We start from the raw sequence: 1,138,640 nt of genomic DNA on the forward strand, positions 1-1,138,640 counted from the left end.
TCAGGCACTTGTGAATGCCTCAATTACGATGTCAAATTCTTCCCCTTGGCCAGTGTCTCTCAACCCTGCACACCCACAAGTCATTACAGTTTTGCAGTTAAAGTACTGCACTCACCACAGACATTGTGGTTTCTACATCCCTCTGTTCCCTGGTGCAGGCTTCTTTCCATGCTGTTACTTCTTTGCAGGCTTTCCCCCATTTCCTCCCCAGTCAGACCTGTGGTTTTGCAGGCATCCCCACCCGTTATGTCAGAAGCTGCACAATCCCAGGTCTCTCTGACTTGGTTCACTGACGCCCAAAACCTTCACTGAAAACCGTTTTGCTCAGTGTGTCTGCAGATCTAACCCATCCTGCTGCCTGTCCCAGCACACGCTTTGTCTGCCTCAAGGCTCAGTCTTGCAAGGCAAACAGCAGCCTGGCTGCAGTGCAAAGGAAGAGCATCCACCCTCACCCGCTTCTCCCGATGCATCTTCCATCCCCAGTGCACACAGCAGCCTGGCACATCCTTCCCTGCAAGTATGCATGAAGAATTAGGTTGTTTTCTTTGAGCACTTGTTTATTCCACTTTCCAGACTTTCAGGAAGAACTTTGCACATATTGTTCTCCGTGCCTATCAAACTACAGTGCAGTGAAGTGTGTCACCTCAGATCTATCCCTCACCCACCAGAGCAGAAGCAGTATAGAAGCACTAACAGGAGATACCTTACATAGGAGGCAAACAGTTCCACTCCCATCAGCAAAAATCTGTTAGCAAAACCAAAGCATGTCAATAACCAATCCAGAGTCCATCTAATACACACACGGAGTCATAAGCTGTGTAAAAAGAGCTGGTTTAAAACGACATGGTTTAAGCTGCAAACTCTCGTGTAGGAAAAGCTGTGTCTGTAGCTGAGAGCCCGTAGGCGGTGCTGATGCCTCTCACACCTACAGCACGCGTGGAGAACACTGCCTTGGTGGGTGGGCAGCAGATCCTACCTGTGCATATTGCACAAGGCAGTGCCTGACAGAATGAGCTGAGTTAAGATGACACACACATGGCTGTGAATTACAAAACTCTCTGTAAGGATACTGGGCACCAAGATTACTCTGGTCTATTCCTGGCTCCGGCAACAGAGTCTTAATGGGTACAGCCATGATTAGAAACAGGATAAGCAGGAGCTTACAGATGAAAGGGCTCCCTCTGAAGACCTTCCTGGTTGCCTCTGGGGAGCAGCCATGGGTGATTTGAGGCTGTTCTGTAAGCCATACCTGCCATCCTAAAACTGTCCCGCTGAAGAGAGAGAGAGGAAGGATATTTACACATCTTACAGGAATGGAGATGCAGCCAGGAAAGTCAGAATACCTCAGCTCAGTCTTGCCTTTCCCTATCTGTAGGTGGCTCCACAGGGAACCAAATGAGGAACTGGGTAGAAACACTGATTTAGAAACAGATACTAGTAGCATCATGTCTGCTCTGAAAGTTTGTCACTGGTTATTGTGACAAACTGCTACTGTGTACCAATGAAAAAAGCAACATCCTCTAAATCAGGCTCTGTTTTTTGGTATATTTTTTTTATATTTTACAGACAGGTACCCCAGAGTTTAAGATTCAGGATCCCATTCGCTGATACCCGGGCTTCCCCCTGGAACCTCATGGGGTTGCTCAGCTGCAGTCGCCCAGGCAGGAGCTGCGAGCTCCCTGACTACCTCCTGTTTCCTCAGCCTGGGATCTGCAGGGGCAGCAGAGCAGCAAGTTGTAAACACACAGTTACTAAAAAAAGCCTTTAGCTGTGACTGCTTTTGCCCGCAGAAAGCAAGCCTGATTGGCCGCATGGGTGCATTTGTTTTGCCGCGTGAGCCAGCGGTGCTGCAGCGCGCTCCGGGTGGCCCCTGGGGTTTGTCACTGCTCACCGCCTGGTCACGCTGAAAAATGAGAAGGCCGTCATCAGTTTATCCCAGTAAGTGATACTTGGCGTAAAAGAGACAAATGCCAATCGATCCTTTCTTAGAAATCCACTCTATAACAAGGCAGCTGCGAAGCTAAAAGGTGTCAGGTACCGTCGCTGCTCCTGGCAAGGGGCAGAGCCACCGCAGGCAGGAGGCGGTGGGTGCTCTCCAGGCGCCCCGGGAGGCCTTCACGGGGACGAAGCAGTTTTGTTAAGCACAGAGAGAAGGGCAGAGGGAGGTTTTGGGGTAGGAGCAGCTTTGGAAGCTCTTCCCAGCCCGACACCAGGTGGAGCTATGGAAAGCAGCGAAGTCCCGCGCATCGGCCGGCACCGGGAACACGAAGGGGCTCCCTGTCCCCCGACAAACACAGTCCACAGCCTTGCCTTGCGACCCTGGCTCTTCCTTGTCGCATCCACGCCTGCTGCAGGTGGCGATTCGGGATCTTCCGCCTCGCTGCCGGGCATGGCACAGCAGCACGGACGCAGTGATATTTCAGTAATGGAACGGCTGCACAAAACCTTTCCTTAGCTCCTAAAGCGGTCTGGTGTCTTTACATCACCAGGAAAAGCCCTCACACTCCTCCCGTTATAAACCTAGAGCACATCCTTCACGCTGCCTTTTCTCCATTTTATTGGGGGAATAACCGCGCGAGGAATCCTGTGGATATTCCCTTCCCCATCAGCAGCTCAGTTCTCTCTCATTCTCCACTGTGCCAGCGCTGCAAGCTGGTACCTGTCATCCATCTGCAAGGGTGTGGGCAGGGGAGACAGAGCAACTCTCCTGAGCCCCCTGCCAACCCAAGACGTGCAGTGTTCCTCTCCCAGCCGAAGTGGGAAGGCTTCCAGGCTGACATTTTACCTGCATTTTTCCTCCCTGGGGCTATGGTACAAGAAAATTTCAACTGGAGAAACTTGTGCCAAGCTCAGACTGAAGGCACCACAAGACACACAGAGCTACTGCACTCAGACAAAGCCCACAGCAGTAACGTGCCATGAGCAGTTCTGTCAAACCCTTGTTTCCAGCAGCCAGCGAGAGGACTTTGTGCTTTGAAAGGTAACAACTCAAATTAAGATTGCTCCCATGTTTCTCAATGGTGTGGCCTATGCAACACTGTTGCAAAATCACAGATGATATTAGAACCTTTCAGCTATTCCTTGATGTCTGCCCACCCCAATCTGAAATAAAAATTGTTTAAAACCCAGGGGATTCCACAGGATTCTGTTCATTATGACAAAATGACACACGAAGCACGTCAGGGTTCCTCCAGCTTGACATTGCCCTTCTGCTTCTGAACTATTGCTTCCAAAATCCTCCCCACAGCAGCAATTCCCCATTCCACCATTCTCTAACTCTTGCTCAGAGTCTGAAATTAAATATTAAATAAACCAACCCTCAACAAAATTTCCAGAAGCAAAAGAGGCCTTCAGGTTCATCTGCCTGGAGATATATTTCAAGAGGCTTCTAGGAATTTTCTAGTATTTTTTCATTCCCCTTATACTTCTCCAGTCTCACTCACGACCTGTATGAATTGGAAGCCAGAAATTTTTAAATTAAAGAAAGAATCCCCAAGGAAGTGAGATAGATATTTTTTATATTTTATGTAATGAATATTTATAAATTATATATTATTTATGTATAGATTTGAAAGGTCAAAAGTGTTTATATATACATATATATGCATGAATATATGCACAGATATACATAAAAGGTCAAAAGTATGATTAAAGAAAGTATCAAAATTTAAAGCTTTTTTTTCTATTCCTTTTTTCTATTTTTAGATTTTTTTCATTACTCTCTTCTGCAAGTTTTATAGGCTTACCTGCAGAAATCCTCCAGCTTTGGAGAAAATCCCCACAGAGTCTTTTTCCACCATGCTTGGTAAATTCAACAACATTCTTCATCATGGAATGTTTTCCATCTGATTGTGGGGGGATGAGCGGGGTGGGACAGGGACAACACACACTTGACACAACTGCAGATTATAGTATGATCTTCTCCAAACTACCCTAATTGAAATGAACTAAAGGGCGTGTGTGAAACCAATCAGGGAAAGAAAAAAACGTAAGTGGATAACAGATGGCCCCACAAGATAGGGGAAGCTATGAAATGAGCTCAACTGGACTAAGTCATTAGAGGCTTCCAAACAAACAGGCAAAAATAGCTGCTGCTAAACACTGGAATCATTATCAAATATACAAATCTATCTGTAAATTACACAATGTTTCTGCTAAAAGCGAGGCTAAAAAGTGTGACTTCCTTATACTGCAAATTTACCATGAGTGCCTTTATGAAAAGCATTCATTTCTGTTCAAGCACCAGTAGTGAACTTTTGTTAACATACTACTGTGACCTGTCAGCACAGGTGTGAAAACAAGAAATACTTGGTTTGTCCTTCTCACTAGAAGGTAGGAAAATCTGGTTGCAGTTCATCTTGTATTCTTTTGTGCACACCTCATCTAAAGATCAAGGTCCTGATCTAGCAAAGCAGAAATGCACACTCAGCTTCCATCAGACCTGAATCTATAGTTCAAGCCAGTGGGAAGAGACACACTCTAACAGCAGATGCTGGAGCACATCTGGGTGCAGCCCACCAAGTTCTCATGTTCCAAGATCCTCGGGAGAGCTTTCAGCTGCACACGCAACCAAGAACAAAAGCCAGACTCAGCTCTGACTGATTGTGGTGGAGGACACAAGTTTTGGAAGAATTTTGTAGACACTACTTTTCCCTTCTACTATCAATGTAGAACTGTCAGTGCAACATTCCAAGTCTTGAAATCTCTTCTTGTTGAAATTTTAGCTGAAGTTTCCAGTGGATGTGAGGTTAATGTTACTCTGTTCAGTATATCACTGGTTTTACCTCCTTCCCACAGATATACCAGAGGCCAAATTTGAAGTTGAGATACTGGAGAAACAGACAGCAAAAAAAAAAAAAAAAAGATGAAATTTTGTCAAGACAAGTAAAAAACACTGCCCTTGGGCAGGAGTAATCAATTTAGGAGTACAAATCAGGATCAAATAGTTAGGAAGTGTTGGAGAACAGTTTTAGGGGTTTACAGTGGACCATGAACTGTACACAAGCCTGTGGCAGACTGCTGTGCAATACAGGACCATGTAAATTGGAGATGAGTGAACAAGACCAACGAGTAATCCTGCAAGTACTTCTTGCATTCTGTTGAGCATTTTTAAGGCCTCTGCAGGAGATATATGCCTAGACTGAACACTGTCTTTCAAAACCAAAATGGATCCAGAATAAATTGAAGTCAGAGAGACTGTGGAAACTCCAGTGCTAGAAATTTGTAAGTACAATTTAGCTCAATACTAAACTTTTATCAGTAATGATAATTTACTGTACTCAGGCAGATGGTATCCTGGAGTTCATGATACCTCATGACCAACCAACAGGGTGACGACATTCAATGCTATGCATGGATGTTCTTGCTTTTAGCTGGTAGTCAGAGTGCAGTGTCTTTGTAGCTCTGTGTTTCAGCTTCAGCACAGTGTTATCCAGGTAACTAGCACTACTGTGCTTATGTTAAGGGGGTCAGAGAATCCTTAACTGTAAAAGAAAATAAAAAATCCCAAGTGAGGTTAAAGAGGAAAGTGGCAAAAAAAAAAAGTCTTGTAGAAATCTGAGAGCAGCATCAGGGTATAAAATTTGGTGGAAGAGGAGGGGGTGGTAAGCAATGCTTTCAATCACATGGGTAGGATTTTTTAGAGGGCACAAAGCATTTGCTGTCAACCACTATCTGTTCTCCTTTCTCTATTTCACATGTGATTTGTAGACAATAAAAGAGCTAGCTGTGCTGCTTCTCTGTACAGGTATTGTTAACAAGGTTTCTTGATCCTCTGGAAAATACTGCAAGTGAAATGCAAAGAAGCAGCAACATGGATTAGTCCCTTGGAGAAGGGTTGTGGGAGATCAGGGACATGCCTACCTGACCATGCATTGCTAGAGAAGACTGCCACAAAACCATCAAAATGGTTTCTTAACAGCATGCCAGCCAAGTCACTCACTGACAGGCTTAGCTTTACTCTTCTAATCTTCATAGAAGAAGGAAAATATGACTGTAATTAATATACTTGACAAATGGAGAGGAAATCCCGAGAGACAGCAAGGGTGTGCTGACGGCAGTGATACAGATGGGCAGCAGAGCTGGGATCAGAATTCAGTATGACCTGAGTGGAACTCTCCTGGGGGGCACTGCCTCAAGTGCAGGTGGGTTACACCTCCCTTTGCAGCTCCGAGTAAAACCACCATGAGAACCTGTAAAAACCACACACTTTTTCAGTTCTTGGTCAACATTAACCACCAACGTAGACAATAAATATCCTTATCACTTTTGCAAATGAGTCAGATTCTTCATTACATGCAGAGTTAAAGTGCTGTCAAAGTCTGCTCCTCCCATGCTGCTCCACACAGAGTGGTAGCCTGGCTATCTCACACTGAAAAGGAGATATTTTGGTAGCAAATGAGACTGGGTGAACTGACTTGGGGGCAAGGAGAAAAGCAGTCAGAGAAGAAAGCACAACATTGCACAGTACAAGTAGTACTCAGATCTTGTCTCCTACGTATATAGCAGTACAAATAACTTCCAAGTTATGAAAGAGAAGAAGAAGCCAATGTAAGAAAGAATATTTTTATCCCTTGTTCACAGAAAGAATGAGATACATGTCACCATGTAGTACAAAGTAAATTGCAGTAGATTTTTCAGAGGAAACAGATTGGTATTATGTCTACAATTGTACGAAAAGACCACGGATGAACCAACTGTTTAACCATTCATAATTTTAACTCTTTATTTTCTTTTGAATGCACAGAGTTTAAGCTACTATGTATGTTGCTTTGTGTACTTTTCACTGGTCATGTTGGAAGGTAAACTTGCCCTGGAATTATCATCTCACCTGTAAATAGCACAAAGAATACAAAAAATTTTTGCACTTTTGAAGTTGCAATGACCAACGTGATGGCTTTTTCTAAATTGCTGCTTTAATGGCTTACCTATTTCAAAATATATTTGACTATTTTGCTGTCTAAGTTTTGAAGTTCCTTACTTGCCAGCTGAAAATAAAGCAGCTCAGCTGTGGGCTGAGAGCTGAGGCAGGTGGCAGATGGACAGAGAGGAAGAACTGCCATCCCTCAACAGGCTACACCCACACTTGCTGGGGAATTGGTTTCCTCAAAGCACTGTCCTAATTTAGGTTAGCTGGCAGCAATTCAGTTTTGAAGATCTTATGATACCCAATGTTAAAAGAGTCAATAAGATGTGTTGCTGTATCTCACACACCTCTAAAACAGCAAAAAACTTTACTACACATGATAGATTAACAAAAAACTCTGTGAGAAATAAAGACACTATTTTTATCTCCTCACACATCTTATTCTTATGTTTATAGCTATGTACATTCAGAGCTAGTGTAAAATCCCAAAAGTAATTTTTAATTTTGCGTGATAGCTGCATGAGATATTTAGCATGGTGGAAATACCATTTACTCAAGTCAAGTTTTCCTGGGGGGAGGAAAGAAGAATGTCCAAGTAATCTCTTTTAAAAGAATAAGAAAAAATGTAAACAGGGTGGAGTTTCTAGTGATGAAAGATAGGGATTCCCAAGGGGTGTTGTAATTGGTGCTCTCTACAACAGCAGCAATAAATAGTTTATTCTTCCACGTCATAAACTATTTGACTAGAAAGCTGGGAAAGAAAGTTTCTTGTGCATTTGTGCCCTGTATCCCAAAATACACAAGGAAATGCTCATGCTTTATGTGGGACTTGGCTGCACAGTTTTCACACAGGTAGGAAAACAAGGGAGTGAACTGAAGGACAACAAGGCTGGGCCATAAACACCACTAGTGAACAGGAACTACTTTTGGTTCTGACTGCCACTGAAAGCCCTAGAAGACACCATCCTCACTGGCTCACTCTTTGTCCTTTCCAAGGGAGGCTTTGTTCAGCTGGTGTCAAGCTGGGGTGACAGTCTATCAAAGTGCAATTGCAAATTTAAAAACTGACAAATAAAACATCAGGCCACACAAGACAAAATTCTACTGCCACTGGCCTGTTAGCATAAAAGAATGCAGAGAGCTGGGCCTTCAACAGCATTAGCCACTATGAACAAACAAAATGCATGACTTCTCTTAGACATTTTTCCTGCAGTAAAATTGGTACAACCAAATGATGATAATTAGTTCCTAATGACAGTTTTTGGACTACTAGTAAGATCAATATATTAGGGGCTTCTGCCTGTCCAGTCAGAGAAGCTACAGGCACTTTTGGTGAGTTGCTCATTTCTCTGTACTCAGTGTGGTTGCTGGCTGTAAATAACCATTTCCGTATTAAGGGAAAGGCCAGTATATCCCAGAAACCTTCTGGGATTTACAGACTCATCACAACAGTATTCACTTGGCAATCACATTGAGTTATGGGAGCTGCCCTACACTGCCCTGCACTTGCTGAAGTGAAAGCTGCCTCAACTTTACAAGGAAATAAGACATATTAGCTAAATTTAAAAAAAAAAAAAAAATGAACACTGGGTCTTCCCAGGCAATTTTCAGTTCTGCTCTAGGAAAACCATTGCCTGTGACTGACTGCTCCCATGCAACTAACTGTATTGGCAGTGCATACAGATTAAAAAATTCACTCATATACTGCAAATTACAGGACTAGAACCTTAGACTTTAAATTCTCCAGGACAGAATACCCTTTTTAGCAGGAGCTATATGCAATATATAATAAAAATTTGAGGCATATTATAAAATAGCCTACTATGCCTACTCATTATGATTACGATCATGATCACATTACAGTATTATTAACAATTTACTTTATACCAGAATTTCCCCAGAAAGCCTCTAGGTTGTTTAAGTTCCTAAAAAGTTTTATTTTGCCATCCTAATTTGTGGCACAAACATGGCACACTAAAAGCCTGTTAAAAACCAAATCCAAACAAACAGAAAACACCCAAACACTAGCATTCTTAACCATCTTACTAAAACGTACTTTCTTGGGGGAGCTTAATTATTTAACAAGCAGTTTAATTCACCTCATCAACCCACTCTGCTTGGTCTTTCTTCTGCAGCTGGCTGCTCTTGGCTGCTGTCCCTGCTCCACACAGCCTTAGTATCCACAGCATCTGGAGCTGTGGTTTTCCCTACTCAGTGCGAGCCACCAGCCCTGCAAAGCTCCTGCACGGTCCCCAGCACTTCGCTCATCCAAAGCGCAGCCAGGCACTGGACAGGTACAAGCGGGGGGCTGCTCCTGTCGTTCTGGATGCAGCCACGTGGTTCTGGGTGGCGGGAGAGAAGAACTGTATGCCTGCTCGCTGCCGTGCCAGTTCAGCTCAGAAAACAGCGCTTGAACTGTTTTAGTGGCTTCACAGATGTTGCTTGTGGGTCTCAATGCACAGCAGCACTCTCTCCTTTCACCTCATCGCATCTGAGCGCACAAACCCTGACTGGAGCCCTCAGCTTCCCAGATGCCCAGATCTGGGACAACTTCCCAAAGATCCAGACCAAAGGTTTACATTTAGGCAAGCATTTTGAGCCCCCCACTCTCCCAAGCACAGAATGAAAGGATAGATTAGGCGAAGGACTGCCTTTTTAAGAGATCCTGGTGGTTTGAAACAGAGCAAGTATTGAGACTCCCAATTAATACCCAAGCCAGACATTAATGCATTTTCTAATCCACTGCACTGTATTCTATTCCTAAACACATTGTAAAAATTATGGAAAGGAAAAAATGCTTGAAACAGCCATTATAGGCTGTTAAGCATAGTTTAACAAGACAGTATTATGCCTAAAAAACAACCAGAGCCCTATGAAAGAATCAAGGGAGACATTAACAGCACCAGAAAGAAAATTTGCTGCTGTGGAAATTGGTGATTAACAATATGGCACTACTGCAGCAGTTCAGCCAAACAACCCAATTTGACTGTCAGTCTGCTGGTTGTGACCATTTTCAGGATGTGGCTGGTTGTACTAACTGGGATTTTTAAACATTACAGGTTAAATCCTAATCACTCTTAATATCAGTAAAGAAATATCATACCTTGAATAGTAAAAATAAATTGTTACAATGTTTAAGATGAATTAGTTATATTTTCAATAGTATCCTAAGTTAAGTTAAGGGTTAAGGGCAGCTGATCATGATAATTTTATCTTGTTTTTAAATAAAAGCATGTTAACTGACTGTGATCAGGACATGTGTTCAAGGGTAGTAAAAAAACAAGTGGGCTTGATTAAAGTGAAGATTTCAACAAGTACTTATTAATCAGAAACTTCATGTCAATTGTTTTAATATATCAAAGATCAGGAGAAATGGAGATTCACTGATTAGCTTATTAGCAGCATTCAAACCTTGCCTGTGTTGGTGTTACAAGTTTTGCCTTGGTAGATTAAAAAAATGCTTGACTCCTAATCCAGACTTTATTTTTCCAAGGAATTTTCAGGAAAGGGGGCTTGTAGCTAGTGGGTAGGTTTTATCTGTATTTCTAAAAAGAAGATGAATATATTGTATGACCTGAGGAATGCATTGTGCTGTAAGTTGCTTCACTTTCCTCAAGGAAACTGAATAAATCTTTTATTCATTGTGGGGGTTATTTCATCAATACGTGTAAACAAAAGAAATTTTCAATAAAAGATTCAAATACTATTTCTTTCCTCTTTAGAAAGACTTTGGGGAGTAATGATATGAAGCTATTTTTAAGACAGATCAAAATGTATAATTTTGCTTCTAGATCAAGTATATTTTTCTGACATGGCTCCATTTGCTGTTATTGGCCCCAGGTGTCAGCCCAAAATTAAAGTAAACTCACTGTACCACCGACAATATGGCCACCTCTATTTTTAGGCTGTGTGTGCACAGCCAGCACTTTTAAGTTATCTTTACAATGTAGCCTCCTTTCCAGCTGCTGAAGTAATTAAAATTACGTGTGTACCACCATAAGATAGAGTTCATCCCTCTTATAACCACAGCCAGACCACTGGGGCTGCTGAGTGGCTGCCCATTTGATGTGGTGTGACCATCTATGGCATGTTACATGGAGGGCTACACCTCTAGGTTTGTCTCTCAGCTTGTGCCGTAATCAGGCAAAGGTTTTTAAAATACTCTGAGGACTGTTTGTCAGACACGCTCTTCTCTACGATTAATGGATTCAGACAGCTCCATCTGTAATAAGCATTTTCTCATTAGAGTGTTGTCTCAAAGTAGCACTCTGCAAATTTACTTTTCTGATGCAGTGAAAAACTTGAAGTGAAATCAAAAAGTGGAATATCACAGTAATGGTTAGCACTATCGTAGTCTTGCCATCAGAAAGCCCTGTGGCTATAACAGGAAGAGTCACAGAAGGGCTGAGATTGAAAGGCACCTCTGAAGATAATCTCATCCAACTTTTCCCCACCTCTATCAAGACAGAATCAGCTAGAGCCAGCTGTCCAGGACCAGTTCCATGCAGCTTTTGAATATCTCCAGGAACTACACCACCTCTCTGGGCAACCTATGCCAGCACTCAGTCACCCACACAGTTAAAGTATGTTTTCTGATCTTCAGAGGAAACATGCTGTATTTCAGTTTTTATGCTTTGCTCTGACTCCCTCACCAGGCATGACTGTAATGTGTCTCATCTTAACACCTTTCCTGCAAGTATTTACAAACACATATTGATAAGTTCAACCATGAAGCTTCTCCTCTCCAGACTGAAGAGTCCCAGCTCACTCAGCCTTTCCCTAAGAGATGCTCTAGCCCATCATCCTTGTACCTGGACCTGATATGGTCTTTCTGTGATGCGCCATTGTCTCATCTGTCCTACACTGAGGAGCTCAGACCAGCAGTGTGCCAGTGCTGAGCAGAGGGGAAGAATCACTTCCCTTGGTCTGCAGAGGATAATGGCCATAGGGTTGGAGGAGTTTCAGCACTCCCTCCATGGCATCTCCAGCCATGGCACAGGCAGCAGACCACTCTAGGTGATGGTCAGATCAGTAGATGGGTGCCTCTGCCCCCTGCAGCAGGGAGGCACCTGTTTGCATGGGCTCACCATTTCATCCCCAGAGTCTTGCACGGTTTAGGGTCAGATGGAGCAGATTCTTTGCCTGAAGGCATACCTGACTCCTCATCAGCTTTGAGTGCAGGGAATGCATCTCCCAGTTTTAAGCCCTTAGATAGGGTCAGGAACATTTTCTTAGTGACAGAAGTCCTGAACTTCCATTCTTCCCATTCTCCAGCAGTTACACTTACCTTAATACCTCAATATTAGTGGTGGATACTGCCTGCTTCTCTGCTGCAGTCATGGTCTAGGATTCCTCACACTACTGAGAAGAACCTTTCCAATTTTTTTCCCCCTTTTTCATAAAAATACTAATCTATCTCCCTTTTTCAGCTCTCTGATGCTGCATAGCTTGCTTACTCCCTTTTGTAACTCCTCCATTTGGTTTGCATATCTTCCAAGACAGCACACATCTGGCAGGACAGCAGGCCATCTCTCAGGGATCAGGGAGATGCTTCTGGTACTCCTCGCAGCCCAGGGCTTGGAGGCCTTCATCTGCCATCCAGACTCGGCTTCAGGCCACTGCCCAGGCAGAAACAGCTGCTCCAGCATCTGCCAGGCACACTGCCCTGTGACACATCACCACCATAACTGAGACTGTCACAACACTAAAAATCTCACTGAAGCCCCCTCCTTTGTGGTCTGCTGCACAAACTGCTGCCTTGGAGCTGTGCTCCAAGCCAGGACTCTTAGATAGTCCTCACCTGAGCACTGGCTAAATGTGCTTCACCCTTCTAAGGATGGGCAGCTGCCACAAAGGCTGCAGGCATGCTGGGTTAAGGGCAGCTGATCATGATCATTAGAAGCTGCCAGAGCTTCCTTGACCCCACCCCTGGTAGTTCCCCTTCCCTTATTCTTGCCGGACAGCAGCAGGCACTCTCTAGTTTCTCAGCATTTCCTAGGTGTATCCAATGATCCTGGACCTTGTCCCTGGAAGATCCCGAAGCTCCCAAAGCAGAATGCAGAGACTGACACCCAAACAACTCCATCTGTTGCCTGCACCCAAGTATGCATTTAATGTGTGAATAACCTTCAATTTTATTGTGTCTATATATGTATAAATTTCAGGTCCCCTTTTTATTTGAAATGTTAGCAGCCTAAATCACTGATTGGTCTCCCTGATGTGTTTGACTGCTTATTGTTAGAGCTGTGCATAAACAATTCTGGAGAGCTTCAAGATGGCTAAGTATGCAGAAGGTGAAATTCTAGGAAGTTCAGGCATAAAAGCATCAGAATAGCTGCATGGCGTCAGAGCAGTGGTCCACCTGAAAGTGTCCCATACTGGATACCTAGGTTCTTCTCCAGAGGTCTGTGTAGCTGAGAGGGACTCCTTAACTCCCTTTATAACCCCTCTGCTAAACCACAGATTCAGTCTGAGGTGAGTTAGGATTTATTCATATATTCAGCTTCTTTAAACACGTGAATTCCTCAGGGTTTACTGGCAGCCATTAAACCCAAGTGAGTTAAATAGCTCTAAGTTAAATAGCTAGAAGGGCTATCCTTAGGGTATTTCATTAAAAATAGGTTCCTGACCAAAGGAATTTCATCAGATTATCTTTCATGAAAACATTACTGTGAAAGGATATAATTCCTTGGGAAAGACATCACATAGCATGTTCTTATATTATGAAAACTATTTCCCTTCTCATTCCAGGTATTCTGCCAAGAAACAAAGGACCGTAGCTGTGTATATGTTCTTTGCTCTCTGTGTAGTGTTTTAAGATTATTTGACAAGAATATGCAAAAAATCCTTTTTTTTTTTTTTTTACTTCTTTATTAAAGCAAAAATAAAGATCCTGCCTCTCATGGGAGGCTGTTTTGACCTGGTTAGCAATGAATCATCAGTCAGTTTCTTGAAAACAGGGTTAAAAAAAAGCAACTCTTAACTAGTTTTGTATGTCAGAGTTTGTTTGATTCTTATTAAGGTTTCTTAACTAAAACACTAAAGAGCATCATAGAGATGGACCCAAGCCTGGAGCAGGGGAAGAATGTGAGGAATCTTTTCCCTCATGAGGAAGAAGTATCTGAGACAACATGGGACAAACTGACAGCAGCTTTTTCTTTTTTGGTGCACCTTTTCTGTTCAACCTGTAGGTTTCAAATCTTGAAGGGGTATAAGTAATTGGAAGGTTCTTAGATTACTGCTCATCTGTAAATTCCCTGGTGTCAGTCTAGCACCATGCCCAGCCCTTCCTCATAAGAGGATCTCCAGCTGAGACAAGATCCTGAGAGGGCATGGAGAACATGCAGATGCTGAGACTGACCTCCTCCTCTGCTATTCAAGGTAGAGATACTCATCCTGTAGCAAAGAAACACAATTGCCAGGGGATTCAGGAAAAGAAGCAATGAGCAGGACCATGAGCCGCTTATTTAATCTCTTTTGGGCTGGAACTAGGGGACTAGAGCACAAGTCTTGTAAGGAGTAGCTGAGGGAGCTGGGGGGGTTTAGCCTGGAGGATAGAAGGCTCAGGAGGGACCTTATTGCTGTCTACAACTGCCTGAAAAGAGGTTGTGGCCAGGTGGGGGTTGGTCTCTTCTCAAAAGTAACAAGTGACAGAATGAGATGGAAGTTCCTTGAGATGCTCCAGGGGAGATTTAGAGTGGATATTAGGAAAAACATTATTTATGGAAAGGGTGGTCAGGCATTGGAACAGGTTGCCCAGGGATGTGGTGAAATCATCATTCATGGAAGTGTTCCGAAAATGTGTAAATGCGGTGCCTGGGGACATGGTTTAGTGGTGGGCATTGCAGTCATGAGTTAATGGCTGAACTTGATGATCTTTTGTAGGAGGAACCGTGGGCGGCAGGGAGAAGGAACTCTGCTGACCTGAGATATTCTAGAATACGTGGTTTTATTGCAAGGGTCGTGGGTAAAAAGAGCCTTGCCTTCAGCCACCAGCCTCGGCTGAAGGGAAGTCCCAGAGAGAGCGGGAGAAAGAACAAGAGGGTAAGAGTTAAGAGAGAAGGGAGCGAGGGAGCAAGGTGGCAGGGGTCAGAGAGCAGGGGGAAGAGGTAAGAGAGAGAGTAGGGGGCAGAGAGGCAAAGAGGCAAGAGGGAAGAGGTAAGAGAGCGAGGTCCTTCTTACAATGCATTATATCTTCTTTTGTGACGAATATTCTAATTTACGGTGACCAACCAATACAAGACACAAAATCCTATAGAATCTACATATAGCCTATAAGAACTACTACATTACCATACTATGTTATATTTTAAAATCTAAAAACTACTCTTTAGACTTTTCTGTTTTGCTGCATTGACCTTTGGATTCTTAGTCAGCAGAAAGATATTGTTTAATTAAAAGGAATTTTCTTTTAGTTGGATAGGCCATTGTTTTTAGGTTATATAGTAACTAAGACTCGGTATCCTACAACTCAAAGTAAGCTTCCATTTCTATTTCGATTCTAGATTTCATATTTTCAGAATCTTTTGCTAAGCAATCATATTTATAAGGTTTCCCTAATTCATCTTCCCCAACAATCTTTGAGCTCTCTTCCTACCTGAACAATTCTGTGATTCTATGGAACAACTGCTGTACATCCCTGGACCATTAATTAACATACAGTTAATTAATACCTCTGAAGCATGTTTAAAGTCTTTGTGGTCTAGAATTGTTTAGTTTCCTCTTAATGTTACACCAGCATTCCAGGGACTTCGTTTCTTTTATTTGGTGCACAACTCTAGGCAAATTGTCCTCTCTTCGTACCAAGTGCCATCAACCAGGTTGAGCCTCCTGATACCACTGCAGATGAACAGTTCAAGTGATGGGATGACTTGTGTTTCCTCCAGACTTTGTCAACTGCCATACACTTGTTTAACAGTTCAAAGGAAAATCAGGCAACTCGCTTTAGACAAGAAGGGACAAGCATTTCAAAGGAGAAGCAATGAGCATTGTACTGACCTCTACACTGGTGCAACATGCTTGTGTCAGCATCTAATTGTCCCCTTTCTTTGCACTGGTGTTAGCCTCATAAAAGTAATGGTTTTCTTACTTATTCTTCTATAACTTTATTTTTGATCAAACAAACAAACAAACAAACAAAAACCAAAGCCTCCCCTGTTATTCATTTGCCCGAAAATAGTAACAAAGCTGTATCTTCTATAAATCAAACAACTCTTACACGGAGTACTGGCTCAGCGTCTGGATTTGAAAAGGAATGTCAGGATTGCTTTTCCATTTTTTCTGACACCCCTCCTCAGTTTTTACTGTCTCTTCTACCTTCGCTGCCTGTGGCAGCTGAGTCATGGGTCATGGACCCTGAACTAATGAGCAGTTCCATCCACTCTACCACTACCCTATTCTCCAGTGTAACTTGATGCCATTTTTCATAATGGTAAAGGAAATCAGTAACCCAGTTGAAGAGGGGAGCTTTTTAACCTCCTGGGGAACACATCATTTGAGACAATATTTTTACCAGACAAATAATTAACCTCTATGGAGCATGGAAAGCACAGGTCGTATGCACTGAAGCCTTGCTCAGATGTCAGATGCTTTTTTTTTTTTTTTGCATCCCTTGGCTCTTAGCACATTTTATTATGTTGAGCCCTCTGATGATGCTGTTCTGAGACCAGTGGGATATCAGGGCTAACACAGCCTTGCCCTAACACAGCCTGTGCAGTGAAGAAATGAGATGTCAAGACCTTAGAAGTACAGCATGGCAAAAGGCACCATTGTGTAGCAGCACACCCCTCCAGTTAGGCCGAGACCAACCTGATCAGAAGGAAGAGGGCAAAATACATTCATTGGAAAAAAGTAATTGAGGTGGAATATTTAACACTATGACACTGTCCTAAAATGCTGCACACATTCAGAGTTGTGGCTGAGCTGCCCTGCTGGTAGGAGGCCAGATCCCCTGAGTGCAGGATCGCAACACTCCTGAAGTGGTCTACTATTGCCCACAAGGCATAATGCAAATCTGGTTCATAAGTGATTTAGGTATTTTTGTTAAAACTTCTCTGACTCTGGGAAAGTGCTTTTTACTCTCTTCCTATTCCCAAATCACTGAATACTGATACCAAAAGCAATCAACTTGGCTGGATGCTGTGATTAAGGCACACAACTCTTTCAGTAAGCACACTCTTCTTGTTCTCCAGAGAGCAGTACAGTGGGTAGCCTTGTCATCAGACCTCCCTCCTGCTTGTATCGGTGGCTGTGAGTTCAGCTACCTTACATTAACCTTGGCTTAGTCCATCACCATCACTTGAGTAACAACACAGTTGTTATCATATACTCAGTGTGATTGTCTTTCTCCTGGAAAGAGATTTTTACTTTCTTAACTGGCCCCTTGGTGGATATAATTCTGTAAGGGCCTGGAATAATATGTTCTTTGCTAAATTTGCCATATAATAACCTCAGCAACATTGCATCAGATCAATGTCAGTTTGCCTCAGTTATCCCCCCCAAAACAGTGCCTTTGGGCAAACTCTGTCTTTCGTCATTCAGCATTTGACAATGGTAACTTCATTCACCCCACTGAGAAGGAAATATTTTGCTTACTCCATATATAACAGACATCCCAGAGAATTATTCCTACATTAAGCATTAGAAAAGATGGTAATGAAAGATCTTGTTTCACTGGGCAGCTACACTTGCTGGGGATGACAGCTTAAAGAGTAATGTAAACAAACCCAGTGATGCAGTAATTCCCCTCAGGACATGCCTTGTGTTATTCTGTAGTAAATAAAGTCAGCTGAGACCCTCTTGGCCAAAATGTCATTAGTGACATTAAGAAAATGCCAGTGCTTGCTGATTTATGCAAAGTCTGGGGACTCTTCAGAACTAGAGAAAATGTTCCCTGTAAATATTAAGTCCAACGAAACTGCAGTTTTGTATAGTTTTTGCAAGTAATTTTGTCATTCACACATTAGCTTAAGACAAACAAACAAACAAACAAAAAAATAAATCATGATTTCACACCTGATTCAGTGCCTGAACTCAGAATATAACTATCTAGACTGGATCAACAGACGTCATGCTACAAGGTTGCTAGAAGATTTAAAAATTACCTTTTAAAAGGAAATTAAATTCCACGTGCCTCTACAGGGAATATCTAGTTTCACCAATCTCTTATTCATCACAGCTCACATGCATAATCTTTAGCACCTTTTCTCTCTACCCTTTAATGAATTCTGACCAGCTCAGACCAACAGCTGTGTTCAAGTAAGACAGTGTACAAGAAATATGTAACTATCCCTCTTTTGTGTCAATATCTGCAGCCTTGGTAGATCTTTAATGTTCAGGCTAACTGGTAACAAGCTGGGAAGAGCTTTTATTCCTGAATTTTGGGTGGCCTCAATGCAGTACCTCTGTCTGATCCAGGTCTAGCATCCATATAATGCTGTAAGTGGACAGTAGTCACACCCAGCCTCCACTGACTCCCCTTTCAAGACTCCACTGACAGTAGCTGGAGCCCACATAACTGTCTCAGATGTAAGAATCTTGGTGTTTTTTGATGTGGACTGAGAGCACCCCACCTCCCTCCCTACATCAGAAGGGTACAGGAATGCAGTGAGCTTTGTATCTATGAGTCATCCTAAGCTTCAAGCAACATGGATTTAGGGAGCTCATCAACATTTAGAGTTGCCCCTATGACAGTATGCAATTTTTAATGCTGACTATAGCCTATGCTGTTTGCTTCCCTAAGTTAAATAAAGCATATCCCACCTGCCTCTGCTCTATTATGGATGCTATGTAGCCACAAGCAGTCTAGAAGAATTTGCCACACCTGTCATTGGAGCTGATTTGTGTGCTCTGTGTGGCAGTAGCAGAAATGTCACAGATGCCCTGCCCTCAGTAAAACATACATATTTGCAAGCAGAGAGCCTCAAAGCAATTTTCCAAGTATTTAAATTCCTTCTCTAGACTTGTATCCCAGTCCCAATTTAACAGGTTTCACTAGGTCATGCCACCATCCAAGCAAGGCTCCAGGCTTCTCTTTGCAGGTTCTGCCACCTGAGGGGTAGGAAGTCTTTTAGGGGTATCAAACTGATCAAAGCTTTGTGTCTCTTTTTGAAATACCTGTGGATCCTGATCCAATAAGGTTTTTTATTCAACGTTCATTGTATTTCTTTGTGACTTCATGCCATAGCTTACTTGTTTCTGCTCTGCATCCACAGGACTCAGTTCTTTCCAGATTTTTTTACTTGCCTCTAGACTGACCACTGGATACCTGGCCATATTGCTCCCACAGTTGACCTCACCAGGGACTTGCTAGACATCACTAAACATCCATGTAAAATCTATGGATATTTCACTGGTTGTTACATATTTTCCTTATTAAAAAAAAAAATTCCCTTTTCTGTTCAGCTTCTACAACTCTAAGCAGGGAATCTGCTCTTCTTTTCTTTTTCAATTTTCTTTGAATGTCATTTACCCATGATTCTGTTAGGAATAAAGCATAGTTAAATGAATTTCTTTTGTCTCTGGTTAATATAAGCAGAATTAATATAATAGAGATGGGAGTATCAAATCCAACCTGCCTTTCAATTTATTTCAATTAAATTTCATTAAAATTACCCTGTGTCATTGGGAACAGTTATGTCAGGTTTATGTGCTAAGGAGAGAAGCCAACTTCAAATGACAATTTCCTACCACATGAAAACAATAACTTATCTTTATTACTGCATCTTTATTACCATTCATGCACTTTTCTTATACATGCAAATTTCTTTATATAATTTCTGAATAAATAATTGCATCATTCTTGAACAAACCCCTTGGATGCACTCCTTTCTTTGTGCACAATTTGGTTATAACATTTTAATTTATAATCAATAACCCTCTACATCTTGGTGTTCAAATGAGAGACTATTTTTGGTAGGAATTGCACATCACTTAATTCTGCTCTAATAATATTTGAATCATTTAGGGGAGTAATCATCTTGACAAAAACTATGCAAATTTTTCCAGTCGTGGTGAGGAATTCCTTTCTAGAGATGTCAAAGTCATCAGAAGATGTGTAATTAGCAGAATTGATCATTTTTGTTCTTCATGTTGCTTACACTTTATTAAAATCTTTGCAAGAGCTCTCTTAACCTGTTAACAAAAGTTATAGGCAATAATATTGCATGGATGCAAAATGAGTGTTCATTCTATTGTTTTCTCTGGTTTTATCCCCTGAATCCTATTTCCTCTGAATTTTGTGATTTTCTGATTTTGTTTACTGCTGTGGCAAATTTTCTCTTTTAATTACTTTCTCTCTACACAGCACAAAGATATCACTGAAAAGCTCAATGTGGAGAAGCTTTGCAAGCTATTCTAAGACAAAAACTCTGAAGATGATCCAAAATCCAGTGAAGTCTGTGAAAAACCTCCCTCCCCCTGTCCTTTGGAGTCTGTCCCAAATGAGGTGCTGCACTTTTGTGCCAGGCTCCCCACTGTCCCCAGGGGAAGCAGCAGTGACTACCTGGCTCCAGCTTTTGTTCCTCGAACAAAACACTGGAGAAGAGATGGCAGCACCTCAACTTCTCACTGAAACAGTCTAAACAAAGAGCCCAACGTGTTTATGCAGGAATGTACGTGAGTTTTTATATGCCAGCCCTGTTCTTAGAGACTCTCACTGTAGGAAAATGAGAAAATAAAGTACTTAACTGTGCAAGTAATTTCAGCTGGAGCCCATTATCCATCTGCTAATACAGTGCAGCCTGGAAGCTTTGCCAATGACAGATTAAGGTCAAACAAATGATCATTCCCACAATATACACTCGTCTTCCTAAATGTATTTTTCTTTTATTATGTTGTAAAATTCTGATCAAAAAGCCTGTAATAATATTATATTAGTATAATTTTTTTTTGCAGTGAAGCTACAGCAAGTTTCTTGAATAACATTTGGGTCCAGAATAGCGAGACAGTATATTTAAAACAGGAACTCCGGTCTCAAGAGTTTGCAGGCCAAAAAGGCAAAACACAGGAATAACTGCATAAAGAAGGTGCTGTTGTTTCATTTTACAGGGGCAGAACCAAAGCAGAGGGCTTATGGGAATGGTGTATGCAAGGATTCCAGGCACAGAAATAATAGTGGCAACTTTAAAGCCTGCATCCAGTGTCAGGGTGAGACTGAAAATCCCCCATGATGTGCCCAAAAATATTTCCCCCCAACTTCAATTTGTGGTGTTGTTTTGTTTTTTTTTAAACAGAAGAACTTCTTTAAAAGATTTTTCAAGATCAGCTGTCTTTACAGATAAAGCTGTTCAGACAGCTCTGAAAATCCTAACCTGCACAGCTGTGCACACACACAGACTACGTGCAACTAAAGACAAGGTCTTAGTGTGAAGTATTAAGCAAATCAATCTATAGGGACTGCTTGTTCTGCAGCCCAAAATAAAACACATCAGAGACAGGAAGGTAATTAGCAGTATTTAATTTTATGACTGCGAAGTTACACAAGGATAATTTAGGTATGTTTTGGATTCAACCACGGGTCTTAAGCAGTAAATAGATAAGCCTTGTTAACTAAGACACATTACTCAAGTGTTTTAAATCTTTGCACAAGCTGTCTTGCCTTTTATCATTGCTCTCACCAGGAGAAAAATGCCCTTTCTTCAGACTCAGAAAATGTAAATTGAGGATGATAGCACTGACCTATTTTTTTTGTGGGGTTTTTTTCCCTTTTTTTCTTTTTTAAAGAGCATTTTATTATCTACTGATGAGAAATACTGCCTGGACGCTGGGTACCATTATGTAAACTACAGATGTCTCACGAATTCTAGGGTAATGGAGTGAGAGGGGCGGTGCCTGCATGCCTCCTCGCCAAGAAGCTGCTTTGCACAGAGCGTAAAACCTTTTTCATCCCGTCCCACAGCAGCTGAGCCCCGGCGGTGCCCCATCTCTGCTGCACACAGAACAGGTAGGAAAAGCTATGGAGTGTCACTGCCTCACTAGGGACTGCAGCAGAATGCCAAGCATATGAGGAATCATAATAAAAAAATGTTTTGAGCAACACTTTTGAAGGGGAGGGGGCCTGTTAAAAACTGGAGTCTGCTAAAGGAAAAGGCAGTCAGGACAAAATTTTGATTTTTTTAAAATAGTCCAGAAACTACTTTATGGCTCTTCTCTACTTAACTTTCACATTTCCCGGTTAAAAAAAAAAAAAAAAAAAAAAAAAAAAAAAAAAAAAAAAAGTAGAAGTAGTGAAATCTGACTTTTAAAAGAGAGTGCTACACTTTGAAATAATTTTTTTTCACACACTGAAAAAGGTTTCTCAGAGGAGATGAAGCACAGGGTTGTGAGTGTCTACTAATTTAGAGCACACTACAGGAGGTGCTAAGGACATGGATTTTGCCAGTTCATAGCAGGTAAACAATTTTAATGTATTTAGATACCTAATACATGTGCCTATTTACCTTCATCTTTCTCTTAAAAATTTCACAGGTGTTCTCTCTGTGCAGCATGTTTCTGTCCAGTTATGTTTCAGCTGCAGTAGTGAATGATCAGCATCTTTGAAAAAAGGATCAAGGACTTTGAAAAGAAGAAATCAAGGTGCTCTGAAAACCAGAAACACACAGCTGGTGGTCACTAGCTTGGTTCAAAGGGCTGAAATATAACATTGCTGGAAAAAAAAGAATTAATCATAATATTTACAGAATAACCACGTTCAGAGACAACACCAGGGTTTTTTTAATGCGCCAAAACAGCACAATAGTTCTGGTTTTTTCCCTCCTTGAATGTAGCAAAATGAGTTAGTAAAAAAAAACCAAAACAAAACAAAAAAAACCAACAACAACAACAAAAAAAAAAAAACCAAAAAAAAAAAAACCCAAAAAAAACAAAAAACCAAAAAAAAAACCAACCCTGAAGTCATAGAAGCACACTTCCTAAAATCTAAGGAATTTTTCCTAAGTGTCATGAACTTTTAAGTAACAGAACGGGGTTCCGTTTAATGGTAAAACATTAAGCTGACTTAATTACATCAGGCCCCAAGTGGCTGAACCTCTGTCATGGAAAGATTGATATTGATCACAAACTGCAGAAACTTATCTCTTAAAGTCCAGCACAGACCTGCAGCTAGTGAAGCTGACTCTCCACTAATGAGAGGCTTCTTATATGAAATCAGTTTATTATGTCCTTGAGCCACATATGAAAAGTTTCCAATGCAGGAACAAAATTGAAAAGCACATGCAGAAATGTAGCCAAGAACTTGCTGGATTATGGACTGGATTGTCTATTATTTTTGACATATTATTTTGACCATGAATCAGAATAATAGAGCAATAAAATGTGGGACTGCCTCTTGTACTACTAACATATTCCTCCCATATCAGTGGAGTTCCGAAACACTGATCCCTAACTACAAAATTTCAAATTAGGCAGAGTTTTTAGTAATTATTTGCTAACTTGCAAAGTCACTGAGATATTATTGCACTGTAACCATCAGCAAGCCTTGGGAAACTGGGATCTGCATCCTTGATTACAGAAGAATTAGCTCAGACCAGTGATGAACCTGGGGATTGCTCCCAATTTGTGCAGCATTTGGTAGAAAATGCATGACAGTGGATTCACAGATTTCAAGGACTGCCACATTCAAACTTTCCAAGATCCTGTACTCAGCAACATAAATCACTAGATTATCTTCAAAATCATGAGGTAAACAAAGTAACAGACTCACCATTACTTTTACTCATGTTTCTAGTTTAGAAGTGGCATTTAGAGCTAAGCAGATGATTTCAGGAGCGCTGACTTTCAGCAAAAATAGGAACATCATGAGACAACCAAGACAGTTGGTTACTCAGGATCATGGCCTAGTCTTGTTATTCATACAGTGTTTTTCCACCAGGATGTATCTTGTTCTCAAAAGTTCTCCTAATGGATCTCAAAGTACTTCCAAGCTCATTAATGTGTCTTTCAGCATCAGCCTTTACTAAAACTTTCACTGTAACCCTCCAGTTGTGTCAGCAGCTGCCCTGGCTGTGTAGACCAAGGAGGTATTCCCTATTCCTTGGTGTCTGGCTTAGGCACATTGTTGGCACTGATGTGCAGAAGGCAATCCTCCTCACACTCTCTGGAGGAATGAGGGACTTTGCTCACACTGTGCCTCACTTCCCAGCCAGACCAGAGGAGCACCACCAGAGAAATATGCCCCTGCTCCACATTTGTAGTCAGCTCAAATGCTGATGTAATATCTAAATGTAATTTAGACAGCATGTAGCTATTGACTTAGTGAAAAATTCCAATTCCTTTTCTCTCATACCCTGCTGAGAGTCACTGCCTGGTGTAGTTTTGAGCTGCAGTGCTGGGCAAGGGAGGTCTCCCTACTCAGCCCACCCCACCTGCTCTTCCTTCATCCCTGAAGGAAGAAAACCCACCTGTTGCACGAAACCTGGTGATTCACTGCTGGGAATTTGCACCATCTGTGCTGAGCCGACACCACCCCTCAGGAAGAAACACTGCCTCTTGCAGCACTGGTGCTGGAGCTCTTGGCATACACATCCAAAAATGACTCACTGTAAAACCTTCAAATGGGCAAATTATGTGTGTTGAACTTGGCTGTCACAGCTCTCAGCTCTGTGTTTCTTGCAGTGCTGAAGTGGTTTAAAGTGTTATTAACACATTTGTCTTACCTGACTAGGGATTTACTAGGCAGAGGTAAATAAAATGGGGTGAAGAGCACGGAGGATGTCACCAGAAGGAACCCTGAATCCCAGGAAATGCCCGCTGCTGTCACCCCAGGAGAGGAGAAGGTTAGGCACAGAGCAGCCAGGTGATGTGGCTCTTCCCTCTGGTTCAAGTGCTCTGCTCCTCTCAGTGTCCCTCACCCAGGCCAGCCCCCAGCCTTCCTCCCCATCCCCAGAGGGAAGGTGCTGGCCTCACTCCTCAGCCTCCCAGCTGTGAAATCACTTGGAAAGCTGATTCACAACTCCTTCACTCTGCTCACTTTATGTACCATGTCAGGACCCTGCTATTCAAATACTTACGACTGCCTTGTGTGGTATTAAACCAGTGGCACCTGCTGAAAACAGGCATTTGATCCAAACTATACTTGTCAAACAAGACTCTGCTCATTTTATCCCTTTGCCTCTTGCTACAGAAGTCATCCCAATGGCATCAGCAAAGAATTGTCTCCCCAGACAAATGCTGGTACTTCCACACATTTGAATCTCACCAAAATTGCTAGCAGCAAGGCCCATTTAAATGACAATGTTTCTTAGCTCTTTAAAGGGCATTTCATTAACTTTCACAACTATAATTGTGAACCCTGATTTTCTTTACAGAAACACAGGAGCTGTTTTTGGCTCTGACACAAAGAGGGGTTTATAGGTTCCAGATATAGTAGGTTTGATATGTGTAAGCAAAAAGTTAATTTGTAAAACCAAATGTTCGATCTCAATTTTTTTTTTCAGTATTGGAAAAGGTAATTTTAATTAAGCTAAGAACAGCAGAAGGGAAATTAAGTTGAAAGCCATGTCACAATTTTTGATTGGCAAAAACTTATCTATTGCAGTTAGCACACTGTACAGCATAGGACACAACCAGAGCTTATAGCTGTGCTAACAGTTTTTTTGTAACTAGAATGATTTTCCCTCTCTCAGTAACCTTACTTGAAGGTACTTACCTTTACAACAAAAATTAGCAGCAATTTATCTTTTATAAACATGATGAATCCTCTTATTCCCAAACCAATATTTTCAGCAGTTTCCAATCAAACACAGCTCAATATAGAGGTCCCTGCAGGAAAGCTGGGTGATAAGTGAGACGCCATTTTTATAAACCAATCAACAAAAAAAAAAATTAAATCAGCTTGCTAGCAAGTCCTCAATTTTATCAATATTTTATAAATAAAATCCCTCCTGGAAATTTCTAGGAAACATCAAGGTTTATTCTTCTTGTTTGTATTCTGAAATGTCATTTTTTTTCCAGCTCAAGTAGTTCACACTGAACCCTTGTACCAATTATGCTTCATTATGTTGCTTGTAATGCTAATATGCTAACTAGTATAATGAAACTTTCAGGAGCAATATAACTAACTGTGTTCATAATTCAGGCAAAGCATGTACTTTTCCCTGGCTGCCAAAATACCATCTCCAGGCTTCTGATGTGAGAGTTATCATCTGCCTCAGCAGCAGCCCCCAGCTTGTGCTTCCCCTCATCGACTGGCCTCATGCAGGGCAGTACATGGCCAGGATGATCCGTGCCTCCAGGCAGGACATGCCACCTCCAGGCACCAATAAGAAAGGAGATACCTGGCTTGACTCCTCCACTCCTCTGCCAGGAGAAGAAATATGCAGCATGAGAGGGAGTCAGTTCACATGCTCAGTTAAAGGAAACACCTCTCTTCTTCCACTGCTGATTACTAAATTAGGCAGCATATCTGTATTTTCTATGCCTTGTGTGTTGAAAATGGAAAACCTCTGCTTTGGCCATGTGCCTTAATGTGAGGGAGAGAACCAAAAGGGCCAATCAATGCAAAACGTTCAAGTTTTGCAGTTAACCTCCCCATCCTCAACTTTTAAAAATCCAAATTGGTGAGTACAAAATCGATGCATTGATGCACTTGGGGGGGCATCTGGTCAGCACTTCATTAACAAATAACCCATACGTGGTGAAAGCACACTGTACAGCTTGTGGTTTGCATCAGCACTTTCCAGCATACCTGGAATCCCCTTCAAACAGGACTGCATGGATGTGGAGAGGAATTGAGTGCAAACCCTCATCTAGAGAGCTGCCTCCTCTGGCCCTGTCTCTTCCCCACTACTGTCTTCTGGGAAAGCAAGATGCTCTTTCTTTCTTCTTTTCAGGAGGAAAGTGCCTATTTTCATCTCTTCCACAACAACCCACAGAATAGATGATAATTTTTCCTTCACTTAGTGTGCAAGTTCCTTTATGAATGTGAGACAGACTGTAGTGAAGCAAACCAGAGAAATCTAAGTACAACTTAACTTTAAGAGCAACCACGCTATTTAAGGAAAATTTCCTCATAAGATTTTGATACAGTGTAAGTGCAAATAAACAGAAGGGGAAAATGCAAATGCAGTTATCTACAGCTGTACATAATTCAAAACTCTAAAACCTAAAATGATTGAAGATATCTTTGACCATGACTTAACATTGCTATAATAATTGAAAGCAAGAACATTTAACTTGGTTACGATACTTGTGGCATATAAATAAGTGTTAACATTTCCATGATTCCTGAAAATGTGCAGTCCTTTTGATTTTGTAGGCTTCAAAAGTTCGCAATTCATGTGGTTAATTTAGCTGTCGAAGTCCAACCATAAATTTTAAATTGGAAGACGTTGACCTTGACCTCCTTATTTCAATTTCACCAGCTGAAAAGCTGAGATAACAATATTTACCTATCTCAGTGTCTTCTGATTTTTAATTGCTGCTTCTGAAGCGGCGTGACTATGGAAATGTCATCCCTTGATGCCATCCTTCTTACAGGGGAAGTTAGAAAAAGTACTTGTTGCTGGACATGCAAGAAGCAATCAAAAGGAAATCACACTGGACCCATAGGATGTTTCCAAAGAAAATGTAACCACACAGAAACATCTGTGTCCTTTACTGAATCAGTAACAGACTTTACATAGAGTTGTAAAGAAAATGCAGGCAATGAGAACAGCACAGGAAGGAGATATTGCTCTCTCTATTTGGCACTACTTGTTAACTAGCACCGTAAAGGGGGTCAGAAGGGGTCTTCTATATCTGCCCTCTATGGCAACACATGCTCTGAGCAGAGACAGCTCTTGAGTTTCATATTCTGTATGCACACAGGGGCGTATGGGCAGTAACAGAACTGAAATGGAACTGCAGAGGATTTACCACAACCATGCAGTCAGAGTTAGCTACTGACTTACCCCACTAATTCCTTCTCTGGAAAATGAATGGAAATATATTTCCTTAAGTGGAAGAATTCTGATAAAAAGGGATGAAACAGAGTGAGTAGGATATTTAAAATTGCTTAAATGATGATCACATGGGAGGTATGATTTCTAAAGGAGAATGTTTTACAGACAATCTGCTTTCACTTGAACATCTCCTGGGAGGAGTCCCTTGATGTTTGTGATTTGTGAAAATCACATTATGAAAACACCAAGAAACAATGGAACCATTGGGCTAGATAAGCATCTGTTTATTTTAACCTGGCAGTATGGCAATTTTAATGATTTCAGGATAATATTAAATAATCTCATTGAAGAACATTGCATTTCTGCAAAGATGAAAATGAGTATGAACCTATTAGAGACACAGAATCCTAATAGATAATGCACACAATGGGGAAACAATAATAGCCCCACAGTTATTCTGTGAGTTTCTAAAGTGTTTTCAAACCACACACATCTTATCAGGACACTGATTCTTTAAATCACTTAAATATGAACAAAGCTTTTTCCAGAACATGTAAGCATATTTGTCTTTCAGTAAAAGCCTCTGGTTATTCACATGTTTGCATAGTCTGGTGAAGCACCACTTAACACCAGAGAGACCAATTATCTCAGGAAGAGGTGGGAGAGGAAAAATAAGAAATCCTCTTAGCATGACTCATTGCACATACAAGGAATCACATTTCCAAATATAAGATGTTATTATTTTGATACTGTATGAAGAAACAAATACAATCTCTGAAATTCTGTACTAAGGCAATAAACTGGATTTGTATCCACATGGCCTTGCTGGAGACCACTTTGTATCTTGGTTATCCTGGTTTATATTTAAGAGTGTAGAAGATATAGGTGGAGAAAAATCCAATGCACTGATTATAATAGCTCTTTGTCCTAAAGTGCTATTCTAATTTTCTGGCCAGTGTTCATTTTTTTCTAAAAAGAGAAACAGTTCCAAGAAGACCATTTGTAGCCCCTGATGGAGCTACACCACATGTACTCAGGTGGATTTCTCTAATGGTCCCAGCTGGTAACCATACCCTATACCCCATTTCCTAATTATGTAGGTATATGAATAAGCCATTTGAACCATGAGTCATTTAAAGCATTTGAGTAATGCCAAAATAAGACATCTGTATGTTTGATATTATATTATACAATGCTCTGCTGCATTTGAGTAGTTTGCAATTCAATTTCGGCATCTATAAAATGATTATGACATTCACCTTTTCAGCATGAGGTGAGATATTTTGCTGAAACCTGTCATTCAATGCAAGCTAAAGTCTAAAGCACTCCAAATTCTCACAGGAGAGTGGATAATAAAATGAGATGGTATATATTAGTAAATTATGGCAGCAAATTCTAGATTTCCCCTTTATTTTCCTTATTTTTTGAAAATTATTCTGTTTCTGCTTTTATGCCAATGTTTTTGTACTACTGGACTGCATTAGATAGCAGTGTCCAACCCCCAGTTTGAATTAGACAAAACTGAAATAGAAAGAGGATTAAACCCATAATATTTCAGAAACAGAAACTGGGTCACATATTAAGGCTTTCTCTAGGGTTTGTCAGAAAGATTAAAATTAGGATGAATTTATCACTGACTTCTTTACATTTTCCTGATGCAGGGCAACTGTAAGGATAGACAGACAACATATCTGGGCTACTTCTAAGAGTTGAATTCAAACACCATCAGAAACTGTCAAACAGCAATGTCCTCAGGTCCCAAACTTCCCAGGAGTAGAGAAAAGCACCATTGTTGTTATCCAGGCACAAAACCTCAGGGATGCAGAGGCTTAAAGCTCTCACAGTCATGCAAGAAATCTGTAGAAGAGGAGTGAACTGATCAGAAGAGCAGGCATAGACATGCTACACACTTTCTCCATATGGAATGGTATCAGCAGGCTTACTCATACCGGCATCAAACCAGCCTATTTTTGGGTGCATAATTTCACAATAAAGGAAGAGGAATAATTTTAAGAAAATGTGAAACAGATACATAGTTTATCCCCTGTATGTAGAAAGAATTCCTTTAGGGAGGAACAAAAGATTTTGGTATAAAAATAACATTACTTATTTATTCTAGATACCCAACTGAGAGACACATTTTCACATGTATATGTTGGGAGTCTTCTGCTTCAGTAGAATGAAAAAATAAGAACAGTTCACAAATAAATTCTCATGTACACTAATCCAGTCAACCATCACCCCCAGCCTTGATGACCTGATAATTAACAGGATTGTTCTCCATAATAATTTTTGTACATGTATTAATATCTAGTATTGTGTTATTTTGGTAAAAGATATCAAAATACAGAAAAATAAAGTTAAATTTATGGTTTCCAAAACGTTTTTCTCTCCCTCCCTCAATCTTTGTTAGCCTTCCTCCAAGACAAAGAAATCCACAGACATTTCAAGCTATGGCTGTTTCTCTGTTATTATGTGGGTTTGTGGCATTTTAAGAAATAATATGCAAAGTAAAAAGGAAAAAGAACTCTTTTGAAGAGGTGATTTTTAAAATCTACTCTTCAGAAATGGAAGACCTCCAGACAAAAATTTTATGCACATCTCATCAATAAAGCAACATCTGGACAACAACAACTTATCAATGGTTTTCTCCCAAGAAATTCCCTAAGACAGAAATTGAGAGAAATACAGAAACAGAAGTTCCATGCTGTAGAATTATTGAGAAGCCTCAAGGGTCTTCAGCATCATTCAGATCACAGTCTACAACAGCGTATATTTGAAAAGAGCAGCTCTGTGGGAACTAGAACACTCTCTATCTCTCCCTTCTTCACTTGCACAGACTCCTCCACTTCTGCCTACCACATTCAAAAATATCAAACTGCACAAAAAAGCAGACTGTTAGCATATTTGGTGTGCCTTACTAATGCTACATTGCTTATTCTTTACAGTCTTGAGGAAATAATCCAAAAAGATTTAAGTAGCTTCCATACTTCTCCAGTGAAGCTGAACCTCACCAGCCAGTGGTTAGGTGGTAGGTGCCCACTTTCCAGGTGCCCTGGCTATCAGGGAACTGCCCTACCTGCCCAGAACTAGCACAGTTTACCCTGAGAGACCTACCTGCTGCTAGCCACTGCTGTCCTCAGGGAGCTCATCACTGCCAGGGCTTGTAACCTTTGACTACAAGCTAAACCGAGATTAGCTAGACCCAAGACTGTGCCTTGAGGAAGCATTCCTTTTCTGGAAAGGGCTGTGCTTTAGATTTCAGTGCAAACAAAATACAGGTTCTTACTGAAAGCAGAACATTGATTATTTTCAGTCATAGCTAGTAAATGAAATTTAATGAACTAGTATTGCATTTATACACTTATGTCTCTTTATTAACTGCACAGAGATATCAATAAGCTGGTACTACTTAAGCTTTAAACCGTATTTAATGTGACTGAGCAAGCGCTGGAAAATACTAGCAACTGAGAAAACACTAACGTTTAACAAGATTGTTGCTAGTATTTCTTATTCTCTGGCTCTGCTCTCATCATTCAGCTCAAGCCTTTGGTTTCTAGGAAACATATTGCAACTTCCACTCATAGCTCCTTAGCAGCTGTTACTATTCAGATCAACCAGGATTTCACATCAAGTCTTGGCCAGAGCTTAGGAAAGCTGAGATTCTAACCTTTCTCCTTCCAAAGGACTTTTAAGCAGAGCAGTCTTAGCAAGTGCTGCTGAATCTGTTAATTTATAAACAGTTTATAAACATTTATTACCCATCAGGTAAATATGAAAACAACTCTGTCTCTCTTTGGCTCTTTGTAATTGAGAGGGAACATTTTCTTAATCATTTCTTCAACTTAATTCTTTACCTTGAACGCCTTCTTCACACATACCTTGCCAACAGTACACCACCTGATGTTTTTTGACTAGGTTAATTGCACTTTGATGCCTCACAGCAGCTAGCCTGCTTACAGTCCTGCTACAACTCTAGCAAATCACCCCAATCAAAAATACATTATTATTAGGCATAATAAACAAGAGGTTGGATTTATTAGCCTGCTCACTCTGCCAAGAACTCAGCAACCCCAGAAACCAGTTTGTTTACCTCTGTGCCTATAAACTCTCTCAAGATTAACTTCAAGCAGACAGTTTCTGAAGATGCAGGCACTCTGTTTTGAGCACCAATGCGAGGCTTGAAGGCAGTAATTCTGAAAGTCTCTCCCTAAAAATCCAAAAGATGCTGTCAGTAAAAAGCAGTATCTTATCTCTTTTAGCACCTTGTTTCCTTTGGTGCCCACATTTCCTTCACGGACCACCTGTTGTGGCCATTGGCATGGACCAGGTCAGCACTGGGATGATGCTGACTTAGGCCAGGCCACCAAACCCACTCCCCACGCTGGCCTTTTGTGGGTTTCAGCTCCTCTCCCATATGTGAAGACAGGAGGCTGCTCAAGAGAGGTTTCCTTGTGCTCTGAGTGCTTCCTTTAGTGGTGCTGGTGGAAATGCTGTGAAAGAGGGATGCAGTGTCCACAGAAACCCCTTCTGTGCATCTCAGAGTTTTTACAAGCTGCTAAACAGAGAGAGAAAGTGAGCTGGATCTCATGTTTAACACTGTGGTATCGCTACAACTGCAGTTCCTGCCAGGTAATGAAGTGCTGCTCCATCCCTCCACCTGCTCCCAGCACAAACCTACAAAGGAATCGGTGAGGAGCCAGATGGATACAGAAAAAACTGCCTGGTTTGCCACCAAGGGTTTGTAAAACCCTTGGGTCACTGAAGTGGCTGAATTTGCCAGTTGATGGGTATACTCCAGCAAGGTGCCTAAACAGCCTAAATGTTTTACCAACAAATGCTCACTCAGACTCAGATTACCTAGGAGTTTTTTACATACAGATCAACTAAGGAAGAGAGAAATACACCCTGAATTTCAAAAGTAAATGCTTAGATGTCAGATAGGTAAAAAACCCCAAACAACCAGGCTTCTTGTTATTCAGAAATGTTAGACACCTGAGTAATGGAAACAACCAAAATTAAACATTTTATTTTGTTTTGTTTTGTTTTGTAAACCAATGCTTTTGTAGTGACGATATTTCATCTTTCAAGAATATTGGCAATAGCTTTGAGTGTGTTATAAATTTTTTCTTTAGGTTAATTTGTTGAATGTAAGAAGAACATATAAAACTCACTGGGTCTTACTATTTATCTTACTCTTGTCTTTACTATTGCACATAAATCTCATTAAATTTCAATATCAGAATATTTTATAAATGGAATGGCTTACAAACCTTAATGAAGCAAACTGGAGGCATCCCAAGCTAAAAGTCATTCCAAAAATTGGTTTGCTTCAAGGGAAGCTTTGTCTGCATAGTGCCAGGTGGTATCTGCTCTGAGTGTTTTAATTTCCTGCCTTGGTAATTCCCAGCAATGGATTTGGATGAGATATGGATGATGATAATGACTAATAATTCTGGGTTCTTTGCTTTGAAATGATAATGTTTATTTCTTTGCTTTTGATACAAAGTGAATAAATACTAGCATTTAACTTCAATTATATTAAGTGGCTTCTTTGCCAGATGAAAGGTTGAGGCTGTCCTCTTACAAATGCCGTGAAGACAAGGGGGTTTTTGCATCATTTGAAAGAATCTGCAGACTTACTCTACGGCCTTTCCTTACATTCTTTTAATTTGAATTGCACACAGAAGTACAAGTGACAAGAAGCCTTGTTTGTCACGTGTAAGCTGTGTCACTGAAAGAGCCAAGAGACCAGACATCATCTGCTTTACCTCTATGACTGTGCCCAAGCAGAGCAGCCTTGGTGGGCACCACTGTGTGACAAGATAAATGGCTGCAGCAGCATCTTAAGGAGTCAAGTTAACAGTTTATGCCCAATTAGCTGCACCAGCTTATTGCCGAGCTGCATGCAGGTGAAATAATTTGAAATGCAGTCTCAATACCTGTTGTTAAAGCGAAAAATTCAAGGGGAAACATCATGTCTGCCCTGTTCCAGCCTGACACCTTGCTTTGAAAGCTCAAGCAGTATAGCACTGTTCTTTGAGAGAAGAGATGAAAGTGACAGGCTGAGGTGAGAGAAAACAGTTTTCATCTCCAAGGTCCCTACAGAACTACTACAGCTGTGGGAGAAAACAGATTCATTTCTCCTGTATTAATAAGCTGATAAGGTAAACTGAACACAGAAAGAAAAAAGGATGACTTTTCAGAGTCGAACTTCTTTCCTGTATAACTGTGCTTTCCCTCTAGTTATCATTAAGGTTTTTCAAGGTTGGGGTTTTTTTTCGTTGACTTTGTTGGGGTTTTTTTTTTCATATTTAAATTTACTGGTCCTTGCAGCTTCGCTAACAAATTCCACATAACTTTTTGAAAAACAGTCTGGTAATACGGTAAATCTTTATTCTTCTGGATTGATTTTATAAGACAGAAACAAAGCAAGTATATTTGGTTAATAAATTCTTACAGTAGAGTTGAATCTTCATTAAAACACCCTTTGTTCCCCTGTAGTTAGAATTATTCTTTCTGCTTTTTTCTGCTGTTTGAAGTTACTAGAGCTGAGTCTTTCTGGGCTTTTCTGATGAGTTCAGGCTGAGAAAACTCAAATGCTCCCCAGCAGCTGCAGGATCTCAGGGAAAAATCAAGTTTTTTTAAAATACAAGTGCTGTTCTAAGAGGTAGCTATCTGTTGAGCAGCTCATTAGCCACACTTACTGAGAAGAAAACAAGAAGTGAAATGAATGGAACCCTTAAACTCTGTGAATGCGAATACATAACAAATGGATAGGCAATAAGTGCAAAAAGTGAGCCCTGCAGCGCTGTCATGCTGCAGGCAAAGACAGCTCAGAAGCGTTTAGTGTGGGAGCAATCACACACCGCAGCAGTGGAGAAAGGGCCTGTCTGTACCCAAGCAAATAACGGGAGACAGGCAGCATGAGTGAGCATGGCTGGTAATCTACACCAGCCATGATCTCAGAGGTGTCTGGAGGTGAGGGGATAGTTTAATCTCCTTCTTTCCCAGTTTAGCTCCTTTGCAGAAGCAGCCAATCAGGGAGCTATTTAATACTAATTCTGCTTACAGATATCCTCCTGCTGGGCACTGGGATAACCCTGCTAGTTAGGATCCAGCAAGAAGCTGCTGGGCTTTGTACACCCACCATGTCTGGTTTACACAGTGTTTTCTTGTAAGGCTGTAAACACCTACTATTTGGGGCCCTTTATTCACAGTTACATTTTACTTTTCCTTCCTACCTTCTTTTAGTCTAAAAAGTGTGGCTCATACTCTGCCTCCCCTTGCACAGAAATACCACCTCCTTTCTCTCCCGTGGGACAGACAGGGACTTGGACCTTGGACGTTCACTTGCTGAAAGATGTCAAATATATGAGATTCACTTCAAAAAGCTGTTGAAGAAAGCAAATATCCTATTTTGTTGGCCAAAGGGCTTCTCCCCACTGTTTCCCTGCCAGAGAACGGTGCTAATCCGTGGCATTTGAAAGGGAAAAGAGATTTTAGAGGAACTGTGACAAAGCAGGAACTCAATTTATACATGCATTATTCCTCTCAATCTAATCTCCAAATGCCTTCCATACACAGTGCGTGCCTGGTATCTCTACAGCTGGTAAAGCGTCAGGGCTGATTTAATGAATTACTTGCTTTTAAAGCTCTGAATCGAAGCACGGAAATTCTGTGCAGTCTTCCCCTTTAGTTTCAGTGTTCATTTCAAAAGACGAATTCCTCACAGGCTGGTTGTATTCCTGAAAAGTTTTGCGTGCATCGCTGCGACCGCGGCTCTTTTGGGGGGCCACGCAGTCGGTGCTGAAGGAGCAGTGGGCTCCCGCCGGCCCCGCTCCCTCCTCCGCCACCGCGGCTGGGCTGGCCTCGGGCCCCTGCGAGCCCAGGAGCGCTGTCCCCGCCGAGCAGCGCTCCGGAGGAGCCCGGGGGTGCTCGGGGCGCCGCGGTCCCGCACCTGCAGCTCGGCGCCCGCAGGGAGCAGCCGCGGCAGCCGCCCCGCTCCCCCCGCACGCCGCCCCGGCACCGCGCCCCGCCGCTCAACCCGAGCCCCAATCTCCTCACAGCGATGCTGAGCGGATTACGGGCCGGGAGTTCGACGACTGCCTGCGCTCCCCAGAGCCGCCCTGCCCGCCCGCAACCTCTCCCCGCTCCCCGCGGCGGCGGCAGCTCCCCCGGGCCGGGCCGGCGGCGCTGACCGGCCCCCGCGGACCCTCCCTCGCAGGCGGCGGAATGCCCCGGCCCGGGGGACGACCCGCGGGAGGCGGCTGACACTTGCGTGAGGGGACAGCGGCGGCCGAGCCCGGTCAGGAGGAGGCGCGGCTGCCGGGCGACCTGAGCGCCCCGCGGGGCCCAGCGCAGCCCCCCCGGCCCGTGGCCGGCATGGTGCTGCTGTCGGGGCACGGCGAGCAGCTGCCCGGGGAGCGCGTCTGCCCCGCGCCCGCCGCCGCTAAGGAGATGCCCGGCGCCGAGGCTGAGAGCGGCCCCGAGCAGGGGGCGGCGGAGGCTGCCGCCGAGGAGCCGGACGAAGAGAGGGAAGAGGAGGAGGATTGCGAGGAGTACGAGGACTTCTCCGAGCTGCCCGACACCTGCAGCATCGCCTCGGACGACTCCTTCTACCCTCCTGGGGGGCTGGACGACGACGACGAGGACCTCTGGTCCCTGGAGGGGGACGAGCGCGACAGCCCCGAGGCGCTCAGCCTCTTCCGAGCCTGCTGCACCAACAACAGCATCGTGCTGAAGGCGCTCATCCGCCAAGGCCCCCAGGAGGAGGAGGTGCGGGAGGCCGACCGCAACCGCAGGGTGAGCATCCCGCGCCGCGCCCCCGCCGCCCCGGCAGCCCGGACAGCCCGCCCGGGGGAGGGCGGCTCGGCCGCCGCCTCCGCCCGCACCGCGGAGCGGGGCCGGGGACAACAGCCGTGCCGCGTTGGGAGACAACCCTCCCGCTTCCTGGGGTGCCTCTCTGCAGCCCCGTGGAGGACGGGACCCCGGGCAGAGAGGAGCAGGGAAGGGCGTAACGCTACGCCTTGCCAGCCCTGACTTTCCACCTTTGGCTGAGGGTTCGGTTTACGGGACGAGAGAGAGGTTGAGATTCCGGTTTTCCCGCGATCAGTTTTGAATTGGGTCTTGTTTTCCCTCTGTTTATTGGGGACGGAGAGAGGCATCGCTGGTAATGGTTGTGTTCAGCACAAAAAAACCTTCCTCTTTTCTGGGCTGTTCATCCCCTGCAATACCTTATGACGTTCACCTTGAAATTTTGAACTGCTGGTAAAAGTTTATGTGTGGGGGGTTTAGGGGGGGTTGTTTGGTTGGTTTTGGTTTTTTTTCTTTTCTTTTCCCTTTTGCTCCTCCAAAAACGTAAGCTTGTTCCTGGTTCCTAGACTGCCAAACAGGGCACAAGGTATTCCTGTGCTAAAATCAGCATTTTTCAGAGTTCTCCTTGTATTTATTTTGTTGCTGATGATCTATTTTTGGGGTTTGTATCAGTAAAAGTTTTGAGGTTCAGTTTTTACATGGTACTCAGTTAATTGCAGAGACACAAGTGTACTTCTCTAAATCAGAAGGTGAAAACTTGGGAAAGATTTTCTGATTAATGCATTACTGGGACGTTTAACCAGCAGTATTGAAGATTACCAGTATTACTAGTTTGTTTTAAACCTAAGAAGTTATTTTGCATTAAAAATCTGCAAAAAACAGTTCTGTGACCTTTCTCTGACAGCAATATTTTGAAAGGAAACCTGTGTTATTTTAACTGGGCAAGTAACTTGCTCATTCTGGCAACATAAGTGGTCTTTGCATCGAAAAGAATGCCGTAATTTGTGTTTGGTTCTGTCTGGAGAGGGACTTTTCTTGTGTCTTAGATATATGCACTTCTAGGATTTTTTCCTAGAAATATCTTTACTTCTTCTCCGAAGGACTGACTTTAGTGCAGATTTTTAGTGATCTGACTTGTTGTAAGTATCTTAAAAAGACAAAAACTTGTATCAACACATCTGAGGGAGAAGCAACCTCTGGTGTGAGGGTGGGAATGAGCAGCACAGGACAGAAAAAATTGACATCAACTCTTCTGCCCAGGCCAGGATATGGTGTGGTTATGCTTTTTCTGGTAACATGTGAGATCCAATTGTACATTACAGGATATTTTGAAGATCCTGCAGATACACCTATCCCATACATTAGTGCTGTGCCTGGGCTGGAGCCCAACCCCATCCCTGACACTGTGTGGGGTTTGGGCTCCAGCCTCTGCTGAGGTCCATTGATTCAGCGTGTCTCAAGTGTGTGGTGATGTGGGAGGTTTGGCCCCCTCCATACATGGTGGTATACGTGGTGTAAAGAGCCAAGTGCCTCAGACCTGCCCCTTCTGAAAAGGCAGCTTTCCAACCTAATGGAGGGCAAGAAGCTGCAGGAACCTTCCCTCTCAGGGCTGGTGTCCTGCAGACCTCCGTCAACAGGTATGACAAAGTTCAGCACAAACATCAGCCCTCGTTCTGCATCTGCTCTTTTGGCAAAGGTGATCAGATCAGAGTTATGAAAGAAGCAAATTCACCTGTTTGGACAGCCCTCCCTTCACCATCTCCCTTCCCAAAGAGCAAATTGCCCTTTATCTCTTCAGCTGCAGAGAAAAGAGACAAAATTTTAGTTTGAATCTGAAAGTTTATTTTCTTTGTTCGTACTGTAAAAACCCAAAAAACAACAAAACAAAAAAAAAGCACATCTACTTAGGCAAATATTCCATTTGACCTGAAATTAAAAATTGGCATAAAATTCTGTTTTCTTCATTTTTTATGGAAACAAAACAAAAAAAGTTCTGGAATTCAGCAACTTGTGAAGCTACAGGAATGATGTGGTAGACATGAGTTTTTCTCTCTGCCTTCCTTACAGAAGTGCCCCAATCACAGCAGTACAGAGCAGGACAGCTGGTCTTTTCCAAACAGATGTGAATGGGGTGGGAGAAATCTTTTGACTAGGAAGTGGAGACTTCAGGTGTGACTCCTGCTCAGGGATATTGAGGCAAATTCTCATTATTTTGCAAAGGAAAACCACCTTTTTAGAGAACTTTACCAAATGAAATGGAAGTTTTACTCAGGCCTTTTATTGCCGTTTCTGTGGATATTTTTCTTTTTGCTCCTGAACTTAACTTTAAAGTCATTGGACGTTATCCATGAATAAGACAATTTTGCTGCCACAAGGTAACAGAACAAGTTACATGTACCTGTTGTGCTCATGAAGTTTTTTAGTTGCTGAAACTAAAGCTACTCTTGGTTTTGGCATCTTCTTTTGCCAGGATCATGTTTGTCTACAATATTATCTTGTATGCTTTTGTTGGAAAGCTCTATTTTTTGTCTTATTTTTTTAACCTTTCTTTATTTTACCTTTTTTCTTTTCTTTTTGTTTTCCCAAGCTGTGAACAAATAAACTGCACTTTTGTTTCCTCTAAGTTTTAATTTCTTTTCCATGAGACAGGGCAGAGAATGAAGAATAACTTGCTTTTTGAAAAGTGGGGTGGTGAAGGGAGGGCTGTCCAACTGAGGATATTAACTATTTTCACCATCCTGATCTGATAACCTCAGGTATGTAGGTACAGTACACTTACTTTTTCACAATTTCAAAAGCAAGTTTCCTTCAAAATAGACAAAACAAATAATAAGTTATTGTAGTAAGACAACACTATGTTTTGATTCTGAAAGTAAATAAACTCAGCTCATAAAACGTAACATGAAGAAACTTCCAAATGCCCTAAACTGGGCACAATGGGCCTTTTTTTTTGTTTTAAATTAGTTTTACCTTGTCCCTAAAGTATAAATGTACAGATTTAAGATGTAGAAGCAATTCTCTGGAAAATGCTAGGATCCAGAGGTACTCTTACTTACTTTCCTCCACCCTTTGTGCCAAAATACATCAATTGTCTCTTTTGAGTCAATTTGCCAAGCCTGGATAGTGGCTTTTTGTGTCATTTCTTCAGAAGTGGATTTTCCCCATGGTCTGTTCGTGAACTGCAGGACCCCCTGCCAGGCACAAGTGTTCATTAAATTCACCTTCCTGCAGTAAACCAGACCCTACAACATCTGATTTATTAGTCATCACATGTAGCCTGAAGGTCTGTATCTTCTCTGTCTTGTTTTCATTACTGTCAAGACAACAACAGTTTATATACCATTGACTGCAGAGGATCCCCAAATGGCTGATCCCTTCATCTTCTCTTGCACTGCTGTCTGTCCATGGAATCCTGAAGGACTCGTCTGGTACTGCCCATTTTCTCTCCTTGCCCAAACTAACACTGAAATATTTGGAAAATAACTATGACAGCATATAATTGTACATCGTGCAGGGTGACCTCTCGTTCTTCAGTGTTTGTGTATTTACCCTAACAGTAAGGAGGAATTTGAAAATAGACACAGGAAAATAAAATCATGCCTCTGGTGAAATTTCCTGACCTGACTGAGACCATAGGCCAATGGTGCTGCTTTTCACCTTGTTGCCTGGGGATTGGTTCTCCTTCCTCACTAGCCAAATTTCTAGAATTACAGATATTTTTATCTCATCATTTTAACATCACTTAATATCAAATTTTGCCTGGTGACCAGGATTATATATATACTCAGAAAGACAGAGTTTCGAAATCTGGTGTTACCTAACTGCAAAATGCAAGCAAATATAGAAATTTGCCATGACAATAGAGAAAGCATTAAGAGATGGGGGAGAGAGAAAAGAAGGCAAAGAGCATTCCCTTGCCAGGTTGAAAACAATCACTGCAGCTGATCCACAGAAAGGTTTTGTGCTGATCTTACACGTGGAATAGCACATACTAGCAAGAATATTCTGTTGTATTCTTTTTCTGCTTTTCTTTTTTTTGTTCTTGTTGTCATTGCTCAGTGAGTCTTTTGTTCAGTTCCATAGACAGCTATGGACATAACTGTGGCAATGTTACTCTGAATGCAGCCTAGGCTTGTTTTTGAGCTGCACACCATGAGTGAATGTTTTGAGATGGCATCACTGGCCTGGTTTCCTCACTGGGTCCATGAGGGTATCCGAGGCATTGGACCTGTCATGCCATTCTCCAGCCAGCTCCTTGCAGGCTGCTCCTCAGGCTCTGCACTGCCACAAGGAACCTGCTTCAGTCAGCTCACCCAATTTAGGGAGCATTACCCTTCAGAATTTTTCACAGAGCAATGGACAGTGACTTCTTCATGGAGCTGACACCTGAATTTGTCTTTGCCAAAGAGCTGGGCTTCTGAAATTGCAAGTGGTTGTGAAAGACAGGGAGCCAGTGGTTTGATTCCCACTTTCTGGGTGAGGGAACTTTGGGTTGGATGATGCTTCTCTGAAAAGTCACGTTTCACAAAAGATGCCAGAGCTTGTGTAACACTCCGTTAACTTTTTTTTTTTTTTTTTTTTTTTTTTTTTTTTTTTTTTTTTTTTTTTTAATCTTCACTGTGTTAGCTTGGAAAAATAAAAAATCAGGAGTCCAACATTTTCTGCTAAGGGATGAAGTTCTCCCTGTCACATATTGCTTCTCAGTTTTCACGGCACATAGCTTAAGTTAACCCATGTCAGAAAACAGATTTGAAGAACATCATCTGCTACAGTGCTCAGAATATTTTTAAATTATTATTTTCATTGGCAGCTTCAGTTCCTTCTTATTATCTTATACAAAGCATTCTCATGGAAACAATTGTATTGAAACTTAACATCATGTCACTAAGCCATGAAAGGGAATTTTTTGGGGTGAAAGTATTTTTAAAAGGACAACAAAACAATGAAAATAATATAATTTAAATCCTTTAAAAAGTACAGAAATATTCAAATGCAGTAAAAAAAGTCCCTGTAAATACATGTTTGTGCTTAAAAGGGAAGTAAGGTAAAGAATTGTAGATTTCAAAAAAGGGAGAATTCTTCAAATACAGTAATTACAGCTCAAGGTTTGCCATCAGAAAGAAATAGATAGAGCATGGAAAATATGAAGTGAGCTGGCTAAGAGGGAATTTGGTGAGGTAACCAGAGCATGAACCAGACTGATACAGGTAGGCACTCAGAGATTACCAGAAGAGCGTGGGCACGCAGGTTAGCTGTCTGCCTGCTCGTCTGTACTCATCTGCAGTGTTAGGTGACTAATGCCTTTGTAAGCCTGGCATAAAGAGATATCCTTTAAAATTACTTTACTGTAGAAAAAGTATGTGCACAGAACATAATTTCTATGGATTAAAGAGAACAATTAATGAAGACCATTAGGGTGTGTAGACATAAAGGATGGGAATGTAGATCTTTAGCACTTCTGGAAATGCCTGGCCAGAGCAGACTGTGTCCTCCATGGAGCTGACAGATAGTATGTGTATTGTACTTAGTGTCCAAAGCAGCATTAGCTAACAGATGTAGGTCCAACTGGAATGGACAAATACAGATTTGAAGCCCACACGAGGAAGTTGTACAAGTTTAACCTAGTTTCAGGTGGATAGTTTCAACTTCCAGAGAAACCAGATGAAGAGTAGTTTCCTTGAAAAATTTTGACAAATTGCTTAATGCAAAGTATATGGAACGGGAGGGGTGTTTTTAGTCTGACAGTAGCACAGGAGTAAAGGTCACCTCAATCTTCAGTTCTGCTTTAAGCAATATTTCACGTTGGTGTCTAAATCACGTGTGTGGCTTGCAGGGCTCCTCAGAGATGCACTGATGATCCTGGTTACCCATCATCTGAGCACAGGCTGACTCCAGATGTTAAAAAATATAGCTACATTTAAAATCTACTGATAGCCTAACAAGACTGGTTGTCTGGGACAGCTGTCTTCAGTAAGTATGACAGATATATAATGTGTTTTTAATATATATTTAAGTGCTATATAGCCTGCTAAGAATTTTCCTGCATGTTCTTTCTGTATCATCTGTCATTACACAGTGAATTAGGTTTATCTTTTGAGACTGAGGTAGAATTGCACAAAAAACTAATGGTAGAGTTGCTAAACACTGCTGGTAGATTTTTTTAAAATAGAAAAGAAAATCTTTGGAGAATGTGAAAGCAATGAAGAATTCCCACAGGCCTTATCTGAGACTGGAGTTCACCTTTAATATTTTCATAAATGAAGTTTCTCTCAGAAGAAACTTCTAAATTATTTAAAATATTATGCCACATAGGTTTGAATTTACCTGTTTCTGAGTGTTCTTTAATTATATACAAAAGTGGGAACCCTCCAACCTGGGCTAGATATAATCCTGTAACATACTCAGTGAGTCACAATGAGAAATAACCAAGTACTGTAGGAAGAGGATAGTTGTCACAGAGTCTGTGGTTGCACATCTGGCAGTGAATTAGCAATTCAAATTGCATCCACTGTGGGAAAAACCCACTATGTGGAAATAGTTCCCATTTTTCAATTCTATTATTTTCTATTATGTCTGTTAAATTCCACGGGGAGCAATTTGAAAGCAAGATGATGCAAAATGGGAATGACTCACGGTTGGGCTTTTGTTGGTTCACACGTTTCGGATGTACAACATTCTGAGCCTGATCCTGTAATATCCTCTCACATATGAGGGATGGGGATTTTTTTTTGTCTTATTTTTTTTTGTCTTTTTTTTTTTTTTTTTTTTTTTTTTTTTTTGTCTTTTGCCTCTTAGTACACGAGGCCTCATCTTTGTGACAGCTTGTGTGTGGACAGACGAACTGCTGGCAACAAAAGATGCTGCCAGCAGCCACTAGAGCTCAGAACTGGGCTTGTGGAGAAGTTTTGAAGTTTTGTTTCTATTGCTATAGGGGGGAGGTTTATGCAGAATCCATTGTTATTAGTTTCCTGAAGTTCAAAAGTGGCAGATAATGGAACATATTCGATCTGTTCATAAAAGGAGTCTTTCAGGCAGTATTTGGCTTTTTTTTTTCCTTTTTTCTTTTTTTTTCTTTACTAAACCTGGATGCCTTGCTATTTGGAGCTAATAGTAAGAAGGTTCAGCTCACCTGTTTAGCAATCGATTGAGAAATAAAGGAAGGGTATCCATGTATTCATAAAAGTGTCTTTAAGTGTGGATGAAAGGGAAAGGAAGACTTTGAAAGGTGGTGTGGTACTTCTATGTATCTGCAAGCATCATATGAATTTGATAAAGGATCCAAGAGAAAGCAGAGTCAGAGCACAGCTCTACAAAGGAGTTAATTTAAAATACTTTTCTTCCTACAGAGTTTTCTACAGATTTTCCATAAAAAGAATGAAGTAGCAATAGCTTGTTAGACAAAGAGTGTAGAATAGTACGTATTGGCCAGCTCTGCAAAATGAAATACCACAAATACTAATGAAATGTAAGTGTTGAGACTTACAGAGCCCTTCTGAGCTAGTAAAAAATAGAAATATAGTGGAGTTTTGTGGTTACACTGAGACAAGCGGTACTACACAGTAAATGCCTGGAAGTGTGGAACAATGTCAGCCAGAGGAAACCTGTCTGGGAAGAAAAATGTTATTTTCCCTGCTGTCCTGCAGGCACCTTTCAGGCTCACCACCGTGCTAGGTGAGTCCTGTCTGCAGGGAAAACTGGGCAGTACGACCATATCAGAGACACTGCTGTGTTACATTGCTTCAGCAGAGCTCCCCAAGCAGAGCTGCCAGCCTGGAATAAAACATGCAGTGTTCCTGGAGGAGCAGCCTGGCCAGTGGTTTGAGGGGAGAGTGAACCATTCAAGGCTGACAGGGAAGGAAAACTCTTTATTTCAAGGCCCCTGGGAACAGACTGAAAGCCTTTTTCTTGTACCCCAGGAACAGGCGCAATCTCCCAGGCAGACTGTCCTACAACCTGCAAGCAGTGGCTGTGTGAAAGGGCTCAGGTGGTTCTGGGATCCCCCATTAACTTCCTGCCATCACCAGTCAATGGGACAGAGGTCAAGCTGTGCTGAGTCCTGCTGTCATTTATGTGGGCTGGGACTGAACTTTTCTTGCCAGCTATTTGTGGCTGTGCTTGCTTTTGCTTTACTGCACTGATGCTATATGGTCTGCAAGAATTTTACAGTCCAGAAAATTCTTCCGCTTGCAAGAATGCAACAAGGATGCCCCATGTGTGAAGACACTCATGAGCAGAACTGCCTGTGGGATAGGAACTGGAACTGAGTACTAGATACATGCTAATCTTTTTAGTTCCTTACTTGAATTAAAATAGTGTGTTTATTGAAGCCAGATGTCTCAGTGCATTTACAAAACTTATCTCCATAAAAGTTCCCATGAAGTGTGTAAGATCCTTTACGTATTTGTGGATACATGAAGCAAATATTGAAATATTTAATACTCAAGTTAAACATTTCAAAAGCAGTAAGTTTCTAAAGCACCTGAAAGGAGATTGGTATGATGGGGGTCCTCCTCTTTCTCCCAAATAACAAGTGATAGGACAAGGGGAAATTGCCTCAGGTTGTGCCAGGGGAGGTTCGGGTTGGATACTAAAAAAAATTTCTCCACTGAAACAGTGGTTAAAAGGGGAATCTGTGTGAGGAGCTGCAGAAGTCACTTAGTTTTTTCAGCCTGGAAAAGGGGAGGCTGAGGGGAGACCCCACTGCAGTTACAACTTCTTTGTGAAAGGAAGAGGAGGGGCAGGCACTGATCTCTGCTCTGTGGTGATCAGTGACGGGACCCAAGGGAATGGCCTGTAGCTGAGTCAGGGGAGGTTTAGGTTGGATGTTAGAAAAGGGTTTTTCACCTAGAGGATGGTTGGGCACTGGCACAGGCTCCCCAGAGAACTGGTCACAGCACCAGCCTGACAGAGTTCAAGAAGCGTTTGAACAATTGTCTCAAACACAAGATGGGATTTTTGGGGTGCCCTGCATAGGGCCAGGAGTTGGACTTGATGATCCTGATGGGTCCCTTCCAGCTCAGCTTATTCTCTGTGATTCTGTGCAATTCTGTGATTAAGTGTTGGAACAGGTTTTTCAGGGAAGTGGTGCAGTCACCATGCCTGGAAATGCTGAATAGTGAGTAGATGTGGCACTTCACAATGTGACTTCATGTACATGGTGGCATTCCATTGAAGGCTGGAATTGATATCTTTGAGGTCTTTTACAGCCTTATTGATTCTATGATTCTAATATCAGCAGCCCAGAACAACAACAACAACAACAACAACAACAACAACAAAAAAAAAAAAAAAAAAAAAAAAAAAAAAGAAAAAGAAAAAGAAAAAGAAAAAGAAATTGTAAATAAATGTCAACTTTTCTCTTGAAATTAATCACCCAAATTATTTTCTTTTAAGGCAAGAGATTATGAAATGTCTTTTACTTGCTATTGCCATTTTTTATTTCTGTGGGCATTTTTAGCTTGACCCAGTTTATTCTCATTAGAGTCAGCACAGCTGATTTATGAGCAGAGTCTCCATTCACAAATGGGTGCAGGCAGACCTGAGGTATTCAGGTATCCATCTATGGCAATGTTCACAGATCACAAATGCACTTACCATCCTCTTCGTATCTGAAGTCAAATGAGGGAAAAAAACCATAACCTGAAAATTTCAAGTAAGATGATGCTGTTTCCCAGTGCTTCTCTTATCTCAGGCCCAGCACTCTCTTTTCTGCTGTTGCAAAAATTATGAAACCCCCCAGGTATCAGGTGTCAGCAAAAAGTGCTGTGATCTCTCTTTGGAGTTTCAGTACCTGATGCTAGTTCAGTAGGAGCTAGCCTCCTGCAGTAGGTAACTGCAGTAAGATAGTAACCATGGGGCAAAATAGGCCAACACTGCCAACTAAGTGCCATAAATACATGTGATATGGATGAAGATATCACAGAGAGGAAGGGTTCTCAAAAATTGCAGGGGTTCCTTTAGTGCCAGGGAGAAAAAGAGTGGTTCCAGGGCAGGCCATGGCAGTGCAGGAGCAAGGTGCCCGAGGCACAGGGACACTCTTGCCCTGCTGCTTCCAGCTCAGGTCGCAGCTGCTGTGTCTGCTGGAGCAGGGGTTCATACCCTGCCTTACCTGCTCACAAGGCCACATTCACAGATACCAACCAGTCATGGGCAAAGTCCACGTTGTTTACCTGTTGTGCATGTGTTGCTGAAGTAAATCTCCCCAGCAGAGTGAGCTGAGGGCTGGTGGCTTCAGCCTGGACTGCTTAGAGGGAAACACAGACGCTTTGAACACTTCAAAAGCTGTGTGTGCAGAGGAGCACAGTTCACAATCTTGTAATGAATATCCTTGGCAAACTAGTCTATTGTCAATTATCTGCCAGCCTGCGGAGTTTGAAAATTTAGGTCAAATATATCCAAATTTGTGTTTTGAGAATTTATAAAACTAAATTAATTGTTTTGAGAATTAAAAAAAAAAAAATCAGTAGTGTTTTTTTCTGTAAAGTAAAATAGTAACTGCAATTGCAGTTGTGAGTTTAATGTGTGTATTGGCCCCTTTTTTCTGTTTACTCTCTGCCATCCACAAAACACATTCCTCTGGGGAGGAGGTTTTTAAAATAGTGCTTAGTTACCCTGTTTAGATTTTGAGTACTTGCCTAAAAATACTGTGTATTTCCTCTTTCTCATGTAATTTCTATTTCTAGTACTGTGGCTGCATCAGATGTGATTTATTACTAAATTGTTAGTGTGTATCATAAAGGAACTAAGAACTAGAGCAAAGCCTGTACGGTTTGGCAGCTTATCAGTCACAGAGCAAAGGGCAAGTGAGCATTGCTCATGTCATGTAAACCCTAACAAAAACATTCAAATACTGTCAGCATTGCTGTCACAAACTTGCTTCTCTTCCCAGAGCTGTGTCCTGCTTTTTCCTTTAAGATTTTAAGGTCCTTGGGGAGTGCATCTGGAATGATTCTACCTCATTAATGGTGGTACTGCAACCAGTAATACTCCAAAATACAGGATTTTGGAGTCTACCTGTAGTGGCTGAGCTTTTAGGATTATTGCTACATAGCAATATCAATTAGTATAACCATGATATTTACAGAAATTCTAAAGTAAATTCAAAAACCCAGTGTGAGATTTACAAATATTAACGGGAAGAAGTTGATTTTTGGCTGTAGGGTTTTGGTACCAATGTTGATTAGAATCAGTTAATTGCAACAGGCCTTCATTTTGGATATGTGCTACTGTTTGTTTCTTTCCAGAGATAGATTGAAGGAGTCAGACTGGAAAGGTAGCAGGAAACAACCTGCTCATAATTTTCAGGTAGAAATGAAAAGACCAGATCTGCTCTTTAAAAGATTTCTATATTACTAGGTATAATTCTCCCATTTTGCATCAGAGAAATAAAAAAATCACTCCAAACACTGAGAAAAACATTCAAAATTATTCTGCTACTGCTTCTAGGTGCCTGAATACTGAGGGAGAAAAGTTTTACCATTCTTCCACTGCTACCCTGTGGTCTTTTTAGCTAATAGAACTATAAAGTTTTCAGAAAATCTGGGATGAAAAATTCCAGCAGTTGATTAGCAATTATAAACCCTCTAAGTGTGTCAAGCTTCCACTCCTCAAAGAAGAGAAAAGAAAACAAAACCCAAACAGTATCTTCCGAAATCATGAGAAAGATGGACTGTTATTTGGAAGGAAACCACATTTATTCTTATTTTTTCGATTCAATTTCTTTTCTTTTTCATAAAAATTTCCCTTTCTCATTGATGGGAGTAAAGGAAGATCTTAACAAACCTTCCTGTTGCTTTTACTACATTGCAGCTTTTCTACACAAACCTAAGTGACCTTAATTCCTATTGAACTAACAGTAAAAGCCAGTGGAAACTGACGGCTTCACAGCCAACCTCCAGATCAAGGCATTTTGAATGAGGGATGAAAATTTTAGCAGTAGTGAAAGGGGAAACCAGGAATTAGTTAGAAAATTGACTATATAGTCTCTGAAAAGATCTTAAGTCTAAGTTAAGATGAGGTATTTCTCCTCAAGCAAATATTTAGGCCAGAGATATATGATGCAGACAGGCACATATTGATGAGGTTATTCATGCCATAAAAATGTAATATGAATGAAGATATACAGAAAGTAAAATGCTATAAAATCAACAATTTTCAAATCTGGGTGTACAAGTTTTCCTTGCACATGAATTTAAAAAGAGAAGGAAATTATAAGTTGTTAATCTTCCAGTGGAGGCAAGACCTTGATATTTCCTCCCTATGCTTTCTAACATCCAGCTGTGTAGGATAGGTTACAACACACCTTTTTATAAGGGTGGATGGCAGACATGACACTCCTGAATCAAAAATAGAAAGGATCATAACTTGTAAGAGTTTTGAAGTCATTAAGGTACACATGCCCTTCAGTTTAGTGCTCCTGTATGAGTCATTGCCTTTGTGCAGCTGATGCAATTTCATATGACCTCTGTCTTTAAACAGAGGCATGGAAGGGGTTTTTGTCTCTCATTTGGTAGAGCTGGGCAGAGTCTGTTAGGCTTCTGTAGCAAGTGGAATGTTCTCTGTGGAATAAAGGGCTGAGAGGCTTTGAAGTCTACGCAGTTAGAATATCATCTCTTACCTTTTCAGAATTGAAAGCATTATTTGTACATTTTTTTGGCCAAAGAACAAAGGTGGGAGTCAGACCTAGGAAATGAGACATGTAGCACTGGATGATAAAATGCATATTAGAGGAATTTAAAAAATGAAGAACAGAATGTGCATCTCTCAGTGCCTCTGCTTCTAGAGGTTAGGCCTGAAGAAACTGCACCTTTGTAGAGTTGGTGGTAATGAAGGAGTGTGTTTGTTGCTGCCAAGCCCTGTGTCCATGCCCAGGGCAAGAGAAGAACAAGATTTGGCAGTAGAGTGTGCTGCTGGTTTGCCTCACAAGCTCTTGTGGCTGAGCTGCTCTGGTAGAGGGCTTTGTCTAAGCAAACAGGCTGGCAAGGTGAGGCTTCATGGGGAGCCCTGTATGGAGCTGGGATGTTTAATGCTGCTGAGATTTACTGTCCTCAGACCATACAGAGACAGATTTAAGGATGCTCCTTAAAGGTGCACTGCTGAAGGAGAGCAGCTAGTGCTCCACGCACTCAGTTGTGATGAAATGGAAAGAAGTGCCAAAAAAATCTTTTAAATGGCAAAATATTTACCATTTAGCATCATAATTGTGGTTGAATATATTTAATCATCAGTCCAATTGAGAAAAGCTGTCATTGTAGGACACAAAAGAAAGATGAGAGACTCCAAATATTTCAGAAGGCAAAGAGCATAGAAAAAAGGCTTTATTGTCTAATTCTTACTACCTTTTATAAGGTGTTCCAATACAGACTTAACATGATTGGTGTATAGGAAAAACACCTCTCTAATCCCATTGGTTAACTAGAGAAACAGCAAAACACCACTTGGAGAAAGACTGTTTTGAGAAAGGATAGTTATTTGCCAAGATTGTTTTGAGAAGAAACTTTCTTGAGAAATTTTTCCTTGGGAAAAAGTTAGCAGCTGCTAACAGGCTAAAAATCTCTCAGACCCAGAAATATCAGGCTCACAAAAAGCCAGTCTTCTGTTTTTGCTTCCATCTCCTCTAAAATTGCTTGATTTGTTCTTGAGCATGGCTTGTGAGTGACTGCTAAATGGACAATGACTAATATAAGAAAAAATAGTGTTATTCTTTATGGAGTAGATACATAGTGGGATTTGTTCAGTGTAATGTATGCAATTATGTTGCACAGTTGAAAATATATGTTGTCTTACATTGCTAATAAGAGAATACTGAATTAATAATAGAATAGTTGATTATACCAGCATTTGCTACCTTCATTTTAAATACAGAAATACCTCCTTATCCCAGCTTCTTATTCTCATTATTCCTATTTACTGCTAACCGCTCTGTGCTTATCTAATGGTGGGAGGGTTTCCTTCTCTATCATGCTCTTCATCATTATGAAAAGTAAAAGTTGCACAAATAATAATGGAATCTTCTTTGCAGTATTTCTTCAAAGCAAGTGTGCTCCTTCTCATCTCTTCGAAAATTCCATTGCTTTGAAGTTGGGCACTGCAAAAATGATAGAAATTGTGTTTACAAGCCACCTCTTTACTATTTCAATGAACAAGTCTCTCTAACCAACCAATCACTGCAGTTACAGCTTCCTCATGAGGGGAAGAGGAGGGGCAGGCACTAATCTCTTCTCTGTGCTGACCAGTGACAAGACCTGAGGGAATGGCCTGAAGTTGTGTCAGGGGAGGTTTAGATTGGATATTAGAAAAATGTTCTTTACCCAGAGGGTGGTTGGGCACTGGAACAGGCTCCCCAGGGCAGTGGTCACAGCACCAAGCCTGACAGACTTCAAGAAGCATTTGGACAATGCTCTCAGACACAAGGTCTGAGTCTTGGGGATGGTGCTGTGTAGAGCCAGGAGCTGGACTTGATGATCCTGATGAGTCCCTTCCAACCCCACATATTTTATCTAATTCTGACTTTTAGTTTCCACCTGTGTACTGAGCATTTCCTATAAGCCAGCTATCTTTTTTTTTTTTTTTTTTTTTTTTTTTTTTTTTTTTTTTTTTTTCCTCCAGGGGCCTGCAGCATCACTGGAAGGCCCCACAGTGTGTTCAGGTACTGCTCTCATTAGTGAGCTGCTATCAAAAAAATGCCACCCTGCAGCTGGGCAAAATCTTGACATACCCAAAGACTCTTGTAATTCAATTGCTGTGGCACACTGAAATGTGTCAAGCTCACTGCAAACAGCTCTGAGAAACCTCCATGAAATGTGTTTGATACGTGCTGTTTTTTTTGTAGAGTGCTTCTTTTCAGGAAAAGCTGTTCTTTTGTTGAGAAAGCTGTGCTCTAAATGTCTACTGTTTCTCTCATAATTATAGGTCCCTAAATTAAAAAAAACTGCTTATATGAATTCCTGGACTCCTGTCTTAATAATATCTGTTCTACAGTTTATCTAAATATTCTCCAATTTTATGAAGTAGGAGAACTGTTTCTGGATTGTTCGATGGAAACTCTTTTATAAAGTATATATATTGTATCAATGATTTAGCTATTTTAACAACGGTTAGAATTTCTAGATTTCTAGAAATTCCAGCTATTTGAATACAAATGTGAAATTGCTTCTCCCTCTTTTTCCCCCAGATATTTAATTCTGTCTTCTTCAGATTCAGTAGTACACAAATGTTCAGTTGCTCCCTATGTTTCCTTATTACCAAGGTGAATGGGGTGCATTCATTAGAGGAGTAGGTTTTTAGATCCAAGCACAGAGGCAGAAGATGCTTTCCTGCCTTTTATTGCATGGAGCTAGACTCCTGGCTGAGATAAACAGGGTGGTCACAGGCTCTACAGAAGAGGAAAGACTCACTCTGCTCTTGCCACCAGGCAAGGGCAGGCAGTACCAGGGTGTGCTGGATTTGCTTATTAAACTCAAGTTGTAACACTGTAGTTAACCTGAGACAGGTAAGATGGTGATGCTACTGTGTACCACCTGGGTATTCCAAATACTATTTTTACCTTTCTTGAACTGTCTGCTCACACCCTGATAGCTGTTACAGCTACAGTGAACCCTTATCTAGCCAACTGAAATAATAAAAGGGAAATTTAAAATGGGAATCCACACTTAAGGAAAAAAAAAAAAAAAACAAAAACAAAAAACAACAACAACAAACCCCCAGGTTGCTTTTTAACCACATTATTCATGCTTTTTAAAAAGTTGAGTATAAAAAATCCAGTGAGTTACTAGAGGAAAAAATGTCCCTCTGGACAGATTGATTCTATGTCACAATGTGTGTTTTTGTCAAACAAAAAACGCAAGGCTGAGCTTCTTTCAGACTAATAAGGTGGATGAGCCTACTCCTTAAATACAGCACTAAATTAATGTGAGGGTTTTCACTAGGACTTGCAAGCCAGTAGCAGCAGTGTTCTTGGTTTAGCCAAGTGCTAGTCTCAGATCTTTCAAGACTGTAATTCTGCCTTTTCTTAAAATAGAAGTATTTTTCACGGGGTGATGCTAAACCTTCAGGAAGAAACCATTCCTTAATGAGAAGCCTGAGGCATGCTGGATTTCCTCTCCAGTGACTGTGTGCAGCCTATCAGTAACTTTATTACTTAAATAGACAGAATTGTAGGTTGATGGGTTTTATAGTAGCAGTCCTTGCTCTCTAATCAGCCATGAATATTACAGAGCCGACGTTGTAGGTGTAAGTCACAAGAGCACAACCCCGTTTGCCCTTGACCAAAGCACATTTACATAAAAAATAGAGGTCTTACTGAAACACAGGTCATGTGCTCTGCTGTAATTTAAAATGTGATCACAGTCACCAGTGGTTCTAACAGCTATTAAAGATGAAAACGATGACAATAAAATTGATGGTGCTCATGAACAGTGCATCACTGAAAAATTGCATATTTTGTTTGAAGGTAGTGCTTTCACCCAGAACTGAAAATCTCCAGGATTCAGAAACTGTGAAATTTTCAAGGTTGTGTTAAAAAACATACTATCACGGCCTCTTTTCTCTCTCTCTCCCCCCTTTTTTTTTTTTTTTTTTTTTTCTTCTTTTTATGGAGACTCACTTTTTAGTGCAATTTTTGGAACACTAGTAATAAGCCCTGCATAGGTGAGAAAGAGCAAAAAACTTCCTATGAAGTCAGAAACTGTGGTATTTTCCTTCAAGTTTCATCCTAGGACTAATACCTATAAAATACTTTTTTTTTTTTGCCTCCAGCATGGTCATCTGTAATATTCCACAGCAGCTGCATTCCATAGAGCTGTAGATTACAGGATTGCAACCTTTTAGGATCACAAGAGTTGACACTAATCCACACATACAAAAATCCACTTTAAATCTCTGAGTGAAAAACAGCCTCGTCCATTCACCACAGATGCATCTATTTCTCAAAAACACTTGTTTTCTAATAAAAAGCAGGAGACTTTTTTTTTTTTATATTTATGCACCAAAAAAAAATTCTTCTGCTTTATTAGAGTTAGGGAAAGAACAAGAAGGGGCATAAATGAGTGGAAAACTAGTCTAAGTAAAACCAGAAGCATAACCTACATAAATGAAGCTCTTTCATTGTGGAAAGCATAATGACAAGGGCTTTCAAGAACTTGGACACTTTGACATCCAAAGAACTGTTGTCACTTGCAGTAGCTGATGATAAACTGAAGAGGCAAGATGATGAGATCACATCAGTGGGATCTTTGCTTGATAGAAGTAAAATAGTAATGCCTGGTCCAGGTGGAGAATGCCTTTCATATCTACCAGTAATATTTCAACCTACATTTCTTTCTGAACATTGGTATTTACCTTGCATTCCCATGAACAACAAAGTTGTTGTTTACCATGTTTTCCTCTTGTTTGAAAAGAGGATTTTGACTCTTGCTATGTGGTAGCACATCTAGACTGAGGTATGTAAGGTAAATGTTATAGGGGAAATACTAATACTCTCATCTGAGACACATGTCCCCTTCTGCAGTGCAAGGGGAGCTGGTCCTTTTCCCTGTCTTTTTCTCACTGGGGAATAAAATTTACCACATTTTCCCGGGCCATTTTTGTCAATTTCAGGATCAATAAGCTTATTATTAGACGATCCAAGATCAAGAGGCAGGGTTATTATTAGAAGTGCTAGAGAAAAGGAAGCAATGAGGTTCAAGAGGTGGAGCACGGGATTGGTTGGGAAGAAGACACAATGAGGGAGTTAAGTATCCACTAATGCCATTATGAAACACATTGTGAAATGGCACTCTGAGACTGGGCCTCTAGCGCTCTTATAGCTTCTTTAGAACAAAGGGTGAGGAAATAGGCTGGTGACAAAATTGTGTGTGGTATTATAGAATCTTAGAGTCATACAATGGGTTGGGCTGGAAGGGAGTTTAAAGCTCATGTAGTTCCACCTCATTATGCAGCACTGTGTGTAGTGTGTGGTCAGTTCCCCTTCTTGGAGTCACAAGAAGGGTGTACAGTTGCTCTTCTTGGTGAGAATAGGGCCTCTGAAAGGAAGAAATTTCACCCTGAGGGGTATTTTACTTCATCAAGATGATTTCCTTCTGAGAAAGAAGAGCTTTTGGGTTTAATGATTTTGTTTGTTTGTCTTTTGGGTTTTTTAGTTGGTTGAGTTTTTGGGTTTTTTCTCCCCACTGACAGACAGACCTGTTCCTGGGCTCTTTCATTACAAGTTTTGGGTCTGGTGCCATTTCACAACCAAAAGGCTCAGAAGAACAGTAGCAAAATGAATGGAGGAAAACTTGTGAAATTTCTTAGGAAGGCCTTTCCTAGACAAAACTACAGTACTTTACTGCCACAAGAGGGTGCTTGCAAGCTCATCACTGGTCATTTCAGAGACTTTCACAGTGAAAATGTTCTGGTGGCTTTAAAATGTTCTTTACGGAAGAGACAGATTAGATACAGTGATAGATTCTGAGGGCGGAAAAGGTTGTACATTCGTCTTTTGCTCAGTGTCAAACTGAAATTTATCTTTACTAAGATTTTGTGAGTCACTATTTTTGGAGAGGTCTCCTAAAAAAACAAACCAAATTATGCATTCAAACACTCTATTAAGCTTCTTGCAACAGATCTCAGCTACAGCTTGCATGCATCTGACAGAATATAACAAAAAGGAAAATGATCTATTAAACACAGAGAGGACTTGAATCATATGCTTTAAAGCCAAAGGGAGCTGTCTTTGGCAGTTATGTCAGTGCACAAAATGCATTTCACATGGCTTATGAATGCCCTACAAAATGCTTTTTAAATTATGCAAGCACCTTTTCATCCTAGGTGTGTATGAAGGTATGTGTATATTTAAAAACAAGGAGAGAAGTTAACCGTACAGTTTGTCAGCCACGGGACATGGAGTTCACATCTAAACCTGTTTCTGGATATTCCCAGAGGTCTTATATGCTGAGAAAGTGCACTGCATACAGGTCACACCTGGTTTGGTTATGCTGTTAGGTGATCCAGCTTTGACTATCACTTTGTTTACCTTTTAGGGGGTTTGTCTTTCTGAAAATAGAATAAACAAAATGCTTTCGTGATAGAATTCACAGGAAGACTACAATTTTGACATCGAATTTTGAAGTAACCTGGCAATTGAGAGACTCCCTAAGATGTTTTACATATAATTATATCCACAAAAGGTATAGTTTGAGCTTTATTACAAACACTCTTTCGTCCAGGGATGCCCAAACGCACTGCAGTTTTGTGCAGCAAATAGCCAAAGCAGCACGTGATCCCAGCCTCAGGTGTCCTCAGGAGGAAGCAGTCAGCACTTTTCTGCTTTGAATGTATCGATAGCTGGAAACAGCTGTTCCAAGCAAAGCACAAAAACATACCATTCGTTTAAGCACCCAGAAACACATTATCCTTGTTCACAAAATGGTTTCCGGCCACTGGAAGCCTTTGCAAACATTGCATATCAAGCCAGTGAAAGAAAGAGAAATGAAATTAAAATCCACTCACCGCTTGCTGTAGCAGGACCCTGATACTGCTGGGAATCTGTCACATTGCCTCCCCAGGCCTCTTGGAGTTAATGGTTTGGGCAGCTAATGTTCAAAGCACCTTGAAGTAAAGACATGGGATTTGTGGTAGAAATGCCTTCAGGGTTTATATCAGGATCCCCTCATTAAAGTTCAGTACATAGAATCACAGAGTAGTTTGGGTTCAAAGAGGCGTTAGAAATCATCTTGTTCCAACCCCTCTGCTGTGGGCAGGGGCACCTTCCACTAGACCAGGTTGCTCAGGGACCATCCAACCCGGCCTTGAACACTGCCAGGGATGGGGCACCCAGAGCTTCTCTGGGCAGCCTATGCCAGTGCCCCACCATCCCCACCATACATAATTTACATTCTTTTCTGAAGCCAGACATCTTGCTTTCTTAAAAAGCAGAATGTCCTGTGTTTAGCTCAGGCATAAAAAAGAGGACTTTATATAAATTTGGCTGCTATGGATCATGTGTTACTATCACCAACACTATGAAGTCTTAGTAGTAACATTTGACAGTCCTAACACTGATTACTTAAGTGCAGTACAAACAGGTAAGCTAGGATCAGTAAATTATTTATCAGGGATTGTCACTATTTATTAGTTGTACCCAATGTGACAGTCTAAATAAAATGAAAATATGAAATTTAATCTGATAAAATTTGTGTTCCCCTACCATTTTCCCACACTACTTTTTGTTCCGTCCAGCTGGGCACCTCATAAACAGAACACAGAACCCTTTCTCAAAAATGGAATTCTGGGCTGTTTTGCCATGTTATTGAATCCTGATACAGCTTCCTTTTATCTTATGTATAATGCTGGTAAGCTCCACTAGATGATCTGTCAGTTCATTTGAAGGATATGTTGTTTGTTTTAAGCAGCATTTCCCTAAAGTTTCCTTACTTAGTCCTTCTCTAAAATTATGCCTTGTTTAGTTCTGCTGTGACCAGAGATCTTGCATGCATTCCAAAGCTTTATTTTGGAGTGATTGCATACATCAAATATCACTAAGTGGGAAAATGATCCCAGTCTCCTCTCTTTCCTTATAAACTTCTTTATATTGCTTTGTTACACGTCAGTCAGCTGTGACAAGCAAAGGAACTTCTTCTTCCTGCTGAAACTTCAGATTGATGAGTAGATTCCTAATCCTTTACCAGCTGTCACTGAAAAATAATATAGTATTTTAACAAAATTGATATTGAGCATGAATGTGTATATCTGCTAACAACTTGAGCAGTTTTTTTGTTTGTTTTTTTTTTTTTTAAATATGTGTCAATGGAATCACATTAAATTTCCTAACACAAGCATCTGAAGATTAAGATATTCCCAAGATAGTTGTGGCTGCTGCTGGCTCTTGTTCACAAATTCAGATCCAGCTGAGGTTCAGAAAGGAAAGAGCAGTAAAAGATTTTTCATGTGATAACATAGATCCAGTTGCTGCTGTTTCAAGAAGTCTCATCAAGTGTCAGCATAAGTCAGAGGAAAACAGCTGGCAATGCAGCCCAGGCCTCTTGCCACTCAGTCAGCACAGCATCCCTTGGCTCATATTTTTTCTGCAGGGGTGTTCCCACTGTTACATGTAATCCTGAGTGCCTCTGCTTCTGGCCTACTTCTGCCATGGAAATGATTGTCAAGAGGATGGAATACAGCCAGAAACAAAGCAGCCTTTGCTCTGCTGACAGGGAGAGGAGGTGCTGGCCACACCAGCTGCTGGTCAGGTTGTACAGTTCAAAAATGTCTTTTGTGCTTTATCAGCCCTCCAGACCTTTGGACACAGTGTGATTGGGGGTGAGAGGTGGCAGGTGTAGGATGAGAGGTGGTGGCAGATGGAACAGGTAAAGAAGTATGAGAGAGAATCACTCTCCACAGCTCCTGGAGCATCCCTGGGGTGCAGGATGAGGTACAGGGCTCCTGAGCACTCAGGTGTTGTCTTACCTGGACTCTGCCTCATGGGAAAATGAGAACTCCCTGCAGAAGTGAGAAGCAAAAAAGGACCACTATTTTTGGTGTGATGCTCCAGTTCTGCTCCCATCAGGCTTCCCATGGGCTGAAGATCATTTCTTCAGCTATCCTCTCCCCCAGACTTTGGTCAAGAAAGCTGTTCCAAAAGACTGCTAGATGGCTGGCACTTGGGACATGTGGGGCAGTGCAGGAACTGGGCATATGTTCCAGCCTCCTGTAGAACAGTACACAACCCTCAAGTCCCCATCAGCTCATGGGGTTTAGATTTCCTACTGAATTGTTTGCTTTTATTATGTATCTTGATATTATTAAAAAAAAATAGAGAAGGGTTAATATCTCATAAGCATCTTTCAGAATTGCCACGTATTTCTTATGTATCCCTCCTACTGGAATATCTCTGACTACACAGCATGTATTTATTTCCCTTTTAAGTCTCTTATGGTTCTTAGCAATTACTTCCAAGGTTTCTGCTAGCTGCTTATATCACCAGTGATGCTGAAACCAATTCAGATGACATACATGTTAGTAAATAAGGAAAGCCTCACTATTTTTATTACCTTTTCCTGTTGTCTGCTTTATTACACAAGTGGCAGAGGTTCTCTTCGTTGTGTAATGCAAGCTTTTGCAGGCATAGTAAAATGAACTTTCCTGGGACTATTTTTAGAGGTGATCATGGGGATTTGGATTAGAATAGATTAAGTAAGGATTTCTGCAGAGATGATACATATACCTTTTCTTAAAGACATGTGACCTGACTGACTGAAGAGGTGTTTATGAAATAAGTGAAGCTGAACATATCCCAAAAATTGGAGTGGAAAAATGATGGGTCATCATCTGTGTGTCCACAGATTAGACTGTGTTTTTATGTAGTGGAGTGCTGTCCATACTGGGAAATGGTTCTGTAAATGCTCATAATGTTGCAAAGCAAAGGTGGCAATTTTGTGCCTTCAGTATTGAGGCACTGGCAGGGGCAGTGCCATTTGAGCTTGATTTTGGATACAGGATTGGACTTTTGGCTACTCTGTTCCTCTGCAGAGCAGGCAGGGAGTATTGCACACTGATGCTCCATCCTGCTTGGATGCCCTTTTGTACTTCTCTGATCACTTTCCCTGGCAAAATTAGCCTCTCCTCCCTTGCCCCCTCCAGGGATGTGGGGTTTTGATCAAGCAACAGTTGGACAAAATTTATTTAAATTTCCAGTTGTTTTTCTTTGTCACTTTCCCAATACAAATGTGCATGTGACTAAGCTGTTGCAGCCCTTTCTTTAAAAGGTCAGCCCAAATTATTTTCTGCAGATAATATTAGGGCTTATGTGCTTGATGGATTTCTGTAGCACATAAACACCACTTCTCCTGGGACTCATGACCTGAATAATTACCTCGTCTCTGTTGCTGTTGAAATAATCAACCTAAACCAAATATAAGGCAAGCTCAAGCCACTTCTGAAAGTTTCTCAGACTGCCATTCTTATGCTGGAAGGTTTTGTGCATGATACAAAAATTAGTATATAGCAGATCATGGTGCTCAGTGCTACATTTTGCTCTTTTTTTAATGCAACATGAATTAAAAATCTCTGTTGGGGTGAAGTTTCACACAATTGAAGAGCTTTTAGTGGAGATCAGAATTATCATAATTACCCTCAAATGATTTTGGGAGATTTACTTTGGAATACTTGACCTGATTTTAATTTTTTTTTTTTGCTTTGTACAAGAATTATGGTTATATATATAATTCTGTTATAGTGTGATTTTTGTATGAGACAAAAAAATTAAACATATGAATTATTATTTTAATGAATCAACAAGAAAATGTTTCAACACAACTTTTTATTCCTTTATTTTTTTATTCTTTCATTTCCACTACTTTTGATATTTTTTCATAACATGTTTTTAAATTAGATTTAATTTTCATTGTTGTCCTTGCATGTGATTATGGATTACAATGAACCATTATCTCATTTAATTCAATTACATGTGGTTTTAATCACTGCTAGTAAACTAACCTTGCAGAATTGTCATTAGTACTTACAGATGCACGCAAAGCAAACTGGACAGTTGTTTATCACAATGCTTGTGGAGAGCAATGGGTAATACCAATTTAGCCTTTTGCCAGACTCATTTTTGTCTAGGGTGATTGGCAAAAAACTATAATAAGCTGTTTTCATTCTCAGTATCTTGGTGGAAAACAAGTTGCCTGAAGAGAACATATAAAAAGCTAATTAATTGCATGCTGTATGTGATTTGCTTGTTATTCAGCTTGAGTTCAATATTGATCCTTGAGTATTTCTTGTGATCTCTATTATCTGTAATGATCTAGTGTACAAATAGCCTTACATAAGTAATTTTGTCATAATATCTGATTTATAAAATTGTCTCCTGAGATATCGATGACCTCACTTAATCAGTCATGTTATTATGTCCTTAGTCAACACAGCTGAGCAAAACAGAGTTTATTTTCATAGTGGAAGCACTATTCCAGTGTTGCTTGAAATCAAAGGCCCATGAAGAATTATCATATTAAACAGAATCAGAAGATTCACTGCTTGAGGAAAGTATTGCAACCTCTGATTAACTTCAGGTAGTCCCATGCCTGTTATGTTAATTTGTGTACTGTGAGAAGAAAATAAGTAGTTAAACTTTATTTAGAATATGTGGAAAACAAGTAGTTTATCTGAGACTGTTTTGTCATATATTCTAAGCATTATTAATTTTGCTGTCATTTCAAAACAAAGGGGGATCTTTCAAAACTGTGCTGGTTACACAAAAAATCAGATATATCATATACTACAGAAAAACTGTGGGAAAGCTCTGTGAAATGCCAAATATTCCACAGAGGAAAGATAGAGGCCTCAACACCTGGAAGTATTGTGGCTTCTATTTGGAGAAAAAACCCATTACTGAGCTGACTTCCAACCTCCCCTTCTGTGGAAAAAATGACAGTAAATGTTAATGTAGTTGGTGTGATGGATGACTCACACTCCCTTGTTTGTCACACAGAGTCGGTGTGTGGTATTTGAAAAATGAAATAGGATCTGTTGCAAACCTTGTTTCATATTTTACATCTCTTTTGCGCAGAGGATCTGTTTCATTGGTCTGGGAGAATGATGGGCAGCAATTCTGGCCAGTGATCGGGTGAGAGCAAGTCAGATAAAGAGTATCCTTGAAAAGCAGGGATACTGTGCTTGCATGCTGTGACAGATGTACAGTTACACTGTTTAATAAATGATGTTTATTCCTATATATTAATGGGAATAGTTTGAGTTTTATTACTATTTAAAATAAGTGGTGTTTGAGGACATACTGAAGGGAAGAGAAGGGATGCTGTTGAAGGAGAGAAGTCCTTTTAGGCAGAGGACATACTTTTAAGAATTATCAATCTTCCTTTCTCCTAAAGCCTTCATGAGTAGTGAATACTTCTGAGAATTGATCTTACTGATAAAAAATAATGGTAAGATTAAATTTAAAAAATACATTTTTTTCCATGTACGCTGACCATTTCATAATTGCACTTTGACTTTTTATATAAGGAGCAGAATAATGGATGCCTTTGGTGGAATATTAATGTCACCTCTCTTCTCAGGGCAATCAGATTGTTCAGGTTCAGTATTTTCTAACTAAAACCAATTTATTTTTAGATTTTGAAACTACATTAAGTGAACAGTTGTATTTTCCTGCAGACTGCTGTGATACAGGCTACTGCTTTATTGATTGCTTCAAAAGGCAATTTACAGGAGGCGATTTTGTATCACTTATTAATTGAGACTGTTAAAGGAGTTTTTAATATATGAGTGTATTTATTGGTATATGAACTTAAAGATTCCAGACTAATAACTCACTTTGATGCTGACTGATTGCACATGCTGGCTGATCTGTTTGTACTAGCTTTCAGCAGGCAGGATGTATACAGGGTCAGAAATGGATGCAAAGGGAAAAAAAACAAAACAAAACAAAACAAACAAACAAACAAAAAAAACACAACCAAAAAAACCCCCAAAACTAGAAACAAAAAAACCAACATGATAACACAACTAGTCACTGAATCATTGCATGAGGATTTGGGAAATAAGCATCAAATCCAGAAATTTCTTTCAACTTTCATAGTAAAGCTGCAGCCTCCTGCACCCCATTTCAGTATCTGAAAGGTTTGGAAGGGTTATGCGACGGAAAGCAGTCCCTCAGCAAGCAGTCTGTCTCACCCACCTCCCCACAGACCTGCAAGGGGTGGAAAAAACCACATCACCTTTACAGAAAGGACTTCTTTTTATGTCCTCATGCCATTGCTTTTTTTGCTTCTCAACCGGGGACTGCTGGGCATACACCCCACCGAATATTGGGCTCTCACACTCTTATCTGGCCCAGTTCAGATTCGTAAAACTGTTCTTCAAGGATGATTTTCCATGCTACTGCATCATGTAATCCCTCAGAAAGCTCCTGCTCTCTGTTGCCTTTCTTTATCCTTAAGCAAGCAGTCTTTGATAGCATCTTTGGAAAATCAACTTCAGAAAATGTTGACAGCTAAGTAATCCTTCTGGTTTTTAAATTTAGAATGGTGAGTGAGTTTGATTGATTTGAAGATAATTTGAGTCTCGTATCTGCTGAAATCAGAAAGCCAGTGTTAGATGCATTAGTTCCTATCTGATGGAGGTACCCACTAAAAGTAGGACAAAATCCCTCAATACTGCAATGCCAAAACCTCTTGCAAAAAAACCCAAACCAAACAAACAAACAAAACCAAACCAAACCCCCAAAACAAAAACAACAAAAAACCTACAAAAAAGTAACCCCAAACTATTGTTTGTTATTAATTTTTTTAGAATATTTTACTATATTTCTACAATATTTTAACTTTGCTCTTTTACAAAGAGAACAAATAAAAGAGCTTATTTAAGCATCTGGTAACTATTTTTAGAACACAAAAATGTCCTGTGAAAATATCCTCCAGACATTGGTAAAGCAGGGTTGTTTTTTTTTTTTTTTTTTTCATTAGGGATGATAGCTATTTTTAGTTATTCTTACAGCCTTTTTGAAACTAACTTCAAAAATGCCATTTTTTTTTCAGTGAACAATAGAATCTCTCTTCGTATTGTCAAAAGCTTTGGTCTCCAAACAATTGTAAACTTAATTTTCTGCTATCATAAGTAATGGATATTTTACTGAATGACTGTGTGGTGTTTTAAATCTGAACAGCTTTTGGAGTTGTAAAGACCTATATCCTGATCATCGGGTGAAAAATTAAATTATGGAAGAATCAAAGTAATGCTCAAGTCTTCACAATGGGCATTGACACATTTTTCTTAAAAGCAAAAAGGTTTTACAGTAAAACTTGGATTAATATGCACGTCCCACCAGGAAAGTATAACTGTTTAGTAAAAAAAAAAAAAAAAAAAAAAAAAAAGGAAATATATTACTTATGGCAGAATCCTCTGTACAATTTCAATAGAAGGCTTTGAAGTATTACAGGTTCTTCACAAAGAAATGAAGATGCTCTTTATAAAGCAGTGGTAGGCGTTGCTTCATGCTGAGGGCAAGAGTGAATTGAGAACAAAAGAAAGCAGAGTAATTATTTTATTGAAAGATGTAATTGAGAAATAACCGATCTAGCCTGTGGACAGCCTAAAGGGGAGATATCACTCCTGTATCTCAATGAAGGTTTTTGCCACCTCAGCCAACAAAACTATCCAGAATGACAGTGAAACAGGACACTGAATAAATAACTAGCCAGTTAAGATGACAATAAATCAGAAGCCACAGTAGTCATCTGGTGAGCATCTCTGTCTTAGTGATGTTCATGGGGAAAAGAAATAAGGAGAATGTGTAGGCAAGAGAAAAAAAAAAATGACGGAGCAGTCAGGGTGGGCCATTCTGTTTACGTAACCAGGTTGTCCTTGCAAGTCTTTAGTGTGAGTGCATTTCGGGCAGTCAGGGTTACCAGGCAGTCTAAAATTTGTGACTCTGCCATCCCCATCCTTTCAGCAGCCAGGGGCTCACGCCGAGCTCAGGACTCTGAGAAACGCCCTGGCGGCAGAGAGGGAGCGCGGGCAGCGCTGATTTATCTGCGCCCGCCCTCCTCCACACCCACCAGCCCCAGGCAGAGGAAAGAGAGCTGCCCAAGTAATCCTGAAGACTGGAGATAATGGCTTTAATCCCAGTGGTCAAGGGAGCAGCCAGGATTAACCACTGTGCTTCCATTTAATTAATGACAAGCAGTATTTCGCTGTATTTTAGGGAAGCTGTCAGTTTGCTGCTGTGGAGTGAAACGCTATCTGGGTACCAAGCGTAGTTACAAGGTTTACCTCCTGGCTTGGCTTCCTCCTGGAAATTTTATGGCCTCCTGCTGTCATAAAGCACATTAAACAGGACCTCTAAAAGCAATTTAATTTTATTTATGATTATAAAAAAAGGAGGCATGGTTCTAATGAATTTGAATTATTTAAAGATAGCAACAGGCAGTATGAGCACAACTCCTGCCTACCACTTCCCCTTCATGAAACAAGTAGTCGTTTTTCAGGGAATTAATATTCAGAGCAGGTCCAGTTCATCTTACCTGCTGGGTTCATTTTATTATATAATAAAATCAGATTTATTCTCATTTGGGTATTGAGTATATAGCCATATAAGCATAAGCCATTTATAAACAGTTACTTTGCATGTAGCATAATGTAATACCTACTCTCTTAGGTATTTCTGAGGAGCATCAAACATTACTTGCCAAAGGGCAGAGATAAAAAGAAGTGTTTTGGATCTGAACATTGTGCCTGGAGCTGATCACTAGTTGGGCTGGTACCTTTTCAGTTCTTCAGTCTGGAAAAAAAAAAGTTTAAAAAGCTGTCTAGTAAGCTTCTGCAGGGAACTTTTCTCAGTCTGGCAAATCTAACTCTCATTTTATACTTTACTTACAGAATGGTCTTATCGTTGCCTGTTACCAAGGTTATGTGGATATTGTAATAGCCTTAGCACAATGCCCTCACCTTGACGTGAACTGGCAGGACAATGAAGGGAACACGGCTCTAATTACAGCTGCACAGGCAGGTAAGGCTCTCTGTATGACCCCTTACATGCAGGGTATTGGGAGGAGTGTGTGTTTAGGCTACTTTTTTTTTAGGATTTTTTTTCAAATCCCTGAAAGAAATTATTCTGTGTAAGGTTTGTCATGATTTTCTTTGATCTAATTAATCTACAGTAGTATTTATCCAGTAGATCAAGGCTGCAAAAGCTATACATTCTTAGTAGATACCATTAATTATTTTAACTTAAAAATAAAGAAAATCTCATCCCAAGTGTGCAGTATTATAGTGCTTTGTTCCTGTCAGCTGATTTTCCAAACTTTGCTCTGGCAAGCAACAATTGAACACTGTGGATGTCTAATGTGCTGCATTAGTGCTTTTCTCCCATACTTGCTGCACCTACTCCAGGGGGTCTCCAGTAATTGATAACCGTAGGAAACATATCATCATTAAGAAGTACCTTAGCTGCTAAAGCAGTCTTCATCCACTCCATAGTTAAAAAGCAAACAAAACCTCAGCAGGATTTAGTATTTGCCAATGATCCTTTTGTAAGAGCTGATATCCACATCAACCATGTTAAAATCCTGATGCAGGCTGGAGTGAGAGCAGGATTTAGCACAAGGTTTTCTTTTATCCCACCCAGCATGGTAATATTCAGTGAACAAGCGTAACAGATCGTGTAGATGTAAGGGAAACTCCCAGGAGGGTTCCTTGTTTCCAGTGTTCAGATAGAAAACAATCCTTTGATTATTTCTGTTAAAACTGAAGGGCTGTGCTTTAATCTTTAAGGGAAGCTTTAGTTTTCTCTAACAAGTGTTAACAAAGTGCTAAAGCATGCAAATCAGGAAAATTTTCTCAAAGGAAGGATGCCATCACTTTGTAGTATAAAGCTGTTCCAGAGGCTGCCTAGCTCTGCATCTTTGGTTTCCTCTGCATCCTTCAAGTGCACTCTGCAAAGGCTGCATAGCTGGTCTTTATCATGTCTGCTGATTGGTGAAGAGTCTGGGATGTTTGTGGGAGTTTGTGGGACATAGTCCTCACTCCCAGACACTGGCTGCCTGAAGGGAACAAATTTCCATCAGGGGATATCAATGGACAGTACAAGCCACTTCTAAAGATTGGAGCAGTTCGATTTTCATGTCAATTTAGTAATAGCTCCACTGGACATTTCCAGGTAGTACCTAACCTTGCTTTGAGTTGTATCAAAAAGTGAACTCTGCTAAAGTTCCTGCAAGATGGGTCTGCAATATATATAGCCAAGTCATGAGTACAGTAGCTTTCCAAAGAAGGTGGAAAAGTCTCCAAAACACTAGTCCACTTTTATTTATCTGCCCTAATATAAATTTGGACTAAAAAAGGTTTAACACTGCCTCCTTCTTGACCTTTATAACTCATGATAATGAGCTCAGAATTAATTCAGCGGGCTGACATTGATTTGACACTCTCTGTCAGTACTTGCTATTGATCCCAAAAGCAACTGGAAAAAACTGTAGTCAACAGAAGCTTATACAAACCTCCAACAACTTGGATGTTTTCCCCTGCCTGTGCTAATTCTGAGCGACAGTGTTTACACCAGTTATTTAATTAATTACAACAAGATACTTCTGCAGTGTTAATAGAGATTACTGTGAGGCTAACGTTGCAACCAGAGGAGTTACAGTGCAATAGATACTGCTTAATTATTGCTGGATGTTAAGTAGTAACACTGAGCAGTGGATTATAAAGATCTGAAAGCAAAGCTCATGCAAGCTTGCCTTTAGTGGAGAATTTATTTGTTGGGGGAGGGGTTAATTTTAGGCTGTGAAAGTAATCACATTTTTCCAAAATAAATTTTTCTGAGATCACTGTTAGTTATACCAAAACTATGAGTTTTCCTGTGGAAAGCCTAATAGCAAATCCACATTATTTCAGGTATTTGTAAGGTGGTATTTGGAGGTTTCAGAAAGTGCTGCCATTTTTGTTATGATCCACTGCCATGTGAGCCATCATGGATGGCCAGACCCCAAAGAGGAGCCGGATGGGAAAAAAGGTGTGGTCCTGAGGAATTGTTCCTTGAGTTTCAGAGCCTGCATCTGTGTTATGAGATGTAGATACCAAAAGTGATGACAGAGAGGTCTCTTAACTTGTGCTGAGGAGTTTAAAATCCACACTTGCCTGTGCCATTCCATGACTGCCCAGACATGATGACCAAATACGAGCATCAGCTTGAATTGAATAGGATTAAATTAAAGAGCACGTAGAGGCTCAGAAGATGAATGAATTCAGTTCCTCATATTGCTTTTGATAATTTGAGATTCTCATCCTCCAATAAAAGTATCCAGGGCTGAAGTTTTCTGCATAGACTGGCCAGAGAAAGACAGGTTGGAAGGATCAGTGAAAAGCAGTACCATCTAATTAGTATAGACATATAGTAGTATATAAACTTATATTAGTATATAAGCTTATTAGTATAGAAAAGTAACCACGAAATCTTCTGCTTTGTGTGTAAATTTCACATTTGAAAACTGGTATGTTCACCTGCTTTCTCAATATTTCCTATTTCTTATGTCCCTTTTGGAAGAGAGCTTGCCTTCCAGAACTCTAAGTACATTGGGTCTGCAGCAGGTGGTGCCCAGAAATGGGTGGTGATGCTATTGAAGCAGAAGCAAAATCATTTAACATCATTACAAGGACAATGCAAAAAAAAGGGGAGATTGATACAAGCAAGCAGTTGAAATAACAAGAGGAAAGAAAGGGAGGAAGGAAAGTGATTTAGTTTTTTAGAAAAAAGGAAAATAAGGAAAATTACTTTTTTTTTTCTCAGTTCTGCTGCTAGATCATAGCTAGATCAGTATATAGTAAATGGCATGCACTGGTGTTCAGAGGGAGTTGTATTTGCTTAAAAAGTATAGATGTTTTATGTTACAGCCACCAGTTTGGGGCAAGGCTATAGAACTGGAAACACAAAATTGAAAGTTATCCCAGTTTCTGTTTATTAAGAAAGACATGAGAACACAAACACCTAAAACACCCAGAGGATAAAGTCTTCTGGGTGTCCTTGGTTCCATCCATCTGGGAGAAAGCATTCCCTACCCATAGGCCAAACACAAGCGTTTTGCAGGTACAATTCAGCAGTGAAATATTATTTGACAAATGGTCTTCCTTACTATGCAGCTTATCCTTCTGCCTGTGTTACTCAGACTATTAGGTAATATTGTCATTATAGGCCTCTCCTTTGTGGCAGCAATTAAGTGAATTAAGCTATTACAGACATCTGTGCTGATCTCTAAATATGGCTCGCAGGGAGAAGAAGTGAACCCTTAGCATGCCAGTTCTGGTAGGAAGTAGATCTGGCTTACAAACAGCAAGAGCCTGCTTTGAATTCAGTATCACCAAACAGGCTGAGACCAGGGTCATTTATTTTAGAGCTGCATACTATTCACAGCAGACTTTACATCACAGGAGGTTCACACAGTTTACAATTTAGGTACAGATTGCTTGTTCACACAGACACAGGAGAACCAAATCAAACTTCACAGCATTAAATCAAAAGTGTATGACAGGGTTTGGACTAAAACTTGGCAGCTCTGAGTTTTGCTTTGAATTTGGTGTCTATTGGAGCCAGAAATCTGAAGCAAACCTCAGAGCACAGAAGATACTCCAGATTAAAAGTGAAGTGGTTTTCAGGAATCCCTGAGACACAAAATTTCTGGGAATCACAAACTTCTTAATTTTCTTTCTCATTTTACTGTTGGTATTTTTTTCTGTCTCGTTTGAGGCCATTTCTACTCCCCTGAACAGTTTTGGTTAAGCAAGGTCTTTCAGGATTAATTCTTAGGATCACCCCAGATTTGTAAAACTTCTCTTATTGTAATTACACTTTTGGCAAAGGGAAGAACATCTTTCGTGATGTAATAACTGCTGAAAAATCTTCCAACTTACTATTTCTACTTGTTTCGGTCTGTTTCTTGTTCCTGTGGTCAAAAAGCAGGATTTCAACTGTTCCAAAACCTTCATGAAGACACATGTCCTACATCACTGAATCAGAGCACGTCCTGAAAAATAATTTGGGTACAAAGATTCTCCCAGTAGCAACTGATTACTTGCTAGGATTTGATTTCATGCCATAGAATCAGTAAAGCTGAAACCTCTGTATTGAGTAAGCAGGACCAGGTCACTTGATCCTGCCTTGAACCCAGTTCACTTTCACTCTGTTCAGCTTGTTGTGGTTTGCTGAATCTTTATATATCATTCTCATCAGACTGCACACGGTACAGGGAGCTTTTTATTTGGTTTTCTCTGGCTCTGGAGTTGCTCATCTGATCTTCATTATCTCTACATCTGCTTAGGTTTCATGAGAGTCTCCAGTTATGCAGAAAGGTAACAAAGTCAAAAAATTATAGGAAAGAGTAACACCTGCAACACAAATTAATTGGTAAAGACTTTCTTAACTTGCTTTTCAAAGCGAATGGAGGTCTGTGTTGATACAAAGTGGCTGCTGATGAAATCCACACCAGATGTGACGCCACAGACTTTTAAAATTGTCCTGTATGAATTATAATCTGCTTCAGTAACATTTCTAGATGAATTTGAATGGCATGCATTACAGAATAGTCATCTGGTCTGCAAAGCGAGATGAGGGAATATTTTTACAGCTCCTACTAATTAAATTGTGATTGTTGCAGCTGCCTGACAGACGGCATTATTTTATAGAGCATCAAAGCATCATAAAATGATTGACAAGTGAAGGGAAAACTGTTTTGAATGAGTCGTAATGGCACTAGCTATTCATCTGATAGTCCAATTATAAAGATTTGATGTCTTAATTGGTCTTCCAACCATTTAGCCAGAGATGTGTTCAGCTCCTCAGTATAGCCTTGTAGACACCAGTTATCCTGGCATACAAGCCACACGAATGGCAACAACAGTTGCTTTTAGAAACAGAACTCAAATAATTTATTTTACTACCAAAACTGAACATCAATCCCATTTTCCAACTGCGGGAGAGTAGGCAAGTGGCTTTACACTGTCAGATGGAAAAAAACAAAATGTGGGATCCTACACAAAATATTCCTTTCTCTTTTACCAGGCCTGGCATGATTTGATGGCATTATTGTCTGGAACAAGTATGTGCAGTCATCAATTTTAATGAAGAACCATGATTTTAAGGCTCAAATTTACCAGGGGAGGGAGAAAGCTGAACCTTTGCAATCAGTTGCTCCTGGTGAGGGGCCTTCCTTCCATAAGCTGTAGGGATTCTCCCTGAAATGCTACTCACTGGGTCAAGAAACCGGGGCCCCTTGCAACCTCAGAGTCACCATTTCTGGTCTTCAATTATTTTCTTACCTTAAACTGACTTTTCAGAAAGGTGAGCAATTCAAGAGAAGGTGGGAACCCAGATTTTCCACCTCCTATCCCAATATTCTGGTCACAAGTCAAGGCCACTTAAACTTAAGGCAATGAGTGGAAGAGGACACAAGAAAAAGAGATCTTATTAATTATCTGCATTTTCCGGTTATCAGACCTGCAGGAGTAAATTTCTGGCTTATCCTTGAGACAGCACTGGCATTGTGTGTGACATTTTCTCTGCTTTTTTGTTTCTTTAAAGGGCACATAACCATTACAAACTATCTGTTGAACTATTTTCCTGGGCTTGATATTGAGAAGAGGAATGCGTTTGGCTTCACGGCGCTGATGAAATCTGCGATGCAGGGCCGAACGGAATGTGTGAAAGCCTTGATGATGGCAGGTATGCAAAGGGCTTTTCTTCTTCTTTGTCACCATCTAACAATTGCCAAGAAAAAAGATTGGCTCTTGGGGATGTTTTCTCTGAGTACTGTGGTACAGCAATCCCTGGAAATGGGTGCAGCTTTGAAATAAGCCATAGTCAAGGCAGTGAGGGCACGTGTTGCAGGAGCACTCAGTTTGCTTGTATGAACTCACCCAGGAGGTCTCCTAGAGCTCTGAGGATGAGATTGATTGTCTCCGGAAGAATCTAGGGAGTAGGATCATCAAAATTTGTAGAACAGGGGTTAAAAAAAATCCATGACACAGGTGGGAAAGACGTGCAGGTTGCTTGCAGCCAATCTCTGTGTGTGACAGACACTGCAAGGGTGGGACCACAGCCAAACCTTCCTTTCTGCCTTGAACTGTGGTGGGGACTGGAAAGCTTTGGGGGCTCCAGCTTCTGTCATCAGTATTGGGTGTAGGGGCCACATCCCTCCAGGGAACACTGGTGAGAAATTTGGTGACTTACTTTTTTTTTTAATGCCTCTACAACTCCGAGTTTGGTTTCCAGGTTTTGGGGCAACAGGGCACCACCAGGTCTGTGACTGCTGCACGGGGGGAGCTGTGGCACAGGTAGTGAGCAGGTCTCTCTCTGCCCACCTGTCTCTCTTCACATCTGAGAACAGGAATGAGGTTTCTTGCTCTTGGCTCTTGTCTGCCGTTGAATCTCCAGGTGTATTGCATTGCAAGGTGAATGGGTCCTGGAGAGGAAAATCAGAAGGCCCCTTGATGGGCAACAGCCTCTACAAGAGCAGCATAACATACTAACATACAGCATCTTTCAGCCACAATATTGTATGGGCGTTTTTTTTATGAAGTAAATGGTATATGAACTGTTAAATAATATTTAAATAACTAGTTTATATTAGTATATATTATTGTTTTTCAATTGCAAATATATGACACAAATTAAATATTGTGGAAATAATAACAAATGGTGTGGCTATTGTTACTGTCTAGATCAAGAGTCCTACAGGGCTATTTCATTGAGAGAGATCTTGAATAAGGGTTTCATTTCAGGGATTTTACTGTCACAAGAGTCTAACCCCTCATAATCAGTGTATTTTAAGTTGCATGATTTTATCAAGCATAGTGATATTACTATCCTTCATTTCTTAACATCCAGTTTCTAGACATTGACATGACACAGAAAACGTGATGTGGTAACTGGTGTGCTATTTTCTGCTAGGTTCTGTAGCCTCTTACTCTGGAATAAAGGCTTAGGAATTGGATCATTCATTTTAAATTTTTATGACAAAAAATTATGAAACTACTGTCAGAGCTCGAACACTGCCAGAAACAGATTCACTTTCTGGACTCACACATACTTCATGCAGATGCTAGTTCAGAATTTTCCAGTGAGTGTTATAAATCATCATTTAAAATGAAACTTCAATCCTATGATCTTCTGACTTGTCAAATTGGCCTTATGGTGTCATGACTATTATTCATGACTAGATCTGGGGGAAGCTCGTTATTTTTGTTTGGGTCGCTAGAAGCTGTTTCACAACCTTTCAGCTATGTAAATAACTCAGTACTTGTTATTCTGATTCTTATCCTAAAAGTATCATTATCAAAATTCACTGCAGTGGTTGCTGCCTCTGGCCTCTGAATAGCCACTTCTTGTTTCCGTGTTTCATAATGAAAAGAGAATATTGGGGAGAGCAAACCTTTAGGCAGCCAGAAAATGGCTTTTTTAGCCTCCATCTTGAGTTTGCCTACAGAAGGTTTTATCAGCCTGTTCTGCATCAGAGATAGTGAGAATACCAAAGATCACCCACCAGCTAAAGATCTGGCGAATTAATATAATTTTGATGTTCTAAATTGCAGTTTCAGTGAGTACTTTGCAGTTCCTCACATTTTCAGCTCAAAGTAGGGGCCACAAAGGAAGTGTGGTAAATTGCCTGCACCCATTTTAATATCTAAGTATTTTTTAGCATTGCACAGTCTGGTGAAATGGAGGGAGGGAAGGAGGGGAATTCTCATTCAGAATGGATTTAGAAGTAGTTTGGGACTCAAGGGACACCAAGTGGGTGCTGACAATGAAGTACTAGTGAGCTGAAGAAGGTAAAAGATGTTATTTAAAGATTTGGTAAAAAAATCAGTTTCACAAAACAGCAAAATTTGCTACTAAGATGTAAAAATGCATGGCAACATAGAGGGGAAACACCCATAATCAGCTGCGGGTCTACTTGCACAGCTACAAAGCAGTTACGTGTGGTTAGAAAAGAGTTACAGCCAGGATGTTTTTAAGCCCAGTGTCTGTTCAATGGCTTGGGTAAGACCTCTGCTGATGTCCAGCTACTTACGGCAATGCAGCAGGCCAGCAAAGCAAAATAACTCACCTTCCTAGCTGCTTTAGCATGGATTCAGCACAGTCAGATGGGGAAAGAGGTAACAGCAATGTGTAACAGATGGTCGGAGCTGGATTGCCAAAGTGACTGCTCTTTCTGAAATTTGAGTTCATGGAGGGGGGCCAAGGTCAATCACTACAAGATTAGGGCACTCTGAGACACTTGGCCATAATGTTGCTGTTTCAGAGGGGCTCTTTGGAACATGTGAATGTACTGTTTGTGAGAGCACAGCGGGCGCAGGGGGGCCTGGTCTCCCATCGGCAATTTGTCACAGGCTGCCACGCTGCCAGCGCTGCGCTGCTGCCAGCGCTCATCAGGAGAGCCGGCCAGAAATCCTGGTTGGTATTCACGTGTCGAGCCCTGCTGTGATCTCCAGTGCTGCTCTAGTAACGCTGTCGGAGTGGCCCTGGATCTGGAGACTGAGCTTTAAACATCAGCCATGAAACGGGCTGGTAACAGACGCCTGAGCCTCCTCAGCCCCTGTCTTTAAATCCAAGATGCCAGTTCTGCATCTCTAAAGGATGTGAAGTCTTAATAAAATAGGGTATTTATATCCTAAAGGAGCGTGTGTATTCAAATTATTGTGCTGAAAATGATCTTGAAGGAAACTTCAAGGAAAAGCAAGGCAAGTGGCAAGTGCAGCGTTCCTGAAAGAAAACTTGTACGTTGTAATTACACTCAAATGACAATTAGTTCAATAAGACTGCTATCACATTTACAAAGGGACATGACCACTCATGTGTATTCCAGATAAGGCATTCTGCTGAATGACAAGTTTGTTCAGGAATGTCTCCTGATTTGTGCAGAAAATCAATAAAACTATGGTAAATCATGACTTAGAAGAGATTTTGTGATACAAGGTACAAAGTCACCATCGATTTCTGTTGAAAGGTTGGGATTTCAATACTCTGTAGTATTGTTTTCTGAGATAGAATTTCCAAAACACCTGGGGACCCATCTGTCAGAAAGAATGGGCTTCTCCTCAAAGGGAGGTGAGCCAAGTGTGACAGCAAGGCCTCAGCACCAGCCTCATCAACAAAGGAGCTCCTTTAAGGAATGTGGCAGGGCTGGTGACAATAACCTGGATCAGGCAGCTCTGCAGCCATTGCCAGGCAAATCCATCATGACAAGGGCAAGTTCATTAAGACAAGGTAGGTCTGAGGTCAAACAAGAAATTAAGTCTGTGGGTCAGGGTCCGGACCAGCAGGGCACAGGACTGGAGCTGAGTGCAGCCCTCAAGCAAAGGTGGGGAGCCCCCAGTGAGCACTTTCTCACTCTCTTCTTTTTGAACTACTCTGCTCCAAATTCTCACAGCTGTACCATATCAGAACTGGGATGACTTTTTCTTGAAGATAATGGTAAGCAGCTGTCTATACCTCTTGTTTGTTTACAAGCTGAGAATTAAATTTTGTATTTGAAAACAATTCCTTTAGCTGCTGTTCTTCCTGTATTAATTCCTTGCCTGTTACGGGTACACCAAGAAAACAATTTTCACATAATTTGCCACAGTCACAGTCGGCTCTTTTGGGAAGGAGTTTAGATTCAGGCAAGTGTTAAGAAGGGACCAGGGAAAGAAGCTAGCCTAAGATGAAAGAGATTCGAAGATAGGAAGTTTGGGTAGGGAGGTTCAAGAACAGGTTAATGAAGCAGGAGGGCATGTGTTGGTATGTCTTTTTCCCTCCCCTCACTGATTTATATGTAATTTCTGCAGTCATGAACTTCATCAAACCCTTCTGCCTCTGAGATCTTGCAATCCTTGCTTTAAATCCATAGGTTGTGAACTCTTTGATTTGATTGACTCTTCCTCTTCTTTGGCTCTTTTCTGCCTTCCTGTCCAGGGCCCATGCTCGACTCTCTGCAGTGCCCTGGTGCTCTCTGAGTCCTTTCTGCCAACTTCACTTAAATTACACTTCAGCTGTGTTCAGCAATTTTTCTTAGGGTGTCTCTTTCCACATCCATTCTTGTTCTGTGTCTCCAGCATCCTCTCTTTAGGGATTTTCTCAGAGACTTAGAAATTAACTTAATAGACCTAAAGTTGAGGTTTATCACTGTCTTTGTGCTCTCTTTTTGCCTTTATTTTCCTGTAATGATAAAACACGTTTTGTTGGAAAGGTTATACTGAGCCCATCACAAACTGGTTTGTGGCTGCTTTTCCTTTTATCAAGTTCTCCTTATTCTAGTTTGAAGTGCTGTCTCCAAGGTAATCCATCCAGAAAAAAATTACCATGGTGTTCTCTGGTCTTTTCCTCAGATCTCTGGGCATCTCCTTCTTGCAAAGCATCTCTTCTTGCAAAGACTGTCACTTTTGTGACAGGATCTGTGTAGGTCAGTTTTGTGTTGGCTGTTTGAAAATGGCCCTTCATCTGGTAAAGAAGCTCTTCAATAAATCAAATGTTCTTTGTATGCCAGCTTTAAACACTTTGAAGAAACCCAGAAATTATCTGCAGGGCCAGAGATATGAGTAAACCATGACTGAATGTTGCAGAGCTCAGTATGTTGACAGCAGCTGGGCAAAGTTCCAGTGCCTGTCCCAGGGAACGTGGTGCAGATCTGCTGAACAGTCTGCAGACTGGAGCGTGCAAAGCTCCCTCTGAGATCAGTCAAAGTTCAAAGGCAGAATATAAACCAAAGGATTTTCAGCTTAAGAACCTGTCTGCCTGACCCCAGAGAGTATTCCCTCATCCTACTATTGATTTCATTCATTCACCTTCATACCCACACACCGTAAAACATCAAGATGTGTGTGCCCAGAATCACTTGGATGCAAAGCACAGGATATGGTGCCAATTGTCAAGTCCTTGACACATCTCTGAGATTCTTTTTAATTGGTGCCATCAAGCCAGTTTTTGGACAGGTCTTTTGTATCCTTTAGCATTCACCAGCTGTAATCTGCTGGGTATTTGCAACAGTGTCCTGCTAACTTCAGCTTGCAAAACCACTTGCTGCTGCTCATTGTTCTGCAGCAGTTCTTCCACAGGTGCACTTTGAATTGAGCTTCCAGTGTCCTTTACAGAGCTCTTCTCTGTAAGCAGGACTGGGCACATGCCACCCTCATTAACAAATGTCTACACTCCCACTCTAATATTATGGGAAGACTTCCCTGCAATTTTCTGGTTGCCAAGGAATGTGGATACAGTACTAAAGAAGTTTTAAAGGATACCATAGGGCAGACTAGTATGCCTGCCTCTCCTGTCACTCTTGTATTCTCTCTTCAAGCATCCAAGTCCCCTGGAGGAGAATAGTGAAAACAAAAAGTGAAGAACACGTATAGAAAAAAAAGAGTGAAGAACAAGGGCAAAAGCCTAAGTGTGGGGTCTTATAGGAAGAATGAGAGATCAAAAGGAATGCAAAGATGGAAAAGGATGCAGAAATTTATGAAAAGAAAAAAAAAGAATGGTGATGGGAACAGATGTCAGAATTGGAGAGATAAAGATCATACACTGGGAATAAGAAGAGGATAGGCCACTAGAAATAATTTCCTACCAGGACACAACACTTCAGATGTCTAACCCACTGCTTTGTAGCCTGTATCCCAGCTGCCTCTTATGGCTGGTCCACTTGGCAATAACAGTGTTTTGGCTAACAATTACTTCATTTCCCTAGGGTTGGTAATCTCAGGTAAATGAGAACAGCTGCTCTGGGCTCAAACTGAAGGTCCATCTCACCCATTATCCACTCTTTGACATTTATGGAAGCTTTCCTTATATTTGATCACCCTTGTTATCAACTTCTCATCATTTCCTAATTCTACTGAGTCCTTTCGGACATAAGAGAGCATGAATTGGACATTTGCTTTTTTTCTCTATTTCTGCTTTTATACTTCCTACTTTTTCCATTGTTAATGCTTTTAAAGAAATTAATTACATTTTATTTGCTGTTTTTACCCCTAGAGAGCAGTGAGTGGATATTTTCATGGAATTTATCATCATTAGCCAAAGACCTTTCTTCCAAATGGAAATAACCAGTACAAAGTCCACTATTCTTTATGGGGAAGGATTTCTGTGTGGAGAATTGTTTCTTTCCATATCTGTGACTCTTTTCTTGTGAGCTCAAGTTATGGATATTAAAATGGCAATCAAGATTAAATGCAGGTGAAATTCATTATTTCATTATTTGTAATTTTAAGAGAATTTCATATATGTAGTCTTAATGTCTTTTACCTTGTTTTAAATAAATAAGGACTTCACGAAGTCAAGAACCAGATCTGTCCTTATTGCATTTTCATTTTGACACAAATATTATTGTGTATTTTATGTGACATTTTCTTGCAGGGATCTGCCTGACTCACCTCTGATCACAGCAATAGGAATGTGGGCGGTTTAATTAATTAACTAACACTAACTGTTTTTCTTTTTCTTTTGAGGGGCAAATGTTCATGCAACTGACCCAAGCCGTGGACTGACTTCATGGGAATGGGCTTGTTTCACAGGAAGATCAGAGTCTGCCTTTGTCATGCAGAAGCTGATGGACAGGCCATGCCCAGAACAGTTTTCTGATCAATATAAACCAGAATGGCCAAAAATGAAGGAACTTCTTGCCAAGGCCGCAGAGCCAAAAAGCTGTTTGCAGAAGATTTCTGAATGCGTGAGGGCTGCTGTCTCGTTCCGGTCTTTCTATGGCCCGGAAGAGGACGGGGTCCTTGACCACATGGTGAAGGTGACAACAAGCTTGGGAAGTCCCTTCATCGCTCTGGCGTGCCGGACTGTGTGCCCAGGAAGCCCACCTTGTGTGGGAAAACGCAGACTGGCTGTGCAGGAAATCCTTAGGAAGCAGAGAGCAGAGGAGATCCGATCTCAAGACAAAGATCACGTTAGCAACTATGAGAAGCTCTTTCAGAACTCCAAAGTCACAGTGATCCCCAAGAAGAAGGAGCGTCGAGCCAGCCTGCAGCCCATCAGCATGGCCATGTCCCAAGTGAGCACAGTAGCCACGAGGAAAGCAAGCCTCCTGCCGCTCCACCTGCTTCGGCGGAGCAGCGTCCGGCCGGGATTTGTCATCCCCAAAGTCCGTGTCAGCAAGGCTCCCCCACCCACCTTCCAGCCAGAAAAGGCAAGAAGGAGGAGCAGTGCAAAGGACGACCCCTATCTGCAGATTCCCAAATGGAGATACAAGGAGCTGAAAGAGGAGCGGAGGAAGGCAGAGGAACAGGAGAAGAACAGAGCAGCAGAGGCTCAAAAGCCGAGGCAGGTGTCTCCTGCCCAGAGCAGGACCTGATTTAAGGGCAGTTGCTGAGGAGGTTCTTGAGCTGCCAGTCTTGTTATCCCAAGAAGATAACAGACTGAATGCCTTCATGCATGCCCACTGCTCATGGAGCTGGAATGCTGAGTCTTGGCCTTCAAGGAGCAGAAATACAGCAAGGGCTGTGCCACAGCTTGTCTGGTGGTGGAGCAGGAAGGTGTTTTGAGCTGGAAGACTTTCTAGGTTGACTGGTCTAAGTGGTGCAGTCCTCTGGTGGATGCCTGTTTTTCCAGCTCCTGGTGAATGACTGTGAAACAGCTTGAAAAACGTTTGAAAGGATCGTATTTTGTGTGTGTTCATTTTGTAATGAATGAAATTAAGGAGTTGTGTTTTTTGACACTAGACATTCCTCCCTTTCCTTCCTTAGGTAGACATATTGCAAAGGTTTATAGTTATAATTAAAAGTTTAAAATTTACCACAGTGTTGGTTGGCAGTGAAAATCCAGGTCCACAATTGTTTTGGATATACTAAGCACTTTATTTCTATTCCAGTTAACAGATTTTAAGTACAGGTATTAAAGCCTATGGGTCTATACAGTCTGTATGGATGCAGTTCTGAATGCTACTGTTTGGTCTGTTGAATCTAAAAAGGGCTTAATATGAAATACCTCTACAGTTGGGGTATTCACATCTTCTGCAAGTATAAATCAGGTGCAGGGACTGATTTCTTTGAAGAAACACAGAAGATGAGACAATTTTTGATTGCCACCATCACCTAAGACTTGCCTCCCCCACTAGATTTCCCTTTACCCATTATCTGTTGTCTCCTCTTTAGTCTCAGGGAATTTTTTGTCATTGCTTTTAACTGTGAAATAAGGGAGATGGTGAAGCACAGTGGATATTTTTTTTAGGTTGATATTTAAGTTCCTTTTTTAAAAAAACTCACCAGGTTTATTGTGAGCCTTTCCAGAATATAGCCAGGACAAGAATATTATGCAGCTTTCAGAGGTCCAAGCAACATTCCCAGGTGTCAAGTGCAGCCGCACGCTGTGAATACCCAGTCAGAGGTGCAGTACCAGGCAGCTCAGCCACTGCTGTGGCCAGATGTCACTGTAAGCTTTGGTACGACACCTCTGGGTGCCCAAAGATGGCAGAACCTCACCCCTCTCTCTCTACACTGGGAGAAAACCTTCCCTAGTATGGAAGTGCATCTCCAAGTGGCAGTTCCCACGGGTTTTTTGCTGCAGGTTTTTGTGCTCCACATTAAGGGATCCTCTGGTTGTACCAGCAGTCAGCCTGAACAGCAAGCCAAGCCCTGGCAAATTCTGGTAAGGAAGGGCTGTAAACCTGCTGCTTGCTGAAGAAAGACCACACTCATAGAAGTAGAGGTCCAATGCAAACAGCATAGAGCACATGCTCAGGGTAAGGTTTTACTCAGGCTTTGCACACATTTGAACTGAAATGTGCTGCAGTGTATCCTCCTGAAGGCGTTGCTGTACTGGAGCCCAGGCAGACCCCAGCTGCTGCTGCTGTCACCAGTTTGTCCCCTCAATTAAAAAGAGGGAAAACTTTTCCATCCTTTAGTGCCACAGCAAAAAGGATGGCCACAGTCTCACTGAATTTGTAATGAAACTGTGCATGTCATGGGAGAAATAAATTCGGTTGATTGAAAACTAGTGCCCAGATCAGCACTGCCATTTTCTTTCTTTGGGGTCTGACAGAGGTTAGGACAGATGTGGGAAATAAGGATTTTTCCATGCAGCCTGTTCTTTGTACTTCTGTGCTGGCCAGACTGCATTGCCATATAGCCTCCTAGGTCAGAGCTGGAAGAATTTGCACCTGCCAATACACCTGCCCAGTCCTGGGAATGTGAAGAGCATTTTAACCCACAAGTGCATCAGTGCTGTGCAATTCATAGGCACCAGTTTTGTAATGGCTTTGGGGTGACTAGAATGCAAGCTGAACTAATTTCTTTGGGAAGCAGGAAGACAATATTTTGGCTGTCTGTGGCAAAGGTTTCAGGATAGATTTCAAATTGGTACATTGGATAGAATGGTTTAACTGTTAATTTTTGTTTACTGCCAACCCAGGGTTTTGAAGATTTAGCACTCAGATTTGGTTCTGAAAAGCAACCTGTGCTGCAGCTGAGCACTTGAATTTGCACTTTCAGTACCACCTGCAAGAGACCGACAATTGACAGGTGCTCTCAGGGATTAACGTACAGTATGTTAGAATTAGGGGCTGGAAATTAGGCCTATTTTCTAATCCTTTGTACTTTACTGTGTTTATGTGCATAAATGTGATATTTCCATTAAAAGAGGCACAAGCTGTTAAACTTATTTGGCACCCTCATTCTTCATAGGGGTTTGGGGATGCTGCCTTTCACTTTCCAGTGGATCTAAAAGCCCATTCACTTTCACCAAAGGACTCATCAGCATCACCTGAAAGCAGTTTGGTTTCCCTGGAAGCAGTGATTGTGGGTTAACTTCCACTCCTCGTGAATTATTCCCTAGGAGTTAAGGAGAGCTATTACTTTTGTTTCCCATCAGGCTTTTGCTGGTCATCTTGCTGGAGAGAGAAGTCATTGCTTTGCTGGCATGTGTCCATGTTGCTCTGCTGCGGGCGGGTGGTCTCCCAGTATCCTTGGAGAGACTGTGACTCCATTTGGGGCATCTCTGTAAAGCTTTGCACTTGCTAGTTTTGGCAGTGCAGGCCACAGGTCTCCGTGTCCTCATTGCCTTCCTCCTCTGCTGCCTCACAATTCCCAGCTATCTTCCCCTCTTCATCATTGTCCTCACCCTAAAGGCTGCACCCCTCACTTGCGGTTTATCTTACCTGTCTGAAGGTTGCAGAGGGCAAAGCTCCCACAAAACACTTCCTGAAACCTGTGGCAAATGGACAACTGTGGAGGAGGAGGAGGCATGCCTGGCTTGCTTTCAGCCATCTGCCCCCTTGAGTTGTTGCTGCTGAGGAGGATTTGATTTCTGTTGGATTTCAGCACAGAGTGGTTTGATCTGATTTTTGTTGTGGATATTTTTTTCCCCAAGAGATCCATAACTATGAAATAACAGGCAATACTGGCAGCACTTCAGGTTGCTCCTGGTCACTCATGCAGCACAGTTTACCTCCTAAAAAAGAGCAGGCAAACCCTTGGCAGCACCTCCTGGCAGCTGGAGCTGGAGGGCAAAGGTGCTGCTGCAGAAAGACACTCCTCAGAGGGAAAAGGGACATTATTTAATTCCTAGGGCAGAGGGAGGTTTTCTACCTGCCTTCAGTGCCAGGCTGTAGTGTGGCATATTAGAAAAAGAGTGCCCTGGAGTGTTGTAACTGGAGCAGGGACTGTGTCTGCAGTCACAGCCATGTCTTGTCTCAGTACCCTGGGAACATCTCACCACGATGCTCCCAGGAATCTCCCAGCCCCATGGGCCAACTTAATTCTGTAGCAACTGTACTAACAGGGATTTAACAACAGTGACAGAGGAAGGTGAAAGTCCAACTGCTTCCCAACATTCTCTAAAATTATAGTGTGCTCTCATCTCTGGTGAGGAAGAGCTTCAGCATGGAGGTCCCCAGTAGCCTTCTTCCCGGAACGCACCATCTTCCCCATTACCCAATTCCAGCCACTGTGCTGGGCATCATCCAAGTAAGGGAAAAGCCCAAAAAGTATTCATAGATACCTCCAAAGGTACTACAGGCTGTCCCAGTATTAGAAAAGAAGCTTGGAAAATGAGAAGGGCCAACTCATCTTATACTGGAGAACAGGAATTTTCTTCTGTTTGGCAAATTCCTATGTACAGCTAAATATAGCATTTGTGGAAAAGCTTTGTGAACTCCGGACCCTTTTTGCTTTGGCTGTGGAGCTGCTCACCACTGGGTAGTATAAATGATATCAGCCAAATCCTTGCCGAGACTGAGAAGTGCTTTATAATGCTAAATATGCTAAATAGGGATATCCCAGACTCAGAAAACTGGATGCTCCAAATCAGTTCTCCACCTATGTCATTAAGTTATTTTTAATTATACATGGTAGTACACTTAACCATACCTATAAAACTACCTACAGGTAATACAGACACACATAAACATCATTCATATAAAATAATGAGAGACATATATAAAACATATATAGATATATACATAGATAATTTAATGTTTTAATATATATTATTAACATATATACATATGAAAAGCCTCTTACCTCATAGTGGAGGATAATGTGGAGCACTTATCTATGTTAATGATGACTGTCTATTAAAAAGCCAGTATTAAATAATTGTTCTATAAGAGGAACAAATCATTCAGGGTATATTACAGAGGCTACAAAGGGAAAACAGACCAGCTGCCTTTACACTGAACGCTATGGAGCACTTGCATGGGAAGAGGCAGGTGATATATGAAAACTGTACTTCATTGGATAATTAAAGTTATTATGCACATTAATTTTGCCTAGTCAGGTTTAAATTTGCCACTTCTCTTGGCACATTTGAATTACAATGGTTGCAGCATGCTTTTACATCTATAAAACTGTACACAGGTTTGTGGATAATTAGTGGGCCAAATGCTGCTGTTTCAGTTGTCTCTCAGGGAAACAGAAGAGGTTTGGAAAATGGGTTCAGGTGGCTCATTTTCCCTTTCCCATTGTAGCAGCTTCCCACATGAATGACAGTTTGCCTCTTTGCCCAACCCCTTCCTCCCAAACAGATAGAAAATTAACAGAAACCCGCCAGAGGCAGATGTGCAAAATCTGTGCTCGCAGGTGCCATCCTGGATGCATTCAGTGGTTTCTCACAAGGCACTGATGGAGCAGTGAGCTCCCGTAAATGTGGATCAGGAAAGGGACACAGGAACTGCTGGAACATCTCTGCTCCGTGTGTGTGCACGTGGATGTGCGTGCCAATGGGATTTTTTGCTCCTGGTGCCATAGTAACTGAAGTCAGCTCAGAGCGGTGTTAACCACGAAAGGTGCTTCCTGAGTCTCTGTGCACAGCTTTCTGCTGACAAAGGTGATAAAATATTTACTTTCACACCACATGCAGCACCAGGGAGTTAAGGTTTCCTTGTGTTTGCTGCCACTATACTGAAGCCAGCTTTTTGCAGAAGCCAGTAGTGGGGGGGTGTTCTGCATTTTTGTGTGAGAGTGTTAATGGGACACAAATCAATAAGAAAATGGGGAATTTAAGTAATGGCCCCACTAAAAGTTCTGTTCCAAATCAAGGTGAAGTGGTGTTTCAAAAGAATATACAAACATAGTTGTACTGAAAGCAGACCTGCTGTACTATCAGCTTGGCTGCTCTCCCAGGGAAGTGTAGTGCAATAGTCGTCATGCAGCATTTGCCCAGCTTCTGTGCAAGGGAAATGTGGTCTTTGACCGTCTGGTATCCTTCTCAAAAAGCTGCAGTTGCAGCCTCCTGAAGTGTATTCATATGAGTGAAATAAAACATTTGTTTGGTGAGCAATAGAACTGAACAGACCAGCCATATTAAACTCATTTTTCTTTGTTTTGGTCTCAAAAAATTTTTCAGCGAACAGAAATTCCACTAACATGTTCATAAAAATGTACTTTGTGGGTGTTTCACATGATCAGTTTCTCACCTGTGGCTTTTGAAAAATGTGGAGTTTATTCTTCGCATGATTGACTGCATTGTCCTTTTTTTTCATGTTCACAGGCACAACGAGCAGGGTTTGCCTGTCATTTCTCAGCTCTTCTGCAAGAATCTTTTTAGGCTTCTGAAGGGTTTGCAGTCCTTATGAGAATCTGCACCTGCCCTTAGCTAGGAGAAACTCTCAGGTACCACAGGCTGAGCCACCAGAACCAGGTGTTGCTGTGTGATGTCTAGGTCATGGTGACTGATGGGCAATAGTTCTGGTTGTACAGCCAAACTGCATCCCCCACATTCTAGGGTAAGCCCTTGCCCAGAAATTTTCCCACTTATGAGCCTCAAATACTTTCAATTGTTTCAGGATTTGCATGACTGACTAGGATACTGTGCTCAGAGAAAGCCAAGGAAAAAGTGCTGTGTGTCAGCTGTCCAAAGAAGAGATAGCCAGGTACTATGACAAGGTCTGGTCTGCATTTAAAAACGACACCTAAACACCACAATTGAGCTGCTTTAACTGAAAAGTGAAGCTGAACTAATTCCACAGACTCTCTTGGGCTGGTTTTAATCAGGCTGATTGATATTCACTTGACTTAACCAATCAGAACCAATTTGTGGTTAAAGAGATATAAATCATTCATCCTGAAATCAGTTCGCATGCAGTGAGCTGTGGCACCTCAGGTGTGTTGTTTCCAGTGAAGGGGGCTGCCCTGTCACATCCTTGACCTGGGGGAAGGCTCTGACCTGGGCTCTCTGCAGACCCATGCTGCTTTCCTTGCAGCTTCCATTTGTCCAAGCAGGTACTTGTTGCCCTTTCGCTCATCGCAGACGAGCTCTCTCACACACAGCAGTCAATGGCATCTCCGGGAGCCGCTCAGGGCCTCTTGCTCACCTTCGGCTAATTACCAGTGTCACTTTCATTAACACGACTCACAGCTGCCAAGGATCCTTCCCTTCACACCGGATCCTTCCCTTCACACCATGCCCAGCAGCATGCTGCAGCTTTGCTCTGTCATTTGGATTTGGGAAAATCTAAACCCCCATATGGAGCGCTGGGTAAGAGCCGCATTGTCACCATCCTCCACAGAGAACTGCTCTTTCCATCAAGTAAAACACTGGCTTAATCTTTAATTCAACACTGTCTTTTGAGGATCACAGGCCCTGTGCAGGAACAAAGTGAGCCTGACAACAGTCAGAGGCAGAAGATGAAATATTAATCCATGCTTTCGTGACATCCAGGCTGGATTAGAGTAATTCCCTGTCTGCAGGTCTCCCAAGGCTGCCTCCTACAAAACACAGTTTGTACAGAAGCCAGCTGTGGGATTTAACCACTGCAGACTAACAGCCCACCTCCCAGACTCTAAACCTGGGGCTTGTCTGGAGACCTCCGTTCCTTCTTTATCTCCAGGTGTGCTCTTCAATTGCCAGGTGCAGATCACATTCATTATTGTAGCTATTTTTAGTCACTAGAAAAAATCCCAGCTTCAGGACGTGTCAAAATAAACAAAAAGCATAAAAGCTATAAACATGGTAGGAAGATGCTGCAAATACGATAGACTATGGTTCTGGCTCTTTTTCTCCTAAGTCCATCATGCCAGAACACAGGACATATGTTATAGGATCACTCCTTTTAGGGCATTGAAAGACATTTCCTCAGGGCAAGAATCAGTTAAATTGGAAAAGCAATAAAATGAGGCCATTGTGAAGAGCTGAGTGTTGTACACCAGTCAGCTCAGATCTGAACAAAGGAAAAGCATGTGAGGTGGAATGAGAGAAAGAAATCCACCATCACAGAATGATATAGCTGAAGAAAACACTGAGGGAAGAAAACAAGTTAAAGCCAAGCTCACCATCTGGGTATTTCCAGAAGCATCAAAGATACAGCTGTTATGTGTTGACACATGTTGGATCAAGTGCAGGGCCTGTTCCAGTCAACCTTGCTTATCTCCTGTGTGCCTCAGTTTAGCTCTCAGTTGAAGAGAAATATTTTCCTCAATCCCAAATTAATTCATAAGGTCAGCTCTTGGTTATCAGGTAATGAGAGAAAAAGATGAATGGGAAGATCCATAGAAACAAGATCAAATAATGAAAACTATGTCAGTCAAACAAACAGAGAACATGTCATCTCTTGGCTTTGGAAAATCACACAAAGTTCTTGAGAGATGGCAGAGGCAGCCTCTGGGACAGCTGGGGCCAGAGTGGAGCCTGTGGCAATCCCACTGGCAGTCTTCAGATGTCAGGTGATGGTGAGGCTGGATACATCCAGGACACAGATCATCTGCTGCTCACAGCTGGAGAGTGGCTGAGCCTGCACAGCTTCTGAAGACAAAGAAAGGCAAGAGTGCTCATGCATTCCCTACAGTACAGATATATAGCATTAAAGGTGTCCTCCCTCAAAACACATTAAAAAGTATACTTCCCTCTGAGTAACAAGAAGCTTACAGTGTCCTTGGCCTGTTTTTCTCACCAAGTTATTTCCTTACATAAATGAGTATTTGCTGTATAGAAAAGAGTGTGTAGAAAGTTTAGCCTGAAATGCAAGCCTAAGAAAGTTTTGCATCATAAACCAACATCATGCCCTACTTTTCTGAAGAGTTCCAGCTTTTGAAGATTCCAGTGGGCTATTTAAGAGATTTACAAAGTTATGAAAGCAAAAGTCAGGCCCATGCAGTTTAAGTGCCATTAAATCCCTGTGTTGCCATTTCCCATTAGTTGGGTTCTTCTGAAAGCCTTGTGCCAGCTGAGAAGACGTATCTGAGAATGACACTTGGAAGGAGTTTAAATGAATCCAGGGCAGGAAAATAGAGGAGGGAGAGGTGGCAGCAGCAATGCAACAGCAGCACTAGGTCAAACAAATCCATGACCTAACTTAACAGTGATCATCTCCTACCCAGTTATTTAAAAAACACATTAACCTATGCACATGAATATTCCTATAGAATTGTGGGTTTACACTCACCCAAAACAACCTTTGGACTCCTAGACCCATGGAAGAGTGAAGAAAGGCTTGTGGCCTGAAGGTCTCTCCCTCAAGCCAGAGAAGGCTACAGTGCTCACATTTTGAGTAGTGTCAAGAAAGCCATAGTGGTGGGAAGAAGTGGGAATTCTTGGAGTACCATGCTACATCCAGACCTCTGCTGCAAGGTCTGCACCTGCAGAAAGGTGAAATACTTTGGGAGCCACTCATACCTTTCATAGGATTCCTTGCAAAGTGTTTCTGCTAATTTCAATTTTATCCACATCCTCCCTTTGAGAAAATATCTACTGAGTCAGGCAGTGAATGCTGGGATGCTGGCAGGGCATGTAGCTATTTAAGGGGTTTCTCACATCTGTTTTCACAGGCAAACCCTATTAAATTGTAACAATGAACCGCATGGATTTTACTGGTAAGCAATCAATTGCCATGAAAGATAACAAAAGCTTTCACTGAAATGGCCTAGAAATCCAAATCTCTTAAAATCTGCATCTGTATTATAAACACCCTGCTCTAGGCACTGCAGTAACCACTGCTTATTAGGTGTTCAGGGTGCGCTCTTCTTAGGCTAAGCATCACAAGCAGATGCAGTCACATGTGGTGTGGTAACCCCACGCACTTTATGCCTGCTGCAAACTTCAAACATATTCAGTGGTCCAAAACAGAACACTCCTTTTGCCCTCTCTTCCATCAGGTGCTCACCAGCAGACCCCCCTGGTGGCTGGATGCCTTTGGTCACCAGAAATGCCTCGTGTGCTGGGGCTCTCTGGGGTGCCTGGCCCATGAAGATGGTGCAAGGCCGTGTCCTGACAAGTGACCCTGGCAGAGGCCCTCCAAACTCCTACATCAGTAATGTAGAGTACATCAATACCTCTATACTTGGGTATAAACCGCAAAGACCCTCACCAAGGAAGGGCACAGAGACCACAGTCTGGTCCTCCATGCCGGCCTCTGGCATCATCCAGAGAACTGACTGGGACAGAGCAACACCAGGAGACTCACCTCTAATAAAAAAGTACCTTGGGAACACTGAAAAACACTTTCCAATACTTTGTAACACCTTTTAGGCATTGTTGATGCTCCAAAGCATTAACATTTCCAAGGTGCATTTCTAAAAAGGCTGGAGCATTTTCCTCTCAAAATATCAAGGTTAGAACAGCCCAGTTGCTGTAGCCTCACACCACTGTTTTTCATTAATATCTTCCCCAAATTCTGTTCATCAGCTAAACTATCCCTCAGCAAATCTACAGAAAAGGCCTACCTGATGCTCGGCATCCATCGGCAGTTTTAGGGAGTGAAAAGATACAAGTTCACCTTGAGCTCTCTCCCCTGGATGCTCTCCCCACCACTGCTTTTAGTCACCACCCCACACCTGAATAAGTTCCCGCCTCTGAGCAGTCTAGCCCTCCACAAAACAGCACCGGTGGCTACATCCAAGTTAATCTACTGCTTTGCAAGGCACAGGCAAGAGCTGGGCCATGCCAGCCTGTCCTTGAGAGTGACAGCACCAGGGAGTGAGATGCCAGCAGATGACACAGGCCTGTGTGTTAGACACTGCTGCCTCCAGGCACACAGGGATTGAAGATTTCACTTAAAGAAGCGTTTCTGTTAAGTTTGCAGCGTAAAAACAAGTTCACCTCTCCTTTTACGCTAGAAGAGCTTCTGCTGTACAGCTGATGAAAGGCAAAAAGTCTTCAGCTCTATAGTTATAAATGGCAGCAAACACGGCTGAAAAAATATACAGGGCTCATATTCATTCCTTGTAGCTTGTATTACCCATTAGAACTATAATGGTATTGAAGTGATGTTCTCCATTTACATTGGCCCCAGCATTTTACCTCGAGTACAAATGCTAAGCTATCAAAATGCAGCGCTCAAAATGAATATGAAGGTGCCATCTTTACTCAGCCACCTTTCAGAGTACTAGTACTGGGTCACTAATGCTATTTAGAAATGTTTCTCAGGGTAATTGGTACAGCTCTTCTTACTCAAGTGCTGTGCTTTAATCTTTTCACTCCATAATCTCAGCCACAGAAATATTTGTATTTTCAGAACACAAAGCACAATAAATCAAGAGTGAAGTTTCTGTTTGATTCTGACTATTGAAAGCATTTCAACAGCACCTGCAGGCTGAGCTGACATCTTGCCAATTGTTTTGCAATCTTGCTTGATTATAGGCAAAGCAACAGATCAGTAAAAGAGAAACTGCAGAGCAGTAACCCTGGGACTGCTTCTGTAAATAAACAAAGGATATAATTTTTAAAATATACATTTATATCTTTTCTCAAAAAGGGGTTGTGGTTGGGCTTATGCTTGTTTCTGCTGAAACAGACTGTACACTTGTTTACTAGCAAATGAAAAATTCGGATCTTTTCCCCTTAGTTATTAAAATCAGGTATACTGAATTATATATGTGTATGTTTAGATATACATGTACACTTGTGTGTTACAACAGTGATTCCCCCCCTTTTCTATCTCATAAGCTAATTTACTCTGAAGTCTTTTGTTCAACCATTTTCAAAATAACTCACATTCTCACTCTTACCTTTTCTTCTGAACTTGCTGTTCCAGCAAGGAGCACTGCACAGACAGGCGCTCCTTCTTCCAAGAAGCTCTGCTGAAATCCAGTCCCCTATTTTTGAAATCATGGGACCTACAAAATGACAGTCTAGGGTCATATTTTGCATGATAAATTACATTTTATGCCCTGAGGCCAGAGCTTTATAACACATTTTTGAGTCAGGAAAAAGCCCACAAATCAATGTTTAAAAAAGGGGCTTAGCAGTGACCAAACTGCAGAACTAAAGATGGGACACATCCCTGTAACACCAGTATACCTCTGCAGAGCTCCACAAAAACTCACATAAAGGAAAGGATCTGCCCACAAGTATTCTCCACCGCTTTTCAGGTTGATAGACCTTACAAGTTTGAAAACAGAGGTGTTTGGAGGTCTCTACCTCATGTAAACTACCGGCTTTGACTCTCCAGTCCTGCAAAATAAATCTGAATTTACCTTAATTCCTTGGAGCGTATCACTGAAGTTAATAGGACTATAAACACAAAATAGAAATCCTCTAAAAGACTGCTGGCCTGCATCGGATGGGAAAATAACCTGCCTTGAAGGAACCTACACTTGTAGGAAATCTGAATCTCCCAGCAGAAATCTGCTTAGATGACATTGGTAACATTGTCCATACCTTTTAATGTATAGATTCTGCCTTTTAAGATTCTGTCTTTTATCCTGCACCCACTAACGAAGTCACTCCTATTGTGAAGGACCAGCCACCAGAGAATGACAAACACACAGCACACCATGACAGCCAGGAACAAAACCAGGTGCACAAGCAAACTAAACATATCAATCTAGGGGACAGGAATATTATGGGTCATGATAAATAGTCAGATCAAGCTTTATACTTTCTGTAAGTATTTACCTTAGCCACTATTGGCAGGTGGTGAGCCAGCCATCAGCATGCAAAGCACAGATCTAACACTGTGAAGTTTTCAGTGTGGATGTTCTAGGACCTCTTTGGGGCCACGAAAAGCAGTCTGAGTGTTTAACCAAGATGCTCATAACAAGCTCAATTGACAGGCTTATTTAAGGCTTCAGCCTTTCATTCCAAACCCCTCCAGCTGTCACAACTGTCACATCAGCAGCAGGCTAATGTTTATTATGTTCTGGGTAATAAATCAGGCCCTAAAAGGAGAATTCTTGCATTTGCTAGCCATTATCTCTTGTCCAGAGGGAAGGAATTAGGTACAGGATTAGCTTCTGATGTGGGTCTCTTTTATTAGCAACTCAGATGTAACACTAGCCACCTGCAAAAAGAATGTTAAAGGTGTTCACCTAAACTATGCGTTCCAAAGAATCTGATCTCCCATTGCTTAACACCTCTGGGATGAACAAAATCTTACAGCCTAGTTTTTAAAGCTGACTGTTTTCTCATTGTAGGGACCTATACACACACACACAAATATTAATTAGGTTTCAGTCCAACTAGAGTATGTCTTAGTTCTACATCCTATATCCACATATGGGCTGTCTTTTCAGTGAAGAAATATATATATTTCTTTATGCTTAACGTTGTAGGTTAGAAAAACCAGAATTTATTAAAATGTATTTGCATTTGCAGACTTCCCTCATCCAAAGGCCTCTTCCACGCAAAAAGATTCAAGGACACTTAGATTTATGAATCAAAGGGTTGTCCTCTCAGTATGCAATTAGGCAAGGGAAACTGAGGTCACTGAGCAGCATAAGAAATGGCCAGTACACAGTTCTGAAACAATATGAAAGCTCTGCTTTTTTTCTCTTATCATCTTCTAACAACAGCTTTACAGAGCACAACTGAATCCACATCTGTACTGATTCATTTACTGTTCTACTTTTAATATTTAAGGCTTTACTTCTCTAATCACAGCTCCTGTTCACTGCTGATTTAAATACACCAGAAAGTAAAATGAGGTGTGCAACATTCCACTGGCATGGGCCCTAGTTTGCAGGTCTTCAAGGGACAAAGCCAGAAGATCTTTATCTTCCCTAGAGATACCACTTGAAAAATTAATTATAGCTTAAGATGAGGTGCACATCTCGTCTTAGAAAGAAGGCTTAGAAATAAGGCTTTTTTGTTGTTGTTGTTAAATACCAAGCAAAGTTTCCAGTTAAATACATTAGGTTCAAAAACAAGCATAAAACAAAGAAAAAGGTGATGCCTCTCTTCCTTGAGACCCAAACATACACACTTGGTGCAATTTTACTTGGAAAGGTATTGAAGGTGTGGTTTCAGTCACATCTGAAACATGACAAGGTATTTGTCATTTCAGCTGCTTATCAGCATACAGAAATTAGTGAGTGCCTAACTTTTGCTTTTCATTTTAACTAAATCCACTGTTCCATATTTCAAATGCAGCTTCTAGCTTAAGAGAGAAGCCAAGTGGTTTCCACTGTAACCCTGAGATTAACTCAGTTGGCCAGAGAATGGTGCTAATCACACCAGGGTTATAGGTCCAATCCCTCTATGGGCCATTCACTTAAAGAGTTGTACTCATTGGATCCTTGAGACTCCCTTCCAACTCCGAGTGTTCTGTGATTTGGAAGCTGATCTCATTGCTGTGCTCTCCAGTTCACTCACTCCGCTATGTGTAACAAAGTGATGTCACTATCCATCTTAACATGGTATCAGATATCCATTGACACCTGAGCAGCTACCACACATGGCTTGTAAGAACTCATTTTGCACACCTTCATCAGATGCCACTTGCTTCTCTGCCAGAAAGGAGGATAAAAACTATTCTGCTGAACCAGCTTTAGTCAGGACAATATGAGACTATACTGAAGGTAACATGACATTACCTTACTGATGCGAGCTGCAGTGTCATTAGCAGCTAACCAATTTTATTAATCCTTAAAATCACCGTGGATTACTAACGCTTTTCTTTTTCTAAAGTTACAAGTGAACTATAGAATGCCAGACACTCATGTTTTCTAAAAACACCTCCAATGTAAGCTGGACAGCAGAGATTATGTTACAGGGCTTTTTTCAAGGTCACTTGCAAGATCTATGCTTGCAAGATCCATGGCTTTAGTATCCTGCATTTCAGTCTTGTTATTGACAGCATTCTGTGTTTTGCAAAAAATTATCAGCAACCATGCTTGCCTGTCAGCTCCAAATAGTAATAAATTACATTCCCAGAAAGAGGTCTCATATTCTTTTTCTCACCTCTGATCAGCATTCTGAAGGGAAGGAAAACAGTCATTGCAATAGAAATTACTTCTTTGTTCACAGAGTGCTTTGTCAAATACAAAGCACTCCACCTCTCCTCTCAGGCCTCACATCTGAATGCTAGTGCTTCCATTTTATGATTCAAGAAATAGTATACAGTAGCCGCAGCCTTTTCTCTGATGGGGGATGGAGAAAATCAATAAATGCACATTCTTGAAGGTCACCCAAAAACACAGGGACAAGCAAAATACAAACCTCCACCTTCCTAAGAAATTACCTTTACTAATTTTATATAATACAATCATACACAGCACTTTACCAAAGGTTACAGCTACAATGCTGATTTACTTTACCCATCTGCTGAAGAAATTCCATGATTTACTGCTGCAGACTTGCCTCAGTTTCTTCTTGAGCCAGCCAGTCACTATGACCTGCATCTCTATACAGCAGATAACATTAGCTGCAACCAGTTATATTAAAATGTCTTTATCTTGTGAGAGGTTTGTGCGCAAAGAATTTAAATTAAAACAGAGATTTGTCTTCTTAATTCTTTACATCATTGCAGCCTCTGAGCAGCAACATATCCCACTGTTGTAAAAGTAACTGTACCCATGCTGACATCCCCACATTTTCTAAAATGCAATTATTAATTGCATGTATTAATTGGTGTATTAATTCAGGATCTTAAGGCATTAGCCTAGACTTAAATCTCATTTAAACTTAATATACCCAAATCTGAAGGGAACACAAGAAGTGGCATACAAAGCCCACACCTCCCTCCCCCATGAAGATGGTGAGTATTCAGAATAAAGTTATTCCAAAGGGATAAAAACCTACGTCCATACATTCCTTTCACCTTTGTATGGAAAACTGCTGTGAGTATTTTCCTTAAACAGCTGGGAGCATACAATGATCACACTACTGTGGAAAAAAGTACAAGACTTGTTTCAAGGCATTTGGTGACAAAAAGGTAGATCATACTTTTGACATAGAAGTAACTAATTTCTAATTAATAACATTTGCAATACTGCTGATAACAAGACCATGAAATTTGGAGTAACAATGGAAAATGCAATCAACAGCCCGCTCAACATCCTGCATGTGTATTTTCCCAAAATTTTAATGAAAGAAGGTATCTTTTGAATAACGTAGCATGAAAAAGAGGCTGAGAGGAGACCCTATTACTCATTACAACCTGTAAGGAGGTTGTAGCATGGTGAGCTTGGTCTCTTCTCCAAGGTAACAAGTGACAATATAAGAGGAAACGGCCTCAAGTTGTGCCAGGGAAGGTTTACATCGGGTAGGAGGAAAACTTTACCAAAATGGTTGTCAAGCTTTAGAACAGGCTGCCCAGAGAAGGGTTAAATCACCACCCCTGGAGGTATTTAAAAGATGTATGGATGCAGCTCTTACAGCCATGGTTTAGTGGTGGACTTGGCAGTGCTGGGTTAATGCTTGGACTTGATGACTTTAAGCGTCTTTTCCAACCAAAACAATTCTATGATTATGTGAGTGCAGAGTCTAAGGATGTAACGCTGCAATAGTCCCAGGACAGTAGCTTATGTTCTGTTTCACAAATGTTTGCTGTATTATTTACACACTACACATATACTAAACATGGCCCAAAGCATCAGAAAGGCCCCAGAAACACTGCGGCAATTCCTCCACATTCTTTAGCAAATCACTTATGTTACATCATGCCTTATATAATGTTAACTGCAGCTTTATGAAAAGCTTGCCACCTCTTCTGATCACAATACTTTTCTTTCTGAAAGACTAGAACTTGCAAAGCAATGGAAAATGTTACATTTAACTTCCTTTATCATTCTGGTTTATTAGGTTGGATTTATTTGGGTTAAATGCTCTAGCTTCACAGGGGTTGAGCGAGCATCTTCAATTTCATAGTGCAAAACAGCAACTCCCATTCTAGCTGATAGCATCTACTTTTTATTTTACATGAGACTGGACTATTCAAAACAGCCCATCCACTGTGTCATAAAACTTCATAATAAATTTCACTATCTATAAAATGTTGATTAGTCATGCAGCAGTCCGTAATAAAATCCCATAAATCCCACAAAGCTGCACCCTGCTGATTTACATTGCACTTACAGAGACAAAAGAGCCCAATATACAACTTCATGCTTTATTGTTGCATTATTGCCACATTGACAATTACAGAAAATTTCTTTTGTAGTTATTTCAAGGTAACATCTGAACATCTCCTGTGCTTATATGCTATTGCAACATATTTTAAAAGTATCAATAACCATCAGTAAAAAATCCAGTTCACCAGTTATGATTGTTTTGGACAAGGTAATGCCTTGGGGTAAGGACATCAATGTTATAAACATGGATACCTCCCACCCATATATAATATGCTTTCATACAGAGACATTTTGTCATAATGTACGAATTTCTGCACTCTAAAAGCCACTAAAGGTATCTTAAGAGCCATACTTCATTGTACAAAGTTACATATCTATCTAAGTAATCAAAGACAAAAATCAGGTATTGTCTATATATGCTGTATATATTGCATTAACAACCAGGAGCAGTAGTTTGCAATTCGAAAGCATCCATGCTCCTAACTTTTACTGTCAGAATGGAGATGTGGTGTGTCTGTCAAAACCATTTCTACCTATTACAAGACACGGAGCAGAGGCACCCAGCCCCACCTCACCATGTGCCTCCACGCTGAGGTTTAGTTTTCCACTGCAGCCAGACGAGCCAAGAGCGATCCAGCTCATCCTGAGAGACCCTTCCCTTTGGTCAATGATGCTGCACCTGAACTCTGCTGACTGTCCTGACTGTACCACCACTGACTACAGCGGGCTCTAGACACTGCTTCAGATGCAGGCGCAGCAGGAGGCAGAGCTGGATCCCACCCAGCTCCCCCTCAGGCCAGCAGGTGCCAGAAGTGACTGCGATGACCTGCTCCATTGCTGACACAGCACACGGACGGCTACTGCTGCACCATCACCCGCCTCCTGCCCTGAGTCTGCAAACATTCCTGCCAGCAAATCACCTCCTGCAGAGATTCCAAGTGGCTCCAACAATGCTACCCTTTTGAATGAGCTGCCCAGGTGTGAATCACTAGCACACTCATAAGCAGCTACAAACAAGGCCTCTGCTGCTCCAACATCAGAAACAGAAAGCAGATTTGAAAAGCTATGCATATTCTAATATGGAATAATTCTTACCAACAACACTTGTTCCTTAAGGCAAGTATGGTTTCTAATCAAATTGAAAATAAGGACTGCATATATAGATTGTATATCCTTCCTTGGGTTTAGGATAAATATGTCCAAGCATGTAATTTGCAAAACATCATTTCCATTTCAAGCCGATGAAGAGATGGAAATGTCAGGTCCCTCGCACCCACACGAAGTGAGTTATACTTGTGAAATGGGCCGTATTTCCCATTATTCTGTTGCTGTTGTTTTAAATCACCTACTCAGGAAATAATTATTAAATCTGCAGAATTCTTTAAAAATAATAAATCTTAAACTTTCCTCACTGTTTTTTAACAATAAATGAAATGGTAAAGCCCCAAGTGACCCTAAAATTTCACTGATTTGCCAGGTGAATGGCTGCAGCATTAGCTCCCACTTTTTGACATCATTAGAAACTTTATAAACCTGGAGGGTACCAAAAGCCGTATTGTATTTGCAGTCAGTTAAAAACAGAAGGACACTTTAAAATAGGTAGAATGTAAAATTTTTTTTTCCTGGTTTTTACAGAGATGAGTTGTGGAAGGAAAATGGCAGAGCTAAGTGATTTTGAACTGAGAAATCAAATGATTTAATTATGTGGTAAAAATAAAACAACTGCTCTATTTGGAAATAACTTTCTTTTCACTCCCTCATATCATTACCATCCTTCAGAATAAGAAGACTAGGAAAAATAAGATGTGCAAAAGAGGTTGGATCATAAACATATTTACTAATCATATCCCTTAATTTCAAAAGATGATCTCAAATTCTAAATTAAATAAACAGATTTTTCACCAACTTATTTTAAGTTCAATATGGAGGGTCATGAACTACTTCAGCCTGTTACTGGAATGTGAAATCATCACCTCAAAAATACAGCCCTCAGTGAGACCCATGAGATTACAAATGAGTTGTCTACAGCAGCAGTGTTCTTGTAATTCTGATTTCTCTCTCCTCTCCATACCCACAGACCACCAAAGGGAAAAATCTCAGCAAGACTGTGCAAGTGCAAAGGGGTGGAAAGAAGATTCAGTGGATCTCTGCCCACTTGAGAATATATGGGGGCCCTTCCATCATCTCCTTGGTTGAATCCAGAGGACACTAAGGCGTAACTCTGCAGGATACTGAAGGTTGCAAGGGCTCTACATAATAAAGACAACTGCTGACTTCTGTTTCAACACACCCAACAAACTCCCTCCAGACAGTAAAGGTACCAGTACAAAAGGGCTGTTCTTTCTTACTGGCTTAACATAAAAACTACATTAATTATCTGCTATTGTGAGTACACAACTAAAAGTAACAATTTTTAAGCTCATTAATCATATTATTCATACTAAAGTTTTTATCTTGACAATAAGAAAATCTTATAAAAAAGCACCCCTGATCAGCAAATACTCGATACAGAATTTTCCATCTGGGATAACAACTGAACAGTATCTTCATTCTTATTAACCCTTGAGAATTAAAGTGAAAGAAACAGCGTATTATTTTAGATGTCAATTTTACAGATTTGACAGTGTGAATCCTAAAGGGTTTTTGTCTTCTCTTGAAAACTCATTCACTGAGAGCAGTTTGGCAGAGATCCTGACGGGGAGCTCATTTGCGAGGCTGGTGGATGTGCTGTTTGACATGCTGGGGGTGAGGAAGCTTTTCCACAGAAGGATGTGGTTTCTGATGAGCCACCTGAGCCGCAGCTGGAGGGAAGTCCTTATCACCCTGTTGGAAGAACACAGCAGGGAAAGTTTAAGAAACCTTAAAAGTTTCCAGTTTAAATTGATGTAAGGTCTAAAAAATGTAAAAATCAGATGGAAAACAGTGTTGCATGTTACTTTGTATTCCCCCTGTACACATTCTGTGTTTTTATTCTTTTTGCCAACTTCAAAATTTTTCTTATGCAAGCTTCACTTCTTCTAGTTACACACACTATCCAATAATAAAGTATCTTAATGTGACACTAGGGGGAAAAAACCCAAATATACCTATCTTCAAATGTGTTTGGTTTTCAAAAAGCCACTAGAAAGAACAAACTATTTTAGAAGTAATAAGTTAAGGCAGTATGAAAAATACCTGCACGAAAAGCCTGCTGTAGGAATCAGAATTGTAGAATGTCCTAGGTCGGAAGGAACCTTAAAGATCATCCAGTTCCAACTCAATGCCATGGGCAGAGATGTCTTCCACTAGACCAGGTCACTCAGGACTCCATCCAATCTGGGCAACCTGTTCCAGTGCCTCACCAGCTCCACAGTAAAGAATCTTTCTTAACATCTGATCTAAACCTACTCTTTCAGTCTGAATCCACTCCCCCTAGTCCTGGCATTCCATGCTTTTGTAATGAGACTCTCTCTGTCTTTACTGTAGGTTCCCTTCAGGCAATGGAGGGCCGCAGTTAAGTCACCCCAAAGCCTTCTCTTTTCCAGGCTAAACAATGCCAGTTCTTTAGAAGAAAGCAGGATCTAAAATTACTTATGACTCAGATATTAGGGATGGCTGGCTTTTAAGTTTAACCTGCTCTTTTAACCAGGACTGCTAGTGTTAGCTCTCAGTCTCATTTCACGTGTAACCCATATGTCACCTATTTACCATTGCCATTTCTAGGGTCAGTCACAGGACGCTTTCAAAAAGCAACAGCAAACAAATCCTACCCATGCTCAGTGACAGGGGGACAATAGCACCACAACTTCCCTCTTCAGAAAGTGGAACAAACCTATAACATGCCAGAAACTCTGAGCATTCCACCAGTTCACAGGGTAACAATCTTACACTGTTTGGGTTTTGTCTTAATTGCTACGTTAACTTTTATATTTTTATTTTTTTCTCTACTCCAACTTGCTTCCAATTTTCAAAGATCTGTTCTCCTCAGACTCAACATTTTCTACCTTCTCTCCCCTGATGCTGCCAATTTCCCATTCCTTATGGGCTAAGAAAAATGGCATCAGCTCACTCTTTCCACCTATGGGATCTGGCACAACTACAGATCTTACAGCAAACCACACTATAAACCCCAGTGATGTAAACTAACCGCACATAAAGCCATGATAAAAACCCTGCCACAATGTACAAATTACTGATCGCATGATTAACGGGTAGTTAATACTAAGGATTTACAGGTCCTGCCTGCTCTTAAAGTCTAGGGAATAACACCCTGAATCCCAAGTACCTCAAGGCACACATGGCAGCTGAAACACACTATCTTCAGGCATGTATCCTTATAGGCAGGAGGATTGCTCATCATCACAGACCAAGTTACAGCAGCAGCTTAATATGCAGCCGCTTCCAAAAGAAATGAATACGGTAATATCTAGCTTAGATATAAAAAGATGATTCAATAAACTTAAAGTGCTAAAATTCAAAGAAAAATGGTGGAAATAATTTCAATGAATAATTTCAATTTCACACAAACCCAGAAAGAAAGCTCAAAGGGCCTTACACGAATATAGAAAACACAAAGACTATTCTCACAAAAGAGAAAGGGGTATGAAAAAGATTAATTTTGCCCTGATTGGCAATAATTCTGAAAAGCTTACAGTACTTTTGCTATGATTGAGAGAAATTTACTGATAATCTTACCCTAGCAATGACACCGGAGATGAACACCGCTGGCTTAGGTGGGCTGAAAAAAATAAGAGGGATTATTTGCACCAGTTATTTAGAAGGTAAAAATGAAAAGGAAATCACACATACAATGTGAAAAAAAAAAAAAGGCAGCATTTTTGGAAACTCATTAATGTTTCAAATAAACAAGACAAATTTCCTCTTCAAATGATTATTGCCTTAGTAGTACTGCAGCCAAAACCAGACCTGTAGGTTTTAGTTGCTATTACTTCACACTGATTGTGACAGCAGTAAGAGGCTAGTTCAACAATACTGCTTCTTAAAACTGAGTCTTTGTTTGCATTGGTTTCTTAATCCTCAAATTTTATACATAAACTGCCAGCAGTACTTTAGGCTTAGTGTATTTGTATTGCACAATGAAAACTGTAGCTGGACTAAAGTCACTGCTGTGTTAGAGAATGAAATAAATTTCAAGTTTATATTTGTCAATCGAATTAATGAGGATTCTGAATCTCAGGAAGAGCAACACTCTGTACTTTAAATGATAGATTTTCAAGCAGGTAGTCTACTCTATTACAAGAAAAAGAAACATGTCTGTAATCAAACAAATACTAAAAAACACAAAGCAAACTTTTTCCTGGTTTCTCATTTGCAGACCCTCCATCCACACCAACAGAACAGACTCTCCACAGCCAGAGCTCTCTGAAGCTTGGTCAGCTTGAGCCATCATGGATGGGTCACTGATCTCCTGAAGTGACCACCTCTACCTGGAGGTCACAGCACAGCCACATCCAGCTGCCTGCCCTGCTGGCACTGCCAGTGTCTGGATTACAGACAGTCAGCAATCTCAGTGCCCCTGTGGCAAGCAAAACCACACATCTGCATGGAGTCTGCAGAAGGATGAGACCTGGAGCTCCAGCAAATCTCCACAACAGAGGTAATTCTCCTGTAAGAAAACCATGTAACCTGAGGCACTGCAAAGGGAAGCGGAGTGCGGAGGTGAAGGTGTCCCTTCCCCTGAGAACATCTGTAACTGAGGACTCAGAGCAGGTGGTTCATTAACCTGGACCACAAGAAGGGTTCTACCCTGAGATGTTACAGCTCACGAGGTTGGAACAACACAAAGCACACACAAATCAAATTACTTATTAGAGGAATGATAGTGATTACTATGATGCACTTTACAACTACACAGCTTGTAAAATTTATTAACATGATGATGTGTGAAGTTAAGATAACAAGCAGCATAGTATTAGACTTGATATAATGAACTCATCAATATTTCCTGAGCCCTGTTTAAGTCCCAGTATTGCTACTGAGTCTCTGAATACCCTGGTTATTTAAAAAGGCTCAGCATCCCTCCTAGAAATTTTTCAAAAGTCAGAATGAGAAACACAAGGTTAGAAAAAAAGGAGAAAGGAAGAGAGTTCTGCTCTAAAATACTTCCATGGAAGAGCAACAGTGGTATTTCCCGCAATGAGAAATATCATTTTGATAGCTATATTAGACATTTCCAATCCAATTTTCTGTCAGTAAAAACTAATAACAAGCAAAGATCAATAGCAAAACACTTCCATTTCATTCTAATTGTACTGAGCCAATTAGTATGTTACAGTCTGCGTGAGACTTACTGGATGCTGAGTAACAAACTCAAAGACATAACTCTGACTGAGAAAATACAGATGTACTGCAGTGGCTCAAGGTAGGATTCACACACACCACGACATTATAAAGGAAATGAACAGTAAATGGGGAAAAAAAAAAAAGTATTGCCATTTATTCTTCAACTATACATGGAATCTGGCTTTAGTCACACTCAGAGAAACTCTTTTTTGTTTGACATTGTATTATTAACAATACTGGATAGTGAAAAAGTCAAATCAGATGGATTTTTTAAAATATTCCTAACATGACCTTTCAATGTTCATTATGCTTGGATGATGCATGAAATTCAAATCAACATTTCCCCAGCAGAGCCTGTATTTGCTGAATGTGCCATGAGCTGTTCACCAGCTACCACACTGTATTACCTGCTGTGTGGTTCATAATTCTTGTTTTAAAAACAAGTGCAATGCTTCATGGCTTTGGCCAAAAGTTAAAACCAGAAGGAATCTCTTGCATAATGGTCATTTCAAACACATTTTTTACCACTGCAAATTACAAAATCTTCTCAGGAACCCCAGTCTCCCGTTGAAATGTCATGCTATCAATATTTGGAGGACCCAAACTTGCAAGTGTTAAGTCTCCCAAATACATGATAGAGCTGGACAGAGTTAGAATTTTTGGCAGATTTCTGTACTTATTTTAATTTAATTGTATGTTCTTTTGTCTCAGGAATTAGGCTGAAGATCCTGTAAAGATCATTTTCACTTTCAGGTAAGCTAAAATCCAGTCTGAGGTTTATGCTTCAGGTAGTACTTCAGAAGCAGCTAGCACATCTTTATAAAGAAGACAAAAGTCAGCAGTACTATTTTCCTAGTAAAAACTCTGTTTTTCAGACACAAAGCATTTATCTTGAACACTATCATGACATAACATATTCAGCCTCGTTTCTATGCAATAGGTTCTATGACTGTCTTTAGTTACACTGCCTTGGAAACAGGACAGATTCGGGCTCTCCCACAGGTGTGTGGTAGGCACCAAAACACCTCCCTCAGGGTTCACGTGGCACATTCTAGGACAGTGCTGACACACAGGGAACAACCTAACAGGAAATTAGAGCTGCAAAAGGTATCTACTCCCAGATGCAGCTGCAACAGTTTTCTCCTTGATTTTCCCCCTTGTTTGCTATCCCCACAGATTTTTGACTGGACTCTTCCTGCTTTATACTAGATTTTCAGCTTTGTAAACGAAAGAACTAATAGGAATGCTGAGCCAGCTTCCAGTGCAAGTGCCTCTACCCTCCATCCACAAATATCTTGCAGAAACCCTGGCATTTGTTTCTGGCTGCCCCAAGTTTCCATGATCAGCTGCAGGTGCACACAGTAATGAGGCTTCACCTCTCTATTAAACTGTTAAACAGGCAAAATGCTTTGCTCCTACAGAAGACACAGCCTAATAGGAAGCTCATTTCCATATATTAATTATCCTGTAGCAGGGAAAAAGACAGAAAGCTGGCCAAAAATCAGAATGATTGAGTGTGTCGGTATTTATGTCCTATGTCAACCTACTGGCTTTCCTTACATTTTTATCAGATTACACTGTTCCAGAAAAAAATCTTAAAAAAATTAATATTAGTCATTATCTTTGATGATCTATAGAACCAGAACCAGGCCAGAGCATATATAATTACGCATCTGTACTAATGAAGAATTCAACAGATCAAAGAAAGGCCTGGATAATCAGTCACTGATTCATGCTTTAATTTCATTGCTAATGAGAGAAATCTTTCCACAGATGAACTTTGTCATAATAAATTCAATCTCTACTGCCAGACTCCCAAACCATGGGCTTTTGTGGACCCAGATTAGCTGCCAGGACCATAACTCTGTAATTGCACTCTCAGACATCTACTGGGATTGCAGTGTTGAAACACCACTCGTTATCTTTCCCAAGAACCTCCTGAAAATAGAAACAAAAATGGAGAACAGGCACAGGCTATCATTGCTACATCTGTAAAACACTTTTAAGTGCTTTAAATTTTATTGGTGTTTTATGCAAAGCACAACCAACACTTCCAGTATTTTGTAAGCTGTGATGGTTGTTCTGAGGATATACTTAATCTGATGAAAATTGGTTTAACAGATGTTGTTTTGAAGATGCAGCATCCCTTTGTCTAGGCATCAGTAAACAAGAAAGGAAAAAAAAATTATTTTCTGTCAAAAACTATTTAGTGTATATATGTATATATATATATATGTGTGTGTGTGTGTGTGTGTGTGTGTGTGTGTGTGTGCTTTACAGATATATAATGCATACATTTATTTAAAGTTAATTAATAGCCACAGCTGATACTGTGTAAGGAACACAGTTTTGTATTTGCCAAGACTGGTTAGTGTTTGTGTCAATACTTGCAGAGCAAATCCTTATTTTGTTATAACATATGGAGAAAAAGAACACATCTGTTAAGATCTAAGCACTCAGAGAACTTATCCTGATTTTACATGTGCAATGCTGCACCTGTTTAACATCAGATTCTCTACTGGATTCATTTATCCTGATTGTCTATTATTTCATAACACTTAGCTTGAATAAGATCTTTATCTGACATGGAAGGTAAATCACAAAGAAGATGAAATAACTCAAAGAGATCATTAACTAGATGAAACAAAGGATTAATAATACTAAAATCTTATGCCTTCACCTTAGAGGGACTGGCTGAACTGAAGTATGACAGACATCCTGTAAAGACAAACACGGTGACACAGGAGTTACTGTGAAATCTACTAGAGGCCACAGAACACACATAGGGCAGATGAGTATTTATCTAACTCCATTAAAAGAGAGAAACTGACTAAACCAGTTTTCTATTTTAACAGGGAAATTCACAGTTAACCGTATCTCTATCTATAAAGGCAGCGAACGTGTGCACATACATGCAGAACCTGCGCACACAGAGATTACACAAATTCACAGCTGTCACATTTATACACACAGAGATTATACAAATTCACAGGTCTTGCATGTACACACACAGAAATTACACAAATTCACTGTTCTCACATGTATATAGGCAGAGATTACACAAGTTCCCAGCTCTTTCAGAGTGGTTCCAAATGCGGAACAAAGCAGAGCACATGGCCGTGGTGGGGACGAACACTTGCAGCCACTCTGGTGTTCGGAGCACCCAAATTGCCCACGGTATCCTTTACCTGACGGGATGGATTGGATCTAATGCTGGCTTCCAGCAGCAGTTTGAACAACAGATCCAATCTGCAGGAAGGACTGTGAGCACTGCTTACAGTGCAGTCCAAACCAAAGGGCTCCATTCAGAGTTCACAAAACCAGGAAACACCCCCATGCATAAGCATCATTACTATCCACACAAACATAAAAGCTCCTAAAATGGGAAATGGGTCTCACTGCAGCCAGACAGTGCAGAAGGTGAGTGCCTCATCTACACTGGTGATCAGAAAAATCAAAGTAACATACCAAGACAAAGAAAGAACCAGAAAAAGCAATAGTAAAAATAGTACCTCACAGTATACCTCAATCAAAATATGGTACTCAGGCCAGGAACACCGTAAGTGAAGAACTAGAGCAAAAAGTATAGAAGGAAAAAATAGCTGAGAGAGCACAAAGAATCCACATAAGGAGAGAGCTAAGAACTATTAGCATATAAGTATACAGAGGAGTAAGTAATAGTGCTCTTATTTACCTTCTTTACGGTATAAATTGAAAGTGACAATTACAGAAGACTACATTTAAAATTATTCTTAGCAGATACCTTTAAAATAGAATTAAATGTAGAACCTCCTGAAAATAAGGTATCAATCTCAAAATTTGCACTATGCCAACATTTGAAACAGGTTAGCCTACTTTAAAGAGGACAAAACTACATGGATGCAAAGTTTTTGATAGACTGGACAATTTTTTTTTTGTCAGAATATGTTAGATGAAAGTTAAATCGTTAAAACTGTGTTAAACTAATCCTCTAGTTGGAATGATTCATATTTATGATTAAAGAATGGGAATGATTCATATTTACCTTTTAATAATTCATGGGAATTAATGGTATGTCTTATCACTGGTGATCACCTTTTGCTCTTTTAAGTAACCCTGGCAAACAGACACATGGAATCTATAAAGACAAGCTTTTTTAAGACCTTGGAACCACGAAGTACTTCAACAGTTTTACCTTTCCAAGAATAACGCTGGAGTTTGTAACTTGGTGTTTCCCTGTTTCAATCAAATCATCCAGTGGCACATTATACAACTCATAGTTGGCTTACAGCTCTGGAAAGCAAAGGAAGAATTTCCGTGACAGGCATGGAGGAAGAAGAAATTTCTGCAAACCAGAGAGATTACAACACAGAACCTGGAGCTGCACCCAACTTCCTGACTCTTCAGGCAAAGGCAGCACGCAGACAGCATACCCCTGCCCCTCCAGCACTCCATAAGAACAGGGACTTGAAAAGTGAGCAGAACCTTCCACTGATCAGCTTACCCTTTATTTCCCTGCTCATTTCCAAATGAACACCATTCACTTTCCTCACAATTAGCTTAGGCAGGCCAAATGAAAACCATATATGAAATAACTATGATCTGCAGTTACTCATTGATCCCCCCAACTGCTCCCTAATGAGACCAAGTTTTGTAGCTTTTTATTTTTTCCTGGCATGACATTCACTCCATGAACAGAAGGTTCCCCAAGTATTCTGAGCAAAATTTCCTTTCCAGTCAACAAAACTTCATACCTTAATCCTGCCCTTTTTATCTCTGCAATTGAAAGTATTGTTCCCAGTTGTTCAAATCATCGAGCTTAATCTTCAAGGTTGTTTGGGAATTTGTATTTTCTGGTTATGAAACATGAATGTTAACCAGTCTTAGTTTCCACCTAATGCTTCTCTAAAGATGTCCAGATATGTCATTACAGGGGGGCTTATTTGAATTTACAGAGTTGCCTTTGATTTTGGCATTGTCTGCAAAAATAAACTCCAAGATGATTAAAATCACACTTCTTAGCAACAGAATAAAACTAACAAGCACCCTGCTCATCAGCTTGCTTGAAATAATTTCCCGTTGGTTATAATACATTTAGATTATTAATTTTCTGGACAGAAAAGTAATAATTAGTCTGACTGACTACCAGAGGGAAATGTTTTAACTGATTGCATGGGGACATACAGTATCTGATATTCTATAAAAATTTACTGTGTTGAGATCATTTATATGACAGAGCTTGCAGAACTTTAAGATCATCCACAGGATGGCACTGTTGAACCTCAGTCTCCTGCAGACGAAGTAGGGAACAACCTCAAAAACATCCAGGTGCTGCAGCAAATACTAAAACAAGTAAAAAGTAGTACTTCCCCTTGATGACAAATCTTGACAAAACACAGTACATACACAAATACACACAAAATTCTTACACATACCTACAGACACTACTTTGGGATACAATTTTCTTGTCCACGTGCCCCGATACACCCCCAAGAGAATGCAATGCCCTATCAGAAAATTTTAATTACTATTTGTTTTGCTATTCACATACAAGCAAATTGGGTGTCCTGATCTTTTAATGAGGTGGTAAATGACTGGCCATTACATTTAATAGAAACTGATTGGCATTCATTATTCTTACATTCACTATTAAGGCATTGCAGCATATGGCCTGATTAATCTCACCAGCCTCTCATTCATCTTCGGTTTTAGTTCATGTATAACCCATAAAATGAAATTATTTAAGAAAGAGATCCACCATCTCTTATCTACATTGTTGTACATGATATTGCTATCAGAGAATAAATTTCCCTTTCATGCTGCCTTCTGATCACAAAATGAAGATTTAAGTATTTCACCTTTTCCATAGACTCAGAGGATTTAGAAAGAGTGCAATTTTCCAGCTGCTAGTTGATTTATAAAGGTTCCACCCTGTTATTGCAGTATCTCCATTAGCTCTTAGTGAACACCAATGACCAACTTTTCACATACAGCGACTGCAGCATCAGCCCACTTAGTAATCTGTAACTACTTAACTGTGGAAAAAAGAGAGGTATGAAAACTGACACAAAGTAGTGCTTAAATGGTGATGCAACTCAAAGGAAACTCTAAAGTAAGGAATGAAACAGGGCAGACTTTAAGCATTTGCAAAATTACCAGAGACTGCAGTTCAAAAGGGAGAGAAGACCAAATCTTCCATGTGTCAGGTGCTGAAGTGCATCCCCGTGCATGTTCCCATGACAGCAATGCACTTCCATGCCGAAAATATCATGGCCATGGGCCTGCACTGCAGTGTCTTGGCTACAGGGACATAGGAGCCAGTTGTGGCACTGTTGTACTCCTCTACCTCTCAGCGGATGAAAGATGGGAGTGCAACTGGAAGAACAGCTTGATGCTGTACTAGGAATACAGGATGTCAGTGCAGTGAGAAAACACAAGAAGGTAGAAGCTGAGAAGGTGAAAGTCTTATAATTTCTGCCCAGGCGAAGCTGTGTTTGTCTCAGAGCCACACAGCAGTGGCCTAAGATTTCCCAACCTTTCCTGTAAAGAGTTCATGACCTGAATCTTGCTTTCCAATGTTTGATGGTATTAATCATTCAGTAGATGTCCACCTTTCACTCTCCTACTGCTTTGAGCAATTGCAGTATCATTTGGTATTATCCCCAAAACCACTGCAGACATGAAGTCAAACATGCAGGGGTCTGCACACACATAAATACTACATCACCTTCCACAACCATGCAGCTGCTGTGAGGAACCTTCTCAACCCAATTTTACACTGTGCATTCTGAATGGTTTCCATTCTACAGTCACACCCTACTGTTACGTGAAGCTCTCCAAAGCAAACATCTCTGCCCATAGCACAAGAGGAAGTTCTTGACCATTTATACAGGCCACTCCTGGGGAAGCTCTGAACATGATAAAGGATGCTGTTGGAAGGTCATGAAGATATTCCGGTAGTATCAGATCCCAGCTGAAGATTTTATAAGCTGACCGTTCTTGGCCAAAAATTTGCTTCAGTTTAAACCCTGCCAGTTATCGACAGATTTTTCCCTATTCTCCAGCGGCAAGTGGAGCCATAAATCATGTCATCCAGACATAGAAAACATTCTTTAAGTATGCAATTTTATATTCAGAGCTCACACAGGAGCAACAGAAGATGGAATTAAGAAATGTTTTTAACTTAACAGCTTACTTTTAATAGCAAGAAACCCCCTAGTCCCTAATACACTTAGCACAGATAGGCTTTTACTGCGACACAAGGAACAAGGTCTTCTCAAAGGGATTCAGACACGGGTGCATCTTTGTTTAAATGAACTTCGTGAAGTGTAATTTCTCCACAGAGAAGCTGACCTCCATTGACCTGAGAGGAAGCAACCACTCGATTCATCTACTATCATTACTATGCCTGCGCTGAGAGGTGGCAGTCAGAAAGGAAGCATCATTTTCCATCTAGAAACATCCAGAACACTATCAGAACAGGCTGTTTCTTCCTTCCATACTAATCTTAAGGGTTTAATCTGGAAGGTCAATATCAGATATTACTACAATCATCTGTGAAACTTCCACTGTCAGTGGGACTGGGACTTGGTGCCATGAAAATACACAGAAAATGACCCTGAGGAAATCACTAGCAATGGGATTCAAAGCATTGTGACCTGAAGGATATCAAGAGGAGTTCTTAGACACTGACCTTTCACTCTGTGTGAAACAAATGTCTAGCTTTGAAAAGTGGTAACAGAAGCCATGACAATTCAAATGGGTAACAGAGCAATGTGCTGTTACATCTGAATATAGTACCAAAGTAGTACCCATTCATTTCAATGGGATGCAGAAATCTTAAAGCAACTACAAACTCCTGAATGTCAATACCACCGGTGATTTTTCTGTTAATCAACCAAGAATGACCACTACTTTTCTAGTTCAATCTCTTAGATCTGCCGCTTCCTGGTGTTCTATTTGTCTGTTTGAATGGCTTTTAATTGCTTCAATAACAGCAAAAGCAATTCATTTCCTTAAAGAAGCACCATAGCATCTGCAGGATGGCAGCTGACCACCTGGCAGCACTACTTTCTACCACACAGAGTAGAGTTAGACTGCATTTTTTCTGTTCATGATGCACACGTAGCTTTGCTTCTTCACTTTGCTTCTACGGGACAAACAGATCAGCCTCTCTGAGGAATGAAAATAAAACATACATGCACAGTCTCAGCCGAGTTTACATTTTTTAAGCAGCAGCAGCAGTACTAGTGGTACTTTATGCTGCCAGTTTGTACTAGTATTTTATACTGGTCATTTCCATGCACAGCACAACAGAAAAGAACAAAGACACACAAAAAATTACTCATTTTGCTTTATCCACTACCTGCTGGGAGAGTTCTGGCTAGAGAACTGTCTAAAGCTACATTTCTGTACTTCTAGCTGAAGGGTGTCCTCAGAAAGAACACAGTTCTTCCAAAATAGCTGCCTGGTGGCAGTACCTCTGGACACTTGTCTGGATGTTATAACAAGTGACAATATAATAATGGGAGCTGACTTAAGAAATCATTACCCTACTCACCTTTGAAAAGTGTACCTATCCAAGTATCAGCTTAGGTTGGATTAGCAAAAATAACACCACCATTCCTCTGCCTGCTTCAAAAACCTGTTTCTGACATCCTATGTATATTTGGACATAGAAACATTTTAATTAACGTCTTTTTATTTACAAATGAAGTGGGACATGCTTTGTAAAAGCCTATTAACATGCAAATACAGAGATCTCTCATGATTCAGTCATTTTTACTTTTGTGTAGTTCAGTGGAGTCCCAGTACATCAGTGTGAAGATTCATGAAAACATACACCACCGCAGTCATATTTTCAACAATCAGAAAGTGAAAATAGCAATTGTCACAATTACTGCAAATCTATCATACACAAAACCAATTTGTACACACTAGTTTTCATAACTTTTCATAATGTGGTGTGACTCACAGCTTATTCTTTTCAAATTTTCCCATTTGGAAGAAACATTTTGTAAATAGGAGCTATTTCTACTACAAAAATATTTTTTCTATTATTTATCTCTTGGTTCCATTATATTTTCTTATTTTCCCTCCCACCTTTAAGGCTCCTCAATATGCTGGGACACAGAGCTAAACGTGTGGATGCTGATTATTTTAAGAGTTCAGTATAAAACACATCCCTGTTGAGTTTTCATTACAAAAGCAAGTGGTTAGAGGGAGCTCAAGATCTGCAGGAGCAAGAACCAGAGGAAATTTCTCAATGGTACTTTTTTGGCAGAGGGTACAGGGGAGGTAATGACCCTGTCCTTCTCTAACAGCCTTGTAGCCCCCAAGGACTTGATCCCAAACCAGTAGTTTCTGTGGTTGTTTTTAATAGCAACACATTAACTGTGCAACAGTGGCAAGTTAATCACCAAATATCACTGTTTATTTTCTATGATGTGATGACTTTGGATAACGTATTTCCAAAGTCAGTGCTTTCCTGAGAAAGCATCTCTGTAACTTGCAGCATAATCACTTCATATGTAAATACATCAGAAATTTGGAACTTGTAGCCACCAAATTTTGCTGCAGGCTGGAGTGTAAGATGCCGCACTGCCTGATTTAGCTGAACTCTTCTGAATTCACATGATCTTAGACACAGCTCAAAACCTTTGCCACGAGAAGTCTTAAAAATACTTTAGAGGAACAACAGCACCAATTTGGATCTTACTGTTCTTCTTTTTTTTAAATCAAAGAGTCAGGGAGAAGATATACTGCCCTGGGATTGCTAAGTCAACACAAGAAGGGATACAGATGGCTATCCCACTTTCATCAGAAAAACATCATGAAAGAGTGTGAGACAGAGAGGAGAAATCATAGTGACAGAAATGCATGTATCTGAGAAAGGTCTCAGGTTCCATTAAGGCTCTACATTCTGGTTTGATATCTTACAATACAAATAATCTTAAAAACTGAGTCCCTCAAAAAATCCAAGTTTTCATTTAACTGAAAAGTAAAGGCATTATTTGAATATTTTATTCAGAAGAGAGCTGCAACACATAGAATAGCAAAGGTCAGCGGAACGTAAGAATGCTAGAAATAGCAATCATGTATTTTGGGTGTCTATCTGTTGTCACTTTGCAGGCTGCCAGTGACACTCAGAGCACCCACCCATGGCCGGTGCAAGTAAGTCATGAGACCAAACTGCATTCCAGGCTGCTCAAACACAAAAAGCTATTATCTGTAGTAATCTGCATTACTACAGATTTTTGGTAAGAACCTGATAGCTGTAACCCCAAAAAGCTCAAAATAATAACACAAGAAACCTAATTTATGTCTGAAATATTTACTGCTTCTACCCGTATTCACTTATAATCTTCCTTTAACAATATATTCTGAGATCACATTTTATAAACTGATACATGCAAATTTTTGACAAACAAACACTGTTGTGCACTCCTTTCACATCAAATGCCTACCCATTCATTCTATGACCACAAAAAAAGCAAAAAGAGCAGGTGTAAAGTGAATCTCCCTAATTTATCAAAAGACCAAATAATTTTCTAATTTTTGTCCTCCATATTTATGGAAAAATTTTATATTAACCAACATGGCATTCCTATTATTAACCTGCACTATCAAGAGAGGAGACAGATTCTCTTGTGTATTCTTGCTCTGAGTACTTGCTGCTATGACATTAAAATTGACAGAAGGGTATTGGGCTCCTGTCGTATTTATTTAAAATCTTCATACAGAAGAAGCCCATAGAGACATACCCTAGGCACCCAGATGACAGCAATGCTATTGCTGCTACATAATGGCCAGCTGCAAACTGAAGTTTAATTTCATTTTTGCCGATCAGAAGGATCTCTTCTGGATACTTCCTTGTAGCTGTAAAGAAATGCCCATGGATTTTACTGCACCAATCCTCATTCATAACTGTAGCACATCAAAATAAGTAGAAAGTAAAGTGTGCAGGAGCTTTAAGGTAGAACAGCAAGTTTTGTTGTGAAGCCCTGCTACAGAGAACAGCAATATTTCCTGCTGCAACGCAGAGAGGACAGTAGCACAACAACGTGCCATCATGCTACATGATCCGTGAATAGAAGCACGAAGAGAAGGGCCCATTCCTCCTAGGTTCAAGAGTTTTGTGAGTACTGAGCAGTAGTACAGTAGGAAAGAAAACTGCAAGGAAAGGAAAGGGAAAGGGGGATGGGAAGGAAAAAAAGGAAGGAAAAAAGAACATCCTCTGCTTTGGCAGTATTGCTGAATATGCATCAGGGAAAATTTCCTAAAACACAGTGGAAGGGTAAGGTCCTAGGACAGTCCCAGATAAACAGGCAGGAGAGATATCCATGAATACGCTCCATGTCAAGCACAAGTTATCTTGTTTTGAAGACAACAGTAAGGCTAGAGAAAGCCCATGAAAAGACAATGCAAGGATGCTGCTGATCTGCCTATGAACGTGCCCCAGGGTATCAGTGACATGTTGCCATGCACTTCCCACAGCATGCAGACAAAGAGCTCAGCCATGACCTTGTTAAGCGTATGAAGGGACACAACACTGGTGCACAAATATTTTTTCTTCTCCCCACTTCGCGTGGGTGGGCTAAGTATAATCACAAGTATGCCATTCCCCCCCACCCCCATTTTATAGTTGTGACGTGGAGAAATTATCCAAGTGTTTTGTAGCCTATGCAGAGATGAGGAGCACTGCCATTCTTCTGAAAGACCATCAAAAGACAGATTTGCAACTCATATGAAAAGCACCAAGAAGCTATCAGCAGTAATGAACCACCAGACATTTATGGGTTAATTTTGGTACCTCTGCTATTTCCTGAAGTCTAGTTTCCATACAGGCCACTGGAGATCCTCAATTGTTTACAAATCAAAATGTTATGACTTCAGCATTTGAAAGAGGAAGGCCACAACTCTGCACAGCAGAAGAAAAATGCATGGAGAATTTCGCACTCTCTCTCTGCCTGTGCTGGCATGACAGAAACGACACTGTGTGACAGAAAGCAGCTACCTAGCATCATGTCAAAGGGAGAGCTATGATCACCCTTAGAAGTGGCAGAAGTCATGTTGATTTTAACCTGCATTCGCTTTGCAGAGCTTCAAGCAACAGTGGGCTGTTAACACAGAATGGAAACACTCCACAAAACATGAGCTAAGCCAATTCACTATTACAAAAGTCCAGCCTGAAGTAATTCCTGTTTTTCTCTGGGTCTCACAGACTGGCAAGCAGGCTCACATAACTTTCTCATAAATCCCTCAATGCTCAGAAAGTTTCATTTTTTATTTCACCAAATGTTCTCTCACTGTCACTCTCAGCACATGAAGCAATTTTATCAGCTGTTATCATTCCTTTTAGGTATGGTAATCTGGAGGAACAAATTAATTAAAAACTTAAATCAGACTGACAGGTGTGACTTCAGTAGCAGTTTTTTAATGGAAATGCGTATTTAGAACTTCAGGAAGGCTTGTAATTATTTCAGGTAGGTCAGGTTTTTGATCAAAGCAGAATATTAACATAGCAATGGGAAGGTGTAATTTGGTGATGTTTATGTCCTTGGAAAATCTAAGGAAGCCTACTCAGCACCTCAGCTACTGTGCACATAACACAACAGTTTCAAATGCAGTTTGTAAACTTGAACTCTGGCTATGTTCATTAATATACCCTGCTGCATTTTCCAAAGGGCTTAGGCCTTCACAAATGTGACTGATTTAAACAGGAACAATCGTACCTCTGAAAATTGAGTGAAGAGCATTAAGTAGGGTACTTGCAGTTGAGAAACCACTTCTGAATTTTCAGTAGAACGTGTGACTGAGCCTGCTGAACCACTATCACAGAAGCATGACAGAAGGGAAATATCTGATATAATTCTAAGGGAAAATATGGAAAGAATTTCAACACAAATTAACACATAAACAGGACAGTGCAAAAGAGCTGGTTGTTCACCATTTCACGAGTGTTTGTTTACTATTAATAATTTGGTTGTAATGACAAAGAAATATAGTATTGTGCAAAATGTGGACTTGACAGCCCAGAAGATCATAATCCTTTTAAGCACAGACCAGACAATACAAGCAGAGGCCAGCTCAAACATTGTTGCTAATGTGACCTTTTCCCTGGACCTGCACTTCAGTAGCTTCCCTAGCGGTTTGTCTGGCTGCAGCTTAGGCTCAGTTAGCAGTGCCCATAAACAGATGCCAAGCCACAGATAACAGTCCCATCACTGCAGCCATGTGCTGGGTCAGTGCTCAGGGCACGCGGTCTCTCTGGAGGTTCAAATGCCCATGGCAGCTGTTTCACTATGAAGATCACCGGCTTTCTCTTTCTTCATGGAGCATTTCATTGTGAATGTATAATTTTTTGCACTCATCTGACACTGGCAGCCTACTGATCAGAACTCTGGTCACTTTGGACCAACACAGCTGTAAAGACAACTGAGAGCTGGTTCCACATTGTCCCATCAGATAATTTGTAAGATGTGCGGATGACTGTACAAGGCCACACTCACAAAATGCTAAATGGCTCTCCTGGATCATCCAATCTCCAGTACCTGCTGCTTGGGTGGCTCCTTCTGGACAGCAGCACAAAGAACAAGTGCTTCCTCTAAGATCTCTCTTACTAGAGGTCTGCGACTACACTTCAGATAGAAATTAAAAATCAATCTTAGATTATATCACTACTTCAACCTAAGAGAGTCTTGGAAACACTCATTCTTAACCTATTCTCTGGAACTACTATTTACAGAGTTCATAAACCAAAACTGCCTTCAAGGATCTGAGAACTAAGAGAGCCTAGTCTAGGCAGTCTAAAAGACAAATGACATTGAAAAAGCTAATAAAACAATTTACAGAACTGTAATTACAGAGCCCTCCACAGCACAACCACAGAAGGGTTGAAGTTGGCACCAGCCACTGGAGATCATCTGGTCCAAGCCCCTGCTCAAGTTCAGCGATCTGGAACAGGCCACCCACAACAATGTTGCGGCAGCTTTCTATCATCTCTAAGGATCAAGACTCAAAAATCTCTTTGGGAAATCTGTGCCAGTGCTCAGTCACTCTCACAGGAAACACCATTTTTTTTTGACTGATGTCCGCAGAGAACCTCCTGTATTTCAGTTCATGTCCATTGCCTCTGGTCCTGTCACAAGACATCACTGAAAACCGCTGTCTCCCTTTTCTTTGTGCCCTCCCTGCTGGTATTTATACATACTGAAAAGCTCTCCCTGGCTCTTTCGACCTCTCTTCACAGCAAAGGTGCTCTAATTTCTTCATCATTTTTGTGGTTGAACCTCTTTAGTAGCTCCAGCTTTCTCTTACACCAAGGAGCCCAGAACTGGACACAACCCTCTGGCATATCAGCCCTTCCTTCCAGTTTTGTGTCATATGCAAACTTGCTGCGGGCACGGTCTGCCCCACCACCTGGATCATTAATGAGGTTGTTGGATTGGGCAAAATCCAGTACAGACCCCAGGGGTACAGTGCTAATTACTGGCCTCTAACTAGATTTCCTTCAACTGATCAATGTTCTTTGTGCCCGACTATTCAAGTACTTTTCAACCTCACTCTGCTCATCCAGCCCATACTTCATCATATTCTCTCCACAGAGATCTTTCAGCAGACAGTTTCGAAAGCCTTTCTGAAGCCTAGGTAGAAAACATTCAAGGCTCTCCCCTTGTCCATCAAGCTGGCATTTTCATAGTAGAAATTTATGAAGTTAATCAAGTCTGACTTCCCTTTGATGAATCCATGTTGACTTTTCCATCATGTTCATGTCCTTCTAGTACCTGAATGTAGTTTCCATGATTACCTGCTCTATCAGGAAGTGAGGTAAGGCTGACCAGCCTGTAGTTCCCTGGCTCTTTGTGACTGCCTTTTCTGAAGTGCTAATAAACACTGGAAATTTTCTTATTATTATTCCAAGGATTTCTGTTAGGTGCTTCAAAAACCAAAAAAGCTACTGTAAAGGTGGGACTGAAAAATTGAAATTATGAATAAGATATTTTATTCTTCAAAAGATTTTAACTTAGCTGAATCTTTTAACTGTCAAATACAGTTCCTTATAAAGCATTCAAAACTTTTTAAGTTGAGACATAGACATCAGATTATGCAGTGATTATTCTGAAATAAATACCAAAGATAAGCACAGAATTTATGAACTCATGAAGTGATCAAGATACATTTTATGGTTTAGATTTAACTATGTACATTCCTCTAGAAAATACAGCAGATTAGTGAATTTCAGCAGTACTACATTTGGCCATAGATACAGTCTTAAAAGTTATCATCTACCAAAGTAGTTTTTATGTAATTTGATTTCCTCCCTTCCTGCATTTATGAAGTCAACTTCTGCATAAAACAAATCAACCATTCTAATATAATCATCTAACAGCTGAGAGACTTCTGGGGTATGGACACTTCGGGAATTATTATATGGAGACATATTTGAATTAAGCAGCACATGTAACACTAAAATGTGCTGTACCACTTTTATGAAGTCTAGACAAATCTCGAGCTCCTAAATATGGAAGATTCATGTAAAATTTCTAGAACATAGACAAACTGGAAAGCAATGGGCCTCTGCAGTCAACACTGTTCAACTTCACAGAAAATGTGTGGATTAAGAGACATTAAAAACTTAACAGAAGACTGGTGAACTTGTGACTCGGCAGCAGCTTAGTCAAATCCCACGAAAATTAACTTCTAAACTGGTTTGGTTTTTTTCCTCCATTAGCCTTTTTACCCTAAAATAAAGCTGTCTAAAGGTTGGCTGGTTGCCGTTTAATCCCATTTTGTGGGAGACCAGAATCATGATAAAGGAAGCAAAGTCTCTGTCAGAGTTCCCACCATAAAATATAAGTAAAGTGACTTTAAAAATCCAGTTCTGAGTGCAGAGAATCGGGAACTACTGGTAAAAGCAACACTCCAAAAATAATTCTGCAACTGCAATACATAAACAAAGGCAAACAAATGAAATTAGATCCTAGGAACTGCTTTTTATTTTAGTGAGCCTGAGATGCTTCATCCTGTCCAAGCTTGGACACAGGAACCTGCAACATCCCCTTTAAAAGTAATACCTAATAACCTTCACACCAAAGTTTGCTTTGGCTAAGATGAAGTCCATAGCCAGGAAGAAAAGCACATTTCATAAATAAGGCTGATATCAAAACTTCAAGCAAAAAAATTCTCTTACTCTAAAACACGGGGCCAGTCCTTCTTCCTATTGAAGACACAAAACTTGTAGCAATTTTTTTTTTCCATTTTTACAATGATATAGATACCTAAACCTTAGGCTTTCTACTTGTCTATGTGCCCAAGTCTATTAATCTAATAAAAAAAAAATCCAATGCATATCTAGATGGCTATTCCTGTGGTGTAATTTGACAGCATTACTTCATTCATTGCAGACAATTTTAACTATGAGAGCATCATCCAAGATAACATCTGTCTCAGTAAGAATGAACCCCTTATCCATGGCAAGAAGTGCTCTCCAAGATACTGAGCTGTTTGGTTGCAGCAGACTGATGATCAACTCACATGTTCTATGCTATTATCCTTTGAATAAAAACAACAACAACAACAAACCAAAAAAACCCACAAAAACACCAAAAAAACCAAACCAAACCAAAACCCTCTGCTTCTCCCATGATACCTTAAGATCAGCAAACTGATTACATAAGGGTTGTTTTCTGGGATCAACTGGTTCTTGAAATTCAGCTAAGGGAATATAAATGCAAATATGGATCTCAAAGAGATGTACAGCAGAAGTCAGGCAGTGGGACTCACACGACATTACTTACTTGAACACCTAGATGTAAGTCGGAACATATTACCTCTTAGCTTATTTAAAATTCATCCTGATACTTCTTGAAATATTCCTGTGTGATTGACAGCTGAACTGAAACAGTTCCAACCAGGACTTGACTTCCTCCATAGTAACAAGGCTGTCTACCCTCTGCAGGTAGAAGTATCTACTCCATAAAGTGTGGATCCTCTGGAAATCAGGGATGCAGCTCAAGTCTTTGAATAACTATCTTCAAGAGAAGACCCGCTGCTCTGCCATACTGAGAATGAAAGCAACTTTAAGAAGCTGTGACAATGCCACAGCTTATCAGGGACTCTCAATTGCCACTTGTTTGTCAAGAACATTCTCTGTGGCATTTGTGCATGTGGCAAAAAATGAGGTGTTGAGGTGACAGTCCCAATAATGAGAACACATTGTTCCAATGATGGGACACAAGTAAAGCAAGATGTGCAGGAATTTTTGGCACGAAACGGAAGTCTGAGTATTTCAAATATATAAAGGTTCATGAGACCAAGAGGTCATCTAAATTTTCAGCTTTGTTAGGAGGTCTAATGAGATACACCATCTGTGCTTGCAGATAAGGCACTTCAGCTTGCAGGTATCTGCTCTGCATGGCTAAGGCAAAGCAAATATGGCTTAACCTGCACAAGATTTCTCAAAGCTTCATGAGCCAAATGACTGCCCTGTAATTTTGGCAGACAGCAATATCCCCAAAAACAACACATAAAACACCAGCTATTCTTTATCACCACTGCTTCTATTTGCTGTCCCTACTATACACTGCTACAAAGGAAAATCCCAGGAGATCCAAGGGCAGAGAATATGAGCTTCACAGACCAGACAGGAACAGACACAGACAAAAAAGACAAAAGACTGGGATTTGTGAAAAAAGAGGTAAAGACATCTAAAGCTAAATTGGAGAGAAACCTGATGTAGAGTGGTAAGTTATGAAATATAGGCTATAGATAATGAGGCTGATGAAAAGATCAGACTAAATTTTACAACTACTATAACTAATTTCTCTCCTGTTTTCCTGGTGAACAGCAAGCTGAACATGAGCCAGCAGCATTTTCTAGTAGCCTATAAATCTGGCTTTATTTTGTGCTGGAGATTAACCCGCTTTGCTGAGTACTCTCTAGACCACATTTGGAATAATGCGATCAGCTCCGGGCCCCCAGAACATCAATAAAATAGTGTGAGCTCCGGGAGGGCCATCAGGATGCTCAGGGTGTTGGATCATTTGTCCTCTGAGGAAAGTCTCAGGGAACTGGGTTTGTTCAACCTGCAGGAACAAAGGCTTTGGGAAAACCTAACAGCAGCTTGCCTGCTGGATGCAATGCCTGCAAGGATGTAACCAAGAAGACAGAGCCAGGTTTTAAACAGTGGTGCATTGCTGCAGGATGAGACAGCAGGGGGAAGCTGAAAAAAAGGAGTTTCTGTGTGAAAAAACTTGCCATGAGGACAGTGGAGCAGAAGAACAGGTTGCTTGTAGGGATTGCGCAGCCTCCATCTCGAGATTTACAAGACCTGGCTGAATAAAGCCATGAGTATTCATTCTGGTCTGAGCTCTGGTTATCCCTGCTTTGAGCCTATAGTAGAGATCTCTCAAGGCCCTCTCCAACCTGATGGATCTCATGATAGAGAGCCTGGACTGTGTCCTCAGATGCTATGGTTTGTAAGAAGCTTAGAAATTTAAACCAGGCAATCTGCATCTATCAATTGGTTTCTAACAGTGATCTATTGCAAAAGTTTAGCAAAAGTGCTAGTGACTAAATTAAGTTCAAAGTGATCACTTCCCTGCTATTCATATCATCAACACCTCTTTGTTTTAATCTGCTCCCATCCATTTAGGCAATTGGATGAGAGATTTCCAAAGTCTCACCCTGGCCTTTGGTGCCAGCACACATTTGAAATCATCTTCAATTAACATGCACTCCCATCTAGCTTGTAAGCAATAGAAAACAAAATTCTGCTAATGGTATGTAAATTGCTTAAAATGAAGGAGGCTAAGAAACGGAAAGAAAAGTAGCATGAAGGTGTGTCTGAACCAGATGTTACTTACTAGAATTTAGATGACTCTACTCTGTCTAACAAACAGAACTCAAAAATTGCACTGAATGCTCAACTCATTTCTCTTATGTTGCCCTCACATAAACCCTGTCTTTCTTCTGCAAAAAGAACAGACCTCTGGTGATCAATGAAGATTATACAAGCTGCTTGTTGTAGCTGCTGGAAAGGGTTTAGCAAAAAAGCTGGGGAATACTCAAGAAAGAAGACACCCAGAACTAAAGGAGTCTAGTCATTCCCCAGAAAATATCCCAAAGCTATACCTAGTAAATCACATAATCTAACTTTTCACGGATTAAACTTTCTTCACTTTGTTTTATAGTATCCACCTTGAGACGTTCAATTCAAGGAGGAAAGGCCAATGCAAATAAAGGCAATAGGAGCTACAGCTGGAAAATACCAAGTGCTACATGCAAACTAAGTATTCTAATATGACTGCACCTTAGGGTCAAGCTGGCCAGCCTGTTAATTATACTCTCTGCACTTTAACTTCAAACTTGGCTTCTTCATACCTGAAGATCATTTTAAAAATAATCTGATTCTGAAAGCACCACTTAGAAGCACCATCAAAAAGTCCGTAAGGAAATTATTCAGAGACTGTTGTGAAAAAAAGATTTTTAAAGTGTAATAAATAGGAACTAGAGCTACAGGAAATTCAATGGGTATTATAAAAAGTTGGGCAAGCACTTCTTAATGGCATAAATTCTGTGGAATAAAGCAAGTTCTGAAGAAAACCTGGAGAGCTGATCACGCATATAAAGCCTGTCAGTGAATATACAGATGGAACAGATTTGATCCCAATCCTCAAGTTTGAGGGGATTTGTTTGCTTCTATGAAGTCATACTATTATTTTAAGACAACTTTTGCACATATGGAGCTTTTGATTGGTATCATTTCGGTGTGATAGTCTAATAATTAACAGAAGTTAAATCTGAAACAGTTGTTACTGAATTCTCAAGTCTGAAAGAACTGACAGGTTTTCTGCAGCCCCCCACTGCTTGTAAAAGAAAACACCAAAACAAAGGTCAGTGAAGGTTAAGTTGATTTCTTTTTTGAAGCTTAGTTTAGCCTACCCTAGTAATATTATTTAGGCAGAAATCTTTCTTGCAGAAGGGTAAGGAAAAGGGAGAAAGCTTTTTTTTTTTTTGTTCTTCTGAAGATCTCTTTCACACGGGGTGCAGGGCTGCACGCAGCTCATTAGATGGTAAGCCTGCATGGAACTAAATCTCCAAGTTTGCCTTTAACAAGTGAAGTTGGAAAACAGATTTCATCATACTAATCATCACACTGACGAATGTTAGCTACTTAAGCCAGAAGGGTAAGTGATAATTAGTAATGAGCCCTCTGCGCTGCCTAGCACTGCATCAGGTAAGGACACTGTTAATATCTTGTGTCCAGTTCCTGGCCACAAAGGAGAAGAAGCAGAAGTATTAGAAGCAAATACATTTTTCTGTACTCCCTTCTGTTTCTCAAGTTTAATCCCTTCTGCCATTTTAGTAAATCTTGATTTTGATCTCTTCCTTCCTCTCCCTCTTTCTATCCAGCTCTTTATTAATTTCAGTAGGCCTATCATTCAGTTTTCTGCCCTAATCTACCGTTCAGGTGTCTCTCTCACACTCAACACAATCAACTTCCCATTATCTTTTCAGACAATTGCACTCTTTTCTTCCAAGAGTCTCCTATTCCTCGACCCTCCCTTCTTTGTCCTAGAAAGATATTCATCCCCTCAGGATATTTAATTCCTTTCCCTTATTATCTAGCTCTGATAAATTACTGCTTGGAGACATTAGTCCCTGGATATTTCTACAGCAAGGATCCTCTGGTGATTTACATCTTGTTGCAGGATCAAAAAGGAACTTCAGAAAACCGAACATTTCCCTGCTGCCACTAACCAGTATCCCTCCAGAGATGACAGCAGATTGAAAAAAGAGAGAAAAAAACCCAATTCCTTAAGAAACAAACAAATGCTTACACATATTTAAGAGTCAACTCAACTTGAAAGCTTTGCTAAAATCTTTCTGGTACTGTGCAGTTTTGGCCGATGTCACAAGGCAAGAGCCAATAAATGTTAAGTGACTTCTTCAGAAAATCAAAACCACTGCTGGAACAAAGCAAAGAGAAGAAACTGATGGCAGCAGTAAAGACAGCTGCCTACAAAGACAGTACTTAGCCCAGATTCGTGCCTTAAGTCCTACCTTCCTGACAAACCACTGCCTTTTCTATTTCAAAGCCAGCCTCACAGCAGTATACACCAAGCTGCTTTTGATTTTTGAGAGAGAGACTACATTCTGTCTGCCCAAAAGGTAATGCCTAATTACACCAGTCTGAAGCCATAATAATAAAACTTTGATGATTCATACAATTGGTTCCCAGTTTATCTATGCGATTTGCAGGCAGTTATTTTCAGTCCTCACTTTGATCAGAGAAAGTGACCTTGCTGTCCTTTTTATACCAGCTGTAAAATAAGCTTGCAATTAGTTCTTTAAAGTTCAAGTGATTCTAATGAAATCTCTTATGACCAAAAATGCAAATTAATTCTTTAGTTCTACATCTCTGTAGTTTAGGGAATTCGGATTGCTCTCTGTCCCGGACATGCTTGAGTCAGGAAGAAAAACAGGATAAACATACTAATGTTGCCAGAGCTAGCAATATTTTTATGCCTATGTTAATTAGCAAAGATTATGAAACAAGAGTACAACAGTTTTTAAAAGCATTTGATGAAAAGACCACAAAATACTGCATTATTTCTACATAAGCAAAACTTATAGGCAGCTGTTCATAAAAACATGCATGTTTCAGCTCTTCCTTTCTCATTAAGTCAAACAACAGTTTGATAATAGAGCTGAAAACGATTTTTTGTACCAATGTGTTTATCGTGTTTCCCAGCACATCAAGCTGTCAGACAAACAATTAGTTTCATTTCAAATTAAACCTGACAGGCAATCCCTTGGTGACAGAACACACACTAATTTAACTAAAACACATACCTCTTCTCTTTCAAAGTACTGCTTCCATCAAGCACACAGCTTTCTTGATACTCTTCCTGCTAGGTGGGACTGCTCTTCCTGTCATTCCACAAATTATTACAGCGAATACAGCAAACCTCTTAGTTACCCTCAGGTGGTAAACAAAACAAAGGGTTTTTCTACTCCCTAAAGTAGCACACGTGAAATCCAGACTTAGGTGTTGCCATCATTCACTAATGACCCTGCTAATAATGTACAGGAAACAAGACAACATCTCCTGTATTACCCTGTGAAATAAGGATGGCAACCCCTCTGAGGAACTGACATTCAATAAGCAAAATACGCTCTACACTTCATTACTTTGCCTCAGACAGATTCTTCATCTATCTGTGTCCTTACCCTTTTGCAGCTGAGGTCTACAAAGTGCCTCCAGGACTGAGGAACAATAGCCAAAGTCATGCAATGGGAACACTTGATTTTTAGCTACCAGAAATCAAAGGACACTGAAGGACAGCTGTCTTCCCATATCAAATGAAAAGAAATACTCAAAGAAATGCCAGGAAAATCAGCCTTGAAGACTTGGTATTTTTAATTCAGTATCAGTCAGTGTTCCCTTTCCTTCACAGCCTCATCTTGCCTCAGGAAGAGGTGTCAGACATACAACAGCAAGCAAACTGTACCAGAATCTGCTTATAAGGAAATTTTTTTCTACTGTATCATATGGAGGCTGGTGTTTTTTAACGAAAATGATTTATACATAAATGAGACTATAAACATTGCTACTCTAAGTCTTTTTTTTTTTTTGAACCTTCCACAGTTCTTGTTTGCAAGAACATCAGATCTCTACATCAAATGTGCTCCAGTTAAACATTTTTTGCTTGGACTTTTAAAATAACAGTAATAAGCTATTTAATGGTCTGAAATTCCCTTCTCCCAAACTATAAAACAACGTAGGCACTACCTGTAGACAGAGAACCACCAAATGGTTTGGGTTGTAAGAGTTGTTTAAACGTGATCTAGTAGGACTTTCTCTACCATGGGCACAGACATCTTTAAGGTTGCTTTGAGCAGTCTGCTCAAAGTCCCATCCAACCTGATTTTGAGTACTTCCAACAATGGAGCATCCACACCTTCCTTGGGCCTCTTCCAGTGCCTTCTCTTCCAGTGCCTCTCAACCCTCACAGTAAAGAATTTCTTCCTAATACCTGACTTAAACCTACCCTCTTTGAGCTTAAACCATTGCCCCATGACATAATTGGTCCTATTAAAAGGTCTGTTCCCATTTCTCTTGTAAGATCCCTTTACAAGATGAAATGCCACAAAAAGGTATCCTGGGAACCTGCTCTTCTCCAGGCTTAATAACCACAACTCTATCAGACTTTCCTCATAGGAGAGGCGCTCCAACCCTCTCACCATTTTTGTGGCCTTCCTCCAGACTGACTCCAAGGGGTCCACATCCTTTTTATCTTGGGAGTCCCCAGAGCTGGACACAATACTCCAAGTGGGTGCAGACCAAGGTACAACTTTGTCTTCTGGGCTGCACATGAATACATTCACCCTCTCATCCATCAGAACCCTCACAAGTCCTTCTCTGCCGGGCTGCTCTCAATCCATTCATCACACAGCCTGCGTGATGGCAATTGTCCCAACCTAGGTGCAGGACTTTGCACTGGCCATGTTGCACTTCACGATGTTCACACTGGCTCCCCTCTCCAGCCTGTCAAGTCTGCCAATCAATCTCAACTCAGTCCTGCTCACTCAAGCAGGAAGTGCCAAATTATCTGGCAAAGCTGATTTTTTTTTTTAAGAGATTTGGAGTATGTCAGACAGATTTTCATAACCTCATCACAACACTGCTGCAGCATGTTTCGTTGAGGAAACTCAAGCTCAGCAGCTGTGTTTATTGTATTGTAACAAAGAACAAAACTATGCAGGACTTGCATTTAAAACCCAAAACTTCACAACTGATTAATGAACTTCAATGAGAACCAGCAGAGATCTCAACAGAGCAATGGCATAGATGCAGATTACTTCATAAATATTTTAAGGAACTATGCACTGGATACTGCTTCTCAGTGGGCCCTGATGGGAGCACACACAACCACCTGCACTAGGAGTCAAAGATCCTATGTTTAAGGGCAGGTAAAAAACGAAGAAAGTTTTAAAAGCTGGTGCCTCCACACCACTGCTTTCCCTAGGACTGTAACAGCAACATGACTACCTTGCAGGGCTCCTCAATAATATCATGTCTCATCTCAGCTGGCCTGAGTACAACCCAGCTTGCAGTTTTTAAAATGTGTCTTAGTCCCTGAAGAATTTTTCCATATATTACCCAGAGCAGGAAACAGATACCCACAGATAACAGCTCAAGTGGCCTCCAGGGCAAATACCCAATTGCCTGCAATTTCTCTTGGATGATCACCGACAGGTGGGAACACAATCCAACAATTTTCACAATCAATTTTTTTTTTTCACAGAGATTGCTTACAGAAATGAACGCTTATGCTGCTTCATTTTTTTACTATGACATGATCATAAATTTATGGTTTTGTAGTTTCTAACCCACAACTGGGCTCATATGAAGCAAATCATTCAGCTCTACAGAAACGTGAGAGAAGTAGTTAACTTTGTCACCTCCCAAGTTTCTTTTCTCTTCAAGAATGTATTTCAAATTGGAGTTAGAGGGTTAGCAGTATAATCTGCAAACCCAAACCACTACAAGCTGGTTCCCGGCTAAGCTGAAAAGTAAGCACAGAGCTCAAATGCTCTGTAGATAACCTCAGGCAACAGATTATTCCTCCTAGCTGGTGGAAGTAGGGGAAGTAGGTTATTTCTCACTCTGGCTGGAGCCTAGACTTCAGTCATTTTATCTGTTAACCAGTACAAAACCATTAGGCCGTGGCCAGGGCTTGCAATAGCAGCAGAGCTCTCAGCACAGAGAAGGTGTTTAACTGTTCCAGTGTCTGACCTCGCTGACAGCATGCTGTCCCCACCCTCACCCTTCTGTCTCTCCCTACCACCATGCCAGAGACAGGAATCTAGTCAAGATGCAAAGGTGCCACATGAATATTTCAGACAGTAACAAGACTGCCAGCTGTCTGGAAGTGTTTCAATCTGCAAGGCAAAGCAGGGATGACAGTGCAACTGAAGGGATTTTCATCTGTTTCTCATGCTGTGGTATTGGATCACAAAACCCCCTCCCTATCCGTAACCCCTGGATTAAGACTGGGGGAGATTAGCAAAACCAAAATAATGCAGGTGTTTGCTTACTGTGAACCTTATAGTAAAGAGCCCCAAACCAGGGCGGTCCAAGGATGGAAGTGAACAGGAAGGACAGGTCCTTCCTGAGGTCAGATCAACCTTCCAGCTTCAAGTTGGGTTTACACCGGGTGCTTGTGGTCTTGTTCCCAAAATGCAGCACCACCCACAGCCCAGGCACTGATGCCACTCACCAGCCTAGCTGACAGCCCCTAGGTTAAATGCCCTATCAGTGGTGAGGAATTCCAGAATGGCATCAAGTTCTGCAAAAAAAAGGTCTGGATTACAAAGGCCACTGAAAAATTAATAGAAAATGGTTTGTTGAGGGCTGCTATATATAGGGAGATACAAGAGGCTTCAGGCTTTCAGAAGATTCCTCATGCCTCAGGAAAAGCTGCTGCTGCTCTAGTTTAAAGAGATTTACTTTTGAACACTGCTAAAGAAGTGTCTCTGGTCCCAGCTACTGCGTGGGCACGTGACAGATGTCAGTTCTGATCATCTCCGGCTTGCCTGCAATTACCAGTCAATATTTATGCTGCCAATACCACTCCCACCAAATGTGAACTCTTTCAGGACATTGTATCTAAAAGAATGTGTCCTGCAAATGAAACATTTCAAGATGCCTAGCAGCAGATGGACCACAGACTTGCATCCTAAAGGAAAAGGATCACACCAGGGCTGCAGGGGCAGGTGGGTGAAGAAAAGTTCATTACTGAATATGAAAAGTCATGAAAACCAAGTACTACACGCTGAATTAAAGCAACTCAACTCTACATAAGGATTTTCCAGGCTTCTTCCCATAAGGCAATACTTCATATCTTCCAATGGTTTACTTTGGGGAAGTGAAAGTAAGAGATGTATGCACAGAATCAAATTAAACTTTTACATCAAAATCATCCATATCTTGATATTCATCCAAAGATCAACTGATCTCATTAGAATTTATTTGCAGAGACTGTGCTAGTTAGACTAACATGTGGACTTAAAATTTTCATCTATACTTACCAGGCTGTTTTCTCAATTTTCATCTGGAAAAACACAGACATTTCTCCACAAAAATCTCTGCCAAGTTTGTGGTAAAATTCTTTTTTTCTGAGAACACTTACATTTCCTTCCTTTTCTATATTTCAAAAGCTGAAACATGACTTTTAGGTGGATTTTTTCCCCTCCTCTTTTAGTCAAGCTTATTTTGGCAGATCATGAATCACCAGCTAACACTGCAACTCTTACCTTCCTTCATCTTACGAAAGAAAAAAATCAAACTGAAACATATATAAATTGAGGCTCTTCTTCTCTCTTTGCTCTTCATTCTTTTCTTGTATCTGCTAGAAAAGCACAGTGTATATTTACATCCATGACTATAGTCTGAAGAAACCAGAGAAGAATTACTCATATTGAATTTATGCTGCATATTAAAGATAACAGATACAAATCTAAGAAAAGCCTAGGAGAATCAAGGTGCTAATTTGGCACTGTTATGCCAAAACTGAACTGCTGGAAGCACTTCTTGGCAAAGAAAACTTAAAAACCAAAAGAAAACAAATAAACATATGTCTGCCTTGAATGCACCCTCCCCCAAACTCATTCTCAGAATCGAGCCAGGAGACATTTCCTGAGGTACTGTAAACAGTACCAGTGTTATGTCTGAGCAATTAGATTTACATTTTTTTCTAGCCCTTTTCGCCTAAGCAATCTTGTGAGATTAAAGGTATTAATAATAACATGCCCAGCAGTGGTGAATCCACAGAGCAACACTGATTTTGAGTTGTTCCATGAATTTGCTATAGAGCCCACAGACACAGCGCACACAACATAGGATACAGAGACCCAGCCCTCATGTAAGGCTATGGAGGCAGGCCTGTCACCACTTGAGACTCTAGCCTACTTACCCTACTTCCTAAGGAAAGCAGCAGGCTATTTGAGTAATTTAGAATCAGTTTTAAAATGCCTTCCTAGAAGGTGCTTTGAATTTTTCAAGTCCCTAAAAATCCAACCCAAACGTTTGCAGCCTAATGCAGCAGTACCGAGTTGCCTCTGTAACCAACTAATACCATCACAGCTACTGAAAAGAAATTCCTCCCAAACACTACTCTTACTCAGTTTCACTACATAAAACTTTCATGAGATCACCATTTCTTCCCAATACATCTCTCTATTGAAACGGCAACTGGTTTTAACATTAACTCAGCCTACAAGCAGTTGGACAGTTTTGGACACATACTCCCCTTGCTGCCTCTCAAGGGGCAGCAGTGAACACTCGGGGCAGGAGATGAAGATGGAGTATTTAGAAGTTTGCTCCTGACAGCACTCTCCAGAAAACTGCTGCTCAGGAGCTTTCCATGCCAGAGGCTGTGTCCTTGTATTGTCCTATAGTACCAACTACATTCCATGAATTTTGTAATCCAAAACTTCTTTTTGCAGACTTAACTGATGCAGTTCTGGAGCTCCTCACCACTTGTGCGGCATTTAACTCAGCAAAACAGCTATTTACCATCAGCAGACTTGAAGATTTATTTCCAAGGTCACTGACTACAATCAACTCTTCTACTGTTGCATAGATGGAGTAGCGTGCCCACCATTCCCATAAATACAGCTTTTGTTTATTCATTCAAATCCTAATGCGTGACTGTTTGCCCAGAAGCTTGGCTTAGCACTGCCTTCTCTATGGAAAGGTGAGACACGCTATGCAATCTCATGGCTGTATACTCCCTGAAATTACGGCAGACCAAACATCAACTGCTAGGATTCAATAACTCCAGTGTCAGCAAACATCACTAAAGAGGCTGTGAAAACCCAAGGGGGATGTCTGATGGAAATTTTGCTGCTAGGTTCTTTGCACAGACACTTTGTCCCATTTGATGATAATATTTTTCACCACATTTTGTAGTAACATAATTAAGTTCAAATAAATGAATGCCACTTATCTCACAGAAGCTAATTATCTGCCAAGAATGTGCACAAAAATAGCTTAGAAAATAGTAAAAACCAACAAATAAAGACTTCTTTTTTTAGCAATATGAATACTAGTTTAGATGCAGCAGATGAACCTATTACTTAATTCTTTTGTTTGCATATTTTTGCATGCTACCTAGAGAATGTAACAGTACTAGGAAACCTTAGCTGAGGATTTTCTAGAGAGAAAATGAGTGTTTTTTGAAGGTAAAGTTACAGTAAATTACTCCAAAATAGAGGTTATATCTGTTGGCTAAATATTTAATAGGACTGGTATTAAAATCTGAATGAATGGTCAAGTGAAGAAAAACCCTTCAGTCTATTTGGTATGCACAGAATTCCAAAAAACACAGACAAGGCTCCTCAGTAAATATACTGAGTTACCATGGGATATGGCAGAAGACACTCTCGAGAATAACAAACTGAAAATAGAGCAGAGGAATAAATCGAATATCATAATGATGGAGGTTAACAGCGGGATTCCGCAAGAAACTTGAAAAGAGGTCTAAATAGATGACAATATATGCTAATGCCAGTGAATTATTCAGGATAAAAAAAGCCTGAATGTAAACAGTTATGAGAGACCTCAGAGGACTGACAAAACAATAAAGGGAAAGAAAAAAGATGGCACCATGATAAATGCAGAAAACACACACTGGGAAAGACAATCCTAACTGTATCCACATGATGATAGCCTCTACCATAGTAATTACACTCAATAACAAATGTTGGAATCACTGGGAAAAAGATTTTTGAAATCAGCAGCTTAGTACCTAAAAGGCAGTTAAAAAGACAACTAGAACACAAGAACAATTAAGAGAAGGAAAAAAAGCAGAAAAATAGAACAATGTCAGTGCATAAGTCTGGGGCAGGCTTTTACCCTCCACGCTGCAATTCTAGTTATGCCTCCAAAAAAACAAAAAGATAAAAGGGAACTCAAGAAAAATACACAATAAAGAGGAGAATGTAAAACAAATACAGTTATTCCCTATTTCTTAGTACATATGACTTGAGGGACACAGGAAAAAGTTACCAGGCATGCAAAAAGAAAAACATTTTGCAGCACACACTACTTTGACTGTGATGCTCCTTTTCAGGAAGGGGATCACCAAGGAGAGAAATGTACATATGGTTGAAAGAAGGATACAGAAATATGAATTAGGTCAAATTGCAGTAATTTGATTAGCAAGTTTCTAAGCAGTAATTTTGATTGCTAGATGCTGGGGGAGTTCATCGAGCTCATTGTACACAAATTCTTCTTGGCCCCAAAGGACCATCTGCTGCGGAGTGCTGCACAGGCAGAGTTTTGTGCTGGCCCTGCAGAGACATCTATACTCTTTAAAACAGAAGAGAAAGAAAGATTATAATAAGGTTGTAACTCCCTCTTTCCTTCATTGTCTTACTACTTATTTATTGTTTTAGTGGACATGGCAACAGGCAAGGAGAAGTATGAAACATCCAGTGTATTAAAAAGCCATTATGTAAATAAACCTACAGAAATTTCTAAAAAGGTGGAAAGGAAGACAAAATCTGGTACATTAACTGTGAGCAGTTATCTTCCCTTTCCTCCTCCTTTGGCACAGGACAACAATGTGCATTAACCTGGCGATTTTCTATTCCCAGTAAAAGCTATTAAAACCTGACAGAATTATCAAAGCAAAAAACCCCCCCAAAACTTCTAGCCTACTTGGTGTGCAGAGATTTCCAAAAATGCCTGTAAGACCTCTCATTAAACTTATTAAAATTATTAGATTGAGTTAGCTTGGGATAAAGATGAGAGAAATTGGAATAGCTAAATACAGAAATGACATGTAAATGGCTTTAAAACATATGATTACTATCTATCTATTCCTGTTAGAACTACACAGCTCCTAAACAGAAGATTTATTTATTTCTCAGTCAGACACAGAAAATTTTCATAAAAGAGCCAAGTCCTCATCATCAGACCAGCTAATCTGTTACCTCTGTATAGGAGGATGAGAGGTAGACAGGTCTCTCAACAATAAAACTCTTCTCAGGAGAGAAAGAGAGAGAGAGAGGAAAAAAAAGAAGTGATTTTAGTAAAATACAACAGGATGAGAATAACCGGTGATCACTAACACAGAAACAATTTCAAGGGTAGGACACAACACAAAACAGTAACTTGAACTAGGAAACACGGTGTCCTAAAGAGAGATCTTCTGAAAAACAGCAGAAGGAATAAATAATACATTATCAGCAGGAATTCAAATTTTCTCTAATTGTGATTGTTTATAAGATATGAAGAAAAAATGTAACATTAGACTTCAAAGCCATATACAGGTAGTCCAAACCATCCCAATACAGGGAAGGATCCAAGCCAACCAGTGTTATCAGCCAGAAAGCCTATGCTTGGAGAAAACAGCAGAACACAAAGCTGCACTCCCTCAGAAGCTGTTTTTTGTCCTCGCCTCCCCCCCACCCCGTTATAAACTGGAACAAGAATAAAATCTTTCAAACACACCAGCAGAAACAAAATCGTGTAATCTCTGAAAACAGGAAATTAATTCTACAGCAGTTTTCAAAGCAATAAATAAGAATGCTAAATTTCATTTAGTCAAAAGCCTTCTAAATAGACTTATGTAGAAGAATTTGTGGTAATACTATTAGTGTCACCGTTGATATAAAACAGCACACACATGGCTAAATACACTTTTCCTCTATAATCACTGGGTAGCATGATACCAGAAACAAATGAAGAATCACAGAAGTGAAAAATATTCAGTTCAATTTACTAAAATTTCACTCCATCACCTCCCATACAAAAGCAACATTTTAACAAACAAGCCAAGTGGGGTTGTCCATTAACTGGTTGATTAATTCCTTAGCTCTCCACAAAGTCAAAACATTAATACATTACATGCAAAAGAAATTGCTTATTAGCAACAAAAACATGTTGCACATGAGCACATATGTTAATAAGCTGCATGGAAAAAGAAAAGATTTCAACAAAAATAAAAATCTAGCAATAGTTTTTGTAAGTAGCATAATGCAAAGTACTCTTGACCATCCTAACAATCACTAAACAGTAAACACAGTCTACCACTGCATGTTCTAAACACTCATATGAAGTTGCAGTCTCAGAAGAGTGACCATCAGCACTGGAATGCAGTCAAGCTTATTACCAACATTCAAGGTGTACAAGGATGCACACAGTGAGTAGTGAAATTTTGCTTACTGAATAATATTGCACATTTTTGGTAGTTCCAAACACTCTCAAAAGAGACACTTCAACTTAAGCTGTTCCAGCAAAAAATCCAGCCGAGCTCTTTCACTGTAACACCCAGAGCTCTGAATTGATTTATTTATTTGAAGTAAAAAAGAAGGCTTTAGAATAGGGTTTGGAAAGCTCTTCCACTGTAACACCCAGAGCTCTCAATTGATTTATTTATTTAAAGTAAAAAAGAAGGCTTTAGAATAGGGTTTGGAAAGCAATGGGCAAACAGCAAAGTACCTGTATCTCAAGGACTGTTAGATTCAGTACTGCAGTGTGAGGTGCTAGATGAAGCCAGCCATACCTGAGAGCCAGCCTAATATTTAATCACTTCCTAACAAGTTCAGAAAAAAAAAGAAGAAAAAAGTTAAATTTCAAGATCATTGAGAAAAAGAACTAACCACCTTGGTTTTACCCAGCAGCAATAAAGCCAGCTGCCAGGTACCAGCCCCAGGCATTACGTATATTCTAAGGAATGAGTCCCAGAAAAACTGAAATTCATCAGAACGAAGGTTTGTGTGAACTGCTGCTAAAGTATTTTTTACTAATTGCCATCTATTTAACAAGATGTCTCTGACCAAGATGTGGCCATTAACATGTTACACTAATATCAGAAGGCAGCAAGCCTAGGGCAGCGAACACTCCCCCATGCAATGTACTGCAGGGAACAGGTCTGTGAGCTGCCACAGCAGACTAAATAAAGCTCTAATGATGACAATGTAACAAATGCTTTCAGTGTTGTTCTTATCTATCTCCCATGTATCTCTTGCTTCTAGTACCAGTGTCCTGGGAGCAGCTGGGAGTGAAATAAATCGCCTCCTGTTTGGCACAGTGACAGTTAAGAAATGATAATTCAAAGTTTATTTTAATATTAAGCTACTTCAAAGTTTGGTGCCTGATGCAGCTGAGGCAGAAGAAATTTAAAGGAGAGGAAGGTGCTACTGGAAAAAGATCCCCCTCCTTGGCACACAGTCTCAATCGCACGCACCTCCTACCCATTTTCAGCTCCTGGTGACTTCACTTCAAACACAGGGTTTTGATGCTAAATGAATGAGTAGCATCTGGTCCTCTGCAAGCTTTTTCTAGGAGAAATTCATACCTTAAGCTTTAGAAATACACTCAGTGTTGAACAGTGAGATAGTAGAGATTTGGGCTTAGTTAGCACAGTGAAATGGATTTGACTGTACTTCTGGGTTTAAAAATTTTTGTGCTTTACAACGCCTGTGCCTTCAGACTGGCATAGTCACCTTCATCCCATGCATTCCAATACTTCATATCAAGAGAAAAGAACTAGGAAAAATACCACACAAGCTATTAGTTCAAGATCATTTACTTTTCTGTACTGACATGGAATGCTGTGCCAACTAAGCCGTGCTACTGTAAAGACACTACTTCCCATCCATTTTCCTCTCATATATGACTAAGCTGTTCTTACCTTCCTCATCACACAGAATACAAATTAAAGACTTTCATTCTTTTAAAATCTTTTTTCTTACACCAGCTTGGCAGACAATTCAACTCAGCTTTCCAGCTACTTTCATAAGACAGCATATGTTTTTTCAGGAGTGAACCTGGCTCTCGCTGAGCTGGATGGCGTTATCTTCTATTCACTTTGAGGGGGAGAAATATCAGATCTTTTTTAGTTCTTTCACACATGCACACAGTACTTCAGGAATATGAGAAGAGCTATCCATATAATGTCATAACTGGCACTTACACTGATGGAGTTATCAACTTACTGCTTCAATCACCAAGAAATACTGGAAGCATAAAACAGTCTTTCGGAAGGCTCTCATCTTCCTGTAAGAGAACGCTTCATTCATAATCTTGCCTAGCTTTTTCTCCATTCCCTACATTCACAGATATTTTCAGTTCTTAAATGGAGATATTCACAGCCTATTTTCTTGCTTTACAGTAGCTCTGCATTTAAAAATCAGTATTACACATTCTATTCTCTGCACATACACTTAAGTCAGTTACTGCATAGGCGTCTGATAGAGTTCAGCAGAGGTCACAGCAATTACTTTGCTACTTCTCAAAATAACTGGTCATCTGCAGAAGGTATTGTCCTGAAAAATAACATGAACACAGCTAATATTGTTTTCAGGTTTTATAAGTAATCAAATTATGTATGTATAAACTTTAGCAGTCTTGAGCATCTGCTAATCATAAAAACCCTAGGCAAAAGATTGAGACACAAAGATGAATAATGAAGTAGGAAACTGCATTGAAGGCAATGCTACTTATGTAAAGGAGAAGAGTGTAGCACTATTTAGAGGCTATTCCCTTAACTGTGAAGTAAATTTATGTCCAAAATAACAAAGATAAGAAGGGTAAAGGGATTAAAAAAAGACCCAAGTACTAAGCACAGAATCTTTTTTGGAAATAAAGATCTTTGGAGAAGGTAGGAAGCTATTTCCTTAAGTGTGCTATGTTCAGTATTATGCTTAATAATATTACAAAATTATGGTTGCAATTCTTTGACAGTCTTTTTCTGGCAGAACTTTCTTTTAACCTTTGGAGTATTTAGCCAAGCCAAGAAAAACAGTCAGACAAAACTACTATGACCATGTGTCTTGGTTTGGGAAGACAGGTATCTGCCAGGTAAAATTACGATCAGAGGCTCTTTGGCAAAGATTTGGGAAATAGGAATAGCAGTTCTTTACTAGTATGTAATACAAAGCAAACAAACACAAAAAAAACTTCCCCACCCCCCCCACCCCCCCCAACAACTACAGCATTAATAACAAACGAAAACAGTACCAAGAACTTTGAGGGCTTTGTTTCACAAAACCCAGGGCAGTTTGGTTTCGGTGTCTGCAGGATCTTCAGAGCGCTAAGCTGAAACAGTGGAAAAGTCCCGGGCTGGTAGCTGGGATGGCAGGGTGTCCCGGCAGCGCAGGGGGTGCAGAGTCACACTGTAGCAAGAGGAGCAGCGCCGAAGAAGCCGAAGGCGAGGCAGGGCCTGGACCAGCTCCCTGCGGGTGGCAGGGAAAACTCCGGATTCAGGCCGAACCGGTGATAGTAGATTTCCCAGGACTGGATCCCTTTGGCCACAGTCAAACTTCTCTAGCCAGCAACAGCCATTCTCCGCTCCGCGTGCTTTGCGGTGGCTGAGATCCTCGAGGAGCGGCAGACACGCGTCTCCCCGAACGCCGGAAAAAGAAAAGCACGCAGCTGCCTCAAGCTTTGTCTTTTACCTGCGTTATCTCCACCTTCCACCTTTGTCCACCTCTTTGTTTCGGTTAAGTACTCTCAAGTATCCAACACTTGGTCTCCTTGGTAACTTGTGGGAAAAAATTCTTTAGAGGAAGAAGGAACAAACCTAACCCCCAACACCATGGGGTAATACCCAATGTTCAGTGCAATTTGCAGAATTGCAGAATTTCTTTCCCAGAAACCACAAGCACAGTATTCACAGCCAGGTTGCTTTTCCATTGCATTTACCCCAGACATTTCATTTTTAAGACTAGTTGGCTCCAAAGCTCCATATCTGAGTAACAAGATGTAGTAGTTTGAAGGCAAAACAAATGAGAGGCTCCAAGTCAGAGATACAATTTAATAGAAAAAAAAAGAAAGTAAACTAGAATAGATGCAATAATACAAAAGACCACTGACAGAGTCAGAATACAACCTGAGCAGAGTGATGGAAGCAGTCCAGATGAGGTGGTCTTCCTGAAGCAGTGATCCTGTAGAAAGGTCTGGTAGCTCGGGTCCTCTGGGAATCCAGTGGGTAAGCGCACCTCTGGTGTTCAGAGTCTCAGCTTATATCCAGGCTGGAATGCTTGGTTTCTCCCTCTGGGCGGAGCATCTCACAACGGGATGGTGAGTCATGTGATAAGGCCTGATGGGCCCATTAACAGGAGATAGTCCAGGAGGGGGTTATCTGTGAGTTGTGTAGCAAAGGTGCTGATGGGACCATTAACAGAAGATAAGCCAGAGTGGAGGAGGCAGGGAGCACTGCCTCTCCTGGTTTCAACAGTTCATGAAGATGGTGATAGAATATACTTCAACCCAGGACACAAGACTTCAAAGGCCAAACACAGGAATAAAAACCTCTGAGTCATATCCATTATATCCATACATTTATTCATATTTCATTTTTTACATGGTCAAGTGTTAAATGACAGTACAATCTATGAAAATAACCACTTCTGTGCAACCATATCAGCTCACAGATGTAACAGAATCAGGCCACAAAAAGAAGGGAAAAAAAGAGGTCTTTAGAAATATGGTGGAAGAAATTTGAATTCTGTCCAAGAAGAGGATGACAGATGCCTTTACAGAGTATCAGTTCACTCCTTCAGGGCTGCCTCCACTGACACAATAGCCCAATGGCCCTTTGAAGCTAAATGGGACTCAGTCAGTCCTCTACCCACCAAGGTTGCACATTTCCTCTCCAGAAACTTAAGCAATCTATCTGTCTTGACCTGTCTTCTTCTTTTAACCTAAAGTATTCATCACATGGAGTCAATGCCTGCTTACATTTCCAGTACTTTGGTTTTACAGACGCATGAACATAGTTAATGAGGTCTTTTTCAGCTTTATGTGGGTGAACTACATGGGAGGAACATTAATGGGCTATTCACTTGAGTATTTATGGAAGCTCAATGCTACCTGTTCACATTTACATGGGTTTTCATGTTTAACAAGCTGCAAAGTTTTGGGGTTTTTTTTTGTTTGTTTGTTTGCTTGTTTACACATAAAACTCTCAAGGTTTCCCTCTGTGAAACACCAACTGACTCTACAACAAACACCACCAGAACCACCTGGACTGGAACATCTTCATACATGATGCAAACTACCTCCTAAAGGACGTGCATGCAAGTGAGCTGAACATCATTCCCCAGGTCTTGGCTGTCCTGAAGAGCAGTTATTCCCAAGCTAAAGGGTCAGAACTTTGACTCTGTACTTTCTACCCCAGCTAAAACAACCAGAACAATAAAATACAAAGAATGGAAATGGTTTCAAAAAGGATGTAAACAGACATACAAACCTTGTCTAATTATATTATATTATTATATGTAATGGCTTAATCATATAACCAATTTGTATTTTTTTAATTCTGTCAGAAGTTTGGTCAACATGGGTCAAGACAAGGCAAAAACTAAGAATATTTTAATGACAGGAGAATCTTCAGTGGCAAACAAAAAAAAAAAAAGGAAATAATATCTGTGACTTATTTCTTGTCAGTTGCAGCAGAGCAAAGTGCGGGAAAGGAAAAATAAATTTACTCTTGAATGGAAGTATATACCCACAGCCAAGTTTTTGAGATTTTCACTGTACTTCCAAAAGAAAAAAAATAGGTTTAGCTAAACTTGCATATTCAGACTTAGCAAGTAACACTGAAGGATAACAGAGGCCTTTGACAACTCCTCTCTCACCATGTAACTAAGTATTGAGAGTACTCTTTGACATACAAACACCCATATGCTTCATTAGCATAATTTTGCTTTTGAGTCAACATTTTAAATTAGTCTCTTGGGTTTTTTTTCCTTTCACCCGACGGATATTAAGACAAATATCCACATCGTAAAAATCAGGCACAATGTTGGGTTCACAATCTCCAGGTAGGCTTAAGATACAAAACACATACAATTTACATATCTAGAGAGAAACGACACTAGTGCATTTATCTTGAGTAATTAAATCATGGTAATTACCCACTTCATTTCAGAAACATAACAAAAGAGAAGGTAAGAGTCTTTAGACATAAAAGCCTTTGCCATTTACCCCGTTTGTTAAAAACAAGTCAGATATTTCCTTTAAATATTTTTTTAAATCCAGATCCTGGTAGATAATTATAGTTTCTTTTTCTTGAGATCCCAGCGTGACAATTAATGAATCTCTTGTGCAAAACTGAACAAGCAGCTCTCAATTCATATTATCTGTCTTTCAGGAGTATTTATTATGCCTAGAGTCAGCTGCTGGCACAGTAATGCACATGATACTGCAAATCTCAGTTAAACAGGCATTAATAGGCTTTTAATAAAGCCCAGGATTGTGAGTAGCCTATTTATTCCAAATAATTTCTATGATAACATGTAGTCCTGAAATATGGTAGCTTTGATTCATAACCATACTTCTATTTATGTGTTTCACCCTCCTCTAGCATCACAAAAAAAGCCTTCCGGCAGCAATCAGTATGACTGTCAATCAATAAAAACTGCAACCGTATCCAAAAAACCAAACCAACACAAGTGTTAAGAAATTACAAAAACCCAAGAAAAGTCAGTAACTCATCAGTACAGAAGTCCAGCCAGCCTAGCTCTAATCAGGTTGATCAAAATCACTCATCTTGAAGAGAATGTGGGCCGAGGATCCAACCTCACAGTACAGTTAACACTGACACCCTGACCACGGGGGTGCCACTTGGCTTTGGATGCCACACATATCTTCAGTTCACCTAAACCAAACTGTGCAACTCCTCCCTTCTTTTATTGAGCCTTCTCCATCATATAATCATATCCAGACATTCCTTTTTAAAATAAAACTGTATTTATACCAGACACATAAAATTATTCCTGCTAGAACTCAAGGCTGAGACCTGCCCTACAGGAAAAGTATAAATTTGTGTAAAATGGTGTTATTGCATATTGTTTTAAGGGATGGCGAATCACCACTCTGACAAGTCTCCCTACAATTTCATGAAATTGGAGGTTGTCATAACAATTTTATGTTAGGAAACAGAATTGAGTAAAATACTTTGCAGAGTTAGATACAGTAACTGGATTGCAAGTTGCCAAACACCTAAGAAAAAAAAAAGCCATCAAAGAAGACCTACCTGGTGAATGTTAAAGTCACCTTTATCACAGCACCGTTAGCTACATCAGGTGCTTACCTGTGTCAGCTTCATTTACATTAAGACTAGAAACACTGATCCAAGTCTTTTCCTGCAAGCTGCAAAAACAATGCCAGCTGTCTCCAAAGCCACAAATAGTTCTATGAACTGAAGTTGAAAGCTTTCTTGCTGAGCAACTACTCAGATTTGTGCCATCATGGGGAGGCCATGTGCTCTGAGTTCCCAGAGAACTCTGGGAAAGATTGAATTCTTCTGCTTCCATTTACTGCCAGTTCCACTAATCTGTCTTCAACTAAGTTTACAATGAGATTAAAATAATGACTCATCCTAGCCTCCCTCTTCACACACAAATTACTCTTCTCTCTTTTATTATTTTCTCACACCATTGTCAGCTGCCCATATCAGCTGACAGAGATTTCTTGAAGGACTGTTGGCTTCAAATGCAATGGGGAATAGAGATTGCATCATATCAACAATACCACCTTAAAATGGCAAAGACTAAAGCCATGACAAGGAGGGACATGAAATACCAGCTAACTAAGCCCCAAATGTACATATATATATATGTGCTTGAGAAAGCAGCAGTGCTCACTTCACCCCTCCTGACAAATATATCTCCTGATAAACCACCCCTCACACACATCAGAAATCCAAGGGTTTTCAAACAGCACCATGAATCATCTGGAGCAAACAGAAACTCTGGGGGTCTGAACCTTGCAGCACAAAAGCAGCTGATGTGCTGGCAAACTCAATTTAATTTTGACTAGCTTATCCTGTCTATGGCTAAATACCTTCTTACTCACACCTACAGCTTGCACTGCCACCAGAGCTCTGCAAGTATTTCCAAAGGAGTCTACAACAGACACATTAAACCCTTTCCATTACATACACAAAAGGCTCTCAGTTCTACCAGGAAAACAACTTCTCTTGACTTGTACACAATCTTATATTATAAATCATATTAGTTCCCACCTAACTATGCTCCTTATGCCCTACATGAAAACCAAAGCAATGCGCACACTCAAAGTGCATATTTTGACAATCAAATGATCAGGTGGATGAAGGAATAGATTTTGAGATGCAACAATCCATTGTTAATGGATTGTTAATAGTTAATAAGATAGCAAGTCAATAAGATAGTTCTAGAAGTCTTTAAATTTTCTCCTCTGTCTTAAAAACATAAACTTTGCTCACAGTTTTAAAATACAGTTTGTTTCTGTTAGCATCTACAGATCAAGAGTGCACCTCTCTCCCAACTATTCCAGCCTAGCCGCCTAGGCTTTGTTTCACACTGGGAATTGGTCTCAGGGCACCTCACCTAGACTCCCTGCAAGTGATGTAAAACTGATACACACAGTTCAAGGAGACACCTAACACATGCCAGCTACGATTGGTCCTTCAGTCCAGATGACCAAACTAATTAATCTCCAAAACACACACAGTGTGAACATGAAGTCCTCAGCACCCGCTGTTTACCCCTAGAGATGTGCTTTTACTGTGTCACAGCACCCACCTGCTACAGAAGACACAGCCACTAAAATCAAGGTTAAATTTTAACTTTTCCCTGCACTATTTGAGCGAAACAGGGAAAACAATCCTGTTTGAAGAAGGGAATAAAGCAGATGCTGTGTTGTAACAGAGGCTTAGATCTGTGAACAGGCACAAGAGGTCTTGTCATTTGGATCCTAATGAAGCTCCTTGCCAAGAGGCTGGCATGCCAAGGAAATTGGTAAGCAGGTATATAATGCTGTCCTGGGTCTGGCTGAGGCAGTAGATTCTTCTCACAGCAGCCCTCACAGTGCTGTGCTTTCCATTGGTAGCTGGAAACACTACGTAACTTAACACACCAGTTTTGGCTACTGCTGCAGTACTGCAGCACTTCCACAGAACCTAAGCTGCTTCTCCAACATTACCCTCTCACTGCAGGCAGCGGGTAGGCAAGATCTTGGGAGTGGACATAGCCAGGACAGCTGGCTGACCAAGGGAATATTCCATATCATCTGCTCAGCAATAAAAGGAGAAAGGAGGAGGAAGCAGGGAGAATTCATTACTATGTTTGTCTTCCAGAGCAATCACTAACATATTGAAGCCCTACTTCCCAGGAAGTGATGGACATCATCTGCTGATGGGACATAATGGATACATATTTTATTTTCCTTTGCTTCCCTGCATGGACTTTGCTTTTGCTTTATTAAATTCTCCTTGATACATGTGGTTTTTTCATCTTACTTTCTCCCTCCTCACCCTTCTGAGTAGGGAAGTAACAGAGCAGCTTGGTAGACAGCAGTTGTCCAGCCAAGGTCAACACATCCCAAATAAAAGGATGTACCCCTAAACTAAGTTTAAATTGACCCCAAGAAAAAATTTCTTCCTTTAGACAAAACTTGGCTGCAATACAAGACTCTTCCAACTTACGTGCCCCAGTACAGAATTACAAGATGACCAACTTGGTTGACAAAGAAAGGACATAAATTTTAATTCTCCTGCCTGGTATTTGAATTTATTAGTTAAAATTACTTTTCCCTTCTCAGAAAGGTGTTTCCTGTTCAAGTAAATAAACACATTTGGGTTTATTTCCAGACATTTTCATAATGCTTATTTATTACCATTATTTTACGTGTAAAATAAATATAATCTAAGTCAGCCTACTTACCAAAACACAAGAATGGTTCTCTGGTGTGTTTTTTTTTTTTTTTTTTTTAACTTGAGCAAATAGCAAGGAGAAACCTATGCCCTAAGTTAGTAGATAAACATTTCAGGTAAATATAGTCTTGGCTGGAAAGATAAACAGCTAGCTGAGGAAAGCAGCACAAAACCAGGTGGCTTTCGTAAGAACAGAAAAACAGCAACAGTCCATCAAACCTCCCTGCTTTCATTTCTAAACAGCAGTAACTGGATAAATCTAGTTAAAACTGCTAAGTAACTGCAGTCTTAGTATCCTCCACCACCAAAACTGATAGATTCCCGTCTAAAAATAAAAGCAGATAATATCAGTACCATATATTTTTACTTGTCTTTTCAAAAGCACCATATTGTCAAATACCTCACAGACACAGGATTAAGGGCCAAAGGGTAAAAGGAAAGACCCAGCACACAGAAAGACCACCTCATTTATGGACTACTAGTCTAATCCTTCTGTCTAAATATGCCTAGCCTCTATGCTTCTGCATAGTCTGAATTGAGACATTTTAGGAAAGCTGAGGTTTTACTTCTACTATAGTTTTCTTCTCCAGTCTTCTCTTACGTGGCAGGACCATTTAAAGAAGGCTCAGCAATATGAAAATTCCCAAATTCCCCAATTCTCTTGAAGGAGCATCCAACTTGCTTCTAGTTTATGGTACAAGAACAACTGCACCTTTGGTCAGCTAATCACAAGGAAAACAAACTGGTGATAAGATTCAAGGTCATTGAAATTCACTGCAGCTTATGCACCAAATCAAAGTGCTCACCTGCTGGTTTCCCAGTCTTGGTCATCTTTATCCTTTTCTTCTTTGGCATCTGAATTGTGTGGGTGCTTCTGCACAATCCGCATCCCACCAGCTTTCACTGGAATGAAAATTAAATAGATAGCAACAAATCTCAGTCAAATTGGCATTAAGTGAAGAATGTTTTAAAGATGACCCACCTTGCTTCCCTCCCGATACTTTACACAGTAATTTAATAGTAACCACAGTTTGAAAAAGAGGCCCAAAGCGTTAAAAAAGTGGAAAGCCTAAAGAACAGCTACTTCAGGACCACTTCTGCCTTTCTCTTTCACATGATACCATCATTGCTTATGCTGAGAAGCTGCAGCTCATTTTACCACCTGCTTCCAATGACATTTTAGAATACTCAATTCTGTTTTAATTACCCCTCCACCCCATACTAGCTTGCAGCAGTCAGAAGAAACTGAGGCAATGACTTGCATAACACTACACAAAAGGCCACAGACCAAAGAAATGAACTTGTCATTTCATGTTAAAAACTACATCTGTAATAATAGTATTTATACAAAGAAGTACTTCACAAATAGTGTAATAAAAAGAAAAATTTAGGAGGACTGTTAACTTGCATTTAGAACAGAGCTTTTTGTTTTTCAAAACATATCAGCATTTACAACATTTTAAATCCTTGCATCATTTAAGTTTTAGAAATGATGCAAACATGAAAGCAGCCCTTTGAAAAACAAAACAAGAAGTGAAAGCAAATCCACTTATGTGCATCACTTATCCACTCCAATGTGCAATCTAAAACAGGAACCAAGCCAGGCTTAGCACTGCAGCTACTAAGCAGAGCAACAGACAGGTTGCTCTTGATCTGCTTTCTGGTTCAATAGTGTACTTTTCTTTTCCTTCAAGAACTGCTACACATGCTTACAGGACAGCACAAGATAAGACGATGCATCTCGTTAGCTTAATTGGATGGGTTACACTGCCATCGGCAACCACATCAGAAAACCACTATAGTGGTCAGAAGTCAATAAAACCACTTACAGACACGTTGGTTTGTGTTTCACAGTGCCCTGACACAGCGTCTGTAGTGAGCCTCGGCAGAGGCGTCAGCCGCAGCAAGCAGGATGCCAGAGCGGCACTCGGGAGACGCTGAAGCCGGCAGAGACAGCGAGGCTGTACTGCTGGCAGCCCTCCTGTGTCCTGCCACAGACGGAGCAGGGCACCTCACAGCTGTTCAGTGCTGACCCCAGAAACCTAGACACAGGTCTAATTCCCAACTCTTACCAGGAGAGCAATGGAAAGGCCACAGCGTAAATCATACAGCCTGGGTGAAGGAAAGCAGGAAGGAGAAAGTGACCTGCTCCAGGAGAAAGTGAAAGCTCTTTGGCCCTGTCTTTTAAAAACAGATTTTAAGTTCTGAGCGATATTTGAATGATAAACGCCTAATTCAATAAAGGTCATTAACTAAAGACAGGCAATAAACAGACAAACTCAAAGAAATATCTTTTAAAACCTATCAAAACTATGTCCTCTTATCATGCACTAAAAAACCCCAGACCCAAATCACTAGCCATTTTGTATTATCTCTCCAGCATAAAACTTTAATTGGTGAGAAATGTTTCACATGGGACAAGAAAGACAGTTTAAAAAACTACATGGTTTTTGTTGCCTAATGTGAAGCAAAAATTAAAATTCCAGTTATTTTTTCTTGATTCAAGCTCCTTAGAAATTTAAGTTTGTTTGCAAAAGCAAACATTGAGTTCTGTCAAGTGGAGTCTTGTTTTAACAGCTCAGTTAATCAAAGTACTGCTATGCTTTATTTACATTTATTTATAAATTATTAATTTATTTTAATTAATTTCTAAATTTAATATCATTGCAAAATCAGGACCTTTTACTTATTTATTTCAAATGACTTCTTGTGGAAGATGTTGTCTCCACAGCAACATCTGCCAGGGTTACAAACAGCAGATCTGAACAATACACACACTTCCATGTCCTTCAATATCTAACAGAAAACTAGAGAAAACAATACCGGAAAATTTAGTGCTAATTTAGACATAAAATGTCTCTGCTCTCACACTGGGTATCATGAGGCCATCTCTTAATCTGTCACTGGAAAAAATACACAGCTAACACAATCAGATTTGCCTGTATGCAGAATTAAAAGACAGGGATTAAAAAGCAAATAACCAGACAACTAAAAAGGCATAATAGTGAGTAATGCAGCAACTTAGAATTTTAAATCTGATTTTTTGAACTAGTATCAGTGGGCACAGTATAGACAGCTTAAAGTCCTTTGGTGCACAATTGAATTATATTTAGCAATCCAAGGTTACCGTGCAGAAGGAACCAGCAAACAACTGCAATAATCATGTGTATTTGTGAGACCAGAAGCGAAATAATTAGATACCATTCTGTACATATCTGCCACACATGACACAGCATGCTCATACCCAATCCAGTTCCAGGAGATTTAGCTTAAGATGATAAATACCCTTGCAGCATAATTCACCTTCCTTTTCAAAAGGTATCAGCTAAGCTACATTACCTCAGGGTGTGACAAGAGAAGAAATGATTACATCCATGAAGCTAATGAAAAACCCACTCAACATTTGTGAGATTTTTCTTGGGAGTTATAAGGAATCATTTATTTCCTACTTGCCTAGCATTTACTACCTAATTCGACAGATGCTCACCATGGTGATTTTGTCACTTCAAAGTCATCCTTAAAAGTGCTCAGATTTCCTTATCCTGCAAACAAAGGATTTAAATAACTGATAAACCACCTTCCAGAACACTGTCAGAAAGCAGCGTCCAGAAGTGGATGGTGTCAACGACCCTTTGTTGGGATTAGGAAGAAAGCAGCTCCTGTGCTGAAGAGCAAGTGCAGAGCTCAGGTGCCAAGACAGGAGAGGACTGGGAAAGGCTCCCTGGAGTGGCGACAGCCCTAAGCCTTTACTAAAGCATGAAATAAAGAAAGGATCATTTGCCAGCACACTCAGAAGAGCAAAGAGTCTATCTGCTTCACTACTGAACACAAGCTTTGGATTTTAATTATCATATGTCATGTTTTCCCCTCTCGAGAGGCAGACAGGACTACCTTGTCAGTCCTGTGAATGCCAGTCTGTCCTCCTCATAAGAGTATGATACTCCATCGGGAAATGTATTAAACAACTGTGTTAATCAATTACCACTCAAGCCGATCTGGAGTCAGGAAGCATTCCGCTTTTTCCTCCCTGCCCCCACTGCTGGACTCCTCTCTGTTTCTGAGACGGAATTCTGAAATAAACCCCAGTGAGTTGGAGCGAGTACCAAGTGCCTAGAGAAGCAGCACAGGTCAGGGCCACCCTGGCCCCAGCCTGCTCAGGGTGCAGACCTGAGGCAGTCCTTCCCAGGGAAACCTTCCAGCTCAACCCAAACCACCCGCTGCTCACAGCAACCAGACAGGAACTTTTACAAATCCAGAGTACAACCAAGAGTCTTAGCAGCTTTTCTTCTCCTTGAGTATGTATTCAATATTAAGACAAAAATTTATTTCTTATGTACTGTGTAATAACAGATTCCATTACAACGATAAGATGTATGAAAAGGGAAACAAAATATGCCATTGTAAAAGATTAAGGGAGCATACCTTAGTGTTCAACAGAGTAAGAAGAGGAGTTATTATATGCCTTAATTTCACAGAAATCTCAGCTCAGAGCTGGTTTTTTTCATGTACAAAGAAGCACATAACTATGTTCACAAATCTATCATAAAACTTCCTAAATACACTATGAACACAATCACCTTCCTTTATCCCACCACAGTATGTACTGGATGAACAGCTAAAGCATAATTACAGATCTCTTCAGAGGAACTGTACAAACCTACTCAGCAATGTATTATGGGCACACTTGATCTCACTGACAGGCGGATATTTAATAAAGATTAAGTTAGGGCCTTCTTATATTTCAGAGAGGAGGTCAAACTCACTTCCTGTGCTGAGGTCTTGAGGTTTCTTTCCATTTCATTACCCTTTGTCTTTCCAAGTGCCTTTTCTTTTCCCCCTGTGTGAAATATCGATGCAGAGAGGAATGCAGTGCAGACGGTAAGCAAGGGCCAACAGTGCACTTGAAAAACAACAGATTTGTCAATTTCGCTTTTAATTTGATGACCCAAATCCTTCCTAACTTATACAACCAACCTACTCAGTAGACTAAGACACATCTGTAATTACAGGTAGTGCTCTTCATAGAACTGTATGCAGCAAACCCTGGGCTTTTAAGCCATTTATCAAAAGAAATTCCCTATTCACACTTTTTCTTTGACATAAATTTGCCTTGTTATTTATTAATAAAATTCCACTTGTATTAATTTTTTAAAATAACTTACTTTCATTTTATTAAAACTTGTCTGCAGACTGATCTATTGCACTATTCTAATATTCAGGGATCTAAACAAGCTTGAGATAGAGGATTAAAACCTATCTTCAGCCACTAGTGTAAATACATACTCTTGCTAGTCATAACACTTCTTGTGTTTTTTCCAGGTGTTAAAAGACCTAAGGGCCAAATGGCTTAGAAAAATCTTCTTCCCAAAGCGACCTGAATATGTGGTAAAGCATTAGGTTTTTTCTGGCCTCAAAGACAGGCTCAGTGATCACCCACCTTCCAAAGATAAATTCTGTGCGCATGTTCAGAAAAAATAGAAAAAAAAGCCAAAAAATGCCAATGACCTTAAACGGCACAGAGTTGAAGGTGTTCTTCAGTTTGTATGTGGGTCCATGTTCTACAACAAAAAAACTCAAACAGAAATACCATGATGGCAAAGGAAACCTGTAGTGTACTCCTGCTGAGCTTTCACACTGTACATTGCTAATTTCTCATGTGGCCTAGAGAGGCTCACTTCAGGTCTTTTAAAAATTTTCACCAGTTTCAAAACACCAGTTTTTAGCCAAAACTCTCAAACACGGAACATCAGAAAATACATTTATACAAAGCACATTTGTTTCATCAGTGGTGTAGCTGGAAGACAGAACTAAACCAATATAAGATCTTAATGATCCCTCCACTCTGAAGCTGACATGCACCTCAAGACAAGCCAGCTCGAGGAGCTAGGGCAACAAAAGCTGTCAGCATTGGAAAATGATGCTTTGGTTTGTACCCCCAAGAAGCCAGGTAAGAGCTAATGCCACGACAAGGGAGGCTGCAGGACTGGAATGACTGCTCAGCCAAGAGACTGACTTACTTGCACTGCTGAACCGTATCTGCCATGCCAAGCAAAGCCATTGCTTCTCACTTCTATTTAGAGGAATTTCAGGTCCTCATTATAAAAAGCACAGAATTTGATTATGGTTCAACAGCTGTTCACAAATTTAACTTTACATCTCATCGATTGATCTGAATATAAAACTAGCCACCTTGGGATTTTTTACTGGAACTTAAAAAAAAGAAAAGCTCACCAACTACTCTACTCCACAGGGAAACATTAGATGCCATATATAAAGCTCCTGACGCAGGGACCAAAGTTCCCCTTTTTAAGAAAGCTGTAAGAAGCAAAACTAACAGTACGTGAAGGAACACAATTCGATACTGCGAGGAACTGAACTCCACCAGTGTACAGAGAGGAGCTAGTACCTGTGGAGCCTGGCAGATGAACGTCCCACTGGAGGTGACACACAGCTCCCACCCTGACCGCCCACCCGCACAGAGCAGCAGGACGGAAGGCGATGGAGCTCCTCTGCTGGGCACTTCTCAAGCACCTCTACCTGCTTCCTACCCTGCCAGGCCCCAGAATCGCAGCCAGGAGCGCGCACGCTGCTCTGGCCCTCGCACCGTGACGCCCACGGGCAAAATGGATGCACAGAGCACTCCTGGTTTGCAGTGTGCGTTCACACTCGGCATAAACTCTGCTGGAACAGCCCCGCAGGCTGCGTGGGGCCGAGACCGCTCCGCTCCCCTTCCCACCACCCCCAGCCCTAGGCGGGGTTCCGGAGGCCCCCGCCGCCTTTCGAGGGCGGGATGCCGGGGAAGATAACGCTGTCTGCTTGCCGGGTCGGAGCCTGGAGATGCCAAGCTGTACACACCCGATGAGGGTTTGGCCGCAACCAGAGTTCTCCTCGAGGAGCGGCAGGGCAGGGAGCGTCTCCCCGTCACCGGGAGAGGCTGCCGGAGGGCAGGGAGCGCCGCGGGCGCCCAGGGCTCAGGCGGGGATCCCAGCGCACCTCCCGCGGCCAGAGCGCCGCATCGCGCCCGAGCAGCGGAGAGCGAGGAAACCCATCGGGGTTCGCATCCCCGGGGACTCGAACCCACCGGGGCTCAAACCCCGGGGATCGCATCCCCGGCAGCGGCGGGACCCGTCCTCGGCCGCCCTCGCCCTCCTCAGCCCCGGCGCGCCCAGGAGGGGACTTGGCGGGGAAGCGGCGCCCGGCCCCGCCGGCCCGCGGCCGCCCCGGCCCCCCCCGTCCCGTCCCCCGGCGTGGCAAGAGAAAGAGCGGAGAGACGGGAACCGGCGGCCGTACCAGCTGGAGGGTGTCCGGCCCGCGTCTCTGCTTTCTCTTTGGGAGGCGAAGACATTTTTAGTGTGGCAGCGGCCCCGCTCCCGCACCGGGCACCCGCACCCCAAGACGGCCCGGCGAACGCGGCCCACGCCCGCCCTGTCAACGTGGCCGCCGGGGGGGCGGTGCCGCGCCGGGCGCCGGGCCCTGCCCCGGCCGGGCGGGGACGTGGCGCCCGCGCCAGGCGGTGGCTGTGTGCCGTGAGGGCAGCCTGGGCGGCTCTGGCAGCCTCAGCCGACCTGGTTGTTTTGTTTGCCACGGGGAAACCGCGCGGGCCCTTCACAGCGTGGTCTTGAATCGTCTGCGTGTGCACTTCAGATAATTCTTGTAATTAGTGACTAATTGGCAGTCCTCGCCTTGCGCTTTGTTGTGTTCCGCCAAACCGCGTATGTGTGAAAGCGGCATAAAGAGCTGTGCAATTTTTGGCTGGGGGAGAGTTAATTTTCTTCGCAATGGCTGGTATGGGCCGTGTTTTGGAATTGTGCTGGAGACCCTGTTGATAACTCCGGAGAATAAGTGCCCACCTTGCCCTTTCTTCAGACCTCATTTCCTTGCTGTTTGAAATTACAGAGCTGATTCACATCGTTTTAAGAAAATTTTCAAACACTTGAGTTAGCTTTTCCAAGTAATGTGGAAAGGCACAGAACACAATATCTGGATGAATTATATTAGCAGCAAAGTCTAAACCATGGAGACCATTCTGGTTTTCTTTTATAGTTTGAAATAACAAAGCAAGTACCCCAAAAGATGAGCGTAGGATGTTTGAGAGTTGACTTCCTCTGCCTCTAAAGTGGTATAGAAATATTTCATCACACGTTTGTTATAGGGAAATTAATGTAATCATATTTCATTTACTTCCCATCACTCTATGTAACAACTATATTACCGTTGCAAAAATATGTGTGATGTGTAAATCTACGTTTGGTGGTTTTTTGTTTGTTTTTGTTTTTGTTTTTGTTTTTGTTTTTGTTTTTTTGAGACAGTCCAAAATATAATCCCGTCACGGTATCCTAAACAGCTCGAATGAACAAATGTTGTAAAAATACTGTAACTAAGTTCTTACATTTTGCTGCTGGGTTGTTTCAATTTCTTACACATGCAGCACGTTAGAGTCTCAGATTGTATTTTCAGCTCTGTCGCCTTCCGTGTAGCCTAACACAAATTACTCCTATTCTCTTTCTAGTCTCTGTCAAAGTCAATCCAGATTATAATTTTTTTCTAGAGTAGTATTATGAGGTTTTAATGCTTTTTTGTCCACTGTCCTCTGAATTTGAATTAAAATATTACATTCTCGCTTTTTCTTGGTTTTCCCAGGTTTGTTTGCTTTGGATTTCCTTGTACTGGTTACAAAGTTGATAGAAATTTTTGCCGTTGCAGGTTTAATCTAAACCAGCTGTTATAGAAAAGAAATTAAAGAAAATGTGCTATATGACATTAAAACACTTGCAAGTTAATGATTTTTCTCTAAGAAACAGTTTAATAATTTCCTATTTAAGCACAAAGTTTTAGTATATGAAGATGCACTGGACGAAGTATTACATCAAAGATGTGTTTTGGCTGTTCTTGCTAGAGCCAGCAACATTTCTTTATGTTATGAGAATTCACGTGTCGCCATTAGCACAAGAATTTGTATGAAGACTTGCTGCGGCTTCACGGCTAAAATACAACATCCACCCTGAGTATTTCTCAGAGACACGGGGCTGAAATTTCCTGAAAGCGCAGCTGTGCATTAGGTTTGGAAGCTGGGATCTCAAGGCAAACCGTAATAGTGCAGAAGGAGCAAGAACTAGAAGAGGGGAAGACAGATTGAAACAGAAAAAAATGAGGAACAGGAGCACTTGGTCTTAGTGGACCAGGAAACACGGTCAAAAAGTTGAGTAGATGGTGGAGAGGTAACATGAGAATTGTGAAGCAGGGCGAATACCACGGCAATTAGAAGGAAAGAAATGTTTTTCCTCAAACAATGAAGTAGGAGCCAGAACTGGTTGAGTGAGATGAGGTTGAGGACCCCAGGGAGAAGGGAGAGAGGACTGAAGGTAGGTCAGTCAGGAGCAAGTATGCAGAGTGCCAGGTAAGTGGGAGGGAGAGAGAAGGATCTTTGCTGCTTTCCATGGTCTGAAGCTCTCAGACTGATCTCTCTCTAGTTGTCAGTGCACATAATTACTGCTTTCCTCAAGGGCCTGTGCCAAGGCTAAGCTTCTATGCTTGCAGAGGAATTATATAGGTGTCAGTATGATACCATAGGATAGAATTTAATTTTCAGATATTGTTTTTAAATTGTCGGAAGAAAAGCAGAAGGAAGACAAAAATCCAGAATTTAAATAAATAAATAAATAGAGATTTGTAGAATTGAGAACCTAAATAAGGAGATGCCATGAAGTTTGTAAGTGGTACTTCAGTTTTGTGAAACAGTGTAATAGTTTCTTTGGCAAATGTAAGGCAACATGCATTTTTCCAGCTAGTGGCAGTGCCATAATATTAGTAACAACCACAGCATTACAGAAGAATTAAGGATGGAAAAGACCCTGAAGATCATCACGCCCAACTTAGCACTGCCCATGGAAGTGTTCAAAAATGTGTGGATATGGCAATTGAGGACATGGTTTAATCTGGGCAATCTGTGCCAATCCTTTACATCCCCTTTCATGAAGACATTTTTCCTGATACCCAGTGTAAACACCCCCGGCAGAACTTGAGGCCATTTCCTCTCATCCTGTTACTTGTTACCTGGGAGAAGAGACCCCCCCTGGCTACAGCCTTCTTTCACAGGTACTTTTAGAGAGTGAAAAAGTTTGCCCTGAGCCTTTTTTTCCTCAGGCTAAACAATGTCCTGCTCAATTATGCCAATGTGCAAGAAATAGAGAGGCATTCTTAGTGACAGGCAGTAAAATGCCAGGATTTTTCAGTCACTTAGTCATTTCCAGCAGGCCGGTTGTTTGTACCAGCATGCACAAATGGCAGCCACAGTGGGAAACTTCATCGGAAAACAGGCAGAGTTTTTATAAAAAGTTGGCTGTGGAGTCACTTCCTTTGCCAATTCAGCCACGCCTGGTGCTGACACACTTTCCCCAGAGATTGTAGCAAAGGCAAGTTCCTACTGGAAAACGAGTGAATGACAGCATCGTAGGGCACTGAAATGTAGCAGTGCACTGAGGGGAGAGTAAATAAAACATGTTGTTTAGGATATTTCATGTTTTAACATGTTTTGAAGACTGCTGGATGTTTTAGAATATGAGTATTTTTGTGGAGGATTCCACCACATACCTCTTCAGTTCATGGGTAGGAGCTGGTAATAGACACCTTAAGTCTCTGTGACATTATCCGGCACAACCAAGAAAGAGAACTCTCCAGCTACTACTAATTTTAACTAAAATAGCAAGCAGAAAGAAGCTATGTCTTTTGTGGTGATGGTGCAGGCAAAAAAAAAGCCAACCAAAATAGGAAAAAGCCCTTTACAACTCCCAAAGTTAAAAGTTAAAAAAACAACCTGAAGAGAATAGTTAGAAAGTATGCAAAAGCGTGCCTACAACAGCTATTTTTGGTGTCAGTTGGGCATTCACAGCACTTTTGACAGTAATACCAGGTTCTTATTTTTTGTACTTTATAGCCCAAAGTATGTTCAGTAAGCAGTCTTTTTTAAAAATAAACAGTCTGTTGAACTGTGATTAGGACACCATTTTTGTCAGTTTTGAAAATGCTCACCAGTACTAAACAGATGGCTGTAATTTTGGTGCTTTCACTTGGGGCCTGCAGCAAAATTTTGTGTTCTTTCTGAAAATACTGACACGCATAGAAAAGCAATTTTTGGGTTCAAGTCAATGGGAAATTATAATAGTGCAACCTAGGGTCACCCAGAATTTAAAAGGCAGCTAATTGCTTTGCCATATGACTTCTGCTGTCATTTCCAGCACATATATGCACATGCATGCTGTAAATCCTGGGAAATACGATAATTTGCTCTGTTTAACCACAAGGTAGGCAAACCTATTTCAGTCAACAGGGTTTTGCCCAATTTATAGACAAGCATCAAGTCAATGAAAACTACCAGCTGATTTTGATAATGCATCCAAGATAGCTTTGCCTGAAAGCAGGTAGTTGTTTTGAAATTTTGATTACTTTATTTCAACAATATTTTTAAACATTAAAAAACATGGGGAAATGAAATTATTTTCTCTTTTCATCTTCTTATTTTTCTTTTTCCCCCCCTGCCAGTTAATAACAATATCAATTATCCACATAGTTCTAATTCTTTGTGACATTTTTAGTGTGCCATAGTTTCTGAGAAATGATAAAACAAACCAAATGGTTTACTTAGGAATTTGATCCTTCACTTTGACTTTTTGAGTTTGCAGATCTTTATTTGTATATGTTGCCATCTGCTATTTAAAAGAATGGGCTTAGTCTGGTACAGCCAGTTGGGAAAATTCCTTGCTTTTTTACTTATATGGAAATATGTAAAGCTTTTAGCAAAAGTCAAATAATATCATTTTAGTTCTGTCTCACTTCTATGCCAGACTGAGAAAAGGGTGCTGGGTTTAGGACTATGATTTGTTCGGAAATTTTCAGAGGTTGTGTGAGCTCCCACCCAAAAAGGTGATTTTATTATAATGTGCAGACCTGGGAAAATAGTTGGTAGAACAAGCAAATAAATTTGGGGCAAGGAGTAATTTGCTTTAGTAATGATCTTCCCTTACGGATTGTCATTGCATTGATTCATTAAAGTCACTTGGGTTGCAATGTTCACTGGTTTCTTTGTATCTTGATGATCTGATTAATTTCGTGTTGTTACTCTAACTGTACTGGTATTCTGACGAGGAACTCAAATTTATTTGCTTGCTTGATTTACTAATTCAGTTTTCCAGGAAAACCTATATAATTCTTTTTTATTCTTCTTTTCTTTAGAATTAGAATAAGTTTCCATTGGGTCAAACATAAATTTTTTGAGTGTTAAAAAGTTTCTGAATTGAATCACAATGTAATTTTAAGACTCAAATGCTCTTTTTTCTTAGTGTTTTATTATATTTCCTTGGAAATATTTCTGATGAAAAGTGTACTACAGGTCTATCTCATGAGAAAGGTAGAATGATAATGTTTTCAGAAAGAAATATTGCAATGTTACATTGCCACTCTTATATTGTCATGAAGTCAGACTTCTGAGCTGTTATCAAATATTAAATCAGCATGAAAAGCGATTTCTCAGTATGATGGATTACTACTGAGATAAGAATCAAATTCAGGAGGCTTGTAGCAAATTAAGAAATTGTTCTGTATGCCTTTTTCACAAAAGCAGTCTGTTACTGTGTTAATAGCTACAATGACTGCTTTTTACATTTGCTCCTCCCCACTCTACAGTATTATTTTAGCTGTTAAGTTTTAAACATGGTGCACGCTAGAGTCACATTGTTTGTTGTAGGTTTCTTTTCTTTCAAGAACAGGTTGCTGTTTGCCATACAGCTGAAGTAAAAATTTATATTGAGCTTACATGAGAATTCTGCCTTTAAGGAAAACCCAAATGGAAACTGCTTTCACAATACATCCTTGCATTAAGCTAAAATTTATTGCTTTTCATTAAATGAAAATAAAATTATATATTAATGGCTTTACCACTATATACTAAAAGGAAAATAAAGGGAATAAATGTCTGTGAGTTTCCAGAAGCCTTGCCTTGCAAAATATTAATTCTTCCTCCAATGCAATGCACTGTAGTTTTGCTTCAAAACACTACTCATGGTGATACTACCACAGAACTATTCTGGTATGGAAGATTAACAAAGCAATTTATAGATTCAGTGGAAGAAAGGTAGAAGGGGGAGGGGGGGGGGACACAGAGGGAAGAAGAAAGGGAGAGGGGAAGAGAAGAAAAGAAGGAATGTATGGAGGGATATGTCTGCTTCAACACAGAAAGTAAATTTCATCTTTTGGAGGTTTTTTATCCAAAGAGATCAATATTCTCCGTAAAGGCCATAATTTTCATTATCCACTGCTTTAGAATGGGTAAGCAGAAGTACAGAAAATTAAGTTGCCAAAGCTGAACTAGTGGCATAGATGAAAACAGAAGCCAGGCCCCTTGGGGCATAGTTCTTTCTCTATTGTCTCATTAGTCTGGGATTACTACAGGAACACTGTAGTTTATCATGATAGAAAATGGGAACATTAGTACTTACCAGTTAGAGAGGATCTTGTTCTTCTAGCTCTGTAGACGACAAGGCTTCCCTCCGCTTGAGATTAATGTGCAGAGCCTCTTGCAGTTTCGGACTTTCATCGCAGCCCCAGGATCCCTGTGAATGGAGGCTGTGATTGCTCCTGGGAGTTACTGGTGTTCATACCAAATGAGGCTCAGAAGCATTAGATGTTTCAGTCTGCAAGTGAGTCTTACCCACTCCTCTCTACCTTTCTTTCCTGTCCCATTATGTCTTACTGATTTGGACCTGTGCAAGCTGTGCTTTTTCAAGAAAGGAAAGAATTAATATGGGTTCAAAAGTGAAAATGAATAAAGTCAAGCTGATTTAACTTCTTAGTGTTTACAAACACATTGGATTTGGTGGGGGTTTTCTGCATTTTATTTCTGAAAACAGTTAACTTCAGAGTGTGAGGGTTTTGTGGTTGTGATGGAAACTGAGAACCTGGCTAACTGCAAGCTATGCAGTGAGCACTCAGTACAAAATTGATGGTTGCTTACTGTCCATATTTCATATATAAAGTCAGACACCATGGTAAATAACATCAAACTTCATTGATTTCGGTATCTTCAGGTTCTTCCTAATCTTTCACAGAGACTTTCTTGGCTTCAGATATAGTTTTGTATGTACACAAGTAAGTAGCCACTAACTTCTAGGAAATAACTTCTTAAGACTGTAGTTTTGACTGCTACAGGTGCTAAAAAGCTGCCATTGGCACAACCTCATCATAGGTCAGCACCTTTCAGTACCTGACAGTGTGATGTCTTTTAGCTTAGATGTAAACAGCCACTCCTGAGGCAGGAGTGAAGTTGGTACTCAGCTTCCCACAGCACCAATACCTGACATAGGCTTTGCCTGGCTCTGCTTTGTCTTCTGATAGAGCCAGACCTACTCTAAAAGACACTTTTTCTCCTGGAAGAGCCTTAGTGCCTTGGTTTCAGACTTAAGATTTCTGTTAATTTTGCAGCAAACATATCAATTGCAAAATTCTGGTCTTTATGCTCTGCATTATTTATTTATGTTCCTTCCAGAGAACATTAAGTAATATACAACAAGAAATTATATATTGTGGTGTATATTTAGTCCAAATGTGTCTTTTTCTAGAGCAATGTAGTCATTTTTTAATCTTTGAAATGATCTGAACACATACCTCAATTGTAAATCTACCCAATAATTTTTCTTTAGAAACACTATGTTTCAGAGAGAACTAATTGCTCAACAGCAAAATCCCTTTTCAGTTGAATTCTAGATGCCAGATTTTCAACCATAATTCTTCACTCTTATTAGAAGGAGTCTCAGTGTGTCAACATTCTTATTGATGTTTTCTGCTGAATGCTTTGTTATAAACTGAACATAATTAAATGTAAGTAGACTAGTATTTCATCACAGCTCAAGGGTATAAGGCTAACACATTTTTTCTCCAGTTATCTCTCCAGTCTTTCTTCTTACATGAAAAGAATGCAAACTATCAGCATTCTTTAAGGTTGGGAAGTTTTATGACCTCTCCTTGGGAAGCTGCAGCATCTGAACAATGGTGGAAGGGCTGTTTTGCTTTTCAGTTGTGTCCCAGAATTATGTCAATTTTAATGAGTATATTTTCAAAGTACTTGCTAGCTGAGAGCTAAAGGTTATAAGATGTTTTTAAAGTATGTATCTATATTTTTTTTCCTTGCACAAAGATTCCGTTTGTTTAGCAGTTCTCATTTTTTCCTGCTGTCCAGATTACATAATTTAAATTCTTCTTTATTTTTCTTTATTTTTTGTTGTTGCTAGTATTACAATTTTTTATACTTTCCACAGAAATCTAGTTTTATGTCCACCAATTACCCTGTGTTAAGAATTTATCAAAATATCATTAGACTGTTTTTCATGCTTGTGCTGTGTCAGTCTGGGATGGGAGTAATTCTCATCATAATTGCCCTTCTGGTCCTGTGTTTTGGATTTGTGTGCAAAGCAGTATTAACAGTGTTTGGGCAGTTGCTGAGCAGTGCCTGCACAGCATCAAGGCTTTCTCTATTTCCCACTCTGTGCCCTTCAGTAAGTGGGAGAGAGGAAGGTGAGCAGGTGTGTGGGTGCTTGGCTGTTTTCCCAGGTCATCCCACCGAGTGCAAGCTGTGGGAAGCTGAGTCCCAGCTTCCCTGTGACTCAGGAGTGGCTGTTTGTGTCAAAGATTATCACCCTGTCAGGTACTGACCTATGATGAGCCTGTGTTAATGGCAGCTCCTTAGCACCTGTAACTGTCAACCCTAAAGTCCTACATGACTTCCAGGAAAATTTGTTCCCCAACTTCTCCATACAGGGCTGGGTGGCCTGTTTTCTCCAGATCTTCCTTCTTGCCCCTCTTAACGAGGGATGTGAAATTTACTTTCTTCTGTCTTCAGAAACCTACTTGTGATTGCCACACCCTTTTAAGAGTGATAAAGAACTTGCAATGACAGCAGACAGCGGTCCCAGCATCCTGAATGCACCCCATCAAGTCTCCTATTCTGGCTTAAGTGATCCTTAGCTCTGCTATTTACCCTTTACCACGAGTAATGCCTCAGTTGCACTCGCTGTTATTAAGTTCCTGGCATACCTGAGAGAAGAACATGTCAGTAAAAACTGAGGCAAAAAGAGCATTAAGTACCTCACCTTCTGCATGTCCTTTATCAGTCCCTGCCACCACATTTTTGTGTAGTACTGTTGTTTCTTCCCTCCCTTTCCAGCTAAAACCTGAGGACAGTAAGATACCAGAGGCTTTCCACTTCCCATTTAACTGCCTGTACTGTACTGTGATGAATTACCAGAGGCAGTACCAGCCACCAGGCAACACACTGACATTGCTTTCTTGAAGAAATACTGTCCCCGGGTCTTGAATCCCAGCAAAATTGGAATCATGATGTTGGTCTGGTAATAACTGAGCTACCAATTTGGCGATACAATTTGCAAGCCATGTTACATGGCCATGGGGAAGAATGTCTGATACTGCCAGGTCAAGGAAAATGTGTATCAACAAGCACATTGAGGGTCACCACCATCATTTATGGACACTGTGCAAGAGTAAGAGGTGGGCTGAATGGATCCTTCTGAATTCATTACATGCTTTTGTCAATATCTGTCCTAGAGGACTAAGGGAACCCATAGTCCTCTTTTCAGAAACCTCATTTGTTATTTTTTATAGGCCATTTCTTTCCAATTCTACTGATGTAAAATTCTCACCTGTTACAGTATTCCTGGTTCCCCCTGAAGGACAAGTCTGCTAGAAATGCTGTCTCTTAGGGTCATCCTGAAACAGCCTCAAGTTTACACAGGTTACCTGGGGAAGTTCTGCCTCCCTGAACTGCCTCATGCTTCTGTCCAGAGGTTAGTGCTTCTTCCTTGCCCTTATCATCTACTTATCATCCTGCTTGCCCTCTTCCATGGCAGAAACTTATCTTGGTTTCCAAGCCTGTTTCTAATGCAACAGATTGAGAGTTTATAACCCTAAAAGACAGTGCTCTGCACTGAAACTGAACCGCACTTCTGCTGTCATTAGCAGCAGCCATAAGTCATGTTCGTGCTACTGTCTCGTCCATCAGTTAATTCCTGTTTAAATTCAATCGCAGGTTAAAAGTGCGTCCCTCAGAACAGCCTATTATTAGGCATGCCTCTGCTTCTGTAATGCTTGTTGTTGCCTCTGGCCTTTACCTTCTGTGCCCTATTGCTGTCTGTTTCCAATGCAACAATGAAAATAGCTCCATGTGGTCCTCTTTCAAATGTCTTTACAGAAGATTAGTGAATTCTCCCTGTTGCTACAAGTTCCAAACACCTGATGAAAATCCCTTCACCAACAGGTTGTTCGGAAGAAATGCCCTGTTTCTTTGCTCTTCCCAGCCCTATATGTCAGTTAAATGCATGTTGGTTTTTTGCCTGCTTCTGTTCACATAACTCTTGGATTTTGGAGACAATCCTGGAGTAAAGCTCTGCTGCATCAAACTCACCCTCAGCAAATGGAATATATATGATAACAATATAGCTGCTTTTTAGTCTCGTAGGGAATTTATCGTATCTCATGAGTCCCAAGTCTGTAAGGAAGAAACAACAACCCAATATTAAAAATAGCAAACAAAAATATCACACACAATCCCTAAATGCTTGCACTATGTCTCTTGGTGTGGTTTATATGGCTTGTTGCTCATACTCCTTGTCCCATGGGTATTTCTGCTGTCCCTTCAGCTCTGCAAATGCCAAAAATCCAGCAAAGGTAACCTATGCTGGGGAGGCTTCATCTGTTCCTGCAGTGGCTTTGGGGTGCTGTGGCAATGTCTCAGAAGTGCTGTGTGAGAGCCTGCATGCTGCACTGGCCATAATTAGCTGCATCATGGACCTGAAGTGAATCAAAGCCTGTGCTACAAATAGAAGTGTCAGCTGGGGAAACTCTCCAGACATTCCATGCCTGACTTAGCCTGTGGGGTAGAGCTCTGTTGCATCAGGGATTGTATCTGATAGGCAGATGTGGCACAGTCCATTGTTATGTTTGTATAAAACACGGGAGAAGCCTTAGAGGAAATAAAACTTTCTGATTAAAGTGATAACTGATTCCAGAAGTATTTTCAGTTTTGATCAGGTAGGAAGAGAAGTGTATCAGCTGGTGATAGGTTCATTAACCACTTGCTAATACTCAAGCCAATGAGATGACTATGTCTGGTTTGCCAGAAAGAAAGCAGCATTTTTAAAGGGGCATGGGGAATTAATACTCAAGAGAAAGATCCAAAGTAAAGATGGCTTTTCATTTAAGAAGTGAAAGTTAAAAAATTTGTGGGAAGATGTGAGAAAACCACTGAGGGTAGAAAGGTAATGGTATGGAAGTTCTAGGGAACTGTGCCGTTGCTACTCCCCATATGGAATGCAGTCAGCATGTCTGACCTCCCCCACACAATACAATCCAAGGGGGGATTAAGCTGATGATGAAGCAGAGTGGAGCCAACATAGCCAGGCTCTGCCAAAACCCTTGCAGAGGACAGAACTCAGTGGTACTTTCCAGCTGATAAACCACGCAACAGCTGAAAACCAAGGGAGATAAAGGAAATTGTTATCCCAAGGTTGTCTCAGGTACTATCCTGAGATATCGACCCCAAGACACGACCACCACTCACTAGTGAGATGTATCACTAAAGTCACCCAAACTCTACCTAAATGTAAAAAAATAGTGTAGAGAGGGAAGTGGGGGAAAACTCCAGCTGAGATCAGCTGAGGGCCTGAGCCTCTCTTCTCCCCCATAGAGATGCCTTTCTGGTAAAGAGCTGTGTTCTCTGCATGCTGAATGATCATCTTGAGCCAGCTTTTACTGGGGATTAGAGCTTCTTTCTATGCTGCTTTGAATTACTATATAACTCTGAGTATAAATTTAGAGTCAGATACTATCAGGAGCAATTTTAGAACCTTAAATTCTCACAATTTCATTTATTAAGAGTATTATTCTATGAACTGTTAACGTGAGTATTTCAAGGGCAGCCACTGGCAGTGGGTAAAGGTGAGGAGACCCGTGAGGGGTTTCTCTGTTTGGTGCGTGACCCTGAACAAGTCAGTCTCTCATCCTGGTGAACTGCTCGCTGAAGGGTACCCCTAACAGGATGCTGACGGGCTGGTTGGGCAGAAGGCTTTGAGCATTCCTGGGTCTCAGCTTTCCTTGACTAATCAAGCACAAAGGGTTTGAGTAAATCTGTTTTTCATCTGATAGAAAAGAAATTTGTTTTTAAATACATCCTTAAAATCTGTTTAAATGAACATATTATGAGAAGTAACATTCTCTCCTCAGCCAAGATCCCTTTCCATGACCTCAGCCTGAGGATGTTTTCAGGTTTTTCAAGACTGAATCCTCTGTCAAGAGGATATGAATTTCTACAGTCTTATCTGCCTCATAATGAGAGAGAAGAAACTTTAGAGCCAACATAAATAATGACTAAAGATCTGCATACATTTTCTGTTTACTTTTCACACTTTGACTTCAGAAAATTCTGTAAGCACCTATTTTAAATTTTGTAAGCAAACATTTTTTTGCCTTTTAGTTTAGGCTTAAATTAAGGGTCATTTCAATGTAAATAGCTAATGACTTAATCCCATAGGTGCAGCTAACCTTAGAACCAGTTTAGTGCAATATTCTTGCAGTACCCAGAACCCTGTACTTTTTTTCCCCTCCATTTTAGAGTTTGTCAGACAGGGTTTTAAGTGGAAGAAACATTGTCTGGTGACTTGAGCTAGTCAGGAAAGCATCAGAATAGTGAAGAATATTTAACCTAAGAATTTTGCCAGTTTTGGTGTCAAAGCATTTCCTAATACTGAATGAAAAGATTTTTTTAAATATCCAGTTTCATAAAATGAAAGACATGCAACACTGTGAAAAGCAGTAGGAAAATGGTCTGTTATAAATATTTGAGGTCTTGCTGAGGTATCTTTTCTCCTTTGTCCTCCCTGGTATAGCTAAAACTAACATCTCTATTGAGCTTAAAGAACCAGGTCATTCAACTATTGAACACAGAGTGTTTGTTGCCTAGGGAAATGAATAATTAATGTAGCCTCACTAATCTGATATCAAAGGGAAGGAAATGTAATAGCAAATAGGCCTATGTGTAAAGGGGAAAAAAAAAAAAGGAAATAGCAACATCCTATCAGCTATGCTTAAGTGATTCACTCACATGAACCTGAGCTGAGGGTGCAAACTGAAATGCTTAGTGAAAATAGGATGACTGAAAAACCAGAATAATTTCTTTTGCTGGGAAGAAAAGTGAGATGAAGGAAGAAAAGGTTTCTGAGCCTGTTCAAAAGAAAGCAAAGAAAGTATTTTCAGCTGAAGATTTTGGACTTAGAGATGAAATCACTGCTGCTAAGCTTGGCTATTCTCTGAGGTAATGAAAGACTCAGCCTGCTTGTATTTCTGTATCTTCTTCAGTATATCCTGCCTCCGAATGTAACTTAACTAAATCTAGAGGTAGAAGTGCATTTCATTTTCCATTCACTGTCAGAATATTTCTTTTTAATGGTTCTTTCTCTATTAAAAGGTAAGAATGTGTTGGGGGGATGGTGGGAGGGATATATTCTGAAGATATTCCTAGAAGCCTGGTTAAATTTTTGAAAGGCGATGCTGTAGTCCAAATGTTCAAAATTGTTTTAGAGCCAGTACAATTCACAGAGAAAGTGTGGGAAAAGAAGGGTAAAAAAGGAAACAGGAGCTGGTGAACAGGAAGTGTAACCACAAGAACATTTCTTGAGATCGTTGAGGTCCCCAGAAGCTGCAGTGAAATTTATGCAAGTTTCTGTTTTATGAAACAACTGAAAAACTGAGTTTGCAATCAGAAGTGTGGAAAGGATGGGGAACTCAGAGTATAGTGGGAAGAATACTCTAGGGGACTGTATACACTTTTTTCTTACCTTGCTATGTATATATTAAAGCCTTTTTTCCATGAAAAAGTTGCACCAGTCTCTTTAGGTGCACAGTTTTAAATAAATACGATAGATATTCCTAATTAAGCTGAAACCGATTTCTCTTTAATTCGGGACAATGAAAAACTTGCATAAACTATATCAAGTAAGAAGGTCTACACAAGAACCTACATTTGCTAAACAAGATTGGTTTAAAACTTGGTTTAAATTGAATAATGTAAATTATTCTTTCTGCTGTAAAGAAGGCTTCCCGCATATGTATTGTCCACATCAGAGGCAAACCTGATACAAGTATTTCACAGCTGTTGAGAGACAACTAAAGATTCACCATTTTTCAGAGAAGTACTTTGAAAAAGAAGCTGGAAATAATAAAAATTTGTCTGTCTCATAAAAACAACAACAGCAAATACCAGCACCTTAAACAAACAGGAAATTCCATATACAGCACAAAATCAGAAATAAAATACACTGAAAGACAGAAGAGCCTGTTCACCAAGCAGCTTTAAGGAAAGCAGGATCATTCACAGAGTCAGAGGAGCATCACATTTAGTTTGATGAAGAAACCAGCTGACAAATTCAGAGAATTCAAGGCATGTCATGTTTAACACCCTGAAAAGTGAAAAAAGAGTTAGTGACACGTCTTTGTTTTTAACAGATTGAAGCTAAGTCAGAAAGGCTGCTGTGTTTGCACGTCATAGGCAAAGAGCACATGCAAAGTCATGTTCATCCCTGCTCTGTTCAGCACATAAGGGAACTGCAATCTGGACTTTAAAAAGATCAGTGTTGCATTCTGCTGTGAGGTGGGTAGAGCATTAGAAATCTGTTGTGGGAGAAGGAAACTGAACTCCTTTCTCAATAGGTTGATACGGAGATTTTCTCTTCTCCAGTGGTTCATATATCTTCTTGAAAGCACAGCAAGCAGTAGAAGAGAGTCTGGTTAGAAGACAGACTGCTCTGATCTAGGAAATAAAGCAAAATACAGAATTTGAGGAGAAATAAATGGCAAATTTTGCAATATTTTAAATGAAAAATTTCCTTCCTTTACAACCATCTGTATGTTGCAATGAGATGACCATGAGAGGAAATATGAAAAGATAAAGTATATGAGATTCTTTCAATAACACAGAATGGCAGTGAAGGGAGAAAAGCAATTCTGATAATAAATGTGAGCTAGGGAAAGAAAGAAGGCATAACTGAGAAATAAGAGAATCCATGGACTAAAAATACCTAGTGGTAGTAGTAGGAGACCATTACATGGCTGACTGCAGACTAATTGCATTTGTTCAGTCATTGTGAAAATGGATACAGATGGGATGAACAAGTTTGGAAATATCTTACTGCTAAAGAGAAAATAAAGCAAATGTTACGTGGTAAACCATTACCTAAGATGATGTTGGAGAGAACTCAGAAGATCATATGACTAATGTATTCTTTTCTGCTTTAGCAGCTCTTTTAATTAAATTTACTAGTTCTTCTTTTCCTGACAAAAAGAAATGGAGGATGGTGATTGGATGAGAAAAAGGAGGCCAATCTTAACTGGTGAGATAGGTTTTTTCCGTCTGCTCCTGAGTAAAGCTTCCTTGCTTGAAACTGAACTTAGTTTTGTTAAAGTGTTAGAATTAGTTGTAGAGATTCCAGTGCCTCAATGAGTGTTTTGCATTTTCTTCACTGCTGTGGTATTGGAAGTTCTTAGTGGGATGCCTTTGGAGGCACAGTCCAGATTTTACAAGATTTTCTAAGTAGAAACAGCTGGGGAAACAGCTGATATCAAACTAAACAATTCCTCAGAGGTCTGGATACCTTCCAGATTAAAAAGAAAAAGAAAAGCCCAGACCTATCTTTTGTATCTGATTTTCATATACTCATAGTACAGCTAGTGGCAACTGAAACTCACAGCTGTTACTCTCGACTGCTCTGATTTTATTAAATGGTTCCTGGAAAGTTATTTTGAGTTCCAGAAAATCTTGTATTGGTCAGAGGGAAAGCATAAAGTATAAAAACTGTCTTCCAGCTGCATAAACAACACAGTGGAGTCCTACTTAGTTCTCAAAATAGTAGGGGATGGCTGATGTATGCCAGGGAGGAAATCTGCCTTGCCAGTTAGTGTCCATCATTTACCACAGTTCAGACAGATTTGCCACTCAGAGACACCAGGCAGCCTTTGGGCCAGATGGCTGGCATGTCACTCTCTGCAGCTGAGGAAGGACACGTGGTCCCCTCCACTGGAGGAATCCTGAGAGGCACAGGGCACTGTGTTTCTCTGAGCAGGGTGACTGCGACATTTAGTGCGAGTCTCTCAGAGAGCTACCTCACTCTTCATCGCTGCACCACAGGTAAATCAGCTTAACTGCATGCACTTTTCTCTTTGTCTCTTAAAACACCCTGACACAAAACTAGTACATTTTTTTGTTTTGCAAAATGCTTCGAGGCTGCTGGATAAAAGCAGAAAGAAAACGCAAAAGACATTTTGTGAATAGATTTAAGTCTGAGGATTAAAATACTTCTGCGTGGTGAGCAACTCTGAGGTACTTACGGTACTTCTTTAGGCACTCTCAATTACCCAAATAAAGAGTAAGTGCAGGCCCTCGAGCTCTGATAATTTAGCACAGATTTTCATTCATTTTGACTAAATTGCTACAAACTTACACAAGCCACATTAAGCCTGAAGAACAGGAAACAGCAGCAGGAAGGACCTGTCAGAGAAGACCTTATGGCCTTTGAAAAAAATCCTAGAAAACTGTAGAAAAGATTAAAATTACACCACAGAAACTCGGAAAATTGAACTGCCAGGGGGAAAAAGAGCTTGTGAAGAAAGGAACAATAGGGAGGGGAGGCTGAGCCAGTGATAGTAGTTTCAATGTTATTTAGAAGAAAGAGGAGGTCAGGCAGAGCAGTATACACCAAAGAATTGTGTCTGGAACTTCACAAATCAGAAGGAAGAGCTCATACACTTGCTAGCAATAATCCACATTTCTCACATTTAGCTGAAAGCAACAGGGAAGACTGGAAAAGCACTCCTGTGGGTACATAACTAAGAAAGTTTAGAAAGCATTGCTTTTCACTCTGAGAAAGATGGATATTAAATATTTAAATGAATGTAAATGCAACTGTTCTGTTCTAAGTCAGAGAAAATCCAGAAGTGCATCAAAGATGTGTGTGGGTTTTGGTAGCAGGCTTTCCAAGGAAAGGACCTGAAAAGCAATTACCTGAGATGTAATACCTAAACACCTGTCTGAAAACCAGATGCTTAAGCTGGTATGACAAAGCCATTTTCCAAATATGTGGGTTGTGACTGCAAAGGAGAGGCTCTGATTAGTATTCACAGATGTGTGTCCTTTGGACTCCCAGCCTCGGCAGCCTTCGTGCGTTCTTCCATGAGAGCCCACAAAAGACTAAGCAGAGATGCCTCTAACAGGTACATTTCCAACAGTGACTCTAGAACCATGGCTGGTTAGGTCAAACAAGAGCCAGACTTCCTGGTTAGAAGCAGGAGCAGCTGTGTGGATGGCATATGTGCCTACAAGTCTGATTCTCTGTACTTTGATATCAGAGGTGGTCCTAAGCAAGTCACTTAAAAATAGTAATTTGGAGGGAATCAGTTGTATTGTTGTAATGCCTAATGCCACAGCTCTGAAGTCTGGCTTACATAGTTTGACGTATTTACCTGAGTGGAAGCTTTTGCTAGGTAACAGAAATCAAAGATCCCATTTCCCTTGAAAAAACAAGTGGAAGATTCAAATCCACTTCAGTGGTTTTCTAGGAGAACATTCTCAACAATGAACAGATCATTATTCCAGTAGAAGGGAGTAGGAGAGACTGCCCCTGCTGGGACATGCCTCTTGACTGTACTGGCTGGAGCACACTTAACCTAAGGGTCCATATTACGTTTAGAGACAATTGTTCACCTGCAACTATGTCTCAGGGATAAAGAGTCTTCTACCTTTTACTTTGTAGTATCTGAGGCAAGGAGCGTGCTGAAAGCCAGCTGGCTATTGCTGAAACAGAAGCTGTGTGTTGCATGCATTATGATGTGGCAAGACAGTGTATAAAAATGGTTTGGATTGCACAGTCCCTTGCAAGTGCACTGAAGGACAGTGCAGGTCAAAAAAGTGTGGTACAGTCTTGTTCATGCTGCCTGGTGTTCTTGGTCTTTGGTTCAGCTGTCACAGAGGCTGTGGGTAGGTGTGGGCAAACGTGTTAGGGACCATGTTAAGCAATGCGGCACAGAGTCAGGTGGGCACAGAGTGTTCTTCGACAAGCCTCCAAACCTTGTTCTTCTAAGGTGCACAAGTGCAGTCAGAAAAGGGTCAGCCCATGTACAAGAGCAAAACTTCAAGCATCTAAGTAGCTTGACTGCTGGAAACAAAAATGATCAATGGAATAAAAAGGAGCTTTTAAGAATCAGTGCTTAAATTGTTTTCTGGTCTTAGTGTTCCTCAGCATATCAGCAGTGAGGGTAATCACATGCCCCTCTGCTCAGTGTTGTGAGGATGAATAACATAATGATTTTACAGGATTCAAATAAAAAAAAATGAGAGCCGAACAAGGACTTTGAGCAGTCTGGCCATGAAATGCAGTTTGACTGCAGTAATATCCTTCAGTGTTGGAGATTCTCTCAGCTCTGTCAACTGCAATTAACTGCACAATTGTAAATGGGCTGTAGTATTGCGTTGAAATTTTCATATTTCAGTTACCTCTGTTGCAGTGCTTAAGCCAGATTCCTCTGATCCGCACTGCTGATGAGGATATCAAAAATTGATATATGTAATTATTCTTGCACTCCCTCTTTTCATGTGAATCTCCTACATCACTCACCAAAGTCCTCAAAGTATAACATGTCAGCCTCCAGGGTGCACTGAAATCCCAGGTGGGTTGGGCTGTCTCTGTTTCATGCTATATGCTGCATGACAGCACTATGATATAGAACCCCATTCAGCCTCCAGAAACTGGAGATTCATTGCAAAGCAGTGTGTCCTTGCCAGGCTAGGCTTAGTTCATGCTATTGTATGCTGCAAATCAATCTCTCTAATGCCAGAATTTGAGTTCTCTCAGAAATCCTGGTAAGTTGTTTTTCCCTCTGTAGATCAGAGAAAATATTTTAGATGTCCTTTAGTGTGTTGCTTTTGCAGTGCCTTGAAATCTTCTCAGTTTTATGGATCCCTTCTCCATAAGGCTTTGGTGCAGTTCCTGTAATCTGTTACTGCTTCCAACCACTATTCCCTGTGAAGGACACGCTGTAGGAGAACTTGTTCTTTTACCCAAGCACATAGCACCGAAACCTCTTTCCTATGAGGACAGGCTGAGAGATCTGGGTCTGCTCAGCCTGGAGAAGAGAAAGGTCCAGAGATGCCTTAGAGCATCTTCCAGTACCTAAAGAGCCTGTAAAAAAGATGGGGGAAAAAACTTTTTAGTAAGGCCTGTTGTGATTGGACAAGAGGTAATGATTTTAAACAATAAGAGGGTTAGCCTAAACTCAATATAAGGAAAACATTTCTCACAATGAGGGTAATAAAAGAGTGGAGCAGGTTGACAGGAGAAGTGATAGATGCCCTAGCCTTGGAAATATTCAAGACCAGGTTGGACAGGGCTCTGAGCAACCTGATGTACTTAAACAAGTCCCTCCTCATTGCCAGGGGGTTGTACTAGATGACCTTTACTGGTCCCTTCCAACCCAGATTATTAAGGGGTAAAAACTTCAGTGTTTGAACTAGAGTTAGTGCACTGGGTTACAGGGAAATGGGAGCTCTGGTTTTGAGAGCTACAGGCTCATTTCTAAGGTGTTGTATAGTTTACTTCATTTGTAAGAGTACTCTATCCTGTTCCCTGGGCTCCCTGGGCCTGTTAGGAAGAACATTGCCAGCAGGTTTCCTTCTGCTCAGCACTAGTGAGGCTGTGTCTGGAGTGCTGGGTTTCCCAGTACGAGACATTGGCACACTGGCGCAAGAGAGAAGAGCCACAAAGATGATGTGAAGGGACTGGAATATGTGCCACATGGTGAAAGGGTGAGAGAACTGGTACTGTTGAACCTGAAGAAGACAAGGGTCAAAGAGGATGTAGATGAAATGGAGCCAATTTTTTCTCAGTAGTGCCCAGTGGCAGGACAAGAGGCAGTGGACAGAAACTGACACGTAGGAAATTCTACTTCAACCTAAGAAAAACACTTCTTTTACTGGGAATCTGAGTGAGCACTGGAACAACTACTCCGGAAGGATTGTGGAGTGCCCATCCACTGGGGTATCTGGACATGACCCTGAGTAACTTGCTCGAAGTGACTCTGTTTTGAGCAGAGGGTTTGGACTGGAGAGTCTTCAGAGGTCCTTCCAGTTTCAGTGATTGTCTGATTCTGTTTTATCTGTTTCCAAGGTATAATAGGGACACTACAAGGGATGTCGAAGGCTGTGAAGTGCTTAAATACTTCAGTAATAGTGTGAAAAAATTACCTATAAAGCCAAGTCTTGAAAATATAGTTTTCCCTGGAGAATACTGAAGAAAGAAAAGGCTGGTCATGTCTTCATGCCTAAATACATTGCTCTCTAAAGCCTGTGCAGTTTCAGGTGTTTTGAGTGCAGTCATTTGCTATTTGCTCAATTACAGAGATACAGTTCAGGTTGCCCAGGCACATTCAAGAGCTGTATCAGGAACTTAAAATGAGTCAGTGCTGTAACTAAGAGTTTTCCATCTTTGATTTTGTCTTGTTTTAGCAATCACATTGCAGGCTGCACTGCCTAGATTCAATTCTGGTACAAATGGAATTTATTTGTTCCTTTATTAATTGTAAGAGGAAATTGACTTTGGTATGTATGCTAAATAGCACAATAGAAATATTCCACAGTCGGAAAAGCCTAATATTAAGTTACATTGTTCCATTGTTTTCCTGTCATGGCATATTTAATCGTTGCCGAGCATTCTGGTTCACTTCTGTAATGCCATGGCGGATTCTTAGTGGAATGGAGATTTTATCTATCATGTTAATGAATGGTTTAATAATACAGTAAGAAAGACTACTCACATAAAATACTTTAATGATGGATGTCAGAACAGTTTCTAGAATGGATTTGTTTTAACAAAGGCAAATGTGATTCCTCAGGCATCTGTGGGATTGCTACTAATAAAAAGAAGAAATATCATTAAACTGGTAACGTTACGTGCCTATGCTTTTACTTTTATAACATTTTACTAGATGTTTTTGGAATGTAAGTTCTAAAATATTTTTTTGTCACATTTATCAGTGGAATTGAAGAACCAGTCTTCATTGCAATGTTCCCCACAGGATGTTCCTCTTGTAGCATGTCTTCACACTCAGAAGTTAGAAGACTGCCACTCTGTCTCTTAGATTTGTGTTCCTTGGGAATAATCAATAGCAAATGAGGATGCTATAAAAAATGCAATTAGTGTTCTGTATTTGAAAGAGTATTATAAGCATTTTTTTCTTTGTTTGACTAGCAAGTCGTGGCTGCATTTTGAACCTAACAGGAATAAAGTCTATAGCAGGCAATTCAGATTATTACCCTAAAGTACTAAGTGCCAAACCTTTACTCCTAGTGTTTCTGTAAAGATATAATTAGAAAAGATATGGTATTTTTTTTTCTGATACCAGAAACAGAAACAAGACAGGTATGGAAAGGAGAAATCCTGAGTAAAAGTAGAAAAAAGGTGAACAGATTTAAGGACACAACAGGTTTCTTTACTGATACTCCTTATATTATAAAATAGCAACTCTTCTTGAATGCCTTCTCCTGTAATGTCATACTAATCTCTAATATCATGTAGGAAACTGTTTCATTTAGCGGTCAACACCAGCGAAATTTCTTTTGCTTTCTGAATTAGGAAAAAAAGGTTGCAAATTCTCTGACTTCAAAAAGTTGTAAATTATATGTCTCTTTTATAAAAATATATCCATGCTTTGCATGTCTTGTGTTTATCGTAGGTAATACACTAGGGAGACAGTCTTTCCTCCTTGCATTAAACTCTCCATGAAGTTTCCTCCATGAAACTCTCATTTAGGAGCATAGTAAACCTCAGATTAAATTATTTATTCAGTCTCTCTGTGTTTTTGTTGCATTGGAACCATAGAGTTGCAAGCTTATATTAAATATATTTCAATTCAAGTTGGAAACTCTGCCAGTGGCCAGCACTTTGTGCATCAGATGAGAGAAGTAAACAAACAAACCAAAATCTGATTGTGTACTACTAAATATCTAGGGGAGAAACTTCATCTTCACTTTTGCTAAGGTCATTATTAGGCATGAAGCAAATTACATGAGTGCTTTTGTTCCTAACATTTATGTCCTATTTTTGTCCAGAAGGAATTTTTGGAAACCTATTGCAGGTAAAAAAATTATCTAATGTAGTGTACACATATAATACATGTACATGCGTACGCATATCTGTTCCATTCGTATATGTGTATGTATATAGGTATATCAAGTAATACACAAACAGAATATGATATAATTTTAGTCAGGCATAAGAGATTATTCTGAGAAATTTTCCAAATTTTTAGTTTCATCTGTGAAAATAGCATTTAAAGGTCAATTGCAAATTGTTTGTAAAGAATTCTTTTTCTGTGTTTTTTGCCCTGACAGCTGTACTCTAAAGCTTTGACAAGTTTCCAGGGGAACTAATGTCTGCAAATGTGACTGATAATTGAGTAACACAATTTTATTTCCTAATGGTACTACTAAATCTATTTGGCACAATGCACTTTCCTGAAATCTTTGTGTCCTTAAAAAGTGACCCTTCTTTTTTACAATTCTATTAAAAAATATATAATTAGTGCCCATTATTGCACAAGTTTTGATTTGTCCTTTTTCCTACTACTCTAGAAAGCTGGAAAAAGATGTTTACATACAGGCTTACATAACTGTTTGGAAAGGAGTTAGATGTCTAAGACCAACATGGCAACCAACATTACAAAGTTACTTTTTTTTTTTTCTTTTTAATATGTATTACTCATGTATTTGTGCCTATGAACAAACTTAGAAGAGTCGGAGTCATTTCAGGGCAAAGCCTCTCCAAACCTATTCATGCATAGTCTGGAGTAGCAGCCATTAGACAGGTACTTGGCTACCTACTTTGCCATAGGGACCCTGTCACAGGCACTGCCTAAGTGCCTTAAATAGCTGATTATCTGCTCTGAGGTCAGTGCTGGCTGCCATTCTCCTCCACTTCCACTTGCCTCTCCTCTTCTGCTCTGTGGTTAATGCATTGGGCTCAGCAATCTGAATTTATGTCCCTGTTTTTCCTTTCCAGATGCTGGTTTTAAGAATGCAGCTTTGGCGAGACATACATTGTATGATTTTCACCTTTTCTGTATTGAAAGCTTCTCCAAGGTGCTCTGTAATTGATTGAATAAATTAAGCATTTCATCTTGCAACATGGAAAACTTTTAACAGGTTTTATGATTTCATGTATTTGTTATCTCATGTATCCACAGGCCCCGAGGCTTCTTTCATCCAAACAGGTTCCCTGAGAGCAGGAATTATTCCCACTTTACTATGCTAATCTACAAATGCTGTTTTTCTTGGGAAGGTCATTTTCCATGACATCCCAAGCCTTGAGCTCCCAGCTAAAAATAGCACCAGGGAGCCCAGAAGTGCCTGTCATTTTTGCAAGGCAGCTTCTTAATAATAGACCAGCTGCAGGAGGCACAGGTATCTGCAGAGCAAACCTGTCTGTATCCTCTAGGGAAGGTTGGAAAGGGGAGAGAAGAGGCTGTGTCAGACATGAGGAAGCAGCCAGGTCCTAAATGAAGTCCATGTGGTGTAATTGTGGTACTAACCAAAAGCCTCTGGAGGTACAGGAAATGTCAGCTGGTAGCAAACAAAGAAGGATGGTGGTTGCTCTTTGGCAACTTAGGAGGCATCAGAAAAATAAGCTGATTGCAAGCTCGTACAAACACATGGAGGCAATTTTCCATGCATCCTGTAGCTCACCTTCTAAATGCCTCTTCCCTAGATGGTGTGAATGCTGGAAGTTTCCATGAGTTAAGAGTCAGATGGACAGATCTGTAGGGAAGAAAATGAACTCAAAGGTGTCAAGTACCAAGTCACCTCATCTGGCCCAGGTGGTCACCAAGTCACAAGCTCTGGAATGCTGGGAGAGAATTTGTTGAAACAGAGAATATTTTTGCAACCAGCATCTTGATATAGGCATATATGTAGAATCAAGAATTTATTGTTAGCCTAGCTAATGTTTTAACAGTCTACTGCAAAAATGATATAGTTTATCCTCATCAATAATGCCCTTAAAATTGTTATGCAAGAAAATTATTGATAGCTATGCATTTTCTCTGGTGTTGTGATCATCTTTCTAGTGTACCTCTGGGTGTCAAAATTAGGATTTGAGTCTTCCTCAAGATAAATGGTGAGCCAGAACAAATTGTCAGCATCCTCAGCTCTCAGTTGGGCACAGTAATGGGGGTGTCCCTCTTTCAGTCCTGGAGTTTTCCTATCACAACCTGCCTCCTTCTCTCTGTTTCCCAGCCACACAATGTGCCCTCCCCCTATCCCCATTGCCCCAGGGTTCATATTTGTCCCACACTGACTAGGTAGGGATGCCAGCCCCCTGTCCTGGGTGCTCTCAGGGTGAAATCAGAGCAGGGAGGGCCACAGGCATGTGGCCATCGAATGATTGCTGCCACCATTAAAAACAGCTCATGCCAAGGCAGGACATGCACATCCTGGGACCCTGCACTGCCAGCTCTAAAGTACAAGCCTCTGGCCATTTGTTTGATAGCAAACCCAAAATTAAGTAAGTTGCAAAATGCTCATCCTGTTTTGGTCAGTTTTTCCCAGTTTTGGTCATTGTCACAAATACGACACAGATTGTTGGACTTTTGGATCAACCTAGTACTGCTGTTTTTACTTGCCAATGCAAGACTCCTTCAGCTTAGGGCTGAATATCTAAAGGAAGGATTCATGAAGGAGCAATCAGATCTAGAAAACTCACAACAGATCCTTTTGTTTCTCCATCCCTAGTCAATAGATATTTTACAGATCACTTCCAGTCACTCTTGAATCTCTGCTAGTCTCCCCCAGAAAAGATAATTTTTCCATTAAAAAATGATTTTATTTCCTCAGAATGACAGCAAAATAAGTTTTCACTTCCTCTTTGGACAAAAAAACTTCAAGTATGTCTATACTTGTAAGTTCAAGGCCCCATAATCCAAGGGGAAATGATCAGTGATCTGCTGCACCACTTAGAAATATACAAGTCTATAGGGCCCGATGGGATCCTCCTAAGGGTACTGAGGGAGCCTGTGAAAGGGCTCACCAAGACACTTTCCATCATTTACCAGCAGTCCTGGCTGAGAGGGAAGGTTCAAGGTTAGAAAATGTGACACCCGTCTACAAGAAGTGTCAGAAGGAGGATCAGGCCTGTCAGCCTGACCTTGGTGCAGGGAAATGTCATGGAGCAGATCATCTTGAGTGCCACCACATGGCGTCAAGGACAGGACACCCACAGGGTCAGGCCCAGCCAGCGTGGGTTTAGGAAAGGCAGGTCCTGCTTGACCAGTGTGGTCCCTTCGGTGGCAAGGTGATGTCCTTAATGGATGAGGGAAAAGTTGTGATTGTTTTCTGCCTGAACATTGGTACTCTGACACCACTTCCCACAACATTTTCCTGGAGAAGCTGGCTGCTCATGTCTTGGATGTGCTCTCTTAACTGTGTAAAAAATTGGCTGGATGGCCACTAGAGAGTGGTGATGAATGGAGTTAAATCAGGTTGTCAGTCAGTCACTAGTGGTGTTCCCCAGGGCTGTGTTAGGGCCAGGCCTATTTAATATTTTCACAAATGATCTGGATGAGGGCATTGAGTGCACCCTCCATCAGTTCTCAGATGACACCAAGGTGGGCTGGACTGTTGAGGGTGTCCAGAGAAGAGCAACACGGCTGGTGAAGGGTCTGGAGCACAATCTGATGAAGGGTGGCTGAGGGAGCTGGGGTTGTTTAGCCTGGAGGAGGCTCAGAGGTGACCTTGTTGCTCTTTACCACTCCGTGAAAGGAGGGTGTTGGGGTTGGCCTCTTCTCACAAGTACCAAGTGACAAGATGAGAGGAAACTACCTCAGGTTGCAGCAGGGAAGGTTTAGATTGCATGTTAGGGAAAATTTATTCACTAAAAACATATCCAGGTAATGGAAAAGGCTGCCCAGGGAAGTGCTGGAGTCACCATCCCTGGAGGTATTTAAAAGACATGTTTATGTGGCTTTTAGGGACATGGGTTTCTGGTGGACTTAGCAGTGCTGGGTTAACAACTGGATTCAATGATCTATAAGGTCTTTTTCCAACGTAAACTATCCCATGATTTTATGACTAATTCTGCAAAGCCTCAAGCCACCTCTGCTTCAGGTTAGAAAGGTGGGATGCACATTATACCTTTACTCAACAGTTGTCATTTATTCTATTCAAGCATTTCCCCTCAGAAATCAATGGATTGAAAGCTTTGTAATTTGCAATAGTTGCAATAAATATTTTGGTTTCTAAATAAGCCTCCAGGCCATCCACAGTGCTTTCAAAAAAGGCATGTCTCTTCTAAACTTGCAGGAATATTTTCTGTGGTACAGCAAGACTACTGCCTGCCAAACTATTTCATGAGTAAAACTTTCAGGACATAAAATTTTAGTAGTGTAAGAAATTAGAGAAGGTAGGAAGGGGGCATCTGCATCCTCCAATGTGCAGGACAAGTCACCAGATCACAGTGAAAGATACTTCTGCCAGACCTCATTCAAAATTGTCAGTGCTCCAACTTTGCTCCTGTTTAGTGTCTTTTGTCATTTTGTCTTTATTCAATCATCACAGGATGTCAAATACTGTAGGTGCAGAGAGATCTATAGCCACATGTCCACTACTGTTCCTGCAGGCCTCCCAGGATTCTAAGCCATAAGCAACATGATGCTGCTTTGATACTATGCTTTAACTTCAGTAGTTTGCTACATTTTTCTCCAACCTTTGCTATCCTTGTTTAAAATAAAATTTAAATGAAAAGCCAGGGAAAAGAATAACTCAACTTTTTGGTTATTCCACGACTGTTGTCTAGAGTTATGCTGTCATACTCAGAACAATAATCACATCTGGCAACTTCAAGTGAAGGTTTACTCTTGACTAAGGGGAAATAAAATTACAATTGATGTAGAAGAGGTTTATTTGTAGAATGACCATTTTTCTCTATTGCCCTATACAGAGGTGTCACAGAGATAGACAAAGATAGATACTCTGAAGAGTACTAACAGGTCCACAAACTGACAAAGTGCTTATTTATAGAGAGTTGAAATATTTCCCAGGGGTCTATCTTAACTGCAGGACCCTTTTTATCCCAGTGTTAATGGACTCTGATTTTAAAGGCAGAAGCCACTAATATGCATTTAAGTGGTCTTCATGACTTCTCACAGCAGAAAGTTTCTCTTTTTCCTTTTTCTTTTTATTTTGTTTTTAGCAGCCAACGAATACCTTTCATTTTCAGCACACAGGGTGGGCAGAAAAAAGGCTCAGGAGCACAGGTGCACCAGGAGAAAGGACAGAATTTTGCTTTAGCGATTAAACTTGTATCCAATATTTAGCAGAACTGAGAAAAGCTCAGCAGTGAAATTCCAGAAGAAAAAAACTCTTTATTCTGTCTAGACAATTACTACAAGGGGCCTAGAAAAATTAAAGTAGAATTTGAAGTGGTCTTTAGACTTTTCCTTACAGTTAAATATGTAAATTTCGCACAATGATATTCCAACAAGTCCTCCATTTTGCTAACTACAAGACATGGGAATACTACAATTACTATCACTCCCACAATTCAAGCATTTAAACAGTTGACAAATGGAAATAGTAATCCATACTGCCCATGGGGACAGTTTTGCAATGATGAGTAGTGGTTAGGTTAAAGAAATGGTTAATGCATCTCTGGAATCAACATCTTCCTAATGTTTTGAAACAGCAAACACAGATGCATTTCTTTTAACTGATCTTTATGTTTGTTGAAAGCCATATACATTTTTATTTTTGTTAAAAGCATTTTCAAGTTTTCCAGTAGTTATTTGCCGTTTGTATAAACAATAATGTTTAAAATCTCTTCCTCATTTCCAATGCATCTATGTAAAACTCTTTTTAGAGGAAGTCCAGTTTGTGAAATTTCCTGCCTTTCCCATTCAACTTGGTGAGAACCAGCTACTTCTATCAGGCACTCTGCTTGGTAACTGAGAAGAGCAGTTCCTATATCAGGAAGCAGGCAAGAATTCTTTCTTCTTTTGAGGTTATTTAAAAAACAATTTATTTTTCAATCACATGCAGGCACTCAGAGTGAGGCTCCACTTTGTGGGAAGGCTTGTGAAGCAGAAATAGATCCTACGTCCTAAAAATATTTCTAGTCTAATGCTTTAGCCACATTCAGATTTGTGTTTCTACTTCAGGAGGGCCCTAATGTCAAGCAGATGGAGGAGTTCTTGCAGGATTGAGCAAAGCTAGGACAAGAGCCAAAAAAAAAGCATAATGATCAACAGAGAGGTGAGGAAGACAGGCAGAACAAAAGTGTAAGCATGTGGTAAAAGAAAACATCTGTGAGAAGTAAAATGGCTGGGGTTTATTTTCATTTTAATTGAAAAATACCAGATATAACCTATAGAAAATGCTACAACAAGGAATAATAAAACATTATTAATGAAAGACATCTTTCTGCTATGAGTTTTATCAAAAGTTGTTACAAATACCTGTCCTTCCTCTAACATAATTCATATTTTTGTTTTTATTTCCTAGAATCCAGGCAGGTATAAAAAGCAAATCACAACCATACTGAAACTTTATCCATTCAGGAAATGTTTTGCAAAACATACAACATTGGAAATGTCCCAGCTAAAAGGCATCCAGTTCAATGACTGCAGCACATTCCAGTATTTGAGGCAGTCCAACTGGAAATAAACAAGGTGCTGATTCTCCATCTAACGAATAGATTCATAGCAGGAGAAAATGCTTGTGTTGATAATGTCTCACCTTTGCTTACCTGTGGTAGAGAAAATCGAATTCAACCTGGAACTGATGCTAAAAAGGAGCTCTATTAGAATTATGAGGAGAGGCTAACACACAGATGATTATTCAAAGAGCCTTCTTAGGAAAAGGAGTTGTCTAAAGTCTTCAGGTTTCAGCATACATTATCAGGAGGGAAGAAGAACTACTTGAAATATTGGACATGTAGGAGATGTGTTCCCTGGAGCACCTGACCAGGATTCAAATGATTTAGCTTCAGCTGCATCCCAGCACAATCTGAATAGTTACCTGCATGTTTTTCTGCCCAAGCAGGTAGTCAAATCAGTCGGTTAGAGTCATGTTTATTCTCTCTCTAGTAGTTTCAGGTGAAGTAGAGCTACTGTGACAGAAGAAACAGAATCTGCGTCACAGTATTTTAAACCTGAATGCTGCAGCCTAGTGTCTTCCAAATTGTGGTACACCCCAAAAAATATGAATGCTCCATCTTCTTCCAAAGAAAAAGGTGCAAAAAGGTTGCTGTAGCAAAGTATATTCTTTTACACAGCCCTCATCTCCAATGCAGCACACTTTGTTTCGGTAAGGCTTGTACTTCTTTTGGGATTTCTGGAGCCAGATTGTCAAAACATTTTCCTTCATAAGAGGTATGTTAAGAGAAAGTTGAACCAGAAGATCCCACTTTTGGTTTTTTCCCCTTCCTTTTGTTAGGTAAGCTACCTGCCTGGCAGAGCCAGCCTGCTGTCTAGTGTGGATTCTTTAGGCATGTATCTCTCTGTCTCCATGGTTTATACAGAGAGACCAAGCCTGAAAAACATTTCTGTATTCTACCTCGTTGATGGCTTCATGACACAAGTGTGCAAGATTTAAGAGTATGAGAAAAAAAAAGTTGTGAGAGACAGATGTTAGTGAAATTGCTTCAGGCAATTTCTGGAACGTCCTCCAGTAACAAAAATGTAGCCTAGTTAAAAAATTTCTAAATACTCATGGTAGAAATGATATAAGGCTTTTCCTTTCCTTGCTTACATAAATCTACCTGGAAATCTTGCAGTCCAGTTGAGTTTATTTAATGCAGAATAAATCTTTATTCTATTTTGCCATCTATCTTATATTTTTAGTATCCATATCTTGTAAATTCAGTACATGATTTTTAGTGCATCCGTGTTCAGATGACTAAAGGCCAAGATGGTCTGATCTCAGTATAAACTTTTCATTATTTTGTCACAAAAACCTAAATTAATTTATCTAAAATAAATTAATCTAAAAATACAGTACCACTGAATACAGTACCACTAGCTTTGCCTTGATGCTTTTTTCCCCTCATGTTCCATTTTTCCAAAACACACAGCAAAGTTATAAAAAATTGAAAAGTAGGACTAATAATGAGTCTCAGCCAACATGATGTTTTTTATTTTCCTTTCTGTTTATCAAAGAACCACACTTTTTTTTTCTTTTTTCAGCATGGCACAGTTCCTTAAGGCATCTAATCATAAAAATGTTGGCTCCAATCAAGGAAAGGGAATGAAATGTTTGGCCCAACCTGAGTGAAAACCTATTGAAAAATCCCTGCTAAGAACACAGTCTAAAGCTGCATTCTTTGACCATGCTTTCTTTCTGAGCAGTCAGCCTGTAGAGTTATAATTTCCAGCCAGATCTCACAACTCCCAGAAGATGGCTGCAGGAACTGGTGAGAAGCTAAAATGAGCATCAAAGATAAAATTACTAACACTATAGTTGAAATGATGTGTGAAAAACTGGAATAAAAAAAAAAGGTAATTAACTTTGAGACTACTGCCAGAGCAAAGGCTTCATAATGAGCTGTGCAGATTATTCAGAATTGGGGGATTTAGTTTTGTTTCTAAAATAGAATGCAGATTACCTTTTAAGTGTCTTCTTTTTACAGTCTTGTTTGTGAGTAATCCCATGAACAGCTGTTTAGCCCAACACTTTGAGCAAAGAGCCCAAATGACTGACCTGATGTAACCTCTCTCCAGCTACTGCTCCTCATCTAGACTGTGATCAGAGACTCATGCCACGATGCAACGACTGTGGTTAATTAATAGATTATTTTCTCTCCCCAATTGTAGGGCTTCACTGAAAAAAATATAGCAAATAGCCAGGCTGCTGCCAAAAGTAATAAAGACGTTGTTTCATAAAAGGACAAACAGGAATTGATTCATTATGCCTGAGATGTGCAGGACAATATTGCAAATTAAACACAAAGGATTTTACTATGTGATATTTCACATGCATTTGACTCTTACTTTTATACACATACTTAAAACCTTTGGATGTTCCAATTGTGTCCTTACAGTTAAGTCAGTCTTCTGAATGTTGGATTGTTTAAGGACATAGGCAGCAGCTGCACATGTGTATTTCAGAATTAATTCTGCTTTTACTGTCCAAGACAAGCTGGAGGTTGCGAGCTGTTCCAGTTTGTATTATTACCAGACCCCATGATTAGATTCATTGATATCAGGATGTGACAACGAATTCAGACTTCTAAAAAGAAGCCAGTTTTAGTCTATTTATGATACAGGTAAAGGCTTTTGAAGTGTACCAGTTTCTGTCACTAAGGTAAATAGGGTATGAATATTTAGACAAAGACAGACATTCCCTGGATTGCAGACATTTTTAGATGGATCTGCCCAGCTGTTGATCATCTTAACAGTGGAAAGTGTATATAGTTGCTTGAGAGACATGAACGATTCTCCCTCAGAATCCTCTTCACCTTCTGCATGTGTTTGTGCTGTGCTCTCAGTCATTGCTGCATGATCTGTTTTTTTTTGTATTTGGAAAGTTGGTACAGTAGTCTGACTGGAGAATCATGTAATTTCCCCTGACATGCAAAGGCCAAAATGAGAATGATGTGACACTTGTATTAATAAGGACTGGGAAATAATTATTCTGGTTTTGCACTTATTCAGCCTTCTGCCCTACTCTTCTCTGTGACTATGAATGAGTGAGTGAGAGTGATTTTAAGGAGCTTACAAACAGCTCCATTTATGCTGAGGACCTGATCCATGAAACAGGTTTCTGAATTAGCCCAGGCTAAGAAAGAACAGATGAAAGATGAGTGTATGGAACAGAAGAGTTGTGAAGTTCTCTTTTTCCTCTATTGACTTAATAATGGGTAATGACTTTCCAGTCTGTTCCTGAACGATTTAGTAGAGTATGTTGGCATATTTTTAGTTAATCAGTAATTATTATCTTAATATTAATTGCAGTTTGTGAAATGTAGTGAAAAACTTTAATGTGTCGATGTGTTGAAGAAATGAGGCTAAACCACTCTATGACTTTGCAGCTTCAATTATTTCCATATTTATTTGGCATAGTATTTTCAGGCTAGGCATATAAAACAAAAATAATAGCTTGAATTGATCACTCAGGATAGCAAGGCCCACAGTATAACCAAATTCTGACACTAAATACATAATATCCTAGTAACAGCTGCAATTAGTAAAAAAAAAAAAAAAAAGAAAAGTGTCTTGCCAGAGAAGGAAGGAACACAGAGTAATTACTAACTTGTTCTACCTCCAGCATCTAAATGGGGTTTTTTTTTCAGCCTTGATCAGTTATTAAGATAAATCAAGTATACATTTGATATTTCATTAATATTGAAATTAAACAATTTTGTAACGTATCATTAGTTTATCATATTTAATATGTTGTACATACACAAAGTTGAAGATAGACACATATATGCTAGAACAAATCAGATATTAACACTTTTTAGAATCACTCCCATGCACCAAAATCATAAAGAGGCAAAGTTGAAGTACTCTGTAAGCTAAAATAATGTATTTCATAGCTAAAGTAATACTTGAAAGATAAAAGTATTATACTGTAGTGGCAAATTCTTCTTTTCTGATAAGAATTCTTTTTCAGGAATAGTTTGTCATAGGAGATGGTAGCCAGTTCAACAGCACTGTGCTGACTGCTTCCTTATTTCAGATGAAATAAGTCACAGAGGTCTGACCAAGCCTGCCTGCACTCTCAGGACTTGAAAGGATGAAATATGCTGTTTAGCTGGAGTAGCCCCTGGCATTTACAGTTTTTGCAATCAACAAAGGCTGCTTCTGCCAAAAAGATTACTTTCTGTGGCCTAGCGAATGCCTGGGAGCCTGTGTAGAACAATCTACATCCTATAGTACCCACACAAGTCATGACTGCAATAACCCAGAGAAACCCTCTAGCGCTCATGACTTAGTGAAATCTTGTTTCAAGCTAATCTGCAACCAGAATGAGATCATCATTTTCACTCTCAGATGCCCTGTTCCTGATAGAGGGTGCTAGGCACCAGACGTGCACAGCTGAGGCAGCTTCGGGCCAATGTGCAAAATTCTCTTCTGCAGAGAATCCCTGTAATGAGAATTTAGAGACTTGCTGGACTTTCTGCTTGGAGGAATATTTCCTCTTGAAAGAATTAATTCCTCCCTTTTGAAACACTAAAGCCTCTATAATGAAGTAATCATCAGAGCTGTAAGTCAAAGTGACAGATGGTCTCAGATGCTATGACCCTAAAAATAATATATTCAAGGATATCAATGAGCGGATCTTACTAAATGTAAAATGTGGAAAGTGAAAATTTCCCAGTTGGCTTATTTGCTGTAGTGTTCAGAGGTTTCAAAATGTAAATTCTACTCTGCTCTTGTCAGACCCCACCTGGAGTGCTACATCCAACCCTGGTTCCCCAATATAAGAAGGACATGGACCTGCTGGAGCAAGTCCAAAGGAAGGCCCCGAAGATGATCAGAAGGCTGGAGCACATCTCCTATGAAGATAGGATCAGAGAGTTGAGGTTGTTCTGCCTGGAGAAGTCTCCAGAGAGAACTTTGAGCACCTTCCAGTACCCAAAAGTGCCTACAAGAAAGCTGGAGAGGGACATCTCACAAGGGCAATTGTTATGATCCTATTATTAAGAGATGCCTCTGCCCAAATTAAGGTGCAAACAAGACCTTATGTCAAAGTCAGTAATATGGATTCTATTCAACAGTGAATGTGAAGAAGAGAGATAGAAAGAAATAGGAAAGAGGGACTGGGAGAGAAAAAAGAGTCAGAGACATAGAATTACTAGAAAGCTATCACCACCCCGTGGATGCAGGCAATATCCTGTTGTCTTTCTTCTTCTGCCCTTCTCGGTGGTGTGGAAGGGGTATCATCTTTTTACAGTCCAAGTTCAGTATCCACAGGCCATAGATGCCACGTCCATAACTTGGAATGGCATGTTTATAAGCAGTTGCTTCCTTTCCCACATTCTGTCAGAGTGAGAATTTTTTCTGGATGCATTAACTAGGAGGTGCTAAGCAAAGCTCACCTCTGCTAGGCCTGGAATTAGTGCCCTCCTATTGCACATTCCTCTCCTCTGTGCTTCCCTGAAGTTCCTGTTGTGGTTGTTTATCCTATAGCAAATTCCTTCTGCTGCCTTCATAGTGTTTAAAGGCAGTTGTGATCTTTAAGACTCTTATAGCATGTAGTGACAGGACAAGTGGCAGTGGCTTTAAACAGAAAGAGTGTAGGATTAGATTAGATTAGATTAGATTAGATTAGATTAGATTGGATTAGATATTGGAAAGAAATTTTTAACTGTGAGAGTGGTGAGGCACTGAAAGAAGTGGCCAGAGGAGTTGTGGATGTCCCATCCCTGGAGGTATTTAAAGGCAGGTTGGTTGGGACTCAGAGTAACCTGGTCTAGTGGTAGATTCCCTGCCCATGGCATTAGAGTGTGAACTAGATGATCTTTTATGGTCCCTTCCAACCCAAATCATTCTATGATTATGTTTGAAAATGCCTTCTTACACACTTCTATCTCATCATAACCGAGGAATTGTCTTGTGATTCCGGAAGCTACAGTATCTGAGGAAGTTCATCTACGGCACAGGGTCTTTCAGGAACATCAGTTTGTAGGATTGAGGTTTTCCTGATCTGTCACTGATCAGAAAGATTTGAACAGCAGTGCAAATGATACCAGAAAAATCCCATGTTCTTTGCTAAGGTATTGAGGTTTTCTTTTGTGCTCGTTGCTTAGAGGCCACATTTTTAGCACTCTTTGATTTGACTGGATTTTGTCTTGCTACACAAATCTTTGCTTACAGACTCTGGGGAATCCTCTTGGAGAAAAGACCTACCTAGCAAAAAGCCATCAGACCCTTGTTGCAGTTTAACAGTAAATTTATGTCCTTGTGCTGACAGTTTTATTTAGTAGGTGTTCAAATATGAAGGTCTCAAATTAACTTAAGAGTAAAAAGAATAAACCTAAGAGAATGTGAGTACCAAATCAGACAAACCCAGTGAAAGAAAAGGAAATCTTTTTATCCCTTTAGCTAGAAAACTCCCCCTCCCCTTTCTCTTTTTTGGTGTGTGTCAATCTTTCTTTTGTAGTTTAGGAATGGTATTCCCCAATTTAGTGTTCCCACCAAAACACTCCAAACCATGCACTGCTTGCTCATTTCCCTGTGCCCCACCCTGTTCCCCTTCCCACTGCAGCAGGATGGAAAGAATTGGAGGCACAAAAGGTAAAGATCACGGGTTGAGGTAAGAACAATTTATTGGAAACAGCAATGAGATAAGAAAGCAAATGGTATCAGCTACAACATCCATAACAAAGTGTACAGGATAGGCAAACGATTCACACACAATTGTTTGGAAACAGTGGTATCCAACCACACACTTTGCCACCCTTACTCAACTGGAAGCGACCCCTTCCCCCTGCCCCCAGCAATGATGTGAGGTGGTCCAGAATAACCTCCAGGCCCTGGCCATGCCCCTCCTGGCTACTGCAAAAATTAACCCTGCCCTGGTGGGAACCAGCATGTTGTCAAACACAGAAGAGCTCTGTACATGGAGCTTACTGTCTTCCTAACACTTCTCACTTTTCAAATTCAACAGGGCAGAGGATGTGCAAGTTTATGTCACTCATGTTCCTAACATATCCTTGGGGTATGACAGGTGCCATGAAGATGCTGCAGGCTTCTTGCTCCCTGACTGCCTGCTCCTGGTCTCCCTCTCGCACAAGAAATGGCATTCATTAATAGATTCATAGAATCTTTTAGGTTGGAAAAGACCTTTAGAATTGTTAAGTCCAAGCAATAAATTGGCACAGCCAAGTCCACCATTAAACCAGACCACCAAGTGTCACACCAAAATATCTTTTAAATGCCTCCAGGGATGGTGCCCACCACTTCCTTGGGCAGTGTGGTCCAGTACTAATAAATATTAACAGTGTCTGTTAGAAATACTGATTCTATAAACAAAGGACACTTATGCTAACACATCTGCAAAAGAGACTTCGCTCACAGAAAAATAGGGGAGCAAATAATCAAGCAAACTGTACACAAACATCTAGAAGATAATGAAGTGGCACATCCAAATGGACTTCTTAATCCATCCAGAATTATAAGTCCTGTCAATGTGGAGGAAGTATCAGAGTTCATATATCTTATGTTTCAATATGCAATGCTTTCCATTATTCTATAATTAGTTAAAGAAACATGAAGTACTACATGAATTCATTTTATGCAGGGGAAAAACTGTCTAGAAAATAAGACACTGTCAGAGTGGGAGATATGCAAAGCAGCATTCCAGTAAGGGTTGATCTGCATACAGTGTTTCATAAAATTTTCATGATTAACCTGAGTCAGGAAGTTTGGGGACAGAAAGTGGGACAGTGGAAGCAACAATAGGGAAAGTATGACTACTGAATCTGCAGATGGTGTCAGACTAGGAAGGACCTTAGAAAGCAAGCTTAGGATTCTGGATAATTTTGTTGAATTGGATGAACATTCTTCAAAGAAGACTGCTTACCATTAGGAATAAGAAGCAATACACTCAGTCAGGAACAGTCCTTTATGTTAACATAGCAAGAGTAAGAATTGGCAAGAAATCCTTCTGTAGGGAAAAAAAAAATTATAGTGAAGAATATAAGTCAGCAATGTCATGTTATTGCTAAAAAAAAAGGCAGCACTAAACCCTCTACACTGGAAGATAATTTCTATTTTTATATCTCTATATATGGGTAGAGAAAGAAGGGATTATATCTTAAAACACCAAATTCCACTGCAGTCAGCATTGCCAGGGTTTCAGCAGGGCATCAATGGCCACTTTTGATGACATGCTTCAAAAAGGCTGAGCAAAAAGGAATTGCAGGGAGAACAATGAGAACACTAAAAAACATCACCTACAGGGAAAAGTTAAGTCAGCTGAGGGTATTTAATCTAGAGAGGAAAATGTCAAGGAGAGACGTAATAAGAGTCTTTGGATGTTAAAGGTGTTGCTGCTAAAAGCAAGTGAATAAGCTCTACGTCTGTAATAGGTAGGGGGATAAAGTAATAGGTTTAAACTCAGGAGGAAGGATTTAGGTTTGACATCTGGATATCAGGCATACTACCTGTTCCCACTGAAAGAAGAAAATTTAAGACAATTGAGCTTGATTTATCTCAGCAAGGTGACTGCACATAATAGGGACTTAGGGAATGATCAAAACTTTCCCAACAATTACTGAATTTGATGCTACTCCAAGCTGTGATGTGGTGAGAGGAAAGGCATGGAGTACAGTGTAAATAACATTGCAGAAGAAAGATTAAAGAGGAGAATTAGGAGGCAGTAGGTTAAAGGAAAGAAAGGTAAATAAATTAAGGTGGTGAGGTGAAAGTAAGGATGCACCCAGAAGATAAAAAGGTAAGTACAGGAGTAAGAAAGATAGAATCTTGCACAGAAGGTCCAGTCCTGGCTGGATCCATTTAGATGTCTGGGGTAGAGACACAGAAAAGTAGTCCAAAATATTTATTGCCTCCCAGACTTTTCTAGACAACAGTGCTTTCCAAACACTTAAAACCACCTGGCAGTTTCATCACTTTCTCCTTCCTTGTTTTCTCACAGCAGTTCATTGCACAGGCCCAAGATTTCTCAGTCACTGCTCTCAGAGACTGATACTTCAGCAAACCCAGCCCTTTCTGTGCTTGACTGTGGGTACCAGGAAGTAATTACTTTGGAAAGTTTAGTAACGAGCATCATGTAGGAATTCTCCAGCAGGAGACTAGGGGATAAAGTACATTTCTCCATAGCACCATTCCGACACCTCATACCTTCTTTTTATTCCTGCAGGTTCCTTCTTTACTCACCCCATACTTCCCAAACGCTGCAACATGGGAATCAAGGGAGCTGTAGGAAACAATGTAATTTGATGCTTGACTACCTCTTCCATCTGCAGCCTTCAGGCACCGCACAGCAACCAAAGCCCAGGAGTTAGGTATCCAAACAATACTACTGAGGGTCTGGCACTAACATGCTGGTATCTTTTACTGTTTCTGTAGTATAAATATAAAATAATCATCATAAACCTTCGGAGTATAGCTGACGCTACTTGAAGGATACATAAACAGCACAGAGATGGTTGTCCCTTTTGGGCAGGTAGTTATATGCTCCCACTTTTTCTGTGGCAATGGAACGGAATCACTAGCCGTGATGATTTATCTGTGAGTGCTAGTGTCAGCAACAAAATAACAGGGAAGAGAACCATCAAACAGCACTCAAGAGGGAAAAATGTCTGAGCAATTTGCTTCCCATGGCACAAAGTGTAGTGTTGCATCTTTGAACAGCCAAATATTTAGGATCACACAGAGGAGGCATTTAGAATTGGGAAAAACCCCAAGTTCATTTAAAAAATGTGTTTTCCCATTAATGTTTTCAGCCACGTGTCTGTAAATCATTTATCAGCTAATTCTCTGCAGGTGCATTGTCTTGGAAGTACAACTTTTTCCCCTCTCAGCAACACTGCTTAATTTGATGAAAAATGTTGTCATGATGAGCTTCAATAATTTTCCCCTGGCCAATAATTCATTGAATTACAGCCAGACTAGTGAAACTTTATGAAATTAGAAAGAGCCCCCAACAAATTCTTCTGCGAGTAAAGGAACTGAACCACTCTGGTGTTTAATTGCCTGGGAAAGGGGTAGGATGGCTGTGACACCAATTTAAAGAAGTCACAAAGCTGCTGCAGTTATTGGGAGGTGCAGGAATGTTGCTATAAGCCAGTGTTTTTTTACCATCTTAGAAAAAAAGTTACACATGAATTATGCAGAAGGCTCTAGTTTTTATCAAGCCTTCTGCATCATGCCTTTTTTTAGGGAATGTTTTTTAGCTGGGTTATAATTGGGATTAGTATACTTTTTCAATGTAGGTTGTTTGGATTGGTAGCAACATTCATAGGAAAAAAATCTTGATGATATTAAGATCTGTCAAGCTGAAGAGAAAGTCATGAACAAAAACCAAACAAGGTAAAAGGGTCAAACTAATAGCAAACAAGTAGTCTCTCAATCTTTAGGCAATAAAGATTTCTCCAAATCTTGTGTGCAATAAAGCTCTTGAAGACTGAACACAAAGCTCCACTTCTGTCATTTCTGCCCTTTTTGGCCAGCTGTATCCTCACTTTTAAGATTGTTTCTTAATCACAAGGGAAGAGAAAATTAAACTGGACAGTGCTTAGGTCCCAGGATCTGTTCCCACTCAGACATAAAAGATAGCTTTCCTGAAGGGGAGTTGCTCTTAAAAGGTGCCATTGAAGTAAAGCAGCAGCAGCAGACAGCAGGTGGCCATTATTTCTGGATTCCACTGAGATAAGAGGAATTTTTTTTTGTTTTGAACAACAGACAAAATTCAGAATTTGAAAACAAATTTCAAAAGTTTTACAATATAAATCTATGCTTCTGCTTTCACTTCATTCAGCAGGTTCCCTCTCCTTTCCTTTCTCTCTTAAAGAACAAACACCGTTTTGATAAGGTTTCCTCACACAGGGATTCTGAAATCTCAGCTCACAGTCCTCCTTCACTTTTTCAGAAGGAATTTTCAAAACAGATGAAAGCTCTAGAAATTGTTTGTTGGATGTCCCAGGCTATTTCCTTCATATCAGAAAGTGGGCAGTCTCCCACAGTAGGAAAAGCATGTATCTTGGTTTCAACAAAATCGTTAATGGATACATTATCCAATGCTAACTTTTCTCTTTTTTTCTTATGTCTGAATGATGATTTGTGTTTACTTTATGCAGATTCAACAATCCTTAAAAAACAAGCTTTTCTACGCTTCCCACCAATAAAGAATGTTTCATGACTGGACAAAACCAATCTACTCAAAGCTCATTGCACATAGATGGAAAGAGCAGCTTTTGAAATCCCACTGCTTTTCATGTAATCAGACTGATTTTTGTAGAGAAGATTGTTCTTGAGGAAATAAATGTGAAATAACAGTACAGCACCCACAAAATTCTTGGAAGGATGCCTAAGGGGGGCTATCCTGCATAACTACTTAAAGGATGGGAAGCTGAGCAGCTATGCAAGACTGGATAGTGGTACTGGACAAGACAGTGCAGTCCTTCTGCATGGCAATGGGAAGAGAAAGGTAGGGGACGGATGCAGTGACATCGAGTGCTGTGCCCTCTTGTTTGCCTTGGTACTGCAGAGGTTTCCTTGGGTAAACAACATTCAAGAGCTCCACTCCGTTTCTCCTGGGTGTTCTGAAAGCTGGTGACAAGGATGTGCCCTCAGTCTGGCTTCACTATCCCTGAAGAGCACACTGGGGCCTGTAGTTCCTGTGACTGGATCGGGGTGTTTGGAATGATATACTTGCAGCTAGTGCTAAAGAGCTTGCTGAAGTGTGGAGATATGGATTGCTTATGTACTGCCTAGGAGCTAGCTTACACTCTATGTGCTCTTCTTTAGGGAAGAAAAAAAGGTGTATCAGGATGGCTCCAGATCACTAAGCCGGTGTTGGAATTGAGTCGGTCATTTCTGTGCATATTCGAATCTGTTATCCCACAGTTCTTTTAGAGTTTATCACTTTTTAACCTATATTATGTGGTTGGTTGCTTGCATGCAAATATGTCTTCTGTTACGTATCATATAGATGCTGAATCATGTATATATTACATAGTTGTACTGCTGTGGTAGACACTTAATAGGACAAAAGAAATTGATGCACTATTTCAATACTACTAAGAACCACTAAAATGCAAACTGCAGTTTCAGTTATTACAGAAGACAGTACTGTGAGGGTTCTTGTTTGTGCAGAGATGGCTAAAAGTTCAGTATAACATGATTTTCATGTGAAAGCAAGAAATTCCTCTGATTTTGTGTGAGAGATTATTCTATAAAATATTTAAAAACTTTGCTTTCTGGTTGGGTGGAGATTTCTGTTTGGTTTTGTTGTTGTTGTTTTTCTCCCCTAGGTTTCACTAGAAGATAATTTCATTCATTTAGGAGAACCAAACAAAGCAGTGGTGCTGACAGCTTTTCACTGTCTGAGGTAATAAGGAGTCTGCAAGTAAGAAGGAGTTGAGCTTTTGTAGTCTGCAGGAGAAGAAAATAAGGAGCCATGTAATAGCTGCCAACAGTACTTCAGGGAAAGTCACAAAGATTAGGAGACAAATTCTGCAAAGCAGTCACTGATGATACAGCAGGGTGCAAAGGGCATCAGTTGTGTCCTGGGAACTTCAGATGGAATTTCAGGAAAAGCTTTTCCACTAATAGGTCACTGCAGCACAGGAACTGCTTACCTGGGAACATGGGAAACCTTGAAGAATTTCAAGAACTGGCCTAGCAAAGCCAAAGCTGACCTGAAAATGAATTGCTGATACTTGTGCTTTGAATGACACAGGGGACTAAATAGCTTTTAGAGGTCCCTTCCTGGCAACATGACCACGATTCTTTGATTGCTTACTAACCTGTAGTGCAAATGAGAATTTTTGTATTATTAGCAGTTGTAAAGCCATTCTAGATCACCTATCCACTGGAGGTATAAGCACAATATTAATTTCCCAGAAGAACTATATTACATTTTTCCTGTTAAGAAACAGTTCCAACAGTTCATTTTTCAATTTTACCTTCCACTTTAGACACAGGCATAAGATGTCCAAAAAAGGGTGTTTTCCTGAGATAAGGACATACATAATAACATTTCTGCCTTCCCAAAACCGAAAAGTTAATGTTGGCCTTCTGTTGATGTTATATTGAACAGTATTAACTAAGCACTGTTGTTTTTTGCATAATGATATCAGCTAGCAGTGCCAAAACATCTTTCACCACTGTGTCTGTTGCTACCCATAGTAAGAGTGAATCATTGCCATAATGAATGGCCAGCCTAGGGCAGGTAAATAATGGAAGAAAGGGAGTATATATAGTGGAAAACAGAGGAAAGGACATAAGCCATGATTCACCAAACATTGCACAGGATGGAGAAAGATGAGCTATTAGATAAATTATGTTCCTCTAAGGTCTAAGTCAGTGCTACCAGAACGCAAATATCTTCCAAAAATTGTTAAAGCTGGTGTTGGTTTTGTTTTTTCCACTAATGAACAGAGTGGAGTTTTCAGAAAATCATGTTCTTTAGCCTCCCAGGGAAAATAGACACTTCTGTAATGCTTTTGATGAAGTGTCCTGGGCCTCTGCCCCTGCTGCTTGCTGCACAGGCAGTGAAGTTCCCAGTTCTTCTTTCAGAAGGAACTGCAGACAAGTTTTTGTGGCAGTTTTATTTCATTCACTGCCTTTGAGAGTATATACATATTGCTCAGGGCAGAGGCATAACTCAGTGGCAAATTTCCGAAGTAACAATTCATGTTTGGATTTTCTAACAACAGAGTCATGCCTGACTCATTTATAAGTGGAGGGAGAAATAATATCAAGAGCAAACACACTTGTGGATGTAAAGCTCTCTTGCAGTGTTCAAACACAGGAAAGAGTCCCCAGTGAGTCCTGAACTGGTTTGTTTCTTGGGTTTAGCTGATCTAACAGATTAATTTTTTTTTGTGTGTGCTGTTCTGTAATTCCTGTGAGCCAAGGGTGAACACCAAGGCCAGATGTCTCAAATATTTTTTCCTCCTTTAGGAATTCCAGATTGTGTTCAAAGCTGACCCCTTTACTTCTACATGTTGCGGCAAAGTGCTGCCTACAAGACACTGAAGTAAGAGCACTTCAGCTTCCAGTAGTAGGCGCAAAACAAAACCATCCCACACAGCTGAAGAACAGCACAAACAAAGTGTTTTGGACATTAGGAAGATGCTGGTATGGGTGCTGTAATAATGTGAACAGTCATATGTTCTCAAACATCTCCACAATTATGGAGAAGTTTCTGCAAAGCTTGATGAGAATATTGGAATTCTGCTTGTCTATAATATGAAGCAGAGCACAATACATTTTACCAAGTACATGTGCCCCAAAGCCCTCGTTCAGCTCTCTGGTTCCTGTGAGATAACATGTAATGTATGTCCAATTTTGCAAGACAAGTGATCTGCATTGGTATAAAAAATGACTGGAAAAAGTCATGTTAGGAACAAGCCATTCATGGTTACAAACTCCAGAGACACCTGTTCTGGTTCAGGAAGTCCCTAGAGGGGTGGCAATTTAGTTGAATGTGCTTACACTCAGAATCTATTTACATTCCAAGTCTTGTTATTGGCATAAAGGAATAGTTTAACATCAGCCCTAGTAGTATTTTAACAGACTAAGAGTCCAAATTACTAGTCCATTTACAATAACTTGCCCTCTAAGTTTGAATTTAATATAGAGAAACCTCATGAATAATGCACTTAAAATTGTTTACAAGAAGATTTATTGATATTCTTGTCTTTTCTCTGATGCTCTGAAGAACCTTCTAAGGGCTCTCTCAGGTCCAAGGTCAAGGAGCTGAGTTTCCCTCATAAAAGGTGCAGGGGGATTGTGACAAGTAATCAGTGTCCTGATGTATTTGCTGTGTGCAGTGTGAGGATGACCAGGGATCCTTTTCCTCAGCCTTGTTTCTCTTTGGAGGTATTTAAAATAAAGTTTTATCACAGCCTACATCCTTCTCCCTGTTTCCCAGACAAAGTTTGGAGAAGCTGTTTGTCCCACAGTGACTACACAGGGGTGCCAACATCTGCCTTGGGCACTCCCAGAGGAAAGAAAATGCAGGGATGCAACAGGCATGTGTCCATCAGTCAATTTGATGCCACAGGTAAAACCTGCATCCTTTTTTCTTAGTGTTAAAAATCTTATTTGTAGGGTAACAACTATGAGAAAATTTTAAGAAAATATTGTAATTGTTGTATGTTATCTTACTTTATAGCCTCTTCCATGTATGTTTGCTGTTGTCTGCTGCTGAACTGAGGGCCCCAGACTAGACAGATCCTTGGCTTGCCCCTTGCAGCCCTCTTTATGTCTCTGTAAACAGAGGTGGAGCCAAGAGCCAGCATTCTGTCAGCTGTACATAATGCAGATGCCTCTTAGCCTTCTGAATTTTTAAAAACACCACCTAAAGAGCACATCTTTAGCAGGGATGCATCATAGTTTGTGCTGCCTTGAGTATGAGGGTCTGGCAGAACACAGGGCACTGGTAGATCTGAAGGAAGAACAAAAGAATCAGTGAGATGTGGGATAGTTTGCAGAGCTGTGGGCATTTTTTGGCAGGGTAAGGAGCATGATATGATGCTGAATATGTGAAGAGAGGCCAGGGAAGGTGAGGTTAGCACAAGAGTGCTGGTAGGGGATATGGGAGAGCTGAGAGGGTGATGATTCCTCATGCAAGCATCATCTGATAGCAAGAAGAGATCCATTACATATTTTAGTAAATTCTTCATTGTATTGAGAGTGATTGACCCATCATAGAGTTCCTGTTTGTGTACCCAACAAGAGTTTTCATCTCTCAGGTGAAGATAGATAAATGCAATCTTAATTTATGTAACAAAAACTGTCAACTGAAAAAAAGACTGCATTGTGTCCCAACAAAGTTCTTTCTTGGTGCCTGCTGAAACATGAAGGTTTTTGCATAGGAGCAATGAATAATTTCAATGGCTTTTCTTAATTATTTGCACCTTTGCTGTAGTAGTTGTAATACACTTTTTAATGCATACATTTTAGAATCTTCTCAACATCTCTCTCCTTTATTTTCCTGTGACAACATTACCAGAGTGGCCAGGCATTTTTGTCCTGCTCCATAAACAGGAGTAAACTTCTTAATGGAGTAAGTGCTGGCAAGTTATTACTCATTGCTTTCCTAAGCTAGTTATTTCTCCACAGAAAATGATTTTCATGTTGCATTTTTTCCTCTTCTGCAATGCATTGTCAGGGGATGCATCCATCAGAGGAATGAGCTGGAGTAGCTCCTGTGAGATCAATGATTCAGATTTTGTGAATTATTATTAATCTGACCCATACTGACTTTCTGATATATTGTATATTAAAATTGTGTATTGAATGCAAACATTTATTTTCACTAAACAGAATGATAAGAAACTTCTGTCTGAATGCTTTATATGAAACCTGTTATTAGGAACTTGTTGAGGTTATTGATCCAAAAAAAGCAGGGTGATAGGTCTGCATTTTTATACACTGCATATTGGATTCATAAGCCAGTTCATCTAAACAATCTGCTTCAACACTGAAGCAGTGTTAACTGTTACTTTCCCTCTCTTATTAAATTACTTTCTAAATGAGGTATGTCTGATTAAATCATTTTAAAGACCAAACAAACAGTTCCAAATTTGATTAATTTGCTATTCATGAGCCACACTGAAGTCAGAAGAGGCTTTGTTTAGCAGTAAATTGATATTAAACAATGCAGGTTCATGTTCCTTCAGTATCACTGAAAACCCAATAGAGAATATGCCTTACTTAAGCAGTTTATGACTGACAAAGAATTAATCACATTTATTAGCCTCTTCTTGCCTGTACTGTAAAAAGTTAGGAATATTTACACTGAAATAATTGTTATTGCTGAGATGGAAAATTTGTAATCAATAGAAGAAGAGGGCCCATACTTGTGACAGTGTCAACCATCCCCTGGGGTTTTTGGAAGAAAGATGAAGATGACTGCAGTGGAATTACACTGATGTATATTATCATGAGAGAAGGCCCAGTCCTTGGCATTTCTGAGATTAACTGGAGGCAGCAAATAAGGATGTCATATGTCATGTTGTTGTGGCTTTCTCTTGCTTTTTCTTCCCTTGGAAGTCTTATATTAAAAGCCTCACTCAGTTTCCAGAATCACGAGACTGCACTGTGCTTTTACCTTCCTTTTAAAGATGATTTTTAAAGCCTTGGAGACTACTGGACAACAAGGCTTGCCCGTTGCATCACTTCCATTTGCATTTAACACTACAAACAATGCTCCACACGAACACAACCTGTTGACCCTTGCTGATGGAGGAAAGGAGAATCAGCTCATGTGGCTGCACCCACTCAGTGGTGCTTTCCATGCTCACTTGAATGTGTCTGTGTTTGCCATAATTTTGTCCTTTTCTCCCTATGTGAATTTAGCAGCATTTGTTTTTTAGGTGTCTGAATCTAGTACAAGTATCACCCTTCGTTTTATTAACCCTGAAGGGTAAGATATAAGATCATGCCCAGTGACTACACTGGCCCTGGCTATCACTGAACACAATCATGGAATTCACACTTTAACATTCTAAAATACAGATCCTAGGTTTAAGGACAGGTAAGATCCCTTCATAGTTAACTGGAAAGAAAATAGGCACCTCCAGAAGTCAATTCATTTGATACCAAGAAGGATCCCTCTTTGTTACAGGGGAAACCTAAATAACTACCTTGAACTAGATTCCCCATAGTGGCTGCAGCTTGATGGGATATATCTCATCCCTTTGTCTAAAGAAGGAATAGAGCTACAACCTCTACAGTCTGAAGTTCAATATGATGCATATTATTCTTAATGGTGAATACTTGAAAATGTCTCACTGATAGCTCACCCAGAACTGCAACAACAGGTCACTGAAGTTGCTATTTATAGCAAAGCTTATTATCATTTATCCTCCTCGGGTTGAGTGACCTTGGAATTTTTGCACATCAGACCCTTGAAATTTCATTTATTGCCTGGTGTCTGGCAAGGGAAGGAGACCATCTACATGCTCTGGTTGTTAATGTGAGCAGTAGAAGCAGTAATTGCTACAGTGCTCTACCTCTTCGTTTGGCTTTTTACTCTCACCCTGTGGCGACAGTGAAGTGTTATGGCAGTCCCACTTTGTAAAGAAGGGAGGAGTTACTGAGTTTCAACCTAGCACAGGTGCTGCTGTCTGGAGTGTCTTCTGTCCTTATCCCCCTCTTTTTAGCTCTTCTTGTCTCTTTCCATCACAGGCAAAATTTTCAAGGCAATGTGTCACAACCCAGAATATGGATATGAAGATATAAGTATGGAAACCATGGACAGTCCTGTGAGCTCCCTTCATTCTGATCAAATACTGATAAGCTCCCCTTCTGTTCCACAGAGATTAACTTTTATTGTTGTTGTCTATCCAGAAGGGTTTTCCTTTCTATAAAATCATGCAATTTCCCACATAGTGGAAAATCAGGTTCCCAGGCATTTGCACACATAGACCAACACCCTGGCACAGTGGTACAAACTAAGATAACAGAGCATTCTGGCTGTGGTTGACTTAGAGTGACTGCCATGACCTTGCAGCTGCAGTAACACCTTTCTTGTGAAGGCATTTTGTGTACAACTGCCTATAGCTCTTAAAATACCAACATAAACATAAGAAAACTGGACTAAATAGTCCTGCCAGTGAACCACCAGTAGCATCAGGGGGTTAGACCTATTTTATCCAGAAGTTTCCCTATGTTGAGGCAATTTTTTAAATTGAATTTTTAATTTCTGGGGATTCTGCAGTCATTGATGGCTGTAGTCTCAACACACCAGTGCACAAGATGAAGTCATTCAAGCCAAATTCATATTTATATCTGATCTCCAAGTGATATATCACTTTTATCCAGAACTGGAGCATGCAACTGCAAAATGTCCAATTAATTATTTTCAGGCTTATGTAGTGCTTATGATTAAAAGCTAGGTCTGAAAGCCAGGCTTTACATACAAAGAGGAAGCCTTGGTTCCCAGAAGTGATTCTAATTCTCACAATCTAAAAGATGAGGGCACTAAAAGCAGTTTGTTCCCTGAGTTCCACTGTCTGATTTAAATGCCCTAAGGAGAGCAGTCACTTCTAAAACAAAGGGCAAGCTATTCTGTAGGGCAACCTAAGGCTGTATCTAGCTATTTTTCATAAAGCTTTTTCCAGGACACTTAGCAGAAGACCCTTAAGAAAAAAAAAAAAAGGAAGACACTCACAATATACTTCCTAGCTTGCTCTTGGGTATGTGAACCTGAATCCTTGCAAATACTCCAGGCAAATTGTCTGAAAACTTGCTTGTTGTGAAAGACCACTCTGTCCTATTGTTCAGTCCTACAGCTGTGATGTCATGATGTCTGAAAGGACAACTTTGCACAGTCTCCCTCCAGCCAGATCGTGCACATCGTGCACTGCATTGGCCCCCTCAGAGAACGGGAATCTGTCCATCATCTTGTGTGTCCTGTTTTCGTTCCACACCACTAGTATTCCTAGGAAGTGGTGTTAATATCTGAACTTGCTCTCTATTCTTCACACAGATACGCAGGTTAGCACACTAGAGGCTTACAGGTAATACTAAAAGTTTAGATTTAGAAGTGGTTTTAGTCTTTTTCATTTCACGCATCACTCAGTTATTTAATACCTCAAAATTATCACTTTGCTTCTTCCCTCTTCTTCAGTTTGGAATAGGTAGTGTAAAAGAAAATAAACTCCTGTTATTTCCAGATCAGCTCTCTACATTTTCCTTTGTTGATTTAAATGGAATCCATTCCTTTGTCTTATGCACTGTGTAATACACAGTCTCTGTGGACTCCACAAATTATTTTCTGTAATCTCTACTGAAAGGTAAACTACTCAAAGAGCAGCGTAATCTTTCCAAGACTGACTTTTTCATTTTTGAAAAGCATACAAATAGATAACCAAATGGTAGGTCACTTGGGGCCTATTCATGATATAATCAGGCAGTTTCAATTTTGAAACACACTATTCCAATAGCAGGTTCCATCATTAATAAAAAAGATGTTTCTGTTGCTGCTGGATATTATGCCATCCACATTCTCTCTGCTTTGTGCATCCATGGAGAATTCCTGACTCCAGGTGCTTCTTTCCTGTCCTGTGTAGTTTAAGCAGATCTCTGTCAGTAGCTTGTAGTCTGAATACAGAGAACCAAATCTTTAGATGTAGTTACTGTATGTTCTGAGGGAAATCCTCTTGCTTTCTGCCTCTCAGGAGATCCATCCAGGACCTGGACATCCTGCTTCATACATATGAGTTGAACTAGAGAGATAAAGAAGGTTTCCATATCTCTGGGTGCTCTTAGTTAAATCTAATTCCTCTGATAATTTTAAAGACTTCTTTTATTTTCAAACACCCTGCAGTTATGCTCCTCTGCATCTTCAAATATGTTTCATAACAACTTCAAATACAGAGTCATGTTGGGAAAGAACTGTGACCCTACATGGTTTTCTGTTTTCCAGTGTACCATATTCAATGACAGCTTTGAATTTTTCAGTGAGAGCCCAGATCCTTGATCTTTAAAAAGTCAGGAAACATGATGTGAGATGAAAGGAAATCAGTACTATAGGTTGGCTTTATAAACATAGCAGACCGTTTGTATTCTGTCAACTATAGTACATATGAAAAGTGTGTCATTGTCCATCTTGCATGACAGCAAATATGCACCAAATTGCATAAATGCATAAATACATAAAAAGCATTTCTTCACTTTTTTCCTCACTCCTTTTAATGTACACTTTACATGTCCTATTTTTACCCAGCTCCCAGTAACTCACTCTAATCAGAAAAGGTCCGTGCATTGTTCAGTGTGCACCAGCCCAGCATGCTATTAAGAGTCATAAGTGCATATAAATATGTGCAGCTTTGTGTCTGCTGCTGCTGCATATGAAAGCGAGCTCACAGCAGCCGTGAGAAGCAGGGACAGATGCTCTTTTGCAAATGCACGTGACTCTGCTACCATAAGAGACATGGTCTTTAAATTTACAGCAGCACGTAACTTGTCGTGGCTCCATGGCACAGATGCACATGCACATGAGACAGTTCATTGCAGCACCTTTTAGACCATGTCTAATTTACCTTTCTCATTAGCCACGTTGCATGCTTGGTCATTGTACTCTAGAATGGTACATGTTTATCGTTTTGAATTTCAATTTCCAAACAAGGTGATAATGCCACAAGTAGATATGGAAGACAATAGCCCAGATTGAAAAAAAAAAAAAGTTTATAAAAGGAATCCTGAGAGATTCACTATTTATATATTAATCAAAACCTGTGTTCTGTTCATTTCAGCTTTGCATTATTGGCAAAGACAGATATTTTCTTATTAGACATTAAACTCTTAAACTTATTTAGAAAGAGTTTGATGTTGCTCATTTGCTTTAAATGTACATTTGATACTATTAAGAGCTGGATGGTTACTGCTCGATAGATGGTCCTAAAATTTCCTCTGAAGAACAGTGTAGGCATGGTTCCCACATTAAGAGGTAAGAAGGGATATGTTTGAGAGACTTATTATCTTGGTGTCCTGGAATCTACATCAGGAGATCTTGTTCTGGGCTTTGGTCTCCTTCATAGCATTATGGGTATAAATATTGTTTGTGCTACTGAAAGCCTTTTTTTTTACTTTTAGTTCATTTGTTTTTCTCAAGAAAGGTGATATCTTTCTCAAGAAAGGTGACAAGTAGGCCTACAACCACAGAGCACTTTAAAGAGAAAATATGCTACTTATCACCTAGGCAGAATGCTTAGCAGTGTTGCCAGTAGGTTACTAGCAGCCTGCAAAAACATTCCTATATAGCAATCTGTCCAAAGACCACAAAACACTGACATTTCACTTGAAAGTAGACCTTTTTACTGTAAGTATGTTAACCATGATTCTGGAAGATTGATTGAACCTAATGTGAGTAAATTTACAGACTGACTTAACCAGTTTCCCTGTCCACCAATCTGTTTCTCCGTATGTCCAAATCAACAGCAGAGAAGTTCTCAGGAGACAGCAACACCGTTTGTACTCTGAGGCATCCATCACAGGTGGGTCTGAGCTCAGCCTCCTGAAATATTTGCACCAGTGCCCACAACTGCCTTCCTCATCAGTGGCATCCAAATGAGCCTATCTACCTTCCAGAGTTATTCTACTGATCCATCTGATGGGAAAAAGTGGAGTGGTTGTCAGAGGTCTTAAAATTTGTAAGTTTTCCTTCGAAGGCAGTTGCCAGAGAGATGATGGAAGGCACACGGCCCAGGAGCCACCCTAGATATGTTATTAGAAAGCATTTAACGGTGCAGGAGCTGCTGCAATCTCAACAAACATCATATGTCATGCTTTGGTCTGTTCTCTAAGAATGAAGACGTGATAAATGAACAGAAGATCACTGAGACACAGCAGTGCCATTTACCTTACTTTTTCAAGGCACTGAATGAAAGTTTAGACAAGTAGCTTCCTTGGAAGTGGATAGATTGTGGTTCCAAACACTCACAGACCTGCCAAGAACGTTGATTTGTGTGTCGGTTTGGTCCATGGTTAAGAGGCCTATACTTGAGAGAAATACACGTCATTCTTTGGTTCTTCCCCAGGAAACTGATTAAAAAACACCAAACCTTCCTAAAATCATCCAAAATATCAATAAAAATACTTTTGTCCCTGTAATAGGACAGGTCATTCTTTAAGAGATTGTAGGGCTTAAGGCAAATCCCCAGTGTGCTCCATGATGTGACTTCTTTAATGCAACAGATGTTTAAAGATGCCACAGGCAAGCTAGGGAAGGAAAGCCAACTGCTTATCAATGAGCAGTCCCAAAACCAAAAAAATGTCCAGCTGGCTACTAATTTTAGAGTTCTTCTTTTTCTGGCCATTGCTATTTAGTTAGAAGAAGGCTATTAGTATTGCCTCCACTCAGAGACTCCTTCAAACAAAAGAGCAGCAGATGAGTGGAAATGGTTTTTGGAGGAAAAACACTGTGATGTGATGTGATTTGTTTTGCTCCTGATGCAGAAAGAAAGTCTCTCTTGTTTAGTACCTCTTGCAAAACTGCTGTCTAAAAAATGGCTTGGCATGTATTTTTTAGTTCTTATGAAACTTGCATTTTGAATATATAATTCAAAAAAATGGATGCTGAATTATGTTCATGCTAATAAACAATGTATACTACACAAATATGTGATATACCAGATATACATGGTAAGAAATTACAAACCTTGACAGAAGGAAAAAAAAACCAACCCAAAAAACCCCCCCAAAAAGCAACCAAAAAACCAAACAAACCAACCAAAAAAAAGCCAAACCAACCAACTGACCAAAAAAACTCCAGCAAAACTCCAAACACCTTTGACATACTTTTCTGCTTTTCAGGTTAAGCACTTATCAGTGATCGTATCAGTGATTTTATTGCTTTCAACCTTCCTTGGAAAAAAATAGTTAAAGTTCACTACAGACTGCGTTTCCTAAAGCTCAGATAAATTCTCTCATTCTCTTGATATTATTCTGTGTAGTTTTGTCACCCCTTTTTAATTCCATCTTCCAAAAATGTCTGTGGGTCCCTAGCCCTTAAAAATATTTCTTACTTTCTTGGATAAAAAGTTGCTGCTAGGCACACTTTCCCTTTTTAAAATCACTTTTACATATTCCTACTCTGTCTTGATATACATGTTGTAGCTGCGTTTTGCAACCTACTCATAAATTTCATGTACTTGTTCCAGCACACTAGTATTTAAAGAGATACATGGTGTGATAAGTGGTATAATGTTTGCAAGAAGCCCTACCATCTACAAAAACTTCTATAGGTAAAGAACAAGATAGAAATACATGGACATGTGTGCAGCTCATCCTGATAGACCTGCTTGAGGTCTTGGTTGGCTTGAAAGAGGAATGTGAATGAGTAAAAGAGCACAGCATGTTGCTCCGTATTTTAGAAATACTTGTGAAGAACTTCAAACTCTATAAAAAAGTTATCATTTGGTAACACATAAATAAGACAATACTCCATAGTTTCTGGATATGCTGAAATTTCTTAAAAATGGGAATTGTTTTGAGCAATAAAATGAAGAAGCTGCTTAGGCTATACTTTTTATTTCAAAAAACATAGTTTCAATACCAAATAAAATTTCAGATTGGGAGCTTGGAGTATACAAAGGAAAATGAAGAGCGCAGTAGGAAAAAATATTTCGAAAATTCCACAGTGCAACACAGAAAGTATTTCAGAAATGCCACATCTTGATCTTCTTGCCTTAGACAGCCCAACCAGACTTTATTACTTTGTTTCAAAAGGAACACAACAGAAACCGAAGCAGTTGGCTTGAGAAGGGTAGTAGATCATCAGAGAGTTGGAGCTGCTACCTATGTGAAGGGAGTTGCAAATGATCATGGCTATTACTGGAAAGAGTATGAAGAGAAGATGTGAAAAGGGAACCTAAAATACTGTTGCAACTCAGGACAGACAGCTACAACCCAGGAAAGATATTTTGGAGCCATTGCTGGCTGTCTTCCAAACTCACTGACCTGCCTTGCAACAGCAGCCAGAAAAGTCAGTGAGGCTGCGGGCATCATCAGGAAAAGTGTTGTGATTGCCACATTTCAAGAACGGTATGGTGGTCTTAGGGAAGGTACAGAGAAGAAAAATTGCAATGAAGTGGGATGTAGGGGTTTCTTTGTAAGGAGTGAGTAAAGAGGCGGTGGTTGTTTTGTGATTACTGGAGGAGATGGATAGGACATAAGACTGAGGTTTACAAATCGCAGAGGCAGAAGAACTAAATATGTAACTGGGCTGTTAACTGGATCCCATAAAGTACTGGCACTGGGTATGCTCAAGGAAACTGGAAGGAGACTGAATTGAAATGGAGAAATGAAAGCACCTCTCTGGGCTGTGGGTGGTGAGCACCTGGTGCCCTTTGCTGTGGGATATCATGGAGACAGACATGGTCAGCAGGTCCAGTGGGGGAGGGCAGCAGTCAAATTCAGGATCTGCAGGTCCACACACACGTCAAACACAACAAGCACGGCTGCACACTCTCTGGCATCTCTCACAGAGTTCTTATTGATGGAGGGGCATGAGGAGGGAGGGCTGTAGATAGTGGCAGTCATATGCCACCTCTGTGGGATTGTTAATCAGCACCCATCGGGCATTTTGTATATTCTTAATAAATTATGTAGTAAAGTTAATGACAAGATCTCATTACCACCAGTCTATAAAATGTAGGCAAGGAGACACTTCATTTATTGCATAATCAACAAACTGTAAACAAAAAAATAGAAATTTTCTTGAATACTCCAAATTCGTGGAAGTCATTGTGAGTGACGCAGAATAAGTAGGTCATCCAGCTCAGATATGAGCCTATCCACCAATTAGGGTAAAATCAAGAGGAATACTTGTCAGCTAACCCCTGAAGACAGGAAGAGATTCATTCTGTATATAATTTGTTAATCACAGTATGACTTCAGTTGGTTTGCTTGTTTTCTGTCAGAGTGTTTCTCTTGACCATGTAGAAGAAGGGAATTAATTCACTGTGTATTTCTGTCACTTTCTACAAGGGCAAAAACTTTAAAAGGGGGGGGGGGGGGGGGGGGGGGGGGAATGGGAAGTAATTTCCACAAATGCAAATGTTTTTATTTCTGCTTCCATTACCGTGGCAATATTGAACTCAGGAAAGGCTGGTGTGTTCAGCTCCTGCAATATACAGATTCTGTCTCACAAAAGAAAGGAGGTATATTCATGAATTTCCTGCACATAAATGGTTTCTTAAGTCTGTCTCTCCACTGGTCATGTCTGCGAACTCTTTCTTTTTCTTGTTATTGCCTGGCACTGTAGGGAGTAATTCTTCTTTTGTTTTTATATTAGACTAGCTTGATGTCCCAGAGCTGAGCTCCACACTGCTGGGAGACAGTGAACCATGACCAGTAAAATCTCCAGTAGCACACACGAAGTCCTCAATCTAATGATTGGAAAATACTTCATAATTACAAAACAGGAGTGAAACCTCAGGGTGTGACAGTATATATGGCTTTGTATGCATACACTAATTTTTTCAACTTTTTACCATGGTAGAAAACCCAGGCTTTTGAAAGTCAAATTGTTAGAAGTTGTAGGGATTTATTTTCTATGTGATTCTAGATGACACCTACTGTCACATTTAACAAGGTAAGGTATGTTATAAGATGACACTTCTAGCTACTGCATCCAAGAGAGGTATGTGGGGTGGCTTTGACCTTCCCTTCCCTTCCCTTCCCTTCCCTTCCCTTCCCTTCCCTTCCCTTCCCTTCCCTTCCCTTCCCTTCCCTTCCCTTCCCTTCCCTTCCCTTCCCTTCCCTTCCCTTCCCTTCCCTTCCCTTCCCTTCCCTTCCCTTCCCTTCCCTTCCCTTCCCTTCCCTTCCCTTCCCTTCCCTTCCCTTCCCTTCCCTTCCCTTCCCTTCCCTTCCCTTCCCTTCCCTTCCCTTCCCTTCCCTTCCCTTCCCTTCCCTTCCCTTCCCTTCCCTCCCCTCCCCTCCCCTCCCCTCCCCTCCCCTCCCCTCCCCTCCCCTCCCCTCCCCTCCCCTCCCCTCCCCTCCCCTCTCTCCTCTCTCTCTCTCCTCTCTCCTCTCTCCTCTCTCTCCTCTCTCCTCGCCTCCTCTCGTTTCTAATTTAATAAAGCCTTGAAGATTTAGACATGTTTTGCTGTTCTGGTTTTCCTCCTCTCTGTGTCCCTCTTATTTAACATGGATACTATACTGTGAGAGGTTCTCGATGTGGGCTTTAAAAGTTACTGCACAGTAATGTTGCCAGGAGCTATTTCTAGTGATGAAACTCCAAATGAAAAGGGAGTGACTGAAAATTCACCTAATATATTACTTCCACATGAATTCACAAGTATAAGAAATGTTTTGATTGACCTTTGTGCTATAAATCTAGTTTCCTCAGTCAGCATCCAAAATTCTTGGGAATCTGACATGCTTTTGTGTCAGGTCATGCCGAAATCATGCAACAAGACAGTTCAGACATCCTTGCAGCCCTTTGTAGATGCAGGTGCCTTGGATTACAGGATTAGCTGCATCTACAAGATCCTTGTTTTATGGTGTGTGTGTTCAACTGACTGGCAGCAGTGAGGGTCAGCAGTAAGTTCAAATTTCAGCCTTAGTAATAAAACACTGCCTTTCATTCCTATCCAGAAACTGGGGAAAATTAAATTAAACTTTCAGTTCCTCAATGACCTAATCTTCCTCACTTGTGAATGAATGGCTTTATGAAAGAACAGAACGTAAAGGAATAATATGAAGAATATCCCCACAGATACATTTATGCAAGGCATGCTCCATGGATCTGTTTTATTAATCTCTTTATTCCATCAGATCTCAAGAGGAGAGGCTGTTCTACCTTTCCAGACATCACCAACTTCAAACTTCTGTGCACAGAATCTGTCTGCATTGACAAGAAAGGGGACTATAGCTGCAAATGCAAGGAAAAGGAGTAGTAGCACCTTCTTTAAATGGAAATAAATGAAATTTTATCAGTGTCATACTGCTAACATTTCCTGCTGGAAAAAAGAGAGACAGGAAAATTTCCTGCAAATCTTTTGGGTATTTTCAGCAGAAAATAAAAGTGTTCATCACAATTGTGGTCCCATCAGTGGGGGAGCAAGTGGTAAACATGCCTGACCTGGTAATGGTGGATGGTTTCTCTGTGTAATGGTCAGGTACAATTGAAACATTTCAGGCAGCTCACCTCTGTCAGATCTCTCCAGTGATCACTGAACCTAGTGTGCAACTAGGGGGGAAAAACCCCAAAAAAAAAAAAAAAAAAAAAAAAAAAAAAAAAAAAAAAAAAAAAAAAACCCAAAAAAAAAAAAAAAAAGAAAAAAAAAAAAAAAAAAAAAAAGCGCCCACCTGGAAAGCATGAATAAGCTCTTAAAATCTGAGGAAAATTGAGTCCCTCCAGAAGCCAGGAGGACAGCTGGGAGACTGAAAGGCAGCCCCTTGCTCAGGGTCTGCAAGCAGCACCTGCCAACACAAAAGACAGAGGGTGCCTTCAGTTTTTAATTCTGATGGTTTTACTAGTTTTCAATCAACTAGGATTCTGTTAAACTGACATGGGACTGGTATTGTCTGTGTTTACAGGGAGTACCAAAGGAGATGAAAACAAGTAATTTGCAACTGGCTTAAGGCTAAGGGACATATTCTGCAATGTTGGCAAAAATACCAGATAGAAAAAGTTTACCTTGGCATCCTAGTTACTGTCATCACCCAAGGAAAGCAACAGAGCATGAGTAGCACAAACACTTCAAGGGTTCAGCCCACATGCAGGTGAGAGAATCACGCCAGAAAAATCCATTTCACAATGTCACAAACAATGTCACCTCCACATTCCTGAAAGAGGGGGGAGTAAATGTGGCTGGTTTTGCCTGATGGGATTTTAGCAACAGCTGTAGTTTTGAAATTAGAAATCCAAAACCTACTGATGTCAAAGCTGAGACCATGAAGTTCACAATAGGCTACTGCACAGATTAGCCATTAGACTCTAGGTAATGCAAATATTACAATTTTACAGTGTGACAGATTTTTTAATCTCAAATGATACTGTTGGATTTGTTTCAGAGAGAAAATGAGAAGGTCTTGTCATGACTCAGCTGGAATAGGTCACTGTGTTGTGGGGCTGCTCATGATCTGGGTGCAAAGCTGTGAAAGAGAGTGCACTCCCTAGTTATCCTTCAGTGAGAGTGCAAGGTCGGGGAGAGACAGTGGGATGAATGTGCCTGAGAGAAAGGCTGGAGACCTCCAGACTTATTTCTTGGAAGCAAGGCTGCCCAGAGACACTTACAGAGCAAGGACATGTAAATTGAAGTCTAAAGGGACAAAGGCCCTTCAGCATTTACCACCTTATGCTCAAAAATGCATGTGACAGGACTCCAGATGGTGTACAAATGAAGAGGATTTGCCTGGACCTTTTCCTGAAGTGAATTCCCCAAGCAGCTTTTAAACTCAGAAAAGCCCAGGTTCATTACAATACTCCACTGCTCACATTTGTGAATGGAGACAGCACAAAGCTACAGATAGGACTGCAGTCCCAGGCAAGGCAGAGCCAAGAAGATAGAGAAGGGTAAAGTTTTGGCAGGATTAGTGAGTATTGTATCCAATTTGTGCTGTTTTTTCAAATACCTTTAAGATTTGTACTGTCAAAATTGAGTTGGAAATATTCTCCCAGCTACTTCTCAATGTATCAGTAGTGGGGTTGATTTTTTATAGACAAAATTTTCTTGCTTTAATCGGGCTTGAAATGTTGGCTTCATGACTGGTTTTCAACTTCTGCCTTCATTCCATGCTGCCTTTCTAAAAGCTCTTCCTCTAGGCAGCCTTCAGCCCCACATTGTAAGGCTGTGGTAATTAGTTGCAGCTTTGCTGAGTTTATGGAAATCTTGTAAGTGAAGTCATTATAACAGAGTTCAGTGTTTCAGACTCTTGCTTTTATTTGCAAAATTATTGGCTTGATAAAAGAAACAGTTTTTGACTGTGTGATGGCTTTGGATACCTGAAAATTTGTCTCCAAAATAGTCTCTTAAGCGTAGAGTACAATCCCTTATTTAAGGGCCACAGTGACGTTGTGGGTAGGATGTCCAGGGAAATGGTGACAAGTAAATACCATTCAGCTTACATAATAAAGTACACACTGTCATTAGTTATCAGGCCCCAACAGTGGCTAAACGCATATATTTGCATATCGTTACCACTTTTTGTGGGTTCAAAATTGCCTTTAGTCCAAAAACACACACAAAAAAGATTATTTGCCCTCTCTAATTTATTCAGTAGTGATTCAGTCAGTGTAAGGCAAGTGGTGTATTTGAAAACTAAGGAAATTCAGTGGTATTAATAAAAGCACAAACTTATAGGCCTCTAGAAAATAACTACATCTTTAGCTCCCTCCTACAAAAAGTTCTGTCTCAGGAAGAAAAATCCCTCCAAGGCAAACTGCGCATCTGACAATGCAGCTGTCTTCCTAGACTGTTTAAAGTGAAATGGTTTGATAGAGTAGATAATAAGCTGGTGCTGGAAGGGGCACAATGAAACCAAAGAAATAGTGGATATGTTTGCAATAACAGCCAGCTGATGGAAAAGCCAAGCAAGTGCTGAGTGAGTTAGAGTCTGGCTGAGAGGCATAGCAGGTGTTAATGGGCTCCAGTGACCGAAGGGATTTTTGAACCAAAAGGTATGAAAAAGTCATGCCAGGATAAGGATGGCTGCCTGCTAAACTTCCACCTTAACGATCAGCTGATGTGGAAAGAAAATGAAAGTTCAGCTTAGGTTCCATATTGGAACAGGAATTGAAAATTAATATCTTGTAATTCCCAGTAATGTTATCCAAGGATATGTAATGATGTTTAAATAAGAAAATCTGTAGAGCCAGCTTGTTCATCTGTCTTGCTAAGAGGGTTAATGTTGGGAACCAAAGGCAATTAATCAGTGCATCTTCTAAAACCTGTTTATTTCCCATGGGAATTGATTTCAGACTTGAAAGTCTTAAAGTCCTTATGGCTAAAAAAAAATAACTCAGTGCAACATTTGAAGTATGCAAATGTTTTTATGACAATTGTAGTTCGTTTTCTTTCAGCAAAGCATTTGCCAACAGGCTATGAATTTGAATTTGTTCCCAAACCAATTTCAACATAATTTTAGCATAATTTTTGTCAGCTTGCCATGATGAGTATTCATTGTTTATTTGCACCATATGAATATTCATTCAAGTTTGCAATGATGTTTCTCTCTACTGATTTGGCAACAATCACATAAGCAAATAATTCATTGAATACATGTAATTTTTAAACACATCTTTGGTCTGAAGTCTACCAAGACCACTGCAGCACTGAGAAAGTTTTTCATCCAGACACTCTCAGAAGTACTTGTGTTAGTGCATTTGATGTTTGGCTTTTGATAAAACTTTATGAACCCGTCATCCTCAACTTGCCACCTCAGTGCTACAGCACAGACTGCAGTCACGGATTTGCATAACTGCTGAAGTTTGAGCTACTGATTTAATAGTTTATTCATGGAGTGAATAACCTACAATATACATAATTTAAGATTTTGTAAACCATCTTGTGGTGCCTATAGGCATGGCTGTGTCAAGTGTTATGCTTATGTAACATGCAAGTTTTCATCTAAGACTCTTAAAGGCAAGGTTAGCAAAAGGGATTTCAAGATAATATGGCATAATGAGGATTATTTGTTGGTTATGTTTAATGCTGATTATTTTAACTATCCAATTTGCTGACAGAAAAAAAAAAGGATTTTCAAATGGAAATGAGAACTTTTCAGTTTTCCATTCACTTCTATATCCTTCTATACTTCCATATTTCATTTCATATTTTAAAACAAGAGAAAAACTAACTAAAAGTGTATTTGGATGGAATATTTTTTCTGCTGCCATCACATTTTTTATGTCTCCCAAGCCCACAAAGAAATCATAAGATAATTGTGGCATTTTTCTTCTGACTATAAATTAATAATGACATGCAGAGGCTCAGTCTTATGGTAATCTTTTTTTAAAAAGTTTATCTGAAAAATGTGTTGATAAAAATATAGTAAAAACAATCCATAGGTGCTGTAAAGGCCTAGTGAAGTTTCTTTGATAAAGTTCTCAGGCAGCATATTGTGAACTTCTCTGCAGTGATTCATTCCAGAGTTATTTTCCAGTTTACAGTTTCTCTGATTGTTTGAGTAGAATAAAACCTGGGAACAGAATAAAAATAAAGGGACAGTAAAACTTTTCCACCTTGGATTATATTTAGTGTTTGGAAAATTGAGAAATTTATCATGCAGCTAGAATGTCGTGTTTCAATTTTCATAATTGCTCTGTATGAGATATTTCTAAAATAGAACATTTTGGGTGCAAACCAACTGCATTACTGTTACGATGTTATTTTTTATCTTTTGCCCACTTCATTGGCTGTTTGGTAAAAGGAAAAATCACTAAGCCTTGTGTCCATGTTCATTGCCATACTCTGAAGATAAAAAAGGGGAAATAAGCACGGTTTTAGTAATTGCTTATCTTGATTTGCCTTTTACTTGGGTTTACAGAGCACATTGCTTAAATCCCTGTTCAGTATCCCACTTTATTTTTTAAGCAGGTGGCAACTGGTACTCAAAGTATGCAGTAGGTCTGGAAATAGCAATCAGACATCTGCTGTGTGTGGAGATGAAGGGGGGATGTGTGTCTGTATATACACAAATACCTAAATGTACACATACACGTATAAAAATGTGCATTCATATATGCATGGATCTGTGTACACATGCGTGCATAAGCAAATATGCACTCATAATCTAGATTTTCAGAATAAACCCCAAAATTAATCAGCTTAGGAGTTTTTCTCTGATTTCACTGCTAGTATTTCCATACGGGGTTTTATGTTTTGAAAATAAACAAGTATTTTCCTGTCTGAACCTCCTCCACTGACATTATCTTCCCAGACAACACAATTTCTCTTCTTTATTTTCCATTTCATGTTCTTTCTCAAAGAACCCCATCTGACTCCTTCTCCAAAATCACAGGGCTCTGACATCTGTCTTCTCTTAACTGATTTTTTTTTCTTTTTGAAATACAGCATTCCTGGCAGCCCAACACCCTGTACTGTAGCTGCATTGTAGTTTTAAATTCTTCTCCACCCTCCACACTCATTAGTCACATTCTCTTCCCCATGGTGGATGTCTCTTTGTTTATCTTGCTCACTGTGATGAATTTACCCAGTGCTGGTTAACGATGTACTCACAGAGTCAATTCATAAAACTAAGTTAGGTATTTATTAAGAGCAGTGATGGAGAGGTGCAATTGCACCTGCCTTTTAGCAATGTGTACACAGACTTCAAATCATGCCTTCCTCAGGCTTGGGCTCACCAATTCCCATGCAGCCTAGTAGTTGATTTGAAAAATAGCTTGTAATGGCTTGGGTTTCTCAGTTATTCCACTATCAGTTTATCACTGTCATATCTGTATGGCACTACTATAAAGCCGCCTGTGAAGTGATGTCTATTCCATGTTTCGTACTGGGGCAGCTGGCCTGGAGACAGCATCTCAAAAGCATTATATTGACCTGTGCAACTGTAATGGTGTTTGCAAGATAATCTAGTTAATTAGCTCTTCTAGAAATCCCATGCTCCTCCTTCCAATAAAGTAAAATGTCTTGGAGGCAACTCTTTCATCTGCTTTCCAACAGAACCAGTGAACATTTGGGCAATATTTTATGTTTTGTTGTATGTGTATGAAATGTGTCCTGGAGGAATTGATTGTAAAATATGAGGGAAAACTTGCCTGAAACAGTGGCCTCCCACTTACTTCATGACAGGTACAAGTTAACAAGCAAAAATACAACTGCTCTCCTGAACTTAATTTAGTCAGCAGTATTTGAGTTCATGCATGGAGCAATTAGCAATATCTAAACTCTTCCCTTCACCAAAGAGAAAAGGAAAAAACCCATCTATTTGAAGTAGTCTGAGACAATTCACTAAGGGTAGGAAGTGAGTGACTCCTCCCAACTGTCCCACATGATTGTACCAAAAGAGAGAGCAAACTGGCAGCTTTCTCAGATGGATCTTTCAGTTAAAAATCATGTAAGCTTTTTTTCTGAAAAAGAAATTATCTTTTACACAGTAGTTAATTCTTCAAAGTGTATGTTCAGAGCGGTTACTAAAATCTATTTCTGTGCAAATGATGTGAGACTTTTGCAAAATGATGAAAAAATATTTAATTACAAAAGAAATCTGAGAACTCTGTCTTTTCACAATTATATCAGAGCCTCCAGAACTTCATTTACTTAATTACTGTCAAGAAATGTTTGAACGGTTTTGAATGTAGGGTAGAAACTAGAGATGATAGTTTCCCTGTTTTGCATGTGATACCTTGCAATAACCAGGAATTTTAATTACGGAGAATAAATGAACAAGAGAAACTGAGGCTGTCTTTTGTCAAGCAAGGTCATTTTCAGGTGTGCCCTGCCTCCTACCTCTTCTTATTGCTCCCATCAGAGGTTGTTCAGAAACTGATGGTGGGTTTCCTCTGCCTTTATGTGGTTCTTGTTTGGAAGGGACACCAGGATGTCGAAGCATCTTCCTGCTGTGAAACAAGAATGTGACCCAGGCCAGCAGGACTGGGGCATAGCCGAGGGTTTGTAGGTTGTATTAAGTGCTGTGTCCATTATTTTCTTGTTCTAGAATTGATCTTTCAAATCTTTATGGTCCAAATTTCAATCTGTGATATTATCATGAATATGTAGATAACATGCTTTAAGATCAGATTGTATTGGTTCATTACCAATATCAGAATTGTGCTAAGCCAGATGCTGAAATACGTACTCATGCACCAAATATGCCTACACACACATACACACAAACCATGAATATATATAATATATATGAATGGCAATGCTTTAATAGCATTCTTACAACATTTTGTTAATTTTATTTTCACTTTATCTCTAAATGCCAGCTTTAACTTTTGATTTCAATATTTTGGTTTTTCTTATTTCAAAAAAACCTGCAAATTTGTTGTAATGTTAACAGAGTTGGGTTTGGGTGTTAGATTTCTTTCTGCCTTTTTTTTTTTTTCCTTTAGAAAATAACTTTTGCCTTGAAAGTGAGGTTATTATTTATAGATTCCAAGCCAGGTGCTATAAATAGATATCAAGATGATGATATAAAATGGAAATAAAAATTGAGAGACCAGAAACTGTTCTCAGAGACCTAGAACTAAATCTTTTAAATATTTCAAGATATATTTTTTGAGTCATAGTAAAGAAGGTTATATGCTTCTATGTTGGTTTTATGGTCAAGTTCAGGACTGACTTTATGAGGAACCTGACTAATTTTTTTGAAATGTAATCCCCTAATAATGAAAAGTCAGTATTTATGATGTTTGTGGGTTTTTTTATACAAAAAAAAATTAGGTTTTAAACATCATTATTTCTTAAGAAGCTCTGAAACGATTGTTGCCCAGTCAGGAGTGAAGGTGGCAATGAACCCTCCAGCTGCACAACAGACCAGACCACAACAACCCCTCTGCTGAGGCAGAGGTCCTTTAATGGAATTTATTGAGTGGTGCTAATTACACAATACTTACCCAGATCTTACCAGGAAACAACCATCTTTGAGTGACTGGGGAGAATCAGTTTCCTACCCTGCAAGTTCCTTTTGGCTTTGATTCAGGTGGCTGACAGCAGCTTCTGGTGGAAAAGTCTGCAGACCCATACCTAGAGCTGAGCAAAGTCATTTCTATAATACATAGAAAACAACTGACCCTAACTAAATGAGTCTCACAAATTGTGAATAATTTGGAGCAAAATATTTTCTTGAGCTCAGTATAATACCAAATCCCATCGTGTGGTCAAATATGTGAGAAGTTAAAAATTTCAGACAAGTAGTACTTGTGCCAAGAGGATGTTATCTGTTGTCAATATAATATACATCAGATGTCAGAGAAGGGTCTGCTTGGTGAGCCTGGAAACTATAAAAGTCTCAACAGAGAAATTACAAGCTGCTTTATGGAACCATGTCCAATATTACAACTAAGGTAACATAGGAGCAACAGAGGAAACCCCCACTACATCAATATGCACTCAGCTGAGCCGTGGTGCCCTGAATTGTTCCAGGTTGGATTTTCATTGTTGTCTCATCTCCTGCTCATTCTCATGCTCGTGCTCGTGCTTGCTGTTAGTCAGAACAACATTACAAAACAGGATTGTCATACAGAAGTTTTTCAGGTCTTAAATATAATGTCTGACATTTGGGCTCCAGGGAGTGTACAAATTCAGATCAACTTAAGGGACATTAAAATAGTTTTAAGCAGAAATTCCACTGATTTACCTGGAAGTGACAGAGGAAATTGAGGGCCCTGCTCACCCTCAGGGCACGGAGGCACATTTTGCACTTCAAAACCCAAATGGGAAGTTAGGACCCTGATCTTGGAAATAGTGCACAGTCCTGTGCAGCTTAACACCTACAAATGGTCTTGTAGAACCTTGGGTCTTTTCATGAAGGCAGTGGTACTCATGTGCAGAAATATCTGCTGCATCAAGCCGGAATGATAAGTGGCAGTCCCAGATGTGGGAATTACCAGTAGGTAATTCCCATTTCTCAGGCCTAGTTCTAACCTCCAGAAGACTTCAAATGAGAAGGCCTGCTGTCCTAATTGCACAGTGAACTGTGATCTTAAATATTGCAAAATTGTTTAAATAATAATAAAAATTAAAATAAAAATAAATTTACACAGCTCCCCCCCTGCCCCTGAAATCCATTTTATTTTTTTCCTCACTGACACTGAAAAATGTTGAATTTTTACGTTTTATCACACTCCCTCTCTTTCAGAGAATAATATGTGTTTTAAAATTAGGAAGACTTGGACAGCACTTTTTTTGCTGACTAAAACTGGAAAAGGTCAGTTTTGGCTTGGGTTCTTGAAAATTTAAGCTCTTGTCCATTTCTATTGTTGTTATTGTTAAAATACTTTAAGTATACATACAAAATCTCCTAAAGGTGAAACAAACATCTGGTACAGGAACCTCCATGCCAACATTTAGCCTCATGGCAATGCAAATTTTAGGCCAAATTTCAACTCAAAATGAAAAGGCAGAGGGACAGCAGGGATTCAGGACCTGTCAGGTTATGCTTACCTGTCAGTTTTCTTTCTATCATCTGCCAACTAATTAAAGTAATCTTGTCCAAAAATTAAATTAACACTCAAGTGACATGACAGAGCTTTAGATGTTCTGGTTAGAGGTTATCCCATTTCTCTCTTCTTGGCTGCAAAGAGCTGTTGCACACAGCTTTCTGCTGCCCCACTGATATTATTTTCCATTGCACCACTGAGATATTGCAGAGATGATTAATCTTTCTTCTTCAGAAAGCCAGCTTCTTTTTCTCTCTGCTTCCTTGTTGAATTTTATGCACAGCAGCCAGACAGAACAAGGGTTGCACAGTGGAAGGATTTTGGGCTGTAGAAACCACAACATTAAGAGTGAGGATACAGTGCCCATTTTTTACGGCATTACTACAAACACTCTGCAGCCCATCAGCTGCTTGGTAGAGTACGTGTTTTATGAAAGAGGGTCAGGGAGAAATTTTTCAAAAGGAACTCATGCTTTCTAATGAGATCTTCTGGAAAAAAATCTGTTAATGAAAATTATGTCTGAAGCTTTAAAGTGCTGAGCATTTTATAATTTTTTTAAAATTCTTGTTAAGTTTACCTGAATGCTTTGCATTACCTTGATTCTTCATCCATGTAATAGTGCTTTGCCTCTTACAGACATTGGGGCAAAGGAATTCATTTTTGTCTAGAACACCATCACAACCTGAGGAAAATCACTGAAACAAACCCATTGGGTGGGAAAGAAGGCATCCTACTGCATACACCTAATCCCCATTTTCCAGCTCTGACATCTGTGATCTGCTAAATTCAATCAACATAAGTGGGGCAGAGTTGGAACTAGAGGTAGGTTTTCTTCAGAAAGCCCCCAGTGCCGATATCAGAGCTGAGTTGGATAATAAAGTAGATTGTTTATGAAAACTCAAGTAGAAGAGCCTGTTGAGTTGAAAAGATTGAAACAATCACTTGAATTTAGTGAAAATATGACAAGGAAAAAAGGAAGATGAAGTAGCAGTGCCAGCTAAAAGTAGAGTTATCAGGGAATTTGATACCTCTCCAGGGAGGGGAAAGACTCAAGACATAGGAAAAAAATTGCAATCTCATTGAGTCAGGAGAACAAATTATAAAGGATACAAACATGCTTATGTAAGAGGTAAATAAGGTATATTGGAAATGAATGCTGAATTAATTAGCAATGCTTGGAGGGATTATTTTGCAAGAGTATCACATGAAGAGAATGCAAGAGAGGAATTAAATCATACAAATCCAGCTGGGATGAGATAGGCTGTATTCAGAAAGAGCAAGTCATAAAAACAGGTAAGAATATCAAAGTGAAGCAAGTATCTTGATGAAGTGCCAGTACATTTGCTGAGGTGACTTGTTATGGAAGAGACATTTGATTGCTTTCCTAGGTCTAAGAAAGTACTAAACCAATGCTGTAAAAGCGTTGCAGAATATCCATTTAAATGTGGAGAAGTGGTAAGCTCAGCACAAATTATTCAAGTGATTTGGTGCTGCAGAATATGAAGCCTTGGCATAGATTACTGGAAGCATCTGTAGAGAGACTGAAATTTAGATGTGTTAGACAGTTTCATGACAGGAGAGAGTGGAAAACTTGCTGTATTTATTTTCTTGAAAATGCAGAGAAAAAAAAGACAGCTACTGTAATGGTTCTTGTAGAAATGGAAAAAGTACATGTTGTGGAATGAGAACAAGCAAGCTTGTTTGGAGAACATTGTATGTGCCACCTTCTCAAGAAAGGGTGCTCAAAAGAGAGAAAATATGAAGAGGACTACCACAGAATATGCTATATCACATAATGAGATGCAAAAGCTTGTGATGGCATATCAGCTAAATGTTAACTATGGGAACACTTTCTTACTTAGGCACGAGTTAGGGTGGCTGTTGGCAAGACTGAAGCCTTGACAGGAAGTGAAAGGCATTCTCCACAAATGACAGCAAAGCACAAGGCCTTAGAGGATGCAGTTCTAATACCTCTTTCTGATCACTTTTTCAGTGCACCTTAGCTCTGTGGTGTAAGTGTCACTCAGACTGGCTCTATTCTTTAAAGATTGTGTAGAAAATCAGTGTGCTTTAATTTCTGGAAATTATGCCATATAGTTGATTAAATGCTTGACTGCTCCGTGAAAGGGAAAAAAAAAGACATAAAAAATTTTAGTTCAGGTCCAGACAAGAAGGGAGATTAAAAAGAAAGAGGCAGAACTTTGTCTGGGTTGTACATATGCATCTCAGGACTGTATTAGTAGGACAGTCCTGAAATAACAGGCAAAGAGACAATTGAGAGAGTGGCCAGAGATTTCACATTTAGGCAGGATTTAGAAGCAAGGAAATGTTTAAGATATAGTTGGTTACAGACATGGTAAAGGATAATGCAAATGCTGCTAACTTTAACCAAGGAGAATTGTACCACAGAAGAACAGTTGGGATTTCTGCCTCTTTTCTAAAAATCTGTCATAATCCAAAAATGCTGTACCCTTTGGGAATACAAAACACAGGGGAAATGTATTTGTCATCTAGAACACAGGCAAATAACCTTTATTATAGACATCCTCAGTTTTCTCTTCTTGTCACAGGAAAAATGCAGTCTCCACATATGCAAAGAATATGTCCAGACTGATAGTAGGGTGTTGGTGTCTGGCTCTCCCACCAGCCTTTGGAAGCCTTTGGAAGCCATCAGAAAGTTTTGTTCCAAAAACCTTTGGTGCCCAAGCTTATGATCACACAGATCTAATTATGGCCATCAGTCAGGCTGCATGTTAAATTTTTCCTAAGACAAACATCATACTGGCTATTTTAGCACTTTTATGGCTGGGCAAAAGGGGCTGCAAGCTGGGTTTAAAAGCTGGGCTTTTCAAATCGAGAGTCCACAGTTTTTACCAAATCCCTGATTTGTTCTGCATGCTGCCACCAAATATTGGCTTTGGGATTCTTGTTTGTTTTGGGATGTGGTTTAGTGTGTGGGTAATCCATGCCCTCCCAGCTCTGCTCTACAGATACAGCGTGGTATTCTCATGATGATTTTCTTTTACAGACATCTGTTGGCAGATAAAAGCCTTTGAAGCAGAGCTCTCTCTTCCAGCTGTTAACCCTGTGACTAGCTACCGTCTTGATAGCTCTCTAGTATGTTATATATTATTTTGGATTCTGTAATTATTTTCTTTAACATTAATCTAGCTTACAGTTAGCATCAAAAGCCATGGATTTTGCTCACACTGGTTTTCTGCAAGAAGAAACAATTCTTTAATATGCAAATCAGAGCAGCAAAATTAGATTAATGTAGTCAGCTTGCCCTTGAAGGAAAGAAAGGCTTTCATGGAAGACTCAAGGTTGCAGTTATGTTCCTAAGAGTGATGAAAAAGCTACTTAACCCTTTAGAACAGATAAGGGGAAAATTATTTTCTCATGAAAAAGAAATTATTCTTGTGTAAGATATAAACAAAAAATGGGAGCTAATTAGTGGGAGGGATGAAATGCAGAAACTGAACTGTCATTTTGACAAATGCTGCAGGCTCATCTTTCCTGTTTTATTGGATATAATGGACATTCAATATCTAGTCAACATTTAAAACAACCTGCCCTCACACACACTTCAGGAATCCATCTGGAAAATATCTTAACAAAAGAAGTCTTCTTATGCTAACAGGTGTTAGATTAGGCAAATACAATTTAATTTGGTTACATCACTATAAAAATATTGTGAGCTGTAAGATTTGATGCCTGACATGCAATATGACCATACAGATTCTTCATAGTTTGGTTTGCAAACCCCGGCAAGGAAGATTTTTCTAATGAGTGCAGTTTTCCTTCAGGACTGAAAAGTAATATTGACTTACTGAAATTCATGAAACCCTCTTCAACATGTCCCTGTGCATGTGTTTTTCAGAAAGCACGTATCTTGATAAAAAGCTCAGTTAAAATGTATGTTTGCCTTTATTCAGAACTTCTCTTTCCTCCAGTCTACATCATGTCTGTGAAGTCCAAAACAAGAGATGCTCTCTGCAACATAAAATGTTTATTGACTTTGATTGGATGAGTAAGTGAATTCTGGACCTAAACTTGACTCAGGACAAAAAGCTCTAACCACTCTCTGATGTAAATCCAGTGTTAGGATCTCATTTATGCTTTTATGAAGACCCTTCAGACAGTTTTATAAAGGACAAAACTCCAATGCCTATTGATCTTTATGAATTGATCACACTTCATTCTTGATGCTCCTGAAAGCAATAGAAAGCCAGTTATACATTATTTGATTATCACTGTAAAGCTTTAATGTCTTCAGTGAATTAATAGAAATTGCAGATAAACAGTCTGTTTCCAGAAAAATCAATATAATCCATATTGTTCTACTTAGCTCTATCAACATTAAGGAAATTCAATAATCATGCAAATCAATTATCAAGCACATAAAAAGAACATTCATCATCCTTTCAGGGGACAATAATAACATCATAAAGAACACAGATGAAAACAACAGTATTCGATTTCTTCTATCTACACTGAATTCGGTCTATATTTTAAAGCATCTGTCCTAATCAGAGTCAGCCTCATCAGGCCATAGGAAAAGGATATTTCATTCTGCTTTTAGAAAACTGAGCTCAAGAAGAAAGGTTGGATATAGCAAAATCTCCACCTGATCAAGTACAACATTTTCATTGTCTCGTGGAGATCTCCTTGGCTGTAATTAGCCTTCAACAGACTTCAACAGGACTTCTGTTCCACACGCTACTGAGTCTTTTCCCATCATATTCCAGCAGAAAGGAATGCCACGTGGCATTTTCCTCTCCTGAAAGCTTTTGATGTTTTGATTTGTCCAAAGGAATTTTTCTTTTCCAGCAAAATGAAACAAAACCAGAATCGAGCAGTCCTATGACTTTGACAGCTGAGAACTGACTGAAGCAGTACCTTATTAAAATAATTTTTAAGGTCCTTACCCATAAATTCACAGTCATAAATGTGCTAGGAAAAAGTAACTCCCCTTCTGGTGTTCATGCTGGGACGGACATGGAAAACTACACTGATTTACAGGTCTTGGATACTTGGTGCTACACACCAACAACTTGGCAACACTTCCTGATTTTTGATGTAGTTTTAGCAGAATCTCATCCCTGTTCACACCTAATAAACACATATTCAGACCTAAGCTCATTTTCCTTGCCTATGCTTTCCAGGCTTAAGAAATGTCAGACCAGAACTCCTTCTGCCCAGAGCATCCTCTTTTGATACCCCTGCACCGAGGGGAAAATGCAGCATCTCCTTTACACATCTGCTGCTAACCAGTTAACCTCCAGTTCCTGTTACAGGTTGCTTGGTTTATGGGCACACCCATGCTCTGTAAGTGGTATTAGCTTGGCCTTAAGTGCTGCTCATGTTCTCCTTTCCTCATGCATCACACACTGTTCATGCCTTAATCTGCAACTGTTTAATTGGTAATACTTTATCCCTCCAGTCTTTGGATGAGTATTTTTGCCCATGCTGACTGCTGGCACCACAGAACTGTACAAGGCTAAGCAAAACCTCATCTAAGACATATAAATACTGAGATGGCCAAAGAAAGATGGATAGCTGCTGCTACAAAAGTTTCTAGGATAATGTTTCCATGTACTGCTAAAATGGGTTAAAACCCAGACAAATCCAGAAAAGGTCTGAGGCTTAAAACATTCTGTTATTGTTATAAAGATCAGAATTTACTGTAACTGTACAAATGCATGATTGCCATTAATATAATTTTTGACAGCCTTGCTGACCTTGGCCTGTCTGTGTCCCATTGTCTGAGTTCAGTGAAGTTTTGGTTCCCCCATGGCTCCCCTTAACTCTTGTACCTCTGCCACTGTCCCCATGCGTGGGACAAGCTCTACTGCTGTCCTGCTGTGGCCACTCAAACTGTGCCAGAGGATAAGCTGCTGCAAAACCCTTGGCAATCCCATCTCCTCTGGGGAAGAAAGAGTGGCTGGTGCCTCCTGTCCTGAGCAAAGGCCCTGAACTGCATGTCCAGCAAACCCCGTGTCCAGCAAACTGCGTGTCCAGCTTAACAGGCAGCTGTGCAAGGACCTGGCAGACCCATTGCACCGCTGTCTCTTCTGCAGGCATGTGGCCTTTCATCCCTTTCTGTGACCAGGGGACCTCTTTTTTCAGGGGACACTTTTAACCATCTCAGGATCTTTGCCTTGCAAGTCTCCTCCATTACATTCAACTGCTTTGACTTTGTTGAGCCTCAGTTCACTTCCCAGTGGCACTATTTCATATCCTGTTTATTGAACCAGGTACAGGAACCAGGCAAGTCTGCAAGGATGTGAGTGGCAGTAAGGGGAGCAAGGGGTACATTAAAGGAGGTTGTTAGTAAAACACTAGCTTCAGCACCCTTAGAGGTGCTGAGGGGAAGAAAATTAGGCTGAAAGCTTTTCTGCATGCAGTAAGCCGAATTTCTCCCTTTGCCATGGTGCACCCTTTGCCATTGGAGTACCCACATCAAAAAAAAAAGAAAGACCAATGGGGCCATTAGACAGCTTTAGATGCTCCTAGTCCCATGGAGCGATTTATTTCAAATAGGCTGGGGCAGTGACATCCCCTTTCTGCCCCTCTAGCCCTGTGTGGGGTGGACAAAGGTCTTGGAGCAAGAATCAGGAGTTCAGTTGTGACAAAATGAGAAGCTGCTGATTTGCTTCCCAAGAACCTACTGCTTTGCTGAGATTTCAGGAAAATATTGTTGGCCTTTTGGGGGAGTTCCAACAGTGCCTTGACAGATGGTCTTATGAGAGACAGTAAGTGCCACAGCAAGACACAGAGTAAATCCCTGGAAGTAAAAGAGTCCCAGTTTTTCTGGGATAATTCATGATCTCTGGACATGGTATTGGGAATGCAATAAAAAACTACAGAGTTTATTTCCCACTTTTTACATCCCTCAGTCTCCAGCAGGTCAGGCTTAGTTGTGACTGAAGTTGTTCTGGTTTGTAAAACTAGTTTTATTTTAAATATCTAAGTTAATACAGCAGCATTAATATATTAACATAATACTTAAACTCTGGCATGTCAGAGACAAGATGAATGACAGCCATCATGTGTCACTTTATGAAGCAGCTCCACAATCTTCCTGTCTTTTAACATCTCTTTAACCTTAGCTTTGCTGATTTGAACAGTCATTAATTAACTATGTATACTATACACAGCTGATAGACCTGGAATTTCACAGTCTATTAGCGTACATAATTTCCATTTACATCACAGTGTTGTTAAACCAAACCATTATCTTAAACTACACATATACATCAAATTTTAGGAAATCAAACCAACTTGTCTCCAGCTGTATATTTTCCAATTACATTTTTTACCATCACTTTTCTTCTTTTGCTTGTTCAAAACATATTCCATTGATGGTTTTATCAAAAATGTTATTGCCCTAAACTGTATTAATGAAGAAAAAAAAAAAGAGAGGAAAAAACCACAAAAAAAGAACAAAAAAGAACAAAAAAAAAAAAAAGAAAAAAAAAAAAAAGAAAAAAAAAAAAAGAAAAAAAAAAAAAAAAGAAGCCCAAACCCCTAAACTAAAGACCTTAGCTGTGGGAAGGATAGCTCCCACTTTACTATGTAAATAACTGTAGTGTCAAATCTCCTTGTGTCTGGTTTCTAACTGTACATTCCCCTCTTGATAACTTGGAAGCCTCTACAGATGTCCATATGCCGGCAGAGAGTTTTCTCCTGGGTGGGGACTGTGGAGTAACCCGTGATCCGTGCGTCCCCACTCGGGCAGTCTGCATCTGCCTGCCCAAACATCCTCCTGCTGTGTGCCCGGCCAGAGCCTCACTCAGGGCTGGGAGCTGTGCCCATGGTTTAAAACCACACATATTTAAACATCCTTTTATTTTGCTCAGAACATATTATCTAGTAACTGAGATTTTTTTTTTCTTTTTTTTTTTTTCCCCCCACTATGTTACAGATAAACTGTGACTGCAAGAGCAGAACAAGCTGTTGACACGCAAGCATTCGCTCTGCACCTGCATTTTGGTAATCACAACAGATGGTAACAACTGCTGCGTTATTACAAAGAAACCGAAGAGAAAAAAACAAACCCAAAAGGTAAGCTCTTACAAACCATTCTAAGTAAAGGCAGATAGTGATGGGACAAGTGGAGTGGGTATTAAACTAAAAGATGGGAGATTTAGATTAGGTGTTAGGAAAAAATTCTTCACTGTCAGGGTGGTGAGACACTGGAACAGGTTGCCGAGAGAAGTTGTGGATGTTGCATCCCTGGAAGTTCTTAAGGCCAGGCTGGAAGGGGCTCTGAGAAACCTGGTCTAGTGGAAGGTGTCCCTGCCCACGAGGGGGAATTCGGACTAAATCATCTTTAAGGTCCTTCTACCATTCCGTGATTCCATGAAGAGTTGCATTGCTACAAAAATGACCAGAAGAAAAAAAAACCAAAAACAAACAGGCCACCTCTTAAACCATTCTAACTGAAAGTAACTCAAAAATCTGGATAGGAAGGTCCCTGGCTGAGCTGCAGGAGCAGAGTAAGGCAGCGGTGGCTGGTCAGCTCTGAGTCTCTTGAAGCTGCAGCACCCTCAGCACACTCTGGCCAGCACCAGCTCCCTGGCCCCAGCACTTGTGCCCTGCCGAGGTCTAAGATGCTTCTGCCCAGTTTTGCCCACTGTGCCCGCCCTTGACCCCCACATCCTCCTGCCCGTGGTGCTCCCACAGGCTGTGGGCTGCCCCACACAGTGCCACAGCTTGTGCCACTCAGCCCTGTGGCAGAGGGCAGCCCACAGGCAGCCTCTCTTTTCCGAGCAGCTTTTGCACAGCTCACTCTTTTCACTCGTGACTGAGTGCTGGTGTGTCTGTAACAGGAGGCTGACACTCTCTTTTTGCCATGATGACAAGCCTGCAGTGGTAGCCAGGGTATTGCAAGTGGTGGCTGTCACATTTGGCAATGCAGCTGCTATTTGGCATATTTTGATTTGCTTAATGCTGCCAGAGCACTACAGTGGGTGGTGCTCTTGCCCATATCCACAGACCTTAGGCAGAAACAAAAGCATCACAATGTATTGTTCAAATATTGCATATAGTGCAAATTCTCCTCCCTTCTTGCCACCCCAATAAAGAAGTCAAACCCAGGGCAACTTAAGGAAAAGGTTGAGAGGTTTTGGGGTGGTGTTTTTTTTTGTTTTTGGTGTTGTTTTTCTGAGGGAAAGAGTAGAACTTTTCAAAACGGACTTGTATTTGCTATAGAAGATGTTAGGCTTCAAATGGTGGTAGAGACTTTTTTCTCCCTCTCTCCCTTGTTGACAGAGGTAATAATTGATTGTGTCCGCACACAGTAACCTGAATTCTTTGCCACAGATTTTCTCGTCAGACTCAATGTTATTAAACAAGTTACTGTCTTGATGTTTAGTTATCAACATTTTCTGCCTATATAACATCAATGTAAAATAAATAAACTATGTAAAAATCACCCCTCATAGCCAGAGTTACTATTTTAATTGAATTGGAATTTTATTCGAAAAATAATGAATCAGCAAACCACTGCTATTTTGCTTTCCTAGGTTTAGTGGCAAGTTTCAGATTTTGCCTGCTTGGAAAAGAAAGGTACTTCAGCATCTGAAACTCCTCATCCAACTATTGAAATTAACTGCAACTATCAGTCACTGTGAGTACTTTTTATCTATGTCAGTCTGTGAAAGCAGCGAAAGTAAAGGTGTAGAGAGGGAAAAGGCTCTAGAATAAATTCTGACAGACAGGTACTAGCAAATAACTTTTTCCTCCTGTTAACTATTAGAAGGTTGCAGCCTTTGATATTCTGGCAAGAGTGACCTTGCTGTGCACATCCTTTGGGAAGGTTGTATCATTCCTTCACCTGTTGTCACTTGGGCCTGGTGAAGCTGATGGAAATCTTTCCAGGGACTTCCACAGGCTTTGAAATTGGGTACAAGCTAAACACCTCCAGGCTGCAAGAGTTTAGCATGTGCTTTCTTCTGGCAAAGCAATACCAATGCTCACAGAGGAAGGAAAATGCTTTAAAATTTGCATTAAAAACACTAAAGCAAGTTTGATTAATATTTAGGTTCAATAACGACGAATAGGCATGGTGTCCTGCTAGAGCACTGCACCTGACTAGCACCAGTACCCATGCAGGTGCTTTGCTGGACTTGCAGAGGACTGTGGTGTGCTGCTCTTTTGACTGATGTGTGCCAGCTGAGATGGTGCAAAACCCAGGGGGAGCATAGGGAAGGAAGAAGTAGAAATGTTTGTGTTATGTGGAGCTATTTGGTTTGACCCTCAGAAGAGTAGAGCATGAGTTATAAGCAACTGCTCCTAACACAGGTTGTCAAAAGGTGTGCGACAGCCAGTACAGCTCTTCTCACTTGCCTTTTAGAACAGCCTGGAAGGTGAGGATGCTCCTCTCCTAAAAGATATCGACCACAGGCTTCAGCCCCCTTGCCTAGGGATGAAACTGAAACCTTTTCCTTTCAGCCTAAATGTCTGAAACTGGCTTTAGGCCACTATTTAGAAACTGTCTAGTCCCTGGGAAAGAGCCAGGACTGCACAGTTCTTCGGCAGATGTTGGCGCCCATCTGTCCTCCAGGGAAAAGGCTGGACTTCAAATTAGAGAGTGGCTGCAGCTGCTCAACAAGCTCAGCCCTGGCCCTGGCAGCTGTCAGACACACACCTGTTCCACGTATTTTCCAGATGAGAGAAAAGGGCCTTTGTAAGCTGGGCCCTTGATAGGATTGCCCCCATGTGCACCATGTCCATGTGTCTGCTAGGGGGAACGTCACTCTGCCAATGAGGATGGTGGGGCAAGGGGCAGGTTTTCAAAAAGTGGCCTCTGTTTTAGCTGATGTTGTTCTGACTGAGTCTGAAAGGCTTGGACCTAATGTTTTTTCTCAAGAATCATTCCTCTCCCCTCTCTTTCACAGCAGTAAGCAGTCTCTGCCCAGAGGCCCAGCATCTGCTGGCTGAAGCTGGAAGTGCCCAGTGGTGACCTGCGACTTCTCTCTGTTGCTCCCTCCCACTTTTCTAGCATGAAGAATTGCGTGCATCACACTGCTAGTATTAAATGTTCATTACATTGACTTCATGGAAATATTTGAAGATCTTGCTGTATAAAATCTCTTGATGGTAGTAATTATGGGTGAAGATCTGCCTTCATGCACAAGCTCTGAGTATTTTTTTAGGCCCTTCTGTTTCCTCCCCCTGGTTCAGGATTGCTGTCTCCATTTCTCCCACTCATGATACAAGCAATAACTCTAAACTCAGGGCTCTTTCTGTCTGCTGGCAGGAGAGGATGAGTAACAGTGAGAGAGATGAGAAAGCCTCCCTTGCCATCCACTGGTGTGCACAGCCTGTGCTGTGCCAAGGTACAAAAAAAAAAGGTCAGCATTTCTGATGTGAGTTGCAAGTCTCCTGGCGAGACGCTTCTGCAAGCTCATGGAACCCAGGAAGCAATTATTCCTGAGCCTTTACATGCACTGTGTGCTGGGTCTTCCAGCAATGCACAAGTAAATTAATGTTTTGCTCATTGTTTCTTGGCTGTGGTTGATGTAACCTGTGGCCAAGATCATACATTTTACAGCATGTTCCTATCCAGTGGCACCAGCCTTGAGGTTTTCAGGTTTTTTTCTAGGGTTGCAGATAAACTCTCTCTCCTAGTGGTGGTAACTGAGGCCTTGCAGACATAATTAGGGGTGAACTGGGTGTTCTCAAAAATATCTTTCCCCTTGGCTGGTTGATGTAGAGCGGGTTGTGCTCATCAACCTTGTGGAGACGGAGGGGGCGGTGACTGACTAGAGAGCTGAAAGTTAGGCATCTGCTTAATATTTAAATCACAAGGATCTGTTTGCTGCGTGAAGCTGGGCAGCTTCTATGGAGTCAACTTCTGAGTTTAAACATACTGCACTATGACCAGCGATTCTCCACAATACAGTAGGATTTATTAATAGAAAATACGTCAATATGAGTTTGTCTTTGTACATGTTAGCAACATGTACAGTGAAACACTTTTTTTTTTTCTTCTCAATCTATATTGTTATAGTTCTTTTGTGTTATCTGACATAACCATTTATATTTTGGGCTTAAATATGTTGTCAAAATGTACTTTCAGTGTTAATATACCTTTAAAATCATACTTTATCTTTTAAATATTGAATTCATATCATTTTTTTTCAAATCAATATTGCTCATGTTAGTGCAAATTTGTTAAATCTTGAAATAGGTTAACCATTCCTTCCAGACCATAAACAGCATTTAATAAAACAGTGAGATTTATATAGCTCTACACAGCTGAACAAGATTCTAATACGAAGCTTGTTAAAAAAAAAAAATCCGACATTTTACAGTACATCAATTGCATTTTATACATTTTTTTTGAACAGTTTTGTTTCTTCTCTATTTCTGTGTGTGATCTAGTACAAGTATGAAGGGAACAGCAATAGGTAATGATACTTTCCTCAGTATTAAAAAGAATGCATCATATATATCTTGCTCAGTATGGCAGCAGTGTTGTATTTCCAAACCTGGAAAAGAAGCCAGGTAATTCAACACCTTCTCAAAACCCAGTACAGCAAGAGTGAATCAGTCGGAGCACTTGCCACTACAGAAAAATGGAAACAAACCAACACAAAGTATAGATGAAAGGTATTTTATGCCACGTCATCAATCCAGAATCTCTCACTTGAGCAATGGTCAACACTTGACTCCAAGTAATTGCTAAGAGGAGCTGAAAGAGGGCAATGTGGGCATTTCAGTAGTTTGAAGAATGGAAATATATCCAACTTACAATAATCTCCTATCCTAAGAACTTCAAACAGAATGATGCATCCCCTCGGCCTGTTGGCAAACCTGCACCTGGAGAGCTGCCCCAGCCTGCTGTTTGTCAGGCAGTCAAGAAGAACTTCCAGTTGCGAGTGACATTCTTTATTAAAAAAAAGTTTTTGTACTGAAAATGTGCTTTGTTCAAAAGAGCACTGCAAATGTCACTTATTAAAATCAATGTAATAAATAAAATATAAACAACCTGTGTCCAAAACTATGAATAGTATTTTTATCTACCTCACTATACATCTGGCCCACTGAGCCCCTCCCACCCACCCTTTCTGAAATTTTTTAAAAATTTTTTTGCATGCTATTTTTTTCCCTGTTTACTACAAAGAGCAAAGGTTACATATCGTACACTGGGAAAAGCTGCCAAAAAGATTAAACTATAGTCCTAGATTACCAATAAACCAATTCTACAGCACAATACCCGCCTGCATGAACTACTTGGGCTGCGTCCTATAGAGCAGGTGATGACTTGTGAGAGACTTCTCTCCCTGCACACAGCCAGAAGTGTGCCAGGTGATGTTAAAACTATTACAGTGACTAACCACAGAAATGTTTGCAACCTAAAACAAATTCCTTATTGGCAATTTAAGCAATTTACAACTACTCCATTAGTGGTGGGTCTTATGCTCTGAAAACTGTATGCTGAAAACTGTTTGTTGCCTGAATCACAGAAATGAAGAAATACTTGGGTTTTTTTTTACTTCCAGCATTACAAGAGCTAAGATAATTATGCCAGGTCTTCTGGCCTCCTAGCCTATGTAGCTGTTCTTTTCTTTTAAAATTGAAGAAAAAAAATTCTTTGTCCCTTACATTTTCGAGAATTTCACTTTAAATGCACAGAAATGGTCTTTCTTTTGATATTTGAGGAATGTGTTCTGGGTGTTGGGTTTCATTTTTGGTATGGGTTAAAATAAATGATTGTCCTAATGGTTCAAGAATTGGACCCTTCTGTAGTCTAAAGAGGTTGGAGAGTCCAGATTGAAGTCTGATGGGTCGTAGTTTTTCATTCCCTCAGGGAGATGGCAAACTCTGCCTTCCTTGAGCACTTACTGGTTGGTGGCTGGAAAGCAATGAATTTCCTCAAGAGAAGATCAAAAGATGCTATTTTAAGGGGAATGGCACCTAAGGGTGATGGAGTTGGTGATAAAAAGTCAGCTACCCCTTCTTTTGTGAGCATGTGGCCTACCAATGTTGAATTGCTATCGATGGTTACGGAAGTGAGTAAGAGAAAGCACATACTGGAGTTTCCACTGTTGAAAAAACTGAAAATCAAACAAAAATTGAAGCTGAACAAGGAGAACATTGGATGAAGAGAAGTCTTACGCCACACAAACACACACACTCAAACACACGCACACGGAATACTATGCATACGTGGACACACACAAGTAAGAATGTGTATTTGTATGGTAGGTTCTTGGAAATAGACATTCTTAGCAAATATGGATGACAGATCAATTGTAATTTATTTTCTTTTAACACTGTATCATCATAAAGAAAACTGGTATAAATGAAAAAAATCTATTTCAAATATCTACATCTAAAATTTTAGGCAGTGAAAAAGCACTTCGTTGACAAGGAGTGTGGAATGATGAATGTTAATTGTCAGAAACTGCTGAATGCCTTTTTTTTGAGTTGCCACAAACAAATTCACATATCAGAACAAACAATACTGCTAAATATTCCTTTTTGTTTTTTTGATTTTTTTTTTGATTTTTTTTTGTTAAAACGCACCGGGGAAAAGAAAACAAAAAACTGGAAATTCATACATCTTTCAAAATTTGAAATTGAAGCAATATTTAGAACCATAGATGAAGAAACACTGTGGCATTGGTGTAATATACACAATGCACCTTCTTTTTTTATCTGTAATGTACATCAAATACTTTACAACAATGCATTAACAAAAGGCAAGAAACATCTTGCTGTACAGAGGAAACCCCAAATGCAACTTGAAGCCTAGATTCACAATGAATGAGGATATTAAACAAAGTGTGAGAAGCTGTTCCCCATAAAGTATGTACGCTGCTCAGTAACTTGTGCTTAACTCTTGACCCAGATCCACTGCCATGTTCTTCCTCCTTCCTTCAGCCACGTTCAATATACAGCACTGAACTTCAGACTCTACAGGCCAACAGTAAAGTTGCCCCACACTGTAAAATATATATATGTATATATATATATTTCTTTCTAATTACTCCCAGGTTTAGCTTTCGTATCTTTTAGCCTTCTAAAAAATCTCTTAATTTTTTCCATACTGGTTATCTGTGCCTTCCTATGGAACAGGCTTTAACAAACTAAATTTGCAGGAAAAAAAATGTCTTGTGGTATGCATGCACATGCACAGTTCCTGGAGCTTTTGTATCTGCCCAAGACTCAAACCCAGGAGTCGGGAGAGGCTGGATAGTGGCTTGTTTCATAGTTAAGTTCACTATAGGGACGAGCAGCTGAGTAGAAGTCGACGTAGTTGCCAGTTGACTTTAGTCCCAGGTGCATGTTGTATTCGCTTGCAGGTGGACGATGATGCACTTGGTCCTCAAAGAAGGACTCGTCATAGTTTCTTGTTGAATTCTGAAATGGCTGATATGGTTCATAATCTTTTCTGCTGGGCTCCTGTGGAACTGGCTGTGTTGAAACCTGAAAGACAGCAATATCCACAGCTTGTTAGATACAACTTACTGTAGGCAACAGGACAGAAGGAGTAAATCCCACCTATGTTTCTTGTGCTAAAAATACAAAATTGTGCATTATTTTAACTTGTGCTCAAAGCACTGCTTTAATAGTGAATTAATTCCACAGCTCTGCCTTGTCATTTTATATCTTTACATTTATTTAACAGCATTATTATCAAATATATTTATTATTTAATATTATAGCTGCAAAAGATGCTGGTTTATGTCAAAAGTACCTCATGCAGCATAGTTTATATTTCCCTTTCATAACTACAATCTGTGTGTAACTTGCAGCTGTATAATGCAAATATTGGCGACCAAAACTCAGCCTTGAAGAGTTTGAATGTAATCAATTTACACTCCAAAGATGCTAAACATTTTGCAGCTGCCTTTGACAGAACTGAGATTTAGGGGAAGAAGTGACACCATATCCTTAAAAACCATTTACAGTCTTCAGGGCACTGACGTGAGAACAGTGCCCTGAAATGGGTTCTTCTGCTACTGTTAAGCAGAAGCATCTTCTTAACACCTGCTCAACACAGAATGACGATGTTGCGTTGTCTTGAAGCTGTGAAATGTTTATGATAAGCAGAAAAAAAACCCCTCAAGATGGTCCTCTACCCTAATGTTCCCACAAATCTTTTTTAGATATCCCTAGTGAATCTCTGATTTTATAGTTGGGACTTTATAGAAATCTGAAATGTATAAACACATGCTGACTATCTTAGAAGACTATCTTCTGCTTCTTGCCACCTCTGTAAGTTTGGACAGACTTCGTGACTGCAAAATGATGTAGCCTGTCATTTCACACATGGTTATCACCAGGAGTACTGATGCTCAGACAATGATGTGAGAACACTTTGTGGATCCTGCTCCTCTGCACATGTTAGTAATGTTCCCTCAAGATGGCAGGAACAGTTGCACTGCTGTGGCCCAAAATCTGTGATATTTGTTCAAAACAAATATCTGTATTGGACTCTATGCTGGGTTTGAAAAAGGCTGCCTGAGTTCATTACCTCTAGCAGTCCCATAAGGGATCTTACAAGTTTGGGTCTGATATTACTACTGCACAAAGGCGTGTAACTACTCTAGTTTCTATTTCTAGAACTTCTATCAAGGTGTAACTGACCTTCAGGACTTCATTTCATTTCCCATATTCAAACACAGGTGTCTAATTTGGATATAGGAGTAAAATTCTACATGAAGCAATCTGTTTATTTGTGATATTTTAAAATTTCTGGTATTTTTCTTCCATTTCCATATACGATGTTGTCCCAGTCTTTTGCCATCTGTACTTACCTGGTTATGTTTGATATCTTCAGCAGGGGCACCATACGAATTCCTGTACAAAGTTGAGATTCCAGTGTTCTGAGCTGCAGAGAGAGAAAAGGAAGGAAAAAGCGGGTTTACCACACTTCTTTGGCCTCACAGTGAATTCTTCATTAAATACATCATACAAAACCTGTTTCCCACACTCCAAAGTCTTTTAAAAGTACCTGCAGGCTTTTCCTCCCACTGAACTACCATCATCTTTGCTTTGGTGTACATACATCTCTTTGGTATTCATTTATTAATGGCAACAGGCTCCATGTCATGTTCATAACAATTTTGTGCACTTCTTATATGCATCAACGAAATAATTTCACATAAAGCTAGCATTCAATAATAAATTTCAGGTTATAGGCGGGCTTATGTAACACATGCAACAAACAACATTTGTAAATATTGAGATTAAAAAACATTTCAGTTCTTTCACTTCAGTTGGACAATGTGGATTATTAATCCTAGTCATTTTGCTTTATCTTGAAATTATTCAAGCATAAAGTGATTAAATATAAGTGTGAAGTTATGCAAAAAGTAATATGTACTCATACTGAAGAAGTCTGGCCAAGATAGTCTCAAATCCACAACTGCTGTCACTGCTGTCACTTTCTTCTCAGATATCCTACTACTCAAATGCACAGACAAAACTGAGCTACAAGTTTGAAACTGGAAGCATTTCTAAAGAGGAGAAGGAGGATAATACACAGTATTGCAAAAATTTATTTCCGACCCCATCCCAAAAAATCCCAAATGAAAAGCAAAAGATTTTCCTTGCAAAGCTGACTCCACTGATCCCTCTGATTTGCAATGTAGCTGAAGCTTAGTTTGGCGGTAGGACTTGACTGTAGTTACTGCTCATATTTGAAAGACTATGAAGGCAGCATTTTGAGTGGCTGCTGCATACTTTTCATGCATTATTAATTTTGCAGATGTTATAACCAATGATCAGATGCTGTTAATGAGGACTCTTACTATAAAAGAACAGGCCTGAAAGTAAAAATTGTGTAGTTGTGAATCAGAGTCATCAGTGGAACTGAAACATGTGGCTCGTGACTTCTCTGTGCAGTGGTATAAAACCTGGAGGCACCAAGAGTGGCTTTTAATACTTTTACAGCTCAAAACTTGTGACAGCAAGTGCTGAGCATCAGAGCTGAAAGCTGGATATGAGATCCATGCTAGTCCCATCACTAGGAAGAACCACGTTTCTGAAGATGCAAGCTCTTTCTTCATTTGGCAACGTGCAAGCATGGACCTCTGCTGTAAAACTTCCTCTGCCTTTCCCCCCACCACTGCACACTTTCTGGAGAAAGGAATGGCATGGCCTTCAGGCAAAGTTGGCTGGAATACATCAATTCTGATCTCCACAACTGCCACAGGTTCCACGCTGAGGGTGTAATTTTTGTCAGTTTGATGCACTGCTCCATGTTGCTGCTTTACAGATCTCACATAGTTTTTCTTAAAGATCTGCACCATGTTTGTGAAAACAGGATAAAGAGAGTTTATATGGTGGCTTGATGAGCTCTAACAGCTGGAAAAAGAGACTTTTCACTTCCAACTTTCACAACCATTAACTGATAGGGATGAAACCCCTCCTGTTCCTTGAAGACCTGGACGCAATCACTAAGAAAGTGCAGAGTCCTCTGTAGGAAACAGAGAAGAGCCCTGGATGTCTCCAAGCGCAGCATGACCCTTTTTTTAAAGGTGGCAAGAATACGAACTCTAGTGACAGATGCTGGTTGGGCGCTTCCAGTGGTAGGTACTCTTAATTCTACCTGCATGCCAATAGGCCATAGCAGATAAAAACAGGTGAAATGATGGAAAGTAGTGCTTGAGTAGTTTTCTTTGGTTGTCAGCATTAATGTCAGAGTTGATCTGCAGAGGTTCTCACTGTTCAGGTTACATTTTGTCACTAAAGGGATTTTTGAGACATGTCTGTTATTTCAGTGGGTTTCTTTATATTCCAGCTGCAGCCTCTGCTGTAGTGTTTGAAAATACCCCTCCTGATGAGTCCTTAGTATTAGAGAAGTTTGCATCAACATTGCTTTTTATGGTGCATCTCATGACAACAGGACTCTCAGCAGTACAGCATCTAGATTTTTCTTTGATATCATCGTTTTAATGCTGTTTTTCTGATTTTCTTGCTTGTCTCACAAAATGCCAGAATAAGTTTTGTTATACAAATTCCTCTTCTCAAGATCTAAAGACACTCAAGTGTTCCAGATACCCATTTTGTGAAGTCCCTGTTCTTGAAAAAAACATTAAAGTGACATTCAATGTATTGGACTGTCATAGATGGAGGAAGAACTTCTTGTAACCATTTTGTTTTTATGAATATATGTGTCAAGATAAGAGGGTTTGAAGTTTCATGCATGTGAGTTTCTAGTCAGACATGAGTGAACATACTGAGTTCAGACAGGTCAATGCTGTTCATGGCTGTTTGATGTCAAAAGTAAAAGACTGGTACAAGGTGCAACATCTGAGGGTATTATGAAGAATCTGATGAAAAATAGCAAACCAGACTCATGCTAATTTATATGTTGTTCCTTCAGGCAACCAGACATTAGGAGGGAGGTCATGACCTTTCTGTACTGATATATAAAAAGACGTGGTACATATGTTCTGCTATTAGCCATGAGTATTATAAACCTAGAAATAGTTCAGAGTCGGTGTGTAGCTGTCCAGTGCAGTACTGTGACATTTGCACTGATGTCCTCACAAATGTCACATATCAGATTGAAGTTTTACGGTCTTTTGGATCACATATTACACAATGGAAAATGGATAGTTTCAGCTCATGAAAATAGTTGCAAGCTCTGTGTTGCTGATTTCACTGCAGTCATGAGGATACAAATTCAGAAGTTTAAAATGAAAAAAAAAATCCCTCAAACCCTTAGTAATCCTTTCTTAAAGCAATAAAAAGAATGAGACATGGGATGCTTGAAAATAAATGCCAGGAGTTCAAGAATAAGAAATCTTGGCTTAGGCTAGCTTGGAGGTTGAGGTAATTCTGATTCTGGAGGAAATATAAGTCAGGCAATGTAGCTGCTAGCAATGAATGCAGCCTTGCTTCAGTACCTGCTTCTGAACATGCAGGAGGCATCCCTGGGAACTCCATTCCCACTCTGCCATGCTTCAGTGAGGAGCTGACTCCTGCTGTCCAAAAGCAGAGGACAAATACGAAAGAAAGAGAATGAGCTAGATGAATGGACAGATTGTGTGGTTAATATCCAATTTTTCCTGATAATATTGTATATGCACCATCATAATAAAATTGTAAAACAAATAGAAAGAGAAGTCAATGAAGTATTTTTTTTTAAATAAAAACAGCAAGAGAAGGGAAAGGAGTGAAAGGAGTAAGAAACAGAGATTTCTGCAGCCCCATTTCTTCACAGAAATGTGAGAACTAGCTGAAAATTAAATTAATAGAGGAGTGATCAGTGTGTGTGTTTATGTGTGTATTTTATGCAGTCTCTAAAGATCAGTACATAAATACTGAAAAGGCATTTTCTGGTAGGCAATTTGTGAGCATTCTAAAATGAATACTATGATCAACCCGCAGTACTTTGCGGTTCAGTTGCATAAAGGACATTGTAGAAAGACACCTTTCTTTTTGCCTTCTGTTCAGTCTTCAAGGTGATACTGGTTAAAAAAAGGCACATGGTTCCCATAGCAGTTTTCTTCTGAGATGACAAACACTGAAAATTATGTTACTCAGTGGTTTATGTGACAACTATGTCATTGATCACATTCATCCCCATATATCCCAGTCACTTGATTCATGGTTTAACATTTGGCTTTCAGATCCTGGAAGTACTTATTCTGAACATATTTACAGACACTTTGGAATAACAAGATGCCAGCCTTTTGCCCTCAGGAACAGAAACTGAAAATAAGAAAGGACAGCTCAGCTGGACAGGTAGTCATCCTCATCTGGTATTGTGCAACATGCTTTTTCTGCTATAAGCAGCCTTTAAAAAAATTCAGTTTAAGACAGTAAAGGAAAATGCTTCCATACCTCACAAATTTTAGGTAACAGAGATCATTATCAGTCACTACCACTGCCACCTTTTTGCACAGTGAAAAATGAGGTAAGGTCGTGAGAAAAAATTACAGCCCATTATAGTTTCTGAAATAATAATAATAATAATAACAACAACAACAACAATAATAATAAGCCTCAGCACCTGTAACATCGGATGGTGGTTTTTTGTGTTCTGAATATGCATGGACTTGCCAGTAAGTTTAAATAACAAAAGTATTCATGATCGATTCTTTATAACCAAAGGAAAAATAAATTAATCAGAAGGTTTTTTTTCTGCTGCTGGAAGAGAAGGCACAGTGTGTAGGCTATGATGTACGTATTAGTTCAGTGAGGGAACTAAAAAAGTAAAAGAAACCTCAAAGAAGGAGTCTCATGATGGTACACAGGAACCTTATCTTCCCTGTTCTGCAGGAAAACACCTTGGTATAAATAACATTATCACGTGCACTTACAGTTCCCATTTTCCTAAACTGAATGTAATAGTTTTTGTCTTAAAAATATACTTTAGGTGACAAAATTTTATTATTCGTTATTATTTTCTATAGAGGGGAGAAAATGGACAGCAAATTTAAAAGGCATCATAAACCTGTGAAGAGGGCAATGAGAACTTTGATACTCTGCCTCTATTTTTTTAGCTATCCTGATGAAATCAATGTAAGTTATCATCTTCAGACAAACTGTTTACTTCATATATTCTCCATTTTCCCCAGAGGTTTCCTGACAAATCCTCAGGATGGCAGGAAGCCAACATTCCTACTTCAAAAATCCATCAAAAACCTTCATTTCAGTCCCAGCCCAAAGGTGATAAAATTTTTCAACTATAAACTGAGAAGAGGTTTGGAGAAGACCATGGAGACAGTCATGGACAAATTGGACTAGAGCTGTGGCTCTACACAGTGTAAAATCTGTAAGTCAAAGAAAGCTTTGTGTAATACATCAACTTGGCACAAAAGTAGAAGAGAAGATCAAAATGCATGTATGCTGGGTGGAACCTGAGGAAACATTGATCTCAGTCCCGTCCACGTGGATGTACCGGCTGCAATGCACTCTCTGATGCACTAAACGAAACGCAGGCATCACAAGAAACTTGCTACATGAACTTGTATTAGGCGACTCAAGTAAAGCCAAAATGTCCCACAAAACCACAGATACTGATTTAATATGTTTTTAAAATCAAGTATTTATTATTTAATGAGCTACAATTATGTTACACAAATTCCATGTTGAATGTTGATGGGCAAAACTCCTTCTGTCATTTTCTTTTGTTCTTATAAAGGTGCTTAATTTGAGCTTAGACCAAACGTGCAGGGATTTGGTGATCTGAAAGAGAGAAAGTTACTTGTTAATTCCATATTCATTTTTACATTGGTAATGGAAGATTGTGAAATATTACACTTTTTGATTGGAATTTGTTGGACTTTTTTCCCACACTGAGCTCAGGAACTGGAAAGACAGTTGATAGCTGAGCATGATGCTAAGAGTTTTAAATTTCCTTACTAAAACCCCACCCAAATAATCATTAGAAATAGATAAAATACAAGACAATATTAGAGGAAAACACAATGCAAAAATTAAAGTGACTAAAGGTTGCTGAGGCAGTACAAACCTCAAAATCTGAAAATTATATTGCGAGAGAAAGGAAGTAAGGGAAGTCGGAATGGGAGAAGGAAAACACCACAGTAAAAAAGAAAATGAAAAGGGGTGTGGAAAAAGAAAAGCCCATTTTTTAAACATGCTGAGAGAGACAAGATTATCTGCAAGGAAACACAAATTTTCAGCAGGGAGACACTGTATTGTGGTGAACTTTCTGATATAATTTGCTAGTCTGAATTTACAGATACAGCTAGAACGAAAGTACTACCGTTTCTGCCTTTTCCCTTTCAGACTGATGCCCTTATTCCTGAGATTCACCCTTTATGGGTCTTTGACAAATGGCTGAAAAAGCTTCAGTCCTGTCCTTCACAATCAGCCAAGTAAGGGCCACTGAATTATTATAGAAAACCAGCTCATGCAGTGACTATCAAACACTCAAAACATTACAGACACATACAATGCAGTACCTGGACTGAATCTTCTGCACTTTCCTGTAGTAGCCCACAGAAGTCATTCAGAACACTCCTAATTTCTGTAGTTTCCAAATCGTCTTGACTGTCATTCTTCTCTTTAGATTTTCACCTTCAGGCTAATTAACATTCCATATTGTGTTTTCACACATGTTCCAGGGCTGGTCTTTAGGTTTTGATTACATAATCACATATAGTAGATACAGTGTGAGTATCTTCATGTCCGGAGTACAGTCTTGAAAGATGGATCTTGTGGATCTTACAGATGGATTGATGCTGAGTCACCACGTTCCTGGTGAGCAACCCCTTCTGCCTCTGAGCAAGACCTCAACAGAGGGCATGGGAGAAGGTAACAGGCATTCAGACTTCTCATTGTGATGTTTTGGCTGCCCTGAGGCAGCATTTGGAGGAGACCGTGATGCTTGGTACTATGTAAACGTGACAAAAAGTTCAATAATGGTTATTTAAGCCTGTACATTGGTGATGGAGACCAACATGTATTTTGCAAGAGAACTCATGAAGAGATACAGCACTGGGAAAAGCACTCCAAATTTCCTAATTACTGAAATGCTAAGAGATTAATGAGCTCACTGGGGAAGAGAGGCCTTCAAAGAAACCTGCAACAGATGCCACAACATACAGAGAAAATTACTGCATTTAGATCAGCCCAGCTGAGAAAGTAACATGGATAGACTTTACAAAGAGCCACAAATTTCCTATGAATGCTGACATAAAAAATGAGTTAACTGATCCTGGAGAGCATTCCCTGCAAAAGACAGGTGTTAGGTGTCACTGCACACGCTCAAATATACCAGTTAATTCAAAGTGATCAACCAACTTCCTTCTGAAATGAAAACAAATGTAAAATTGAAAAAGACATGCAAAGTTGGATTCAGAGCCTTTCTTCTGTGAGAACCATGGTGTTCACAAATAATTTTCACACAGTGTTGTATTCATTCGAATATATCTTCAGTTGTATTTCTCAAGGTGGCTAAAACTTGGGAATTAACCAAAGCAAGCTGACTCTTTTTTACAGTGCCGCAAGCCCAGCCAATCCTATAAAATCAGCGCTCTTATTTTTATATATGCTATGCAAGGAAAATCTCACCTGTCATGGTGTCTTTCCTAGAAGTGTGTTCTCCCTTATTTCCATGGTAAGTGGCGTTAGTTCCAGTTGATTCATAGTCTGTTTTTCTTTCTTTTAGGCTGATCATTTCCCGAGGTGAGGCTGGGGCACTTGCTAGATAACAAAAATGGATTTTTTAAAATCATATATGACTAAATGTAGGGTTTAATTCTTGAGTAAGTGTTTCAGTAAAGTTTGTATCTGTTAGTTTTCTAACATGAAGCTGATTGAAGAAACACTACCACATTATGGAGGGAAAGAAGAGACTTTATCTCAAGGGCAAGGTAAATGTATTACCTGGCCAATCAATGGCAAACTTAATTTTATTTCTGAATGCTATATCTCTTTTTACTTACATCCAACATCTGAGATGATCACTATTAAAAAAAAAAAAAAAAGTAAAGCAATTTTTTTTTTCTCCTTTCACTTTTCAGTTTCTTTAACTTGTCAAAACCTTCTGGTAGTGGCACTCCTTTTTTTTTCCTCAAAATGGGTACTTTATTTCCATTGAAAAGACTGTTAACTTTCAACTGTGTGGAAAAAGCCCCTACAAAACTGTTTTCTTCCCTTTTCTCTTGAAAATAAACAAACTAATTAAATTATTCTAATGGAAAAGGGAAGAAAAGAAAGCCTTTTTCCCCCTAGAAAACATACACCAAAGAATGCCTAGCAATTAAAGGTAACTCAAATAATTTCTCCGTCTTTAAATACCTATATGTGCCATTAAAGCAACAACTGCTCCTTTAAGTTATTATTATTTAAACTAAATCCTTCATCACCTATACTCATGGTACAGCTAAAGGAGGAAAGTACAGGTAACAAAAAAAGAAGTGGGCTTTAAAATTGAGTCTCACACACTGGAGAATGTGGAGGTGATCACTGGCACTGATCATGAAGCCTTAGAGCTTGCAATGCTTAGGAAAAAGAGGAAAGTAAAAGGAAAAAAACCAGCTTTCAAGTCAAGTGACTTCAATATATTTAGGTGTTGGTAGACAAGGAGCACTTTCCCTGTGGTGGAGGGCAGCAGAAGGAACACAGGGTGAGTGGCAGAGTCCCCCAGAGCCTTGTAAGGGGCACAATGGTACAAAATTTACTAAAGTGCTGGTGCTTACCCCCACACACTCCCCTGCCTACACCCAGGTATTTGATATGTAAAAAGAAGCTCAATAACCAGTAACAATGCCTTTGTTCAAAAACAAGGAAAAGAAAAAAAAATCAAAAATGTAATGTTAAAAATGTTAAATTCTTTGTGAAGCTTGACCTTGAGGCATATCTTCCATCACCTCTAAACTATGTTACTTTTTTAGTTAAGCAACAGTGATGTACTTGCACTCAACCATGGAGTAGGGAAGCACAAGTGATGTTGAATTCTGCTTCGATTGGTTTTGCGGGCCCTGACCTTTAAATTTACAGAGCAAATGTGGGACAGATGTTCTTTCTTATGAAGCCATTAGAATTGAGGATTGCTTTTAAACTGTTTGTCAATAGTGATGTAAATCTAAAGCTGATAATCTGGCAGAGAGCAAGAAACATGACGTTAAACTACCAAAACAGCTAATGGCAGCTTGAGTCTTATGGAGAGCAGCCCAGAACACAAACCTTGAAAAAGCTGCTAGCAGAGAGACACATTTTGTTTTATATACCCTGGTAAGAGTTATAAATACTCTGGTGTTTTGAACAAAACTGACTGATACAGGTAAAATCATCTCTCTCTGTTCCCTGTGGTAATTCCCTTGCCCTTCCCATGAGAACAAAACTACTTTCTGGCAAGAGTTAAAAAGCAGAAGCACCCTCTTCCAGAGTTTTTACTGGAAGCAAAGATGAAAACTTTGGTTGATATAAGACTGAAAACTGATACAGTGTTTTTCTGCTCTACTTCTTAAAGGACACAGAAAAGAATACAGAGATCTCTACAGTAGTTTGAGCCTGTTATTACCCAGTCCTAGGGATGATCAGGATGGTGCGAGTTCATTTACTTCAACTCTATACCCCAAGGTAGGATCCAGTATACCAACATAATTCTTGACAGATTTTAATCTGGAACTAAAGATCTCTGATGACAGAGATCATATAACTGCTCCAAGCAGTCTGTTCCAGTGTTTTCTTTCCCCACTGCTAGAAAATGTTCCCTGATGTCTAGCCTGACTCATTGCTGCTAATTATTTCCATTTGTCTGCTATGAAAGCAGAAAAAGTTCACACTATTCCTCTTCACAGCTGGCTGTTAGGCGCTTGAAGACTTGGTGTGTACCTCTTCTCACTGTCTCCATCTCATGTCTCTTTGACTTGAGTTAAACAATTACAGTCCATTCAATATATTCTCATATCCTGATTTTTCAACCTTCCAATTCATGTGTGCAACTGACAAAAATCCCAGATAATTTCTAAAGAACTTTCATCTAGTCCTAAATTCTCATTGTAATTTATTTTTAAAGAATTGGTTATTTTTTTCCCCTTTGAACATTATCTCCAATTTCTCAGGATCACTTTGAATTTCAATAATGCCCTTCAAAGAACATGAGTTTCTCCCAGGTCGATGTCACCCACAAAGGTAACTTTTGCCAATTACCTGGGTCATTACTAAAATCACTGAAGAGTACTGGACCCAGGCTAGGCTCCAAGCACAGTGTTCTGCCATTTTGGCAATGAACTATTCCCTTTCCTTCTGAATGGTTTTCAGTAAGTTTTTTATTTACCACACAGTATGTTTTCTGAACTCTTGGCTAACTTGCCTTAGGCTTGTCCATAAAAATGTTGTGTAAAAGAGTCTTACTGATCATAGGATATTGTACTTACAGACTATTCTATCTGCAAAGTGCTTTGATTATGTTGTAGCAGAAATTCAGATGGATTTAATAAGAGCAATTGGTTTGCATTTGATATGGATCCTACCAGGCACACAGCAACTTGTATTGTTATGTAGAAATAGATACTCCAAGAGCTAAGTAGTATCTTATGTTCCTACTATCTTTGAGCTGCTCGGGTTCTGATTATTTGTTCCAGCAATTTTCTAGACTGACTGGTGTGTTTTGACATGCACTCTTCTTCCTTCAGAAACAGCCATTATTATCTCTGCTTTTCCAGTCTTATGATACTGATGATGGCAGTAAAATTTCATCCAAAATTTAGAGTAACAGAAATGAGAAGATGGACCTGGCAACAGAGAGAACTAAGATCTCAGGGCCAGACATTTCAAGTACCTGGCATTTACAGTCAAGATGAGATTTTAAAGAAGAAAAAAAGGAACAAGAGCCCTTTATGGACTTGTGTAATGGCAGATTTTAAAAACAGAATAGCAGCTCTCACTGTACTTCTGGTTACATTTTCACAGCTCCTCACCAGTTGTGGTTCTGCAGGACTAAAATGCAGCTTCTAGATAATTTACAAAACAATTTTCTTAAAAAAACCCCAAAACAATGGCATAATGGTAATCATAAGTTTGGCAATTTTAATTCTAAACTCTTGATGTGCCTATGGAATGACAGCATTTGATTGAACAAGCAGCAGAAAGGCCAGTGAAAGACTGACAGTGCACTCACTGTTCATCTGGAAAAATTTTCAGTAGTGGCTTTATCTAATGAAGGTATGTTCTACCTTAGAATAAAGTGAGGGGAAGATTACCCAATTTCTAGACAGAAAAATTAATTTGCATTATGGCATTAGTTGAGATACTTACATTAGTTCATTGTGCAGATCATACAGAATTGATAATATCTGGTGTAAATATGCTATCAGTGTTACAGGCTGATGTGTAGAGAAATCTCTGAAACTTACATATGCATATGCATATGCACGTACCCAGAATAAAAACTGACAAAAGTCTTCAAACTTCTGTGAAGTGTGCAAAATGGTCATAAACCACATAGTGGCTTTCACGACTAGAAAGTGAGCAACAGAATTTCCTGATGCTACCAATGGATACCCTTGCCCTGAGATCTAGTCAGGTAAACCCCATCAAGAAAACACTCTGGGAGATTTTATGACAAACAAATTTACACAATAATCTTTCTTATGTAAAATTTTACCAGGCACTAAGGAAAAAAAATTTAAATCCTGTTTTAAACAGGTAATTTGGTGACAGCAGAGAACACACTTTGTGCCCTTCCACCAGAGTTAACAACAAATGCAGATGCCAGGGAAAAGGACGGTGATGGGTTGATTACTTCTGCCTTTGCCCCGGCCGGGCCTTACCTGAGCGGTTGTTCGGAGACATGCGCACGGGAGAGATGGAGGGCGTGCGGGATGAGGAGTACGGTCTTTGCCGATCCCTTTCTATCGTTGAAGATGAGGCTACAAAGTGATACTGTGACCATCCATCCTGCAACACCAAGAATCATCACAATGGTCAGTGAAAATGCCACGCAGCTCCCCACTTTAAGCACAGTACTTCTCTCTGGTGTTTTCACTATGGATACACCAGTAGGCTGCTGTCTTCTTCCTGCCTTACTGGGTGATAAATATAGTTAGTGGTGCAGGACAGGATATGCTGACTGTACTGACAGAGCAAGATTAAAAATAAATGTAGAAAGTTCTACGAAATGACACATCTCAGAAAGACTCAAATTATTAGCACTGTTTTATGCTATTTGTTCAACAGTTCTGCCTTTTTCCCACACATCTGTTTTCACATTACAAACAGCATTCTGGCTTGAAGTATCTCCCATTTTATAGGGAGGTTTTGGAATAAGTAGATTGGGAAGTTCCAGGATTTGTAGTAATACAAAACAATGTACTTCACACTTTTAAAAACATATTACATATAGTCTGGAACTATCATGAGAGCATAAACTGACTTCTGATATTGTTCTTATTAAATGACAGTATTTCAAATGCCTCCAGTATTGATAGATTGCAACTGTCTTTATCAGTGCTTAATGTTAAATCTAAATCAGTAACACTGAGATTTCCCAGTCTCACACAGTTCTAAAAATGCCCACTTCCTGTTGGGCTCAGTGGAAATTGAGTCAAAACCAGGCATGGTGATAAAAGTTTTGCAATGAAATGCTGAGTAAAAATAAGCACAATAAAACATAACCAAAAAACAGTTGGATTTTTCCTCTTGCTTACATAAGAGTAATTCATGGTTGGGGTAGTAAAGAATATTCCCACCCCCTAACTCAGCTACTCCACACATCCAGCAATGAATCCCACCCCTTCCCATGCTCTGCCTTTGCTCAAGGTATCTGTCTGACTTTGTTCCATCCACAGAAACCATTGGCACCTTGCTCTAGGAAGAGGAGATGGCTTGAAAACTCCCTTTCCATGAGACTCTTAGAAAAGAGAACTCAGCACGACTGTGACACAGCAGAAGGAAAGAAGACACTCATACTTCTTGTAGAGGGAAATGCTCTCAACAAATTAGGACAAACAGAGGTGACACCTAACTACAGGTGCTGAATGTCTGTACTCCTCATGTAATGCATTTGTACAAACAGGGATGTATCTCAGTTGCAAATTCAAAGACAAACATGAGGAAGAGTGAAATCTGGGCTATGGCTTTCACAGTACCATCAGGACTTTCCCTGGAGTCAGTAGTGACCTCTACCACTCACGTTTAGGACACTTCACTGAACTGCACCTCGTATTTAATCACAGTCATATAAAAAAACATAAGGGAGAAATCAATTAACAAAAAACAGTAAGAGTGACTTGAAAAAAGAAATACTTGTTCTTTAATACCACTTCCTTAAACCAAAATTTTCTACATACAACCCTTCCAAAACTATATCCGATCTCCAGAAAGAAGTTTCTACACAAACCACATCCTCCAAGCTAGAGGGAGGGTTCATGATAATGGAAAAAAAATCCCAAAAAAACAAAACAAAACAAAAAAAACCCCATCTGTGAAGCCCTAAATTCTTAAATCAAATTGGAAATTGCTAACTATGATATGTACATTTGTAAAAAATATATGTATTTTAAAGAAGATATAATAGTTTATAGTTAGAGATGTAATGAATAGCTTAAGACAAATAATCTTATACAAACATTGAGACTACAAGTAGCACATATATAGCCTTAATTTTTTGTCTCTTGTTAACAATAACTTGTGCATTGATTTATCTATTATAAAACTGAAGGAGCACACATGTGAGAAGCCCATGCCCCTTATCCCGATGAAGAAAAATGCTTTCCTTTTTTCTCCTTCTCTGAGGTCAGAATTATTGTTGTAGTTTTCTACAGAATTTATTTCTGTTAAAAATAAATTTTCTTTTAAACAGACTGAAGAAGGGGAAGCTATGAAGAGGACAGACTTTAGATCTGACAAAAGGAAAAGCAGTGCACTATTTATTGCTGTCTGCCTGCAAAACAAGAGACATCAACCATGCTTACATAGAGCAAGGTAGAAATGCTTCCAGTTTTGTGGATCTGGATACATTCATGGTCAAGTATACTCTCCTTTTGCACTCTTGCTTCCCTCAAGTAAAACCCTGGCATATCGTTCAGTAATAAGTGATGAGAGTCTTTCCCCTAAGTCTTTCTTCCTGTTGCACAGTCCATCAGTACTGCACACATTAATATTTGCAGCCTGGTTCTCACGGGAAGTGGATGAAATAAATCCCTGCCACCTGCACCGTCCCATGGACTCTGCAGGAACAGCACATGGCACCAGTTTTGCTGTGCAGGATATCAGCAGCTACTTTGTCAACGTTGCTCCCTCAGACACAGCACTGCAAGGTGCCTGAGCAGCAAGGAGAGCTGTTCAGGATGCTGGCTCTAGCAGTCTTTCTGTAGCCAATGTTTTCCCTTCTCTTCCCTACAAATTTTCATTTTTCTCTCTGGTGACAGTAGTGCTTATTAGAATGAGGTATTCAAATAAATTCTGCTACAAACTCTCAACCTGGCAAGCCAAATCAGCTCAATAAGACAAGTGAGGCAAACAATTAACTCTAAGACAAGTTTTGTACTGGCCTGGCATTGCTTTTGACTAAACGAGGCAAACTCCTATCACTTTACGACAACTTTCATGGTGTTTTTCAACAAGCTGTGGGCAGCTCCCAGACCTCACAGTATTTCAAAACCCCAATACTTCTAAATTGTTAAGTTGTTGTCTTTAGCTCTCTTCTGCTGCAAGGAACAAGCTTCTTTCCTTGTAAAGGTACACAGTTTGTTTATTTATTAAATTAAATTTATTAAAACTATCCCCATCAACAATTCCAAAAGCTATTAGTATTAAATATTGAAACTAATTTTTAAGAGCCTAAAGGGGGTATTTTCAATTTAATGGCTAGATAAATACCACCTGACATGATGGCTGCTTTCATTAGTTTGTTTCAGGTCTACTGCCTGTAATGAAATTTAATTAAATTGATTTGGGTACTTAAAGGTACAGTATACAGCAGTGTCCTGCAGAGAAGAAAGCTAACTCAAGATCAGAGTATGTGCGACTGAATTCAAGAAACCAATTTACTAGCCACAAATGTGATCTAGGAGATGAAGACTAAGACAAAAGGAGTTGACAAACTGGAAAGCAATTCAATGCAATTCTGTTACAGAACGGGTGTATTTGCTAAATGGCAGTAATCAATTAACACGTGGCAATTGCACACTACAGGAGGACAGAGAACAACCAGAGTACATAAATACCATTACACATCCTTCCATCTTCTACTGGGCATCGGTCTATATTTTGACTATAGTGAATATATCCATTATATTATTATATCAATTGTGCTTCGTAAAGTCCAAATGTTAAAGTTTGATTGGCAGTGACATGTTTCTGACAACATCCTCTTGGAAAAGCCGCAGGATTAAAATTGGGATCACTGAGTGATCGCTGTAGAAAAGGAAAGTGATATTATAGTCTATCTGATCACTTTTCACTGGGTTTAAGGGGTGAACGGGTTCTTAATCTTTCTTCTCAACTTTCAGTCATTTTGAAAATACATCATTTTTGTCAGGCCCATGGGAAAATAATTATTTTGTCAGGGTGGCTAAACTAATTGTGCCAAACACCTATTGCATGTGTCTCATGAAAATACAATTTTTTTTTTTCTTTCTTTTCTTGACATTCTCCTTGTGTTTAAAAGGTAAGGACAAAATTGAAAGCACATTTCTACTGTGTTTGCAAGAATTTCCAATTTTCAGAAGTCACTGGTAGTGGAGCCTTTGATTGGAGGACATGAGAGCTCTGCCTGAAGAATTCACAGACAATAGGGGAGTGAGGTGGCCAAGGAATGTCCAGGAGTCAGGCAGAGTATGACGCCTAACCTGGATACCTCATGGCATCCACTCAGAAAGAAATGCCACGATAGTCCATGTACAAATAGCTGTGCAGCAAAAGTGAAAACAAGCCCTGTTTATGCTGATCAGCTGCTATAAGAAGACACTGACTTGAAAAGCACTGAGTGATTTAGAAAAACTGTATGATGTATGATGGCTGTAGGATAGCTCAGTATCTTTCAATGTTAAAGAGCAGAGTCTGCTTGACTCCTGGCCACAGATGTTTGAACATTGTCAGGAACAGAGATGAGCAACTTCCTGTAAACAGAAAATTCCTACTAGTGAGAAAAAAATTAAAATGATACAACAAATCCAACAAAAACAGCTAAAGCCTGAAAAACTATAAATAATGTTGTGTCCTGTCTTCCTGAAATTTACCACCTCTCCAGCAAGCTACTTCTTGCTTCAGGTCTGATCCTCTTGTAACCTGATTTAACATACATTTTACAGACAACTTGAAGCACGTACCACCAAACTTGCTTCGTCATCCTCCTTTCTTACCCATAAGCCAGCTTTTTGCTGGTTCCAGGATATTAATTGCAATAATAACTGTTCCTGTGATGACTATAAGCTGTAGAAATGTGAAGTTTTGATAGACAAGCTCTTGCAGGGATCAGTAACTAGATCCACAGTGGTGTTAGAAGTAGATGACACAGCAACAAGGCAAAGTGCCTGTAAGTATGTAATGTAGGATCTACTCGCTCTGAAACTCAGCCAGACACTGCTGTGAGCTGCTGGTGTTGCTTCCTTCTCAAGCTAAAGCACCACTGTCAGGTTAAATGAAACACCCTGACTGGTGTGCACCAGTGTGATGCTGTCTACAGCAAAAGATAAATCTGATGTGAATTAAGTCAAGGCTCATCAGACTTACACAGGTCTCGGCAATTCTTCAGTGGGAATTTGCTGTCACAACTGTAATAGGACACAGCAGAGATTAGAACTGGATCAAATAATCTACATACATTGCCATATGAAAATTATGTGTATGACTTGGCTGTGGTGAGAAATCCGAAAAGGTCACAAGGTTGGGGTGATCCACAAAAATATCTCATGGAGCTCTCACATGGGATTTCCAAAATAATGTGTTTTTTTACAATCAGCAACAACCACCATTACTTATCGTTAGGGTTTACAGTCTGGGATCATATTATTTTGTTTTAATAAAAGAGAAAGAATAAGTACATTTCCCAGTGTTTCTCAACAAAGATACCAAACCAGCCTCACAGCAGCAAGAGAAGAAGCTGACTAGTCCCCACCTACAGGACCTGTGCACTGCTGGAGGGGGTGACAAGGAAATGTGAGCTGCTGAGGAAGAGATGGCAAGACAACTGTCCTCTAAAAAAGCCCCTACCTTTGTACTTGAAGAGTATTTACTTTGGAAGAGGGATTTCAACTGAATTCTTACAGCTGCAACTCTAGGAACACTCCTGAAAAATGAACCAACTAGTTTTAGATGAACTATCTAATTTAAACCAGAAGAAGCTTTTTAGTATTTCCTTTGAATTTACAAATTCAAATTGAATTTACACTGTCAAAGTCTATTAACAGCCAATGATTCCTGGAAGTATGGTTCTTTCTGGATTTTCTTGTGTTTTTTCCAGAAAACCAGAGAAGAATTCCTGGTCATTGATCTGCTTTACGGTGTATGACAAATAAATATTATTTTACTGCCATCGATTCTACTACAATTCTAATGAGTCTTAACACTTTTATTCCTTGGATTTTATCTTTTGCTTCTAAAGAGGCAAATCAAGATATGTTGTTCAAGAGAAGAGTAGGGCTTGAACCTCGAAGATCCTGGTGTTCTCCCAGTTTACATGTCCGTTTGGTTTAAATCCTCAATTCTGGAGTAATTTCAGTGGCTTCAAAAGGGCTGCTGACTCCCAGTGTTGTGTTTCCCCTCCTCTCCCAAAGAGTTACGAGCCAAGCACCCAAAATCAACAGACCCAAAGTGAAGACATGCATCACTGAAGCTCATCCTAATTTGAAGATTTTAGTATTTGTACTTATAGTCTCATTTCCACAACTCATGGAAGCCAGAAGATTATTTTTAAAAGAGTAGGATTTGGTGACAGGATGAGAAGTTAGCCGGAGCGCTTAAAAGAAAGCCCAGCTTGCTTCCCATGCTTTTTCATGATGATGATGAAGCCAGTTGTTTGCTGGTTAGAGGTCATGCTGAGAGTACCCCTCCTGTGTGAGCCTATGAGGAAGGCCTCTCCCTCCTCCCCTGCACAGACCCAACTGTGGGGAGAGGATGGAGACCCTGCTGAGAGCCCCATGGGAGCAGTGCCATCACTTGAGCCAAGGCAAATAGCAGCAGCACCAGGACCAGGCAGGGAAGGACCAGGCCAGGCAGGGGGCAGAGCTCCACTGGAGCAACCAGCTCTCCCAGGGACCCTCAATCCCCTGTCCCAGTGCCCAATGCTGGGGCTGCCATGTTGCTCCACAGCTGGTGAAGCTGTGTGACACACGCAGTGCTTCCATCTCCTATCTGGTGCAGTGGGCTCGACCTCAGCGCTTCTCGACTTCTTACTCTGAATTTCAATGTTCAAATGGCTTTCACTTATAAGTGACCGCTTCTGCAACCCAAACACAGCAGAAGTTCAATTGCCTAAGAAGCCGAAGTACAAATACATATTGAAATACATATTTAGGGCAGTATGAGGCTTAAAGAAGGGCTCCCTGTCAGACAGTCATTAACTGCAGCAAAACTGTCTGGCACTGGCTGAGGATTATTGAGTTTTCTGTAGGCTCTTTGAAGTGACATTTTCAGAATCGGTGGTTAAACTCGTTTTTTTTGAAATGAGACATGTACCTCCCAGTCTCCATCTCAGCTTCTCTGAAAGCAACACTATTATTCTCCTACTGTCAGCATTCCACCTCAAAATAATCTACAATATTTTCTCTCCCTGTTTTTCTCTTCCACTGCAGAGCAAGGGATATTATATTCTTCTGAGAGTATCATCCATTTTTCTTCTTTCAAAATACCATAGAAGGCTTTGGTGACTTTTCTCTTTTTTAAATGCACTTTTTGATGTGGTTTGTTATCATCTTCTAATCACAGATCTTGTACCTTAATTTTTGCACCTCATCCCTTGATTTTAGCTATGAAGAGATGCACAATGAGGGAAAGATCGCGCTAATTACTTGCCAAATCTATTCAAGTGAGAAACAGCTAGGAAATTATCCCTGGTGGTTTTATAAAGTGCAAGTCTTGGATGTTTTAGGCAATCAGTGAGGCATTGCTTTACCTATCCATAATTAATTATTGATTTCCTGTTGTGTGAATTGCAAAGATGACAAGACCTAATCTGATGAATAAAATAGCTGCAAGAAAAGAGAATTGTATGTGAGGCAAAGCATGAAGGACAAGACTTCAGACACGGCACAGTTCATTATTCATTTTGCTAGGGTTAAATGCAGCCAAAAAATAAAACTTTCAAAACATTGCAATAAAATGAAATGCATTCATTTCTCAAAGCATCATTTTGCCTCTTATACAGAAATAAAATTGTTTTAATATATTTTAGAGGAAATGAAGGCAGTACTTGGCCCTTCAGCTAGAATTTCAGTTCTTCTATTTTCTCCTGCATAAGGTATATAAGCTATAATTTATTAGAATCACAAAAGAACTATTCTTGCTTGTATCTTGTATGTACAAAAAGCCCTTGCCTGCAAGAAAATGTGTACACTGATTTTTGATTTGTACTGTAATTTTCATTCCAGTAATGCAATTCCACCTATCTTAACATGTATATGATCTAGAATTGCACACTCTGGCTGTTGGTCACAAAATTTCAGGAGAGAGACAAGTACTACTTCATGTTCAGGGTCAGTTCCTTAAATCTACTGTCCTTCCAAAGGCTAGAAACCAACCAACACCACTTACTCTTACTTTTCATGCATTTAACCATAACATCAACCAGATACAATTCTTCTGTTATACCTGTGAGTGTAAAACATGAAAGTATCATTATCAGAGTAAAATTTTCACCATTCTCCCTGATGATAAAGAACATGGTACTATTGATGATACTGACTGTGATCAAGAGCCATTAGTAGTCTGTGCTCCCCAAAGAGCAGCAGTGCAATTGAAAACAGAGGATCATTTTATTCAAATGTGGAGCTGTCTGACATAATCGGAATTAGTGCCCCTTCAGAAAACTCACTGGAGGAATTCATGCTGTCCTTGGTTTTAGGTCAAAAGTTTGTGCATAATACACTTAAATCAGAGAGTTAGAGATCCGAGTGATTACTGCTAAGCTCTGTGAGTTTAAGGATATTCTGCTTTGAACGTGTAGTTCACCAGTACACATGGACATTAATAATGAGAAATGTACATTTTTTTTTACTGATACACCTCTGACAGTTTCTGAAGTAAGTATTGTTAACTCAAAGAGAAATATGCTGTTGGACCAAAGACTACAACTCTCAATTTAGAGGATCCTCAATTTTCTCTAAAAGCACTCTGTACAATTAAAAGTAACAAAACCCATACAGAAACTTCCAGTGAAACTTCTCATTCCTACTTTTTGCAGGAAGAAGTAGCTACAGCTCTTTCATCAAGACAAACTCTATCAGCAAGTAAAGGAAGTAAAACACTCAGAACAAAGCACATATACTACAAAAGAGACTCCTTTCAAAATGTAAGGTTTCTTTCTTGTCTGAAATGGCAGACATATTTAGGGCATTTTTGAATTCCGCTAGCAGTTTAAGGAAGAGAAGAAGGAAGAAATGAAAGGACTTCCCAGTATTTTTTCCCCCACTCATTATTAGATCATGTAGAACATTAAAGAACTGAAAGTAGGATATTGATGCAGCAGCTTAATATTTTATTGACCTTTGATTGAGTTAACGTGTACTGGCCATACTGAACAAACACTTTTGACCTCCTTATAAAACCCAGAAGAACAAGGATGATGATAGTGCAAGTACAGCAACACAGCTCAGCATCAGCAACAGACGCCCATTGTTACTCATTGACTATCCCAGCTCGACTATTTACCTCTGAGAGAGAAATATGCTGTGATTGACACAGGAATTAATTGCTTTCTCTACCCTCTGTGCTCCATGAGTGTGCTATTACTGCAAGTAAAAGTTCTACTGATCTGATTCATTTGCAAAACTCTAAGCAGCCACCCAACACCATCCGACAAACCCATTCAAATCTGCTGAGAGGAACTGAGTTTCTCACCCATACTCTTTACTGCACTTCTACTTTGATCTTGTGCCTGAACCTAGATATGTAAATATTAAGCATACAAGTTAATTAAATATGACATTTTGTTCAGAATGGTAGAAACCATATCCCTTGAATGAATTTCGGAGAAAAGTATTGACATAAATTTAAAAAAGTTTCTCTTTGCATGTATCTTTAAAACACTTTTGAAAGTCTTTAGGAAGATTTCTGGGTATTTTTCAGTATTGTACATATGAATCCAGCTAAATGTTGTTTGCCATTAAGTAATGTTTATATTAGTTTTAAAATATTTAATACATTATTTAATAATTGGACTAAAAATGTTCCCAGTACCAAAAGATACGTAGTTAATTTTCTTAGGTCTCTATTTTCTATTCAAATATTAATATCCAGTTTTATTCTGAGGTACCATACTTTTGAAAAAACATCTCTAGATGTGACCTATGCATAACCTTCTGGATTCTGGATGCCTCCTCATAACTCTACCCTAAGGATATTTCAGAAACTTCAGTTATACAATTCCCTTCAAAAAGAAGGCTTTAAGTTAAAGATACTGACTCCTGGGTTGCAGTTTAAATTTTCTTTTCTTCAGAGCAGTTCAAAGGGTGGAGTACTTTGGAGACAGACTTTACAAAAGTATGAGATTAAATTTCTCCCATCTAAATCTGTACTTAGCAATCTTAGAGTGGACTGGAGTTTTTGAGCGAACAATACCTCATGATTCCCTTACAAATCAGCTAGAGGTTACCATGAGACCCAGCATCAATGCTGAGGATGCTTTAGTGTCACATATATATGGCTCATCCTAGAGAATTGTTTGGATAAACTTTGATTCTTTTCTCATTTGTTTAGCACCTCTTGAGTCTAGTAGATTTTGGATGAGAGTGGTGCCAGCTTCCATGCACTCCTTAGTGATTATCTGGAAGAATTACTGCTAAATTTGTTGAATTATTGCTTGCTACAATGCTCAATGCTAGAGGGAAGTACTATCATGCCTTTAATACCCTCAGGGGAAAAGGATCAACTATAGCTGTAGATCCTTTCTAAGCTCACAACTAAAACCATTAAGTTTTATTTCTTTACACATTCCCAAGGTCTCTTTGTTTGGACACAGAATTAGAGAATCACAGAATCTCCTGAGTTGGAAGGGACCCATCAGAATCATCAAGTCCAACCCTTGCTCCTGCACAGGATCACCCCATGAGTCATCCCATGTGCCTGAGAGCATTGTCCAAACTCTTCTTGTACTCTTGTCAGGCTTGCTCCCACTTCCCTTAGGAGCCTGTTCAAGTGCCCAACCACCCTCTGGGTGAAGAAACTTTACATAATATCCAACCTGTGGGTATTGTGGGCATCATACTGATTTTAAAAAAAACTATCATACCTGATTTTTAAAAAAATCTCATTCATTATTGAAACAGTATATGTAAGGGCAGGTCTGTTTTCATGAAAAATGATCATCAGTATTGAATTTCAATTCAGTCCAGACTATCTTAGACTATAATAATATTTTCAGTATCATCATAGACATGGAAAATGTTTCAGAGAGCAACATGTAAATACTGAAACAAAACTAAAGGAATGGTAGGTGATACTGCATAGTAAATAAATCTTTGTTGAGGGCATCACAAAGAATTTGACCATGTAAAATGCAAAATTATTAAAATTAATGATGATTATTAATATATAGTAAATTATGGAATCCAGAGGGATAGTTGAGAACGTCTCCTAACAACTGATGTCAAAACACATGATTTGATACTCCTCTGCGTGTCATCATTGCGACATAGGTAAGAACAAGAATATTTTGGATTGCAAAATATTTTCTACCCTCTTTAGGTCATGCAAAATATATTTTTATAATAGCAATCACTTTCCATCTTTCTAGTACTGTTTGAGACTGTTAATAAACTGAAAGTTAGAAGGAACTACAAAAAAATTACTTGAGATGATGAAAAAGCTGAGGAAATCAGAACATATTCATTTGACGCCACAAATGAAATGATAATTATGGGTATTAAAATGAAATCAAAACAACATTCAGTTTGACTTAGCACTTTGTAATATTTTGGTCTTTTTAAAAATCGTTCTTCTTAAAAAAGTGGTCAGAAGATTTCAAATGGTAGCTCAGCTAGGTGAAAACAATATGTGCTTTTCTAAATGAAGAGATTTTTCTTGATTTTTAAAAATTCAGGAGTGGTTTTTACATCACTTTTCCCCTGTGTGAATACTCCTGACTACTTCTGCATAAGCCACAGAGTTTGCCTCTATACATCAGTTCAATTTATTTTCACAATTTCCCCTTTAGGATTCATGATCTTTCTCATGATACGTAAATTCCTATTGTATAGACAAACAGGGTGTTATTCAAGCAGGCAACTGGCAATCAAAAAGCCAAAAATGTTAAAATTTTCTTGCCAAAGGTTTGAATGAGTCTTAAAAAAAAGATCCCTGGGAAGGTTTATGCAATCAAAAGAGGAAGTAAGTTAAATGGTGAGTTTACACATACGGCGATGCTGCCTAGTGCAAATTATGTTGAAAAAGTAGCATTAAGGTAAAAACAAAGTTCCAGACTATCATATCATTGCTCACTGAAGTGGTTTTTGTGTCTCTAAAAAATAATGTGAAATAAAAGATTATCATATTATTCTTTGCTCTGCAGCAACTACCTGTTATTTCCTGCAGAATACAAAATATGCCTTTGCTTTAATGATGAAACTCTTCATATTTGTGCGTGCATTGGGATAGGCACACCTATCCCACATGAACACTAGAAAGTAATATTCAGCATAAAATACAGAATTAAGAATGCACACACACACAAATCAGTAATGCCAACTTTTTCTCTAGTGCTGAATCCAATGACAATTTCACAATTCAGTATTTCACAAGATTGGAAATTGATAAAAAACCACATTTAAAATGCTAAACTAAAGGGGAATCACATGTTTCTTAAGAAAGAAAAAAAAGAAAGTATACAATTGAAGACTATAACTCTTTTGCTATATTGGTTATAGAATATCTTTCTACTAAAATTATTCATATGATGCTTTAAAAAGGTCTGAGAGTATTTTACTTCAGCAGAAAATTTCTACATTTCCTTTATTTAAAGTCAATTTAGGACTTTGCCTAGTTCCTAATTAACAAAAGAAAGTAATGTAGTATATCAGATGATGAAATGCTGGGTGATTTAACTGCATTCCTGTCAGCTAAAGATGAAAAGGATTTACCCTAACCTTGAAAGATATTTATTTCTGGAGTATTTAAATGAGATCTTCTCTGATATCTTCTCTTTTTCTGGCAAACTTAGTGCAAAAACTGAAGAAATGAAAGAAATAGCATAGCTATTATGTTCTGTGGGGTCAGGAAAAATATGTAAATTCCTATTTCCTCAAAATGTTTTATCAGAGATAATACACAGACATATATGTATGACTGTGTATTTATATCTGTATATGTACAGTAACATAAATATATACACACACACACACACACACAGACACACACACACACATAATACACAGACATAAACACAGCCCCTCCATGGACTTACTAGAACATGGTGCAGATGCAGAAGGTATTTTGGTTTTTCCATAATGCCACAAAGTAATATTTTATTAAGAAAAAAAATTAAAAGGAAAAAGAAAGAATATACTTGGTTAAGGAAATGGAATTTTAGTACCTCAAATTAAGACTGCCCATAACAAAAAAACCCAAAAAAACAAAAAACCCCTAAAAAACCAAAACAAACAAACAAACAAAAAGACAGTCCTGCTAATTCTTATTACCTATAATTCTTTCTGAAGGAAATGTACAACATCAGTCTTAATACAGATTTTGAAAATTAACATTTTAAGAATTTAATTGACTCTTGGACATACTGATTTTTCTACAGATGTGCCAGTTTACCTGGGGTCCCCTTATTGAAATGTCCAGCTATTGCTTTTTTCTTAAGAGACGTCTTGTGCCAGAAAACAAAGCGATGTGCTTGATAAATTTAATCTGCTGTTGCAACATAGTGCTTATCAGCAGCTTCCCTTCTCTTTAAAAGGTTCAGACAATCAGGAAAAAGATCAGAGAAATGCTTAGAAGGATTGTCAGGGAGCTGAATGTAACATACTTGTCACTCTATGTGTATGTGCTGTTCCCAGAGAGAGCAGAACTCTGTACACCTTCCCTGCACATGCTCTCCTAAGTGACGTGAGACACTTTCCATACAGAACCTACAAGGGCTTGGTGAACTAAACTGTGCAACTTAAAAAACATATTCTTCAGTTAGGCTTTGTTACTTTTGATTCAATGGTCTCCTGTAGAACTGCTTTGGGTACAAATCTCGTATGCATGAAACACAACAATTCAAGACTGGTCAGCTGACAGCCAGAATACCTGGGTTGGGGAATAGATTCTGGTTTCTTGGCTCTGGGAGAGAGTATGCTGAGCGTGCCATGACCCAGAGTCGTGGGTTGGTGAAAATCCTCTGTCATCAGTCACACTGAAGCTTGGGGACGCCCACTGCCATAAATCAATCAATCAGTCAATCATTTATTAATCAGGTACTTGCATTTTCATAGTTAATATAAAAATGGGCTCTAGACAATGCCTTCTCTATAATGATGCTTTAGCTTCATATTACAGAAGAGGGTTTATCATAATTAATTAATCCTTTTTCTAAGAGGGTGACATATTAATCTGAAAAAGCTTTTGCCAATTGTACAGAAATAAATTAAGCCCCGCTGAAAGATCAGCGCTGCAAAGTACATATGCTCATGAACGATCTGAACACATGAATAGTTCCTTCAAGTCAAACCACTATTTTTGAGGAATTATTATGCTCTGGATTTGGATCTTTAATGTAGGGTTTAAGTTCTGCACAGACCTTTTCTCTAGATAAATTTAACCTAAACCAGCTTCCTTTTGGGGGATGTCTGACTGGTAATAATAACCTTACCAGAAGAAAACCCAAATGATGTGTCCAAGTCTACATGATAGGATGTTGTAATTAACATTTTTAAAAGGTGAGTAGGTATATTTTATTTAAGAAAAGACTTTAGATTCTAAAACTCCTTGAGACTACGGTTTTGAAGTTTAATGCTGTCAATTTTCATGGAACATTTAGTCATAAAGGACTTTCTCATAAAGTCATCCTTCTATTATTCTGAAAGTCACATGAAAAGCTGGTCTTTCTCTATATCCACACTGTCTTAACTGCTTCAAAGACTTTAGGCAATTCTATTTATTTTTTCCAAGCAATGGCAGACGAGGCCATCTTTAGAGTGACTCCATTAAATGCCTATCACAAAAGTATTCCTGCTGTAAATGGCACAATACATGCTGAAGGACAACTGGCCTCAACAGCCTCCCTGACCTCCAGCGTTGGGTGTTATTTTTATTCAGGGCAGGTGAATGGGACAAACATTTCTAATATTCCGTGCAGAACAGAAACCTACCACAATAAATGGGAAAGAAAAATATTTCCTACAAATTCACCAAGACCTCTACTTACACACTGGAAGACAGAGTAAGTGTAAACACAATGATAGAATGTAAACATATTTTGTTGGAGCCTAAGTGGTTAGGCAAAGCAGACCAATTAATAGAAAACATATTCTTCCTGACAGCTCCTCCAGCTCTTTAATACAACACACATTTAATGCTAATTCAAGCTTGTTTTTAGCTAATAAATTTTCTTTCATGTTAAGGTCATTTAGCATAACCCTTTTGCTCAAATTTCCTCATGTAATGTAACAAGCTATCTGTATTTAAGAGTAGTTGGTAATTTTCTTGAATACTGACATAGAGTTTACCAGTTAATGCTAAATTGCTCTCTTATAGACACATCTGTATTTTCTCAGGTGTCCCCAAACCTTCAACCAGTGAATACCCTAGAGAATGGGGTGGGGGTCAATGATACTGAGTCAAAAATAGGTGCCTTTAAAGAAGCCACGCAGTAGCTCCTTGCACTTTGCTTAAGAGGCTAAGCATAAAAGGGGCAGGATCTCTTTCTGGACACTGTAAGCAGCACTTACTTCTGCTTACTCTATAATACAGGTTGCCAAGACCCTTGAAGAGGAGGGGTGTACCAGGAGTTTGAAGCATAGGAACAAGTTGTTTTCCCAAAGTGCTGAGTCACTGACCCACCCATAGGGCTTTGGGCCATGGGACCATTAAGGATGTTTGAAAATCAGATTTTAAGTAATTTGGAACAGACTCATGAAAACAGAGACAGAAAAATGATCATTTATGAATATATGTCTTGCTTGCAGAGAACAAAGACGTTTGAAACTGATGATAGTTTGGGAGACTATATTTCTTCTACTGATGAAAAATGTGATCACCTTCTTTCTAGAAATTACACTATAAAATCTAATCACTGTCTATATGTGACTGAATCTGAACATTGTTTTCCTCTCAGTGGAGTTTTTCATACTAGATTTCTGTACCAGCTATTGCTTGTAAATTAAGCAGTATTTCTTATGAGCCCTTGAACGATGAAGGACCTGCAAATTTTGGGGTAGCTGGCAACCCCTTCATTTCAAGACTGAATTAATTGCTTCCTCTTTATCTGTCAAGTCTTCTTTTTTTTTCTTCAGTTTTAGGACCAGAAATATTGATGCATTTTACAACTTTTCCTTGTTGGACTGTTAGGATAGTGCCAACTTAACCACTCCAGAGAGCAAAATTCATTTTTTTCCCTCAAAGCACAAGCCTGCAGAGGACTATCTAACACCATTTCCCCACTCACACATCTGAACGCTGTTTACTTTCTATGTCTTTTCCATGTCAGCCCAGCCTAATGAGTCTGTGTGTCCCACTGAAGTCAGAACACAGCTATGACCTGGAAATCCCCAGACACTGGATAGAACATGCCAGGGAAGGGTACAGGTTGTGGCATGGCTCTGCAAACACAGTGCATAAGATATTGTGGACTTAAAGAGCATCCACACCAATCCCCAACTCTGGATTTCTGTCAGTGCAGGTAATCTTCTGCCAGCTGTAGGAAGTTCCTTGCAATGTTGAGCAAAATTAGAAAAATGAAAGAGGTTTCAGTGTTTTTGCTGATCCAGTCATACTTGGACTAAATACACTGACTGCTACTGTATCAGCAGTAAACATGTATTGCCTTTTTTGCACATTAATACAAAGAATAATACTTCTATTCTATTTACAACTTCTTACTTTATTGTGAACGTGCAGCTCTAAAATATGCCACAATTCAAACTATTGGGTTCCATTGTTTCTCAAACAGAAGATAAGTGCTGCTGCTTTCACTTAACTATAATGGGACGCTTGCAATTTCCTTGTATTACAATACAAAATTGTGTCACTGTTGGACAATTCTTTGAAAGCAATTGTATAGATAGTTTGGTACATGGGAGCAAATTGTTGATGGTTATGCAATGGGATTTACCTGCACTTCAGAAAAAGGCTGTGCAAGTGCAAGATACTGCAAAGTGCTATCGCGTTACACTGTATGTTCACTCATTTTTACTGGTACATATATTAACGGGACAAAACAAAGATTGCACTGATCCAGAATCTTTATATTACATAGGCAGCTGACTATTAGTATAATGCAAACTTCTCTAATTTTCCTATCATAAAAGCATTGCCATTGCCTTCCAAACAGGGGTTAAACTCAGACAGCCAGCATAAGAGTCAGTCTATTGCAGGCAAGTTTAATAAATATTGTAATTTCATAAAGATTATTGTATGTATTTCAACAAACAGGAGTATTTAAAATTAACTATCTGAACATTATGATCAAAAGAAACCATATTTATACAAGGCTTAACAGCACATATAATGGCATGTAGTTAGTATGCAAATAAGAAGCAGAGACTGATTTTCATTTTAAGATTTTGTGTAAGAACTAAGTAAGAGAGACATTAATACAAGTCTCTTCCTGATAATATAGACGATCTGTCCGCCATGAGTGTCCTGGAAGATATCTCTAAAGCTAGCCTGTCCTATTTTCCATATCACAAGTATTTGTGACCACGGAAAATGCTCTTGTAAGCACGCAAGGTACTTAGTACCTGAATATCTAAGTCCATCACCAGCAGTCACACCAGCAGCCAATAGTGACCCTTAGGTAGTAGTATACTCAGCAGCCACACAGCACAAACATTATTATCTCCTGCGTGGAGCAACCCCAGAAACTGCCTTACCATTACAGCATTTATATACAGACAGAAGGTTGGACATGAGCCAGATATTGTAAGAACCTCTAAGAGATTATGGCGCAGAATAGCTCAGCCTCTACAGTGCAGCCACCCACATACACAGAAGTCAGGCTACACACACTCCCAGTGTGTTACTGCCTTGGATCAAGAAAAGCCTACTCTAGCTCATGTTTGTTCCCACCTCTTAATGGGACAGTCGAGTACCAGCTTGTTACTTGGAACGTCTTCACATATGGTATCCCTAAGGCTGCCAAGGAGGACTGAAAATACTGGAAGTGAACAATGGGAGAGACTCAGTAATCATCTTCCACTCTCCTCAGACTTGACACAAGCAGGGCTGAGGCATGCAAAAGAACAGCATTTCACACAGAAGGTCAGCTTCTGCCAGCTTGAGATTTGGTGCACACATTTCATGTAACCAAGCTATTTTCTTGTGCAGGATACATACAACACAGACCACACCACTGTGAACCTTCCCTACTTCACCATCCTTAAGCTTAGCCTTAACTAGGACTTGAACTGAAGATGCCTCATGAAGTCTTAGCTCTCTCTGATGAGATTCCAAAACCAAATATCACTTCCATAAGATGTGACATTCCAAGCAAGAAGACACTGAAGAACTAAATCTGCAGGCTGATGCTCACATGGAACGTAATTCAGTTTGGAAATATTCAGCAAGAATTACTGTAAATGTTTTCATTTACTAAGTAGACACTTATGTTTAAAAAGCTATATAGAACGTTGTTTCATAGCGTCATATTACTCTACTGCAATTCATTTTCAAGAGGTTAGCAGCCCTGTGGGAATGGCATGGTACTATGGACTCAACAGACTGTCTGAAAACCAAGTATATGATGCCACTGTCTGCTGGCTGATTAGAAACAAAGCTACCGGGTTTCAGCCCAGCTCCACATGTAGCTGGTCCCTAAGCACCACTTCTTCAGATACTCTTGTTTTCAATCTCATGAGGAAATTTGGGAGCTGAAGGGCTGGAAATCTGGTAATCTCCTCAGAAAAAGGTGAGGAGGTGTGAGAACTGTTCCAGTAGGACAGCTTACATACGTTTGTTCTATGAACAGAGGATTTCACTCCCAAGGGCTGTCAGATCCAGCATCTTTCGTATGAATTTATTTTAAAATCAAATTCACACCCCCTTTTCAACACCACAGATATTTTCAAAGGGCATTTTTATGTTAAAAGTAGAAATTAGGGAAAAAGTAAGTATCTGAAACTTGAAACTCCAAGGGAATTTCCAGTCGCATAAACAAGTATTTTGGTCTGAAGTCTCTCAGCCCCCAAATTTGGATAACAGTATGAAAGATGATAAATTCAAAAATACCCAAGCCTTACCTTCTTGTAGAGACTTCTCAGGTCTCTGTACTGCCACATACTATTGAGGACCTGAGATGCTGCTTTCACCACTTTAGGCGAATGCCTGTTACATACATACATTAAAAAGGGAGAGAGAGAGAAAAAAAGAGTGAGAAAGAGACTGTTAGGTTAAAGACACCATTCATTCCAATTTTCAAATGCATCACTACGGATTTAAACCCACATATAAAGTGTGTTTCAAGTATCCCATAAGATCTTTGCTTGGCGTCTTGGAGACCAATGTGTTTTCGAGCAAGGTCAATAGATCTTATTTCTATAGTACTAATCAATCTGTGAGGGGCAAAACTTGTGCATCTCAGTACATACAGGGATTTCTGCTGAGAGCATACTAAGAGGAACAGGAGGTAGCAATTGGAAAAATTGTTGAGGACTCACCTGACATTATGTGAATCTAAGATATGCTACAACTTTTGGCATAAAGGACAAGGAGTCAGAGCAGAATTTCTTTCCCTGCAAGCTGCTGAACTCCAGCTCAGGACAGTGTACTCAACTCATTAAGCTCCTCTCGGCAGTGGCCAAAATAAACTCTAGATGGCTGATGAGCACTGGTTTTGAAATGCAGAGCCAAGATGCAGAAATACAACTGATTACAAAAAGTTATGATAAATTTCATCAGGAGTCCAAATGTAGACCAGGATTTTGCTCACACCATTATCCTTTAATGACAGCAACACAGTGTCGTGTTGAAAACCATGTAACTTCACATGGTCTTTCTCTTCAGACAAGTTTGGAAAGATCTAAACTATCATTACAATCAGTTGGTGTCACATATTCCTGCTGGAATGGGTAATTAAAAAAATCTAAATCAGAGAGTATTCATCTCAGTGAGGAAGGGACAAATAGAAAAGGACCAGGAAGATAACCCAGCCCATTAAGGATGCACACACTGTGCAGGATCAAAAATACATATAAAGCAGTAGAATGCTAGAAAACCTTGCAAAGGCCAAAGTCCAGATGAGGACTGAAGGAGCTTGGGGCAGTCATTAAGGTGATTTACGTTTTACTCAGAAGAGGAATATAGTTTGAAACATCAAAGAGAAACCAGAAAACCAGCAGCAACCATATGTTACTGCTTTGGGCAGGGGCCAGGCTTTAGTTCATTCTGTGACTTCTGAGAAGGATCACTGGTAGGCTGACATGCAAGCTGGTAAAGTGTTGTTATGACACAACTGATTCATTAATATATCAAATCCCTAGTAATTTATCTTGTGATTTTTTCCCACTTCTATTCCATTTCTCACCCAGAGTACAGCAGTAGGTGGGTAATTGGTAAGTAAATAGGATTTTGATAAGCCCTTTCAAGTATAATTGTTCTTATTATACTTCCAGCTGTACTGGCTAGTGGGGTGCTGGTAAGCATGGAGTAACCAGGAAAATAACTGTGCCAACCACTCCATGAGTACTGAGGAGAGGCAGGAGCTATGTGAAGCTGATATGGGCTTGGCCAGTATAAATAACCTTATGAACACCAGTTCCCTCATGCAGTCATACAGGGAGACTGCTCAAGCCCTGGGCATATTCCAAAGGCTGTCAGGGCCAGCCCCACACTACTGGCACTGATACACACCAGGATGCATGGCCAGTTCAGTATCCTGCACATTCAGAAGCAGTTGCTTCATACTGGACAAAATGACTTCATACAGAAGTGGTTTACTGTATTAAAGTGAGCATGTCAGAATTTTCTATCAGTCCAACAACCAGCAATTTCGGTTTTCAAGCAATGAATTACCTGTAAGAAACCAAACCAAACCAATAGCACACAGTACTGACACTTCTGAAAGCTGAAAAATGGAACTTTTACTTAAGATGGGCATTTGCAGCACTGTGTGTTGACAGGTTTCCTTGTTCTAGAAGTGCGTAACCTGTAAAAATAGTAACATGGGACTGCAGGTCAAAGTACTTGAGAGGAAGGACACATATCATGACTTGTAATGGCATTTTGGAATTACTTTGCTCTACATTAATTAGAAATAGATGTCTTTCACAGTTATGAGGGATATTCAGACAGGGAATTATGCCCTTGGATTCTCCTAAAACTGCCCACGATACTTCCAAAATTCCAGACTCAACAGGTATCAGTACTCTTTATCAGATGATGAACAGGTAGACAAATGCATTATTCTGAGGAAATACACATTCAGCTTAAGAGAAATGGATATGAACCTGCTTGCAATGTCAGAACATTTGATCAAGAAAATAGAAACAAAGAATTTAGGCAGATTTAATAATAACAAAATGCAAATATAAATAAATTGGCAGAGCATGAGGAGCTCTCACAACTGGAATCACATACTTGGTCACACTACTTTTTACCCCTTACAATTTGAATGCAAGAATGTTTCAATAATGAATTTGGTATGAAAGGAAAGGGGTGACAATAGAGGAAAAGAAATGTGAATAAATTATATTGGCAATGCTCCGATCACATAGGCGAGCATAAGTTCTCATACCAAATGTAGGGTGCATAAATCTTTCCGTCAGGTTGTGGCCTGGCTTTGTGGGGCTCTTTAAGAGCTCTGATGCTGCAGTAGGCTGTGTGATGACAGCTCCGAGTAGGTGGACTGATGGGTTTTGTACACTACAGTGAAGGCTTTTTGTTTTCAAACTGCCATAGTCCCATTGCACTATACTTCATCAGGTTGACAAATATGAGAACCAGGCTATCTGTTTTAGGCAAAAGAAGGATAAAGAGTGAACTCTTCATGTAGAGTGTGTACATAGCCAAACAGACAAGATGAAACCATAGCTGTTCTGAAAATGTTACAGTTGTGTGCAAGACATTTTTTGCCTCACAAAGCAGCCTAATGGCTCTCTCAGAAGCAACCAGTCAGAAAATCCACGGATCTACTACCAAGCTGATGGCAGGGAAAAGGGTGCTGTGAAGAGGGACAGTGACTTTACATTCTTCACTCCTAGATCAAGAGGAGCAGTAGCAGAACTGTGGTGAGGTCCTTCCTTTCAAAGGACCGCTCCACCTGCATGTCACGCCTTGTGCAGGGCGCAATTCAAATACTCTGATCCCTAATGTTTATCAGGATCTTCTGCAATTGCTTAGAGGTAGGGGTTACTGTAGACAGTTACTCTTCCTTAAAATGCACATGGAGTGCACTCCCTGCACTGCTGATGGCACATCAAAAATAAACCAAAGCAGAGGGAGACTTTCGGTATTGGCATTGTCTGTTTCTTGTCACCCTTCACACTGGGCACGTGATTTCTGATGAAACTAAAGGATTCAACTCGCGATTGCACACAGAAGGCAAACACATTCAGGACTAGTAATAACTACTGGAGAGGTTAAAAAGGTGCAAGGTGATTTGCAAAACATACTTGTCTCCTTTACTCTTAGATATGCCAACCAGTTTCTCAATGCCGCCTGCGTCTCGTAAGGCCTTGGCATTCTCCATGTTTTTAGTGATGACTTCATGCAGAGTGCAGCAAATGGCAGTAACGGTGTCATCAGACATGGCCTTGCTTGCTGAGCTGTTGCTGTTGTTAGCGCCTGGCAGTCGGTGGACCAGATCCCTCATGGCATACTTGCCTTTGTTGAAAGAAAACGAAGGGAGAATTCAGAAGATACAGCAATAAAGGGTGATGGAGAAGTACAGGGAAAACACGCAAGACTAATAGCACCATTTGCATCATTGCATGTCATCTAATTGGATACTGATATTATTTTGGAGCAAGCCATATTTATATGATTGCACGTTCAAGCATTTCACACATTATGGACTCTGTTAATACTTCCATACTGCATCAGTCAGAGACTTCCAATATGGCTACATCACACCCCTAAGAGAATGGAACTGTGATGGTAAAAGCCAAGTATATGCATAAAGATAACCTGAATACCACAATTCACAGAACTTGGCAAGTCTTCATCTCCCACCAAACAACTCACAGCTTGTTATCATAAATTGCATGTGCATTAATTGTCAAAACCACAACAGTGAATGCAACCCAATGATGTTATTTGGGAAAAGATCTTCTCTGAAGATTTCTTCACTGTAGAAGGTTAATTCTAGTTTACATGCAGCAATTTAACTGGGTTTGTTAGTGTTTCTTAGACTGTGTTGCTCAAGAGGATACCATCTTTTTCACACATCCTTAGTTGTATGCACCGTACTGACCAGAAAAGGAGCCTTTGTGACATCTGTTCCAGTCTGGTATTTTGCAAGGTTTTACTGAATAAAACACTAACCTCCAGAACTTAAAATCTCCTAAAATGAAAGGAATTTTTTAAATGGTCACATCAAACATTTAAAGAAAATGATGTTAAAGAAATGTTAAAGAAATTCTGTCAATTATGTTAGGACTTGAAGATCCTTTTCAACCTAAATGATTCTAAGATTATTATAATTCTTTTCATGCTTAAATAAAGAGATTTATTTTTCAAAATTGCACCTAGAAGTCATGTAGTGCTTGTGAAAATGATAAGAAAGCAGCTTCTGAGAATATATATATATATGGCAGGATTAGCACCAGCACAGATAAACAAGACGCCTCACATCAGTTCTAGAGGATTGCTATTATGGTGAATGGCTGCTCAATCCTTCAGTGTCATGAAGAGAAGATCAGAGAAGGCAGAGGCCTGATGAAGTTATTACTGAGGTCAGTGAAACAACTCTGAATCACCTTCAGTGCAGCTGTGCTAGGAATTTGCATAGAGCAATCACCATGAGTGTATCATGCAGGATGAAAAGGACAGGAAAATTGGGAAATATAAACATAATTAGCAATCTAATCTACATCACATTTTGTGAATGATCAGGTATGATTATTGTATATAATATGGTAATTTAATCAGATTTTTTGGATAACTTAATGTTCTGATAAATTAATGTTTATGTGTACTTATTAAAAATCTTATTTCTGAATTCATAAATTCAGTTGTTTGTATCCATATTTGAAAGCAGAGGCAAAAGGAAAATCACATCTTTTAACTATCAGACATTGAATCATTTTCATTTCTCACAATTTTGCCTGATATGGTAAAACTACCATCAGCCATTTGAACAGAATATTCATTAATACAGATAAAAACTGAAATCTCTGTACTGAACTGTTAAAGATTATCAAATAGATTTTGTGGTAAGTGAGGTGTTAGAAAATAATCGCTCTATATTAGTCAAAAACATTCCTGATTATAAAAAGCATTAGACTGTCTACAAAATGTATATAGTAAGATTTGAATCTTACCAGTGTGCTGCAATACAAATACAAATCCTGTCCTCAAACATTTTTATTTCTTTGAACTTAATATTTAATTTACTTGCACTGTTACAATTTTTTGCAATATTATTAATATCAGATGTAGAACAGTTGTTAGCACCTCTTTCAGAAATTATTTGTTTGAACAAACTGAGAATCTTCTTTCCCCCTACGCATTTATGAAACACTGCTGCAGAAAAGTCTAAAATGCTATTTTCACCTGCATCTGTCTGTTCTGTGCAACATGAACACATTAATAGTTGTCTATCACTTACAGCGATTACTTCAGTTTGCAATACATATCAAATTAAGGCGGTGTTTCAAAAAATAAACTATGATTTGATGTAGCTTTTACTCTTCTAGTGCAGTCTGCCACTGGTCAGGAGTAAGTACAAGTAGATAAATCAAATCAGTGAGACTTTCTGCTTTGCTCTGTGCACACATCCAGAATAAACCAATATTCCTTTTTCTTTTTGGACCTCACTTAAATTGCAACAGAGCATCTCAGCACCTTAGTCTTCTGGTGGAATCAGTTCATGACGATCATTTCATTAGCAGCCAAAGACTGCATCCCAGAGCACTGGGTGGAAGGAAATCTGGATGGATGCCCCAAGCAGATCTTTTCCTGGAACTGGTCTGGTATTCCAGGCAGTAATATTCACACCAGCACACATGCCCAGACACACAAGATGTTTCTTACAATAAATAAAGGCTTTGGAGCTATCAGGGAAAGTTCAGTTGGAAAACTAAACCAGACACAATCAACACAGTATAAGCATTTCGGACATGCCAATGCTCAGCAGTTCTAACATTTCTGCTGCGCACACCCTTCAGTTAGGTATGAGAAGATCAAGTCAGTATTAAATACTTCAAAACAATAAAACACGCTTTTAATAGATAATGTGTAACAGTGGGATAGTACAGCATTCCTTATTCTGAAAAGTTGTAGTAATTCCAGCCCAGTACTACCATTCAATTCTTAATCAGATGCATATTTAAAGTAAAATATATTCTGAGTGGGTTTGGCAGGATTTTTGAATTGCCTTCCCCTTCTTTTTCCCCGAAGAATTACATCAAATTTAGCCTTTGGACAGCAAATTCCAGAAGACTCACATATCGTAGATCTAAAATTTAGTCACTGTATTTCATCTGTGGCAGCCGCGCAAGCTGCTGTCCAGTTTAGAGACCCCCCTAGCAGAACCTGTAATGTCAATGCCAGGCCTCCCTGTCAGGAGCTGTCTGTTGGGGACACAGGCTTCCCTCTCCCTGCCTTGTCCCCACGAGGCAGTGAAAGACAGAGCTGCCACTTCCAATGAAGCTGCTCACCGATGACAGTAAAGCAAATGACCACAATCCAACAGGCATCACGGTCAAGGACATCAAAATGTCCTTCCAGAGGTTCACCAAACACAGGTGGCACACCAGCTGGAAGAAGGGAGTGGCTCGGCTACAGCTGATCCAAGCCACTGTTTACATGGTTCTTAAAACCTTTTAACATGTGGAACTGTTAGCACGTTTTCTGTGGTTTGAGTACTTGGAACACTGTTAGCTATGTGGAAATATATTGAAAAAGCAGGAAATTTTCAGGAAACAGGAATTAAGCCACTGAAGTTGAAAGTCATGGACTATTCTTTATACTACAAGTTTTTCTAAAACTATATATAAAGTTAATAAATCACTGTAGTACATTCACAGAAAAATACCCCAGCAGTTATTGGCTAAGTTCTCTTAGCAATGTTCCTACTGCTTTACTACAGAAATGAAGAAGAGTCCTGTTTTCTAGCATGAGCTACAGAAGAAACCTTGCTCTACAGTGGTGTGAACGTGAAGTCCTACCACAGTAACTGTTGCATCAGACCAACACAACTGTGATCCTTAACTTCTGCACTGGTGTATGTTACATTCCTCAGAGCAATTGCACTTAGAATTTTGTTTTTCCATGTTAAAAGCCTCTTCTGAAAGCAGACTGAACTGTGCAATGGAAACCAGTGTTGTAATGTTAGCATATTGTTATCTAGCATTACTATTATCTAGCACCACTAGAAGGAGAGCTGGGAAATTCAGCTTGCAACACAAGAAGCCTCCCTGAATGAAGAAATGAAAACTGATAAGGATGCTGAGAAGAGAGGTTGTATGTGAGGATTATATTAAAAATAAATAGCCTTGTTAATTTTCATTAGGGTCCATGCAGAACTACTTTAATCTACAAAATATTAATTTTTATTTCTATTTTTTTGTATTTGAACAACATTACACATTGTAAGACCCAAAACTGATTTGAAGCTTTTAAAGAGGATTTACATAAGATGATTAAACATAGCCAACAGCTTGACAAGGAAAAAAGAAAACTTATTTATTTGTTCAATTTCACTCTTAAAGGAAGGAAGAGAGACATAAAAGAGACATAACAGGAAAAGGGTTATCTTGTGGGTGCTTGGAAGAGCATTTTTCTGATGCTATACATTTAAAAGTTATTTTTCCAAGATAAGACTTCCATCATTTTCATATTAAGAAGGTGATTCATCTAACACCATGCACTAAGTCATTGACTGTAAGATGATATTATTGTATCTGCTTATTATTTCAACAATGAAGATTTAATGTCTTTTCCCCTGCATGATAAAAGTCTCAGCACCTTAATACCTGCTTCCATTATTCAATTCAGGAAACTTTTCATGTCAGAGGATTGAATAACTATCCTAAGAAAGATTCTGCCTTCAAAACCCAACAGCAGACCAAACTATTCTTCTGGTAGATTAAACCAGAGCAAAATCATCACAGATAAGGTTCTACTTCTGGAAATATTTCCCCGCTACTGCCTTGAGACAAATTCACTGCTGTTGTAACATCGTTGAATCCACTTCCATTTTCACTCATCTCTGAACAATGCCTTTGACACACTGGCAAATTTATTAAACGGTTGTGACATGGTTTCTAGTTTGAGAGTACAAGATTAGGAAAACTGACCTATTAAAGAAACAAGAAACCCCAAACAGGTATTAATTCAGACTAAGACCCCTGTCCTAGGGATAGATCCTTTTTTTCTATAAAATTATATTTAATTTAATTTTATTTATATATAATTTTTTTCTATAAAACTATACTATAGTTCCCTATTCCCCCTCTCCAAAGATATCCATTAACTCACATCATGTAGCTAGTTAATATAAAAATGGCAAAATGCCACCATACTTTGTTGTAAAGGCGCAGATATCCTATTCCAGAACTACTGGTGCCTGTATGCCAGAATATACGTGAATTTTCTTCTCTTTGTGCTAACACACGTCCTCCACTTTGACGTATGTGGTTTTGGGCACTCTCACCACCCCTGTGTTTTTAATACTACTCAACTTCAGCATTTCACAGAATTATGGAAAGAATATGACTGAGAGAGCTTCTATTATTACTTTCAATCATTAATAAATGTGCCAAAACTGTTCATTCCTGCACCATGCTTTCCCAGTTAGATACCTCTGTTCTAGGCTGTAATATATTGCCACTACTGGCACTTGTGTAGCATCCGGAACTGCCCTCAGGGTCCAGGTGACCATGTTCCAGAGGAGCCCTGGGCGTACTCTGAACACTGGAAATTTTCTAGTACATACTGAGGTGCAAGAGGGGGTGTAAGAGCCCATAAAAAAAGAATGATTATACTCATTGCAGTATGTAGCAGACTCTGGACTGGGACTGCCTAGACAACACAAGTTGGAGTGTAGGCATCAGAGCAGCGGTCAACCTCATGTCATTTCAGAGGGTAAAGGTACGTTAGTTTGCATAAGGAGATTTTCTTTCACCAGTGAAAGACTCAAGGGGGAAAACCACTCTGTATTTCAAGGGGAAATTGGCTAAGAGATAAGAAATGATGTCATTCTGGGTCTTAGAGCCAGACACGCGTTTTTTTGTGGGGCAAAGTAGGAAGCAAGCCCAAGAAGATGAAGCAGCGTTAATGCTAGAGCTGCCGGGCCAGACGTAAAGGCAGCACATGGAAGGAGACACAAACCTATATCTTTGAAAGCAAAAAAGGCTGCAGTACTGAGGTTGAGAGACACTTGACCCACTGAGTAAATGATTACTCCTCAGACTATGGGGAGCAGCGGGAAAGGTGAGTGAAGAAAAAAATTCACCCCATGAGGCAATGCTGGTTTATAAAAGAGGACCTCTTCTAAAAGTAGGTTTATAAAAGAAGACAGAGCAGCACAACCTGAAACAAGGGTCATCAGACAGCACAAAGTTTAATGCCCTCTCGCTCACTACTAAGCGACACAACTGCCTCCATACAGGCTTTCCACTGCACCACCGAGCCAGCGACTTTGCTCTCCACCTGACACTGCAAGATACAGTCTGCAGCAGTGCTGACTGCAGGGCACATTGCATGTGAAGGACTGCAAGTCCCACAGTTTGCATACAGCAATTCTCTATTCCCTCTCTCTGGGGCCCCTCATTTGACATGACTTCAGCTGTGGGACAGTGCAGGTTTACAATACTCCAAGGTAGTGCCTACTGGCAAACCCCCATGACCTGGCCTGTGCTGGCTCATGGCCTGTGATGCTGCTCATCACAACACATCTGTTTCTTATTCCTAAGACCACTGTGCAAGAATTGTTACTGGAAGAAGAAAGTGGAAAAAAACCTGGAGCTGTAGGACTGAAAAGCATGCCCTAAATAGCATGAGCCCCACCACTTCTACAAAATGTCAGAGAACAGATGATTCTGGATCATTTTGGGATGGAAGTATAAGAAAAAAAAAAGATGAAACCATTTTCAGGTAGATGGGGGAAATGTATTTGTCCAAACAGGTGGGGGAAATGTGGTTTCAAATTCCCTTGGATACTTGGGATACCTGCACAATTAGTAGACTTATGGAGGACACATGCTTCTGGAAAAGCAGATGTAAACAAAATTGAATACTCTTTGGTCCTTAATGTTTAATGCTTATGTCTAGAGACTTAGATATCATTCTCAATGTTTGGCCAAAAATGTTGATTAGATACTAAAGTCCTTTTACTTCTTATGTTAGTGACATGTACAAACATTTGTAATCTCTGGCACGTCAGAATAAGTATGTACTGCACTACATAGTGGTAATTGACTCCAGTACCGCAATTATCCCTATCCAAAAAACCAATCACCTCAGCTCAATCATTTATAAAGGAAAGAGTGATGAGTTAACTTAAACTGGTTTTAGTAAGCAGCTCAAACCTCATGGGCTCGAAGCCACTGTTTTAGCTGCTTCACATTAAGCATAACTTACCAATTAAGTTGGGACAATGAGTACTTTGAGCTAGAGAACAATACCAATCCTTGCAGGTTTTTTTTGAATTTAAATTTTAAGACTATGTAGGGATAAATTATTTTTTGAGAGTAAAGAAAGGATAAAAACCATTACACACACATGCCCTCCTGTGCCCTCAAGGATCCAGGTGCACTTTGCTCATGGCTGCTGAGACTGAACAAAGAATCAGGTGGAGGTCTCAGATTACCTCTTCACTTCAGATAAATGATACACACTTTCAGTTTTCCACCATCTCTTCATGACAGGCAGCAAGATTTCAAGACACAAGATGGTATTAGGTATGGACCCTGACAAAGAGGAACAGTATCTTCCCTGATGCATTATATGTGATGTGTCAGTCACTGGTTTTCTTCTTTAAAAATCTTTTTTATCAAGAATAAATTCAGCCATCAGCAGTGTAGCACACAAAGCCCTACAGGGAGCAGGAATAGTCATTTACAGTTTTAGGGAAGAAACCCTCAAACTACCATAGAGTGATGAAAGCATGCAGAACACCAATAACTGTGTGGCAATGTCAGTTGAGATTTGCTTGTAAAAGAACCAAATATCTAAAAGGGTAACCAATATAGAAGCTTTTATCTTTTGAAAAAGATTAAAGGTGATGGTTCTGTATTTTGCAAAAGAAAGGTATGAGGAGAACAAGGAATGACAAAGGGCACATCCATAACAAGGATGAAAGAGCAGCATGTATAGAAACTATTAGCATTGGACAAAGACAAAAGAGAATCATTTTGGTATTTTGAACCGGAACGTGCCATGGGAAATCACAACTGGGTGCAATGCAATCACTGCTTTTCAGCAATACACTGTCTCAGATCCTTCACAGATTTTCTTTCCTGTACTATTTTAACCCAGTTACCCTCTTCCTTCAGCCTCTCTGCTTCCAGAAACATAACTTTTCCATTTCATACGTTTCCTGCTTCCCTCTGGCTGATCACTTTTCTTGTGTTCATCTTCTCATGGCTACTTCCTCTCCCCTCTACAACATGACTAAGATTTTTATCCTTGAGCTGCATCCCCTCAATCCTTTGGGTCTTAACTGTAAAGTTTTCCTTGTCCTTTGCCACGTCTTGTAAATCTCTGCATCTGCCTTGTTTGCCAAGCTTTTCCAATCTATCCTCATTTTAGTTTCAATACCTACACTTTGATAGTCAGCTAGATCTGCTTTTGTCACCCCTGCATTCCCAGTATCACCCCTACCTGCCACAGACTCATACTTTTTAATGTTCTGAACTAATGGACATTTTAGCTTGTTTGCAAACATAGATTTTAGACTCAAAGTACCAGTGCGTTTACAAGCTACTGCTCTTGTACTACTCGTGTTGCCTCTCTTGTATATCTCAATTCCACAGGCAGCTATTTAATCTGCTGTTACTTCTAATACTGATTTTACTCCTCTCTCAGTGGAGCTTCTTCATATTCTGCTTGTCTCTCACACTGTGAGATCTGTGAGACTACAGATATTCAGACTTTATACCAGCAGTTATCGTAAAAACTACAGATTGAAGAACTCCCAGGGCTCTTTGGCTGACCATAAGCTGCTAATTCATGTTCTAACGTGCTTTAAAGGCTAGATGCATGGCTGCACTTTGCATGCAGGACTTCAGCTGGCTCTGTCGGAGGTAATGCCGAAGGCAGAGTACTGCATTGAGACCCTGCTGAACATCTCTGCCTCTTCTATCTTTACTGCTCTCCTTTTGGCAATTTTCATGGGATGCATGCTGCCTGACATGTGGATTTCTGGAGAAACCAGATGCCCTTCAGGGGCACGTATGTTTGCAGCAAAATGGTCAGAAGACTAATACTGAAATGGATTTACGTGTACCATGACCAAATGGATTTTCTGTTTTGTAACAACACCTCTCACCCAGCACAGTGAATGGCTTCTGCTTTGAATGTTCATCCATGTATCAGTCAAGCAATCCTCCCTCTCTCATGCTGGAGAAGCAAAGAAACCATCAAATGCAGGCAGCCCAACTCAAGAGTGTGCTCTCTGACAGGCAACATGGTTTATGAGGATGAATTTAGGAAGAGGTGCAAGCGTTAATTTGATGATTGTCTCACCCATGCTGGGACTATAAAAATGAGTCAGTTCAAGTTCAGCTTGACCTGCCTAATTATCTGCTAACCTGGTATGCCAAACAACTGCTGGGTCCACAGAAGGAGAAAAATCTCCACTAAAAAGAGTCTATTTGTCACCCTCAGTAGTGAAGGAAGCAGCATTTTTAAAGGTAAACAATCAGAGGTATTCCTACTCTTCTGCTCTTTCTGCTCTCTTGGCCAGAAAAAAGGATTTGGGTGGTGGCTTTGGCTGTCTCCCTTCCAGTCAGTTCTGGGGGGTTGTCTGAGAACAAAAATGACAACTTCAGGCTTAATTGTTGTTGGATCCAAGGAATTTATTCTTGCATGTTTGGGTTTTATATCCGGAATGGATGGAGTCCATGTGTGCAATAACTCAAATAATTTCCTTTCTAATTAATTTTGACTGCATCTCCTGCCAGGTATACAAACTAGAAAACACATGGAAAGAAGTTGTTAGCCTACCTATTGATTCAGGTAGTGCAAATATATCCAATTAACCAGCTCCTTTTCACGCCAACAGATTTATTTCTTGTTTAGACTGCAGTGTCATCTTTCCTTTCATCTTTCCACAAGCCCAAGGTAAAAAAGATTCTGCAAGGGAAGTGATTCCTCAGTTTAATTGCTGCAGGCTAAGTTTTCTGATTACTGGAGCTGGTTTTAGTCCCTTGCTATGCTCTTCACTGCTCCCTGCAGAGAACAGAGGTTTTGGAAGGCTGAATTTTTTAAAAAATATAGTCATTTAATTAATGCTATGATGAATCAGAGATGCTAAAATGCTTTGAAGAGGAGAAGTGCTATGTGAGTGTTGAGTGGAATTTTAGTTTTATCTGCATTATTTTGTGAGACAGGATAATATTTTGTTAATAGCCTGATTCAAGGGACTTCAAATTAGGACATAATGAAGAAATAAAAATGTAATCTATTTCTGGAAAAGTAAGTCCAGGCTTCCAGTTCTATAGCCTGATCCAACACCCATTGAAATTAATGAGCCTGTCTACCGATGTTAAAAGGTATGAAATCAGATGCATAAAAAAGTAGCTTTTCTTTTCCATTTTCGTTTTTATTTTGTGTCCAAAATAGAACAAGATTCTGACAGGGGTAGTCAGAGGAAATTGCAACTAGACATTATCCTGTTTTAAGTGTCCATGAAGGAATTACAATTTCTTTGCTACTCTTTTTTGTTTCTTTACTTGTGCTATAGTATTGACTGAAACTTAAGAAGAAATTTGTCCCCATGGTACGGTCTGAAAGACTGATTGTTTCTGCACACTTTTATATAAAATAGCATGGTGAAAACAAGAAGATTCTTTTATTTCATATTAAGAGAAATAAAAGGGATCCTTATGATCTACTCTTTTATTAAAGGTTAAATAAAAAGCATAGATGTAAATATATTAGCTCAATAAATACAAAATCTTGGTAAAGTGGTAGTGTCTTTTGAAAACAACTCTTCCAACAGACATCAAAACCACTTCAAGTCATACTGCAATGTTCATCTATTCTGTAATTACTTCAGCGTTTAAGTATTTCTTAAGTCATCACCATGAAAACTCCGCATGGAAGTTATGATAGTTAATCTGTACATGATGGCAGAACAATGCTGAGAATATGTATCAGCTTTTCACATTGCTTTATTGTGCTCCATAAAATAAAACCATTTGTATTTCAGTTACAAAATATTGGTTAGTTTCTAAGGCTCAGTGAAATCATAACACTAACTTTACAAATTTTGGTGGCTGGGAGAAGGACATAAAGGAAATAAACAAGAACAAACAAAAAAACAGCATCAGAAAAAGTGATGGGTGCTTAAAAATATTTTATAAAACTTTAAAGACAATTAAACCATGAACTGGTAAGACTATAACACAGTATTTGAATTTTTTTCCCCTGCAATTTGCAATTGTTAGCATGTATCTCATGAAAACAGTGTTAATCTGTTGAACTACTAATTATCAGTATAACTAAACCAGACCATCCAAAGCTCTGCTGCGGTAATGAAGCTATAAGTACATTTATTAGAAACAGGGCCTCTCCATTAGTCATGCAGAAAGTGGACATGTAGTTGGTTTTACAGGTATTTTTTTAGAGGTCAAGTAATTTTGCAATATTACTAATGTTCTGATCCAGTTAAATTCCTGTTCCCTACAGTGTTTTGTCTTCTTAGCAACACAGCCATTGGAAAAGAGCAAATTATATTGTAGTTCTATATTTAAAATCACCTAAAGCTTCTACAATATAAGACCTGAATACAGTAAGCATGTGAACAAGGGTATGATGCAGAGTGAAAGTAGGTTCAGTGTTCTCATAGGAAGGGCAAAAATGCATGCAATAACTTTCTCTGACAAATGAGTTGTACATTATTGTTTTAAGTACAACACTACTAGTTCTTACTTTTATCATAAAAAAGTTTCTCAGCTCTTCTAAGGCATACAGCTCATTATTAGTTGTGTTTAAAGGAATTGTGTCAAATGAATCCTAGTCCCAGCTGCTCCATCAGAATACAGATCTACTGGAGCACAGCTCTGATTGTGCTTACTCAGGAGGTGGGAGTCAAACGGTTCGTAACGTGACTTGGTTTTGGGCTGTGCTACTGCTGATCCTTTCAAAGTACCAGCTCCAGGTGTCACCTTCAGGCTAGTAGCTGATCAAGTCTTCTCTCAAGTGGCCCTCAAAGAAACCTTGACTCCAGACATTCATTTCAGGTTGCTCAGTGTCACTAAACCGTTGCTTTTTTAACCTGAGTCACAGCTGCTCACCTACAACTCAGTCACACATGGCAGGAGGATTCTCAGGACTGTGCACCTACTCAGTTTCCTTTTCTTACCTCCATGGAGATGCAATTGTCCACCTGGCAAGAGTCAGAGAGCCTGTATGTTAAACTTGTTATGCTGGGCTTCATCTCCTTCTTGGAGCCAGGTTGGACAGAGGAGACCTGCTTAAGGCAAAGCCCATAACCTTTTAGATCCTGTAAGTTCACCGACTTCTGAAACATTGTCTGACCTCAGTTACTTCCAAAGAGAGGGGAGAATTGGGCAAATATTGCAAAAGTCTTCTTCCCCCCTCCAGACTTATGGAACAGACAAATCTAGCAGACAGCAGCTGGGTCCCAGGCTCCAGTGCCTTATTTTAAATGATCAGAGTGCTCTGAAAGACTAGAAGGAGTCAGAGTGAAAATTTTACATGTACGCAGCAGCCTTGCTACTTCCCTGAGATGTGGCAGAATATAAACTACACTCTGCATTGCAGGGGAGGATTGGGAGATGAGGCTTGGAGTGCTGGAAAAGATTTGATGTAACAACAACAGAAAAACAAGGGTGAAAAATAAATGCTCTCAGCTAAACAAAACAGGTAACAGGTAGATACAATGCTGACCTCTAAAAACAGGCGATTCAGAGGACAATATTACCAAGGGTAAAATATTTCTTGATAGACTGCTCCTGTGAAAACTGTGAATCTGCAGAATGGCATGTTCCCTTTGTGAGACCAAGCTTTGTTGTCAGTGTCACCTTGAAAAACTTTATACACAAATATATGACTTTGCATATTCTCATGCTAATAGAAGCATTTTCTTCTAATTAAAATTAGCACTGATGATTTGCTAAAATAATCCTGAGTTATGAAATCCAAATAATGTATAAAACATATCACTTTAAAAGCACCCTGAGTAGCACACAATCTAAGAGATCCTGTAACTTTTCTCCTGAGAGGAGTAAGTAATGAGACAATTTATTTTTCTCAGATTGCACATTAGATCCACCAAACAGCAGGTGAACTCTGAACACCACTATGGCACATTCTTTCTGTACACAGAGCTTATGCTGAAAAATCTGTAAATCTGGACTAGGAGCATTTTTATCTTTCTTAAGGTTGCAGAGAATTTCTCAGAAGGAAAGGTTACAGCCTGTACCTTGAATAAAATGCAAGAACAGCCATAAAACAGCAGGGCCACTCACTGATTATTTAAATGACTAAGCTCCCTGTGTCAGAAAGATTAGCCCATCTCTGTTTTTATGTCCCAAAGGGTTAAGTGTGTAAAACCAATATGCAACCATGAATGAATGAGGCCCCTAGCATAGTCATGCTTGATTGTGGACCTTGATACTTCTAGTAAAAATCAAATAAAAATTTTGCAAAGAATTTCCTTATAAATCACAGAAGAGTTGAGGTTGTCAGGATTCTTTAAAGATAACTTAGTTTAAACCCTCTGCTCAAAGTAGTTCAGCTCAGTGTTCTCTTATACTCAGATGGACTTTCCTGCACTACAATTCGTGCACATGAACTGTTGTCCTGACACTGGGCATCACCAAGAGAAATGTGGCTCTGTCCTCTTTACACCTGCCCATCAGGCATTTAAACAATGTATAAGGTCTCACTGAGCCTCCTCTTTTCTAGACTGAACAGTCCCTGCTCCCTGAGCCTCTCCCCATAGGAGAGATGCTCCAGGCCCATAGTTAGTCTCAGGGCCCTTTACTGAACTTTCTCCAGTATGACTGTGTATCTCCTGTACCGGTGAGCCCCAGAACTGGACTTGCTGCTCCATGTGTGGCCTCACCAGTGCTGCATAGAGGGGCATGATCACCTTCACTGACCTGCTGCGAACACTCCTCATAGCCCAGGAAGCCGTTGGCCCACATTGCTGCTGGAGCATGCTGCTGACTCCAGGACTTTTCTAGATTTGTCTTGACAATGAAAGTGATGGCAATGTAGTGGGTACAGCAAATGCAAGACCACACTGTTTAAGTGCTTACCCAACTCTGGGCACTAACACAAGGCCCATGTAACCTGACCTCTAAACCCAACCCCAGCGCCCTTCACTAAACCCTAACTCCAAGCTCTATTGCAAAGGTCAAAAACCAAACCTGAAACCCTTTATCTTATCCCTACCCCACATCCTCGTCCTGATGGCAGCCCTAATCTACTGTCCCTAACCCTAATCCTACACTCGCTGTGATTCCCACCTCCAATCTACACCCCAACTGCTTACTAAAAATTCTTCTTGAAACTCCAAACCCTGAACCAAGACATTTCTGTCAATTTAAAGGCTAATCCCTTTCCCCAAAAGGCAGGCTCAAGCTCCTAGCCCTAGCCCTACACAGATTCTCAAAGCTTAAGCCCTCCTGCACATTCAGCCCCTCTTCTGATCCCAGCTCTCCAGTGCCTGTGCCTGGGAGGGGAGAGATGGGCACAGGTCCAGGAGGACAGAATAATTCAGCTGGATCCCTGGGGGTCCTCATGCCTCAGCACTTGAATGGCCAGGACTTGGAGGCTGGCACGTGAAGCTTACACAAAGGCTGTGACAGAGCTGGGCCAGCAAGGAAGGGTTGATTTTGCGGCTTTAAGTGGGCTTTGGGTGTCAGACCATGCTTGTTAAGCCTTTACACTAACTCTGACCACTAACCCTAAGCCTGTCTCCTAGCCCATACCTCTCCCCCACCTCCTACTCCAATCCCAAACTCTAATCCTTGACCCCAACAGGACAAACACACCTGCTGAACCTATAACAAAACCCAAGATCAAGTAAGCCAGTAAAACTAGAAAATAAGCTGACAAAAATGTTCATAAACTGTCAAAAAAGAAACCAGTTTTTTGGCATGATCTTGCTCTCATAAAGCTGAGCAGGAGCAATGAAGTATGGCTTCATTTATCACTGTCTCAAGCAAACATTAGTCTTCACTATGTGAGAAAATTAAAGATTTTACTCTGTTAGCCCTGCTTTTCCTGCAGCTCAAGCTGGTTCCCAGCTCGATTTAGCAGAAACACCCAATTAAAATTTTTGCCTATGAATCAAATATGATGCAATGCACTAGCAAGTGGCAGTGGTCTTCCCTTTAACAATTACGCTAAATATTCCATTTAAATGGTACCATTAAACTAAATGGATATTAAATATCATAGTGTTACTCCCAAAAAATCCACTCAGATAGATGAAACTGTTGTGAAAAAACACAAGGGAAGGAGAAAGTTAGCATTGGCATATCAGCTTTTGAGTAAGACACAGTTAACAGCAATATTGTGCAGTGACACATTCATTTAAACATGAGCTCCTTCTCTAATATAAACAGCAATACAAAACACATTTGCAGTCATATTGTATCAAATTTATAGCAGACAAACCATACCAAAAAGATTCTTTCAAGATCATTAATATAAGGCACTCTCTTACCAATTATACTATCGGGTAGCTCTAAGCTTCCAGATTTATTATACACATATTCTTATCTTTGAAAATGTCTGAAATATATCCTTTGTACATATTTATTTCAAACATTAAAAGTAAATATACTGAAGAATATCTTGGAACCTGGTCCACTTTTGAGCTACAAAATCCTCTTCTGAAAGCAAATTAAAGTAGATAAATCTGTCATTTATGTTAAAATTCTTTTTGTCCTGGAATTATTCCTCTTTTCAGAGACTGAGTCTGATAATGCTGTCCTTTTAATTAAAAGAAGTATTTGACTTTATTTAGACACACATGAAAAAATGCTTTTATTAATATCAAGTAAATTAAAAAATTACATGTAGAACCAGAATAACTGAGGTTGGAAAGGAATTAAGAAGTTTGTCTAACATAACCTCTCTGCCCAAAACAAATGCAAAACCAATGCAATGCAAAACCATAATGAGACAACTGCAGATCAATAGAAAACTATTAAAAAAATACATGTAATGTATCTCACATTGTTGACGTAATACACTAAATGGCACATATAGTCCCTCTGCTTCTTTCCTGTCAAAAACATTACTATTCATAATGGAAGAAATATTTAAATATGATGAATATGTGTCTTCATGAGTGCACATTTGTTTAGTCTCTTCTCTCAGTACAAATTTTAACCACAATTTTCACTACATAAAGACCACAATGGACTGCATTACTTTTGATATGAATATATTCTGGGATATGAAGGCAGCAAGAATATGCAAGAGGAAAGATTAACTAATACAGAAGAGAAAATAGTTTCCATTCCTGTTCTGTCAATAAATATGCAAGATGGAACTGATGCAAACAGGATGAAAAAATGCTTGGATGGTGCTACTCAGAACAGGTACTAATGGCTCATCACTGAAATATAAGCATTTATCAAAAGAATTCTGTAGAAAATGTATTAATTAATTTATGTAGACAATCTTCTATCCTGGGTTTATATCCATCCTGTGTCACAGTCAGTTGAATGGATGGTGAGAGAGACAAGGACAAAGGCTGAAAAATGTCTGAGGACTGGTTTAGATTTCAGTTATCTTGATTTTGGAAGATGGAATTCATTACAGTCAAATGGACAATATTATTACAGAAGCAGGAGATGATTATCTGCAGAAATACAGAATGAAGAACAATTTACTGAATAGCAATTCTGGAGGAAAGGATCAGGAAGCCAGAGATAAAAGATAGGTGTGTGTTACAAGATGGGTTGCTGTGACAAAGACAGCCATTCAGGAGTATATTAACAACTATTCCTGGCAGCACATACAGATGATATGTTCCTCTGTGCAGAGCTTATGGAGAAATACCACACCTAGTTTGAATGGCAGACTTCAGGAAAGACCAAACAGAATTAGTCCAAATGAAAGTAACAAGAGCAGCTAGGAAGACAGACTGAACTGACTGCCATCTCAACTTTAATTATATATTCAGCTACTCTAACTATACCCCTTCAACCTGCAAACAAGGAACAATGCTGTGCTCTTTATGGTAATGTACTGCAGTGACACCATTCTTCCTCAATGTCTTCATGCACAACATCCATGGCAGAGGAGGTTGCTTCTGGAGACTGCAGGTCACCAAAAGATGGCAGAAAAAGCAGTCCCTGGACAAATGGCCCCATTGCATGTTTAGGATGAGGTCTTCATATGATCTACTTAAATAACTGGAACAAAGAAAATTGCAAGTGTCCAAAGTGGGAAGAAAGAACTCGTTCATATGGTAGATTTTATTGCTTCTGAATTTATGCTTGCAAATTGCTCTTATTGGCCTTGAAATAGAGTGGTTCACCCTATATGTGAAGTCCATCTCAGTTTCCCAATTTTCTATTCACTGAGCTGACTTCATATTTATAAATGGTCAGTTAGGACTGAGAAACAGTTTCCTTGAATGAGATAGTCTGTATCCCCAGGAAGGGACTTGTTCTGACAGGTTTTGAGGTCACAGTATATCAGGCACAGTTCCACTGATTTCAGGAATGCAGATCCATAAGGCTTGACATTACTGAGGGGCTAAGAAGCATTTTATTTTTCTCTTTGACAAAAGTGGAAGTGTGATTTCTGCAGACTTTGAAACAGATTTCTTGCTCTAGTCCATCTGGAATATACCCTGTGTTATAAAAGTACAAACTCCAGTTCCCATGGAGCTGAATACACCACCATAGCTGTTAAATGCACATCGTGCTCTCGCTGCAACAGCGTGTCTGTGATCTTCCTTCTCGTCCTTGAGTGCTGAAGGGCTTATAGGAATGGCTTTAGGAACAGCATTAATATTATCAGGTTTATACTTAGGATTGTTGAAATTGTTCACTGAAGGGATTGTATCCATTTCACTGTCAAATTTGGGAAGCTGCAATAAGCTGTGTACTTTTAAAACTGGTTGGTGAGAACTGTGAGATTCTGATGGTGACTGTGAATTATGTTGAACTCCATTTGTCAAGAGATTGTGTTTGGGTTTAGGACTTCTAAACTTGTGCTCAAAGGGTGTTGCAGCTCTAGGTAAGGTTTTATTGTAAAGCAGTTGTAAGAAGGAGTGAGTGTTTTCTGAATCTGCTAGTTCCTTTAACAAGGCCTTTGTCAGGGAAGCTTTTCTAAGGATAAAAAGTGAACCGCAGCATGTCCTCTCTAGAGGATCTGAAAACTGCTGGCTTATTCTGAGATGGAGGAGGGTCAGGCACAGAGTAAACTTCAGAAAGTGGAGGCTTGCGACATGCTGGGAGAGACAGGACAGGACTATCAATTGACTGAGGTTGTGTATGCCGTATTTTGAAGGAGTAGGAGGTGGAGCTGTAACTTGATGGATTGGCTCACAGCACTTTTACCGACAGGCCTATCAACTGATTCAACACCAGTTGGTTTCCCTATAGAATAACTGGGGAATTTCAGCTGATTCTGCAAATTAATTGATTTAGTGGGCTCAGAATGATGGCTGGCAGGAATCTGCACACAGAGCTTACTTTCAAAACTCCTACAGTCAAAATACAATAGCTGCTTTTGGTAATACTCTGCATCTTCTTCAGGATCATAATAGCTTGAGACCTTTGTTTGAAGTCTCTGTGGTTTGGGGCCCTGTAAATATACTCCTTAGATGAAGTACCCTTTTAACTTGTGAATGAGTGCAATACTTGTTGGAAGATAATGTGATCTTGCAAAAGGAATGAATCACTGAACTTCCTGGTATTTGGAAGAAAGGGAGAAAAAAGAGATCCAAGGAAAAACCTAGATGAAAAATGGCTGACTCACAGTAGGAGTCCCCAGGTCCAGGTCTCTGAATATTTTCCTTATGTTTTCTAATTGCACAATTCCTTGAGTATATTTGACCACCATCCTTTCCTTGCTCATTGTCGTCTGCTCCCTTTCTTTCAGAATCAGGTGAAGCAGAAAGCTGAGATGTCTTATCTTCCTCCACTCCTCTTCATAATCCAGGGAATATTCTTTCTCTTTGTTCACAGTCTTCAGGTGACTTGGCTCCTGGGTCAGCTGCTGCCATGGCCAGACAGCCAAGTGCCTGCTCTGACTCACCTATCCTGCAAGAGCTATGCACACACTGATGGGCCAATACTCAAAAGAACTGCTCTTTCCAGGAAGATTAGTGTATGAACAGCTCACCTTGGATGCTTTCTCCTGGGTTCTCACTGCAATCTAACCTAGGCTGTGTCTCAGGACTGGTTAAAAAAGCCCATGCCATCCTAACTCTCAAAGTAATACACTGCTTCTGAAAGTACTTCCATCAATTTTGTAATAACAATGTGCTTTTTAGAATTTCTTTTAGTGGGTGATGTCTAGCCATTTTCTGCACACTACTTGTCTCTCACAATGACAAAGCCACATGTGATTATTCATTCACAGTTACAGAAATCAAGGCAAGATAAGGCTATGGACAACTCAAGAAGTCACCCAAGACTTAATGGTTTTTTTCTTTTCAGGAAGGACTGAAGGCAATGAACTCTTCCACCTTCAAGATGAGGTTTTTTAGTATTTGCTTTGTAAATAATTTCCTTCTCTTACTTTGTTTACTTTGGTAGCAACTCTACAACTAATCTCTAGCCACAGGGCTCCAAAATGTAGCTTATTATTAACATGGACAGGCTAATAGTTACTGATCTCTTAAGTTTTAAGTAGATTTTAGAATAAAATGGGGAAGGAAAGAGACAACATTTAATTTTCATGAGAATGTGGGAAGGGTTACAATGAAGTTAATCTCTGACTCTTAATCGATTTTTGTATTGTTTGAAGATTGAACTAGAAGTGTAGTTCTTTTCTCTCTCTTTTAATAACTTTGCCTCAGCTTTGAAGTTTCTGTAAGCTGAGCACAGCTTATCAGAAAAGTCCTAGTGAATGAAAGATGCTTGAACAGGGCTACAACTGAACGAGATGAATTTCAGTCTCCCTAGGAAGAAGCTGAGCTTTTCAGTATAAGGCATATACATATTCAATCCCAAGGCACAAGAATGGATTTAACTACAGTGGATAATGCACAAAAATCCATCCTCAGAACCCCCTGTCTCAAAGGCTTTGCTTGTGATGTACTTGGTATTTCAGATTGTTAGTGGCTCACAAGAGAGAAGGAGACATGGCCTTTTCTTTGGGGCTTGATTTAGACATTGTGGTACAGAATTGTACAGCAGAGGATCACACCTTTAGCTGCTGAAGATTTAATACCAATATAGAGAAATTATACATTGCAGCTTGCCATCCTATCTGACACCATTATATTCCAAAGGACCCTGCTTTTGTCTGTCCAAGGAACATAGCTTATCTGTTTTGCTATTCTAATTTTCCAGTAAGACATGAAGGAATTCCCAATACTGGTTGTTCTGTTTTGCTTTGGAAGGGAGGGAAGGAGGGAAGAAGGAGGAGGGAGGGTTTTTAGTAAAGCAACAGTTTACAGCAGTGCAGTAATACTAAAATAGGATTCATGGTGACTTTCAGGCTGTGGGCAGACTTCTAGTATGCAAGCATGAAAATTTATCATTTTGAGCCTCATAAGCACTACTGGGGCAAGTCAGAGTCTTTCACCTCTCAGCTGCTCACCTGACTCATTTAAGTTTGTTGTGTTTAACGAAATGTGTCTGTAAAAGGAAACAGTAATCTTTTTGCCCCCCCCAGCTCATTTAGACAGATTATTCAGGGAGCGCTGATTCAATGTAGATGTGACGCGCTAATGAGCGGCTGGATAGAGCCCAGAAGCAGGAGGATATTGTGTCACTGACTGCCTCTTGGTGAATTACGATGTGTTAGGTTAGGGAACTGTAGTTTCCTAAATATGCTAACTCAATCAGCTGAGAACCTATAATTTTCAGAGTGAAAATAGAAATTCCACTATTAAAAAATGAACTGTATTATATAATATATTTAATATGAATTTATTTCTATTACATATGCTTAATGGGGTAAGTACTACATTTTCAAAGGATCAAAGTGAAATAATTGGCATCCAACTCTGGTTTTCATAATAAACTATTAGTCATTTAAAACAGTCCATTTAATGCCTATGTCATGACTGAAAACAGAAATTCAGTTCTTAATTTACCATCAGGCACCTAAGAATTTTACCCACATGTTATTAACATGGTAAGAATCACTTGTACTTTCACTTTACTCTCCTATTTAATTAATTGATTTAAAGTAGACCTTAGCATTGTTTGACATTGTGTGGTGATTACTACTTATGCAGCCTACTCACTCTATCTTAATAATGCTGCTTTGTTACTCTGAGCTGAATCCTGCCTCTCAGGAACTTGATGGCAAAATTCTTTCTAGCTCCCATGAGATGATTAAGCTGACAGCAACAAGATTTTTTTCTATTTGTTGCAGCTGTATGCCATAATACAATCTGTGTTTAACATGAAGGGAATAATTTTCTATTTGGACGTGTACTCCTTAGCACAGCTTCTCTTCTTCTTTGGTGCAAGTTAAAGGCTGGAATAAAACTTACCTAAATACATATAAACACACACTACCACACACATATATAGTGTTGTAGTGTGTATATATTAATATAAATTAAGATTAGGGTAAAGACACTCTACATCAATTTAATATGTGGATACTTTTGCAGATGATAGTCAGAGGTGTATCTGAAGTAAGTTATTTTAAAGGACAGAATAAAAATGCCTTTGTACATAAGAGTGTTCTGATTACATTTCTTACAACCATTTTTTCCATGTGTCTGAAATAATTTAAAATTCATATGATTGCTTTACAACTGAATTATGTATCAGATCAGAATCTATTAGTCTGCATGTGATTAGTTCAATAATAGGCATCACTGTTGAACACTAGAGAAATTACATTTATTTCCACTGATTTGAAAGTAATCAACTCTAAAGACAAAGTTAAATGTCAGGAAAAGGCTCTTCAGAAGGTGGCTGGGCACTGGAACCGGCTCCCCAGGAAGTGGTCACCACCCCATCCTGATTGAGTTCAAGAAGCATTTGGACAATGTTCTCAGGCACACGGTGTGACCCATGTGAATCATCCTGCCCAGGGCCAGGAGCTGGACTTGATGATCCTTGCAGGTCTCTTCTAACTCAAGATATTCTATGACATTCCACAGTATTTCCCTTTTAAAATCTGCAAGTACAGTGCCTTACCAAAAATTCAACAAATTGAGCTACTATTACAATTCCCTCCGGTAAATCAAGCAAACCTCTGTGTTTATGTGAATTTAGTTACAATTATCCTATTATGGCCCTGATTCCATAATAAGATGGTTATTCCCTGAAGCTTACACACAATCACACTGAAACTGTGGTTTAAAATTTGATGGACTTTGTCCTGAAGTAACTTAAATATCTGCAAGGATGTCACTGAGGTTAAAGACTTTTAAATTATGTTTATCCACTTCTAATTTAGGAATTAAAGAGTGTTCTCTACACTGCTTGAAATAACAAACATGCCAGTTTACCCTTACTCCATAAAGTGTCCTTACTGAGATTTTAACTAGGTAAGGAGATGTTATGGTGGGCAGAAAACTGGCTGGACAAAAGGGCTTCACTGCCAGTATGAAATCCAACTGGCAGATGGTTACTTAGAGGTGCCCACCACCACAAGTGGTGGTACTGAGGGCAAGACTGTTTCACATCTTCATTAACAGCCTGAAGGACAGGACAGAAAGAAAGACTGGACAGTGTGATATTAGGAGGAGTAGTCAATACACTGGAGGACAGGACTGCTGTTCAGATGGACAGCTGCACAGCAAACTCAAAGTTCAACAAAAAGATTAAAAGATTAAAGCACTCAAGATTAAATAAGCCCCTGTACCAGCACACAGATGGGTGTCAAGTGGTTATAAAGCAAGCTTTTTAAAAAAACTCTGAAACCTAGAAGTGCTGGTAGAGAAGCTGAGCATGAGTCCAGAATGTGCCCTTATTGGGCAGAAGGCCAATGACATCCTGGGCTTTATTACACGGAGTCCAGCCAACCCAAGAAGATACCCTTCTTCCTCTCACTCAAACAATTCTGCATCTACACTACACCTAGAGTGTCACATGCTGCATTTTTCTGTCCAGTACAAAAAGGCATTGCAAAATACTGGAACAATTTCAGTGGAGCACCATAAAGACAGCTGGGGGACTGGAACACATGGCAGACAAGAACTGCATCCTCTGGGCCTTAAAAGAAGGTTATGGAGAGATCTTGCTATTGTTTACAACCACCTAATGGAATGGTGTGGAGAAGATGGGGCCAGGATTATCTTAAGAGTTCCACAATCTAAGAAAAAGAAGCAAAAGACATGCTGGAACACAGGAAATCCCAACTGATAAAATGAAGACTAATTTTGCTGTGGTGGTGGTCTAACAACAGAACAGGTTGCCCAGGGAGGTTGAAGGATCTCCACTGCATCAGCTGGATTAAATCCTAAGCAACCTTATGTTAACTGGATCAGCTCGACCTCTGGAGGCCCCTCCCAAGCCAAATTGATCCAGTAATACCAAATGCTGTCTTTATTGCACTTGCAGACTGAAGCCTTCCCTACAGTCTGAAAAAGTTAATTTATTTTTTAAGTGTATTTTCTAAAGTTACCTGGTTAACTTCATTTTCTAGGCTTACATGGACTAAAAGAAAGTAAACTGGCACAATATAATCTAGTGACCAAAGGAATTTCATAGTGTATGTATCCCAGACTGTTAGCAATTACTTAACAGCTGAGACCACAAAGTCGAGTAATTTTGAATTTCATTGTTGATAACTTCCCTGGCCATTGGTCAAGGTTTATAAACCATCAGCAACAAGATAGGTTTTATTTCCATTTCTTTTTGTAAGGTAGGGCTCGACAATCTAAAGAAAATTCTCAAAAACTATCTCTTTAAAGGTGTTTTTCTAATAATGTTGCTTGAAGTACTCATTCTGGAATACTGGAGTGATTGTATCTAAAATATTTAATTATCTAGTTCCTTTTTAAAAAATAAAGGCCTTCAATTATGAATGCTAACAGCATGCTGTTTTCTTTAGTCTTAACCTGGTCTTTCAAACTGCACTACTCATATTACGTATCTCTTCCAAAAGCATGGATTTAAGCATTAGTGCATCTTAATGCTTTCTTAGGTCAATTCCTGAAGTCCAATCTCTCATTATAAGATATCATACATTATACATATATAAAATTTCTAACTCTAGGGGGTAGTCATTGAATCGTTTTCATGTTCACACAACCTCTTGCATAACACAGCCACAAGAGGAAGCAAAAGGAAAATGAAAAACATAATAACACTGAAGATTGTATCAGTAATACCAGATTTCAAGTAATTTTATAGAGATGCCATGGAGAGATCAATAGGACTTTGAAGCTGACTCTAAGGGTTCTCTAGGCTTTCCTTGGGAAGAAAACTACATTTCTTTACTTTTGTTTAATTGAGCCCATCGAGATACTAAGAAGCAGAATCACAGTCTTACCTTATGGAATTATGATAATAAGGCCCCTCAGCAAATTGATTATTGCCTCACTTATCTCAGATGATGAGAATTTGTTACTCTTTTAATATTTTTTAACTGTGTATTACAAAACTGCTGCTGTTCAATCCCATCAGTTACAAGCATGAAACAGCAGATTTTGATTTTTTAAAATACTGCCTGTTAAGGAGGGGTGGAAGTGGATTTTTTTCTGAGACTTATTTAACCAATAAAAAAAAAATAAGAGCCTATAAATGACCAGAAACCTAAGACACAGTGACAGTGCTTCCAGCCAGTCACAGACAGTGCCTTTTGAGAGGCACATAAAGGTACAATATTCATCAGAAAGCATCAGCATTCTTTTGCAAAGGCTGCAGCAAAAGACCATTATTCTGCTTTCTGCAATTAAGAGGATATTTCAACTTTTACTAGTGTTATCTGAAACAAGGGCCTTTAACACTAAAACCCATAATAAATGATGGAAACAACCAGGGTATGACTTGGTTCTTACAAGCGAAAAAATCCTACACTGAAGTACTTAATGAAGACAAATTATACTGTAAGGAAACAGAAGCCTCTGAAGATGGCATGCAGAAACCAACAAGTATGTCAGTAAAAGACTGACTATCTTTTTTATATTCATCAGAGACTAAACCAACACATGTAGTATTTTGGCACAGAGTGCATATAACCCAACATTGAAATACCATCACCTTCTGCCGATAATGGGCAAGTGATAAGAACCAGGAATACTGTGTAAGCACCTAACGGTCAGGAATAGAAAGAAAAATTAAATTCAATTTAACTGCACTGAGATTTAGTGAAAATGCCGGTTGTGAGAACCCAGACATCCAGAGTCTTTGTTAATCCTGCATTCTTTGAACGCTAACTCTCTGCTATCTTCTACCTTTGCTGTTGTCCTAGTATCAGTCAAGGACAGAGTCAATCTTTCTCAGTAGCTGTGATGGGGCAGAGCCTGAAGCTGTGTGGGTGTGGCCAAGATATGGTGCTATTAGATACTATCACTGTCTGGGGCTTGAGGGAAAAAGCATGGACATGCACAGTCTGTCCACAGTTTTGCTCACTGTCCTGGTTGGAGAGCAATTTCTGCCTGTAAGACATCCTCTTTTTGTATCAATTTTGTATCTTTTTGTTATCAACTTTGTTGCTGTTACTGTCTTCTTATCTCATTGTGGTTTCCAGTAAATTGTTTTTATCTCAGCGTGGTATGTCTGCCATTTGTCTCTCACTGGAGGGGATGGAGACAGGGAAGCAGCTTGTGGTTTTTCACTTTAGTGGGAGCACTAAATTAAGGAATACCAAACCCCGACAGTCACATTTTTAGCCGGTGAAAGTGAGACATTCTATGGTGCATTTTTTAATCTAATAGATGATGACAAACATATGTGCAGCATATTTGCAGGTATTTTACTTCTGTGTTAGCCTACAATTAGTCCTCCTGTGCAAGGACATAGCTTAGGTCCCCACAATTAGAATTTTCTACCAGTGTCACCTTTGTGAATGGTGTTTGGGTTTTATCCTTAACTTTTTCCCTTTTTTGAGCACTCTAAAACATGAAGAAAACAACTTTGGGGACACTAAAATAGAAGTGGAAGTATCTCTTAAAAGCCACACAAGAGGGACATTGTGTACTTCCCACTTCACCTGTCAACATCTAACTCAGGAACTAGGATTAAATGAGATTTTGCAGGAACAACTGCACTAACTCAGAGAGTGCAAGGACGTAGATGCACAGAGAAAATTACTGTTAATATGACTGAAAGCCATCTAGAGGTAGTTTAAATTTACTCAATACAAATTCATCCTTTTTTTTCCTACTGGTTTAAATTTTTTCCATTTCTGAGATACATCTTCCGAAACTACAGCGCCCCTCACCCATTCTCAGGGTCTTCACATGTGAGAAGAAAACGACATTACTTTCCTTTATCAAATGCTAATTCACCTGCCATGTTCTACTCTCTTGCACCGATGTGTCATGAATGGGAATTTGAGTTTCTTCAAAGGAAAGTGCTTTTAGTAAAAAATGCCATATATGTCATTCTAATCATTTAAAAATCACTTAAGGTGATATGTATTTCAGGGGAAAACACTACTTTGAATCTTACAGAGAATAAAACTAGCTTGCTGTTTCATCAATTGAAGTTGATACAGAATAGGCTGGAAACATGTTTTGATACACTTATCTGTTACTGCAAGGCTGTCAAAAAACTTGGATTTTCAAAACTGCTTTTCCATTCTCATGGATTTAAAAGTGTTTTTAAAATTACTTTGGCAGTTTCTGAAATTTGCATTTCTACCTTTGTATATTTTATAGAATATATGACTAAATTATATGCATTTTTTAGATCAGAACTCCGAATTTTCAAAAGGTAAGTGGCACTTCTCAGCACGAACATACTGAGAAACAGAGATGAAAATTAATATTAAATTGTTTGAAATGTCAGTCTTCTGAGTGAGAAAAGCAGATACAGTTACAGTTTAATTTCTTGCTACCTTGTGCAGGAGAACAGAAATAAACAGGAATTGTTTATCTCAAACAAAAGGTAAGGTGCAGGTCAGGGCACTTTCTTATGTGTGAAATGTGTATCAGTGAAGTGAAACGGCACATCCCTCAGCTGCTTTTTGAGGTGGTGGTGTTCTTGGCAGTCACAGTTAATCTAGGCTTTCCTGGGCCAACTCTACCAGATTTTGCAACTTTTATGACTTGCACTCAGAATTCAATCTTAAGTAATACTGAATGTCAATACAAAATGATAAAACCTATAATAAGGACTTCAAGGTTTATAAACCTTAAAGCACTATATGGCATCATTTAACATGACCATCATCATCTAGAGACGGTGTCATGGTGCAATACTGAAGATGCTTCTCTTGATTACAGCAGTTAAAATAGAAATACAGGCATTTTACAGGCATTTCCCCACAGTTTATTCTACTAGAAGGAATAGCTGACCTATGGCTGGGTTGTGATTACAATCTGTGAAGCATCTTGACCTTACTATGACAGAGATGAAACGATTCTTTGATTTGGCATTACAAGGAAAAACAGACCTGTGCAAGTAGTATCCCTCATTATCCTAGACTTGAACCTGCATGCAGTTATTTCTGCTGTTTTGGGTGACAATGAAAAATTGTAGTGCCTTTTCACTAATTGCCCTTGCTGAGCCTACTGACCTTATTAAAGGGGACCAGGATGGTGCTCAGTCTGTATTACCAGAACAACTTCTGATGGGATAATATACTACTTCCTTATCTTCGGTCACACAAAAGTTGGCCACTGAGTCTCTGGCTCCTTCTCTAGGTTTTCACACAGGACCCATTAAGACTGTAAGGACCATCAGGACTGTAAGATCAAACACTTCATGTGATAGAGATAAGTGGGATGAACACCTAGAGGTGCCATTTTCTCTCTATTGTTCAGAAGCCCAGCTGACTACTTGAAATACCATTTATTTCAGGTGGTTCACGGAAAAGAAAAATCCCTCCAAATCCAGACAGGTGTACTTAGGCAACGGGAAAGTTCAGACGCAGAAGAGTTAATCCAATTTTGAAAGTGCTTGATCTTGACTTTGTTACTAAAAATAAGAATTCAGTTTTACCAGTGCTGGTTTTCCTCCTAAATCTCTTCATGTGAGAGTGTTATTTAATAAGAAATGACTGAGGTTGAAAACCTACTCTAACCTCTGTAACAACCAGGTCTGCTTCTCAGAAATATATTTGAGGAAACACATAGCAAAAATCAATATGCAAGTGTCTAAGGCACATGGAAAGTCAACATCTCCTTGACACAAAGCTTTTACACTGCAATGGAAAAAGTACTTAACATTTAAATATTTATCAGGTTAAATTCTCAGCTAACTTACACAACACTAGAAACCAGGGAGTCCAGATGTTGCCATACAGATAATATAAAACATCATAATTTAACTACCCCTTTACTGCCTTAACTAGCATCTTTCTCTTCATTGATACAGAGTAAGGAACACCAGTTATTAATGCATACCAATATGTTTAATTTTGTAAATCAGCTTCCTCAACCTCTTGATGACAGCCTGTTCTCATTCAGGTATCTGTTTATTGTTTGGCACAGTTCAACTATCAAACACAAAAAATGAAGTGCAATAAAAACTGACACAAATTAAACGAATTGCAGGATATATTATGTCTTCACCTTCTTCTGAACAAATGTCTGATTAGTGCTTCTGGCATCTTCTGCATTGTGAATTTATGTCAATTTAACATTCTAGTGACTAAGATACTTTATATGTCAATTAAAAACTCAATAAAAAAATTCAGTGTCTCTCACTGTCAGCAGATGCATGTGTGAGAAATTCAGAAATGTTCACATCTAAAAATAAGAGAAAGCTGCATGTAGGCACTGAAGTGGGATGAAAGCTGCATATTTGATTTAATCATCTCTCAACACATCCCCATATTCCCTATCAAAGTACATTACTAGGACTTAGCTGTTGTTCTTGTAACTACAAAACTGGGAACTCTTTTCACTTGGATTTATTACTAATTCTGAAACAAAATATGACCGTGTTTTAAGGTAGGAGGACCCCATGTAGCTGTTTATACACCAGAAGAGCCATGTTCTGCTCTGAGAATGCAAATACTTGATTCTGATGCATTTTCAGCCTCACAGCTGAAAAGCAATCTTTCCAAACGTTGATATCACACTTTGAAATAACATACCTGACCTTTCTCTGAGTGCAAAGCTGGACAAGGTGACCTTGTGAGATTCCTTCCAACATGAATTATTCTGCAAATCTAACAATTAATTAGAGTTGTGAAGTCCTGATATATTATTCAGTCAAACTTTCTCAAGTTTAGCAATAAAACTTTGAAACTAACACCAGGCACCCAAACTGACTTATATTGCTATGAGATCACAAGACATACACTGACAATTTACACACTTCTTAGATGTTTTTCATCACTGAACAATGGTGATATGGTAATATAGGGTAACTTTCATTTTATCACATTTTAGACAAAAGAAGTCACTTTCTGTGAGTCTCTCAGTCACCTCTAAGGGCCTCCATTACAAGTATCTTATCTTAGACACCTAGCAAGAGTAAGCAGTTTCCAGCACCCATTAAGTAATAATTTAATTCATGTGCTGTTGTTGAATGTTGTATGTATAACTGCATTACCAACAGACGAACAGTGAAAGAGGATAATTCAGTACTGACACATAGTCCTCAACTCAGGAACAATTATTTAAAAATGACCCCTGCTACAGACCCTGTTTCAAGACCTAATTCAAAACCTTGTGAAGGCGGAAGAAATCGTATCATTAACTTTACTTATCTGATAGTCACAACAAGGATGTTTTAATTATTACAGCGCTTCAGCTTATCCCATCAAACTTCATGGAACCTAGAGCCCTGAATAGACACCTGGATTCTCTAAACATTTTAAGGGCACAGATATATGCAAGGACTTGTTTTCTACACAGTACAAGAAGTCAACAAAAACCTTCAGGTGGAACTGTCCCCCTTTTTTCCAAGGGTGAGTGATTAGGATACTACCAATCTCTAAAAAAAGAAAAAATCTTTTATTTAACTGCAAAAATGCAGACCGAGAGGCCAAGACAAAGAATGGTACTTTTCAATTACTAGTAAAATATTCCTCTTAATCAACACTGACTGAGAATGGCATTAGAAACGACTGTCAGGGTAAAATGAAAGTGACAGAAAGACTTGAAGCACAAAACTGTGCATTGAAGTTTTATACATTTTACCTGCAGCTCTGCTTTCTCTCCAAAGCCTGTACCCTGTGGACTTACCACTGAACAGTACTAATACAAATTCCAAATTTTCCTTTAAGAGGGCAAATCCTATATTGTACATATTCTGCAGTACCTAAATAGTGACAAATTCCTCATCTGGGGCAGCTTGAAAAATCAGCTTAACTTGCTTGAAAGACCACATATTGCACTTAAAAATGCCACAGTAATTGCCAATTAAAATAAAAGGTAAATGCTGTGCATACACAAGAACAAGGAAAATGCAAATTTTGGGGGTAGTCATACTTTAAAAATTTCAGACAGGGATAGTCTGTACCTGCTTGTTTAGGTAGAATACCAAGTCACATCATTTTCAATTAACTGTACAATGCAAAATCTCTTTAGTTAAAGAGATCATGGATGGCAGCAGAGAAGAAAAGGCTGTCTGTCTTTCAGATAAAAGAAAGATGAAGCTGGCTGGTTTCCCAGGACTGAAAGGGGAATCCTGATTTGGAATGCCTTTTCACATGCAGAGTGGGTAGAGGGAATAGCAAGAAGGGAGGCTGCTGCAACAGTGCTGGCTGGGAGACTCCTAAGGACACAAGTCTACAGGGCTGGCTCAGGTAATGCACAGAAAATTCCCTAAAAGTCCAGAGGACTGTGTGGAAGGTGTATGAACCAGAAAGTCACTGAAGGTTGCAGGGGCAGACTGCAAGGAAACAATTCATCCTGCAAAGATGCTGTTTACAGGAGACCGGTTTACTCTCAAGCTTTTCTGCTCCATCCAGCTGATCCAAGTTTTGTCTAATTAAAGAAAAAAAAACTACATTAAAGTTAGCAATTTCTGATACCATTCCAACAAAATGTGGCTTCAGAGAATGGAAGTCTGTAGGTGCACTCACTGTAAGGAAGACAGTGGGACAACTTTGGCATGAGGTGCTGGCCTGATTGGCACTGCCAGAAGCAAGAGGTCTGCAGGTAATCCTCAAGTTAAAACCTGCATTCCCAGCAGGAAGAGAATAATGTCATATCCTCAAACTAAGGCACCAGTATAGCCTGAGGAAATAGAAGGGTGGGTTTGTTATTCTACTTTCCCTTCCTCACCTTTTTTTTCTGAGAGAAAGGGACAGGTGAAGAAGAGGGAAAGAACATGGAGATGACATAACTGCACAGAGGTCATCTACATAGCTTTTAGAGGACCTGTGGGATAAAAGTGATTTTCTTCTGCCTAAGTGAACAGTCAAAAGCAAATAAAAGTGATTTTTGTCAACTCAGTGGCATCTACCGGGGCTGGGGGGAGAAGCTAATGGACCCATGGAGAAGTTTAGCAGAGACAGGACCTGCTTCAAGGAAGGAAAAGAAGCATTCTAAAATGCTGAGCACATGAATAGAAGCCAAAAAATGTTGTGGTACCAGAGGGACACAGGTGTGCTGTGCAGCCTAGATCACTGAAACAAGGAAGAACAAAACAGGCAATATCAGTAGTGGATCTTGCCCTCAGCTGGGAGAGAGAAAAGGCTGAGAAACCTTTCCCTTGGGTGCACTCTTGGGAAGCAACAAAGACTGTATTATTTTCTGTGGAAAAGGGTCCTGGCAGTCAAGTGAAAATGAATGTGGTCTAACCTGTGACCAGAAATGCACTTGGGCAGTGTGTTCTAGGAGAGAAAACTGGGTGTTGCAGTTTTCTGTTCCAGTACTAAGTAGACGAGATTAACCATGGGTTTGAATTTTGGGAAGGAGAAGGTTGAATATGACTGCTCTCTTGGCCAAGGGACACATGGCACATTGCAAAAGCAACAAAGAAGGAGAAAAAAAGAAGGTCCTTTTAAAGACATGGAGCATGCCTGAAATGAAACTCAGGAAGAAGACCTCACTACAAATAAAGAAAATGTTGCTATGGGGATGGCTCAGATAAATTTTAACCACCAACCTGCAGCAATATAACAACACAGTTGATAGATTTGTGTGAAAAGCAAAACAGATTGGTCAATTCAATGAAGTCTAGTATGAAACTTCTGGCCATTGTGAAAAAGGGTCTTTTTGTTTTTTCTTTTTGTTTGTGGCTCAGTACAGGTGAGTCTGGATTTTAGCAAGCTTTCCAATGTATTTTCCAGGTGCCTCAATACTGATTTATGGGCTGTTGGCAGCAGCAGAATTAAATATATCATTCGCTGGCACATTTCAGTAAAAAAATGTCAGCCGGGAATGGAACGACAGCACCACTGAAAAGAAAGCTTTATAAAGGCAATAAACACCCCCCAACAAACACAATTCTAGCTATGTAACTTTACTATATATACAGTTGGAAAATTCTCCTTTTAAAAAGGTTATCTTATGGAGAAAATTCAAGCTTGTGAGGCAGTGTGTCACCACAAGAACCTGACGCACTAACAAAAAATCAGAAAGAGAAGAGATAAATAGCATGTCGAATTTGCCTAGGCAGAAGGATGCTTAAGAATCTACCCTGACAAAGCACAAGCTCCTTTTGAGGCTTCCTTTGCATAGCAACAGCCAAGGCATCCTGCAATACATATACAATACACTGAAGTGCAATATCACAAAAATGGATTGACTACGAGTTGAAATCCTTGACCACTGCTGATGTCTAGAATTTTTAAAAATCAGCTCTATGATAGGCCCTGTTTGCTAAAAAATACTGGAGAACAAGAGCAGTAATGACCACTATTACTGTTTCTTTGAAGTTCAATGATGAAAGCCAAAGAAACGAACATACAAAGATCACAGCTGAAATGGTTCAAGAATTATAATCATAACTCCCCTGTCATATTGGCATGTTTGGACTGTTTTTAAGCTGCAGCAAATTACTACTGCAATTATGAAGTACAATTTCTCAGAATAACTCTACAAATAACAAAAATCAGAGCAGCACTGTACAGCTATTATTAGCTGTCTATGTAAATAAATATATTAATGTTATTATATTCAACAGACTGTTCCCACATTTTTAATATTTATCTTTGCTTTTATGATGTGTTACTTAAGAATTTAATAAAATATTAAAATGTTGAGGTTGTGCAAATTTATTGTCCCTAATTTGACCAGTATTTTGAATGGCACATGAGATTAAGACAGCTCAATTTTAAATGTATAGTGTTACATTCCTAAATGAAATTTGCAGATCTGGGAATATTAGTACAATGAGACAATCCTCCTAATATGAGAGGAGTGACTGCCTTGTTTTAACAACTTGCAGAGCACTGCTGTAATGAAGCATTAACCCTAAGATAGCACTGGATGCAAATAATAAACATTATGATCGTAGTATCTATTTATAAAATTCTGTAATTAAAAGTAGGGAAGAAATATGCTGTAATGATAACAAATAAACAAGTTAGGAAAAATTAACAGAAAATATGCTCCTAATGTACAGAAGTAGAAATAGTTGGGTTATGATTGTTGAAATAGTTAAAAATCTACAAAGTGATTAGTTTTCAAAGACAGAACATGAAAATAAAAGCTCAATGACCCACAGTGTTTGGATGAATTTCAGCTAAAAAAACCCCACCAAATGCCTGAACAAAATAAAACATGTCCAAACCCCCAGCTGTGTTCTTACCATACAATCAGAATTCAGGGGCAATAATGATTTACATAAATTATTGTCCTTTTCCTTAACAGTGTATTTGTGAAGCCAGAGTCTCCCAGTTCTCTTCCTGGAGCTACTAATCTGCCCAGTAAATTCCTGTAAATTCTTAAAATTTTTATGACTTGTTACTTCATGACTCCAGAGTTACTTGCAATAGGTAATCTGAGGATCAGGAGGGGGTGTTCTGTTTAAATCCTTGATCTGGAAGGTGCAAGTGTTACTGCCAGCCTAAGAATGAAATGCTAAAGCAGAACAAAGCCACTGCTTTTCTTACAGAGATTACAGCATGAGAGATCAAGAAACATTGCATGATGTTTAATTAATTTAACAATTCCTTGATATATACTAGCAAGCTGTCACATAAAATCTGAATATGACACACTAGAGAAAAAATTAAAGAAATTTTCACTGTGCTCATTCTGCTGCGAACTGGAAAAAAAAAAAAAGCAAACAACCAACCCCAATACCATAGTATAAATAGATTGTTTGGAAAGAACATACCTATTAACTCTTTATTTCTGACATCTAAGGCCATGTTTCGTAAAGCTGTAGCAACTGCACATACCACCCGGTCATTGTCTATCCGGAGCAGTTCCACCAGGATTGGCAATCCTTTCTCTTTGCGGACGGCAGCGCGGATGTACACTGACCACTGCAAAGACACAGGGGACAGAGAGTGGCAACAAAGTCAGGAATCCACCACAGTGAGCCATCTGAGCTTACAGCACAGTAAGGGCTAACAGAAGCATTTGGGTGCAAAACTCAAAGGAGTGGAAATAACTGCATTGATGATGCTAGGCATCCATTTGATTTGGTAACCAGCACTCTTTTTTTTTTTATGGTGACAGAGAAATAAATGATGAATTGACTTTACTCCCAGCATCCCTGGTGACATTTTCACTGCCCAAGTCTGCAGATGACTTACTTTTCACCAGCGTTTTGAATGCAATATCTAATGATGCTTGTTTACTGCAAAACCAACAACGTTTATTTTACAAAGTATGTATTACAAAGCAAGTTCAAGAGGTCTGAGCATTCTTTGTTGTTACCATAAGAATTACTCAGTCTACAAACATGAAAACACTATTATCATTTCTCTTGTGATTGTTAACTTGTGCAGAAGGAAAGCTAAGGATAATAACTACATGCCTGGTTTTGGCAGCTGTAGTGATCCTAACTGGAATACTACCGTACATTGATCTGTTGGCGATTCCCTCCAGAGCTGACCTGAGGGTGGTGTGTGCCTGTGCTGTGCCTGGCTGCAGGATAAACCCAGTGGCTGACTCTATCAGAGAAGCCTAAAGGCATCTCCCCCTGACAGCTGGTCATGACACCACTGGCACGGCCTTGTCTTTTTATCAAAGCGAGCAGTATGTTCTCATGTAAACATCCTTTTTATTTGACAGCAGAAATGATGAATAGAGTTGTTTACTTCTAAGAAACCCTTTAGGAGCTCTAAAGACTATAATGCCAGTGAACAAGGGATCTGTGCAGTGTGCTGTGAGTAGGAGGTCCATCCAGAGCTGCACAGCTTGGGGTTCCCAGCACATGAAGGAGTGAAAGAGCAGCTATACTAGCCTGTCTTCCACTCTGCTGTTATCTCCTGCAGTTGCAAAGCATGTAAACAGGACAGCAGCTGTGACCTTCTAGGGTTAAAATATATGGGCACTGCCAAAGTTAAGATGTTTGGACACCTGCAGACGTACAGGTCTCCTCAGCATAGCCCAAATGAAAACAAGCCATCCAGAGGCAAACATTCCTTTCACTTCACAATCTCTTCTCTGGAATTTTCATGAAGTTCACATTCATGCTTCTTGTACCGACAGTTGAAAGGAAATTATTGAAGCAGAGTGTCTCTTTCCTTTCAGTGCTATGGCATGGATGCTTATCTTGTCATTGTACCTGGAAGGCGAAGACAAGTTCTCAAAGGCCTTTGCTTTTTGAAATATTTCAAATATTTCAGAAACTAGGATGGTAAGTCTTAGGATTTTCTCATCTAGATGGCCCTTCTCTTTTGATAAAGACATCCCACTGTAAAGAATAATTACATTGTAATAGCATTACTCCATAGCCAGGCAGAGTAAAACCAAAAAAAAGGTTAGCACATTCACTGTCAGCAGACCCTGCTTAAGCCCTGCATATGGCCTCTACTTACCACAGTAAGCGCTTGCCTTAAAAGCATCTGTTTATATAAGATACGTGCCCTGAATAGCAAAAATCAGAATATATATTTATGATAAAAACAGTAGATATGGAGACAGACAAGAACTACAGTGTTGGAATGTCTGTAGTGCAAATTCATTCCAGGTGATATAATTCTGGGGAAATTGGGAAAAAGGAAAAGAAACCGGCATTTAAAGAGTATTTTTAAATCAATTCTCCTCTGTAATAACTATGAAAAAAAAAAAAAAAGCCACTTGGCTGGACTTTGTTGTAGATGAAAGTGATAATGGTTATGATAAGTTTTCTAGTCAGTTAAGTTGGACAAGGCGTTCTCAGCATCCCTGTGCACAATAATGTGTCTAAAATAAAAATGTGCTGTCATTTCATGCAGCGAAGCAAACAGCTTAGGGGAGATAAGTGAGAGCAGGACTCTTGATTGATCTTCTTCTATGGTCTCTCCTCCAGTCTCTTCTCTAGAACCAGTGTATAGGATGATCATATAAAAAAACTAAAACAGATCTTAAGGATCAATGAATTAACAGGAAGTATTTTCCAAAACATAGTTTCTTTCCTATACCTGATTTTAATGCGATATTCAATATAAAGGATGCTATGGAAACAAGAAATGGGTATTTCTAACCTTCCTGGTTTAATAAATATGTATTTACCTGCCAGTTAGATGTATTCTCACCTGCAGCTGGGAAATGAGCAATACTTCCTTGCACTTAAAAAATGCTGTATTTTGTACATCTCTCCCAGGAGAAGCATCTCTTGTGTCTGCTGTGATTACAAAGTGACTGCCAGTGTGAGAGTTCAAGGTAGCACTAAGAATATTTTGAGAAAGTAGTGAGCCTATATGGTTGAGGTGAGAGTTCAAGCTAGCTGAGAGTATTCTGAAAGATGCTGTCGTTCGTTGCAGAAGTACCTCACTGATGTAGCAAATCCAAAATGGGCTACATGGGGAACCAGTGGTGGTGTTTGTGTTGAGGGAAAAAAAGCTTATCTGTCTCTTCAATACCAAGGAGAATGAGAAATGATCCTTTAGATAATTCACTATATTTTGATATATTTATATTATATTCACTATAAAACCTCAGCAAACAGTTTTCCTTTGATTTTTTACTCACCTACCAAGAGAAAACATTAGCACTTGTTTCATAAAGCCAGGTTTACAACAGAATTCTTGGGATGCAGTATTTTCATCCATTCCAACCCAAAAGTTTAGGAGGAACAAATTAGGGAATGTTTTAGTTTTAAGCCTATGGAGAGTAGGAGACATTGTAGGAGAAACACTGAAATAACTCAGTATGAAAAAAAAAAAAGAGAAAATATAAATCTCCTTACTAAATAAACAATGCACAAGCCTTCAGGATCTGTAATGAACCAATTAATTTGATTACAACAGTAAAAAATAGAGCTCCAAAGCTTCCACAGGGGAAGGATCCAGATACAATGTTTTACAGATACACATATGCCCACATATATATAAAACAACGGACGGAGGACTACAGAAAAGTTAAGTAGAAAACCTCTCCTCTCCCCTGTGTACTCCTCTCCCTCCCAAGCTGTCTTTTTCCAGAGGATGTCATCCACTTTGGGAAAAGTTCACAGACTCCTCAATGTGTGATTTGCTATCATTTCATCTGCTGTTTCAAGTCATGAACCTTAGGCAGAGAGAAATGCTTTTAATTGTTTCAACGGCCTCTGGAGAACTTTCCATGTGGAAAGTGGTATGAACTGTCTGGTTCTCTTTCCTTAAGCTGCCAATTAGGACAAGTCTCTGCAAGCAATTACGCTGCGCTGTGAGGGTTTCAGGGAAGCTCAAATTGAGATGCCTCAAAAGGCTATTTCATTCTTGCAGAGAATCGAGAAATTGATTCAGTCTTGTGTATACTGATGATCCTTCCGTTTGCCTAAAGCCATCACGGAGTGCCTGCATTTCCACATCGTGGGTCAATTGCTAATATGAGCTCAGTGAAGTATAAAAGCAAAGAGATGAAACATCATAAGAAAGAAAAGAGACAAAGGGTTTGTTGCCTATCAGTAAGGAAATGAGCCACTCTGCTAATACGCTTAATCATCCTGTTTTGCACAAATCAGTGGCAGTGCCAACTATCAAATAGCTGTTCAGTTCGTAAAGCAAAAAGCATTCCTGTGGGAACGGCAAACACTTTAGCGGGAACAAGCAGCTAGAAAATAAAATAGAATCGTTGTTGCATCAGCTTGAGGCTAAATTACCAGAGACAAGCACAGGAGTCACAGTCTGTGCATGAATACACTTTACCAATAATGGAATTTGGGGGGGCATAACTACTACACATCCCTTTGAAGGTATATAGTAGAGCTCCATGTCCACTTTCATTAGTAGTTCCCTGTCTATTTTCATCACAGTAATTAGGTAGAAAAATAGAGTAAACCTGCAAACTACTTTTTCGTTTGTCAGTTACCGTTTGCAGAAGTGAACAGCGTTTGCAGAAGCCTCTAGGGATTTAAGATTATATTAGGATGAAACTCAAGAAAAGAGTAATTACTCTAGATAAAACTCATTTATATTTTTCAGAACACTTGAAAAGCATTTATTCAGTTAACTCCTTTTGATGTATCATATGGTTTTCTTTATTTCCCTATGAAGCAGCAACACAGGAGACCAACCTGAACAACGAAGAACTTTCCATCATAAAACGAAAAAGAAAAAAACTACCAAAATAAATCCCACCCCCCCAAAAATGCAAGGAATAGCAACAATTGTATACACTTGACATTTTGAATGGATTCACTTTCCTGCCATTGACATCAGTGTTCCCGAAGTATCTGCAGAATATTTCATCACATACTTCAGCTTTGACTAGATTTCAGAATTTATTGATACAGTACAACACTGCGACCAAAGACTATTGAGTTTCTGAGTATTAAGTGGAACTACTGAGACATAAACTACAACATAAAAGCTAAACCAGGGCAGCAGACAAAGCAAAACTAAATTACTCAGCAAACTAGAGAACCAGGAAGATTACAGAGACTTCAGGTCTGCTAGGAAAGGCTTAGAAAGACTCCATGCTAACAGTAGTAAAGTAGCAGAAAGAGAACTGTATGTTGAATAATCAAAGATCAATGAGTAATTAAAGATTAATATTCCTCTCTGTCTGATCAGACTCAATGTAATATACCTATCAGGAAAAAAAAAGAAAATATTTTTATATTCAAAAATTACAGATCTACTTTACTCAAATCTCTGTTGGGATCCCTAAGAAGTCACATGACCTGACAGAGAGCAAAGCTCTGCAATCTTTGTTAGCTTTCTGCAGTTTCTGAACAGATCAGAAAGAGACTTCCCTAGGACTTTCTGCCCTGATTGCAGTGTTCTGTTCTCAGAAATGATCGTATCTGGTATACTACCGGCAAGTTCTCTAATCTTTGTGTTGGGACAAGAGAAGAGTATTAACTGGTTACTCTTCTCTTGCTCCCAAGCCTTACCCAAGCTTAAAGAGAAAGGAAAAAAATCCAGTAAAGATAAAGAAAAAAGAAGATAAAAATCCAGTAAAGATACAAAGTTAAATAAGTGAACTAGAGAAAAATAAAACAGTGTTAACAGAAGTTATCTTAAACAGGAAGGTAAAACTGAAAAGGAACTGCCCCAACACCTCATCATTCTTGGTACAAGTAGGTACTGTGTTTCCAAAATGATCTGAGAACTTTTAGGATCAATTTTCCAAACATTGTAACTAATATAATTTAAAAAGAAAATATTTGGGACAAAAGTGACACATCTCATGGGAAGAAAACTCCCTTTTCAAAGGGACTACTTTGAACATGAAGCCACTATGAACTACTGTGCGACCATTCCACATACAGATGTCCATGGTGATTTCCTCATGATGTCTGTGATACAAGTGTTTGCAGCAGCAGGTCTTGCTTTTCAAATATTGTCCTGCCCCTTCAATTTTGTCTTCTGACCCCAAGAGCCAATACATCTCCCTTTAACAATGATGCCTCATTTATGAGGTGTTTCTACCCTGGTAAGAATTCTTGACAGAATAAAGCATTGGAATTCCTGACAGAATAAATTTCCTATTTAAAAAATTGACTTTGTTGATTACATAGAAAGTAAGCCATTTCACTGTAATCCAAAAAAACTTTCTCCTGGAACAGCCTGATGAAACTTCAAAGGGTTAATACATAAATGACTAGAGTCATCAAGAAAGTCTGGCAAGGAACTCACAATATGTCCTTGCCTGATAAAGAGAAGATTGATAACCTAGATGTCTGCTGCTTTGGAAAATAATTACTCATTATCTTCAAGTGTCTGGATGGAAAGGAGCTTGAAACTCTTTCTCATACTACCCTTTGAAGCAGTTGCACTGACCTTGTGTCTAAATTGGTCCCTTTTATGTTTTCAGTTTCCTTATCTAATACTTTACTTAATGGAACTCTCGCTCCTATGAGAGTCAGATTTCCCTAGCATGGAATTAACAAGGTAAATGCAGTTGCTTGTCTAAGGAACAAAGACCAAGATAGCATCTAGCCTATCTCAAGAGATCAGGCCAATGACCTATAAACTCCATTCACATGGGTACTGTACCTGTATATTAGGGATCAAAGGCAGGGACATTCAGTAGTTTAACCAAAGAGCCTCCTCATTCCCTGCTGAATATGATCAAACATGAAACAGAAAGGACAGAAGCTAGAAAGAACCAGCCAAAGAATGCTATAGTTTCATGAGACTGATACTGACCTCAACAGAGAAGCACTTGCTCCTCATGTTACAAAGGAGAAGAAAGGAGGAGGGTCAGCAGAACTGCTACCCTGGACTTGCAGAGGACGAACTTCAGACTGTGTAAGAGACTGGTTCACAGAGTACCTTGGGAGACAGTACTGAAGGGCAAAGAAGTCCAGGGAAGCTAGACATTTTTCAAGCAGGAAATCTTAAAAGGTTGCTCCCGTTGTTGACAGGACCAAGTCATCCCTGTATGTTAGAAGATGAGTCGGTGGGGAAAAGCAGCAGCCTGGCTGAACAAAGAGCTTTGCCGGAGCTCAGGAAAAAAATGAGCAGAGATCTTCCCTCACCTACGGAAGGGAGTTCAGGAGGACTACATGGACCTTTTGAGGTTCCAGGGAGAAAATCAGAAGGGCCAAATTCCACCTAGAACTCGATCTGGCTACTGCTGTAAAAGACAACAAAAATGTTTCTATAAATACAGCAGCAACAATAAGAAGGCTACGGAGAGTATCAATCCTTTGTTGGATGCAGGGGGAAACACAGTGACAGGAGATTAGGAAAAGGTTGAGGTACCTAAAATGCCTCTTACCCTTGGATCACAACAATCCCAGGCAGCGCTACAGGCCGGGGCAGAGTGGCTGGAAAATGGCCCAGTGAAAAAGGACCTGGGGGTGCTGGTGACAGGGGTTGAATGTGATCCAGCGTGTGTCCAGGTGACCAAGAAGGCCAAGGACATCCAGGCCTGTATCAGTAATAGTGTGGAAAAGGGAGTTGCTCTTCCTGTCATTGAAGAAGATGAGGGAGTTCACAAAGCCTGTAAAGTAATTGAGATGGAAGACTGAGTGCACGAAAGGGACTAACCAAGGCCCAGAACAGGCGCGCTATCTGCTCCAATGTAAGCCATTGTGTCGCCAGAAGAAATACAGTAAATCTTGTCTCCTGGTTTTAAAAGATAGGTGTTGCCTATGTACGTCATGATAGTATCTTTCTTTTTTTTTTTTTCAGGATCATTTGAATGAAGAAATTATTTTTAAGGGTTTGACAAAACTAAGGAAATGCCACTTGTGGTGACAACACTGCATTACCAACTGCATGTAATAGAATAGGGAACTTATGACCAGAGGCAATGGGCAGTATGTGAAACACAAGACTTTTGCAGAACAGCAGGAATTGCTTTTTCACTTGTGAGGGGGACTGAGCACTGGCACAGGTTGCCCAGAGAGGTTGTAGAGTCTCCAGCCTTGGAGACATTCAGAAAACCATCTGTCCCAGACAACTGCCTCTAGCTGGCCTTGCTTAAGCAGGGGCTTGGACCAGATAACCTCCAGGGGTCCCTGCCAACCTCAGCTCTTTCATGATTCTATGCGTTCAGGGCAACAGGTTCTGCAATATTGCAGTAATGTCCAGCAGATAAACTGACATCAGCCTAAGTTCAGCTGTCAGTTACATACACAAAGACACAGTAATAATCAGATATCCTAAAATTTCCTTTCTTCCTGAGAGGGTAATTTTATTCAGAAGGGACATAACCTTGGATGCTTGACGTTGTTAACTCGAGGACATTTTGCATATAACTTTTTACAGGCTCAGGAGATTTAATGTGTCAATAGCCAATTGACCAAGGTGAAAACTAAAAAGAACTTGCCATTTTTATTTTCACCATCTGAGGAGAAGTACTAATGCCAGACTACATATAAAAAGATCATCTTTTACAGGATCACTCTTGTAATTTTAAACCGTGTAATTTTTTCAATCCAAGGCATTAAAAAAAAAATTATATGAGGTTGCAGAAAGAACTTCTGGTTTAAAGAGTTATAGTGGGAGAGATTTCTTAATAAGCAGGCAATTGTCTTCAGAATAGAGCTGAGGGAGTCAGAAAGTCTCCTTTTTTCTTATTCCACATTTTTGCACAAATTTGGTTAAACCCAAATTAAGTGGCAAAGAAAAATAACAGAGCTCCCAGTGAAAGTTAATGCCTAATGGGAAATAAAGAGTTTGCACTGCTTCCAAAGGCACATCTCAAACCTTATTTGTTCAGGGAAAACTCCAGCTAAGATTGATGAGGAAAGTATTTCCCTAGTTTTATTATTTCATATTTCTAGGCAGCTTTAATATTCAAGTTCATATTAAGTATAATTACAAAAAGCCAATTCTTTGAAAAAAAATAATCTTAGAGCAGCAATGAGAGGAAGCAAACCCAATAGCCACACTTTCCACGTGTTGCTCCTTCTGTCTGCAGGATGTCCAGGGTACCATGAAATTACCATGGTTATGATCTGATGGGATAAAATGTTTTGGGAAGCAATGACTTCTCTAAACCAGCAACCCTTCCAGTCCCACGTAGCAGCTGGGCTCTGCAGAAGGTGGTAGGTGGGTGCAGATCCAGGGCTGACAAGCTGCCCCATATTGCTGTCAGGTAGCAGCACTGTGCTTGGAGTGTGTATTACTGGCAGCCAGTAATAACCAGCCCTGTCAGGAGGGGGACACCCAGTGACCCCCTGCTGGTATCATAGGCCACTGTACAGGGCAGCACTTCGACCTCAGGCAAGGTGATACCCTGGCAGTGATGTGGAAAATGTTAATTTGTCCAGTCTTTCCAAAAGACTTACGTATTTGGCTGTCTCCATAGATTTTATTCCAGAAGGGCCAATCCTGTCTTTCACAGATGCATCAAGTAAGCACATGGATAAAAAAGAAATCACTGTGAGGATATGCATGCAATTTTCCATGACAGAGATGGTTCTTCTCCTTCAGATTCCAATACCAGTGTCCTCCTTATGTGACATCTTGATGCAGAACAGCAAGATGAACAAATGTCCGTGTTTATCTGAAACAGTCTCTTCCAAAATGAGTTCTGCTTTGCATATAGGCTGTGAATCTCTTTTAAGACCAGAATATACACCAAAGTCAAGATATGCAGTCATAAGGTACGCCAGGTTAAATTTTCACACAGCAAATATTCCTCCTCATACCTCAAAATCAGTACTCTGTTTTACTGAAAAACCTTCATTTGGACCTCTGAATATATCTGTGACCAAGATGCTCCTTTTTTGATTTGTTACAGACTATGCTTGATCTATCTAACAATAATTGCACTGACCAAATATTTCATCAGTCATTCTAAAAAACTCCCAAGTTTTACTTTGCAGTTGGGTAATATATGTCAAGACTTTAGTTTAAAGTGCTTCATTTTGACATAGAAAGGTTGTACGTAAACGTAAGTATGTTACACTTCTTTCTTTTATGTTAGTATTTGGCATTAGAAGGAATCCCTGCAACTGAAGCAGTGCTAAAAATTTCCCACAGATTACGTTTCAGCATGTGCATGTGTCCATTTTATGTGTATGTATCCCTGAGAAACTATATTCCCTGAAATAATGAAAACTTTCAGCCTCTCTGAGCTATTAATCCTTAAAGCTACATACTGCTGCTTTCTTCTTGTGCCTGAAATTCTCCAAAGTAGTCTAGGGGATTTCTACACATGTCATCTGTTAATTCTAGTGGCAGACATTTATCTAAATCCTCTACACAACTTTTTATTTTTAAAAAATTACTCAGGCTTCTTTTTATCTGCTCACTTTCCCTCTGTAATAGCACTGGCTTAGCACTGCCTGTGTTAAAAATATTACCTCTTGGCCACCCAAGAGGATTAGACAGCTTTGTACCAAAGGAACCAAAAGGGCGAAACAGCCAGGAAAGAATTATGCAAGTGCATAATATCAACTGGATTGTAATTTTCTCCAGAAGAGACTGTATCTTCAGTAGCGTGTGAGCACACCCGGTAGGCTGGGTGCCTCTACAGTCTGCGATTCTTCTGGCATTAAAATAATGCTAATTGGAAAAAGCCCACGACCGCTCTTGCTATTAATAGCAACATTGTTTATCTTCATACAGTTTGCTCTTCTCTCTTTCAGTCCATCAAAAAGTTCCTCTTGAAAGAATTCAAGTTTAAAAAAACCCCCCTTTTTTTACACAATTACCATTTGTTGGAGGAACTAAAAAAATTAAAATCTCCCTTAGGAATAACCTCTTTTAAGAGTTTTCTATCTTTTATTTCAGTCATTTTATATCTGGACTGCAGCAGTGGAAAGGAGAGGTCAAAAGGTGGAAACATCAATGCTTATGTAATCCCCAAAGAGGATTACTCCCCTCACAAAAATGGCTAGTATGACATGTGAAATTAAGGATATTCATTCTGTGTCTGCACATCCCTTGTAATAGAATTGGTGAGTCTTTAGAAAAATAGTGCAATATGAGAACAACTCAGCTTTTCTCATGGTATCAGCACAGATAGTATTAAAGTCCAAAAACAGTTTTTCTAAGCCAGCACTTGCCAAAGAGCTCTGCAGAACCTCCTTTCCTCTCCCTGTTCACTTCTGCCAACTAAAGGATGACAGGTATACAGATTTATTAGAAATGGGAGAAGGGACACCACATGGATTTTAGCACTTCTATTAGTGCTGGCAAACACGGATGCATTGTTTTCTCCTTTAGACCAGGGCTACACCCATTCCCAGATGGATAGGACATATTTATTGCATTTTTCTGCCAGGATTACACCATCTGAAGCAGTCTAAAACATGAGAATAATAAAACTATAATGATTTTCAGGCACAGTGCTTACATAGGACAAAAAACACTGAACAGATACTTTGTTAAATCATTGTACATGCCACTGAATTCAACAGTCAAAGATATATTATAAGTCTGGTGGAACACGACTATTAAAAAAACCCAACAAAACATCACATGCCTTGGAAGAACTAGTGAGTGTGCCAACCCAACTTCCAATAAAACTTTATGGGAAAAAGAAAATTTAGTGTCAGTGCTAATATTTCAAAATGAATGTCTAATTAAATTGGTATTTACATATCACGTACAAATGTGCAACTGCTTAAAACCCAACAGGATACCTTCTGAGACATAACTTTGATCAGTGCACTTCCCCGTGAATGACTGTTTCCATTGTAAATGAGAAAAGTTCCTGATGAGAGTTAATTTAAAATCAATGCATTACAGTTACACCATAGGATTAGACAGTTAGTACTTTCACCCAATTAAACCAGTTTACCATCAGGAAAGCTGCCCTAAAAAATAAACAAAGTTCAATGTTACCTAGAATTTTACTGATCTGTTCTAAATTTGCAAGTATTTTCTTAAATTTTTAACTTGATATACTGCAAATAATACGTGAAAGAAAAATGGTGCTTTTGAATTCAATCGAAAAATAGGATTAGCTGGAGTAGAGTGCCTTGATTGCACATTTCCTCATTCATTGTATATAATTAATCACATTATGAATATATTTTAATAATGCCTTTTTTTAAAAAAAAAGTAGATGCTAAGATTACTTGTGCTGGTGTCACATCATTTATATCTTACTCTGCTGTGCCCTGGTTTCACCTAAGGGACAGAATGTCAACCAGTTTCTGCAGTGACAAAACAATATGGTTTCATTTGATTGCCACTGGTGGCATTTTTGGCTCACTTTATGTGGCTCTCTCACCCAGGTCCATAAAGAACTGCTTCTCCTCATTCTCCACATTTGGATATTGGTTTTCACTGGCAATTTTTCATACTTGACTTGACCGATGTGATCTTTGCTGCTGTATGCTGACATTTGCTATGATATGACTACCTAGGACTTGAAATACTATCTCAAATTTGACTTCAGATAGTTCTTTGGGAACAGAAGGTTATTCCACCACCAGAAGCACTTAGATACATTTGTTTCACCAACCTGCTGTCAGCTGTAGGGCGGTTTCAGAACCAAAGAGGAAATTCGTATTGGGTTTATATTCCTACCTTCCAACTCCCAGCAGCCAAGTTCTGCAGTGCCCCTGCTGCCCCCTCCAGCGTGTCTGGATTTGAGCACTCAGAAAGAAGTGTGAGGTAGGGTTTGACTATTGAAGGGTGCCACAGCATCTGGATTCCTTTGGGTGGTTCTGCACAGTCTGGGAGAGGTCCTACGCCATCCCACTGTTGGAAAGCACAAATCAGATTGTCAGCAAGAACAGTGAAATACATTTGAGAATTGCCTCAGTTGAAACTGTAACATCTGGGAAGGCATCTGCCCATAAACAGATGTTCTCAATTTTTGTACATCATGTGATTCTTCATGGAGGAACCAAATTTCCTACTCAACATTCCTTATAGACAAGCTATAAGATTGGCAGAAATCCCAATGTTTTAGCTAGCTGACATAACAAAACCACTTTTCACTGCATGTATTTTTTTGTGTGGGAACAGAAGCCCAATGAATGTTATCTTAAGAGGCAAATCTAGAACTTGCATGGGGAGAAGAGATTTTCTTTTCACATCCTTCTCAGTTCTCCACATTCTCTCTCCTCCCATGAGAGGAAAAACAACACAGAATGCTACTATGGAAAACAAAATCATTCAAGGCCATGAGCCCCCATCCCATGAAAGGCACAAGTGTGACAAGTCTTCCTCAACTGCACAACTTCTGGCTTCTCACAGTGAGGGTGTAGGAGGTATTCAGCCAGCCGTGTGGTCTGAGACACCAATGCAATTGGCAGAACCAGCTCTCACAAAACACAGTGCTCTTCATCACATACAGAGTTTTGCCATGAAAAACATCCCAATTCTGATATCCAAAATGTGCAATATTTAATCCTGAACAAGAGGTAGGTTATTGCACAAAACCCACTCTTACCAGAAATAAATACTTTATCCAGGAGGACAGGGATCCTTCTCTCCAGTGGAGCACACAACATTTACACTTACGTATGAAACACCTCAAAGGAAAATACAGACTTTCTTTTTGACTTTTGAACAAAGGTAAGATGTGGAATACACTTTCAATACAATTTTAAATGGAAATCTACTTATGTATTTCTTGTATATTTTGTTTTGAATGATAAAGAGATTTTAATACTTCATGGCTCTACTGCCACTGTTAGAACAAGCCTTAACTTTTTTATAAAATATCTTCTTTAACACCTCTGACATGTCCACATTGCATAATACAATAAAAAGTAAACCTTTTAGTACCCTGGGTTAGAGATTACTGTGTTTACATAAACAAAAAATCTGGACCGTAACATTAAAAATCTACTAAACATACAAATATAGCATAAGTCAAATTAAATCCTGGTTTAAATCTGCAACAGTTAATTTAACTAGTTATGACGGTACAATAATACTTGCACTGGGAAAGACTTCGAACCTCTTGTTTTCAGGAAGTATCAATCATAATTTTATTTACAGTGACTTTAAAAATCAAATACATATATTTTAAGGGACAATCAATTAGGTCTTCCTTAATTGCAACTAACCCAATTTCAACAAGGTTTTGTGTGCTTAATACCTTTAGGGATGAAACCCACTATTTTTTTTTCTAAATTAAAGCAGAACAAATACCAAAGTGGAAAGCTAGAGGAACCACTTCATATACATGAGCAGTTACCAGAAAGCAGAAAGCAGCTCATATGTCAAACTCACTATGCTGGACAAATATTATCATAGTTTAAAAGAACTGGCATAGCAATGCCCAGTGATGGTTGAGAAAGTAGAGGAAAAATACCTTCTGGAGAAACAATGCCTTCAAATGACACTATTACGGGGATGTGTCTCTGAAATTTTTAATATATTTCTGCCTTTAAACCAATAGATTGTTTTCAGTGCATGTGACTCAGTTCTTCTTTTTCCTCCTTATAAATCACCAGTCTCGCCAGAAATGAGTTCTTTTCAGCTCATAAAAAATACATTAAAGCCTGCTTCTTATTTTAACTCTCAGAATTCAATCATTTGTGCTGTCAGATTTTTTTGAAAACAAACGAGAGACATATCTTACAGGTCAAATCTGACCTCACACCAGGTTTAGGTTTTGTACCTTAGTAAGTCCACTAATGAATGACTTGTGATCTCCAAGGGCACCAATTCAAGTCTTCACTTGTCTCATTCCAACTTGCACAAATTATGCATTATGCAACTGAAGAGTGTTTGCACAGGGTATATAATTACAAGGACAAAGCATATGAAATGCTTCAAATCTATCAGATCTACCCCTGTGAGGGGGTATATGCCTATGTGGGGGTATAATTTTTTTTTTTATGCTCAGCTATTTATACTCTTGTGATCCCAAGAAGTACTGAAAATCAGCTGATACACACAGAGCCCCATATACATGTTCACGCTATGCTGGTACATATGAAGCACTAGAAATTATCTAGCAGATCAATTAATATTTAATATTGTTTTGCCATTCTGTCCAGTAATGAGAAAACATTAAAAAAAAAAAAAGGAGACAAATTACTGCATTTCCCTGCCTTTCTTGCCTCTCACTTTCAGCATGATTGCATTAATTTATCACCAACTGTGAGGGAAGACCTTTTTCCCAAGACGCTCAGAGTCCACGTAATAATGATGAAAATCTTTGGTACCACACATACATGTGCAGTGAAAGCACAGGAGATTCAGTGACCCTGGAAAATATCCTGCTCTGCATGGGGCCATGTTTTGGATTTGTGCTGGAAACAGTGTTGAAAACCCAGGGATGTTATAGCCACTGCTGAGTAACACTGACGCAGCCTTTTCTGCTCCTCATCCCACCCCACAAGTGAGGAGAATGGGGATGCAGAGTTGGGAGTGAATACAGTCAGGACAGCTGACTCCAGCTGAGCAAGGGGACATTCCATACCACATGATGTCATACTCAGAATATAAAGCTATAGGGAAGGAGGAAGGGAAGACATTTGGAGAGATGGGGTTTGTTTACCCAAATCATTGTTATGCATGATGGAGCCCTGCTTTCCTGGGGATGGCTGAAGATGGGAAGAGTTCATGCCTGCCCAAGGGAAGTGGTGAATGAATTCCTCCCCTTGCTTTGCTTGCATGTGGGGCTTTTGCTTCCCCCATTAAACTGCTTTTACCTCAACCCACGGGTTTTCTCACTTTCACTCTTCTTCGCCTCCGCCCCACTGCGACAGCGGCTGTGTGGGTTTGGCTGCTGACTGGGGTTAGACCACCACACCTGCCGTGCCTGTGGCAGCCTCTGCACTGCAGGGCTCAGTGGCTTCTGGTGTCTTCTATGTAGCTTTAGTGCCTGAAGCTGTACAGCCCCACTGCTGCAGGGCATGCAGAACTGACACAGGTAAGCAAAGAAGCTATTGCAAAGGAGATGTGCCTGGTTTTCACTCATTTATTTCATCAACATCAATTGTCAGAGCAAAAAAAAAATACATTGTTCCCCAAGTGGTATTAGAGTTCATATCAAAAATAGTGGTTAAGGCATGGCAGAAGTTGCTTTGCAGTTTGCATTGCTAAATATTAATGAGCTGAGGCAGCATCCTCACCCAGTAAACACCTCTAACCAGTAAATTACTGGAAGAGTTACTATACGGTTGCAGCCCATCAGGAATGATCAGGAAGGTCTATTTGAAATAGACTGAGGCTGCAGTAGAAGCCTCCAAAAAAGAGGACAACACGCAATTACTCTTCCTAGTTTATACTAAGGAGAAAAAAAAAATCATAAACAAATATTCCTTCCAGGCTTCCCTCCTTCAGCTGAAATTACCCACATATATTGTGGTTGAAGCTGACAAACTGCTTGTTACGTGGGTGAGATACAAATATCTCATTTCCTGAGACTGGTGCAAAAAAAGGATGAAAGAAAAAGAAAAAAGCCAAATACCAAGATCTTTTAAGAACAACAGACTTTTGATAGTAAGAGTACTCTAACAAAACTTCTAAATTTTCATAATTGTAAGAAATTTGAGAGGAGGAAAGATCACTCATCGAGATGCTCTCCTGTGCCGTACAACAGATTATCTACCACCACCTTTCTCATTTTAATGAAAGCAAATCCATATTTATAGTGCAATCGTACTAAATACCTGGGAGGACTTCAACTCAGCAAGAGAAGTACACTCTGCTAATTTTGGGGTTTGAACTAGTAACAACCTCAAATTGGTGGGGTTTGCTTTTAAATAGGTATCACATGACAATAGGTTTCCCTGTGATAACAAAACAACAGTGTTTTACTTTTATTACGTATGAATACATCTTTTACCCCAGTCTGTACAAATTACCACTACTAAAAATATATAGAAAGAAGTTAAAACAAACCCCAGCAATGTCTAAAACCATCTAGACCTCTCTCCAATGATCCTAGACATTTGGGATAGTCTGATGACACTGTAGCTATGCTCCTTGACGCAGCAGTGATAACATTCATATCAGCAATTACACAGCACTTACTAAAACCATTTCTGAAATGCTGAAGACTTTTCAATTAACAGGACCCCTAAGAATACACTGGTATCTCATCCTGCATGTCTCTTAGTGGCTGTGACAGTCTCTGCCAGCTCTCCCTAGACATGTCTGTCCAATAACCTCTTTTGGACACCTTTGTCCAAGAGGTGAATTGGCCAAAGCTGTCTAGAGCAGAAATCAGAAATTCAGCAACGAAAATACACCCAAGTCACAGAGCTTGATTTCAGCATCCATGCACAGCTGACACTAAGCAGGCAGGAATGCCACTATTTGCATCAAGTCAAACTTCAGTTTAGATATCCAGGCCTAAAAAAAGGTGGTGAATATAAATGCAGGTGTTAACTGACACAGAGACTACAGGAGCATGGTGGGAGAGAGCAGAACTCATTGCATAAATAATGGCACCCTTCCCAGTTTGATGCAACAACATTTACAAATTAAAGTGTAAAAGTGGCAAAGTGTTTGAAATGCTTTCAAAACATTTCAATGTATCGAATCATTATAATTAATCTCAGATATTAATAAATCTAAATTGTACTTTACATTATACATTACACTCTTAAAATAATTGTCAATGCCTTTATTCAGTTTCTTAATATGCTTAGCTAAGAAAAAAAAAATCAGTTTGTGCATTTTCTCTTTGCTTAAAAACAGACCCCTCCCAAATGAAGTGGGAAGGAGTTAAAGTTGGGAAAACAGTCCTTTGCATGTCACTGCATGCCCTTCTCCTCTCCACAGAAAGCTGAAACTAACTGGCTTTGCAGTATATTCCACAAACTGACAAATACAAAATATATTTAATAACCCTGCAGTTTTGACTTTGAAAAGAAATGGGCTGTACATGACACTGAGAGGCTCACAAAGTATCTGGGAAGATGCTGTGTAGGCAAGCAAGAAAGTAGAAACGCTTTTCAAAAAACTCTGTAAGGAATCGCTCAAGACAGTTGATTTTTGCTGCTCAGTATTTGACTTAACCACCTTGTGCAAGATGAGGAAGCAACAAGTGGAAATAATATCTTTCTGAGCAAGGTCGTTTTGGCAACACAGCCTTTCATCCCTAACCACAGTTCAAGTTATTGGTTAAACCCAGGAGCTGCCACCATTTCTCTGTTTCTGTGCTTATTAGCTTGGTATGGCTTGGTAGAGGATGAAGCATACTTAGCAAAATAGTGGTGGCACCACTAGAAAAGATGTACCTGGCAGATTTATTTTTTATGCTTTTTGAAATACTATTGCCTTAAAACTGCTATTTCACCTAGATAGAAGAATTTATAGGCCATTTAGCAGGCATGCTAAAGAGGTGTGCCAGTCAATTCTTAATGATATATAACTTGAAATGTTACTGTTATACCTTAAGGCTCCCGACAGAAGGTAAAAAAGAAGGTCAGGCTCATTTCAGGAGTGTCACTTCCAATCAAAAAACAGACTTTGGGCTAGATTCTGGTTTGACAAGAATGATCACAGATGGGAACTCGAGACAAGCATGAAGCCAAGAAGTCAACATGTTTTTCTTAGAGAAGAAAGGAAAAGAAATGAAATTGTGCCACATGTATACATAATGGGCTGCATAACAAGAAATAAAATAGGGATTAATGACCCACTCCATGGTGGGTTTTTTTAACTGAAGATGGACCACACACCTGATTTGCCCTAAATGCTTTTTGTCATAATCCTCATTTTTCATACAGCTCACAGAATAAACTTGTTGGCAGCAAGGAGCATGCCAGCAACATGAACAACATTTTCAGCAGTGGACGAATCAGTTTCCATTTGAAGAGTGACATAATACAAGGCAGAGAGGTTGATGGCTACAGGGTTCTGTTTGGAGATGAAGGGGTCTGTGGCTGGAGAGCTTATTGGGGTGAGGGCTCAGTACCAGCTGATTGCAGGTCAGCAGCAGAGAAAAACCAACAGAACAGAGAATTACAGTCCTAGAAGTCTGAGATAGAAGTCAGGTGAACTTCACTCTTTTTTTTTTTTTTTGAAGACCTTAACAGTATTGCTTTCTGTTTTCCCATAAATAGAACCAGTCCTACACCTAGATTTTATCACAAACCTTCAGAAGGTTTGGGCCTCTTCTAACATTCAATTTGTGTGATAAAGCAGATGCCTCAGGAACCTCTCTCAGCTCTGGTGAAATGATTGTGGGCTCCTTTAACACCACCCACCTTTATTCTGAAATGCGGAGAACACTTGCTTCCTGTGATCCTAAGGGAACTCCTTAAGTAATTTGAAAGGTGTCATTATAGACCTATGATTTGAACAGAGACACATCTCTTACTTGATTCCAACATGTACAGAAGTTGCCATTAGAGCCAACTGATAGACAACTGGTGTCATTAATAAAAAATAAATTCCAGTTTGTTCTTGAAAGGCCTTTGAAAGAGGCCACATTTTATACTTCCACTCAATTCTGTTCTCTCCTTCAAGAAACTTACATGTGACTACAACTGAAACATGACTTAGAAAAATTGGGATACTTGCTCCCTAAATCATAAACAAAAGAAATTAACTTGTACTTTCATTATAGAGGAAACTGATGAGAAAGCGACTTTAATATAAAGTTTCTCCTGTTTAATGGTTTAAGGAATAAACGCCCCTGCTCTGTGAGCAATTTTTTTTTCATGGAAAACTGCATCTTCATCCATATCCTTTGTCTAAAATGATACAACTGTTTTTCTTCTGCAACTACAATAGTTTTGCTACTATTGTTTTACTAACACTTTTATCCAAAAATTAAATACTACCTCGTAACTGCAAAAATGGAATTCAAGAAAATACACAAAATAAAGAAGAAACTAAGTTACAGCGATAGTGTAATAGGAAAATTCTGAAATAACATTCACTAAAATCTGAACAATTTTTTCTCCACACTGTTTTGTACATCTTACCTACTGAGAATGACTAAAACAGCAATTTTGTTATTCAAAACCTCCGTGCTCTGCCACAAAAGGGAAAAAAACCTATACCCTGAACACATATCCTCTGGGGATGTAAAATGCAGCCACCATAGACTGGATACTAGTCCCCTGTACTGAGGTGTCACAACTGACAGAGATGTGCCTGTGCCCTGTGCTTTGCCTGAAAAGATAGAACTCTCAAGTATTAAAGGAACCCCAAAGGCAAAGAAGGAGAAAAAACAGATCTTTTTATACAGTTGGCAATCGTGTCCACACTGGACAAGTGCCTTTGAATATACTTCTGTACTCATTTTTGCCAAATAAATGGACAAAAAAGTTACATTTACCCTTTTTGCTATTAATATAAATGTGGTTACATGAAAAACACTGCTTTTCTTTTCCACTTTTGAGGGTAAGTTGGGAGAGCTGTTTCTGGCACAGTGATTTTGCTGGTATTCTTTTTAGTGGAACTCTAGTAAACTAGATAACATATTAATTTGATAATATACTTCAAATCATTTGGAATGTTCAGCAACAGCCAAAGATTATGGGGTGAAAATAACCTGCAGAAGGCTCATAAGGCCCCCTTAAAATTTCTGAACTGAGTAATATCCACATGTGAGAACTTGAATATGGCAAGATGAAGTAGGATGTCCGGATTTAAAGGAAATTAGATTAAAGAAGAAAACACCATTAGAAAAATGTTTCTAATACTTGTAATACAAAGAAGTCCTATGCACAACAGAATCAGTTCTGGAAAGAGTAAATTTATGTCCTTGCCACAGAAAAGCCTACTGATCATAAACCTGAAAATATAGCTTTATTATTCTTTGGATTTAAAAAAATATATATAAGTCTTCCATGAGGCAAACACTAACAGCTCGGAGGAAATCTCTACCATGCAACATGCTGATAATGAGCACTCATAGAAACAGACAAAAAATATCTAAAGAGGAGGCAAAAAGCATATACATTGTAAAGGTAATCGGCCAAAAGAGCACAGTTCTTTGGCCTGGAGGAGCAAGAAAATGTTTTTAAGGGAACCATTACAATACAGAGAGGCCCTATGGGAATACCGAAAGAGTCAACACTACCGAGTTGAAAGCATGAATCTGAGATCCAAAAGTCACAGACTAAATAGAAGAGGAAGACTTAAAAAAGACTTTAGATAGTGAGTGTGTGTGTATGTGTTAGTAAACAGAGCATCAAAGAGCAAGCCAAGTTGCAGTGTGACGCATTCATATCCAGACACACTATTTTTTGCTCCTGCACTCTGAATAACTGTAAGCACAGTGTGTGAGAACTGTTAATTCAGTAACAGGGATGTTGACTGCTTCATGGGGTAAAATTAGTTTGCTTCGACACTTCTAATCTCGCTGTAGCCTAATACAGGAATCCCAACAAAAGGGCATAATAAATTCAAGTTATCTGATGATGGGGTGTTTAACCACAACAGTAGGTGAAACTAAAGTCTTACTAGTGTTGAGTGCTTAATTTTCCAGTATCCAAGTTTTAGCTTAGTAATGTTGCTATAACTTTTCCACATTAAGACAATTTGGCTTTAGTAACTCGGGAGTATTTTCAGTGCTGCTTTACATCATTTATTCAAATATCCTGTGCACTTAATAGCTGACTCAAATAAATATTTTCTTTGAGCAATCTGAAACAGAAAGAAACTACAATGCAAAAAGTGAGTAAGTGCAGGAAGAGGTGGAAAACTTACTGCTGCCAGCACAGACTGTCTGAAAAAGCCCAAAAATCAGTAGCCATTCTTATTGCTATCTGCTGTGTGTACTGATACAACAGTGTCTTTCTCTGCAATATAATCGTCAGTATTCCCCAAATTATAAGTTCTTAATGGGATAAAAATGAGATAAATACACTTTAAAAACCAGCCCACCCAAAATTATAACCTGTCAAACAACCTGTGGAAGCAGTCAAGACTTTGCTTTTCAATTTTTCTTTGGTAACAACATTAAATATATCAAAACACATTTTTTTTTAACATTCACTCCTATTACCTGATTCAGTCCGGTACAGTTTTCTCTCAATGTGTAGAGACATGGTACAAGAGTAACTTTGACGCAAGTGAGTGTATATGTACAAGGCTGATGTTTGTTTGCATCAAAGCCTTTCTACACACACGTGGCTCTGTGGAAGGACAGTGTAAAGTATATGCAGATTACACTTTTCATTAGAAATGGCTTCCTTCCAAAGAGCATTTTACAGTATTTATGGCATTCACAGTTGTACCCATGACTACAGCTTCCAGGTGCACCACATAATGTACAATTTCTCAAGCAAATATATTTCATTACACCAGAGCCATATTCTGCTTTAAGCTCTCAACTAATTAACAAGGGCAACAGTTTTGTATATTATGCATCATGCATTTAATTTCTAATGCAGTGCATTAATTATTTATATTTTAAATGATGGGTACTTCAGCTACTCACAACACAGCTGCAAATATCTTTCATTACCTGATCTTGTGATTTCTTTTTCTTCTTCTTCTTCCCCCAGCACCCTGAACTCTCTGTGTCTTTTCCATTGGCATCACCACAGAGTAATCCATCAAGTTCATCTGTTCCCATCTGCTGTCCCTGAGATGTTTCTGCAGCTAGCCTGTATGAGAGGTTCCTCAAAATGCACACACAGTTTTCAACGGTCTGAAAAGTATAACAAAAAGAAAAATACAGAAAACCAGAAAAAGATTAAAATCCTCCCCTTGCTCACTCTGAATATGAAGCCAAAGGAATTTCATCTATCTCTGCATGTGCATTTTCCCAGCACAATTCTTATGTGCACATTTCTGAGTTCTCCCCAAGGAATCAGAGGTTAAGAGATTCAGGAATTTTTATGGTAACAAATCAGTAGTCTGGACAATACTTTTCTGGGATTTTTTTTTTTATTGTTCTGAATTTCACACTGGAGCCCCATGCGAAACTGACATCGAGGTAAAAAGTGATCAAGATAACCACTGAACACTCCAAATGTCAAAAAACTCCCACCTCAATGAATAGAAAATGCTACAAATAGAAAACACCAATAGAATCTGGGTTTTGTCGTTTTAAAAACCAGAAATAACCTTTTTTTCTGGCAAAAATTCCATGTAAATTGCCATAAAATTGGGATCTGAGTACATTTCACAAGTACTTGTAGGATGAACAGATTCTCCAGTCCCAGAAGTAGGACTAGAAATCTGTCTTGCTGCTTTTACTGCTTCTAGCCAGGCTGCAGACAGATACCTTGTGTGCAGGCTTTCCCTTTCATTCATTTATCCCCCTAATAGGTTGTGTCTTCTGTAGAAGATGCAAGCAGGAATCCATAAATGGATGAGACCCAGTGGAGGAAAATTCACTTGTAATTTAACCTAATTTCTCCAAGTCTAAAAGAGGTTCAGTTTAGATGTGAAACCTACTCATTTAGTTGGTTCAATTTGGTTTGATTATCCCTAATAAGAAGGATATGAGCTTAATTTTCTGCACACAAGGAAAGCATGGTTAAAAAAGCCATTCTCCATCTATTTATATTTATTTCAACTGTTCCTAATGCTCTATGGAGATAAAAAGAGATAGCCACTACATCCCAGCTCTTTTGCTCCATTAACCCAGAACGGAATGACTGTGAGGCTTTCAGCTCTACCATATTCTGCCATATTCACCAGTGAGGCAAACAGATGGGCCTTCGTTTACTTTCATGTACGACATGAGCTCCTGCCAGGTATGCATTCAGCACATGTTTTTTGTGATGACACCAAGGCAAAATCAAATTCAGATTCATCTATGCAGGAATATTTATAATTCTGTTTTTAAACACAGATGAAATATCACAATTTTGCAATACACTTTTACTAACCTGAAATTTCTGCCAAATAAATAAACACATGTAGAAATAGGTGCGCGTGTAGTGTCTGTGTCTAGAAAGTGTTCTTAGTGCACCTGTAATAGCTGAAAGCTTTGCAAACACCACAGTGACCATAACTATTTTTTAGAGTTTTCTGCTTCTTCGATTTTTTTAACACAAATTTTATTAACTTTTGATACAGTATGCCGAAGTTGAAGCTTTGCATCTGTTGGTTAGAATACTAAAATTTAGTTTTCCTTTTCACACATCATAGCTTTTGCATTTAAAATTCTCATTCTGCAGAAAACACAGGCTGAGTCCATCATGAGGACAATGTTACCTTAAACTAGAAACTGATAAGCAAACTTCCAAGGCTCAAATGCAACCAACACCTTCTCTATTAAGGTGAACTCCTACAAGCCAAGAAAGCTGGTTTTAACCACACAGCTGGACTGATTTCACTCCTCCTTGACTTTCAAGGATCCTTCTATTACTTTTTCTGCTTTCAGTTTCATCGTAAGTGGGCTAAGTACAAGTTCACTAGTTTTTCTACTCTAGCTACTTTTAAGCTACTCTGAAGCTAATGAAGTTAAAAACACCCCTGTGTTTGGGGGCAGCTCTGCAGGAAGTGTCTGGGAGGGGTAGTGGGGGCTGGTGATAGCCAAGTTTGCCCCAAACCCTGCTGCTAGATGTTGTGCCTGCCTTGTGAGTGAGTGTCCTGCAAGCACTCCTCTCCTAAACTTTTATTAGTGGAAAATTGATTACAGGCTTGTGGGTTGTGTGGGTTTTTGGGTGTTTTGAGGGTTTTTTGCTTTCTCCTTTTTTGGTTTCTTTAAAAAAAACCCAAAGCCATGCTGTTAGCCTAGCACCTCAAGGTACAAACCACTCTTAATTCTTCTCTCCACCTCCTGAATACACAGGCAAATTTCACTTATTTGATTCAGAGAGTGACCAGAGACTCCTGGAGATTATTCCTCTCAAATCTATAAACCTATGGGGGTCCACAGACAACTCCGTGAAGCGTTATTTGGAAATACAAACCCAGTGGGCTTTAAAACCTTGCTGCATAAAAGGCTGCTCTCCTGCAATTCCTAGGGGCTTGCAAATGGACCAAGGCTGGTCCTGTAATTAATTTAGCACAGTATACTGAAAGCAAAAGAAACTGGCCTTTTTCTTCTTCTCTGGAATACTTTAATGCATTACCAATCTTCATTTTGTAAATGCTTGGACTCTTTTTAATTAGGGAGTGCCTTTCACCTCTGGAGAAGCTTGCTCATATCCTAGCATTTTAGGAGAAGTAAAGTTGACATAATGAGGCATCTTAGCACTGTTGTTATTGAAAGCATTCATTGATCCTCTTCAAAGAAGAAATAATGTTGGTTTTACTGCACAATTGCCTATTAATTGCCCAATTTTTTTTTTGCTTGTTTGCCTTCTAAGCCTACCTCATTCTCATTAGCTCTCATACTGGGTACTGAAAATCAATTTTAAGGTAAAACTGGCAGAGCAATGTAAGGAACTTTACATGGAATGTGATATATTTGCTCTTCTTAAACCAGTATCTTATCTTCCACTTCAATAATTGAATTGAGAGGATGACATGCTTACCTGTGCACATGCACAGGTAGACTCAAATACAATGCTTAGCACACTAAAATAAACAGCTCAGCAAAAAAGAAAAAAAGGAAAAGATGGGCTAAATTATGCTTTCCTAAGACATTCCTCACAGTGCATTATAAAAAGAGTATCATGAAAAAAATTGTGTCTTTATAGTCCCCATGTACCCTGAATACCTGGATTTGCTGCTGAAAAGACAAAGACGACAAACCTTACTATCAATTTCACTGCTCCCCAGAGCAGACTGGATCACGTACAGCAATGCATCTGTCAGGCCATCACACTCCCTCATTCTTCTGCGGGCCTCCTCTCCAGCAGAGCTGACATTCCTGCAAGGCAACAGCAAGGGTCACTATCTCCACAGCTCCCCGTCCATTGCCCCGCCTGAAACCTTCTCACAGTTCACATACAGATAAAACACACGTTTTCTTTCTTCCTCTCATCAGTTCAGAGCTGTGAATAATGGAGACAGCTGCGAATGAGCTCAGGAAATGTAACGCAGAGGGGAACAATTGGAAGACATCAGGTCCTCCACAGAATGGGGCTGAGTGGCCAAGCAGCATGCGCCCACCTGCACAGGGAGACTCATGGCCCACTAAAATTTGGAGAAGGGCTGATAATTTCCTTCCTTCCCTCCTTCCTGAAAGCATTTTTAAAATGTGCATATGTACATATAAATCAAGTTTTAAAAAGTCTAGAGGTTTTGCCAAATATATCTCCTAGGAACTGAAGAGCCCAGTAGTTAGGGCTCTTAACCTGAGAGAAAAATATTATCAGAGCATAATGTAATACACCTGCCTTTGCTTGCTTCCCATTTTACATGAGTGTTTCCTTTTCTCTTTCATTTTGAGAGAACATTAATGCCTCAATCTTCTCTTTACGTAGTTTATTTTACATTGCAAAACTTAAGGCCTCGGATTATTATAATAATATTGTAACGCTTGTGTTCCTTAGATGGGGCCAGAAGGTCTTCTACATTTATATAAATCCAAGCAAAACAAATTCACTGCATAACATATTGTGTCATAAAGTCCGAAATATTGTTCCACAAAGAAACAAATATGTGTGAATGAGCATATACACACAGAATCTATGATTGCTAACATCAAGAGAAAAACTGCATGCAAATTTGCATAGCAGGTTTGATTTGGAAATGGGTGAATTAGCAATCTCAAGAATGGGATAAAACTTTCACAATCTCTTTCAGGAGAGGAAGACAACCATTTGCTGAGATGGCTCATCTTTAGCTCTTCTCTTCCCACTACTAAAGTTTATACAAAGAAAGAACACAAAAAGCACACACACCTGACCTATGTATTTAATGCTAATGTGTGGAAATGGAAGGAAGGACATTGGCCCTTGAATTTGAGAAGAAGGCAAGGTACCTTCTATCTTTTATACCATTTTCAATGACCTTTGCATTAAAGATGGAAAAAAACCACATGAATCCTGGGAAAGAGGGAAAGAATTTCAGATGGAGGAAGATGAGAGGACTTAGGGTGAGATTTCCTTTCAATTCTTCTTCTGCTCTATCAACTTCATCCTGTTCTGTCTCCTTGTTATCGAAAATAAAAGGCATTTCCATTCCCCCAAAATGACAGAGTCTTATAACCGGACAAGTCCCCAGTCTCTCCAATGCAGGTTCCTAATCAACTCTGCCCCCTAAACATGTATGATTTACCATCTATACTTGCATCCCCACATAGTCATAATTAGTGCTGTTCTCCCACACAAACTGGCCCAATTAATTCAATACTGCTCCCTTCAACTCAGCAGACAGCTTGACAGAAAACCTATAGCCCTGGAGCACTGGAAGGAATTGTTATATATCCCTAGCAAACAAATTTACTCTCCTTGAAACCCCTCATTTTTTGGCCTTCATAACAGCTTGCAAGTTTTGTGTTGTCTGGTTCCTCTGGTCCCAGAAGTCCATGCCTCTTCCCCTATCTCTTCTGCTTTAAGATCAACAGGTGAGGGGTTTTCCTCCAGTTCACGGGGCAACTTTCTTCTGTAATCTAAGAAGTAGGGTTTGGAGAACATCAACTAGAAAAACTCTCCCTTTGAAGTGATGGAAACTTCTGAATTGCCTTCCTGTGGCAGAAAAACAAACGTAAAAATACACAACACGGCTTTCCCCAAACAGTACCTGTGCCCTTCATTTGTAGGGCTGGGGACTCCACCTAAAGTAGAGTAGACCAACCTCTCTTAAAGGCAAGCTAAGATATTCTGGTATTCTGAAAGGGCAGAACATCTAGGAAAAGCAGAATCATGGACTGGAGAAGCACATTGTGGGGTATATAGTGAGGACTATATACCCCACAAATGAGAAGAATTATTTGACTTCTATTTGAAATTTCATTCTCTTACTCTCTAGGCAGATAAAGACAGAGGTAGGTAGATAAATACAGATAGAGAGAGGGTGTCGGTGCAGGTTACCCAAAGAAGTTGTGGATGTCCCATTCCCTGCAAGTGTTCAGGGCCAGGTTGCATGGGGCTTTGAGCAATCTGCTCCAGCAAGAGATGTTGCTGTCCACAGTAGGGTGCTAAAATTCAATATTCTAAGATGCCTTCCAATCCAAACCATTTTAAGATCCTAAGACTCTATGATGAAGAAAGAAAGTAGTATCCAGTCCTACAAGAGCAACTGCACAAATTATAATAGCAGGATGCTGAGGAAGAATTCTCATCATAGCTTGGTGCCTTTCTTTGCACCACTATGAAAAAAAAAGCTGAAATATTCCTGAATCCTTTTAAACAGAGATAGATCTTCAAGTCTGTACTAGAATAATGTGTCCAGGATTCCTTATTATCTGCACTTACATATACTGAGTGCAAGCTTTCAAAATAAACTGATTTAGACACCAGTAGAAACAGAGAGATATAGTCTCCCTTATCTTCTCTTTGAGGTGATTTTTCCTTCTATCACAGCCAATTGCATGTCACTTTGACTTTCCAGAGCCTGCAGAGACGGTAAACCTCTCAGTTCCTCTCCAAGTTCACCACAAACTCCTCTTCACCAAGACAGCAATGTAGACAACCTTATAGTCCCAGAGCTGTGGGCTATCTGCCTCATTCATTTACAGCAAACAAAGAATATGAGGCCTTCACACAAAGCAATACAGACACACCAGGGGCACATCTTGCACAGACAATGCATTTCCTTGCTCTGTATGGAGAAGCTGTCAAGATGGGTTCTTCTGTTTGTCATCCTTCCCCATTATGCTCCAGTTGCTCCTGTAATCAAGGGGTGGATATTCTGAATTCCCATGACTGCCTTTCCTTTTCTAACAAAAGTTGCTGTTCACTTTCTGCACTGACTTGTAGCTACTACAGCCCTCCCCAAGATACGGTACACTTATTTACATAGGAAATAGCTAAAAAACCAACACAAATCCAAACCTTGCATCAACATTTTGGCAGAAATAATCAGTTGATTATTTCAAAAGAAATACATCCCAATATCTGGCTAGTCTCATGTCACCTCTACTGGAGTAATCACTGTTAACCGAGATCATTCACAGAGGGTCTCTAATATCACCACGTTCAGGCTATGTAGTTCTGCAAAAGAGAAACAAGTTCCAGACTACATGAGCTGTCAAAAAAACCACGCTGCCATCTTAATTTTCTCACTGTTAACTTGGACATGCTGTAGCTGTCAGTGTGACAGGGAGTAAGACATGATTTGTCATTTGTGAATTTACAAGTCACTGTGCAGATGTTAAATTGGAACATAAGTACTATCTACTGTTGGTAAGTCTGCATATTTTTCCAGTGTCATTTTTCAAACAGGTGAAACCATGTTTTCTGGATGTCTTAAAGGATGTGGAGATACGATGCACAAGTTTTCAGGGGAAAAAATACTTTTCCATTCTAAATGCAGCCCAGCTTGATTTCCCTGCATACTTTGATTCTTTGTGTTAACTCTCCTCATGGTATATGTGAGCCATAGGTTGTCATTTTGAATCTAACAGGGCAAGGAGTCCTTTAGCCTGTCATAAACCAGTAAAATGAATCTCAAATAGAATCCAGTCACGCAGGAATACCAAGAATACAGAGGGCTGAAGAATAGCTCTCAGTTCTGTCAGAAGGTCCCAGTTAGACCTCTAAAACCCAGATAATGTAAACAGCTATTCTCAAGAGAGGAACACTAGGAGCATAGAGCAAGAGCTCAGACAGACCCACGGCTCATCAAACTGCTTTTCTGAACAAATGGCAGATTGACTTTGCTAATTACATAGGAACGAGAAGAGAACTAAAATAATCCAGCTTCAGTTTCATGGGAAAATGTGCCAACTATCATATCATCACCTGAAAACTAACAACAGGCACGATCCTCCATACCTAGGGCATGTCAATCCAAGGCTCTAAGGATATGAAGGGTGTGGTATAAAGGAGTGCTCTGTGCAACACATACCTGACTCCTGCCAACCCTGGCACTTGCATTAGTTATTCAACGCAATTGTCAGGCTTTGAGGTAGGGGAAGTTGGGTGGTGCCAAGCAACTTCCTTCTGCTTTAGGGTCATTTTCCATACACTCATACAAACTGTGAGAGGTTCAGAGCAATGTCCTTATGATTCTAGGATAACTAAAATAATCTGCCTTATACAGGAGAGGGACATTGTTTTCTATGGAAAGATCATCCAGAAGGCAAGCCAGTGTGCTGAGACATGACCTCTGGATATGGGAATATTTAGCAAGCTGTTGACACTACTCCCAGCGGCAGTTTTATTTATCTCAAAGACAGAATTAAAGCATCTGCACCTGCCCTCCCTAAGCATGCTCAGGTCACACCAAGTTGTAGGACCACTCCTGTAGCAGCTACCAGTCTGCAGATTGCAGATCTCATTGCAGTCATGAAAGATAATGGTTGAAACAATCTGCATTTAGCAAAGGTGAAATTAAGAGAGGTATTCCTTAAAGCCCCATGATAAAAAGGGAAAGTATGCTTAATATCTAGTATATGTAATATTTTTGCCATGGACTGATATAAGAGAGGACACACACAGGAAGGATAATATCCTAAATTATGTAGAAAGCACAAGTTATCTTCAGCATGAAACTTCAGGGGCCTTCCAAGTATATAATTATTCCAAGAAATTTTGTGTAAGAGGGACTAAAAGGCTCAATCTTTTTCATCTTTCTATATGTGGTATAATAGCCACTGAAAAGAGATTTTTCACAGCAAGGGGGAAAGGTTTACACAAATCAGGAACTGCACCAACCCCATTGCTGTAATAGCAACTGCGATTATGTTTGCCTGAGGATACTTAGCAAGGGAAAAGCCCTCAGAATGCTGAGAAACTGAGTTACAACTGGCACACTAAATAGTGTTCTTTAAATTAAAAACCCAAACAAACAAACCCCCACCCTGAAACTGGCCTCCTCTAGATGTGCTGTTTTATATGCTGCCTGTTTCTATTTCTGTCTGATTGACTGAGCATTTCTCCTTCAGGGACTGAGCCTTGTCTCGGGGGCAAGCCGGCATCCCCAGCCCCATCAGAGGGTGCCGTGGTGATGATCCTCTGAGCTGGCCTGCAGAGTAACACATGATCCCAAAAGAGCTATTGCTTTTTTTGTGCACTCCCAGCTGTTTCTGTCAGCATTCAGGCTCTTTGCTGGAAGGGTCTCATACAGTGACATAGCAAAATGAAGCAATCAACACCGTGCATGTATCCATCAAGTGTGCTCAGTGTCATCAGCAGACCGTGTGCAACCCCCACACAATCTCAGGGGCTTTTTATAGTGGAGTAGACTTCGAGTCACATTGGCTTATCTCTAAGTGCAGCCTTTGGACATAGAGTAAATAGCTTAGCTGTAGCAGTTCTGGCTACTACTGTAACTTTTAGACAAATTCTGATTTTTTATTATTATTTGTACACTAAGACTTTTAAAAATCATGTCTTGCTGCGAAAACTAAACTACTCTAGCTGTTTCTCAGACAAAATAGAAATTTAAACAAGGCAGTGAGACAAAAATCTAAGAAAACACAAGATGGGTCATTCTTCATTATTAAGAGTTTCTAAGTGTTATGTTTTCAGTGACTATAAAATCAGCTTATACTTTGGAAGTAAAAATAAATTAAAATAGATTTTTCAGTCACTGCCACAGATCTCCCTTTAACTTTTCCTGATTTGAATGACAGTTCAATGCAGTATCACCAAAATCAGCAAGAGTTCTTCTTGATAAGTATTTTTGGCACCACTTATAGCCTTCTTTATCTACAAGCTGGTTGTCAGAATTTAGCAATCCTGCATGTGGATTGGGTATAACGTAAGTTTTAGGGAAAACTGTCTTGTACTAATTAGAATAGCTCAACTGTAGATAAAGAAGACCATTCTGTATCAACAAAGAATTTGGCCTAAAAGAGATCTTTATCTCTTAGGTATCACTTTCACTTTGAAAAAATACTTTGCAGTAAGACAACATCTGACAGTCTAATGTGGATACAGTCTTGGTTATTAACCTTTCTATTAAATGCTATGACAATGTTATTTAGCTTTGATTATCCAGTGGTACCTGTTGTTTTCAAAACATCAGAGCAATTAGCCTACCAAGTCAAGCACTCAACAGGTGCCTTTTACTGCTGTGCTTCTTCATGTCTAATCCTAAGGCTAAATGCATTGGTTTTAATGACTGCCCTGTGTGATTTGTGAAGCAGCTGACCCCTAACATTATTTTCTGCTATTTTGAGAGTTTTGAAAGATACACGATAGGAAAGAACATGAACTGCAATAAACATATTAAAAGAAACTGTCTCTGTAAAAAACCAAAACCACCCCAAATTTTCTGGCATAAACAATTTTGGTAAGAGTTCATGGCATAATCAACCATGGCCTTATCTGAAAGAAAAAAAAAATTCTAACTACTCCTCTCCTCTTTTGCTGTGTTTTCATTTGATGTGCAATTTTATTTAACTACAAAACACAGAATTACACATAGTGTATTGAGGGAATGTTTTAAATTATGGTAAAAAAACTCTACCTGCATCAAATTTCTGGTTTGATATTTAATTTCTCTGACAGGAAGTATTTGGCTTCATAAAAATCACTCCACTCATTAATGCTCATCTGTTTATACAGCTTTTAATACACTACCTGTTCATTCAGTATGAGCTGAAATGTTGTCACTGCCCTTGGGAAGACCTGCTGTGGTACAGACTCTGAAGGTCATAATGGGAACAGTTAAAATATGTCAATGTCAAGACACTTTTCTCCATTTACAATTGTAATGTTGCTAAATGGAGCTCTATATGTGTTAAGGACTGCAAGAATGGAAATACAACAGCATCAGCTTTTGATGATCCAGCATTAAATACCAGCAGTAGTTCAGGCACTTCGGTCCTACAGAACCACTGTCCAGAGGACTCTGCAGCACTTACTCCTTGCATGGACCAAAGAGCAACAGTACAAATTTGTGCAGAAGGATGGCATGGAGGCTGCCAAAGGCAGGTATCACTCCCCCCCACCAGCACTCAGTGAAACACCTATGTGGCCAGTGGGACCATGCCCTGGTCTCATTCCATATTTCTTTCCTGGCTACCTACTCTGGTCACTGTGAAAACTCAAAATTACTGTCAGATGCTTCAGCATTGTAAAGCAGTCCATTTTCATTTTCTGTTCAGTTTGTTATCTTATTCAGAACAAAACTGATCAGACATAAACAGTTTTCAATTAACCTCCTTCTACCTATTGTTTAACAGGTTATTTTCTTCAAATGCTTATACATTGGTCTGTTTTGATGTTCTAAATTGCCTTTCTCTACATGAACCATTCAAGCAATCTCTTACAATTATAATTCAGATTATTTGTACATCATTTCTATGTCTACTTCTCCACTAAAAGACGAAGCCTCTATTTGTCCTGTTTAGGTCTGTGGGAAAATCTTTGATTTGCATGAGCTGCCCTAGCAAAAATACTTTTACAAGAATAAAAATATTACCTCTTTTATTTTTTGTAGGCTATAGTCTCAGGAAAAACTTGGCATTACAGCTGCATTCTTAAGAACAATTAACAAGAAGCAGACAAAATGCATTAGAGTTTGGAGTAAGCATCAAAGAAATATATTATCTGTAAAAGGCAGTAATTTACTGTGTCTAAAATATTATTCTGAGAGTACCAGCATGCCTGACACTGCTGAGATCTCTTTACAAAATTGTTGGAATGTTATTTCTCTAATATAATTTTAGCTGTAAAGAAAAATGACTCTCCTTCAGTCAAAATTGTAACATACACAACAGCCGGGAAAAAGCATTTTCATTCGTACCTGAAACTTGGAAGAGGAATTTAAGCAACTTCTCACAGTGTGTGCAATTTCTTGCCATCCTTTGATGTATTTGACCTTTTTTTTAAATCTTAAGAACAACTAGTACTAACAAACGAAAACAAAAAGTCTTCGTTTAGACAGCTCTTTCCCCTTGACTTAATCCCAGTGTAGCTCCTGTGCTTTTCAAGAATACATGCAAGCCTCTTTTCTATACACTCAGAAATACTTCAACGCCTGAGCTGGTCATGATAAAAGTGCAACTTCAGAATCCAACATGAGGCCAAAATACATTCCTGACCTGCTGACATATAAGCATGATGCATTTTCCAACAGACTAGTTTGCTTGTTTAATGAAACTCCTAAATAACAACAACAACAAAATCTACAAAAAAGTGTCACAAGTATAATTTCTGTAATAAGGAAAAAAGCCCCAAAATCTAAGATCAAAACCTATGAAAACCAGAGTCTGGGTTATACTTCCTTAAAGTTTATTTATCAAATATCTTTCTGTCCTAAATAACTAATTTGTGCATTCTTTCCCCGCTGTCTCAAGTAATGATGAACTCAGTACCTGACATTTGGTACCTCTGGAGCCATCCTCTGTTCCATTCTAATAAGGCACTTAGGACTGGGTCTCCAGCATGCTCAGAAGTCTGTGTAAAGAATGTCATTGCACTACCTCACAGAAGCAAAAGAGGCGATCTGAAGCTCAATATCTGCATTAAAACTTTCTCAGTCATTTGAGTGTCTTGCATTCAAGGGTCCTATTGTCCATAAATTCTCTTAACTGACAATTATGAAAGAAAAAAGTGCTTTAATGCGTAAACTGTAGGTCCCTGTCTTGGTCTGCTTTGTAGCTCATAGACACAACTGGAACAGTGAGAAGTCAGTTGGTTTCCCAGAAAAAAACAGCCCATTTAAATTTTCAGTGAATAGCCTGTAGCATGGAAAACAGTCCATATGCCAAGTAGACCCACTGGCCACACAAATTCAGTTTAAGAGCAACCAAACAAACACATGTCATAAAAAGCCAAGTGCCGCAACAGTCAAACTCCTTCTACAACATGATGCAAGAGGACAGACCTGTGATTCAGGTATAAACCCAGTAATTTTATATTTACAAATAAACCGACACTTTGAAAGGATGGGAAGCTGAAACGAGTTCTAGTTCAGTGATAAAGGGATGTGAATGTGCTTCTAGGAAAACAAGAAAGCTACAACTTGAAAAAAAAACAAAAAAGAAAGAAAGAGAAATAGAGCTTATTTCAGACATAGTAACCCAGGAGAGCATCTGCACGAGGAAAAATATCCTTTAAACCCTGGGATGGGATACCATGACATTGTCATTTTGGTTTCTCACTCTGTTAAAACAAACATTCTGCTTGGGCTAATGACAGTTTAGATGCGAATTTCTAGTTATATAAATATGACATAAATAATGGCATTATTGATTAATTCTGGATTCCATTTTGACATAAGATTCTACTTTTTATGTTCTGATTTTCACTTTTCCATTGGATATGCTGATTTTTAAGTTGACACTGTTGTTACTAAACCAAATCTAAAAGTTTTGGATGAGGTATTACAACATAGTGCATAATCTTTTCATATACTTTGGTAGACACTTAAGCTCAGCAAGTCCGTTTGCCTCTGCCCTTAAGTTTAAAACACTTGAAAGCATTATCAGTAAAGCACTTCTTCTCCAGTTTTATAAATCAAAGTATTGGAAAGTTATACCGCTCTCTTGCTCTGGTTTTAGAACTCAGTGAAAATGCTAATTGCAAAAGTTACAGAAACAGTGTAAATAGGTATATTTAGCAAAGTTAACACTCTAAAAATCCTTTGAATAAAGATTAGGTCCCAGAAAAAACACAAGCAATATGCAATCCTATCAACTTGGAGGAACAAACAAATAGGATCGTGATTGCTCAAGTAAGATGATTCCCTTAACCTACAAAGCAATCTCCCTGTCACATCTGAATTTCAAGTGCCTTCCTGCATCTATTTTGCAGTCTTGAAAAACCATTATTAGTGCAGTGCCTTGAGAAGAAAGGAGGGTAAATCAGCTTTGGTTGTTGACTAATCAGATGAGCACAATTAATTTCAACACCAATCAGTTCATTAGATTATTAGCTTCATCTCTTTTTGATCAGCTACTTAAAAATTTTAATAGAGAGGATAAGAAGTCAAAAAGCAGAACATTTATTAGAGTATCAGAAGTATGAAACACTGCTCTGAAACAAAGTTACAGCACAGTACAGCAAAGTAGAAGACAAATGCTGGTCAGCTGTGTGATTGCCCATGTTCTCAGTGCTGTGGACTGCTACGGACATTGCACTGGCTGGAGTCTCTCTCCAAATTTGTGAGGTGTCTTTCTTCCCTACCAAACTAAAAATCTTTAGAAATGCTGCTTATTTCCCATTTCTTCCTGTTCCTTGTCAAAACTAGTTACCAGTATGTCAGTTCTTTTACTGTCTGCTCTGTTACCAGCTTCTCCTTCCAAATTTTCAGTCAGGCATTTCAAAATTAATTTATTACTTGCTCATATTATTTCTTTCTAGTCACATAATTCATTAAGCGATACTGTTCCTGTGAAATTGCATTTTCTTATTTCTGGAACAATCTCTACCCTCAATTTTCTTTTTTTAAAGCTTTAACTCCATTAAAAACATCAAGGTACCTGTGCTGCTTCCCAGTAATAGCATCTCAAGGTGTTATGATTTTTTGAGCTAAATACTTGTAAAAAAATCTCATTATCATAAACTGCCTAATTGTAAAAAATATATAATGTAATGCATAATAAATGATGATTCTTACACTTTGTCCAAATGTGCCTTCAGCATAAGAAATAGATATACATGTTTGTGTCCTATTTTCATGGCAGTTCACCTGAAATTGCCAGTAAGCATCCTACCTCAGATTATGTCACATCATCCTATCTCCAAATGGCATTATGTGCACACTGAGGCATGGTGAAAGAACTGACCCTCTAGCATGCCCTTCAGCCTATTGAGTCATTGTGCATCACTGCTGCTTGAAATAACCTGTAAAAAACAGAAGGGGATCACTCTACCACAACCCTACTTACCCCCACCTAGTCCATGCCGTAGACAACAACGAACAAACTCTGCTATAAGCATTACTGTTGATGCTCTCTACCCCTTTGGCTGATAGCCCAGGGGTGGCACCTGACAACCTGATCTTCTGCCAGAACAAACTTCTTACAAGACCCTACACTGCCCTGTTTCAATGCCTGGCTCTCTTTTATGTCACAGGAACTGCTCAGGAGACAGATATTACTTATTGTCAGAGATTTAATTCTTCCCTTTTCATTTTCACACACACTCTTTGAATCAATTCATTCATTCCTGTTAAACTAAATGCTAAATTCAAACTTTGCATTAGTGCCTTAAGATGCTCACAAAACTCTTGTATGTGTAGCAGACTCTCTACTTATTTATTTGCTTGGCCATGAAATATACTATTGAACTTCAGATATTTCACCCTCCCATCTGCAAAGATACATCTTTAACACATTACTGTATTTTCCCCATCCTCATTCTTCCTATAAATTGCACCAAAACAGTTGTATGCCATGAAAGAAAAGGAAACCTCACCCTGAACCCTTCCTTTCCTCCAAAAACATAGTTTGCAGGAGCTGTGTGTATCTGATTGAGTAAAGTTTTCTGCAGAATCATTGTCTTTTTTCTCTCATGATGCACCTTTGTGCATCCTGCTTCCATCGAATTTCACCTTACACAGGAGGACACAGGAGCATATTACTTGGGCCAAGAGACAGTGTATTGTGTTTAGAAACCCACAATTCACCAACAATAAAAAAGACTGGGGGAAAAATTATGCAAACTGAATAACCAGAAAAAGTTGACAGCTGGCTTTAAGTACAAAGTTACTGGTGCCGTGGCAAACTTCAGCCTCGGTCTCTAGGTAATTTTTCCTATGCTGAGGAATTCCTGCAGTTTTTTTACTCTTCAGTCGACAGATAAGAATTCCCTGAGCAAGAGATACTCAGCACCATTAGTGCTTGCTGCCATGTGCCCTGCTTTTACAAAAAACCTCACCTCTAACAGTGCTTTGACTGCATTGGTGCTATGCCCAGGAAAAGAATCATCCTCTGTAAGCTTCGTTTGCCAGTCAGACCAAATTAGCAAAAAGATAATTACAGCTTCTGAAGGTGTCTATTCTTTTCTGAATAAACACTCATTCTAATTTTGTAATTATTATTTTACCATTCCCAGTTAATTGTCAGTTACTTGAAAACATAACTTCCTCTGAAACAGTGCAAACACAATTCCCTGAATTACAGTAAAATTTCCTGTATTAGGTATAAAGATTGCAAATTATTTAATAGAATTTTAGGAAGCTTAGTGCTCATTCCCTAGCTCAGAGAAGATTTCCATTGTAAAACCTTGCTGAAATAAATATGTTAGTACCAAATACAAGAGCATTTTTTCTTCCTTTCTTAGCAGGTGGCTCTGGTAAAATGACGCTCCATCAAGATAGAAAGTGTATGAATTGAGTATTGCAATGTTCCAGTTCCTTGTCCTTGAGTTATCTTTCTGCCCAGAGCAGATTTTCTCCATGTCCCTCCTCTGGACCTGCTCCAACAGGTCCATGACCTTCAGATGTTGGGGGTCCCAGACCTGGATGCAACACTCCAGCTGTTGTCTCAGGAGAGTAGAGTAGTGCAGGAGAGTCACCTCCTTCAGTCTCCTGGCCATGCTGCTTTTGATGCAGCCCAGGATACCACTGACCCTCTGGGCTGTAAGCACACATTCCTGGCTCATGTCCAGCTTCTCATCCACCACAACTCCAAAGTGTTGCTTGGCAGGGCTGCTCTCAGTGGCTTCTCCCAGTCTGTACTCACATCTGTGATTGCCCTGACCCAGGCGTGGCACCTTGCAGTTTGGCTTGTTGAACTTAATGAGTTTCTCATGGGCTCACTTCTCAAGTTTGTCTGGGTCCCCCTGAATGAGACCCCCTCCCTTCCGTTGTGTCAACTGCACTGCTCAGCTTCATGTCACCTGCAGATCTACTGAGGGTGCACTTGATTTAAACAGCACTGGCCTCAAGACAAAGCCTTGAGGGGCACCACTCATCACCAGTCTCCCCCTCAAGATAGAGCTATTGACCACAACTCTCTGTTGATGTCCATCCAGCCAATTACTGACCCACCATGTGAAGCAGAGGTACAGCAAGTGCCTCAGCTGGGGCTTACCCTCTCTTCCCCTACTGCACTCAGAATCAGACAATGACTGGGCTTTGCTGGGCACAAGCGCCACTCCCTGTATCCTTGGCCGCTGGAAGCAGGCAAGTGTGTCTCTGATGACAGCTCTGGGAACTTCTTAGCTGTATAAAACCACACCAGGGCTTAGATGAAGGGAAGAACGGCACCCCTGCACTCCAGAAACACCCACTGGCACCAATGGGTGCCACTGAATGCTTCAGGAACATTCAGGCACTGCATGGACTCTTCCACTGGAGAAAGCTGTGGAAAAGTTACCTGTTTTTCATGTGCAGTATTTATCCTGCAGTAACTTCCTCTGGAGACACAGGGCATATCCTGAGAGTATTCACTGGGAGAATTACCGAGAAACAACTATTCTGTAGCTCTTTGTTTTCTGCTATTCCACAGTGTAGACAAGCCCCTAAGACAAAACTCTTGGTTACAATAGACAAGTAGTAATCCATACCCAGCTTCAATTTAATCTACTTACTCTGCCCATTCCTCACTAAACATATCTTCACTCTTGCCTCACCATTTTACCTAAAATGTTGCCTTCAGCATCACCGTATTAGGCCACACAACACCACTGTCATCCACGTCATCTGTTCTCTTGAGAATCTCCATTGAAAGCAGCACCCTGGCAGATGGAAAATACAAACTTAAGTGTTTTCCCACACTCTTGGGAATGTGCTGGGCTTCTCCAAATACTATGTCTGCTGGGCAGTGGTACTGCTGTGATGGCTGCAGCCAAAGCACTCACATGCATGTAGGTGAATACCTGAAATTCAATCCACACCATGAAATCTTTTCTCAAAATATGCCTAATTAAACTGAGCTGTTAAACATCTCTAATTCAGGCAGCAAAGCCTCATACACCTGTCTCTGCTATCTGTTAGAGCCTCATACAGGAATCATGTAATGACTATTAATATGACTCCTCCTGCCCTCTTTCCCCAAATAAAAGTCATACACTTAGGTCTTCAATTTACACATTTATAACCCAAAGTCCACTTGAAAACTGGCACTATAACCTGCCTCAGAAGATTCAGGCAGTCTGCTAGGCTGTAAACTTGATTTACAAATTTGCCCTGTTAACTGAACAAAACATGACAGCCAAAAAAAATTGCAATGCCAGAGAAGTTGATGACTACTGTAACACCAGAAAGAACAGCAGTAACAAGCATAAACTCTCAAAGTACTTTGAAGATTAAGTGCAACCATCTTTATTTATTAAATAAAGTGACTTTATGGTGAAGTCACTTCACTAATGGTGAAGTCACTCTGAACAAACAGCAAAGAGTTCTGGATATATTTCAGAACAGAAGTTCAGAGAACTCCAGAAAAATATGGAAGTATCAATGAGATTGAAAAATAAGACCTAAACATCCCATAGTTGTATCACTTAGGTAAACTGATTAACAAAAAAAAATCTGCTATGTTTCCTCTATGTCCAGTTCTTCAAAAATTGTAGTATTAATATTTTGCATAGAATTTTTAAGTTTGAATGCAATTTCAAGGGGATTTAACTGAATTCAGAGACTTACAAACGGCAAGACACTTTGCATGTAATTGTCAAGACCATTTCTCTGACTGCAATTTCATCTTGATGTAAAGAATATGAAAAGCAGCTTGCAACTGCAATTCTGAAATTGTCTATTTAAATAAACATCTAATTACAAATGTCCAATATTGTAACTACACATATTAATTAAAGCACCATCAAAATACCACTTATTTATTTATTTATTAAGAGAACACAAATTAACACTCATTAGCCTACATGACCACAAATCAAAAAAAAAAAAATTCAAATACAAATCTTTTTCGAGCTGTTTGGCTGACATTTCAAAGTAATCATACTTGAAACTGCTAAACAGCTCATTGTTGTAACATGCTTTACAGAACAGTACACTTAGAAAGTCAAGCACTGAAAACTCACATAATATCTAAATTAAGTTGGCCTCTGCATCTGTAATTTAACCCCCTTTTACAGAATGGTAAATAAATGGAATAGTGATATGTTGTCTACGCTGCCACTTTTCACCCCTGTAGGACTCACTGTGTGTGTAGGAATCCACTACACACAATAATTTGATGTGACTAACAGTTTTGCTTAGAAGGGCTTGTTGGGGTTGTTTTCCATGAGCCTGCTCACCTCTGTCAGCAAGTGCTCCACGACCAATGCAAGGGAAGAGGAATAATGGTCCTGACATGAGAAAAGAGGTAAGGGAATTTTCTTCTGTTTCAGATTTTGTCTCAGAGCTTGTACTTTCTGTTTTTCCAGTTTTCCAGGGGCTTAACTTGAAACTCTGGAGTCACTCACGTAATCTCAGAACTGTTGGTTGGAAGAACCATCAAGAAGTCATCAGAGTCCAGCCTGCTGCCTATGGAAGGATTGTCAAGACCAGACAAGGTCAGTGGTTTTGTTGGAGAGCCTTGAAGTGATCAAAGGACAGACATTCCACCACCTCTCTGTTCCAGTGTTGCACTGCCTACCTCATGAAGTGTAATGTCCAATCTGAATTTCCCAAACCGAAACTCGTAACCTCTTCCTCGCACCCTCTCCAGTTTCTGAGAATTCTTATGGAATGGAGTGGGCCCAAAGCTGGAAACAGCGTCGCACAGGTGTCCAGAGCAGTACCAAAAAAAGGGAGATAATCTTCCGCGCACCTGCTGGTCGCAGATGTATTCCAGTCTGCCATATACAGGATGAGAACACATTTTTGGCTCATATTTGAATTGGTGTCCTCTATAAACTCCAGTTCCTTTACAGAGATGTGCTGCTTAGTCAGGATTTACAGCCTGTACTACTAAAACAATAAAGGAACAGTACATTCCATCAGTGCTCTCCCTTCATCCACATGGACAAACAATCACAGAAGGCAATCATTAAACATTCACTAAACATGATTTGCCGGTGGTCAATCCATGCTGACTGTTCCTTCATCATATGCTTTGAAATGGATTCTAAAAAGCAATAGTCCGTGTTTTTTCCGAGGTTTGAGATAAAGGTGATCCTCAGACTATTTTTGCTCTCCTCAAAGCCAGATTAATTTTAAGCCTTTCTCTAGTTCTCAGTTACCCCCCCAAAACATCAGTGTGATAGATGCCTAACAGCTGCATCAAGCAGCTTCTTTTGCAGTACCCTTGGGTAAATCCCATCCAGTGTCATGGATTCAAATTCATACATAGATATATATCTATATCTGTACCTATCTTTATCTATATCTCTATCTATCTATCTATCTATCTATCTATCTATCTATCTATCTATCTATCTCTCCAAATAGCCCTTATCCTGTTGATGCCCATGGCTGCTTCTCCTTGCTCTTCTTAAAACACACTGAAATGTACAGAAGTCCAGGAGCAGGATTTGCCTGATAAAACTATGGCATAACAGTGTTGAGTTCTTCAGTCTTTTCTGTTTTAGCCATCACTAGTTTGTCTTCCCAATGCATTAATGGACTTACATTCTTCTCAACTTTTTTCTCCTTTTAGCATACATATGTCTGTAAAATTCCCTGCTGTGACCCTTTATATCCCAAGTTACCTCCTGCTGGTCTTTGATCTTCCTCATTTTATCTCCAAATGCAGCTTTTCATATTCCTTTGTTGTTCTGGCTTCTACTCTGGTTTCTTCTTGCGCTCCAGGAGACTTTCTGTTTACCCAAGTGAGCGGTTCTGTCATAATTTCCAGTCTTCCTGTACAGCAGTGTGATTTGCCCTAAAGTTCCCAGCAAGCTGATTGCTTTTTGTTTGGTGGTTTGGTTGGTTTTGGGGATTATTTTTGGTTTGATTTTGGTTTTGTTAGTTTTTTAACTCATGCACACCTTTCTCCTCTGAAATGGATTCACAAAGGATCCAAAATTCACTGAGTATATGACTGCCATGGACACCTTGATGCTGTGGTCAGAAGGATTGATCAAATACCTAGGCAGGAATGGTTAACAACCAAACTTAACTTGAAAGTACGTCACTAGAGTTGAGAATAACAACCTAAATGTACAGTCCAGGCCCAAAGGAGGTTAATATCAAATGAAATAGTCTGTACTGCTGGCTGAATGCACTGACTGCTGCAGGGGCACACATACCCCGTGCTGCAAGTTACCTTCCACTTCCACTGCCAGCATCATTCCTATTTCCTGCCTGCACATCAAGGACTGCAACAGCACTACTGCTTCAAGTGAGACAGTAGCAGGAGTTGTGCTGAGGCCACTAACTTCATTTCACACTAACTATGAAAAAAGCAGAGCAAACTCCCAAACGGCGTATGCTGGAAACCACTCTGTTTCTAACTGCAGATTTTAAACATGACCTAATATTTATTATTGATAAAACAGATTAATAATTTGTTTCTTAGTGAATACATGAACCTGAAAAAATTAACAGTACAAGGACAGACCTCCAGCAGAGAGGAGTAAATATTAAATGATTAAACAGGAAAGGCATGAATAAGCTTAGATGCCTGCCAAGAGTCCCATTTCCAATACTGCTGCATGTCTGCGCCAGTGAAAACTACAGGTATTCAGATGTCACTGTAGACATGATCAATCTCTTTTCTTTCCTTATCTAAAATAAGAATTAAGGAAAGAAAGAATGAAATGTTATTATTAGTACAATTCAAAACCAAGAAGAAAACTGGTGGGTAGTTTCATTGTTATCTTCATAAAACATTCCTGCACTTGATTAAAGAATTTGAGCTATTAGGTTAATTTACATTATAAGGAACAATGGAAATCAATTACTTTTACTGTATGGCAGCTACCTCAGAAGTTTTTGATAGATGAAGTTCAGTACACAACAGTTACCACAGTATTAAATAAACTCCAGTTCCTGCATACTTATTTTTATCTATTACATCTGATACAAGCTGTGGTTTGCATCAGACTCCCCCAAACTGTACTAACTGGAAAATACCTGAAGTACCCTCACACAAAGTAAAATATATACTTTGCTAAAGTATGATCAATTGAAGCTCTCACATATTTGTAGGCAAGGAAATATAAATAGTATCTACGGATTATGCTACTTTGACTTTGTAAATTCTAATCTTTTTACCTTATAGTATAAAGATAATTTACTATAATGGTCTACCCAAACCGTTGAAGAATGGCTGACTACAGAACACATCCACTAGCAATAAAACATAATGATAGGGCTCATGCTATGAAAAACTCATATTTGTTTACATAAATTAGCCCCTATTTAGTAATTACACTGTGTGTCTGCCATAAGGTCAGGCAAAATGCAACCCCTGCAGAAGTGGTACTGCAAGCATTATAATCTAGACAGAGATACGTTGGAGAATTATGGGGGATAATTAATCAGTTAATGCTTTCCATGTGTTTCATGATATGTGGAGCCACGATTCTAGAATGAAATAAAAATTGTGCTAATGCAATCACTTCCCACTGCCTTAAAAGAAATTCTACTAACCCCATTATTCAGACCAAAGAGTACAAAAAAAAGAGAAAAATATATAAATGCAAACAAGCCCCCCTAGAGATGCACACATGTTTTCCTGTTTTATTAGCAAGTAAATATGCATTTTCATTACAGATTATAATAGTAGTCAAGTGCCTAAAGTACCTACATATTCAGGGGAAAAAATGGTAAAACAAACTGATTATTTACAGATCATCTTTGTATACACAAATGTGACATACATACAACATTAGCATGCCTCTAAAAACCAGTACCTCATTCAGGTGTCTAGTTAAATAAGACACCTAAACAAGTCATAAATTGTTTTTATAATCAAAGGAAGACAATTTTTTCCCTGAAATCCTTCAAAATGGAAATGCTGCCTATTTAACTTTAGGTACTCCAGTTTTTTTGATTAAAGCCCACACAAAAAAGGAAAAAAAAACAAACAACAAAAAACCCCCACCAATAATAAAAAAAATCATGGAAATCTTTGAGTAATTCCATGCCCAAGGACTCTTAGCTGACTTTTCTATAACCAAGGTTAAGGCAAAAACAAAACTACCAATTCTCTAAAAGGTAAAGGAAACAAAAAAAGCAAACACATTGTTCTTGTAAAAACGATGAAAACCTCCCATGTTATTTCTGTAAATGGTATACAATTTCAGTTCAGAAAATGGTATACTTTTTGTGAAATTTCCTCTTCCCTATTTCAGTGCTGGTGATTCCAAGGGCAGCCACACTCCTGCTGATTTTGCTGGTGGATCCTATGCCTTTTGTGCAGACCAGGAGTCCTCAGTAACCTCTGCAACCTAGTAACAGGGAAGGGTGGACACGATTCCACCTGAAAGTGGGCTAAGGAGGACTACACTGTTTCCAGAACAGATTCACATCCAGCACAGAAGATACCACCCTAGTTACATCACCCTCCTTGATGTAAATTGATAAAGCTGAACCCTCCTCCTTGAACTGGTCTCAGTTGATTCTTTTATTTGTCCCTGCTGATCCTTCTCTTGTGCACAGAAGATATTCATATGAACTTACAAATGTTTGCTCCTGGTCATGCTATCAGTGAATGCAAACACAGCCATTACTCTCTGCTCTGCTCCTTTTATCACATGGGCTATAAAAGGATGACCTCCCACTGTGTTGGATAACTAAAACTAGGACTGATCTTATTTCTGTGTGTTTATGAAACTTAAACTTGTCTGAGGTGACAAGCTGTGCCCAAGGCCAGGCTGTTGTAGATCTCCCTCCTCATGGCTGCAAGTGCCCACCTGTGTAATCAGACCACAAGCACAGGCAGCTGACTCTCACACCTAAGTAACTACCGAACGTACAAACAATATCTTGCATTTTCTCACGTTTGCGTTTTTTTAGAAGACACTCCTTCTTAACATGAACTCTGGCAACCATACATAGCAGGTATCAAAATCAACCAAAGTCAATCAATTTGACTAGTCAACTAAAAAACTTCTTCAGCACAAATCAATTACATAAACCAAACACAGAGAAGTAAATAATTTTTTTGTGCAAATAAGTATTTTAATTATCCATTCTAGTGGGCGTTTTTATTTCATTAGCAGATTAAAAAAACCCCTCTAAACTCACATTTGTATAGGCACAATACTTACAATGCACCCTCTTGTGACCATCTTTTTTAGAACACTTTCCCAATATTGTTCTTTTGTACACAGTAAATCCAATATAAAGATGGATGAATGACAGCAGGGGGAGAAGAAGAAGTGTTTCACAATACCACTGTCCTTCAAGAGAAAACGCTGAAGCTATCACCAACTAACTGTAATAAATGACTACGTGACAAAAACAAATGAACTGTGAATGTAAAAAAGCTACACTAGGACAAATACTTCAGACGTTCTTTGTCACAAATTGTCTGCATGGAGTGTGCAATCCTAGCTAAAAATACTATTATAGAATCATAAAATGGTCTGTGTCGGAAGGGGCCTTAAAGACCGTCTGGCTGCAGTCTCCCTGCCACAGGCAGGGACACTTTCTGCTAGACCAAGTTTCTCAAAGCCCCATCCAGCCTGGCCTTGAACACATCCAGGGATGAGGCATACACAACTTTTCTGGACAATTAGTTCCAGTGCCTCACCACCCTCATAGTAAGGAATTTCCTTGTAACATCTAATCTAAACCTAGTCTCTTCGGTTTGAAACCATTCTCCCTTGTCACTATATGCTCTTGTAAAAGGACAGCTATCAGACAGATGTTAAATATTTTCATAGTACATGCTTATGCATTTAAAATACTGGATTTTTAATTTTTTTTTACTGAATGTATTCTTTCTTTCCCAGGAAAACTTTCCCACCAGTAATAAAGACCTTGAAAATACTGTATATGAAGCGAATTTAGGGAAGATGGTAGGAAATAAACATCTGAAATACAAACCCCCCAGAATCTCTAACTGATTTTTGAAGAGGGCAGTCTGCCACCCTCTTTTCTCAATTAGACAGAAACTTAGCAGAGACTTTGCTGGCAGAACACACAAAAATCCTCTCCTTTTGTGCTGCTGTTGCCTTTCTGAGGCAGTCGGCAAGGCTGTGTGTGTATCAGTAAGCTGTAGGTGGAAATCAGCACCATCTTGCCCAAGCTTTAAATCATGTCACTTCACTTGTGTTAGTTTGTATTATGACCACAGAAATACTAAAATTGGATAAAATAAATGAAAATGAACTGAATTAGTGAAAAGCATCACTTGCTTTTTACTTCAGTCTTTACAGAAGCTTCAATTTACCCTCAAATTACCTGCCCACTTTACGAAAACTCTCAGAAAGGAGGGAATCCATTTTATTGCAAGTAGTGGTCTTCATCTACATTTCTCAATGTGTTCTTACTAGACTCCCCTCTCTTCATCAAAAGACATCAACAAAAAATCTTCCAAAGTGCTAAAACTCCTCTATGGAGATTTGCACTTATGACAACAAGAATGCAATCTCAACATTCACCAGGCAAAGTTTCACAAGATATGTTATTTGGAAATGATTTCTGCTTTTCGGTGTTCAGCTCAGACATTATGGGTGGACTGCAAACTAAGCAGTCCTGGCAGTCTGCAGTCTGTTTTATCACCCCCCTCCCCTCCCCAGGAGCTGTATTTTTATTTCTTTACTTACTTCATCAGGAGAGTTCTTGGGAAAATATTTCCCAAACAGGTAAAAGTTGCAAAGTTTGTGAATGTGATTAGGAGGGACTGCAGCTCTTGGGGTTTCAGTGCTACACTCACTGCTGGAGAGTGCTTCTCACCAGCTCCCAGTAGCTCACCAACTTGCAGACATGTGGAATGCCATCAAAGTCCTCCCTCAGAAAAAGATTTGAGCACTGGCTCAATTTGAGCTGCTGGCATTAATTACTCCTGTGCCTGAAGTCCAACAGTTCACATGCCTACAACATTCTGAAAGGAGGTGATAAAATATTTGCTCTGTGATGTTGGCTGGCTTATCCAGAAGGCTGAAGCAAGCTCAGCATAATTCAAATACATCTCTTTACTGCAAATCCTCAGTCTGAGCAAAGACCAAACGATCCGCCCATTCCTAGGCAAAGTTTCTTAGATTTGAAGCCATTTATCAAGAGACAGAGAGGGAAAGTTGCAGAAGTACACGCTGCCTTTTCTTCACTATGCAGAGCCATGTGTTTTCACATGTTCCTTTTTCATATTGCCCAGTAATGCAAATAGTTCTAAGAGGAGAAAATCTAGTCAATACAGAAATCACACAATGAGCACCAAAGAACCCAAACTTACTGAGGATTATTTTATTATCTCTGGTGAAACTGAGTGGGCATAGAAACTCTGAATGACTGTGTTTCTCACCGTTCTTGGGTAAATAAAACATCATCCTCTATCATCAATCACCGTGACCATGAGTGGTGCCACAGAATTGTCACAATCAGCTTTTCTCTCATGCTGAGACAAATAATATTTTCTGTGGACCCAGACTATATGAGTTTTTCAAAGTACCCATTCAAAAAGGACTATTCAGGATTTTTGATAGTCAGCAAAGCCAAAACAGAGGTACACCTTGATTCCCACTGACACTCGTGGTTATTCTTCTCAATGGGCCCAGACAGCCAAGAAAGAATTGGCTCCATTTCTTTATCTTCCCACACGGTGACTGCATGGATGTGCTCTAAAATACATGTGGTACCACACAGGCTTAGGGGGCTCTTCCCGAAAAGAAAACACCTGTGGCACTGTGATACTCAGCTCTGCAGCTGGCCGGTGAGAAGGAGACCTGTTATTGTCAGCTGTGCTTACTAGCCAGCTAAAATCAAGCCAGCGGGACACTAAGACTCAGATCATACTTTATTACAGCGTCTGCCAAGCTAACGCTTGTTACTGCATAAATAAAAACTGTTCTGAAATGACAAAAAACCCAAACAACAAAGTTGAAGCCATTCCACAAAACAAACAAATTACTTTCTTCAAAACATTCACATACACAAGGCTTAGACCTCTGGGAAAAGGAAATGTAAATTAACACTACCTAACGATGCATATAAGAGTGGACATTTAATTTTCATATTAGGCACTAGTTAACAGTAGGCATTGAACCTGAAAGGAATTAAAATCAACAAAAGCTGGAAAAATAGTCAGTCGTTCAAAATACACTTGAGATGTTCAACATCCCCCACATTCAAGGCGAGGGTACTTCATAAGCCATTCAGCCTTAGAAGCAACACTTTAAAATTTTGTCACTGTTGCTGAGCCTAAGAATATAATAAGATGCAAAAGGCATATTCACTCCTTTCATTTGTAGGTCTGTAATTTCCAGAAAGAGTAAATTACTTAAATACAGGAAGAACACACCCCTGCTATCACAATAAGTAAATACTTTTAATTGTATGACACCCAGTTAAGTTGTGGACATTTTTCCTGAAAAAATACACATACATTCATGTTAAAGAGAATAAAATACATCCACTGACGAATAGGAACTAAATTTCAGCTAGATCCTCAGTCAACAGGCTCTCAACACATAGGTCCAGTATTTCTATTTGGTATCCAAAAATGAAGCCCCACTGACCCATGAGTGACTTTCATTGCTTGCCCAGGAACCACTTCCATAGTATTTTGTAGGGGTATGTTGACAGATCACTTTTTGGCTAACTCTGTGCAAAATCAATACATTGGGAATGTGTTCTGCATTTGAAGGCAGAACAGGCCAGCATCTTCTATCAGATAAAATGATGCAGGAAGGAGGCATGTTACCAAAGCTTCTATGTTTTTAATTACAGGAAAGTAAAAAGTGGCTGGAATTATGTTGTATTATTTTTCAGACCAAAAAGGAATACAAAGGGCACTCCATAATATCAGTTTAGAATCAAAATTTCTGTTTAAGATTTTCATCAGCTTGAGCCCAGAATAAACTTCCAGAGCTATCAATTTGATAAGTTGAAATGATGCTTTTAACAGGAATGCTGAAGAAGCATTAAAAGCACTACAGAGTGCTATTTGAATGCCACTGCTATAATTAATACAGTATGACCTTGTATAAACCTTATAAATTAGTTCATGAATATGCAAATTCAGAATAACTACACTGTGAAGAAAAAGTGGGGTGCTTAAATATCTGACACAACTACACATTTAATTCTGTTGGTACTTTTCCCTTGAGTATCTTCTGAATAAAAATATTACAGCAGTAATCAGAGGACACTGATGTATTCCTACCAAAATCTCTCTTTCCCCCTGAGTTTTAACATTGGACTTTTATTTCAGCTACATTTCTGAACAATTGCAGCACTCAGGAAGGAACAATCTCTTTAATATCTTGCAGAAATTCACCTTCAAAACTTTAGGCTTAACTGGGATGCAATCGTGGCCTCTCAATTGGTTTGTGACTCTTTTCTAGACTGGAACTTAGATTCTTGAAAAGGTGAAATACACATTTTCCTGCAGACTGACTCTTACTTACTTCCTGTGCTTTTCCCCGTTTTGGCTTGGGTGAACTGCCTGTAGTAACAGTCCCTCCATTCAGCCGGTTGTCTGTGGAAATGCACAATTCATTTGAGTTTTGTCCTAACTTTGCATTCTGACAGGTTCCTTTCTGACAGAAAACGTGGGCTTTCTGAGGGACAAAATTGCACTGTCAGAGCCTGAGAGGAGCTCCTGGGTTCTAGAAAAGCACAGAAAGTACTGAGGTGGGTTGGTAAGTCCAAAATCTCTATATCCACCACCACATCAACAGAGATGGACAAAACAAGACTGCTCTCTTAACAGGAGGAGAATCACAAAATCAGCAGCAAGAGTCCTGGTCCTACTGTAAGAAGCCAGCTCCACTTATGCTCAACAGCAGATATTTAGAGCTTGTACCAGACAGTAAAAGGTATTATGGCTTCCATAATCATCCCTTCTATATCTGTAGATCTATCTGTATATCTATACACAACATAAACATATCTACACATATGCAGGTACATACATGTACCACTTTAGTCTCAAACATGTTTCACGCACATGTGTCTACATATGTGTTTAGAAACTAAACAGATAACAAATAATACAGTCTGTGTCATTTATTTGATGCTGTTCCCATGTCTTATTTTGTCAGTATGCAGCAGAATGTTCTATTGAAAACAAGAGTACAGAAATTCCTAAGAACAGGAGTCAATAGACTTCGGATGTTCAGAAGAGAACTGGAGGAGAAACAAGACAGTGTGACAAATGCATTAGATGTAAATGTCTGTGAAATACATCTCCCACCTGCAAACCAGTTGAAATCATTTGATATTCAGGTTTCACAGCTAACACAAATTGTTTTAACAAGGCAATTTGTTCCTTCCAAAAGTTGATCTATCCAGACAATACTACTGAGTCAGTTATTCAAGTCATGTTTTAAAAGCACTTTTCCCCTTTGCTCTTCTACTTTGAGAGCTTGATAAATACTTATTCAATCGAAAAATAATTAAAGGTATTTTGTTAAAGGTTTTACAAGTAAGCAAGTATGAAGTATGAAAATTGGAAAGACATGGGGGCTTTCTAAACAAATTACTACTTGAATGATACTCCCATACAATTTCAAATCAACTAATGGGGTGAAGATAAACATTTTAACAGGTCTTTGATTTTCACAATTGCCCCTGCACTTTCAGTGTATGATTAAAGATTAAACACATCATGGAAGAAAGAAAAAGCATTTTATAATTTTGTGTCTAAACCCACACTAGAATTTTTAAACAGTAATGTCTTAAAATTCTTTGAAGTCCCCAGATGATATTCTAGTAACTTAAATTAATTTTAAATTAATAGAAAAACAAGGTTCCAGATTGTACATGAGGCAAAAATTCTTGAAAAGTTTTTTGTCTGTGTTTTTTTTTCAAATAGTTCTCTGGAAAGGGATTTAGAGTTTTGTAATAAGTAATATTGAAGAGGTTAGGACAACATTACCCTATGTCTCTCCTGTTGATTTTCAAATTTCAGATTCGGGATTGCAAACCCCATCCCACAAACAACTGGAATTACAATTCAGTTTACACCTGACTATCCCTAATAACTTTAAGTGAATCAGAAACTTTAAGTCAAAAATACAGTATTTCCCTAAGACAAGTAAAAGAGTCACAGCTATAATACAAAAGGAAAAAAGAAGTCTAACTTTACCAGTGCTTAATGAGGTAAGGTACTAGTATCTCAGTGGGGATGCAACTAAATTGGATGATTACTCCAACATGTCACACTGAGGTCTGGCAATTTACGAAAGATGAATATTTAGATTTAAATTTTCAGTGATAGCCATAATGATATATTTAGATCTTTGAATTACGTAAACAATTTCACAGTGTTCCAGTTATGTAAGATTAATTTGTACAATATAATATTAAAACTACTTTTTTTCTTCAAATCAGAAAAGTATGCAAAGTGCAGTTTGTAAATAACATCTTTAAGGAAAAGAGAAAATAACAGGAGAAGAAGGTCTGATATTGCTGCTGCTTTTTATGTGATTTCAGCTGCATTACTGGGTGACTGGAGTTATAGACTCAAGAATGTGGTTAAGAAAGATAATGAGTAAGCAGACATGAGTACTAGAAGTTGTAGAAAATAATCAACTTTTTAATTGACAAATCATAAGAAATTCTCATCAAGAAACTGAGAAAAGCAAGATCAGCAGAAAAAATAGTAATTTATATACTGTTGTGATAAAAACACAAAACAAGGATCTGAATACTCCTATATAATGGCCATTGCAAACTACTTATTAGTGTTGTATATGGGATGGATTATATTACATCACCTCTCAAATATTATTTAAAGTTTTCAGCAGTGAATACACCAGATAACCAAAGTCACAGAAGACTGAAAAAAACCCCTGAACCCAAATCTTCCTGGCATATTTGTTAGCATTAAACCTATGTAATACAGCCCGATGTCTCTAAAATCTGCCAACATGAGATATTCAGAATTTGTCAAGTATCCAACCACTACTCTTCCTCTGATCCTGAGCATTGTCACTGATATTCCCAATGCAAGTGAATTTTAACTGCACACCCTCAAAATGAGCTCTAGCAAAAGCAGAAAAAGAAAAGAGCAGAGGACAACCAAACCAGAGTCCTAGAAGAAATTCTCCCATGGAAGATGACAATGGACTTTCCATTTAGCAGGTAAGCACAGCACAACCCTAGCAGCAGCCACAACACATCTTCTTGATTTACCTCCCTTGTCCAGTGACATCTTGAAATGGAAATACAGGGCTTGTTACTAGATCCAAGTGGAAAGTGTGAAGGCTGTTCAGTTTATTGAGGGTGGTATTGCACCTGAACAGAGCATGCAGGACTCCAATCATCCTCACAGAATTTTCTAATCTTTTAATTCCGACACTTGCCGTTTCCTCCAGCCTACAGTCCTATTGTATTACATTAATTCAACAGAAGAAACCAGTTACCATCTCAGGGGTGAGCTTACACTTTTCTTTTGTGCACAATTTCAAATTTGAAATTTTGCACAGAGAGAGGTATTTTCAGCAGTAACTGGGGAAAAGTAATCCAGAAAAGTTACTGCTGGTATGAAGTAAGTTTCAATCCTCTCCAAATGTTCTTGCTCTGCCCAAAAGCATCCACACAGACTCAGTGGGATGAAACTATCTAAAGAAGATGGATGGAGGCCATAAAAAATCTGATGCCATTAGAGAGGACAGAAAGATGCATTTGGGAAATAGTGAGGGTTTGATATCAGGAAGTTATTAAAAGGCTGTACTGTGATTGAAAGGCCTGGGTTTAGAAGGAAGACCAACCTGCTCAGGACAGCAGTTTGAGCTGCTGCTACAGCTACCTGGGGAGGATTCAGGAGTTATAATTTGCACAGTCTTTTGCAGGCAGATATGAGCTTATTTTGCACGAGCTGACCAGAAGCCATTCTGCTATGACAGCATCCCATCAAGCGCTCAGTAGTAAGCCTTGCTGCAAAGCAGTGTGTACCAGATCAGGCAACGTACCCTTCTCACGTGGCCCCAGTCCTCAGGCTGACCCAGAGTGCAGGCTACAGTAAGCTCACATCAGTTTGCAAATGGGCGTGCACATACACTCACAAGAAAAAAAAAAAAGAAAGAAGATTTCAAGACCAGTGTGCAATGAATCTGACAACTAAGAGGTAGGAAAAACTGAAGTCTGCAGGATCAGGGAGGAGCACTGGTCCCTGAGAAGCAGTCGAGAAAAATTAACAGGAAGATGGAACTTATGGTGAGGAGAGATCAACACCAGACATGCTCATTCAGAGACGGGACCGAAGCCCCAAATTTGTAACAGACATTCCTTTCAGAGGCAGCTCTTTCACTGAGGCACATTAAACACTGGAAATACATTAAATACTGGAAATGTGAGACTCTGAATGTAGTAAAGGTCTTCATGTGACATCAATCACCTCCTTGCAATTATGGCAACTTTTTTTTTGGTAGTGATTTGAATGCAATGCAACACAATTATCCCATAAACTCTTTTTAAAAAAAGTCAAACAACTCAGGTACAAATACCTGGCTTCAGTCACATACCCCAAGATAGCTGGTAATCACATAATCACACCTGCGTTCAAGTCCAATACCGCAATGCTGGATTTAATTCCAAATTTGCAATATGGAAGTTATTAGCTTCAATCTTTCATTCTCTTCTGACTGCATATGAAGTGTCAATAATATTTATTGCTTTTTCCCTTAAACTTTTCAAATATAACTTTGGAATGGGAGACATTTCATTTGATGAAAGAGCACAAAGACAAAAAGGTGCTTGCTACAGATATGTAAAAAATACTGCTCTTTGACTCCTATCCATTTTCTTTTTTATTTAGCTCTTTAATGTATATCTGCTTTGGACGCAGCATACAACATAGATTGCCTTACTGAAACATATTGTTCACTATGTTATTTCTGTGACGTATGTAAAAATATTAACTAATCTATTTTCATTTCTCTGGGACAGATAACAGATTATCTTCTCCAACACACCTGGAGAAAAAAAATCTACACCTAAAAGAACCTACCTATTATCTTAAAACATTACACAAAAATGATGTGCACTGGAATTCAGAAATTGCTATGCCTCAATCCCTTAATAAGATTTTGTCAGAACTGGAGCTTTTCTTATTCATTCTACTTTCATTCTCACATCTACAGTGACTTTTAGGAATGGATAGACCAAATTGCACTTATTTATAAAAATGCACCTTTGCATTGCATATACAAGTTTGGCATGGAAACACAAACAAACAGTTACCATACTTGGTAAGTATCTATTTAAGTCTTTTGGTTGAAAAATGTTATTAAATTGGTTGGTCTCTTATTGAAATTCACATCTTCCCAGTGCATAAAAAAATCTACTTTATATATTTATCACAACTCCAGCAATGGCATCTGTAACCTTTAAGACATGTTACTTTTCATAAAGATCTTCATTATTTTTTGTACTGATTAAATTGGATGTAATAGTGAGAACATATCGACTTTATTTAAGCAGTTGGGGAAACAGGACATCTACAAGGGAGAACATGTATGTAATATACAAGCTCAGATGAAAGCAGCTAAGAAAAAAAAAGCAGAAAATCGCCAACAGCCTTTCTAAAGACTGTTTTTTAATGACCTGAAGCTTGTCTTCTAATTGCCAACTTTAAGTTTACATCACTGAAAGTCATCATCTTTGCTGACACACAAAGCAATTATTTAGTTTACAGATGACTAAGAAAGAGAAATAGCAATTCAAACAAAAGCATGACGAGTAAGGTAAAGCAAAGATTTTGAAGTACTCACCTTAGGCACCCAGTGGCATTGCGCAGCACCTGTGATGAATGGAGTTGTATTTTATGATCATCCTGGAGTGGAGAGTTTTCCCATCCAGAGTGAGGGATGATCACTGCATTGGTCAACACTGCAAGGGCATCCTGGATGATTGGCATTTTCAGTGCATCACAGGAGGATAGATTCCAGAGAACTCCTATAAAAAGGTAAAACAACTAATAATTAACACTTTTCCAAAACAAGTGTGATTTTTTTTTTCTTTTTAAACCCAATCTAATATATTTAAACTCAATCAATATATTTCACACTGTATTGATGTGTTTAACTTAGCTGTTTCTGTCTAAAAACAGACTACATTGTAGATGGGGCTGAATGACATCTGCAAACTTTTGCAGTGGGAATACAGCTTTAAATACGAAACGTAGTAACAGCAGCACTGGAAATTTCTCAGAGCTCTGCCTAAAAACTGTGCAGCTGGTTATGATCTAGGCCTATGCAGGCTGTGAAGCACACATGGAACGAAGGAGTACTACAAGGAATATTTTAGGGCTTGGACTTCAGATATCTTCCTTCTAAGTAAAATTAATAAAAATCAGTAGCTTAAAACAGGTTCTGATTTACACTGAAACTTCCACTGTTGACAGATACACACTGAGAGACCAAAACCTCAGCCCTGTGACCTTCACTGTAGTGGAAGTAACTGTCTAGGCTTGTTGGTACTACAAGCACAAAGACTTCCTCCAAAACCTGATCCAGTAAGACTTTACCAGACTTCAGTAAGTAATATTATATTTTGTAAATATTTAACTATACAGAATTACAGAATACTGTAATTTTTAGATGAAAACAGCAAGCTTAATGGTGCAACTAACAAGGAGCTTTACTGGAGTTTAAAAAAACCAAAATCCCTCCCATTGCAATTTGTATTGGACCAAAGAAAAAGAAATTAAGGGCCAAAGTTTTCTAAGCACATCTGCGATGATCAAGGTCACTGCATTTGTGCCACACAGAAAGCAGGCAAGAAATTGTTAGGAGGAAAAGACACCCTGCCTTCCATTCCCACATTGACATATTTGTCTATTTGCTGGAAAATCACGTGACTTTTGTGCTGTGCCAGGAGCCTGTTGCTGCTGGGCAGCTCATATTGCTGGGAGAAGCTGGAGGACAATTTGCTGTTCCGAAGAACCAGTGGTCTTTATTTTAGCTCAGCACCCTCCCAGGAGTAGCTGGAAGAGGAAGCCTGTCTCATCATGCCCCTCCCCTTGCCAAAACGCATCCCCTGCTGTAGAATCCAATGCTACTCCTCCCTACTCTCCTTCCCAAAGGACAGTAGCCTGGCCCCACATCTGACCTTGAGTGGCAAAACTGAGTTTTGATTTTACATCTATCAAACTTTTCAACCAAAACAGAAAAATTATTACCATCATCATCCTTGTATATAGGTTACAAATACAAACACTACAAAAAATCCAAGTGAGTTTTGTGGGAGGAAAATGCTGAAGGAAGGCCTTAGGAACACAGACTCAGACATTTAAAAACATAAGCAGCAAGAACACTATTTGCTCAAGGCTTTCCTTAGCATTCTATGCTTTGACAAAGCAGAGTAATTAACAGGAATCAACTTACATTTTTGGGTTTCCCTTAAAAATTAATTATCTCTACAGGGAGACTCTTTCTGTTATCCAATTTCATGTTTAAATTATTGTATAAGTAACTGCAGTTAAAAAAGCAGTTACAGTTAAATATAAAATTTTGATCAGTATAGCAGTAAAAAAATAATAACATATTCTGCACGAGGAAGACCAACTTTAGCTACAAAGAAAGAAAGAAAAAAAGATGTTCATTTTAATAATGTTCATTTTTTCATTTAAGAATTGATTTAAAGAGAAAAGAGTCTTTGTTTAAATTCTGTTCTAAATGTCTTTATGAAAAGGAATTCCATATTTAAAGGAATGAAGACCTTCACAAGGACACTTGTACTTGCTTTTCTATGTATTCTTGTTCTCGGCAAGCTTTAATGTCACATCCACTATTCTTGAAATCGCTAGCATTTTGCTGGGTTTTGTCAGTAAAAACAACAATGCGGTTGCCTTTTTTTTTTTTTTTTTACATTTACCTAGACAGGTGTAAATGATGTGCATGGTATAAAAGTAGAGAATCAGAATGCAAATCTTTCTCCTTTTAAGGATCAATTTAGTTCTTATGCAAGACAATGTGCTGTAACTTTGTGAAGAAGCCCTATTTTAAAAATGAAGCAGAAGAGAGTGTTTTGATGGCAACAAAACAATACTTTGGGCTTCAAGAAGTGGTCACGAACTGGAAAAGCAGAAAAGAATACAAAAGAAGCAAATGTAAGAGCCCTGTCTAGCAAAATCCTTAAAAACTTGCATGTCGAAACTATTTTTTATTCACTTCAGGTTCTTGCTAATTTAAAGTAAACTCACATAAACATTGTGGTATTTAGCAATAGTTGAGCCTTGAAATATTCTTTAAGCCCTCTTTCTCTGATTTTTGTAACTGGAAAATTAAACCTTCAGAGTCAGAGGATGATGGGATAACCAGGCTATTACACCTTCCCCTAAAATGATTTTAAGTCAACGCACAAACAAGCAAAATCTAAGTCAAGAAGCACCGCCCAGTAAGCCTGATGCTTCCTTCTGGGTTTTTGCTCCTCACAGTTTAAAGAGCGAGATAATCTTCTTCCACCCCAGAACAATGAGTTTTATCTAATTGTGAGACAAAATACTACCTACCACATGAACCAAAATTTTTTTACTGACAGGTTAAAATGTATTCTCGCAAGCAGTGCAGTCTGCTACATGCTGAGGTTGGCATTCTACATGCCTCCCTGTAACCTTCTTAATTAAGAATTTGCAATTATGAAAAGGCACTGGCAATTCACTTCTCACTGTTTTTGCTGAGGATAATCCGGAGCTAGATTTATTTGGGGTCTGAAAAGATGATCCATTGCCTCGACTTTACAAGGGAGAATGGCAACAAAGTAAATCCTTTACCTGATACACCCTCCATTACAGAGCCACCTTTCCACCACATGATTCCGAACATATTTTCCAAGTGTATTCATGACATGCCCTTGAGGGCTACTGTAAGAATCTGGTTACTGAGGCCATGTGACACCTTACTCTGAAAGCCCTGCCTGAACTGGCTTTCTGAGCACAAGAAGCAAGACTGCAATAGCCTCAGAGGTGCCTTGAGTGGAGAATCTGCATTGTCATCAGCTGCCCACAGGAAGGTAAAGGGCTGGACTCAGCAGTGACCAATGACAAAAAGTGAGATCCACTCAACAACACAACAGTCCAACTCAGCTGTTTACCATCCATAGACAGACTCTTGTGAGAGGTATGAAATAAAGAAACTAATCAGTGTTGACCATCTCCTGATCACCTTCATTCATATTTTATCTCCTCCTTGCTTTTAAAGCTGTGAGGCATTCAGATTAAGCACTTTGTGTCCCCATTTTCAGATCACTTTTGGTTTTATCGGAAGGCTTGTAGAAAGACAAAACCAGCTACACCAGACTGAACAAATCTTTCTGCAGGTTGAGGTTTTTCACCCTTACATACAATAAATGGAAATACAGTGAATAAGTATCTTGCAATCACATTTTAAGTTTAAAACTGAGGAGAAACTGATATTGAAAATATTCAGTTGATTCCAGTTAGAAGGTGAATTTTGGGTCTGAGTATAGTCTAACAGACATCAGATGACAGCTTCTAGAGGAGACTACAGGACTGCTCACTCTGGAGACTTTACTGCATCAAGTTGCATCTTCTGGAGAAGTTTATCAGAGGGCATGCAACTGCTATGGTCAACAGGTTGCTCAATTAAATGGAGCAGTCAGAGTGAAAACCCCATAATCTCTGAATCAGGTTGGAGCCCAAACTCATGCTGATTAAACTCTTCAATGCATTTTTGTGCTGGCATTTCAGTTAGAACTGGTACATGTATATCTATGGTCAGATATAGCTCAAGACATGATAAGCCACATGCTATCCTTATTCCATTCAAAATTAAGAAAATAGATATATTATACATCTATGCAAAAAATTACTATCATAACAAGAGAACATGTGCAAAACTAGGGAAGTCTAATCAACTATTAAGTTAATGACTTAGTGTGACCTCAAATTATGACTAATATATACATATATATAAACAAACTTCTTAGAACAAGTTAGATTACAAATATAAATGGAAACCAAGAAATTGGAAAAGTCATCTTTTCCAAAAAGCATTGCCTCTGCACACTGCCACTATGGGTTTTTTGTGGTGTAAAAGATTTATTTTCCCAAATAAATGATATAGTAAAAAAAGTGTAAGTAAACAAATACTATTTGGAGAAACAAGACTTTGATTCTTCTCAATACAGGATGTTTAAGTCAATTTCCAATTTTATTAAGGTTTCGGTTATTTAATATTCTTTGTAAAAATAAAAATCCAAAAGTATTCCAATGCATCCAGCTTTTCCTTTTCCATCATAATTTAACAGTTTGGTCATGGAGTGAGGCAGAAAACCATTTGATAGTGCTGAGAGACTGCATCCCACAAAGAGAGACCAAAGCATTGGCAGGCAGGCATTTTTGTTTATATGCTGAAGGTACAGAAATACTACCGGGAGTTTCCCTTATGAACATGACAATTAAGATTGAAATCTGAGTGCTAAATACCCTGTACAGAAGCCAAGCACAAGGGATCGTTTGCTGGAGTCCTTAGGGAAAGTACCTTCTACCCCAAGCTCCCCAGTGCTGGAAAAGTCATTTGCTGGCTGCCGCTTGGAGCCCCCGCTGTAATTGCAAGGCTGCTCTGCAGAGCTGGATCTGCTCCCTGGCAGCAGATGTGGCTCCCAATAGATCACAGCAGTTCTGCAGCAGAGATGCTGGATATCAACCACAACATTTCTTAATACAAAGTGCAATAAGACCTCACAACCAGCTCAACAGTCAAGGTGAGAAACTGGCTGGGTACCAGACTTTCTGTAGGAAAGAAATAGTGGCTGATTTGAAAAATTCTGGCACCTGAACAGCACACAGCTCAGAAGGAATCTCCTTAAAAGCATACTGCGAAAGTAAGTTTAAAATTGGCATAAGAGACAAGAAACTTCCACCAATTTTCTTGAAATATTTATCTGGTCTGTGAATGAATACCTATGCATACCTTGCTGTAATTCACTGATTGACACACAGAGAGGTGGTTAGCTGTCTGTGTATAGGCTGACATAGGAAAAGTCCACATTGAAAAACACCGAGTTTCAGTAAAACCCATAAGCAGGCAGGAGCTGAAGGAACGCTAAGCAAAGTTGCTGCAATATATTTTTCCCTTTGCATCCACCCATAGGTTTACAAGGGAAAAGCTTTCACAGAAGAGAAGGATTATTATGGTTTTTTATTTATGGTGGGTTTTTTTGGTTTAATTACAAAAAATATAGCTGATTTTGACTACATTAAAGTACAAGATTACACGTAGTATAAAAAATACAAACATTTCCTCTGAAAAACTAGCCCTTTCATTCTCAGTTGCTGGTCTTTTCATTTCAAAATTACATCCTGGATTTTATTAAAACAAAAAGGAGGGGCCAATTTGAGTATTGATTATGACCGAGTTCTACCCAAACGCTATTACATTAGCAAAAGAGTCTGTGTTCCTCTCACGGGACTGAATTTTCACCTAAGGTTGTTCCTCTTTTTCTGCTGTACACTGCAAATTAACACGTAACTGTGGAAGGGAGAAGTGACAGCCAAGAATGTTAGAGTTATTAGCCTTCATGTTAAACAGTAGAGGAAATACTAGAAGAGTTGACTAAGGTTACTGTGGAAAGATCAGTGGTTCCGGCTTAACTTCCTTTCCTAGCTGATGACATTAAATGAGTCCTGTAAAACACTGAAGCCAAACCAAAACCAATTCATTCTAAGTGACAGAAACACAGAAAAAAATAAATCATCTGCTTTCAAAAAAAGTTTTATCCTAATACATGACTAATGACAATGCCATTCCAAATTAAGTACTTTATTAGAAAACATGGGAAACTAACAAGGATGGATATATATGAATGGCAAGTTCTTTTTCAGTGCTTACACCTGTATTATACTGAATAATTTTTTCTAGCACCCAAAATGAAAACATATGTTTGCTAACAGACCCTAGTACAGAGAATAAAAAATGTTATAATTAAAGCTGGACATCAACTTACAAGTCTAAATACAAAACTCCTTTCTAAAAAGAACCAGTTAGACAGTTAATTCTACCGATAAAATTGCCATCTATGTGCTAAATGAAAGGCTTGGTGTATAGTTGCTGAAAGAGAAAAAAGAAGGAAAGACTTACTAGCCAAATTGTTACCTAAGAAAAAAAGAGCACTGTAAATAACATTATTTGGGAGGGAAGAATGAACGTTGGCCTTAGACCCCAAAAATAATGAATAAGAAAGAATAAAATTACTGAGCATAGTGAAAACAGTAATTTGACCACAGAATGAACATGTTTCACCATAACCACAAACTCTCATTTTGTAAATGAAAAGAGAAATATTCAGATCTTTTTCTAAACAAAAAACTATTTTCAAAATAAAATTTAAGTACTTTGTGTGGCAAATCTCAATCATTTCATAGTACAAAGTGGTTTCAAACTGCAAGCATTTTAATACTCCATCATTCAGGCAGGCCCATCAAAATTGTATGTCCAGCTGAATTTTTCCAAAGGATTACTACTTGCTGAAAAAGTTCAATGCAGCTCTTATGTCAAGCCATATGCTGCAGCAGATGTCCTCTATTTATCACTCCAGATTACCTTGTTTGGTATTTCCTCTTAAATTTAAAATTTGACTGAAGTAAAAAAGAGAAGAAAATTATTTATGTAGTATATTAACAAGAAATTATGAAATCAGTTTCACTGCTCCATGAATTGAAACATGGCCAAAACTTGAATGAATTTTCCACAGAAGATGCATCTCCGTGTACAAGAGAAAAAGTTACTTCCTACTTAGAGAGAAAAGGAAAGCAACAAGGGACCACCTTGGGTTTTGTGCTGGTACTGAGGGTGGTAAAGGCAGGACAAGTGAATTTGCCTGGGAAATAGGGAGAAGGAAGCAGGCTGCGATGGAAGCAGGATGAAATCACCCCTAAGCAGACCCCTAAGAGAGAGGAGAGGGACTCGCCTATAAGTAACATTGCACTGTTCCCAGCAGAGCCCCCGGCATCCAGTGACTTGTTCTCCTCTCCCAGGTTCACCTCCAGGGAAACAGGCACTGCAAACCTGAGGAAGGTATGTATTGCTGTGTAACAGTACATTCCCTTCTGCCTATAAAAATTCTTTGGATGTAACACCTTACACGCTAAATCAGTACCCCAGCCTGTTGCTAAGAAAGCAGGGCATACGACTTGAGAAAGTATCTATTTTAACACATCTCCCTATTTAACTGGGAGCAGCAGGGGGTGAAGAAGTTAATCTAATGATTCAGAAAAAAGTTGAGAATAACTCTTCATGAAGACAACAGATTCTATCAGTGGGTTTTCCCATTTTCAGAGCCAAAATAGTGACAGCATATTGAGAAAGGGGGGAAAGATTGTTTTCTAATTAGACAGTAAAATTGTAATAGGTATGGTATAAAATGATCCAGTTGAACTGTCAACATTGTTTGCCTAAGTGTTATTTGATAAGACAGCATCATTTCTGAAGAAAAATTACACAATTTAATAAATTACTTGGAGATTTCCTGGTACATATGAACTATAAATAGGATATGTTTGGAATGACTTTGGAATTTCTTGAAGATGTCACAGCCTTTAGATTGGAAATAAATTTCCCAACATCATGTGAGGGTAAGCTGTAGAACCTTTTACCTTCCTGTTTTGCAAGGAAAATGACGACAAAGATTTGGTATTTTGGTGAACGGTTCCACACTGGGTTTGTATGAAGACTTTATAAAATGCCAATTAATTTCTGCTCTGAATTTGTTTGAAAATCACTTCCACATTTCCAGAAATGATGGTAGCATTTTCTGCAGGCGATGCTAAAATCTAATATTTAAACTCTGCCACACTGTAGAATCATACTGTAAAGTACAACACACAGCTGTGCCTGGCCACGGCACATCCTCTATGAAATGTCAGTGTACTAGTCTGGAGAAGTACAAGTAGTACATAATACAAATTTTAAGTATTTTATGAAAATTTTGATGATGCAATAGTTATTTTTGGAGACTCTCTGTAAAACCTTAAAGTAACTGATGACTGGGGTGGAAAAACAGAGTTGCCACACAGTCCACTAACCCTGCCACAGGGTTTGTACTACCTTGTGGAGTTGCTTGAAGTTGTATTGGGGCGCTTGGACCTTCAGTGAGATTAACTCAAGCAGCTGCTTCTGCTGACCAGATGCCTTCATTTATTTTGCTTTTGCTTAGCTTTGATAATGGTGCGGATTAAGCCAAATTTTATCGAGGTAGCAGTAACAAGTAGTTTTTGTGAGTTAAACAAACCTTTGGTTTCCTTTTCCCCCCCCATGGAAGATTTTAGATGTAACAGTATAAAATGATAAACTAGCCTGTGCAAAGTTTTGGCTGTGAGACGAAACACATTGTTTCAAAAGCAATCTGAAACTTGCAGGGGATTTGAAACAGTTCACCTTTTTTTTTTTTTAAATTCTCAATGGTTCAGAGTGGAGGTTGAAGTAAGGTGGTCTGCTTAGAAGTATCACAAGCAAAAGGAGGGAGTGAAATTACCAGGTAACCTCTGGGAACTGAAAACGCTCTTGTAGTTGAAGAAATAAATACTGAAGAAACTACAACAGGTAATTCCTTATTCAGCCAGTGGCTTTGATCCAGAGTAAATAGACAGGAATGTTCATTACACAAATAATCTTGTTAATGTTGAAAACAACTTTTATTTAAAACACCTAATTAGAAGTAAATTACTTCATAAGCTTTAATCAACTTTTAGAATTGACTGTAGTAGGATATTGTACTTGCAATTACATCCATTTAACGAAGGAGTAGGAAAGTTTATTAGAGCCAATACCCTTTAAATCCTCATTTTGAATAGAAAGCATTTAAAACATTCAAGTAGACTTCAGTGCCCAGGCAAGTAGATTTGGAATTTGTTAATCTTATCCTAAATCTGTTGGTGGAAAAATAATTAAAGTCTGTAGGTCACCTGCCTCCATGCTTGGCAGAGTTTCTCAAAACACTTGTTTGAAGTTATTAAAGAGAATTCACTTATGTGCAGAGCAGACACTATGCAAGAAATGAATGAACATATTTTCTTGCCAAAATCAAAATCATCACTTCTGAAAGCACTGTTCTGTGCTAGCAGTTATCTAACTCCATGCTTAACCTTTCTAATTTCCTTGACTTGACAGGACACAGTGATCAGACCAGATACTGGAGGCGGAGGAGCTTCATCCTAAGAGGCACTTGTGTACTTTCTGCATTTATCCCACACCTCCATTTTGTTTTACTACATAGTTATGGGCCCCTAAGGATATCTGGCACTCTTATTCTCTTAGCTACGCATATACTGAACCAGAGCTATGTCAGCCTTGTAGCAGCAGTCTTTGCATGGTTATGTCATCAGGACAATTTAAACACACACATATTGCTTTCCGTGTTGTCTGTTTGAAAAGCTTGTGATAGGCAGGATATGTATCTGAACCTAAAACATAGATCTTTATAATCTGATTTTCAGTTTGTGTAATGCTGAAATCGTCTCTAGTTCCACGAGCAAGCCATTTATCTTCTTACCTATCTTTTAACATTACATATCAAAAGCTGCTAATTTGTTAGGCCTTTCACTGGTCAGGCTTCCTTATACTTGCATTGCTCCATTACAAAACTACAGTTTTGTATGGAATGAAATACAGTTAAGAAATGGGATACTTAATATGAGCAATACTGCAGGAACACCTAATATAAACCTGCAAAGAAAAATGGAGGAAAAATAGAGATTTTAGGAATTACATCAAGGTGAAATATTGTAAGAATACAGAACTCATCGAAGAGTTTGGTTTTTCTTTACTTAAGGCTGTCAGAAAGTCATCTCGGAAGGGCATAAAAGAGCCTTTATTTATTTTCAAATCAAATTTCCAGACAGCAATAAGGTTACAAATAGGTGCCACCTCCAAATGAATGTTTGTATCACAATAAAATTTCACATCTGTGTTTACACACTCAGCTAACTAAGGTAATGTCAAGGGCACTTTTGCAGCAAACTATTAAATTATTAAATTAAACTGCTTCAAAATTCTAAGCACTAAACAGTGAGACCTTTGTCATAATATTGTTAAGTAAGACTTACTATACAAAAAAAATCACAAGTGTAATGCCTTACAAAGTCCAATTAGAAAATAACATTCCAAACAGAAAACAATTGCAGGCATGTGATTTTGACTTTGGAAACCCCCAAAAGAAGAACTGCCATTGTACTAGGAAGTTAAAAATTCTAAATAATTGTCCAGAATTACTTAAAAAAAAAATGAAATCCAATTAAATCTTCCACTGAAGTGAGCTAAAATGTTCATTTAAATAGAATACTCCCTTAAACATGCTTAACATACCACTGCAGGCTCACTAACTTGCAACTACACAGATCAGCAAAGGCAGATACAGGGCTCCAAAGTGGCCAGTGACTGGAGTGACTTGACCAATCTGCCAATAATTTATCCACATGCTAAGAAGCAGCATTCAATCAAAAGGAGGTTTCACCTGCAGTGCTTAACTCAGACCAGATAGATCTAAGGTGGACAACATGTAATTGCTTTCAGTGACACTGACAGATTATCCACAAGGTTATAAACCCCTACTTATAAATGTATGGCAACTACTAAAACTGAAACAGGACTATGTAATAATATTGCATAACATGGGGTGACAACAGAGGACCAACCAAGTCAAAACACAAACTGGCCACAGGTGAAATTAAAGACAACACTAATGAATACTGGAATCCAAAGTCTGGGAAGCAAATGAAATTTTGCCCTGTCCAACTGGACTGTGGTTTAAGACACATGAAGAACTAATGCTTCTTCAAAAAAAAAAATTTTGTACACAACATCTTGTAATGTTTTGCAGGAATGGAATATATGCCTTTTGATTCAGTGAATAAAAATGTGAATGAAATACATGAGTCAGTATCTACCTATCTATATTTAGTACATATGTATAGTGTTAGAAAGTTTCTGCTTTTTAATTTTTATGTGCTAATTTTTATAATTTATATATTTTCAGTAGACAGTAGTTAAATCTCTGACACTTCATTGTCAACCAAAATAAGCAGGAGACTGGCTGCTAGCACAGGGGAAAAAAATTTCCCCTGACATTATTTATAGCTGCAGCTCTTTATCATCATAGACTTTCTAAAAGAGGATTATCCACTTTTACCTTTCAATCAGAAATGGTTTTTACGGATTTTAAACAGGTGATGCAGTCATACAAGGGCCCTCTTTAAAAGGAATTTTTTCCAATCCAGCTACCTCATTGTTCATAGACAGAAACTGTGTTTCTAGCAGTGATAGATCTTGTTTGTCAAAACTGGGAACAATAGTAGTTTAAACCATTTTATCTGAGACAGGTACCCAGTTAACCAATCAAGCTGATGGAAGAAGGAGCGAGTTGGAAAGAATCTAGCAACAGCAGCCTGACCTCACCTTATGCACAAGGCATCCCTGGGATTCCTCTGTTATCCTTGCTAAAATGTCAGATTTTTCCATGGTTTTTTTTTTTTTTTTCCCTGACAGTAAAACAAATAGAGAAAATTATAAAATAGAATTTTGTTGAAGGGTTCATAATTAACTTGGTAAAGGCAAGAGAATTAGAAATCAGTTACTCATTGTCATAATTACCAAGTGAAAACACTTCTTTCTACCATCTGCAGGATCTGTGCTAATTTTGTACTGTGTTCTTCTCTATTTATATTTATTAGAAAAGCGTTAACATTTAATTATTTTAAAATAGAAGGCTTTTTTTTTCCCATTAACAGGTGCTACTGTGGAAACTGGCAGCACAGCGCTGGGGTAAAAAGATGGCTAAATTAAGTGTGGTGCATTCAGCTTACACTTCTCTCTTTTCATTTACAGACTTACATGAAGAGATTTACAGACTTACGCTGTGATTTAGGTTCTCCTTGAGTCTCTGGAAATTACCAGAGGCTGTAGGCCATGCCAACATCTCTATTTCTATCAGAGTACTTCAGTTTTGCACAAATGTATATATTCACGGATATACCTAATTTTATCCATGTTCTTCTAGTAAAAACCTGTAACTGTGGAAGTGTTTCTGCAAGAATAATCTTCCCATATCTTAGGAAATATTTCCTGGGCATTAATGCCATTTAATTTCATAACAGCCAGGCAGCACACTTCCCTCAGAGCTTCTTCATGGGCGCCTGCACAGAAACATTTCCCTGACATGGGAGAGCCTTGAAGCTCAGACACTTTGCTGTAAGGCTAAGTTTGTGCAATCCAAAAATTTGAGCATGGTAAGGTTTTCCAGTATTAGCCCAAGACCTCTGCTGCTGAGGAGGAGAAAGACCATCTAAAGGAAAAAGTGAAAAAAACTCTGTTTTGGAGAGATTATTGCAGAAAGAAATCTCTGGAAAAGAGGACAAGCCACAAATGGTGCCGAAGGCAATCCTGACAAGCAAGGAGCTACTGGGCTAGAAAGCTGGTCTGCAGGTTTAAATAACCTTCCAAAACCAGTCTTGAGATTGGCAGAAATTGAAGTTATAATCTACTTAGAGAAGAGCAACAAGAAGGAAGAGAATGTCCATGTTTGAAGAAGAAACTAATATCAGAACTCCTGCTCTGCTGGGCAAGTGCTTCACGGTGCTTGGGGCAGGCAATGAATGCTTCACTACTGCCAGACAAATTGAGCTGCTAAATAACCTCTCCAGGCCATATTTCTTCCCTTGCAGCTGGGTGCCTACTAAGAGTGATTCACACCTTCATCTTGCCAGATTCCTGGACAGGTCATTTACACTTGATAGGCTCAGTTCCCCATCTGTACCACAGAGATATGATACCTCCCCACCTAAGAGAAGTGTTCTGAGGACAAATGTGGATGACTATTTAGGGGCAGCCATGTCAGAGCCTGTATGAATTCCTAAGGCATGAACTTTGTGTCCTCTCTAAGAGTAACAAACCAGAGAAGCTTTTATATAGACAAGATGCACAATGAACATGAGATGGAAAGGCTCAAGCTATTATGTTTACTCCCAAAACAGACATTTGTTATTATTTTCTCTGTATCTCCTCCAGGCTGTGGAGACCCTGCTGAAATAACTACCTTCCTGCCACCTCAGGAAGGCTGATGGAAAGCACTGAGGAACCTTTTATTTTTCCTTGTGCCTGCCACCAAGTCAAATCTTTTCATTACCAAGGGAGCTGCTGCAGGAGCTACCTTTCATCCCTCAGAAAGGACAGAAAGAAGGAACTCAGCTGGGATAGCTGTCACATTACAAGACTTTACCAAAAAAAAAAAAAAAAAAAAAAAAAAAAAAAAAAGGAAAGAAGAACTGATTCAGATGCATGACTTTAGCCTGTTTCCTAAGAGATGCAAGATGAGAGCTGCAGCTATGAGTCTTGCTTTGGAAAGAAGCTTTGCAGAACACCACCAAAAACACATTTGCATTTTGAAAGCAAGGGCCAGTGATCTGCATTCAGAAAGGCACAAAACACGGCCAGGGCAAGCAGTGGCCTTCTCGGATGTACTGGCTATTAAAAACAAACAAAAGAACTCCGATACGAAAACAGGCTCAGGAATAAAATCTTGAAACACCGCTGACTTCGATCCTATTCCTCTGGGTCACCATCTTGGTCTTCTCCCCTTTCACACACATCCAGCAATCCCGATGCTTGCCACCCCTGGGAGCTGCATCTACCTGTGCAAAGGCAGGTTACTGCCTCCCACTGATGGTCAGCATCTACTCCTCTTGGTAATAACACCTTGAGGGCATACTAGAAAACAAACATCCTTTCTTTCTCTGGAAATTGAGGAAAATTTAACAGCATGCTCTGCAATGGAACCATCATAAACTGTAGCCCAGTACATTTTCTTTAAATGACCTAATGACATTTTGTATTCCACCCACAGATGGCATAGGAAGTGCCACGGTGACTGCTGAGGTTTATTAGCAGTTTGCCACTTACCACTCAGAATAAATAGGCAGAATGTTCCCTGGAGGCAGGATACTGACAACATAACCAAGAAACAAACAAGCATGTTGAATCTGAAGCAGTGGTTACACTTTATTAGATCTGTCAGTAATCCTGTCACTCTACAGGAGGCACAATCTGAGCTCACGTAACCTGTATCTCTGCCCCATTAATCCTGAGTAACAAGTAGTAGGTGATAACTGTTGTAACTAAGAAACAAAATTAAATATAAAAAATCTACATTTAATAAACACCATTCAGCTTATTCAAATACCCTCAAGGAAGGAACCTGGACCCAACCAAAGGATGATAATATCAATTTGCACCCTAAATGAGGCCTGTTGTACAAGGATAAGTAATTTCTGCAGAAACATAAATGATAATGTGTACTCTGATGATTCTGTGACAGAAATGAAAAATTTTCTTACATATTATAGTAGGAAAATCTTAATGAAAATACCAGCATTGAAAATAGGATAATGAAAATATTTTGATTTATAATGTTAAATAATCCCCAAATAGAATGAAATCACAAAGTCAAAAATAATAATAACAAAAAAACCCCCTCTACCTTGCTTCCGTTCTACATATTAAATACTCTAGCTTAAGGGCAAGGTGAAAAAAAAAAACCTCCAAACACTTCATATCAGTCCTGTTTGACAGCATTCCTGTATTCCTGAACACTACCACCTCTCCCCTCTTTCTTGAATTTCAGAAAGGAAAAAATCCACACAATCTTAAAAAGACCAGATCCTACTATATCAAGAAAGGAAATAAACTACCACTACCTGCATGTTCTGTGTAAAACACATCACACAGCATGCTATCAAATTTCAGACAAAAGGCTTCAGAAGATTATGTCCACCTCTCCAACACAGTTTTCCACTTTCCTATCAGAATGCCGAGAAAGGTAGAAAACACCCAAACAAATCCTCCCTCTCACATCACTACATAGGATATAAAAGCATTGAGTAACAGTTTCTAAGTAAATTCAGTAAAATACGGCTCCTGCCTGGCCAGCCCTACACCAGATAGGAGGGAGAACAGAGGATTCCCACCACAACATATCCATGTGTGGAGCACATCTCCTGCAAGAGCACTCACAGCTAACCAAGAACAAAGTGAACCAGCAATGACAGTCATAAACCATACAGACATCAGTAAACTGCATGATACTGAAAGCCCTTCATACATTACATAAATCCAAAGGGACTGAAAGCTTTTTGCTATGGCAAATAAGATGGTAATGAAATAGTTACTGATGGAGCAAATGGTATGCAGCACAGAACTGTGCTTGCAAGACTGACAAAGTTTGAACAAAAAAATACTGAAAAATTCAAACCTGTGACCAGTTCTCTGATTTCCAAATCTGTAGTCTTGCGGAGTAACCGTACTAATGCTGGGATACCACCACAGTTTTTCAGAGCTATTTTGTTGTCATCGTTTGCCTTCCCATATACCAAGTTTCTCAAAGCTCCACAGGCACTACGGTGGACTTCTGTCATCCGATGGTCCAATAGGTCCACCAGTAATTGTATTCCACCTTGTCTTCTTATCTGAAACAGGCCAAAGTGATAATCATACAGTTAGGCAATGAACACCAGTATTAACAAATGCTGTCCAATGTAATTAGGCTGTGTTTTATGTGGACTGAAGGCCAGCAAAGGTGTGCTGGTAACAGTAACACCACAGAGCTGCTACATCTCACTGCTTTGATTCCTAGTATTACTCTTTCAGTAGCAACATAACTGTACAATGACAAACCAGAACCTCTGTAAAATCAGCCAAAGCTAGTCAAGAGCGTTGCCTCATCAAGGTTTCTCATGGTTGCTCAAGGTTTGCCTTGGCAAGGGTTTCTCCTGCGCTGGAGAAACATCATCTCCTTCCGAGTGTAACACATCACAAGCTAGGAAAAAAGCCCCCACAAGGCTACAGCAAACAAAAAAAAGCACCTAATGTCATAAGTAACTGCCTTTACATTTAGTTACTGGGAATGGGAACAGCTACTGTAGTCTCAGTAAGGATGTTATATCAACTAAACTGGGGTGAGCAAATTTGAAAGGAAAAGGAGGAAGTCGTCAGAAATATAAAGACAAGGATGAGAAATAAATTGTGCTAAGCTTGTTCTAACAATATTGAGGGAGACCCTTAAACGATGCAGGAACAGAAGTCTTATGTGTACCCAAGGTAGCCTACAAAATAAATTTCTAATGTGATATCTCATACAAAAAAAATTCTAAAAAAGCACAGCCGTATTTGAGACAAATGATCAAGAAGGTCAAGCACAATTTATTATGAAATCCATTTCAAACAAATACATTTTTATTGTTCTGTGGCACTACTTGTTCCTCGAAGAATAATCAGTCTTGGATCTGATTTGAAGAAACCACACAGACTCATAACTAACATCTGAAGAGTACAATGATTGAGCTTTAAGCAAGTTATACAGACATCTCTGAAAAAGTCAAGAAGTTTCCCCACGGGTGCAGCTGGCTAAGGCCCAAAACAATCCAGGCACTTCAGCTGGCCATTTTACATTTAAGACCAAAAAATAATAAAAAAATTGAAATATATCTTTATGTACAACCGATGCATGGCATTTCACGGATCTAACACAAGATTAAACGAGGCAAAGTGCTGGGTCCTGTGTTACTGTCACAACAAGCCCATGCATTGCTACAGGCTTGGGGAAGAGTGGCTGGAAAGCTGCCTATCGGAAAAGGAACTGTCTACAGCAAGCTGAACATGAGCCAGCAGGTGCCCAGGTGGCCAAGGACATCCTGGCCTGTACCAGCAAAAGGGTGGCCAGCAGCATTAGGGCAGTGATCCTACCCCTCTGCTTGGCACTGGGGAGTACTCAAATCCTGTGTTCAGTTCTGGGCTCCTCACTACAAGAAAGACATTGTGGGGCTGGAAAAAAGTCCAGAGAAGGACAATGGAGTTGATAAAGGGTCTGGAGCAGAAGTCCTGTGAGGAGCAGCAGAGGGAGCTGGAATCATTTAGCACGGAGAAGACGAGGCTCAGGGGTGACCTTACCACTCTCTACAACTGCCTGAAAGGAGGGTGTAGACAGGTGGGAGGTGGTCTCTTCTCCCAAGTAACAAGCGGTAGGACAAGAGGAAATAGCCTCATGTTATGTCAGGGGAGGTTTAGGTTGGATATTATGAAAAAATTCTTCACTGAAAAGGTTATCAAGCCCTGGTATGGGATGCCTAGGGAAATGGTGGAGTCACCATCCCTGAAGGTATTTAAAAGGTATGCAGATGTGGCACTTAGTGGTGAAATTTGCAGTGCTGAGATAATGGTTGGACTAGATGATCTTGATTGTTTCCAACCTAAATGATTATGTGAATCTATGATTCACTTCAAATAAAGACTGAAAAGTGATTCAGGCTTTAGGGTTCCAAAATTGAGCTATATGAAATTACTCACTGCTAAACCAGAAGCTCTCCCTTTCTTCTTCAAGTTTATCTAGCATAATCTTATTTTTTTAATACCAGCAAAACTAAAATATAGAACAGCTGTGTTATCAAAAAGCATACACACCATGATGTTACAGTGTTAAATTGTTTTAATATCTATAGTTACCACACAGTTTTGGTCTAAATGCCCAAATGATAGTGTTTAAAGATAAATAAACTAGGATATTTTTCCCTAAAGAGGCATTATATCAGTACTCATGTGCAACTTTCTGAGCAATATGCAGGTAACCTCAAAGACTACAGCAGCTGGCACTACATGATGCATGAAGAGATATGAATGGACATTGGCAAAATACTTCAATTTCAGGCAGAAAAGCTCACCAATCTTTTTGAGTTTATGCTTCTGCTGCTCAGAGAAACCATGACATTTTTCAGTTCGGAAATGAGAAAAGCAGGTCAAAGAGAAAAGGTGTTGCTGCAAAATATCTCACTGGCCAAATCTTTTCCATGTGAACAGGATGACTTGCAATTAAAAGCTCATTTCTGAGCCAGAAAATAATTTACCAAGTTTATCTGAGAGAGGTGGGGGATGAAGCTTGCTTGTTTTGTTTGCCTGGATTTACAATTCATTACCATTTAACCTTCATATAAAAATGCATTTTCTTCCCCTACTAACCAGATTTTCAAAACCAAGCATGCTACATGAAGAGCCACCTACATGACAAAACAGATGACATTTACTAAAGAGACTAGGAACAAAAATTTATGCATCAGTTCTACAAAAGGTGAATCAACCACTGAGCTTCACACTTCAACCTCGGAAAAGAAACAAGATCTGATAGAAGAAAGAATATAGTTAAAAAATATATGAGTTGCCTGGTGTGATGAGTAATATCAGGAACGACAGAATGAAAACATGCCTGCTGATCTTTGTGAATTATATTTTTAAAGCACAATATGTTGAATGAATATTTTAATTGCTGTGCTGCTAAAAAAAAGAGCAAGAATGAGAAAAAGTATTAATTTGTAGAAAAAATCATTCTGTGTGCTACAGTTCAGCTAGACTCGGAGGGCTCCGTCTTCATTCAGAGGGACTCTCTGCCTATGCTGTTTTTCCCACTCTTTCACTTGCACACAGCCAAGTGGCATCACATGTTCCTCAGCAGTTTATCCTGTGGATGCTCTCAAGTGATAGGTTTTGCTATCTTCTGTTCATTTCTAAAGAGACGTGTGGTTCTGCGACATTGAGACAGTATTCCTTAGCTGCACCTTCCCTTTCCAGTCATGGTAGCTGACAGCACACTAGTGTTCAGCCCATGCAGCTCTTCCTCTCCCGGGAGCCTGAAGCCAGCAGCAGACTGAAGTGATTCAAAGATAGTTTCTTAAAAGCAAAAGCATTAAATATTAATCTAAAATGCATTTCTGTCAGAAAAAGAAAAGGGTAATACAAGAGAAATGAAACAGATGTTACATAACACTTTACATAACTTTGACAAAATTTCTTAAATTTTACTGAAGAAAGAACCTATTCTTACCTGGGAAATACATGATTTATTTTTAAAACTCTCTTTGCATTTCCAAGCTCAGATATCTGGCAGAGTAACTATCATGCAGGGAGAGATGGAGCTGATTGTTCATAACTAGGAGCTCAGTTTCTGAGGCTGTTTTTTATATGGACGACTCTCTTGCTTTGTTGGTTTTGTTTGTTTTTTGTGTTTTTTTTACAACAGGCCTTTATTCACCACAAGTCTCATCCAATCTTCTATCAGGTGCGTCTATCAAATACCTATATTGATGTTTAAAACTATAGTCTCCAGCAGGTTTAACTACGCCTGACAAATCGTGAGACTGTGATGGATGTTATCAGGATCTATTTAAATGTATGGAAATAGAGGCAAAGGAAATGAAATTATCTGTTCAAGTCCTTTAGGGAGCTAAGAGCCACAGCCTGGAGGACAAGTCTGACCTAGTCTCCCAGGGCAGATCTCAGATAAGTTAGTCACAGCTCCGGTGAATTGAGTAGTGCTACTGCCAAATGTCTTTGCCGAGAACACTGGGATGGATGGATAAGCAGCAATTTGAACCAATGGGGCATCAAATCCCAAACCCCAGTTTGATAGTTCTGTCTCCTTCCTAACTTAAGATGAAGAAAACAGTTCTGATATTTATTGACATATCAGTGGCTGCTGCCTTGTTACATTTAGGAGGAAAAGAAAATAGATTATATCAGAGTCTGACTACTAGAAACAAACAGTGGAGTACCAACGTGTCAGGAGATTCAGAGAACCAACTCTATTCTCACACAGACCAGCCCCAAAGTAGCCACTTCTGACCTCAAAAGAATGACCTTCAACTCTCCAGCACAACTGAGTATGCTCAGTTGCATCGACCCATGTCTTGAATGCACTGCCCCCTTCTTACACCATCTTTTCTCAAAAATAATAAAAGAGGGTCCGAGGAGAAGGATTAACAATGTTAGCAGTGCTGGGCGAATCTGTGTTGCGTTGTTTCTCATGACTCTCTTAATCCACGGATACCGCTAATTTCTGTAAGTTATTTTCCTTCTTTTTTCTCACTGGAAATATTTTGCGTATGTCTTTGGAAGACACTGTTCGAGAGCTGTTAAATACAGAGCTGTGATTAGTAATCTACGCCAATCAAAGTGAAAACTGAAAGAACAGAGATTACATAAATTTTGGAAAAAAATTACTTCCGTGGAAGAATGCAGGGAGCTGCTTTTGTCTGAGGGATCATGTGTTTTCTTTTACCAGGATATTTTCAAACTTTCCATTACAGTTGGCTCTCTGCCATTAACATTACTGTCTACTTGCTGGCCAGAAGCACTTGACCAGCCCCACTGATGCCCCAACACAGGTAGACCGGACAGGAAAAGGTGCCAGATTCTCTAGTACACAGATTGATAAAAGTGCACAAATGTCAACTTGATGACAGTCTTCTCCTGTGGCATAGTAGGAAGTTTTTTTGCATTACATCTGAGAATATGAAATCGTATCCACACTATGAAAATAAAATTTAGACTCAAGAAGGGGTTCAGGCTGGTGCTGGAGGCAGGGAAGATGTCAGTCATATTCCTAATAAGGACAGCTTCTATGCCTCATGCCAAGAGCCTATGAGAAATTTATTTATCTGTTTCAAGGTTTATCTTTGACTCAGTGGTGTTTACCGCAACAGTGGACTGTTAGACACTTAATCTACCAGTAGTTACACATGACCAGCCTGAAGCATATGTGCTGGTAAAACAAGTCAATAAGACATCGCTAATATGTCTGAAACTTTATCTATATATACTTAGATATACTTTATTACTGTAAGATTTTAGCATATGAATTCTTGATAGCTTGCTTTCCTAATTCAAGACAACAGATTGGCTGAATGTGTGGAAGAAAATGAAATGTAGGATGTGAAGAGTATGTAGATACTTGGAATGTAGAGATATCTGTTTTGTGAGGACATCTGCTCAATGGCTGTCCAGCATATAAACAGAGACAAGACAGGAGAAGTAATAAACCACACTGGCATACACAAACCCTGCAGAGGAAGAGACAATATCAAAGACCAGGTCTGGGAGGTCACTGCTCAATGGGCTGCCGAAGGAACCACTCCAAGGCTTGGAGGGACTCAGCCTGAGCTTTGTTAACTGGTAAAGCAGGCACACAGCGAGGAACAAATGGAAAGGTCCTACGGTAAAGAGCATGCTGATGGGATTGTGGCAGTGCACCAGACTCACTGGATGTTTAGCAGAAGGGCAAAGATAGAAAAAGTGAGACATTCCAAATGCATGGGGGAGGAACAACATGAGGAAAGAGAGAAGGCCATGATGAAAGAGATTGGTCATCTGTAAATAAATTTTGCTTCAGCATGCTTGTCTGGCAACACCCCTCATTTGATCACTGCACCCTGTTTTATCTGCTAATTAATCCTAATTGCTAACAATCACATAACACAAGTGAACCTTTATCTGGAATAGCTGATGAGAAGAACAGATGTGGGAAAGAGCTATCAGAGACACTGTGGATCTCAGGGATAGATACTGATGAGACCAGAGTGAACAAAATATAGGTGAGTGACCTCTCTTCATATCAAGCTATGAGAAATCGGGCCCTGGAACCTGGCTATTGTGTATGGCTTTGCAACAGCAGAAGCAAAGTTAAAGCAAATAGATATTATCTGTTTTGACTCTCACTAAGGTTTTGAACCCTATTTTGAAATATATTCTGTGAAATCTGTGGACTGAAAATTATTCTATTCCTCCCAGCAGCAAAGAAAAGAAGCAAACCACCTTCTTTCAATCACTGCACAATGGAAATTGCCTCTTCCATCCCTTGGAAGGCTACAAAAATTAGAGCTTGAGATACAAAAAGAAAGAAAAGTGAAGCTTCAAGTTTTAAACAGTTTAACCAAAGACCGTTAGATAATGAAGTATTCCAAAACAGCCTAAAAATACTTCTGTGACAGAAACCAAAACACCCTTCCTCTTCTATTTATATTTAGCCAAGTGGGTATCTAAGATATTGTTCAAATTTGGCCAGTAGGTATGACTGAAACATCCTATTCTGCATTTAACTCTGAGTACCCTGTCATACGAAGTAAAATATAATGGAAACAGAAGAGAAGTAGGAATAGGTAAAAAAACCTGTTAGACTGACAGTGATAAAGTGTGCTGCTAAAATAACACAATCTCCTTTTCCCGGTAAGTGTTCAACTATTAACAGCTCCACATTCCTAATTCAAAGATTAATTCATGGTTAGATGCTTACTTTCCACATTTTTCTTACTAATCACTATTGAGCAACTCTTCATCGAAAGGAGGTGAAGGAAATCTAACGACAATCAATCTTCTCTACACATCAGAGATGTTAATTGCCAGTTTGACATAACACATTGCATTGCATCATCTGCCACTTATTCTGTGACATTTCTGCTATTAAGAAAGCATGTTTTAATATATCGAAATACACATATTCAAACACATGGGATTATTTTTAATGCCGCTCTGTTACAGACACAACAGAACTAAAAAAATAACTGGCTGCTAGCACAGGTGATGTTATGGATCCAGTAAAAACCAAATTAAAAGGGCAACTCAGTTTAAGGCTGCTTCTGGAAATAATTAGTAAGAATTGGTTTTAATGTCCTGAGATACCAGTTTTCCAACCAGCAGGGCAAATACTAACTCACATGTGAATGGATTTTGAGCAACTCTGTTCCACCAGTGCTGGCAGGAGAAGCTACAAGTGAGCCAAACCAAATTCCCAAGAATTTTTAAATGGTGGCAGGCCATGTACTGTTTGTGAGACATTTTGACTACAGCCACCCTGTTCTTCTCAGGCTCACTGTGTGAGCACACTGGCGTGCCCACACAGACCAGGGCGCAGCAGCAAAGCCCAAGACAGCTGCACAGCAACTTGACTGCACTGACCATTTACATGCAGTACCCATGAAATTATTATATTTTTTCATGTTTTTACTGCAGTTAATTCTCTCAGTTATACATCTTTGCTTTGTTTACCTTACTTTCATCTCAGAGGGAAAGAACTACACTAATTTTTGGAGAAGGGGTTGGAAGATGAGCAGCCTCACTGCCAGCTAGTTTCAGAGGGCTGTTTCCTAGAACTTGTAATGGATGTGAAGGGGACAAAACAACTAATCAGAACAGAATATGGGAATAATATTTAGTGCAGCACATCTCTTAAGATAAATATACTGGTTCAAACTTTAAGTCCTCTCCATTATTTCTTCTGATGTGCCTATGGAACAGCAGGTAGACAATGCAAAATTTGTACATTGCAAATGCACATGAGATTTATTACAGACAAATTTACATGTAACATCATAGGGAAATTTAGCCTCATTACTTAAGTAATTTGCTACAGGTTTAAAAAAGTGCTGAGCAATTTTAGCTGAAAATAGAGCAGAATGTTATGCAAATTGCTGCATTAACTCCAAAGTCTAATTTGTTTAAGGAATCTAAATCAGGGTTTGGATGTAGGTCCCATTTAAGAATGGCTTTCTCATTAGGGCTTTTTGGATCAGACACAGAGGTAATACAAAGCTGTGAACAAGCATAATGTAAATAAATTCAACTACCAGTATATACACAAAGTTCTGCTTAGAGTTAGATAAGAATTGTTCTCTCTGTGCTAAACTGCACTGCATGGAGAAGGATGGGGATTTTTTTTTTCTGTGTCTGTGGAAACCAGTGGGTGCTTGGTGGAAAGGTTGTGTGATGTGAGGATGCAAAGCATGGGGTCAACACTCATGAGCTTTTTTTATAAGACTGGGTATCTTATTTCATTTCTGTTACTGACTACAGATTTGTTTTTCCCTGTGTCTCTTAAAGTGACCTCTTTAGATGTTGGGATCTGTGTGTGGGGTTGACAGAGGGTCAAAACCATTTTCTAAACAGGAGGAGACTCAAAATCATGTTCTAAAATTGCCCTGAGAAGGTATGAATAAATGTGCTGCTTTCTCAGTCAGTAAGCCGTAATGTATTCTGCTCTGTGACACATTTGTTTTTCATGCTTGGTAGGAAGGCTATACCTATTATAAATCAAAGTTTTCATGTGATTTTAGATTTAAATTTAAAAAAAAAAATCCCAGGGAAGGCATGAATTACCTGTAATCATAAAGCACTTTACCCTAATACTTTCGAAAAACACACAAAAAACATTACATTTGAAGGACAACACAAGTATCCTACTCTAATCATGAAGGACTAGTGGGATCTTTCAAATAACGCTTTTAACTGCAAGCACAGAGCTGACCTTAAGTGCTGGTCTGACTGCGAAGGCATCAGAAAAGAAATTTTCAATCCCACTGTTAAAAGCAGTATCTCCTAAAATTAACAGCTTGGCACTGACCTACATTATAAACTGAGGAACACACATAAATATGATAAAATACACACATGCCAAAGCCCTCAGTAGCTATTGTAACTACTTGATATTGATTTGGGGTCTTTCTTTTTCAAAAAATGCACAATGCTAAAGAAGGTTCAGCAGTGTGCACTTCACAGGCAGTGCAATAGCAACATTAATTTAGGATGCAAAGACATTGGCATTACTCAACCAATCAACTGATTTTAAATCTGTCTGACATTAAATGAAAAATGATGATTAACAAGGGTTTGAATCATTTACTTTCCGGTATTTAAAAATAATTAAGTATCTATTTGAGAATGAAAGCTTACTTTCACTACTGGTGAAAAGATCTGACATATATACTTTAACTAAAAACATTCTGGTATTCCTTTAACCAGATACCTAGTGAAGTTTAAAAATATAAAGAAAACTCAATGGTGTTTTTTTTTAATGTAAAGCAGAAATCAGTTTTTTAGAGAAAGCAGTAGGTCACTTCTTCAAATATCTCAACAGCAATGGAGGACACCACTTCAATGTTACATGAAAATTTCTGAAGCTGTAGTAGACTCTGTTCAGTTAAGGATATCATAAATGGGATTTAGTCAATGTGAACACATATACCATCTAGGAACAAGATGGTCACCACTAAGACCAAAAAAAAAAAAAAATTCAGTCATTTAAGCTCAAACAACAAAACAACTCTATCTGACATTTCAGATCTAATTGGAAATTCAGGAAGTTCCTTTTTTGATGCTTGCTGTAGTTACCCCACTTTGCCTCACAGAATAAACAAAAGGCCTTTTCTCAGATTAAAAAATATATTTACAATTTATTACATTGAGCATCATACCTGATGACCTCTGCTCACAGAACATTCTCTACTGTGATTTAAATATGAGGTGTTCTCTTCCTATAAATGATGTATTACCCTTCAAAGAACCTCTCAGTCATGTGAGAATTTTCTATCCTGAAGGATTTTGGGACCAAGCTACTCCCTCAAGAACTAATGAACACATTCTAACAACTTCCCTCTTTGGTAGGAAGTTTTGCCAATAGAACTCCAGGCATATAAAATCTAAATTTTTGTCTAAGTTCACAAAGGAAGGCTACGACCTGCAGTTTAAGAGTTGTAGTGAAGCAGAAAGCTGCACTGCAGGATCTTTCCTCAATCTCCCCATTTACATGAGTTTTATAAATGAAGTAAAAAGCAGTACAAGTAAACACCAGCCTCATTGCTAATACACTTTGTAATAGTGTATTACAGATCAATATGCAAAATTTGTAGATATATAAAAGTATCTATTATATAATAACTGAGTGTATGTGTGTGTGTGTGCGTATACATTTATATAGATATACGTGTACTGGTTTCAAGATGAGCATTTCTGTTTTAGAGTTTTAGGTGTTCTCTACAAACCTGTGCTGTCTGCTGCCACCATTCTCAGTAGCTTAGTAACAGCCATCTCTTTGTCCTTTTAAACACATTTTGAAGATCAACTGATGGTCTTTACCTTAAAAGTTCCATTTGGCAGGTCCTTTTTATCAGGACTATGATTTTCCTTACTGAAATCATTTTGCTGCCAACCTTTGTAGTCAAGATATGTTGAGAAAGCATCAAGTTACAGCTATTGATATCAATCTAGGTTATTTTATTTCTATATATAGTGTGCAAAGTCTTACCATGGCTTGCTGGATGATGAGAACAATAATAAAAATACATGCTCTACAATAAGAAAGTGATCCTCAGCATTCATACATCAGTCTAATAAATCAGAGAAGCAATTGGCAGGAGAGTTATGAATAGAAAGAAATTCATGGCATATGCAGTAGAGCATTATACTGCTTGAAAAAGCTGCAAATATATTTATTACCCATTCAAAATGTCATACTACCTATGTCAAATGACACTGTCTTTCAGTGTATTACCGTTCTTTCCCTACCACTGAATATTTTCAAATACAAAAGATAAAGCTATTGCAAATGTTTTGATACAGCTACAACATGCTTTCCTTAGACCAGTGGAGAGAGGAACAGCACAGTGCAATGTTCTTTCTGTGTCTGCTGCATACCACAGAAAGTAGCACAAAGGCATTCATCTTGCACACATAATACTCCTTTTTTTTCCCTCTTCTTCTAACTGCATGAAAAGCATTTTCACCAGATACTCACATCTGATTTTTTTTGCTTATCGTATTTATTGCTTGAAATTCTCTTCTAGATGCTTATTCTGACTGCCCAGAGCTGAAAAAGATAGAAATCTTTAGCCAGTATTCTTGTCTCCAGTGAGGCAGACACGGTAGGGGTGAGTGCTAAACCTAGGTAAACAGGGAGTCTAGACAGGTTCTTGTTCAAGACTTCACTCACTCCCTTCAGCCTGCAAGAAGACCAGAACCAGGACCCTAAACAGCAGCAGAACAGAGGTCAAATTCTGCATCCCAAAGATGTTTGTGAACACTGCTAACAGATACCACTGTAGTGAATAAACAGCACAGTCCAAAGAGCAAAGATGCAATTAACCAAATGAAACATAGACATTTGTCAACTACTACTACTACTACTACTACTACTACTACTACTACTACTACTACTACTATTACTACTGCTACTACTAAAATATATATAAAATTTTGGCTCACTTTCACTCTAAATAATTGTTGCTGACTATTACTATCATAGAAAAACTTTGGAGAGAAATTTCTTGGAAGAGTGGGAAAAAAGCTGTCCTTTCGGTTATTCCCTGGAGAGGGAAGAACTGGGCAGTAGGAGGGGAGAAACACCAAAGCAGTGTAGAGCAGTGTTGAGATAAAAATACCAACACATATTCTCAATATTAAGCCCAGGATTTTTTAAATATAAATGTTTTAAGTCACCTGGTAAATTTGTTTGATTCACTCTCTTTTCAAGATGAGAAAGAATGGTATGTTACAAAACAATCGAAAACAGGAAGTTAAGAAAAATGTCTAATTTTTGCTTATCTAGCATTAACTCAAAAAAACCCAACCACAACTAGATGTGCCACTACATTTATGAAATAACGCACTCTTAGTTACTTCTTTTTAAGATCATGCCACTTTACATGACTGAAGGTTTTTTCCAAAGAAATAATTTTGAAATGTGAATGCCATAAACCCAGAACATTCATCAAGACCCTTAGCAGAGCAGAGGACTCCAAGACAAGAACCAGCCCCAGCAATCTGCCACTACACTGTTGTGCAATCTTCAGTTAACATCCCAACTTAACATCCTAAATCTGCCTTTCCCCCCTATAACCAAATGTTACTCCCACGGGGCTTGTCATTAATTCATTTATTGAACAACTAGAACATTTTCCTAATCTTAAATCAAGTGAAATATATGCCAGGTACACAGTGAATCATTATTATAATTCAGGCATAGTATCTTGATGATGAAATCAAGAACAACCATGGTTTAATGACCCCAGAGGGATCGCAGAGTGTAAAATGCCACTTTAGTGCTACAGAAAGCACATATTATGGGGACACAGCACAGCACTCAGTGACACTCTATTAATAGTCAGTCTTAATCAGTGTAAAGGCTGTGCACAAAACAGAGATGCACCCTCTCATCAGAAAAGAGAAACATCATAAAATGGCATTGTGTAAGTAAGATGGCAAAACTAAACACAGAAATGTATTCAGAAAAGCTTTTGAAAGCAAGACTGTCAGTGTAAGATTCAGTTACCAGACAGAAGGTACACTTTAATGCTTTTTTCCTGTGAAAAAGTGAAAAGGTCTACCACTTTATCATTTTTTGTGGAAGTTATTAGCAAAATAAAGACAATATATTAGCAAGAAAAAAACCAGGGTGATATACTTTCATCAATATTGTTTAGTAACTCAGTGTTGATCTCTAGACTGAGAAACATAATTACAATACTTTATGTGAAGAGAATGAAACTGGGTTCTTATTAGCATTGTAATTAAGACCACTCATATTTAGGGGGTCTTAACAGTGTTCACATAGACTGTTGTGTCAAGACAAATGTAGCCATTTCTGCCTCACCTGTTTTAGTTAATATTGAAGAGGAAAATATTCAGCCACAGGCTTGTACTATATGCAAAACTGAAAGAGGAGAGAGGGTACCATGGAGATGGCGTAAAGGACATCCAGAGCAGACACATGAGACGCTTGAAACTGGCACTGTAGTTACTGAAATGCTGTCATACAAACTCTATTGTACACCTATCAACAGAGAAGAGCTTGAAGCACAGATATCACTGCTTTACGCAGGAGAAACAAACCATTTATATCTGCCTGCCTGAGAGAGAAAGAGAATTCAAGCTGCTGACTGCTGGAATCAATAAAATGGAAGGGAGCAGAGTAATCATGAGTGGTTACACAGCGCAGAAGATGGGATCAAAGGAGAAAAAGAAGAAAATCAAAACCAAGCAGCAACAGTAGAAAACAAGGGTTAGTCTACTACTAAATTTTCTAAAAAATTTCTGTGGAAAGAAGGTGGGACAAGCCATAATTAGTGCATACAAGGGACAGGATTTTGATGGGAGGAAAAAAGGGCATAATTTCTATTTCAAACAAAAAGAGAACTCATCTTTCAGCTGTCCCAGGCTTCTAATAAGATAGGGGAAAAGATATCTTCAGTCCCTATACCCCAGTTCAAATTAGTGGGACTGCAAGAATGCCACAAGATGCAAAATGCCAGGCAAACTGCCTGCCCATACAAAGAGGTGGAAGAGGAAATTCTTTGTTTTGCTGTGGCAAATTATTTCCTTGGTTTGCATTCCTTTTATGTGTGGCTTTTGCTCTCTTTATTAAACTATCTTTATCTCATCCCTTGAGTTTTTTCACTTCTAGACTTCTTTTTCCCCTCCATTCCACTGTGGGGAAGTGACCGAGTGGCTGCGTGGGGCTTAGCTGCTGGTTGGGGTCAAACCCTGACAGAGTAACAGCCCTCACAAATGTTTTCAACCTGAAGCCACGTAGGAGTTGATATTGACAGGCTGTTGCCAACTTATCACCCTTAAGAAAAATAGAAAGGAAATAATAATTAAAAAAAAAAAATATTTCCCATCCCCATTTACAGGAGTGCCCATCATCATGCAGGGCTAAAAATGGGCCACTGGTTTGAAACTTAGTCAAGTGCTTTCAGTATAAACCCTTTTTACTTCAAGTACATTCACGTGAACAGCTTTTACTTAACATGCTCATTATTTGTGACACCCTTATATATTTACCCCTTTCTCTTCTCTGTCTGATGATAATGAAATGTAAATATGTGGGGTTTTTTCTGTGTCACAGCATGATAGGAGTTTATTTGAGTCATATGTATGCTAGAGAAAGCTGCAACAATGGATACTCAAATTGATCAAATTAATTGTTCCTGTCACAGTTTGGTTTTGTAGTTAACTGCCCAGCTGATCAAACATCATTTAGTAATTACAGGACAGTTATTTTGCACTCAAAGTTACTTCTCATGTAAGGTATATGCAGAACACCAGAAGTACTGTAACAGTATAGCCCCTCTTGGCTGAAATACACTCTTTAAGCAGTTCAAAATCTCTCTGGAAAACTAACATTAAAATACAAATAAATTTTGAGGTGGAATGAAAAATGGCATTCCTCATGCTAAAAAACAAAACCCTTGAATATAGTGGGACAAGAAGTAATCATGTATCTATCTGTATGCCTTGTCTTCCTTGCCTTACTGTGAAGTCAGACTCCCTGGTGGTGTTGATGGTTCTGAGCGGAAGTTACACCTAACTTTCTCTCAGTGTAAAATCATATCCCTGGATAAAGATGCTAAGACTGGAAAGCCTTCTTGCAAAAACTATTTCAACAATGCAAACTAAGACAATTTAGAAAAGACAAATCAAAGGATCATTTCCAAAAATACTTTGAGAGTAAAGTATAAAAAAAAAGCAGCATTTTGTCTTTGAATATTTGACAGTAAATAATTCCCCAATAAAATCTCCCAATCTTTAATGTGAAACGGTATACCATCTGTTGATTGACTTCTTAGAAAACAGACTAGAGATCAGTAAGAACCTGAAATGCAAGTCTTGTAAAATCATCAATGAGGCTTTAGAAAATTTAAAAAAAAAAAATCTTACATAAAGACTGTTTCTGGGTATGCCACTGGGTGATGCTTTACTTCACTTGAGTAATTTCTACCAGTAAAAATGACACAGAAAGTGTATTGAAAAGGGACTGCTTGACATCTGCCTGCAGAGATGAATACAGCTGCCCATGGGAATGGGGGCATAGACCCAAACTGCACTGCAGCAATCTAAACACAGGTAAGCAAAAGCATGAACATCTTAGTATTTGTTTTAGGAATCAGATACAGGCAAGCACCTTTTAACATAAAAACCCATTATGACAATAGGAAATTCCTTGTGAAGCCATTGAGGGAAGTAATTTCTCAAACTGTGAGATTTCACCCGAAGAGCTATTTTAACATATGAAAATTACGGTTATCGAAGTACTAACAAAATGTTTATAACCAAACAGGGAAGTAAAATTTCTTCAAAGGTATACACATGTTTTCTGCACTAAAATGCACTCTCAGCAAATGCTGTAGTGTCTCTGCAATTACTCCATTACTTTTCAGTATCACCTATGAGATACTTCTTTCATTTAAATTAAATGTACTATGTCTATATCTTCTTGCATGCAGAGACTAAAGGAGTTCTCACAATGCCCTTAATGGAAAAGTGATAGTATCACCAGTGTACAAGCCACAATCCAGCCTTTAATTGAAGTGATTTTAGAAGTAAAGGGAGAAAAGCAAGGCTTTTGGAAAGTGAATCCAGAACTATACTTCTTATTCAAACACAGAGGGAGAAAGAAGAACATAAAGTTATTTGTGTTAAAAAAGACCTTTAAGATCATTGAGTCCAACCATCAACCCAGCACTGCCAAGCTCACCATCAAACTATGTCCCCTGAGTACCACATCTACATGACCAGCCCCTTCACCAGCTCTGTTGCCCTTCTCTGGACATGCTCCAGCACTTTGATGTCCTTCTCGTAGTGAGGTGCCCAGAACTGGACACAGCACTCAAGATGCAGCCTCACCAGTGCCCAGTACAGGGTGACAATCACTGCCCTGGTCCTGGTGGCCAAACTATTATTGGTACAGGCGATGATGCCATCTGCCTTCTTGGCCACCTGGGCACACCTGGCTCATGTTCAGCTGGCTGTCAACCAGCACCAGGTAAATGGGTCCTTTCCTGCTGGGCAGCATTCCAGCTTTTCCACTAATTCTCTTCCCCAAGCCTGCAGCATGGTGAGATACTCTGTTTTCTCTGACTATCCTTACGGAAAGAGAGTGAAATCTTGCATAACACTGTAGAAATCAAAACAAGATACGCACTGAGGATGATGTGAGCACCCCCGATCCTTCAGATATTATGAAGATTTCTGTCAGTCAGCATGTCTAAAAGCAACACTATGGACTACTTCTTCATCACCCCATACTAAGTGCAAGTATTCCCTGGGACAAAAGCATGCAATAAACAGGTATGCATGTATCCTTGACCATGAGGAATCTAGCAGTGCAAGGGACAGCATCGAAGTTACTACAACACTGAACTATGTTTATCATAAAGAAGATAAACAAGAGGCTAATGGAGTTTATGTCCACGGCCTGACATGTGAACAAGCAGGGTACTGTGTTGAAAGGGTGTTGGGCTCAGTCTAAAGAACTCACAGAAGAAGATGAAGAAACACCTTTAATGATAAAATGAATGTGAATGATGGGCTTCAGCGAGCTGGGAAAACAGATGCTTTCAGTGTGCAGTCACTCAGTTTTTGGAACTCCATGTGATAGTGTCTGGACTGATACCTTTCTTCTGAAGGGAGTCTATGGAAATGCTCTCCAAGATAAAGAGGACACTGTCGAATTCAGCAATATTTATTAAGGATGCAAGGGAAGGCTTCAGGCAGGACAGTTAGCAGTTGTGATTCTTTTATTTGGCATTTTTGAATTATTTTCCTAAGATGAGAATCTCAAGTGTTGTGACTATGCTGGCAAAAATTAATTTCCTAGCTGGAGGAAGGGAATCACTGGTGCCAAAACCCCTCAGTGACCTGCTACACCTTTGCAGCTGATGGCAGCCTGCCATTTTCCATGACAGCAAAATGGTGTTGGCATGTGAAACTGCACAATTCAATCCTTTTATATGGTGACCTCATACAAAGGAGGAAAATGTCATTATAGAAAGAAAAAAATGCTGTGGAAGAATGAATCCTGTGTTTAATAGAATGTGCTCTTTTAAAGAAATGTTCTCTGCAGAGTATTTTAAAATACTTCTCCTTTCCTATATCCCCTGTCTGTTCCTTCTTGGCATCCAGGAGCAGCTACTTTGGCTCTGCTCACAATCTCGCCATTGTTGGTGTAAGAGCCTCTCCTGAGGAGAAAAATGCCATCTGAAAGGGTCTTCTTGTGCTCTTCTGCCTGATAAGCTTTTCATTTGCCTTCAAATATCTGATCAAGACTTCTTCCCTCTTTCCCTTTTGCCTTTTAGTTACATTCTTCACTGTCACAAATGAGAGAAGAATTTATGTAAGAACTTACTGAAGTATTCTGACATTCTGAATTTTGGAATTATTATGCCTAACTGTAATGGGCTGCCTGGTAATTTTTATAATATTTAGACTTCTGCGTCCCTATGTTCCCTTCTACATATGTGAGACCTTCAGCAACAATTGGTCGCTATTCAAAAGGAGATGAAAAATCAAACTGTCAAACATTAGCAAAAATAACCCAATTTCTTCAACACCATTCTAATGTCTGCTGCACCAAATAAGCACCCAGCACAGGGAATAAAGACAGAGAATGAGTAGCAGTACTGAGAGCATGTTATAGCACCTGCCTTGCAGTCAGCAAGACTCACGGACACTCAGGAGTAGCATTTGTGAAAAACTTTCAGATTAGAGCAGCAGTTACAATTGTACTTTGAACTAAAGACTTCCACTGAATGGTTTCAAGCAGCATAGAAGTGGCAGCACCTCCAAGAACACCACCATCTGTATCAGTGGCCAGCATTTATTGTATTTACCTATTGCTGTTCTGCTGTGATAAGGGCTGGAAGGAGAAAAATACAAATTCTTCCAGAAATATAAAACCTGATTCACTCCAGAAGAAGGGTTTATTCCGTGAGAAAGGAAATTACTTCAGATAACTTTAGCATCCAGCCTGGGACATCTTACATACAGAGTTACCAACTTTGTTTGAAGTACTTTAAGATAGAAAGGGGGATTTGCAGACAGACCTCATTGCTATGTAAGACTGAGTGGGACATTTATGCGCTGATGCAGCAATAAAAGCACATTTCCAGTGACATCACGAAATTCATAAGTACACTTTGATCAATGTACTCTAGAAATGACACCTACCATAAAGGACATGGTCATGAAGGGAAAAATAGCTCTAGTTTCCCTAGTTGTGCATCCAACATTTTTGACCAAGCATCTTTTTCTGAGTTGTTTTCTGGATAGCATTTCCACTTCCTTTTCTTGAGGGGGGGTTCAGAGGAAGCAAAGGGGTAGTGTTCCACACTTCAGCCACAGAAAATGAAACATTTTAGAAGATACAAATATAATGGTAAAACCATAAGGTACGAGGAATCTCAGAAATGCATATAGTCACGGCTGCTATTTTCGATTTCTGTCTGTATTTTAGGTGACACTCTTCCACAAAGGAATATAAGGTAGGCCTTTGTCCAATCAAGTACATGAGGAGAAATTTTATACATATCCCACTAATTTACGAGAGTAGGACAAGTCTGCCACTATACAAAAACAAAACTGGAAGACTGAAAGAATGGTCAGGTTCAGAGGACAGATCATTAATCATCTTTTTGGGTAGGTGATATAGTATCAATCACACTTAAAAGAATAATACAAAAAGTATTTCAGAACAGTTATTTCCAAAAACTCTGGATGCAATAGCCATTAATTGCACTATGAGAATTTGATGCTCAGCAGTGACAAAAGTAAGAGAACTTTTTTTCCCTCTTAGGTAACTCCAGAGCTGAAACTTTAACAACTGCATTACATTTCAAATTCAATAAAACCAGGTAAATAAACTAAATTGTTGTAGAATATTATTCTTTCTGTGCATGCATGTTCAAGTGTACATTAAAGTGTACATTAAAGACTAACAAAAATTATTAGTAAATTATTTAGTTAATTCTGTTTTTCCTCAGTGCCTGTCAGGCACACAAAATAGCAGCATACTTTTTTACTTACACATATCTATGTTTGTCCTTTCTCTAGGATTTGAAAGACCACCTAGACAGCTTCTTATCTTCAGCCCAAGTCCTTTGCTATATTAAAGCTAGATATTTTGTTAAAGAGCACTTTTCTCTGCTTCAAAGTAATTTTTTTTGCTCTGTAATCTCAGTAAGAGATTGTTAGGAAAATATGCTGTATTCTGGTGCTTTTTTCCTGGTGTCAGAGCTGGCAGGATTCCCTGCAACCAAGTGCAGCAGGACTGGAATGCTGCTATTATGAAGAAGAAATTAGATATTAAACGTGGTCATTCTCAGACAGAGGAGAACTGACCACAACACACAACTACAACACAAATACTTGGCAGAAAAGAGAATTTTGGTATCAGTTTCTATTATTTAGGTGTTAGTTCAACTCATTCTGATACATCCTTAACAGTTATCATGGGATTTGTCCCAGGCAGGTTTAACAGGACTGCTCAAGTTCCTCTGACTAGATATAGACATAGGAATAATCTGAGATATCTGCTGTGATATCTACTTATCAACAGGATTTTTAACTCTCACACAAAAGGTTCCTTGAGAAACTGGGATTCAATGGAAGGTCAAGCAGGCCTCAGGCACACTTACTGAGCCATTTGGGTAGACCCTGATCCCAACCAGCAAACACAAACTGTTGCAAGTGCTCTGCTGAGGCATGACCTAAACACAACAGGAGTAACCACTAAATAACAGAGGTTGGTACATATATAGATACAGACAGAGATAAAATAGTTTGATAATGTTGGGTGCTTTAGGCTGAAAGGCTCCACAAAGCATTAGGGAAGTATACAATACATCCCGTTACTTTGTTGTCTTAGAAAAATCCAAAGTACCAGAAGTTTGAAAGCATACTCTTAAATGAACTGTTTTAAGAAAAGTATTTTGGTTTGTTTCCATAGCAGTTTATGTATTACACAGTGAAGAGCATACAAAAGTCCTGAATAATAACAAATGAAGTGGGGGAATCCTTGTTTTATCTGCTATCCTTACTCACAGAAGAAGCTCAGAATGCTGCCTAGTGCTCTACTGTTTTATTTGCCTACCTTCACCCTTCTAGCTCGTGAGCCTGAGGCTTACAAAGGCTGATGTCCCAGGGCTGCTGGGATGGGTGGGATCAAAAATGATCAGATGCTTTTTCTCCTAAATGGTTAGCAAGAGAAATTAAACCATCTGCCTCCCTCAAATAGGACAGCTACTTGAGGGGTCTCAATCCACGGCTAACAGGAGGCAGCAGAGATTGTGCAAGAGTAAATTGCTCTAATAATTTAACTGCCTTTCTCAGAGATTTATCATTTTTTTTTACTGAAAAATGAATTTCTGAGTAAGGATGAGAGTTCAGTACAGAGAGAGTGCACAGTTAAAATTTTCAGTGATACCTGTACCAGAGTTCTCTTCTCCAGTGCACAAACATTTCGCACTCTAACATTCATGTAATTTTTTTTTATTACTATTTCTAGGATGTTTGAGGTGATGTATGCAACCAGTGCAGTTCTGCCAACATCAGCAGATTTCATGCTTACTCACTAAGGAATTTCCTGAGCATAAAAAAGCCTGGAAGGGAAGGTTCTACAGTGGGATAGATCCACGGAGTGGTTTGTGTTGAGGGTGAGAAAGATGAAGCACTGGCAAGCCAGCATCACTGCATAGTTCTGACAAATAAGCAATAGCAGATCTTGATCTCAGTTTACCTTTACATGCCAGGCTAAAAGGTGCCAGCACAGGCACAGATTTATGTGCACACCACATGTCCCTGATTAGCAGTGTCTCTGAGAGGCCAGGAGAAGCAGCTGGGGCTGGTAACAGCTTCACTCATTCAACTTTAATTGACTGCTGTGTGTTTGTCAGATCCCTCAGAGCTGCCTTCCTTCTGTTTAACTTGTGCCAAAAGCTGTGCTAGTCCCATTAACCACAGGGAACAAACAAGAAAGAAGTACCTGTCAGCTACAGGTACAGAATAAGCTCTATATTGATGTCTGAATTACATTTTAGATACAATCTGCACTGAATTCTAAGATCATAGACCAATAAGCACCATTCAAATTGCAAACCTAGCAAAATTAAACCTATTCACACAATTATGCATTAAAGGATGCTTTGATTTAGAACTTTTTTGCCTATTTTTCATATTCTATATTTGTATTTAGTGTCCAGCTGCCTCTTGGAGAACCCTAAGGAAATGCCCATACGTTTCAGTGAGATCAAGACTACACCAATACCTGATTACTGAACAACTATGATACAGTGTTTAAATGGTATGCAATCAATCAAACTATTCCAAAGAAAACAAAACAATGAGTTCCAACAGCATTTTATGCATTGTATACATTTTGTAACAGTAACAAATGACTTCAGTAAAATGGGTCCAGGCATATATCCATGATGTCTCTTTTATGTTTTTTAAAGTACACATAAAATAATTGTTGATGATAAATAGCAGACAGCAACACTGCTGGAAAAAAGGATTAAGAATCTTACCTCTGCTTTTATTTTATTGTCTCCAAAACAGAGGTGTTGTAAGTAGGCTGCAGCATTTGACTGTACTGAGGGAAATTGATGCTGTAACATCTGTATAACTTCTGGAAGCTCTGGATCCCGCCATCCAAACTCTCTGTGAGAAAGCAAATACAAAAGATTCATCAAAAAAATCTGCTATCAGTGGATAAATGTGCCAACAGTTAGGTCAACAAAGAAGACAGAAATGTCTAAATAAAATCTTTGTTCCCTCCATTATTATCAAAGCAAACATTAAAATCAAATATGAAGCTATTTTTCATTTTAAATTGTACTTCTCTGGAAAAATAATTATACGAAGTATAACTAGAAGAAGTAAGTTTTTGGAATGAGTTCTCTAACTGATAAAGTGTCCTAAATAAAAAGGATATATGAAATCTGAATATAAGAAAAGAAAGAAAATACATGGTCATATCACCACAAATGGTTTGCTATGAAATGCTAATTTGTAAAAAAGTCCTTTCTACTTATTGCTATCTCTATGCAATACCAATCGCTATCTTATATAGAAAGATATTATATATATATGTTTTTGTTTGGGTTTAGGGTTTTTTTTTTCAGATACAGTCAATGTAAAACTCTTACACATTTCTGGCCCTACTTGAGCGCTCAAGTCTTTGCACTTTACTTTAATCCTACAAAATATGAAATGTCATTAGCATCACATGGAAGAATGGAATCCAAGTTATGCTGAACTAGTCCCAGTACATATCATGCACCTTGCAAACCTGAACTTAAAGTTAATCGGTCACTTCAGGTGAATTTTTCCACTCTAGGTTTACAGGTAAAATCATAAATGAAAATGGCTTTGAACTTTGTGTCCCTAAAATCAGAAATACACGCAGCCTCTCTGCATTATATACTTAGCTAACACATGCCCTTTCCCCAAGAGCTTATTTTTTGTGCCATATAAATATTTTGATCATCTTCTACCTTGTAGTACGTGTTTATGCTGAAAGATGGAAATTAGGAAGAAGAGGTAACTTGCAAAAGAATTCTCTGTTGCAGTTAGCATGATCATTTGGGACCTCATTGCCAAAAAAAAACCTGGCAGAACTGTTGCAGAGTCCAGCTATAATATTTGGACAAAATAATACTGACCACCAAGTCTCCTTCCTATATTATAAGGGTTTTTCTGCACTGAGGAGAAGTATACGTCACAAGGGAAATTCACAGCATCTCTCCAATCTAAGTCCTAAGCACACTTTAAATACAACAACTCTCCACAACATTTAAGGGAAGGAAGACTCACTTTACAATAATAATGAATTGCTACAGAACAGAGGGACTGTCCGTTCTCATATGTGATGTTTGCCAGATTGAGAGTTGTCATTACAATTGTATCTTTATGGAAATTCAGAATAAGAACATGAGATGTAAAAAAACACTCAGAATTTCATTGGTTATTTCTCTTCTGACAAAACATTAAGTTAACTCATGAATTTTAGAATTCACATTAAACATTTAAGACAAAGAAACCATAAAGATGTAGTATAAATCACATATGGACTATTCTAATGAATTTTTAGATTATATAGACTGTTGGAAATCACAGCAAGAGACATCTGCATAGGTTCAAAAAGATTTTAACTATTAATTGATATTTTGAAAAGTCAGAGAACATTGTAAAAGGTATCAGGGAAGGCTACAAACTTCAGTAGCCAAAGATTGTGAACACCACATTTCCAGCTTACCACGACTCTGTTAACTGCTAAAGTACACTTTTTTATGTTTAAATTGCTAGAGATCATAGAAACAATGTTATCTGACAGGACAGCTTCCTCTTACATCTGTTTTCTTCCAACTGACAGTGTTAATACTTCCTAACGTTTCCATAGACCTGCATTCTTTAGAAACGGCTCTAAACAAACCAAAGACACCTTCCAGATTTTTTGTTTAAATAAAATAAGAAATGAGAGCCAAATCCAATAACCTTACTGAAGACAAATTCTTTATCCTACCTCCAATTCTAATTTATTCTCATTTTCAATCCTAGATGCCAAGTACAGGTGTGGGTATTTTGGACATCATACAAAACACCAGAAGAAAACAGCCTGAATGACAAGAGAACAAGGGGGAACACTTGAAATGAGTTGTTTTACAGCAAATAACTACACATCAAAGTGTGGGAACTTCTACTGACAAATTCTCTCCAAAAACAAATTTCCTCCTTCTCAATATGTGTATTACTTAATCCAACCAAGAAACAAACCAATCAAAACCCAACTAAACAAAAGGCCCATTATGTGCAGTAGTACATTATGGGCTCTAACCATCAGCTCAGGTTTTTCTTCTTCTTGTCCTGGAATTCAGAACAGAAAGGCAATGAGGGGGCAAAAGGAAAAAGGTCCCTTCATCAAAGGACCTCAAAACAATTAACTGTTTTGAGGAAGCTGCAGTTTTTACATGGTTCTTAAGTATGAAAGCAAGGTCCTCCCGCCTTTTACCCTCTAATCTCCCAAAAAAGTCAGCATATGAGTGAGGTATGAATACTTGTTGCAAACGGATGTGTGCACATTGGATGTAACTAGAAAATCAATTCAGAAAAGAAACCCTCAGCACTGAATACTGAGTTCGTTATGTAACCAGTTTTTGGAGAGCTAATGAACAAAGCAGGAAAAGAAGTTGAAAAATTCAGCCCTAGTATGCACTGTCATTTTAAGCAGATGGTCTCTAAGATGATCGTATTTTTAGTAGTTTCTAAATGAAATACAGTAGCTACATAAAACAAACAAAAACTTCTGTCAACAGTTAGGGCTGCTTGAATAATTGTGATAATTTTAGCAGCCTTCAGGGCAAGAAAGAGTAGTTTCTAGGGGTTTAAATTTTTCATTTGTTTTACATAAGTGTTTTATAGGTGGCAAAAAGTGAGAGTGACAAAGAGGATTTTTTTTTAAGAACAGCAAGTTTGCAGCTCTATTAACATTTATTTTAAAATTTTAAATATGGGTTTATTTTTTAAATTTAGTTTAATTATGAAAAAAGTTAGAAAGGCTGCTTAATAAAGTCATCTGGCAGAGGCCTGGAGAAGGAAGGAGGACTGGTATTCCTTAAAGACAATGGCACAAAATGTATGTGGAACAATTTGCATAGATATGGGGGGGACATTCAGGCCATGCCTCCAAGCATACATACCTAATTGACAAAAAGTATGTATTAAAATAGAGAGCCAACCAAAAAGTAACAACTAGTAGGAGGGAGTTGGAATTAAGTGACCTTTCAATCCCTACCAACAAAAAGTTGGTATTTGACAGAGGTAAGATTAAAGGAAAGTAGAAGGTTAATGAAAATGCAATCTGCCTTGACTTCTGTGAAACATCTGATGTTGTGCCATACGCAAATTGACTAAACTGGCACTTAGTAAAACTATAAAGTAGAACTAAGCAGAATTTGAAATCATAGTGAACATCCTAAACAAACACTATATAAGCCTGTGTCCTTTATTAAAACATCACCATGCTTACAAAACCTGAGCGAGGCAATGCACACAGATGGTGGAACAAGCCGGAAGGCTGGACTAAATCTGAGGAGGTGAGTGGCATTTTGAGAATGCCAACAAAGTATCCAAAACCAAAGAGTAAGGTAGTAGCTGTCCATGCAAATCTGCCACTCACTGCCTATGATTTCCTTGGAATAAGAACATTAATTCATTTAGGTCAGCCAAAGGCTTCTGGTGGCAGTGTGAGTTTTTCCACAAGAGAATCCCAGCTGTGCAAGAACTGCACCGTTTGTCTGGAAAGCAGCAGTTGCTGTGAACTCCAAATATTTTGGCAGGTTGCAAAAGAGCATTTTTTTCTAGAAAGCATCTTCATCTGAGGAGACTGACTGGAACACACCAAGGTGCTCCAACCTTCTTTTTCGATGGAAACTGTGCTTTAGGATTGTAGGATTGATCTAATTTTGAATCCTGCAGAAGGTTTTAGCTTGAGGTGGTGAATAAGGCAGATGTTCCATGGATTATACCAGACTGCTGCTTCAGGAGTGGAAGAGGACCCAAAGGGAAACACTAAGCTCTATGTAAACTGGCAATATATATGCCTAGAGTTACTGCAAAAGGCAACATCTTATTATGAACAACTGAAGAGAATCAACAAGGAGTTCTACATGAGACACAACTCTGACACAGAAGCAGTAGCACCTAGAAATCCAGGCTCATTTGAGTACTGCAAGTAATGCACTGAAAACAGGTCCTGCTCCTGCTATCGTATCACATACACGTGCCAGAAAGCAAAAGAGATGCAAACTTAAAAGAGACTGTAACACAGTTGAGTGCATTGGCTCTGTGGGTTCACTCAGAGGTGCTGCCGAACACAGAGGATGTACTGCACCTGAATATTTGCTTTCATTATGCCAGAATTTTCTTCTTCAGCTACTGAAAATGCCATGGTACACAGAAAAGCAAAACCAAAAATCCTGTTTCATAGATATCTTCACTGATTTTAAAAATGCTACTAAATGAGTTTTTAAAACACAGGTCTCCAGCTGGCAATTAAGGATACTGATTGCTTCTACAAAGCATTAGAAGAGCAGGTGTGATGGTTCTGTCTACTCTCCAGCCATTGGTCACAGTTAATCGCAAGAGAGTTTGGGTTCTTATTCCTGATTAACATTATTAGAGCAGAACATTCACATCTGATCAGGCAGTTGGCACAGGCAAGCACTGACACCCAGAGCTATTCCTGTCTCTGCAGCATTCCCCAAAGGCAGTACTGTGAAGACGCCCCCTATAAAGAACCATATGCTTGACAAAGACTGAACCACCACCAAGCATTTATCAAAGAAAGAGAATGCAAAATTTTTTATTACAAGACTCTTTAAACCAAACTCGTCTGTGTGTTCCTGGCTGTCTTAATATGCATGTGAAACAATTTTAAACTGGTGAAGGAAAGGTTTTCGTATGAAGTGGTGCTCAAAGGCAAAGGCAATTTAATTCGAGCTAAGGATATTCCCTCAATTTTTACCTCATATGTATTGTGGCATTGCTAATGTCTAAAAGATTTTCTGCTGAATTTATGCCAGCAGCCACAGACCCTTCTGTTATCTTCCTCCCTCAATTCAATAAAAAAAGTCTGAGAATTTCTTTTCCCTTATTTCAGAAAGGCGAGCTGTGAAAATGGTTTTCTGGTAGTACTAAAAGAAAACAAACTACATGTAGCTCAGGATCAAACACAAGGAGGACTAATCAAAAGCCGAGAGGAGATCAAAGAACTATCTCCTGTGTTTAAAGGGAGAAATTAACTTCTATTAAAATATTTGGAAGGCAATATACCAATACCAAGAATCTCTCTTAAGGACTTTCCTTGGTACATTTTAAAAAAGCAAAGATAAGATGTTAAACCAAACTAGAAGAAATCAAGAATACTTAAACATAATCCAGAGATAAGGAATGTGGTATAAAGAGGAAGGAGCCATCTAACAGCTCATTTCCTTATTTTCTTTCTGTGGTACTCTGACAGCCAGTGAAACACAAGAGAACATAGAGTTATTGCAGTTAATTTATTGTGAGCTAAATTTGAAGTGCTTCCATTAAGTACTTTCTCTTTTTCAAACACACTTCTCCATATATACCCGTACACACATATTCAGAGATTGCCAGCCCTCTCTGAATGATCTGCTACAGTTTAAGAGGAGGTAGAACTACCACATTTGCTTTGAAAATGGAACATATGAATACTGGGTAACTTCAGCACTCAGTTTTGGGAAATATAATAGGTATGTCAATCACTGTTCCTCTCACCTTAGAAAACCCTCAAAACCCTTCAGCATACTCCCTTCCCCAGCGAAACTTGGTCAAAGGAGTGTACAATAACAAGCAATTGATCATCGTCCTCAGACCCACGGTGACACAAACAACACACAACCTACCGGAGGATGTAGTAACAGCCAGTTTGGGCCTAATGCAAACCCTTTAGGACAGAAATGAACCCTTACCAGCAGACAGCTCCCTGTGCTTCTCTTTTTGTCCTTTCAAATTAGATAAGCCAAACCTCACTGGAAAAGTAAGGAACAAAATAATCTGACATAGTTTAGCCTAAATTTAGAAGTACCAGAAGGACAACAGACAAAAGGCACTGAAGATGTATTTTCTATGCACAAAAATGTTAAGTTCTTATGAAACAAAGAAATATGTTACTGTTCATTGCAACCTGAAAACTGTAGCCTCTGTGGGGTGCTCCCTAAAGCTGATCCCAGGTAATCCACCATCACACAGACTGAATGTGAACATCACACCAAACCTGTGATTCCGGAATCTTGCAAATCTTCACCATTTTTTTCTTCCTCTAAAAGAGTCCTTCACACTTTCTGAAAAGCTTCTCTCGTTAGAGCTTTTCAAATTTAACATGACTATATGTAAAACAGCTGTAAAAGTATCTGGCACTCCTGCCAAAAACTTGGATGTTGCTCTTGGGTTATGACATTTCTTTGGTTTATGCTTTCATGTGGCCTACACTAAAACTGCCATGCAGTAGTGCTTACACAGATTCAGCACAATGTGGTTTTAACAATCTATTTGTGTCTGCTAATGAGGTGCAGGGAAGGATCTGATGTACCAGATGCAATGGATTCTTGTCCAGCTCTGCCAAGCAGCGATGGAGATGCTCAGCATGCCCCAGGTCTTTAACACAACCATAAAAACCCGGGGTCTTAGGGTTAATCCAGTACTTCAAAAAATTACAGCTTGAATACAGCAAAGGGCTAAAAACTGACTTCTACAATAGCAAATATACCTTCCTGCAGTTCTGTCTTTGTATTGTTTACATCTTCTCGGATGAGGCATCACTCTTCTGTTATTCAGATTTTAGAATTAAAAAAAAAACAACAACAAAAAAACACCTTAAGAGGTGAGTGTGTGAAGAGGCAAGATGAGAACTACTTCAATGTAACAAAAATGGCCAGGAGCTGAACTGCCTTTAGATTTTGTGAACATTTCATTTAAGAGAAAAGATTTTAAAGATGATTCAGTTGAGTAAAAATTATCCAATGACACTGGACCATGTGTTACTATTTACAGTTCCAGGTTACTGCCTTCAATACAACATGATTATATTCAGAGTTACTGAAGAGTTACTACTGAAGGCTATCCTCATTACATTTACAAATGTCTTTTTAATGAAAGTGTTTTTATGAACCATTATGAAATATCTTTTCACTCTATATTGGTACTGATCTATATATTGATTTTCTCACACCCTGTGAGGGAGCTTGCATTTCTTACTCTTATGAAGAAAGCTGCCTGTACTGTGAGGTACCATATCCTCAGTCCCTGGTACAATGTTATCTGTCCTCTAGACTGTGTGTTTGGAGCAGGGACTTCGGTGCTTTAGACTATCTCTTACTTCGCCATTTGTATTTCTTGGTTTGTTTAGTTTGCTTGTTTTAGTTTGAAAGTGATATTTGTCTTTTGGGGCTGTTGAGCTGGAAGTCTAGAAAAACTTTATCTGTTCCTCTGCAGGTATTTGCATATACAGGGACTGCCTCTGCAAAGGCAAGTAAGAGGCAAATTAGCTAAACTATCAAGACGTCTTTAAGCTGCCCAATTTATCTTCTTTTTCCCTGTGATGGGTAACATTTTTCTAACCTCCTACTACAAAAGGGTAGCTTACAGTAGGTTAATACATTGCAGCTGTGAAAATATGCCAAATTAACCCTTCCCTGAGAGACCAGCTTACTTGGCCTCCCTCCATCTACACGAGTTCACACATCTCAGGGCAGATTTCAGGAGATTGTGAAATGTGAGTCCCTGGCAGCACTGCTGCTAGAGATGCAGATATGCTTTTCTCATAGATCAGAAAGGTGGAAACTTAGACAGGAGACCAGAACAGTACACAGACCTAGGGGATTCCAGCCTTGACTCTGTCACTGACTTACACTGTCAGACAGAATTATTTACTTTAATCCCTTTCTCTGAGGTTTGAGAGGTTTTCCACCTCCAGAGACCCATAAATCAAAGTTGTCTCCTTTTCTAGAACTACTGTTCCCACCCAGAGTCTCCTAACCTTTCTGTATTCACAGAAAGAAAACCTTCTATATAAGAACAGGAGAAAAAAAAGGCTTTTGAGACTCTGCTCCTATACAGCCATAGAGGAATGTATCCCTTCTAAAGAACAAATGTTATTCCACAACCCCCTGATTTCCCTAGCAAAATGGGAGAAGCATTTTAGAGAGGAAGATACATATTCCCCTGCATGTATGACAACACCTAAACACTGCAACTATAAAAAAAATAAGGTGACTAAAAGCAGCAGGAGCACTTAAACATTAGCCTTAAAGCACCATTGTTAATGATTTAAACCACACTCAGGTAGCTTAAATCAGGTAGGAGGGGAAGCTGGCACACGCAATCTCCCTGAAAGGCTCCAAGCATCCCCATTGTTTTTTGACATAACCAGAACCACGAAAAGGTCCCAAAAGGTTTTGAGGCATGCCACCTCTCTCCAGACAAAGCTTTTCAATGCTGTGTTTTTAAGCAGAATGAGTTTCACAATAAGGGATGTGACAACACATGGGTTGTCTCTCCTTGCTGCTCTCTTTGCCTGATCAAGCTTCTGGCTCCAGATCTCACGTTCTATGGCAGTGACAGGAAAACTGCTTCTACACTTTTCCAGCAGGGATGACAAAGTCAAGCTTTTTAAGGCTTAGGCAAATCAAGACACAATGAAACTGGATGTTTCTCTCATGTTCTCAAATGCTTGGACATATCAGCCTGGATAACCTGGAGACTGCCACAGAAAAGCAGCGACGGCCGACATCAGAAACTGGGTGTTTTGTATGTGTGCAAATAGCAGAAAATAGGAAATTACAACAGAGCATACAGTTTAGCACAAGCTGCAGAAATACTTTTTACAGTTGGGGTGGGGCACCAGGAAAAGGTGTTAATCTAAACTAACAGAAAGTCTAAATCCTAAATATCTTGTGCTATCTCAGTCCTTAATGATTACTCCACTGAGTGCACTATTGCCTTGTTTTCTTGCTGTACAGCAGAAATCCACACCATTTTCATCCCCACACATCCATACCAGGTATCATTCTTATCTATGCAACACTTTCCAGCACTCCCTGTCTTCCTGAGCACAGCAAACGCTTCATAATAGGCATTCATTAGATGCTTAATAACGATTATTAAACAGTAAAACTTAACAGTGACTCAAGATATTCATAGAAACTATACAAATTGATAAGTCCAGAATTTGTCCTGAAACACCAATGCTGGAAAACCAAGAAAAAAACTTACTTGAATTTCTAATACTAAATTTTAAAGAAGAGAAATAACAAACAGCATTCATTTTCTTTTCTTACAACTAGACTCCTGTTCAGTGTTTTGGAAAAACTGAGGAACTATTTCTGTTCACTAAAGTTGCAAGCTGTACAATACCATACACGCACTTGAAATTGATCTTCTTGTCAAAGGGAAATACAGACTAATGGTTTTCCTGGACTGCCTTTATTTCAGTTTTCATTAAGCATGGAAAAACGGATCTCCTGCACCCTATTTTGATGTACTTCAATGTACAACCACTAAAACAATGCAGTAATTAAAGACACTCTTGATACTCATGAGACAGAAAGTTCATGGAGTCAGTAACAGAAGAGTTAAATTGTTAAAAAATTGCTCAAAAAAAAGCTGTTGGATGGAAGAAATAATATCCAACAGCAATGAGTAGTGATACTCAAATACTATTGCTACTTCCCATCACATGCTTTTCATCTTCTTCAAAGCTTTGTAGAAATTCTAGGGAACTATCCTATTGCAGCACACAGATATCATCATCTTCATGCCAGGCATGGGTAAAGAGAGACAGTGCTTACATGACTCTCTGATAGATGGGAAAAAAAATTGGCAAAAGTTAAAAGGGCCGCTATTCAATCCTCGGTCCTGGTTTTCAACCCCCAGAACCCAGAGAGACAGATTCACTGTTAGCTGACTGCAAAAGGTTTTCAAGTATATAAAAAAAAGGAGAGAATCTGGATAGCACTTCAGGGGAGTGCAGGGCAAGAAGAGACCTTCTGGGCTACCAAAGCCAACCTCTGACTGCAACCCTCCTGCTATTTCGCATGGATGTTGCCACATCCATTGCTTAAGCTGAAGATGGCTTCTTGTAGCCATCAACTGGCTTGAATTGAAATCAGTCCTGGATTCTGTTGATATAAACTAATAACAGTTTCGGTTCATAAATAATAACAATAAAAAAGAAAGATCTGTCACACATTCTTTCAGAAGAAGTGCTTTTTTGTTACTGTTTCTAATGGCTGTTTCTAACTGGGTATTTCAGTTTCATCCTATTCTACTCAAAGCATCAACAAATATAATACACATCCCACTTTCCTGAATACTAAGAAAACAAGGTTGCACTTCATCACTTAAAGGGAGAAGTAAATGGAGAAAGGATGATTTCTAGCTGGCTGTCTAGAAAGGGTAATGTCTCTATCTGGGCCACGGTATTACCCAGAGAGTCTTCACAATGACTCAAAAACCAGCAGAAGAATGATGAGTTTGTCAGTGGTTAAAGTACTACCAAGTGCTCATCAACACCAAAGAAATCCATAACCGTGAACTGGTGTATCAGCAGCAACAGCAGACCAAGAACAGCGAATCCCAGCTGAAACTAGGAAGTATCTTACTAAAATTAATGCAAAAGCTGAACCAGGAAAAAAAATTTACATGGATGATATTCAGAGTTTAGTTCAGAAGTAGGCTGTATCTTTTAAATGAACCTAAAATAAACATCTCACATGTATATTTGATAGTTTTACCCATGTAAAATCCAGCTCAGAGAAAAACATCCTTTGAATGGAGAAAACTAACTCCTCCCTTAATTGCCATCCTGTCAGGATACAATGGGGATGTAACTTTTCTATTCTTGAGTAAAAGAATGAGGTTGCAGAATGTGCTGTACAGCATTTCTACAGAAACGTTTCCAGCTGAACTGTGAAACAGTGCATGTATCTAATAAATCCACCAGAGACAATAATCATGGCACTGACTCAGGGCAATTGCCCCAATTAATGAATGACAGATATACTGCCAAGGATCTGTCATTTGGAAATCAGAATCAATATCTTAAAGAGGCCTTTGAAACTTGAATATATTAAAGGAAAATATGTGCCTCAATCTATCAAAAATCTTTCCTCAGCCAGTGGAAGTACAGCTATTGACAGAAAAAGAATGTGTTACTCGTACTTAACTTAGTTGTTACATGTATGGTACTTATTTCCATGCAACATGCTCTGGGTGGATTTTTCACGTGACATACTAAATTCCAGTGCTTATTACTTTCACTGATCCAAGAATTTAGTTGGTGGGCAACACCCTGCAATATATTTTGCCAGCAGCAAGAAGACTGTGAATTGTATCCTTCCCTTTGCACCTCAGAGCTGATTTCTTTCCAGATTTGGTAATCTTTCCCTCCGTATTTCCTTATAGGAACTGAAAGCTCCACTCCCTCAAACTTTGAAACTCTTCTCTCTGTGCTCAACTGATAGCATCAACTGCAGCTATAAAATCTTACAAGGCAGAAAACACCCCGTTTTTTACACATCTTTAATTTTACATTTCTGGTCATGTTGGGAAAAATATGTATGATTTTGAAATTCATATTCCAAATTCTTGTTGCAAATTCCAAAATCAATTTCAAACATGGCAAAGTTCACAGATTTTCAGCTGTGTTGTTTGCACAAGGGAGTCTGGAAGTGGGAAAAGTCTGAGATTTTTTAGGTTTGTGTCAATACCTGCTGTTCATAAGTTTTCTTCTAATAGCAAACACAAATTCACACAGGAGCTAGCGTTCTTGATATAACTTGATAAAAATGAAACTGATATCCAATTTCATTAAAACTCACCGTGGAAAAGCCATGGAACTTCTCTGCAACAGAGGATATTATATCTGGTGTTATTTATTTATTAGGGGAGAAATCACTATATAGGCTACTGAAATTATTTTTCTCTGTTTCATAAAAATATGTCCCTCTTCTGTGTTTTTTCATTTCAGCATAAAGAAAGATGATCATACAGTAAAGCCCTGTAGACAACACTGTACATGAAGTTCAGAGCACACCAGATTTCAGTTTGAGACTGCACTTTTTAATCACTACTTTAATTTATACTGGAGTCTCTTTCACTCTGAAGTCAATGGAAGGCTTATGCTCAGACGTGGCTTAGAAAACTGTCCATATAAAAATTTATATGCACAAATCAAATTATTGCATTAGATTTCCTAGAGGCTGATACTAATGTACATTAAGGAGAAAGTTCTGCAGCCTTCCATTCACACTTGTGAATGCCTGAGACATAGAGCCATTTTTGGAAAATGTCAAATTACATGTTTGTTGACAAACACCTCAAGGCTCTCAGTCTGTTAGATGGGGGTCAAGTAATTCTGTGTTCTTTGGTTTTCAGGACTGTACCATGACTATGCACTGCAGTATTCTAAGAGGTGGATGTATCTGAGCATGAAAGTACTTCGTTCTTTCCTTCCTTAAGCCACGCTAAAGACCAATGTCAGCTGGCTGACAAACACAAAAATGGAAGTTAGATGTACAAAGAAAATAAAGTCTCTATCTTAATTTGCTACAGAATGAGATCCAAAGCAATTTAACTTTTGTGGACAGTACAAAACACTGATGCTGTAACTGCTTTAGTATGAATTACAGATATATAACTGTCCAACTGGCAACCAGGTGTTTTACTTCCATAATATATATTTTAAGTAGAAACAAAGTTTTTTAATAATCTATTGGTGTCCACTGCAAGTCAGAATAGGAAAATTAAGAAAGAATTCCAGTGAAACAATAATTAAAGAGAGATTCGGAGTACGCTCCCCACTGGCTTTGCAGTATATTCATTTCTCAAGCTTTTGTATAACTGATTATATTTTTTTTTTTAATTTTTATGAGTAAATAGCAAAACTAATTAGCTGCACACTATTAAGTTAATGCACATTTATCTACAACAATTTGATTCTGACTGTGAAATAATCTTTCTAGCCCATAATTACACTCCAGCTTAATTAACATAATTTCCACAGCACATTCTTTAATAAAGAAGCTGACATAAGGGTTGTTCTTAAACACCAAGGATATTCTAGACAAGTAGAAAAAGGGAGTCAGGCAGAGCTGCATTAAACACTTATTATGTTACCAAGGCAGTACACATAAAACAAGAGTATGAATTAAACATTATCTGTACCATCACAAGTATCTCAAGATGCTTTCGCTAAAGATAAGCCAAACACTTAAAAGGATTTGAGATGTCTCTTGCCCACTTCACTAGAAGTGGTTCCACATCCTTCACAGCTCCTTCTTCCCCTGTCACTGCATTTCATCCCCCCCACCAAGGGCAGCCTGCAGATCATTCATTCTTCCACTCCACATTTTAGAGAAAAGACATACAGTCTTGCATTTCTTATGCTAATTGAAGGACAGACAGTCAATTTCCACTGAAGAGAGTCACTGTAGGTGAAAACACAAATCAGACTCCAGGCTCATTTAGTCTTTAGTTAGCTAGTGAGGATTTGGCAACTGGGACTCGTATGGACACCTATTTCCCTGGTCCTACCACACCAAACTAGTTTTCTATGGCCAGTGTGGACAATATGTATGTGGACAACGGCCCCTGAGTACTGCTGAGCTTGATATTAACACTGAGTTTGGAGGAGAGGCCCTGCCTCCCTCAGCAACCCTCTGATTCAACTTGTTCTTCTCCTGTCAAAGCCCACAATGTGGTGGGTGTCAGAATGTATCAGATTTATACATCTGGGCTACGAAATGTAATCTCAACCATAAAACAGTCACAAAGTCTCTCCTCACAGTAAAGAACTAAAACTAAAAAAAAACCCCCACAAATTAAGAAACTTTCTTGTGTCTTCACCTAACTGTTTCTAAATAATGGTAATTTAAAATGAACTGTTATCTGAAGTGCTCTTGAGTTCTGTGAAAGATTTTGACTAAATAGATGCTGTTGGTGAGGATGTCCTTGTATATTCCTCCGTAGCTACAAGTGGTGAATTTCACCTGTGAAGGATTACCATTTATTGTGTGAGATGATGAAAGACACTAAGATTGTCAAAATCAGCAAGGTGATTTAAAGTTCTATCTTCATGTAACCTCATAAAGGATTTCAATGTAATCAGGTTTCCAAAATGCCTAAGACTCTCCTGAAAACGTAGACTTCAGCTTTTAAATCACACAGGCACTTTTAATAACTTCACTTGCTCTAATTAACTTTTTATTCTGAGGTTAGCACTATTAGGCAAGACCAGGACCAAAATCATCTCTGCATACTAATCAGTCATGGACTGCTGCTGCTGCAACACAACATAGGAGGAGATGTCCTAGAAATTTGACACAAATTCAGAGCAACTGATAAAACAGGTCTTGGAGAAAAACAAATCGGCAATACCTATTTCAGCTAACTGCTTTCTCAGGAATACGTACAACTAGGCAAGTTCTGCCTGATTTGAATTTAAGATAAGGAAATACATCCTAAATTAGGTTCTGAAAGAATTTTTATTCAGACATATAAATGATGCATCAACTACTGTCTCGAGACTATATAAACACAGTCCATTCAACAGGTTTCAAAAGCGCAAGGAAAACTGAAGATGTCCTGCGAAGCTGCCCCATCTCAAAAGTGATGCAATCCAGTATTTGTGGAAACCCTTGAACCCGTCAGGGAAACCCCCAGGGCTTTGCCCTGGAAGAATCTACCACAGAGTTTCCCCACCTAGGCTGAAAGAAAAGACCTCCCCTATGGTGCTCTACACCACTATGTTAAGCTACCCCAGTTTTGCTTTCCCCATTGGTCTGTGGGCTTTGCCCACCTCTGTTGTTCATGTATGTCCCTATTCCCATGGTTTCTCCTTTCCCAGTTTCCCCATGGCTTCTGGTCTCCCAGCCTGCCCCCGTTTCCCCTATAGGTCACTGCCCTTTGCCCTGCCCTTGTACCCCCCCTTGCCCTCAGATCATTGGTCCCTGACCCCACACTTGACCCTGAGCACTCCTTTGGTCTGGGTGTTTCTGTCCCTGAGCCCTTTGGTGTGTGTCTGCAAAACAAACCTCCCTGGAACTTACACAGGAGACCCTTCCTGCCTCTCCTCCCTGTGCTGGTCATGCTGTGTGTGTGTGTGGACTTGACTGCTTTGCCTGAGTGCCTGCCCAAGAGGCTTTTCCAGAAGAGATGCTTATTGGGAAAAGGTAGCAGCAACCACCATCTATTCCACGTTGCTACAAATACACAGGGAGCCCCTTCTCTGGCAGACACTGGGAGGGAGGGAGGGAGGGAGAGAGACCATGGCTAACTAGTTCTGCACCTGCAAAATCTGCCTGACCTGCAGGCCCAGGGCTGCTTAGGAGGATGCTCCTGGGACAGGCAGCTCGAGTCTCACCCAGCACCAGCCAGGTTTGCTTACAGCTGCAGCTGTGCAGCTCCCATCAGCCTGCAATGCAAAGCCAACAACAGCTGAGACTTCTGTTCTGTTCCCTTTGAACTGGAGCTCCACACAGCAGAAACTAAAAGCTGGCTTGTCAGAGGACAACTATTAACTTTTTTCTGAAGGCAAACTTTTCCTGTTATAATTAGGAATAAAATACAGGAAAAATAAAAATAGTCATATTTTTCAACAGACTGAATTACCTTTGCTAACAAAATTTTACTTTAGCCAGCTGTTTAAAATCAGGTTATCTATGAAGATAGCATGGTAGCCAGGTTTATTAAAAGTTGCTAATGATTTTGGCTGCCAAACTACAAGGGCCTGGCTGTGAGTCTCTGTTTATCAACCGCACATCCAAAATGAATGCACCTAAAATTACTAGCCAATTTTGAAAACCTTGATCTGCTAGGTTTGTCTAGTTCTTTCTGATTTACAGTTATTTACCTCTGCCAAATTTTCCTTGCAGAACATCAGAGCACTGAGAAAAGAAGAAAGCAAATCAGCTTCGCCTTCAGTCCTGCAGCTTTGAGTTAGGAGATAAAGAGTTATGGCTTGAAGACATGAGATAAAAGCAAAGCAATATACTCAGAACCACAAACTCCATGAATTAAACTAAGAAAAAACCCCCAGTAGGTCAGGCAGAGATCATGCAGAGTAAGCACAGCAAGAGACAAGGAAATGGGAGGCATAAATAAATTGTTATTTTTTCCATGTCATTGCATATCTCTATACATCTGGTTTGCAACCTATCAAAAAAAAAGCCCTTCTGAAAGACCCTTCTGAAAGATTTTTGAGATCTTGCCATAAAAATCACTCACTCCAGGGCAAAGTGTTATTATCAATGTTGCCACACAAGTGCAAAGTAGTCACCCAGACCAAAATGATCTTAAAGAGGGTGAAGATCTAAGACAAAAAAAGCCCATCAGGAGGCAGATTATTGACTACCATTTGTTAAACAAGCACTGTGCAAAAAGAAAATGAGAGAAGCTTAGTGAAAGGCAATTTCTTCCACATGCCTAAAGAGGTTCTGTTTCTCATTTACGTCCAGGTGTTTTGCCCTAAAACTCAAATTTCCTTGGAAGAGATTCCTCATATCCCAGTTCTGAGAACTGATGCTGACTGGAGAATACAGGCACAACATGTATTTAAAGAGAGGCTTAAGAAAAATATTCCTCACCTTATTAAAAATAATCCCAGTGTAGGCAGCTGCAAAATGGTCAATTACTACTACTCACTGAAGAGAGCCCTTAAAAAAAGTAACACCTTAGGTCAGCATTTACCTGATCTGTTACCACATTGTTGACAAAATACAAGAATGACTCTCACAGCTGAACAATTGAAACTGGGTGGTTTCATGACTATTTTAGCAAGTTAGACTTGTTCTTGGTTTTTCCTGTGATAATGGAATTACTCAGCAATACCTAGATGTCAAAAGGAAGACTCAACTGGCTGAAAATTTGGATGTTGCTTTACATACACTCAAGGGATATTTGACAAATCTCGAACAGACCAGGGATGTACACACAGTATAGCTGAGTATTGATGTGATACCAATAACCAGACTCACCAATACCTATCAGCCTTTACTGCCATCTGTTCAGCAGTCTCAATTGTTTACCAGCTGGGAAACATCTAACTACTACTCCCACCATGTTCCTTAAAAATACTTTCATCATCCACTACAACCAGATAAGAAGTTTACATTTCTAGAGAATGCTGCTGGCCTTGGAACTGATTTCCTTCCATGTCAGTAACGAATAACATTTTGAAGAGTCAAAATTTTACTTATCAACAAGATTGCTCAGCACTATATTTTCTTTTCAGACACTTTGATTTTTCTGTTTTAGCCACATACTTAGATGGCATCTCTTATTCCATTCTAAGTGACAGCAAAATTAAAGTATCAAATAGTTTGTTACCTGAAATTCACTGCTGTTTATTCTATTAATTGCAATTTATGTGTTAATAGTTTGACACTGCATTTTACCCAATGTTTTCTCATAAATGGTATCTACAACCGTACAAAGCACAGCATCAGACTCTCAGGGGGCTGCTTCACGAAGAAAGTTAAACATGAATGAGAGAGAACCAGGAACACGACAAGAAATTTTCCATTATTCTGGAGAAGACTTCTGAGAACTGGAGATCAAATAAGCTGTGACTATTTCATGAGTAATTAACTGATCCTGGAAGGAGGACAAAAGTTTTCTGTAAGTGCCACAGGGTATCAATCAACAGGTAACACTCACCCAGGAAATAGGTAACTGAACTAATCAAGCCATTTCCAACCTTTTGTGCACAGTTGTGTTGAGTAATCCCTAAGAACACATTTATTACACATTTATCACATTTGACATTAAACCTTCTACGTCTTTCCAAGACTATCTTCAGTGCACAGGAGAACTCATGAGCCAAATGTTTCTCTGATTTTAAGAGTTTATTGACATACTGCAGACCTACTTTCTTCCTGACTTCTACACATTTCAGAAAAAGGACTTTTAAGGAAAAACTGCTCTAAAACGCCTGTTGTGAGGTGAAGTCACGAGCCTTGCTCACATTAAACATACCTACTGGCCGTTTCTTTGGTAGGCAGACACCTGCTCATGATTTCCAGGTAGGACTGGATTAACTGACTGGCAGCTTCTTACACATCCAAGCGTCAAATCAAAGAACTATACCACACTTCCTTGTGATGATTCAGCATAATCGAAAAACTCCAAAGCCGTGTTTAAACTCATGAGCAGGCAACAGTAAGATATTTTACCCTCCATGACAACCACTGTCACAGGAGCCCCAGAGAAGAGGACTGCTCAGCCAGGAGCCTTTCCAAGCTGCTCAGCACTCCTTTGGAAGGAAACCTGTATCTGTCCACCTAGATTGCGACTGGATCAGGGTGTCGAGCCCTTGGAGATGCACTGACTGAAGGAGCTGCTGAAATGACCAGAGCTGTTTCAGCAAATCCCACTTTGTAGAGGCAACAGCTCATGGATTTTTAAAAAGCAATGTATTTTTAATGTTTGTAATGAAATCCTGGAAGTTAAAAGTCTGTGATAATTCAAATACTTCCTAGAGCTGTAATGGAGGTAAAACCCAATAACTATCAATATTTTCATGTGATCCATTTTGAACAAGAATGCATAATGACGATCTAAGGCTCACTATTGCTGAAATTCAGATGGGGCCTCAGAAGTGAGTAAGATCATCCAGCAGACAGTTCAGTGACAAGGACAGTGATACAGTTAAAAAAGCCTTATGGTTCTCTGTGAGATTCATTTGACAGTGCTGGAAGTTAAGGACTGGCCAAAGGAATACACAGAAAAACTAAATAATGACTCGCTTTCTGTAAAGGCTTAGTTTAAGGTATATTCAGAGTAAACTGGCATTCAAATATCGGCTGATATCTCAATTTTCCATTTCAAAGGTGTGCATAGACATGGTAAGTAAACAAAAGAACCCCCAGCTATTCTCTCTTCCCTAAGAGAAGGCAAAACTCTTATATAACAATCTGCTCTAAGAATGTTGTCCTACCACTGGTAGATGAAAGGACATGGAAAAGATAACAATCCATCAGTACAGAGCAGGGAGTTACCAGATTTAAACTCAGCAAGATCCAGTGAGAGAAGCAGCAATTAGATGTGGAACACTGCAATTGGGGGACAGCTTTCTGAGCCACACAGGCAGAGGATGCCAAGGCTGTACCAGCAGCTCCTAAGACACAAGAAAGTGGTGCCATAAAACACCCGTAAGGAGCACTGAAATGTGCAGTCAAGCTTGAAAATGTGTGCTGCTCAAAGGTTTGTTCAGTTAATCACTAGGATTTCTGCATTTCCCTATGACCTTGTACTCCAGCTTTTAGTCTTTAAACAGAATATTAACTTTCCACATAGAAGAGTTGCTACTATTTCAGTAAAAGATGTGAAAGTAGCAGGGATGAGTTTTCTCCTCCTTCAAATAGTGATTGGTCCTAGGTCCAGATACAGAAATCCTTACAAGTTACACTTTTCCCTTTCTAAAATACCTCCATGCACGTTGAAACTGACAATTCATAGTGCTAAATCTTGTGGAATGCACTAGAAAGAAGATAATGAGGTCCAGCAGTCTAGTCAGAAATAGGGGAAAAAATACAAGATCACTAGCTTTACTATCAATTAGTTTCAAAAAAAGCACAAATATGTACACTGAGGGATAAGCAAAAGAAGTACAAAACCAGACAATGTCTTCTGCACCATTCAACTGGACCCTGAAAATCTTAAGTTTTTCTAAAATACATTTAACATGACTTTTCCATTTTAGAGAAAAAAATATCAAAACATTTCATTTAGTTTATATATGATACTGATGTTCAAATACTTTTGCATATTTTTAAGCTGTTTCAATAACAGACAATTCTCTGAAGTGGTTCAGAAACTGGCAGCTATAAACATACAACAATCTTTCCATTTTCAAACACGGCTGTTTAAAAAATATCTTTGCAACAGGAAGGAGGTCAAGCTGACACTACCACTGCACTGAAAAGCCCTGTCCATACAAAGCCTTCTAACATGGGCTGTTGACACTTGGGAACAAGTGAGCTGTGTCCTGCTTCACAATACAAATGAGCTAAGAACAGCCAATTTTCAGAAGGATAGCACAGCCTTGTATTTGCACTATCTATTAGACAGTATTCTGAATTTGGAATTTATCAACCGCCTGTTGTTGATATAACACGCGCTTATGTGAGTTTTCTTTTATCATGGGTAAAACACGATGGACAGTGTACGCAGTTAATATCCCTATATGCAAACTTTTCTCTTAGATTGTACATACATTCATGTGACCATGAATTCAAATCAGGTTTAAGAAACTTGCACAAGGAGCTATTTAACTCTAAAATGTTTCTTAGCCCTGGCTATATATGAAGCAAAAACCAGCAAACACTTGCAGTTCTTGGTAATAAAATGAAAAATCTGTCCATGAAACTTTGGCTTTCCTTCTCACTGTAATAGAAATAATATAGAAAACTAATACAATTAACATTTTAGCTCTTTAGCAAAAAAACCCCACTTTTAAGGTTTTCAAAACATTGTCATTAAGCACAGTACAGAATACACCAACAAATTTATTGGAATCTGTGAGATAGCATCAATTAGCCACAGTGAGGCAGCCACTGAACTTGGCAGATTTTAAGTTTCTGACAGGTTACCAAGTATTTTCCTTCATTTTCTTCAGTTCAGTTGTTTGACCATACAGCTCTCTGACCACTCAATGCCACTAAAAATTTTGGGTGAGTGTATTATATTACACTGAAGCCCCCAGTGGGGTAGCTGCTGGCATTCTGGCTTAATAGCGAAACATGGGTATTTTAACTGCCAGAGCGACTCGACTCTGAGCACACGCCATTCGTGCACAATGACATTCTGTCAGCAAACTGCACCACTGAGCAATCCCAACGTTATTAGATTCTTAAATCCTAATTTGTTTCAGGTTGACATGACATAGTATGTTTCAGCTCCTGCTGTTAGTGATATTGTTGCAATGAAGAAAAAAAACCCCATCTGTATCTTCCCACACAGTCAATGACTGTGAGAATCTGCGTGCTAATGGATTTTTTGCTGTTCTGGAGTGTGAAGACATTAAAATATATCTCTACCACAAACAGCATGAATGAGTGTTTAGATTCTCTAGTAGGTTTGTTGGGGTTTGTTGGGGTTTTTCTGGGTTTTTGTCTGATTTTTTTTTTCTGTTTTTGTTTGGGTTTTTTTGTGTGTGTTTTTCTGTTTGGGGAGGCATGGGGTAGTGTACAAACATACTTTTTTTTTTTTCCTAACTAATAATGTTTTTTCAAAATCTTCAGTTTTCTCCAGTTTTAATTTTTGAACAGTGCTCTGGATCATGCAGCTGAGTCACTGTATTTGTTAATAAACTGTATGTTTTAAATCAGACTGGCACTGTTGGGACAGTATGAAAAATGTCAGCTGGTCATGGAGACCCACTGACGAGATCTAAAAGTCTATTTGGACACACTTCTCAATATCATTTACGACTCCCAAAGCAAAAGATGACAGATGTAGGGCTAGGACTTCCACAGAAGAAAGGACAGCATGTGGTAAATCTGGATAATCACACTTAATTAAAAAAGGTCTAATTTTATGAGTTGGAAGAAAGATACTTCAGTAAAAAAGAAAACAACGTATCTCACTGGTGGGGTAGATTTTAAGAAGACTGTGAAGAATTGCATGAGGACAAAAACCTTTTATTCCACAAGAAATTAAGGTTTATAGCAGTTCTGACAACAACTGTAGCAGAAGAATGGGTTCACTCTAATTCTCGATGCATGATGTGAAACCATAATTTTTCATTTGTATCTAAAAAATAGTATACAATGCATAAATTAATTCTCTGCTTATGCTACTTACAAATGGTAATATCAACCCACACTACGTTTTGAATGATTAAATGGTTGTCATCTGGGGTTTTTGCCTGAAGAACTTTGTTATTTCATCAAAACCAAGATCTCTGACTGCTTATTCTTTTCAAGTTTTCAGGAGGAAGTTCTGATGAAGACAAACAGAACTGAAACAGGCTGATGCTACCAGAAAATTTGGGAAGCAATTCAGGACTGACTATTTCAAATGGTAAGGAACTTGAAAAGCTAAACTAAAGTTGTAAAAAACACCACTCTGAGTTATGTTACAAAGTAGGAAAAGCCATTCTGGGCTGGGCTACCAGGTCATCTCAGGCACTTCTCAGCATCTTGTTACTGACCACTAAACAACCTTTTTAAAGGAATGATCTTGTTATCATCATAAGACCCTCTTCATGCCTCATACTGGCTTACAATGCATCACATGTCTATGTGAAGTCATGACTTTTCCATATACATCACTTCATACTTATATAAAATCAATTTTAACTGATTTCAGTGTGGCATTACACTTTTGTTCTTAAAATCCCCATGTTTTTTCTCTCACACCACATTGTATTAATATGTGAGATAATCAGTTCTGTTCTTGATTGCCTTTTCTATTAGTCTGATGCAAATGTGATACAGATCCGAGCTGCTTAGACCTACTTGGAAGCTCATCTGGAACATAGGCGTCAGATGAGACATTTTGTGGGGGCTAAAAGAGAAACACTATAGCCTTCAGCTTGGCTCTTTTGTTTCCAAGTGTTCTTGCTACTCTTGGATGAACATTATCTAGTCCTAGCAATCTGTCATTCCTAATTTAGTATTTGTTCCCCAATTTTGCCACTGATACATTTTGAGATACTTCCGAAGATAAGTTCTTTTCTCTCAGAAATGCTTCTCAGAAGGAGAGAAAGCAAAAGCTTTTCACTTGCTCTTCAGTGAGCAAGTGCTGGCAGGGAAATTCAGGAAGACATAAATGTTCCTCTAGTGTAACAAACACTGTGATTCACAGGCTGAAATAACTATTGGCAAAGTCTGCACAAGCAATCTGACACAGAGGCCATTTTCACTCAACTGTTTCATTACGTTGTTCTTGATCCCATGCAAGCTCTTGTCATTGCTATGCTTCGCCTACCTTGACTTCAGAATGTCTGACTCCAGAACAGAACATCATTTTACATGATGACAAGGGGTAGTTTCCCAGGTTAAGAGCTGGCCATCGATTGGGAATGGGTGCATCCATCTACACCCTCAAGAACTGCGAGAATTGAATCCGAGGCAGTGCGGGCTGAGGGAGCAAGTAGGTCAACAGGAAGCACTTGTTCATGTGTCTCAAAGCTACATGACCAAACGTCTCATCATCTCTTACGCAGTAGAGGAAATCTGGAAATTTTCTTGGGAAATCACAGTGTATGAGAGAAGGGGAAACCTGGAAGCCTTGCAGACCAAGATTACCCTGTCAGTCTTCATCATGAGAAAAGGAGTAAAACAAGAGATTGGCAGATGCTGTGAGTAGGCTGGGAAACTTTTATACTGCATAAGGGATGGTAGGATGCAAAACCCCACACCTCACTGAATCCAGCAGGTTTAGCACATTATGTTTGAGACAATCCCTGATTTAAAAACAGCAATCTCATTCATGGCACAGTGCATATCAGAGAAAAAAAAGATCAAATTTAATGCAGTGTCTCAAAAATTAAATCTATCAACATTTTAAATGAAAAAAATTCAGAACAAAATTTAAAGTTAATGCTTAGATAGTGAAACCTTAAATCCTAAACACTATGAATCAGAACCTCATACTAAGCCAGAACTCCATATTGACCTTACTTCTTCTGCTTCTTCACATAATATTTATAATAATTACAGGGAGGAGGAAAAAACGTGCAAGTTAGGTTGAGGCACTCTCAGCTTTCCACGTTGTTCTGTCTCCTCAAGGAATTATGTAGACACGTATCAAACTCAGCATGTATGTTTTGGCAAACTTTCCTGTATTAATAAGACGCAGATTCTTTCCTGACAGCAGGTTTAATTTGGATTAACCACAAGATTTAAAAAAAAAAAAACAAAAAACAAAACACACACACAAAAAACAAAACAAAACAAAACAAAACACCAACTAGCCAAAAGAACACAAGTACAGTACAGGACTAAACACTAAGGTAGTTTTTGGAACAATGTATTAAAAGAAAAATAAAAAGTATCTGATTTTCAGTACCAGCATTGAGCTGTGCAAGCATGCAGCACTTCTGGAATGCAATTCCCTTCAAATGTATTGATCATCACTATTCAGCAGTAGTTGACTTTAACACACTGAATTTTGGCTTTGTTTTTCCTGCTTTTGTTGTTTCATTGAAAAGACGTCATAAACTGGATTGTGACAAGGCAAATTACAAAAGTAATGCCAATTATATATTTTAATAATAATTTTAAGTCAATGAGAAACTTCATAAATTTCTTTTTCACAGCAATAAATGTTATGTGATCTGCTTCTTCATTATTTTCAGATTTTAAAATTTGCTTCTTCAATGAAGAGTAAAAAATTTGATTTAGATAAATACAATTATTTACATTTTTTCAGCAAATGCTTCTCAAATGAACTAGAAAACAATTACACTCTGCATACCCAAAGGAATAGCAAAATTCTTGCAAACAGCAACCCATACAGAAAATTTTAATTAGCTTTTGCTTTCCTGTGTGAAATTTAACACAGGTGCCTGTCCATCTTCTGATTAATTCTGAAGAACACCTTTTTGCATGTTATCCTGGCTAGCTTTCAAGTCATAAAATTTTTTGCACTTGACCATAGAAGAATCTTGTAAACTACTGAACCTCAAACATCATACCTCGAAAACACCTGATTTGCCATCCATTGTCACTCTTCATAATTTTTTCTTCACGATCTTTTTCAAACACACTATCATTTTGAATGTAAATTCAAAGATTTTACTTACTGACTTTTCTAGGTCTTTCATGTCTCATTCTTCTGAGGTACTGTAAGGCAGGCTTCTAAAGAAGAACTGCTTATGGCTTTTCCTGTTATGCCTCTTCACTCCCTCTTTGGCTTTTTTAATATAGGTATCTCATTTAAAATTATCAGCCACAGATATTATTACAAAATAATATACATTTTTCCACAACCTAAGCCACAAGCTTTTATATCATGACTAATCTAAAGCCTTTAATAAGCTCTTGGAATAGATGACAACATTTAAACTGAAAATATGTGAATTAATTTGAGATGTATTTCATGTGACACAGTATAAAATGCAAACCTAAATCCTGATAGATTTTATATAAACTCCCCAAAATACTAATTAAAACTGCAATAAGTAACATCAAAATTACAGATGCCTATTCAGTTTTCTGTAGTACAAACAAACAACGGGAAAATCAGAATGAAACAATGGTCACAGATTTATGATCACTAGAAATTTATAATTTGTCTAAAACAGTCTTTAGGAAAACATCCAGGCTACAAAAAAAATAAATATAGCAAGAGAAAACAGGGATAAGTAAATGAATCAATGCTGTAAGTCTTGTATACTGGAAAAGCTCACGTCATTTACACATCTATATGTCAAAGTCTGTTCCCTTGGAACACTGCTGAATCATTCAGTGTTCAGCAGTTACGTATCCTCCCTTACGCAGAACTCATTCTGACACAAAGTATCTCTGAAAACACAAGTCATCTATCCTGCACAAATGAAAACAGAATAATGTATTTTTAAATTGCAACCAAAGACAGATATGTAACCACAGTAATGGGAAACAACAATGACAATGTAAGATCAGGAACATTTTCTGTGGAATACCTGAAGGACCACAATAGCTACTCATAGATGAAGATGGTTCAAGTCAATTGCAGAATTAACTCACAGAACTGCCATTAGTTAAACCAGGAGTTTCTTGGAATAATGGAACGTGAGTTCACTTTGCTTATTTTTGTTGAGGATGATGAACTTCTGATCCAGTGGTCCTAAGTGGTTAAAGCTATTCAGCCCAGTGAGACTCAGCTGACCATTTCTGGGATCAATTCACTGTCCACACACAGAGCTAATACAGGGACATTTTCTTTGGATTTTTGTTGGCATTGGTCCAGTCAACAACATGATGCCCTTACTAACAACTTAGTTAAGAATCCTGGTGCCAGTTCAGATAAAACCATGGCAAATGGCTGGGGATCAAATCTGAAGATAACCCAAAGAAGGTGGACACACCCAAGCCTTGCCAACTCCAAGAAAGCCCTCAAAAAATGGGTTGACCATGTAGCAATACGCACGCTATGGATTAAGGTGGTAAGGTAACTTCAAGCTGTGACCTGACTCTCCCTTGAGTGTGACTGATTCCTGATCAGAGAATGTAGCTAGTTTTGGTCTAATTTCCCTAAACTAGGAAAGTCATGATCTATTTAGAAAATAGATGACCTATGAAAATTTTTCCATATTTTACTATTTTGTGTATTTTATAGTTGATGCTCAAAGACAAGACCCTAATACAATTCCCTCCAGTAAACTGCTTGTCTAAACTGAAATAAAAACTGTCAGAAATTCTGTTTTGACCATGGCATATTGTTTAATGCTCTTCCTATTTTTCAAAGAAAGAATCTACGTTTTTCTCTGGTACTTTAAAATACATTATTAAGAACAAAATCAAGAATAATATCAAGAACAGATACTTACTCAGTAATGCACTGGGTGTGGCAGGAAGAAGGAAGGGAAGAAAGATGCAGCTGAAAATCCGAAATTAGAAATGGGGCCCTTGCTGAAGGTAACATGAGTCCTAGTATAGAGTGAGCAGAGCTCCTGGAAATTATTAATAGAGGAGGTGAGCTGAGAAGACAAATGGATGTTTGGATCCAGGGGAAATTCAGCAACATCTGGAAATCTGTCTGTCAGGTGAAGAATCACTGGGATACAGAAACCATCTTAAAGAACTGCTGTTAACCATCCAGAATGAAAAATCAAGCTAGAGCTCCAGCAAGTAAATGCTGAAGATCTCACACCTGACCCATAGGAAAGCAGCCTTGATGCACCATGATGAAGACAGTATCACTGGGAGCTTTTCTGAGGGGGTTGGACCAAAGGAACTCAAGAGAAACACAATCCATGCATTAGTGGCAGTATTGACAGAGACACTGGTGAGCAATCAGCTCTCCAAACACAGAAACCAAGCCCTCTGAGAAAGAGGATGATCAGCCTGGAGAGAAGATTTTCAGGAAGTTCAGGAAACAAGATCCAAGTGCAGGCTAAAGCCCATGCCATCACATGGCAGAAGGACATGGCAACATGATTGCCATGTGAGGCCCTTCTATCCAAACACCAAGTATCCTTCTGTCCTACAATCAGGGACCTATGATGAAGGGAAAAGTGGGACTGGCACTGAGGAACTAGGAGTTTCCAAGACCAGATACCACCACACAGGCACTTACTTGCTGGAGGCAAAGGTCATATGAAGGGCACAAAGGTTGTGAATCACCAGGGAAGAAGCATTGAGTCTGAGAAGCCTGCATGTCTGCTTTCCATGGCTGCCAGTTACACAGGGTAAACACAAGAGAAAGATTTTAGAGAGGTGATCTAGGACCCTACAGGGGAAGCTGGAATCAAGGTCTTCCATTATGTACTTGTATACCATACAGGACTGCAAATGGACAAATGGACAAATGTGCAAGGATGCCTGGCTAAAAGAAGTTTCCAATTCATTATGGAGTAGAGACTCCTTTGTATGAGACATTTGAAGCTAGACACAAGAAACTCATTTGAATCTTAAGGGAATCAACTTGTTAGCATTTCAAATCCAAAAGGACATGAATGAGCTTTATACTGATTAGTGGGGGCTGGTGGCAGGAAAGATAAAAGATGGAGGGTACGGAATAGCACACGGTCTAGGGTGGGTCTTCTACTGATGAAGACAAACAGTAAAACTCCTGCTTAACCAGTCCATAACAGAAAGTGCAATTCTTGCCTCTGAAGAGGTGCAAGCTCTTGTTTGAGCTCTTGCAACTGAAGACACATTCCACAAGTGACTAGAATGTTCTTTGGTTCAACATCCCAGTGTGAAGCATGAAGGCCACAATATCCTCCTGTCTCACTGAACTTCAGAGAAGGGAGCTACACAGGAAAGATAAGACTATCTTCATAAAAGGGGTAGTGAAGATATTTAATGCAGTATCAATGCTCCCTTACAACACCCTAAGGAAAGGATGATAGTAGCATGAATCACCTGTCAAAAGGAGCCTGACAAAAGGGAAAAATGAGTGAAAAACATGAGGAAAATTCATTTTTAAGATGTGCTTCTGAGATCTTTGAAAACACAAGCCAGTGTAGTTGAAGAATGAAAATGAATCAAGAGCAGGCTTAGCTCTTCAGCTCACTATAGGCATTGTGAAATGATCTTGTTCTATCTACATTGATTGCATCACACCCATGAGATGTGTCAGTAACAGACGAAGCATTTACAGAGAGGTCAAGGATAACAGCAGCATAGTATTTAAACTGTTTTGCAACGTTCAAAGTCAAAAAGAACCTATGAATGGAGAACCTGAACAATTTTTGTGCTGTTCTCATTTCATCCCAAGAGCTGAAAATAAAAATCAATTTACTGAGATGGATAAAATGTCTGGTTTAAGAATGATGTCACAGCTGAACTGGGATTTAACAGTTACCTAACAATTTCCAAATGCTCAGAAAGAGTATATCATTGTTTCAGTGTAATGCTAGAACAAGAGCTAGCTAATTATGTCACTGAAGGACCAAATAAAACTAGACTCTGCCAATGAGGAAAGAGTCAGGCCTTCAGATATTCTCTCCCTTTGCTGGCATGCCTCCACCATCACTCTGGGCTCTGAAGCTGACCCAAAAGGCAAAGCTACTCTCACTTCCCAACATCATTCTAAGGCTGTATCTGAAGGTGTTTCTGGCACACGCCCGCAGAAGTGAATAAATCTGAAGAGATGGAAGCACAAGCTGGGAGAAGGAGGAGGACGCAATACTACAAGTTAAAGTGAGAGACACATTAAGAACTCTTTGTAATAAGAACTAATCATTATCTTTTAATCTTTGTTGCATAAGGTTTTATAGAGAACAACTCTCCAGACAGTCATTAATGAATACCTGCTATTTGCTACCAAAGCAGCAATTGTCGAATCTTTACAAACAAATGATTTACAAAAGCTGACTATTATGAAACCTTTGAAAAAACAAGGGGAAAGGGACAAATATGGGAAGTTGAAAGAATAACAAGAAACTCTAAAGTATTAATTCAGTTAGGGAATTTCGCCTCTGAATCCTTTCCCTTTAGAGATTTTGTATGACTTGCATGATCATTAGACTATTGAACTAAACAGTTCATTAGTCAAAATGTCTCTTGTTACCCAAGAGTCTCATGGCCAAGAACCAGTACCTAAATTCATCTAAATCTGTTAAAAAATAGCTTGAAACACTTGAAAACTTTGAGTTTATTATAACAAGTGATTGTGTTTATTAAAATGAGATCAGTGGCATTTGTGATTTAGTGAATATAACTCAGAGAAAGGCTCAAATGAATGTCTACTCTATGAATGTCTACTACCAGTCATCATCAATGACTGGTAACAATAGTATTTTAGCTATTTTTTCAACCCTTTAGTAACTAATTTTTATTGAAATCATACCCATATACTTTGTTAAACTCAAACATATGCTTCCAGGTAAATTACTGAGCCGCTTTTGTGGATTTCCAGCACTGATGACACCTCTATCAAGTTGATGTTCACCAACATCAACTCAGAGTGAGACCAAAGACATCAAGATCATTACGTGTGATCTTGAAACACAAGTGCCATCTCTTGTACTGCAGCTAACTCAGGCAATACCTGGAACCCTCAACACAGAGCTGGCACACAGTTTCCAGAGACAATAGTCTTATTGATTCAAAAGACTATGACCTTTTTGATATGACACTTGATCTTCTGTATTTTAGTCTACTTTAGTGAAGTATGTGGAAATTACCTACACATATGTAAACAACTAAATCCAAGCTAAATTTTCAGGACTTTCTATTGCACAGAAGCACCACGACTGCATGATGCTTGGTTGTCAGCCTGGGTGAAACCACAGTTTAGTACTTTTTTACTTTTACCCCAAGTAAATAACAATACATAGAAATCAGAGAGACCTAATTCTAACCTGGGTCATTGTTTGGACTGTTATTATTCCTTTCCTGTTGGATCAAGCTGCATGATCTGATGACAGCCATGGAAAATGTGGAGAGGAGACTCTTGGCGACTCCAAAGAAAACACTGAGATACAAAAATTCATCCGTAACAATACTAGAGAGAACACTAGGTCCCTGCTATTCTTTGAACTGCCTGGATAATCACCTCCTGAAGGGTAAAAATCTTACTGATACTTTAACATTTTCATAGTGACTGAACAGTACTGGCTTGAGGCATTTTGAGAGACAACTAAAGAGATTACAGAAGAAGTCAAAATAAGAGACTGAAATCAAACATTGTATCAAGCAAGTTTTTGAATCTGACTGTAGAAAAAGAATTTTTATAAAGCTAACTTCAAAAACTGTAAAACTAACAAAGAGAAATCTCAGGATTATCAGGATAATATTTTTAAAAAATACCATTATCTTCATTAATCAGTGCATATGAACATTGTCTTTTCAATAATTATTTGTCTATTTTAAATGCAGCTGATCCATTTCTTTCACTTATTTACTATAGCACTAGTTATTTCAGGTACGTTTTCCAACTTGTTCATGCATTACTCCCACTTAGATACAAACACAGCAAGGTGTTTTAAGATGCCAATCAACAGCTCCTCAAAGAGCAGCTTCATGATTTCAAGCAATGCAGGACTGTATGTAGTACTGAAAAAGAAATAACATCAGAAATTTATTATTCAATCTGTAATTTGAATGTGTTTTCCTAGACATATACTCCTGAAAATGTAACTGCATATATTGTGAATTAACTTCTTGAGTGAATTGTTATTATTCCAGAGCAATCCCTCTGTGAAGTGTCTCACATAAATGCTATATTACATATACTATACAAACATCTGTCCAGTTTACTACGCAGTCACTGTTTCCTGGAAAAAAAAAAAATCTTCGGATGAAACTGTAACAGGAATACTGTAACAACTGTGGAAATTTTCTGCAGGATTCACTAGAAATAATAGAAACAATTTGGTATAAACAATGGCATTATATCTTCATTTTCTGAATTTGTATTTATTACCAATAATTTAACATTTAGTGAATTCATATTTATAAAATATACAGCTAGCATTATTTGCTAAATCCTACGAAGTACTTTTTCAATATGTATTATAGAAGCAAAGTTTTAAGATGCTGTTGAGACTAAAACCAGCAAGATATACTAGCAAATACCAAGCAAATGTCAAGCATAATCCCATATGCAACACAGGACATTATTTAAATATTCTCTACCTTTTTGAGACTGTTTGAACAGAAATTTTAAAAGAAATACATAAAACACAAGAGAAGAAAGTAAATCTCAGTGTTTCAGTTCTGAAATGATTCTACTTCTTTTTTTTTTTTAATTGTTATTTAAGGATAAAACCCCAACCACTGTTCCACACAGAATGAAAGCAATAAGGAAGAAAGTCATACTGTTAGGCACAAAGATACCTGCTGCTGAAATTCAGCCCTTCCCAGCCAGCAGACATAGGAGAAATGCTGGTTTCTTTTCAATCCCCCAGATTCATTCACCACAGTGTTGGCAGGCAAGTACTGGCTGTCTGAAGGAGTATCAGTGCAAGAAACACACTTGGCATTCTGAGCTGCTGTAAAACAACTCCAGTTATGCTGCTCCTATGCTTGTGCTGATGAACTGCTGCATGACAGACCTTTCTGTTTTCCTGATAACTGTTCACATTTTCGAATGTATTCAGATGGCATTTTCACACTGCAAAATGGCCACATTCAATGGCTGTCTGTAGCCTCTGTTCTCCCTAAGAATCCGTAATACTTTAACCATGCTCCCAAGCTTTCCAGAACATCCTAGTGACAGATTAAGCCATATGCCAATTTTCTTTTTTCCCCTGTGAAGTTTTAACTCAGCCCTCAACCTGTTATCAGTTTAAGTGTAGAACTGACTACTTAATTTACTGATTACAAATGACTAAAAGCAGAAAATCTACACTTCAGCAATACCGTCACAGATTCTAGTAGTTTTCCTTAAATCCCAATTTGATCTGTTTTTCTCCTCTCTGCCAAACAGCAACACATCTTTGCAGGAAAGGGCAGCTCCTTCTCCCTACATTCATGAGTGGAGGCCTTTGGAATACAGCTCTCTGCACTCCCATTCTGCTGCCAGGGAGAAGAAATGCCAAGGGTCTCTTGTAGTACCATTATTTCCTACATGAGTGTCTCTGTCTTTAAATAAATAAATTGGCCTCATTTCTCCTTAATTACATTAGTTTGTCATTTCCAAGTCAAATACTAGTCTGCCATTTTTTTTTTTCCAATAAAAAAATAATTGTGCCAAATCACATTGTGCTCTGTCCTGACTGGTAAAGTACAATATTCTTCAATTCATAAGGTTCCATTTATGCAAAGAAAAATATAAAATAAAACTTAACATATGTTTGCATTCTTTCCAAATTAATAATGAAGATAGAGAGTGGGACTGTTCCCAGCATCATGCTCCTGGCACCATATGCTTTGCTCTCTATCCTTACTTCACTGTCTTATCCTCTAAACAGCATTTAGCTTATTTCACCTTATGAGATCCAGCTTTTACTTCGGCTGCTCTGAATTCATGACAGGCAGTATCAACTGTTACAGAGACACACAAAGGCTACATCTCCTCTATCTAATTTCTTCCAGATAGGCCATATTTTTCTAATTTTCCTCAGGATTAAAGACTACATTGAAAGTCCTCAATTTTACAGTAAATGAGTGTTCCTTGTATGAACTTTACACAAAGCATGGATGAGTTTCAGTTATCACTGGAAACCTAGCTGAAGCTTCTCAGAAAATTCCAGACATACGCTCTAAATACTGATTTGTAAAATTAATTCAAATGAAGAAAATTAAGGCTAATTAACTGATTTATTTTTAGCATTTTATTCTCAGCTTTTGTCACAGGACAAGGGTTGCATCAATCAGAAAAAAATCCTCTAGTTTTAATACTACACAGACCAAGCCAAGATTATTTATATTAGTGTCCCAAGTAAAAAGTTTGAGGAACTCAGTACAGAGCTCCAGCGTAGCAAGGATGAGTACATAGGATGGAAGTGAGGAGAGGATGTGGAAGGAGGAAAGCAGAAATACTGCCTGAACATGCATGGGTGCTGTTAAGAAAGCTAAAAATGAATTTGAATTGAGATGTGCAAGCAATGTCAAAGGCAATGAAAATAGCTTCTATTGCTACATGAACAGCAGAAGATGAACAACAAAACCAGTCGATTGCCAAATCAGTAATCACAGGCATGGACAAGATCAAGGTACCTGATACCTTTTGTATTAGTGTTCCCCAATAAAGTCTCCCAGGGTTTTATGTCTGAAGAGTTCAAGGAGGAGAGGCACTGGCAGCTAATAGTTTACAAATAGTGAAAGACTTGACAAATCTGATGCATATGATGGTGCTGAGAGCCTGCTGGTGACACTGAAAGTCTGCCATTTGGCACAGCATGGAGATCGGCTAAGGTCCTCAATAACAGAGGAAAAAAGCAAACGAACCTATGCTGGTATTTAAAAAATGGCAAGGTCATAGGTGATAGGACAGTAAATCTTTCTTTGGCATCTGGAAAAATCACAGAGGAAGCTGTCTTGAAAGCCACTTCCAGGCACATGGATCAGAAACATAAATCTTTGCACTTAATCAGGAATTCCTCTGTTCCAACTACTGTTTGCCGCCTCTTATCCTATCTGGGGGCAACTTTTAGAGCTGCATGGACAAACTTGAGGTCAGACTGGAGGAACAGACCAGCAGGAACCTTATGACATACAAAATGGACAAATGCAAAGTTCTGCTTTGAGGAATAAACACCTGCAATGTTACAAGGTGGGAAATACTGTCTGGGGAGCAGGACCTAATAGCAACCTTCCTTTATGTAAGAGTAGGTTATACTGAAGGTTGACCTAAGCTCTTTACTGAGATCCGTGGCTGAAGCATAAACGATCATGGTCAAAAATTAAAAAAAAAGGGAGGCTCTGACTTGGTATAAAGAAAGGAATGTTCAAAATCAGGAGAATTAAGCATTATAAAACATTGCCTAGGGAGGCAGCATAATCTCTGTTCTTGGAGATGCTCAAGACATATCTAGACAAAGCCTTCAGCAATCTGGTCTAAATTTGGTGTTGACTTTGTACTGAGAAGACCACTGGATCAGAACTTCCCAAGAGGTTCCAGGGTGAGAGTTTCTACAATTCTAACTAGCTCTTTTCAGGAAAGCTCTAACCTGGCAATTAAAAACAAAGAAAAAACAGCCTGCTCCCCCCACAAACCAAACCAAATCAAACCAATCCAAACCAAAGCAAGCAAAACCACAACAATAAAAAATCACCACCAATGGCATAGCCATCTTTTATTTGGCTTATCTAATGTTTTCCTAGTTAGTTAGAATTAACACTGGATTTACAAACAATCTTAGTGTTCATACACTGCAGATTTTTCAAAACAGTACTAAATTGTTTCCACTTTAATGATTCACGAATTTAATAATGTTTACTCCATGAAATAGAAAACATTTACTTCTTTCTATGATGAAGCATAATTTCTACAGCAACATGCAAGTCGCAAAATCAGCTCTTCATCTTTCTAGATGTAAACACAGTGGGCATAATGCCATTTTTCCTGCTCAATAAGACAGATACAAAACAATGTTTTGGTTTTTTGTGCGAGATAATGAAGATTTTCTTACTGTAGAGGGTCTGTACAACCACATCACAATGTAACCATATGTATACTTCTAGCTTCTTGGCCAGCACTGGTACTGAAATAAAACTCGGCAGATGTGTTTCACTTACCCTTAATTTCAGAGAAATATGTGCACCAATTCCAAAATCATTATTAATGAGCCTTAGCAGAAGCAAATCTCTTGAACTTGATAATGACTAGTTGTGTAAGAAAGGACTATCGACATGAGAAGGGAACACCAAATACTTCCCATCTCAAATATTATACCTTAAAAAGTATGTTTATTGTGTCTTTATATGATAACTGAACAGGAAAAGACTTAATTTGAATTTCTATTTTATAGTTAAGCTATAGGCTAAGCAACACAAACTGTTTCTTCATAGTAAAAATTATTTTAACAATCTAACCAACCTAAACCACGAAGCTACTCAGAAACTGAGAAACTGTAGCTAATCATACCTCTTAAGTGACCAGGGATTAGAGGGGCAAATGAAAACATAAAGTAGTTTAAAAATCTTGGTGCTGTTACAAGTCCTCCATTCTTAAAGATTCTCTGGCTGCCTAAAAAATAATTTCAGCAGTGATTAATACTTGCCTATTCTCATACAAATGGGAAGGAAAACAAGATGTAAAAGATGATTAAGTCTTTAATTAGGAATATTTAAGTTCTGAAGTATTCATAAAACAACCTGTGTTTATGATGTTTGAGGGAAAAAATCACTAATATGAATTTTTTTTTTTCTAATTAGGGCAAAATTCCAATTATGATTTTTTCTTTGATTAGTGCCAGCACAAGACACAATTTACTGGACACAATAAAATTATAAACTAATTATCTTTCCATAATGAATTATTGTAAGCAGTTTATTATAGAAACTCATAATGCACATTAAATATTACTCAAATAAACAATGCAAACTGATTACTATTCATCTTCTTTTTTTTTTTTCATGCAACCAGAAGGTTATTCAGAGGTTTCACATGACATAACTACAGGTTTTCAGCTCCTGAGACTAAAACATGGGTGCTAGAGATAGAGATATACACAATGCTCCAATTTAAAATTTAAATTTAGTAGTGTTTATCCTTAAAATTACTTTTTAAATGATAACCCATTAATTCTTTTTATGATATTTACCATTTAACTACTAAATCCCTTATGAAATACTGAGCAGTTTATGTTAGATGTTTATACAATAACAGAAGTTACCAAAGTGCTTTGAACATGTAAACTGTGACAGAATATTACAATAGTATTCTTCAACTTCACTTTGACTTCTTTTCTCTTGTGCCTCTGTCCCACACTGCTGCAGTAAGAAAGAACCCAATATAGTTTTCTAAACAGTGTACAAATTTTTATGACAAAACTCTGACCAGTTTCATAATTTATGGGTGATGAAGGAATAGGACGTGAATTCTGAAATGCCACCATCTGACAAACAGGTCTGGGCTGCCAGCTAGTTACAGAAAATACTACTTTTTACTATGTGCCTTACATGTTTTCCCTAGTTTGTTCCCTAGAGATAAAAAGATTATCAAGGATTTGCAGTCCTGTAGATTTACAGAATCACAGAATATGCTGAGTTGGAAAAGGCCTACAAGGATCACTGAGGCCAACTCCTGGCACTATGCAGGACACCCCAAGAGTGAGGGCATTGTCCAAATGCTTCCTGAACTCTGTCAGGCTTGGTGCTGTGACGGTTTCCTTGCCAAGTCTGTTCCAGTGCTCAGACACCATCTGGGTGAAGAAACCTCTCCCTGATATCCATCCTAAACCTGCCCTGACTCAGCTACATGTCATTTCCTCAAGTCTGGTCACTGGTCATGAGAGTGAAAAGATCAGTGTCTGCCCCTCCTCTTCCACTCATGACGAAGCTGTAACTGCAATGAGGTCTCCCTTCAGTCTCCTCCCGGCTGAACAGACCAAGGGACCTCAGCTGCTCCTCATTCAGCTTCTCCTCAAGGCCCTTCACCATCCTTGTGACCCACCTTTGGGCACTCTCTGGGAGTTTAATGTGTTTTTTTATATTGTGGCACCCAAACCTGCACACAGGACTCAAGATGAGGCTGCACCAGTGGAGACCAAAGCAGGACAATCTCCTCTCTTGCCCGGCTGTGATGCTGTGCCTGATGCCCCCAAGGACAGGGTTGGCCCTCCTGGCTGCCAGGGCACTGCTGGCTCATGTTCAACTTGCCATCGAATAGCACTGCCAGGGCCCTTTCAGCAGTGCTGAATTAAGTTGCTTGAAGTTTACTTTAATGAAATTTGCCTCACTTCATTCCTTTAATCCCTAAAAATGGTTAGTATTTCAGAATAAACAACTAAAAATGGTAAAGCAAACATCACTGGAAGGATAGAAGCACCCATTCCTTGAGTTCTTTGCCAAACGTGAATACTAACTTCACAGTACCAGTTTCTATAGGAAAGACATGTATCCTACAAATAATTATGTATGTGTATATAAATCCATAAATATATGTATATTAAAATATATGTATTCAACTGTATGCTAATATGCATATTTGCATACACATATATAAATATATACAACTTCTTGCAGTACTTCGTATCAAGAGAAGCAGAGTCATCACACTGTGGTATTAATGCCATCAGTCTACTCTTTAAATATACAAAAACTGGACTGCTTGACTTGATCCCTTTCCTTTCACATGCCATTAGGATTAATACATTAAATTAATTTTGTGGAGTTTTTATAGATACAAGATTTTTAACAGGTGATCATTATCTACCACAGTCCACAAACAGAGGGGGAAAAATCCCAAACCGTCTCTAAGGAAAGAAATGCAGTTTTGAACTGAGTCCAGAGCATATACTAGATTTTGAAAATTGCTGTGATTTGGCCCCACAATCAGATTAACTTTGCATTGAATTAAAAGCCCCATTTCTAAGGAAAACAACATGTTGCAATCCTAGACGGAGGTAATACACCTCTAGCTGAAACAGCAGAAAGGTTTATTGTATCTCTGAAGTGTTGATCACAGCTGCTGAGATTTGTGTTGCAAACACACAAGAGTCATTTAGGTTGGACAACAAAAACTGGGTTATCTTTTACAAGACTTAATGCTATAGCAAATAGTTATTAATGCTGGCAGAAATTATTTGTTTGCTATTTTTTTCAGAGGGGACCACCTAACCTCTGATTCAGCATTATTTGATTCACAGTCATGTTCTTGCTCTTAAAGGAAAACTGTGATCCACATATCCACACACTCCTTCACAGATGTTAAAATTCCTAATACTTTGTTAAACTAGAAGGTGCAATTTCTTTGAAGTGAATACCATGTTGTGAAATAACTATCATAGAAACCTTAGATACATACTTGGGATGGGCTCTCAAATAGATTGGTCATGACTATGTATGAGAGTGACATATTCTGAGAAAAACTGCAGTGGAATGTGGAATAAAAACATCTGTAAATGGTGCATTAAATCTCAGTTGATCTTAACTCTGTGGAGTCCGAATGGAGATTTTGCTTTTTCAACTGATGTTAATGCCAGCACAAAGTAGGACTGACCTTTCATTTTCAAAAACGACAGCTGATTCCCACCTCTTTCGGTCATCCCATAGTCCCTGTGACAAGTGTCTGAGTGGCAAGGCTGCATTTTGACATTCTCACCAAAATGCAGGGGAAAAAGCTGTCTCTGGTCTTCCAAACATGACCTAGAAGAACCAAATCTACGACTCAGTTCAGAAACCAGATCCAGTCACCTCTGGATCCATTTTCCTGTCCATTACCCTGGAAAACACTGCAACATTGTGTCTGGAACTGAACACCTATTCTAGGTTCCTAATATTACTTGACCCCTTGGAAAGCAGCTGTGATTGCTGACACTATGCCGCAGCCTCCATGCCCTCACCAGCAAGGGAGGGTAGAACACAACAGTGCTGTGGTCAATTCCCCATCAGCTCAAATGCTTGTACATCCAACAGGTCCAAGCACTGATGGCAATTCCTGTCATGGGGCACTATGACTCCATATAAGGGAAGTCCTCCCCTATCCCTGCAAACATTAAAGATAAACTTTTAGAAATTTAACACCAAAAACTATATCATTGAAAAGCATGCCATAGCCTGTATGCAAACAACCAGATGGAGAAAGAAGGCAACTTTCATTTGCATAACAACTTTAATTGGAAATGCTTTGCAAACACAGCATTAACAGCATGTAATATATCATTGTTACTACAGTGGCATCCCCAAATAGCACCAATGGGATCTAGGTCTCGTTAGAAGATGTACTCTATAAATGTATATGTAGAGACATAAACCACACTTTTAAAAAACCTTTCATCTATTACAGAATATCATCTACCCCCAACTGACTACAATGCAAGGAAAGGCAACAGATGGTTCAGATGGCAACTGTAAACAAATTTTACAGATAACTAAACTGCTCCTAAATATATCAGTTTTGAGATCTCCTGTCACACCTTCCCAATTTATAGTGTGTACCCCCCTTAACCTCTCTATAAAAGTAACTATTGACTCCCTGCTTCTACTTTGACACTTTCTCTGTCAACTTTAGTTTTTCTTTGCTCCCCTTATTCCTCCAGAAGGAACAGAATAGGTATAGAAAGGTATGGAAAAGGGTTTCCCTTAGCTACTGCCTGAACCAGGAAAAGACTGGACAAAACTGCAGGCCAAGTAAAATTCACAGTAGCGGTAAGGCAACGTTTCTCTGTGGTCCTGCCTTAATACTGCCTCCTTGTGCAATAGTAACTGGTAGAGCCTTGACCAGCCTCTCAAAGGGCCAAGGAGCCTCACGTCACTGAGACAGTTTGTTGCCATGGATAAGGATGGCAAAAAGGCACCTGTCTCTCTGTCTCCTCATCTGGATATCACTGCTCCCCACCCTCCTGATGCCCCATTTTAATGGTCAATTTCTGGTTAGTTATGATAAACTGTTTAAGCTCCCATTATTTGCACTGCCTCTCTTTACAGAAGAATATCTAAAGCTAATTACTACCTTGTAGAGGAATAAAATGGATCTTTTGTTACCTACAAGAGGCATTTCTAGGTGGTCACCAGGAGAAAAGTGCTGAAAACCACCACTCTGTTTTAAGAGCTTGAGTCTTTTCTTAGCTTTTAGAAAACTGAATGTCTAACAACTGCCTCATTAAATTGCTGTTATAATACCAGGATTTATGCTCTTTTCCCCAAGATAAAAGGAACCTGCATGTTAACAGGAAATACACACATGGATGAAGGCTGTAAATATGTTCCTTTCTGTCCTCAAAGTGAGCTACTACCTACACCTCTTCTCTGCAGCATGGACACGGAGCATGAGTTACATGCAAAAAAGAGAAAAAGCACCCTAGGTCCAAATGGTGTCCTGAAACAAAATTATGCAGAGCTCATTCACTGTCATAAGAGGACTGTAGATCAGTTTGGTTAATAATCTTCTGTCTAGTTTAACAACGGAAGGTTTTCTTTTATCTATCATTGTGAAAGTGTACACAATTTAAATCATACTTTTAATTCTGAAATGTGTCATGATGTAAGAGCTTGTTTCATTTAAGTCCAAGTTATAGTTGTAATATCTGTAACTAAATTTTCAGTGCTGCGTTCTAGCATATTTTTAAACATATTCAACTCTGATTCCTTGGGAGAAACACAAGCAGCCCAGCCTAAATGAAACAGACAAATTAGGGAAAAAGTGCTCAACAACCTTAAGGCAAGCAGAACAAAAAGGTGCCATTCATATACTCCAGCACTTGTGTAAGGCTCACGTGATTTCTTAGCAGGCATATTAGGAATTCTATATGCCCAAATTGAGTTTTAAACCTAGTAAATCATAAAAAATCCCATCAAAACCTCAGTAGCTTTGGGCAACATTTTCTTCCAGGGGAAGCATTGTAAAGTGTCAGATCTGACTCCACCTCAGGGACTATTTGTCTTCCTGTGCCAGCCGTCCTAACAAACGAGCTGGGCTCAGATTACAGCAAGGTGCATTCAAAGTCACCTGAAATTTAAACTGGTTTAACCTCCAGCTAATTAAAAAAAAAAAAAAAAAGGATATAAATAGGCAATTCAGATAGTATTTTAGGAGTATTGAAAAATGATGATCCACTGAGGAACAGAGTGCTTTCACAAGAGTACTAACAGAATCTGTAACTGTGTAGGGACCAAACACAGCTACTGATGTTCAAAGTGAGCTCTTGGTGTGTTTGCCCACTGCTTGATACTGTGTAACTCCCAAGCTTTCCATCTTGTACTTTTTTTCTGAGAAAATCTACCCTGCCTTTGAGTACTCCAGGTAAGAGTACAGAATACAGCAAAGACATCTTTGGTCATGGAACAGTAAGTTAGTAACCACTCTTTTGCTACAGATTTCAACACCCACAACAAACTGGTCTATTTTCACATCATCCATACCACTTTCACTTCTAAACTCTAAAAAACCCATTAGTTAATCTCAAATTCTTGATATATGCATGTATATGCATGCATACACATACACACACACACACAGAGACAAACTTGAAGTTTTTTCTGAAGGTCCAGTCAAACAGCTGGCAAAAATGAATGGTCATCCTTGGAAGAGTTTGTAAGCAAACTCAGAAAGTTTAGGTTGGAAGCGACAACTGAAGATTACCTCCTCCCACTTTCTGTTCAGAGCAGGGTAAGCTTCAGACTGGATTGCCCAGGGTTTAAACTTGTCATGTTTCATGTCTTGAAAATCTCAAGGATAGAAACCACAGCAGCTCTGAGAGCAACCTCTTCCCAGCTGGAGTCTCCAAGTGGTACTAAAGGTTTTCTATATTAGGTCCACACCTCTTCTGTTTCAGCCTTTGCCTTCCTCCCATCCTTCTACCACATAACACTGTGAAAACACTTCTCAGTAACATCCTCCAAGGCACCAGAAAAGACACCACCAAAGCCTTTTCCATAAGCTCCATTCTCTCAGGCTCTCCTCATGGGACTTACATTCAGTTCCCTGCTCATCTTCGGGGTTCCCTTCACTGATGCTGCTTTGGTTTGTTGATGTTTCTCCTGTATCAGGCGTGGGGAATGTGCACAGTAATTTACGTGTGACTAAACAAGGACTGGTCAGAGACAGATCATTACTTCCCCTGCTGTCATGGCTGTGCCCCTGTTGACACAGCCCAGAGTGTAGCTGGCTGTCCCTGAAGTCAGGACACAGTGCTGGCTTCAGCCCAGCTTGTGCCTGCCAAGGTCCCAGGTCCCTTGCTGCAGAGCTGCTCCCAACCACTCAGGCACCAGCCTGAGTCACTGCGCAGCCTTATTCCTTGCCAGATGCAGGACTTGGAATCTGTTCACCTGAAAATTCCCAAGGTTCCTCTGCTGACCCATTTCCACAGCCTCTCTAGGTCTCTCTGGATGGTGGCCTTGCCCTCAAGGGTATCAACGGGTCACCCTAACCTGGTGTCACCTACAAATTTGAATACATTGTCCTCTATTATTTCTAGCAGGTTACTGATAAAGAAATTTATCAGGACAGGTCCCAGGATATTTCACCTGCTACTGGCCTTCAGGTATAGGATGTCCTTCAATCAGCCTCAGAGTGTCATCATAAACCCACCTTTTGACACACTGACCTCTTGTCCCATCAAAACCATAATGTTCTAATGTGGAGAAAAGAATACTGTGGGAGTACAGCCTTGCTAAAGTCAATTACATGACCTGCTATTCTCCCACCCTGAAATCTAGTCAGTTTATCAGAGAAGCCAACTGGGCTGGTCAGGCATAATTCACCCTAAGTAAATCTATGACGACTGTTTCCAATCATCTTTCCTTTCACGTGCCCATTAACTTATACAAGAAAGACTCACTACACCGGACGTTCACTTTACAGTTTCATATAATTAACTCCCTGGGTATATTAATTTTAAAAATGCCTCATCTTAAAAAGAAAAAGGAATCAATATTTCTGATATCAATGGATAGTCTGTGTGGTGAGCATTCACTCCAAATAAATCCAGTTACTAATTAGTTTTTAGAGACTGGCAGAGTTAGTGCATGGAAGGGCTCTAATTTTGGTAATCCATGCAAGGAATGTAATGCCTGTCTTGGTCCTCACTTGTGCAAAGCTCTAGTTCCCAACATTGCAGTCAATAAGCTGCCTCCAAGAAATCATAAAGAATATGCAGATAAAACATCTTTGCTGGAGCAAAACTCCTGGGAATGCACTACAGTTGTCTTTGATTTCAAGGAAAGAGACCACATTAGAATGAAGCAGCTTGCTAAAAGGAAGTTAGGAAGAGCAGCTAAATGGTCTCTCTACCACAGGTCAAGATTTAGCACTATTTAGTACACTACACTTCAATTTGAGAAAAATGAATAAACCCTAAAAAGAAGTTACCATGGCTAAAGAACAGCAAAAATAGCATAATGGGAGATTAAGAAAAAAGTTTTCAGAAAACTTGGGATTGTGCTTAAATGAGGAAACTAAAGTATCATGATATAGGAAAATGACTCAGGGCAAATTATAAAAAACTGGGATGTTATATTCGCATTCTAACAGAGGTCATAAAAATACAGACATTATAGGGTGAAATGCAATTTCTACTCCCCGGATGGGATGCAGTCAGCATGCCTGACTTCCTGCAGAGAGTACATGCCACAGGGAACAAAATGAAGGGTGGAGTGGAGCAGAGACACCACAGCCAGGCTCTGTGGAAATCCTTGCAATGGAGGGAACTTGGTGGTACCTTGTAGCTGATAATTCACAAAGCAGCTGTCAAGCATGGGAGAAAAAAGATGTATTGCTGTTGAAACAGCAACCATGGCCTGATCCCAAGTATAATACCTCATCCTAAAGCCATCTGCCTCCAAAGTACCACCATCCCTCACAGAGCATGTGTTCTTCATTTCATTGACTATGCCTTCAAAATTGCACCAACCGGTGATAAAGTTACATATGATTAGAGTCACTCAAGCTCCACCTAAAACATGAAGTAATAGTAGAAAAGTAATTTGAGGATGGGGAGAAGTTAGAGAAGACTCCATCCTAACTTCTGGGCTGAACCTCTCCTCTTTTCCATAGGAACGTCTACAGGATAAGAGCCAGTAGTTTATGTGCACTGACTGATTATCTTGAGATAGTTTTTGTTAAGAATTAGAGCTTATCTGTATATTGCTTTGAATAAGACTTTGCAGCCTGGTATTATCACCATCAATCTTCAAACCTTAAGCTGTCACAATTTTCTGTTATATAGAGTGGTATTCTCTAAACTGTTGGTGTGAATTCTTCAAGGGTGCCCCAGCGGCCAGTAACAGTTAAGATGATTAGAGGACTGGATCACTTCTCCTATGAGGAAAGGCTGAGAGAGCTGGAGTTAAGGATGTCTTATTGTGGTCTTTCAGTACTTAAAGGGAGTGTCTTAGAAAGCTGAGGAAAAATTTTTTAGCAGCATCTGTGGCAACAGAACAAGAGGAATTGTTTTAAACTGAAGGAGGGTAGTCTGAGACAAGATCAAAGGAAGACATTTTTTATGATGAGGACTGTGAAACACTGGAACAGCCTGCTCAGGTAGATGCCCCCATCCCTGGAAACATTCAAAGTCAGGTTGAATGGGACTCTGTGCAACCTGGTACAGTTGAAGAACCCTGCTCATTGCAGGGGAGGTGGACTAGATGGTCTTTAAAGGTCCCTTCCAACTCAAACTATACTATGATGGCGTGTACAATGAAAGAAATGCAAGAATGAAACAAGAGAACCTCAAGGTAGACTGTGCAACCTCCTGTTTAAAATTATATGTGTATTAAGTAATGAGGGGGTGGGGGGAGGGGGCAGATAGAGGAATGCTAATTAAAAAAGAACAATGTTGCAGGGAATATTTGAGGAATCACAGGCCTGTAAAAACCTGGCCAGAATTTTAGAAATTATTTTTAAAAACTGAATTAATGAGCACATGCAACCATACGAGCCACTGGAAGTTTGTGGAGAAGCCAAGGAGTGCACTGTTTTTCCAAAAATGAAATAAACTTGGATTATAATGGTTCTAGGAATGTATCAGCTTTGTACTGTGGAACATCTGTGAAATCAGTATGTGATTAGGAAAACAATGTAATACAAAGGCACCACTATCATTATCTTCACCTGCATATCTATGGTACACACCTGTACCTTGAATGCCTGGTTCTAATCTCCCTCTTGCAAAAATGATTAAGTAAAACTTACTCAAAATAGAGAAGGCCATTAGAGAACACTAATAGTTAAGAAGCAGCTTCCATATTCTATTCTTCTAAATATACAGAGAATGCTTCAACCTATAAAAGAAATGAGTTACAGGATGTGTGGTAGAGATCTACACAATTATGATTGCCATGGAGAAGAGGAATATGGATCTATTTTTTAAAGCTGTGTTCAGCACAAGAACTGATAGACATCTAATTAAAATATCAAGTGGAAGTTTCTCAAGAGATCTTCAAAGAAGGTGCATATAAGTTGAAAAACTCCTTGAAAACAATATGGATGGAAAAACATTTTGCATAATAACACTAGGCTTGCTCTGTCCTCTTCCCTGGGGGCTGGCCTCTGTCAGAGGGGATACAGGACTTAACAGTCCTTTAAGCTAACTTAGAATCAAATTCTGAAGTTTCATTCCAGAATGCTACAAGTGTACAGACCTCATTTAAAATCTTAGATCAAAGTCAACAGAATTTGAGAGGAGAGGAAATATATATATATATATATATATATATATATATATATATATATATATATATATATGTCCCTTGCATGCTTAATAGTGGTATTAATAAATAAAAAAGCATGGTGACTTCAGAGCATAAAATCAGCTGACACACCTCCATTGAGGAGTCTCCTTTGAAGAACAGTTTCCCCTTAAGTTAAGGGGGCATTTAGCCACCTTAAGGTAGCTGATGATGTGCCCTTTTTTTCACACAGACTATCAGCCTGCAAGGACAGGCTCATCTCATGTATTGCTACACAATACCCCTTTCAATCAGTAATATCCTTCCTTCACTCAGTCACAAAACTTCAGGAGCATCTGCTTTTGTATAAAAACTGCGTATCTGGTTCAACCATCTCTGTTTCCCTGAAGGGAAAGAAACAACAGATACTGTGACTCTGGAAAAACAGACACAAGGCAAATGCTTTGAAGCACTAAATTCTATAATTTTTCTTCATTTTAAATAGCATTTAACAAATCTAGGCTTCAACAACTTGCAACATCCAGCATTTTTTTCTTTAGTGGCAGTGGCATTTCTGGCTGCAGCTGAACTCCCTAGGACAAGGAGTATTTTGGATTTTGAACAAAGTAAGTTATGTCATTATTCTACTCTTATATTTTACCTGGCTAAATCTAACTAAAGGACAGTTACAATTTCAGAGATAAAAATACCCTCAAGAATGTTTGGCCTAAAGAATATGTTTTTCATTGCTATTGAATAATGAAATTAAGATAGCCATTCTAGAAATAAATTACATATTAGAAAAACTGAAGTAACTTTAAAAAGGATTTTCTAGCAATATCTTGTAATAAAAAGAGAGGAGGCCACATAGCTAACAAGCTTCATAAGCAATATCAATCTCAAAAACACTTTCCAGGTGTACAGTGTGATAAAAATAACTGATCTTTTAGAAGTTTATAAACTACTTTAACCTATATAAGGTAAAAAATGCACAGAATCGACACAAGCTGTCTCCCTTTTGGATTTTATGGAAGTGAAGTCTGTAAGCAGAGCACACAAAAAATACTGTGGTAGGAGGGTGTAAAAAAACAGATGATGGGGATGCTCCCCCTAGGGAAGTTGATTTTAATACAGATCTTGCACTGTACTCTAGAATATCAGTGTTAAGAAAAATGAGTACATTGTTTTATCATCTAAAAGCCCAGATGGCCACCAAGGAGCTGTTATTCAAGATAAGCTCTAGCATCCCACAGGATTTCCAGTTTAACAATATGAAGCCGATTATGCATCTGAAAAAGTATGGCAACACTTTTTTCATCTCAAGTCTAGTTCATCTTTTATATTGTATGGAGAGATATGGGCAGCAGTAAAAATTAGCACACTACAACTCTCATAGATAATTTTCAATGTGCTATATGACAAATCTGTAAGTGTCGTGATGTCTACTTTTCAAGTGAGATGACATTCCCCTGCTGTATAGAAAATGTTCTCAAGCATGTAAGAGGAAACCAACTAAAACTGTTAGTTTAGGTTGTGGGGTTTTTTAATTTCTTTTTAAATTCAATTTACAGTGTTCAGCCTTTTTATGTTCACTTCCCCCCCCCCCCCCCCCCCCAGTAGTAATACACTACCTTCATGGCTACATTTAACCTGTGGCTAAAATGAGAGGTATATAGTAGTATGAACCCAAGAGGGTTTTTGTGGAAGCTGGGCAACATGCATTACAGGTGCTTTTTCACCAGATGATCCCATAATCACACATGGCTGAACAATGCAACTACAATTTGTAAAATTGCAATTACAAGTTATTTGTAAAAAAGATGGCATTCTTACTCCCAATGGAGACATAAAGCAAGTATTTAGGCAACATAAAGCCAAGCAGACACAGCTGATAATCAAACTCTGTCAAGTAATTTAGAATACTCCAAAAACACAAACAAACACAAAAGAGCCCTAAGAAAAAAACCTTTAAGAAGGCACATTCAGCCAATGAAAATAAACCCTGAACAAAACACTCCAGGTCAACCCCTTATCCTGCTTCTCTAAACACTATCTACACAACTACAGGATGAGTTCACCCTTTACTCTCTAACAAAAGTCCTGTACATGAACCAGAAGTATGAAACAGTATGACTTACTACCTGTTAGAATGAATTAGGATAATAGTACCTCAAGAAATTTTCAAGGATTTTTCCAATTAGCAGATAAGGGGATTAAGGAGAGTAGGTAAGTATCTCTGGGCCTGAAGCAATTTGTGGCAATACAATAAACGTGGATCACAGCTTTGCATACATGACTGTAGAACAAATACCAAGAACATATGAAAGAGATTATGTAAAAACTTCAACTTCTCTCAAAGTAGTAGAAAACAAAACTGTAATCTGTGTCCAAAATTAGTGTTTATCGGAACAGCAGCATTTTGCTTCATGGGTAAGGCTGAAACAGGAAAAGAGCTGAACAAAAACTATTACATACTAAATCATGACTGTTTCCACAAGCCAAACTGGACCAATATATGCTGGAGCTGCACAGCCACTGTGACAGCCATCCTGTGACATGACACAGGCTGAGTTCTGTACTAGACAGTGTAAATGAAAGATAAGGGGTGTCACATATCTTTTTCATTTCCACTTTTCCTCCTCTGTAACTACTATCCATCACACCTTTTATTAGACTTAAAGAGATTAAGCCTATTTCTGTGATACAGATGCACCTACAAATGTATCACCTCCCTTAGGAAAATCTGCCTTCTGCTGAAGATGACAGTGGACAGTAAGGTGGATAAAATTTGCAGAATCAGAACCAACACAAGCTAGAAATAACGTATTCTATAAATGTTGTCATGCATTCAAATACTGTCCTCTGGAAGTCCCAGAGACAAGTATCTTTTTCTCACATCAGCAAAGAGATTTTCTTGACAACCTGTGACAATTTTTGTTGGAGAATTCAGTAATTTCAGTGTATGCACAAGCTAGACAGAGTTTATGCTGACAATTCAAACTAGCTTTCAGTGATAGCTGCCTCACCTACCCGCTGAGATGGCAACTGATAGCCTCATTTTTCAGATTGCTTTGCAGAACAATCTTGGTTCTGCACATTGTTATCAATACCCAGGCTGTCTGGCTCAGGTTCGTAATATTTATGCTGTCTGTGTAAAACTAACAGTACTGAACATACACCTGTAGAGACAAGGCATCACCTTCAACGCTAAGAACTTAAAGAGGGGTTGCAAACAGTATATTTTAGAACATTTATTGTGAATCAGATACTATACCTTCTGTTGGAGATTAGTTAAGACCAAGTGTCCAAGTAAAAAAGGTAGATTTTGTAAATAAAACAAAGAAAGCTGTTTCATGTCGAGTGCAGTGAAAATTCTCCTCCTCTCAGTATTTTATACTCCAGATACTCCTCTGATACTCCCTACACTCAAATTCTATTAAACAAAAACTGAATTCATGTACTTGGAAGCATAACTTTGTATCTTAGAATGCAAAGACTATGCAATGAAATCCAATTTTACATCTCCTTTATTGATAAAAAGCTTGAGAAGGGCACTTTCCTTTCTGAAGGTATCTATGTGGTTCTTCAACCACATAAAAATAAAAATGCAAAATACAGAAAAAATTGAAATTTGTCTGAAATAATTTAGAATATATAAGCTGCTCTGTAAATTCAGAGTGAAGAAACAAAGAAAATTCACATAAAAACACATTTAAGTAACTTTAAACCAGCAAACATTCAGTAATGCCATATTTTAGTACTTCACAGGTTCGTATAATATTCAACTGTAGTAATCTGTTGGAACGAGAACCCTCAGAACCCTCAGCCCTTTCTGTGGGGAAAGGCAGGCTTCATCCCTTGATCTTTTCTTGCTGCAGAGTTACTGAGGCCATTGATACAACCTGCAAGTAACTGTAACATCAGGTCACAGCTTTCAGGTCAGCCTTAATTCTGAAAATATTCATTAGCTACCCATGACAGAAGATTCTTGATCCTTGCTTCCCCCCTCATATGGCATTCCATATGGCACACCATAAATTGCACTGCTCCAGTCTAACTACAACTTGTGGAGGAGACAGGGGCATGGAGGAAGGCAAAAAAGGCACCCTCCTCTAAGTGCCTCCAACTAGCTTGAAAGCCAAGAGGAAAGGTTTTCCAATTATACAATATATGTCCAGTAACTTCCAAAAATGAAATCCAGACCTGGTTTCTAGTGTAGTTTCTCAAAGTCTGATATACAAAAAAGGCTCTTATCATCTACTAATTAATACATAATTTCTCAGCAGCAGCTTTCTACCAACACTCAGAGCTTCTTCTACCAACTCCAACCAACATGGTTGTGGTCATTAGACTTGTTCTTAAAAACCCCAGACAGCACCAGCTAGAAAACTGCCAATAATGAAAATTCAAATACTAAACAATAATAGACCAAAATTGATATAGCCTAGGCATACTGTGTATAGTACAGCAAGAAATAAGCCCTTCAGGAAGTATGTGTCTCTTCCACCACCAAATTTAAGTTGTAATTTGCCCTATGAGCTATTTTGAATGATGAGGCATTACAGCCTTACACTTATTAGCTGAAGTATCACCACACTGCCTCTTCTACCCTTCCTTGCATGTAAAGAAATAAGAGCTCAGCTTCACTCTCCCAGTTACTCACAACACTTTCTGTAATCATAATAAATTTCTGCTCTGAATTCTTCCTCTTTCAGCAGAGAAGTGAGTAGTTATCCCAATAAAAAACTGGCCAGCATCCTGCTCTGTGAGGACAAAAATAAAAAGGAATGTGCATGAAACAAGGGGACAGAATTCCCACTTGCATCAGGGACCACTTTAGAGTCAAAACCCACATGAAATGAGATGGCTGCATACCCTACCACACAGCACATCACTAGAGGCTCTAAAAATGATTTAAAAAAAAAAAAGGAATAAAGGAAGAGACTAATTGCCATTCCAAGGAAGTGTTATTTGACAGGGCAAATGCATGCTACAGTTCCCAAAAACATTAAGAGAGGAAATCCTGAATTATATCTTAGACATCATACTTCAAATTCGAAGGTTAAGAAGCCTAGGAGCCAGATATGCCTCCTATGATGAAAATAAACAGGAAGCAAATTTGCAACCAGGAATATTGCTCTTGGAGTTCACAAGCAAGTCAACTTTATTGTAGGTCTTAAAAGTTTTTCTGCCTTACCCTCTGACAAATTTAGAAGAAACACATCCATGTCAATCTTTCGACCATTTTAATTCATACTAGTTTTATATCTGTCACTCTCCTACATATTTTTAGCTACTTGTTGAAAAATCACTCAGCTCTGTCTAGTTAAAGTGTCAAAGAAGAGAACAGGAAAGGAAGAAAGTATCTATTCTAAGGACTTCAGAGACTCAAGTCTTTGGTTTGGAGGCGAGGTAACACATGAGGGGAATTTTTCACTTGACTATTACTAGGTTTGTATTCTTGCAATGTTTCTGAGATTCCCCAGCGATACAAAAAAACCTCTAAAACAACCAACCAACCAAACAACCAACGAACAAAATCCAAACAAAACCCCAGAAAATATATTACTTTCCCTAATTTCTTGAGCTTCCATGGAGAGCAATCTTAGGTAATAGGCTATAAAACACAAATCTCTATTAAGCACATAGAGAATCTGCTTCCTACCCAAAAGATGGAAGCATCATCTTAAGTAATGTAACTACAATACTTTTAAATTATTTTACAGATCCTCAGCAAATACAATTTTGAGTCTAGAAGTTAAAATTAAAACACCATTCAGGGATAAATGTTCTTATAAAAAATTAATAAAAACAAACAAACAAAACAACAGTATCATATCAGCCAATAATTAATCACATCTCATTTGAAAAGAAACAACCTTGTTGTCCTGTATGGCAAACCTATCTTTTTACAACAAAGAATTTGGTCATGTATATGTGAAATATGCAATAAATACATATACGTGTTTAATATGAAGATTATTATTACTCTATAATAACTAATACCCTTAAAAATATTAACACTCCTTAAAGTTTAGGCTAATCCGGGTCTCAGTCATACATCTTCCAGGAAGAGCAACATCTCCCAGCAAGCAAATTAGCTGGGACTTTACCAAATCCTACTTATTCCTTTACCTCTTTTGAACTGGAAAGCTTCTTTCCATCATAAACTTAGTCATGAAACAAAGACAGAGAACTTCAGTCTCACAGATCGGCTCTACTGGGGGAGAGCTTGCAAATATCACACCCCGAGTAAGAACACCAGCCTTTCCTAGACGTTTCAGCTGATACAAACCAAATCAGAACTCTAGTCACTTCAGGATTATACTACCTTGTCATATATTTTGGTTCTTCATCTAATATGCCTGCAGAGCTAATTTGGTGCAGCATGTGTCAGTCTGATTAATCATGGAATTAGATCTGTGTTACTATCCACGGTAAAGTATTAAGCTTCAGCAACTCTTTAATGTGAAACTCAGGTAACATATTATTCTGTTTTGAATATTCATATTATTTTCATTTTTTTTTTGACAAAGCATCCATATTAACACTGTATTTGAAACCATGGAAATAAAAGAGATTCTCCGGAACTTGCCTGTAACTTAAACATTGAAAATGACCATGACTCCTCCTTGAGCTGTCTGTCAGTGAAAACCATCACAAATACCTGAAATAAAAGGATACTGCAGATTCCAGTTTATAATCAAGGAAATATCAACGGCATAAATAAAACTAGCTGCTGCAATTGAATTTACATATGTAAAATTTGCAACTCCTGAACTTGTAATTTCAGAGAACAGAGAAGGTATTTTGGACAGACCACCACAAAGACCATAAAGGATATGGGCAATGACTCTACCTTAAGTAGAGGACACAACTAACATGTATCTTTTCTGAAGGTGACACAGACAGACCATGTCCTTTGAACATGAGGTTTCTATGTGAAAAGTGCCGGAGAGGCTGGGGTCTACATCAGGCCAAGTGCTTCTCTCAGCATTTCACAGAATCATAGCATCACTGAATGGTTTGAGTTGGAAGGGACTTTAGATCTGCCAGTTCCACTCCCTCATGACCACAGGCTGTGACCTTTCACTAGACCACATTGCTCAAAGCCCCATCCCATCCAGCCTTGAACACTTTCAGGGATGGGGCATCCCCAGCTTCTCCTGGCAATTTGTTCCAGTGCCTCACCACCCTCATAAATGAATAATTTCTTCCTAATATCTAAGCTGAACATACTCTCTTTCAGTTTGATTTACACAGGGAATTTCAGCAGCAGCCAGGGAGGTTCCACTCACGCTGTACTGATCCTACTGTTTCTTATAAACCAAAGTAATTTCACATGTCTTTGAATAAAAATTACACCCTGCTCCTGTGCTCCATATTCCCACCTACACACACATACTGTCAGCATACAGATGCAAGCCAGGCAAACATGGATTATGGTTTCTACATATGCATACATACTACATATATAAATCGTATTTATTCTATATACAGAAAGACCGAAGTTTCCACAGGAAACTCCACTGCCCTGGCATTCCCAAAAATCCTGTGCTCTGCACTTTCTCTTTTCAAGACATTCCATGGCCAGCACGTGCTCAAGCTAAAAGCCCTACTTAATACTACATACACAGATACATACACAAAAATAAATGCATATTTAATATGCTAAGATTAGCAAATGCCACGTGTGGAGTAGTAAAGAAAACAGATGGGTTTTTTTCCGAGTTAGTTAACCAGACTTAATAGTTGTGCACTTAAACTGCTACTCTATTTCAAAGATGTGGGCTTTTCATTCCAGCAATCAAGCTTTCAAAGCAATTTTGATTTTTATAAGATGATATCATGAGACTGTTGAATATAGTTGGGTACATTTTCCACATTGTTCTCATAGATGTCCAAGGTCCTTCGGAGTTCTGCCCTTTGCTGCACTCTTTGAAAAGCTCCTTTAACAACCCTGAGCACATTATTTGCCCACCTTTTCCAAAAAGACTTCTCCAATTTTCACATGGCATCCTTCCTACAGGCTTTCACAGCAGACCTGTCCAGAAAGAAACTACCCATTCTTAATCGTTGGCAAAACTAAACAATTTAACTGCTTCTGTTTTTAATCCTGCCTTTCTTCCTCTTGTTCTTCACTAGTCCGGCTTTTCACATCTCATTTCAAATTGAACATGAGGTTTTTTGGAACTGAACACGTACAGCAAAATGAAACCACTGGACCATTTAAATGCTAGCAAGATGTGCAGAAACAGCAGCATTAGTCCATATTTTTAGTTTTGGTTAGCATATTAAAAGAGGATGCTGGCCAGTAATTCTTCAGGCACTTTTCACAGCCTCCATTCCAACTTGCATCTTCTCAAGGGAGTGGCATCACTATCACTATCTCGGGCACACATTGACAGAGATACATAAATCTTCACACCAGTCTCCTTTTCAAGAGGATCCTAAGAGAATTCAGTATTACAAAGCCTAAACTTTACATGGGTGTGGGGATAATGAAGAAGCAAATGTTCTTTGCCAAAATGTTCTTTCCCTAAGGTAAAAGAAACAAAGGCAGAGATCATATTTTTTACAATATTACAACACTCATGTAAAAGCAGCCATCTCTCTTTGCTCTGAACTTTCTGAACACTCAATCAGTCTTTAAAATGCCAGAAAACATAAAAGCTACATTTACTCAGTTAAGCCTTTATTCTTTTTTCCTGGCTTTTATTTCAAAAGAGTATTATTTTGTTCTGAATTTTCTAAATAAAATGAAATGCCAGAACAGGAAAATTCTACTTGTTCTATTAAAAGTTTATTTGCTTTACTTTTTTACCACTGAGAGTTCAAACTTTGGGTGTTACAAGAAAAATCAAAAACATGTCTCTCCAGAAGTTTAATTCAAGTTTTAAAGCAGAATGCATGACATTCTCAACTGAATCTAGAGAGATGGTGACAAGTAGAAAATACTTCTCATTACACTGACATCTTATCATTTGAGTGATAAGTTATTAGACAGTTATTATCCAAGAAATGTTATTTTCTTGTTTGAATCAAGTAGATTCATTAGTCTGAAATTATGAAAAAAACCCCATCCCTGAACTGCTTCTAGCTGTTGTGAACCTCCTGAAAGACTCAGCTGTTGCATATAAGAGAGGTACAAGGAAACTACAAGACCATTTTAGAGGAAACAGGCTGAAAATGTTTTCTCCACATACTTCTCATTGCACATTTTTTGTGAACTTGAAAACAGTGCCTTTTGAACATTTTCTCTCCCACATACAAGATTCACGAAGTGGAGAAAAATATATTGATAAAACTCCAGACTCTGCTTGTATGAGAACAAATGCTGAACTTCAAACTATCATCACCAAATTCTTGAACCTCACTAGTTTTCACTGTAATCTGATAAAATGTCACATGACAGTTTTATCCTCTCAATTTTTTTATCCAAAACTAAAAATTTGCCTCTTAACCACTGAAGATCAAAACTCATGGTCAATATTCCAATAAAATAAAAGTTTCTTTGAATTATTTCACTTACTCCATTGAAAGTCACGTTACAAGCTATGTGGAATTTCCTCTATGAAAGGACTGCAGGATTTAGCTTATATTGCTTCTATTCGGCACAACTGGGAGTACCGTAAGTTTAGCTCTCCCAGGAAGCCTGCAACAGCAAGGAACTAAATCAACACCACATGAAGAGAATTGCATTTTCCAAAGAAGTTTAAAATGTTAGAGATGTGAGCTCATAAATAATTTTTCTTTTAAATGTTTCTGAAAACTACTTTGTGCATCTAATTATCCTTCAGGCTATGCTGAAACTCTCAATACAAGTGTAACAGGCTACCTTCACTATTCTGCATGTCTCAGATGTCACCTACCAGCTCTATCATTTCTCTGCCATCCATTCTATTCTTAACTGAGAGAGGCAAAATAAATAAATAGTGCTCTGAAACAAACTTTAGAGAGATTGATAGTTTTCCTGATTTTCTTTCCCGAGAAACTCTTTTTTGAAGGAAAACAGCTCCATCAGTTCTTCCCTTCACCTTTTCAAAACACCTTCTTTTTTTGCCTTTCAGCAATGAAGTGGAGACTTCTTCTCATTGCATGTTCTTGGAAAACAGTTGAGAAGCTAATGACTCCTACCCCATTCTTAGTGCTAATTACAAAAAAAAATTGGCAAAAAAATCCACAATACAAACACTGAAACAGAATGGAACTTAGTTATGTTTAATATTAATAAATAATAAAATCTAAACCAAAATCTCATTTTGTTTTAGAACATCAAAAGCAAAGATGCAAATTCAGTATCAGACAGCTTTATGTTAATGAATATGAAACAAAACAGGAATAAGGCTTCTGCATTCACACTGCAAGTTATTCTGAGAAGCTGTCTGCATTATTATTATGAGGCAAATCTGGCTTAGTAATAAACCTACTGTGGATTAGGAACTATTAGGCTCAGTTTCACTGTACCCATGTGTACAACTGATATGATTACAGGCATATAGGGGGTGATAAACAGGCCTCTCAATGAAAGTATTTCCACCTAGCTGACTTGAAAATTGATCAGCTCAAATTCACAACTGGAAAGGAAAAGGTGGAGAGGTGTTCAGTGTGCATTTCTCCTGAATTTCTTCGTGAAAGTCATGCACACACACTTTCGAATGAGAAAATTTCGTTCAGGCCATTTGGCCCTGTGAAAAGGCAGCCCCTTCCTCCCATGAAGCATAACCAAATTGCTCTAAAGTCTCTCTTATCAAACCCAAGAACTGGGCCCTCATGTTTACTGAAATCATCTATATAATCTTATATACTTCAAACGAAGCTATTGTGCAGCACTTCTCTACTGTTTTGTTTCTGTGGATTTTTTTTTTTAAGAGGGGAGATTCTAATGTGTAAATCATGCAGAAGCAGAAAGGTAACAGATGGTTGCTGGAGCCATGCCACAGAAAAAGCAGCGGCTGACAGGATCTGTTATCCCTTCGCAGCTGCAGATAAAACCTTGACAGTTTAGGATAAAATATCATTTAAAAAAAATGTAGCTGCTGACAAATGAAAAAAAACATCCACTGGAGAAGACTATGCAAAGAAGATTTCATCCTGCAGAGATGATTTCATGCATTTAAAAGAATTTCTAAACACATGAGAGATGAAATGCCTTGCTGAAACAGAGGTTCTACAATTTGGCAAACCATGGCAAACTCAGGTAAAGGGACAGGAGAAATCAAATCCTTTTCTCCCATGTTTTCCTGAAAAAGTTAACAGCAAAAACATCTAAAAGATCCCCCTGTGCGCCCATTTGTGTGCAGCCAGAGCTTTACAAGACATTTGACAGCTATTCTCATGCAGAAAAATGTCAAGCCTTCCCCATTAAAAGGTATTGGAAGGAATCACAGAACTATACAGAAACCTAAAAAGGTATAAAAAGGGTAAGTTCTTAAAGGCCAATTTCTTGCAGTAGAAAAACAAATTTCTTTTATTTTAAGGCCATAAATCTAACTATGGTGTTATGTAATACAAACTATGTGCGTAATTACAGGATCATTTCAGCAAACAACAGAGGCTGCTTCTCACTGTGAATCACTGGACATGAATTACAACTTCTAAAACAGTTCAAATATTTTGTGTCTTCAGCTGCAGTAAACTTCACTGGCAGCAAACCCCCTGTTGTGAGTGGGCCCAGGCATCCTGGTTCTCTGCAAGCAGGGAACTCCCTGCACACTCCTGCTTCACATCTGCAGCTCCAAGTTCTGAACTGAAATATAGGCACAGCAGCAGTATTACTCAGCTAGCAGGAAAGTACCAATACCTCTGAAAAACACATGTTGGTTGCTCCAGGCTCACCCTTTGCCTAGACTCCTAGCAGCCATCTCCTGGTCAAGGAAAGGGACCACTTTTCACACTAGCAACAAGAGCTGGAGTCCGTGAGGCTGATGGATCAGCCCAGATTCTGAGAGAGAGTCTCAATGAAACGTTCTGCAGCCCTGACTAACACGAAAGTAATGGAGTTGCCTTTACTTAGAAACCCTGTTACACCTGTGTTGTCCATACTCAGTCCAGTCACCAACACTCACTCACACACCCATGACCACTCTTTTTAAGCTGAAGCTATTAGGCACAAACTTTCAAGTTTTACGCTCAAGATGCTCAAATTCAGATAGGTAGAAAGAAAAACACAGCATCAAGTAGAATAAAACAAAAAGTCAGCCCTCCTCTTCAAAATGAAATCTATGAAATAAATACATAATGTCCTCACATGGAATGAAGAGATTATCAAGCCAACTTCATATGATTTCTAAAGAGTAAAAAACTATATTAAAATACTTTCCTTAAGCCTCTGTAGCTTTTGGTAATTTCCTGACATAAATTATTTGTTTTATCTTGGGACAGAGTTTACACAGCTCTTCCTTTCTCCACATGTGCCTTCCTTCTCCACATTTTTACCTTTGGTATGTTCAAGAAACCTAGACATCTCACACCTAGCCCTCCTTTGGGCTAAGAAAATCTGTCCATTTCAGTCCAGGTCTTCAGCTATCTAGATCCTTCCACTTCATTGAACAGTGAAGACAAACATGACCCCCAAATAATTAATGGTAAATTGCAAGCTAAGCAGCAAGTGGTCCCACTGGTGCTGCAGTGGCTTAAAGAAATGATCCAACCAAAACCAACCAAGCAGAAACCCTAAATATTTCACAGCAAGCCTAGAGACTAGGAGTTTCCCTGGCAACAATGGCTGCAGTTTTCTATGGGATCAGTGGTATCTTTTGCTTCCTAGGAAACCGCTTGCTTAATGCTAAGAACTGAGGTATATCTGTGAACCTCGCTTGCTCATTGAGCTCCTAGAGTGGGGCAGTGAAGTAGGCTGAGAAAGAACAATCTAAGTGAAGGTGGTGGAGATTGCCAGGGAAATGGTGATGCACCAGAGAAAGAAAAGCTGGACTTCACACCAGGCTCTGATCCCAAAAGAGGGCTATGAAGATGGTGAAGGGCCTTGAGGGGAAGCCATGTGATGAGTGGCTGAGGTTACTTGTCTGTTTGCCCTGGAGGAGACTGAGGGGAGACCTCATTGCAGTCTACACTTCCTCATGAGGGGCAGTGGACGGGCAGACACAGATCTCTCCTCGGTGGTGACAGTGACAGATCCTAAGGGAATGGCCTGAGTTGTGTCAGGGAAGGTTTAGATTGGGTATCAGGAAAAGGTTCTTCACCCAGAGGCTGGGCACCGGGACAGGCTCCACAGGGACCTCCACAGGTCACAGCACCAAGCCTGACAGAGTTCCAGAAGCATTTGGACAGTGCTCTCAGGCATATGGTGTGACTCCTGGTGTGTTCTGTGCAGGGACCACTCTATTTCAATGATCTTTATGGGTTCCTTCTGACTCAGAATATTCTGCGATTTTGTGATCTAGAGTGAGCTGGCAGAGATAGGATAACATTTTATATCTACATAGAGCTGAAAGTCTTAAAGTCAAGCTCTTAATTTATAAAAGCTATCAAGTTCTGTTAGAAACTAATAAAAGTTGTTGACCACTCTTTCCTTTGAAGCATTTTAGCTCTGCTCTACACTAGAGACATTTTTTCAGCAAACGCTTGATGTTATTATCTTGCAGAAATGTTCTGCACTCTCAGTGTTAGCTTTTGTTTCCCGGTTATAAAAAATAGCTATGGCATACGACACTGAGGTCCAGCTTCTTAAGTTAACAATCTCTGCAAGGCAATTTGTCTCACGATCGAGGATGACTTTCAGTTGCTTTTTTTAATGAAAAAAATTGAGACTATGCATCCTGATCTTATATCACTTCTTTAAATTTTTCCCTATTCATCTTGTCCATCTATTTCCTCTCTTCTTGCTCCCATCGCATTTCCCATGAAAGTAAAAGCAAGATTATCCTTCGAACTTCAAAGCACCTTAAAATTTTAACTTATTCTCAATGTTCCTGTAAACAGTAAGATCATTATTATCCATTTGGCTAATGAGATGTCCAAGACCTACCACCGAGAAGCTTCTTACGTGGCTTATCTTGCCAGAAGATCGTAACAGCTTACATGAGCCCAGTAAAGACTGGAAGTATGATTCTTCTCCTTGCTTTTAATATCTGGTTAGAAAACATACTTAGAACATCTCCTGGCTCTTACAGTCTGTCATCACAGTAAGGCACCACACAGATTTTGCATCTGTCAAAGTTTGCAAATGAGCCACAGGATGCTGAGCAAAATGTGTGGCAAACAAAGGCAAAAACTGCACTGAAACATGTAATTGCCATTAAAAGCTCTGTAATGCCATGAAATGAACCAGAAATGAGCTATGAACAATATGAAGTACACTGTCCACTTGCTGCTTCTTGGATGAATGAGGCCATTAACATACACAACAGATGAAGAAAGAGAGGGAAGGGCTTTGTTGCTGTTCTTTAAGTGGCAGACCAGCACTGGGGAGGAAGGAAGGTTAGAAATAACAGAACTTCAAAAAGGAAACATCAGTCCCATCTCCCCTGAGCCATTAGAAGTGCACTTATCACACTACGTGGCTCTCCCGCCAGCAGCCTGCCTCAGACACAAGGACCTAAGGAGCCTTTCGCTTCCCTCCCTCCAGCACAATGGAAAGGAATTACTTTATGGTGAAGGAAGAGGATTGGAAGAGCTAAACTTGCAGATCGAAACAAGAGACAAGGTATCATCTCTATTAAAATTATACCTTGCATACTGCTAAATAACCGGAGAAATAAAATAGCTACATATAACCTCTTCGACTCTGTTCATAGGTTAGGACCTGTAAGCTCTCCTGGAGATACTCATTATTCAAACTACATGGACCAGAACCATCCACGTTAGTGTAATATTATAATAGCGTGAAATGATGAAAGGGTGATATTCTGTGATCACAACAGAGCAGATTTTCTAATGACAGGATCAGATTTCTTGAAAGGGTGGCAAGATGGTAACATTACTGAGTGCTCTCTTGCACTGCCAGCAAAACGGTATGTTGGAGGTTAGGTTTGTTCCTTTCTTACTCTAAAAACTTTTCCCCATAAGTTGCTAGGAGACTAAGTACTGGGTGCTTAAGGGTGCTTGACCAAAACAAAGAGGTGGCCAAAAGTCGGGAAGGAGAGATAAGGACAGGGCTGGGGGCAGCCTCGAAGAGGACAGTGGCAGGCTGCTGCTTGCTGCAGAAGGAGTTCGTTGTCCCAGCCGGGTCCGGTCCTGAGAAAATCCACCACCATCTGCTCCCGTGCCCCAGAACGCGGAGCTCGCCTCCCCCTGCCCTGCTGGGCCAGCCCTGTCCTGCCACCGCCGCTCGTTCGGCACCGCCTTGAGGCTTTTCGCTACTCTGTGGCCCTGCACTGCCCTGCCCTGTCGGGACATCCCTGACACTCCAGCTACCATCGGCGGAGCTTCTGATCATCCACCAGCCCGGGATATTTTCCACCATTCCAGCTTGGTTGCTCTGAGAGTCCCAGGAGGCTGGACTGTGAAACAAAGCCCCTCGAGGTTCCTGGTTCTGGTATTATTATTGCTGTAGCTGCTATTGCTTGTTTGCCAGGTTATACATACTAGTAAAGAACTGTTATTCCTACCCCCATACCTCTGCCTGAAAGCCCCTTTGATTTTTAACATTGTAATAATTTGAAGGGAGGCCATGCCCCTCCTTAGCAGATACCTGTCCTTCAAACCAAGACATGCTACCAGTCAAAAAGGCGAGAAAGAGGGTAGTAAGTATTCCATGAACTAAAAGCAGAGCCAATTCATTACTGCAGACTACAGCTCTAAATAGATTATTTTCTTTTTAAATTTCCTGTTTCTTTTGTTTGGTTGTTTTTTGGGTTTTTTTCCACTACCAAGCATTTATCCTAGAGAAAGAAGATTGCTAAACAATATAGGGCAAATTCCAGTGAGAAAAAATAGCAAATACAGGTGGATAATTCTGTACACACTGAATTGCATTTGCCATGCTGTGCGATGGCTCCACCTGTGCCCAACGCCTCCCCAGCCATTTATAAACCACCTCAGTGTAAACAGTGCAAAGACATGAACTGTTGGCATATACTGCAATGTGCTCAAATACACACAGAAATAATTTTACCAGTTCTGGATATAATTCTTTACCGCGCCATAAGTTGACACTTCCAAGGACCAGACAGATGATTGTTTATTTTGGCCTGCTCAAGCTGGAACTAAATACTCTCTGGGAAAATCTTTTCCAGACAAGGTTTCCAGCTAGGTCCCGAAATCCCAAACTAACAGACTGTAGGATAGTCTGTGGATTCCATCCTCACCTATTTTAAGGAAGCAAGATTCATCCTTAATTATCTTCATCAGGAAAGAGAAACAGATTGCTGTTTATTTTATCATAGCCGCTAAGCTTTTTAAAAACTAACTTATGCACTAAGTAAAAATTCCCACCTTCCATGTAGAAGAGATCTGTATGAAGAATTGCAATGTGCTCCAGACTTGCTATTCTTGAATTGGGTGTATTTTTGTTCTGTTTAGACTCTTCAAATTTATTCTTGTGGGGTCAGTTTTTCATACTCAGAGTAGGATGGATTAAATCCTGAGAGACTGTAAGATTTCTGTGTAGGGAAAGTAAAACCGGTGTTTCCTTCCTGTATGAAAGAAATACTTAAACACGGACCTATGAAATGAGTGCTCTCAAACACTATTTGGTAGGTTCTACCAACACAAGGGGCCTGGCCTGAGCAAATCTTAAAGGGGGAAACAAAAACCTTAGGGTGTTCACAGGACCTAGAAAATGGAACCATTTCCTTCTGGAGATAAGCCTACACTGCCAAAAATTACATTCTCTGATTCACTAAAAGTCTGTTTGTCATGGCTGCCCTACTACGACCACCTCTGGAGAAACCTTGCCCTTTACCCTTAATTTCAGATAAGGGTAAGACGGACCTTTGAAAATGACAATCAAGAGAAAAGGAGAGCTGCCTATCATGCCTTGTGTCACATAAAAGCAGGAAGAGTATCTGCAAGCCCTATTCTGTCCCATCCAAACTGGGAATGTGAACTTCAATCTACACCTTGCATTAGAGAGTTAGGTCAGAAACCCACTGATGCCACCACCAATCCCTTGGGATTGTGATAACCCCAGCCCATGTCTCAGGCCTGAAAACAGCACTACTGCATAGTGCTGCCAGCAGCTGTACCACAGTCACTTCTATCTCACCAGAAGTTTCTTTCTGAAGGTGACAACCCTTCCCAAAGAAACTACCAGAAACATTCCCATCAAGACTGCCAACGTCCCATCCGTGCAGTATCATACTGTTATTTTCTTACCGCTTTAGACTCTCAGAGTGCCTGGCTGCTATTCAGACTTACAGCAAACTAACACTGTTAATACTGAGACAATCCTTGTAACAAAGTGAGATTAAATATTTGGAGAAGACTCCTGCAGAAACATTTAACAGGCCACGCTCCAAATTTTGTGTGCTAATCTCATAAGCAGTTTCACGGGAGCACAAAAATTAAACTAGAGTTTATTTTACTTCTATTATTTTTCCTACAGAAAAAGAATGCTCTCTAGCTTGTATTTTGCAAATGAAATATATTTCTGGGGGAAAAAAAAAAAAGAAACAAGAAGAGAAAAAAGATGAGTTTTGAAATTTACAGTTCACACAAAATATTCCGATCCAATTTATATCCTTTCATAAGTGAAAAGAAAGCCAGTTTAAAAGTTTAGAAGATAGATAGCACTGTTGTTTTCTGCTTAGGAGGAAATTAAGGTCAACAGAGGTAATGAAATGAGAAGTTGACTCTGAAAATGCAAAACCGAGCAGAAACGTTTCAGGGTATTACAGTTAAATCATGCAATACCTGGAAAACTTTTGTCTCTGTGCTGATTTACACCCAGATAGTTCTAAAGGTGAGAACTACTACAAGATAACTGGGTTTAATGTCTTTTTCTCTTGTGAAGTTGTAACATGATTCTCTAATGTTTTTTTTTTCTTTTTTTAACAAGAGCCCAATCATTATTGCAGTGTGTTCTATAATGGATAATGGACTTTTACAGTTTCATTCACTAAATTATCCCACTTTTTTGAATAAATAGTTCTAAAGGTTCTGAAACAAATGAAAAGTGAAGCCAGTGAAAGCCAGTGAAAGTTTTAAGTGCAGATCAGTACAATTCAAGGCAGTATGAAAATGGACAGTGAGCTCTGAAAATTACTTTGGTAGCCATGGTGGAGTGTATTTCCACATAATTCTTGCTGTTACCTCAGCTTCTTGCCGGCATCTTTGCAGGAGATGACCTGTGTATACGTGTGTAAACAAAAACAGGTGGGAAGTCACACAACAATGAAGGACACCTGGTGACTGGACACATCAAACCACACAGTTTGAGTTCATAAGCCAGCAAAAACACTGCAACCACAAAACCTCATCAGTATGTATTTAAATGGAGGATATGAAAATGCTCTATTTTTCATCTGTTGTGGAGCAAGAGTAACTTAGCAGCAGTGGTGCATGTACACAGTATCTTACTAGGTTAAAACTTCAAAAATTAGGTAATTTATACACATTTGGCAAATTCAGATTTTGGTATAAAATGTGGAGGACACACATACTGACAACTGGATCCCAGTATTTCTATTTCTAGGATTCCCCCATTCTCCTAAAATTTAGAAACAGACAAAATAAAACTGAAGAATAAAATAGTAATAAAATAATAGCAACAATAATAAGTATACACAAACCACAGATAATTTGTTGGTACCAAGAGACAGATTAATCTTCTTCATGAAAGTAGGCTGGAAAATATCACATTAACAATAATTTCTGATACTTTAAAATACTCAAGGCTTCTCTCATTCAAGGTTTAGAAGAAACCAAATAATTATAAAATAAATATTGTGTTCTTTCCCCCCTTATACCACATCTTCATAGAAAAGATTATGGCATGAAACAGTTGACATCACAGCCCTACTGCTTATTTCTTTGCCATTTTTTATATGAAGTAAACGTAAGAGAATGCTCTGAAAAATCAGTCTGTAATGATAAGAACTTTTCCATTTCCCATATGCAGAATTTAAGTATTATTTCTGACAGTGGTAAGACTTGTTGTTTTCAAACAACAAAGCCTCACTCTCCAACAGTACAGATATGTAAAGTTTTTACTACCTGTTTATGAGCTCCTATGAGCTAACAGTCTAGCTGCATAAATTAAAAATTATCCCCTGCCACAAACTTGATTGTAAACATCTCAATCCCCCCTTTTCATTAAGTTTTTGTCCTAAACTTTAAGTTAATGAACATTGAACTGCATTTTATGACAGCTGGATGATGCAGAACAGATGTTGAGCTAAAATTTCATTTGCCAAATGTCAGTTCAGAACATGTATTTAAAATTAGGAGTATCAGTAAGACAAACTACATGGTGAAAGCAATGGAAAAAATTGTCAATTACATCAGTGCCTGCCAACCTTTTTTCTGGGCCTCCATATAGAAACTCTTCTGATTTGAAGATTCCAGAAAATTATGTTCGATTTTAGGAATGTTAATTGCTTATTAGGGTGAGCACAATCTTTTCTGGATACCTACTTTTTCATCTTGAGCTGAGTGACACATAGGAAATGTTAAACAAAAGGCTGCAAATAGTGTGCTTTTGTCTTGCAGATTTTACTCTGCCACTGAGTATTTTTTTGGATTCCTGATTGGACAGGTGGGTTTGGTGTCTGAAGATGATGCTGACTATTGCCCTCTACAATTTGTGACAGGCACAAGACACTCCAACCAACCAGCCAACAAAAGCAGCAACATGGCTGTAAGGACATGTCACTGAAGGCCTGTATTGCATTTGGGTCATTTTTCTTCTCCTGGTTTTATCTCCCACATTCTACCCCAAGCAATTTCTACCCTTCCATATTAATTTTTGAAGTATCTGGGAAGTCTTCAATTTTATCACTTCCACATTTGTAATATACTGGCATTTTTGTAATCTATTCATATAAATCAACACGTTAAAAGCATTCTGACTGCTTTTGTTACTTTTCTCCAAACTCAAACGTTGACTGTCTTTCCAACAGCTGAATGACCAGTAACTGCTGTAGGCCACGAACAGTTTTCCCAAGTCAGTCTGCCTTGGTGGAATATGGCTTCTGGGGATTAAGGCATAACATAATCAAGTGTTTTTCTCACATTTCTTTATCGGAACTATTCAAACCAACATGCAAGAGCAGAAATACTAATTATATATCACACACAGCCTATGAATCAAATGAATGAAATCAAGAGGAATGCAAACCTATTTACAAAAGTTTTGTGCAAATTTCGAATCCATCCAACAGTAATCAGTAATAATATTTAATGATCCCCTCTAAAGGGTTTATGAAGTTCATTTTATACTTAGATGCCTGCTTGCTCCTATTTTACCTACAGAAATCAATACTCATGAATGTACAAATGGTACCACAAGACAAGGAAGAACCAAAAAAGAAGCAAATGAAAAATACTAGCACATGTCCTATACATTTACTGGCTAACAGTTGCAAAGTGATAGCAAAGGAATGGAACAGAAATAACCTTTTCTTAAAAAGATATTATGTCTAAGACCTGTAGAGATACCGTAAATATGTCTTTCCTGTTTATGGGGAATAGCATTTTCAACACCATCATGCTTCTCCTAAGAACATTTCCTATAGATTACAGTCATTTCTCCTCTGGTCTAATGCACTCCTAATTTAAGTTTCTTTAATTTTCAACGAAACACAATTACAAAGCAAAGCTCTTTTTTCTACGTGGGCTCTTATATTCTGGAATAAAAATGTAATACCACCATTTCAGAAAAAGATTTTTTTCCCTCTCATTACTAAGGCTTGCTTTGGGGCAGGGGGAAGAAGGGGAACAATTAAATTAATACTTTTTTCAAATTTCTGCAGTTAAAGCTAAGGGGGGAAAAAAAAGTTAAAGACAGAAGTGTTCTCAGCAAGTAAAACCCTGCAGGCAGTGATGTTTCTGATGCGCTGTAAAATGTTATCTGCTGTTCTGTTTCCAGGTGGAGAGAGAGAAAGAACTGTTATAATGCTAAACATGTAAAGAATCAGGGTTTTTTTTTTTTTTGGGAAAGCAGTCATTTCAAATTGTTACTTTAAAACTTCCAGCATTTTTGTTGCAAGCATTTTTTTTTTGATTCTCCTATCATTAAATTACACATTACAACAAACAAACAAATACATCACACCATCTGCCAAAGAAAAACCTTGGTATAAACTAACACTTTCAACAAGTTTAAACTCAAGTTACCAAAGAGAATTGCTTTCTTTCCCCTCAGAAAACTGAACAAAATCACAAAGTGCATTGAGGATTGCTTCTAGCATTTCTGTTGCTGTTATCATGGAAGTCAAATAATTTCCTAGAAAATTCTCTCTCTAATCTATATGCCTGCTTAGGCTGTAAAGTTTTCTCCTTCCACCTTCCCTAAATAGATGAGCATGGTCACAAACAACACTAAAAATCGTGCCAAATATTTGAAAAGCATGCACAGCAGTAACCATTTCTGCAAAGCTGTAGTCATCCATTCTTTTACCACATACTGGCACTGGAAGCCTGTACAACACGTGGGATGAAACATAACCCTGACTACATGTTGCTTTCACATTGCTCAGTCTCACTGCACAACACTAAAATATCCTTTTCTGCAGCATTTATAAACATTACATGTAGACAAACCAAGAACCGCAACAACTTCTGCCCAAGAAGCAACTCGAAAATTCAATCCACAATGGCTACAGAGTCAACAGTCACTCCACTCCTCCCATTTCCAGAGAAAATTACTTTTCTTAAGCTTTTGAGGGGTGGCACTACTGAAAGCAGGCTAAACACACACACATTCAAGACCACACCTATCATTTCATTGCACAGAAGAGCTCATGAGAGCTTTCCAAGGTGAAGCATTAGGACAGTGCTGTCATGCAAACAAAGTCTCCCGTGTACCACCCCAGGTGGTTTTTTTTTAATATCCAACAGCAGAAACACGCAAAGCAAACTGCAATTACAAACCTCAGCACAAGTAAGAAATAAAAGACAATGAAGAAGGTTTCACCCACCTGGGATCTTTCTGAATGCTATCAATGGAAGGTGACCTAGCCAAGGTCCCTTCGGGTGGGATGGCTGGCCCAGATTTGCTGTATGGTGATTCAACAGAAGGACAATACTGCAGCTGTCGGTAGGGGTCTGCGTAATTGGAGGCGGGGCCGGCCGCATAGCTGGCCCTCTGGAAGGTCGCGGTTGCGTTCTGTGTGCCGTGTTGACTGCCTGTGCGCTGTAAGGGTACGGAGTCGACACCAGGGGAAGATGGGGCTACGACAGGAAAGTAGGGACAAAGTAAAAAATTGAGGACCTGTTCACAGAAATGGTTAACCAGGTCTAGGCAGAGGAAAAAAAAAACACACACATATAAAACAAGGGTTCAAAAAGAATGAGAAAAAAAACAAACAAAAAGAAACAAGCAACATCGTCATTTTCCAAACCTTAGAAGGAAATAACCATCAAACAAATTTCTAAATGACATGCCAGTTCTGGACTAGAAGACCTTAACACTAATTAAAGAGATTGGAGAGGTATTTTCACCTGAGGTTCTCACTGCACTAACACGAAATGAAGTGCAGGAGCAGCATGGGAATATTCAAGCTAAGGTTCACAACCACCACTGTGGCTTTTGCAGTCCTTACAGAGGTGGAAGTCAGTCAGGATCAAAGTAGGCTCAAGAGTCCAAACTGAGACAGACGGCTCCACAGCAGAAGAAATATCCAGCCATCCCAGATTTGTAGCCCTGGTATCCATAAAGCAGGTAAAACCAGACACCTGCTACTGAGAATCACTGCATATGCTTTGTTAGCCCATCTCCTGCAAACTGACCTTAAGCTAAGACTTAGGAGAGCGTTATTGCTAACTCAGTCTGAAAAAGAGCTAAGCACAAGGTGACCATGTAGAGGTCTTAATGTACGCCAGCAGCGGCTGCGCTTATACACCACAGCTCAAGATTAATGCATTACCAGTTCTGAGCAGCTTAACCAATAGCTTTAAACTGACTTAATGCTTTTGCGACTCAAAAATCTTATTAATCTCTCTTGTAGCCCATTATCTTTCTGTTAGAGCACTGGGTAGTGGAGATCCAGTCCATTGGATTAACATGCAGTATTTTTGAACCAAAGTCCAGTTAATGGCAAATGGATTATCACTAGAAGGGCAAGAGGACCAATACCCACACGATCTTTGGCCTGGAGACAGATAGAAATTAAATGCTGGCTCTGCTCAGAAGAAAATTTGGACTGTTTGAAGTGGCACATGAACTCATAGTGATTGCCATTTCCTCCTTTCCCAAGACAACAAGAATACTTTTGCCAAAAGGAGTGGCCTGAGTCCAGGGCTATTTTTAGCTGGGTCAAATTCATATGCTAAACTGCAGACAAAACCACATATTGAAAAGATAGGTTTTATAACAGATTTCCCAATCATTTTTTATTGGCATGCACATTTAAAAAATAAATAGTTAATGCATTATAGGGATTTTAAGCATTTTATCTCAAAGTGTCAGCAAATTAAATACAGTGAGCTTTAAATACAATTACTATGGTTTTGTATGAGCTTGTACTTGTCAAAATTACAACTGAGAATTTTAAATTTATATTGAATTTTTGATTTTTTTTTTCTTATGGTTCTGAAATATTGAATTTTACAATATCCAGTATCATCACTTTATTACAAACATAAGAAAGTGGGATCACCCACTTATTTATTATCCCATCCCTGGAAGTGTTCAGGTCATGTTGGACAGAGTTTAAGCAACTTGACCTAGTTGAAAGGGTCCCTGCTCACGGCAGGAGGTTGAAACTGGATGACCCTAAAGGTCACTTCAAATCCAACCCAGTCTATGATTCTACAATCACATTTACTCACACATATAGCAACACTTTACATGTATTGTTTTGGTTTAACTTTTAGTGTATACACATATATATATATATATATCTATACACACACACACACCTCCTTAAGAAATGAGTAATCAAGACACACAAACCTTTTCATAAAACTGCATCAGTTCAAACACATTATCAGCATATTTATACATCCCATGCACAAATCATGCTAAATTCAGTGTTAGAAAGAAAGACAAACATCCCATTTTAACAGAAAATACAGAGTTCAAAACCAAAATCTGGTGCCTAGTGAGAAAAAGAGCAATAAAACAAGTTAGAAATTTCCTCAAGTTAGAATAACAAATTAGAAATATTTTGAAGTGAAAAAGAGAAAATGTAATTGTATACTGACACAGCATACACTTAAGCACTGTCATTCCATAGAATACGCTACTAACTTTTGACAAATTATAAGGGGAATCGCAAAAAAAATTTACAACACCAATCCTGCTGAAAACAAGAACTTCATTGTAATGTTGACTGCTTTGCAAAATATTCCGCTGTATTTCCTTCATCTTCTTTGCAAGACAGTTCAATGGAAATCGTGTTTGTTTTTAAATTATTTGAGAAGTTTTATTTCTATTTTCTCCTTTGTCTTGTTATCAAAATAGGTATTTATATGAACCGAAACTGGCTGTCATCCTAACACCTACAAGCTTCTCCAGTCACTGATTCATTTCTCAAATTACCTTCCTGCATGCTGTTACTTCCTTTTGAATTTTAGCACAATGAGCACAGAAATGCCATACTCAGAATATGAGAATGAGACAAATCTATGACTTAAACATTCACAATTGTGTGTATTTGGACAGTGTTACTCAGATTAATTAAAAGAAAAACAAAAAACCCAAAAAACTAACACTTTAGAAAATGTCCTACATCTAACTTGACTACATCCACTGCCATTGACTGTAAAAGGGTTATGCTTTAGCAGACATTTTTGTAAAAATAACGGTATGTAAAACTGAAGCAAAGTCAACTTCTACCTATATATACGCTTCCCCTGCTTAAACAAATCCCTTTGTCAGCCAAACCTACTGACTGAACTATGGCTCTTTTAGGCTATGGCAAACTATTCAGATCTCCCTTCTATTTAGCTATTCAAACAGCAAAGCCAGAGTGATTATGTCTAATTAAACAAATTCAGAAGTCGATTTCCTTACCCAGCATAGTAATTCTTCTCTGAGCACAGGGCACCCAGAAGGCGTATGTCTGGACTGAACCAGAAAGCATTCACATACCAGGCACATTTGCAGATGGTCATGCAACCTTTTAACTTGTTTTTCAACTGAAGACACTTAGCCCTTTCTCTAACTTTTGCACTCGACTATCCTCTCAAATCCAAGCCAGCTACACTTTGACCAGAACCAGGTCAGTTTTGGTGAAATGCCAAGGACAGGGGGTTTGTCCCAGCAATGGGAGAGAGGGACAAGAAGGAATCGCAACAGTACTGTTTCTGGAGCTTGGGATTGTTTTCCCCTCTCCCACCAGGCTGAGATCTGGCCTGGCTGAAGCAGAATCATGCTCACGTCATGTTCTTTCCCTGGGGCTACTGCTGACGCTGTTCTGCCTCTATATAAAGGCAAACCCAAAAAGTCATAACCATACTGTGAAGAGGCAGGTCTAGTTTTGTGAAGCTTGAAGGTAAAGGTCTTCACAAAACCAGACCTTCCTCTGGTCTTCCAAAGTCCCCAAACTCCCAAAAAGGAGATCAAAATTAAAATCAAATAAGCAGAAGGACTCAAAACCTTATTTATCCTGTACTGTGTCTTACCTAAGTGACCACCCATGAAAATACTGCTTTCAGTAGTGACTGCTCCCCTCACTTTCTAAGAATTTACAAGGAAATTCAGTGGATTCTGAATGTCAGGCAAGTTTCTGAAGCTCTGCTTGCTCCTTTTGCACTGGTTGGCCTCTCCACGGCTCCTTCCTGGGACTGCTCAGCACAGTGGCCTTGCAGAGACACAAGGAGAGGGTGACTGGCACCCAACCCCTCCTCCCAAGTGCCCCACTCCAGACACACAAAAGGGGCTTGCATGGTCCATGACCTGCAGCTGAGGCTGGCTCATGCTCGAGGGAGAGCCATAGCACACCCTCTGCTGCAGCCAGCAAAGACCCAGTACAAAAAAAGACATGCTCAGTTGTGGGCCAATAAATCTCTATATGTTATCAGTATTTTAAACTTCAATGTAAGAACTGTCCTTGAAAAGAAGAATTTTAATTTTGGGTTGAAAGAAGGGTTTCACTAAGAATCTTCCAAGTGAGCATTCCACTGTGCAAATCAAGAAGTACAGTCTCAGCGATCTCAGTTTGGCCCCTGAACATTTAAGATCTTGGTTTAATTTGTCATGTCATTCATACCTAAAAGATACTGTATCATCTCAGCCCCTCACTACTCCAGCAAACAGGGTATCTGGGGTACCACACAGACATTTAGTATGTTCTTACAAATGTTTTTCAGAAAGGAAGATAAGCCCCTGTTAAATATAACAAAAACCCTCCGAAAACCTGATATATGCCCTGATTATGGTTCTCTTGACTGCAGTAATAGCATTTAGAAAATCCAGTCTTTATCATTTTCTTTGGCTTTTACACAGTATTAACAAAGACATCACAACTTTTATATTAATGATGATAATTTAGGAGTATCACTAAATATGCTCATGCTCAGAAGCTGACTTTCAGCTTTTGAATGTTCTTTTCACATCGGTAGCAGATATTAGAAATCACTAACAAAACGTAAAAACCAAGATCACCTTGATCTAGGCAGGGATACTATTGCATCATACCTAAGTATCTTAGGGAGATCAAGTCTGCACATGAACTGCTAAGAAGTTCAGACTTTTTAGAAGCCAGAGAACATTTTGCCCAGTTAACATAAGAAAGATCAGACCTTCAGAAATCATAAACTCATTAATGAGAATCATCTTGCTACACCTGCTTGCTGAAAATTACCTCACTGATGTTGCTGTTTGATTTGGAGGTATTACCTTTTAAAATTTTCCCCTCATTATTTGATATTAGACATTCAGTTCCTATGCTAACCTTCTAACCTTCTTACTAACCTCTCCTAGTTTCTTTCATGGAGATTACAAAATTATTTTCTTTGTTTTCTCCCTTTATTTTTTTTCTTCGCTGATTTGCACTTGCAGTTGATTCATACTCTCTCCCATGAAAGTTGAAAATTGGATCCTGGTGAGATATCTTTTCACTGCAAAGTATGTCCACCATGAGTTCATAAATGATATAAATGCAGTGTGTTCTGTTGGTACCAAATTTATAGAAGATTTATAAAGCAGGTAATTTTCCCACCTAATATACCATAAAAAAACCACAGTGCGTTCTCTGTCAATTAGGAAAAAAACTCATCAAGCTTGGGACATTACAAACACTTTAACTCAAAATGCTGAAATAAGTGTTTTAAGGCATTGCCTTTTTGCAATAGAAATTTAAGAAAATAGATGTTAATCAAGCTAGTGGCGAATTGGCAATCCAAAGGAACAAGCACAAACAGTCAATTTCAATACTGTTCAAGATACATGGTATTACACATAACAATAATAAATAAAAAAATAATAATTTGCTTAGATGTTAATTTTAGGAGCACTTTTTCACATGGGAAGTATAAAATTTTAGAGAAAGACATGGTTGAGGGGAACTGAAAATACGTACTGAAAGAGGGGAAAAACCCCGCCCCAAACTGATTTTAACAACTACCTCTAATGCTGTTAAGATTTGATAAAGGCACTATCATATCCTCTGCTCAAATTACACATGCACAAGGAACTTTGTGCTTCAGACATGCAAAGTGAGAACAAAACAAAACAAAACAAAAAAAGCAAACACTACAGGATTTCAAGATACAAGGCTTCATTTTTGACTTAAAATATTTAGGACCTTCTGCAAATACCAACACCACACAAGTTCTGTGGAGGTTGACAACTTTGCTACGTGACTTCTCATACTCAAACCAGAAAAAACACCATCAAAACTACTACAACTTTCTGTTTCTCTTGTTTTCCATTTGATCCTCCCTCACTTTCCTGCACTCTTTATTTTGTCCTGTTTAGTTTTTCTCGAAATCAGAATTCCAGTCTCCCAATTCTCAGCCAGAGACAAATGAGCCAGCCAGCCTCTGTATTCAAACACATCAACCCTTTAGGGCTTCCAGGATTGTTCTGACTAATTCTTTCTATGGGCTTCAGCTTTCTCTAGATGCTCTTCTTTTGTGTAAATCGGGGAAATACAACCTCCTTCCCTCCAGTCAGCTTCCCCATGCTTAGCTCTGTGCTTTGAACAGCTGGTCATGGCAAATAGGTCTCCCTGCTGCACAAGGTGTATCTTTTAAGGGAACATAGCACAATGTACAGAGGAAATGCAAGCAAACTAAAGAAATTGATACAGAACAGGATGGTACATAGCAAAAAAAGGCCTCTTTTCCACCCACGACCACGTTACTCATAATTTCCTCAAGTACTGGTTATACCTGGCTGTCACACCTACTTGTAATTAGCATGTCTACAAGCTGGTGCAAGTAGGTATTCAGTAATATTTTAATCATCAGATGTTTTCATGACATGGTAAGGAGGAAGCCTTTTTATCAAGGCAACATCCCTGTGTCTACTAGATGCCATTACAGGAGATTTATGTTTCTATCACTTTTCCATCCCATCTTCAAAACCACAGGTAGCTGTTTAGCTGCTATGGGAAATACTCAGGGCCTCTCTGAATTATTTAATAGGCTCATTGCCATTGCTGGCAGTTGTAAAATACTAATCCTAATGAAGGTCATAAACATATTCAAAGTGAATGTACACTCCAACTATTCGCTACTTGATTCTTTGAAAACTCTTAAAACCATCTCCTGACCACTGCAATAGCTACATGCCATTCTTTGGCAGAATTCCTTGCTTCAGAGAAACCAAGGAAACATCACTTGTGCTCTGTATATTGTGTTCAATAAATCTTAGGATACAAAACCTGACAATCTTTGAAGACTGAATAGCTGAACATGCTACTGCACTGAGGTATCCTTTCAGTTCCATTTTCTAAGAGTGTTCTTTAGATCTAACACTAATTGTAACAATAAGGATGAACATTCCTTTTCTTCGAAACTGATGTTTTCTCTATAATGCAGAAAGGGTCAGCTAAAAAAAATACTGCTTCCTTAGTTTCTGAGCTATTCCTCTACTTCCTTTACATCTGTTACCTGGTCACTTTAAAGGCTTTTGTGTACCTTATTCCATTTCAGCTTGCCCACTCTCAAATTGTGTCTTGGTTTCCTTTTTTGTTTTTCTGCTGGAGGAGGTTGTATAACTGCCACTGCCTAACCCTCAGCATATGGAATGACTTTCTTCATCACCAATTTAGACTTGGCATTTCTTTACTACTAATTATTTTACTTATGGGTCCATTAGGCAATTAGCTGGTGTCAATCTGTAATCACCTGGTGCCACCAGGGTTGGCAATGGAAGCAAATGACTTTATGACTAAAGTCATCCATAAAGATTTTTGTACCTCTAAGCAAATGTTAATGCAGAAACAGGTAGATGAAATAATTCAGTGAGCAGCAATGGTGTCAGAATTTGTATTTTAGAAACCTGTATTTCAAAACAACAGAAATAGTGGCTGAGATGAGTGAGTTGCTGCCCAGGCTTATTTTGCAACAGCGCTTAATGAGACTTCAGTGAACCTGCAAGTCCAAACTTGAACACAGCCTCTTCCACAGCCAGGTTTGTCACAGGCTTCACTGCCGTGCCCCATCTCACATCCCCACACCCATAACCACCTTCAATTCCAAATCCTTCCCTCCAGTCATTTTCCACCATGAGGTTCCAGAGTTACAGGGTGTCCACCACAGTAACACAGCCTGCATCTCAGAGGCTGTATCTCAAAAGCATATGTAGTTAAAGCATCATTTTAAAATCCACACAGTCCAAGTGGACACCAGGGTTTTATGCAGATATTAGAATTTCAACTATGAATTTTCAGCATTTCAGATTTCCAACTCAAGGCTGGAACGACTTCTTTCCTTGTTTACAACCAAGCAGAGGAGAAGCCTCATTTTTCAAGTTATCAGTATTAAGAAATATAATACTCCTTTCCACCTCCAGGAACCGACTGCATTTTAAATCTGCCAGATTTTAATCTCACTTATATATGCAACTTTCATTCTCAGGCTCAGCTTCTACCATGTTTCAGTGATGCTGCTCTGCATGTAAAAAATGGTGAGTACACACAATGTGATAATCAGATGCCAACTGTGGCTGCTAAAGACGTTATTGCCAAGATCTTTTCTCAGATTGTGTCTTCTCTCTCTGAGCTGCATCCCTCAGTTTAGGGAGAACATGAAGTTTAATTCATTTGTTACATGAGCATTTAAACAGAGAAATCAACAACTGCCCTTTCAGAATGTGACACACTAAAATTCATCATGGAAATTTCCTCACTAGAGATAAAATTCAACCCTGAGCAATGGCACAATATAGGAGACACATACATCACTTTCCTCCTCTTTGCAGTACTACGTGATTTCACATTCTGTGCGTGGGACAAAATGACCCAATCGTAGCAAATCCACACAGACCACACTGCCGAACACAGATGAGCCTTCTGCAACTAAATCTCTGCTTTCACTCCTAAAGCAACCTTCTCTTGAAATTTCTGAAGTTTCCTGTCCATCTGGCCAGCATAAAGCTGAATACACGGAAAGAAGTCACAGTTAATATATAAAAAGATATATAAATAGTATGAGACAATAACAGATTAACAGACTGCACTGCATCATGCTACAGCCATCGAACACACGGACATGGACATCTTCTCCTTCAGATTTTGACTTTTCCTTATTTAGGGCACTATAATCCTAAGCAGTGAAGTGGCTACTAAATGGTATTTCTTAGAACACCTTACTAAACTTCAGCTATTTTAATTAGTAGTTTCCACTCTGGAATAAACAGGTGTTTTGTTATTAAGGCAATAACATTTGTGCTCCAGTGCCACACCACATGATATATTCAGCTTAAACATTAACCTAACTTCTGCAAATGATAGCTCAAAAGTTGTTGAACATATTTAAGTAAAAACGACTATATTTGTATACTTGTACTCATAAAAACTACATGTAAACTGCTGAAATTATGACAAAGGGAAAGTTCTAAAAGTAGCCAGTCATACGTTAAAAAAGAAGAGAAAGAGTACAGCTTGACTAAAAAAACAATAATGGGCTGGTGATTTTAAATATAATACTGCAGAAGGAATGGTCCTCTAACAAAGACTTAGTCATCTTAAAGACACGACTGGGTAGTTACCTCAAGGCACAGCAGTGTTTTTGTTCAGCAACGATTTACAAGAATGATATTTATGAAAGGAGTTTGAATTGAATTTTTATTTCATGAATGACAACCTTGCATTTCTATGCAACACTGAAGTATATAAATGAGAATGGATGTCCTACATCACTAAAATCTAATGTGATGAATCTTTAAACAGAGACTACACCTGTACAGTAAATAGATGACAAATACACCAACAGTTTCTGGCACAAAAACTGCAATTTCTCAGTAGTGGCAGATGAGATTTACAGGGTATGTACTCCCTTGAGCAAGATTTTATAATCACAGCTCTCCCTCAACCGGTGGCAAAAGTCAAGGGGCACCTGAGAAATGCTCAGACATGTTACAAGTCATTCTTCTGTTAAAAAAGGAGCATAGAAGAATTAGAAAATACATGGAACAAAATACAAGCTTCTGGAGGTGTCCTGCCCATGGGAAACAGCAAAGAGGTCATGGATGCTAGCCATTCTAAAAGGTTTCTATTCTGAGTGGTAACATCTTGTCTGTCTTCATATGGGTGCAATCCCTCCATGGAACCAAATCATGGGCTCAGTACTTTGAAACTACAACTATCTTATTTGGAGAAATGCTTCTGCTCTAAGGGGGGATATTGCTTCCAGATTACAAAGGTATTTTAACCTCCGGCTACTTCCCTCTCCATTCCTGTCCACAGGATACTGCTGAAGTTGAAAACAGTGTATTTTCTTATTCCTTTACCAAATTTTTAATAGGAAGGAAATAAAATAGAAAATTCCTTCTCACAGAAGAATAAAAAAAAATTCACCTTAAAACATATATGCAAGCCTGTAACACAGGTAAGACTATACGAGAGAACCTGGATCTGACAAATCAAACGGGATTATGACTTTGTATTACTTTGAGGTGATTTGTTATTCTTTATGCAGATTACGAAGGTATTTTCTGCTCAATTTACTTTGTATTGAAGATTTGTTCCCTGCTTGCTTCCTATAATTCTCTCTCCCAAAACAATGTTATCAAGTGGATGTCAGTTAGGAGTACAGGTCTATTATCACTACATTACCAAACTGAAAGAGATGCAGTCATAGGAATAACTTTTCTTTTTAATTTCTCTGAAAACATTATGTCTTATAGCCAGAACTCCATGCTGTGTGATTTATCAGCATGATCCTCAATTAATCTGCAGCTGTGCCATCACAGCACATCCATGAACAGCATTTCAGCTTGTGACACAACAAAACAACCTGTCCAGCCAGAAACCAGCCATAAAAAAAGCCTCCACCTAAGCAGAAAGAAGCAATATTTGGTATTTATAATCTAACTCTTTTAGATTAGGAAGAATGAAAAATTAAATACATATTTGAGACACAGCATAAAGGACAAAGGGTTTAATTTAAATGGGGCAAGTGAAAGTTGGTATTTCTGTCGCTCCTCCTTTTCCCCTGAACTGATAATTTTGGAGACAAAGAAAGAAAAATATATATTTGAAACCAATGTTTCCTTTTACTTTTAAATCAAATATTTGTAATACAGGAAGGAGCATGTAACAGGTAACTTTTCATTAACAGCTAGATGCCATTCTGAAATTAATTACTATACCAATGTACTCATTGGTGCTCCCTGTAAGAACCTGACAATATCTAACCGCATGTATACAGGAGTTTTTTTCTCCACTAAGCCCCTTGAGATTCCTCTTACTCATTAATCTGAAGTCTATGGAATTACAAGGGATGCATCTGGTTTAACTGAATTCCAGTTCTCGGTTGAAAAGCAATACTTAATACAACCCAAGAAACGATAAGTGTCCATTAACTGGGATATAAAATGCCCTCTGGAAACTGCCACTGGTGACATCCAAGGATCAGACTTCTGACTCCCATAGCCGAAGTCATGTTTGCACACCTTCCAGGTGCAGAAAACTGTGAACTAAGCTCTCTGTATGTGATTCGTCATGACATTAAAATTGCAGTCCCTCAATGTCATTTCACTTGTCTCATTTTATTTCATGCTGTGTTAATTTTCTAAATTTTCTTCAGCATGCTTAAATCATAAGACAGCTTCAGTGATTTGAAACAGCTAATAACAAACAAGTTACCAAGGGACCATCAAAAAGATATATCCCCAAGTAAAGTTTTTAAAAAACCCACTCTTATTTGTTTCAGATATCATCTGAATGTTGAGTATCAAATGCAAGGTGCAGTGGTATCAATACAGGTTGGGGGATGAAGGAATTAAGAGCAGCCCTGTCAAGCAGGACCTGGGCGTGCTGGGGGGTGAGAGGCCGGACATGACCCAGCAATGTGCGCTCACAACCCAGAAACCAAACTTGTCCTGGGCTCCATCCAAAGCAGCGTGGGCAGCAGGGGAGGGAGGGGATTCTGCCCCTCTGCTCTGCTCTGGTGACACCCCACCTGCAGTGTTGCAGCCAGCTCAGCACAAGAAAGACACAAACGTGTCAGAGCAGGTCCAGAGGAGGGCCACAGAGACGGTTAGAGGGCCAGAGCACCTCTCCTGTGATGGAAGGCTGAGAGAGTTGGGGTTGATCAGCCTGGAAAAGAGAAAGCTTCAGGGAGACTTGAAAGGGTGCCTGAAGGGGGCCTGAAATAAACCTGGAGAGGGACCTTTTAGCAGGGTTGCTCCAATAGGACAAGAGCAATTGTTTTAAACACAGAGGCTAGAAAGAAGAAAGGGTTTTTTTTGTTACAATGAAGGTGGTGGGGAGCAACTAAAACAGGCTGCCGAGAGAGGTGGTAGATGCCCCATCCTCAGAGACATTGAAGGTCAGGTTGGACAGGGCTCTGAGCAACCTGGTCTGGTTGAAGATGCCCCTGCTTCCTGCAGAGGGTTTGGACTACAGGAACTTTGGAGGCCCCTTGCAACCCAGTCTATTTTATGACTCCATCATTCTGTTTTAAACTATTTCATACCCATTAAAAAACTCCAACAAATTTCAAACGTCAAAAGATTGATGTTTAAAACCTTAAAAATGGTTCAAGAACAGTTTATCTGTAAAAGCAGACAGAAAAACACAATCAGTTTGTGATAAAACAACTACAATAAAGTGGCTTAATTGTTCTTGAAAGAGTAAATTACTCTAAAGGATTCAGACATCTAAATTTTTCAAATGTCAAATTTTTTGAATATTGGAAAATTGCTTCACAATAGGTAAAATATATGCATTGCAAAAATGACTTCTAAAAATTTCACAGATATCCACTACTTTATTACATACCAAGATAAACATTTACGGTCTTATGAAGATGATGTACTTTGGCTCAATTCATGCATCCTTTGTAGGCTCATTCTCCTTTTGTACAGACAACAAAAGGAGGTAAGAGACACACAAAATGCTGAGAACCAAAGAAAGGCTAAGCTGGACCAACATAAAGAAATGCAGCAAATCAAGCCCTTGGGTATTTCAAAGCAGCACTAAGAAGCCCATGCAACATCCTCCTCCATTCTTGCTGTAAAAAATTGTAAAAAAATTCCCTGGACCTACTCAGCAATTACTGTTCCCACAGACCTCTGACTCCCTTGCTGGCAAGGCAGGGCCATCAGGCAGCAGAGCAGCATTCCCTCCCAGGACAAGGCAAGGTCTCTGCCCCACCATGCCAGCTGCAGAGGGAAGGCAAGGCAGAGGCAGGGGAATGGTGGCCATTCCAAAAGCCACTCCAAAATGCCAGACTTCTACCAGGTCAGTGAGAGGGAAGTTTGAAGAGGTCAGGCCTTTCCTACAGGAAGGGAGCCCCCAGGGAGCAGGGGCAAATGACATACATATGAACCTGGCTCTGAGAACCTGGACTGCCCCACTTCACCCATGCAAAGCAAATGAGAAGAGGAGGAGGTCAGAGCCATTTGAACACCCCAAGAACCAAAACCAGCAACCTTCCCTCTCTGCAAAGAACCAAACTCAAACAAACTAAGAGCACAATTAGTTTTGTATGGGCTGTTCCTGCCCGAGGCAGAAGAAAAATGGGGATTTGGCTTCTCCCTCTCTACTTCTCCTTTAGGTCATGAATAGACACATGATCCTCACCAGAGACACCTGAGCAGACAAAACAAAGAGGCAGCTCAGTCATGTTGTGAGAAAGCCATCAGCCCAGAGACAAAAGAAGGACCAGGTTTTCTTGTACACCTTCTCCTTGGACACTGCTTGAACTCCAGGACAGCAAAAGCCCAGACCGAGTGCAGCAGGCATGAAGCAGCAAATGCTGCCACTGCCACCTGGCTCCTCTTCCCATCTCTCCAGTAGTATCTAGTCCATGAAGAAAACCTGGACTCCAGAAGCAAACACTGCTTCTACCCTACGTAAAGCAAGGCACACTCTTACAAGGCGAAAGGCAACATTACTACAACCAGCAATTGAGATAAGGCATCCCTTGGTGCAGACTCTTCCTTCAGCAAATGAAGTATGATGCAGGAGTGGGATGGAAGGCAGAGAAGAGGACAAGAGCATCTGTCCACATACACAATGGCAATTCTCACCTTTGAGCAGTTTTTCCTGCATCACAGGACAATGAAATACTGCATTTCCCCCTGCCACTGGCAAATGGCCAGGAGCAACAGGTATCTCTTTCCTTTGAAAAGCAACTGCCTTGGCTGTTCACAGCTCTCCAGTCAGCATTCTTCCTCCACACAGAAACCCAGCTTGCAAATAGATGTATTTCTGCTTTGCACCTGTTATCACAAATTCCATGGGCCTCTTCTCTTGGATTGGTACTCTGTGCCATGGTGCCCAGGAAGTGGTACAGTCTGTGGCAGCACAGCTGTTGGTAACAGACCTCTTCAGAGGTGCTGGTGCACTGGTGGAAGCACTCAAGCATCATTTGGAGGAATGTGAGAGAGATGGACCTGGCCTGAAGGAATGGAGGCCATCAGAGAAGCCTGAGGGCAGCCTGGCAACTGCCTGCACACACAGGGACATCGGGCAGCTCTGAAGGTAGCACAAGAAGAGCTGCAGGAGTGCGCCTGCTACAAACTTGTAACAAGATAGGTAACCCATTGCAAGAGCATGCCTGGTAAGTCCTTCAAATCCCACCCTAAGCGACTCTTCAGAGACAATACAAACTTTTACTGCTTATCTTTCTACTATACTTTCAATAAATCCTTGCTTTCAGGGTTCTCTTTAATTTCAATCACAGACACTATTCCTTATTCTCCTAAAGCTCTCAGAATGGTCTTTGCAGTGCCCTTGCATGCCCTGTCTTCATCAAGCAGGGAGCTCAGCTCTGTGAACCCAGCACTCCAAGGAGCACCAAGTGGTTGTGTAACCACACAAAGGTGCTGGACTTTGAAGTCCATTCAAATATGACTGAACTGCATCACACCTTCCCCATGGTGACCTTCAGGGCACTGAGACAGAGACCATTCTCAGGCTGTGCATCCCCAGACCAGCCCTAAGCTTTCATCCTGGCTTTCCAGGATGGAACACTGGACAGGGTTCTCCTGATGCCAGTGAGATGCACATACCCTTCACAGAGCTGAGGACAGGCTCACTCCTCCAGTGCATCCTCGTCACTTTTGTAACATTGGGGTCAAAAGTATTCACCTGCAGCCCCTGAAACCAGTGAGTACTCTTAAAGCATGAGTACTCTGCAGGTTTTAAGATCTAAATGCTCACAGTTCACCAGCAGCACCAGGGCTCTTACACAGCAACACTTATTTTATCTGATGAAGTCCCTCTTTGAAGAAAGTTCAGAACAAGAACAGCTCTCCCATTTCTCATCCCTCCCTCCCAGACAATATCAAGGCTATTACAGACTTTATCTGGAAATTACATCCTTTTTACAGAAAAGGGCTCATCTGTTTCTCTGAAGGACCACAGTAGAAGCATGAGCTTCCAGACAGTGATGCCAGTCTCCGAAGGGTGATGACAACTGTTCACACAGACCCCACAGCTGCCAAAGGTGTGCTCCTGAGCTGCAGCTCAGCACTGACAGCTCACAGTCAGAGCAGTGAGGATGCTTTGTCCTCAAGGCAGCTACAGAAATCCCAGGCTTTCAAAATAGTGTGATTTTTGCCTGTTTTGCCTGGTTTCATGTTTGACGTGGATTAAATGTCAATAACCATAGACTAAACCTCTAGTTTGAAATTCTAATTCTGCAAATAAGCAAAAAAATCATGGATTCTATGTGCCACCTTGGCTGAAAGGCAACCCTTCCTCCCTCTTAATTAACAGCCCTCTTCAAATTCCATCAGTGTTCATGTAAACATCCCATCAAATAAGCTTATCTCTACTATATGAATAATTCAAAACCTTTAGGTTTATAAGGAAAATCAGTAACAAACCTGCCTGAACAAAAACTATTAGTGTTATTTAGTTGGGTTACAAATACAAGCTATATGTTGCTATTCAGTTAAAAAATTAATTTTCTTTTTGTATTGTGTCTGAGTACTCTTCCAAGCACATCCTTTGAGGCTTCCCATTTCAAAAGGAAAATTTCACCCTTACTGCTTTTTGTGCAAAAGTTTGGGTTGGAACTTTTTATATGAGAGAAGGCATTACCCTTTGAAGACCAGAAGGGATTGTTAAGTTAAAGCTTAACAACCAAATGAGCTTTTACAGCTACTGCTATCGAATTTGAAACACTATTTTCAGCTTAGACAGCACAACAGCAACACACCCAGTTATAATTTACACAACAGGTACAGGCTGGCTGGAGAATGGATCAAGACAAGACCTGGGGAGACTTGGGAGTGTTTGTGGATGAAAAGCTCAACATGACCTGGCAATTTGTGTTTGCAGACCAGAAATCCAACCGTGTCCTGGGCTGCATCCAAAGTAGCATGGCCAGGAGGGCCAGGGACAGGATTCTGCCCCTCTGCTCTGCTCTGGGGAGACCCCATCTGCAGGGCTGCATCCAGCTCTGGGATCCTCTGCACAGGAAGGACAGGGACCTGTTGGAGTGAATTGAGAGGCCACCAAGATGATCAGAGGGCTGGAGCACCTCTCCTGTAAGGACAGGCCAAGAAAGTTGGGGTTGTTCAGCCTGGAGAAGGCTCCAGGAAGACATTAGACCCCCCTTCAGTACCTGAAGAGGGCCTGCAAGAGCTGAAGAGTGACTTTTCACAAGAGCACTAAGTGATAGGACAAGAGGAAATGGACTTAAACTAAAGGAGGATAGGTTCAGATAGGATACCAGGAAGAAATTCTTTACTGTGATGGTGGTAAGGCACTGGATCAGGCTGCTCAGAGAAGCTGTGGACTCCCCATCCCTGGAAGTGCTGAAGACCAGGCTGGATGGGACTCTGAACAAGCTGGTCTAGTGCAAGGTTCCCTACCAATGACAGGGAAGATAGAACGTGATGATCTTTAAGGTCCTTTCCTACACAAACCATTCTGTGATTCTATGAAGAATTCATCCTATCTAAAGCTATTAGGGGAGACGTTCAGACACTTTTTGTACCTTCTGCAGTATGTCGTGCAGAACTATCATCATGCATTTCATACTCGAATGAAATACAAAGAAAACACTAAAGTTAAAAACCAAACCATCACCCAAATAACAGTGAGTGTATACAACAAACTTAATTCAGTTCACCCTATAGAGAATTTTTAGCCTATTGAATTCTGCTTACAGAAGATTCATTCACCTAGAAGATGAAAAACTCTTTCAGGGGACTTTATTCTCAGTTGTGTAAACATTCTTGAATGCAGTATGTATTTAAGAGCCCACAAAGGAGAAGGAGCTGATATCTATAGTGGGTAACCATTCTTGGTTACTTTTCCAAAATAGGTGAAATTTTCAAATTCAGGAATGACGTTCTTTAAAATCAAACAAACCAAACAAAAACCCCTTAAAAATCCTCTCAAACCCCACAAAGTACAACAAAACTAAAAAAACCCCCAACCAACCAAAAAAAAAAAATGTAAATGGTTTCCAAGCATAACAAACTCAATTATTTCCAATGGGCGGTGTTAGCTGCAGAGAAGAAAATCTAGGCTTTGGACAACATTTTTCAGACTAAGTCTGCCTTCCCTTTTCTTTCTGTCAGACGTGGAAAAGCACGCATCATCTTCATGATTGTAATGGTTTTAACGTACACCTGTTTCTATTTGCTAAATTTAGTATAGTGGTCTGAGTATTTACTCTTTTTCTTTCTGTGAGATAGGATTAGGAGAAAAGCAAAGCAGGCCTAAACTTACAGGTATTAGTTGTGGTAACTTTCCACAAGAAAGAACAGTCTGCTTGAGGCTTTTAACTTTCAGAAAAGCAGCTGCCTGGGGGAAAAATCTTCAGCTGTGGACCTCCCATATTAGGTAGCCTTTCCTGTGGTTACATATGGGCCGTGGACTCATGCATACTGGGGTGTCATTTTAAAAATGAACAGTTCAAACACAAAGGATTTCTTCATCACATGGGACAGAGATCTCTTTTTACTTCTTTACTGGTGCAGAGGGCTTCTTATGTCTCTCTGTTCAAAAATCTCATGGGATCACAAGATCACAGCTAATAATTCAACATTCACTCAGTCAATTACAGTTACCTTTGCTCAAATCTACAAATCTGAACAATCATTTCCCCGGTTCATATTTACCATGATTTAAAGGGATATTCTAGCATAACTACAGTCTGTTACCAAAGCTCATAGGAGATTTTCATCCTACGACCAAGGCATCTTCTCATCTCTTCCACCTAAGGGGTCACTCTTTCTTCACCGACTCTAATATCTTCATATTGTCCTTTTACATGTCCCCAGTTTGGCCTTTTTCCTCACTTAGAGAAGGGTTAGGGCTTTGGAAGTTTCATCTGTGCAAGGAAGGAGTTAATATCTTGCCCAGGACCTGCAGTGGTCGTGTGACCTCTGCTGGGCAGCAGCCCCTAGGATGTCAAAGCTGCGGGAAGGGATCTCACAGTGGCCTGGCTGGTGGATGCCCTCTGCCACACCCTCAGTGACCCAACCCAGCCCGTGGCTGCTACCAGGGGCCTGGGGACATCTCTCCCGGCTTGGCCGGTGGCGGGGTAGGCTTTAAAGTCAGCTGGATGTTAAGCCGTAGCCTCCCCTTCCCTCGCTGGGAGTCGATGGGGCCTGGGGGCACGGCCAGGCCAGGGCCGGCTGCCCCCAACAGGGGAGGAGCAGCGGGGCCTGGCCGGCCTGGGCCGATCCACAGAGAGGCCCCAGGAGGGCTGCTTGTTACCTGCTCCTCTGCCACAAGGAAAAGGGCTGGCTTGGACACAGTCTCAGCTTTATATGTGTATTCACAAAGTCGCATCCAGCTTCCTCAGTGGTTAAACAACATCAGTATCTAAAAATTGGTCTCTGACAGGTCCCTGCCCTTTCCACAAGAAATTAACAGGTCCTTACAGGGTTACAGGGAACTGTTTCTCCTTTAACTAAAAACCAAGCTGTGCTAACCCACGACAATGATGAAAGCTATTTTTGTGATAGACAAAGGGTGTGAACTATGGTGCACGAAGGAGTGCACTGAAGTCTTAAGGCTCCCCACTCTGCCATGACTCATGCACACAGAATCTACAGGCCATGAAGCCTTGGCACATATCTTCATGGAGCACACAGCGATCTACATCCTTCATATCTTACACCAAATAGCAATCTAGTCCTAAAATAAAATTAAAAAAAAAAAAAAAAAAAGCTGAACAAACACTTAACGAACCCAATAAAGGAAAAAAAAATTATGTGCAAACTTGAACTCCTTTCCCTCCTTCCTGTTTATTTGAGAAAGCTTGTATGGTCTCCATCAGAAAGGATACGTTCCTGTTGGTATTTGTTATAGAGGCAGGAGTCCCAGAGCTGATCCAATCCAGCTCAAAATTCCCCCTGAGCACTGACAGCGCTTCAGCCTGGCTGTGTGAAAGGCTGACAGCTACCAACAGAGTGATCGGCCTGGCATACATCCATCTGCCTTCATTTCCCCTGACCCTCATGATAGGGGTGCAGGGGGAAAGGCAAGGGAGGATCAACCCAACACAAAGCTGGACTGATGGGGTCTTTCTTCGGTGAGCCTGCAGCAACGTTCAAATCCGCATGCCAAGTGGCAAAACAACTCACCTTCACAGGGCATGTTTCTGCTACTCATATGACTGTGGGCTTTTTTTAGTTTTCCCTCTTTCCTTCTGAAAACCCATCTTCATGTGTAACCAACTAACAACCCATGTCCCAGTTTAATTCACTGTAATTGTTATCTATGTTGACTAGGTTTCCTTCCTTACGGAGGTGTTGTGTGCAGTACAGTCACAAGACAGCCTGCTACTTCAGCACAGACAGCCAAGGGATGTTTTGCAAGCAAAACAAGAAACCCTCTTCAAGGCATGTCTGGGAAAGAGAGGATCATATAGGCAATACGAGGCAGCCACATGTGGAACAGGAGGCTTAAAGTTCAATACAAACAGTAGTTTCAGTCACTATCACTGCCTTCATTGCTCACTGATGTAGGCAGAGGTTTTGTCCCCATCATGCAAAGAATAGTCATTTTTCCTCATATACATGTGTGACTCTATACAAAATATAAGACTGTGTTAAAGGGGACACTCCCCTTTAACAGGAGGGAAATGGTGTAATGTTGCTCTTCAAAAAGTATAAAGCTGTTACAGATATTTTGCTAGACAACTGTCTGGCTGAATTTCCTTTTTAAGATTTCCTCTTGTATTCTGAACACCCAAACCTGCATAAGGCAGTAGGACATAAAAAACCTGCCAGCTTTTCCCCTGGAGAGAGTTTTTTAAAGCAGTTTAAAAAATAGTTTTAAAAGAAAGCAAAGGAGCTTGCTCTGAAAAGTGCACTTAACTTTTCCCTGATGAAAATAGGAGTGATCTGAAAACGGACATAATCTTCCCTCCTTGATCAACACAGCAAAGATGAAACACCAGAAATACTTACAATTCCTAAGGCAAGTTTCTTCTACATCTGCTTTAGGCTATTTTGGCTGTAGCATTTATATACTCTAATTATTTTGTGCATTAAATACCATAAATATCCCTGTTGATTTTTGATCTATTTGTGGGTTCTGACAAACAGCTGTATTTCATTGGGTTGAGAGGACATTTTGCAAGTAGGACTTGTACACCAATGCATTTCAGGGACAATCGTTATTATTTATGGATAAACCAGTGACGGCAACAGCTTTTCCCTACGTTATAGTTCAATTTTATGTCTGTGTACCTATACCAAAGCATACCTCTGTGGGACAGAGGAAGAACATTTACTTATGATTTACTTTGAAAGCAAGTGAACAATCACTTAGTTTCATGTGGCAGGAACTTTGCATCGTAAAAAATACCTTTGTAAGCAAAAAAAAATCCTAGCAATTTCTTCAGAGACGAGACCTTTCTCCAAGACAATACACTAGATTAATAGAAGTGTTTTCTCCCTCCTTTTGAGTAAGCGCCCTCCCCAAATTAGCTTAACCTATTGCATATGTAGCACAACATTAAGTATTTCTCCCTTTCGTGCATGTATTTGAGGTTCTATTGAGAGCTACAATCTGCAAAAGTTATTCTATTTGACTGGCATGCACAGAATACATTTGGTTAAGCACATCAGGAAGAGAAGGAGAGTTAGTAGCAGAGAGTAAGTTACACACCCCATAGAAAGACAATCATGCAGGTTACATCCACCTACCTGTACTAGTGCGATATGTGCCTGTGTGTGCTGGTTGCAGAGGGTCCCCCTGACTCTGGCTGAGACTCCTCATAGGGGGCTTCTGATAAACTCTGTCTTCGTAAATAGGATCTATATGGTGTTCTGGAGACTGCAGTGCCCTTAACTCGGAGCCAAGGTGGCTGTGCTGGCTGCTGTAAGATGCCCGAGACCCAGCTGCAAACAGATTCGTAAGAGACGTTTAAGAGGGAGAAAACAAGAGACAAATACAGGATCTGACTATTAAAATTTCACTTGAAAGTAGCACTTAAACACACACACACACACACAAAAAAAAAATCCCCAAACAAAACTAAGCAGTAAGTGTTTTCAACATGCAAATAGAAATAGCAAACAAGGGGAGCTACAGCTCCAGTTAATCACTTCAGCTGCATCATCCAGCTGCCTGCATCTACACCAAAATCCCATTCTTCCAAGGACTACATACTTTGGTGAGATAGATATCATGATTATCATCTCTTCTTAAACAGAGACCAAAGAACCCACCACCTCCTCTTCAAAAAAAGAATAAAAAACCCCAACTCTCCCCCCCACCAAAAACATCCCCAAACCAAACTAAACCCAAACAAATTCCACCCCCCCGCAAAAAAAAAAAGCGAGAGAAAAGCCAAAAGGTGTGCAACCCAGGAATGTCCTCAACGAAACGGGTCCAGGACTGGGGGAGGTAGGAGGGTTGGGGAGGAAAAAAAAGCAGCAGTCAGAACAAGTTTCACATGTTATGCCCATATCTGATGATCTACAAATGGAATAAACTTGAGTTGATGAATGGATGTAGTTTTACATGAAGGCTGATCTTCTGAATGCTTCACAGAAGTGCAATAGAATGGTTGTGCCTTATCAACATTTTGTCTTCAACACTTGGAAAAAAATCAAGTTGCTAAGACTTTCTACAACTTAAATATCCTCTGAGAATGAATAAATTAAACACGCCTCCTGAAAAAACTATTTTAAGGATACAGCTTCTTTTTTTTTTTTTGGTAAATAACAAAATCAAATGTGATTTTATTAAAACATTCTCTTATTCTACTATTAAAAATAGATTATATTATAACATCTAAAAAAGAGACTTGTATATTTCCAGCTGTGATTGAAGCTGTCACTTCAATCCTTTTGCCACTCAGGTACTTCAGCTCTGTGGTCTCTTATCAAGACTGGCAAGGAGAGTCAGGGGGATGCCACACAAACATCACACATTTTGAAGCTAAAAATAAAGTAGGCAGTAAGTATACAAGTAACACTCAGCAAATGTCAGGTGTATACCACAAAGTGGAAACATGCTACTTAAGTGTTAGGAAAGCAATCAAAGATACAACTATTATGGCCCTTGCTGCTAGTTCTGTGAGGCTGAGATCCTGGATGTAGGTGATGTTCCACTGGCTGAGCCTGTACTGCTCAGATCATGGGTGTAAGCCACTCCTGCTGAACGCCTCTGCCACAATCATTGTGTTGGCAGTGGTTTTGTTGCATAAACAGACACTAAGTACTTTTAAAATGCAAAGCACAGATATCAAGTAAGGTGAAATAGCAACACAGGATAGAAATGAGAAATATACACTGACACAACATTACTTAAACTTTAATACAAATTGTCTGGAGGAAAGAATATTTATTTATTTATTTATTCCCTTTTCTTCTTCTAATCAGCTTGTGCCATATATGTGTTTTCTTCTGAATTTTTCAACATTCGTGCATGTTTTTAGTGGAGTGCCCTATTTGCATATTCTTCCCTTCAAACATTTTTCAATCTGATTTGCCATTAGCACACTGCTGAAAGTAATTCTGTTGCTCCCCTTACTAGAAAGTCTGCCAAGAATCCCAAAGACATATTTTATCTCTAACTACAGCAATTATTCAGAAAGTTGATACCACTATTACAGAATTAAATTCTTCATGGTCTATATTTTCAAAGTGCTCTTTAGCCCTGCACCCTTGAGACTGATTTTCAGTACAGCTGAACCACTCCCACCAAGATCTAGTATCCTTCAGAGTGGCCCGAAAAACAGCCTGTTGTGATTATGTCCAAATTTCAATGCATATTTGGTTCAATCTGTATTCAGAGGAAAAAATACAGAAAAATTGAGAACATTTCAGACATTTAACAGTGTATCAACAAAGCAGACTTGCTACAGAATAAAGAATTACAGCCCATTCTAGAAGCACTACAATTCTTTTGCCCACATACAAGTTAACAGTGCTTCTTGAACAATAGATTTTCCAGATAATACAATACAGAACAATAGATAATCCAGCTTCCTATATGCCAAAATATTTTTCCCATTGAACTCAGTAGCAGTATAACTCAGATATCAGCATGTTTCCAAACTGGTACAGTAATCTTCTGGTGAGGTGGGCTTAATTCAACCTCTTTCATACTCTACCAATTGTTCTGCATTTGCAAGTGCTGATACTAATCTAAATAGAAGCTTAAAATTAGTTTATTATGCTAATACTGAACAGAGATTTATTTACAAATTACACACGTAATTAAGACTTCAACACTACTGTACTAAACAGCAAGCATATGTATAACCAAAGAAACTTCTTGACCAAACATTTAACCAACCCGATTTGACTGAAATCAGTAAAGTGGCAATCTAAAAGCAACTTCAAGGCATCTGAGTAACAACATTATGACTGAACACCTCCCCCCAAAAATTCAAGAGTTAAAACCCTGTCAGCGGAGTAACTGCCACTATCCATCTAACATTTCAAGAAAATGAAGATTTCAACAGGTAAACAAAATATTTTCATTTTAGAAACTAAAACACTCTCAAATCTCAGAAACTGAGGCCATTTTAAAAGCATGTCTCTTAAACAACTTTAGGTTCAAGCAAAAATGATACTTTTCCACATGCTATTTTACTACACTATTTCCAAATTATCCGATATCAATATATAAACACAAAATAGTACCACCCTTTAAGGTTCTTAAATCTAGTTAAAAATACAAGAAATCAGAAGATTTATAAAAAGATGTAACGCCTTCATAATTTTAATGTTTCTGTTAAGCTGGTATTTAAAAAACTAGAACAGCAAGTTGATTTAAATTAAAATTTCTTTTCAGTTGCTTCTAGAAGTTTTTCTATGTATTAATTTATTCAACTCTCAACTGAGGAGCAACAGGTTTTCATTGCGTATTTTATTTAAATATTAAGATCAACTAACAGTAGCTGTTATACCAAGAGTTATATCCAGGAAAGGTCACAGAGATAACTTGGGGATTTCAGACAACTGAATCCCACCTCATCTACACACTCAACCCTCCACCATATTCTGCTGCTTTGGAAGGCACTGGAGAGACAGCTGAGATAACTGATCAAAACAAAGACCACGAACTCAAAGAACTGATGTCACTGAGGAGAGGTGAAGCAGGTCTCCTGCCTGCATCCCGGGTTAGCAGCCAACACCTACATCCTAGCCCACTCAAAGGTGCAAGCTCATCTGTATCACTGCATTCAAAAACACTTGCATTAATGCAGTCTGAAGCTCACAGAGGCTGGAAAAGCAACCAGATCAGAATGGAAAAGCAACAACCAATATCCTACTAGGAAGCTACAGAACATAAGATCACCAAGACCCACAAGCAGTCTCGCCTTAAGGAGGCTCAGTGCCCTCAGAAGTGGGTACCCTAAACCTAGAGGCATCATGAATGCACGGCTCACCCCAAACTGCAGCTGCCTTTTCTTAACCAGCTGCCATCCCTTCACCCCACTAACAGCACTGCACCTCTCTGGGTTGCCTGAAATCAAAGCAGTGATGCACACCCAGGCCACACGCTTTTCTCCTACGTATTCTGAAAATGGACTCAGCCCTACCTCCTGGCCAGTCCACCCTGACAGCAATCCTAGTTTTCCTTCAGGGATGTAATCAGGCATCCAGCCTGTTCACAGACAAGTCTATGCTCAAGTTCAAAGAAAACTCATTATTAAACTTTCAGTCCTGCTAGGCATTATTTACACATGATGTATCCAGCACTGAAGCATATCCAGAACTATCATGACCATGGTGGTGAAGAAGTGGGGTACTAGATTAATTAAAAAACCCCAACCAAACCAAACCAATCCAAAACCACTGAGAAAAACTAAACCAGTATATAGGGGTTCAAGAAATCATTAATTAATTAATTATCCCAATAGTCCAATCTTGTTTGACAAAAAACTGAGAAAGAATTTGATTGCAATGCCAGAGATGCATCACAACAGAAGGTATATAGAAGACTATACAGCTCTAAAATAGCTGTGAGAGGCACCAAATTAAGAAAAAAAGAAGTTAAATTTCTTTTTTATAGAACAGAAACTGATTAACTATATGAACAAAAGCATCCAGTAAGGAGAGTAGTCTCTGTCTTCTGAAGCCTGCAAGACTGAAACCTGGAAGCAAGTGGAATGCTCCTTCTTCTGCATCACTGTGGAGCTTTTAGAAGTCATCTGTGGCCAGGGTCCACCAGGATATCACATGAGACCCCAGCCAAGTGGACTGGATTAGGGCAACAATGATAACCTAGACTGTCCAGATGAAAATACATATTCCTACATGTGGTATTTCCTCTCTTCCCACATTCAAGAGGGACAATAGAAAGAACACATGAAAAGTGCAGTCCTGCGAAATTGAACCAAAAAGTCAATCTACACTCTCTACAGTTGAAAAATCCCCACCCTATACCTAAATTTTTCCACATTAGTTAGATACATTCCTCAGTCATATGTTTCCTAGGAAAATGCTCTTTTTTGACAAAGTCTCACTTCCCACAGGAAGATAAATACTGTATTCAGACAAGTGTAACATGAGAGAAATACATGAAATAATCCCTAATTGCTCTTCAGAGCTGGTGCAGGCTGTCAAGAAAATAAATACAACAAACACATTTGAATGACACTGCTGATCTGACAGTTTAGGTCAATAAAGTAAACCACTATATTGGCATTTGTCATTCCAAGACACTGAAGACACTAAAATGACAGAAATTAATGGATCACAGGCATTTGCATATGCTCTAATAAGTCTTGGACAGTTTTTGTTTGTGCCCCTTTTGAAAGCCCATATAACCTGCCATCCTGCCTTGCTGCAGCTGTAAGAAGCCCTACAAAGTCATGACACTCTCTAAACATCTCTAATAGCAACAGCATACGGTACTGTACTCCCGACCAGGATTTAAGAGCTCCTTTCAAACAAAAAATATGCAAGTGATAATCTCAATGTTAAAAAACCCATTCAGATTGAGATTCAGCTCTCATTCAGAAATCCTTGATCATTAAATACATTAAATCATTGATCAAGAGTCCTGTTCAACAATTTCCTCGTGTATATGACGGAGGAACATCATTACTGAGACCTGAGCTGAAGTTCAACAACCGTATTTTATTACCCCCTATCAGTTACACGTCAACAACTTAATTTAACTTATTAATTTAAGTTTGTTGCAACTCCACACCTTTCAACACAGAAGGGACTTCTGGCTACTTGAGGCTCTAGATATCAAAATCAGACTAAACACACTACAGCACTTGGCACTTAGAAGATGCATCTTTCTGACAAAGAACATTAAAGATCCACAGCTGGCCGCATCAATTCTTAATTTTAAATATAATGACAACATTGCTTAGACTACAAGTTTTTTTAAGACAACCAAACAACCAACCCCCGACTATGGTAAAACTGCAATAAGCCCATCATTGAGATAAGGGCCTGCAGGCACAGAATCCAAAAGAGAATCACAGGAATTCTGTGGCTTTGATATGTTGCATGCTTTTCAGAGGACTGAAAGAACTTCTGGATTTAAACAGCACATCATGGCCGAAAACCCTTTCTGACATAAGTTTCTCTTAGATGCTTGTCCTGAAATGCTACTATTAAATAAATAGGAGCGCAATAAGAATGCTAATTATTAAATAAACGTATCTATAAAGTAGATCAGGCCATAGCTTCTATGCAATTCTGAAAAAGCAGCATGCGAGAAAGAGTATATGAATAGTGGGATTTTTACTCTGAACTCATATGTAATGAAATGTGTTTCACAGATACTAATCTGTTTTAATTTACATAGTAAAGAAATTGATGTGAACACAAGTGCAGAATTAGAAGTGAACAGAAAAAGTAGAGTCAAACATTCACAGCTAAAGTTTTGATACTGACTTCCTTGTGTGCCAGAAATTTATGCAGAAACATCTCCAAAATGCCTGCCTGAATGTATGCATCTTCTAGTCACAACATTGGAAAGTAGGACGTCCAAGTAATATGGATACAAATAAAACTAATAAAACTCAGATAAGGGGAATGTAACAGCACTGTGTGATGAAAATTACAGTGCTAAAGAGAAGAAAACACTTCTAACCCAACTACTGAAAGTGAATACAAATTGTAAAGACATGACAGATGGTTAAATTAACCAGTAAGACACGCTCGGCCATATGGCAGTACCAGCTAATGCACACCTTGGTACTTCATCCTGGGCCCCAGCATACCAAAGATCCGCAAGTCACTAGAACCAGGATACACTCTGCAGTGATTTCTTTCTAACTGGGTTTAGGGGGTTTTTTTAAACACAGGATTCTCACCTGTTTAGATTTTACATATTCACAAATATATCAGTTTTTTCTTTCCCAAAATACTAGAATGAAAGATTAACTAGTGAAAGCTCAGAATTAAAACTCATTTCTGTCTTTATACTTTTTCCATTCTCGCTACATCATTCTCTCTATGACTTGGGTCTATTTGTTCAGATACAGAAAAAAATAATGCCCTCAGTGAATTGACTAATTACACATGACATCTTTCAACTGGTATCAAACTCTGGATATCTCAAAAAAACCCCATGGATATGCTACTTTGGCATTCTCAGCCCACACTATAAGAGCTCACCACCAAACAAAAAGTCTGTGCACCAATATTCCAAGCCCCCAGAACTGAAAGAACAGCCTTGCCTCACCTGTCAGTATCTTAGATTGCTTCTCCTCAGGTTTTCTACTTAAAAGACTGAAGTGCAGTACAATGCATGGTCTGGAGTGTTTCTTGCAAACTCTCACTGCACTGTCAAACCTATTAGCAGTGTCACCGTCAGGATACTGCCACGTCCAGCTTACACTGTGTGGAATTTCCCAGACATCATTTGTCCATTAACCAGATTAAGCACTTTAGGAAAGTCTCCTCAAAACAGATTAACTTTGGCTGCTTAAGGGACACTGCCAAACCAGCATCTGAACTAGGGCCAGCAGTTTTCACATCAGTGCTAAAAACAGAGAAAGGAAGGAGGAAAAACAGGGACTACACTTTGGTAAGTGTAATAAACAGGTCTCAAAAAAACCTTTAAAAATTATTCAATGAAGCTTATTATGTCTTATAAGAAGTACCCACATAATTTTTAATCCCATTTAAACTAGTTTTAAACCAAATATTGGCATCCACTCCATTTCTCAGCATGTTTAAGAGAAAAATAAAGGTAAAAATATTTTAAAATGGTCTCTGAATTTAGTCATCCGATCTGACTTTACTGCAAGTATTGCATCAGTTATCATAATTCTAAGAATCTAGGGAAAACAGAAAAACCACACTATAAATTTGTACCTCATCCCAAGCATTTTCTTCTTTCTGCTACTGCCCTCGTTCTGTTGAAAAGCATTCACCTGCTTAAAACATTTTATCAGAAATAAATTGCTAGTGGAAAATAAAAGTTTGACTGGGAACAAAGATATAAGAGGCAAATATAGCCAGGAAGAAGTAGAAGATTAAATGTGACAGACAAGTTCAGGGAGATAATTCCTATTTCATTTCTGATCTAGAGTACTGTCAATGAAGAAAAAACTAAAAACAGAAACTGCCCCAAAGCAACCACTACCATACATCAACAACTTGCCTTCAGCAGGGAAGGAAGAATTTTTTTTTAAACCGTTTAGCAAACGATCATGCTGGGCGTTACTTTGTGTTTGTTTGGGTTTTTTTCCCTCTGATCTCTTAAGCTGTGCCTCTTCCATGCCCCTCAACCCTGCCAATTTTACAAGACGAGGTAAAAAGTCCCATGCACAAATGGGAACAGCTGCTGCTGTCTGATTATACAAATCACTGTTCCTAACTTTCCCGCTCGCTATCCACTCTGAGTGAGGGCCGAGTGCCGCAGCAACAGGATGTTGTTACTAAGCAACACGGCCAAGCAGCTCTGCATTGGCTGTTTGAATAGTTCACCCCAGCTACACGACAATTGAAAACAATATTAGCCCTTCGTAGCAGCAGAAATCTTTGAAGTTTTGCTTATCTTGATCTTAGAAAAGATAAGAATTTATTATTTCCAATTCTGAACGCTAATAGTTTGTGTTGCGCCATGGGCTCTATGCTGATGCAGGGGCTGAGGCATTGCATTCAACTCAGCAAGTAAAGGAATTAAATACTGGGTGTACTTGATCAGACATGCCCCAAAAGCAAATATCCAGAAAAAAAAAACCCTCTATGGGATAGTCTGTGAAACCCCACAGTGAATGCTTCCCTGACAATGATTGCAAACCAAAGGGAAGTAACAGTGCATCCTCAATTCCCCAAGGCTGCGTCTTCCTTCTCTCACAAGGCTGTACCTAGGCAAACTTGGAGACCCAATTTCTGCTGGTTAAGCAGCAGTATAGGCTAAACATCCAAAACCCCAAAGGTCTTTTTAGGGCTAGAGACCACTTCCAGCAGCATGAGTGATTTGCTATAAAGCACTGCTGCCTCCAGCAGAACAAATCAGGCACTATTGCACTAATGCCTGCTGGTGAAAATTTAACTTTCTGATCGTGTTTAACACTGTGGAAAAGCACAGCAGCTAAAAAACCCAGCAATTCCGAAGCCTTCCCCCAACCGAGCATCAGCTCAGTCAACCTTAAACGGAGCAAGTTCTCACAGCAAGCTCTGGTGCAGGGGGAAGGGGAAAACCTTTCCACATCAACTCCTCCCTGCACAAAGATCAGAAACATTACCTAGAGCTTAAATACAACTAGAAGTGAAATTCTCAAGATTTTAACAGAGAATATGCTAAGTAAGGTGCTCTGTGGAACAGTGGTTCCCTAATGAAAAAACAGTCACTGTGCAACACTGTGGGACACCAGAAAATAAAACTCAATTGGGTAATGAAGTGTCAAGTCTGCCCAACTACAGTATACTTCAATTGGCTTTTGCTGGGCAACCTAAATTCTTTATCTAATTGTACTGCTGTTCCTAGAAATTCACAGTTCCAAGAGGTGATTTTCCTGCTAACAGGAAGAAGACAATTAAAGTTCTAATGAATCTAGATCACGTATGCACCTTTTAAAAATATTAACTTATTATGAATATTCTTGTTTTGAAAACCTGTGTTACAGTTTCTGACAGACACAGCTAAAATCTCAGACACTGCATCTGGGGTTTGCTCACAGAAAAGTGTTGGCAACTTATCTTTTGTAATTCCTTCTACAAGAAGATTGCACATTATTAGAGGTGTTAACAATACTAACTTTTGGAAAGTTTATCTGTAACTCTTTGTAGTCAAACTTGCTTTTCATTAAGAGAATAGAGAAAAGCATCAGTAGTATTTGCTCTTTCATGTAAGGTCATCTTTGATAGAATGTTAAACACTTTCTTCTCCCAGAGACTTTCTCCTCTTCAGTGAACTCTTACTTGCCGTCCCTGGTTTATAGTTGTCACCAAGACATGAGGTGTAAGTATGTGACATTCTAGGAGAAAAAAAATTGAGTTCATTATCTTTGTGTTTTTCTCAATGCCAAGTTCAAGAAAGGGAAGATATCTCTGGATATTCTGTGACACAGTCTATTACTCATCAAGTTTTCACTATCCATTTGAGACTCGTTGCATTTAAAATACGGGAGTTAAAACATGGACGTTTTATTAAATGTATACACAATCAATTCGAATACAATCTAACTGAAGAATTTAGTTATGACTGTAAAGAAATTTAGACTAACAATCACCCACTTTTACAATTATGCTTGAAAGATTATTGTACCATTATTCAAGTTGGTTTTAAGTTGTTTCCATTATGTAACTATTGAGACCTCAGCTAGAAAACTTCAAATAATCTCCTGTTACTAAAATCATTATAATCTAAAGCAATTCTAACAGGGATGCTCTAAAAAAAAGAAATTCTGAATGTGGAGACAAAGAAAAGGGATACTGTTAACACCATGACATGAGTAGCTCAAGGACTTAAAATTTATGCTGAAATAATCATTGTATCCCATAAAACAGAGTTCTCTTTAAATTCATTATTCCTACTAATATAGCAATCACTCAATAGCATGCATTTAGTATTCAACTTCCAAAAACTCAGAAAAATACCTTATATAAAACCTTTTGTAATAAGCAACAAGCAAAGGAGGAAATGGATAGCTATAGATTCTTTTTAGCAGGAACTTTTTGTAAGGAAAAAAGAGAGAGAGAGAGAGAGAGCAGAGAAGAAAAGAAACAAACACAGCAAAACAGACTTTGCAATTAACCTCACAAATTCAGATTGCTGCTGAAAAGCATGGCCAGGACCTTAGGCTGAAAGAGTGCTGTCACTCCAGTATAGAGTCCATGCTAAAATGAAATGGCCATGACAAATGCTGCAGGAGGCAAATGGTGAAAGAAGAACACTGGCAAAAGGAAAGCAGATCTAAGATAAGGAACATAAGAAATGTGTTCACAGCAGTTTGCAATAAACTGCTGTAAGTATTCAGCTCCAAGAATGGCTTCTAATTTCAATCAGAAGAACAAGATTTGTGTAGTCCAAAGGTGACAAGCACTTGAGGCATTCTGAAGTGTCACACAATTAGTTCCTGGTTATTCATAAATGTAAATTGACACTATTTGCATGTCAAATGGCTGCCCTGCCTGTGAAGCCAACACTTCCATGGCCACGTGGCTGGCTGAAAACATATGCAACAAGCTTTGCCTGATTTTACAGAAGTAGACCAAAATCTACTGCATACTGAAAAAAGCAGTGACATCCAATCACAACCTTGATCAACTTCAGAGAAAAAGAGTTTTTCAGCTAAGACAGTCAATTCTTGACTTCTGGATTCACAAGAGAGGATCTTAAGCACGGCAGAACACAAACTAGATCACTTTGGAGGAGATGCTCAGTTATGTTCAGCATTAGCTGATTCTTGCCAAAGGCATCTCAAGATGCAACACAGACAAGGATGACATGAGCTACACAGGAACTACAACTTCAGACAGAAAGAAACTCAACATTTCTATGAATAAACCTTGAAAACTTTGAAGTTTGGTCAGAGACCAGACAAAGTGCAATCATGGCTGGGGGCTCACTGTATTGACTAGGGCTATTGGGTTCAAATCTTTTGAGGGAAAAAGGAGGAGCACTAGCTGACAAAGATGCTCCAGTCAAACACATCATGGTTGGTTAGTCAAAGCCCTAAAATCAAAGGCTGATGATGAAAAGCCACTCAGAAGATACCTTCAGCTCTCACTCCCTCCTTGGTCAGATGAATTATAGAAATACAGAAAGATCTGGGTTGGAAGGAACCTTAAAAATCATCCAGTTCCAAACACCCCTCAACATGGGCAGGGATGAACGATCCTAAAAGCTGCCAGGGACTCAACTAATCTTGTCTATTTCCAAGGAAAGTATATCCGTCACCAAATTAATTATTCTTACCAGGATTCAGCATTCTTAACGAATAACCTCTATTTACTATGTGAACCTATGCAATCTAGCAGCCTCTCCTCTGTTAAGAAATGGACGAAACACACTAAGTCAGGCTTGTGTACAACAAGCTTCTTTTCTTCTTGATGATCCACGCAGAACAGTACAGAGGGGATGAAGGCTACAAAGTGTCTCTTGCCTACAGAGGGTCACAGCTGTGTACAGTTCTCCAGATGAAGTCCTAACCCTGTGCAACACTCCCAGTTCTGCTTGTTATGTGAGGCCATCTTAGGCCATGAAATAGTCTATTATGTTCCTAATACAGGTGGCTGAGATATGCTGTACTCAACCAGGTCACACAAGTATTTTCCTACTCCTCTTTTCAGCCAAAGATGCCGAACATGTAGTAGCTAGTAAGTGTACTATTACCTCAGCTCCACTTCTGTTCTTTCCCTCCCATCTGCAAAACCCTTTCTACACAGGGTTTATCTTCCTCTCTTCAGGAAATGCCTCCTAATATTCCACTATCAAGAAGTTTCCTTGGCTTACATCGTGGTTTTGTGCCAAGATAATAAAATGAAAAAGTGTTTTTCAAGTAGCTAAAAGAGTTCTCCTTGGGGAACTTTATTAGGAGTACCCTCCCTTTCCATTACTTCAGTCTTCAAAATGACAAACTAAACATGTTCCTTTACCCAGGTCCCTGACCAACTACACTCTTGCAAGAACATCCATCTTCTCTAGCTTAACTAAACATTTCCCAAGTGGCACTACAGAAAATCCATGCTCAGAGCCCTGACAGGAAATAGAAAGACATCAAATATCATCTAAGAAAAGGTCAATAAGCAGGTCATTCCAGCACAATCTGTTTTAGGAGAACTCATGTTACAAATTATCCTATTAACCATTCACTACCTTCACGTCTTATATTATCCTTTCTATCAGTTTATGTTGTAATGTCCAAAGAGCATTGTGATTAGTGGGTCTGTAAATTTTCTTTCACTCAGTCCTTCCTTTCCCCAAGGTATAACAGTCCCAAATACACAAAGAGCTGTCATCTTGCCCCCCTCCACCTTCTTTTACCCCCACAAATATCTGAAAGAGTCCAGCTCACCCTCTTTTACAGAACGTGCTCCCAGGACTTTGAAGAGCTCATGACACCTTTTGGTGATCAAATGTAAACATGACTGCCTTCCCACTGAACCAGGATGCTCAGGAAAGTTGTGGGGTGAGAAAAAGACCCCATGGAGAGGTGTCATTTCGCTCTCCAGTGACAGGAAATCAGTCCTAGTATCAGAGGGTAGATACTTGATATTCATCACCCTTGCTTTCTTCCCAGGCAACACTCTTTAAACCCAGGGACAGCTTTACGGACAGCCTATGATCAAAAGCTTTCACTGTCTGAGAGCAGCACAGCTGGCTAGCTGATAAAAGGAGTGCTTTGCACCTGGATTGGACAGAGACCATAAGGGGCCATAAGGCAAAACACAGACATACACTATGGAGGAAGTAAATACAGAAAAGCATATGCAAAATTTTCCTCAGTAAAGGGAGGATTGCATGAGATTTCAAACCATTTGCATTCAAACTAATATAGCACTTTTTTATTACAGCATCACAGAATGGAAGGGACCTTAAAGATTAGTTTCAACCCTCTGTCATGCGCAGGGACACTTCACTAACACACTGTAAGTTGCAGCTTGATGTACTTATCAAAAATCTATGTGATCCAACTGGCAGTTTCATGTGCCATGCCTTATAATTGTAAGATTAGTCATCACTTGGTCCTTCTCATTTCAGCATATTAAATAGTGACTTTTGCTTCTAACCACTTATGATAATGTATAGTTCCATGAATTCATTGTCATTAGACAATATCTCTCTGTCCTCTCCAATACCACTTTTATAAAACCAAAAGGTATTCTGTTCTGGGTCCACGTCTATATGATCTTCAAATTTGACCCTATGATTACTGAAAAATTGCCTCATTTATCTCCCATGATTGCGCATAGAGCAAATTTGTCCCAGTGTAGTTTCTGGAAGCTGCTACCACTGACAAGTGATGTGTTTCACCTCTGATCACATGGCACAGGTAGACATGGGCAACCTCCCCACCTGAGCTTCGTCCTTGAATAAAGGAGGCCTTCCTCAACTGCCCATTTTGCCATCTTCTTTCTGCCATCATGAATTACTTTTGATCAGAGGCACCTGCGTTGTTTTAAAGAGAGTGGGTGCACACAACAACCAAAAAGCCATTAGATATGCCAACAAATGAATGTTTATGTTACTGATGAGCTGCATACTGACTTTCTGCATCTCAGCTACTCCATCTACTCTGAACAGCTTCTGTGCCACAGCAACTGGAAAGGAAGATGTTTTCCATCACAGTAAAAATGAAGGGCTTGTTCTCACTTCCCTTAAATACCCAAATACCATGATGAATATAAGATTTCTGTAATTTTTTATCAATACTTTTGCAACAAACATTTCCAGGCTACTGGATAAGCCTTGCAACAGGGTTTGAGACTGAGGAAGCTGCAGCTTTCACATGTGTCTTCTTTGCCCAGTGCACAAGCAAGACAGACACAGTCATCCCACTTCAGACTGTACAGCACAATTAACTATTTTCACTGATGCCACAAAAGCCTGAATGTCAGAAATTTGACAGAAGGGGTCCTTGCCTTTGCTTATACTTCCTATCCCACACAACAGCACTCTCTTCTGCTCTCACGCAGTGAGTCTGAGGCCAAAGACCTATGGCAAAGAATCACACTCCTGGCAACTGAAGAGGACAAGGAGAGGGAGGACATGGGGACACCACTGAAACCTGAAGGCAAAAATGGGTTGTAATAGGCAAGGATGAGACTTAGCCTCACTAGTACACCCTTAAGACCCAAAAGTTTGGCTGTATAATTGTTTATGAGGCCCTATTCTCTTCCTGCAATCTCACACTAAACAGAGCACAGATAAACATAAGCAGGTCAAGCATAGGAACTGTAGTGCCAACACTGGTTAATGTATTTCCATTGCTCTAACCTAAATTCCACGAAGTCAGGTTCCCAAAACACTGCTCTTTGACTTCACACATTCCACTGGATTTCAGTAGCCAAGGAAAAATGGCAAATTCCATCTCCTTGGCTTAAGCATCCTTCTGCTAGGGGCACAGACTCCTCTGTTAGCTTTTTGTTAACTTTACCTCCTTTCTGTGCTCCTGTTCAGCAGGCATATAAGCAGAGACATTTCAAAGTCTGCTCCGATGCTTGAGAAATGTCTTCTAGTGACTTGCACGCTTAGATTTGGATCCTGGCCTTCTTAGGTACACTGCTAAAGTTCAGGACAAGAGGCCAAAAACCACGTGTGGTTACCAAGCCACAGCACAGGCCTCAGGAGTCCCCAAAAGCATGTCTGAAGCTACATTCACCTAGAATCCCAGAAACAGCCACTGCCACCCAGTCTCCAAGTCATTTGGTTAAAATATTTACAGTTTTATACAAGTTGAACCCATTCTCATCAGTGCTGCACACTGATGCTCTTTGCCCAGAAGACTTGTTAGTCTACAGCATTATTTGATTTAACACCCCTCTGAAAGATCATTAGGAGGATCAGTCAAACAATGTCCCTTATCAAGAATAGGAAGCAAAGGGAAAGATGGTGATCAGTGAAAGAAGAGGACCCAAGTTTAGACATGCTTCTTGTGTTTGCTCACACTGGGAGCCAACATCATTAGCTCAAAGATGCACATGGGGCTTCTGCATTTGGCTCTTGTCAATTACTCCTCTTCTACAAGCAAATTATTTTCATGAAATCTAAATCTGAAAGACACAGGAGCAAAAATCACAGCAACAATAACGTATTTCAAAGTCATCCACCTTATTCCTTCTGCTTTCTTGCTGCACACAGTCCACTGCGGATACCTTTTTCAAGATGGAATTGAGCACTACTGTAAAGGTTCCTGTTGCAACAATTAGAAATATAACTATTGCGAAAAAAGTAGGTAGAATAAGTGAAAAAGAAAAGCAAAGTGAACATTGAGTTGTGTATTTGTATCAACTCCAAACCAACACCAGCCTATCTAACCTCCAGGTTGCAATGTGGAAACAAGTAATTTTGTATAAGAAAGACACCAAATTCTATGTTCTGACTAATATCTGAAATATTGCTGGATATTACTCAAAATCTTCCACTTCATCTTCTTATCTAAAAGAAGGAGTCCCAAAACCAACAAGAGTAGAAGGAGAAAAAAAAAATAAACTCTATGACTGCAGTGTCTGTCCCAGAACAAAAGAGCGTGAACAGTATTCTCATGTGTAAAGGCCCTGGCAGCAGAAAAAGGAATTTTCCAGCGAATAGAAACAAAGAAAAAATAAAAAAAAAACTTAGAAAAAAAACCTATGGAAAACTACTTTGGTTAAAATTAATGAAGCAATTTGGTTCTCCCTATAAAAGAGATACTCATGGGATTCTGTAAAAATACAGAATAGTTACGGGAAATAACTGAGTCTCCTTTCTATTATGACCAATCATATAGATGGTCCAAGAGCTTATCTTAAAGCCAAAAAAAATTCCAAATATTCTTCCTCCTTGCCTGTCCAAAAAAGTACAATGGCACATCACACCTACACTATTTTATTAGTGTCTCAGGTGGAGACTTAAAGGCACAGGCAACTTTTAATTCCAGAGTGATTAAGATTCCCTTTGGCTGCAAGTTAACAGTAATGCAGCTCTTCTAGCACAAACACAAGTACAGTGTGATTTACTGGAGATCTCTAACACTTAACAAGATAATTTTTTTTAAGATGGCAATGAACTAGTGATATATAGATGATCCAACATCTTCACGCAATCGAAAGGAAACATCAATCCATGCTAGTGGTAATGTACATCAATTATCCCATACAAAGATGCTTAAGCTGTTTTAAGCCCCTGTGATTGCACACTGACATGCTCCACATGTCAACATTTACTATTAAATAGAAGTCCTGCCATAAAAACCCAACAGGCAACCAGGGTTCAGCACGTCATATGCAGTGAAAAGCTTACAGAAGGAGAAAGGGTAAAGGAAGGTCCTCAGCAAAGAGAGAGATGAGTGAGGCAAAACATATGAAGGAGCAGAAGGAACCAATTAAGACGCTGATAAACTTAGAACTCTTCACTCAAATAAAGAGTGGAGAACATATTTTATGTATTAACCCATGCCACATTTTTATAAACTGGTGTTATTTTAATGTTAGTATTACACTTGCATACAAACAGTCCTACTCAGAAAGGAAAAATTCTTTTCCCTTTTGATTTTATAGGGACTTGAAAGAAGATTGTAAACACCAGGCTGAGCACTGAAGTTTTTTAACACTGGTAGCAGCAGGGTTGTCTAGAGGGATGCTGTAGCTCTTGTATCAGTGGAATGTGTCACCGCTACATGAAAGATAGCTGTGTAATATTCTTTCCATCTAGCATTATAACAAGTGATTCACACCAACACTCATTTCTTAAACTTAACCTTTTAGTATAGCTTATGAAATACGGTGCAGTCTTCCAGCAGGATTATTACCCTTTTAGTTTTTTGTAATAAGACATTGCATAAAACCACTTTCCATTGCTTTATGTGCCCCTAGTCTTCCCTAAACCTGGATGAAGAGGCATAAGTGGCTTTGTAACATTGGTGCTGCTCCCAGCCACGTACCCTGAGGCACAAACCACCTGAACAACACACTCTGACTGCCTCCTTTCCCTTTGCTCCTAAATGAACTCAGAACTCCTCTAGCACTGTCTGTCTGATTCTGCCCAGCAGGAGATGCTTCAGAAGAGCATGAAGAGTGGGCACCTGTGCCATGACCCGCCTCCTGAAAGAGTTTTCCCATGTTTCTGCTGCTTGCTGTCTTGCACACTCCTCCTTCCAGGCAAAATGGGCTGCTTTGGTGAGTTTGGCTCCCAGCAGCACTCTGAAGCTCAGTCCAGGTGTGGAAGCTGCAAGAAGGTATTTACAAACTGTGCTTTCTGGATTTGGATCACTGCTTGAACAGACGGTCGAATATGCTATGGAGCAGTGCAGAGCAGAAAACTACTTCTAAAACTGTAACTGCAGATCATAGCAATGAAGCAGCTAGACTAAGAATAAACACAGCAAATGTACACTCACCAGAGCCACTATATACACATGTACACACACACCCATACACACGCACACTTGGCAGTGGCAGCAGCTCAAATATAACTAGACTAAAAGCCATTTCTGAAGACGTTTCTAAGGTTACTCGGTTAAAACTGAGTCATTGCACACTCTTGCATGTCTCATTTAAAATTCAGGATTAAGTCTAAGAATTGCCATTTTTATAATTTCAAGTTGTTTCATAATCGAATTTGTTAGGAAAATAATATAAATAATGCCATCTCCTCAGTTAAGTCTCGGACAGATTATGTTTTGGGCCAACTATGTAACTTTTTGATTTTTTTTTTAATGGATCTTATCTGAATGTCTTCTCTTTTAAATACCTAAGTCTGGCACTGATACAGTTTGGCTTGTTTAGCACACTGAAACCCAGTATTATTCATGAACTAGATAGCTCCAGGACAAATTTATAGTATCATGCAAAAATAATTAAAACAAATGCATTATTCGTGTTTCTAGTAATTACTACAAATACTTATTTTTTAATTGCCAGATATAAAAGGATTACTTAGTTTAACATCATCCCTGTGATGACACATACATACCAATGCAACTTCACATTAATCACAGCAGGCGAACCATCAAACAGTGCAATGTGACAACTGTTCTCCATTCTTCCTCCTTCTCTCTCTCTCTCTCTCAAAAACCCAAAAAAACTTCAACTCATCTTTGGATGTTTTGAACAAGAAGCAAAACTACAATTTATTGAACATTAGCTCTTCAAAATACAATTGCTTGCTCTCCTTCTCAGTGGGTTTGATTTCTAACACAAGGACTGAAAAACTCCTGCAAAAACATAATATACTTAAGAGTTCAAATTCTAAACCTATTCTGAGCAAAAATACTTACAGAAAAAAGAAGAAATTAAGATGGCCTTAGTAGTATCTGCAACATCTTATCCTGGCTATCGCTAAAGCATATGCTAATTTTAAGCCTCTGAGTAGTCCATTGGCTTCAGGGAATCCAGTGAAAGTCTAGAAGATTAGTCAGGCACTTAACACTGCTAGCAAATGTGTAACTCCAGGATGGCAGCGAGGCCACGAGGAACATGCATAAGAATGGCAGGGGAAAATAACGGGTAGGAGCACACAATAGGAAACCTCTGCAAAAGAATGGATCATGTGATAGAGCTCCTTTCAAGGACTACTTGAAAGCCCTGTCACCACTGTGGGGGAAAAAAAAAAAAGAAAAGGTATTTGCTAACATACTGTTGCTTACACTGAGTCTTTCAAGTAGCAATAGCCTCTCTCTCCAGGTCTGCCACCTAATACTTATTTAAGTTACACGATTTTCCATTTGTTATAAAATAAAACAACGAGGGTTCTTACTTATCTTAAAATCAAATCCCTAAGAGATGAGTGACCCAGTAGAATGTTACGTTTGTTCTGATCAGCCCAACACTTGGATAAGTTGGTGTTGTTTTATCAATTTTTTACAAACTCTACAGCAAACTCAAATGGTAAATCACTACTTCCCTCCCATAGGAAAATCCACACAAAAATACATCAGCCATTTTCTAAATGCACGTATCATCTATAGTCTTTTTCTTTCACCAAAGCCATAAATCAGTAAATCAGGCAACACCCAGCAGTAGGCTTTAAAAAGATGCAGGTTATGCAAGAAGCAGAAGTCTTATCAAATGCTTTTATCTAAAAGCAATCCAAGGAAGTGATTGTCAGTTCCTTAACTTTTATTCAAAACAAAGTAGAAAAGCCTATTAGGAGTGACTGTAGAAACATTGTGGGCCAAGAAGGCTAAAAAAACCTAAATCCACGTTTCAGCTTGAATCTAGCCCAGGAAGAACAGCTTTCTGTATCACTCCAGAGTCATTATGCTGGACCTTAACCCCTACATTAAAAAGTTCTGGACTAAGTTATCATCAAAGATTTGATGCTGCTATGTCGTAAAGATGCCTTCTTAAAAAACTCACAACCAAACCCCCAATACAAATTTTAATGCTAACAGCTCATAAACCGGAAAAAGTACTGTTCCTGTTAGAAACTTCCCAAAGGAAAGACTTCTATCCTAGAACAAAAATAAGAAAAATCAGGCAAATACTAATAGCTCATAGCCACAGGTATGTAAGTTTTAAATCGATTTTTTTTCTCAGTTCCTTTGATGCTGACAGTTCCATCTGTGCTTTTTTAGACTCAAACAACTCTTGCTATAGGATGAAGTTAGAAAACTCTCTAGAATACAAAGTCTGTGGTAAGTCTAAATTTCCACTGTACAAAGGCAGTATTTAATACTTGTGGCCGACAGTGTGCTGGACTACAGCAGGAAGAAGTGGTATTAATATAATTGCTAAATAAACCACCTAGTATTCTGAGACTCAGTATTTGACTACAGGCTTGATATAAGCACCCCAAGATCTTGAATTTTACCTTAATTTAATGATACTGTCACTTTACTCATTCTGAAATCAAAATGTCGTGTTATATATATATATATATACATATGAAGATATAAAGTTTTAAAATCCCTACCCTTTAAATAGGAAAAAAAAATCGAGCAAATAGTTCTTACAAGGAGATAGATCAAAACTGTATTTTATTATTAGTTAATTCCATCAGTGTGTTTAACACACTGGAATTATATAGGAATTATATAGGATGCTGACAACAGCTGGAGTGGGGGAGGGGAGGTGGGTGAGAGGAGAAAATGGGGTGAGGTCTTCACTACAATAAGAAACTTGTGTACTTGACTGATAAACTCAAACTTCTTTATGTATCCTATTTATCTTCAAATCTATTTATGTCACACAAGAGAACATATGAGCATAGCAGCTGTTACTATAGCAATGAAACTGGAAATTTTGAGAACACAAAAAACCCACCCCTGAAGGATGCTCAGTTTAGCAAAGAGATGGTTTAGAGAACAGTGCACCAGTATCTCACTTCCAGGATCTGCTCAAAGTCTGCGTTTACAGAGACATTAAATCAGCTGTACCAGCCCGTTCCCCAAAGAGCACTCGGAGCCAAATCACCGCTACCTCTAACTCGGCACGACTCGGTACACCGAGAGCTCCTGCTAAGTAACCCCAAACTTGTCAAGTACGCCTGAGCCGCCCGTAAATCCGGGGAAGAGCGATTCCCTGCGAAAGGCTCAGAGGTTCTGATCGCGGCAGAGAAGGGATTCGCCATAGTAACAAACCCCCACCCGCACCGCGGGTCACAGCAGGGAGCGCGGCGAGCCCCGCACCCCCGGCAGCACGCACACCTGCCGGCGCCGGGAAGGCGGGACGAGCCGGGAGAACTCAGGTACTTCGCTCAAGCGGCGGCAGGCAGCCTCTCCGGGCACGACCCGGGATGAAACGCACCCGCGATTCCCCCAAGTGCCGTTCTCCTGTCAAACGCGCCCCGCTCCCTCCTCCCGTTCCCGGCCGGCGGCCCTGCCACCCCGCCTCTCGCCGTCCCTCGCCCCCCGCCACCTCCTCCGCGGGCGCGGCGGCACCGCGCAGCCCCGTCCCCCGCCGCGGACCCGAGGCGCTGCCGGCCGCGGTTTTACCTGCCAGGGAGCCGGGTCTCTGCAGGGTGGCGGTGGCGTACAGCTCCTGGGAGTGCTTGCTGTACTGATCGGCAGCGTGAACCAGCCGCTTGGTAGGCGACAGGGTGGCGTAAGTGCCGATGGTGGAGCTTAACTGGTGGATAGGAGAGGAGGAAATGTTAGACTGGACGGTGGGCGGGGAGGTCACTCGGATGGGGGACGGCGACAGTCCCGCCGAGGAAACGACGATGTTGATGGGCGAGCTGGTGCTGTAGGACTTGGCCAGCCGGCTGGGGGACTGCTTCGGGGAGGAGAGGCGCTGCGCGGTGGCGTAGGCGGCGCCCTCGGCGGCGGAGCCGGCCCGCGGCAGCTTGGTGGGGGAGCCGCCGGGCTGGGCGGGCAGCGGGGAGCTCACCCGCTGCGCCGGCAGCGTGGAGCTGGCGTAGTAGAGCGCGGCGGCGTGCTGGGGCTCGGGCAGGTGGAAGGCGCTGCCGTGGCTGGGCGCGAAGGGCTCCCGCGGCTGCGGGGCGGCGGGCGGCGGCGGCGGCTCCGGGCCGCCCGGGTGGGCGCCGCGGCCCCCCGGGCCCTGCTGCGGGAAGGAAAGGCAGAGGCGTCAGCGGCGGCGGGCGCCCGGCTCCCCCGGCCCTGCGCCAGGCGGGGCGGCCCCGCCGGCCGGAGCAGCCCCCCGGCCGCACGCAGCCCCCTCTCTGACCTCGAACCAGGCCGGCGCCCGGCGCCCGCGGGATTACGGGAGGCGGTAATCTGCTAAAGCATTCCCGGCCTCTCAGGGAAAAAAGAGCCGCCAGCTCGGGCCGAGAGGCGTCGAAACTCCTCCCGACGGCTGAAGCCGGCACCTGGCCTGGGGCACAGCGCTCCGGGGCGCCCGTTCCGGAACGCACTCGCCTGCTGACCCCTAAACCGGGCAGGGTTTAACCCCGGCTCAGATACTTACGTACATACATATACACAAATATATACACCCGCGCCCCTTTATTCTGCATACATTGGAGAAGAGCGGCCGAAGCCTCGGAAAAGCCTCTAATGGAGTAACTTTCCTCGGTTTCCAGCAATCTGTGTCCCCATGAGAAGAGCCGCTGCCCCCTGCGGCCCCGAGCTCGGTGCAGGGGCGGAGGGAGGGAAGCCCGGGCCGGTGCACGCCAAGCCCCCCTGGCAGCACAGAAAGCGGCCGCCTCGTACTTGGTTACGCGGCACGAAGGGGGCGGGGGGTACGGGAGGAGCCGCCGGGCCCGGGCGCTTCCCTGGGCCGCATCCAGCGGGGAATCTGCATTGGGAAGAAGGGAGAGAGATCCCTGCAGCGACCCGCTGGCCGCGGGCAAAGCAGCGCTGAGTTCGCTCTAAGACCAGTAATTGAGGCGGGCTGGGAAGAGGGAGCGAGAGAAAACCCTCGGGAGATGCTGCCTAGGAGAAATTTCGGTTCTGTGCCTGAGCTGCTTTTGAAGCCGCAGAGGATGGAGCTCGCACTCACACACAGGCGGCTCCCTCCCCCCCCCCCCCCCTTTTTTTTTTTTTTATCGGGGATCTTAGGCTCAAGAGATCATCTGTGAGTCTGGAAACATTAAAATCCTCTCATAACTGCACCCCGCAGTGAGTGAGAGCTCAGCGCTCTGTTGGAAGATGCACTGTTGGATTCAGATACTATTTTTTTTCCCCGGTTATGCGGGGGATTTACTTCAAACCTCACAAAGTGCTCTGGATCCTCGGAGTTGACAGCATAGTTTGAATCGGTCTGACCGGTGTTTTGCCCAAACACACACACACACACACCTCTCAGCTGCCGATTTCCTTAGCCAGAAGAAGCTTTAAAATGTGAATAATGAATTTTGTGACTCAATTCAAAGAGGTGTTGTGAATGCCAACAGCAGCATTGTTATATATTGAATAGCAATGTGGTTTTCAGTAGCATCCTGCAAAAAAACAAGTGGGCAAAAGCACCATGTTCCTGATATGAAATTTCATTTATTTGCACTAGGCTATTCAATAAAGGATTTGGTCAGGAACTGAGGACAATGTAACTAATCGGAGCAAAAAATAAACAAAATTCAAAATGCCAGAAATCTGTACTCCTTCCTATGTACGCCCACTGGAAATGTTTCTGTCTTTTTTTAACTTCTGGAGCCTGCCCCTCATCTTCAATGCTTTGTATCTGGGGGATGAATATGTATTTTCCTAGACAGAGACAAGAAACAAGGCTTTGGAGAAACTCCTCCTGGAGCTTTGCTCCCAGTTGTTAGTAGCATGGAAGAAGCTACCAGCACTGACATCGTTCAGGCTTCTCAAGAGAGCACCCAAACCTCCCTGGCTTTGAGAGGTTTTTCACTTCACAGAGCAATGGCTTTAGACATAAATGAAATATAAACTGTACCCCTGCAGGTGCTCTGTATGGTGACTGACAGGTGAGCAAGGGGCTCACACAGAGAAGTAGCTGCTCTCTTTTGAGCTGGACTGTTGGGATTGCAGCAGCAATTAACAAACACCACAGCTTCAAGTACAAGCCTTGACATTTTCATAAAGGGTCAACAAGCTCAAGCTGCTCATTTGAAAGGCTCCTAACAAAAACCAGGAAGGAAAACTGCGGGAACATCAGCGAAGTTTTAAAAGCTACTTTCACACTGAGCTACTTACCGTATATGCTTTAAACTGGAAAGGACTAATCTTCAGCTGACTGTCCAATAATGTGTTTGACGGGAGTACAGTTTTCATTTTCCAGGTTTAGACTATACGGTAACAACTTTCATTAAACAAAAACACGCTGGCATGATTTAAGACAACATGGGCAAAGCAAATTTTGCACCTAACAAAATGTCGTTCAAACTAGCTACATTATTAATTGGTATTTGTTAATAAATTTTACTTCTTGGACTGTTAATTGGCATAATAACAATAATAATAATTTTGTAATAAACACTGCTCCAAAATACAGACTTCTGCAATGTTACCAGTATACCAGTTACTTCTTGAACACACTGGTAACTTTAACAGTTTGCAGTTGATCTTAAGGGTTTTAGGCAAGCACTGTCATCATGTATACAAAATTTCTTTTTCTAATCTACTTCTACACTGCTTCATGTGTCAAGGATTTAGAGTAATTAATTTCAAGTAAACCAGTATTATCCCATTTTCCTAATAAATCTCTATAAAGCTGTGGGCATTCTGCAAGCACTAATTCGAAAACACCCCAAAAATCCTATTTCATGAGGATTTGTTATAGGAAACAAGGTGTAGTGGTGGGACACAATAATTAAATGCTTAATTAAAAATGCAGTGTAGAGCACTTCCTAAAAAGCTAAGCATTTGCTCTGTGTGAAGGAGAGAACTTATGGATGAACAGATTGCAATGAAAACATTAGCATGAAGTATTTTCTAGGATGTGACTAATCTCAGACCTGTCTTAAATGTACCGTGAGGTTCTTAGGATTTTTCAAAGGGCCAAGTATGCAGTAACATTCTCCACACACGTTTTCAGAGACAAAATGTGGTTTAGTTTTTCATTGTGTTTCTCCCTGTCTGTGGCTTAAGACAGACATAAAGACGTGTCATTGTTCATCCTGCAATGTGACATACCTCATACAGAAGAATGAAATACAATGGTATTTTTCCCTTAGTTTTTTCCATTTATCCATTATTTTTGTCAACCTGATAACAAAACAGTGTTTAAGCTGATAAACTAAGAGCAAAGTTGCTTCTCAGTTATTATATTCTCTATCATCAACCTATTTCATAAACGTGAATAAAAATCAAGGAGTTTCTTACTACAGCCCTATGATTAGCTGTTCCAAGACACAGGGGTTTAGTTTCCCTGGCATCCCAACAAAAAGTAGCCTTGCTTATTTGGATTCAATATATGGATTCTGGTATATCCTTTTTAGAAGCTGGAATGTGTGAAAAAAACATGAGAACATTAACACAGCTATAAAAATATTTTCTTTCCCATTTAATGTTACTAAGAAGATCATTTTCTACTGATACAAAACAGGATCTTTAGAGCTTCATACAGAAAATTATTGGGGGTATCCAGTTAGGTTATAGGAGACTAGAGAACAGTCTAACTGTTGTTTGCCTGTTCATTCAAGCATTTAATGCCCCCAATTCCAGGAAATCAGTTTTTTGGGGGTTGTTTTTTTCTTTCTTTTTTTTTCTTGTTGTTCTTGTGTGGGGATTTTTTTGTTGTCTGTGGGGTTTTTTTGTGTATTTTTAATTGCTGTTGTTGTTGCTTTGTTTTTGCTTTTTTTACAATCCAATTGATAATTTAAATTGGAACTTTAACCAAGAAAGAGTAAATAAAAGAATGCAATTTAAGATTATGTTCTGCAGAGTAGAATTGAGAGGGGAAAATAACTGTGTTGACTTTTTTATTCTGCAGAAAGTTTTCCATGGATAAGGAATTACAAAATGGCTAGACAACTTTAAGTGAAACTTTGGGGTCAGCTGCTAATTATGAATCAGTATTTTTGATTCTTGGAGATGGCTCCCAGAGGTTTGAGTATGTCTTGCATGCCCGTCGTAGGTCTGGATGAAGTTTAGTTTCGCAGTAAATGCCTGCACCAGTTTTCAGCTCATTTCGTTCTCTGGATCTCTTTGCCCTCAAAATCTCAAACAAGGTCATATCTGATGAATACTAGTCATGTTGTCCATGAGGAGACCCTTTCTCTTAATTTTAGGGAGGATTTTCCAAGTTGTGTGGAAAACCTGCCTCCAGGCCCCTTTGGCTTTTAAATATTGGTGTGTGTTGGTAGCTTTAGGCAGAAATCTTGTTCATCCTCACTAGGGTTTTCTAGGGACATTCCATGGGCGCAGTTCTGTTTCACAGTCTCAGTGATGCTCTGAGCTTTTTCAGAGACTGCTAGACTTGCCAGTCTGTTGAGGGCTACTTTTTTTCCTGTCAGCCCAAAGAACATTCCATAAGGCTTCACTGAAGGCATCACTCTGCTGTGGTCCAATGCCTCTATCAACACTCTTACAAAGGGTAAAAGAGGGCAGGAAAATTGCATAACATTCTCTAGTCTTGGGATGCACCCTTCAGTCCTTGGGCAGGACCTTTAGAAGGGCCTTTCTTCTGCAGGACTGCTTTAATGTCATTTGTAAGTTTCTGACCTGACTAGGAAGATGCTACCTACGTTCAGATGCTCTTCTACAATAACAGATGTCAGACCTCTGGATCCCTCAAATATGGCCTATTCCATCTCTTTCTCCTGATTTTGTTCCATTGTTCCGTTCCAAAATTCCAAAATTCAGGATCAGGTAGGCTGAAAATTTGTCAGCCTACCTGATCCTGCTCTGAAATATAGAGGAAGGTGGGTAATTGTAGTCTTCTACATACATAAACAGAATGGTGTGAGATCTTTTCAGTGTCCAGAGATGGTGCATCTCTGGTTTTAAAACAGCAGTGAAAGCTACAGTCATTACCTATGGTGGAATCAAAGCAGCATTGCAGATTTCTACTGCCATACTCTACCAGTGAATTGTTCTCCAAGTGCCATAATAAGAGTAATTCGTCTTAAGATTTCTTCTTGTTTCCTTTATGACAGAAAAACTCTTATGTTTATATTTGGAATCTGGTTTTAAACACATCATCATCGGCCATACCTACCAGAAGGGAAATCTTTATTTTAGCTTTTGTCTGGGTAGGTTATCAAGCAACTTGCTACCTTGTGGCCAGTATACAGTTTCTGCTTCAAAACTTAATGCATTCAAGCACTCATTTGCAAATGAGGTGTGGTGGTCTAATGAATGACAAACTTATGACTTGTTTATAGGACGAAGGAGACAAGTTAGAACACTAACTCAAAAATGAGTTTTCAATACTTTTTAATCACCTTTAATTTCCATCTACTTTTTTTATTTTTAAGGTTTTCCAATTCTGTGCCAGATTATTCAGTCCAAAAGCATCAGGTGCACAGGAAAATACACAGTACCTGTGTTGCTGCCACAGCCTCTGAAAAGACTGCAGCATTACCAACCGCTGAACAAGTCCTCATCCAGAATGTAAACTTCCTTTCCTATCCCCTTGCAAACACAAGGCAAAGCATGTGGAAAACTACTCTTTTTAGTATTACATGCCATGCTTCATACTCCTTTGATATCTCTGCAACGTAAGTTGATAATTCTCAACGTTGCACTAAACCTGGTTGGACGCTGAGTTTGAAAAGCAGTTTTCAGTGGGGAAGCAGAGTAATTCCCTGCCAGAGAAGCAGTTTTTGCTAAGAAATCCCATCCTAGTAGTATATAGATGGTAAAAGTTTTGTGTTCTAAAGTAGGCAAAGCACTGGAAAACGATGATCTATAATGAACTTCACCAAATTAACAAAAATGTTAGATTGCACTTTGCAACACTATACAGGAAGTCCCAAGACTAATTAGTTTCTCTTTTTTATACAATTGCATTTTCACAAATTGTTCTTGCTGTCACAGCTGGCCTTGGGACTATTTACATTTATTTTGCAAGCATTTGGACTATCATTCATGTTGAGAGATAGCTATATTCCTTGCACACAAATACCAAAGGAAATTATCACAATCGGAGAAGCTTCAGCTCCTGAGGCTTATTTTAATTATAATAGATATGGCAAAACAATTTTTAGGACTGACTTTTTTTTCTCTTTTAATTGTGGGATCAGCAATGGTCATATTCAGAATTTTTTAATTTTGACTTTTGAATTTTTCTCTTCCTGTTTACCTCTTTTAAAACCTCTTTTATATACTTCTAATGGTATTAATTCATAGTTTTTATGGCAGCTTGTTAATATTTTCAAAATATATTTTAATTCATCTGAAGTTGCCAGGCATCCTTGGCAGCAGCATGGTGTGAAAAATTATTAAGTTCTCTGAATTATTTTCCTGCAGGAATATCTACCCTACAATGGGGAGGAGAGTAAAAAGAAAATCTATTTTCTGTCCTCTCGTACCAAGAAAAACAAAGGATAGGAAATGTTGCCTTGCTAACTTACTAAATACCTTTCTGAAGGAAACCAGTTCTCTCTGAAGCTGGTGGTTCATGAGAGCTTCTCAGATCTAAGCAATGTCTGATCAGTATAATTTCAATGAAAAAAACCTAAACATTAATTTTTCCCCATCTATAAATTCATCTTTTTCTATCAATGAGTATAATAAAATTTATATTAAAAATATATCTATTTCTAATCTCTACAAAACTGAACAATTTTCCTTCCTGCCTTTTTATTTTTTAAAAAAGATTATCTCCTTCCTATCTCACTTCTACTTTGTTTTTGTTTCTGTTGCTCTCATAACCTGCTCCATTTCCATCACCTTATTTTTCCAGCCTCCTTAAAGACTGCATCACAGTCTTTCAGGCTAACCCCCAGGGTATGATGCTTTTCAAAAAGCTTAATTCCAGATGACACTATTTTCCACAAGATTCACCTGGAGAAACTGGCAGCCCATGGCATGGCTGGGTGCACTATTCACTAGGTAAAAAACTGGCTGGGTGACTTGGGCCTAGGGAATGGTGGTGAAAGGTCGCATCAAGTTGGTGGCCTGCCAGAAGTGGAATCCCCCAGGGATCTGTGTTGTTTAATATCTTTATCAATGACCTGGACTAGGGGATGGAGTGCACCCTCAATCATTTTGCAGAAAAAAAACCAAGCTAGCTGGGAGTGTTAATCTGCTGGAGGGTAGGCAAGCTCTGCAGAGGGATCTGGGCAGGCTGGATGTATGTGCCAAGGCCAGCTGCATGAGGTTCTACAAGGTGAAGTGCCGGGTCCTGCTCTTTGGCCACAACAGCCTCATGCAGCTCTACAGGCTGGGGGAAGAGTGGCTGGAAAGCTGTCCAGTGAAAAAGGATGTGGGAGTGCTGATACAGGTAACTGAACATGAGCCAGCATTTGCCCAGGTGGCCAAGAAGATGAATGGCATCCTGGTCTGGACCAGCAGTAGTGTGGCCAGCAAGACCAGGGCAGTGATCATCCCCCTGTACTCAGCAATGGTGAGGCCACACCTCTAATCCTGCGTCCAGTTTTGGATCTCTCCATGCAAAGACATTGAGGTGCTGGAGCATGTCCAGAGAAGGGCAGCAGAGGTGGTGAAGAGTCTGGAGGAGCACAAGTCTTAAGAGGAGCAGCTTGGGGAGTTGGAGGTGTTTAGCCTGGAGAAAGAAAGGCTCGGGGGAGACCTTATGGCTCTCTACAACTGCCTGAAAGGAGGCTGTAGCCAGGTGCAGGTCGGGCTCTTCTCCCAGGCAACCAACAACAGGACAAGAGGAAATGGCCTCAAACTGCACCAGGTGAGGTTCAGGTTGGACATCAGGAAGAATTTTTTTTCACTGAAAGGATTGTCAAGTCAGTATCCCTGAGGGTATTTAGAAGACATGCAGATGTGGCAGCTGGGGACATGATTTGCTGATGGCAGTGCTGGCTTAATATTTGGACTCTGTTCTTCGAGGTCTTTTTCAGTGTAAAAGAGTCTATTAAAAAAACGTACCTACCTGATTTGAAATTTAATTTAACTGTGCTTTATTTAATTTTTCAGTCTTAGAGAATAGGGAGCTTTTCTGAGCAAATGGAGGGAATAGAATATTGTAAGTCTCTCAGTATCCCACAAACTGTGCAATGACTCTAATACTTGAAATCTCTTAGCAATTTAAAGCTTTGAAATTCAAAAAACTGCTCTCTTCTACAGAATCCTGAACTGCAAAATGTCCTGGTATCACACTGAGATGATCTGCTTTGCCAGGATGGTTAGCATCTAAACAGAGAAAATAACCTGTGCTGACCGATGCAACCCAGTTAGGCTTTGTTTACGTGCAGAGGCATGAACGCTTCTTGAAATTTTTGCCTAAACTGAAGCTTAACTTTCTGCTGAGAGGCTTTGATGTCACAGTAAAAAGCACAGAAGGTCAAAAGGGTTACCTTTCAGAGCCAGGAGAGATGGTTTAGACAGGTAGAGGGATTTACAAAGTTTTCATGAGTATCTGAGACAATCTTTCAAAATGTTTCAAATGTAGAGGGGGTCTGTCCTACAATATGTGGTGAAAAAAATGTTTCCTACACTTGAGATGAGGCCATAGCACCATGTGATGCATGGTATCCCAGGCAGGTTTCACACCTGGTGTCAGCCTGCCTTTGTTTCTGTTTCCTGGAACTTACTGCTTTCAGTAATGTGCTCAGACCAATGCTGGGATGTCCTCGACCTTAGGATGGACTCCTAATCACCACAGTCACAGAAAATTGCTTTAAAAATTAAATGCTTGAACATGCTACTACCAAAATATATATGCAAGCAAGTCAGTAAATCTGGCATGCAGATCTTCTTGTTAATCAGGATTACTTTATTAGTATGCAAGTCAACCCACAAAGATTTACAAAAATCAAGATGGTAACTCCACCCTGCTGCAGGTGTGTTAAACAAGTCAGAAAGTAAAGGCAGAAATTCAGGTGTGGGGAACATTTAACAGCTCTTTCCTGGGAGCTACTCCATGCAGTATCAGGTGTGACAGACCAGGATTGCTTAGGACACATACCTGGCTGTAGCTCTGGATGGCACCTCTGGGCTGACTGCTGCGGGACGGGAGCTGGGCGGACGCTGTTTCGCCCAGGGCGAGGGTCTGGTTGCTGTGGTAGCTGGCTGAGTACTGGAAGGATCCTTCAGGTTTGGAATTGAGCTGGAGTGCACTCTGGGAGAGGAGGCTGGGCCCTGTGGGGACAAGATTTGAGAGCAGTCAGAAAGCCTCCGTTAAAGAGATACCTGTATTATCTGTCAAGTGGGACTTGAAATTATCCAATGTATCTGGCTTCAAATTTTCAGAATTTGACTTTTTAGTAATAAAAATGCATGCATTACTTTGTTTCCTTACCTCTCAGTCATCACGTTCAAGCAACAGACCATATTGCTTTCTTTGCAAGAAATGTATGGTTTTAATGGTGAAGAAATTCTATGCCTGAACAAATCCAGTTGTACTATTTGATAAAGAACTCCTGCTTTTCAACTCAGAATAGTTGATGAGAGTTTTTTTTCCCCTAAGGATAAGCCTTGTTTATTTCTCTTAATTATATCCAGTCATTCTGCCTGGGAAATGCTAACTTGTCCCTCCCTTAGCCCCCAGCACATTAGATCTATTGATTACTGCCACTGTCCTGTACACAGAGTGATGTAATACTTTGGTGCCTGTAGGGATGGATGGCAGCCTTTAAAATATTAATTGCTTTTCTCATCATGCAGGACACACCCTGTTCTCAGTGAATCTTTGAAGACTATTTTTCAGCTATCTTATCTTCCCCACCACAGCACTGCACAGCAGGAGAGCCAAGTACAGGCAGCGAGCCTAAATTGGGGCTGCCAGACTGAAGGGCATGTCAGGACCATGAACACTTGGCACTTTCCACAGTTATTTGGTAGTTCTGTGAAACTGAAACATGTTCTAATCTTCAGTAAGTTCATGTACAAGTGATTTAGCTTACCACATGAACATAGCAAATTTCCCACTTTTCCCACACAGGAATCAAGTGCACCTGCAGCAAATTTGCAGATGACACCAAGCTGAGTGATTCAGTTGCCACACCTGAAGGATGGGATGCCATCCACAGGGACCTGGACAAGCTTGAGAAGTGTGTGCATAGAAACCTTATGAGTTTTACCAAGACCAAGTGGAAGGTGCTGCTCCTGGGTCAGGAGAAACCCTGGTATCAACCCAGTCTGGGGGATGAACAGATCCAGAGCAGCCCTGCCCAGGACTTGGGGGTGCTGGTGGATGAGAGGCTGGACATGACCCAGCCATGTGCACTCACAGCCCAGAAAGCCAAACATGTCCTGGGCTGCATCCAAAGTAGCGTGGCCAGCAGGGGAGGGAGGGGATTCTGCCCCTCTTCTCTGCTCTACTGAGACCCCACCTGCAGAGCTGCATCCAGCTCTGAGATGCCAGCACAGGAAGAACATCTGTGGGAGCAAGTCCAGAGGAGGGCCACTAATTTAGATGGAGCACCTCTCCTTTGATGAAAGGCTAAGAGAATTGGGACTGTTCAGTCTGGAAAAGTAAAGGCTTTAGGGTGATCTCATTGTGGCCTTCCAGCGCCTGAAGGGAACCTGCAAGAAAGATGGACAGAGACTTTTTATAAGGGCATGTAGTGACAGCACAATGGCTTCACATTGACAGAGTAGCTTTAGATTAGCTGTTAGGAAGAAATTCTTCCCTGTGGAGGTGAGGCAATGGCACAAGTTGTCCAAAGAAGCTGTGGATAACACATCCCTGGAAGTCTTCAAGGCCAGGTGGGATGGAGCCCTGAGCAACCTGGTCTAGTTGAAGATGTCCCGATCCATGGGTAGGGTGCTGGAACTAGATAATCTTAAAGGTTCTTTCTGACCCAAATCATTCTGTCATTCTTAATTCTGTGATATACACAGAGAGCTACATTAAAGAAAACACACTTAATCATCTCTCTGCCTTCACTGATATTAGTCTCTTTCAGCGTCTGGGGCCAGGAAGTGAAATGTGGGAGGAAGAAAAAGGGTTATACCTTTGCCATTGCATAGGTTACCTTCAACCCAACAGCTGCCATCTATAGCACACTCAGTGGCTCCACAGGGGTGACAGGTTCACCTTCTGGTTAGCACTAACAAGCTCACGAGAGCACAGAAGGTGACACAAGCCTTAAGAGGTATGAAATGAGTACTGTGATTTTGGTCCTACGGAACATGCGATAAGTTCAGTTTTAAACAGAATCACAATGGAAAAAATCCAATGAATTTACCAGAAATAACTTCCAGAACATTCCTGATACAAAGGCAGTTTTTATGACCTTTAAGTCTTTGCTATGAGGATGCAAAGCTGTTCCAAAAAGATTTCCACTTAGAAAATGTGCAAACAACCCCACCCCCGAATTACACGGAGAGTATTTTTTCTTCTAGCCTATTTCTCAGAAATGGCAGAACCATTATAAGTGCTATTTTCCAAATCCAACCTGAAGTGCTCGTATTATAAACAAATCGTAGTAGGCTATGGAAAGAGGAAGTGCTGGCATCTAAATGTAGGCTGGGATTTTGACACAATTTTACATACCAACACAATTTATACTGCAAAATCAACTGCATTCATCAGAACAGTCAAGATACAGGACAAATTTAGAATGTAAGTTCTGGTCCCTGTATTTTTCCTTACAAGTACAGAAGAAGGTAGGGCTCTATGTATGCTGTGAGGCCAGTAAAAATGTATCACATCCACAGGAGAGCTGAATTTAATCCTCTATGGGTGCTTATAAATCCAGCCTTTGGTACTTTCCATTCCCTGGCTCTGCAAATAGGGTTTATTTAGCCTTTTCCATTTAACTGGTTTTGTTGCAAAATTTCTTCTCTAATGAAAGAAATACTTTCACAGATTTGCTATTTTAAGAGCATAAAGAAAATACATGCTTAGTTCCAAAAAGATCTGTAGCACTTATTTGAATCTTTCGGATTTTGAATTTTCACTGAGAATTTTTCTGTGATCAAGTGATGAACAAGATCAAGTTCAGAAATTTCACAAAAGCATAACTTTCCCATGAGAAGCAAAAGTTGCAAGAAGAAAGCAATTTTTGTGCATGAAAGTGTTTGTACTCATTCTGAAAGTAATTATGCTGTGACATTTCTAAAGCTTAAATAATGATTAAACTATCACATGCTATGAATGCAATATGTTTAAATTTTCATTGCATCTGGCTTTCAAGTGCTGCTTTCATATTACTGTGGCTCACTAGGGGATTTACATTGCCAGCTAGAAACACATACATGGGTTCCCTGCACCATTTAGTTTAAACACTTCCATGCACTTAAAGAAACTTATCCAACCCCTTGAAAAAAAAAGAATGTAAAAAGTTTGGCACACATAGTTTGAAGTTCACTAAAATATTGGTTTTATTTAGCAGTTTTTATTTTGTACCTTAACAAGCAGTAATGAACAAAATAAAACGTACATACATTTCAATAATTACAAAGTAGTTTGAGAGAGACAGATACTTAAAATAAGCCTAGAATTTTAAATAAGCCCAAGCAACTGTAGAATAGAATAGTGGCTGCTTACCTGTAAATAGCAAAGCCCTAAATCAAGCATACAAACTAGAAGATACATTTGAGATCAATCAATGTGACCATGAAAAAACATGACTTCATTTTTCAGGGTCTACAAGCAGTCCTGCCTTGTCTGATAGGGAAAAGATGGATTGCCTTTCTCATTAACATTCTTGAGATTTCAACATAAAGGTAAAACCAAACCTTCTGAAGAGCCTGCAGCTCGCTCAGAAGTTTGTGTCTTGTACATTGATGGCTCTTGACAATAGCCTACCATTTCTTCCAGGCTAGAATTTAAACTCTGTTATGTTGGTATAAGAAAGCATTCATCCAACTGTTTTTCATTTGCTTTCAAAAGAGTTAAGGCAGCTGGAAATTCTCCATTTTCACCTATGCACTGGAAATCACTAGTTAACTGCTAGCACAATTCAGTCTTAGTGGTTCCCTTAATGAGACATAATTCCTGCAATTTACAACAAACACTTCAGGTTTCATAAGATTTAGTGTAGCAGATATCAATGATCTGTAGTATTGTTTTAAAATGTTGTACTATGTTTGGTTTCTGTTTGAGGGTATGGGGAAGATATAATGTTTTATACATGTTTCACCTTATGTTTTCACCATTGCATAAAAAAAAAAAAAATTCCTTGTGAAAGAATATTGATGTTGGATTATTCAGGGTTGATAGTACCAATTTTTCACTGATTCAGTTTGTGCTGCTCTCCTCTTTTATCAAAATAGTAGACATAAGAGGGAAAATTCAGTAAACTAAGTCAGAGCCATCATACTTCAAGAGACCACTGTGGACTGACTTCAAATGATGGAGCAGGGTAGAGCAATCAACTCTTTACCTTGTCTCCAGTTTGGAGGACAGGTACTGCAGACAATGCCTTCCTCTTCCTCTTAACCTTGAGCAGAGCAGTGTGCAAGCCTCCTTGCATTGCTCACCTTGGCCTCTGTAACCCAGCTCAGAAAGGAGCTGGAAGGAGAGGGAGAGGGTGGTGTCTTGCTTGGGACACGAAGTGCACTTAAGTGGGGAAAAGCTGCTGGAACACAGAGAACACCAGGCAAGAAGAGAACAGATGTAAATGGAGGATATGCTTACATAAGGGAGCCAACCCACAAAGAAACTTCAGAGGTGATGGAGAGCAGAGGACTTTTCTAGGAATCAGAGAAGGGAAACAGGAATTTCTTTTGTGGTTTGGAGGCCAGGTGCTGGAAGGCATGACAGGGTTAGAGGAAACTGATTCTCCCATTCAGGCAGTGAGGAGAGGGAGCTTACTGTGAAGCCCTTTCCCTTAGTTTATATTACCCACCTCTCTGACTGGCAGCTATGCTGGTTATTATATGGTTATTATTTTTTGTATTTCAAAACTTACCAGTTTAAGAGATGGAGGACCTGAAAGTACCTTGCACAGTTACTTCAAGCCGAATGGGGAGGAGGAGCAGAAGCAGTGCTCTCTTACTAAAGAGAGCAGCACTGAAGCCCACACTTGCCACCTTACCACCACACTGCATTGGACAAAACAGTTTGCCATTGCACTGACCAGCATGATTCTTGGCATTGAGAACACTGCATGAGGCCACCAGTGCAACCCGGAGAGCTCCAGGCTCCAGACAAACCACAGCAGAGGAGAGCTTCCACAGCATCTGCCTGCTTCTGCCAAGGGGGAGCTGGGGGGAGTGGGAGGCCAGGGTTGCAGGGTGAGCCCCGTGGCGCAGCTGAGGCTGTGCCCCTTGGCCTGGGAGGGACAGGGATCTGCACTGGCAGGATTCCTCCAGGGCCACTGCTTTTCCTTCTGAAAATACAACACAATGCTGCAATAAGGTGCGGTGTAGCTATTTAAAAACCAAACTAAGGAAGTGAGTGGTCTTAAATGATGAGACTATTATTAATTCAAGGACGTCACACTAAGGGTTGATTACGGGAAGCAAAGTGACGCAAAGAGTCCAGGCTACAATTATCATTCATGGCTGGGTCAAAAGTGAGGAAAAAATAAAATTATGAAAACATTTGTCTTTTTAATTTTCAAGAACAATATTTTCTTTGAAAATAAAATATTTTGCCTGTCATTTCTGCTCTCTTCAGACCATGTCCTCTTGCTTCTTATGTCATTCAGGGTAAAAAAAAAAAAAAAAAAAACCCAGAAAAAAACCAAGGAAACAAAATCACAACCTAAAAATTTAATTTTTAATTTATTTTTTAATAAATTATTCTTGAATGGTAAGTGCAAGCAAAAATATTTTAAATAGCAGAACAGAAAATTGCTAGGATACTTTCCAGTACCTGTTTATACTGTTCTAGCTAAAAAACCAAATGAAACCAAAACCAACAAAGACCCAAGTGCATCAACACAATACTGAATTTTGATTCAATGAACAGCCATTAATACTGACTGAGGCTTCAGTGAGAGATTACAAAAAATAGGCATCAGCACCAACAGTAGTTGAAAAGACAGGAATCTTGTTTAGCAATCAGAGCTGATGCGTCAGCAAATGTTTTCTTCCCTTCCACCTGAGGGTAAGAACTTGTCTAGTGACCACACAAGTAGCAGAGATCATCTGAAGCATAGCCCATGGTGGTGATAAGCAGAAGAGTATCTCATATAAAAAAGCCAGTAGGAACTTGGGCTCCAAGGAGCTTACCAGTGTCAGAACATAAGCAATTTTCAAAGCGCTGAGAGACTGTTTCAGTGCACGGACACTGATTAGAGATGGGGGCAATGAAGCTCATCCTATTAAATTTGCAGTATTTGTAATACTACCAGATCACGAGTGATATTTTAAAAACAAACACATGATGGAATCGTAGAATTGTTAAGGCTGAAAAGACCTCCAGGATGATTGAGTGCAACCTTTGACTGAACACTTCTTTGTCAACTAAACCAGAGAACTAAGTGTTACTTAGTCATTTCTTGAACACTTCCAGAGATGGTGACTCCACCATCTCCCTGGGAAGCTTCTTCCAATGCTTAACCACCCTTTCAATGAAAAAAATTCTTCCTGATGTCCAACCTGAACCTCACCTGGTGCAGTTTGAGGCCATTTCCTCTTGTCCTGTTGTTGGTTGCCTGGGAGAAGAGCCCGACCTGCACCTGGCTACAGCCTCCTTTCAGGCAGTTGTAGAGAGCCATAAGGTCTCCCCCGAGCCTTTCTTTCTCCAGGCTAAACACCTCCAACTCCCCAAGCTGCTCCTCTTAAGACTTGTGCTCCTCCAGACTCTTCACCACCTCTGCTGCCCTTCTCTGGACATGCTCCAGCACCTCAATGTCTTTCTTGCATGGAGAGATCCAAAACTGGACGCAGGATTAGAGGTGTGGCCTCACCATTGCTGAGTACAGGGGGATGATCACTGCCCTGGTCTTGCTGGCCACACTACTGCTGGTCCAGACCAGGATGCCATTGACCACTTGGACACTCTCCTGGATCGTGTTCAGCCAGCTGTCACCCAGCACCCCTATGTCCTCTTCCACTGGGCAGCTTTCCAGCCACTCTTCCCCCAGCCTGTAGAGCTGCATGAGGCTGTTTTGGCTGAAGAGCAGGACTCGGCACTTCACCTTGTAGAACCTCATGCAGCTGGCCTCAGCACATACATCCAGCCTGCCCAGATCCCTCTGCAGAGCTTGCCTACCCTCCAGCAGATTAACACTTGTGCACAACTTATTGTCAGCCATGAACTTGCTGAGGGTACACTCCATCCCCTTGTTCAGATTGTTGATAAAGATATTAAATAGGACTTGCTCCAATCCTGGTGACAATTGACTGGCCACCAACCGAATGCAGCAACATTCACCACCACTCTTTAGGTCTGGGCATTGTTCCAGTTTTGAACCCAGGGAAGAGTGCACCAGTCCAAGCCATAGGCTGCCAGTTTTTCCAGCAGAATGTTGTGGGAGAGAGTATCAAAAGCTTTACTGAAGTCCGGATAGATTAAATCCACAGTCTTTCCCTCATCCTCAAGGCAGGCCACCTGGTCTGGTATGTGCCATGTGATCACACTCAGGATAATCTGTTCCATAATCTTCCCCAGCACCAAGGTTGGGTTGACAGCCCAGTACTTCCTTCTTCCAACACTTCTTGTAGGCAGGCATCACATCTGCCAGCGTGCTGTTGTCTGTGACCTCCTTGGTCAACCACCATGATAACTGATGATAAATGCTGGAGAGTGGCTTGGTGAGCTCTTCTGCCAGCTCCCTCAGCACCCTCTGGTGAATCTCATCCCGTCCCATGTAGACTTGGGAGTGTCTAAGTGGCACAGTAGGTTACTCGTTACTTCTTCCTGCATTGCAGGAGGTCTGTTCCTCTCCCCATGCCTGCCTACCAGCTCAGGATTCTGGTTGTCCTGAGGGTAACTGGCCTTTCTGATAAAGGCTGAGGCAAAGAAGGCATTAAAGACTTCAGCCTTTTTTTCATTCTTGGTGGCAATGTTCCCCCTCCTTCCCAAATCCAATAATGGATGGAGATTTTCCTTGGCCCTCCTTTTGTTGTTAATGGACTTATAGAAACACATTTTATTATCTTTCACAGCAGTTGACAGATTGAGTTCTAGCTGAGCTATTGCCTTTCTCATTTTCTCTCTGCATGACCAAATGACATCTTTGTAGTCTTCCTGAGTTGCCTACCCCTTCTTCCAAAGGTCACAAACTCTCCTTTTCCCTCTGAGTTCCAGCAAAAGCTCCCTCTTCAGCCAGGCAACCCTTCTTCCCTATCAGCTCATCTTTTGCGATATAGGGATGGCCTACTCCTGTGCCATTAAGACTGCCTTCTTAAAGTGTGCCAGCCTTGCTGGACCCCTTTTTTCTTAAGGACAGTTTCCCAAGGGAAAGTCTGATAAGATTTAAATACAATCACTATTTGTGATACATATTTAAGCTACAGGAGAGCAAGTTAAGTTTGCAGGAGTGTGGATTAACTCCATTACATACTCAGAGATCTTTATATTTTTTCTGTCTCACATTGTAGCACCATTGCTGTGTCACAAAACTAAATACTCAGATGAATGTGGGCTTCTTGTAAAGGAGGAACTCCCAAAAAGAAACAACAGAAATTGCTCTCTTGGGGATATCACTGACAATCTATCCCTGGTGTCTGGCTGTCAAACATCTGAAGAGTTGCTCCTCTTTCCTAATCCTTAGACCACAGTATCTTAGGGAATACTTGAAACATTTTAGCATCACAATATCTAACAATTCAAGATAATACTATAGCAATAGTATGCTAAATCTTCAAAACAAGCAAAACAAATAAAAAGGCTGAATTATGAAACAGGATGAATGTATTACACTACTGAGCAGAATTTACTGTGGAACAAGTATTCAATCACACATTATCTGGTAGTTGTTCCATTATAACATAAATATCAGATAATGACAAATTACATACAACGCTATATTATTGCAAGATAAGGGTATGATTAATTCAGTATTCCAAATCCATGCAATAATTACCTCTGAATTGGCTAAAATAATTACAGTACAAAGAACAGAAACATCTACCTAGTTGTCCTCCATGAGGTAATAATTGCATGTTTGTTACCTGCGTTTTTCATATGAAGTTACAAACAAAAATAGAAGGCAAGTGGAAGGAGAAGGGTTTTTTCCCTTCTCCTTGAGATTTAAAGTCAGTTGGCTTTCCATCTGCTTTTCCAAGTAAGTAGTAAAGTGTAGCACTACTATTGTGCTATACATCTCCATTTGGTCGGTCATCTATTACAATGCCAGTTCTAATTGACAAAGGAAATAGACCAAAACGTGCTCGAACGACCATTTAATTAGCTCCCATACCAATTATAAACCACACTTCACTCACCTTCGATCAACTGACAAAAGTAGTAACGATAAATTATAGAGTAAGTGTAAATAAAGTGTTTTTAATTAGTGTAATTAATCACTTCACACATTCTTCAACCTGCTTTGCTCATTTGGACAACAGTTGAAAGAAAAACACTGGCAAAGCTCCTTTAATGTCCTTTAAACATTCATTTACAGAGTTAATAGGTTGAGGTGCCTCACATCCCATCGAGAGGAACTACCTCCTAACTGTTAGTATATGCCTAATTAAGGATCTCAAATACCAAAAAGTCATCACTTGTTTCTTCTGCCTCCCAGGTCATTTAGTTTGAGTGCAAAATATCGATTCCTACCCTACAACCTACTTTTTTTGTTAGTTCATTAAAGTGTCTGTACTCTGAGTAGGCTGTTGCCAACCCCTCCTAAAGCTGAGTTGTATTTGTTGCCCAGTTTTGCAAAGGAATGGATAATTTAAAAAGAGCAGCATAACAAGAGAGAGGTCTTAATGGTAACTTGCCAGTGTACTCCCACAGTATCTGACATAAGGGAAGAGGTGATGATAGTTAATGACAAGGTGGACAGACCTATTCCTGGTGGTACTAAATTCTTTGGCATCTCACTATTACATACTGTATTCCAAGTCTGCTCCCAGAATTAAGCTGCTCCATCTGGAATGAGGAGTAAACTTTCCCTCCAAATCAGAAGAGTAAGGAACACTTATCTGTCTGTTTTAACCCCCTCTGTTGCACTATGTCCTATTTTTGAGGTCATCTGAAACATTCTTTAAAGAAACTCTCTCTTGCCAAAATGATTTAGGATGGTTTTAGAAAGTGGAGGAATTGAGTAAGCAGAAGGGAGGCCCTGCAAGTACCCCAGAGGGTGAAAAGAAGCAGTGACAATGCCACATAGGTACAAACCTCCTCCATTTTCTAGTCTCCAGGGAAGTTGTGAGAAATGCAAGGCGAGACTAGCACCGGGCAATGGGGAAAGTCCTTGGGAACTAGATGATGGAACTTTGTGGCAATCATAAAAAGAAGACATTTTCTTAATTACAGACAGACAAGGGAGAGATTAAACCAAGGCAAAAATTAAGATCTGCAGTTGAAAACACAACTTGTCAGCTGAAATTGGTCAAACAGATTCTATAGGCAAAGAAGGGTTTTCAAGGCACCCGTTAGTCTGACCTCAAACAGAAGAAAACAAGCAGCTCTCCTATAACAACAGCAATAAGCATGGCACCCCATTCTCCCTCCAAATCCTAGACTAGAACTAGAATATGTCTAGGAAAACATTTCAATATCTACCTTCTAGGAGATATTAAATATTAAATATATCAGTAGCTTTGTATTACAAGAAAAAATGCCAAGGTTGCAATCTAGCAAAGAGATTCCATATCCTAGGAATGAAGAAAGTTGAAGGGCAAAAAAAGGCAGGGGGAGGGGAGGAGGGAGGACACCAACTGCATATTCAAAATGAAGAAATAAATGGTAATACTTTAAATGCCTAATCACAAGCAGCTCCCTTGTTATGAACCAAACACATCTCTTTAGATGAGAGGCAGTAATTCTTAAATGAGTACACTGAAAACAAAGTTGTTTTACAAAAAAGGAAAGTAATTTATATGCAATGCCATGCTCTACCAGCATTAAGAGGGCTATGTTCTACCTACAAATACAGAAAAGGGCTTTAGTACTGCTGTAGAATGTATTCTTAGCACTGGAAAATAGGGTTTTGTGGAATGCATTCACAACTGTGGAATAAGTTCATTTTCATCCAAGAATTCTATAAATGATATATATCTGGAGAAATGATGCAAAAACTAGACTGATACAATTATATAAGTGAACAATACAAGGATATCCCTTCTAACTCTCCTTCTGACCTAATTACTACTGGAAAGAAAGATGAACACTTTATTTCAAGAGTAAGTGAACTGGAAATAGAAACTTAGTTTCATTAGATGCTGATTATCTTATGCTTTTTACACAAGGTAATGCTTCTGCCAGTACTGTAAGAAGAAAACTGAGGCATCTTCTAGGATTTGAAATAATAAATCCCTACTCCAAGGGATAGCAAAGCACCATAAATGGCCACAAGAAGTAGTAGAAAAATATAAGACTTGAAGGGCATAGAGAAAAGTTTGCATTTCATCCCAACAGTAAATATTTCTTTTTTGATTCCTGGAAGATTTTTTTTTTTAACCTCATGGAATAAGGTAACACAGCAAAGCCTAAGTAATCCTGCCATAATAGGGTAACTTCAGTGTTAACTACTCAGATAGTGTATATTTTGCTTTTTATACCATATCATGCATAGCATTACTCCAGATGTTTGTATGAAATGTAAAACCAGCCAAATCTTCTTCCATAAGAAATACTGGTTAATGTTTGACAGCAGGACAAATCTGGAATTCCATAACTAATGAGAGAAATTACTGAAAATGCTGGAGACCAGGGCTGAAATACAGGAACTGAGCAAGAATGGATCTATACATATTTAAGCTCAGAATACAGAAGCTGGCCTTGTCTTTGTTTTCTTTCTGTTTGTTTGGGTTTTTTTGTTTTTTTTTTTTTTTTAATAGAAAATCCATCCTCAACTGAGTTTAAAGCCAAGGATAACCCTACTAATGCAAGCTTTTAATTAAAACAATTTTTTTTCCGGTAGAAGATTAATCATTTTATGAAATTACTTGTTAAACCCTGCAGGTATCAAAATCAGATAGTCTCTGAACAAGATAATTTATCTTTGGCCATTAGGACAATAAGCTTTATTGGAGCAATAGATAGACACAACCTCGGAACAAGATGGGCAGGAAGAACAATAACTAAATTACATTTCTGCATTACAGAAGACAGAGGAAAAATAGTATCCTCAAGCTTTTCTGATGCTGCTTCTGTGAAACTTTGCAACACTAGGAGTGGTAGAACATTTCAGTGTAACAGAAGTTTGCCCTCTATTAAAATATCACTGTGGAAGCACAGGAGAACTATACCTAAGTGGGGCTCCTTATTTGGATTAAATACATTTGTGAATGTGAGCAGAAGAGGAAATTTGCTTACTGGAGGAGGCACTGCACCTTGCAACATAGACAGGAAGCTCCGACTCAAAAGGAACTGCCATGTTTCCATTTGAGAAACACTGGGGTTTGGCATTAAAAATTGTGATTTTTAATTTGTGTTTTCATTATGAGTCTCCCATTTTTAAAGGAATAACTACATTTAAAATAGTGTGTGGGCTTTGTTTACAGAAAAAGAAGGGCCAACTAAGTTGAGAACATATTTTGCATTATTAAACCCTAATTTTTAAAGTGTTTTATACCTGTTAAAACCAGCTGTGAACATCAAGTGTTTCTACTCATCCTCTGTGCCTAGCGCAGCCTAAAATTGCTATCAATAGTACTAAACTAATGTGTTCCCTTTTTATTACTAGGAAATAAAATCAGATGTTTATAGACATCACACAAATATGATGCACATGGAAGCTGAATGCATTATCAGGAAAAAAAAAATCAAACAGACAAATCTCTGATAGACCTAAATTAGACTGCTGAAGGAAAAAAAAAGTGCCCAACAGCTTCTGATTATAAAAGCCTATAAAACCCCTCACAGATATATGGATCTAATACAAAAGACATCAGCAGATCTATTATGCTATTATATTGTTCTATGAACTTAACTACTTGCACAGAACAGGTTTCCTCTTCTCGTGCAAAGTAGAACTTCATTTTTTTCCAGACCTTTGATAGGCTTAAATCCTGAATCTTTTCTGTCCACAAAGGAAAATGACTATTTGGTCTCTGAGGTGAGCCAGTTCAGAATGTGTTTAGCTCTGCCTCAGAAGTCAATTAAAAAGTAAGTCAAAAAGGTCAAAATTTTATTACAATCTTTTTCATCTGCCAAAACCTACTCTGCCATAAACCAGAAAGTATATCCTTCTGCTTTCTCTCTCTGTGTCCACACAAATGTGAACCACTCTCTGTTCTCACAACATCCTGAGAAAATGCATTTCTCCATTTATAAGGCCAGAATGGAAAAAATGGAAGCAGTTCCCTAATCTGCATTACCCCAGAAGTCACAAAAATCCTACTTGATTGAGAGCTGTGTAAACTGCATGTAGCACAACAGAAATCAACCCCAAATCCATACCTGCCAAAATTTTCTCTTCCACATACATCATTTTACATAGGCTAACAAGCCAACTACCTCTTTTTCCAAGGCTGCATCTCCACAGTGCTTATGCTCACAAGCTGGCATCGGCAGATCCCAGAATGATGTGGCTCTTGGCACTCCTGACTGTGCCGAGTGTGCAGGCACTGGCACTGCCACTGAGGCAGGAGTAGGGTGAGTGGTTTATCAGTCTGTCGTGGGGATGTGGGTACATTTGTTTCCTGGCCCGTACCGCAGGCACAATATTTACTGATGTTCTTTTGCGCTGCAGGTTTGGATGCCAAAAGCCTTTCTTTGTTCTGCTCCTACAGATGCTGCTATAAGTCACTGTCATCTCCTAACGAGTTTCAATAGCTGCTTCCTGCGGTGGATGAGGGAACACCTGGTTGCCTGTAAAGGATTTGTGTTTGACATAGACTAAGCATTACAAGTTGATCATTACCTCCTATCCATCTTTGATATCGCTACTAATTGTTCCTGCTGTCCTGGTGTTGACTCTCATCTTTCCATTTCCCCCCTCCATGTATGTTTTATCTGCTGCTACTGCTTTTTTTTTTTTTTTTTTTTAAACTATTTTGTACTGCAGTACTAAAGCTAGATTGTGAGGGGTTGTTTTCCTTAGGCATGGATTTTAAATCAGTTTCACAGCATTAAATGACACCAGATACCCAAATCAGATTGATCACAGGACAAGTTCAGAGATACGAAATAATATTGTGATATCAGTAGAAATTTATATATACAAAACATGTTTCATCTCGCAGATATAAGTAAACTCCAAGAAAATCCATGTTACAGATCACAGCACATTGACAGAAAAATTCAGTCTGCAGGCTGCTGTACAGAAATTGAGGGAAATTAGAAATTTCTTATTTGCAATGTTCTCATAGTGTTACCTCTGGACCCCCAACATGACACAACAATGCGCAATCTAGGTTTGCTTCTAGTTAATGGAAAAGCATGTGAAAAGTCAGGGTAGCAAGTTCACTTATATGTAGAAAATGTGTGTGAGTTTTGGGGGTTTTATGGATTTTTTTTGTCTCTGAGGATGAATGATCATCTGTTTTGAGAACAAGCACTGAGGCTTTATTGCATGCTTTGTAATAAATGATAAAAGAAAAGATAAAGGAAGAAGATAAAAGAAAAGATGGGAATTGAAACAAGAAAGGACGCAAAGGACAAGGATGTGGAAAGACTGAAATGGGTGGTTTAGGGAAAGATGGGGCACTAAGAAAAGGCAAGAGAGCACAGGAAGGGACAAGGCTGGATATTAAGATGGTGTGAGTGTCTCCAGCTGAAGAACTTCCTGAGGAGAGGAAATTGCAAGAGGCAGCCTGCAGAAGTTTAGGTCCAACAATAAGGGCATGTACTGGGCCATCAGTTTTGAACAGCACTTCTGCCAGCGGCTTCTAGTGCTTTCCCCCTAGAAGGCTATAAACTCACCCAGGCACCTACCAGTCTACAGAAGGGCTGCAGAAGAACTGAGACAATTGAGGCCTTTTACAGGAGGGTGCCTGCAGCAACTTCTGTGCCACCCCTGAAGAAACCAGAGAAAACATGAACTGCTTCCCTGAACGCTGATGGTTTCCTGCTTGCAAGAGCCACACATGCACTTGAAGACAGGCAGCAATCCAAAGACTAATCAGATCAGCTGGACCTGAGTCCATCCTGAAGTAGATACCAAAGTCTGTCAGGAATCCTGGTAGTGAAAGCCCATGCTGTGACCCTCCTCCTAAGTTTAGTCTCCTGCCTGCTTAAGGGAAGTGGCCAAAAAGGAAAACTTCACTCATGCTCTTAAAGTAAGAACACTTGACATGAATTTACCAGGATGTGATATGTCACATTATACCTGTGATAAGTGCCTGTTATGCCCTCCTGATACCCAGAAGGGCAAAGGTGATAGAGTACTGCATGACAAGTGTTTGAGCTGCATCTCTTCTTGGTGCTATTCTCAACGCCTTTGAGGTCTGCCTGTGACAGAGAATGAAAACAATAGAGTCCAAGCTTAGGATGCTTAGTACTGATGGAGCATTTCCTGAAGCAGCACTGGCTGTAAACATTGATGCTGATACATAAGAGCTGGCTCTCAGCAGCACTAGAGCTGGCCTCATTTCATCAAATCCTAATGTCTTAGTGAGGTGTAGCAATGAATCTACAGAAGCTTTTCATGGTCAGCTATTTTGTAAAGACATTCATCTCCTGCTGAGGATTGCCCCTGAAATGCAGGTCTCTGTTTGTGATCAGCCAGTGGCTATTGCAATGTTAAATGACTTAACAGTTATTTCATGCTCACTCTTAGGGTGACTAGGGCCAGAAAGAGGAGATGGGTAAAGGAAACAACATCTTATCCCCATGTCTAAGAAATTTACATATTTAACAACTACTTCAAAAGACTGAATTTGACTCACAGTTGAGACGATTCCTTTACAACTTTCTCTGTGAGAACATACAATGAACAACTGTGAAACCACCCTTTGAAAAGTAGTGTCCCTCTTTCAGAGATTTACTCCATTACAAATTGGGCAAAGATGACTTTAAAACCCCAAAGTTTTGAAGCAAAAGTTGGCCAAAGGCTTGTTTTAGAAGAGATGAATGGAGTAAAGAGAGGCACCCAGAATCTCCAATCATAAATATTTAGTCTAAATATATTACAATACTGACAGAAGTTTCCGCAATAAATCAACATTTCCTCAGACTTCACACTCTGAGAGATTTATCTGGAGCTATGAACTGTTGACTCAGACACTGCCAGGTTTGCATTAATGCAGCAGACAGAAAGATGGTGTACCCTGTGTTAGGCACTTATGCCACTTGTACTCTGAACACTCTGATCCTGAAATGGCCGAGGGGGATGCACACTTCCTAGGGGTTTTTTAGCTTGGAAACATACTCAGCATGATTTTATTAGTGCGTATGTTTACCAGGAGATCCCACAGGAACACCTCCTTTGTGTGCACAAAGAATAACTAAGCTGGATTGCCCTGGTTCTCAGAGCAGATAATGAAATAGAAATAACTTCATTTATCAAAAAACTGAGAGGGCCACTGTTGCCAAATTTCATCTCATTGAGCATGTCCAGCCATCTGACAGGTGGCAATTTCACAAAGCAAGAGCTGTGGGATGGAAAACACATAAACACACATCCTTTTACACTTTCATTGTGTAAATAGTGCCTTTTTGTTTCTATCTATTTTCAATATATGTGATAAAAGCAGCTGATAAAGGCTGAAAATCATACAGGTTGAACAAGGGGTGTTTTTTTCAAGCTGAGACATCTGCTTTCCCACTGGGTAAGGAAGATCTCTGTCATTACAAAAAATTGCTGAAACAAAAGTGAATTAAGAGAATAAAGTGACAATTTAGCCTACCTCATAATTAGACAGGGGTTTTAAGTGAAATCCACATCTGTCTAATGCAACATCTGTATATAATTTCATGTGATAAAATATTCTTGTAATGTAATTTATTCTTCAGAGGCAAAAAAGCCCAGAATCTAAATAGTACTGCTACCTATTTGTGCTGCATTTGGGGCAAATAGTTTCAAATGACTGAAGGAGTAAATATATTGTGGGATTGAGACCAGAGTGATAAATCATGCTTTTTCTTCCCCAGAAGAACCTGGACATCCTTAATTGCCTGCATTTCTGTCAATATGTAGCATCTGTGAAGTGCATTATGAAATGGCCGTAGCCAAGAAGATGATATTATAAAGTCTGCATCGTATTCATTCCCTTATCACTGTTCTGGATTCTGCAATTAATCCTGAGCACCAGGACAACAGGGTCACAGACATAAATAAAAAATATATATCCAGAAAATGTGGGGGAAAAAAATTCATCTGGAGTACTGGCAGTGTTGTGTGGGGAAAAACTGCAATCCTAATAGAAAACACTTGTTCTGAAAAAAAAAATAAAGTTAAAAACTGAAATTAAAGAAGAGCATTTACAATTATCAAGACAATTGGGAGAACTATCCAGAAAGTTTTCTGATCCATGTCATCAAGAGCTCTGTTCCTACAGTTTGTGCCGTTGATTTAGAGAGCAAACAAGGAAAGTTGCCACATGAAGTGATAAAGCAAGTGAAAAATAATGAAATTATTCTGTTTCAGTTAGAAACATAAACACTAAAAGGTCTGTAAATCTGCCCCATAATCCTTTAAAGACCAGTCTTATGGTCATTTTGTGGAGGCTGAAGCAAAGGAAAAAGTGTGGAAAACTAAAAACAGATACCTTAAATTAAAAGTAGAGACTTCTGTATTAGCAGACATCTGATCCTGTGGTTTAAGTTAGGAAAGTGCCAATGGATTTGCTCAGTAATCTTAGAAGTCTTCGAACCCTCCTTTTGCTAATGCCATGACAGAAGAAAAAACCACTGCCTGTCTCCACTGCTGTAGATTGTAAGGATGCAGCATATTCTGTAAAGACTCCGTGAGCTTCAGCTAATTATCTCAGGAATTGTTTTGACGACAGTGTCATGTCAGTCCTCTATTGTGGCATGCTAATGACCCACAGGAATAGGGGGACAGACAGAGAAACTAATACAACGGAAAGAAATACAGAACCAACTTTTCCTCTTGTTCCACTTTTACCTTACACTACCCATCTGTAAATTTACAAACATCATCAGGAAAAGGTTGTTTGGTCTTAACAACTGCTTAGAGGACTCCAGTTTCTCTGTCACAGAGGATGGACATCTGGGGGCCTCAGGCAGTTCATCAGGACCTTTCCCACTAATCTGCAGGCCAGACTGCAACCTTATCAAACCTTAAAGACAAATGTCCTCAGCAACCAATCTTCTCAAGTCAGACAGCTGTATATCTGTTTTTATTCTCCTTCCTTCCATGCAGCTTTCCACCTTTTCAATTGTTCTTACATATAATGTGAATGGAAAAAAGGGAAAAAAAAAAAAAAGGAGACAAAAACAAAAGAGGAGGTGCATTGACTAGGTAGTAAAATGAATGGATCTGAAGTAGCTGTGTGATTTTGAAACAGTGGTGCAGTGATGGGAAGCGGAGGAAATAATGTCTTGCTTCTTTTATCCTGCATTTTCCCAAGATTTCTAGTCAGAAATATTAATTTTTCATCTCCACAGTGCATACTTAGCCCTCACAAAATTATTTTCATGTGCCTTTCCTCACTAAATTAAACCATTCTGCCATGAAAATACTTTTCCTGAGCTACACTGACTGTTCAGTACTGCTGTGTCTCCTGAAACATCCCTAATGTTATCTCTGTCCTGAACTAAATTTCATTCCCCTGCATGTTTCCTCGCCCAGTGATTTCAGGTCCTGCACTTACTGTGCATTCCCATCCCTCTTCCATGACTCGTTTCCAGCATCTTTTATGTGATTACATTGGCTCTCACACATCTGGTCTTTTCCCTGACCCTATTTAAGGTGACAGTTACTTATCTTCATTTGTGCAAAATCAGTACTTTTGAGTTCCCATTAGAAAAAGGTAATGGCGGAAGGAAGAAATATCTTCAGAGAGGAGCAGCCAGGCAAGCTGTGTGTTACAGCAGTGTGGAGCAGGGAGGAGGAGGGATTAACTACCCTCAGGGTGACCCTGAGGGTCCAGGTTGGCCCCTGGACCCACTGTAGCTAATGGCTACTGACACTAGCAGCAGCCTGTATGTGCCCTCCCTCGGGGACTGCGGGGATGTGTGGACCACTGCTGTTCTGCTGATGATCCCCAGGAATGCTCAGGACAGGCTGAACGCCCCTCTGAGGCCACAAAACCATGACAGGTTTGATGTAAACTGGAGTGACATAGTCTTGACAGATCTAGAGCTACACAGAGATAATGAGAAATCACTGCAGGATAGGGAACTGGACCACGGAGATGCAGGCTCAGGACTCCAGTCAGATGCAGTTTCTTGCATAGTTGTGGAAGTTTCCTGACTTTTTGTCTGTTGGTTGTACTGGGAAGCACATGGTTTGAGGAAGACAACTTACCCTGAGTTGGGACAGAAGAAAGAGATGGGCAACACTACAGGTGTTCTTCTTGGTTGCATGTAACTTTGTCCCAGGGTTAGCTCCACCACAGGAAGCTTGTATGAGAGCTTGAAGAAGTTACGAATCTGCCTGTCTGATAATAATGTCTTTAAAACCAATGATCACTATGCTTTAATTTCACCAAATCAATAAGTTTAATATACTTAAGGTCTTTTACATTTGCTGATTCACACTCAGTAAAGATAATGAGAGAGCATCTCTATTAGCAATACAGAGCCCCTCCTGTGTAAGCCCCTTTCATGTGACTTGTCCCATTAGCCTTTTTTTCATGGCTTTTATTTGCTACTAAAGGAATAGCACATGTGAAGTGATATTTGGGATTTAGAGTATTGTAACAGCTGACTGCTATGTGATGACTTTTTAAAACTAAGTCTGAGAAAATCAGAGGGCGTGAAAACAAATTGTAAAGATTCTGAGTAGAGACACACTAATCCTCTACAAAGGCAGGGCTACTGATAGATTAAGTCATTAGACTAGATGCACACAGTCCAGAAAGGAAGCTGTGGTCACATCACTGGGCAGGCTTTCATATGATGATTTTTAAAAATCTGCTTCAAACACATAGCAGGTGGGAAATGCTCTCCTCAGAGCCAGTCTCGTTACTTAAGATACAGCTTTGCAGTCAAACTGCAGAGAGGTAAACATAACTAAAATTGTCAAATTGGGAGCTCAAAGGGTTTCCTTTCCTGAATCATCACTCTTCCTCTCCTTCCTCGCCTTATGGTCAGTGCACACAATCCAAAATGGTTCAGTGTTTTTTAGTGTTTTTTACTGCATCACATCAGGTCTCCATGGAAAAATGTTCAGTACAAAAAAAAAAAAAAATCACCTTGGTGGATAATTCTACAGCACTCAACATTTACTTCAGATACATCACAAATGGTGATTTTTGGAATACCTGTAAAGTGAGACATTTATATAGATCTCATTTCCTATTTCGAGATTGAAAGGATTAAGGACTGAAGTGTCTAGGAAACACTAATACTGTGTTTGAGACATTTCAGAGTGGGCTTTAAACTTCCTTTTTGTATCATGCCTCAAATATTTGAGACTGTGCTCCCACAGTGTTCTTCCACAACTGTTTTGTTCTCAGCACACCTAACTAGGAACACCTAAAACTATGTATCAGTAGAAAATACTTTGAATGATTTCACAACTATAACATGAAAACTTTAAGACACAAAGGAGGGACACAATAAAATTTTAAGTAAATATGAGACTTTTGTTTTCATTTTGTATGTGTGTTCTAATCATTTCTCAAAGAAGTCAGAAGCACTCTCCCCTCTAATGTGCTCTTGCAATTTGAGCCTCGACTTGGGGTAAATGAGGCATGGACAGAAAATGTACAAAATAGGGCATGATAATAATCATTTCCTAATGCATTCATAAGAAATTCAAATTATACTGTACAGATGATCTTGACTTTTGTACTTTTGACTTTTAAAACACAGTAACATTTTACCTCTGATGTGTTTGTAACATTTTACTCAAAATTCAAAAAAGACCCTCAAACCAGAAAAAAAAAATCCAGTGTATGACATCCTAATTGTATTTATGAGTGATTAGCAGAGCTCCAACTGTTAGCTTTGGCATATAGATCTGGTTCTTAATTAAACCCATAAATGGCAAATAGCAATCTAGTTTTATTACAAGCTGAGCCCAGAGCAGAGGAATAAGGGCACTGTGACAAAAGTCTTTACAAATATTTCCTGACAATGCAGAAGATCAAGCTTGCAACCCTGTGGGGAAGCCTGCTCCTTTGTGAGCACGTGCATCTATCTGCCTGTTCTCTCCAAACCTATGTTTCTAAGGGACAGCTACTGTCCTGTCCCTAATGATATCACTTTTCCTTCTCTTGGCTGTCATTCTTATCACCCCGTTGTTCCCTCTCTTTGCACCTTACTTTTGCTCTCATGAACAAATCATCCAGTCAAGCAAACTCAGCTTTCAACATTCTGTATGGACCTCCTGCTTCAACAAACCTTGGTTTCTCTTCTGATGATCCTCTACAAATTCATCTCTATTGCTCCTCTCCTCCATCACTGTTTTCCATTTGCCCATGTTCTTTATTCTTGTTTCTATCTACCTGCATTTCTATTTGTGTTTTAGCTTATGGTGATACTCACCAGAAATTTCTTTAGTATTAGTTTTCTTCATGTACACAGACCTCATTCCATGTACTCTTCATCTTTCTCCACTATTTTTTTTTCTTAGTTTCCATCTCTTAAGACAGTTTCTGTCAGTTTTCCATACAAGTTGGCCCCACTCTGCCCTCAATCTCCTCAATCTATGCAGTTTCATTTTTCTATCATAGAATCACATTTTGAAGCCAGTCCTTACCATGCTAGTCTGTTTTGTTTCTCCTCACACCTAAATGAAGAAAAAAACCAAGGGCTTACATTGTTTCATCATGTTTTTCCCATTTCGTTCGGATCAAGCAACATTTTAACAGATGTCAATCGTATAGACTGTGTTCAGATTAAGTAAAACCATAACAAAAGTGTTAGTGACACTGTTGGCCCAGAAATCTTGTGCACATGAAAAATGAAAAATTTTCTGTTGTCCCAGGATTGTCAGCTTGAATTTGACAGCAATCCTTGTTTTAAAATAATGAAAAATGTTTTGACAAATTAAACTTCTGCATCCAAAGTGCAATGTCTTCCTTTTGTCACCTGATGACCACATTCTGGTGATGACTTGTCATTGTTAGAGATGCTTTGCAGAAGGTGGTTGTCACAGTTCATTAATCTTTTCAGATGAAGGGGAGATTATCTCCTTTGATATCAAGAAAGCTGAATTTGGGCAGCCACCTCCAAAGATGTGACTCAGTCAGAAGGTACTGGGGACAGGGATCAACTGAGCAAGAGGGAAGGAGATGTAGAGGAATACTAAAAAAAAAAGCCAAGCCAGTGTCAGGAGCTGCAGTGGCAAGGAAGTGAATGTGGGTGTATATTGTGGCAGATGGGTACAGAATATGAGATAGGAGCCTGAGGAAAAAGAAAGAAGACTAGGGAATTAACCTCCTTTCTCATTATCTAGTGCTACATCTGATAACAGACCAGTTAACATGCTGGAAAACAGTCTCACTGTGACTCAGGAGCACAACTGTTGGTAGACATCTGCTCTACAAACACACTGAGTGGCATGTCCCTTGTTCACTTTTGCTGTTGTTTAGCCTTGATTCACTTCCCCAGTGGCTGCTTTTTAGCCAACAATCCATCCACTCACTGCACAGTTCTGCAGACAGAATGGCTGGTAAGTGACCAGTGAGCCAACCTTGGAGAAAAGACTTCACCTTTCTGGCTACAGTTGCCATTCTGTGCATCATCTTTAAGTTCACTTATTTCTGTCTGTGTATCCAGAAGAAGAAAATTCTAGTTGTAAGGAGTTACCAGCTACCTGGCCAAGTGGTTACAATTAGACATCAGAATTCCTCACAGCCACCCAGTATGTTTCATTTCACTTTGGATAATGAAAAATTGCTGTTTGAATGTTGTTTTTATGGTGTGATGCTGAAGTTTTGAAACATGACCTTACAGTATGGTACAGCTACATTGCAATGAGAAAATATTTTCCTTAAAATGTATTTCATACACTTGTTTTTCCTCCAAAAAACTAGTGGCACTTAAAGACATGCCTTCAGTTTTATAGCATGAAATTTTGGGTTTTATAAAACATATTTCTAGCTACTTACTTTCACTGGCTGAATAGTCCTGTGGATCGAGTATCCCTGATTCCTGCAGTGATCTAATACAGGAGTCCACCAGCTCCAGACCAGTGGTGAGTTCATCTTCTATATCCTTCTGACCATCTGTAATGAAATTAACAACATAAAAATGTGAAAGAACGGCAAAAAGGTAAAGCCATATACAAGACAAAAGCTAAAACCAGTTATATGTGACTAAGCATTCAGAGCTGATGGAAGGAATGGAGGCCACACTGAAAATTGTGCCATGGATGTTCCCAGGATGTTCCCAAACAATTTTTGTTCCAAAAAATTGTTCCCAGGATGCTGGCCATACTGAAAATTGTGCCATACTTTGAAAGTGCAGCCTTCGATTAATAAAAGCAAAATGAGAATATTTAGGTCTAGTAGTAAAAAAAGCCAGAGACACATTAAGCAATGCCCCCTCTCAAAACTCTACATTTGTTTTGGTGTACTTTTTGTCAACCCTAACAACTTTTGCCAAATCTTCTCACTTTTTAAGTAGAGTTTTCACACACTGGCAATGAGAAAAACCACACAAAAATCCCAATGATAACCTCCACATACATCAATGTGCTTTTCCCCTCCATCTTTTTTAGGTAAAAATGATCCTTCTGGGAGAGAATATATATAATACATATATGTAGGTAAGTCCATTACCTTGTGTTTGCCAGTGAAACTGCTCTTCTGTTGAACTGGAAAGAGAAAGAAAAAAGTGACCATTTTTAATTAAATTGTTCTGCAGTGTGCCATGAATATTCAGATATAAATCTATTCTGAAGGAACTGATTGAAGAGAAGAACACACTTAAGAATAAAAGCATATTTAGAATGCATAATTTTATATATTTTTTGATTAATGACTTGTACAACATTCATTCAGCTGGAGGGAAGCATCTTTATTTCTTTATCAAGTAATTTGAATCATACATAGACAAATTGGCCTCTTGGTCTTGATATACAAACTACACTATTTCATAGCAAAAACATTAGCATTCTTCAGCTTTTCTGGATCCTTCCATTTGTCTGATTCTCCATGTTTATCGAGAAAATTATAAATTGCTTTCTTGTATGAATAGTTATGTGATTTCTGAAAGAAATTATGAGTATGAATCCTGGTTCTACTAATCATTATGTGCATTTTTATATTATTCAAATGTGCAGCTAAGCTAATTCAATTGGCCTACACAGGAGAGTAAATTTAGATGTGTTTGTGCTTCTATGTGCAAGCACTTAAGGAACAGAAGGTCTTAATTTTAAAATAATGAGCATGCACACCAGAGGATGGGTTAGGTAGGGTATGTCTTTTTTTCTTCAATAAAATGAAAGATACATTCAAATGAATGATAAAATGAATTGTATAATCAATTAGGCAATGACTACACTTTCCTCCAAGGCATGTTCTGTTTATGCTTCAGTATAGGTCTTTCTCACATGATAGGAATACAAAAAAGATTGAAGCTACTCAGTATTAACCATTCTTTTGATAAGGGTGAACTTATTACACTCATGACTGAAAGATTTTTCTGTGCATTTTTATAAGATACTTATAGGGAAGAACAACATTATCTGTTGCATCCATGAGTTAAAAATAAAACAAAGACTGAAATTATTTTAACTTTTCAAACAATTATATTTCTTTCTTTTTTATTTATTTTCTGATGTTGAGATTAAATGCTCTTTTGGATGAGTAAATGGATTTAAATCTCTAACTATTTTCCCTTTTCCCAGGAGATGCTGGATCACTTATAAGTATGTCAGTATATCTCCTAGTATCTTATGTTCTGAACAACAGTAATGTAAATTAAATTAAATGCTTCCTTGTGGAGGTCCATTTTTTCAGTAAAGAACTTGTGTCAATTATTTACCAGATTTGATAGTGTTAAAAAATAATACTTGTCTAATTTACATAAAAATAGTTCTAAAAGGAGTTTTCATTTCTACCTGGCATCATAAATGTTAATCTGGCAAGTTCAAATCTATACATCATCAGGAATTTCCTAATATCTATGGTCTGTGTTTTATATTGACTCACTGTAGTGAGATGTAATAGATTAAGAAGCCAGTTCTTTGATAAGATAATGAACTAAAATTGTTGAATTCAAGTCCACTGAAATTAACGATATTGAAGATAAATGTTGCCAGAGTCCTCAGACAAACAATAATAACTGTGAAGCGCCGAACTGGAAGAAATTACTTTAATTTAAATTACCTTTTGAAATGAAGTCCTAGTGGTGACTAGAGACACTGAGTCTTTTTGAAATAACACTTGTTCCAATTTTATATTCCTTTTGTCTGATTTTCAGATTTACTAAATAATTGCAGCTTCATCTGACACACTGGGACTTGAGAGCAATATTCCTTTCTGTAATTAGCACAATCCATAATAAGTAATGTACTACTTTCCATTCTAGAGTCCCTCTTCCAGTATCCAGATTTCTATGTGATAGATATCACCTCACCAGCCAGAAAAAAATGTAGTATCTCAGGTGGTATTCTTGCTGGCAGAGTGAATTACTAGATGTTGCTGGCAAGAACATGATGATGTAAAAGCCTATGTCACCTCATCCAAGTAAGTTGAAGAAGAAAATAAAGTCATGCATAAAGAGTGAATTACCTCTTCCAGGAATTCCAGTTTAGCCCTTTTTAAGTAGCAAACTTGTACAAAATGTAACAAAGGTCATTATGTTCAATGAATCACTTGTGGTTGATTAGTAGTAATCCTCAATATCACTTGTCTGGCTTCCACAGAAACACTGTACTGTATCCACATTAATCTCAGGATCACAATGAATTGTCACTACATTTTGACTTTTCCAATTTTAGTCACACTTCTCACCACCACCACTGTAATGGTCTTCCAATAAATAATGTGGCTCTTAGAGTCATGATAGCAGATCCACCGTCAGAATTTTTATCCTAATGCTACTTTCTTATTCAACATGTAGAACATGAATCAGGGGCTGCCAAGGGCAGTGGTGAGTCCCCATCCCTGGAGGTATTTGAAACGTGTAGATTGACACCTGGGGACGTGGTTTAATGGTGGACTTGCCAGTGCTGGGTTAATGCTTGGAATTGATGGTCATCAAGGTCTTTTTCAACCTAAAAATTCTACGATTCTCTACTAAAGTTGTGTTTGCCCCTATCAAGATACCAGTATATTCTGGTATGGAAAGAGTGCTGTTTAGTTAAATTCATGCTCTTTAGCTTTTTAAAAATCCAGTATAGTTGGATATTGAAGCTGCCGTTTCTTGGTTACAAACCAATGCCAGAGCCTTGCAAACAAACATTTAAAAGGTTTCTCTAGAAAACTTTATTAGAATTTGCCATAGTTTTTATTTAGATAGTTTTTATTTTTCCTTTTTCCCTTTTTTTAAGTAAGCTTCCCCTGATTTTGGCCTGAAAAAGATTCCTGACAGAAGCAACCTGACCGGTTTGTGCAGGAAGCTTTTAGGCTGTCACACGACTGTGCCAAATCTGCTTGAATGAATAAAAGGGCATGCTTTTTTGTCCTTCTCTTTCAGGTGTTTCCCAGCTTCACAAGAGATCAGTATAATTGACTATATCATTACATCAAATACATGAAAAAACAACAAAAAAAAAAAAAACAGAATTATTGTCCTAATAAATTTTTCAGCATGTTCAGCAAAATGTATTTTTGCTTCATATTTTTTTCTAGAGAAAAATGCATTAGCAACCACTTTTCTGCATATTCCTATGCCTCCTTATATAAGTTTGCAAGCATTAGTATCTTTAACTGAGGCAGATAAGCAATAACATTCTTTACCAAATTGTTCTGAACTATGGTAACCTGAGCCCAGCCTAAGATTTTGAGGAAGGGATTTTAACCAGAACTACATTAGTACAGTGTTAGAAAATTGTAGCATAAGATAATACTGAGCTGAGAACTCAAGCAGGAAGAAATATTACCACCCATAACCCAAACTCAGAAGAATAATTGTGATTTATTTATTTATTCTTCTTTAATTTTTGGTAGTCATAGCATCCTGTATATACTTCAAATGTTCTAGGTACAAATAAGACTACTGTTCTACTTAATTCTACCTGACTTCCAGAAAGAATCCTCCATCACTATTCAACTATGCAAAACTATGCAACTATTCAACTTCCTCTATGCTTATATTGTCTTTGGAAAATTCAGTGTATTGAAGGAAAATTGCAAGGAAGCTGAATAACTTAAGAATGAGAAGATAATGCTGAAACTCAAAAAAATGAACCAAACACTTGACTAAACAAAATAAGAATATTGTTATATGTTTATTTCTTGATGTTAACGTTTAAGCTAATGACTAATTAATTAAGCTAACTTATCTTCTGTAAGGATGCACTACACTGTGCTTAATGCTTTACTTTTAATAACTACCTAGGAAAGGAGCTATTCCAGTAAAAACTGTTTTAGCTCTCTAGGCAAGAATGAGCAAAGTAAATATCCACAGAATGGTCATGTCAACTCCAGCTGAACTCACATGTTCCCATTTCTGCACGCATGTCATGAAAGCACCCAAGGAGTGAGAACCCTCTGTGTGTGACCTTGCACATGGGGAGAACGAAAGGCAAATGAGCACAGCACACTGCAGGGAGCTCGTTTTGAGGAGCATCACCTGGGGAGCTCTACCTGCCTCTGCACAGCAAGGAAAGAGCAGAAGCACAGAGCACTGCCAAAATGCAGATTTTCTACAGCCATCCGAGGATGTCTAACTATTGCCAGGAGCTCTGTACATCGAGTTTATCCCTTTTCAGGCACAAATAGAAAAATCCCAGACTGACCTACAGTTTGTCTATAAACAAGCAACAAACCAGGCCTTAGGGAGCCTTCATTTTTTCCTGTACCTCAAGTCAAGTTAAACAAGAAGTGGGTGCCCCCTCATGATGGACTTGATAGGAATCCACTGTGATAAGATGGACTCTGTGCAGACAGCCAGCACCTGCATAACAAGGTGAGTTACAGAAGACCATTGAACGCCTCTCCCAGCAATTTACTGGAGTCAAAAGCAGTTTTGGTGGTATAGAAGTGAAGGCTCCATATGACACCAAAATAATGCTTTCCTGGACAACATTCACCAGCCATATTTCTATAAAAGCAACCAAAGTCCTCAAGGGAGGTAACCCAGAGGCAAGGAATGCTATTGAGTACGTTGGCAGAAGAAAAGCTGCCTGAGACATCCTGAGACTGTGTTGCTGTTACATGTGGGCCTGTACAAATACCCAAAGATCCACTTCCAAAGCAGATGCTGGAAAGCAGCAAGGGCACCTTGGACTCAGCTGAACTCCTAGAGGGTGGGTGTGTGCCTGTGGCACTGGCAGCAGGTACAACGGTAGGCAAAGGTAAGTTGCACCACAGCCCAGCCCAAGACACACTTAACACACTACCTGGACACAGCAGTACTTGCAGCATCACTTGGGTTTAGTTTTAGACATTACATGGCTTCATGTGAGACCTGGCCTACTTCAGAGGAATGCCTTGATAGCTTCAGAGCCATTCAGTGCAAGAAGGAGCTCCACTGTACACACTTCTCCAGAAACAGTATTTTTAATGCAGCCTGCAGAAGTTCATTGTTTTTATCCCACACACCAAAATACATCAGTGCACAGGCACAGCAGGCCAAAGCAGTTGGTTATTCATTGCCTTGCTGCTCCCCAGAACACCATAGCAAAGAAACTCACTCCTTTCTGGGAAGGGAGGTAGGTTTTCTTTCATTCATTGTTTCTGGCACACTCCTTACTTTATCACTGAGCCTGCATACAGGCTGCCAGGGCAAATTCACACTTTTGTATTCCTCTAATTATCCAAGAGATGTTAGTGTGCCTCTCCTTTGTGTGAAGTCATTCAGTTTACAGTTGTCACTCATTTTTTGAGAAAGTGATATAGCTATCTGCTACACCAAAATATTTTTATTGTTTTCTAAAACAATTCATGCAATTATATGTAACACTACTGTAGAAAAGCTATGAAAGTATTTTACAAGGAGTTGTATCGGCACATGATCTTTTAAATTATTTCTACAACGGAGCTACACAAACACTGCTGTATGTAATTACAGGCAGATACTGTCTCACTGATTTTTGAATTTTTAAAATGATGGCTGCTCTCTTGTACCTTGGAAATTTCAAACTGACTTTTAAAATGATGACAAAATTCTTAGCTGTAGATGCCAGAAAACCATTCAGGTGGTTAATTCCCATCTTTATTAGAACAACCTTGTTTCAAGTTCTTGCAGGGAAAGAAAACTGTCTAATTTTTTTCCCCGAAAAATTATTGTTATTCCCTGGGTTTTATGAAATCAATAGCAGAACTTTGTGGCTGTGCTGTGAAAGTTTTGTACTTCTTTCCAATGATGCAAGGAAATATTTGCAGCCAAATTTCCAAACAGGTCTCAAAAATCAATGCTTTCCTCTGCACTTAATACTTGCAGGAATTGGCAGACATGATTTTCCTTTAAAAACAAGTTTTAAACTCCTCCAGTCCTATTTACATTCAATTTCCTTATGCTGATTGTACTTAAAGAAACTGTTCTGATTCTTCTTATTTAAATGTGATTAAAAGTTCAGGTGCTCTACCAGCAGCCTGGCATTCCACACAGCGCACTGCTTAAGGGCTTGCAAAGCAGGTGCCAGAGGCTGTTGTTTAATAGACAAAGCATAACAAAGCCTGTCTTCCTGTAGTTTTTGACCATCACTCCTGAAATGGTCTACTAGAGCATCAATTATAGCAAAATTTATTTTGTTACTAAAATGATTTCACACTGACCAAACCCCCAAAACCCTTATACTCCAGTTTTGAATGAACTTGGCCACCTAGGGAGAGAACACTTACTACTTCACTTGCAACCAGCTAGTTTCCTTTAGCTTCAGTTCTGCAGATAGTTACAGGCATGACAGTGAACAGAGAGAATTCTTTCGGAATGGAGGCCTTGGAAGCTCTGCTGTTCCAAGGAGAAGAATTTATAGGGCAATCTGTGCTTTGTGTATTTATTTAACTTTAAACTTGGACACAATAACAACATTAGGGAAACAAGTACCGTGTGATTACCCCGTTCTCACTCTTTCCCTGATGTCCCTTTCATGCCCTTATGCATTCCAGACAGGATACTGGGCTAGACAGACCCCAGTTCTGAATCAATACAACCACTCTTCTGTTCTTATTTAGAGCAAGCAAAATCAAAGCAAATTACTTAATTTTGTAATTTCCCATTATTAATTAATTAAGAAAAAGGATGATGGTTCACAAAAAGAAGGAATTAGCTCAAGGCTGGATTTCTGCTAATACTGTTTGTTCTTCTGGTTTGCTTCAAACCTATTTTTATTTGAGAAAAGAGCTCATTTCCCAAATTGAACATAGCTACACGGGAGCACATTTAGAAGAGAACAGAATTAGAATATTTCAACTGCAAGGGACCTACAATGACCACTGAGTCTAAATACCTGACCACTCCAGGGCTGACTGAATGTTATACAGCAGGTTATAAAGGTCATTGTCCAAATGCCTCTTAAACACTGGCAGGTTTGGGGCCTCAACCACCTCTCTAGGAGCCTGCTCCAGTGTTTGACCACCCTCTTGGTAAAGAAATACTTCTTCATGCCCAGTCTGAATGTCCTGACACAGCTTTCAACTGTTCCCAGGTGTGCCCTGCCTCTGGATCCCAGAGAGAGGAGCTCAGCTCTTCCCTCTCTCCCTTCACCTCTTGAGGAAGCTGTAGAGCAATGAGCTCACTGCTCAGCCATTTTAAATTTTGAATTTTGCCACTTCTACACAGCAGAGCAGTTTAGATAGCAGTGTACTGTGATATTCCTTCAGTCCCGGTGGTGGCATTTGGATCTGATCCAAACCAAACAAGCATCTAAAATAGAATCAAAAATAGCAAATTAGAGAAATCAATAATGTAGAGATAGAATGATCTCTGCCTTAAGGCAACAGAGCAGTCTGGTGCCTAAATCACACCACAGCCTATGAGTACCTATAAAACTGTGTTCTTCCAGCATGGCTTATTGACACCATTGCATAAAAAGTAGGATAGTAGTTGCCATGCTTTAAAGAAAACAGTACAATACCCTAAAAGTGAGGTTAGTTTCTTCATTCCCTCCTCCCTCTTATTCCAGAAGTTTAGCTATTAGAACATTTGTGCACAGTGTGATGGAACTAGTTATAATATTTTGTGAGAAATCAAAGCAGTGACTAAGTTCAATGTAACCATTGGGCTATTCCCTGTCTTTCCTACCGAAACCTTGATTTTGTATAGAAAATAATACATTATTTTAGGTAAGAAATGCCATTAAAAAAGACACCACTACAGCTACATTTTCTTCACAGCAAGTTTTGAGAGATGCCTTTAGGGAAAGTGTGCAGACAGTAGCACTGAGGAAAGGTATTGTCCCAGTGGAGCAGAAAAAGGTACTGAAGACTGAGGAGTGAGAGAGAATTTCTTGTAAGGTGTCTTAACAACCTGTGTTTTAACGCTGGGTAAGAAACATTCAGTGACTATTAAATCAATTCTTTTCTGAGGCACATAGTTCCCCTATGCATTGCATGAGCACTGTGGTTTGGGTGTTAAATCATGGATGCATGGAGACAGTCACCTAAAAATAAGAATTACAACATATTTTTTCACTAAATTTTTGGTTCTGGTCTTTGGTATCATAACATTCATTTCCAAATAAATATGGTGTAATATAAATGAAATTCCTTCAAGGAAACCCTCATCTGTAAATGAAGATATTGCAATGCTTTTTTTTTTTTTTTTCCCTAGGGACAGCTAACTGTTAGAGCAGGTAAAAAACCCAGCACCAGTAACATGAAGCTCCTCATCTTCTCAATACCAACAGATTGTACAAGGATATCCCTTCTGCAGAAGAGTTAGTCCTTAACATGAAGATCAAGCCAAGAGCCTCATGCTGACCATTGTTTTAGGTAAATTATGTAAAGTATGATCACACTTTGTTGACTATTCCAAGCTACAATATTTGTACTGTGTTGTCCTTGGTAAATAATAGAAAGGGATTTTTCTCTATGTTTTATGGGGATGATTCATTTTAAATTCAGCACTTCCTTAGGGAAATAATGGAGACAGAAGCCAGACAGCCTTTACCTTGAAGAAAGTGTATTTCCATGCAGGAAATTCCCAATACACACACGCAAAGCCTGTCACTGTGTGAAATCGCACATCACAGCCCTTCCCTGTTCTTCTCTCTTACAGCCCCTTCACATTAGCTTCACACAGCTGCTTCCAAGAAACCTCCCTTCACAGGGCTCCTCACCTCTCACTGTGCCTCCTTCGTTGCAAACAATTCCTTTCCTTTTCTCTGCATTCCTTTTCACCTCTACAGAAAAAAATACAGAACCAGGATATTCTTTTTTATTTAGCTACTTGCCTTCCTGCAGCTTATGCCTGTAGGAGCCAAGAAGCAAACTCCTACTGTGCTTCCACAGTGGTTGGAAGGCCCCTGTAACTAACAAAGAATAGGCTCAATGTCAATATATTGTCTGAATTTGGCACTGAAGAGACTGCATGGTGGTCATCTATACCTTATAGGTTGTCTTTTGTTTCCGTATTCTCCACCAGATGTGTGAACATGAAACACTCCCATGAAACAGAAGCAGCTTCTGCAGGAAGCAGGAAAGATTTTGTTGATCTTTGTTAAGGGAGAATTTGGCAACATTTAGTCCAGACCCCACTTAAAGCTGGGCTACTTTCAAAGTACTGTCCCGGACATAATGTAGCAAGGCAAATGGGAGACCTATCACTATTGTTCTGTTCAGAATTTGTGCAGTTAATTATCTTTTTTTAATAGAGAAAATAAAGACTGATGAAAGGTGAAATTAGAAGTGTTTGGTGAATTTAGATGAAAGAATTGAAGTCTGAGAAGCGAGTACAACTGGCTTTTATAACTTAGCAAGGCTGAAGAACAGGGGAAAAAGAAATAGTCAGAGGAAGCACACATGGGACAAAGACAAACAAGTTCAAGCCAGTCACTGAAATTTTTGCTAGAACTTAAAAAAAGGTATTAAAGCACAATGGAAGCAGCCAGTCCCATGCAATTTGAGTTGAAGTGTCAAAACTATACTCACTCTGCTCTTAGAAGGTTGGTTGATAAGTTTATTAAAAAGAGCTGATATTAGTTCCAGCTTCAAGGAACTGGAGGACAGCCCAGGATGGTGCCTCGAGTTCTGTATTTGAAATGACCTTAATCTGTGATGATGGCAAATTGATGATTGTTACAGAGCAGTACCCACACAACCGCATAAAATAATAACTGATACCACCAGAAACACCAGGCAATAGAGTTTTCTAGAAGGAGCCAGTACCAAGAATAATGCCTGTAAGAACTGATGAGTATTACATTTACATTTCAGTGGATGAACATAAAGGCAACAGAAAACTACTTTCTAACCTAAAATGTTAGATGAATGTAAAGGTAATTGTGTCTGTTAGGCAGGTGATAAGCAGCTGCATCAACCCATGAAAAATTGCTATTGATTTATGATTTTAACTATAGGGGTGAAATTTCATATTTGTAAACTGTCTGTTTGTATACAGAGTTGACAAATTATCCATGTAACTAAAATGGCACATGGTAATAACAGCTATTTAGCTGTATGGATAACCTTTAATCACACATTTATTACTGAAAATGACTAAAATTATATTAATGCAAACTGACAAAAAGTAAATGCAACCTTTAGACAGACTGGGAGCATTGCTGTAAGCAGAGTTTTTTATTTTGGCTTTTTCCACCACTAAGGTGCATAGGGGAAAATAAGAATCAGTTCTTTATGAAAATAGTATTTCTTCCATTATTCATTGCCTACCAGAACAACTACAACACAGGAGACACGAAACAAGTAAGACCACGTTCAGAGGTCAGACATTTAGCCAAGACAGATGTAAGAAATATGCTGTATTTTAAAAAATTATATGCAGGCATTGTAAAGAATATTCCTAAAGAGTAAAAGTATATTTTTTTAGAATTATAAGGAAAATATCTTACAGGTATCATACTAGTGATGCTGAAACAAATAATATTTTCAATAGTCTTTATTCTTAGAAGAATATTGCAATATAAAGTGTTGTGTAAGTTACTAGACAACTAAACCGATCCTTTGAAATTTCATTTTGTTAACAAAAGGATGAAATCACCTTTCTACTTATATATTCTTTACATCCAGAACATGAAGCCTCACAAGATATTTACATATTGAATCTTTTAATTTCATATATAATCTACTCTTTTCAATACTGAATTACTTCTGCTGCAATTACTTTGCAACAGAACTGTATGTCCTGGTCCAGTGCCAAAGGTCTGCCAACCAGGTAAACCACGAAGAGACATACTAGCAGCTGGAGTTAGACTAAAACTCAGATCATATCCAAAAACAAGTGCTCAGTCCACTTTGGAAATTATACATGCACCTTCTTTGTTCTTTTTGGCTTTTCTATAACCCCTCTATTGCTCACTGTCTGCATATTGAGGCAAGTACCAAACTCCCCGTCTGCACCTATTACCATACAGCTGATATTGCCACAGCTGAATTGCAGACTTTTTCCTAATGCTTGTGGCCTGTTTTGGGCGATCTTACCAATACTCATGAAAAACAAAAGCATACCCCTGAATTCCATATTGTTTTTCTGTTAAGCTGCCAAAAAGACCATCTTTCTCTCCACAAAATGGAGAGACCAAATCTGAGGGTAGATTGGACAAGTAGTGAAAGATGCCCGTTCCATATTTATTCCAATGCAAATGTGGAAAATACTACATAAGTGATATCACAAATATTACAGGTTCTCACGTTGCATTGAAGCAAAAAATGCAGGAGGCTTAGCTATATGCTTTTATCACTTGTAAATATTTAAGAGACCGATTAGTCTGTCACTTATAGTGGCCCTGAGTTCATATCTAAGAACATTTGAATAAAAGAATTCAACTGCTGAGACGGTTTGTTTGATTAAAAAAAAAAAATCTACCTACTGCAGTCCTCAAAGCACTTCAATTTTGAAAGTTGTAACACTTTAAAGTATTAAGACAGGACAGTGATCCTCAGCCTGTGCACGGGACTGTCTAGTACTTTCTGTAAAGTCTGCAAAATTATGCAGAAAAATCTTAAACTGTATTTGGTTAAATAAAAGCACTAATTTTCTCTGCTGACTCTGCTGAAACAGCAGACAAGGGAAATGAAACCCAGATCTCAAGTAACTAGCTGAGCTTTACATCGGCAGATACAATTTTTTGAAAGTCCTTTGTTTTGGTGAAAAGGTTACTGAACCATAAGAAAATTGCATTCTTGGCTACCTATGCAAATCCCTCTCTAGGATGCCTCAACATCACTTGTTCAAAACAATTAATTAAAATTCTTTCTTTCCCATGCCTGATAGATCCAGAATCCAGGTAGTTTTCACTAAAGCTCATGCCACTAAGTAATATTTTCGTATTCGTGCCCACCTAAATCACCATGTTCCATGTTCAGAAATATTACATGTACATAAAAGTCACCAGCTTTACATTTGTTTTAGCTTTCTTTTCTCTAATTACAAAAAATGAAATTTCGAGGGGTTCTCAACTGAGTTATGCCATCATACGCTACCTCTCTTCTTTCTCTTTGAATATCTTAATCTAGGCTTAAAAGCTGATTGTAAAAATGAGATTTTACATTACTTCTTCAATGCATCTTGGAAATAGTCCAATCAAAAAGCTAAATCTGTTCTCACTGCCAAACAGAGCTAATATGAAAAGCGAGGAAACCGATTTATTTTTTTTTTCTCCCTGAATATGAATCACATAAAATCTGTTCTAGACTTCACAAAATTAATTTTTCACAGTACAGAAATGCTAAAGCTCAGAGTTGAAAACAATAATTTTGCTTAAGAAAGCAACGAGTTTTGTGGCCATTTTGAAGAAGAAGAGTATTTGCAAGTTAGCTTCAGGGCTGACAGTGTCAAGAGCAGAGACAGATTTTTACTCCCCATCATGAAGCAAAACCTCTGCTCAAAGCCAGATCAATGAGTTCTGGCTGGCAACTGTTTCTAGCCTTCAACTGCTAAAACCTGTATCCAGATCCTAATGTTGTTTTTTTCTGTTTTACAAAAACAATGAGTAGGCAAAAAGTTTATAAAGAAAGCATGAAAAGATCCACTGATAAACAAAATTCTATGAGTCTCAATTTCAACAATTTCTTGTGTTGAGATATATAGTTCAAGACAACCCTGTGCATGACAACCGGATAGTTTTGACTTTGATATAAAACAGCTTTGCTGTTAGGATGGACTAGAATAGAAGTGACCTGTGCAGAGAAAAACATTATAGCTGGCCTGTTTGTAACAAGAATGATGTTCTACTCAGAGAATTTGAATAATACAGTATACTCTATGTCCCATGATGAACTGTATCATGTCCAGTCTATAAGTGAAATAAACAGATGTAATCACGCATTTTGTTACTCCATCAAGCTGGGAGTGGCAATTTCTAAACAGACATTACAACGTATCAAACCTATTTAAGAAAGAAAGGCTGGCTAGTTAAAAATATGCTAATAATTCAAAAGGAAAATAAGTAAATGCATTAGATTTTATTAAGGTTTCACAGAGCACAATTTCTTTCACAGAGTAAAAAGGAAAAGTAGATCTAATACATCTGGAATTCCATTGGGCATTTAACCCATTATCAGATGACATTGCCAAGTTAATAGCTTCAAAAAGAAAGTGGGAAACAGTACAAGATTTGAGCATTGTGCATAAAAAGAGCCAGACAAGAGACAATTGGCAGTGTTAAACTCAAGCTGAGCAAGAGAGACACAACCCAGCATTTCCCAAAAGTCTGTCTTGGGGGAATACAGTTTTCCACAGAAGAATGCAAGACAATTCAGGTAGTGTGAAAATGAGGCAAGATCAGTACCTGAAATGTATTAAAACAGTCCTTTAGGACTGAACTAAGACTGAACTTCTTGACCTCTGTCTAAAACTAAATTCTACTAAAAATTGCACATGAAATGTCGGTGACACACACTAATAGTGGCCAAAATTTTCTGTTCTATCTTTCTAAAGTCACTGTTTTTATCAATGAAGATAAGAAAAATTTGAATACATTTTCTTCTGCCACACTGTGAGCCCATAACACCTTTAAATTTTCCATACTACAGGTAAAGACTGCCTTCTTGACATATCCTATGAAGTCCTCTTTACAGGAGTAGAAGCACTTTCAAGAAGTCATACATAATTTAAAATACCCTGCACAAGAATCCAGGTTGCACTCCCTCACCAAGTGACTCATCTGTGTGCCAGGTCACTTCTGGGCACCTGCAGGGCACAGAGCTGGAGACACTGACAAGACGTGACCTCAGTGTGACAGCCAGCACCCTCACCTGCCTCTTCACAGGGCGAGCTGACCTGGTGCTGGGTGGAATCCAGAAATCCCAGAGTGCATGAGTAAGCATATCATCAGGAGTAGGGAAAAAAGATCAAGGATTCCCTGGTGTACCTACAGGAGGAAAACCTCTCCTACGGCACACGGTGTTTGTACAAATGGTGGGTGGCCTGACTGCCTAGTTAATTCCTTTCCACTCCAACCCAAAACTTCCATATTGCTGCTACCCAGCACCTGTACTCAAAGAGCTGTATTTCTGAAAACCTTTAACATGAGTTACTTGTTGGGGGGGTTAGATTTTTTTTTCTGTTTCCTTTTTTTCAGAGTTATTATCTCCTCCTCCCAATCTCCTGCCTATTACAATAAGCATTGATGGAACCTGTGACAAGACCAAGCACACTGGAATCTCAAATAGTATTTATCCAGTGAATAAACGTATTTATTGCAAACAATAATAGTTCCTTTTATTGCTTCCTAAGCAGATTTTAGGTTGAGATTTCACTCAGAACAGTACAAGTTGAAGAAGGCAGATTACTATGCAAGTGAGGTTGTCCATCAAACATGAGATTAAAAATGTTGGTATATTAAGCAATTTGATTCCAAGTATATGAAGCAGGTACATTTTGTGCATGCCAGTACTTGGATTCAACACATAGATTTAACTCTTGCAAACCCAGAGCCAAGGCTGCTTAGAAAAAGCAGGTGGTTTGTTCTGGCTTGTACATAGTGCTTGGCATTGCTGTCGGTGCCCTCCTAACTAGGACGTCATATGTAAGAAGGTCTGGCTGCATCCAGTCTCAAGTTGCACTGCAGACAGGAAAAAGAGAAGGTGAATGCAATCCCCACGTTTGCTTCGAAACTGTGGAAGTATAACCTGGAATCATTGGGACAGCAGAAACAGCAGGCCATGATAACATCATTTCAGGGCTGAGTAACATTTTCAGAAACCTTTGAAGGGAAAGGAATTCTTTCAACAACTTCTTCAGCCAAGGGCAATATGTGGCATCACCTGAAAACCAACTGAAACTCATGACCAGAAGCCTGCCTTCTTGGCAATTCGCTCTTTAGAGCCCTGACCAAGATACGCATGTGATAGAGAGGGCAGCATTTCTCACAGCTGCAGAACAACCTGCTAAGCAAAAGTGTGGCATCAGCTGAAGTGAAGGGCTATCTGACATAAGATGGGCACCTTTCCCTTTCTCCTTCAAGCCCTTTGTAAGTTTGCATTTGAGCAAAGAATAAACTCTTACTTCTGGGGAAAAAAAAAAAAAAAAAAAAAAAAGTTCCTTGTCAGTGTATAACTAGCTCAGGACATTTGACATAATTACTGTGTGTGGCATATTCAGCTTTATGGGAGCAGCTAACTGCACAATTATTCTGTACTTTTCACTTTCTTCCACAAGGCTCAAGCTTTTCTGTTAATGCAAATAACTTTGTGACATCTGCCCCATTATTCTATGAAAGCCTTGACCTGAATGAGTCCACAAAAAAGTTGGGCCCTAGGGTGATTGGATTACATCCACCCTCAATTCAGCCTTCTTTCTCCATATCCCCCATTGTCCCAGTCCTATTTTACATCTTAAATTATCCCAGCAGGAATCTCCAACAGTCAGATTCCATATTGCTACACTGCAGTGAATGTTACCTGTGTTTAACTTACTGTATCAGAGCCATCAGCAAAGGGTGACCACAGCTCAGATACACCACTACTGCCACTACACTTTTCTGAGCCCATCACATTGACTTCAAGGGCATTTCCATTTCCTTCCTGCTCAGTGACAAACTGAGCATGGATAAAATGCTCTGCATTGTAGCAGCCAAACAATATTGCCTTCCTTAGGAGTAAAAACTTCTTTAAATACCTCAGGCAAACAGACTAGCCAGAGTCAGCACACCTTGTTGGTCCCACTCATGACATGTGTACCAGCAGGTGACCCTCTTGACAGCCACACTCTTTGGCTATGGATGTCACAGGCTACTAGACCTGTCAGACATTTATTTCCCCAACAAATGGGCTATGTCTATGTAGTAAGTTCTGGACATACTTACAGCAGCAAAAAAATTTGAATAATTCTATAAGACTAGAATATGGCCCAATCAGTAGCTAAGAGGTTTATTTTTGTTTTATTTATTTATTTAGTTAATGAAGCCACCTTCACTCCTCACATCACAGTGTGAATTAGATTTAAAATTAATTTAACCTTATAAATATTCCAGTCATTAAAAAAATAAATAAATTTCTATCCTTCTTTGACTTCCATGTTTAAATTCTATTCCACCATTTAATCAATTTTTGGCTTTAAGGTTGTGAGTAATACTTTGATTTTTATACAAATGGATTACTGGATCCACAGCTGTCAGTACAATTATGGCCAAGAACTTTGTAGCCTGAACAAAACTACAGAAACATTTAAATAGAGCCTACTTAAATGAATAACCAAATAAATCAATATTCCTGGTAAAAATAACATATTTCCAGGGAGACAGTTATTAAATATGTTTTTATTGTCCATTAAGTATGAACTTTGAAATAGTGACCTACCATGTATAGACATATGTAGAATACACATTAGGTACTGTAGCAGTAATCTTTTGATGTTATTATGTCCCAAAAATTCAATAAAGCAATATGTAAAAAGACATTTAAACAGAATGAGCTATGTACTTCAGGATCAAATACAGATAACAGTAAATTTAGGAGACATTACATGTGTCAGGTAGAAGATGTTCATAGTGAAAACTGGAAACACGTGCTAGAGGTTATTTTCTTTCCAGTGAGACAGACCCAAAACTAATGCATTTGGTGCTCAAAATGATGTAAAAATGAGGCCTTGCACCTGAAAATCCTGCATTTCTATAGTATTCATAACTAGACTCACCTAAGTGTCCAAGTCCAATATCCCTTACATGTGAACTGTTGTTTTGTACCCCCTTGTGAGTCTACAGAAAATTAAGAAGTGGTCTTTTGTTGTTTGTGTACAGCATATCTATTCCCTAATATATACTGCCTCTCTTCATCAATACAAGGGAAAGGCAGCTGGGTGAAAATATCACATGAATTCTATCAGTGTGGAGATGAGCATTTTGAGCATCATAATTTAACTACGTATATAACCGGACAAAGTGCAGCCTCAGCAAGTTCAGAGATGATGCAAAATTGTGAGAAGTGTTTGAGACACCAGGGGATTGTGTTGCCATTCAGAAAGATCTCAACAGACTGAAGAAATGGCTGACAGAAACATCATGAAATTTAACACGGGGTTAAGGAGGAACAATCCCACCAGTGTAGGCTGGGGTCTAACCAGCTACAAAGAATCTTTGCAGAGAAGTCCTTTTGGGTAATAAGTAGCACATAAACCAACAGTGTGACCTTGCAGTAAAAGGTGGCCAACAGGACCCAGAGCTGTATTAAGAAAAGCATTGCTAGTGAGCTGAGGGAGGTGATCCTTTCCCTCTGCTCAGCATGGGTGAGGCCACACGTTGAGCACAGCGGCCAGTTCTAGGCTCTCCAGGATGTAAGATACAGAGACATGGAGTGAGTCTGTGAGGGGCCACAAAGATGACAAGTGCATTTGAGTCTCTGCCATGAAAGGAAAGGCTGAGAGACCTGCAAAGGCTTTAAGAAGGAAAGGCTTGGAGGGGTCCTATCAATCTGTGTAAGAACCTGATGGAAGGGAGTAAAGAAGAGCCAGGCCTCTCAGTGGTAGTACGTGAGGGGACAAGTGGCAATGAGTTGAAATTAAGACTGAAGAAAATCCACTTAAACATGAGGAAAATTGTTTTACAGTTAGTAACTACAACAGTAGTTACTGGTCAGAGAGGTTGTGGAGCCAACAGTTCAGATGTAAATCTTGAGCAACCTGCTCTAGGTTGACCCTGCTTTGAGCTGGCACCAGATACCTGCACAGGTGCATTGCAATCTTGACTGATCACTGGTTTTACATCAGAATGTCAAAAAAATGGAGCATACTGGGATCTCAATGTGATTTTAAAAATACTCATGTTTTGTTAAGGAACAGGGAGAAAATGAAACCAGTTTTTAGATTACTCTAAGACAATGTTACCAAGAGCAGATAAATTATAAACCAGAATTTAAAGCCAGACATGCTGAAAACTGCAAAATAAATAAATTAACAAAAATGGTAAAAGATCATTGTCTTCAACCTTCACATGCAACTCTGTGGCCATGTGTCCCACAGAGAAAGTATGAACTTTCTCTGTTGAGAAAGTAAAGCGTGTACTTGAAGTGCAGCTCTCAGCGCTTAACCACAGTGGTTCCCCTGGCTGAAGTGTTGTCTGCCCCACCCAACATGTACCTGGCTGTACATCACAAGAAGTTAATTCAAAAATAATGCACTTGCTTTTGGAATAGAGAGATGGTATCAGCAGGTACAGCACTCTCTACTCAACAACATATGGCTTCATTTTGATCTAGTCTTGAGGATGCATACATGGGAAAAAATGTCATGTAAGTTATCCTCATAAGCCTCCTCCCCTGCTGTCTGCTATCAGAATCAGAGACCTAATTAAGAAGACTGTACAATTATTTTTCAAATAAATAGTATTTTGAAGACAACATAGACACATTTTTCAGAAGACAGAAAGTGATGTTCATATTCGCAAAAGAAAGTACAACTACAAACAATTTTTTTAAAAGAATCTTAGCAGAACCCCACTGTCCTGGAACTCAGGTTCTTTTTATTTCCAGAACTCAAATGGATTATTGTCCCATCATCTAACAGTCAGCTGGAAGAAATTGAGATTTGATTTAAAACTGAAAAGACATCCTGAAAATAAGAAATGTTTGCAGCTCCCAAAACCCCTTGCCAGCACATATCAACTTAGCTGGATCATAAGCAAGCATCGGAAATACCACTTCTATTTTCAGAACATCATGCATCCAGGATGAAAGCTGGGTTCCTCCCACATCTAAATTGCTCAGTAAATCTTATATTTCAAGAACAGTCTCATGATAAATGTCAATTTTGTGCTAACTTCATTCTGCAAATAATTAAATTGAAATGTGTACAAAAAACCCCCAAACCCCAGGCATGGTTTTTTGAACTGAGGATGCACCTTGGCCAAGCAAGAAAAACATTTAATCCACGAGCTACGGGTTAGCATTCAATCCTGACTGAGTTGGGAAAAGATGTTTTTGTATACCTTTAAGATGAGTTAAAAATAAAACTTTTCATACAAGTGGAAGGATTAAATATGAAGGTATGTGATACTACAAAATAATTACAGTTAGAACTTGGTGAAAAAATTAATAGACAGATGGTCTCCACTTACTCTGAAAAGTATAAAAAAAAATTATGATCATTCTAATCCCTGCACAGCAAACTATTTTTAAATTCCAGATTTTTGTGATGTATTAAAAAATAATCTGTTCAAATCAGATACAAATGGAAAATAAAAGGCTTGTCCAAATTTTCTGCCAATGTTGATTTCAGTTAAAATTATTATTACTTGACACTTGAACTATTAGAAATCTTTTCTTTCATGAGAAGTGTGACACCAGTACTCCTTTTAATTAGAACAGGGATTGCTACTAAATACCATCTTTTATATATGAGTTATAGCAGTATGGAAAAAAAAAAATACAACTCCGAGACAAACTAGCTTATCATTCAAAAGAATCAAAATGTTCCAATATTGGGTTCTGAATCTCAGAACTGAATACATATCTGTCATGACTACACCTCTAAAACTGCCTGATTTTTTATAGCTATGTTTTTTTAGTGCACTCAGCAGGGCACAGGCAGATGATAGGATAAGGATCTCTTTTTATTGTCTAAATTGGAATCCAAATTGGAAAGGCTGCGTCTCCAGCTAGCTGGTGGTCTGTGGATTAAAATTGAGTGGGTAGTTTCAGTTCAATTTTTCCACAGACAAAGCCAATAATAATTAAAGAAAGACAGCTTGGTTATTAGTCTTAGCGTAGTACATGGCAGGCCTGGAGATGATCACTATCACTATAATGTGATACCCTAACAAGTATTCTTGAAAATAGGCCTAAAAATTAGTACCTGAATATTCAGAGCATTTTAGTCTTTCCTGTACTTAATATCCTCTTTATGAAGTCAGTATATTTCACTTGTTTCTGGATATTTGCAATGCATTAGGGGAAATCAGAGGCACTTACAGCAAGTACCATCTATGCAAAATTCTGAGTTTGTAGCTGTATCAAATAACAAAGGGCAAAATCTGAGCAGTACACAGTAAGCATTGCTGCTAGAAAGGCATCTCTAAGAAGTCTGGATAAAGTTACTGAAAATGCAAATACTGACTTTCTCTCGCTTGCAAAATATTGTCAAATCATTGTGACAGTGCATGCACAGCTGTACATAAATGTTTAGTAATGATGATGGTACCCTTGCAAGAAATGAAAGAATAAGGAGAGAATAAATGGGTCCAGAGTTAACTTGACAGAAAAAAAAAAGCTTCTTCTGCAGAGATCTATAGATAGTAAATAATATAACTGGTTATTGAAAGCTATTTTATTTTTAAAATATTTGAAGGCATTTTATAGTGTAATCATTATAAGAAGGCCAAAGAGAATTTTGGCTATAAAAATTCAAACTGCATAATCAAGTGGAGAATAATATACATAGATTGAAGGAATGATTCTAAATGAAAACATCATGGGAATATATTTTGAATGGCATTACTTACTACCCAATGTTTCTTAAGGTCCAGCTGCAAAAATCTGTAACGTTTTTATTTAATAGCTGCAGCTATTGCATTTTACTGCTCTACAGAACTCAGGTCTCTCCTTGGTTGTCATTTCCCAGAGTAAAAGATTAAGCTAAAAAATTAGTATTGGAAATAAATGTTTCAGTGGGCAATTGTGGAAAGAGTATGAATCTTGTATGATTCTTAAGTATGAACCTTATCAGCTAGAGAGAACAAACTCCTAGAAGATGCCTGAAGTAGATGAAAATTTTGAAGTGAAGGAGCCAAACTCTGCCAGTGTTCAGAAGTGTTTCCTTAAAGCTACAGAACGGTGAGATATATTCTCACTGTATGGGACATTCACAAAAGTCACAAAATTGGCAAATAGAAGAAACTACATGCTGTTTGACAAGGGCAAAAGGCCATTCACTGGACAGTTAACAGTAAGGACATACGAAAGGAAGAGAGCTGTTTTCTCCTGCTCCCCTCTCTGAATCCTACATACTTTTAAATTACTCACTCTAAGTACCATATAACTTAATCAGGCTAATCACCATCGAGTGTTACAAAGTGCTGTGATGCTGTATTGTTCTTCTTTATGAGCACATTTGCCAGGAAAGATGAAAGTGATTACATGTAGAGCTCCCAGTAATGTGAACTACATGCAAGCATAAATACTTTAATTTTCATATTGTACTTTTGCTAGAACTATAACATTGGCACATGCATTATCTACATGCTCCTAAGTGTTTTGAAAAATTTCACATAAAAATAAGAATGGCACCTCATCCTCTAAAATTGACAAAATTGTGAGGCTATTTTTTTGATGCTGACAAAAGAATTTAATTGAAAAGAGAACAAAAAGGTCTTAGCTTTATTATAAGTGACTGTAGGAACTGTTAATGTCAAATACAGCATAACTCACCAGACCTGGCAAAGAGATGCAAATCTTTGTATTTACTGTTTGAGGGGATCAGGCACCCTATCGGCAGGCTCCCAGAGGAGACCCTGTATCCTTTCATCTCTAGATCTTACACTGTGTGGTAATCCAAGCCATATGGCTCCTACCTACATCTCCTCAGCTGAACCCCTGAACAGGGCAGTCAAGTAAGGAGAGCCTGCTTAGGTCTGTGAGCCTACTACAGGTGGCAGGAACTGCTGAACTCACTGCTGTCTCTCTGTCAAGCCTGGTACAGAAAGTATGCTCTCCTGATACTGTGGTATCAAGATGGTTAAAAACCAAAAAAGAAAAAAAGGAAAAAGGCAAGCTGTGCCCCTTTCCCCTCAGAACTGGGTACTGTCACAAATGTTCTGAACAACCTGCACATCTGCAGGCATATTAAAAGCTACAGAAACAGATTTGTCTCAACTGAAAAGTAATCCTGACATTGCTCTGGTTCAAATGTGAGAATCTAATATATTATACAGTCCAAACTACTTAACAATTTGAATAATGGAAAAGAGAAGATTGTGGGTTTTTAATGGAAACAAAAATTACATACAGAAAATCCTACATTCAGTTAGTAGGTTAATTTATTCCATGCTCTTATAAAAAGAATGGTGAATTATTTACAACAGATAGCAAATGCAACACCTAACAAAGCATGTGAAGGGTAGTTACAAGAATTCCAGTACCGGTTGATTTGCCCATGACCTCAAATGCTGAGTCCAAAACCCTTCTGTCCTAATGAATTTTTAAAAAGGTCAGGGTTAATCTCTTGCACAATTTACACTTAGAAAATAATGAGATTCAGAATGAAATTTAAGTCATAAAGTCTAGATAGTAACTTATATTTAAGCCTGTATTCTGGTAAGAGAATTAATTGTAAACATACTGACTGGACTATGCATGAACATTCAGGTACTATTAGGTAGTCTTGCTTGTTTACAAGAATACACTGAATATTAGACTATGTATCTACTTTGTTCACATCACTTGTTATCAGACTATATCTTGGTTCAAACTACAAATTGCTTTAGAGAACTACTAAAAAAAAAAAAAGCATATTATTCTAAGAATAAATCTGTAAATAAATCATGCCTGACTAACAACCATGGAAGCTGGAATTCTGTTGAGGGGTTCTACAGCAAGAGTCAGGAGAAACAGCTTTATGAAAGTATTTTTATAATTTTTGCTTTAGTCTACTTAATTATTCTTCCACTAGCTGAATCAATTGGTGGGACTATTAAGGTATTTTCTCTTTGCAGTGACCAAGAGCTGGTTCCAAATGTCAGTCAACAACAGTTTACCAAGAATAGTTATTATCAAACCAATTTAATTGCCTTCCTAGATCTAAAGTTTCACTTTTTAAAATTAATGGTAGATACAGTTTACACAATAGCATTGTGCATAATATTTTCAGATAAAAAATAGGACTGGGCAGAATCAAAGAACATGTAAAGAAATGGCTGACATCTTCTGTAGGAAATGGGGACAGTATGTAGGACAGCTAACAGTATTGTCACTGATGAGCTGGAAGAAAGTATTACAATGACTTTATAAAGCTTGCTGATGACTAGGATTGGCAACATTATTAGATGTGAAGGAAACAAGTGGAAAGACAAATTGTGATTACTTTCCTAGGTATAAATGTGTTTTATTATGGTCAAAAGAAGAGCAATTCATTTAACAATAAGGTATCCCACTTTTTTTTTTTTCCTGAAGAATGGAGAATGCATCTTGGAAAAACAGTTAAAGAGGGGTTTTGGTGTCATGGTTAAATATCTATCTAGTTATGCCATATGCTGTGGCAGGAAGTGCAAATTTAAAAACCTTGGATGTAAAAAGAGCATAAAAACAGTGGAGAAAATTCTATTTCGGGTAAAAGCTTCCAGAAATATTCTTGATATTTAAATATTGCTTAGAGAGATCAAATTCAAAAGGGTTCATTGAAAGAAATTGGAGAAAAAAGGGAAGAATAATACAAATTAAACTGATGAAAATGCTTCTGTATGCCTCTGTATGACCTACATGATTAAAAGACTTCGTTTGATCAGTTAATCAAGAAAATTGAGAGGGTTTCTGATTACAATATATGAAAATTTTTCCCTGTCAAGGAATTAGGATTTTCTCCTGGTACAGAAAGCAGAACAGGAGAGCATTACAATACCAAACTCTGCCTTTGAATAATCAGATACAAATATTCATGAAGGTACATAAGCACTAGCTCTGCAAACTACCAAGGGCACTTATAGACTCTCCATCCCTTAATGCCTATAAACCAAGAGTTCACATTTCTCTGAAAATTATGGAAGGCAAACACATGTTATTCAAATACATATAAGGTGGCTGAAATTAAATGGCTTAAGGTAAATGAGAGGTCAAATCTGAACACTGCCAGGATCATTTCTGTCCATGATACTTTTAAACACTGCACCCAATTTTTATTTTCGTAATGGGGAAAGTAGTCAAATCCATTCACAGAAGTTAATGATTATGTTGAAAACCAGAAAACCAAGGGCAAAAGTTAGACATAGTTTTAACTATTGATACTTAGTAAGTAGCTTCTTGAACTCCAGCAGCGTCTATAATGTCCTGATGGCCATGGCCTAGACTTCACATTCAACTTTTCTCCAGCATCTCCTCTATTCTATCAGAATTCTGCTCCACTTGAAAAACCAACAGCATGAAACTCTGTCTTTAGAATCAACTGCATAAGACAGGCAATTAGTGTGTATGGCATAGTCCCCAAGTACTCTACGAATGCCAAAACAAGCTAGACTTAGTTTATATGAAAAGTCAGGTTCTGCTCTACAAAGTATCCAAATACTTTGTATTGGATAATAGAGAGTATTATTTTATACTTAGTATATATATACAAAGTATATAATTGGGTGAAGGAGATGGCAAGAGAAAAAGAAGCAAGAAGAAAAATGGGTGCCATGACGTGACCTTTCTTGTGTCACATGGGTTGTCTTCCAGTTCTGACAGCCTTCCAGTTCTCATTATCAACCTGTTCTGTAACCATCAGAGAATGCTTCCAGTTTTATTCAGTTTTATGGCTTATGTTTTATTCAGTTTTATTCAGTTATATCAGTTTTATGACCGTGACAGAGTATATATCTAACTTCTGCAGCCCCCTCACAAACAAAGCAGATATCTGATCCGACAACTAGGTGAGCTGAAAACTGACCTTGGACCTTAGCAGTCACCTTGACCTATTCCTCTGCAAAGAGTCTCACATGAATATTGTTAAAGGACTAAAGTGCAACAATGCTTTTATTGGAATCATTTAGGTCTTGTATGTACTTGCTTAAAAGGTTCAGACTATTTACATCAAGTTTTCTTAATTCTTAGCCAGATATATAATGAATAAATGTTTTCAACTGCTGTAGGCAATTATGAATTGATGGGAAATCAGGAAATAATGAGCAAATGAGGTTCTGAAATTTATAGCTGCAGATTAAGTGTTTATTCTTTATTTCTGATTTCACCTAAAGGATTATTATAATCACAAACACACACATAGGCTTTTCCATGTAGCTCATGAAATTGGCTGGATGATTACAAAGACATAAAGATGAAGTGCACTACAACGGATTATTCTAACACTTGATTGGTTTCAGATAGCTGCAGGGCTTTGACAGCTGATACTTGGCAGATGTGCTTCCATTTTAATACTGTTTATCTCCAAGTGATCTACTTCAAGGCATTTGATCTTTTATTTGGAATGTGTGATTGTCTTCGGCAGGATCAGGCTAACCCTATGTAACCACTGGCCAGTATGCACTGAACTAGAACTGTTAACTGTACAAAAAACTGTACACTTAGCCTGTAAAACCTTAGAAATAGGATTCATAAGGATAATTAATCTTATGACATCTTGCTCAAATGCTAAGGCTTAATATTTTTTAAGCTTTATTTCTCTTTGTTCATGCTAGAGATTTTTGTGCTGTCACATGAGCATTCTTCCCTTTGATGTTCTTTCTGTGAAAGCTACTACTAACTTTGTGGTTATACCTCTTCTCAATGTAGAAAAAGATGGTGGGAGAAGGAAATTACCATTCCTTCTCATCAGCCTTCTGCTCTCTAAAACAACTAAAACAATTTCTTAGTTAATTTATTCTTACAACCCACACAAAGTTAGGTGTACTTGCAGGTAGTGGGAACAGCTCTTGTTGTCCTGGATTTCAATAGAAGATGTGGTTGTCTAAGTTACAGTTCCCTATTTTTTTCCCCCTAAGGTTCACAATACCACTGGGATATTCTCAAAAGAGAAGTACCCAAGTATGACATTTGTATGTGTTGCCACCAGCACAGCAGCAGTGATGTGTAAGAAAAACCATATCCACAGCTCCATCGGTGCTGATTACAAAAACAAAACCCACAAACCTTTTGAACAGAAAGCTTGTAACTTTTAAAAAAGCCCACCAAATCTGACAGATACTTTCACCTCTCTGTGCCATTCTTATCGAATAACCTTGAACAATTTCAGTTACACAAACTGTATTCTCACCTTCTCATAACAAAAGACCCGCTGCTTTTTTTAACGCCAACGAGCAGAGAAATGACAAGACATCTTTCCATTTATGTTATTCCATTTGTTTACCTCAGGAAAATAAAAATCACTCTTAGAAAATGTGGCATGTGGTGGTGATAGAGGGAAAAAATAAAAATAAAAGCTTTACGTTTTAAAGGCTGATATCTCAGTCCTTGAAACCACAGTGTGGAAACAGTCCTGGAAGCACAGATGGAAATGCAGGTACCTCCCCAGCTGTCAGAATAATGTTCTTTGACCTCTTTCCACTCTAATGAATCTTCAGTTTTGTGCACAGTAGAACAGCCATCATAGGAAGTATAAAAATACATCTCAGCCAAAATAATTTATATTTCTTGTCATTAGAAAATTCTCCTCGTTGGTTGGGGAAATGAATTGAACTTAGTTTACATAAATTTTCTACCCAGAACATCGAACACCTTTTCTGGTGGCCTTTTGGACATGAGTGGAAGATACCTGCTACATTCCTTTATATACCAGAAAAGATTTAGGCCAGCATGCCTTAGGTGGACAAAGCTGACCTCCTGAAGCTTGCAGTGATGGACTGAAAATGTGATCAGATGTGTACAGTTGTGTTCTAATATGCTGTGGATTCAGGTGGTGCCACATTCAGTATGCTGGCTGTTTCACATCACACTGACAACTCCTAACCTTGTTTGGTTTCACCCACAGCAACAGTAAACTAAAGACAAGTTGTGTCCACAGTAGCCACCATTTAAACTCTTTGGTGCACAGTGCACTTGAGAAAAACTCCAGCCATACCAAAGGACGCTCAGCAAATGCCTGAGAGAGCAGTAACTTCACTGCTCTATGCATTCACCTGGCCAAACCACAAATGCCAGAGATGAGCTCACAGAGCCTTACACACATGAAATTGAAGGTAACAACATAAACAAAAGCTACAATCAAATGTAACCACACTAAAATCTGTGTATCTTTCCAGGATTATCCAAAAGAGAGGTTATGATTATTACTATTTTGACCTTAAAAATATTTGGCTACAGGTCTCCTGGTAACAACTCATCCTTATTTTGAATTACACCATTTTTCTGGACACTGAGACTCACAAGGAATCTGATTTAATATCCTTCACGCATTTAATGATAAATCTTGAAGCCAAAAATCCATTTCTATGGATCTAAAATTCCAGTCATCCCCAAAGATTTTATCAAAGCTGTAGGATTTGACCCTGAGATAACAGATGTCAGCAGAAATATGTGCACAAATTTTCAACACAGGAAAAGAAGATAGGTATGGAAGAAGATAGGCAGGACCAAATAAACAGATTGTCCCTTAAAAGTGTTTCAAGAGTCCAAATGGAAAAAGAAAGAACAAAACTTTTACTTTGCTTTATCTTCCAAGTTATTAAACATTACACTTTAGTTTATAAGCACTGTACAATCAGGAACCAAACACTTTGTCTCAAACTTGGATGCTCCATCAGTGTGACACTTTTTGCATTTGCTGCTTATTGATTTTAACGTTCTGTGTCAAAGCAGTATTTAGACAACAGAAGATTGGTGATTCAGTTTATGTTACAGGGAAATCTGGGAAGAGTCAGTGCAGTTGATTTCATTATTCCAAACCCATATTCAGGTATTATTATATATGTATTGGATAACACATTCCTTTTCTATCTAAAATTCCTTTACAGGTAGACCCTTTACCACTTTTACTTGATTTTCTATTGTGGTAGCAATGCTATTCAGATTTAAAACTGTAGCAGCTTTGGCAGTCTAGACTAAAGAACTTTTTACTTTCTGAAATATAAATGCATGAATATGACACACTGTGATTTTAGTCTTCAGCACATAAATATCCAAAGGTCCTGCACTTGAAATGGTGCTAGAATGTGCTCTGAATTACAAATCTCCTCTTGATTACAGATAGTTGAATGTAGAAAATGAATATTTGATTCCTATTTAATGCTTTATACTAGGCATTCACCTGATGCTCAGTTATTTTATTTCTGCCAAAATGATGCTTCATAATATTACCCCAAACTGAAGTAATACAAACCATAAAGCAATTACTAATGCTGTTGTCACTTCTGTGTTTGCTATAGAAATTAAAAGTTGCTATATATCTGTTCTCTTAGGTAAACAGGTAGGAAAGTAAATATTAGGAATTAGTACTTACCTAGTAAGTATTAAAATGAACTTATAACTAAGACTTTGCTCTGGTTAAAGATGATTTTTTAATTTTTATATATATATATTTAGAGAGAAGAAAAAAATGGATTTGAACCAATAACTCCCAAGAGATTTGGTAGAGGATATTTTTTGGTGCTTTTTTTTTTTTTTTTTTTTTTTTTTGGTTTGGTAATGAGAAAAGTCACTCATGTGACTTTAGCTAACTGCAAACAACAACAACCTCACCTCAAATAATCTATTTTTTTTTTGTCTCTTTGCATGTAAGTTCTAGAGGAAAAACACTGGACCTTTGATATAGAGAGAAAAAAATACCCATAAGCATATTGCCCTTTATACTTTAGCTGAACTTGAGAGTTCATTTCCGACACACTTTCTTGCATCCTTCCCCATCTTGGAAATTTTATACCTCGCCTTATGCCTACGTTTATAATTAATTTAGAACTGTTGTACCAAATCTTTTCAGGATTAAGACAAAAAAGACAATACAGCCATTTTACTAGTTTTCTTTACATGTAAAGATTTTAATTGTAATGAAATATAATTGTATCTTCATGCTTCTCATCAATTTACAACACAGAGTAATGTAAGAGAATTATCCAATGTGGCAAAGTATACAGAAGACAGGACTTCCAACATTTTCAACATGCAAAAAATGCACCTTTCTATCAAATAAATTAATAAGAAAATATTTAATTTTTTTTAAAAAAGTACTATATTGAATAGAGATTTAAGCATTTTTTTCATGCAGTAGTTTTTTTTGTATCTGAGATAGCTGTATTTGTAGGACCATGGAGCAGGATTGTTGAAACTGGCTTGCAGTAAGTCAAATAATGCCAACTTGATCCACCCCCCTAAAGAAGTTGCCATCTTACAACAATACAAAAGAGAAAGGTGTAAAAAAAAGTGTTTACAACTAATATTTCTCACAAAGAAAAAAGAACACAGAAAGCAAGCTTAATTGATATGTACCAGCAAAGTTTTTGTTTCTGTCCCTTCTAATGGCTCAGTGGCCTAGCATTCTTACATCTTCTCCTGGAAAGTCACTGTGCTTCCCAAAATACTTTAAGCATTTATTCCCTCATCAACTGCTGTTCCTTGGACTTAAGAAATAGAAAATCAGATCTGAGAGCCCATCTCCTTTGGCTTTAAATGGACAGCATTCAGACACAGCAGATCACAGTTTCTCATTCCTTGGCTTATTCAAAGGACAAGAATAGGTGATAACCGTACCTTAGAGCTAGTGCAACATTTTTCATTAGAGAAGCAAAGCAATTTCTAACCAAAAAGCATTTGGCAGCACAGATTTTGTACTGCTTGCTATGCTGTGGCCTCTTCTATTAACACAAGGGACATCTACAGGCGTGGCCATGAATATGCAGTGTTCAATCTCAACCATTTTTATACTTTATGAAATGGAGGTTCCTATCCCAGTTGTAAACAAAGAAAAACTAGAAACCACAACTTCTTTCCTTCTTGCATTTTCCTGACACATGTCTGTGCTTGCCTCAGAAAGTGAAAAAGTGACATACACTGCAGCTAAGTAGAGCTGGCAAACCTTACAGCAATAACCTTTTTTGTTGTGGTGCAACTGTTTTCCCCTCCACTTTTTAAAACTATTACCAGGCACCTAATCAGCCTGACAGTGCCCTGACAGTATCAACATGAGCTGCAGCCCGGGGGAAAAAAGGCAACAAAAAGAACAAAAGCTGACAATGCAAAAAAAGCAACAAGAAGCATGGCCTGGAGAATAACTGTTGCAAGTGCACGTATAAAATATGAGGTCACAAGAGTCCGGCAATTAGTGAAATTCTGATCCTGTTTAAGCCCCAAACAAGGTGGCATCAATTTGAAATGCATGTTCATAACTGCGGAGAGAGAGAAAACGCAGTATTGAAGTTCTACAGTTTTTTAAGTCATTACTCTGATAAATACTGTATTCTGTGACTTAACAACCCTGCCAACTGTATGGCTAAGCTAGAAGAAGAAAATGATTCATGGGATATCTCACCATTATGTACCAAGTGATGTACCTGCCTAAGTAAAATGTACTGAGTATGAATGGAAAGCATGAATGGAAAACAGTAGTAGTTCAGGAAGCTTCAGAAATCATATCCAAAGTGAGTGACTATGCAATTATCTTTTAGGATGTGTAAGAGATGAGAAGATTCCCACGGAAGCCATAAGAACATCAACTTTTGTGTCAATTCTTGACGTAAATTTCGTCCTCTAAACCATTCAGATCCTACAATCCCTGGTTTTCTGCATTGCAGCAAGGCATGCTTTGAGAGGAGAGGCAATTTATCAGGACAGCCATTGCAGATGGCACACAAGCCCCTTCTTCAAATCCTACACTACCCTATTGTTTTTTTTCTTCAAAGAACCTTCCATGTTTCTGGTAGTACTACCAGTTAATAAATGTTAAAATTGTCAACAGAACTTCAGTTGAGGACTGGGTGACTTCACTGACAGAACATTTGGATCAGAAGTATACAGGAGATCTTAGATGGTCGTCACATTATTTGACATTTCAGCCCGTAAAATTGGATTAAACAGGAAAATTCTAAGGAAAATAATTTTGGGAAAGTCCCATGTCTCACATCAGCTTTTTTAGACTGGACATAAAATTGTTTTAAAGTAAATAAAGATTAGGAATGCTTGAATTTCCATGCTAATTGACTTTGAGGATGTACTAACGTTTGTCATCACATCAAGACTTAAGACTGAATCACACTTTGATACATAAAAGCCAGTGAAAAACCCAAGAACTTGCTTACTGCTGATCATGTTCAAATTTCAGAACAATTTTTAGGCAGTGTAAGGATGAAATGCAGTAAACTTGAGGGAAGCTGGTGAGGGGTATATGCACTCTAGTTTTTTATTGAAATAAGAATACTTATCTAATTTTTAACACAGTACATTTCACTTTGGGAACTGAGTACATCACTAACCATGATTACAACTACCGATCATCTGTGATTGATCATGACTGCAACTATTATAAATGGTGATATGTTTGGTCAGAGAGAAAAAATTACTTGAACAGAAAGTCCATGAACGATGTTTTCACCTATGACTGAATAAAAAGAGAAAGAGGATTTGTTGCTCAGTTTACTAATAAATGTGAGACACTGGAATGTTCCATTCTGAGGAAGTGATGAGTAGTCATAACAGTACCAGATCATGTAGTAAGGAACTTTACTACTACTAAATTGATTAAGTTAATAATTACTTCACACACATTCACCTGTTGTATTAGTTGTACCAGCAACTATTACAGTCAGTAGGCTCTCCCAGCCCATTAAAATAATTACTTTTAAATGTCTCTTTCAGGAAAGAGAGAAGAGTTTTTTTCACTCTGTAACAATTTCTGGGTATTAAAGCTTGTAGAATATCCTGATAGTTTTATTGCAGATACAATGTTACTGATTTTCTGAAGTCTACTTAATTACTTCTTACAGTTTTTTCACTGATTTTAAAGCCTTTCTACTCAAACTTAGTGTTTCCTCTATCTTCATTTTTCATAAATTCCTTGTTCTCAAATGATTTTTTTTTCATTATTTTGCCAACTTACTAACCCTTGGATTGATTAGTCTTTCAGGTAGCATTCACATCTGTGGCCAGTTACAGGATTTAAAGGCAGTGTCCTTAGTTAAGGACACTGTCATTTAGACAGTCAATGATGAACTTTCCTTAGGAAAGGTAAATTGGATTATGGATTATCTAATCTCCTTCAGGGCTAGCCCATTTTATTTCCATAGTGAACAGATCAGCAATGCTTCCCTGAGCCCCACTCCTCCACCTGAATTATGCCAAATTAAGAGTGGAAATTACACCTTCACACAATTTGTCACCTAAAGCAATACAGGATTCAAGAAATTTCCTTTTGAGAGACTAAAGCTATGTGAGGTAGCATTTCAGTATTCATCTTCTGTCTGCCCTACACATGCCTTACATTGCTTTGTGGACATATCCTGTTACAAATAAATCTGCAGCTTATCAATTTCTCCCATATGACTCTTAATTTCTCTCTTGGTTTGCACCCCCATTCCAGGCTCTCCCCTCAGAACCTTCCTGTTACACCAAAACACAAGGATAACTTACTGTAGCAACAGAACTTTATGCAGGTCAGTATTTCCTGCATCCCTCACTGAAACTGGAAAATGAAGGTAATGCAGGAGAACCCACGGCAGTTGCTATGTAAACTTGAAAGTCAAGTGAAGAGAAAAAATAGCTTAGGAATTTCAGGTAAAAAAGTAATGCAGTATTTTTTTTAGAATTAGTTGGTTATGGATGAATTTCTACAGCTGTCTGTATTTTTTTTTTTTACAATAAGGAGACTATTTATACGTGATGGTTATATATATATATATGCATCTCTTTTATGTTATACAACTGATATCTACATAACTTGATACTGACTTCTCCATCTCAGCAATACCTGTGCACGTGAGTGTGTGACTGTGTGTTTTCAAGGCCCGTCCTGATTTGACAGTGAAAAATATGCCAGGCAAACACTGCTCCATAAAACACCAAGAACCTATATTCAATTAATTTCACTCTTTGCTAAAGCTTCACAGTTGAGTTACAGTAGACGTAAGACATCACATGTACCTAATTCAAAGCTACTTAAAGGCTTTTGTAATCCAGGAAGAAGTAGACAGACCTACATAAAAGCCTTCATTTGGTGGAGCGGTGCCTTCCTGCCGTTAGCTTTTCCAATTCCTCACAAAGGTACAGGAACAAACCGAGGTGGTGGACACACCCACTGAGTCTTGCCTTAGGATCCCTCTTGTCCCTTCAAAGGTCAGAGCTCACAGCTGTAGTGAACAACAGCAATGCCCACTGAAGCATTGCTACTAGGCAATCCAAAATAGTGTGCACCCAACCAACTTTACCAGCTTTATGATCATGAAAAAACAGGTGTAACACCAAGACCCTAAAGACATCTTTTATGATGAAAGACATCATTCCCTTAATCCAACATGCACCAGCTCAATACAAGATGCCTCAATTTTTTTTACTGGAGTCAATTACAAAACTTTTCAAAATGTGCAGCAGTCTGCCTAAAGATAAGGAAATCACAGCACATCTTTGTATTCTGTAAGATTTTGCAACTTACCATATTTTTCTCACAATTATTTCCCTTCAATCATGGCAGCTATTAAGATAAATGGACTTTGTGATTCCAAATCAGCAGTATCTAATTTCCATGTACTTATCTGCCATGAAATTCAAACATTAACTATTTTTGTGACACCACTGAGGAGAGTTTCTGAGAGATACATATTTCAGAAATAAAAAAAAAAAAAATCACATGCATCAACTCAAATATTTATTTCTCTAACTCGCATCACAGAATTTTTTTCTCTTCACAGTCCAGGTATAATCCATATTTGAATTCTTAACTATGTTCTGGAAAGAAGCCCTAGAGCTGCAAGAGAGAGGATGGTGACTTCTTCCAACTACAAATGAAGTGCTTGAAAACAAAAGGTATACACCAGGAATAAAAGGCTACTTGTAAGAAAAGTCCAAGATTGTACATACATGTATACAGAGTTCTTTCCATTCACTGAGACGGCACTACTGAGATTTATGCTTTGCAAAAAAAAAAACCCTACTAGAGATTCTGGGTAAGTAGCCATAAAAAGCTAGAAATCTTAGGAAATCATTCCAAGTTATTAGTGTTCCTCATAAGGGCAGCATACAGTTTTCTGGACTTGCAGTGAGAAAACATGAACTGGAAATCACACTGTTGGTACGGAGACACTTGAGAACTTGACTTCCCTAAAAAGAGTATACATTATGGATGATTTAACATGTAAGATTATGTTTAGAGGTGTTACTATATGTTTGTTTTAATTATAATTATTTATTTTTAGACTGTCTGGCTAAGAATTGCAAGGAGTGCCTGAGAGATAGAAGGAAGTGTGGCAATTCCAAAGGCATCCAATAAGCTTTTTTTCTCTCAAATAGCATAGCTCTGCTAGAGTGAACAATACAGCATAACTGGATTAATAAAATTTTAATATGTCATACAACTAAATAACTAATATTGAAGCTACATTGTGAATAAATGTATTTCCCACTGACTTCCGCATTAGTTTATGCTGAAATTTCTTTAGCCTAGTGACATTTGAAAGTAGCAAGTTTTATTTCTGAGAGAAATTGCCTGAGCTTACTCCATTATGACTTGACATTTACATCGCAGTCACAGCCTGCAGCTCCAGCCAAGATCAAACCCTCACTGTTCATGCTCATATAAATGTATGGTCCCTGCTCCAGGGAATTTAAATCTGAGGTCATCTGCTAAGCCAGCTACAGAAAACCAGAGAATCTAAATAAAAAATTACTAACGCAGGCATTTAGACAACTACAACCCTGAGGTTATAGTTACTGACATACAAAAGCCTGAAGGAGGATCTTTGTTCCTCACAGCAAAAGTACTTTTTGCATGCAGACCACATAATCTGGGTAAATATGCTTTCTACGATGGAAACCAAACAACATGGATTTGTTGTGTGACCTAGTATTTGAATATAGCAGCTTTTCTTCTGCATTAACATCATGCTATGATTCAGACCACTGAGAAAGAGTCATTAATTTAGAATTCAATTTATTTTACTTGTACATGAAAGGTTTGCCTAACCAATTTTGCTGAAGTTTTATTATGCTTGCTCAGATAAAGGCATACTTCTTAGAAAGGGTTTCATTTTCCATTTAAAAAAGCAGACCTTGTTCAAGCCTACACTTGGGTCTTACTTTCGATTGTGAAATGCACCTTAACTTGATTTCTATATAACCAAAACTGGACAAATTTTGAAGGGCTAGCTGCAAGTCAAAGACCTGGACTTTTCTCTAAATGCAAGGCAACTAAACAGCGCACTGTTTAGCTCTACTTCTGTATTAGTTGCTCTTAATGCTGTCTAAGATTCCTCTCTCAGCTCCTACCCTGTAATATTCCCTCCTACATTAAAAAAACAAATTCAAATATAGATCAGTAAATATATATCGAGCACACAGCTGCCAAGGCTTAATCCTTTAAGTTATTTCACCTGGCCTGAAGTCTACTGCTTGATGTAACCGTGCAGCCTGCCAGTTCACAGTGAACTCTCAGCTCTGGGCATCCAAAATTCAACTGTATCCTATTTGGGAAGCTCACACAGTGGGACGCTGATGAGGTTTCTCAACCCTCCTTCATTCTGTCTCCCCTGCATAGGGGTCTTTAGCAAGAAATTCTCTGGTGTCAGATAAAACACCTTCAGGCATTAACAGCATTACAGAGACACGGCTTTTTCAATCAGTCTTGCAGCAATTGCTGGTGACCCAGCCTGCTGTAATTGTGCAACTAAAGTAAGACTCATTCTCTCTTACATGGCATTTCCTTAAGCATGCTCACAAAAGATTCTGCAGTCTCAAACACTTTTTTAGGCAAAACCCATTGAACCTATTGCTTCTTTCCTTGAAAGCATGCCCCATATAGAGGTTCTCTACAGTGTGTGCTTCCAGCTGTTCAAGACTGTAAGACTGGCACTATATCCAGTATTTTCTTCTATGCTCAGCTTCTTGGAGAGGGAGTGAGCCTTTTGCACAACTGTACAAATCTTTTGTAATTTATTTGCAAACTACTTCTCTGAATACTTAGGAAAAACAAAACACTTGGTTTTCATGGCTGGAGAGTTTTCACTTTAAATTTCTCTGTCTGAGTAGCTTCTTTCATACGTTGTCTTTGACATTCCTTCATGACTTTGGATCAGACAGAGAAAAATTAAAAAGGCAGATATTTTGCTCAAATATAATTTTGTAAGTGTTTCTCATTTTCTAGAGGGAAGAAATATGAATATTAGAACTTAATCTTAGTAGCTATAAAGCCTAAAAGACTAAAAACTATGTGGCAGAGTACACAATGTGAATTTCATCCTTAGAATTTCTTTTTTTTTTTTTATCTTTAACTAAGTTTTCAGATTTTCTGTTAAAAGAATGCTTTCTTGTTAATCCAAATCTGAGTTCAATTCTTGAGTTAACTTTTACTATTACACTTGGAATACTTTTTGCAATACTACTTAAATTCTTTTACTGCATGACTGCATACCTCTGTTATGACGAACTTTATTGGTTTGCTGGACATACTTCAAGTCCTATTAAAGATTACTCAGGATTTTGTTTCACTAGTTATTTTCCCACCAGTGAACATAAACTATTTTGTTGCACCCTTCACCAATCTTGATTTGATCAATTTTATGCTTTCAGGTTTTTTTTCAAGTCACTTGCCAATAAAGTTGCTCGAATGCCTTATTTATTAAAAGTGGCTGCATCTTCCGCTTAGTTAGAAATAGTGGATGAACCTCTTATGAATACTTAATGAATTAAAACAATGACTGAGGTTTTAACTATTATAATTTTCTCTGATTGGGATTATATCGATCTTCATATTATTCATTGTGGTATCCTTTGAACTCTGAAGGCAATGAAGAAACTGAGATGCCACTTTCAAGTTAGTGAAGTTCTGAAAGCTTTTAGGCTTCATGACGAATTTAAAATCCAGTATTACTATCACAAAGCTCTTTTACTGTATGGTCTGGATACATTTCAAACAGAGCCACCGACAAAACAAATGTCTCTGTCCCTGGCCCAGCCTATAGACTAGCCTGTAAACCATCATTCAGATAAACACCTTCCAGGGCTTTCCCACTTGTATTCATTTGTCAAAGCCTGCTGCACTGTGAAGTCCTTCAAAAGTTTTGAATTCTGCCAAAGCTTCTACTTAATTAATGACAGCACCCTTCCAGTCACAGAAGAGGAAAGTGAAATTCCAAAAACAAAGTGAAGGAAAAGACAGCATCTCTCCAGCCCAACTGGAAACAATTCTTTTTTGAAAATTACAGCCATTTTGAAAAAAAGAAAACACAGGTCAATAAGGAAACTAGAGTTGCTCACTTCAGCTGGCTACCTTAATTCCCATACGTACCCACTGAAATGCCAATCCACTGTCAGCTTTCTTTAGTGTTGCCACTTACTAATGCTTATTGCATAACAAAGCTTTTTGCTTCACTTTCTCCTGTAGCTTTTGAAGATAAGTCTAAGGTGTACAAACACTTTATTGCAATGCCTGTAAAACCTACTTACAGCTATTTGGAGTGTTTGTTTGGGGTTTCTTCTTCCCTACAAGATGCTACCAATAAAGACTCGTGTTATCATGAGTGGTCAATTCATGAGCTGCCCAGACATGTCAGGAACCCAAGAGGCCTTGCAGTCCCTGCCCAGTCTTCCTTGGTGCTCCCCAAACCTAGCCACAGCCCAGGACCCCGTGTCAGTGCCCCAGGGCAGTCAGCCTCTACCCCAGTGATGCTGCAGCAGGGTGAGTCTCCAGCTCCCCACAGCCCTGCCCAGCCCAGTGATGGGCCCAAACCCCAGCCTGACCTCACCCCATACCCAGGGAGGTGCCCAATGCCAGGGCTGGAGCTGCCACTGTACATCCTGAGCTGCTCTGCTTGATCTGACTTCTATGTTCAACACCAGGCCTAAACCATTGCCTTTTCTGCTGCCACCAGCACCAACCCAAGGCTGTCACAAGCAGCTCATGGGCACTCTGCCCCTCCTCACACTGTGTGTCAATGGAAATACTCGTTATGCAGCAAGGTGCAGACACTAGCAAAGAGCTACTTAAAAAAAACAATGCAAAACTTGCTAATTTATATGCTTTGCCTTGGGTAACACTCCCAGACATACACAGATTTCACACAGAGCGTGGCCAGTTGCCATCTGAGTGGCAGCAGCAGCCTCTGCAGCAATGGCCCAGCAACTTGGGTGAGATCTCCAGGCTGTTCTGCTGGATTCCCACCACCTGTCTGGCCCTGTGCCATCACACAGGCACCACGTCTCCTAGCTGCCTTACATCCTGGCATCACCATTTCTGCATCCAAAAAAATGGCTTCCATGGATCATTTAAAATTATCCATGTGCAGCTTGGCAAATTTGATGGTTGAAGCCTCCTGGTGATGGCCACTTACAGGGCAGTTGCAAAGAGAAATGCTGAAATGACACAACTCTAATTCTAAATATGGATAATCATTTGGGTTATGCACTTTCCATATAAGAAAAAAACAAAGTTCTTATTTTAAAATAATGATGCTCTACTCCATCCAGCAGCACCGCTGTAATACCAACACAGTTGAGTTGGTATTACAACTTTGGACTTAGGGATTCTTTTTTATTTTGGAAACATCAGGTCAAAACCTCAGCTAAGTTTTTGATGACAGAAACTGATTCCTTAGCAGGAACATGGCAAGCTATTTTGTCAAATATTGCAAAAAACCCCCCCGTGAAGTTCAGGCCCATCAGCTTTTGACTTTTTTTCTGAATCTTTAGACACACATGGATAAGCAATTCTATATCACTCTGAATCATCAAATAGTTTCAGGCTGGAACATGTATGTAGTCTACATGTTATGGAGTCTTTCTTGGCAAGACTGAAGGTCTTAAAATGCTTATCACAACAAACCCACAAAACTCAAAAATCAAGCATTACATTATCAAGTCACAGTAAGAGGTAATCTGAAAGTCAGTTTGCTAGAAACAGATATTGATTCCAGGAGGATCAAGCTAAATTTGCTTGCTTTTCAACATGATCAAATCATTTTGACACTGCAACCAAATATATGTTCCTGACTTCTTTAAATAAAAAAATTAAAAATGTTCACATTTATATGCAGTGTATCAAACCTCATATTGTATCACAACCTATTTCACTTAATATTCAAATACTTAATTTGTAGTTTCAATCACCACATTTATACTGTGTTATCTTTTGCAGATGTCTAGTTGCTAAAAAGATCTTTAAAAATACAGTATGAAAAGAAAATTAGTTCATTAAATTTTTTTGAGTCTTTGTATATACATAGTGACATAACATGACCATTACAGTGCAAAAAACAAAGTGACTCTATACAGCCCATGAACAATTACTGAAATGCTAATAATCTCCTGACAATGTTCATAATTCTTTGATGGCTATGTCTCCCTAGGGTTTTCTTTGGATTAAACTGAAGCGATTGATGTTCACTTCAGAAGGGTAGAAGGTATTTAAGCACACTGGTAAAAAGAAACCACTAAACATGGGCAGTTAGTTCAGTATCCTATAGTCCAAAAAACCTTATCTGATGAAAACAACTCTTTTCTGGAATAAAAAATGAAACAGAAACCATTGCAAGGCAAGAAAGGAAATTATGAAGCAAGATTGCTCAGTTACACTGACCAAAGCCACCTTTTGGCACTTAAATATTCTCAGGAGTTATTGTGTCTGTTCCAGGCTTTTCCTGCTGAAGAGATGAGATGGCATTATGCAAATTTGCAATGGGAAAAGAAAATTTCCATTAGCAGTAAGGCCACTAATTTTAACAGGTCTTCGGTAAAGAAAGAACTACTCACTGACTGGTGAAAGCATGTGCCAGGTATGAAGGGAAAAGTTCAAAAGTATTACTGACAGATGTACCACTTAGTGCAGATTGTTCACACGGAATATTAAAAGCAGTGCTGCCATCTCTTGGTTGCTTTTGGCTGTAGTAAATACTGACTGTATTTGCCACAAGTGAACAAAACAAACAATGAAACTGCAGAAATGAACGCCACAAGGCAACACTGTTAAGCAATGTCTGAACGACAGGACATGAAAGGGTGACATTGAAATATTTCAGTAAATGGGGCTACCCCTAGAGATTAAGTTTGTGCCTTCCTATTTGCCACACAGGAGAAATACATACAGCAGTGGATGTTTTCCCCCTTTCTCTTTTGGCCTTTGGGGTATTATTACTTCCTGAGAAAAGCTCATATTTGGGTCAGACAGAAACAAAATATCTCAGGGAATATTTAGGACGTTAAGTGTTAAATACTAAGCCTAGAAGTGTACAAGTCCTGCAGGGAAGATTTCTGCTGTGTTTCATTTTTTTCCTTAAGAGAATACATGTTCGACATTTCTATTTTTTATATGTATGCATATAAGTTTTTTACATATATATATACAAGAATGTATAAGTGACACAGTTGCCCTTTTACCTTGGAGGAATAAAAATCCAATTATCACTATTGCACAGATGTTTGGTCTTGCCCTTCTGGCAGAACCCAAAAGGCAAAAATTCCCAATGAAACATCAGAGTCATAGCCTTGTCTTCTCTTTCCTTCTACATTTCAACTCACTTGATTTGTAAACAAGGATTGTATTATATTTCTTTCCGTGGGACAAATACAATAAATCAAGGTGCAAGAAAAATCTTCACCCTGTCTCTCTTATGAGTTAACACTCCTAATATTCTTAAAAGAGATGCTTATTGCTGTAGCCCTATTCAACTAAGCTTTTGCTTGGATATAAATTTTTGAGACCCTGAAAACAGTCCAATCTAACTCACTTTTTAAGACACTCCAATGAAACAGAACTTGTGTATATGTAACACTTGCGCGGAATATTTCCTCCCTACAACTCCAGCCTCTCATAAATCCTCAGCTGAAAATCTAAAACTTGAGTCAGTCACTGGTCTGTCATAAAACCAGGTAAAAATGTTGTCCAGAGTAAACTCATTAGACATAGTGAAAGTCACAAATTTCAAAAGCACTTTCTGAAAAATGTACCTCATTTAAGTTTGATTTCTTCTTTCAGATTGAAAATTATATACATGAAAGAAAAAAAATCAATTGTTATTCCAAATTCAACAATGAAGTTGCTTTATTAGGTACCTTCTGTTATCCTTGGAGGGCTCTTCCTTGCTCATCATGAAATTATAGAGAAATTAGGGCCACAAAGGACCTCTGAAGACCATTTAGCCCAGCTCTGTGCCCAGAGCAGATCCAAGTAGATCAGGTTCTCAAGGTTGTGCTTGTGTGAGGATTCAGTATTTATGAGGATCAAATTCCACAACCAAAGTGTGCACCTGTTCCCAAGTCTGACTGCTCTCGTGGTGAAAATAAAAGCCACAATATTTAATCAGAATTGGCTGTGCTCCAGTTTGTGACTGCAGCCTTTCATTCTGCCAATGCTGGTTCATGTCTACTGTACACCAGGGCCCCTGAGCTGCTTTCCACCCAGGCAGCCGCAGCCCTGCAGTTGGATGGGGTTATTCCATTTCAGATGCAGAACTTAAATTGTGTGTAAAATGGAAAGAACTGGATGACATGAGACAATTGTCACGAGTGATTAAATGAAGTAGAAGGTAGAAAGGTAATAATGAAAAATATTCTTTTCAATGAGTATGCACCTCCAGGGTTAGCTCTGTTTTGGGTTTTTTTGCTTGTTCTGTGTTTGTTTTGTTTTTGTTTTGTTTTGTTTTACAGCAGCTATTTGGCAGCTAATTTCTTTTTCACCAGGGTACAGGTGCAGGACAGGAAAGGCATCAGATTATCAATTATCTGATGTAGCAGGACAGTCAAATAGCGAATTCCAATTTATAATATAACTCTGTCACACACAGCTTCCTGCTGCTTTGCTTCTGCATGGATAACTCATGACAACTCAGCTGCCTTTAGATTTGGATGCAGGTAAGCACTCTGTGGTATTGGGGCCCCTCTGTAAGTAGCATGGGAAGAAAAGAAAAATGAGAAGCCAAACACAGAAATGAAAAAAACCCAACCAAAAAAACAAAAACCCAACCATGATAAACAGAATTTAAAATCTGCCATAGATCAAACTAAGACATTCTGCCTAGAGCTGCAAAAGTATGCTAGTAATTAATATGCCAGGTAACACATGAGAAGAAGAGAAATGATATGGTAGTAAGCTGCACGGAAACAAAACAAAAAGTTTTGTACTTTCAGAACACTGTACAAACTTAACTGATTAAAATTACCTCAGTATCAGGAAATCCTGTTTTGTGTATCAATGTTAACATAGTCAAGCAACTCAAATGGTGCACTCAGACATATTTTTTCTTTCGATATCCCAGCTTTTTTGTCTAAGGGGATATAAGCAAAAATAACCTTTTCATGAAGAAACTTATACTTAAGGATGAACAGATAGCTTCACCTACTTAGCTGAGGCTTTGACCTGATATGTCCAAAATAAAAAAAAAATCCTTAAGTCCAAAGTGTGCTTAATTATTTAAAATTGGAGAAGTTGCAATAAAATCAAGAACCACTAGGATATACCATTCTGAACCTTCTTTCCTTATATTAGTGAATGAAATGTTCAACAATAAAAATGATAAATGATCCTTTATCAGATTATATTGACTGGTTACAGACATGACAAGAGAAACAGGCTGTGGGAGATGTAAAATAATGTTATGTTACATAACATAATATTTTACAATTTTACCTCTCAGTGACATCAAGAGGAATACAGAATCACTTTCTGTACTCAAATAATGCCAGTTAGAATTGTTTAAAATAATTTCTAAAGAAACCACAAATAATGCTTTTTAAAATATTATATGCCTGTTGCAGTATTTTACCATGTAATTCAAGCATCATTTGCCTTGCAAACAGTGTTTCAAACTAATCAGGGGCATCCAAAGGGCACCTTGTAGTATGGAAGTCATCAGATGTAAGAGCTGGGACTGCTCATCCTAGGAAAGAGAAGGCCCAGGGGGTATCTTATTAATGGCTATAAATGCCTGAAGGAAGGGGGCAAAGAAGATGGAGCCAGACTAATTGCAAGTGGTGACCAGGGACAGGACAGGAACCAGTGGGCACAGAGTGAAACACAGGCAGCACCGCATGAACATCGGGTGACACTTCTGTACTGGCCAGGTAGTGATCCAGCTTGCTCAAGGAGGCTGTATGTCCTGGGTTGAAGTATATTCTATCACCATCTTCATGAACTGTTGAAACCAGGTGAGGCAGTGCTCCCTGCCTCCTCCACTCTGGCTTATCTTCTGTTAATGGGCCATCAGCACCTTTGCTACACAGCTCACAGATAACCCCCTCCTGGACTATCTCCTGTTAATGGGCCCATCAGGCCTTATCACATGACTCACCATCTCATTGTGAGATGCTCGGTCCAGAGGGAGGAACCAAGCATTCCAGCCTGGATATAAGCTGAGACTCTGAACACCAGAGGGGCGCTTACCCACTGGATTCCCAGAAGACCCAAGCTACCAGACCTTTCTACAGGATCACTGCTCCAAGAAGACTACCTCATCTGGACTGCTTCCATCACTCCGCTCAGGTTGTAGTCTGACTCTGTCAGTGATCTTTTTTTATTATTGCATCTATTTTTTTTTTTTTTTACTTTCTTTCCTTTTTTTTTTCTTTCTATTAAATTATATCTCTGATTTGGAGCCTCTCATTTGTTTTGCTTTCAAACCACTACACTGTAGCACCTCCATTCCTGGAGACATTCAAGAGCTGCCTGGAAATGGTTATGGACAAGCAGATCTAGGTGGTTCTGCTTGAGAGGTCCCTTCCAACATCAACTATTCCATGACACCAAGTAGGCATGAGAATAACTGGCACATAATATGGCATCGGTGTCACAGTACCAAAAGCAATCATCCTGTACCAACTGTAGGAGCTAATGACCATATGTAGCTATCAAAATATTTGAAGACATTCTCCAAAGTCAAAAGCATAATTTCTGTATGACAGTTGCTCATGTAGTTTTCCAGGGCATTATGTTTATTACTTTCAATAGCATTTGGGTCATAAATTAAGCACTTTTCTGCAGACACACACTGTATTAACAAGAATGGTAATTACTACAGTGTTTTATGTACTATTGACCTTCTACAAGTATATAATCTACATAACTATGAATTTTTATAACAGTACCAGTGTCTGGCAAGGCTTTTATTTATCACTTCTTTAGTTACAATATCTAACCCAGGTAGTTTATCTGATGGATCCAACAATAATCTGGAACCAAGTTTTCTACTTTTTCATGAGACACCTCCACTCTCATCAGTGCAGCAACATATCATTGTTATTGTGACTGAGGGATGTTGTACAGAATTTTATGGGTGGGACACTGGGATAGAGACTAATGCCATAACCACCTGTAACTTTTTTTTTTTTTCAGTACAAATCCATTGGGTTTTCCAGGCTGCAATATGGGAATGCTTGTTAGTTAGTATTAATTACTATTCTCATGGAATCTTGTTTCTTGTTAGGTATTTTCTTAGGAACCTTATTGACACTATTTCCTGTTTTTATTTAGAAAAAATAGAAAAATGAGGACAGACCCATAATTCAAGGGACATTTTCAGAAACTAAATAATCAGATTTATTTAAGTAAGACAAACAACCATACAGGTGGGGGGCAGAACTGTTGAGAATGAAATGGAGTGAGTACGTCTTTTACTGCTGTTTTGTTCACAACAGGTACTACCTCAGTGCTCTTTGCTAATATATATATGAATGGTTTTCTTATCTACTTAAACTCAGACTGCCTTGCACAATGTATATAGTTCAATTAATGACGGTTTTGTCTTGTATAAGCTCAGAGAGAACATTGCTCTTCCTAAATAAATATGTCAATAACAGCGAGTTCAAAGTCTTAAAGACATCAGCACTTTAATCATTCATGAAGTGGCCAATAATAGTGGCTTAGTTATTGAAATGATTAACACATTTGAGAGAAGAGACACAATGTTATCTTCACGAAAAATTCCTTAGTGCAGGCCATTTCACACCTTAAATTCACAAAATGTCCTATTTTAGAAAACCAGCATGACTTCGAGCATACAACACAGCTCTTGGCTATTCTGTAAACTGTACATTCACATGCAGCGTCCAAAGCCTCTGCATCCTCCAGTGTCAAGTCTCAAAAGGAATCCAGGCACTATCAGTTCTTCCTAAACGTCTGTTAACCATATGACTAGCCTTAAAAAGAAATCAGTTGATGTGGAGACAGCTATAGAAAAGGAAAATCCATTCCAAATCTGTCTCTTTCTTTCATATTGCCATTATAAAGATAATAGACAGTGGTACATTCTGTACTATTTATCTCTGTCCCCTTCTGTGAACTTCTCACAAGAGAGCTCCCTACCTATAATGAAGAAAAAAGAAAAAACCAAAAACGCTCCTAAAAATTCCATGATTAAAGAGTTTGTTATGAAACTTTCTTCAGTTTCCAACGTTAACCCATTACAATGCACTATTTGAGGTCAATTCACTTTCCTAGGATATCTGTGAAGCATGTTCCACAGTTAGAAACCTTTTACAGACAAGTTTCCACAGGCTCACTGCCTCGAAGGATGAGCTGTGAGTGTAAGAGCTCATGTTATCCACAGCTGCGATAAGGATAAAAGGAAACTTTCTAACAGCCAGGTACCAGTCTTTGATAGTAGCCCAATGGCAGATTTTCTCCTAGGGCCTCATTTGAAAAAAGATCTGAGCTTGTCTCAGACGAAGTGGTTACCTGGAAGCCAAAGAAGAAAACCTACAAGAAGGGAACTGAAAACATTTTCAGGAGAGTGAATGAGGCCCATTTTACAGCAACATGTGCCTCCTTCATCCTCCAAAACACAGAGAAGTTTTTGCCATGGACATGACAGTGATTTTAACATATCAATGCATTTTCAATGTTTTTCTTCTACATCTGTCCTGTCCTACTTCCCTACAATGTTAATGTAGGATGTGCACTTTCAGGAAGGTATATGTGTCCAGATCTATGAAGCTTAAATTGTAACTGTGAATCACAGAGGAAATTATAAATCAGACATGGCTGGGTATCAGGGATTTATATGTGTGCACATCCAGGATGTCAGCCATCAGTCCCTTGGATGGACCAACCCTTGCCATGCTTGGGAGAACACAAGTGACACCCTGGACTGATCTGAGCCACTGGACTAAGTGATCTCCACACTGGCTGTTTTTCAACAAAGAGCCTATCAGTGAGCACATGCTCTGTCCAGCTGATCAGACACTCTGGAATCAAGGAGGAATGTTTCTCAGTTAGGGTGAAAACTGGTAAGGGCTATTTTCCCTGCCACTACCCCACCCTTCCTGAAGAGCAGAATGAGATATAGGTGATGCTGTTTTACACTACAACAACACAGACTCTGATCTTCAGAAGGCTGAAAATGACTCTTATTTTTGGGATGTGTCTCTTTTTTATATTATTCTCCACAGAGAAATTTGATTGGTGAACCAAAGACAAACCTCTTCAATCACATTGGTTAGACCAGAGGAACATCAAGAAGAAGTCCCTCCTAGGAAAAGGAATGAAAAACATAGTACAGCTACAAAAACACTTCTCTTGTTTACAGAAAATTCCCTGGGAAAAGAATTTCAGAAAACCAAAACATCTCAGGCATGAAACCAGGGCTACATTCAGGTTAATTAGCAGACATGTATTACTATGTTCAACCAATGGTTTGTCCCTTACTGCTTACACCCTGTACAGAAAAAAATATTTCTCAGATGAGAAGACTGTCCAGAGTATTGCTGAGAGAGCTCTCTGACTATCCAGGGAGAACTTCAAAGCATCACATAGCAGGACTTTTTCATTAATCAAAAGGAAATCAGTCAATAAAAGAACACAGCACAATCACATTAAGTTTGATTCAGAGAAAATCACAATACTGCTTAAAACCTGTGTTTATCTAAGACTTCAAGTCTCCCCAAGTGTGGTGCAGACTCACATCCTTAAATGTAAATTGGGAGTCAAGGTAGAACCAGGAACTGTTGTTCTTCACTGAGGAACTGGAATGTGAACTGGTCACTTCAGGTACACTTCAGATACAAGAAACCCATAGCAAGCAGCTGTCCACACAGAAGCTAAGGATCTACTTGAGGAGTCTTAGCCTATATGTAACTTCCTTAAAAGAGATTGGTCAGTCAAAACAATACTAGGTGAAAGACGAGTCCTAAACCAATATGTTATCCAAGACACAGTAAATATTACATTTACACATTTTATCCAGAGGGAGTTGAACTAAGGCTGTTTGACAAGTCAAATCTCCCACCAAAATGGCCACATAATCAGTAGAGAAAAGAAATAATGACATAATCATTAATGAGAAGTCAAAAGAATCTCTGGACTGGTACACTTTCCTACATGCAGCTTAGGTTGCGTTGGTAGCATTATTAGGCACTAACCTACACAAAGGTGCAGGTTAGTGCCTAAGAGATCCTATTTGTATCATCCTCCACTGTGCCAGGAGCTATTATATCTGGCATATTTTTAATAGGTATTGTAATCATAGAAGTCTTCATTTTATTTCTAGAATTCTAAAGGGCATGTATATAATTATCTATAGTGAATCTATTATGAAACAACTTTCTTTAATAAACACTTCCATTTCAATTTCTAATAAACCATTTTTCTTTCATGCTCTACTACTTACACATCATCCTGGATCATGTGAGATGCTTCTACTGTTTATTAGATATCAATTGACCTTGGCATAACATCCACCTCAAAAAAACTTCCAGCGAATGAAATTATGTTTAGCTATATGTGAAAGACCTAGACAGTTCTGATGAGAGTATATGGCTTAATAAAGGTCCAGGCTTTGGGAATTGCATTACCACTTGCATCAGCCTAAATGATCCTACAACAACCATCTCACATCGACACAGTTTGCAGATTTATGCACTGTGTAGCAAAGAGCCAGCCTTATCACAGCTCATCCACTATCAAGTGTTTGGAAAAGATAAGAATTCATTTGCATTTTTAATGATGGTTCAATGTCTTGACTTCTTTGCAGATGCTACACTGACAAATATAAATTATAGCTGCAAAAATTCACTTCCTCTAGGCTTACTACATATATTTTGGGGATGTATCTTTTCAATAAAGATCAAGTACTTGTAGTATGGCACCAACTGACACAGGTGACTAATTATGCAGTATTTAAAACTATATTAATTCTTTGATGGAGTATTTTAGTGTAACCTACAACCTCCCAGATCAGAAGATTGAAAGCCTTATTTGCATTCCAAGTCCACCCTTTCAGTAAGAGAAATCGCTAAAAAGGTTTGCCAACTGATATACACAACACAGAATTTTTTTCCATCTCTTATTTTCATCCCTGTTCTGCCCTCATCAAGGGAATAAGCATGGAAGACTGAAACAATCCACAATCATAGGCTAAGTTACATATTTAATAATGATAGGTGTTGGGCAGACTTTGATAGTTATCTCTTTTGCTTAGTTTTAACATGTTGTTTAACCAATGTCCTTGCTCAAAAAAGTAAAATAAAATGAATGTATGATATCCTGATAGTAAAACATTCACAAAAAGACAATCTAAGATACTGTTAATGAGCTATGCATGATGTATTTGACTTTAAGATCAGCCTATGACCTTCTTACTGCAAAGGTTTTTAAAGAGTGGTGTAATTCTCCTGAGAAGATAAGCTGAGATGAAGAAGAATTAGCAAACATAACGTAAACCACCTTGCAAGTCCTTTAATTAAACATTTAGTTCTGATACATTGCTAGGAATGTACACAGAGTTTATGTGATTTCTTAAGTCTGCACCCATAGCTCTGTATACCCTGAATTAAATACTAATCATTCACTTTCAAGATGTTAACTCCTTATACCATGTGACTATGGAACATAAACCATCCCTGCTCAAATCTCAATTGATTAACAAGGCAGCAGCACATCTTTTGAGGGATTTGGTAAGGCATGGTAGATAAAGACATTTATCTAAATTCCATGCTGACACACATAATATGCAACTTCACTGAAGAATTTGTATTTAAATCAGCTGAAGCATCTTGTATCATCATCACATGTTTTACAGCAGCTATTTAAAAAATACAACAGGAATTTCCTGGAGGAGCTTCCATGGGAAATAGAAACAGAAGAGGGAGGATGCAGAGTGCTTCTTCCACAGGGTTAACTTATTTACAATTTCATTATACACTATGGCAGGTTCCACTGTAGTGACAGTTATATGCAATTTTCTCTCACACAGATGCTTTGGTTATGTACAAAATATACAAAAAGTGGAAGTAAATCACTGTTGACAGTGAATACACTGTAGGAGACTCAAATATGTTTTGCTGTAACATTGAAGGATGGACTGTTCAGTGGATAAGGAATTGCTCAGATGGTCATATCCAGAGAATAATAGTCAATGGCTCAATATCTGAACAGAAATCAGTGATGAGCAGTGTCCCTGAGGGATCCATACTGGGACCAGGCCTGTTCAATGTCTCCATCAACAATACAGACAGAGGGATCAAGTGCATGACCAGCAAGCCTGGAGATGACTCCAAGTTGTGTGGTGCAGTTGACATGCCTGAGAAATGGGATGCTATCCAGAGGGACCTGAACAAACCTGAAAAGTGGGTGCATGGGAATCTCATGAGGTTCAACAAAGCCAAGTACAAGGTTGTGTGCCTGGGTCAGGCTAACCCCTGGTATCAACAGGGGCTAGGATATGAAAGGACTTGAGAGTAGCCCTGCCAAGGACTTGGGGCTGCCGGTGGATGAAAAGCTGGACATGAGCCAACAATGGGCACCTGCAGCCCAGAAAGGCAACTGTATCCTGGGAGGTATCCAAAGAATGCAGGTTCTGCCCCTCTACTCTGAGCTGGTGAGACCCCATTTGGCGTATTCCATCCAGCTCTGGGATCCACAGCACAGGAAAGACATGAAATGGGTTCACAAGACAGTCACAAAGATGATTACAGGACAGGCTGAAAGAGTTGGGCTTGTAGAGCCTGGAGAAGAAAAGGGTCCAAGGAGACTTCATTTTGTCATTCCAGTACTTATAAGGTGCTTCTAAGAAAGATGAAGACAGACTTTTTACTAGAACCTCTTGTGATAGGACAGGGGTAATGGTTTTAAAGTGAAAGGGAGTAGATTTATATTAGATATAAGGACTATAATTTTTATTATGAGCCTGGTGAAACATTAGAGCTATTTGCACAGAAAGCTGGTAGATGCCCCATCCCTGGAAATGTTCACATTCAGGCTGGATGGGCCTCTGAGCAACCTGACCTAGTTGAAGATGTCCCTGCTCTTTGCATGGGGTTTGGACTAGATGAACTTTTATGGTCCCTTCCAACACAAACTATTCTATAATTCCACAACAATGAAAACTAATAGCTGGATGTGACTCATGAAATTAAAGAAATTTTCACAACATGCACGCATCAGGATGCAGTATTTTATTACAGTATGAAACTTTTCTCAGTATTACCTACTCTCTTAGTAAACACAATACTTTAAGCAACAGCAGTGTTATTTCACAATCCACAGCCAAATGGAAAACTTGGCAATACCCAGTTAGGCTAATTAATGTGTGTCCACCAAGAGAGGATGCATTTGTTGGACTGTATATTTAGTATTTGCTAACAACAATTTTGTTACTAAACAACATACTTGTTTTCTTAGACTTCCTTCCCGTAATTACTAGACTTTTTCTCAGAAGTGAAATATTTGACTTCTATTTTATATCCTTTTATCCTACAATATCATTTTATTTATAATTTTATTTGCACTCTCAGACATTCATATTTGACATTAAAAACTTAATATTTGTACAAGTATTTTGACTTTTTTTCTCATGAGAGAATCATTTGCATCTGAGATGATACATCAAATTCTTCAGCTTTGAAAGAGGTTTAAAGTAATTAGGCCTGCAACTCTTCCTTAAAACCAACAGGAAATCATTACTTTCATGAGACTTTTCCCAAAATCTTAATCAGAAGATTAACTTACTAAGTTTTAAAATTTTTCTTCATTTTCCTAACGTACCTTGTACATAAAATTTTCAGTTCTTGTTCACAATAGCCATAATCTTTTCCCCATATTTTTACAACTCTTTGTTTCTATTTTACATAATTTTCTCTTTGTGCTTCCATGTATTTGCTATGTTCACATTTAGCTTGGGGCCAAGACACAAGGGCAAGTGTAGATACCACTTGTGTATGCAGCACATGTGTGTGTCTCTGTGAGGCACAGAATATGCTCATGCCTTTTAGGATAACTGAAAGAAGCATTCTTTGGCTCAGTGCTCTCAGCTCCACACAAAATGAAATCACAATCTAAGTCTCTACCCTTCTACCTCTTGCAAGCAATGATTGGACAGATAACTTATTGCTGTAATGAAAAATGTTTCATCCACAGACACCCTGCAAAGAAAAGAAAGAATGAAAAAAAGGCAGGTACTAAACCAGGCCACAGTGAGTTACAGACTTGGCACTGCAAAACTGAAGTCAAATTGCAAAGTTAATTCCATCTTGTGAAACCAATGAAGCAAACTCTGACGCTTTAGGCGTTTTCTTCAGTCCCACACACAGTCCCCTCACCCTTTAGACATCTATCCTGCTAGTTCATCTATTCTTGATTGCTTTTTATCACCAATGCACTTAATTTTACTAATTTAGTGAAATCCGAGACATTTTCTATTGTTAAATTTTGCATCCCTTTAGCATGATGTTAAATAAAGATGACAGACAATATCCACAGTATATACACGTTACTGTATGCATCAGAAAATTTTATCTGTAAGGTAAACTACTCACAATACACTACAGATCATATAAACTAAATCTGAGTCAATGCAGCAATAATAGCTCCTTATTTTGGAGAAAGTATTTCCATGCAACATTTGAACTATTTCAAAAATTCAATCAAAGAAGTCTCCATGTACACTGCCAAAACCCTGGGCTTTTAGCAAAATACAGGTGCAGCCATCCATTGCTGCCTATCTGATCTGACAGGCAACAAAATTCCACACTGCTCTGGTGTTTCAGCATCCCTTTATGAAGAAAAGGTTGCCTTCTTCTGCTGAAGACTCCACACCTACCACTTAGTTAACTCATAGGTTTAAATAAGATTAGTCCCTACACTCCAGGAGCTCTTTGAATTAATTTCCTCCCTTTGACCTCTGTGATGGAGTGCTAGTAAGTCTGCAGGTGGTAAGATAACACATTAGTATTGTTCATTGACCTTTTTAATTTTTAAGCAATTTTAGATAGGCAACCTTAAGACTGCAGTAGCTCATCTTTTTGCATTCAAATACAAGTACTGTACACAAGCACTAGCTAAATACATTGATGGAGTGGGATAAAATTCGACATTTTGGAATGTAGGAAATGCTACTAAATCAAATTTTTAGAGTGGTATAAAATTCTCATTTTATTAGAAGGAATCAATCAACCAGTGGATATTCTGATCTTTGCGTGCCCTGCAGCAAAGCATCTGTGCACAAACTATAGTTTTACTAGAAAACAAGGAGCACTTTTCAGTAAACACAAACAGTTAGGAATGTGAAAATAGCTTACAGAGAAAGGAAATATACACATACTCAAGCCAATAAAAACGTGGTAGAAATCAAGTGTCCCTTGTGGTTCTTAGCAGTTGTTTGATTGAGACAGTTTCAATGTGGCACACTCAACAGATGTATGGAAGACAACATTCTCTCAGACATACAGGAATCATGAATATCAACCTAAGTTTCCAAGAATTTAAAACTCCTGGGAAAAAAACATAATTTTACTTGTCATGTCTTCCTGTACTCCCTGACATAGTATTTTAGAATTTCAACTGAGATGTAAAACAGTTACGTACAGTTAACTTATGTTTTACTCATGTACATCCTCTAGAAGAAGAGGAAAAATTTAAGAGGTGCTTTAAAAGACAAAGCAATGAAAAGGAGAAAATAATGAAGTAACAGGATAATAAACAGTCCTTCTTTCTCCATGTGCTCTTTACAGCCTTTAGAAATTTGAGGTAGCTTAAGAGTCCACAGTGAATTACCAGTTTTCTGCATCAATCCTTCAGATTCTCAAAGGGAATATGTTTGTTACCTGCAAAGCTATGATTTTCAAATAAAAATCCAAGCAGTCTGGGAATTCATGCTGAGCACACACACATCAGTGCTGAAGTTTTGATTAACTGATCCAGAAAAGGGCTCCTAAGTAGGTAAAAATAACTCTCTTTGTCTGATGAATTTATTTGAAGGCTATAGACTCAATGACCATCAACACATTTAATGTCAGTATTTCAATGTTTTGGAACAGGTTCCCAAACTCACTGTTGTCAAAACCAGCTATAACTTCAGTGAAATCCTCAGACTTCCATACAGTTTTCAGTAGTTAATTTGTTACCTAAAAAGAGGAAATGACTGTAGAAACATGACTGAGTTTTGCAATGTCCATCATTAATGACATTTATGAGCCAGTAGAATGACAAAGTGGGATTACACAGTAAGTAACACCAAAAAACTAAATATTGCTCATGGCAGGGGAACCTCTGTGTACAGAGAACAGTGACAAATTGAAGTCAGACAATCATGTGTGAAATTTTACTATAGCTAATTTCTCAGAAATTGAAGGTTTTCCTCTTCTCAGCACAACCTCATTGCTTCCATTACAGTCCATGCTCACACCTTACACTTGCCCTCTCTAGAGAAGCCAGTCAGAAAACATCTTGAATTAGTTTATGGATTTAAAAAAGAAAAAAAAGAAAAAAAAGAAAAAAAAAAAAAAAAAAGGGCGGGGCGGGGGGGAGGAAATAGGAAAACAGGAAATCTAAAAATCCTTATTCTTAAATACTTGACAGTTCTGGAAGTCACTGCTAGCAAATAAATTGTCTATTCCACTCAAGACACACAGGTTAACGACCACAATTCTGACCTGTTCCCTGTAGCCTCAGGAGTTGTTATTGAAAGAGTTCCAACTTTTGTTTGATTGTAATTGCAGGGTTAAACTAGGACAGCTCCAGTGCAGAAATAGTTGTGAAAAATATGCTTAAGTTGAAAGAAATGCTATTAGCGCTTATCTTGAATCAAGGCCTTACTGCTTTACTCCTGAATTACAGAAAGGATTAAATTCAAGTCCTTTTGTTGCAACTACAGTTTTGTATTTTTTTTTTTGTCAGTTACTAGTTCCAAAAGAAAAATGAGCAGTAGGTAATCTTTAAAGAAAGCAAAGTTTGTCAAAAACTAAAGGCATTCTTCATAAATACTCATTTCTCCTCTTCCTTCTTTGTGGAAGCACCTCAAGCTGTGTGACTTACGAAGTTACTCAAAGCCATTTCATTGTATCAATGTCACACATTGAAAAAACAGACAGCTATAGGTAGCATATTTTTGGGGTTTTATCTGCTGTTAGACTGTAGCCATTTTCAGTTTTTTCTCCTCCAAGCACATGACTGGAGTAGCCATCAATGAATACTAGAGCTATTTGTTCGAACATGCAATACAGACATGCACAACTATCCCAACATTTGTTCTTTTGAACTAGACATTTTTAATAAACGTTTTTTTCTCTCAAGTCAGAAAAAATACTACAAAGAACAAGCATAATCTACAAAGTATGTAATTGCAACCCTTTTCACTTGTCAAGATGGTTTTCAGTCAAAAATATCTTACCCATGTCATAGAATCATTTGGGCTGGAAGGCACCTTTAAAATCTTCTAATTTCAACTAGGTGACAATGAGATGGGCTAGATGTCCAAACTGATGACAACTACTATTGTCAAAATCACATAGATGGATATTTTCAGAGATTTAAAAGAAAAAAAAAATTACCAAACTAGTAGTATTTCCAAAATATGAATTCTTTAAAAATGGCCATCTTCTATCAAATTTTCCTTTCAATATTGCTTGCTCACCTCTTTATCTTTTTTTTTTCCTTCTCTACTTCAGTTTTTGTCTTCCTGACTTATTTTTTTTTTCCCTGCATATATAAGTTCTGATCCAGTTAAAAAATTAGGCTTATTGATATACATGACCAGATGAATACATATATACCATATATACATACCATCCTTTGCTGGTATTGTCAAACAGAAACCAACCTGATTTAAAAAATTCACCACTCTTCATAAAGGTGAAATGCTGTAGATTATATCCATGACAGCGTCCCTGAACCTCTACTGGAATGGAAGAAAACATGAGCACTGGAATCAAAGTGGCAAGTCATACCATCTGAACTACTGTCATGGGGTGACACACATTAGTTACTTCTAACAGGATTTCTTTTTTCCTACATGTCTGTAAGCATTGATGTTTTTCTCTGAAGGAAGGTTCAGAATCACAGTTTAAGATGACAAATCTGATTTCCTGTTCAGCTGTATGCTGAAAAATCCAAAGAGCTTAACCTGTTCAGGGTTCTTTTGAAAAGACTGGGCCCCACTACAACAAATGTGCAGAGTGTAGACTAAATTTCATGTATTGGGGATAGATACCATGTGTGACCTCCTCTTGATGAAAAGACAATGATGCTAACTGAACATAGGCTCAGTCACTGAAGCACAATAAAACCAGGAAATGTGCATTCTGTAAGCAACAGCATTATCTTTTCCAAAAGAATGCAGGATTCTTTTATTCATTAAATCAGAGAGTATGCAAAAATAATGAAGATTAAAAAGCAGCAAAAAGTAGAAAATTTTAGTGGTTCACACCTATCATTGAAATACTTCGTAAAAAATTCTTCTGTCCTTTTAATTGCACTATGCCTTCATCTTTGCTTTAATTTCGATATTGGCCTTCACCATCTTTAAATCTTAAGCGAGTCCTCAATCTACTACAGGGCTACAGTGAGTATTTAATTACTTAATTGTTATTATACCATGGATAACTATTTGTGCAAATAAAAGTGGCACCAAATCAGTTTGTTGTACCTTTCCAAATTTGGTGGCTAAAGTGCAAACATGCCAATCAACAACTATTTGCTAATGGGCTTTAATCTCTTCCAGAGGATGCAGTCACCTTAGAAGACAAAGATTTTGAAAAAGCAAAAACTGCTTTGTTAATAAAGCAGGACAAGGGGAAAAAAATTGGGTAGAAATGGCCTAGAAACCCATGCTATTAAGAACAAAGCCCAAGGGCTCAAAGCTGATCTGTATAGTGGGGAAAGGTTAATTTCTTCTGTATATTTTGTATCCCATTTTTTCCTGGTCTAGTTTCAGACATCACCTCAGGAAATCTGAGCTCGATTTTTTTTAAAATACAACTGCTGCCTTCAAAGAGTAGGCTGGTGTCTTAGTTTCCATTTGGTCACATACAAATACCTGGATATTCCTTAAAATTTCTAGTTAAAAACAATATCAAATAGCTCCAAAAACAAACAATAGAAAAACCTTACAATCTATCACTTGTTTCAACTATGTAGCTTATCTACGATTTCACTTGGACTCAAGAAATCCTTTCTCTTGTATCTTATTTTGGAACAAGCTGGGATTATCTGATCTTCAGAAAGGCATTGTCAGCTAAATGTAAAAAGAGGCAATTGGTTTTAATCTGCTTTTGCAGTCCTCTCTTTTATACAATTTTTATGCATGAAAAAAATTGTATTTTAGCAGAGAAAAGGAAAACGGAAATTTCAACAAAACATTTTTAGATATGTTTTTCTTACAGTTTTCTATTTAACTTGTTCTCCTTTATTTCCCCATTCTTCTGCACTTAGAGAGTCCAGCCGAACCTTCTTTTTATAGAAAAGTGAGTCCAGGCAGTTCTGATTTTTGTGTAGTCTCCATGTGTTATCAAGGTTAATGGCCAACCCTGTAGCCCTGGAAATTTTATACTTGAGACATTAGCGGTGGGGATTCCAAAATATTTTGCCAAGGGTCAGGAAAAATCAATCTAAAACAGGGCACTGAATCACATACTAGTTTGAGTAACTAATTTCTTGTTCAGAATATATACCAAACCAATCATATGGCTCAGTTACCATTAGTATTGGACACACAGCCTGTTAATGAGAACACAATGAAGGAAACAAGCAGATAACTCAAGTGTACAGTGCAGCTTTAAAAACAGATACCTAAAATCAATACTGTGGTAAATAAGTAAATTTTTACTTCAACAGTTACCAACGCTAAATTCTTTGGATAGACAGTGTCATTTAACAGCGTCATGTGTCAGAATTTAGAAGGATCTTTTCAGCACTTGTTTTAATGTTCTGTTTTCCAAACATTTTGAGGGTGGAGGACATAGGCAAGGAACAGGAGAGTGCTGTAAACTTAGGTTTCGATTTTATTTTTTAAAATCATATTCAAATATGAAGGTTTTTTTAGCAATAGTAATAAGATTTCTAAAGTTAAAAAAACATTGTCAAACTGACAATTTGAAAATGTGCAGACAAAATGGGGGTACTAACAGTCTCTGTTCACAGGCAACTGTAAACTAATAGAAGGTAATAGAAGAGGAAAAAACAGACAAGCTAAAAAGGCATGTCACTTGGAGGATTTCTACACATTATTTACTGGATAGATATTTGACAAATACATCGTACTCAACCTGTGAAGAAGTACAAAAGATTCAAAACAATGTCAGTGTCAGCCTTTTAGTGAAAAATCCATCAAACTGCAGTTCCAACAGCCACTGAATGTCTTTCTGCCTGCTCTGGTGTGACACTTGGAAAAGCCACTCGAGCAACCATTTAGTAAAGGGCACCTTTTCTTGTTTCCCTGCACTTGCCCATTTTTGTATCACACAGACTCTTATTAGCAGGTCTGGTATAATAGCACAAAGAGGACTAACATTGAGAAAAGATGCCAGAATTACTTTGAGATGCTGAGGAAAACCTCCTCTAATCCTGTGCTTGGAATTAGAAATTTTCCTCACTCATATATATTGCCTCCAGAAGAAGCAGTATGAAATTACACAAAAACTAGGGAAGGTTGTTCAAATGAAGAAATATCAGCTTTATTAAGTCCTGGTTACCAGCAAATCCAAATTTCTAGTAGTATTAAAGCATTCTTCCCTTTGATTGTCTAGTGCTAACAGTAAGTCTTTAAATTCCAGAATAATTAGGGCTGCAGCCTGCTATTCCTTAAGTCAAGGGCAGCCTTGTTTTGCCTCTGCCCCAACTGTGATTTAGCAATTGCTGGAAAGCAACAAGCAGCTGCATGCTGAGTAATTCAGTGTCTGTTGGGGAAAGCTCTCATCATACACTTCGTCAAGGCCTGGGCCCTGAGAGGTACGCTCTGCTCTCTGAAGGGACAAGGCTGGAGGTTGTTCTTCCCTTCTGGGATGCCCATGGATGCCCCTAATAAGCAGATTGCCTGGTGGGGCAGGTGGCCATGGTAGGATGTGAGGTGTGGGAGGAAGAAGAGAAGCCAGAGGAACTCTGGAGTAGTTGGACATCCGGGGTTAGCAGAGAGGAAATGCAGCAAACCATGGCAGGGGTGGGAGGAGGGGGAGAAAATGTTCACAGTTTACGACTCAAGGTCACTAGCTGACATAAATAAGCCCAGAAGGACTAAATCACTGTACCATGACACAGTAGGAACCACTTTCATCTCTTTGCTGTTTTCTTAGTCATTTGGAATTTTTCTGTATTTAAAAGATAAGTTTTCTACCTTCTTTCCTTTTCTTTTTCCCTCTGCCCTTTCTGCACTTAAGAACCCTTTTCATCTTCTTTGGGGAGCTTATTTTTAGGAGGAAGACTAGGCTTGATTATCTCACTTGAGATCTCGTCACAGATTCCCACATCTTCTAGCAGCAAGATAACTTCAGTAAGGTGCTGGTCTGAGGAAAGGTTTTCAAACCAGCCACCACATAATTTTTGCCTTAGTGCCTTTTCCTCTAAAAAGGTACAAAGATAGAGTGAAGGGTTCTTCTGAAACAGAAGTTGGAGTACTGGAGTGGTTTCATCCCATCATCAGAAAGACTTAAAAGACTATATTCTGTATATGTATTTCAGATCAATTATCCTTGACAATAAACTACTATGGCTATAAATCATTTGGGTGTTCTAACACTTTCAGATTTTGTAGCATTTTTTCCAAAGATAATTGAGGCTGCATATCCCTTTTCACAAATTAAATTCAACACAATGTTCTTTATTAACTGTACTAATCCAGGAATTTGGCAGCATTGCTTGAATGCATTTGCCATTTCAAAATAAAACTTTCCAAGTGTACTTAAGTTGAACAGTTAAAAAAAAACACAGAAAAAAATTTTAATTTCGTGTACAAACCATGTACTATTCAGAACAAGAACCGACACAACAATTTTACAGCCACAAGTAAGTTTTCCTCATGCTTTTCTTTGCCTCTGGGGAAGAAAAGACTTCCAACTTTTATTTCTGACAAGTATGTATTAAATTAAGTACTAAAGTAAATTTTACTTTATAAATACCTTGAAATTATTTTCTTTACTAAAAACCCTCCAGTTTTCCTACTTACCCCTTCTCAGTGCATCATTAATCTTGTCAGAAAAATAAACAAATAAAAATGAGTAAACAAAAATTACTGAGCCACCAAATGTAGTTTTCCCTAAACACACAGACAGTTTTGTCATAAAGGACTTTGTGTTTTTCCTGAATCACTCTGTGCTGTGTCATTGCTCAATGCTGCTTTTGGCCATTTCTCAGTACCTTTCCACATGACAGTAAATGGATCCTGATACCTGTCAGAGTTCCCGTTGATCGCAGAAGTTGAACAATGTCCCAGAACATTACCAGAATAACCAGAAATCTCTCATTAAGTTAATTATTTAATTGCAGAAAAACAAAAGCAGAAGAAGGTAAGAAAAAAAACAACAAGCCTTAATAGCAGTGGGTGCCTTTAGCTGGGGTGAATGCCAAAGAAACTGTGAAGCACAAAAACCCCCCAGCAGCTCCCTGCAGACTCCCTGCAGAATGTTCCCATTATGCACAGAAAGCTTTGCATAGGCTTTACATAAAACACTGCCTTGATTCGAGTAATGAGGTCCACATAAACATGACACTAAATATCTATTCTGGTATATTCTGCAGGCAGGTCACAGTTGTCAGCAAGTGCCAGAAGAGATAGCTTTCCCCTTCCTATAGTCTGCCCACTAAACTGTGCCCAGGACCCCATAAATCTTCAGCCAGGAGAGCCAAGATCATAAGCTCACAGGAACATGTGAACCTGCTCCAACAGGGAAAAAAATACCCCATGCTTCACATTTATGGAAAGAGGAAGCCCTTCCCAATGGTAGTGAGCAGAAGAAATTGCACAGAAGACACAGCTTGCTCACAAAACTGCAAGGCATCACAGCTACCTTCTTGCCTTGGTTAAATAGCCATGAGACACTTGCTGAAAAATACCTCCTGCTGGTTTTGCTGCTTCACAAAATTTGATACTACAAGGTTGGACTTGAGGGGCTAGTCCGAAAAGAAAGAAAACAGAGGGAGACTTCATTTATCCTTTTAGTATTTTGTTTAAGACCACATGAATAAGGCTGTTGCTTATGCTGTCCACAAGGTTAGCATCTGTGCCAGGTAAAGTAAATTCAGTATTTGAGCTCCTGTTAATGATTTACAGAAACTTTTTTGTTGGAAGTATGTGGAATGTAAATAAGTAGAGGAGTCCCTCCCTAAGCTGAGCTTTCCTGGGTTGACATGACCTCCATGAGTCAGAGAAGTGATGAACAGAGGCCCTCACAGAGACCACCTAGCTTGCCTTCTATCATTCCCCACCCACTACCTTCCTCATGGCAGAAGAGGAAGGGATGGTCTATGGATGCGACTTTCTGTAAGAAAATTAGATACACTTTTGCTGATAAAAGCCCATACAGGGGCCTGAAGATCTTGAAATTATTTCCCTTATATTTGCTCTGTGGCAGGGCTAAGCTAGTCTGCCTACAGGTACTTGAAAGAAAATGGCAGTCTCTGAAAGCAGCCCTTCATGTCTGCCTCGTCACTAGTTGAGTGTATGGTCTGCTTCCAACATTGAACAGAGCAGAGGTTAAATGTCATAGATCTGTGGATAAACAGTATGGACAAGCAGTCCTATCCTGTTAGTTTAAATTTTTTGATAGTTCTTGACCATTTCATATGCTACAGAAGATATGCCAGTAGGTTGTCCTTGGAGGTGTATCAGAAACGTTCTTACTTTGTAAAACATTGATCAAAAGAGAGTATTTTCAAATCACTGTTCTATGGGAGACAGAGATGAGACTTCCCAGTGATTGTCTAGACTGCGACACACTCCAGCCCAGCTTTGTGTGGAAAAGTCAGCACTGAGACACCCTGGCAAGCCTCAAAGTGCTTTTCAGGAGGAAGTCGGAAGAAGGTGTGGTGGCTGCCTTACCCTTTGTGCAGGAATGGCTGCAGAGCTGAGGCTGCCACACTTGACCACAGCTCACCTCAGCTATGCTGCCACCACACTGCAGGTGCCTGTGCCTGGCCACGTATCCCACTGATCCAGACCCAGAGTGACTTCCCAGCCTGACAGAGGAACTGCCTCATCCCTGGGATCTCACCAGGTGACCTCTGCACTCTGGCTGACCCAGCTACTGCCTCAGGGCCTGCCTTGAGCAGGAGTCGCTGACTTGTGTTCTGGATTCACCTCAGCCCTGCCTCATCTCCAGGAACTCGTCTGACCTCTTCCCTGAACCTGGGCTGAACTGCATTCTTCTCTGACCCTTGTTCCTGCCTCCAGACCCACCCTGCTTGGATCCTGAGAGACGGGGCCCTGGTTGGTGAGCCCCCCATGCTGCCAGGCTTGTTAGCATGCTCTGCCCTGACTCCCCAGCACTGACAGCCAGCCATCCCGTGCTGGGGCTGATGGTCATGCTGGAACTGAGAGTACAGACCGGATACCCACAAAATAAAGGTCTGGCACAGTGTTACAGCCCTGCTGAGTTGGAAAAAAGAATCCAAGAGCATCCTGTTAAGTGGTAAGAAATACTATTTTGTACTTGAACACTGTAGCCTTTGTGAGGGATGCTGGCACAGCAGCAAAGTAAAACCTCTCGAACAGTCATTTCAAAAGCAGAATTTATACTCCTTCAGCCTGACATTGGGCAAAAGAGAACCTCAGCTCCCCGCAACAGTTTGTGGTGTGCGATGATCCCACACAACAGGAACAGACTGCCAATGTGCTGACTAGCCTGATCACAAAGGAAGTCTTCTGGCCATCAAATTTTAGTGCTGGGCCAGTTAAAGAGCAATTGAACACAACCAGTAAATTACAGTATCACCCTCTAGTTATATTAACAGCAAAGTCACATACAAAAGAAAACTGTACAAGATTTCTGGCACTGTGACTGAAACCTAACATTAATGAGAAAATACACTAATTTTGACAAGGAAACAAGTGGCATGCTGTAATACATACACAGAGATGAAGACAATCTCCAAAATGCTCAAATGTACCATTCAATCAACATATTCAGAGGACTGTAAGTTCTTAACAATTTTTTCAGATATAGTCATCTAGAGGCAGTGTGATCCTGAACATCAACTGAGAACACTCAGTGCTGTGCTGTATCTAACATTTACTGTAGATTATAACCTGTATCTTGACACTGATATTTGACAAGTAGGCAACTTTATAAATTTGCATTGTCTGATCCTGAGCTGCCAGTTTTAAAGTTGTCCCATACAAGATAATATAATATATTCTTTTCTTCCATAAATTCACAACTTAAAATAATACCATCCATCAGATCCTGATACTTGACCCAGCCATCAAAACTTGCATTTCCCACAGAGGTGCACCAAGTTCTTAGAACCATGGCCTGACAAAAGAAGGGTAAAACTGATGAAAATAAAAGCCAACTAATTGTCCTTCATTATTTCTCCAGTGCAACACATTTAAGCTCATTAAATACATCACTTAAACCACTCTAGCTACATGAAACCAGTCAGAGCCAGAGGTGCAGAGCCCTGCAGACAGTAGTTGCTGAACTGATTTTGTAAACTGCTTCTAGCACTTGCCATCCCAGAACAAGTCTGTCTTCTCCTCTAGCCCTGCACACAACTGCAAGTACAGCAAAACACAGCACACAGAAATCCAACCTCCCTGAGGGTCTCTATAGCCAGGAAAGACAGGAGAAAACCTAGCTACCTCACACCAAAGGCACAGTAGTCCCCTGGGTAAGGTGGCCCCTTGGCCACCAAAATGCAAGCAGTTCAAGATCTTGGGCAGAAGGTCAGCAAAAAGGAATGTCTGAAAACACTGCCATAATAGATTCTGAGTTATAATTTAGACTTACTCCTTCCCCCAATCTTGGAATTTCAATTGCAGCTCAAAAGGAACTTTTTTTTCTGCAATTCCAGACCTAAATTAGTCTGTCTGTAATTTCCATGCCCAGAGCAAAAAGACTTAGACAGGGGATGAGCCAGTATGTGCAAGGTACATGCCCTCCTTGGAGAGTTAAGTATTGAGTTTGAGCAGTGATCCCTGAATCACTTATTCTGCCACAATAACAATCCTTGAGATTAATCAAACCATCAAAAGGAAGCTGTGTATGCACCAGGCTTTCTTCCCAAAAGACACAGCACTGACCTCTTCCCAAAAATAAAAATCAAAAATTAACAAAGCCTCCCCATCAGTGACACTTACATTTCTTGGTATGTTCAAGAGAACCTAATTATTTGTGGGCACTGAGTCGTACTTTTTGAGCTCAATTTACTAATAAATTAGACTGATGACTGGGTTGAAAACGGAATATTTTCTGAAACATAATCAAAATTCATCTAAGCTAAGCACTTACTTTACTGTACCAATACCAAACAAAATTGTTATTGCTTTTGCCTGCCATTTAATACAGGGGAACAGAAATCCCTACATTATAGCCTCAACACACAACTTGATTTTCTCATTATAAATACATGTTTTGGCTTCATCCTCATCTATTATTTTTGTTGATAAATTCTTCTCTGTTCCTAGAAAGGAAAAAGCAGGCTATTGTCAAAGACTGAATATCCAATTCATCTGTTCTCTCTTAAGTATATCCAAAATATAATAAAAGCAAAGATTAAACATGTTTTTCCATTAGACTGTAACTGGCACCTTGACATGATACTTGGTTACTGCAAGTGAACAGGAGTAGAGAAGTCTGCATGATTTCAGAGATATGTATTATGGATGTGTAAACTTAAACAAAAATATAAACAGAAATTTCAAGATGATTAGGAACTTATTTTTGAGAATACTGAGCATAATACAACCCATTTAACTATTTTTATCTTTAATTTTTTAATACCTCAAACTGCATAATAATGATGAACCATTCTTTGAGCTGATCCATCCTGTTTGCAGAATGATACAAATGATTGTAGAAAAATACTCCTAATGACCCTCTTAAGTATTGTGACTTAAAAAGTATAAAATACTATTAACCTTGAAAATCTGCAACACAGATACAAACTATTGCAGAGTTTTCTCCATAAATATGGCATCATGCTGAGATCCATGCAGATCAATAGTTTGATGAGACTTTCTGAATTGGTTCTGCAATCTTCTGCATTAATAGAGTAGTTGGCAGATTTGAAGGCTGGTACGCCTTGCCTGTAACAAGACTGGACATACTTCCCAATAGACACTTCCTGACAGCAAAGAATGGGAACATGCAGGATCAATCCTGAACTGAAACCCACTTTCCTGGAGGACATTTGTTCCTACTCCATAATGCTACCTTTTCTCCAAGCCTGACCTCCTCTGCTTTATAATGCCAAGCTGTTTTTCTCAGTCCTATACCCACAAGTACTCATAAACATAACTCTGGCATCCCTTTCTTGGGTTGGAGGGAGTCAGACTCTATCTCCCCATACAGCAACATGTAGGTTCACTTTTTCCAGTTTGATTTCAACTCCGTCATCTTTGTCTTCTCCATCAGCCTTTCTCCCTGAGCTCTGTAAATACACTTTTGGCTATCGTTAGCACAAGGTCAGAGGTATGTTGTTCAGCCAGCAGCACGGGATCTCCAAGTGTGTGTGGCTCTGTCTTGGTGGAAGCTGCTCTGGCAGCTGTGGCAGCAGTTGTCTGATGGCGACATGCCTGTGCTTCCCTACAAAGACTTCATTTTGGGGGCACCCAGAGCAGGGGGCTGGAACTTCTACATAATCACTGTGTAACAAAACAGCCCCTCCAACATAAAGGTACTTGGGGAGGCAGTGTGCAGCTCCCCAACTTGGAAAGCAGGGAGAATACAGGCTGTGGTAAGACATTACATAAAAGTATCCCCAAAAGAGAGCCAAGACTGAGGAGACAGGGACCCCCACCATGAACCTTGCTCAGCAAAGCCTGCACACTGCTAAAAGCTTGTTCTAATTGCCCCCTTTCCTCTTCAGAAAGACTGACACTTTCAGCTCCAGGATCCAGAGGAACACTGAAAGAATACACACAAGCAGCAGAGTGAAGGGGCAGTTACTCGAAAGTGTCTCTTATATTTAAAATTTAAAAGCTATTTCCAGTGAGGTTTTCCTTTTTTTATTATTTTAACTTCTAGACAATGTAAGTATTTATTTGCATTGAAAAGTTCATTTTTACATATATATGGTACATAGTCTTCTGTTGATAATAAAATTTTGAGTCTAACAATCAGCATTTTGTGCTGAAGCAGGTTTTCCTTATCTTGAAACTGTCTACCCACTTCCTTCAGCTCCCATCGACCTAGCCTAGTTCCTTTTTATAATCTCAAGTTACTCTTTTCTCAAGTTAAGGTACACTACTGCCTTCCTGTGTTTGCTCAGCCAGTCCCAGCTTACCACACACCCTGTCTGGCTTCTAACTTACTCTCCTTACCTTGCTACTAAATTCCTGAGCCTCTCACCATTAAACATCCATTTAAATTTCTCTGCCACCTCCCCATTTCTTTTGAGGTCTTGCTCTGTTCTGTTCCTACCTTCCCCTTTTCTCAGAAAATAGTAGCAAAACACGAGGAGAACCTTAAGAAGACAAAAGGGAGTGGTCTGAAGGCTTATGCTCTCTGCACAGAGCAGACCCTTCTGAAGCCAGAAGAGTTAGGGGCTTTGGAGTGGATACTCTCCTCACATTCATCAAGGGCATGCAGAGAGAAGGCACATTTGCCAGCTTCTTTCAAGAAGCCATAGCTATTCGTGTGGAGGTTTAAGAGCTGAGGAAAAAGAGACTGACTTGTTTGCTTAGGTGAGGTGTACAAAGGACTTAGGAACAATTAATTCACCAATTCTGTCTCATAAGTTTTTAAAACATGAAATTTACAGAATCATGGAATATTCTGAGTTGAAAGGGACTCACAAGGATCACTGAGTCCAATTCTTAGCCCTGCCCAATAACTCCCCAGAATCACACTATGTACCTGAAAGCATTATCCAAAATGCCTCTTGAACTCTTGTGGTTTTGGTGCTGTGACCACATCCCTGGGGAGCCTGTGCCAGTGCCCAACCATCCTCTGAGTGAAGAACCTTTGGATAATATCCAGCCTAAACCTCCCCTGACTCAGCATCAGGCCATTCCCTCAGGTTCTGTCACTGGTCACCACAGAGAACAGATCTGTGTTTGTTCCTCCTCTTCACCTCACGAGGCAGTTGTAACTGCAATGAGATCTCCCCTCAGTCTCCTCCAGGCTGAACAGACCAAGTGACCTCACACACTCCTCATGCAGCTTCATTCAAGGTCTTTCACCACCCTCGTGGCTCCCCTTTGGATACTCTCTAAGAGCTCAATGTCTTTTTTTATATTGTGGCACCCAAACCTGCCCCCATCACTCGAGGTGAGGCTGCCCAGTGCAGAGCAGAGCAGGACAAGCCCCTTCCTTGCCCAGCTGTGATGCTGGGCCTGATGCACCCCAGGACAGGCTTGTCCCTCCTGGCTGCCAGGGCAGAGTTGACTGAGATTCAACTTGCCATTGACCAGAAACCCCAGGTCCCCTTCCATAGCACTCCTTTCCAGCTTTTCATTCCCCAGACTGTCTGAACATCCAGGGTTGTCCCATCCCAGCTGCAGAATCCAGCTCTTGCCCTATTAAACTTGATATGGTTGTGCCTTGGATTAATTTTTGTCTGGGAGTATTCTTGATTTCCTTATGTTGTTTTTTCAGTTGGATGAAACTCAGAAGGGCAAGGAGAAGAGACAGAATAATTTCAGCCAACATTATGGGGACAGACAGGTTCCTTGGAGATCCTAGGCAGAATAATGAAGGCACTAGGGGTGAGGAGCAGGGGGTTCTGTGACAAACAGATGTGGGTCCTCCTTGAGGGCAGCAAAATTTGTGATGAAATGCCATGTATGCAAATTTTCTGTAAATGATGACTCTAAAGCTTATTCTAGCACAATCCTTAAGCACTCTCCAGAAGCAATGCCTTGGTAATTTCTGTCTAAAGCTCCAACCACAAACTTCTATACTTCCACATATCCTGTCACAACCTTGCTGCACATACTCACATGGATATTTTTCCCAGCAGAAAAAATCATTTTGGTTTCATGAATGGTAACCATGGAATTGTCAGTTCAGCCAAGGTCTCCAAAGCTGGATTTGTTTATCACACTTTGCTTTCCCAAAGCAGGGAATGCTTAATGTAATGGATATAAATTGTTCAACCAGTTACAGCCATTTGACACACACCTAGTGCTAAACCTGGGCTGCCCTAGCTACAGGCTCACAACAACTGCAGGACATAACTAAGGCCAAAGGATCTTCCTTGGTATCTGCTCTGTCTTTATATTTTAAGAGTCTGTTGGGCACACTGTGCAGTTGAACATGATGCACAAACATTATCTGCCATTGTTGCTAAAAGTGTGTGTGGTCAGCTATCTTTCCCGGCTGCTGCACTCAGAACAATTATCTAGAGGGAAGAGGAAGGGCTTCCAGGATGAGGCTGAAAGGGAAAAATGCCCAGAAGGGAGACGCTCTGCTCAGAGCAGAAAGCAGACCTCAGCCATACTTCAGAGCAACCTCTGGGGAAAAAAATCCAGACCCTTAAGAGCCTAGGAGGAAATGTATAGTACCTGTTCAATCCAGAAAAATCTCTGGAAGCTGCTAGTGTACAAGCAGCAAGAAACAACTTACAGTACAAGAATACAAAAGTCAGATTTGATTTTAGAACTTCCAAATGAATCTGCCTATACACCAGCACTGAGATTTCCCAATTTCCACAACTAACATCCTCTAATTATATAACCTTATTTCTAACAAAATGTATATTTAGGGAATAGAATAGTCTCCCACTGTTCAGTTTAGTTCAAAGTGAGCTGGGAGCAGTTCCAGCAGGAGGCTCAAAATTCAATCCTAGACTGAGTGGTGTTTTAATATGGCATTTAAAAAAGGGTTGTTGGTGGTGTTTTCATGCTTAGAAAAAGATAAATAGATTGGAAAGAAAGCAGATAATATGAGTTTTGTTAATTATAGGTAGAAAATACAACATAAAATTTTTATCTTTATCATCATCAAAGTACAGATACACAAAACCAAATTAAAATTTAGAAAAATAGTGACCTCATACTAAAACTGATTTTGGAAAGATGAATAAAAGAAGCATGATCTTAGTGGTGCATTAGCTACTGTATCTGCCTATGAATATCATACTGATTATAAAAGTTTGCTATTACTTTCTGAAATTTTTGCATTCTTCTGAGGAGGTCAGAATAAATGAAGAAAACCAAACACATATCCATTATTTTTCTGTTTGTGAAGAATGACCTCCACAAGACATCTGACAATGTTTATTATCTGCTGAAAAAAAATTTCAGGGATTTGGGGAATTCCACCACATTTTTTAAACAGCAAATCTTCAGCTGCGTGAATTCTCAACCAGCAGCAACAGTGATAATCTTCTCTAAATAAACTCACATGCTCCTCCTTCAGGGTGTATTTTCATATTAGATTTAATTCAATCTAACAGCAGGCAGAGGCCAGAGGGGGTAGACCCGCTTTCTCCCTGCTTTTCTGACTCTTCCCTTGAGTTAAATTCAGTAATTGTGCAACCCTCTAGTGGCTCTACTCAGCTTGCTGATCTGAGGGAAAACTCAGAGGTTTTCATGAGCAACCTTTCCCTCCAAGCAGGGAACGTTTAGTGTGACAAGAAGAACTCAGAAGAGGACGCAGAAGGAGCACACAAAATGTGATGTGAGCATGAGACAACTACTGCTCCTTTCAGTGGCAGTCAGTCATGAACCCATGTCCTAAGGCTGCATCTATGGTACTCTTCTCAGTCTTAAGCAGTAATATCACTTTGAAGCAAATCCATGAAGTAAAAACCCTTTGGAATGTCAGTTCTGTTTGCAGAATAGGTACAGTGCACTAGATACATTTAGGAGGAAAATTAGCTGAACACATTGTTCCAGAGGTACACCAAATACTCACTAAACATTCACATGCCACCCAAATGGTTCTTGAAAGGCTTAGGGGCTCAAAAGCTACTCTCTAGTGCCTCTTATTCTACACTGCAACATGTGAGCTGACCAGGTGCTATATTGTCTTCATGAACATGAAAACCTTAGTCCTTGAAGACCCTAAACCACCACCAGACTTTTAGGGGTAGCAAAACAGACACATCTCTGTTACAGAGATCCTGAGCTCATTTTCACATGGAAACACAGCACTTGAGCTTTGTACTCATTTGGATACTCCCACCCACGGAACCAGGATCATCACATGAGAGATTCCTCCAGGACAGAAGTCTTCAACCCTAAAGGACAGAAGACCATTGTGCAGAAGCAACCAGGGACACATCTTTGCTCTGCTCAGTGCCCCACCCTGCACTGTGGAGTAGCTCCTCACTCCTGCCAAGGAACTGAGCAGACAGGGTGGTGGTATCAGTCTACCCACAGTTCCCAAAACAGTGAAATAACTGATCAGGTCTAGAATCCATCCAGCAGCTTGAGTCATAAGCATCCTGAGGTAGGGCTGGGGACAGACCTGAATACAAGCTGCAGTGCATATCCAAGAGGTCCACCCAGGAGAGAAGTTACCCATAATATACATTCAAGGTCCACCTGGGTGACACAGCAATGCGCAAGGCTGAAGACACGGCTACCAACGATGGACATTCAGTGCTCATCAAGGAAACAGAACCGGAAAAGGTACACCTACAAACTGGCTCTGTGCCCTTAGGACAGTGACATTTGGTCTCAGTGTCATACATTTTCAGGCTGAAAGCTAGTCCCCAGGACAGACATGGAAAGTTTTCTAGAAATTACTGAGCATTATTAGTGCACCATTCTGCAAACTGATCTTGCAGGGGGGGCAAGGGTATCCACACTCCTCATTTATTTTCCATTGGCCCCTGAGTGCCTTACCAATACTGTGTTGACAGCAGACAAAGAATGCTATCACAGGTAACTTAAATTGCTCTGGGTAGGGTAATGAAATGGAAATGACATTAAAGATACCAGTGTATAGCAAAGTAATGGTGACACATTCATTTCAAGCATGACCTGCCTATACATTTATGGAGTAACATCAGCAAACTGAAAAGCAAGTTCTGTTTCACTGTCACTCTCACAGCCACTCTGCAAGTGCAGTCATCTTGTACATATCTTAGAGAGAACAAATATATTGCCACTTGGCTGCAACACTTGGTAAAACTGACAACACTATCTATCAAAAAAGCAGTACACATTTTCTTCAGGTGAAGCACTGGAATACACTCAGAGAGGATTTTCAGGTATAATTATTTCAGAGGATGCCTAAATAGGCCCCATTAAATAATTCCTGGTCTTTTCATTTGATACAGCTTTTTTGCTTTACAGACACTTTCTAAAAATGTCTGTGAAAGCCTTATGTATATATTTATTTTATAGCTTTCATTGAAATGGGATCATTCCTTAACACCTCTTACATTTTATTACACAATTATCCTGTGTACAAGGGAGCAATAACAGGTGCCTTGCTACAGTACATCAACTGTCCCTGGTAAGTCATTACCATGACACAAGAGCAAGCATAAATTAAAAGTTTCAAGTGCAAAAGAGATTAAAACAATGAAAAATTCTAAAGTGAAGTAAGAACCAAAAGGCACAGTTGGCTTCCACTTGAAAAGAACTTAGCTAAACAGACAGTGAGGGAGCTAGAACCAGACACTCAGAACTCCATGACTGGACAATGGGTGGCCAAGCTCAACGAAATTGCACACGAAAACCCTGAAGTTGCCCCTATTCCCATACCAGCGTAACAATTCATAGCATCCAAAATATCACAATTTTGAATGTAATTGAGCGCTACCTTTAATAGCTATGAACTATTTGGAACACTTAAACTTTTAGAGTTTTTTATTTACAACACGTTAAAAATCTCAGAGAAAATCTGGAAACCAGTAAATGACTCACAATATACTTTTAAAGAATTGCCTGACATTATTTTTATTAACTGAAAACATTTTTTTGATTCTGAGAAAAATAAAAAACTCAGCTATTTATGTAAAATATATTTCCTGTAGTAATTATCTTATAGCTCATGAATTTATATGAAATATGAAAATCATATACTGCAACATTGAAAAAAATTAACCTGAGCAGTAAGGCATTTCTTTTCTTATAGTAATAGTCCAAAATCCAGATGGTTGCCATAACTTCTAATAATGTAGTGAGCTTGTTTAACCTTATTTTAAAAAAAGATATATTGGGTAAATCATCACACTATTTAAAATATCCAGTGCAGTCAAAACTGGCATTTGAAGGCATTTTGAACTGCATTCAGAAAGTAAGCAATGCCATTTTAGATGCTATATTTCCCATAAGAGACTGTGTGTCCTCACATATTTGAATCTTTTTTTCTTAATGTTAATAGCTTTGCCCCTGGATGCTACTAAAAGGCCATCAAGATTACAGTGGAAAAGATAAGAAAAGTCACACTAATTGTGCATAGTGTCCTACCAAATAAGTGAAGTAACTTTATACCACATTCATTGCTTCTCCTCTCTGTTGCCATTTCTTCTGCTGCACGCTTTCTGCTCAAAGAGAGCTGGTCAAGCTTTTCCAGGCAGTAGTTCCTGGTGAATATTTCCCATCAGGCTTTATGCTATCACACTGTAAACCCACAGACCTAAAAGATCCTAGTTTTAGAAAGTCTCCAACTTCAAAATAAAGGAGGTATCACAGTGTGACAATCTTGGCAGAGTACTGATGGCACAGAAGAGAAAGGCTGCCTTGGCAGAACTGAATGCTTCATTCAATCCCTGCCCTTCCTCCATGCAAATAAAGCCCTCTTTTCCTTTTTTTAAAAATTTCTTCTTCTTCTCCTTTTTCCTTTTTTCCCCCATTCCCCTGCACATGGGAACAAAAGAACTGAAAGAAGAAAATCAACTTGTCTCTACAGGGTACACCACCTAGGTCCCTTCCTTTTAAAAAGAAGCATGACAATTCAACAGAGAAATAAAACTTCAATATTTATCTCTGTACAAATTGTGTTATAAAAAGCAATTAGGATTTCACCTTGGACCATAAAAATGGTCCATTAGAAAATGACCTTGAATTTCTGCCCTGACACTCTTTATAATCGTATTCCTAAAGATGTTCAGGGGTCTCAAGTTCCACAAAAGAGAATTTGTAATTTAATACATATATTTTAAATTTAATTGTTACTCTATAGGCCGTTTCAAAATCTCTGCATTCTCTTGCAATTCCATCTTACAAGAAGGACCAATGTAAACCCAATGCTGTAAGGTGGGGGCTTTATTTGGTTTTTTTGTTTTTTTTCTTTTCTTTGAGATTAACCATTAACCATGACATATTAAGTTAAAGTAAATACAGAAGAAAATCTACAGAATGTACTTTCAATTATGCATTTACTACCTTTTGTTCTACTTTCATGGTTCTTTTCCACAAGAATGATGCAACATTTAAACAGGAAGGATCAAAAGTCATTTTCTAACTTCTTTACCCAAGCAATACCATTGAAATTAATGAGCAGTCAATGAATTGAAGACTGGCTGCAAGATTTGTATCTTCCACTAAAAGGCTTGCTGCCTGCTCTTGCAAGTCACATTGCACGGTATTCCTCTTTGAGATTTGTCTGCAGTAAAATTAAACATCAGTCAAAACGGATTTAAGGGATTAATTTTTTAGTAGATTGCTTACAAACTTCAGCAACATTAGTGCAAGACTTTCAAACTGAGCAGTTCAAAGGAACACAAGGCAGGAAGGCAAGCATATTTCATTGAAAGTCATAAAATTTTAGCTGCAATACGTACATGTGTTTTCAAATAATATTCTATTTACAGTGACTATCAAGAAATGTAGCATGTAGTATTTCTGACAGACCTTCATGGAAGTGCTGTATTCAGTCAGACTGCCAGTATCTATGAAAGCATTACTATTTCTTCCAAACTACACTACCTCTTGTCTTGTATCCCCTGATTCTGACCCAGGAACCATTATTGAATGGAACACATTAGCAGAACATAGAGTGGCCTATCATTTTCATGAAGTGATGAAAAAGCTTAAGGACACAGAACAATTGATTGTTCTTGCAGAAGCAGATGAAGAGGTATCTCCAAAGCCAACAGAGGAAGTGGTATGGAGATTCTAAAGAAAGTAGATTGGAAAATCCTCTATCTCCTCTTAGATTAGCTGAGAATTAGAGATGATCAAGAGAGAAAAAAAAAATCTCTGTCCTTCTAGACACACCTTGTTTTCCAGAGTGGGTTAATTGGTAAGGACTTGTAGTCATTAAGACTTCGGGGCCCTTGGGTCTTGAAACTCATGAATATGACATCACTCCAGTAAACTAATTTATTTACCTCATCAGACATTCCAGGGTGGCAAAACCATTAAGTCACACAGAACAGATAACTGCTCATCAAAACTCCTACACCTTTATAATATCAATAAAAGAGAAAAGGAAAGACAGAAGAAACTGCTATAAATATGATAAAAAGCTAAACCAGAACTGAAATGTTAAGAAAAATACAGAAGCGATTGAAAACATGAGATTCCAAAAATTTACAAAAATGACATTGAGAATATTCTTGTAGGTTCTTTCATGAAATCTGCTGTATCTCACAATCTAAATTCAAGCCACTTAAACTCTGAACAGCAATAGTAACATCAAATCAACTTATTCCTGTGTATAATTTGAATAAAAGAGCAAAATAAATCTCTAAAATCCTATCTTAATAATTGGATTAGATTAAAAATATTTAGCATTATTACTGCTTAGCATCACTTAATATAGTTTTAAATCCTAACAGGATAGAGTAAAAAAAAATTAAGATCCAAAAAAATTGTACCCCCAGTTAAGAGGCTGGCTGCAGTCTTAACTAATGACATGCTATTCTCAAAACATTCAGTAAATGTAGTACTGTTTTTCATTAAAGTCAGCATTAATGCACAAAGCTGTATGTTAACCATAATATCTTGCTAAATGACTAGTCAAAACTGTATCTCTTCACTATGTGTATCCTGCATTATTTTGAACAAAATAAAAGTAATTAATAACCTACATTTTCAGTAAATGCTTTAAATAATCAAAAAAGCTTTAAATAATCAAAACCTGACAAGGGTTATATTATGCATGGTAACAGGGCCTTCTTTAACTTTTATTCATGAAGGGATAAAAATCATGCTTATTGAAATGTCGCTGATGTTAGGCAGTTCCTGTCACAGATTATGTTAATAACACGAAAAAGGGCATTTACTGTAATTATATCAATATCCCTTTTTGTTGTTGGGGTCTTTATTCTAAGCTGAATATAAACTGACATCTAAATACACTGCAAAGGAGTAAAGCAACATAGTACCAGTGCCTGGCTGCAGAAACAGATTAATCTTGAAACATTGGTTTATTCCAAAGCCACTAAAATAAATCCATTTTTAGGTTTTATTAGTAGAGTTGGCTATAGCAAGATTTACATGGATTAAAAAACAGTTCAAAATCAGAACAAAAGTGACTTGTAGTACAACCAGTTTCTTATAGTGGTAAGGAGGGTAACACACAATGTCCTCTTCAGATTACTGCCAAAATTAAAGACTCAAGGAAGGTGAAAGTCTTAAAGTCTTTCTCTTCAAATATAAATACAATGCCTTCTTAATTACAGCACTAACTGAGAACACTATGAGGATGTAAGTTGAGAGGAAAGGAATGGAGAAGAGGTGGATGAGAAAATACCTAATAATAAAAGTTCTACTCTTCCTACATCTAAATTGAGGTATTTTTTAGATCGTAAACGAACGCTGGGAAACATAAATGCTGCTAAAGAAGCTGTTCCAGATTGACTTTTGGAATCTACTGCATAAGGTATGCTTCCCTTTTCAGGAGCAGATTTATAAACACCATTACATATGGATAAGCTACATTTCTGGCTCATTTCTTCAACAGGATTTCCATGGACTGGATGGAGGAAATCAGAAAGCTTTATGCAAAAGCTTTTCATAAATATACAGAGTTCCTTATGTCCTTAAGTTTACATATCCCTAGGAAGTAACATGCAATATATTGTGATGCAATATATTTGGCAGACTAAGAAAAAGAGTGGAGGTGATGATTACTTCAAATTATTAATAGGGTCTTCTGTTCTCATCAGGAATTGGCAATGATTATTTCCTCCTAACAGCAACATTAATCAATTTACATACAATACGTTCCATTGAAAAATTATTTGGCCATGAGCTTTCAAAGATCTGCCAGAGCTTTCAGTGAATCAACAAGAAGGAGAAAATTAGATAGCTGAACTACAAAGCACTGATTATAGCTAGATGAGTCCTATGAGTGTAATAAAGAAAATTCTTGTAACATTCTCTATCTACTAGTCTGGTGTTCTGACTAGAAGTGGCTCTATATAGACTAACACTGCCAGATCGATGCTGCTGAAATGCCATTATTGTGTTAGCTTGAAGTGCTTGAAACGGGTTTAGATTTAAATACTACTTACAGCTGGTTTTTAGAATAAACAAATTTCTTCACGAGTGATATAAAAGGGAAAAGGAATGGCATAATAGCACCCCAACTATACATGCCTCAGCTTACAGAAGGGAACTTATCCCAACAGAAGGGATCTTAAGGGCAAGATCCCTTAAGCACTGGGACCTACACACAAAGTGTAACATGAACCTACTGTAAAGATAACTGTGTACATATTATTCAGTAAACCCATAAACCAAGCCAAAAATTAAAACACTAATGATGTCTCTCACACTGAGAATGGGGGGAAAAGGCAGTGAAAGAAGGGGGAGAAGAAGAAAACTACAACTTTGATGTGACTGCTGCTGTTGCATTCCCTACACAGTGTGCTCAATACTGTGAAAGGAGTGCAGCCCTCAGATGGTTTAGGTGAGGGGGAAACTCCCATCTGCCCATCTACAGCTCCCTTGCTTATCTTGCCAACACTTGGACTCCCTTCTTGTGGGGCCTGACCTAAAGTAGGACTGCTTCTACAAGGTTTCAATCAGACTCCTCAGCAGAAAAGTTATTACCACTGTGAGATGATTAGGCCTCCATTGCACCACTCTCCTAAGTGGGGTGCAGATACACCAGGCATTGCACAAGACAAGTCACTGGAGTGGAGGAAAAAAAATTTTTTGCACCACTAATACATAAAGGAAATAATTTTTTTTAATGGTGTTTACTTCATTTTTATCTCATACTTTTTTAATTTCTTGGGTTTTTATGTTTTATAAAGTTCATCATATATTAATACAGTAGTACACTAATGTAATCAATAAATAAACAACCATATATTGTGGGTGCATGCTCAAAAATGTTTTACTGATAGGGGTTCAACGAAAAGGTTGGGAGAGTACTGCTCAAACCCAGAAGGGAGGCTGGAAATACTGGCCAGAATCCATAGAACCAACTACCAAGTTAATCCTCTCAAAACTGTGGATTCACTTGTGGGGGGAGGAATGCCATTGCTGTGAAGCTCCTTGAAGTCTCCACGAAACTAAAACTTTTCTACCAACTGTTGGTGCCCTATACTTTTTTTAATACTTTCTCTGATAAGTTTTGAAGAAAGCATTCCTATCTAAGCTAAAGACATTCCTTTCAGGTTAGCCACTGGCTCCTTCTAGCCATTCATGAGTACAGTCAAAAAAGTCAATAGCTATACTTGGAACATTTAAGGTAACTTTCATAGGATGTTTTAAATTAGGCAAACTTCACACTGTACTCAGTTCGGTGTAAATTCTATTGCCGCTGCACTCACAGCCATCTTTATGATAACATTCATTTGAAGACCTTCAAGAAAAAATGCAGAAAGTAGATTTACATGAAAAGAAAATACAACTATTTAATCTTAATCTAGTTAAGATAACAGAACAGATATAAATGCAACATTTGTACTAAATTTTCTTCTCTATACCTGGGAAGTTGGGGTATATTGGGTATATTAATCCATAGAGAGTGAAGAAACTCCAAACTGCTGAATGCAAAAGTTTTGGGGTTATTTTGTTGGGGGGGGGGGGGGGTTGGGTTGGGTTGGGTTGGGTTGGTTTGGGGGGGGGGGTGGGTTATTTTTTTTTTGTCTTTTTTTTGGGGGGGGTGGTTTGTGTGTTTGTGTGTTTTGTTTTGGGGCTTTTTTTGGTTTATTTTTGTTTCTTGGGTCTTTTTCATTGTTCGCTTATACAAAGAAGTAGTGTAGAGAACATGGTAAAAATAGAAGGGGTAAAGGAAAGCCAGCAGGAGGCACAGTATTTATTCACAACTAGCAATAGCTAAGAGTACATCTACGAGCTGAAAGCTTGAGGGATTTAAAAGCCCCTTTAAGTTTAACATATTAAAGTCTATAAAATATTCCTTAACTGCTGAAGTGGCAACATGCCTAGAAAGCATCTAAAATTAGCCATTCAAAGTATGCTGCTATCCAGTTCTGAGATGCCAGTAGAATAGAACTGTGTCCATTCATGCCATTGATGGAATTCAAATATATATACTATATATATAATATTTCCTGAGCACTTCTGGGAGTCAAAATACTTGAGTATCAAAGAATGCATAGCTCAGTTTCCACTACAGAACAGTCACAGTTGTAGCAGCATCATAAAGAAGTTTGTGTCAGCCCAACAGAAAAGTATACGGACAACACAAAGGATAATCAGGATCAATCATCATGTATGAGGAAGGGGAGAAAAACTAATAACTAAGAGCAATAAAACAGTCAATTCCTAGAGTTAGGAAAAAAGAACAGAAAAACCCCCACCCCCAAATTGTTTTCTAAGTGAATTGATAAGTTTGAAATTTGCTGTATCAAACACTACAGCTAAACACAACAAAATTCATCTTTTCTTATCAAGACAAATCATGGCAAGATACAGAATCCACTTTTGCTCTGGTGGCAGAAATTACTACCATCAAGAGGAGTGTATCTCTGAAAGCTGTTGACTACAGGGAAATCTGTAAGTTCCACCAATACATTCCAATTGAAAATCAGTTTTTTAAGATTGGATTGGAAGACAACTACACTTTTATTAAAACCAAGAACCCAAAAAAAGCCCTCTTAATAGAAAAATAACTTCATCATTTGCTAGGGACAGATAAAGTAGCTGGGATGAGGGTTTGGCTGGGAGCTTTAGAAACTGTTCCCATATCTGCACTGAATGGTGATCAGGACTTGCCAAAGCAAGGAAGTGCTGAGAGCATGAAGTAAGAACTTTATGTTGTCAACTTACGGTGTCTAGTGATTTAGGTGGAATTTAAATTTATGCAGTGGCGAAGAAGGAAGGTATCAGAAGAGTGGATACTCAAGACATAATTCAAGGTTGCCTACACAAGGTCAGATGGTGAGAAGCAGAAGGTAGGGGTGGTGAAGGAAAAGAAATTACCATCCCTGACTGCAACAGTTCTTTGAAATATTTCTTTGAAACTAAACATCAGATTTTCTTTTTTTTCTCCCTCAAGAAAGCAATAAGATAGGCTTTGTTTTCACTGTTGAAACACACATGAAAAAAGGTGTATCTGGAGTTCTGGGACACCTTCAACTGGCTGCATTTTGACTTAGTCTCTTTGTACACAACTTCTTTTTCATGACCATTTCTAAACTGCTTGAGGGATAAGTCATGCTTGTGTGGAGGGACACTGCTGTTTACAGGACCAATAGATTTCATAACTTGCAAAATGTGCATTAGGAACAGAACTATCTCTTGTAATAGCTGAAGGCAATCCAGTGGAATTGTACCTGTGGAATTGTTCTGGTGCCTAATGCTGCTACTGTAAAGACTCATTTGAATCCCTGTCAGGTATTCTTTGCTTCTTATTCCTCTGTACAGCCTTCCAGATATGCAGGGGTCCTAATACCCAGATCAGGGACTGACACGCAGATGTGATGACTGCTTTCAGCAGCAAAGGAAGCCAGTAAGATCTCTTCAGTAATTACTCTGAGATTTCTCAGACTGAGTAGCCAGGAAAAATGGGTATTTTCAACTTTAGTCTTTGATCCTCCAGCTGTAAGGAAAGAACACAGCTTCCTGACTCCTCTGCCTTATCCACCTCTTCTGCTCTTCTCTAGACTCTGACAGTTTTTTTCTCATCCTTCTTCAACCCACTCTTCACTTTACAAGTCCCCAGTTTTGACCAATCTACACTTTATAGACTGAATCTGCATTCTACCAGATGCCACATCCACATTTTGAACAAAGGTTCCTCCCGTCTAACATCCCCCACACATGCATTAACTGGGATGTTAAATGTAGCCGGAAATCTGCTTCTTGGCCTCTTGCCACTGCACTCAAAGGATGCCTCCTTACCCTGACAACATGGAAGGAAGGATGAAATAACACTGAAGAGACTTCCCTCCAAGCTGCAGTATTCTTGCCCCATCATACACCACATTAGGTAGAAGGCAAAAAACACTGTAGGAAAATAGGGAATTATCTCCATAACTCTGTGCAAAGGTATGTTTAATTCCTCTGGTAACAGCAATATCTTTTGGTGCAAATTTATAAAAACGGCAAGAAAGTTGCTTAGCTGAAATTCCCTTCAAAACCTCAGTACGAGCATTTTGAGAAGGAAATACTCAACCTGGGAGGTACTGCTTATAAAACTAGGGAACAACTGAAATCCTGTTTTTTATACAAAGCAGCAGGCAACTTTAATGACAGAGAGCACTTTGGTCTCTGTCCACAGTTTCTCAGAACTGACTCCTTGAAGCACCTTGGATACCTTACTTCTGTTTCAATGTTTGATGTCAATTGCCCATGGCCATTTTTTGCTGGCACTGTGTTACAGGATTTGTTCTCAGCTGTAATCTACATCTAAGATATCACAAAACCACTATCTAATACCTTTGACTCTCAAGCAGTAAGCACTAAAAATGAACGTTCCTGAAGAAGTTTTATTAAACTTGCCTGCAAACAGCCTAAATTCAACAACTTTTTGATAATAAGGCACTTTCCCGCAGTATATCCTCAGTATGTATTTTGTCTTCCTCCTAACCTATCCAAAAACATTTCAACATACAATAAGAAAGGATGGGGACAAATACAATGTTGTCAAATTATTAAAGCAGTGCCCAGCAAGGAGAGCTAGAAGGGTTGTAGAGAAATATACTTGTCATTCGTGCCCCATTCTTGATAGATATTCTACATATCCTTAAGTTTCAAATAGTTTTTATTATTGTGTCCGTGGGCAAACTACTCCAGTGCTTATCCACCCTTTATGATAAACTGAATTGTCCCAATTTTTAAACAAACAGCTTGTGAACAGTGGGCTGAACACAGAACGTCACTTTGTAAGACATAACCAAGTTTTACAATAACACCATTTTTCCTAAGATCAGCATTTCCATGCATATTTCAAATTAGCCATACTCAAGAGTCAGGCCTTCAAAAACACATTAAACTGTGAATGCAAAATTTGGAAACAGTTTTCAAATAACTTAGTAGTACGCCAAAAGTGCACTAAGGTAGAGAATTTACTATTAAGTACAGTCTTCATTGGCTCACATATCAGTAAAAGTTGGTATGCAAAGTATCAGCTTTTTCTGTTGTCATTCTGCTTTTTGTGGTTTTGCTTATGTTCTTTTTTCCTGTACTATTTCTATATGTTCTGTATTAATAAAATAGAAGACATAATGAATAATTTGAGAAAGAATATAAGTGACAACTGGCAGCCCCATATAAGATCCATTCTTAGGGCAGAAAAAATGTCCATATCCTTACTGACACAGCTTCTCTTTATTGAGATTAAACAAAAATCTGATGCTTGACTTCATTACATGCCAGTGTAATGATTTTGGCAATGCTGAATATTATTGTCTTACTCCTCTCATGGAGATGGTATCTCTGAAGGGTATTCAGCAAGTATCTGTATCTATGTATCTGTGGAAGGAGTGTTTTAAAAGTCCTGTTGAAGTTTGTGCCTTCAGAGACCTATCTATCTGGGAATGATATGATCCATACTACTGCTGTAAAAGATATGGATGTACTGTAAAAAACATAATTACACCAAACCTGATGTGTTTGGACATATGCTGGAAACTTGCCTTTCAGCAACAGAAGCTTATCTGCTCCAAAACTATGAAACCAGTTAGTTTCAGTGGAGGATGCCAAGATTAATCTGTTTTCTTGATATGTCTCATTGTGGAGAACCAGCACAAAGAAGCTACGAATATTCCAGAAATGGAAATTAAAAAAAAAAAAAAATTGTACAACCTTTGACTTTATCTCATTTTCTTGCTTTTGTATCAATTTCTCATCTCAGTATTTTTTAAACCATTTCCTTCGATACTGGACATACAATAAACTGAGGACAGACAAGCTCAAACTTAATCTGAGATCAGATTGTTTGGAATGACTAGATCACAAGTCTGATATTTTAATCTAGTAAAATGTCACTCTTCAGAATATAATTAAGTAGGTACATTACTAATATTAATTGTGCCAACTGTTCCAGTCATAATTTATTTCCTAGAGTGACATTTTCTTCAAATCTTCTTTTGGTGGATTCAAACTAATTTATTGATCCAGTCTAATAGTATAGAGTTCATCACATTTCAGATCTCTAGGTCTCACAATCAAAAGATCTAGAGATTCCGAGTACAAGTTGATACTGAAGTATTGAAAATATTATCCTCAGTATTTCCCTAAGTTCTAAAACCTTTTCTCTGACTTGAACACTCTTACATGTGGTGGTACACACGACAGCAGGAACATCAACTATTGATGTGAAACTGTGTAGGAAATTAGGCCTGGCACTCTATAACAGTTACGACAACAAGCAGAATCTGCCCATTCTACTTCTGGACAACTTATTGTATTCCACAAAACTCTGATTTCCAAGATCTCAGAGTCAGAGAAAAATAGAATATACTCAGTTGGAAGTGACCCACAAGGATCATCTAGTCTCCCAAACCCTGGCCCAGTGCAGGACACCTCAAGAGTCACACTGTGTGCCTGAGAGCATTGTCCAAATGCTACCTGAACTCTCAGGCTTCGTGCTGGGACCACTTTCTTGGGGAGCCTGTTCCAGCACCCAGTGACAGTCTGGATGAAAAACCTTTTCCTGATAGCCAACTTAAACCTCCCCTGGCTCAGCTTCATGTTGTTTCGAGTCCTGTCATCGCTCACAAAAGTGAAGAGATCAGCACCTGCCTCTCCACCTTCCCATCATGAGAAGTTCCTAAATGCTGTGTTTGAGTATGGAAATCAGTAGCCCGATTTTCAGAAGTGATTCCAGTTATTTTCAGAAGGATTCCAGCTATCACCTGGCTGGGCATGCATTAGCACAGTGACTATCAACCATCAGCTAGCCATCCTAGCAACCCAACAAAGTCACCAATATTTTCGGCAGTAGCTCAGTCGATTATTGGAAAAGAGAAATGGTATGGGGAAGAATCCCTCAATGACTTAGTTAAGCTATAGGCTGAAAACTAACATGGGAAAAATAAACCCAAACAAACATCAAAACAACAAAACAAATCAAACCAATCTTTTAAAACGTGGCCAAGGATTAAAACCACATTGTTCATTCTTAATTTTGGCCTGACAAAGGCTGCTTCAGTTTCTTTTCTTCTAAGGTAATACTAATGAACTCCTTAAGGATTCTGAATGTAAGAAAAATACCACCTTTTCAACTTGTTCTAAGAAAATCTCTGTGTTTTGCTGTTTCGTTTTGGCTCTTTTTTTCAGTGGTGATTTTTTTAAAGGTATTTTTTGGATGCATGTCTTCCAGAGAGAGCAAAGAACTCAAATAATGCAAACACTTCAATGAAAACCTTCTGGCATAACAAACTCCTGCACATTTTAACATTGTTTTCTTCTAATTGAATGCTTCCTTCCAGCTAGTATAATTTTCATTCTGACTTAACAGCATTATAACCAAAATGAGGTTTCCTAGCAAAGAATGATAGGATGTTTTTAACCTCTTCTACCTCTATCTACCTACAAGATATTTTTATTAGGATGTTCTGCTTTATCGCAAACTCACACATGATAAGCTTTACACAAGATCTAGAAATATATCTGATATTATCATGCTTAACATTGACAAAATTCTTTTCAGGAGTATAGCAATCTGCATCTTTTTGAAAGGTTCTACCTGACCTGGTCACTTACAGCAACATAAAATCCTAGTGAGATAAAGGGGTAGGGGGGGAAAGACACAACAACAACAAAAAAAACCTACAAAATGCTGTCTTATCACAGCTAATTAATTCTGACTTGTAGAATTTGTGACAAATATTTTCAGAATCCTGCACGCTTTTATTGAATTTTAAATTTTTTTCAGATAAACATTTTTTATTAATTCAGTTGACAAAAGATCATCCAAGCATGAATTGTTAAGCTATACACAATCCACAATGATGAGCAACAGTGTGTGACAAAACTTAAGGCTTATTCAGCTTCTGAACTACAAAGCAAACACACATTGCAGAATGAAATTAATTTTGAGCTACAGCATTTGCTGACAAAAGTTTAGTAAAATCTTCTCTTCACACTGGTGAAATGCCCATCTCTTTAAAGAACATAATTTTTAAAAATCCTGTTAAAAATGCCATGCTATCACCTTGTTTTTTTAAAAAATAAGTACAAAATCTATAATTGACATTTTTATAGGTAAAATGATAAAATACTGATCCTTTTTAATTCACCTCTGCAATAATTGTTGACCTTTTTTTCTTTTTAAAAGTTAGCTTTCCAATCTACATTTAATTAAAAGGATTTTTTAATTTTTGTTTTCAAGTTAGAAGCTTCCAAGTAGCATTTGAAAATATCACTGTAAGTAAACCGATGTGAAAAAGTTTAACACATTTAACTGAGAAGTCTTGAGTTGACACAGAACCACAATGCAGGCTAAACTATTTTCTAATACATATTGAAATGTATCTTCTATATGTATGATGTATAAATTTTGCTTGAAAGATGCAGTATTTTTTACACAGGACTTTTGATCAAACTCTTTGCATTAAAAAAATCTGTTCTGTCCTCATAATATGACAAACATATCTTTGTCTTTTGGCTTATATTTCGCTCCAGAATCCACACTAACCATGTACTTTTCAACTTTGTTTAAATACCTATATTCTTATTTTAATACCCACATTCACAGCAAAAGCAAACACATTCACCAGTTCAGCTAAGAGAGGGGTTTTTTTTTCTGAAATACTTGAATAGAATCATAGAATATCCTGAGTTAAAAGGGGCCCACAAAGATCAACTCCTGGCCCTGCACAGGACAGCCCCAGGAATCCAACCATGTGTCTGACTTATCTAAATGCTTCTTGCATTCTGCCATCCTTGATGCTATGACCACTTCCATGGGTGCCTGTAATTTGATGGGGGGGAAAAAAAAATAGAATAATACTAGAATACCAATACAACTCCATTCCCAGGATTTATGAAGAAATAGTAATAAAAACCATAGGAAAACTCAAGTGAGAACAGAAAGTCCTTATTATTTCCAGAGATGGAAGCTCTAGAACCTATCAGTGGAACCTGTGACAAAGTTTAACCAAATTCATGGTGAAAAACACCTTACGTCTATAATTAGAATGTTCTGTGTTCCAACTTCATCTGTCACCTACCATTCTACCCCAATCCACATCTGAAAACACTCTTGCCCTGTCCTCTGTATGTCCTTCCTTTACCTGGCTGCAATCAGAAGACTGACCCCTCCTGACCCTTCTCTTGTTGTAGTTAAAACCCCTTGTTTCCTCAGCTTCTTTTCACAGCCCAGGTGCTCTCCAGCCTCCTGTCTTCCTGGCAGCCCTGCACAGAACCTGCTCCAGCATGCTGATGTCTTTCTTGTGGTGGGATGCCCAAAATTGGATGGGACACTCAAGGTGTATCCCAATGAGCTTCAAACAGAAGGGATGAATCACTTGCCCTGATCTGTTGGCTCCACTTTTTCTGCTGCAGCCCAAGGTGCAGCTGGCCTTTGCTGCAAGGACACACTGCTGACTCCGAGAATCACCTAGGTTGGAAAAGACCTCCAAAGTCCTGAAGGTCTTTTTCTGCAAGGCAGTTTTCTATTGCTGGCTGTGTTGTACCAAGAGGATACTCCATCCCAGACGCATTTGCAAATCATTTATGAATTTCAACTTGATAAGGTTCCATTCAGCCCATTTCTCCAGTCTGTGCAGGTCTAGGTTGCAACAGCCTCACCTCTACGAGGCTACTGGATTTGTCAATCCTTAATATTAAATAACTACAAAGACTACTATATATCCTTTCACAGCAAGTAGCCTAAATTAAATCTAACACCGATAGCTGTACAGGAGGACTGTAATTGAAATTTTACTTACTTGACCAACACAGCAGCAGCTGTCTACCTATGTCACAATGCATCCCAGCTATTTCTTCAATGTTCTTGAAATGAAGGATCTTATGAGTTTATCAATTAGACTTGCTGTACTTCTATTTTCAGTGAATTTGCAAAAATTGTATTTACCTAAGGAAAATATAAGTTTCCTGGTAATAAAGTGTGAACAACATAGGCATTTCTAAAGGGAGAGAACTCCACTGAAAAAAGCATATACAAAGCAGGTATGTTTGCCATGTTGTTCAGTTTATTAAACTGTATTTTTGATACTTGTAAGATACAGAAGCTTCAGCATATTGCTTCAGGCACTCAAGCACAAATACCAGTCTATTGGAGAGACTTCAATATCAAATGGCACAGCACTTCTACCAATTTCAGTAGCAAGTAGAAATTCAGTTCAGAAAAAGTCTATTGCCTGACCAATGTGCAAACACTGTGTTCAAAGAAGAAGAGTAGGCTACGTTTGAGCTATACTCCTCAGTTCAAACACTAAGACTCCTTCAAAAAACCCCCAGAACAACAAAAGAACAAAGAAACTGCTCAAAACAGTGATAAAGAATACGTTACAGAAACTTAGTTTTAAGGATTTGCTGACAGTACATTTCTTTAATATGCACTTAAAATTATCAGAGACTGAAGAACTCTAAAGATATGCTGGCATTTAATTGCCTCCCCATACCAAAGGTAGTGACAGACTGATAGATCTGGCCCAGAAGGAATAAGTTCTTCAGCCAGAAGAATGGAGCAGCATAGAACATGACTTGTCTCCTTATTGAATGTATCATGAAATTTTAATACTCAACAGGCTGGGTAATGAACTGTTCAGAGTCTGCCAACAGGGAAACTGGGGAAAGGAAGAGTTCACATGTTTTGTCCTAACTCATGGTTTAAGTATTTTATTCAGTGTTATCAGAAGCAACTGACTCTGCCTTTGGTTCAGAGCCAAGCAACTGTTCCTGAAAAGAATCTGCTCAAGGCCCTTTTTAGTTTAAAAAAGCCCTTTAGCCTTTTTATTCTTATTGAATACAGTCCCAAACCCCCTAAAAAGTTACTACAGATCAAGGAGATGTCAAAGAATACAATGCTAAAGAAACTTTCTCAAATCTGGATGAGCACTGGAAAGGCAGCACAGCAAGCCAGAAAGATACTTGATTTAATATCGAATTTGTTTTAGTTCTAAGCCCCTCCAATGATGATTTAGAATTTTATGAACTTAAGATTACTCATTTAATACATATGGGATAAACAACAACTCAACATAAACAGTATTAGATTATTATTTATTTTCTCTATACAACACTTGCTAAGTCTAAGGACAACTATCTAACTGTAAGCTTTCGATGTTATCTCCAGCAAAACATTATTTCAGGTTTTTTAAAAATGTTTTTAGTTGAAATGCTAGAAACTGCCTGGTCATACATAAAACATTTCAAGGGCAAATACAGAAAAAATTTGCATAAAATCTCTTATTTTATTCCGTTATCCTTCTGTTATTCAAAGACAGATTAGCAGTCCAATTATTAAACTTCATGAGTAACTGGAGTCTCAGAACCCATTCCAAGTCATCTGACCTTGATATTGCTGATAACTCTAAAGTATAACTTTATCAATAAGAAAAAGGTTCACCAAAGAAACATCTTCTGCACAACAAGACATTTCCCAACCTTCAAACCACTGACTGGAATAATCCTAAAATAACACCATCATTTAAACACAGTTCAGTAATACTCAAACACATTTCAGATAACTTTCTTGAAATGCAGTCATACCATACATAAAATTAAAAGCTCTGGGGAAGTGCACTTGACATGCTAGTATAGACTGTGCTTAAATAATTTTAAGTAACATCCTTCCTCTAATGTTAACAAGTCTAGATGGTGATAAACTTTATATAAAATAAGAGTTTATCTTAAAGAGTTAATTCTCACCTGATTTATTAGGAACTCTTACATTTAAGTCAACTTCATGTACAGCTGCTGCTGAATTAGTGCAAGATTTTTCTGACTTCTGCCATTTTAACTGAACTTGCATTCCATATTTTTGTTACATCTTTGGTATTCTACTAAATAATTATTTCCTACTTATCGTAGAAAAATCATTAATTTGATTGAAGCGTAGTTTGAACATCTTAAACAAAGAAAGTGATCAATGCTTTTTGTATTTTTGCTACTATTATCACACAAAACTTGGTACCAAGCTTGGCATGTTATACTTAATATTATCTATTCATATTTTCACTGAAAAAAAACAGAACACATGCCTATACAACTTATTTTTTTCTCAATTCTTGAAACTCAAGTACCATCACCTTCCATTTATTAAGTTCACTGAGAAAACAAAGACGCATATCAAGAAGCTGAAAAATGTGAAATCTACTTCCACTAAATTTACCTAGAGATCAGTTTCCTTTTGTTACAATTTCTTAAATAAACTTGTCATCCTCCAAACAATGTACCAGAACATTTTTTTTTAAAGAAAACCAATGTTTAAACAAAGAGAGTGGCTTCTATCTTCTCAGTAAATTTTGATGACAGGTCAGCAGCTTTAGATAATTCATTCTAAAGATTTTAATACCTTAAGTGATAAAATTATGATTAAACAGGTTCACAAAACTTACCAATACATCTCTGCAATTATGAAGCTAAAAATCTTCAGCTGAAAATTACAGCTGTATTGGTGGTGGAAACAAGTTGCTGATAATTCATTCAAACTCCAGCAAATCAATGAATTCCAAATGTGACTATTTTGTTACTGGACAAAGAAGATACAAAATTGCAAGAAATTTTCTTTTTTAAAAGCAGGTCATAATGCAAATTTTCAAACACTATTAAAATCTCACACTCCCTAGTGTATATTATTTTTACAAAAAGATTATCAAACTTGTTCTTGGTGATAATTTATAACAAAATTTACTAGTTATAAAGACATCAAGAATTGGTACATTACCTAATGCTGCTCATGCTTCCAGTTTCTGATCCAAGCTTACATCTCTCCAGCTGGCTTGCTACAATCTGACGTTCAGCCTCAAGTTCTCGAGTCAGTCTCTCAAACTGCAGTTCCTGAAAAAATAAGTTAAACCATTTGCTTTGACTTCTCTACAGATAAAGAGAGAATTTCAGCACATGAAAATGAAATCTGTGCAATAATTATTAGCATAATACCTGATAAAAAAGCTTTCTTTTTTTCCTTTTTAAACACATTCAAAGTTCACATTTTTGTAGTAACACCTACTTGTTCCTTCATTTATTCTAATGATGTATGTCATAGAATGAGACTGTTTATCAGGAATGAAATTTAAAAATATATTAAATAATTTAGCCTACAGAGTTCATACAGATCTCTCAGTAACATAGAGATCTTAGCAAACTGACCTAAGTACGATCACAAATAAGTACAATTCGTGTTACTTTAAAAAAAAAAAAAGATGCTAAGTTCTGTGGATAATCCTGTGATGACAAAAGTTTCTGCACTTGAAAAGACAACCATCACAGTATACACCAGTGAAATACACTAAATTGAAGGTGCATTGATATGACCTGAACACATCTTAATTTCTGCAGTTAATGAAGTGCAGAAGAGAAACTTAAGTAGTTTTAGACAAAAGTGGTGCTAAAATTCCTACCACTAATTTAACTTATTTTCTTTTATTCTGTCAAGGAAACCAAACCAGTCCTACCAGATAAGACTTATCCACAGAGCTTATAAAGGTACTTCCAAAGTGTTTTTGTTTTAATACACAAAAGAGTCTTTTTCATTTTTAAAAAAAGTAAAACCAGTATAATTAAAATCCCCACCATTACTCAAAGGGCTACATTCCTCACATACTGTAGCACTAGTTTTATCAAATAAAAAAATTCAGTACCTTTAGGGGAGTTATGGTTATTGTAAATTTGTTGAGTGTTGCTGCTCTTTCATTTTGGTCAGTAACATTGCATCATTTTCACAGGTAAACAGAAACATCTCTCCTGCCCCTTTTATTGAAGTTTGTTGAAGGCTCAAGGAGAAACATTTTGAGAATCCATTTCTTAAATAATTCCCTTATCCATACAAATGAACCCATTATCTCTTTCTCCCTCTTTCATTTTCCAAAACGACCTCCCTGTAATGCAGAGGTATGGGAGGGAGTCCATTGTGTAACTCCCCAGCAAGGTCCTGCTGGGCAGAACAGCACTGGAAATTACTGGAGCAATGACTTATGCCCATCAAGTGACGTTGAAGGACTTCATATTTGAGAGAAAGAAAGAAATGGTAGAAGCAGAGTACAATTTATAGGTGTTCGTTCTAAGTCCTACCTATAACCAAGTAATCAAGGGTAAATGAAGGCGTTAAACTTTTCAAATCTCTGAAATGCAGCAAATGATAAATTAAATGTAAGAAGGAACTGGCTGGTGGTCATTCTGCTTAATCCAGCTGGATCACTCCTCCTTGTTTCTCTTGCTATTGTCAAGGAATAACTTCTGTCCTGCACTATGAGTAAAGGGAGACTTCTACATAGGTTATATTCAGCATGAAATAGTCAGTGAACACTTAAATGGCCACTATGTGACAAAGCCTGCTTAACTGTGAATTTATTATTCCAAACAAATCTATACAGACAAGACAAGAATACCACTGAAAGTCAGATTGATGAAAGACCAAAGCATCACTTCTCACTGAATGTCAACAGTGCTAAAGTAATCAATAGTTAATATTCTCTGCACATTTTTGTGGTGTGCAGAAATATTTCTTTCACTGTTGTTTGAAGATACGATTAAAAAAAAATCACCTGACAATAATCACCAATTTCATATATGCCTCCTTCACAGAGAGCACTTCTCTCACTTAGAAGAATCAATTGCCTGAAAAGCTGAAGAGACAGTTTATCGGCTTTCCAAGAGTTATTATTCAAATCTGGATCTTGTTTGCATAAAATAAAACCCTTAATGCAGAAAGGATTGTAACAGAAATATTACTAAATTGTTAAATAATGAAAAATCAAAGCGGCACAGTATTTGCCACGCCAGAATGCTTAAATCAAAGCTTGCAAATCTGGAGAAATTTTGATAGTATAAAATACTCGAGAAAATCTAACTGAGCATTATGTTTACTTTCAAAATACAAACAGAACTTTTAACAACTATTCTGTCCCACTGCATTTTTTAAGCCACTTGATTCTATCACAACGATGCAAATTTTGGTGCTTGGCATAGATTTTCACCCAGTCAGCTCATCTCTCACCATCCAGGGGAGGCAGGTCAGATGTGCTCTTTGCCATCCACGGCCTAGCATGGGCACTTGTCTTACCCGCCTAGTAAGAAGGTGCAGCTGTCCCCACAATGCTGCTAAGAGAATGTCAAGCACCAAGAACTGGGGAACAAATGCTGCTCACTCTCTATGTTGTCCACCTGCCTTTTCCTAGACAAAAAAGGGCAGCTCATTGTGTTCTTTAAGTGTAGTAGGGGTGCAAACAACGGTTCTCTAGTTTCTCCCTTTCGTCCATGTTATCCCAAGCCAACTAAATACAGAAATGCCCCAAACTTATTTTACTGAAACACTTCAAAAGCAAATATTATTTTGCCTTTATTATTTTCTTCAACTGTCTGGATTGTATATCTTCTCATATCTTTTCTATGCTTTGTATTCCTACAGTTAATGATTCCGGTTGACAACTTTTCCAGAAATTTCTTTGTCTCCAGAATGTTTCGGGGTTTTTTTGCTCATTATTCTAGTCTCCAAAATATACTTTTCTACTCCTCACTCTGTCATTTAGTTTTCTTTCCTACTTACTGCTTTCTGTTCTCTTCCCCCTTCCCTCTTTCTTTCATTTCCTGGTGCATTTCATAACTCATCTTGCACTAAATCTCTTTTAGTCCTATTACACTAAATGCTACTCCAGCACATGCCCTAAACTGATTGGTTTAAGGAGTTTTTCCTCATTTCGCCTCTCCCTGGTTCCTTATTGAGGAAACTCTTCTGTTCTTAAGATGCACAAATTGATGTTTTCTGGTTTCACTGCCCACACCATTTAAGTCCTGCCCTGCAGAGATGACTAGAAAAGGGCAGTTGTATCTATGTTATTCCTCAAGCAGGAAGAAGAAATGTACTCTGTCACTTAAGAAAGAAGTAACTTGGGTTTCTAATATATGAAAATGGCTAGGAAACATGAACAGGAACTTCCCTACTAGCTTTTTAATTGCTACTATTTCTTATTTAATTATCTTCTGTCAGGTGCCACCAGAAGTTAAAAATGAAAGGAAAGAGACAAAGGTGGGGAGGTAGGATATGTGCAGAGCCAAACAATTATAACTTCAAGAATTATCTTCTACATTAAATTTAATAAGCAACTGTCTTTGGTATTCCCTCATGCCATGAAAAAAGTGCAGGTCTACAGCCTTTGGACTGAATAAAGGAAAGAAGAATTCAAGTAAGATTTGTGAATCTGTTTTCCTTCCCTACCAAGAATCCCTGGCAGAAAACAAATTAATAAGCTTCCTTATCTTTGTCTGGGAAGCAGTGAGAGTGACTAATATTTGAATAAATCCATATGTTTAGATTTCAAGCAGCTGTCACAGTACAAGAAGACAGAAACCAGAAATAGCATTTGCTTACATTTTATAAAAATAATCACTGAACCTGACTCCATCATTTGTCTTATTTGTTGTGTTTACAATCATTTTCACCAGTTCATGCCACGTTGTGTTATCTTCACAACTTTCTATTATTTATCTGAATCAAGCTAATCAGAACATCAAAATTAAAAACGAATTCCTACTCACTGATTATGCAAATCTCTTGTCAAGACAATTGCAGAATGAAGAACAGCAGAAACTACAATGCAACATCAAAATTAATTTACATAATAACATGTCAAGAGCAGCCTCAAGGACTGTGCTGCAAAGGGCAACAATGTTGAAGTAACTAAGTGCCCAGGAAAAGGTACTACAAAGTGCAGTGACCAGCACAGCAGTCCTTAGCACTTGGCTAAGGAGGGGGTGTGTGAGTGGGAAGCCACCAGAGATCAGAGATAATGATGAGAGTAATCCAGAGAAACCACTCAAGAGAGCAATTTGGAAAGCAACTTACCAAGTTGTTCTGCAGTGATACCAAGTATTTATCTGCTAGGACCTGAAGTAATTTATGTTTCAAAAATGGTTTTTGTCCACAACCCTGGTGGGGTTTATTCTGTAAAAAATATTCATTATTCCATAGATGGCAATTCAATGTACTTTCTTTATCAGCATGAGTTTTATATTTTACCTATCCTCTACAGCCACCAAAGCTTCAAGCACAATGTAAGACTTGAGTCAGGTCATAACAATTCACAGTGGTCTAGACACTGAACAAGCATGATGAAAATCTTCACAGTCTTTGGACAAGTTAAGAACTCCTGAGCTTAGGGCACACCAAACCAGAGGGTATTTTCTTATTTTTATGCTTTACATCTGCTGGGTCATCTGTATTGACCCAGTAATCCTTCAATCATTTCACAAAGAGGTGTGTATCGATGCTAAGCAAAAGACATAGCAAAATCAGTAGTGACAGTAAAAAGCAGCTAAAAAAACAGAAACAAAAACCAAACAAAAACCAAAACAAAAGCCTAAAAAATTTTCGAAATTTAGGTACAAGAGGCTTGCAAAATTATTGGGTTCCTAAGAATCTTTAGGTCATTAAAAAAGAAGAAGTGTTTAGCTTTTGACTGCAAATATGCTATACAAAATCTAATTGGGGCACTGGTGATCATTTGAATCCTCAAATACAGACAAATAACAGCACTGATAATCCAGGTTGGGAATCCCTGGTGAGATGAATACAGGAAACCTGATTACAGCTAGACAAACAAATAAATCATCTCTGGGATTGAAGTCTTTCAAAGGAATATGTTAGAAACCACAGAGGCCGTAGAAGTGTACAACATTGGCTCCAGCTTTTTGTAACCTGTTAAACAACAAGAAACTTACCTCAATTAACATCACAAGTATGTGCATATTCCTAGGCATGTCCTACAGCATCATGCACAATTCCATATACTCCACATCTGTACACTCCACTGAACACCACTACTCACAGTGATGTTGGTAACAGACTATTTTTTAACCTACTGTACCAAATACACACGAGTAGCAAAAACTAGAGCACATACTTCCTGAGGAAAACAGCAAAACCTAGGAAAGTTTAACTTGGCAGAAATCTAGGGACAGATTTCATGAGACATAAACCAGACCTGACAGACCATCCTGTAAATAGAAGGAAAACAGAGTGTCTTGATATTTTAAAAACAGGAAAAAAACACCACTAGCAATGTCCCTAAACATCTGACACTAAATATTACTCAAGAGCTTCAAAACTGGACTTTAGAATGTACTGATTAATACCTTTCACATTCTCTACACTCACCATTGTTGGACTGTGTTTTCATTTGTTCTGTTCTCATCATTTTTCACTGGATTGTTTCATTCTTCCATTTAACTGAATAACACAGGGATGATGGAAAAGCTCACAGGAGGTAATTAGACAAGCAGAGAGGCAACAGATTCAGAAACTCAGTGGTGGATACATACATTCTTGCAGAATCCTAACGGAGAGATGACTGCACCTATAAGCAAGTACAAGTTTCCAGGTAACCAGCCTTAAAGAAGCAATTCATACACTGGAGGGCAGGACTACCATGCAGAGGAACTTTGGCAAGCTGGAAGAATAGGTCAACAAGAGCGTCATGAAGTTCATGAAAGAAAAAGAGTCCTGCACAGAGGATGGAATCCTTTGTAAAAGTACAACATCTCCCCAGAAAGGATCTGGCGGTGTGGCAGACACAAAGTTATGACATAGCAGTGCATTCCTTTGATGACAATGGCCAACCACTCATTTCACTGCACTAACAAGAGAGCCAATAGCAGAACACGGAAATGATTGAACTAATTACTCCCTTTTAATTGCTTGTTCTTAAGCTTCATCTTGAGTGCAGTAGTTGGCTTTGGGCCACCAGGACAAGACACAACAAGATTTTGAACCAAGATCACCAGAGGGCCACAAAGATGGTCAGAAGATTAAAGTACACATTACACAAGCAGAAGGTGAAGAAATTTTTTTGGTTAGAATGGAGAAGAGATTACCTAGGGAGGATGCATTTTATAGAATCATTAAGGCTGGAAAAGACCTCCAAGACTAAAAGTACAACCTTTGACCAAATACTACCATGTCAACTAGACCATAGAACTAAGTGACACATCCAGTTGTTTCTTGAACACTTCCAGGGACGACTCTATTCCAATGCTTAACAACTCTGCCAGTGACAAAAATCCTTCTGACACCCAACTGAAACCTGCCCTGGCACAATTTGAGACTGTTGTGCCCTTGTTCTCTCACTGGCTGCCTGGAGGAAGAGATTGACCCTCACCTTGCAATACCGTCCTGTCAGGAAGTTGTCGAGAGCAACAAGGTCACCCCTGAGTCTCCTTTTCTCCAGGCTAAACAAACCCAGCTCCCTCAGCCACTCCTCATACGACTGACCCTCCAGACCCTTCACCAGCTCTGTTGCTCTCCTCTGGACATGCTACAGCCCCTCAGTGTCATTCTTGCAGGGACTGGCCCCGAACTGAACACAGGATCTGAGGTGTGGCCTCAGCAGTGCTGAGTACAGGGGGACAATCACGGCCCTGGTCCTGCTGGCCACACTACTGCTGGTACAGGCCAGGCTGCCATTGGCCTTCTTGACCATGTGGGCATGGCTGGCTCATGTTCAGCTGCTGTCAATCAACAGCCCCAGGTCCTTTTCCACTGGGCAGCTTTTCAGACACTCTGCCCCCAGCCTGTAGCATGCTTGTCACAGACTTTCACTTCTTTAAGGGGATTATAGTGAACACATCACCAGGCTCTTGCCAGGCATATGCAGCAAGAGGACACGGGCAACAGTGACAAGTTGCAGTGAAGTAAATTCTAACTGAACAAATGGTAAAAGAACAAACACAAACAACAAAAACAATAATTAAAAAGAAATCCAAACCCAAACAATTCATCAAGGGTAGTGAAACACTGGAACAGTTTGTACACGCAGAATCTCCATTCTTGGAGATTTCAAAAGTCATCTTCACATCTGATCTAACACTAAAGCTAGACTTGCTTGGAGCAAACCTCCAGAGCCTCTTTTAACCTATTTTCTCCATGATCCTGGAACTAATGAGCACTGAATACTTTTCCAAGTCTTTATACCAAGGTTATTGATTAGATCAGAGACTACCAAACTCTCTGATCCTGATGATTACATAAAGATATATTTCACTTGATGTAAATGCTTGTACTTTATCAGCCTGAATTTCTCTAGCTTATTCTTTCACCTGATTTGACTGTTTTAGCAATCCCGTGCTTCTTTCCAAGAGATTAGCATGGCATCTAGGCTATTATGCATGTGGATTATTTATGGGACGAAGAACTAGTTTGGCTGATTACAGTGTTTAAAAATAAACTACTTTTTCATTTTCATGTAAGATTACTTCAAAGAAGTCCTTTCTATGCCTTTAACAACTTTTGTAGAAATAAGACCCTATTTCATTTTCTATGTTTAGGATCCTGATACAAATATGGTGACAATTGCATTCCACTGCATGTTTTAGCTCTCTAGGCATACTGCCCTGTTCCTCTGTGAGTTGCAGGCATGCCTTGCTCTCTGAAGGCACACTGCCCAACTGCCTGGACCTTTGTTCCTACGTAAATTGCATTATTTCTTTTCCAGCATAATCACCAAATTTTTAAGAATTATCTCCATTTTTCTATTTCAAATGGTCTGGTCCTTTTTTAATCCCATTTTTTCTTCTCTCCGTTTTATGTTCAGCTTCAGTCTGTAAGCTAACTCTTTTTTTCCTCTCACTAGTTTTTGCATCCCTTACCAACACTCCCAATGATTCATCACCCACCATGATTGCTGTGCTACTCCACTTCCTTCCATGAAAACTACTTCTGTCCATCAAGCAATAAACTGTAAGTAAAAACTTCGAAGTGTTAGGACAGGATTAGAACTACTATAAGCTTTCTAATGTAAGTGTTTTGCTTCTCCACCATCTGCACCAGCAATCTAAGGAGGATGTAAGATTTAATGGACTTTCGACCTTACTAACTTTTACCTGTTTTAGGACTTACAGTTATTATTTGTAAAGCTCAGTGTGAGAGCAAAACAAATCCTCAAAGTGGTAGGCTGTCTCCAAGGACAGCAGGAGAAGTAGAGCTGGAGTTTAGCAACAGCCCCTGACTCTTCAGTTTTACACTGGTCTGAGTTTGTAATTCTCATTTACTTCTCAGCTGTCCAAGCACATGTCTAAGTAGAAAAGAGTAATTCCATTTATAGTAGCAGCTCCTGAAGCCTGACTTCACATTTTCAGCAAATCTAATAAACCAGACAGAACTGTGGACTGATGTTTTTACCTTGATTTTCCAGTACATATCTGCAGAGTAATTTTGTTCTGAAAAGAACAACACAGTCTTATTGCAGATGGAAGATGGTTAATTATACACGTATTTGTATAGTTTAAAGACATTTGAAAAGCAAAGTTGAACAACGTGGTCACAAAATGTGAAACTTTTAAAAATGCCCTAGACATTGAGGCACTAAGAAAGCCTTTTTTGGTTCTGACAACATCCTCAGGTTCTATTTTCCCTTTCTTATTTGATTAGAGCTGTGCTCTGTTGGGCAATGTGCCAAGATCCCAGCAACAGCAGCAGAGCTGTCACAGCACACACCAACATATGTGCACACCAGTGACACACACAACTTCTTGAGCAGTCTACATGCTTAGAGCTGAAGTCTTCTCCAGCATTTTATCATGGGAGTTCTCCAGTTCCCTATCTATATGCCTCTGAACGAGTTCTTCCTCTCAGGGTTGGAAGAATACACATCATCCTAGGCACTGGGAACAGATGGAGAACCAGCATGATAAATCATTAGCTTTACACTTGCCCAAAATGGACCAAAAGAGCAGCCAACTATTACCTTTCCCTCCTTCTACTTGAATTGAAGAAATTATTCTGGTGAACAATTTTTTCTTTTGATTTTCCTCACCTTATAAGAAAGACTTATTTCTCAACAGACATAGACCATCAGCACAACATATCCAAGAACAGCCTCCATAATTTGCAATAATCTCTGATTTTCTGAATTAATTAGGATACTTGATCTGAACATTGGCATGAGTAGCTATTAAAAAGCAGGTCATTAGCAAGTCATTAAGATTCAAAAGTTATCTAGCAAAGCAAGATGGCCTTTTTTTTTCTAGACAACTTAGCACATGCAAATGAATACCTATAGGACTTCTTTTCTTGTCTTGAAACTAACAACTTAGAAACTTGATTTTCTGCACATTTGGGACACACACTTTGCTACACTAACTGAATGTGAATGGACTTTCAAATAAATAAAGGATTACATCAAAATTGTAAATTCAACTCAAATACAGGGATGCTCATAAACAAAAATTCTGCTTTTCTGACTAACAGTACACTGATTAGTCAAATAATTAATTTATTTCTGCTACTACGTACTAATAAGTACAAAAGAAAAAAAAATTCCCAGCATGGGCTAAAAACAATATGAACCCAAGGACTGCAAACCCTTGAGATTTGCACATTTTCTCTCACAGATGATTCCGTGGCAGTAGCAGTTAACTTTAATAGCTTTTGAATATTTCCCCTTTTATTACATCTTTTATTACAAAGAAGAGAACTAGTAAAATAATTAGGCAATTCATTCCTTTTCTGGCTACCCTATGGAAATACCACAGTTTCAGGAAATTCCCAACAGATTCATATTGTTCCCTATGAAAAAGAAAAGCAATTAGTAATGAAAATGTTAGTTTTAAGAAGTATCATTATGATCTTATTCTTCTAATTTCTGGTATGAATAGCTCATCTTTTGAACACAGTAAAAAGGTTTTCATAATGAAATTATAGTCTAAAAATCACCTGTTTGAAAACAAATTGGTAAGGAACATGTATTTCAGGATAACATTTGTAGTATGGGCAATGATAGATAGGGAAAGGGCTTAGAATCAGTAAAACAAACAATCTCACTGAATAAAAATACCTTTTATGGGTTGACACATGGGTTGATGCAGTAGGAAGTTGGCAGAGGTGTATTTTGAAAGATGGGTACAAAATGCAATAGTGTTTTGGGAGTTTTCAATTACCCTAACACTTCGTACAAAAAAAGAAATAAAGTAGCACAATGACATGGCACATAACCTGAATTTCAGATAATATCATACAGAGATGTTTGGGATGCCCACAGGAAGAGATTAAATTCTTGACTTGGTCAAGCAAGATACTTTCACATCTTGCAGCTGAGAGGCCACTCTTAGTGATCATTCTGTCCTTAAATCCAACATGCCCACAGAAAGCAGAGCACCTGCCAGTTAGGAGCCACATAAAAAGAGAAAATATGTAAGAAAAAATATGAAGAAGTTTGCTTAAAGCTAAGAGTAAAGTATTTATAGACAGCAGGGAAACTAATTGTTGGAAGTGCATGATGGATGTATAGAGTCAAGGAAGTGTATCAAGAAAAGGTCAAGACACAAAGAGTTAGGGCAAAGGAAGCTTTTAATAATAAAAAAAACACTTTTTCTGAAAGTTTAAATCATCTTTAAGTGAAGAAAACACAGGAGAATAAATACAGACAGGTTAAATATTAGAAGACAAGACAGCACAATATGATTTTAAGGGACAAATAGCCAAAGGCATGAAAGCAACCAAAAAATATTTCTCCAAATGCATCAGGGGCAAGAATCTGCCTGAAGAGTCTGTAAAATCACTGGTGAAGGTATAAAAGGGTTCAATGAAGAGAAACCAAATGAATCCCTTGTGGAAATTTTTACTATTTTATGGGAAATTCTCATGCTAAGAAATCTCTGAGGGAGCCTTATCAGAGGATCTGCCTGAAATTGAAGTGAATAGGTCATGAAACAAATTGACAAAACAACCTGTAACAACTTGAAAATCAGATGGTATTTGCTCAATAGTTCTAAGGAACTAAGAAATGCATGACTTAAAACTATAAGACATTGAATACAATGCCAGTTTCAGGGAGATCTAGAAGACTATAGACCAGCAAGCCAGATAGTCTTACTGGGAAAATTATTTGAGTCATTAACACAGAACAGAATTGGTGGCCTCTAACATAAACATGAACAAGTTATCTAGAAGGTTTCTGCATGAATAAGTTCTTTCTTAAATAGGAGGTCAGATCAGGAAATAAATGGCAAATTCTCCCAGCTGAACGTGTGTACCAGTGAAATTCTGGTTCCATATTCCACACTGTTCAGTACATATAGAATGACTTGAAACAAGGAATGAGCAACAGGTCAACAAAGCTGGCAACAGTAAAAAATTATGGAGGGCAGTAGGGCTGAAAGGGCAACAACACTTGACTTTCCGTACTATCACTGGTTTGCCATTTGCTTTGCTGTTGCTTTTTGACACAGATTTGGGGCATGACATTACCCATGAAGAGAGGCCGAGTGCCTCAGCCTTTTCTGTGCCATTTCTGATGAACTTGCTGGCTCATATCAGAAGCAGAGCTGTATCTTTCTCATACTTCTACTTGCTAACATACTTGCAGAAACTCTTACATTATTCTTACTATCTTTTGCTACTTTGCATTCCAGCTGAGCTTTTGCCTTCCTAATTGCATCTCTGTACACTGAAGCAGTACCTCTACATTCATCTTTGGAAGTCTGTCCTCTTTTGCACTGCTCCAGTGCTCCTTTCCTCATTTGAGCTCTCTTGGTAGCTTGGTGCTTTTCCAACTGATTTCTTTTTATGTCTGCTCCTTTTCCTGCTTAGGGGGATAGACTGCTCTTTTGTACTTCAAGAAGCAGCTGCACTGGGAAATCTCCCAACATTCCCGAGCTTCTTTGTCCTCCAAGACGAGTTCCCATTGGATCCTTCCTAGAAGTTCCCTTACTGGCTTGAAATCTGCTTTTCTGAAGTCCAGGTCTTTATTTGATTACTTGTCCTCCTCCAGTCCTTGGCCTCTATGCTTTTACAGTGTCTGCAGTTGCTGCTGACATTTTTATCTTCCAACAGGTCTTTACTGGTAAACATTCAGTCCAGGAGATCACTGTTCCTAGTTGGTCCATCCACAACCACATGAAGAAGCTGTAAGCTGTTCCCAACACATCCTGGTGTAGATGCTGACAGCCAGGTCTGAGAGGAAGCATCAGACAGCAGAATAGCCTGTGAGAGACAAAGTTACATAACTTCCCCATACACTGACCTGGGAAGCTGTGAGAAAACTCATGAAGGAATCCAAACAATCCTGAACCTGTTGTTTTGCACTTGTTGACTTGCAAGATGTTTATGAAGGGGTGTTGTTTCTAATTAGCCAATAATAGTGAGGGATGTTGTTTGGAAGACCAACCATGTCCAGATTTCTCGGAACAATCTATAAAAGATGTGAGTTCTAATACACTGGGAGATTTGCTTTCTGAGAAGACTTGGAGTTTTTGTCGTTCTTCAGGTGTCCCTAATACAATAGCAACATCCTGGAAATGTCCCACATTGTTATGCACCACTGCGCTGTTTTCCCAGTATCAGAATGGTTGAATTCCCCCTTGAGAACGAGAACCTGAGGCCTCTTGGAAGTGAAGGCTTGATCCATCTCTTCTTCCTCACCTTGGTCCATAGCAGACATCACAAGATTTCTCTCATTAGCTCTGATTTTGACCCAGAAGCACTGTACTGACTTGAAAAGAGATGAAAGAAGATGATTCTTTACGTAACAGGCACACTTTTGATGGTTACTAAGTACATTATAACTTCACTGGGTCATGGAAACCTGAGAACAGGTGGTTTTTGTGTATTAGAAGACTCTTTAGTCAGCATATACTTGAGGTCACCAGTGAACACATTTCATCCAACCAGCAATGGCTGTTCTTACTAGTGAAACATACATTTATTGCCACCAAACAGATACTAGAAAACATAGTGCATCAGGTTTTTCTACAGAAAAATAGATTTTCATCCTTAAAACATCTAGACTGGGAATCCAAGCTATTTTTTCAATAAAACACTAAATAGATTTTGCTATTGAGTTCTCAAACAATTAAACAAAAAGATTCCAGATTTGTACTATTCATTGTAGGCAAAGCAATGAATAGAACAGAATATTAAATATACTGGACTGGATTTGTGGTTATGCCTCTGGGAGATCAAACATACAAGCAACACTTGCTACACTCCAGTATTACCATGCCTCATTAAGACAATTGTGCTGCTTCCACAATTACAGCACAGATTTCAGTTCAAAGTCTACTCAGTTGCCACTAAAATTATGTCGAGGAAACTGTCACTAGACTAAAACTGAGAAAACCATCTCCACAGGGATGTTCCTTACAGAAGGACTATCAAAATTATAGCAATAATACAATTACAAAATAAGAGAGCCATAGGAATCATTGTTACTTTCATTGATTCAGGGGAAAGAAAAAAGAGGGAAGAGAGAGTGAGTAGAAATGATGAATGAATAAATTTGTTGTATGACTTCAATAAGAATATTTCATTGACAGTATTGTGAAAGTCATCTGAAATTCAAGTCTTTATTACAGCAAAACACAGTCATCAAAACTGCATTTATCCCTGTGGAACTGGGTTCCTGCTAGGAACCTTCTAACAATGTTGATAACAGGTCCAAGACATTTCTCATACAATGCATACTACTAAAGCCCCTGAACTCAAACACAGAACAAGCAGGGAGGAGTTGCAGGGAGGAGTTGCAGGGAGGAGTTGCAGGGAGGAGTTGCAGGGAGGAGTTTCAGGGAGGAGTTGCAGGGAGGAGTTGCAGGGAGGAGTTGCAGGGAGGAGTTGCAGGGAGGAGTTGCAGGGAGGAGTTGCAGCTCCCTTTTCAGGAAAAAAAAAAAAAAAAAAAAAAAAAGTCCATGATCCATGATGTCTCAGTATTGAAAAGGAAAGGCAAAGTAAATGAAAACAAGCCATGCATGCAGAATTTTAAACTCAGTGTTTTAAGTGAATTTAATGGCAGAGAGGGAATTCAAATTAATTTCCAGACATGATTTCTAGGCTGTAGTTTAGAGCCTTACTGTTTTTCCCCCTGACCCCCTCATCTTAAATCTGACATATCTTCCCCCAGTGGGACTGGGTAAAATGAGGGCTCTCTCCTCCCCACACCTGGCAGCAGCTGAATGCCACAGATATTCCCTCTTCTGTGACTTTGGGCTCCATTTCCATGACAGCAACAGGAAAGCTATTCCAAACTGGTCTGGGAGGGAGGGAATGACAATCACTCCTGCAGCAAAGCTCCCTCTCAGCTCCCTGGACAAGGCATTCTGAGAAACCAGGGACAAGAGTGAAGCTGATTGCACAGCCTGGACGGGACTGAGGGCCCAGCAACACCATGCAGCCTGAAAATCTGCCTTTGTGCCTGGTTAGAGCTGCTGTGGTTCAAGCCTATGTGATGGGGGGGATGGAGTGCCCAGTTTTACTGGGAAGTGCAAGCAAATCTGCGATGGCCAGAAATCATTTGGCTCTCCTACCCTCCATGAGCAAATTGACTGAACAGCAGATGGATTTCTGGCCATTCCATGGCTGAGGGGAAGTAGAAATATGTACTTGCCATGAACTGAAGCAGCACAAGGGGAAGCTTGTTTTTACCTCAGAAATCAGAAATACAAAACTCGTGGTACCAAAGTTTTAGTTGGATTTTTCAGCATCTCAGAATTGTGCACGTGTTGGGATTATTTGTCAAAGCCATATGATTTGCACAGCCAAATGTCTCAAAGACAGAAATGAGATACAACGTGACACTTCTGAATGATCTTCGCTAGCCTGAAAAAATGAGAATCTGGAACTGCAATCTCTGCTTGCACTACATAACTAAGATGCAAGATTACTGTGTCTGTTTTCCAATCCCCAATCCACTCACAAACCAGGATGCAATGCATCAGCACTAGACATATACCCTAACCATGCATGGCAGGCACCTTTAAAGGATCACAGAAGAGTTGATGTGGGCAGGGCAGGGGCCTCTGGAGGGCCCTCACCGAGGGTCACCCTGAGCAAGCTATCCAGAACCATGTGAGTATCTCTAAGGAGGAAGAACCTACATTCTCTCTGAGCAAACTGTTCCAGTGTTCAGCCACTCTCCCAGTAACAGTGTGTCTCCTGGTGTTCATACAGCACCTTCCATGTTTCATTTTGTGTCCACTGCCTCTGGTACTGTCCCTGGGCACCACTGGAAAGAATCTGACTCCCTCTTCTTTGCACCCTCTGTTCAGGTGTTTGTACATATTGATGACTTCCTTCCCCAAGCCTTCTTTACCCCAGGCTGAACAGTCTCAGCTCCCACCCTATCCTCAAAAGAGAGATGTTCCAGTCCCTTCATCATGGTAGTGGCTCTTTGCTGGACCCCCTCCAATATGTCTGTATCTGGCTTGAACTAAGTAGCCCAGAACAGGACCCAGTGCTTGAGGTGTGGCCTTACCAGACCTGAGCAGAGGAGAAAGATCACCTACCTTGACCTGCTGGCAACACTCATCCTCCTAAGGCAGCCAAGGACACTGGTTCCTTCTTTGCCACAGGGGCACATCTCTGGCTCACGTTCAACTTGGTCTCCACTAGGACCTCTCAGGGCCTTTTTTGGCAAAGCCGCTTGTCAGCCTGGGGGCTCCCAGTGTGTACTGGTGCACAGAGTTACTAAGCATAGCCCTGTCTGACACTAACCTTATCAAGGGTACTGAGGCAAACACACCACCCCAGAAGCAGCAAAATTTGACCAGACAGTTGTCAGGCACACTGTACTAGGAAACTTTTTTTGTGCCATCAAAATTGAGATTTTCTAGAATTTTTGTCCATCTAATCAGAGTGAGAGGTGTAGCTTCTTTCTAGTGTGCCTAAGGGCTAGAAATGGATAGGAGATCCAGTTATATCAACATGGAAGAATATTGTTCTATTTTCTGAATTGATCATAGATAGTCCAACCTGTCTTACCTTACAAAGTTTATTCCTCTCATCTCACAGACACTCTAAACAATAGCCTCCTCCATGCAAAACACTAACTTTCTCTAGTCTGAGAGCTGCACTGGATATAATTCTGAGGAGCCTCTTTGCTCAGTAAGTCTGGCTCCTTGGATTCAGACCCTTTCGAGGAGAGTCTCACCAGACTGGAATACACAAGTACCAGAGACATTTGCAATGCTAAACTGTAGGAATACAAGAAAAGCTACTTAAATTTCTGGACCTGCTGTGTTGTCTATTCCTTGTGTATTTTACATTATCCAATCCTGTGACAAGCAAAATGTGACATCCAGCTAATTTAGCAAGTGCTGAAAATTTATACAGCAAGTACCTTTCTGGCTTAAAATGGGAGAGTATGTATTTAGTGTACCAAAATCAGGATTTTCAGCCAAATTTCACCTCTACTGAAGCTTTCTTATTATTGTGTTACTTTCCTATCCCTAAAACTTGATTTCTATTTAGTACACACTGGTTTTTCTTATTACATGGCTGGCAAAGTGTGTATCCTTTCCAAAAGCTAAGTCACTGAAATAAGAATGAAAGAAATAATTTAATGGGATGCACTCTACTTAATTTCCTCAAACAAGAGACTGCATTGACCAGGAAAGACATTTCACTGGCTCATGTCCATTGCAGAGAAAAGTGAGAAAGAGAGAGACAGAGAGAGAATTACAGAATACTCTTCCTTGAATACATTCATGAAAAGTGGGCAGAGACCTTGCAACAATGTTTGGTATGTCTTTGACAGCATCATCAGAATATAAAGTGTCTCTAACCACTTTCCATGTCTTTTTCTGGAAGAGCAAAGTCCTCCAACAGTGTAATACCACTTAGAGAGGAGGACTTTGAAAATTAAATCCTTATAAATCAGTTTCCTTCCCTTTAAACAGCTTCACAAATACTGCAAACAATTTCTACCTTTTGTTCTCACAGCTCAGGTTTGCTACAGGAGAGGTGCAAGGAGCCCTTTCGGATGCAGTACTTGCACAAGGTACAGTCTCTACAGACAATGAGAGTCTCTACAATCCTAATTGCCTCATGAAGTTTGGCAACTGGATTATTGTCAGGAGTGGACAGAGGAGAACATAACCCCCTGGAAGAAAGGCAAAGTGCATAGGTTTTGGGTTTTTTAGGATTTTACTGAATTTACAGAACACATCTCTCAAGGCAGTGACACAGGTTTTGTACCTGCCAGCGAATTTTCTGCACACCACTGCTTTGGACATGTTTGGTCCCACACTGGACTATCACTTTCCTAGGAAGACAGGATGACAGGTGTCTCCATAGCAACTGAGTACACATGGCTCTGGATACAGTACCTCACCTAAATAACTTGCAACTACGTGTTCCCTAAAAGAAAATACTCTACAGTTCAAATTCCACTGAAATGGAAACTACAAAATTATTTACAGTGGAACAAGCTTAAGCTTGAGAAGCAGTCATGTGAAAAAAAAACCTGAAAATAATGGTTAGGATAAAAAATATGTGACCTAAATTATAATTTCAAATATTTCTAAATGAGAAAGTTTTGGATAACTCAGACAACTGCAACCACTGAAAATGCTAACTTTCTAATGACAATGACTGTATGCAAATGATCTAATTACAAACATCAACACACAATGCCTTGTTGAAAAACAGAGGGAAACATTTTGAGCAGCTTAGGAAGAAGAAAAAAATTACACTTTGAAAATATTACTATGCATATGGAATAATGAGGTCTCATAATAAATGCGGCATCTTATTTACTAAAATTTTTCTGTTTGATTCAGATGTTAATTTCATGGTGCATTAAATGAATACCAGATAAGCCTCCCTTTCTTTAAATGCTCACATCAGCTTCAAAATTATAGTTGGATATATTTTTTGAATTAATCTTACAAAGCACTGAATTTAAATTTGCAAGCTGTGTTGAATTTTAAGAAGTTCTAGTAGTGGGAATGAAAAGAGACAGGAACAGATAATAGACATAGGATGCCCTACCTATGCCAACAGGACCTCCTGATGACAGAATAGCTGGATACACCACCACTTTAAATTATACATAAATGGATCTGAAGAACAATGAGTCATAAGTTAAACATCTGTCTAAATATTTTTAGTAATTATTGATGTATTTTATTATTCTATAGATCAAGTTTCATCAACATTCTATTTCAGTAATTTCAGGAATAGCCATTCTTCTGGCACACACAGAGCAGAAAATAAAATACAAAAGTAAGAGTTATCCAGTTAGATAAACCTGGAGGCTTTTTTTTTCCTAAGGTGACATTTGAAAAATGTACAATTCATCTTCTGTCTGTGAAGGTCTGAAGTATCAAGTCACACTGCAAGAATACCCTGTTATATGTCAAAACCATGAAGAGATTCATCCCACTGTAGTCAAACCTAGCACTTCAATATGTTTGGATAGAAATAGTAGAGGGGGAAAAAAAAGTTTAAAAAAGGTAAAAAGTCCTGCAGCTAAGGCTGGAAAATATGGCTGCTGCAACAGGTGAACTGTTTTGCAAGATTAGCAGCCTGCCATAAAATCCTTCCTTGTAAGAGAGCAAACCACAACACGACAGTAGATAAACTCCATTACAGTGAATTTAAGTACATGGAACCATGTAGGCAGAATAAGCCAAACATCTGCCCATGTTTTTTTTCTATACTTTGTCGATGTTGCTTTCATCTGGACACATTATCCACATGTCCCCTGAAACCATGTATTGCAATTTCCATCAAATGGTATTACACCTGCTGAAGAGGGCAGAACTGATCGACTACAGCTTCTCCTGCTGTTGAGCTCAGCCAACAAGCTGTTTCTGAATCCTGCTCATGTTTTAGTAAACTGAGCAAAATTGATTTTGTTTGTAAACTGATCTTTTTTAAAACTAGTTTTCAGACAATTTTTTAAGAGGGTTTTTTTAAAATTGTTTTTCAAAGTTATATTGTGCCTTACTGATGCATGCTTCGAACCTTCAACTATAATCAGTATGAGGTGAATGAAAAAAATCAGCATGAAAATTAATTCCTTTATATCTTAAAAAAATACCACGTCATATACAAAGATATTCTGAAACAATAAGAACAGTGCTGCCAAACAGTAATGACTGGGCCTCTCATTCTCAGAAAAACCTTCAATTCCTTCACAATGCTTGTATTTAATTTTTTTCCAAATTCCCTTTCAAATATACTGATTTGGAAGACTGTGTTTGAGTTGTTTTAATAAACCTACTCTGCCATTCAGAAAAATCAATCATAAAATGCCAAGTCCCAATGATGACTGTCTTGAATCTGCATCTGACTTCTCCCTCCAAATAACAAAATGGCTAATTATTCTTTTAAAGCATTCCATGAATATCAAAAATAAAAATTTAAAGGAAGTAAAGACAGCAACCCACACAAGGAGGTTGTGTGAGAGCCTGGAAAATGCACCCATGGCCAAATAGGAATTTCATTGATTTTATGGACAGCTGTTTTACAAGAGCCAGTACTAATTAAAACTTAGGTTCTGTCTCTTTCCTGTCTTAAAAATGTTAAAAGATTACATCAAGAGGCCCATGTGCAATAAAAGCGTAATCATAAGGCATTTTAGAGTTTGTCCAAACAGATATCCAGAGTCTATCTGGAGGTCACAGCCAACCAGGCAGTTTCTTTATCTGCTCTATCCTGCAGCTATGCCGCAGCCACCCCTATTGTATGACTGCCTAACCCAAGGCAGTTATCTCCAGAAACAAGTGTCCAGATACTGCCTTTACATTTATCCAAGCTGATTTTCATTTTGAGGCATTATAACACAGATGCCAAAGAGCAAAAAATAAGAATAGGAAAACAGTTGAGATTATTGCTGCCAGACTTTCTGAGTTGAAGACCCTGAACACACTACAGAAGAAAGCAGTGTAATGAGATACTGATAGTCAAATAGTCATAGATTTTAAGTATGCAAAACAGTGACTGATAGCAGGGCACTAACTAATCATAGGATTCAATGATACCTGAAATAATAAAATAAAAAAAATAGCAAAAAAATCCCATTTTGTTTGGAAAAAGAAAATCAGAAATATGCAAAACCCGCTTTAATCTTCATGCCTATATAGACAAAATAAAGCCTTGTCCAGATGGATGCAGGTGCTATTTGTACACGCATTCCTGTTTAGGAGTAAATGAGCCCACTTGTATTTAATGCTGCATTTACCACAGACATATATGCAATTTCTAACCATTACAAGAACTTAATAAAAGAACTCAGAATTTCACTGTAAAATAATTTCACACAATTCCTAATGAAAAACATAACAAATGGTTCAATATATAATACCAGACAAGAGAATTACACCCCTAACTCAGAGAATTCTTCAACAATGTAGCAAGACCCATACATAACACATCAGTACAGAATGGTAGGAGTAAACACAGAGCAAATGTTTGGGGGAAGAAAGAAAGTGGTGCAGCAGTGTTGGAATCACTGCTGTACTTGTTTAATCCCAATGCATCAATTATTCTTGGGGGAAAAAGGCAAAAAGAAAGTAATGACAAAGAAAACATGCTGTTGCAGAAGTCACAGGAGACAACTCTCATAGTCAGGACACCCAATGAAATAAGGCCATCCTGCAGCCTGCCAGAACAGACATCCTCCCAACTGCCCAAGACTTCCTCAATGGTCTGAGATCAACCATGGAAACACTTTTAAGCACAAACAGTTAACCCAAATCTGATTGTAACATCACCTGGCTCCCAGAAAAACTGGCTGCTTAGCACACTAACCAAACTTGTCAAGTTGCTTCTGGGTTTTACTCTCTAGAAAAGCCCAGGAGTGCAAACTCAAGTCAGGGATTTCAAGATTTTTCAGCTCAGATGCTGCCAGCTTACTAGCCTGGAATCTGACCATCTAGGTAGTAACAGAAATGGCCCCAAGCTGCAATGTAAGGGGCTGTCCTCTACTTGTGAGCACTTGAAAATGATGGGCGACTGCTTTGTAATTTACTTGTCTACACATCATAGCGAAGGCTTACACTCCAAAGTGTGGTACCTCCACTTCTCTCTTCGTGTTAGCAGTGAAGGAACATGGATGACAAAGGAGCCATAGCCTTGTGTGATGCCTTGTGTCTTTCCAGATGGCAAGGCTATAAATCTAATATTATATACTTGAAGTAGACTCCTGGAGTTTCCAGAATATTACCTGAGGTAACATTATCTACAAAGAGATAAATTCAGACGTGTAACGCATGTGCTCTGAAGCAATGCTATCGTGTCTGTGTGTAAGTCATCACCAGCACATGAACAAACTGGCAACGTTTAAAAAAAATAAAGTAGGCTAAAGAACAGACTCTAAAGATACAAGTGTCAAGAAGCTGTAATCACAAGAGTTTACCCATTAAAGGAAATCCTGTCACTTTTAAGGAACGTTTTCAGGTAATCCAGCACACAGAGTATTGCCATTGTCCAGAGGAAAAAGATGAACTTTGCCCATTCCATTTGAACATAACCCAGTCCTGAGATGCCTGCAGGGACATTGCAAAGGTGCTTTGGGTCTCATTCAATATGTGATGGATCTATAAACCTTTCTGGTTTCATCTTTCCTTGAAAATTCCTATACATTTTTATTGCTCTGTTAAAATAAAAGCAGCCTTTTTTCTTTAGTTGGAAGGACCAATATGTCAGCTAGATGTCCAAATTAAAAATATCACCACCACCTTTTAAGACTTTATTTTTTGTTTCCCCCTTCCCCTTACCTGACCCCCTGAACCTGTCACCTCATGTTAGCTCTTCAGCACAGAACTACAGCTAGAAAGCAAAGGAAGTTCTGGCCTACTCCATCAACTGAATCAAGGAGCATGTGTCTGATTCACAGCAAGTTCTCATTGTACAAAATTTACAGTATAAGCCAGACAGCTCATATGATATTAGAAATAATTTATTTATGACGTGCTGCACAGGTTCATTATGATAATTTAACACTACTTTAAAAATATACTTTTAACTACCATTTAACACAGTGAAAATAACAGGTTGTCAAACTAAAAGATCCTGTGAAAAAACTAGTTTGTTAGGACTAATGTCGTGTGAAATGCCACTCCTTCAAAGACAGGCACCTTGTGCAAAGAACACTGAGAGAGTATGTAGATGCATATTCCAGGTAAAGTTCCTATTTAAATACAGAGTTAATTTGAACATGGCTAATTTCAGTATCAATCTTCATATAATTCAGCATTGTATGTGTATGTACATGGGCTTTAAAACAACTGCAGAAGCTTATTTAAGAGGAGCAATGGCACCTGAAAAGCCCCACTTACAGGTATACTAAAAAAAAAAACTAAATAACTTTTTTTTTTTTTTTTTTTGTGGTAAATACTTATTACAAACAAAGCACATAAAGTAGATGCATCCAGAGCAATAACAACAATACAGATGAAAAGTGAACAAAGCAGTCATTTCATCTATGGAACAAAATTTAGGCAATAGTCATAAAAATACAGACAAAAAACCCAACAATAAACCCCACAACAAAACAACAAATAAAACAAACCCAAAGAAAAACAACAAAAACCCAAAACCCAAAACAAACAAGCAAACAAACAAACAAAAACTCAAATCAAACCAAACCATGGATTGCCAACACATCACAAGAGCAGTAATGGGAGAAAGGACGTATAACATGACCTCCTCAAAAGCTGATGCAAGTAACTCATATGACAAAAATGACTGAGAAATTTATACACTCCATTATGCTACTTCTGAAGGAAGATTCTCCACCTCTGTAACTATAATTCCAATACATTTAATATTTTGGTACTGTTTACACAGTCTCTGTTATTTGTGATGAAAATCACAAATCAGTGCTGGACCAGAGTATATATAGTCTTACAGTGAACTGAGGCAGAAAAGGAATTATGAAGAATGAAATATCATTAATTCTGAGGTTACTCAATACTCATATGAAGTATTAATCTCACACAGGAACAATTATATTATAATAAAATTGCTCTAAATTCTTTTCTATATGTTTGTACAATTAATAGATTAGGGAACACAAGTTATTTATCAGATCCAAGCACCAGGAAATCATTTACTGGAAATGACTTTTTAGGCATCTGGGCTTGGTTAAAATTAAACCCAAAATACATCAGTGTTTGAAACATTATGCATGTCAAGCACACACCCTTCCAGTGCAATGTCTACCCTTATGACTGTTTAGAGAGGAACAAATATGGTGAGGATGCTGTAAAATTATTTAGGAAAGTCCAAGGGGTTTTGCAGTTTATTTATTATTTTCTTTCCTCTCTTAATTACATCCTTCTGAGTGCATGGTTTCTAATACAGTTTACACAGATAAAGCTGGTGACATTTCAGCTCCTCCACAGGATATGCCAAGATGTGCTGTAGTTTACTATGAGTGAAGTTACTTAAAGCAGTTGTGTAACAGTTTCAGCAAGAGCACAACAAAACATACTGATTCTCTCAGCTCAGACAAGTCTTCCGCGACTACAAGGGTACCATAAGGCAACCCAACACAGACCCACCTCCTGACACGTAAGCCAAGTTCCACTAATTTCAGCAGATCCTGATACCTCATTTCAAGCCATCTGAGAACTTTTGCCTTTGACTGAATACCATCAAGTTCATTAAGGAAAAAAAAAGTACAAGAGGCAGATCACTAAAAATATTTCTTCTGACTCAGCAGCCACGAACTTCCCTAATGGCTCAGAATTTCACATGAGAACCGAGGAGCATCTCTCTCCCCAGCTAATGGCAGGGACTGGGCTGACAGGAGCTTTTCTGAAGGACTTTACCCACGTGACTGAGTATCAATTAGATGGAAATTATTTAAAAAGAGTCATAGCTCAGCAGTATAGAGCTGTGAATACATAATGGCTTTGAATGCCACAGAAAGACAGACAATGAAAAACAACAGAGCCACTGTGCAGACTGAGGTGGAGAAAAGGAGCACAGACCAAGGACAAAGATGAGAACCCTCTCCTCACAGAAAGTTGTCATGGAGCCATTTGCACGCTTGACTCTCAACTTGAAATTTGACTATTCAATTTTCATCACATAAAAAGCCAATTGAGAGAGTCAACTGGGGAGCCAAAGGAAATCTAACTTGAAATCATGGCAGAGCAGACAGGTAGCACTGTGACCTTAAAAACAAAAGAAAAAAAAATTGCAAAACTGTTTATTGGGATTTGGAGGGTTTTGTTTGTTTAAAATCTGTGCTATCCTTCTATTTCAATTCTTTGTCTTTACCTACTCTCAATAAACCATCTCTTGCATTAGAAGAATGTTTTAGGTTTTCTAAGTTAGTTTCTAGCAACAGCTGACTTTTCCATTGCTTAAAGGCCATCTTATGACAACTAATGGCTTCAACACTAAAAGACAAAAGCATGATTAGAAGATTCATGCTAGGCTGGGCTCAGCAATAAAATACTGATCCTTCTGAGGATGGCCATTAAATTAACTGCAAAAAACTACAAGTGTGTAATATTACCTCTTCACTTTTATATTGTTTGGTACATTTTAATCAACAACACCCCTCTAATATTATTGATGATGCAGTCATTTTAATCCTCTGCGCAAGAGATTTGTATCAGGTTTTGGTATGTCCCTTTTGCACATTCATGAACTCTGTCACTCAAGAAAAGTTGAAAGAGTTGGAAACACAGAAAAGCAAACTTAAACTCATTAAACTTCAGATTTACCACAAATTCCAACTCTGCAGTGGGTTCACAAAACAGAAATGAGCAAATGAGCCTTCTACCAAGGCTGTAGAAGCGATGATGTCACTTATTTACAGTCTGCTGGGCCATCCAGTAGGCTGAACAAGCAGTCTGCCCTCTTCCCACCATGGCAATCAACATCATCTTTGAGGCACCGTGCATGCAAACATGACAAGGAATGGGTACCTGCTCCAGGAGAAACAGCCCTGAGCATGTGCCAGAACGAGAGCCTGGACATACTAGAAAGCAAAGGCATCTTCTGCCCTCAGTTTCCAAATTGACTGCTTGGTACCACTCCACATGTAGATATCCTCATGCAACAATTGTATAAAGCTAAGAGGATGGCAATAATCAGTATTAATTAATTTATTTACACAATCAAATTGTCTTAAACACATGGCGCCCACCTGCTCAGTGGTAATACTATTTAAAGGAACTCAAATTTTCTTTTAAAAAAACCCAACAGTATTCATCACTACCAGGAAAACTGATGCCAGAACTAGGAAAAAAACCCAAAACCGCAAAATGATATCTGAGTGCTTGCTGATCACCAACCAATTGAATGTAATTGCTCAACAATTCAAAAAGATAGTATTTCTCTGCCCATAGTTTTAGAAGAAACTGTCAATAAATGCTTATTGCAGTCTATTTCAATAGACTTTTACAGAATTGTTTTGCACAGAAGAGAGAGGTGACCCAAGTCTTAGCTTCCCTGAAAACTGCTGAAGCTGCAAGAGTTATTTGCTTTCAACATGCTTCATTCCACTGAGAATCAACCTTTTAGATCTGCTCTTAACTACTTAATTAATTACAGACAATGGTGATAATTCCTTACAACATCCTAAATGAATAAATGTTTTTCTTATTGACTCCCAAGTTCTGATTTGCTTCACTGTGCTGTGATAAAAAGGATTTCAGCTGAATAACTTGGCTGTGCACACTGTCATTAGAAAATGCTAGACACAGGGTGTATTAAGTAGAGCCTTACTTCAACTGACATGCAGTTGTGTTTCCACCTACTTTTTCTTCCAGATCCTTAAAACTGCACACTTTTGTAGCACTCAACACTGACAGAGATGTTTTTCATGTGTTCACAGCTGGGAGGACAAAGTTCCTGCTTTAATTTTCAGGTTAGCTTTTTCAAAAGCCAATTACTGGAATGAGCACTCTGAGGATGCCATACACAGGCCTTGATCTCTGACAGCAAGTATTCACAATAGTGTGAACCCCATGCTAAGGGTCTTCTGAAAGGATCTCTCTGGGTCTTAAAATTAAACAGTTAAATTTGACATGAAAACTTCTACAACATCATTATCTACTAAAAGAAAGAAAGAAATAAAGTTCCCCCATAAACAATAACCTCTTTCATATACAAATTTCAATGTAGGGGTAGTAGCTTCCATCAAATGCATTATACACTCTGCCATCTGAATGACCTGCCCTGTCAGCATTTTAAATCTAGTCCATGCTGATAGATCAAGGCTTTCCATTTTCTGTTACCTCTGCCTCTCACTGTAAGTTAAGCAAGTACCTAGCTATTTAAAATAGAGATATATGTCCAATTTGTACACAGACATACACACAAATGCAGCACATCAGTATCATGGAGGCAGGCATGGATGGATGCTTAAAATGTGCAGAGTGTATCACGGTACAAAGAAGTATGGCAAGAAATTCTCAGCTGGTAGCTTATTAGGATGAATCTTTACCAATGACAGAAAGCTGGTTTATCACATCTCTCTGTCACTTCGGCAACTAAAACACTAACCATGGGGGGTTTTTTCAGAAAAAAAAAGAAGAAAATTTATTTTATACCTTCTGCTTGCAATTGTCTTAATGAAGAAATGCTTAAGCTACTGAACATTAATAGTTAGTATACAAACAACTCTTACCTGTATAATAAAATCACCAAAGTAATTCTGACTTTGCCTTGGACTTCCAAAAAGCAAGATGTTCACATATGGTTGAATTAGCTCAGTTACTCAGAAATCAGTGGAGTAATACCAAAGATAGATTTGGCCCATTATCTACCTGCACAGCACAAATGAATAATGCAAATGTGTATGCAAAGGACCATGCAGAATCTCGGCTTAGCAGTGCATTTAAAATGTATCACTAACTTTCAGCTTCTTGAAATATTTATCAACCACAGGAGGTTCCACTGAGAGCACACTCTATTAGGAACTTCACTGAATTTTTATTTCTACACCTGACTCAGAGGGACTTCAGAAAAGGAGACTGGAATTAACTGCCGTAGCAACCTCACTTACTGCTCTGACACCACAAGCTTCAGGAGCACTTCATGAGTGTTTCTTAGTCACTTTAATGTTCTTCCCACAGCTGGGACCAACTGGGGCCTTTATGCAGCACATCTCAGGAGGGAGAGAAAGAAGGTACCCAGTTTCTGCACATGACTTCAGAAGCCACTGAAACTAAACTGTCTGCAATTAGAAAGGTACTGAAAGAATCCACAGTAAATGAGCATGCTTTAAGACACCACAATCAACTGAAAAATACCACAGAACAAGTTAAGCAGTCTTACTAAAATCAGTCTAGAGGGACAAACTAGTTAAATGACTAGTTGGATCAAGTGGAAAAAAGTTTGGATCAATTGCACACAGCACTTGAACTACTGAGCACTAGTCAAAAGTTAAATTTGTTTTACTGAACTTTTTTTGAAATAAAATTTCATCTTGAAGTAATTACAGTAGTTCTGTTGGTCTAATAAAGATGGGAATATCTGAAGAAAGATTTTTTTAAAAGATGAATACTCTAGATTACCAGAAGAAAAAAAAAAAAAGGGAAAAACAAAAAAACCCAAACCACAAAACACTCCATTACTTAGCTTAACATTGAGTAGTTATACCATTTTGGCCTAGAAAACCTTCTGTTTCCTACTTTAACTGATAAAAACTACCTATATCAGGGAAAAAAAAAAATCACCAAAAAAACCCCACCCCAACAAAACCCAAACCTTCAAAGACATGTATTTCAGTCCTTATAGACTTTGGGAGGATACATGTTTACTCCTTTTAATCTCGAAAATCCAGTCACCTAGTAAACAGTATTACTCCACATTAAGACATTTCTGAAGTGTTTTGAGTCAGGAAAAACACATAAAAACAATACACTTGACAAAGTCTTTTTTTTACTGCTGGTAGAAAGTACTAGACATAAGGAAGGGTGGTTTGTTTTTACATTTTATGTATTTCACTTATTCAGCCAAAAGATCAAACTATTGAATTGTTACCTTAACAAGTACACAGATCTGTGTCAAAGAAGGCTGTCGGGACTTTTTCCACACAACTGACTTCCACATGAAATTAATTTATTTAATCCCTTGAACAGTCAGTCACATTTCCCTAGGACTAGAGCAGCACCAGATGAAACTGGCAGGTCATAACCACGCATTATTTTTACTATCTGTAATGAATTTCAAATTAGCTGATGCATCTAAAAAACAATCAACCTTAAAAGCTCAGCTAAGTCTGAAAGGCTAAATATAATTATAAAAGATGTAAATGCCGTTCTTACCTATTTAAGACTAATTTGAAAAGAGAGATATCACTACAGTTAAGTATATGGTATTTTACTGAGAACATTTTCTAGGATGAAAGTACAAAGCCAACAGGTCTGCAAACTCAAACGCATGCATCTATAGAAATACATTTTTGCACAAGGAAGATCGGCTGGTTGAATTATTTTAACTCAATGGAATTACTTAAAGCTTTGCTTTAGACGGGTCGCACCAAGAAATAACCGCAGTCAAATCAGATGTTGCTGAATAAGAACACGAGGCATTTGGGGGAAACAAGACACTGAAGAGCAACATTTACTTTCTTGCCTTTACTGTGAACTCTAAAATGTTGCCATTATGCTACCTACTTGCTCTTAGGTAAGAGCGTTTTGAAGTCGAAAAACATCCGTAAGGCATTCAAAAGTGACGTTTTAAGACAAGCCATAAACCTTTCCACGAAAGATCCCATTCCATCTCACACAAGCGGTCCACCTTTAAGGCTTTACCTTTTGTCGCCCACTTGTAAATTAATCTCCTGAATCAGTTCAGCTGCGCCCTGGGAAGCCTCCTCACCGCCGAGCCGACTTTCCCTCCTCTCCGGAGTGGTGGCTTAAGCAGCTCTACTCTTTCTTTTTTCTTTTTTTTTTTTTTTTTTCTTTTTTTTTTTTTTTTAAATTCCCTCCCCTCTCCTTTTAACAGTCACAAAAAGAAACTTGGGAAGGGCAGTGGCCGCGGCGGGCCATTCCCAGCGGCGGGCAGAGCGGGGCCGACAACAACAGGCAGCCCGCGGGGCGGTGCGCGGAGGCGGGCGGGGGCCGGGGGCGCGGCCGGGCCGCGGGCAGCGGCGGCAGCTGCCGGGCCCGGGGGCAGCGCGGGCGGGCCGGGGGAGGCGCTCCGCGGGCACAAAGGGCTCCATGGCAACGGCGGGACGAGCCCCCCGCGCCCCCGTCACCGCCGGAGCCGCCCACGCCGCCCCCCGCCGCAGCGGTCGCGACAGCGGCTTAGGGAAGCGGCCCTGGGCGACACGGGGAAGGCGGCCGGGCGGAGGCTGCAGCCCCCGGCCCTGCCACTGGCCCAGACACATGCCTTCAGCTTTTTTTTTCTTTTTTCCACCAGAGTGCAGATCAATCTTCACACATAGGTGTAGTCATTTAGGTTTTCTAATTGCGGGAAGTCGATAAGCTACTGGTGAACAAATTGGAGGGCTGGGCAATCACCAACCCTGCTAAATTTAACAAGGGAAAGTGCCGTAATCTGTAGCTGGGACGGGGCAACCCGGGGTGAATGGACAAGACTGGGGAACCAGAGGCTGGAAATCAGCGCCACGGGAAGGGACCTGGGGGTCCTGGTCAATGGCAATCGAATCTGAGCCAGCAGTGCCCTGGCAGCCAGGAGGGCAAACCCTGTCCTGGGGGGCATCAGGCACAGCATCACAGCCGGGCAAGGGAGAGGATTGTCCTGCTCTGCTCTGCACTGGGCAGCCTCACCTCGAGTGCTGGGAGCAGGTTTGGGCGCTATACTATAAAAGACTTTAAGCTTTTAGAGAGCATCCAAAGGAGAGCCACAAGATGGTGAAAGACCTTGAGGGGGAGCTGCATGAGGAGTGTGTGAGGTCACTTGGTCTGTTTGGCCTGGAGGAGACTGAGGGGAGATCTCACTGCAGTCACAATTTCCTTATGAGGGAAAGCAGAGGGGCAGACGCTGATTTCTGTAGTGACCAGGGACAGGACCTGAGGGAATGACATGAAGCTGTGTCAGAGCTTTAGGCTGGACATTAGAATAAGGTTTTTCACCCAGAGCGCGGTTGGGCACTGGAGCAGGCTCCCCAGGGAAGTGTTCACAGCACCAAGCCTTGACAGAGTTCAAGAAGCGTTTGGACAATGCTCTCAGGCACATGGTATGATGTCTTGAGGCTGTCCTGTGCAGGGCCAGGGGTCGATGTTCCTTGTAGGTCCTATCCAACTCAGACATTCTACGATTCTATGCATAGCACAATTTCACACTGAATGAATTTAATTCTGCATCAGTCATACAGGTCTCATCAGTCTCTTAAAATACAAAACATTACATTTTGGAGCATATATTCTTCTTTAAACTTTTCTTTTAAACTTCTGCTTTGCAGACTGTATGGCCTGAAGCTGTCAAACTTTACAGTACTCAGTCATCTAGAAAATTATACTTACTTACACTTATATTTTTATACATGTGCAAGGCAATAGGTGGCAAGGTCACAAGCTAAGGGATAAGTGCCTGGCCCAACCTCCACTGGGGACAACTCTGAGGCTCCAAAGCATGTTGCCAGGAACAAATCTACGTACAGCATTCCTGCTGCTGAATGCCACAATGCCTGAAGTCTGAGAGCTCTTGGGTCAAGGATCAAAGTGCCAAAGGTGGAAATGAAACTCAATCAACATTCATGACAAATTTCTGCAACCCCAGGTAAGACCCCCATAGGTGTAATGATGCCCATAAAAGATTGGTGACAGATTTTTTTGGCATGGTGCAAATGTTAAAGTGGTTCAATTATTTTGCTGAAGTCAAAAAGATTTAACTTGCTCCTGAGAACTTCTTGCTGAACTATCTTATTCAGTACATGTGTTTGCATTGGTCAACACCTCTGTGATCTGAATGCTGGTGGAAAACAACTCTTCCATTATTTCATCTACCAAGATCCTGTCAGGCAAAACAGCCTTCCCTTTCACATAAATATTAAGCTTCATACTCAAATACTTCATGTGAATAAACTGTCAGCTTTGACTCCAAAATGAGCCCTTCCCAAGGTTTTTAATGTAATTTTTATACCCACTTTAATTTTAAAAGAATTCCTTGCACAAAGCCTTTTTTGTTTGCTGCCAATGTTTAGGTTAAAGGCTTCAGGACTGGACTAGAGACTTGCATTTTATCCTTGTCTTAAAATTCCATGTTCAATACAGATCTTAAAAAAACAGCACCTTTCTACTTACATAGAGCCACCCCTTTCTCTGAACCACAATGACCATGTACTTAATGTACCGTAGGGACTTAGGGACCATGTACCCTATCATTAACATTTACCACTTCTGATTGGAAATCATAAAATTTCACTGCACAGTTCAGTAGCCTTCTCTAAAAATGTCACAATGAAGCCGAGGTCACTTTTGCTTGATTCGACAGGACACAGCATACACGTTGAGGAAGAAAAAGCACCATTCCAGGGTCCGAAGGGACAAAAAAGCAGCTGACTGGGATTGTGTGCACTGCCTGGGGCAGACACAGGTGCAGAGGTTGCCCTCAGCTTCCTCCCAAAACGGAGGGAAGAAAGAGATAGCACCAAAGCAGGTTCAGAGGTTTAGTGTTAGAAACTTCTTTTAAACATTTGCTGAGGCCAATGAAATATTAATACTAATAAGAACTACAATAATAATAATAATAATAATAACAGTAATAGACACAATCTGCTACTTAACCCAGAAACTTTTGGAAGGGGAAAATCTAACAGTTAATTGTATTTCTAAAATTTCAAGGAAGTAAAATGTTGCTGGGAGCAACGGATATGTCCTTTATTTTAGCTCCTGAATGGAAAACCTACCAGCTTCCTTGTAACTCTGCCAAGTTGTAAGTGTCATTTAAGGAGAGCAAAACAACAGTTTATTGTTGTTCTCCAGCACTGCTTAGGATGTAGAAAGAAGACCGTTTATGACACATTAAAGGTCACAAATAAATGGCAATTTAATAGGAAAAAAATTACTCCACATGCAAGAATATCTCAAAGGCATAGTTAATTACATAGCAGCCTGAGCATGTTCTCTTTTATTAAAATATTGTGAACAGCCATCCTGTTTTATTTCAGTAAGCTAATATACATCACCACCTCAGGAAAGCTCTGTTAAAAAAATAAGAAAACACATACTATAAAGTTATTGCATCTATTGCAGCAGTGCACAACACCCAGGCCATTTTGCAGTGCATTTAATAGAGAAACTTAACCTATCAATACAATTTGAAGGGATTTCACTCTCATTGCCAAAATCAATGGTTGGTATTAAAATGGATTGCCACATGTTTATGAAAGAGTTGTTCAATCACTTGACATTTGTGCAGATTGCTATCTTCATATAAAGGGATCCTTTCTCATACAACTGATTGATGGTAGTGGAGGAAAGCTATTCCCAGTTCAAACCCATATATGCTTCCTGTATATGGGTAGAATACCTACTTTTTCTCAATCACAGAAATTCCTACACACTTAGAATTGATCAACTCCTTAAGTGCTCTGTTGATACTTCATTCATTGTATGCTGAAGCTGTGCAAATTTTGAGAGTTTGAACAGAGAGAAACAGAAAGAAACCCTATAATTTATTTCTGAACTACTGGAATAAAAGGGAAACTGCGTTTTAGATGGAATTCTGGGAAAGGAGATCAGGTGTATGATTTTTCTTTCATTCATGCAAAACATGAACAGTTATCTCTGAGCCACAATTCAGTGTTCTTATGCTAACATCCACACCTCACTTTAATCTACACAAATGCACTTTCCCCTTCTTTTCATGTTGGCTCACCAAGAATCATTTAAAACATCTCCAAACATCAAGAGTGTAGTGCCTAGGTGGATTCATTGTAATCTGAATGAAAAACATCAATACTGAAATATATGTTTATAGAAAAGTTACATCTGTAAACATTTCAAGGCAATTGTATGAAGGCCAGAGTAAAGGGTTAGCTTGTGCTATCCTTAATGAGTGTAGTGATCCAACTCTTATACACAGGATAAACTGCTCTACCAGCTAGAAATAAGGCTATTTCATTTAGGTGAAATAAGGTAAATAAAGATATTTACTAAGGTAGTTTCTGTACTGAGTTGTGGTAGGGTTTTTTTCCTCCTAAACCCTTTCTAAGGGACACTTTGCTATTTTCTGCTTGGCAATCTATGCATATACAGACAGAGATTACTCCAGAATTTTTCCTTTTTCTCTACTTGCATTTTCTGGTCTGGGACACTAAGTTACCATGAAATAGTCTTGCAAGTACTGCAAAACTTCAGATGTTTTTCAGAAGCTCAGGCCTCTGCCAGAATCTCTTAATGTATTTCACTCATGTTTCTCTCTTGATTTGATAAGCCTATGGGGACAACCACTCTAAGAATAAGTAAGGGGTTTGTGTGATACTGGGCATGGTGTCCCTGAAGATCCCTACAGTTTTTCTCCCATGACATACTAAGCTCACGCAAATTGAATAAACAGGGAATTTTGTTGTAGCATAATAAATGAAGAAAGCCTCTTTCAGGGTCTGAATAGACAGTAGTAGATAGCACTTACTTCCACCAACTTTCGCTCTTTAAGTTCACACCAATGAATAGCAAAATTATTTTTAAATAATACAGGCCACAGAGCCTTTAAGGATTACTCTGTTTTCCTGCTTGAGGGAATAAACAATTCAGTAATAGAAAGCGAGACGAGATCATGCCTATTTGCTAACCCTCTTGTCCTGTCACTACAAGCCCTTATAACAAATCCCTCTCTTACTTTCCTTGTAGGCCCCTTTTAGGCACAGGAAGGTGCTGTAAGGTCTCCCTGAAGCCTTCTCTTCTCCAGGCTGAACAGCCCCAGTCTCTCAGCCTGTCTTCATAGCAGAGGTGCTCCAGCTCTCTGAGCATCTTGGGGGCCTTCCTCTTGACTCAATCCAACAGGTCCATGTCTTTTTGTTTGGGACTCCACAGCTGGATGCAGCACTCCAGGTGCAGTGTCACAAGAGCAGACCAGAGAGGCAGAAGAATCACCTCCATTGATCTGCTGGTCCTGCTTCCTTTGATGCATCTCAGGATACAGTTGGCCTGGGATACAAGTGCATATTGTCAACTCACATCAAGCTTCTTGTCCAGCAATACCCCCAAGTCCTTCTCCACAGGGCTACTCTCAACCCATTCTCCACACAGCCTGTATTTGTTCCTGGGATTGCCCTGATTGCACCTTGCACTTGGCCTTGCTGAACTTCATGAAGTTTTCAAAGATCCACCTCTCAAGTTTGTGCAGGTCCTGCTGGATGGTATCCCCTCCTTCTGTTGTGTTGATCACATCATTTAGCTTGGTGTCATCAGCAAACCTGCTAAGGGTGAATTCTGTCCCTCTGTCCCAATGTCCACGTTGCCAGAAGAGACATTGAACATCACCAGTCCTGATACCAATCACCGAGGAACACCACTTGTCGCCAGTCTTGGATTACCAATTCACTTCCCTCGCATCAAGTTGTTAGTAAAGATTTCCCAGTGAAAATTTGATCTTGCAAATTTGATGCCAGTTCAGAGTTCGAGTTCCCATCCTTCTAGGACAACTTTAGCAGATGTAGGGAGAGAGGGTGCTTCTATTACATGTGCATTCTTATTAAACTTCACTTCAACAAGACAGAATCCTGGAAAACCAAATTAATGAGAGGATGTGCTCAACTGTATAAATCTTGGAGGACCGGGTAAAGTGGGCTATTTTCACTTGAATGACAGGATCTTTTTTAGTTAGTAATTATTGTTTGAATAGACGAACCCTCAAAAGCTGCTGCATTTAACTGCAAAGAAAGTCTAAGGGTGTATTAAAAAAGATTAATCAATATTGGAACTAAAAAATCGAATGTGAAAATGTGTTATTACAGCCATTTACTCCATTGCTGGTGTGGTGATCAGTGGCAGAAACAATTCATCACCACAACACAAAACAATGTCTGTAATGCAGCTACACTTGCTTTGTCTTGTATGATGTATACAAGTGTCAAGAAAAGTTCAACATCTGTGATGCTGAAGCTTTGTAATAGTCAAACATTATGATGGGTTTTCTGTCAAACTAAAAAGAGTTCAAGACTCAATACTTTGCACAGAACAGTGCACAGCAGAGGTGTGTGTCACACACAGTCTTACACAGTGTCACTTCTTCAACCTCCAAGTCACTTTGAACAAGTAGAAGGCTTTTAAAGTCTGACTTTGTGTCATAAGGCAAAGAAGAAACATATCCTTTTATCTGGGAATTCATCTCTGACCAAAAATAAAGACTTGCTGCTCACAACAGGTTTTTTTTTTCTCTTTCTGTATATAAAAATACGGTATGGTCAGGTAGCATGAGGATGCTTTCTGCTCTCAAAAAGATCTTTAAAATGAAACTACACATTTGGAGAATGAAGACTTGGGTTTTCAAGCAAATCAGGTATGGGGCTGGTAATAAAAGTAACAATGCAACAGAAATCCATAAAGGGAGTGGTGAATATTGACAAACAAGCTTTTCATTAGAAAAGACTTTTCTGCATCAATTTTTGAATTAGAAAATCAATCAGAAGGGAAAATACACTGACAGCAGCATGAGGAAGCAGGAGAAGTTCAACAGAGAGAAGCAGTGCAATCAATTTGACCTTTTGTCAGACACTTTACCAACTCCACAGAAACTGGGTATTAAGCAAGTAACCATAAAATAGGTTGAATTATTTAACAAGTGTGGGACTTCTAAATCAAGCCAGGCCATGACCTACCTGTGTCAGCAAATCCAACTGCACTGGCAAACTGAGTCTCCCAGGATGCAGCCATGGTTTGATGGGAGAGCAGGAATAAGGAGAAGTTCTTCAGGACAGAAAAGCCAAAATCTGTGTTCAATTCAATTAGCTAGCAGATGTAACTAAAATTTTAGAGGGAAAGATGGAAGTGTTTTTAAAGTTAAACCTATGGGAGAAAAAATGGGGCAGGATATGAATGAGTATAAAAGGTGTTTCAGGCTTCTCTTTTGATAGTTACAAAACTCAGTTTTTTGAAAATTACTGTATGCTGCTGACTTATTTTTCTCCATGTGTATTTAAAATGGACATTATAAAATCGTTGGGCAGAGACATAATAATGTTAACAGCTCCTCTTTCTTCATGCAAAATTTCTTTGACAGCTTGGCATATAGCTAATCACTTTTTAAAAACTGAATGCACCCCAGTGCAGTGGACCTAATTTTTTAATCTGTCAGCCAGAATTTGTCATTAACAAACTTTAAAAAAATGATTAAATACTTCACCTTTTTTCCTCAATCATATGCCTTGGCAATGGGCTGAAGAAAATTTGTATTTCCAGCAAGATTAATGAGTAATTATTGGTTGAGATTAAACTGCTTTATAGATTTAATGGATTTCTGTTTTGGCTGTAGAAGTACTCAGAATAAACTGATGAATGATTGCCACAAATGAAAACAAGCTAACCTGATCAGAAGGGAGTTGCGGAGGCTGAGGGATAAAAAGAGAGCAGATACAAAGCTGGGAATGGATCTGATGTTCAGAAAGGTGTATGAGACACTGATATTAACAGGAAAGAGAGAGAGGCACCTGTTAATGACTGCACCCACCACCTCTTTCGAGATGACAGGCATATGAACCTTCCCTTGCTACAGCAGTCATATGAGCTACAAATAAATCTGTTTCAGGGAATTCTTTTGGACAACCATGACTGCTTGGCTACTGGAGTTTCAGTTTAGGTTTTTAATCAGGTAAGGATAGAGGTGTAGTTTTGGTTTTGGTTTGGTGTGGTTTTGGTGATTGGGTTTTTTTCTCCTAAAAGCACACAGTGCATCTGTTCCATAAGTTTTATTACAGATACAATGATTTTTTAGAACAGGAAGTTATGAAGTTTAGTCACATATTACCATGGCAAATACTAAAGGCCTCACAACCTACCTGTAGAATATTTGCTGCAAAAACCAAGAAACAATGTTATGTACACCCAAGAGAAAGCAATTTGTACAATGATTAACAGACCAATTAAGTTAAACTTCTGCTAACATTCTCCAGTCAATAAGGCATTCACTCTGATAACAATGTTACATTTATATAACATTTTTTTCACACTTTGTCTCCTCTCTGCAGCTCCATCTTTTTCTTCCTCTCTTCTCAATCACTCCCTTATTCTTTCCTGCCACTTTGCTCTCCTTATAGTAAATCTAGTTCCCTTAAGGAAAAACAAAAATCCCAGCAACACTCAAGCACACTATTCCTTCCCCCTCCTGGCATGTTATTTCTCTGTCTGTGTCCTCGAACATTATTTTTCTGTGCACAGAGTGCTCCACCACAATATTTTCTTCCCCTCTTCAGAGATGCCAAGAGATTTTGGTCATTGCCTCTTCCCATGCTGTGATGCAAATTTATTGTCTCCTTTCTTTTCATGGCAACACATTGTGCAAGAATTTCTGCTTGTGTCTTGGCCCATGCTGAGCTGTCTGTCAGCCTTTACACCTTGCCCACAAGTGTTAAATTCAAAATCTGTTTCTAAGCTTTTCGAGTAGCTGCCCTCATGTGATATAAAAGCTATCAGTAAACCAAGCTGATACACTGGGTAGAAAACATTAGTGCAAACTACCGAGTGACTGTTGGGTCTAAGAACTTCTATTTATGAGATGACATTATCTCTATAAACTGGAAAGTGAAAAGTTACATTGTGTTGACCCACATAAAAGCTCAAACTCCCTACATTCAAAATATTTGCTGGGAGTGGGCAGAGAAAGGTAGCAACACATTTCCCAGGATGTCTTAGTAGAGTAAGGAATTTAACCCTCCTAATGAGAACCTTTTCACGCTATCTACATTTATAAGAAGAATGGCTAAACTCTTCCCTAACTCATGTCTCCTGAAACAACTTTGAAATAGCTGACAACACCATGTCTCAGGGAAGACTGTGTCCTTCCCTTGGCCTCCAAAGGAAATGGGTTGTCTTTTGGGTGTGTTCATAAACTGGTGGATAGGGCCTAGTTACTGTAAATGAAGTTGTCTTTATGTTTTGCTAGTTACAGACAGAATTTCTCCCAGCTAGGATGTTATGGAGATTAAAACCAAGGGCATGACAGAGAACAGGGGCTTTCTGTGTGAATACAAGCAATTGCATCTGCCTAAAAGAACCTTGAGACCTATTCAGCAGGTATTTGTGTAAATTACATCTGAAATTTCCTTCATGATGAGGAAGGTGATGCCTACTGCACATTTCTAAACTAAAACCACCTAACTGCACAGGCACATGCTGTGTATCTTCCACTTACAGACTGGGTTGTGCTCCCTGTGACCTAGAGAGAGCAGTTCTTGCTCACTCATAAGCAGACATATCCCATACATGTCAGCTGGAGCTGGTTTTGAGAACAAAAGAACTGATTCTAATAGACCTGCATGGCTTAGACAGCATCCAGTTTGGCCCTTACTTATTCTAACAATAAAAATAATTGCAAATAAATGCAGAATGGAAGGAAGTTACAGTTGCTCATGTTGAAAGGTCTGAAACAGGTAAATGTTTATGCAACACTGGAATGCACACATAGCTGCCATATGCATCCCAGGAGTAAATATATCAGCAGAAAGTGTTGCTCTCATTTAAATAAGCTTTTCCATATTTTAAATCTTTATGCAAAGGATACCTAGAGATTAATCTGCTTAGAACTTACAGAATAATATATTACTTGAGCAGTAGGTAGTACAGCCTTCTAGCAGGTAATGTGACAACCACCATGTTCTTAGAGACTGCATCAATACAGCAAGACCTACTGAAATAATAATCAAAAACTTGTGGGCTTTTAATGAAAAGGGTTTTCTCATATTCAGTAAAACAAGTAGACTTATCAAGCATCTAGAAAGTCAAGCAAATGTAAAAAAGTGATAATCATAATTGATAATCATGTCCACTTTTCCGCTCTTTCATTTTACTGAAGACAATGAGAAAATGAGGAATGCTTCAGTAAAAAACCAATTCTTTTCCCAGCTGTTTAGCACTAAGTAGTGAAATAAAGTCAGTCTGGAGATTAATTTACACTACTTCCTAAGCCTAAACCAAATTATTTTGGCTGTGGGAAGGCAATTGAAAGCAGTGAGTAAGGAGAGCATAGAGCCCAGTGAGACTGTTTCCCCTGCTCTCACAGCTTGGGGAGATATTCACTTTTAGCATTAGGGCAGGAAATCATGAACAAGAGCCTGTTGTGGTGTGTTCATGGGCAGTCTTCCACTGAACAGGACAATGGCTTGGAAACACCATTTTAGAAGTTAGCTGTGTTCCTTACACCATTCACCAAGTCACACAAAACATTCTATTTTTGGGGTACATCATGGGCTTTGAAACATTCTGGGACCTTGATAATAAAGACTGTGGAGCATCCCGGGGAAAAACATGAGCGAGTAAGTCTCAGTCATTCAGAAGGGCAAGGCCTTTCCTGGGGTGTTTACCTCTCGTTGACAGCTGGTGCTGTTAATGAAGCCAAGAGGCGATGAAGAGGTAGGAAGCATTTAGCACTGAACACAAGGCTTGTTGCAGAAAGTGTTTGCTTGCTTGGTTTTTCTTGACTCTCTGCAACTTAACATTTTGAAACTGTTTCTTATTCTGCCTTTTCCAGTTTCTTTTCCCCATCCCTCACAGCTTTTGCTGTTTTTATTGGAGTGTCTCTCTAATTATTTCCTCCATGCCAAAGTAAGGGCAACTATGCTTTTCCTTCTCTTAAATTTAAAATTGTATGAAGTTCACATGGAAAATAACCGAGTTACCACACAGTACTTTTTCCTTTTAATTAGGATAGCTACTTCACAAACCTACTAAATTCTATTTCACCTAAGAATGGTAGGTAATTTTTAAATTCAGGATCTGCATCAAATCCTGAACCAAGCCTCCTACCAAGTGTTTAATTAGGGAAAAATTGATATGGCCTAGAAGACACAACAAATTATCTGTGGCCCAGGAATTTTGTCATCTCTTGCTCTATCACTGGAGATATAAGCATCAAATAATTTCATAATTTCTTCTGTAACAAAGATATTTTGATCTAGCTAAGTGAAGTATCCAAGAAAAAAAAAATCACAGAAAGTACCATGTACCAAATGTGTCAAATCTTTCTCAACGTGAAGAGATCTTTAATTTGATAAACTTACCATGATCAAACTCATAAAGTAGATGCTGGATGTATCTAGTAATTAAAGGTCACTAAGGAATTCTTTAAATGTTGACATTATTACATGGTCTTATAATATGCATGACTTGTAGACATAGAAAAAATATATGAGTATTATTTATCAGATCAAAATACACTGACTCTTTTCTGGAAAAACACATTTTAGAAATGGGAATAAGTTCATAAATCCAGAGCATCCCTATACATTAAGAATTAATACTTTGTTATTGAAGACTGATACAAGTCAGTTACCCTTACAGACTAAAGAGAATAATGGAATATAAAAATATAAAATTATATGAAGCTAAAGGTAGCAATAACAAGAACTGTGTATTAGCTTGGAGCATAATAAAAAAGGAATACATGGAATTTACATAAGAAATTTTAAATTATTAAAAATAATTGCAGCACAGTACATGTATAATTTTTAAAATGGCTGAGATATAGTACCATAGTACTCTGAGAATATGACACATGCCATTTCAGGCTTTGTCTATTAGGAAACAAAATGTTTAATTTTTAAAAAGAAGTTATGTGGCTTTAGCAGTGTAATAGCCTTATAGATTGTATGTTTTGCATCAGCACTCAACCAAAATAGCACTGCCATGCACTGTATTTGAAACCTATTTTGTGGAAGGTTTTTGAAACTGACAAACCAGAAAATCTGTTGCTTGATAAAGGAATAAAGCCTTAGTAGAGTATTAAACCCCCCAAATGGTAGGTATTTGAGACTTGCTCTTGGAAAGAAGGATAGCAAAGAATTAAAACTCCCTTGTGTAAGTATCTCTTGCACAGAAAATTTGTTGCCTGAAGTCCAATGATATGAAATAAAATAGAAAGAAATGAAAATTGATTTGTATGATGGAAACAGTATTCAAGCCAACATCAAAAGAAAAACTTACTCTGAGGAAATTATTTCCTAAAAATTGAATCTTTCTTTCCTTCTTTTCCTTTCACAGACTGACTTCAACAGCCATGAACTCTCTCACTCTCTCAAAAACAAACACTGTAACACTGTTTCTTCATATTTACTGGATCAGTGCTGCTATAAGAGACGAAGTGCTTGGAAAAACTACAGTTGATGAGCAATGTCAGAAATTTGTCCTGCATGAAATACATTAAAATATTTGCACCTCAATCTTGTATTTTTTTTCACTTTTCTCTCTCTCTCTCTTTTTTTTTTTTTTTTTTTGGTGGGGCTCTGGTGTGCAATCTATACACACAAATCTGTCTGAGAAGGTGAACTCCAGAAGGGTGGTAGCACATGGTCATTCACCTCATTTGCAGAATGTTTTACAGAATCACAGCCTCACAGAATCAACCGTGTTGGTAAAGATCTTTGAGATCATCAAGTCTAACCTATGACCTAATACCACCATGTCAAATAGACCATGGCACTGAGTGCCACATCCAGTCTTTCTCAAACACCTCCAGGGACAGTGACTTCCCTGGGCAGCCCATTCCAGTATCAAATCACCCTTTCTGTGAAGAACTTCTTCCTACCTAAATCTCCCCTGGCACAGTTTAAGACTCTGTCATCTTATCCTATTGCTAATTGTCTGGGAGAAGAGACTGTCCTTCACCTGGCTACATCCTTATTTCAGAGAGCTGTGGAGAGTGGTAAGGTCTCTTCTGAGCCTCCTTTTCCCCAGGCTAAACAGCCCCAGGTCCCTACAGGATTTGTGTTCCAGGCCCTTCATCAGCCTTGTTGTCCTCTGGAAATGTTCAAGCATCTCAACAAATCCTAAGCTGGGGGCTCCAGAACTGGACACAGTACTCAAGGTGAAACCTCATCAGTGCCAAGTACAGGGGGACAATCACTGCCCTGGTCCCTCTGGCCACAATTTTCCTGATACAGGCCAGGATGCCATTGGCCTTCTTGGCCACATGGGCACATGTTGGCTCATGTTCAGCTGACTGCCAATCATTAATCCTAGGTCCTTTTCCACTGAGCAGTTTTCCAGCCAATCTGCATCCAGCCTGTAGCACTGCAGAGGGTTGATGTGGCCAAAGTGCTAGACCTGGCACTTGGTCTTGTTGACCCTCATATTGTTGGATTTGGCCCATTGTTCCAGCCTGTCCAGGTCCCTCTGCAGAGCCCTCCTAGTGTCCAGCAGATAGACACTCACCCCTACTTGGTGTCATCTGCAAATTTGCTAATGGTAGATTCAATCAATTCATCCAGATCATCAATAGAAGTATTAAGCCGGATATGGCCCAACCCAGATCCTTGGGGAGCACCACCCATGACTGGTCACCAACTGGATGTGGCACTGTTCACCACCACTCTCTGCGCTCAGCCATCCAGCCAGGAGTTCTCCTGTCCAAGATGTGGGGTGCCAGCTTTTCCAGGAGTGTGCTGTGGGAGACAGTGTCAAAAGCTTTGCTAAAGTCCAGGTAAACAATAGCCACAGCCTTTCCCTCACCCACCAGGCAAGTCGCCTGGGCATAAAGGGAAATCAGGTTGGTCAGGCAGGACCTGCCTCTCCTAAATCCATGCTGGCTGGGTCTGACCTCCCCAGCCATCCTGTAGATGCCATGTGATGGCACTCAAGACGACAACTGTTCAAGTTATGAAAGAAAGACTGAGATCATAGCAAAGACTAAGGAAACGGGAAAAATCTAAGCTCTGTGAATTTCATAAATAAAAAGTTTTTTCATGAGAATGAGTGAAGTGGTAGTAAGTCCAATGCTGAATCAAGACCTCTGGCCTTTATCAACTCACATAACAAGAAACCATTATTAACAATCTAACTTCAGGTTTAAAGATAAATTTTAAAATTGAAATAGTTACAAGTTACCTTGCAAAATTTTATTTCTTTGTATCTCATACATTATTTTGCCTTCATACTGTTGTTTTCTGCCCTACCTAACACAGAACAGGAACATGTGTAATATGGACTTTTCATCTCTGTACTAATCTCCAAAGTCCTGCTCTAGTGTCAGCGTGACTTCTCTGTACTTTAATGCATTGCTGCTTTGACTGACAAAGGTGAATAACACTGGGACAGATTCTTTGTGCAGTTTCTTCTGACTTCTTTTTGCTTGGTTATTATATTGCAGTTGAAGATGGAGAGGAACATGTTATTAATGTTGATGATGCTTCCAGTTGGCATTGCAAGCTTTATGACTGGGGATGCTGAGCCAATTTGGACAAAGAGATTGACAGCAAAAAGATCCATGTACTAATCACAGAAACCAAGGGCTGCACTGCCTCAAAGGCTGAATTTGCTTCCCAGCATGTCTCAGAACATTTCACTGCACAGGATAACGTAAAGAAATAGTACTGGGACCATCCCTGATGTAATTCAGCACTCCTTTTTTCCCCCCAGAAAGGTTTTGCTTGTGTTTTAGGAGAACCATGATGCAGCTGGGGGAAAAGAAAAAAAATCTGAGACAATGTTATAGCTCTCCATCTTCTTCAGCAGCATACACAGAAGTAGAAAGTCTTGTAATGCTGCTGCTCAATGCTGTGAGACGTTACAATCTTCAGAACTGTCACAAGACCTAGAACAGGCTAGAAAGACAGAATTTAAAGCAAAGGCCATTTAAGCTAGTGCCTCCTGAATCCAGTCCCCAATGTCTATATTCAGCTTAGGTCAGAGGAAGGATTTCAATTATTTTCCGTAAGAATTCATAAAACTTCTGTAACACTGTGAAAATAATCAGAAAGTCATGGAGTACTGCTTCTTCAGAAGCACGAGTACACTGGATACAAAAGACTTTTTCTGTATAGCCCCTCTAGTATTTACTCTTGGTGCCATCTATAGGTAGCCCTCACTGTAAAACATTAGTCTGCTGAGAAAGTGAAATGAGCTATGATCACCGATGCATTTTTTTTCTACTACAGAAGCCGTTGGGCTCTTAGTAAGAACTATTAAAATTTCACTTGTTTTAAAACAAAATCTAAGCATGATTAATCGAAACTCAGAACTCCAACTCATCTTCATTTCTTTGCATTTTTAGAATTCACTCAAACAGCCACTGAATGTCTGAAAATTGAAATTTTCATGTGATATGAGCAGAAAGTCAAGACAGAAATCTTAGTCTAAAATAGCTATAAAAGATGAAAAAACATTTCCTCAGTCAGCATACCACACAGATGTAGGATTTTGTGCAAGCACTGTTAGGCTGATACGAAGACAACTATTTTGGAGTTCTACCTAGAATCGGAAAAGAAAACCTTCTAATATCCCCTTCCAAAACTCTTACACAGAGAAAAACCTCATCCTCTTCTGACCCAGCAAAATTAAAAAAAGGGAAAAAATGCTTTATTAATGAGCTACGAAGAAAGGAGCCTAGGAAAAGAACTTTAATGTATGCAATATTATTGCACTTATTTAAAATGTAATGTTTTTATTGTCTAGCACACATTTACTATCATGATGACTTAGTTCTTTTATGATGCAGGAGAGAAGAAATCTATTCTTGTAGTCTAAATGCAAAACCTACGTTTTCCATAACCTAAAACAAACAAAAAGATGGTTCATATGTATGTGGTGTGTAGCAGACTTCAATTTTTTTTTAATTACATGTAAAACACTTTAGGTAAAACTAAGAATTAAATCCATGGCACTTTCCCATTTTTCAGTTCAGGATCATGCTTGGTTTTGGTCTCTCCATTGAACTAGAATACTTTATACAAACCATGAGTATCATCCAAAAATTCTTTTGAATTGCAACCTTTAGGAATTGCCTAATTTAAATTATTACTGGGAAGAAACAATCTGAAAAGCTTTAGCTATGGTGTATATAAAAAAGGGTATACATGAGAAAGAAAACCTCTTTAGTTGACAGTCCAAGTAGGCTCAGGTGAAGAAAAGTAAAAGAAATTGAGAAATAAGATGGAAAACTTAAATAATAAAGGAACTAAAATGTTGGAGTAACTTTCCAGCATTGTACTGGATTATACATCACTTCCTCTTTTTAGACTGTCTTTCTAAATGCTGAAATTATATGGCCTACAAAGTATATCATGGAGTATCAAAATGTCCCCCTTTATCCTTACAATGTATGAAATAAAAATCTGAATGAATGACAGCAGAGATATCAAATGAAGACATTGTTCATAATCATAAATACAAGTCTTTTTAATCTCGTGCTACACCTTTAAAAGGCATATCAGTCTTAGAATGTGAATATAGTCAATTATTGCATGTGCTCGGAAAGGTATTGATGTAAACAGTAGTCTTTTCATTTAAATGTATAATCAATTTCACTCAAATAGAAATCATTTAAGATGTGATAGAAGTGGAAAGAGGAAACAAACCTAAAAAAAAGGCAAAATAAAGGAATTTAATATTACCACCCAAGAAAATCTGAAGTGAGGAGTTCTTTTATATCACAGCCAATAGGAAATTATTTTCAGTGTTTCATTATTTGAGTTGTAATGTATTTGCAAAAGACAGGAAAAGGTATAAGACATTCTTTTTCTAGATGTGATACAGTGTCTGCAGTGAATTGTTATATTTACACAGTGAATAACAAGCCACTACCAACATTTAGATGGCTTCAACAAGCTCTGTCAAATACCCTCCTCTAACATCCTTTTCACCTACCATCTATTTCCTGTTTTATACTTACCCCAGAGTCCAGATCATTTAATTAGCCAATAAATGTTATCAGGAAAAGCTCTGCCTGATGCTTTTTTTGACTGTTCAACTGCATGTTTTAAACTGATTCTTTGTTGCCCAGTGATGCAAACTGATTACCTGAGTTAAAACCCATAATTGAATAGCCATTCATTAAACTCACAGTTAAATAGAACACATGATATTTCATAATTAAAACAAATTGTTGTACACAGTATCTTTTAATTCAATGGATTTATATGACCTATTAACAGTATATGAAGCTTGAATACAAAAGAAGCCCTGTGACTGAAGTGAAAAAAGGCATATACCATATGCTTCAAATGGGAAATAACTATATAGCAAGAAATAGTTGTTATTTATTATAGTTTTTATTATTTTGTATCACATTTAAATGAGCTCACAATTATCTCCATCACTGGAGCCACTTTTTAATACCTGCATGTAAACGATGGGTTTTCCATGAGGTGACTGCTCCCTAAATAGAACATTTGATCGGCACTGCCATCTACCATCATTAGAATACAACAATTCAGGTTTTCTGTGGCAGAATATAAATAAGCACAAAATCATTCCAATTCAACATTTAAGGATTTGGAGATGTTTCCCTGACCTGGTAAACCAGTTTCTTTCTGAGGCCTTTCCTAATATCACCATTTGTTTTTTGAGCTTCATCACAGCTTCCTTTCACCTCCTGACAAGACTCAGAGAGCTTTCTAGCTTCACCCTTGTCCCTGCAATTCTCCTTCCTGAACTATTCCTTTCCCTTATCCTTAGCCATCTGAGGCTAGTCAGGTCATCCTGCTCTTTCAGAGAGGAAGCTATTTCTTTTTCATCCTCCCAGGACAGTACACAGACCTCTGGGACCAGACTAAATGAGAGCTGGAAAGGAGGTGATTTTTATCACAGCAGGGCAAAAGGTAAGGTAAAAGCAGCTTATGCAACTCTGTACAACAGAGAGAAAATGGCTATGAAATATGTGCTTACCTTTGCCAAGGATATATGTGAAAAACCACGGCCTTTTTCAGGAGAAAATTATTTTTAAATCACAAGGCTTTTGCTGGTTTATTCTTCAACAGCCCCTTCACTGCCCTGTTGCACATAGGTAGATTTTCACCCTCTTATGGAATAAACCCAGATCAACGCTGTGAATTCTGTCAGTTTTTCACAGATGAAGTGATAAAGAAAAAGAGAAAGAAGAAAGTATAGCTCCTTCATTCTTCACACTCCAAGTCCTCATATAGGGAATAATGACCCAAGAAATTGAAGTATGCTCTAGGTGAATTTTTTATTAGAGGGCCCAGGAAAAAAAAGAAATTGAATAAAGTTTGCCCAGCATGATCTCTGTGTAATATAGAATACTTGGGGTTTTTTTATATTCAAAGTAGACAAATAATTTCCTGGTTGGAAGCTTCTGAATAATGGCACTTCCCTCTATTTTGAGTTCCTCTAATTTTTTTTTTCTTCTGTCAATTAAAAATAACTTGATAAAAATAACTTTATAAGGAATAACTCCATAAAATGCTTATAGTTTAATCCTTTAATGAGAATCTGCACATAGTACCAATTTTATTCAAGTGCATTTAAAAATCTTACCTACTTGCTGCTAAAAATGGATTTATCTGAAAGTCAAGTCAATGTCAAATTAAATCTTGCTTTTATCCTGCAAAAGAAGGCTCATGTAGATCCAAAGAGCTGCAAGATTAAGGCAGCATAACTAATAAGTGAAAACTAAGATAACTCATTTGATTTTACCTTCTGAGTACAGTGTTCTGTGTGCAGCATGGAATTGGTCTCACACCTTGTCCTAAAATTTCAAGTTCTTGTCAGCATGGCTGCCTGCACTGGGGTGAGAGCCATGATTGTGAAGTACAGATCTCAGTTAAGTGGTAACCCAAATTTGTAACATGACAGTACAGACGAAACAGTTTTCCTTACTTGCTTAAAAATGAAGGCTAATCTCAGAGAAACAGTTGTAAAGAAAGGGTTACAGTCAAGAATACAGCATTACAAAGTAATATTAATAGAACAGACTATTCACAATCTCTCTTGACTACTGATAACTGCTATTAAGTTGCAGGCATAGCGCAACTCCAAACTTCATCAGTCACCGTGAAACCTACCCTTTTCTCACCTTTAGCTGTGAACATCAGCTGAAAGGTCTTGCTATGTGCTCTTCATTTACAATATTCCAAAGCAACCTCCCAATCCTACTGGATTACTTATCAAGGAGATACAGATCTGCAGTGATGAGACATTTGTTTGCCTAGGCATCAGAGTCAATGTGAAGTGAGAAGATTTGCACTCATTTTAGGGGTCTATATATATATGTCTCTAAGTTACAATATTTATTTCCACACAAGATGTGGATCTGAGAATATGCCAGTTCTGCTGGTAATGGCATACATTACTCAATACTCTTGAAATTGTGGCCTGTGCTAAAAAAAAAAAAAAATAGTCCACTTCCCAAATGAATTTGTTCTTGTGTTAATGCTTTACTAGAAAATAGTACACACAGTAATAGCAATATCAGGCCTTCCCTGAATCTCTGTACCCCATACTTTTATCACCCTGTGTTTCTCCTTGTCTACCATTATGTCTCTCCCTCTCAGTGTTTGCCTCCATTCCACTGCCTTTCCCACTCAAAAGATCATCACAGAATTTCCACAATATTATTCTTGTTTGGTAAACCCCTCTCATACTACGTATGCTCTGTATGTCCACTAAACTGTTCAGGATAAGATGGAAACTACCATTTTCTGTTTGCTCAGTACCTAGAATAACTATGTTCAGCCTTGATTGCTTAGTCAATGTAAGTAGGAAGTCAGGGATGATGATTTTTGTGGAGTTAAATGATTTCTCTTACATTAATATCTGATATCTAATCCTTTTTAATATTTTTCTCCTTATGTACACCATTAAGTAGGGAAATGTGGAGAACTGGGGAACAAAAAAATTCAGTGTCATAAAAGCAGAAAAAAGAGAAAAAAAAAATGTAGGCATCTGCTACCAATTGCCTTGTCAGTTGTGTCTCAACACCAAAATCCATGAGAATCGTTACCTCCTCTCAGGATGCAATTCAACCTCTGTATCACCAATATCCTTATAAGTGCTCCCATTGGTCTTCCTGTTGATGCCATAGCATCTAAAACTCTAAATACAGGATAGTGTATCAGTAACCACTCCGCCTCCAGCTATTCCAATAACTGTCACAACGAATATGAGGAGCAGCTGAATTGACCTACATCGCTACTCACTCACACAGTTACTTTATTTTCACAGCATTGGCACAAAGGCTTTGTTTGCTGTATTTTAAGTCTTTGTTTTGTTAAATAACAATGATTTTTTGCATTTTATTTTCATTTATATATGCATGCCAAAAATAAAAAAAAACAAAGTCCTTTGTTATCTACAAACACTTTAAAAACTTTTCAGTGCATTGTTTCCAGTCTTCTCAGAGTCTGAAATATGAGTTGCTACTCACATCTGAAATCTCTCATTGGGTGTAAGTGAAAAACTGATACTATTATAATGTATTAATATAGCATTCATTAGGAAAACACAGAAATCAAGAAAAATTTATGACATAAACTTGCCAACATAAAGGGATGATCAGAATTTTTTCATAACATATAAAGGAAAAAATGCCTAAAGCGTGAAAAAATAAAGCACAAACATTTTTAATGAGAACAGTTACCTGTTTTCTTCTGGCTATCTGATTCTGAGAGAGATACCAGAAGTCCAAGAGTATGGACTAGAGCAGGACTTCTTGGTAAGGTAAAAAATGAAATAGTATTACAATACCATAATTATTCAGTAAAAGATTGTCCAGTGTATTTTTAAAAAGTAATGGATCTTGCTTTCCAGAATCTGACCTTTCAGGATATAATATGGACTAGAAACATGACAGCAATACAGATTATGAGAGACTTCTTTCAAAGATGATAAACTGGATTTGGAATTAAATGTCAGCTACATCTTACCCAAGTCACAATTAAGTGTATTTATATGCACATGTGTATGACTAACACATGTGCATTGGCAGAATTTTTTCAGGGTCCAAAAAAAGGGACCTGTAATGAGAACTGATAGCGTATCTGCTACCATCTAAAATTTTTCTAAAAAGAAATTAAACCATTTTTACCACTAGATGAACTTGCAACAGAAGCAGATGAGAAACACAAGACAAGAATGACTTAAAAAACACCTCTCCCACCTACACATATAGATTCTCACAAAATGCCTTTTTTTGTACATCGAGAAACAGTTTTTGAAAGCTCCTAAATAAAGTAACACAAATAGAACTTGCTTGAGTCCTCTGCTTTGCCCGAATTCAACACCAGAGGAAACAAACTATTAAGGATGTACAGCTGAATTCTACTCAACCATCCTTTGCCAAAATGAATTGCTTTTCTGTGGTAAGCAAAATGTGTAAATTTGTGTTCTGGAAGAGCTGAGCATCCTGCCTTCTTGCCAGGGTCAGGAAGGGGTGAAAAACTTGTCTTGACCAAGCAGACCTACATTTTGACAATCTGCTGACCTAAGCTTATATTGTTCAAGGATTTCTTACATAACACAGTCTAAAACATTAGTAATTGTCAAGAAGTGGCTGGAGTCAATTTAGCAAGCAATTTAAATAACAGAATTTTTAAATGTTCCCAATAAAATTAATTTATCAGTTCTGTGTGATTCTCATCTATAACAAAGTCTACAGAACTGCAAGGGGGATGTTGATATTAAAAGCGTAAGTGTAAAGACACCCTAGGAATCAGTAACTGTCCAAGCCAGCACATTCTGCCATGGCTGCAAAGGATGACAACAGCAATTAAAGGGATCACTCTGTGCACTCTATTAGATAATTATCCAGATAAGGTCAAGGCTCACATTCTCCTCAAGTGCTCTGATAATGGTTTATTACAGCAGCCCATTTCAAGTCACATTAGGCTGACAGCTGGTGTATGGAATACATTTCAGCACAGCTGCAACATAACAGTCTGGAGATTAATGGTGGGGGGGACTGGCAGTCAGAAGGACAGGCTTCTTCTCTCCCCACTTCCTCCCCAAGGGCTGGGAAAGTGACACATCAGGCTGCACTCTCTGTGCAATCCCAACAGGATACACATCCCCAGCATGTGTTACTTATGTAGTCACAGGAGACCTGGGCAATGAACAGGCAGCTTCTGCATCCAAGGGTTTCTGCTGATGGGCTTTGAAGACAAAACATCACTTGTGGTGTTAAGAGTCCACCCCCGGGAATCTTGTTATTTGCACAAGCCCTGCAGAGATACCATAGCCAAGCCTTGCATTAAGGGCTATTTTATAGTTTTAATGAAGTCCTCTTTTCATCTATACTTTATTTTTAAACCTGAATTCTGAAAACAATATTGTAATGACTAAAAAGCACTTTAACACTGCTGCTAAAGATATAATTTTAAAATTATCAGTGCATATATGCCCTTATAAAGCTCTAGCTAAAATGCATAACTTAACAAAAATATACTTTTTTCTTCTTCTGATGCTAATGAACTTTAAATTATGCCTATTGGTGCCACTCTTTGACTTTCAAACACCTGCTGTAGCTGCAGACTCTATTCATTTGATATTAAGCCCTGCTTACAAGAATTTATTTATGGATGAAGTCTTCAGAGAAGGCACATTATGATTTCCCTATATAATGAAAGCCCTTCTTAAATTTTTTAATATTCTGAGAAGACAAGATAACCAAAGTTAGCTCCTTAATTCCATACTTGAAGCAGCTGTTTAAGTGACCTCATTAAAAAAAAAAAAGTGAAAAAAAAACTCCAAAAACTTTGCACATTTCCTCTTAACATTACTGAGAGCCACTGACTGCTCTGAACTGAAAATAAAGTTACATATTCGGCTTCTTTACTTTGATTTAATTCATCATGCCACAGTTCAGAAATTATGGTCAGAAAGATTTTAAATCAAATTTTCAAATGCAAGCTGCAGAGGTTTTTCACCTCCCCGGATTTTGCTTCCTAGATTAGAAAAGGAATTTGGCTCTCTGACATCAGTGGGATTCCCAGATAAAAACCAAATAGATTGTACTCTCTTGTGTCTTAGATTTAACACTGTCCTATTAACTTGTCTTTGAAACTCTCTCTAAATGCCAACTAATTAATCCTTACAACACAGTGGGAAGAAAATGCTGCATTTTACAACTGGGAGAAGAGAAGCAAGAACTACACCTGCCAAAAGAAGCATGTAACAGCAGGTAGGAAAGCTCAGAAGTTCTGTCCTCAATCCCCATTACTAGATCTGGGCATCCTGCTGTACTGTGCACACTGACCCCATAGGTTGTCCAGCTCAATCATTTATCAAGAGCACAAAGTAAGTGGTGGCAGTGCACATGCATCAACAGTCTTGCTGTTACTGCATAATCTTTTGATTACACCACTCTGTCAAGTGACTAAAATAGCTGTCTTGAGACAGCATGCTATCTTGCAACACACCTTTTGAGGTCTCGTAGTAGTTCCCTTTGTAACAAGAAAATTACTCTCTCCCTCCAGTGATGAGATACTACCAGAACAGGTGGGCCAATGAAAGGGCTGGCTTCAAATAATTTCATCAGTCAGCCTTTTTCTCCCATTGGGATTTCATGACAGATCATGACTGTTAGTTCACAGTATGCTTTAGGATTTTGCTCATGTGCCTACAATGCCAGCTGCCTGAATTGTGCTGATGGTAAAAAAAAAAAGGAGTAAATATTATTCCAGCGCAAGAAGTTAAGCTGCCTGGCTGTACTGGCTCTAACCATGCACAGCAGGCACCTCCACTGGATGAAGAATGCTTGAGATTGGCGTTGGCCTCTGGGGCTCATCTGCTCTAACCCGCCTGCTCAATCTGGGACACATAAATAAATCAGGATGTTCTGGACTGTATCCACATGGCTTTTGGATACCTCCAAACAGGGAGACTCTGCAGCCTCTCTGGGCACCCTGTGCCAGTGCTTAGTCACTCTCATAGGGAAAAAGTTTTTCCTGATGTTAACAGGGAACATTCAGGAAATGTTTTAGATTGTGCCCATGGCCTTTGATCCTGTCACTGGGCATCAGTAAAAAGAGCATGGCTCCCTCCTTGTTGCATCCTCCCTTTAGGTATTTACCTACATGGATGAGATTCCCTCTGAGCTCGATCCTTTGTCATGTAATACTCCAGCAAGCACCAGTAAACAAAAGTAGAGGTTTCAAGTAGATACATGCAAAGTGAATGCAGCATGAACAGAGCTTGATGCATGCATATACATCAAGCAGTAACATTTTCTCTTGAAATTTAAGAAACCTCGCCCATAGCAGATTTTGACTTAAAAAAAAAAATAAATTAGTTTCTTCCCTTTTATTTATGACTTTTAAGCAATAATTCACTATCCAATTCAGTCGTTTTATCTTGAATTTGAAAGCAAGAATACAAAGCTAAGTCCTTCCTGTGCTAAGCAATACATCCAGCAGCCATGCCCGTGAGGCACCATTTTGAAGATCTAATTGCACCAAAATTTTAATGCTATCTGTTAATAAAACCTTCCAAAAGTATTTAGACAATTTTTGTCTCAGATCTGACAAATGAAATATTTTGTCCTTACGATAGTGAAAGGGTGTGAAAGCCAGTGCTTAAAATAATTCAAACCAAAAACTTCAAACACCTTTTAGACCAAAGTGCTTTTTATTTTCAGGGTCTCTCTCCTCACTCTATCAGCATGTAAAGTTTAACACATTCTCGTTATAGGCATTCTCTGTATAAAGCATACATTCCTACCCACCAGTTATGCACAAGATGAAATGCCTCTAAGCATAGGTGATCCCTTTTGCAACCAAGACCTTTGGAATAGAATGGTGTACAGCCAGCCAGCTTGCCTTTTAGACTTCTTAGATCTTGTTCTGTATCTCACTCTTATATCTTACTATCTTTCTACAAAGATTTCCTACAAACATAGTACTATTTAGTTTCCTTCCACTTCTTTAGAGTAAAATAGTAAAAAATAGTATTTTTTTCCTCACACTAAATCATCATATGTGAATAGACCTTTATCCTTACAGGAATTCATCACGTTACAAAGTGCTGGAGATGATCAAAGTTTTGATCTGTGAAATAATGATCCACTGCACATATACACAATTCAATGAGAAACAAAGGCTAAGCTGCACTGTACAGTGAAGATAGGGTTAAAAAACCTGTTGAAAACTCTTAGCATTTCATTGTTAAAGTAAAAATTAGGGGGAAATATATGATCCAGCATCTTTAAAATAGCATGATTGTTTTTCTCTCTCATAGAACTTGCTCCAAATCTTTTGCCAAAGTTAAACTTATCAGGACAGAGTTCCCTAATGGTATCTGCTGAACTTGTCAAAAGAAAGGAAGGCAGGAAGGAAGGAAGGCAGGCAGGAAGGAACTAAATTCTTAATAGGCTAGGACAAGAGTGAAGCTTGGTCTACCTGTTTTTTTATGGACAAAATATAACTTGAAGACATGGTTATTAGGAAATGAAAGGATGGAAGAGTAATGCACGTTCCTTATTTTTCTCCTGGTAAGGACCAAGTGTTTATTTGCATGTCTTCTAGAAGGCAAAATTTCAGACATTCAGTGCTACGTGGAGAGAAGCTGAGAGTAAAGTTGTTTATCATTATTAATAAACAATCTATTTCATATTGAAATAAATCATCTAACTTTACAAAAAGCATTATCTTAAAAACCTCTGCTGATTATCATATCCCTGTAATATGTGGTCATGCTACCAACATCAATGTTTATATTTTTCTTATTATTTCTTTTTCCTTAGCTGAAATACTTCTATTGAAGCATACACTAACCTACCTTTGTTTTTTATGGGTTTTACATACAAGAAACTCTCTTTTTGCATTACTATAAAGGGTAATGTGCATCTTACTTTTCAGCAGTGGGATACTGCTGGATAAATAATATCTGGTTATAAAGCTAAACTCTAAGATTGATTTTTAGACAAGAGTCTTGCATGAGTGAAAGAGAAGATCAACATAAACAAGCAAACAAACACAAAAAACCCCTAAATCCTGGAACTCACAGTTCTTTCATCTATTCTGCCAAGGTGGAAACCATACCAGGTTATATGGGACTTGGACAAATGCATCAGCAATGAGTAGGAAAGACTGCTCTTTTTCAAGTTCTCATCCTCTTCAGAAAGGAATGAAAACTATGGCAGTCAATGAAATTTTTGACAAGAAAATTAGCCTTACAGATTATTCTTTGGAAAATTAGTATTATGGATTATTTTTGTTCTATTTAACAGGTACCGAGGAAAAATGTTGCATCCCAGTGGATGACCCTAATTAAAATATTCTAAAAAATAACTTTTTATCTATAGTTGATTACAGTTCAAACATGCTGTAAGGGTTAACACTATTAACATAGGAAGTACCTATGGCATTTCCTCACCATAAATGAACAAAAGAGAGAATATTGGTTGAAGTGGTAGTAATTATAAATTTGAATGAACTGCTAAAGTGGATTTATTACATAGATCATTGAAATGTTAAAGCAATTAAAACAACTTTTTTCAGCAGATTAATTCAGGAAAGATTCCAAGCAACAGTAAAGTAGCTCTTGGAAAATAATTACTAAAATAGTAAATGAAGTTCATAATCAACAAAGATGCTAACTTAATGAAGCACAGTTTCCTCCTGAATAGATAGCATGTCGTGTCACCTGTTTGGGTTTGTTTGGTTTTGCTCAGCCTGGTTTTAGGAGCAGGGGACCACAGAGGGGGCTTCTGTGAGAAGCTGCTGGAAGCTTCCACCATGTCTGGCAGGGCCAATCCCTGATGGCTCTGAAGATGGACGTGCTGCTGGCCAAGGCTGGGCCAGTTAGAGATGGTGGTAATGCCTCTGTGATAATGTGTTTAAGAAGAAAATCAAAACAAAGTACGCACAGTTTTTTCCTAGCCAGAGAAGAGGAGGACATAAGAACATGTGAGGGAAAACATCATGGTGACACCAAGGTCAGTGGAGAAGGAGGGGCAGGAGATGCTCCAGGTGCCAGAGCTGAGGCTCCTCTGCAGGCCGTGGCGAGACCATGGGTAAGCAGCTGTGCCTCTGCAGCCTTTGGGGATCCATGGGGGATGCAGAGACCCACCCACAGCCCATGGGGATCCATGGGGGATGCAAAGATCCACCCACAGCCTGTGGGGGAGGTGCCCAAGCCAGAGAGGGTGGATGCCTGGAGGAGGCTGTGATCCAGTGGGAGACCCCATGGAGAGAAACGGTCCTGCTTCCAGGTTGGAGCAGCCTGTCCTGGAAGGACTGCACCCCATGGAAAGAGAGACCCTCATCACAGCAGTTTTGGGAGGTCTGTGTGCCCATAGGAGGGACTCACATTTGCAGCAGGTGCAGTTTGGCTGCTGTCCATGAGAGTAGACCCACACCAGAGAAGTTCACAGAGAACTGTCTCCTGTGGGAGGAACTCCACGGCCTCACAGGGGAAGGACTCCTCTCCCAGAGCAGCAGAAGAAAACCTCAGGTGATGAACTGAACAGAACCCCCATGCCCTGTCTCCCTGTGCTGTCAGTGGAAAAAGGGGGTTTTAATGGCTTATTTGACTTCTCATTATCCTTGTCTGATTCTCTTAGTAATAAATTCCCTTTTCACCTTTTAGTTGAGCCTGTTTTGCCCTTAAAATGTTTTTTGCCAATCCTTATCTCAACTCATGAACCCTTTGTTAATTTTTTTTCTTTCCACTGCCTAGCTGTGCCAGGGGAGGGTGAGTGAGCAACTTGCCTGGGTGCCTGGCATTTGGCCAGTGTCAAACCACAGCATCACCCTAACCAACCCATCTGCAGGTCACTTGAAATCATATTTTGAGGAAAGAAAACAAACTACTATAGGAATGCTGGCACACAGATCACATTTTTGCTGGAACTGCTTTAATTTAGAATAACTGTAGCTACTCGTCGCTGAAGTGTAGCCTCAAGACAATAAAGGGCATAGAAGCAAGAGGTAGGAAGAGGACACAGTGCTTTAGTCATGGTAGTATCATGATAGCTATGAGGAAACCACTTCACTAACTAGTTCCAAATGTTCATCTAAGTAAATGCTCAGATAAACTTTAAACAGCAAGAATTTGGATCTGTTGTGTAGGCTAAAGCTAGGAGAAAAGATACATGGCAGATCACATTAGCTTGCTGAGAAAAACGAGAATTTTTGGATCCATTTTGTGGTACATTTAAAACCTATTTTGTTACAGATCACAGATTTCCATGTTGTTTAAAATCTTTAGTGACATTTTTGTTACCATCTAAATAAAGCTTGGATGCTGCCTTTCAGTACACTGCAGAGAGTTTTGAATCTCTTAATATATCCAAAAAAGGGCAGTCCAAAGTGCCAAGGCAAAAATGCCACACCTGAAAGCCAGGTTGCAGTATTTGATTCAATACAACTGGGAGGACTAGGGGATATTGAACAGGCTGCAAGTTTATCACTTTGTAGCTGAGAGAGGTCCTGACAGGCAAACCCAGGCTGCACCAGGAATCTGCTCTAGGGCCAACCCTTCTTCATCTCAGCTGGATGCCACCATCCATGTCCCTAGCTGCTGCGGCTGGTCATGCTACAGTGTGGGAGTTACACTCAAAAGGTTGTTAGTCTATTTAGAGATTTGAAAGTCTGAAGAGGACAAGGCAGGAAAGCCACAGGCATGTGGGCACCAGACAACTGCTGCCCCTGCTAAACCCAGCTCTCTCCAAGGCAAGGCCAGACATGTCCTGAGACACTATTAAGTCAGCACCAAACCTGTGACCTCCTATTGTCGAAGGCAAAATTGTATGTACTGGATTTCAGAGTGGGAGGGATGATGGAGAATTCACCACCAGCTCCTGTAACATATGCTTTTGGTCTGTTCAGCCAAAACAAGACCTGAAATCTTGTGCAAAACAGAAAAAACATTAGTCTGATTAGTGGTTTTAATTTGAAGAGAATTCCTGGCAGAAAGTCTGCTCCCCAGCACCTTGGCTGTTGAGCCAAGTTCTTAATAGCGACAAGGACTACAATAGCTGACTACAACCTCTGAAGGGGAATATTTTTCTGGAGGAGTCACTTAAAGAACTTCCTAGGAAGACTGCCTAATGGGACTTAGAACAATCCAGAACTGAGTGCAAATAACAGGGTAGGCACTGGGTTGGGGTTTTTCCTGGCCAGAGGCATAAGACTACAAGGCTCATTTCTGCATGGGTAGCTCTTCAATGGCATCTCTGTCAACATTCCTTCTCACTGGAGTGAACAACACATGATTACATGGAGACTAGCTGCTACAGGGGAGGCTTCAGTATGCAGAGGCCACCTAGACCCTGGCAGATGACAAGAGTCACAAAGAACATACTCTTACAATGCCAGACTGCACAAAGGCAACAGTGACAGAAACTGGACACCCATTCTGCATCTTTGTGGACCCGTTGGTTTCAGTTAAGAACAAATAGTTAAGGGTTTGTTTGATTTCATTTGGGTTTTTTGTTGTTGTGGGGTTTTTTGGATTGTGTTTGGTTTTGTTCTTGTTTTTAATTTAATTGCTCCAGTATGATTTGACCAGGTGAATTCTGGCAAGGCAATCCTGTTCTCTAAAGACAGTATATTACAATATGGAGAAAAGAAAAAATAATTTGGAAACTGGAAAATTTTACTTGCTTCTTTTGTCATATATAAACATATGAGGGGTTACATCTTGCCATTTAATTTTTCTCTTTCCTCTAGGAGAAAACCAGAAGTAAAAATTACTGTTGAGTTGGAAGAATAAGTGCTTTGGATGCTCTTCTCTGTAATAGGAAAACCTTCATTAATAATTAAAACATGAGATGAATCAGTGAAAGACAGTAGAAATAGCATGATTAATAAAATCAAAATTCTGGAAGATTTTGAAGGAGGAAGTCTGACAGATTTTGAAAAACCAGAAACAGGATACACATAAAGTACCACTTCACCTAGAATGTAACCTATTTTGGCTTTACTTAGTTTCTTTCACTGTATCAAATATGAGTTGCTTTTTTTTTTTTTTTTTTTTTTTGGAACAAAATGTCTGCAGTGAGATTATCCAAAAAAAGTCCTGCTGATTTCATGAAACTTTAATTGGAACAGTATTTTCAAAGGCTTATCTTATTTGAAAAGACTATTTTACTGATCCATTTATGCAGAAATTAGAAAGTTCATCCTGAATTGTTGTAATAACTATTACTTACCTATGAATCAAAACCAGGAATAAAGAGCAAGAAATATGGAAATAACTGTAGCTTAATCCAGCCCTTTGAAATAGTGAATGAAAAGGTTGGGTTTTTTTAACGAACTGTTATGCCAGGATAAGATGGCACCTGTATGTTCAGCTTTCTGAATGAGTGGAAGGATTATTCATGTTTATTTAAGAAAAGACTCTGTCATCTTCATTTATCTAGGTAATTGCTTTTCTAGGCAAGTAGTCCAACTCTCTCAGCTAGGGCTTTCATGTAGAATAAAGTATAAGACACTGTGAATAAAGATGGTAGGAATTGGCACAAAGTCAGCATTTTCATTTCCTTTTGTGAGGAGCCAGTTCATTTACCATATAAATTATCAAGCACCTTTTTACTATGGTTAGAAATTCATCAGTTATTTTTTTTTCTTTAAAAATTGATTGCAGCTGAACAGTAACAACTGCAATAAAACTAATTTTAAGTGGAAAAGAACTTCATTGACACTTTCGAGTAAAATCTTAAAAAACCTTACAGTTTTACTGCAGAATACATGTTCTGTGAAACCTAGTGGCCTTCTAGCATAATAAGAAGCAAACTTAATATGCATAAATTTAGAATCAAGTTTCAGAACAGAATTCTTTTCTCATTCTTCTAACAGAAGTTTTTCAAAGATAAAATCTAATGATCAAACACATTCCATAATCTAAATTCATTAGAGGTTTTCATTAATATTCATTCATTACATTTGAAGCACTCAGGTAGAGAACTGCAAGGACATTCAATTAGCAAGTGATCAGAAAGCAAAGAAGTTTCACTTGTGCCACATTTCTAAAAGATCAGATATTCTTAAAATGCATAAAATAACTTAGTTCAAATTAACCCCTGTCAGCCACTCAGGAACTGGCACCTCTAGGCTTATAGATGTGGGAGGCTGCTGGACTGGTGACTTCCAGCTGGAGGCCAAGATACAGACTGCAACTTAGGGGGCAACCAAAATGGCATAATCCCAAACAGTTGCTGTTCTTTGAGCATTATATTCAAAGCTGAGAGGGTAAAGTAGGAATCTTATTTCAGTCTCAGCACTTGCAAAATATTTTTCACTCAAGTATCTACTTCATTCTCCTTTAGAAAAGGTGGTTGGTATTCACTACTTCTAATGTACAATCAATATATAAGAGGTTCTGTTTAAAAAGCTTAGTGTTAGGTTGCACCTTGGGATATTGAAACGCTTAAATCATGGAAATACTTCACCAAATAGTAGGTGAGAGAGTATTATTTTTGTCATTCTCTTGCTAAGTAACATGCCCTAAATAACTCAGGGAATGCCTAATCCTAGCCTGGTGTATATGCTTTCCAGATTACATATTGGCTTGTGTATCATTGCACACATGTATATGTATGTTATACATGTACAGAAATGAGTTCAACATGTCAGTTGTCAGAGCTGAAGTACTGCAATTTCTGAAAATCTGAAATAAGAATCCTCATACATAGATTTATTCCCCCTTGCTATGGTCAGTTCACTTAGCAAGTACATCTGAACAGCCCCAGAAAAATTGTGAAAGACAACAGACTGTAGAGGTGCCTTACCTTTCCTGAAATTACTTTCTTAGACCAGCAACACTTTGACCACTTCTTACACAAGTAAAGTTATCAGTTATCCTTGCCATAAGATGGCAAGAGGTATGGTATATAATTACTAGAGCAAATCCATAAGTTGCTATCCAGGAAGCCACTCTCCATGTTCTACACTCCTAGGGAAATGTAAATCAATGCTGGCTACTTCTGGACTTGGCTTTGTATTGCTGAGCCTCACAGCTGAACTGCAGAGAAGGGAAGAATTTAATTTGCTTTTGTGATGTTTCGTTCAGATCAGAGAAACTTTGCGAGTGTCCAGTCTCCCTCTATTCCTTTAGTCTTCATTACAGGAAAGCATTTAAACACATAGTTAGTTTCAACTGGCTTTATTGGGATTTAAGGGTATGTTAAACTACTTCTAATTGCATTCTGGCCTGGCATCTCAATGATTAACACACCAAGAATATTGTCTGTTGCCATAACTGGGAACTCAAATGAGTTGCAGACAATAGAGTGGCCTGTTATGAGGGGAAAAAGTGCTTCTCAACACACTGGAACACATTTCATGCATGATATTTTTAATTCCATCAATTTAGAAGTGGATCACATGTACCAAAAAAGCAACAAACATGGCACTAGTTCCACAGACTTTTGAAATACCTTTTATGATTCAATTACTTTTTAAATCAAATTAGAAAATATGTTGAAAACACAATTCACTAATTTTATCCCCTTCCAAGTTAATTACTGCCATGCTCCTGCAATTTATATGATCTTTATCTATAAGAGAAAAATCACTAGATTTGTATTTGAAGAATATGTATTTTACAATTACAAGCAACAGCTGAGATAATTCCAACTGAATGGGATTTGGGAAAGACTATTTACATGGAGATATGTAGTGACTTTACATCTTAGAGCATTTTCCCACCAGGAAGGTGAGCCCTCACAACCTATGCTGATGCCTTTTTATGGACAACAAAAATAGAGATTTTTTCTTCTTTAAAGAAATCAAAATTAACCATGAGGGGAATACTATTTCAGGTGAGGACTAGGGAAATCTATGGCTCAAGGCCAACTAACAGTATGGAACTTAAAATCGCTATTATGTAACACTAGAGGTGTTTAAGAAAAGCATTTAAGGAGGAAATTTCCTGTATCATTTTCACAGGGTACTTCAATTAAACAAACTCCCCAGGAATACAAATAGTGTTACATAACATTTGAAATTATTTCTTATTGCCCAGGAAAAAAATGTCTTCGTGACTGACAGGTAAATGATGTCTTACTGAAGTAGTCAGGCTGTTCATTAACCTGAGACATGTCACAGGAATGCCACATTAGTCTGAGACTGCTAAATTTTAGGACCCTTACTGTGACTCTTCATGTAAGATTACCCAGTCTTGCAGTGGATGGTCCAGAGCAGCCCTGTCTTTGCTTCTTGCTCCTCTAACAGGTGTGACTCATTTATAATAACACTAACTTATTTTTAGATATTACTGTAACCTCCACTTGTAACACCTGAAGGTGTAAACTTAGAATCCAGATTTTCAGGCATAGCATGTAAGGCTCAGAGTCAAGAAAGCATTTAAGTAAATGTTTTACGTCTGGTTCGAGCTCCAAAGCTTTCCTGCAATTGTTAATGGGCTCTGGAGCAGATTTCAAAAACATCTTCTTTACTAACTGAAAAAAACCCCACCATGTGGACATTAGCTAGCAGAAAATAGAGTGCCCCTGTGGAGTGAGAACTGCTCTTATATTAAGCTCAGCAGGAAAACTCTCAAGCTCCTTGGATTGCTGGTACATTTCTCACTTTTTGCCAATAAACTCCATACATTTGAAAACCCAGATAAAAATAGATCAGCATTTCTAAAATAAAACACACTAAACTGATTCCCATCACACAAGCCCTACGAGAAGGCAAGCAGTTAGGTAAATTTTGACAAATTTTTGAAATACTGGCCTCAGTTGCAAGAACCACTCTGTGCACGGAAAATTACTGCAACAAGCTATTTCTTCCTGACTACTGAAAAAAAGTCACTGGTTCCAGTCATCTTGATATTCAGCAGCTGCCAAAGCTTTTCCATGTAAATAAAAATCAGTTATTTAAGTATCTACATAGGCTGAAGTATACAGAAAACTTTCCTTATTTAAATGCTGGCAATGTTCTTGCACAACACATTTCCAACAAAGAGTAGAAGTTTTGAAAAGGTTACATGGGTATAATTTTATTGAACATCCTCAGTGCTCAGATAAAAATGGGTTGCAATGACATGGAATTAAATAGGGCTTATCTGTTGGGGAAGCTGACCAGGGCCTCTTCCAGGGCCTCTGCTAGAGCACTGGTGTGTGATTACAAGCAGAGTCTTTAGCTCAGCTGAAGCAAAATACAATTTGCAGCTTCTATTCTGTTGACCACCGTGGGCTTACAAGCTTGTAATACTGGTTCTGCTTGTTACTTCTGAATGACCTCTTGCACATTTGAACTGTGCATCAATGTCTGCTAACTTTAGCATCCACTCATACCCAAGATGGCTCCACTTTTCTGTGCCATTGTCATCCTACTGCCACCTACTTCGTCCAGAGACCCACTTCCCTTCACTGCAAAAAAGAGGCTTAAAAGCAAGATAAACTTTTTACCTTGGCCTGTAGTGACAGGATAAGGGGCAAAAGATTTAAAGTGAAAAAGGGTAAATTTAGATCAGATAAAAGGATTTTTTTTTTTTTTTTAAATGATGAGAACATAAAATAAGTTATGTGGAACAAGTTGTCCAGAGAGGCTGTAGATATCCTGCCCCCGGAAGTTCAAGGCCAGGGTGGATGGGGCTTTGAGCAACCTGGTGAATTGAAACATGCCCATGGCAGGGGGGTTGTACTGTATGATCTTTAGAGGTCTCTTCCAACTGAAATGAAACTATGATTCTACAGTTTCATTTCTGTCTCCAAAGTATATATGACTGTACATCCTTCACAGATGAAGGTTTTTGACAATGCATTTATTAGCTAAAGAAGGATAGAAATTTTGGCCTCAAAATGTTTTATTTTCAATTAATGGGAAAAAAAATAATGCACATTTGTCCAACTAATTACTGTTGTGCTAGGTTTTAACTGTCTTTTAGATATGGTCAGTCCCACTTCTGTGTATAGATTAGAATGATGCTGAAGCCAACTGGGTATTGTCTACTTATCCAGCCTTTTTATCCCATGTTCTTTTTCAGGTTATTGTTATTTCAGGTTCTTTAAGCAAGGGGTCAGTATCAGCTACACCTATTCATACCAATCTTAGCTTTGGTTCTCCCTTGGCAGTAATAGTAATAAAGTTCAATCAAACTCTTTCCTAAAAAACACATTTGGAAATAAATACTGTAATTACACCTTTCTGAAATACAGCAAAATAATTTGGTTTCTTGCCTCAGGCAAGAGCTAATAATTTTCTAAAATCAAAATTAGTACTGATGGAAAAAGTCATCTTCTTTTCTAATACTCCTAAAGACCTTCTCTATTAAAAAATAAAAATCCTCTTATTTTCCAAAGGCTCCCTACAGGCAAATTGCCTTCTAAATTTCAAGAGTTTCTTTTATTACGCAAAGATGACATACTGAATAAAATCTTCCTTCTACACTCTGAGTTTCTATTCGAACAGACACACTCCATCAAGCAGTCTCCAAAAATTGACTGGAGAAGAGGCCCTCTCACCTGACTGAAGTTTTCCAGCTCACCAATTTCATTGCTAAAACTCATCAAGTATAACCATTTTTCTTATTTATAAAGAAAGGAAAAATACCCTCACTTTTTACTGCTTCATCCTTGAAGAGAGCTTTACTGTTTAAGCTTTAGTGTCTCATCCCCATGGGCTGCCATCATCAACCCATGTAGAAAATAATAATAAAATGAATTCACCCATAGAGGTCATTCCTTTTGTCCTGAAGACCCAGAAGCCTAGCAATGAATTCTAGAACTTCAACAACCTGAATAAATTGTGAAGTACAAACCAGAATGAATATAGGATATACCAGTCATTTCACATGAGTCAGTGCACAGAGGCACAGTCTGAAATCTGCAAAAATATCCTCTTGTTTTTACAGAGGAAAAATGACAATGAAAGGAAATGATTGTTTTTATATACATTTTTTCAGTAAGCCAAAATAATTTTTTTAAGATGTGATAAAACTGTGAAAGAGTAAATAAAATACCATCTGAATGACAGTGCTCCAAAACTGAAACTGAGGACCAGTAACTGACCCAAGGCTTCTGATTATTCAAGCTCCTTTCTCTCTCTCTCCCCCCGCCTTCTTTTTTCTTTCTCTTTTTTTGTTCTGTTCCCTCCTTCCCTCTTTTCCTTCTTTCCTCCCTGCCTCCTTCCCTCCCTTTTACTTCCTTGTCCATTTTGTGACAAACAAAACCAACAAAGCCAAACCAAATCCCAAAATCCATAGGCAAAACTTGTTACTCAGCTAATTCTTGAAATAGACTTGAAATGACTCAAGTGGAATGATTACAACACAAATGCTTATTTAACAGCACCATCTTTTGATTGAAAAAAGCTTCAGTCAAGCCTGATCATCAAACTGATGATCTGACTGAAAATTTTCATTCATGGAGTTTTATCACTAAAATGCTAGCATTATTTGTATGATAGCACAGAACTCAACATCAAAGAAACACAGAAAAAGTCAAACTTTCCAAGGCCCTAAGATGATCTCTTGATGACTCAGCTTCCAGAACCCAAGCAAGATTGTCACCTGAAGGTTTTAAGATTCATATAAAGAAGTCAAAACAATACATTTTGTAGATTCATTAAGTGCAGCATGTTCAAGGCTTTCAAGTTGCTATCTCTTCCTCACAATATGACCCCACATCTGTTTTTGTTTTTTTCAAATATCTACATTTGACACCTCTGATTCATGTCTATTTCAGATATACCCATTGTTTTCTGTCTGTTCATTGTTGCCAATTCGTAATTTTAAGACTGTTTGGTTGCCCCTGGGAAAAATCCATAGCAAATATACCTCAAAGCAAGGGAATACAGTAAACATAAGCAGTCATAATTCTAACATTTATCTCAGTAGTTGTAGTCCTACAGATTTTTTTTTCAGAAAATAATGGTTTATGGCTTTTGATTCCTTTGTTTATTTATTAATTCAGTTCCTGCATTAAATACGTCATGTGATATATATGACACAGAAATGAAACAAAGTCATGCCTTGTTTAGCCTGTTATATATTGCAGTAAAATGATATTTGGCAGGAAACTATCTCTCTCGTGACAGAACTCACTCAATACAAAGACAAAAACACAATTTAAATTGAACAGATAAAGATTTTACAACAAAAGACATGAATTAGGTGACAGTCAAGGAATAAGTATTCACAACTTAATCTCTGAAGCTTGAAGGAGAAGTGATCTCTTTATTTATACTGCCAAACCCAAGCTACAATCACATGAAATGAAGCTTCTAAAGAACTAAAACCCCCACTTTGGTTTACATGTTTATATCTCCTGCTCCTCCTGTGCTGACATTAAAACAGCAGTGTGATACAACTCTTTTATTCTATGAGGTCCAAGGGGCTTCAACTAAAATCACAGTTCGGGTTTACCAGATTCACTTTAAAGACATGAGATTACTTTTCTTCCAGATGTTGCACTCCAATCAGACAAAGTCTACAGAGTTATTGGAAGGGACAATCACTAGAAAGATACAAGATTTCAACCGAGTGAAGCAGAAAGATTTTAACCAACATAATAATGCTAAAACTACTGCTCTCTTCTTGACAGACCTGAACTCCAGAGAGGAAGATGATGGTGTAATATCCAGTAAATTTTTCTTTGGAAATAAGAAAAAGTCCTTATTATAGAAACTGAAAGTGATTGCATCCCATTACCCTGGGACCACTTATGCAAAGTGTGCAGGAATAACAGGATAAACAGTAATCAGAAAATATGTCATTGACTTTACAAAACCCAGCATTACCATTTCCTCTCTCCTATACATGCAAGAAAGCTTGCTAGCAGCAGTGATTTTATGGCTCTAACTTCAGAGTGTTAATACTATGCACTTCAAAAACTGTACCACATAATCCTTTGAAACAGAATGCTGTATAAATTAAGTATAATAAAAGATCATGTTGTAGGAACTTCAGATTGACAATGCAAAATATGGAGACACCTTTGTCTGTAAGTGCTTAGTGCCTCAGTTCCCCATCACTGAAAGATGGAATCTATATTCTTCCACAGTAGTACAGTCTGTGCTATTAGAAACTGTCATTGGGAAGGCCAATGAGGAATTTAAAAAATCTATCCTAAATCACAAGACAAGCAGTAATAATTAATAGGAGTCGAGGCTGAAAGAAGGTAAAACAAATTACTGAATAGTCAAGTGAATACTAAAACCTTTATTCAGTAAAGAAGGCAAATGCCGTGGAAAATTGTGTTGTGATAATGTAACAGGAGATTTTCTGAGTGTGAACATAAATAGTTTCCTGACAAATCTTAATCCAAATGACTTGAGTTTTGAGCAACTGATTTAATAACCCTAAGTCACCACTGCTCTCTTTCTGCAACCATTTTAAAAATTAACGATATCATATTTGGTTCTATTGTCTACGTTTCATAAAATAGAATGACCAGGAGAATGTCATTCAACTTCTCTGAAATTCATAAAGTATTTCCTCCCTTTCAAATAATTTTTTACCATCATCTTCATTTATTTCCTCCTCCAGAGTATTTTCCATAGGCATTTATCTCTGATGTGAAAGCCCGTCAAATTCTTTTTGAAATGTAAGGATGCTATATCCTCTAAATTTTCCTTATCTTTCTTACCACTAATATCTTCAAAGAACTCAAACAGATTAGCTCAGCATGACCTCTTCTGCCTGAATTCATGCCAGATATCCTTTATCAAACTGTTTTACTAGGTGTTATTCTACCACATATTTCTCAAAAGAGGGGCTTTGGGATATTGTTTCTTCATTTTACTCTCCCTTCAGACAACTATTGTGTCGTCTAAGAAATCTCAAGCAGTGTATTGAATATTTAATTAATCTTCATAACAGCAAATGATAGTTGAGCTCTCACTCACTGAGGTGTTTTTTTAACATTAGATACTTTGCAGATAATGTATATATTTAATAAAGGCTGTATCTATTCTCTCTTTACTGAATCTCAGGTCTCTGCACAGAATTTCTGTACCTGTTTCTTGCTTATTTTGCCAGTACTGTCTAGTTTCAGGTAGTAAGTAAGCTGGCCTATGTTTTTGATAAATATCCAAGCCCTCAGACAGAATATCTCCACATGCACTTTTTAAGCAGCCAAGGCTATTTGAGTTAGTGTTAGAATAGAAAAAATCCATATTCAGACCACTTCTCAGTGCCTGAGACTTTTGAAACTCTTCTTCAGAGCTGCATTTCACCACAATTGTGCAGAATTGCTAACTATTTTTAGCTATTTCTAGCAATAATTTCAAGGCAGGAAACCTTTCCTGACATACCTCCCACCAGATGAAGAAGCATATTAACATAAAACTGCACACAAGCAGGGAAGGTAGGATAAGCAGGAGCACAGACAATGAACAGAAGCAAGACCTCTGACGTTAAAGAGAAGAGAGAAGAGTTCCTGCGGAAAGCCAAACCACAGCAACAGATTGGTTTGTATTATAAACAACCATAGCTCTAGTTTTCTCTTTCATTGTGTGACTTTTTCTTACGTAAATTTAGCCTCTTGCCTCTCAAAACCCCTCTCACTTGCAAAACATTGATATTTATCTTCTATAAGGAACAAAGCATCTCACATCACATTTTCAGCTGTAATACTACACATTTTGGCCCTCTTCTGTGGTGACCAGCTTCTGTTTTTCTTTCCTCTCCTTCCAATTAGAAATCCTACTTTTCATGGTTGCTATCACCAGTTGATTAGTTCTCTCTATTTCTTTATGCTAATCTACAGCATTACTGCTAAATAATAGTGTTCAGTCACTTTCTTTACTTTGCATTTTAATATTCTCAGTGTGTTCTTGATTTTAGTAAGCTACAATTACTTATGTTCCTTTCTCACATATTTTAGGTTTTCGGTATGACTTTCAGGTATGGGTTACTCCACACTTACGTATCTCTTTACTTTCCAATACAGACCTTTCAGAAGTTACAGAGTTTTCCTCAAATCATTTTATTTTCTCTCAGATTCTCTTTTACAGAAGTCAAGTATTTTCCTACTACTGCTTGCAGAAATCATTTTTGGTGTAGTAAATTCTAGGTGCTCTCCCAGATGAATGAATGCATTTATCCTACTTGACTCATAGCCAGTAATTTTCCATGTCCAGTGTAGCTTTTGACCGTATTGATTGTTCAGCGTTCTGCATTTGACTGCAATTGCATTGGCAGCTTAGGTTATACTGTCAAGAGGTCTAGTTCCCATTTCTGAGAAGGAATTTCCCTACATAAGAGGAAGAGCTTCTGGCCTTTTGTGCTCCCCAGTATCTGACTGCCAGAGAGTTCTGCCAGCTTTGATTAGTACAGAGTCAGAAAAGGACATTCATTGGCATAACTGGAGTTGAGTTCCAGACCAAATGTCAAAGGTTGTTTATTTTCCCCTCATGTTATTCTCTCCCATCTCTCTCTCAATCCTCTCACTTTCTTTTCATTGCACTGTTCCTTTTGCACACTCCTGTCTCTCAACTTCCTACTTCCTTTTAATCTATTTAAAACCAAGGAAAAACTCCTTCCAGCTCTTTCATTCTGTTGGAAGAGGATGCTATCCAGCATCCAACACTGCCATAAGTTTTAACTCAGTGTCCCACCTTGGGGTTCACTCAGGACATCTTGCAGGGAAGCAGAGGAGGCTGACAATGCCCTCACACAACCCTTGGGCAGCGTATTCTTGCTACCAGCTGGACCCTGCTGTGTGTACTGAGAAGCTCCTGCTAAGCTGTTGTGCTTCTGAGATCATTTGTGGGAACACAGAGAACAAGAGTTGCTTGTCTTTGTCCCTATTCTGTATTTAGCCGTCACCAATAACCCTTTTTTGTGCCAACTGTTCAGTGTTTGAAACCATTGTTCTTTTTTCTGCTTTTGCTTCCTGCCAGATTTTTCTATTACCCTTATAATTACCTACTTGAATGAATTTTTTTACTACCAATGTAAAATGGACTGGTTTAAATGAGTAAGTCATTACACAATCCAAAGATATGGGTAAAAGCTAGATTTTATAATACCAGTAGTTACATTTGTTTATGATTATACTCCTGTTTCATAACATGAAAAAAAAAAAACAAAACTATAAGAATAGTATCTAATCCTGAAGAATGGAAGCATTATACTATTTTCCAATCACCTTTACCTAAATCAAATGAATCTGAACAACTAACCTGAATATAATGACGTGTGACCATTGCAGGTAAAATAGGCCTTTTGGTTTTATTCTCTGTCCCTCCGGCAAAAAAACTATAATGGTAATACATTCTTTAATTTCTTGCTTTTTCTCAGGCATACATTTACAGTTCACATACATTTATAGCCAGTGACACCTCTCTACCCCCCTTCCCCCCCATCCCCCTAAATATTCCTTCTTTACCCATTTAATATAATGACACAGGCTTCATACCATCAGCATAGTGTTTTCTTCAATCAGATCTTCTTTGTTTGTATTTCTGGGTTGGTATGCTGCAAATAAACAGCTGAAGTAACTGAATTTATGTTCTAGGGCAAAACCCAAAACTGGATTTCCACTGGGGACAGCCTGATTAAAGGAACAATCTCCTACCCTGATTTCAATTGCAAGGATCAGTCCTCAGTTCCATAGAAGTCATAAGTGTTAAAAGGCAAACTCCCTATTATAAATGCAGATTAAATTCCTTTCCTTGTCTTATTTTTGCTTTTATTGAGGAATTTTATATCCAAACTCCCAAATTAGAAAAAAAAAAGAACAAACAAAGCACTAAACAGAAAACAAAGACCATCCAACCAACGAACCAAAAATAATAAAGAAAAAGCAACCAAGAAAACTCCCTAACCATGAAAAAATCAGAGTCTATGAAAATTTATATTTTGGTAATCACATGAGAGGTAAGACTGCAAAATATAGCAAATCTCTTTAAAAAGGATTTTCCTCCTTTCTAAAGATTTACAATATGTTTAAATGGAGAGAAACACTCTGGCAACAGATAATTCTGTGTAAAAATAAGAGTTACAATGTCATTTTTAACAAGATTTATTGCATCTCTCATAATTTATTACATTCAAATATAAAACTCCTAATGTACCCACTGGCTGAAAACTTAACAGTGGTTATTTATTTGTTTTTCTTGTACAGGCTTGTTTGGATTTTAGTGAATACCTGCAGAAATTTCTGAACTGTGCATGTAAAAAGCAAAAATATCCCTGTACTGAGTGAGCATCCACACATCCACGCACACACACACAAAACCCCCAAAAAACTAAAAAACCCTACACACCAGGCTTATCACTTCTCTACCATTTGCTGTGGAATAAAAAGATAAAATGTCCACTCCCGTCTCAGCCAAGATTGCCAATTCAGCTTATAAAATCTAAAAACAAACTCATGTTTATTTGAAGTTCTAAAGAATTATTTAAACTGCCCTTTAAATGTTCCCTCTTAGGGAACACCTTTCAAACACATTCTTGCATAAATAATGATGGTACTATATAAAGATGTTTTTTGTTCTTGTTCATGGTTCTTTGATTTAAATCAAAATGAAATTAAGTCACTAAGTTTTAAAAGTCTTTTTCTATTTTTTTCTATCCTTAACAAAATTTGCTTCCTTTACTCAGTGATCATTAAGATATATTTCATTTCTCTTTTAAATGGCTGAATATGGATACAACTGCTAACTGCAGAAATGAACAAGGAAGGTCTTAGTCAGGTTGTGTACAAAAATAAAGGCTATCAATACCTGGCTCAAGAAGTAAATGAACAATTCAATCTCTTCATAGAAAGGAAAACCGTTTAAGAAGGAGTAAAGGAGAATGACAAGTGGAATGGAAACAAATAGCAATGTCCAAATTGGGAAAAAAGTATTGAAGAAAAAGTCATAGAGATTATCATGTTCAATCCAAGACATGTTGAAATCGAATGACTGAATTCTAATGCAGCTAATATAATGTTATTCAATGATGAATAGCAGCCAGTGCATTGAGTGACTGTAAAACATAACTGAGTTTCAGAGAGGGAAAAACATCTTATATACGACTAGAGGTACATTAATGACACAGACCAAGAGGTATTTTGTGCTTTTGATGCCTTGATTTTTGAATGGCCTAAGAGCCCTTCAGCTGTGGGTCTGGATCCCTTTGCTCAAGCTGCAAGAGGAATGCTTTCTAGAGCCTCAGTGGCAGCATTTTCTCTGCTGTTCTAATGCAATCACTCTTGTGGTGTTATTCCTACAGCCTTTTACCTGCTGTGGACCCCAACAGCGTTCTTGGGGTGGTTGTCAAGGGAAGGAACTATCACTGGGCACTCCTTCCTTCCCCTCTTCTCATTGCAGCTCTTGGTTTACATTTGGGCAATCATTATATGCATGCAGAGAGCTTAACAGCATGGGATTCCTCCAGCACTTCTCCTCCTCCTGCCTACTGAGGGAGTTTGTCATTTCTCTCTTGTTCCTCCCCTTTTTCCATTTCCCCTCTATTTCCACTCTATTGATACCATCAGAGTCAATATGTGGTTCAGAAGCCACAGACCTCTGCATCAGTATATAGGCATTCTCTTGTATTCCTTTTTCTACACACATGCTAATGACTGTTTGAAGACACTGAGGTGGGTGGATCTTTGCCCCAGCTTGGTGTAACACTGATTGTATGAAGTACAAATAGAACTGCTCTAAGTCAGTGAATCTAACCTTTTTGTATTATGAGGGATTACAGAAATGTTTTGAACAGTGACATTTGAATTGTTATTAATATATTACCTCTCAAAGGCTGGTGAAAATATTTTGTAGTAAGTAAATATACCCACTTTGGCTTCCAAAACAATAAGAACTTACAAGAACTAAGCTTTCATTTTAAAACACAGTACATGCAATAGCATAGTCTTGATGGTATATATGTGATAATTCTTGTAACAGTTTATCAATTTTTATTTACTTTTATTATTAACAATTTGTTACCCGAGTCTGAATTTTCATAGCTTCAGTTTCCAGAGTTTGGATGATTTACTTCTGGTGAACTACAGATTAACCCTGTTATCAGATATCTTTTTTCTAGGCAGGTACCTTTTATCATCCCTCGATAAACTAATCAGATCAAATTCTGTGAATCTTACACGACAAATGAAGTTTCCTTGCTCTTTGGTCATTCTCATTCTGTAAATACTCTTAAGTTTATCAGCATCATACTTGAACTATTGACAAATAAGAACTAGTTAGTAAACTCCTGTAAGACTTGAATTAAAAACAAAAACACTCTTAAAATAATCACTCCACTCCAGCTAAATTATATGCTTGGCTTTAAAGTCACACTTGGATCTGTCCCATCCCGGCTTCCAATGATTTGCCCAACAAAGCTGACTACTTTTAAGTATTGTCTGAAATCTTTGTGTATACAAGATACAAAGATATGTCTACATAATGATATCTATCTATCTTGTATTCGTCTTCTTTGACCCTTCTGAGATAATACTGTTTAACCTCTCTGTAAATTTGCTAGCCATGACCTGCTGCTTTACCAGCTATAAGCCTTTTCTAATTGTAGCATTCATCCTTAAGGTACTTGCAATATCTAGCAGGTAAGAAACAATCTTATTTTGTCATCTGGGACACTACAAAAAAAAACTCCCCAAAAAACAGAAGAAAAGAGAAAGTTTTTTGCTGTTGACTACACATAGATACATTTGAAGGATTTTTCCTGATACATCTGAAAATCATCAAAACCCATTTATAAAATTGTTTAATCAATGCCATTTTTATTTCTTAGCACAGAGGTAATATTAAATCAAGTGTATTGGGAAAGCCTATTATTTCTGTCATGTTTATTAATGCAATTTGAGTTTATTTTTTTTTAAAGTATAATCTTGTTTCTTCAGTTCTTAATTAAACAGAAATGATTCTGTTTCCTCTTTGAATACTATAGTAGTAATACAAATAATAACAATAAACCACCATTAATTGAAGTAACTTTTTGACTGTTAATATGCTGTACAATATCAACTCCTATTTTACTTCAAAAACCCCTCTTTTATTGCCTCACCTTTCCTTGCTACACTTCTATTTATTATTCTCACCAGCTGTTTTCTAAATGTTTCAGATTCCATCAGATTGTGTTTACATCCAATGGCTTGAACTTTAAATCTATTTGTGTGTATACACATACACATACAAATATATACATATTTTTAAAGTGCCTTCAGAATGCCTTTTTCTTCATGCTGCTCTTTTCTATCCCAGTTTATTTCTAACTGGCATTATGTTATAGGTATCTTGAAAAGTAATTGCTTTCCAATTATTATTTCTTCTTCTTTCTTAAATACTTCTTTCCAGAAAACATGCCTTACAGTGGTTTTCACCATTGTGAAATCAGCTATTTAGAAACAGTATCTATAATTCCTATTAACTTAGATTTTAATCCATTTCAATGCAATAAATACTAATCTGATGTTTTACATAGGTCATTTCATTAACCTTTAGTTAACAGGTCAGATGCAAAAAGGATCTTTCAATTATTAACTTAAGCTTAAAAAGTAACCTCTCCACACTTATGATCTGAGAAGTCTAAGAATGCTCACTCTTCCTTTTGCCAAGTCACCATTTGCTGTGGCAGGATGGGTTTCTTCAGTTGTGATTTTCTGAGCTACTTCTAACTCTGGGATATGACCACAGATGAAAGAAACCTTAAAACCTATCTCACTCACTGATATTCCAAGTCTTTGCATTTCTTATGTGTTCTTCATTCACCTTTCTCATTTCTGCTCCTAGCTAGTTTCACAAAATGCTGCTGTTATTTTGTGCAGTGGAATTATGATGTATCCCATCCCATAGACAAGCAGCTTTTCCTGTAAGCAGGTTACAAATTATTCACAAGAATAAGAATCAAAATGGCATAAATGGCATAAATGGGAATTTCCATTCTAGTACACATAGCTGATGCAAAATGCTTCCCCATTCGAGGGGAATCTGCCATCAAAATAAACCCAGCTCCTAGAGAATTACTTTGACAAGGAATATGCTAAGTTAGAAACACGAAGTGTAGAACACATCTTGGAAACAGGTTTGTTTACAGCATAAACATGGAAGATGTAACACAGAGAAGAGATTTTAGTAAGAGTCACAGTCAATGGCAAATCAACTTTATAACTCTTTGAAGAGGGACCTCACAAGACTGAGTTAAAAATTTTGTTTAAAAAAAAGTTTAAAAAAGAGCAAAGTCTTCTTCGGAACACTATGATGGATATTATTAAGCCATTTTAAGGAGTACTATAACAAGAAAAATAAAAAATTAATTATGACAAAAGAGATAGAAATATTACGTAGAAATTTATTTCTGCTGTAGAGTGTTGTATCCAAAATATAGAACTGACCAATTATTCTCCATGTGACAAATAAAAAGGATTAGGACTGTTTCACTTCCCTTTTACCACTGAAAAGAACAAAACACCTGAGTAGGTTTTTTTGCACTCCTCTCAGATACACTGGTAAACTATGGCAATTGTTGAATTTCATATTAGTTGATAATCATTATTTAATCATTAAGCCATTTAATCATTAAGCCATATGGCTTAATGAGTAACTTTACTTTGAATTTCTTTAGCTGAAGTACTGTAAAAATCTTCCAAATCTGTGGGTAGCCTGAGAAAAGGAGGGGGAAGCTGAAAAAAGTTTAAACAATTTTACATTTATTCCTATCTTCTAAAGGGATTTGAGATGAAAAACAGTTAGAAAACACAATGTGGGATGAAAGAAGGATTTAATTGATTGTCGTTATAAGCTGTAGTAAAATAGAGGTCAATTAAATGAATGACTTGCAAAAAAATATACTTGTAACATTAATATTAAGCATTCATGTAACACTTATCAGAGAAGTGCTTTGCAAACAATTAATAAGTTTATACAAAGAACAAATTACATTGACTGGGGGAAAGCAAGGTTAAGAATGCCAGAAAGTTGATTTCATTCCATCTTTTCTTTTGTCTTTCTTTGGAGCAGAATTCATTCTATTGTATTGCAAAACAAGTTACCTTAGAATAGGGAGTTAAGAAGACAAGGAGAACTGACTATGGCTCAATAGGCTTGAACTACTATTTCATTTTAAAGCACTCTTTTTGTCTCTTGATAACTAAGTTATACACAGTTGACATTGTTTTATTAAACAAATAAAGATATTCAAGTTTCAGAACAAAGATGTCACATATAAATGAAGTCACCTTTTAAGCTTGCAAAGACATACTTCATGTTTGTACAGTAAACTGCTAAGAAAAAAAGAAATTTATGTAAATGTAGACTTTTAGTCAAGGATATTAAGATCTGAGCATGTGGTTCAAACGTAATTTGAAGCTGTGTAAACCCATTAAACAGCTTAGATTGCTGGATACAATACACTGAATGCAAGTGTAAGGGAAGAAAAAGCAAGGGTGTTGGAAGCCCAATGCTTGAACATGTATTTCAGAAAAATTATATCTAGAAAACTTAACTAAACAGAGATGTTTTGTGCTTGTTGGGCATTTGGATTTTTTATTGGGTTTTTTGGGGTTATTCTTTTGTTGGTTTTCATTTGTTTTTTACTTTACAAGTGGTGATTTCTCCATTCTTTTGGTAGAATACAAGCATACAAGCAAAATATGATTTTTTACCAGTTTTTTTCCCTTTTTTCAGAGAGGCTGTGAGTACATTAGCAATCTCATTTAGATAAACAGTGCGGTCTCAAACCAAATTCTCTGGTTCGCTTCACTGCGTTTCCTATGTGCTTGCTGAGTTCTCAGAACAGTTTTGAGAACAAATTAGATTTTAGGAAAATCAGCTAGAAGTACTGCACCAAAGTGCACTACAACATTTATGGGGATAATTAGGTCCAAACTCCTACAGAGCTGACACTGCCACTGCAACTTTCAGCATCACTAAAAGTTCATAAAGCACAGCAAACATGAGGAAGCTCCTCCGTTATACCAAGCGACGCAAAGTTCTCAGTTCTGCTGTTCCTTCTTCAGTCACATACATTTTCTGTTCTGAAAGCCTTTCTTTTCTTTACCTGCACTTTCTTCTACTGCAGTCACCCCTGGTTTAACTAATTTTTGCTACTATACCTATTATCGTTTTCTACATTTAACTATCTTCTGTCTTATCAGTCAATGGCTATCTCATGCCACTCTTGGAAAAAGAGAAGTGACTTCATGAATATGATATTACCTTATGTATCTTAACCTCTAAAAGAGGACTGCAAGTGTCTTGGGCAGCGGTTCTGCTTGATGACAGCATCAGCAGGTTTGTAACTTATGACTGCAGTCCAGTGTGAGAGGAACATTTCATTAAACCAAAAAAGGTGATGCCAAGTTTCTTGAAACAAGGCATAATAATCATAACCCAAGTAAAAATACTTTAAGTAGGACATTAATCTGCTAAAAAGGGGGTTCAGATAGGACCACATTACTGAATCCTCCATCTTGTAAGCGATGAGCTGAGCTCGACAGGTTGTTTGAACCCAAACTTACAGGCTTGCCATGAGGGTGAACCTGAAAAGGCCACACCATCCATCACTGAAGTATTACTCCGACATGCATTCCTTACATGTTCATCCTTGGGGGCGTGCGGACAATGTGGGTGACAAAGGAAGCACAGACCCAGATGTGTCAGTGGATCATCATGAGTTGGGAAGTGCATGGGCACTCAATGAATTGCTCCCTTTATCCTAGTGGTAGGCACACCAGGGCACTTGGCCAGTAACTGCTCCATGTGCAGAACAGACTCTGGAAAATAGAAAAGGTTTCTATTTCTCAGACCAGAAGTATGACCAGTTGCATGGTGATTTTCCATCCTAGGTAGAAGACCCATATCCACTCATAGCAGGGAGAGGTGGTATCTCCTGACAGCTGGATATAGTGTGGAAAATAAGACGGAAGCTCTTCTCTCTCTGGGCAGAGAGAGACAAAAAGACTTCCTTATTGAGAGGGTTCTCTTCCACAAGCATAATTAACTAGTTCTGCCCTTGGTTTAAACGTCACCAAGAAGTTGGCCTCTCTCCCAAGCCATGGACACTACACTCACACCCTTTTCAAGTCCCCCTTCCATTCTGTCCTGCAGCACCTACGTACAGAACCTCTGCTGACAAGTCAAGCCTCCCTCCCTTCCTCCTGAACAGGAACTGCTTCTCCAACAGTTATTTAGTTCACTTTGCAATCCCACTTCCTTTCCTTGGGCAGTGACTTGCAGAACTCTGAGCAACCAGCTACCTATATCCTCTACTGATAGAAGGAAAGTTTAGACATGGGAAGTGTGGAACTGTGTCAGTGGCTACTGCTGAGGCTTCAGGACCTCTGCATTCAGACGTAGGGTTCAAGGAGAGATGGGATTGCTTATGACAACTCATCAGGTCTGTAGGATCGGCTGCACTGCATCATCCAAGGCTGCTGAAGAGCTGGTTGAAGTCATAACAAAGCCAGTCAGCCCCACTTCAGCCCAAGGGAAAATCATGGAGCAAGTGCTCTTGGAGAAAGTTGCTAGCACATGAAGGATAAAGATCTATTTCAGTAGGAGGCTGGCGTAAATTCCTACTGAGGTGCCTTTCAGCCTGAATATAATCTAGAAAATTCACAGAGATTTATGCCACTGACAGTGTTTCCTATAAAGGAAAATAAAAAAGGCACTGGAGCAAGTGTCCAGAGAATTGAAGCATGACCTAACATTATAGAAAAGATTTAAATCCACAAGATATATGGAGTGCACCGATGACTATAATTGAAAAAAAATATTCCAAGTATAAGCTCATTTTCTGCATCTCATCTTATTAGCAATGTGCGTAAACCAAATCACAACTAGAAAGAGCACATCTGCATGTATAACGTTGGCAGGTAATATGTGTATACTGCCAAGTAATGTAAAAACCAAGACAACCTCCAAGAGTTATAGCTTTTTATTCTTATCTTACAAGTATCAGATATTGTTCCTCATAACCATAAATACACCTTTTTGAGTTGAAATTTTCATTAATAGGAATTACAAGCACTGAAAATTCTACATAGATGAAACAAGATGACAGTGGCAAAGGAACACTGAGCACTTGTATAAAGCTAATATCAAGACACCTTAAGGCTCCTGGAGACTATGATATGACAGAATGACACTTCTAATGTGTGTACAGGCAGCTGAAGTACAGTGACAGCAGTCTCTAGAACCATAGTTTCACCACTGACTCTGGATGTATGAAAAAAAAGGTGGAACAAAAATAATGAAGGAAGGAGAAATAGGCAGGGGGGCAAATCCAGTAAATGTCCAGCTCCTTTTTATGATATCCAAGACAATAACACCCTGCATGTTAATAGGCTCTCCTTACCATTTCCACACAACACTTGAAGTGGAATTACATGAAGATAAAACTGAAAATGAAATTTTCAGCTGTTCCCCTGTCCTTTTACCAACACTGCTACTTCATCTTTTAGGTTCCCTGTGATACCATGACCTGAGACAAGACAAAAAACCATTCTACTTTTCAGGGAGATTCCTCCTTGGATCAACACACAAAGCTTTCTGTTTCAGCAGCACGTATGCTTCATTTAAAAGGTCCACTCAAAAGCTTCTTATATTAACAACAACTTTTTTGAAAATATAAAAACTTCAACGTGTCAAAAGAAGTTTCTTTCTACATTTCTCATTTGACAGTCTCTCATGTCATATATTTCTCCATGTATAACAAACATATTTCCCCTCTTGAGTTTTTGGGGGCTTTCATTGGGTTTTGGGAGGTTTGATTTTATTGTTTTGGGTTTTTCTTGTATGTATTATCATGCCTCTCAATCTCTTTGAAAGCACTGAGTTGTTTTTTTTTTTAAAGTTAAAAATGTTTTAACCTTTTGTTAAAAATACTACCTCTTTCTCCATGGCAACAACACCTTCCTTTTTTCCCCTTCTTCAGTTGCTAAATTCAGAATTGTTTTGTTTGCCTTGAGTAAATTTACATTTAGGGAGACATTAAGGTATGAGGTTTTCTTAGTATTTCATGAAGGTTGGGAACAGAGTGCCACTGAAACAATGGTTATTATAAGAAGCCCGGACTACTTAATTATTATGTTTTTAGTAGCATTAGTATTAGCATTACCATTGGTAGTATTATTATTAAAAGCAGAACAGAAGAGCTTAGGTTTGGCTAAGCATTGAAAATATAAATGCTCACATTAATTCTGTGTTCCCCTAATAATTTATTGGAAGATATAAAGTGAGATTATATCATTCAGTGTAGTAGATGAAAACACAGTTGAGGCAGAGTAATTTCAAACTGCAGTACTGCCGATACTTTTACATATGAGAAAGAACATGCAAACTTCTTATGATTAAGTTAATCAAACATTTGAAGCAGGGAAAGTTTGAACTGAAAAATGACATTTTACTTAATGGCAATAATAATTTAGATGTAGAGTTACTTCCACCTTTGGACTCTAGGGATGAATGAGATGACCTCATAAGTCTTTTCCAGCTTAATTTTTTAATGATTCCATGAAACAAACCAAATGAAACAATGGGAAATGACAGATTTTACTAATCTTTCAATGAACAATATAAACTCAATCCAATACTGCATGGAATTATGTTAATGCAGAAAAAGACATACAAACTAAATACACTGTGAAAGCTTATAATATTAAACCTTTGCCAACAGCAGCTCCACTTACGAAAATGAGCTATTGGAATTTTAGATAATACGTCTGGCTATAGCATATCTGTAGGAAGGGTTAAAGGAAAACTAATGACCTTCTTTTGAGAGCAAGCTATCATACTGCATCATCTTACTTGGATATTGCAAATGAATGTTGATGTTGGGTTCCCTAAAGCAATCCAACAGAAATAAGCAAGCCTAATTCTGTGGAAATGCAAGACAAAAAAAAGTTTGAAGAAAGACTGTGACCATCTGCAGCAGCTTGGGGGAAGCATTTTGACTGTTGGGGGAAAAAAGTGAGAAGAATAAGCTTTATTTGAAATCAATCATTTTCCACCATTTTAAAAAGCTTCTTCCATTTAAAGTCATTAGCCACAGCTAACAAGGCATCCAACTGATCGTCCTCTCTCAGTCTTTATGCCTTAAATTGTGATTTTTGAGACAATAAAGTAAAAGAAAAGGCTTTAATCTACAGTAAAACATCAGTTAGTTTTATTTCAATAAAATAAAATGCATGAACACTTACTAGATGCATCACTGACTCAATGAATTATGCAGAATGAGGAATTTGGGACATGTGCTTAATAATAAATTCATACTTAAACCATGTAATCAAATGTGTGAGTGGCATTTCCAAGTAAAGAATAAAAAGAATATGAACAGTCTTCTACTGTCAGATGCTGTTTACAAAAAGAGTTTCAAAAAACACTGAATTATTTAGAGATAAAATTTGGGTGCACCTGTTGACATTGAACAGGACGGTGGAATTCTGCTACTTGAATGAACTCAAGGGAATCTGAGACAAAAGTCATTTACCAAGAGAGACAGAGCTGCACAGAAAGTCAATGAAAACTACTGAGTGATCAGGCTTTCTGCTGTTTTCTAGCATAGAAAACATCCCAAAATGCACCTTGGGGAGTTTGTTCTCCCACAGACATTTTACAAACAGGTAGTCAAACTGTTATAAAGAAAATGAGTTTGTGTAATTAATTTCTACCTCTATGTTGAGATAAAAAGGATTAAAATTATAAGACACAGTCATCAAAATACATTTTAAATGATGTAATCTTCCCAGATAATTGCCTAGGTGTTATTTTTGTATTAAAAAAAAAAATCTGTTCCTTTCTTGCTCAATTATAAATTGGGTATGGATAATTAAACTCTCCTGCTACAGTAAAGAAAGTATAGGTTGCTTCATACTCATTTGATCCTTCTTCTGATGAATTTATATGTGAAGTGCTTATCTATATGCCACTTAGATTATAAATAGAAAAGCACACTACATGAGAATGCATCAAAGATGATTAAAAGGACAAAAATGCATTTAGTCTGTTAGACACTTGAGCTAAATTCTAGCAAAGCATGTTTTTCAAATTTTTTTCCCTGCAAGAAACTGCTCACATCCTTGTGGTGATATGCTACATACATGGCTGTGATCTCCCGTGCATGATGTTAATTTTGACTGTAACTATTTATATACTGTCTGGAATCCTTGGTATTAAAGTAGAAATTTGGAGAATGACCTTAACAGACTCCTAACCCAGTGTGAAAAGGGTTTCTTTTTCTCAGTTGCCTTCTGATAATGAGTAAGTGAATAACAACAACAACAAAAAATGTTTAGTGTGCAGAACAGCAAGGCTGCCTCTCAGATAACTAGGTCTGAACAGCTTGCTGGCCCCTGTGCAGGTAAATGCCATAATTATTGTCCCAGCCTTCCCACTGTTACTTAGTAATTCAATAATAGACCATCTGTAGCTCACTGCTAGTGAATCATCTTGCATCTTAATACATTGTTTGAGTTATCTTCACGCTAATTAGTAAATGTGATGCAAACATTATAAGCAAAATATTTAAGAAAACTGGCTGGGTATCTGAGTAGCTGCTCCTTATGCTCCGAAAGGAGGATTTATAAAATAATGTAAGCCAATCCATTTAGTAGAAGTACGGTTCAAGAGAGAATGCTTCTACATAGCCAGATGCACTACTTGCTATTAATAAAACTGATGGCAATGAGATGATATTACACTTCCCTTACATCACCAAGAACTTCAGAGATCTCCTTGCAAGGGAAATATAGAACAGCAAGCAGACAGCTAGTTAAGTTCTCAAAACAGCCTTTGCCTTGGTATCTTTATCAGATGCCAGTCTTAAACCATGCAGTTAAAAGCACCAGAACAGTGTATTTTTTTCTCTAGGCACCATCTCTGCGGCAAGAGGTGAAAGCAAAACAGAAGGAAAAAAGGCCCAGCAACAACAAATAAAACAGAGAATACAAAACTTCCTTTCACAAACTTAAGCCATTAGAGGCAGGATTTTTAACAGTCCTTTTCCAAATCTTGGTAACATCCTTAAGAAAATGTATATGTACTTCAAAAAGCTGAATTTTTCAGGCCTACAGCTTGTTTTCAAATTCTACTTGGGATTTTGATCTCTATTCTTATTTCATCCAAGTTTTATAGTCATACTTTCCACTCAACTCAGCTACCCTCCCTGTCACATTGTGCATTTGTGTAAAATAGTAATCTTGTCCTCTGTTCTTTCCTTCTAGGCATTTCTTTTCTTCAGAGAATTAATTCAGAGAATTGTTTAACTTGAGGGAACAGCCAATAGTTGAAGTACATACACACATATTCACACACACACACACATATATATATATATATACACACATATATATATTCCTCAGCAAATGCTGAGGAAAAAACCCAAACTTTAACCTCAAAAATGTCTGTCAACAAAAGACTAATAAGGCTAAGGTTGGAGTATTTATTTTCCTCCCTGTTTTTAATCTATGAAGATAAGCTTTCAGACATATGCATATCTTAAAACTGTGTTGAGATGGGGTTTTTATTGTTTGTTTTGTTTTGGGGTTTTGTTGTTTTTTGTTTGGTTTTTTTTTTCCTTTAGGTTTTTTGGAGGGTTTGGTTGTTTTTCTTTTTCAACAGTCCTCATAAATACATTAAAAATCTCCAGAATAATAAGAGCATAAATCCTTTTCCCCTAATGATAATACATATTGTTATACCAAGAAAACACCAAAGTCCAGTGGAACCACAAGACTTTGGAGAAGTAACATCTGTGGAATATAACCTGGGAAGAGAGTAAAAGAAAGGACTATTTTGCTAGAGGCTGAAAATATTCAATGTGTATCCTACTCTACCTTGCCAAACTCAGGGAGCAATTTTGTATTCACACAGGCCACACACCTCCTCTTTCCTTAAATTTTGCTACATCATTCTGACCCTTCCCGGGGTCACAATTCTTGTGTGATTTAGGAAATCTAAAAAACGTGTGGATGCTGTGAATTACCCTGAAAACTCAGTCTTGTATTCTATGTATATCTTGTGCTTCCTATTCTGGTTCATATGCTCTAGGGATCATCAGAAGAAAGCATTTTTGTCTGCCTCAGCTCTTTTTCTTCACTTCCAAGAACAAAAGGCCTCCTGACATTCATTGGAAACCTCAAACAAGTAACCTAAAACTTTCCAGGATTCACTGGCTAGGGATCAGATGCAAGTGTAAAACCCCAGGGAACATGTGTGGAGAAGGCAGCAGAGAGTTAGTGCCTTCTCCTCCAGTAAATATCAGTTTTTGTAATTTTTAGAGGCGGTAACAGGTGACAGCCAATGACCAAAGGGGAGGGGAAGGCTGCATAGGGGTAATAACACTGCAGAGAAATTCCTGAAACAGAAGCAGTAACAAAAGGGACACCAAGCTCTGGAGAAATCCATGTGATACCAGGAAATAACGTGGCTTCAAACCTTCTTGTAGAGGCCATACTCACCACTTACTGAGACACTGAAGCTTCCACAAGTAGAAAGTGTGTTCAGCAGCTGCCCAGATTCAAAACAGTCTTCAGATGGTGGAAGTCAATAGAAGACAAAAGCTCTTCAGATTAACCTTCAGCTCCAGCAGCCTTCCCACTCAGGCACTGGCTGACATCCTTCTGCAGAGGAGGCCAGCAGAAGGACATGGGTGATAGTGACTCTCAGAGACAGGGCTCAGGCCCATCAAAAAGTGAAAAAAGTGAATCTCCCTGAAGAAGCAGTCACCTGGTATTCCACCAAGGCCAGATTTCCCTCTTGTGTGATGCAGCTCAGTGTCACTCTCAGCACCAGGACTGCATCTCCCTGCCTCTGTTGGAAACTGCTTCAGAATTAGATGACAAACCAGTACCTTCTCTGTCTCAAGCTTCTGCAGCACATACTTTCCCTGGAGTCATACTCAGGCAGAGTTCAGATCAGGCACTTGAAGGCACAGAACAGCAAACTGAGCAGCAAGAGCAGCTTTAGGCATACTTGAGTTAGCTTACCCATCAGTTCTAATCTTCATACTTTTTAAATGGCACATTTTAAAATTGGTATTGAGCCACATTACTTGCGACTTAAAAATCAAAGGGTTTTTTTTTTCACTGTATTAAAAGAACTTTGCATCAATATAGAAATAAAGCAATTTTCTAAGGCAATTTGGCCACAGAATTAAGATATAGGCTCTTGAATTTACTGCTTCTTCTTATTATGAAATGAGGAATTAAAATATCATTCTTATCCCTACTGACTTATTTTTGGATAGAGTTATGAAAGGAAAAGGAGCTTCCCATAAATTTTGAAAAGTTTTTAAAAGTTTGAGTTTTTTTTAAAACAAAAACACCTTCCAGCAGTCATTACCACTCAACAACGTGCAGGGTGCAACCTTACATATTTTGCTTTTAATTCGGCAGAGTGAATATACAAACCAGCTACTCCTGGCTTATGCTAACTCTTTTCTTAGCAATGGGTCTCAAATAGTAGCAGTTTCTCAAAGCCCTGCTAAGATGACACCAAAAATTGCAGTTAATTTAATGCAGAATTTCTGAAAGGTTTAATAAATTTTACCACATCTAACCTACTTTATGAATACGCATATGAGGCTTAAACCCAGATTTTCTTTTTTCTTAAAGTCATTTTATAAAGCCCTTCTCTTCTAAAGCTGAAATTTAAGCCACCGCTAAAGTCACCCACCAAATCTTTTTTATTTGCATATTTAGAGAATGAAGATTTTTAAGATTGCATAATATAAGTAGATTTTAATAAATCTGTGGTTCTGAGATATTTTGCCTCCCACTTTGATTTGACATTTTGCTTAGAGATGATCTGAAAAGGTATGATTTTCTCTATTGTGAAGCCTTTTTTATCCCTTGTTCTATCAGTCTACTTTATCATTTGCAATTGTATTCAGCTCTCTCCTGAATGTGTTAATGTTCTTCAATGACACGTGTTCCTTGTATCTTTATTAAAACCAACACACCCTATTTCTCACCTTGCTACTATGTCAGGTTTTTCCAATAATTTTCATACATAAAAGGCTTTAGTAACTTCTCACAATTTCCCTATTTATGATTCCCATTATTGTTCATAGGTCAAAGGTTGACTTCAGTGTTTATAATCTGTATTTCATCTGAAGCAGTTATACTTGCAAGGGGGAACTACATATTAAATACTCTCTAAGTATTTAGGAATATAATTAGTACCTAGGACAATTGCTTCAGGCAAATGATGTAAGCCTAACCCAGGAACAGGCATCACAACGCCTTGAACATTTGTGTCAACTGATGCTCAGAAAATTTAAGGGTAATATTTAACAAGGAAGCTTGATGAAGTGGGATTTTGGAAGATATGCTGAGGCTGAGCTATGCAAAATGAGGAAGAGAAATATGCAGAATATGAGGTATCTAAGCCAAGTTCAAAGAGTATTAAGTCACTCGCTCAGAAGTTGAAAAATATAAGAAAATTATGACCAGCTGACAAAGTTGGACAATATAGTCTATCAAATATCTCCAAGACCTCATCTGGTTGATGCTTATAAAAGACCAAAAAGAACCAAAGGTTATGAAAAGCAGAACAAAAAAAAAAAAAAAAAAAAAAAAAAAAAAAACAAAAAAAAAAAAAAAAACAAACACAAACAAGCAAACAAAAAAAACCACCCACCCCAAAACAAAAAAACAGGAATGCTACAGAAAGCTGCCTAGTGAAGATGCAAAATAAGGAAAACCAACGGCAAAATAATTTTTTTTCCCTTTTTTTCTAAACAAATACCAGCAAATTCTACCATGAGGCTTGGAGGAGAAAAAATAAATCACCGACCACCTAAAAACACAGTGTTTTGCATTTCTGAGAACAGAATGCTATGATGTCTGAGAAAAAATGTTGATGTGTATCAGATCATCAGAGTGTTAAAATTAAAGCACATGTTTCAAAAGAAAAGAGGCAAAACCCCAATCATCCCTAAAAACTCCCTCACTATTTCTTCACACTAAGCATTTTAATTTAAATGGAGCAGGCAAAGTAGACTTTTCAATGCTGTTTTTTCCCCCACATTTCCAGGTACCAGCACTACAGTTATGTAAATTCTGTACCTATTACAAAATAAGCTTAAGGCAGATACAAATTTTGCATTTTCGTTTATCATTATTTGCTATTTTGCTAACTCCAAATTCTATGGATAATTGCTGGCACTTAAGTTTCTATTCTCCTTTACCTTCCATTACAAACAAAATCAATCTATGTTCCATAATTCCCCAGTACAACGTCATCTACATGGGCTACAAAACAGGACTTCAGCAGTCTGTTTCTGTGAGAAGACTTCAGTTACATCCAACAGTCCTCTTTTTTTCTTAGAGGGGTTAAACGTATCTCTTATTTTCACAAAGTGTTTCATTCAACTGCTACTGGGCAATAATTGACAAAATACAGAGCCCTACACAATCAAGGGTTCTCTCCATAGGCTGTTAGAAAAATTTTTGTTTGTTTGCTCACTGAGTGGCCTTTCTTAAGAGAGAGAATGGCCAAGAGCAATCCCTTCTTGTAAGATGGAGAAATATGACGTGGCTGCAGAGCACATGGCATCCCAACAAAGTGTCCCCCTCTTGAGAAGCTCCCTCTGAATTTCTGTTTGAAGCTCGCCAGCAGCCTTACAGCATGGTCAGACAAAAGAGAAGTTTTTCTGTGGGAAGCAACTATGCAGTGAGAATGGGATCTTCCTTTTTAACTAGTTCTGGAACCAAAAATAGCACCAATAAAAAATCCAAGCTATTTGGAGTATTACTATAGAAGTGACAACAAATAGAGGGATCATGAAGAAATCTCATTGAAATCAGTCATGAGCAAAATGCTTGTGCACAGCATTTGTAACTTGAAAAAATTGTCTATTCCAATGACTTTGACCTCTTCTTGTCATGACAAGTTTAAGCACTGTAGCTGAAGAGGGGTTGGAGAAGGGAGGAATTTATTTTTTCAAAATGCACACTCTCCTGTCCAATCCTGTAAATAAAGAGAGCACTTTAGACTATCCAAATGTCTGTACCACACATAAGGAATCCCATAAAGTCAATCAAAACCTGACAGGAGTCCTACAGGTTGTGCATATAGGGTTTTTTTCCAGAACCTTTTTAATTCATTAATTTAATATCATCAAGTGAGAATAAAAAAAAGCTGGTATTTAAGGCATAAACATTGACAATGAGAATTAACACTTAGCTCACATTGGTTCATTAGTGGAGAAGGCACACAAACTATTGGAATGTTCATCATGTCTTTTTAGTTATTCAAGTAGAAAGAAAATCATATTTCCTTCCTAAAACAAGTTTCAAGGTTTGTTTTATTTATTATGCTGTGCCTTAGGATACTGGCCTTTTTAATTCACAGCTGATTTGACAAGGACAGAATTCAAGTGATAATTAGATTCTCTTTTATTGATTTTTTTTGGCTGGTAAGTAACCAAGTAATCTTGTTACATTCTCCCCTAACTTTGAGCTCTTTTATGATTAACTACTCTGGACACATATTTGAATTGCATAGTGCCAGAAGTAAACATGATTCATATTCCAGCATGTGAATTAGTGTAACAATTCAGTCACTCTCCTACATATGCTGAAATGCTTCTGTGTGCACACCTCTTGCAGGTACACAAGAAAGGGGACCTGTAACAAAGCACATTAAGAAAGCTTTGGGGACAAAACCATTCTTTCTTTCCACTGCCTCTTACTGTGTTTTATTTAAGAGAAAATTCAGACCATACACAAACCCTTAGGAAGCTCAAATACACCAAAAGCAGAAAGAAAAACGTTACCAGATTATTGAAATATTTTGTAATGTGCATAATTTACATGGAGAAGATTCGCCTCTTGCTACTTCAGATGTGGAGTTGTACTTTGTGACAATCTAGAGTAGAAGGAGATGAAAGATAGCCACTGACAGCTAATAAACTCTGTTGCATGGGATTCAAACGGATATATTAAAGGAACTGAAAAACATATCTTAATTCCCAACGAGCATCCCACATGGAAAGATGCAGCTTCAGTTTATACAATGGGATAGCTGCACAGAGATGGGGACCTACTACATGATGCAAGAGCCATATGAAACAGTGCTAACAAACAAAAGGCAAAGGCATTGTAAGGTAAAGTCACTGTACTCCATGTGGTAAACCTGTGTCTGCCTCACACCTGTTGTGCCATGCTCAAACCCCCAGCTGTTATTTAGAAAATTATGGTATCTTATACTCAAATATAAATATGTCATAATCTTAATCATCAAAAGCTATCAAAATAAAGAGGCAAGAATTTTCTGAAATTATTGAGGTGTTTTCTGAATCTGCTTAAGAAGCCAAAAAATTGAAGTGTCTGGTATTCTTCCTTAAATTAGAAAGCCTCTCAGGAAAATAATATTCTCCATAATTACATTATTACAGGCAAACAGTGACAGCAACTAAAACCCACAAGAGATAAAGCCAGAAAAATTAAGAAAGACACTCCTATGAAAATTTTCAAAGGTAAAAGAGTTGCATCTTTTCAAACCTAGGACATTGAGAAACCATTTCTAAGATAGGTGAACAAAACAATGGAAATTACTTTTTCAATCAAGCTTCAAAACTAATTGTATTACAGCTTACTGAGAGAAATTCTGAATCATTAGAAAAATACTAAGCTTAGTAATTTCTCTAGGGTGAACTGAAAAAAATAATTTCTGATTAATTTAAGATGTACAAATGGTTAAAAAATCATTGTTAGGTAGCAAAACAAAACACAGTTCAGCTACAATAAACTTTACATAGCTAGATACTGTGATGCCAAAACTTGATATAATATCAAATCCAATGCAGTCTTAAGTACAGCATTACTACTGTTAGTTCATAAAATGAAATCTAAATAATATTGAGTGGGTATTCAGTGAGGCTTCTAACCAAATTCATTAACAAAAAAAGAAGATTACATGCCTAGCCAAAACACAAAGAGGACAATACAGAGATATGATTTCATTTCCTGGTTCAGTTAAACACATGACTTGCATAAACAAAAACCCTAAATAAGCCTCAAGTTTTCATTACTGCCAATATGAATACAAAACCTACCAGAAACCAGATAATATGAAACTATTTTAAATCTTTAACACAAAAACAGGTAAGACAACTCTCTTAATAGCATCCCCTACAGAAGCATCCAGTATCATCATCTCTGGACATACTATTGTATCTGCACAAATATTATATCCACGTTTACCTCAAATAACCTCAGTTTGAAACTCTATACATTTAGGAAATTTATCACATTCAAACAAAGGGACAGAATAAGCAATCTGCCTCTCAGCATCCTCAGGAACTGATGTCTCAGCCTTTAAAGATAATAGGTTTTAGGTGCAACACAGAAGCAAAGGCCACTTAAACTTTCCAGCTGAGAACCTCGGTCTCCCTTTTTGGCTACAAAACAAAATACTCTTTAGTGGAAGGAGTTAAGTGACGAGGTAAATTAAACGATATTAAAATAAAAAAAATCAAAAATCATGACCACTGAGGAAAAAACACAATACACCAGATTAACATTTCTTCTTCATTACCGCTTATCTTGTTTCCTCACACTATGAAATCTGTCAGTCTGCACTGTAGAGGTAGGATTTACTCTTTAATCCCATTTTACTCCAAACAATTACTCAGTGCCACTCTGGGGCACATATTTCATATCCTCTCTTCTCTCACAGAGGGTTGAAACATACTTGCTGAGATCCAAGCCTGAGCTGCTATCCACAATAAGGCTGCAGAAGCATTTACTTAGCATCCTCCAGAATGACTGTACTCCATCTTTCACAGATAGGTAAAGAGAGTGTTCTTTGCCAGATTTAAATGACATGGATCAAGACGTGAAATGAAAACCTATACAAAATTTTATGTTACAACTTCTTAATAACAAATGTAATTCCTCTGTGAATACTTTCAAAAATATCTGTTAGTTTTATATGGTTTAATTTTGGTCTAATTCATAATGTATTGGTATGAAGGTACTTTGATAACAGGAACCTGTATGTAATTACTGTCAAAATAACAAATTGCATAGTATGCCCTTTTTTTAAAACAAATGTTTTTCTTTGGTTTTGCCATCCTTTAGTGAGTTAACTACAAAATCAATATATAAAGTACAAATGTGGCCTTTTTCAATAAAAGCTGATTTCCTCTATCAGAAGGCTCAGTGACAAGGCAGGAATTCAGAAACTGGAAGAAAAGCCAGGAAATACCCCTACAAGAAGTGTTTGTCTGGTGAATCTGAAAGGAGCAGGGGTCAGTGCAGGATTTGAAGAGTATGTTTTATCAGAATGTGCCTGCAGGTACACAAAGACCACAAGATATGAAAAGAATCAGTATTAACTTCATCCAGAATTTTCAGAGCTTGATGTCTGAATTTAGGCTTGTAGATATTTATTCATTCACCAAGTACATAGTTGCTTTTAAAATCCGTATCACTTGCTGCATCCACTAACACCAATAACTCTAGAGGGTTCACTAACCAAGACCAATACAACCCTTTCTTGATGCAAATATTAAAATGTCTAAACACAGGTTCAGGGCTTTGGAAACCAAGTTTTGAAATCCCCTGTTTTCCTTCAGTTTTTGCAAAACTGTATGTTCTCAGTTACATGAATATTACATTTTGCTTTTATTCCTGTAATTACATTACTTTGAATACCCAGGCTACTTCTGACTATTATGAATAACAGTTGTGTTTCCTCATCCCTCAGGCAAGCTTCCCCTGTGTGAAGACTAGACAGCAAGTTTTAGCAGAAATATGTAAAAACATATATAAAATATGAATTTGGGTGTGCTAAGAGAGAAATGACCAATTCACAAGCCAATATTATACTTCATGTATTGGGAATTTAAAAGGGAATCTTGTGAGGTCAGACCTGCGCTCTACATTCTCACAATATTACAATAACATAGAGTCATGAATAAATTTTGAAAACATCAGGACAATAAATTTGGCTTCTTTTTATTTCAAAAATAAGAATTATTTCCTCAGGCCTATTAATGGCACAAAATTTGACAGCACAGAAATGAAGTGGTCTTGTTTCTCAATAATATGACAGAGTTCAGATGAATCAATTATTAATTGGATTTAAGGTATTCTACAGCTGACATGTACAGATATTCACACTTCAAGTATATTGGCATATGCAGTGCAGCTCTAAAATTACTGCAAGTAAATCCAAAGGGAATAGCAGGGTTCTACCTACACACTTCCTTGCTTTTATGCCTACTGCTGCAATTAATATTTGTAAAAGTAGGCTGTGACATCCACTTGTCTGCTCAGCAGTGCAGCTGCTCAAGGCTATCAGCAGGGACACTCAGGATTCTGGAATCATTTGGTGCCATGCTGCCACTCTTCAGGTCATCCATTTCCTGAAATTAACACCTGTGTGACACTCGAGAGGCATACCCCCAACAAGCTCTTTGCCCTTTCTAGTATTGTAATGTCTATTCCATTACTGCAGTACTCTGCTCACGTGTACCAAACTGTGCAACACCCAGCTCTGATAGGTGCAGATTAAAACTGCAATCAGGCTTCCAAACCTGTATTTAAAAGCATAAAAGCAGGATACCTGTTAAGTAGTATGCATGTCAATGACTTACCAAGATGTTTTCAGTTATGTAACAAGCAACTACTAAGTCTGACATAAGCTTTGCTATGCAAAAATAGAATTATTTCTATGTTCAAATATATTCTGCCCTGAGGATTTCAGTGAAATTGAAGCGTGCCTTTGGTAAGCATCTGTGATAAAGCACTTAAGGTTGTGTGGGTATTGGTGATAGGGCTGTTAAAGTTACATGAGTGCCCTAAGTGTACACTTCCATTTCACAATATGGCTGACCTAATTTTAGAAAAAACATAAATAGCTGAAACTTCATGTATCTAAATAAGGTTTGTACCTTGCCATATGTATTGGGCTTGATCTGATTCACTGAATAACTCTTCTAAATTACTACATAACTACATAACTCCCCTTAAACAATGAATTCTGGAATATTCAGTAACACTTATTGTCCTCTCTATTTCATAACAAATAAACAACATAATGTCTCTGTTGTGAGTGGGTAGTAACAAGACTATCAAAAGAACACATTTGATCATCATGTGGCTTATAACTCTAGTCATATTGAATATCACAAGATAGTAATTGAACATTGCTTAGATTATTGTAATAAATATTTGGAACAGAATAACTGGTGATTCTTTCAGATAAATGTGTTACTACAGTGGTAGGCAGAGACACACGAGGTAAGTAACTGCACAAAACAACTACAGATGCACATAACTGATAGTTTTACGTGGGGTTTTTTTCCTTTTGTGTATATTTAAGATGCAGTGATCATACAGTATATAAAAGACTTGAGGCTTAGTTAAAAATTAAAAAATCATATTTTCCATACAGGTTTTCTAACATCTCTCTCTCTGAAATCTCTTTATTTTATGTAAAACTTCCAAATCAATGTCAATACCTAAAGCACTAATTGGAGAAATCATAGTAAAAAAAAAAAAAAAAATTTGACCTCAAGTCCTCAACTTTCCTGCCCATTAATACAAAACACACATATAGAAGTTCTGAAAACAGAATCCAGAGATAGACATCTTTTTCTCCAAGACAGTTATCAGTAGTGAGTTCCAAAAGGAATACAACTATGATTCTGAACATTTTTATTACTGCTAAAAGCATTAGTCAAATGCAACTTCTCTGTACTGCATCTATAAATAAACTGGGCCAAATTAGAGTCACTCCAGTGATGCTGACGATAAGTGATAACAGAAAGCAAAGATTTCACATTGTGTATATCACATCATTCCTACAGAAGCATTGAATGTTTTTTCACCAAGTAACTGTTATGTACAAACTGATGAGAGAAAGCCCACGTAAAAGTCTCCTGTATACATCTCAAAGTGCAAGCTACAACTCTTTCTATTTATATGCAGCTTCCCAGTTTTCAAACACATGCAGTGAGCATTCACATAACTAAAACTAAATATATATAGAATAAAACTCCTTCCTCTGTCAGGAGATGGAAGCAGAGACAAGCTATAAAGGAGGACTTTGAAAACATTGCCTGGGCATGCAGGGGATGCTATTAGGAAAGGCCAAAGCTGAACTAGAGATAAGATTTGCAAAAGAAATTCAATACAACAGAGATCATTAAATTACTGGTACAAGTGAGACAGGGAAAACATGGAACTATGGTTGAATAGGGTGGATGATTTAATGACAGCAGACATAGTTATCTCAGTGTGTATCTGATACCTTCTCTGCCTCCTTCTGAAGGTGAAACAACAAGATCTCCCACTTCTCTATTTCCATAGGAAAAGTTAGGGAAGGAGAGGAATTACTAGGCATGAAGGAGGATCCAGTCAGTGATTACCTGAGAGATCTTGACCCACAGGTTGGACATGATTAGCTTCACTCAAGCATGCTGAGAGCTGTCTGATGTTCAGATCCAGAAGGACAGCTGGACAGTGGATTGCAAATTATTGGGAAGGATAAAGGGTGGATGTAATTCTTATCTTTGTGTTCATCAGAGGGTGGGGGAAAGCAATGTCTCAGACCTATTTGTTTTGAAGCCTTTTCATTTCTGCTTCAAGGGACTTGGATCTGACTCCCCTATCTTCCAAAGGCACAGGTTCCTTGTTAGTGTCCTGGAAAGGCGAAGTCCTCACCTTGTTCTTCCATATTTGATGGAGCACAGCCCAGTTGCACTGTGGATGTGATCATCTCTGAGATTCAACCCTGCTCCTCTGAGCAGGGAATGAGACGCCTACTGAGGGGCACTCTGGTTGGAGACTGTGATGAAACATGGAGAACAGGCATGACTGGTACCTGAGACAGGTGTCCCCACCACCGGGACAGGTGATGTACAACCACAGAGCTAAACAAGCCTTTCTATTTTCTAGATATCTGATAACACTCTCTCATCCATCTGAGAACCCTTTGTGCCTCTGTCTATAGTAGAATCAAGATTATATCTAAGGAGGATTTCTAAGTCTTCTAAAAATTGCATTCTTACTAAAATTCAAAAGGGTTGTCTCAGTGATCCAAATTTGAGAGGGAGATGGTGAAGGAAGGAAAGGAGACTAGTGAGGAGACCCTAAAATAAATGGGGAGTTTGGGCGAGAGCAAAACGTAGATCCGATCAATATGATTAATGCTACGTTCTCCGTTTATTCTGTCTGTGATGGCAGGTTTTATTCAGTTTCACACGGTTTACATTTACAGGTGTATTCTCATTGGCATACAGCACAGGGAAAAATGCAAATGTTGATCAAACTCTTAAGGCAGCTACTGTGTCCACACTAATTACTGAACTTGCTAACTACTAGAAAACCCTCTGACCCTTGCTAACACCTTAAGTTGTAATTCTAACTGCACCGCACTCTTGGCACTGAATTTCTACCTGCGCCACTAACTCCTACAGGCCTCAGGATGAGGCCCAGTCTGGGTGATTCAATTACAGTCTATATCTGTTACAAAGGAGGGAGGCAAAAAGAGGGAAAAGAGGAAGGGCGACTTTAAAAAAAATCCATTTTCTTTGGGTTCGTTTTTTTCTTTTACTTGTTTATTGGATTTGGAGGTCTGTATTGTTTTATGTTACTTGAAGGCTTAATCAAAGGCTCTCATCATGTTCTAATTACAAGACACATATTTTAGACACTAATGTGATACAGGTACTAAAAGGAATGAGCATTCAACAAAGAGATATGGCCTACAAACCAGTGGGATGTAGCTATATGCAGATTTGTATTTAAGCTCTACTCCCTGTTTTCCTCTCTAAGACTGTGTCTCCCTTTGCCTTTCTTTACTCTGTTGCCATATGACAATCAGAATCCTCTGCAGATTTACTGAAGTGAAGGAAATGGTCAGAGAGATGAACAAATCCTAAGTTTTGGTTGCAAATGAACAACTGAAGACAGGTTAAATAGGAGAGCACAATTTAATATATATGCGCTAACTGACAACCTACTTTTTGTTGTCCACTAATGCACTGTTTCAAGTACACACAGAAGACTAAAGCACAAAAGAGAAAAATGGCAATGCTTGACTAGTATCAGCATCTAAAATGACTTTAAAATGTTGTGGGTAAGGGAGAAGGTAAAAGTGGTGGCCTATATGTTGAAAGGGATGAGCGATTAGGGAGTAGAGCAGCATAGTTAATCAGCTTAAATTTAAGAGTTAGATGCTTAAAATTACTTTTCCCCACAGATGCCTTAAGCTGTTAAGGCTGAAATGAAAACTGTGATTTCATTCACCAGGCTCATTAAGTAGTTAAGCTGAAAAAATCCAGCTTCAGCCACTCCCACAGCAGTGCAGAAAAGTGGGGAGAAGCCCTTTGCAATTGTCTATTATCCTTGTAAATCATGGTGGGAGCAGTGCCCAAACCACTGGCTGCAATCCTCACATCTGCCCTGTGTGCTCATGGCCTCCTGAAAGAAATACTTGCACTAAGATTAATTACAAGATACATGGTTAGAGCATACTTGAATTTGTCAATGCTATCTACTGTCTCTGCAAACCAAATTCAATTACTTGAATACTCAGAAATCTAGCATTTGAGATACTTGTCTGATAGCCAGCACTGTTCCTCTCCTCCAGAGACTGCTTCCAAACTTACACAGTTTTACTAGAAAGCTGCACTGAAATAATGACTGAAATGCCCAGCTTACTCTATATAAAGAAAATAATCTGCTTACTCTTACACTGTTTCAGCCTACACAATCCCTCCCATCATACACACGGATGTCATCCACCATCACGGTATTTGTACTTAGCTGGTATTTCACTTTAAGGACTGCATTTAACTTTCACCTCACTGCTAAGGATCTCCAAGGAAAAGGACACCTATGTCTGAACTGTAAAAAAATAATTTGAGAGAAAACTTCCGTGTACATTTGCTTGTTTTGTTTTTCCTCTATTCTGACTAGCATAAATAGAGGTATATCCATATGGCATTCTCCTAGTAAACAAAACAAAGCTAAAAAGTATTGAAATATTGTTTAAAGTGAAGTAAACCTCAGTAGGCAAAAGAGCCCAACTCTTCCAGATTTGACTCAAAATGTGAGAGTCTATGGGTTGTGTTTTAAATCCCTGGCAGAGATAAATGCTGAGATGACTTTTGTTCACTCAGAAGACCTTCTGATATGTAGGATACTATACAATTATGTTGTGACAATTTTACATAGCTAACGGTCAACAGTCTAGAAGGAACAACTTTGTAAATATTCAATGAATATAATTTTACTGATTATCATAGCTTTTGCCTTTCTACCACTCCTTCCTAGAAAACTGAGTCTCAATGAGTAAATTAAACTTGTATCCATTACAAGTCTAACTATTTGAGTCTAATTTCTTTTACAAAAACTTCCTTTTATATGAAACACTTCAAATTTTATGCAGCTACCACTCACAGTTCAATTTGTACTAGTATTTTAGGCTCCACTCCTTTCCACAAAAAATAATGTCAGCTATGTTCCCTTCACTTACAAATCAATGTAATAGGTATAGAGTTAATATCTTACAACATACAGTGCTTCACAGGGAAAGTCCTAGAGTTATTGCACCAACTTTGTTTACGAGAGTATTAGTGTTCAAAGGTTTACATAGTCTATGAAACAGGGAAAGTTTAAACAAAAATCTTACCTTTTTAGTACTGTAGTGTAAAAAAAAAATTAATTAGAAATAAAGAAGTTTGGTGTTCCCTTCCTTTTTCTCCTTCTCAAAAATAATAATTAAAAAAAATTTTAAAAATTAAAAATTAATGACTAAGTTGAAACAGGGCCTGGAATAATTTCAGCCCCTGAGAAGCACTTGAAGTTACAAGCATTTAAAAATCCATGGGTTAGGTAATGAAAACTGCATTTCAACATGACATTTCCTTATTAACACTGTTTTCCAGACTTCAAAAAATTGTTTAAGCAGTGTCTGAGCTTTGTAGCTGTAAGCTACAGAAATGCGAATCTTCTTCTGATTCCCAGCAATGCATCATGAACAACTAGACACACAGGTTAGATTTGCAGCTGTATTCTTTACGGAGATATGGACATGTTTATATTTTTTAAACTGCAAAGATAGGAAGCACCTTACTGAGTAATCCCAGGTTTCCATGGCAGGTTTAACTGTGTCCATTAGCCCACAGCACTAAGATAAGCAGCTCTCGGTAGAGATCCATAAGAACAAGGTGTTGACTTTCTTTAGGACCCCTCTACAAAGATTAGCTCTGCTCCAGTGTGGCCAACACTGAAACACAGCCAACAAGGTGACCTATACCCAAGCTGAGCCTTAATTAACAAGTTAGGTACTTGAATGATGAACCCAAAGCTCATGTCCACAGAGATTGTCATTGCACGTACAGGGAGCTATTTAAGCTGAAAAGCCATATGTGAGCAAATAGCTTTTTGTGGTTCACACACCACTTGTGTGTAGAGCTTTACACACAAATGTAGGAGTTACTTCAGAATTAGCTTGCACATTTCTGTGTCTTCTTTAACACACACAATTTTGCATATGGCTGGCCCTATTCCTGGGCAGCCAGGATGTGTGTGCGCTTAAGATTTCCTGGTATCTATTTCCAAAAATGTTCCAGGGGACAGCTGCATTTCCAAGGGTACTGTGACACACAGTATCCCCACTGCATCACAGGTAACAGGATTATGGACTGTATTATAGACAACTGCATGCTCCAAAGTATTTACTGAAGAAGGCTAAAAAATAGAAAAAGTAGAGACTGTACCTAGGTTTAAATATATAAGTCTTTACTGTCAGAGTAAAGAACTGGGGGTTTTTTAAGAGTTAAAGTAACAGGGAACAACCAGAGGTTACAGCAGACACTGGACTTTGTATTTACTATTTTCTTGAGTAATACAGTCACTTGAGTAATACAGTCATTTGAAATAGGTTCTAGTGAATAAGAACATGTGAAAAATGTGAAGCCTTCCCATATATTAAGTGGACTACATAGTGAAGATCTAACCTATATATTTTACTTGAAATATTAGGTGATATGGATTTTCAGGCAGGAATGAATTAAGTGAAAAACTGTTGTGAGATCTCAGTGTTTACTCCACAGGGATCACACAGGATCAATGCACTAATTAAGAATGAGGTGACAGTGAGAATTTCACATCCTCTTAGTCTCATCTACCTGCAGAGCCGACTGTGACAGAGTAAACAAAAATTGCAAAGTGAATCATTCATCAAAATAAAGTATCAGCTTGCTTGTATAATTTGTGTTGTATTTCAAGAAAACTATTCTTTAATAATCACTTCTAACTATGACATGACCACAGACTTCAGCTGCAAGTTGTTTCCACTTTACTCCTTATCCTGTCATCAGAAATACTATGTGGCAAAACCATAGTATTACACTGTTCATTCTCTTGCTGAAAGGAATTTGAGACACTTCTATGAAGATTGGTGCATTTACCCCACACAAAAATAATTTACTATGACATTTTTTTACAATAAGAAACACTACATTTTGCACCCCCATTTTCACTAACTTGCTTCTCCTCCCTCACCCAGAAATTTTAGTCTGGCTTTTTTGTAATCATTTCTTTAAACAAGGGAATTCTTTATACCTCAGTATAAAGTCTTACTGACTGTGATGACGTGACAAATCAAGCCCTTGGCTACTCTACTGCATCATCAAGGCTCTTTGATGTTTACATACATTTTCATATGTATAAGTTCAGTTGAAAGGGAGTATCCACTCAGCTTTCAATGTAACTTAGTGCAGGACTAGAGCTGGGATATGTTCAAAAACAACTGGAGTATCCAGTATCCAGTACCACTTGAACACTCCCCTGAGTCAGTGAGAATCTTACAACTTCTGTTACTACTAACCAAGCACCACCCTTACATGTGCTTGGGTCTCTGTGTAAAACAGCACTTAATGCAACACAAATTGCTTTTAAACTGAATCAAGCTGACTTTGACTTTAACAAGAATTTAAATACTCTCATTTTGGTGACACTCGCTCCTACTTGTGATTCTGAACGTTGGCAGGTTGAGGTCTATCATTCCCCATAAAGCATTAGCAAAATGGCATTGGCCAAAACTACCTGTACCCAGGTTTCCACTTGTTTAATTATTTTCTAGTCTATGCTGAACAGGTGTCACATATTTTGATTTTCTGCCCAAGTAAAATTTTGCCATTTGTGACACTTAACTCAGGTTTTGAGACTTCTGCAGACGTACAACGGAATCCAGAAAAGTAGATTAAAACCTGTACCTGTGCTGGCCTGTCAGCAATTCTAGTAAGGCTGTTATTTAAATGTAACTTTGACAGCAAATTAAATATTAGTTTAATTTGAAAGTACACTCTAAATCACATTTTCTGGTAGGGGCAGTGAATGTTTGCTACTGAGTGATGGTTTAATTTATTTCTAACAGGGGTTTAAAAGACTTCTCTCGTAATTGTAACTGAAAAAAAAATAAAGTGGAACAGACTGAATGAAAAAAAACCCCTTCTTTTGTAGATACAGGAATTTTGGGCATTATAAAAATAACAAGCAAAAATCTTTTAGACATTCATAGGCCATGAAGTGTGAAGACCAGAATTATCTCTGGAACTATTTAAACCATTAGGAGAGAGAAAGGGATTGATCAGAAACATTTGAGGGATTGCCTTTATATTTTATTTTACATGGCTCCCTGGAAATTGTTAAAAAAAAAAAAAAAATTCCTCAACAGTTTCAGGCCCTGTTGGTACATACTGCTACTACTACTACTACTACTATAAAAATGAATGGAGTCACCAAAATATTCACACAAGAATTATTGACTTCTAGTCATTGCTCGATGCTCAAAACAGCTTCTTTCAAATGTCCCACCACTGGATATTAGGTCATTTATTAACACACGCAAACTTGAATTTGGTAGGCCAATATCAAGATTAAAACCAAAACCAAAGCCAAAATCAAAACAACAACACACAGATATACAACTTGACCCAAAAGACTCTATAATAAAGGAATGAAAGCTATAAGGTCTCATTCTTATGCTTCCCAGAAGCCAAAACCATTTTTCAAGTACCCACCATTGCTCACTGCTTCTAGGTCCAAGTTTCTGCATCACGGATTCTGCACTTCAAGAATTTACAAGAACGCAATATCACTTTGAGTCCCTGGCATACAGAGAGTTATTTACTGTGTTCTTAAAGCAATGGTGTAATTGCCGGTGTTCTGCTGATACAAATACTTAGATCAGTGATAAAAATATGGGGAGAGGGTCTCAGAAGAGTATTCTTTCACCCACTACACTCAAGACCATGTTTATAAAAAGCACCAAAAAGTAATGGAGAGACTTGGAAACAAAATACCAGTGGCTTCAGTGGCTATTTTTTTTTTTTTTTGCTCTCAACATTCTGAGAAACTTCAACAAGCAATCATAGTAATTTTGTCTTATATTATTTTTCCATTGAGATAATTCTAATTCAAATAATTTGCAGTATCCATAAAAATACTTTAACTGAGCTAAGGGTTTGGGTAGACTTATTTGAAACCAAACTAGGAATTACTTCTTACTATGAAATTAAATATTTTATTGTAAAATTATGAAAAAAATTAGTATTACTTCTGACAAAGATTTAGTACTGTTTTGTCATTTAGTCCTCATACTTTGAGTTGAGACAGAGGTTAAATTTTTCCTTTGTGTTTAATGTAGAGAAATTAAACTTTTCCGTGTGTTTACATTTGTACAATCTATTAGTATTGTGACTCTCAAATGATCCCAAGAATGGTTTACTTATATCTCAACAACACTCAACTTCTACTTCAAAGAAATAATTTTAATAAACACACACATTAACAGATTGACTATATAGTACCTGCTTATTTGGTATGTCAATCATCATAAATGGAGACAGTTATTCTAGGAATTCCAGTACTTGAGAAACAGTAGCTAAGTTCAGACAACTTTACAGGCTATTTCTTAGCTTAAGATCCTGTAAGGAAGTGTTATTTCCCCTGCAATTCAGAATCCTCTCTGAAAAACTTTCAAGAATAATAAGAAATCCTACTGTTATTGCTCCTGAAGGGATGCAGCAAATTTTTCTCATACTTTGTCCCTACCTACTACAAAAGGTAGTTAATAAAGGAAGCCTTCAGCCATTTGTTGCCATATTTCCTGAAACTTCTGCCTTCTTTGCTCTCTGGTAGTCGGCAAGAAAATCTAATTTTTCATCTGAAAAAAAGCGCCTATATTTATGTGAAAGCATGACCAAGTGAATTCCTATGTTCAGAATCTGAAAGATTAAACAAAAGCAAACCAAAATAAAACAAAAGGACTTTTCTTGGCCTGTTAAAGAATAGTCACATGCTTGGTACTAAAAATTGTGTCTGGGGAAGGCTGATGATACAGAAAAACAAATTTTTACAGTCTTGCTTCTGCAGGTACTACCACAGTGGCACAAGGCAAGAGCCCCTCCTGCTTCCCTTTCCTACAATAAATGCCTTGGAGGAGTCAGAAGCAGAAGTTTCTCTCGTTACAAGGTATCATAGTAATTATAGTGCCATTGAAATCATGGTCACTTTTTGAAATAAGTTTAAAGAAGTACTTTGAAGTTCAATTGTTCTCGTTGTCTCCACAGCATTCTGCTTGATGCAATAGAAGACAGATGTAAAAGCATTTCTTGCAACAAAAGATTAATTGGGTGTTTCCACAAGTGAACCATGATAGAAAATATACTTGTTTCAGCAAATGCAAAAAACTACTACTTGTGAACAATGAACCAAACCATGCTGACTCCTCAGGCATATTTTAAAACTTACTAGCACTAACAAGTTCAAGTCAGAATGTTTTGATGCTCCTTATCCTGCAGCGTACTGATCTCTGCAGATATATAAGGGTTGCTCCTCACAGGCTGGCCAAAGAAGAGACAGTGCCATAGGTTGTGTTGGAAAAACAAGAAGTGCAACCCTCAGTGCAACACCAAGTCACCAGCACATGCCACTGTCTTGCTGCTTCTCAGTGTGAAACCATTTACTGTCTTACAGTGTGTCAGCAACAGCCAGAGGTAATGGATTTAGCCAGCAGAGTTGAGCACTGTAGCACATTTTCCCACGGGACTTGAAGCACCAACCATGCCTTACTCAAAGACTTGAAACAAAGAATAAAATTCCAAATTAAAAAAGAAAAGGCACAACAGTATTTTTCCCCTCTTGAGAATAAAGCACATCATCTGTGTAAACTTCAATTTTTCTTTGTATACTCATGTATGAAAAAATTTTCCCCACTCTTCAAGCAAGGGAATACAACAACTTCTTTTCCTACACTGGAATAATTTCTTTTTCTAACAAAAACAAACAAAGATTTATTTTAGCAACTGAGATCTTTCACCTTCTTAAAATCAGACAGGTAAAAGCAGGGAATTTTTAAAAACGGTTGACAGATTAACTTGGAGGGGACACAAGCAAGAACATAAAAAACTGCAATCAGATCAGGAAATATAATTTGAACTTTCATGTTTTAGTAAGAGCAGAGATATAATATTTAGATGTTATTGCAAAAAGCCTCTTTTTATTATTATTATTTTTATTTGTTTCACTGAAACTGACACCAAGCAGAGGAAGTATAAATATGTACAAAAAAAAAAAAAAAAAAAAAAAAATCAAACCCATAACAAAATGCTGAAAATATTTGGATGGGAGATTTGTTCCTTCAATCCTCCTTTTCAGTTTCAAAACCTGCCATTAACAGAAGTGCAGGGAGAGAAGAATAAACACCTGCTCAATGAGTTGTTTGTTTCTTAACGTACTAAAGAAATAAAATATTCATTTATTATTAATTTTTTACCTTGGAAATTAAAACCGAAAAGCAAGTAAGAAACTGTTACAGATTCTTTCTACAAGTAAATTTATGAATGAGCTGTCAGATTTAATCCTTGATAGCATTCTGGGGAATCTAATGCAGAAATCCAAAATATATGTTAAAAAAACCACTTTTAAAGCTATCTTTTAAAGACACTACACTGTGTATCTAACTGATATAAGCTGATTATAAAACGTTCAAACTTTTTTGGAATGAAGGCATGGTATGATGTACAGTTCTGAGCAGCACACCCCTTCAGCAGCTTTTCATTCAGTTCAAGTGAGGCTGGCTTTATGCCAAAAGCATCTTATATCCTTTTGTGCCTGTACAGACCATACAGCCCCTTCCTGCCTGTATAAGCTGAAAGTAACTGTACTGATGACAGATACCCAGTCCCACAGCTTCCCTTTGTACGCTTGCCATTTCGAGATTCTATCAGCTCCTTGCAAAGCCCAACCTGCACTGTGGCTTTGTGACTCTTGGAGTAACAAGGCTGCTGTCAGGAGAGTCAGGACAGACACTCTGCATGTGTGAAAGCACATGCTGTCTGTGGAGCTCTGACAAGAGCTCCCTAACTCCACTCTCAGGAGACAGATTGCTGCTCCCTCTTTACAGCACTGCTTTGATCTGAGCTTCTGAGGCCAACCTGCACCACTGGGAAAAATCTCAGGGCAAATCAGCTTGAAATCTTCAAGGCATAGTTTTTGTGACTCTACAGAATGGGAACAGCAGAAAACAATATTTACAAAACAAACACACACTGCACTAAATATGAATTACAAGCAGCAGTTCAACAGGTACAACCCCACTAGAGAGATGTTCCCTCACTCCAGTCTTTATGCCTGCTGTAATACTGTGAAATTACCTAACTGCAGAGTACAAATGTGCTCATTCTGGAAGCTTAAAATACATCCTTCCATGTACACAAAATAAATGGTTTTATTGTGATAGTCAAAATCAATATTCAGGCACAGCTGTTTCTGCCACAATTACACAAACTCAACTGGAGTGCATTAGGATATAGTTCTGTTACAGTAAGATAATGAACTTAAATGTGAACAAAACTTTTTGCATATTGGTCCAATTTTTGGAAGACAGTGGGAGCCCAACTTCTCACTGACTTGAGAAAGAATGCTAAGCATCTGAGAATTAAAGAGACTATCTTTTCTTGGGTTTTTTTTTCCTTCTCCTTCTCCCCCCCCTCAGGTTTTGTTGATTTTTTTTTTTTTTTAAGATTCCCGGTGCAAAATGATTCCATTTTGAGAGAATCACTTGTATATTGGTTTTGGCAAAGTTCCTGAGATCTATAATCAAGCTTATTTTTTCCTGTTTTCATATCACTTCAAGTAAGGATGATGAGGCAGTTCAGACTCATATCACTGCAGCTGTGCAACTACTTGTATTTCATTTAGCTTGCAGTGATAAGTAGTAAAATTCAATGAGCTTGCAAAGGAGTAAATGAAGACAGAATGCAAACATTCAGAGCTCAGAGAAAAATCAGACAGTAGATGCATTAGAACAAAATGGATTTTTTTTCACTCTTTCACAACACTACTATACCAGCAGGAATAGAATAGCCTTGCAGTTTTCACTAAATGCACCAAATTTTGTGCATTTAATGAGTGAGATCATTAAAAATAGTTTCCTCTTCATGTTAAATAAACAATTGTAAATTAATTTGTATCTGTAGGTTGGTAATATTTATAAACTTCACTGCTTGTAACATTAGAATTGGGTTGTTTAAGTGGTCCAGAATTGCCCTGCACACTGATAAGGTAATAGTAAAATTTTAGCTATATTTTCCATTCGATTCCCTTTAAAACATTCTGCTGAAATATTTCCTTGTTGGAAAATGATGATTAGTCAGGAACAAGATGTTACTTTGGAAGTCAAGAGACAGGAAGCAGGAGGAAAAGAAGAAAGGTGGAATATTTCAACATATGAGAAATGTTCCGTGCTGAGCATGTTTGGAAAAAAACAGTACTTTTTTCAGGAAAAAAAATGCTTTGGGACAATTATTTTTTTTTTGGGGGGGGGGGGGGGTGGGACGGGGACCTGGAAATAGAGATAACAAGAATATGCAGAATGTAGTTCTATTTGACGATACAATAAGACAGGAAAACTAACCTTGTTAACTCAGTTACTAACTCAATAATCCTCAAACATTAGCCACACCTGCACACCACACCAATGTCCAAGTCCTCAATTGCACATTGTCTAACTTTCTCCTGATACAGAGTTATTTTGATTAATAACCTCCTAACGTAGTCCTTTATCTGGATATTAACTAATTGTTTGCTTTCAAATATTTCTCTCCAGTTGAAGGCATTTCTTTCTAGTCAGTGAAAAAACCCCCAATAAAAAAAAACACACCACCACAACCAACCAACCAACCAAGCAAAATACCTTGAAAGACACAAAAGCAAATGTGCTTTATACGAAGAGAGAAATAACAAGTGTTCCTTCTCAAAACTCCACTGAGGCATTAACTTAATTTCTCGATTTAGACTTTTTCAGCACCGTACTAGACTTTTATCATTCTACTGATATTCATTTTAGTATTTTAAAAATTTCCAAATTCTTGTACAAATACAGGTCTCAGATACAGATGTCTTAAATCTGACACCCATATCAGGTTTGAAATTTATGAAAAACTAGAAAAGTCCTTCTAAAAGCCAAACAACACGCTACATATCTAAAGGTAGATAATGTAAGTTGTTAGTATAAAATATTCACATGCAAGTTATTTGCTGTTTTTAAAATTTCTGTAAAATTACACAAATATATGCTGCTTCCTTTTAAAACAGGAAAGTAAGTTCCAACAGTAAAAGGAAAAAAAAAAAAGACAGCTGATATAAAAAGTCATAAGATTTGTATATTACATCATTTACATTTGGAAATTTATATGCAAAAATTGCTTTTGTACTTCCATGAAAGGATTTATTTTCAAGAATTAACTTAAACATCATTTGAATCCCAGTCTTCAAAGCCATGTCTTCAAAATTAAAATCAGGATTCTGCTCAAATCTCTAAGCCCTCTGACTGGCAAACAATTTATACAAGTAACTTCACCAGCTGTATTATGATGTTCAGGTGAGCACTTTTCTGTTCAAGGATCTGCAGGATTATTCCCCTTTCACTATAATGCTTACAAAGAAATTCCTTGAAAATTTAACTTCTAGCTATTCATATGAATACAGCTACATCAGTATGTCTGTTCTCCACATCCACAGTGGTAAAAACGCACACGAGAAAGGACTTCCCAGATGCCTAAGTACACCAGGAATATGACAGGGAGGTCAAGAACTGAGTAACTCTTTCCTGCCCAAGAAGTAAGATCAATTCATATTTACCATATCCAGACAAATAGATGTGCTTTATGATCTCCTTTTGTATAATTTTGTTTTGTACCACTTGGTTTTCTGGCATCCCTGTAGCTGGATACCTTTAGTACCTTTCATAGCTCAGAAAACTGAACACAGCTTGGTCTAACAAAGGTGACTTTGCAGCATGAAAAAAACGAAGTTTAGGGAATTGAATCCCAGAAGATAGCAACATAACAAGACAAAGCCTTGCACCTAGGGAATTGTGGAGAGATGAGAGGTGAAGAAGAGACAGGTAGAGCACCAGGTTCGGTAAGCCATTCAACACATGCTGGGATCTCGAAGCAATTCATTTATTTCATTTTGAGACTACAAGTGCTCAAAACCATGGGGAATTCTTATCACGTGAAGCCACCTCAGGTCTTCCTCAGCATATTAACCAACTCAGTACTAGCCCTCCCAGATACTGATTATCTGTCAAGCCACTGAGAGAGAGCTACACCTGTATCATTTATGTTGTTCCATTATACAAGTACGCAGATAAAAAAATCTTGTTTACAAAAATGTGCTTCTGGAGATTGTTCTGACTTGCTGTGAAAGTGTCAAAGATATTGAAGATTAAATTATTCTAATTCAAAAATTGCATGACAACATCCATAGGTCCTAGCAAGAGGAGAGAATTTTATTGTGTTGGGAATAAAATGCTAATGGAGAAAAGTAACCTTTTACGTACTGTGCAAGTTCCTCCTGCAATAAAATGCATCCCACTAAAGAAAAAAGATAAATTGAGATACAAACATGATAGCTGCACAGGAATTCTTGTGCTGCAGAACAACAATTTCATTAGGGCTAAAATTAACTAGCAGAAATGCAAAACCTACTGAAAAAAATAATGCAACCCCAGATAATATCTGTACTCCAAACCTAGGCAGTATCTTAGTCAGAAAGCATCTTCATTCATGTAATAACCAAGAACACTCTAGCAAAATTGCTTTAATCCAAAATCACAGAAACTTGATGAAGACAATAAGGCTTTACAAGCATATGAAAATGCAGAACATCAGTTTTACTGATAGTGATGCAACAGAAGGAACTGGAGAAAGTAAACTTTAACTGTGAACAGACTGCTGTAGAAAATGCTTGCACATTAGACAATGTACATTAGCTGCAGCAGATTCTGCAGAAAATTTTATTATTATTACATCCCCCTTCTGGGCATTGCTCAAATATATTGGATTATAGGGTACAGCCCAGAATTGAACAATACTCATTAAGAGTAGCACAAAAGGTAAAACAGCACCGTTGAATAGCATCTCAGTAAACTACAAGATGTTCACAAAAGCCCTTAAAGTACAGATTTTCTTTAAAGCATCAAGCATTTCTTAGGATTCAAGGAAGGAGGGCAGGAAGAGGTAATTGTATATGTCTACTGTAGAAACAGTCTGATAAAGTAGACAGAAATCAGCCACAATCACACTTCTGTTGCCTGATATCCTCATCTGGCATGCTGACACTGGAACTTCTAAACAACTGCTAAAAGAACAAGAGCTGTGTCTGACTTGAAACAGTCATGTTTTTTCATGCCAACCACGTCAGTATTAGAAAGATAACAATCAACATACTATATCCCAAAATCCATCATTGCAACAATTACATTGTATTTCTTCCTCAGCTCTAGGGAGAGCTGAACAAACACCAGGAAATAATACCTTGCTGAATCTGAGGATTAATGCAAAGAATAGTCTCCTGCAGAATTGATCCTGCATTCAAAAAGTGTTGACTGCTCTCTCTGCCACTGAGATCAAGCAGTCACAGACAGCCAGCTTATTGCAGCAACACGAAGTCACTCCGTTCCCTTCATTGGCAATATCTTGCTCTGGTTTCCAGCCTTTTTATTTATATGCTACACACAACCTATGAGGTGATTGATTTTCCTGCTGAAGGCCTGACTTGCCTGGACTTCTTTTCTGTGACCTGAGGTCCGAGTCACATGGGGAGATGCAAAGTCTCTATGATTTAGCTCTGAATCCTCTGAAGGGAAGGTTCAGCCCTCATGAGATAGGAATCTTTGCCATATTAAAGTGTGTAACATCGTTTTCATACCTATTTTGCTCTTCTCCAGATATTCAACCTGACATAAGCAACTAACAGAAAAGTGCCTTATCTCCCTTAAGGACCCATCCTGTCTCTCTTCTTGCACATATACACGCAAGCTGTCTGAAATAAATGCTGTCTGAAAAATAAATGCTACTTTTCCAAATTAAAAAAAAAAAATAAATAAAAGCTAAGACATTTTGAAAAGATGGAATTAGTCATACAAAGTTTGACAGAAAGGACATCAAATCTAAATGTGAGGCTGCCTTTACAGTTTTGTATAATAACATCAAGAAAGCACTATTTATTTATTTCCACATGCTTATCTCTTTAGAATACTAAGATCTGGTAGAGTTTGAGAATTAATAATTTGTTGTCTAAAACCTAGTTAAAAAGATAGATGACATCACCAGGGGTGAAAAAACCCCTAAATCTTATCAAAAATTTCCAGTATTCCAGTCTGTGTTAGCTAATTTTCCACTTTATCCACCAGTTCTGTTGGTTGATTTATTTCATTGCTTGCCACTTAATATAAACAGTGAAAAGTATTGAGATTATACTTCAATAATCAGCTATTCTCAGTTTCTATCTTATTTTTAAATCATTAAAAGTTAAGTAATCACAGTGGGGGAAATGTTAAGCTACACTGTCCTCCCTCACATTTTTTTCCCATGGTCTACATAAAAAAATACTTAAATCATAATTTCAGTAAAATAGTACGTTATCAAAGAATCAATATAGAATCACAGATATTTTGGTTGGGAGTCACTTAGTCTCACCTCCCACTAAAAATATGCTAATTTCCTACACCAGGTCATGATTCAGGTAGTTGGCTAGAAAAGATCAAACTCACAGCCTTTCTAGTCACCTCTTCCATTACTACAGTAAACTCTTAAGGAAGAAAATTTTCCTGTGTCCAGTCTGAACTTGCCAAGCTATGTCATTTATGGTATTGCCCCCTGCTAAATTGTATACCACTACAGAGAAAAGTTTGGTGCCATCTTCTTTGTCCCTCCTTTTGATGATATTGTGAACTAACCTACGCTCACACCCTTGGTCTCTGCTTTACCTGGCCCAGCTCCCTGAAAATCACAGCCCCCTAACCTCTCCCATTTCATCACGTTGTCTATGCCTTCAACCAGTTTAGTATCTCAGACTGTTTCTCATTTCTCAACATCCTCTCGGTATTGGGGTTTACCAAAATGACCCACGATTGTGCAAGAAGGAGCTCCAAGCAGGGATGGTAAAGATTTCCTTCAGTCTGCCAGTCATGTTCCTCCTTTCTCCTAATGCAGCTTAGTACACAGCAAGTTTTGCCTGCAGTGCTGGCTCCTATTCAGCTCAACATTCCTAATGATCACAGGCCCTTTTCAGCAGGGCTGTGACTCAGACAGGTGCTTCCCAGCCATGGTGTTGTTCCACCCCAGATGCAGAATTTCAATCAGTTCTTTTTTAAATACATGAGTTTCCTATTGGCTAAGTCCTCAGTTCATTCAAGGTCTCAGAATGATTTAAGACTGAAGCTCAATCTGGCTTTCCAAGCATCACCCTAATTTAGTATCATTCATAAATTTGCTGAGGGTGCATTCTGTTCAATTCTGTCATCCAAGTCACTGCAGAATTGAGTAGCAGGAGTGCCAGAATCAACCCTTGAGGTATTTTCACTTCTTACAGTCTCATAGATGGTCAATTGGTTAGTTGATTATATTGATTACTACTCTTTCAGTAGAGTAGTCCAGCCAATTTTCAGCCCACTCAACACCCAGCCCATGCTTCCTCAGCTTACTGCTGACAACAGTGTGGGAGAAGGAATCAGAAGCCTTAATACAGTTACAGTTTACACCATACCACATGTGCTCCCCTCATTCATAGTCAAATAAAACATTGACTGCACAGCAGAAATCTATTCTGACTCTTTCTAGGCACACTTACCCTTGTCATGTCTAGAAACAAGAGGATGTGTTCCATGACCCTCCTGGAGACTGACACTGACCTGGCACAGCCTGTGCATCCCTGTACCATTCTGTTTACTTTTGTAAAAGCTGCTATAAGGTTGGTCTCTTTCTAATTCTCAGGACATTCCTCACTTACCATGTTTCCTCTTGGATGACAGCTGCCTTGCAGTCCTATTACTTAAATGAGCTCTTGTCAGTCTTGGCATAGACCCCCAAGAAGCTCAATACATCAATTTTCTACTAAACAGTCCTGAACCTGTGTCTCTGCCATGGTACAGACCCTTGTCCAGGAACAGCTGAAAAAACAAAGGAAATTTCTGCTTCTTCTATGTTTCTATGTCCACCATTAGATTGCCTCCAACATTCAACCATGGACCTGCAAATTTCCTGAGTTTCCTCTGAAAAATACTTGAAGAATACTTTCCTGTTATTTTATGCCTTCAAATTCAGCTCCAAGTAGGCTTTGGCCTTTCTGATTTCAAAACCTAGTTAAAAATATAGGAGAAATTAAAGAATGAAGCACTACAGCAAACTTGAATTCAACTTACAGATCAAAATAAGCCTAAGGTTAGGAAACAAATTCTGTGTTCTTTGACAGAATGGTGTAGGCTTTTTCTTCACTGACATAAGGTATCATATGTAGAAACTTTTATCCAGTAGGTAATGCAGGTGAAAAATTTCTTAGACATCTCAGGGAACATTGCAGAAAAAAAAATGAAAACAGATGAGCTTTTTTCCTGGTAAAAACTAACCAGCCTGAAATTGGAAGAACCAAAGAAAAGCATACAGCTGATGATAAACTTTTTAATTTACCTATTGAAGTGAATGGAATTGAAGTAATCTTTCCCATACTACGCTTTTTAGTAATGAATAGAAACATTTTAAAATTTGCACTGCCGTTTTTTATCTAAACCAATTAATCTTGAACCCCAGGGGAAAAAAAGGCAATATTAGACCACGACTGCAAGGACACATTGATGCCACCATTTGATGACTCTTTCAAGCACATACATAGAAAACAAATCCTAAAAATTAACACATCCAACTAGGAAGGACTGTGTCAAGAATATTCAAATTAAAATCAGGATTATTTTAATTTCAGTAGCTTGTGTATCTTTGCCAATGTTAATACAATCGTTTTCAATGTTAATCTGAAGATTTACACTTTTCTTTAGTCAGTCCATTCACACCTCACCACAATCACTGATGAGAGTTTATTTGCCTATTTCTCCATTTTCAAGTAATCAAGTTTACTAATGCAGATTAAGGATCAAAGAAGCAAACTAAAAAAAAAAATCAAACTTAAGTTTCACAACATGGAAATCTTCACAAATATCTACAATACTGAACAGAACAGACACAAATTAATATCATTTTTATAAATGACTTTACTTCTCTGCATGCATAATTGTGTACTGCTACACTAAAAGGAACCATTGACTGTATTTAAAAAAAAAAAAAGGTAAACATTGAGGTGTATAAGGTAGACCACAGTAAAGGGTGTAGTTGGCTTCATAAAAGTTGTTAATTATACCTATAAATCTTACATTATGGCTATAGATTAGCAGCCTACCTTATTAAATAAAAGGCAACAACAACAACAAAATCAAGGGACTCTATATACTATTCAAGTTTAGTGTAAGAAGCCATAAGGTAGCTCTTTGCATGGCCACAGATTAACTGAGAGGGAGTAGACAAAGTTGTCAACACAAGAAAATCAGAAGCCAAACCTTATGTGGTGGAGGAAACTGAGAAGAATAAGTTTAACATGAATCTCACCGTAGACAAAAAAGATGAAAAGAGGAGGGAACACACTTGTTTCTGTTCCGACTAAACTGATCTCAACCAGACAGATTTTTTTAAAATCCTTTCATTCCAACGCATAAAGGAAACACAATTAAGTATGGCCGTTGCAAACCAAAGTGCACTAAAACTAGTGACAATGTAAAGGTCCTCTCTCTCTCATACACAAACAATCTAGCAAAGACTTTAGGTATAGGACAATTTCTCATGCAAAATATGGAAATACAGCTGCATATCTCTCACACACCACTGGTGCAGAAAGGACTTCTTTACTTGTTTTTATTTTTAAAAAATTTAGGAATAAACTAGTTCACTTTCTAAAATTAAATGGAAAGCACTTAGTGAACTTCTCCTCAGCCTTTAAATATTCATGTATTACTAAATAAATAAGTAATTTATTTAAGTTATTAACTTAGCTCTTCTGCATTTAGATAGGCGTCGCTGTGGCATATGCCATCCATTAATTTATATTTCTGTGTCTGACAGTGAATCTGGCAGGTGAAGCACAGCACTGGCAGCAATGCCAATTCAGAATCAGCCAACAGGCACTGGTTCAAGCCTCAGTTTTGGTGGCTATCAGATTAATCATGGACAACTGTTCAGGTTCCAACTGTTCAGTCCCTCTGCAGCCTCAGCATCACAAACCTCTAGGGTAGATGCAGGTGCTGCCTTTTGGCTGTGGGGGGCATTTTGACAAATCCTTACAGCCTGTGGTGTGTACCCCTACCTACAATGCTTGTCAACCCAAAATGCACCACAGTGGGACACCCAGTCCCACTTTCAGAGACAGAGGTGCTTGCCTAGAGTTGTACCAGGTTCCATGATACACTTGTTGTGCACATAGGATGAAAATTCACTGCTAATTTAACCTCAAGAATTTCTTCACTGTTTATATAATCCTTTAAGGACTAGTACAGAATGCGAAAATGACACAATTTTTGGATTTTAAGAGCTCCAGCACCTCACAGAGTTGTCAAAGGTTTCAGAATGGTGCCCATGCACATGTTGCAAACAGAGCTGCCCCTAGCTCCATTCCTGTGGTTGTAGCAATACAGAAAACACAACCTACCCCAGGTTTTTCCATGCCTGAATTTTTTTAGCCAGTAGAACAGCATCTTGGAGCTGTACCATGCAGCTACCTTACTCTGTGGAAAGAATGAGTACTGTTTGGCTGGTCCCTGACATAATTTGTTCTAAACAAACAAACAAAAATCTAATAAAAATAATCATCTATTTTCACAGTGCAGGCTACTGAAAACATACAGTAAGAGAAATAGTATCCTCTATTTTCTAAGATCTGGAACAAACAGAACAGTATAAAATGTGTTGGAACAAGCCTTCTTGTGCAAGTACTGCTTTGTGAAATAAAAAACGAAACTAAAAAAGAGATCATAAGGAGTCCATTTCACCTCCCTAAACAAGATTAGTAATCCTGTATTAATTCAAAATTACTGAATTCTGGAATGTCACAGTTTTGAAGATATTAATTAATTAAACATGATTATGCTACTGAGTGACAGAAGAAAGCAGCAGATCTTCCATTTCATCAAACCTACTACAAAGCCGAGAATTTCCAAGTGAATCTGCTGACTTATTATGAAGAATCATCCCTATTTATAGCATCAAATGTACTTACCCTCAAGAGGTCTGTCAACAAAAGCTTCAAATAATGACCTAGATTGACAATGAACGGAACAAAGACAGATCTAACTACGTACAGGAAAAATAAAAAAGGAGGAAAAAAATCTGCAACTACTTTGAAACATGAAAACAATATTTTCCAAGGGTACCAGCTGTAAAACCTAAAGCACCAAGGTACTTTAGAAAATAACAATACACTAAAAATATAAACAGGATTTAAGCAAGACCTGTTACTTTGCTGGAATCAGACAGGAGGTGAACAAAATATTTACCACATTCAAGGCAATATACAGAACAATTCTTAAACTGACTTATTTACATCAAGACTCTGAAGATTATGAAATATGTAGAAGTGAACAGATAAAGTCAGAAAATTTTCCCATTCTGTGCCTTTTTAAAAATTATTTTTATTATTATTTTTCACCAAAAAAAATCTGTTGAAAATTGCCTAGCTGTGTGAACATGAACTACAAATTTTCCTGGATGAAGAGGCTGGTAATGGTATACAAACAGCTCAATTTAAATCTTATTTACACAGTCAGGCACATAATTGCACTGTGTTACTGTTGGGGAAGATGGATAATCGTGACCATGGGATAACACTGCAACATGAATTGCAGGTTAGAGTGATGGAATACCACACTGAACAGCAAAATGTCATTCCAGATTACTCAGATCATTATGTTGGAGGGCACTAGAAATCCAAGTAAGAAAGCTCAAAAGACAGGAGCAAGTAATACAAAAGACATGGGACTGTCTGAAAAATGTAACGAACAATGCTTTTTGAGAAGTCCAGGGAAAAAAAAATTGTGGCAACTAAAGGGACAGAGATGAAATTTGAGAAGTACAGCTCACATTTTGAAGCAACTAAGGAAATAGACTACAAATAGCCATTTGCTGTGTTACAATCTAGACTGAAGAAACTGAGGGAATACTAATAGAAACAGAAGTTTTATTCTGTATGTTGTCGAGTAGATAACCAGTGGCAGGTTTTTGTTTACAAAAGTTGGTGTCACAAGGGATTATTACACAAAAAGATAAATTTCTGCACAGGACAAAACAAGATTCTCCAATCAGGTGTTGTAAAATAAGGAGCCAAAGAGCTTTAACAGATCAAAGACACCCCCTCCCCACACAGCCCCCTACACACTCTCTTGGACATCCACAATGAAGGAATGCTCTGAAGAGACAAATAGAGGCTACATGACCTGAAGGCTCAGGGGAGAATAATGGCATGATTAATCACAAACGTTGAAAAGGAAGACAGACTCATCTCCCTGCCAAGGGAAACCCAAGGGTGCCTTTGTTTTAGACAAACTGACTGTATCAGCAAAGTATTTCTACTGTTTGCCTAAGTGCCTGTCCCTGAATGAAAGGAATGTAGACCCAGAGCAAAACAAAACTGGTTTCAGGGGTTGAGTTAGTTTTAGCTTCTGGTTAAAATAACAAAACTTCTGTATGTACTGGATCTGCTTATAAATTATCACCCTATAACTCTAATCAAGGGTATCTTTTACTTATATAACTGTAATAGGTGTTTAGATTATTGTTCTATGCGCTTCTGCAGAGCCCAGCCATGCCCTCAGCAAATGATTTTGCCTGCTGTGATTCCACCGACCATGAGTGACTGATGAAGTCCCAGTTCAACAGCAGACTGCAGGCAAGAGGGCTGAGCTGGGATACATCTCCTGGGAGAAATGCCTCACTCCCCTGCGGTTGCCAGTCTTGAGCTCCAGGCATGCAGGACAGCTCATGATATTGGACTCAGAGGGTGATGGAGGAAGGAATACAGTCCCCACTGGGGAGCTTGCTGGATAGCTTTATGTGAATTATATGGAACTCTTAATGAACCAAGTAACTCTTTTCTGAGAGAGAGTTGTGGCCTTCAAATGACTTCAACAAACACATTCCTTTCTGGGGACTGGGAGATGCTCAGCACTATGGTGCTGAGCTCGTTCTAAATAATTAAATTCCATTTCTGTTGTATCAACTGCATGGTGCAACTGCTGCACTTCATTAACTCAGTTGTGATTTGAGTGAATTGTTGTATCACTTTCAAATCAAAATCCCCTGTAACGGCACGTAACATGAAAATAATTAAACTTCTAACTATATATCAAAAAGTCCTCGACTCTTTATGTATCTAAAAGAACATGGTCAAAAAGCATTGCACTATGACAAGGTCTCAACAAGAAAAATAATTTAAGCTGCTATATCATCTCATAGCTGCCCCTTAAAAAATTTACAATGAAACCTATTAGAAAATGAAAAGGAGAAAAACCTCTTTGGGCATCAGGATTTGGATTTGCTCTTTGCATAGAAAAAGAAAACTCATTCATAAAGAGTAGCAAGGAACCCCCACAAAAAGTCTGGCTCCCCTATCAAGCATGTTATAGGTTATACAGCTAAAGCCTTCCTCCAAAACAAAGTGAGGGATGTTTTACCCAAAATGCAATTTTAACACTGAGGAAAAGAATTATGAATTAAGCAATTAATTTGTCTAGAACTTTACTATGAATCTTCAAAGTCTTTTTTTGTTGTTTTTTTTTTTTTTTTTTTTTTAAGAATAATGTGCTTTTGCTGGCCTTTTACCCCTTTACACTGGAAAGATCCTCATCAGAAGCAACTAGAATTCACCAGAAATTTCAGAGATAAACACATTTTCACCTCAGAGGAGGAAAAAAAGAACAGTACATGTTCCACATGCTGAAATCAATTTATTATGTTATTCTAAACTGGTTTATTCTTACGATAACTCTGTAACTCACAGCCTAGGTCAAGGTTATTTTGGTAGTAATGTACCCTAACTCCGGAGTAGACTTAAGTTTAAACTTAGTTTAGCATTCACTGGGTTCCAGTTTTCATGTAGGGGACAAACTAAATTGTAAATTATTTTATCAAAACATAACATGCATAGAATTCAGCTTACCCCTAAAGTAGTTTTACCTAGAAATATAAAAGATTTAAACTACCCACATGAAGATAAAGTTTCATTTAGCAGTAAATGGATCAGGAGTAGAAAATAATATCATGTGAGAAAACACAGAAAAGAGATGGGGAAACACAATAGAAGTAATAAAGTTTTCAAAATTACATACAAGGAACAAAAATTGCTAAAGTAATTACAAATATCAAATCTCCTTCAAAAAATCCCATTTAAAATTTAAGTTTTAAGAGCAAGCTGCATGAAAAAAAACTGGCAAGACAAGTTAAAGGAAATGGGTCACTGTGGAATCTGGAAAGTGCTCTTTAGTGGGTTTTTTCGTTCCCCAAGAAGACAGAAGAAATGAAATCACTATCACTAACTGAAGCCTTCAGAGTTTTGCCTTTTAAAAGCACCTGATTTTCTCTGTAGAAGAGGTGTGGTGGTTTCGAAAGACATGGAAATCCAGCCTCAAATATTCTCCATGCAAATGAAAATTACTGTTGATGGATATTGCCTAATTCAGGTGTAGAAACGGAAAAATGATGAAAACAGGTTAGATAATTCAGTCTCATAAAGCCTGCAACTTGCTTTTAGAGAAGGAAGTGGGGCAGAGCTGTGGGAGTCACACCCAAAACTTCCACCTCCCTGTACAATTATATAGGCCTGTCCAGTTGGGACTTTCTAAATAATTCCAAATATTACAGGAAAGATGATTAAACTCATGGCCTAAAATATATGTTTACAACAGCCATGCTAAACAGCCCCATACTTTGCAAACAAGTTGACACATTGACCCAACTGCCCTTCACCAAAAGGGAAAGCAACACACTCAACCTCCAATAACCCAAAGCTGTCATCTCACCTTTTGTATTTTCAACCTACTCAAGCAGCATTCCCCATAAGGCTGTCCTGTTTGCCAGGACAACAGAGGCAGATGAATCAGAACTGGAAAAGGCACAACTCGGCTAGCTTCTTGTAAGTTTTTTAAGCTCAGATCTCCCTCTCAAGTGACTTTGAGGTGAAATAAAGACTCTCTTCCAGTAAATTGGTTAAAACAAGTCTGGTTTAGGAGTGAAAATACTTTATGCTTAGAAAAGCCCTAATGAACGATACTAGAGAGAAAGTAATCAACGATCTTAAAAAGTTATAAATGTAATATTTTAAAATGTTAGAGATGTAATATCGTAAAATTTAAATTATGTTGGCATTGAGATCAATATTATTACTTTCATAGGGTATTTTTACTCCAAGTTTGAAATTATTCCACTACTGACAAAAAAATAAGATAAGGCAGAAGTGCTTTTGGATTACCAAAAGTATGTTCATTTACTGGCTGCCTGATAAGAAAGAATACTTTGCCTTTCTTTATGATGGCCTTTATTAATGCTTTAAATTAGCATTAGACTGAGCTGTGTCTAAGTGGCATTCTACCCAGCTCCTCTGAAATTCCTGGCTTTGAAATACTAATTTTTCAACATTATTTAAAATCAAAATAGTATCATATTTGACTCTAATTTTATTCTGATAATTAGCATTTTCTTCCCTGTCTTCAAAGATGGTTTTGCTGGGAGGATATATTGCATCAATACTCTTCGATCACACTAAATCTCCACAGAAACATTTCCTCTTCCAGCTCATTTCAAACTCTCCCAAAAATGTTTTGGAGTATCACTGCAGCCTTTTATCAGTGAAACAATTTTTAGTTTCTTCATACTGCATCTACTATGGCTACTGTGACTTTGGCAGGATGTCAAGAGCTACAGGGTTCTGAACAGGAATAACTATTGCTTGTCTAGGTGTCCAGTCTTGCTCCTGTGGAGCACAACACAAATACACTCACGGTTGCTCCAAAGAACTGCGTGAAAGCAGTCCCAGACTAAATTAAGAACCTGAGAATCTCACAGAGCAGGGTGGATAGTAACTATATCAAATGATTTCCCTCTTCAACAGGCAATGTGATGGTTTTCTTCAAAACTTCTCCACTCACCTTGCCATTTCCAGTAGCAGAGTTTTACATCTCAAAAGCAATTCCCATCAACCTGAAGATGTACATGGGAAGCACCAGCTGTACTCTGAGGCTTCGTATTTCAATAATGTGTTGGTCCATTCAGCAATTTAGAAGCATATCCACTGTACAGACCTGTGCTCTTCTAGAGCATATCGTACAGCTGGGTCCAGGCCATGTTTTAAATCAATATATTAATGAAAATAGAAGAGGAATATCTCTCTGGAATATTTTAAAACCCAACTGGAAACAAGGGACTTCTATAACTAAGGAAGTGAATATATTGAAATGCTACTTAAGAGACATTATGAAAGAAATATCTATTGCTGGAATATTATTAGCATGGGTTTGAAATAGAGCCACTAGGACTTTTAAAGGCAGAAATGGAGCCTGCTGTTTGAGGGGAAGCAAGACATGAATATATCATAATTGAACCTATTTAGAAAACCTGCTGAACACTTGATACTACTAGAGTAATTACTAGTACCCATAAGGCAAGAATTGGGTTTTATTTTGGTGAATATTACATATTACAATATGACATGCATTATATTAGGGAAAACAGTGCATATTGTAATCCTGTAATCAGATTTAGGGGCCCAAAACTTGGATGACTCTATGAAATGTCATGATCTGCTGGTCAGACTAGATGATTTCACATCTCTTCTGGACTTAAGGCCTTAAAAAATAGTCTGAATTGAGACATCCATTTTGATACGTGATTTTTTTTCTAAAACTTCAATCATGGTATAAAGACAGGAGGAACACAACCTGACAGAGCAAAGAAAAAAAATCTTCAAACTTCTGCCATTTTTATCTGCAGTTTTACTTACATGTACCTATACAAGATGTGTATGGCATACATAAACGTGTTTCCAAAGTGTACTAACACCTAATGCAAAAGTCTATATTGCTCTTATTTAATACTGACATGAATAAGAACATTTTGTAATTATTGCCCTGTATGTGATTTTAATATAGTTTCAAATCATAATTTCTTGAAAAACAATTAGCTTTCTAGTGGAATAACATAGTAGATATTAAAAGCAACATAAGCCACTTTAGGAAAAAAAATGCATTTTACAAGCCAAACAACCCAACCCAAAAAATCCAAACCAAAAGCAACCAGCTTTGGCTAAAAGCTGGATTTCTGTATTGTCTGGAATCAGCAGTATGGTTTAAAGAACATATCAACCAATACTTACATGAACAGTGTGAGAAATATTTCAAAAGGATTAGTCTAAATGTTTTTATTGAAAGGGTGAAATGAAGACAGGCAACTGGAAGCAAATATCCTTATTCGAAATAGGCATGTATAAAAAAGATTCAAAAGTAATATTAAACATTGTCACAACTTGTTCTTTGCATAAGTTTTCCAAAAGTGAAAGCTGTTCTTTGAAACAGTCTACTATGAAGATGTTAAAGGAATCTAGAGCCACAAGGAAAATAAAAGAGATGTATTATACTATTTCTGAGTTGAAAATAGCTGTCCATACTTCAAGAGGGATCTTACTCCTAGGAAATTGATATTATCTCATCTTTTCCAAGTGTTTCTATAAAAATAAAATCTGCCAAAACAAGCCTCTGCTAGGTCACTACAATCCTCCTCAGCTTCCAAGGGAGCAGTTTTCTGTATGCCAAGAACCAAAGTACTGTGAACCACGTATGCCTGGAGACTTCCAGGAAGAGCAACAGCCTCATTACATATTTACTCAAAAGGCTCCCCAGCAGCTATTTCCACCTTCAAAAGAGCATCATCAATAGCTCCCTTCCCAGGATGGTTTTTAACAAGTGGGCTTAGAAGTCTCTTTTGCAGGTGGCAATTCCCAATCAGAAGTGCATCATACTTTCTGCAGAAGTGGTTGCATCTATCACATATATGCTCACAAATTAGGAGTCCTGACATCTCATTTTTTTTGTTGAAGAATTTTTCCCATACTTACAGACACAAAACCAGATGACAAAGCACAAAGAGAAATGGCCTTATGTTTTCTAAAACCTATGAAGCAGTGGGCCAAAGGTGTTTGCCAGTATAACATAAGAAAGAAAAGAGTTCCTTCTTCACACATTTTATACAGCATGGAAAACTGAAATTATGTCTTTATTGGTTGATTTCTCTTTAAAGAATTTGAGAGAATCTGTCTAAAAAAACACAAGCAAACAAAAACCACACAAAAACCCCCCAAAACAACAGCTTTCATTTTCACAGAAGTTATTTACTGTTTCTCTTCATCAGGACTGCTCAAAAACAGCTAAGCCAAAGGTCACTGCCTGGTATCTCATGGTTTCTTAGACACATGGTGAAGGATTCTGACCTTGCCTGCAGCAGTGCTGTCTAACCTTAAGAAAGTAAGCAGCAAGGGATAAAGAATAAATTCATGTTCCATATCTATCACTTCTGAATAGCATCTGTAAAGTCTGAAACCCAAAAGTGAATCAGCACACTTGTCCAGAGGAAAAGTGTTGGGGGTTAGGTTTGTTCCTTTTTTTTCTCTAAAGAATTTTTTTCCCCACAAGTTGAGACCAAGTGTTGGATACTTGAGAGTACTTAACCGAAACAAAGAGGTAGACAAAAAGTGGAAGGGGGAGATAACGCAAGTAAAAGACAAAGCTTGAGGCAGCTGCGTGCTTTTCGGTTTCCGGCGTTCGGGGAGACGCGTGTCTGCCGCTCCTCGAAGAGCTCAGCTGCCGCAAAGCACACCGAGCAGAGAACGGCTGTTGCTGGCTGGAAGAGTTTCACTGTGGCCAAAGAGATCCAGTCCTGGGAAATCTACTATCACCAGTTCGACCTAAATCCTGAGTTTTTCTCTGCCACTTGCGGAGGCTGGGCCGCTTTTCTGCCTCGCCTTCGAGCTTCTTCGGCGCTGCTCCTCTTGCTGCAGCGTGACCCTGCACCCCCTGCGCTGCCGGGACATCCTGCCCCTGCCTGCCGGGACACCCTGCCATCCCAGCTACCAGCCCGAGACTTTTCCACTGTTCCAGCTTGGTGCTCTGAAGATCCTGCAAGAACACCGAAACCAAACTGCCCTGGGTTTTGTGAAAAAAAGCCCTCAAAGTTCTTGGTACTGTTGTCGTTTGTCATTAATGCTGTAGTTGTTTGGTGGGGGGGGGAGTTTTTTCTGTGTTTGTTTGCTTTGTATTACATACTAGTAAAGAACTGCTATTCCTATTTCCCAAATCTTTGCCAAAGAGCCTCTGATTGTAATTTTACCTAGCAGATACCTGTCTTCCTAAACCAAGACAAAAAGCACAAATGAAATGGCCTATATTTTAAAGCAAAGAATTCCACATTTGCATTTCTCAAAATGAACCTAACTCCCCAACAGAAAAATACAGGTTTCTATTTCTCTTTTGACAGAAATTCTCAGCTTGAAAAGCATGTGGATAAATCTTCTGATTGAATCATGACACTCATGCATGTCACTTTACATCTGACATATTGAGCACAATTTTTTGCCCCAATAAACTTTTTAGACCCAATAAATCAGTCCCTCACAATGTGACAGCACAGTGATATGCGTTCTCCAAACTAAGCCCAGCAAAACTTTAAATTTTCTGAATATATCATTTAAGTTTCACATAGGAGATTTAAGTAGAGCAAATAAATACAACATTTATTACTACTTCTCTGTGCCATTCATGTATCCTGCCCTTTTCAAAGATTCCAAACACCTATTACTTTTTCAGTATCATAGGTACCATAGTTTACTCTGTTGCCATCGCTCAGTGACAATGTTCTATCTATTTTATGAGAAGTAACACATCAAGTTACCCCAAGTGTTCCAAGAGAAAAAAAAAATGCAAGGAAACCTTTTAAAGCTAAGCATTGGCACAGAAGAAGAAGATGTAATAGACTTGTTGAAAACCAACTTAATTATGATTGATAAGTTGAAAAACACCTTAATTTCTCTATATTAGCAGAACTTTCAAACAATTGTATCTGTTTAACTCTAGTTATATTTTTAGCTACAAATCAAAGAGCATATAGAGCAAAATCACATACCAGACATTTCTTTCTTCTAAAAAGCAGGTGGCTACCCATTTGAACAGTCAGTTGGAAACTTAACTTCATTAGTCCCATAATGGAGAATCAATACAATGTACTTCATCTGTCTGAAGCACAAGGTTGTGGCATTACCCAGAATTTTTCCAACAGAACATTAAATAATGGAAGTGTGTCAAAACACATAATCTTGTGGGGAAAAGGACCGAAAGCAGGTTTGGGTGGTTGGGATTTTTTTGGGTTTTTTTTGTTGTTGGGGGGGCAGGGGGGTTTGGGTGTTTGGTTGGGCTTTTTTGGTTTGTTATTGTTTTTGTGGTTTTATTATTATTATGGCATGTTTTTGAGCTTAGTACAGTCTTCCAGCTACAAGACAGATCTGAATAGAGACACCTGTCAAGAAACATGTATCCTTTAGAGAATACCTGTTAAATTTTGGTACCTTGTATCACAATAGTTCAAGACATTATCTTTTAGTCAGCAGTACCTTAGGTTAGCTGGCTAGGCTGTTCTGGGTGATAAGTGAATGCAGAACTACTTTATTACAGGCTCCTTTCTGCTGTGGTTCACAGGAATCAGAAATAACTTTGGTAATGTATTACCACTTGAAATCCTTTTCATCTAGTGGATTCAGCAACAATTCCCTCTGGTACTTAATTAATTGATTTATAGGGGTGGGAGGTTCGTTTGTAAAACACCTAACCAGGTATAAACTAGTGAACACCACAGCACCAAACAACAGAGAAGCTCTTGTCACTATTCCATACTGTGATCCACACTCCAACAGGCAGATATATCTTCTGTGTACACTTTTTCACTATCAGAGAATCAAAAACAAAGGCAGGTATTTTTCTACAAAATAATGCAGTGACACAGGCTGAAACACTGGTACATGCCCAAGAAAATTATTGACATGGGAGAGAATACAAACATCTAAACCATGGGCAATTTTCAATTCCAATGATGTACCATAAATCTCAAGCAAAACTCCACATTATAACATTTCTTTTTTACGCTCCTCCTTTCAGAACCGAAAATACGACTGACCTCTAACACCCAAAAGAGAGAACTGGCACATACAGCAAAAAAAAAACAATGAAGAGTAATGTCATATTTTTTATAAAATCTCTATGACTTCAAGAGCTATTATCAATCCATTGCTGAGAGATATCATAAGCTGAATTCATGCTTAAATTTAAATCAAGTAGCAGTGAACGTCTCTGGCAGGGAAAGATCAGTACTTGATAAAGGAAGAACCAATTGTCACACCGTCAGCAAAAAAAAAAAACAACCTGCCTAAAAGTAGCTGATTTTAATGTCTGTCTTTGGAATTCCTGTTGATGCTGTTGAACCAATAGGAGGTAGTGACAGAGACCAGTTGTTTGCACTAACTGAAATATTAACCACCTCCTAATATACAAAAAGACTTTAAAAGCAAAATCTCTGACATTCAGCCCACAAAAATTTACATTAAAATGTCCAAACCTGACTTGTTATTATCAAGCAGACAGACCATCACACTGAAGACCTTTTCTGTTCAATTTTCTAATATTTTGGTTTTAATCATTCAAAACTGAGGGCCTCTATCCATACCCAGTTTTGCCCTGAAATGATCTCACATCAGGTTTTACACAAAACCCCCAAAAACATGTTTATAAATTTTAATATCCTAGGGCTCTTACTAATCCTTTAAAAATTCTACAATAACACATCTTCTCCACAATTCATTTTATAACTATTACATGCCATGCCTGTATACTGTAACTCCACAGGCAGACTGCCAACAATAAAAGGAGAGATATCAGAAAACTACCATCCACAGTAAAGAGTGAAAGTGGAGAATAAAATGAGTAATTCAATTAAATTATATTAAATTTACTGTAGGAAAGCTTACCGAAGTATACTAAGAAATGAAGAAATGGTGAACATCCTATGCAATATGCATTTGTGAACTAAATTATTCAGACACCAGCTATGAAACATTTGTAAAAAAACCTCAGTAAATCATAGAAAATCAACATTTTCCAGTTACAGATGTTACATCACTTGCCTACCTGCTCTTTGACTGAAGCTAGAATGGCAGAGGTTGTCTCAGTTTCAGATCCATCACCATTGGATGTGTTCAACACAGGACTTAGGGAACTTGTCTTGTCAGAAGACGAGGGCTGGTCTGGAACAGGCATAGTTTCTGCAGTTCATGGAAAAATGAAAAAAAGATTGGATTTGTTATCATAAGCCTGATAAATATCAGACTCATATACATACAAGAATAATAACATTCCTTTAAGGTAAAAAATATAGAATATGCTTCTGGTCTGTACTGTAGAATATATCACTTACTTAAAACATAAAATTTTGAATTAATAAAAAAATTAATTTATCTCCCAGCTTTACTCTGAAATAGTTACCATCAGTACATTTGAGAGGATTCAAATAATTTATAGCTGTGATTTTTGTATAATATTCCAGTGGCAGCATGCAGCATAAAATTATAGTATCATGAAAGTAATGAATCATGAAACACTTTCAAACAGAAAACCAACAAATGATACATGAGAGAAATACAAACTATCTAGTGTTTACTTGCTAACACACATGTTTGTTTAACATGTATTATATTTCAAGCCTAGGTAACTTTCACACCCTTTCTTCTAGTCTAGAAGGTGATTTTGACAACATTATATCTGAGTATTTTAATGAAAAACAGCACACTAGTTGTTAAGCCGATTTTGAGACCTCTGAGAAAACAAACAAACAAACAAACAAACAAAAACACCCCAACAAACCACCAAAAAACCCCCAAAACAAAACCAAAAGAAGAATCTTAGCATTTGAGGGCATTTCTTAGCATTCAGAGGGCAAAACAGTAGTGTGACTGTGGAATCTTTCCGAAGGATAAGCTGCAGTGCAGTATCTCTGTTTAAATGTCACCACAGGCACATCTCCAGAGGCAGACATGTTGTGTCACATCCCAGAAGTAAAGGAGCAGAGTGGCAGCTTGCATGGTTATGTGCAGGCACGATAGGATAAAATCATGTTCATGTGGGTGCTGGCCAGAGTTATTCTGTGCACGAGAAGAGGCCCACAGGCTGCCAGCTGGACGGGCCTCCTAAAGAGCAGTGGGGATATTCAGAGCAGTCACCACCTGAATCAGAAGCAAAACTCCTGCCTTGGCTCTATTCTGCTAAAATGTATAATAAAGCTTTTTCTGGAAGAAGTGAGAAGACTGAAAACAGTAGGAAAGCGTAGCTGGTAAAAGCCAACCTAAAATTCAATACCCAGACCAAGCATCCCTGCATCAGTCTGCCATGGAAATTAGAGTTCTAAAAGAAGGGAAGATGACATTCTATAAAGCTTTGTCTCTGAAGCCTCAGTGCTGCCCAAGAAGACACAGCCCAGCTGGGTAGCATTTTTCCAAAGCTTCCTGAAGCTCAAGACACTGGCATACATAGGCAAGACAAAAACAGAAAACATCATTATTCATAAAAAATACAGTTATTTTTTAGAAGAATAATCTCCCTAAATTTCAGGCTAGATTACTTTATATATTCAAGACTGTGATTATATATAATTTTAATTAAAGAAGCTACATATTTTCATACAGCTTACTTTTTATAAGCAAATCTTAATGACAATGGTAAATACCGAATCTTTGGCTCTGGTAATGTCCTTGCTCCAGACACAAACACTATTTGAAGTTAAACCAGAAAACCTTGGGGGACATACCTGCCTTCTTCTATCACAAGTACCACGGGATCCAAGCACATGAGGAAGGCCAAGCGCAGCAGCCCTACCTCCCTCGCACACACTCGCTCCAGGTGCCGGGAAGCCATGCTTCCTGCTCCGGCCAGCTCACCGTGGAGACGCATGGAAGGAATTACAACAGCATGAGGCTCAAAGAACTGCACCCCGACCCTGCCCTGGGCTGGCAAGAAACACCAGAGCTGTGAATGAGGCGGCTGGTGAAATGTCCCCAGGCGCCCTGGCTGAGAGCAGCTCCGGTGGGGGATCCCGCTTTCCCCGCAGCGCTGAGGAAGCGCCCCGGGAAAAGCCGCTTTGTCCGCTCCGCTCATCCCCAGGGCTGCCCGAGCGCCGCGGCGGGAACCTCTGCGGAATCGCCTGTTCCATCAACACCCGCCCGAGGAGGTAAAACCCAGCAAAGTGAACGAGACTGGGAGTCCAGAGCTACACAAAATGCTTGCCCTAGCACAAACGCTCCGGAATATTCAAAGTGTTTTTTGAGAGGGACTGCGAGGCTGCATGACCGACGGGGAAGCTGCTCTGTGACCAAAAAGATGCTACTGGCACGACAACAACAGTTCATGGGAGTTCAAAACAATTACATCCATGAGACACAGGCAGCAACTGCCTGCTGCTATCGTTAGCTTCTTCTTGGGCTAAATTCAATTTCAGTAAATTTTAATTTTTAGGCCATAAGTTTTTTAACCTCTTTGTTTTCACCAAAAAAACACTTCAATAGCTGCTTTAGCAATCCACATTTGCAAGCATCAGTTTAAATGGAAAAAAAATCTGATTCCACAATCAACTACTGCCATAAATTGTACTTGCTTCAAGTAGACTCAATATCTGGACAGTAGCTGACATTCTGCAACCATTGCATCTTTCTATATATTTTTTTTAATATTGATATTAAAAGAGGGGGGCAGAAAACTATAAAAAAGGCATACTACACATGTCCTCTTCATCTAGAAACAGAGAAATCAAAATAAATATCTCTGACATTAAAAGGAATGTTTTGTGCCCCTATCAAAATATTTCTTCTGGACAGAGAATGTAATTTCAAACATCTATCACATGAGTTCAGTTTATTACTACAGTTCTAAAAGGGGAAAGATTGCGGCCGATAATGCTTAGTAGGCCAATATCCCTGTATCTACAGCTTTGTGATATCCAGGCGAACTGTTAATGTTATAGACTCTAACAATTATTTTTTCATTACTTACATTTGTATGAGAAATACCATAGTCAAAGGAAACACAGAATGAATTTTCACAAGCAACAGAAACACTGCTGTACTGAAGATAGTTAGATTAAAAAAAAAAAAACAACAAAAAACCCCCCCAAAAAACCCCACCCATGATTCAGCAACATGAAACAATGTTTCAACAGCAAACATCAACATAGCAAGCACTCACATTTGCAAATCTGTTCAGAGATGAACTTTTAATCTAGCTCAGTCTTCAGCATAAGAAATTGGATATTCTCAGGTTTCAGTGGGACTTAAAGCTGCTAGTACTTTAGAATTACAAAAAATATGGCTGAAATGAGCCTCTGCACCCCTAGCCCACTACCAAATCTCTAGACAAGGCAGAATTTTTTCCTGTCATTCCACATATTTAACACACAGAACCAGTCCTGCACAGCCCCTTTCACTGCAGCCTCTCTTAGGCACCTCCCTCTGCTCCAGGCTGCACTGGCCTTATCAGTAGAAAACTTGCTTTGCTTTTTAATATAATACATTTAATCTCCCTGTTTCCTCCAATGTTCAGCATGGGCACAAAAAACCTAATAATTCCATCAGTTGTCTTCAAAAAAAGCATTTTCCCACTAAATGATAATGACCATGGCACCTTTCCTTCTTCTCTGGCTTCCCTTCCCAAAAAACCCCCACCCCAATTCTTTTCATTTTTCCTCATAAAGTAAGTTGGCTGATAGCCTTTTCACCCACACTCCCGGGAACTTAGCACCAAAACCAAAGGGAAAATTAGAGGGAGTACCAGAAGAAAAATAAAAGCTAAGCAGCTTAACAGAGTACACCAAAGCCGAGAAACCACTAGAAGTAAATTGGCTGCATTTAATTTCCACAACAGCAACACTATATTCTATCTGTGCCACAAAAACACAGATGAAATTCTGTAAGTCAGAGCATATACACGCTCCTGAGAGAACCGAATTAAAATCTTAGATGATTATAGACAGATGAACAGGGAAAATACTACCAGCCTTTTGGGAGGATACTGGGAAGCCAGACATAAATAATTCATGAGTTCCCGTGTTCTAAAGCACTGGCAAAATTCTGTCTGGAGTTTGACCCTTTACATTTTTTTTTCCTATCCTTCTAACAGCGTTTAAAAACTTTATCTCAATTTAACGAAAAAACTCAAAATCCCAGTAAATCCAAACAAGATCCTCACCCCACCTGGGTGCAGGGTCCGGGTGTTGCTCTGCGAGCGGCTGGGGCTGCCCGGACCGGCCCCAGCGGCGGCAGCGGCCCCAGCCACGGGCGGGCGGGCGAGAGCCCCGGGGAAAGCCTGGGCAAGGGAGGGCAAAACACTGCCCGAAAGCCAGGGCTGAGCCAGGGGAACCCAGCCACAAACAGCCCTGCCAGCTCCGAGGGGACAGCGGGAGCAGGGACGGGGGCAGCAGAGACCCGGCAGGGATGGCCCTGCGGCCTGGGAGGGACCCCGGTGGGGCAGCGCTTTCCTGCGGCCCCTGGGAAGGCCCCATGTTGGAACAGGGATAATGTAAGGAGGAAGCCCAGTAGAAAACTGCCCGGCAGAAATGGACCTGGAAGCCATCCAAACGTGATCCACGTGCACCCAGGTGTCCAAGAAGGCCAATGGCATCCTGGCTTGTATCAGCAATGGTGTGCCCAGCAGGACCAGGGCAGTGATTGTCACCCTGTACTGGGCATTGGGGAGGGCAGCACGAATCCTGCGTTCAGTTCTGGGCCACTCACAGCAAGAAGGACATTGAGGTGCTGGAGCAAGTCCAGAGGAGCTGAGGGAACTGGGGTTGTTTAACCTGGAGAAAAGGTGGCTCATCCAAGACCTTGTAATTCTCTACAACCACCTGAAATGAAGTCAGGCTTGGTCTCTTCTCCCAGGTACCATTTGATACAGGAGGAAACAGCCTCAAGCAGTGCCAGGAGAGGTTTAGACTGGATAGAATTTCTCCACCAAAAGGCTGGTCAAGCACTGGAACAGGCTGCCCAAGGAACTCAAATCATCATCCCTGGAAGTGTTAAAAACACGTGTAGTTGTGGTGCTTAAGGATGTGGTTCAGTGGTGAACACACAGTGCTAGCTTAATGGTTGGACTCAGTGATCTCAGAGGACCATCAGTTCGTACCTCTGTGATCGAAATTTTTATCAGTAGATCACACAAGCATCTGGCAACAGTTATAGCATTACATTCAGAACTGGGACATAGAAGGCGGCATGACCACATTCCTTCTGTGACCCTCGGGATGGTAGTGGATGCTGGACAGCAGAGACCGTGCCTTGTAGGAGGGTTTCATGCCTCATCTGAGGTAACATAACCAACCTAGTTCCAAGGTCAAACTGCAGAAGTCTGTTCAGGCTAAACTCAAGGGCACAGGTACATTCTACACCATAAATAAATCCTTTGATAAAACAAGATATTTATAGGATTTTAAAATGCATATGAAAATGGCAATGGCAGATGTTGAGGTTTCACTTAAAAGTTTAGTTTTGCACAGACACTTTGCATAGGTCATGTGCAGAGATTTATTAAACAGGAAACTAAACAAGTATAGCCACGACGATGTCATTGGTGAAAGCAGTTCGGTGGCACAGTTCTCTAATTACATGTTGCCACTTTCTGCTCTTTCTCAGATGGGGTAGTTACATGTGCCTTTCACTGATCTTATTCTTCTCCACATCAGAAATAACCAAGCTTCATTCACAGAAAAAAAAATCTAGAACTGAAGAAGTTGTAGCATCAGTGCTTAAAGGAGACAACGTTGTTTAAAGAGGCAGACTTTAGTTTTGAGTCTTAGATTGAAGTTCCTTTAAAAGTCACTTTATTAAAGCTGTTTATACAGCATTTATCACCCTTTCATGGGTAAAAAGTGCATATAGGTTAAAAAACCCCAAAACAAACCAACCAGTTCCACAATGTCTGAGAATCTATGGCAAAAGCCAAGTCAGCTACTACACTGGCAACTGCAACAAACCATGGGAATCAGAAAATCCAAATATCTTTCTTTTATAAAAAGATATTGCAGTTAGAAACACGTACTTGGCAGTGAGTTCTTCCTGTACAATGAACCATTAATCAGTGAGTGCATTCATTATAAAAGTGTAAGTCATGCTGTCTTTACTGCACAGTAATCAAATCTGGCATGTTACTGAGCTCATCTGGAAAGCCACAAATGATACTGAAGTAGCCTTGGATAAGAACCAGTCACTTAAAATATTCCAATATGCAATTATGCATCAAGAAAAGCTTTTTGCTTTCTTTCCTCTACCTTAGACGTGCTTTGTAGAGATTAATGTCTAGCATTAATTATAGCATTTAATAATAGGCATTTCTATTAGAATTGCTCTTACCTTTTTTCTACTGTTTCAAAAACATGAGGAATTTAAAATAAAAATAATTTAATTTTTCCTTTTCTTTACCTAAAATTATTCCCACACTTAAATTTACTGTTTATGATATCTAAAGTAATATCATGATGTCAGAAGGGCTAACACTGATCCTGTACCTACCTGTTTGTAATTAAAAAATAAATGCATAAATTACTCTAATGTTCTACATAATGATTGCACTATTTCCACTTGAAATATCTATTTCTCCAAGCATACTCAAACAACAGTTGCTATTTGAAAAACTACAGTTGTCAACAGCTCCAACATACCAGCTTCTAACAACTGTAAGAAGCCAAAAAAAAAAAAAAAAAAAAAAAAAAAAAAAAAAAAAAGACATAGATTTGGCATTGTATCTGTGAACATGAAACACACAAGATTTTGTGACGTTCACTGAGTCACTCTGATAAGCTAAGAATTCAGTGGATGTATATGATGAGCCAGAACAACACAGAATTAAATAGGCCTGGTCATTCTTGCTAATTATTATATCTATCACAAGTCATATTAAGTGCAGATATGGATGGGAAAAAAATACCCAAAATAGTAACTCTCACTATAAACTATTGTAAAATCAATTGAAATATTATCACATACAACTGGTGGACTAAAAAGTATGTTTGCATTAGACTTTTGGAATAAAATTCCAACTGGAGGAAGTAGAAATTGGCTCTGCTTGAGAATTTAGATATGCAAGGAATCACTTCCAGTAGAAAAACGACCCATTATACCTTCAGTAATCTCAAATTATGGAGGTGAGTGAAGGCTGAGATAGCATTGGCTCTATACAGCAGGACATATACATACTAATGCTGCATTAGATTTTTTCTGCCATGAATCTGAATCCTTCAGCTGTGTGACAGTGAAACAGGGTAGAGAGACAGTAAATATGGGCCCTCCCTCCTCCTGCACAAAACCCCTTTGAAATCACAGATTTCTGTTACTGTCCTATCTTAGCTGACAAGCCTGGTACAATTTGTGTCTGGGTAAGTGTTCTTAAAAATAGGTTGATAATCTCTTGAGTCAACAGTAAGATAAGAAAAGCTGCCAGAACCTGCCAAATAGCTTGAAGGCAAAAATGTCTTCTGATTGCCTAAGTAGTTATCACAACATCCTAAAGCAGAGATCTCCTATGTTGAAATTACTAAGGCAGGAAAACAGATTAATTAAAGGAGACACGATATCTTAAAGACCTTTGGAAGGGCTTAGGCTCAATTAGGGATCAGGGATATGTGGGATCAGCCAGCACTCTTCTTATTCTAGCTAACACATCACAAGGGCTTTCCAAAGAGCAAGGGCTCTGTAGTCTTTCTGGGATTGTTCTTTGTTCATAGACTTATCCATCTCCCAGCTCACTAAGACAGATGAGCTTGGCTTTTGTCTTCTTTTGTGACTTTGGCTTGTGGCACTCAGTTATTTCAACCATGCTGTATAAGTATTTAGGGCCTCTAAGAGTGTGAAAAAAACCTCTCTGGTTTAAAATTCAGGCAAAGTTGAGGTTCAGGTTTGTTAAACCATAAAATTTCTCTTTTTTCCTGCCTGCTCTTCGCAGAAGTGTAGTAGATGAATTAAAAAGTCCCCACTGTCACAGTAACAGATAAAGACAACTCTGTTCTAAAACCTGACAGAAGAGAAACTATACCGGAAAACTTCCTCCAATATTTTCATTGACTTAGCCTATTCTAAAGTCTGATAGATAAATATGAAATACCTAAAAATTCCTTCTCTTCCACAAGATGTCTGACTCAAAAAGGCATTTCCTGAAAAATTCCAAAGACTACAGCTCAAGACAAAAAAGTTTCTTCTTCAGGAACTCTCTACTTCTGCCCTGAATCTTGATTAAAATATCTCCATTTTCCTGTTCTGCAAAGAGAAAGCAAAATGAAGGGTCTTACGTGCACAAGAGCCTGAGGTCTGAGGCTGTATCAAATATTTTCCTGCCACTATCTACATTAACCAGTGTAAGAACACTGGAAGCCATATGAAACCTGAAGTCTAGATTAGTGCTTAAGCCATCTGCAATGATTCCAAACTTTTTAGTTCAATATGATCCTGCTAAGTATTTTTTTGCTCAAGTAATATGTCATAAAGAAAGGCAGTTTTATTTTTTTGCTATAATGTTTATGAGTTTAAGTACTTTGAATTACTTACACAGCCTGTCTCCTTAAAATGAAACAAAAATTCTAAAGCATTTCCAATTATTTTAGCAGAATAACTCAGAAGTGCTTATGAGGAAAAAGGTACAGCATTTGGCCCAAAGGCAAATGGAAAAAAAGCCAAAGCCAGTCTAATTGTACATCCTTGATTGTTGTTTTTTTCTCTCAAACCAGAGCCAGAACCACTGCTGACCAGTGCATGAAGATTTAAAGATCAGACCCAAACCACAAAGCCAGAGAGCTGTGTCAGTTCACTGCCCCCAACCCCCTTCTCTGTCAATATATCATAGCAACTGAACAAGTGATTAATCAGAACAGATAAACCACATGCTGCTTCTTCCTGTTTCATTGGTCCTGAAACCACCATCCTAATATGTAAGGATTTACCCTAACCAGCTAGCATGAACCATCTGAGAACTGAGCAACCTCCTAAAATCCTTAGGAAAATATTTCAGTTGGATTTAGTAACACAGTCACATAGAGAAACCAGTAAAAAATTCATCCTCCTCTCAGTATTTTAGAGAACTCAGTATGAGGATTTACAAAAATTGATTTCAGTTTTGCTGAAAAATCTATTCAGAAATCAAGAAAATTTGTTTTATTCATGCAATTCAATGAGAGGATATTGTTTGCTTCTGTTACTGAGGGAACAGGAGTTCTTACTTCAGTGACAATGCCAATATTCTCAAGCACAGAGAGCAAAATGCAAATCTAGAAACAAAAGTCAGAAACAGTCCTTACAATGAATTCTTAAAATCTTGTATTATGTAGACACCATAGGAGTGGTGATACTAATATAATGTGAAGGGTCCCTTTGTGGGTTTTTTTGGTTTTGTTTTTTTTTGTTTTGGTTTTGTTTTGGGTTTTTTTGTGGGTTTTTTTTTTTTTTTTTTTTTTTTTTTGTTTTTGTTTTTGTTTTTGTTTGCTTGGTTTGGTTTTTTTTCTTCATTAAATTGGTCCTTTACTGCCTTGGGGTGAACTAAAAAATTAAGTGACATTATGTTTTGTTCATGTTGGAATGGAGTTAATTTTCTTTATAGAAGCTCATATGGTAATACTGTGATTAAAACACAGTGTTTCAGCTACCGCTGAATAGTGCCTGCACAGAATTGAGCCTCCTCTGTTTCTCACTCTGCCCCTCAGCAAGACAGGGAGGGGACACAGCCAGGACAGCTGACACCAACAGGCCAAAGGCATACTCCATACCATACAATGTCATGCTTAGCATCTAAACTGGGGGCAGTTTCTTCAAAGTAGCTGTTGCTTGGTGACTGACAGGGCATCAGTCTGATGGTGGTGAGTGCTTTTGCATCATTTGTTACTTTCTTTTCCCTTTTACTTATTAAGTTGTCTTTATCTTGACTCACTGGAGGTTTACTCCTCACTTGCGCCTGTCCAATTCTCTCCCACCATCCTGCTGTAGTGGGTTACCAAGAAAGTGGGTGAAGGCTTAGCTGCTTGCCAGAGTCAAACCCCAACCACACCATGACTGAATAATTCCTCCCTATACCACCAACAGTAACCAGAGGAAAAGTAAGTTTGTAATGAAAGAGATGAGGTCAATGGCAGAAACACCTGAGGACACATGATCATTACAAGAACAGAAATAGCAAGGCAAAAGCACAGCCCTAAGAGTTCTGAAGCAAATAATCCACTAAGGTTCTTGCCAAAATAGACTCTCTGTAACTACTACTTTAAATTTAAATTGCAGGCTGATTCATGCTGACTACTCTTCATGTCTCCCATGGCTCTCAACCTGAAGGAGGCTAGACAGTTCTGGTATTGGTGTAATCTCAGGACTAATCTGTTTCCTCACTAATTCCTGCAGTTAAGGAGCTTACATATATCATACTGAATTGCACAGATCCTCTTTGCCTCACATCTCTCCTGTTTTTTAGAGCCAGACAGCGGAATGTGTTCTTCCAAGCCCCATCCAACACTCTGCAATATGCCTCCAGCCTGACCTTCAGAGACGCAATGTCTGGCAGGTAGGGAACCAAGACAGCAACAACTGGGAGGGTTCTTTCCATGGCTGTACCCCTTAAATAAGGGGTTGGCAGACGAGCACAGCATCTCCTCACTTGTTCACTGCACGCTGAAGTAGGGATCCACTGAGATAAGGACATCTGCTTTTTTAAAACATCCGGATGCACCTCCCACAGCCAAAGATGAGCATGACAATCAAACATTTCCTGAGTTTTTTCTCGAAGAGTGCTGTACTCCTAACGGGAATTGTAGGTTCTTGTCTCCTCACTCCTTTTGATATGGGCTTATGCACACAGCCCGAGCCCCACAAAAAGTAGAAAATCCCAAATTAGATTCCTGTGTGAATCTGGGATGTCGTTTTACTCTAGTTCTCCATATATGTATCATTTTAAGTTTATCCACATGAATTTTTTTCATCCATTATTTTGATTTTTAGGCTTTATAAACTCTTTACAATGTTTGAAGAGTCTAGAGCATGCCCGCAAATAACACTGCAGAATGGGAAGCCCCCTGAACAGACTTGATGACCAAGAAAGTTGGCACAAAAAAAAAAAACAAAAAAAAAAAAAAAAAAAAAACAACAGAACTTAAGGGTTTTTTCTTCACTCTCTGTAGCAATTAGTATGATTTATGTCCAGACAGGATAGCTGTTAGCATAAGCCAGTAAATGGTAAACAGCTCTTTACTGTGGCAAAAGCAGATGAAATATAGTCAGCTACCTGTCCTGAAAAAGAGAATTGGCTTTGTGGGCTGAAACAAACAGGTTACCAAACTATGCGAACTGCCCGATGATCATCAAAAAAGTGCAAAGACTCTGTATCTGGAACAGACTGTGAGCAGCAAGAGCAGCAAATGCAAATCATAAAAGATCAAGATTTGAAAGGACTCATTGCCAACATGGTATTCCCTGCTTAGTCCTATAACTAAGGATATTTAATATTGTAGGAAACCAGAGTACAGAAATGAGAGGTGAGAACATCATGACTCTGCAGCAAGATTAGGGACCACCTCACCAACATGCAGAGGACACAAGAGCACCAGAGGGTGCTCTGGGGGACCCCATGACTCCACACCAGGTCTGCACACAGTCCAGCTTGAAACACTGTGCTGACTCACATGCATTCATTCCTTGACTTCACTGTCACCCCTGCAGAAAAGATGAAGCAACCATTGCACTAACCTGCCCAGATTTTCTCCTGAACCAAATCATCTCTTTGATGGGATATCAAAATCACGTGATACTTATAACTGCATAAAAGAGTCACAAATAGGCAAGGCATCTCACCTAAGATAGAGAAATCTAAAGCAGAAATCTAAAGGACATCAAAGTTGAATTCAGCTCTTCCGAGAGTCAAACTTATTTGATCTTCATGACAGTATGTACAATTCAATAGAGAAAACAAGTCAGAAATTCTATCAGTACAATCCTAGCTATTTTTCCAAACTCTATACAGAGGAATATTTTATGTGCTCCCAAGCATGAAATCTGGATTTTCATAGAAATAAACACTGACAGAAATTTCTGCTGAAACATCAACTAATAAAGTCCATTAGAAGCACAGTCATTAAAAAAAAAAAATTCAATAGAGTAGAAAACCGTTTCTGGATCTCTGCCTGCCAGAAAGTCCTTGCATTAATGGATCATTTTTTACTAAGTATAATTTACATACCCAAACCAAATTTGAAAGTTTGGATTTAACTGAAATATACTTAAATCAACAATGACAATCTTTATAAGAATATGATGACAACTGCAGTTTCTTCACAGTTTGTCTGAAAGTTTGGAAATTACTAACCCCTCTCACAGTTATACTTAACCCAGTGTCCCTTCACAGTATGTATCTTCTGTTTGACTTTCTTTCTAGCCAAAAATTATACTATCCAGGAGATAGCTTATTGACAGAAAAGAATAAAAATATGTATGTTTAAGTTGTGCAAGACTGTAATTAGTCTAACAGTTTCAGCCTTCACTTTGTGACACTACAAGGGTATCAATTTACAGTGTTATCACCATACACATATGTTGAGCACATTCTTAAAATATATCGGTTAAGACTACATCACTTGCAAGGCTTATAAAAGACTGGCTATGTTAAAGTCTGTCTTCTTCCTGTTTTCTATACATCGAGTCAGATAATCAGTTAAATACTGAAAATTGCTGGGGGAAAACTATGAACAAACCTAAACCTTTGTATAACTCTCCCAGAGCCAACGGTTTTACAGTTGTTTTACAGGGCAGAGCAACCAACATCATCTCCCTGGACTTACTCAAGGTGCTTGACACTGTCCTGCATGACATTCTTGTCCCAAAATTGGAGAGACGTGGTTTTGATGGATGAACCACTTGGTGGACAATGAACTGTCTGGATGGGAAAGGGTTGTGGTCTGTCTCATTGTACAAGTGGAAATCAGTGACCTGTGGTGTCCCTCAGGGGTCGGTACTGGAGCTGACACTGTTGAGCACCTTTATTGGTGACAGGGACAGAAGGATTGAGTATATCCTCAGCAAGTACAACACCAGGCTGGGTGATGTGTTAGACGCAGGGAGGGAAGGGATGCCATCCAGAGGAACCTTGACAGGCTGAGAAGATGGGTCAATGCAAGCCTCATGAGGATCAACAAAACCAAGTTCGAGTTTCTACACCCGGGTCATGGCAACCCCAGACACACCAACAGTCTGGGTCGAGAAGTGGTTGAGAGCAGCCCTGTGGAGAAGGAGTAGGGAGTGATGGTTGATGAAAACCTAACATGATCCAGTAGTGTGCACTCACAACCCAGAAAGGAAATGGAATTCCTGGGTTGCATCAAAAGGAGATTGGCCAGCAGGTCAAGGGAGGTGATTCTGCCCCTCTACTCTGCTGTTGTGAGACCCCACCTGTTGTAGGACAAGGGGTAATGGGTTCAAACTGAAAGAGGGGATATTTAAGTTAAACATTAGGAAGAAATTCTTTACTGTGAGGCTGGTGAGACACTGGAAGAGGTTTCCCAAGAAGCTTGTGGATGCCTCAACCCTGGCAGTGTTCAAAGCCAGGCTGGATAAGGTCTTGAGAATCTTGGTCCAGAGGGAGGTGACCCTGCCCATGGCAGGGGCACTGGGAAGAGATGATCTTTAAGGTCCATTCCAACTCTTAACATTCTATGATTCTAAGTGCAGAAATTGTTCATTCAAATATTTTTGTTGCTAAGGACAAGATAAAGATTATCAGGAAGCAGATGAGGATTCTGCTGTTGCTTATAAAGAAATTCTCCAAACCCAGGCTGACTGAACTTAAGCAGGAAGGAGGCTCAGACTGATGGTTTGAACAGTAGTAGTGAAGAATGTATGTCATGTCTTGCTTATCCATGGCCATTTCACCTACAAGACCACAAGTGATAGCAACCTCACATGACATCAAAAGACTAATCAAGTGATTCATAAAACAGTAAAGTGTCACTATAACTCACCCAAAGGAATGGTCCCACAGCACTATCAGAACCTTAAACAAATTCCTTATTTCAGTGTCAGGGATGTGCTGCTTGAAGAACCGCAAATCCCTTTTCAGTGAGGATAAACAGCTGAGCTAACATAGCAACATAAATTTGCCTCTAATTATGATTACATTTTATGGCACCTACAAGTATTCTGGCCAGGTGAACAAGCAATAATTTTCTTTAAAAGCCTAAAACTGGGGCCTTCTTTTACAACATTACCATATCATTGTCTTTTATTAGGGGCCTGTTTACTTCCACAGGACTTCTCAAGAACATATAAACGTATAAAATTTGGTTTCTAAATAATGGGTCCATTTTTAAAGGCTTGCTAAAATATCAGAAACAATAATAAAGTCGCAGTGGCTGTTAAGCATAGGAAGGAAGTCAGCTCTCACCTCAGTGACTTGGGTTTAAACCAGCTAGTTGCACAGAACTGAAAATCACCTGAGATCTACGTGTACTTGAATTTTATTATACACTGTGTAACTCTGTTTTCCTAAATCAAAGTTATTAGCGGTAACAGAAAAGAAATCAATATATTCAATTCAGTACACATCCTCCTGCATCTACTTCTTCCATTTGTGTGGCCTTAAAAAGATACACTACTCCTTTTTTTTTTTTTTTTCCTTAAACACTCCCCTGGATTGAGAGTGTATCCCAGTCTTCATGCAGATCAGCTTCTTTTAATCATTCTTTCTTTTCAGAATATTATTTTTAAACACACACTATTGTCCAAGTCTTCAACAGAATTAAAGCCAAATTACTGCAATGTGTAAGTCCTTAAAATTGCCTTGCTGTGTTAAACTGGAGCTGTGTAATAATTGTTGTGTCTCATTTTCATTGCGAGCTTGATTTAAGACAGCACTGAATTCCACTGCCCTGGCTGGAATGGCAGCTACATCCACTCAAAGCAGATACATTTCAGTGCACATGGAAGGACATACACACAACTGTTTTAAGTTATACACATTTTCCAGTGCTGATTTTGGCTGTTTATATTACCTCGTTTTAACTTCCTACATACATACTTTGAATGTATATATAGCAATCTTTAATCTACTTATATCCACAGAATCTCAGTTGTATTTGTAATTCTAATCACATGTTCATCCTGTCAAATTACACATAACAAAATTAAATTTCTTTACTATAAAAACGTTTGCACAAGTTAAATGAACGTCATGTTCAGGAATATACTGCCAGAGATACATTCCATGATACTGGGGAGGAGGCCAAGGATGTGGGCAGGAAGCCAAGAAAGAAGGATCCACTCCTCCCTGTGCCTCATCTTCCTTTCCCCTCCATTGACTAAGATGAGAAGATGCTTCCTGAAATGAAGCTGGTGAAGAGGGGGAAGGTGAGCAATGCAGACCTGAGACATCACAGCTTCTAGGAAAGCAGTCAGCAACAGCAGGAAGTGAAATTTGCTGGAAGCAATTTTTAAAAGCAGTTCTGCTGGAATTCCATGATGTAAAGCTGGTGAGGAAGTTTCACAATTTTCTTTCTGGTTGCAGGCAGAGCTAGCAGTGTTTAGCACTTCTCATTTTAAGATCCTATTTTGAGCCACTTACACTTTTCACAAGCTCACTGTTTGGGCTGAAATACTCTATCCAAGCAGCTGTCTTGTAATTAAGCACACACACATACTCCCCCCTGTCTTTAACTGTTTGGGCATTTCCAAGACTTGTGTTTCTGGAGAGTATCTTTTCCTGTTTGCATTATAAAAAAATCTCTCAAGACAGTGGAATCTCTGGAAGTGTTTCTGTTCTACAGGGCACAGCAGCAAAACAATTATTTGTACCATAGGAATATCTAGAGCCTTCAACTGCAAAACAAGATCCACTGGCCTAAGGACTGTACAAATTACAAAAAGACTAGAAAAAAATATCATAAAAGCATAACATGCAGATCTCTACTGAATTCCATATTGTCAATCAAGCACAGGATTTAACAAACGGAGATATTTTCTGACTACAAAATAAATTATTCACAAGGATTATTCATAAGTTATTTGATACTGTTATTTGATAAGATACTTGGGGCTTGTTAGCCCAGACATGCACAGGAAAAAAACAATCCACTGGAAGTTTACTTGTCTGCAGTAATGCCAGCTATGAGAAACCAAGAGATTAAAAGTGAATGAAAACTAAGGTAATTAGAACTTCATGATCTCTCTAAAATAATTAAAGTAGCATTCTAAAACATTTTAAGTAAGTAGAAGATCATTAATTTATGATCAGCAAACATATGCAAGATTTACTGAATGAAAATACTAAACATAGTGACAATACAAGGTTAGAAATAGCTCTTCACTGGCTGCATTCATGATTACTCATTTCTTTTAATAGGGGTGTCCGAATTTGCCAGAGATGTTTGAATAGAAAAGAATAGTCCTTCTAATTAATCCACTAGACTTAACACTTATTACAGTTTGCCCACAAAAGAGAAATCTTAACAACACAGCTGTTTCCTGTCCTACACCTTAAACCCTCAGATACATTCTATATTTTGAGCTGATCTAGTATTGCTTTCGTTGTTCAGCTGCAGGCAGTCTTTGAATGCTAAGCATTATTGCTATCACCTTTAGCTCAGGAGTTCAAATTGGGCTTTTAGAAGTGCTTATCAATTACATGAGTTTCCTATGAAGTACACACAGTTCTGCTGCTAGAAGAACGAACTTGCTTTCAATTACTTTCTGAAAGAAAAGAAAGAAGTAATACTTCAGATTTCATCTGGTTTAATCTGAAGTAGATACAAACTCATATCTGCCTTGTCCTACAGAGGATTCATATATTGCCAAGGGAGAAGAAAAGAGGTGTGTATCCAACATCAATCTGCTTTTAAGTCTAGCTAGCAATCAAGAAAAAGAAGCATAAGAATAGGGAATTCCAGGATAGGTTTCACACACATCACTTCTAGAGTTTCCGCAGTCTCCCAACAATACTGTGGTGGATTGACCTTGGCTGGATGACAGGTAACCACCAAGCTGCTCTACCACTCCCTTTCTCAAATGGACAGGGGCAAGAAAATAAGATGGAAAACAACCCATAGGTTTAGATCAGGCAGTTCACTAAAGCAAAGTTTTCATGAGCACAAGCAAAGAGAAAAAAAAAAATCAATTTATTCTCTACTTCCCTTTAGCAAGTAATGTTCAGCCATCTGCCAGGAAGCAGAGGTTCAACGCACACAGTAGTTGCTCCAGAAGACAAACATCACAAATAATAAATGCTGCACCTTCCTCCTCCTTTCCTTACTTTTTATATCTGAGCAGACGTCATACAGCATGGAATATACCTTTGGCTAATTTGGGTCAGCTGGCCTGGTTGTGTCCCCTCCCAGGATCTTGCTCACCCCCAGCCCCTTGATTTGTGGAATGCAGAGAGACAGTGCTGATGCTGTGCCAGCGCTGCTCAGCAGTACCCAAAACTCTGGTGTGTTGTCAACACCTTTGCAGTTACCAATGTCTCCTGTGAGATATCCAGAGATGGGGAAAATGAAAAAAATGCACACACACACATGCACAAAACCCCAAAATAAAAAAAGCTCCAAATCCAAAAAACCCAAACGAATGACCCCCAAATCAAGCATCACCACCCCATCATGTCCTGCAAATAACCCACTCTGTGGTAAAGATGGTGCTTACTTCATGCTTCCAACAAGTCATCACACCAGGTATGTATCTGCTCAAGATACGGGCTCCAGCTGAGTTATATTACAACATTCTAGGCCAAAATAGATATTTGCATTAGCTACCAAGTCTAAGGATAGGTTCATGCTTTTTATTTATTTATTTATTTTTAGTTGGTCTCTCTTCTACTCCTCTCAGGTATTGCTATGATATTTGAGGGAAAAAAAGTGACACAGGATGAGTGAATGGAGATATTTAGAAAATAAGCATATTAAACTGGTTCTCCTTGGAGAACTAGATGTCTGAAGTCCCCTCCTAGCTAATAGGGTAAAACAGGTGCTTTGCAGAGTGATGAATTCTATCACAAGTCAAGACGTTAAGGCAGACAGCATGACTCATGTTTGGGGACAGGAAGAATCATCTCTATTACCTGTAGCGGGTGTCGAAGCAACTATTTTAAACTCAGTGACTACCTTTTCAGGTAGCTAAAATTAGGTAGATGAATTGCATCTGAGATGCATAATAAATATACCAACAAACAAGCTCATCAGGGAAACGCTATATAATCAAAAAGTTATTCAAAACTTCTTCTGGAAAGATGAGTATAATTATCCAGGACTTAGAAATTGTCCCTGACATGAAAACATCCAAGCCCAAGCTTGCCTATATATTGCTTTTTTTTAACACACGGGATCAGGCATCATCTGAGATTTTTTCGTACAATATTTTCAGCAGAAATATATGCACATGCAGATTCAGTACAAAAATAATTATGCTAAGTATGCAGCATTTATGATAGAGTTAATTGTTTGTGTTTTTTTCTTTGGAAAAGGAGATGATATAATACTCTTCCAGTGCAGGGGAGGAAGATTTATTTCAAACTAGAATCCCTTACAAAAATATTATTTTTGCCTATTTTTTTACCTATGTCTGTATACTGAAATATAAGAACTCAGTCATTTGAGTGCTGAATGAAAATATGAACAAATCTTTTCCACAGTACAACTATTTTTTAAAAACATTACTTTGCTTTTAACTAAGAAGCTGGATAGTAATAAGCATGCAGGAAAGAAGGTAAATATTAATAAAGAAGCAAGTATAAAATGAGAAATGATCATACAAAATTAATTATTCGTGTCAGAAGAGACCTCAGCAGGCTTTCTGATCCAACATCCTGATTCAAGCAGATCAGGAAAATCTGTTTTAGCCAGGTGATCCACATTAAAGACCAGGTTGCTTAGGCTTTGTCCAGTTGGTTCTTGAAACACCCAGGAATGAAGATCCTACAGCTTCTCCAGGCAATCTCTTCAACTGCATAATTACACATGGTGAACTTTTCCTTCCTTTAAGTCAAGCCAAAATATCTCCTCTCAGTTAATGAGTCAACCTCCAGCCATACATCTCAGCAAAAGAGCCTGCCTCAGTCTTCTCCATAACTTCCTCATAGAAACAAGAAGGTGGCTGCTAGGCTCCCCCTAAGCCATCTCTTTTCCGGGCTTAACAAGTCCCATTTCTGAGCCTCTTCTCACAGAGCATGTACTCCTGTCACTGGTCATGGTGGAGGCCTCTGCTGAACTTGCCCCAGTTTATCAGTGTCTTTCCTGTACTGGGCTGTGCCCCACATTTGTGCATGGCAGCCTAGGCACAGTCCAATGAGTGCTGAGTAAAAAGGAACACACTTCTCTCTCAGTCGCGTGGCTGTGTTGCTATCAATGAAGCCCAGGGTGCAGTTGGCTGCCAAGGCATCCTGCCAGCTCATGCTCAGGCTGCTGGCTACAAGGGCCTCCAGGTCTGTTCCAGCAGAGCTGCTTGCCATTGACTGCCCAGGATGTACCAGGGGCTAGAGTTTGTCCATCTGAGGCTCAAGACTAAGTTATTTGCCTCATTTCACAATGTCTCTGCCAGCTCTCTCATTAAGCCTGTGTTGGCTCGTCTGAAGGGCAGTCAGGCTTCCGGGTGCCTTGAGTGCCCCTCACCATTTGTTGTGATCCACAAACTTGTCAACAATGCCTTGCATCTCCGCATCCATGTCTCAGATGAAGAGCTAAAAAAAAGTCAAGATACACCTCTGGTCTGTTGTTCCACTCAGTTTTTCATCCATCTAGTAAAACCACTCATCTGGGATATAATGTCCCAAGCTGTATAAAACAATGCTGTCAGCCTGTGCCAAAGCCATTCTTAAGTCCTTCACTGAAGGTTTTTGGGCCAACTGTAGAGATATTACACAGAATAGAAGGTTCCTTCATGAGTGACTAATTACATGAGGACAAAAAAAAGCAGAGAGAGTAAACTCTTCCAACAGACACCAAAGACAAATTCCAGGAACAGCTGGGTTGCAAGCTAGGGTGTTACACATATTCATATTGTTCATTCCTTTTTTTGAAATACAGGTGGTAATGAAAGTTGCTAATGATATGAAATTGAAATAGTACAGAAAATGGACAATTAGGGAGAACAGCAGAGGCAAGAGTTGCAAGACTAAATGACTGGGCAATAAATAGCAACCTCCATCTTGAGTAGTGTGAGCAGGTCTGGCTCCCCTTTGTTAAAAGGGCACAGCAGAATAGCAAAGCAAGAGAAGGGCAACAGAGACAATCAGAGGCAAGGAGTGGCCCCCACCATGAGAATAAGGACGATGCCAGAACTCTTTGATTGAATACAGAGTTGAGAAGATGAATGAGAAAACACTGAAAGCCTGGGCACCACAGAAAGGGTGGATTAGGAGCAAACAGAGATGGCAGATGAAGTGAGCGAGTGGTAAATTCCACACAGACATAAGGAAGAGGCTCTTTGTACATTGCTGAGCTGTTGAAGTCCTTATGAAATGCTCCTGCAGTTGCTAAACAAATACATGGTTTCAGGTTAGAAAAATGCACCAAGATTACTAAACAAACACACCTTTTCTGGAAAATGCCTGAGGCTGGCATTGTGCTTAAAGGATAGGTAATGCACACTTGCCGTGTTCAGGTCTTTTTTTCTGATCATTTATATTTGGCAATTTTTGGGGCAGGACAGTCAGATCCAATGGAGCTGTTCTTATCACAATACTCAATTAAAAAATTACTACATTAATGGTAACCAACAACAGATATCTACTGCTGCTTGAGAGTCCTTTGGATAATCCTGCCTGGAGTCCAGGCAGCACTCAGGAGGAGTCACTTGTAGGTCCTGTGGCATATCTGCTCTACTGGAACTGCAAAAACTTGGGCTGTCTCAAATGGCATTAAGCATCTGTGTTGAGGTAACTGAATTGAGCCCTCCATTCCTAGAACCCAGTGAAACAAGAACAACACCACACAAAGAGCTTAATGCAGGGAAAAATTATGTATTTTTCTTGGAAAGCCATTGTTTTTGCAGTGCACACATGAATCAGAGAAACCAGAGCTTGCTACAGAAACAAGACATTTGTTTTTACTCCATGCTGTGGAGCTATGGAACAAATTTAATGCATAACCAAAGCAGCACTGCAACCTCTCAGCAGTTGCAATTACGTGAAATATAAGCACTGAATTATGAAAAGCTGCAAAGGCTCAAAATAAAACCTTATTAACCAAATGTGATAAAAAGCCACATGAGCTCATGAAGCAGAAGTCAAATTGAGCAATATGGATATGATAAAATAAAAAAAGTAACCTTGATACTGGCAAACAAGTTAATTTAACATCAGGACTATGCCAGTGATAAATTAGTCTATTGTAAGCAAGGAGACAAAACAATTTCTGTGAAATAAAAGTCAGGCTTCTATCCCTCCTTTTTTAAAGGGTCTGACAGGGAATTTGAATATAGTTTTGGAAAGATCCCACACAGTGATACAGTTTGCTGGATTATTTATTTAGAATTACTTTTTATAGAAAATATGTTGCTTAAACAGAATAAGAATCTCCATAAATTCAAGAATACTTGGAAAAATACTATTTGCTTTGCTTCCTAAGTCATTTTACTAAACCTCTGTAACTTAAAAATATCTACTTTTAAAGATCAAAAGACCTACCATTTTGTTAAAACAAATTATTTTTCTCTTTCTTATTTCGGTACGCAATAATAGCCAGCATATAACATCCATGGCCTACCAACAAATGGTGGTTGTTGCAAGTACACCAAAAGATAGCAAAAAATATTCCCAAACACTCCAGGACTCAAGAATCTCAGAAGTGGCCAGCAAAATACTCAGAATGACCGGCAGTGGAATGTGGCCAGAGCACTCTGAGTGAACCAAAGTTGCCTCCTTTAGGTGGGCTCATGTTCAGGAGTGACAAGGCAAAGCGCCATCAGTTTGTCACATTAGACAAACTCTCTGACTGCAACAATCACACAATATAAGGCTCTATTAGAGCTAGTGGATGTGAACTGAACTCTTCCTGTACCAAAAAATCCTTAACACAACTTTGCGTTCAATGTTTTATTTTTGTGTTCAGGTATAACTGCTTTTGGGTCACATATTGCAGGATGACGTATATAATTTTTTAAAAAATCAAAATCAGGATGGCATTTGAAATAAGGAGGGGATACCTGGAGACTCAGGTCTAAACCAAGAAGTCTGTAGGAAAAGAAATGTAAATAATACTCATAATATTAAAATTCTACTTTTACATTGCACATTTAGAATAAGTTATACACACAGAAAGTACAAATAAAAAACTGATTATACCATGTTATTGAGAATACAGATTTAAATTGGTAGTTGTAATGCCAAAGGTTTCCTCAGAAGTGAAGTTTCGCTTGAAGAATTTTTTACTAAAAATAATAATTGTCTGAGCATGAAAGCAATGAGGCCCACATAAATTACACAACAGATTGTAGAAAAACAGACTTTTCTTTGTTCCTCTTTAAAACTCCATCTGTATTACCAAGCTTCTGGCTATCTGAGATAGCCCACATCCAGTACAAAGAAAGGCACAGTATTTACTGGGCATGAAAATTGTGCTGTCTACTGTCAGTGAACCTGTGGCCTCTTGAACAAGATTGTAAGAAAGGTGCATCAGGATCAACAGTGGTGAACAATCTTCTTCCTGCTCTGTACTGTCTTACACATGCATTCATCAACATCTGCCAACTGATAAACGACGGCCAGATAGACCTAAACTGCTGGACTGAAAACAAAACACCATTTCGTTATCAGCACTTTGAATTATTCTGTTTACAATGGAACTTTCCTCTTGCCCACAGCAGATTATCTCAGTATAAAGAAAAATAAATCATTTATCGAAGTGATGCTACAATGATTATCACAGCTATGGAATTTGTGCTGTACAAATTCTCTCTTCTGGAACTAAAATTTTCCCCATGAACAGTTTAAAGTATGAAATCAGGTACATTGAAAGACATGTCCCAAAGATGATGTACAACAAAGATGAGTAGATGCAATGAAGTTTTATCATAGGTCTAGGCTTTACAAATGCCTGTGAACATGTTTTGCAAAGCATTTACCGATTTGCAGTATAATTATTTTTCTTAACAGAACACAATTTACAATGCAGCACCACAGCATTCTGCTTCAAAACACTTTTTTTTTACTGTGGCTTGGTTAAGAAAAAGATAAAACACAGGTAATTTACCATGCTTATTGTTTGCTCATTGGCATTAACAGTGCTTCCTTATCCTTTACTACCACAAGCCTTGAGATCAGCTGGCTAGGCAGACTACCTTGAACAGAAATAAGAATTTCAGCAAAGTCCATACAAAAATTGCTATACTGGAAAAAGCATGAGTGATTTTTAAATGTCTTCTTTAACACTGACCTTTGAAAGCAACACAAAGCAGCTATTTAAAAAAAAGATATAAATACCACAATATACTACCACAATTGTGCAGAAGCCTTCTGAAGAAACTTTTCCCCAGATATCAGATTTTACTGTAAAACTTCCTATATATTTTATTTTAAATAGTTAATTTTTTTGATTCTGTGAACTGACAAAGTACCACACAAGTTCAGGAATCCTTCATATAATGCACATATTTTAAAATGCTCTTTGTCTGAAAATGTGCACCTGTAGGGAGCAGCAGTTTTTCCAGACCATTTCCAGTTTTTCTCCAATACAGACAGGTTTTGTTACATGCAGAATCAAAATTCGTACAAATATTATCTCACCTTTATCCACATATTTCTGCACTGATTCTAAACTGTGCATAATATTTATGGCACATAATGATCACAAGAACATTGTTGTACATGGCTGTAGGAATAAAGCTTACATCTAACATGAGTAACAGCAACTGGATCTCATGGAATCAGTGTTATTAGAGCTCAAGAGAAACAGCACATAGCTCACTTGAAAACAATTAACTAATGTGTATTGGCAAATATCAGGAGAATATTAATGAAGTCTAGGATTTCATCACTTATAATCTCAATTTCTTCAAAAGATATGACAATAAAAGCATTACTGGACAGAAATCCATATCCTTTTGTATCTGAAATTGTACTTCAATAATTTAAAGGAAGTACGTATTGAGTAAATTTATGGTGAAAATCAGTCAGTCCAGGCATTGCAGAACTGTAAAGGAGTCCGCCTGGGAAGTTTGTCATGTCCAGTTGGAAACCATATGCCAAATAAACCATTTGCTGGAGTAATGCAGCACTTATTACTGCTGCGAGCTGACTTGTGCTTAGTGTGGTCAACAGGTTGTCACAAGACAGAGAGAAGTAATGAAATTACTAGTGACAGCAGCCAGTCTTTTTGAAGATTGCTAACAAGACTAGGCAGAGAGCAGGACTGATTAAGTCAATAAAAAAGGCAAGATTTCCACCAGAACTGACATATAGGAACACAGAAAAGTGCCTCCCTACTAAGGGCAGAGCTGAAGCAGGACTGTTGAAAAATGCAGCATCCGAAATCAATTCATAGACTGTTAGCCAGAGATTGAAAGACAAATCAGAGAAGGAATAAAGCCACAGAAGATGACCTTGTCACATTGGCTCATATCCTTTCACTGAAAAGGATCCACCGACACTGAATTTGGAGAAAATCACTGAAGAATGAGGATTTGTCTCTGCCTCTAACAGTGAATAAGATACACTTTCACAAAAGCTTTGAGACCTATTTTGATTCCAAAATGTTCAATATGCTAAATATTTTCTCAGAGAAATACTGAGCTGTGATATTTTGGGTAGACAGGCACCATTTACATTCACTATGCAGTGAGAACCCCATTTACATTTACTAAAAGCATGCTAGTTTTCATGTATTCATCTTCAAGGAATATTTAATCTCCAAGTATCTTCTCAATGGAAATAATTAACAACTGCAAAGTCTAGTGCTTTGATTTAACCTTTTTGAAACATTTAGCACTTGCACACAGTTGCAAGGCAGATGTGGTGAAATGCAGTGTACAGTAATGCTATTTCGCCTGGCTACATGGAATCACTTTTCTATCTGGCTTAGTGCAATGCTAGTGTTTCCCTTTCCTCTATCACAAAGACTCATAAAAAGAAATAATTTTCTTTCTCCACCTTCTTTCACTCCCTGGGGATATAGATGAGTCATGTAATTTGCAAAAAAATCCATTTACCAAGGTGCCTGTACATACCTTACAAGGAAATAAGCTTGGCTGGGAAAGAAATATTTTCTGCTTTTTGGGGTTTTAATTACCACAAAATTATACTCTGTCCTATAGATGGAATGAAACTAATTATTTATTTTTCTCTTTACAATAAATAATTTCCTGGTTTTAAACAGGTCTCTCTATTAATACTTCATTGTATTTATAGAGCTTGTTTGGGTTTTTAGCTTCTTTATTTCCCCTTCCTCCTTTTCTGAGTATAAATGCAATCCTTTCTGCTTTTGATCTTTAACTGACTTCCTTATTCCATGGCAATCCCATGTTCTGCCTGCTACAAACCTGTGTTTGTGAACCGCGGTTGTACTTTTGCTTTTTCATGATTTAGCTGCATCAAGGTCAAATATTTGCTTCATGAAGAAATCCATTACCACATCGTAGGCTAATGGTCCCTTATCAGTTGCACAATGCCCTTTTACTATGTCTCTTGCCTCGGTTCTCAGTTTGTAAATGGTGCCTTTCCCTCAAATCTGATAAATTATCCTTCTCTCCTAAGATTACACAAACATTTTAAAGTTATCCTTAACACAAAGGGTTAATTTGATTTGGTTTAATTTGTCAGATGATTCACAGAGACAAGATCCTCAAAGGCTTTCAGATAAATTTTCCTTCTAAGGTTTTCACCAGTGGGAATGACCAAGCCTATTTATATCTTCACCACAACGAGCTGGTCTCCAATGTCCCAAGTCCCTGCAGTGTGGAGATTCAGGGCTGCCTTTTAGATCTGCTGCACAGCATCACTATAATGTCATTTGCTTTTCATTTCAACAAGATTGCTTAAACATAGACCTGCCTATCATATCTTCTTTTTTTTTTTTTTTCCAGATGTGATGTTTATCTTTGTAATCCTCCTACATTCATTTCAGAATAGTTCTGAAGTACTGAGAACATGCATTGCTTTTCTAAATGCCTCATTACTGCATTATGCTTCTAATTCAAAGATTTTGTTTACCTTATTCCAAGGCTCATGGGCATTTGCCGTTCCTATAAACCTTCGCACAGAATTCTTCTCAACATTTTCACTTTAGCAATTAATGCCTCTCCCTTCACTTTTGCTCCTTCTTCATCACTTCAATTTATGCGTAAGCTAATCTAACATCTGTAATATCACCTTACATCTTTAAATAAAGTCACATCCAGTGACAAGACACAAAGTGATTTCTAAAAAAAGAGAAGCATTAATACAATTTATACTTATCCTAGAAATAAATTTCAGCCTGATTAAAATTAATTCAGAGCTTGTTTAATTTTTCTCTTGTGAGAAAAGGCAAAGAACCATGCCACTCATTTCATTTGGAATGGCATAAGCAAGGCACAAAATAATTTCTCGTTTGAGTTTAGTATTCTTTTTCCAAAACATTTCACTGGTGTTATATGCAGTAGTATGAAGGTTCTTTGCCAGTGGGTGGCTTTAAAATTACTTTGGCACTACTCTCTTATTTTCTGACTACAAGTGGGTACAAGAGAATACATGATATCCATGTCTTACATAACTATAGGCACTTTTTTTAGGCTAACAACTTTATTAGCCTTAGCATAAATTTTATCCATGAGCTGTGGTTCAAGAAAAACAGACATGATGTCCTACTTATGTTAAAATCCACTTGAGCATTGCTTATGGTGCAAGCATAAACAAACATTTCAGGAAGGTAAAACTGCATTAAAAAACTAACTTCAAAATCAATCAGTTTTATGGATCTCAATATACACAGTATTATCAAACATATTTAAAGGGCAGTGTCTCACATACAGTGGATAGCAATGATCCCTTTCAGATGTGTTTGCAAAAGGAGAGAGGAAAGAAAAAAAAATTTTCTTTGGACATAATCTCAATTGAAATAGAGTATGTCAGAGATTTTACCTTAATTTTCTACCTTGTGTAACTCCAAGTCTCTTTACTGCCCTTGTCCAAACTCCAATGAACATTACGTTTTGATTTCTGCATAATTTCCTATTTCTATGCAAATTCTCAAATAATCAGATACATAATTTGCTTCTCTGATGTACATGATGTTCTCTTTCCAGCAAACCCCTAAAATTTGCTTCACTGAGCTAATTTGAATAAATTTGTATTTCAGCTTTTTTTTCAAAATTGTCTGTGAAATTATTCCATGAGATTAGAAATCCTCTGCTCCGTGCATAACATCCTACACTGGTTCTACTAGGGAGTAAAAATCTTGAGAAGTTACAGGTAAAAATAAAAATGTGAGCACATGATAATGTTACACACAAAGTTGCTTTCTTAATAATGCTGGATTTAAGACTCTGACAAAGCAATTTGAACTGCAGGTCTGCAGTACACACACACCCTCACGATTTAATTTCTTTACAAATTAAAATAATAAATCACAAACCACCGCTGAAGGCTAAACAACCTTCTCTTCTGTTTTCCTTTTGCACTTCCACTTACTTCATCTTTCCTTCCCCCAGTTTTAATTTCCATGCTTTCCTGCTGCCTTACGCTGAAGGCACGCGTTTGCACTCACAGCAGAGCAGGTACCCATCAACCCCCATTTGCAAGGGTGGCTCGGAGTGCTGATTTAAGGCAGCAATGATTACAATGCTGTAACTCAAAGCACTGTGAGGCAGGCAGCTGACAAGCTGAAGTATGTTGACATCCAGAGAATTACTTGAGCGCTGGTTAAGCTTTTACCTCTACAAGGCCATGGTGAGAATCACCTCTAAACAACAGGAGGTTATGACACTTCAGGCAGATAAAGCAATAATTTTCTTTAGCTGCAGTGAAAACAGCACTTACACGAGGCACCTATTCTTACCGTTCACATGCAGAATAAACTTCACCACAGCTTTTCTGCGACAGCAACAGGTAGATGTAAAAAATAATATAAAAAAGAAGAATGCCTCAATCTACACTTTGAGACACAAGTGATGGAAAATATTCTTGAATACTCCTGCCCTAAGTTCAAAATAAGGCCCTGAAAAGCCAGTGCCCAAAAAGAATACATCTCAAGTGAAAACTGGTGGGGGACTGACATGACACGCAGGGACAGGCCACAGACAAAGCAAAAAAATACTGGAACTTCAAAAGATTGGTCATATGTCATATTGCATCCACTGAGGTAAATGTTGAACCCACAAATATTCATGAATTAGCACAAGTCTCTTTTCTGCAAGTCAAAAATACACCTTGAAGTCTGGCACAGACTTCTAACAAACAAATAGCAAGTATCATCAAATTTTTAATATATCTTAAGAATAATTTGCTTTATGTGTATTTCTGCACCAGTGTGAGGAGAGACATAGATACAAATTCTGGACAAAATCATTCCTATCCCAAGAGTAGCCAAACTGGGTTCTTTAAACTGCCTCTCACTTGGATACTACAGAAACGTGCAAGACACAGCCAAATTCTCTCCCAAGAAATTTAGCAAGAACAAAAACTATCAAAGGAAATTTCAAAAGCAAAATGAAAAATTCCCCAGCAATCAGGTATCCTTTGTTACAAAAGCAATTTTTAGGCTCTGTACCACTGTGCCAGATGGTAACTGGACTAGATGGACAGTTTTACAAAGGCATCTCATTCCCATGACATTAAAATGCCAGTGGATATACTGGAAGTTTACCTCCAGTTCATTTCTGAATAAATTTTGAATGAGTTTGAATAAATTTTGAATGAGTTTTGAATTTTCTTTCAGTTGAGAGGCTCAAAACAGATGAAGAAACTAATATCTATGACGACATAAAGAAAATAGTGATGTAGGATGTTCTAGGAGGATGTAAAAGGGAAAACACTACTATTATCTAAATAAAGTGATAAACTGAAGATTTTTGCTAGCAGTATTTTTTAAACTCTGTGTAGGTGACTCAGTAAGTATCCTAAGTGATATGGTTACTTTGCATCAATTTCTGACTGATAATAAGAAAAGCATACTCTGACAAAGTATGCTGATTTAAAATTGTCAATCCTAATGAAGAAGCTGCAGATTTACAACAGCACTGCTGAAGGCAGAAGAATAGCATCTAAAATCCAAATTTTGAATTCACGAGCTTAATCCTGAACCAGATGTATGTACAGAAATGGCACAGTCACATTCATTCATTTCAAAGGGGGGGGGGGGGGGGCAGGGAAGAAAAAGGAATATTAAGAGTAACATTCTTTCAATTTCATATATTCTATTGGTTTAAATGTCACCATGTTATTTTGAAGCTTCCACAAAAAGAATATACTTGTTGTAGGATGCACATTTTAGCACGAAATAAAACTGCCTCTCAAAGGCAATTATTTTGAATGAGAACCACAATTTCAGCTTTTCATCTGGTATATATTTACAGAATATAAAAACAGAAACAAATTGGGCAGATGCAGATTCTTTTGCCCCCCTTTAGACAGAATATTGTGGCAAAAAGCAGTGAACAAAGCATATTGTTCCTCTGGCCTTGTCACCTAAGCTGACATTTGCAGTATGCATATGCAGTACTAATAGGATAAAAGAATCACACATGCACCATTAATTCATAAAAGTATAACTGGGAAAAAAAAAAAAAAAAAGAAGTGGAAAAAGGAGGGAAATTGTTTCACAGCAGTTTAAGGTCCCAGGCTGATTACAATTTGGCAGGGATTCCCTCCCCAGTTCTACTTGAGTTATGCAGTCAATTTGCAGTATTTCAACCAATCACATCAGTCTGTCAAGAAACAGATGCCCCTCTCTTCAATTACTTCCACAGAGTTTGAGTAACTTTTGAGAAAAAAAAAATATTTTGAAAGTCAGGGTACTTACAGTAAAAGACTGGTGGGGGAGAAAGAGAAAAACTCAACCACACCTTTTTTCTCCTGTTTTGACCAGAGGGAGAATTTCTCAGCCATATAAATGCTGGTACAGCAGGACTCTATTGGGAAGCCCAGCATGGCCACCATTCACAGCGTGCAACAGGTTTCACATAATGTTCAGGCTTCATTTAGCTGTCTGTTCTTTTCTTACATTACTTTGTCTGCTTCTTCAACTACCAACCTCCATGGCAACATGCAGCAATACTTCAAGGATGGCTTGCTAAGTGAAAGAGATTTTAGTATGACTTAGAGCAGAATGTTTAGACCCTGTTTTCATATAATCAGATTTCATTCTGATCATGGCCATAGCTACTATGCTTAATATCACGGATTAATTAAAAGTCACAGGCTTATACATTTTTTAAAAATATACATTTACAGTATACTATTAGGCCTTTGTTTTCTCCTTCCAGGTTTTTCTTTTAACAATATAAATTAAAAAGTAAAATTAGCCCTGCAGTTCTTTACAAATATGTACTCTAGATAATTAGTTTTCTAAAATAAGACCTCCCATTGATATTGCTTGAATTTGTTGCTTGGTAAATGTATTTTTATTTTTAAAATAGATCTAAAATGCTTTAATTTAAATAAATGTACATTTAAATTGTGTGTGATTATAGATTTTGCTGCTGTAATAATTGTAAGAAGGAAATTAAACTTAGTACAGTTGATCAGCCTATTTCATTCACTCTTAGAGGAAAGAAAGCATTTTCCAAGATCATTAGCATCCAAAATTTGTCAAATACTGTAATAATGAACAACTTCCCTATGAAGAAGTGCTGGGAGAATTGGCGATGTTCAGCCCAGAGAGGAGAAGGCTCAAGGAAAACCTTACTGCAGCCATCCATTACCGAAAGGAGGCTTATAATAAAGAAGGAGGTAGGCCTTTTAGCAAAGTCTGCAGTGATTGAAAAAAGGCAACAGTTTTGAAAGAAAAGAGGGCAGATTTAGATATTAGGAAGAAACTCTTTTCTGTGAGGTTGATGAGGAACTGGAACAGGTTGTCAGAAAAGCTGTGGATGCCATTTCCCTCTAAGTGTTCAAGGCCAAGTTGGATGAAGCTCTGAGCAAGGTGTTCCTGCCCCTGGCAGGAGATTGGAGCTGGATGATCTTTAAGGTCCCTTTCAACCCAAACCATCCTATGATTCTGTGACAATGTGACCCTTTTTCTTCTCTGAGCTATAACCTCTGCCAAACAAGAAACCCAAATTATGGACTTGCAGCTTCCCACAAAGGCAAGTATTTTTCCTAGTATTTCTGCTGAACATAATTGGAAAAAAAAAAAAAAAAAAAAAAACAAAACCAATTTAAAAAAAAAAAAAACCAAACAAAAAAACCCCCACCACAACTCTCAGTGCACAACAATTTTTGAATTATATTCCTGCCTTCACATAGCAGACAAGCACTCCAACCTTTGCCCTCTCTAGTAATTTTTTTCTTAAAACTGGAAATTGAACAGCCCATGCTTCAGTCTCGGGAATGAGCTCTCTCATTCCAACTCCTGTGTTTTAGTTAAGACAAGGTATGGAAAAAGGGCAGCTGTTTCCACCCATCCTGGCATATAAGAATTTCATCACTGTACAAAGCTAATGAGCGCTACTGATGGCTCTCTGCCACCTTTGATTATTTGCTCCTTCCAATATACAATGGAAGTACTTTATGTGCTGAATAAGCTGAATCTAGAAAGCAGTCTCTTAGGACTAACTGCATCTTCAACCAAATAGAAAATGAATGCCACACCAAGCCTCATGGTCACAGAGCAGTACTAAGAAAGCCACAACAGAAAACCAGAGTTTTCTAACTTGATGCATATCCAAGCTCCTGAATTACCAAGGAAAAAGAAAAACATGTAGGTACCAAAAGAAAAGGAAACAGAAAGTGAAAATGTATTCCTTTCCAAAAGACAAAGGAGAAAAAAGGAGGCGGTGTGTCTAGAGGCACTGCTTAGGATCTGAGGACTTCTTATAATGCCCTTTCTTAAGCCTGGGGGCATGTGAGGGAAGCCTGCTTCAAGTACTTCAGATTGCGGATTTATGAGTTTTATTTATGTGTTTTTTCAGGAAGCAGATTCCCCACAAGGTCTAGTGTCTCTCCCACAGATAGTAAAATATGCAGTCAGCCTAGTGACATGGTATTGTCCAGGACAGACCACCTTGGCACACCCCATGAAACACATGGTGGCAACAGCAGCACTCCAAACCTCATTCTTCCTGCATCACAGGGGATGCAGTGGCAATGCCAAAGTAACTTTCAAGTATGAGACAGCTACTGAAGGGTGGGAGACAAAAAAAACATTGACAAAGGACTGACGAAATACTCTTCACCAGCTCAGCAGAACACTTCACATTCTGTCACAAGTAGAATGCTACCAGTTTCAACACGAGAACTTTTGGAGACACTGCTGATGAAAAAGATAAGTAAACAAATTTTTTTTAAAAAGTAATCAATCCATACCAGCAAGACATACATTAAGTTAGTTGCTTCAAAGAACTCCCTGGACAGTCAGAAAAATTATAGAGAATAAGAACACAAAAAGGAGTATGCAGTATCACCCACAAGAAATATCTGGCAGCAAGAATGGTTTTCCTTCTGAGTTACTTTATATGAGGATGAGAAAAAAAATGCAGACACAGAAGAGAAACAGGATGGAGTGCTAGCAGTAGTTCACCAGCTAGCAAATCACAACACAATTATGCTTAAAAATGTACCGTAGTATGTCTGTTCATACTTACAAGGGAGGAAAGACATTCAGAGCTGAAATACATGCAGAAGAACACAAAATTTTGCCAGATCTTTTCAAGACAATCAATTAAGAGAGAAGGATTTTTCCCTTTTAGGAAAAGCATAATTCTTTTTCCTGTCTGGAAACAAATGCTCTCAACAAATGAGACTGCTGAGTGCTTTAGATGCACATTAAATATATTCTTGCATATAAACATTAAATGAACTGCTAAAATATAGGATGCCAGTTGATCATACTCAATAATATTTTAATATCTTATGAGAAAGAAAGTTGTTACAAGTAGTTTCATCAGTGGTGCTCTAAAGAGTAAACTCAGTAATAAAGTTATTGATCACTTCCATGTAAAGCTAACAGCTGGAAAAAGGTCTTACAGCAGACAGGAGTCTTTCTAAAAACTCATCTTTCAATGAAAAATGTGTAAACAGACATTATTGCAATACAAGAATTACAGAAATTTGAACCTAACTCCAAAAATAGAATGAGAAGTCTCACTTCTGTTTCTGTCTAAAGCTCAAACTTTTGGCTTCACCAAAGCTTTCCCCTGTTTAAGGAAAAGCTTTTCCCTAGGTTTGAGACATATTGCAAGTATTTACTATTCCAGATGCCTTTCCATGTTTGCCACTCCTCTACTCAGAAGTCCTCTACTTGGCACAGAATCACAGAACGAGCTGAGCTGGAAGGGACCCACAGGGATCATCAAGTCCAACTCCCACTAACCATCTTGATTGTTGATTTATATCACACTAATTCTTTCAATAGGTAAGAGTATGGGGGGAAGCTGGGTTGACCATGATGTTATAAATATTGTAATTCTGACATCTATATCATTCAGACTCCCATGATGATTCTGAAAACAATATTCAGAAAAAGTGACCTGCATATTATATAGTACTAACTTGAGATCAGATAATTTTCATTCTGTTTTGTCTTCTTTTTCACTATTTCCTTATAATTTATACATCAGCAAACTTAAGGGCATTTTAACATAGGCTCTAAAAAGAATACTTGGTATGGATACATATTGAAGCACTTCATTGCAATTTATTCCAAGCACACATTAATCAACACAAAGGTTGTTCAAATATACTCTTTGTTTGGTGACTACCCTTGTCCCAAAAGTGAATGATCAATAAAAGAAAGTCAAGACCTTGACCACAAAAAATCCACATTGTAACACTAAATCAACAGTCATTTGACCCACATTGCATGCATTCATTTATTCAAAATCTTGCTTGCATAACTTAATGACTTTAAATTTTTAGTATCTTCCTCTGCAGGAGAACAGCAGTCGATAATGAAGCAGCCCTGCCAAAGTACACGCTGAGATTATGCACTAGACCGTGACTTAGAGGAATGGGAACATGATGAATGAAGATTTTGAAGGCACAAGAAAGAGGAATAAAAGCAAGACATAGGGTTTTGGAAAACAGGCCAGGAGATGCCAGGAGTGCCTTGGTGAGGGATGTTCTGCCAGGCAATCTTGAGGAGCAAAGGAAACAAGCAGACAGGACAAAGAAAAGCAGCTTAGTATCGCTTGTCTGAGCCAAATGTCAAAGGAAGAAAATTCACATTGTACCTGCTTTTCTTATGAGGCCTAGGGGGGGCTCTTTTCTTAGGAGTTCATCAACTTTCTGCAGGGTAGCTTCCCATATGCTGTGGGACCAAATCTTTAAGGCTCTGCAGAAGGAAAAGCTTTTCCTCTTTCAACTTCACTAACTCTGCTGAGGACCCACCCAGCTTCCCACAGAAAGCACTAATCATCAGCAGAGGGAGAAGTTTGAAAGTTTTCCTAAAAGAAGAGTAGGGCACTGTGTAAAAACAGCTCAAAAAATTTACAAGCCTGTCTAAGCTGATCATAGGATAAAGTTTAGATACCAAATTCCAATGTGTCCTGTTTACTGAAAGAGCACAACACTGATAATGATATTTCCAATTTTTTTAATCTTAAATGTCAAGGAATTTAAGTTCTGCCTATCGTGCACTACTCACAGCCTCCTTAACTACAGGAGCATCAAATACTCTGGCTTTTAAACTAAATGGGATCTGCCATTTTAGAAATATTTCAGCTGCTATTTGGGAAGATAAAATGTCTCTGGCAAATGAAGAAATAGCAATACTATTTAAAGTCAACTTAGTAAAGCAGTTATCACTGCCAAATAGACTACCAGTTTTGTTACTACAGAGGGAAGGACAAGTAGTCCGAACTCTTATCCACATATTACAATAATGTCTAAAGTTTTACATTTAGAAATGTTTCATAAGGCACTTTGAATACTGATAAAATACAGCAAAGTTACAACAAAAATCATTGCCCAAACAGAACAAAAACTTAGGAAGTATAAGGATATTGGTTGACTACTCTTGAAAGCTTCCATGTGCTTCTTTTATAACTGATTTTTTTTCCTCTGCTCCCTAAAGCCAAATCTGTCACCCCTACCTTGAGAAAGAAGGAAGTGGATGAAAAATCAGGCATAACTCCATCCTTGGTGACTACTCTTCAAGTGCCTGAAATTTCAAAGCATACATTTGAGACAAGTGTCTGACAGAGGTTTGTTTTTTGGAGCGTGAAAGTGTTGACAGGAAACTGAATTTGTCCAGCCTATATAAGTGTGTGTATATATATATATATATGTATACATATATAAGCAAAATATAAAAAATTGCATAATATAAATAAGTTGTAGATGACTTGTTTGTTAGTTTGTATTTTTGGTACACCCAGAAGTCAGTGAAGTGTTTCAATGTTCTAGACTACAACTTTGTTGTAAAAACCTGTATCATGCTTTCCATAATATGGTATTACATGGAAGGTGAAAGCACAATACATGTTTTAGGCTGTGCTGCTGCTCTGTGGCAGCTGGCAATATTCTGTGTGAAATGCCCAGTTCTAGGCAGTCAGTATAACTGGCAATTCCCTGCACACGCAATGCCTTTTTGAAGACTCACTACCCTTCTCTAACCCACCCCCACCAAGTTTGACAAGTTCCAAGCATTCTGTCTTATGTACCCAGAAGGAGGGAATTCTTGGCAGATGATACTTATCTCTGGGGTTTGCTACTGGCAGAAATTAAATCAAGAGCAAACTTGCCTATAATCGGAATGAATCACAAGACTTCTCTTCCCTGGGCTCCCTTCTGACTACAGGCCATGACATCCCAGAGCTATGTTCACTGAACAGATGCTACTCACGTCCCGATATTTCAAGTTGTAGGCAATGTGGGAAGTATCTTAATTTTTCTCTTTTTACAGGAAGTATTAACACCTCAAATATGTAACACTGAGAGGTTTACACAGAGTGTGGTGTCTAATTTTCTAAACATATTGAGCACACATTACCTTATGAGATTAATTCTTATGAAAGGTCTCCCAAAGATCCAATTATCAACTTACATTTTACAGCACAGATTGAAATAGGGGAGAAGCATGGTTACTTCCAGAAAGGTATTTTGTCTAAATTAAATACTACCTCCAAGGAAAAATATAAATGCTTTGTAAATCTACAGTTCCACTATTTGGAAAAGAAAAACAAACCACAAACAAAACCAGCACGAAACCAAACACCAAAAAGAAGACACATAAAAACAAACCTGAACCAAACACAAACAAAAAAATCAAACACCTCCAGAAACCACACCAAAGATTAAAATAGCTAAACTGCATGCTTAACAAGTTTTACTTTTTCCTGTTTTGTATAAGCCAAGACAATTAAAGTAGTTATTTTTGACTTCTGTTTAACAAGAGATAAAAAGATTCAAAAAACTAACTTCAAAACTAAATTTAATATGGCAATATTGTCCAAGAAAACCTCATGGAAATCAAACATATGCTGTAATTTCCAATTATAATTCTTTTGAAACAGAGAGAAATGATGCTGCAAACTGGATTCTGTGAAGTAATTCGTACAGACAGTATTCTAACATAATGGCCTGTAAAACTCTTAACATTCTATTTTTTTAAGTTTACCTTGAACTTCAGGAAGGATATCTCTGAAAACATTTAAGTAAACTAATAGGAAACAAAGCTGTTTTGCTTAGACATTCCTTCCCTAAAAATGTCTTTTCTGTAACACAGACATATTCTTAAAGGTAATTAAGTTACATTATGAAGAAAGCTCTTTCCCCTTAAGTCAAATTATCAGATTATGAAATTACCAGGAATATTCCAATAGTTTATTTTCAATCAAGAATATCACTATTACTTCAAACTGTACTTTGTAATGCCGATTAATGACGAAATATTGTCACAGTGGTTTATAAGCCACAAGCTTCCAGCTTTTAATCAGACCTTTGACTTTCATGAAAACTGCCAATCCTGCACAACCACCTCATTTTCTTCCCAGTTTGGCTGCCAGCAGAGGATGCAATTTCTTATGAAAGACCCACACCTTTTTGATAGGCAAGTCTTTTGTTATATGTAGACTGCACTTTAAGCAGTATTCAGAGTCTACACACGTATCAAAATTCTCCCATCATGTCTCTGTTGGCAACACCAGGCTGCACTGCCCAGAGAAAACAATGGTCTCTTCTGGGTATGACAACCACACAACTTCAGCTAAGAATTTTAGCCTCCTTAATCATGAAGGCAAAAAGAGAAAGTACATTTTCTAAATATCCTCTTAATGTGCTTAAGGAATCATCATCCTAACATGCTTAACCTCAATGCAGAAATAAGCACCTTCCACGTTCCTAATGAATTAATTTTTTGGATTCATACGCACATCAGCTGAGGCCTGATACTTGTTTTTTATAAATGCCTTATACTCTAATGACATTTATCTGGCAGCAGCATTATCTATAGTAGCATCTTTATCAAGCAAGAATCATTATGCTGCTACAATGTTCTTTTTTGCTGGTCAGCATTTGTTGTGATAGCCATCACAAATAGTACGTCTTGTTCATTTTATATCCTTGGAATTTAAGTGTTTATTAAGGGGTTGTTTTAATTTGGATGGAGAAAGATAAAAGATCACAATAGCTAAAAATGACATCAGAGCTTAGGTGAGAGGACCCTCAAAGTAAAAATATTGAGAGAAGAGGTGTTGTTAGCCAAAGCCAGACTTTTCTCTTTTTATAAGACCACTTCAATAATGACATATTTAACTTTGGAACATTAAGTATCGGGAATACTTAATTACTTGATTTTCTCACAATCCAGCAAAAACAAGGCAGCAAAGAGCAACCATAGCTTGGGGACTCAATACTAAACTCACCCCAAATTTTAACTTCTGCAGTCTGTTCCCTTAGGCCTGTTCATTAATATCATCCTGAGTACCTCCTTTTCAATTTCACACCCACTAATAAAATCTGACACCAGTTTGAGCAGAGATTGAATTTTTCTAAACTGACTTTTTTTCTCTTCTTGGGAAACTGTTCCTTGACTTTGTTCCAGGTATCATCTGTCACTCTAGTGTAAACATAAAAGCTATTTAAAACTCTAAGGAAGTAACACTGTCTTACAAGGGCAAAGTATAAATGGACATGCTCAAAACATCACCTAGAAAAACACACTGTTCAGGAAGTGTTTTCATTTGCTCTTGCAATGAGTTGCAGGACTTTGCAAGATTTCAGGTTTAGTTAGCTATATCCTTAATTGCAACCCCCAAATATGGAAAGTGCTTTATCATAACACAGCTTTGAAGGAAAAAAAATGAACCTTTTTGTTTTATCCTGCATAAAAACAAACCTCTCAAAAAAATCTCCAAGAAGTGCCTACTTGACAGCCATGGTGTTTCCAGGAGCTGAAAAATTCTCAAATAAATGAGAAGATAAATAAGTAGAATAAATGCAAAATCACAATAAGTTCATGATTGCTTCTGTTAAGAAAAGCTTGTGTTATTTAATCATCTGCCATGAAAACAACAGACATTTTCTGTTCTTTTGCTGGTCTCACAGCAAACACAGCTTCTGCACAATATTTTAAGGTAACAAAAGACTTCGTAATTCCATTTTCCTTTTGAAATTACATAACAGTAAGTTGTCATATCCACATATATGCAGATGAGAAATTTGCTACAAGCTGCAATTACTGGATTTCAACATTATGACACAATCTTATTTCATCTGCAATAAGATGTCATTATAGTGTATACCTAGAGGTAGACTTGAAAAATTTACCTAAGGAAACATAACAGTTCATTTATCATTGTTCAGAGAAAAACTGAGCAACTGAAGAGTACATATTAGTGATTAAACTTTGAATTAAGTATCAAATTCTCAATAAGTGACTCTTCATTGGGGCCTGTTTTCAAGCCACATAAGCTTTTTCCTTATTATGTTTTAAAAATAGATACAATTTATTACAAGCAAGAAAAAACAAAAATGCTGGGGAAAAAAAATAGGAAAAGCTCCTGAAAGAAATCAAGGGTAACTGCTGCCAGATTTCAAATAAGCATTTTTAGGAAGTCTGGGCAAGGGAGGGGAAGAGCTTGGCACGGTAGACAAAGGCCATTTTCCCCTCTAGCTTTCAAATGAGCAATAAACTAAAAGCTATTCACTTCCAACTCTCACTTAACATAGTCACAGTCAAAGCAATGATTTCTTTGCTCAGATGAAGTGCCCTTTAAGAATGCCCTAGATTTGCAATGAATTCAGTGTGATTTTAGCTATACAACTTCCCCTGACTTAAACAGAAAATGCATGACAAAAAGACCAAGCTATTTTATATAGAACTCCTTGAGATGATCACTACACTCATAGGTCAGGTTTTGGAAAACTAAGGACATTTCTTTTTTTCCAGTTCATACCACCACCACATGGCTTTTTAATTTAAGTACATGTATGTAAAGAATTACAATAACTGTACTTCACCTACAATAAATACACACATTTAGATGATTAAATAAGATGGTATACTTCCCCTCACTAGCCAAGTAGTTTGATCAATTTATTATGTAAAATCAGATCTGAAACAAAATTAGCTTCCCTTTTTAAAATTTAATTATATAGAAATACACAATAAAAATATGACATACATAACACATCACTGGTTTCTTGCACAGATCCCAAGAGAGAAGGTTTCAAATCCATCTTGAACAGGTAACACTACATTGATGAAATGCTTCTATATTACTTTCTTTTTCTGTTTTTGCTTTTCAGGAACTATGATTATTTCAGTGAAAATATGGAAGCTTTAAATAAAGGTAAAAGAAAAATAAATGGAATTTGGGTTGTTTGGTTGCCTTTTTTTTAAATAACACATGTAGAGAAATGATTTAAAATTAATAATATCATCCATTTGGTACTGTTTGGCTAAAGCTGAAGAAGATTTTGACGAAAAGCACTGGTGAAGTCAATCAAACTCCGTGCATGAATGAGAGTAACATAATCAGTTTGCTAAAGTAGATGCTTTATTACAATTTTTTATACTTTTGCATAAGGTCAAACACTAACTAAGAATATTTAATATTTTAAGAAATACATTAAATACTTTTTTTTTTTCAAAGCTATTGCAGCAGTGGAAGACATTTGATAACAAGTCTTTGTTCACTGCTGAAGTATTAAGAAATCTTAAAATTTCCCCTAAGTTGCTTATCTTTTACAAAGTTTCCCATCAGAAATGGAAATACTTTAAGACAGAAAGCAAAACCTTAACTGGAGATGAAGAATAATTTTCCATAACTATTACATAAATGTATATGTCCAATACTATTTTGTCTAACTTTTTTGAAGAGTTAGGCTGAAAATAACTAAGATATCATATATCTTCAGATCAACACCTCAGTCTTGCTGTCACGGCTGTCAGTGTTATCTTTGAATTTCTGATGGTAGAAAATCCTAAGGGAAATGTACAGCTAATGCTTTAGAAGAAAACTATGAAAGCATCACTTTTATCTGTTAGAAGACGAAACAACATAATGAGAAATATTCCATCTTTTTTCACTGCTTCAGCTTTGTAGTTAGAACACTAAAATACCAGGTTGGAAGAGACCTCAAGAATAATCTGGCCCAACCTTTTCTGGCAAAAGCACAGTCTAGTCAAGGTGGCCCAGCACCCTGTCAAGCTGGCCCTTATAAGTTTTTGACATTGGGGAATCCACCACTTCCCTAGGGAGATTTTTCCAATGGGTAATCATTTTCACTGTGAAGAAGTTTCCCCTTATCTTCAACCGGAATCTCCCCAGGAGTAACTTGGATGTATTAACCCTCATCATTTTTCCTTTAAAAATGGAGTCTCCATCTTCTTTTCCACCAGCCTTTACATACTGGAACATAGTGATAAGCCTTTTTTTCTGCAGGCTGAACAAACTCAGTTCTCTCGGCCCACATGGCACACTTCCCAGTCCATTGATCATATTTGTGGCCCTTCTGTGGATCCTCTCCAGCTTGTCCACAAGGTTGTTTTGCATAGCAGAAATCAAAACTAAACACAGTACGCAGGTGTGGGTGCTGAGCAGATATGTAGCCTGTTTCTGGAAATACCAGGAAGGGCAAAAATACAGTAACTAAAGGGACAAAAACATGCCTAAGGAAGGGGAAGATTGTGTATTCATCATGCAAGAGGTTTTTAAGTTTAAAAAACCTGCAAAGATATATCTTTAAATACACCCTACATATTACAGCAATGTTTATGTGCACAGACATATGCATACATGCATGCATATTTACTGTAAAGCACTCATTACATAGTAATCCATATCCAGTGACCCTTACGTGACATGGATTCATGGAAGGCTTTTATTGCAGGCTGCCTCTTCCTGTGGAATGGACAAACTCAAATGGGTATATATTAACGTGTACAAAGATCTTTGCATTTCACAGTTCCACAGAAAGAAGGACACTGTGAGAAAGGAGTCTCCCTCACTTGCAAATCAGTGGGACATCTCATCTGGGCAACTACGGGTTAAGAACACAGTGGTTTGGAAAACTGCAGTGTTGGTGCCCCAAATCTCACAGACATGTTGACAGGCAGCACTTTGCTCTTCAGAAGCTGTAGGACCACACTTGAATTCCTCAGTAAGAAAAGCAGGTCACTGGGAAAACAGTTGTGAGGGAATGGTTATCGGAGGGTACATTGCTCCTTTAATCAACGTGCTGGCAAACTTACTATACTCCTGCATCAACTTTCAGGATCAAAGTACTATGAAAACCTTAGGGATACTGGTCTTAAAATTATAGCTGTGCAAGTTTTCCAAAGGCATTGGGGAACATGTTCTCTGCTAGAACCATGAAGATGGGGAGAACACTGCAAGTGTGTTTTTCTCAGTACAGCAATGGAAAACAATTTTCAGTAGCAAAATATCAGTGAATTTAAGAGGTAAGGCCCATGTCTATTAAGTCTTTCTCCTAGGTCATGCCAGGTGTTAAACTCACCTGAATAAATGAATTACATGTTCTTTAGGAAGAAACTTTCCAGAAAAAAAGAGCTGACATCCCAGGCTTTCATATTATGAATATCCTACGGCAGACTGGGTCACTGTAAGTTTCCACCTCATTTTCTAATCATACTGTAGCCCAGTTTTCAGCCTACCACTAACGACTTCATGTTTCTACCTAGAGAGCAACGAAGCTGATGAAATCTCTTCCTAAAGAGATCAGATCAAGTGAAACTAAATGGAAGCCTAAGTAAAAGATCACTCTTTGCCTGTATTAGTAGCTCCCTATAGTCAGGCTATAGGGAATCTGTTGATGTGAATCTGATTCATTTGGAATGCTGAGTCCAAATGAGTCTAAATCCTGAAACACATGGAGAGAGTCCAAAATAATTTTTGCACTTCTAGAAGCACACAGATTTCTAATTTTTGCACATTTCCTGACTACAAAAAGAGAGCGTGTGGCTGCATCCAGAAATCACAGCACAGTGTGATTTAACTTTAAACACAGCTGAAGGCTGCTCAAAACACGGCTCATGCTTGCAAGGCAAACAGAGCACATGTTGTGTGCAAGTGTCACTCTTGGTGAGAGTTAAATCGTTCCACATCACTTCAATAGGTTTTTCCTGTATAGGTAACAAATACATAGCCTATCTTTAGAGCGAGTAACAAAACAAAGAGGGGAAAGTATTGCTTAAATGCAGCCAACTTGCAGATTAAGAAAGAAGAAAGTGAAAATGCCATGACAACAAAGAAAAGCAAAGGGGAAGAAGATACAGGTCATTGAGTCATTTCCTCCTAAAACATAGTGCTGAGGGAAATATTAAAAAAGATTATTTTTTTTTTTTAAATCAATGTACTGTTTACCACAACCATTCTTGGATTTGAGCTGAAAGTCCTTCCTTAGTCCCTCGCTTGATTCATTGGTGCTGGAAACCAACAAGGCCAATTCCTTAGGCCCCAGATTACCAAAGACATAAAAGAAATGCCTCAAAACAAGAGCTCTGCAGATAGCACAAGCAGTGAGCTGAAGAGGATGAAAGCTGTTTGATCCCCTCTAGGAAGAGGGAAGGAACAGGCCAGGAATAAGGCATTTCAGTGAGACTGCTGAACAAAGATAACACTGGCTGTGCTCTGTCTCCACAGAAAAACAATACAAACCAAATAAACAAATCAATGTTCTTCCAGGACATATCCTCTGTCCTCTACCTCTCAGATGATTAAAGTCATCTGGAAAAACAAATTGAAAAGAAATTAAGGAGACAGCTTTAACTTTATAAACTTCACAGGGACTGCAAGCAATTTTATACATATAAATTTCAGGGCAAAATGCCTGCTCAATGCCCACTTTGCCATTTCCTCCTAGCACCTGTAGCCTTCTGTTACCATTACTTTAAAAAACAAGAAGTCACCGTGTTGGAATGCAGTTCTCGCTCTTGAGAGTGTTGTGAAAACTGAGTGGACATCAATTAGTCATCCCAACACAGAAGCATATGCTGCAAATTTCAAAACACTGTGTAATTAAAGAGACTACTTTAAATTGCTCACATATGGTGCTGCAGTTCACCTCTAAGGAAAAGTCAACAGTTTTCAGCCTATTAGTTTTAAACATTAATGCAACATTATGTTTTCTCTCTTCCTCCTTGAAGAGACATGTTTCCACAGTCATGTAATTCTCTGACCTGTCTACAAATCCCTAATTGTGGATGAAAACCTGAAATTATGAGCTTCATTATGCTTGGAAAAAAAAAAAAAGATACACAATAGAATATCACATAAAGACAAACCTGATTTAAGGATGACAGTAACAATATTTTAGCATCAAAAGAGAGCATCTGAAAAATTACTATTTTCTAGTTGCCCTAAATCATTGAATCATGGAATGGTTTCAGCTTTAATGTCCTTCAGTTGGAAGGGACATTAAAAATCATGTAATTCCAACCCTTCGCAGTGGGCTGGTACATCTGCTAGTAGGCCAGTTTGCTCAAAGTCCCACCTAATTTGGCCTTGAACACTTTGAGGGATGGGAAATGCAAAGCTTCTCTTAACATTCCATTCCAGTGTTTCACCACCCTTCTTACAAAGAATCTCTTCCTGGTATCTAATCTAAACCTACCCTCCTCCAGCTTGATGTCATTCCCCCTTGTCCCATCGCTACATGTCCTTGCAAAAAGTCCTTCTTTGGCTTTTCTGTAACCCTTCTTTAAGTACTGGAAGTCTTCTATAAAGTTTCTCCAGAGCCTTCTCCTCTAGAATAAACAACCCTAATTCTCAGCCTTTCCTCACAGGAGAGGTGCTCCATCTCTCTGACCATCTCAGCAGCCTCCTCTGGACTTGCTTCAACAGGTCATGTCCTTCCTGTGCTGGGGACCTCAGAGCTGGCTGCAGCACTGCTGATGGGGTGACACCAGAGCAGAGCAGAGGGGCACAATGCCCTCCCTCCCCTGCTGCCCACACTGCGTTGGATGCAGTCCAGGACAAGTTTGGTGTCTGGGCTGGGAGTCCACATGGCTGGGGCATGTCCAGCCTCTCATCCCCCAACACCTTCAAGTCCTCCTGGGCAGGGCTGCTCTGGATCTGTTCATCCCCCAGCCTGGGTTGATACCAGAGTTTATCTTGACCCAGGAGCAGCACCTTGCACTTGGTCTTGTTAAACCTCATGATATTCCCATGATGCCAACTTCCAACTAGAGACACTGCAGTCACAATCACAACTTATGTAATTTTCCCCCCCACAATTAAGGCTGTTTTGTTGTCTCCAGACCCCAAAAATGTTTAAGGTGAGATGAATGTATGGAAAATTTTTATTACAATTTGGAAGGCTCCTTTAGAATATGACCAGCACTTTTGTATTTCAGAAGGGTTCAATAGAAACCAGTCCTTAATGATTAAATAAATTGGAATATGAAATTGCATTATGGTTTAGAAACAGAATTTAAGGTCCTGCTGAAGGAACTCTGGTATCCTTTTCTCATCTCCCTGGTTTCTTAATGTACCTTAATGAAGCTCAGAGATAGGACTAGTTCTATTTAATTAAAACTAACATTGCTTGAAAGAGAATTTGATTAAGAATAAGGAAGGTCATATAGCTGGGACTAAATACACCTGGGTCCTGTCACTGACCTTCTTAATTCACCTTGAGTGAATAATATTTTCTTTTCTCTTACCCATTTTCCTATCTGTAAACCTGGGAATTAAAGGGAAGGAAGAAAAAAAAAAAGTTACTGATCTCTTTCACAAAGTATCTGAATGATATTTTTTTTTCTTTTAAATAGTATAGAAACGGACATTTCAGGTAACAGGTCAGAATAGATTTTAGATACATCGACTTGTATATCCAACTAGTTACATATGCATTAACATATGAACATTTAAATCAATGTTACCAACAAGCATAGTGCAAGGTTGACTTCCCTTCAGTGTAAGCTTAAAGCTGCTCTAAAACTTTTGGAAGCACTCCCTTCATTTTCATGTTCTATTCTGTAAACTGTATGTTGCATACCACACAAATCGATCTTCTTTTCTCTGTATTCAATATGAATTACTTTTTTTAATTGGAGGTAAAATTTACATTTTCCGGAACTTGTGGGAATAAAAACAAACTGACTTTCTATTCTCTTCTTAATGGATGAATGCAGTGCCTTGAAAATAGCATTTGTTTACAGTGATATCAAACACTGCACAAAAATACAGATAGATCAACTTTGTTGTCATTGTAAAAAGTTCTCTAATTAAAAACCAATTTGGATTAAAATAGACAGCAAACTATAGTATTGAGTGAACTAGTGAGGAGGTCCAAATCCCCACTACTTTTTAATTTTAAAAAAACATTTTAAAAATATAAATAATAAACATCATAAACAATAACAACATTTTAAAATATGTGCAGTCTTTATTTTATACATATTTTCTTAATGAAGAAACCTAGTTATTAAAACCTACTACAGTGCTGAAAAAGATCTTTCCCCCAGACAATGGATTCTGCTGGCCTTACAACAATCACAAATCTTGATTCAGATGGGAAAACGGTACCTTTGGTGGAAACCTTAAACTTTGCACTAGATGAAATCTGATGATCAAAGTCAGGCTTTTGTCTCTGGAACTGCTACCAGCTGTTTAACCACACTAGTTTCAACATCCAATTTAAAGTATCATTTCACTGTCCAGTAGAATCTAGTAAGTCTACTAAAATCTTCATATCCTGCATTACTATATAAGCTAAATACTTCTATTAGCATGTCCTGTAAGTGATAGTGTGCAACCTTGTTATATTTATTCACTCGTTCAAAAGCCAGGTCTGAGCAATGCAATATATCTTTGCCACTAATTCAGATGAAGAATTCTGTTTCATTTAAGGCAGATTTTGCACAGGCAACTCTTAACTTCATGTTGTAAAAATCACAGCAGAAGACTATTGAAATTCCAAACTGGAAAGCCTTTACACCTTCTCTTTAAGGTCACCTTCACGAAAATAGCACAATGGGCTTGGTTCAACCCATATCATTTTCCCATTAAGATTCTGAATTGATTGCATAATTGTACAAAAACAAGCTCAATACACAAGCAGAACTAACTGTTGCCCTTGCAACTAAAAGCACAAAGTAATTTGTAAAGAAAAAGAAAAAATAATTTTTCTTTTCTTTTCTGAGGTTTACTGCTTAGAAAGGTATTTTCCACAGTAAGTGACATTTCTCAGCATAATTCTGAGAATTAATCAGATTGGTTTCAAGAAAATGTCAAACCATTGCCCCAAGCAATGTTCTGAAAATTAAACTTACATTTCATTCAATTCAAAAGAAATGAACTACTTTTTTCCTAATTAACGCTTTTCTGGATATTAAAAATGAGCATATTTGCTGCTTAATATAAATATGCTTTCAATTACAATCAGCTTTACTGTCTTGGATATCTGCAGTGTGATAACTAGAAACTTTGATTCTAATGTTCCACATAACAGGCAAGCAACAAATGTATTTGGGTTACTGTTGCATTAAAAAAAAAAAAAAAAAAAAAAAAAAAAAAAAAAAAAAAAAAAAAAAAAAGGAAAGGAAAGGTCTTTTACTTGATAGACAGTTTGGATGAACTCATTTTCATATGAATTGATAGCTTTGCTGTAAATTCTGCTCAGCACTTCCGAAGGACAGGGCTAGGGACAAAACCATGTATTTTGAGCACACTCAATGAGCTAGAGACCTCAAGCGGCAATATCGTACAGCAGAGAAGACATGGCAAACCAAACAGGTATTTTACTCTCCCCTCACAACAAAAATAGAGTTAAAATCAAGTGTGGAATAAGGAGAAAAAAATGGGACGCGACCAAATCCCACACAGACAACTGTCAGATTCCAGCTAGAACACTAATTACACAAAAATGAGAAAGCAACTGCAGAAGAGAAATCAGCCCCGCAAAGAAAGGTCAACTAGCTACCAGGAGAACCTGTGCTCAGTTAAGGTGTCAATCTCTTCTCCCATGTCACAAGGAATAGGGCAAGTGGAAATGGACTCATGTTGCGCCAGGGGAAGTTTAGTTTGGATGTTTGGAAAAATTTCTTCACTGAAAGGGCTGTCAAGAATTGGCACGGGCTACTCAGGGTGGAGTCACCATCTTTGGAGGTATTTAACAGACGTGTCAATGCGGCATCGAGGGACGTGGTTTAGTGGTGAACTTGGCAGTGCTGGGTTAAGTGTTGGACTTGATGATCTTGGAGATCTTTTCCAACCTAAATAATTCTATGAAATTCATTCATGTGGTTGTGAAAACATCATGCTGATGTGTACAGGCAGCAGCACAGTTACCTCACTTGCTTCTCAGGGCTGTAAATTGTCAGCTGGAAACATGAACATTACCAGCAACTTCACCCTGTTCACCCCTAGCAGACCAGGATGAAGGCCCACTAGTGGGAAAACCATGCTGTGCAACTCTCCAGTAACTGACCTGAGACTCTCAGTCTGCCCTGTATCTTGTGTCTGAATCCCCTCGTCTCCAGCGGCCTCATGCACAGACACTGCCCCACCCCCCACTGTCTCTCTGGAGTTCCTCTGGACCCTCTGGTCACTGCAGCAGCCAACTCCTGATGCTCAGCACACCTGCCTTCTGAAGCCCTCAACCGCCTCATCAGTGGGAGTAATCTTGAAATGCCCTTCTACTGCAACCCATGATTTGCCCCATACCCTTGGGCAGTGACTGCACAGAGACACTGTAATGGGTGCTCACAGAAATGTGTGTCAGCCCTAAGCCATTGGGCTGAAATAATAGGGTTCCCCACCTGCCATCACACCTCTCTACCTTCACACACATGAAGATGTCTATTTTCTTATATAACTTCTTATTTTGAAAGGGAGTCATCAGATAAAGAATGCAAGAATGTGTATGAAAAAGTAAAGCACGGAATAACAAGTCTTGTCTGTCATTACTTGTATGAAGTATTCAATGTCTGGAACCAAGCACAAGGTAAAGAACACAGCTGAATTTTAACCTATATTTAAAAGTTTATAAATACCTAATCCATTGTTTCTGCTAGCAAGTCAGTCTATTGAAGAAAATGCAGTTTTCATGGTTTTCAAGTTCAGATTTGCTAAGAACCAAAGGTACGTCTTCCCCTGTTCATCAGTTCTCAGCCCACCCCATTCCAAACTAAGGTATTGGCTGCTCTCATGCGCTTGGTTTTCATCTATATTTTTTGCTTGATTTGTTTGTTTTATTTTGTTTAGGGAAGGGAAGGAAAGATCAGAGCCCAGAGACATGTTACTCCAGCAGAGCCGTTATTCACCCAGTTTTTCTGGGGCTCTAAAGCGTAGGTCTGTAATATTTTCATTGACAAATGGGAATGGAGATAAGAAAAGTAAGATGCCTGCCTAAGTTGTAGCCTCCCACATTTTCATGTCAGGGCTGAATTCACTTCCCACAAGGAATTGTAATGGAATGAAGAATACTCTGAGAATTTTAATGCCACTATCCAACGCTTAGCCACAGAAGCAAACAATTTCCATAGACACACTTCCCCACCCCTAGTACTTAGACTGAAGTATTCTGGCCATTCAGATTTAAACACCTAAGTGTTTAAAAAGTTAAAATTCTTCACAATCCACCAGAGATAATTCTTATTACATGACATGAAATTCCACCAAATGAAAGACATTAATGCCTCTCATTAATGTGCTCTAAATTAAAAACAAAAATTTAAAAATCATTGTACTGTTCTACAAGAAGTTTGAAAGTCCTTTTGCACAACTGCTAGGGAAATCCAGCTAGGGCTTCTGAAAAGCATGGTACTAAATAGAAAGAATAAGGTTTTAGAACAAAGGTAAAAACCTTCCTTTCCTAACCAGTGGCATTTTGCTCTTTTTAAATATACAACAAAAACTACCAAATATTTTCTCATCTGAGCAATGAAAACACTTAATCCAAATTGTAAACTTGAAGGCATTATTTTCTCTCCTCCGATAAAGGACATGTTAGGAATCACACCAGGCATTTCTAGCAAATAGGCTACACAGTTTATTACCTTGAGAAGCCAAATGAAGAACACAGTTGCTAGATTATTTTACCCTACTTGATTGATCACACTGCTTTAGGTAGCAAAATATTCTGAAAATCCTCTGGTGGTTCTATATTGTGCAATAAATATAAAGGCCCTTAAGAAGTATACACACAGACTGATAGGAAGTGCCAAAAGTGAAGCCTAAGCAAAGACTGAGACTCAACATCAAGATTTATCCTCTGAGAACTCAGAATTCTATGGCAATTTGCTCAGAAATACACAGCAGTCCGCTTCCAAACACAAAAGTACCATCACATTCACAAAGCCCACAAGCACCAGAGTTACGGGATTGAGCAAGACAAGGGGCCATGTACCACTCTGTGCACAGCAGCAGCTGGCATCTCCAAGACCAACACGGGAAAAGAAAACAGGACACTTTTAAGTTATGGGGATATCTTATCACCCTTTCTACTCATAAAATTCTTTCAGTGTCCCAAAAGCTGAAGGTGAAGGGGAGAGAGTGGAGAAATTAAAAAACCCCAGTATGTCCTGTTTTCCTCCTGTCACTCTATACCTCACCAGACCAAGGCTAACACAAACTATACTATATATTATAACACTAAATAAAATATATACTATACTAAAATATATACTAACTAAAATATATACTATATACTATACTAAAAGTAGTAATGACTTAAAAACAAGGCAATCATGATCAACAGAAACAAGGCAAACAAACACACAAGCAAACCCCTGGACACTCTTCATTGCCTCTGTAGATAGCCTTAAACAGTTAAATAAAAGAATGCAAAGTCATTTGTTTTAAAGACCTATGCACATTTGCCACGGAAAATAAAGTTTTACACCATTCTAAATATTCTACAGCCCTAGATCCAACTGCTTTTCTGTTTATAAGAGAAAGGCTTGGTGCAAGACTGCAGGGACAGTAAAAGTAACCTGTAAACATTGTACAAGAAAAACCGAACAAGAATTGCTAAAAAGAGTATTTAAAGATCTCAGAAAGTAGTTCTATTCATACCAAATAGTTTACTGATTTTCCAGGCCTTCTCTGAACATCATTTTGCAGCAAGCTCTTTGGGTTCAGCGCTTCTCTTCATAATATCTAGAAATCCATCACCTTCCTCCAGCTAGATCTCAATTCCTATTTGTTTCAAGTACAGAACACATTTTTTCACCAGAGGTCTGCAAAGACAAATCATGACCACCTGTGACCAGCTATCCTTTCAGAAACTGGGAATCAATAAACTCCATGTATTTGCCTGATACACTGCAACATTTTGGGGCTATCAAACTTTCTTGATATCAAAAGGCAACTGAAAAAACCTAAACATCCTGGGATGAAAGTTTTCCCGCACTAAGCATTAGATCTTATTTCTTTCACTATCTTCATACAAGGTATGACTGAATTAAAAGAGACCTGTAAGTGCTACAACACAACTACTTCCCTTTCAGTAGCAGCAGCTGACGTCAACTGATTTGCATAGAATCAAAGGCTAAATGAGGTTAGAGAGTGTCTCAGAAAATCATCCAAGCCAACCTTCTCCTCAAAGCAGCATCAGCCATGAAATCTGACCAAGTTGCTCATGGCTTCATCCATCTGGATCTGGAATACCCGCAGAGATGGAGGCTGACTGACCTCTCTGGGCAACCTGATCCACCACTGGATGTTGTCATGGTCAATTTCTTTTTCACCAGAAACAAAATTTTCCTAAACTGTGTAAATAATGCTGGATTTAATATTTGTGGTGGTAGTGTATTATGATAATTATTTTTGTATATGAAATCTGTAAGGTTTTTATATATTAGTCCATTGGAATAATTTGTTTGATCTGATTTCAAAGAGTATTAGTTTTAAACTTTGTTATTTAAGCTACTCAGCCTTAGGTGACCAAAAATAATTCCTATTTTAGAACCTCTTGTTGAGAAAACTAATCTGTCACTATCACAGGATGTTTTTATGAAAAGTTCTAAAACTGCCAAATGTAAGGTAAGTTGGAAGACAGAGATATATCTTGATAATGCTTTAGCACACAAATTCCTCTGTGCCAGCTACCATCATACAAATGAGCTTGAAAACAGTGTTTAATGTACAGCTCATGGAGAACCTCCAAGAGCAGCCTAAACCAACCAAAGCCTGGAAAGGAATCAGTACAAAAAGAAATTTCTACAGCTGTGGAGGCAGGAGAAACACTTGGAAAACATCAGTTTTAAAGGTTGTGTGTCATGCTTGTAACCATCTGGGCTGGTAATGTCCAATAGCAGAAATCTCCCACAGGAGAAAGGAAACACTGCAAAAATTATGTATGCAGCTTGAGGACAGCCCTTTACAAACACAAGCCTGACATTCCGTAAGTGTATCTGAATTCTTCATTGCTGTCAGCCACATGCAAAACCAAAATCGAACAGAACCTGAATAATCAAAAATACATTATCTCATCTACCTTGCTAAAAATATATCACTTCAGTGCTAACTACTAGACTGTGCACCTGAATAAAAAAATGCAGCTAACAAAAAATAAGAAGACGCTTGAAGAGCAAATCCTCCTTATTTAATAAAAGGTTTTCATTAGGTTATCTATTGCAACTAGCAGAAAAAAAAAAAAAAGAAACCCCACAAAATATTAGGTCATTTATTTTGAGTAATTTATTCACAAGGACAGACAAAGCTCCTGTCTGCAAAAAAAGACTAGAATAAAAAAAAATTAAATCCCATCACTGTGAAAATGTTTGCTGCTGCATGTATTAGTCCCTATCCTCATTTATTTGTGGCAAGGAAAAATGTCACTATCAGGCTGTGTAGCAGTGATCTCTTCACACTAACTAATTGCTGGGAAGGTTTCTACTGTCATAACAAAAAAAAGTCAGTGGATGACCAAAACTTTAAAAAAAAAAAAAATCACACATTCATTAGGAAGAAAAAAAGTGAATGAAAAAGGGCGCTTCTGCGTTTGGAACATTCAGAGATTTCACTGTAGACTACGAATCAGCCACAGCATGATTAAAAATCGTCTCTGATTTCAATCACAAAATTTAGGAGCCTAAGATTAGAGGAATACATACTGTCACCAACTCCCACCCTCCCCTATAAAGCGGGTAGGAAAATATATGCTCAAAATACATGCTTCAGCCATAGCTTTGGCTAGCCATTTAAACAGAATATGCAGTAAAATTCTCAGGGACCTTAAGATTCTCTCTTTGTACAATGAATATTTGTCAAAATGAGGATTCCTTTGATTTAAAAAGGTGGTTCAGGAAAGCTATGATACATCCAGAAAAATTATTCAAAATTCATAACATGGAATGAGAACATACATATCTAACAATCTAAAAATGCTCTGAAGAAAAAAGAAGTAAAATCACATTATGCATGTGGTTATGAATAGGTATATGTCCTGTTCTGTGGGAACAGATTTTTCTTCAGAATTATATAATGACTGTATTATCTGTCTCATTTATAACCAAATAAAATGAGAAATACAGCCTTAAAGGGCACACTTTTTGCCTTTTTTTTTTTTTTTTTTTTTTTTTTTCCCCCCCATAGCCATTCAGGATATAGACTGGGGCACGATCAGGGTCCCCACTTAGGATAGGGATTTGGAATTTTGTCAGTTTAAATTACCGGAATAAGGCTTACACCCATCATTTGATTTCAGTGCCTTTTCATTTCAGTGTCCTCCAGAATACAGTACATGGACATTTAAAAACAATTTTATTATACTCAGACCTAAACCCCTTACAAAGAAGGGATAACTTTTCACGCTTACAAAATGTGACTAGCAATGTGAGTAGCAACAACTACAATTAGCAGTCTTAGTTTACAAACGCAACACTGTACAAAACTTGCATGTTATTACTTTTACTACAAACTGTATTGATTTAAACCTTACAGACTCTAGCAGGCAATTTAAAAATGTGCAGGACTGAGGTGCATTAAAGGCAAGGGGGAGCATGCCACGTTTACAGAAGCACTTGCAGACCTAAATTACTAGCATGGGAAGAACTATGTACAACTTCAACCCCAAAGCCAGGACAGACCACCTCACTTATTCTCATAGTGAAGGTTGCCTGCCTTCATCTCCTGAGGTAACCCTGAATGCAGACCCAAATCCCTACCTCCTATTGCAATGCACAGAAATCTCAGGGCAGCATACCTGCTTCATATAATAGATCAATCAATGAAAAACCAAGAATAGCTGTGTAAGTTGATAAGCACAAGTTAAAATGCCACTTAGAATTCTTCTCTCATAGCACATTTAATTTTACTTTGCAAGTGAAATTACAAAGAACTGTTCTTAAAATATTAAGTAGGCTGAATAAAAAGAATAGCCCCTGCAAATGCTCCATTGATAAAATAATTAAAGTAATTATGTGTCTATCAAGATAACATTTTATATTAAATAAGGAACAGAATACAGAAGGGCAATTTTCCTCTGCTGAAAGCAGTAGTGATGCTTGTGTTCTTCTCTTAGGGCACATCTTTATGTACATTTAAATATTCCAAAAATGGATCCCCATGGCGCACACTAAATTGATATACACAGGTATGTACAGATGTGAAATTTTCTGTTCAGTGGGAAAGAACACTGATGACACCCATGAACTGAAATGACAGTGGAAAGACAGTAAATAAATCCAAAGACATGGTAAATATATTGAATTCTGATATCTATACTACAAAGAAGGTGCACTGAAAGAGAGCCAAGACAACACTTCTATACTGACAAAACCCCCTTATGTTAAAAATCAATTCTCAACAACTTAGTCGGTCACAGATAATCTTGATCTCCATAAATATATGGGAAGATATAAACAAGATAGAAGTATTACCTTTATGTTCTAGACCAAGAGGTGGACCTCAAGGATAGCTAGATTGATACTCCGAATGTATTTCAAGCCTTTAATGAAAAGGCTAATCACCCACAGCAGCACTTTAGCAAGGATACTTATTCACCATGGACATCTTGCTTTACAGATAAAATACTGTCTAAATAAGTCTTCTGAAAATGAAAGTTTACAGAATTGTTTTTTCAGGGAAAACTACAATTTCAGTGAAAGACAATTAACTGAACTTAGTTTTCCTTCCCTGGATTGAATTTATTTCCTAAAACTGTTTCCCAGAAAAGATTTTTCCTATTTTCTTACTCTACTGCTGCACTTCAAAATAAGAAAGGGAGTTAAAATATATACATTAGAAGAAATTAAGGAAAAAAATCTAGACTACAGAATATCCCAGACCTTTGCTTTATTTAAATAATTTACATTCTGTCAAGAAAGTAAAAAACAAAAACAAAAAACAAAAACCAACCAACCAAACAAAAAACCCCAGAAAAACAAAAACAAAACAAACCCCCACCACTAACCCAACCAAAAAACAACAAATTGAGGACCAAGTGAGACTATGCCCAAAGCTACAAAAATTTGGTTATGCAGTGCCCTTGGAGCAATTATGGCATGAGTACCAAACTCTTTGTGAGCAGGACACTCAACTCCTGGGCAAAATAAATGTATCTTAATGAAGGATTAGACGATTACTCAAGCTCAAAATATTTTCCCCTCAAGGTATATCATAGAGGTTTTGCTTTAAAAAAAGCACAGCAAACAGAATTCCCTCTTTTGTGATTATAATATTTCCGCTGGCTTTAGGTAGGGCCTACCAATAAAAGTTAAAATATCATCCACTCAGCCTTAAAGAAATCAAGAGCTAAGGAAATTAAATGTTTACATTTAAGTCTATTTCATTCTCTCTCTGCATTTCTAATGTGGTGGGAAATCCCATGAAGGCATATTCTTGGAAGAGATCTGAACTACTGATTAGACAAGATCAAGGAAAAACATCAGGCTAAAATGTAGGTTTTTTTGAGGTGTGGTTCCAGGGTTTTTTCAGCCCCACTATTGAGCTTATTTGTTTGGTTTTTACAGCAAGCATGTATCATATAGCTAAATCTGCACTTGTTTCATCTTCACCTACCACCTGAATAAACAGAATAATCCATTACTCCAAAACCAAGTATTTTCAGATTATTACCAATGCAAACATACATTAAAATTTTTTTCTGCACCACAGAAAGCAGATTATGGAAAACTGTTACATTCTACCACTGAACAGAAAGAAATTTGTGCCATTTCTATTGGGTCTTTATTACTCAGAGACCACTGATTCAGTGCAGGTGTTTCAGATATTCATCCCTTTGAATTCACTTATTGAATAATATAATTTACTTTTTTTTTTTTTTTTCTTCCTGAGAAATTACAGTGGTTTACTCTGTTTAGGTGGATTCAAGTTCATCTAGTGCAATGATAAACAAGGGATAGCCATCTCAGAGAAACTAGAGAAAAAAACTGGTTTGTTGGTTGGTTGATTTAAGGAAAAAGGGGATACCAGGTAACATTTTTGTTTCTTTCAACCATAAATTCTAAGTGAAACCATCTGCAAAGTGCCAGGCAACATTCCAAGAAATCCTCTGAAGTACAAATCATTGTACCTTTCTTGTACCTGTTGAGTTATGGGTCGTTCTGCACATTTAGAACAGATCACATCCAGGTCAGTGTATTTATGCTTATGGTCTAGTCTTTTCCTTCATTTAACAAACAATTATAAAAATCCTGGGTCATTGTCATGAACATTTAACTTCCATGTTTCTCTCAGAGCAAAGTTAGATAGCGGAAGTCATCACATAATACAGATGAGATCTTTCATAAACTGCTTAACATGCAAAAACACAAACCAGTATCCCCATCACTCCATTTTCCAATTATCGCTTTGTACTGTTTTGGTTTTTCTTTCCCTGTAAATGCCAGCTAATACAATTGTAGAGTTTTCATACTGTGATCAGTCTCAGGTAAGGATAGCATAATGCCAGACACTTTGTTCTGATGCTTAAGGCAGTCTGTATCATCTTCTCACTGCTATCTTTGATTTTTCACATTTAGTGCATCAAGTCTTGAAAAGAAAAACAAAAAACCCACACAACCTCAATGTGGAAATTTGGAATAACAATTATGGGGTTTTTTTATAGACCATAAGGCTACTGAAACAGTGAAAACACAGATACTCCCTAAAATATATTCTGACATTTTTGTGTTCATATGCATAAAAATTAAGAATGAATATTTTTTCTAACTTAAAATTCTTCTGTGTTTTAGAGCAGAAAACACAGTTATTTTCATTTGGGGGTGAATCAGGGGGGAACAAGGAAAAAAATCCACCTCTTTCGATACTAATATTTGAGAATGTCATCCCGAAATTAAAACTAAACTGAGGATGAATACTATTCAGCCCACTATCACACAAAATTGATGAAAGCACTGATTCAAGACATGGAGTACAATGTTGTTTCCTCATAGAAAAAGGTATCTGTATTTGGTATTCATTTTACTGAAACTAGTGTAGCAATAGGGATGGAGAGTAAAGTTTTGAAACCAAGCCCATGCTGCAACAGGAGAAGAAATAAGAAGAGAAGAAATTTGGACAAAATGATGTTCACTATATCAGCAACTTTCACTTTGAATTTGCATCTTCCTCACATAAATCAAAGCATGGAAAGTTTTATTATTAATACAAACTCATTCCTGTCATCTTGTAATTAGCCTTTGAGCTGCTTTTATGCATCCAACTTCCTTGAACTGACATTAGATGGAAATAAAGAATGAAATTATCTCCATCATCCCTATGCCAAATTCTTTTGACATCTTTTACTGCCTCCTCCAATAACAGTTCTGAAAACATTGAAGCATTGTCCTGAAAACAGTCATAGGGAAAGATTTGCAAAGTCATCCTTTTAAAAATGGAATCCCTATTATTTTTTTTTAGAGCTAGGAAGACTTCAATACTGCATTGTCTGACATCCTCTTCTTCCCCTTTCATTATTCATTATCTGTTTGACTGATACTGCAGTGTTGCAGCAGCCCTCTTGTTAGAGGGTAGAAATTAGCTGAGACACAGACTTCTTGTTTACCACAGCATGAAAAGGGTCCTGGTTTATTCTTCTTTACAGCTTAGCCATCCTGACTCCAACTATTCACTGCCTCTGGCTGCAGCAAGCTCCTCCTGTAGGTTTCCCTTGCAGCCTCTGACTGCTGGTTATTTCCTGCTAAACTATGACTGCATGTGTTAGTTTGCAGACTCTGAATGCAGGCTTTTACCTAGCTAGACTATGGCCGCAGCTTCCAGCTACAGGTTCTAACTGCAGACCCAAACTGACCTCACAGCGGTGATTCTCTCTCCCCAGGATCCTCCGTCTTCATGATTTTCTCATTCCCTGTTCCTCGAGGTTCCTCCTCCTTCATGATTCCATTCACCAGCTAACCCACTCCTTTTTATCACACTTATCTTTATTGGCTATAGCTGTTATTACTCACCAGGGACGAGGTCACCTGTATTGCCTTCTCCTACACTGCAACATCTTGTGCCCTTTGCTCTTGATTTATTTAGTTGTGGTCAACTTAATGTTTATTAAAACACCATGTCCTTTCCTGAAAAGCTGTCTTTCAGCTAGCTGGGTGGCCCCCAGCATGTACCGATGCTTATGGTTGCCTTTCTTGTGAGTTACTTAGCCAGGAGACATTTGTGAAGTCACAAAACAGTCTGCTCAAACCACAACACAAGCTAACTGGAACGGTCTTCAGGCAGTAACTGTGAAGTGGTTAACCAGAGCTCAAGTGAAGTGATTTTGCTTAACATCTCAGCTTCTGTTATAGCTTAGCAAGTTCTACTTCATTTTCCCCTAATAAATAGGGTGCCTACAGCCATGCAACAGGTAGCCCTGGATATACATCCCTCATTGGTTTGTATCTTTCTCTCTACTTGCCCTTGAGATGCTTTCCTTCTAAATACTTCCACCCTTTCAACTGCATTCATGCTGGCACATAATGTAACGTAAACATCTTGTCCTCCCCTATAATAACTTTTCAGCTGGAGAGGGAAATGTTACTACTATGAGGCAGGAAGCAGAAAAATAGACATGCCACTAAACCCACAAACACTATCTGTGGAGAATGCATCAGTGTACAAAGCAGAGCAGCTTTACACTTCACCAAAAGAACTCACAGGATTTGTCATAGCAGGTCACATTGTGGCTCTGTAAAATCCAGCATGCTGCCTCCAGCACTGGCCAATACCTGATGCTACACAGAAAAGTGAGTAGCAGCACATTGCACCTGGCTAATCTTGAGAGATTTGCTCTTTAATTGCTAAGCAGAGCAGAAAAAAAAAACACACCCTGAACTTCCTCTTGGGCTATGTAAGTCATTTTGCTCATGTTTAAATTTAGCAATATAGACACTTTCAGGTGACACTGCATTAAATGCAGTCAATTAGAATTAGCTTCTTGCATTTACTTGATAGAGCCAATTTAGATATATGTTCAAGTAGCTACAAATAATATTGCCCTGTCTCCCATAAAAGCTAACTTTTTAAGGTGACATTCCTAGTCGCTACATGAACAGGTAATGCTCAGGAATCTGTTTCATATTTCTTTTTCCCACAGAAAATAGGAAAGATGCATTCCACAGGCACTCAGGATGGCTAAAATTGTGATCTGGGCTAGTATAAAATTACTGACCTTAACAGTAAGGAGGTTAGACTAATTCCAAAACTCAAAAAAATATTCCCATGAATAAGACTGGAGAAAATAACAACCATAACAAAAAAATCATTAAGGGTTATCATATCTGGTGGTGCAAACTTAATCTCACCTGTTTATTGTTGCTCTCCCTTCCCCCTCCATCTCCACCTTGGCCCCTGTGTCCTTATTATCTTCTCTTTCTGGCTCTACCAGAGAAAACTCTGAACAGATAAATTTACACAGAAAATATCCCTCATTGTATCCTGAAATAATACTCAGGCAGTGATAAGAAACAATGAGGACAGAGGAGCCACATTTTTGTGGTGAATGGTTACAAAAACTATCTTTGACAACATGATATGAAAGTCATTTATTCAATCCAACACCAACATAATGATGTCATGGAAAAAAATGGGAACCCTTCATAAATTACTTCTTATGACTAAATTATGCCACATTCAACTCACATTTTTCTCAAGTTATCTCATTTGCTTTACAGATTGATGATGATCTTCATCCCGAAGCCTCCATATTCTACAGGATAAACATTTTGAACTTACTCATCAATCTGTCACATTCCTCACATTTTACGACCCCCTTCAATTTAGTCAAACTACTTTTGTTGGCAGAGTAGGGTACAGTGCAATTGCTTTTCTCACCATTTGAGATAAACAAGATGGACTTTAGCTTTCTTTAGCCTTCTTTTTTCAAGTCTTTCAAACACTTTTGTACATATATGATATTGGTCTTGTGAGGCTGTTTTTGTTTCTTTTTATAGGACTAGCTTTGGTAAGTTTTAAATGGACAATAAATTAATTTGAAGCCAAAGGAAAACAAATAAAATTTAACATATTTTTTCAGGTCAATCCCACTACATGTTTCCTCTTACAATTAGCCCTTTACTATAAAAAAATCCCCTTCAGGTGGACCACTTCAGCTGAGATCCTTAGACTCAGGAAAGCAAAATCCTAAGTTTTTAAAATTCTATGGACTGTCGTCAGTCTTCTGATATTGGCATCAGAAGAGGTTACTGGCATGGAAAAGACTGAGAATGCCTACTAGCTTAGGGCAATGTTATCACACAGTGATTTTCCCCAGCAAGAAAGTGGCAGGCAGTAAGTGTCCAGATAAAAAGGGATTACTATTTAGCATTGGTGGGTTTATTCTCATTGCTGGTAACATTGTCTTAGTTGTCTAACTACTTGCTTATTTTTTTTCATCATGTTTCTTAAAAAACCGTTTATTTTTTTATTGTATTAGTTATGTAGCAATAACATTGTCCAACCCTTTTAGATGTTTGCAATCATCAGAGGACTTTATATTCAGCCCATTAGTGAAACAAGAGCTACCTATTTTATATACAAAAGCTCTCACTTGTAAATACTTTTATCTACTAAATGTTGCGCTAAGAGACAACAAAATACTTGAATACACAGAGGAAAACTGAAGAAGTTTCCTGGAACCTCTCACTCATCCCCTCCAATACGGGGAATTTGAAAGGAGCATCTGGTACTTATACAAATCAGAATGTTTTGAATAACCTGAAACAACTTTGGCTCCGGGTTTTTAACTCTCAGGTGAAGAATTTCCAAAGTTTCACATTTATTACATTTAGTGAAATACGAGTTACAGGCAAAAATTAAACCAAGCTAAGGAGAAGTCAAAATGCAATTGACAAATATTAATTGATAAATTTACAAATGTAAGACTTTTTTGCAGAAACCATACCATCTCTGCTCTTGACTTTAATAACTTGGTGAGTAGCAATGCTGTACAATCCAAGATAACTAACTAGCCTTTCTAAGCTGATGTCCACCCAACATAACTTGAACATGTTTAAATATACAGGACTAGAAACTCAGTAGTACAGCCTAATGTCTAAATGTCTATTTGTGTTGGCAATATTTTTTTTTGGTTGACAAAAACCATAGAATCATAGAGTATCTCAAGTTGGAAGGATTCCATAAGGATCATGGAGTCCAGAATCTCACTTAAGTCTGTGAGGTTTGGTGCTCTGACTTCCCTGGGAAGCTTGCTCCAGGCGCTGACCATCCTCTCAGTGAAGACCCTTTTCCTAATGTCCAATCTGAATCTCCCCTGGGAGAGCTCAGATACTATAAGGTGATGTGAGTAGACAAATTCTTACACCTGTCTAAAACCCACAAGCCTGGCACAACCTTGTGTCATCAGGTAGAAATCTACAGACTTTATCTGCCAGGCATCTGTAACACACCATAGGAGCTATACTGACAATCAAACATTCCAAAACAATGCTGTTTCAATACAGTGCTAACATGGTTCAGTCTGTCTTCAACAGGATCTGGCAAATTACAGCCTTACACTGCTGCATTTCCCCTTCTCCTGACCTGCAAAAGGAAAGACAACCACATTTCAACATTTCCAGCAAGCTCCATTCCCCACCATCATTGTTGTGTTATTTTCCTTTATGGCCATGCCCATCTCCTTAAACTGATGCTGTCAATTTTGCTGTCAGCACCGATCATGTCAGATATCCCAGAAATGGGGGCATTCAAGAAGGGCGAAAAATACAATCTTACTGCATGGGATTCTGCAAGAAAAGGACTGCATTACACTTCTAGGAAACAGAATCATGAAGGTAAACATTCAAAAATTGCTTCTTTAGGAGCTGTAGTGTTTCAGACTTCAAGTAATCCTTGTTTTGAAGTGTGAGTAGATCACAATTTTGTGGCACAACTTGATCTCAAGTAGGATCAGCACTGCTAAGCAGATGGGAAGCCACATCTATCATGCCTCTGCAGCAGAAAGCTAACAAAGTACAGTACTTTGGAAAGAATATTCACTTTTCAGATTAAAGAGTTACTTAAAGCCTGAGGGTAATTAACATTTTAGAGGGTCAGGGGATGAAGAGCATCAAACACTGTCAGCAGTGTTGTTTACAGGCTTGACTCCAGCAGCCAGGTGACTGGTCCAAGACTGACCCCTCTTTTTCACAACAAACCTGAACTAGTTCCAGTGGGACTAAGCTATTTATGTTAAGGCTATAGCACAAAAACACAGCACTACATTTATCAGCAAATTCATCATGACACGTTACAAGAAAAATTTGGAAACATGAAATCCAGTGAAAAAATCCCCATTACATTTCTTAACCTAAAGACAGGAAAAGGGCAAAGAAAAATCTGATCATGGTTATACAAAAGATGATGACAAGATAAACCTTTTTTATGTATCTACTGTTTTCTCCCTCCTACTGTACTTCATAACTAAAAATGTACAGACTCGTACACAGCATTCAGGCGGACTTTTTTTTTTGCTTTCTAGTTACATACATAGTCATATTCATTTATTCATATATAAGGACAAAGTTTACCGACAGGGATTAAAAAAAAAACCAACCCCAAAAAACCCAAAAAAACCCCCCATCCATCCTACCATGGTATCCATCCTAACTGCTCCTGCCAATAGAAGAGATAAACATGCCATACTCCAGTACCTCTGCAACTGCACAGCTATCAAGGACCTGCCACAGTGACACAAGCAGCAGGAGCTGCAAGGCCACTCTAAATTGAGCCAAGGACTGAAGAGGTCTTTGATACAGATGAGCAACAATATCATGAAGTACTTTCCCTATTGTTCTTCATCACTGGAGTTCTCAGCCTTGGAGGCCCTCATGTTCAGGATGAGACCCAGTCTTCCTCTCCTCCCACTGGGCTGCAAAAGTAACTATGGGATAAGTTTTGAGTGAACAGGATTTCACACCATGCACAGACAACTGATTCTTAATTCTGCTACTCCTAGTTCAAACTGTCAGACTTGACCTTCACCTTTCACTTTCAAGTTCCCACCCTGTTTTATTTCACTTGCATCTTTTTCCTATTATAGAAGGATTTGTAGTTTTCCATATCACAGTTATTCAGCAATTCAACAGCTCCTTAAAAAGCTAATTTAGGATTAAATACCTCTTCTGTCAAGTGTTACATAACATTTCCTATTTAAAGGCAGTATCAGTGCCAAGTAATTTATGATTTCAGATTATCAAAACTTTGAAAAAATGTCATCATTAAATTCCACACTCGTAAGCTTTCTTGATCTCTTTGATAAACTTGCGACAGATAACCTGGAGCTCTCCTCTGGGTGGTAGTGGAAGAGAATCCTTTTTCCTCATCTTATAAGCACTGTCTTACAAAATGTTTTAGAGGTGGTCCCCATGTCAGTACTGATGGCACCAAAATGTGAAATTTGACATTAATGCTGCTATCCATGGAATAGAGTCCAGTAGCCAAACTATAACAGGGAAAAATTTAACCATTTGGGGGTAAATAATTTTTCATTTATTCTTTTTGGGTAAATGAAACTCAAACAGCTCAAGTCTCCATGAAGGCATCCATGAATAGGTCAATGTTCTGCCGCCAGCTGCCACACTAACCTCAGCTGATAGATACATGTCACTGTAGCAGACCATATTTATTAAGTCCTTTACCCCAAATGATTCCCTTTTTCACTGCCATGACATATGTGGATGGTTCTAAGCCAAATCAGAGCCATGTTCACACTAGCATCTCTTACCACTACAGGTTATTTCCACTAGCTTAAAGAACTGAAACAACAAACTGCTGCCACTGCAGCAGCAGTTACACAGGCAGAGTTGTGGGTTTGACAGCATTACTTATTCCACAAAGGAATATGAAATAAAACTTCAGCCTACAGTAGACATGCCAGCTATGTTCCACTGCTAGAGTCACATCACAAAGCTTCTTCAGCTTAGACAAATCCTTAGGAGACGTTTTAACTGAAAAATCATTATACAGGCGGTAGTTATACCCAAGCACTTCTGAAATTTTCTCTCTTCTTCATCCCAGGATAAGGGCACTGACTTTTGAAACTCAGTTGTTTTGGGGAGGTTTTTTTTTTTTTGCAGGGTTTTTTTTGGGGGTGGTTGGTTGCAGCTTTTTTGATGTTACTTGTGTCTAATTTAAATTAGTTTTGTAAACAACAAAAACAATCTGTTGTCACTTAGCAGAAATGTTTCACTTGATGGTGTTAACACGTTCCAGCCTCTTGCTTGGCATGTGGTGGGGAAGCGCAGAGGAAGAAGGAAAGGAGGAAGACTGAAAAGTAGACTGAACACGTAACACCAATAATTTAGGAATAAACATTTTTTAATCAAAACATGATAGCACTTATATTCAGTTACCATTTTGGAATTCTGGGAAGTGTGCTACTATACTGAAACAAGCTAAAAAAAATTATTCACGATAAGACTCACCTGTCAAGAATAAGGTTTATGCATAATAAAGGCATATGCAAAGTAGGCAAAGACTCAGAATTTCTTAATAACATACTTCAAAGGCATTTAAAAGAATCTTTCTGGTAACAAGTGTGAGATTCTGAGAAATTATTCTCCACCTTATTTAGAGATGCTCATTAACCCTCACAATTAACACTTCATTCTGAAGTTTCAGATGTTTGGGTTTGGTTTTTGTCTTTTAATTGAAGCATTTAAGCCTCGATCACTCTGCCCACTCCCAGTATTTTCCATTATCTTAATCAGTTCTGGGTTTCAACCTCTGAAAAATAGTTATCACTTCAGGCCTTCTATTATTGACCATTAATTTTTCTTTCCTTTGACTAAGTAACTGCTTCCAATTAGACATTCCACACCTACACTCATGTGCACTACCAAAAACCCTACAGACATAGCAAAATAACTTTTTTCTTTTTTTTTTTTTTTTTCTTTTTTTATTTGATATTTATAAGCTTTGCAAAGGTATTAAAACAAACTGATTGGGAGGATACAGATTCCCTTGGAAGAGTTAGGGTAATGTCAGTTTTCCAAGGCTCTTGACAAAGAAGAGGGAAATGGACTTGATTCTGTCTGCATACCACATAAGGCTATTTTTGCATACCTTGGGAGTGGGGAGTAGATATAAAGAATTTTGAGGACTTCAATTAAGACCTTGACATTTTGCTGTTTTGCAGAATATCGGCTTATTCTGTTTGTTTAAACAAATAGAATATAAACTGAATTTAAGCTGAAAATCTATTGGTGCTAGTAAGCTAAGGTAATTATTCCACCTGCATAAAGTAATGCAAATACTCCTTAGGTAAGCCTAATTTGGAGCATAAACTTGGAAGTTACTCATTTACAAATTTACTGGCTAATTTGTGGTTAAATGATGAGCCAATTAAATAAGGATCCTAGATTCTCTTTTCAAAGAGCAGTACTTCCCAGTCAGAATGTTAAAGCAATCTGAGATGGCAGTTAATGAGGTTCAGCATCTTAATAATGCTTAAGTGACTTCTGAAGGAAAAAGTCCAGCTGTTTTCCTGGTCAGAAAATATGGTGGATACCTATAGGCCATATCTATTAAATGTCTGCAGCAACATCCTAGAGATTTTTTGCACTTTAATTATTGTACAGTTGCATGGGGAAAGGTACCCAGAAATGTGCTGCCTAGTTGAAATGAACAGCTGAAGCAATGCAAACTCCATGCAGGGATTTCTGTATTTAAACTTCAACAACTTTTAAAGCTTTCCAAGGTGTAGAAGAGCTTGAACTGGTCCCTCATGACTAAAAACTCCATAACAGCTGCAATACATGCCTGGAGCACCACTTGGTCAGATCCACAAGCCTCAGGAGGCCCTGCTATTGGCTGGAAGTCTAGCTATTATTGACAGAGTCTTAAGTGATCTCCTTCTCTAATTTCTCCCTCTAAGTGTCAACACACACTGACTGAGATGTCCTGAGATGTATCTGACCTCACAGACAAAAAACTACCACTGAAAACCTTGTCACTGCAGTGCTGACCAAGTGACACATCAATAGAAAAAATGCTTGTTATCAATAAAATGATGCATTTTCTTGAGAAACATCACATCAGCTGTATGCCCATGACAGAACTGAGCATATCTTTTGAAACAAGTGGTAAAGGCAGCTGAAATGGGTTAAAAATGGCACACCACTTTAGATGTCTCATACTTGGAATCAGTAGTACAGTCTGATAACTACTTGTAAGAACTTCCTCCCAAAAGGGCCCTGGGTCTACCTGAGAGAGATAACTCCCGTCCCAATGACATAACAAGATCCTTTCCTTGAAAACCCTGAAATTAAGAAACAGGATAGTTTTGCAGGGAAGACAGAGAATAAGAGCAGCAGCAACCCTAATAATAGCAACCAGCTCATTATACAAGGATTAGAGATTATACACCATTGATTAGTGCTTACATTAATCAGCCAGAGGTATATCACTGTATTGGGCTACTCTGCAACAACATGCCATGACACCTCTCAATCTCTTGTTTTCATAGATCTGTTGAAAGGGAAAGGGTAAATGATTTCAACTGGGCCCTTTTCAAATAAAATCTGAAAATTAACAGAATACAGCTGTTACAGAGACATATGCAGGCTTTTTAAAGACAGCCTATTTTAAAATTTTCAAGCAAAAAATGGTATCAGGTAATTCAATGAGATATATAGACTGAAAGAAAGAAGACCAGGGAGGAGGTGGTCAATAAAGTCTACCCACATTAACCTTTATTTAAGACACATTCCATTAAGGACATTGTCTCATTTTCATATTTCAGCTTAGTAGACTTTTTTCTCCCAGTAGTGGATCTGAGGGGGAGGGGACAGAAAGATTTAACAGGGTTTTCCAAGGTTTGGAAATTCATTAAAGTAGACTGTTGTGACAATTTAGAACTCTAAACTGCTGAATCAAGATTGCTACACAAGATTAGGTTGACAGGCATTTGAAAAAAAATCCGTTAATGCCTCAAATGCAGTTGGTTAGGGAAATAAAGCTTAGATCCAGGTTTGGTTGTACTCTCTAAGAAACAGGGAAGGAAAAATATATTTCTCAAAGAACAAATATTAGTCAATATAAGTTCATGGCACTAACAAACAGTTTTCCTCTATCACATTCGTATAGAGTCGCAATTAAAGACTTATTTAAAGAAAAAGATCAATTTCAGCTCAGTAGCCTTGATTAAGTCTCAATTTATAAAAGTGGAAGGAGACCAACATAGAAAATCGGTGTAACTCCCTAACAACACAGATTCTTTTTTCTTTAGAGAGCATTTCTGAAATAGATTACAAAGCCTTCTAATGAAAATCAATGACATTTTAAAGTTAAAGGCTTAAAGAGCAATCAAAGATTTAAAATGCCAAAAATGGAAACACAAGATTAAACGCTGATTTTTTTTTTGTGTGTGCCCAAATTGGCTTTGTCAGTTCAGAAGCTTAAGGCAAAAAAAGTGACTTTTTGAACCGGCGCTATCAGACATGGGGTAAAGAAAGGTCTCCATAGACCCACGTGCGGAGTGTTGAGTGACATCTTCTGTTAGACTGTCCATGGCTGACGTGAAGTTGTATTTTGTTTGCACCCACCCTTGGAATCCTCTCCCTGGTCACCTCCTCTTCTCAGCTCTCATGGCGTTCATGCCCCAGCCCACAGTGCTCTTCTTCCCTACACTTGCAGCACCAGCAATGGACATCCATTCCCAGGGCCAGGTTCACACTGCTGGCCCTGGGGCTTAACCAGAGAATGCTTTAAATGGTTATGGGTCTGCTTTAGCTGGAACTGCAAATATTGATAAGGGCCAGGAAAGGATAGGAAGATTATTTCCTGGAGCTAGACAGTGACTCTGGCTATTGAGAGCAGTCCTGAGGAGAAAGTCTCAGAGGTCTTGGTGGACAAGAAGCTTGACATGTGCACTTGTAGGCCAGAAGGCCAATAATACCCATCTGAAGCACAGTGGCCAGCAGGGTGAGGGAGGGGATTCTGCCCCTCTGCTCTGCTCTGGTGAGATCTCACCTGCAGTGCTGCACCCAGCTCTGGGGCCCCAGCATAAAAAGGTTGTGGAATTGCTGAAGCAAATCCAGATGAGGACCACAAAGATGATCAGAGGGATGGAGAACTTCTCCTATGAAGGCAGGCTGAAGGTTGTTGGGGTTGTTCAGCCCGGAGAAGAGAAGGTTCCAGGGTGAACTTATAGCAGCATTCCAGTACCTAATGGAGGCCTACGAGAAAGTTGGACAGGGACTTTTTACACAAGGGCATGTAGGGATAGGACATGGGGTAATGGCCCTAAGGTGAAGAAGGGTAGGTTTAGATCAGATATTAGGAAGAAATCTTCTATAATGAGGTTGGTGAGACGCTAGATCTGGTTTCCCAGAGAAGGTTATGGATGTCCCATCCCTGGCAGTGTTCAAGACCAGGTTGGATGGGGCTCTGAGCAACCTGGTCTATTAGAAGGTGTCCTTGCCCACATCAGAGAGGCTGGAACTATCTGATTTTTAAGGTATCTTCCAACCCAAACCATTCCATGACTCTGTGACTCTACAATGACCTATTTTTTAGAGCTTGACAAGAGATTCCTTTGCTACTGCTTCATGCCAACTGCCATGATGTGCTTTAACCTTGTTGTGATAATGGTCTGAGTGAGTCCTTGTGCAACCACCCTCCAAGTCATTTAGAAAAGAAAGAGCACCTGAACAGACTGCAAATATATAAAGCCTGACCTAAACAGACCTGAGACCAAGGGGGAAGCTTGCCTGTCATGCAAGACAATATCTCACCACTCCCAGGGAAGGGCCGAGGACATCAGTGCTGCCCTGCCCCTGTCCCCAGTGGCACTGACCTCAGGACCCAGCCGATGTTACATGAGCATGACACAAAAGGAGTCATTTCAAGGACAGTTATGAACAACTTTAAACATAATGAGTTTTTTGAGTCCAAGATAACCTGGTATTATTAGTCCAATTAAAATGACACTTCTTGATTAGACTGCTACAATTTCAATTAGACTAGCAATAAATTCTTGTCTTCATGTGTAAGGTGTGCTTCTTTGACCTACAAAAATATATCAGGTGTAATGCAACACCGTACACTTCTAAGCATGATTGCTTAGCTTCTGCTTTCTGTATTCACGAAGAACACAAATCCCTGTTCTTTCCAAACAGTGCTCCTCTTCCCTGCTCTCTCTTCACAGTGGTAGAATGGATGCCTTAAGACTTTAGCTTTTTTATTTTTCAAATCCTGTACTGCATTAGTACATAGCACCAAACTCCATATAAAGTGTAGTTAACTGTCTTTGTGTTTTGGTTAGACAAAACAATCCCTCTGGGCCTGTGATCCAAGGACACACCAAAGCCTCAGGCCTGAAAGAGCACAAACAAAAGTGAATTGAGGGGGGAACAAATTGGGGGTATATGACTTCATTACCTGAATGCTGTAATTGGAGAACTAATGCCTGATATGCAAATAAACCAGACTTATATCTGTCTGAAAAGCTCGTGACCATCGTCCATCTTGGGTATAGCCTCTGTGAGGCTTTTGACCGCCCAAGGTGTATCTATTGAAGGCCTTTAGTAAATACTCACGTTATTCTCTTAACTCTGGCCTCTGCTCTAGGTAGCCACTCCAAAGCATCAGAGTAACTGGCACAGTAGCAACAGCATCTTCCTTGTGCCTCCCGTCTATCTGTTGGCCAAAGTACCTAACCAACCAAAACAAAAACCACACATCTCCTCCACTACCATGCATTTTTCCATCCACAGCTAGCACAAGCACTGATCCCAAGGTGCGGTCCAACAAAACTTTACCGGGGAAGAAGGGATGGGTGCACACTGCATTAATGCAGTCAAATGTAATACAGGGGTGCAGCGGGTGTTAACAGTAGAGATGCTTTATCCATGCTTCACTGCATGGAAACTGTATTTGCTTGCCTGCTCTGGATAAACACACATACTCCATAATGTGAGTTCTCATAATTCTGAATGATTGAATAAGTGAATGAATGCCGAAATGAACACAGGATATGAACAACACATAGAAAATGAACTTTCAGGAATCACCTTCACATCAATATTGGGAACTTTCTGAATTCTTTAGAGCTTCCTTTTCAGAATTACAAATCTGAGACATCAAGTAAAATGTGTTAGCATAGGAACACCAGTCTACATGTATCACAGGAGATCAGTAACATTAGTCTATCAGCCTGACAAAGAAGTAGTTTATAATTGCTACCAAATCTCCCACCTGCAGAAATAATTGACATTTTTGAGCTTTATATCACAGATTGAATTTTTATTAATTAAAATGGACTCTTCTCTGTATGAACTAATAATTTCCCTTTCTTTTTGACTACCTAATGTATAAAAATATTTTTATACACAATGTATGTATCATTACCAAAAAAATACCACTGAATTAAGTTAAATTTCCTTCTGCTTACTAAACCTGTTCATGCACACACATGCCAATGTCTGAAAGTACACTATATGAAAATTCACCTTCTAAAGATAATAATTTGTATGTCCACAAAATATTATAAGTACAAGCTTATTAAAGGCTGGCAAATAAAATTATGAAGCATTAGAAAACAAAGACCACAAACACCCCAACAACTAAGTCCAAATAATCAAGACAATTCCCAGAACAGAAAGAGGCAGCAGAAAGAGTTGGAGAATAAAGTAGATTGAGTAATGACCTTGGCACCTTCTCCACTAAAAACAGAGGAAAGGAGAGGAGAGGGAAGGGGAGAATATGAGAAGGGGAGGATATAGTTCAATTTTCAGGGACCTATAGTGATCATCTAGTCCAACTGCCTGACCACCTCAGGCCTGACCAAGAAGTGAATCCCATTATGAAGGGCATAATCAAATGCCAAATGTTTCTTTTTTCTAGGCACTGGCAGACATGGGGCATTGATCACCTGTCTAGGAAGCCTGTTCCAGTGTCCAGTCCCTGGACTTTGCTTAGCCACAGGGTGATCAGGTAGTTGGACCAGATCATCATCACAAGTCCCTGCCATCTAGAACAATTCAACGGTATGGTATGCAAATTTTTTTTGTTCATATAGAAGACAACCCTTCAATTTTCCTACAGAGAGAGGAAATACATTTTTCTAAAACTGTGGAGTTCACATTCAGATTCCGCAGTCTTCCCACAAAGCTGAGTAATTTCAGCATTGTATATCTGTTTTCAGAGTAGATATAACTAGAGAAGTACAATCTGTTTACTCTTCATGTCAGAACAGCCTAGTGTTTCTTAGTGTTGGGGGTTAGGTTTGTTCCTTCTTTCTCTAAAGAATTTTTTCCCCATAAGTTACCAAGGAGACCAAGTGTTGGATACTTGAGAGTACTTAGCCAAAACAGAGGTGGACAAAGTGGGAAGGGGGAGATAACGGAGGTAAAGGGCAGAGCTTGAGGCAGCTGCGGGCTCTTCTTTTTTTCGGCGTTCGGGGAGAGAGAACAGCTGGGCTGTTGCTGGCTGGAAGAGTTTCATTGTGGCCAAAGGGATTCAGTCCTGGGAAATCTACTATCACCAGTTCGGCCTGAATCCTGAGCCTTCTCTGCCACTCGTGGGAGCTGGGCCGGCCCTGCCTCGCCTTCGGCTTCTTTGGCACTGCTCCTGTTGCTACAGTGTGACCCTGCCCCCCCTGCGCTGCTGGGACACCCTGCCATCCCAGCTACCAGCCCGGGACTTTCCACTGTTTCAGCTTGGTGCTCTGAGGATCCTGCAGGGACACTGAAACCAAACTGCCCTGGGTTTTGTGAAACAAAACCCTCAAGGTTCTTGGTACTGTTTTCTTTTGTTATTAATGCTGTAGTTGTTTGTTTGGGGTTTTTTTTGTTTACTTTGTAATACATACTAGTAAAGAACTGCTATTCCTATTTCCCAAATCTTTGCCTAAGAGCCTCTGATTGTAAATTTATAATTGGAAAAAAAAAAGGGGGGGGGGGGGGGGGGGGGTTACACTCTCCATTCCAAAGGAAACTCCAGCTTTTACCTGACAGATACCTGTCTTCCCAAACCAAGACACTTAGCTTTGATATGCCTCCATGCATAAAACTAACTAACAAACTTATTCTCAAAACAAATGGTTACTCCTTCGGCTTCCCACTTGTGTCCAATGCTTGTGGCAACTCCTACCCCCACCTCCAGCACATATTGCCAGTCAGAAGAAACACCCCAAGCACCACTCCAAGCATCCATTTAACTAAAAAAGCACAAGCAGTCTCTTCTGAAAAGCAGTATTTTCCAGAACCAAGGAACACAGAAGAATGGGATGTTCCTAGTGAATTTCTCCACCACTTGGAAAGACAAAGGAGTCATGCATATTTGCATTTTCCAAAAAATGTGATCTACTTTCAGCTGAGGAAAAAGCAAAACATTCAAGAAACTCAATTTTATTGGATGAAAGTATTTGATAATTAATAATTTGGGGTTTTTTTCTCATCTGTGTCCTCATTTGCAATATCTTCTTGTTCACCAAATAGATGACTAAATTAAATGGAAATTTCTCATAGGTGCTCAACCTGCCAATTGTGCAGCACTGTTTTTTCTCTACAATTACATTTCACAGGAAAACGCTTTGTTTTACCATTTAATTTCTATTATAGTAGCAATGAGGAAATATTAATTACATATTCCCATTGCAACTATGAAATTTAAGCTCTTCCACTCTTTCACAGACAAATGCTCCCTTTTCCAGGTGAATAAAACATTTTAAAACTATTTTACAAACTGGTAGTACTAGAATAAATGCCTCTGTAACATTTTTTAAAATAGAAAAGCAAGTTTCACAGTCATGCATCTTTCCTTGGGCACTGGGAAGTCTGAGTCAGCTCAAAAAGACAGAACAAAACACTAATTACGGAAGCAATCCCCAAACTAGGTGTTTGCTCAGAAAGGTGTAGCTTTTTGGCTAACTATGCAATCTCTTCACCTGCCCTTTGTCTCACTATGCCATCCATCAAACAGAGTAAAAAAAAATCCACTAAACAATAGGACAGTTTTTGTCATACCTGTGCAGTAACTGACAACTTAAGACAAGATATTTTTGATTAAGACTGAAGTCCTACAGCAGCATGTGCTACATATTTACAAATGCAAGACAGGACTACCTAAAATGAGGGACAAAACACCCTTAAAGGAGTGATTTCTGACAAAAGAACAAGAATTTTGTTAAATCTTTAGCGAGGGAAAGAAGGCAAAAGAGCAAAGTCAATTAGGTTCTGAATATAAATTTCTGAGATTTTTCTCTATTGTATTATTTGAAGGTCTGTTCCTGCAGGTTTTTCTCAAGACAGCAGTCCCACTGTTCCTTTTTAATGTCTCAGTTAATGAAACCAATTCCTCAAACTTGGTTTAACAAAGTCGGAAGCAAAGAAACATCAGAAAAAAAATCACAAAGAGAAATAAAGATAGGAAAAAGGAAACTTATTCTATGCAAACTACAGGTAAGTGTATGGAACTAAGAAATATAACCATATATATTATTCCTTGATATGAAAAACAAAAGATTCTTGTATGGTATACCTAAAGTACTATGTTGATGCCTTCAGGATGTATCTTACCACTAGAACAAAAACGTTGCTGTCAAGATTGAAGGAGTTACAAAAAAAGAGATAAATTTCCTGTTCTCCTGTTACATGTTGAAGATCTTGCATTGATAAATTTCCAGTTCTCCTGTTACATGTTGAAGATCTTGCATTGAAATCTTGAAATATTCTTTTAACCATATTTCTGCAATAAGTCACTCTTTTCACAGTCATATTTGACATCAAGGAGGAAGCTGAAAAACAAGCTGAATCCCAGATACAACAGCAGCTTCTGAATGGCTTTGAAGTTTCATAAAATTACAAAACAAAATATGACCATATTAAACAGTGAATGTATTTTTAATCAATTTTTTTTCAGCTGAGGGTGGCACATATCCTAAACAGCTTTTGAAATGACAAAAAAAGTGGAAGAATCTGATCTAGGAAGGATGTTCTACCTCCACCATCTCCAATTGCAAACCTTTTAGGGTTCCTATTCTAAAACACCTCTAAACACTCCCAGCAGCTGACAGAAGTTCTGACAGAGGCATATGAAACCCACACATGGTCCTCCTCTCCTCATGACTGACGTATTCACTGTGACACAGAAATTCAACCCACACCACCACAGGACTTCAAGCCATGCCTGCTTTGCTTTGACCTGAACGGTCTCAGAGAGCCAGTTCTCAGTTCTCACATTCATAATCATAGACTCCTGTAAAATGGACACAGCCAGACAGCTGCAAGTACTATGATCACTTTGCAAATTAGTAAAGTAGCTCGGAACACAAATAGAATTTCTCAGAGTCCTCTAGTAACTAATATCTAAATGCAAATCAAAACATATTTAATGAGTGCCCCAGTACCTACTATTTATCTTCTCTCATTGACCCTTTCCAGAAATGAGTGTTAAAAACCTTGAAACAACTGCCATGGGCATCCACAATGACAGTTTTCTTTCAGCATAACAGTGACTTTATCCATTGAAACTGGTCATTTTTCTGACAATTGGTAAATACAGAATTATTGCACTCATTAATATCATCATCAAGCAATTGCTTCACTTTGCCTTCATCTGCATTCTAGAGCAGCACTTGCATTATTTAGGACTCCTTTAATGTAAATTCATAGGCCCTGACAACAAACTACATTTTCTTCAGTTAGAAGTCAGCTTCCTGCACACAGTGATGTCATTTTTGACCCTCACTAATAAATTATAATAAAGAAATTCTTGTGGCAGATAGATACATTCAAATGTCTCCTGTTGTCTACATCAACCTGTTAACATACCAGCAACACTCAAGAGTTTGGTAGCTATTTTGCCATTTAGCACATGTAAAAAATATGAACTGGTTCAGAAGAAGTAGCTACTAAGCACATCTGACATTACCTGTCTGTAACAAACATCTCATCAACTCCATTCTGAGAGTATTTCATTGTCCCCTGAAATGCTTCAAAACAAGTGTGTGATTATTCAACATTAAGAGACTGCATATGCGAAACATGACATTGTTCAAAATACTTTATTTTCTTTCTCTAAACGGTTTCAGAGTATTCCCGCAAATTCCTATTACATCATTCAGGCTACTTATTAAATTCTTATTTTTGCTGTTTGGGTTTGTGTGTGTGTTTTGTGTTTGCTGGGGGTTTTCTGTTTGTTTGGCCTTTTTAATAAAAGCACTTCTAATTGATGCAAATGAATAAAATTGGACCATCTGAGTTGAAACACTTTTCATTACATGTGGAGGTTAGGGACCACCAATATAGAGACAGATAAAAGTAATCCAAAATCTTTAACACATTCTGCTATAACACAGCTGCCTGAAGGATGCCAAAATTGGCAATGAGTAGTGTTTGCTGCTCAATTATTCACAGCTGAACACAATTGTCTGAGCTTACAGCTTCAGGAAATAACCTTTTTATACAATATTTTATTGTTTTAAGTAAAAGATAGTACAATGCACACTGAATATTTTGTTTCACTGCAAGTGTTTTCAAATAGCATAAAGTGAACAAAATGGAATTACTGCATTTAGGTGCTCTTAATTATGTATAAAAAATAAACCTTTTCTAGTAATGAACTTCTGTGATCAAGTAATAGACAATCCCTTGTTGCTGACTAGATCTCTGGGTTTTTAAATGGATGATTAAGTACATAAGACCAAAACCAGTTGAACAGAAGACCGTATTTGCTTAACACCATCCCATTTTTACTTTTACAGTATATACACATAGGTGCTTGCTTCTTCCAAGTGTTGTCTCTTTTGCTTAAAATACAATTTTACATTGCTTTTTGCCATGCCACGTAAAGACAGTGTTTTTGTAAAGACAGTAAAGACAGTAGCTTTGAGGATAGTTTAAAACTTGCAGATACAGATATGTTTTCTGGCTTCTCCGGATGCCAGCTCAGTGCAAAGGATGTAGCACGTGGGAAACACCCATCTTCCAACTGCAGGCACACTGTGGTGACTGCTAACATTTGTTTCTGCACTGAAGGGAAGATGAGAACCGTGTGTCAAACACCAACAAAGAGCATGCCAAGACAGCCTATGCTCACTTGGAAAACTTCATAAGGAATATAATCCCATTTCAAGTTTTTGTTTTACAAAACATGTTCCTGGCAGATGTAGTCAGGGGCGTACTTCCCTTTCACTGTCCTCTGCCTCCCACCCACACACATCTCCAAGGCTGGATGCTGTACCCACAAAACAGATTCAATATACATCAAATCTGAAGTGGAAAAGAGTGCATAAAACTCTGGAAGTTCATTAGTATTTCTGGAGTTCTATCCTACATCTGAAGCAGTCATCATATATTTGCTATTAACATAAATTTATTCAAATATGAAGAAGCTGTTACAGCAATTTTCTATCTGCAGTTCTTGAAACATGTTGTGATGATTAAAAATCCCACACGCATTGAGAAAAATTTACAGTGCATAAATTTGTTGCAATACCCTCATACCCTATGCTCATTTGAAGCGCTCAAAGCACACTATGTTAAATTACACACTCTTGATTCTGTACTGGATATTTTCTATAGACTATTACATCCTGCCACCAACTGCACTGGTCAAAAATCTGCTAATTTAAAAAGCCCACTTTCATGGCACTTGGACTTCAGTTGCCTGTGCAGATTGTCCAGTGAAGTCTGGATTTTGAGTACTATTGAATGTGATCAAACATTGGACACTTTGTGTGTGTACACATTCCACTCCTGCTTGATGTGTTGCCCAAAGGATAAAGTAGTCCAAGTATAATTTTTTATTCTCTGGAATAGTTTCCTTCTGACCTTATTACATCAGAGTATCATAAAGTTACTGCTTTAAATACCTCTACATATATGATATGCCTATTGACAGCTTCAAAGGACTTTTTTTTACCTTAACCAGAGGAAAATCAACTCACAAGAGGATGAAAACTCTATGGAAAAGATCCAGCAATAAAACCCTTTTTCTCAGACTGAATGCTGAATGGCTCTTGAGTGTCAACAAAACCAGTAGCAAGGAGGAAATTTTCTCTGTGTCCTCTTCCAGTAAAAAACACCCTTTTGATTTCATGCCTTTATGACCATTCCAGGCTCTCAGATCATTGGTATTAATCAATCAATCAATCAATCAATCACTGATCAGTTTTCAGACTGTGACATCATGTCATTTTAAGGTTTGCAAATTTGGAAAATTCCAAACTGATACAATTCACACTTGGGTAATAGACTATTCCTTTAATCAGAGCACAGCAGTATTAATAGTCAGGTAGAGTCCTCTCCTGTCTCAAGTGTTAGTCAAAGCTAGATTTTTTTCTCTCACATACTTTTGTCTAGTCTATGGTAGACCACCTGTAACTGATTTTTTTTATCTTCCATTATTTTTTCCTTTTTAAACAAATCGAAGGCTATTTATTTACTGACTTATTTTTAAATTAACAGCTGCAGCAAGCAGACTCACCCAACGGCGTTTATTAGCAGAGAACCACTGACTTGAATTTTCAACCTGTTTCTTGTTTACTGCATTTGATGACCAGATTTGCCTGCTAGTAGAAGAGAGCCAAGAGCTCCAAGTTCATATCCTGCATTTTTCCTGCGATTTACCTTACAATTGTTCAGTTATCCATTCTCTAGCCTTTAGATCCCAAACATACACTGCCCCTCTCAGGTAAGTTGTGCCCTACCCTGATAATTACTTCAGTTTTTCGTACTTTCCTGATCACTGCTATACTTTTGGAACACTGCATAATTGTGGGGGTCAGAGGGATGAGTCTCTCAAAAACCTGAAATGTGGCCCCTTGAAAAATACTTGAAATCTTTTTCTTGATCAGCTACAAGGAAGTAGGCCTATCTTCTATAAACCACGATCTTTGACAGCAAATATTCTTCTTCCCAACATCTTCCTTGGTGATCTTCCTTGGTTCATAGAATCAAATTATAAGTCACGTTGGAAAAGAATTAGGTGGTCATCTACAGAAAGCAGAGTCAGCTCTGAATTCAGATCAGGTTGCTCAGGGCTTTGTCAGGCAGGACTCAAAAAATCTCAAGGACAGAGATTCCACAGCCTTGCTAGGCAACCTCTCCCAATGGCTAATTATCCTCACAATGAATGGATATTTCTCCTTAAAACTGAGCCTCTTATGTCTTGATTTACGTACATGGTGTCTCATCTTCTGGCCACACACCTCAGTGAAGAGCCCAGCTCTATTCACTTGATTGCCTCCTTATCTATAATGGAAGGCTGCCATTAGGTTATCCTCCCCTCGAAGCATCTCCTCCAGGCTGAACAAGCTCCATTCCCTCACCTTCACAAAGCATGTACCCTTCAGCTTCCAACTGTTTCAGTCACCTTCCATTGAATATATTCCAGCCATTCAATGTCTGTCTTCAGCTGGGGTGGCGGAAAGAGGGGAGATGGTGTCAAAACCTCAATGCAATATTCCAGGTGGGTTCTGACAAGAGCTGACCCAAAAGGGGAATGGAACAAATCCATCAGTGTACTGTCAAACACAGCCCAGTCAGCTTTCACTGCTGCCAGGGGACATTGCAAGACCCTACATTTGTCTACTGAACTTTAAAACAAATATGCTCATCCCCTGCCCACCTCTGACGACACGTCTGGCGCAGTTCCATGGAGAAGCTTCTCTCCTTCTTATGTGTTTGTAACACCGTCCTGAACTTGACTTCCTAGATGCCACCACAAAGCCAATTGCTAGTGCAAAAAAATTAACCAAAATTTCTCCTTACTTTATGGCTTAACAATATTTAAATACAGCATGGAAACTTTCAAGCCACTTTCTCAGTTCAACTTCCACAATCAGATCTGAAGTGTTGGAGAATGGCTCAACTTCAGCAATAAGAAGAGAGGGAGAAATCACAAGCATTAAAACAATCCCTCCCTCACCACAAGATCAATCCTACTTGTTTTCCCTACAGTGATGGAGAAGTAATTCTACTGTTCATGAGACTGAGAAAAATGAGATTGTAGAAATTTGATTCTGGCTCTGACAGGTATTTGATTGGGGAGATTATAGGCTCTAAAATGTTTGGAATAGAGATTGTACTTCAGCATTGGCTATGTTTAGGGAATATGTTCACCAGACAGCAAACACTACAGAAAAAGAAAATCACAGCTAGATAAAATAATAATTTAAATAGCAGAGATGCTTGTCTTAAATTTTTGTCAAAAATGAAATTGCTCACTGTAGTCTGACACGTTAGAGGCTAAGTTCTTTTGCTTGAACTGTTCTTGACAGATTTTAATGTTAATTGGTTTGGGGAAGATGCCAGACAATCTAAAACATTTGCTGCAAAACAAATGTGAAGGAAATATGGCTCAGGGTGCAGAGTCTCACAATTCACTTACAACTGCAGAGAACAAGCACCATTCTCTACAGAGAATGGCAGAGCAAGACAAAGAAAAAATTAATTTTAAAAAGTGGCAAGTAACAAGCAACTATGCCACAAGATTTACATCCTGTACATTAAGCAGCAATAAAACAATAATTTCACCATAGCAAAAAATGCTGACTGTAAACTCCAGCAAGGTCTCAGAAAAAACACAAAGCAGTCAGCAGGATCTTTTCTGTACACAAACTACCATTTATGGCTAGCAAAAGGAAAATACTCAAGGAGGTAAAAGTAATGGAAACTGAATTGTGAAGAAGTCCCTCAGAAAGAAGGCAAAAAAGGTTGTCTCATCCCAGATACTAACTCAAAGCACTCATGCCACCTGCTCATTCCACACACCACAGCTGAAAACCGTAAGCTAGAGCAACTGAACAAAAGACCACCCACTTTTATTTTGGGATCTAGCAATGTTATTGTATCTCAATGCAATTAACGGACCAACAGGACCACTCTTTCCAAAGGAAGGGACCTTTGGACTGCACTGGCATGCAACACATCTTGTGTTGGTTGTGAACCAAATGGAATCTCAGACTTCTCCGGGCACATTCAACCCCCTGGAGAACCCCTTCTCACACAAGACAATCATGTCTTACACACAACAGAAGGACTTAGCATCCCGACATGTATTGAAGGGGGGCACTTTGAATCACAAAGTAGTCTGGATGCCCAGTTCTGGTTCTTTTTCATTAACAGAGTGTGCACTTGTCTACTTAACAGTCTCACAAACTGATGAAAACTGGAAAAAACATCTTTGAGTGAATCTGCAGAGACATGGAGGTTAGCCAAGAAGATTGCTCTGTCTGGACGGAGACCTGCTTTCCAGATCCATTAAGGACACATGAGGACATGCAGTCTGCTGTCAATTCTTTGTGTAACAGGATTTTAGTTCTGCATAGTCTCCAATTGCTCTTCTGTCTGTTTCTAAAAGCCAGCAAGAATGCACTTCTCCTTCAAAATGAACGGGTAAAATACATCCATAGGCATTAGAGGTGCCAAAAAAAGTGGAAGAGAATGACAGTCCTCGTGTAGTACTTTTGAGTAACAGCTAAACTAAATCTATTTCTTCAATGAGTAATCAATATATCAACATAAAGAGGGTTCTGGCCAAAAAAGAGAAAGAAAATCTCATTTGTGCCAAGTGCAGGAGCAGTGAAACACAGACATAACCAACTGCAAAATACCATCCTTCTCTTTCAGAAGGAAAAATAGGCTACACAGACTATCAGTCTCTCTACCATTTACAAAGAAACTCCAGCTATTTATCCAAACACAAAGGCTCAAAGGCAACTCAATATTTAGCAGATAAAGGAAACAGAGAGATAACAGAAAATGAATAAGAATTTTGTAAAAGCAGAGAATGCAAACAAAAGTGATAGGCTTTACTTCTCTTAAGAACAATTGATGACCCACTGAAAAAAACCCAAGGAAATAGTCTTCCATATATCTATTTTTTTTAAGTAATAGATCTTCCAGAAGAAGTGGCTTATAGTAAACATTTGCTGAATTAATTATCTGTGCATACAATTCCTACATTTCTTTGAAAGCTAAAATTTATCATTAAAAAGTTACTAATTTTATCCTCTGAAGTTATTTCCACCTTTAAAATTAGAGTAATTTTTAAACTATTAGATTTAAATGTAGGTTTAAAAAAAAAATTAAAGAATTTTGCACAGAACCACTGACATCCTGCCACGTGTATTTTAAAAAAAAAGTTTATTTAAGAATTGTAGTGATGACTTTTTAAAGCCTGGTACAGGTCATACTTCTGTAATTTATTCTTTATATAGTACCAATTAAGCATTACTACTTGTCATTATAATGAAATAGTATCTAAGTATTGTAAGAGGATCATCTTTATCATAGAAAAAAAGTTTTAAATACAGCTTATTTCATGAGACTGCTACTAATTAACTATTATGAACTACTGCAAATTCATTAATGTTATTAATTTCCCCTGCCCCTCAACACTGCAGCTGAGACACACCTGACCTTTACTTCCAGAACCATATCCTCAGAAAAGGCATCTTCCATTTTACAGGAACTAAATCCCTACGGCCATATCAAGGAAACACTGACTTGCTCAACCAACATGCTCTTCCATAAAAAATCTCCACCCATTTCAGGCTGGTCTGCAGGAACTGGTCTGAAATGCTAAGCAAGCTTACCTGTGAGATACAATTATTGAATATAGTGGATATTTATCTCTACATTTTCTTTAGAAGAACATTTCCAGATAACAGTACCAAGCCCAAAAAATCATGTCTTCTACTGGAGATGCAAACATAATCTATTCTGCTCATGATTTTTCAAAAGAGAGACTGGAAAACACAGGTATCTGTTTCATTATTTTCCCTTTTCTGGATGCAGTAGCTACACAGCTGCTACAGAAGCTTGTAAAAGAATTAGCAAGTCTCATATACTTGAAGACATACACACATACTATATTGTGACAACATTTAACACCTGAGGTTGGAAAACTGGGCTGGCCCACGTGTTGCCAAGCTTGCAAAAGTTTCACTAAACCATGCTACTAAACTGGACACCAGCATCTCCAGAGTTATGTGGAGACAGCTGCTTCAGACAGGTCTCTCTGATCAGGCTGGGAATTCAGCCTATTGCCCATGACATTCTTAATGCTCTGGTTTACATGAAAACTATGAAAATCCAGTTGTTCTTTCACCTACATGAGAGAATCTCTGAACTAGAGAGGCACAAGCCCGAAAGAAACTAGTCTGCCTCTGTAAGGGCAGGTGGGCAGCAATAGTTTCATTTCCTATACACTGAGACTGCAAACCAAGAGAAAATCACACCCACACCCCCCCACCCCCCCTTTAGCAAAGTCACCTAATACCTTTCAGGGCTTTTTAAGAAGCAATTGTAAGAAAAAGAGCAATGTATTTGAGACTGCATAAGAAACCCCGAGAAAACAATTATTAGTACAACCAGCACCATAAAGACAAAAGCAATGTCCATTTTAAAGAAATATTCATTGAACATATTGTAAAACCAAATTTTTCAGCAGGTGAAATCTGATTATGGTATTAAAGTTCCCTGAAATCTCCTAAACTAGGAGAAATACAAACTAAGTACTTTATCATTGACAATCACAATTCTACAAACCAAAGATCTTACACTCTCAAGTCAACGTAGGTTTTTTCTTTTTTTTTTTTTTTTTTTTTAAATGTAAATTTTTTGTGGTCACTTATTTTCAAAGAAATTAGAAATACCATACTTAAATTTTTGTGACCCCCTCCTGTCCTCAACACAAGAATCCTCTTAGTATTTATAGGCTTCCACAGTAGAAATACAAACTCAATGTTTCTATTCAAGATTCAGTCCAGATATGCTTTTTCTCAGCCAGCTAGTCAAGTCTGCCAAGGCTAAGCAATTTCTGTCAGCCTTGGTTTTCACTAAGGAAAGTGTTTATTGCACGTGCAGTTAGTCAGTGCCGTTCTCTACGATTAGGGTTGACTGCCACATGGGGACAGGCATGCTTTACATGTCAGTAGTGTATCCACCCTTCTGAAAAGTCTATACTTGAAGCAACAGAACACCAGTAAAATGCTGTCTGAAGCTGTTACCACGCACACTACATCTTTTTACTCCATCCCAAAAATGAGCAACAATTTTATAGCAGCCTGGGTATGGTAACAGCAGACTCCCTCAAACTTAGCACCCATGAAGCTCAAGGAGATATTTGATGTCTGAGGCAGAACAGCTCCTAGCATGTCCCTTGTGTAGGACAAATAGATGCTTTGCCTAGAACTAGTTTTGACTGTAGTTTTTGGGGGGCATTGGTGGGGGGGTTTGAGTTTTGTAGTTTTGGGAGGTTTTTTGGGGAGGACAGTGGTTGGGTTGCTTCATTTTGGTTTTGAACTTCTAAGTTCTTCAAGTAAGGATCTATCAGAACTGTTGCAATCACTTCACTTGAGTAGGGCTGACTTGTCCATAGATTTAGATCCTGTTATTTAGCATACGGCCAAGTCTGCATAAATCCCTTGTGCCTTGATCTCCCAGATTCTCTGTCTTGAATACAGGCTCCATAATTAATCAGAGGGGAATTCAAGAGCAAAGTAAGTTTCAAACAACTACCTTACAAGAAATATCATTGTAATGGGATTACTGTATAGGATATATTTTTGATGGGGCTCTAAAGTTTATTGAACACTAGGCAAGTACATTATTTAATAAACCATACTGATGTATCACATGTTCAGCATTTCTGTAATTGAGATACTCTGCCCAGGTAAGAACCAGTTCAAAGCCCCGTTAAAGCCAGGCTCAATGGCTCTAATTAGTCTGCATGAAATAAGCCAGCAGTGCTGAATAGCATGAAAGCTACACTGCTTTAGGTAACACACATCATTCATAGAAACTGCCATGCCTTTCCATTCAAAGGTATCACAGCATTTTTTAATTTAAGGATTTTGTAGAGGTATAAATTACATTTCATCAATTATTTCAAAACAGCCAAATGAAGGAATTAGAATAAAATGATTCTTAGCATTTGTTGTTTATTTTGGACAGCAAAAGGCAAAGATAATTGCCTTTTTTTTTTTTTAATACCAACTGTGTTTCAGGCAATTTACAAACATTAGGATTGTTTTAAAATGAAATGACCTAACATTTGCCAGATTTCCACTGCCAGAAAAAACAATTATGTGCAAAAAAGGTTTGAGAGATTATTAAAGCCTGTAACAGTCATAGCATTAAAAGAGTCCAAACACAGCTCAATGTTTTGCAACACAGCATTAAAGAACAAATGGAAAAAAAATTATACCACACAGTAACAAAAACACTATTACAGCTTTTTGATTCTGAAAACACATCATATATTCAGAGCTTCATAACACTACTTAGCAAAACAGGTAGTCCACAAGAGAGGCAAAACACTAACAAAGAAATACTGATGACTTTCACATAAACTGTGAGAACAGCTCAACTCCCACAGCCACCTGCTACATTCAAACTCAGCAGCCAAGAGTCCAACACATAAATAAAATCTCCAGATCCAGAAAACTCCAATAACAAGGCAGTATCTGTGCAATATAGAGTCACTGTCCAGTCTTCAGCAGTAATTCCCTAGAGCATTAAAAGTAAAGAATATAAAGCATGGAATCACAAGGAAGAGCAAGAATTACAGATGTTAATACTTATGTCGTCCATAAAGACGTAATTGTCATAAAGAAATATGATTTATACATCCTAAAAATCAAAAAAGACAGGATTGATTTCAAGTAGTATTTCACATACAACTCTCTCCCAATTAATTGGGGAGGCCAAAGATATTCATTTCTGAACGAAGCAAGGCCAAGAATTACATTAATTCCTCTTTGTGGAGAAATCTTCTCTAAAATCCAAAATTGTTTCATATTTCTCATCACTGTGATGTATCTAGGCTTACATCTTACACCTTTAGCAAAAGTAAACACAATTAAAAAAACTATTTAGTTAAACTAGATTAATTTAATTAAAAAGTGAATAGAGTCAAGCATATCAAAAGTTTGGCTGCACAGGACGTTTTCCACCATATTTGTAACTCACTTTGCACATCATTTGATAAGGATCACAGTGTAAGACATTTTTCATCATCTTCAGCTTTTGCTCAGTATCACTTCTGCAGAGTCAGACATTTTCTTGGGGAGAAGTTTCCCATTCTGTATTAAACACAGCTTCATATTTTCCTCTCCAAAGCCACTGGTGTCCACCACACCTCCCATCTCTCATGTAAAATAATGCTACACCATTCCTACATGTAGATAGAGCAATAGCTGGCCTGTCATTTCTTTCTAGTGCAGCTAACAAGCAATTTTCAAGTTCCCATTTGAAGTTATTTTGAGAATAAGAAGTTCGTTTAACACAACAATCTATTCTGAGGGTGAAATACAAATGCACCTGTAATAACAAATGATTTGTCCCATGAGAATCAGTAAAGAAAATATGCAAACAATCCAAGAATAGATAGACAATGATGGACAAGCAGAATACCTTTTACTAACAAATAGAATAATTAACAAGAAAACTATTAACCCATTAAAGTTGCCCACAAAGTTTGTAAAACCTGTATAAAAGACAGCATGCTGCCACAGTAAAGGGAGCCTTCTGAAGATAATACCGTGTCACTTTATATGTCATGGGACCTTCAAGTTAGTCGTTTAGTTGCAATAAATGAACTACACTCTAGAGGATTACATTCTCCTCTATCAGTGGGAGCAAGCACAGTTCTCAAAGCCTGGAGTCAGTAACTTTCTAAACTAAGTTCTGTAACACAGGGTAGTTTTCTAGGAGGAAAATGAAGAAATAGAGCACTTGTGTAAGCACTTAATTGAACAACGTTTTATTTTAACCTAAAAAAAGTAGTTTCTCAACTACTGAAAATTAAAAAGCATTTAATTTTACCTTCTGAGTAAAAACTTGACTTCTTTTCTAATCCTGTGGGAAAGCAAGCCTTTGCCACTGTTAAGATGTGGGGGAAATATAACATTCTATCAGTAACTGTGGGTTCTAAGGCATAAATCAATGATGTTTCAATGCCATATGCATTTTAAATGTTTTTTCTACAGACAGCCATATTTTGTAATTATTTGATGGTCATGTTTTATAGTTTTTTTTCTACTTACTGCAAAACTAGCCTGCAGAATGTGTAAGCATTTTACATCTTACATCAGCTATGTAAGTATTTCAGGAGAAAAACGGTGCTGACAAAGAAACACAGGACTCCCTTATTTTTTTACTAGTATCCTAGTCACTGGTCTGGATCTTCATTATGAAATTCAAGTTACCTTAACTCAATGGTGAGAGTTCTCTTAGCATAGGAACAACTGGCAGGAAGCCAGCTGAACAGTAAACTTTTCTATTCAAATGAAAAATAATACATTGACTTAACACTGGTTCTGCTTCGTCTCTCCTCACTCTCCTCCAGGATCTAAATGAAATAATACAATGCTTCTTTCAGAATCCTGGTGAATAATAAATAGTAATCCTGATGGAGACAACCTCTTTGATGTTGTAGGAAATTGTATTTTAAAGGAATTTAAATAAAATACGTTAATTTGTGGCAAAAAATTAGAAATACCTGAAAAAATTATGAAAGCCAGTAAACCTGAGACTTCATAAGGTTCATAAGGTTACCAGCATGCTAATTATTCATTTACCTTGTAATCTTTACATCTTCTTAATAAATGCAGTATTGGATGGATTATCCATAGAATCTTTCAGACAACTGAACTCATTCACTGTGAGTAGGATGTACTTCCAGTAGAATCACTTAAAAAGACCTCTGTCCTACTCGAGAAAATTTTCAGCCCACATCCCTGCAGCTAAAAGGACAGATGACTAGACTCAGACTAATAAATGATCAGTTTACTGCTGGTGAAAATACATTTAACACTTCTAGGAATCGAATTTCAAGTTAATTTCGTTACAGCAAATCAAAATCAATTCATGTAAACAACATACATTTTTTTCCCACTGTCTATTTGCTTCTGTAAAGTCTACTCCTCCAGACTGATGTATGATGCCAAACATTTTTCTGCCTAGGTACAGTATGGCTTACACAGGCATGCCACTGAATGAACTTTTCTAATGCTGTTGCTGTGTCACAGTCTCCAGTCTCTCAGATTTCTCCCCTAAACCAACAAATAGATCCCCAGTACATACTTCAGCAGCTTTGGGGTAACAGTGTGTACACCACACCTTTTACCTCACAAGTGCATTAATTATGAAGATGTAAATACTACAAGGTAAATGCATAATTAGCGTGCTGGCTCAGAATGGCCTTGTCACAACTCCTGTACAGACCTAGGCAACTTCTCCTACAATGCATCCATATTATAAACAACAAACTACATGTTGTTTTGGCAGAACAAAGCATCTTCACACCAATGAGAGAGCCTTGTGAGAGCCCAAGTTAAAGAATGACTGAAAACCCCCCAGATAGAGAAATACTTCCCTGAACCTAACAGCAATGACACAGAAAAGGATTCTTCATGCATGAAGAGTAGCCTGTTTTACAGAGATGTTATGGAATGGAGGTACAAGTCAAACCACTGATTTCTTTTTCCTCTTAATTCACCAGACTTATGGCAAGGGGTGGAAAAAACAAAGCAAGAAATTAAGTTACACACTGATTAGGCAGTGATGGCTGTGAAATACATGAGTGTTTATCATTTCTTTCCAGACTTAACTTTTTAAGTACCATGTACCTATTCAAACAAAAAGATTGGAGTCCTGAAAACCCCACAAGCAATTCACAGCTTTTTTTTCCAAACAGTTGAGGAGGATGAAGCAAAACTTCCACCTTTCTTTTAATTTAAAACAAAACCAAGAGCAACTTTTGTTACTGCTTTGACCTGACACCTATGGCATAAGGGTCTCCTGCAGGAAGACACAAACCAATAAACCCCCCTCCCTCCTCACACCGCACTCACGCCCACCAGGCAGCACCACCGACACAAGCAGCGCTCCAGGAGCAATGCACTGAAGAAGCATAACAACATCTTGGTGATTGAGTTTCTCTGTGTGTGTTTTTCTGCTTTCATTTGGGTTTCTAAGTGTTTTTCCAGTACTTAACTGCTCACAGATGGGATCTTTGCGAAAAACATATGCAACACCCCACCGAGACCCCATAAGAGTGCCATAATCTTTAGTTACGTCAGGAGAAATGCATGCAATGGTTCACTGGTGAGCAGATGCCAGTTGCTATGTAGGGAATGTTGCTCCATTATCACAGTGTTCCTGTAGCAAACCTTACAGGCGAATAAGGTGGGTTTGTTTTTAAACAAAGCTGCCTTCACTCGCTCACTCACTCACACTCTGGCTTTCATACCCAAGTACTCACCAACACCAAAACTCACTGGTCTGAGCAGCCTGCCCAGTGGTGAGGCTGCAGAGTCAGTGTCGCTGGCATCCATCCAAGCCTTCCAGGATGATCTGGGAGCCAAGGTGCTCGCAAGGATGAGTTCTCTTCCTGTCGGGATGGCAGCCATAGGCAGCTAGGGGTGGCTTCTTCCAGCCTTCAGGAGCTGCCAGTGATCAATCTTTCCATCCTGAGAGCCACCAGGGCCCAATCACTGCCTCTTAACCCAGGGTTCAGGAAAATCTGCGTTTAGACTTGTTGCTTCCTATAGCCCCTTTCCTGCAATTTATTCCTCCTGGTACTTTCATACCCAAACATTCCTAACTCGATCATCATTAACAATGTTGCTGGAACTCTCTGCATATGCAGTAGCATGGATCAGATGCCACTGATTTTTCCTGCTACATCTCAGTCTATGGCTAGTACAGGAGACTATGGGAGGATATCTTCAGAAAAAAAATCCATTCTGGGTGAGCATGCAACAAATAGCCTATCACAGAATTTTCTTCCTAATCCCTCTGTACTTAGCAGACACCCTACAGTATAAGGTCATACTTTCTGTCTTAATCCCATATAAGGAAACTTTTTTTTTGTACTTACAGTTGTCTAAGGCCTGGTAATCTTTTTACTCTCCAAATCTAATTTTTTTTTACAGAAGTTTATAGCCAGTTACTTAATTCTCATATAAAAATGTTAATCAGCCTTTTCTTATATGAGATAGGACTTAACATTGTAAGGTCCAATATTGTTTTCCAGAAAGACATCAGCCAGGCATAAAAGCACAGAGACTTCCACAACCCCATGCACACAGATCTGGCTCCCACTGCATTCACTGCTTGAAGTCTACCTACTGCACATTAGGGGAGTAGAGGCCCAAATGCAGGACAGCGCATTATACTGGAAGAAGCAGCAGCTTTATATTAAAAGTTTTATCACCATCAGCAAATTTACACTTCCTCGCTATGTATGTATTTTGGCTTGCTTGTTTCTTTTCCAAGCATTCCTTGATATAATTCAGAATCAGCCTTCCAGCTGAACTGGTTTCTCATGCAGCTATAACTGATGCATTTATTCATTAGCTTTGGTAAAACCCCAGGCACAGTGACAGCATGAATAATATACAAAGTAAAGCCCAACATGCTCAAGAAATACCATAGTTTATTACAGAAAGCAAATCAAATAGGGATGGGGAAGTAGGGTATCTCCCTCCCTTTCACTTTTTAAGAAACACGGACAATCTACAATCTTGATAGGCAAGATAAGCAAGTTCTTTATTTTTCCCTAGATGTGTGCATTTTGGAACATAAATGAGCTGAAATACGTATGGCATGTTCTATTCAAACACTCCCATAAAACTGCATAATTTCTATTAGCTTAAATTTAGAGAAATAAACTACTTGAATTTTAGTTCTGAAGTTTATTCATTCTCTGTGATCTCCAATAATTTTGCTCGTAACTCATACCGAGGAAAGGAGGTCACACAAACCTTGTCAAAATATAATTGGAAGCAATAGTCTGAATTCATTACTGCTATAAACTTTTAATTTAATCCTCCAATACAACATAAGCAGTAAGAAGCATTCTTATCAAGCTGAAACACCTCTAAAACTTTCAGCCAAATATCCTCCCTGCATAGTGGGGCTTGTTCTCTACAATAAATAAAAAGAATCTTCACCCATACAACCTCCTCTACCCTCTCCTTTACCTCATGCAGAACAGTTTATCTAGTATTTTTCAGCAAAGTTCAGGTTGTATAGTCATTACAGCAGTATGAATTTGGTGAGTTTAGCAGGGCCTTCAGGGTGGGAGGAGAACTTTCTAGTGTGCTACCATTTAACTCTCATTTAAGGGGGAGAAATGAAGCTGCCAGGCTGTTTCATCTTCTCACTAATGCCTCAATAAAATTAAAGATACACTTAATATAAAGACTAATGTCTTAATAAAATTAAAATAGACACAATCATTTACTAAAAGCTAAAACCATGTACAGAAGGTTCTGTAAAGCTATAAAGAAACACAGAGGGTTCCTTCCTTTTTTTTATTAATAAAGAGAAAGAAAACATTTTTTACACAGATCATGTAATATACCAGATAATTCACAGGATCTCCTATTTGCCTTGGGACTTATGTTCATTGTAAAATTACCCTTAAATAAATATTACACCATGATTTTTGCTGTTTATGTGGTGGTATTCCTTTAGTCAGCACTGTGTAAAGTTCAATTTAAAAAGTGCACAGCAGGGTTAAGTACATAGCACGAAAAGAATCTTGATGACCCCCATACCATAGTGTTTCACAGGTTCCCACTGGACATTGAAATCACTGACAAATAAGCATTACATTTTTCTGAAGTTCACAATGGGAACAGAAGAAAATCAATGTACATAATAGGTGATGAAGCCAGTTATTGAACCAGTCATTTCAAACAATATTTTAGTGGTTTTATGCTAGTTTTTAAATATCTGAACATTGTATGATCATCTCAATATGCAGTTTTTTCCTCCATAATCTATTATGTAGGGGTTTTTTTGATTTTTAAAAAAACATTTGCAGAGTAAATAGCAACACCCACGATTAAATTGAATTGCCTGAGATCATTAGGCAGGATATACACTGTTATTCCTCATTAGCTCTCTCTTTGATTAAATAACAATGTAAGTTATTTACAGATGCTAAAAATCATCAGCAGAAACTCTTTACTAACTAAAAAATGGCACCATAAAAATAAGTGTACAATTGAAAACAGAAGAAAGAGAGAAAGACACAGAACATTAGAGAAACTGGAAAGAATGCAGTAAAGAAAAAGAAATAATTAAAAGAACCCCAACACAAAAACAAAAAACCCACACCATACTACTAAAACATCCAGTAGGAACAAAATTAAATATGTAAATTTACTTTAAAAAGTTTTATCCTTACTTAGCCTCATAACATCGTGTCTGAGCTAATCCAGTGCTCAGACATTTAGTAATGACCTACCAGGCATTACTATCCCATCCTGAAGGTCCTTATGACAAACTGTATTTCTTCCAGGACTGTAAAATGGAAAAATCTTCCCTAAATCAAATGGGTCTATGCAGTTTTCTGCCATGACAGCTATGCCGAGCCACAACGGCTGTCCCTGCCAGAGCACACTTGAACAAAAGTTACTCACAGTCCTCCTCTAATATTCCTGTCTCCCACCCATCACTTTTTTAACCAAGGAAGTGTCTTTCCCCCTGGTAAAACCTGATGTTTCTTCATGTAAAAATCATTTAGACTTCTCTGGGGACCTTCTGAGAGGAGAAGGTCCAGGGAGCTGTATGTCAAAACCTCTTGTCACTCAGAGCTACACGGTCAGAGCAGGCACTTTCATTCAACTCCACGTGTTTTCCTCACTGCCTTCATCCCACATGCACAAACAGCTAGGCAAATGCTCCTGGATTCATTCCAGGTACAAGCATGCTCACAGCACATCATGTCTACCTCGGGGGTGCCAGAATTGCAGGGATACATACAGAAACCACTTCCACCATCAGCAAGCAAAATGAACCTGGGATCCTCCAGCAAGCAAAATGCTTTAGTCTCATAGCTGTGTACTGCCTGCAGTGGAACAGGACATGGAAGTGGAAAGCTGGACACAGAAGCAAGAGTACTTCCAAAACCTGGCAGAGTCTAGTATAACAGATGGGTGATTCATAGATAAGACCACCAGCTCAGAGAAAAATTCATTTCATCAGGTCTGTAGAGAGCCCATACCACTAGAACCTAGTGCAAGAGGATGACAACAGGCACAATCTTTTCAGCTACAACACAGTATTATTTCCATAGAATGGTTCAGGTTGGAAAGAATGTTAAAGAGCATCCAATTCCAGCCTCCCCACCATGGGCAGAAATACCTTCCAATAGACCAGGTTGCTCAGAGCTCCATGTAACCTGGCCTTGAGTGCTTCCAGGCATGAAACAGCCACGATTTCTTTCAGCAATCTGTTCCAGTGCCACACCACCCTCATTGTAAAGAATTTCCTCCATAATATCTAACCTAAACCTACCCTCTTTCAATTTAAAGACATAATTCCTTGTTCTGTCACTACAGGACCTTAGAAAAAGTCCCCCTCCAGCTCTCTTGTAGACCCCCATTATTATGGAACGCTCTGATAGTATCTGCCTGGAGCCTTCTTTTCTTCCAGGCAGAAGAACCCAAATTCTTTCAGCTTGTCTTCATAGAAGAGGTACTCCATCTCTCTGATCTTTGTGGTCTTCCTTTGGACTTGTTCCAACAGGTCGATGTCCTTCTTATATTGGGGGCCCCAGAGCTGGCTGCAGCACTGCAGGTGGGATCTCACCAGAGCAGAGCAGAGGGGCAGAATCCCCTTCCTGGCCCTGCTGCCCACACTGCTTTGGATGCAGCCCAGGACATGTTTGGCTTTCTGGACTCTGAGTGTACATGGTTGGGTCATGTCAGGTTTAGTCCCCCAACACCACCAAGTCCTTCTCCACAGGGCTGCTCTCAATCCAGCCCATATTTGTGCTTAGGGTTGTCCCCACCCAGGTGAATTTTGTTTGCAATACTTAAAAATTACAAAGAATCTTTATACACCAACTGTATACATCCTCCAACATGACCTAAAAAACCGTATCACTGATATGAAGACACCTTTCACACTCAAAGTGAGATAGAGCTCAGCCAACAGGTTCAGCAGAGCTAGTACTTCACATCAGTCCTTGTAAAGCCTTAAAAAATATTAGCAAGTTAGGATCCATATGATCCATACACTTTCTGCTGAACATATGAAAAGGGCATATTTCACAGCTACAGCAGAAACCCAAGCTCCTCACATCAGCAAAAAAGCCAAGGAAAACACAGAAATGCAGAGCTGGCCTTAGCTGGAGTCAGCAAGCAAAGATGCCTGGTTGCATTGATGGATCATGTAATAGGCTTGATGCTTTGATGAATATTCACCCTTACAGACCTTTTCTTCACCTTCTCAGAGAGTTTCCAAAAATACCATAGGAAGTTATTTGCAGCACAGTGTCTCTCCTTGGCCAAAGTTTTCTAAAACACTAAAGCCGAATATAATTTTTGGAGTGGGGGAATATCTAGATATTGGTGAAATATCACATTGAAGAGAGAAGCACAGAGTAGAACAATGTTTCAATAGGATTTTTTCACCACATTAAAATTCATCAGATATATAAAATGCAATGTCTCTGCAATTTAAACAAAATGTTTAATTTAACTTAAATTTTCTATTTTATCAAAATTTCAGCAACTCCACATCTCAAAAGTTTGCCCCTAATACAAATTTCATTCCTTCTCAGCACTTATGATACTTAAGCTTACTAAAACATAACAAGTTAATATGTGGTAAAGATCATTTCAATTTACAAAAGGTTGAAGGTTGCGAATAAGTGAATTTATTTAAAGGTATACTTGAAAATTTACATTGACATTTGAACATGAGTTTATTCTGTGCACACCAAAATAGCTTGGCTCTTTTACCTAGACACCTGAGAAACCACACACTTGTAAATAACAGCAAGCAGATGGAGTAATTTCTATTTTCCCAAAATTAGCTGCACAAGCTTATTAAAGCTCTGTAGTAAATGTGTAACTTCATGTTCTTCCTCAGACTTCAAGATAAATATGACATTAAATGAAAGGACACATTTTAATGTAACATTTAGGAACTAATTTTGACTAATTTTAACTGACTTCTGAACAGTGTCTGAACTGGATGCAAATGACAAATAGTTGGCGTTTATCTGCAAGTGTTGTTCCTGCATCACAGATATACTCATCTGAGCCTGAAAAAACACACTCTGTCTCTTCACAGAGTGGAAGCAGCTGCAGTGACAACTCGTTTTTGGCAACTTTAGTCCCTATCTACTTGTAGATAGCAGAAGCAGTCTCAATCACATATTAAAACTAATTAACAAACCCACTAAACTACACCATAGCAAATACAGATGCCAGCTTCATCAGCAAGAGCAAATATCTTACTCTTACACTGCATTTCCACAGCAATTTTGAAGGAATTTTATGGCAGTGGTTAGCAGGCCTGTCCATCTCAGATCCTCACTTGCATCTCTCATCCCATCTTTTTCAATTCATTGCAAAGGCAGGTAATCTGGACTGTGTGCATCAGAAAACTGTATTAAAATAAAACAAAACGAAATTAATTATAGCAGGAGCATTAAAATCCTGCAGATGTCACAAAATTGAAAATAAGATTCCATCTTTGTGCAGTGCTGCACAAGGGAGATTTCTGCATTTTCTTCTAAACTTCATGCTAGGCAGGAGAATTTCCTTTGTTCATTACAAGAGAGGATACTGTGACTGAGACCCCACAACAGGAGCAGAAGAGTGAAGCATTAGCAGCATTAGCAGTACATTGCAGGCCACGGTGCAAAACACATCCTTTTCATGTGACTTGCTTGCCTCAGTAGCGGAGGGACTTGAGAAGAACAGGGTTGAACAGATTCTGCTTTGTGAGGAATAAAAAATTAAAATCTTGTTTTAGTGAGTCTGAAACTGATTACATCTTGAAATACCCTAAAACAATGATTTTTGGTCAATCAGCTCAGAATGCTTCAAAAGCACGTTAAAAATGAGGCAACTACTGTACAGTGAGACATCCTCGAAAATCCTCCTCAGACTTTTTCTTTTGTACCTTTCCTCCCACTGAGAAGGGAAATATCCTGCAAGAAAAAGCCAAGAGGTCAGGACATGAATGCAACAAGTCCAGAAACCTTAGAGTGTGATAATCTGGAAAAGAAAGACCTTTTCTAAACCACCTGCAGCAGTTCTGAGGATCCATACAGAGAACAGCCGAGAAGCAAATGCTGCTACAAAGAGAGGACAAAGGCAGCCCCCATTCTCAGGAGTGGACTTGAGAAGGACCACAAGTTTTCCTTTCCCATGGACCAGCAACAGCACATATACCCTCACTGCTTAAAAAGAAGAAACATCCTTCAGGATGTTTAAATTAAACTAATGTGGCTCAGATGCAAGAGGAGCTTTTGCTTGACTCAAGTCCTACTCTATCTGGGATTACCACTAGCGTCACAACCCTAAACCCTGTTATCCTGGTAGGAATCAGACAAAACACTTACACAGATAAGGCTACACAGCAAAAAAAGGTTCTTAAATTTATATTTTATATGCTAATTATCAAGGGGTAAAGCCTTCAAAAGCAAGCCAAGTAGGGTGGAAGTTTCCTGTTTCAAATTATTCCGTAATAATAATAATAATGATAATTATAATAGTAAGAATGAGAAGTCCTACTACAGGATATAATAGTAAACCTAAACTTCATAATGCAAAGTGCTGTAATGCTGTCCCAAGCCAGCAGACGGAAAGCTGAATTAATCTGCGCCGTTACACATGGGCTTGTTAAACCACAGCAGTGAAAACAAAAAGACCGTGTTATTATCGCTCAGCACTGCCACTGAGAGCCCGGTGGGGAGCCACGACACCTCACATGAACCACGCTTATTTCACAGCGCTGCTGTTGGCAAGACCCTGTGAAGAGCATCTGAAACAAGTGGTGCAGTTATTCATGAGCTAAATGGATGCCAGAAACAACACGAAGAGGATAAAGGGATAGCGAGAGAAATTTGCACCTCTCTTTTCGTCTGGCAGAACCAGTAGGTGGAAGAGACAGATCTGTTTCTCTCAATCCTGATGTCTGCATTGGCACGGAGGTTTTGGCCAAACCAGGAAACAGCTTCGGCTCTCACATCCAGTCTAAAACTGGGCTTGAAAACACTCTCAGTGCCAGAAGAGAAAGAAGGAAGCTGAGGACTTTTCCTACACCTCTATGGATCAATGCATGTATCCTCTAACTGATGAAAAACAACCAGCATAAACTGGAGCAAAGTCATTATACAGGATATATCCTTGCAGCAGGCACTGACTGGAGAGACTTTCTGCAAGGATGACCTAGACAGATATTAAACTAGCAGGTGTCACATACATCTGGGAGACAGACAAAGCACTATTAATCTCAAAGAAAAATAATGCAGCATGATAACATGACATCTGGTCATGCACAATAAACACACTGTAAAACATTTATTCCTCCCTACTTGCCATGTAAGCAATGATTCTTTTAATTATCCACACCGAATCCAGGTTAAGAAAATGGCAATGAAAACCTTTTAAACATCTGGAAAATGCTTACATATATATTTTATACTTAGTAAAAGGATGTTAGTGCTTGTGGACCTGATTCTGTCCATGTTTATCAAGTTTCCCTCTTGAAGTCAATGGCTATCTGTGAAGAGGAGAAAGCACATTTTTTTAAGCAGGATTCTAAAAGTGAAAATAAAGTTCTACCAATGTCGTTTCAAATCATGTTTGAATCTGGCTTTGTTCTTTTGTTCTTCACTTAAGCATTTCTGTACCCTTTTGGTGAGTTACTTGCCTGTTTTTAATACATTCAAAAAAGAGATGGTCTTAAAATATCTTAAAAAATAAAAAATCACAAGATTCAATGACACTTTCTAACTGTACCGAGCAAGTGCCAATGTAGAATTAAGCATGTTTGGTTACTAAGAACATACACATTAACTGTTCTGAGGACATAAGCAGTTTTTCCTAAAGTAAGAAAAAAAAAAAAAAATCAACGCCACCAAAACCAAACCAAACAAGTCCACACAAAAAACACCCCAATGCTCCCACCCTAATAAAGTTAAAATGCCTTTCTGAACTAGTCTGAACTCCACTAATAGCTAAATATATTATATTAATGGGTGTTTATTTAGAACTAACAATTGGGTTCTTTAAACAGCCTTGAAAAGAATTCAAATTGTTTTTCACAGTGTACAATGTTCTCCTTGCCGAATTCTCTACTGTATGTCCAAAAGCCGACAAAATCTTGCTTAATGTGTTCTGTAAGTCAATATACTTCACCAGTTTCAGGAACAAAAAAAGTCATACTCTCACATTGTTACACACACCATTTCACTCTGAAGTAAAGCTGGTACTATCATAGTAGCTTCTAATCACTAAGTCCACTACCTCTTCTGTTAAAAACTGAGTGAAATGTAATTGATTTACCATAAGGCAGGGTACAGAAAGCAAACTGTCAGCAAACTGGACTGAATCTTGTCCTGATTACTTCACCTTGGGGATGTTTCAAGACCCATTACATAATACTCTTTTATTTCACCTGACATCGCAATTGCTCTTCCAAGCATGATTTATATAAATCAAGAAAGCATCTTGAGTTCTCCTTTCTGAAAGCCTTATCTTCAACACAGCAGTTCCATCCCCTGCTTCAGAGTGACAGTTCTAGGCCCAGATCATGGGGCAAAGTTGGTCCTTGCAGCGGTCCAAAGACTCAATTCATTCAGAACACAGAGCCCAACAGCAGAATAAAACCCCTGTATCTCTTGACAAAGCCCAAAGGAAAGGCTCAAGGAAAGCTATACACCATTTAATTGACTTCATGATTTATCCACTGCTTAAGAGAGCTTTGATGCTTTAGCCAAATCCCTCAGAGAATACTGTAAGAGGCAACAGAGAGAACAGGAGCTTGACTTTCGGACTAGCAGGTAGCTGCTCAAGGTCCACACGTAAACAGTGATTTTTATATCAGGCTACAAGACTTCCCCTCTGCCTTGAGGCACTGGGAGACATTATCGTAATTTCTTCCAAATTCTCTGAAACAAATACTAATACCAGGGGGGAAAAAAAATCTATTGTCTCAGGATTTTAAGAGGCCAACAGCCCAGCAATCCAAGTGAAGTGATTACAGGGCAGTGTTAGCATCCTCTGAAAAAAAAGGATCCTATGAAACAAAGATTGCTTGAGTAACAAGCTTGAGTAACCTAATACAACTGAAGGCAATGACTCATCTCTCCAGGCAAATAAGAAGCAGTCATGCACTGAAACATGGTTTGAAACATGGAAGAAGTAGTCCAGAGTGAAAACAGACTCAGAATTTCATTCTTGTGATAAATAGCCCAATATATTTTTAAAAACCCCAGGAGCAGTAGTAGTGCCTTTAAGCCAGGCTTCTAATTAGCCACACATAATTGAAATATGCAGCTGTTAAAACACTGAGGATAAAAATAAGCACAAGAATAATTTTCTACTTGCACGTGCAGTTCTCTCTCAGTTAGGAGATGCTCTATTTCTGAACTCCTAAGTTCACTAAAGATCTGTTACTACTATAACTGAGGGAAAACAGAATGAAGTCCCATTATCATCTGATCCATTTCAATTTGTAAGTGGAAATTATTTTTTTAAAAAGGGACAGTTTTCTTCATTGAACTCTTACAAGAATTACCTTGTTCTGAACTATGTATCATCATATAACAAATAATTTCTAAACCACTTGAAGATGCCTGGGTTACACTGGTCATTACTCTTCAGCAAAAACATCATCACAAATTGCCATTACATTTTGAGAGAAACCAGGATTTAAAAGACTAATGCATGTTGTCTTGGAATGAGCTGGACACAGGCACACACAGAGCCCATGTGTTTCCTTTATTTAGGAAGCAGTAAAATGCAACATGTTACAAAATTATGTTGTTTGACAGACTCCTCATTTTTTCATAATGGCTACTATAATTTCCCAATAAACTTTCCTAACCACTCTTTTACTAAATGCCCAGAAAAGTAACAGGTCTCACACTTTGCAGGCAACAAAATAATCTGTGCTAGATATAAATACTTGGAATTGAACAAGAAGGTAGATACAAAATATTACATATTAATCAGCCGTACCAAGAGGAGAAGGCCAGAATATACACTAGGATGCATGACAGGATATATGGCTTTAACAGTAGACTGATTTGACAGATATGCATGAGAAAGACAAAGTTATCACTTTCTGTTGCTAATAAATCTAGCTCTGGGAGTAAAAATTGATACAAGTTACCCTTAGTTATGTATCATTAAGAACAAAAAACAAGTGGTACACTAGACTGAAAGCTAAACTTGTAGGTGTCTACATTGTTAAAACAAAAAGCTACTCAGTAGTCAGCTGGATTTTATAAAGATTATCTGTAGTTTTTTTACTGCAGTCTTAGGAAGAGATCATTATTTCTTACATAACAGACTTGGAGAAGAACAAGCTAGAAATATCAATCCCTTTTTTCCCCTCTCTCTTTAAAACATAAACAAATGCTCTTTTGCTCTTCATAACATGGTTAAGGCATTTAAAATTAATAAAGTTCAACACACCTGAGAAGCCTAAATTAAATTTCAGAAGGGCCAGTCAGGTAAGAAGTCATAGCTGCAGGAGAAACATGCTTACTCTCAAATTGCAAACCCAAGCACCACCACACTTGAAGGGTGTTAGAAACTTGTGCCCTATACACATGGAAGAGTGTAAGCCTCATAACTCTAGTTCCTTATAATATTATTAAGAAAGTGAGTGGCACGTATCTTTTTAAGTATTTGGATATTCAGATACTGCCAAGTACCAAAATGCTCAGTAAGCCTGTCTTGATTGTAGTGTCAGGTTTAGGAATGAGTTCTGAAGTTACGACAGAGAAGGTGCCCAAAAGGCCAGCAGGACCAGGGCAGCGACTGACTCTCTGTACTCGGCCATGGTGAGGGCACACCTCTAATCTTGTGTTCAGTTTTGGGCCCTTCTCTGCAAGACAGGCATTGGGGGGTTGGAGTGTGTCCAGAGAAGGGCAATCAGGCTGGTGAAGGGTCTGGAGCACAGATCTGAGGAGGAGCAGCTGAAGGACTTGAGGTTGTGTAGCCTGGAGGAAAGGAGACTCAAGGGAGACCTTATCACTCTCTACAGCTGCCTGAAAGGAGGCTGGAGCCAGGTGGAGGTCAGCCTTTGCCCCAAGTAACAAAAAACAGGACAAGAGCAAATAGCCTCAAGCTGCACCAGAGGGTGTTTAGATTGGATATTAGGAAAAAAAAAAATCTTCACAGAAAAACTTGTCAAGCATCGGAACAGGCTGTGCAGGGAAATGGTGGAGTCACCACCCCTTTAGGTATTTAGAGATGTCTAAATGATGATGGTTGGACTCAATGATCTTAAAGGTCTTTTCCAATCTGAATGATTCTATGATTCTGTAACAGAAATGCACTATGCAGAGCAATCCTTCTGCAAAAATGCAAAGGTCCTTGTATTTCTTTCTGTACAGAAGGTTATAATTTTAAGGCTACCTCACCAAAGTAGTTTGTTTCAGAAAGTTATCATAAACATTTATTACAAAAAGAACCCCGCAGAATTTGGCTCTGTCTTTCTGCGTTTCTGTCATATTTGGTGACATCATACACCTGTGAACAACTTCACTCTGCAGCTTAGCAAACAACTTAGCAGAGACAAAACCAACTCCATCTTCTGCAAATTTTGTTACCAGTTAACACTTTTTTTCGTTTGCTTTCTGAAAAACCCACATTCATTATGCAGTAACTCAATTAGCCAAGATTTGGGACAGACATTTATGACCCTTACTGTTCTAAGACAATGTTCAAACCAAACAGACAAACAAAAGACCAACACAGAGAATCATCAAGACTACATCCAGTACCTTTAACTGTACATTAACAAGAATCCTATTGAAGCCAAAATCTCCCTTGTGCTTTGAGAAGCAGATAGAAGTAAAAACCTAAAAACAGTGAGAAAAGGCAATGAAATACTATCATTTGCCTTCTGGTGCTAGTTTTGTGGAATATTTCAACAGTAGGATGGAAACCTGATAGTTCATGAATTTCAGATGGAGAAAGAAGTAGGTTCTTAGAGCTGCACATGAGATTTTGTTCATGATTTTAATTTTTATAAGATTCTTACATTCCACTGTCATGAAATGAAAACAAATGAAACCAGGGTTTACTCTACCTATAAATATATGGTTCTCTTGGAATCATCCCTGAACCAATGGTAATAGAAGCAATAAAATCAAAAATGTAACCAATAGTGTTATGTTTGGTGATTTAAGTAGAAATAAATAAGCTTCAAGTGTTCTTTCAAAAAGAAGGACAGAATATGCAACCAGCACACTGAACACAAGTGAGCAACTGAGAACAACTTAAAGAATAATTTCTGAAGTGCATTAGCTCAGTAATGAATTCAGTAGTAAGGCCAGAATATACCAGCATTCGATACTCACAATAGAATAGTTTACCAATCATACTGTTTATGTATTTTAAATATATATATAGCATTCAAGAAATATATCCAGACAACTATAACTTGATGGTTTTATTTCCATGATGAACTACAACAAGCATTAAAAGTCTAAATTAATTTCTAAAATCAATTTGTTCATATTAGCTACCAACTCCAAATCTCATTGCTGTTATTTGCTACAAAATCAAAAAGCCATCCACCAGAAACCACTTTCCCCGGGAGGTACTAACAGTCTGCAATAATTTAAATCATCTGGCAAAGGAAAACAGCTTAAGCTTCTTTATCATCTTCTGCAGGTGTGCTTTCTAGATCATGATTCACTCCAGAAAGGCTCTTTCAATACACCTGCAGTGTCTCAGATGATTGCACTGAAGGGCAAGAATCCTTTGATTTTTAACCCAATAAACAGCATGTTATTTTGTTTGGGACAGACTCATCCCTCCTCCTTTTTTCTAATCCCTAAGTTTTGCTCTTTCCTAGAAATGACATCAGATATTCTCTGCACTTCCATGACTAGCTTCATAAATAAAACTTCTTGGTAAATCAAATTGATTTTGTCAATTGTGCCCATTAGCCTTGCCATTCTAACAAGTCAATATTTTACTGAGACAATCTTTAGCTTTAGCTAATCTTTTTACCGTGTTTTCTCAGCACTCTATTCAAAATGAGCATTCCCAGTTAAGAATAAATGCTACCCTTTTTTTTTTAAGAGAAGTTTTTTTCAGGCTCCTAAGTCTGCAATGTTCCTAAGGTCCTCTTTAGGCAGGTCATGTAATTGATTCACAATTCCTGTAGACTAAATATTGATCTTAAGCATGAACTGTAAATGTTGTTAATACATGCAGATTATTAAATTCCTTTGGAGATTATATCATTTGGGGAAAATCCCACTGGTTTTACTTATGAAAAGAGTTCCACGAATGTCAACAGAATTTTGAGAGTAATTGTGAACAAGATGATTGTATTGACCAAAATACAAAGATCTTCCATACCTTGAAGGTTGGGGGCACTGGTCTTAGGTCATATACAAATTCCCTAAACAATCGTATCTTATAGCAGATTTTTCCAAATTCCTACAGAACTCCTGAAAACATTCTTTCCCAGCTTTTAATCTGTGCTAATGGTTGCAACTTTGATATATCACTTTATGATTAAAGGCACATCATTACTGTTTATAACCTCTACAACTGTTGGAGTTGTGTGCAAGGCTGCTGTTGAGAAGAATTCCTAGGAATATTTCAACTTAAAATACATGAGCACATCCAGGTATTTTTGGCACACCTGTACAGAGAGAGACAAGAAACAAAGCACATTTCATGTCTCTTACAAGGGGCAGCAGGAGCAATTACAAGCCAGTTGCTTCTGACAGTGTCCTCATCACCCCTAGCTGCAGATGACTGGCAGTGATGCAGCTTGACACATTGTTCAGTTGGCAATACTTTGTCATGCACATGTTTAACTGCTAGAAAACAGTGTTTCTTAGGGAAAAACAAACAAACAAACAAACAACAAAAAACCAAAAAAACCCAAAACAAAACAAAACAAAAAACTGATCTAGTTATTCTTAAATAGTAGCTACATGACAAGAAGTCAATTAGAAGAAACTACTAAGAGAACCTGTTCCTGGAACTTCTACCCTGCACCAACCTCCACTACTGAACTCCTTCCCTACCTCCGAGTTCTGTTTCAGGGTTTTGGGGTGAGGGGGAGGTTAGGTTGGTTTTGGTTAGCTTTTGTTTCCCTTTAAAACGCAGGGTGTCCTTAAGGCTAGCTGGGCCTTTTTAAAACTTGACAATGGTGAAGGGCAAGATTAGAGTTTACTAAGGAATGGGAAAATCTACAATTTGTAGACATCTAGAGCCTACTGGAACAAGAAGCCTTGGTCAAATAAACAGTACTTCTCTTAGTGTATGCTCTGTGTGACAATAGAAACATGATGTATTATTCCCATTTGGAGAAATTATAAATAAAGATTAACGAAGTTTTTCTAAAAAAGGTTTCCAATGCCAGTTCTGTCAATCATATAATTAGTGCCTAGAATTAAAAAAAGCCTACAAAAAAAAAAAAAAAAAGATTATTATCACAGAGTAGAAAGACTTCAGAATCAAATTTAAAGGACCAAGGATTTTAAAGGTACCTGGATTACTGGGAGCAGGAAGAGCTTTCAGGGCACAATCAGTGACCTGCACTTTCCCACTTCTGACATTAGTAGTGTAGGACCCAACAGCTTCTTTAAGCAAAACCAGTTTTTGGCACCCTTGAGAGGTTTTGCTCCCACAGAGAAACAGTTCAGAAGATAGATACTTATCAAAAAATTTAGAAGAGCTTATGACCCAGAACTCAAGCCTTGAACCAGTGAAGCTTTTTGCAAAAAGGTTTATGCAAGAATGCAAAGCTAATACATCAGATCGGTTCTGGTTTAATTCTTTGTGATCAGATTGCTCATCTCAATTCCACCAGCCCAGAACTTTTGGGTTTGTGAGAACAACTAGAAAAACAGACGACAAGTAATACTCCCCTGTAAAAACATAGGGAATCACCACATAACTGTGTCTTTATAAAAATTATTGCTTTACTTAGTTTATGAGAAAATTAACCAACCCAGAAGAGAGTCAGAAAAATAACAGACCACCCATCCATGCAACACTGTGAAATAATATTCCAAGCCTCTACTGTCACACGGATATATTTTTATAAAGTGAAAGCTAAATTTTGTTCATGTTCTCTGAATAAAAGTAGAATTTATAATCCAATCTGCCACCATTTTTCCAGACACCTTCCCACAAAATCCTGTCCACACAAAATATGAAGGGAAATAAACTTTCTATTGCAAAGCTGCCTTCTGACTTTTTGACTAAGTTGGTATTAGGATGACATTTTCTATGCTATATAATGAGGAACTGCCTGTTCAGACCTCAGTAGATCATAGTCTTCAGGTCCAACACAAATATGATCAGGAATGAAGCATTAATTTCCTGCTATTATCATTCTGTATCTAAAAATAAAGGGCATTTCAAGCAGATTTACACAACTTCTTCAAAACAAAGCAGAAAGCATTATCTCATTTTAGATGCTTCATTATTAAAGAAAAAAATCCCGAAACATTCTGCAATCTGAATATTGAAGAAGCATTTCCCATCATCAATTATATCACAGAAATTCTGACTGTGATGTGTTTATTTTTAGAATTATTTGAAATTGCAAGTCATTATTCCAGAACTTTCCAACCACTGGTCTTTTGCTGCCAATATCTCTCCTTGATTTTTATAAGAAAGCAATAAAAAAACTGCCAGAACACACAGATTAGGGTGTCTAGGGTATCCCAGGAGTAGAAGAAAAAAGGAGGCATGCTATATCCTTGGCCCAGTTCTTTTCAACATGTTCGTTAAGGATCTGGATGCAGGACTCAAAGGAATATTAAATATGCTTGCTAATGACACTAAATGGCAAGGAGTTCTTGACTCCCTTGATGGCAGAGAAGCCCTGCAGAGAGACTTCAACAAATCAGAGGGCTGGGCAATCACCAACTGGATGAAGTTCAACAAGTAAATGTGAGGGGTTCTACACCTGGGATGGGGCAACCCTGGATGTATGGACAGACTGACTGGAAACAAGAATCTGGAGAGCAATGCTGTGGAAAGGGACCTGGGGGTCATGGTCAATGACAAATTGAATCTGAGTCAGCAGTGCCCTGGCAGCCAGGAGGGCAAACCCTGTCCTGGGAGGCATCAGGCACAGCATCACAGCCAGGCAAGGAAGGGGACTGTCCAGCTCTGCTCTGCTCTGCACTGGGGTGCACCTCCAGTGCTGGGGGCAGGTTTGGGTGACACAGTATAAGAAAGGCATTAAGCTGTAATAGAGTATCCAAAAGACAGCCACAAGGATGGTGAAGAGTCTGGAGAGGGAGCTGTAAGTGGAGCACCTGAAGCCACTTGGTCTGTTAGGCCTGGAGAAAAGGAGACTGAGGGGAGACCTCACTGTAGTTACAACTTCCTCAGGAGGGGAAGAAGAGGGACAGGTACTAACAATTTCACTCTCGTGACCAGTGAGAGGACTCAAGGAAATCCTTGACATGAATCCGAGTCAGGGGAGATTTAGGTCAGATATCAGAAGAAAGTTATTCACCCAGATGCTGGATGGGCACTGGAAAATGCTCCCCAGGAAAGTGGTCACAGCACCAAGCCAGTCTGAGTTCAAGGAGCATAAGGGAAACACTCTCAGGAACATGGTCTGATCCTTGCGGTGTCCTGTATGGGGCCAGGAGTTGAACTCGATGATCCTGATAGGCCCCTTCCAACACAGCATATCATTTTCTATGACTCTATACATATACTTCTCCAGTTCCAGTATCAGACCAATTTCAGACCTACTCAACACTTTATTCAAATTAGACTTCTGTATCAGTGACTGGTGAAATGAAATGAAGACCAATTGTTAATAAAAATTGTGCAGCATCTCCTTTAGAGAAAACAGTAATGAGACTCTTGAAAAATCCTGATGATGGCTCCTAAGGGATGCAGCTCTAGCTACTGTGAATTCTGAATTTCAGAAGACTAGCTCCTGAATGTAGAAGAGGCAGTCTCAGACAAGGCTGAATGGTGCTGCACAAGCACACTTAGTGCTGTCTTCTGGGCCATACTGGAAATAATGTAAAGCTCCTTTATATCCTGAAATATCTAAGTCTTCAGGCAGCATTAGGGTATTTCCTTTCCATCTGCCTATCAAGAAACAAGCAATGGTAACTAATGCAAGTGACAGCCTTGGGATGACCACCACACTTAATGAACAATCTGAAGACCACACACAGATTCTCATTTGTAGATAAACCAGTTGTTTACTGTGTTGAAGGCAAGCATCAATGGAAACACATGAGGCCCAGACCCAAGATTCTTCCATGGTCCTAAATAGCTTCCATTCCTGGTTTAAAGCCTTGTTCTTTTTTCAATATGAAGTAAGTTAAACTGATGCCACAGTTCATTAATATCTGAATTCCCTTGAAACAATGAAGGTGTCAATGCTTAAGTCAAAGAATGTGAATTATGAAATACAGCAGAACTGTGCACATTTGTCCAGACATGGCTTCACCAGTAATGCATAGAATGAAAAAGTCACTTCTTTCTGAAGCACAGGAAGTTGTTGTACCTTTTCTGCCATGAGAGCACACTGCTGCCATCCACCAGGAACTTTAGATCCTTCTCTGCAAAACCACTTTCCAGCCAGCTGGCCCCAGCATATAACTGGCACAAGAGGTTATTCCAACCCAGGTGCAAAACTTGGCATTTTGCCTTCATTTAACTTCACAAAGTTTCCTCCTTCTCTTTTCTCCAGCATGGTGACATGTTTCTGAACAGCAGCACAATCCTCTGGTATATCAGCCACTCCTCTGAGTTTTGTACCAGCTGCAAACTTGCTGAGTGCAGGTCAGTGTCCCATCACTGAGACCAGGAACAAAGATGTCCAACGATACAGGACACAACAGAAACTCTTGGGGTATACTGTTAGTGCCTGACCTCCAGCTGGATGTCATGCTGCTGACAACAATCTCTGGGCCCAGCAGATCTGACAGTTTTCAGCCCATGTCACTGTACATTTTCTTCTTCCATACTTTAAAAGATTGAGTGTGAATAGATTATGGGATGCTGTCAAAAGCATCCTGTAAAGTCAAGATAAATGACACTTGTTGCTCTTCCTTGATTCCCCATGGTCATCATATCTCATCATAGAAGGCCATCCAACTGGCAAAGTTTGTCCTCTCCTTCATAAATCAATTACGACTATTTCCAATCACCCTCCTGTCCTTCATATGTTTGGAAAGTGTTTCTGGGAGGATTTTCTCCATCACCTGTCCAAGGACTGAGGTGAGACTGACTTGCCTGTGGTTCTCCAGATCATCCTTCTAGGCAGCAGGGATGATGTCCACTTTCCTCCAGTCCTCAGGAACCTCCCATGATAGCCATGACCTTTCAAAGATAATTATTAGAGATTTTAAATCTGATACAATTAGAACATAAGTAGAATTTTTAAAGTAGATGATGGGCAGATGCCATGATAAAGAGGATCAGTATAAACTCCTCCACTCTTCAGTGAGCAAATATGGCAGAAACGCATGAGAAAGAGAGAGGTATCACTTTCTGCTGCTGGAAGAAACTATTGTCTAGAAGATAGTTCTGAAGACCAAATCAGCCGTTTATTAGCATTTAATCAGATATGTTGTTGCATCTGTAACAGAGTCCACACCAGAATAAAAGAAAGGCCGTAATGGAAGCATCCTGAGACAGCTTGATAGTCACAGACCAATAATGAGATGCCAAAGAATTTAATGTTACCACAGTCACGATGAGTGAGCTCAGGTTTTCCATCACTAACAGCAGTCTGTGCCCTGACTCGGGAAAACGCAATTTCCAAAAGCAGTATCCAAAACAAGGTAGCTAGTAGCGGAAAACACAGGAAATAAAGCCGAGAGCAAAGCTTATGAGAGGAGACAAAGTGATGTCAGGGAAAGATGCTGAACTATAGGACAGAGTATTGGAAGTAGAAAAAAAAGATTCGAAGTCTAACCATTCTCTGAGTACGTAAAAAATACCTATACTATGGATAAAGGAGGTAATGTACTCTGCTATATTCACACACATGGGTAAACAAACTTATCTCCAAGAAACTATGGGTTTTAAAATGAATATTCTCTTCAGATTATATCTGTAGGAAACACCGTTGTCATTCGTGCTGTAGTTACCCTTTTGAGGTGTAAGTGGTTTGTTAACTCCACAAGCCTTGTGATTGTAATCTGACAACCTAAAGGAACAATGGATAAGAAAAACAAAGACATGCTTTGAGCAGCTCCTAGAATAAAAATGTAAAAAACCATAAGGGGTAATTGCCTTATGCACATGCTTTTAGGATAGTGATATTTAGAATAATTAGAAGGCAGATGTTCTAAAATTCTCTGTGAATTTCAATAGACCATGCTATAAAGGCTGACTACAAGTACATAAATGGATAGAGTTGAGTAAATTAGATTTCTCCAATAAATTAAGTTAATTTTGCTCAGCAGACCTTCTTTAATTATTATTTTGACTGAAAGAGCAGCAGCTACAAAAGCTCTAACTGAAGTCTCATGGAATTTGTTAGGTTTAACACATTTTCTTTTTCAAATTAATATTGCATTAATTATGGTTTTGAGAATATTTTATATTGCTACCTGTAAATTATTCCAGAACAATAAACACAATCTATAGTATGTCCAAAAAGATTATATATTCTTGCCATCAAAGTCATTACCTATATTTGCTGAGATATTTTATTTTATTTAAAACTCACGAAGTGATAAAGGCAACTTTTACCTGATAAACCAACTACAAAGAAAAATCTATGGTGAAAATTCTATGGTTACCTTCTGATCCACTGAGCCAAAGCCTAGGATGCTCAGCCACCTTGGCCCCTTCCCCTTCTCTTTCCTTCTTGTTTCTTTAGTATTTTGTTTGTTCATTTCTGCTTACAAAATGAATGCCCAAAAATACTATATCAGAAAAGACCACTTGTGAGAAACCATCTTAAAAGTGCTGAGATATTTTCAGACAAATATTAGAATAGTATTATTGTTTTGTGAAAGTGAAAAAAAAATCTGAAATATTGTTCAAATATTTTAGGGCTTACATATGCTAGTTATTTTGCTGAATCAATCTCTATTTACCCCAACATCAACTTGACCTTTATTAAAAGAAGAAAACCTATAGATATAGGTAGTTCAAGCATTTGTCCCTCACCTTCCTGCTCTGAAATGGCTCCTTTTTGCTTGAAACAACAAAGGACTGAAAAGATTACTATTGGTACCACAGCAAGGCTTGAGCAGAAGTTGTCTGTCCATTTCTCTCTTAGTACATAATGAAACAATAGCAACTCTTGCCTGCAAATGAGTATAATGCCATTCCTTACACACCCTAAGTTAATACAATAAAGCAACAGTGTAGTAAGGGACCAGCAGCAGGGTGTTTGCTGATGCTTTCCAGGGCTTCATTATTCTTACCAAAGTAAGTTCTAGTTTTGTTCTTTAAAATTCTCACAGAGAAGGGAACTAGCACAGTTTACTTCTCCCCCCGCCTTGTTTACACCCCTCCAAATTACTCTCTTTTTACTTATTTTCATTTTCTTAAAGATTTTCTTTAAGAAAGCTCACTAATGACATTTTCTGTTTTGGAAAAAAGCCTCTTACATCACATAAAATATGTTGTTACTTGTTTAGGAAAAAAACAGCTGAAGTCAAACAAAAGTTAACTTTTATGCCACCCATGCACTGAGAGCAGTGTAAGCTTTTTGCTTAAGCAACATGGAAAGGGCTACATGCCCTAGGAGACAGAGCACATAAGCAACCAGGATCCTATTTTCGTGCTTGTTCCTGACCTATTTTCAGCCTCTCTTGACTTGTTTTCCCTTCAGCAGTCTTGCTAGATAGGTTTTTGAACTTTTCAGCACAAGGACCATCTGTGAGCATGTTTTGGACTGCACAGGTTCAACAGGGCTGTGATCTAAGTACGGTTGTCAAAACACTGATGTAATACAAAATAAAGAGCCACCACTATGTTTGATTGCTTAGATGATTCCAGTCTGTTCCTCCATCTGCATTCTTGCATATGGTCCCTCATACATGGTGCAGTTAATGAAGCTACAGCACGCAATTTTCTAAATGCGCCCCGGGAGGGAATTGGTTACACACCACTCTGCAGAGGCAGAGAGTGCTGGAGCACAGTCCAGACTCTGGTTCTCTTTGTTATTGCAGAGTCACAGACAGATTCAGGAGTCTTGAGCTCACTCTGTATTTCAACGTGGATAACACTGGGATATTTACAGCTAGCTTCAAGGTCCTGTTCTAATTTAGGGCTAAGGTCCAGTTCCATAACAAAACTAGCCTACTGAAATTCAGTATCAAAAAGAAGCAAATACACTTCCAGTCAAACACTGAGAAGTTTGGTTTCCTGTAGGCAGAACGGTAAGAAAGTTTGAAACAACAGCTGCAAACAAGCATACTGAAGGAGTCTCCTGAGACTTCCACTACGAGCTAGCCTGCATCTAGAAGTAGCATCTTTGGGCCCCTCGCAATATCTTTTTGCAACATGAAATCATTTCAGGGGTAAAGTAGTATCATAAGCTATAGATCTTATTAAAATAGTAAAAAAGTATCTAAAAAGGCAAGAACAGAATTCATAAGGCCACAGCAATTTCCATGATATTTTATTTAACCCACTAATGACTGTTTCAAGACAACCAAATGGAAAGTCTACTCAAAATAGGAAGCCTGCCTGGCAGAAATAAATAATAAAGAGATAGAAAGAATTGCTTTATATGCCTGTTACGTTTTGGGTAATATTTGAATGTCATATTTAGGTACTATTAAAAGCTCTGCATATTTCTTCAAACTTCAGAAGTTTTGGATTTATAAATGCTCAGACTTTTGATTGCAAGTCCCTTTTACTCTTCTGTTCTACACATGTATGAAAAATGTGAAGATTAAAACATTAGAAATTTTGTACCATGTTCTATAAATTCATTCAGCAAGGTAAGTCACCTTCTTGAAGGAGCTCTAGAATGATTCATGTGCAAAAAAGAAAAAGCTTTGTGCTGGCCTTCCTTTCTTCAATGGTTCCTGTGAAATGCAGATGCATAGCTGTGCCTCTGAAATACATTTTGTATCTAAAATCTGGTATTGTGAAATCAAACACAAGTCTCTAACCCTTTCCTTTCACAGACTATGGACAGAAGTGCAAGCTTTGGATACTGATAACACAATCAGAAATAATCATTCTTCTCCATGCTTCTTGAATACACATGTATTTATTTGTGGGACATTGTTATTCAAATAAAAGTTTTAAAATAGAAATGAGAGAGAATTTGAACTTCATGAATTTCCAGTCATGTTGTTAGGAAGTGTGGTAGCCACCGGAAACTCAGAGAAAGTTCTCTACTGGTTTTTAAAAGCAAAAAATGTTTGTTTTCTTACAGTGAAACAAGACTACAGTAGTTCAAAATAGTTACTGTACAACCAACTTAAGTAGATTGTATGAGAGACAGACATCCATCAGGTTCTGTATCAAGGTGCAGGAACAAACTTAAAGGTAGAAAAGTGGACATAGAAGTGGTAGAGGTTTTCAGTGCCTGTTCCCTTCAGACAGAAAATCAGCCTCAGAAGTTAGTGGTAGTGACAGCACCTCAGCTCACCTATATAATTCATCAAGAACCTTCCATATTGGAATGGTATGACTTGAGACATGTGTCCAGTTTTGGGAGAGGTAATGGAAGCAATATCACTGCAATAAATCTCCTACTACTGCCATGGAGTTTGAGGATGACTAAAATAATTTTATTTTTGTGTCCTATTCCCTTAAATGTACAACTTACTGTAGTTGATGTGAAAGAGTTAGAGACTCGCAATGTAATTCACAATCTAGGTTTTAGACACAGCATTTATTTCTGAAGCATAGCTATACATCTGCATTCAAGACTGTGTCACTTTTCCATTTTTCCCATTCCTACTGGTCAACTCATCTTTTTAATACCCACCATTCTCTTTTTTTGTTTAGCAAAAACATGAATGCATTGCATAGTGTATAGAAATTAGACACTCCTAAACAAAGCCATGTGACCAAAAAAAACCCTTATATTTGGCCATCTGCTAATACTATTTAGTTATTTAATCCAAAGTGGAACCAAAAGGCTACATTTAAGTAAAGATTTGTTAGAAAAGTATTTGAAAAACATGGATACTTGAATGTTATGATGAGAATATTAAGCCCTCCAAGAATCAGGAGTCCTTGCTTTGTGTTGCAGTATTTTACTGGAGGCATGCTAAATACCTTATAAAAAAAGTGAATTTAAAAACAGCAGAAGAGGAAGAATAAATTGCTTTATTCCCAAAAACAAGTATTTCCATAAACTCAAGTCACTTGTTTAAGGAGGTCTATACAACTTCCTAGACAGCAATTCCATTTGATGACAAACCTACTATACTATGAGGTAAACAAACCTTATACTTGCAGATCTATACTGTTCTACAGGTCAGGAAGAATCTTCCAGTAAGATAAGTTAGCTAAACAAACTAGTATTCTGATCTTTTCTTTCTCTTTCCCACTTTTCTAGCATTTTTATGCCCACCTGTAACTCATACATTGACCAAATAATACAAAAACTATTAACTACGACTGAGTTTACTTGTCCTGCCTGTCTTATGATAACAGTGTAATAACTGTAATTTTTCGGGCGGGAGGGGGAAAAAAAAACAAAGCAAAACCTCCACCAAACAAAAAGAGCTCAACCAACAAACCAACCAACCAAAAAACCGAACCAAAAACCACAAAACACAACAGAACCACTGAAAAAGCTCATACCAACTGTTTCATGACAAACATTATCTTGTGGAATTACTAAAGAATCAAGTGAAAGAAGGCTGAATAAATAGAAAAAAAAAATTACTAAGGGACACCTAGTAAAACACAGGGGTCCCATAGAATCAGTTGGATTTCTGTTACCAAATTCAACAAGAGTACAACTGGGTTTTGCCTGGGGGAGATTACAACATTACATTGCTTTTGAGATTAATATGCAAGTTATGTAACGTGCATGCAAGAGAGGAATTTTTACATTTGACAGAGGTGCAACTAATTCCACATGTGTTCATAGCACTAAAGTAGAATATATGCATGCATGCATTTCTTAAACATGTTCAAACTCTATTTTGTTTATCTGTGCAAGGTGTTCTGTTAGAACTGATAGCAATTCTTTTAGCATTTTAGTAAATAAAACAATCCCAAAAATATATTTCTAAAAGTGTTTGCTAGAAATCATCAGACTGGATCAGCTACCTGTGTTGAGAGATTAAATTAGCATCTCTCCTACTCATTGAAAACATGACAACATAGCAATTATGCCTTCCAGTCTGCTTCCCTGTCCCAAATTCCCTTCCAGCCTTTTTTTGGCCTGCTATAACCAGTATCTCAGATTTCCTTTTTTGCTTTGGACACTATGTACAGTAAAAACAAACAAAAAACCCCAAATGAAAACAAAACAAGCCCCAAAATGTAAAAGCAATTTATATTGCAGACTCTTTGGCTCCTTGACAAACTTCGTTGCTCCAAGTCTGTTCTGTCAATAGATCACCAACAATCTGTCATTTGGGGACCTGAAATATTTTCATCACCTCTGATCAAAAGCCAAGTAGTTCCTCCCTGGATATTTTTAGAGGGGTGACTGCTGAGAGTCTCAGGCAGAGTGATCCATCAGCAATGTCAGCCTGAGGACTCCAGTGGGCAGAACACAGCTGTGAAGGAAACCCTGCTCCCCCTCACTGGCCAGTTCTCCTCTGAGTAAGGAGATGTAAGGGCTTTACACACAAACAGGAAAATCAGGTTCTTTGAAGTGCCTTTGCTCAGCCGGCTTTTCAATGAAATGGCACCAGCACGTTTAGGAGGATAGAGATGCCAGGTCTCAAAAATCCAAGATGTCCCAAAATCCTAAGAGTAGGTCAAGTTTATGTTGCACTTAATTGTCATGGTCAGGTATAGCATATCCCTCAAATACTGGTGTTGCACTTGCTCACAAAAAAAAAAAAAAAAAAAAAAAAAAAAAAAAAAAAAAAAAAAAAAAAATTGAGTACATAATTTTTTTTCTGGAAATCAAATGAATTACTTCATGTATCTGTGTAAAGTTTTAACCACTCAAAGCTAAACTGAAGGCATAGAACATGATCACAATCTGGACTTTTGTTTTTATCACACAAAAATAGATGTCTCCTCTGCTGAGTTCATATACTGTTATTCTGATACACATGAAATAAAAGAAATATTTATTACTCAATACAAAAAAATCACATATCTTCAGACTGACAGGACAAAAAAACCCACAAAACAAAAGAGCAAGACCTATACATGCACAGTATCTCCAAGACTCAGGGATAGAAAAGTAAGAATTAATATGCAGATTACTCTTGGCTACCTTTACTTATAAGGTATTTATAGAGAGGGAACATGTAAGCCAACTAATCAAAACTCAACTCCAAGAAAGGCAAAGAAGAAATGTAAAGATTACATATTACACTATAGCTTTCCACTTCATCCACACACAGTACTTGCTGAACAGACGTGTGCTACATAGGATACATAGAATGTAAGGAAATGTTTGTTCCTTTCTGAAATGAAGAGTATTGTCCATCCTTTGGGTGCTCATTATGAGAATCTGCATGGAATTAAGTGCACAGGATCCCAGTGGAAACAATCGGGATAACAGACTTCCATAATTCGACCAGAACTGCATTATCTGGATTTTTTTTTTTAATTGAAAAAGCTATGTAATGACACATATCAGGAAGGTCTATGTACCTGAGAGTATTAAACAATTATTTATCAGAATAGTGCATTGAGCTTTGCAAATACACCATGGCTTCATGACATCCAAGATTTTTTGGTATCATGAGTCTGCTTTTAATGCCAGTGATTCTAAAACTTGTGATTCTAAATTTACCCTTTGATTAGACATGCATGTTTCTAATGAAGCTCGACCTGTCCATTCTTCTTTGAAGAGATTAAAGTCAGAGTCCCCCAAGACTCCTGAGGCTCTGTGCAATAATTTACTTGTTCTTGGTAAAGGCAGTAGAAGTCAGAAATGAAAAATAAGTGCAATAAGCTGCCAAGCTTGTCAGAAACACTTCCAACCAAAAAAAATATTAGTGAATCTATAAAATCTGTAAGGGACTATCATGTTTATTATGTCAGAAAAAGAGGAATTGGTGTTGCCTATCTCCTATGCATTCAACTATAGGATGCTGTAAGTCATCAGTAAAATGAATGCATGTCTAGTAGTTAATTCTCAAGGTGTGTGGTGGATTACAGCCCCCTTTTTTTTTCTCCAGAGTGGACCAAACTTTATCATCTGAAAATCACACAGACATTGCTGAGAAGCATCTGGAATTAACCTGGAAATCTGTAAGCAGGACAGGACTTCCAACCCTGTTACTCAAAATCTTTCTCTTGGGAAGGTTAACACAGTTAAATGTCAGAAGTAAAGAAAACAGAAACAAACAGTCTTCTGTTGCTTTAATTGTGACGAAAATTTTGAGAATTTATCCTAGACTTTTGACACTTACAAAGAAGACATGCACTATCACAATTCCAAGTTTTGCCCTGTACCATCAGATGACACACAGCAGCACTGCAGTGGAAATCCACATATAAAATCACATTATTCTTGTAACTCAGGCTTCAAAACTATTTGCAGCAAGAATTCCACGAGTCATCAATTACTGTCAACCTCCTTCATTAAAACACAAACTTTTAAAAATACCCAGAACTTTTTTTGTTCTAGTCACTGCATTTCTAAGCACAGTAGGTCAGACAAGGTTAGGCACTGAACTGAAGATTCAGATTACCATCATGTGGTGATCAAGGATACAGATGCTTCATCAGAAGTATGCAGGAAGTATCAAATATGACTAAACATTTTGGTAAAATTTTTCAAAATGCTCACAGATTAACCTAGATTTTGATTTTTAAGAATTCGCTAGACATACCACTGTATTTAGTACCTACACTTTTTAGCAGCCCCAACTCCAGCTTTCCATGAGACTTCAATTTCTTGATCACACAGAATCTGACCTACTACAGTATCAAGCCATGCACAAATTACATGATGCCATTAGGCACGTTCGAAGTCATCCTGAAGCCTGGTTGGCATAAGAAAAGTGAGAAAGTGATGGTGTTATGAATGTCTCCAAGTATCTGCTTATCTAAACTGACTCTACAAATTCTGGCATACAAGACAACAACAAGGTTTGTACAGGCAAGATTTACATGTTTAGTCCTGAGGCATTTCCATTGCTGAAAACCTTTAAGTTGTTGTTTCCTTAGATAACCATTCTCTGACCCAGCCTTCTGCCTTCTCACTCTGCTTTTCACTAAATATCAACATCCATATCTAATGTCATGACATTTTTCACGCCAAAAAAAAAGAGCATGAAAAAGCTTTTGCCTTCCCATATGCCAAACAGGTAAAGTAACAGTTAACCTCTTGTCAAGAAGAACGATTATTTTTGAACAAGCAAATTTGACCAGGACAACAACAACCTGCTTTTGAAGAAACCTGTTTACTACCCAGCCAACATGCTAGGATTTGATTCATTTGTGGCATCTTCAGAAAAGTTACACTCTTTGCTCACATAAATCTAAATTAATGCATATATTAAAAAAAACCAACCAAACAAAAAAGCCCCAAAGGCACCTACAGATCAGCTAGCATATCAGAAATACATAAATTCATGAATTTCAGCATTTTATTGGAAAACTGTAAAAATAAACTAAAAATTTCACATGTTCTGCTTATAACATTCAGTGTATGTTTTCTTACTTTTCAGATACCCAGCTTCAAAAACTATAGAACTCTCTTGGGAAGTAGGAATTAAAAGACCCTGAAACTCATTGTCTGGAGCCTTGAGTTACCTCTCAGACCATCCTTGCCAGCCACCCTTCCAAACTGCTTGCTAGTTCTGATGGAAAACATATACTTTTACAGGAGGAAGATTACCAAACTATAATCATCCTACTGGAGCTAAAAGGTGCAGCAATTTTCTACTACCAGACTGAAACCTATTTCTAATTACTTTCCCAAGCATCTTAGTAATTTGAATGAAACTATCTGAGTCTGATATAAAAGAATGTGTAAGCATTAACTCTTATTGAGTTTAAAACAATCAAGAATCCCCTCAGAATATATATCTACACTACCTGTTTATTTCATTTGGCTGCCTTCAAAAACTCAGCCTTAAAAGGATATCTTGGCTACTTAATTGAATAGCAACTGACAGTTTTTGAACAGTAGAAAGTACCCATGGCTGAAAAAACATGTTTATACTACATTAAGCAGGAAAATTTAAATTACACTGTCAGTTTCCAAAAGTAATTTTCCTAACCAAAAGGAAGTTGCTGCACTGTGAAGATTTTTGGGAGATGAAGAAAAACTGTAAATCTGGCAAGGAAAAACGAGTGGAAGACAAAAACATCGAAAACATAGGAGGGGAAAATGCAAAATCCTCCCCTACAGAATGTTTTATGTAAAGCCTCTTTGGGTCTCAGATCTATTTTTGATTTTGAATGCTATAAGTCAAACTCTACATATTTGTGGCTTCTTAAAATGAACAAAACAAGTGGAAATAATAGTTCATTATAGTAGAATTAGCATGATTAACACAATAAACCAAAACAAAATGTAACATCAAACGTGGTTATTTTATTTTATATATGAATTTTAGAAAGTTAACACTGTTTTGGCAGCTCTGAGAAGTACAAAGGTTTAAAGTTTCATTAGAAACCTGGGGGGTTTCTTGGGGGTATTTAGGTTGGTGTTTTGGGTTTTTTTGGTTTGGTTTGGTTTGTTTTTTTCCAGGCACTTCAATAAAATAGGCAGCAACCAAAAGGACAATATCTTCTGTTCCATGCTTTATGTCTCTTGAAGTTATTGCTTATTACTATAATAGAATTTTGTAAGTAGAATAGGCAGATTAAGAGCCAGTAGGATGCACTAGAAGTTACCATGCCAAGAGCAATTTAAACAAATATGAAATTCTTGCTCTCACAGATAATGAAATGTTTCCCTTTTTCTTAGTTCTAGACTAAACTGGCAGTTTATATAAGAAAAAAAAATCTATTAATATGGCAACTGGTTTACATACAAACAGATACCACATTTCCTTTTCAATACTATTGAATTTAAATTTTGTCCAGCATAATGCCAGACAATCTGGTCAGGCAATCTGCTGTAACAACCCATTCACTACACAAAGTTAGTACATCCCAAGGGGATGGAAGAAATTGTTCCAGTGTGTCATGCTACATTCAGATTTCTTTCCAGGTAAGCCTAACTACCAAGGAGCCATATGGCCAAAGGGTCCTGTGGTTCTGCAGTGTATGAGCAGAGGACTACTTAACTGTCCTGCATGGAGACTTCATGTGAGAGAAAATACTTTTCCCACCATGGCCCCGTTAAAAAAGGTCAGAAATACAGTGTTTTTCCTGGTATAACATCTTCTGTCATGACAAAATCAATCTCATCCATAAGAGGAAATGTGGTTTAGCCCCATTTGAGAGTCATTCTGTCACTTAAGAAAAAAATTTTCCATATTTAAAACTGCTGTCTTTATTAAAGTCTATTTACTTGTATGTTATTAATAATTCTACTAGTAAACTTAATATTATGCAGTTAAATAAGCATCCAAAAATCATCCTCTACTAAGACCTTACTGAGAACTTCAAGGGAAAAAAAAATCACTTTCATTTTTGTCAAACCTCAGCTGTAATTTCAAATATCAAAATCTTCATGACTTACAAGCACAATCAATAGGCATCAAAACCACAGGTCCTTATTTAAGTGAAGAGTACTGTAATAATGTATTTTCCTTATCTTGCTGATGCTCCTGAAAACAGTTGCTTCTAGGATAGAAACATATGCTTGAAATCCTAACAAAGATATGCTGGAATTTCCACAAGTGATCGGCTCTAAAAATCATATCACACTGAACCATGAAATAGAAAATGTATCTGAAATTTAGTGCAAAATTTAACACTCATGAGTTCCGCTGATTCTGTTATCTGCTCCATTTACATGCCAATCTACATCCCTACCTAAAAAAGCTTTTCTTAAAACCCTTAAAATAAACTACTTCAGCACTTCCTTTGTAGCACAAGTTGATTCCACACGTGTCTTGAGCGACAAATACTCAACACTGAACCATAATCATTAAATTGATACTATCCACTGGCAAAGGTAAATTATGCAAATCAGAATTATGCAAATACCTTTTTTTTTTTAGTTGCTACTATTTCTATTTTGTCCATTAGAGTTCATTATGTGAGGACAAAATTATCTTGGTATTGTCATCAAAAAAAACCCACAGCAGAAGTCAGAGGCTTGTGTCACCAATGAGCTATTTATTGCTTTTAGCATCTATTAAGGCACCTGACAAACAGAACTCGAGCGCTGTAGCTGGAGTCCTCTCCCAAAAGCATCTTTCTTACAACCCACAAAAAGTCATGCAGCTGGCATTTGGAAATAAATACTTTGCTTCCTACTAGCAGCTTTGGGGGGTATTTCCCTCCGTAGGTATACATAACACAGCCCGCTACTCAATTTTTTTTCCAAGCCTCTCTTATATAACAGACTGCAAAAACCATCTCTGAACAACGTGACCAAGATGTGATCTCCTCTTTTGGAACTACAACATTCAACACAATCACATTCAACCCAGTCTGGAGCTATTAATCAACTTCTTACTAATGATGATGATCGATTGCAAATTCTCTGCAGTTTTGCAGCCGATAGTCAGTCAAGGCTCCCAAAGGATCTTGTCCTTCACAGACCGGAATGAGACAGCTTCACCAGCTTGCCTCAGAAATTAGTCTTACAAGGGTATTTCACCATCGTATAATGTTTTGCTTAAATATCGCAGTCTTTCTAGGTGGTTTGAGTTTAGTGTTGGGGCTCCTCCCCAGATAACCTGTGTAAAAGCAACAAAAGCCCTAAAGCCGCTTGAGTCTCAGAGGCACACATGTAGGATATACAGCAGCTTTCGCTGGAGACCTGCCCTTAACCCCTTCGTGCCATATCATTTACACACTGGTCAACTAACAAGGCTGCCTGAAAAAGACAAACCCAGCCTATGTGAGTTACATAATCAGTTTATTTTTTTAAGACAGGATGAATAAATCCTGATTTATAGAATGATAAAGATTTTTTTCCCCCCTCTCTTAATTTTGCAAAAGACACAAGAGACTTACATAAACTCCATATAATTCTGGGTTGTCCTCTCTCTGTCTTGAGGTACGTAAGTCTTGACGTACCCTGTGGAGAGGTTTGCTACAAAGCAGAGCTCAGGCTGACTCACTGTTTTCCCCTCACATACAGCTACCTATAGACTTTGAAAATAAACCTGCAATGTGAAGTTTTTACTTTACCTTGTTATTGCCAACAAAAAGGCATACATGTTTTAAGGGGCACAGATATCAGTTACGACAGCTACTAAAGTTAAGAGCTGGGTGTTCAATAAAGGAGCCTATTCATTTCTAAATATTTCTTCCAAGTTTTGGATTTTTTTTTTCTGTAATGCATAGGGTTAACCGTGACACACTGAATCCAAACAAAGCACACCCTAACAAAGTATAAGAAAATGCAACTGCACAAGATACTGTATTACAATCTTCCATGTATTCGTCCTTCCAGTCCCTCCAGGGGAAATTTAACATGGTTTCTAAAATTATCCCTCTTAGCGTGGTTTTTTGTTGTTGTTGTTTTTTTTTTCCTTCATTTTTCTCCAAGATCCCCGGCCAGAAGAATTTGTGTATTACATGTACTGCCTGTGCCGCTGCACCTCCTTCCTCTGTGGTGACTTGATTCAGCTGAAGCTACGATTTGACCGATCGATGCAAGCACATTACACACCAGAATAAGAGTAAGGTAAGGGTAAAGGAAAGAAAAGCATCTCTCCTTTCAGCCATTAAATATAGATCAACGAAACATCACAGCGCACATCGCGGCTCCCCTCCCCACCCCCTCCGCCCGCTCCTCGAGCGCAGGATTTCGCAGACGGTGGCTTCAAAGGAAGAACACACACCCCACACACCCCTCGGCACACACACACAGACACACACACGCAGCACAGACACACAGAAACACGCAGCAGCCGTCGCTCGGAGCCGCCCCAGGGCGCGGGGTCCGCGCAGGGCCGGGCGCTGCCCCCGCCCGCGGGTCCCCAGGCCCCTTCGTCTTCTTCCTCCTCCTCCTCCTTCTCCCTGGCCCATGACTTCACCGCCGTAACGAGCACATTAGTGCAGGGCGTCGGGAGACACGGTGCCGCGGATGCCCTACATAAGCAACGACTAACGTAGAAAGAAAGGGAGGAAAGCGATGGAGGGGGGAGGCCCGGGAGAAAGAACCGTGAGGAAATAACGCACTTCGTTACCTTTCGGCCGAGGGCACAAACACCGCTACTTGCAGCCCAGCCCAGCCCGGCTGCCTCGCCGAGGGGAGCAGCGCAGGACCCCGCACCGAGAAGAAATATCACGCAGGCGGGAAGGGTGTGTGGGGGGGAGGGGGACGGACCTGGCACCATTACGGTGCCTGTCGTACTCACCGATCGGCGCCGATTCAGCCTGCTTGCTCCCAAACATGTACCAAAACCCAACAGCAAATCCTCAGTCCGCTAAGCGAGAATGAAGGGGGGGAGCGGGGGGGGGCGAGCGACGGCTCCGGGCTTCACCGCAAGGTCCTGACCTTGCCCAGCTGCAGCATCTTCGGCTTGCCCCCCCCCCCCAGGGCGTGCGTGTGCGCCCGAGTGCGCCCGTGTGTCCCCGCGTCCCTGCGAGCGCGCCGATCCGGCTCCGAGGGGCTCGGCCGCAGGACAGCTGCCCGCTGGCTGCCGGGGCGAGGAGGGCTCGGCATCCACCGCCCCGCCGCTGGGGCGAGGCGCGGGGCCGCTGCGGCGGCGGCGGCTGGGGCAGGCTGCGCGGCGGCGCCGTAGCGCAGCGCGCCGGGCGGGCGCACCGGCCGCGGGATGTGGCCGAAGGAGACACAGCCGCCGCCGCAGCATCTGCCGCCGCCGCGCTCCCGCCCGCCCTGCCTCCCTCCCTCCCGCCTGCCTCCGCCCCTCCCTGCCCGTCCCCTCCCCAGCAGGAGCGCGCCCGCCGCGGCCGAGCAGCCGGCGCTGGGGGGGAGAGAGGGGGGCGGGCGGCCCCGGTGCCGATGAGGCGCCGCCGCCTCTGCCGGGCGGGGCCGGGGTAGGGCCAGGTCCCCCAGCATCGCCGCAGAGGGGCGCGTCCCCGTGTTCCCCCAGACCCCCGTGGCGGGGGGGGGGGGGGGGGCCTCTGATTTACTGGGGAAGGGGGAGACAGGGCGGAGGGCGCAGGTGTGGGAGCGCACCCTGGGGCGGGGGTCGTCGGTGGGGAGCAGCCCCTCGGCAGTGACCGCGGCTCCTGCTGTCATGGGTTGGGAACTTGAGGTCTGCCAGCCAAAACGGTGACAGCAACAGGGAAGCAAGAGCTCATTCTCCGGCTCGTGTCTACCTCGGGTCTCTCTTGCCATGCTTGGGAAACCTAGGTGGAAATCCTACCATGTTTTCAGAAGTCTTCTTGCGAGCAAATGGGGTAAGGAATATGGAAGTCATGTTTTACTCCTGCGCACGCTTAACCCTTCGTTGAGAAACTTGTGTGGAATGCAACTGCAGCACTCACCTGAAAGTTGCCACTCCACGGTTCCCTTCAACTCGCCGCTCGGAGTTTTGGTACCTGAACAAAACCACGCAATTTTTTGGGTTGTTGCCCGGGGTAACCTCTGCTAATTCACGCTGGCAGTGGGCTGAACATCGACGCGGTACTGGGGCCAGCCACAGCCGCGGCCGAGGCGCCCGGGCAGCGCCTATAGCCGGTCATTTGCTGCCCGACCGCGCCGTCCCAGCACCTGCCCCGCAGGGAGGGAGGGACCCGCGTGTCCCCGGGCGCCAGGGGCGGCCAGGCGGGCCGATCCCATGGGACACGACGCTTCCATCCATCCTCCCCGCACCCCCACAGCCCCGCACCGCCAAGCCGGGTAAGTCATGCCGGGCCCTGCAGCGGGATCGGCGGCGCTACCTGCAGCCGGGCTGAGCCGAGGCGGCAGCGGTACGGGCCGACGGCCGCCAACGGGCTGCACGGCGACTCGCTGCTGCCACCTCTCGCTTGGCGTTCTCGCAGCTTCCCCAAACTCGGCCGCGAGCAGGAGATTCACCTGACTGAAGATCCCGCTCTTCACCGTCGGATGGTTACGGTGGCTACCCCCCCCCCCCCCCTTAATATCACGGAAAGGCCGGAGGCTACGTCTTCCCAGTGGCGGAATGCCTTGTTTGAGGCCTGAGGTCACTTTTGGGGGGACAGGGGTGTTTATTTCCATATTTATTGGACTGTATAGGTGACTAGTATGTGTCCTTTCCCTAGGTGGCCCATCCACCTGTGACAAAATCGGTAAGTTGCAGCTGAGGGTGATTCAGCCTGGTAGCACCCCTCAATGCCAATCCAGGCTTTGCCCAACTACTCGGACTTGTGAGAAGAGCACCTCTGGGCTCAAATCTAGAGTAAGCCCAAAACCTCATTGTCAGGTTGTGGTCTGGCATGCCTTGATGCCTACTAAGTTGCAGCTATAGAGGGGAGCTTGCTGGTGGCAGAACACAGTGGCCAATCCAGTCTTGACTCAAATAGAGAAGTGACCAATTAACCCATTGTCCAAACTTTTGGTTGGACCAAAAGTTCGTTTTGTCTGCTAAGTGCAAGACCCTGGGTTTGTGATTCCCAGCCTGAGACAGACATCTAATTCTGAACTGAAAGTAGTGGATCACTCAGCAGTTACCTGAAGTCACTGTCTTACAATTAAACTTCAAGATGTACTTGATAATAAGTGTCACAGTATTGTAGATATGCCATGGCATCATGTGATCCACCTTCTGCAGCCAAGCCTCTTTTTCAGAGCTGAAAGTTTTTTCTCAATAAAGGTAAAGGAGGTTGAAAGAGTAGAAGAAGGCTGTGTCCTCCTTCCATTCCCCCTCAAATACTCCCATGTAATAGGGACATTTCATGGCCCTGGGGACTGTACTCATCTGACCTAATTGTACAATATGCAGTGTGTGCTAGTGAAGAATGAACCTAAGACGTATGATTCTTCCCACACTGCAAAGGTTACCCAGCTGGGTATCCTGATCTGAATAGTCGGTATGGTAGCTGTTAGCCTGGAAGTTAAATATAGTAAAAATAAAGATACATAATAATGCAGACCCACTGTAGGGAAAGTGAGGCCTGGAGGCAGAAGGGTTTTGGAAGGATCTAGGTGGTGTCTGAAATCTGTTTTTTCGCTCCCAAGGTTTCCTCCTTTCACATCACAGCTTTGCATGAGAGGGATTTCATCTTAGGATGCTGCAAGATTCAAAAAGCTTCTCCTTTTCCTGTCACTTTCCTCCCCTGATTCTCCCTGCATCACATTTTCAATGTTCCCTGATACCAGTGAGGTCAGAGAAGGGGCCAGGACCGAGCCCTGCTTATGGATATGGAGAAACGTAACAAGGGAATTAAATCAGAGTAAGGGAGATCAGTGAGGGCTAAGAATGTGAAAAGCAGTGGGATCAACTTCTGGAAGGGACTGCCCATCTACAGTAGGTGCTGTCTGCCAACTTCATTCTCAGTGACTAAACCTCTTCTTCTGACAAGCTAAAAGCATTTGTAGGTAGAAGCTGTTCACTTTTTTGGTCAGTCCCAGACTTCTCAGATATAGACAGTCCGTTTTCTCAGGCTTCTTAGGTCTGTACCTAGAAGTAGTGTATCTATCCTAATCTTTGGTTATCTTCCCTGATAGTTTGTTCAAGTTGCAGTTTTTCATTTTTTTCTTGAAAAAGATGGAAAAAGAAAAGGAAATTATCATATCAAGGCAGATATTTTCTAGCACAGGAACTGTAAAATCATCTTTGCCATTTGTATTTTCCTGTTATATTTATATATTTTCTTGAGGCCTCCAGTTTCTATTTGGTCAAAATAATGGCAAATAAAAATTTTAGAAAACAAAAAAAGAAGTAGTAACAAGAATAGACCTAAACGTAGTAATAGAAATTTCAGATAACTAATCCTACAAATGACTGTATTACAAAAAACAATAGCAGTAACAATTTTTTCAAGTTTAGGCTCAAGGGTTCCATCTTGGAACAGTTGTTTTTGAGGGATACTTTTGCCATCCTGCTAATTAAAAATATATCTTTTTCTTTGTAAAAAAACTATGTTATGAGGTAAAGGATGAAGCTAGCAGTGGAGGAACCCAAGGAAAAGTCCGTTAGTCAAAAGTTGGATGAGTCATCTAAACTCTGGGATGCCAAGACACTAGTTGTGTCTGTGTGTTCTGTCTCAACATAAATCATATTTAATTTTTGTTTGAGCCTTCTTGTAACAGAGTTTGGAAGCTTGAATTTTTGGACAGAAAGGAAAACATTTCTTTGCTGTTTTGACTTTATTTAAGATTATATTTAAATTTAAATTTAAATGTATGCTTCATATGAAGATTGTTGAGATCCTCTGTTATGGTCCAGGTCCAGCAACTTCTTTCGTCACACCAAAATCAATGGGAACTTTCCATACTAAAAATGTAACTGAAGTGAAACTGGGTATATGTAATAGTTTCATGTTTCAGGCAATCTTTAGCAAATCTGGAATAAAATTGGGAAAACTTGTTTTTTACCCTTTTTAATAAACTGAAAAATCAGTCAAGCACAAATAATTTTTCATGCTTAGAGCAGTATTTCAAATAAATTCTTGCAATTACTGTCTTATCCCTTTCTAAGAATTATTTCGAGGTGAAATTATTAAAAGAAGTTGACAATATCCATCAAAATACATTTCAGATAAGAAAGAGCATGTTTCTTGAGTCATACAGTATGGTATCTTAATGAAACTAAGCTGATAATGAATTCAAAAAATTGGTCCAAATTTCTTCTCTCTTACTTGACTTTGATGTTATCTTTTAAAAGTCAAATCATGACTGAATTATAGCAATACTATATGTATTTTTCATTTCTCCTAAATTGTTGCACAATATTGTATGACAACAAAGTACCCGTAAATCCTGGGATGAGGATGATTTTCTATGCCACAAAGATGACATGAAAAGAGAAGGTTTGCATGATTGTATTTGCATAAGCTTGCATTTTCTGATCTCATGAAAATCTTTTTTAAACAGAAGTCTCCTAAAGAAATACAAGGTATTTTCAATTCTGAGGCACAGCTGGCTTTGACTCAGTCTGATTATGAGTAAATTATTGTTGAAGTGCTAAGCTTGACTGGAAATAGGAAAATACAATTGAATTTGTAGTACCTGCAGATTTTGTAAATGAATCTGTATTTTCATTGGGAGAGTTGGTTTTTATGTACTGAAGACAGCTGACATCCCTAGGACCTGACAGAGATATTCTTATTCCCAGCTTCATTCACTGATGATCAGATAGGCAGTTATGAACAAAATCTCTCTGAAACAGCTGTATTAAATTTTTTTTGGACCTATTTTACTTAAAAAATAATTATAAAAATTAGTGTTTAGTGAATAGCTGTCATTAGTTTCCTAAACAATTTGGCATTTTGAGCATTCAAGGTAGAGTAAGGGAACGGCATTTTTTAATAATAAAGCTTTATCTAAGTGTTCCTGGCTAATTAACTAGTTGGAGTTTTACTTAACTTCAAAGAAAAACATAGTGGAAAAAGAGGGAAACAGAAAATGTAGCTGCTTTCCTCTCTCAATTAAACAGATCTCATTTAAAGAGCGATTGTGGGTTTTAGTTTGTTTGTTTTTTGTTGGTTTTTGGTGCATTGTAATTTGGAAGATGGAAGGCCAGAAGTTGAAATGAAAATTAACAGTGTAAAAATTGTTCTTTTCAGCACCCTGGAAAACAAAGTTTGCTGTTATAAATTCATATACCTTTTCATGTACATGAATAGGGTATACAAAGAGCTGAATGTTCTGAAACAATTTGTAAACCCTTATCCCATGAAAGAAACTAATTTCATTCTGTCTTCACGTCACCCAGTATTACTAGCAGTACGATGTCAACTTGGCTGCAAATTATAATCTATGGATTGGATATCTGTGGATGTTCAAAACATGTTTATCCCTATTATTGTCAACTGAAATTAAAAGCCATTCTCAGGATGCATCCTTTAATACATTTACAGCTTTAAAAGCATTTAGGATTAAGGTGTAACACTTACAAAACTGTATTGTACTTTTGGGTTCTTTCTTCTCTTCCTTATATTTGTATATTGAATAAGTTCACCTCAGCAAAAAAGACCATGCTGCAAGAAGTCAAGCAGAAATCTTGCCATGGATTCAGAAAATGCTGCTGTTTGAATAAAAGTTAGTGAAACCTTGTTGCAATGATTATCCTTTTATTTAATCCATTTAAGTTCTGAATTTTACTTTGTATCTTTTCACAATGTAAAAGACGGTCAGAGTTTAAGGAACCAGTAGATTGATTATCTAGTTACACCTCACATTGCATAAGACTGAGATATTACCTACCTTGAAGGCAAAATTAATGGCTTGGCATTATGGAATTATGGAATGCTGAGTCATTTTCTAATTTGTGCTCTATTATATTTAGTCAGTATCAGGAAAGATGAAACTAGTTTTACTCCACTGTTATACTCCATGAACTTCATGCTCCAAAAGTGAGACACATTTGCCTTTTCATACCAGTATGATTTTAATTTTCTGGAAAGTCTTGATGTGTTATTCCAGTGCTTAGGAGAGCTTCTCATCTAACACTTTTTTAGAACCTTACTCTAAATTTTATTTAATAGTTTCACTAACAACTCTTGTGAAAACCCACACCTCTGAAGCTCCATGGGTATAAAACTGTTAGCAAGGGCAACTTACAAGAATTGTCTTCTTAGGCCATGCACATGAGTGGTTTAGTGTACAGGAAGACACAAAGTAATACTCCCCATACCTGAAGTTTTTTGGGTATGCCACTGGTGCATTCAAAATGTTTCCCCCACCAGTGGCACCAAGGCTGAAGTCACAGATGGGGGATGTCTGGAGAGCACTGATGGCAGTGTGGACACAAGGACCTGCAGCATATCCTGTACGTTGTGAGTCCCAAAATATTTCCTTTAGTTTCTCAGCTGAACTGTTCTGCACTTCATAGCTACGAAGCAGATCGCCTTACACTTTGATCAGATAATTCTTTTTGTCAGGCCTCAGTTCACCTCCAAAAGTTGGACTGTGGCAGATCATCTGGTTCATGACTATTATCCAGTTTTACCACTTTTTGCTGCAGGCTGTCTTCAATAATTGGCTATCTCTGGTCCTATACATAATTTGTAAAGAGGTGTGTTTGTCACCATCCCAGTTTTCAGTAGCAAGCCTACTTCTACAAACTAAGTTGTTTAGAAAGAATAATTTTCAGCAACAAAGGAGGACCAGTTGCTGCAGTTTAAATGGCTATTCACATAAAAGTTGAAAGGCTGACTGCAGTGGATGAGTACAATACTGAATTTTTCCTATGAAAGTTTACAACATTATAGTTCTCTATATGGGAAATTCGATTTTTACAATGGTGTTTTAAAAATGGAAATAGGGAAAAAATCTATGACAAAGCATTTAAACAATTATAAATTGTTCAGCTTTGTACCACTCTGAAAGTCTGTTGCTGTCTCATGTTCTTTGTGATAGTTTTCGGCACACCTTTTAAGTGCATCAAGAAAGTATGTGGTGCTCAAGGAGCAGGAGATGTTTTTCCTCATTTCCTGTTCTACTCCTGCTCTTTCAATTTCAGAGTAACAGATTTTGAAGGAAAACTTGGGTTTCTTACCCTACGCTTTTTCAGCAGAAAAACTAACTGCTTATTTTCATGTAATCCTGTTATGTAAATCTCTGTATTACTGCACACCTGACCTCCCTTGTGATATTTTTAACTTAGTGGAAAACAGAAAGATATGTTTCATCAGCACCACTTGCTAAAATTACAAAGAAAAAAATAACTGTGTTTAGTATTTTCTTAACTTTTATGAAAGAAGAAATAAATGGAAGTAATAAGCTGTAAAGTAGTACCAAATTCTAAGAGGGAAATAAGATGTTTTATGATCTTAATGTAAAAATTTTGTTATCACTACTATTATTTATCAAATACTTATAAAAATGCATTTATAAAAATTTATGTTGTGAGTCATTTTTTGCTAAATTTTGAAATTTCCACAACTTCTACTGAGGCTATACAGTATGAAAACAACGGTAGCTGTTCAAAAGTAACATAGTCAGTCCCACATCACACTGTGTCTTCCAGTGTCTTTTGGAGAGACACTGAAAGTATGCTGTGACAGCTCTGATGAGCTCAACAGCAAGAATCCTTTTAAACGGGGAAAGCCTTTTAACTGAGTTACAAAAAAATCTTTGACATTTCCCATGTCAACTCTGTCCCCAAAGTAAGTTACTATCATCACATACAGCGTTCAGATGGCAAATCTCCTTTTTCACACTAGGATATCAATTTAGAAATTTGTATTAGATTCAGTGACCTTTGGTTATATTTATATTATTTGTGATGCCTGTGAGATTTTTCAGCTGTTATAAAGCAGCTGAGAATAATACTGTGGTTTTGGAAGTTTGAACATATTCTGTAGAAAAATACAGGTGAGCAACTATCCATCTTTGGATTCTTTTTTCCTGTTGCTTATTCTAATGAGTGACTGACAATGCAGTTGCCAATTTAACCTAATACTGCATCAAGCAATTGTGTGACACAAAGTAAGCTTTGACCTCCATACACTTAGCATCAATTTTATGGCTACACTGTACTTTCAATTTGTCGAAGTAGCTGTTTCTTGTAAAAAAATTATTAAACCACAAAAAAAAAAAAAGTAAAAGATGTCAATATATTGTTATTTTAGTAGTACATAGTGGCCAACCCCCCTCATTTTTCTAAAGCTACAGTTTTTGTTTTCATACACAAAACTCAAAAAAAGGCAAATCATAGAATCACAGAATGTTAAGGGGTGGAAGGTACCCTAAAAATCATCTAGTCCCAACCCCTCTGCAATTCACCTCCCAATAGACCAGGTGGCTCAAGGCCGTATCCAGCCTGGCCTTGAAAACTTCCAGGGATGATGTGTCCAAAGTTTGATGAGCAACCTGCTCCAGTATCTCACCACCCTCACAGTAAAGAATTTCTTCCTAAAATCTAGTCTAAATTTCCCCTTTCATTTCTTACTGATTACTCCTTGCCTCTTTATAGAATGCATTATATGTTTATAATGGCAAGTGTGTTTATAATTTCAACAGTTCGTAAATTTTATCGTTAAGTTTTCCTGTGTAGAAGCCAGTGTATTACAGTGAAGAAAAATACTTTGATCTGTAAAAGATATTTCTTCAGTGGTTGTTTAGTGCCTTGTTCTTTGGATATAATATTGCATTCGTCTATTATAAAAAAATGTGATCTGGAATTTTTACAGATCTAACAACAATCTCAAGATTTTCACAGTCCTAGGGATAGCAGACAATTTAAGTGTTTTATATATATATGAGGGGGTCATTAAAACAGAGGGTTGAGGGTTAGGATAGCCTGTTACAGATCCTCACTGAGACAGGATATGTCTGTAGCTTCCATACAACTGATTTCTACTGTTTCACTTATTGAATGGGGGTATCAAACTTGTTACACTAGACTGAGGTTTTGGGATGAAGAACAACATATAACCATGATAGAAAATATCCCCCAATATAGGCAGAGTACTCCAGAATGGGCAAGTACAAAGAGCCACCACAACAAGAATATCTGTGAAAGGCTGACTGCCCTGACTATGACTGTTTCACAGGCTTCTCTTCTCCCACTGGTTTGTGAGGTGGTCTGTTTTCCCTCTTATGAGTAACTGGCAAGTAAATATGATGTTACTGGAAGAGGTGAAGCTTCCCACCACATGCTGCAGATTATTATATTTTTTATGAAGAATGACACAAACTAGGTACTCCTGTCTATTTTGATAAAAGTCCTGACTACTCTTTCAGCTCAGACAGGCAGTGGGTGTTCATCAGCCTTTCAGGGCAAGGGGGTAAGCTCTTTCACTTATATTTCAAAGGTGTCTCCGTTGCTCTTGATGTCTTGTCCCTATAGATATATGACTACCTGATTTCACTTCAATGTTATTGTCTACCTCAGCCAACTCTGTCAACCTTTGTTTTTAATCCCCTAACATCCTATAGTCAGTTTCATCCATTGCCTTTAAGCCCCTCAAAGATTCTTAAAATGTTTGCTTTTTTTCTGAGAGAACTGTGACACTCTTCCTCCTGCACTGCACCCCTTCTTATCAGTTACAAAAAGCTGATGGAACCTCTCCAAGGCCTTGAGTGATTTGTTCATCTGCGTTGCCTCAATCTGTGAGCTGGGAGATCTGGTCATAGATATTGTCTCTGTTATCTCTTTTTCCTGAGTCTGTGTATTGAGGTAGAGTTTATTACTTTTTCTGTGTCTTCTCTTTGCTTATTTAAATAATATTGTCGAAAAATGTCCTTACATTACAACTGTCACATATCCTTTATATTTCACACAGCTTTTACCTTCCACCCATCCTTACAGTACTTAGCAATATTAACACAATGTTTGAGCAACTGGAGCTCATCTTCTTAGGAAAACTGATCTAGATGAAAAAACTAAGCTAGCTCTTTTTGTTCAAGTCATTTATTAAGAGGTTTCTGAAGGTAACATCACCTGATGCTCTTTCAAGCAATACAATGTGCTTTTTGCAGACTCTGAAAAGAGCAACAGCTACATAACATTACTTTGATTTTTACAAAGTATTTTACTGGTAGAAGAAATTCACTGATATTCAAAGAAAAACACCCCTGGTACCAACAAATAACTAGCCACTTGGATTATATAATAATTTAACGTGAAGACTCAAAGACAACTGCAGTCCTACGGGCTTTTAAAATACCCAATAATATTCAGATCTTTTAGTGCTTCTTTGACAGCTTTTTTACAACAGCAGCTGTGACAGTCTGCATATTCTGCACAGAACTCCCAGTATTCAGCAAAAACTGATAAGCCAAAATATTTTAGCTGCAACTCTCTACTTTTCCCAGGGTATCTTCTTGAGCTCTTTCTAGGTAATTTCTCTGCTCTAGTGCCTTATGTGAAAACTTGCTTCTGTGACTTCATTTCACTTAATGTTTTTTAGCTCTGAAAAACTCAGTTTTCAATAATCATTTTTTTCCTACAGAAAGACAATACTTGAAGAACACAAACCATTATGTGAAGGAAGAAAGCCCAAAGGGGCTGGATGAATTTGTCTCATTTTTGATCAATTAAAAAATTTTTACCTGTTGTAGACAGCCTGTCAAGGTATTCCATGCACGTCAACCTCTTCCCAGAGGCAGTTTACCCTTTCTTACTGTGTATCCAAGTCACCTGCACTCACCTTAAGGTGCTCAGACTTTCAAATGAGCCACAAATTTGATGAACTTCCTTAACCTAGAGATCTAGTCAGTAAAAGAGTGGGGAGGTGGGAGTTAAAGCCATTTTGGCCTTTCCAAGAATTACGTCAGGAAAGCATCCTACATCCTAGAAAAGGAAAATACATGGATGAATAAAAATGGTTTCTGAATGACGTGGCATAGGCTTTTACAGCCTACAAACCTTTAAAACTCTTGTGAAAAGAATTGGTATTGCATATTGCATAGTATAACTCAAAAAAGAACATCTTCCTGGAAACTGGTGATGATTTTATTCATTGTAGATTACTAAGAATTCACAGATTGAGGTAATTTCTCTCTAAATTCCATCCTAATACTGAGCCAGCCAGTTAATCTGGAGATCAAATACCTACCAGGTCTACTGCAGATACATTTTGAAAAACTCAGGGAACGAATAGTTGCTTTTGAAGGCAACAGTAAAGAATAATTGTCTAGATAACTATAGTTTTCTGGCATTGTTTACCTATAGAGTGGACATCATCCTTTTCTGAAGTATATTTAAAACCATTAAATTCTCCAAAGTAGATCTTACCTTACCGAAAATATTCAGTGTACATAGAAGATATTAAATTTTCTTCTTTTCCCTCAGTATATGGACAACCGGACTAGGTAACAGGTCCACAGTGTGGGCACATGGATGGCTTAAAACTGTGCTGTCTTTCAAAAATGATCCTCTGAGAGTAACCTTTTCATGCTTACATAGTTTATTTCTTCCCACAGGACTGACTTCTAACAGGTTAATTACTTTTCACCTTTTACTTTCACAACTGCACACTGCATTTCTAACCATTTCATATTTTTTTTAATTGTGGGATCATCTCTGCTATTTATCAAAGTCATTTAGAATCCTTAAGTTTATGTTTCAACATGCTTGCAGTCTCACCTGATTTTCCATCATCTGTGCATATAATAAGCTTGTTTTTACTTTAGTATCAAATTCATTCATGACAAGATTTAAGTAAAAACAGATTCTGAGCAGACCTCTTCTGCTGTGGGTGGTGATTCATTGATACATACCCTTCTGATTACAGGTTTCCAAAAAGAGTTACACCCACACTGTAGCAGATTTATCCAGATCGTCCTGTAATAAATTTTATCGACATCATGTGTCCCTTCCTGCTTATAGGGTATCGTGTAAGGCACCATTGAAAGTTGTTCTTGTTCTTGTGACATGAAACATCTATCTATGTTCCTGTGTTTCCATTGCATCCACAAGTTTCATCACCCCACTCTGAGATAAAATCATATTGATTTGACACATTTAATGTTTTTACAAATCCACATTAGCCTCTATTAATTCTGTAATCTTTCAGTCTCTTGTCTACATGGAAATGGTTTAGTTACGTGTGTCAGAGTTACTCAGGGTCCACAACAAAGCTGAAAAATCTGCAAAATCCCCATGAAATTGTCCATCTCACTTCTTTTTACTGTTCTCAGGGTCAGTCTGCATTTAGATAACCTTTTGTCTCTATAAATTTTCAAAAATAACTGCTAATAAATGTGTTTATTCCAGCCATTTTGACAAATATTTGAGAATTAAATTTATCAGGGCCATCTGATTTCCAAACAGTTATCTTACCTAAATGTATTCACATCTCTTTTCCTCTTGTTCTAGGCTAAGATCTTATCCCACTGATGTGAAGTAATCACTTGTGAAAGCCAGTGATAATTGATGGGAATTTTGGAAAGGCAAGTTTCAAAAAGGGCACAAAATTCATGAGTTTTCTTCACTGTTGGGTAATGAGCGGGGATTTTTTTCCTGCTCTTCTGCTAGCAAGTTGAGCATATATTATGGGGATAATATGTCTTGTCAGTTTCATGGAGCTTATACTTTGGTCTTTTCTTTCCATATGCTCACCCATGTTATTTTGTGATAATCTTTAGCAACCTGATTTTGTCTTCACTTTCTGGATTCTTCTTTTGCTTGAAGTAGGTGAAAAAGTCATTAGTTACATCACTTCTTATCCTTCCCCTTCACTGCACTACAAAATAGTGTGAAAATATGACTGTGGCTTAAAAGTCATGTGTGACATGACATTCTTCAGAAGAGGTGATGCCTACACAGAAGTGAATGTGACCGATAAAAAATTATCAGAGGGAGATATACAGCTAATACCGAGTGAATTGGCTTTTTCGAAATCAGATGTACATTTAATTTACATAGCATGAAGAGGCATTGGAATTGCTGTAGTTTGTCAATTCCATATTTTAAGATTAATACAAAAAAAGTTGTCCAGGAGAGCAGTAATGCCCTTTTTGTTTCTCACCTGTTTTTATAAAGCCTGTTTTGTTACCCTACAAGTCTGTTTTGCAAACAGTGCTAATACCAGTCAATTATACTAGCTGGCATTTGACAAGACCTACAAACACCTAACAAATTACCAACTGAGTCACTACATGAGCAGGAATTTCAAGCTATGAACAATGCTACTATTTCTATTTATAGGTGTTTCTGACTGTTTTTGTTTTGATTACTTACACACACATGCACATAAGCAGGGCTCATCAGCTCATTGCGGCCTCACAGTTGACTCAGTCTGGCAGCTGATGCATCTACAGCAGATCAGCTGTTCCTTTGTTAAAAGCTGTCACTACAGCCTGGAAGAATTAATATAACTCACATTTCAGAATTCAGTATTTCTGGACAAGGGTGGATCGCCTTATACTGAAAGCATTAAATAGCATCACTGTTTACATAATAAATGACATCTGACAAGGCACCAGGTATCTTGGTCCTTTGTAATTAAAAATACTAATTATACACATAATAAGTAGTGTATTATATAATATTAATAGTATTTTCTATTGATTCTGGAGAAAATATGACATCTCACTCCACAAAAAGAAATGGTCTTACAAGTAATATGAAAAGAAATAAAAGATCTTACATTTGTGCTATCATACGTGCAATCAGTGATGAACATAGGAGTGTCTGCATTACACACCCCAGGCTGTGAAGTATTGCCACTTTTTTTTTTTTTTTTTTTTTTGAGCAGAAGGGCTTTTAGGGTTCATTTGACCTCCCACTCTTCTTTTGTGACGTCATCAGAAGAGAGAACTCATCAAACCTCTATGTCCTGAGATCCACTGTGAAACTCCCATAGCACTATGGCACCTGCTTGTAGCCAACAATTTCTTTTACTCTATCTTTAGACTCAAGACCTTTTATATCTTTGGATTCACCTCTTATGTGCTTGATTCAAGAGGTGCAGTTGCTCTTGTACTGAGAAATTCTTTACTATTTCAAGACAACATGCCATTGCACAAAGCGGCTCCCTATCACACTCCAGCTCCTACTTCATGAAGCTTTTCCCATGCTGAGAGGAACATACCCATTATAATACTGAAGGGCGAATATGTGTTTCAAATTCACAGACCTTAGCTTTATAGAGCATAATACTCCCACAGACATTGACTGAGAGGAAAATGAGCCAGGTTTAATTTCTAGTCTTTCTTACTTGCACAGTCAAGGAATATGCAGGGGAAGCTAGTCACTAGCTAGTCCCTGCTTTGCTTTTGGGAGTCAGGGCAGAGATGGTGCTCCAGGATGGCACTTGTAGCACCTGTGATGCCTGCTACCGTCAGAAGCTATTGCTATCACAAGGCAGAGGAAAAGGGTGAGCCAAGGAAGGCTGGAAATGACCATCACTTGACCTCTTCTGTCCTGCTGGTGATGAAGGAAGCCGTCAGAAGGGTTCAAAAAGGAAACACTGAGCACCCCAGAAAAACTGGGGAATTCCCAGTACTTCCAACAATCGTCACCTTTAGGAGATCTGGATGTCACATGGGTGCTCTGGCTGTAACTGGAAGAAGGTAAATGAGCTATGAGTGGGGCAGCAGAAGGGCTGGGATGAAAATACTGGCAGCACACACTCTGGACATAGATGGTACACAAGTATGCAGCACGCACAAGAGCTGCACTCGCCCTCACCCTTGTTGTAAGGCCTTTTCCCCTCTTGTCTGCCTAATTTTTGATATAGTGGCAAGACTTGGCTCTGACTGTATTAGAACAGACGTTTTTGTGTTGCAAGATACACTCAGGTATCATTTTGGACACCATTTGGCAGCTCCTAGAAAACAAATAAGGGTTTTCAACCTAGACACAAAAAATGAAGCTAGCATTATTTTCACAGGCAAAAAATGCTGAAAGGTTTTTCATTTTATGTTTCAAAGCCATCTTATCAGAATGTGCCAGTGGTTAATTTTCCTAACATTTTATGTGTGTAACACGAAGGGACAATAAGACATTGGGAAAGGTAAAAACAATCAGAGACTGTAGACCATATGGTGCGGGCAGACCTTGAAGAACAATAAAGTCATCATCCTCTGGCCTTTAATGTTCTTTTGTTTTCCTGGTTGCTTGTAATGTGCCCTGTGGCAGCATTATAAATCTTCTTCCTGTGTAATAACTCTTACCACTTCTTTTCTTGCAATTACAAAAGGTGTTTTATTTTTATCAGCCATTCCAGACAACACAGATCCTATCTAATGTATATCTGGAGCAGTAAAAAGATTGACTGTATAAGTGTCTCATATAGTGTGATACATAAAATCAAACATTAATAAAGGCTTTTGACAATCTCCATCTGTTTGATCTTCACACTTCTCCCTCTGCTTTTTTAAGAGATAAAGTCTTGAAATATTTCAGCATTTCCTCTAACTCATCTAGTCTGCCAATTTTTTGCAGCAGCTTCTCAGTTGCTTAGTCCTATGACCAAATCAGGGAACACTGGTTTTTTTGGGGTCATAGGTGTTACTTTTGTTTCTCTGGAAAACATACAGAAAATATCTTGGAGCTCTTCTGAATCTGAGGATGAGCTGCTGCAAAGCATTGACTATGGGGTCATGGAAAGTGTGACTACATGTAGCGAGATGTAGGAGTAAAAAAGATTGAGAAATTTTTGAACAGAGTTTTATCCAGTCATAAAGCTACACTTGAGCTGAAAAAAAAATTACCATTTCCTTGTTACAAGCATAAAGTATCAGGATAGGTTTTCTTGATGCAGTTTGTTGAATGTCCATGTCAGTAGCTAAAGCATGGGAAGTGCAGATCTTGTTCACAAGAATTGTCTTATCACAAGAATTCTCTAATCATCAGTTCAACCTTCTTTTACAGAAATTAGATCCAGAAAATTAAAAGTAAGTACCTAAATTGGTAGTTCTGTCACTATGTTTAGACCCTCTGACACTGCAACTATATTTTATAATGCTGTCCTGGAGTTCAAGCTAAAATCAAAATTTCCCAGGCTTAAAAAAATCCCACCACCAACAACAAAAAACCAAACACAAACATCCCCCCAAAACCAGGCAGCATAGGCTGAAAATTAGCAGGTACTTGCTTGTCCTCCACATAAAACTTGCTACTTTCCTTTAAGTACAAACATTAGGCTACAGTTTCATGCTCTCAGTGAGTTTAATGTAGGTGAAATAGATTTAAGATTCATACATGAGAAAAAAACTTAAAACTATTTATTTTGATGTGTGAGGGAATAGTCTTAAAAATAAACACATCTCAGGAGTTTTCGAATAAACCAGTGAAGTTCTCAAAAAATTTCAACCCTTGCCTTGTATGTTTTGTTTAATTCAAGTAATTATTTTCTTTCATTTTCTAAAAGTGATATTATTCTTTTTTGAAAGATGATAAGAAAATGAAAAATATAATCAAAACTTGTACATATCATGCTATGAGAAACCATTTTGTGATATAACGGCCTTACCCAAATTCAAAATTTCTTCTTCATGGACATCTATTCTCAAGTACCAGAGAGATGAAAAATCACTTAAACGAATGTTCTTTGCTGTACTTTCATAGGTGATGCCATACGTGTCACAAAGAAAATATTCGTACCAACTTTAATTTTTTATTGATCTTAATTCTAACAAATGCAAGCAAGGGAAATGTGTTTTAAGAAGAAATAATAGAAGATAATACAAGAAATTAAATCTATCTGTAGAATAGATATGTCTATCTGTAGAATAGTATGAATTCCTTTTCATATCATCAAATTATTTCCTGTATTTTCACAATGTAGCACAGCACTTTTAAAGAGTGTCAAAACCAAGTAGGACCAAAACAAACATCTGCCTGCTACTTACGAATAAAAATCAAGCCATCTTATATTTTTTCATTTCCTTAAGAAGAACTGCTTCACTAAAATTTTAGCCCATGGTTGTATCAACCAAACAAATTAAGAAAATACTTACCAGTGGTCTATGAGTTGATGTCAGTGCAGGAATCACGTTTTGCTAAAATAGAAGCTATAAGTATTTCTGTAATTTCTAAAAAGGAGCCTCACTAAAGACTCTAGAGATTTAAAAAAAAAAAAAAAAAAGCCAGGTTTCTAACAGAATTTTTCTGCCACCACGCCTTTTGCTTAACACTGATTCAAAACCAAACAGAGTCAGTAGAACCAGTTAACCTATTCCCATTTCCTACAATGAACAATATCATTGCAGTTCTGTTACAGTTATATCCTTTGGAAAATTCCTGAGGAACTTTCTTGGTGAAATATCTCTGAGGTAGACTTTTTCTGAATCAATCCAGAAGGAAATGTCCAAGGAGTCCTCATAGGACTTTAACTGTATCATAGATGTCTCAAACAACTTTAAGGAGGTTTTCAAGAGATGGTTGGACAAAGCAGCCTGGTCTGTATTGAACATTGACTGTGCTTTAATAAGGGAGTTGGGAATAAGTGATCTGCTAGGGTCCTTTCCGAAATGCATAAATTTATCCGTGACCTCAGTGTGATTTTTGAAGTGTCTATTTATGACCAAAAACCAAAGCTAAAGTGTGATAAATATTCCATTACTTATGAATCAATATTAGTTTTAGAATCCTGCAACAGTTTCCACTTTTATCAGCACAGTTTAAAAAGTGACTTCTGGACCAGATGTGGTGTTGTTACTGATTGCTGGGCATCTAGAAAAGAGTAAGTAACAATTGTTCAAAGAAATCGGTGCCACTTAAACATCCAAATACCTCCATGTGTATTTGATCTATCCTTCCTCTGTATAGCAAAATGTCTCTTTTTTTTTTTTTTTTTTTTTTTTTTTAAATTTTAAATATGATATATTCAAAGGTCTTTTTTTCTGAAGATTTTTTTCCATATATTCTGTTAGGTCAAATTTCATTTTCATGTTCTACTACATTATTACCCTTGAAAATCCTTCATTTTTTAATGACGGTAAAGAAACTGGAATATTGTCATTCTATCTTAGAAACTGCATTACATTACATTTACTTTAAATTCTAGATCTGCAGATCTTCTATATCTGGTAGGACAAAGATTTTACAGTAAAATGATGGTTGAAAAAATGTGGAACCATATGTTCTCATAATACAGACAAAAACATTGTTAAAACTCTGATTTTTCTTCTTTTCATTACAATTCTGATTGCAATGTAAAAAATGTAGGTTCTGAGGAGCAGGGTGGAGAAGGGGGAACTTAAAATTCAGGGGTGTTTAATGAGGTAATGTGCCTCAGATAGTATTCTGCTGTTGAAACTCCCATTCTTTTTCCATACATAGACTGGTGTTGATCAAACTATTTTTCTTGTGGAGTAACTGATGTATGCTAGCATTTTTATCAAGCCACAAGGAATTTTCATGGTAACAAGACCATTTCTCCACAAGACAATGAAACCTCATATGCACTTTGTCCATTATCCACCTGAATAGTCCTCCCAAATTGAAAAAGTAGATAAAGACCTTCTTGCATTGTCTGGACTGGCTCTTCAGTGAGAGTAAATGCATGTGACAACACACCAAAGGGTCTCTACTTCTATCATCCTAGACACTTTTACCATCATGCTTTAGTATAGGGCTCACAAGAGGACTCTGCTGTCCAATCCACTCATTATTGTTATTTATTTCCTTCTTATCTCTGTGTACCTCATATTCCATGGCTCTTAGGAAAGTCTTCATGCCCATATTCTTCCTCCCAATCCTTTCCCAACAGATGGCACAGGATAATTCTGCATATTTTCTTTAGCCTTCTACAGACTAAGCAAAGAGCCTCTCCAGTCCTTTCCTCCCATTTTCTTGTAATTGCTAATTCCAGGATTTGTCAGAGGGTCTCTTTTGTACCATTCCCAAGAGTGCTAAGAATATGACTACTCCTGAATTACCTGAAACCTATCTGGAATTATTCATAAATGGACCAGCATGAACAGATGTGTGAGTGTTTGTGCATGCATACACATCTCTGTGATAGAGGTATAAAGAAAGGGGAGTTCCCATTCTCATGGGACCAACAACACTTCAAAGTTCTTGAAAATGAAGAAAACAGAAACATCAACAATTTTCCTAAGCAAAAATAAAAAGGGCCCCCTTTTTATTTTTAATGAATGCCACATTTTGAGCAGAATCCCTATCTATGAAAAGATAATAATCTCCTGCTAATGGCTAATCTCTTTCTTTTTTTTAAAACTAAAACAAAGACTAAGAATAAAACCAATAACTATCACAGAAGAGTGTTTCTATGTGAATGGTTACTTCCTGCTCCCTCTGTACTTCTTTTTCAGATTGAGATGGCCTGTAGCACAGTCTCAATTATGTTACAAAAAACCGCATAAATCCCATCTGTGTTTAAGCAGCTGGTTGCTACTTCACCTTTTTTCTTGCACATGATGTTTTTTGCATTTTAATATCCATTTCAGCCAGATGGATATAAGTCTGAGGGTCCCTATCCATGAATGTTTACCTACAGCACCATCATGTGAATGCACTGCTGAATCAATGATCAGAATTCTTAAGGAGAATCATTTGATCTGAGATATCACCTTAGCTTCCATTTATGTAAACCTCAAAGGTCTCTGGAGATTACTTTGCACAACTATTTTTTTCAGAATATAATGAAAAATTAATCTAAATTGGCAAGCACTGTTGCGAACAAAAATCTGTAGATTTTTATATATATAAAAAAAATATTGTCAATAAACTCCAGGTATGAGTGTGGCTGGTCATTCTGCAAAGAATGATTTTTCCTCATTTTAACTCTACTTAATTCATTTGACTCCACCATAACTTGCAAGTGTAGTGTAAAGAAGAAAAATAGGTTTAAAATAAAAAACCCAGAACCAACATAAAGCATTTAGTAAGGAGTTTAGTTCTTTAAAGAATATAACACATTTTGAGCATTAGATACTATAAAAGAAATATGAAATAATTTCAGTGGAAAAACATTCATAATGATTTTAAAACACAAAAAATATACAATTCACAGCTGTCTAGTGCTTGCACTTTACAGTACTACATACCTTCAAATGTATGAAACCAAATCATCTTAATTTCAGAATACAAATATAGTAGTAACTAAATATATTACAGTTCCAGTTGGTAAGGAAATAATTTATATCCAGCTTAGGGAATGTTCAATAATCAATAAATATCACTGCTATTTCATTGTGATTAACAACAAGCCAATGGAACTCCCTTCAACCATATAGCAAGCTATCACAAGGCAGATATCTTTATTTAAATACTTGTTAACTCAGGATTTAAATAGTTGTGTCATCTAATGAGGAGACAAGCCATATATCCCTACAATAAAAAGAAACCTGTATTTATATAAACCAGTACGTGATACTATACTGGGTGTAAAAATTACCAAGTGATGTATCTGACTCAAAACTCTCAAACTTTACCTGCTGAAATATAATTAGAGTCTTGAGTTGAGTCATATGCCCTGGAATGAATTCTGTCTAAAATGAAACATAATAAATATTTGAATGAGGTAAGAAATAAGACTGTGGCAAGATCGTGGGAAGTGCATGATAGTGCAAAATGAAGGTGAAATAACCTGAACCATGTAGGCAGTAGAGAACATGTCTAAGTAACAGCAAGTTGTAAATAATTCATGGAGAAATTACCTAAGTGTTAACAAGATCATATGATTTCAGAGTAACTTCATTTTGGGTTCTGCGGGCAGTGCAGGCCCACTACATATGAAAGGAAAGAGGCATTTTTCATATTCTGTGATAACGTTTCACATTGCAAAATTGGACATCTCCTTTACCCGTAGAAATTATTGTTCAGATATGATCAGGAAGACCCTTAGTGTTTTGCACTATTCATATAATAGCAGATATATAACACGTAGTTCTCCATAAGCCTCCCCACTTCTTTATCAAATTAAACTATATTTTAAGCCACCATCGGGCTATTTAAAGAGAGCTTGTATTTCAAACAGATTCTTCATCAGTAGTGATGGGGGAAGACTAGTGTTTGTGGTCCACTTACAGCAAAATGTGGTTATTCTGAGTAGTGTTCATTAGTCAGCAGCAGCTGTATTCTGGCAAGGAAGGCAAGGGCAAAAACTTTTCCAGGAATAGATGAATATGGATTGGACAACAGCTGCTGCAGTGTGAACGGTGTTCTTTGTTTCTGTGGTCTGATGTCCTCTTATTTCTCAGCTGGGTCTCAGCTCCTCAGACCTTCTGCCACAGCCCATGAAAGGTAGTTTGATGGTTTGATTGAGCAGGTCTGGAGACACTATGGATTGCTCAGTTATAGTTGAGCTTCACCACAACTGCCTTTATTAAAAAAGGATAAATAAGCATAGTGAATTATCAATATTCTTATGGCCACTCAATTGTAACAGTGTGTCAAATGGTAAATAGGTTTTAAATACAGGTACTTGTACTTATTTACTGTTTCACAGAATCTTGAAAATACATGTTAGAATAAAAAAAATTATTTAGAAGAAAAAAAAAGAAAAAAAAATCACACCTGATTACAAAACTGAAAACTCTGGTGAAAGATCCCCAAGTAGTCTTTTTTAAATATCAGGATCTAGCAACAAAAGTAATTTGTTGCTGTAAGGACATATTTCATAGGGAAAACAAGGCTATTTCTGCCTTTCAGTTCTTTGAAAGATGAGTGTTTTCTTATTATTTCTTAAAGGAAAAAAAACCACAAAATAGGGAAAGTGATATCTGCTAACTGAGGAGAGCTCTGACCTTATTTACTTTTTTTTCCCCCTATTTTTTTAGTGCTTTTTACTGTCCATGGCTGAAGCTCAATCACTGTAAGTTCTATCACCAAATTCATTCCCCTGAGTCCTGGGCAGATAACAGAAGGAAGGCTTCACATTAATCAGAAAGGGGATTTTGTTAACTTTATAATGAGCTAATCTGGAAACACCCTTAGAGAGATGAGTTCAGGGATCAAAATCAAAGGCTGAAGTCTCTGGAGTTAAAAAAACAGTTATTTGCCTTCTTGATGGTTGGATTTTGTGTCCACCTGTTCTTTTCAAAATGCCTCTTTAAAGACCAATAAAAAGGCAGTGATTAAGGGCAGATGTTGAATAGACTGTGTTTCCAACACACCAGTTTGGGTTCATTCATTTCTGCACTCCTTTTTTTCTGGCTAAAGATGGTTTCAGTGCAGTCCCTTTATCATATCCACAGACAGATATAATTTGCAATTTTTCAAATAATTTTTTTCTCTCTTTTCTCTCTCTTTGGTAACTTTTACCCCTCAGTTTATGTTATTAACAGCTATCAAAACATTTTATAACTTTCATTGACTTTGCAACCCTTCAGCTCACAGCCGGAATAGACCTCATGAACCACAGTTATTGCAGCCGGCAGAAATAGATCCATTATTTTCTCAGTGTAAAGCTGATTCAAAACTACAGTTAACAAAATTGAAAAAAATGAAAGTACTCGCTGCTACATCACTGGGCTTGACATTTCTAAATAATCTTAGTGTTTCCCTTGTCATTTTCACCGCCGCTCAAAGATCCAGGCTCTGGGAAGTTTTTCATGAAATTACACCATTTTGCAGGAGACTACATAGAGTGACTAAGGGTCAAAGCTGGACCAAAAGCAGCTTCTAATATAAAGTAAATATTGATGGTTATCTCTGTGGTATTGCATAAATATAAAACTTAATATTATATCTCATTAATGCAAGCTGTGTTTGCTGATGACTAAACTCTTGAGTTAGAAATAAGACTTTGGTGAAACTCTGGAGTAGTGCCTGACACTGGAATTTTGCTGAGGCTTAGCAAGGTAATGACCTCATCTTTTTTTGAAACAGAACTGATCCAGTAACATAGTCATCGTGTTGCTTCTGTGAGGAACCCCAGAGAATTACCAAGTTGTTTAAGAATGCTTCCTGCACATGGTGTGGAAATCAATCCAGATACAAAAGAGAGGAAACTCTGGTATCGTTCCCCTTGTGCTAGGTCTTGATCTCTAGAAAGGAAAAACTTGTAAAAAAGTCACTTTGAAAACTCAGTAGTAGGCTTGCCTGACTAAAGCATGCACTCTTAGGCCTGTAATTGCATAAATGTTCATTAAATAAGACAACTAATGAGAATTGACTGATGGAATCTAAGCAGAAGTAAAGAGCAGCTGCTTTTTGGGATTCTGCCATATGCAGTCTTCATCCCACTTCAGCAGCAACTTCCCATATTTCCCTCTCTTCTCTACTGAATGCAGGCTCAAACCAATAGTTCACAATTGTATCCTGTCTGGATTGGCTAATTCCCGAGATAAACAAGTCTTTTTGTTCCCTGAGGAACAAGTTTAGCTGTGCTGGAAAAGTAAAAAGGGAAACAGGTAAGGGACAGGGTGACAAGGACAAAGAGAAAGAAGACACCTTCCATCAGAGCAGACAAAGAAGAAAATGGGAGTGGGTAAGGGCAGTAATGCCTCCAAAATGTGAATGATGCCAGAGACTCAGATGCAGATGTCAGATTCCCCAGATGCAAGGGAAAACTGAAAGTTATATACTTGGGAAATAAAAGGGCTGCTACAAATATCACAAGTCTGAGGTTTTCTAGTGGGGACTGCTGTTAAAGAACTTCCAGCCCTAAATCCATAGCAGAACCAAAGAATGGAAAAATTAATTGCCTGCCATACAGAATAAGAAAGTTGGATGTAAGGTGGAAAAAAAAGATTCTGATAGAAACAAAGAAAAATATACAAATTGCTTTTGTTGAGGTCAAATATTGTCACTGAAATGGCCCAACCATAAGTGAGCTAAATGTGGAGGAGGAGAGGAGGAGCAGAGGCACTGAAATAATATATTAGTCAATTTTGGGAAAGGATTGCAACAAATTAGCATCACTGCAACAACATAAAAATATTCTATAGATTCCAAGAACTTAAATCTGTGGTTCTTTATATTATATATACTACAAGTATTTATATTTCTGTGTTTACCAGATTCTTAATTTCCTACATGGATAACACAAAAAATTATTACGAAGAATAACAATGTCATTTCTGTTTGCAAAAGCTAAAAGATTTTGTCATTCAAGAGTGATACAATGCCAAGAAATAAATTCTGGAAGGTTTATAAATGCTAAGTACACAAACCAGTATCTTGGAGTTGTTCACTTAAATCAAAAGGAAGTTTAAAAACCCAGGCTACTGCATAATGCTTTCTAGTTTAAAATCACGAGTTCAAACTACTCAAATTCAGATTTGAGTTTTACAAAGGAATTCAGAGGTCAAAGTGAGAGGATTCTTGTGTCCAAGGCTCTGGAAGGATGTGAAGGAAGCATTTACAGTACTTGGAGTTTGTTGCCAAACACAAAGGAAATTCTGTAGGGGAGAGCTCTAGATTTAGTTGAATACCTGTAGGCAGCTGAAACAGGATGCTAATAAAAACCTGGAAACTTGGATGAAAAAAATCCCGAGAAAATACTGATCATCAAAGAATCTTATCAGGAAGGCCAGAAAGTTAAGAAAGATAATGATTATACAAAGTTGAGGTCATCCCCATCAGTGATGAAGGGTCAAAATAACTACAGGAGTGGCTAAGTTAAAACAGCATTCTGCTTCTCTTGGCAGAAAATGGGACATCATCGTTGAATATATAGCAGGAGTAAGATGCCTATGGGAAGGATCACATGGAAGTGGAAACTGAGACATAGGAAATGCCAGGAGAAATTAGGGAGATCAGATCCTCATGGGTGCCTTCTCAGTGTATGGAGTGGCCTACCTACCTGGTAGGATGGTTTACCTCCGATTTTTAGATTTCCAAGTACAGAAACATAGTGAAGTGTGCAAGTGAGTCTAGTAGCAATGATTTTGACTAAAAACTCGATGTTTAAAGGTATCAAAAATAGTTCTTGAAGCAGTAACTTTTCAAAAGGAAGAAGTTATCTAGGCAGCTGCAAATAGATGACTTTGACCTCTACAGTGTGAGAGACTTAGAATATATTGTCAAAGAAAAAGCAATTAAGACTAGAAAGACAAATAAGAATTGGTATAAAATGCAAGAACAAGAGGGCCTTGCTACTATGGATTGATAAAAAATTTTTTTTTCTATAAATGGAGTTCATGAAAAGGAAATGACAGCAGAAAAGTTTGAGTTCATCAAGATGAGTCACAAGTTATCAGTGTGATGTGGTCCAGAAAAAGGAAATATAATTAAACATATCAGAAGAATTGTCAGGAGACTAAGAAATATTAATAAAATAAAGTCCTAGAACAAAATTATCATGAAGAGTCCTACATACATTGTGATCATCCACACTTGGGAAACTGAAATTTGTATTAAAAGGAGTACAGAGACTGCTCAGAGAAAGGGCAAAACTTCCTGCAAACAGTGACTAACAGAATTTGGTTTAATAATCTCTCTAAACAAAGACCGAATGACATATACTTGATCCCTCTGTGAGAGACCTTCACTTCCCTCTCTACTTTCTAGACCAAAAACCCTGGAGAAGTTTGTTAAGCCAGAAGAAAATATTGATACAGGAAAAAGAAACAAGCTCTATGCTGCGCACAAGTAAGTCTAGATCAGAACTAACAATACATTCTTTGGCAAAATGAGACTTTGAACCAACTTTCCAGTAAGAAGTGGGATGAGAAAATGAAACAGTTGTAAGATAGATTTGGACACAATTCAACCCAGTTGCTTGGCATAGTTGAAGATCCATGATATTTTCCTTGTGGTGTTCTTACGACCTGCTTTTTATTGTACAAACAAGTAATTGGTGTGCTATATTTATTAATTAATTGATAAAGTATAGAAAAAGTTGAATTCTCATAGGTCAGCAATTAATGAAAAGCTATAAATAGCAAAACATATCCAGCAATATATGTTTATTAAACCGATTACTATATACTTGGAGATGTAATGATTAATATATGCATCTAGGAAAATAATTTTGCTGTACCTTGCTATCAGAAGTCACACATTTATCATTAACATCCTGACAGTCATAGAAAGAAGTGTCCAGGTGTCAATGAGATTCCTACAAAGCCTTTTTGCTAAGCAATAAAGCAATAGAGACTGACTGTTGTGTCAGTGGTGAGCATGAGAGAAATGCATTCCTTGCTCAAAAAATGAAGTGTGCTATAGCTGTGCTTCATGTCTTCCATTTCCCAGAAGGCACTTTCAGTCCTTCCAACAAATCCTGGTGATATTGCTTGTTATCAAATAGTGAAAATGAGCTCTTAAGCCAAGCTTGACATAATGCACTACTTATTGTAGCATGTACACATGGTGGAGAGAAGCATTTTACATGCAGTCTGTTTGTTTTTTCTTTTGACAACCAAGCATTTGGGCCTCTGCATCAGATGGCTGGGCTGCTGCCTTGACCCTCACAGCTCATTAGAAGGAGGTGGCCAGGTGTGCTGGTTTTGCATCGATTGACATTAAGTTAGTGGGGAAGAAGCCACCTACGGAAATGATTTTTCTAAGAGAAGCTGCTAACAGCTTCCTCCATGCTGGACAAATCCAATCAGTGACTGCTTTTGAATACTGACACCTTGTTAAACCTCTAGGAAGCTGAACACCCCTGTGTGAACCCACATGTTAAATGTCGCACAAAGGCCCGTAAAAGCTTTCTTTTTCTTCCAGGCTGGAAACAGGTAACAGGTCAGGCGGGCCCGTCGAGGGGCCAAACCCCTCCGTGGGGAGTCTGCCGGGCCCTGTCCCGGCCCTGCGGGGCTCTAGCGGCTGCCAGGCAGCGGAGGGAGACCGAGAAGCCCCGTCCCATCCAGGCCGGGCCCCATGGGCTGTTAACATCCTGCTGCTGGGCCGGTTCCTCCTGCCCCTCCAGCATGGGCCTGGCGGGGCTGGGCCGGGCCGGGCCCCCGAGATCCTGGCACAGCCTCAGCGTGGCCTGAATCTACCCCCGTAACAACCACCGCCCGGCAGAAACCATCATGACTACTGCAAGCCCCGGGCGAGATATTAACTCCTTTATTACACAGATGGAATTTGCAGGGCATTGACCCTCTCTCCTGTGGGAGAAAAGGACAGAATGAAGGCACGTAGAGAGACAACATGAAGACACCAAAGCCAGTGAAGAAGGAGTCAAGTCCTAAACGGGAGGAGGATGAGGCGATGCCCTAGTCTTAGGCTGGAATTCTTTTGCAAGGCCATGGTGATAGACTATGATAAAGTAGAATATCCTGTATTTCATGAAAAGCATGAGGGGAATGGAGCGTTCAAACTGGAGACATGTAGCAAAGGCACCCATGCTGAAGCAAGCAGATGTTGAAGCAGCTGTGATCCAGTGAGGAACGTGAACATAAAGAGACAAGAATGATGAAGACCCTTTGCCCCCAGGGAAAGAAAAAGACCTCTGTTCCCAGAGATGAAGATGAAGATGATCTCAGAGACAGATGAAGAGAACATTTGCTTTTGACCAGCTCATCCTTAAAAAAATACCCCATGAGTTTGACATTTTCCATGAACGCCACTGTGGGAAGGCTGCGTGAGATGGGGGAGACCTCACAAGTCCAGGTTTCTGGGAGGTTGCTCTTTGTGAAAATTAAAGCCATAGGAGAACTGTTTTCTTGTGGAGAAGTCTCCATGACATGGCAAAAGAAACTCTTCTCCCTAAGAGAACTGATGAAAGACTATTTTAGAGTTGGTACACTAACCTAAGTCCTAAGGTTTTGACTCTGTGGGAAAAGAAAAGAAGGTTGTAAGGGGAGGAGAAGGTTTTATTCTGATTCTTACTAGTTTTTTCCTTTTTCTTGTAGTTTTGTTAATAAAGTCCTTAAAGTTTGAGCTTGCTTTGCTCTTCCCCTAATCCTATCTCACAGCAGAAAAGGAGTAAATCTAGTAAGTGAACGGGCGTTTAGACAACGTTAGACCCACCACAATAATTGGCGCATTGGCCAGGAAATGAAAAATTGGCGAACCAAAACCACTATCCCAGATCTGTAAAGACTCCAACACTAACAGGTCAGTGACTGCATGCTAAGCAGGTAGGCTCCTGGAGTGGTGCCCATGGCTCACTGGGGAGCACATACATGCACACACAGTATCCATACATGTCTACATACATACGGACAGTACACCTGCATATACTTATACACATATATACACCACATATGTCATTCAACCAGAGGTGGGGAATTGTGTAAAGATGATCCAAACCACCAAAATACTAATTGAAAAAGTACTTTCAGACAGTGTTTGTGTAACCCATGGTCTGAAGCAGCCAGCTCTTCACTTGCAGCAGTATCCTAGGCATCTAAACACATTGGGAAGCACTGGCTACTTTTTAAGCACACCTGCAGAAGCTTTACAAGTCACTTCTTCCTTCCTGAGTTCTTGTTTGCTCAGATCAAGACCTGAGTCATAACTCAAATGTTTAGCCAGACAGTATTAAGTATATATTTTTAGAACTTTCAAGTTAAAAACAAATAGAAAGCTCCAGCAAGGTTTGCTTGCCCCTAAAGCTGTCTGGTCACATGGGTGTCAGCATCTGCCTACCCTGGTTGCAGACGCTTACAAGGGTAAATTAAAATCTGAACTGCATTATGAAAAAGAATACTGCTTAAAAATGAGTGCAAATATATATCTCCTCCCCCCAATACCCCTTTGTAAACTTTCAATTAATTTACATTCATCACGAATTTATTACAGAAATCTTGCATTTTGTTTCTCTTCCTGGTTAGTGAAAAAAACTTTAAAGAAAAATGAGGCAAAAAATTTTGAAAATTAGTAAAAAATAAAAGTAAAGTTCTGAAAAATAAAGGAACTGTTCTTTGAAAAATTTTTGCATAATTTTTCCTCATACGATATTATTAATATACTTAGTAAGAAATATCCCGACTGTTAAGTAAAATAAAACAGATCTCAAGGGTAGATATATTTTTAGATCTGAAAGAATTTAAGTCAGATGAGGCTTACAATGTGTTTTTAACATGGGAGATGTTGAATCTCATACCTGTAGTTGTTCCTGACATGAATTCATGGAAACTTTCAAGTCTTTCAAGATGACAGATTAGAAACCTCCCAGTATTTAGTGTAGAGATGCAGGCAAAAATGATCTGCTCTAATTAGGCAGAAGCATTTGTAGCAACTATAAAGTTCAGCAGCTTTTGCATTGCTCAGGCCCCAGACTTTTGTGTGTGTGTCTTTTTGTGACTGTATCCCTACCTGACTTCAGTGGCTGGCTAAGATATGTGTATTACACCTCTTTTAGGGAAAAAGCTATTTTTCAGTGCTTTCAGTAGTCGCTCTCTTCCGCCTCCACAGATGTGCCTTCCTGATATAGTCTGCCCTGCAATGCTGCAACCTTCAAAACCTGAATTTTGATATAATAGTTGTTAATATTAGAATCTGCTCTGTGCTACATTGAATCCTCTTACATTTTACTGAGTCTTTTTTCTACTGTATTTCTTATAGGGGTGGCTAATTTTAATTTAACACATTTATCCAAAACAAAGAATGGCATAAGTAAAAATCCAAAACAGAGAAACATATTTATAAACAAATTAGATAATGTTTGCAAAGGACTTCAAATGCGGTTTGATAAATCAGCACTACATTTTATCAACCTGAAATAATTAAATCATAAATAACTAGTTTTTCTTTAATTCTGCTTTACATTTTATAGCCTGGCAAATTGTGAAGAACTGTGACTGATTCCGGCTCTTCACCAAAGCAAGGCATCTACCATTCAGCAAGAAATTAAGTTTTGTCTATTTTTCACCCTCAAGTGGTACTCTGAATTTCTATACTCCTTAAAATATTCATATTATAATATATATTTTACTTCCTGTGGAACTTACTTTTAGGGAAATTACTTCAGAATTCAACTTCTTGGTTTCTTTTTTGTTAGCAGCTTCAAATGAATTTGTACCGTCTACTGAAAATAAAGAAAAGAAAAGAAATAAAAAAGGTTCACATATATTTATAATCTGAAATTTTACTGTTTTGCTGGGATTTCTAAGGGTCCTCCAAAATATTTTTGCCTAGTGCTAAGCACAGTTAGATATTCCATCTAGTCATGATCAGCTATCCATATACAAAATTTGATGTCTCCTCTTTTCCCTGGACAATCACACTGTATCTGGTCCAGATTCATTCAGATTATGAATCCTCCCTGCTTTGTTCAGTTATCAAGTGCCTATTGTCTGAAAACAGCATGATATTAGGAATTAAAAGATTGTCCAATTCAAAACTCACCATTTATATTCATTAAGTACAGCATGCAGCAGGAAATGACACATGAAAAAGTAGCAGCCAGAATTTATACTAGAAATCAAAGGTAAGCATAATTGGAATTTCAGTTTTGATGTAAATTGAGAGTAGACAACACAACATTCTGAATGATGATATTCTAGAAAATTTTCCAACTTTGATATTACAAACTCAGGAGTATTTGAAAATGCCAACTGCAGTAAAATTATGTATGTAATGATTGTTTTATACTGACAGGTCACTCATGAGGAAAAATAGTTTAAATGGACCTTGTCCAAAATAAAATTCCTATTGTTCAGGACAGGAGCTCATATTGTTCATCACACTTAAATTGAGAAGTTAGTACACTCCCTCGGTTCCATAAATTTCAAGGTTAGGTAGTCAAGACAATGTGTGCATTCAGATGGGGTTTTTTACTGATCTTTGCTTCCATGAATTTTGGGATTTCAGGTGCAGACAATCATTCATAGGCACAGAATGATGAAGTATACAATATTTTTGCAGTCCTTCAAGTCCCAGGGCAGGTTTTGGTTGAAACTAGCTTATATTTTAGATTTGAAAAGAGCAGGATGAATGTAAACTAAGAAAAAAATAAATCACACTTCTAACATAGCACTTTTGATTTATTTTACCTTTCGAGACCATTCCATGTTTTATAAGTCATCCTATTACTTGGTAAACTATAGAAAGTGATTCTCAGTAGTATTCCATTTATGAGACTTTATCTTTTATTTTAGACAATCACATGATAATTCATTAATTCTATCATTAACCCATATATATAAAATAGGGATGTTCAAGAAATTTCTTTCTAAGAATATGATGGTCATTATACTTTTGTTCTGCAATGCAGTAATTAAAGGACACAACAAAGTTCTCGTACACAAACAGATCCACTTCTAGCTCTCATACTGAAGCTCAAAGTGTCTGAGTTTGAATTTAGAGATTATGGGCTCTATCTTCAGTGTGTATGTAATCACTGAGTTAAATGCTTGTGCATGAGGTTCCATCACAGTAATTTAATTTTAATATTTTCACTCTGCCTGTCTAAGTTTGTTGCAGGAAGAGAATCTAGTTCATGTCAGATCTACATGAATCCTTCCGAGGCAGTGAAGTGTTTGTGATTTAGGATTTCACTGAGTCATGGAATCAGGGTAGACATACTATACTCCTACATACTGAAGAATATGTCTTAAGTTTCAGGCAACCTGGGGCAATATTTTTTGGTTTTGTTGCATGTGTGATAAATATTAGATGCATTCAACACCCAAAGCATCTTCATGCAATGCAGTTTAGAAAAGTGTACAACCTTTTTGAAAAAAAGCGGCTTTAAAAGTTCGGGTTTTGTATTATTGAATCATTCCTCTTCTTTTTGATCTTTTTGGCACTTTTTGATTTTTCATTAGGTAGTAATGTGCATTGCTAAAAAAAAAGGATGAAAACACTGATACCTACAAAAATGTACTGGTTTATCTGTGGCTGATCCTCAATATCACATGGCATGGATACTTGTAATGCTTAGAAAACTTTGGGTTCCTTTCAGCACATCTACTATATGCTTTCTGCTAACATGAATTCATTTTTAAGCCTTGTACCTGCTGTATGCAGCATATAACAGACTATCTGCTAGGAAATCAGACGGTTAGCTGAGTTCTCACCCTGTTTCCAGTCTCCTGTTGCTGTCTGCATTGCCAGGTTTCATGAGGATACTGTGATTTTCAAGCTATTACTTCCTTTCTGATCTCTCAGTCTAAGCTGGAAGGCATCTGTTTTAGCGGATGTTTCATAAAGGGAGATCTTCCAAGGCAAACAGTAGTTGAGAATCAAGATTCCCTGTAATGACTAAGATATCATATGTAGCTTCATGAGGATGAGAGTTCATGAGAACTTCAGAAAGAAAAGGAAAAGCACACTTTTACAGAGTTGTGGCATCGAAATCTCTCCGGTACTGAGTGTCAGTACTGGATTATGAAGAGAAAATTATCTCAGGGAAAGTCCTGCTCTGATTTCCCTGTGTTAATTCAAGTTAACTCCAGTAATTTTCGTATCTGTGTCTGTATTTCATGAACTCCTAGAGTGTGACATTTGATAGGTGCAACCAGGGAGATCAAAGCTCTGGTTTTGTTTTGCTTTTTTTTTTTGCTTTTTTTTTTTCCTCTTTTTTCTTTTTCTTTTTTTTTTTTTTTCTGTCTAGGCTTATCAATTGCCTGAACTATCCAGCAAGACTTTTTCAAAAGGTCTTTGGAAATGTGTTTCTGTTAAAATAAACAGATATTTAGCCACTACTTTTAGTAGATGAAAGTACCTGAGGCTAATTAATGATGGCTTGTGAAAATAACAACAAACTTTTATTTTCACTATCTCTTTTTTTTTTTTTTTGAATGTGAATTTTCCAGAAAAAGTAAGGCTATTTTTCCCTGAGTTTTTTAGTTGCTCTTGGTTCCTCTGCCTTACACATCCCTGAATATCGTTGACAATGCAGCAGCTTCTTTACCAAGCTTTTGTTTCTTTTTAAGAAAAGATCATTTGAGGGAGCACAGCTTTATTTTATATTCAGGTGTACTCTTTTTATGTAATTGTAGAACATATAGTCAAAAACAATCTTAGATGAATCCTCATGCATTTCCCAAAAATATTTGTAAAAACATTAGTCTTAAAATTGGATAATCAAAAAATATGCAGGAACCAAGAGGTAATAAAACATTCAATCCTTGAACATGCAGACTGTATCACTGTTCTGTGACAAATATAATTTCTGTAAGTTCAGTGTATGTGCTGGTTTTCCATTTAAAGCCAGATAAACCTGTGGGTGCCATTCTTCTCTGAAGTCAGAGAAAAGGAAAGAGTGAAGACACATAAAGAAACAACATGAAGTTACCAAGGTCAGTAAAAAAGGAGTCAAATTCCAGATGGGGGGTAGATGAGGAAATGCCTTGGTTTTGAGCTGAAATTTTTTTGTAAGGCCATGGTGATAGAGTATGATAAACAAGAATATCCCTGTAATTCATGAAAAGCATGGGGGGGAGGGAGCATTCAAACTGTGGACATGTAGCAAAGGCACCCATGCTGAAGCAAGCAGATGTTGAAGTAGCTGTGATCCAATGAGGAACTTGAACACAGAAAGACAAGAATGATGAAGACTTTGCTCCCAGGGAAGAAGAAGAAAACCTCTGTTCCCAGAGATGATATTAGAGATGGTTGAAGAGAACCTTTGCTTTTGAGCAGCTCATCCTTAAAAGTCTACCCCATTAGCCAACACTGAGCCCTCAAAAACAGTTGTGTGGAATGCTGTAAATCGAGGGGAGGGACTGTAACACTGCAAACAGATTTTCTTTTCCCGGGTGGCTGATTTGCTGTGACATTGAAGCCATTAGAGAACTGTTTCTTGTGGAGAAGTCTCCATGGCATATCAAGAGAGACTCCTCTCCCTATGTGAACTGATGAAAGGCTATTTTATAGGTGGTAAACTGACTGAAAGTTAAAGGTTTTGTCTCTTTTCATTGTAAGTGAGAAAGAAAACAGGGTGTGGGGGGGAATAGAAGTGTTCTGAAGGTTTATTCCGATTTCTTATTATTTTTTCTTTCAATTCTGTTAATAAAGTTTTTCTTTATACCCTTTAGAGTTTGAACCTGCTTTGCTCTCCTAATTCTGATCTCACAGCAGAAAATGAGTAAATAATTCTTGTAGGTGCATTGGCATTTGGCCAGCAGTAGACCCCTATTAGACCCATTAGACACTACAGTGCATGACCAGGTTTTCTTGAGCTCGTTTTATCAAGTGGATTAAAGAATAGCAAAACCAGTCTTGGTTGGTTAGTTGGTGTGGTTTTTATTTTGTTCTCACAGAGGAAATTCTATTTCAGAACTTTTGATTTAAGTTTTTCAACATATTTTCCAGAAAATGTGGAAAACTACCCACCAACACACTTCTTGATTGTATACCTAAGTACTGAATATTGTCTTAGAAAAGATATTGAAGGAAAGTGTGAAAAGGGACAAAAGAGATATGCAATTCTGATGACAAGGGGAATCTGTGTGCACGGTCATCTGGAGAAGGCATCTGAACCGTACCTGTGAGTCATGTATGAGAAGTGTCACTGTTTTAAGATAAGTTTGTCAAAACAGAGCAGCAGTGAGTTTTGAGAGAAAATTCTGTCATCTGATGGGGATATAGAATTATAAGAATTCTTATTAGAGACAATGTCAGGACTTCCTCTGAAATAACATACAGTGCTTAGATTAGCCTTTTTCAAGTAACAAAATTTTTATCTGAAAGCAGCCTGTGGTTTTCTAGATTAATCAAAGGAGAAGACTATCCTAAAGAAGTGGAATTAAAAGTAATTGGCTTGTTTTGCTTAGTGGAACAGTCTGAGGGTGTTGTTGGCCATTTATTAAAATAAACAAGTAAATTTCAGGAAAGGGAAATAACCACAGAAATACAAAAATCAAAGAGTTTTTTTTTTTTTGTCTTTTTTTTTTTTTTCCTACAAGGCTGTTTTACTTTTTTGTTTGGTTTGAAATTCTTCTGTTCTTTACCCCTGTAGTCATTGTAGTTATGGCCAGTGATTATTGAGATTGAGATATTAGATTATTCATAGGTTTCTGTGGATTACTATTTTCCCTTAAACTTTTTGAAATTAATTATTTAATTGCTTAGCTGCTATGGTACTAGAATGGAAGTGACTACAGAAGTGATTTTCTCTGATTCTGCTTAAAATCTCAGGCTGGGTCTAGGTAGGCACCGAAGTTTTAGACACGTCACAAATTTGTTGTAGTTCATGAGTCACTCATTAAATTGCACAGCCTAATTTTATAACAGCAAAAGAACTGAGGCTCTTATAAATATTTAATCGAGAGCAGTGGAGCATCATCAGAAGTCATAGAAATATTTCTTTTAGTTGGCTTCTCAATATCTTGTAAGAACAGTTAGACTTCAGGTTTCCGGTATTGAAATTATATAATATCATATGAATATGAACTGCCTTTATTGTACAATGTCGACCATTTCTCTAGTGCAATAGAGAAAAATAACCAAGTCAAAAAGTGAAAAATGTGAGCAACATTATCTGTTGGTGGTGGCATTTAAAATTCTTTCACCTATTCTTTAGTGTTTAGGTATTTGTAGCTGTGGTTTCCCATGCTGACCTTTTAGCCCTTCCTTTTCCAATTCTGAGCAATCTGGATACTTTTTCCATGATACATATTGTTTTTCTGTGACTCTGCCCTCTCTTTTCTTCCTTGACTCTAGTATCAAGTTTTAATATTTGGAGGCGCTTCATTATTTTTGGCTTTAGTCTTGTGATTTTAGTCTGCAGTACACCATTCTACAGTTTCTGTTTACTTACTGCTTTATGGCTAAGGAGAACATTAGTGTCATATTTTCATTTTCTTTGCAAGATCTAGTGCCACAGTAGGCTGTTGGTCTTTTCTAAATCTCTAAATTTCCAAGATTAGGAAAAATGCTACTTTCGAATTTCCATCTTTGCATGCTCTATTTTTACCCTTGATCTCTGTAGGAACTGCTTAGTCATCCCAAGAAGTCTGTAACCCTCTCAAGGTTCTGGTTTGTAATGAATTTCCCCCTGAACTTCAAGCACCAAGCTATTATATTGAACACAACAGGTTTCTGCATCCTCTTCAGTTTCAGGTTCTTGAACTCATCATGCTAGGCAAACTTGCTAGAAAATTTCCAGTATTTTTAAAAGTTTGTTTTTCTGAAATTTTACCTGAATTTATTGATTCAAATTATAAACTAAGATTTCATATTACTTTGGTAAGATTTATCTCACTAAAAGTAAAACTAATATAGTATTTTGTTGCTATGTCTTCGCTATTTAACAAAGAAATACGTTTTGGGGTTTTTTGTCACTCCAAGGAATGTGATATCTGCTGATACTCTTGCATTAATTTTCTAGAATTAGGTTTAGGAACTTAAAATTACTTAATAGCCTACCATTTTTTTCTGTTTGTCTTCTAATTCTATAAACATTTCTAACCCAAGCCTCAGTTCTCTATAGCAAGCACTAACTTTTGGGAGATTTTTCCCATTTCTCATCAAAAAAGTACTATTTTTGTAAAAGCCTTTAACTCAAAGTGATCAATCATTTGCACAAAATATCCATTTGACTCTATTTTCATTTATGTCTTTTCATAAAGGTGGTACAGACATAGGTTTGTGTTATGCAGATCACAGATCTACTTCCTGTCTTGGTTGGCAAAGAACTATTTTTATATGCCAGCATCATTTATTTAGGATATTTTGCATGCATTTAGGACATTGACGTGCATTGTACTGTGATGTACAAGAGCATGAAATAGACTGCCCATTATATATCGAGAGCTTGGGCTAAAAATAAGGTTTAAACAAAATATTGCAAATTAAATTCTTCTTTCCCTATTTTAATTTTCTTCTTTATTTTTTTTTTAACTTAATTGAGGCTGTTTACTTCTACATTCATAAAAACTTGGTCTGAAATACTCACAAAGTCTTGGTTTTGCAATGGCCAGAGATCTCTGATTTTAGCTACTGAAAATAACATTAGTTAAACTCAGTATGATCTCATTAATCTACTCAGTCAGTCAAACCTGACACTGTACTCAGGTCTCTTTCTCCCTTTACTTTTGATTTCCTTTGCTAGAGCTTTGTTCTTTACATTTCCCTATCTGAAAGCATTGAGAAGGAAGGAACATTTGCTATATTTCCCCTCTTAAAGTAAAACAACTTAGCACTGTTGCTGTCACTGAAATTTTATGATTGACTTGTCTGAAGTAGGAGGGGCTGAGCACTGATATAATTTTCCTTTAAGATGCACGTTCTATGATACATTTATCTTGTGGGTCCTTGAGAACTCAGGTCTGTGCCTAAGGAGGGGTAAAATCTAATTATCCTGCAACCTAAACAATATTCTTAGCAGAACTGAAGAGTATAAAAGGAAATTTCATGTAGTTCATTACAGCTTTTTTAAACAAGCAAGATCTTAGCTGTAATGGAGAGTCATTTAAAATTCAACTGACAAAATCTACCACCACATAGTAATTTATAGGCATTCAGTACTTGTACAACTCAGTAAAGATACAGTAGAATATAGATTATAATCCACCGTGTATTCTAACAATCTGAGCAAAATATACATGAAATCCAAAGCGCCTGTAATGCATAGAGTGAAAACAAGGACCTAATAGAATAATTTTATATTATGCTAATAATGAAACAGGGACAAAACTGATCATATGATTAAAAAAATAGATGAGGTGGGAAATAATTTTTACCTGCTCGGTGTATAAACTAGTGGCAGAAGAATCATATCTTTTGTTTTTCATCTTTTTCAGTTTTCAGTTATTTTTCAATTTTCAAAACACAGAGCTCAAATCAGTTGAGTTTGTCAAAGATATTTTCGTATACTTAAACTTAATGGAGCTAACATGATAAATAAACATATTTGTCTCCTTCAAATGTTGTATTCTATGTATGTATGGCTGCATAGTAATTGACAATAAGTACCATATAGGCATATGTTCGAAGTAATTTGTCGATAACTCCATAGTTATTCCTGGATAGCTCCTGTATTTGAAAAGTAGTATGAAGTAAAAATATATTTTCCATTTGGGAATGGAGTAAGTTTGCTTTTCCTTTTTCTTTTTTAAAAAAAATATATATTTGGCAATAATTCCACCACCATTCATCTGGGATTGCCATAAATCACATATATGTTACCGTGGATGCACAATTACCAGCTTGCAAAAGACTGCTTTATAAATGAGAATACCAACCTCACCAATGAACCCAACAATCTAAAGCCTTTAATTCACTACATATTTGTCTAGTCCTTGTCAAATACATTCAAACAAAAAAAAAAAAAAAAAAAAAGAAAAAAAAAAAAAAGAAAAAAAAGAAAAAAAAAAAGAAAAAAGAAAAAAAAAGAAAAAAGAAAAGGAAAATAAGGAAAAGCTGCTCTGTACTGAAACTTGTGCCTCCTGCTTGCCTGCTGTGCCTGCAACCTCTAGTTTTTGCTTTTCACAATGCTCTTCCTTAGAACACTAAGGGATAGAGCCTATTTAAAGAATGAAACATCTTCTTTTGTTCTCCTTTTTTCAAAGAGGGGGAGAAGGGAATCTGAAGTAGGATAAAGGAAGAAGGAAGAATGAGGAGGCCAGATAAAAATAGGTGAAAAATTAAGTTAAGAAAGTCTGGGTGATGAAAAGTGGGAAAAATTGTGGTTAATCATTGTGCACCACTGGTTGTAAATTACCCACAAGCAGTTTAGAAAAAATCTGTTATCTTATGCAGGTGATGTCCAACCATCTCACGTGACAGGAGAGACTGACCTGTTGAAATAAGGAGCATTCTTTCAGACAAAATTGCAAATGACAAGCTAGTAGTCTCTATCCTTTCCATGAAAGATTTTTATTGGGCCACGAAACCAGAATCCTTGCTATACTATACCTTCACAGAGAGGAGGATGGAAGGGAATGGGGCAGGAAGGAGCTGAGGCTGACAACCAGATGAACAGGCTAGAAAGATGTGGGTGTGATGAAAGGAAAATTGCTGGCAGTCCGCTTGTCCCTGGGGCATTTGGACCACACAAACTCCTTCCCCAGTCCCTCACACCCACAGACACCCCTGGCCAAAGGGAGGCACATGTTGTGCAGGGCCCACACTGGGTGGCTTTGCTGTGAAGCAAGAAAGGTTACTTATGTTTTATAATGTCAGTACTGGTGACACTTAAATCTTTAGTGATTTTATTTATAAAGATTCAGAATAATAATTTGACATATTATCAGTGCTGACATAGTGCTCACAGCCAAAAGTTTTACAACTGGTAGCTTTTATATTGGGGTATGTTGAACTGATTTTTTGCTCATTGTCTCCCAAAAAAAGAAGGGAGTTGGTTATTCAGGTACCTGAAGGTGGGTTCCTGTACCATTTTAGTACATGGTATGCTTTTTTGTTACCAGCTGCCCCTCCAGAAGAAAAACAGGCCCTGTGCTTATCCCTGTCTGTCTCATCTATATTTCTCAGGTACCCCATGTCATATTAAAGGGGCTAGATCTCCAGCACCAAAATAGCTCCTTGTTACCTGTCTCCATGATAGCCCAAGATCATTTGTCAAATCCCTTACCAAGCAAATTGTGAATTTATTAAATGTTAATTTTGCTTTTTTCAAGAGTCAGTTTCTAGGAGTAAACCAAAATACATGGTGCTACAGTTCTTTCACAAACATATATATATATATACACATACACACACACACACTCAGGCACGCCCATTTCACCCTGAGGTGACATCCAGGATGGTTAGTTTACTGTGAAATAAAGGAGTCCAACATCATTTACAGGTCATGTAAGTATTAAGCTCAGCAGTTCCCTCCATTATGAAGTATGCTGGGCTAGATTTACTGCTCCAATGGGAGACCTCTGCATGCTCTGATGGTGTAAAATAATCTACTACAACTGGTTTATCAGCAGATAGGATGGAATGGGAGATACACAGCTTGCCCAGTACCAGGAACTGCAGGCTGCTTTTCCCACTTTTTTGTTGTAACATTCATTCATAACACTTGAGGTTTTTTGAATTAAACAAACCTTTTGTCTGTCTCCTCTGGGCGCTGTCTGTATGTCTCTGCCATATGGTACAGTGTGAGGCTGGAAGTGGACATCTGTCAACCTTGGCTTCCTTTCTCTGCTGGGTGAGTCCAAAATGATACAGAGCACGTATCCACAGATTTTTTGACTGTTTAGGGTGTGCTCTGATCCAGCTAAAGATTGGATTCTTCATGGATAAGATGAGCAACCTGGCTTACAATTTTCTTTTGCTGACAGTTTTCAGCTCTTAACGAGGTTTTTATTTGATGAAGAGTGTGATTTACTTTCTCAATAATGTCCTTTCCTGGTGACAAATGGAAACTTTCCTCTTCTAGTGCTGTATTTCCTGAATCTTTAGCTTCTTTATTTAAAAAAGCTGCTAAATTTCCTTCAAGACATTCATCAATGAAATAATTCAACAGGACGTTGTCATGTAAACACTTCCTTACAAAGATTTCATAATTTCATCATTCAGAAAGTCACATTCTAATCTGGGTGTTTGCTGCACAGAAGAAATAAAAATATCCATTTTTTTTTTCTTTATTCTTGGAGGTTCTGACTTAAAGTTGTCACCTATTCCAAGTCATAATGCTTAGCTGAGTCCAACAAGTTTCAAGGCATTATCAGAGAAGAAAATTTCATGAAATTACTAGTTGGTGATAAGCAACAGACAAAAACATATCTATAGGCAATACATACTCATTTATATTGGGAAATGAGAAATATCCTTCAGATGGTCCTTCCAATCTCATTACATTTGTTCAGCTCAAAAACTGCAATGAGACAATTTACTGTGGAATCAGCCTCATGCTCTGTAGATCATAGGATTTTAGTTTCTGAAGCTTAGCAATGCTAATGCAACATTTTTCATTTCCTTAGTGAGCTTTCAATGAACCCAGTTCAACAAATCACTCCAGTACAAGCTTCATTCTGATCAGACCCAAGGAACATGTTTTTTTGCCTATGTGGTAGGGCTGTGTGGAGAATAAGACCATGCTTCTATGCTTTGCTATATGAGAGTCCAAATACATTTAGCTGGTCTCCATTTCTGGTCACCTAGCAAAGCTGTTTTTCCTTTGGGAGCTAGACAAACATGGTTTGTGCTCAGTGCTCGACAGAAGTTTTAAAAATGCTAATCCTGCTCAGAGATGTTATGTGCTCCCTGGGAAGTTTTAACCTGAGATGTACTATACAGCAGTTCATCTTTCATCTTCAGCCCTTCCCTATCCCATTGTAATTCTGCAGACTCACTAAAGCCTGACACAGCTGCAAGTTGGTTTTGAGACTTCTGTGGCTTTGCAAAGAATGAAACATAAATGGAGAGGCTGTTGCTTCCCTTCCACATACCCCCCTTCAAGTTGTATCAACTCCAGTCTTACTTTGCCAAAAAAAAAAAAAAAAAAAAAAAAAAAAAAAAAAAAAAAAAAAAAGAGGAAGAAAAGAGGAAGAACTTCATCCTCTGATTGTAAAATAAAATTAATAAAGCATTGGTGAAACAACTTGAAAACATGCAGTTTTTAAAAGGCCTTTCCTTCCATTAGGCAACATGCCTGCCATTTAGAATATGTTTTTCATGAAGCACATAAAGATAAGCAGTCCACAGCACGACTGAAGACCCTCCTGCTCATCTTTGCATCTGGTGTTTGTAAGAATACTGCACAAAAAAGGATAGCTGGCAATGGAAGGTTTGGTTCAAACCTGAAGGGCTGTTAAAGAAAATGTTTGACTTAAAAAAATGTATTTTTGTAAGAAACCCCAGCAGTATTAACATATGAATCAAACATTGAAAGAGGAAAACTCCTTAACATGGTAGCATTCAGAAATCCTATTTCAGAAATAACGGTTAAAGAACAAACCAATTTTCCTCTTCCGTTTGCTAACCATTTAGGTTGTGATTTGCATAATTTCCCCAATACTTCTTTGAATGCTTTTGTTTGCTATTTAAACACTCAGTATTATAATTTTAAGGTGGACAAGTTTTCTACACCTTTGCCTAAATTTGTGTTTCTATTTCTAGTGTGGACACCTAATTTTTTAAAAATTATTATTATTCTTTTCTTGTAATGTTACTTGAATAAAATGAAAATTTACTTTTCCAGAGAGAGTTAAGATACACAAATGAAATCAATACTTGAAGGTATTCCTAAGAAAATAATAATTTACTTAATGTTCATAAAGAATGAACATGGTGTGATCTAAAAGGCATTAAAGTTATCACAATAAAGATTCTCCAAAGAACAGTAATAATGGGAATTAGACAGTTATGTCTTCCTGCCCTTCAATACAAGCTGCAGTTTTGTAGTTTACATTTAAGATATATAAAATGTAGGTTTAAAAAGCATTATCCCAGAAACATAAAGGAAAATCTTATATTCCAGAGATCTTTGCTAATTTTAAAGGTTTAGAATCTTTTCCATTGCCTAGAACTTTTCCTGAAAACCTATGCTCCTGATCTCTGCTAAAATCATATAATACATTATCCATACTTAATTATTTTATGCTTATCATGTTACAGGGATGTAATTAGTGCTGTTCATTAGCCTCATTTCTTGTGATTATAAATCTGAAATTAATTCTATTTTATTAATTTTGGACATGTACAATGCAATTGTGGTCCTGCACATTACTTTTAATCTGTTACTGTAATTCTTTTGAGACATTACCCTTATTTGTTCTGCATGCAGATATAAGAAGGAGAAGGAATTTTTTAGTTGAGAAAAAATGGAGATGAAAAGGATATGTGATGGAAGTGTTAATGCCCAAGAACACACAGACACTTTGTCCCGGAACAGTGGTGCTGTCATGTTCAACAAAAATTTTATTACGTAGCTAATTATGTTACAATAAGGTTTTCTAAACAGTCTTGTGGGGTGGCCATCTGATTTAAGACTTCTTCCATCAGAGATTCTCCTACTTCCTTATGCCAATCTGAAAGTCCACAATGTTTCTAGGTTAGAAATCCTACAAGTGAATTCTAAATTGAATCAATAATCTCATGGAAGAATAGGAATGTAAAAACAATAAAAGGCTTAAAGACCAAAACTGATAATGTTAGAAGTAGTATTTAAGAGTATTACATTTGCATTTGAATGAGTAATCAATAGCATGCATTATTTCACTTGATTTTTAAAAAATCTAATGGGCCTGATTGTTTATTTGCCTCCAGAAGCAAAACAACACTCCTGCTTTTCCAGCCGAGAGAAGAAAAAGCAATTTCCCATACCATGCATTTAAAGACATGGAAATACAGGAAAGAAAAAGAAGGCATGTGGTTACTTTGGAGTAACAGACAAAAAAAGTCATAGACAAAGGATAGTAGGAGGTCTACTCTTATAAAAAAAGCAAAACAGCAGTAAAAACACATAAAAGTATCTCAGCTTCTATTAGCTAGAAAGAAACCTAAATTAGAAGAAAAAAAAATTTGCTGTTTTTCTTAATAGCATTGCAAATGCCAGGCTTTGAGGATTTCTGAGTTACCAGATGATTTTATATGTGTTCAAAATTTTGCATTGAACTCTTCATTTTTTGTGGACCTAATTTTTTCAGCTGTAAAAATGTGAGGATCTACCTCAGTGGGAATACTATTTGCCATTCTGCAGGGGGATAAGGCACCTTTCGTTCTGTCTGTTTATCTCCCTTCTTTCTTTTTATTGTTTTGTAAGGAAAATGTGTTTTGTCACATTCATGAATTGCAGATCAGTTTCTCATGAACTGGCAGGACTGATAGCAGTAGTTCCTCTTCTCAGCAGTCTATAATTCCACTTCTTTCTCATTATTTGTCTTTTATGTTTCTCCCTTATCTATTACTTTCTCTTTCATTTATGGGCAAAGCTGCCTGGAATACTAGACGGCAATTACATTCTGCAGTTGATTTCTGTAAATTGGTCAACTTTTCAAGCACTTATAAGCAAAATTATTTTTTTTGCTGAGAGAGCATCAACTTAGGGAGGAAGAAACCCGTATGTTATTTACATGGTAGAATATACAGGCTCAAGATTAGAATGTCCCAATATTATTTACATTTGTAAAATATTGTTATTCATCTTTACTATTTAAAAGTATTTCTAACAGTCTTATTTTTTCAAAGCATAATTTTATAGCTACTGCTTTTTTCACTTAATCTAGTTGTCCTCTTCTTGTTTATTCTGCATTTAACTATCTTATTTTTCTTCATTTTGCACTGCAATAAAATATGAAAAACAGATTTCTAAAAATGCTCAATCTTGGTTAGTAATAGGTAAATCTGAAAGAGGTTGTACAAAAGTAAGTTTATTGGGAAATCTCATTATTTAAAAAGCTACTGTGTGTTTCATCTTAAAGAACTAAAGAGTTCTTTCTTCACTGTACTCGTCACTTTATGGATCATGAAATAATAGACCATGGAATGTTTTTGCAAAGGATCTCTATGGATCATCTAGTCCTGATATTCTGCCATGGGCCAGGACATCTTCTGACAGATGAGATTTCTCAAAGCTTCCATGCAACCTGACCTTGAACACTTCCAGAAATGGAACATACACAACTCTTCCAGTCTTTGATCACATTGTAAAGAACATCTTACTTATGTCCTCTTTCAACTTAAAAAACCATTACCCTGTCCAATTAGTGCAGATCCTCATAAAAAGTGTTCCTCCATCTTTCTTATAAGCCCCATTTTGCATACAGAAAGGCTACAATGAGATCTTCCATGAGTCTTCCCTTCTCCAGGCTGAGCAACTCCAGCTCCAACTCTCTCAGCCTCACTTCGTAGGAGAGGTGCTCCAGATCCTCTGGATGCAATCTAACACATCCATGTCTTTGCTGAACCCCAGACCCAGACTCAGCACTCCAAGTGGGGTCTCATGAGAGCAGAGGGTTGGAATCCCATCCCTCACTCTGCTGCTCTAGCTGCTTTGGATGCAGCCCTGGTTATGGCTGGCTTTCTGGGCTTCCAGTGCATGTTGCCGGCTCATATACAATCATTTTTCTGAAGTTCTTCACTGAGGGGCTGCTCTCTATCCATTCTCCACCCAGCCTGTATTTGTGCTTAGGATTGTCCTGACACAGGTGCGGGATCTTGCCTAGGAATTGTAGGACTTCAGGAGGTTTATGTACGCTCATTTCTCAAGCCTGTCAAGGTCCCTCTGGTTGGCATCTCTTCCCTAAAGCACATCAGCAGATAACACCAAGCTCCTCACCACTGAGCTCAGTGTCATCTGCAAACTTGGTGAAAGTGTACCCAAACCCACTGTCTATGTAATTGATGGATATAATAAATAGTATTGATTCCAGTATGGACCATTGAAGGACACCACTCATTACTAGTTTCCACTTGTCTATGGAGCTGGTAACTGTGACTGGATTTCAGACGTAGTCATCCGGCAAAGTCCTTATCCATCTAAAAGTGCATTCATCAAAACCATATCTTTCCAATTCATCAAGAAGAGTATTGGGGGGGGGGGAGGGGGGGGGAGGGGGGGGGGGAGGACTTGTCAAAGGCCTTACAGAAGTCCAGACTGATGACACCTGTAGTTCTTCCTTTGTCCACTGGTGCAGTCACTCCATCATAAGAGGCCACTATCTTAGTCAGCTAACTGCCTCAAGACCCTGAGATGCATGTCACCAGGTCACATGGACTTATGTACATTCAGGTTTCTCAGGTGGTCTTGAAACTGAACTTCTAGAGCCAGACAGACTGCCCTCTCAGTGCCTGTCTTGAGGTTTAGGAATTTGAAAGATGTGGGAAGAGAGATTAAAACTGAAAATTGAGGCGGAAAAACATTTAAGTACCTCAAGTGTTCTTCACGTTGCCATCGGTTCTCCTGTCTTATTTATCAGGACAGGTACTTTTCCTTTAAACTTCCTTTTCATGTCAACGTACATATAGATATCTTTATTATTCTTTGCATTCCTTGCTTAATTCAGCTCTAACTGAACCATATCTTTCCTGATGGCATCCCTACATATCTAGGCAACTTGCTATATTGTAATCAAGAAGCCTGTCCTTGGTTCCACTGCTTGTGCATTTCCTTCTTATACTTAATTTGATCAGGAGGTCCTTGCTCAGCCGTGCTTATCTCCTGCCTTCTATGCCTGACTTCTTAAAGAGGGAAATCGAAAATTCTTGCTCTGTGAGAAAAATATTCTCTAAGCTCTGTTCAATCCTTTATCCCTGAAGGCCACATCCACTAACTCCTTAAATAGCCAAAAGTGTGCTGACACCACTCCTGACCTCTCTAATTAGTCCAGCTATATTCAGATATGCTTGTTACTCACAATACCTAAAACAATCATGAGACCTTACAAGAAAATATGCTTCTAGAAGCTCTGAACATCTTAAATAATAACATATATGCAGAAGATTTTGCTAGTAACGGTAGTCAACTAAACTAACAGTATATACATGTTAAAAGAATTAATATTTGACATTGAAATTTTAAATTAACAAAAGTTATAGTGTACCCTTTATTTTTAAGGTCGTCAAGCAGCAATATTTTCCTTTAATATCTGAGATCCATCAAGATGTTCTCCAATATTTACTAATTTATTTGGAGAAAATGAAATTAGTTGACTCAAAATGAACGATATTACAGCTCTACAGTTTAAACTCCTTATTTAAAATTTCCTGAATTTTCCCTAGATCAGGTATTTTTTTCATGGTGACTACTGGATTTGACAGTCTGAAGTGAAGAACTATCGTTCATGACACTGACAGACTCATCAAACTGAAAGACATTTTAAAAGTAGGCTAATTATTTTGGGATGATGGCCTCTACTATTTTTGCATTATGTTTCAGAAAATTTTTCCAAATTAGATATTGGTAGTTTAATTCAAGTTTTGCAAAACTATAACTGATGTATTTTTCAGTGAAGAAAAAGACAGAGAAATGAAGAGATAACTGATAAAATTATTATTTTCATTTTATTTATGGCATATATTTATTTTGTCATCTTAAATCAACTTCTCAAGTGTCACCTTTGATAATTATAAATTTTATAAAGGCTGCAAGCAAAATTACACAAATTGATAAGACCAATGAAAAGTTGAAGTACTAACATTTTATCACATTAAATGCAAGACAACCAGCCATTTTTTTAAGGTTGCAATGCCTTAGAACTCTGCAATAGAAGCCTGATAAGGTACCTGGAGTACTGATATGATGGCCAGATACTGTTAGGGTCCCAAAAACCTTCATGAGATGCAATTAATAACATCATCAATTATAGTGAAATTGTCAAAAACTCAAGACTGGATTCACTGGCCTTGCTAACTTTTCTTAAAGTTATTTTAAATTACTTTCTTTTTTTCTTAATGAATGATTCAGTTTTTTGATTTGTTTACTATTTTTTCCTCCGGAACTACAGAAATGATTCCTTCACATATGGTTAGACTCAATGACCCTAAAGGTCCTTTCCAACCTAAATGATTCTATGATTCTACAAATCTTACTGGTTTTAATGCTTATCATTTTGAAGTAAGTGAAAGTACTGTGTATCTCTGCTACAGATGGGGAACCCATGTATTCTTACACTTAAAAAAACAGAATGAGGAGTTAATTAAGGTTTGCCTGAATTTTTTCTGCATCTCTGAAGCGGGAGAGGTAAGTTTAGAAAAGAAACTAGAGAACCAAAAAAATCATTATAATACAGCTACTTTGCTACCTGAAACAGGGAAAACACCTGCAACCAAACACATGCGTAATGCAGACAAAATTGAAAGGATATAAAAAATAGAAAATGCACAATTTCTCAGTATAAGAAAAGAATCTATTCTTCTATCAGTTCCAGGAAAACAAAGCAATAGACAGAAAAATACGCATGAACAAACAGTTTCTACCAAGTCATATTGACCAAGGTGCCTCGGGGAAGAATATGTAGAAAAGTTTCTCCGGTTTATCTTTGGGAGATTTTTGCTTTAGCTTGTATTCATGACATTATGATATGTATTAGGTTCTCTAACTCTTGGCCTGGCTTAAGAAAACAGTTGTAATGTATTTATTTTAAGATATCATTAAAAGTTGCAGTAGCTTAATGGTAATTAGACACATTATTTCTGGATCTTTACATTTGAAACAGATATCAAATGGTTTGTCTGCTTGTAAAATAAAATTAAATCATGACATTACATCAGAAGTTTTCAAAGATGGATTTTATTTAATAGAACATAAATCAGATATTTCGTTCTCTTACATTCTGTCTGAAACCTGAAAATCAAGGGAATAATACCCACAGATTTAAAGATTAAATTTGTAAATACTAATTTTGAGCTGAAACAGTATTCAGGAGAGTTCTCTAAGGCTACTATATTGCTTGTGAAATGAGTCGATAACTTTAATTTTATATTTACCTTCTGTAAATTTCATTTATAAAAATACTAATTGAAGCCCACTAAAGGTAATAAAGTGGACTTCTGCTTTCTCCTTTACATTCACCCACCATTCTGTCACCTAGTCAGTCACTACTAGGAGATGCTTTTGCATTTTTCACAGCCACTGGTCATAAATATTGTACCAAATAACTTATTAACTTTGACAGATTTTTCCACCTCACTGCTCAGCATCTTTTCAAGATCATTAAAGACTAAATTAAGAATTATGGAGTCAAGTGCAAATCACTAAGGAATACTTCTGATATTCTTCCTCTCCTGTAAAATCTAACTATTTTTGCCACTTGTTTTCTACCTCTTAATAAGGAATTTATTTATTCATTTTAGTATCTTCTCCACAGTCATATTCATCTTTTAAGAGTCTTTGTTAGAAGACCTTGTTCAGCACCTTTTCAAGGTCAAAGGTGCACTTCATCAGCCTTCTTGCACTAGTCTGGAGGTGTGTTGGTTACTTCAAAGAACTGTATATTTGTGAAAACCATTGTTAATTTGCAAAATTCATATTGCTCTTCCCTAATTATTCATATTTATGAACAATTATTGTTCATATTTATTCAGATGCACATTAAGTTCATTTTTCAGGCAATTTCAACTAATTAACATGTTGGATGCACTGAGTTACTGGTCAGTCCTCGTGTTCCCCTGCAGCTTTCTGAAATAATTGATGTCATATGTGTCAGTCCTCTGCCTTCATCCTGTATTTAAGACAGAGGTTTGAGATTTTTGTGTTTCATCTTTAAGTTTCCCTAGAGCATAAAGAGAAATATCAATCAGACTTGCAGATTTTTTATTCTTAATTCTATTACTTCAGTAACTTCTGCTGACAGTTGAGAGTATCCTTTAAAGAGTATATAGCTAAAAAACATAGTTCAGCTCAGAAATCTCCCTGAACTTATCCAAGTTAAGCAGGGATATAAACAGGTAATTTTTCTTCTCTGTTGTGGCCTCCTTTCCTCTGCATGCCCTTTTCGTGCTTTGATTCATTTCTGTGTGCTACAGATTCCCTAGAAATCTTCGCCTTCATCCATTTTTCATATAAAATTACCCTTAAACCTGAGGTTTCCTTTTGTTGAGAAAAAATTGGTTTGGCTTTTTTTTGGAGGGGTGGGGGCTGGGGGAGGCTATGGTTGTTTTTGGTTTGGGGGTGTTTTGTTTGGTTGGGTTTTTTTGTAGTTATCCATGTTGATTCTTCTCCTTTTTAATAATAAAGCATCTACAAAAACCTAGTAAAACAAAACAGAAACAAATAATCCTGGAATGAAGGGGGAGTTTTACAGGAAAAGTTCCCAATGGTTTCCATTGTATCAAAACTATTTGTACTTACTAATTAAGTCCCTGCAAAACTTGCAGCTGCCACACTTCCCTTACCTTTTCTATACAGTGCACAAGTACAGAAATATAATTGACAGCATCTCTTATCTTTCCCTTGAAGAGTTAATAAATTAATTGCTGCTGCAGAGCAAACACTTCTCTTTTTTACTCTTCCAGCTGTGTTTTTCTTCATTCCCTGGTTTTAGATGAATAATCTTTCAGCTGAAGTTTCTGTGAAATTTCCAGGGAATTTACAATTCCCAAGACATAGCTGTAAGAACAATTATCAGCTATACTATTACAATTTTTTTTCTCACTAACTTTAAAGATAGGGCATTTTTTGTTTGTTATTGGGGTTTTTCGGGGGGGGGGATTGATTTGCAATTTTTTGTTTGTTTGTTTGTGTGGGGGTTTATGTTTGTTTCTTTTTTGTTGGTTTTTTGTTTGTTTGTTTGGGAGTTTTTCTTTTAGTTTGGATTTTTTCGTTTTCTTGGTGCGTGTGGCCTTCACTGCTTGTTGCTGATTGCTTCAGGGCCCAGAGAGAGTCAAGCTACTTTGTGCTAGATGAACTCCTTAGCAATTTCTTCACTCTTAAAGAAAATTATGACAAAGACAGAGTGCTGCACTGACAGGCACAGCCTCTCTGGAGTTTTATGAAGCCATAGAGGCCCACTGGAGAGATTCAAACTCTTTTAACAAATGGTTAAAACCACATATATATATAAATTCATGTCATCCCCATAGGCGTTTCATGCAGACAATGCTTATTATTATTTCTTGATATTTGTTCACAAGGCCAGCTGCTTTTGTAGGGGAAAAACACCAAAGATTTTGATAGGAGTGGCTATAAAAAATAGAAATTTACTAAAGAAGAAAGAAAGATTTTTTTTTCCCCTTCGAATTGTATTTCATTTTTCCTTCCCTCTACTTTTGAAATACTGATACTGGCCACCTGGCAGGAAACCCCAGAGAAGACGGCATCAGCCTTCAGATGGCATTCAGTAATGCCAGTGACCCAAAATGTCAGCTGTGCTATTCTGGTTCTTATGCTGTCCTGGAGGGAATCTGAATCAGATGGATATGAGAACAGAGCCACACCACTCAGTGACACACAGTTAAATTTATGTAATAAAGTAAAAAAGGTGAGTAATAACTTCTATTCTAAGATTTCTGTTCCTCAGCACTCAACTACTTCTCACATAATTGAGGCCCTGCAGTGCAGGTCTGACAAGCACCAGAGATCTGGGGCAGCATGACACCAGTCTAATCTCTCAACATGTGTCGGGTGGCCTGACCCTTGACACAGAGGTTACACCTTGGACTCAGTCTTCACAGTGTCTGTGTTAGAGTTCTCCTTGTCTCCCCAGAATTGTCTTCAGCATCTAGTGCTTTCTAAAATAGATTTGATAAGCTGCTAGTAATGTAGCCCAAACAAATTTCCTTGAGTTTCCATATATTGAAGGCCTTTTAACATATTCTGTCTTGATTTCTATTACACTCAAGTCTCTTGTCCCCCAAAATGTTAAAAGGGTGTGAATTTGGCATGAGCAATCGAAAGTTTATCCGGCCTTTTTTATTTTCTAGTGTCTATAGTGGATTGATACAGTCAGTCAGGGCTGTGAAGATATAAACAAGATCTCATTTACTTGAGCAGTGCTTTCAGGTAAGCTTTATCCCATAAGACAGATTCTGTGAAACAATTCTTGCTGGCTTTGAAGTGAGGAAGGACTTTTCTTCCCAGTCAGACTGACTGAGACTTTGGCCTTTTTTTTTATGTTCCTCTGTGGTATTGAGCAGTAGCTGTTGCCTAAGCCTGTCAATGAAAGCCTGTGTTTCTTTAAATGATTTCTGCTGGAGCATAAGCCAAGGGTGTACTTTTCCTTTCTCTCCTCCTAACAGGACCTCTGGAAACCTCTTTTGTTTGTGGCATGATAGTCTGCACTCTTGAAACTAGGGGAAGAACTGGGGTCTTTTCACATTTTTGAAAAATAGAGAGCTTAAAGAATCCCAAAGAGCCAAAGGAAATGGTGCAGAAAGTTGCTAGAACCCTGGGGCATGAAATTTGGCTTATTTTTCGGGAAAACATATTAATCCCTTGGTACTCTTATTTGCTTACCCAAGTAGAAATAATTAATTGGAAAATAAATGGCTTTTGCAGAGATGACAACTCCTCCTGATGGTAAAATATGGCTAATAACCCTGGTAAAAATCAATATGGGCAAGCTATTAAACCCCAAACTATATTTCTTATTTTAATATATTTTTTATTATTATTGAAGCCTTCTCCCTTGACCATACTGTCACTTAAAATATCACTGTAATGCAGGAAAAAATATGGTTTTTCTATACTATTGATTGTGCTCTGCATGAGTATAAATGGTGTCACCAGATGGAAGGCAGATCAATAGGTCAGAACTTACTGATGATATAAAAGTTCTTCCAGGTCTCAAGATAAATACATCAATTCTTTCAAATATGGTTATAAAAAAATGCCCATTTTCTTTTTACAAGTTGTCTTTAAGAACTAGAAAACAGTTACTTACCTTGCAGTCTATTCTGCTATGGCAGTTTTATTGTCTTCTTTCTGGTATGTGATGCAAAGGGTATATATTTTCAGCAAGGAATAGTTGAAGATATGAAAACACTAAGCTCTGAATAGCCCTTCATCAAAAAGAAAATCTCACATCCAAGGTCTTTTAAGGGAAAGAAAACACTGAGGTGCTGTTGGAGCAAATGGATGCAGACAAGTAAGAGATGAAATAGATATTTAAAAAAAGACATATAACCCTTCTACCCAGTCCAGTAGTAAAAATTGTCTCTACCTCAAGTTTGGCATCTTGACTCTTATTCGCACTTACTAGCAAAATCATCCCAAGACTCTAGATGAATAGCATTAGATGCAGGAATGCATATCATAACTCTCTAATCCAGAAAGCCATAGTAATGATGAATATGAAGGACTGGCTTTAGACATAAGGTCAGATCACCTATAAAGCATTATTTTTAGATTTTGCCCAGAAAGAATCATTATGGTACAATAAACCTTCTCCAGTGATTTAAAAACCTCTTTGTTCAGTATTCCAACTTTCTGTTTGTTATGAGAGAGACTAGACCAGCACAAGGTGACAAAGGCAGAAGGTTTGAATCTCACATTATTCTAGGGGTCTGTTGCCATATACAAGGCTATTCATCAGCAAATAAAAAAAAAATCTTTTGAGCTAATGGACGTGCATCAGTAATAAAGAGATGAAAAATAATTTACAAAAATGTAAGAATATTTAGGGATAATAAGTAAGAATAGCCAACGTCATTTTAACTAAATTAACAGCTTGATTAACAAACTTATTTCTTTTTTTTTTCACCACTGCTGTCCTCCCAGCTCAGCTGTTCTCTGCTTGACAATTGCAAGAGAAGAGAAAACAGGTCAAAAAACTCAAGCATGGATGACTTCTGTTGATGGGAATAGATGTCTTACCATAAGAGTAAAGAAGAAGATTAGAGCCCTCTTCTAGCATATGGCTATGCTACTGGAAAATATGAGACACAGAACTCAAAAATCATTACTCAGTATTTAATTAAAAATGTTAATTTAATGTTAAAATGTGGTGATGTTGGCCCAAATTGTACCTGGATTGTAATTTCAATGCCAGCAATGGACTTGTCATAACCTCAGCTTTGCTTCAAACTTCCAGCAGGTTCATCATGTCCTTGACAAAAACAAACACTAGGCCAATCCATATTTGCTTGAGTTGTCACAGACCTTTCTTTAAAAACAGTGAATAATCTAATCAGACCAAGTATTTGTAAGTTTCCAGGAAGGTAGCTTGCTTTTGTTGAGTTCTGTGTACATTATAACCTTGATAATTTCATTAGAAAGGGTTATTTTTATGGGCAAATATTCTTCTGCCTTCAGATAAATGCCTATCTGTTTACTGAAAATAACAATTGGAATGCATCAAAGATGAATTTTAAAATTTGAAGTGGCTGAAGTAAACCACTTAATGATCTGAATAAATATTCATTTGAGGAGCACAGTTTACTTTAATAGCTTTTTGTGTTCCACTAAATGGCCAAAAGGACCTCAGCTTTTTCTGATGTACTTCAGAATCAATTATTCACTTGATTCTCAAAAAGTGGCATCATAAAATAATTGCAAGTGACTTGTAAGTTAAGAGCAACAAGGCTGGTGAACTGTCTAGAGAACAAGCCCTGTGTGAGTGGCAGAGAGAACAGGTGTTTAGCCTGGAGAAAAGAAGGCTAAGAGGGGACCATTTTGCTCTCTTCAACTACTTGAAAGGTAGGCGTCAGTCTCCTTTCCCAGTTGACACGTGACCATACAAAAGAAAACAGCCTTAGGTTGTATCAGAGAAGGTTTAATCTGGACATTAGAAAAAAAATTCTCCACCAAAAGAGCTGTCAAGCATTGGAACAGGCTGCCCACAGAAGTGGTGGAGTCACTATCCCTGGACGTATTTAAAATACATGTAGAGGTGGTGCTTGGGGAAACGGTTTAGTCGTGGCCTTGGCAGTGCTGGGTTAACAGTTGTACTCAATGACCTTAAAGGTGTTTTCCAACCTAAATGATTCTAAAGGATTCAGGTCTCTTGGATTGAACTACCCAGCTTATGTATCACTCATCATGCTTCCAGCTGAATTAATAGGTTTTGTTTACAGACCTCAGTGGAGACAACTCTAAATAAATATTCAGATTTTTGTTTTGTCTTGCTTTTTGTTTCTTCCAGCTACAGTCATTTGGTAGCACATATTCAACAATAAAAATTGTTAAACACCATTGTGAATGAGTGGCATGCAGCAATTTTACAGGTAGTCAGACAAGAATAACAGTTATAACCATTATATACCTTCAAACAGCCTTAGAATTATAGTACTGTAATTATGGAAGCTTTCTTAGCAATTCCAGAAGTCTATGGAGTGTTATAATAAAGGGAGTTTATTTTTATCCTGGTTTCCTAAAAAGAAAAGTTTTATGCAATCATGTTGTTTGTCCCCATTTATCTGTCTGTCAGTCTGTCAATCTACCCAACAACTTTCAAACAAGGTATCCAATTTCAAATTTGAAAGCATAGCTGAGGACTTAAAGCTTTTAAGTTACCACAAGCTTCATGAAAATAAACTATTGTACAGAACTGGAAGTTTCATATTAGTGGTCCCTTGAATAAAAGTCTCAGTACAAAAAGTCTGTCTGACAACTGGCCTGTTAGCATCTTCATTCGAATCCTCTGTAATGCCTGTTACTGCACTTGCTGGCCACATCAACTTATTTCAGTGAGGTAAAGAGAATACAGAGCCATAGCAAGCAATGAAAATTCCCCCTTTCAAAAAAAAAAAAAATCCAAACCCAAAAAAACCCAAAAACCCACAAAACACCCCCCCAAAAAATGCCAAACAAAAATATAAAACAAAACAAACTATATATATAAATTAAAGGAAATGATCTGCTTCCCTGCTTTTGTCCTTCTTGATTCTAACAAACAATTTCCATCAGTCAATGGTTCTAGCATGTCATTTATATCAGCATTTTCCCTATTTTAAAATAAATTAGCTTTTTTTTCCCCCAGTGCTGAAACCCGATCAACAACTATAACTCATGGAATTATCAATTCATTTGGTACAGGTTAATTTCAATGCAATTACGGTACAATAGGGACTGTTGTGATCTGAGGTCATCATAGAAATAGAGGAGTTAAGAAATCAGAGAAATGGTTGGGAGACAATTATAAATGATCTATAATGCTAAACAGTCTGGTAATTTTGTTGACAGTGTGAAATAATCCAGAAAGAGGAATCTAGAAAAACTGGCACAATAAAAGCACTTTTTGACATTTTGTTTTGAAGTGTCAGTGTACGAACATTGCTACTCTAAAATTCTCTGTAGGATTTAACTGCAGAAGTACTCACCAAGCGTATAAGCATCAAATTGTCTTCCCCTTTCAACTTCAAACTTTCTCCTGGTGTTATTCTGTGGCAATGAGTTCTTTCAGTGAATGACACACAGTAGTACGAGACTAACTACCCTTTTTTGTCTCTTAAAAGAAAAGGCAAAGGGATTTACTGTTTTCTGCCATGTTTTTCTCTCTGGAATTCATTGGGGGTTTTATACCAAAAAGTATTTTTATTCTTCTCTAAGATAAACTTAGATATCTCATATAAACTTCTTTTTGGCTTTTTCACTGCTTCTGCTGATTCACATTGGCTCTTACTAAGCCTGCTCCGTATATGTTGTTTCCCTTTCTAATTAAGCTGACCAAAACTGAACACTGTACTGTGCTGAGCTGAGCTGTGTAACTGGTACCCATTTCCTTTCCCTAAATAGCTGTGTCTGAGTGATTGTAGGTACCCCACAGCGTTCACAAGCAGTTCATCTTAACCCTTGCATTGCTTTGTGCTTGCTAACCCTATTTTCACATGGACAGTACAGCACAATATCTTGTGGTTACATAGCTGCCCTCAAAACCTTTAGAATGTATTCTGCTGCTGCAGGCCCAAACTTTTTTTAATCATGTGAGAACATTTTTTTTTTTTTTCTGATTATACTCTGTTCTAAGTCATTAATTACTGCATTGTGCTCTCCTAGTGGTGGCTTGGAAATGTGTGCCTTTCCACATACAGAAGGTACTAAAAATGTTAAACATTTCGGTTTTTTCCACACTGGAATTTGTGGACATACTTATTTCATAATTAGGGCTAATTAGGTAAATTAGTTATCACAAAATCGCATTAAATCAACTTTACGCTTAAGGGCAAGGCTGATAGCTGTGAGGTGAAACAACTCTGCATCTGTATCAAGGCCTTCACAGAAACAGAGAAAGTTAAGGCTTTGGAATGGACCTTAAAGATCATCAAATTCTGACCCCCCTGACATGGGGAGGGACACCTCCTAGTAAACCAGGTGGTTTGAGGCCTTATCCAGCCTGGCTTTGAACACTGCCAGGGATGGAGCATCCACAGCCTTCATGGGTAACCTGTTCCAATGTCTCACCACTCTCACAATAAAGAATTTCTTCCTAATATCTAACCCAAATTTCCCCTTTCAGTTTGTACCCATTCTCCCTCGTCCTATCACTTAAGTTCCTGAAGAAGAGTCCTTCTCCAGCTTCCCTGGAGGCTCTCTTCTGATAGTGGAATGTTGCTATGAGATCTCTACACAATCTCCTCTTCTCCAGGTTGAACAGCCACAACTTTCTCAAACTAGCAAAGATGCTCTAAATCCACTTACTGACTTCATGGCCTTCCCCTGGACTTGCTCCAACAGTTCCATGTCCTTCTTATGTTGGGAACACCAGAACTGGATGCAGTATTAGAGGTGGGGTGTCACAGAGTGGAGTAGAGGGGAAGAATCACCTCCCTTGACCTGCAGCCAATCCTCTTTGGAGGCAGCCGAGGATTCCATTGGCTTTCTGGGCTGTGAGCACACACTGCCAGCTTAGGTTGAGTTTTTCATCAACTGTCATCCCTAAGACCTTCTCCACACGGCTGCTCCCAGTCATTTCTCCTTCCAGCCTGCAGATATTCCTGGGATTGCCATGACCCTGGTGTAGGATCTTGCATTTGGTTCTGTTTTTTGCTTTCACTGCCATTGCAAGGCTCCGGAAGTTTTGTTTCTATCCTGCAATGAGGCATGGCAGGCAGAAGAAGCTACCCCAGCACTTTGCTCACAGCACGTACCAAGAGTCATAGCTCTTGTCTCTGTAGCCTTTACTCCTGTTCAGATGCACCTTGATGGGAGCAGTGGAATTACTCTGAAGATCCTGTTCCTGCATGCCTGGACTCATGACCTTGTAATTTGCTTTGAAGTAGAAGGGTGGGGTGTGAGCTCTTCTTTCTCCTACTGTGCTTAATCACAATTCAATTATTTGAGTTTATATTGATAAAACTTGAGCTAAGTTTCCATAGCAACCATAATGATCAGAACATTGTAATGTGGTATACAAACATTGTTCGTTTTAGAAACTTAAAATGAGATGAAGCCAAGTAAAGAGCATGGAATCAGTGGCTTACATTCACTAATTTAGAATTGGATACATCTTCCTGACCTTTACTTCAGCACCAAGTATTCATGGAGATTTAGACTACCTTTACATCTCATAGGAAGACATGGAACCTTTCAGAGAATGATTCATTTCTCTCTAAAGTAGTTTAGATCTGATATATGAAGTTAAGCAACATCCCACCTCAAAAATTCTTCATCTCGTTGATAAATATCCTCATTTTTCACAGTGCTGCATCCTTTGACTTCTAAATGATTATGCTACCAGACATCTACTTCCTTGAAACTGGGCTTTTGTTCTGTGATCCGCAGCTAATAACAAGCAAACAAATATTCAGTTTTCCCATCTGCTAAATTTCTACAACAGAAAAAGAAGGGTAATTGCTATATTTGAGGGCAGAGGAACACAGGATCCCAGTAGGATCCTATATGAGAATAAGCAACCTAAATGTTAAGTGATTATATTAACATAGCTTATATAAATATTAAAATGTACATTAGGTTTTCATTATCTCTTGCCATCTCAGTTTTCCATGCTAGTGGCTTAGACTGGAGGAAGTTTTCAAAGCCACAGTGACTTTATTTAATATTAGGATGCAAGCCTTTTTCTTAGTTGCCCTTTCATCTCAGTTAAAACAGAACTACATTTACAGTTATTTTAGCATAAATACAGACAAAGAAATTACATTCATAGTTTTATATACAATTTCTCATCTTTTGTGTCAATTGAGATTCCTCTCATGTTGCTATTCTCTCTCCATGCACTCCATACATATTTCTGAATTTATGACCTTTTATCAACAACAAATTCTGTGTTTACTCATAGATATTCTATTCTCAATCTTGTACTGTATTCTTTAGAAGCTTTTATTTGCTTTAAAAAAATTTTTTTAAAGGGCACCTAAAACTTTCTTCAAAATGCCTGTGGATGTTCAAGTTAAAAACGTATTAATAAAGATGCAACTAACTTTCACCTTTCTCTGTATTTTCTACATTAGTTATATTTATCGCCAGTAAAATGTCCATTTTTTTTCTTAACTTTTTAAAATTAGAAAGGCTTTGCAAAAAGTGTTTAGCACCTAATTTTTTAAATGAAACTGATTTTTTCCTTGGCTGTCCTTTCCTTTCTTAAGTGTTTTTTTTTCGTTTTTTTTTTTTTTTCAGGATTGCTTCATGTGAGCATTATTTCTGATGTAAAAACCAAGGATGTTTTAGAATTATTAGGAAAAAACCTGGAAATTCTGAGATTTTAGCTGGTTTCACCAGTTTGTATATGTTTCATAGACATATATACACAGAGCTAACATGATTTATCAAAGAGAAGAAAGTAAAATGTGGAAACTAAAATACTGATATAGTTCATCACAAAACTTGGTATCAGTAAATGGAGAATTGAAAAGACGTGATAAAATAATTAAAGAGATGAAGAAAGATGAATTATGAAAATTTTGGAGAAATTTCTATTCTAGTTGTCTAATATTTTTGAAAATTTAATAAAAATATGTTTGAAAAATCTCTTGACAATAGTGGAAAAGAAAGGGAATGCTAATTGGCAACAGTAACAAGGTTTGACTCTAACAAGGCACATAGCTGATTTTGACAATTCTAAACCATCCTGATTAGGAAATATTAACATCTGGACACTGTTTATTTGTAGGAGAGTACCAAAAGAAAAAAAAAAATCAGTAATAAAATGAAACATCTTGAAATTCTATCTTTCCTGCAAGCAATCTCCAGTGAAAATTATGCCAGTTGAATGTTGTCTTATGTTCACTTTAGTGAAAAGGATGTAACACGCTTACTAAACTTGTACCATGCCAGTTTACCTTATACATTTCCATGCAGGAGAATTTTTTTGTTATAGTCGTTGTTAATTCTGCTGATAGAATGACTTTTCCTTGTAATTTTTTTTTAAACGCTGGTAAATGAAATAACATTTAGGAATGGATGTGGAGGAAGAAGATAAAACTGTATTTTGCAGTTTGTTCTTTGAGACAGCCAAAGAACACTTGAAAAAACAGATTTACACACACATATATATTTAGTTTTCCAGCAGCAGAAGAAGAAGAATTGGCACATCAGTCCTGGAAGAGTGTCTGACATAATTTCTTCCTTTGAAAAGATGACATATTTATGTTCCTTAAAAAAAAGCTAAGCAAAAAAATTTAAAAGGCAATCCATTCCTCCATTAAAAGTCAAATGAAACCAACCAAAAACATGATAAGCAGAGTTGATTTTATCTAGCTCTAAGGAATGATACATGGGTATTTTGCAACTGCATTCCAAGCAAAGAAAGTATTTACAAAGAAAAGATACAGATTTCACATTTTACTTTCCTATACGATTTACATTTTATTTCGTTATAAACAGAGTTCTTATTATAAAACCCTAGAAACTTGAGGAAGTGTTGAAGCAGATTGATCACTACTATGAAAAATTGTGTTCTGGTTCAGGGAACAACACTAAATATACACGCACATTCCTTGGTCAAGGAAAGCATTTGTGTTTTACCTTTTGCATATGGTGGGAGTAGAACAATTGGTTTCACTAAGTTTTGCTTTTGTATTTGATGCAGTTCCAATGAAACCCTGTTAAAATATACCAGATGCATAGGAACATCAGCTATCTTCTAAGCTTCTCATGATAAATCTAAAGTGAATGTGTAGGGGGGAAAAAGTAAATGTAAAAAAATAGGTGGAAATAAATGTTTCCATGCATTAGCTGAATCTCTATAATAGCCTTCTCCAGCATATGCAGCAAAGGCATCAATCAATATTTGAGAGAATTGTCTGTATATTATATGCATTGTTTATGTTTTCTGTTCAGGCACATTCTACTGGATGTGTTTTGTGGTGATAAATCCAATTATATTTAAACTCTTAGTACATGGGGGATGGGACAAAAGAGAAAAAAAAAAGCAGGTAGGATTTGAATAGTCTTCCTTTGAAGTGCAGCCAGCCACAGAAAAACATGTACATTTTTAGCTAGAATCACTTTGCTTGGACTGAAATTAAATAGTTGCTCAGAGAATTAATTACACCTTATTTATGAACTTAATTTATTGGCAGTGTGTTATCCAGATCTCCATGAGACTGAATGATGCTGTTGAAAATTGAATGTGTTCATTTCCTATGCAGACAATCATAAAGGACTCTGTGAAAAAGGTACTTAGTGTCAGCACTGAATGCCATGGTATTATTTTTAAGTAAAAATATTTCTCATTTCAGAAATCATGTCATGTCCCTGCCCCTGATTATTTCAACCCTGAGAACAGATTATTGCATTTTACCTTCACCTGTGCACAAAATGTTTGTCGTTTTGACATCTGGCCCTGGAGAAGGACAGCCATGCTCCACTGACCTCAGGCTAGGCATCAGCTACATTACTCCTGCTTATGTCTAACTATGCTATTTATAGTGGTTTCAAAGTAGTCAGATTAAAAGAAGCCAGATTGCATTTGGCCATTATGCTGGAAAAACGCATACAAAAATCTAATTTACCTTGATATTTTCTTTCATTAATGGGCAACTAAGGCAAAAGTTTTTTAGAAGTGTTTGCCAAGATTGTACTTTTGAGGGCTGAAACTTTTACACATTTTAGAATTTGGAAGTTTGTATTTTCAGTACACTTCAATAAGATTAGTTCTTGTTTGTTTTAACTTCACCTTCAGATTTCTGGTTAAGCTATTTTAATGGCTTTCTCCTGTCTGAAATTCCTTTTTTTTTGGTTCTATCACATGACTTCTCTAATCCTGGAGACCAGCTTGACCTTTGGGAGAACTTTTAGCAGACTATCAAGGGAAAAATGCTTCAAAACATTTCTTCTTAATTCTTCCTTTATGCGGAAGAAGAGGAGACTGCATGGAATATAAAATATTAAGAGTTCACCTTCAAATCCATGGAAATGTGTAGATAACTGTAATTTGGGCAGTGCTTCCAAGGAGCCTTGCTGAAAATTCAGGCATCAATGCAAATGTCCTGAGAGAGCTTCTCTTGCATCTACTGCTTGCTGTTCAGACCAGATGGAAAGGGAACCTGATGTGTTAGCCTTTTTTTGAGCAGAGGTCTGTAGAGGATGCCTGGTAAAGAACATAAAACCAGAGCAGTCTTAAAGTGATACTGAACAAAATGTCCAGCACATCTGGATAAACACATCATGTGATGAGTGATCAACTGGCTCACAGGTAGGCACCAATGGTTGCAGTGAAGGGGGTGACTGACATCAGATTGGCAATCTGTCACTAGTGGGGTTCCACAGGGCTCCATCCTCAGCTCTGTGCTTTTCGACATCTACATAAATGCCTTGGATGCAGGACTGGAAGGGATACTAAGTTGGCAGATGATACATATCTGGGAGGAGCTGTTGACTCCTCCAAGGAGGGAGGCCCTGCAGAGAGACCTCAACAAACGAGAGGGCTGGGAAATCACCAATCAGATGAAGTTCACTAAGGGAAAGCTTTGGATTTTACACTTGGGACAACACTGGATATATGGACAGACTGACGGGGGTTCTGGTTGGTGGCAAGTTGAACATGAGTCAGTCATGCCCTGGCAGCCAGGAGATCCAAGCATGACCTCGGAGACATAAGGCACAGCATGGCCAGCTGGGCAAGGGAGGGGATTGTCCTGCTTTGGTCTGCTCTGGGGTGGCCTCACCTCGAGACCTGGGAGCAGTTTTGGATGCCACAATATAAGAAAGATATTAAGCTGTTAGAGACCATGGAGGAGGGCAACAAAGATGATGATGAAGGGTCTGGAGGGGGAAGCCATATGAGGAGCAGCTGAGGTCACTTGGTCTGTTCAGCCTGGAGGAGAGGAGGCAGGGAAGACCTCATTGCAGTCTACAACTTCCTCATGAGGGGAAGTGGAGATACAGGCACAAATCTCTTCTCTATGGTGACCAGTGGCAGGACCCAAGGGAATGGCCTGAAATTGTGTCAAGGGAAGTTTATGTTGGATATTAGAAAAAGGTTCTTCAAACAGATTATGTGTTTGGGCACTGGAACAAGCTTCCCAGGGAAGTAGTCAAAATACAGATCCTGACAGAGTTTGACAAGGGTTTGGACAGCTGGGCACCTGATGTGTCTCTTGGCGAGTCCTGTGCAGGGCCAGGAGCTGGACTCAATGGTCCTTATGGATGCCTTCCAACTCAGTTTATTCTATGACTCTCTGAGTCTCAAGTGTATCACTGTAGACCAAACAGTCTGAAACTCAGTGAAGCAGCTGAAGGTGTTCAAAGTTACTCTATGAAGTCTGAAAAGTTTTCATTGTTCATTGTTCTCAAACTGCAAAGCACCAGAACAGAAGACTGTTTTTTATGTGTAATTTTATGTAAATTTTTCTGTTCACCTGTTCTCAGCTCTCTAGGGGCAGTGTTAATTCAATTTTACCTACAACAGTGCATTCATCTGAAACAGCCCCAAGTCCATATCTGTTCCAGGTTTTTAATCACATGTTTCCTATAGTCTGACTAGAAGTGTGCTGGGTAGCTGTGTGGAAGGTTGCGGTGTCATGAGACCCAGAATGGGGTACTGAAAGGGTGACAGTAGCAGGACTGTCTGAACATTCTCCATTAAGCAAATGAAGGTGTCTGGATGGGCTTGGTCCACCAAAGAGTATAAGCAGATTCACCACATTATTTATGATCAAAATAACAGTTCTGTTTTGCTGTGCAGCTCAAGGGTGGTAATCAAGCAACAAGACCACTAGCTGCTCCACCTATATAGTCCCAATTCATCCTTGGCTGCTGCTTTCTTTTTTTGTTTTTCCCTCTCAGGTGTTTTCCTTTTTATTACTGTTCCCTACCAAGTAAACAACATGTCCCTAATTACTTTTCATATCATGTTCAAGTTCATATATCTGTACTCTAATCTGCTATTTCTGCTACTGTTATGGAGGTGTTCTCAGGCATGGGCTACTGCTGATGTGATTTTCTCAGTATCTTAAGCCTTGCAAGATTCCCTTTTCCAAAGGTCCTTCTCACCTCCTGTAACGTTTGCCTGTTTCTTGCATACCTACTCCTGAGCCATCAGTGAAATGCAACCACCCCCCCCGGAACTTTTTAGATTCCATACATCCATTTCAACACATCCAGGAGTTCCTCTTGTGGAGTAGTTTACGATGCCCATTCAAGTAGGTAGGTCAAGACCCAGGGAACAATCACCTTACAGTCCCAGGAAAGTGGGGATAGCCTGAATGACAAAAAATAATCAGCAGTAGAGAATATCTCTTCAATAAACATGCGGAATATCAAAATGAGTTTCAGAAAAATTGCTTAAGAAGGATGCTTATATCTATTTTAACAAGCCTGGCATTGCATTTTAGACCCAGTCTTGTTTAGAAGGAAGAATCTAATTTGTACTATGCTCACGAGAACAATCCCCAGAATAAACTGTCGACCGAGGAACGATGCAGGTGTCCTTGCTTACTGAAAGGAGAGGATAAAAGCAATGTGCTCCATTTGCCTTGTTCATGATGCATCACTGCCTTCACAAATAATAGCCTATGTGATTTAGTAATTAAATCTCTCTACCACTTCCCACCTTATGTAATCACCTTTAGTTTTAGGACTATAGAGCTCGAGAAGACCTTCTGACCCATCAAATATACCCAGCTGTGAATTACAGCCATGCATTTAATAAATATCTAGTCTAGCAGGGACCATACTGACATACCCTGAATCACAAAGCACTTCAGTACCTTAGAAATTAAGATCTTTAGTGTAAAAGATCACAGAAATAGAAGGAGAGCAGGATCAATCAAGTGTATCAGCTATCCCCATGTCGATGGAATGGGAGATAACTTTTTTTAGGTGAATATACTCTGATGAGCCTGTGAAACAGGTGACACATGGTGATAGAGGAAGGTAAAAATAACTTGGGTAACACAGCAGCAGAAAATACCACTTCATCAGAATGATGAGTTTTTCCATCAATTTTGAATCCATGTAGTTGAATACATAGAGGTGGTTCAATAATACCATGGAAAATTATAGTTCTGAAAGAGAAGAAATAAAATGATGTGAGGATTTTTAACTTGCAATTTCTTTGCTTTTAAATTTACTGCATAATCGTTTTACTGGTTTTTTAACATTTTATTTTTTCTTAAAATGTATGAAATTTGACCTGTTGAAAGATATTAGATTGATAAGGCCTATGTAAGGGTATATTTATAAAGGTAAACATTATTTTAGAAATTTTATTTTTTGTAGGGAAGCTTTAAATATTGTAAGTATTTTTTGACAATATATTTGTGTTTTCAAAAGAAGTTCAACACTTTGCTATTTGCAGTACTTTCACAGCTGATAAGCTGATATACAATATAGACACTAGTGAAAATATAAAAATAATACATATTACTTTTTCCTAAAATTTTCAAGCCTCTTCTGAAAGACAATTTTAACTGTAAGTAACAATTATGTTTTAATTTTGCTTACTGTTATATTTGTTTCAGTACATCAAGAATGTAGGGATGAACAGTAAATGGAAACATCATATGAAGAACAAGAGAAGGATAGAAATATTTTATAAGAAATATTTTATCTTTGAATTTGATTTCAACGAAGCTTTCATGCACATGTCAATTCAGGTTTATAAAGTAGTTGTTTTGCTGTAGGTTGTACAACTGAAATGCAAAACTTGTCAATTAATTATTAATAAATAAATTGCTATGAGTAATTTAATATAGCTTCTTGGTTTCCATAATGTTTTTTGAAATAATGAAAAATCTTTACTAATATTTATATAGAGCAGATATTTCTCTTATCAAGTGAAGTATGATTCCTCTAAGGGTATTGTTAGGATCAGGAACTTTTCAATACCTTAAAGCAATTTAGTTTCTTAATCTTTTTGCAATACATGGATAATGAATCTTAACCATAAGGAATAGGATCATTATTAATTATATTAATGTATATTATAATGTATAGTAATGTATAATGGTATTCTCTGCTGTAAATTGTGTAAGGTTTGTTCAAGTGGATCTTTGTCTGGGCATTTCAAATACTATCTTGCTATATCTCACTTTAATTACACATTTCAATTAGTCTGAAGAGTTTTCAGTTAAGTATATTTTTCGTGGAAAATTATTCAGCTCCCAGTTTTGGGATATAAATAATCTGCAATTGCTGTCACCATTGTTTATGTTTATTTCAAAAGTATTTACTTAAGCATGGGATCAGCTAAGGAGTATCTGCTATTTGAGTTTGTACTGCAGTTTTTTTGTGTTTCATAATATGCTTCCAGTGCTTCATTTACTATTTAAGTCGAAAAATTTTAGCTAACTCAATTAAGAATGAGTGAATCTATAATGGAAAATATGATGATATTTTACACAATTACTTGCAGGGTTGCTTGGTTGTCATCACTTTAATGTAGACATATCAGTTGGCTTTAGGATGGGAAAAATTAGTTGCTTGGATTCTGTGAGTTCCTAAGATATATCCAGGTCTCCAATCACAGAGGATTTTTCCAAATTATCTTCAGAAGTGAAATAAGGAACATTCCATAGTACAGGTTTCCTTTCTGCCCAAAAGGTGGGTTGAAATCGTTGCAGTTGCAATGGCTAAATTTCCAAAGAAAAAACTGAAGAACATGTTAAAGGAGTTTTAATTATGAATCTGAAGGTCACACTCATTGCTTGTGATGTACCTTAAGAAACATGCCAAAGCAACCCATCTTGTACAATCAATTTCTTCCAAATATTTAATAATGAAAGTATGGAAAAATCACAAAACCTTACATTCAGAAGTGTCTGTGTTCTCTATATATTAATGCTTTTCTTGCAGCCATGACAAAGTTTCTCGTGGATAAAGAGTCATGCTTTAAGCATGATCCTCTGAGAACAGTGACACCAGAATGCAGATAAGAGGTTGGTTATTCGTAGTCATACTGGAAATTGCTAGTGCTGACTGGCAATTGTAGAAAGCAGTAAGAAATCTTCATAAGGGCCAGAAATTGAGTAGTGAAGATTTCCTGCACTTTATGACTGTATCAAAGGTCAGCTTTTGACTCCCAGCATATGCAGTACTGAAAGTCGCAGGGGAACACGATAAAGGTGGGAAGTTGGCAAGAGCAAAACGCAGATCTGATCAATATGATTAATGCTACGTTTCTCCTTTTATTGTGTGAAAGATGGCAGGTTTTATACACTCTACATAGTTTACAGTTACAGATAAATTGTCATTGGCACACGGCACAGGGAAGAATGCAAACACTTATTGTTTAATAAACTCTTAAGGCAGCTACTGTGTCCACACTAATTACTATACTTGCTAACTACTAGAAAACCCTCTGACTCTTGCTAACACCTTAAGCTGCAATTCTAACTGCGCCACACTCCTGGCACTGAATTTCTATCTGCGCCACAAACTCCTACAGGCCTCAGTGCTGAGGCCCAAAGGCCTCAGCAATGCGGCCCAGTCTGCGTGATTCAACTACAGCCTATATCTCCTACGCAGTACCGACCTTTAGATTCCAGAGAACTATTTAGCTTTATCCATCTTTTGAGATATGCTTTTAAAGAAACATTACTTCTTTTATGTATGAGGAACATCTATGGCTATATGTAGGGAATGCTTATGTAAATATAGTTGATAATAGATAACGAGACGTTACTTATTTCTTTTGAGAAATGAGATTTATGCAGGAAAAAAAACACCTAAAAAGTTGAAAAACCTCAAAAGATTCAAGAAAAGATTCGGTCAGTAAATATTTGTATTTTTCTAAAAATGAGGCTTAGTCTTTGTGAATTATGAAGACTAAGCAGGGATGAATTTGAAATTTCATTTACCTTTTTTTTAATATCAATATTTCCTTGTAATTAATTGTTTACTAACAAAAATTAAGCATACGATATCACAGTAAAAAGAAAAATTGGGCAATTGCACCTTGCTAAAGCATCTGTTCTCTCTGTTCAGATGAGGTAGTTTCATTTCAGTAATAGAATTGGCCAGCTCTGAATGGTTGTGTTTAGGACATAAACAACCCAGACATCTCAATGACAAGATTAATTTTTTTGGCAGGCTTGATCAAGCTTTCTACACAAATAGAAAGAATGTGAAAATAGCACAGCTTGTTCTTTCTAAATCCTATTCATTCAAATCACTGACATTTTGAAGAAGCAGACCTGGAGAAGTGAGAGATCTCAGAGACCTCAGAACTGTCCTTTAGAAAAACAAATAAGCAATTAACTCTTTACAGTCACTGTATATAGTCCACATTACTGTATGCTCTCTGTTCTTGATGCTTTAAGGATGATTCTACAGAGCTCTGAAACTGTGGAACCCCATTCATAACAGTCTACAGAACATCTCCTAATATTTAAGGTATTAATATCAATTCAGTTTGATGTTATTTAATTTAACCCTGATAATTATCTATGACATAATATTAGCAAGATCTGTCTTACTGCAAAGAAAAAAGCATGTATTATTTTGCTCTCCTATCAAACCTATTTCTCCCTCTGCCCAGCAGGAAACATGTCATATATATATACATTTCCACACCCCTCTGCAAAAAATTCTTTTTAGGTCAAAAGAAGCTTTGGGAAAGTAAGACGACATTTAAAAAGATTGTCTATTTTCTCTGCTGATGTAGAAAGTTTTTCTTAGCAGCAGTGAGTAAAAGGAAAGAATGAGAGGGTAGTAAAGTAAACTTGGCTAAGAATGAAAAAGGCCAAACAGAAAAGACCATATTTACTTTCCTGGTTTTTTTTAATAAAAGGTATTCTCTCTGTGTTGGACTGTAACGCAGGTACACAATGCCTTGAGAACTAGAAAAAAGCAGACCAACACATACAATTCAGGCATCAACAGGCACTAAATTGGACATAAAATGGTGCCATTTAGAATACAAAGTGAGATGAGTGCTGTTTCACAGTATAAGTGTGGTTTAAGTCCAAAATAGTATGTGTGCTTAGAATTTCCGCCTCACAGTCTGTAAAAAGTTGGAAACTCAAAGTTCACTACAAATGTAAGGCTGTAATCCACACTTGGTTGCTACAAGTACACTGAAAAACAGGAGAGAGTCATGAGGAAAACCCACCTAGCTAATGATATGAAAAGCTGCTGGTTGTATGTTTATAGGATAACTCAGGTTACAAAGAATTTCAGAAGTTTCTGGTCAAAATCCCTGCTAAAGCAGGGTTGGCTGTAATATGAGACCAGAATACTCACCATTTCTTAGATGCTTTTGAAGGTATTCAGCAGTGGAGGCTGCATACAGGCTCTGGGCAACGTGTTCCAGTCCTCAAAAATTTTTCCATATATCAGGCTGGACCCTCTCTGGTTCCTGGCTTTATCTGTGGTCCTGTGTTCTCCTATCATACACCACTGTAAAGTGCCTGACTCTCAGAAGCAGAAAATGTTACATTGCCAAAAAAAGATCTGTGACGCTTTCATGCTTGTATCTTGACTAAAAGAGCAAAAGACATTTTCTGTTTCCTCATAGTCGACACTCACTTTGAAATTGCGTTCTCGGGCCTGAGAAGCCATTATTCTCACGTACAAACAAAACTTCTGCACAAAAACAGCTCTTTTAAGAGGTCTTTATATATTTTTTCTGCTCATCTCAGAAGAGGAATTGCAGGTTGCCCATGGCTAGAAAAGTAAAAAGCTGAGTTATTTTACTTCCTAAAATTCACTAACTTTAATAAGCAGTATATTAAATCTGTATTAATTTCAATTTTTTGTTTGCAAAAGACTTGATTGAGTGGCACGGATAATGTTCTAAAGCTGTTCAAATTGATCTGCAATGACTTCAATTTTTCTTTTTTTTCCTCTGAGGTTTATAAGTTTGCAAGAAATGTTGTGCCAAGCCAAAAGTGGCAGAGATTAGGCTAATTCTTTCATTTGGAAGGTGATGGACACTGTTCATTGGATCCAAAGAAGAACTCGCTTTTCTTGACCTTACCCAGTAGATCAGACCCTGTCCTAATTATTCGTCCTGGATTTCACTTTCCCGTACAATTTGAATTTTTTGAGTATTCAGAACTCCTACTACATCTAGCTTTGGCCTGTTTTCAGCGCTGCTATGAAAGTTTGATAATTAATTTGCAATTTTTGCTACTAATAGTTCATAGAGGTGCTCTAAAATGTGTTTTCTAGTTGGTTGCATGAATTCAAGCCATATGGTGCCATCAAAATATTGCTTAAATGAAGTTGTATCATATTTGCCATTTCTTCCATTCAGTAAGCCTCTGTTCTGGTGATGAAAGACATTGAGTCTCAGCAAATTAGTATCTGACATTTGTTACACTCTTGTATTTACATATGCACAGCCCAATAACTTAATTAGTGCTAAAATCTTTCAAGGTTTGAAACAGGCTAAATAGCCTCATATTTTCATTTTTATTTCCCCTGGCTGAAATATAGGTGTTGTGCTACAGCCTCCACACCTCCAAGATCAGGGTCATCATCCTGTAACTCCCAAAGTTAAACAGCAGAAACATTTCTTTGGCTGACTCTTAAACACTTTATGGTAAACCCTGAAATGTGACTGATTTATCTATTACCTTATCAATCTATTCTTTCCCTATTCTGTCACAGTTTCATATCATTGTCACTACTCATAATTTAAATGGTTGGGTTGTGAATATCATTCCTTAACTGAAAATTGAAACAAAAAAAAATATTTTACACTTCTTAAAAAAAAAAAAAAAAGGCATTGGCCTATGTAATTATAGGGAAAAAATCAATATCTCATTGCTATATTGAAAAGCTATCTATAATTCTGATTGATAGCTTCTGACAAAGGTTCTTAAATTAGAAACAATTCCCTCCTGGTCCAAAGTAGCACCACATGAAGCACTAAAGAATTCATTAATGCATTAATTAATGAATTCAACAGGTATATCAGATTTTAACTGAGCAACATATACTGGTTTAAAGATGCATGGTTATAATACAGACGAATTAAAAATAGTGCCTGGCATATTTAAAATACACCATTAATCTTTCAGTGTTTCCAGAAAGACATAATTCAGCCTGCTCTGTTGTTGTTTTTGTTGTTGTTGTTGTTGTTGTTGTTGTTGTTGTTGTTATGTTGTGTTTTTTCAGTTTTGCTAATTTTTTTCCCAATGTATACAAATGGTATGCAGGAACCTGATCTTTTAAAGAACTTCAAAAAGATCAAGATAAAACCTCCTTTTAATGAGGCTCTGAAATAAAACTAAAATTGGATCCTCATCCCTGGGAAGTGTGAAGGAAGAAAGTAGAAATTGAAATATTATTAACTAGGACTAAAGGATAGCATATGTACAATCTTCATGTGAGATAATACTGAAGAAATGGAAAATGCAACACAGAATAAGATTTTTCTAAAACAACGTAGAAGACTTTGAAAATGGCCTTACCTAGACATGACTAAACCCACCTTCTTTCTCACTATTATATTAATCAATCTATTGAAAATAATCATCCTTCTACAGCTTGTATTAATACAAGAATAATGTTCAATGCAAAAATAACTATCAAATTTGTATATAAAGTGGATTTTATCACTTTCCACCAAATTCTATGCTTCAGCTATGTAAATAAAAATGTGAAGGAAAATGACATAGCTAATAAGACATCTACAGGAAACAAAGCAAATGAATTCTTCTCTGTGAATAGTATTTAAAAGGATATCTGTTTCAGAATACTATCATTAAAATATTAAGGGGAAAAAAGCAATGTTTTGATGATATCAGAGTTTTCATGTCTTAACCTTCCCAAGATATCTTTCAGTGGCTGCTTCAGTAGAAGAACATATTGTGAATTGATTTTCAACCTTTTGAAAAAGGGCAGAAGCAGAGAAAGAAGAAAAACATACTATTTTTAAGCAGCTTCTACAAATACTTCTCACTTTCAGACTGTGATGTTGTACAACAATAAGGGTGTGGCAAAGTTTAGATTCTCTGGAGCCAAGCACCTCTACAGCTTTCCTGGCTGGTGTTAAAATGGGTAGTTGCCAAGATAATGTAAATTCTATAGAGATTTCTTATCTGACTTGCTTCTCTTTTTCATCATAGAAAAATGTCGTCTGGGCCACAGAAAGAATATAAAACACAGTGTTTCTTTATCTTAGAGTCGATCCTGTTGTCGAAGAATACGTGACTTTTTGAAAAAGTTTGTAAAATAAATACACTTTCAATTTGTAACAGAATGCAGTTTCGTTTTTCTTAGTGGAAGACAGCACATCCAATCCACCCTCTTACATATGGCAATTTTTATCCCTTTTATTTTTCTAGTCAAGACCTAATTTACTGGGCCCTGGAGCTATGGATGCCGCTGAAGCCCTCTCTGTTTTGTTGGATAGGTTGTGAACAAAGAATTCTTTTGTATGTGATGCTCTAATATAATTTCAACTAAAATAGCTTCAAGACTCAGCAAGCAAGCAAACTAAATAACTGTCTGAATAGAAAACCAAGTCCATAATTCTAACATAAACAATTGCAGAGTTGAATAAATAGACATCTGAGCAGTTATCAGAGCACTTCCAATAATGCATTTTTAATACTTTAAGAAATGAGTGCAGAAAGGAATCAACATAGTCCCTCAGGCTATAAAGAGCTTCAAGTGGCTTTTATCTTACATCCTGTTAGATTATTAAAAGTTTTTAATTATAACTATATTAATATTTCAAGGCTTTTTACCTTATGAAACCTTCAAACGTAGAAATGTAAGAAAAGCACATGGTAATCATAAAGAAGATTGGAAATGTTGCATTCCATTTGTGGCTTTCTGATCATACCTTTTTGTATCCTGTTTTAAAAGGAGGCATAGTTATGATTTTGTGGTTCTATGTGTAACATTTAAGTACGGAAGACAAAAATGTAAAATCTGTTATTGCAGATTTAGTGCAAGCATTAGCAATATATAGGTGGCATTTTGAAATTATCAGCCTTGCTTGAATGGTTTTACATTTGTGAAACAATTTTGGAAGTATCAATAAAGTATAAGTTAATATGACAAACACATTGTTTTTAATTCTAGTCAAGAACATAAAAAATGGTAACAAGAAGAATGACAATTAAAACTTGATATAAAACCTGATATTCTTTGTGTGACATCAATAATTTTGAAGTCTTGTGCACATCAAGCCATCATTGTCACTCCTCAAAGTTTCTTGCATGCAGTGATTGCTGCAATACACAGCATGCTATGCAGACAAGTAATTCTTCATTGTCACTAATGTCTTAACACTCTCCTAGAATGAGAGAAATGAATAAGAATCCAGTGTCATCTAAAATTAGTGTCTCTTGATGGCTCAGAGGATAGGGAAACTGGAAAAGATTAGTTCTGTCTCTGTGAATAGAAAGAAAATCTGATGTTAACTCTCAAGCGCTGGAACTGAATTCTCTTAATTCAGAACAAACTTAGATCCTTTTTCACTATAATAAGATTCAAAGCCAGGCCTAAGTTAGTTCTGAACCCAAAGAGAAAGAACTTGCATATGTGAAGGGGCGGAGTTTTTCAATGGCTGTGGTTTTATTTACATATCCAAACAAATGGCAATATTTTGGAATAAACTAGTACATTGTGTGCTAGGTCATTTAGCAAAATCCGCCATGATGGTCTTAGTGGGTTCCAAGCATGAGAAAAAATGATGGCGTTTAATTGTCTAAAAGCTTTGCTGTGCTTTTTGAAAATCTGCTTCAGCTGTGAGTCTTCAGCACTCTGGAAACAAAGTACTGCTTGATTTATACTGCACTCTGTCACAGAATTAAAAATATAACAAATGTGTGTTTAAAAGCATATGCTGCTCACACCCACTCCTTCCTATGAAGAAAACACTTGCATACATAAAGAGTTAAGCACCAAAGATATGAGCTAACCTTTTTTTGTGCCATGTCTCTTTTACTCCCAGAGTTAGCTGAGTGTGCTGTCTAGAAGCTGACATGCAGTGTGCTATATGTAGTAATTAGATTCAATACTTTTGCTGCAGCTTCTGGAAATGGATTTCTGCTGCTGATTTCTGATGTACACCATGTTAATGGGAAACTAGACAAAGTATTGGATTGTATGTAGCTGGTAATTTTTTCTGGCAAAAAATAAAATATTTACACCTCTTTGAAGAAGGTTTTAAAATACAAATGAGGATCTAAGTCTATTAAGTAACATCCATAGAGGAAATAAAAATTTTTAAAGAAAATATCTTACTGCACAATAAAAGTGAAATACAAATAAATGCAAAAAAAAAGTGAAAATCAAACATTTTAAAATATCACAAGAACTTATGTTTAATTCAGAGTCCACCTCATACCTTGGTGTTATGTACAGGAGTTAAAGAGGATGCTATTCACTTTCAAATATGTGGAAGATGTGAGAAATACAGGGTAAAGTATGGCTAGAGTGACACTTCTTTTTTTCTTTAAATGATGTGAAAACTTAGGATATTGAAAATAATGGTCATAACTCAAGGCAAATCAGTGACTCTCTTATTAGTGTCACCAAACCCTACGAGAGTGCAGAATCTCTGGTAACACAGAATTCTGATCATTGCTATAGTTCTTGGATATACAAACCTCATCCTGGTTTCACAGAGAATTCTTACAAAAAGAATCAGTCTTAATCCAAATTTTAATCTTGTTATGTTTTTATTCTACTGACATATCAAAGAAAATATATGGCACAATATAGATATTTACTGTTAAAATATGATAGAAGTTTTTAATTAAAGGTGCATATAAACAATGAATTTTTTAATATTTATTAATTCATTATTGTTTTATTATACGAAACAGCAGCATATGCCTAACTGCATGACTAAAAATCCGTTTAGAAATAAAGGAAATTAAAGATAAAACAACAAATTTCTTCACAAAGTGTTTTCCAGAATTAATGAGGTTAAGAAGAAAATTCTGTAATGCATTATCCTATGTGTAATCTCTGAGTTAAAGAAGGAGAAACAAGGTGGCCCTATTTTCTTCTAACTGATCGAATTTACACCAAGAACCTCTTTTTAATGGTAATATTGCTGCTGCAATGACAGTGTAAGCATACAGGCAAGACAAAGTTTACAAGTGGTAGTAACACTTCTTTTGTTACATCCACTCCCATAGAAAAAATCAGAAAAGGTTTCAGGCAAACAAATCCTTCTTCAGATTAATGAACAGAGGGAAAAAGTCTGAAAACAAATTTGGAAGAACCAATGGGAATTTAATTAGACATGTATCAGTTATACTGTTTCTGAAAGATAGTGCGGCTGCTACTTAAGAAATGGGAAAATACTTGGGATAGGGGCAATGACTTCTAAATCTCAAAAAGATCAGTTTCTGAGAGCTGAGAAAGTACCAACCTCCTAAAACAAAGGGAGAGTCAAGTAGTTTATGGTCTTTGTGGTCTCTAGTTTTAGACTGTGAATCTCAGTACTTAAGGAAAAAGTTTGTACCTCAGAAGAAAGCCAAATACATGCTCCTAATTATTGATATATTTTATTTACTTGTTGGTGCTGTTCTTAAACCCTGGAGTACTTCCCCTCCTGCAGTGTAAGTACTAGCTATAGGACATTGCATGTTAGGTGCTTATAATTCAGATAGTTCTTGAGTCTTAATTCAAAGGACTTTTAGAAAAAGGCATTGAAAACACTTTTCATAAACCTTAAAAAAAAAATAAATGAAGGAGTAAAAGTAATAACATGTCCAAAAACTATTTGTAGGGTAAACCCCAGGAAATGAGAGGAAGTATTCAGCCCTCGGAATGGAGGCTGGTAAGCAGTGGGCTTCTGCAAGGAACTGTGCTCGTTAGTTTAATCCCAGATACCCATGAAGGGATTAAGTGGTGAAATACAAAAATCTGCTAAATATACCAGGTTACTCAGAACACGAAAAATAAGGGTTGCTTGTAAAATTGCAGGAGGGAATTTGAGAGGCAATAGAATGTCAGCTGAATCTCAGTGTGAGTGAATATAATGGAAAACACATGAGGAAGGTGGTATGAGAGTGTAAGTGGGAAATTGAAATGCTGGGTTTATGCTGATGACTCACTGAATGGCCACATGCTTCCCTCCCAAGGCACAGGCATATCCTCAGTGCAATTTTAGCATTGAGAGCCCTGGTGAATGACCTTGGAGAGTCTGTCTCCCAGGAGATGGACTCCTAGGCTTTGCCAGAATTGCCATACTGAGGAGTCAGTGGGGTGATGGCTTTGGGGAAAGTGTCTCCACAATATGTATCTTAATCCTATGACTTCAGTCAAGTGCATATTATTTGCCCAGTTTCTCAAGCTACTATGAAAGTATTCAACACATCAGACAAAGTAGATCGGGTAACTTATTTTGCTCCTGAAGTGTGAAATAATATCTCTTAAAGTAGGGAGAAAAGACTAAAGAACAAAAGCAAATAAGAAAATGCCACTGAAAGTTACTAAGAATCTGAAGTTCCTATGGGATAAAAACATAGACAGAAATTATTGAGATTGGCAGTATCTCTTCACATTTTTACACCCAGTGTGTTGGGTTGAACCTGGGTAGCAGCTGAGCAAGTCAGTTTATGCTTATTTCCTACTCAGGATGGGAAAGAGAATTGGAAGAGCTAAACCAAGAAAATTTGAGGATCAAGATAAAAAGGGTTTAATAGGTAAAAAAAAGCTCACTTAGAAGTGAAGCAAAATAAAGAACTTTTTCATTACTTCCCATTGGAAGTCCTTTTCTCCCATATGTTATGGCTGATCATGATATCATTGTGGTATGGAGTATCCCTCTGGTAAGTTTGGGTCAGCTGTCCCAGCCATGGTTCCTCCCAGATTTTTGCATACCCCCATCCCACTCATGAAGGGGACAGAATGGAAAAAAGATAAAGCCGTGTTGCTTGTAAATATTGCTCAGCAATAGGCAAAGCACCGTTTTGTTTTCAATACTGGTTTAGTTACAAATCCAAAACAGAAAGCAATACAGGCTGTGAATGAATGAAATCAACTCTGATCCAACCAGACCCAGAAAAGTCAGCAAAAACAGGGAGTACACAACCATGAATAGCAAGCAGCAGCCTTAAAAGATACTTTTACTAAAGATAATATAAAGCAAACAAAAATAACCAACCATGTAAAGTTTCTTTCCTAAGAATTTAAAAAATTGAATTGAGTGAGAAAAGTACCATTGAATAAACTGGTATGTGTTGCAGTTTGGAAGTGACCTAAAAATGAATTCTAGTCTATTTCTTTTCTGGTTCTGCACACCGTGATGGTTTTTGAATGTTTGTTGCCACAGAGAAGAAGGAAATAAATTGTTGCCCAGTCTTACCATAAAGAAAATACAGAAAATAGTATGGACATTTAATTGCAGGATAAAATGGGATTTCTCTAGACATAAAGAATGGTGGAATGACTGTCACTGGAAATTTTCAAGAAACTTTGATAAGCATGTGTTAAAAAGAGATAGGTATGACTGTGTTTGACCTAGGTCATTTGCTCTTTCCTCTACCCTCTTAATTTCACTTCTTTTGTCATTGTTCATGATTTTGCTACTAATGCTCTACAGCACTGTTTTTCCCTATAGTTCAGATAAAAGAACTGTCATTGTCAGGAAGTAAAAACCAAGACACACACACACAAAGCTTTCCACTATCTTTGATGTACCTACCTAAAAAGTAAAATAACTTATGCAAGCACAAAAAAGCATAAGTTTGACACATGTTCATACACTGTATTTCATGCCATTTGCTTTCAGGCTTTCATTTTACATTTCATGTTGCATGTTACTTCAAGATAACTGTCATCTCCCTTTCATGCTTTATTTGAAAGGTCTATCATAGGTTTAATTTCTCTATTGAGAGGATAACAGGTGTGCTTTGTCAATTACAGCAGTAATGTAAGCATGCTTTCTTGACTTTCAAATGCATGTTTGATTTGCAAGTGGCAGGAAAAGGTAGAAAGATCACAAACAGTGTAATCCTTGCAATGAGAGCTCATGAACAAGGTGTTCAATAAATCGATACAAATACAATTGTGAGTAATTAAGGTCTGGAACCTTGTTTCCTTAGTCTGTTTTCTAATGCTGTGCTGCCAGATGTAAAGTTGAGCATAGCAATGACATGGCCAGGTAAATTGGTCAATTCTATGAAAGTCCATAAGGAATTTTACATCAAACCAGAAACTGCTATAACAGCGACATTATCTGTAATGCTTAGTGCAGTATATATGGTATAGTTTTTAGGCACAATGTTAAAAATCTTAGCTGGAATTACTGAGTAGTAGTAATGAATTATTATTTATCACTTTTCTAATTTCTCTTCTGTGTTAAAATCCTCTTCTAACACATGCTCTTGGCATGTGTTTTCTTTTTGCTGCCAGGTTCAACTATCTGAGAAGCAAAGGCAAAACAGAATACAGAGCACCAGAGAGGAGGAAACATGCTATTCTTCCAGATTTTTGAGCACACCAAGCAGATATCATGGCACAGAAGGAGTACAGAACACAGAAAAAAACACTCAAAGCTCAGTGAGGCTTCTTAAAAACTGTCTGATAATGGTTTCAGCATGCTGGGGGTACAGTCTTTGGTATCGACTGGTACAAGTGCCTTTGATGCTTTGGAGACCTTTTTCCTGACAGGACTCCATAGGAGTTATATCCATGTTCAGCTGCAGTGCTCTAGGGAATGCCTGGGCCTGGAGACCTCACACGTGTGACATGTGCTTAGCTTGAGGCACTGAGTCACTCAGTGGAGGAGCTGAAGGAAGAGCTGTACAGGATGTGTCATCAGGGAAAATGAAAAGGAGGTTGAGGGAGTCTCTACTGAAAATTGGCAGAGATAACAGCATGAGCCATACAAAGCAGCAAAGGAGAAACAGTCTGAGGCCGTGGTCAAATGAGCAGTGCAGTTCACTCTCAAGATGGAGAAGGCTGGAAGTTTATGAGTTCTGGTTCCTGCTTCACTTGCAGATCTGCAACTTCAGAAGACTTTTTAAAGTAGGTGGAGAAAGCCCCAGAATCATGGGTCACAATGCTCATGTGTTACTTTAACTGCTAATATATTTTCTGAAAGAGCAATAAAGTGAGGTACAAGAGATCTAGGAGATTTCTAAAATGCACAGAAGACTTTTTTTTTAATGTAAGTAATCAGTGAACCAATTCAAATGCTTTCTTAGACCAGTAATTTATTCCCAAGGAAGTAGAAACTGGTTTAAGATATTAAGGTTAAGGACAATCTTGGCTGCAGTGCCTGTGAGACTATGAATTTAAAATCCTGAGAAAAGTAAGCAACATATATATCTGAATTTCAGCCTTGGACTTGAAAGAGCAGATGTTCATTTCTTCGTGGACCTGCTTGGCAGGATTCCCCAGCTATCTTGTTCGGAGTTCAAAGAGCCCAAGAAAGTTGCAACAGACTCCTCTGGGGAGGCTTCAGTGACAGCTTTCTTAGAGGGAAAGAGTGGTCCATTCCAACACACAGAAAGTTAAGTAATCACAGCAGAAGGCCAGTGTGGGTGAACATGAAAATTCTGTCTCATACAAAAAACGAAATACACAGAAGGTGGAAGGAGTCTGCTCAAAAGGAATTAAAAGTTATTGCCTCTGTATGTAGTAATTTAGCTAAGAAAGCCAAAGGTCAGGCGGACTTGAATACAGTGATGGAGGTGACAAAAAACAAGAAAGAAATTTGTAAATATATTGACAGCTTAAAGGAAAAATAGGAAACGGGTCTGCTGTTCAGTGGAGAAGGGGACTTGGCAACTAAGGATGTGGAGTACATTTTCTTTGTCTCAGGTTTCACTGGTAATATTTACTAGTGAAATATTTGTCATATTTACTCAGGCATCCCAGGTCCCTAAGCCCACTAGCAGAATCTATAAAAGTGAAGCTCTACTCAGAGTACAGGGAGAGTCTGGAATCACTTAAGCCAGTTCGAAATTCAACAGTCCTTGGAACCAGATGGAATGCCTCCTCCAGTGCTGGTGGAGATGGCTGATGGCATCTCCTAATGGTCATGACAGCTGGGAAAAGTTCTTAATGACTTTAAAAAGGCAAGTGTCATATCCGTCTTAAAGATGGGCCAGAAGGGCGATTCAGTTAGCAAGCTGATCAGCCTCATGCCAGTCCTGTGAAAGATTTTGGAACAAGTCCTCTTAGAAGCCACTCCCAAATATGTGAGGGACGATAGTGACTAGCAACAATTTACAAAGGACAAGACATGCTTAAACAATCTCATGTTTTTTTAATGATAAGATACCTAGTGCCACTCACAAAAGGATGGTACTGAATGTTTTATACTTTGACTTTATTTAACAAAGCTTCTGACACTGTCTCCCATAGTTTCCCTGTAAAACATGGACAGGCTCTTAAGGTGGGTGGAAAATCATCTGGACTGCAAGTCTCAAAAAACTGTGATAATTGACTAGTCCATCTGAAGGTCAGTAACTAGTGGCCATCAGGGATCAATATTGGAACCAGCATTGTTTAAGGTCTCTGTTAAAGACTGAAGGATGGGATGGAGTGCGCTGTCAGTGAATTTGTGAATGATGCCAAATGTGGGAATTGATCAGTATGTTAGAGTACGTGGGCACCTGGGCAGACTGGAGGAATGGCCTGATAGAAATGTCCTTCAGTTCAGTGAAAGAAAATGCAGCTTTACATCTAGAGCAGGATAACCCCATGCAACAGTACAAGTTGGGAACTGACTAGCAAGTAGCTCTGAAGAAAAGGACATGTGTTGGATAACATGTTGAGCATGAGTTAGCAGTGAACCCTTGCAGCAAAAAGACCAGCCGCATCCTGGACTGTATTAGTAAGAGTGTAGTCAGAAGTTTCAAGGAAGTGAACCTTCCAACTTATTCAGCACTTATCAAATTATGTTTTGAGTTCTGTGTCCAGTTTTGGGCTCACCAGTACAAAGAGGATACTGGCTGACATCATAAAGCAAATCCATTGGGGCACACTGAGATCGTTAGGGCCTTGTGGCATATGATGCACTAGGACAGACTGAGAAAATATTGTTAGTTCAGTCTAGAGAAGAGAAGGCTAAGGGGACAGCTTATTGCTGTCCAAAGTTACTTGTGAGGATACAGAGAAGACTAAGTCAGACTCTTCTAAGAGAGTGACAAGTCAGGATGAACGAAGAAGAAGATGGAACATGGAAAATTCTGATTCGATTGATTTCCATCAATACAAGGATTATTTTTTGTTTTCCATGAGGTGAAGCAAACTGAAAGAATGGGTTGTCCAGAAACTATCCTTGGAATTGATCAAGACTTGACTAGACACAACCCTGAGCAACATGATCTAATGAGACTTACTTTGAGAGTAAGTTGAATGTGTTGCCCTCTGGGGCTCCTTTCCAATCTAGATAATTACATGATTCCACAATTCTACAGTCCTATTAAAAGTAGATGCAACCAAGAAACACTCTTTTCTTGAGTTTTGTAGAGGATGAAGTAGCATGCACAAAAAGATGAGAATGGGACAACTTAGAAGAAATAGGCAGGTATGTTGGTACTAGTGGTGAGCTGTTGGTCCTCCTGTACTTTGCAGTTCCTACATATGCATGTGATAAAACAATTTAAAGTATTTGGTGCTACAAGAAAATGTTTAGGCCACAGGCGGTTTTTGTTTTTTTTTTCCAAAAGGCAGTATGAAGCAGAATTTAACATTGCAGATGACTGGGAGATGATAACATGGTATTTCTTAAATGCAGCTTCATTGCAAAAAGAGCTTTGAGGTAAAATGAGGGAAGGTAAACACCTGTCAGTTATCACAACTCTAAATTTTCATCTGTGTTTATGCTTAAAATGCTATCCTGACTTGGCTTTCAGCTTCAAGCAACTTTTGCTGCTTCATTCTTTTTGCTTTACTTACATTTTTTCTCATGCATTTGTGTTTTAAAGAAGGAATAAATTGGCATTGTCAGTCTTCCGTTTCAATTATCTGGAGTCAGAACTTTTTTCCTTAGTAAGGAATAATATCTTTTCCTTAACTTCCACTCTTAAAATTCATTTTGGAACCTCAAAATAAACTTTCCTTGAATATTAAACTTTGTCAGTGATTTAAAGGAGCAGCTCTTCCTCCATTTACTCTGTGACCACTGAATGCATTTGCAGAAAAAGTGATTAAGTAATTAAGAAAAATTAGAACTGGTGTAAAAGTCATCATTAATAAAAAGGAAAATTATCCCTTATTACTGAGATGTTTTTGTTGAATTATTAATGGAATATGGATAAAGCTGAACAACTGATTAGGATTTTTAGTGCTAAAAATTTGATGAAAATTACTTGTGTGTAGGAGCCCAAGTAGACAATCTCTGTCTCTAAGTAATAGAGAAATATGGCTTTCCTGCCAATAAGCTTTCTGCATAATGGAGGTCTCTTTCTCATTTGTCATCTTCCTTTGAAGATCTTCATCATTGTCTTGGTTTAGATAGACAGGTATCTGCCAGGGAGGGTGAGAGTCTCCCTTAAAATGCAAGACCCTCCCCCCCTTTTCCAAATTATCATAAATTTGCAATTAAAAGGCTGTCAGGCAAAGATTTTGGGAATAGGTAGAGCAGTTCTTTACTAGGGATATAAAAATACAGATGTTGTAGTACAGAAGAATAAGCAGACAAATAAACAAACAAGAAATCCTAGGAAATCCTGACAGAGTCAGAAATACAACCTGACACCCTGTTGGTCCGGGTGTTAGAAGCAGTCCAAAGTAAGCCCTCCTGGAGTGGTAGATGTGGTTCTGTTGGAGTAGAGATGGTCCCGTTGAAGAAAAAGGGTCCAGTAATGGTGAGATGGGTCCGGTCTTCCTCCAGGGATCCGGTGGAAAAACTGGATACCTAGTGGGACTGTGGCTCCTTTTTATCTAGGGTAAGATGGTTTGGCTCCTCCTCCCTGTGTGGAGCAGCTTACAATAATGCACTGTAATGTGTCATGTCATTGATGAACTCTTAATGGTCCATTAGCAGAAGATATTCCCATGGAAGTAGTGAAACAACGAGGAGAGATAAGTAGCACTCCACCATCTGATAAGTGACACTGACCCATTTGGGCAAAGATAAGAAATTCTGCTCCACCCAGATGGAATAGAATAATATGCTCTTTACAAAACCCATGACAATCACAGTTTTGCTTTATCTTTTCTTCTCTTCTCATATACTGTGGTTATCTAGAAACAGAATAAAAATAGATATTTTTGCTGGAATAAAAATGAGTTCTGCAGGGTGTTTACAAACACAGAGTAAATCTGAGCAACTTGCTACAAGTTGGCAAATGCAATCTGAGTGCCAGCCAAGAAAAATTTCAAATATGTTCACAGTGTGAGTCAAATTCTGCAAATTGTTCTGATAACACTGCCAGTTGTTTTTCTTTTGAATTTTAAGTCTGCTACTTTGTGGTGCCTTCAACTGAATGATTACAGGCTACCAGAAGGCTTTAATTTTTTGTCATTATGTAAAGTTTTTGTTCTGAAAAGCTGTACTACTAAAAATCTAAAAGTACTAGTGCTATCATTACAAGTATTTTTGCCCATCTGAAAGATGGAATCAGTCCTATAGGCTTTATTGGCCTTGTCTAGGGCTCACCAACAGTCTTTCCTTGACCTAGGACTTAAGGAGAAGGAAGAAAATGGAAGACATCCCAGAGTTATTGTGGAGGGCAAGTTTGGTTTTGTGGTTTTTTTTTTTTTTTTCAGACTTGTAGTGTAATCTCCCTGTTGTTTCTTATCACTGCACTGTCACTGGATTTTGTCTGTTCTAATCAACTTAATCGATGTGATGCAAGCACTCTTCCCTGGTTCTATTCAGTTCCACTCTCTTGACTTCCCCTCACCATCACGTATATGATCACTGAAAGGATTGTTTTAGACTGCTGCTTTGTTCCAACTGGACAGATTTCTACAAATTAAATCTAGTTAGGGAAAGTCACTATTTCAGTATTTCCCCTTCTTCTTAACATACATTTACATTTGTATTGTGTACTCTGTACTGACTTTGTTCTACAAATTGTATGTGTTTATGTGTCTTTTTTAGATTTTGTGCCAACTTGGCTTATGTTGCCACTATATTAAAAAAAATAAAGTATTTTACTCAGTTTTGATTTACACATCATTAATTTAAAAATATGATGTAACTATTGTATGTAATAGCTTTAGATATCTGGAAATATATGTATATACATGCCATAGATTTACTAATACTACATCACACTTTTTAATCTTCCCCTAGGCTTGTAAATCCTACTTGTTATATGTAATTCCTATGATTAATTTACAAATCATCCCAATAAATCCTAAATTAAAATAAGTAGATTTGTAAATCCTTTCTTTGCATTTGAAGTACGGAACCAGCAGATGCCTTGCAAATGAGGTCTTCAAAGCTTGACAGTTACAACTAAACCTATTCTTATTCATCCTCCTTCTCCACCTTCCCAACTTGCCCTGTAAATCCTGGTCATTCGTCAGCTTCTTTCACAAAATTAAGTTTTATTTAAACAAATTGTGCAAATGTTCATGTGCTTCAATTGGCTTAACGACCTTGCTGTAATCACACCACCTTCAAGCCCTCCCAACCTGAGCAGTTCTGGAGAATATGGTTTGAACCAGAGGCCAAAGAGAGCATGCAGGATGTGTAACGAAGTGGTGATGGAAATTCAGTTGAAAGCATTTTCTTCTGAAAAGGAGCACCTGCATTGTGCTCCATCATGATGTTTGATTATTCTATGACATTCCAGATTTCTTTCTAATGGTGCCCAAAGGTGTAATTCCTCCAAAATTTAACAGCTTCTGTGCCATCAGTTCTGGTTTTACAGACAGTTAAACTCACATCATTTATAAACTCAAAAGGAAGAGTGTCCTACTTCTTCAATGCACAGTAGCTGAGAAGCAGGGAAGATGTTTATGTCTCTGAAAGCCTCAAATGTGTTATCCAAATTACTTTCCTGTGTCCTTCAGGTCCACATATGTGTATAATATTGCCCACACACTTATACAATCCCCCAGTATCCAACTAAAGACCTGGACAGCTCCAAACAGAATAAAAGAAACAGCATTATGTGAAAATCGGGAGGTTTTACCTATATATGTATTAAGTGGCAAAGATTCCTTTGTTATTTTGTCAGCATTTTTGCAGTCAAGGTTGTATTTGAGTCTTCCAGTCTGTCGTACTGGGAATGGGGAACATTTGGTAATTCATTGGATCACCCAAGTCCTTCCTCCAGGTAGTTCAACCACCATAGTTTGCTAAAAAATTTCTCCCCAGAAGAAGGGTTGTCCATTACCCCTTTCTCTACAAGTGCATAGTTATTAAGCACTTTAAATTTCACTCAGCCCTTATTCCTCTCAAAATTCAACCAACACCCTGACCATGCCAAAATCTCACTTTCATTTTTTGTGACCAGCTCCATGTGGTATCACTGCCTGACTGCAGGGAGTAGTGTGAAATTCCACTTTCCTTTTTTCAAGTCCTATAGCCTGTCCTGCACAGATCCCTTTGTATTCCTCTGCAGGGTTTTCTTTCCTTTATTCCTAATTTCTGAGAAGCAATTCAAGGAGATCAAGGAGACAGGGTAGTCTCTAGCAGGCTGGAGAAAAAGTGCTTAGTAGGTTAAGGATTTTCTTAGCAGAAATGAGAGACTTTGAGAAATGTGAAAGTTCTACTTTTAAGCTTTTTTTGAGGAAGGGGTAATTTTCAATTCACAAATACTTATATTTACACTTCTATGTGAATTCATAAGCAGAAGGTGTGGCAGGGAAGCTTCAATACTTTCCCTTGAAGAACATCCTTTATCTGAAGTCCATTGCTTATTCAAGACAAACTGATTTTTAAATGTTTGTCAGGAATCATTTGACTAAAAGCTATACCAGAAAATTTAGCTGGCTACTGAAGGATGAGTAAGTCTAAATACCAATCTTGAAAATTAGATATATGGAAGAATTATTTCACTTCTACTTTACATAGCAAGTATCTTGTTCTTATAGTCTCCTGCATAGGTCTATAATTCCTAAATTCCAAATAATGAGCAGTAGAAATTTTAAACTTCAGACTGCAAAATCAGTTAAAGCAAGTGGAGATCTCTAAATTGATACTGCAAGGACTGTCTACCTCTTGGGGAAAAAGAATTGTTGAAGGATGTTCCTTTCTCTCTTCCCATTCTACATTAAGATTTAGTCACTTCTGTTTCAGCAACAATCTGCTGGTGTAGATCATGCACAAAATTTTAATTAGATTTGATTTTTGGACAGGTGATGTTCTCAGTCATTCTGATACCTGGAAATTCAAACAAACTGTTGCTAACCATACTTTCAAAGGCAAAAGACATGTCACGTGTAATATTTTATATTTAAGTACATGTATTTTGCATGTGTGCATGTGTGTATGTATGTTTATTTACACAACAATACAGAAATACTATGCTAGTAGTGTAGCTTGTGTTGTGCTTTAGTAACACATACTCTAATATATGAACCTATATGAGTATATATATACTCATCCATACATATACATGCTATTGCGCACTGAAACTTAATTCTCCCCAGGTGTTAGGGGGAAGTTATTACCTCTTCATTGGTAATACAGGCTAGTGTTAACAGCTCATCAGGGAGATAGTATTTGCTCTGGGTCTTTGTTACCTGAGTACAAATAAGGAGAGGAATAGGTAGACAATATGTTTTACCCAAACTGTACTTCTCTATGTTATCCCTTGCCTTTTCCAATCAGTTTCTAGTCTCTTATATAGCTTCTTAATTATACATTTGTATCCCCTTTTACACCTTCTGTTCTTCTTCTTGTTAAGCCATCTTCAAGGACACTTGTGACAGGGGCTTTTTTTGTAAGTCAGTCTCTTTGCAACATATATGAAGGGATGGAGAGAAGTTTTAGCAGGTAACCAGCTTCTCTGCAAAGGGGGTGGCAACACCACATCCAAAATAGTGAATAAGAAACTAAATCTGAGCTGAAAATCTAAGATTAAATCCACTCAATTTTTTTTAACAATAGAAGAAGCAGCTAAAAGAGAAGTCAGGAACTAAATTTAAAATCTTGCCTGGAATTTCAGGAAAGAAGCCTATATTTGACATAAAAAAAGTTTGTCAAGCCAAAAGGAGGGTAATAGGTTCAAAGAAAAGAACACTTTTTGTCTTTTGATATAAAACAGAGAGGAAATAATTTTATACTTCAATTTTCCTGACAAAGCCAAAGAACAGTTAAAGAGAATGTTTAGATAGAAATATAATGTACAAATAATTAAGTATTCAATAGTTAATTGCTTATATGAAACAGATTATTTTACACTGATGGCTGCCTTAACAGCTTGGTCATAGATAAGGAGGAATATCAGTATTACAGTATAATTACAGTTCCAGACTAACTGCAAGAATTCTCCCATCCTTTTTCCTTTTTTTTTAAGATTTCTATAGTTTTGTTTAACAGATTTCCAAGTAGAAAATCCTAAAACCCCAATTCTGACCTGAAAGAAGATTACACCTTCATCATTGTGTCTGAAATTTTGTGTCTGTTGTTTACCAGATCTTTTGAGTGCCATTACATTTAAAAGTGAAAACCTAATTGAATGATGAAAAGCTAAATTTATTTGAATCCAGTGAATTATCCTAAATATAATACTGCATTGGCCTATGCCAAAATCATCCCAACCTAAGGAAGAATAAACCTCTTCCACCAGAACCACCGAAGTTACAGTAATTAGTCCAGCTCAATTTTAAAATGAAATTGCTGTTACCATAACCAGAAATTATAGTTTATTACATCCCTGTCCTTGTTACTGGCCTTCATAATTGTTAGAATTCTTTCAATTCAGTCTGTAATACTAATTGTGAGGCAGGAGAACCTAATTCCTCACATTCCAATGATTTTGTAGCTGCTTTGACAGAGAACAGAAGTGCACCTCACTAAGAGAAAAGATATTATGTAAAAACCCCAATCTCTTACAGGAGAAAAAAAACCTTTGAAAGATAAAAGAGGATTTTTACAATACGATTGGAATTCTAGCCATTTTTCTCCATGTTCTGCCTGTCAATATCATTCTTTTATATAAACTCATGATTTAAATATTCTAGGGACTGTAAAACTATATCAACCATCCCAGACGTTATTTTTATTTCTGATTTACTAGTGTTCAGAAGTAAGCTCAGCATTAAGGATTATAAAAATAATATTTGAAAACATTCCAAAGAAATGAAAGACATTCAATTAGCATGTACAATTTATAGACAGAAGGTCAGAAATTCATTCAAAGACTAGCAAACAAAGAGAAACTATAAAGTAAATGTAAGAGCCCTGGATTCATCCTCCCTCCTGTGGGTTTGGCTGTTTCAGCTCAGGGTCAGCTCAGAGGTAATGCAGCAGAGGCCTATCCCCTTCCTGATCAACTCACTGGGGAGAGCATTTCCAGGCCCACTTAACTTCCCACATGCTCCCAACCTGTTCCCAGAGAGGGACATGGTACGTGGAGCTAGAGCCACCTGTGGTGGCCTCCACCCTTCCCTCGCCATGCCCATGAAACACTCCTGACATGCTCCTGGTTTGGTGTAGAACCATTTCATGACCTGTGCTTGGAGAAAAATACTGCACAATTTGAAAGGGAGAGTGGTTAAAGCTAAAAGTAAACAAAGCCTATGTCCTAATATGAATATCTGACGTGTAAAGGAGTTTCCCTCTTTTATGCCCATCACATGGGACGTGTTTCCCTCAATTAAATGTATATGCTCATAAGAGTGTCAGACATTGGTTTCCTCACAATTAATGAATTACTTGATGTGTATATACAGCAAAAAAATCAGATCTTTGTATAAAAAATTCACTTGCAGCTGCTATTCTACTTTCTTGGGATGATTGATCAGAAATATGGAGGAAACTAGACTGAGACCCATGCACCTGGAGAGAGGCTTAACCCAACTAGAGACAAAGCACTGAATCTTCCCTGAAACTTGGAATGAGGCCATTGTGTTCCCAAGACATTTGGTTTCTCCCACACTCTTTTTAACAGTCTCTTTCTGAATACTTGTACAAAGAAAGGGAAAGTGCACTGTGAACCATATGGACTCCACATTTCCCCAGCCATTTTCAGCTCAATTAGTCCCTTTATCTGCTTAGTCATTTTGTATCTAATTAATCTCAAGCCATTCCTAAATTAGATTCCACCCTACCCACTTCTAGAGCAGCCAAACCACTATTATGCTGCCTACTCTGGGTGCCCTCTGCAAACCCTTTGGCATTTTGTATTCTCCGCCTTGACTACTGACTGGTTTTCCACATGTACTGGTTTCAGTGGAACAAAAGAAAGGTGTTTAAAGTGGCAAACTGAGATGATAGTTCCTTATTGCTTTCCTCAGAAACCAAAATATTCTGCTTGTCTTATCAAGCAGCAGGGAAGACTAGGCATATATTCAGATGAAAAACCTTTGACAGCAAAGCAAAGGTGTCACACCACATTTTTAGCAATTTACATACATTGAAGTGAAAGCTGTCATTTCATCATGTCATGAAACGCTAACTGTCTTTATGACTCCTTTTGTCACAGTCAAGAGTTTGCATTACTTCAGAATATTATTAATGCATTTGAATATAAACTGCTTGGTAATAAATCATAATTGTTAAAAGTCTCATAAGTATTTGCAATTATCTTTCAGATCAAGCGGATCTTCAGACTACTTTACACTGCTGCTTAGCTTACAAAATTGAATGTCACATAAAAAAGATAGCACTTTAGTGTTTCATTCAACTGTGAATCCATGGGACATAATTGTAGTGTGTATTTATGTTCTTATATAAAAATAAAATGAAGAATCCATTCAGTGCTTTTATGTCCCGGTCACAAATGAATAAAAGAGAAATAGAAGTAACTAGAGAATGAACACTAAATTCAGCTCTTTTTCTCTGGAAGGCAAATAGTTTCCTAAACAATGGAAATGCATAGATAAACAAGAGCTATCAATCTCACACCCACAGTTATGCTGGACATCATGTACCAGTCTTCCTATCTAGGCAGTTAAAAAATCCTACTCTAGCCAAGAAATTGGAGTTGGAATTACTTGAGAAGTATAAAACTACAAAAAATTAGGGAAAGACTACATCTCCTTCCATTCTTACTGCTGAGCTGGCAGCAAGACATGAAGCAGCCTGACTCCGTAAGTCTAAGTTTTTCTTATTGTAAATAGAAATATTCTTGGGTCATGTCCTGATTATCTTCATGTACATATCTAGAGATGGCTCTTTCCTATGACTGTCATAGAAAGCATTTCAAATTTTTGAAACCTGAAATGTCAGCTTTTACTTTACCTGCCTGCAGCATTTCAGTGTTCAAATTTACTGAGAGAGAGGTTTAATTTGAATCACAGCTAAAACTGCAGTAGTGGGTGTCAAAACTGTCGGAACCAGTTTCAACTCAGGCTGCTGCTTACTCTAAAATAGGAGGCATATTCTGATGGGCTGGTATTATGCCTTGTTCCATACAGGAATAACACAGCTGGAACCTTTCACTTCTGTCAGTGGATCGCTTCTGTCAGTAGACAGTAACTCTAGGCACATTCAGCACCTAGAATTGAGATACAGAATTCATGAGTGGAAGAAACACAGTCAGTTACAAACTTTGAGGTCTGGAACCAAGACAAAGGCTTTAAAATAGGCCAGGGACAGTTCTTGGGCTCTGGAGTCTAGAGGGAAGTCCACATAGGTACACTTCCTGGGAAACCTTACACAAAATGTGAACTGGAAAGAGTTCTTGTTTCGTGCCATGCCATGAACTGGACATTGACATAGACAGTGTTAGCTGGCACAGGCAAAAACTGTGTCAAGGAATGTGCTAGAAATTTAACAGTGAAGGTTATTTCATGCCATTCTTTCACTTTTCCCCAGGCAATTTCTGGTATAAATATAGATGGAGGAGTAGGAGTGGGATTTTTAAAGATCTAGAGTTGTCCCAGCTTAGAAGAACAGAGACAAGGACTTCTTATCCGGGTAGACTCACAACATGTCCGTTAATTCAAAGAGCAAAGCAGGTCTGTTACACTACTGGTTTTTAATGCCGTCTGGTTCTTCTGATGTCAATCATGCAACTGCAGATCAATTAGTTGATTCTTTTCCTCAAGTAAAAGAGTACAAGTCTGCACATCAAATTTTCTACAAGAATACTCTAAGTAAATCATATTCTGGTTGTTGGCTCCTGGAGATATTTTCCAGCAATCTTATGGGTGATTTGACATTTGTGTAGATAATCGAAGGTTTATTTGGCCAGCGACCATTAACAAAGGAAAAGTTAAACCAAATGTTTTAGAAAATAGAACTATTGGTACTGTTTTCTGATTCAGGAAGTGAATCTTTAACCTTTTTACCCTTTTGCACTTCATTATTCATTTTTATTTAAATGGATGAATGCTGAGTTTTCCAGCCATGTCCTCCTGAGGTGTTTTCACTACACATGAAGTAAAGTTCATAAAATACAAAGGCTAACTGTGAGAAGAGATTTCAGAACCTTCAAACAAACCTGGTAGTTGTGAATTCAGGTGGACATCTATAAAGGAATTCCTTGTTCTGGTGTTTGCAAGAGGGGCTTGAAAAACTCTAGATTTTGGACTTGTATTTTAACACTTTGAATATCTAAATTATTTTTTGACCCCAATAACCATAGAGTTTTACTCTGTGCTAATGTTCGCAGCTGGTGATGCTCCTTGTATACTTTCCCAAGTCCTGTTGAACTGCCATTCTATAACTCCTTCTATTTCATAAATAAAGCAGGGAAATTTTTGATTTGTCACAATTAAACCTCAACAAAAACAACCCAAACAAAGGCTCATTCTTGTTGCCCCTTCTGCTGGCAAGGATGTGGACAAAAAAGAAATCTGTACAATGATCTGGTCTGTGGCATGCCACTATAGTAATAAATAAGATGTATAGAACAGTACTTTATATTTCAATTCCATTTGTAGAAAAACACTTCTAAGAAATAATTTAAACATAATTAAACATGATTCTAAAATTCTAAACTAATCCTATTAAAAATTTCTAATGAGCTTAAAAAATCCTTATCAGACAACCCATTTGCTTAATTCATTTGTTAGATTGTGTACTTTGGTAAATTACCTATGGATTCCTCAGAAAAGCTCTGTTTATTCTTTTGGTTTACCTCACTCAAATTCTTAGAAGAAGGAAAACAAACACTCAGGAGACAAAGAGAGAAATTACAAAAAGTTTTGATTTTTTCAGACAGCAAAGATGACAGAGAGCTACTGCAGTTTAGAGTCTTGTTAGATAAGAGACCTAGATGTTCACATGAGCTTCTCCTTTATACAGTCAACACTGTTAGAGAAATAAACCTAAGACTGTCTTAATAATGTCACAGATTTGCTTGGTTTGCATTTGGTTTTGCTTCCGTTTGAACATTATTTACTCCAGGGAAAGTGTTCCTTCCAGAATAAGGTAGAACAGTTCAATTATTTAATTGAATTGCTGATACAGGCACAGGTACCAGCAGATATCATAATTTTTTCTTTCATAAAATTATTGCCTAACCTTGAAACAACTCTGTGTTTTAGAGTTTAAACTGGGAATAAATTTTCATTGCCAAGCATATTCAATTTGAATCTCAGTATGAAGCTCAGGTACTTTTTTTTTTCCTTGGACTTTCTGTGAGTACAGGAGAAAAGGTAGCTGTGATGGAGAGAGGGAAGGAGCAGCTTTTCTTTGGGAGTTTGGCTATGTAGTATTTGCAGGGACCTAGCAAGACATTTCAACCATTATCTTGGATAATGCCTTATTATGGCTAAAAAAATATAATTTTTAAAATTAATCCTATTAAAGACTATGAAAGTTATGAATACTTGTAAACCCTATTTTCATTGGAATTTAGAAAATTAGTTTTCAGCAATTAGCATCATCCATATAATAAAACTTCCATATTTTATTAATTGGACAAAACTTGTCACTGAATATTGGATACCACTGTGTCCTGGTTGGTTTAGTGCAATTTTTGGGAGGAAACCTCTCTGTGAGGTCCCTCTAGAAAGCAAATTCAAGTGGCCTGTCCCCCAGCTGGTTCAGGAAAAAATTTCCTTAGAGGAAAAACTGTTTATTCAACAAGCAAAGTGTTCACAAGGCATAAAAATTGAATAATATTAAAAAATAAAACCTCTCAGTGTTCTGAAGAGAGATGAGAAAGTCCTTGCCATGCGTATGAGTCATTTAGAGCTGTAACCATGGGAAAAGAGAAACTCACAGGACTGATCTGTACTGTCAACACAGCCCCAAAATTGTTTTTTAACATAGCATGCATTGCAGAATCATGGAATGATTGAGATTGGAAGTGACCTCTGGAAGTCACATGATCCAATTCCCTTGCTCAAGGAGAGCTACCTAGAGCTCATTGCCCAGCACTATGACATCTTTTATTGTCTCCAAGGATGGTGATGTCACAATCTCTCTGGTCAATCTGAACCAGTGAAAAAGCGTGTCCTGAAGTTTTGACGGAACCTCTCGTGTTCCAGTTTGTGTCCATTACCTCTGGTCCTCTCACGTGACACCACTAGAAAGAATTTGTTTCTCTCTTCTTTCTGTCTTCCTCCAGATTCTTATATACAATGATAAGATCACCTGTTGCCTTCTCATTTCCAGTCTGAACAGTTCCTGTTCCCTCAGCCTTTCCTTGCAGGAGAGAGGCTGCAGACCCTTCATTATCTCTGTGGCCAATCACTGATCTCTTTCCAGTGACTCCTTCTCTCTTTTGTGCTGGGGAACCCAGAACTGGCCATATGGTTGTTAAAGTATACTGAATAGAAATCATAGAAAAAATTAATTTGGAAAGGATCATTCAAGTTTGTAACGCAGGAATAGTTTCAAAGATAGGTTACTTTGCTCGGGACAGTCTCATTTCAAAAACCTCTGAGGATAAAAATTTCACAGCTTCTGAAGTCACCTGTCCAAGTCCTTGACCACTGCATTTGTTTGTTTGGATATTTCCCTTATTTATATATATCTAGAATTTTTTTGCTGCAGCCGATGAATATGGCTCATCTTTTAATTGTGCAGCTTAGGAATTATTTTATGTCCCTCTTTTGCATAACTCAACCTCAGTGTAATGGACGGCTTCAATTACATCCCCCCATCTTTTCTTGTCCCTGTTAAATAAACAAAATTCTCTCAATTTCTTTATGTCTATATGATGTAATAATTTAATTCTTCATAAATACTTCTTTTAGTTCAGTCTGTCAACTGTGTTGGCTTACATCTGTAGAATTTAATTTGGTGAAATTCTATCAGTGCTTTCTTTGGAGGTTTTTCAGGAAGTTGAGAAATGTCAGTCTCCAATCAAGTTAAAAATTAGCGGACTGACAACTGCATGAAGTCAAAATTTGAGCCTTAGGAACAGTACGAACGTTCAGTTTACACTGCCTGGCCTAAAACCCATAGCTGTACAGAGCTTAAAATTCACTGCCGGCTTGGTAAAACCAGCTGTGAGGACTGTCCACTGAGGTTCCAGGTGTGATGGAAAAAAATATGTTAGATCACTCTCACTAAATTATTAAAAAAAAAAAAAAAAAGAACAACAGGTACAAACTGTCTGGTTTAGACATTCATGAGGGTTATTTGCTAGACCTTTTTTTTAGCTAGAGTTCTATAAATGTTTAATATCAGAGGATACAATTGTAAGTGTAGGTGATAACACCACCTGTGTTTTCCAGATAAGAAACCATTTGTAGTGGGCTGCAGCTTGAGTGAATTCAGTATTTTTGAGTTAATTTGTATTTCCTGTGCTTCCATCTGCCTTTCATTTCCATGAATTTGCTTTAGTTTTATTGGTGAGATTTATGCATTTAAGGAAAGCAGAAGCATACGCTATTCTTTAGCCATTATTTCTGAGAAGAAAAGTGTCTTTACCTCAGTTGTTCTGTTGCCCCATTAAATGTTGGTCTGAGGTCTTATGGTCCTCCCTGTAATGTTAGGGCCTCCCTGTAAAGTTGTAGGACTCTTGTAAGACTAAGTTCTCTCACACTTATATGAGCTTAGTTGTCAGCATTTAAATTTTTCTGCAATCCATCTTCTATGGGAAGGTGCTCTATGCCTTTCTAACTGACGGCAAATGTTATTTAAACTTCCTGGCCTTCACTGAAGAAAGTTAGTATTTATTAAGAAAGAAACTTCTTAGGAAGAGGGGACTGAATAAGTGATTCAGTCTTTTAATCTGTTTCAAGTTCTGTAAACACAGGATAAACTTTTCCTTTTGTTAAAAAAGAAAAAACAAAGGGATATTCCCTGCACAGTCTACCAAGACTCAAGTCTTTCCGTGGGTGTTTGCTTAGCAGTTGTAGCTATCCTTTCTGAATGAGATGATTAACTGTGTTTACCACATTTTTCAGAGCTACAGCACAGTCACAAACTTCTATCAGCTGATTGTTTGTCTCAGATAAAGTAAATATTCTTTACGTTCATTTATGTTAATTTCTCAATGGAGAAAAAATGAAATCCTTGATAAAGAACATTGGAACTTCTACCTCATTTGTAAAGAAGGATATAACATTAACCTCAGGTATAGGAGTGATGAGTAGACAGAAACTATCTGCTAAAAGTTAGTCTTGAAGTAAAATTTCAGATGCTCTATGATGATCATAGAATGCTGCTTAAAGACAAGAAGTAGGCATGCTTTTGTAATAAACTCAAAAGGAAAATTCTTTACCATGCCAACTACTACTGCTGGTTTACATGTCTCACATGGCCTCATCAAAACTATGTTACACCGTGATATTTTCTTCCTTAACCCAGATAAAACTAAACCCATAAAACAAACCAAATGTATTCATAATTTATAAATGCAAATTTGGGACTATTTCCTGTTAAGAACAATGCCAAAATTTAAATTGTATCTAGTATTTCCTGGACAGAAAACAAGGGATAGTTTGAGACACCTTACTAGTATACTTCCTTCAGGTTCCGCAACATGTAATGTTTCTATAAACCGAACTAATAAAATCTAGGGGTTTCACAAAGTTTTACTACCTTACTATCTGAAAAGCCTTTCCATTATTCCTCTAAAGGTAATAGCCTGAAGAAAAAAAAAAAAAAAAAAAAAAAAAAAGCTATTTCCTAGTTAAATAGACATAAAATTATACAGTTGCATGGTTTGAAAGAAGAAATGAATAGACTGATCATCTGTTAAAGTCCAAATAAGTATGCAACTCTGTTTGTCTTAACATTATTCAAAGCAGTAGTGGAAAAAAAATTTAAACCTTAATTATGAAAGCACATTTGGGTGAAGATTAGGTCAAAATCTACTTTATACAATGAAAGAAAACTTATTCCCTAGCCACAAAACAATTATTCTCTTTGGATCTGATTTCAGTTTGCCATGTAGCATTATGGATTTCTGTCCTGCTAAAGTGTGCAATACCTACAGGATCCTTGCAACTGAATCCAGAGTAATTTTTAGATCTCTTAGGCATCCTCAGTAAGATGCAATATGTGATATCATAATTTTTAGTTTGATATCCCAGTACTGAAATAGCATTGAATAAGCATTTGACAGCAACATTTTCTAGTTTTAGCTGAGATTTACACTCATTGCATAAATAAAACTCCAATCTCCATATACAGAACAGAAAGGAAATGCTTGTTCAGAAATTACTGTTACAAGAAATGCTGTTTTTTTTCTGTTGAATTGCAAGGGATGATGTCAGTTATAAATAGAGGAATTTAGAAAGTTGACATTAGGAAAAAGCTATCAAAATGAAATTCGTAAGGTGGAGTGGATGGCATTCTGAAAAACAGGAGCCCTGTTTACTTGTGAATTATTTAAATGCAGCATAATTGAACAGTTACAGCTTACAGAAAACAATAAATTCTTGTTTTTCAATATTCCTAGTTCTGAGTGATCAATGTGCCACATGAAAAATCCTGTAACACCACAGAACAGCAGAAGGCTACTTTGTTAGGACTAGAAATGATATACAGGAAGCCAGGAATTCAGTCAGGAGTAAGACCAAATAGAAGACAGTGAACTAAAGAATGGTCCTAAGAGTCTAGAAAATACTAGGAGCCTGTAAGACCAAATTGTTATGGTGAAACCATGCAAGAGAAAAGCCTTTAAAGATGTCACTGTCCAAATTTTCTTCCTCCACCCAGGAATACTTGAAACAATTGGCCTAATCAGAGAGGCAGAAAAGGAAATCAGACTTTAAACTCAGAAAATTGGCAGCCCTGGCTGAAAATATATACTGTTTGCAAATTAATGACTTGGTACTGTAGTAAGTACAACAAGCACTAGGAGTGGAGTCATGGTCCATTTGAACCTCTTAAATTTACAGGACAATATAGTCTGTAAATTAAACTCTACTTTTTGAGGAAAGGAAAACAAACACTCAATCTTACCTGTAAAGGCTAGTCTAACATGAATTCACTTCAGTAATTCATGACACACAAGTTCTTTAACTTTTGACTCACATGCCAATGACAAAACCCCTTACCTTGCAAAAGGTGGGAGTACTCATTCTTCCTCCTCTCTCACAGCACAGGTGTCTCCTGTGCCACACAGGAAAGAATGAAAGCCTCAGCAGTCTGGCTGCTACAAGAACTGCTTCAAAATCTCCTTAGGTAAGATGAGGTATCTGTAACCTTTGGCTTGGAAATTTGGTCTATGTCATTTCCATAAATTAATGGATGAAGAATGAAGTTCAGGCAATTAATATGCAAGGATGGAGGAGACAATGGCTGGAGGAGACAGCAAACAGCAGGTGATAACAGCTGCATGATGACCTTTGTGCTGTACTGTCTATCCTGTCCTGCCCACGTGTGGCTCTCTTGCTGACCTAGTGGTGCTGCTCCCAGCACACATCAGGTCTGGGTGTGAGCTGTGCACTAGGCCAAAACCTGGGCAGGAGCTGAGTGAACAGTCAGAAGGAAGAGATTTAGATTTATATTTCTTTAGGGATATTAATAGACCACTCCTAAGCAAGACAGACACTTAATATCTCATTTTCATTTTCATTGTAATGCTGCTGTCCTGAGTAAACAGTGCTTTTCTTGGGGAGAGCTCGCTGATCGTTAATTGAACTTATCAGTGTTCTCACAAAGGAAAAGTGCAAGTACTAACCTGAATTTAGATTTGTTGAGACGATTATAGCATATTGCAAGAGAAAATTAAATAATGCAATTCCGCTTTTTCTCTACCAAAGGCTGACCCCAGCTATACTGCAGAATGCAAGTCTATCTCAGAATCATGAAGCTCATTACAAACCTATTTTTTCCTACATATATGATACTGCATTGCAATCCTCTGGGCCTTTCTGCTCTTTAATGAGGGTAGCAAATGCAGTCCTTAGCCTCTCTGACTGTTAGACTCCATAGAACTATGCAGGATATCCTTGCTTTGCATCTGCACCCCAAAGCCTGTGTTTTAATATGTAAAGCTTGGTTTTAAGAAATGAATCAAGTGCATTTATTTGTTTGTTTCATCTTTTTTTCTTTTCTTTTCTTTTTTCAAGGAGAAGGCTTTGGATTTATGCCTTTTGACTACTGCTTAAAACTTAGAAAGTATTTGTCTAATCACAAAAGCAATTGGACATTCCTGTCATGACAAAGATCGTACAGCAAAGTAAGGCGTCTATATCCAAGCAGGCCCAACTTCTACAGTCACAGAGGGTCCAAGCTTAAAAGAGATCTCATCCAAGAAACATTAATCACTATGTTATGCTGTATGTTTTGGTATTGCTATTGTTTTTTGCTGAATTATAGACTATATTATAGTACTAATGATGCCTATCCTTCATTTTGAGGCTTGATGGAAGGAAAGTCAGATCTCAGCTCTACCTATCTACTGGTAGAATAATGGAGCATTAACCTCTAATATGTCCTAAATCCACATTCTAGTTTTTCATCCAAAGATCAATGAATTGCCTTCTCTGAACAATTCCTTTTATTTTCTCCAAGCAATTGTCCAGAACATGTAAAATTTTCGTGGCATTACTTGCGGTTTAGTCATAGCAATGGCAATACTTTGCAGTATTGCAATAACCATGCTTGTTACTCTTTGAGTTTTCAGATTTTTTCTTGCTTGTATTTCATGTTTGCAGACCCTGTGGGCACTAGGGACTTGTAGTATATATATATCTATCTATACATCTATCTATATATCTATCTATATATATCTATCTCAAAAAAATTGTCTCTACTGCTATAATGATATGCTATAATAATTTTTTTCATACTAACTGGTCCTACAAGTAATTTTACCTAGGTTAGGTCCAAATGAAGAACAACACTATCAAATGAAGCTGTTCTTACAAAATACCAGACATAAATAATTTATTACTCTTTTCCTCATTCTAACCAAATGGCTGAGCTGGTGACATTTTGCCTCCTAAAGGGCCTCCTAAAATGCCACATACACGCATTCAGAAGTGAGTCCTACATGCTGTTAAGCAACTGATTTTAACATTTAAAAGAAATTAGAAATTTGATGGTGGTAGAGGTTTGAGGAAAAAATACAGATGTTGTGAAGAGAAGAGTGCTGCATGCCAGGCCATGAATGGGAAAGCACCACATAGGAAAAGGTCACAGATGAAGGGAAACAAAAAGAGGATTGAAAAAGATATTGCAAAGAAGAAAAAGATTGGGAAGTAAATATATTAAGAAAAGGACACAAAATACTCCTTTAATGAACTTTCAGGAAGCCAGCAAGAGATGCTGATTGCTGGGAACTGTTCAATCTCTTTTAAAACTCTTGAATTTGTGAGGTGCCAAGAGGTGTCATTTGAAAAGTTTATGCTAACTCCTAGTCTATAAAGCACTCATCTAGATAGAAAATCAAGACTGAGAAAAGTTTTGAATTTCATCTGAAAGATGCAGAACAGGATTTGCACGTAACCGAAGTATCCTTTTCTTTGGCATAAGCACAGAATTTGTGTCAGTTTACCCTAAGTAATTTTTGTGCCAATTAAATGCACCTTCATTGTTGAGTTTATTTTTCAGAGACTCTAAACATGATAGCTGAGAGAAAGATAAGTTATCTGCATCTAACTTGTCTAAAGGGATATCAGACCCTTAATTCAGGAGCTGATGTGTATGGTGGGTATTTAATTTTTTAAAGTATTTTTTTAACAGTTTCACTAATAACCTTCTAAAATAAGCATTTTGAACAGATCCCGTGTCCATAGGAAATGCATGTGTTTCATAAAATACCTTGATTTTTATGAAGTAAGCACAGAAGTAATTATTTCCCTTTAGGGATTGAGAAATCTCAGTCAAGCAAGGCAAAATTGGGCAGGCTGACAATTGGTTGGAACTCAAAATTTGAACCTTACAAGTAGTATGAATGTTCAGCTCACACTCTCTGGCCTGCAACCCATACCTGTGTAGAGCTAACACACCACTACAGGCTTGTTAACACCAGCTATGAGGACTGACCATTGAGATTCTGGCTGTGAAGAATTAAGGTTCTGGAAGACAAAATAAGTAGTTGTCATTTAATAATTTTAAATTATCAAACTTTCAAACATATATAAAAGCTAATATACATATATATATATGAACAGACAAATCTCTTGCAGACTTGATTTACAAAGGCCATTGCATAAATACTCAGAAACTGTCACAGCTGAACACTTCAAGGAGAAAATCCACTGCAATGGTACGGTGCCTCTCTGGGGGCTTTCGCCTGCTTTTCCTCGCCAGCTCTGGCACTGACGTCGCAAAAAGGTACCATTCTGTATTTGGGAATACAGAACGGATCCTTTGAGTCCTTGCCTTAGCAGAATGGTGGATAATACGAGAAATTAAGAGATGGAAGAGTGGTGGGTAACTTCAGCTGGGTTTTATTAAATCCTTTCACCCAGAAGTCAGCCCACCAAAGCCCGCCAAACACATGGGTTTTCACCTTAAATCTGGGGGTGGGGGATTGGGGAAGATACAACTTGGAACCAATCCAGAATGGGAAGGGAGTGACCCAGGACCTAACTGACAACCCATATAACAAATCAAGAAGCAAAGGGGGAAGTGGAACCTGGGCCCCACCAACCACTCAAAGTCCTCACCAGAACTTTGTAGAGATCAGGGCGAGGCTTCGAAGTGACAGGCAGGACCCAGGTGTCACATAACGATGATGGATTAATAACAAATAACTGGGGCAAACCATTATGGGACAATACATGGGTATATGGGAAAAACCATTCTGAAACAGTAAAAGACAACCAGATACATGTAAAAACTGGGAAAACTTCAAAACACACCACTACAATCCACCATGTGCTGACCCTAACCCTGTCCTCACTTTTACTCTGCCCATATCTTTGTCAAAGGGGCTGAAGGTGTAGCACTAACAAGGGTGGGAGTAGAGGAATCAAGAATGGAGAAGTGAAGTTGAGAGTTGGAAATGGGGCAGGAAAGGTGTTGTTTGCTTGTCCATTTCTCACTGTCATGTTAATAATACTTAGTTTGGCTAGCAAAAAGTTAAATTTTCTCTCAGCTGAGTGTGTTTTGTCCACATTAGCATTTGGTAAGCAATTTTACAGTCTTAAGCTTGACCTGTGGTCTTTCTCATGCCTGTTCTTCCCGTTTTCTTTCCTTGTCACCCTGCAGGTGAACAAGAAACTTGGTGAGTGGGTGGGTGTTTGACCATCAGCTAGGTTAAATCTACCATGCTCAGAAAGGACAGCTTTTTTACTTGTAGAATAAATACTGAAACTCTCAGCAGCTTTCATGGCACCCAGCGTTCACACAAGACATCTATCAAAATCATTCTACTTAATTCTGTTAATTTTTTCATGTAACATATTCTCAGTTCTCAGAGGGTTTAAGGAGTAATATTAGTATATGCATTTGGCAAAAAGAGTGAGAGTGTTAGGTAGACTCTGAGACTGGAATGAGTAAGTTAAACTTCCCATCTGGTATTTTTAAATGTTTAACAATATGCTCTTTCTCATCCCAGTCACTGAATTATGGTTCACTTATTATGATGAAGTGTTTTATTTCTTGCATCTAGACTAATCTATCTTCTTTTAAGGGACACCATGAAGGACAATGCTTTGACAAGGACACCTGTGCCAGTGATTTTTCTGAATTAAAATTGAAGGTACATGGCAGAACCCTCTGTGGAACCTTACCCTGGTTCCTGCCTAAATAATAGAATGCCAGCCCTGTGGATGGCGGCTGGCCCTATTTCCTAACAGACCTTGGATCCCCTGAGCTTCTCAGTGCTGCTGAGCTATGGGGGATGTTGGGAGGCAAAGGGCAGGCAGAACACACAGGAAGCTGCTGTGGTGCACTGAATAACTGGCTCCAAAGTCTGTCCACAACAAAACAGACCTGACTGGTCCACACGTGTAGGACCTGGCCCTGCTCCCCTCGGTGGTGAGAGCAGGTGAGACCTTGCAGGGCAGGAGGTCAGAGGTACTCACTGCCACTTTAGCTCATTAGCTTTCCACTCCCTTGGTAACAAAAAGCTTCTGTCTGCAATCATCTTAACAGGCTCCTTGCTTTCTTACTGGAAGGGTTAATGCTCGTGTTCAGAGAGAACAGTTGAAAAATTTTTTTTGTTTCAATATAGTAAGCAGTGGCATTCAGCTACTAAGAACCCTTGGTAACTCTCAGTTATAAAGAATTCACTGTTTTTCAAGGAAAAGAAGGAAAGATGTATTCCACACTTGATTTTCTTTTCACTTCGCTTTCCAAAACACTTCATTGGTGTAGGAAATGTAGTCATTACAATAACTAGGGCATACACATTGAGCACTGGCCATTATTCTGTACTGTCTTATATCTGTTCTGCCTCTATAAAATAGATTTCAAATGTAAAAAAAAAAAAAAAAGAAAAAAGAAAAAAAGGAAAAGATTTTCCAATATACCTACTTTTCCTTTTCTGGGGCAAATATTTGCCTCAACACTGCACAACAACCTGAGTCATGGAAATCTAAGTGCAAAGTTTTCCTTACTAGTTTATCAGTGCTTTCTGTTTCAAAGGCTCAGACCAGTGCAAATGTCATTCAGAATGGTTCTTCTCTCCAAATGTGCCACCTTCTTGTTTTAAACAGCAAAACACTGCTCTGTGGCAACTTCCCTGTGGCTGATGCTTTATGAAATGAATGTGCTGGAAGATCAAGGGAGACAGTTCACGCTTCAGGGCCTGGACTGGTTCCTGCAGTTCTCACTGTGTAAGTTTTGAGCTAGTGGATGCACAGGTTACACAGCCGAGGAAGGAAGCTCTGTTATCTGTTGGGGAGTTTTATCTGTTGGCAGACCAAACAGGCCTTTTTGAATTTAACTTCTAGGTTTATAGTGTATTTTTATGTATTTAATGCATTCATTTTAAAGGTCTTTCATATCTGAGAGGAGGTGTTATTTTGTTCCTTTTTCTTCTCAGTGGTGGATCTGAAGTCCATTTTCCTCATAACATATAATTAAAGGCTGACTTGAAGCATCCAAATATCTATAAGGCATCCCTCCTTTGAATTTTCTCTGAAAGAATAATAAAGTTGTCGAATGGCTTTATGCTGTAAAAAAATATATGTAAAACATGGAAACACAGGAGATTCTGGCACCCATGAATGTGTAGAATCCTAATGAAATAAATGAATATGGCATAAGCAAATGTCAATTTTTATCCTTAAAAATTCATCATCTACACTAACATAAAACATGCCAAATTTTTGGATTTTTGACCACAGATAGCTAAAGAAGCCAGGATAATCACCTATTAATTCACAGAGGATAATGCAGAGATGAATACCAAATCAATGTGCAGTAAATTTTATTATGGGGCAATAAAAATCTAATGTATGAATACAGGCAAAATTTAAATGTGCACTCTTGTAAAAATGCAGTTTGATGGAAAGCAATAATACATTTGCAGCAGCTGGGAAAACGGAAGAATATCCTCTCTACTTTAAGAAAGAAAAAAAAAAAGGTGAGACACTGAGGATTTTCAAGGTATCAGAGTGGTTGATTTCACTCCAAATGAAATCAGTTGAAGTTGCTCTATTCCATTACAGCATTAGGTTGACTGCTTGTAGAAGTATTTTTATCTGCAGCCTCATACTTTTAAATTTTCTGGAAAATAAAAATAATAAGAGAATATGAAATGTATTCTTTCGAGAGGTGGAAAACACAGCAAGGAAGAAAAAAAAGGAAAATTTTACAAGTAATAGAGAAACAATCAACTCACTGAGTAAATAAAAGCAGACAGAAAGTCAGCAAAAACTAAATATCCCTACAGTTAAGCTGTAGCCAATTTGAAAATAAAAACAAACAAGAAATCAGATTTGATTATTTACATGCAAAATCAGATTTAATGAAATCAGATTTAGATATTTAAATGCAAAAAGAAACCAGCAAGACTATTTAATGTCAAAACTTACTTCTCCCACACTTTGACTTATTCAATACTGCTTGCTGAAAGTAGTTTATGTGTTGTACCTTTTAGAGAAGAAATGAAGAACTGTAAAATCACATGATAAAAAGTGACATTCTGATGGATGTATTATGTGCTGAGAGAATGTGATGACTTTTGTTTGTACCTGTCATTATCTTGATGTATTGCATCTTCAGTAGTGAGAAAACTGTTCTTTACTATGAAATCAAATAGATTTCCAGAAAAATAATGAATTCAGAGAGGCATAAATTTTAAATAGGGTCTAACTTGCACATAATATGTAAAACATGTAGTAGCTAAGCTATACTGATATGAGTATGTTTAGAGCAGCTGTGATTTTCAGATCTTTAAGGTACATGCTCAGAAGGGAGTTTAGACTTCAACTTTTGTTAAGGCCAACAGAACAAGTTTCCAATTATTAACTCATTTTAACTCTACTAAAAAAAAAATCTAATATTGTCTTCAAGTGCATCTATATAAGATATTAAGGTTTTAAAAATGTAATTATATTTAAAAGACCAAAGAAATCTTCACGCTGTCAAGAACTATCTCTCATTTTCACCAAGTTCATCTTGGTAGAAGTTCATTACAAAATTAAACTGTACCTGTCACAGTAAATCTTGAGGAGTTCAAAGCTATGCCCCTCCATAATTATTATAATTAGACCTCTAACTGCAGCCTGACTTCAACATTTAGGGATTGATGGCTAAAAGTTGAGTCCTCTTCTTGTCTTTCCTTTAACATAGAGTGAACCCAAACAATTTAGAAACCTAAGAGTTCTCTGAATGGAACAACAAAAACTAAAAAACCTACTCTGTGTATTATTAAAAAATGACTCACTTTCTTAAGTATCTGGCAGTGGTTATAAGCACACTGAAGATAAGATATCTAATAGTAACTCATCGGATGTGACTGGACACTTCAAGCTTTGTACAACTCAGCATGAAATCCTTCTGTCACCACTGCAATGAAAATTTATTCCTAGACTAGGTCTGTTCTTCAAAATTATGATTGTATATTTTCAATGCTGTTTTTATTTAGACATTTCTAATTTCCTGCTGGAGTAGATATTAGCATACTAGATCTACTCCTGGTGAAGTAGATATTGGCATACTCTTTGGTGGGGTAAATATGGATTTTGCAGGGCATTGGGTGTAGGGTGCCATATCCCAAAACACAAGTGAGGGTGAGCAGAGAGAATAGCTGATCATGTAAGAGTGTACTGAGATGTTTTCATGATGTTTTAGAGGTAATTGTTACAGAAAGTTTGTCATTTAGACAGAGGAGGTTTCTCCATTGCTCATGATTAATTGTCAAAATGCCAGCAAAATATATCATGAAGCCAACTACAGAACAAGACTCTGGGGCTTTTGTTTTCCCCAGTTATTGTATTCGCCAGTTCTTCCCCCACTTGTACAAGTTAGAACTGAGTGAGAGAAGCAATAAATGTTGATCAATTCAATCAAAATATGATGGTAAAATTATTAATTAAATTATAATTGGAGATTTACCTAAAGCTAAACTATGACATCTTGGTAGTACAATATGTTAACTTCCCTTTCATTTGAGAAGAAAAAAGGTTTAAATGAAAATGGCATGTTTTTCTCCATGGCAATCCACAGATATGTTGTCTCATTTGTGATGTTTGCTAACTATTAAACCGCTCGAAGAGGAAATTAATTATTTCCCATTTGATTGTTTTATGGACAGTAATTAAATTCCATTAAGACTTTTTAACAACAGCAACAACAACAATATATAACAGATTCAAGTTATTTGAAACTTGTCAGTCTGTCTTTATCTGCTAATAATTTGAAGTTACCTTTCAGAAGGGTCTGTAATAAATACCTGAAAAGGAAAATTAACCTTTTATTTCCAACTATCTATTTTTTTGTTCAAAGTAGGTAAATAAATTCCAGACAAGTTAACATTCAGAGATTTGTACAACGATCACTAGAAAGAATTGGAAGTTGAGGGTTTTTCTCTTACTTCTTTTCTTCCACCAAACTCGAAATGTGTTGTCAAAAATTCTGGAGAGCCTACCTTCATCTGCCTGATCACAATGGCATCTTGAAGCACATTCCCTACCAGAGTGTTTTCTCAACACATTGACAACAAAAGGTCTTTGAAATAGTTTCCAAATTCCTGAAGCAAATTTTATATAATAACCAAAACACAACAAACCCAACCGTATGTTCTACATGTTGCATATTGTACAGGCTACGAGAAAAAGATATCATTAGCGAGTGAAAATATGGCTATCTCTTCAAATTTCCAATGGTTTTTCACATTCTATTTTAAAATCCTATCCAACACATTTCATATTGAAGTTTATGATGCAATACCTTAAATAGTTTAAACTTTGCAACTAATTTTTTCAAAGTGTTTTTAAACAGTGTGGGTGGGAGGGGAAAGTCATCAACAACACAGGTTTTCATTACTGGTAGCAATATTAAGACTGAAATATCCAAATCTTTAGCCCAGTTCAGTTACTTCCTCTGGGTGAAGATGCTGACCTTTCAGGAAAACACAAAGCTAATTTAAAGTTTTCAGTTCAGCAACAAAAACAGAAGTGTACAAAAATTGACTGAGTGCAGAAAATATAAACTTAGTGCTTACAATCACTAGAAACATACAAGGAATGGCCTATGTGGTTCAAATTATTTACTATTTTTGAGGTTTAAACACGGCTTGTGGCTGCTACAAATTATCATCAGTTCTGATCCTGTATAGAGAAATATTTTAATCTCAACAATAGAATTGTTGATATAGATATGATATTTTGGGAGAGGCCTAGAATAATAAAAAGGAAAGAGATTACTGTCTTTTCTATTGACTCTCCATTTAAATAGAAAGATTGGAAAGATACAGCAGTAACAAAAATTGACCTCAAGGGTTACTTGTTTGAAATTGATTCCTGATACACTGTGACCTATTCAAAGGAAATAAAATGCTGAGTATCTTTGAAATGAACAGAACCAATCTTAAAAAAGGGAAGTGAAAATAATCCAATTTCCTTATATTAAAAGACAGAATCTATATCACTGTTGATTTGGGACTAATAAAATCAGGGAACAACTCTGAGAAACTATTAAGAGCTGGGTTTTTTTTGAGGACATATTTTTGGCCTTGAAACCAATATTAAATTATCTCTGAATCTGGATTATAAATGTTGTAAGCTAAATGCTCCTGCTGTACAAGAGAGTTCTAAGAATTAACTTGAAGACAAGTTATTTCATGATGAACTGGGTATAGCACAAAATGGAATTTTCACACAGGCTGAGGAAAAAAGAGGAAAATCTAAAAGAATTTCAAACACATTTGCCTCAAAGGGACATTTAGAAAGTCCTCTTTGTCTGTCCTATATGAAGGAAAATAATACTTGAAACCCTATCTTGAAAGTGTTTGGCTACCTCCCTCTCACAAAAACATGCAGTGAAAACCATTTTATAAACTCACCAAGAAACCCCTTTTTCCTGTTTATAATTAGCCTTTCAGGTTATATTCAAGTTGCCCAGGGAGCTTGTGGATGCCCCATCCCTGGAAGTGTTCAAGGACCTGTTGGACAAGGCCTTGAGCAACCTGGTCTAGCTGGAGATGTCCCTGCCCACAGCAGGGCGGTTAGAACTAGGTAATACTAAAGGTCCCTTCTAGCCCTTAACGTTTTATGATTCTATGAAAACTTCTTGTAATAATCGATCACCTTTGATAAATATTTATTATCAGCCCTCTCTCTAAACAAACCAACCAACCAGCAACAGAGAAAAAGTGACTGATCATTTCCCATAAAATTTTCTTCTAGGAAAAACTGTGTCTTTTTTTAGTGTCTTTTTTTATGTAGTAGAACTTGATCTTTTGACTCAGTCTTTACAAGACAGTGTAGCAAATATTTTTCATCGCTTGTTATGTTCCTTTTTATTCTCTTTGCTGTCAGTCTCTGTATTTTTACCAACCTAGACACGGTATTTTGGCAAGGTGTCAGCATTGACAAGTAGAGGAAACAAATTATTCCATGCTGTAACAATGATTCTGTTTATACATTTTGGAAGTTCAGGTGTATTTTCCCCCCCTTCTTCTCATTAATCTAACACTTGAGTACATGGGGCAGCGCAGTATGCACATTCCGCAATTTCAACCTGCAGAGTCCCGAATGCCTAAGAACTTGAAGAAGACATGGGCAAGAATAAATAAATAATGTGTGTGTGGATAAAATATGTCTAAAATTCCTAGTTGCTTTTCTACTTCGAATGCTTGTCAGTGTATGGATTCACACTGTAGGGTTTTTTTCTCTTTCTTTTTTTATTTTTTCTTTCTTTAAAGGATTCTGTGGAAAATATGCTAATAGAGATATCACTTATCAAGGCACCTGCAATAGTATTGGCTCTGTCAGAATATACTTTGACCAATGAAGGCAGATCCACTTGAGTCTTAGGTATTTGAACAAAGTCTCTGATCCAGATTGTCTTTGTGCAGAGATCTCGAACTATTGATCCGAACAGACATTATGGTTTTTCAGAACAGTCAGCACCCTTGCAATAGGAGGTTATTCCTGCTTTTAATAACTGTAATCAGGCAGATATGGCTTTGTTGGCAGTGGAAGAGTAGACTACACACTTGCAAAAGTTTTATTTAAAAAATAATACATGAACTCTGTGCAGTCAACAGGCTGTAGTTCATTGATCAACTGATGCCTACATCAAATAGCTAACCCATCTTTGTATGGTTGGGCTTTATGGGATTCTTTTGTTACAGCCTCTTCTTGCTGCATTTCAGGCAAATCTTTATGTTGTGCTTCTTAATCAGAAAACTTTTTAATTGGCAGGTAAATACATTGATCCTCCTTAGCAAGATATGGTCAGCCCAATTGACCTTTACTGCTAAATTAATGAAATATACTACTGAACATTAGGTGTACTCTATTCACTCACTCTAAACAGCATGAAAAAAATCTCAGTGTCTTATTTCAGTTTTGAAATAAAACAATGTCTCTTGTTGATTTCTACTTCTTACAAGTACAATTTTGTTACCACCCTTTTCATTATCAGCCACTCGAGAAAAAGGGTGGAAATTTGTTGCAATGACACAGAAGACTGAGTCTATGCGAGAAAAAAAACCATGAGCTCATAAATATAAAAGTAGAAAAGAAAAATCTGGATTCAATCAGATTAGTACCAAGTCACTTTTTTACCTTAGGTAGAACCTTAGATAAGCTGTGACAGAGGTCTCATTCATCAAAGAAATAATGTAAGAGGGATTACCACCACACAGATCTCCTACTTCCTAGCAGAAGAAATATCCTCAAGAAAAACTGTCCTCACAGATGGAAAGAGTAAAGAGCAATTTGCAACTGTATAAAGTGTCAAGTTTAGTTCTGTGCAGAAATAAGATTTCTGGTTAGCAGAATTAGATTCACAAACCCCTAAGAATCCAGTGAGAATAATATTAGAATAAAATGAGAAAAGAAAGGAAAAGGAAATGGCTGATACAGAATTTTTACTTCTACTCTGAACTCAATTTTAGCACTTGAAGGCAGATGTCTGTGTCAATTAGAAGGGTATACCAGCTACCAGGTATAAAATAAAATCAGTGGTTATGATCTTCCCCCTAGCTGGTCCAGGGGATGGCCATTGTGCTTGAGATTTAGAAGATCTGAATTGGTATTGTGTCCCCTTTTATGGTACCACAGGCAGAACCTCTGGAAATGGTTGTGGTGTGTCATCAATAACAAAGGGAGGAACTGTATCAAATCTGCAATTACACCACTTTACTTCTTAGCCGAATTGACCCTGTTCTCTAGCAACCAAGGTCCTCACAATGAAAAAAATCCTTGACATCTTTTCAGAGAGACACAGACAAGTAATGGTTACCTTACAGCGTTCTTTCTGCAGTGAGAGCAGATATTAAAATCAAATAGGAGCATGTGTGAAATTGTCTCATCACAATATTTACAACCACTAATTTGGACCTAACTTTGCAGTGGTTAAGAGGACATTGGTTGCATAGTCAGAAAACTTTGCCTTCTGGGGCCCTTTTCCAACCTCTCATCTTTCTGCCTTGTGGATATTTCATTCACCCATGCCATTAAGAAAGTGGTAAAGGTCAGGCATAAAAAGAGACATGGATTGTGCCTGAAAAACGGGTAAAACTTTCTTCTTGTTCTTCCTGCTGTTCCAGGAGTCTTAGATTGTGCAAGATTCCTAACCTCTTTGTCAAATAAGAAAGAGGATTATTTTATCCTCTAGTAAAAAACTGAATGATAACCATGTGAGTGGGTTGACTTTGTAACTTACTCTCTATTCTAAGCTACATGCTTTTGGAAAAAGTCCTCCATTTTCCCAATTTTGCAAAACTTGGGAGTGTTTTTTTGCAGACAAGAGGCACTGAATTTGCAACCCTGAGCAACCTGTGTGGTATTAAGAAAACAAGCATTTCCTTTCTAGGGAAAATACATTAAAACTGGAAACTTAACATATAGTGTCCATGTGTTTCTAGTGTCTATTCAGCAGCTGGAGTTAGAGGCCAAAGCCCAAACATGCTTCTGTTGTGACAGAGTAAGATCATTTTTTGACATCTCAGCAGAACAGTGTTTTTTGCCTTGAAATCTGCCTTCTTCAAAGTTTCAAACAATAAGAACAAATAAACCCCACCTTTTCAGAGGAGAAGAAACTCTAATAGACTCTAAAGACAGATTTCTTGCTACGTCCAGCCCTGGAAAAGGAAAGTTTTGCAACTCAGAAAGACATAGTAGGGAACAATGGACTTAGTGTCCTGTAGTGAAAATGTTAGCTTCTGATAGTTTGTTAACAAGAATCAGAGAAGGTTTTCATTTAGACTTCCTTTCTGTGACTTTTCTAAGCAAGTCACCCTCACTGCACTTGGGGTTGGCACCAGGGTCATTGAAGGGCTGTCCCCCTTGTTGATAGGAAAATGTTCCTGTTGTTTGCATTCATAGGGGTCTCCATCAGCAGAAATCCACAGAGGTCAGTGCCTGCTGGAGATCAGACTCTTGTCTCAGATTGTCTGATGCCTTCTTTTTAGAAAAGTACTGGTTGCTTTTAATGTATTTTGATCTTGTGAATATCAGATGCATTTTGAATTATCATTTTGTTCTTAGAACTAGAAAATCCACTTAGACTGGCACTCCGTGCAATGCTTACAAACATAGTCTGGATTATTTCTTTCTTTAAAACCATTAATGAAAATATCATTTAGAATGTGGCCCAAGCCAGATTCCTACAGGTATCCATCTGAAAAATCTCCTCAGCTCATTAGTGAGCCATCACTATCCACTCTAAGAGCACACACTGACTTGTGTGTGGCTTATGTCCATAGTATATAACCTGGCCTCCATTAATTTCAAAATGTCATGTGACTAGTGCCTGAAAGATTACTGAGGTAAAAATATATCACAAGTATTACATCATCCTTATCTTCTACGTCAGTTACATTGCCAAAAAGTAATAGCAACGATCAGAAAGAGTACATGTTTTTTTGCTGTTGTCATTCAGTTGCTTACAAATTGATTACTCAAAGAATTGAGAAGGGAAGATGTAGCACTAAACTGATAATTTATCAGTCATACATTTTTTCCATTGATACCGTTTTCTTTGGATGGCAAACTTCCTGATGTAGCAACCCTAAATATTTCTTCAAGAATAACTGTGATATGGTCTCTATTACTTATGGGATTCTTCAGAAAGAATTTTATCATTCTCTGAACATTTGAACCTCTCTAACATATGCTATACAAAGTTCCCTTCCACACATTTTGTAGGACTGTGCCCTACATACTTTCTTCCAATAAATAATTAAGTACTTAGTCCCACATCACTTTCTTCCTTTGGTTGCTGTTGTTGCCTGATCAAAAATTTCATCTGCAGCTTCTTTTAGGTAAGAGTTTTTGTTTTGTTCTTTTTCCTTTTATCTTCACCTAGAGAAATGCAACAAATTTGCCTCTCACCTTATTCTCAGCTTCAGAGAGTGACTTCAAAGCATTCTTGATCTACAGAATAATATTGGTCTCCTTTTCTCCAATTCATGCTTCCTGAATAAACTGGTTTTGTTTAACTAGACTTCCAATTCTACTAATTTGTTTTACCAGCTTTCCGTGATGTTCATTAACCAGGTTTTTTTTTGGTTATAAAGCAATATTTCCGATCTTTTCTCCACAGTTCCTCTGCTGTTTTGAGTTTCTGCAGATAGTTATACAGACACACCAGGGCCAGCACATCAGGGAGGAGTGTGCTTCAAAATAAATGCTACATGTGAAATGTTCTATTGTGAAAGTAGTTTTGATCCTTTCGTTGACTATGGCTGTTTATAATGATGGATCCCAGTCTGTTGTCTGTACCTGTATGCCAAAGCCACACCTTAAAGATACAAATGAAATTCACACCTATGACAAGTCTACAGAAATATCATGAAGTAGTGATGCCCTTAAGCCTCTCACTAAAATGACTAGTGCTGAGAATGCTAAACATTTTACCATACCAGATCTTTAATCCTTTGTTTTGTTTATTTCACAGGCAATGGTTTCTGTGAGAGGTTTGAACACATCTTCTAACTTTTATAAAATGTGAGTTTGAAAGTTTTATTTAGTAGGATAGTGGTCAATGGCTAAGAGTCCTGGTGAAAAGTGGTGTCCCTCAGGGGTCCCATACTGAGACCCATGATATTTAATATATTCATTAATGACAAAGAGGGATCAAGTGCACTCAGCATATTTGCAGATGACACCAAGCTGAGTGATGCAGTTCACACACCTGAAGGAAGGATGGCATCCAGAGGGACCTGAACAAGCTCTAGAATTGGCCCATCGGAATTTCATGAGATGTAACAAGAACAAGCGCTAGGTGCTGCTGGTCAGTATCAACACAAGCCAGGGGATGAAATGACAGGGAGCAGCACTGGCCAGAAGGATTTGGGGGTGCTGGGGAATGAGAGGCTGGACATGACCTAGCCATGAAACCAAACATGTCCTGGGCTGCATCCAAAGCAGTGGGGCCAGCAGGGTGATGGAGGCGATTCTTTCCCTCTGCTCTGCTCTGGTGGGACCTCACCTGCAGTGCTGCATCCAGCTCTGGGGGCCCCAGCACAGGGAGAATGTGGAAGTGTTGGAGTGAGTCCAGATAGGGGGCACAGAAATTATTAGAGTACTGGATAATTTCTCCTGTGAGGAAAAGTTGAAAAAATTGGGATTGGTCCTAGCTGGAAAAGAAAAGGCTTTGGGTGACCTAGTTGTGGCCTTCCAGCTGGAGGGAACCTACAAGAAAAATGGAGTACTTTTTCCAAAAGCATGTAGTAACTGGACTGAGGAATGGATTCAAATAAAAATAAAATAGGTTTTGATTATATATTAGGAAAAATATTCTTTACTGTGAGGGTGATGAGGCAAGGGAACAGTTGCCCAGAGAAGCTGTGGTTGTCTCACACGTTGAAGTGATCAAGTCCAGGCCGGATGTGTCCCTGAGCAACCTGGTTCAGTGGAAAGTATTCCCTGCCCATGGAAGGGGTTTAGAACTAGATGCTCTTTAAGATGCCTTCCAACCCAAACCATTCTGTGACTTTAATGTGGAATTGAAAGTGAAGAATTGAGATACAGATCTGTGGTCACAATTCCAAAGAAACTTAAAATATGATTTATAACTTCTTGACTTCTGAAGGTTTGGCACCAGAATTCTAACTATGACAGGTGAAGCTTTGGTTTTAAATGTCTAAACATGCAACTGTGATGCTAGTGTTGCTGTGACGCTAGTGTTACACTTGTTTCAAGTTTTATAATAGATCAGGGAGATGTGCCATCATTTTGTAAACCTGGACCCTAATTTGGAATTCTCTGTACAGTACAGAGCAACTTTAGGATCTATATTGACATCTTAAATTTTTCTAACATATTTCATGCCCTAAATCTGAATTAAGTGATATAATTTTTTAGGCCTAAATCCAATGCAGCCTAAAAACATTTCAGTGGCAGTCTTTGGTGCCAGAATAGAAACAGAAAACTTAGCATGCCTCAAACAGATGGAGATATCCATCAAGTTGTTTAAATATTTATTCTAAAATACATATAAAATCTATGTGAATGCTAGAAAACAGTAGTTAAGGAATGCAGTTTCATTTAAGAGCTGTGTGAGGCAGAGGTTCAGTTCTATGTTAGCCCTCTGACTAATGAGTTATGTTCACATCATTCTGCTTTGCTGGCTTACATACATTTAAAAAACTTATAAGATGAATCTATCTTTATAAATGATCTCATTAACTTCAAGCTGATTCTTTTCAGGTGCCACTTTGTTTCAGTGTAAATGACACTTAAGATTTTTTGTAACAGTCTGCAAGATCAAAAATTGATAAAACTGTATGCCTACCTTGTGGCACAGACGTGCATTTCTTTTTGTCTACAACATGAGCAATTAAAAAAAATAACCTTAGACTGAGCTAAGAAATCCAGGAATAACTCATAGTTTGGATATTATACTCAAAACCACCACTTCACAGGTGTGCTTCCTGCATTGACATTTTGCTCTGTTCATGTCTTTCATTCTACAGCTGCCTACTTTAAATTATTTGCCAAATCCTTGTCTTTTCTCAGCCACACAGGAAAGCAGATAGAGATCCACCAAAGCCCTGGACCACTAGTAGAGCCAAAGCAGATTTTGCACAAGCCCACAAGCAGATTTCCCACTAAATGTCAATATAACAACTCCTTCAATTGCCGGAAAAAAGCACAGCAAACCAAACATTGTGACTGAAGCATTTGCCAAAGGACTTACGCTCACCTGAGTTGGAACAAATTTGAGCTCACACTTCTGAAGACAAATTCCTCTGGCTCTGGAGAGCTCAGAATGTTCAGGCTGCTTCACAGCAGCAGCTGTGCTACTACTGGGAACAGAGAGTTTTCAAGATTCATGGCATCAGACACAATAATGGCCATGCGAGCCTGCATCTCTAATCTAGTAATGAAGCAACTTGCTGTTGCAATTTGCCTTAAGTAGCTCCTGAATAAAAATGAAGTTAAATCAGAGAATGCTCCTAAGTTACATCTGCTTTGAATTCTTGGTGTGAAGAGAGGTTGTTTCCAACATGGTATGAAGGATAGGCAGAGGTAATTAAATCTTTTTTTGATGTTCTTTAAGAAGAAAAACTGTTAATACCAATACCAGATATGTTTTCCAGGTTAGAAGTTGTAACATGATTGTAGTTCAAGTTCTTCCCTAGGATTTAAGAATAAGGTATTGTGACTCCTAGCTTGCAAGGTTGTGGAAGTCTTTCTCTGTCAATGATGCTATATTCATACCAAATGCTGCCACATATGTACCACTATGTGTAAATTGTCTTACTATGGAAAATTGACACAATACTTTAATCCTACTGAACATATGTGTATGTAAGTATTATTTGTATCTATATCTATCTATCTATATACACACACACACACATATATATATCACCTAGAGAACCATCATGATGTAATTTTTTAGAAGAGTGGCAAATCAAACCAATTTTAGATTTTGTTCATTAGTAGCAGATTTGTTAATGGTCAGATTTTAATATTCATCATCACCAAACTCTTAGTCTTAATGATACCTTAAGTTTTAGCGTTCATGTTTTTCAGATTCTGTGCTGCCTAGGGGTGTAGTTCTGAACTTCATATTAAGTGTTAGTAAGCTCTCTTCACTGACTTGATAGACAAAGCAATCCTTTTCCAGCTGAAGACCAAGGACAGCCATTCCAAGTTTTCAGGCCCAAAAGCAAAAAAAAACATTGGACTGAAGAGCGAAAACAAGAAGGATGGGACTTCATAATCTGAATCTGTAGTTGGACAATTAAAGCCAATATACAAATGGACCAAAACTTATAAAAGTGTGAGATATCATGACCAGTTGTCCATTTTTGACCATTTTGGGTCCACCTTGGATGTAGCCCTGGTGAGACTCTTGTACTGCCTAAGAGGTATCTCTTAAGGCCTTTTAATAAATATCTGCTATATTCTCTCAGCTCTGTCTAGTCTCTGACCCAGGTCAGCCTTCTCAAGGCACCAGTTTGAGAGTCGCACTCTAAATTATCTGTCAGTATATAATAACATGGAGCACTTGCCATGTAGTTACTCAATGGGTGAGCAACTGTATCAATGGGTGGGGCCCTTGGTGGATTAGTTGCAGAAATCCCACTGATCAGGCTTGGAAGTTAAGTCAACAAGAGAAGTCAGAACTGAAATGAGCTTGTCTTCCTTCACTTTGTCCAGTTATCCAGTTCTACTCACTTGTGCTCCACGTGCTTATGCTAGTGTTGTCCTATGAAAAGAGGAAAGGGAGTTTTATCCCATAACTTTTATCTTGCCAGTCATCCACAAATATTTGGAAGGATGTCTCTTAGCTTCTCACTCTGGCAGCTTTAGTTGTCAGGATGCCTTTTATAGACAACCAGGCCTAGCTTTGTTTGACTATTTGATGATTGTATCACTCAAATATTTAAGCAAAATTCTGTCTGGCTATGCTGTCACAGTGTTATAAATACATACTACTGTTAATTACAGCATTTAATAGTTTCATACTTTATGGTGTAGTTAATGTTGGTTATTTCTTCATTAGTCCGTTTTTAGTTTATTGGTGTCACAGGCCTCTGCATTGGCTAAAATCTTATTTGTCTTGATTTGTTTATTGTCTATTTCTTTTTTCATTCTACTGTGAAAAATATCTGGCACAAACCTTTCAGAACAAGAGAGCTCTTATGGAAAAAAACATCTACTTTCTGACTGTCTGCAGAGATGACTCAGCCTCTTTTACGCAGTGAGCTTGCCATAGCAGAACAGCTTAGCTTTTCCTGTCATTACTTACAGTGTGACACCTGAAGACAAAGTTGCCATTTCCCATCTACTAAGTGATTGTATCATTGTCTGTATAGAAGGAAGTATTAAGTTCCCACCAGGATCAGCACGTTCAATATTAATGCCTCTAATGCAGAAGTGGTTTACTTATTTCTTTAATCAAGCAGCCAAGAGAAAACATAATTATAATAGTACAAGCCTGAATGGCAAATTAATCAAACCTTTTTAAAGTTCTGATTTTGCAGCTGGAATTTTGCCTGCTGTAGCTTAAAAACGTTTTGCCAAGTACTTAAGGTGCTCAGAATTTACAAACCAGGAAGGATGTGATTTTTTTTGGCAAATGTCCTCTGGATCTACTTCAGTTATGTTTCTCTTAACTGCCACCCCTGAGTAAGAGTGCTTTGCTAGCTCTCAATGTGTTTTCCTACCAGAGAAAAAGAAATGGAGTCAGTAGTTTCTCAGTCCAGATGTATTTCCTCCTGACCTGCTCTGAGTTGTAAATTGAAGTGAATAATGAAGGCTATCCTAAGCAAGAACCCAGTAAAAACTGCAAAGTAAGAAATTTGGTTCAGTTTTATAAATTGTTACTCAGCAAGAACAAGGTAACAAATCCCTTCTGTGAATACTACTCATTTGTTCACATTCAGCTTTCTCACTGCATCCCCCCATCCCTTGATCCTGTCACACAGACTGCCCAAAGAACAAGCTGTTGTGGAGCCATTGATCCGTGTGTGTATTTTATCATAACCTTAGAGCATTTATTTAGACTTTACCCAGTTTACCTCAACAGAAATTTTAGCTTGGGAGAAAATGAATGTCTCTGAGGAGGCTCTTTTCAAAACCAAACCCAAGTGACATTTTTAACAAAGCAAACCAAGGGAATGTTGACAAAGCAGTCAGTCTGGGATCAATCCACCATCAAGTTCTTCCCTGACTCACCTTCTGTGTTAAAGTGGGAAAGTGAATGTGTTTTTCCTAGAAAGGAGAATTAGCCTTCACTGATGTTGTTGTAGGCACAGTTTTAAATTCTAAACAGTTAAAAACTGTCTTGGAAATCTGCCCATTGGTGCCAGCAGAATGAGATGGCAGGTGACTTTTCACTCATCCTCTCATCTCCCTCTGCTCCTCATTCTTTCAGTACTTCAACAAAAATAGAGAACCTGTTGTCTACAAAACCTTCCAAGTACCTTGCCACAATCAACCCATTCTTCATTTTGATATTGTTCTTTTTCCTGTTTTGTGTGTCTGTATGCAAGGACAGCCAGAAGAAACTAATAGCAAATCCAAACAAAATTAACATTAATCTGAGTTAAATAAATGCTTACAAAATAAATTCCTGCTTTCACTGTACTGTGAGAAAATGATATAAGTTGATAATTTGAAATCTGGGGCTTAGTCAGGCATTACAGAGTTACCTCAGGGTTTTTTTCTGCGTTTAGCTCACTCTGTACAGGAAAAATAATGGAAATGGCATGGAAAGGATACATTAGTAATTTTGTGTAGAACATATATCATTTAGCAGGGGTCAGAAACTTGCAAAAGTTCACACCAAAGTACTGAAAAATCAGAACAATTAGTAGGATGATGCTTTAAAAATGAAAGTCTGGATCAAAAATATCCTTAACATTCATCTGTAAAACAAGATTTGGACAATATAGTCTCTATAGTCTTTTTTTAGCAAAAACTTTCTTGAAATGAGTATTTCAGATAAATGAGCTTTATATAAATGATGTCAGGTTGAAGTTGACAGGAACCTTATTGCATTGCAAATCTTGTCTCTCAGTCTGGCTTGGCAAGAATAGATGGGACAAGGACAGCACACATTGATATTTTTCCAAAAAACAGAACATTACCCAGTTATTTCAGGGGAAAAGAGAGTCAACAAGGTGAAACATATATAAAATTCTCAATAACGATATGCTCCATAGATACACACCATAGAGCTCCAGTGTGAAGGCAGTCACGGAGCGGGTAGAATGAAAGGATGGTTGTATTATATCAGGGCCCAGAAATGGTAGCCATACCTGTTTGGAATATACCAAGAATGGAAAGAAACCCACGTTCACCTCTGCAGCCATGTGAACTGCGGGGACTTCCTTCTGCAGTGCTCAAGGGACCTATTCCTGTTTAATCAGGGATAAGAAAAAGAATTAAAAACTGAGACTTAGGAAAAGATAAGAATTTCTTTTTAGATGAGTTCTTCCGGATCCTACTGTAACAGGTAAAAGACAAGATTGAGATGTGAGAAGAGTTCTGTAAGGAAAGTGCCTTGTTCTTTCCTTGTGTTGTGATCCCCTTTCAGAACACACCAAAGGGAAATGATGATACAGACCCAGTACACTTTCTGTGCTAATCTGCTTAATTGTATAGTCAATCATCTCAGTGAGACTGCTGTGCTTCACAGGCTTGCTTCAGTTCTACAACAAAGCAAACAAATCACTTTCAACTTTCCTCTTTAGCATCCTCTTTTTTTCCTACTCAACTATAACATATAGTGTTTGGCAAAAATAATTTTGTCCAGAGTGAAAACTGATGGAACAGAACAACAAATTTTTTGTGCAGCGCTTGCAAATCTGGCACAATATCCAGCTTTGCTTTCTGCACTATATTTGTCACTGCAAAGGCACTACTGAGGTGAAACAAAACTAGATCTTCGTATCACCTTTTGCAATCTCGTTGAAATAAACACAATGCTTTCTTCCACAAAAATGCAATTAATTCTTTCCGTCAAGCAGTGCAATGTAATATTCATGTGATGAAAACTATCTTAATCTAGTCATCAAAAGTATAACTACCATAGGGAAAGAAACTTTTCATTATTTACATAACACTGAAGACATTAATATGTGCCTTTCATTTATCTATTATGCTCTACTAATGAATAAATGACATAATTGAATACCTCATTCTCTAATTGCAATTAAAAAAGGGAAGTAATCACTCAGGAATACTACCAGAATTAACCTTCTTCTGTGGCTAATTTAAACATATGCAGTACAAATAATCTTACTTGAAGCAGATGGCCAGCTCAGAAACATTCATTCTGTTTACCAAAAAAGATATTGAGTTACAAATACACAAATGTATTTATCTCAGGTTCTTCTGCAGATAAATTGGGAACTTGTATTTCTTGCACATTTTAAAATTACATTTCTTTTCTTTTTCTTCAATCAATGACAAAGAGTAATAAATACATTGATCTCTCACACAGAGAGATCAATGTATTGATTGTTTGTTTAACGTAAAAGAGAAATTTATGTTAAAATAAAAAAATATATTTCGGATAAAGCATTAACAAAATAACAGAAATAAATGCAGCTTGTGTTTTTTTCCTAAAAATATCATGTTACAGATCAAAGTCCAAGCCCTGCACAGTTCACATTGTTCTTAGTCTAGCTCACTGCACAGCAAAGGTCCTGGACCTCACAGTTTGGATTTATATTGGAAGTAAAAGTTCCAGTGGCTCAGGTGATGATAAAGCCAAGTGACCACTACTATTCTTCTATAGCAAATCAGTTTATTAAAAGAAATCAATTAGGCCCAAGAATATCTCAGCAAGGCCCGTGGCAAGCACTGATTTAAGTAAATCACTGGATCAATTACCAAATGTGCCTGGGACTAGGAAGCAAGGCTAGGCTCTCCAAGTGAGGAGTTTAAACAGTAAATACAGTAATGTAGGGTTTTAGATTTCATGACCATGAACTTTGTGTCTCTGTCTGACCCAGTGAGTGAGATTCTTTGCTGTGGAAGAGCAGAGTTTCAACAGGAGCAGAGGGATTCCCTGACACATGTTGCTGCCCAGACACTGCCTCCACCAGCAAAAGAGAAGGGCAAGGTACACTGTTGAAATGAAATGAAAGGGAAGTGAGGAGGGATGACAGTGAACTCAATTCTGTTAGCTCAGCACTGACATATGCTGACTTCAAGTGCACAAAACTGTTGTGCAGTATGTCAACATGGATTTACAGGGTTTGAGTCTTTGTCATCAGGTCAGCTAAGGTTTTGACATTCCTACCCTAGTCAAAATACAGTTTTCCAAGTAACATATATTTCTTGTTGTTTTTTCCTTCTTTTATTTTTTCCAAGTGACCTGCTTTTGTTTGCTTGCTTTTCAGTTTTGAAAATTTAAATATGTTTCTTTTTAATTTCCAATGTACTAATAGATTATTTATTATTTAATGTAAAACACAATATACATAACAAATTTGACCTAGTTGGAAATATATCTCCTTTTACCCACTGCTGTATCTTTCAAATTCAAGATGAACAATGAGAGTAGCTTTAATTCCCTAGAAATCAATTAATTTATCATCTGACATAATGCGTTTGAGACTAATAAAGTATCCTAAAGTGAGAGAGCGTCTCAAAATTTTATTCTCTTTCTACTAGCGTCTTCAATTCTGTCATCGTTTCACTATATCATAATGTCCATGTGGCAAATGTTGAATTTGCATTCAGGTCATGTTTCAAGTTGGAGTATAGACTGGCACCAAGTAAATATAAAAAAAATTACAGTTTCAGCTGACCTAGAATTTCTCCAAGTGAAAGCAATGATCAGCGCTGATACACAGAAATCTAGTATTTCCCCGTCTTACAGATTAGTTCTTTATAAAGCATAATGCCCACTGACATCCAGATGAACATGTTTTCTCTCAGTGAAGTTTTTTAAGCTTTCAATCAAGGTCAAAACCAAATTTTTTTTATTTCTGGACTCTGATTCTGGAGTTTTTGATTGTGGGCTTTTAAAAAATATTTGAAATTAACAAATTGCATTGCAATAATCTTACATAGAACAAGGAAAATAAGGTATTTATGATCCACCAAAGGTAGAGCACAAGTCATCAATTAATGAAGACAGAAAGATCTCTAATCTTTGTATTTAATGTTTCTGTATCAACTGTAATCTTGCACAAAAAATTCCATACATGACATATAGCATTAACAGATATATGGCAGTAACTAAAAAGAAAAAAGTACCTGTGATAATCTCAATTTTAGCATTTTAATATTAGGTTGTTTAAAGAAAACAGTGAAACCAGCATTGTAACATACTCTACACTAATGGATTTCACCATATTTGGACATTCTTACTCTGATGTTAAAATCTAATCTATGATCTATAACCTGCAAGGATGGCATTTTTATAAGCAAAATATTAAAATATCCTTACAGGCCTATAGCTTACATGCATATTACGAGTTGTAGAATATAGGTTATATGATGAGGGAACAATTTCTTTGAACAGATTTCTCATACTTAGTTACCTAGAGCCTGCATTTTTAATCTGTAGAATTCTTACTCTTATATAACTGTTTAGAATCTCCACATATGCCACAATATTTTTTAATCACATGGAAAATACAGTGCAAATTTACAACCTCTAAAGCTGTGCAAGAACAGAGAAGGGAGATTGTGCTGCACTGAACTGGATGGTCAGAGTGATATATTTCACACTCAGCCCTAATTTTTGTAACACCTTTAGATCATTGACATGATCTGTAGATCTGTCGATCTTCAGAATAAGGACATTCCTTTGTTTTGTGGAATGGGCATATTAGGGATCAAAGAAGAATGAGCTCTTTCAAAGCAAAATATTGTTTTTAAGCTAAGCCAGTGAATACATTTTCTCTGTGGAGATGCAGCAACTGTGCCTCTTCTTACAGAAGCAGTCTGAGGAAACCTTGTGTCTTCTTTAGAACTAATATATCTGAGACTAAGAAATTGCTTTTCTTAGTTTACTTTTTGGTGTTAGGTTGGGTTTTTTTTGTTGGTTGGACTTTTGTTGTTGCTGTTGTTTTGGTTTTTTAATTGTCTGTTTGTTCTTTAAGGATCTATGCAGGAACCTTGGAAAGGGAGCAGTCATGGCAGGCAGAGCAAATGCTTGTACTTCTAAGCAACTAGAAACCCATTTCATATGATCAGGGGCTACTAGAGCAGCCTCTGTTAGACTGCAAAATCACCTGAAATGCATGCCCAATCTCCTGAGCAAAAGTCTGACAGAAAGGCCTTTCCAGCTCTCTGATGTAAGTGTTCAAAGCTAAGCTTTCGGGAAGACTATTATAGTATGCTTAAAAGAAGTCCTTTGGTTGAAAAGCATCCCTAAAATATACAGTTCAGAGGACTTTAATACAGCTTGCTGTGACTTAGAACACAAGTAAAGGTAAAAGGCAGCTTTAAGAATATTCAGTTTTTCTAATAGGTATTAGAAAGGGCCACATATTATCTGTATTTCCTAAAAAGATATGGTTGCTGGTTCTTGGTCAAAACTGAAGTTTGCATTTCATCTTGAAATTCTATCACAGAATATTTTTTCTAAGATCAAATTTCTCACTGTCTATATATAAAACACTTACTGTATTGAGATTAATTCTAATTTTTTAGTGCCTATCAAAGTATTTTAATTAGACCCTTTAAGAAATACAGCCTGTTGTTGGAATGGTTTTTGTAAATGATAATAATCAGCTGCCAGAGACATGTCAACTTGTTACAGAGAGCAGTGCAATTAAGAAAATAAAAAAAAAAATCAAGGAAAATAAGGAGAAAAAATATTGGGGTAAATTAATTTCTTAAAAAAATCTTTCTTTTTCTGCTAAGAAAGGATTCTGAAAATGATTGGGGGTTTTCCACAATTTTTGTTAAACTTCTCCGAATAGCTATGATAACTCTGAATAAAGACATAAGTTAATACATAATCATATGCTAACATGCAGTGAAAGACTAGTAGCTCTTCTAAACACCTTAGCTAATTAGGATGGCATAATGAGCAGTTCAGGATGAAATTTTAAAATTTTAAATAATTTCTGAAGGGGCCTTTACTTTTATTAATAGACTTTCCTGCCAAATCCATTCAAAAAGAACATGCAACAAGTTTGACTGACTTGAATCTTTATTTTTCAGGGACAGTTTTTGAATTAAAGAAAATTTTTCTCCTCTGTCTGCAAAATTTTAATTAACTTCTTATGTGCTAGCTACAAATGCTATCTCTTTTTTTGTAGGAGGATTTCTTTGTGTGGATTTTTTTCCTTTTTTTTTATGAAAGGAGTAGGGCATATAGATTTGTTGCTTTTAAAACTTGAGAGATCAAAAATAATTACAAACCTCATTCTTATGGAAAACTTTGCACAAAAAAACACATAGATGTTTTTTCTTGGCTATTCCTTATTTTTTTTTCTTTTATAGTTTCTTATAACAGAAATACCTAGAATACTTGTAAAGTATCCACCCACAGACAAAAAAATTCCATGCTATGAGAATCTGAAAATAACTTCCTTTATATCTAGTGAAAATAAACATAGGAACAATTTTTTTTTTTAAATTTTGTTGTTGGATTTTACACTCAAGTTTTTCAATCAATAATAAAATCAATTAGAAAAACAACAAAAAAAATTTATTATATATGTCACTAAGAAGTGCAAAGTAGCTAAAAACTTGAATAATAAATTATATTTCATCACTGTTGGAACTTGTTCCTCATTTTTCTTTTGAGATTCAATTACAAGAAATTTAATCTGAAGAGAAGATGTAGGATAGATTGAGCAGTGTCTGAGTGGCCTTTATCAAAGTATCATCATCACCCATTTTTGTACTTATTTTGGCACATTCAGTTAGATTACTCACCTCTTCCTGAATTCCCCATGTTAAGTAAGAAGTTAATTCTTGGCTAACCTTTCTGCTTGACAAGTTAAGAATGTTTTCCATGCTTTTGACTTTACTGCCTTTCCCAGTTCTTTTGTACTAAGAATGAACAGGATGGTGCACAGCCATGAGAAAAGATGGTAGTCATCTTCTTTATTCCATAGTTCATTTATGAATTTAATCTTCAAAGGGTGAAATTAATTAAATAGAGACTCCGATAAAGAAATTTCCTCCAGAAAACCTATCTTTAGGGGTGTTTTTGTTGTTGTTGTTGTTTTGTTTTGTTTTGTTTTGTTTTTACTGGCATTTGCCTAATGACTTCCTCCCTCCTCTAAAAACTATAGGCATGTCTGGTCTCAAACTGGTATGTCTAATAATATAATCAGATACCTGTCTTTTCCATACGCTGCGTTAATAAAAAGTATAACTTTTCTCCACAAATTTTATTGTGTTCAACTATAGTGAGGAAAACACATAGCTGCAGAAGAAGAAACACATTTAATTTTTTATTTTAAAACAAATGTATATATATCTATGACATTTTCTGATTACTCTTCTTGAAAAGAACTATTCTGTGCAGCAACAGTTGCATAATTTAAGTGATCAGGCTCCTAAACAACTACAATCTGTAAGATTGTAGAGGCCTGTAATATTAAGGAAATCCACACAGTTAATGTTTTTAAAGGTGCACTGGATTTAAAATTATCTTCATTAATGGCACAGTTTCATTCCAATTTACATATTTTGCAAGTGTGATTAATATTTCTGCCTACTAGAAAAACTTCTTATAACCATTAATTGAAACAAATTTGAAATGCAAAGGTTCAGTTATACAGGAAGACAGGATGAGGAATTTCACCAAAATAAAAAAATACTCTCAGATCATGGATTTTGAATATTGACGTTTGTATATTGCATATAAATCAGTTTAGGCTGTGGTATATGTTTTTTCCCTGCATAACCGATTATTCATTTACAATGACTTCTACTCTTGCAACAAACCACACTGATAAAAGGTGTCCATGATGGAAATGCAAAAAGCGATCTACTGCAATGTCAACTGCTGTAGGGAGAAACATGAGGGGTGTCCAGACAATGACCTATAGTGTTGTGGGTGGCTTTATTGGGTTTCAGAACCATAAAACTTGCTAGGAAAACTTCTTCATTTGATGGAAGATCTTATGGTTGTTCTTCTGACAAACACCCAGTAGTTCAGAAGTAGTAAGTTTGGGTAAAATCAAATAAAGTCAGTGAAAAAATCAGAATTTATGGCACTTAATGAATCTTTCTTGCTTCAAAGTTTAAAAAAGAAAAAAAAAACCCAATAAACAACAGAAGACATCTTATTTTTCTTTTTTATAAGTTTATGTCCTAAATCTTCTCTTTTCCTACACATCTACTTTGTGATATGAAGGAAACATAGATTTTACATTAATTTCCTCCAAACATTTCCACTCAAATGTTAAGGTATTTTTGCTTTTTACAACATTTTGACTTCTACTTATGTTAGAAGAGTTTTCTGAAGTCTACTGTCATCCTTCTGATACAAAAACATCTACTATGTCACCAAATGACAATCTTCTTAGCTTAACTGCAAGTATTGTGAGATAAGACAGCCACTTGCTAACCATTGTCAGACTAAGTCTCTATTTTTCCAGAAACTTCAAAGCAGGTATTTGTTACTGGCAATGTCCTGGGTCTGTCTCATAACAAATATTCAGGGCCTTACAACAAGTACAGCTGAGTACCATGATAGGTAATTCTGTCTCTGTGTTTTACTGATAACCCAGCTGCCATGGTTTCTGGATGAGTATCAAAACTCTGAAATTCTGCATTGTTTTGTCATTGTTTTGGCTTGACAGCTGGGATAGGGTCTGAACCAGGTTGATATGGCTCCTTTTCCAGGATTTCAAATACATTTTCTCTCTTATCTGAAAGAAAGCTGCTTCTTTGCCTTATGTATATGAAGTAGTTCAGATGGAAGCACTCAGGGAATGTGGGTGACTCAGGGGAGTCGTGACTCCTTGAAGAGGAACTTCTTCACACTTTGATCCAGACAATAAGCCTGCAGAAGGCTGAATATAGTCAAAACAGGTAGTGCCAAATCTGCCTGGTGCCACTGCCAGAGCCTCCTGCCAGCACTAGCTTTTTCAGGAAGTCTCTGGGCTCTGACCTGTTTAGAACAAGGTTTGAAAACAGCTACAATATTTCCTTTTTCTGAACAGTTTTGAAGCACCTCAGCTTAGAGGGTGTTATAGCTTCAAACAGCTTCTTGGGTTTCTATAGTAGCTGGCCCCTTGTAACAACTGTGGGTACCAAGGACTCTGTTCAGCTAAATAAAAATAGCTCAATGAACACCACTGAGATGATTTATTTTATTTTATTTTATTTTATTTTATTTTATTTTATTTTATTTTATTTTATTTATTTTATTTTATTTTATTTTTTTAGGCTTTTTTAGGCTATTTCAGCCCTATCACTCCTCTATGTTGCATAAACCCCAAGTATGTTGCATGCCCAGCTTGCAAATCTTTCAAGGAGCATCTTTTTGTGTGACACCATTGGACATTTGCTGAGAGTTTGATTTCAGGGAGGCATCATACATCACCCAGTCAAACTTAAATTCACTGTCAGCCACACATCAGTGTCTCCACTGTGTTGTCCAATTACCTGTGTCATTGAAAAGTTGCAGAAAAGCTACGCCCCACGGCACTGTCTCCACAGACTACTGCATGAGTCATTCTTCGAAACAAGCAGTTTAATATCAGTGATTGTGCCTAAATCTTTTGTGTAGATCTCAGTGAATGCTTTCCTTCACTCTATACAATTTTGATTTGATAATCCTTTCAGCCAACTGTGCTTCCTCATTTTACTATTTTATAAAACCCCCAATATTATTTCTGTATGTCATAATACAAGAAAACTTTAATTCACCATAAATTGCAGGACCAAATGGCTCATTCTGTACCAGTGAAGTTTCAAGTTTTATTACAATAATTCTTCAAAATTTTTGAGAAATCCTAAAGGCTCCTACTTTGAAATCTCTTCATATCCAAGAAATGTGTCTTCATTTATTAAATTAGCTGCTTCAGAACTTATTTTGTTTCATTTTTGATATATTTATTTTATATATTTGATTTCTCTGTGTCCTTTGTGTGATTTTCCAGTCTCAGTTATATGGATTAACATTTTGCAACTTCAGCTGGGACATTAAGAAGTATACTGAACAAAGGCACTTGGGTTACTTAGAGTATCTAATTACCTATTATCTGTATTGCATGAGTCACATGCCAGGGAAGAAACATTTCTAGTCACAGCCCCAAAAATCTTGTAGGAAAGGAAAACCTGGTTTATCCACAGAGTATAATGGACCAACAGCCTGCAAACTTCAGTCTTCCTTTCCTTCCTGAGCCCTACAACATTTTCTTCCAAAACTCCCTATAACCTAGTGATCCCATGACTTTTAAAAACCTATAAAAACATGGGTCTCTCATGCTGGAAAACAACAATCTCCTGCAGAGCATTTTGTTACTTCTTACAGCTGCTGTGGAGGAGAAAAAAATGTTGCAATCCCAAACCTAGGAGCACAGAAGGATAACCTGGGGACCGGAATAAATTGTATTTTTGGTCTGATTATGCTGGAAGAAGAGTTGCTGCCTGGAGAATTTCCCAGTAGGAACACCTGGAGAAACATGGTTGAATAACTTCTGACAGAAACATAGATTAGTGCTGTTTCAGGGAAAGGAAAGCAGGTGGAATGAAGGTCAAGGACAAAAACCACTGGCCAGGAAATACTTGTCTAATGTACTCAGATTTGTAATGTTGTTACCCGAAACTTCATCTGAAAAGACATCAGTGTACAGCAATGTACAGCAAAACACACTGGGTGTTGTAAGGTTAATGAAGACAGTCTGTACTCCAGTTCAACATCGAAATCTGGGTCTGAACACAATGAAGTGGACAAGGAACCCCATTCTAGTGACAGTGCTTTAATTTTTTGCATGTCCCTTCTCCAGCTTCCTGACAGTGTTTGTCAAAGCAACCTATCACAACTTGTCCTTAACAGCACAGAGGAACCCTGGCAAAAATATTCTATGACTGCTTCTGGAGAAAATGTGGCTCTTTAAAGAAATATGTGCCCAGTCTGTACGTGGATGCACACATACAGCATTCTTACCCTTGCAGACCTTATGGTGCTACAACCGAAAAAAGCCATGTAAAGTGCAAGGTGCTGTCACAGAGAGTGAAGGAGTGACATGCCAAAATGACAGATCCCACATCTCTCACACGTTACAGAGAGCAATGATATTGTCAAAACTAATCTCTCAGGTGTAGAAGTTCCATTTCAACATGCAGTGATATGTCTCAGCTACAATCCACACCATGGATCTAAAACTGTGTTGGGCATACCAGCTGCCCACATGGATAATATCCTATAGGCCAGCAAACATCTGACTGACAGCCATGATAGCAGTGGGGTGTTCATTCCCAGGCTTGTCTGGTGCTCTCTCAGAGGAGACCCTTACAGAAGTAATGACATGAGATGCAATAAATTATCTCAGAAGATATGGCAGCAGGACTAAGATAAAATTTCCAGAATATCAATTTTATTTATAAATAAAATTCTGTAATGACATAACACAGTATGTAAGCTGGCAATTGTACAACAGTGTAAACAGACTTCCATTATGTGATTGCAATGGCCAACATAATTAACATGTTTGGAAATGTACACAACTCAGCAATGATCAATTGTAGGGTGTTGACACTGGCTAGTGCCTGATGTCAGGCACTCACCAGAGCTCCTCTATCACTCCCCTTCTCAGCTAGACAAGGAGAAAAAATAGCAAAAGATTCATGGGTTGAGATAAGGACTGAGAGAGATCACTCACCAGATACCATCACAGGCATAACAGACTCAACCTGAGGATATTAACTGAATTTATTCCTAACAAGATCAGAGTAGGATAATGAGAAGTGAAATAAATCTTAAAAACACCTTATCCCCATCCCTCTCTATTCCCAAGCTCTATCTCCTCTGCTGCAGTGGCACAAGGAGATGGGGAAATGGAGGTTGTGGTCATTTCATCAGATGTTGTTCCTGACACTTCTCAGGGGGAGGAGTCCTTTCCCTGCTCCAGCATGGGGTTCCTCCCATGGGACACAATCCTGTATGAACTTCTCCAATCTGAGTCCATCCCATGGGCAACCCTTCTCCATGAACTGCTGCAAAGTACATCACTATTCCATGGGGTCAGTACTTCAAGGACAGGCTGCTCCAGCATGGATCCCTCATGGGGTCAGAAATCCCACCAGGAAATCTGCTCCAATGTGGGCTCCTCTCTCCACAGGTCTGCAGGTTCCTGCCAGGACTCTGCACCAGCACGGGCCACTCATAGGGTCACAGTCTCCACTTACGCATCCGCCTACTGTCATGTGGGGCCCCTTCAAGGGCTGCAGGTGGATCTCTGCATTCCCATGGGCTTTCATGGGCTGCAGGGGCACAGTTACTTCACCATGGTCTGCACCAGAGTCTGCAGGGAAATCTCAGCTCCAGCATCTGGAGCACCTCCTCCTCCTCCTCCTCCTTCCACATTGACCTCGGCATCTGCAGAGTGGTTTCTCTGGCACATTCTCACTCCTCTGTTCTCTGGTTGAAATTAGCTTTGCACAATATTTTCTTTTTTCCTTTTTGAATATTTCATCACAAAGGCAATACAATCATTCCTGATCGACTCAGCCTTGGCCAGAGGTGGGTCCATCCTGGAAACAGCTGGGACTGCTTCTTCTAGGCATGAGGGGAAGCTTCTGGCAGCTTCTCACAGAAACCACCTGGGTGGGTGCTTCTGCTATTAAAGCATGGCCACACACCCAATCCACCAATTCAGTGCACTGAGTTGCTTTAAAACATGAAGAAAAAATGAAGTACAAACAGCGTAGTCTTTTTCTCATACTAATTTCCAGCAACACTCAACAACTTCAAAAAGTCTTATAAACAACTTTGCTGCCAAGGCAAAAGTCAGGAAAAATTGTTTAGAATTTCAGTTGATAATTTCCTCTATTTTGTCCATTTATTGAAATAGTCCCTATAAGAACACATTTCACACAATTCACATTATATATTCCTCTTTCGCAATTTTTCAAAAAATAAATGAATAAATAAAAGAAACACCCAGGATATCTAATCTCTCAAATATATTCCCATTTGGAGTTCCAAAAAGGGATTTTCTCTTGGTTCCATAGGAGCGTGCTCCTATTATATGTACCATTGGAAACCTAGAAGGTACTTCAGAATAGTTCAGGGTGGAGTGGGAAGCAACAGTGTATTTTCCTTCAAGCCAAAATATTTCTCACTAATTATTTTATTACATTGTGATAGGAATATTTTTCTACTAATCATCGCTACACCATATGCTTGATCTCTCTGGGCCCTGCCTTGCCCAGGACCTGCTGTCCTTGTGTCAACTTTTCTGCATCTCTGACTTTCCGTGGGTCTAGACATATCGCTGGTACAGAAGCAAGGGGTCCTTGGGGAGTGAGAACACTACAGATCTGGGATTAGAGACTGGGATTCCCTATGGTTCACTGAAAATCCTTGAAAAAGAAAAACACCTTTAAGAAGCTTAGGCTTTGCCATCCACTGGAGCACTCCTGGATTTCACTTGACAGTAATTAATAGGGGAATATAACCTTTCTTTTATGACAGTATAAGTTGTGTGGTGGAGTCAAAAACAACCATCATAGAAGAATGAGTTGATCTTAAAGTTGATGTCTAAGTCACTGCTTCTCTACAACACACCCAGAAATGTTAAAGTTTAGTGGAATAGAGAAACACACTCACTCTCTACTGAACTAGAAGCGGAAATGGTTTTGTCTTTCCAAAAGAAGAGCATCAGTGCAAAGATGTACTGGTTTGCAACTTTACTCTGTGTCAGTGCATCACTGAGCTCTGAGAACTGTTCTGCTGCCAGATATCCTCAGTGCAAAAAAATTTTCTTTGCAGGGAGCTTCAGTGTGATTGTACTCATAGGGAGCCTAAGTATGTGCAAGTCCACTGTTTGGTCGTCAATATTCTCAGAGCTCAAGGCTCCATTTCCACAATCCCTCTTTACCCATCCTGCAATTTAATTAAAAAAAAAAAAATCCCATCGTTCATCAATCTTTTTTTTTTTTCCCTTGCTGTCATTCTGCTGTCAAACCCACAGATCCATCAAGTGCTTATCTCAGCCTTTACAGAGATGCTCCACAGAGAACACAATAGAAGAGTTATGGAAATAGGTTAGATCTGAGATTTTTAAATTATCTTCTCTTCTATGCTTTCAATCTTCTATGCTTTCAATCCCTGCTTTAAGTAAGTTCTTGCACTGTTCTCACTATCTCCCTCTGGAAGCTTTCCAGTATTTAACTTGACAATGTATCCTTTCTCATGAGAGTTTGAGGAGGTCTTTTAACTTCTTTTGTAGTATAGGCACTATGATGAAATTAAACTTTTTTCTTTTCTTTTTTCTCCTAGAAGCTCCTAGTGATCCTGTTGGACTTAAAGATGAATTAAGAGGGAAAGGAGAGAAAAATGTTCAAAATAGGGCCAGGTTTATTTTATAGTCTATCTGAAAGGACCAAGTCTGTGAAAAAAGTCATAGAAGCTCTGGAAATTACTCAGCAGCTCTCCATCACACATTTGAAGACTCTCCAATATATTAGTAAATGAGAACCTGTTAAGGATGATAGATTACGAAACAAATATTTTTAAACAATATTGATTTCTTTTCCACAACATTATAAACATCTAAATTAATTTTGATTTTCATTAGGCTCTGAAATGCTTGGCTCTGCTTTAGGAAAGCATTTGTGCAGATAGGTGCACAGATAGAAATTATTTTCTGTGTTACTTTAATCTCATTTATTTTTAATGTATGCAGTTTCAAGGGATTTTTGCTAAGGGCATTGTTCATAGTATTTGCAGGAATTAAAAAGAATTTTGTAACTCAAACCAAGTTCTTCCTTTATCCAAAGGAACTTTAAAATTTACCAGCTAGAAGAATTTTAATTGCAGAACAGAAATTTCATTGGAGAATAGTGGGCATATGAACTGAGGTGTATAGTAACATTCTCATTTTCCATCTAATGAATAAATATCAGGTTTCATCAAACAAAAACCTAGGTACCTGAGATAATTCCCAAAATACAGCTATTTTTGAACATCCTTTGGTTTTCTATAACAAGAAATAAACAACAGATTCTGCACTTAAAAATTGGTACTAAACATGATAGCAGTTTAGACAATGTCGAAGAAAAGAAATTAATGAAATTAAACTTTTCATTTCTCCTGGAATGGGTACAGCAAAATTTGAAGAGTGACACTGAAACCCAAAACACAAGATTTAGCTCAGACAGTCCTATGAATACAGGAAGTTTAGCTATTGAATCATAGAATATCCTGAGGAAGGGACCCACAAGGATCATCTAGTCTCCAACTCCACACCCTGCACAGGACACCCCAAGAGTCACACCATGTGCCTGAGAGTGTTGTCCAAATGCTTCTTGTACTCTGTCAGGCTTAGCGCTGTGAACACTTCACTGGGGAGCCTGTTCCAGTGCCTAGCCACCCTATAATTTCCAACCCAATCCTCCCCTGGCACAACCTCAGGCTCGCATTCTGTCACTGGTCACTAGAAAGAAAAGATGAGTACTTGCCCCTTCACTTCCTCTTGCGAGGAAGCTGTAGCCTGCCATGGTATCTTCCCTCAGTCTCCTCTTCTCCAGGCTGGACAAGTGAGATGACCTCAGCCATTCTTTGTATGGCTTCCCCATGAACATTTAGTTTTCAGTCTTACAGTCTTTCAGTCTATGATTTAATGAGCAGTGGGTTGAAGTATGTGTGACCTGAAGTCACTTCCAGATTGCATTTTTCTGTGTTTTCAATCTACACCTTTGAGATGAAAATGGTGATTCAGAAAGGTTTGGATGTTCCAGCTCTAGTGGGTGACCCCATATGCTAAATGAATAAACACATACCTATAACAGAATTAACAAAAAAAAAAAAAATCTTAGGAAAAAATCAAGCATTGGGGGTTTTCCTGATACAGAAACTCTATCTGAGTTAAAATAAAAGTTAGATAGGATTGGTGCTTGTAGTTGCCCAGTTCATAGCTGCCTCTCTGTTAAGCTTTTGTAAAAGTAACAGAAAATAGTAGAACTTTCACAGAACTTGAGGATGAAACAGGTATAGGAGTCTCAAAATTTTTCATCCCGAAATTATTGAAGAGATGCAAAGGTCAGAGCACTGAAATAAAGGCAACTATTCATTGTTATCTCTCCAAGGAAAAGTTGGAGAAATCAAGCCTGATTGCATAGAAAAAAGTCAGTCCTTCCTATGTAACAAATGTTTGCTTCTGTGAGATGTATGAAAGCTTTTATCTTATGTTCTTTTCAGATAGAAAATCTGTGTCCTTACTAGTAGTTTCTGTGCATGTTACTTTGTTGCCATGTAGGGGTAATAAAAGTTTCTAAGCTTATCTCCTCTTTATTTACTTGAAGTTCCTTTTGCACCTCTAAATTGTCTTAGTTCTAGCAAATAGTGAATATAAAATATTGCTTTAATTTGAGCAGGAAATGTGCTGAAATTAAAAATGTCAGTAAAGGAAACTTGAAAAAACAAAGGAGACACACTACCCATTATGGAAAAACAAGCAATCACAGCATGTATTTTTCAAGTTGCTCTTTCCTGGGATTGGGTAAATAAAAGGCTCACTTACTACTGGCAAGATGCAAGAAAAACTCTGCACTGGGCTGTTCCTGATCATCCAACAGCCACCTAAGACTCTGAGAAGGAAAATGTAAAGGGCACAATTTAAAAAACCCTCTGATTTACATCACTATTGGAATCCAAATTATATTTTCAGCTAGGGTTTTTCTTCAATTCAGTGTTGCACAACGTCAAGAAGATATTGACTTTCCATCAAACAAATCTTGATCAGGCTGTTCACTATTGTATTTTATTAGCTATGGTTGTTACTGGAGAGCTTCATGTAACTGATGGTGGTATTTGATCTAAAAGATTATTGATGTACACTGAATGATCTTTAAAAAATATCTCTGACTGCAGCAAGCAATCTCTTCAAAGACAGCAATGTTTTCTCTTTTTTTCTAATACATTTTTCATTAATAATCTGAGTGAATTAATTGGCTTATAACTTTGAAATAATCAGAGACTTTATAATAATTATAGACCACTGTGATCTTCATATCATGGACACTTATAATTAGTGAAAAGGCTTAGATTTTCTTCTGACTTGAAGACTAGTCACTGAGCATTTAGACAGTCTTCAGACATATTTGCTATGAAAGAATGGAGGAAAAAATGAAGAGAAGAAGGGCCAATGAAGTCTTCTGTGTGAATATACATTTTTATATACTGTTTTTTAAGTTCAGAGAAAATTGCCATTTTCATAAATGAAAATTGTGGCTTAAGAAAAGTCTGTGCAAAAAGCATCATGAATTCAGCATAAACCAGCACTCTGGTATTTTTAAAATTTAAAAGGTTGTAAAGATTTAATGCATTTTATAATATCAGGTAAAAAAATACAATGTCATCATTACTGAGAAGAAAGGCTGAAAAATGATATCTGAATAACTTTTAGCTACTTAATTCAGTGCCATTATTACTCCATGACATAGTTGCTTAATTAAACATGACATTTGACTTCATCATACTGATGGGAGGGAATATTTGAAGAGAATGTTCCATGTTGCCAGAAAGCTAAAATTCTGTGCTAACAAAATTACAAAAAAAAAAAAAAAAAAAACCAAAAAAAAAAAAAAAAAAAAAAACCCACACCAAAAAACCCAGCCAAAGAAGGTGGGTACAGCAAAAGGGAGGAGAGAATGGTACAACAATATGCAGTATTTTTTAGAAGGCGTGAATTACTTATGGCTTGCAGAAAGATAGCTAGGAGATTTCTATATTGACTTACATTATTTGAAACTTGTGAGATATGAACTTTTCAGTCACATGATCCAATGCAAAGGATGTAAGATATGTTTTTAAACAATTCTGACCTCAGGTACTTGGAAAGTAAATAATGGTATTGAGTCCAGGTGTCAAGGTTTCTTGGGTTTGGTTCTCTCACCTGAGATTCTGGTGGTTAGAGCCTTCTGCCCTCTGAAAGCCCTTAGCCAGACGTGAGAATGAAATGGAATCTTCAAGGTTCTTGTTTTTCAAGGTTTCTGGCATTGTTTATTATTTTCTTGTCTTACAATGTTCTCTGTGCCCGACTGAGGTGTTTTGCTGCTCGGACAGAAGGCAACTCCCCCCGCGCTGGGACATCGTTGTCTTTTTTATACAGATAACTACGTATCACTTATTTACAATTATGTGCCAATACTTATCACCTATACTAAAGGGGTCAAGTCTACTCTGACCCAAACTCCTTTAACTACTTTCTGTCACCAGAAGATGGAGGTCAGGGGAGAAGAAGGAAGAACTCAGGGCACCACCCTAAATCCTCCGTCTTGTTCCCCATGCACCTACATACTAAGAATCCTAAAACTACAAAATTTTCCACCCTGTGACACACTACTGTCTGTCACACCTTTGTGACTTGTAATTCTTGTCTCAGTGTTACAAGCTTTTTTCCATGATCTGAAGTCAAAGGCTATGTCTCTCTGGGCTCTGTGTCAGGGTTTCCAACTCCCCTGCACCAGCTCCACACCTCCCTGTCCAGGATTCAAACTCTCTTGTACAGATCTCAAACCCTCTTGCTTGGGTCCCAAAGCTCTCTGCCGAGGTCTATGACTTCCCAGGGTGCCCAGAGGGATGTCCTGGATTCCAACAAAGGTTTTGGTAGCAGAGAGGGTTGCAGGAGTGGTATCAGTGGTGGGAAACAGTGAGGGGTGAGAGAAAAAGTGAGATAAATGGCTCTTCGAGACCTGAGGGCAAAGCAGTAGGAGGGGAGGAAGTGCTCTGGGTGCCTCTGCAGAGAAGTCCCTAAGACTCCTGCAGAGTCTCTGGTGCAGGAGGTGGTGTCCTGCAGCTCCTGAAGAGGCCCCATGGTGGACTGGATATCCACACTGCAGTGCCTGGAGAACCCCATTGTGTGGGTGGATATTTCCTGAAAGAATATGGCTCATGGAATCCATGATGGAGTAGGTTTATCCTTACAGTTTGCAGACAATGAAAAATATCTTGATTCTCATTCACACCAAAGGTCTAAATAGCACATTGTGGTGTTACCAGTGTTTAAGAAAGGAATGATATAACTCAGTCATCCTTTTGGTATGACTGCAGTAGCTTTAAGCAGAAAATGAAAAATTGTTCCTTACACACTTTCTCTTTATTCATGATTTTATTACAGCCATCTGTTTCCAGCTTTTTAAAGAGAAGTACTGCAGTTGGTTTCTTCTGCAGAAAGCACTTCTGACCCTGGTTGTTGTCTTCTCTGTAGCCCTGGTCAAAGGGAAAAATAGATCAAGAAGTGCAAGCAGTACACAAATTGTGTTAGCAATGGATTTACTTAGTGGGATACTATCCTTTCTGTCATTTTCTCTGTAATTATTTGAGCATTCTGTGAAGAGCGAGAGGATAAGTACAATGATTACAATCTCTTTCTTAAGCAGTGGCAGCTACTTCTGAACCAGAATTGTCTGCGTATGGTGTTGTCAGTGATCCCATGTTTTATTTTTTTTCATACGGATATGAAATTCTATTTGCAAACTTATTCAGCATTATAAGATCCTGATGCAGTTCTCCAGAGAGTTTTAGTTTGTACTGTCACAAGGTTGATTTTTCTTTACTTCAAAATTTATAACTTTGTTACCCACTCTCTTTTCCGACCACTTGTGAGTTTTTTGACTGCAGTATTTCCTTCTGTTCCCTCACTATTTTTGCTCCTTCATGAGTCAACCTTTCCAGCTTAGCCAGTGCAACATAGGGCCTAAAGAAAAAGTAAATATTTACTCCTCTATGGAAGGCATATTGGATTATTTCTGGAAAAGTGTGAGTTACTTGCTCAGATGCACTCTGATAAGACAGCAAAAAAAATCTACAGATATTTCACAGACAGTGAAAAGACTGTGGGTGTTCTCCTGCACTTCTTTAAAACAGTAAGAAGTTCTGCACACATCAGTATTCCAAAGATGCAATGTATAACATTTTTTTGAAACAATTAAACATTGTAAGAATCTGTTCTTTATTCACTCTCAGTAAAGTAATGATAATCTTTCCTGTATGGATACAGTGGTGATGCAGATAACCATCAAGAGAAATGCAACAGTATGTTTTACTGGTATCTTAGAGGGATCTTTAAGTTGAGTACCACTAGAATAAAAGTTAATAGAATTAAAATACAGAACTTAAATGCATGTGGTAACAAAGGAAATGCTTTACAGATAGCACTGGAAAACTAAACCTGCCAGATTAAATACAGTTACTATATATGAAATATCTAAAGTAAAAACATTCAATTACTCATCTGTTGGACTATGATCTATGCAGGGAAAGGATAAGGTTTAACAGCTACCCTTCTTACAAGATTGTCTCTGTCAGTTTAAACTCTGCACTCTGAAATTCACTAAATACCAGCCAGCCTCCAGGAATCCCCCTTCAAAGGAAACCTTAGGGCTTTCTTTAAATCCAAAGAAAGCCCCAAGAGATTGCTACATTTCTTTTCCAGGCAGAAGCAAAGAGTTGCAAGAAGAATCTGTTTATACTGCGGAATCTCTTTATACAGAAGGAAAGCTGCACATTAATTTAAAAACCTAAATATTAATAATGGCATAATCTGAGCTTCTTAATAAGCTTATTAATATATCATGCCATTCCAAGTAATGTTGTGCTTTATCACTAGGTTCAATGGAGTTGCATTCAGTGAAGGACACAAAATATATTTCACGCTTTCTTTCTTTACTGTCCTTCATCCCAGAGATAAATTTGACCCCAAAATGAAATGTTTATCCTAGAGTAAGGCAGAATTACTTTGAATAAAATGAGACTTTCCAAAGATTAAGGAATTTTTCACATCCAGGGTGATTCTGAATCATTACATTTACCTGACAATGTTGCACATAATTTCAATCAGTGTTTTATGCAAGGAGAAGATTTCCATTATCATTGCCAATCCAAACCCAGATACTCTTTTTATCTTCCCTGGCATGCCCCTTTTCTGAATTTCTGTAGAAAAATTACTGTATTAATAATTTATGTAGTATTACTCAATAACTAAAAAATCAAAAAGACTGAGGGAACACCTAGGAAGAATTTGAATTATTTCTAATTTGAATGCTTGACAGAATAATTTGGACTCCACATGAGTGACACATGCTTTGGTGATTCATGCTACAAGTTGTGAAAATTTGGTTCCTGGTGAGAATCCATGGGTTTGAGCTGTGAAAACAAGTAGATTTCAGTAATTTTAAAGAACAAGTATTTATAAAGAATTTCTAAAGACAATCTTTAGAATTGTAATAAATAACAAAGTTTCAAAACCCCTAGAATAGTAACCGAAGAAATACTGTATATTATTATATACAAAAAATAATAGAAGAATACTATATGGAGATATCTAGGTACATAAAAAACCCCAAAACACCTCATCAGATACAATGTCTTTAAACCCAGCAATTTAAGGATCAAATGAAACAAAATACCCACTGTGATATTTTGAAATAGATAATTCATCTCAAGGGCCTGTGTCTCAGAGAAACAACGCCAACTATAAGAGCTCAGTGTTTAAAATATAATTCTTTTTTCTCATTCCTGATTTAGGATCTAGCTGTCAGACTAAATTTTATTTTCCAAAAGAAATCCTATGATATCTTTTTAGCTTTAAAGATAGCTTTTCACATCTAACAGAGGATTGGGACTAACAGACATAACTGAATATGTATATGATTTAGTGAAATATGTTCAGAGATATTTTTAGAGCTTTATTGAATCACAGTCTGAAGTCCAAACTTTTGAATTACCCCCTCACATTAGTATCGTGCTAAAAAAAAAATACAGTGTATATCCTACCCTTGGGGCAGCATACTAGCATGAAAGTTAAAAAAACTTTCTGAATTGTTCATCTAAATACATCCATTTTTAAAAACTGATGCAGAAATTAAAAAAAAAAAAAAGGTCACACAATGAAATACATATTCTCTTTGAAATCTCCAGGGATGGTGCAATATGGTTCCACTTGTAAGTCACCTGAGTTAATCACCCTCTAAAATTCAGTACGGAGGTTAAACCATTCTTTTTGTTTGTCTGCATTCTGGACAGACAGTTACTCATATGATCTCAGGTACTGTAGCATATGACATGATGATTAAATTAGTCAATCTGCCCTTTCTGCCTACAAGAAAAACTGTCCATCATTCAAGTAACTCTCAGTTCTAATTGTCACTAATTAAAAAAGACTTACAGATACGTTCATCTGTATACTAAGAGAATAAGGGGGGAAAATTCAGACTCCTAAACTGAAGTGGATTTTTTTTGAAATCATTAAAAATAAGTAATTCTCTTTTTTCAACATAAACTGAAAACATTGCGTGAAGATCTTCTGGTATTTCTATCTCCTCTAGACTTGGAAGACATTGGAATTTTCTCAGAAAAGTTATATCATTTGACAGGCTAATTGCTTCGAAAGAAATCTGAGTGTTTTCTGATTTTCTCCTCACTGCAATAATGCCTGGCATTATTGAAAATAAGAAACACTTGATCATGTTTCTTAAACCTACTCATATCCAGAAAGAAATTTTCTTTTCCTTCCTGTAAACAGGATGCTGAGTTCTGGGTGTATTACAGTTGCCTCAGATTGTGATCAGAATGACAGTCCTTTCATTTAATCTCTTTTGGATAAAAGTTCTTCAGAATTCATAAAAATCTGCCTGGAAGAAAGAACACTATTTTAATGGAAAAAAAAAAGTAACAATGATATTATATGACATCTGTGCATGGGGTCTTGAAGGTAATAACTGAAAACTGCTGGTGATAAAACATAACCTGCATCATTAAGCACTCTCATAAACAGTAAATTTGGGGAATGGCATCTATGACAGCATTCAATTGGGATAATCACTCTAGTTTGATGATCTGCTTTCAGTAAATTTAAACTTTCATCCACAGAAATCTGTATTGCTAGACCCAAGGTCATAAGTAAATGCTTAATAAATTACTACATAGATAAGGATTTCTCAGTGTCTGTGATTTCCAGTGAAGCAATTCGTAGCTCTGGTTTAGGCACTCCAGAACAAGCTGTGTCAACAAAATGCTCTCCTGTTTGTACTGGTGAGCAAAGCACTACTTTTCTAAAATCTCATCAGGTCTCTTTGTCTGTACAGGTTAACTATTTCCTTTTAGCATTTTTTCCACTAGAATGACAACAGGCATGCTGTTTCCAAGATATTAAATGGCCTTCCAGATGAGCCGTCCAAACACAACCAATATAATTTGAGAAATTTGCTTACCCTAAGAATTAATTATGTAAATTTATTTAACACTTTATTTAGCAACTTAAATAATTGGGGTAGTAAAAGCCTACAGAGAAGGAAAGACTTGACATTCTCTTTTCCCTAGTACTCGTGAAAGCATAAACTGAAAATAGCAATGAAGGGCTTAATAGACCAGAACTCTTGACACAGTTTAATTAAAAAAACAAAAAAAACCCCAAAAACCCCAAAAAAACCACGAAAAAAAAACCCCACCCAAGAAACAGCAACAAGTAAAAAGTAAAAGAGAAACACTGAACATGGTTCATGGCACCAAAGTTTGCATGGATTGCTCGTGTGTAACATGTTCAGAGAAGTGTATTTTAGCTGCTAATGTCTCAAAGATATGGGATAATTTCATCACAAATACTGGCAAAAAATCACACCACCCAAACCTGACATGTTCAAAAGCAAATAAAATATTTTTTGAAACGTCATTATTCTGTTCCTTAACATTTTCTTTCTGACTCAAAAGAAATATAGATTTCATAGATAGTTTCAATCATTTCAATGCCACAAAAGCCTCAGCATCTGTTTCCACAACTGCTGAATTAACTTAAACCAGAAAATATTTGTTCTAAATATAGAGAACAACTGCTAAATGTCCACTCTTTATTACCCATAGCAATCACTTTTAACTCCTGTGTACCCCTTTGAGACCTAAATCAATGTGCATTTAAGCATAGGTTAATAGTTTTTTTCACTTTTCAGCTAACCCTGATGGGTTTATTTTCTGCTGATTTTACTTAGTCGGAAAATATTTTTGATTAAATCCTGAAGTACCACAAAATAAGAGTGAATCTTATTCAAAGTAACTTCTTTGACTTTTAAGTTGTTTGCATTTCTGTAAATGGCTTTATTTTGAACACATTGCTGCTGAGTGGGCAGGCTTAAGAAACGGAACATTTCCAGTAAAAGCTTGAAAGTTTTGCAGGGATTTAAGAGTTTCTTAGCAGAACTACCTTTGGAGTTCCCACTTTGAGGTGACCAGGAACGTCAGAGCTGGATGGCATTTACAGAGCACTGCAGTGGGCATCAGCCACTTGCAGCCTCACTGGGAAGTACTGGCTTGTAGGCAGAGACCCAGTCCTGCTCTTGACAACAGAAATGTCTGGAGAAGGATACGACAGGATGCTCAGAAGCCTCCGCTAAAAGGTAGTAAAGGGGTGAAAAAACTGAATAAAATGCAAGAGATTTGCACACCTATGACCATCTAGCAAAGGAAATACCAAGCCACCAATTTTACATAAGGGAGCTAGAAGTTCATCCCATTATAAAGGGATCATACCTACTCAAGTGCGAGAGTGTGTATCGGGAAGAGGGTGGTGAGATAGAGGGAGGAGAGAAGGAAGGGAGAAAGCTGTCTAATAAACCCTACAAATCAGCTTCCTAACCCCCAGCCTTTGGATAAGTCTAAGAATGCAATGTAGAAAATGGTGACAAACAAGGCGCTGAGGGGAAATCCCTCAACTAAGTCTCCAGCAGTGGCACAGTCACGAGTGTGGTAGGTTTTATCATCTATGTCAAAGCCAAACAGCAGGAAAGAGAGAGTGGGAAGTGTTGGGCATGATATATTTGAGCAGTGGGTTTATTCTACACATGGTATCCAGATGCCTATCCTGAAATGTCAAATTATTGTAGAGCTTGCTCAACACAGCTTTTTTGTTTCTAACTTTCTGGCTTTTTCTTCTTCAAAGCAGAATGCATCTTTCTGTTCAGGCTAATCCATTTGTTTCACATCAATTCATAGCCTTTTCAAAGGTCCATAATTAAGGAAAAAATCATAAATTCACTGAAGCAAAATAGTGGCTTACTCACATGCAAAATTGGAAAACAGGTAACTTTTGTTCTGCCTTATTCTTGAAGGAACAGAAGTCATGGTGATTTACATATTTTATTTTTGACCAATTAACATTAAGAACATTTCTCTTTGACTGATTCTCACCTGTTTTATCCGTATTGTCTCTGTAAAGTGAAGAAGTTATGGTAATGATGAAAAGTGTGGTTGAAGAGGAAAAAAATAGAGGAGGTAAATATGGCTCAATAAAATTGCACATATTGTGAAACTGCTGCGTTCCCTCTCCCTGGTCATTGTCTTGCAATCCTGAATCGGATAAATGTTTTATGACTGTATGATGACCATATGTACCTGCTGTTAAATTATTCTTTTCCTTTATTTCTTAAAAACCACATATCTTTTTCCTGATCTTCTTATGAAGGTAAGAGATTTAGCTACTGGAATTTGTTGTTGTTGTTGTTGTTGTTGTTGTTGTTGTTGTTGCTGTAGGTGTCCTTATCTCAAAATTGTGTTGTGTGACTGTTTTGCTGCCACATTCTGAATGGTTATAGTCTAGGAAAAAAATGAAATCTTCTCAGATTTCCTATATTAACAATTTCTTTGACTAATGTGAACAGAGAATTTGAAGAGATTCAACTACATGCCAGAAACAGTTTGAGGCACAAAGACTATTATGAGAACATATCACATAATAACCTAGATGACTATTTTAAAACATAAATGTATTTGATACTCAAGACAACATCTGTGTCCATTCCTATGTGGATATGATATTACTTTAGAAGTTGCTGCAATACTAATTATCTGATGGACTGAGAAGACACTTTCATTTCAATCTTAAAGGTAACACCAATTATCCAGAAATAAATTTCTCTCAAGAGTTTATAAAAAATACATGACAATTTCTTGAATTTTGTTGATATTTTAAAAAAATTTTTAATTTTTAAAAAAATTTTAAAGTTAAAAAAAATTTTACTTACAGAACTGTCATATTTAAATGTAAGCTTAAAAAATATATGTTTTTGTATAAACAGATACGTTCTATCATATCCATAGCATACATATCCATAGCATATATATGATGTATACTATTCCTTTGCACAAATATATCCCATGCACATATCATTTTGAACATATATTACACAATACATGCAATATACATAAAGAAAGTACTATTTGTAGAAATGCTTTTGTTATTAATTTAAAAAAATCAGAATTTCAAGTTCTTTGTACAATGAAAAATACACACATTTAACAACAGGTATATATTTTATGTGTTTTCCAATCTTGTTTCTTTCCCCTAATTAGTCATACAATTTTTGTGTGCTTGCTTTTTTGTTTTCCTAAAAGACATCTATATCAGTTCACATACAATTATTTATGACTATTTATGACTTGAGGTTTTAACTGGCACTTATTTTGGTAATCAGAAAAATAACTATTACAGCAAATTAAACATTAGTTGAAAGTTAATTTTACAATTTATGTTCTTATTGCTGTGCTCTCCAGTAGCTTGTTTTCTTGTTATTTATTCTGACTAGTTCTGATAACTACTTTAAGAAAATTGCAATTTAAAAATTGTAAATCAAAGGGCAATTCAAATCAACTTTCTATGACAATAAATATGAGTACAGGTAAAGTATCTGATATGTATATATAAATATTTAGAATATTTCTTCTCATGTGCAGACAAAGTGAATAGTTGTCTAAAGGGATGTAACCTCCATCATTATTCAAGCTTTCTGCACAGAACACTTCAGCGAGAAGTTTGAAAAACTGTTACAGAAAAGTTCCAGCCTATTATTTTTGATGAGACTTTCTCACCCATCCGTGAGTCTGAATGCTGGACTCTTCATTTCAGGAGAATGCCAAACTAGCCGCGTCACAACCATCTAGTGCCCTTGGGCACTTGATCTAAGGTGTCCTCTGAGCAATGAGGGGGACCAGGTGATGTCCAAATGTCCCACCCTCACCCAGGACACTATTCTGTGGCTCTCTGGAGAGGCACCAGAATTAGCTGCTGAGCTGGAGACTGAGAAAAGCCCAGCAAATACAGAAAATCTTCACAATTGCTAATATAAACTACTCAGAATGGTGAGAGACAAGTCTTCAGAAAGAAAACAACTTTGTCAGTGCTGCACTAGCAAAATGCGAACAGCCGCTCTTCAGCAAATAGATGTACTCCCAATAAATGATTCTGCTATGCAGTGATAACACAACATCAACTCTTTTGCCTTAAGTATAGTATTTGACATAGCATCAGGCTCTCATATTGTAAGTTTTTTTCTGAACAGGAAGCCATCAGACACTTACATTATATATATCCTAAAAACAAATATTTAGTGGTGGACTTGAAAGCGCTGGGTTAATGGTTGAACTTAATGATCTGAACATTTTTTCCAGCCTAAACAATTTTATGGTTCACTGGGACACAAAAATGAAAGATAAAGAGTGCAATCCAAACCTCTTCATACACAGACTGTGAGCTTTGGCTTTGCAATGCAAGGAACTGAAGTAAAGGCAGATAAGGGAGAACTCTTCTGCACTCTAAATGCAGAAGATATGCACTCTATATGCTCCCTTCTGCTTCCAGCTATTGCCCAGGAAGAACTAACCCCTTTATGTCTCACCCCAAATATAGTCCAGAAAAAGCCAACAGCACTGTCCACTTTCAGACTAAAAAAATCTGAACTTGTGTAATATCCTGTGTGCTGGGAAGAAGGAAGGAGGAGAAACTTTTACAGGAGAGAGGAGTTCACCTACTGGGACCAAGTTTATTGCTCAGAGCCTATGCAGGAACTGAGTGGAAAGGTAGGATTTTTCTAGTGTAGCTGCAGTTGAAGCAAGAAGGAATTTTGGACTGACATCTTCTGTGGAAGGTGTTTGTCCCATGATCCTTTTGCAGAACCTTCTGCATTTACCACACTTGTGATGGTAATGTGCCCACAATCATCAAAAACCTCCTCCTACACAACTGCTGATAAAGGTTACTATCCTGTGGTCCTTCACATTGACTAGGCTGTACTGGATCTCACCTCAGTGCTACAGTCACTTTGACCAAGATCAGAAATGTGGCCAGGGTCTGGAAAATTGGTGGTTGTACCTTTGTTGTTGATAAATGTGCTTTTTTTGATAATTTGAATAATTTTATAAGAAAAGGCTGTTGTCTTGCCTCTGAGCCTTTTAGTTTAGCAAGTAGAATCTAAAATGTGTGAATATTCCATCAAACTCAGCATATGTTTGTGCAGTTCATCAGTCCCAATGCTAATATTTTGAGTTGAGAAGGCAGTCAAGGATGAATCCCGACTACAAAATTATATGTGAAAAGATGTATGTACAGCAGCTTTGACACTTACAGTTAGGAAAAGAATTCACTGCTTTTGCCAAGCTCCTGGCCTCTGCAGAGTACATACCCTGAGATAAAAGACAAAATTCAGAAAACAGCATGACACCGGGACTAGTGCTTTTAAAAGGTAAACAATAGGTGTGTAAACAAAGGCATGTGGTCTGTCAGAAGCCTGGAGGGAAGAGACAAAGTAGTGGTCTAATATGCCTTCCAAGCAAGGAGAGAAAAGTTTGAAGTAAAGCAGATTTATTTATTGATTGGGTTTTCTGTTGTCGTTGTTGTTTGGGGTTTGTTTTTTGTTCCTTGGTTTGTGTTTTTTTACCAGACAGCTCAGCTGATTGAGATGTCTGATTGAGATGTCTGAGCTGGGCGTGGTGCATGCTGTGAGCTGTGGGTGGATGTGAGAGTGGAGCCTGGCTGGGCTCAGCACTGCCAGGGAACTGACTCCTGCAGGAAAAACTGAAGCAACACCTTGCACAAGTTCTTAAAGGATGCCACTCTTTCTCAGTATAATGGCATGGGGCAAGTCCTGCAAGATTCTCCATCTTGTAGACATCTGGCTTAGTGTAGTCATGACTCTGTGAGGTGTTAGGGCTGAGGACAGGTGACATGCCAACAACCAGAGTGTGTTGTCTCCAGCAGTTCTGAGCTACAGCTGGCCCCATCCTTCAAGTGAATGGGAAAAGGATGCCACCAAACCCCAGTTGCAGGGAGTGTGGCATATATTTATTTCTTCTGCATACTCAGTCTTAGAGAATCACAGAATTATAGAGTCATCTAAATTGAAAAAGGCCTCTAAGAGTCCAACCATTTTCCCAGCACTTCCATGCCCAACACTAAACCGTGCCCCCAAGTGCCATGTCTGCATGTCTTTTAAATAACTCCAGCCTGTTTGAAGGGATGGACATTCTTTGTGGAGTAAAAGTTTTCCAACCAGTGGAAAATTGACTTGGATTGAATGTAGTTCCCAGGAACACAACTCAGATGGTAATAGCAATTCTCAGTTGCAGAACCAGCAAAAGCAGCAGCACCTTATCCTCCCAACAAGAGCTTGCAGTCAGAAAATGACACGACAAAGAGTATTCCCTTATTCTATTTCATCATAGTAATGTATTTCATGATCTTAGTAACAGCTCACTCTTTAAACTCTTCCTATATAGGTTTAAAAAATATACGGTGAGGAAATGGATGGATTAATGCTTCACTTCAAGAATGGTGAACTTCAATACTTTAATTTCAGTAGAAAAAGATGTCAGTCTGATACTCTTATCCACACTTCCACATTTTTATCTTATAAGGAAAAAATTATGTATGCTTTTTAAATTAGGGCAATTGTGTACTTCAGAGCTGAACTGAAATGTTAAGTCAGAGCTGAAAAAATTTATCTGTCATGATACCTGCATCAGTTGGAGTGCAAATACACAGCAGATGAATGCCACTTGAAATTTCATCTTTGCATGGTCTTTGACAATGTGTTTGAGAGGTCAGTTGTGATTTTTTAAGTATGGACCATCGCTCAGCTTGATGATGGCAAGGCTTGATCACTACATAGAAAAAAATATCCAGGTACCAAATGGGGTAGGAGATTTCCATTTCCTATAAGGTTAGGAAAATAGAAAGGTAAAATATCAAAGGATTTAGTTCCTGGATTTATGGTTGAATCAGTTCCATAGTGATAGGAAGGGGTTTGCTTCTCTTGGGAATATCCAGAGAAAACAATCTCTGAAAACATGCCTAGAAAAAAAAAATCATAGAGAAAAAAGCATTCAAAACAATGAGTATTTTTTTATTCCTGTAAATTCTGGATTCCTAGTTAGCACTAAGTAGCTACTTAGCTACTAAGTTAGAGATTTTGGCTTTAATTTAAAAAAAAAAAAAGCTGAAAGATTGATAGCATTTTTCTCTGATTGTCCAGCTGGGTCTTCCAAAATTTTCCAGTAAATAGCATGATGTACTGCTATTCTCACATACTATGATTACTATGAAGTGAGCTCTTGAAAGGTGTAAAAAAATATTTGCATTCAGTAATAGCTGAAAGAGAACTCATTTATTGTAATAAAACCACACATAAAGTTTTGGTGTACCATTGCAGCAGGGGCTTAATTTTAATTGATTATGATGCATCTTATTCTTAGACTGCAGTACTGTGCAATTTCTTGAAGATAGGTTGAACAGCTGGAAATTTAGGTGGAAAAAGATGTCTTTCTTAAGGTGCTAGCGGACAGTGCAGATAATTTTAAGGTTTGGCAATTGCAATGAAATTGTGTTAGAAAAAATATTCTTGTATTTAATGATTAGGATGTTTAAGATTTTGAAGGAGTATTAAGATTTGTGCTTTTTCATATACTAAAAATCTGTAATTATACCTTAGCCTTACTTCACAGAAATATTTCAAGACAGAATATACTGTCAGAGAAATGTCAGCTCTGAATGAACTTAATTCTTAACCTATAAAAGTGATTTGAACTTTGCCATTGACCTTCATTTGTGGTTTTTTTTTTTCCCATAGTGAGTCACTAAGATTGTTTAGGAATCTCATTTAAAAATCTATTGAGAAAAAAGTTTATAACATTCCAGTAGACTGTTTAAAAAAGACCTCTTATTTATTAGGAAAACAACCTATTGCATCTCACCTGCATTTCAAATTTAGATTGTCTTTTTTAAAGTTTTACCTTTTACAGATAATATTTGCTTTCAAAGACCTCCTCTCTTTCATGTTACCTGTCATCAATGTACTTGCCATGTACTTCAGTTTTTGAGAATCTTGTAGATACAGAATTGTTTTTAAGGCCTAGATCTAATTTCCACCTTACATTGCGGATGTCCAGCATGCTGAGAGGAGGGAAGTGATATTTTCATGCAGCTTAAAAGAAAAATATGCTTATTTCAACAAGTCCAGCTTTCTAAAAGTTCACACATTAAGAATAGTTTGTCATCTGAGACAGAAGATGATATTAAAAAAAAAAAAAGTGTTTAACCTCAGTTGGTATTGCTGAACAACCATTTTGTAGAGAAATAATCTGTGTGACACAACTCACCACAAGAAGTCACACAAATTTTTCTAACATTGTTTTCCTTATGTCTTTAACAGAATTAAAAAGCAGTGGATCACTAATAATTTTCTTTCCTGGGAAAGTTTATTGCATAATAATTGTCAGTGAAGTTTCTAAACATTCCTCTGAAGTGGTGATGTAGACGATGACCAGACAGTTGCCTGGTAACATTTAGACTCATCCCATACATCTGTCATACATCTTTAACTGAACAGCAAACTTTCTTAGGAAGAGATCAGGATCCAAACCCACAACATTGCACCATCCCCTCTTTTCACTTTTTATGTTTCATAAAGAAGTGACTTGTCACTAAGATCTGTGGCAAACATCTTTTGGGTGGGGGTGATGCAAGGAAGATTTTGAAAAAGTTAAAATTGGAGTGATTTAACTGCTATATAATTTATGAATTAACTTCAGCTGTCTTCAGAGTATGCTCAAATTGTGAAATATCCTGAAGTCTGATCTTATATAATCTTTTCAGATGTGGCTTTACATCATATCTGCAATTGTGGTCTCTTTTCAGTTCTGATGCATCAGCCTTACAAGCATTTTGGTTCATCTAAAAATTACACCCCACTTAATAGGTAAAATTCCCCCTCCCCCCTTCAATAAAGCTATGATATATATATGGAGTTTTCTTTTGAAGCGTTACTGCTTCTGAGAATAGTGAAGAGAAATTAACTGAAAAAATAGAGTGATTTCACAGGAACACATACAGATTATGTCTCTTGAATCTGTCTAGTGCACAAGTATAGTTTTTAAAATATGCATTTAGATACTCATTAAAGTACTTGGATTTTAAAAACTTTGACCTTAACTAATCAATTTCTTTTTTGTCCAGAAGCATAAATTCTGGAGACAAGGGAAGGAATTCTAGAGAGAAGAATTAAAAAGATAAAATCTTTGAGAGGAAAAGAAAGGTTATTAAGGGGATGAAGAGGCTGGGAGGGCAACTGGCTTGATATAATGGGAATCTGTAAAAGAGAAATGGAGTGTCACAGGTAGAAGTGTGATCTGTGGAACGGTGATGTGGGTGAAAGAAGCTAAAGTATCAGCACTGAATGACAAGATATGGATAGTAGAAATATAAAGTTAAAATTAGGTAGGAAAAAGGACCTGTTAGAACTTTCATCTGGAACAGAGAGGGATAAGAGAGGAGTGATTATGGCATGTTGTAATTTATTCCTGAACTCTACAAATCTACTCTCTCCATGAAAAACTTATTTCATTCTCTTTTCTTTTTTTTTTTTTTTTTGTTTTGTTTGTTTTGTTTTGTTTTGTGAGCAAACAAACATGTTTGACAAAATATTCCAAACATGTCTGCTTATCAATAGCTGACAAAGTAAAATTTTTATTTAACTGTTAAAGCTTTTTTGTTTTCTCTTCCAAAAGTTCATGAATGTCCATTCACATTTTATAAAAGGCTACACTATGCTAGAATGCATTACTGCTTGGAGCACTACTCTGCTTTATCAGCCACGGTCAGCATTTTCAGAAATTAGTTTCTCCAGAGAGTATTCTGAGCTAATATTTATCCTGAAAGTTTTCAAAAAAATGCTGAATCCCCGGCAGTTGCTTTCAATAAGTACTCCCTGTAAAGCCAAAGCCAAAAAAAAAGCCAAAAGAGAAAAAAAAATGAAAAAAGACAGTGGCATCATTCCTAAGGAACTTAAATAATACCATTTTTAGAATTGTTTGAAACTAGCATATTTATGCATATACATACATACACATATACATGTCTGCATGTTGTTGTGTTTTCAGTTAGTGTGCTTGATAATTGTTACAAAGGTGCAAATTTTGATTGCAAACAAATCTCAGATGTGATATATGAGAGACAAGCCCTAAATATTTGATAATCTGATTTGTCTTGTTAATAGGAATAACACTTAAACTGAAAATAAATATAGTTACTTCATCCATGTTTTGGGCATTCGTCACAAGTGCTGCTATCACATCTGTGTGACTGCTGCACATAAAGTTGATGAACTAGTTTCAAGGCATGGTGCTTTATAGACATAAAATGAAAGCATTTAAATAGGACAGACAGAAATCATTCTGTTGTGGGAAATAAACTACCTGACAGAAGCCTAAGGGTCTAGGCTGCAATGAGTCAGCCAACACTGTCAAGTGACACTTGCCACGGCACTACTGGTGGTTCAGAAATTCAGAGTAGCTCAGAAGTCAAAACGCATTAGAGATATTCTTTTGAATTAAAATAAAATTTAAAGAAATTAAGCAGTTCTGGAAGATCTAATGAGTAGAGTATCTATCTAAGAGTAGTTTAGAGCAACAGATTCCTGTAGTATGGCATATGTTCACTGTGTCTTCTGTCCACTCAGAACTGGTTCGATAAAAAAGGTAGTTTCTTGGAAGTATTTATATTGTATACTTTTGGTTGGGGAATTTTCAGAGGGGTCTTACCCTGTGCCTTTGCACTTCTCAGAGGATGTTCATGGTATTGTATTTCAGTCAGTTTTCTGTATTCCCTCTCTTGAAATTTCAGGACTTGCCTCAACTATTTTACAGAAGCAAAATCTTGAGAGAGGAAATGTTTCTATGAACATTTGACTGAGTTCAGACACTGAGCTCTATGGAAGAGCTGCAAATATATCAGACAGTTTTTATCTTCATATCTGATACGCACATCAACAGGAGGTTTGGCCTCTGGAATCTCTATTTCCTTAGTGTTTTTCAGCATACTGAACAGCAAGAATGACATACCAGGAGGCTGACCTCCTGTTCTGGTGATGTGTATGTGAAAGATCTAGGATACTCCATTTAAACAACATACATTCAGTGTATTTGCTAATCCCAGTCTCTAAACAATTCAGAAGATAACCACAGTGTGGAATATTATATTCACTTCAAACCTGAGTGAATTTACCTGTGATTCATTTCCAAAAGGGGTTTTGATAAGTTGGTGAACAAAGAGAACTGGAAAATAGTAAAAAACCAAAAATCTTAACATTATTTGCTAAACATGTGGATCCTTCCTACTGATTTACTTGCCACTCTGCTGACAATTTGATTATGCAATCAAAAATTTTTGGCAGTAGAGAAAACTGTGCAAAGTACATACCAAGCTGCACATGGTTTGTCCTTTAACATGTAGAATTAAATCATCAGCCACTTATTACAAAATGTAATGATTTCAGTGTGAAATAATGGTTACTTGTTGCTATCAGAACTTTATTCATTTTTCATGATCTTGCCCTTTGGTTGTTATTTGGTTATACATCTTCTGGATTTCCCTATGTAATGAATCTGGGATTAATATAATTCATAACATTGTTTTTCAAAAATAGCGAACTGTGTGCCCACTTGAAGAAGGTCCACACCTTTTCTGAAATTTTATGTTCTTTCCCTTAGTTCAGCATGTGGGCAGAAGGGAACAAAAACCTTCAGGAAAAAGTGGTGGCAACCTAGCATATATTATAAAGTACAAGTGGAATGAGAATTAAAAAAAATGTTGACCATTGAAAGCAAGTTAAAGGTATTTTTAAATTTCTTCAGAATCAAAGCAGCACAACAGAAATGAGTTGTAAATAAAAAATGAACCATTAAAAATCAGAGCAGATAAAAAACAATCATTCAAAACATAACAGTGAAACTGAGCATTATTCTGGCATTTTAGTTTTTTGTGTGATTGTCGCCCCAACTTTGCCTGCTTTTCAGAGTTTGCATTTTGTTCTCACACAGCTTCAAGAAAACAATGTATATTTTTAGAATTTATCTCTTTTTTAACATATTTCTCCTCTGGGAGGAGAAAGGTGTCTGATAGTAGTCTTCACCAACAAAGTCAAAGAAGTAGCAACCTATGTAGCCAATCTTGTGCCTTCTGAAAAAATTATATATAAGATGAAGTCAGTAAATTAAATATAAAACTTTCCTGCTGACCTTCTTGCTGCCTGCCTCATTCTTTCGTGTCCCAAAGTGTGACATGTGATAGCAAAATGAATCTGGAAGCATATTTGGCAAAAATATTTGGCCAAGATTTTTGGCCCTGTTTTTCTGATCTGAGAGCTTTTTCAGAGCTTTTTTATTTTGATAGCCAGGCATTTTCCAATGTATGTCCTCAGTTTGATTATAGCCAGTTCATTCCCATTTGTGTTTTTGCCAACACTGATATTTAGCTTTAACAGCTTCTCTCTTTTCTAAGAACTTCCCTTATAATGTATTCCAAGACAGTAATCATACCTCTTTTCAATCTTCATTTTGCTCATACAAACAAGCTGTGCTCTTCTACCAGAATCCCCTCCAAGTGCAAACTCCCATTCTCCTGATGTTTCTTGTTGCTCTTACATGTAGTCTTCTAATTTCAATTTCTTTTCTTTAATATGGCTGAATAGAACAGTTTTCCAGATGAGTTTGTTGTGGGACCTTGTACAATGGCACAAAAACTTCTTACTTCTCTTGGAAATGTTTGCCCTGGAGCATCTTAGAATTGGATTTGCCCTCTTCACAGATGCATCTCATTATTTCAGGAATTTGATTCCACTGAAAAGAGCAATTAAATTAAAATGACATTGAAATAAGCTCATTCTCACCCTGTTGCTATATCGACTCAGTATACAAAGTACATTTTTTACAGACACCTTTCCCTCACTATGTATCAGAGTCCATCTTTTTGTCATAAAATCAGACTTTCCAGTTTAACAGTTTTATTTTCCCCAATGGATCTAACACAATGATCCTCTATATGTGAAATTCAAATGTGGTTTAAACAAAAATGGTTAGAAAGCATAGAATGAATTTTTATGGACCCAATTCAGTCTGATCCAAAATATTATGCAGGGTATGTTGCCTCTGTGGAAAGTACAGTTTTCAAAAATATACTGCAAATTACTTTAGGTTAATAAGAATATATTGAAAACCAAAAGAAGTTTCAGTTGATCAATTTTATTATAAGAAACTATAGAACAGAAAGTATCCCCTTTGCAAGTATATAAATATTTTTAATATAAAATATAAATTTTAGAAATTTATATATATATATATTTAAATCTATTAAAATATTAAAATGCTTATTGAACTATATTAAAATTTTAAAGTACATACATATCCATTAAAATCCAGTGAAATTTTACACTGATGGGAAGAGAAACAGTACTGAAATTATTTATCTTAATAAAATGGACAAAAAAGACACAAATTCAAATTACATGATGGAAGACAAACATAACTACATGCAAATTGCAGAAGAAATTCCTAGAAACCAATACTATTAAAATAGGACAAGGATTTTGGTTTTATTAAAATGCCAAACAAATATATTAGGCTATATAACAATATAGGTGACAGAAAACAAAGAATGCCAGGACCAGAGACAAATTGAGAGAGGAAAGCAACTGCTGCATCAGTTTTTAACAAAAGAAAGATTACTTTTAATGGTTAGTGTCTCCTTCTGAAATATTCAGATTTTTGATAATTTTGTTATGATATTATGATTTAAAGACTTATGAAAACGATCATCATAATAAATTTAAGTATACTTAATTTGAAAGAATCAGGACAGAGGAAAGAAATTAAGCTCAAAATAGGTAAATGTACAGTTTTACAAATTAATTTGTGGGCAAGTAATTTCTCCTTCAACACACTACAGAAAACAGTTCTGAATGAATGAAATGCATAAAACTACTCCAATTTTATCGAAGTAGTAGGGAATATCACCTCACCGTTTTGATTGTCATTTGTGTCATTGCATCAATGTATCCTTACATTATGAAAATACAGAAATCTTGTTAAAAGTTCAATATTAGGTGTAAAAGTTCAATATTAGGATATAATATGGTGGACAGAAATGCATGAACTTCTAACAGAGCCTGAACAGATTAGTTTTTCATACTTAATTTATACAATAAATAAAAGACAATAGGAGTCAGAACGGTTTACATTATGGTTAAAATTAAAAAACCAAGAGAACTAGTCACAAGGAGAAAGAAAAGGAAAGGATACATGTGTTTTATGGGATTTAGTAACACTGGAAAAATCACCAAGAGAGAAGCAACAACCAGGGAGTGTAGTACAACATATATTTAAACTGAAATCTCTCAGCAATTTACTCTAAATAATAGGAGGGATGCAGAAAATGGAAAAAGAAAGAGAAAATAGTAATCAACAGGTAGTATCCAAATTTGTGTTTATGTATGTTTATTCTGTGACATTTAAATGCACAGTAACTGATGCATAATTTCTAACACAATGAAAGCTGGATTAAAATCTGCAACAGAGGTGTGCTCATTCTCCCTATACATAATAATAAGTAGGAATCCACAGATTGTGGTGCAAAGTTTGACTATGTATTCAGTGTTTTAGATTTAGTACATTAAATGTAATTTAATTCTACTTTTGAATTCTATTTAAAATTCTTCCAGCAGGTCTCTTCGCATTGGGTTCCTTGACAGCAAATGTAAATCTGGTGCTTGATCCAAAGCCAAATGCTCAGTGGTTCTGACAGTGCACAATCAAGCGCCCAGGTCTCTCATCGGTAATTGCTACTCTCAACCTTGCTTATGGATGTGTTCAAGTGGGCTGATTTTACCTTATCTGCAGTTCCCTCTGTCTTGGTTTGGAAATACAGGTGTCTGCCAGCGAAAGCTGAAGCTTACCTTGCAACGGAGAATGTAAACCTCCTCCCTCCAAATTATTATATTTTTGCAATTAGGGGCTTTCAGGCAAAGATACGGGAATAGGAATAACAGCCATTTACTAGGAATATTAAAAATACAAATGTAGTAATACAAAAAGACAAGCAAACGAACAAGCAGAAATCCTAGAAACCCTGAAAGAGTCAGAATACGACCTGACACCCTGTTGGTCAGGGTGTTGGAAGCAGTCCAAATAAATCCTCCTGGATTAACAGATGTGGCTCTGTTGGAGTAGAGATCCTGTAGAAGGGTCAAGTGGTGGCGAGATGGGTCCAGTCTTCCTCTGGGATATCCAGTGGAAAACAGGCTGTCCTGCTGTGCTGAATTTCAGCTTTTATCTAGGTGGGAATGCTTGGCTTCCCCTGCTGGGTGGAGTATCTCACAGTGGGACGATGTAATGTTGTCAGTCATGTGGTGAGCCTAAATGGCTCATTAACACAAGATATTCTCCTGGAAGGAGGATGGGTCATGGAAGAGATAAAGAAACATTGTTCCAGCTGGTTTTAACAGCTGGCCCATTAAGAGAAGGCACCTGTCCTCTCCCCCCCCGGAGTTGAATGACAAACACCTATTCATGTGGTTTCAATAGCTTGGGAATAGAATACATGCTTTTGGTTGTACATTCCAACACAAGACACCCTCCAAGAGGGAGTCTAATAAAAATAAAATAGACTGAAGTACCACATTTTAAACTATTGTTGATACTTAATAAAAAAAATAAGTGAATTATGTAATTCCTAAATTATCTAGTCCAAATGCTAACTATTATTAATTAGATTTTGAGACTAGAAAAATCATTATCACAGCTTTTTCTGTCAGACCATAGGATGATGGAAGGCTCATTACTTTGAGATACTCAAGCAAGGCTAATACTTTGGAAAATATTGTATAGTGTAATCCTACAATGGGGAGAAAGGACAAGATAAAGGTATTGATGAATGGGAACCAGGTTGCATGGAGTCACTGACAAAGTGCTCTCTATGCTGTTTTCATGAGGACTTTCCAGGAAATTTCCAATATTCTATGGGCAAGTGCTAAATCTGCCAAAAACCCCAACAAAAAAATTTAACCCCACCACAGCAAATTATACTTGCTAGATATGCGTAAAAACTGGGCTAACAACAGAGTTTTACAAGATTGTTTAAATACAATTTTCCTATCAATTTTGTTAAAAATTTCCAGACAAAAATTTTTGAATGACTATTAATTCTGATTTTTTGAAGAACATGTTAGTTGAGGTTTTATTCTGCACACCTTATTATTACTAAAGAATATGTTTCAGTGTAGTTCTTTAGAAACCTTTTAATTCTACAATCCCATGTTCATTTGATCCCAATGTCAAAAGATTGTGAAGATCCAAATCAACAATAACAATGACAATGGCAAACTTAATTACATGCTTTTAACTAACTGGATGTCCTATTTCACTTGAATCACAGAAGAATGATGTTTGGACCCTGCTCCTGAACTAGATATGATATCCTAGCATTCACATCTCCGTGTAAGCAACAGCATGTTCCTGTGTTACTGTGAGTAGGTTTGGGGGTCTTGTGGCTGACAATACAATAAACAGAAATTAAGAAAATTAACAAAATGACTACTGAAAATAAATTAAATTTGAAGATCTTGTACTACAAAACCTCCCTATCCTACTAGTAAAGCAACTCAGCTTTCAATGCTTTCCATCCTGTGTGTTCTTATTACAGTCTATTGCAATTATTAAGCTTTCCAGTATGAATCAAGAAAGAAAAAAACCGAAAACCAGGCACCAGGAAAAGTAATGCTAAATAGAATTCATCTTGTTCATGACAATTCCTTATTGCATGTCTGTTCAGGATATAAAAAAATCTGTAAGAGTATTTTTACTGTCTGAATGTTTTAAGATAAAAAAGTGTCATCTTTAAAAGACGGCAGTTTTTAGTGAACTTATGGTATTCTAGGATCAAGGTTATCAATGTTGTAAATTAAAGTGAGGTTTATTAACACCAGTGGAATACCTAGGTACATCTTTTTTACTGTCTTGGTTATTTCACATATTTTCCACAGATGTATGTTAACATGAACTGACCTCTCTGAGTCATTGAACAACTTTTGCTTACTGGTCTGTAAAAAACCCAATCAATCAAAAAAGGCCTGAAGATATGTGGCTAGGCATGTCAACCACATGTAACAGGTACCTGCATAACCAGGGATAACATTTACACATCTACTTTACTTAGCTTCAGAATTCTGCATCTTATTCTCTTTTCTAAGACAGAAGATCCTGTTTTGGTGCAGACAACTAAAATCACATTTTTCATCACAGTCCATTCAGCCTGCAGGCCCGCTGTCGATTCTGTCAACACACACACTTTTGTCAATGTAAGTGCTCTCCCACTGGGAGCTGTTCTGAGTTGTACACAGGAAATAGACAGTGCTCAACAATATAAACTCGTACGACACTTCAGCAAGCTACAGAGGAATGGGTCAGGTCAAGGATTCCTCCACCTCAATATCTTCTTTCCAGCCATGTCCATCAGCCAGCTCATCTGATTGTTTTCAGGGAATAGAGGTGATGCTGAGGGTGTCCGTGTTTTCCAGGTTATATTTTGGGTTCCTCATTTCTCCACTTCTGAATCTTTGACTTTCAGTTCATTCTGTGTCTTCCGTTGCCCCTTCCCACCAAATTTGTTGTCTTGAACCCTTCCTCCCCCACTTCCCCAATATCTTTTATTAACTTCATTCTCAGGGAGGGGTCTAAGTACATATTAAAGATTTAGGTTCTTTGAACCTGCAAAAGAAAACTAATAAGCAGAATAGGTATATGCTAATGATTCAAAAAAATAAAAACGGGGGAAGAATACAAGATGTTTCCTCTTAATACCTTCCAGCCTTTCAACGTTCATGAACTCAGTGCCCTGATAGGATTTTTCTTCCTGTGAATGACTCTTTAAAACTAATGTAATATTTTTATTTTCACAACAACCTTTGGAAAGGTTGCTAAATGCTGCATGAAGACTCACCTCCTTGCTTGTTTTGACTTGATTCCTAACAGCTTTATTAATTAGACTTGAAAGGTAACAGCAGAAAGCATCCTTATGCCATTATTTTCAGCTCCTGTTTAAAAGTGAAATCTTTATCACAGTTTTAGTTTTCATTAGTTTAATGATCATAACATCATGCCTTATCTCCTGAACTTGATTCTTCCTTTATGATGAACAGCCTTTCAAGTCTGAGTAATATGTTCCATTTCCTGGTTACATTTCTGTTTCATGGTAGACTGGCATAAGAGAAAAGCCAATTCAGAGTTAATCAGCAATACCAAAAATTATACCAGGAAAAGCTATATTTGTTTTGTTCAGAATTATTTCTAGACCAATTATCAGTAGGAGTGGTATGGGTTCATGTACTGCTTCTTTTGTTTTGCACATTTACTTGTACAATGCTCATCTATTATACACTTGCAGGTTAATGTCTCTGAAAGAGATGTTATTTTGAACTGCAAAAGAAAGCATGTGTTACGTCTCACTGAAATATGTTACTGGTACTTTAAAATGTGGAAACAAAGTATAATAGTAATGATAGTTTTATTTAAATTTATCATAAAACTTCCTTTTAAAATTTGTGATACCTCGATTTGGTTATTGTGGTAGCTTTGGTACTACTGTTTAAAATGTACTTCATAGTACAGAATGAAAATAATTACCATTAAAGAATTAAAAATGTATTTGTTTAAGAAAGGAGCAACAATAAACATTGTTTTTTACATTTTCTGTCTAGAAAAAAATCAGGTCATGAACATATTGTGGGAACTACAATGTGAGAAAATTCATGGTGCCTTAGCTGAATCAGGTAAGATTCCTTGAACTGCTTAACTCCTATCCACTCTGGCCCACAATTTTGTGAGACTTCTCAACATGTATTATTTATTGCTAATAATTTACTTAAATAATGTACAAAACATCTCCTTACTTAGCTGCATACTTATTTGCACTTATAGAGCAATTTTTTCTGACTCTTTACAAGTCTCTGACCTATGTTTGATGCCAATAGCTGCATCAGAAGCTGTGAATCTCTGGGTGGGATGTGTGTCTCTCTGATGGCCAGAGTCTCCACCTAGGATGTTAATTTATGCACTGAAGTGCACCCATTGGTTTAGGTACAGCCAGAGCTGCATGAGGTGAATCACCAGGGCAGTCAGAGAGCTTGTAGCAGCTGCTAATTATGGAGGTGGCCAGGGTTCAACCACTTGGTCTGATGTTGGTCCACTGTGCAAATTACTCCATTGCCTCATCTATGCAGATGAATAACTGGGAAGTTACTAACTCAAGGTTACTAACTTCACCTACCAACTCTAGGTGAAGATAAGCACAACACTGACACAACTATGCCATAGTTAGAACTATTTCTAACTTAGGTTCCTGTTGTCACAGGACTAAACCACAATGTAAGACTGAATCACTCTGTGCATGTGTGCTTACTGTATAGAGCAATTGATCTCCTGGCTTGATTACAGTCATAATTTGCATAGACCATTAAGAACCTTCACACACCGCAGCAATGCAGATGTACCTGTTGAAGTAGCAGGTCTTTTGAGTCCTACAACTGATGAGCTGTATAAATAAGAAGTTGGAGAAATATAAAAAGGTCTGAACATCCATATTATTTTCTCCACAACTAATAGATCCTCACAATCCAACTGAATTTAAGCTTGGTCTAATACCATAAGAAATGAATGTTAGGAGATTTATTTGTACCTTTAGTTTCCATTAAACTGCTTCTAAAAGAACAATGAAAATTGGGCAACTAAACACAACTGGCAGTTTCACCACCCCCTCCATAGCCCAACAAAGGGTCTTTAATTGCATATTGAACCAAGCAGTCTACCAGAGAACTTGGCTGAAATTGGTGCTTAAGAAATAAGGTTTATGCATACTTAGTCCACTCTCTTGAAAACTGTTTTATATCAGCCACTGAACTTTCTTATACTGAATGGTCTATTAATTCACATAAAATGCAGTCAGAAGTGGAAATTATAATGTGCTTGGCATGTATTAAATGTCTTTTTTAGTCACACCCACATATCTTCATGCATGCACATATTATAGTCTGCTTTGACTGATATTCTTATTCATGTTGTCTTCTGCCAACAGCCAACAAAAACTCTTCCAATTTAGAATAGGTATTTAAATGTGGAGCTCATGGAGCTTAAAAATAGCACAAAATGAAAACACAGATGAAAGAGATTCTGAGCAAGGACTTTATTTTTAACTCCTTCTACCTATAAACGTGTATCTAAGGGACTCTCTCATTTAAACTTAATCAGCAGAAGTCAGAATCAGGCACACGTCAGAACAAAAGTAAATATTTCACATTCTAATGTTTGTTAATAAATGCATGGCAACTACAATAAAATTCTCAGGCTGGTTTGTTTCATCTGAACAGTCCATTTGGTATCAATATCTTACATCATCCGTTTCCATGTTACTTTAAAAATAGATACAGAAAATTATCCAGAAAGTAATTTATCTCAAAAATATTATGGTCAATGTATAACTTTTCCACTCTAATGTTGTATGAGATGGTCATTCCCATGTCTATCTCCCCCATGGCATTTTGATTCTGCTGTCTTTTCACAGAGTTTGGGTTCCAATCAATAAACTGAAGTAGTTTGCCAGTGCATTCTCTCTACTTTAAAGAACAAAAATACAGGAAAAATCTCTCAGAGATTTGCATTTTTGCCATCATAAAATTATTCTGATTATGGTCAGATACTAGCAGAGTTACAATTCACTGAGTCACACTTGCAACTGATATGAGTGAGAGGATGGGAGGAAAAAATTAAATCATCCTCATGCTTTCATTGGCAAATTTTGGTTTAAGTGCTTGTTCCTACTTTAATGTTTATTCATTTTCTACCACATGAATAGGGGCCAGGTCAGAGAATCATAGATTCATAGAATGGTTTGGGCTTGAAGGCACCTTAAAGATCACCTAGTTTAACTCCCAATACCATGGACAAGGACACATCAAAAGCTCCATTCAGACTGACTTTAAATGCTTCCAGGAACAGGGCATCCCAGGTTTCTCTAGACAATCTGTTCCAGTGCCTCTCCACCTCACAGTAAAGGATTTCTTCCCAGTATTTAATCTCAACCTGCTATCTTTCAGTTTAAAGCCATTCCCACTTGTCCCATCATGACATGGCCTTGTAAACACCTCTTCCTTTAGGGCTCCTATAGGTATTGAAAGTTCTTCTTAGGTGTCTTAAGAGCTTTCTCTTCTTCAGGCTGAACCCCAACACTTAGGCCTTTCTTCACAGTAGAAGTGCTCGAGCACTCTGATCCTTGAGTAAATTTATTTTACAGCCATTTCAAGACAGCTACAGCACAGGTATGGGGTTCAGAATTTGAGAATATGGAAGGTGGATTATCAGGGACGTGATTTTCTAACACATGCTGCATTATTCCTGTTGCAGGATAGGATTTGGATATTTCAAGGAAAGGAGTTCAGGCAGGGATTTTGACTTGCATTTGCCTACACTGGCTTTTAGCTTCACTTCAGCTCCCAGTAATGTTCTGGGTTTGTGGTTTGTTTTTTTGTTTTTTGTTTTTTTTTTCAATTTCTCACAGCAGGAAATCATCTTTACAATCCTGAATAGCTTAACAGAATCAGCAATTTCTGTCATTTCCCTTTTCCAGAGTGTGTGTGAGTATGATGAGCTCCAAGGAACACAGCAGAGACATCTACGGACTTTCTGCAGTGCATTGTCTTTCACTGCAAATGTGGCTATTCATTTATTCTTCTCCTGTGTTTCCTAAGTTTTTATTAGCCTTTACCCTTAAAAGTACTTCTGTTTAGCTTTCTGGAAAACTGTTGGTAAGGTACATAAATGAAAGCACCCTGAAAATTCAAAGGAATAGTAGTCATAAACCTTTATCTAAATGCCTGTTAATATTTTCAAAGAACTATGCTAGTTTTGTGACATCTCATATGCATCCATATGTTCCTTAATTTCAGTTTTTATCCATCTGCAGTTCTACTGGAGTCCTTTTTCAAAAACTGGCATTGTTTGAGCCACTTTACTGTCCTCTGACAAGGAGTCAGTTTTTTACACACCATGTTTTGTTGTTTGGCTATTTCACTCTTGAATTCCTTTAGAGCTCTGGGGCAGAAGCCACCTGCTCCTGGTGATTTCTTACTGCTCATATTGTCTCCTTGACCCATTCGCCTTTTCTGCCAATACTTCAATTTTAAATAAAACCTCTGACACACATGACACACATGTAGAGAAGGGTCCCTGTTTCTACACTTCAAACTCCTCCATATTTAACACAGATGGGAACAAAAAAATCAATGTTATAACCATTGTCTATTTAGGGTAGTTTTTCTATATTTTAGTTATTCTGTTACCTCTTAAGAGTCTGTTTCTGTTGTGTACAAAAAAAAATATATATTATTTTAAAATACTTTCTTAATTTCTTAGCTTTCTCTACATTTCTGTTTACCTATTTCTCTTTTTCACTTCTGAAGTCTTTACTGGTATGTGTCATGCTTTTGCTCTGTGGCTCCAATATGATTTCTATGCTGCCTCTGAATATTTTTTTCTTTCTGCTCCTGCTAGCTTTCTGTTTTTTCTCGTAGATCCCCTTTGAAAAGCTGTGTACAGCTATGCTGTATTTCTCTTTACGTTAACTTAATGAAGAAGTCTTGACGTGTATCTACAACTTCAGCCTTATCATCATGCTTTGGCCTCACGCTCCTCCAATTTGTAGCGAGGTAAGTTAAATCCTCAACTGATACTGTGCTTCCTGTTTCCATTTGCCTCTTTGACTTTCTCAGCATGTTATTGACACTCTGCCACGAGGCTAGAAGGAAGTGCCACACGTTCCTTTTCTACGGATTTTTTGCTGTGTCTGAAGTAGCAAAGCGTAGAACTGAAAAATCAAGAAACAGAATAGTCTGTTCAGCTCAGCTGCAACCTTTTGCATGTACTTCATGTTGTTTCTCAAATACACTTATATTTTCACGTGTGGACTCATTACTAAACAGAACCCAGGCCAGATTCTTGTATCTTCTCTCCCTGCACCGCAAATGTAATCTTTCCCTTCTGTCTCCTTATCCAGCATTATCCACCGCATCAGCGTCCATCCCTTTTCCTGAACCACACCCTTCCACATATGGTGCCACTTTCTAAGTCTCATTTTCTTCCCAGCTTTATTGCAGATGTTGTGCAACTATAAATTTAACATAAAGAAGTACTTAGATGCCATGGTTGTAATTTGCTGTTCAAATCAATGTACATGAATGGAAATGTTTAAATATTTGCAAACCCCTTGAGATTAAATAAATCAGATCACTTCATTATTCTGTGACAATGAGTTAATATTTATCACTTTAATATTATATTGCAATATTATAGTGATAGGTCATACTGCAGTTTTCTTCCATTTTTAATGCTCTCCTTCAGAGACTTTCAGACTTTCATATAGTCTCTTTGAATTCATGTAATAACTGTGAATATATGACCCTCAATAACTGCAAGATGTGCTATGCAAAATAAAACAATTTTTTGTACATCCCTCTCCCATTTTTTGAAAGCAAATACATGCTCCAAAACAAAGCAATCTGCATGTTTTCCTCTCGTCTTTTATTTCTATTTGCTTCATACTCATTAGACTTCTCTAACACTGTGTCCTTTCAAGTTGAATATTGTACACAAAATATACCATCAGTCTATAATGCCTCGGTAAATATTAACCATCAACAAGAATGATACCTTATGCTCCAGATGTAAACAAACTCCTAGCTTGAATGACAGCTGCTGACCATCTGTCCTAGGAAGGCTATTACTTACAAACCTCAGTTATAGTAATTTAATTTTAGGAATGGAATGAAACTCCTGGATTGCATAATCCACTCTCAAGTTTTGCAAGCAACAGTGGTGTAAAAGTTTAGTTCATATAAAGCCTCAAGCACCAAGATGAAGGAAAAATCAGAGATACTACCACGAGGAGCTGGATTATAAGAATTGGACAGCGTGCTGCTAAAAGATTATATGAAACTGTAGTCTGTGTCAGCAGAAGAAGTCAATGAAGGGTTTTGCTGGTGATTGGAATGTGTTTTGATGGTGAAACACAAAATTTGAGTAGACCCTCTGGATGACCTTGAAAAGAAGCCAAAAACAGTTTGTAAAATCAACATGCTTCAGCAATGAATGCTATTATCTGAGGTTCACAGCACAGAGTGCTAGGCATTTATGAAAACCTTTGTGAATCAAAAACCAGACATCCTAAGCATAATTTTGTCTTAAAGTGAATAGCAAGGTGCTTCTTGGTTTTTTGGTGTTTTTCTTTTAAAATTATCTCACTTTTTTCTTAATGTAGATTTCTAAATTTGATTATTATTTTGGAGGTGGTAGATTAATACCTACACTTATGTTTTACCTTATTTCATTTGACTTAAAGAGGATTTTCTGGTTAATATCCAGCCATTTTTCACAAATGGATATGTTGAATAAACATGGGGTGTTTGAACAGCCTTAGACATGTTCTATTCTCAGCATGAATTTCCATGAATATGAAGAAAAACTAGGGTCTAGGATGATTTGATATCATGGAAATCAGGTGTATCTTCTGATGACCATCAGCCTTCCATGTAGGAGGATAAAAACGTGCAGAATTGATGGGACCCCAGCAGTTTTAGCAAGAGACATTAAAAAATACTTGAGAGACATTCATTTAAGGTCCCAGGCCATCATCTCACTGTCCAATTTATACTACATTTCTAGCACTTTGAGTCATGAGGTAAAAATGCAAAAATCAACTATGGCATCGAGAGAGAACTCATATCTAATCTCGAAAGACAAGTCAATGCCTGTGGTTGGAATGTTTATTAATCTTTAAATTAATTTTATGACTTGTGTGCTTTTTTCCATAAATCCTTAAGCAGCTTTGCTACTTTTAATACTTTAAGTTCTAAGAGTTTGGGTTTTTCAAACGATGACTTTGAAATCCTTAGAGACAGTGTAACACCTTTTTATAAGAAGCAAGTGTTAGTCTTTCTTCTGACAAACAGCCACTGATTAGCATGATGTGGGTATGCCTCCACAATGACCATGTTAACTATCTCTTCTAATATGACAAGCTACCTGGTCTTACATTTTTCATCCTTTCAGTTTAAGGGTTAAGTTCATATGAACTTCCAGTAATTCATACAATTCTCTTTCCTGCAAGCAATATTTTTATTAAAAATGGCTTCTCCGTCTAAATTTCTTTTCCTCATGAACACAGTTTAATAGTTAGCTTTTGGAATTTACTTGCCCTTTATTACTGCTTCCAAGCATCCCAAAGTCCCTTTTCAGTATATCAATCTCATGACTGCTATTAAATTTCCAATACATTTCCCCAAGATCTGGCCTTAAGATAATGCATTTGCAACTTCTAGCTGTGGATAGCAAAAGGCAGGAGGTAAGCAGAGTTAGAAATGGCTGTAGCAGAACTGACCTATACCTGTACTCTTCTTCACTCTTTTCAGTTGTTGTGGGCACTAGAGGAGAGTGAAAAACACTGAGAAAAACAGCTGACAGTCCAGGGGTTTAGCTGACAAGATTTCCTGGTCTGCCTTAGGCATCACTTCACATGTAATGTGACAGAATATTTAAACAGATTTATAGGAGCGGTGCAGCCAGCACCAAATATTAAAGCCAAAGTTGTATTTACTTGCTGTGATTTTGTATCTTAATGGGCAACTGTTATTTACTTTAGACACCACTCTCTTAGGACAAAACATTCCCAAAAAGGATTTATCACCTAGAAAAACAGTGCAGTTTTCGATTATGTCTAATGTAAGTTATCTTCTGTTAATAAGAACAAATTTTGAAAAGAGAATCCACATTTCTGTGGAAACTGAATAAATCTTCAATTGCTGATGGGAAGGAGAAAGGCAACTTCTTAGGTTACCTCTCCATCCCAATTTACTGCCTCTCAAGGTGGAGTCATCTGATTAGGCTTTTTGGCAAGCAGAATTTATTCTGCTACAGCTTAGTAGCCTAGGGTAGCTCTTATAAACTGAATAAAGGGAACTGTGATGAGTCCATCAGCTCTCCTGATCTATCAATTCTCTTTCACTCTGAGGAGCTGCTTCCCCTGCTCTCCCTGCAGTGCACAGTTTTGGGGGGAGGAGAATCCTTCTGGTCCCTCTAGAAGTGTGTGGAGAATACTATAAAAAGAAAAAAAAGTCAGGAGAGGCAGAACATATCAAGCCAGGATCGTGTAGCAGACGTGGAATGAAACACAGGAGGTGGGTATGAGGCAACAGAAGTAATTCTTCATCAGAGAATAGATTGTTGCGGGAGTGAGCTCTTGTAGAACTGATGTTTCAACTCCTTAGGCAAGATAGAAGTAATAATGATTATGAAATACATTATGTCTGTGTGAAAAGGGAGAATACTGAAAGAAAAATGAGGAAGACTGAAACCCAGAACATAATCTGCCAAAGAATTTGCAATATTCCAATCTAGTGACCAAGAGATTGATTGATTTTTCATCTCTTATGAAGGAGCTTCTTCTGTCATACATACAGCATCACCGAAGCTTACAAATGTGTGATTAATGAAAATAATTTATGAAGTTCTAATGGAAAGAATAAGGATTTTAAAATGAAACAAAACAATACTAAGATAAATATGAAAAGAGTAATGTAAAAGACTGTAAAGATGCATAATTTCAGCACAACTAGATCTTCAGAAACATGTGCTAATGAACACAGCAAATGCTAAAATACAAATGCAACATAGCATTTTAGGTTGATCCATTTTAATCCATTTTAGGTATGAAATAGTTGCTCCCTTTTCTTCTCCCATATAACCCTGTGATCAGTTAAACTTGGCTGTCTGCCAGATGCCCACCAAGCTGTTGCCTCACCTTCTTCCTCAGCAGAAAACAGAGAGCAAAATAAATGAAGAAGATCGTATTTTAAGATAAGGACCAAGAAATCATTCAATAATTACTCTTATTGACAAAACATGTTGGACTTAGGGAAGATTATTTTTTTTCCAATTAAAAGTACAGTCCTTTCTGTGTGGTACAGTCCTCCAAGAATGGCTTAGAGGACCCCCACAGGTCTCCCACAGGCCACAGATTGTGCCAGAAAAGCTGTGTGTGGGCTCTGCTCCACTGACTGCAGTTCCTGCCAGAAGTTTGCTCCTGCATGGAATCTCCATGGGCTGCAGTTTCCTTCAGGGCATATCCACCTGCCCCAGCACAGCCTCTCCACTGGATGCAGTGCAGTATTTTCTTCACCATGGTATCTCTGTGAACTTCGGGGAAGCACCTCCTCCACAAGGTCAGGATTTGTAGGGAAATCTTTGGTCAGGTGCCTGGAGCGCTTCCTCTTCCTCTTCCTTGATGTCTGCAGGGCTGCTTCATTTTCTTTATTCCTCCCTCTGTAACAACAGCTTTCAATTTCATCGTAATTTTTTACCCTTTCCTAAAAATGTTGTTACAGAGGCTACACTGGAGTTGCTGATGAGCTCCGATTTTGAGCAGTGGTGGGTCTGGTTTGAAACCAGCTCGTTCCAAACCAGCTGTTTCTGACAAGGGATCAGCTCCCAGTCTCTTCTGATAAAGACCTGCACACCCCTATCCTACACTGAAGCCTTTCAATATAAACCCAATACAGAATCTAGTTCTACTTTATTTATTTTAGTCTGAGTGACATGCAGCTACTCAGACACCAGCCACTCACTCTTAATTTGCTTTTCTTTCTCAGAAACCCAGAAAACTTTTATTTACTTAGACTATAGAACAATACAATTCTACAGAAGCCTGTGCATGCAAAAATGGAAGGTACAGGAGGCTAAATGGAGGTTCCTTTTAAAAACTTCAACCAAGTAAACAAAAAGTTGAAAACAACAAATCCTGTGTCTTCCAGTAATCATTCATTGTGCATTTTAGGTAACACATTTTTTTATCTATAACAGCTGGAATGTTTACAAGGCAGGTAAGAAAGTTTGCATTTGTTGGAATTTCTCTATCTCTTGTTCTCAAGCTTCACTGGAAAAAAATAATATCATAAAATCATAGAATTTTAGAATGGTTTGAGTTGGAAAAGACCTTTAAAGATCATCTAGTCCAACTTCCCTGTCATGGTTAGGGTCATGTTCTTTAAGATCAGATTGCTCAAATCCCTGTCCAATCTGACCTTGAACACTTCCAGAGGTGATGCCTACCGTGGGAATACACAAGGGTGTGAGTAAGACAGACTTAATTAGCATAGCTAGTCTGGTGACTAGGATGCCATGGCAAGGACAAACAGAACTTTGAGCTTATGAGAAGATGGGATTAAACCTGCTTAAGGGAAAAGATTCAATCAACCCCCTACGATAAAGATGCTGTAAAATGCATAAATTGCTTGTATGATCTTTTAACCTAATTATTGTAGTAGAAATTATTAACCTTACTGAAATGGTATAGAAGCTCTTGGAAAACCTGCGTAAAATCGAATTCTCATCACCAAAATCAGTCTTCCCGTCTCTCCATCAATCATCGACAGCCTACAACCTGTTCCTCCTCTTTCAGGAGTCTAACCTAAATCTACAGTCTCAGTTTAAAACCACTGCCTTTATACTGTCACTACCTGCTGTGGAGAAGTCTCTCTACACCTTTCTTATAGGCCTGCTTTTTGAAAATATGTTGAAAGGCCACAATAAGGTCTCCTGGTAGCCTCCTCTTCTCCAAATTGAAGAATCTGGAACTCTCTCAGCTTGTCTTCAAAGAAGAGTTGCTCCAGCACTCTTTGATCATTTTTGTGGCCATAATGAGGGAAACAAATACAACAATGTATGTTTAGCTTGTGGATTTAAAAAAAAATAACCATAGTAAATCTAAACACATTAAAAGTTTAGATCATGTTTAGGGGGTTTTGGGGGTTCATTTTGCATCTGTGTGTGTATTGTATTTTTGGATTGTTTTCCCCTGACCCTTAAATTTTCAACTTCCTTCTAAAAGTCTTTTAAAACAACTAATGTCATTTTATGATTCCAAGTTTACAGAATGTTAGAATATAAGTATCTGGACTTATATTCTAACTTTGCAGCCTAGATTTTTATCTGTTTGCTTAATTGTGGAATTATCTATTATTATTCTTCCTATCCTAAATGACTGTAGCTAGGCTTCTAAACTCACTCTTTAGTTTGTTTAAAAATATTTTTAATTTTATAGTCCCTCAAAAAAAAGAAGTTAGGGAAAACTGTCAGATATCAAAAACAGGAAGCTCTTCCATTGGACCTTTTCTTGATCATATTTGCTTTATCTCTTAGACTGCTCTTTTTCCATTTGTTAGTGGGAGAGCTTTAGCCAAATGAAGAGGCTGGAGCAGTTTTGTTTTGCTTTGCTTTTTGTTTCAAAGTGATCTTTACTAAAGAGAAATTTTAGTATTGTAGAAGGAGTGTGGACCTGAAAGAGATAACAGAGAAATTCGACTCTGGTTTTAACTTTGTTTCTCAGTCATGGCATGGATTTCAAGAATCCAGTGCTCCTAACTGTCCCTCATACCAAAATCATATTCTTCACAAGGCATAAGGAACCAAGCATAGAAGTCATCTGAGTGGTCATAGCTTTCATGAATTAACTTGATCACTCAATGAAATGTTTTATTTCATGCATTATTCACTCAAAGCATCCTATCTGACTAGTTACTTTGACTTTAAAAAAATCCTTAAAAAAAGGCTTTATATTACCAAATTTCAATTATCTATGTAAAATCATTCCAGAATAAAATTTTCAGTCAATATGGATTTTGATTACTTTTTGATTATATTTTTTTAGTGAAAATATCCTAGTCACATTAGGACAATTAATTATTTTCGTATTTCTGGTTTACCCTCATAAAGTTGATTGTTTCTTTTCTTAGCCACAGCAAAACAGTCTCATTTCTAACCTGCATCTGGAATGTATGCTTGCATTAGGATCTAAAGCTGCTTAATACCTGATGTTGGAGTAACCACCTACAGCTTTAACACAAGCACATGCATGCTACAGATAAAAACAATACAATTCCTCCCTGAATGAGATAATAATTAAGAGAAAAAGAACCCCTTCTTTTTCTTGACATTTTTAAACCAGAGAGTAAACTACTGAACAGATTTCAAAGCAAGAAGAGAGAGCTAGAATTGTTTGCTATTTGGATATTGGTGTAACTTGAAGTATAAGTCTATTTTTTGATAGAGTCACTGGAGTTACTCTGGCAAATGTGAGAAACAGAAAGTTGAAAGGGGCCCTAAAGTCCAAGTACAGATAAAAGATGCTGCTATTGTAATCAAATGTATTCATGATTAATTACTATTTTACATGAGATATGTTTGGTGTGTTTCTTCAGGATATACTACGTCTATACCTCTGGAGTACATTAAAGAAATTCTGGGGAAAAAAATGATAAAATATCTGAAAGTAGAAAGAAAAAAATTATTTATTTTACCTCTGTCATTTTAGCCAAGATTAGCAGTTATTTCACTACTTCTTTAAGAGGAAGGTTTATTGACAGCCATCAGTAATTTGAGTTATAGGCAAGACAGACAGGTGTTTTAGACAGAGCAAAAAATCTAGAATGAAAAAAATGCAAATACAAGCCAAAAAAAAAAAAAAAAGAAACCAAAAATTTTTGGATACAAGGATGTACTTGATAATTAAATAAGCTCCCCCCCTCCTCTTTCCTCAGTGAAATATAAAAATATGCTGAAATGGTACTCCTTGTTCTTCAGGAGAAAATTTCAATGCTTTAGTCAAAAATTTAATTTCACCTGAGGCACCCAGTTATAGTTATACAGGTGTCTGAGGAAATCCCAAGTGTGCCATATAACAGTATGTTCCATGAAGAGAGCCATTTGCATTAAACATTTTACTCATTTGAAAAAGATAAAGCACCATTATAAAAGGAAGAGATGATACATTTCAAGTGTTTCTCTCCTGTGGATTCAGCTAGCTCTGACACAGAAAGAAAAACTTTTAAATCTTCAGCATAATATCTTCCCCTCCCAAAAGCAAGTAGCTGGTATATTAATAATGCTTAAAAACTTTAATGATGCTATAATATAGGGCAGTAGACCATCAGCAGGTCTGTAGTTAAATTTAATAGGGACTAGGAGCCTTGCAATGTTTACATAATAAAATGCTTCATGCCAAGAGAGAGCAGTACTCTCCCTTAACCAGAGTACACAGAGCAAAACCGTCTTGTCACAACTATTACTGAGACAGCTTCAGTTTCAACAATGGCTATGTATTGGTTCATTTATCCTATTTGAGAAGATTTCTGTTAAACTGCAAAATATTTATTATTGTTTGCTTATTAATTATGCTAACAGGGTACAGAAATTTGATCCTCACTAAGAACTCCAGCTAATTGCCTTGACATCACACATGGAAAATTTCCTAGATGGTCCTTTCCCAGTGCAGGATGAATTTCTTGAAAGGATATAAACAGAATGAAGAAAAAGAGCACGGGCTTAATGCCTTCTCTGCTCACTTGTGCACACTTGTATCAGTATAGGTGCATGATCATCATCAGGTATTTATCTGTGGCAAATTGTCAGACTTGCTACAGTCAGAGCCTTAAATCTGAGGTTTAAGTCAGAAGAATTGATGAGGCTGGTTGAGAAAAACATGAACTGTGTCCCTCACTTACCCTGCACCTGGCTCAAGCAGGACCTAATGACTGAATAATATTTGCAGTGAAGCAGAGGACTCATGGCCTGATGTTGTTTCAGCAAGAGACAAAAGCCATTAGTCTCAGACCCCCTTTCCTGTGCATACCAAGCCTTGCTGTAAATCTGGTCCATTAAGGAGATAAGGATAAGCTCAAAGACCCTATGGGATCAGACAGTCTTTACTGCCACCAAAACAGGTGGAAGTGGAACTAAATCTTTTTTTTTTATCTTTTGAATCAGCTGTAAAGTATGACCGAAAGTAACCAAGACCCTCTTAATCCCCATTTCTTTATTAACTTTCTTACCCATAAGAATGCAAGTGAAGAGAAAGAGAACATGCCTTACATGTATGACCACAGTTACCAAAGCCCCACCTGTAAGACATGCTATTGTTCTACTGCTTTGGGAAGGGGCAAAAGTTATAGTATAAAAGAAATTGAGTTCCAGAACAAAAAAAGAAGAAAAAAAGGGGAAGTACCTCTGTTTGCTTGGGATCAGTTGGCAGACTGTGTATATATATGTATATAGTACTAATACATCTCTGTCACTATACCTTCTGTAGTGGTACATAATAACACTCAATAATTAGTGAATTTATCACTGGAAATTCTGAACCTGTTGCCCTGTTGTTTCAATGAAGTGTATTGTTACTGAAGTTGGATTGTGAAAATTCTTACATAACTCAGCCAGACTCATAGTATTGGGTTGGTAAACAGTGCTATTTGTGAACCTGTGCTCATGAAAATTATTATTGAACTTGGGTGACCAGACTTACAGTGTTGACTTGGTTCTAATCAGAAATTAATCTAGACATACCCAGCCCCTTTAATCCCTGAGGGCCATCTGGAAAAAAAAAGGGCGCTTATTTTCTTCCAAATTTCTAAACCCTTTGTGGACTATTACCCCCTCCTCATATCAGTGGCCTGAAAAGAGATGTTATCCCATCCTTGGAAGCTACACTTGAATTACTATCAGCCTATGCTCAGACAATTAGTATCTTGAACAGATAATCTTGATTCCTAGGTGTAAGGGTCTGTTGCAGAAATAATTGGAATCTGACACGTGGTCAGATCAAAAAAGCAGTTCATTTCTGTAGCTGAGGGAGAAAGCCTGAGACAGCAGATCTCAGCTCTGTGAGGGCCAGCTCTGCCTGCATGGAGCAGCGACAAAATGTGTGTGCCTTTAGGTTACACAACACATTCTTCTTCAAAACTGGGTCAGATACACAGGATATGGTAAATAACAACAAACATCAAAGTCTTTCAGATACTGAGGCTCCATACAGGGCATTCTTTTATGAATAATTCACTCCTTTGATAAATTGTGCTAAATGGCAGACCATTGGCTGCAAATGTTATTTGGCCAGTGAGAACTGCAGAGGTCTAACTAACAAGTTTAGCTAACTGATAACTGATTGACGAACCCTAACTGTTTGCATCCACAGGACATGTGCTGGAAATTACAAGGAGAAGCACGACACAAAAATGTGTCTTCAGTGAAAGGAACCAGGCTAATTTACATCCATATCTGGGTTTTGGTATAGTTTAATTTCTTTGATTAAATGCCAGACAGGAAAATAATCAGTGATGGTTCTATGATTTCATTCTATTGTATAATTAATTGTCATGTTAGGGCATCAACATTCTTAGATATATGACTAATTACTATTTTATGTCAAAATCCCAAATGAATTAATGATTAGTACTAATCCACAAAAACTGTTGTTCTTTCTATATGCAAGCACAATTCACATTGATATACTGTCAAGACTCAGAAGAAATGGAAGTTTAGAAGAAAGAGGACAGTTCACCATAGAATATGTCAGGATGTTCTTCAGTCTTCCTTCCTAATTTCTAGCCTTAGAAAAGCAACAGACAGAGAAGATGGAATTGAATGTCTGAAAGTCTTTGCCTGCAGTCCAGGAGCAGATAATATTTGTCCATGCCCTGAAGAATAAAGAATTAGTGGAAATAAGCAAGCTGGTCCACATTCCCTATTAAAGAATAAATCTTGTTCTTGAAAAACTAATGCACTTTCTATAGTAAAAAATTATTTGCAAGTTCCTAATTTTTGTAGCACTTCATCTGTTTATGGTCAAGGAACAAAAGACAGGAGAAGAAAATGAAAGCCAGTGGTTAATTTAGAAATTACATTTAGATATAGATATAGATAGATAGATAGATAGATAGATAGATAGATAGACAGATAGATATGTGTATATTTATAAATGCCCCTCCATCCCTTTAGATTTACAGAATCTAAAATGTACAGTGATCTCAAAGTCAACTGTTTTCTCAAAAATATAACAGTATAAAAAAAAGTTCCTGCTTACCAAAGAATATTTTTGATTCCAGCAAAGGAGAGAAAAAAAATCCTTCCTTTCGCCACTTATTTTTAAAACAGGAATGAAAACTTGTCCAAATTAACTTACATATTTCATCACTTATTTACGTCCTCTTCTTTTGTTTCTTCAAAAGGGGAAGAACATACAGAGGAATTGTTCAGCTGAGTTGCTTTTTAAAAAAGGAAGGCTTCTTTCTCTAAGGCTTTCATTTTGAGAGCAAAGGAAAAAATGCAAAGTATTTTCTTCAGTTAGTGTTTTAAGATACAATGCTAAAAATGTTCATAGAGCATTAAATATATTGTTTTAATCCTTTTTTCAAATTTACTTAAACATTTTTATGAAACCAAGAAAATCCCTGAAATATTTGAAGTTTCCTAGGGAGCCTGTAATCTAAATATGGAAGAAAAACACATGATAGAGCACAGTTCAGGGCTGTTCAAGTGTTATCCAAAGAATATGAGCACATCACACCTTTTTTTCTAATTAAAAACAACAAACACACTGGCTTTCCTTTAAAAACAGTACCTGGAACAAGTGCTGTAACATCCCTGGGCAGCTTTCAATCCAGGGTCAAGTTTAAATTCAGATGTGAAAAGCATTTCTGAAGTAGATCTTGTTGTCCCTGTTTGCTCTACTTTGGTTTTCAAGCAAGCAAACTCTCACTTTTTGCAATATTTGTCTTGCAACAAAAAATAGGAACACGCTCCAGGAGCACACCAACTCTTTTGCTGTAAGCACCTATTCTTTTGCACCACATGATTTGTTAAACTAAACATAATTTGAGAGTCCCATGATTCTGAAAATCATAAACAGTCCTGAACAGTCCTTGCCATGACAGTGTTTCCCAGTCACAGGACTGTGGCTCATCTGCACTGTGTAGCAGAACTCTTCTTCTCACTAGTCTTGTTTCTCACCACTGCAGTTTTTGTTCAACAGTCTTCATGAATATTTTTTGTGGTTTGAGGATGGAAAGGAAAATTCAGTTATGGACTTAATAGATGATAAGGAATGGATAGAATATTTATAATATTTTCCCCCTAACTTCCCTAAAGATATTACATACAGTAAAATACTGATAAAGTTTGAAGAGGGAGATTTAGGTACATACTTCTCAAGCAGAACATGTGAGGGTTTTTTAATGTGCTTGGCAAGCATTTGGGAACAATTTGACATCAGAATTCTGTAGCCCAATGCACAAGTGCAGAAAGATGCTACCTGAGCTTATTCGTGTTAATAAATTATGCCTGAGAAGATCACAGCTACATCTTAGCATGAGACACTGACAGCCCCAAAATTAAGCAGAATGAGATTTTCTGTCCACCTTTCCTCCAGTTGCAAACTGTAACTAAATAAAGTTAAAAAATGAATGTTTTCTGCATGCCATATTAGAGTGGCTGAGCTGTGGCTGTTTCTAACAGCTGAATCCAAGTTCTTCCGTAGGCAGACGTGTCGTCAGGAAATTCTCCCTTTTCAGAACATGGATCTGGGTTGTAAATCACATCTCAATCATTGTTCTTAAAAAGAAATGGAATAAAAAAGAGGAAGATTTCTGTCACGGTACTGTAAAAGGAAAGCCCCCTGCACACCAATCTCCTCCTCATTTAATAGCTGCTCACAACTTGCCCCATTCTGGGCCTGTTTGCCTCTAGGTCTATGAAGAAGAATTAAGTGCTATTGCACACCAGAAATTAGCCCTTCCATATGCTCTTCTCCACACAAGTAAGGTGATGCCACTCAAAGGCATGAACGCCAGCTGAAGAAGTGTGGCTGCACGTACACAAAAGCGTGCATGGGAACCCCCTGGGAAATGTATTTTCTACAGTGATAGGTACTTATATAGGCACGAAATTGGTTAAGCATGTTAATAACACAACTTGAAATTTAGTGCAAAACAAAAGCTGTCTCAGTGAACTGACTGGAAAGAACAGTGGAGCAGTGCAGACCTGTAATCATCGCGGATCACGCCACACACCGCTGATCGTTGCCGTGGCAACAGATGGTGTTTCATGACGTCACTGAAATCGAGGGGGGATAAGCAACAAGGGCAGACAGATACCAAACAATTTCTGGAAGGAAAAAAAATTGGGTATATGCACTGAGCTATCAACAATGCGACACAAACCAAAGGGTAAAGGAAACAGGGTAAAAAGAGCTCAAGATGCACACACAGAAATTTCCAGTGAACAAACAGGCTTCATCGTAAACCTTACAATTTTACCATGGAAATTGCATTTGTGTTGAACATCTTTAGTCTTCTCTGATATTTTTCAGTGATGTGATATGGGACAATCTGTAAAACAAGCTCTCCAGGGAAGTTAAGAAAAGAGCAAACCCTTTTATATTTGTTTTACATTCAGGATGAGAAAAAAAGAGGTATGAGTAACACTCCTACAAGGGGAGACATATCTTTGGTGTATAAAGAACAAGAAAAGAAATGTTGCGGGGTATTGGAACCAAAACACTGCTAATGAGACTGTGAGAGTCAGCTGGCATGACAGCTTGCTGCAATCCAAAGAACGATGTTCTTACAGAACTTAGCATCATTGAAGTCTAAGTATTTTCACTGATTTCCAATTGTTTTTTACCTTCCTAAAAAAATTGAGTACTTTGACCTTCAAGATTTGCAAAAAAACCCTACTTATGAACTGATCCAAACCTCAGATTTCTCATGTTACTGGTATTTTTGTGCTGTTCTGTAAAGCTAAATTATGTGAGTAAGCTTATATAATAATTTAAGTAGATCCTTATTTTCAAGTTTGTTTCCCAAACGAGATATTTTGTTGCAGATTACTTTTAGACAACTTTTTTCATTTACTGGTAGAATTTTACACTGCTGTTTGATGTTATGTTTTTGCATGGTCTTGCACAAGTTGTATAAAAGAACTGATCAACTATCAATAAAAAGAAGAGTTGAAAGGAAAAGAATGAGTCCACGAAACAATAAAGGATGAAGAGTAAGAAAATGTTACCTTCAGTAGCAAGAATTCTCTGGAGGATGAAGTAGTATTAGTTTATGGAGATGAATACTGCCTCAAAGAAATTTGCCTGAATTTAGCCATATATCATTTTCTATGTCAGGATTGCTTCTACATCTTCCATAATGCATAGTGCAAAATATGGGAATGCAATTAAGCCATGGAAAAAAATTAATCAAAGAAAAATAAATATAAAAGAAAGCAGGTGAACAAGAGGTTTTTGTTTAAAAAAAAAAGGTGCCTGGATACTTATATGAATAACAAAATTTATCCATTTGTTGTGGGTGTACAAAAATTTCAAAATATGTCAGTTGCAGCACTGAGTGAAGAAACTTTTTCAACAGTAACTCAGGTTCATAACCTTTTTTTAAACACCTACTTAGATATAATGATCTAATATTACTTTTTTTTTAATCACTGTTACAAAAAGAAAAATGCAGAAAAATCAGATAATATATTATTTTCAAGGTGTGAAAATGCAGAACCAGTGGTCAGCCTTTAAAATTAGGCTTCTATAGGAAAGCAGGATTAGCATTACCGAGGGAGTGGGTTTGTATCAGGCTGACAATAGAAGAATGTAATGGTGTGCTGATATGATGACATTCTTCTTTACATAGAAAACTTAAGTTTCATAATTTTAGAAGAAATTAAACTGTGGCATTAGGGATGGAGTAACTTGTTCTTCTCTTACAAAATAAAAGAGAAGTTCCAGTTATGCTTAGAATAGGATATAAATTTCCTTATTACTATGAATCAAGCTTGAAAATATTTACATATTAAAAATAGTCCCAAATAGTATAACAGAGGTTTCATCTCTTTTAATAGTACTTTAATTTAAGACTGATATTGTGCCTTCACTTCAGGGCACTCTCAAAATTAATGAATTAAATACAGTTTAGTTCATGTGTCAGACATTTTTAATGAAGCTGGCAAAACCTTTTTAATTCAATTGACACGTGCAAGCTCTTCTCCTTGTGTCCCCTCTTTAATTTCAGAGACAAGTTCTTTACAGACTGAAGAAACAATAATGATGAAAGTACAAAAATATGTTACAAATTTTATTCCAAAACCATCTCAAATGCCATCATCACAACAGATGCTCATGGAGCATTATTTTCTTTATTTTAGGGGAGAAAAAAAAAAGTCAAGTCTGCTTCAGAGTAAAATCATTTATTTCCTTGGTTTTTGTTCTGATTATTCCATTACAGTATGCCAGCAGGAAAGATTTTGTTGCTACCTTAGAGCAGTTTCTGTCTCTATGCATGTGTTGGTAAGCTATAGGCAACATTTCTAAGAAACCTTTAAATGGGAAACCTTGAATGATTAGTTATGTACAAATACATAAGTACCATATAGACATTAGCAAAACCCATAACAATGGACTTTATTAGTGTGTCAGAAGCAGCAAGCTTCTTATAAAGAAGAAATTATTAATTCTACAGGAGAGAGGAAGTGACTCTTTCTCTGCTGTATTGGTAGACCCTAGAACAGCACAGAAGCTCTCTCAAAGTGCTGTGCACACATTAATCTTGCCACAAATAGCCCTACTGAATAATGTCACAGCTCACATGGTTAGCACTTAGTCAGAAGGAATTCATCCCAGCTCTAAGAAAACCTCATAAGGGCAGCTCCTGAACATTCAGTCCATACCTCCACAGTGCTCACAGCAGTGCCTGCACAGGGCTGAACTTCACTGAAATGAATGTAAACAAAATTGCTTATCAGGTTACAGTAGTGCACTATCATTTTGCTGTAGCTTTTATGTGTTCTGACTTCTAAATAAAAAGAAAAATAAATGGAAATAAGTCCATTCGTGTATTCTGAAATTTCATTTTGTTTGTTTCCTTTTCCATGTTTCCAAAATGTTGTGTTTCCATAAAGAACAAAGCTGCAATTATTAAAGTAAGCAGCTAAAAATCATTTTCTTTTAGAAAAACCCTACAAGGAAACTACCTATGAAGAGATTCAGTTCTGAACACCTGCCTGCCCATGGGAAGTGGTAAATGAAATCCTTGTTTTGCTTTGCTTGTGTGCATGACTTTTGTTTTCCATATTGAACTGTCTTTACCTTGTCCCACAAGTTTTCTCACTTTTACTCCCAGTCCTCTCTCGCATGGTGCTGATGGGGGAGTGAGCAAGTGGGTCTGTGGGGCCTAGTTGTCAGTCTTATTTTTTTTATCTTTTTTTAATCAATTGATTTAAAAAATATCCTGATTTACTGATAGGAGCCCTTAAAAATTATGGTTTTTTAATAAAACAGAAAAATAGAAAAAGTACTAAATTTTAACCAATGTGACTTAAATACCATATTTTTGCCTTTGAGATTTCTTACACAACAGTGTTTCAGGAAGAACAACTGTGTCCATAAAGTCAATTGATTCTATTTGGCAATCATGAAAATATTATTAACTAAAATTCTGAGTACATAACAACAGGATCTCAATCACTCTTAAGCACTCTTAAGTTTCATTCCTTCACCTAAGAGACACCTAATTATCAATTAAAATGCAAAAGACAACTAGGTATCTCTGTTGTTTAATGTCTTGATCTCCACTATTGTTTTCCTGCTGCTCAGCTTTTAAAATTGTTTTTCAAATGTCCCATATTTCTTGAGTGTTTATAACATTGTCTTTTGTGGTCCAAACTGAGATAAACCAGCCAATCCATATGAAAATATGAGAGGGTTAGGATATTTGGGTCAAACAAGCAATGAAAAAGCTCCTAAAAATTTTGGGAGATCTTATCTAGGAAAAAAAAGACCTATTTGTCTATTCGCTTTCATTTATTTCATATTAATTATAATAATAATATTTGAGCTGAATTAATCTTAAAATTTAAGTCAAAACAGTTCTAAGATTAAGAACTTAAAGATTCTCATAAGTCAGAAAAACTGAAACAAATTTAAGCTTCATTAAACCCATGGTATACTGAATCCTAGCAGGATTTTGGAAACAGACCTTTAATCATAAGATTAGTCTGGTAAGTAATCAGAGGAGACTCCCAGGAGACTTATCTTCAAATGTTCTCTTCAGGTTTTATAAAAAGATTTTGAAAAAGGCAGGGATGTAATTGTCATTTTATTTCTAGAAATAAATTCAGCATGAACAGAAAAGAAGAAGAAAATATATTTTTCCTGATTTCTCAGAATGGAAAGCATAGTTCGATCATTAATCTGGCATTGCTAGCTTTAGGAATTAGGTGAATTATCCTAAAGAATAGAGATTACCCAGTAGACTACCATTTAATTTTCTTACAAAGATAAGAATGTCCTAATTGTATACAACTGTGCCTTTTTAATGATTTAAGACTAATACCTGTAACCGTTTGACATCAGTCGGATGTTTATGGGATGCCATTGTAAATCTTCTTGTGTTGCAGTTCTTGCCAGGGCTCGAGCATATATGTCAATGTTTTATCTATATTACAAGACATAGAGGAAAAAATTTCATCAGTTTAAATCAGTACCAATAGCATTCTTATTTAAGAAGCGTTTTTAAAGACAGAAAATACTGGGAGCTAGCACTTTACTAGGTTTTCAACTGAAATGCTTTAATAAGGCTGTGTGTAAAAAATGCTTTGTGGGGTACAAGACAAATCTAAGATATCAAAACCGTCAGAAGAACAAAGTTCTCCTGGCAATTTCATTCAGAACTTCTCTAAGGAAGTTACTTGGAGGGGTTATTATACTATTGTTTGTCTTTCCTCATGTGAAAAGGATATATTTCATTGGTAACTGGGCTGAGATCACAAACTTATTCAGTCATGGCCACTACCCACACAAGAGATTAAGAAGTGATCAGGCTTGACCTTCATCAAGCAATGTTTGGTAAAAAGACCTCTGCTTGTAATCAATATAATGGAAACTTAGTAACTGTAATCTTGAAACTGTATTTGAAAGAAGAAAAGCTTCCCATAAGGGACTTCCAGGGGAAAAAAATGCAGTCTTTTGGTCATAGGGAGATCTTAGCAGTGATTTTTAGAAGTGTGCTGATTGTTTTTGAGCAATATGTATAGGTATAGTGCCTCTAGTGTCTCTGACAGGATTTCCTTAGTGGTGTGGGTACATTTATTTCTTACATAAATTTAGATCTCTTTAAAGACTTTAAAGAGTCACATCCGAATCTAAGGTAGAATTCTTCCTATTTCACATCGTGAAAAGCTCCAAACAGAAACAAACAAAAAGTACTCTGCCAGCCCCACAGAAGTGAATTTCTTTCCCTGTTATGCTTATGCTAAAACTAAAGGTTTAATCCTCTTCAAAAGGGTTTAAAAATCTTTTGCCCATTAAGAACAGGACTGTTATTTGTACTTACAAATTTCTCTGTGCAGTAGCACACAGCAAGGACCCAGTGTGCTACAGACTGACAACATCTAACCAGAGTAAGTGGAGCCTTCAGTAATGGCACAGCAATTTGCTTCCTTTTGCTGCTGCCTCATTCTGGCCAACCCATGCTGTGTTTTCACATTTTGTACTCACTCATTCTAGGAGGGGTTGTCTCCTATGGTAGGTCTGTACAATGGCCACGAAAATGGAATTCTGACAGGTACCTGTGGATATAATCCCTGTGCAAGTTATAAATAACAATGCCTACTAATCTGAAAGCACAAGTTTATTTGATTGACGTACTAAAACCAGTCCTAAATGCTAATTTCCTAATTGGAAGTGTCAATAGTGTGACAATAGTCACATCAAAGCTTTTGGTCTGGCAATACCAAGTTTTGCAGGTTCTGTACATATTATGCCACATAAGGAGATGTTCTTGTGAGGACAGAGCTGCACAGGACACTCTGAGGGATAATTTTGGTTTCATAGCCAGCTTCGGAGAGGGTGTCACTGCTTTTAAGTACTCCAGAGAGCTTGGATTCCTGGGTAGGTCCATATGATGGTGAGACTTTTCTCCTTCCTCCCTTTCCACAGAAGGAAATGGGAGAAGCAGGAGGACTGCAGTATCTGCAAGAATTCATCTTGCTTGGGTGAATCACCATGACACTGGCACTCACTGGATATTCACTCACAGGTCAAGGTTAAGCAGTGTGCACACGATTAGGTGCATCTAACAAAATGAGAGAGCTGTTTCTGTGTAACAGCAAACAGCTAGGAACTATGTCATTGTGGCCGAAGGCTTGCACTTTAAAGAGACAAAAAACCATTGGAGAGATAGAAATTAGTTTCCAATGTAAAATGTACTGTGTTTTAACCTACCCTGTGTCTCATACCAGCTTATGACTAATTTAACCCCAGTCTGTTGGAAGTGTATTTTAATTGTAATGAAATGCGCTTGGTAAATGGGGCCATTAGTTTATCTAATGAAGTGTCCACATTCACATCTGCAGGTGCAAGCTGCCTTCATTTTTATTGCAGGGTAAGACTATAAGAAAACTTAACAGTATGTTGAAGATTGATGTGTTTCTCTAGACAAAGAATGGCTTTTCAGGCTTATGAAATCTTTCAAAAACTGATTTAGAATAAGAAATTAATAACTGTTCTTATACTTGCTGGGTCAAAATCAGTACCGAGTGCTCAGCTGTTAACTCCAAAATCCTGTTTGATGAGTTGTTATACAGAAAACTGAATCAATTTTTACCATTGTGTATTAATGACTTCCCTACTGATTTTTAACTTAATATTTCTTCATCTGCCTCCCTAAACATAAATTAATTGAAATGCACATTGATTTCTTTCTAAAAACAAGTAGAAGTACAAGGTGTTAATCCACCCTCTTTGACTTTTCCTGCCTTATTTAAGAGCCATATGTTCCATAGAATCCAATACAAAGCAGTCATAAAAATACTTTCCTGTGTCCAATAGTGTAAGTTTTATGCTTGGTGACATTAACCTACTTCTGAAGGAGTGTTTCACTGGAAGTGCTAATTAATCACAACTAGGCAAAGATGCTTCACAAAGTTATGGTTAGTACATACAAACACAAATCAGCTATTTAAATGTAACAAAACCATCCAACAAGACAACACTGCTTCACATGCTATTTTATGGAATTAAAAGGTTTTTCTTTACTCTATTTCTGTCTGGAAATCACTGCATATCACATCAGGGAAGTGAAGCTAAGGAACACAGGAAATATGGGTCTAGGACTAGACCTTACAATTCCCACTCATCTATCATGTAGTTTTTGCCATAGGCAAAATGACAAACAAAATCCTTCCAGAGGTCAGTGTTTAGGCTTTTGTGGTAATGTACCACTATGGGCTTACCACTTATGGACAAACTATCTCTGTGTGTGTCCAGCCAGGACAGGGTTAATTTTTGCAGTAGCCAGAAGAGGCCTGGCCAGGACTCAGAGGTTATTCTCTACCACCTCACCTCATTTTTTTGCATAGTGAGGAAGTTTTCCCTTCCAGGTGGCATGGCAGTGGTGGTGCAGGGGGGGTTTACACTTGGTGAGCTCTTGTGTGTGAATTGTTCACCTCCCATAAACACTCTGTGATTAATGTTGTTGCTGTTCATCTTCCTTATCATATTTAATTCCTGTTTCCAGTAACACATCCTTACATCAACCAGAATTCTGTGCCTCTTGTGCCTTCAATTCTCCTTTCCACCCTGCTGCACGGAAAAGGGATGAAGGGATGGGGGAGTGAACAAAGGAGTCATGGTATATGGAGTATTTTGGTGGGAGCACTAAATTGGGGAATACCATTCCTAAACCACAACAGGGTGTTGATGTCTAAATCTACTTGCTTAACTTAGGCTGTGCCTCTACTACATGGGTGAAATAGTCTTAAGCTTTGGTAACAGAATACAGTCATATTTTTCCAAAGCACCAGGTATTATACTATCTTTCCAGAGTTTTCCGAGGATTATAATAGCAATATAATATTTAATAATTTTAACTTAATTAAATATTTTATTTAATTAAATATTAAATTTAATATTTCTGGCTGTCTTTTGTGGGGTTTTTTGTTGTTTTTTTTTCCTTAATCTTGAATGTGTGAGTTTGGGAAAAAACATTCACAAATGCATAATGAAAGGTGGAATGTGAGTTATCTAAGTACTAAAAATTTACTTGTCCAAAAACTATCCTGGTATTTCTTTATAGATTGAGAAAGATACTTTATTTGCTTTATTTTAATCCCATTGAAACTGGAATTTTAATCCAATGATTATATGAAACTAATATCAGGACATGAAGTTTACATAGGAAACTGAAATTTATGACTAATAGTTATTTATGTTTACAAGAAAATAAGCCTTAAACAATGCCAAGTCTTATTAGAAAGCCAAAATTTGTTTTAGGAATCTAATTTTTGATCAGTGAGATCTGTTATCTACAAAAATAATTTATTATAGAGAGAATGAAGGTTCCTAAATTACAGCAGAAGCCAAGGGGTATTTAACCAGGAGCAAAGTGAAAGCTAAAAATGTGGGAAATGTGCAGATCATCCTGGGAGACTCTACCTACTACTGCAAATGAACATGTTCACACGAAAGATAAAATATACTTCCCTAGGTGCAGGGTAGGGGAGCCCAGGTTTGAGTGTTCATCAAACACTGCATCTGGATGGCAACAGGGATGGCTGAGAGAAGCAGACTGCAGAAACAAATCCAAAATATAGAGGTGATGGGGAAAAAAAAAAAGAAACTTTATCTGGAGACTTAAAGAAGGCATTAAAGAGTCTGCTGCAACCCCCTCCTAAAACAAAATTGTGGATGTTCTTAACTAAGAGCAAGCTTGAAAGAAAAGAATTGGTCTTACTCATGTTCCAATTCATTCTGGTTAGTCGATTTGCAAAACTTCAGGGGGTTTACCTCATGTTGAAGTACAAATTGATTTTACAGGTTTTGGTCTAAATATAAAAGTCTACTCATGCCCGTCTAAAACTCAGGTCAACTCTGGGTCTTGTCACACATAGACAGCAGTGAAAGTTACTCTGCAACAGAGCCAAGTTTGATCAGTCTGTTTGGGTGGCTGCAAATAAATAACATCAAACAAGTGACCTCTTCCCTTTCCGTCTTCCAAAACAAATGTCAAAACACAAAATCAGTATTCTTGCTGAAATCTGTTTTGGCATCCAGTAAGCATGACAAATGATATCGTATGACCTATAAATGTAAATTGCCAGACATTGTGGAAATATGGCAAAACTTTCTCATCTTTCTAATTTCTAGCATGACAATATGTACTATTAATTTTCAGTTTCATTGACAACCTTTAAGCCTTGAAATGATCCAAATTAATTTAATCTCCTCCTGCACCCTAATTTAGTTCCAACAAATATTTTGGTTACATACTTTGACTGAAAGTAGTGAAGCAACATTTCTGGGTCAGTTAACCCATATTTAATCTCTTTCACTATTACACTTTACAATTTGTAATTAAGTGAATTTCACCAAGCAGAAAAGTCTTCAGTCTGGAGACTACAACCATCATGGAGGTTTTGGGTCATCACAGATTTACTGAATATGCTGAGTTGAAAAGGACCCACAAGGACAATCAAGTCCAAATCCGGGGCCTGCACAGAACACTCCAAGAATCACACCTTCTGTTGGTGAGCTTCATATGGCTGCTGACCACCCAGCCCTCTAATTTATCAAGGTCTCTCTGCAGGGCCTCCCTGCCCTCAAGGGAGTCAATAGCTCTTCCCAGTTTTGTATCATCTATGAACTTGCTTAATATCCCTCCCAGTGCTTCATCCAAGCCACCTATGAGGATGTTGAAGAGCACCAAGGCCAACAATGGAGCCCTGCAGAGCCCCTCTGATGACAGGTGACGAGTCTGATGTCACCCCATTCACTGGAACTCTTTGTGCCCAACCTGTGAGCCAGTTGTCCACCCATCACATGATGTATTTATCCAACTGAATGCTGGGAATTTTGTCCAGAAGGATCTGTTGAGAGATGGTATTGGAAGCTTTACTGAAATCCCAAAAGATTAAATCAACTGGCTTCCCTCGATCGACTAGGTGAGTTACCTGGTTGTAAAAGGAAATCAGGTTTGATAAGCAGGACTTTCCTCTCATGCAGTAGTGCTGGCTGTGTCCAATGACTGTGTTGCCTTTCAGGTGATTTTCAATGCCTCCCAAAATAATTTTCTCTATGACTTTCCCAAGCATTGATATAAGACTGTGGGCCATTCTCACAGCAACACCAATTGCTGGCCAGGCCGCTGCCCCTACTAGAAAGTGCTGTTGTGTTAGTCAGCTGCATTGTAGAAAGCCTTGTACACAAAGTGGAAATGTTTAAAGGAACGTAAATCAGCTCTTTATGTGGTAACAAATGAAGAGTAACATTGCTACTATATTAAATTAAACTTCCTTTACATTACAGGCACATGTATATATATTTATAGTATATCCTCCCCTCATGGAGCAAGATGCTTTGTATTTGCCAATTACAAAAAAATACACAGGCTTCAGATTTCTGCCTGCATACACCGTGAGCAAGAAGCTATTGAAAATTTCTTGGTATGTGGGTAGACAGAGCAGCATTTGAACTAATACAAAATGCATGTCTTGAGAATTAGCTACGTTATTATTCCTTTGCCAGCAACCAACCCTGCCATTAACTTGCAAGCTAAATTTTGAAAGATATCCTGCCCTTCTTTTCAAAGACTTTAGTGGGAGTTAAAATTTAGAGGGAGCTATATTTCCCCCATGGGAGGGGAGTGAATCTGCAAGCGGAGGTAAACAAATCTTCTCCAAGTCATGTGTACACATATTTGTGAATTTCTTATTCCTGTCATCCAAACTAAGGATTAAGGATGAAACAGGAAGAAACAGCTAAAAAAAGTGCAGGAAATACATTTACCATCACTGGGCTAGACTCTTTTTTTGTATAAATCAGGTTGGCGTCAAACAGTCAAAGAAGATACAGCAATTTGCAGCAAATGAATGTCTCACTTTATTCTAGGTTAGGAGCAAGGTCATTAATATCTTTTCAGTTTTATATTAAAAATCAGGCATATTTTCAAATAGCTTATTATCTTTGAAAACCCTGGTGGCGTCTCCTTTTACATGCTGTACCATTAATGCACAATTCCAACAGGTTGTCTGTGCACTGGGATGAGTGACAATCAAAGGCAGATGTCAGTAAGGGACAACTCACCATTTCCAAGTGTAAAAGACAGACTATAAAACCAAAATGTTCTTTTCTTTCCTGAAAATGTACAGTGCTTATATGATCACAGGTCTTGCATAGCCATTAAATAGCAAAGGAAAATCAAACTTTTACAGCTGCTTTTCTAAAAAGGAAGAAAAAATAATCTCATAAGTTTCCCTGTGATCCTGAGTATGATAGAAGAGGGGGTTACCGAATTTCTGCCTTTAGATAACACAGCATCTTTCCTTGAAGTCTTGTGTTTAAATATATCTACTATTCTGACCCAGACTACTCACCTTTCTCTGCAGAAGAAGTCAAGGCTGAAAAATTCCAGACTCAGAAAGACAGTATTTAATATATCTTACATGAAGATTCTTAAAAGATCTGCCCCAGCAATTAAGAACCTAACTTCCTTTAAACATCTGTGGTTGAAAAGAAAAATGACCTGAAGTAAGACCCTGAAGTATTCAAATAATGACAGGACAAAACATAGTCTAAAGATACTTGCATATTCATGGATATGAATAAATTGCTCCAGCACAGTCCAATCCAGATTACATAAATAAGGCCCATATAAAGCTCCAACATTGACAAAGAATGGGTGGGTAGAAAACTGAAGAACAAGACATCTGGACTTTGAGCATTTTATTCAGTTATAAATTAAGGCTTTTTTTTTTCATAATATGAGAAAATAAGTAGGAAAATATTACTCTGTGTGCTTCTGTTACATTAGTAACTCTGTCTCACAGCTGTCAATAAAAAGATTACTGAGGCTGAAACTCAAAGCAAGATCTTTAATATGGTTAAAGTTGGAATATGTAAGATAATTAAATGATTGAAACAGAAAATGGGCATTTTTGTTTCAAACAGTACTATATGATAGACTGCTACCTCTTATCAATTCAATTAATGCATTGATTTTTATCACAATAAAAAATAGCAATTCATTATGCATATGGGAAAGAGTAAATTTTACAAAATGTTTTTGTTTGCAATGTAATATTATTTAGGATGTGAGAAAAAAATTTAACTTCTTACTCCTCTGTTAAGTCATGTTATCAGTTATTTGCAACAAAATAAATCCTGAAATACTGCACCAAGAGATTTGCAACTTGCCTGATAGACACAATAAGAGAACATGATTTGTCCATCAAGCAAGAAAATATATGTGGTAGCAGGGGACATCTCAGGGACAACTCTAGCCACCTGCTTTCATGATCAACTTTCTGATTCAGTAACTCGTTTTTAAACTATTATTTAATTTGAGAATAGAAGACTAGAAGTAATAAGATCTGATTTAAGGAAAATTATCTTAATATCTTTGCCTGCTGATTGAACTGTCTGAGATCTTATTTAGGTCGGGGTTAGAGGTGCTAACTACCCTCCCCTAAATTTCCCAGAGAACATAAAATTGAACTGGACAGAATCAAAGCTCTGTAAATCAAGAGAAATGATGTGTGTATGAAGTGATTAAGCTGCACAGGGAAATGATGCAATCCTTAAATGTTAACTGATGCCTAGGGAATTAATTATATTTCTAGCCTGAAAAATGCCCAATAGTTAATGCTGTTAGGGCTGCTTTAAGACTGCAGTGGGGCAATATGTTCAACAGTACATGGGATTTTAATTGACGTTACCTCGTGATCTTAAAATAGGAATGATGTTTCTGGTTATGGCAATTAAAATTCTGTTTATACTGTAATTAAGCACACAAATTAGAGTGGGTACTTTCCTGTTAGATCAGTTGAAATATTCAAACATTAAACATTGCTAGCAGCAATGATTGAATTCCACCTCTTTCATGGCCCCAAGTATTAAATGTTAAATGCTGACATCAGGGAGAAACAAACCAACAAACAAATCAACTAGGTTTAGGTACAATTGCAAATTGCAATGTTATTATAGCACATAACAGATGGATTGCATTTCCAGGCCTGCAGTAGGAGAAGGATGGGGAAGGAGAAAAAAAAGATACAGGCTGAAGTGGTAAATTGAGATAACTGGAACTGTTTCAAACAGATATTTGGAGATAATTCAAAAAAAGAGATAATTCAAATAAAAGCAACTTCATGTACTTCTGTGTCTAGATTAAGTCAAACAACAAAAAGTTGCAGACTTACTAAAAGGAGATTTTACACAGGCTGTCAAGTTAATAATCTGAAATGACATGACACCAATGTGGAAGTCTGAATTGAGTTGCAATGAAGATTTCAGTGTAACAGTTGGTTATAGAGAAATAGAAATATTTTAAAAATTGCGTTGGCACCTACCCATGCTGGAGCTGAACACATCCAGACTTAAGTGGAAGGACAGAAAATTGGGCAGATAGTCTATAATCCTTTCTAGTGCACAAAACACTGTATGTTTCTTAAGACAGATCTCAGAGATGCTTAAGCTGCTTAAACCAGAAGTGATGACTTTGTTACTGTTGCATAACTTCACAAGGAGTGCTCAAGTAAAATTCCACAGGGCTGGACAAAAGAGCACAGCTCAGCAGCTGAAGTACCTGGCAGAGGTGAAGTCACAGCTTCTTGGTGTTATCAAGGCAGGTTATAAGTGTGTCCAGTTAGCTAATGTGTAGCACCTCTAAAGGAACTTTTCTGATGATGCTTCATGGCTCTGCAGTGCAGTCCAGTATAATAAAATAGATCCCTATTTACTTACACAGTGCAGGATTGCATATAGAAAGGAGTTCAGGCCCATAAGTAAAATAGATAAATCAGTTCAGTCCAAGCTTATCATGCTGTACTGCTTCCAACCCCAGAGATAACCTTTTGGTGTTTGCCTCAGGATCTTTGGTCTAGATCGTGCTGTACAGTACAAGTATGCTCTTGATTTTCTAGGGAACTTAGAGGCAGGAAAGAAGACAGTTTGAGTAGTTATCTTTTCAACTTGCTGTTTATATCTGTTTATGGACCTAGTCTAATGAACAGATTTTTCCCTGACATGAAATATTTTGTCCCAAAATGCTCACAAATTTTAAAATCAATCAAGATTTTGTGCACTCTTTACACTCCTTCCATTTTTTCAGTTGATAGAAAAGGTAAATGCAGATTGTTATGCTTGTCTAGGCTGTACTTTCACTATCATTAAAAATAAATATGCTTTCTGTCCTGCAACACACTCTTTTAGCAGCCAGCAACAAACACAATAAGGCCCAGGAATACTATTCATCCTCAGACTGCCTTTCTCACCTCCAGCTATCTGGACCATTTTCCACTCTTGTCTAATATTACAGGATAAGGCATGTTCAAACAGTCATTTTTGCACAAACTTGAATGAATGCCTGAATAATTTTGGAATGATGCCTTAGTGTGAATCCCTATTTACAGGATTCTGACAAAATTAGGGCAATATAAGTTTTCCCAGAAAATCAATTTGCTTCTTTAAAAAAGTGAGGGGCTAGCTTGATCTCATCACGGTTCACATTTGTGAGAAGAACTGTATATGAGAAATACATAAAAATTAATATGCCTAAAATCTCTGAACAAAACACCGTACACAACTGAAGTTCATGTCCAGTGCATGTGATAAGAAACTGCTATGCATAAATTTACATTTCGATTCACAAGAGGTAAAGAGCTTAAAAATATGCTTGTATGTTTGAAAACAGTAAGAACTGGCAAACACACAGTTAACCAATATGATAGGTTTTAACTGCAAACAAAAATTATATGTATCTGAGTAGTTTTCTTACCTTTTAGGCTCCTTACCATTTTTGATCTCGACGGGACTATTTCAAAGGTCTTCTTATAAAAGTCTTTTCTACAAGGTAAAGATGCATATTTTGTAGGATATTGGTGTAAGATAGTAAACTCCTAAAAGAAAGTATTTTATTCCTGTAGTCTAGAATAGAGACACTTACTAAGCTGAAAATAAATCCATATTGATTAAATGCCTTCATATTTTCTTAAATGTAAAAAGATTAGGATTAAATAAAGAATGGTTCATAGTTTATGTAACGTAGTACCGATAATTCTTTAAGGATCTATCAAATGATTCAAAAGCTGAGTTTCATTAATTAGCCCACCAGACTCATCCAGAGGTTTACTGCACTTAGCAACAAGTGTAGCAAGCATAATTTTGAATGTCAACTTCCTGTGCAAAGACTCAGCATTTGTAAATAATTTAAAACAAGTAGAACTAACCTACAAACAGATATAATATTACACCTCTGGATTTGTTTGCTTTCTAAACTTCATAAGAGTATTTTTATTTTGTAAGTTTTCATTTATTACTATGCCTAGCAAAGTTTTATTGTTCAACTTTTAAAAAAGATGAGGATCTTTGTAAAATTAAAATCTTTCAGACTTCTCATAATGTTTCAGATATTTGCTGATCAAAAGAACCCAGCAGTGGAAAAATCCTTTTCAAAAGAGTTTGGGGTTTTATTGTTGTTGTGGGGGGTTTTTTGTTTTTTCTTTTTAGTGGGTTTTTTTTTTGTGTGTGTGTGCGTGTGGGGGAGGTTGTTTGTTTGTTTCTGGATTTTTTTTTTTTAATTTTAGATTTGCTGACATTTGTTCTTTTTTTATAATTGGTAGCCAGGCAGTATGGCTGTCTCAGGTAGGCTGTAGAAGCCTTTGTGAGAGAAAGGTTAACACACATTTAGCACTTCTAACAGTATGGAAACCAAGAAATCTATAACTGTACAATTAGAGAAAAAAACAAGAAACATATTAGCAATTTTTAACTCGATATAAACCTTGCTATGTACTAAGAGATTGTCGCAGTTTTCCACAATGTTTGAATGACAAACTAGCAAATATTCCAAGTACATGCATTGATTAGGCCAAAAGGAGTCAATGTAAACTGTTACGTACTTAACTCTATGAATTTCACATATTGTTGGTGTTACTGGAGTAATTGTTTTGTAATCAGTAGTACACCTCTTCAACAGATGCCATTCTCAAAACTGTCACAACTGTCAAAGCCATGCTTGGCAAAATATTAAAATTTTGAGGAGAGAGTAGGAAAATGTTTCTAAAAATTTATAGCACTAAGTGTCTATTTTTTAAGGAATACAGCTCTGTAGAAAAATTGTGGAAAGATCCAAATGATTATCAAATGGTTATGTTTGAAGGACAAAGTACTGCAGTCAGATTACATCACCCTTTATGGAAAGACCTTTGACACAGCGAGTTCCACACAAAGTAAAGAAAAGGTGTCTATTGAAGCTCCACTGAGGTTACCATTGAAGGAAGTGTTTCTCATCCTCGTCAGGCAGTAATTCAGTCCTAATATTGAAAACACCAATACAAGTTCCTCTGATGTAATTTGAAAACTTATATAATAAATCAACTGCAAAATATTTTATCCTATAAATATTTGAAACAGTGTCACTAATTTTTAAAATTTTCTAGTATCACAAAAATATGAGAGAACACAAAGTCTGGAAATGCTAAATTTAGGATTTTACTTTTATTTTCAGTGCTAGGAAGAGTACTTCATCCTTATGAAATCTTAAAATTTTAATTAGAATTTCTTCCAATACAAGAAGTGCACTTCCTTTTTTTTTAAAGTGTTTTTACATTTAATACTTTGGCTTTGATGGCTTTCTTCCCCATTGCTAAAATACTAAATGAGCAGATCTTGAAAATCACAAAAACATAGAAACCAAAAAAATTTAACAAATTAATGGATTATGCTATGAAGCTCTTGAAGCACAAAGGTTCATAAAAAACCCCAAACCACTGAGACTTTGACTTCAATCAAATGAAATATACAATTAAAAAAAACTTTCTAGCCTACAAATAGATCACATAACTGCTTTGGATCAGGATATAGCCAGGAAAGATGTTCAGTGTCCCTAGAAATCCTGATAAGAAATTCAGCCTTTGTACACAACGTGGGGAACCTGCTCTTCACGGAGGACCTATTTAATGGTCTTTCATTGAATGAACAAAACTGAACAGAGTGATCTGTGCCCACTCCTGGCTTTGCATTAAGGCTGGCATGGCAGAGAGCAGGGGAATAAGATGTTTTGTCAATATCATGAGACATAATAGTGCAATTTTTAAAATAGGCATCAACTTAAAACCAAAATTATATTGTGACAGTAACAATAACATTGCAGACAATACATTTCAGAGAGTACAGCCAGCTAAGAGAAAATTTATGAGACAGCAATAACTGCCTCAATAGCAAACCTGTACTTTTATGAGCATGCCTAAACTATTCTGCTTTAAATGCTAAGGCAGGTGGATTAATTTAGACAGAAACTACTGTGTTCAATACAATTCATCCATAGCACAGCAAAACATTTCATAGGGTATAGCTTCAATAGCATGCACATTTTTTAATCTGACAAAACTTTATCTGTTTTCTGGAAGCTGAGTTTCCCCAGTTATGACAGGAATGTATACAGTAGCAGCACCCAGCCTTCACACTGTATTCTTTTCCTTTTCAAAAAAACCTTGTGTCTGTGAACTGCTCTGGTCTTTTGACTGAGTACAGTACAGTAGCTTGTCTATGCTTCTCCAGGTTACGACTGCAATCTTCATATTCAAATTAGTTATCAATAAACAGGAAGGCAAAATGATTTTAGGAATTTTGCCTGGATTTAATTCAAGATTAGCCAGATTTGACTTAAATTGTAGACTTCAGAAAACATTCATAGGCTTTCCTTTTTGGTTAACTGGTAATTTTGAAAGATAAGTATAAGGTAATTAATGGCTCAGCTTCTCCATCCCCTGATTAGACAGACAGCTGATTAATCAGCAGTGTGCCCAGGAGTGCCAGAAGGCCAACAGCATCCTGGCTTCCAACAGCATCCTGCCTCCTATCAGCAACAGTGTGTCCAGCAGTACCAGGGCAGTGTTGTCCCTCTGTACCCAGCAGTGGTGAGGCCACACCTGGATCTTGTGTTCAGTTTTGGGCTTCTCATTACAAGAACAATGACGTGCTGAAGTGAGTCCAGAGACGAGCAAGGAGACTGGGAAAGGATCTGGAGCACAAGTCTGATGAGGAGTGGTGGAGGGAGCTGAGGTTGTTTGTCTGGAGAAAAGGAGGCTGAAGAGAGATCTTATCACTCTACAAACATCTGAAAGGAGGCTACAGACAGGTGGGGGGGTCGGCCTATTCTCCTAGGTAGCAAGTGACACAACAAGTGGAAATGGCTTCCAGTTGTGCCAGGAGAGGTTTAGTTTAGGTATCAGGAAAAACTTCTTCACTTAAAGGTCATTAAGCATTGGAGTAAACCACCCAAGAAACTGGTGAAGTCACTATCCCAGGAGGTATTTAGAAAAAATGTAGATGTGACACCTGGGGACACAGTTTAGTGACAGATTTGGCAGTGTTGAGTTAATGCTTGGTGATGGATGATCTTAAAGCTCTTTCCTAACCTAAATGGTTCTAAGTCTATCACATTGCTAAAGGGGAGACTCTAGCCTGACTTTGGCCAGACTCCACCTGGAAGTACACAAATCAAAGGCAGTCCTTGGCCTTTCCCACTTCATGCACACTTACAAAAAGCCCAAGAGCTGGTTCAGAATATTTTTCTGCTCAAGAGCCCAGTGATGGCAGAGCTTTCAAGAAGCGTTTGTGCCATTAAGATTTTTAATTTTTTTCTCTTCAATGTTTTATTAGTACTGCAGGCTTGACCCTACAATCCTTGTTCAACTTAAAACTCCCATAGCTTTAATCAAAGTAGTGACTAGAATATGGGGTGTTACTGTAGTGAAATCTGTTCACAGTTCTGCCATTTTCAAACACCGTTGAAGAATACCTAGCTCACTTGAACTTGGCATGTGAAAAAGCAATATCTGATACATTTAAAGGGCTTCACTATGGTCTATTTTTTTATTTCTCAGGGTAGGGAAGATCATGTGATATGTCTAACACTATTTTAATAGTCTGTCTTAAGAATTCCTCAGCTTCCTCAAGAGGCATCTGGAATATGCATTTTATGCATTGCAAGGCAACCAGATGCAGACCCAAACAGTTAGTGAAAAGGTAATATTTTTAATGATTATTATTACTAAATATTCAAAGGATGAGTTCTTATTGATAATTTTAACTCAGAGCATCACAGACACTGAGGAGAAGTTTACCAAGGCTTCTAAGTGCTTTCTAAATGATCTTGAAATGGTTTCAATCAGAAAACTATCGCAAAAGGATAGTAAAAAAACCCTAGTGAGTAATGAAAAGAACCCAAAAAAATCTTCCAAGGAACTTAGCTGACTTTATAAGAAAAAATGCACATATTCTGTGGAAATTTAGCTGTGGCACAAGTGGGGAAAATTCTGACTTATTATGACATTCTTTAAAGAGGAGTTATTAAAAGATAAGTATAGGTGCAGACTGAGGGATGGATGTAATCTTGATGGGGAAAAAAACCAAAAAAACCCAAAACCAAACAAACCCACAACCTGAGACAGCTAAGAAAAACAAATTAGCCTGAAACGTCATCATCACAAACATGTCAAATACAAGGCTGGAGGAAACTGAAGAAATAGCCTCAGAAACTGCTGCCAAAAAAATGCAATTTTCATTCCTTTTTAATACAGTAGGATTATACACCCATATTCCTAATTCAAAATCAAACTTTCCCAGATAGTGTAAATGACTATGGTCTTTATTTCCAGATACATGTAAATAATCTGCTACCTGTGTTGCCAATTTAGTCCAAGGGTAAAGGTCACCAATATGGAAATATGCTAGATTTTATTTGATTAGATCAGTCAGATGACAAAGTCAACTGAGGTGAACAAGAGTTCTTTCGTTTATCCTAGGTTAAGTTTGTTTTAACTAAAATGGGTCTCTAGAAGAGAATCAAACTCACAGTTCCTATAATTAGGCACAAAAAGACACATAAACCTTCAGTGGTTTAAATCTGATTAGTCACCATTTCTTTTTGATTCTGTAAGGCTGGAGTAATAGATAATAACTTTCCCATCAGAAGTGAGAATGCCTATCCATTGAGCTCTACAGTTCTTTGAAAATGTAAAAATAGGCAAATAAATGGTGAAAGAAACAGGTGATTTTAGTCCATGGCCCATGGAATTACACCTTTCCCCTGAAAAACTCCAAACCCGCAAAAAATTAGAGCCTTTTCACAAGGCAGTCAAATACACATTCGACATCTGAGAAAATGTGGACCTGAAGGGAAAGGAAGAGTTTAAGGAATTTGGGGATGTTAAGAAAATAAAGCATTCCACAAATACTGTCTTTTTATTTTTCTGCAGGGTTAATGACAGAGCTGTTTTACAGAGTAAGAATTGTTCCTTTCTGTAGTCAAGTTTCCCATTGCTCTGAACAGAATCGAGACTAAGATCCTACAGGCTGAACAAACATTAAGGAATTTTCTGGGAGGCATAAACTTACAGAAGAGGAAGAAAATGTGTAAGATAGATCCTACACAAGAGCAGACTACAGAAATTATCATGTGCATAATATCTCACAGGGAAAAAGCAACATCCCAAAGTAAAACATTCTGAAATGGATTTAAAGTCCAAGGTAAGTGCAAATGCTAAAGTGAAACTGTGCACCTTAAGAATGAGACTTCTGATAGAATGTTCTTTCTATTAAAATGAATTTAAAATTCAAACTTGATTCTTTATTCCCAAAATGATTTTCTGGAGAACATTTTCATGGTTTATGTGTTCCCATCTTCTTTTTCTGTTTCCAAGAATTTCCCTTTCAGATGTAATAAAAATTAACTTGTTCAAATGGAAATCATAAGGACTGGTATTGTCAAATGTGTCAAAATTAACAGCTTGTCTTCTCACAGCATAATCTACCCAGCATTTCTTGCACACTGCTGGGATGTTGATTCTTCCCTCCACTTTAGCACTGCAGAAACTTTACTGTAAATTTAATAATTTTCTTTCTAAGAAGTAACTTTGATTTTGCTGATATTCTCTTCCTGGGTTTGTGGCAAGCTCTTTCTAGACTCATAAAGAAATGGACAACCAATTTGGTTGGAGAAAACCCTTCTGAAAACTCAGGGTTTTTGCTGTAGAAATTCTCCACAGAGGTACACAGCTGGTGTCTTGTGATTGCTCATTCTTAGAGCATTCATGAATGCCTTTGTTTCTTTATGTTTTCTGGTTTTATGACAGATTGTGTAAAACACTGTTTAAAGGAAAAAACATCTTTCTTTTTTTTTTTTTTTTTTTTTTTTTTTTTTACTGTCTAGCATTACTGCAAACAACTTATGATGAGGACTTCTATGGCAGAAAAAATTTACTAAATGCTATCCTTGAATCCAAATATCAATATGCAAGCAGAGTTGATTTATTTCATGTCTGTAAGGCAGATATTTTTCATTTCCAAGGACAGCACATATTGGAAGGTTCTAAAAAATAATTTTAACAAAATTCTGAGGGTTTCACTTGATTATACTTTATTTTGTTATCCTTGCTACAGGCCAATTCAGAAGAAACTATTTTTTTTTTCTGAATTTAATAATGTGCAAAATGATTTGAGATGTTAGGTGCTACATAAATTAAAAAGGATTATGAAATTTTGTGTCTAATACAACACTACTTTTTAAAAGGCAAATGTTCTTACTTCTTGTCACTTGGCATATGTCATCTAAATTAACCCAGATTTTAGGTTTTCATTTTGCTTCTGGTCTGTTGGAAAATCTGTATTACAGTTCATGAGAACAGTTTGTTGTGTAAGTGTAAATGTGCAAATGAGGTCTTGTATTTAATTTCCTGACTCTAAGGCAGGGCCAGCTGTACCTACACATACCGCTAAAAAACCTCCTCTTAAAGATCTTGAATGATAGAGAATTCTCCCTCTCTGCAAACATGATTTTTTATTCCATTCTATTTCCTTTTCTAGTTCTTGTTGTGCAAACTGAACAGTGCTTGCTACAATATGAAGAAATTCTTTGTGCTCCTAATAAAGTCATTTAAGTAATCACAAATACTAAGTGGATAATTTGTGTAATACCACTATATTTCTTTGTCTAGCCTGTACATTAGGTGTACCTGAAAGTGTTCACCAAAGGAATTAAATACTCTGGGGTCCTGTCTTCTAAACTAAGTTCTGTTGTAAAGATTATCAACCTCCTGTATAAATAATAATACAGGATTTTCAAACTCTGGAGGGCTCTCTCTTGAAGAGGGTTCTTTGCCTGGAGTGAAGACTAACTTCTTATTCCTCATTGGAATAAGTTGAAATATTGGTTTACAGGGTTGCCACACCCAAGACAAATATCATATTGTTGTTAAAATGCATTAAGTCAGCATCAAGAAGTGATTTGGTCCACTTTAAAAAATCACCCTCAAATGTATTGGAAAAAAGCAGGTTTTATCAAGAACTTTTGAGATTTTAACGGAGTTTGATGCCAATGTTCACTCTACCATTTATTACATTGATGAAACATACATAAGAAAATTGCGTTGGAATCAATTTAGAACAACTTAATAGAGACTGGCTACAAGCCTTAGATGGTATCATAAGAACAAATTTCTTTTTCTGCTTTTCTATTTTTATCCAGAAGAATGTTTTATTTGTAATAAACTATGCATTTCAGAAAATGCTGAAGGGTTAGTGTAAATAATCTTCTTCCCTTCTATTTATTTTTAAATATAAATAAATATTTTATGTCCTATGCAACTTAGTCAGTAACACTATTCAAACCACTTTTAAATTAATGGGCAATTAAGTTATTCAGTTGCTTTATCTTGAGTTTAATTTAAGTGGGTTTTTTTGTTTGTTTGTTTGTTTGTTTGCTTGTTTTTTTGTCAAGGAATAAATCCTCTGAATTAAAATATTAAGATTGGACAGGGTATAATGTCTTTAATCAGTAAGGCTTGAAGAAAAATTGATATCGCCCAAACTGAGATATTACACCATCAGAGAAATTAAACCTGGAGAAGGAAAAATAATGATTCAGGTGACATTGAATATTGAGAACTTACTTAATTTTTTTGTTGTAAATGGAAAGCTTGCAAAACAAATGTAGACACTGAGAAACCAGAAAAAAATAATTCTGTAAATAATGCTTTCATTGCCTAAAGAAGTCATCTTGAGAAATCACAAAGAAAAATACTAAGGTATAGGTCTTTTTAAATTAACATTTTTACTTCACAGTTTTAACTTTTTAGCACAGATATGTATGTGTCTATAAAAATAGTTATGATATTACTGATTATGATTTACTGATATAACTAATTCAAATTTTTGCAATTGGAACATTGACAGGGAGAAATCAAATGCTTAATAAGGAAACCAGTGTGCCAGATTCTCATCCTTTCTGGCCAGGTGTCTTAGTTTAGGAAGACAGGTATCTGCCAGGGAAAGCTGGAGCTTCCCTTGGAATGGAGAATGTAAACTCCCCCTTTTAAATTACTATAATTTTGCAATTAAAGGCTTTTCAGACAAAGATTTGGGAGTAGGAATAACAGTTCTTTACTAAAAACAGAAATGTAGTAGTACAAAAAACAAGCAAACAAAACAAACAAAAATCCTAGAAACCCTGACAGAGTCAGAAATACAACCTGACGCCCTGTTGGTCAGGGTGTTAGAAACAGTCTAAAGTCCTCCTGGAGTGGCAGATGTGGTTCTGTTGGAGTAGAGATGGTCCTGTTGAAAAAGGGTCCAGTAATGGTGAGATGGATTCCGTCTTCCTTCATGAATCCAATGGAAAAACTAGCATCTGGTGTTCCTATGTCTCAGTTTTTATCTAGGTAGGAACCGTTTGGCTCCCTTCACTGAGTGGAGCATCACACAATGGGATGATGTAATGCCTCATGTCATTGGTGAGCCTTAACGGCCCATTAACAGAAGATATCCCCATGGAGGGTGGACAGGTCATGAAAGAGAGATAAGGAACAATGCCCCATGAAGTTTTAACAGTTGGCCCATTACAAGTAGGCACCCTCTCCTCTCTCCCCTGGAGTTACAAGAGATAAAGAAAACATGTGCCCAGCTTCTTTCAACAGATGAAATAGAATACACTTTTTTTTGGTTACATAACCCAAGATACCAGGTTTGTTTTGACACTCTCTGAGTGGAAGATGCGATATTTAACATCACATTTACTTTCATGGAGATACTTGAGGTCAAATGGAATTTCTCATTTGGCAGAGTGATACAAAATATACTGGAAAAAAAACCCACAAATTGGAGTTACACTTACAAAAAAAACCCAAAAAAACCCCCCAAAAAACCATTTGCAGTACAGGATTCAATCACAACACCAATGAGGTCCCAATTATCAGGTTCTGCAACACACTCACCATCATGATTCTGGGTGTCCACAGTTTCTGGGAGGGGTTAAAAACAGCTCATGCTCATTGCTGTCTTTGAAATAACTTTGTTAATTGTTTAGCTTTCACCCTTTTAAGTTGAGCTAGGCTGCATATTCACTTTCCTCATTCTGGTCTAACACAGGGAGACATTAGCGGATATTTAAGGAAATTGGGGGAAAGACATTGATACAACAGCTTGATGCACCGATCTGTTAATTGCTGTTTATCTAAAACTTCCACTGGTGCCCACTGTGTTGAGATACAGACAACTTCTGTGCAACAGATGTGGTCAGTCACAGCCTGCAGTACTCCCTGAGCTTCCTTGGCCTTTGTACCAATCTCGTCTAAGCCTTCTTCTATTGTAGAGTATTATTGGTCAGTGACTCAGTGATATAAAAGATATTATTTACTAGTAACATTTGCAGCACTGAAAATCAAACATTCCAATTATCTCAGCATGTATTCCGGCATCTAAATTAAATATATTTGGCCTACACAACATGAAGAAGTTGATCAAATGATTAAAGGCTAAAACTAGAAAGACTTAGAGGAAAGAAGATCTATGTCAAATGAACTGCCTTGTAGTACATTCACAAAATTCTATTTAAATTATAAGCTGGTCTAGAACTTTGTCTTTATTTTATCTGTTAGTTCCAGAAAATCATTTTTCCACTACTTTTGACATAACAATTGTGTTACTAAGAGCCAGATCCTAAGGTTTTCATGTCCTTTTTGAAAACAGTTGGTTAAGAAACTTCTATAAAAGCTGTGAGACACATCTTGCATCCAGTGAATGTTAACATCCATTAGACACCTGATCAGTACCATTGACAGTCTATTGAACATTTGCAACTGGCAGATTTTGTCCTTCTGCAGAAGGATATTAGAAGTATTCGAACACTGGTGCCACTGCAAGCCTGTTCAATTCAAAGACTCTGAGGTGGTCTAGAACACTGTTGCAGAATATTAAAGCCCACCTCAGTCTAGTATTCCTTTTATGAAGAAGAGTTTTCTTTTCTCTTGTTCACCACCCATAGATTTTTTTTAAAAAAAATTGGGATTTTTTTGTTCTTTAGTCTAGCTTATGCATTCATCTGACAAATGCTAAAAGTCAACAATCAATGGTCATGTCTCAGTTTTGAAACTGAAGTTTTCCTGTTCAAAACGTGGACAAGCAATTTGTTGAATTGTTTGCATCATCCAAAACTGATCTAAATACAGATGTGCACGAACATAGGTGTATAAAACACATGCATGTACCGATAGAAATACAATAGGAGTGAAAATCCTAAAGATAGGTTCAGTCTAGGGAGTTTAATTTACCAACAGTTGGGTATTGACAAAGCTGACCTATGCTTGAATATCTTTCTGCCATTCTTTACCCTCGGCTTGATAAATATCCATTCAATGTATGAGTTCCATCCAGATATAGTTAAAACATTTTAAATACCTAAAATTTTATTTCTTTTATTCCCACAATTCAGCAGTTACTTTGGCTGCATACATCTGTCCTTATCCCCATACCTAAATTCATGTCACTGTGTCAGATCTAAGACATAGAAAGTAAGAACCATATCTAAATACATGGATGTCAAGGGAGTGATTTACCTAGCAACAGTAACTATGTGAAAGTTTTTCAGAAATGTCTGTGCATGTAATGGTACCTTAATGGCTTGCATTTAAGAGGTTTGAAGAAATGGCTGGGAGGATTCTAGCAAAGTCAAGCATCAAAGACATGCAATGCACATACGTTCTGGGAAATATAATGCCATCAGTTCACAAAGAAATTTATGCTCATGCCTTCAATAAATATTGTAAAGATTTTGCTCATAAATCCATAGTTAGAAAAAACAGTATTTTACCCTTTGCTACACTGGATAGAAAAAATATGTGAACAGAGGAAACATGTTAAGATAAATGTTTCTCTGTTCTAATAGCCATAATTTTTTAAAAGCAAACCACCACATAAAGAATTATCTGAAGTGTTACAACAATAACTCTGAGAATAAGGAGAGGTAAAAAGCTGAGATGGCACTGTGATATATAGCTATCTACTGCTGTGTCAGTAATGCACACTTCTGACCGGTAAACCCGGGGATCAATCTCCAATGTACAGTGAACAGCTTTCTCTTAAACAATGAGATTTACTAGACTCCACTAAAAGAAAAGGGTGTTCCCAACAATTCAGCATAGTAACAGGTGAGAATAACTTAAGATATTTTAAATCCAGAATAATCCAACTGAAGTCTTAATCAAAGTTATTGTCCATAAGGATCTATGCTATTTAAATTCAATGTACAATTCAAAGCAAAGTATCCAGGTGAGATCATAGCTCAGCAAAAAACATATTCTCTAATTTTCCTTTTCTATTCCAACATATCTTCTCTCTTGCCACAGACATTTGTCTTCCATTACTCTAAATTCAGTGTCTTTTAAAAAGATAGTGTAACCTGAGTCACCAAAACTTTGATGTAGGTACCCTGTAGTGAGCCCCCAATGAAGACTAGAAAGGTTAAACTCAGAAAAATCAGCTTTTATTATAGAAAAGTAATTAATTTTTTCCTAGGAAAAGTTCAAATTGCATCAGACTGAACAGAAAAAAAGAGCTTACAGCTAATTATGACCTCTATGCCTTTGCTTCCAGGTGTGGTTCAGGCAACTTTCTAAAGTGTAACAAACTCAGCATGTTCTAGATTGGCCCTCCAGTCATCTCTGAAGGTACTTGAAGCTCCTCTGAGGAGGGTCTTCTTCTCTTCATTCCCTGCTGAAGGCTCTAAGCATTTTATTCTGAATGAACAAACCCAGTTCCCAGGAGCGTCCCTGTACCTGTCTGAGCCAGTATAACAGAAACTCTTAGCTGAGAAAAAACGGCACAGAATATCACGAGTGATGTTAGCCATGTTTCTTTGCTGCTTCTTCTAAGACATGTTTCTTTTTCTGACAATATTTATTGTATTTTCCCTCCTCTGTAGTCTTCTTCAACCTGGATTTTTAGAACTGTTTCTATGTCTTCCTTTCCCACAATGTATTTCTTCAACTTTGAGTCATTGCATGCAGTTTCATTCCTTCTCTTCCCTAACAATGATTCTAACAGCTCATCTTCCCCCTTCCCAAATCTTCAGGACTGAAAAGGTATTTCCAATGCTGTTCCTCTCCTTCAACCAGTTTCTTCTATCAGAATGTCTGATCCCTTATTGCTCCTTTCACTCATCTTCCCATATCAAGTCACTCTTCTTTCTTTTCAGACTCTTCCACTGATCTTCAAAATGACAGAACATTGTAACAATAAAACGATGGTAACAGGATCACAGAATCACAGAATTAACTAGGTTGGAAAATACCTTTGAGATAAGTCAACCTATCACCTAACATCACCCTGCCAAATAAACCATGGCACTGAGTGGCACATCCAGGTTTTTTTTGTTAAATACCCCCAGGAACGGTGACTCCATCACCTACCTGGGTAGCCCATTCCAGTGCCCAATCACTCTTTCAGTGAAGATTTTTTTTGTAATTTCCAGCCTAAACTACCCCTGGTGCAGTTTAAGACCCTGTCCTCTCTTTCTGTCAATGGTTTCCTGGGAGAAGAGACAGATCCCCACCTGGCTACAACCACCTTCCAGGCAGTTGTAGAGAGTGATAAGGTCTCCCCCGAGCCTCACTTTTTCCAGGCTGAACAACCCCAGCTCCCTCAGCCGTTCTTCATAGGGCTTGTGTTCCAAGTCCTTCACTAGCCTTGTTGCCCTCCTCTGTATGTGTCCTTCCTAAACTCAGGGGCCCAGAACTGGCCACAGCACTCAAGATGCAGCCTCACCAGTGCCAAGTACAGAGGAAAATGTACACATATGGCTCAACTCTTGATAATTGTACAAGTGGCAGGAGAATGTGGCTTTCTCACCATTTTCAAATTAAATAACTACAGCTTGAGAGAATCTGAGGCAAAGGGGCCAACATCATTGGAAATATTACTGAGCAAATTCATCCTAAACACCAAAATAAAAGCATTTTATCTAAAGTTGACTAAACTAATTCAGTTAGGACAGCTAACTGTGTGCACAGCTCCAGTAGCCTTGCTATTCCATTCAATCCCTCCTGAAAAAACATTTGCAACTATGTATTTTAAAGCACTCCAGATTTTTACTTTCCAGAGAATTGGTTACTTTGAAATTCTACTTTACAAACTGTAGCTGATGTGCTGTGATTCCTGTTATTTGGTCTTCCTTCCTTGTCCCCTCCCATACATTTTGCTCATGTAGTTAGCCACTTATATTATTTAGCTGTGTCTATGGCTCCCACCATTTGTTTTGCTGGTAAGAACCAGTAAGTGAGCATAAATGAGGCCCGTGTTATGTGCTTAGAGATCTGTGACTGGACAGTCTGGATGGTGTCTAGCCTTAGCACTCCCACCATGCATTCTCTTTCTTTTTACTGCTGTCATTATGTGCTCTAAGATATTTATGTACATTATTCTCTCCCTGAAGCAAGCATGCAGGCTATGTGAACCCACTTTGTTTGCCTGGATACTCCACCTCACCTGACTAGCAGCAGAGATTAAGTACTAGTTTGACATGGGGTTTGGGCTCATATCTGAATAACACCTCCTTTTTATCACACCAAGCTAATGAAATCCTAGCTTTTCTCTGTATCTAAACCAAGAAAAATCACACACAATCATCTTGCTGTTCCTTTAGCTGACAAACCCCTCAACTGAAGGTTAACAAGGTTTTGAGAAAAAAAGGTACAAACAAAAAATCCACAGAAAAAATATACCACCTTTACACTCAGCTAGTATTATTTTTCCTGCTAGCAGTGTATTCACTTGTTAGCAAATACTAGTATTTTGGGAAAAAACCCAGATGTAACAGCTACTTTCCTTGTAGTGAAGAAGGCAGGAGGACAGGAAGATTATTGACAGAACAGAGGAATTTCTTGGTCTTGTTGAGAGATATTCTAATTTCAAACTGTTACCAAGGCAGAAAATAATATCAATTGATGAAATGCATCTCCACTGAACCATGTGTTCATCGGCAGCATGAAGTCAGTTTGCGTGAAGTCCCAAATCTTAAAAGTCATGGTACATGTGTTTTGCAAAGGTTAATGGAAAACCCATTTATGAAATACTATTTCTGGACTAAGTTTTGAGACCATGAATTAGAGTATTCTTATTCTCCATGGACCATCTCTTCACAGCAAAAATGTTAGTTTATAAAAAAGCAAACAAAACCCGGCAAAATTAAAAAACAACTATATCACTTCAGATCTTGAAAGATTTATTTTCTCCATTAACCATGTATGCTATCTGTTAATTTCATTTTACTTTAATTTTTTTGTCAGGCATTGGAAAGAACTGTAGAGTGAAATATTCCTTTTCATGTACCCATCATTCAATTTATAATAAAAATTTCAGTGCACATCAAGAACTCCAACCTTTTATAGAAATTTGTTGTGACAGATTTAAACTGTATGAAATTTTACAGTATTTGTAGAACTCTTAAAGTCATGTATTTAGTTTCCAAGAAAACAACTTTCTGAAGTACAAAGAGTGTTCTCTACATCCCTTCGATAATGTACAAGGTATGTTAACAAAAGTTTTTGGGCAAACAACAGAGTATACACTCTTTTAGAAAGGGCATTTTTTAAAATAGCATAGTATGTATGACACAAGGTTGTGTCATAAATGAAAAGTGAAAATTGAAAAGGGCCAGATGGCTCTTTTCATGGTTGGTTACCAATTTTATACATACATGTATGGGATTCATAGCAGGGTTTAGTCTTTATTGGTAGCTTTTAATGGTTATCCTTTCCAAGAAAAATAATTTGGATTCAGTGATCAAAATAAAGTCTGCATGTGTTTTATGTTAAATTTATTATGCAAAGTTATCTTTTAGAAGTATATTTACCTGTGATTCCTGGTTGAAATCTACTTCCTATCTTCAGGTTAGAAATGACAAAACCTGACAGAGGGGGAGAAGAACTGTCCACTACTGCACAAACCCCCATCTGCTTGCTAAGATTTAAAAGCTGGAACAGGAGTCAGCTGTGACTTCAGCACTGGTAATATTTGCAGTTTGAGAAGTTACTCCGTCCTGTGAGAGTATTTGTGGTAAGGATTTTTGCTTATAGTGGATAATTATTTTTATATAATACAAATAAAAACATAGTTCTTTCATACAAGTATTGGTCCTTTTTATTAACATGACACACCTAGATTGTTAAGTCTTTATATTTTCCTATTAGAGTAAAGCTTACTGCTATACATATGGAATGAGGCGATTGACAAAATTTGACTTAATTCTTATATGGATTGGTAAACCTAATAACAAGAATTTCTCTTTTCTCATGGTGAATACATTTCTCTGCATGGCTTACTATTTGCTTATTTATATTAAAGCTTTCATACAGTCATTTTCATATAAGAATATTCTTTTAACATTCAAATAGTTTGGATGATACAATATTATTCTGGAAATTCATTTAACAAAAACAATGTCTCTAGATATAACTCCATGACACTGACAATTACTTAATTGGAACAATTTTTTCTCCACAACATGATGTGCCATTTAAATAATTTTACAGAATTAAATTTCAAATAATTGGAAAGTGTGTGCTCTGTACCTAGATTTTTAAATTTCTAAATGAGAAATAATAATGTTGAAACCTGCATGATATGTATTTCACAGCATGTGGAACTGACAGAAACATTTTTCTATCTTTAATGGTTTATGAAGCATTTGACTTTTTGCCAGAATATTTCCTCGCTACTTGTTCAGCTCAGAAAAGTCCCTCATCATCCACCAAGGATGTCTTTATGAATTGTCAATAGAGAAATCATCAGCTAAGCTGAATATGAGGCATGGAAGTTAGAGTTCTGTGAAGTGTAGAAAAAAACTAAGATTTTAAAAAGTCCTACTCTTTTTGCTGAAATTCAAAGAAAAAGTTCATTCTCATTTGTAATGGGACTGGCATCTCTTGTGTTAAAGCCATGAGATGACAGTTTCAGTGAAAAAGGTTTATAAGTTTGACTGACAGTTCAGCAGACAGAAACCCTTGAAAGTGGCACAGCCAGCTATTGTAGGATTGATGTTGTAACTAGACTTGAATAAACGGAATTGAAGAACAAAAAATAACCAAAAAAAAAAAATCACTATTCATCAACTCATCATTTCCAGTCCAACCTACTGCACATAGCTCAAAACCACAACTCTGAAAGCTTGCTTCCTGTAAGAAGCTCAGTCATTGCGCCTCCTCTGGCTGCTAATGTTTCTCTCCGTCAACACTCCCATTTTATGAGATTTGTTGTAATAATTTGGGAAAGTGGTTCACCTAAGGTATACAGAAACAAAAAGAGTTTCCAGGTTGCAAAGTAAAAACCTAACAGGTAATTGAGAGTTTTGACTGCAAAGCAAGAAAGAAATGTTTCATGTTTCTGAATTTCACTTAAGTGACAGGGTTTGTTAGTGCATATGCTGCAACTATAAAAAATCCACACAAAACTGATCCTTGTAAAATGTCATGTTCTCCCAGAAAATCTGAGATTTAAAGCCAGAATGACCAAAGAAAATTCTGGATCTTCATAAAGGGCTCAGTGTCTAGAATGATTATGGTTGGCGGGGTCAGAAGAAAAAGCCATGGCAACTAAATGCAAAATACCTTAAATCAGTTGTATGTGTGACATTAGACCATAAATAACTCAGCTGAAATCTAGTGTATGTTAACATTCTGGAAATTTTCACCTGCAGTTATTCCTGTCAAAACCTGTAAAACAATTTGATAATTAAAACCAAACAAATAAAAAAGGAATTTCACTCAGGTTATCTGTTTATATTACCACTATACTACCACATATTTTTTTCTGTTAATAAATGGTCAAAGCACAAGAAACTAAATGTGCTTTTATTTAAGTGAGATACAAATTCAAGGTACTTTGAATACACATTGAACCCTTTAATTACGCCATTAAAATCTTGTGCTTTTGCAGTGAGACAATGGATTTATTAAATAGATTCTTTCACATATTCTGCAGGAAGCTTGTGATTGGCAGCTGCTGCTGCATCTTCAGGGCAATGATGGAATGAGGGACAATACAAAGACTCTACCTTAAGAGATGCACAACATTATCTTTCATGCAGTTTAACTGGTTAAGGTTGTGATAAAAAAAAAAAAAATCCTAATATCTGTAATGTTTTAGTGGTTGAATTCCACTCTGTTGTAAACGTTCTAGGAAATATGAAATACGAATAATGGATTGTAATTCAGATCAAGTTATGCAACAGCTGGCATGTTCACATAAGAGTTAGCTAGCATGAATGTTGACTGTATTTCCTCTTGTAGTCACTACTTCAAGAGATATGCAGAATTTTATTAATCTGGTTTTATCTGGTAAGATTCCTATCACTGGATATCAGAATAAGTTACTTAATACACTTTAATGCCAAATTGCTGGTATTGCTAATAGCAGGATCTTCATTCCTTCTTTGTGCTGCAGTACATTTGGACACCTAAAATAAAGCAGAAATATAAATTGGTGATCAATCTTTAATGAAAAATTTTGATATCTTGGTCTTCTTTTGTCCTTGTGAATTTCACCGGAAGATGTCTGAGTTCCAGTTCATACACAAAGCACTTTGTCATTATAAGGAAATAAAGTATCATCTGCTTATGTGGATTACCTGACAAATGTGTGAATTTTTTTCAACTACCTTAGTCTCTTCCAGTAACAATTTGGGTTTCACCTGTCTGCTAGATCACTCTTGAATTTCATGACTTCTTAAAGGCCACCTCTTCCTAGAACAGTCACTACCAAATTGTATCTCTACTGGGTATTTCTGGAAAATAGGCTTCCAGCTGTACAGTTCTCAAAGAAAACAGAAATATAAAAGAAAACAAATATATCAGAAAACCTGGGACGGCTATTACAAGATCTGGTCCTCTTAATATCATGAACATGTCTTATATTGCACTGACACTGCAACTCTTGTTTGAATCACAAAGTTGTAGAATTTCAAGTGAATACAGTCTGTGTGAAGAAGTTTCTGAATATTCATGGAAAGTGTTGACAATGTTGTTTCTCTTTGTCCTTTCTGTTCTGATCCATCTGGGCAATTCCTTATTTTTCCATCTCTCTGCAAAGAAAACATCTTAATAGATAATTTGTCTAATGTTTCAAAGTGTTAAATTCTCTTTAGCTCTTGTAGTCTTTCCATTGTATTGTATTGACTAAAAAAATTACATAAATAATGATTTCTTACAATCGTAAAATTATTTGGTGCATTATGGATAAGCAAGGTATCTTAAAAAAAAAAAACACTTTAGCTTATTGAAGTTAAGTGGGTGTACCTCTTGCCCACTGTAGCTATAAATCTAATAACACTTTCTAAAAATGAGCAAGGTGGAGAGACATCCATTCCCTAAGTTCATGTCTCCTAGAATTTAAGGGTTGGTTTAAGCTTCCATCTTTCCGAGCATTCAAAACAAAACACACTAAGATATCAGTATTAGGGTTTCACCATCCATTCAATAAGTTGTTTCCTCCTCTCTTCAGATTTTATAACAGCCTGGTAGGTAGTATTTTTTGAAAAAGTAGCCTAGTGTATTGTCGCTAGATTCCCCCTCAACCGTCTTACATTTATGATCACATATGATGTTCTTATTTTCAGAGGTGAGGATGACTAGTCCATGGTATGTGCTACAACATTTTGCACCTAAGGGTTGAAGGGCAGCAGGAACCAGATAGTCCAGGGGAGAGGGAAAGCCAGTTTTTGAGAGACAGCAGGGCAGGAGGGGTAGCACCCTCAAAGATAATGGACTTAGTCCCATGGCACTCAAGGGAAAAGAGCAGCTCCAGTGATTTGGTTTAGTGGAGAGTTCAGATCACCAGGCTAACTTATACCCAGAGGGATGGTCCAAGACCAAGCTGGAAAGTCAAGTCCACAGGTCAGGAACAGCAAGGTATACAGGTGACTACAGGCACAGGCAAATCTGTAATATAGCTCTGGCAAAGACAAGGCTAAGCATCTTAGCCTAAGAACGTTTCTTGTGCAAAGTGGAGCGGGATGCTAAAAAGGCTTCTCACAGCCTTTTCCATCCAAGCTGTTTTCCCAGCTCTAAAACCTTCATTTCCACAGCTTCACCAGATCAGAGCTGGCCTTGAGAACTGTCAAACCCCAGAGGGAACACAGAAAACTCTGACTCATAATTAGCAATGTTAATTTTTGCAACTGCATGCCATACCTGGTGTGAACAGTTACTACCAGCTTTCATAAATTGAATAAATTAATAATGTGTAGAATTAATTTTATCTCCAGCATGCAGATGAAGTTGGCCTCTGTAAAAGAAATCCTAAACTCAACAGCAATTTGACCTCAATGAATGAGGCCAGGATTTCATCCATAGAATTCAAATGAGTTTCCAAAGATCACAGAAGGGTCTTAAAGTCTCACTTTTATGTGTGGAATAATAGGCTTGCATTGCCTTTATTTTTTTGCTTGTATTAAGAACTCAGTTTACATTTGTAGTAAAAACAAGGATAAAAATAACAATCCATTTACCTGAGGCTTCCAATTTAATTTGAAAACAGTGCTTGCTTTATAACACAATATATTTTTTCCCCTTCTTGTACTTGATTAGATACAGAATGTAGCATGTAGAAATTGATCCTTTGTTCTGGTTTTGGCTGGGGTAGAGTTAAATTTCTTCTCAATAGCTGGCACGGACCATGCTCTGGATTTGTGCTGAAAACAGAATTCATAACTCAGAGATTTTTTCTTATTTTTGAGTGGCACTTACACAGAGCCAAGACCTTCTCTGCTCCTTATCCCACCACACCAGTGATGATATTGGGAGTGCAGAAATAGTTGGAAGGGGACAAAGCTGGTACAGCTGACTTCATCTGACCAAAGGGAGCTCCCATGCGGTGTCATGCTCAGTATATAAAGCTGCGGGAGAAGAAGGAACAGGAGCATGGCATTCATGGTGATGGCATCTGTCTTCCTAAGTCACTGTTACAAGTGATGGAGCGCTGCTTTCCCGGGGATGGCTGAGCACCTGCCTGCCCATCAGAAGTGGTGAATGAATTCTTTGCTTTGCTGAGTGCACAGCTTTTACTTTCCTTATTAAACTGTCTTTATCTCAGTCCATGAGTTTTTCTTTTCTGATTCTCTCCCTCATCCCACAAGGGGACAGTGAGAAAACATCTCTGTGGGGCTTAGTTGCTGGCTGAGGTTTAACCATAACAGTCTAAATCCAAAGATTTCACAATTGCTGCAGTCTGGATTAAAACAGTAAGTCTTACATGTTCCGATGCCTTGCCACATTCCAAATTTGTTATAGAAATAAGAAAGCCATGCTATACGTTAATATCATTTTATAACACTCAACTAATTACAAAACTTTGTGTTTTGTTAAATTCATATTTGTTCAATTTTGTAAATTCTCCCAATGTTACTTTCTTTTATCTCTCTCTGTTTTGGACTATGGATTTGTCTTAGTTACAGAGATATGAAAGCAGTTTTGAAATCTCCAGAAGGAATAGATTACAGACTGCTTTGGTTACAAGTAAAAGCATGTAAGATGTAGAATTTTAGATACGCAAAAACAGATTTTGGATTTCATTTGCTTTTTCTGTCTTTCATTATATTCAGATATACATACATCCACATATGTATGAATCCACATACATGTCAAATACTGGAGATTTTTAATAACACTGAGAATTGTCTTTAATTATGTCAGTAAAAAAAAAAAAAAAAGTCACAGTATGATCAAGAATCTTCATTTAATCCAGCTAAACTTCCAATTTCATGGGACTACATCTAAATGAACTTCTGCTTAAGGTGATTCTCATTGTGTCTCTAGTTTTAATTCAGGTAAGACCCAGCACATTTTTTCCAAAAGCTTAAGAGCTTTTGACAGTGTTTTTCTATCTTTACTGTCAACAGCTTTACTCTTGGTTTTTATTTATTGTTTAGTAATTTATTCCCAGATTTGCTCTAGAATTTGCCTCTTGTGCACTTTCAGTTCTTCCATAGAGTAATAGAATGGTTTGTATTGTCAGGGACAGCTTCCACTATACCAGGTTACTTAAAGCTCCTCCAACCTTACTTTGAATACATCCAGTCTATACAACTTATAGAGGGCAACCTCTTCCAGTGACTCACCACCCTCACCTTTCTTCCTTCTCTGTTATATAAAAGCACTCTTTTTCAGATTAAAATCTGATATAAATCTGCCTTCTTTCTGTTTGTTTGAAAACATCGTCCCATCAGCCTTGGTCAAAAGTTTTCTCCATCTTTCTTATAATCTTCCTTTAGATACGGGCAGGTGCTATAAGGTGTCTCCACAGCTTCCTCTTCTCCAAGTCAAAAACCTCCAACTCTCTCAGTCTTCCCAAGCAGACAAAGTGTTCCAGCCCTCTGGTCATTTTTGCAGCCCTCCTCTGGATCTGTTCTAAGAGGTCTATGTCTTTCTTGGTCCAGGGACTTCAGAGTTGGATGTACCACTGCAGGTGGGGTCTCACAAGTGAAGCAGAGGCACAGAACCAGCTCCCTTGACCTGCAGAGCATGTTTCTGTTTATGCAGTGAAGGATACAATTGTCTTTCTGGGCTGTGAGTACACACTGTTGGCTCTGTTTTTCATCCACTAGCACCCACAAGCCATTTTCCAAAGGGCTGCTCAGAAGTCCTTCATCCCTCAGACATGCCAGTGTTGGGGATGATTCTGTCCCAAGTTCAGCGCCTTCCACTTGGGCTTGTTGAATTTCATGAGGTTTTTATGGATCCTTCCTTCAGGCATGTCAGGTTCAGCACTCAGCTTGGCATCACATGCGAGTTTGCTGAGGCTGGACTCAATCCTACAGTCTGTTTAACTGGTGATTGATCCCTCTACCCACATTTGAGGGACACCATTTAGAAGGGTCTTTCATTCTGAATGGAGAAAGTTCAAAGTAAGGTGATAAAATGGTGTTCCACATGATTCTCACATTTTCTGGGTGGTCTTGACTTCATATGCTGTCATGTAAACTGATGCAATAGCAGGTGTGCTCAAGGCTTGTGTACAGAACACCCATAATTACTGAGATAACCAGAGACGGACATTTACTTTAAGTACTCCCTACCTTTATGGATACCCACAGTCCCATCAGGCCAGGAACTGACCCTGCTTTTAAGGATTTGTTGTCGTTGTTTTTGTTTTATGGTTGGTTGGTTGGATTTTTTTTTGCGGGTTTTTTTGGTGTTTTTCTTTGAGTTGTTTTTGTGGATTTTTTTTGGCTTGGTTTGGGTGGGGTTTTGTTTGTTTGTTTTTAGTTTATAGATGGCTTTTTTTGTTTTTGTGTTCTGGGACATAAAACACTTCCATGTTTTCTTCAGCTCAGATTTTCTGTTTATTTTTTTCTATAAAAATAGGGTACAATTTAGAAATGGAGTACCATAAGATGATGAAAATGAAAGAATAGAGTGAAGCAAATCTGTGAAGGACCTCACAGAAATTACTAAGAAAGAACTGAAGCAACTGAATTTTATAGCACACAGTTCAAACAGGGTAAGAAACCTTTATAAGAAGAGAATAAAGCTAATATTAAACAAGCTATTTATCTGGCCATATAGCATAACATTATGGATTAAAATTGAATGTTGGAAATGAAATTTGCTGTACTATATTCTTGCTGACTTTTTCGGTCATGTGGCAGAAATTCAGTAGCTCTCCATGGTGCTCACCTCCAACCTTCTCACCAAAATAAAATGGAAAGAATCAGATCCTATTAACATTAAGGGAGTGGAGAAGGTTATAAAGGGAAAATGAAAAAAATATGCCCAACTGTCTACACTGCAAATTAGAATCACCTCACAACCAGGTCAGGACACAGCAGCACTTTAATCAAATTCTATACAGTTCATGTTTGCAGTATTGACAAATCCTAATTGTAATGAAATACTATTTGTTTCCTGGTGTTGAATGTTTCTGTAATGACTATAGTGATTTGAACCAACTGAGCATATAATTCACTTTCTTGGTTGAGACTAAAAAGTTAAAAGTGAAAGCCATAGAAGAGAGGTGGAAAAGAGGGTAAGTATAGGTCGGATGAAAACAGAGATGTTGAAAAGCCCTTTAAAACTTTTCTCTCTGTAAAGCCTGTCATTTCAACATCAGATTGTTATCCAAAGGTACTTTTAAAACTGCAATTCAAGCTCAAAATGGCACATGGCTGATGACATTACTACCTCTTGAAAACCCTTTAATATTAATTTTAATAGACACTTGTTTTTCTTTATGTAGTCACTAGAAGATTACTTAGAACACTATAAAAAAGTGTGTCTTGTCTATTGACTCTTGAACATTTACCTGTACTCTGTTTTTTTGAATTCAGGAGGTTGTCTTAATAGTTATCAGTATGATGCTCCAACAATAATGCTGGAAAAATTATTCAGTAGCATCATTCAAATGTTAATAGAATCATAAAAGGTAGTAAAATTAAACAAATTCTTAAGATTGCTGTGTAAGTTTTTTCATGTTCACATCTTCATTAACATACTTTAAAAAAACCTTCCCTGTATAATTGCAGTCAGTTTAATGGGATAGGTGTGGGATGAACTACCACAAAATAGTAGGCTGTAGTCTAATCTTCCACTGATTTATTAAGGGCTTCAAAAAATTAATTTTTCGCATCATGCCATAATCTTATCTAGGGCAACAATGTACTATTTGGCCCACTATCTCCAAATAGCCTGTTTAAGATGAAGCTTAATATATTTTTGGTCGATCCATGTTAAGTGCAATCATCAAACCCGTTACAGCCTGATTGTATCTTTGTGGTGCTAGTAACTATTTGCAGTGCACAGTGCCAAGTATCTCAGCCAAACTGAGCTGAAATAAAAAGAAACCTAATGCTTTAAAACTTACATAAGTGCCTTACTATCTTTAAAATAAATATATTTCCAAGGTGCTTGAAATCTATTATTACTTTGAGAAACCATTTGAATATTTTTAGATTATGTAATTCAGCATGTGACATTAATAGCACAGGAAAAGTTAGAATATGGTCAATGTATATTTAGATCTTCACAGGCTAGATACTGCAAATTTCTGTCAGTAAGTAGTGTGCAAGATCAGCAGTAACAATTGACAGTCAAAATTCCATGTTTCCATGAAAATATATTTCTTTGTTTCCTGGGCCTGTGAAACAGCTGAATTAATATAGAAAATAATACCACTAACAACATTATTTTCTTATATTGACTTTCATTATAAACAAAACCTTATATGAACAGGTAAAAAATTACAAACTTTTTAATCCAGAAAATTTCCATGATAAAGGTGAATTCTGTATCTCAATGAGGAAGACAATTATTTATGAAAATATCCTTCTTGGTCCAAAAAGTCATTGTTTAATATTTTCAAAGCTTTGTTCCATATTCAAACATGTTGAATTTATATTAGTTCAGATGAAAAAGCTAAAAAAATGTTTTGTTGTGCTTTTCCTTCCCTCTTTTACTTTTTAAATTCTTTTTCTTTCTGACTCCCCTTTGGAAGAAAGAAGGCTGAATGAGAAATGTAGAAAACAAGGGGGAAACTCAAAACTGAGAAAGAATGCTTTCTTTGTGCTCACTCACAAAGAAACAGCAAAGCCAAAAGCAAAGAGAAAGGGCAAGAGGAGGCAACTTTAATTACTGAACTGTGAATAACCTGACACTAGTGATTATTTTTTTCCAAAGTTCCACCTCAACAAATTATTCGAAAACAATTTATATTTTTTTTTTACTCTGTGGCAATGATAAAGGATCACAGAAGCATTATTTGTTTTCAAAAATTAACATTTTTTTCTCAAAGCAAATATAAATTTAATATCCCATTCTTTGCTTCTGTGTGACTTTCCTATTAAGACCCTTCTTGCCTGGCTTCTTACTTGACCTTGTGAGTTCTAAAATGTGAAGGTAAATTTTTAAATAAAACCCAGGAAAACAGCATGTTGCCACATCACAATGAAAGTTTAAAAAAGAAAGATTAATTTAAAAAAGAAGTTTTCAGAGAAAATTTTCAACTGTGTTCTCTGACCTCTGGATACAAATAGGAAGTTGTCAAAGGAGTTTGCATTATCATTGTTCAGGGCAGAGATCACTAGAGACAAGAAAAATCATCCCACAACAAAATAATTATTTTAAAAAATTAAACCTAGAGTAACATAAATAATCGATTATAGATGTCAATAAAATAATTATAAATAAAATTAATTATAATTTTATACGGGAGATACTGAAGGAAAAGAAATCAAGAACAGAAGAACAAGAAGGCTGAGGTAGGGGGAAATAAAAAGGCAGCAAAATTACCTGAGAATTGAAAAGGAAAAAATTAATTTCCAAGCCCAAAGAAATGGGAACATGTCCTCTAAAAGAATAAGACCAAACCTGGAATTTTGAAACATGGGAAAGCACAGGGATGCAGAAAAAACCCCCATAAACAAACCACCAAAACCCCTTGGTTCACAGCTGTAGAGTTTTTCATTATATTTTGCACATACAATATCGGTAAAATGAAAAATATCTTCCCCTAACAGGATTTGAACAGTATCCATGGCATTCGCTGCTGGTAAGAGTATGAATGAGTTTTCTCACATAGCTCATGAAAGTACTCTTTGGACTGTATATTTACTATGAGAAAGGTATTATACTCAGGAACATTAATTTATGACACTAGTTTCACAGTTCTTATAGTCAGGTATAAAGTCCTGACAGAAATAGCCATATGAATTTTCCTTTGAAGATAGGTTATAATCGGTGTACTTTTTGGTAATACTTACTCTAAATTTAGAGAGATACCATATAGTTCTGTGAAATTTAATGGATTTACACCTCAGTGGCTGAATCAAAAATAAACACTAGGATTTTCTTTGCTTACTAACTTTTACACCTAAAGTCTCAGATTATCATGATAACAATTGACTTTGTGTGTTATTCCCCCTTCTCTCATATTGTCTCTGGAGGAGCAAGACACTCATTCATTGAATTTTGGAGGTACACACTGAAGAAAAGAGCTATGTTGTCAAGAAGTCAAGGAAAGGACAATGTTGTGTAGATCAGGATGGTCCACTCTTGACATAGCAACAGTGGCTTGCATTCCCTAGGGGTGTTCTGTATGCATACACAGGAAGAAGTTTGCTTCTCTCTACCTTGTTCTCACCCTGTGATTGCAGTCTTAACCCTAGGCCTTGTGAAGGCATCAGAGTAAAAAGAAGAACAAAAGCAGCTTCTCCTCAACTCTTCAGAGAAAATCTGACAAAAGAAGATGCATTCTGTGTGGCAGTCAACATTTGGAACATTTTATTACAATCTGAATTCGAGTATAGGATGAATCCTTTTATATTGTTTTAGCTCTTTAACCTGAAAAAACTTGGAAAAACATAAAGGAGTAATACTGAGTGACAACTAATTCACAAAGGACACTGAGAATAAGCTGACATTATATTCTCTGTTTGGGTCATCACCCTCAAATTCTCTCTTGATCTGTAAAACAACATTTACACTGTGAACTTACACATTTCACCAATGACATGATTTTGCATTTTAATGATGCGTTGCTCTAAACTGAAACCCAGGCAAGTTTCAGAGTCACAACAGAGTGTGTGGAAGTGTATGAATCTTGAAGGTTCAAAATGAAGAAAGATTTTGAATCCAACACTATTACACTGATTTTTTTTTTTTCCAGCTATAATTTGGTATGTGGGGTAGCCAGAACAATTTCTGAATGCTTGTGCTGGCACTGCTGTATTATTTCTTGCATGTCACTACTAGATGAAAACAAGCCTGGCACAAAGCTGGGTGCTCTGATCTCTTTTATCTTTTAGTGTATCTGTCCTATGTATATCTCTCCTACTGCCTCCATAGGAAAATATGCATGGTGGTTAAGCAGAATCCAATTCTAAGTCTTAACTTTATGCTAATACTTGGTATTGCTAAGAACGGTTACAGACACCCTCACATTTCCCTGCTAGTTGGGAATAGTCTGGAATATATGGATCATGAAGCTGTTTAAATAGCACACTGTGTGGGCAGAAGTGAGTGAAAAGTTACACAAAAGAAGTCAAGAACTGAATTCTGTCTGAAATTTGTTTTAGCTTACCTAAGTGACCAGCTGGGCACAGCAGAGTGGGCAGTGACTGACTCATAGAGTTCTTTGTTGAAACAATTTCAGTCATGTTGAAATTGGGAATTGGCTGTTATCTTCTCTCAGAAACATCACAAATTTGCTCTGTCTTCACTTTGAGATACTTTAAAAGCTTTCAGATTAACTGTGTTTTCTTTCCTACTTTGTTTCTCTGCCCTGTCTCCTCTTATTTCATTTTCCTGACTTCCCGATCAGGCAATCTTGCAATATCATGAATCTTGTACTAAATAAGTGAACATATTGCAGCTTCAGCTCCAGCACAGGACAAAATATATGGCTACTGACCCGTCACTGAATCAGACAGAAAAAGTAGTATGCTGATGAAGCAAATAAAAATCTGCTGCAAGTGCTGTTGAGAGTCCATACATTTCTGGTAGCTCAGTAAAGCTGAGCATCTTTCTGTTGCATCTACTGCAGTCATTTCTAACATTTTTATTTTTACATGAGGTTTCATGGAATAATTTCAAGTAAACAGGCAGGTGGAAACCAAGGATCTTGCCTGTTGTCAGGCTGTCTCTTTATCATCTGATATAACAGAACTGGAGCAATATACAATAAAATATTCTGGTACTTGCTTCCAACCTTTACCATAAAGTGGGAAAGAAAGGTTCCTCCTGCCTTACACATAATCTTGGTATGGCCTTAAAGTTATATATTAGTCCAATGTTTTGTGGTTTAGGTAGCTTGTGAATGGTAAAAAGTGAGCTAAGAATACAGACTTGACTTGAATATAAAAATGAACTCTGGATAAAAATGAAGACTTTTCTAAGCTTATTTCCAAACAGCATCAAGAGCAAAATTCCAAGTATGCTGTCACAGATATTGTGCAAACAGCATAAGAGGCACTTTGATTTCCTTTTTTTTTTTTTTTTTAATGATGAAGATGTCACTGAAAATTGAAAAGAGACTTATACTTGTATGCAACAGCTTGAATACCTCTGCAACTTCAGCATGCTTGAAAAGCTAATTTTTCAGCTTCAGCAATAAGTTAAAAATGTCCCTGAATGGCAGCAACAATGAATCTCCAACACACACCTCTTGAATTTTTATAAGATTGGCTCTAGGCTTTGAGAGCACCATGATGTTGTTCAGTTTTCCTAAGGAAACAGGTGCAAAAATGCTTTTGGATTGTTGCTTTTGTTTACTTCTTTTTATAATATTGTGGTGCTGTTGTAGCCAGCTTTTGTGAACTTCAGTGGACTAAGTTGCTTTCATTACCTGAAGAGCCTGCTAGTTGTAGTTCAGTGTTTGCAGTTTTTCTGCAAAGTTATATCCTCATGTCAATATCTTTCTATCATACAGGTAAAAATGTGGCTACCAACATGGCAGGTGGGTAGAAATGTGCAAAAGTGAATTTCAGGCATTTTTCTGTGCTTTCGTAACCACACATTCTCGATGAAAAAATGGCTGCAGCCATCAGGTAATCTCAGCTGTCACAAGAGGTAACATGAGTCTTCTCTCTCTGTAGACCATTTTTAGTTTTTTATAACAGATTTTTCTGGTCTCCACTCTTGTAACAGAACTCAGGGTAGCACATACTCAAAGCCCTTCTAGCTCATGTGATTTTGTTACTATGAGTTAAAAAGAGATGTACACTTATTGCAATCAATTATTACAATCACTTATTACAATCAGAGACCTCCTCTTCATCCCTCCGCTCAAAAAGAATGCTCTTAAAACACTGATGTTAAGTCTTTCTTACTCTTGTGGGAGTTAATTGTAAGAATTAAGTTCCACTTCTGTTTTCCTATTAGGCATACAGTTATCTTTCACAAGAAGACAGAGGCCAAGGCCATGAAAAATCTTTGGCCTCATGAATGAAACTAGAAACAGGATGTCAGTCTTCCAGGCTGAGATAATATGCTTCTAGAATAAAAGTGATGCTATCAGAGTAGTGTATCTTTGCCAGATAGAGAAAAAAATAAGTCTCTCGTTTTTCTCTATACTTCATCTAATGGATGATAGACTATCATCATGAGGTACAGAGGAAAATATATGTTGTGAAATAGCTGGTGTCTGGACAGTGTTGATTTGTCAAATATTCTCTTAGGATCTTTGTTACCAAAGCAAATGGGTTTTAGAGTGAACAACAATAAGATAAAATTGCAAGAAATGCTGTCTTAGGGTGATATAACCATGTGCTAACTCAGTGCCCGTAATGAAAATAAAAATAATAGACATTAAAAGTAAATGTCTTTGGCCAAGGAGTAAGAAAACAGGATCATAGATTTATTCTTTTATAAACAACACCACTCTGTAAGTAGTTATGAATTTGTGGCTCACTATACATTGCATTATGTAGAATAAAAGTATCACACAATCTTCATTTTCAAGATGAATGAAGTTTGATTCTGTTTCAGCTTTAGCTCCTATTCTGCACTAAATGCAGCGCTGGGAGACAGAGGCAAAGCAATTAATGGCAAAACCCAAGGGAATCCAGAAGTGTTTTTCAACTCAGCATCCAGAGAAGTATAGCCACTAAATTCTGTAATATAATTATTTATGGAGTTAACATAAATAATGCAAGAGTGTTTGCATCTTTAACAGTTTCAGGTATATACCTAAGTAATTACATATACTGAAAGAAATAATCTGACATGTAAGATCAGAAATGTCCTTTGTCGCCACAAGAAAAATATTCTACTTTTTTGGGTCTGGTCAAAATATCAGCACTCCTTCATGTAAATCTTTATTGTTTCAAGGAAAAAATAGTTTTGATGAGTTCTAAATGCTAACCAGTAATGCCACCATTTTACTATAGATTGTGCTGCAACTGGTTTACAAAACAAGCCCGTAAAGGTTCCACAAGCTATTGCAGGACTGAGATTGTTTCAACAGGAAAATCAAACCCTTGTGTATTCTAGAGAATATTTTGTCTTTCCTTAAAACAAATCACTGCTTTAAAATGAAAAAATTATTTAGTCGAGTAGGATTTGTTTTTTCAAGAAAGCTTGAGAAATAAATAGAAAAATTAATTTCAGCCTATTAATTCAGAGTTGTGAACTTGTGGGATATTGAATAAATAAATGTCATCTCTCCATGAACACTGTTATGGGTAGGAAATCATATAGAAATCTATGTCTTGAAACACAAGATGGAGAGGAAGGTTTCTGTAACAAAAAAACAGATTAAAAAAAGTAGAAAATCCACATTTTCATGTGGTTCTAAAGAAGGCTTTTTGACACTAAGAGGTGTACTTCTCCAAATGCATTGTATTTCTGAAGTGGACATATGCATCAGTTTGAGGAGAGTCAAATGTCTGTTACAACATAGGATCTTTCTGCATGATGGAAGAACGCATGATCTTTTTTTCTTTAACATTTTTTACCATTACTTGGATTGTCTCTTGAAATTTAGTCCCTTACTCTGATTTTGTTTCCTTAATAATATCTGTTTCCATAATCAAACATTGAGTTGCCCCTTTGTTTACTTTAAAAAGCTGATCCTTTTACAAAATGAAGTGGTTGATATTGCTGGTTACCTTTCTTCACCAAATTAAGGTGTCTGATTACAGCAGTTTCACTTTTTCCATTAGAATTAAACAGTGTCTTCAGTCAATCCATTGCAACTTCTTTGGCAGCTATTAGAATTCCTGGCAGTTCTCAATCCACGACATAAGAAGGACTAATTTTTTTTATGCCTGCCTGAAATTATGCCACCCTAACAGGGGTAGACTGGTTAAATATTCAGAATTTTTATTTCATCCCATTCAATGCTCAGTTGTATTCATCTAATTTGAAAATGAATCATTTATCTGATTCTTGGAATGTGTCAGAAAGTATCAGGTTTTTTTTATTGGTTTACTGTGGGCATTTATTTGAAAGGATTTAAGGCTGTCAGTTTTCTCAAGCTGAGTCTTAAATCATTTTATGAAACTTGTGACGGCTACTGGTAAAAGTTAGCTTCTTTTACATCTGGTAAGCAGCTGTCTAGTTTAATCTGAACTCAGCCATAAGGCTCAGGTGCCCTTTGAAATTTGAAGATTCGAAAGGTAGTTTTGATCCTTCTTGTCTTTAGATTTTGCAACACACTGGGAGATATTGCCATTATGTCCACACCAAGTGAACAATTGAAATGGTTTTATTTCAGGTTCCAATTTTTATTTCAGGTTTTATTTCAGGTTACAATTTCTCTCCCCTTCTGCCTCTGTCTTTCCTTCACAACTTCAGTAATCAATGTAGTTTGTGGAAGTCACCATGATAAAAACTAAGGCATTTTGTTTCTTCCATGCAACATTTGGGGTTTTTCTCTAATTCTTCTTCATCCTTTAATCAGTAGACCAGCCATTGAGGTGTAACTCTGCACCAGGAATATGTTATCATCAGACAAGTGGATTTATGCCATGCATATCAAATTCTATTAGCCCCTCCATCAAATCCGTGCTGATTCAATGAAGGTCAGATTTAAACATACATTTTTTTTTCATAGGAAACGTTTCCTACACAAAGGAAGCCATTTTTTTTCAATGTTAGATTCTGAAGATTGCATTGTGGTAAACACAAGTGACAGTGTGTTGACTTACATAATACAACCCCAACATGAGCCATGCAGGATCATAGTAGAAGAAGGAATGCAAGCATTTGTGTTGAGGTCAATGTCAATTTTCCCTACACTAAAGTTTACCTCTGACAATAGCAGTTTTTAAGTATCTCTTTTAAAAGCTAACATATAAGTTCCCATGTTGAACAAAATCCTCTGCAGACTTCAGTGACTTATAAGTGGCTTCTACAATTAAGTCCAAATCTATCAAAATTGATCTGTAAATGCTGGCATGTGGCCTCATTATTCTCAAAAAAAAAAATCAAAATTATGATAATGCATGCATGGAATAATGTGGCAATGCCAGCGAAATGATGAGGAAGATAAACCTTGGTTTACTGCTGGGATACAGAAAATACAAATTTTGCTTTTTTTCCTAGTGGATCCTTCTTCTATTTTTGTTTTTTTCTGGTCATTTTAGTACTATTTTCTTCAAATTTTTTTTACAACCTCATAATCCCACTTGAAGCCCTTTCAGAGTTTAGGAATTTCTCTGGTTGTCCAGGTCTAATAAATTTCTTTTAAGATCGTTTTGGCATTGGAATTAGATTTTAACCTTGTTCTTTCTGTAAGGTGGTATAGGGTCTCTTGGGAGGGGGAAGATAAAGAGAGTGTGTGTAAAATAATTTCCAGCCAAACAGTCAGTGTTACAGTCAAAATCTCTTGATAAATTCCCTTTTTTTTCATACTTTTCATTTTCTTCCACTAACAAGCTGAAAATAGTGGCAATTCATCACACTTAAGAACAAACACAATAATCTGCCCTGTTCTTTTCTATTTCTCTATCAACTTCTATCTGATCAAGTCTCCTAGGATTCTTCCCACCAAAGAATAAAAGCAGTTATTCACTCTTCTTCTGCAGAGAAGCTTGTTTAAATCAGGCAGGTGAGAATTATGGCTCTGGTCTGAGACTTAGTGTATGTGCCTAATTTTCTTGTAAACTCAAACAAATCATTACTTTGGATTCCTTGAAAGATCCCATATACCCCTTTATGGTATCACAAATACACCTAGTTATTTAGTGATTTCTATCAAATCACATCAGCAGTTTGTACTTTCAATATGTTGCTTGATGTTCACATTCTTGCTAGTAATTTATACTGACTACATGCTGATAATTTTATCAACAGATTTCATAAAATATGAAAAACCTGCTTGGGTTGTACTGGCCTTCAGTTTAAAGACGATGGATTGGTCTCCAAATGCCCATGCCCAATACTCTTCTTTATCTCTATTTACAAAGTTAATATTTAGCTTCCCAGAAGTCATGAGCTCATGCATGATTTGCCGTAGTATCTATTTCCCCAGTTCCGTACCTTCTTAGTTACATATAACTTTTGAGCTCTGTTCAGACTATAATGATGATTTACAACCTTTTGTCTTTTTAAAAATACATTATATAGTTTTTATTCACCCTGAAAACAACTCAGATTTTCTTCTGAGTTTTTTGTCTTAGCAAAACTTTTCAGCGGCACATTATGTTATGCTCGATAGCTTATATCTTTTACAAGTACTGCTTCCAGCAAAATCTAAAGGGACTTTACCCTTCAGACCAAGATTAATGTAATTACTTTTGTTTATATCTTAAATTATAAAAATTAGAAAAATCATTCAAAACTATATGATTGTAATCATTCTAACACCAAAACTCATAAACCAGTGGACTTTCACTGGGTCTGTGTTTTATGTTCATATCTGTAGGGCACAGGCTGTTCTCTCCTTGAAGCGACAAAGGTGAATTCCTTTAAACTGTGCTCATTTCAAGTTTCCTATCCACAGGCTCCTGAATGCTTTCAAAGAGAATGACTTCTAAAGGTAATAGAGGTTCCACAGGCTGAACAATAGCTCAAATCGGTTTTGACATGAGTGAAGGGATTATGGTCTCAGCAAGCTTTTCCTTCTCATTCACTAGCTTGACCCTTCCCAGCTTCAAGTTTCTATTTGACCTTCGTTGATGGGGCTCGCTGGTCTGAGAGGCATCACCTGCTCTGGATTAACATGTGCACAATGACACTCATAAAGTGGAGTAAGGCATAAAATTCATTGCTTTTTTCAGCACCCCCTTTTTCCTGTTTCAGGCACTAGCTCCTTCCATCAGTCCTCAAAGGAATGACACTACATTTATCCCCTTGAAACAGTCCATACATTGCATTATTTAATTTACCAAACTGTTGGCAAAAGGGTGGCCTTATATTTATATATCAAAGACTGTAACAGAAAAGGTCAGTGGCTCCAGCTCAGTAGGTAAGGGATTTTAATACATGGCAGAAAGTTCTGGAGAGAAGACTGCAGGCATGAACAGGTCTTCTCTGGAAATGACTACAATAACTAAAATTTCCTGGTGCTATCTTATAACGTGTCAGCTGTGTCTATGTCTTATTAATGTACTGTTCTAACTAAGTTTCCACTAACATAAAATAACAAGACATTACATGCATCTAGACTATTCCCTCTACACAAAGGCACATGTACTAGCATATTTCATCTTAATACAGTCAATCTTTCTGAGCAGTAGCAAAATCTTTTCTGAGTAGTAGACATGGTTACTAGAAATCACAGTTTCTTCTTCTACCCTTTGCAATATCAGTCATTCTAGTTAGCAGAGGAAACTGTACAAAATAAGGATGATCAAGCAAGCAAGACTCCAGTGTTGATTAAGAGCCTTACAGTCACGTAGTGACACAGCCTGAATGGGAGACTTCCAGATTCTCTGGTTCTGCCACAAGGAATGACCATAAAATACACTTTAAAGATACACCAAGGGAAATAAAAAGGCTACCCAGAGATTGCTTACCTCTGGTTCTGGTCCTGTATTGAAGCTCCTTATTTTTGTTATAAGGCCAGCTCTGTTAAATTCACAGTAAATTGATTAGCTATGTAATTTTTTTGTGTTTTTTTCATAATCTTACATTGTGTCCTCTGTGTCATGTCTCCTAGAAAAACAATCTGAGTAGGCACTGTTTACTATCATATGTGCAATGTGCCACAACACATGGCTCATGGAAGAGCAGTAACGAGCATCTAGTCCTTTTAAATAGAAGCCCATCTGCCAAACATGAGCTCTTGAGTAGGAGATGTTTCAGTCATTGAGCCTTTCTGGGCAACCACTTCCATGCTGGTGTCTAAGTTCATATGCAGCTATTAGAGCTGCCCAGAAATTTTCAGATGGAAAATATAGCTGCACTTCTAGTCTTCATATCAAAACATAATGAAATGTAAAACTTTGACTGCTTCTGTGAAGTGGAAAATCCACTTCTTGTCAGCTCTGAGTGCTAGAATGCCTCTCCAAATATCCTTAGAGGAGGTGTGAGTGGGTGATGTATGTCTTACGCTTTTTCTCATTTTTCCGCACAAAGGGAATAAAAACTCTTTCCCCTCAGGAGTTTTTGATCACTAGACTTTATAGAACTGTTGGTCTTTGAAAGAAAACTGTATTTTCTTTTTGTGGAATTCAGTTACTAATGCATAAACAAAGTATTTTTAGGAAATAAGAAATCTCACTTATCCATTATCTACACCTTAGAAGGAATCAACATAGAATTATGGAATGATTTGGGTTGGAAAGGATCTTAAAGTTCATCTAGTTCCAGACTCCTGCCATGAGCAGGGAGACCTTCCATAGACCAGGCTGCTCAAAACCCCATCCAACCTGGCTTGAATACTTCCTGGAATGGGGCATCCACAGCTTCTCTGGGCAATTTCTTCCAGCGCCTCAGCACTTGCAACGTAAATAATTTCTTCCTAATCTCTAATCTCAGCCTACTCTCTTTCAGTTTGAAACTTTTCCCTCTTGTCCTGTCACTATGTACCCTTTTGAAAAGTCCCTCTCAGGCTCTCCTGTTGGCCTCCTTGAAGCTTTCCCCAGGCTAAAAAAATCCAAATTCTCTCATCCTGTCCTCACAAGAGAGGTGCTTCAGGCCTCTGATCATCTTGGTGGCTCTACTCTGGATTTGCAGGTCCATTTCTACCTTATGTTGGGTGGTCCAAAGATTGATGCAACACTCCAGGTGGGGTCCCATGAAAATGGAGTAGAAGTGGAGAACCACGTCCCTCAACCTGCTGGCCACACTTTTTGTGCTGCAGCCCAGGATATGGTTGGCATATATTTTACTTATTTCCAAAAATGTTTATAATTTTATATTTCCATGTAATTTTCCACTGAAAAATTTCCACTGAATCCCAAAGGTTTGCTGTACATTTAGGTCAAAATTTGGTCTGTCTCCATCAACAAACAAATTAAGAGTATGTTTGAGGAAATGTCTTGAACAACTGCACAATGTGGTTGCAAGCAGGGAGAAGTAGGAAAGAGAGGACATGTGGATTATATATGCAATAGTAAATTAAGCCTGTTCAGGAACAGCCTCTGTCACTTATGCTGCCAGCATGGAACAGTCTTTCCTATGAGATTATATCCTGTATCATAAAACAAAACAGCCTCAATCAGATTGAAAACTAGCTGACACAGATCCTGATGCAGAACATATTCCACAGGCTTTAGAGAATGTTTGGAACTACGACTGTCTAGTACAATATGCCTGCCATGTTCTGCCATTATCTGCTGCTATCACACCTTCTTCTTTTGAAGAAACAGCCTGCCCCCACCCTCCCTCCTCCAAACAGTTATAAGGAAAATGTATGCTAAGTATAATTAAGAACTGGAACCAGTTGCCCCAAGAGATTTTACAATCTACATCTCTGGAGGCCTCCAGAAGCCAAATGGACAAAAAACCTAAGCACTCTCATCAGAGTTATATGTTGAACTTGTTTTGAGCAGGAGGTTGGACTAAATGATTCCATAAGACCTTTTTTGTGGGATATTTTCACAGTCTACCCTTGGGAAATGGCCTGGATAACAGCATCTGCTGGAGGTAAGAACATGAAACTATTTTATTGCATGTGTTGGGCTGAGTATGCCAAACTGAAAAACATTTGCTCACAACACATTGTACTAAATTGAAAGACAACTATTAATTCCCAAATGATCATGTAAAAGGGAAAGACATAAATCATCTGGAAATGAATAATCAAGGAATTACACAAGGTCCTTGGAGTAGACATGGCAGTAGCAAAAACCTGTTTTGACACTGCTAGAAGTCATTGCACTGGCATCACATTTATTTTGTGGCCAGACAGAGCAGTCTGGTCAGATGCCATAAATTGGTTCTCTCTGATCAGGGGTACCAGCAGGGATTACTACAAGCAGAGCCCCACACCTCACAGGATGCATGTGAGATCGTGGCTATCACCTCATGATATGCAGAGAGCATCAAGGGGTCCCACAAGGTAAGAGCACCCACAGCTCTTGAAGGATGTGGGTACAAGCAAGGAAGTCTGTAGCCCCAGACAGGGCAGGGGACACTTGTAATGACAAGTGCTGTTAGAGGGCAGGGTGTGTTTGTACCACTGTGTGTATGCTTCTGATTAGAACTACCTGGGACTAGTTATACAGACATATTTACAATTATGTATGGATTTATTTTAGTTTCAGCTGCAGTATTAGCAAAATTCAACCTGCCTATACAGCCTATTGATTGCTGGTTAATTACGTGTCATTAGTAAACTAACAAACCATTTCAGACCTGCTCTTGGTTTAAACTATGCAAAATGAATAGTCTGTCTCTGTGACACCTTCCAACATGAATGTTTCTGTGATTTTATCCTGTCATAACATTAAAATTGTCAAAATGTGCTTGAGATTTCTTTGGTGAGGCTGCAGTTAGCACAGGCCAAATTCATGTCCAAAACCATTTCTGTGTGTGCTTGAAGTCTCCAGTAACAGAAGTAGGAATCTACTTGCTACATGTTCCTGGCATTATGCCCTAGTACTAAGATCCATATTTCAAAGGTAACAGATTTTCTGGACCTAGATTCTGTATACACTTAAGAGCGCATAACTCACTGGTGAGTTTGGGGTTTTTGCTTTTTAGTGATTTTTTTTGTGGGGTTGTTTGTTTGTCTGGGGTTTTTTTGGCTTTTTATTTTTTTTTTCAGTGAGTACAAACCAGCTGCAAGTATCATGTATGGGGAACAATCTGACCTCTTAAATCTTCCTGGATATTTAACCCAGTTTGCTCAGACAGTGCTTAGATTGTACAATCTTTTATCTGTTTTAGAATAACTGGACATGCACAAGGAAACAAAGGCAGAATTGCAGCCCCACAAGACTCAGCTCTTTCTTAAAAAATCTTAGAAACAAGCCCACTATTTTTCCTTAAGGAATTTGGCTACTGTGTTTCTCCTTCATGTTTTTAAGATGCAAGAAGCCTTTAGCATAAAGTCAAATGAAGATTATGCTCTCACCCCCTTATGAGCGTATGCATGTCTTTTGGTTGTAAGAGCAGATATATCAGAAATATTCTTGAGCTTGCATAGATTCCCAGTCTTGCATAACCACTGCTCTGCTCATTTGTCTCTACATGGGAAAAAGAGAAGAGTTGTGTTAAAATCTGAATTCACAAAGCTCAATCTTCAGATCACATTGCTTTTCAAACATCATTACACTTCTCATCTTTATATAGACTGCAGGAGGTTATATTTTGGACCTGTCAACAGAGCCAAGAATCATAGCCAACACAAGAAAAGGTTTAAATTCCTGGCAGTACTGGATGTGGCTGGAGCCAAAAGATTAATGGAGAAATGAGAAGATTAAGTAATGGACTTTTTGGAAAATAGAGATGAAAGTTTGGGTCAGGATAAAGACACAAGAGTAAAATGAAAGAAGCATTTAGGAAAGAAATTGCCCTGTTCAGTATAAGGGGAACACATCTTTACACAGACAGGGTCTCCACAAGCCCTTATAGCTAGTTTTTCTACCTTTCTTTCTTGTGATTCTTTTTCTCTTTCTCCTCTTTGACCTTTTGTTTTCTTACAGCACCAAATAAGTAAATGCTCAGAGTTACAGCTAATCCCTGTTGAGAAGTTGTAAAGTCTCTAAGGGAACAAGTCATAGAAAAAGAGAAGATTGGCTGAAGTAGAAACACGACTATTATTTTAGTATCACCGGTACATTTTATCAGCTAGAACAGCAGTAAAGGAGATGACTAGATCGAGTACTTAAGAAGTTGTATGCACTGGAAGAAAAAAGTCAGTCTTGCACCAGGGACTATGGGAATATACAGTAAATATGGAGAGCCAAACTATAGGTCGGTTGTAGTGGTTTGAAAGCAAAGCAATTGAGAGGCTCCAAGTTAGAGATACAATTTAATAGGAAGAAAGGAGAGAAAGTAAAATAAAATAGATGCAATAATACAAAAGACCACTGACAGAGTCAGAATGCAGCTTGAGCAGGGTGATGGAAGCAGTCCAGATGAGGTGGTCTTCCTGAAGCAGTGATTTTGTAGAAAGGTCTGGTAGCTCTGGTCTTCTGGAGGTCTAGAGGGTAAGGGCCCCTTGTACTGTCCCAAACCCTAGATTACATCTAGGTGAGAATGCTTGGTTCTTCCCTCTGGGTGAAACATTTCACAATGGGATGATGAGTCATGTAGGGGGTCTTTGATGGCCTGTTAAACAGAGATAACTCCCGGAGGGAGTTTTCTATGAGTCATGGGCAAGGCATTTGATGGGCCACATAACAGAAGATAATGGCCTAGAGGGAGGGGGTCTGGGAAAACACTGCCCCACCTGGATTTAGCAGTTCATTAAGATGGTCATAGAATACTTTGTGCACATCCTATACTACAGTCCAGGACATTGGTACAGCATTAACTCCCACTTTAACATCTTTAACTCACTGAGACTTCTAGAAAGCCTCTGGACAGTATCACTGGAAAGTAAGGTACATCAAATGGACTGATAAGCCAAAATAAAGTAGAAAAAAAGGAAAAAACTGTAGATGATTGTTTAATACTTGCTTCAGGATTCTGAGCAATGCTTTGCAACGTCAGTGCAATCAGAATGTAATAAAAGTCATGCAAGATAAGCAGAAGAATCTGTTTCTGTATCATGGTTCACAAGTATAAAAGTCCAAAAAGTTGTTATCTTGTCATTTGCATTTGAAAAAGAGAATGAAACTCCAAAGCCAGATATGTAAAAAATTCAACAACTGATTCCTACTGAAAATTGGTTTGAGCTAACCTTTATTTTTTCTGCACCAAAAGGGTTTAGTTTTCATATTCCATCCCTGAAATTTCATCATTTTTCTTCTAAAATGTCTTTATAATTCTGAATGTAGGTGCTTTTAGTTCCAGCAGATATTTCTCTAATAAGCTTCAATGGGTGTGGGTTATGTGTCCTTGGTGGGACATAGTTACCTGGCTACATTTCTAAAATTTATTTTTTAAATGACAGGTAGCCTACTTATACTGATAGATCAGTGAAAAGCTTTCCTTCTTATCAACTTACCCATCAAAACTGAAAGAATGTTCTTGGAATTAAAACCTCCAGGGAAACAGTTGTTGTGGTGAATGAACCATAAAATCTAATTCTGGTCTGGGACTAAAAAATATCTGAAATTTTATTTTAATGTAATTTTTAAAAAAATGCACCAGAAGAATTTTCATCAATGAAGCATAGTTTCCATTTTAACATCATTTTACAAAGATGACTGCTGAGAGGGAAAACCCCAGACTATTTCCTTATAGATTCAATTTATTAAGGTAGAATGCTATTAGCAGCTATTTCACTGCATCAGTAAAATCCATAGAGATCTTGTAGAATGCATGGATATCATCAAATCTGATTCTTCTACAAGAAAAAAAAAATCTTTAGAAGTGTTTTGTTGAACTCCTCCCAAAACTGTGAAGCCTCCAGAAAGTAATTTAAAAGTTAATGTTTTGTTTTCGTTTTTACCTTCTTGAAGGAGTATTTTTTTTATAACAAGGAATGACCAATTTTTATTTCATCATGTAAATGGAACAGAGAGCAGCTGTGGCTGTGATATTAGTCAGTCAAAAGTCTTTTATTTTTACAGCATTCTGTTTATGTATGAAACATCTAATCATGAAAAAAGAATTCTGTATCTGGCTCTGCAGCCATGATTGATTTATGTACCACTAAAAACAGAGGAATAGTTCTAGCTGCTTTATATGTGTAGGAATATCACTCATTTCAATCACTGCATTGTCACCTTTAAAGACAAGTTTGCTATGCTTTCATTTTTATTGTTAAAATTACTGGCATCAGGGGAAAAAAAGCATTTTATAGAGACTGCTCTCTAGAATAACTAGTCTGAAGTTCACCTTTAGACTCAATTCTTTTATGTTTTCTGCATGGATAATTTAGCATTCCTGTTATACATTATATCATAGTTTTTGGCACTGACAGCTCAAAAATATAGACCAAAAAGAAGTTGGATGAGACTTTAATGCAACTTATGTATTTCTCTTGTCATTCCTCACTCCTCACACCATAAGAACAGAGAAATTACCCTAAATAACGGCAAGGTCTTAGAACAAATGTATGTAACAAATATAATCATCAAAACAATAGCCATAATATTTTATAATATTATACATAAACTGTTTCACTTTTATCTACAGACAGTAGTTAGAGGTGTATATTGACAGTGCAAGGTCAAATTAATCCATTTTGTTTTTCTCTTCTATATTTCAAAGAAAAAATATGGACAGATCAAAATTTCCAGGTAAGGAATATATTATTTAATAAAGTTTTCTCTATATGATCTGTGCTGTCCATAAAGATTTTATATCTAGCAACATATTTTTGTCTGCCTGCCTCCAATAACAGCAAACAAAGTCGGTGTAGATGATTCAAATAATAAGAAATGAGCAACATGGATCAAAACCTGACCATCACCATAAAAATGATCTGTAAGCATCGATGTGATTCTCCACAGGTAGAGATTTTCAGTCAGGATTCCAATTACAGAGATTCCTTTAGGGACCTGTAAGTAAAGGAATTAATTTTTCTTTATATCTGTTCCTTTCTTTGCTTGGCAAGCACTCTCATTGACAGAAGACAGCTCCTTCTTAAGGCAAATTAAGTAACAGCAGCTGGCAATGTATGATTCACACAATCTGGGGTCTCACAGTGGTTCTGAGAGGTTTCTTCTACAGAAAGAGAATTATGCTCCTGGGTAGAATGTGTATTGGCACAGGGTCCTTATCAAGCCTTAGGCCCATCATTGTTGGCACACAGTATTATAACATTAATAAAAACAGTAACCTTCCCCTCTTTATCTCTTCAATAGCCTACTGTCAAATATTATTGATGGTCTTTTGAGAACAGAACACATCAAATACACTGGAAGTATATGAAGAGTAATAAAATAATTCAAGAATTAAAAAAATTTGAAGTCTGCATGTATAAAAATAAAGACTACATATTTCATGCAAAGGATTGATTAATTATTACCAATTATTAAGATGATAATTTATAAGTAAGTCCAATTGCTGGGTTTTATAAAAGGGAGATTGTTGTAAACAGACCTAAAGAAGGATATTTTATGAAGAAATAAGGAAAAATAAGGAAAAAGACTTTTTCATTAAATTTTACTGTCAGTGACATTTTTTCACATAGGATGTTTTCTTCGTCATAAACTGCAGAATGTAAACTATTTTATATGATATATTGTTCTAAAGAGAAAATTCTTTTTCCAGATCTCTAGCTGACTTGGAAAGTCAGAAACTGTTGGAATAACTTTGGGAATATTTTTCTGAAGATTCATTTTGGAGTGTTTCCTTAAAACTATATTTTAAAATTAGATTCTAACATGAATCCTGTCAAATGGGCAGTATTTAAAGAGAAAAGTTAAAGTACAAATGTAGAGGAGCTTGCCTTGACTCTAAGTTCCTTATCTGAAGTTCAATGTATTTTGAGTGAGGTACCTGTGCCTTTGAAAACCTTTGCTGTTATATTGATTTAATATTCTCTTTATATTTATATTCTCTTGACACAAGAGAATAGGAAGGAATATAAAGTATTGAAATGGCCTAATGTGAAATGATAAATATACATCAATAAATTAGAATGATATTGTTCAAGTAGTGGTGCTCTAATAATACAACTAAGGCAAAATTTAAGGGCAAATCATTGCCCCATTGACTATAGCATTTTTTCTCATGCATGGAGTATCTATTCACAAGTCATGATCACAAAAATCTACACAAACAATCCAAATAAAAATGACTTAAAAGATAGTCAAAACCACAAAATAATATACTTATGCTGGGAAACAGCAGACTAGCCACATTTATTGTGAAAACTGAGGGGAAAACCCTGTGAATTATTTACTGAGTTGTTTCTGGGGAGCAGTGAATCCACTTGCCTACCACAGGGTGGCATTGTCAAAGAGGAGTTTCTTAACATCTAATTCATTATTTAAGTCAAACTGTTAAGTCAAAATTCCTCCTTTCCCTGAGAAAAGAAGGATGGTTAATTTCAGATAGTGTACAACTTCTACAAATCAGGATAATCCTTGCATTTAATCAGTAGTATTGACAAAGAAGAGGAAAAAATTAAGCCATAACTATGCCCAGCGCCAGTGCCAGAGATCCAATCTTAAGTGTGAGTAGCAGGCAGAAGTCCAAATTTATTCATTTGTACTTGAACAATTAAAATGTAATAGGGCTTCTGTAGTTACCTGACTGGTTGCCAAATCAAATTCAAGTATACTCCTTACCCTCTAGCCCTTTTGGTCACTTCGTCACTGTGAAAATAAATGCCAGTAGCTTGTTATCTTACTTGCACTAACATTAACTTTTTTAAAAAAAATCACTAAATGCTTCCACCCCACAACTGCCTGAATTTTTAAGCATTTTGTGAAAACTGAGTTGAAAATCCAGCTTCATTTTCTTGTATTCAAAAGTTAATTTTATTTGCCTTCTTATTTGACACACGAATCTTTGCAGTTGGTGTACCTGTCTGCATTCTAACCATGGGGATCCCACAGGGATATACATGAAAAAAAATTTCTTAAAACCAAAAAAGAAAGAGCTTTATATTTTTCTGTTCAGCAAAATTACAGTTTGATATCAACATGAAAAAAGCAAGAGTCCTTTTAAGAAAACATGTATTACTATTTGCTGACATTTTGTCAGGTACATAGTAAATGCTATCTTGAGGAAACCAGAAAAAATCCACAAACATTTTGAGAGGGAGCACTGTATAAAAGCCAACAATAGACTAGCAAAACCCCAGTTTTCATGATGGAAAACATACTGTACAGAAGTGAGAGGATGGCTGTCAATATCCTTATAGCAGAAAGGTCACTTTACAATTACAATAGCGTCACTTATCTTCCTTTTGTCTGAAGCTGTCAGCAGAAGATAAATGCTTACATCCACCCTAATCACAACACGAGTTTTATCCTGTGATGACATGCTTGCCAAAAACAATTATTTAAGCCTTAGCTAGGTAAAGACACTGAAAAAAATTACTTGGTTTAACTTCTAGATGACTTAAACAATGACAAACCCTTAAATAGAAACAGTAATTTAGGACCAGAATGTATGTAATTTTGTTTAATTTATTCTTGTTTCCAGTCTAAGGGAAACTGAATTATGCCTCTGAATGTAGTTAGGCAAACATACAAGTTCTATTCCCATGCCACTGAGTGGCAGAATTTCAGTCAAGTGTAATAGGAATATTAGTTCTAAGTGTAAGTTCCATTTTCTGAGTCAATGCAATAAATCTTTCTTGTGTCATGAAGACGAACGACATTATATGAAACAGGAAAGGGATTTCTCACACTCTTTTGTAAACTGTGCTCTCAGACCTCAGGTCTTTGCAGAATTGCAGTCCAAGATAGATCATTAGGTATGACATCTACAAATTTTCCATGCACCTGGACAAATTAAAGTCACAAATTAATTGTTTTTTTTCTTTTTTTCTTCATGGCCTGGTGGTAGTCCAGAATAAATGCCACCATGCTTTTTAATGCACTGTGCTGTCTTCACAATTATGAGAACCTAGATGGCCTGTGTGAAGCCACAGGCTGTTATGTCTGAATGGTTTCTACTGATGGAGCTGGCAGGTACCTTTTCCTCATGATATGCTGAACGTTTTCCAAAATGATCTTGGAAGTCTTCAGAATGCAAGGCCGTTCTGCTGTAAACTGCATTCACAACTCAGCTATGTAGTTATCCTACTCCACCTCCTACAACAGATCAGGAGGTATGATTAATTCTCTCCTTCCCATCAGCACATGATGCCCAGCCACTTTCTAGAAAGTAGAGCTGTGACTAGTATTTTTTGTGGAAGACAAACACTTTAATAAGGAATTTCCCACTTCCTCCTTTCCCTCAGCTTTTATTGTTGAACATGATCTCATAAGGTATGGACTAATCCTTTGGTCAGTTTGAGTCAAATGTCCTGGCTACATTCCCTCCTAATTTCTTGCCCACCATCAGCATGCTAACTTTTAGGATGTGTCTGGTGTTGAAGAGTATGGATTCCCTTGATGAGGAATGGAAGCGCAGAAAAGACAACAATGTCTGAAAAGTTTCATATAGTTTTGAAGATTCCATAAGAAAAGCAAAATTATATACTCTCACCAAATTAAAATACAATTGAATCTTATGAGGACGTGACAGTGTGGTTGTCACTGAAGGAAATTCCATTAAAATATAAAAATTTTCTGGAAACAACAGTTTTCTCTGTAGCAGCATTTCAGTTTAAAAACACTCCTCTCTGTTTCTCTAAAACTGTTGAAATTATCCAGTTCCAACTGTCTAGGCTGTACCTCATATTGCAGTATTATTTCTTTTTGAAGTATCTTATTTTGATGGTCCATGTTACAATGAATAGTTATTGTGAAAAAATATCCATGCCACAAAAAATTTGAAAAAAAATATTTATGAATATGAATACCATAGCTTTCATCCTACTAGATATTTGTGCCTGTTTGCATCTTAAGGTAAAAAAAAAGATCTGTCAACCTTGGCAACATGGGCGTATTCTCTCCATGTACAGTCCCTCCATGTACTGCTTTTACAAAATAACAGGTTTTATTAACCCTGAGGCAGAGAGAAACTGTTACTTGCCACAACAGAGAATAGTGTCATTTGACAGGAAATCATGAGACTTTGAACTTCTGTTTCTCTTTCTCCTGGGTCATCTGATATCCCTTCCATGCAGGTGAGATATGTAGATTTCACGATTCTAAATTAAAAAAATAATATTTACAGCTAGATCCTCTTATATTTTCCTGGGTTTTGTACAGTACATTTTTAAGTGGTACTGTGTTAGAGGATTTTTGGCATTTGGAGTAAAAATAGAATGCTCATTTTTATGGGAACCTCTATAACAATACTGAATAATTACATTGTTTCAGCCATCTTCTTTATTGCTTTTTCTCTAAATTGTTTCTTTGTCTTTATTTGGACTCTGAAATATGGAGAAGACCTCTTCCAGAAGAAACAGCAATGTCACTTCTTAACATTAGTTCCTGAAAAATTGATTTAGAAAGCAAAGCCTTTCCTGGTCGATTTCTATGATAATGCTGTTAGAATTCTTAAATTTTTTCTATTATTCTCTCTTGAGAGAGCATTCCTTTTTTAGTTTTCAATTATGAGAAATATCTGCTAATATTAGGAGCACAAAAGAGCAGATAAATAAAGATTTTCTTTTCTTCAAATAGATTTCCCTGATTCAATCAACATTTCCAAGGCCTGTTTTAGCTACCAACATAATAAGTAAACTTTTAGTATACTACATCTCCTTTACCATTCTGAGAACTCTGCTATTGACATTTAGGTTTTTTTCTCCTAAACTTCAATTTAAATACCTGTAATAAGAACACTTTGGAACAATTCAAAGCATGTTTCACCCATCTGACAAGGTATTTAAATTTCAGACTGTACATTAGTTTGCAAAGTAAGCTTATTTGGTCTTTTGGGGCTCAGAGACAATAATTGCTCCACTTCAGTTTTTATTTAAAATCCTGGTGGGGAATTGTTTCTTTAATGTGAATGGGTAGAGAAGTCTCCAAATCTACAAGAAGAGTTGCAGCTTTCTATTTAGAATGATTTCTATCAATGAGGTCCTATGCAGTGTTCAAACTGCTGTTTCACATCTGCTTTTTCCATGGTCAAGAAAACCACTAAAAAAAAAATTGAAATATATTATATGGGAAAGAAGTTATACATCCTCCATTTGGCTTATTTTGCTTTTCTGTCCATTTACTGTGGAACTCAAGAGTGCATTTGCTTCTAATTCTTTGTTGAAAGAAGAGAGAGGGAAGTGAAAACTATAAACAATACCTTGCAAAGATGTTGAAAAATGTTTCTGTGTGAAAGAGTAGGATGTATGAGAAAAATCTTGGGTTTGTTTGTTTGTTTCAAACACCAATCCCACACCCCACCCCCATTTTCAATTTAAATAGTCATAGGTTTTGCTTTAAAATCTTGAAAAAGTTGAGTTTCGTACTTTATTTCAGTTAGGAGCAAAATTTAGTAATGAAGTCATGTATCTCAGATGTGATCACAATTATTTATAAAAAACTGACAGTGGGATCTGAATAACAGAGAAATCAAATGAGTGGGGTTTTTGTTTTGTTTTGGTTTTTTTCTCCTCTTGTTTCTCTTTCTGAGATGTGGAAGTTCTTTAGTGCACTTTTTCCACTGAAAGAAAGAAAGGAACTTGTAGATGTGGTAAAGTTCCTAATGTGGACAAGTTACAGCTGGTGGGAGTGGCTGTGTGGCAGGTGTAGAAGACAAAATCCACCCATTTTGTAGCTGAATTTTTCAGGTCATAACCTGACACAAATCCATCTGAATCAGCGTCTGAGTTAAAGACAGTTTCCTCCAAAAGAGCTTTTAGAACATATCTAGAAATTAAATGGGTCCATTTAAGGTCCTCAGAAAATCTCATTAGAAGGAAGCCACCTGCTTTGGGGGAAATGTAATTTCCTCCAGTTTTTTTTATATTCTTGCTGACTGCTGGAGGTTGATAAATCTGGATCTGTGCCCAAAATGAGGGGAAACTGAAGCAGACATGGAAATGTATCTAACTCCTCAGCAGGGCAAGTCATGGCCTTCTCCCAGCCATGTTTTACCACTAGCTGTATCTAATTTCCTGCTCACTGTCACCCTTGAAGAAGGTTTGGGATGTTAGTTTTCTTCCTTTCCTCTGAGTGTGTATAGTTCAGACTAGCTATTATAGCTATAATAGATTTGTGTATAGTTCAGACAAGCTATTATAGCTAAAATAGATTGTCATTTCTTCCTTCAGTGCCAAGGATGGGAAGTAAGGAAGTAAGGGTTTTTTCAGACAAAATTTTAACCTTCAAATACTGGTGATGCAAAGAGAGGCAAGATTTCACATTTAAATATTTTTACATGAATAATAAAAACATTATTGTAACAATGTTTTAATATAAAATTAGCTCTTCCATTTAATAAGGAACAAATAACATAGATGTTTCAAAAAATAAAAATATAGATTCTTTGATCTTCTGGTGCACATCGATACTTTTCTCAAAGGTGCAAATCAATAACTCTCCAATATTGGCTCTCTAATCTGGATAGCACTCAAACCCAAGAAGTATAAATACTTTATTTCATAATCTGTCTTTCTGTAGTTAGCCACAGCTGAAGTAAGCTGATGCTTGTTCTTTAGAAGACAGAAGAAGATGAGCAACACATTAGTATGTAAGACATGCTGTACTTAGAGCTGTTACTTTAAAATCTGGCATAACACTAATATGGATGCTGCTACACATTGTCTAGCACTCCTTATCTCTGAGTTTGGATGCACTATCATCTCCATCAACCATATAGTTACTTATTTGGAACTGTTGTTTCTTGATTTGTTTTAGCTGAGAGATTGCCTAATGTAACAGCTGATTTCTCAAGAAATAGTGTCTGTGACTGCATTAGAAAGAATTTAAAAAGAAATAGAAATAATTACCTGTCCAGTTGATAAGTATACATGCAAAAATAATAAAGATTGGTTATACTAAAGAAAAGAATGCATTGTATTTTGAAAATCCTTTGGTGTCTGGTATGCTGACAGTGGCATCAAGCATTTCTTCTATCCCTAAAACCAAATTAAGTGTCCTGGAAAATACGGAGTAGTAAAAATTCTGCTTGTAGTATGCTCAACTCCTTAATGTACAACTATGTACATAAAAATGTCTCATTGTACTCCATCTCACATATGAAGGTGTCTGCTAGCTTGCTGACACTGTGAAAACAAAGAATCTTTGTCTCCAATTTCAAGCACATTGATCTACTAAGAACAGACTAAAAGTGGGAAGAAAATAAGTTGGTTAAGAAACAATTATTGTGCTCTTCTTTTGTAATAGGCAGAATAACCTTTACAGCATCCTATGATTCATTAGTGAATATGTCAAGAACCTGTAAATAACACTTGAAGCTTGCGCTTTTTTTTTCTCTTAATTAAACTAACAGTGAAACTCTTATCTCTTGAGGCATATGTTGCTGCCCTGAATATTTTAAACAACATTTCATTCCTTGCAGTTGTTTTCACTTTAAACATGAAGGTGAATTAAACAAGCAATAACATTCTTTTCAAACTCAAAATCACTAGATTAAACATCTTTAATACAAGCAATTTGCTTGACCTACACCCAAGGATCAGACCTTTCTGATTTTTATAGGGCATAAGTTATTTTATATTAATGGATACACATAGTCTCACCTACTGTGGTTTAGTAGCTTCAGTTATGCACCAAAATGAGCTTTTTGCCCTTTTTAAAGTAATGAAGATGCAGTTAAATTTTGATCTATATTTTAGCACGTCCTTTCCCCTAAAGAGAGATTTATATGACTCTTAATGATTTAAGAGTAGTTCTATTAATTGCTCTTCATGTGACTAATCATTCATCATACAAACATGACTATTGGCATGCAGGATTCCTCCTCCCGTTGCTCAGTTTTCTTCCACCTTCCATTCTCAATTTCAGCATGTTCTCCATTGTTTATGGACCGAGTATTTGAAAATTTCAATATTCCAATATTTAGTCTATGCACAAGGTGGGAAGGGAAGCTAGCTAAATTCATCTCCTGCCTCCTTAAAGAAACAGAATTACCTGGATTACCTATTATTTTTTTTAACAGGCTTGAAAATTCCAAACAGAGCACTTTGAGTGCAACCAAAAGCTTATTTGAGGAAATTGGAAGACATCAAATGATTGTCAAGACCTTGGATCAAGTCCTTGGAATGTGTTAATTTCTTTTTCTCAGTAACAACCTCAGTTATGACTATCCCTAAACTTTAAACTTGAACAGGGGAGTATTCTACCAGAGGGAACAGATCATCGCAATTTTTAACGTGCTGCATCTGTACACAGATAACTTCATTTTCACCATGAGAAAGCAAGGACCTAATTTAAATCTCGTCACTTCCTGCAATGGCCACTGCCTGTTCCATGGTGGCCAAGAAACAGTAAATCAGTGAAAAATAGTCATTTAGGGTCAAATTTTACTGAGCCCTGCTTAAAGATACAGTGTCTTTCTTATCCCTTAACCTGCAAGCAAAAACACCATTTCTTTGTTCAAATATGACTTCATTTAATCATAACAGTAGCAAAGTATTTTCCTAAAGAGAAGAAAAGAATATGCTAAAGAAGTTGTTCGCCTTTGCCTTTCTTTTCCACATCTAACATGTGTTAACTATCCATTTTATCATGGAAAAACAATAGAATGTGAGAGAAGTTTTAAAATACTCAGTTTGAATTCAGACAAACAGCTACCATGAACACATAATAATAGATTCAAAGGGAAAGTCAAAATAGTAAAACAATTAAAATACAAGAGTTCATAATGTGAAAATTTTGAAACTTTTCAAACTTTTCATAAAACAGGGGAAGACTTTAATGACAAACACTATTAAAAGATTTTTGAAGAATGTGAGGTACTGGACCAGGTTTCCCAGAGAAACTGTGGATGTCCCATCCGTAGCAATGTTCACGGGAAAGTGATTGAGGCTTTGAGCACTGGTCTAGTGAAATGTGTTCCTGCCCCTGGCAAAGGGATTGAAACTAGGTGATCTTTAAGGTCCCTTTCAACCAAAGGCTTTTTATGATTCTATGAAGAAAAATAACTCTACTGCAGCCAAAAGTGTGACAGTAAGGGATGAACAACTAGAGGCAAAAGGCAACCCAGAAAGCACAGCCTTATTTACATAAATAAAATGTATTCCATATTTACATAAATAAATGTTCCAAACTTTAGAAATCCAAGATCAATACTAAGAAGGACCCTGAAATAACCCCCACCCCATCTCAGAAAAAAAGGTTCCTGTTCACTAGTAAGCACGTACCTTTTCTAAGTTATTTGTAAAAAGGGTACTGTCTACAACCTTATTTACATACTAAAAGAGCAGACTGAAAAATAACTTTCATAAGTCTGACTTTTCCTGGTTTTTTTTTTTTTAACTTTATGTAGTAGAAGTGTAAGAAAGTTGGTCTGAAATATTTTCAATTTGAACCCCATTGTGTCTTGATTTACCTTTTGTTTGCCATCACTAGACCTGCACAAGCTTTATGGGCATCAGTACTAGTAATCATAACACAAATTTATTTTATAATTTACACTACTACAGTATAATTGTATTTATACTCTGATTTTCAGTGCCTTACATGAATCCTATTATTTGTACATTTTCTTCTTCATGAAACATTCAATCTGTCTATTTTACATGTAAAATTTTATTTAGGTTTTGAATCTCTGTAATTCATTAACCTAGTGCACCTTGTCTCTTGAATCACACTCATTGAAACTGTGTCCCCTTTTTTCCTATTTTTAATACTGACATCGGTGAATAACAGCAGTGCAAGAAACCACAAGTGAATTTACATCTCTTTCAATCTATATCTGGAATGTGAGGTACAACGCGTTCATTGCTGTCTCAGAGATGGGATCTGTGACACATTCCCTGCGGTCATTAGCCTTCTTGTGACAGCTGTTAAACAGTGGTAAGTTTTTGGAGCAACAGTAAAGCTTTGGATACTTCTGAAACCCTGGTTATCCTGCAGTAAGTAACCATTCATCCTTTGCTGATGATACTGACCCCCTGCCTGGTAAAGATGAAGCTCATTGTTTTTTGGGAAATATTTAGGCTCTTCTTTAGCACTGAGCCATTGTCTCATGCTGTTCCCCTTCCTGCCTGGCTGATCTTGAGCCTGGGATAATTGGTGGAGAGGTCATAGACTTGCAGATGAAAATAAAATATCTATGTCTATGGTCCTAGATAAGCACTACTTGATGGCAAAGGAGTTACTAAGCTGATGTATTACATAGTATACCTAAACAGGTATTGCCCTCACTGTATCATTTAATAGAGCAGCCTGTAGTACAGCAGAGGAGGAGAAGAACGAGCTGTAAAACATTTAAAAAACTTTCACTTGATGAAAGCAGGAGTATATCTGGCAGTGACCGTATTCTGTTTCTAGACACCTACATCAATCAAGGACAAGACAAGTTACAGGACAAGGATTCAAAAGAAAATCAAGCAAGTGAAGAAAACCTAATTAATAGTAATAGGATATTAAATCTATGCTATATCACTGACTCCTTGTATCCATCTAAAGGTGATAACCAATCATACTGTGTGGTTTGGACTATACAACCTTTCTGCATATGCAGTGCAAATTTATTATTGTGAATTAGATATTAAATACTTCACTCAAGGTAACAAATGTTGCAGGGCTTCCTTGGAAAAATAGGTAGAGACAGATTAAATTTTTAGATTAAAAATTCACTTTTGTAATTTCCTTAAATTACAGAAGTCAAAGAAACTATTTCTTGTGATTTAGCCATGGGAAGTTTATGAAACCTACAAGACAGAGCTGCAAGCTCTATAACGTTGCAAATGATGATTAAAGTACACATCTTTTAAAGAGAGCAGTGATTTTTTTTCCTAGCTGCATTATTCTAGTAGCCAAAAATGATTATCAGTTGAGTATTTGTGAGTGCTGTTAAGAATATAGCTGGAAAGGCATAACACATGACACAGAATGCAAATGGGGTGGTTGTAGTTCTCTGTAATTGTCTATTTTTGGAAAATTAGAAAGGAGGAAAAAACTGTAACTTTTCAAACTGAAATATAAGAAAAGTGAATGCATCTTTCAGTAAATATGGTGAATTATTTTTACAGGAGTTTTTTGTTTCTTTGGGGGTGTCTGAGGGTGCTTTTTTTTTTACTTTAAGAAAGCAAGAACTTCTTAAAAGTAGTCTAGTCAAATACAATGTACATTTTTACAGCTCAGAAGAAAACGTAGACCATGTTAGTGTTTTTGGCATAAACTCATGGCACTGCTTTCAGCTTATTTTGATATCTGAAATGGTGAGAGAGTTATCATTGCCATGATGACAGGTAAACACTCAAATTTGAGTGCACGGAGCAGTGGTGCAGTCTCCTGGAGGTTTAAAGGCATGACTGGATAAATCAAATCTCTGAGCAACCTTAGAACTGATCCTGTTTTGAGAAAGAGCTAAGATAGAATGACCTCCTGAGATCCCTTCCAAGCTTGATCTACTCTGTGATTGTACAAGTCTTGGAATGTGTCTGCAATTTCTACCGTGACGTGCTTTGCTATCTGTGGCAGCTGACAATTATTAGTCTTATTTACTGCCTAAAGGAGCTGTAAAAGGAATGTCCCTGTCCTTCTCATATCCAGGCTGCTTCTGCTTCATATGGGATCACAGAAAGCAAGGTAGGAAATACTTCTTTTCGTCATTATAAAGGATGTGGAAAAGAGCACCAGCTGCTTGAACTAGGAGTAAGATCAAAGCAAAGATTCCCCTATGTCATGTATACAAATGATGTATTTCAAAAAAGAAAGAGTTAGTTTTGTGGGGTAAACATCTTTGTTTACTTAGTCATAAAATTTCCACTTTGATGACTGAGAGGCAGTAACCTCATGATGTTATGCACATATCTTTAGAAGAGTTGCCAATCATGTTAAGAATTTTGCAGTCTGACAATCTAAGTAAAAACAAATAACTTCTTCAAATGACTTCTCAGTAAATATACCTCATTGGTACAAACTAGAGAAGGTGATATTTTAACCAATCAAAAAAACAAAATGAACTAAGAATTCTTCATTCCAGGAAATCTTTTGAGGTCTAAATAACATTCTCTGTAAAGCCTAGAATATGTTTTCTAAAAATGTTAGATTCGTAATATTTTGTGTGATTAATCTTATCCATAAAAGGGACAAAAAAAAATTTCTGCTATGATTTTTCAACAGAAAATGTATTACTTGTGTTACAATAAGAAAAATTATTTATCATCTATCAAAAATGCAATATTTTTTGTATAAAATTAAATAAACAGTAAATATAAACTGCATATATTCCAGTTATCATCTGTTCATATAGTTAGTATCTTATTTTCTCTTTTTAACTACATAGATTAGTATAATACATTGTTTTACTTTCTGCTTGGAAGATTATGGAAGATACTGTCCTCAAAGAAAGATAATATTAGCTGAATGAATCATAATTGCCTGCAGCACTCTAAGCAGATGCTGTTTGATGTCAAAATCTCTATAAAAATGTCTCCACATTTCAAAATAATTATTTCATATTTTGTTCCACAAAACGATCCTCAGCCCTTGTACAAACTAGGTAGGCGTTTATAATTCTATCAATTGTGTTTAAAATATACAGTGTTACGAAATAATCCCATATTTTTCTACTAAATGGGGAAAAAAATCTCAAAACAAAGATCCATCATTTACAATGCAGGTCAACATGAGATCTCACCTCTCGTTTCTTTCTCACCCTCCCTTCCACCTAAGAAAGGGAGTTACATTCTTCAGTTGGTATCAGCCTGGTTTTTCACAGCTTCTTAGGTGTCTTAACCTTTTTATATTACTAAGGACCTTCAATTTCCCCACTTTACAGCCTGCAAGCTCTGTACCTCTTCACGGGGTCTGCTGTGACAGTGTTTCCCCCAATTTCTTCTCATGCTGGTTTTTTGCTGCTATTATTCCCATGTCCTGGCTCCCACAGGCTTAGTGGCATTGTTACTTTAATTACTTTTGGGAAGCAGTTGCCCTTAGTATAAGAAAGACCCTTCTTTACCATTGTTCTCCCTTGCTGCCCAAGATAAGCCCTGGTTATGCTAGTGGGGACTGTAATATGCATCCAGAAAGGTCAGGAGCCAGGCAGCATGCACTACCTGCCCTGATGTCGCCAGCAACTGAGGCACCACAAGCAGGAACAATCATCTGGGAAGCTGAGCAATTCCTGATGGAAACAGCATAGTTGCTAAAGGCTAAGTATTACAGGGGAAAACAGCTGTCTGCATCAGAGGAAACATACATGGAGGGTGTTTGTCTAGGAATTCCTGTGCTATCTTTAATAGCTGTCCACTAGGAAGAGCTTTCCCTTTCCTCTCTCTCTGCTCTCTCTATCCCTCTCTACTCTAAACAGCTGCAGATTGCTCTATTAATTTTTTGTGCATTTGAACCTGCCCCAGCATCCTTTTCACAACACTCTGTACCTCTGGAGCAGATGCTCTGGCTAACTTCTCTGACAGCTTTGCTCCTATGTCATAAGTACACCAAAACCAGCTTTTACTCTGTCTAAATGTGATGTTGTTATCCTTACAGTACCTTGTATGATGTTGTGTTTTGGATTTTGAGCAGCTGGGTGGGGCTTAGCTGCCTCCAGGATTAGGCCACAAAACTGAGGAGAGTCTTAGGTGGTCACCATATTATTATACTTTAAAGTAAGTCCTGACCTACAGATTAATACATGTGCCAATGTAAATATGTAGATATAAAAAAACTCCAAATGTGCATATATATATATATATATATATATATATATATATATATATATATATATATATGATAAAAGGATTCAACTCAAAAATAATCAAAGAAAAACTGTGTTCTCCACATCCACCAGAAGTTTCAGACAAAAAAAGCATTCTTATGACATTAGCACAATGTTGGAAGGTTTGACAGTAAACTCATTGAATCTAGGAAGTAATGATGCATAATATAGTCACAGTATTTCAACTTTCACTGAAAAATTATCCAGGAAAAATACCCTTCTTCCAATAAGTATCATCTCCAAAGAAAAATTACATGTCTTATGTAAAATTAATGGCTGTAAATATGAAAGCTCTATCTCTTCAAAAAACTTTCAGAGAAGATTAAATTGGAAAAAGAACAGTAATTAATAGGCTCTTGATAACCTTAAGAACTTTTTCTCAACAGAGGAATAGTTCCTGTTTATCTTTAAGAAGAAGTATTTCCAGAGGAAAAAAGAAAGGGTTTTTGTTATACAGGATAGCAAAGCTAATTTTCCAAAAGCAATTGAGCTACAACAGCAGCAAATTCAGACAGGAAATTTCCCACACCAAATGGTTCAAGAACCACAAAACATATAGAACAAAACCACCAAAATTTCACTTTTTGAAATATATGTTTGAACATAGGCTGTAGCCACTTGCACATTTATGAAAAATTACCCGAAAGATTGATTTGAGGAATAAAAACAAGGGATATGCGTATCTGAGTGTACTTTGAACAGATACTTCTGGCTTTGTTAAGAGGATGAGAAACTATTTTTCTTTAGAAGTATATGTATGTTGTTATCATTTCCATAATTCCCAACATTTTTGTCCTTATTCCAAAACCTCCTGCTGCAGCTAAAGATAAAGGTAAGCTTCCAGCTTTCTTTTTCTTTTATTTAAATAAAACATAAAAAACCCCAGCCTCCTCTGGGAGGGAGGACAGAAATCCCTTCTTTCTAGTCAGCTGCCTTCTTCTGTAATCTGGCACTCTAATTCAAATTAATGGAACTTTTTAATTTTTCCATAAACCAAGGAAATATCTTTATGTACATTTCACAATGTGTGACACTAAATTCTGTGTTCCCATAACTGCAAATTCAGAGAACTTAAATTTCACTATTTTTATTGGTCTGCATTCCATTTGCTCGCATAAGAGATCAGAAACCTCTGCTGTTTATATGTGCATCTAGGTGAGAACTTACATGTGGTATTGGAGGTTCTTAGCAACTAGAAGCCTTACTAGTTCTAGAAAGTGTTTTCTAACCCGTGGGGTGATATCTCTAAACACATATTCTGTTAAAAAAGGTTCCATCAAGGCCTTATAAATTCATTTCCTGGGTAGTATCAAATTTTTAACTTTGTTTAAAAGCTGACCTTCAGTTTCTGTCAGTTGTATAAAAGTTACTGACAGAAGATAAATACTGATGTTGTATAATTTTTGTGTATCAGTAGAAAAGTGTCTAGTTATAACCAGATAACATCAGCATCAAAGAACAGAAAGTAGCCTAAGATGATAGATAGATAGATAGATAGATAGATAGATAGATAGATAGATAGATAGATAGATCATGGGTGTCTTGGGTTTTGTAAAGAACATGTTATTCTATTCCATCTGTTGAAATTGAGTGGAGCAAAATTTCTTATCTTTGCCCAAATGGGTCAGTGTCGCTTATCAGATGGTAGAGTGTTACTTATCTCTCTTCATTGTTCCACTACCTCCATGGAGATATCTTCTGCTAATGGACCATTAAAAGCTCACCAATGACATGACACATTAGATCATACTATTGCAAAATGCTCCACACAGCGAAGATAAGCCTAACCATCTTAACCTAGATAAAAAGGAGCCACAGTGCCACCTAGTATTCAGTTTTCCACTGGATTCCTGTAGGAAAACTGGACCCATCTCACCATTACTATGCCCTTTTTCTACAACGGGACCATCCCTACTCCAACAGAACCACATCTGCGACTCCAGGAGGGCTTACTTTGGACTGCTTCCAACACCCTGACCAACAGGGTGTCAGGTTGTATTTCTGACTCTGTCAAGGTTTTATAAGATTTCTTGTTTGTTTATTTGTTTGCTTATTCTTCTGTACTACAACATCTGTATTTTTATATCCCTAGTAAAGAACTGCTATACCTATTCCTAAAATCTTTGCCTGACAGCCTTTTAATTGCAAATTTATAATAATTTGCAAAACAGAGGAGGAACTTACATTTCAAGGGAGACTCCAACCTTCCCTGGCAGATACCTGTATATCTAAACCAAGACAATAGGATAAAATCACATTAGCAACTAAGCTATGAAATCATCTGTCTGATACACTCCCTCAGGCTAAATGGCCAAACATGAGCCCCTGAGATATGTATCAAGCCAAGAGAGTCTCAGGTTACAAAGACCATAAAGGAAGTCACATTTCTTTTCAGGTGCTTACATAAACATGTAACATTCAGGCAAAATCAGGATGGTTGTGTTTCTTTAGAAAACTTTGAAAAACTAGCCATAGATAAGAGAGTGTACCAGAAACATGTAGTGCCATCAGGTGAAAAGTCAGGTGCTGTCTCCAACCAATTGAAAAAAAACCCTATCTAGAATGATCCTTGAATTTCTTTTTGCAAGAAAATGTGCGTTTAATTAAAATTAACCTGGAAATTGCTTGTGATATTTGTAAAAACGGTGTTCTAACTGCTTTGTGGTTGTGCATAGCTTACCTCTATCAGAAACAAGGTCTGAGTAGCTCTGAGTAAGGGCTATTGATAGAAATACAAAAATAACAAACAAAATAAACCCAGAAACCCCCCAAATGAAAAAAACAACAAAAAAATCCAGAACAATACACCACCCCCAGATGCACTCAGTTGACCTTTAATGGGTAAAATAGCAAAGAATTTAAAAATGACACAATTGCAGCTATGCTACAAAAGGTGAAAAAGCTAAGAACTTATGCTACCAGGCATGACCAATGGTTTATTTTTAATGAAAGTTTCCTCTCATTTCACTTCAACAGCAAGCAATTTCTAGCTTGATTAAAATGGTAATAAAATAAAGATTGTATGCTTTTCTCCACTGTCAAAGCCAGAATGGCAACTCTTTTTATTTTTCATGACAAGCTGTCTTTCTCCTTCTGAAAGGGCATAAAATTAAATAATCAGCGAGTTTCATCTTTATTTAGAAGTGAGCTTGTACATTATCTACAAGTCAGCCATGTATTCACACCTGTGAAGTTGAAATTGCAAAAAAGACAAATGAAATCTAATGAAAATTATTTTTTGGAGGTCATCTCTTTATTTCTCATGGGCTGGTGTTTATCCAATTGCTTTGTCTCGGTGAGGAATATCTTTGAGAGTAAACTAAACCCAAAACCCTCTTACCCATATTTATTTTTTGGTAACTAGCTGTACCTTCCTGGGTTAAGCTTGTTCAACTTCAGGTGCAGCTCAAAACAAGAAAAATTCTTATACAGCTAAAATATTCATGTCCTGCAGGAAAGCAGAGCTTTTTCTATTAATATTACCAATGAAAGAAAAATGACTGTATATTGGACTTTGCATTGAAATGGAGTGGCTACACTTTGCATTAGTCTCTGTCATCTCTAGCTAGTGGTGTGTGCAGTCCTACTCTTTTCATCACAAACTCAAATGAGTTCATCTATACTGTGTCTTGCCAATATTCTGTTTGATTTTGTACTGGAAGGGAAGTGGTAGCCTGATAGGATCACTTACAGTCAAGAGGAATTTCATTTGTCCCTCATCACCTCTCAGCCAGTAAATTGAGATTGATAGCTGATATTTTAGTTTGATTCATGAGTGTTATAATTCAGAAATCTATATGGCATTTAGGAGAAAAGTTTCAGTTTGACTTCTGGGGGACATTCCAGACTTGATTGGAATATGTAGTAGAGATACTGCCAAGAAAACTAGCAGTTTGGTTGACTCTAAAACCAGGGTTCAGTAATGGCAAGATGAATCAGCACAGTGATGGAAATTTAAGAACAGCAGCTTCTAGTGAGGTTCTTTCCAATGTTGGAGTATAAAGCCTTAGTCAGGCATATGGTTGCATTCATATATACTGTCAAATTTTAATGGAGACTACTTTGCTAGTAAAAGGAAATATTCAGTGATTATTTCCTAAGAGTCTTTTCATGTGAAAAGAACACTATACTTTTTCTAAGTTTCTTTTATTTCCTCTTTCATCAGAAATTTCACGGTAGATCAGGATACCAGATTTATCTGTCTTTTTATGCTTCACACCATAAGGCTTCATTAAATCATTGTAAGGGAGTCTAGAAAATACAAATACCTTTATTTTACTCCAAATAGATTTTGTTGGGAAACAATAGCCAGATTGGTGTTCTAATGTGTTCATCTTGTTGAAGGCTTTCTACTGTAGACAAAATTTTTTTTCTCTAGTTGCAAGACAGTCTTCTTTCAGAGCTAATAAATCATGTTAAAAAGTGAACCCATCATAATATAGTTCTTCAGTTGTTTGCCTTCTGCAAATTCTCTTCAATATATTTTAATTACATGTTTATGTTAACATTTATATGATTAACACAAAACCACTTTAGCATTGATTTGCATCCTGTGCAGGAAAGTATTTTTCTGCAGACTGATTCTACCCTTTGTTATTTATTGAGAACTGACCTTGACAAGGAGGTTGGATGGCCCTGATATCATCTTGAATGAGAATTGCTGCCAGGCAACCCATCATTCCTCTCCAGGGTGAGTGAGATGCTACAATATTATGAGTGCTCTGCTGTGAACAAGCTAGAACTAAATATATCCATTGGATAATGATAGATAACATTTAGGACCTTCAACAAATGGAAAAAAAAGCATGGAGAAATGAGACAGGGAAAAAATCTCTTGCCTTTCTGGGAACTTCATTTGGTCCATGAGAAAATTTAAGAATTTCTTTATGTCTTATGGCATTATATGCATGAAGATTTAGCAAACTATGAGTTAAAATAATAACAGATGTCATAGTTAAAAATGAGGAGAAACATCCTTTTCAATCTGTAGTTCTTATTTATTTGCATAAAAGCAAATTATATGCCAAAGAAAGTTAATAGTGATGTCAATTACAAAATATTGAAAAGCAATATTTGCAATTCAAACAAAACTAACTGGACTTCTAGAGAGTAAAAAAATGCACTTTAATTGTGAATATTATTTGCAAGCCGTATCTGATGCACACCAACACTAGATCATTTGACCAATGCATCCTATATATAGTAATCATTACAAATGAATGTACTAAAAATGAAAGTGCACAAGCCATCTATGTAATTAAATTCTAATTTCAATTAGAAAATAATTAGTGTGTATATATAATATATATTAGTGTACATTTGGTGCCAGAACTAAATGATATCTAGCTTGTAGATCTTGAGTCATTGTATTGCAGTATACAAACTCATCTAGACACAAAATCAGCTTCAAAACCCCTCTGTTTTCGCTACTCTGAAAGAAGAAATGAAGAAAGAACTTCAGCAAAATAAAGTGGAGATGAATTTTAAAGCTAGCACCTTTCTGAAAAGATAGTATACATTTAACATAATACAGACCACTTATAGCATCAGAGAACATTTTATCTCCTAGGAGCGGAGCAGCTGTACTGAAGAGGTTCATTCACTAAATTTAAGAACACCCCTGAGTAGATTATTGCCAAAAATCAAACAATCCTCTGTCCTGAGAAAGGCAACAGAATTTTGCAGAGCACTTTAGGAACACCACACAGCAGAATGAAAGTCTAGACAGCAGTCTTATTTTTCTGGGAGGACAACAAACTGAAAGAAAGGGGAGATGTCAGTGTTTCTTTCCTGATTAAAACATGGCCATATAACCTCTGACACTGAGAAAATCCCTTTGGAATCAGAAACCCAAGCTCTAAAGCAGTACTTCAGTGGCAGAAGATGCTTTTTTAATGCAATTGGCAACCTCTCCTCCCAGAGAATACTCTAATAGAGGTTTGTCTGTTGATTATAGAAGAGCCTGATCTCCTAGGGAGTCCTGATCCACCCTAGAGAGTAAAGCCAGAAACTACAGTTTGTATGGATACTGCTGATAGAGAAGAGCAAGAGAAAGAATCTAAAAGCAAATTCAGATCATTCAGAAGAAAGATGACCGTAAACACAGCTATGTCCATGAAATGTTTCTAAGAAGTTAAAGAATCTTAGTGTCTGGCTCAGACAGTGCAAGGAGTAAGAACTTGGATTAGTGAGAAACCAGGTTGGATTCATCCAACCATAGTGGATTAAAGAGCATCTATTAAGAAGGAATGGATTTTAAGTCAACGATAGAACTAGGTTTCTCGTTAATGTAATAAATGGCAACAGCTAAGTTATGAAAGGAGACGTGCACACTCAAGCAGAGGAACTAGGAATGTTTGGGTACTCTTCATACAGAATGCTATCATGGTTTAGGAATGGCAGTCCACAATTTCATGAAACACTCCAAACCTCTTGCCACTCAATGACTTCCCCTGACCTTTTCTTGCAGCAGGCTGGAGAGGAGGACTGGAGGAACAAAAGGTGAAGATTGAAGATCATGGTTTGAGATAGGAACAACTTACTAGAAACAACCATGAAATTAGGAATGAACAGTAACAGCTACAATGTCAATAACAATGTGTACAAGAGGTGAATGATTCACATGTGAGTGCTCATCACATGAAAATCAAGAATAGGTGACCACTCCACCACACTACCCAACCACAGGGACCCTTTTCCCCACCCCTTGCACATGATGTGATGTGGTAAAGTATAACTTCAGAGTCCTCAGGGTCCATACCCCTCCTGGTTAGTGCAAATATTAACCTGGTCCTAGCCATAAACAGGACAGAGAACAACAGCAACAGTATTTATGCTTCTGTATAAAAGTTGGAAGTTTAAGGAGTTTTGTGGATGATCTCAGTCTAACACTAAATAAAGACATATAATGGAATGCAGAATATATATCTAACCAGTGGGAGACTGTAATTGAGTTACAAAATGCACAGGACTAATGCTGAAAAAGATATAAAAAATTACTTGCGTCAGAAGGTAACAGAATACAAATAGATTGAAATTTCAGGTCTCAGATAGGAAGAGCATATTTTTTTGATGTATTTTTCTGATACCACGTGATGGTGACACCAGCTGTGATCTGCTTATAGGGATTAGAAGCAGGAAATACAGGAGGCATGGTAACCTTGACTCCATTTAAACTAGACAAATGTCATATAAGGCTCCAATGCAGAGACCACAATTTTATACACTGTCAATTATCGGCAACTTGCTGGCAGCGTCACAAGGAAACTGGGGATGAAAGCATTGTGTTCCAGGGGTGCCACCCGTTTCCAGATTGAATCACTAATAGCAGTTAACCCCATAATCCTTGGACAAACACTGTCCTGCTGCTGACCATGTAGCTTTCCTATCAAGTTTCTCTCAAACCTACTGGCACCTCTAACCAGTTGTTCTGTTCCTTAGTATATTGCTATTGTCTTGCTCTATTTACAGACAGTACTTGTCAACTAGTCAAGATATTTCCCTTGTCAAATTGTGAGCATAATTTTATAGTAGTATATCTTGTACACTTTGTTTAGGTAACTGAATCTGTTTTGGGAAAGTCACATTTGTGGAAATAAAATTGTAGTTTACAATCATGGGAACATCTCTGACCACCAGTAGGAATCCATACTAGCAAATGGTGATATAATTATTGGATATTAGTTCAAAATCAGGAAAGTGACTTCCACCTTAATTTAATTAGCTATGTAGTCACCAAGTACAACTTCACACAATGTATCAGAATGCAGGCCTAAGCTGTCTGTTGACAAGTGTATCTTTAATCATTTAAAATGCTCCATCGGGTAAGAAAATTAATTCAAATATTTTTGAGAAATGCCACTAACTTTATGTCAATTTAAAATTCCTTCCCACAAAAGTCTGATTGTCCCTTGATTCCATATGAAAACTACGTACGTTGGCAACAGAAAGAAATGAACTGACAAATTACCGATGTGTTGGCAGATTGGAGTCCAATGATTAACCAAAGAGAAAATATGCTCAGTGTAGATATAATTACTCAAAAGAGTGATTATAGTCTGATGTAAATTTTTTATCTTTTTCTCTAACACAATATTTACTTCTTTTCATATCTCGCAAGACATATCCCAAAACATCTAAGAACTTTTCCTTTTTTTTTTTAGAAAATGAGCAAACCATGCAGTAACTGTTAAGATTATGATGGGGTAAAGTTTACAAAAGACTCTTAAAAGTATGCTTTCATAAGATGCTTTTTTACTCCTTTAATTTTTTTACATGTGCCTGCTACAAGGATCAGCTTTTACCTTTACATTCTACAATTTTGAAGGTTGTAAAAAAATATATGTTTTGATTACTTGTGTTTTTCTAATTCTATGTGAACAACACGGCTTAGACCATTTTCTTGACAAGACCACTTTGTGTCTTGTTCTGTTTCTACAGCTGAAGAAAAGTATGGTTGAAAATTACTGAGTTTTTTTGCAAAGTTGCACTAATCTAACACAATGCCAAACTTCATAAGGTTTGAGAAAGATTTCTTTTCTGCTAATAAAAATATTCTTCCCAAATGGGCTGGATAAGTTATTCCAAATAAAAAACATATTAAAACAAAAAATTCTTCAGAAGACTGAGTATCTAATTTAGGTTAAAATTAATTAATTAATTTCATTTTTACTCAGGGTTATGGAGCTTTTACCTAGGTATGTAGTCCTTGAAAAGCTTCTACAGACCTACACATTTGATTTATCATATAATTCACTTTGAAATAAATATTTTCATATAAGTATGATTCAATTTCAAGTAAATTCCTGGTATTAAAATTATGAACCACTTTAATAAGTTGATGTCTTAATATTTTTAAAAGTTGCAACATTTTGTTTTTTATATTTAGCACCAAATCTGGAATGCTGGAGTCTATCCTAGGCCTGTTTTTCTGTAAAAGGCAGCTGCTTCTGTTTTATGTGTTACAAATAAACTACAGCAAATTCTGCAGCTTTTTGGTTTTAGGTTTTTGGGTTTGGTTTGTTTGTTTGTTTAGACCAGGTATTACTGTCATGGTTGTTAAACCTGATGTGTCCTTTCAATTTGAACCTCAAACATCACTCCACAAGGATATGAAAGGAATGATTTGATTTCTTTGCTCTCTATGGTAAGTATTTTGAATCTGCCCTACTCTTGCTCAACACTGATGCCTCAGCTGGAAAATCTAGTCTTCATTTCCTAAGTGAAGTTCCATAAATGGAAGAAAAATGAAAATGCTAGTTGTGAGTGTGATATATACATGTTTTGTAGAGTTTATGAGTATTTGAAAATTTGGATGCTTCTTGTCAGATTCCAATGCCACTTAAAAATGGTTTCAAACTGAATTCTGCTACTAAGACACTGTTATCTAACTAGTTTTACCATAACTAGACTAAACATACATAGTTGTTTTAAAGTGTTTGTGCACACTTCATTCATGATGTGTAAATAACTTTTTATGTTCAGCTTTTAGTCCTCTTCAATAGTACAATTCATCATGTGCATACAGAAACATGATTCTTCCATGGTGATGCAATGACAGAAGAGCCAAATACCATAGTGTGAATAGTATTGTTTTACACTGGTTTGTAATTTGAAGTCACAGTGTCATTTAACAAGTAGAGAAATTATTAATAAAACATAGCTTAGATACTTGTAAAATGAATGATACAGTGAGGAGAAAGTGTTTTCTATTCATTTAAATGCTGTCTACTGTGAGCATCAATATAAAAAGCATATTTTAGTAAAAGTTTAAGTCTGGGTAGGATGTTAATAAGGTAACTCATTCATGGGACTTTAAAAATTCTTCATTAAAATTAATAGCTCTCATACTTTCAGTCTATTCATTTCACATCCAACATCCCCATCTAATTGGTGGAAGTCACAATTTCAAGTATGCCAGTCGAGAACTGAGCTTAATGACTAGCATTCTTTAGATGCATAAAATGAGGAGAAAAATGTGAACAATCACACTGACAAGTGCCATTTTCAGAACAGCTAAGAAAAAGCCTGTAGCACAAAAAAAAAGGCCAAGCATGAAGTTTGCCAATTGTTTTGGTTGCAATTTTCTCAGTTAGAAAGTGCAAGCACACAGTGATGAAATCTCAGTCACACACACACACACACACACATGCACACACACACACACGTGCACCCTCTTCTCAGCTTTCAAGAGAGTGTTGAGCAACTAGAGAGGTCAGTTTTTTTCCATCATTACATTTTTAATTGCTGTTTTATGAAGCTTTTTTCAAAAGTCTAGATGCAAATTTCTTTTAACTATTAGCCCTTGAGGCCCTTGTAGCTTCAGTATATTGAAGACACAGACTGATTAATTGTATTAAAAAAACCCAACAAACCAAAAACTATTACAAATCTAAATATCTGAATAGTAGTGATAATGCTTAGAAATAATTCATGTTTGGTTCATAAAAAAATCCTATCTTTATTTATTCTTAAAGAGTATCCAAATCAAAATTATATGATAAACTGGGATACACTTAATAGGCATTCATCTGATATGTTCTGAAAAAACTCTCCAGAGACAACTCATTGTGATATTTTCCTTTCCCCAGTCTTTCTGTAGTGTCTTGGTATGTATGCATATACAGGAATATGCAGAAGTTGGAGCATACCACTACTATTTTCTATTGTTATCTAAGAATATTTTATGCTCTTTAGATTTTTTTTTTCCCTGAACGTTTTTACTGTTCTTAGTCCATTTGTTAAATGGATTTTACAAGCTGCTTTCATCTACTTTTTAAAAGGAGTTTAGTCATACATGGCATCACATGAACATTTAGGAAACAAGAAGGCAAATATTAAATCTCTAGTGTACTCTACTAATCTTGCATCTCCACACTCCCCAACATAATATTTTATCATTCACAATCCTCCAGCTTCTAATACCTGTGCTCTTTTCAAGTAATCCACCTATTTATTTTTTTTCCTAAAGTTACAGAAGTAGTAGCTTAAAGCAAATTTTGAAGTTCATTAAGTCCATTCTCCAACTCAAACAAGCACTACACCAACACTGTATCAAGTCAGACATGGCTTTACCTAACCGAGTCTTAAAAATCACCCTGAATAGAGAATCTGCAGCCTCTCTGGATAGCCTCTCTTGATACTGAATTACTCTTCTGGTGAAAAGAGATTTCCTGTTGGCTAAACTGAAGATCTCTTTAAACTTTCATTATTTCTCACAATATTTTCTTCTGCCAGTACTTCCTCCTTAGACTCTAATTTCTTTCATTTTTAACAAGATCATCTTCCCATCTCAGGGCTGTTTCTGTTGTGCCTTAGTGCTTTCGTTTATGGCTGGGGAGGAAAAGTTTTCCTATTCCTTTCCTGGCATATTTCAGTGATTCTCTTATGATCTATCCTGAAAGACAGAAACACAAATTCCTTTCCTAATTCTGAAGATAAAAGCAAGTTCTGTAAAGCTTAGTCAGCAATGCTGGTCTATGAGGATTTCTCTAAACATACCTAAAGAAAATACTTGTTTAACAGTTAAGTGACTTGCACTGTTCTAGAAATGTCTATTACCATAGTCTATTACTGTCAAGGGCATTCCTTGTTACAAGTATGACAAGGCATGAGTATTTCACAAGAATTTGTGACCTTCTGAAAGCCAGTTCTTCATTCCTACAAGTACAAGGTACACTTCTGCAAGTGTTTTTCTCCAGATTAGATGTTTATAAATAAATGCTTTAAATGTCAAAAGACTTTACTGCATTTATTTCTAGCAGAGACCAAGAAAGAAGGTTTCAGTGGTGTTAGATTTCCTCTGTTTCATGACTTGGGAATGTTATCTATTACACCTTCTCCCAAATTTTCTTAGTCCTGCTCTCTGTACTACTTACAGTTTTAGGATTCATTTTATAATTATATGATCAAGGATTGTTCTCCATGTCAAAATTGTCATGTCACTACTCAAATGAACAGACTTTCAATTTTTTTAGCTCTGAATTGTCATTCCTCTTTTCAGAATTTTAGCTAGAAAGAGAATCACATTTGAACCTTTGATTATTGAGGAGGTTTAGCTCTAGGGCTGATGGTACTTTCTTTTAATGAAGGTATTCTTGCATTAAACTCAGAAGGACAGCTATTTCCATTCCCCAGCTTCTCTGTTCTTTTCCCTTTGTTGCAAAAATTCCTGATTCATGAAAAAAACATACCTGGTAGTCCACATACCTGATAGTCCACATATCAGTTGTCCACAGGGCAACTTTAACCACAATATTAGTAAAATACTTTTCAGAAAAAAATCTGCAATTAAGAAAAAAAGAAAAAGTCTGATTTGGTGATATCTAGAAGGTGGTGGCTGTACCCTCAGCAAATTGGCAGATGACACTAAGCTGAGTGGTGTGGTTGATACACCTGAAGGATTGGATAGCACCCAGAGGGAGCTGGACAAGCTCTAGAAGTGCCCCTTGGGAAACTCATGGGTTCCACAAGACCAAGCTGCAATTGGGTTGGGGTTACCCCTGGTATCAGCGTGGGCTGGGGAATGAACAGATCAAGAACAGCCTTGCTGAGAAGGACCTGGGGGTGCTGGAGAGACTGGACATGATCCAGCCATGGACACCCACAGCCCAGAAAGCCAAACATGCCCTGGGCTTCATCCAAAGCAGTGTGGGCAGCAGGGGAGGGAGGGGATTCTGCCCCTCTGCTCTGCTCTGGTGACACCCCACCTGCAGTCCTGCATCCAGCTCTGGGGTCCCAGCACAGGAAGAACAGAGAACTATTGGAGAAAGTCCAGAGAGAGCCAACAAGTTGATCAGAGAGATGGAGCACCTCTCCTATGAAAAAATCAGAGAACTGAGATTGTTCAATCTGGAAAAGAAACTGCGTTTGGGGGTGACATAATTGTGACCTTCCAGTACCTGAAGGGAAACTTCATGAACCATGGAGAAGGACTTTTTGGAAGGGTAAGTAGTGACAGGACAAGGAAGAAACAGGTAAATATTTTCTTCCTAATATCTAATCTAAACCTACTTTCTTTATGTTTTTTTACTGAGAGGGTGGTGAGACTGCTCCGTTCCTGGAAGAGTTCAAGGCCAGGTTGGATGAAACTCTTAGCAAACAGGTCTAGTGAAAGGTGTTCTGGCCAGGGAAGGTGTTTGGATCGATGTAATTTTTAAAGGTCCCTTCCAATCTATTCTATGATTGTAGTGAGGTCGTAGTATTTGACATTAGACTTCGTATCTTGTAGCTGATACTAAACCTATAAAGCAAGTTATGTGTGACCATGTAGCTTTTAATAAATTCATACTTTAAAATAAAGCTAAATTTCACATGCAGTACTGTATGAAAATATAATGTGGTTGAACTTGATGAATAAAAGCTTTTACCATAAAACTGCTGAAATGAAAGTATGAGGGAACTGTATTTGAAAACATTTATATTAATAAAACGTACATATTAAGCATCATCATAATATGTGAATCTGGAATGTGAACAACTGAGACAAATGTGAGGTCAATACTCTTCCAAGCTTAATGTATTCACAGTGTGAATACAAACAGTCCATAGAGATAGAGAAGATTTAGAGATAGAACTTAAAAAAAATATTTGGGGTCATACACTTCTACAGTTCAATAAGGTTTTTTAGGTTCTTTGGAAATTTTCTCATGCACATAGGGAAAATATGTTCCCTTAATTTGATTAGTGATTTAGTCTGCAGGCCTTGATTAAAAAACAGACTCTTTTCCTTTATTTTTAGACTGCATCTATCACTGGAGATTTTAGCTTTCTCTTCTTTGAGCAGTTATCCTGAAAGCTGAAATTCTTTAAAACACTAAACTACTAAAAATATGTATTTTCTTAACCTTAACATTAAAGGTTAAAATTCTTGGCTGAAAAGAAATTTCTGCCAATAAAACTATAAAAATAAACTGGGTTTGTAGCAGTTTTTCTATGATCAATCTGAATTCTCACTTGCAACAATAAATGTGGTTTATTTTGCATAATATTTTTTTAATGAAAGTAAAATATCATGAAAACAGTAGGTCCAAAGGAATATAAAATTTTTATGTCATCATCAACATTGCACTTAATTTTTCCAATAAAAGTAAACTTGACAAGAAGTTTCTAGAAGTATATAATGAGTAAGCTAATCAGTTTTTTTTTTAGAACCTTGATTATTTAGTGTTAAATAGTTGAATGGTGAAGGTTTCACAAGCTTATTGGTCCATTCCAAATTTATCAATCCTGATTCTGTAAAATTCAAATAAAGTCAGACTGCTGAGAGAAGCTATGGATATCCTATCCCTGGAAGGGGTCAAGACCAGGTTGGATGGGGCTTTAAGCAACCTGGTCTAGTGGAAAATGTCCTTGCCAATGAAATTGGGGGTTGGAACTAGAAGATGCTTAAGGTACCTTCCAACCCAAACTATTCAATGATTCTATAATTCTATGATTCTATGTGATTTTGAGGGAAATAAAGGTCCTAGTAATTTTCTATTGCCCACCAAGTGCCACAGAAATATCAGTTCTGTCCTTTTTGGTGGGTCTCAAAAACATTAAACGTGCATATATTTCTCTTTGAATAAAAAGTTGTAAAAATACTTTAATACCATGTTATCCCACAGATTTATTACGGTATTAAAAATAAAATTATTAAAATTGCAGGGAAGACAGTAACACAGAAAATCATGGGTAAGGAAAAAGAATATGCATTCTCAAAGTACTACCATGTGATCTTGCTGTTTGAGGCAGGGGTAATGTGTGCTTTAAATTGGTTATCTATGTATGTCAAGTTTGTGCAGTTAGAAGTAGGATTTAGTTGGTGTTGAAGATTTGCTTTGGTTAGAGGTTTTAATAACTTTTTCTTGTATATTTAAATATTAAGGTGAATTGGTCTTTAACTGCTTGTGGCTGACTGGGAAGAACACAGACATATGGCACATATTAGGCATGTAGAATATTAAAAATGAGGAATTCTTCTGTCATCACCTCATCCAATGAGAGTATCAGCTTAGTTTTCACCTTGTGTCAAAGCAGAAGGTTCCCCAAGACAAATGGCTCAGTTCGTCTATCTGGCTAGACTGACTTGACAGAATTCTTCTGAAAGTGCTTTAGTTCAGTACCTTTGGGATGACAGTAAGACAGAAATCATAGTTTCTGAGGCAGATGGGGGAGAACAGAGATGAGACAAATGCTTCTGCTTTATTGTTCATAGTCTATGGTTGTTCTAAACAAATGTAGTTCATCTTATTCTATTATCTAACTGCAGCTGTGGGAATATAGGGCTTTTCGTCCAAAGGGATGTCCCAATATTTTCTTAGGATACTTCTTGGTTCAGTTTAGAAAGTGTGTTTCCTTGTAAAGTGAAGACAGGAACAAAAAGATAGTTCACATTCTCATTAATTTCTTTAAAGCTTCCTTTATCAAAAAAGAATCTAATCTAGTCTGAAAAGAGTTGAGCTAGCAAATTAAATTCTCTGAATTTCAAGCAAAACAACTCTATAAAGATATAAGATACTAGACTAAAACTCTACCCAAATTTTTAATATAAACTTAGCTGAGGAGAGTTTGCATGTAGAATGCCCTACCTTTTACAGGGAAGATGAAGAAGCACATTGTAAACCTGGAGAATTATAATCACCACTGCACCTGAGGACTTGACCCTGTTGCTAAGGAACACTAAAGAATTTCTAAGATCTCACAAATCCACAATGTTGTAGAGGTAGGCAAAGCAGTCAAGAAAGAATCTGACTGATGTGTAGACCCAGTCATACATTAGCCATATATGTTACCATAAATATTTATGGTATATATATGGATACCTTTGAAGCACACCAAAACTATCTTTGTCACACAAAGATCAACAGTAAACCAAATCTGTAACTAAATAAACTGTAAAAGGGATTTTTAACGTGGAGTAAATGGAGCAACAGCAGGAGAAAGAAGTCTAAAAGACCTTCTCTAACTTGGGACAGAAATTTAGTAAGGGAAATCAGCCATATCAGCTGGATACCTTAGGCTATCTAGAGTAATCCCTCTTCATTTGAAATAGGTAAAATGAGCACTTAGAAACATTTTAAGAGGGTGGATTTCCAGTTAACTGAATTAAGAGTCACATGTAGTATTGGTGGGGTAAGGCACATGCTAAAGACTTGTAAATTATGTAGGATGCTTATGTTCCTTTGGGGCAAATATCTAAATACCCCTTAAGACCAAGGTTACTACTTGAAAGAGTTTGGGGAAATTGAAATTTTCATGAACCAAAAGTGTGCAGAGATCACTGTAAAATCATCCCTTTAAGATTCCACTTTAATCTTAAAAGACGTTATCTTCTTCATGGGAAAATCCAGACCTAGATGAGAAAAAAAGCAATTTTGAGATATTACTGTCTCCTTGACCCCATAGGGGACAATGACAACAATATGCAAAAGAGATCAGGGGTGATTTGAGATTAGGGCATACAAGAAAAATGGCAGACTTGATTTACATTATTTAAACCAGGGAATGATCACAGAAGTTCTCATAAGAGGTAGGGTAATTTTTTATTTGGTCCACACCAACGCAAAGGATGTGATTCTAAATGCTGATGCTTGAGGCCAATTTAGTTACAGTGACTGATTTTTGTAATTCAGTATTTACAGAATCATAGAGTGTCCTTATTTTGAAGAGAAAAAATCATCTAAGGCCAACTTCTGGCCATGCACAGGGCATCACTAAGAGTCACATTGTGTGCCTGAGAGCATTGTCCAAGAGCTTCTTGAACTCTGGCGGTTTTGTGCCATGACCACTTCTCTGAGGAGCCTTTTCTGGTGCCCAACCACTCTCTGGGTGAAGAAGCTTTTCATAACATCTAAACTAAACCTCTCCTGATACAGACTCAAGCCATTCCCTCAGTCCTGCCACTGATCAACAGAGAGAAGAGATCACTGCCTGCCCTCCTGCTTTCCCATGTGAATAAGTTGTGGACCACCATGAAATCTCTTCTGTCTTCTTCTCCTAGCTGGACAAGCCAAGTGACCTGAGCTTCAAATGGCTTCCTCTAGGACCTTCAGCATTTCCATAGCCCTTTCTGTAGCAAAAAAAGCAGACATTCACTAGAGCTGCAGTCAATTAAAAAAGGTGACCAGCATGGAAATGAACAAATTTCTTGGAAAAAAAGGTAAAAAGAAAAGATAGGAGATGGAAATCTTCTCAGGCAGCAGAAGAAGTTACTTGTAGACCACATGGCAAACGAAAAAGTCTATGTGAACAAACTGACAGGAAAGATTTTAGAAAGCACAACTAAACATCATGGTCAGAGACTATAGTGAACACTGTGGTAAAAATAATCACTGTAAATGGCATTTTATCTGTCATAAAAAAAGGAATAATGTTCAAATAAATGCCACAGGGGCAATTAAAAAATCTAGGAAGGTAAGAGTCCTAGGGCAACGAAACATGACAAAATGTTATTTTATGAAAGAACTAGTAGAAGTTATGAAAGTCAACAACTAAGCTCCCATCAAAATAGGAAGGAGGCAAAAAGTTTCAGGAATGAACTGATTCAGACAAAAGATAATAAAGTCATGATTGGTAGTGGTTTATTTACTCTTTTTTTTTTTCTATATCCTGAACAAAAAGGCATAGACCATTTTTTTTTTCAGAATTCTGACTCTTAAATCAGAGTTTGGACTTTCGCTGATTAACAAGTCAATGCTGACAGCCACACTCCTTCCTTCTTACTCATGTTTGTGTTGTCCATACAATAAAGAGTCAAAGTTCTTAAAATAAGTCTTCAAATGACTTCCATGACCCTGCTGCTGTCTTAACACTGCTAGCTCTGTTCCACAAAGATGTTTTTTATTAGGTGAATTTCCCTAGTATTAGTCTCTTCTCCCTTCTGTTATCTACCTGCCTCATAAGGTCAGCTTAGATGTTAGCCTAGTTACCCCAGCCCTGATTTCCTCTGCCTTCACATGTCTTTATGAGTCCCTTGTCATCTCTGCTGCCTGCCTAACAGGTTACACAACTGTCTGTCCTTCTGCTCCCAGTCACCAACGGCATTTTTACCAGACTGCTTTTCAGTCACCCAGTCAACCCAGAGATCCTTCTTAAACTCACTCTGGGCTCTTAGAGACGAACTGTGGTTATTGTTTGGCAAGGTTTTTCTGCGTAATATATAGGCCATGACCTTTTGTCTTCAAATACACAGTAGAGCTTGTTCAGAATTTAATTTGGCATGCCATTTCCTTGACAATTTCAATATTTCTCTCCTAGTATATTTACTACATTGCAACAAATACTGCTTTCCCACTCAGCTTTAGACTTTTTGATTTTCTTTCTTTTTCCACTGTCTTGTTGTTCTCAGTGGCACCCAAATAAGCTGTTGATTTTTACTTTGGCTGTCCTATGTGTACCATCTCTATTTTTGTATGAAAAACCTTACTTTGAACTCTAATCACTCCAGGAAGCCAATTTTCAACCTCTAGTTATTTTAGATTTTGGATTTTGTTTGGGGTTTTTTTGTTTGCTTGGTTTTTGTTTTGTCTGTCTGTTAGTTAGTTAGTTTGTTTGTTTGTGGTTTTGCTTTGTTGGTTTGTTGTTTTTATTTTTTCCCTTTTCAATCTTCCTGCCTTTGCTGATATATTCTCGCATCTTTGAACAATTGAGGAGTTAGGATTGATGGAAAAAAGCTGAGCCCCTGAAGAAAGGGAGCTTGGTTGAAGGAAGTTGGTTTAAGATTTTTTCTTTGTTTCTTCTGGTCCAACTCTACTCTTTACTGGTCAAATTATTTGCTTTTTCCTCAAGTTGTGTCTGTTCTACTGATAGTACTTAAGATATGTAGTCCTCAAGCAGTCAGTGATCTCCTTGTCTTACCTCAAGCCAGGAACTTTTGCATTTTATATTCTCCCCTGTCCTGTTAAGGAGGGGCAGATGGGTGAGATCTGGCAGCTGGAAAAGGTCAATCCATCACAGAAGTTTCATGTAAATATATATGTAAATTTTTTTACAAACTTCTTCACCTTCCATCTTAAAATTTGTTTTTTCATATACCACTTTTCTGTGGATTTTTATAAAAATTGTGATAAAGATTAGTTTGATGATGTGTGAAAGGATTGCTTATGTTGATTAAGAAAGTCCTATGTATCACTGTGTACCTTTGTCTCTTTTGTATGTAGACTACACAGCTTAAAAATTCATAGGGGCAAGGATAATTTTGTTGTGTATGGTTGTAGAGTATGCATCAGGATATAGTATTGATTCATGGAGAGGGTCCCTTAAGGATAATTAGATAAGCAAATTCAACCCCACTTTCTTCCCTTTACACTACATTACTTCTGCTTAAAACGTAAATATTTTAATTACATATTTATGAATATGTACTTTTCCATTCATTTTTATATTTTATAAACATCTCCATATTAAAATTTCCAGAATATTATGCAGTTACCACTGAAGACTATTTCCATACAAAGTAAAATAAAACAGCATGGATAAAGATGACCATACTGGAAGATGGAGTAGATGACTACTGGAGATCCTTTACAACACAAATTATTGTGTGGTTCTAAGAAGCAAAAAATCTCTCAAATCCTTGTCAACAGGGAATTTATTCTTGGATAAGCAAAGTAGTTAAAAAAAGGAAATACTTTGTAGAATAGACCAGAAATCTGACTACAATTACAAATAAAATACCTAGCAGTTGAGCATTCACATGTAAGAAATCATTCCTAAATCTTATGTTAAGAACAGATTGGTTCTTCTCCAAGAAAAACAGCAAAACCACATTAGCTAATCACACACAGGCCTACACTGATACACAAAGAATAATTACTATGTATTCTCTGTCTATCCTTCAAATATTTTTCAACTATTTTTTAAATATGTGTGTGCACAAACACACCAATGTTCACATATGTATGCATGCAGATTTTTGGAGAATAAATTGTTTTCATAATTTCCTTAATATTTGATACACAGCGTACATTTTACTCTTGGGAAATTTTGTATAAAATGTCTTTCTTTTATGTTACTTCAAATGTAAATTTCCAATAGTTTTGTTGTTTCCATTTTTTTTTTAAATTTTCTGGAATTATCCTTGCAAATGAGCGTACTAAGAAAAATGTTCCTAAATCTATAAATTTTAAACAGAAGGAAGAAAAAGTAATTCTGCATGTATATACATTTTCAAAGTTGGAATCTAAGTTGCTCTCACCCCATCAGAGAAGCATATGGAAAAAATCCATATGGTTTATATTGCCACAGTGATGCTCTTTAGTTTTGCCTTTTTTTCTTTTATGTGTTCTCTGTATTCTTCACATATATATTTGTAACTCTGTCACCTATTGTATTAGTAGCTACCTTTCCCAGTAATTTTCCATGGCCTTTCCCTAGCTGAAAGACAAAACAAATTCCAAAGCTCCAAGCCCAAGGGGTACAAGGCCCCCATCCTATCTTGTTGGTTATTCCTGGGAACCAAGTCTGAGAACAACTCTTTGAGATACATTTTCATGGACAAAGTACAACTAGTGCTGAGGGGGGCTCCAGAGAAGGGGCTTGGCCTGGGTCACTTGTCGTCCTAATTGGTGCTTTTTTCAATTATGCTAATTTCCTAAAACCTATAAAAATGTACTCATCCCTGGGTGGTGTGGGCTTTTGTGTACATCTTTCCATAACTGCCTCTGAAGGCCTTCAAATAGACATCCCTGTTTACATTACCTCCTTACTAAAATTATCTCGAGTTTCGTTTCCAGGTTGGGAAAAGGCAACAACAGTAAGAATCAAATAATTCTGAATACAAATCCAGTTAATTACTTTGGAGTAGTTTTTAGTCCTGCAAATGACAATACAGTGTATTCTTGAAACTATCTGAGGTAGCAACTAAACCTGAGAGTGGATGTGGAAAGATCAGGGAAAACACTCAAAAGAAAGACCCACTTAGGAGTCATAAAGTGGGAAGACCTGCTGAGGGGTCTCCTTTATGCTGTTGGTGTGTGTCCCTGAAGAGGTCAGCCAAACCACTCTCCATTCCAGTCCCCATAATAGGATGCTGCCAGCCTGGTTGAGCACAAGGGTCTCGGCTTTCCTGGGGCACTGGCAGACACCTTAAGAGTCAAGGAAATATCCCTTCTTCATGTAACACGAGAAAAAGGAGTGCATTTAGTCTTCTTGAATTTTTAGATTTTGAACCATAGAGGGGGCAAGCTGCAGTCTGCAGCAAATACAATTTACTTGTTCTTTGATTATTAGGAATTGTGTATAGTTGTCACTTTAATGAAATCAAACTGGTGAAAAATGACAATTGCAGCAAGTTTCGCTGATGTTCAAGAGTACAAGCATGACTGGTGACAAATTGGAGGTTAACACTAACTAGGCAAACAGCTTGCAATTTTGCCAAGTCAGACATTCAAATTACACTATTTCTTGTTGTAGCTCTACTAATAGTGAGTAATTTAATCTGAGAAATTCAATTCTGTCATGTTATTGTGATGCGTATGGATTACTTACAATGCATCTTTTGTCTATTTTTCGTTCTTAACTCATAAATATTAGCTGGCCACTATCTGTCCAAACTGGAATGTTGGCTCAAAAGGACATATAGCATCAGATGTCTAGGGTCATCATCCATACAGTTCAGAGTATCATCAAAAAGACATTCAGAGGAAGGGTCTGTAGGTTATCAAATCCCTCTGTATGGCTTTATGTTTGGAAGCAAAGTGGCCTTTTTATATCTTAGAGAAGGTGAAAGCCACATAATTGCTAGATGACATATGAGCAGAGCAACCAGGGCTCTCTGTTGTTTTCCACTGTACTGCCTTAAAAACATGCCATTCAGCAACAACTATTTTTCATAATTATTTTAAGTAGAAATTTTCATGATTTTTCTAGTTAATGTGGGTGATATCATCTTAAAAATCCAGTTCACATTTTCTAATAATTAAAACCTATAAATGATGACAGGCAAAAGCATTTAAAAATCTGAATCTGCAGTTTATTGTATTTTCTTCTGTGTATATACCATATAAACACATAGAGAAACACACACACAAACACACACAGAGGCATGCATTTTTAAATCACATAGAAATGATACTTGCATATTTTTCTAGCCTGCAGGGAAAATCATTATAGCTTTTATCACTGAGTGTATGAAAAATTCAACATTAAATCATTTTGAATTAATGAGAATTTTTCTCTTAGGGCAGAAATAATTCTGTGTGGTACCTCCTGGAAGACAAATAAGATGATTTCAGCCTTTTGGGAAGAGATACAACAGCTTCACAGAAGAAGCCTTTTGACTGACTTATATTTAATTCCCAGTAGGTGTTTAGTTTTCTCTTAAAGATTTAGCCATTATTTTTCCTTTTTTATTCAGAACAAACATCTTTCTCTTCAATTGCAATAAAAAGGATCAAAACTCAAAGAGCTTACTTTTCATAAAATAGAGGACATGCACATTTTCTTTCTAGAAGCAGTCTTCTGATTCATCTGAATGATGAACTAATGCTGATGAATGAAAGGGAAGAATTAAATGTATGTTCCTCCAGGTCCAATGAAAAAAAGGAAATGTTAAAAGATAAATATATGGATAAGAAAAATTCAATTTTTAACCCAGCTTATCTGTTATGACATATAACATTCCACAGATTAGAATACCAACTGAAAAAAAATCAAATCTTAAGTGGAAGCAGAATTGTTGCATGTTTATCTTTTCAAAATTCAAAGGAATGTAAAGTGCTCCATAGGAGAAATATTAACAACATTATGAAGGGAGCAAGAGAGGGGAGAGAAAAAACCCCCAAAATATGGAGTCTACCAGATAGATGCAAGTAGAAGCTTGCAGGAAGAAAGTAGAGATACTGTAGGTAGATACAGAATGAGAACTTCTA

At 38.3% G+C, this 1,138,640-nt stretch overlaps 3 protein-coding genes and 2 long non-coding RNA genes across 13 annotated transcripts; 2 read left to right on the top strand and 3 right to left on the bottom strand.

Moving 5' to 3' along the window:
- The first annotated feature begins 20,752 nt into the window (after positions 1 to 20,752).
- On the top strand, positions 20,753 to 24,187 carry LOC136302539 (uncharacterized). Of its 5 annotated transcripts, none has more exons than XR_010724084.1 (4): positions 20,753 to 20,889; positions 21,587 to 21,806; positions 22,156 to 22,254; positions 22,331 to 24,187. It is a non-coding gene; the product is annotated as an uncharacterized lncRNA (long non-coding RNA). The 5 variants fall into 5 exon arrangements; XR_010724085.1 differs by lacking the exon at positions 20,753 to 20,889 and adding an exon at positions 21,290 to 21,357 and having other exon boundaries at positions 21,670 to 21,806; XR_010724078.1 differs by lacking the exon at positions 20,753 to 20,889 and adding an exon at positions 21,430 to 21,516 and having other exon boundaries at positions 21,670 to 21,806.
- An 11,939-nt stretch (positions 24,188 to 36,126) lies between these two features.
- ANKRD33B (ankyrin repeat domain 33B) lies at positions 36,127 to 80,668 on the top strand. Its single transcript, XM_066186157.1, has 4 exons — positions 36,127 to 36,546; positions 64,927 to 65,056; positions 70,619 to 70,759; positions 77,515 to 80,668. Exons 1-4 carry the CDS (start codon positions 36,127 to 36,129, stop codon positions 78,363 to 78,365), a joined length of 1,542 nt encoding a protein of 513 aa, XP_066042254.1. The 3' UTR covers positions 78,366 to 80,668.
- On the bottom strand, positions 74,309 to 76,701 carry LOC136302557 (uncharacterized). The gene is made up of 3 exons (XR_010724086.1): positions 76,635 to 76,701; positions 76,312 to 76,379; positions 74,309 to 75,741 (listed from the first exon to the last, which is right to left on the bottom strand). It is a non-coding gene; the product is annotated as an uncharacterized lncRNA (long non-coding RNA).
- Positions 80,669 to 94,752: 14,084 nt separating the features above from the next.
- DAP (death associated protein) lies at positions 94,753 to 149,145 on the bottom strand. The gene is made up of 4 exons (XM_066186170.1): positions 149,004 to 149,145; positions 142,520 to 142,616; positions 99,403 to 99,445; positions 94,753 to 97,551 (listed from the first exon to the last, which is right to left on the bottom strand). The coding sequence occupies exons 1-4, from the start codon at positions 149,056 to 149,058 to the stop codon at positions 97,432 to 97,434; spliced, it is 315 nt and encodes a 104-aa protein (XP_066042267.1). The 5' UTR covers positions 149,059 to 149,145; the 3' UTR covers positions 94,753 to 97,431.
- A 79,186-nt stretch (positions 149,146 to 228,331) lies between these two features.
- On the bottom strand, positions 228,332 to 868,819 carry CTNND2 (catenin delta 2). 5 transcript variants are annotated; one of them, XM_066186189.1, is made up of 22 exons: positions 868,547 to 868,819; positions 747,237 to 747,370; positions 621,974 to 622,086; positions 533,789 to 533,823; positions 533,117 to 533,233; positions 509,940 to 510,112; positions 500,468 to 501,032; positions 479,157 to 479,351; positions 458,389 to 458,641; positions 390,980 to 391,112; positions 369,289 to 369,502; positions 353,802 to 353,985; positions 323,836 to 323,953; positions 320,645 to 320,830; positions 310,831 to 311,004; positions 298,647 to 298,797; positions 264,435 to 264,645; positions 261,066 to 261,150; positions 242,301 to 242,427; positions 238,093 to 238,224; positions 230,856 to 230,929; positions 228,332 to 229,521 (listed from the first exon to the last, which is right to left on the bottom strand). In XM_066186189.1, exons 1-22 carry the CDS (start codon positions 868,581 to 868,583, stop codon positions 229,261 to 229,263), a joined length of 3,672 nt encoding a protein of 1,223 aa, XP_066042286.1. In that variant the 5' UTR covers positions 868,584 to 868,819; the 3' UTR covers positions 228,332 to 229,260. The 5 variants fall into 5 exon arrangements, with proteins under 5 accessions (XP_066042286.1, XP_066042277.1, XP_066042309.1 ...); XM_066186180.1 differs by having other exon boundaries at positions 500,468 to 501,035; XM_066186212.1 differs by having other exon boundaries at positions 500,468 to 500,600; positions 868,547 to 868,798.
- Between the last annotated feature and the right edge of the window lie 269,821 nt (positions 868,820 to 1,138,640).

The sequence above is a fragment of the Chamaea fasciata genome, unplaced genomic scaffold (genome assembly GCF_029207755.1).
Source record: "Chamaea fasciata isolate MVZ Bird 193981 ecotype frontalis unplaced genomic scaffold, bChaFas1.0.hap1 SCAF_1, whole genome shotgun sequence".
NCBI classification, from domain to species: Eukaryota; Metazoa; Chordata; class Aves; order Passeriformes; family Sylviidae; genus Chamaea; species Chamaea fasciata.

Excerpts from the sequence above, each read along its gene's own strand:
- DAP (XM_066186170.1), bottom strand. The coding sequence starts at position 149,058 with ATGTCTTCGCCTCCCAAAGAGAAAGCAGAGACGCGGGCCGGACACCCT. Across the intron at positions 142,617-149,003 it reads GGCCGGACACCCTCCAGCTG|TGAAAGCTGGTGGGATGCGG; the intron begins GTACGGCCGCCG and ends TTTTCATTCCAG. Across the intron at positions 97,552-99,402 it reads TCTCCGGTGTCATTGCTAGG|GGTGATAAGGACTTCCCTCC; the intron begins GTAAGATTATCA and ends TTCTTCCAACAG.
- ANKRD33B (XM_066186157.1), top strand. The coding sequence starts at position 36,127 with ATGGTGCTGCTGTCGGGGCACGGCGAGCAGCTGCCCGGGGAGCGCGTC. Across the intron at positions 36,547-64,926 it reads AGGCCGACCGCAACCGCAGG|AATGGTCTTATCGTTGCCTG; the intron begins GTGAGCATCCCG and ends CTTTACTTACAG. Across the intron at positions 65,057-70,618 it reads AATTACAGCTGCACAGGCAG|GGCACATAACCATTACAAAC; the intron begins GTAAGGCTCTCT and ends GTTTCTTTAAAG.
- CTNND2 (XM_066186180.1), bottom strand. The coding sequence starts at position 868,583 with ATGTTTGGGAGCAAGCAGGCTGAATCGGCGCCGATCG. Across the intron at positions 458,642-479,156 it reads CACATATCGCACTAGTACAG|CCCCATCTTCCCCTGGTGTC; the intron begins GTAGGTGGATGT and ends TTCCTGTCGTAG. Across the intron at positions 261,151-264,434 it reads TCTAAGAGTAAAGGAGACAA|GCATTCGCCTAAAGTGGTGA; the intron begins GTATGTTTTGCA and ends TGTATGTAACAG.